The 1,106,057-nt window shown below is 37.8% G+C and overlaps 3 protein-coding genes and 1 long non-coding RNA gene across 20 annotated transcripts; 1 reads left to right on the top strand and 3 right to left on the bottom strand.

Moving 5' to 3' along the window:
* Window positions 1–136,428: 136,428 nt before the first annotated feature.
* Window positions 136,429–139,576, bottom strand: LOC146400940 (uncharacterized). Its single transcript, XR_014812897.1, has 2 exons — window positions 139,441–139,576; window positions 136,429–136,776 (listed from the first exon to the last, which is right to left on the bottom strand). It is a non-coding gene; the product is annotated as an uncharacterized LOC146400940 (long non-coding RNA).
* Window positions 139,577–144,662: 5,086 nt separating this feature from the next.
* Window positions 144,663–841,475, bottom strand: INPP4B (inositol polyphosphate-4-phosphatase type II B). Of its 12 annotated transcripts, XM_084972777.1 has the most exons (27): window positions 841,406–841,475; window positions 824,435–824,510; window positions 719,731–719,793; window positions 514,554–514,619; window positions 491,837–492,048; window positions 489,767–489,811; window positions 461,201–461,319; window positions 459,080–459,196; window positions 392,613–392,663; window positions 381,619–381,698; window positions 347,123–347,234; window positions 337,316–337,388; window positions 326,493–326,640; window positions 305,759–305,889; window positions 305,279–305,383; window positions 291,477–291,585; window positions 273,505–273,682; window positions 262,302–262,505; window positions 249,981–250,137; window positions 229,144–229,316; window positions 227,593–227,716; window positions 226,426–226,543; window positions 220,776–220,916; window positions 215,729–215,826; window positions 196,340–196,452; window positions 192,495–192,649; window positions 150,454–152,196 (listed from the first exon to the last, which is right to left on the bottom strand). In XM_084972777.1, the coding sequence occupies exons 5-27, from the start codon at window positions 491,925–491,927 to the stop codon at window positions 152,022–152,024; spliced, it is 2,817 nt and encodes a 938-aa protein (XP_084828903.1). In that variant the 5' UTR covers window positions 491,928–492,048; window positions 514,554–514,619; window positions 719,731–719,793; window positions 824,435–824,510; window positions 841,406–841,475; the 3' UTR covers window positions 150,454–152,021. The 12 variants fall into 12 exon arrangements, 11 of the variants coding, with proteins under 11 accessions (XP_003129226.4, XP_084828907.1, XP_084828910.1 ...); XR_014812874.1 differs by lacking the exon at window positions 824,435–824,510 and having other exon boundaries at window positions 144,663–150,774; window positions 249,981–250,132; XM_003129178.7 differs by lacking the exon at window positions 824,435–824,510 and having other exon boundaries at window positions 144,663–150,774.
* On the bottom strand, window positions 776,436–1,054,677 carry LOC146400939 (uncharacterized). 6 transcript variants are annotated; one of them, XR_014812877.1, is made up of 4 exons: window positions 1,053,414–1,054,677; window positions 1,052,041–1,052,112; window positions 1,013,090–1,013,178; window positions 776,436–776,537 (listed from the first exon to the last, which is right to left on the bottom strand). XR_014812877.1 is itself a non-coding variant. In XM_084972833.1 (4 exons), the coding sequence occupies exons 1-3, from the start codon at window positions 1,053,734–1,053,736 to the stop codon at window positions 893,484–893,486; spliced, it is 456 nt and encodes a 151-aa protein (XP_084828959.1). In that variant the 5' UTR covers window positions 1,053,737–1,054,677; the 3' UTR covers window positions 851,493–855,300; window positions 893,446–893,483. The 6 variants fall into 6 exon arrangements, 2 of the variants coding, with proteins under 2 accessions (XP_084828959.1, XP_084828958.1); XR_014812879.1 differs by lacking the exons at window positions 776,436–776,537; window positions 1,013,090–1,013,178 and adding exons at window positions 851,493–855,300; window positions 893,446–893,544 and having other exon boundaries at window positions 1,053,300–1,053,452; XM_084972833.1 differs by lacking the exons at window positions 776,436–776,537; window positions 1,013,090–1,013,178 and adding exons at window positions 851,493–855,300; window positions 893,446–893,544.
* USP38 (ubiquitin specific peptidase 38) lies at window positions 1,053,760–1,087,232 on the top strand. Its single transcript, XM_021100666.2, has 10 exons — window positions 1,053,760–1,054,931; window positions 1,056,509–1,056,644; window positions 1,063,811–1,063,940; window positions 1,065,759–1,065,860; window positions 1,070,270–1,070,428; window positions 1,072,283–1,072,476; window positions 1,074,988–1,075,081; window positions 1,077,871–1,077,977; window positions 1,079,348–1,080,707; window positions 1,085,996–1,087,232. Exons 1-10 carry the CDS (start codon window positions 1,054,250–1,054,252, stop codon window positions 1,086,155–1,086,157), a joined length of 3,126 nt encoding a protein of 1,041 aa, XP_020956325.1. The 5' UTR covers window positions 1,053,760–1,054,249; the 3' UTR covers window positions 1,086,158–1,087,232.
* Window positions 1,087,233–1,106,057: the final 18,825 nt, after the last annotated feature.

The raw sequence follows: 1,106,057 nt of genomic DNA, 5'->3' as shown, positions 1-1,106,057 counted from the left end.
GAGGTGCCACCCTAAAAAAAGCCAAAAAAAAAAAAAAAAACATATGTGAGAGGATATTATTTCTACACTCTCCCTGGCAATAAGCAAAATGGACTAGAAGACCGGGGACATGGAAAAACAAACAGAACCAATATATAATTTATGAATCTAGAGATTCTTAAAATCCAATCGCAAGTCTAGTTTTATAGACTCTCATTCTTTATCTTAGAACAAAGAATCGATGTAATTTTTTTCTTATTTTGCTGCTATTGCTGTCATTGTGAGAAAGGCTTATATGTTTAGATATGTTACTGTTTCTGTCCATCAGAGTCAATGGCTCATAAGTTCAAACTGACTTATAATATCAAAATCAAGGAATGGGATTGATTCCCCTCCTCCTCCCATACACACAAATACTGAGAATGCATTTTTTCCTTCATGTGTGTTATATCAGGCTTAGCGTAAGCTCTCTGTATTGATATGTGAGTCACGATTAACACATCCATGTCATGTATAAATATTTTGCCCCGAAGAAATCCCATTTCCATAGAGATTTGGTTCAATGCTTCTGAATATGTCTGATGACTAAATTTTATCTTCACTAAAGGACTTATTATGCAAGGCAAACTTCAGCTTCATTGAAAAGATCCTTCATTGTATAATCTATCCACTGCAACGTAGAGGAAAAATTAAGGAATCATTAATAAGGAGTCATGATTTTGTCCAATACGTTATTTCTTTAACCCTGGATTTGAAAGTAAGTTCACTATTAGAGAAGTTGAAGAGGATATTGTTACACTGAAACAGAATTGGAAATTGTATAGTTTAGTTTTTACAAATTGTGTCAACACTCCCAGAATGTAATCATCAGAGAATCCAGTGTCATCCTCCAGGTGGTTAGTAAATTATCACTATCTTCAAGGAATTCACTCTGTCAGTCATATTGTAACCCCATTTATTGAACCTCCTGTATGCTAGGTGCTGCCATTGCAGCTGTGGATAAGACCACAGACCTCATGGCGTTTACATTCCAACAGGAAAAGTTATATTATCAAATTAATCACTGGAGTGCTTATTCAGATATTTTCAATTCTATGAAGGTCACCAGGTGAACATATAAAGAGAAGAACAGATGCTTTCAAGATGTCAGAGACTCTGAGACAATGGTCATCTGAGCCCTGATGTAAATTATAAAGAATCAATCAGAGAAACTGGCTGCCAGACCTTCCATCAGGAAGGTTATGGCACATTCAAAGGGCAGAAGGAAGGCACTAGAAGAAAAAGCACTAGAAGAAGCTGGTAAGGTAAATATCAAGTGGTTATATAGGTTCTGAAAAGAATATTTCTTTATACTCCAAAAAAGGGGATCCTTATTCTGACACGTGTGAAAAATATAGGAAGTGTTGAGAGAAGAGTTGGAATTAAAATCTCCTTACTGCTAAATACAGGATAATAAAAATCATTTCTCATAACAGCATCTTACATGGGCCTCATTATTGTGGTCATTTAATGAATTCCTTGCAACACCTAATGGAGATCAATTTAAGTAATTATTTGTTCACAGTCGAAAACAATACATCTATTTGCAGCACATATGACTTTAGAGACCAAGATTATGAGGGTTGACATATAAATTCAGCATTGGTATCTGAGGACAGTCAGAACTGTCTTGTGGTCAAAATCTGAGGACCAAGAAGTCTTCTTGAAAGAAGGACTTTCTAAACCACTTTTTCATGAGAACTATTGGATAGAAGGGAAGTCATCCATCCTCATTAAGAAAAATTGGGGCGGGGGTTCCCGTCGTGGCTCAGTGATTAACAAATCTGACTAGGAACCATGAGGTTGCAGGTTCGATCCCTGGCCTTGCTCAGTGGGTTGGGGATCCGGCATTGCCGTGAGCTGTGGTGTAGGTCATAGACGCGGCTCGGATCCCACGTTGCTGTGGCTGTGGTGTAGGCGGGCGGCTTCAGCTCTGATTCGACCCCTAGCCTGGGAACCTCCATGTGCCACGGGAGTGGCGCAAGGAATGGCAAAAAGACAAAGAAAAAAAAAAAAGGAGAGAATAAGAAAGGAGCAACATTTCTGAATCTTAGTGACAGTTCAGAGCCTAAGGGCGAGACAAGAATGTCAGTACAGTGACGGCTCCGCAGGACAAGTATCATTTTTTCAAGGGTTTTAAAGATCATGGTCACCAGCCAGGTTCCATGCCCTGAGCTGATTTAATAAAGCCAAAGCCCCGTGTGTGTCTATAAGTTCTGCTCTCTGAGGACACACGGAGGCTGGTGGAAATAACAGTGATCCTCATATACTTTGATGATTCGTAAACGTTCACAAAGCACTTTTATCTGTATTCTTTTATTTGATAAGAGTTTCTGTCCCTCATGGGTAGAGATGAAGAGAGGCAGAACCTATGAAACATTTTGCCAATGTTTCTGATATGTAAAAGACAAAAAAGAAAGAAATCACCTGAAATTTTTTTGTGCCCATTCAGTTGGGTATTTTTCTAGGCCCCATTGTCTTTTATGTTTCCTTTCAAATAAGCACGAGCATAATACTTGGGGTGGAAAATTATCTGTTGTTAAGGAAAGCCAAACAGAGTTTAAGCATGTATTTTTATTCCATATTTTGATTATTTTTTCTTCACATAATTCTATTCTGGTGTTTTGTTTGCTTTGCCCAGATGGCAAATGTGTCATTAAGTTTATTCAGCCTGAATTAATTATCTTTTTATAGTAAAAGAAAATCCTCTCCTCTTGACAAGTAAGATGTTTGTGCTGTATTTATGAATAAATAGAGGCAGCTGTTATACACAGCAATATTAATAGCATTGCTTTAAACATTTCATCTGAAAAGAAATCCACTCTTTTCAATATAATGTAAGCTCTTGGTGTCCCAGAGTTTACTAAAGAAGTGAAAACCACAGACCTGTTATCCACACTGCAGCATTATAAGAAAAATATCCTGCTTTATATAGCAGAGACACTCAATTCAAATTGCAGACATAAGGCAGCACTCTTTTAAATGGTTATTGTCTTTGCTGGTCACTTGGCCGTGATTTTTTAGTATTTCACAGGTCAAGAGCATGAAGATTATCAAAGCAGCTCTCCCTGGAAATAGAAAGATAACACCAGGCACAGACTTCATCTAATAAATAGCACAATGATGCTATTTCCTGTTTCTCAGCTGAATGGCTTTTTAATGCGTGATATGGCCATTGTAGAAGGCATTTTTCCTTTGGTAAGAATGAACAGGTTTGCAAAACAGACGAAATGCTTTCTCCTCGTGGAGAGGTCTTCTGAGCTCTAACCAGATATAATCCCACGTCACCACAGTGAGATCGTAACTCTGAAAGGCATCTGATTGGACTTTAGAATTTCCCTGTTTGAAGAAACTTGGTTTCCCAGGAGGCCATACTTTTTCTCAGCAGAGCCAACTTGTCCCTAAGGGTTCATTTCATTTTTTAGTCATCTATATTTTATCTCCAACAACAAACATAGACTGTACTCTAGAGGATGAATATGTGCAAGCAGTGTTATACTGAGGGCGGGTATCAAAGCCCCAGGTATAGGCTTCAAGTGGGTCCATTGTCTTTGGAGAACTAAAAAACAATGATAAAACTTACTGAAAGTCTGTCTGCCTTTATGATCACTAAATGCAGTGGTTCTAAACAATACCGTTGGTAGAATACGCTTCCCTGAAAAAAAAATATTTTTTTAGAAGTATAAGTCTTAAACAATAGCTCAGGTTGTAGTTTTAAATAATAAACATGTAGTCTGCAAATTAGCTCATATTTATTACTTACTTTTTTTTTTTTTTTTTTTTTTGTCTTTTTGCTATTTCTTGGGCCGCTCCCACGGCATATGCAGGTTCCCAGGCTAGGGGTCTAATCGGAGCTGTAGCCACAGGCCTACGCCAGAGCCACAGCAACGCAGGATCCGAGCCGCGTCTGCAACCTACACCACAGCTCACGGCAACGCCGGATCGTTAACCCGTTGAGCAAGGGCAGGGACCGAACCCGCGACCTCATGGTTCCTAGTCGGATTCGTTAACCACTGCGCCACGACGGGAACTCCTATTACTTACCTTTAATAAGCATTTTATTCTACATTGAAGTTGATTTGGAGACCTCAGTTATGTGGTTGGCCATCGACTCTAATGCATTCAGTTGACAGTGATTTCTAAAGAGTTCAGCCTTGTTTTCGCCTCTCTTGTCTTGCATATTCTTTAAATAGATTTAAATAAATAATGGTAACACCATGATTGCAAAGATTAGGAAACTGAATCTTACCTCGATTTTGATTTGTGTTTAATATTTGAAACGGAAAAAGACAGCAAACCATGAGATGTAATAGTTTAGCAAATTCAGATTTTAGGTCATTCATGAAATCATTTACTGAATGTGCCTAATATCTTTAACTTTGAAATTTCTTCTTTTTGAGTTAAGTACTTGATTCAAAAATAAAGAAAAAAAGGAAGAAAACAAAAGTTTCCATCTATGGTCTGATTTAGTAGTTGTCTAAATTATATCTTTTGCAGATGTTTCCATTTTATTAAAATTTAATTATTAGTTGCTAGTCAGTTATTTATGTGTTGCTAATTGAAAGAGTAAGGTTTTTTCTTTTGCCATGGTTTTTCACATTTCAAACTCTTTATACTGCTTTGATTTCTCTGTTACCGTAATTGCCTCTCAAAGGCATCTTTTAATTGACATCTACTGATAACTGAATTGTCCATGAGTGGGTTTCCAGGGGTGTGCATCCCTTAGGAAGTAAATTTCAATGTATATCCATGGGCATATGTTGTTTTTCAGGAGTGAGTCCACATTTTTCATCAGATTGTGGCATGTTCCATGAATCAAAATGTTTTAAATTTGCCTCTCTAGGAATTCCCTTCTTCTTCGTGTTAAAGTCAGGCAGTGTTGTATCTTGTGAAACTGGCGTTCATACTTTAATGTCCATTTCAGGATCTTGTTAAAACGCAGATTCTGACTCATTAGCTCCCAAGAGATGTGATGGTGTTGGTTCATGGATCACACTTGGAGAAACAAAGGTTTGACATCAGAGAGCTTTTGCCTCCAATCTATTCCTGGAGGCCAGCACCTAATTGAATGGACACTGTGGAACCAGGTCTGGTTTCAGTCATCTGAGACTTGGCAAGTTGCCTAACCATTCCAAGCCTATTTTCTTGTCTCCAAAAAGACAGTAACAATATTGTCCACTACCAGGATGGTTGTGAATTAAATTAGATGCTGACTGCATTTCTTGGTACAGGGTAGATACAAAATAACTTTCTTCCCTCCCCTTCCTCTGAGGCACTTTGTAGTTTCCTGTTACTCTAGTGAGGTGTTATAATCAGCAAGTCTGAGGATAGCCTCAGGTTGGATATAAATCCAGTATTACATGTGCACAGAATTTCCTTGAAACATTCTATTTTAATACTTCCTGGTATCAAGCAGAATTAGAACTCTAGTATTTTCTACCCATCAAATGCTGCCAGTAAACTACCAAAACAAAGTGTCTATTTATTGTGGTTTCGGCTTAGCACCTGGTTGCCCTGGGTAATTCTGCCTTTAAGTCAATTTAACCACTGCCCTTTCTCACCCCTATTTTAACTTCAACACTTCTTCGCACCTTTTTTTTTTTTTTTTTTTTTTTTTTCTCTTTAGTGCCACACCTGTGGCATATAGAAGTTCCCAGGCCAGGTGTTGAATCAGAGCTACAGCTGCTGGCCTAAGCTACAGCTGCTGGCCTTAGCCACATCTGCAAACTACACCACAGCTCATGGCCATGCTGGATCCTCAACCCACTGAGCAAGGCCACGGATCAAACCTGCATCCTCACATTTACTAGTTAGATTCATTTCCATGGAGCCACAACAGGAACTCCGTGCACCAGCTCATATTGGTTAATTGTCACCTATTAGAGCAAATATTGCAATATTCTCAAGTTCTTATCCTCTCTCCCAACTCATTTTCAAGCTATTCTATCTGCTAGACTTTATCTACCTCATTGCTGCTGAATGTAATCACTTACATTATTTACATTAATTATTGATTTAATGTATGACCTTGGTTACTCAATCTAGTTTTTTGTCCTTCTCAGATTGTCAAGAATCAAATATGTTTAAGTTTCATTGCATCAGGATTGCCAAGAATTGGATGGAGCTGGAGACTTAAATGCTTTGGACTAGGTCAAGGTTATTCTTTTCTTTTTTATAGTTTAGTTCACTACCCTTGCTAATGAATGATTTCATGCTCTCATCATTAAGCTACAAATGCAGGACAATTTGGTCTCTACTATTTTATTAGCAAAGTTAACAGGGTCGTGATGAACATGAAATTTGCATTAATGTGACCTACTATCAAGCTCTCATCACTGATTAAAAATCTCTAAGTTGGTAGTAAACAAATGTAGAAAACAAAAGTCCTAATCTACAACTTTTCATTTCTTTAAGTTGCCACTTGAAAAACAAAACTCCAACAAAAAAAATAACTAAAAAAAATGGAGAGAAAGAAAGACTGTTGTGTTATTCTTGAAGACTATTAGGCTCAAGGTTATCAGCCAAGCATAATTCTTGTTTAATTCTCCCATTACCACCTAATCCTGTTTATGTCAAGAACACCTTTAATAGAATGTCACTTCAAATCACTGAAATACAAAGACAAGCATTGTAATTTACATTAGCTACAAAGTGAATACTCTTTCCACAGGGACCCCTGAGCTAGCAAGTACATCAGTGACAATGCATGCTGCCTCTGCAATCTCCCCAGAAGCCACAGCCATTAATTTGGTGGATACCATCCCCCCAAAAAAGGTCACTTTCTTTTTTCTGGGACATGGGTCAGAGAGTGTTTTCCTCCTCCTTTCTGAAAGAGGTTCTGAGTACTTACTGGGGAGGGGGAGTTTTTTTGTGGTTGATAGCACTATTGTTTAATTTTAAAGTCTTTGTCTAAAAATGTCAGATTTGACTTATATATGCAATGTCTGGGTATTAGTTCTTCAGTGAAAGTTTTGATGTCCCAAGGGACTTTAGCTATCGTTAGTGAGTGGTGTGACCCCCTTGAGAGGAACTTTCCAAATACCTGAGAGTCCAGATATAACTGAAGAGGTCTTCATTAGTTTCTTCAATACTGCACTGGTTGCATATGGCCATGCATTTGCTTAGCCACTGATAATTAGAGGCAGGAAAATACAGCAGAGTAAAATTCATTGTTAGGACCTCAAAGAAACAATTGGAAGAACTAATCTTTAAAAATGAAACAGCTTATGGAAACATCATATGATGTTTCAGTAAGTCAATTATCACATTGATAAAGTAAGGATTTAAATTTTTTACTATGCCCTTTGATGGCAAGAACAAACCTGATTATTGCTCTTAGCTAGAAATTGGGGCAGTGAAATATCCTTTGATTCTAGAAATAATTGAAGTATATGGAAACATTGGTAGGATGGCTAATAGAATGTGTTTCATGGCCAACAAATTCCCACAGCAAATTTATCGTCAGATTGGTAATACCATTAGACGTAGTTTGCAAATGTAAAACCACAGCAGCATCTCCCCATGATCTCTAGCACACGTATTACAGAAATTCAGATGTCATAACTCTGAGTTTTCTACCTTTCATAACTACCCAGACATCAAAGAGGATGAGATGGGGGAAGAGGATGAGAAGTCAGCCTTTCGCCTATCTCTAATTCAATAGAGTTCTAAATGGAAGCGCATTGCAAGATATATTCTTGGGAGCATTACAGGAACTCAAGAGTCTTCAAAGGAGCCCAGTGGAGGTTAAAGCATGTGTCTTGAAGGAGGTAACATCAAAAATGTAAAGGATGAGCAGATGGTTACCAAAAAAAGGTGGATGAAGAAGGACATTCCAATACTTTTACCATGATGTCAGGATGTTTTTGCTCTTGGCACTTTGCCTTCATCACTTTCTCTCGGGTACTCTCTTCCTGCCCCTATTACTGTTCCATCTTCCCCACTCTTACAGAAGAATGGAAGAAGGCAAGCACCCTTTTCAGTGTATATATCTGGCCATTCCAGGCTCATATTGGAATAAAGTTTTTCTGATCTTTTGACCTTAAAAGTGCTGCACAGACTGTTCTCTATTAGAACAAGTACAAAATTATTTTTCATTTTCTCCCTACCATCATTTACCCGAAGGACTAATAATTTGACCTTTTCTGTACAGCTGTTTCTTCAAATAACTTAAGAACAAAATTGTTACTTTGGATGATTTTGCTTTAATGTCCTGGCAACTGCACACAGGAAAATTAATCAAACTGAATGATGATTGGTGTTTGAAAAGGAAGGCAGGGTCCACAGCGAGGCTGGGTCCTAAACAACCTGTCGGGAAATTCCGGTGGCTCATCTGGCATGGAGGCTGCCACATTATGGGAAGAATTATCAAGAATGCAAGACGTCTAACTTTCCTGGTAGTCTTTGAGAGTGGCTTAGATTCTTTTGTGTCCTTGAGATTTCAGACATACCTGAAAGATTTTGATGACTTTTTGAGGTCACTTTGTAGTTCTGTAAAATACTTGGCTCAGTCTGATATTTCTTACATCAATAGGATAGGCTCCCTGCAGTCATGGGCCCCACCACACCTGCCTGGTTTTCACCTCTGTGTAATTCTCTGCTTTCTGCAGCCATTTGAGTGTGCAACTCCTGGAAAACCATGACACTTGTATTTTATTTTCTTATCGAATGAAAAATCCATTAAATTCTATAGTGCTTTACAATTTTCAAAGGTTTCACACACATGATTTCATATAATCCCATAATAGCTCTTATTCCCCCTACCCAGTATTGCCCCTTCTCTCTTCCTTCTCCCCACTGGTAACCACTAGTTTGTTCTCTATATCTATGAGTCTGCTTCTTTTTTGTTATGTTCACTAGTTTGTTGAGTTCTTTCAGATTCCACGTATAAGTGATATTATACAGTATTTGTCTTTGTCTGACTTATTTCACTTAGCATAATGACCTCTAAGTCCATCCATGTAGCTGCAAAAGGCAAAATTTCATTCTTTTCATGGCTGAGTAGTATTCCATTATGTAGTTATACCATGTTGTCTTTATGCATTCTTCTGTTGATGGACACTTTGGTTGCTTCCATATTTGGCTATTGTAAATAATGCTGTTATGAACATTGGGGTGCATGTATTTTCTTCATTTAGGGTTTTTGCCTTTTTTTGGATATATACCCGGGAGTAGAATTACTGGGTCATATGGTAGTTCTGTTTTTAGTTTTTTCGCACATCTCCGTACTGTTTTCCACAGCTGCTTCACTAATTTACATTCTCGCCAATACCATGTAGGAGTTCCTTTTTCCCCTGTATCCTCTCCAACATTTATTATTTGTAGTCTTTTTGGTGTTAGCCACTCTGACAAGTGTGGGGTGATATCTCATTATGATTTTGATTTGCATTTCCCTGGTAATTAACAATGCTGAGCATCTTTTCACATGCCAGTTGGAGCATCTGCATTTCCTCTTTGGAAAAATACCTATTCAGTTTTTCTGCCCATTTTTTAAATTGGATTGTTTGGGGTTTGGGGATGTTGAGTTGTATGAGCTGGTTTTATAAGTCGAACACTTGTATTTTACACTGAAGAGTCATCATAGACACCCTGGACTAGAGCACAAATCCTGGCTGCCAATACCAGCTTTTCCAGAGAAGTTTCTGAGAAAGCATGTGCAAAAGAAGAAGGCAGATAGGAACTTATATTAGCAGCTGTACTAGCTTGGAATTTGCCACCTCCAAGCCCCAGTATAGAATTTTTGCCAGCTCTGCTGGATGATGGCCCTAATGGTCCCCCCTCACCCCCTGAATCTCAATGCTCAGCACCAAGATTGAGAAAGAAAATAAACAATCAGAAAAATCAAATAAGCAATGGAACATTTCCTTAATCCTTAGTTAGAGGACTGTTAGCTTGGCTACCCAGCCTAAGAATTGTTCAAGTGACTTATATTACCAGCTCCACAAGAAAAGGAGAATCCGTAGATAAAAGGAGAGTCAAAAGACACCCCCACCCCCACGCCAGACCACACACACACACACACCCAATTCATTCCTTCTTAATACAGTGCTCTAGAACATCTTTGAGTCTAACCCTGTGACATCTTGGGGTTTACAGATTGTTTCTGTGTGGTTGGAGAGTGGTAAGGGTTCAAGGTTCCTGCTGGTCTTTGAGAGAATTTCATTGGGGCAATGTTGCCTAGAAGTGGTAAAACAGAAAAACATCAGTCTTGAGCTCCCCCACAGTATCCAAAATATGGGCTCCATGGCAAAAATCATGGGAGAACTATAGAAATTTGAATTATGGAACCAGTTCAATTTTTTTTCTAATTTTTTTAAAATAAAATAAAAATTCCTCAGTTTGAATTCTAAAACTTTCCCTTAAATGAGTTCACTTTAATTGTCCAACCTCATCTCTCTGCCTAAAAATTTCCCCTCCGCTAACTTCATCTGTGGTGCCATCATGGAATAACTAAGTCCTTCATTTCTGCAAATCCAAATCCTGTGTACTCTGTAAGGCTCAGGGTAAGCTGCATCTCCTCCAAGAATCTTTTTCTTTCTTTTTTTTTTTTTTTTTTTTTTTTTTGTCTTTTTGCTATTTCTTTGGGCCGCTCCCGAGGCATATGGAGGTTCCCAGGCTAGGGGTCCAATCGGAGCTGTAGTCGCCAGCCTACGCCAGAGCCACAGCAACTCGGGGCAACGCCGGATCGTTAACCCACTGAGCAAGGGCAGGGATCGATCCCGCAACCTCATGGTTCCTAGTCAGATTCGTTAACCACTGCACCACGACGGGAACTCCTCCTCCAAGAATCTTTTACCATGACATTCTAGGACCTCCAAATTCATCTCACTCTTCAGAGTCCTCAGTAAAAATCTATGCATCATGCTACATCATATTATCTTAGGAGTATAATCAAGTTGTTTCTAGAAGGCATGATTTGTTTCCCAAAATAGGCAACAAGTATGCAGCAAGTTTCTCTCAGGAGAAGTCTTGTTCTTTTTCGCATCCTTAGGGCACTAGTAAAACATGTATTCAGGAGTTCCCATCGCGGCTCAGTGGTTAATGAATCCGACTAGGAACCATGAGGTTGCGGGTTCGATCCCTGGCCTTGCTCAGTGGGTTAAGGATCCGGCGTTGCCATGAGCTGTGGTGTAGGTTGCAGACGCGGCTTGGATCGAGCATTGCTGTGGCTCTGGCGTAGGCCGGGGGCTACAGCTCCGATTCGACCGCCACGGGTGCGGCCCTAGAAAAGGCAAAAAGACAAAAAAACAAACAAACAAAAACATGCATTCATTCCACTTGCAAATGTGTATGACTAGTTGGATAGATGAATCAATCTGTAGGTCTCCATAAAGTTCATTTGAAAGTGAACGTGAGTAACCTAAGGTCAAAAAGGAAAAGGTAAAACCAGGTAACGTTTACTTTAGAAGAGACATATATAAGTGAAACTCATAGCAATTCCTAATAGATGGTCCAGACTAAGCTTTCTGAATCAGTTACTGAGTTGTTTGGAAGTGGTTCCTACCTAAACTCAACATTTTCATTATTCCCCAGTTCCTGACACAGCTGTGCCGCTTATTGTAATTGACCTACTCAGCTGTTCTTCTTTTATTATCTTTTTCTTATATTCTGTAAGTTCTGTATGTTTGTTATGGGAAGATTAAGCAAATGAGAGTCTAATAAAGAAAAAATAAAATCACACATCGTACTACCACTTGGAGATGATCACTGGGAACAACCATTTTTATAAGCTTCCCATTCTCGTGCATGTACACTCATTAAATATAAAAATAAAGTTATATCATTTACAATATTTTATGAATTATTTCCACCTAATTTGTTGTGAACCTTATTTTAATGGGTCAAAGGAAGATCTATTATATTAGTGTAACATTCTTACTTAAAACCCTTTTTTACATTCTATCATTGAGCATGGGTAGCTTTACATCCTTTCATGGTTATAAACTCTGTCTTCAATGAATATCCTTGAGACAAATCTTTTTGCGTACATTTAAATATTCTTTTAAGTTTTTTTTTTTAAAGAAAAACGAATAAATTTAAAGAGGCAGTACTGCTGAATGGGCCCTTTCTTCTCTTTTTCTCATTTCTGCCCATCCTGATAAGAAAGATTGAGCATGTCCCAGCTTCCTCGCTCAGGGAAATGTTGGGAGAAATACACCTGAACATTTGTACCCCATTCTTCACCCTCTCCTAGGAGGAAGAATGGCTGATCTAATTGATCAGAGCGCTCTTTCCACTAGTAGTTAGGATGTTTAAATTCAAAGTCAGTTATGTGTGCATTGTGGCCTCCAGCCTTCTCTCATTCTTTCAGTACCTTGCATTCATCCTAGGCCTGACCATCTATCTAGATGTCTTTAAACCAGCCATACTTTCTGCTCTCCTTGTTCCGACTGTGACTGAGTAGATGCGTGAGTTGAAAACAGAATTCTTTCTCTTGGTTCCAGGTTCTCATGGTTGGTGGGTAAATAGAGTGGGGTTCAAAGGTTAGGGATTAAGAAATAAGAAGTCCAGCCTAAGACTCCTGGTCTGAGCAAAATGTTCCAGTGTGTCAGTGTGTATATGAAGGGGGTGAAGGCAGGGATGGTATTTGGCACTGGACGATATTAACTTGACTGACATCTTCATTTGCCATCTTTTCTTTTGTACATCCTCTTTCGTTAGTGAAACCTAGAGTAGAGAGTGAGTACTAAAATAAAAAATCTATGGTCACTTCCTTCAAAGGGGCTGTGAGCATACAAAGAACTCAGAGCATATTGATCTAGTACATTTGTTCTGTTTTTGACAGGAAGTTTTTAATGTCTATGTGGTTGTGGTTAAATAGGTCCAATATTTTATTTATATTTCTGATCCTTGTATCTTGCTTGCAAAGAATTTCTTCAGCCCAAACTCAAGTCCATGTGTCTTTCCTACAGATAGATTTTTGGTTATGTTTTAGTTCTGAAATAATTTGACCCTTTACTTTGGTTCAAGGAATAATGTGTAGCGTCTCCTCTTGTTATTTTTCCCCCAAATTAATCAATCATATTTTATTAAATGACTGTTTTCTAAATATATACTTTTATCTCAGTCTAGACTCTATTCTTTCTTCTTCATGTGCTTATTATTCTTGTTACTTCAGCAGACTAAGAACATTCTGCTGGTATTAGTGGTATGAAAAAGTAATTATGTGGAAAAATAACTTTAGAGTTTAGAAATGGAACAAAATGTGAGTGAAAGTTTTACCCTGCACAGAGTGGTGAATTCAAGGTTTTTCAAAGGCTTTTTTTAAAATTTTTATTTATTTATTTTTTGGCCACAGCAATGACAATGCCAGATCCTTAGCCTGCTAGGCCACCAGGAACTCTGCAAAGGCTCTCTTGAAAAAGCAATGAGTGGAATATAACTGAATGGATATAATATAACTGAATGGGTATAATATAACATAACTGAAAAAGGAGTTTCTGATAAGGAGTTTGATCATAAATGGAGAAAAGATAAAGAGGAGGCACCGAAGCAAACAAATGCTGGGAAATCTCACATGTCTACTCCCTGAAAAAAGGCTTTCTTGGCTAAGATGTGAATTACTCATTGCCAAAGATGCCCGTATTCCTCTCACATTGACACATGTACTCAGATGCCTCTCCGATCTTGAGCCTCACTAAACATTTGAATTTGCTCTCTCTGCTCTGGCTTGCTGTACAAGGAGCAAATCTCCAAATAAAAGCTGGCTCCCTCTTGTCTTGCCTAATGGGAGAGAAGTTGCTGACCTGAGGATGCATGTGTCTTGGCAGATTCAGATCTCTTTGTAAATGTTTAAAGTGCCATCCTCTTGTGAGCTTGTTGATGTTTGTGTCACCGAGATTTGGATCTGCACATATAGAAGCAGCACAGTAACTCTTAAATAGTTTTCCTCTGAGCAGAGCCAATACAACTTATGCAATAATCAGATATTCAACTTTCATCTCAATTGAACCAAACCATCTAGATACCTAAAAGCACACTTTCTCTATTTCCATAAATCAGAGTTCATTTTCACTTTTTTTTTGTATTTTAAATCAAAAGAGAACAAGGTCTCTGGGATCCTCTCCCCCACTTAATAAAGCAAAATTATTTTAAGGGAAATTTAAGATAAGAACATATAGATATGAATTATTTATCCCAACTAATAAAGAACACACAAATTTAAAAATGTATTTACTCCTCTTAGAAAGAAATCCCAAGGAAATGATTAATGGTCAAGGCCACTTGAATTGTGTCAACTCCAAGAAGTCCTCAAGTTTAAAAATTGTAGAATACTCAAAGAAAAAAAGTTGGAATCAGTATTTGGAAGAGTCTTATTGAATTTGTTGTTCAGATCTGAAAAACAAACAAATGGATCTAATTGCTTAGTGATTTTTGACACATCAAGTGGAAGTAGGTGAGAAAAGAAAAGGGAAGTTTCATTGCACATCTGTTTCTTTTCTTCTTAAGACAATCTAGTTTAAAGAGATGGCTTGTAAAGTAGTTGTTGTCTTTCAAATACTTTTCTCTGTGATCCAACAAATGCGGAAGTTATTTTTAAAGATTCATTAAGAGGATGAAGAAATGTGGTGTCTTGGCTTTGGTCTTAAACTTTGATGTGGGGGATGGTACTTTGTAATAAGTTGGTAGTGCCAGGAGACATTGGTCTCACTAGATAAGAAATTATCCCACCTTCTTTTTCTCTTGTTCTTCCCAACCCATGTAATTGCCTTCCTAAGTCTTTTAAAGAGTATTGAATCCACCCTTCTCAGTATGCCTTTTCAGCTGTAAGTATAGCTGTTGCCCTTAAAGGTGTTTTTACCTTGTACAATACATTAGAAAAAGGGGCCATTTATTTGGAATGATGTGATTATCTAAAAGTAAGAGGTGGTTTTACAAAATGAAGCACATTTTAGCCTATTATGAGGTTTGTTTGTTTGTTTTCCTACAAATTGTTTTCCTCAACTTTCTTTAAAAATCTCACCAATATTCAAACTTGAGAAATTATGATTTGGCATAATATGTATCAAGGAGAAAAGGTAACTTACAGACCTTTCTATAGGAGTCACTCATAAGAGGTCTCTGGTCTATTAAATTTGTTTCTTTTTTGAAATCAAGATAATCCATGTACCTAATTTTTCACAAGCCACCTGACACACAAAGATGCATAACTGAAACAAAAGCAGCCCCATGCCCAAGTCTGGGTCCAGCCCCAACGTCACATCCACTATCAATAATTTTAACAATTTCATGTTTCTCTTCATAGTTCGAAATACTAAGTTTATGATTTATTTCTAAATAGAAAAGATTTTTTTAAGCCTAGGTATTATGTTTTAACTCTCTTCTCTGGCAGATGATAATTTTGCTCTTTCACTTACCCTTGTTCCACCCTGCACTTCCTCTAATGACAATGTAGCAATACTAAAATTTTTGGTTAATATTTAGAAAGCATTAACTGTAAAAAATACTGACAAACTGCACATCATCAAACCTAAATCTTCTGCTCATGAAAATTCACTTTTAAGAAAATAAACAGGCAGGTAGTTCCCATTGTGGCACAGCAGAAACAAATTTGACTAGTATCCATGAGGATGCAGGTTCTATCCCTGGTCTTGCTCAGTGGGTCAACGATCCAGAATTTCCATGAGTTGTGGTGTAGGTCACAGATACAACTCAGACCCTGTGTTGCTGTGGCTGTGGTGTACGCCAGTAGCTGCAGTGCTGATTCAACTCCTAGCCTGGGAACTTCCATTTGCCGCAGGTACGGCCCTAAAAGAAAAGAAAAGAAAAAAGAAAAAATAAACAGGCAAGACTCAGGCTGGAGAAAGTATTCTTAATACAAATATCTGACAAACTGTTACCCTGCAAGTGAACTTGTTGCTTTTGTGCAGCAGAAACAATAAATACAGAGACAATATTCTTTTTAGAAAGAGAAAAGGCTTTATTGCAGGGTAGACAAGCAAGAAGACAGGAGGTAAGGCTCAGATCTGTCTCCCCATCACCTTTTTGTGGAAATAAGGAGTAAGAGGGGAAGGAGGCTGGGAAGTGATCATTGGAAAGTAATTCTAAATTTCAAGGGTTCTTTGTGCAGGTGTGACTTCCCTCCATGCTTCTTCATGGGTCCTGTGTACAAATTTGGGAGGATTTTTTGTGTTTCATACATGCTGGATTTTTGATCTGTGACATCTACATTTCAGTATGATCATTCTAGTACCTCGATGTGCCTGTGGGAGGCTCAGTCTAAGGGGCTGTCAGCAAGTTGTTTGCATTTCTGTGATTTCTCTGTTGCTCTACAAAACAAGCTGTGGGGGGGTGTGCTTAGTTAATCATTTTGTTTCATTTTTGTTTCTACCTTATGGGACCTCTGTGTGCAAGCAGCAAGAGATGATTTCAAAAGAATCCCCCCTTCCTGAATACATAAAAAACTCACAAGAAAAAACTAGTCAGTCTATCTCAGAAAGAAATTGAAAATTTTATTCAAGCCCAATTGAGGATTATAATCCAGCAACAGCCTATTAGAAAGCTCTGAGAACAGTTCTGCTTGTTCAAAGTTTAGTATAGAAGCTTTCTGAGACAGAGAGCTGTACAATGAATGACATGTTATTGACAGTTTATATAATCCAGATCTACAGGTACAAAGTCATAGATCATCACAACCCCTTACAAGATTAAGAAGCAATATTATCTTTTATGGAATTACCTTATCGATGCTAGGAATATGTTGCTCGTTAGGGTTGAGTAGGCACTGCTGTGGATGGGAAGTTTGGTTAATGTATGATGCAGACGCACGCACAGTAGAGGGGAGAGAGAGGAGGCTGAAGGGCAAAGAAGATTTTTTTATGTTTAAATTTTTATCATCTTGCCACAAAATATAAATTTTGTTTCACAAGGCTCTTCCAATATTATAATAAAAATTCAAAGAACTCAAATGTAAAAGACTGCCAAATATCTCACCAGAGAAGACATTCAAATGGCTAGTAAGCATATGAAAATGTGCTCAACGTCATTCGTCATCAAGAAAATGCAACTGAAAGCCACAATGACAATTCACTACATGCCTACTAGAAAGGTTCCAATGAAAAAGGTGGTAACACCAGATATTGGAGAGGGTGTGGAGCAACTAGAACTCTGATTCATTGCATTTGGGTGTATTAAGTAGTATAACAACTTTGGAAAACAGTTGGGCAATTTCTTATGGAGTTGTATGATAAGCATGTGCAAGGATGTTTTTATCATGCAACTCAGCAACTGCTCTTCTAGATACAATAACTTGTATGCATAATAGCCCCAAACCAGGAAGACCAGGGGTCCACCAATGAAGAACAGATTAACGAAATGTGGCATAGCCATACAATTAAATACTCAGTAATAAACAGGAACATATTTCTGAAACATGGAAACAATGTGCGTGAATCTTCGATTCACCGTTATATAAAATTTACCAAACTCATGCTAAATGAAAGAGGAGAGGTCCAAGAGAGTATTCATTGTGAGATTCCATTTATATAAGGCTCTAGAGCAGGCAAAACAAATCATGATATTTGGTTCAGGTGGAGTTTTTTGTTTGTTTTTCTTTTTTGGCCACCCCGAGGCATATGGAGTTCCTGTGCCAGGGATCAGATCCCAGTGGCAGTTGCAAACTATGCTGCAGCTGCAGCTTGGGATCAAACCTGCATGCTGGCACTGCAGAGATGCCGCAGATCCCATTGTACCACTTTAGGGACTTCTCAGTTGGAGTTTCACCTGGGAAGGAACAGGAGGGCAATTTCTGTGGTGATGAAAATGTTCTGTGCCTTGGTAGAGGTATGGATTATACATGCACACTTAAGATTTCTGTATTTCACTGTATGTAAATTATATACAAAATTTTTTTTAAAAGTTTCCAGTCTCATTTTTTATCAAATAGACATTACCTGATTTGTTTTCTCCTCTATGGAGTTAATGTAATGTAACCAGATTTGAGTTTTTATCTCAAGAAGCTTTAAAATGTCTATCCCTTCAAAGACTTTAGGGATTTAAATAATTCATGTTCACAGATATGAACCCAACTTTAAATTGAACTAAGCATACTTATTGAGTGAAGATCATTCACTAGCAGGTGTAAAGCAGCTGTACAGTGGAGAAGTGTCTGAGCATTACAAGAAGCCTGACTAATGGATTCATTATCCCATGGAACATGATTTTATAGTGTTGCAAATGTATTAAGCTTTTTAAGCCAGGGGACTTAATTTCTATTTTGCCATGATGCCTTAAACAATGAGTTATTCTAAAATATTTAGTCAACATATATTTACTGAGAACTCACAGAGGATGTAGCCCTACCCAGAGCTGCTTTGCAAATACCAATATAGTGCTGAGACGAATTTGCTAACAAACATATCAATCTCATTTATCTAATTCAGTGTTGTCCTTTTAAGTCCTTGGATCTAAGTCCTCATTTAAATGATATGCTTTTTGCTTAAAACCTTAAGAGCTAATTTTAAACATCACATGAAAAACACCCATTACAGATTTTTTTAAATTGGCTTTACTCAAATGTAGTTCCAAATTATACTTGATTATTATTATTTTTTAAGTCTATCCTCAAAAGATGGTAATTTGATATCATTGAGAACATTTAGCAGCTCCATTTGTAGGTCCTTGTATTATGTCTGAGAATGGCATCTTTAGTGTAACTGAAAAAATATTAGAGCAGTCATTTCAAGGTGATTGACATTACAGTGGGTGATAGGAATATGATACAAAAAAATATATAACTTCTACCTACTCTTGCTCAAAAACTCATGAGACTCAGAAAAACCTTGTCATAATATAATCTTATAAGTCTGTGCTAGAGTTACGGAAAAGTTGCTATGTGGTCAGAGAAGGAATAAATAACCCCATCTGGGATCAGCCTCACAGAGGCAGTAGAGAAGTTTGGTAGGAAAACAAGGTAGGGAAAAGTACCCCCAATAGAAAAAACAGCATGTCTGATGGCAGGAAGGCATACAGCTATGCTATATTTAGAGATTTGCAAGTATTCCAATTTGTCTGAAGCACAGAGGGGCCCAGAAAAGTAGTTAGGGTATCAGATAATAAAAATTAGCTCTTATCAGACAAGTTCAGCGTTTCAGTTTTATTCTACATGAGAACAGGAATCAAAGATTCTTAAGCAAAAACAAATATGTCCATATTGGTGTTTTGGAAAGATTCCTCTGCTGCCAGTGACCAAGAAGGGCTTAAAATTCCCTTCAGCTTGACTAAATTTTAGACAAATTTCTTCAGGTCTTTAGGCCCCTGACCTCCCTTCTTAGAAAATTTATTTTAGAAAATGTGTAGTTGCAAACTCTTTCTCTGTTTCTTTGGAATGTATGTAAATCTTCTTAAAAGACTTGCCAGTTTTTTTACCCCAGGAATGTCTTTCTCAAGGACCTGGGAGCCATCTCTTTGAAATGCAATCATCACAAAAGACAACTCCTCTTTCTCCTAGCCTCTGTGGGAGGGTAGGAATCTAACTTCTACTGGCTACCTGTTCCAAATCTGCGTCCTATAATGAAAATAGGAAAAAGTTACCTTTTCTTTGCATAAGAGCCAATTAGCAAACAGAATGGTAGACAAGGTTGTTGTACAATTCCTCCCACCCTAGCTCTTCAAAACTCTCGAGTCCTTTGTTTCAGTGGAGTTGAGTTCAGTCTCTCTCCCCTAATGCAATAGTCTTGAATAAAGCCTTCTTTGCTTGTTTGTCCAGTGCAGTTTTTTACTCTGACACTGGTTTAGCTAATGGTTTAGAGATAATGGTAAGAGGAAGAGGACACTGGGTTTAGGTGATTAGTTATGAGGGTAGAGTCTATAGGACTTGATGATTATGGATTTTTAAAGATATGAATGGAGAATGATTCTCAAGCTTTTGACAAGAATCAAAACTTTTGACCTAGTGGATCATGCTAAAATAAATTGATGAATCAAATAAAAAAAATGGAGATAGGTAAGTGCATTTTTCTCATTTCATCTCCATGGGTTGGTATTTGAAGGCTGGTACAAATTACATATCTCAAAGTTCCCCTATAAGTATTGAAGGCATAGACTATAAAGAAAAGAATGTGGTACTAGGTGAAGTCAGCAGCCCTCATTTTGAGAAAAAGGAGGTCTTTTCACATAGTTTTTCCTTTCTGTGCTAACCATGAGTTCTTGTAAATATGTCACTGGTTGCTGAGGAGTATTAGTGGATAAGCATCTTGCACCTGATCTCTACACTGGTCAAGGCAATCTCATCACCACTACTTTTGATTAGATTTAATGCCAGAGCCAAGAGTCCATTTGAGAGATATTGGCAAATAATAGCACTGAACAGATTCAGATTTTTTTTGCATATTTTCAACCAGAACATAAAATTCTCTGTCTCCTGGGCCATTTTCCTTATTACATCAACAGACGGTGTCACAGTCAATTGCTGTGTTCTTGTACCAGCATATAAAATCTAAAGCAGCTATCCAAGGGTGCATTAAATATAAAATGCCTGAGTCATTCTGTCTTACATGGAAACATATGGGAATCTTTTCTTCCTAATAAAGAAAACAATGGGGGTGGAGATTAATCACCACAGGGATTAATCTGAATCACAAAGCTTCCAGACTCAGCCAACAGCTTGAAATGTGCAACAGTTTTAGGCTGTTAACTTTCAAGTAAAATGGGATTTTTGGAAGAGGGGTATTCATTTCCTCCAAATTTCCAAAAATCTCAATTCCTCACAGGCCTCAAAAGTTCAGATGGTTTCCTTGGGTTAACATTAAGCTTCATTAGACAATACTTTACTAATTATGTTCAATACACACTTTATTTCTCTGAAGGCTAAGCCTGGTTTACCCCCAAATTTTAGCCATTCTCTAACCAAGAAAAGTCTAAAATGAACATGCTTGATCTCGTCTTCCTATTTGAAAAGTCAATCTGATATGAGTGAAGACATTAGGCTCTATCACTGAACTAAATTGTGCTTGGAATGGGGGACACAAATGCAAGAACAGAGAGGGAGGGCTCTGGAGTGCAAAAAACTGGGGTGATTCTTAAATTCCAGAGGTTCTGTGCTTGCTTTAGGGACAATTGAATCCATGGCATCATATTCATGGAATTGGAGTTGAGCATTTATGTGATGAGCCACATTCTTTCTACTTGGAAAAGTGCAGAGAAGGGAAATAATAGTTTCGCCCTCATGAATGTAAACTCATGGAAGTTTATCATCTGTGAATTTATGCAAGCTCGGTATTAAACCCAAAGATTAGAGACTGGAGCTGATTCATACATGTTGATCTCCCTCCCTCCTACCTTCTCTTTTTTTCCTTCCTTTTCCCATCCTCCCTCCCTCTCTCCCTTTTTTCCTCCCTTCCTTCCTTGTCTCCTTCCTTCCCTCCTTCCTTTCTTCCCCTTCTCCTTTTGTCTGTCCATCCTTCCATCCTTTCTTCTTCCTTCCTTGGTGATTACAGACCATTAAGATGTCCTACCACTGTTTGATGCTGTTGGCAAATCATTGAGACCTTTAAAACAGTTCCAACCTAATGGTCTAAAAATTTCCTTTCTCAACTAAAACCAGAGTAAAACTTTAGGACTTCTAGTCCAAATACACTCTCTTTGTAGGTCTGGACATAAACCTCACTGATGGTGTTATTTATTATATTCTAGTTCTAAGAAATAAGAATAGTCACATAATCAGTGCCTCCTAATGACATAGAACATTTTTATTCCTCTCTCAGTGTTCATAATTCAAAATGCTGAACTCCAAACAGTTGGATCTCAGAAACACATTTAATCAGAAAGAATGTGCAATTCTTAGTTGGAGTATGGAAAATGTTGGCTAAAATCGATATGGTCACAAAATATTAAACTATCACCAATACTCATCAACTGACTTATAGCAGATATCTTTATGCTGAAGGCATATACCCCCGATTCTACACACCCATCAACTGTGTGTATTTTCTAGGTCATCCATGCCAGTCCTTCTGGCAATACAAACACAGTTCAGTTCCGTTTATGAGAATTCAATGGATGGCTGCACAAGAGGTTCAAGCTATAAACAGTGGAAGGAAAAAAACCAGAACCCTGCAGGCTTTCACGACATGGATCTAATGCATATTGTGACCTAATATATTTTTTTTCACGCATCTGAGGTTTACATTCCTATTACCAAAAGTCTGCTTCTCTCTCCACTTCAAGTGTATAAATGACAAGGCCCCCTCTTGAAATAGGATATATAAACCATCAGTCTCTTGTGAATGACTTTAAGGGTGTGAAATATTTTAGAGCAGTCTTGGACAGGTTACCCATCAAGAGAGTAGGTTGATTGAATAGTTATTGAACTTTGGCAAGTGCTAAGTCCATCTTCTTGATGGGTCGTCTGAACTTGTCTGCTCTGTAGTGCAGAGTAAAATGACACATCTACATTAATGTTATAATAAAATACTTTAATTGTTTATTGTGTAAATTAATCACAAATCAATCGTTGATGATGTGTGCATCTCTGCGTAAGAACCTTAAACATTGCCAAAGCATCTTCTTTAAGAGATTTTTATTTTTCAAAGGTACAGAAAATTCTAATAAATTATGAATCCCAAAGAAAGGAATGATATTCATAGTTATTGATTTGTGTTCACATTTCGTCCCATGTGTCGAAGTCATATTTTTTCTAGGAAGGAGACTGAAATAAAGACAGGATGCTAATCAGTAGTTCCAAGAGAGTTTTTGTGTGTTTGGACTTCTGCAAAGCAATGAATGTTTCATTTACATGAAAAATATGCTACATTAAAACATTAATATATTAACATTGTATTTCACAAGTATTGCTCTGTATAGGGAAAACAATGTTTCTTCAATTTGTATTTTAAGGTCTTGCTCTAATATTGCTGGGACTCTATAATTCCGAAGTCTTTAAGAAAGTATTCCAGGTCAAAAGGGAGACTGTGAAATTTCAAGGTACTAGCAGTGTTCCTGAAGGAAGGGCTCATGGTATGAAAACTAGAGCAATAACTTCACATAGAAAACAGAAACAACGCAAAAGTTGGCTAGTCTGTAGGAGGAATAAAATAGGAAATTACAATGGTCTAACTAGAAAAGTCGTCATGTTTTTTCACACTGTAGAAATGCAGACATGCTACCTGGTAGGGATCTTTCCCTGCTTCTTACTATGGATAAGAAAAACTAGCAAAATACAAGTGAAAACCCAGGTAGAATGAGGCACGTTCCTTTTCTATGCTACATAAAATCACAAAAACGGACATGATGCAAAGTCCCCAATTTTTCCTTCATCTGTTTCCTTTTTTCTTAATTTTTTTTTTTTTTTGGCCTTTCTTGTTTTTTGCTACCCCCACGAACTCCCCCCCTCCCAACACAGTTCTGGGAAAGTCCTGTTGTGACAGCAACTGGGATGGAACTACACTAAGAGCCCTGAGCAAAAGCACAAAACCCAGAAAGCCTCCAACTGCAACTTTGACAGCAGTTAAAAGGTGAAACTGCCCCCAGAGTCAAACACAGGGACACGTGTCTCGATCATTTCCTCATCTTCTAAAATGCCAACCTGCTTCCACTCAGGGAGTTATCTGTCTTCAGGTGTTCCCTGATGCTTATCATCTGAATAGAGCCTCGAATCCTGATCAGAGTGACACTTTTTCCCTCTGGAGAATAGTTTGTGTCACTGATAAATGGGGGTCGAGGAAAAAATATATATTAAAACACCACCGGAAAGGAATTCGCTACCAGGGCTGCTGAGAAGAATCAAAGAAATGTGTAAGATACCTATGCTTTAAGAAGGCTTTGATTATAAACTAAAAGATTTAAGGAGTGTCATTTTGCTCAAGCCTAGGGACATAACATTGAATAAATCATCTCCCTAATTATGAATCTGCACACCCTAATAATCATGTTTAGCTTAATGAAAATCATATCAAACAGAAGGTTTTATTATGGAAAGGAAACAAACCATCAGTGAGTGGAAACACAGTATTCTCTTTTCCTAGGGTAAACTTCCCTGGGGGTGCTTGCTAAGCCAGCTAAGACAGTACCTTTCAACACCTGCCAGATAACTCTATTTAGAGGCAACAAACCTAGCAAGAGATAGAGACTGTTATTAAGCTATACAAATATTTTTCTTCACTGTTGCTTGGCTAGAAAGTCCTCTAGATCTCTTCAATATAAGATCATTTAAGGTTTTTTAAAAAGTACATATGATTCTTTACAATCATAGCACCATAATATTGGCATATTTATACCCTGGTGGCGCTCGTTCCAGGGCTCTATGAAGCTCACAAGTTTTTGAAGAGCTTGGACACATCTAGGGTAAATGGTGTGTTAGAAATAAATTCTTACTCCTTATAAGAAACTTGTCCATATACTTATAGGCACTTAGATCTACTTCTAATCAGTTTGGTTGATATTATCTAGAGAAATCAAAAGGAAGATTTCATGATACGCTGAGATACACATACTTAGAAATTTATTTGGAAAGTAGTTATGATAATAAGTTTTGTCTATGCATTCTGTTGTAAATCAGCATTGATTAAGCAATTCCAAATGGCTACTTATAATTAAGAGTCCAATTTGGCTGTATTCTAAGAGGCCCTGGAGAGTAAGTAGGAAATGAAAGAACGTTCAAATGAAATATATTTTATTAAGGTATGGATGTCTTTTTCTATTTGTAGGTTTACACTTCGTTTGTTTCAGAAAATTAAAGTTTAACCTAATTTAGGTGAGATAGTGAACTACAATGAATAAAGATAGATGTTTTGGTTCACTTCTAATTTTGGAAAAACATGCATGGTGTTGATTCTGTATCAAACTACATCAGAAAATCATAAATGAAGAAATGTTCCTCTCTTTATTTTCTTTATTTTACTGTGCCATTTTTATACTGGGCTACCATTATGGCAACATCCAAAGCTATCATAGGGAGGGGAACACACATTGAAGGACAGTTTTGTGCCAGGAACATTTTAAGGGATGTTTTCCTATAACCCTTCAATAGCATCAAAAGTAGCCATTATAATCTTGAAAATATGATGCTCAGAAAGGCTGAATAACTCACCCCAGGATACAAAACTTAAAGATGTAAAGATCAACATCGTAATCTAAGTTTTTTTATTTAGGCACTTGTTTGACAATGAAAAGATTTAGTATCATGAAACTTGGTTTCTGGATTTCCTTTGGTTTTAGCCCTCATTTATTTGTATATAAGGAGAGATATATATGTATATATATATATGTAATTATAGTATGTATAATTATAATTTGATCATATGGTTATAATAGTGTACATATTAATGTTATAATTCCCCTAAATTATAGAAAATTATTTGTAATGTCAAATCCACAACAGGTAGTTCTGATTATTAGGTAGTTCCAGCATTTATCTCTGTTCTGAGTGAAATCATATGGTGACTATAATTTGAGTTCATTCTGGTAAGCAAGAAAAAAAGATCACCATGTACTCAAATCAGCAATATGGTCCTGTCCTACAGCTCTTCCCCCAAATAACTCCCTTTGCAGCCTTATGCCTCTGGGTGTGATATTCTGATTTTACTGTTACCATTCACAGCATCGGCCTCCAGTGGTATAAAAACAGTTTCCCAAATGATTTCCAAACTCAATCTATCCTTCAGTAATTACATTTGTAGATAATGGAAAAGAAACCATTAACTCAAAGTGCTTTTAAATCATAATTAATTGCACATGCAAATGCACTGCTAAATTTGGACGCTCAATTAGATAGCTAATTGCATTGAAAATGAAAGTGTGCCCTTAAATTGACGACCATGGGCCCTGGCCCACCTGTGTGCATCTTCCCACTTAAACAAACTGTTCTCCTTTCTTGATACAATTGTAGGTATGAATGGAAAGAGGGAAAAAAAAAATGCCACCTGCAGAAAGTGCAAGATGTAGCCACTCATAACTGTCACACAATTTCCATCTGTAATATAGATGGTCTATTTTAAACCAGATCCCCTAAAAACAAAGCTTCCTGGGGATTCCAGGATTTTTAGGGCTCTGGCAAAACATTTTTCTTGTAAAGGAATGCTGTGCTTTTATAATAGCTCATTCTTTGAAAACACAGAACGCATTTTTTTCGTGGGCCGTTAACTCCTATAACATTTACTATCTGGAAATTCTGAAATAAGAAACTAGTGGTTAAATTGGAACTTTTTTGTTTGTTTGTTTGTCTTTTTGCCATTTCTTGGGCCGCTCCCGCAGCATATGGAGGTTCCCAGGCTAGGGGTCCAATCGGAGCTGTAGCCACTGGCCTACACCAGAGCCACAGCAACTCGGGATCCGAGCCGCGTCTGCAACCTACACCACAGCTCACAACAACGCCGGATCGTTAACCCACTGAGCAAGGGCAGGGACCGAACCCGCAACCTCATGGTTCCTAGTCGGATTCGTTAACCACTGCACCACGACGGGAATTCCTGGAACATTTAAATTAATATAACCAACACTATTTCTAATGGACATGCTGTTTTATATTTGTACAGTAATGACAATATAATATTTTACATGCATTTATTTGCTCATTCCATCATAAATCCATGAGATAAATAGGAAATGTACAATTATACACATGTTGGAAACAGGAAATTATGATTCAGAGAAGTGAAGTGATTTTTTCCCCAGAAAGTCAATAGCAGAAAAGAAAACACCCTGTTTTAAAACAGTGTGGTCTTTCACAAAAATAGCAGTGAATTCCAAAAACATGCTTCGTAATACAAGTGAGGCTAAAATCTCTAGCACCATAAGATAAATTAGAAAATTTTGAGAAGATTTTGTCAATTAAATCATAGTCAATCTTAAGAGCAAAAGCAGTCTGATAACAGAATAATGCCCCCCCCCAAAGATGCTCATGTGAAAGCCTTGAACCTGTGAATATGTTAGGTTACATCAGTAGAGGGAATTAAGGTTCCTAATCAGCTGATCTTAAAACAGGACCTTAAAATAGACGAGCCCAATGTAATCACGAGATCCCTTAAAATTGGAAGAGAGAGATGGAAGAGGAGAGTCAGAGGGAGACATGACTATGGGAGAAAAGCACAGGCAGATGCGACCTTAGTGGCTTTGAAGACAGAGAAGAGAAGCCAAGGAAGGTGAGTGACCTCTAGGAGTGGGAGGAGACAAGAACTTACATTCCGCCCTCAAGCCACCATGAAGGAACAGCCCTGCTGACACCTTGATGTTAGCCCAGTGTCGTCTGTGTCAGTCTTTTGACCTCCAGAATTGAAAGATATAAACGTGTGTTAAGCCGGTTATCTTGTGGGAATTTGTTATGACAGCAAATAAAAAACTAATACGAAGTGTGTCTAAAATTACCCAGCTGAACTGCAAAGAAATGCTTGCAGAATAAATGAAAGACATGTCCTAATGTTCTGACTATATGAGGGTAACATGACTAACTACACATGGCAGTTGCCTCTCAGCCCATCTCACTCCATTAGTTCTCAGAAACCATTCCTGACTTTTTTTTTTTTTTTTTCCCCTGAGCATTTACTCTCATTTACTGAAATTGCTGATTAGAGGAGATTCACAAACCCCTGTTTTGCAAAGACAATGGTTTCTATTTTTCATTTTACTCAAATAAGGCTTGTCAGGATCTGTCAGGGGAGGTCCACTGCATGTTAAAATAAAATGTTTTGATGGCTGACTCGCTGTCTTTTAAATAACAGATTTAGTGTTTTGAACTGATTTACCACTTATTCCTGAGAGCGCCTAAACATAATATAACATTAAAGTTGCTTGAGGGTATGAGACGTGAGGTAAAAGAGGCCCGATTTGGTTTGAGTTAGATTGAGTTGCACCTTGAAATTAAATGGTTGTGTCCCAGCAATCACTGTGAGACTAAAACTTGGACAATAAAAGAATTTCATGGATTCTAAGACAGGTGTTCATATTTCACATATTAGAAATCAACCTTCATCATAGAATCAATGTAATTTTACCACAATTCCCGGCCAAGTGGCTGTGCACAACTTGGTCATAACTGTCCTTATTTGTCATACTTCCATTACATTACTGATACATATGCTATATCCTACTGCAGGTGGTATCTAGTTGTACTGAATGAAAAGTTGGTATGTGAGCAAAAAGATACAGAAACTGTAAGGCAGGGCAGACATTTGCCCCTGGTGCCACAAATATTCATTGCTGGGGGGATAACTAAAATTATACATTTTTTGACAGAGCAACAACCACGGATTTAAGAAATAACATACCAATAGGTGATAAAGCTATATTATGTTTTCCTACTGAGACGTGTAAAGGCATTAAAAGCATTGTCTAAGCAATGTAATTGCAGGTAAGGGAAATTGACAACTCCCTTAGAAGAGATAAAATACATTTTAGGACAATGAGAAACTAGTGTAACTAATTCATGGATTGTGTAGGACACTCGTTAAAGCATCATTTCATAATTTTATCAGCAGCAGTCTTTCCTAGTAGCAAAATTATTGATATTTCAGATTAGGCAAAACAAAAAAAAAAAACAAAAACAAGTAAAGAGACAGAGGAACAAGATGGGTGATTCATTTTACATTTTGCTCCTGTAGCATGAGCCACAGGCAATTTAGAACAGTAGAATATGGAAAAGAAAATGATAATTTTTCTGAACCTCTATTCTGACCTATAAAATGAGATAGTAATATATATTGAGAACTGTGATGGAAGGAATACATTAGCTTTTCATCTTCCTCTCTTTCCCTACAGCCAAAAGCAATGTTTACAGATCAGTTGTGGGAGACCATCCAGGGGTTTAGAGTCAAGAGACGAATTCAGCTCCTGGCTCTGCCTCTCACAGTGCGAATTTGCGCTTGTAAATTAATTTCTTAGTTCCTGTGGTCGTCAGCCTCCAAGATGACCCTCAGTGAACTCTTGTGTAAGCCTCTCCACCACTGGACAAGTTTTCATCTGTGTGACCAGTGGTCTAGGTCAGTAATAATTTTAGCTCACTTTTGAGATAAAGTTTTAAAGACTGTGGCTTCTGCTTTAGACAGCGTGTGCTTTGGGGGAAACCAGCTTCCTTGTCTTGATGCTCAGGCAATTCTATGGAAAAGCCTACATGGCAAGTCTACTGCTTTAGACTTCCAAACAATAATCCAATAACCAGCAGGGCTCTAGCCAATAACCATTAGATTGAGTCTTCTCAGAAGTAGAGCCTGGAACTCCAATCATGGCTTTGCAATATAATGCAACTCTAGATAATTGAAACTCCATGGAAGATCTGGGTCAAAATCATCCAGCTAAGCCACTGTGGGATTCCTAACTCTCAGAAATTCTGAGATAATATTTGTTTGTTAATTTAATCCAATAAGTTTTGAGGTAATTTTTTACATAGTAATGAGATAACTTATACAGTCTTTTATCTAAAAAAAATAAGGATAATACCCACTCCATAGAGTTTAACTGTAACATAGTTATACAATGCTAATTACTGGGTAATTATTTCACATACCCATTTACCACACTTCAGGTAGCCTGGGTGATCTTAGTCTTGCCCTCACTTCTAAATAAGCCATCATGAAGTAGCATGTTCAGTGATATGCTTGAAGGACTCACAGAACTCAGATGTTGTTATATTCATTGCAATGGTTTATTACAGTGAAGGATACAGATTAAAATGAGCAAAGGTAGAAGGTGTGTAAGGTAGTCTAGGAGAGACTGATGCAAGCGTCCAGGTGTCCTCTCCAAGTGGAGATTTTAAGACCACATTTAATTCTCCCAGGAATGATGTGTAATAAAACATACAGAGTATTGTCAGCTAGAGAAGATCACCTCACTCTTGGTATTCAAGGTTTTAACTGGAGATTAGTCCTGGAGGCATAGAACACCCATGTCCCTGACCCTAGTCACTCTCCTGCTTCTCCATAGGTCAGATGGATACAGTATGGCCCAAAGCCCCCATCATGTGTAGCACTGTTAACATAAACTCTGGCATGGCGGAAGTCCTCAGGCATACAAAGATACTCTTACGGGGAGAGATATCCCAAGGACTTTGAGGTTATAGCCCAGGAGCTAGCAAAGGCCGGTCTTTGATTTGGAATATGCATGGTATAATCTCCTCACATCTGCTGAGGTAACCCTTTGCTGCATAACTATATTTCTATAGATTTATAGGTTTGCATTCACCCCTTCATCTATGAAACATCCTCACCATGTACTTGTTTCTAAGTATGATGGGGGTATCTTGGGATAACACTAATCTTAAGTCTTAAGGGAACTTTTGGGTGGCTTTGGTATGCAAGGGAATTATACTACAAAGAATTCCATCTTCCTCCATAAAAACTAATGAAATAGGCCAAGATGTTATAAATGTGATTGTGTGCTTCCATAATGCTGGGAATGGATGGTTGGCTTCAGTAGCCCAATAGACAAAAAAGGAGCATAGTCTAGTGAGAAAGCTACAAGCACCCAAATCAGGGTTTTGCCTTCCTGTCTTCTTTTTCCCTTGACTAGTTGCGTGACTTTCTATGTGTCTCTCTCGGGGTCTTCATAAATAAAATATAAATAAAAAGGTAATAATACTTTCATATATACTATTGACTTTATTTAAAAATTATTCATGGTTGTAAATTAAAATAAATATTTGCTAAAAATATATTGGATTTAATGTGCTGTGCTATGCTTCTGGTAGGAAAAAAATGCTGAGGAATGCTTTATTTTTTTCAAAGTTGGAGAAATTTGTACAGATTTTTGAGTCAAACAGGAGCATGATCGAAGCTGATCCTTGAACAGGGTTGTGTATAGAATGGATTAGAAAGTGAGAGAAAGAGAATAGCAGAACTGTTAGGTCCTCAGTGAGGCTAAATCAGCAAGGAAGGAGGCAGGAATACATTTGGGGACGGCCAACAGCAAGGATGGCTAGTTTCACTGTGAAATCATTAGGTTAGATTTTTAGAAGTCCTGGTTTGGTAAATCCCAAACAAAATTCAGAACCTCCAAACTTAATCTATTTCATGTGCATATATAACTACAGAACATGTTTTAGGAAATTCATTCTGGTCTTCAAGTAAAGGGGGCCCCCACTCCCCAACTTTTTGTGTCTTCAGCCTAAACCATTCATTGAAACAATATTTTCATCTGATTTTGTTTTACTTCCTATCTGTCTTATCTTTTTACCTGGCTGATTTTTCTGTCCATTTTTATTTATTTATTTATTTATTTTAATTTTAGGGCTATGCCTATGGCATATGGAAGTTCCCAAGCTAGGGTTTGAATTGGAGCTGCAGCCACCAGCCTACACCACAGCCACAGCAACATGGGATCTAAGCCATGTCTGTGACCCACACCACAGCTCACAGCAATGCCATATCCTTAACCCACTGAGCGAGGCCAGGTATTAAACCCGCATCCTCATTGATACTAGTTGGATTCATTTCCACTGAGCCATAGCGGGAACTCCTTTTTCTGCCCATTTTTATCTTCATCTTCCTATTAAATATATATATATGTATATTAAATATATTATATTGTCTTGTCTACTGCATACCTCTTCAAATAAACTTGTCTACTGTATACCTCTTCAAATAAACTTCTCAGCTCTCTCATTTTGTCACTGCTTCCAAGCTCATGCTGCTTGCCACATGATAGGCCAATACATCAAGAGATGAGGTGTTAGGACAAGGAATAGCAACTGTATTTGGAAAGCCCACAGACTGAGAAGATGGTGGGCTAGGGTTCCAAAGAACCATCTTACCAGCATTAGAGTTCAAGGCTTCTTTTATACTAAAAGGGGAAGTATTGTGACTGGTTATTACAAACTTCTTGGTGCAGGAATCCTTTGCTCTTGCAACAGTCCACAAGGTCTGGTCACTTTGTTCCTATAAACCTCTGATGAGATAATTGTTACTTTCTGTTCTGCAAACTTTTGTCTCTATAGGAATGGAAAAGAATTATACCTTTAAATGTCAGAGCCTTGAGAACAGACTATTCTGTATATTTCAGGATATAGGCACAAAGGTGCAGAGCCAGGATGACTAAGCACAGGCCACAGAGCACAAGGGTTAGAGTTAAATGAATAGATTCAATATGGAGTCAGGTTTGTTCTTCTCTGTTATAATTTCCAGACCCCACTTTGTTGATCTTCTGGCAAGTCCACGTACCTGATGTCTGGGAGATTCTCATCAATATGAATTAAATGAGAATTTTGATATATACCAGACTGTAGAGGGACATGGCCTTCCATCTTGAGACAATCAAATTTGTATTTAAAGGTTTATGTCCTCTGTCTCCATTTATTTCCTCTGAACTTTCCTGCCTTTAGGTGGGTGTCTATGGAGGATTTTATTAGGGTGAAGAAACTAGCTTGTAGCCAAAAGTCTTATGTTGACCCCACATAAGACTTATAAGGGCGAATTACTTTCAATATTCTGTATTCCCATCCACAAACGCAGCCTTTATATCACACCATTCTGCCTCTAGGCACAAAAATCTTTTTTATGAGCTACACAAAGAACACAAGCTTGTCCCTATAAACCAGGTTGACTTGTGGATGTAGCAAGAGATGAAGAAGAGACTGGTTGGTGCCGCTCCAGTCCAGCCTACATGAAACCGATCCAGCAGTCACATGGTTCACAGGTGTGGAGGGTGGGCAGGCTGCCTCCCTTTTGAGAGGAGTTCAATGCCACGGTGCTGCAGCCAGTGAGAGGTCCACCTTCTACCACCCGTTCCAGCAGTGTCTCCTTGTTTGCGTAGACAGGGAATCCCTTCCAGTGTTTTGGTTCAAAAAAATTTAAAACAACGGCAGTGGTTTTCACAGATGAGCAAGCACAACATCAGAATCTTCAGATGGCTTAAAATGAAACATATCAGCTCTTGGAAAGACGTGGTCACAATGAGCTTCTAGGATCCAATTTTAAGAGCTCCCCTCATCTTCCCTGACCACATGTTTTATCTGAAATTGACCCTGTAGCTACTACGTCACTGTTTCAGACATAGGTGTGCTGTCCTCTCTGGTAATACACCATCTCTGATACCTTCAAAATTACTTGGAGAACATTTCTTAAAATTCCAAGTGATTTAATATTTGACTGAAGGTACAACCAGGAAGCAAGATACTGGATGAATTCATTCTACTCACCTCATCTTAGCAGACTGCAGCTCCTAAAAATAAACGGCAAAGCTCAATTACCAAAGCTAAGCAATGAGATCCTGCTGTATAGCATAGGGAACTCTGTCTAATCCCTTGTGATGGAAAACGATGGAGGATAATGTGAGAAAAAGAATGTAGGAGGTCCCGTCATGGTGCAGCGGAAACGAATCCGACTAGGAACCATGAGGTTGCGGGTTCGATCCTTTGCTTGGCTCTGTGGGTTAAGGATCTGGCATTGCCTTGAGCTGTGGTGTAGGTCACAGACACAGCTTGGATCTGGTGTTGCTGTGGTTGTGGCGAAGGCTGGCAGCTGCAGTTCCAATTAGATCCCTAGCCTGGGAGCCTCCATATGCCGTGGGTGTGGCCCTCAAAAAAAAAAAAAAAAGAAAGAAAAAAAAAAAAGAGAATGTATATGTATGTATAACTGGGTCACTTTGCTGTACAGTAGAAATTGACAGAACATTGTAAATTGACTATAATAGAAACTAATTTATAAAAGAAAGTTGTGGACACTTGAGAAGGAAGAAAACAGTTGACAAAAATGGTTAGATTAGAGTCAGCATATTTCCCGGTAGTAAAAAAAATTCTTATGGAATGATTGTCCTGGAATTATTACTAAGAGCACCTCTTTTGGTTAAAAAGTATCTTTGTTTGGATGGTAAATTATATGGGGACCTTAGTTTAACTGGCAGGTGACCCACGTGGTCCCCCTCAGAAAACTGGAAAGCAGGGGAAGAGCTCCGAGGAGAAGCAGAGGTATGTGACCCGGAAGCCCCTTGAAGCCCCCCTGAAAGGAGGGTGGGCCAGAGCAGTCAAAACTGCAGAAAAAGAGTGAGAATTCTGACTGAGAAGACATGATTCAGTGGAGAAATTAGGACACTGGTGACCTCCAGGGAGCAACTTTTGAGCAAAATAGAGGCAGAGGTTGCAATTTCAGTTGAAGGGGAAGTGAGTCAGAGGTTCTGCAATGACCACTTACGCTTTAACAAAAATGTGAGAGTTAAATGAAGGAAAGGAACGGAAAAAATGGGGCAATTATGTGAATGAATTGATCCTAAAAAAAGAGAAACGGAAATGCGAAAGACTCCCTCTTAAACATATGAAAAAATGCTTAACATAAAAAGGTAATTGAAGTTAGAATTATGCTGCAATATCATTTTAACCATCACACTGGCAAGGGTGAGAGAAAAAAGGCGTTCTCATACCACTGGTGGTAGAGAATAAATTATCGTAGTCTGAATGGAGGGTAGCTTGGCAATACGTATGAATATATAAAATGAATGTTTCATCTGCCCTAGAAATTTCTACTTTCAGAAATTATCCTACTTTATTCTATTTTTAGATATTCTTGCATAAGTGCAGAATGACTTTAAATAGGATATTTCATGTAGAATTATGTGTGACACTAAATATTGGAAATAATGCTTTTCAGTAGGGAACTGGATAAATAATAACAGAAAAATGGTGAGTGCTTACTATGTATTAGACACCATTTCAAGTGCTTTATTTGTTTGGGTCATTTTATTTCCTCCCAATAAACCGGTTGAGCTCAAATGAGCATCATCCACCTTTTGTAGATGAGGAAACGGAGGCACACAGAGATAAGGAACTTGCCGAGGGGAATATGGATCTGGGATTGGAATTCAGAGCTTAGTCTCATAACTCTCATAACCACTGTTACAGACATACTTTGTTCTGTAAAAGAATGAGGTCTTGTAATGTTAGTCTTCAAAAAAATGAGGTAGAACTATATAGATTTATATAAAATAATCTCTGAGGTAGAACTATAAGGTTTATATAAAATAATCTCTGAGGTAGAACTATAGAGATTTATATAAAATAATCTCTGAGGCATAAAATAATCTCTGAAGTAGAATTCTAGAGATTTATATAAAATAATCTCTTTTGAGTGAAAAGAGGATGGTGCAAAACGTTTTGTTGAATATGCTGTCCTGTGTTTGAAAACATATATTTATGCTTGTCTATACATAGACTCCTTCTGGAAGACTGTGCAAGAAATAGGTGTTGTCTCTGAGAAGGCAGGTGGTGGATGCGAGGCAGAGAACAGAGGCAGCAGAAGACTTAGGGTTTTACTTGATACTCTTTTGTATCTTTTGGATTTTATACTATGTATTTCCATTACTTTTTTAACTTCATATATATATATGCTTTTTAGGGCCGCACCTGCGGCATACGGAAGTTCCCAGGTGAGGGGTCAAATCGGTGCTGCAGCTGCCAGCCTATGCCACACCCACAGCAACGTGAGATCCTTAACCCACTGAGCGAGGCCAGGGATTGACCCTACATCCTCATGGATACTAGTCTGGTTCATAATCCGCTGAGCCACAATGGGAACTCGCTTTCTAATTAGTTTCTTAAAGTAAAAATAAAATAAGAGCGATATAAAAACAATAAAATAAAATGTAGGTAATTGTGACAAATTGTAGGGGTTAAATGATAAAAACCTGGGTTAGAAGGAATTAAAATGGGTGAAATGGTTGCATGTAGGACAAGGGCTTAAAGAAAAGGAATGTGTTGGAGTTCCCATCGTGGTGCAGTGATTAACGAATCCAACTAGGAACCATGAGGTTGCAGGTTTGATCCCTGGCCTTGCTCAGTGGGCCGAGGATCCAGTGTTGCTGTGACCTGTGGTGTAGGTTGGGGACGCAGCTCGGATCCAGCGTTGCTGTGGCCCTGGCATAGGCTACAGCTCCGATTAGACCCCTAGCCTGGGAATCTCCATATGCCGCAGGAGTGGCCCTAGAAAAGGCAAAAAGAGACCAAAAAGAAAAAAAAAAGAAAAGAAATGTGTTGAGGCAATGTGAAGCTTTAGAGAAATACCACCCTTTTTTTTTTTTTTTTAAATTGGGTAAAAAACACATAACATGAGCTCTACCCTCTTAACAAATTGTTAAGTATATTGTATAGCATTGTTAATTATATATACATTTTCGTACCACAGATTTCTAGAACTTGTTCATCTTGCATGACTGAAACTCTACCCCTATTTGTATTAGTCAGTTCAGGCTCCTACAACAAAGTACATTAGATGGGATGGCTTCAACAGCAGCCATTTATTTTCTCACAGTTGTGAAGGCTGGAAGTCCAAGATCAAGGAGCAAGCATTGTGGGTTTCTAGTGAGGACTTCATCCAGGCCAACAGGAAGCTGTCACCTTGCTGTGCACTCCCAGGACTTCTTCCTGGAGGAAGGGCGGAGAGCAACCGAGACAGAGTCAGAGACAGAGAAGGGGCACATTCTCCAATGTCTGTTCTTACAGGACACGAATCCCATCAGACCAAGGCTCTACTCTACTGAACTCATGTAACTTTAATCACCTCCTTAAACGCCCTATCTCCACAACCTTGACATAAGGGATTAGGGCGTCAACATTATTCAGTGGTGCTGTGGACCGAATATGAGGGCGACGAAACTCAGACATAGCACCGTTGAAAAATACCTTCTCATTTCCACCTCCCCTCAACTCCTGGCAACCGCCATTGTACTTTTGTTTCTGTGAGTTCGACTACTATAAATACCTCATATAAAGTGGAATCCTGCCATACTTGTCTGTCTGCGACTGGCTTATTCATTTAGTAAATTGTCCTCGAGTTTCATCCATGCTGTATAAAATGGCATGCTTTCTTTCTTTTGTAAGGCTGGATAACATCCCAGTGTTTGTGTATGCAACATTTTGTTTGTCCATTCATCTGTCTATGGGCATTAGGTTGCTTTTATATCTTGGCTATTGTGACCAATGCAGTGAAAAATAATGTGTATTCTCTGGTTTTGTTCATGTAAATCCCCTGTTAGAAGGGTTTGCTGATTTTTTTCAGGAACTCATCATCTCTTGATCCCCCTGGTGTCTGTCCACAGTACTGCAGTTATGATAGTACAATATTCTGTATTTGTTTATGCATTTACCTTTAACGCAGGTTTTCTGGAGCTACTGCAAGTTGTCCATCTCTCTCTCTCTCTCTCTTTTTTTCTCAGTGATCTCCCGGCTTCAGGGTATGCTAGGTCCCATCAGTTCTTGGAATTGGGAGATACAGAAATTAGTCCCTGGGGCGGTCCAAGAAAACTCTGGGCATTGGACACTCTTGGATATTCTAACTCTCCCTCTCCAGGGAGAAGCTGGGAGTTGGGATTTTTCTCCTGCTATTCCACAGAGAATCAGGGGGAGGCGCTATGGGGGGAGGCGGTTAGTCCAAACCTTTGCTTTTGTTCTCAACTTCTTAACCTAGTGCTTTTCCCTGTCAGCTCTTAGATTCCGGCAAGACAGAAACCAGTCCCCTAAGAGCCCCCTGAAAAGTCTGCATGTTGGATGTATGTTTCAGTCTTCTGCTTCCTTCCCCACAGAGAAGCCAGGAGCTCAGGATTTTTTTTATTCCCACCTTGCTGCGCTGAGCCTGCGGTGGGACTACGGCGGCAGGTTGGGGTGCCGGGAGGGGCATGAATTTTCCTGCTGGAATTGATGGAGCTTACTTCATACCCACTGTTTTTTGGATTTCTCTCCAAGGGAATTGGTCTATGTATTGTTACTGAATCTGTGTCTCTGTGGAAGGATCCAGGGCTTCCTCTTCTGCAATCTGGCTGATGTCATCCCCAAATATTACCATATTTTGATTAATGGGTAAAAGTTGCAGGTGACACAGAACTTTGAATAGCTCAGTCCCTGAGACCTGCTGCAGGAAATAGTTTGGAAAATGGTCACCAATGAAAAAACTCTTATTTTGTGGACATTTTTACAACTTTGCCTTATGAAAGGCAAAGAAAAAGAAAAGAACTCAGCCTGGGAATAAACTCTTCTATTCCAGAAAAAATACATCCCCAAAGAGTGATACAGTAAATGAGCCATTAGCAGTAGTTGCTTTTATAACGATTAGAAATGCTGTGGTACCATGGTGGTGATTGCTTTGTAATGCATATGTTTCCTTTTAAATGTTATTTTGGCTCTCATAATTCCTTTTTAAGTTTGCTGCCAAAAATTCTAAGAAGAAGAAGGAAATATATCAAAATGTTAAGAAGGACTGACTAACCTAGCCCTGGCTTTTGCACAAGGAGAATCCTCAATAGTGGCAAGTCTATTTTTAATTGAAGAGAAAATTTGTGACACAAAGGAAGCAGAACAAACAATTGGAAATAGCAAGAGGGAACACGGGACTATCTCCCTTAAGTTTTTTGATGCTTAAGAATTAAGGGTGGGGAGAATGCTCATTTCAAAAAGTATTAGAAGTTAAGAAGAAATGAGTTCCCTAAATCTTTTTGAAATAAATGTGTTCTAGTAGCATATGGGCTTCAGAGAGCAGAGGGAAAGTGACCATGAAGTATATTTAAAAGAGCAAAGGATAGAAGTTGTTATGGCTCAGGGGTTAAGAACCTGACTATAGTGTCCGCAAGGATGCAGGCTCGATCCTTGGCCTCACTCAGTGGGTTAAGGATCCAGTGTTGCCACAAGCTGCAGTGTAGATCACAGATGAGGCTTGGATCCGGGGTTGCTGTGGCATAGGCTGGTAGCTGCAGCTCCAATTCGACCCCTAGCCCAGGCACGTTCATATGTCATAGGTGCAGCTGTAAAAAGAAAAAAAAAAAAAAAAAAAAAGAGCAAAGGATAGATTGATGTGGAAAGAAGGAAGTGGTGATAGTTAGGAATGAGATCACTAAATGTGAATTAACTAGCTACTTGAGGTTAATAATTGTGGATCATGAATTGGCAGAGGCTAGAGGTTGGGTGGAGCTGAAGGGGTAGAATTTCTGAGTAGCTGAAGATTTTTTTTCTATGACATTAATTAATCCCAAGGTATCCATGCGAAACATTGCTGCTCAAAGATTTGCAATCTACTCGTTGACTTCTTTGTACTTAAGATTTCTTGGGCTTCCATAATGCTGATAGTAATGGGACAAGCTGACAGAAACTTATTTTTTTTTTTTTTTTTTAACCAAAAGTAGAAGTAATATAGAAGAACACTCTGCCCTGGTCCGCCTGTTTCAGAATTAAAATTGGACTTCACTCTCAGCCTTCTCAGGTAAGGCTGCCTCCCAGCTAACTTGGCATTAAAGCTGCCTCCATTACAGTGACCTCAATGCTATAAAACCAGCTCAGAGAAAAGAACATTCTCTTTCACCACCCCAGACTTCCAGCCTCAAATAATGATGACGAGGTTCTTAGTAAAATTTTTATTCATAAAAATAACCACATTATGTAAATTCTGAAAAACAGAAGAAATAATGCCTCTGATTCAGCTATAATCTATTTTAGGAGACTTAGTGATATAATTTTAGTATATGTTTTTTGGATATTCGTAATCTGAACTTTCTTTTCTTTTTAGGGCCACACCTCTGGCATATGGAAGTTCCCAGAGTAGAGTCAGATCACAGCTTCAGCTGCGGGCCTATACCACAACCACAGCAATGTGGGATCTGAGCCGCATCCATGACCTACACTACAGCTTGTGACAACGCTGGATTCTTAACGCACTGAGCTAGGCCAGGGATGGAACCGGCATCCTCATTGGATACTAGTTGGGTTCTTAACCTGCTGAGCCACAACAGGAACTTCATATTTTTGATTATACAATAAATTTAGTGTTGTACTTTGCTTTTTTCTGTATTAAATTATGGCTATCATTTTCCACAATTGCATAAAATTACCTTCATTACCAACACTTAACAATTCTCTAGCCTTACACACTTACAGGTCTTTCACTTCCATTAGTGTCACCACTGAACATCTTTGTACATAAGACTTTTCTATATGTTAGGTTATTTTTCTAAAACGTCATCTCAAATGTGGATTATTAATCTTAAAAAGTGTAAAAACAATAACATTTCAAAATTCCAATTAGTGACTTATTAAACACTTCCGGCAGTTTTAAAAAAATAATCACTATCTCTAAATCTGAGGTTGGCATTTTAACACCATTTACGGATGGGGACTCTTAAGCTGAGAGAGGAGAATTAGCTTACTCAAGATCACACAACTGGCAGACAGACAAAACTAGATATGAACCCAAAGCAGAGATCCAGGAGAAGATAAAAACGTGTACAAGTTGCAGACCAGTAAAGGAGGTGGTTGTGGTGTTTGCTGTTGGGATCTGCAGCTTCATTGCTCTGTAAAGTGAAAAATCAGCCTTTTGACCTTAGGACAATTCTGCTCTGTATAGGGAACCTAATAGACTCTATATGCCTCTAACAACTAAAGAATCATATCAAAGCATTCATTTTATCATTTATTCCTTTAAACAAAGAAGAGATTGTGCATATATATATATATACATATATGTATATATATGTGTGTGTGTGTGTATATATACATATATGTATATATATTCTTTCTCATCTACTTCAAACCAAAAACTTTAAGGACTGCATCTCAGACTTACTTAATTTGCTGATATTCTTTTTAATCATAGATATCTTAGAGGTGGAATTTCCTTTAGAATTAAACTTCTGCTAATAAATTGAACTAAATACCTATAGATTTTCACAGTTGAACTCAACCAGCTTAAATTAAATTGCCATGGTCAAAATTAAGTAAAGATGTTCAAAAATAATGTGGCCTAAAAAATGATGTGTCTACTCTCTCTCTCTCCCTTTTTTTTTTTTTTTTTTTTTTTTTTGCCATTTCTTGGGTTGCTCCCTCAGCATATGAAGGTTCCCAGGCTAGGGGTCTAATCGGAACTGTCGCTGCCTGTCTACGCCAGAGCCACAGCAATGCCACACCAGATCCAAGACGCGTCTGTGACCTACACCACAGCTCATGGCAACGCCGGATTGTTAACCCACTGAACAAGGCCAGAGATAGACTCTGCAACCTCATGCTTCCTAGTTGGATTTGTTAACCACTGCACCACGATGGGAACTCCTGATGTGTCTACTCTGAAGATGAATGAATAACTGAAATTCCCGAAGTGCATTATAGAGAGAGGACAAAGCTACCTGGGATTTTTTTTCAATAGAATCTATTATCTTTATTTTAATTACAAAGCAATGTCCACTCTTGCCCAGGAATCTGTTTGGATCCTTTTCATCTCTAACCACTATTCTTTATATTAGTGATGAGTCTAAAAATATGATCTCAAACCAAGCTTAATAGACTTTTTTTTTTTCTGATTTCCTAGATGGATTCACCAGAAGCAGAGTGAAATTTAATCCTGTGAAAAGAATTTTAGAAGCATCCACAGTGAACTGAAATAATATGGGGGGAGTGAAAAAAATCATTCACTAGGAGAAAGAATAGGCTTTTAAAATTCTAACAGGAAAATACCCTGCCATTACCTAAGAAATGGATCATTAAGCTGCGTCCCACTAAAAGGTGAAGTTATTCCCTTGTCTTTCTAGAACACATGTGCTTAAGTTAGACATTTTCTTTAGCAGATCTGATGTAATCTGTTCAAGTCTAGAAGAGACTAAGCTTTTTCTCTTGATAGTGTTTTCAGCTTTTTTCTTGAAGTGCCTCTCCTTTCAGTTTCCTTGCTTGAGATTTTTATAAGATTGTAAATGTAAATACTGGGGAACAAAGTTTAAAGAGAAGACATTCATAAAACTCATGATTATTTTAATTAAAAGATAATAGGAGTTCCCGTCGTGGCTCAGTGGTAAGGAACCCAACTAGTATCCATGAGGACGCAGGTTCAACCCATGACCTCATTCAGTGGGTTAAGGATCCGACATTGCTCTGAGCTGTGGTGTATGTTGCAGATGTGGCTTGGATCTCACGTTGCTGTGCCTGTGGCATAGGCTGGCGGCTACTGCTTTGATTCGACCCCAGCCTGAGGTTGAATATGCTGCTGGTGCAGCCCTAAAAATAAAAAAAAATTAAAAAAATAATTAAAAAATAAATTAAAAGATATATCCTATATCAAATACAGGGAAAAGTCTTAGCTATTTAAAGTGCATACATAGCAAATGTCCCTTTATAGAGCTTCCCAATACCTTGAACTCATAATTGTCAGAACTTACAGAACACAATGGGTTTGGCTTTGTCACTCCGCAGCTACCCTTGTCAATACAGAAATATAGCTGGTGGTACAATCAGAACAGATCACATGGGTTCATATTGCTGGAATTAGTAGCAAGGGCTGTAGGTTCCTGAAATATGGGAATCAAGCTGACAATAGGCCAAGCTCTAGAAGGCATATCACAGTGGGAAAAATAATCCAAGTGGGAAAATCTCTTCCATTTCTACCCAGCCTAATATGTGTGTGTGTGTGTGTGTGTGTGTGTGTGGGCAGGAATGGAGAAGTATGGCATGGAAAATAAAGAGGGAATGATAGTTTCTGCCCCATCCACTGTGAAATTGTCTACTAGGAGTTGATTAGACTTGCCAGTCCGATGTCTTGATTTTTAGTGATTATAAGCTTATTAAGAACTAGGTTTATATAATATATATTTTAGATAAAACCGTGCTAAAAAAATGTAAGAGCTTTTACCACCTCCAAAACCAAGGTCCTCTAAGCCACCAATGAGAATTATAGAAGCCTTTTCTGTCACAGTAAATGCAGGTAAAATTCAAAGATTAATGCCAGGAACCAACTGGGTGTGAAGGAAGATCCCCTTTCCTTTCTCTACAATCAGTCTAATCATGGGGGAAGCTTCACCTCTTACCAACAATCAGGTTGGGTAAGGTGCATAAAGACTCAAGGTCCTTAAGCCCAAAGTCATACCACACAATTGGACTCCTAGTGTAGATATTGATGGTGCATTATTGCTTGAGCATGCACCTTTATTTGTTTCTATAAAAGTTTTATTCAGAATAACTTTGGTGTTAAGATATCAATATTACTTTAAATGATATTGAAATGGGGAAGGGAGGGAGGGGGTACATTTTTATTTTGTTGAGATAACTCACCAAGTGTAGGGTTAATTTTTATCCCAAGTGTATCAATTCTTGTTTCCTGAGAATAAGACACTGTAGATAACAGTGCAAGCTGATGATTGGGAAAATGCCTTGAAGGCTATAGGGGAGAAAGAGGAAGGAGAGAGAACAGAAGTAGGAGGAGAGAGCCCCCTGGTGATATTCAGGTATGATGCTTGTCAAAGGAGGGAGGAAAAGAGGGAGGACTGGGTAAGGAAATCTCAGGCGACAGCATAGCTCTGGGAAAGCCTAGGCTGGGCCAAGGAGGCATCTCAGGACAAAGATTATTCCTTGGAAGGATCCCATATCAAATAGAAATTATCTGGCTCCAGTATCCCAACCATGCTCCTTCATTAGCTTGGAGAAGCCGGGTAATTCAAGGCCTAAGTGTGAACCCTTCAGTGGATCCCAAAATTGTGGCCACTAGATCACTCTTGAAGGGAAATCATGTATCTCCAGGACCACCAACCACTTCCATCACCCATGAACTATGAATCTATCCCCTTCCTTCTCTTTCCCCAAACTTAGTTAAGTCGAGAAAAGAGATGAAAAATTTATAGAAAATTTAAAATTTTCCCTGTGTGCTTGATAGACATCACTAATCAATCACTGTAATCTTTCCTGCTGATCCCGGATACAGACATGCTTCTTTTCAACACAGCTCTGCAGGAAACCACTATACTAGGTTTGACCTGTGAGATGAAAGCTAACTGCTAGTTCCAGTTAAGTCTCTGACCTTTCTTTATGGACATGAGCAAGGATACAAGGTAGGAAAATCATGGGATAGTAGAAAAGTGAGATTTGGGTTTCACATACATTTGCTCTGCTGGACATTAACACATTTTCAATAACTCCTCTTTAAAAAATTTCATTGAAGTATAGTTGATTTATAATCATATGTTAGTTTCAGGTGTACAACAAAGTCATGTGTATGTATATATATATACATATATATATTCTCTCTATATATATATGTATATGTATATATAGTCAATTTCAGATTCTTTCCCTTGTAGGTTATTATTACAAACTATTGAGTATAGTTCCCTGTGCTATACAGTAGTATGTATATTAATCACGAACTCCTAATGTATCTCCCCCTCCTTCCCTTTTGGTAACCATAAGTTTGTTTTCTATGTCTGTGAGTCTATTTACATTTTCACTAACTCTCTCTATGGGTTCTCTCAAAAAATATACACATTGTGCTGAGAAATATGTACATGTATATATATGCACATTTATATACATATATATGTATGTATATATATAATATATACATATTGTTTCAGTCAAGGAAGCTAAATTTATGAGTATTTCATATTTTCAGTCTGCTCACAACCTTTTGGTTGACAAAGTCTTCAATTTCTAAACTGCATTTTTTTCTCACATATATAAGTGGTTTCTGTATTTGGGGGGTGGGACTCAGCTGCCTACTTCTCCAAGCTGCCAGCCCAGATGCTTTGCTGACACTGCACATCTCTCGGCATATCCGTGTTTGCCGTTCCGAGCACAATTGGAAGCAAGTCGGCAATGGCTGCCTCCAGGTTTGCAGCCTTTTATGGAGTAGTTGGCATAATCTTCACATTATGGATATTATTCTTTAATGCAAAAATGGAATCATACCATTACAGTGGAGATCAAATTGGGTTTTGCCCATCCACTGCTAACATCTCTTTGAAATTTTTCATTTCCTTAAGTTCCCCCTGGTTGAGGGGAAAGCAAAAAGAAAATTCCCTGGAGCAGGAGTTCTCTAAAGAATTATGCTTATGTATTAAATTCTTGCCACTGGGCAAATCTCCTGACCCAGAAAGATTTATTCTAAAACTTTTATAAATAATTCCCATCCCTTTTCTTACACTTCTTTCTGCATTCTAATTACATTTTTAAGAAAGGCAAGAACAAATTTGATTGCCACTATTCTTATGAGATGAAGCTGGTTTAACCTGAGTTGAGAAAATCTCCCATTGCACTACTCAATATTTTCCCCCAAAATCTTTATCAGTATGTCGAGCTGGATTTATGGGTCCTGATTTGAGTGGATTTTTGAACGAAAGGAGAGTTGGAAATGCTGAATTAGTCATTTATGACTCAGTGTGGGTTATTTGGAAATAGGAGCAGATCCAGAGATGTGGGCTGAACACCAATTTCAGTTGGGTTGTCTAAGATGTGAATTTGGCTCCTGGTCACCACAATTAGAGGCACTTAAAATTTGCATGTGAATATGCGTGCTTAATTCTTAACAAATTAAGGCCTGACTGAGTAATTGGGCAGAAAAGAGGGAGCAGAAAAGGATTCCTACTCTTGATAGGAGGGCGTGAAAATGCAGGGCTGAAATGCAACTCTTTGGCATAAAGATATTCAAAACACTGAGTCAATGCAATCTTTCCTTTATTCATTACATGCAAATGGATTGGGTTGCTGTGTCTCACCAGCAAGTTTGCTGTAGAGGTGCCAAATTTGTGTCAAGGCTTCTTGTGTGGTGTGTCTAGGACTTGGTGAGGGGGAGGGGAGCTAATATGGAGCGGAGATAGTGCCCCCAGGACTTCAGTAATCCTGCTGTGGGGTCTGCCCCTTCCTTTGGTTTCTACTTGCATTCGTGAATTACATATAAGGTGGAGGGATTCCTACAAAGTGAAAAGGACAAAGATCTGGATTTTGTATTTAGACTAGGCTTGAAACAAGGGGACATACCTTAAAAGTTTGGTTAAGTGGCTTCCTTATTTAATAGCAGAAAGGGCCTTAGAAGACCCTGAGAAAGAGCTCTCCCTAAGAGGAGAAGGACATTTTACAGCAGAGTCAGATCCTGCCAGAGACCCAAAGCGGCAGGAATGAAACAGGAGGGAAGAGGGCAGAGCATGATCTTTTAAAAAAACCCAAAGTAACATAGCCATTGAGGATGGGACAAAAACTTATGTTCTTGGGTGGCTGTTGGATGAGAATGCCAAACTCTAACCACTGGATGTAGGTCCCCAGAACTTTGTCCCTTTGAAGAAAGATATCGGCAAAGAGACTAGGGGTAGTGAGGCAATTCTCTTATTTAAAGAGAGAGAAGACAGGTGTGGGAGAAAATATAGGCGCACGGAGGCTGAGGTGGGTGGGGTGGAAAGGGAGAGAGAAAGACAGAGACACGGGAGAAAAAGCAAGAGAGGAAGAGAGAGGAGGAGAGCAACATGTGCTTTGGAGGTTGTTTAAATCACTTGTATGGGGGTGGTCCTTCCGGGGTTCCCCTGGCCAATCATCTTGCTTCATCTGGCTGTGGTCTGACTTGGGGCCCTGCCCTCGATTTGGATTCTAGCACAAGGGTTCCTAGGAAGCTGACAGGATGTACTATGGCCTGGTGGTCCTCCTTCCTCTGAACCCTGAGGAGTTTTCCAAGAGTGTGTAGTTCCGGAGGTCTCCTTGACCTCAAAAATGAGAAATAGATGGTTTCTATCTTTTTATCCAAGCAGGATACAGCTTTTATCATCAAGCTGTGTGTCCACAGGGCAAAGATTTCAGTTGCTCAGCCTGGGGACCATCTACCTCTAGCTTCAATTAGAACCGATTAGGTCCAAGATGGCAGAATGCTGGACTTCCAGTAGGCCTTGAGCGTCATTCTACGTCCATTGTAATGTATTAGCATCTAAACCACAGGCCCACAGCTGCCATGACAGTTCTGAGGCTGGCCATAGAAGGCCAAAAATGGGAAGGGGCCCAATGCCTGGAAATCTCCACCCTTTCGCCAAAATAATTGGAATAATCCTCCTACTTATTCATGTATGAAATTAACCAGCCCCTAAAAACTAACTGCCTCATATTTTGGGGCCATTCCCTCACTTTTTGAGAGGGGCCACATTTTATCTCTCTCAATAAATCTACTTCTTACCTATCACTTTGCGGCTCTCAGAATTCCTTTTGCACTGAGACATGAAGAACCTGAACTTCAGTAAATCTGGAGACCAGATGTGTGATTTTAATTAAAAGAGAGGGTGTTCAAATCCCAAAGTGATTTTGGCTGGGTTTGCATCCCAGCCTGTAGGTTCAATTCCCAGTTTGAGGTGTGTGATATCAGCAAGATTGACTTCAGATATGTGTACAGATGCCCTATAAACAGGGCCAGCGGAGTTCCCGTCATGGCTTAGTGGTTAACAAATCTGACTAGGAACCATGAGGTTGTGGGTTCAATCCCTGGCCTTGCTCAGTGGGTTAAGGATCTGACGTTGCCATGAGCTGCAGTGTAAGTCGCAGATGCGGCTCGGATCCCGCGTTGCTGTGGCCCTGGTGTAGGCCAGCAGCTATAGCTCTGATTCGACCCCTAGCCTGGGAACCTCCATATGCCACAGGAGCGGCCCTAGAAAAGGCAAAAAGACTAAATAAATAAATAAATAAATAAACAGGGCCAGCTTCAGAAGAATGAAGCCGAGCAGACACATAAGGACCCACCCTCAGGAGAGCCCCACACTTAGTTTAGGGCTTTGCTGTTATTGTTTTAAAATGCTTAACAATTTTGAACCAAGGCATTCTGTGTTTTCATTACGCACTTAGCCCCACAAATTGAATAGTAGGTCTGACAGCCCGCCTTCCCCTATTCCCTCCCTTGTTCCCATTTATTTGAAATAGGCCTTCACTTAATAAGTTTCTCCTGGTAGAAATACTGTATGGGGGGAGGGTGGGGGTGGAGGTTGACCCTTAGTGGCTTATTTCTTTCTAAAACCCAGTCAGAAAAAGGATAATTGTTCAGGGGTCAGGGGAAGAAGTGATTGAATTACTATTGGATTGCCTTCTTGGTCTTTCATAAGAAAAATGATGTAATTAAAACTAATAACAATTTTCTGGCTAGGTTGCATTGATCAGTACAAAAGGAACCACTTTTCATTTTAAATTAAAGAACACAATTAAATTCTATGAAATAACCTTGCTGACGCAAGAACCTTTTTTATCTTACGCTGAGCCTAAACTTGTCAGTGTCTTTCTGACTTTCATTCCAAAGAGCAGAAAAATGTAATAACCTGCCAATACAGACTAAAAAGGTAGGTTCAAGAATCCTGGATTGGGCTGAAATTTGGACATAGTATGAAAGGAAATCTAATCTTCAGATCCCCAGTAGGAGGCATGGCTGGTAAAAGAATGTCTGGATAGCCGGCACCTCACAAACCTTGAACCTGAACATTTAACTTCTATAGGTAGAGTCTGATCCAGGCTTAGTTCATGTCTGGTCAAAATTTGTACATAATGCTTTAGTTTGTACTATCACCCAGCTGTCTCTCTTGGTTTTTCAATATTCTTTGCTTAGCTGTTCTAAAGTAAGAGCTGTCTAAATCCTTTCATTTTGTTCATGTGTTTCATTGTCACAGATTAATCTGAAGTAACCTGAATCCATATTCTTCCTCACTTTAGGCTTTACTTTTGTCATTGACAGGAATAGTTATAAAAGGAATAAATACAAATCTTTAATCAAATTAAAAATATTATTTTATTGTCTTCTTCAAAATTAAGCCAGGAGAAAATATTTGTCTAAGACTTTTTAGCAGAAGGACTTTATACATAAAAGGTACCTTAGTGACCTAACCAGATAGGAAATATTTCCGGTGAAGGAGATGTTATTGAGAACATGAACATATGTCTAAGGGACAACATTGACAATGGTGTCAGGTTCAGAAGAAAAATTGTAGCAGCCGTGTAATGAGTAGTACCCACCCGATTAGTCATCTGGATCATGATCTCTTGAAGGAATTCCATCTCCAAAATTGCAAAATAGTGTAAACATAAAATTCCTCCAACATTGTTAAATGAACACATATGCATACTTTACACTTTGGATGACTAGATAAGCATGCAAAATTTTGGAATTGTGCTAGAGCTCTAGAAAATATGGTGTTTATTTTTTTTAATTGCTTGAGATGCAAGACAAAGAAAGCAAGGGACATTGCATATCCAATCAGAATCTTATTTAAAAGAGCAATGCTAAGGTCTCCAGAAAGTACTCAGACAACTCTCTACAGATGCATGTTTTCATTTTCCCCCAAATTATCTTCTGCTTTTTTTCATTCTTATAAGGTAGGAATGGAGATAATCAGAACAATTTGCAGACACTCATTCTTAAATCCTTTCTCTTGCCTTCCTGGGCTCCCCTGGGAGAAATTCTTGTGTTGGAGAGACTATTTCAGAGAATTTAATTGTGTTCCTCAGCATAAAATCAGACCAGTCTGAAACACTTCAGAACAATTAGCAAATTGTCATCCATTTTCTTCTTCTTATGCACTGGCCCCCAGGGAAAAATGGAGCATTGTCACAGTGGTAATTGCAGGCATTCTTTTTCCTTTACCTTTTCCTGCTGACTCCTAATCCAAGCCTCATGCAAATACAGTTTTAGGGTTTATAGGAAAAAAGCAAAATTTAGCCTCAAAGAGCTAAACTTATTTTCTGCTGCCATGGTTTCCTTCCTCTTGGTATTTCACATGGGAACTGATTTCCATTTCATACCCCTGAGAAGGAGTATTATCATAGCATCATGAAGAACTAAATTAGCTCCTATTATCCCTGAGCTAGGAGTCTGAGGTCGGCCAATTGGAATTTATCCTTGTTGATTTCAGAGCTTGAGCTGCTGGGGAACAAGGAAACCAGGCAGCGAACTAAGAGGTACCTAGATTCCCTCTCATGAACTTAAAACATAGCTATCTTTCCGGTTTTGACAAAGAGAAGGGTTATTTCATGCCAAATGACATTAATGTTGTGATCTGAATCTTCTGTAATTAATTATTCTTTCCAAGTGCCAATGCACTTGAGAAAGGACAGTACCCCCACTTCAAAGGTTTCATTGCTAGGTATATAATTCTAGACGCTTCGTGAGATGGCAGTAGCTCACCAGAGGCTCAAGCTTCTTTCTGGGGACATAGTTCAGTAATGATCACCTCCAGGTAGTCCTTGGAGGAGCCTTCCTATTCTCCTTTCTTTCCCAAACAATGTCAGTTTCTCTGTCTAGATTCTGATTGGGCCAGTGAGTGAGTCACAGGGGCTGGAAGTAGTCTTGCTTTCAAACCAGTAAGTGGAAACACAGCAAGTCAGCGGACGCTGCTATCCTTAGACAAGATGGCAAATTAGACTGGCCTGCAAGCTTGGCCCTTGGCTGATATCTGAGACCTTGGATTTCAGAATTTCCCACCATTCCCAGAACTGTGCCTGAACTGTTTGTATCCATAATGTGGATTATGCTGGACTCCTGCTTTCTTCTGGGAGTCTGAAATTTTGGCATGTGCTAGATAGAGGGTACATGTGTCACCAGCCCTTAATGAAAGCCTTGAGCACCGAGTCTCTAATGAGCTTCACTGATAGACAGCATTTCACACATGCTGCAGGAGGAATTAAGTGAATTTCTGGAGAGGGGGGAACTCTTGGGAGCTTTTGTCTGGGTGCCTCCAGACCTTGTTCTGTGTGCTTTATCCTTTGCCGATTTTGCTTCGCATCCTTTTATTGCAATCATAACTGTGAGTGCAAATGAATGCTGGGTCCTATAAGTCCTCCTAATGAATCAACAAACCTGGGGGTGACCTGGGGGACCCCTCAACACACAGGATAAAAATAAATAAAAAGGATGCTCACCTCAATTTTTTACCTAGACCTTAAATTCTTAAGATGTATAATTTTATCATCCACTATTACTTTCAATAACCTCTGAAATAACTAAAAATATTATGATTTATGAGACATTTCCGTGGAATCTTGGAAATAAGCCCCTATTGTTAATTCTGTTCTTAAATTAGTTATTTTCATGCTAGTGTACTGTGTGTGCTAGTGTACTGTGTGTACTAGTGTACTCAACCTGAATATCCTGTCAGCTTTTATTTTACAGTTATCTCATGAAACAATTATTTCTTCAGCAACACCATTAGTTTCTGGAGTGAATATTAAAATGTCTCAGGGTTTTGACTGAATTATTTTCCCGGAGAACTTTGAGTTGAACATTTTGAAAAATAGAAATAAAAATAACATATCTGAGAAAATATTAAAAACCGGAAGTTTTCACATTCTCAGGACATTTTTGTGTGTGTTGTCTAATATAAAAAATTAGAGCTTTAGGTGGTTGTTTTCAGCATTATATCAGATCATGTCAAAAATCCTTTAGAAATTCTTTAGATGGCCACAAATATCATTTAAAATTTTAATAAAATTGAAGTTCAAAGGGTGGATGAGGGTATATTATTATTATTATTATTGTCTTCTGTCTTTTCAGGATATGGAGCATATGGAGGTTCCCAGGCTAGGGGTCAAATCAGCATATGGAGGTTCCCAGGCTAGGGTCAAATCAGCATATGGAGGTTCCCAGGCTAGGGGTCAAATCAGCATATGGAGGTTCCCAGGCGAGGGGTCAAATCAGAGCTGTAGCTGCCGGCCTATGCCACAGCCACAGCAACACCAGATCCGAGCCACATCCGTGACCTACACCACAGCTCACAGCAACGCTGGATCCTTATCTCACTGAGCAAGGCCAGGGATTGAATCCACATCCTCACGGATGCTAGTTAGGTTTATTAACCACTGAGCCACGATGGGAACTCCTGGATGAGCAGATATTAGATTCAGTTGGTTATGTGGAAAGTAAGGGGCAAAGGAGGGAAAATAAGGTTTCTCCTAAGAGTAGTACACAACCCAATATCTCTCCACTCATGGGTATCTTGTATTCATGGGCACAAGGATATCAGTGGATCGAGGCAGAAGCAGTGGCCCTAGCATGTATAAATGCAAATCCCGGGCATCTCGCTAATTCATAGGCCAGAATCAGAGTCTTGTTTCCAGAGCTACTCCTCCAGAGTCAGAGTGGATTATTTCTGCCACACATAAACAATATTACTCTTCAACCCTCTTCTAAACAGAACCCTATCTTTCTCAGTAACTAGCATCAATGTGGTTATAGACTTGGGATTTGGGGCCAGATACCAAATCTGCTTAATAACCAGCTGATATGACCCTAGACCAAATTGTTTAATTTTTAAGTCTTGTTTTTATAATCTGTAAAATGAGAATGACACTTCCTAACACACAGGGCTAGAGGAATATCTGGATGAGAGACCAGGATGTAAGTATAGGACCCATACACTGTGCCTGATACATTGTGGTCAGGCAGTCAATAAGGGGTAGAAATTCTGGCCTATCCCTTATTGTTTGGGAGATCCATAGCCTTTGTCAGACAGATGGTCAAGGCAGCATAAATAAAGAAGTAAAATACATTTTTACTCAGCTCACTCTAGAGCAGTTAATTAGGGTTTCCCATGTGAGAAGTAGTTTGAAAAATCGTGGTTTGGAATTCAAAGCATTTCCTCTCATCACTTGTGATTGGAAGCCCGTTTCTTTCCATGGCACATTTTACTTTAGTACTGTAGCATGTTTCTCCTAATTAATAATCACATGGGCCTCCACAAAACCTTAGTTCAGTGAGAAAAGGAAAACCTACTTTGTAATTCTTTCACCCAACGATGGATGCCATGACCCCTTGTCTTCTGCATTTCAGGTCAGGCCAAATTGATGAAAAGGCACCGGTCATTTTCTGGGGATGTAGTAATAGCTTCAGAGGGAGATGTAAACATTATTTCATTTACATCAGAGATCGTCGTGATAGACCTTGATGCTTGCTCTTCCCACATCTCTAATATATTGATAATATGTGTGTGGGCTTGATGTCATTGGTACCCAGGAACAATGTGGTCCAGAGTATGGATTTCAAATTTTCTTCTGAAATGTCCTACATCCTGGGAAGAAGTTTGAGGATAGGAAATTTTCAAAATAATGCAAGCCTTAGATAACTGAACTAGAGCAAGTAAGGATTAAGTAGTAAAGGGTAAGATGGAGGCAAGCTGGCAAATTAATTGAAGATCAGAGTAAACATTTCACAGTCATGGAAATATATAAATAAAAGGACTGGGAGTTCCCGCTGTAGTTCAGTGTTAATGAACCTAACTACTGTCCATAAGGATGCCGGTTCGATCCCTGGCTTCACTTCGTGGGTTAAGGATCTGGCATTGCTGAGTGCTATGGTGTAGGTTGCAGACCTCCTTGAATCTGGCGTAGGCTGGCAACTGCTCTGATTAGACCTCAGGCCTGAGAAATTCCATATGCCACAGGTGTGGCCCTAAAAAGCCAAAAAAAAAAAAAAAAGAAAGAAAGAAAGAAAAGGACTGGAGCGAAATGAAACCCGAGAGGAAAAGCCATTTTGCTTTTGAGAAGGATGCAATGCAAGGTAGTTGATTAGACATTGAATAACCCAGACTTAGCCCTGACACAGCCCTCTCCTCTTGAACCCTTTCCATGTGCAATGATGGACAGTGCCCTTGAAGCACCATGTTGACATTGCCAAGTTATTGTTCATGTTGCTTCTTCAACCATATCTGTCTGCTTAACAAGCATGTGCTCAGCATTGGAGACTCAACTCATTTGTTGCTCTCTCTCTGAAGACTTTCTCACCCCAAACCTGGCCAAATTAATCAGTAATTCCTTCGGCTCGCCTCTGTACTCAGTGATTACTTTGATTACAGTATCCATAATACACTATTGCATTTGTTTATGTGGCTCTTTTCATCTTTTAGGTTATGACCTTTTATGGGATAAGAGCCTAGTTCATCTTTGTATGTGCCTAACACGTAAATGTGTTTTTGATTAATGGCCAACTGCACAAATAAATGCAATGAGAAAGGAAGGAAACAAGGAATGAAAGAAGGAATGCAAAGGATCTCAAATTTAATAATTGTAGAAGAAGAGTTGTGTTTTTTTTTTTTTTTTAACTGAGGTTTACTTTAAGTTAGGAGGACAAACAAGTTTCCCCTTTCAGGCCAGTGTTCAGAGATGACTGACTACAAAATGATTCAAAAACAAAATAGGATTTTTTTTTTTTTTTGATCACTAAAGTGTTTATAGATAAACGGCACCGCAGGAGCTAAGCATTACCGTGAACGTAAGTGGTCAAATAAAAAAAAAAAGTAAAATCGTAATCCTGACATTCATAATTTGTTAACAGCAAAAACTTTCAAACTGAAGGTAACCCCCTTTTCAGTTGAAAAGTCCAAAAATCTGATGGACTCAAACACTAAACTTTGGCAGAAGGTTAGAAGACACTTTTCTTTCTTTGAGGCTAAAATGAGCCCCTGGAGTGTTACTTTTGTGTGGTCTCTTTCACTTGTTTATATTTTCACTCTGAAGTTATATTTCAGGCATCAGTGAGTTTCCAGGATATTAAAATATGGGCTTGGCAATCACAGTTCCCAAGGCCATCAGAGATCTGCATTCTAGCATCAGTCAAATGAGAAGTTTATTGGCACCAAGAACCTTTCTCATAATGAAACTCCCATGAGAAAAGGCTTCTTAATGAATCTGAGCCAGAGCTGGCAGTTAGTTTTGAAGCAAACAAACTATTTCAGTAGCGTCATTATATGTAATGATCAATTTTGAAGCTATGGTATTAAGGCCTACCATTGGGCTTACCCCAACATATGAATTTGGTAGCTGCTGAGACTTTGGGGATTTTGATACCCAGTCATCACCTGCTCTTATTAGATTGTCTTTAAGATCAGACTTGCTATTTAACTCTTTGTGAAGCTGTCAAATTCTGGTTTTTTAAAGTAAAACTAGAACAAATATTTTATGTTTAAAGACTGTTTCTTTATTTATCACTCCAAATGAACATTCCATATAGCTGAACTAGAAATGAGGATGGAATGTATATTTATTCAACTCAAATAGGCAATACCCACAATAAATGACTATTAAGTGTCAGAAAGTACACTGAGAACTTAAAGTGATATAAAGATGAATATTACCCAAGAGCATGCAAACAATGGCTGAAGAAAGCAAAGATAACAGTGAAACACAGAGCTAAAACAAGAAAGAAAATAACTTCAGAGCTATAAAAAAATATATGACATGAAAGTTGAGAGAAAAGAAAGATGTGAAAAAATAGAATGGAATGAGCACAGGGGCTGGAACCGTAAGGTAGATTCTCAGAAGCTCACTTTGGATGAACCTTGGGAATTTGAGGACTGAAGGGAAGAAGCCTGGGAAGATGGACTCCCTCTCACTGTAGAGGAACCCAGCGTCAGACAGAGGATGGTGCATTTACTTTTGGATCCAAAAGGGATTTTTTTGATGGTTTTTGAGATTGCTAGTAACATGTACCTAACACGATCATAGTTGCATTTAGAAGGATTAATCTAAAATTGGCATCACTGGACAGTGAAAAGGCAATTGTAAAAGTCAAGATAAAACCTAGTGAAAATCTGAACTTGATCTTTGACAGTAACAGTGGAAGGAGGTAATTCCTCTACACAGCAGTAGGCATGGCAGCAGAGCCGCCTATTTGTCAAATTATTGAGGATAAGATCAGTGCAAGATCCTATTTCTTACATGATGATATTAACATTAACAAAAATAGAACAAGAGAGAGTTAGGTAAGGAATCGTATAGCTGTGACATTGCATTGTGTTTTGGAGATGTTGATTTTTATATCAATTAGCGTCATTTAGGTGATTCTCTCAAAAAGTTTATAAGATATGCTGGTAGGGATATTTAAAAGTACTCAGGACCAGAAATAAAAATCTGGGTTAATTGGCCTATCAGTGTTTAAACTATAAGACTTGGTAAGTTCACCAAAGGAAAGAGTATAGTGAAGAAAAAGAAATCCCAAAAAAGGGAACTTTGGAAAAGTAGGCAACATGGACTACCAGATGGGTAATATTAAGCAGAGAATTAGAAAACACTAAAAAAAAAATAAATAAAAAAGAAATACTAGAAATCAAAATCACTGTATCAGAAATGAAAACACCTTTGATGGGACATCAGTAGACTGGAGACAACCAAGACAAAAAAACTCTTGAAAATAAAAATAAATAAATAAATAAATAATGAATAATAATATATAAATAAAATGTAAAATAAAATATAAACAAAATAAATAATCTTAAAAATAAAAGCAAAAGCTTGAAAATAAAAAATAAAATAAAAAAAGCTGAAAAATAGGTCAATAGGGACCTCTCAAAATTAAATACAAAAAGAAAAAAGAAACCACTACCCCAAAATAAATCGAACAAAAAACTAAACCCTGAACAGCCAAGAACTGGGCAATTTCAAAGGCACACAAAATTTATAGTTGCAAGGTAATAAAGAGGAGAGAGAATGATGCAACAGGCATATCTGAAGTAATAATGACCACAATTTTCCAAAAATACAGTTCTAGGAGCTCAGAAAATACCAAAAGGAATAATACAAACATAGCTACACCTAGGGATATCGTATTCAGACTGCAAAATTCTAAAGAAAAAGAGAAAATTTTGAAAGAATTCTGGGGTGGGGGAAACTTATCCACCAAGATATAAAATAAGAATTACTGTCAACATCTTATCAGAAACCACACAAGTAAAAAGAGAAAGGAGTGAAATATTTGAAATGTTGAAAAATAACCCACTAACATAGAATCCTACATTGAGCTAAATTAAGCTTCAGAACTAAAGAAGAAATAGTTTCTGAGACAAATAACAGCTGAATTTATTGCCAAGAGTATGCCCTGCAGGAAATACTTAAAAGTCATATAAATCAGAAATTTGGATCTACATTAAAAAAACATCAGAGAAGGAATTTTTAAAAAAGGTCAAAAAATACAAAAGATCATAAAAAATTAGTATGAATGATTATACACCAATTAAATGGACAAACTAGAGGAATTGGATAAATTACTAGAAATGTACAATTTCCCAAGAGTGAATCAAGAAAGAAATAACATATATGAACAGACTGATTACCAGTAACAAACTTGAATAAGTACTAAAAAAAAATCCCAATAAACAAAAGTCCAGTACCAGAAAGCTTCACAGGTTAATTTTTACCAAATATTTCAAAAAGAATTAATACATATCCTTCTCAAGATATCACCGAAAATTTCAAACTTATTCTGTAAGGCCAGCCTCATCCTGATACCAAAACAGACAAATGTACCACACACACACACACACAAAATTAGGCTAATATCACCGAGGAAATTTTATGCAAAAATCCTTAACAAAATGCTAGCAAACTGAATTTAATAATAAATTAAAAGGATTATACACCATGATCAAGTGGGATTTATCACTGAGATGTAAGCGTTTTTCAGCATGTGCAAATAAATCAATGTGATACATTGCATTAACAAATATAAAGAATAGAGAAGAATAACAATCATATGCTTATCTCAATAGATACAGGAAAAACATTTGATAAAATTCAACATCCATTTATGCTGAAGATTCAACAAAGTGGATATAGAGGGAACATCCCTTAACATACCTTAATAAAATGACATATGCAAACTTTCAGCCAATACCATATTCAGTGGTGAAAGGCTGAAAGCATTTCTTCTAAGATTAGGAAGAAAACAAAGATGTCCACTCTCATCACTTTTGTTCAACACAGTATTAGAAGTTCCAGCCACAGCAATCAAACAAAAAATAAATTAATAAAAGGAATCCCCCATATTGGAAAGAAAAAAGTAAAATCATCACTGGTTGCAGATGACCTGATACCATCTATAGAAAACCCTATAGACTCCACCAAAATGGTATTAGAACTCATTCATGAATTCAGTAAAGCTGCAGAATACAGCATTAATACATAGGAATCTGTTGTATTTCTATGCACTAATAGTGATATATTAGAAGGATAAATTAACGAAATAATCTCTTTTAAAAGTGCATCAGAAAGAAAAATATATCTAGGAATAAATCTAACCAAGGAAGTAAAAGATTCATATTCTGAAAATTATGACAGTGATGAAAGAAATTAAAGATGAAACAAAACAACCCAAGTAGCCAAAGCAATCTTTAGAAAGAAGAGAAAAGCTGAAATTATGATGCTCCCTGATTTCAAACTGTACTCCAAAGCAGCAGTAATCAAAATACTCTTCTACTGACATACAAATAAGACATATAGTTCAATGAAACAGCATTTCTTTAAAGTTTATTTTAAAAAGAAAATTAACTTCAGGGCAGTATCTATCTGCTTAGATACAGAAGAGACTCTACTCACAATCTCTTGTCCTTAGAACAGTTTTACTATTTAAAAGATGGAAATTTAAATAACTAAAAGAGAGAAATAATTGGCCAATGAATCAAATGAATAATAATATTGCTGTTATGAGTTCAAAGAAGAGGGCGTCTGTCTGCTCATGTGAGAAAAGAAGTTACATAAAAGAGCATCTGAATCACTTGACCTTATCATGTCCCTAACCTCCCTGGGCTTCAGCTTCCTCACCTGTAAGATGTAAGTAAATAATAACACTGATAACACTGCTTTCATATGAACATTGGGAGGACTAATGAGTTAATAATGAAGAGTACTTACAGTGTTGTCTGGCAGAGACAATTCATCATGGTCATTGAATTAGTTGTGAAATGTAAACTTGAACATGTGAGTATTACACTTGGGATCTTCCCTGGTGTCTTTAACTGACTGTGTATAAATCCATGAAGCAGGAGCAAAAATGGGGGTTTTGTGGGCTCCTATGTTCCTCTATGCAGCCACTGTCATGCTTTTCTTCTGCTTTTGCTTTGGGATCTGTTATATCTAAAAGGCAGAAGAAAACCAGGTACAATACAAATAAGCTTCAGATTGGGTTAAAGTATCAAAGGACAAGTTTCATTCTGACAGTAATACGAGGTGATGTGAATTTTTGCTTGAATTTTCTCTCTCTGCTCTCAGATGAGGACAAAGCTTAAAAGGACATCTTTTATCCAGGGCAAGATAGCTGTTCTCCAAAGATGAGCTATTTGTGTGACATCTCTTTCCAGTTGTCACTTTCCTTTGTGTCAGGTTGGCACAAGCTGACAGAATCACTTAAACCATCCAATACAAACATTCAAACATTGAATTAGGTAGCTTTAAGGTGTTTTCCAATTCTGAGATTCTTGTCTACGGCCATACCACAGTGAACGTGCTGATCTCATCCAATTCTAAGATTCTACGATTTCAACGAATGAAGGAAATGTTGAGAGAGAGTCTGTCATGTTTGATGTTTCCGTGATGGTAACTGGGGTCATTTTCCAGATAATAATAATCAGTGGCACATTTAGAAAAACAAATCCTTACACCTGTTAACAAGGTGGCCTAATATTCTGAGGAATTGCATAGCATTTTCTTTTTGTTTTAGTTCTTTTTCTAAATGTAAGAGCAGTATTTGATGCTTGGAGGAGAAAACCTTTTACAGGGCAGTTGGTACTTTTAGAGGTTTAATTTCAAAATATAACTATAGATGCATATATATGGGTATGTGTATGTATATATTTTACAGATATATTAAAGGGGAACAATAATAATAATACATCTATTAATAGTCATTAACTCTCTTAAAATGAGAATGATGATTAGTTGCTTCTCAATGAGTCCAGGGTAAGAGGAAATGATTATTAACAAACTACTGAAGATTTCAATTTAGTACCTAAAAAAAAAAAGTCTGGAAGAGTAATGACATTGAAGTGAGTGCCAAGGTACAGATAATTTTCTGTAGAGATCATTTGAAACTGGAATGGATGTCCTGCTCATGGTCAGATGAGAATTTGGAGGATGGTTTGATTGTCCCACCTACAAGTTAAGATTTATTCAAATACCTGTCAACATCCAAACTGAAACAGCTCTTATAAATCCTTTGTGATTTGAAGCCTATATAAGTAAGAGAAATGTAGTTTAGGTTAAACATAATATCACATGCAACTACGTCATAGTTTTTGATGGTTTCTCATTATTTTCAACTATCACCTTGTGTCAGTATGGGAAATACTGATATATTTATTTTAAAGCTTGTTGTGGTATTTTGAACTAATTAATTGGGTAATCTCATAAACATTTCTCAATCTTCTCTATATGCCAAGTACTTGATACTGGAAATAGTCTTGTCTTTAGGGAGTTTACTGTTTAGGTAATAAGCAAAAGTAAAACATATAGTATATTAGAGGAGGATAAATATTGTGACTAAGAAGGCCTGGAAGGGTAATAAAAAGCTCGTATATGTAGTGGGGTGGTGTTACTACAATTTTAAGGAAGGCCTTATCAAGACTATGATAAAACTCCAGAAATTGAAGAATTAATTCTTAGATATATAAGTGAAGAGAGTACCAAGCAATATGCAAAGTCCTAAGGATTTGCAAAGTAGAGTCATGTGATCTGGCTTATTTTTAAAGGATTACCTCAAATGCTTTCTGAGAATAAACAGAAAGGTGGTTGAGGGGGTGCAAGGGAGGGCAAAGACAGAAGCTGAGAGAGCCGAGTTATTTCAATAATTACAATAAGTATCTTGGATTGGACCAGAATGAGAGCAACATATGTGGTAAGGTATGGTCAACCTGTGTTCCAGTAGAAGTGCTAATGGATTAGATGTAAAGGAATGAGAGGAAGGGAAATTGCATACACATCCCCACCCCTTATCCACAGAGGCTATGTTCTAAGACCTCCAGTGGATGCCTGCGACTGTGGACAGTACCGAAGCCTAGGTATACAATGGTTTTTCCAATACATACATCTTGGTGATAAAGTTTAATGTATAGATGTTTAATGTATAAAGTTTAATGTGGTTAAGGGATTAACCACAATAAAAAACAAAATAGAACAATATACTGTAGTAAAAGTTGTGTGGATGTGGTCTCTCTCTCTCTCAAAATGTCTTATTTACAAATGTAATGCTTTTTCCATCTTAATGAAGCACTTATGTCACACTGTGGCTATAACTATAATGTTTGCAGTTTGCGGTATGACTGCAACACTAGCCCACGTTTTTTTCCTTCTTCACAATTTCACAGATAGAAGCTTTCTTCCTACCATCCTAGCAATCCCAGCATCCATTTTTTTTTGTTTTGTTTTGTTCCTTGTTAAATTGAAAACTTGCATTTCTTCAATGAAAGGAAGCATGCTGTTTAAGTAATAAACAAAAGTAAAGCTTCTCTTTGGCATATCTGAGTTGCTAGCAGCACTACTCTGCAGTTTGGGGCCATTATTACATAAAACAAGAGTTACTTGAACATGAGTACTGTGATATGAAATGTTGACAGTTGATCTGATCCCCAGATGACTACTATGTGACTAATACTCTGGACGAGGGATGCTTCATGTTCCAGCTGGGTCAGAGCCAGGTGGGAAGAGGGAGAGGAGATTTCATCACGCTGCTCAGAATGGTACACAATTTAAAACTGTGTGACTTGTTTACCTCTGGAATTTTTCATTTAATATTTTTGACCATGTGGTTGTTCATGGTAACTGAAGTGGAAACGTGAAACCGTGGAAAAGGGAAATTACTGAAGGGGGAGGGTGGCATTGCCCATAATGGAGATGGGAAAGACTCTAAGGGGAATGCATTTAGATGGAAGATCTCAAGTGAAGTTTTGGAGATTTTAAATTGAAGATGCCTATATGGGGATGAAAGAAGTTCAGGAAGAGGAATGGAACTTTTAGTTCATGGATGACATTTAAAACTGTGATATTAAATGAAATGAAATTACCAAGATAATAAGTAGAAAATAGCAAGTTCTCCCGGGCATCAATGCATTAAGAGAGCAGAGAGATGATGAAGAAGTGTGAGCCAGTGAGGCAGGACAAAAGCAGCCAGGATTTGCTGAAAGTGAAGAAAACCTCTTCAGATGCTGGAAGAGGAGGAAGCAATCACCTGCAGCAGATGCTGCTGATTGGGCAAGTTTGACAAGGATGACAGATTAATCATTGGATTAGCATATTGCAGGAAATTGGCAATTTTTGTTAGAAACACCTTTGGTAGAATAGTAAGGATATAAGACTGATTAGAAAAGATTTAAAAGAGATTTTAGGTTGGAAACTCTATGATTGGTTACTATTTACTAACTCAAAATCATTTATAAAGTGTCAGAAGGTAAGCTACAAAATATTTGTAAGAGGAAAAACAAGCAATCACTATAAGTGATGTATCTTAATTAATAGTCATCTTCCATCTAGAAATATGCTGAGGAAAGAGTTGGAGGAAACGTAAAAGTGATGACTGGAAAAACAAGACAAAACTGTTTACTAGAATTCGCACTATTGATATAGGTTGGGCAAAGAGTTCTGTTTATATTCTATGGAATGAAAGAGGTCAAATATTAGCATGGGGCATGGAAGAAAATTACTGTAATAAGACTGGCTCCAGTATGACATTGAAAAGGCAAGCAGTCATCCTTTTTCCTTATTTACAAATTTTAGGGTAGCTTTAACAGACTTTCCTTGTGATCATAAGTAATCTTCAGAAATTATATTTTTTTAATGAAAAGGGTGGTCTCCTGTTTCCTCTGTATAGATTCAGCAAGAGTCTTTAAATAGCATATGTACATGTCCTTTCTAAATGGACTAGAAATGTGCAAAGTTGAAAAACTGCTAAGCCCACAGAATTAAATTATGTGCAGAGATTTTATTAGGCAAATAAGAACGCTCTTTTTAAAGCATCAATTATTTACTCTTCTTTCTCAGGTTATGAACCATACAGAAGTTCATCTCCATCAAGTTTTGCCTCTAGTACAGGCAATGTTGGTGAATTCCTCTTTTTTTGAGGTTTCCAAAATCTGCTGAGGTTCCTGCACTGTCAAGAAATGACCTTTCTTGATAACTGTAAGGCAAGGACCCTGTTTTTTGACCAGTGTCCTAGAGAGCAACATAGACATTGGTGACATAGAAGATACAACCTCTTTTCCTTAATTTGGGCCTTTTAAATATGTGAATGAATGAGATTCGGTCTCAAATAGACACTCCAGCCTATCCTTGATTGTGCAACTGGTTTGCCTAATTATATTCTTTTTTATGATGTTTATTTTTCCACTATAGTTGATTTACAGTGTTATGTCAATTTCTACTGTACAGCAAAGTGACCCAGTGACATATACATACATTATTTTCCTCACATTATCCTCCATCATGTTCCATCACAAGTGACTAGATATAGTTCCTTGTGCTATACAGCAGGAATTCATTACTTATCACTCCAAAGCCGGATTATATTCTGATAAAAAAAAGAACAGAATCTTAGTAGTCCTAGACCTTTCATATTGCCATGAAAAGCGAAGACTCAATATCTGCTCCTCTCTACCGATAGGTCAGTGAGGAAAAGATAGCATTTTTTCTTTTAAGAATCATTTCAGTTTGCAAAAACATTAAGTAGAAATGGCTTGCTCATATATCCATCAGAAAATAGAGTATTGAAAAACATCACCAACAATATTCTGAAATTAATAACCACAATTAAATTTTCCTCATGAATTCATTCAGCCCTCCTTAATTAATGATTTTTCCACTGGATCTTGTCAGCAGTCTACTTTCATGAAGTTGTGTCCTTCTTGATTAAAAAGAATTCTGGAAATCTTGAATCAGTCCCCCATCTAAGTCCAAATGATGTTGGCTTAGAAGACTTTACTTCAAAAGTCTTTCCGTGGAAGTATCAGTAACTAATACGTCTTTCTCTGGAGCCCTAAGAACATCCTTCTTTTTTGAAGACCAACATTTCTAGACTGTAGCTCATAATGAGCCTTTAGACAAACGTGGGAGAAAGGTGTAGGCCCTCTATTGATAAGACTAAATGGATTAGTTTGTGAGTAGAACATATGAAATTCAATGGGAATAACCTTTTCTGTTGGGTCATAGTATATAATGATACCTTAAGGATGGATTTGATGCAGGTTTTCCCTGTGGGTCAAACATGCTGTGAACTATAAGGTCACTACCTCAATCCTGGAGCCTTCTAATTCTTTCTGTAATGTGGATAACTTCTGAAACATATTTGTATTAATGGCATTTTCCAGTGCAAAAGTAACTTAGGGAAAACATAGATTCTCCTGATTTGGCACCCCTTCCCAAGCAACTCTTACAATAGTGTTAAGCTAATTAAGAAATGTTGAGCACATCAAACAACTGAATTATTACTAGTATTCCTCTTTTAATAAGATGAAAGAAGAATCTTTGTAGGTACCTGGGGACCTCTGGAAAACACCAAACCTTGTTTAGGAATTAAAGATAGCTTGAAAAAAAATATTTTTCTGTATCTAATATTTTTTTCTGATTTTAGAAGGGCAAAATCAAATGAGTTAGAGGAGATTAGACACTGGATTAAGAGAGGACTGTTAGTTCCTAAAAAAGTGTTTATAGCCTGGCTACCTATTAATTACAATGTCAAAAATATTTAAAAACATATATAGCAAATGGTGGAGTTCCTGTCGTGGCTCAGTGGTTAATGAATCCAACTAGGAACCATGAGGTTGAAGGTTCAATCCCTGGCCTTGCGCAGTGGGTTAAGGATCCAGCGTTGCTGTGAGCTGTGATGTAGGTCACAGATACAGCTCAGATCCTGAGTTACTGTGGCTCTGGTATAGGCCAGCGGCTATAGCACCAATTAGACCCCTAGCCTGGGAACCTCCAAATGCTGCAGGAGTGGTCCTGGAAAATGCAAAAAAAAAAAAAAAAAAAAAAAAAAAAAAGAAAAAAGAAAAAAGAAAAGACAAAAACATATATAGCAAGAGGTAATCTAATTATAAGGTGCTTTCACTCTTCCAGAAGTAATTTTTGTTCTCTGATTAAAATAAGTAATCAAGGGCATAAAAAGACAGCAGAACAAAGAAAAAATTATTCTGTAACACTGCACCAACACATTTCATTGCTTCTTTTTCAACAAACCCTTTTGGGTATGATAATCCAAGTCAAAGAAAATTTACTTTCCTATACCTTCTACGATTTGCTATATCCATTCAAATTTTGTCATCCACTTGATTCTTTCATGTTCTGTATTAACATGACAATTTATTTCAGAATAAAACTATTATCTATTTCCTTAAAAAAATACATTCCAGGAGTTCCCGTTGTCACTCAGTGGTTAACGAATCTGACTATGAACCATGAGGTTGTGGGTTCGATCTCTGGCCTTGTTCAGTGGGTTAAGGATCCAGCGTTGCCGTGAGCTGTGGTGTAGGTTGCAGACGCAGCTTAGATCCCGCCTTGCTGTGGCTCTGGTGTAGGCCCGTGGCTACAGCTCCGATTAGACCCCTAGCCTGGGAACCTGCATATGCCGTGGGTGCAGCCCTAGAAAAGGCAAAAAGACAAACAAAAACAAAAACAAAAACAAAATTCCATTACCTTGTATACATAAATTATATCTATTTTCTATTATTTTTCTGTATAGATGCTCATCCATCTCTATTTCCTACAACTTTTAACCAAAATACCAAGTTCTGCTTCACAGCAAAAAATGATAGGTAGGTAATTAAGAACTGTCTTATATAAGCATTTTGGCAGACCAGAGAAACTCAGGAGCACACGCTATTCAATCTCTAAAATCACATTCTTTTATTCTCTTACAGAGGCAAAAATAAAGATGGTCACTAATGCATCTCAAAGATATAGTCATTCTGTATATATTTTAAAGTAAAAATTGTACTTGATGACCAGATTTTCAGTGTTCTATGTTACTTATAATCTATGCATGGAAAAAATATCGATTAATTAATTCTGGTATTAAGCAAGTTCTTTAACTAAGCTCTTGGAATTTTTGTTTACATTGACCAATACAAAAAACACAATAATTTTCTTTGTTTTTTATTTTTTTTATTGTTTATTTACGTATTTATCTTTTTTATACTAAGGTATAGCTGATATACAATATTATATACATTTCATATGTATAACAGAGATTCAAAAATTTCAAAGTTTATATTCTACTTATAGTTATAAAATATTTGTCTTGTTCTCTATGTTGCACAATATATTCTTAAATTGGTTAGCAAACCCGACTAGCATCCATAGGGACACAGGTTCAATCCCTGGCCTCACTCAGAGGGTTAAGGATCTGGCGTTGCCCGTGAGTTGTGGTGTAGGTCACAGACGCAGCTCCGATCTCCCATTGCTGTGGCTGTGACGTAGGCAGGCGGACCCCTATTGGACCCCTAGCCTGGGAACCTCCATATGCCATGGGTGTGGCCCTCAAAAGACAAAAAGACACACACAAAAAAACCCAAAAAGCAGGGAAAAAGGAGTCAGTAAAGTTAAGTTTCTATTGCCAAAGCGATATGTATAGGTAAAGTTGCTTCAAGGTCACTTGAAGAACAAGTGTATATAAATAATAGAGCAAAGCATCCTGAAATAAGTGTTCTAAGAGTGAAACAAAATTGATTAATGCCATAGAGGGTAATAAAGCCATAAACTTTGAGGTTATCTTTTCTAATTCACAGAAATCATTTATATCTCTTATAGACAAAAATTAACATGTAATTTCACAGAATATGGGCCTTAATCAGTAACTCAAACAAAGGTACATCCCTATAAAATGATACAATTTGTAGGTACAACCATAAGGCAATGTTCCAGCCATGACATTGCAAAGAAACACAATCATCTTTTTGCTCTATTCTAAACTTTTAGGTAATTTTTCTTATCAAAGTGGTACAAATTCTATTGGCAATAAACAGTTGTATATAGTATCCTGCAGGGTAGACAAATTCACTTATGCAATCTTAATTCTAACCCTAACACGTTATGGCAAAACATCATTTGATTCATCCTACTGAATTAATTGTATTTATGAAGAGATTGTGCTATCAGATACTATAGTAATATCAGAATAAAATAATGGGTAATATATTTTTTAGCAAGGACATATCACACTGTATTCATCTTGATTAAACCAGTGGAAAAGACTTGTGCTTCTTTGAGGTAAGAAGTATCATGGACAAGGATTCTTCTATTGGATAAGAGGTGTAGCTTTATAAAACTTTTTTTTTGTGTGAATAATGGAGGTAATTACTGCATCTATATACAATAGTCTGGTACATATGTCATGCTGCCACATGATGCCTGAAAAATGAAAATAACTTTTAATGAGTACATGCTAGATAAGATCAAGTTGGATGACCCAGAAGGAGGAAAGGGTAAATGAACAGGTTTAACAAAAACAAGGGCTGTGTACTAACACTGCATTGTCAAGAAAAACGTGATACAATAAATAGGCTTATTTAATATTAATGACCCTATCTCATAAAATCTCAAGAAACTGAAGTCTAATAAACTAAAAAAAGAACTGTTTGCCTTTCATTGTACCAAATGAGAGAATCATGCCTGTGAAATGAAGGGTTCATTATATTTGAGCTAGTTATGTCTTGTTACTTTCTACACCTAGTTTTTTGTTTTGTTTTGTTCTTGGCCATGTCTATGGTATGTGGAAGTTCCTGGACCAGGGGTCAAACATGTGCCACAGCAGTGACCCAAGCCATTGCAGTGACAATGGCAGATCCTAACCTGCTGTGCCAAAAGAGAACTCCCCTTTCTACACCTGCTTAAGGACCAGTATCACCTTCCACATTCCACAGATGAACCCTGACTATTTCTCAGGAAACCCTTACATTGATAATAATGAAAGGCTGCTTTTCTCATAATTCTTATATATATTTAATCAGGCCAGCATGTTTGAGAGGGTAGCACAAACAATCACAAATCCAGGTCCTGATTTCCCGAAAGCTAACAGGAAAGAAATATTTGGCAGAAATCCCAAAGTCAAGAGAAGAGCAGAAAACAAACAATGTAATGTTTTTTTTTTTTTCCATCTCAAAAGATGAAAAGCTTGAATCTTTAAAAATAGCTTTCCATTTGCAATTAGAATTCTTTTTCACTCTTAAATATGTAAAAGAACAGTTACCTCAATGCTGTGACCTTTGAAAAGGGCTTGTAGTTTTCTGGGAGCTGCTCTGGCTGGTTAATAGAAATGAGATATGGTCCAAATTGCTAAAATGGTAAAATCACATTATATGCAAAAGGAGGTATGACCTGAAAACCTGTCTTTGGACTTTAGGGGGACTTTCCCTCCCTCCCTCCCTTCCAAGGAACAGAATGACAATCTGTGTGCCAATGCAGGTAACACCAGCTCTTCTTTACTTGGCTCTCTTGTTCTGGCTCCATCTGTAAACTTCTCTGGTGATCACTCCTGGGACAATGTACCTGAAACTCTGGGCAGTTTTTCGCACTCTGCAAAGCTTTGCTCTGTAGGAGGAATGCAACTGAGCAGGACGCTGTGCGTCCTTCCCAGAATAGACCCCCACTCCTGTCCTCCGCCTGCCTTTTGTCTGTAGAAAAACTTTAGTCAAAGAATCAATTTAATCAGGGAAATGAGACAGGCAGAGAAAAAGGAAAACAAACAAGACAAAATAATAATAGTTTATCCATTCACCAAAGTCAAGGAAACTTTAGCTCTTCCTCAAGGAATACAGCTAATATTCTAAGGCACATGCTTGGAGCCTTTTTGCAAGTGCTAAAGGCCCTGCTGGGTGGAAGAAGTTAACTGCTGCCCACAAGCATGGGACCCCAGATCAGCTGGAACCATAAGGTTGATGATGCTGACTCCCAGTCACCTCACTACCAAACAATTAGAAGGATGTATGTGAGCTGATCATGCCCTGGTTCTTGAACTAAGACTCCTCACCGTAAGACTACCTCCTGAAGTGGGAGGCACAGTCCTTGAGGCACCGGCCTGCTGTGTTCTCTTTTTGCCTGGCAATTAAAGCTTCGGTTTCCTCCAACTCTGTCTCTACGTTTCTATTTGGCATTAGTGACAGAGGTAGCCGATATTTCAGGAACAGGAATAACTCCCACATTAATTCCACCCTGCCCTAATCACTCATATCAAGCTGGAGACTTAATGAAACTGTATTGTGGGCTTAACAACAACAACAATAACAATAATAATAATGGACCCATTAATAGAAAATTTAAAGCTGGCTATCATGCTGTAATATTCCCATATCTTAAGCCAATACCCATTCCTTTGAGTGTTTCCTTCTGTGGGTCTTTTTTCTCAGTTCTCAGTTTGTTGATAGTTTCCATGTCTCACTCATCTTAACCACAAATTAGAAAAACGACAATAACAATGAGGCCTCTTTTTGAACAGCTCTTAATCCAAAGCTTGAAACAGTTTTACTTGGCCCCAGGCCAAGATAAAAATATTAACATTAACCTCAGTAACCATTCCAGCATGTCCCATGCCTATGACATTCAACAACTCAGTCTGAAGCACAGTTTTACATTGTTTTGCTAAGCTCACAGCTTTTAAATATCCAGATCTAATGCTTGGCCTTTTTGTCCCTTTGCCCAGTACAGAGTTTTCCCAAGAAGATGTTTTATCAATGTAGTTCCTTCTAATATAAATAAAGGGCCTCCCAAGGGTACCTTTTTATTTTGTCGCTGAAGTGCTAAAATTATCTGTGACCCTTGACAATAATCTCTGTAACTTCACTTATTTTAATATTGAAGATCACCTCCAAGATCAGTAGAATATTTTATGCAAATAGGTGCTCAAGTCTTTATGATGAAAAGGGGAAAAGAAGGTTGCTCTCAAGTCTTTAGTGGTCATTTTCGGAATGACTATTATTCCAAGATTTAAAAAAAAAAAAATTTTATTGTTATTTCCCCAATACAATTTTTTTTCTACTGTAGAGCATGGTGACCCAGTGACACATACATGTGTACACATACATGTGTACATTCTTTTTTTCTCCCATTATCATGCTTGGAAAGCAAGGTTTAAAATGGCAATAAATACATATCTATCAAGAATCACCTTAAATGTCAATAGACTGAATGCTCCAATCAAAAGACACAGAGTGGCAGATTGGATAAAAAAGCAAGATTTTTTTTTTTTAAATGAAAAGACAAGCCACAGATTGGCAGAAAATATTTGGAAATTATATATCTAACAAAGGACTAGTATCTAGATTATGAGATGAATATCTAGAATACGACAAATCAACAGTGAAAATTCAAATAATTCGGTTAAAAATAGAGCAAGAGTCAGGAAGATTCATGTCACCGCACAGGGCAACCAGATGGCAAGTAAGCACATGACAACTTGTTCACTGTCATTAGCCACTGGGGAAATGCAAAATAAAACCACAATAAGAATCACTAATCACCCATCAGAAGGACTAAAATAGAAGCATGACAATACCAAATGCTGGTGGGGATGTGGAGAAACTGGATCACTCACACATTGTTACTGGGAATGTAAGAAGTCACTCTGAAAACCAATTTGGCAGTTTCCTAAAAACAAATAAATAAATAAAACATTACCATATAACCTAGAGATTGTACTTCAGGACATTTATCTAAGAGAAATGGAAATATATTCATGCAAAAACCTGTCCAGGAATGTTTATAACAGCTTTATCTTAATAGCTAAAAACTGCAAACAACCAGATGTCCTTCAATTGTTAAACAAACTGCAAAATATCCAAACCATGGAATTCTACTCAGCAACAAAAGGAAATGAGCTATTGATACATGCCCCAATCTGGGTGAATCGCCAAAGAATTATGATGAGTAGAAAAAAAAGGCCAGTCCTAGAAAGTTGCATTTTTTATGATTCCATTTATGTAACATTCTTTTTTTTTTTTTTTTTTTTTTTGTCTTTTTTGCTATTTCTTGGGCCGCCCCTGCGGCATATGGAGGTTCCCAGGCTAGGGATCGAATCGGAGCCATAGCCACCGGAGCCATAGCCACCGGTCTACGCCAGAGCCACAGCAATGCGGGATCCGAGCCGTGTCTGCAACCTACACCACAGCTCACGGCAACGCCGGATCGTTAACCCACTGAGCAAGGGCAGGGACCGAACCCGCAACCTCATGGTTCCTAGTCGGATTCGTTAACCACTGCGCCACGACGGGAACTCCTATCTAACACTCTTAAAATTACAAAATTATAGAAACAGAGAACAGATTAGTGGTTACCAGGATTTAAGGAGTGGGGTAGAGATGGGCAGGAACTGGGTATAGCTATAATAATAGGGCAACTTGAAGGATTTTTGATGAAGGACATATTATTTACGGTAATGATCTCAACTGTATCAAAGTCAATTTTCTGGTCGTGACATGGTTCTGTAGTTTACAAGATGTAAGCATAAGGGGAAACTGGACAAAGGGTTCTTGGGCTCTCTGTGTTCCTAACAGTTGCATGGAAACCTATAAAGATATCAAGTTTAATTTTTAAAAAATTATGATATAATATTCCATTTTAAAATAACATCTTAGGTTCAGGTTCTCACTAAAATGTTGAACCAGCAAGACTCCTGGCTTTCTCCCCCCAAGGTCAGTACCTGAACAACAAGAGGGGGAAACAACAACAAGAAAAAATGCAGAAAATGATTTAAAAAGTCCTGGTGTGACATGGAGTATTTTGAAGCCTTGTGTCAGGATGTGGTTTTTACCTGGGAAGGAAACAGACATGATAAAATATAAAGGAACTGTTGGGGTTCTGCTTTTGTTTCTTCCCTGATATTGCTTTGGGACAAAAAGTGCCTGTCCCTGCACCACTGCTACTCAAAGCACCAGCTGAGCTGTCATCAAAAGTCAATTTAGAAGTTCCCATCGTGGCTCAGTGGAAACCAGTCTGACTAGTATCCATGAAGACTTGAGTTCGATCCCTGGCCTTGCTCAGTCAGTTAAGGATCCCACATTGCTGTGAACTGTGGTGCAGGTTGCAGACACAGTTTGGATCCTGTGTTGCTGTGACTGTGGTGTAGGCCAGCCACTCTGGCTCCAATTAGACCCTTAGGCGGGAATCTCTTGTGCCAGAGAAGAAGGCTTGTGCTGGGAGCATCATCAGATCAAAAAAGAAGAAGAATTACTTTTAGATAGTCACTTCCCACCCCCCGCTTTCCAAATACAGTCATAGAGAAATAAACTTCAATCCCTCCCCCCAAATATGAAAGATCTCAGCCTAAAAGTCCCTAAAGGGCCAAAGAAAAGAACTAAAGAAAAATTTATACTTTGCCACAGTAAAATGGTATGTTTGAATATCAAAGACAAAGAACAATTTTTAAAAGGTGACAGGAGCAAAAGATCACATATAAAGGAATAACAATTGGATTGATAATATTTTCAACAAAAAATTGATATGAGAAAACAATTAAATAGTCTTTCAAAAGTGTCAATGAATCCAGACCGTTATATATGGCTAAAATCTTGATTAATGACTTGGAGACATTTAATTTTATTCTGAGAGTAAACATAAAGTTTCTGGAGCAAAGATTATGGTTAATACTTAAAATAATAACTGCGCCCACTCCCCTGTGTTTCATAGCCCACATGAGGGCCAGATATCACCCTGCACATATAAGGGTGCAGAGGAAGAACACTGAACTTATTAATTTTGGAGTTTATTTGGATTAACTGATCCACCACCAACTTTTCTTCTTAGGGAGGGGGATAAACTCAGTTTCCCTAATGTGAATCACGTTTTCTTGGAAGAAAAGTGGGAAGTCCCTAGGTTCTTACCTTTTAGACTGTACATAAAACACAGCTTACAACCCTTACAATATCTGCCTGGTTTTATGCTTTATCCTCCCTTTGAAATGCAAGCACATATCTCTAAGCAGGTAAATCTATTTCTTTCGCTATCTATTCAGCCATCTTGAACATTATCAAGGTTTGACCTTTAGCTAAGGATTCTGTTTTCTTCACTCAGAAAGACTTGGCCATGCAGAAACATGAAAATAGTCCTTGACAATTGTCATTCAAATACAGGAACATGATAAACATATTCCCTTGGCTAAATTACATAAATAAGAGAAAAAGCAAATCCAGGAGATACTGGAGATATACAAAGAAAAATAGTCAAAACCTTGTAAAATGAATATTTTATTAAACTCAAGAAAAAGAGGAAGCAGGTTTATAATAAATGAGACATGAAAGACTAGAAAATATCAACACAATGAAGAAGGGTTCAAGCAGTTCAAAAAACACCGAGATATGAGAGCTTGCTAAGATTTTTGCCATTAAAAAAAGACTAGTCAAAAAGAAATAAAAATTAACTTAGATACAATAGGAAAAACCTTAGATGAAAAATTAAAATGACAGAAACAGATACAAGTTCATCAATATTTACAATAAAAGTAAATGAATTAAACAACATTGACAGAATGGATGATGAAACAAAATAATAATAAAGACACATATGGCATAAGAATGATAGGGAAGGTAAATAACCGACATATCAGCAAATATCAGTTAAAAGAAAGCTTGTGTAGCTCCATTAATATCAGATAAAGTGGATATTAATATATGAAGTACTTATCAAAGATGGAGTGTCGTTATCCAATGATAAAAATTTCCATGCAGTAAGAAGTGCTAGCAATTTAAAACATGGATGCACTTCATTTTAACAAGATTAAAATATAATTAAGGGAGAAACTGATAAATCCGCCATCATGGATTTCAACATATCACTCTCAAATGATAGATAAACCACAAAAATAATCAGGAAATATACAGATCTGGAATAACATAATTAACAAATCTGAACTAATGCATATAAGTACAGCTTTGCAGCCAAAAATTGAAGAATGCATATATTTCTCAAGCATATGTGGAAGGTTTATTATGACATTTTATCATAAAGGAAATGAACACAATACATTTTAAAGACATCACGGATATACACAGAGCTCCAATGACAGTGTAACTGTTAGAAGTTATTTTTTAAAAGATGAAAGAAAAAATGTTTCTCATGTAGTTGATTTTTTTTTTTTTACAAAACTGATAACTAATTCACAATGTATAAATGAAAATGTAAGGGAAATAAATCATTCCTAGGATCAAATCATAATAAAAAGCTTATAAAGCAAAACCTATGAATCGTGGTCAAAGTGATCCTTTGAGAGAGAGTTATAGTCTCAAATATTTATATTAGAAAAGAAGAGGGAGTTCCCGTCGTGGCTCAGCAGAAACGAATCTGACTAGTATTCATGAGGATGCAGGTTCCATCCATTGCCTTGCTAAGTGGGTTGAGGCTTTGGCGTTGCCCTGAGCTGTGGTGTAATTTGCAGGCGCTGCTCAGATCTGGAACCCCACATGCTACAGATGTGGCCATAAAAGGACAAAAAAAAAAAAAAAAAAAAAAAAGAAGGAATACTTAAAATCAATTGTTCTAAGATTTATTTTGAGAATTTAGAACATGAATACCAGAGTCAACCAAAGAAAATGGGAAAAAAAGATGATTAAAAACGAGTTGTGATTGGAGTCCCCGTTGTGGCTCAGTGGTTAATGAATCCGACTAGGAACCATGAGGTTGTGGGTTTGATCCCTGGCCTCACTCAGTGGTTTAAGGATCTGGCATTGCCGTGAGCTGTGGTATAGGTTGCAGACGTGGCTTGGATCCCACGTTGCTGTGGCCCTGGTGTAGGCCGGCAGCTACAGCTCCGATTAGACCCCTAGCTTGGGAACCTCCACATGCCTCAGGAGCAGCCCTAGAAAAGGCAAAAAGACAAAAAAAAAAAAAAAAGAGTTGTGATTAATGAAAACAAAGGTGCTACTTTAACTAAAATGTAATTATAAAGAAAACACATCAAAGAGAAGGAAACCATCGCCTAAAAAAAGGAAAGAGCTTTTCTCTCAACCTTTCTCATTTTCAGGAAAGCTGATTCCATTTCTCCCTTCCCTTCAATGTTATCTCCCCTCTGCTTCTGGGATCTGCGACCATACCACCCTGTGACAAAGAGCAGAATCTTGGGGGGCTGGAGGCACCCACCCACAGAGCACTCGAAGAACTCTTGTGAGAATCATTCCTGTCAGGGTTTAGTTTACCCATGCAAGGCCTCATTTTTCCAGCGAAAAATGAAGTTTGGAGAAATCGGAAGCTGTTAAACACAGGTGCTCTAAAGGGAGACACACACTGATGCTGAGCTGCCTAGCAAAGGAGATTGCAATGTACACTGTCTTCCTTCAGGCTTTGACAGCGATATACACTCATCTGATCACTGAGCAAGATTCTTAAATTCCCCAAAGAGCAGACCTTGTTTTGTGTGGCCCGAAGAAAGATTTTAGCTTAGATTTCCATATCTTTAATTTGTGTTATATCTACACCCTGGCCGTCTTCCTTATTTTCCACCCAATTAATGCATGGCATGGTTCAGTAGCTCTGACTTCACCCCGACACCCTGATTATGGTAATGTGAACCCTGGCTCCTACTGCTATTCATAAATACCTTTTTCTTTGTTGGATACAAATGTCAGAAACAACCTCACATTGTTAGCAGAAGAAATGTATATGTGTGTGTATGTATATATACTTAGATATACGTGTGTGTGTGTGTGTGTGTGTGTATACACACACACTTAGGTAGGTGTATATATATATTTATTATAAATAAAATGATGAGGTCTGACCCAGGAAGGCTAGTGACTAGGACACCAGGAGTTATTATTGTTCTTTGTATACACCAAGAAATTAGGGAGGAAATATTCTCTTCTTCTCCCGATCGTGGATTTTTTATTTATGAAAGTGTTCTGGCTCTGTGATTTCCAAACTTGCTCATCACTAAGAGTTAGCTAAGCACTAGTTAAAAGTACAGGTTCCTGGACTTTTCCCTAGAGCTTCTAACTCAGGAGGTCTGGCCTAAAGCCGAGGTTCCGTATTTTCAACTTGTGTGTCCAGGGTACCATTAAGGTTGAACAAGTTTTGGAAACATTGCTCTACCTAGTTCCAAGATCTAAAACTTTTAAACCATATGTACATACAGTCTTTTGGGAATTATCCCAATAGAAGATGATTTTCATTAATCTTCTATAACCATTTAGTATATCTTTATTTCTCAACTTCCCTAAGCCTGGGTTTTTTTTTCACCTGAAATATGGAGATCTTATTAACAATAATATCTACCTCCAAGGGATTTTTAGAGAATGCAATAAACTAGTGCCTATAAGACACTTACCATAAGACTTGAAAGAGATGGATGCTGCCCTACTGTTAGCTACAATTATTATCATCTCAGACAACAATCTTTTGTTTGCTTAATGTAATAGATTGCTTAGAAAAATGTTGCAATTATTCTCCTCCCTGTACTAAGCTTCTATGAAATATGACTTTGCAGCAACTACCATCAGGAAATGGAGCCTATTTCCCCTACACTTGAATCCAAGGATACCCTTGTCAATTGTTCTGACAAATAGAATGCAATGGCTCAAATGCTAGTCCGAGTCTTGGCTTCAAGAGGACTTGTGGACTTCCATGAATGAGTCCACTCTATGAATGAGTCCATTCTATGAATGAGTCCACTCTGGCCTAGGAGGATGAACAACCATTTGGACCAGCCCAGTCAGTCAGGTATCTTAGCCCTGGCCCCAGAGCTGTATGGAACCCAGTCAAGATCAGCAAGGTGGTACCCATCCCATACCTAAGTGGAGGCAAATAAGTGTGCCCAGCTGAGTGTAGCAGAAGCACCCAACTGACCCAGGAACTCATAAGGAATAATAAGTGGGGATTGTTTATAGGTACTAAATTTTGAGGTAATTTGTTACATAGGCATAGACAACTGCTACATTTTCTATATGGCTAGTCCCAGGAAACATAGAGATGCAAACATAAATAAGGCACAATACTAGCTCTCAACAACAGAAAGCATGGTTTCACAGGGAAAAAAGACAGCTAAATATAATTACGAAACACAATTGTACAGGCTGAAATTATGGTCTTTGCAAGCTTCATTCGTTCAAAAACACTTTTGGAATGTCTGCTATTTGCCATGTAATGTTCTAGGTACTTGAGACATATCTATAAACAAATTAGACAGATTCCTTCCCCAAAGAAAATATTAAACAATACATGCTATTTATAAATAAATATACTGAACAGGATGTTCAAATGTGATATGTTTTGATTTGTGTTTCCTGATAAGTAATGATGCTGAACATCTTTTCATGTACTTCATCAACTACTTGTCTGTTTTGGAGAAATATCTATTCAGATCCTTTGCCTAACTTTTTTTTTTTTCTTTTTAGTGCCACATATGTGGCATATGCGGCATATGGAGGTTCCTAGGCTAGGGGTTAAATCAAGGATGCAGCTGCTGGCCCATCCCACATCCACAGTAACACCAGATCTGAGCTGCATCTGCAACCTACACCACAGCTCACAGCAACACCGGATCCTTAACCCACCGGATCCTTGAGGCCAGGGATCAAACACACATCCTCATGGATACCAGTCAGGTTCTTAACCAGCTGAGCCACAATGGAAACTCCCCTTTGCCAGCTTTTTAAATTCCCAGTCTCAAACATTTCATTTGTCATTGCCTGGATTTCTACTAGGATCTCATCTGACACATATCACCATCAGATTTATATAACTTACTTTAAGGTACATAAATTTAGTAAAAGATTTAGGGCAAGCCACTGTGCTGGCTGCACAAACAGAAAAAAAGGAAAATCATTTCTATATTATTACAGTAACCTCAGCAATTTCTTTGGACTTGAGGTTATATCACAACACGCATTCTTAACTATTTACTTTTCCTTTGAAACATTTATTTTTAGATTGTCTAAAAACACAAGACTAAGTCCTCTCTTGCTTCAAGTCCCAGAAAGTGAAATTTTAGGGCTCTTTGTCAGTGCAGACTTCCCCAGTAAGTTTTTAAAAGCCCTGACAGTTGAAACATCTGAATAAAGCTATAGAATAAGTTGAAGATGGCATCAACTTGTCAAAATAATCCAGACTTTGGTAAGAGCTTCAGCTCCAGTAAAGTTGGGGTTTGGAGCCACACGGACCTGGGTTTGAATATCCTGTTATTTATTGGCTATGTGCCTTTGCACAAGTTATTTGATTTGTTTCAGCCTCAGTTTTTTCATCTGTAAAATTAGGATAGTGGTATTACTATATATAAAACGGTTGTGATTTAGAAGTAAAATAATGCAACCAAGACACATGGAAAGAATAATAGTAAGCAGTCCTTCCCCACTGTCCTTGCACTGCTATTTTACATTAGTCTTGTTCTGAAAAGCATCTTTTTTCTTCGAAATGCTAAGGGCAAGCCACCAGAATTTATGCAGTTATGTTATAAAAGACATATATTTTCTTCGAATTAGGTGAATACATTTAGCTATATATCTAAAATAAAAAACATTCTAAGATAAATTGAAAATTTCATTCCTTTTTTTTTTTAAAAAAAAAACAATAGTATACGACAGAGTGTTAGTTACCATAGAGCTTTCATTCCAGTTGTGAAGACAGGAAACCTACTCATAAAATTGGAAACCTAAAAATAAAGTCATCCTTAGGGAGTCTCTCCATGAACCTATAAACTTCATAAACAGCCCTGTCATTTATTTAAGACATGGATTAGATCACAGGGTTGGAGGAAAGTAGTATCATCTCCTCTATTTATAATTGTGAGCATGTTAATATTTTGTATTGACAAAACGTCAAGTGAAATAGAGCAGATCTTTTTCATTCATTCCCTGAACTGATGAATTATGAGTATGAAGTGAGGGTCCTGTCTTATGATCCTTCCTAATGCTCTATCTCAAGGAGACAAGAGGAAAAACTATGGCCTTTGGGAACACAATACCTTTACAGAAAGCCAGCTCTCCAGCATCTGCCCTGAAAAGTGCACTCTTAGCTACATACCACAGAGAGGAGCTCCACTCTTAACTCAATAATCGCCATGTCTCCCTCCTGAAAATCGTGAAACTATTTTTAGACTGTGCAAGAGTCCGACTGTGCAAAGAGCTGTAGAGGAAGCTACAAAGGCATTTAGATTGGACCCTGCAAGTAGAGGTATTTTTTTTCCTGACTGCAAATAGAACATTGTTCAAGCACATTGTAAGTATATAGGATGCTAGCAGTTACTGCATCTGGTTCTGGATGTTCTTGTGCTTAACTTATACATAACACTTCAATAAAGTGAGTCCGTGTGAATTCACTGAGCGATTTTATTGTTTCTTTTCAGTCCCTGCTAAATCTAAATTCACCTGTGGAATATTCTTTCCTGCCCCTGGATTAAAACGCATGTAAATTCCGTTGCTTTCTCAATCACTCACAGATGGTAGAAATCTCTCTCTCTCTTCCTCTCTCTCTCTCTCTCTCTCTCTCTCTCTCTCTCTCTCAAGATACTAAATATTAGTCTGGATGATTATAACAGCCATCAAATCTTAGCTCACCTGTTATCTTCCCTGGCCATCACCCTCTCTTCCATCCCAGGATTTCATATTCTCCTTTGTGCTGTTGTTTTGTTTTGTTTTGTTTTTCCCTGCCCTCTAATAAATAATTTACTAATTTTTTTTATTTTCCTCCTTCCTTCACTAGTAAGTTCCTTAAAGGCAAGGATTTTTTTTTTCTTTTGTTTTTCTGTGTGTGTCTGTTTACTGATTTATTCTTCAAACCTAAAAACCTTGTAGGCACTGACTCAAGATATATTTGTTGAAAGAGTGAGTCGGATATCCAAATTCTCATCTCTTTTAATGAAAGCTTTTTCCTCTCCCCACATGGGCTTACTAAATCAGGACATAATCCTTCACCTCCCCCCACAAATCAGCTGCTATGTGTGGCTGGAAAAGGCAGGATGTGGGGTAAGAGGTACAACATGACTTGTCATTGTCATTTGTCTTCAGGGCAATTTCATAACAACTGTGACAGATGCACAATTTGCTAACACGTTCCCTTGTGATGTGGTTTTGTGGGATCTTAGGGGACTTCACCTTGCTCAGATTCTCTCACCTTAATGGGATAGGTGATGCCTTGACCCACAGGCTGCTGATGACCTGACAGCTTTTGCAGCCAATTGTGCTTACTTATTTGTTTATTTCTGTATTTTAAATTTAAAAGATATGAGTTTGTATAACAAGGAAAATAAATGTACAATGTAAAACTTCAAAAAGGCAATACAAAACCTTTCTCTTTATCCCCAATTTCACCAGGTAATCAATGCTAATAGTCTTTTCCTTTAACTTTCTCCTTGTTCATATATATATACATGCAAGCATACACACAAATATGAGATATCTTTTTGGGTGTTAATTTTTACTTAATTAAAAGCATGCTCTGCTCATTGTATTGATAAATCATATGTATCATGGCTCTTTCTCTCTCTCTTTTTTTTTTTCCCTAATCTTTATTCACATTCAATCAGTAGACTGAACAAGCATGATAAAGGACATAAATACTCTTTGCTTTTGGTCTCTTATTACTCACTCTTCTTTTAACTTTTATTTAGAGGGTTTAATCGTTCCTTACCCCTGGATGAAAACGAAGATCACTTTAACTTTCAAATGCAGACTCAATTAGATGGAAATAATGTTCCTTCCCACAAAATGACTTTCTTTTCAGAATTTTCATTAGGAATGACTGCTAAATTTTATCAGATGCTTTTTCAGCATCTGTAGACATGATCACATTATTTTTCTCAATTTGTTGATGTAATAAGTTATCTGAAATGACTTCATGATAAATGTACAACCCTTGCATTGCTAAAATAAACCTTCTTTGCTTATCGTGCAGTACTATTTTGATACACTGCTGGAGTATCCTTGCTAATATTTATTTAGAATCATTACATCTATAGTAACTAATAAATTAATATGTTTGGGGGCATCAGCTTTTGATATTAAAGTTGTTCTGATTTTATAAAATTTCTTAGTGACATTTACATTCTTTTATTGCTTAGAATAACCTAAACAATAGTGGAAATGCATATCTGTTAAAACTTAGCCAGAACACATTTGTGAAAATACCTAGTTTGGGGCCTTTTATATACACACACACACACACACACACACACATATATATATACATATATATATTCTATTTGTAATAATATTTTTAATCTTGTCTATAACGATTAATATATAAAGTTATATAACTTAAATTTCACTAAGAACTTATTTCCGGTAGGTTTTCAATTTTTTTGTTATTGAGCTCGATGGAGAATTATCTTATTATTATTTTAATTTCCCCCTTTTCTGTGATTATGTCTCATTTTGCTTTTCCAATCTTGTATATCCTCTTTTTCCTTAATGAGCCTTAAAAAAGGCGATTCAATATTTATTCTTCCAGTTTTATTGAGATATAATTGACACACAGCACTGTATAAGTTTAAGGTTTACAGCTTAAGAATTTGACTTATAAATGTTTACCACAGTAAGTTTCATGAATATCATTTATCACATATAAAAATAAAATAAAAAATAAAGAAAAATAAAAGTAAAAATATTTTTTCCTCATGATGAGAACTCTTAGGATTCACTCTCTTAACAGCTTTCATATATAACACATTTACATGTTTCATATTTTTCATATGATATTTTATATAATGTATATTATAAGACTTGTACTTATTTATCTTAAAACTGAAAGTCTGTACCTTTTGACCACCTTCATCCATTGCCCCCACCCTCACCCCTGCCTCTGGTAATCACAAATCTGATGCCTTTTTCTTTTCCTTTTTTTTCTCTTTTGTCCTTTTAGGGCCGCACCCTGGGCATATGGAGGTTCTCAGGCTAGGGGTCTAATCAGAGCTGTAGCCATCGACCTACACCAGAAGCACAGCAAGGCGGGATCCAAGCTGCGTCTGCAACCTACACCACAGCTCACGGCAACACCGGATCCTTAGCCCACTGAGCAAGGCCAGGGATCGAACCCACAACCTCATGGTTCCTAGTCAGATTTGTTAACCACTGCGCCGCGATGGGAACTCCTGATTTGGCATTTATTCTTAAACTTTCCCACTCTGCTTCCTGCTCTATCTCCCCACTCCCCTTCTTCTTCTGCCCCATGCTCCGCAATTATACAGTTTTGCCATTTCAACCATTTATATTTTGAATTTTGCTTTAAATACTTAAATAAAAATAGTTTATGGTTGGGAGTTCCTGTCGCGGCACAGAGGAAACGGATCTGACTAGGAGCCATGAGGTTGTGGGTTCCATCCCTGGCCTCGCTCAGTGGGTTAAGGGTCTGGTGTTGCCGTGAGATGTGGTGTAGGCCGGCAGCTGTAGCTCCGATTAGACCCCTAGCCTGGGAACCTCTATGTGCCGCGGGTGCGGCCTTAAAAAAAAGACAACAACAACAACAAAAAATTGTTTATTGCATTTTTGCAAAGGCGAAGGCCAGGGAAGTCAGTAAAGAGTTATAGCAAAAGCCTGTAATCCCCACACAGAAGTCACAGCATCCGTGGACATCCAAACAGGACAAATGAAAAGATGTAAGAGGGTGAGTTGCGGTTGTTGTCTATAGGCACTACATTTCTTGCATATTTTGACCCTGCTTCTTGAAGGGAAATGGATGGACTTTTTGATAGATCCTGGCCATGGGATATAAAGGCAGAGCATGGATCTATTGCTACATAAATCTGCAATCAGGTTATTCCTCTTGTCACTTCTTACTGGGGGCTGTTGGGCAATCAGCAGCCTCCAGAGCTTCAGTTTCCTGCTTGTGAAAAGGAAAGATTGATAACCATCTCACAGGATTGCTCAGAAGACCCAGACCTCTGAGGTGGGTGTGAGACTAGGCATGTCAATACTTTGGGTCTTGGACTTTCCCATCCCAGAACTGCGGGCTGATATTTGCCTTAAGACAGTCAGACCGACTTGAAATTCAAAGCTCACAACTTTCCTATCTGGAAGGGAGCAATTGAAAAATAACACCTCTCCCCTCCAGTCAAGCATGTCCGTTTCTTTTTGTGTGTGTGCTATTTTCCGTTTTTGTCCAGACACGCATAGAGAGTTGGAAGTCCCTTAAAGTGGTGGGTTTGCGTCTTTAAAAATATTCTTCTGGATTTGATAGGCAGACACTTTTTGGTTTATCTCTTCCTGGTAAGAGATGTTTATAAATCACTAGAGTTTTAGACTTGAACCCAAGATCTAGTCAACTACAAAGTAAAAGAAAACTCAAGATAGCTGAGGGAAAAAATTAAATTTTCATGAACCTGTGTCTTAGAGTGTCTCTAGGCAATGCTAACCTCCTTACAAAATGATTTATTGCTTAACATGTCAGCTTGGGAAATATATACGTTTTCAGCTCAAAAGGACTCTTATGGGGCAACAGGTCCCACTCTGCCTCCAGGCACAGGTTTCTAACAGTATCACTACCTCCGTCTTTGACTTTCGTTCCCCTCTCCTTGGACCTCAGGTTTAAAATTTTTGTTTCTGGATGTATGTTAAATAAAAGCTCATTTCTCAGATGTAACTTATCAAGGAGTCTTTGGTTAACTTCACCTTACGGTTTGTCGATGGAAACATTATATTTCCCCATTCAAAGGAAAGAAACACTACATTTCGGTTAATCTTGTGGCACTGCATTGTAAATATATACAAAACCTCTGTCTCTCTCTCTCTCTTTTAAGTTTTGTAGTACACAGCCTCGGGTTAGAATCACCTCCTCCAGTTTTTAGCTGTGTGATCTAGTCCTGGGTGTGTAATCGGGATAACCCCATCTAAGGATGCAATCTTCCTCAAAGAGTGGTTGAGGACATTATCAGCATCCTTGTTAGCAGACAGGCATTATTGGCATCACTTGAAACTTTTTAGAAATGCAAGTTTTCAGACTCCACCATGGACCTGTTGAGTTCGAAACCCCAAAGTCTGTGTTTTCAAAACTCCTCCAGGTGATTGTGATGTATGTGAAAGTTTGATTACATTGGAGACAAACCATCACATTACTATGGTTTATTGTAAAACATGGAAAGTGCGTACAAAGCAACAAAAATTGCATGGCACAATTAAAAATTGCATGGCACAAAATTTGGAACATGATGGTATTCCAGAATGTTAGGCAGTAGCCTTGTTATTGGAAATCATACAGAGAGCCTCTATGTCTCCTTTTACACATCCCAGGTTGGGAATCACTGATTTCAGCCAACAAGATGGAAAAAGTTAATCATTATTTCACAATTTACCTCAAAAAGTGTCAATTATATAGACTGCAAGAATCCAGCGATACTGATGAGGAAAATAACAGTCTAAAGGAAGAAATTTCATCACTGTCACAACTGTGCACCCCAAATCTGGAATTTAAGTTACCTGGCCTCTCTGCCTAGAAAGTTATCAATTTGGGAAATTGCCTAGAATTCTCTTTCTCAAAGGAAGGGTTCTTTTCTGTTGGGAAATTGTTGTTCCTTATAAAGATGTAGAAAATAATTAAAAGGTATTTTTGGGGAATACTATGCATCCATGAAAAAGAACAAAATAATACCATTTGCAGCAACATGGATGGAACTAGAAACTTGCATACTAAGTGAAGTCAGAAAGAGAAAGACAAATACCATAGGACATCACTTATATCTGGAATCTGATATACCATAGAAATGAACCTACAGAAAAGGAACAAATTCATAGACATGGAGAACAGCCTTGTGGTTGCCAAGGGGGAGAAGGAGGGAATGGGATAGACTGGGAATTTGGGGTTAGTAGATGCAAACTATTGCATTTGGAGTGGATAAGCAATGAGATCCTGCTGTATAGCACAGGGAAGTAGTATATCTAGTCATTTGTGATGGAACATGATGGAAGAGAATGAAAAAAAAGAATATATGTATATATGTGTGGGTATGTGTGTGCATGTGGTGTGCATATGACTGGGACACTTTGCTGTAAAGCTGAAATTGAGAGAACATTGTAAATCAACTATAATAAAAAATTTAAAAAATAAATAAAAGGCAATTTTCTGTATATTTTTGGGAGATGATAAAAGCAGGACCCTTTTAGGTGGCATCGTCTCTTACTGGGGACTGGAGAAGCAAAGGCTTGTGAGCAGGAGATAGCTTTCTGTCACCACCCTGCTGGTGATTTACCCTCAAATGGCTGGCTTGGGGGTTTAGGGTCTTAACCCGTCTCTTCCAGCCTCCTAGTCTTATAGTGGTACAGAAATTCGTCCTTTGAACTTACCCAGTACTGATCATGGCCAGCCATTTAGCTCTACCTGGGTGCTTTTGAGGGTGTAGACCCATCTACCCCCACCCCCTCAACACTGGCCTTAGCCAACAGAAAATATGAAGAGATTTCATTTATTTTTCCATTTCTGCTTTAAATTTTTGTAGTCTTCAACTGGATAGTTTCCCTTCAGAACACAAAGGGAAAAATAAGTGGACCAATGCTTTTTCTATTCATGAAGTTTTCTCATGTCTTTTTTTTTTTTAATGGTTTTATTTTTTTAAGTTAACGTATGGTTGATTTACAATGTTTCTTCAGTTTCTCTGGTATGGCAAAGCGCCCCAATCACACACAGTTCCTTGTGCTGCCCAGTAGGACCCCATTGCCCATCCATTCCAAATGTTGCAGTTTGTATACACCCACCCCAAACTCCCAGTCCATCCCAATCTCTTCCCCCTCCCTCCTGGCAACAGCAAGTCTGCCCTTCATCTCACTGATCTGTTTCTGTTTTGTAGATGGGATCATCTGTGCCATATTTTAGATTCCACATATAAATGACATCATATGGTATTCTTTTTTTTTTTTTTTTTTTGCCTTTTCTAGGGCCGCTTCTGCGGCATATGGAGATTCCCAAGCTAGGGGTCTAATTGGAGCCGTAGCCACCGGCCTACACCAGAGCCACAGCAACAGGGGATCCAAGCCTCGACTGCAACCTACACCACAGCTCATGGCAATGCCGGATCCTTAACCTACTGAGCAAGGCCAGGGATCGAACCCGGAACCTCATGGTTCCTAGTCGGATTCGTTAACCACTGCGCCACAATGGGAACTCCATCATATGGTATTCTTAAGAAAATGGTACTTTTGTTCTACCAATCCTTCTTTTACTAACATTCCCTCTGCCGTCTTTCCTCATATTCTCTCTCTCTCTGAGAGCCCCTGCCACAGTTTTAAAGATTGCATAATAAAGGAAGAGATTATATCCTTTAAACATTTCAAGCATTCCCTCAATCTCTAGAAATACAGGAATGAGACTTATTTCATTGTAAACTTGGATAAGTAGACAAAACGTATATAACATAAGGGAGGGAAAAGGTGTGAGTGTCAGAAGCTTGCTTTATCCATAATTTAGATTTAGGCTATCTCTTCTTGTGAACGAATACCTAGGGAAGAAAGAAAACGTCCTGCCTAATAAACCTGTTACTTACAAAGAGAATCTCTCTCGCAGGCACTTCCCTGTGGACCTGGCAGGAGTGACAGTGATTCTTCAACTTTCTTATTGGTTTTGAAGAGCAATAGCATGAGTCATTCCTACAAAAGGATTTTTCAGAATTGAAATGGGCAGGTCCTTTCACAATCCTGTCCACAATTTCCCCCATCTGTGACTAGCTTTTATCTCACCAAAAATCTGAGACAGATAAACACAATTTCCTCACCCACTGCCTGAGGCATCCCCTATAGCTGCAGGGGTAAAAAAGTCTGAGTTCCATTCTGATAATAGCAAATTGTTTCTGGTAAAAACTAAAATCTTCTGGGCTCCCATGCCTGTTGGGAGAGCTTGGTCCCTTTTATTTTAGCAGCTTTCCTGAGCCAACTGGTTCTGACAGATTTCAGATAAAAGACACCAAACCCTGCAGTGAGTGGACTCTACTGAAGCAAAGGAGAAGCTGAATTTAAATGCTGGGTTGAATTGTTTCCTTTCTGATATCACTTTTGTTATTCAGAGGTGTTCTTATAATAGCCATAGTATTTCAAGCAGCCCTAGAGACCTGGAGATTCAGCTCAATAGGCATGAGGTTAAGAATTGGTAAAAAAACAATTAGCTTGGAACTCCACATGTCTCAAAAATGCGGTTCTTCCATAATCAGACAGGTTATCCATTGCACCGCTGGCCCCCATAATGCCATTCTTCCAATGTTTACTGTCATTTCCTTTATTTAGACTCCCATCATCTGTTGTTTGCTTGGCTTAGTGAAACCATCTCTTAATGGATCTGTAGGACTCTTCCAGTGGTTCTCAAACTCAAGTGGGTACAAAATGCCTTTGAAGAACAGAGAGTCCTGGATCTCATTCCCGGGAAGGGCATTCTAAACAAACATGAAGGAAAGGCTGATGTAAGATCTTAAACTCTATTTTAATAAAATTGCTTACTCTCCTTCCCTGTGTCCATTCTTCCTATGGTGCTAGAGCACTCGTTCTATGCTACAAACTGGACCATGTCACTCTCCACCAAAAAAAAATAGTTAACAGTGTCCCAATGCCTTGAAGAATAAAGCCCAGACCCTTAGCTAGCAAGTACACATATTTGAATTATGTTGGATATTTTTCCAGAAAGTATTTAAAGCAAATTATGAAGTATACATATTACCACAAAATAAACACATGATACAGAGAAAATGTAAGTAGGAAAAAGAAGATGAAGCCAAGAGTAAGGGTAATACTCAGTTGAGATGTACCCAGTGAGGCCTCATACAATTGCTCTGAGTGGGCCCTAAATTTGTTCTAAGTGGTCTAGCATAAAATGCAAAGAAGTATACATATGTAATTGGATAAATAAATCACAGTTTTCTAAAAGGGAAAACACATACATGGTTAATCAGGAGATCTCTAACTTGTCTTGATATTGAGACCAAAGAGAATTTGTTCTTGCGGAGTCTGAGAAAGGAGATACCTTGCAATACAATGAAAAGTATCCTTAGAATAAATATAGCAATAGGTTTCCTAGGCCCATTTCCTCTGTACTTATGTGTTAATCAGTTGTATAACACCTGGCATGAAGCACAGTCTTATAACCTTGAAGGAATGTGGTATTTGTGCCTCTGGCTTAACCAAAGGATATATTTTAAAGTATCTAGAGGAAAGCTCTACAAAACTTACTAGGTGTGGGGCACAAGTTTTAAAAAATGATATTAAATTCTAATCTAGCAGCTGTAAATATCATCACCCTTCACTGAGCTTTAGGCAAGTGTTAGGCAGCAATAAATTCTAGGTTGTATTTAGAAAAATACCTGGAGTGTAATCTTTGTGTGATTTCTTGAGTGTTTAGTGATGCTCAAATCTAAGATAGGACTGACATTCTACTGCAAAAATTGATAGCCTAACAACAAGGGAGTATTCTTGATAAGCCCTCCTGTGTGGTGGGCCACATGGAAGTAGAAGGATTATTCTTAAGAAGTGCTATTTGGTCTTCCCCAGCACATAGATCTAATGAAAAACTAGTTCCATAATTAACCTGGAACATGCATAAAATAGAACAGCTCTTAGCTCTCTGTGGAGAGTACAGTTATCTTCATTTTACGATGACAAAATGAAGCTTAAGAGAAGTGACTTAACCAGTAAAAGACTAAGCCAGAATCTAGTTGACTGCCAAGACCATCTTTTTAACTTCCCCACTAGACCACCTCTTTTTTTTAGGCTTGTGCCTGAGGCATATGGAAGTTTCCAGTCTAGGGGTCGAATTGGAGCTGTAGTGCTGGCCTACTCCATAGCCAGAGCAACCCTGGATCCGAGCGACATCTGCAACTTATACCACAGCTCATGGCAATGCCAGATCCTTAGCCCACTGAGCAAGGCCAGGAATTGAACCCAAATCCTCATGGATACTAGTTGGGCTTGTTACCACTGAGCCACAACAGGAACTTCCAAGTTTTTCTCTTTTTCAAAAAGACCATTCCTACCAATTCAGATTCCCATGGTATTAAGGTAGACCATTAATGGGAGGAATCCACAAGGAACTTACTCATCTTGTCTATAATCAATTTCCCTCTGTGGTACCAATGACTGGAGAACCTTAGCAGCATGTATGAGGTCCTCATAGTTGAACCAATACTACTTATCCAATTGTTTCTACACAATACTCTAGATTCCAGTGTACCAACCACCTTCAGCAGTCTCTTCCATGCTCTGTACCTCAGCCTGTCACTTATTCTGTAGAGAATGTTCCCTCCATCCATGTAGCTGACAGGTTCCTACTCACTATATTCAAGTCTCAATTCAAATGTTTCATCTACTTGATTGTGTGTGAGAGAATACCCTTTATATAAAAGTAAGATGTGATGATAAATTGAATTATAAAGAATTCATCATGATTCAGACATACATGATGGGCAGCTATTGAGGATCTGGTCTCAGACAGCAGGAATGTTTCTGCACCACTGAGAACTCGAACATTCTTTGAACTATACCAGACCCAGGGACACCCCAGCCATAATGAGAGCAACATGTGCCAGCTGCAACCTTCTGGTCTCCCCTTGTAACTATGGACCACGACCCTTCCCTACTTAAAAATCACACTTATTTCTTGCCAGTTCCAACTATAATTTTTGATTAGCAACTCATGTAACTACCTGTGACCTTGCAGTTTTTACCTTTATAAGCCTTCTCTACTTTATAGTCTGATGGAACACAATTCAAGTGCTTCCTGAATCTATGACTCCTGGGCTGAGTCCTAACAAACCCCAAATAAACACTTTTTTATCTCTACTGGGTCTCCATTTCTAAAATTTTGGTTAACGGATACATGAGTTTTTCTACATTGTCTTTATATCATAAATGTGGTTAGTTAACATCTTGAAGTGCCTAATAAGTAATTGACATTATAAAGGTAGGCATTTAGTACTTCATGTTTTGCTGTTTAAGTCTATAGTAAAGGCTTTTTTTTTTTTTTTTACTTTTCCAGCCACCCCACGGCATATGGAGTTCCCAGGCCAGGCCAGGAATCTGATCTGAGCAGCAGTCGTGACCTAAGCTGCAGTGGATCCTTAAACCACTGTGCTGGGCCAGGGATTGAACCTGTGTCCCAGTGCTCTCAAGATGCTGCTGATCTCATTGCACCACAGCAGGAACGCACAAAGGATTTTTAAATCAGCATAAAAGGTAGTGCAAAAAAAAATTTTTTTTATGAAATTAATGCATCTCAAGGTAGGTAATGAGTTAGGACAACTTCTGAAGGCCATACTGTACTTCCATGAATTCAGTATAGAATAGAAAAGTTGGCACACCTGTTAACTAGACTAATATAATTGGTGCATCATTTAAGTTCTAGAGCCCAGTTGGTCTTATGTCCCTCTTCCTTTTGGGGACTGGCTAGTCCTACTAACAGAAAATGTATTTATCTACCTTCACAGTAAAACCTTCATACAATACCAAGGGCAGAGAAGGAGGCTTGCCTAAGCCCTAAAAACAAGCTGTATTACCCTTTTGTCCCTACTTGTCAATAAATGTTCCCACATTCAACAAAATTTAGTCTAAGATTTATTTTCATCATAATATGCCACCTGGTGGGATAATAGAGGGAGAGGGGAATTATGGCCCTATTTATCCCTAATCAACCAAAGCCTACTAGATATTTATCCAAAGAGGCAAACTTCTCTGATGGGTGAAATTGGCTAAGGTGAATTTGTAACATCATTTTAAGACCCTTGCTGAGAATCCCAAATGATGAACTCTATTTCTACCTCAATTTCTACCTTGTTTTTAATCTTATTAGATGAATCATCATAACTTATCTTGCATTACAACACCCTTTCTTGGCTTTTTAATACTTATAACCTGTCAATGGCATGGAGATTTTGTCGAACTTACTGAAAAATACATTAAAAAATTTACAAATAGGAGTTCCTCTTGCGGCGCAGTGGAAACGAATCTGATTAGGAACCATGAGGTTGCAGATTCATCCCTGACCTTGCTCAGTGGGTTAAGGATCTGGCGTTACCCTGAGGTGTGGTGTAGGTCACAGATGAAGCTCAGATCTGGCATTGCTGTGGCTCTGGCGTAGGCTGGCAGCAACAGCTCGGATTATACCCCTAGCCCGGGAACCTCCATATGCTGTGGGTGTGGCCTTAAAAGACAAAAAAAAAAAAAAAAAATTTACAAATATAATGATATGCAATATTACATATGCTTTTTAAACCTCTACAAGTTATCACTACTTCCAATATATTCTGTTTTACTTATGTTACTTTTTTGTGGGGTTTTTTTTGGTATTTTTTGTCTTTTTAGAGACCGTACCCACAGCATATGGAGATTCCCAGGGTAGGGGTCAAATCAGAGCTGCAGCCACTGGCCTATGCCAGAGCCACAGCAACTGGGGACCAAGCTGTATCTGCAACCTACACTGCAGCTCATGGCAATGCCAGATCCTTAACCCACTGAGCAAGGCCAGGGATCATTCCCTGGTTCTCATGGATGCTAGTCGGGTGTTAAATTCTGAGCCATGGCAGGAACTCCTAGATTTTTTTATCTAACTTTAGAATTCCTTCTAGATTTACACACACACACACACACACACACACACACACACACATTTCCTGACAAATTGTGAGCCTCTGTAGAATATCTTATTCATGCATGTATAGCAAGCAGCTAGAAATAGGTCTTATACACATAAGAGAAGCAATAAATATCTTCCCAATGAAGAAAGGACAGAAATGACATATGGGAACATAGTTTTTGTCATTAGACTCTTCCAGGCATTATTCATATCGAAGGCATTTTCAGAAGACTCAGTGAACCAACCTGAACCAAATCAAGTCGGAGAGTCATTGCTCTTTCTTTCCTTTGATTTCCTTTACAGCCACATGAGATCTTTGCAAAATAGTAAAATAGTTTACATGTTTTCTTCTTAGTCAAATTTCTGGCTGTATATTTCTAACATTTGCAGTTTTTTTTTTTTTTGTCTTTTTGTCTTTTTTTTAGGGCCACACTCAAGGCATATGGATGTTCCCAGGCTAGGAGTCCAATCGGAGCTGTAGCCACTGGCCTACACCACAGCCACAGCAATACCAGATCCGAGCCACGTCTGCGACCTACACCACAGCTTAGGGCAATGCCGCATCCTCAACCCACTGAGCAAGGCCAGGGATCAAACCCACAACCTCATGGTTCCTAGTCGGATTCATTTCCCCTACGCCATAATGGGAATTACCGTGTATTATGTGTTTTTTAAACCTAAACCCTCGGTAAAGCTGAGATTGAGATCCTATTGCAATTTGGTTTTATCAGACCATTTTTGTAAATGGTAACTACTGTACAACCAATAAGTTTGTCAGATGTATGTTATCAGGTGACTAGGTCTAGTGAGAGCAATCAGCAGGTAAATTAAAGCAACTGATACCGCAGACTAACTTAGAAGGCTGTAGTGAATATAAACGGGAGGGAGGAGGATAAGCGTGGGCTGAAATTAGACTCTAGTATATTAGTTGAATGATTAAAATCTTGAAATATCTCAGATGAGCAACATGAGTGAAGTCAGTTAATCAAGGAGTTGCTATACATGCAGTTGTTTTCAAGCTTAACTACCTTAAAAAGACCTGATGTTTCCACTGCATTCTAGAAAATTTTATCCGAACTTCAGTGACCCAGGCATAGGTATTGTTTTTAACTCTCCAGATGATCCCAAGGTACAACAAAGCCCACTACTGTGATGGAAATTGACCCAAATGGCAAAAACCTGGACTTAGAAAAAAGCATATGGTGGTAGTGAGCATATGCAATGAACAACATGCAGAATGGCTGTGATATCATTCTCAAAACGTTGAAATCTCTCATGTGTGGGTTATGACAGGAGCTAAATTTTCTAACCCTATAAATGGTAAACTGTTTATATTAGTTTATTTGGTTTACAGTGAAGAAAAGAAGATGATCTGGTTTTGGATGCAAAGAGGGAAAATATAGAAGCTGAGTCAGCTGTCTCAAAGGGCAAAGAGCACGCCTCCACCTCCTGGAGGGAGCAGGGCAACTTTTCTTCCAGACAGCCAGGTAAAGAGAAAACACAGCAGATGCAGTTTGCATTGAATAAAGATCACACAGTGTCCTTAATCACCACCTTTCCTTTTTATGGAGTAAATGTAAGTTATGTCAGTTTCATCATTTGTAATCAGAGGCTGAAACAGATGCTAAAGGCTTAGTTTAAGATGATATGTGTTTCTTATAACAACTTCCAATATGCTCTCCAAGGACTATTTACCTTCCACATTCCATAAACTCACTACAAGGGAGTTTATTCCTAAAAGCATTTGAGGTAAATTAAGCACAATGAATGCAACTTTCTTTAGAGATAGCATTTAGTGGAGTTATTACAGGGCTCCCTGTGTCTGCTTTGAGTGGGCATTTGCCTTAATGACTGTTTAACAAGCTTCTTTTTCCTTGCTTACATGATTTAAAGTGTTCTTCCAAATATTTTTGTCCTTAGGAGTTTGGCTACCAATAAATGGCGATCACAATTCAGCTTGCTTTCTTACTCTCTTGCTCTCTTTTCTCTTTAATTTTTTTAAACAAGATGAGTAGCTAAGAGAAAAAAAAATTACAGATTTGATATCAAGGGGTAATGGTAAAATTCTTAAGACTGCTGTATATGCCCAACATTCTCTTTTGTCTGAAGGTAGGAGTTATGGACTAGAATCAGGAATCCACAACGTAAAATTCCTCCATCCACAGAGAAGTTGCTCACATTACTATGCGATGTGTCCAGAGTGTAGTCGCCAGTCCTCAGGAAATGATGTTTAAGTAAATGAATAAGTCAGCATACACCATGAATAGAGGGAGAAGCATGCCCACTTCACCCTCCAGATGAATCAGAGACCAACACATATTTGGAAAATATAACACTGTGGGTTCCTTGGGGAAAAGGAGCCAGAACCAAAACCAGTGTAGGGACTCGAAGAGGATTTTAGTCTGCTTTGTAATGCTTTAGATTTTTGCCAGGAGAATACAGCTGTGTATTTGTGTAAGTAAAAATGAATTTTACAACAAAGAAAAGACTAGAAAGAAATAACATTTTAAAAAAGAAATAAAAAGAAAAAGGCAGCAGAGATCTTAGAATCCATCTGTAAAGGATTAAATTATAGTCTTCAGTAACAAGAACGTGAGAACCGAGGCCAACAAGAAGAAGCAGAATTCAATAAAATAAACTAAAAGGGATTTTCAAAAGGACAGTCTAATTTTACTGCAAAAATAAATGAAATACTAGATAACAGTAGTTTTGATTCAAACAGTAATTTTTAAACTTTCTACTTACTTATTTGCATTTATTTATTTTAGTACAATGGAGCAAATGTCTGACAGTCCATCATTGATGCTTCACCGGTCCTCTAATCAAAATCTGCTCTTGGTCTTTGAGGTTTTCCCTTAAAATCAATATATGCTGCCCAGAATATTGGTGGAATTTTAAGTAATTTTTCAATCTCTACATATACTTTTCAGATCATATGTCATATAAGGGATACATATTTCTACTCTCCTTGTCTTTTGAAAAAAATATGACCAGATTAACCAAAAAAAAAAAAAGGATGGCTTTATTATTTTTTTCTGATTTTTTTAAAGTTCTATTGAAGTACAGTTGATTTACAATGTTGCAATAATTTCTGCTGTACAACAAAGTGATTCATTTTTACATGTACACAGATCCATTATCTCCATTCTCTTTCACACTTTATTATTTTATGTTGAAATTATTCTTTAACTGACATTTTATCCAAATGCATCACACTGTTAAGTAAGATAGGTTGTTTGTCTTATTTAACAGGGCAATATTTACTGAAGAGAGATCACAATTGATTTATAGGCAGTATGGGGTCCCAGGGACTCAATTATGTCCCCCCAAATTCATATGTTGACACCCTAACCCCTAATCGACTGTATTTGGAGACAGGTACATAGGAGGTAATTAAAGTTAAATGAGGCCATAAGGATGGGGCCCTGATCTGATCGGATTGGCGACCTTAAGAGAGGAGGAGGGGAGAGAGATCTGTGTGAGCACAAAGAAGTCAGGTGAGCATAGAGGGAGAGGGCAGCAACTCACAAGCCAAGAGAAGTCTCCAGATGAAATCCACCTTGCCAGCATCTTTATCTTGGACATCCCAACCTCCAGAACTCTGAGAAAAAAAATTCTGTTGCTTGAACCACCCTGTCTATGCTATTTCATAAAGCAGCCCAAGGAGACTAATGCATGAAGGTTCTATTCTTTCCTGTCACTAGAAAAAAGATATATCTCGTCTTTGCCAGTAACTCATTTCTCGCCATTTGGTGGCTTGAATAGTGACTACCCTCACCACCCCTGCCCAGATAGGTTCACACTCAAATTCCCAGAACCTATAACCACTCCTTTATATAACAAAAGAGTAAATATTACCTTATGTGGTGTGATTAAGGATCTTAGAGGAGGAGATTATCGGGAATATCTGGTTGGGCCCTAAATGGCATCGGAATTCTCCTTATAAGAAAGAGGCAAGAGAGAAAACATAGACTGAAGAGGAGGAGGGGCTATGACCAGGGAGGCATTGATTGCAGTGATGTAGTCATAGGTCAAGACATACAGAAGCTGCAAGATGCAAAGAACTACCCTACAGCCTCCAGAGGGTTTGAGGCTCTGCCAATATTCTGATTTTGGACTTCCTCCAAACTATAAGAGAGAAAATTCCTGTTTTCAGCTACCCAATTCGTGGTCATGTAGCTGCCACAGGAACCTAGTACACCCCACTTCAGTGCGCTGGTACATTTTAGGGAACCCACAGTCATGCTCTATGCCTAATGTCAAATTTGCAGGGAGCATTTAAAACTATTGGGTTCAACAGTGTGGATGTGCATGTGTCTACGTGCACACATGTATAGGTCTTAAAACATTTGTGGAGTCTTTGTCAAATTTTCTTCACTTAGATATTAGTTTGTTTTCTTTTGTGATTTGTATTTTTTCCATTATAGTTGGTTTACAGTGTTCTGTCCATTTCTACTGTACAGAAAAGTGACCCAGTCATATATACATATATATTCTTATATATAAGAATATGTATGTATTTATATACATATAAGAATATGTATATATTTCTCACATTATCCTCCATCATGTTCCATCACAAGTGACTAGGTATAGCTCCTACTAGAGTTCCTGCTGTGCAATGGACTTGGCAGTGTCTCTGCAGGGACAAGACACAGGTTGCAGCCCTGGCCTGACACAGTGGGTTAAAGGATCTGGTGTTGCTGCAGTCTAGGTTGCAACTGTGGCTTGGATCTGATCCTTGGCCTGGGGACTCAATATGCCACAGGGCAGCCAAAAAAAAAAAAATTTTGTTTCTACCATTCCAATGATGTACTGTTAGAGATATTCTCATTAGAATCAAGAATAAACAAGGATTCCAGCTCTAACTCCCAACTTTAATGTTTTTCTAAAATCCTTCTGAAATATCTGAAACTAAAATGAGAATAAAAAATAAGAAGTTTACCTATTAAATAAGAGGAGGAAAATAAGTGGATGCAAATGACGATTTTTCTACTTAGAAGTTAGAACAGAACTTACTGAAAAGTTCTAAAAGGGAGGCAATTAAGAATATATTTAAACATACCAACAGCTTTAAATCAGTAATAATCAATTAAAATCAAATGAAAGTTAAAATATGGACAAAAAAATGAAATATTTAGGATAGCTATTATAAGTTTTGTTTTAAAAAACTGTAATACCATTATCACACTTAAAAATGAACAACACCTATGTCAAGTCAGCATTGGGATTCTTTCCAGTTGTCTGATAAGTGACTTTTTTAATAGCAGGCTTATTAAGATATAATTCACATAACATAAAATTCACCCCTCAGGGAGTTCCCGTTATATTCAGCCAGTTAGGAACCTGACATAATTTCTGTGAGGATAAGGGTTTCATTGATCCCTGGCCTCTCTCAGTGGGTTAAGGACTCCGTGTTGCTGAAAACTTCAGTGTAGGTTGCAGCTATAGCTTGGATCCAGCATCTGGCGTTGCCGTGCCGTGACTGCGATGCAAGCTAGAAGCTGTAGTTCCAACACCACCCCTAACCTAGCAACTTTCATATGCCACAGGTGTGGCCCTAAAAAAAAAAAAAAGGAATGAAGGTAAAATAAAATAAAATAAGCTCTCCAAGAAGTAGACTCAAGGGATTTGGGGAGAGAGTGGGAGACGGTGATCGATCATTCGCAAGTCTGACCTACCTTCTCTACTTGTTCTTTCTTGTCCTTCCCATAACACCTTGAGCCAGGAGGGGTCGGCATACCCCTTCCTAGAGAACACCTTCCTTTCACCCCCTGGGATGTCAGGATTCATGGCCAAGTATGTAGGTGAAGTGCCACTGATCGGAAATAGGAATTAACAAGGGAAAAAAAAAAATCACATAATTAAGGCTGAAAACCATGTCTATTGTGTTGCCTTTTCATTTTCCTCACTGTTATTATGAACAAAAATGTTTTAGGTACTAAATTCTAAGCTTTTACTTTTACAATTTTCTAGAAATACTCCCCCATATGTGAGGGAAATCCTCTATTCAGGAGTGAGAAGAATGCTCATATAAATTAGGTAAAGAATTTTATGATATTATTTTTGACATAAACTTTTCAGTACATTTAGAAATCATTTTGATGTATGCAAGGAGCTAAAAATAAAATGTCATAATTTTTAAATCATTATCTATGTCCCCAACCATCTGATAATTAGTCCTCTCATTCCTTAACAGCTGTGGATAACAGCTTTATCACAAACAAAATTATAATGAATGATATGGTAATCTATTTTTTTGCATTGATCTCTTGATTTTTTTTTAGCAGTATTATAGTTTTGTTTTGATATCTAACACTGGCCTCTTTCTATTGTTAGCTTTTTTGCTTATTTATTTCTTCAAATGGAATTTGTGTTAAAGCATAAATAAAACTAGCCAAGATTTAATTAGAATTGCATTTAACCAAAATATGACTTGAGGAGACACCTATTTTTTAAAAATACTTTTGCTGTCAAGAAAGATGCTGTCAGAGAGACAGGGATATTCCACCTTTTGTTCATGTGTATTATTATAATGGTTATCCAGGGATCGAATCCGAATCCTCATGGATAAATGAAGTATTTAGGCTCAAACTGCTGATGGGGATTCGAATGCACTCAGCAGGCACTGATCCTGTGAATCAAGAGCCTCATCACTTTCAGTGGAAACTGGAGGATGCCGGAAAGTCAGGGCTAGTCTGAGGACTCCGTCCCCTCTGCGGCTGTGAGGCCATAGAGGGAACACAGAAAGGAAGATGCTTCGTGAAAATCAGAGTATTTGTAGGTAACATAAGGGGCTTATGATCTCTTTCTGTGTCTGTAATGTGAACAAATTTCTGGCCTAATCACATATGCTGCCTACCTGTGTATTTCTAAGAAGAAAAGCATTTCTCCCCTGGAAAGTGAATCACTGAGGAACTGGATTGAGGGATAGAACCCTTGTGATAACCTTCTTCCTTCTTCATTGCTCTATTCTCTCTTTTCATCATATCTCTTGTCCAGAGGGAAAATTCTTTCATTCTCAGTGCCATCCTTTCCTATGCCACAGCACCAGGCCTCCTGGATTAGCTCTCATATAAACAACAAAGGTGAGAATTCTCTTGAAAGTCCATGGAATAAACACTTGGTTCTACATCTCTGGGAGCCCCTGGTCTATGATTCTCCTAAAAAGTGGCAATCCCTGAGAATGAACATAATTTGATAGATATATTAGAGTCTAAATATTATCTCCATTAAAAACCATTTTAAAAACATAAGCCAACTGAATCCCCACCCACCCCCCCCAAGAAAATTCAGAAAAAAAAAAACTGAATAAGAAATTCTTAAAAGAAATAAACCTATTAAATAGCATTTAAGTCCACAAGTAATCAAAGATATATAGTTGGGTTTTTTGGTTCGTTTGTTTTTTGCTTTTTAGGGCTGCACCTGTGACATATGGAAGTTCCCAGGCTAGAGCTCAAATCAGAGCTGCAGCCACAGGCCTATACCACAGCAACACAGGATCCTAGCCCTGTTGCAACCTACACCACAGCTCATGGCAACTCCAGATCCTTAATCCACTTCATGAGGCCAGGGATCATGTTCTCTCATGGATACTAGTCAGATTTCTTACTGCTGAGCCATGACAGGAACTCCCAAGCTATACACATTTAAAAGCACAAAACTTATTAAATTTTCAATTAAAAGAAGATAGATCCCATGGTGAAAAAAATACTCTGAAAATATTTTTATATAATACTGTTGGCAATGGTAATTTGTTTACAATTTAGCAGTAAGTTTTTTTTTTTATATTTTCCACATTATCTCCTTAGACTGTGTGTTTTTTTGTGATTAGAAAATAGAATAAACATACTTTTCAACAAAGCTAAGTGTCTCTCCCTGGCATCATTTGCTGTTAACCATAGTTGCCTATGTGTGGTTGGTGAGTCTTCTGTGCGGCATATCATACAGTCTTTATCTTCATCCACCAGACATTTATATCAGTAACTGATGACAGGCAGCTAAAGTGACAGGGATGTTGTGCTAGGAATTTTTAGTAGCTCTAATTTGTCTGCTTCTGCTGAAATTCTATGTAGATTTACTTCAAATATATACATAAAAAAATCAAACCTAAGACATATTAAAACACTGAGTTAAAATAAGCACAGCAAAGTGATTTTTCAAAGAAAATTTAAAGGTGGCAAGGGAACGAATGGTAACAACAAACGGGACAAAATCTTTTCCTTAACTTTATAGGAATGTGTGCCATATCTACAAGTTTATGAAGCAAATTTTATAAAAGAACCTAACAGTCATCGTGACATGAAAAATTATCGAAATGAAGTTAAAATCCCAGATTGAGGTGGCAAATGTTCATGTGAATTACTGTTGCCTCTGACAAGTGACTTCCTGGGGCTGGCACCAGCATCTTAGAAAAGCAAACAGACCTTCCTTCTTTCTTCAGTTTCATGAAGTTATCTTCACACATATAAAGAATAGAGGATTCAGAAGGACTCAACAGAGCCAGAAAAGTACTATCTCCATACCTTTCAACTTTTCCCATAAAAGTTGGGTTTTCTCTCTCTCGCCTATAGATATTTAATTAAAATTTGAAAAATCAGCTGTAATGGAAAAAATGATTATATAAAAAAATAAAGTACCCATAGTGATTGAAAAAAAAGAAAAATATGTTGTCCCTAGGCTCTTATATGGAGCCAATGAAAGGGTCCCTTACATTTACCCACTTTGTAAAAAATATATATAAATATGTATTTTATAAAATATATAAAACCAAGAGCACTCTTGTTTGTCATAAAGCTAGATTCCTTTAAGCTAAGTGAAGGAGTATTTCTTTCAGTTCTATATTTTTTCTATAAAGAATTAAAATTTTTGGTTCTATAGTGTAGGATTTTACTGAAGAAGAGAGTGAGACGGATAAAGTGTTTTTTGTCAAACTTGAGAAATATTTGCTAGGAATCCCGATACACAGGATGAGCAGCACAGGGTGCTGGAGATCATGTCAACATCTTTGTTTTACAGGTGAGAATGCAGAGGGTCAGGAAGCCCAAAGCCTCTCCTTGGAGGGTCCACAGCGGTCAGTGCCAGATAAATTCTTACCAGAGCTTGTGACTTTAGCCCATTCGATTGCGTCACTACACTAGGGATATCTATTTGGCAGCAAGGACAATGCCTTTCCTTTAATTTTTCAGATCGTCAGGCGATGATGTGCGTGTCACCCATGACTTTAAGATGGGTCTAATAAGGGCAGGTTAAAGGGCACATACAGTGTTCCAGGCCATATGCTCCTCTCTACTTTCTCCATTTTCCTGTCCTGAGACCACTGACTTGTCGTATTACTTGAAGAATCTGATGCCGGTTCCAAATCTTTATCTTATACAAGCTTGTCATGGAATTCCACAGAATGGCAGAATGGAAAACCATTTCAAATAAACGCCAAACTTTCTGTGGTTTTTCTCAGAACATATCGCTTAGCAGCTATTACCTGAGATAATGCATATAAAAAGGATCAACTTAGTGCCTGTGGAACAGATCCAGATCCAGCAGATTGAAGATAATATGCATTTATTTTATGAACCTGATTCTTCTTCCAGTAGCCCTGGCTCTTTGGAATCTTCCATGGTGTTTATAATCCAGACTAGGAAGTTCTTATAATTCAACTCTTAAAATTCCAGGAGGGTGGGAAGGTTTATTTTATATTTTAACAACACATCCCAAGCACCTGCAACCGTCCAGGGCACTGGTGTAGACTCTCAAAGCATAATTCCAAAAGAAGCCATAGGAGAGTGTAAGCAGAAGAAACATGCAATAATGTAAACCTTGAGTATAGCTCTGATGCCTGAAGCCCAAGCTCACAGATCAAATAGCTGCCCAGGCTGGTGAAGATGGAACTTATTTAGGGGCAAGAAGTCTGATTAAAAGGTATGTGAGAGTTGTTTCCTTTCAGTGCTAGGGGAATGGAGGAAGAAGAGAAATGTCAGTAAGTATTTCTTTGACGTTGCTTCAATCATCAGAATTAGATTAATTCTTACTAGGCAAAATGGCTTGTTTTAAATTTGGGGCTAATTTTTATGAATACTATTTTAAGAAGATTTTAATTACATTACCCTCAAACTCAAAAATATGTTCACTACAGGTTCATTGACTTGAAACGCCGATGCATCTTGGACAATTTGTCTGTCAGCTGGATGAGTTTTCCCTTTTCTTTCCTTTTTTTTTTTTTCTTTAAAGAAAGTCCTTAAGAACTTAGGTATCAGAGTCTTTTTTTTTTTTAATGGTTTTTAACTTACCAGCGTGAATCAGATTATACAGAAGTTAACTTTAATGAGTAATAGTCCTAGATCCTTGCCTTAAGATAATTTAAAAGGTAATGACTAAGATTTACTAAGCTAATTTTAATTTCTTGAGTTAATTAGAAGCCTTATTAACAGATATTAGTATGTAGAAATTTCTAATTTCAATAAATGTCTCTAAGCACAAATTTTGGTTTTGCTCAAAATTTCTGAGATGGGAATGATGAGAATATGACCTGTGTTATGGATCTTTATAAACTTGCTGTACAGTAGAAAATTGACAGAACACTATAAACAAGCTACAGTGGGAAAAATAAAAGTCATATACATAAAAAAGGGAATGTTGTATAAAGCCATGCTGTCCATGGAAATAGAATGTGGGCTACAGAAACCATTATGTAATTTTAAATTATCTAGTAGCTATATGAAAACAATATGGAATTAATTTTAATAATGTATTTTATTTAACCCAAATACCTAAAATGGTATTATCTCAATAGGCAATCAGTATAAAAACTTTTTCTTGTCATACAGCCTGCTCTAACAAAATACCACAGACTGGTGGCTTGTAAGCAACAGATATATGTTTCTCACCATTCTAGAGGCCAAGGGTAGATTGCCATAGAGGTGAGGGAGGGTCTTCCTCCAGGACCTTATGTCGTCACATAGTGGAAGGGGTAAGGAAGCTCTGTGGAGTCTCTTTAATAAGGGCACTAACCCCATTCATGAGGACCTCACCCTCCAAATACCATCCCATTGGGCATTAGGTTTGCAACATATGAATTTTGGGGTTGCATAAACATTCAGTCTATAGAACTATTCCTGAAAGAGTTTATATCTTTTAGTTCAAAAGATCACTTTGAACATATTTCCATTACTCAAAAGCCACATATGGCTGGTGGCTACCACTATGCATCACAGGTCAAGAGGTTAAAAGATTTTGGAGTCTGACAGCTCTGGATATAAACCTTGGTTCAATCATTTACTAACTATGAGTCATTGAAGAAATTTAAACATTCCAAGTGCCAGTTCCAGCAAGTATAAACTGGGAATAATTTATAGCTCGGATATTTTTGTGAGGACTAGAGATAATATATAGAAGACATCGACGTCAGTGCTGGCACCTCAGGAGCTTTGCCTGTAGAAGCTGAGGTCTCAGTGCTTCAGATTTAATATCTATTAAATGTAGCTGCTATTACCATCATCACTTTTTTACCTTTGAAATTGCAGAAAAAAATCTCTTTAACTTTCTTCACCAAGAAGCCAATATTGAATTGATATGTGGAATGAAATGAAGCTCCTGACTGTGGACCGTCTGGAAGGTGACCTCATTAGCACACAGAATGAGAGATAATACTGTTGTCACTTACTGTTAAATATGCATTTATCATGGGGAAGCTCACCTTCCTCATTACAGATCACAAGAAAAGTGACAGGAGATATATTCATTTGGGGAGATTATTATCTTTATAAAAAGGCACACGAGGACATGATAAAATAATAGAGTTCATGTTGGACTGTATTAAAATATTTCTATGCTCTCTGAAAATTCATTTCCTCTGTTTCATTTCACAACGGCGCCTTAATCATTTCAGTCTAGACAGATTAACCTGATCCTTCTGGGCATCATTCTTAAGCATGTCCTCAAGGAGACCAATTCTGGGTTGCTCTGGAAAAAAAGAGCCTGGATTTACACTTCTAGAAATGGTAGACGCAGACTCTGGAGAGAAACAGGCTAAAGAAAGCATGTTTTCTAGTCATACTTGAAAGCCAGCTGGCCTAGTCTACACTACAGAATGCTAACACTGTCCATACAACTGAATATTTTATTATACATTTTAAAGCCTGTAAAGCGCTCTCATACTAACAATTTCATTTAATCAGAAAAAAAAAAAAAAGAGAGAGAGAGAGAGATTAACTGAATTATGCTGAAACTTACTTGTTCAGTCTGCATTATCCAGAGAGTCAGCTCCATTCAGGGGGACATTTTCTTTTTCTATGAGAAAGGCAAGGCAGATGACAGATTTTGAAAAAGTCTACCATTGTCATATAATGATAATTCAAAGGGAAATAGACTTTGAAATAGATTTTGGCGGGAACCGGCCTAATGTCAAAAATATAGATGTTGAAATGGAGAATTATATTCTGAATGCTGAATTCTGGATAAGCTTACATTTAAGAACTTTCTCTTAGGAGGAACTAAAATTATAGAATCGGAGGAGAATTAATTGGAAATCTAAGTTACCCTATCTTCTTCTTCATTTTATAGGTAATATCCAGATAAATGGAGTAACTGATCCATAAGCAAAGTAACAGCTAGGGACAGAGGGACAGGGTAAATCTAAGAGTCTGACTCAATCTAGGATCCCTCATGAAAGGGAGTTGCCTCTGTTAGGGCTCAGGACAGGTCACCCCCATATGTGCTAAAGTGGCATATTATTTTTTTTCCTTTTAATTTGATTTTTTTTTTCTTTTTAGGGCCACACCTGTGGCATATGGAAGTACCTGGGCTAGGGTTGAATCAGGGCTGCAGCTGCCACCCTATACCACAGGCACAGGAACACTGGATCTGGGCCATATCTGTGACCTACACTATAGCTTCGGGCAACTCCAGATCCTTAACCCACCTAGTGGGGCTAGGAATCAAACCCGCATCCTCAGGGACACTAAGTTGGGTTCTTAACTCACTAAGCCACAATGGGAACTCCATTAGTTTGAACTAGAGTTACTTATGAAACAGCCAGTGCAAGAAGAGCCCTTTTTGACTCTCCTTGGTCTCCAGAAAGAAGAACATAAATCTCCCTTGTGAAAAATACTCACCCTGCACCAGGATGGCACAAAGGCATCCTTATCGCTGGAGAGAGTAAACTCAGGGCCCAGAAGGTGGTATAAACAAACTGTTTAGACTCTCCACTAGTTACGCACCCAAACCTAAATTTCCTTGTCTTGTCAATGCCTTACAAAAGTATCATTTCTTTGTCTAAAAAGTATGAATGCTGCCTGCCTTGGTCACTGCTTAGATTCTACAGCTACAAGACCTCTGTACTTAAAATTAAATTTGATTTTCTCTTGTTGTTTTTTTCTTGGGTCAATTTAACTATTAGACCAACCCCCAAACCCAAAAGCATAGGTGGAATTTTCTCTTTCCCAACACATCTACGGGAAATGATGCAAAGGCTGAGGTGGCAGATAGATAAGTAGAATAAGAAGAATATTTCTTGACATTTTATCCCTTTGGCTAATGTGATCCCATGTAATGAAGTAAAGACTATAATTAAATTACACTGTGTCCTCAAGTACTAGAAAGCTTCAAACTGAGCTATGAAAATTATGGGTATTTGCAGGGAGAGAGGTGTGATTTATCCAAATAATTATTTCAGTGCCGTGCTTTATTTTGACTAGAGATGCCTTTGTCATATTTTCTGTCTGACTTTCATATTTGCAATTGTTTTGTTATTCATGGATCACGGGCAGAGGAAGAGAAGTTGTTACTACTGAAGCATCTCTCAGAAATTCTTCTGGACAATTAAGCAACCATTTCCTCCTTCATGAACTGCTGCAAAGCTGTGATGCTTAGCAAGTGAATTAGACGAACACTGGTTAAGAAAGTAACCAGCCGGCGTTTTGGAGGTCTCACAAAGAACAGGACCCCTCTATACTGTTGCTTCATTCTGGGATTCACAGATTTATGAGGCCTCATAAAGGGCTTGCTGAAACCAGTTCACTCTTTGCTCTGAAATGATTGATACTGCTTGGTCTGGCTATAGGGACCCTGACACCTGTTGTCCCTCTGCCTGAGGTCCCATGGTCCTTCCTGTATATGGGGTCACTCCAGGTTATCGGAAGCTTATTTTTCCAAAGCAAATGACAAGTGACCATAGAAAATTTTCAATGACTTAACGCTAAGAAATAGAGTCATTTAAAACAAAAAGCTGAATGCATATATGCTTTAAAGTGCACAAGGGGAAAGTTATGTAGAGAAAAACTCTTATTTAACTCTTAAAGCTGATAGAATGAAATGGAAGATTAATTCTAATGTCAGCGGTGGCTCTTCATTCTCTGATAGTAAAATCAAGGCAGACGTGGGTAGTCAAAGTAACATAAATGTCCGTAGGTCAATCAGCCTTGTGCATCTTCACTAGGAAAATTAACGAGTGGGAAAACATTTAGGTTTCAGAAGATATTGCTCCTTGGTTTCCATAAGAACTCACCAAATTTCAATTTTCTTAGGAAATGGCTGTGTCTCCATGAGCAGCTATTCCCTTTATTATTGTTGACAATCTCTGTAGCTAAGTTTTATTTTGAATGCTTCTTCAGCAATGTTTATTTGACCCCTCTCTAAGCTCTCTAGGTCATCTGCCAGTCACATGCTCTTGATTAGTGCAATTAGAGTTGGTCAAAATGAGCCTTTATAGATGCATTACCCCTCCGTGGCGTTCCTTTGTCATTTTAAGCCATAAGACTGGTTCAGTAAGTCTCCTTGTTGACTGAGCTTTCCCGAGTTTCTGGGGCTTTTCTTGCCCCCCAAAACATAACACCAAAGTCAAAAACTCTTTAGGGTCAGTATCAAGCCTCTCGGATTCTAATTCTAGTTCCTGTGTGTGGCAAAGACTGAGCCGTCACTAAAGCCCTCCAGGATACAGAGCCACGTCACAATTCCCATTATCTCCGGCTAGTATTCCATGTCCCAGCCAGCTCTGGCCATGCCACTGGAGTTAGATGTGATTGGAGTTATGTGTGTAACTTCCATCCCTGGCTCACGATCCCTCCATTCAGTTCCTTCTCCCTTAATAGCTGTGCACAGATGGGCATGACAACCTTGAAATCCTCGTGATAAAACTGACAGAATCCTAAGTCTTAAGAAAGAATATCTGTTTCGGAAACCATTTCTTAAAGGACAGACACTCATCAATCAGAAACATTCATTTGAAATTAAGTGGAAAATAAAGTTCCATCATGAAAAACCACTAACAGTGGATGTTTTATCTATTACAGTGGCTGTAATTGCCTTGTATGAAACTGCGACATACATACTCTTAGGATAAATTCCAGTCTTAGTGGCATGACTGCTGCCTTGCCCCTGTTTACTGGCCCTAAATCTCAGTTACTCTTTGGGCCCCCAGCTTCTTTCTCACTCCTTCCAGAGAAACTGAGCAGTGCTCTGGAAACCTTTCCATGGAAGAGCTATTGGGTAGACCTGCTAGGGTTAGACTCAGCTAGGACTAGGTACTTTCTTCTTATCCAAACACCTGCTTCAGGAAGGCTATCAACTTTTTCAAGATTTTATGGATTTCCCATGGTGGCTCAATGGAAACGAATCCAACTAGTGTCCATGAGGATGTAGGTTCCATCCCTGGCCTCGCTCAGTGGGTTAAGGATCTAAGCATCCGGCATGCCATGAGCTGTGGTGTGGGTCACAGATGTGGCTTGGATCCCTCTTGCTGTGGCTGTGGTGTAGGCTGGCAGCTGCAGCTCTGATTCGACCCCTAGCCTGGGAACCTCAGTATGCCAGAGCTGTGGCCCTAAAAAAGAAAAAAGAAAAGAAAAAGATTCTACTGTGCATTCTGCCCTCCAGGTTCCCTTTTCCACACACCCAACTATAGAGACAGTTACAGCATCTCCAGCTCTAGTTGTTACCGTCTCCTTGCGGTCATGTAAGCATTTTACATTTTTACGGTTTTCCTGCTATGGAAGGAATAGATTCTATGGTGCTTTAAGCTTAAACCAGCAGAATTCTTCTTCTTTTTATTATTTTTTATTTCTTTTTTTGGGGGGGGGGCTGCACCTGCAGCATATGGAAGTTCCCAAGCTAGGGGTTGAATCAAAGCTGTAGCTGCTGACCTACACCACAGCCACAGCAATGCAGGAGCCTTAACACACTGAGCAAGGCCAGAGATTGAATCCACGTCCTCATGGATCCTAGTCGGGTTCGTTACCGCTGAGCCCAAATGGGGACTGCGAGGATTATTTATTTTAACTAAAAGTAACACACAAGAAACTCTTTCATATACTGTTGAAAAAAATTAAAATATTTTAAATGCGTTACATAAATTTGATACATTGAATGAAATCAATAATAAACATCAATGATATATTGAATTAAATAATCATCATTTAATCCCCATAAGATTGGTGAGGATGGAGTTTCCTGGTGGCTTAGTAAGTTAAGGATCTGGCATTATCACTGCGTGGCTCAGGTCGCTGCTGTGGCACAGGTTCAATCCCAGCTCAAGAACTTCCACAAGGCACAGGCACATCCAAGGGAAAAAAAAAAAAAAGATTGGTGAGGAGATTTCAGATTCTGACGACAAGCAATTACAAAATTAAATGAACAAACACAATTCTCTCTAATAAACACCCTAATAAATAAAGTTTCTTATAGCAAACATTTGTTTCCAGTATTAGAGTTCATGGTTAAGCCCCCATGTCCATACATCAAGCCTCCTGGAATTGATACCCTTCCTAGTCCCCCCTATATTGAATCTGGAGTGGCCCCGCCAACTCCATAGAATGCAGCAGAAATGATGCTTCATGACCTCCATGTCTAGGTCATAAGAAGCCTTAGTGCATCTTCCTTGTTTTCTTGAAACACATTTGGGGGGAGGCCAATCACAAAGTAAGAAGTGTAACTACCAGGCGATCTCCTTTCCCTCTTATACAAGGAAGCCCTACCTGGCTATGTAGAAGGGCCACGTGGAGAAAGAGAGCTAAGCTTGCCATCTCAGCTGAGGTGCCAGACTTTTGAGTCATGGTGAACATCCAGCCCCAGGCATGATCAGCTGAATCCAGATCCAGCCACCCTATGACTGCAACCATATGAGAAACTTGAGGCAAGAACTTCCCAACTGAGCCCCATCCATGCAAAGTCATGACAAATAATAAGGCATTGTTTAAGCCGCTGAGTTAAGAGGTGGTTTGCTATACAGAGGTAAATAACTAGAATACAGGACAATGGTTCTTTTAAAAATATGAAAGCGAGCTTTTAAATATAACACCATTCTCCACCTTTTTCAGTACATGCTGGTGTGTTTATTCCTTCTCTCTGCATGAGTTCAGGACAATTTGGAAAAAAAAAAAAAAAAAAGGCAGCAAATGGAAGCCAGTATATTACCTTCACTATTTATAAAGGCCAAGGTGGAGGTTGGGTGGGAAGCAAGTGAATTTCATGATGCTTAACAGCTAAACAGTCAGAATTATGCCCCTTTTCATACGCAACTGGACCATAAGGAACATCGCCACTTGGAGGGGAATTCCTGGGTAAGATTCACAGCACAGAAAACAGAAGCTAATTGTGGGTAGGTTTGCTTCCAAGAGGAACGAAAAGCATTTGTTCTCTTCCTAAATTACCAGTCAGAGAAGTCACTTACCTCATCTAGGGTGAGGTCAGTAAAGGGGTGAAAAGAGTCCAAGAATTGTAACAATTTTCTCCCTCCACATGGAAGGAGGTTAGAAGGGAGGGAAAGGTTTCTATCAGTAAACAGATATGATAAAAACTGGTTGTTAAGTAATTTTTTATGTGAAAGTATGTAAATATTTCCTCATTGTCTCTATTTTCCTTTTAAGCAGAATAATGTCTAAGTCAGTGCTTTACACTCTCAAAACCACTTGTGATAATTTCTTCATTGAAATTTTCTAATTAAATACCTTTGAAACCTCTGCCTGTGATTTTATTTATAATTTTATCCAATGCAACACCCAAGGTCTGGGGCTCATAATTTTTATTTCCTACTGCTCATCATCAAGTACAAAGTATAATAAATGCGAATAATAAATTACAAGGCCTTCTGAATATTCCAAAGTTCTTACCATCTTAGATCAATTTCACAATTCTATAATTTCCGTATCATAGACACAATTTCAAAAAGCTTAAGGGAGCGGGGAAAATAAAAGAATCCGAGGTTTCATTTAGGTTAAAACAAAGAATATACCTTAGTGGTGCCATATGTAAGTGGAAGATAAGATAGTGAGAACAATTTTGGTTGGAAAATCAAATTTTCCTAGGGCAAATGAGAATGTAAAATTAAATGAGGTGATTGCTAGAAATGCATGAGTAGAGATGATATATGAGAGTCATTTAAGAAATTGAGACTTGGTGTATATTTATTTCCTAGATTGTAGGCTTTAAAAAAACTATGTGAAAATGAAAATTTTGTGTCACTGACCGACCACTGATTCAAATACCAATTACTCATTACCTAACAGTAAGTACTTGCAGTCTTTGTGGTGGAAGAAAGATAAGAATGATAAGAGGTATGTCAAGGATATCCATAGCCTTGAAAATAGAACTAGGATAATTTCCACTTTACATATGCCTAGGGGTAATATGTATTTAAAGAAAGGGTGCTGTCTTTGCTCTCATACCTTTCCTTTGGAGGTTTTGTTCTTGATTTTCATTCATATCACAGATCTGTTTGGCTCTTTACATTAACAAGCCAACTTCTTTCAAGCTGTAGGTTTATTTAACACACTATAGGTTTATTCAACTTCCCATAGCTGTATTTTACTCAACAATGTAGTTATATTTCATCACATAAGTGACTGCTCTGATGGTTCTCTCACTCCCTTACGGCCAACAGGAAATGTAACATTACTGACACGGTTTGAAGTTAGAAAGGATAGTTAAGGACCAACTACTTACAGCTTGAGTATCACTTTTACTGCTCCCAGGCTAAGCATAAAAACTGATCAGTGAAAGCTTCTTCAGTGGTACTAAAAAAAAAAAACAAAACTGAAAGACTGAGTCCTGATGTCTGAATAGCTCTGGGACCTGGGAGCAGGGATGAGAATGGCCTTCTGGACCTTGGTACTACCATGCACCAGATTATGTGGTGATAACTATCTTAGAAATGGTGAGATGGATGGAGTTCTCTCATGGCCCAGCAGGTTAAGGATCTGGCGTTGTCACTACAGCAGCTCGGGTTGCTGCTATGGTGTGGGTTTGATCCCTGGCCTGAGAACGTCCTTATTCTGTGACTGCAGCCAAAGAAGAAGAAGAAAAAAAAAGAAAGAAATGGCTGGTGAGAAGGACAAATCAAACTATTGCCATGTGCAGACACCATTGAATAGTCACAGTCTTTGGGCAATGAATCCTGGAGGAGGTACAGAGTTGATGTAAAAAGTCCACGAATTCTCACATGCACTAAATATTTTTGGCATGCTAAATGATTAGAATCAGATATGCATGCATTTACTTTAAAATAAAGTACTTGTTGGTAAATACATTTGTACCTTGTTACAGCTTTTAAGATACCTTTTTATAAATACCTTTTATAATACCTTTTTATATTGTTTTTTCTCAATCAAAGATTTCTAAAATCCAGCTGTGACAGATAAGAAACTGAGACTGTTTAATGTGAGGTAGGAAAAACAGTCTCCATACTTAAGAGTGTGTACATTTTTTCTTCCTAACTTTTGGCACCTTGTTTATCCCCAACTCTTTCACATCCATAGAATAAGTTAACACTATGCAAAAAATTATACTTTTCTTTTTTTAAGGTCACAATTGTGGCATATGGAAGTTCCTGGGCTAGGAATTGAATTCAGCTGCAGCAGTGACCTTTACAGGAGCTGTGGCCATGCCGCAACATTTAACCCGCTGCTCCGGGCCAGGGATAGAACCCATGCCTCTGCAGTGACCTGAGCTGCCACAGTCGGATTTTTAACCCACTGTACCACAGTGGGAACTCCAAGCACATTTTTCTTGAGAGGGAGAATAGTGACTTAACATCCTTCAGCTGGAAATGAAGCTGTTAAGGTGACAAGTACTCCTTTATTATTTCAGGCCAACCAGAAAAAAACCTGTGTGATTTCACTTGAGTCTGCAGGAAGGAGGTGTGTCTAGCTGGGAAAATCTATAGATAGAGGAAAAAAATGCATTACAACTTCCAAGAGACACTCAAGAATTGATTCTCACTCGGCTGCATATTAAGTCACCTGGGGAATTTTTAAAACTCTGGACACTGAGGTTGCACATGAGGTCATTTAATAGGAAGCCGGGGGTAGGGGGCTGAGAGGGAGTGAGAACCAGCATGAGTCATTTTTGCAGCTTCTGTGCTCCCAGGGCTGCTCCAGAGGGTCATACCGAGATTGCATCAGTACAACACATGACATGGTGCCTGACAGGCTCCTCAAACAGAAAACAAGCTTAAAGAATTCACATCTGCAGCCTGTTACTCAACCTTCAGCCTCTCAAGAGATGGGATAACAGGATTTGTTGATTTGGCAAGAGGAGTTATTATGGCCTCGGAGGAAATATTAAGCACATCTCACCGTGTTTCCATAATCATTCCACCGAGGCTTGACTTCCAACACATTCCCATTATTTACCTAATCAGATATGGCGTACCACAGTCCACTCTAAATCTCCTGCTACATGGAATATGGTTTATGGTTACGCCTTCTATAACAAACTCATTGAACTATGGCATGACCACCGTGTGGAATTACCTCACTGCCTGAGTCTGGGAGCGTTGTTTTCTCCTGTTTTCAGCAATTATTTCAGTGGTATACAACCCAATTGCCTGGAAATGGTGGTAGAACCAAATTTCAATCAAATCAAATTTCAAAACTCTGTTTCCTGAGTTTTCACTGTACTGTATGCAAAGCATACTGTCATGGGCACATGATCAAAACTGAAATTAAGATGACATGACTCTTTCTCTTAAGTCACGCTGTAATGGGGGTGACCAAAGGGCAAAATTCATAAGCCAAGTAAACCAAAATCAAATACACTGAAACAAATTCTCATCTGTTTTATAAAGACAATCTGTGAAAGGGAAGGGGTAACGTCTGTGGCAAGCAGAAAAGAAACAGTACATAAGTTGTGGTGACAAACTTTGTCATTTAAACATTGTAACTTTTTTCTGATTAATGAATACACATCAAAAAAAATTGGAAATAGGAGTTCCTGTTGTGGCTCAGTGGTTAACAAACCCGACTAGTATCCAAGAGGACAAGGGCTCAATCCCTGGCCTCACTCAGTGGGTTAAGAATCCGGCATTGCCATGAGCTGTGGTGTAGGTCGCAGACATGGCTCAGATCCTGCGTTGCTGTGGCTGTGGTGTAGGCTGGCAGCTACAGCTCTGATTTGACCCCTAGCCTGGGACCCTCCATACGCCACCTGTGCAGCCCTTTTAGACAAAAGACCAAAAAAAAAAAAAAAAAATGGAAATATAGAATGCGTGAAGACAAATAAAATATTACTAGTAATCCTATAATCCAGATAAAACATACATTTATGTATGAATATGTATATAGATATGTGTATTATGATATATATATTTACATATCATATATGCAGGTATACATACATTACACATTGGTATATGTTGATAGATATATATGTATCTAAATAGTATATTTGAACGTATGCTTTTTGTGTATTACATATACATGTGCTCATTTATTTCTATATGTATCTAAATATCCATGTATTGCACATTTGTATACACTAAGGCAGTATTTGAGAGGAGCTGGATAAGACACCTGTCTTCCCTTCCAAAGTTCTTAATCAACCGAGAAATACAGAACAGAAAGTGAAGGCTATCATAAAGTCCACTGTTGATAAAGACAAAGTTGGAGAACATAGCTTTGTGGGGGAAACCAAAGGATCAGCTAACTGAAGTCCAAAATTATGCACTTACCCACTCAGCCACACACAATTCTAGACCCGGGGAAACCAAGTTCCAGTAGTGGATGGCTTGGCTGTAGAGGAGCAGAGTAAAATATAAATTCCCTGTCAGCAGGCTGGCTCCCCCAAAGGAGAAAAGTACAAAATTTAGTCTTTTCAAATATATAGATACATATAATTATTATGTAGCATATATGTAATGACATTACATATACTATTATCTAACACATATATAATTACAAATGTATATGATTCTGATTCAACCCGGTACAAATTAAATTCTCAAGAAATTAGCCATTATTATTCTAATATTCAAGTGCAATTATATCTAGCCCTATTGGCTTATACAAGTTATCAGAAGTCCTGCAGTGAGATTAAAGGGCAACAGTATGATAACTCCAATCATGAAATGCATAAAGACCTTCTATTCATAAAACTCCAACAATAACAATACTCTAATTTTTCCTCTAAGCCCTCTGCCAATATTAAATTTCTAGGGAGAAATTAAAGATCAAAGAATAAATAATTTTGCAAGTTAAATCCAAAGGAAATAAGGCTCAAAATTAAATCCCTTTGACTTAAAAAAAATAAAGTCCGAAAGTCATCCTTATTAATTGGTAATTTTGCTCAGTCAAGTCTGAGGAATTCACCACAGATAGAGTTGGTATTTCTTTGTTTGTTCAGCAACTACAGATCGGAAATGCTGTGAATCTTTTAGGGCCTCAGAAATTTTTAGCTCCATGTCAAGACATGTCATTTTCACTCTCAGAGGACTCTTTAAAACAAGACTCAAGGAGTTCCCATTGTGGCTTCGTGGTAACAAACCCGACTACTAGGTTCCTCAAACCACGAGGATACAGGTTTGATCCCTGGCCTCACTCAGTGGGTTAAGGATCAGTCGTTGCTGTGAGCTGTAGTGCAGGTCACAGACACAGCTCAGATTGGGTATTGCTCTGGCTGCGGTGTAGGCCAGCAGTTGCAGCTCTGATTTGACCCCTAGCCTGGGAACTTCCATATGCCACCGGTGGGGCACTAAAAAGAGACAATAAAATAAAATAAAATAAAAACTCAAAAAGTAACTAATCTCACGCCACTAATTTGGAATATAAGCCAAATCCTCAGCTCTAAAACAGTGATCCATGCTACCATCCTGTTCCCTAAACCCAGTACGTAGTATTGTCAAAGCCATCCTACAGGTAACTGAGGAAGAAAGACCGATGGTAGAAGGTGACCATCTTGGCTTCAGCTTGGCTGCTCTGCCAGCCGGTCCACTTTTCTGGAATCACAGCCTATGAATTTAATTGGTTGGAACCAGCAAATGGTTAATTGTGTTGCGATGAATTTACCATAGGTGGGATGGGGGACCTTCCAGAAGCCTAACACCTCCTCAGGAGGGTGGCCTCGAGATGCTGCTGCCATCTTTCTTTGCAATAGCAGCACCTCTCCAACAAACAAGGTGTTATTTGAGAATCCTTTCTTTCTCACCCAACCTCCTGTTCAAAACCTCTTATCTTCAGTTTCCTTTGAAGCACTTCGGTCCTGAGGAGGAGATTTACTGGAAATACTGACTCCTAGGTACTCTGTGAGGTATTCTGTGCATGTGTAGAGTGGCCCCCTTCCTTTGCCTCTTGGAATGGAATTAATTCAGCCTAAAACAAACAAAACAAACAAACAAAAAAACCTGCCTGCTAGAATAGGATTTCACCTTAGAGCTGCATTTGTTTCAGCTGAAACAACACTCTCAGAATTTCTGAACTGAAACTGCTATTGAGGCTGTTGAGGCAGGTGCCTCTAGGGACCACTGGGGGCAGATGCCTCAGCCATGTGGTCCTCTGATGTCTAGACAATCTCCGTTTTCTTTTCCATCCCATAAATCCCCTGGCTGTTGTGATGGCAGCTCAGTGTTGTGTACACACGTAGTACAATAATTATTTTGGAGCTTGCCCAAACATCCTTTTCCCTTTGCATTTTTTAAGATTGAGCTCTGGGGCGAGACACACGATTGAAGGTCAAGTGCTCCGCAGTCTCAACCTGTACCTGAATGTAGAATGGAGGACCACCTACCCCCACTGGAGGCAAAAAGATCTTAAGCCTCAGCCATGTGATGTTTTCCCAATTTAAAGCTAGAAGCTCCCTAGTGTTCTGAGACTCATGTGTGACTTTACTGCCTTGCTATGTACAGGCAGGTAACAATCCCACTTTAGCTTGGCCAGGGTTGGCAGGCTAAGCTGTTCCTGCATCACGATCAACTACAGCAGCCTGTAGCCCATGGACTCAGCACGTGTTAAAGGCACGGCTTGGCTGAGGCCCTTACTTTACACTACAAGTTTCAGGTCAATGATGAAAAAGAATATTAAAAAAAAGAATGTGTATATATGTACAACTGAGTCACTTTGCTGTACAGCAGAAATTGGCACAACATTGTAATTAACTGTATTTTAATTAATAAAAAAAATGTTCTTTAAAAGCTTCTCAAGCTGCAGCAATCTGCACTCTGAGGCCATCTGTGCTGGCCCATGCCTTTGTCCCTATCTGCACAGTAAGTCTTTTAGGGTCAGTATCACAACAAGTTGCAGCCACCTGGCAAAGCCAAAAATACCCAGTGACTAATGCTCCAGGATTCAGAGTTGGCTGTCAGCGGTTGAAAACTAATTTGGCAAGGTAAAAACTTAACTGGCCTAGTATAAACTCTACAAACCAGCAATGCCAGAATTCCTTGCCTAGACATTAAAATCTAAAAGATCGCCTCAGAAGTTCATTCTACAGGAAATTTGCTTTCCAAATCCTTATCTCTTTTCACAATGTTCTCAGTTACCAAATGTGAAGTTTAAACATATATCTACCTATAAAATAAATATATGTATATAGTATAAATATATAGAGAGTGCAGATAATTCTCTCTATAGTATGGTTTAAATTTAGCAAAATAAAAAAATAAACTAAATATCTAATATTTATATGCTTTTCTTTTATACGTCCAATATTTGATTTGTTTATTAAAATTTTTTAAATTGAATGTATATGTAATATCCTACTTAGTAAAGTACTTTTAATACATCCATATTATATTTACCTTAATATTTTAATTAATGAAACAAATATCTGATATATATTTTAAAAGACATATATGACAGGTATTCATTTTACTAAATTGAGATTATGCTACACAGAGAATTGTATTCTGTGTTCGTAACATCAAAAGTACTTTAAATATGTTTCCTAATATCATTATTACAAAGTGAAAAAAATAAAATTATTTTAAATAGCAATACCCCATGAACCTAGTGAAAACACCAAATAATGTTTATCAAAAGCTCCTCCCCATCCTCCAGTTTGGATACCTACAGGCAATTATTTGTAATTCTTTCAGTTACACCTGCTTCTTTCGGATCTCTAAAAGCTTTGCTCCATGACTCTTGAGCATTAGTGTTATTTGTTTTTGGTTTTTTTAGGGCTACACCCACAGCATATGGAAGTTCCCAGGCTAGGGGTCAAATCAGAGCCATAGCCACCAGCCTACACCACAGCCACAGCAACAATGGATCCGAGCCACATCTGTGACCTACACCACACCTCACGGCAATGCCGGATCCTTAACCCACTGAGCGAGGCCAGGGATCAAACCTGCGTCCTCATGGATCCTAGTCAGATTCGTTTCTGCTGAGCCATGATGGGAACTCCAAGCATCAGTATTATTGATGAGTGGGCTGGTACTACTCTGATCAGTGCTCTGTAGATGACATATCTATTTCTCTCTGAAAATTCTTAGGGCTTTGTCTTTATTCTTTTGGTTCCAAAATTGCACAAGTGACTATCTAGAAAAGGGATTTTTTTCGTGCATTATTTGGCATTTAGAAGATGTTTCGATCTGGAGATTTATGTCCTTCAACTCTAGAAAACTCTCTTGAATTGATTCTTGGATATTTTACCACCTTCTCTTTTCTATGCCCTTTCATTATAAATGCTATCAATCAAATCAGTATTGATGACTTTTTATTCAATAAACAATTTTAAAATGAGGTACAGCTGTTTGGTTTGGAGTCTCCATCATATGAGTGCTCAGAGAAAAAAACTGAGTCCCTTGAGGGTTGAATTTTCATAACTTCTCTTAAGCAGAGTCACAGAACTAGCTGCTGGATTTCTCTCAGAGGTCACATGGAGACCAACTCCTTTATTTTGTACGTATAGACACTTAGATAAGTTTTCCAAGGTCTTACAGCCAGGTAGTAGTAGAGCCTGGATTAGACCAAATGATTCTCATTTCCTAGCCGGGCTTCTTTTCTGTCACAACTTAATGGTTCGAAACACAAATTCACACATCTTCAGTTCAAACATGATGGTTCTGGTTTCCAAAGCAAAGTCTACAGACTATAATAACAAACAAACAAAGAGTGGAGAAGGGCTACTAAGATGGCAGGAACTGAAGACATCTTTCATGGTAGTGGATGTTAACCTCCCCTCTTGCTGTTAATCACAGCTGACAACTGCAACTGAGGATGAAACTATTTGCTAAATATATGCCGTAGTCATAGTATACGTTTAATATTTAAATATAACTTTGCTTTCTTGGAAATGATTGTCAAAGAATTATTTCAATTGTGTAAAGTTTATGTATTTGTTTATTTTTATTTTTAAAATTGTTTGTCTTTTTAGGGCTGCACCTGAGGCATAGGGAGGTTCCCAGGCCGGTGGTCTAATCGGAGCTGTAGCCGCTGACCTATGCCATAGCCACAGCAACGCCAGATCTGAGCCGTGTCCACAACCTACACCACAGCTCACAGCAATGCCAGATCCTTAACCCACTGAGCAAGGTCAGGGATTGAACCTGCATCCTCATGGATGCTAGTCGGATTCGTTTCCACTGAGCCATGATGGAAACTCCTCAATTATGTAAAGTTTTAAATGCATGTCTAAAAAAGGTGCTAGTAAAACAAAGGCCTTCGAATAAGCTTTGAGACTGAATAATAGTAAATCAACAATACTTTAATTAAACATTAAAAAATAAAATTAAAAAAAATAAAAATTTTAAAATAGACTGATTGTGGTGTTAAGAAAATCCAAAACGGGGCCACAGTTTGAGTATCCACCCATCCAACCACCCACAGACATAAACCCAAACTTAACCTGTCTTGATTTAGCTGAATGCTGACTGACTCTGACCTCCAAAAGAGCTCAAGCTTTCTTCTATACAGCATTCTGGCCAATCAGCTACAAGTAAGCTTATGCCATGCTACTACCCTAAAAGGAAAATAAGCTTCTAGTAACCTATCATAATAGAAAACAATGTACTTACAGATGTACTTTGGAAAACTGTATATAGAACTGTATCTATGACCCAGCCATCCCACTCTTGGGCATATATCTGGACAAAACTTTCCTTGAAAAAGACACATGCACCTATATGTTCATTGAAGCATTATTCACAATAGCCAAGACATGGAAACAACCTAAATGTCCATCAACAGATGAATGGATTAAGAAGATGTGGTATATATATACACAATGGAATACTACTCAGCCATAAAAAGAACAAAATAAAGCCATCTGCAGCTACATGGATGGAAATAGAGACTCTGATACTAAGTGAAGTAAGTCAGAAAGAGAAATACACATACCATATGATATCACTTATATCTGGAATTGAACATATGGCACAAATGATCCTTTCCACAGAAAATAAAATCATGGACATGGAGAATAGACTTGTGTTTGCCAAGGGGGAGGAGGAAAGAGTGGAGTGGTTGGGGGGCTTAGGGTTAACAGATACAAAATATTGCCTTGGGAATGAATAAGCAGTGAGATCCTTCTGTATAGTCACTTATAGAAACTATATCTAGTCACTTATGATGGAGCATGATAATGTAAAAAAGAGGGATGTTTACGAGCATGTGTGACTAGGTCACCTTGCTGAACAGTAGAAAAATTGACGGGACACTGTAAACCAGGTATAATGGAAAAAAATAAAAATCATTAAATTAAAAAAAAAAGAAAACAATGTACTTCCTCATTCATGCTTTATAAACCAAGCTGTAACTGATGAGGGTATAGCACTTTTGATTTTGAAGTATCCCTTTTTGCAAACATTACGTTTCTTTCTCAATGAAATATTTCTATCAACTAACACTCCAAATTTTCTTTTGCCCTTTCTATCACACCCATTCGGTATGCAAACATGGACAAGGCAGTTAAACTGTGAGTTTCTTCACTAGTAAGATGTGGAAATGATAAGAAGATTTATTAAAATATTCTAAACATTAGGTAAAATTATGTGTATATATTAACTAGCACAGTAGCTGGTACATGGAATACACTCATTAAAAATTTGTTAAATCAATGACCTAATTTATATTGCTTGTCGTACAGACAGATTTCTCATGTATATAATTATTTGATAAAGATGTTCACTAAATGTTAAAGGGTCTGGGAACTTTATTCTTATCAAAAGTTGCTGACAAGTAGTATCTTAGCTGACTTGGTTTAAATTATTAAGGAAAAAGTTTTGGAGTTCCCGTCATGGCTCAGCAGTAACAAACCCAACTAGAATCCATGAGGACGTGGGTTTGATCCCTGGCCTCGCTCAGAGGGTTAAGGATTCAACATTGCCATGAGCTGTGGTATAGGTCACAGATGCAGCTTGGATCTGGCATAGGCTGGCAACTGCAGTTTCCCATTCGACTCCTAGCCTGGAAACCTCCATATGCCATAGGTGCAGCCCTAAAAAGAAGAAGAAAAAGAAATAAGTTGCAAATTAGTGTTTCAAACAGAGAAAAATTGAGGATATATGTCAGTTCTGATATTGTAAGTTTGGAACATTTTGCAAAAAGCCAGAGTGGTGTCGTCACTGCACAAAAAATGATTTTTTTCTCTAATTATATATTCACAAGATTGTGGAATATTTGAACTAAAAACACACTGTGGTAATTGATCAATGATAAAGACAGATGTTTAAATGTGTGTACGTGTGTTGTAGGTGCTGCTCAATATTCATTCAAAAAATTCACTCAACTGATCATTCAACTCATTTGTTCATCTATTTATTGTCTATTTATTTATTGTCTAATTACTGAGTTCCAAATCAGTAATTGAACAGAAGTAGGTGAATGTTCCTTGCTGTTGTTGGTACTTAGGTTAGTCCCACCTCTTCTAAGAACTATATCCAGAATCTAAACCAACACTGTCAAATAGAAATAAAATGCAAATCTATGTGTAACTTCAGATGTTCTAGTAGCCATATTTAAAAAATTATGAAAAAACAGGAGTTCTCGTCGTGGCTCAGTGGTTAATGAATCTGACTAGGAACCATGAAGTTGCGGGTTCGATCCCTGGCCTTGCTCAGTGGGTTAAGGATCCTGAGTTGCTGTGGCTGTGGTGTAGGCAGGAGGTTACCACTCCGATTAGACCCCTAGCCTGGGAACCTCCATATTGCCATGGGCGTGGCCATAAAAAGAGAAAAAGACAAAAAAAAATTATGAAGAAATAAAAAAAAAATTGGAGTTCTCGTCATGTAGCAGTGGAAACGAATCCGACTAGGAACCATGAGGTTCCAGGCTCGATCCCTGGCCTCACTCAGTGGGTTAAGGATCCAGTGTTGCTGTGAGGTGTGGTGTAACTCGAAGACACAGCTGAAATCCTGCTTTGCTGTGGTTGTGGTGTAGGCCAGCAGCTGTAGCTCTGATTTGACCCCTAGCCTGGGAACCTCCATATGCCACAAGTGTGGCCTTATAAAGCAAAAAAAAAAAAAAAAAAAAATTAAAATTAAAAATTAAAAGGAAATAGGTAAAATTATTTTTAATAATATACCTTCATCTCATCTTTTCCAAATACTACCATTTCAACATGTAACTGAGGCTAAAATTATTAATGAGAGAGTTTACATTCTTTTTTTTCATACCAATTCTTTGATATCTAATGGGTATTTTGCACTTCAATGTACCTCAGTTTGGACTAGCCATATTTCAGGTGCTTGACAGGCTCACATAACCAGTGGCTAGCATTTTAGTGCAGATTATAGACTGGGTTTAGGAATGTGAACATATCTTTTTAAATGTCACCATTCAACCTACTACATTGCCCTAGAGCCTCTAAAAGGAATGCAACTCCACTAACAGCTTGCTTTGTATCAGTGGTACCCATTTTTGTATTTCTAATCTCCAGTTCTGATACTGTAAAATAATACATTTGCCTTATTTTAAGTAAGTTTGTGGTGATGTGTTACAGCAGCAATGGAACACTACCAGAGCTTATCTCAAATCTTGTTTCCCCTAGCCAGTGGTCTTTTATTGAAACCACTGAGTAAAAAGTATGTTAGTAATCTACTAGTACAAAAGACCTGTGAATATATCTTCTTAACTGATGGAATTTTGTTTTGGAGTTTAAAATCAAAGTAAGGGTTATAAAACCAAATAATTTGATTTAGAAATGATAATGAGGGAGTGGCGCAGTGGTTAACGAATCTGACTAGGAACCATGAGGCTGCGGGTTCGATCCCTGGCCTTGCTCAGTGGGTTAAGGATCCGTCGTTGCCGTGAGCCATGGTGTAGGTTGCAGACGCGGCTCGGATCCCGAGTTGCTGTGGCTCTGGCATAGGCCGGTGGCTACAGCTTTGATTAGACCCTAGCCTGGGAAGCTCCATATGCCATGGGAAGCAGCCCTAGAAGAGGTAAAAAAGACAAAAAAAAAAAAAAGAAATGATAAATGATAATGAGAATTCCCGTAGTGGCTCAGCGGTTAGCAACCCAACTAGCATCCATGAGGACATGGGTTCAATCCCTGGCCTTGCTCAGTGGGTTAAGGAACTGGCATTGCCGTGAGCTGTGGTGTAGGTTGCAGACAGCTTGGATCCTGAGTGGCTGTGGCTGTGGTGCAGGTTGGCAGCTACAGCTCCAATTTGACCCCTAGTCTGGGAACCTCCATATGCGGCGGGCACGGGCCTAAAGAGATAAAAAGACAAGAAAAAAAAAAAAAGAAAGAAAGAAATGATAATGATTCAGACACCTGCCTTAAAAGTTGCAACATAGTCTGGACTAAAGGTCAGTCTATTGTGTCTTCTGATACATTTCTGTATCCAGCCATTATTATGCAAAGGCAGAAAATGACCTCAGTCTTAGGCATTCTGAAGAATGGCACCAATGAATTTGCTTAACCAGGAGAATTACATGGAAAAGGAAGGAGAGAAGGAAGGTGGGAGGGAAAGAAGATGGATGAGAGGGAAGGAGGGAGGGAGGAAAAGCTGGAAGAAAGATGGATTTGTGAAATTTCAGAATTTATCAGAATATTAACCCAAAGATGAAGTAGCTATGTCACATGACCCAATGCCTGCTAAATAATGAGAAGCAATGTGGACCTGGGGTCATAAGATATCAAACTTTTAATCCTATAAAACGGCGTTAAAATAAAGAACATTTAACTGAGTCACCTTGCTGTACAGTAGAAAACTGACAGAACACTGTAAACCACCTATAATGGAAAAAATAAAAATCATTATAAAATAAATAAATAAGATAAAGAACATTTAAGTAGTATTTTCTAGAGAAGTAAGCTGGACCTCACCTATAATGTTTTTAATGCCAGTATCAGATGGATTGCTTAATATGCTTTTGTTGAAAATAGTAAAACAAAACTCCTGGGGTTACACATTTGCTAGGAGCTTTCTGTGTTTACAAGTTTTATAGTGTCAAGAGTTGCAGAAAATATATTAAAATAATAGAGTTTAGGGTATAATTAAGAATTAGCAGTAGGAATCTAGGCCAACTGATAAGACCCTAGAACTCATTCTTAAACAAAATAGCTACCATTTTTCAGATTGTGGAGAACATTAGAGACAATGGATGAGAAAGAACTTGATTATTCCTACTATCACTTGGTAATTGCTGAAAGTCACAAAAAAGAGAGCAGAAAGGGCTTCATCACACGTAACAAGCCAGCCAACGGCGCACTCTAAGGGGAGGCCAATAAACACAGAAAGAGAGCAAAAGAACTTATTGTCAATACATTTCTAATCGTCCATAAAAACATAAGCAAAAAAACAAAATCGTGGATACAACTGCCATTGATGTATACAGTGATTGTTTGAGGGGAATAAAATATCTTAAGGTAGAGTAAAATTAATTTGTGGGAGTCTTGAGAATACCATCCTTACCATATAAAACATAAAGGAATGAATACAAATTTTCCCTAATAAATTTTTTTCTAAAGGGAAAAATATTGGATTAAGATTTTGACATTATGAACTGTTCAATAACAAAGGGTTTACATATTGATATGTATTGGCTACTCCCCAAAATAATTTTTAAAAGCTTCATAAGATAAAGATTACCAGGTCCAACTCTCTCATTTCTGACTTTGATTGCCAATGATGTACAAGCTTGACATATATAGCATTGATAATTTTTATAACATAAGAATGTTTCGGTCATAAGCACAGAATGTAAAACGAAGGAAATTTTAGTCCAATTCATTCCAATACAAATAAACCGTTGGATACAGCAAAATTTATAAGAAAATATTGTAATAGCATATATATATATATATATATTTTTTTTTTTTTTTGCTTAATTTGTTGTACAAACATCAATATTCTTCAGATGTGGTGTTGGGAGATATTTTCAAATTTGGCTGAGTACAGATGTCTTTTGGTAAGACTGATCCAAGAATAATCCATTTCTGCCACAACTAAGCCCTTTATTGCAAAGGCAAGTCCACTAAATTTATTTCCTGAAGTGTTAGCATGAACAAAAAAGAAGTGTTAACATGAACAAAAAATAAGGCAGCAATGAAAAATTCCATCTCTCACTCATTGTAACAAAAAACATTGTTGACTGTTCATCTCTCCTTTTATATCAAGGTAACTACACATTTTTTGGGGTTTTTTTTTTTTTTCCTCTCAATATTCTTAGAATTTTATCAATTTTCGACTTCTAAAGCCAGAAATTTAATTCTTGGTATTTCTCTAATTGAATTATTTATACCAACAAATAAATAGTTTTGTCATTTCTTCTATAAATAGTTCGCTGTTTCCAGATGATTGACCTAGGTGGATAGACTAATGGTATTGACAGTTTTAGGCAGAAATAAGCAACTTATCTGAAATAGTAGGTTGGAATTTCAGGATTTGAATCCACATCTGGCTAACTTCAAAGCCATCTACTTTCTATTATATGATAATAAGTTTACTTTTGTCACAATTGCCTTAGCTTCTTATAAACATTGAAGTTTAGATGAAAATATTTATGTTTGTTGAAGATATTTACTTTCATCTCCAATATTTCAAATTTCCTGAGTATAATCTACCCTATACTTTAATAGTTCTAATAGTATTGTTCAATGCCTACTATTAAATTCCACACATTATCCATTTCTTCTAGCCAGTGGGAAATGAGAATAGCCACAACATTGAGAAAAAATATTTAAACTGTAGTAAGAATGGATTATATTTTCATCATTTTGTAAATTTCATTAAATCAGAAGTATGGAAATGCTTACATATATCATTTCTACTGAAGTCAATTATCTTGGCTTTCAAAATAAGTTATGACAATGTCAATGCTTAAGACATTTGCAAAATTATTATTATTATTTATTTATTTATTCATCTCTTTCCTTATCTCTCTCTCTCTCTCTCTCTTTTTTTTTTTTGATTGTCCATAAATTGGGACAGGCTGCCTTCTCAATTCTTTTGATTTAAATGCTTACTAACTTATGTGACAAAATTAAAATGTTTCCAATCAAGAATCTAGTTTATTTGGAAAAGCATGCATTTGTTTTTGAAATTCCACAAAAATGAGAACACTAATTACAACTTAATCTATTGTTGCCCTAAGGGAAGAGAGCATTTTCTGTCAAAGAAAACTGAATTCCCCCAATCTCTATAGGAATTCAGTTTCTTACCCCAAATTTGTCTCTATGATTTGATATTTTGCTTTCTAAGCAATATGTTGGAACAAACAGCAGAAGAGATGATTTTTTGTTAAAATACTTTCATGAAAATGATTAAGCAAAATTTGGAAAGGAAAGAAACAAATCTCTACTGTTGAAAAAGCCAAGGTTGCTTTTTGTTTTGTTTTGTTTTTTGGTTTTGTTTTTTAGGGCCGCACACATGGCATAGGGAAATTCCCAGGCTAGGGGTGGAATCAGAGCTGTAGCTGCCAGGCCTTAGCCACAGCCACAGCAACGCCAGATATTTAACCCTCTGAGCAAGGCCAGGGATCGAACCTGCTTCTTCATGGATACTAGTCAGGCTTGTTACAGCTGAGCCACAACAGGAACTCCCCAAAGTTGCTTTTTATGATTATACAGTTTAAGCAGTTTAAATTGAGACAATATTTGTCAGAAAGTCAACATTCATGCTTAAACATTTCCTATTAACTCTGGTTAACCCTATTAACTACTTTATTGGAAATAAAAACAAGCTACACTCACACTAAGCCAAGAAAAGTGAGAGTTGTTCTACATCAAAGACCCTTTGAATGCATCAGTGCCTTAAACCTTTTATATAATTGAAAATAATTAGTCCTGCATTAGAAAGCCATTGTCATAATAAAAATTTGGCTGGAAACTAATGAAATCAGCCATGCAGTGTATAACTATTTAACTTATTTTTTATTTGATTAGTTGACTAATCAAATGCATTACAAAGATGATAAAATGGACTTAAAAATTTTGGGGAGTTCCCGTGGTGGCGCAGTGGTTAACGAATCCGACTAGGCACCATTAGGTTGTGGGTTCGGTCCCTGCCCTTGCTCAGTGGGATAACGATCTGGCATTGCCATGAGCTGTGGTGTAGGTTGCAGACGCGGCTCGGATCCTGCGTTGCTGTGGCTCTGGTGTAGGCCGGTGGCTACGGCTCCGATTGGACCCCTAGCCTGGGAACCTCCATATGCCGCGGGAGCGGCCCAAGAAATAGCAACAACAACAACAACAACAACAACAAAATTTACATTAACATATGCCCTGAAGTCTTTCTTAAAAGTCCATTATGATAAAAGTACATCTATTGAAAGGAAAGATATTAAGTGCACAAGTGATGTTTGGCTAAGACACAAAAACAGAAATCTGTGGCTTAGAAATGACACAGATCTAGAGATTACCAGGTGGGAAGCATTTCCGACTTTAAAGATAGTATTATAAACAAGTCACGAGCATGTATTTTAGCAAATAAATTATCTCACATACTAAACGGCAACCCCATTTAAGGTGCTAAAAACAAGGGTAAAGTCCTGTATAGCATGAGCCCTAATCATGCTTAATAAAAGCAATCAATGAATTGGAATCAATACATATCATAATATGTACATTGATTAAACTGGGTTGCAGGTTGGTCAATTAAACTGAAAACATCCTGGAGAGATTATCCGAGTATGTGTATAAGAAAGAAACCTGGGAGTCACTGCGGGTCAAATGTCAATATATGCGTAGGCAGCAGGGTGCTATTTTATTTTTTATTTGTTTTTAATTTTTTTATTTAAAAAATTATATTAGAGTATAGTTGACTTACGATGTTGTATTAGTTTCAGGTGTACAGCAAAGTCAATCAGTTATACCTATAAATGCATCCATTCTTTTTTCCTTTATGGTATATTACAAATATTGCATAAATTTTCCTGTGCTATACAGTAAGTTGTTAATCATCCATTTTTTACAGTAATATAATAACATATACACAGCACAGTATGGTGATATTTTAAAAGTAAGCAAAGTAATAGGCTAGATGTTGCGAGATACAGTCCATAGGCAATTTACCAGATTTGGGAGAGGGTAACACAGAAGAAAGCCAGCTGGTGAGGTCGAAGAAATTATAGGATTACATAATTGTCATTTTGAAGCCCCTAATAATATTACTGATCTAGGTAAGGAAGATCACCTAAAATAACGAGGTGAATGGTTTATGGGAAAGATGAAAACCTACAAATAAAACCCCTTTGTGAGTATCTTTGGCTTGCTCAGGAGGAAAATACTTTATAACAAAACGATCAATTTGTCAGTTCTTTAGTACAATGTTTAATCTTAGCAACACCTATGGCTAGTCAACCAGAAAATAAGTTTTCTGCTGTGATGCAATATAGTATTTAGCATTACTTATTATGTACTTACCCCCAAAGTAATTGTAAATTCTGGTTTGTGGGAATTACAGGAGATGGAGGAGGAAGCTAGACGATCAGAGTTCAGAAAACTCTCATTGTCAAAGACTGGGCTGGATATGGACGTGCTTTCATCTTTGCTTTTGAAAAATTTATTCCAGTGAGGTTTGAAGTTATTGACAATACAGAACCACTTAAGCTGAAGCAGAGAATTGCTTAGCTCAACTCGCTCACTTTACAGGTAAGGAAAGCTAAGTTCAAAGTCCACTGAAGTTAGTAAGAACCAGTCAGCATTACATTCCCAGATCCTCAGCCTATTGCTTTTTGCATGACTTCATGTAATTCTCCAGTACCTCACCAAGCACTGGGTTCTCCTACCAGCCTCCTATCAGCCTCCTTGCAGAGAAGGCTGGAGAAAAATTCTCAAATGATGTTACAGAGAAAATTAAACAGCCAACTTGCCCCTGGATTTAGTGAACATCTTTAAGGGCTTCTCTGAGAGTGCATAGTTATATGACTAATACACAGCTGCATCTAGCAAGGTTTACTGGAGTAATTTAGGAATCCCACCCCCATTTGTACTCTCATCTTTATGAGTAATTTTTACAAAGACAGTAATTTCAAGAAATGCCTGACCACCATGAATAATTTCATAAAATGGTGAACTTCTTTTAGCTCCCCAGGATAAAGAAAGCATTGCTGGGTTGTTGCTTTTTTTTTTTTTTTTTTCCCATTACTTTCTGATTTTTTTTTTTTTTTTTAGGACCACTACCTGTGGCATATGGAAGTTCCTACACCACAGCTACAGCAATGCAGGATCCATCCGAGCCATGTCTTCGACGTATACCACAGCTCCCAGCAACCTCAGATACTTTACTCAGTGAGTGGGGCTAGGGATTTAACCCACGTCCTTATGGATTCTAGTCAAGATCATTATCACTGAGCCACAATGGGAACTCCACTTTCTGATAATATTCACATAGGAAAATGCGTTTCTATTCTGTTATAAAATTTAATTATGTAATCACTTCAACTGTACTTCTTTCATGAAAAAAAAATAATAAATGTCACATTCAAATATTTGCAACCAATCAAAAGCATAGCAGCTACACATCTGGTTTAGGTGAAAGGTTCTTTGGGAAAACTGTAAATTGCAAAATGGATATTAGGAATCATTGCACCCACTTCTGCAATGACCTTCGTAGTTGCTTTGTACTAAACCATGCCAGATAGCTCTCGTTCCCAAATGGAGTTAAAACAAAGGCCTAAAGACAACGTATGCCTCATCAGACTAATGAGATCAGTAGCAAAGACGTGCCATGTCTGGTTTTAAAATGTTAAAAATGGTTTTAACAGATTAGGTCCTGAGTTTCCTCATGAGATTATTATAGCCTTTTAAAGCAAATTGTTGTTAGACATGGCCTTTTAGACTGTGCTGGTAAATCAATAGCCCAACAATTTTATTCCCTGTCCTTCACTACAAGTGTATTAAAGATCTGTCCTCAAGAAAGGACTCTCAGAGAGGGGGTTCTTTTAGCCACAGAGTAGAGGCGTGTGATATTGATCTGTTTATTGACAGAAGGAACAGGGTTTGAGAACTTTCGATACAGGCCTACATTTCATTTTCTCCACCCAGCACAATGGAACAGAATAAGCTAAATAAAACCACAAACCACAACCACCCCCACGAAAACTATAATCTCTTATTTTATGTTGTACTATAATTGCCATACAGTTCCCATAGGTGAAATGATAGTACATAATTAAAGCATTTTTTTAAAATTGAAATACAGTAGATTTACAATGTTGCGGTAAGATGTTTTTCGAAAGAGAGCAATTAGGGTAGGAAAAGTGAAAGCCAAAAACATGGTTTTTCTACAGTCAGACTAAATAGCTTTTCTGCCCTCCTTCCCTTGACAAACTCAGTACACTAATGCTCCACACTCAGAACAAACAACAAAGAATTGTATTGGACTGGTGAGTGTTTGAGCTGTTAAGTCCTATTCAGTCAATTTTTTATACTGAGAATACTAACAACTTGTTAATTTTATCTTCAAAGTCATCCTAATAACGAAAAGAATGGTAATTCCTATTGAACAGCTGTCTCATGGGCTAAGAACATGTTGATTGTTATTCCACTTCATCTTCACTACTAGAAATTATCCTTATTTGACAGATGAAGAAGCTAAGAATTTGCTTTAGCAAAGTGCCCATGTTCACACAGTAAGAAAATGGAAAGTTTGGACTTGATTTCATGTCCGTCTGGCTCCGAAGTTTATGTTATATTCTCTATGCTACAGTCTTATTTCCTTAAGAAATTAGTTGAAGTGCAATGAACAAATGGGCTAGATTCTACTCTATTTCAATTCTTAAGAAAGTGTCAGTGTTGTTTACTGTGAGTTTTAAGATCTTAGCATTATGTAAATTAATTCCTTGGACTATAATTGAAATATAATGAGAAAGAATTTACTAGATATATAGGAAATTTTAAGTAAACAAAAAAAATCTCCAAATCTTTGACGTCCATTTATACTATAAAAATAACCTCCCTTCACAGCAATGTTAGTTAAAGTCTACACCTGACATTTGATCAAATGCTCTAACAGGTACTCCCTCCAGGGAAGATTAGCTAGTATCTCGTCAAAGGGATGTTTTCCAGAGGTGGCCAACACAAGGTTCAGATATATTTATGAATGTTCATATGCTCATTTGTGGAACAAATGTTAGAGATTGTGTTTCTTTGCAGAAAAGTATGTCGTATGGATGGGCTGAAACACTGCGGAATAAAATGCATGAATACGATATAGGAATCTAGACAAGCCTTTCATCCCTGACCCATAGAATTGACTACCCAGATCTTGTTCCTGAAAGGTCTTGTGTTAAGCCAGTAGATTTTTAGTCATGACTCAGATTAACCTGGTTAGCTGGAACAGGATCACACCTGCCTGGAGGTTAACTTCTGATTTCAAGATTTGTTAGGACACCCAAGGGACTGTTTAAGCCTATGGAAGGGTTTGTGCCTATGTTTCATACTTGCTGGAAAACTAAACATACTATGTGTGACAGAGGTCAGTCTGGGATTTTTTTTTATTTTATGTTAATGATGTAGGGGAAAGAAACATATCTTTTCTCCCTTACCTCCAATTATTAGAGGTTATTAATACTTATCAAAAGGAATCTAGTAATTGTGGCTGGACAACTTGGCTTAGATCCCTTCAAGACAAATATTATTCATCTCTGTGCACTATATGAGCATCAACTCTAACATGACCTCAGAACAATTACTACTGCTTCACCATGACCACCTTCCTACCACCAAAAGGGAATGCTAGAGGTCAGGCAGGGTGCTCTTGTATCATTTCTAAACTTGTTTTCAAATGCCCTTGGATTTTTCTATGGGTTTTTGGAGAGATTGAAAGTTTACTAAGCTGCCTGAAGACACTTACATTTGCATCATTTATAGAACCAGGATGGTCCAACAAAGTCTTATTCTCTTAAAACAAGGGCTCAATCCAGATCCAAATACAAGAATGAATATAAATATAAATATAAATATAAATAAATATCCTACAATCTAGGAGCTGCTCATTCAAAATATTCAAGGTTGGTGGCAATACCTCATAAAAATTGGCATATATCTTCTCTTGACAACCCTCAACAATGCTTTCTAAGACAGTGTGTGGTCGTTAAATCCAGAAAAATTACCCTCCCTACTTCCTGCCTCACAGTGGTGGCCTCTTGTGATGGGTAATTTAGCTGGGTTGATAGATAAGCCTGATACTGAGATGGGGATTTTGAGCTTTATGGAAAGGCATAGCGTGAGCAGACTTATCATCACAAGGTTTAAAGCAGATGAAACTTAACATTGTAGAAAATAATGTTTAGGAAGCGTGTGCTTAAACTACTTTACAAGTGAGAATCCTACCTAACATTTCTAATCTGGGAAACTGTGGACAAAAGAACCTATCTAGGGCACATTCTTTAATTCTAGTAATATATATCTTCATTGCTTTTTTTCTAAGTTTCAAACTTCTAAGTTCAAATGACCTCCCTCCCAAAGGCAGATATTTCCTTGGTTGTATAACATCTAGGACCGTATATCAATTCTTAGGTCACAGTGAGTTAAGCAGCTTTTAGTAATGAATCCCAATTCACATGCAGAGAGAAGGTCTGTAGAAGGTTGTTTACATGGAAAACATGTGTAACTTTTTAGTTTCTCGCTCACACATCCTGTCTGCTAAGATCTACCTCACTTGCAAGGCTGCTCGTGACTTTGTGGCTGGCTGCAAGCGTGTAAGGAAGTTTGGGAGGAGGCTGTTCAGTAGTTGGGAATAAAACAAGTCCTGGACTCAGACCAGGGGGCAAATCTCATACTTCTCTCTCGCTAGTATAATAACAATATCTCCCTCATATGATTGTTTTGAAGATTGAATGAGATCATCTCCATAAAGCATGTAGCACAATGCCTGGCACATAGTAGGTGATCTACACATCTTTATAATAAATATTCTTATTTCTTATTCAAATTCCTTTAAAAAACAAATATCTCTTATTTTTTTATATCTCATAAACGTGAATTTTTGCAATTATTTTCTTGGGGTCACTGCTAAATTGCCTTATGGTCATTAACCTTCCATGGTGTATGATTTTGTTAGAAGCCTCAGTGAGGCAGGGGTAATACAAAGAGCACTGGCCTGGAGTCAGATCCTGGTTTGAATTCTCGCCATATGACTGGCAGCAGACTGCTTCACTTTTCTGAGTTTTATTTCCCCACTTTACAGTGTTGCTCTGAAAATTAAATGAAGTAAGGTATAACTAAATGTCTGTCACTGAGCCAGCATATAACAGACCCTCAACAATTAAGAATTGTTGCTTCCCATCTAAGACACTTATTTTGGGGAGTTCCCTGGTGCCTCAGTAGGTTAAGGATCTGGCACAGTCACTGCTATGGCTGGAGTTTGATCCCTGGCCCAGAAACTTCTGCATGCCCTTGGCATGGCCCCCTCAAAAGATACATATATAGGGGGAATAAGAAGTATGGTATGGATTTCTCTTTATCCCTATGTAGCTCATGAATCTGTGCACAGTTGATGTCTACCTAATAACTAAATATTCTCAGACCTCATGAGTAAATATATTTCAACCTTATTTGACTATGTGACAAAAGACCTGAGTATGTGAATGTGACTGTTTTCTCACTGCAATATCTGAATTGCTCTTCTGTACTTTACAACTCCAAGGAGGCTCTTCTCTTTGTTAATGATGTCCAAACAAACACAATGTTAAAAATAGGTTGCAGGGAAGCACAGTGGGAAATGAAATTTACCAGGTGGACTATCAAGAGGAATTAAGTGCCAAAACTCTAACCAGTATGTCTGTAAAATTGATTTGACTTAATAAGTTTAATGCAAATAGAGTTGTATTGTTTGGGATGTGTGAAAACACACACACGCACACACATACCCCACACATTTTTAACTGCCTGAGCCCATCTTGCTGCTGTCCCTTTAGAATTCTTATGAATAAATAAATATCAATAGGTTGTTTTCATTTTTAAGAATCAGCTTCTTATCTGAAATTTAAAACCGAGCGTAAAGGAGCATATGCACCAAGCAGACTTAAAGAATGTGGTAAATTGAGGAATGCCCAAAGACAGATCATGATTGCCAGATTCTTCTTGGTAAAGAATCTCACTTCCTTGATTAAACTTGTTTTTGTTTTTACCCTTTCTGTAAATCATTTTGTTGCAACCACTGCTAGATTTAAAACATGGAACTACTAGTATTCACGCCAATTTTTTACTCCAAAGCTTTGCTGAGCGATTGGTACAAAATGTTTTAGTCTGTTCTCCTAGCTAACCCTGTATATTGGATTCAATTTCAGTAACCTGTAGCAAAACGCCCTTCCCTTGTACTCTTAAATCACTCTTTATAATTTAAGAATTGTAACTTTCTTGGTGGTCTAGTGGTTGAGACTCAGCATTTTCACTGTGGCCGCCAGGTTCAATCCCTGGTCTGGGAACTGAGGTCCCTCATTGAGCCACTGCACACCACAGCCAAAACAAACAAAAATTGTTCTTGTCTGTCTCATCCACTGTATTGAAAACCTTGTTTATTCTTCAATCCAATCCCCTACCCTAATGCCCAACACATCGGACTTGCTCAGGAGATATTTGTTGAACTGAACTGAATCTATTCACAGACTGGTTTGTGCAACTAAGTTTATTCCAAAGTGCTTGCTAGGTTTCCACTAGTCCTAGAAGAATGCTTTTTCAGGTACAACTTCCTGAAGGAAGCACTGATAGTAAGATGGTGGATTTTGATTTGCATCACAGCGATGTGCTTTTAGCTTCTCACTTTGATATCTAGCAGAGGGATACATATACTTAAAACTCACGAAAGTTATAAAATGCAACTTCCAATGGGCTGAGTTCATGGATGTGAGCTCTTAGTCACGTGACCAGTTCCATTCTGTGCTTTTGGTTTTCTACTTTGCAAAATAAAAATAATAATTATGCCTTCCTACCCCACTGAAGGAACCATAACCCTTGCCCTACCCAATCAGACAAATGAAAGATGATTTCTAAATTGATTACAGCTCATCCTTTCTGAGAGGGTCCTTTTACTTACCTGACGGTCCCAGTTATCAATACTGGTAAATCTGTAAAACAAAGGTAGAAATAACAGATGATTTCAGAACTACAATTTGGTAATAATGCATAAAGGAGTTAAGAGGAAAGAAGAAAGCTAGTATAGGTAAAAATACAAATCTTTGTTAGGAGAATTCCTATATACGATAGGATTTTGTTCCTTTAGGATAGCAGACTTCTAAAAGACATTTGTAGTTACCTTGTAAAGATAAAATAGGAGGATACATTTTTATTATTTTATTAGGACACTGAAAAATCAGATAATTTTACCTGCTCAAATTGACATAGATCACATCTATCAAAAATAGCATGCAAAAAAGAATTCACAATACAACTAATAACATTTTAGTCATAAAAGATACCCAAGATCCAAGGGCTCCAGATCTTTTAAAATTCTATATTCTTTCAAGAAAACAAATCATTCTTTTCATGAGTTTTGGATGGACTACACTGATTCCATTTAAAAATGGGGAAAACTAAGCAAAAGCAATAAATTTTTTTCTGACACAGGAACACTAGTAAACCAATAAGAGAATTAAATTATTTCATAGTTTTACTACTTTCATATCTGAAGTCATTTCTCTAATATGTTTATCTTTAAATTGCACTCAGAATAAAGTGAGCAAGAATGGATTCCATTTTTGACATACCATTATCTTTTCAGATAAAACAATATAGGCATCACATTAGGCAGATGGCTCTCTGTCCAAGATAAAACAAATAAAAAAAAAAACAAAAAACTAAGGGAAATATTCTATTGACCCATATATTGAAAATAACATTACAGAGGGATGCAGTGCAATAAGCAGTACTCAGCAGAAAAAGGTGTAGTAGTGTTAAAAATAATACAGCAGTCCCCAAGTGGAATCTTTTATGCTAAGCCTCCTACCACCAAACCAAGATTCAATCACAGTATTGGCTCCCCCAGAAATGAATGCTTACACTAATTACTCAGGGGTTCTGTGATCTGTCCTAGGGAGGTAATGTACCTAACAGACTCCTGTCACCCCCTAAAGGAAAGTAGGCTTGCAATAACTAACCCACTTTTTGTCTAGAATAACTTCCCTGTCACTCCTTTCTGCCTGTAAGTCTTTCACCTTGTACAGCTCCTGTCTCTCTGCTAGGTTGTATGCTGCCCAATTCATGGATCATTGATTAAAGCTAATAAGATCTTCAAAATTTACTCAGTTGAATTTTGTTTTTTAATAGATGTGGTTTTTTCTTACCTTTATCCCCATTTACAAAGAAATGTATTTTATTTGATACCTTAGCACCAACACTGCCTCCTCTGATCAAAGGTTGATTCAACTCATTAAGTGGTTACTGGATGCCCATAATGTATTAAAATTTGTATCAAAGTCCACAATGAGTTTTTTAGGTAGTTAAAATTGTATCATGTAAGTGAGCAACCTCTCTTTGCTCATCTCACTGACTTTGGATTTAATGGAGCAGCAGGTGCTTTTCAGCTTTCTTGATGATTTACTTTATCGTCTTCAAATCTTTTTTTCTAGTGCAGCATCTGTGAGCAACATCAATTGCACATTCCAGGCAGGTTTCTTTATTTCTCTTCTTGAGAATTCATTGTACATCTTAATATATTTAAAAAGTTTTTTTGGTAGTCTCTTATGGGTTCCTGGATCTAAGGTATTGACTCAGATAATGTGTTCACTTGCTTACATTTGTCTAAGTGCTTTTCCTCTTTGTCCAGAATATTTTTAGCATTTGGTCTAGGCTGATCTAAAGATTTTAAATTATTATGTATGCTACATGGGTGAAATTTGAATTAATTTATACAGAAGAATTTTTATAATCCTCTCAGTTGTAAATGTTGAATGCTCATATTCTTTAAATGGAAAAAAAAAATCCATGCTAGAAAAGATATTAGCAGAAAAAAATGTGTGTTTATCTTAAACACATAGAATTAAAATCTAATTTCTATTGTCACTCCTCAGTGGGTTTTTGTTTTTCCTTTTTATTTTTGTTCTTTTTTAAAAAGATGTTTGTTCTGTCTTTACTTTCTGGCACCTCAAGATGGTCCATATTCATCTACCCTTTCTTTGCCTCCATCCTGGAATAAATCATGTATCTATGTAATCTTGGTTCTTTTTCTTGGAAAATGGAATTTAGAGATCTAGGTACTATGTGTGCTCATTGCTACTGGTGTGTGACTTCTTCTAAGTCCTCCTAGTATATAGAGCTAAGAAATGTATGTATGCATTTTCAGATACATACCCAAATCCATTTCTGTATCCATCTGTTTACATGCATGTATATATCTATATGTGCTTTTACATATGTGTATATGTATATAAAGATATATACATAAAGCTTGAATTTCTATTGATATTTCTAATTCCAATCTACTACCACAGGGTTTGTTTTATTCTTCCTCTTTCCTTATTTATAACTATCTTCTCAGGGAGAAACCTGGCTGTCATCATATAAAAAATAATTACTTATCTGTTCAACCACAGTTTTTTTTTTCTTTTTAGGGCCACATCTGCAGCATATGGAAGTTCCAAGACTAGGGGTCAAATCGGAGCTGCAGCTGCTGACCTACATACACCAGAGCCACAGCAAGCCCAGATCTGAGCCACGACTGAGACCTACACCACAGCTCACGGCAATGCTGGATCCTGAACCCACTCAGTGAGGCCAGGGATCAAACCAGCATCCTCATGGATACTAGTCGGGTTCATACCCCGCTGAGCCACAACAAGAACTCCTGTTCAACCATAATTTTGTGGATACTTCTGGGATGACTTTATTGCCACCAGAGGGTTTTTAAATGAGTGAGAATGGAATACTAGATAACTTCAAGCTCTCTATATTTCACTCTCAATTTTATTTCCCATGTTAGATCCATCCGTATCGCCCAAAAGGGCATAAGAATTTGTAATAAGAATGAATAACAATGTAAAAGTGAGCCAATATAAAATGACAACAAATAAAAGTGTCCAAATTTATTTACATTATTAAATTCCAGGGGAGATTTAAAATATGCAAAGTAAATCCTCTTGTAAGTTGCAATACTAAGATGTCAAAATTGAAAGGAATTTTAAGTGAAAATTCAAATTATCTTGTCCTTATAAGTTACAAATCCAGGGGAATTTAGGACTTCACCAATTCATTGCATGCTCAGTCTCAGCCTGAGGGATTTTTTTGCATCTGGGCAGAGTTGTGGTTTCTTCAGCAGCTGTGGTCTAAGCTGTTCTGGCACAGGCGTAGTTCTTTCACAGCTCTAGAAGCTGTGTTAGTTCAATGCAAAATCTCTCACATTCTCAATCTAAAAGCATCTGAAAAGTCAACAGCAGATATATATACATTTGTCAGTGGCCTGCACTTGGAAAAAAAGAAAAAACTACTCCCTGCCCTGAAGTTAAAATTCAGTACTCAGTGTTCTTAGTGTTGCCAAAGACTGTACAGAAATTCCAATGGCATTTAAAGAAGAAAAATAGGTGGTGAAAATCTTGATTTTAGTCCAACCAGGCTGCCCATCTGGAGTTCTTGAAGTTAAACTCAATTTTAGCCATTCCAGTAGGCGTGCAATAATATTTCTTTGTGGTTTTAATTCGTATTTTATTATTTTTTACTTTGCAATTTTAATTAATTTAAAAATTGGCACACAGTCTTAAAAAATTGACATACAGTAAAATTCAATCCTCATTTTATATAGGTTGTAAATTTTGACAGGTGCATAAAGTACTCATACAGTACCACAATCAAGATATAGTATAGTTCAATTACCTCCAAAAGTTTTCTCATTCTATCTTTTCATAGTCAGGCCTTCTCATACAAAATTCTTAGCAACCACTGACCTCTTCTCTGTTCCTATAGTTTTCCTTTGTCGAAATACCTTAAAGCACACCGTGTGTGGTCTTTTGGATCTGACTTTTTATTTTTTTTACTTATACTTAGCACAATGAATTTGAGATTCATCAATGCTGTTGTGAAGAGAATTAATGCATTCTTTTGTATTATTGAGTAGTGTTACAACATATGGATGAACCCCAGTTTCTTTAGCTACTCCGTGGTTGAAGGAGATTTTAATTATTTCCAGGTTTTGACATTTATAGTTTCCCTTTGGCAATTTTAAAGTTTCCTTAAACATATTTTATAGTTTTCTATATTAATATACATCTTAATTTCTTTTGGGAAAATGCCTTAGGACATTGATTGGATTATGTAATTAAATGTGTGTTAACTTATATAAATGTATTAACTTTATAACAAACTATCAAACTCCTTTCCAAAGAAGCCCAATCATTTTGCATTCTCACCAGCAGAAACATGAGAAAATTCCAATTGCTTTACATACTGAAGTATCTCATTGTGGTTTAAGTTTGCTTTTCCCTAGTGATTAAGTTTTGAGCATTTCATGTATTTATTTGCCATCAAGTATCTCCTTCGGTTAGGTGTCTATTCACATCTTTGTTAATGACTTTTTTTTTTTTTTTTTTTTTTTTTTTTTTTTTTTGCTTTTTAGGGCCGCACTTATGGTATATGGAAGTTCTCAGGCTAGGGGTCAAATCAGAGCTGTAGCTGCTGGCCTACACCACAGCCATAGCAAGGCAGGATCTGAGCCACCTCTATGACCTACACCACAGCTCACGGCAACGCCGGATCCCTGACCCACTGAGTGAGGCAAGGGATTGAACTGGGAACCCGTGTCCTCATGGATACTAGTCAGATTCATTTCCTCATGCACCACAATGGGACTCTAATCATGATTTTTTAAATTGTTTTAATTTTAGTTTGTTTTCTTATTGTTGAGTGTTAAGAGTTACTTATATTTTTAGGTGCAAATTCTGTATTAAATATATGATTTACACATATTTTCCCCCAGTCTGTGGCTAGGCTTTTCTCTCTCTTAGCAATGCTAAATGCAGAGCAAAAGTTCCTAATTTCAATAAAATGTATCACTTCTTTTACTTTTATGATTTGTTCTTTTGATGTAATATCTAAGAAATTTTTGCCTAATATAATTTAAAAAATTTCCCCTATTTTCATTTAGAAAATTTTTAGTATTATGTTTACATTTATACTTTTGAGTAGATTGTATTAGTTTAAGGTATCCATGATGATTTGCTTTTTACATGGACATCCAATTGTTCCAACGCCATTTGTTGAAAAAAACCTTGTATGAATTGACTTTACTTTGTACTTTTAGTGCACTTAAATTGATGGTTAGAAATACAGTTAATTTTTGTACATTGAGCTCATGTTCTGCAATCTTGTTAAACTCTTTTATTACTTCTAGTTTACATGTAGATTCCATTGGATTTTATACAGAGTTGATTACATTGCTTGCCAATAAAGATAGTTTTACATCTTCCTTCATAATGTACGTGCCTTTTTAAAATTTTTCTTATTGATCTGGCTGGAAACATCAGTAAAATTTTCAGAAGTGGTGAGACTAGACATTTTTGTCATGATTTTGATCTCAGAGGAAAAGGATTTAGTTTTACCATTAAATGAAGTGTTCACTGTAGGTTCGTGTAGATGCTTGTTATCCGTTGAGGAATTTCCCCTGTATTCCTAGATTTGTGATAGTTTTACTTTTTAAGAATGCATTTTGGACTCTATCAAATGATATATGAGATGATCGTATAGTTTTCCTTTTCTAAGTTTGTTAATATGGTGAATTATTCTGATTAATTTTTAATGTTAAACCACATTATTCCTGTGATAAATCCCACTTGTTGAATTTGATTTGCTAGAATTTTTCCATCACTTCATGAGCCACTTTCTTTCTTTGTACTGCTGCTCTGTTTTGTTTGTTTGTTTGTTTGTTTTGCTTTTTAGGGCCGCACCCGAGGCATCTGGAAGTTCCCAGGCTAGGGGTCCCAGGACACAGCCACAGCCACAGCAACCCCAGATCCAAACCGCATCTGTGACCTACACTGCAGCTCATGGCAACGCCAGATCCTTAACCCACTGAGCGAGGCCAGGAATCGCACCTGCATCCTCATAGATCCTAGTTGAGTTCGTTAACCGCTGAGCCACGAAGGGAACTCCGCTTCTCCGGTTTTTGATATCAGGATATTTAAGGCTTCATGGAAGGAGTTGGGAAATTCTCCCTCTTCTTCAAATTTTCTAAAAGAAAATATCATATCCATAGGTACACAAACATCAGAAGAGAAAAAAGATAGAAGCTAAACCATGTATATCCAGTTGTGTCCATGCTCATGAATCAAAGTCACTCCATGGATGACAGTTTGTGTGATGTGTAACCAGAAACGACAAATAGTTTCCTAGAGGATGTTGGTCACTGAAAAAAACATGAAACAAAACTGAAGGGATGTTTAGCCCGCTATTTTATTTCTCTTTAAAAGCAAAATAATTCAACTCCCTACTTCTCTTTAGAAGTAGGTCAGGGATCTCTGAAATAAAAACATAATCCACAGGCAATGGATTCACCCTGCTTTCTGGTGGATTCTCTACTTGTTTGTGAAACTAACAAGGGAAAGGCATGGAGGGAGTTATGCTCTCTTCAGTTTACTTGGGGGAGAATGGAAACTAACAATGAACTGATTCACTCAGGGTTAATGGCAACCCCAGACCCCACTGAACCTCTTGCCTCTCGCTGTAGCGTTAGAGTTGTTTTCTCAGTTATGTTTACTTCAGGGAAATTGCTTTTCATTTTTATCTGACTAGTGACTTTAGAATCTAATGCCAAAGAAAATGCAATTTTACAGTAAAGTGATTCTTATCAAAAGCAGGCTGCTTTTACTATAACACAACCTCTTAATGTTAAAGCTCCTGAAGCTTGGTCTCAGGCTTTTTTCTTAGGACATTCACTCCCCAGATGGAATGGGAGCCTGTTTTTCCCACGTCTTTTCCTCTGGAGAATGGATCTTGTCCAACGCCATATAGTGTGGCGGAGCTGTCATTCAAAGTGTCCACTTCGCCTGCCTTAGAGGAGGAGAGGGGCCCAGATAGATCCCTTAGAGACACAGTGACCGAGGAGAGTCCTTTGGGGGATGAGGACAATTGCTGAGACTGAATAGATCCCTTTCTTTTTGTGAGGCATAAGCTGAAAATACCACGTAGCCTGAACTGGCAGAATCTTTCCAGAAAATTACACTAAGGAGAAAGAACAGCCCTCCTCCCCCCCCCCCAAAAAAAAAGAAAATCCATGTTAGAAGTAGAAGAAGAGAGAGACATTGAGACAGAATTAAAAATCATGATTTAAAGAGTTAAACATCAGGTAGCAGATGTGCCTGTAATTCAACCCTTGCTCTTTTTCAGTTTATGAGTCAAGAAACTGCCTTTTCGTTTAAGCTGGTTATGTTTTTTGGCACTTTCAGCCCACAAGTGCTGACTACTATTCTGAGTGCTCTTATTCACGTGCATAGGCTGACAGCTGACACTGCCATCTAGTCCCACTCTAGATTCTTCTCTGAACCTTAGATTCAGCTCCACAAATTCCATACTTGAATGCAGCTTGGACTGGATGACTTAGGCAGCCAAAACTATGTGTGCAAAGCCAAACCTGGTTTAACCCTCCAACTTACTCTTGCCTCCTTCGTCTTCATCTCAGTATGTTGCTCAAGTCAGAAATGAAGCTCATCCTAATCATTCAGTCTCCTTATTCTCCCCTCCCACCCTGGCCAACCCATCAGCAAGTCCTGCCATTCTTACTCCCTAAACATTACATGAATCTCTCTCTCTACTTCCCTTAATATTTACTGCCACATGCCAGTTCAACACCATCCCTCACGGTATTGCAATATCCTTCCAACTAACAGCCTCACACTTGCAGTTTTGATTCCCTATAATTCAGCCTCTGCACAGCACCTGGAGTGAACCTTTAAAAATGCAAAGTCATTTTGATCCACTTCTTAGAATCTTGTGATCACTTCTAATTGCACGTAAACTAAAACTGACATTTTTTTCTGGTATAAAAAGCTTTTGCTAACTTTAATCTCATCTCTCTTCCAGTCCCACACTCTGTGGTCCATGCAATGACCCCCCTTTAACTGTCGCTGTTTGTCCCCTACCTTCCTTTGGTTGGACAGTTCTCCTCTTTTACAGCTTGACCACCCTGCCTAACTCACCTACACCATGATTTTCTGCCAAGCCCCCTATACTGTTTACTTCATATCATACAGGGTAACTACCACTTATTTATTTTTTTATTTGGCTTTATTTTTGTCTACCTCCACCACAACTTGTACTGTGAACTTCATGAATTTAAGAACCATGCTTCTTGTCTACCACTAAACATCCTATGTCTAACCTCCTGCCAGCACAGACACACAAAGTATCTTTTGAATAAATGAAAGAACAAATAAATGAACGAATGACACAGTGTATATTACAGAAGAACTAGAATAGTGTAGACTAATTCCATTATATGGGGAGATTGCCTTAGAATAAGAAGTACACGAGTTCCACTTTGAGCAACAGCTTTGGAAATGGTGGAAAGAAAGGAAGTAGCCTCAGAGAAAACCTGGGAGAAAAATCTGTGTATAAGAGTGTGTGTGTGTGTGTGTGTAAAAGACATATACTATGTGTGCAAACTCTTAGTGTGTATATGTATGGAGGATAGAATTGCAGGAGATAAGACTTCTAGAGAAGATAATGCCAAATTGTGGGATTTCAGTGAATACCAAACTTCCTTTAATTTGAATAGAGTTACAGTTATGAAGGTATGAGTTATAGTTACAAGGGCAATAAAATGCATGTGAAGAAAATAGTTGTAGCAATGAAAGGTAACGGATTTGAGAGGTATGGTGGTAACACTGATAGACTTTAGTGACAAATGGAATACTAAATGTCAAGAGATGGGAGAGTTAAAACCCATTCAAGCTTGTGAACGGTGTGAGTAGGGCATGGAATCCTTAGAGGGCTGTGTGTGAATTGGGAGAAGGACAGTGGAATTACGAATATCTTAAAACATGTACATACAGAAATAGCCAGTGGATACTTGAAAGGTGATGCCGGATCACAGCTGAAAAATCAAAGATAAATAAGTCAATCAACAACAATTACCACAAAGAAATGTATTGACTATGTCTGATAGGCTGAGGGCATCAGCCAGAGTTGAGTGCAGGAGATAAGTCAGTCTAATTATTTCTAGTGGAAAATAATTTAGTATATGTGATACAGGAAATATGATGTTTACACAATCACCGGAAAAGACAGAGGCACTTTAGAACTGGACACTTACCAGGCTCCTCTGATCCATTTTTGGGAACTACTATAGGAAAGTGCTGCTGCTATGGCTTCCACCACACTGAAGTCAAAGCCACCATCACTACTAGCAAGCTGCGGAGTTAACAATTGTGTGGAAGTCCAAACTGCTGCTTACTTTGATATGACTGAGTGCCCACTTGGGTGCTCAAGGGGTAAATGCTTTCTGTCCCTTGCCAACTTTCTTTTGCCTTCCAAATATGGCATAGATGGGTCTCACTGGCAGAACCTATGGGATCTCTTGAACTCTCATTGTAAGTGTACTACGGAACTGTACTATTAGTTTTCCAGCCACTACATTCCAGATGGTGGGGAACTTCAGGCACCTAAACCACAGTGGGGATGGAGGCCAACAGAGAAGATCCAGCACAGTGGACATGGTGTAAAAAAGGCTACACATGCATTTTCTCACTTATTTTTCATCAAGAAATACTGAGGAAGTCATACTATTACCATCATTTTACAGAGAAGAATGTGACGACATGGAAACATTAAGTAACATTAAGGAAATATATCCGCATCAAATAAAGTAGAGAGCCAAGATCTGCCTCCAGGCATTCTGACTCTAAAGCCCACATTCCTTAGCCCTGTCCTGGAGTTTTCTCCTTAGAAATAACAGTTGAGGATCTCAAAAGAGAGCATGTCGAATAAGTAAAGACGAATACTGAGTGTAGACTTTGTGGCAATTCCTAAACGTAAGAAGCAAGCAGAGGAAACCCAAAACAGTAGTTAAGTGCAGGACACTCACATACAAAGGGGATGAATTATCACCAAGGAGGTAGTGGTTTATATCAATTGGTTTGATAAATGAGAAGTCACCATTGGCAAAAAGACCATTATCATCATTGCTACTACTTAATCCTGAAATGAAGGGCTACAGTAACAAATTCATTTGGCTTAGGATAGAAGGGAGTTTTTAAGAGCTCAATATCACATTCCTGGTATTCTACCAAGTGTGCTCTCTTCTGTCATTTCCCCCTTTTACTTAAAACATTTAAAAATCTTTTCTTGGGTCACCCTTATTTATCAGGATCATTGAGAGAACTGAGAACTAGGTTTTTGTTGTTCTGGGGAGCCACAGATCATACCCATGTGACTACTCTAGCTTAGAATGGGTGCTGGTTTGATGTTCCAACTACATTTACACACCCTCTAGATTCCCCTCTCTGGAAAGAGGAAACTATAGTTCTGGAGTAAGTTTTCTGAATCCCTTGCTGTACTCTGACTTTGAGTGGGAGCATTACTTATTGCACTCAAGGAACCTTTGCATGGATGTTGAAGACAGAAGGTACTCCCACCTCAGGCTACTCTACTGGTTTTATTGCAGGCAGCATTCTTCTATAATTCACTATGCACTTGTTTCACTATGGGAATGCCTTTAGAATTGTTTCTGCTCAAATGTAGAAATATACATTAGTATGAACATATATTGATGATGATGACATTACAGAAGAGTTTCTCACTGCTGGATCATTTATGTTCTTGGAATCCTCCAGACGACAAAAGTTCTTCTTTACATGTAATCAAGATCCCAATTTTGTTAATTTTTTTTTGAACAAGACCTAATTAAAAGTCCTTGGGATTTGCCTTATTTTACTATCAACTGTTATAATGCATTATACCTGCTCAGAGCTAAAGAGCCTATAAGGAAAAGTTTTCTCCCATGTTCAAATGACTAATATTATCTGGATTACAAAGATCAGTGATTTGCTCATGTGGTGGATATATGGTTCTTGCATCTTTTAAAATTATGGTGATTTTACTCCCATAGAATAGCAGTCCTGTAAACTATTCTGTTAGTAAATATGAGACTAAACTGCTATTGCTATAAAATTTGCATTGCTATTGTAGTTCAACAGAAAATTAGTTCATTCTCTTTGAAATATTGTTTAGGCTACTCTTCTGCTATTTTAATTAATGTTTAGACATTGCTACATTGATAAAAATTTAAAAAATGTATAACAGGGAGAAAAAGACAGAAACATAAAAAATAAAAATCACATTTATTTAAACAAAAATATACACACAGTGTACAATGAATATGGTTTACACAGAATAAAACAAAATGATATTTCTTCAAATGCCAATATAAAATGATCTAACCTAATCGTGCCTCATTTCCTAAGACTAAACATTATTGGTGCCTCTATAATATACATTTAACATTAAAACAAAACAAATGCCAATGTTTTAGATAAGTACCACAAGAATCTGAAAATCAGATATAAGGTCAAATAAAATAATAAAATATTCACATGAGAAGTATATGTGTACAAAGGATTGCACATGTGCCGGAAAATGGGAGTGTGTGCACAGTTATAGATATGTAGAGTCTGCCTTTTAAAAGTTTGAAAGCTTTTTGACATGAAATGGTTTGTTAATGTTGGTGGTGATATACAAGCATCACAGGAACTCCAATATTTGAGTCAATATTGCCTGCTAGTCAATAAAACTGCACCAAGTCATCACTAAAGATGTACTGCTGAGTTGTGCCCTTTTATGACCTTAAAGTAATACGGATGATTTTAGGAAGACTGTGAATGTACTCATACCATGAGTGTGAAAGTGCAACATCCTAAAGAACGGCTAAAAGATAAGGAAACTATGGTGTATGGGCAACGCACTTGTATTAGGCCTACTCTCCTTTAATTGTTCAGTCTCTCCGGACACTACACTTAACTGGGAGTCTTGTTTTCTTTTTTAAATTTAAAATTCTAAATATTCATGTAATCTAGAAAAATTCAAGCTTGAGAGCACTGACTGCAAGTACCTTTTTTTTTTTTTTTTTTTTTAGGTTAACATTACCCTAAAATTTTTTTCCTACCTGCTTATTACTAATAGCAGATAGGATTCATTTCTTTGACATCAGATATGCTTTAGACTTCCTCTTACTCACTTATAAATAAAATTAGAAGAGTGATTAATGCACTATGACTCAGAAAGCAAAACTCTAAATTTCCATACCTTAACTTTATACTTAATTGGCCTGCCATATTTTATCTAAAACATTAACTGTATTTTTCTGTTCTTAAAGACAGTTTTTCCTAGGGGTAGCATCTGTTTGGATAGAAAGTTCTAACTTAAATCTTCCAAAGAAACAGAAGATATAATATATTGGTACTTCCTTTATAAAGCAATGAAACATCAATATGAGGGGTGGGAGAGGAAAATGCTTAGCTCTTTGCAGACAGCAGCTGGGCTAAATGAATGTGAATTCTGTGAATTCACCTAAAATTGTCAATCCACTTAGCAACTCTCAGCAAATCATTCTCTTCAGTAGCGCATAATTTGTAAAGCCTCCAGCTATTAGGGATGCCTTGTGTTCAATATATTTGCTTCCCTCTGCAACTGCTGATGACAGTTTTTCTCAGACCAGTTTCTTAAACTTGTGATAAAAGTTAATTTATTTCCCAAAAGATTATAAATCGCCCCCTGTATATTGAACTAAACAACTGATATACCATCCTGTTTCAAAATCAAACACCTAAAACAGCTGTGTAATTTAGGATGCTGCCAGTGTTTAATTTGTTTGATCTCACAGTTTGGCTTTCAATTGAGCTATATTTATTAGAATCTGGGCATGGTAATATGTTAGTGTTTTTCTTGCTTTTAGCAAATGCTAAAATTATAAACTGAAAAATTGATACTGAAGCACAATTTTAGTGATACTCTAATTAGGCTAACATTTTCCTGAATTTAGCCTGAAGTTGTTATTGCTTACACTAAAGCTGCATTGCTGACATTTCCCTTGCAGAACATTACATAGAGGTATGTTTTTAAAGGCATCATTGTGATTAAATGATTTAACTATGCATAAAATATCAACATAAAACATGACATAGCCTAATAGGAGTTTTTGAGGAGGGTAAAAATCAAAACAAAATTGTAGCCATCTAAAGAGGAGTGATACATTTAGTACCATTTTAATAATTTAATACTGCTTCCAATTATTGATTATTTTCTGGAGAAAAAGTGATGGTGGCATTCACTTGTGTGCTGGTAAATGTTTAACAACAGGCTTTCCAGGAATTAAAAGTCTGGGTTGGTAGCATTTGGCAGTTTCTGTGGTATAACTCTCACTGTGGTCGATTTCAAGCTACCTATGATGTTACTGAACATGGTATTTCTACTGTATAGATACAATTGATACAACCTCAAGGTCAGAGGTTATTCTAAATTATTACTAAAATAATTAGGAATTGGTAAGTTTGATTATTACCTTTGCTTTTAATGAAATTGATTCAATTGTATTCTATAATTTAATATTTAATGATGGTTGTGTTTAACAACTGGCTTACAGACTTTAATGATCAACTCTCACGAGTCGGAGCATTAGGCTCTTTTCTTGGTATGTATTAAACTTTACATAGGGAAGGGCTTGCTTTGCTGTAGAAGAAAAGCATTACTCTATACATATCTCTTACTTTTCCACTGTCTTATTCTATGCAAAATCCCATACTTAGTTGAAGGAAAAAAGGAAAGTATCCTCCATCCAGATCCTAGCATTTAGGACTTCACATTTCTTCAGACAGAAAGGACTGGAGGTTAATTACATGTGTCCTGCTCTAGCTGGGCAGTTGGCCATTTCAGCACAATTTTTTAACAGGATCAGATGGTTGCTCTGACTCACTGATTTACCTGACGAAACTATTTACATCAAAGGACTCTTTTGGCAGAGTCTAGACAAAACTCAAAGCAACATTTACAAGAAAGAAGCAACCACATAAGAAATAAATAAGTGGGTGCACCTGAGTGTGGGCCTGCCTTGATAAAATATTTCAAACTTTTACATTCAGCTGTTTTGCAGAACATTTTCTGGCTCTAGATCTTTGGTCACTGGGTCAAACATAATCAGGGTTATACCTTCCCTTGTTTTTAAATGTTTTACATAGAACTGTGTAAGCAGCTAATGCAGAATTGCTATCTACATTTGATGATATCAGAGGGTAAATAGTTTTATCAGCAAAATAAATTCTCTTGGAGTTCCCATTGTGGCTCAGTGGAAGCGAATCTGACTAGCATCTATGAGGACGTAGGTTTGATCTCTGACCTTGCTCAGTGGGTTAAGGATTTGGTGTTGCCATCAGCTGTGGTGTAGGTCGCAGCCATGGCTTGGATCCCACATTGCTGAGGCTGTGGCATAGGCCAATGGCTACAGCTCCGATTTGACCCCTAACCTGGGAACCTCCATATGCTGTGGGTGCAGCCCTAAAAAAGGGCAAAATATGTATATATTCTCTTGTTTAAAAATGTTGTTTTCTTGATTCAGTTCCTGGCTCAACAGAATCTTTTAAAGTAGAATGGGTGGCGCATCTTTTAAATGAAAATGGAGATGGTAAAGCATGACTGAGGCTGTGTTGGTACAAAAGATATTTTAAAACCTCTTAACATTTTCTCTTTGATTTAGAAAGTCTTAATAATTCAAGCATTAATAGTTTTCCAAAGATACCTGGAATCTCTCAGAAAGGAGAAACACTGATGTCAGTATTAAACAAAAATTTTCTTGATGAAATCTACTTTTAAAAATATGCACAAATATAGGCTTCCAATAGGGAAATACATATGACCATGCTAACAATAAATGAGAACTTACATGCATTTGTATTACAGAAAATTCTGTTCTTTGAGAAGGTCTAGTACTTAAAAAAAACACTTTGAAATATCTTCCCAAATAGAAAAGCCTGCTGTTGGCTTTCTAGTTAATATACATGTTTTCTGTATTTGAGTCAAGATGTTTCATTTTTACAAATACAAACAAACAAAAAAAGATTGTTTATAAAAAATATTTCCAAGATGATAAATACTGACGGTATCTTGGAACTCAGACTAGCATTTGTTATACCGAATGAAGCTTCCTAGTTATTCAAGGAAACCTCTGTCATCCCAATCTCTTTACCCTAAATCCAATGGGATAATGAAAATAACCACAAATCCTACCATTTTCAAATGAAATAGAACAATTCAAAGACTGTTATATTTAATCAGTGAAATGGAGAATGAAATATAAAGGAGAACACTATAAAACCTGTCCATGAATAGATGGACAGGTACATAGCATTTTTTTTTTTTTCGTGGCCATGCCCGCAGCATGGAAGTTTTTCTGGTAAGGCTCGAACCCTTGCCACAGTGGTAACCAGAGCCATAGCAGTGACAACAACACCAAATCCTTAAGTTGCTGAGCCATGAGGGAACTCTACAGAATCTTTTCACTAAAAAGGTTGTAAATAGTTGGACAATTGCCTCAAGTATAATGCTTATAAGTCCTTCACGAAAATAATAGGTTGATAATTTTGGCCCCAAAGGATTATCTAAAATTGAAGTAATTTGAAAAACCCAATATGAGCGAGAGAGCTGTTTATTTCCACAGGCATCTTGGTTGAGGAGCTATCAAATCAGCTATGGAAAGCCCCTAAGATCATCCATTGAATACGGTCACAGCTAAGAGGTGTCTGTGCAACAGGCCTCTAGCATTTCCAAGGGAGATTTATGCTTTGGAGAGTATGCTCCTCTGACGAGAAAGAAAAAAGAACACATTCCTAATATTTAGAGAAGATAAATTTCATTTGTTCAGACTGTTGTACTCCAAGCTTCCATTCTAGCAATAAAATGCCAATTTCTATTTAACTAACTAGCATTCTTTCCAAATTTTCATGTGAATATTCAGTGTGGCAATTTAGAGAAGAGATAAGCCACAGGCTAAGAGGGTAAGAAAAGACTGTATCTATAGTTCTGAAATTATCTAGCTGGGTGATTGGGGGCATATCTTCCTTGTGCTTTAATTTAGCCATTTATAATGGTATTATACACAATGATCTCTAAGGCAATTTCTAATTTGGATTTTTGGAAAACTTATGGTTTATTTGACTGACTTAGAACACATTTGAAAGTCAGTTTAAGGGAAATTGTTTTGGTTTATCATTGATTATGGTTGCATAGGTTTTAAAAGGTTTATTCACATATACTTATCTATGTCAGACAAAGCATTCTTAGACCATTTATATTCTGTACCAAGATGACTACTAGGAAACACTTCTAAGAGATTTTATGGCCATTGTTTTGTTTTTTTTTTTTTCTTTTACAGCATATGAAAGTTCCCAGGCTAGGGGTCAAATAGGAGCTGCAACTGAGGCCTATGCCACAGCTTGTGGCAATGTGGGATCCTTAACCCACTGAGGTAGGCCAGGGATTGAACCTGCATCCTCATGGAGACAGCACTGGCTTCTTAACCTGCTGAGCCACAATGGGAACTCTTCATTTATGGTCGTTCTTGAACCTGACTACTCAAAATTCAGGCTGATGGGGCCATCTAATCCAAATCACAATTTAGGAAAGATACTAGGTTTTCGAAAAGTATTTTTATCACTTGACTAACATCTATCTACATGTTTACAAGGACCAATCACACCTCCTTTGGATAACAAAAGGCTTTACAAGCACACACAAACTGCTTCTGTAGTCAAGATTACCAGTTAACTCTCCCTCATTTCAAGTCACTAGAAAAAAAAAAAATTTTTTTTTTAAAGCCCATGAATGGGCTCTCAGGTTATGTGTGAGAAAGACTATGAAATGACATCTCAAAGTCTCTCTCCCTTTCCCCTCTCCTACCATTTCTGGAGCAGACAGCGCCTCTCTCAGTCACCTTCATGCCCCTTGTGGCAACCTAGGCTTTCTCAGAATATTGCTCATCAAAATTCTTCAAAAATGAAACATACACTTTCTGAACTGATCTCAACCAGAGAATCAATACACAGAAGCTTAGAACTAGAAACACAATATGATTTAAGATTTGTTTAATGGATTTCTTTCAGAGTAATATGCTAACTAATTCAAGTCATTCCTAGATTGGGGCAAACATCCCTGTGCACCTCTGTCCACAATCTCATGACAAGGAAAAACATACAAAAGGTAGACATTATCCAACGGAAGCGTATTTGTGTTCCTGCTTATTTACATGTTGGTAAACTTAGGTGTCAGCTTTTCCATAAGTCCCCTCTGGAGGTCTGTAGTACTTGGGGAAAGCCATCAGCTGTAGCATGTTGAAAGCATACTTTCTGCATTTGATATTCTTCAGTACATTTTCTATGCGGCATCCTTCTCTGGTGAAAGGGGGAAAAAGGACAACTTCATGAAACACGGAATAAATAAATATGCTTTATTTGTTCAATGCAGAGTTGCAGCAACAGTCCAAGTAAAAATAACAAAGATTCAACTCTACATTTTTTTTTTTTTCACAAATGATGATACATCTTACAAAATTAAATCCTAGGCCAGGCCCAATACCATTATTGCCCTCGGAGATAGATGGTTAGAGTCCCTTTGCTCTGAACATATATTTAAGATTTAATAAACTCTTTCAATATAATTTGCTCCACAATACAACTTCATTTCAGTTTCATAAATATATCTGCCTTTTTATAACTTTTCCACAAATTAATTTCTTGGTCTCTTTAAAACACATTAAAATCTACACATAGCCCTAAGGATGTAGGTTCTAGGAATAAGGCATTTAATTTATTAAGTCTGGCCCTATAGATTTTTAAAAGAACGTGTCATCTCTATTTTACTTCATTATTTTAACTGTGCAACGAAGAGAAAAATGGCTTTCCCAACAGCCTGGTCCAAGTCTCAGCTTTATAAAGAAGAGCTTGTGTACAGACAGTACGAAAGTCACAGGTGCTGAGAATGAGACATCAAGACACAAACAAGACTTGGTTAAAAAGAATAGAAAAGTACTCTGAAAGCCAAATCAACCCAAACAATAGTTACAAACAGGTTAATTTAATTACAAAACAGAAAGAGCCATTCTCTCCAGGAAGTTACTTGACAGAAAAGGGTTAACTGCAGCAAAGAAATCACATAATGAACAGGTTAGAAAATCAAACAGAAGGTTCTATCAGCTGCTGGCAACAATGAGATCAGCACAGTGGAAATCAAGTCTGGAACGTTCCACATCTCTAGGACTTTTCTCAGGGTTTCCGTGTGTTGTGCAAATCCAGTCTTAATTTCTTTAATAAATTTAATGGGAAATGGAACAAGGAGGTGCAGAACTTCAAGCTTTCAGGATTCTGTTCTTTGTTTTATTCCAAAGACAGTAATTTAAAAATTCTTCTTGAGTTAGTTAACAGTGGGAAACACTTTTCCAGGAACAAAAGAGCAAAATAATTCACTTAATGCATAGTACTCCCCCCCCTTTTTTTGATTTTAGGAAAAACAAACAGAACACTTACAATCCAAACATTTGTTTTTAAATTCTGTGAATCTGAAAATGTAGAAATTACAACATTGTCCCCATAATTTAAAGTCCATTGTCGTTTGTAGAAAAGAAAGGAGTACAGCATAAAACTTATTGGTATTTGGCTAATAGTAACGCAAGACTTAAAATAAGCCACACAACTAGCAGGTGTGAGCTGACAAGCAGCAAGGCGACAGGGTAGAAGTGTCGAGAAGTTGGCTTGTTATCAGTTAGACAGCCTGTTTCAGGATCATCAGATTCATTCAGTGCTCCCTGGGTTTGTCTGCTGTTAAACAGGGAGAGGGGCGGGGAGTTAGGGGAGAAGAGAAAATAGTATAGCATTCATACAGTCAAGAAACTTAAATATCCTGAAATACAACACATTATCTCATACAATACAGCAGTTTCAGATGAAGTTTTTATAGCTCCAAATGCAGCCTGTGTATGTTTTCCCACTAACCTACACTGATACATGTATTAAAAAGGAAGATTCTTTTTGCTTCTTGTGCAAAAAAAAGCAAGAGAGAGAGACACTATGGCAGTATTCACGTGGGTTGCATGTGTATGCACAAGAAAGAATCAAATAAGCATCACAGCACCAGTAGACGAGACTACATGAATCAAACCAAAATATGGATCAACCCATTAAAATAACCTGATAAATACATTTTTGGAAAATGAAATGAGACACACAGTATGTAGTGCAGGAAATGGACGTGTCTGGCACATTCAAACACATCATCTATTGTTACTGTACCTACATAATGTATTTAAAGTTGTAAAAAATGATTTATGGAAATGGCTTGGTATTTAAAATGAATGAAACATCTGACATGTCATCCTTGCCAGCCATAAGATTAGTTTAACAGAACCCGACTCAGCACCCTTCTGTCAGTTCCGCTCATAAATTACGCTGTCTCCCGCTCAGCTTACTCAGATGAGGCTAAATTTATGTCCTATGGACTCCTGATGTTAAAAGACAGCCATGTTTGCAGAGGGACACGTTGAAAAAGAAAACATTTTAAATTTCCGGGTTGTGTATTTTCTCTGTAAGTAAAAAACAGGCATTTGTAATTGGGCTTAAAAGTAACTCCAACTACGGCACACCTGAAACGCGCCATACTGATGTAAGTTGAAAATGAAAATTCTTTTCCATGGTATATTTCCTCGTTATTCAGAGTATTCGGAATTGCAGTCACTCTCAGCTGTCAAGGGGTTTTTGATCTTTATCCTCCGGATTGTGAGGCAGAAAAGCTGCTGTAGCTTAGTCTATTAACAGTGTAATGTATGCAAAGGTACCTTCTAGACAAGCCTCTTAGCACCCATGGCCCCCTATCAACCAGTTACAGCCGAAGCTCCTGCACGGAGCTTTTTTTGACCTGGTATTGATCACATCCAGTGGCCACATGTGGATAAACAGCAGTCGTAATCATTTCAAACAATGATCGGACTTAATTTAAAGAACCACATCAATCATGCTGGGCTGCTTTGGTGTTTCCTTGTTGTTGACTTCAGACCTAAGGACCACGGAGCCAGTGACAAAGTGAAGTAGAAGCTTCTCTGGAAAATGAATGGTTCATTGAGAAAAAGGGAGGTTTGTGTCAATTACATAAGGAACTTAGTTACTTGTTCAACTTTCTACTGCACACTCCATAGGAAATATGCAGTAGATATTTAACGTAGGGATATCTTTGAACATGACTATGAAAAGCTTCCTTGTCTAATACTATTTGTCTAATATCTTCACTAATACTCTCTCCTGTCTGTTATTAAAATGAAGTTATCTGTAACAAATCTTAACTTAGTTAAAATCTTGGTTCCTTTCTAATGAACCTTGTTAAAAGAGAAGTACGAAGTCTCCTATATCTTCTGTTTATCTATCTATCTACCTATCTATCTACCTACCCACCCACCTACCTACTTACCATAATATAAATATCACAGTCTGATTACAAATTTAGGCTACATATTAAACAGAATCTATCAATAATAGTATAGAAATAGTCTCTTTCCCAGTGGGGCCACCTGTAGGTAGGCTGTGGCTGAGGAATAGACTATTGGCTGACAAGTAAGCTGAAAAGATCTTGTTACAGTCCTTACTCTAGATACAGGGGACGCATTCATTCCAGACGGCTCCTTTATTACAACTGCCAGAGCACATCTGATATTTTCTAGTCTGCTTGTTGAGTATGCCTTCCAAGTCAAGCACTACATTAAAAGCTTGTTGTTGTTTTGAAGGGTGGTTTTATAATTGAATTAGTTTGTTGTTTACTAACTTCCATCTCTGGAGATGAGAATAATACATTAAAAATGCCATTGACATTATCACTCTATTATTCAGCTGGAATTGAAAGCAACGTTCCCTATGAGGCTGCCACAGTGCATAGAGCTTGAGGCCCTGACTGTATCACCGACAGGGCACAGGTGCTCTTGGGGCTGCCTCCTCATTTCCTGCTAAGAACAGCACGAATGCTTATTTCTTCAGGGCCACAAATGAATTTTTCAGCACTCTGCAAGTGTAAATGCAAAGGATATGCTAAGTAATAATATTAGTAATTTCCTCCCCAGGAGATGAGGAGAAATAATTAATTAGTGGCTGCCTTGCACGGCACTCTGACAATCCAATGTCATTAGTTTTAGCCACCACTGACGGGCTGATCACCATGGAAGCAAATCACAACGTTGCCTCCCCTGAAAATGTGACATGATCAGACATTTAAGGGCAGTTACCGAATCTGCAGGATAGAAAGTGATTTTTTTTCTTCTTCAAAGACCTGTCAAAGCAATCACTTAAAATAGAAACAAGTAAAAGGAAATGTCTCACTCTTAAACACATCACTGCCTTCATGAGCAGACATTTCCTTAAATAAAACCCAGTGTGCGTGACTTGACGATATTTTCTTACTTCTCCCTCTCTTCTGCCAGCGACTACTGCTGAATCCCAGATCACAAGTCCCCCACCACAGGTACCCTCTCAAATCATTCCGACCTCTAAAAATAAAAGCTAGAGTCCTCCTATCTCCCCCTGTTGGGTAATTATTCATGAATAGTATTGCCATTTGATATTTTATTCCTTTAACCACTATACCTCTTCGAGCTCCCCCAAAGGAAAATTACCAATTAAAACTGAATTGAAAAAAATCTTTCCATCTGACCAGAAAGCTGATTTCATCCCAGGCTAAAATGAGACCATTTTGTGTTTAATTACATCCAAGTTCAAAGCTATAGGCATACTATCTTGAAATTATGAGCCAAGATTTGAGAGCCAATGTCTTACAGAGCTTTATTTGACTCCATGTTCATCTGATAAATTGATCTTCATAGAGCACCATGGTTCAGGCTCTAGAATGTTGGATAGTGTCAGATTTGTAAAGTGGCAGATCTATGTAAAAAGGAGTATAATGTAGGACTGGTATCAATTAAGAGCTCTGAGAGTAGAACTGACTTCATGGAATCAGGGATTTCCAGATGTAAAGTAACTTTAAAAAATGTTCAAGCTGAATTTAACATTTTACGGAAGAGAAAATGTTTAAAGTCTTTGTCTATGCCTCTACAACATCAAGTTGCAAAAAAGGATCCTGAGAATATACTTTGCCTGGTTCAAAGTTTGCTTATATGATAGTCTGATAAAATTGGGGGAAAAGGATTTGTTGTTTTCAGTTTAGCTCAAGGCTGAGTTTGAAATTTAATGATTCAAAATACTCTTAGATGTCAAATTATCTACCCAAACTTTAACAAATTTAATTTATAATTAGAATATTGAAAGTATATTCCCAGGAATTTCAAAAAAATGAGCAACTTTAAATATAGGAGAAATTTCAGTAAAAAAATCAAGGTTGGGAAAATTCCCACGAGCTTAGAAGCAAGATTTATTAGCCTTTGTGGCCACTGAATCATCAGCCACATTTAAAATGCTTTCTTTTTTTAACTGGCTTTCAGTATCTAGTTCAAAATATATCACATCAACCAGAGGAACAGCCCCTAAATTCGTAACTGACTGAGAAGACATCAGACTATGTTACTGCTTGGAATGTCCTGGTCAGGGAGTGTTTCCAGTAATCACAGATAAGTTTGCTATAAAAGAAAGAGCAATAGGAAACCAAATCACTCTCAGAGAAATCAGGAATCCTTGTCATAAGGCACTGCACCAATTTCTGGACTTGACATTCTAAGCGGAGGGCTGCTGTGAACTAGAGCAAACCAGAGCCTGGTCACTAAGAAGATGATGGTAGGCTTGGGAACCTGGCAAATCAGAAAAGACTGAAGACAGCAGGAATGAAAAGAATTCTATAGGCTTGGAGAAGGGGAACCTCTATGGCTAAGTGGTTGTTGATTTCAGAGAGTCAAGGTTCAGCAGTTAAAAAATCTGGGCAACTATCAAAGCTATGGAAGGATTTAAAGTAAAGAAAGATATCTCCTTCATATCAGTGGCACCTGCTTTATAGATATTATCTTTTTCGTTCCTTACAAAGAGTTCAAATGTCACTGTTATCATCTCTACAGGCTTAAAAGGATGACAAAACTTGCCAAAATAGCAGACAGGGAATTTTTATCTTTGTCTGTCTAAATGGAAAAAAACAAAACAAAACAAAAACATTTCTTTTGCCTTATGATTGGGATCCTTTAAACACAGATCTCCCTTTCAGAAACTGGCAGGTGTGTAATTTCTTGCTAGCCCCTAGATTAGATGAAGCAATCTCTAAAATTACTTACACCTCTACTTTTTTTGGGGGGGAACACCCATGACATGGAAGTTCCTGGGGCAGGGGCTGATCCCAAGCCACAGCTGTGACAGTGTCCCATCCTTACCACTCGTCCACCATCTCCTCATTTCTACTTTCTTGTGATTCTTTGATCCTGTTCAAACATAATTGCACATTATGGAGACACATATAACTGTTTAATTTCTCCCTGGTACCACTTTTTGCATCCTTCTTCCAATTTTACCCTTTTTTGTTTTACAAAATACCTGGAAAATAAGAATATCATTGTCAGATGAAGCAAGCCCTAAAGTAGTGACACTTTCAGATAGTATTTCACATTGCTTTGAAGAGAAAGAGACAAGCAACAGAAAAAAACAAACAACTTAAGAAAAAAATAGCTAAAAGGATTTATAAAAAAAATTAAAAAGGGAAAAAGAAAGGAGAGAGGGAGGGAGAGAGAATGAATGAGTTCCAAGTATAATTGCTTCCATCAGACCATTATCAGAGAATTGAGTCCAGTTTGATCTTCAAATTTCAGCAAGGAGAATACTGGATGAAGTCCAGAAAGAAAGAAATATAAATGATTAAAGGACCAAAGGAAAAAAAGCTTAAGAGGAAGTATTTAAGGTTAATTTTATTTGAATAAAAGAAGGCTAATATGCGATGTGACTGCTATATTTAAACGTCTGTAAGACAGTGGTAAAATAATTCTTGAGGTATTAAATTGTGTTTTGCTCTCTTACATTTTAGGTTGTAGTATAAAGCATGTGCCCCAGGGACTTTAGCAGTGCTGAAAGCAAGAGCTGCCTGAAGTAAATAGATTTAGCATTCTTTAATCTTACGACAGAGAAAATGGGAGGTGTCTACTGAGGGGAAAAAAGATCTTTGAGGGTTGAAAGAGAAAAGGGAGAGGGAGAAGGAAGGGGGGCTGCTGAGACAGAGAAAGAGAGAGCACAGTGACTGGGCAGAAGACCAAGGGACAAAAGCTGGTGCCTGGAAGGTGAAGCCATGTGCTTTGTTCTGTGTCTGTGCCTGGGGAGGGAGGACCACAGAGAGCTAAAAGCATCTAGAGAGGCTGGCTCTCAGTCATTGGTCGGCTTGGCCAAAGGTCATCTTGCCTTGACCTTGGCCTGGATGTCAAGGGCCTTAAAGGCACCCTAATGGATAAGAAATGGGCACATCAGTACCTGATGACTGATACAGACAAGTCTTTCAGAAGTTTCATTGCAAGATAAGATCAGTGGCAAGGGAAGAGCTCAAAATAACAGAGATTGACTTTCCATCAGCCAGGCTGAGATGTGGAATGACATTTGTCTAAAAAATTATTTAAAAAGCAAACCAAACCATATTACATTATACATACCTTAGTTGATAGGCAGATGGGACAGCTCTACAAAGGAATAAATATATAGATGTGGATATACACCTATAACTCATTTCCTATTCCCCATGCTTTTTCTTTTTTCTCTACCGTCTTTTTAGGGCCGCACCAGCAGCATCTGGAAGTTCCCAGGCTAGTGGTCAAATCAGAGCTGCAGTTGCTGGCTTACATCACAGCCACAGCAATGCGGAATCCGAACCATGTCTGTAACCTACACCACAGCTCATGGCAATGCTGACTCCTCAACCCATTGAGTGAGGCCAGGGATTGAACTCGCATCTTCATGGATACTAGTCAGGTTGGTTACCACTGAGCCATGACGGGAACTCCCCCATGCAAAGTTACTAGCCCTTCTTTGTACAGGAGCTCCTACAAGATGATTTAGTTTTAACTGCTCCAAAGTAATAGAGAGAAGAGATGAGACTAGTCACTAAAATATTCCATAAGTGTGTTTGGGGCTTAAGTACTTAAAAATATAAACAACCCATGCCTCACTGCTCTAAATTTTTCACTCTCCTGGAATTGGGGATAACTTTTATAACCCAGTAAAGAAGAAACTAAGAAGCAAAAACATAAGACTTCTGATTCCATTCTTGATAAACATCAGGCAGAGAGTAATGAGGTAATCTATCGACAGCCAGCTTCTTGCAGGGTTGGGGCACAGAATCTGGCAGAAGAATCAGCTCGACTCCATGGGCTTTTCTTAACTCTCAAGTAAAAATAAAAGCCCATATATGCCTACGTTATTCGGAAAGTTGCCTGGGAAAGTAGCTGCCAAGAGTAACAACAACTATGCATTTGGACATGTGTTACAGGAAAGAACATCAGCCCAGCTCTCTGACATCTATTCCATTAAGTTTCAATCTTCCATTTTAAAGGGAGAATGTTAAAATCTGTCCAATAGGATTCTTGAACAATTATGTCAAGGCACCAGCCACATTCTCAACAATTAAGTAAATAGGTCAATAAAAAAAAATCCCTTCTCTATCCCTCCCTTTGCTAAGTCTCTGTTTTCCCTGCAGACAAGGAGTACCTTGACCAGATGTGCAGCTACTTAGTTCCAGCTCATTCTCTCATTCTCACTGATGGTGAAGTGCCCTGGGCTTTGGGACAGCACAATTTACCTGCCTATTCTCTATATGCTGCCTCTAGGCGATTTCAACCAGTCCATGACTTACCTATCACTGTATGACAATGAATCTTAAATTTCTCTACTTTACGCCTCTTCTCTGAATTACGGACACATATATTGCATCTTTACTTGATGCCTAAAAGACATTTTAAGGTAATGAAACATGGCATAATATGCCACCCCCAGAACACGCCACATTGGCTTAAGGATTATTTTGAGCTAAAGGCACTTGAAAAACGGCAGGTACAGGAAGGATGCTGACCTCCCCTTTTCTTCCTAAAAGCAGGAGATGAAACTTCCACGGGAAAGACCCCCCTCCCTCCACCTGGAGGAAAGAAACGTTCTCATCACCAGAGATGGGGAGTCAGTGCCTAGAGGATTCTACGAAGCAGACCTAGATGAATAACTCTTATCTTCCTATAGCACCCCCAAATCCCATGTCCCCATATATTTCAGTTATTTTTCCACAAGTGCTTTTCTTTGTTCATTCTATGATAAAAGCATTTAGGTTTTGATATTCCTTTGGGTCTTCGTCTTCCTGTGAGAATTTCCATGTACATATAAAATGTGTGTGCTTTTCTCCTGTTAATCTGTCTTAGGGCAGTTTAACACTCAGGCCCAGCCAGAGACTCCTACGAAGGGAGAGGAAAAGTTTTACCTCCCCTCCAGTTTCAAGGTCCCATCTTGAGTCCACCTCCTCTGCCACCAGTTTCAAATCAGATCCTCCCTTCCTTTCTATCATAGGAAATAACACAAGCCATTCTCAGACTTTCCTGTTAAGTACCTCACTTCTTCCTGATTATTCTGTATCCTTTACACCCACATCCATCCATCAACCAGTCAGACCACTTGGCAACCGCTGCTGCAACCTGCTTGTGACCCTCTGTCACCTTGGACTTGTACTAACAGAAGCCATTTTCCTGCTGTCACCACTCCTGCTCCTCTATTAAGTTTCAGTAAATTCTAACGTAACCATTTAGACACATGGCAAAGCGACCAACACACTCTTCTGGTTGCATCCTAAAACCATTTCCTGAAGAGCTTTTATGGAATGAAAATCCAGCTGCATCCCAAGTGGCCACAGGGAGCCAACTTGTCAAAGTAGCAGCAGTGCTTATCCCTCTGCAAGGAGATGGACCTGTTTTCAATGGCTTAGCACTGAGACAGGAACTCATGAAACTTAAGAAGTTCAGCTGTGTCTTCTTTCACCACAATTTCTTGGGTTTCTCAGGTTTTCAGTTCCTCTGCACCCCTGCCATTTCTATGGGATCACAGCAAGATGAATCCCACCAACCTTTTTTAGCAATGGAATCCTGCTTTTGGTCTTCCCTGTTGCATCTGAAATAGATGGAGGTGGGAATGCCCACAGCCTGGCCCTCCATCTATTTGGTTGTACTGAGTATGGACCAGTTCAACATATGACAATACCATCGCAGTACTGATATTATTAAACATTCATTTCCACCCATTCTTGGAATTGGATCCTTCAAAAGAATCAATTTAAAGTTTTTGTCCCCAGAATTGTCATCATCTTCTCTAGAAGGGTAGGGACTCTCTTTCCCTTTCGGTGTTTCCCTATGTCTCTTTTCCAGTTTTCCTTTCACTCTCACCATCTCATGCAAATAGCACAGTGCCACAATTTATGTTATTAACTTCCCACCAGAACGGAAGTCTTATGAAAACCCTAGTGAAAGAGAATAAATACATTCAAGAATCTCACAGTTTGGTTTTTGTATACAAAAAGTGCATGGTGAAAAAGTTATACAACATGAAAAAGACAGAATATAAAATGTAAAACAACCAAAGAGAAAGAACTCCAAAGTGTAACTCAAAGTGCTTTAATATTTAATATTATAATTAATATTATCATCAATCTCTGCTACAGGGATTCAAAGTACAGGAAAGGCATTTTAGAGAAATAACCTTTTGTGATGGACAATGAAGGTGGAATCCAATTTCAATGGCTAGAAACTGAGTGGCCTTGGGGAGATATAAATAACATGAAAAGGCATGGACAGAGGAAAATGTCCGAGGCATTTGGGAATGCCCACAGTCTGCTTTGGTTGTAATGATGGAGCAGTAAGGAAATACATAAAACCGGGACAATTAAAATTAGGATACTTTCTTTTTTGTTTCTGTTGCTTTTTAATTTTAGATGTTTTCTAACATGAACACAACATTTTGTGATAAGAAATTCAACTACATTGTTTTAAAATGAGATGAGGCTGAGTTCCCTGGTGGCTCAGTGGGTTAAGGGCCTGGCATTGTCACTGTTGTGGCATGGGTTCAATCCCTGGACCAGGGAACTTCTGCATGCTGCAGGCCTGGCCAAAAAATAAATAAAATAAATAAATAAATAAATAAATAAATACATAAATAAAATGAGATAGGTCTATGATGCAAATGTTTGTATTGTTGATAAAAATGCATACCTTATTCTCTAAATGGTAGGTGGGCAAATACTAGGGACTCATGAGCAACGGAGCAGTGTGATTGGCACCTTGCTGCAGTGGGTGAGGTGGTTTGAACCAGAACTGGGGCAGGGATGGAAAAAACTGAGACATGGAGACAGACTAGGAGGCTATTATAATAATAGTCAGGGCAAGGAAGGATCGGGGCTTGAACTTGAGGTGCAGGGAAAGGGTGAGGAAATTAGATTCTAAAATGGAAATAACTGGAGTTCCCGTCGTGGCACAGTGGAAACGAATCTGACCAGGAACCATGAAGTTGCAGGTTTGATCCCTGTCCTTGCTCAGTGGGTTAAGGATCCAGTGTTGCCGTGGGCTGTGGTGTAGGTTGCAGATGTGGCTTGGATCTGGCATTGCCGTGGCTGTGGTGTCCAGCAGCTGTAGCTCGGGTTAGATCCCTTGCCCTGGGAACCTCCATATGCCGCAGGTGCAGCCCTAAAAAGACAGAAAAGACAAAAAAAAAAAAAAGAGGAAATAATCTGAAAAGTAGAATATATGTTAAGAATTTAAATAGGGGAAGATCAGGGAGAGAAAGTAAAAAAAAAAGTTCAGATTTTAGGGGCAAATGTATTCTATTTAAAGATGCTATGTTTTTAGTTTGATTTAATTTTTTTAATTTTTTATTGACCGAAAGACTTTTTAGTTCTACAGTGCTATACAGTTTTCAAAGTTTTTACACGCATTATGTCATGTAATCCCATAATAACCCCTTTATTAGCCCTACCAATACACTGCACCCTGCCCCACCCCTCTCCTCATCACTGGTAATTACTCATTTGTTTTCTGTATCTTTGAGTCTGATTCTTTTTTGTTTTATTCACTAGTTTGTTGTATTTTTTTAAAATTCCATGAAAAAGTGATATCATACAGTATTTGTCTTTCTCTGTCTGACTTATTTCACTTAGTATAATGCCCTCCAACTTCATCTATTGTTGCAAATGGCAACATTTCATTCTTTTATGACTGAGCAGTATTCCATTGTGTGTGTGTGTGTGAGAGAGAGAGAGAAAGAGAGAGAGAGAGAGAGAGATACAGAAGATGTGAGATATATATATCTTCTTAATCCATTCATCTGTTTATGGATACTTACTTTCAATGCCAATGTCAATGACAACTGCTTAGCAATTGTAAATAATGCTGCTTAAATATGTGAGGTTTGGCAGAAGACTTTAGTTAGATATTTATAATAAAAGGTAGGTCTAGACAGGGTCTATAGCATAAATTTGGAAATTTCTTGCAAAAAGTGGGCTAATTGGGTTAAGTCACTGACGCAGAGAGTATGGTGAGTAAGCAGAGATGAGGGCTGAGGGTAAAACTCTGGAGAAATCCTGCATTTGTAAGGCCAGTGAGGAAGGAGGAAGACCGTAGACAGTGACATCGAAACACATATGGCCAAAAAAGAGGAGGTAACCCATGTGTCAGCTGGAGCAAGGGGGTTGCAAACTAAACAAAGTTCTCTGAACTCCATAATTATGTGACTTGTGTAGCCTTTGACTTTCAGAAGAATTTTAGAAACAGAAATGAGCTTATAACCAACTGATAAATGAGTGGCAAAGAAGGGGAGGCAGCATTATATTCTAATTTAACTACTGTGTCCAGAGCATTGATGGTAAAAAGGAAGGAAGAAGAGAGACAGCACAGAGCCTGAGAGTCAGTAGGGTCAACTAAACAGTTATGGGATACGGGAGGTGAGTGCACTTGGAGGCACAGAGGAGAGAGAATACGGGGAAGAGTCAAGAAAATGGGAGAGTTGGTCATTCTTTCCTCTTCAGAAAACAATAGATATATATGGGTTGACGTCTAGCTATAAAAGAAGGAGTCTTTATTGTGTATCCTGACTAAGGAGGAATCCACTAACCAAAGTGTTCCCTGACTCATCTCAACACAGAATGAAAGGTAAACATAACCTAAAGGGAAGTTTCATCTCTTTCCCCTCTGTGACACAATCAGAACTTTCTGCAATATATTATCAATGGTTGAGTAAACAAATAAAGCCAAGATTGAATTTCTGATCACCTAACTATTAATGTCACAGTACATTAGAACATCTAAGCTGCTAAGAATGTGATTGGAGTAGCATCTTTGCATACAATTTTGAAGCCCAATGTCATGTAAACTCCAAGAGTTTACACTTTATATTCAAATACAAATTTTAGTTTATATTTCTCCTGAACTAACGGCTTTTCATATGGTTTTTTGGACTGAAGTCTTCGAATGATCACATAAACATAAAAACAACTAATTAGAAGCATTTAATCAACACAAGTGACTATCAAATTGCCTACACTAGAATGCACTGTTTTGCTTCCTTTTTAATTTCTAATACTGCTAATGACCTTTAATTATCTGGCACTTGATTTTGTATCCAACATGCTATTTCTAATAATGGCCACTGGAAGAGTCTTACAACTAGCTTTGGAGGGCTTGAGTATCCACCTAGAGTTAATACATGGTCTAAAAAGATATCCAGTTAATAAATGGTCCTATTGATACAGATGGATACTTGCTCTTATTGTTCTGTTCAATACTGAGTATTTATTTTCCTTATTAAAACTGATTTGGTTCCAGTATAAGCTGTAGTCAATTGACCATGGATCTTGATTAATTTCTCCCTTTTTTTTTTCTTTTTCTTTTTAGAGCTGCACTTGTGGCATATGGAGTCTCCCAGGCTAGGGGTCGAATCGAAGCTACAGCTGCCAGCCTACGCCAGAGCCACAGCAATGCCAGATCCGAGCCACATCTGCAACCTACATCACAGCTCACGGCAATGCCGGATCTTTAACCCGCTGAGCAAGGCCAGGGATCAAACACGCCACCTCATGTTCCTAGTTGGATTGGTTTCCGCTTCGCCATGATGAGAATTTCTCCCTTTTTGACCTATACCTCTCAAGCCCTCTGAAGATATGGAATACAATATCATCAAAATAATGTTTCCTAAGATATATGTGACGAAATAAGTTGAGGGAATGAATGCTGAGTTAAAAACACAAACAGGACTTATTACTTACATATTTATTCGAAGAATATTTTTGGAATATCTACTTTGTGCCCTGAATAGTTTAAACTGACTACAGTCTAAGAACAACAACAACAAAAAAAAAAAAAAAAAAAAAAAAAAAAAAAGAGAGAGGAAGGGGGAATGATGTGGAAAAAGTCGACTGATCCTGAAATGACAAAGGCCCTAAATTCCTGGGTAAAGAACTTCAACATTACTCTCCATATAGAGTGGCATGACTGGTGTTGAACTTTAGGAAAAACTCTTGGGGAGAAATGTGCAAAATAGATTGGAAGGAGAGAGACTAGAGAAAAGAACAAGCCAGAGATTACTGCCGTGGTCCAGGTAAAAAGAAAGACAGGTCTGGAGTAAAGCAAAATGAGTGGACATATATATATATATGCTCGATGGGGATATATATGCTAGATGGGGATGGGGCGAATTGACATCTTGAACCTGCCTTTTAAGAATTAGAGACAGAAGGAGCAATTATAAACAGTAAGACCCTAGAGAGACTGTTTTACCTCAGATACATTTTTCTCCTTTTCTGTCCACTTTTCTAACTACACCGATGCAGATAATCAAACTGAGTCTAACAGAGCCATTACTTCTGACACTTGCAACCATTTTCTGCAATAATTCTTGAAATGGCTGTGCCATCTGGCAAACAGATGGCTATCAGGGAGAGTACAAAATATCACTCAGAGCCAACTGTAGTAAGTGCTTAGAGTGTACTTTTTTGATTAAAATAAAAAAAAATGTGTCCATAGTTTCATTCTAGTAGAACCTAGACAATTCTGTGGGCACCCCAATTTCTTTTTCTATCCATTTGGCTTGTGCTTTGTTGCACATCAGTCAGAAATCACCTTCTGCACCATCTGTTCTGTTCGACTGAGTAAGACACAGAGCTTAGAAAAAGAGTATATTTCTTTCCCCTACTTTTCTCCTATTTAGGCTACCTCTATTTTGCTTAAAGCTTTTCATCACCTCAGATTGTTGAAGCAAGAAGGGAACCTGAGCGATCCTGTGGTCCCACCCCTTCATTCTTCACATGAGAAAGCAGAGGCCTCCAGAGGGGGCCAGGAGCTCATTAGTAGTCCAGGGGCTGCAGAGCTGGGAGGGTGTGCAGAACCCTTCGATTCGTGATAGTCTTCCCTTCACACACAATGCAACAGCTTCTCCTCTCCTGCCCCATCCCTAACAGAGAGAAAGGAGCCCTTTTCTCACTCCTCAGGTTTTATACTTTGGTTTTATACAAGGGGACTGTTTGCTCACATTCTTGTGGGGAAACACCCCCGGGGCTGGAGATCATCCATTCCTGACTCACTGTGATCTCACTGTTCCTCAGAAATCCCTAAGGCATTTTAGTTCTTTTTTCTAGATAATTATGGTGTACATTAGCGTTTCCGAACCTGCCACTGTGGCTGCTGCTGTTCCAGCTTACAAACCATGCAGAATTCCAGGAAGGAAGATCCAATGGATGGGTTCATGTAACACTTGTTCATAAAGCATCAACCCAGCTCATAGAAAGTTAACAATAAAGCTTATCATTTATTGAGACTGATTATTCCAAAAATGCTAATCACGTCACCCCAATGATCTTCATTAACTTTATGCCATTACTGTGATGGGATCCATTTTGCAGATGGGAAACTCAGAAATATAAGGTAGAATATTCAAGCTCACACTGGGAAGAGAGGTTAGAGATAGAAGTTGAATCTGGTTCCCTCTGTCTCCTAAGTCTGTGCTCTTAATAATTACTATATACTTTCCTTTTCCACATTCTGCATTGTGCCAGAGACTACACAGATTATAGTACCTGCATAGGGGCCTCACAATCTATCTACGGCAGCTCAACATACCCAGAATCATCATAGGAAAACATGTAGTATTGTCATACATGAAATAAAATTTTGAATCTAAAGAGTTCTCGGCGTTCCCTTTGTGGCTCAGTGGTTAACAAACCCAACTAGGATCTACGGGTTCGATCCCTGTCCTCTCTCAGTGGGTTAAGGATCCGGCGTTGCCGTAAGCAGTGGTATAAGGTCACAGATGTGGCTCAGATCCCGAGTTGCTGTGGCTCTGGCACAGGCCAGTGGCTACAGCTCCTATTCGACCCCTAGCCTGGGAACCTCCATATGCCACGGGTGTGGCAGTAAAAATAGCAACAATAAATCAATAAATAAATAGTTCTCAGTGTGGGCTTAGGGTTAGGGTGACCAGACATTCCATTTGGCCTGGGATAGCCCAATTTATGTTTACTCCCCACTAGGAATTAGATGGAGGGAAGAGGGGAGGGCATCAGGTATTAAGAAAGAAATCAAAAGAAAAATGACACAGGCAAGTAACTGTGGTGTTTTTATGTTTGTTGTGTTTGCTGAATGAATGTGTAGAGGCATGTATTTGTGTAAAAAAAAAAAAGGTGAAAAGACAAGTGAGGGAAACAGAGGACGTGGTCTGAAAAAGGGATGAAGAGGAGACGAAATGACACTACAAGATCATACAATTGTATAGGCTCTACTTGGGTTTTAGGAAAATGAGTTTGAAAATACCACCCAGACAGAACAAAGTAGAGTGGTTGAAAGCAGAAAAAGCCAGGAAAAAGAATATTGAAATAATCAAGGTGGGAGGCAAATAAGAATGGATCAAGGTGGCTGGGAATTTGTCATAGTCAAAGAACACTGAAGGGAAGAAATGACAAAATTCCAGTCAACAGACAAGTAATTAAGCCTTACATCATTGTTTATGATTCATCCGCCCCAACTTTTAGAGGCTGTTGCTATGGGCAATGAGAGAACATGCAGGATTGCCTAGTGCACTCCTGATGCTTTGGGACTAAGGGACAGCAAACTGAAATAATGTCACATGCTACCAAAATATGATTATCAAAAAAAAAGTGAGGGGAGACTTGTGTTCTATAACAGAAAAAGTGTAGGCAAACTGAACTGTTGTCACATGCAATTTAACTTCAACAAAATGGTATCATGTTTCAGGAATTTAATAGTGCTAACTCAAATTTTGTTGATTTTGTTCTGTGTAATGTACATTTGCTTTGGCTTTATAGATGTATAAGTGCTACAGGCATGAGGAGTTCATACCTGGTTTGAAGTTTAGGTGTATGTAGGAATATCACACTAAAAATGGTTTATGTCAGAAAGGAAGATATATAATAATTATCTCTTCTTAAAGATGTGAATGCATGCCTCAAGTTTGAGAAAGAATATCTAATACACATAAGATTGTAATTTACATCACTGGCTTTGACAAGGAAATAGTTATTAGTGATGTGCAACTGAACAGTTTAAGTGGACTGATGGATGGGCGTCAAATGACAATGTGCCAGGAAGAAAAAGCGGAATTAAAAAGTAACAGCAGCAGTTGAGACCACATCAAGAAGTGTATATTGTGTACAACAAATTCTGAAGGAAAACCATAAAGTAAAGCAATACAAGCAATAAAATCAACCATATAAGCTATGATTGATACTCAGGACTGAGTACAAGAGCTGCTCTTGGCTAAAACAAGAATTTTGCGGTTATGTGGTGGACATTCAATATATTTCTTTCCAGAAAGGTGAATATATCAATAGGCAGGAGTTAATTTCATGGCCAAATTGATAAACGACAATTTACAAGATTCATTAAAAGGCAAAGTATAAAGAACTATCCAGGTGCCGTATCTAATTATCCCAAACCACAAATCAGTTAACCAAAGGCCCATGGGTCATACCCATGTGCCATTGATTTAGGAGCTGGTTTTATGACTTTTTTGTCAGGCAGTGTTGTTGAGTTCCAGGACTACACGGCTAAAACACTGACTTTCATCCTTCTGATTCCTTCTTCTAAAAAATAGCAAATAATTAATTGAAGGCCAGCTGCCAAGACATTGGTTAGGAGATCATGAAGACCTGACGTTGTATAAATAAGATTCCAAAGCTAATCTAGGTGTGATCTAAGAGTCTCATACAGAAAAGAATGAACCTAAAATTATCAGGACACCTATTCTTTGGTTTTAGAGAATTGTATTCTAATGGCTTCCATTCTAGTAATATGAGGATTTACTACCACTTTCATTACCTTAAAATACTTCCCATTGGAGAAAAATTAATAAAAAAATAAACAGCTGATTAAAAAAACAACATGCAGGTTATTAGCCTATAGATTTCTATTTCTATAAATTATTAGTTTTTAAAAGAACTTTCCAGTAGATATCACCATACATATTACATGGCGATTCTATATTTATGTAAAGCATGGAGCACATATACTAATAAATAAGACAATCTTAAGTTTGGATCTGGCTTTGCTTCTTGCTATGTTACCTGGACAAGCTACCTTATTTTGCTAAACTTTCATTTTTCCATCTTTAAAATGAAGATGATAATAAAAAAATGAAGATGCTAATATTATATATAGGTTACTGTGAAAGTTAAATATATACTTACATAAATAAACATGCACACATATAATGTATTTAGCATACCTAGCATATATTATATACTCAATACATGGTAGCTATAATAATTGGTGTCATAAATATTGATAATTATGGAATATATTACAATGAAATAATTTACAAGGTCTCTTAGAAGGCTAATGAAAAACATAATTGTAACAAAGAATATCTCCATGAAGGTTGCAATGAATAGAAATGATTTTAAGAGTATTTAACCATTATTTCTAATAATTCTTCGTTCTTATGATTTAAACATACTAACGAGGCATATTATATTACTCTCTCTAAATATTTTTCTCGACTTTACAAATCCAGATTTGATGGGCTGTTGTACAGTTTGATTATTTTGAACTAAAAGATATTTTATTTGTAGACTATTGCTTGATTGTTTTTATTATTACACATGTTTATTTCTCTAATGTTTCTAGTCCAGGTCTAATTTAATCATATATAACAAGAACTGAGTCACTCAAACTTATTCATTGTAGTCTACCTGAAATAACCACTTAATTCTGATAGTATTTTGCTCTAATATTTTCAAAGTTCATTAATATATTGGGATTTTTATTAAAATATTTATACCTTGAATAATTATAAGTATTCAATCTCTTACAATTTAGATAATGACAATAAGAAAGGTTGGATGCACACTAAATTATTAAAATGCATAAGATTTTTAAGGAGAATTGATGTTGCCCTTATTATTAAACTAGCTTATTTATTCCCCAGGAATTACTTATTTAGTATTTATTTCTCCCCAATTGCTACCTGATTACTTAAGTATAACCCATGTTCTTCTATGTTAGTGAATATAAACTGAACAATTGCATATAGGCATAAATTAGATACATCACTTTCTTTGTCTTCTTTCTCCTCCCCTTTTAACAGGCTCATCTTCACAAAATAACATTAATTCTCTGAAAAATTCTACAGTCAAGAATACATTGAATACTTTCATTAAATCTTATTTTTAAAATAATGTCCTTAACTTATCTACTGGCCATAATTTACAGTGCTTAAATTGCCTAGTTTCCTAAGACATAATTTCCCATAGCATGCTGTATGAGTTTTTATGGATGTGCAGTTCTGGGTTAACAAAAGTCAAGCTTCTTCATGATTAAATTTTCTGAGACTTTAATATATAAATATGTTGGTGGCTCTGGGGAACAAGAAACATACTAGTTTGTGGACTTGGGTAGATGTTTGTTAAGTGTTCACTTCAAAATTACTTGTTAAAAGGTTATATCTATGTTTTATTCACTTTACTGTTACTATTTTAGCATTATGTCCTATGTATGCATTTTGATATTCTGAGGAGAAACAGTCTAAGAAAGTTTTCTTTTTTCTTGGACTATTCATTTAACGTTGTAAATGTAACTGGTGTTCTGAGCAATGTGAATTAGAAGATATTAACCTACCAAAATTCAGAAAAAATGTTTAAAGCCATAGACTAATTAGAAAACTAAACCATTTATTCAAGTTACTCTCCATACACCAAGGTCATAATGGCTCACAAAGTAAGTAGAAACTCAATTCAATCACTCAATAATTCTGATTAAAATGTCTATTCCTCTACATATATACTTAGATTAGGTTCCATTTTGTTTTCATTTTTAGCTTGGATAAATGTCTCAAATTTCTTTTCATTTGGTATAGGATGAAATCCAGGATGTTTTAAACATTGTAGACCCAGGACCTATCACTACAGGAAGGCAATGTGGCTACTTCAATATAATAAGTCAAGATAAGTCCACTGCCCTTATCTCTTCATTTTCCTTTGATGGCTTTTCTTTGAATAAAGTATGAAATGTCATACTATGCTGAAATAATATGTTGTTCTGACTTCCTTGGAAACAACATTAAACATTGAAGTCTTTCTTGATCAAGAATAGACTACTTTATCAGACTCTCATAATATTTAAAGTCTTTTTAAGCATTTTTCCAAAAAGAAAAGCACCCTCATTAACAATTTTTGTTATTTTTAGAGAGATTTCTTAAAACCATGATTTATCACTTTATTGTGCTGAATAAGCATTGTTTATATAAATCGTATATAAAGATATAAAATATGTCCAGGTGACAAGACATGTACAACTAACTTATTTTCCCTTGATTTTCCTTAAATGCTATGTAATAATTTTAGGGCTTCCTGGCAAACACAGGAACTCTGTTGGCGATATTTAAACACAGTTCTTGGAAAGGAAGTTTCCTTTCGGGGAAGAGTATTAAAAACAAGGGGACTCTAACAAACTGGAACCACATCATACAAGAAAAGAGCAGTGGAGGACACCCTAGAGGCAACAGGTTCTAGGCTTGGTTCTTTGAGTAACTATTGGTGTGGACTTAAACTTAATTAGGTTTAACTAAATTGGTATTTGAGAGAATTGAGCTAGATACTCTCCAAGTCTAAGGTCCCTATTTCCTCAGCATTTCCATCTGCAGAATTCTAACTCCGCATTTCCAACTCTTCATCCTTCACTATGTACCAGGCACTGTGTAAGATGCGCCTGCCTTCAGGGCTCAAAGACCAGAGGAAGAAAAGATACCCAAATCATATAATACCTACATCTCATGATAAATTACACAGTGAGAGTCAAACATGGAAAGAAACAATGAAGCATTACTGAAGAGGTATTGTTGGGGTAGAAGTTATAAACACAGAGCAGTTTCTTAGGCAAAGAAGAGGGAGACACAGCAGACCTCGCCAGTGTGTGCAAAGGACAGTGGCTTCGAGGACCCAGTGGGTTGGGTGGAAAAGGCTGTGGAAAAAGAAAAGGTTAGGCAATGTGTGATCATGTGACAGGCCACTGCCATGTCCTCACGCATGTAGGGCCCTGATTCAGATGTGTGTTTCAACATAGACATGGGCTGCTTCTTGGAGGATGGGCTTCTAGAAGGCAGTCTGGGGAGGGAATTTGGTGAGAAATGGTAATACCTGATCCAAAGCAGATACTAAGGAGATGCCAAATTCTGTGTTATTAATAGAAAGGAATTCAATATGTTTCTAGACACTAGGGACAGTGGGGCCAACACTCATGTTCTTTGTCCCAATGGGGCCACCTTTTCACATAAAGACAAGTTAAAATTGTACCTGTAGTCATTGCCCAGCTTCTCAGAAAATACTTTAGGTATACCTAACTGATATACTGAATGTTTAACTCAGAATTGTACCTGCAGCTTTCAATTTCCCTCTAAGGAATTATGGAAAAGATAACTTACGCTAGAAAGTTGTGGGAGGCTACTGAGTTACTAATTACTGATTTCTCCACCAGAGAGCAAAAATGATACAGTAAGAGCCTCAATTCAGGTCTATCTTGTGTCAATTTTTATCTGGTGACATAAATTCTAGAAATCGTTCTCTCCTCCAGAGGAGGCTTAATTTATTCCTTCTTGAATTCTGGCCTATTAAATATGTAAGTAGGCACAATCATTCATCCATGTCCACAGAATGTAATTTAGTACTTTAGTAATAAAGTACTAAATGAGGCCTATGATGGCCAAAGGAATAAAAATGCTTTTAGGGAGCTATTTGGACACCAGGGAGAACTTTTTTTTTTTTTAAAGTCATATTTTATAATTCTAATCAACCTATCACTAAATGTATTTAGTGATATACATTATCAACTTTTGCCTTCCTGTATTTTCTTCAGATTACATTGCTAATGTTTTATGCATTAATTTAGAAACTTCTGATAGAAAAGTAGTTCTGTAGGTCATTAAAAAACCCTCTGATCATGTATGTTGTTCTGTCATCCTGCTATATAAAAAGGAAAATACAACAAAATCTGGCTGGCTGCCCTCTGTTCAATGTAATAATTTGGGGAACCCTAACACTCTGTTTTTCATCTGTTTCTGCAGAACCGAATGCCTTAGAGTAGTGTCTGGAAACACTGCTACTCTATCTCAACACTTTGATATGCACATATGAGATAATCAACTGCTGCAAGTTCAAGTTCATTACAGCCTCATTTCAAGTTCCAGCTGGGAATTAAACTAAAATTGAGACTGAAATGGGTTTTGTTATCCCTATTGTGCTACTTAGAGGAAGATGGTTCATGACGATAGGGAAAGTGATTGCCTCTGGGGCTGAAAACACAGAGTTCGAGATAGTTCACTATACACACACACACCCCATCATCTAAAAATCAGATCATTCCATAGATAGTCCAAAGAATCCTTTTTTTCCCCCCTTCTACTGAGAATTAACTTAATTGTGGGTGTCTGCTTGCCTGGATTAAGGATCTGTATCATTTGTTTTTAATATTTTTCCTATCTATTATGAAAGCTAGTGCTGTGATTACCGGAGGCTGGAGAGTCATAAAGAATTCCTAAATCATGCTCAAGTATATCTACAGACAGACGATGGCATGGTTGAGTATCAAATATTTAGGAAGTGGAGGTAACAACATACATAAGTGGCAATCTCTGTTACATACTATCGGTAAATGAGGAATAGATGAAGGTCTTTATATCTGTGTTACCTTGTTCAGAGTGATCTGTTCTGCTGAATTTGCACGGATGCTTCACAATCACCTAATTTTAACTATAATCAAGATCATTGGCTGAGGCTTTTTGTGACATGAGTGACCAAGTACATACGTTTGTGTATATATGATCCTCTTCACTAATTCGAACCTTCTAGATTCTTGACTTTGCCTCATTATTTCAATTAATATTTCTTGTGGACCCACTCTGTGCATCTGTGATTTCAAAGTCATAGGAACCATGGAGCTAACTATTATGAATCCATTCTCAATAGAAAGTGCATCCAAGTTGGAGTGATGGTTATATAAACCACTTTAAATACTGACAATCACTGATTTCTAAGAAGCCCCTAAAGAAAGATCCAAACTCTGTGTCCCTTATTGTCATTTATAATGAGACACATGACTCTGAGGTACAGACGGACTCTGGACTTTTCATATGGGAGACACGAAGGTCAATATAACCATCAACCCCAAATCCATCTTCGTCAAATAGGTTATTTTCTATCCTTTATCTCAATCTCCTATACACTTTAAGGTTGATGAGATAATGCCCATTAATTCTTCAAAATAGTAAAAACAAAAAAGCAGAAAGGACACGTTTAATCTAACCACCTGTATCTGATTCACAAATGGTCTTAAAATAAAGATCACTCTATCACTGGGCTATTATTTCCTAAATCCTGCTTATTTTTCCACAGAGCATCTTTGAGGAAGCTATTTTATTTTTGCTCTCCATTCCAACAGCATACACTAACTAGTACAAGAAGCTAGCTACCCTCCTGCTCAATATTATGTTTAAAGCATTATAGAATTCATATGCCACTCTCACTTAACAATAATGCCTGAGATACTCAAGAACAAGAAGGGTCTGGCATTAAAAAAAAAAAAACATAACAGAAAAATGAATTCTATTTTGCAGAAGTCATATTTTTAATAAAACTGAAAATATTAGCCTAGTATTAAAACAAATGGGGAGGGTTCTTAGACAAAATCCAATTATGATTATCTGCTGCAAGCTGTCTGGCTCTAACACAAGCTTTTCCCTATTCTTGGAATCAAGGATGGAGGTCAATTTGGGTTGAGTAGTAATGGTGTTTATAAGAACTGAAAGGAGTTCAATGAAAATGAAACTGATGGGACATATTAGGTTTTTATCTGTATCACAGATTTCTAGCCCAGATATGCTGTTGTGGCTGCCTCTGTCTGATGAAGCCTGTAATAAAGGGGGAAGGTACAGGCAGGTTAGAAATCACTGAGGAAATCGATGAATTTGGGGAGGGATAAGGGCTCTTAAACCTGGATGCTTATAAAAAGTCACATTTCTAGTTTTTCTTAAGGCCATTGCTTTCTCAGAAATCATAACTTGATAAAGTAATCTGCTTTTAATATTTACTGTCAATATGTACCTATCTTAGGCCTCTAGCAAAACATGCTGAAAATTCTAGAGTAATCAATACATATAACTTTTTTTTTTTTTCTTAAAGAAGCATCAATATTGCTTGCAGGTGGATTACGTTCTTTCTTAAATTAACTTTCTCATAATAATACCAAGGTCACCTTCTCTCTGAAGCCCTGACAGTGCCCCATACTCCTCCTGCCACCTCTCTGGGAATTAGCTGTTTCCTTATCTTTGTTTCCAAAAGCAGTTTATACATAATATAAAAACTTAATCCATCATTATTTATTTGCATGTGATACTCTCCCCAAAGGCTTTGACACTTTCCAAGGACAAGGAACACATCATATTCATATATATATATATATATATATATATATATCTTTAACATGAAGAAGGATGCCCAGTAAATTATAATATGCACTCAAAAACTTAGTTCCTTGATATAAAAGAGTATTAAGAACCACCAATTCCTATGCTTAATGGCTTTGCCATCGTGGAATAAAGACCCTGAATAAGATGAAATACATTTGTAGGAACAATGACTAGGGCTGTGGTCAACCAAGAAGAGCCTGTGGAGGTCTTATGTTGGAGAAAGAAACAGGGCAAAGAAAGAGGACATCATGCTGCAAATTTGCCTTTTGTGGTGGTAAGGAGACCCTTGAGGGAGACACACTTCCATCCACCAAACAACACAGAATAAAACTAGCTCAGGGGTCTGATTGCCCATTTTACTCCCTGCCCTTTTGTATTTTGGGTGGGTGGGTGTTTATGAGAAAAAAGAACTATGCAGGACCCACGTAACTGCAATTCCTCAATGATACTCTGTTCTCTTTGATATCACTGCACTGCTTCTCTGGGGGGAACTGAAGTGAACTTGAACTAAGTCTAAATTGTCTATTTCACCATGTTGCAAACTTGGTTAAGACTTTTTGGTCTGGTTGGCCAAGAAGCAGCCACAAATTGGTTCAGAGTCACTAAATGCTATACACACATGACAAGTGCTTAGAAGAGTGTTTGGTACATGGTAAGAATTGTATCAAGGAAGGAAGAAGGAAGGGAAGGAGAGGGGAGGGGGGTAGGGGAGGGAGGGAGGAATATTCAGACCTTTGTCCTCTTTTTCTTTGTGTTCTTTGTATTACATTTAGAACATGGTGTCCAATTTTGCTTGTAATTATTTATGAAAGGCATTATAAAGGAAGAATGAATGGAGAGATGGTGGCCTATTTTTTTAGGAAAGGCAGGGATTCCATCTAATTTTACATCTTAAAGGGACTTCAACAATTAAGCAGAACACAGCAGCCATCTTCAAAAACTTGCAGACTGACATAAGGAAGGAGACACTGACTTATTCTATGTTGATCCAGGCAGATGAGTGGATTAATGATGGCAAGTTATAGGGTGACAGATTTCAGCTTAACATGAAGGTAAATTCTATAAACTTATGGCTGTCCAACTATGAAATGGGCTGATATACAAAGTAACAACCTCCCCGCTATTGGACATGTGCAAGTAAAGGTTAGCTGACAATCTGTCAGGGATGTCGTGTAAAGAATTCCTGCCTTGGCTGACAGGGTCACTAGGTAATCTCCAAGGTCCTTTCCAAATATTTCAGTCTTAAAATATCATTAATAGGAAGTTAGAAGGGCACAGAAATGGTAGTGATATGAAAACTGAGTATTAGGAGAATAACAATCAAGGCTCGAAAACTCTTTTATTCTGTACCAAGAGCTTCTGGTCTTTCACCAACCCATGAAAATAATGAGCAAAATAAACACTCTAGTATATTTTGGGGGCATTGATGTGCCAACATATGATTATTTTTCTTTTCTCAATTTGTCTCATTTTGAGATAACACAACAGGCTTTTTTAAAAAACTTGATATTAACCTTAGTGGCTGAAACAGTAATGTAAGAATAGGTACATCTTTCACAAGTCATCATGATTGAGTCATCCGATGAAAGTGTGATTATACTTTACAAACAAGATCAAAGTAGGTTTAGGCTAAGCAAACATTAAATTGACTATCTAACCAGTTTATTTTTTTTTAATTTTTAATTTTTTTTGCTTTTTAGGGCTGCACCCATGGCATATGGAGGTTCCCAGGCTAGGGGTCAAATCTCAGCTATAGCTGCCAGCCTACTCCACAGCCACAGCCACAGCAACACAGGATCCGAGCCACATCTGCAGTCTACACCACAGCTCACGGCAATGCCGGATCCTTAACCCACTGAGAGAGGGCAGGGATCAAACGTGAAACCTCATGGTTCCTAGTCAGATTCGAAAACCTCTGAGCCACAACAGGAACTCCTCTATCTAGTTTACTATCTATATATTGAACCTCAAAAGCAAGTCAAACAGTAATATAAAAAAAGTTTACTGCAATTTACTTTTTCATTTCAGTTATTTTATTTGGATAGTAAGTCTTGCAAGGCTGCCACATTCATTTTGTCAAAAAAAAAAAGTGGTGTTAGTCTCTTTTTCTGAAGAGGATTTAGACCATTTCCACAAACACAGAGACCTAACTTTGCTCCAGTCAATCTGTAAACATTGTCACTGCTTCTCAGAGAAGTGCATCTTCTCCCAGAAGAGGCAGTTGAGACTCAAGAAGGGACTGTCCTGTTTTGCTCCGGCATGTCTGCTCTTGCCTTCCATCACGTTATTTTCAAGCACAGAACCTTCCACTGAAAAATCGCCTGCCAAACATAATTAAAGGGCTACCATAGGCTTAAGGACAATATCTACATTAAGAAATAATTATGTTCATATATTCATTAATATAAGGTATTACAAGGTGCTGGACCAGAGATACCTAGCTTCACTTCTCCCACTGATTCAACAGAAAAAAGGATTCTAGACCTCAGGTATCTATCTTGACAGAAATGGAAAAAAAAGAACATTAACTATACTTGTTCAGATGCTTCCACACAAGTTTTGACCTAAATTGAAATACTATATTTTGCTCTTAGATATATGGTACCAACAGAGATATAAGGCCACCTGAGGATAACGGCACAAAAGGTTTCTTTTATGTGTAAGAACATTGCTTCAGTAGTAATTTATTTATTTAGTTTTTTAAGGACATGTCAAAGATACCAGATTGCCTAGTACTGCCCTTGGAGGAGAAATCAACAACCATGGGGAGCACAGCCTGTCTTCCTCATAGCAGCTCTCTTTTAGTTGCTGGGGGAAATATTGAGACCAGGTGACCTTGCAAGCAGAAGGCTTGCCTCTGTAGGGGACAGAAAGCTCTTCCCATCTGGAAGAACCTCCCCATCCAACCTGGTCAAGACATGGAAGTTGACACAAGCCTTTACCTCATCAAACTCTATATAAACCAGAAACCTTCTACACACACAGGTCCAGATTCTTTCAGATCTCTTAGTTCTGTTTTTTTTCTTATGATTAAAATTAGTTAAATCAAAATTTTGCTTCTGTTCCTAATCAAACCCCAAGAGGAAATCAGCAGCGTTTGGCAACATATCGGCAAAATGAGCTAATAATCATTTTAAGACATAGTTGGAGTTAAGGATATACAAAAGGCAACTGCTAACTTTAAAATTTTAAACTTATAAAAATTCATTTTCATTAGCTTAACATGCCAACATCCCCTAAGTCTTAAATTTTTTAAAAATCTGGAATATTTTTCATTTTCCTTTCATCCCAGCATCCATACCAAGATTGTTAGTGTTTCCTTCTTTTGTTATTCAAGAGATGTAAGCAAAGATGGCAAGATAAACATACACATACATTTATTGTAAAACTATATAAAGCAGACCACGAGAAACCATGCCTTTATTTTACCCTGTCATAAATAGAAATGAAATAGTTTCCATCTTCTGTTATGATCGGAAACTATAACCTCATAAAATTGTAATTTATAAAAGCATTTCTAAGATTGCACTTTGGGGAGGTTAAAGCTGACTACATGAATATTAAATCTTATTTTTTTCAAAAAATAAGATTTATTTGACCCCCAAACAAAGTCTCATGATTAGAATTAATTTCCAATTATAAAGTATATCTATACTCTGTTCAGGGACCACACAATTCATTAGCAATTTTAAAATTATTGACAGGCACATTAAAATTGTATTTATGTAATCCAACCACGGAGGAAAAAGATTCAACTCAGTAAATGCTTGTTAGAGTTTGGGCTTCCCACACATTTCTCCTACAGTCAAGCTATACCCATGGCAAGTACATACAGCTGCTTCAGTTGCCTTGTGACTTTATGTCCATGTACTGTTTGATCATATGTACCTTGCATATATGCATGTGAGATTTTGTTTTCTTATAAGAAAGACGGTTTTTCTCTTTTTTACTGATAAGTAAAGATAAGTAGGCATTTTCAATAAATGTATCCATTTCAAGAGCAGCTGCTGTAAAATCAACTCATTCTTGTGAAGAGGAAGGCATTTTTCCCCCTCCTTTTCTGGCAAAAATAATATCTCTTGACAGCTTTAATATGCTTTTTTCTCACTTTTGTTCCGGTCTTTCCAAGAGGAAAAAAAAATCTTTTATCACAAAATCAAATAAAACTATCTGTTATAAAAATTCCATCTCTGAATCTGTTATAAAATTAAACCAGGGAACAGAAACTGAACAACAGATGATGTCTATTGTATTCCTATTTTCTAGAGCAAGAGAGCAGGCAAGGTGATTTGTAAACTCCAAAGCACAGAAAAATATAATGCCATAATTTTCTCAAATAGTTGAGTAGACAGAAAACACTTTGAAAACACATAAATTCAGATTCTCATGTGTAAGAGACTAGTTTTTTTTTTTTTTTAAGTATATCCTATCTCTTGGGATAGAACATGATAGAAGATAGTAGGAGAAAAAGAATGTATATATATGTATGTATGCATGAATGGGTCACCATACTGCACAGTAGAAATTTACACAACACTGTAAATCAACTACATGCTAATAAAATTAAATTGAATTAAATAAAAAAACGAGATCGCTGACTTGATTTGATGGGTGCTAGGAGCAGATTTAGGAAAAGTCTTGAGCATAGCAGGTAGGGAATGCCTTATGCGATTTTATTCTTAAGTATTTACATCCTGTCCTGTTTTAAAAAAAGAATTTAAGACAATTTAAATGGATACATAAAATTTAATATGATATCAAGAATGGAAGGTAAAGAAAGAGAAAAGGTGAGTTATGTCATAAAACTAACTAGGAATGAAGCCACTATATCAAAAAAGAAAAAGCTTATTAAAGAATGCCATACATTTAAAGTGCTCAGATGATTTATAGTACTCATTTTAAGTTGAATATATTGCAAAAGTGCATTTAATTCATCTAACCCACAGATCATCATAGCTTAGCATAGCCTACCTGGAACATGCTCAGAGCACTTACATTAACCTACAGTTGCACAAAAGTCATCTAACTCAAACTTATAATACAGCCTCAAAACGCTCATATAAGTTATTAAATACTGTGCTGAAAGTGAAAAATGGAGTGGTAGTTAATTGTACATGGGCTGTTTCCCCTCAGGATCCTGTGGCTGAATGGGAGCAGTGGGTACCTCTGCCCAGCATTGCGGAAAGTATAGGTACCTCCTATCATGAGCCCCAGGAAAAGAGACAAATTCAAAATTCAAAACTCAGTTTCTACTGAATGTGTATCCCTTTTGCACCATCATCAAGTCTCAAACTCCTAAGTCATACTATCTTAAGACAGGGACTGTCTATACCTACGTCACATGACACCCTGCTCTCCACTGAGCTGGCCGGATGACTGGATTCCAGAGGATTCAGGGCAGTGAAATCCCCAAAACAACTGAGATACTTTAGAAGCATCACGTGGGACTTACTACTACTAATCAGGTACCAATTTTGTAAATTATATGCTTTATAAAATATACTCTTGATTCTTATAATTGTGTGATTCATACACTAATTCTGAGGGGCTCAAGGAAGAGAAGAGAATACGGTTAATTGTACATAATGTATTTTTGCCCTCGGGACTGGAGACCATTACCCTTGGGTATAAACATTACACTGTGCATTTGCACTTCTCTGTCATCTCTGATCTTCTGATCAGGAGAGAAGTGTGCAGTACTTTGGCTGCTTTTCCATAACCTCTATTGCCTTCCAGCCGAGTTTTCATTAGACAGGAGCCTGTGAAGACTCTCAGTTTGTCACCCTGGGCTAGAGACTGGAGCATCACAACTGACACTCAGGTTAGAAGGAGGGTCAAAACCCTTTTAATGACAGTGTTTACCCAAGCAGAGTAAAAGCACTTGGATGAAGGCAGAATTTATTTTAACTCTGCATATTAATAAATATTCTTTATTTTAAATTTTGCGCATTGTGCCTTAACATTATATCCAAGCATTTCACAAGTGGATGTCTACTTTGTAAAACCACATATTCAGCTCATTGTCATTTCTGTACAGATGTATAAGTATATTACCTTTAGTCACTAAGTTGCTTAGTCACCAGGCTCATTATCAATTTTAATAGTTTTGAATGTACTCATGTTTATTAGGACAAATATCATATAACAAACATAACAGGTGCATGGATTTATGGGTGTAACTGCCCAGGACAAGGCTAAAATAAATGATTGTTCACATGACATTAGGTAGTTAAATGGATGACTGAGATTTGGGAAGCATTATTATGTGGGAATGGAATAGCCTAACAAATGGGTAAACGTTAAAAGCAAATAGGATCTGAGATAGAACAACAATATTTGTTCCATATCCATGTGTTTAATTCTGAGACATTTCTCTCTTTGAACATGGCATTCAAGTTCAAGGAAATAAGACTGCACCACTCACTTCCTTGAGTTTTGTATCTCAATCTCCCAGGAGCATAAACGGACTTCCCAGGTTACTGCTCCCCCACATAACATTCAGGCCTGGGCTGCCTGCATCTCTGGCTTCATTAACGAGGACGAGCTCTTGCTAGGACTAGTTCCTGCTACACCTCATTTTCCAAGCACAAAGGCATCCATCATCTCCCTAATCGCCTATAGATTTTTGTTTGTGGCTCAGCTGGAAGTTTCCTTCCCTTGTCTAAAATGGAGTTCTAAAATGTCTTAGATCACAACACAGACTCCTGTCAAAACACTGTGCATTTCTCTTTCCAAACCCAAGAGACTCTTCTGTACTACTCACTGTGCTTTCTTTTTTTAAAGAAAATAAACAAAACAAATAAAAATATTTTCTAAAAAACTACTATTTCTGAAACCTCTTCTGGAAGCTTTGACTTAAATAAAGCAGTGTTTTATAAAGGCTGGAATCCTTTTTTCTTTTTTTTTTTTTTTTGTCTTTTTAGGGATGCACCCATGGCATATGGACATTCCCAGGTAGGGCTGAATCAGAGCCTCAGCTGCTGGCCAACGCCACACCCAGAGCAACGCCAGATCTGAGCTGCATCTGCAACCTACACCACAGCCCATGGCAACGCTGGATCCTTAACCCACTGAACGAGGCCAGGGATTGAACCCGTGTCCTCACGGATACTAGTTGGGTTCCCTACCACTGAGCTATGACAAGAACTCCCTGGAATCCTTTTTTAAAGTCACAATTATAGGTAAACCTCTAATATCTGAAACAAGAAATATCAATGACCAAAAGGGGAAACTGGGATATTTAGAAAGATAGTCAATATCACTTATTATAGGGAGAATACAAATTAAGCCAGGATATCACTTTTCACCCATCAGATAGGTAAAAACTCTTATAGTACAAATATTGGAGCATGTGGAAAGATGGGAACACATGAGCATGGCGTGTAGAATATAAATTAGTATAACTACTTTGAAGGGCACTCTGGTAACATCGAGTAAAACTGAAAATATAAATACCACTCATTCCACTTATAGGTTTATGTACTCCCACACTTGTATTCATGGTTATCATCTGTTACACTATTGCTTAAAGTACTAAAGTATCAGAAACAAGCTAAAATTCAATAGGGGAGTAGATAAATTGTACTCTATTCACATGAAGGAATACTATACAGCTATTAAAGGGAGAGGACTAGACCTTATACATGAACTTAGATCTCAAAAACATGATATCAGCTGAAGAATATGAGTTGTTGACTGTGACACATACCAAGAGACCAGTTCTGGAAGCAAAAACTCCTAACAAATGGATGAGTTAATAAATAATACTCCTAGCCTTAGCCATTTATATATTCCTAGTCAAGAACTCCCAACTCTTCTTTGCTGCTTAGCTAATCTGTATTCACCCTCAAGACTCAATTCAAAGCCTACTTCCCTCAGGACCACCTCAACCCACCATGATTCCTTCTTTCCTCTGATTCATTCTAATAATACATTTTAGACATGTGACCACATCTATTTCACAGCCTCATTAATATTAATGAGGGGATTAAATTAAGGTTCCTCATACAGAATATTTTATGTAATTCTTAGTACACAGCAAGAACTCACTTTCAGTTTCTATTAATAAAAGTTTATGCCTCCCTTTGTTTAGCACGGTACTCTGCCATACTAAATATCAATAAATATTTATGTTTGACCATGAACAAGATGGTAACATATTTCTGCTCGTGATACATCTGCCCAGGTCATCTGAGGAGGGGGTCGTGGCTCATTATTTACTGGGTATCCAGTCAAGTCTGTGGGCATTCAAGAGTTGGACAAGCTCCATTGGCTGAGTACCGACGACCTGCCTGGAGACCACAGATGACCACTAACCTTCTATTCTCGGTTGAGCTGCTCCCAGAGTCCCCTGGTGCTATTAGTAGAGCTCTACCGACACTTCCAAACCCTCTAGCCCATAATCACTGAGAGAGTTTAAGCCCTTTAGAAAACAAGTATTAACCTGGGACTTTCCTTTTAAGATCTTAAACACCAGGGAAATTCCTTAATTTCAGGAGTCTCAGAGGAGACGCTTATAGAGAAACACGGGACAGGAAAGGTTAAGAAGGGTGGTAGGGATGGAGACAGGACAGAGAACAGGTGTAACATTTATTGAGCAGAGTTCCTAATATCCAATGAGCATAGAAAATTCAAATATGTGATTCATTTAACAGGACACCTGCAGGAGAGAGGTGGTTATTCTTGGTTTACAGATGAGGAAACTGAGGTCTGGAGATTAACTGTTGCCAACTGAGGTCCAAAGTTGCACAGAAAATAATTGCTGGAGTAAGAATTTAACCCCAGGTGTTTCTGACTTTAAAAACCCTTGTTTGCGGTGGAAATTCTATTTATTTAAATTATTTATATTTTACTTTATTAAATTAAAATATACAACTGTACACTTATATGTCAGCTAATACTCTGAAGAATTAAAAGAAGTGACTTATTTAGAAAGGTGTGTCAAAAACTCGTAATGGCTTTGAAAGACAAGCTCCATAGTCACAGAGTCTCAAGTCACTAGTTACTAGTACTTGAAAACAAAATTAAATGCAAAACAAATTGAGGAAAAGAAAAAGACCTCAAAACCACTTTCTGTGTATCTGAAATTAACACAACATTAAATCAACTATACTTCGATTAGGGGAAAAAAACCCACTAAACAACAAGGACCTAGGCACAGGGAACTATATTCAGTATCATGTGATAACGTATACTGGAAAAGAATCTGAAAAAGAATACACACACATATGTATACAATGGAGTCACTTTGCTATACAGCAGAAAGCTAACATACTGTATATCAACTATACTTCAATTAAAAAAAAACATTACTTTTTAGTCGTAAAATAATCTGATACAATTCTATGAGGAAGATTCCCTAAAATCAGCATACACATTTTGTTCACAGAGTTGAACGTTTTTTGGTAGGTCATTCTTTGACTTCTCCAGTAGGAACAGTTCTTTTCTGGTGATTCATTTGTGAATAGCTTTTATTTCTTTTTCTTTTGTTTTCCTTTCTTTCTTTCTTTTTTTTTTTTTTTTGGCCGCACTTGCAGCATGTGGAGGTTTCCGGACTAGGGGTCGAATTGGAGCTGTAACCACCGGCCTACACAATGCCACAGCAATGCCAGATCTGAGCTGCATCTGTTACCTACAGCACAGCTCACAGCAATGCCAGATCCTTAACCCACTGAGCGAGGACAGGGATTGAACCCACATCCTCATGGATGCTAGTTAAATTCATTTTTGCTGAGCTATGATGGGAACTCCCTCATCTGTGAATATCTTAAGAGATATTTGCTCCAACATGATTTCCAAAGAAGTGTACTCCCTGAAGCACCTTTCATCTAACCATCAGCTGAAGCAACAACCTCCTAAGCAGGGTCAGTTTTCGTTTTTGCATAATTATTTGCAAGCTTCAGCTGATAGTGACTTCATGTGGGCTGACTATTGCTATTTGTCACAGATATTACTGCAGTGATGCAGCAAAACCTACCACTGAAACTCTCCACGGAAGAGATAATACGAAGTGATAATGGAGAAACTGTTCCCACTTGTGCTGTTCTACACAAACACATCCCCTTCAAATAGTCAAGAGATTACCGAAAGCTTCATTTGCCTATGTCTGCAATGCTTATTATTCAATTCAATATCTGAAGTAAGGGATCCTACGAAATAAAGGGAGCTCTTCTCCAACTGGTACAATCAAGCAAAAGTAAAGTAAGCCCAAGTGGAAGGAAGACTAAAGAAAGAAGATATACAGAGTTCCCGTCGTGGCACAGTGGTTAACGAATCCGACTAGGAACCATGAGGTTGCGGGTTCGGTCCCTGCCCTTGCTCCGTGGGTTAACGATCCGGCGTTGTTGTGAGCTGTGGTGTAGGTTGCAGACGCGGCTCGGATCCCGCATTGCTGTGGCTCTGGCGTAGGCCGGAGGCTACAGCTCCAATTCGACCCCTAGCCTGGGAACCTCCTTATGCCGCAGGAGCGGCCCTAGAAATGGCAAAAAGACAAAAAAAAAGAAAGAAGATATTTTTTTTATTCGAACACAAATGACTCGAAAGTGAATTCCATAAAGGAGGAAGTCATGAGAAGTAAAACCTACAGTGACATCACATATTTATAAGGCCGAACATTTTATAAGTTATGTTCCCCGACATAAAAATTTTCATGTTGAGACTATGACATTCAATAGGATAATAAAACTCAATAAGGCTGCTGATGGGCCTTTTAATCTCTCTCTTGTGAATTAAATATTTACTAAAATAGAATGATTAAAGCCCTGTATCTCAAGGGTGATAAGTAGGTTGTATGATGAAATATACCCTGATTAATCTTGCTAATGACATATCAACTATCTTAATTTTAAAGAGCCATTATAGAATGACAGATTGCAGAGTAACGTAGCATAAGGAAAATAAAAGTTACAGACAGACAACTAAGCAATATGGTATCACACTGCTGCACCATATACACATATAATCCTAGAATTCCTCTTAAGAGAAAATAAGGGTGCACTGGTGGCATTTTCATTTTCATTTACTTTTTAGTGGCAATTGAATTTCCTAACTGTTATTTTTTTTTGATAAAACATGGCATTTTACAATCCAGTCAAATTTTGTATTTTTAAAGCCAATCCTAATCATCTATTAATCAAATATGTTTGAAAGTCCCTACTAAAAATGCAATTTGCAAATGCATTGGGATAAGATGGTTCTTAGCATGCAATGGTGATTCCATAAGAAAAAACTGTGTTGATATGGTATTCATTGCCTTTTTAAAATTTTTTTATTCGGCCGTGCTGCAGAAGTTCTCAGGCTTGAATCTGCAGCATGGCAGTGACAACATTGGATCCTTAACACTCTAGGCCACCAGGAAACTCTGTTCTCCCTTCCTCCCTTCCTTCCTTCCTTTTCAGAGCCACACCCGTGGCATATGGAGGTTCCCAGGATAGAGGCTGAATTGGAGCTGCAGCTGCTGGCCTTCACCATAGCCACAGCAATGTGGGATCTGAGCTGCATCTGCAACCTACACCGAAGCTTTTGGCAACGCTGGATCCTTAACCCATCCTTAATCTGCATCCTCATAGATAACTAGTCGGGTAAGAACACCCTGGTCCACAATAGGAACTCCTCTTTTTTTCTTTTTCAAAATAAAAATGTGCCAATTATTCAGCCATTTTGTAAATTTCTGCTACAGATGATCAAGGGAGAATTTGGCAAGACTCTTACACTTCAAAACTCAAAGAAAGGCTCGCTATACTGGCCTTATAGTCTTACTACAAAGCCACTGAAGTCAATTACTGAAGGGAGGCTGGTTTAAATGAGAGGCTGGTTTAAATGAGGTGGACTTTAGTCAAGTGGTCCTCAACCCCGGCCCCATCTCAGAGCCTCGTCTATGGTGGGACTCCTGTAAGAATCATTGCTTTGGTCTTACAATAGAGGTGACCCCTAAGAGCTCCTTGCAGAGTCAGATCCACCCAGACCCCTCACAAACCCCTCAATCTGAAGAATCTGAAGAGGATCTTGCACCATGTCAGTCAAACAGACTGTAACTAGCGGCACATGTCTGGAGTGTGAAGGACGTGTAATTCTGGGCATGTAGGAAAAGAGCTGAAATGTTTAAAAAATGTACCGAGGGGGTGATGACAAGCTGAAATTATGGTGGAGTAATCACGGTTCCAGTATAGAAAAATGGAGTTGCACAGCCATTGAGGACCTGGTTTCAGACCAGTCTCTGCACTGCTGAGAACCTGAACTTTCTTTGAACTGTACCAGATCCAAGGACACGCCCAGGCTGTGAGCTCTTGTGAGCTGCAACTAATGGTCTTACAGTCTTCCCTTGTAGCTATGCAACCATTTGGAACCCCAACCAATCCTTACATAACAAGCACTTTTACTTTTTGCCAACTCCAATGATCATTCTTGGTAAACAACTCATGTAACTAACTGTAACCTTGTGGTTTGTTGCCTTTATCAGGCTTTTCTATTTTGTAGTCTGGAAGGAACACCATTCAAATGCTTGTTGAATCTGTGTCTCCCCAGCTGCAGCCTTAACGAGCTGCAAATAAACACTTTTTTCTTTCAATCAGGTCTGTTTCTAAAAGTTGGGTTGACAATTAAGGTAGATTGTGGCCTCTTTGGTTTTGAATTTGTATCAAAATCTCTCCGAAGATTTCATCTTCTGGTACTTTCGTTTATAAATATGTCATAGTTGAGTGGTAATTTCATTTGCTTATTTCCAAATGCCTATGTATACACAAAACTGCCTAATGTGCAGAATGTAAACATTTTGGAAACCTATTGCTGTTCATTCACTCATTTGTTGACTATTTATTTAGAACCTACTGTAACTAGGCATTATTCTAGGTATGTGACTATAACAGTGAACAAGAAAACAAAAATCCCTATTCTTGTGGAGCTTAATCTGGTGAGGAGGTATCAGAACAAGGTTTTTTATCTGTAACATTTCTCTCATCCATAAAAAATCTGAAACTGTTACACAGATAACATACCACAATAGAAAAGTTTAGTATAAATGAGGAAAGAAAACCTAGGACAACAGCAATGATATTATAATCCTGATGAACTTAAAAAAAAAAAAATCCAGAGTGAAGAGCCTGAGAAGTGGTTAAAATAATTCAAAAGATAAAACAAACTGCAACTAATGTGAAATAAATTAAAAATTTTAACATATTTAAAAACATAAAAATCAAACTACTTTAAAATACTAGTTTTTTTTTTTTTTCTTAATTCAGGATTGTGTCCCAGGATACGTGTAAAATTCTAAAAATTCTGGATTCCTGGATCCAACTCAATGATAAACTTCATGGGATTCAAATATACTTAGTTTTGTGTCCCAGAAGCACTTAAAAGCCACCATCTGGAGGGTGAGACTCCCCATCAGATGGCAGATCTTGAGGAGCTGTGAAAAAATCCTCTTTCTTTTCCAAAAGCTTTGACACTGAAAAATATTATTGAAACCAATGATTTCAGGACCCTGGTAATCAGCCAAAGTCAAGCAACAAGTGGAAAAGTGTATCTTCACGGAAAACTACTGACTGGTGGGTGAGAAGAGGGGGAATCTGTGGTTTTTCCACCTCTTCCCCTCTGGGAGCTCAGCTTCGGCTACAGTGGGGTTACCATGGAAACCAGCAACTTTGCTGCCCCAGGATCTGCCTGCTTTTGAAGCGGAGAGTGGAAATTCACCCAGGTCAGAAGCCTTAGAGTCCTTGGAAGCAAATAAATGCTTGCAGTCAACTTCACAGCTGGCCTGAGATGGTACTCCCAATTGACCAGTAACTAGCCAAAGATGTAACCGGAAATGAGATCCTGGCCATGAGAGAGCCAGGGAAGGCTTTGACTCAATTCCACACATCCTGGGCTGACCAGTAGGACCTAACAGGGCCTGTACAACGAAAACGCAGGGCGGTGGATATGAAAACTCCTGAATTTGAATATGTTCCCCAATCCACACACAAAATATATCAGGAGAGGTTGGAAGTTTCACTGGATTGAGCTGTTTGAGCATAACTTCTGACTCATCATTGACAGACCCAAATGCAACCAGAGGGATCAGGGCTTGCACGTAAGTATAAGAGCTGAACTACTGTCTCTGAACATAATTCAAAACATAATTCAAAACAAAGATGAAAAAATTGCTACATGGTTCTGAAAAGCAGAAGGCAGCAGAATGAATTCCTATTTGAACTGTTCTTCATTTATTCAACCACTGCTTATATTTACTTCAATCTGGACCCAGCAAGGTGCTCAATACCCAGATACAATGGTGAACATGACAGAAAATTAAAGAGTTTATATTCAAGAACTAGAGTTTACGTTCCAGGGTCTCAGGATTTGGGCAGACCATTTAGGACTTGTACACAGTCCCAAATTTCTAAAAGTACACGGTTTTTATGATCTATATGATATTTAATATTTTAAATAACCAAATAATTTTAAGTGATAGTATTTTATTTTACTAGGCACAAAGAAAATAATAAAATATAATTAAGGCAAACAAAAAGCACAAATAAGGCAAACAAAAATACACCCCTACTGTATAGCACGGGGGAAAAAAAATATAACCAAGGAATCTGTGTTCTAGTGCGAGCTATAGTATTTTCTGAATAGTCTTTGCTAAAATACTCTGTAAAGCTCAGTTTCATTATTCATATGGTGAAGCAGGTTTGACTAAATTTCTAAGGTGATTCCTCAATCTCACATCCCATGATTATTTGTAAGGGCATACAGTAACACACTAACATAAAAAATATTTATAGGAAAACTCTCCAGGCTTATTTTAACGAATGAATCCACCCATAATTAGGACAACATTTGCAAACACATGCACACTTTTAAAGTGGTATTTGAAGTGCTTATTTTCTTAAATAGATAAAACTCTGCACATGAAACTTCATTTATAAGATTTGGCAGCATACTTTATTTTAATATACGGGATTGGACTTTTATGTATATGTCATAATATATTCAGAAAAATTATGAGACTCATAACTTCCTAGATTTTATAGTATCAGAAAGATCATGACCCTCGATATTTATTTTTATTTTCATATATTTATTTATTTTTGCCACAGCTAAGGTATGTGGAAGTTACCGGGCCAGGGACAGAACCGAAGCTACAGCAGTGACAATGCGACAATGCTGGATCCTTAACTACTAGGCCAACAAGAATCTCCTAATATTTATTTTTTTTAGCAAATATTGTATAGTGATTTCTGTGTCTCAAACATTGTTCTGATCACCTTACACATATCAAGTCACTGAATCCTGGAGACATTTCTAAGGAGCACACGTCTGTTTTACACATGAGGAGACTACGGCACGGAGAGGCTGACTGACTTGCCTAAGGCACTAAGAGGCAGTGTGAGATGAACGTCCTCTGGGCTGGTTAGTGGTCACTGGCCTGGATTTGACCTGGCCAAACTCAAATCAGCTGGTTCCCAAGCCTCATCCTCTCATCTACTCTTCCCTCCCTGGTGCCAGAGCTTATAAACCTATGGGCGTGTGAAGTAAGAGAGCACCCAGAGACGGAAAGGATGGCAGTTATTCAAGAAAACGACACATCTTATTTACCTTAGACACACACACAGACAGGCTCTTACACTCTCATGAAGCCCTTACATCTACATGCATAAACAAAACTAAAATGTACATTTGACAGATTTGAATTTACCAAAAACAATTATACACATAGGGATATGGAAGTTAAGATCTTTAGTGTTTTGGGATTACATTTTTAGAGCCTTACTTTATTTCACAATACAAAACTGAACTCCCATCAAAGCTATGTCATTAGCAAGTATGTTGTACCTATAATGTCAATTGCATGCAACCTTTATGCTGTACCAAACTAGAGAGTTTTATAATTAAAGAGGTATATGCCAGAAACACCCTTTACTTACCAATTTGAAAAAATTCTCTTTATGATTTAAGGGTCTGCTCTTACCTACACTTTAAATATTCAAGTAACAATTTCACCATCCAGAGACTTTGTGTTGGTTGATTCATTTTAGTCTTCTGGGTCTCTGGCCCTCCATATCATGTGCTTCTGCCCTTACTATGTTCCATCCATAGCGACATTTGCACTTAGAAGCACATTAGAAGACTTCATGCTCAGATTCCAAATATTTCCTTGTGAGTGCTGAGAGATTATTTTTGAAAGAAGGTTTTATAACAACCATGTCTCATGGCTGAGATGCTCATGTCAGGGCTCAAAGACACCATCATACATTTATCCAAAAATTATGATAGAACTCCACTGAACAATGAAAATGCCAAGAGACATGAAATGGGGTAGAAGTGAGAACTTCAGAAACTGCTCATTAGTGGGAAAAACATACAGCATAGAAGGAGCGCAGGCAAGCATCACCATCGCCACGGAAAGACTGTAGCAGTTAAAAGAAAAGCAGAAGCTAATGACATGCCAGATAAGAAGCAGCCCTCTCTGGAGCATCACATGACATTCCTTTCTGGGAACAGGGCGCTGGTCCCATGTTTCCTGTTGTGCTTCTGAGTCAGTCTTTGCAGAAAAGAGACAATTTCACTTAAGTTTTTAATTAACGTGTGTCCTTGACGACAGACGTTGTGAATGAGGCATTTTTTCCTTTCCATTATGGCTTAGACTTTAGATTTAATTACTGCGGAAATGAATTCAGAAACATGACTTCAGGCATAGCATTTTAAATGTCGGCAGAGTAACAATATAAATTCTCTATTTTAAAGGAACCGTGTCGTCCCATCTTTACGATGAGTGATGTGAAAACAATTTTAGGAAGGAGGTTAAAGATGGGAAGAACCCTGCAAGCCATGGGAAGGTCACCTGTTAGTTGCCATTTTTTTGGATAGTTGGCTGTTTTGGATAATGACTTAGTTTTATTTTGTGCATACACATAAGGACTTGTATGTAAAGGAACTGTGCTCTTCAAGTGTTATATATTAACTTGGGTCAAAATGCACAAATGAAATATGTTCTCCAATCAGATGATCCAAAATCAGGCCACATTCTTTTTTACAGCCTAAAATGAGTAGAGAGAATACTGAAAATTATCTTTCATGTCATGAGCTATAAGCCATGGGAATGCACTGAAGTTACGAAATGTTTAGTACTCTAGGAAAATATGTATCTGGAAAAAAAAAAAAACTTTAAAATGACCTTAAAAGAAAGGAAATTGAAGCCATGGGAGCTGCGATACCTTCTCATACAATCCAGTGCTCGGATAAAGAAGTCCTTGTGTAACTGGTGCTCATCCCTCAAGATTGAGCACTGTTCGAGTGTCACTGACATCGACGTCCTGTCTTTGGCACTTTTACAACAGGTGAAACGAATGCCATTTAGTTTGCGACAAATCTGTAACAGACATATAAATAGTTTTGGTTTTGTTTTTGTCTTTTATTTTTTATGGCCACACTCTCGGGATATCAAAGTTCCTGGGCCAGGGACTGAATCCAAGCTGCACCTGCGACCTACACCACAGCTGCAGCAATGTCAGATCCTTTAATCCACCGTGCTGGGCTGGGGGTTGAGCCTGCACCCTCACAGTGACCTGAGCCACTGCAGTCAGATTCATAACCCACTGTGCCACAGTGGGAACTCCTATGTAGTTTACTGTTTATTTGTAGATCATTCTAAAGTCTCAGAGTCCTCTAAACACTTCTAGTCTAAACCAACTCAATTTCTGTTAATTTATAAAAGTCAATTGTTTCAATTTGCCCTATGGAATGGAAAAGTAGTATCTTTTCATTTCAAAAGCTGGTGGAATAGATTTATTTAATTTTTTGTACATGTGGCGTGGGACTGTTGCAGCCACATAAGATGGTAAATATCCAGCAGAGGCAGCAAAGCTGTCTGAGAGGGGACCTGAGCTGCAGGGGATAATGATAATAATCACAGCTGAAAAGCAATACATTAATAGTGAAGGGAAAAAAAAAATCTCTCTTTCCTGGATCAGCCACTTGATTTAAGTTCTTAAATTGCTAATATCTTCTTACTATATATTAAAAAAAAAACCTTTGCCAGTCTCTGTTGGATGTTATAAGAGTTCAAATATCTGCATGATGCCAAGTGCAGCAGATAAGGAAACTACTCATCAACACAACTAATAAGAATAAAGACACCAAAAATGGCCGCTATTAAGAGCATATATACTGTGCACCAGGTACCATGCTAATACATTTCACATATATTTGCTCTTTTAATTTAACTGCACATGAACTCTGGAGGAAGGCATATTAATCTCATTGTATATATAAGGAAACTGAGGTTTAGACAGGTTAGAACAACAGAACAGAGCCAGGACGCTAATATAAGTACCTAACAAGGACCTAGTCTTTAAGTTCTGTCTTCTTCTGTTTCTCTCTGTGTAATTCTGATGCAAGCCAGAAGAATCTCTTAGTATCAATAATTTATGGTCTCATAACCTATGACTTATGGTTAATAGATGAATCGTTCCATTCTTTTCTCTTCCCCAGCCCATGGCAATGCTGATATGAGATAACAATCATCACTTTTAACATCAACAGTGCTAATCAACATGCACTTAAAATACATCTAATGTGATGTAATACAGGCCTGCTTTATTATCTGTCATCAATGAGGTCTTAAGGGTTGCCTGCTTTGAAGAGAGGATATGACAAATCAGTTTATTAGGAGTTTTTACCATGATTTAATTGTGATTCTGATACTGTCCTTAGGATTTACAAGTCCTTATTAGACCTTAGGTATTTTCTCACTATTTCTAATGTAAATGGCTAGGGAAATGTGAGAGCATAATTTCACCATATAATTGTCTTTCATTTGGAAAAAAATATTGTTATTATTATTATTTAATAATTATTTAATGCTTTTTTAAAAAGTGTTTAAAAATTTTTTAATATAAAGTAACAAAGATTTGACTATATTTAGAGTAATAGAATATAGACCTCAGTGGTCTATATTTTTATTTAAAAATGAATTTTAAAAAAGATTTTTAAAACAAATGAACATTCTTTAAATGTATTGTCACAATTATATGCAACTATCCTAGCAAGGCTATTTCATATTACAAACTTAAAATTAAGAAGAAGCAGGGGCAATTTCATCAAAGCAGACAGGTTGGGCCTTAGTTTCTGTATTTCACAACTCTTTTGAACTGTATGATCTTAATTTAGCATTTAATTTAATATCAGCTTAATACGACATCTAGTCTTTCTAAAGTCTCATTTTCTTTTTTTTAAGATTCATTCAAGACAAAATCAAACATTTACATTTTTCAATTAGAATGTAAAACATTCACAAAGGCAATATTTCATTAATAGATTAAAAGAAGAGAGGAAAATTAAATAGAGACAGAAAAAAAAAGATTTTTTGGAAAACATCAAAGGGACATTCTATATTTCTTCATTTTAAGAGTATTATCAATGTCCTCGGTTTATAAAGAGGATAGTGAAATTAATGTACCAACCTACAGACATGCTATTAATAATAAAATCAATAAAAACAATATTCCTACAGAATGCTAAATTTGCACACTGTGGGTGTGTGTATTTATCAAGACAGGCAATCATCATTCAAAGGTGAGTTGTGAGTAAGCCATATTTGGTGGCTTATGTACATTTAAAAAAAAAATTTCAAAAACATGCAGAATTTGTGGGAAATTTTTCAAATGAGAAAGCTACATATACTAGAGAAAATATGCATTTGTGGCTATACCCGTGCATCCTTTGTTTCACAATAACCACATGAAATGTATATTATGACTTAGGTACATGTTCCTAAGTTGTCAGATAGCTTTGGAAAATTATCAAACTACTTTCCTGTTATCATGTTACTTGTAAAATGGTAAAGATAACTTAAAACCTATCTTTGTGAAGTTTTTGTGAGAATTAGCAATCATGGTAGTCTTTGGAGATATAAAGAGCAGCCACACTGGAGAAAGAGCTATTAAAAACAACCTTCATGTAATGCAGTGTGGTGCTAAATGGGACGAGAGTGTAAATGAGCTGCCTGAAAGCAATGTTTCATATTGTTACCTTTCATGTTATTCCCTAGGGCTCCAAGAGGGCATAAAGGGAAAAGAAAGGAGCTTTCCTTTGCTTTGCTCTTGGTAAATTATTTTATATAGACTCATGGTAAATTATCCATTCCTTTTTCCCAGAAGAGAGTTAGTAATATTGGGTTATAATTGAAGCGCTGGCAGTAGGGGAAAGGCTTTGTTTTAAACATTATTGATAGAGAATGAATAGCACATGTGAGAAGATCTGTTTCACTGAACTCCAAATTACAGGAGCAGCCCTGTGCAATGACTACAAATATGGCGTCCATCACAAAGAACTCCAATGTGTGCCTTTCCTGATGAAAAGAGCCTTTCCTAGTGAAAGGATCTCTCTTGATGTGAATGTTTAACAAAATTCATAAGTTCATGTGAGCTATGCCTGAATGGTTGCCAGATAAGAGCTTAAAAAATACAGGCACGGTTTTCTCCCTCAATCTTGTAGAAACGTGGGATGGGAAAGCAGGCAGATCTTCTACCTTGAGGGTGCCATTAAATGAGAAAGAACCATTCAAAATATAGCTCATTACCCCAGGAGCAATCCATTGGTAATAAATTCTATGCCAATGTCTAAATTAACAAAGGCATTTACAAGCTCATTAACAGAACAATATGTCCAGGAGCTTTACTGAGGCTATGAGCCAGAGAGCTGATAACCATATTCTGTTGAAACCATATGTCTCTAGAGCAGCCCTTCAAAACCCTGATTGACATGGGCGATTGACATTGCAACATGGAATATCAAGAATCACAGACACTTGATTTTAACCTCAAAGAACCAAAACCATCTCAGATTTATGAGAAAAGCCAATGAGTAAAATTCTTTCTCATTAAATGCATCTTCTATCTTGTGTTCTAGTCTATTGATGGACTAGATGCCTAATCTCCTGGATATTGGAGAATGATATGGGGTAACCCAAATGCAGAGGAACCCCCACATAGCAGATACCCAATAATGCTTGCTGGTCATCACGCTGACAGGGAATAAAATCTGAGAGGACAGTGCTTACCGTTGCAGCCAGCCACATGATTTCTACATTCTTTCTCTTTTTGGCTTGGATGTTTTGATGGAGATTTTCTAGTAATCCTTTTAAATCATTTTGTTCTTGGAAATGTGAAATGTCTGAAAAAAAAGAAAGCAGAAAAAAAAAAGGAAGCCATGTTAGTATTAAGCTAACCATGGAGTTTCCTTTAATATATCTGCAAATGCAGTTCCGTGACAACAAATGCCATTTGGAACAGAGTATCTGAGGATAGTCATACCTATTAATCCCCCCAGTTTTATTCTTTACTTAGAAATATGCCTATTGTGTATAACTGTGGTAATGTCAATTGATCATATAACACTCACCAAGAAGGGAAAATTTTACAAATCTACTTTATTTAAGTATAGTTTACTTACAATGTCTTAATTTCTGCTACACAGCAAAATTACTCAGTTATACATATATAAATAACATTTATATTTTCCCATTATGGATTATTATAGAATATGGACATTGTTCTCTGCTCTTGGATGTTGCTCATCCATTCTATATACAATAGTTTGCATCTTCCAGTCAATCAGGGAAACCTTTTTTGATGATGATGGCCCCCTCACTTCAACCAAAACATACAACGTGGATGAGACATGAGATGTAACCTTCCATTTTTTTTTGCTACCAAGTAGCTAGCCTGAATCATGAGACTGTATCAAAATGAACATCTTGGAGGTGGAATTTGAAAGTTCAACTAAAACATGAAGTCCATTTGGGTAGAGCAAGATTCCTCCACCAGGGTGATATTGACATTTTGGACAGGGTAATATTTTATTGTGGGGAGTAGGCCCATATTCTACACTGTGGGATGTTGCCAGCATCCCTGACCTCAACCTGTTAGAAGCCAGTAGTACCCTTCCCATTGTGTCAAACAAAAATATCTCTAGATACTGCCAAAAGTTCCTGGAGGGCAGAATTCCATCCTGGTTGAGAACAATTGTTCCTACAGAGCACATGTATGGACAGAAAGAGGAACAACACAAGAGGCAATAGATAGTTAATTATAAAAGATAATTGGGAAGGGAATAGGAAGTGACCAATTGCTCAGATCTCTACATACAAGAGCATGGATAATAAATGGCATATGGTTTATATTAAAACCTAAGGCAATGCACACTATGATTCAAGTGTCCCTGAGATCCTGTGAGATAGAAGTCAAAATTAGAATATAGTGATGGAAACAAAAAGGCTTTCTAAAAGAGTGGTTGGTTTAGTACTATACAGTATGAAAATACACTCTATTATGGAATCCACAGACTGAGGTATGAAGAATTCTTGGGAGCTTTAACTTGAGGCTAAAAACAGGAGATAATACATAAAAATATTATGGCCTATACCTAGGCTATCTGGTTACACTGAAGAAATACATGATACATTCCTAAATTAGATCACAAAAATAATTACCAATAAGCTTTAATTATAATGCAGCTTTGCACTTTCCAAGACTATACCAAATGTTTCATTTTATAAAAATTGTATATCTGAGTAGTTCTTGATTTTTGCTCTAGAGAGTAGAGGAAAAAATCCTAATGAACTGTACTAGTAACTTATATCTAGCAAAGAGTGGAAGAAGTTGGTAAAATGAAACTGAGCATTGAAAACATGGATGCATCATCTTGAATTTCATGACCACAGACTAGAGGAAAGTTAGGTACAATCCAGACTCGTACTCTGTATTAGGGAGGTGAGATGAAAGATATTCACGTAAATATATGCGTGGTTCCATTTTATTAGGTCTAAGTGGGTAACAGTCCAAAGTTAAATCCTTACTACGTAACTATAGATGATTATTTTAAGAAACAGAAGCTTTGACCAAAGACATCATATTGCTAGGTAGGAGACTCTGATACACAGGCATTTTAATAGTACACAGCCCAAAGATAAAGGGAAGGAGGCATAATGTAGCATGTCTTGATGAGAACTGCAAAACCAGCTCAAGACTCCACAGTTAATCAAAGAAAGTAAGGACAATAACGGGGCCTTCTAATTGATACTTACAGCACATGAGGAATAAGCCAGGTCTGCCATCACTGCTCTTAATGTTGATAAACGGCAACACAAACAAAAACCCAAATGATCCATGAATTAGAATTATAAGCAGCAATTTAAAAATTGTATACAGGTATACAGCATTGTCAGAGAAAGTGTCCTTGACATTGCTGAAAGGAAAAACTAGTCATATTAATAAATTAAGCTATTTGTGTAGCATTGTGCGTGTGCGTGTGTGTGAATGTGTGCACGTGTGTGCCCACTGAGGCATTAGCTTAGGTGCTAATAGTGTTTATCTTTAGGTTGTGGGATTTAAGGTGATTTATCATCTGCCTCTTCATGTCATCTGAGACATTTAAAATAAATGTGTATTATTTTTAAATAACAACAATTATTTCAAGAGCAAGCAAAAAACAGAATACATATGAATAAGACACGGAGAAAAAACAAAATTTTTAGGATACAAAGACCTCATCTTGAACTCTCCATGGTCAGTATGGTGGGATAGATTTTTAAACCACTATTAACTGTGGTAAACTGTACTGTGGGTTATTACACTAGCCAGTAAAAATAATAATGGGGGCTTAAGAAAAGGAGTGGTCAGTTCTATACAGAATAGTTGGGTGTGGGTAGGGTTTCTAGCAGTTAATGCTGCATGTCTACAGAGAGCACTGGAGGCTGAGAGAAAAATATCAGCCAAGGACATACAAGGCAATAGTTCACCAGGTACTTGGAGGGCATGGTCCCAAGGCAAGAATTACAAAGGTGCTGTTCTGTTATTCTGGGATATCTGGGCTTCATCCTAAAAAAATGGGAGCACCTGGTGAACTTCATATAGGGAGATAACCATATCTGAGAGGTTCCTGAGACAGTTTCTGAAGTCACCTGGTATAATGGACTTTCAAACATTTTGAAAGCAATACAGAGTAAGAATTTTACTTTATATAAAGTCCCACAGCGGTTATGTACACACAATCCCCCCTCTGCAACAAAAATTCTAAGAAACACATTTACCCTTAGTGCCTATACTCTACCCCCTGAATATATTTTGTTTCATTCCATGTTGCTTTCTTTTTTCTTTTTCCTTTTTTGGCCACACCTGTAGCATATGATTGTTGCCAAGCTAGGGGTCAAATTGGAGCTGCAGCTGGCAGCGTACACCACAGCCATGGCAACACCAGATCTGATGTGACTTATGCCACAGCTTGTGGCAAAACCACATCCTTAACCCACTTAGTGAAGCCAGGGATTGCACCCGTCCTCACAGAGATGTCAGGTTTTTATGGGTTCTTAACCCACTGAGCCACAAAGGGAATTTCCCATGTTGCTTTCTTTTTAATGTTGGTCCCAACCTACCAAACTGATTTAACAAGTATAATGTCAATATAAAAAAAAAACTGGCAAAGCACTGATCTGGGCCAACCCCATGTCCAAGACGCTTAGTTGATTTTTTTCACCAGGTTCATGTAAGAAGGGTCAAGTCAAAAATCCAGATTCCCAATTCCAATGCCAATAATATCCCTCAAATCTGTGTTAGTATCTTCATAGTTAGCTGATGGTATGAAAAACCAATTCCAATATTAACACAATGGACTGACTTCTTCAGAATTCTGAGAATCCAGAACAAAGCATAATAGTTTTTCAAAATTATTTAGTTCTGTAGTTGACATGGAGATTTTTAAATCAGCCATTTTTAGCAGACTATAAGGTTCCTCTAATAAGTCAAATGGCCACCCTTTGTCCATTTCTACTGCATAAAAACAGCACTTTCCAAAACACGGAAGTGATGTCCCATAGAAATTTCACCTTTTCTGTCCATGAAGAGGAAGAAAGTCATTTTGATGTTCTTAAAATTTTCAAGCTTCTGTTTCTATTTCTGTAATGATAAAACTTGCTTTATTCAGAGCATATCCCTATCAGTCCAACACTTTGATGGCTGCCAATTTTTCTCAACTTGCAAAAAATCCTGCAGGCCACAGAAATTCAGATCTGGTTCCAGAAAGAAACAGCTTTAGTAATGACTAATTTTGTGGATTGATTGGTGAGATTTCAAGAGAGAATGACAGAACCAGACAGAGCAACTGAAAATCATGGTATACATGGAACAGAAATTGGTTTTTGAACCAAACTTGGATCCACTTGCTGGTGCACAGTAAAGCATGTCTACTGACAGCAGATTGTGGTGAAGCCAAGGGCAGCATTTATTGCAGGTGTCACACAAGGAGTCCAGGGCATCTAGTGCTCAAAAACCCCAAACTCCCTGATGGATTTTAGCAAAGCATTTTTTTTTTGGGGGGGGGGCCATTTCTTGGGCCGCTCCCATGGCATATGGAGGTTCCCAGGCTAGGGGTTGAATCGGAGCTGTAGCCGCCAGCCTACGCCAGAGCCACAGCAACGCGGGATCCGAGCCGCGTCTTCGACCTACACTACAGCTCATGGCAACGCCGGTCCTTAACCCACTAAGCAAGGCCAGGGATCTAACCTGCAACCTCATGATTTTTAGTCGGATTCGTTAACCACTGAGCCACGATCGGAACTCAGCAAAGCATTTTTAAAGGCCAGGTAAGGGAGGGGAGGTCCCAGGGTATGTGATCAGATCAGGCACAATTCTCTGATTGGTTGATTGTGAAGTAATGGGCGGTGTCACAGGGGTTAACATCATCAATCCTTAGCTGCCAGTAGGTCTAGGGGCCGTGTTCTCATGGTCATCCAGTAATTAAACTCTTCCATTTCATAGGGAGTTTTAGCATTTGTAAAACAACTCAGGAAATGTGCATCAGATACTGTTATCTAGATACTCAAAGAGGGACTAAAGCAGAGGATATGGGGTCTGTCCTGGAAAGGCCCTATAGGGTCCTGCTTGGTTACAGCTTTAGACTTAGAATGAGTTTCCTCAAATGTCTGAGTTCTCTTCCTGGCTCAGGGGTTAAAGAACCCGACTAGCATCCATGAGGAGGTGGGTTTGATCCCTGGCCTTGCTCAGTGGGTTAAGGATCCGGCATTGCCATGAGCTGTGGTGTAGGTCGCAGACCTGGCTCAGATCCAGTGTTGCTGTGGCTGTGGCATAGGCTGGCAGCTGCAGCTCTGATTTGACCCCTAGTCTGGGAACTTCCATATGTTGCAGATGCGGCCCTAAAAAGAAAAATAAATAAATACATAAAATAAAAGAATGAGTTTCCTCAAATGTAAAATATAGCCAACAAGTCTTGGTTTTGTTACTCTCTCCTGTAATACTCTCAGACAAAATTTAGACAGTCCAATTGAATATTTATAGTTATCTCCATAAGAGTATACTTTTTTTTCAAGCGAGGTTCAGGAAAGTAATCAGAAGGTGAAAGGTATAAGAATAGCCATTGCATTAGTGCTTATAACATTAAGAAGCAGCAAAAATCTAAATGATCATAAAGAGAACAAACTGTCATATACATATATTTAAGACATGGAATACTGTATAATAGGTAAAAGGAATAAGCATGCTATATGTACCAACATGGATATTTACCAAAATCTATGTTGAGAAAAAAAAGATTCATAAAAGACAGTAACAGTTTTATAAAGTTAAATGTGTCAAACTGTACCTATTTTTTATGGATCCATACATATGTAAAAAATGCACATTAGAACGTAAAACACCAAATTCAGGGTATTGATTTCTTCAGAGAAGGGAAGATTAGGGTTGGAAAGCAAAAAGGGTACAAAGGGGGTTTCCACTCTGTCTACAAATGTTTTGTTTCTTACAAAATTGATAAGAGTGAGTGATGGGTTCCAAAGTATTTGTATGTTATGATCTGTTGGGGTTTTTTGTTTGAAATTTTCATATTTCTTTTTAAAGGAAACACTGAACGAAGATTCCAGGAAAATGATTTCTCATGCCAATTCCATCCTTGCTTTGACGTGTATTTGTAGGCAACTTGCTTAACCCTCTGTTCCTATTTTCTCAACTGCAAAGTGAGGACAAGAACCCTGTCATGCTTCATCGACTTGAAATGGAAAACAATTAATAAAAGTCTTGGCAGGAGAGGCTACATTATTCAATTCTGTGTCAGCTCTGAAAAACATTTGTAGTTCTTAAGAAAGTGTCCATAGCCTCAGACTGGAAGCCTACTTTCTCAGGTAAAAGTCAGAATTTACCCAAAGTGGAGTTCCTTTCATGGCTCAGTGGTTAACAAACCCGACTAGTATCCATGAAGACGAGGGTTCGATCCCTGGTCTTGCTCAATGGGTTAAGGGTCTGGCGTTGCAGTGAGCTGTGGTGTAGGTTGAAGAAGTGGCTTGGACCTGGTGTTGCTGTGGCTGTGGCATAGGCTGGCAGCTACAGCTCTGATTCAACCCCTAGCCTGAGAGCTTCCATATTCCGCAGGAAGCCCTAAAAAGACAAAAGACCAAAAAAAAAAAAAAAAAGAATTTATCCAAAGTAAGATATATTCTCTCACAAACACACAGGTGCACACACAATCACGACCCCAAACATTCACAAAGCCAGTGACCCGTCTCCCACCACCCCTTGATGGGACAGAATAGCCCAGTTCAGAGTCACTTTGTAGTACCTACTTTTTCCTTGTTTTGTCAAATGGGATTTCTTTAATAACAGCAGTTCTGAAGATGATATTGACCTGACTCAATGGTTTGGTGCTGACAGGTGAATAGGAATGGGACCGTCAACTCTCAGCTGACTGAAATGGATGCTAATGAAGCTAAGGCAACAGCTTCAACCTCTCGTGATCAAATGACTTTATGTTGTTAGAGAACTTTCAAGCTGAAAGGAAAGTATAGCCACCTTCCCATCACCCAGTTCACCCATTTTGCACCATGGAACACATCCACAGGGATCAATTACATCCCTTCTCTGAAGCCAATTGATATAATCCTACCCCCTTTGTAATCAGGACTAGGAGTTCCTTATGGCTCAGCGGTAAGGAACCTGACTAATAACCGTGAGGACACGGGTTTGATGCCTGGCCTCACTCAGTGGGTTAAGGATCCAGCATTGCTGTGAGCTGCTGAAACTTGGATCTGGCGTTGCTGTGGCTGTGGCATAGGCAGGCAGCTACAGCTCTGGTTTGACCCCCTAGCCTGGGAACTTCCATATGCTGCAGGTGTGGCCTTAAAAAGACAAAAAAAAAAAATAGAGAGAGAGAAAGAGGGAAGGAAGGAAGAAAGGAAAGAGAAAGAAGGAAAGAAGGAAAGAAGGGAAGGAAGGAAGGAAGGAAGGAAGGAAGGAAGGAAGGAAGGAAGGAAGGAAGAAAGAAAGAAAGAAAGAAAGAAAGAAAGAAAGAAAGAAAGAAAGAAAGAAAGAAAAAGAAAAGAAAAGAAGGAAGGAAGGAAGAAAGAAAGAAAGTCAAGACTGATTCAGGGATGAACATCTAAATCCAGGCCAGTGAGAACTTGACTCAGGGTTGTGTAAGTGACCTCTGCTGTTGCAGCTGAGGGAGGCTCAGGCCTCTGTAAAGCAGAAGAGGAAAGGAAAGCTGCCCCCCCCACCCCGCCCCCCGCAACGCCTTTGTTTGAGCATGGGAATAACTGCTTATGCCAGCCTCCCTTTCTTCATGAAGTGACTAGATGCAGGATAAAGTCAACACTAAGAGTGGCAGAGTGATGAAATGGAGAAGAATAGTGTCCTTTTTCATACTGCTAAGCCACTGAACCAAGCCTCTCTTTAAGGGTTGCTGCTGCAACACTGAAACTTTCATTTTTGTTAATTGATGCCCATTGGAGTTAGGGTTTCTGTCACTTGCAACCAAAAGCATTTTAAGCCGAACACAGGTTAGGTTATATAGGCATTTTTCATAGTAACCAGCCATACTGCAAACGTGTACTGTTGTTTTAGAGGTAAGGACATTAGAAATAAGTAAGAATATGTATAGACACATCCCATCAATCACTGTAAAGTGATGGTTTTAAAACCTGGCCCCACAATCAGTTAACACGGGATAATTTATTACTTAGCAATAAATTCTCAGAATAACTACAGCAAAAACAACTTAGAAGGGCCTGTACTTCTAATTATGAAGCAAAATGAACTTGTGAAGAATGGTGCTTTCACAGTCCACTCTGGTTATTACTTTATTCTGTAATATCAAATCTTTTCCATAATTAATTCTGAAACAATTACTGTTAAATGTGCTAGCAAGCAAACAAATGCAATTAGGTGAAAGTCATTGAGATGTCTTAAAACTGGAAATTATGTTCTTTTAGAGGCTGTAAAAGCTTGAAAATTATAAAAGGAAAAATTCCACTGAAACCAGCTTTACTTAAATTATATTTCCCATTTACAATTTGTGAGAAAGGCAATGTTAGAAATCAAATATCAAACTCCCAACCTGATCAGAGCTGAATAACATCTTTGGCTTATGCATTTTCATTGTTTCCTCTGAAAGAAACTTCAAAGTTGCATCACCCACAGCAAAGGAAAAGATAAACTTCGAAACTAATTGTTAAAGTACATTAAAAGTCACCGGGAACTCCAATTTTTTTAATCTTTTATTGTTGAGCTGTTTATCAGATGTAATACTACACTGAAGCTGAAGTCACCAGAGATTGATATTAATTCAGGTCAAATTCAGGTATTTATTTCCAAAAGGGAAGATGAGTCCTGAGATTTCTAACATCCACTTTACTCCTCAGCATGGGGCCAATGAATTATCCTAACAGTCATGATTTCAAGAGCTCATCTCTGTGCATCCCAAAAATAAAAATGGGATTTTTTTGAAAGATTATCAGAGGAGTGGCGCTTATATGAAAAAATTAATTGAGGTTAACGTAGATAGCTATTTGAAGGATTTCAGACAAGACTGAGCAAGGAGGCTACTGAATGGAGAAGAGAGGCAGGTTAGTTCAAACTATAGGAAGAGCTTTACAATCAAATTTAACTGGATCAGTAAATTTGTACACATGAGAATTAAAACTCTCTTGAGAAGCATATGAGCGTTATCTTTATCCATCTCTCTAGCATTCATAAGTACAGTGTGACATCTCATTGCAAAGACTGCCACTGGAAGTATTAGCATCCTTTCTTCAGTGAGATAATGGTAGACGAAGCACAGGTATCTATGAATTAATTATTCTCATTTAGTTGATAATGAAATGGAGGCACTCATTTGGTTCAAGCATCAAATGGTTCACCTAAGTGAACTTTCAATTGAATATCATCTTTTGATTTCATGCCATTTTTTGCAGATTTACTAGACAGGTTTACTGGGAGCCCAGCCAGTCCTCAATGAATGGCGAAGTCTAATGAAAGGGGAGCCTCAGTGAGAAGAAAAGAATGTAGAAAATGCAAGGATGACTAAAAGGCTAAAAATCTGAGTCTGGACCCACACAAATTAAAGAATAGGTCTAACCAAAAATAATTGATGCATCCAATTTGTGAGGACTATGAAGTAACAGAGGAGCTGCAGAGATCAACGCTGAACTGAACAGGGAGCTGGCCATTTGTGTGTGTGTATGTGACTATGTGCTTCCATCTTTGCTACTTGCAGTGTTGTCTGTATTTGTCGCTTTGATCCAGACTACAGGTTAATGGAAACTAAAAGTCTATGTCTGTGGCTTTACATGCACATAATAAATTAAAATTGTATAGGGTTTTGTATCACTTTTCTTTTCAAAAAGACGTAGGAGTGCTTCAAGAGACATCAAATGTTTAAAAATGATCTTACTCTTTATCGATATTACACATTTCAAGAAGTAAGTGCATCAGATTTTCTTCTGCAATGAGTTGAAAATAAATGTCTAATTACAAAAAGGTAGGAATTATAAGCAGAAAATAAAGGTATACTGCTGGAAATACTAAAGTATTTTTAAATCTACAATTTTAAATTTAGAAGATCAGAAGCCTTTAGACAGCAAAGGAATAACAGCAGTATAAAAGTGAAAAGAACACTTAACTGGGAGTCAGAAAATAGGGAAATTATTCCCTGTTCTCCCATTAGCTGCATGTGTGAACTTAACAAATCTATTCTGGATCCCAAGCCCCTCATAACAAGTGATAAGTGTTAAAGTAGATCAGTATTCCTTTCTTTCTTTTCTGTTTTGGCCATACCCATGGCATATGTAAGTTCCAGGCCAGGGATCAAATCCCAGCTAGGCTACACGTGTGGTCATGCCGTATCTTTACCCCACTGCACTGGCCAGGAGTTGAACACATGCCTCCATGGGGACCTGAGAAATTGCAGTTGATCCTTAACCCACTGTGTCACAGTGGGAACTCCTAGATTGGTATTTCTTAAACTATGTCTTGAGGAACACTTAATTAACAAGATGCTAATGAGTATTTAATGGGTTTTCTTGATGGTTCTATAACGCAATAAAAATGCTGTAGGTATATATTTTATAACACAGTATATTTTACTAAAAAATAAATAAATAGGTGTAACACCATAGATTAGGGTTGGCAAACTATGGCTTGCAGGCTAAACTGAGCCAATTCTGTGTTTTTGCCAATAGAGTTTTATTAGAATGCAGCCAAGTTCATTAATTTACATATTATCTTTGGCTTATTTTACAGTACATTGGCAGAGTTCAGTACTTGTGACAGATCATATGGCCCTCAAAGCCTGAATTATTTACTCTCTGATCCTTCACATAAAAACATTTGCTGACCATGCTATAGACCTGTTAGAAATACTCAGTGTGATAACAGTCATTTGACTATCGAATCTTTTTGTTTCCCCAAGAATTATTAGAAGAAAGAGTATTCTTGAGAATAGTCTAAATTAGATTGTTTCCATGATCCAACTGTCCCCTGATTCTTTAAAACATCCAATTAGATAATCTGTTCCATTCATTCATTCATTCATTCATTCAACAACGATTTATGGAATATAAAATTTATACCAGATAACATTTTTGGTTGTTGGGATAGAAAGTCAACAGACGATAAGACCAGTCCTCATGGAGCTTATGTCCTGATGAAGACACACAGCCAAACAAGGTTCATGACATACTGTGTCCTAGATGGCGATGGATGTTATGGAGAAAAATAAAGAAGGGGACCCAGGCATTGGAGAGTGCAATTGAGAAAGTGACATTTGAGGGAAGACTTAAAGGAGCTGAATGAGTAACCACATGGGGGGAGAGAATATTTAAGGAGGAGGAAACAGTCAATCAAAAAGTCCTAAGAAACAGTAGGGCACAGGGAAGCAAGTGAGGAGAGAGAAGTAAGAGAGAGGAGTCAAAAGATTAGATTTTTTTTTGCTAGATTGGTGGGGGCATGCCTAGAGGTCATTGTAAGAATTCAGGTTTTGACTCTGCAAAGACAAATGGGAGTTATTGGAAGATTTTGAGGAGAGGTATGATTAGATTTTCATTTTAAAAGGTCATTTTGGCTGCTGTGATCAAAATGCACTAAATGAAGCTGAAAGAGGAAACAGCAATCGGAAGAAGGTTATGCTATAATCTGGATGCAAGAATAACATGTTTTTGCAGAGAGTGGTAGCAGTACAGGAGGGCAGGGCTGGTCATACATTTTGAAAATATAACCAATGAAATTTGGTAATGGACTGAAAATGGGGTATGAAAAAAAGAAAAGAGTCAAAGCTGACTAGATTATTTTTTTCCAAAACAACAAAAAGTTAGAAAGGATAAATCTGAAATTTGGGGAAGCTTGTAGTAAGAATAAGTTTTTAAGGGCACATCAGGGATGGAGTCTGAGGCACTGAGCAGAATCCACGAGTTCAGGGAAGAGAGGTGGGCTGGGGATGTAGGCAGGGAGGTGGACAATTCAAGGATGATGTTTAGAGCAAAGAGACTGTTCAACAGGGGAGCAGAGTAGACATCCATGGATTGAATCCGGGTACCCTCAGCATTTGGAGGTGAGAAGATAATGCAGAATCCGTAATGGAGGTTGAAACATAGGAGACAGGGAGCAGGAACAATCACAGAAAAGTGTGATTGCCTGGAAGGCCAGAGGCGAAAGAGGAAAAAAGGAAGGAAGAAAAAGTAACCATGTCAAACCTATTACTGGGTCAAGGAGGATGAGGACAGAGAGCTGAGCATTGGCCTTAACAGGCAGAAACCCTAACAACCTAGTTCCAGTGAAGTTATGGGGATCAAAGGCTGACTAGAGTGGGTTTAGTAGAAAAATGGGTGGAGAAAAATTGGAGCCCGTAATCTTCAAATCCCACTTTTGCCTGCTTTTGAGGGATCATTTCCAACTTAAAGGAAGCCTGAATTGTCACAGATTTCCTATGTACTGCCAATCCCTTTTACTCATCTTTTTATATGTCTCTGCAATGCCAAACATATGGATAATATGTAAAAATTCCTCAGCCATCTGAATGTTTCCAAGTGTGCATACATTTGAAATAAAGAAAGCAAAATATTTGGATGACTAACAGGATTTTTCATTTGTGTGTTTGGATGTCTACATAGCATCAAACTTGAGATATCTGTAAAACAGATATTATTACTAAATTAATTATGCAATAGAAGTGCTGTGTGTTAATTTAAGAAAATCCTTATATTTTCTTTGACTTTATATCTTAAGTTTTTAAAAATATAGGAGAAATCTGTAACATTCTAGTTATCCTTTGTGCTTAGGAAACTCAGACATATGAACAGAGCTTGACATAATAAATCAAGGTAATCTCACATAGAACAGAATCATGTTTATAGCTGAGTTGCCTTATATACACATTTCACTTAGGTTAAACAACAAGTAAATAAAAGATACAACAGCTTTACTCTTCTGAAAAGTTTCACTTTCTTTTACATTCTAGAATACTAATGAAATGCAAAACAGATTTACAATTTGATAGCGAAATCTGTAACCCCTCACAAATCTAAGCTGATGGTTCTCAAATATTATCATGCCACCTGCGGGGGCAGCCTTGTTAAAACACAAACTGCTGTCCCCACATCCAGATACTGATTTGTTTGAAATGGCTCTTGTACAAATAAAAGGTGAGGAGAGGTGCTGAGTGGGCAAAGGGGTAGACTGTGCTGGTCATCTGCTGATTTGCTCTTATAGCTCTCTGAACCTTTCCTCTTTATGCTCTTTATTGCAGGTAGCCTCATTTCCCAGGCTCCTTACTGCCCTTTGATTTACAATTAAGTTTGGGCAATGGGGATTAGAGGGAGATCAAATGAAGCTGGAAACTAGTATATTTCTTTCCTAATCTCTCTGTTTCTTTTGCTGTCTCTGGAAGTAGTCCTGGTTTCTCCATGGCTCCAGCTCCCACAGGGCAACCTCTGTCCAGGGTCTTAGCTTCTGCTGGATAGTCCCCACCAAGAACCTAGATACAGACCAGGGATGCTCTGGTGTCACTACATGTGACCTAGGTCTCTTTAGGACCCACGTTAGCTACTGCTAGTTTCCTGAATTACTAAATGCTGGGTGGTTTGCATCACCTCATTAATTTCTCCCAAATTTCTTTGTGTGTATCTCCAATACTCTGCAGGAAATTCCTGGAGTGCCTGGTTGCAGGAATGGACTCTGATTAATATAGCTACTAAGAATTTGGTATTATTTTTCATTTTACCATAGGGCAGTCTGGGCCAGCATATCCTGTCTAATTCAGACACCTGTCTCTACCTGATCCTATCTGCAGGCTAATCATAAGCCAAAGTCATCCCCAATATTTATAGACAGTAGAAAGGAATCAGAGATAAAAGAGAAAGCAGGAGAAGGGAGAAAGTTGATGGTGGGAAAGGGTCTATGGGTGCTTTTTGTCACAGCTGAACCGTGGTTGATAGAATAAAACGGTACCTCTGATGTCATGGTTCTGTGAATGTTGAGAGGCTGTCCTCATGTTCAGAGGGTCTCTCTTTATAAATGCGAACCTTTCAGAGAAAATTTAGTATTACCATGTGTGGGGAGAAAGCTAATAATTGAGCAATATACTTTGAAACCTGTGAAATATATAACCCATTACCAGAAAGTCCCTTTGATAATCAGAAACACTCAGAACCACTGAAAGACCTTTAGTGGGGTGTGTGCCTGAGAGTGTGTGTGTTTGTGAGCAGTGGTATGTCTGTGCATGTGTTTGTTAATGTCCTTTGGGATATTTGCCTTGCCTCATTTCCATATGTCATAAATTCATTTCCAGAGCCCACCAAGGACTAGGGGGCAGACTCAGTTTAAGTGACAGCCTAAGCATAGCCAGGCTCTGAAAAGCAGGGAGAAAAAACAGCCACATAGCTTATTCTAAGAAATGAAAGCAGCGTGTTAAAAACCCGGGTGGTGGCAGGGAGCCATGTGGTGAATGTCCACACACGTGGGCTCCAACTGTAGGTAAATGAGCAGTAAGTGGATTAATATTCAGATGGAGCCTTCTTTGTTTATGGAGCATCGCCCATCCATGCAGGGCACAGAGCTGATGCTGTCAGTATTGATTTCATCACATACTTTCTGGTCTGCAATAGTACTCAGAAAATAACTCCTAACTGCAGAAAATATCCATTTAAATAGCTTTAATTTTTATTGATAAACAGAGCAAATGTGGTGCAACTCTTCTCTCTGATACATGCTCAAAATTCCAAGACCTGATTTACATGCTGCTCCTCGGTGATTTTAATTCATCCGTAACACAAGATACCTGTTGGCATGTGACAGCAACTGCTCTCCCGCACTCCCTGGCATCGAACAGTGTGGGAAATTCAATTGTGTGATAGGCCAATGAAGTTTGGCAAGTTGTGGGACTGATTTCTTCTAGAGCACAACATGTGTTATAAATGTAGCTAGTTTTCTTTCTCAGCAGTAGTCTGATGAGTATCAATTTGTAAATTCATTTCACACAAAGTACGATTAGGAATGATACCTTGGTAGTTCCATTCCTTATAGAAACAAAACCCAGTAGTTTCACTCAGGAAAGTTTTACTAGATACTTATTCTAGATAATATGCCCAGGTATGGGACTGCTGGATTGTACAGCAGTTCTACATTTAGTTTTCTGAGGCACCCCCACTGTTGTCTACAGTGAGTGTACCAATTTATATTCCCACCAACAGTGAAGGAGAGGGTCCCTTTTCTCTACACCCTCTCCAGCATTTGGTTAATTTGTAAGTATAGGGAATATATAAATAACAAATATTTGTACATTTCTCCATTTTTTGTGGGTTCCTTAGCCTTCCTTTCCCTATACTTATGGATTAACCTCCTTCCATCATGTATGTTTTCTCATTTTCTATGTGGAATACATAGAAGACGATTTAAATAATCCCCTGCTATTAATTATCCATAAAACTTTAGGTTCTTATCCTATTCTCTTTTTTCTGAAAATGGAAAGGATGCATAGTATCTTTTCTATAACTTAGCGCAGAAGTGAAATCTATGTCAACGCATCACCTATACACTGAATGTCAAAAACAATCAAGGAGAAACTAACACTTTTTAAGCAACAAAAGCAACACAGACCAAACTAAACTATTCACAGAAAGAATCGATACTATAAAACAGTCACTAATATTCTGGAAAGAGATTGAGAGCTAAAATAGATTATTCCTTGATCACACCGAGTCATTACATTGTAGGCTACTAGGGGCAGAGGCTATATCTCAAGCATCTTTCATCTTCCACAGTGATAGGCACAGAGTTTTACAGGGTGATCTCTGCCAATGTCTGCTAAATTGAGTGGGAGGCTTCCAGCAACAATTGCCAAAAAAAAAAAGCACAGAAGGAAATGAAATGTGACAATGACATTATATTTACCTTCACCACAAGCCTAAGATTTTTTTTCTAAAAAAATATTTCCTGTGCAATTGTTATGCTACAGTTGATGAAACGTTATGTGTAAGGCAGAAATATCCAATACTGCGATGATAGGTTACAATAGCACACAAAAGGCCCTTCCTGATTTTCCTTCTTAGCGCACAAGCTAGAAAGCCCACCCTTAGTGTTCATGTAGGAGCTAGCAAGTGGTAGCATTCCAATAGGACTGTATGACAATATTCTTCTTCTTTGTTTTGGCAAAAGGGCAAGAGAAGGGCACTATTATAAGAGAGAGAAAGGACAGACTGGAAATTACAAATTAATGCTGGGTCACTCCTCATTTAAAGGGGAGAAAAGGGAACACTGAATCTGCTCCTTCCCCCAAAGTCAGGAGCCCTAATCATGTATGAGATGCATGGTGACCCTGATTAGTTAGTGCTAGTGATTTATGGTAGGACTTTATTTTGCCAACCCAGAATTTGTGCCTTGATGCTTTAGGTGGGTACGAAAGGGGCCTTGAAATGTCTACGAGATCATCCAACCTATCTGGAAGATCAGAGCCAGAAGAGAAAGAGACACTCCTACCTGCCCCAAGGGAGTTTCCCCAGGTGAACAAAGGGGCCTGTGAATATCATGGGGGCTCTGAGGGGAAGAGCTCCTGATGATGTACTGTGCCTTAGAGTCAGGGAAACAAGAATAACTGTCGAAGAGCTGTCTCAGTAAGCCAAGAAAATGTGAATGGAGAAATTCACAGCACATGGCACCCAGAAAGAGTGAGCAGACCTCCCAGCCATCAATAGCTCTGTCTGATACCAATTTCAGACATATATATGTGTGTATGTCTACATATATATATATCTACACACACACACGTATATATTATATTATATTATATTATATTATATTATATTATATTATATTATATTATATACAAATATAATTTCTTGCTTCAGAAGAAGCAAGAAGAAGAAGTCTGAGCAAAGATTGACAAGAAAGGGATTGCCCATGCCTGGCTTCCTCCTCTGTAACAGGCACTTCCCAGCTCCAGACCCCATGAATCCTCCAAGAGAGGGAGAGAGAGAGACCATCCTTCCCAACCAAGCCTTCCCCCTAATGGCCTTTCTGCAGATACAAGGAAGATGCAGGTGGAAGACAGCAATACTTGAATGTGATTGAATATCTCTCCCAAATGAACTTGAGACTGTGCTGAATATACTGAAAGGAAATCAGTACTGCTATTAGGCAACTTTCATTCTATTCCCCTCCCACTACTAACTCCTGAGAAGGGAGTGCTCAGGATAAAAGTTTTCCATGTGGAGATTGCTGAGGTGAGATGATCCATTGAACCTGCTACATCTTCAACAGAATGAGAGAATATGTGGGGAAGAACATATGTTTTAGAGCATAAAGGTTCTCTAGAGTAAAAGGTGAGAGCCAGTTGACTGGGAGTGAATATATAGGCTGAAATGGACTTAATGTATAAAATCCTGATATCGCAAGCGTTGGGGTCATCCCTAAGATGAACAAAAGGTTAAAACATCTTTTGTGAAGTAAGGAAAAATTTTTATTTGAAAGCATGTAGACTTTGACTATTTAATAAATCATAAAAAAAGTGTGAGTAAATTAATGGACCATACATCTAAAATGGATGAAAAGTGAAAGCATTTTCAATATGTTTAGAGCACTAACTTATCTATTTTATGCTACTACAAATTATTAACCTTTATTATACCTTTATTCACACTTTTATACCTGGACTCACACTCTTACACCTTGAGTCACACTCTTACTAAAGCCTTTGGTTCTTCCCTGAATGGAGTGCAACCCAAAGGATGCTTTAGGTTACATTTCTGTAGGAGGAATAATGCCACATATGTTGGTGTAATTGCAGATAGGGTTTGGACTTTCGTAATAAAAAACAACCAGAGTCACATTGCACCTTCATTCTGTGCCAAATCTATGATAGTGTTGCCTCGAAAATAACTTGACATAACAGGAAACAAAATATCAGGAAAAAAATCAGTATATTAAGACAACTTATTTAGACTGATCTAATAAGATTGATTTGATCCAAGAGCCCATCCTGTTTTCAAAGATAAAATATATTTACACGTTTTAAAAACATGAAGTTACATTTAATTAGCAATACATTATATAAGGTCTCGGGTTCTTCAAAATTTTAAAACGTACATTCTTATAAAGAGTTTAAATGACTTGAATGTAGAGATCACTTTGTAGTTCATATCTCAGAAATACTTCAACAATTGCTTATACATACTTTTTTTTTGTTTATGTATAGTATTAAAATCTTTCATAGACTTTGGCCAACAACCTACTTTTTAATGTATTTATGCTTTGAGTAAGGATGGTATAGCACTGGTTCTCAAACATTAGTGTGGATGAAAAATCACTATCAGACAAGTTCAGTAGATCTTCAGAAAGGCCTGGCATTTGAATTGCTAACAGATTTCCAGGTGATACTAATGCTGCTGCTTCCAGGACCTCACTTTGAAAATGACCCATATAAATAGAAAGCAAGTTGTTGATATAAATTCCAGGAATTACTTCGAAATTACTAGTAACTGCAAAAAAAAAAAAAAAAAATCCCCCAACATCCAAGTTATAATAAACTTTTTCTATTAATTACTAATACAAAATCGTTTTGTGCATATTAACTTTTCAAGTAAATAACAAATTTAAAATTCTTAAGTATGCTGGCTGTCAAAAGAATTGTTCTATCTTAATTTCATTTCAGCCTTAAAAATATTTTGTGTGAAATAAAATAATACGAAAACAGCAGTAAAATTTCTAACTATACAGACATGAATGCACTTACGGCACTATAATATTTTGAAGCAAGATCAATGCATTACAAAAAAACTCTAAACATTCTGCTACCTAAAATATTTCAAACAGAATAAGAATATAGCTCAGTGAACAAATTGCCAGTGAACAGATGAAAGGCAGACTTTTACCACAGCTTTTGGTTACAAATATTAAGATATTTCCTACTTTACTAAAATCTACCTTCTTATCAACGTGAATACCTAAGTATCTCAATTTATTTATTTATATGACTTATGGATGAACTCCAGAAACATTCTTGATTCTCTGATTGGCACTGCTCAAATGTTAAAGGCTTAATTTTGTAGGAAAAAGAATTGCAGAACTGAATAATGGCACAAAACAAAACACAGAATGTAAAGCACATTGCTATAGGCTTGTGCCCTAACACTGTCGCATAAATATTGTAATAAGTATATTTAATAATTTGTTCCTTGTATCACTTTTTGTTTCCTATAGAGTATGTATTCTGATTTATATATATATATATAAATATGCAAGATATTTTTAAATGTAACTTATAAATCAGAAACCTAAATCTTTAAAATCTTTTCCAAGGTTAAGAATTATACAACATTTCTATTGGACTCAATTGAGATTTCTAATTATGAGCTCCTTATTTTTGACTTTTGGCATTTTCCAGTGGCACTGAAATGAATGTCCTAACTGGAGCAGCAGGACACACTTGAGTGCAATCAGGGCAAGGAGGCAGGTGGTGGCCAGGCCACCTTGGCAATCAGTCTTTTTTGGTGCAGACAATCTCAAAATCACTCTCACATTCCTACCCGGTGCTTTTTTCTTCCATGGACCTCTATGTCTGACCTTGACTGAAGAATTATAATCAAGAAATTATTATTGTTGTTTTCTGTAACTTGCATACTTACAATCAGGAGGCATCTTTTCCATAAATACTGTGTAATATTCTTTCAGAAGTTCAAAATTTTCCTGATTAATACTTTCTTGCAAAGAGACATCTCCAAACCTAAACACAGGAAAAGGAAAATAGTTAGGGATTACAAAATAACACCCTAAAGTGACATTTTTTTTTTATCTTTTTTTAAAAGGAAGACAATAGTGTTCTAAGGAAGGGGTCTCTGTTGTTTTAAGCACATTGCACCATGGTGAGTTCAAACATATTCTAGTTGCCACTGGCCCTGATTCCACCAATCACTTCTGACATACCCCACTATTCTCACAATCATCAAAGGTGAACCTGAATGAAATACAAAATCTAAAACACCAGCGCCCGTGCCTTGGCATAACTGATACTTAGTGTTAGTTTTCCCACCTCTGCAGGGCTGTATCTCCAAAGACATAAAAACTCTTCCCCTCTTCCCTCTTTTTATCCCTGCAATCTTCCTCTTCACCAATGACAGCGTGAGGAGAGGTCCAGAAGTTCCAGGACTGGACACTGCACCACATACAGTCTTACACACACTGTCAATTGCTGTAGGAACAGGTAAGGCCCTCCAGCCTCCCAGGGACTAAGTCCACTTTTTTTTTCTGTCCACACCGTGAAAGACGCCAGCTCTGCATTGGTACTCTTCTACGACCTTCTCAAAGCAAAACCCTCTACCTGTATATCCCAGACCTTGTGTTTTCTTTAAGCATTTCCCAGGCTTAAACTTCCTGTCTTCTTGCCTCGCCATAAAAGAATGCTATACAAATGGCTTCCAGTATGTATCACCATCCACATATTTCCACTTAAATATGTATTTCTAGAGTCAATTGAAAATTTCAAAGTGAATCATCCCACCCTGCCTCAACTTCAATGGAATCAAAAACTGAAACCACCTCCTCCTTTTGTTTAGAAACAAGGTACATTTTTAACCTCCTGCCATTAATTCAGGCACCCTTTTGGATTTCCTCTGTTTTTCCCACTCCGTCCACTATTCACTGATATATTCGCATCTCTGATATCCTTTCCTTCTTTTTCTTTACTATTGTTATAATAAATAAGGTATCTAGATATAGCCAGCTGAGATTGGATATAAAGCCTCCCAAATACCCAAAGTGCCACGCATCCAGGCTCCTGTTCCTTCCAATCTGTTCTTTACATCATGGTCATGTCACCCATTCATTCAACAAACATTTATTTAACATCAGCCACTAACAGGTGCTACATATGCAATGAAGGCAATGGTGGAGAACTTAATCTAGCACCCCTTTCATCTATCAGCTCATTAAACTTCACTGTTATCTCCTTTCCCCATAAGGACAAAATCCAGTCTCCTTAGCTTAGCAACTAACTTCACAAAGACTTCCAAAATCTCCTGTTTGTGGCAATGGGGTTGAATTCTTCTACTTTACCGACAGGATTTTGATGCTTGTGGGACCCTTCACATACTATTCCTCCTCTGATTAGAATGTCTTACTTGCCTTGCCGGCTTGATTAATTTCTATTTGTTCCTCAAAGCCCTGTGGAAGGCTCATCTACACTATAAAACCTCCCTGATGAAATGCTCTCCTATCTGGGAATCACTTTCTTTCCTCTACTAATCCTGTCCCTTCTACAGCTTTGCTTATTGCATGAGTTGAACAGTGGTGTATCATTTATTGACCTGTCTTCCTTACTGGATAGTTCTTTCAGGGTGGGCATCATATCCATTCTTCTTGTTACACTGCCTGCTCCCTGAACACCACAGCTTGGCAGAGTAGTGTGTGACTCAATGCTCAACAACATTGCAGAGTTAAGTTTGGAGGACAGGAATACAGACCTAAGAAAATCTACAGGAGAGCTACCCTGAACTCTGAAATATGCTCTCTTAACTTTTTAAGACATTATAATCAACTAGCATTTTTAAATTATCATCCTTGGAGTTCCCATCATGGCTCAGTAGTTAGCAAACCCAACTAGCATCCATGAGGACTCAAGTCGATCCCTGGCCTCACTCAGTGGGTTAAGAATCTGTTGTTGCTGTGCGCTGTGGTGTAAGTCACAGATGCAGCTCAGATCCCACGTTGCTGTGGCTGTGGTGTAGGTTGGCAGCTACAGCTCTGATTTGACCCCTAGCCTGAGAACCTCCATATGCCACGGGTATGGTCCTAAAAAGACAAAAAAATTAAAAAATAAAATAATCATTCTTTCTGGATTAATATTAGTATTATGAACTGAATGTTTATCCCTCAAAGATGATAGGTTGAAGCCCTAACCCCCAGTGTGGCTGTGTTTTGAGACAGAAAGTCTAAAGATGTAATTATGGTTAAATGAGGTCACAAGGGTGGGGCCCTGATCCAGTAGGATTAGTGTCTTTGTGAAAAGAGACCCTGGAGAGCTGGCTGCTCTCCCTGCAGACACAAAGAAGAGCTCTTTTGAGGACACAATAAGAAAACTGAAGACAGGTCTCACCACACACCAAATTGGCTAGAACCTTGATCTTGGGCTTCTCAGCCTCTGGGACTGTAAGAAATAAGTTTCTCCTTTTTGAGCCCCCCAATCTGTGGTATTTTGTTATAGTAGCCCAAGGAGACTAGTCAGTACTTATTGAAAAATGGATATGCATTACAGGTATTCTGGTTATGGCTACATATGTAGTAACATATCATCTGGAATATATGGCATACCTAAAATGTGAGTGTTGCCTGGAAAAGCTCAAAATTCAGAATCAGCAAAATGAAGCTCAGAGAACAGAGAGGAAGTGATTTGCTCAAATCAGTAGTTGGTTAATATCTGAGTGCCAGCCTTCCTGCTTCTCTTTGTTTTTCTCTATTTTGCAATCATGTCTTCTTTTCAAGTCCTATGTGTTTTATCATATAGCATCCAGGTATGAAAAAACACATTTTAATATGCAAGACAGATAAGAGAGAAGGGAAGGGAGGAGGCATTTTTTTTTCTTTTTATGGCTGCACCTGAAGCATATGAAGTTCCCACATCAAATCAAAGTTGCAGCTGCAGGCCCATGCCTCAGCCACCATAACAACAGATCCAAGCCACATCTATGACCCATGCCGCAGTTTGTGGCAACTCCAAATACTTAACCTACTGAGTGAGGCCTGGGATCCAACACACATCCTTACTGACACTATATTGGGTTCTTAACCTGCTGAGCCATAATGGGAACTCAGAGGCATTTTTTTTTTTTTTAATGAAATGACTATTAACTGAAACAGTCACAATGACATGACATGTAAACTAACCTAATCTAGATGGTCTGAAAATATAATCCTACCTATTCTTTGAAAAGTCTGTAAGTAGGGAGTTTCACACGGCTCTCAAGACAACACTCACAGGCCTTTAGCTTACTAATTCAAACCCAAAGCCTGCTGTACTTAATCTAAGGTACCAAGAAGAGATCATTTAAAGTGCTGTTTTTTCCCCATAATTGTGTAATTTATGTTCATAAATATCATTCACTTCAACCAGTGAACTTGCTGTGAGACAACACATTAGAACTGACTGCAGTACAATCTGATCTTGCATAATGATTTGTAAAAGTGCTTAATTATTGAAGAAAACTTGTACAACACAGCGACTAAAATAATATTCTGATTTTTGCATACTATAAGAAAAGAGATTAATAGCTTCCACACAGTTTGAGATTAAACATGAGATACAAAGCTAGCATGCAATTCTGTAACTGGCAAGTGAGAATTATCAAAACCTATGCTGTCCAGAAAATCTTCTGGATAAAAGGGAGAAAAGGAGAGATCATTGAAAATAATAGCTTAAAAACAGGCACCTGAGTATCACTGAAATTCAAGAGGACTATAAACTTAGTGGTATTTTTAACTCAGTAGAAAATAATAATAAAGGATTAAAACATACTTAACAAGTCATGGCAAAGAATATGCCAACCACCAATGTGGAAAGGAGACAGAGAATTAATTATTGACAAGAAAGTATTTTAAATATTCTCTACAAGTTTTTCCTGGGGCGGGGCGGCGGGGGGAAGACTTTTCTGGACAGGCCTTACAGCAAGAAAGTAAATTCTTCCTCTAAAATCTTTTAAATATGTGTTCTGTAAATCTTAGCTCTTAACCATGTTTTTGATAATCTCTCTATATAAGCCATGTAAGAGGCAAAAGTAATTCCTTTGTCTGCTCAAAAAGTGTTTTTGATAGTCACTTATGGAATCATATATAGTTATCTTTTGTTTGAGAAAGTTGCTATAAAAAGATATGTTGCCCTCCCCAATAACAACTATTTTAGTAAATGAAACAAAAGGAAAAAATAGTGTGTTAGGTCCAGAAAATTTTGACACAATTAGCAGAGTTTACAATGTCAAAATACAGATGAGATGGAAGATGGTGTGAGAAAAGTAATGTATATATATGTATGACTCAGTCGCTATGCTGTATAGCAGAAATTGACACAACATTGTAAATCAACTATACTCTAGTAAAATAAAATAAAATGAATACATATAAACATTTAAAAATTCTAAAATTTAATATGCACACATAGATATTTGGAAAACGCAGAAAATTAATCCATGTGACCTATTTGGCATTGACACCAATATTTTCCTTGTTTTTTTTTTTTCATTTTAGGGCCAAATCTGTGGCATATGGAAGCTCCCAGGCTGGGGGCTGAATCAGAGCTACAGCTGCTGGCCTATAGCCACAGCAACACCAGATCTGAGCTGTGTCTGCAACCTACACCACAGCTCACGGCAACGCCTGATCCTTAACCCACTGAGCGAGGCCAGGGATCAAACCTGTATCCTCATGGATACTAGTTGGATTCATTTCCACTGTGCCACAATGGGAACTCCCAATATTTTCCTTGTTATTTTGTCACATTTAAATTTGATGTGGGCCAGGGATCCTTAAATATGAGTATTTCTCCTTGCCATATCAAATAACTCTGTACTGATAAGAAGGAAACTGTTACATGTGAATCTAAGTTTTATGAGCAGGAACATGTAGAATTACTCAGCATATACATAACAATTAACAAATTCAAGCACCGATCTTATACTTGAAGCTTACCTCTCAGCAAGAGTTTGCTGTTCATTGATTCCAACATTAAAAAGTACTGGATACACACGAAGCAATTGTCCTTCTTTGATCTGCAGAGGGAGTGACTCAAACAGTCTTGCTGGAAGCTTCACTTCTACCACATAATGTTCACTGAAGAAAGCAGAGGACAGAGACAAGCAGCCTTCCTTATTTCATTCAATTTTATGTTACTTTAGATTCATTGGAAAGAAACAATAAAACAGTTGGAATATAGCACTGATTTAGGTTTTTGGCTGCTATCTGCTTATTTTCTGTTATTAATTCATTCAATAATCATTTCATTCACTTCACTATTAAATTACTTGGCATAAAGCATTGTTTACATTTGATTTATCTCCATTACTCTGAGTTTTTTTTTTTAGGAAAGGAAGAATACTTAATGAATATCTGTATACTAGGGCTACCTGCAGAAGAGCTTCAATATTTATTTCCTTGATTTAATTATTTTTAAAACCCAATATTAAGAATAAGAAAAGCAATTTAATGATGGATTTTTCAATATTTTGAAACTAAGGGGCCAAATCATTTATAACATTGTTTAGCATGACCTAATTACTATTATTGATGAATCTCCCTGTTTGTGATGGTTTGACGGAAATGTAATAGTTTCAATATTTAAAGTATAAACTTTGGCATTTCTGACCACTTTGCAACATTAACATATCACAGGAACATTTTTTCATTGGAAATTTCCACTAAAAATTACCCCGAATGTTTAGTGTTGAACATTTAAATTAGGATTCACAAAACAAGGTCATCAAAAATAGCTGCTTGTATGAGTTCCCGTTGTGGCTCAGTTGTAACAAAGCCGACTAGGATCTATGAGGATGCGGGTTCAATTCTTAGCCTCGCTCAGTGGGTTAAGGATCTGGGCCACAGACGTGGCATGGATCTTGTGTTGCTGTGGCTGTGGTGTAGGCCAGCAGCTGCAGCTCTGATTTAACCCTTAGCCTGGGAACTTCCACATACCATGAGTACAGCCCTAAAAAGGAAAAAAAAAAAAAAAAAAAAAAAAAAAAAGCTGCTTGTATATTTTGAAACTTGATATCTTCTGATCCAGTGTGAATTGAGTAATGTAGAGTTTCACTCAGAATTTAAGAAAATTCAGGTTCTTCCAGAATTGTATAGAGTGTTGGGGTTCTAATACATGTACGGAGAAAAGAAGCACAGACCAATTATTGTCTCTTTTTGAAAATGTTTTAAATTTCTCCTAGTGTAACATTACAGCTATGTACTCTGGATCCTTGACCTTGAGACTTGTTTCTTACCCAAGTTTAACTAGAGAACCAGGAAATACTATCACTCCAGCAAGCAGGGATGCTAGCTTTGCCCTCAGATGGATGGACACATTCTTTTTTTTTTTTTTTTTTTAAATTGCCCTTAGTGCTCTTTACAATAGCCTGGCTAACCCAGGACTAATGTTAATTTATTTCAAGTCTTTCAGGAATATAAGAAGATTCAATGAGTCAGTCTGTATTTAAAGGCTGCTATGAAGGTGACATATTATACACTTTCTTTATGGTAACTTTTTGCCATCTCTATTAAAATATAATTGATATAAACTCATGTATTTTATGTGTATAATTCAGAATTTTATCAAATTTTTAGAGTTGCACAACCATGACCATAATCCAGTCTTAGAGGATTTCCATCACTTTAAAAAAATCCAGAGTTCCTGCTGCGGCTCTGGGGTAGTGAACCAGACTAGTAATCATGAGGAGGTGAGTTTAATCCCCAGCCTTGTTCAGTGGGTTAAGGAACAAGCGTTGCCATGAGCTGCAGTGTGGGTCACAGACACAGTTCGGATCTGGCATTGCTGTGGCTTGTGGCTGTGGTTGTGGCCAGCAGCTGCAGCTCCGATTTGACCCCTAGCCTAGGAACTTCCACATGTGGCAGGTGAGGCCTGAAAAAGCAAAAAAACAAAAACAAACAAACAAAAAAACCCTCTCATGCCTATTTGCCTTCAAATCCCAACTCCACTGCTAGCACCAGGAAACCAGTGATTTACTTCTGTCTCTACAGATTTTACTTTCCTAGGTATTTTGTATAAATGGAATCATACACTATATAGTCTTTTATGCCTAGCCTTTTTCATTTAGCAAGACTTTTAAGTCATGTATGCTGTAGCATGTATTAGCAGCTATTCCTTTTTATTGCTGCATGGTGTTCTATTGCACAGATATACCATATCTCATCTGTGCATTAAAGTTCATGAACAGTCAGATTACTTCATGGTTTTGGCTATTATGAATAAGGCTGCAATAGGCATTCATGCATTAGTTTTTTGTGGACATATGGTTTCATTTTCTCTTGGGTACATACCTGAACTTCATATATTAATTTTAGGTTTAACTTTTTAAGCAACTGTTAAATTGTTTCCAAAGTGGTGGTACCATTTTATGTCTACACCAGTAATGAATGAGGGTTCCAAGTTTTCTATATCTTTCCAACACTTGCTACTGTCTGACTCTTGGATAATGATGATTTACCATGAGTGGAGTGGTACGTAATTGTGGTTTTAAATTGCAACCTCCTAATGATTAATGATGTTAAGTATGTTTTCATGTGCATATAAGCCACTCATATATCTTATTTGGCAAAATCTATTCGAATCCTCTGCCTACTTTAAGATGAGATTTTTCAATTCACTTTTATTGATTTGTAACATTTCTTTACTTATTCTGGATATGTCTTTTACCAGATATAGGAATTATGTCTACTTTCTTCCCAATCTGTCTTTTTGTTTACCAATTGTCTGTTCATTACTTAATGATATTTTTAATGATTAAAAGTTCATAATTTTGAGTAAATCCTATTTATCAAATAGTTTATTTTATGAATCTATATTTTGGGGTCATATAAAGAACTTTTTAGCTAATACAACTTATCAAAATTTTCTCCTAGAAGTTTTACAGTTTTAACTCTTATATTTAGACCTATGATCCACTCTGAGTTCACTTTTAAGTATGGTGTAAATTGATGTTCTGAATTTTTCTTTCTGCATGTGGATAACGAATTGTCACAGCAACATCTTTTGAAAAGGTTCTCCACCCTCCACTGAACTGCTTTGGCACCTGTGTCAAAAGTCAATTGAACTTATATCTGGACTCCAAATTCTGTTCCATTGACCTACATATATGCATGCTTATGCCAGTACTTATACAGTCTTAGTAATTATAGCTTTATAGTAAGTTTTGAAATCAAAATGTATTTTAAAAAAATTTTTAATAGTTATTTCCCCAATATGTTTTTTTTTCCTACTGTACAGCATGGCGACCCAGCTACACATACATGTATACATTCTTTTTTTCTCGCATTATCATGCTCCATCATAAGTGACTAGACATTTTCCCAGTGCTACACAGAAGGATCTCATTGCTAGTCCATTCCAAAGGCGATTGTTTGTATCTATTAACCCCAAGCTCCCCAAATCCGGAGTTTTCATCATGGCTCAGGGGTAACAAACCCAATTGTAGTATCCATGAGGACATAGGTTTGATCCCTGGCCTTGCTCAGTGGGTTAAGGATACGGCATTGCTATGAGCTGTGGTATAGGTCGCAGACACAGTTCGGATTTCCACGTGGCTGTGGCACAGGCCAGCAGCTGTAGCTTTCATTTGACCCCTAGCCTGGGAACCTCCATATGCCGTGAGTGAAGCCCAAAAAAGACAAAAGACAAAAAAAATAAAATAAAAAATAAAAAAAATAAAATAAAATCCTCCAACTCTGTTCTTCTTTCATAAAACCATTTATAGTATTCTAAAATCTTTGTATTTTCATATCAAATTTAGGTTTAGTTTGCCAATTTCTGCAAAAAAGACTCCTAAGATTTAGATAGTATTTGCACTGAATCTGTAGATTGATCTGTGGAGAACTGCCATCTAAGCAGTATCAAGTATTCTAATCTGTGAACATGGACTGTCTTTCCATCCAGTGGATTTTATTAATTTCCCTAAGTATTATTTTGCAAGTTCCGTGTCCAATGCTTCGATTACTTCGTGAAATTTGGCCTGACATAGTTATTCTTTTTGATGCTTTTGTGAAAAGAATTGCTATCGAAACACCATCATTCCCAACAACTTTTAAGAGTGTGATTTTTTTTCTCTTCTCTGGTCCACATCATGTCAGCCCTTTCTGATAGGACACTGCTGGTTTTTAATGGGCTGATTTGCCCTATGAAACTGTGTTGACAAAACTGGGGGTCAAGGGAGCACCCCTGGGTCAAAATGCCGCAGACTCGAACTAACCTACCCAATGCTCCTAAGCTTTTTAAGACTAAGTACTTTTAAATTCGTGTGCCTACAAACTTAGTCCTTGGTCCTAAGGTGGTTGTTTTAGAGAATCCTGCCCACTTAAATGCTGTTTTTTGGAGAGGGTTTGCTAGGCTGCTCACTTTGCTGTTCTGGAAGTTTCACTCTATATGGTAGCTTGTGAATTTAGATACAGCCTGAAGAACTGTATCTAAAGCCTAAAGAACTGTACAGCCCTCAGAAAAAGCATCTGCACTGTGCCGAAACCAAGTGGCCTGGTGAGCCTCCCTTGTAAATTGTGATAAAAGTATCAGTTTCCCACTTTTGGTAATAATCTTGACAGTAATACAGAGTGGCACTATTTTCTAGGTGTGTGTATGAGCAATTTCATTTCTCTTTCTTTCAATGAATGGCAAATTAAGCATTAGTTTGCAGATGAAATAACTAGCTGCATGAGGATGTGTTATTCTTTTATATATAAGAAACAGTTACCTTTCATTCAATCATGTATTTCTGGGCATCTTTCCCACAAAATTTTAAGTAATGATATGTTTACTAAGAAGACAAGTTTAGTTTGAACTTCTAGATTCTCTCTCCTCCATCTCTCTCTAGCATGAAAAGGGCTGTCTCTTTAGGAAATTCATATTGTTTTCATTGTAATTGGAGAATGTTGCAGAACTCAAACATCCTCATGCAGCAATGAAAAGTACTAACACCAGAATGGTTAAAATGTGGAGGACTTCTGATTAAAATGATTTACTCAGGGAATATAATTCTCCATTGGAGGTCTCTTTTGCATGACATCATTTTTCTTAATTATTTCTGATATTTTGCCCATCATACACTGACCTTCAAAGCTATTTATTTAAAACCATTCTCGGAAATCTCAGTCTGAGAGTGAATAGTCAAAAATAATTAAGAAAAATGGTGGTAGGTGCCCCTGATACAGGAATACATCTTTGCAAAAATGTTGCTGCTTTTAACAGAATTTAATATCAAGTCATCTCAAGAATTATGACACTATTAACCAAATGATTCCAGCAAAAGTTAAAACATCAGAGCTTGAGACTAGATAGTAATAAAGAGAAAAATGTTTTTCTCATGCCTGCTATTATTTTGAATTCCTCCTATTTCATGGGGGAGCATTACCACACTACCACCTCGCTATAATACGATTCACAAACGTTCATGAGACTTCTAGGAGTTTTTTAAGATCTTCCCATGTCACCTACACTCATTTCTCACCAAAAAGGGAAAGAGAACAGAGGAAACATGTCCAAGCCAAACCTTAATTCTCCCTGGCTCCTTGGTCAGGGGTTCATTAAAAATAGCTAACAAAGCTTGCTCTTCAGGAAACGGGTACCACTTACCGTCTTCCTGTTATAACTGGCAAGACATCATTGGATTTGGCTTCAATTATTTTAAAGGCGACTTTCTTCAAATCTGAAATGCCAACAGCCATGTCCTCTAGCATTCCGATTTCATCACCTAAACAAGGGGAAAGGAGCCTAGATACAAACATACTCTTTGAAGAAAATGTCACTCTGTATCACATCTTCCTCCTGGAATTTGCGCTAACGTTTTAGTGAATGAGATTCTGAATGCATTCTAAACACACTGTCCTGAGTCTGAAGGTTTTCATCAGCAAAATAAGAACCTTTTCAACCGACTCCAGCTGTCCACCATACCCTTTGCGGGAAGGAAGGACACAGACTTTCGCTGGAACACTAGAGAGAAGCTTAAATCCTTTTATGACCCAAAGTATCATGCAGATCTCTCTCCGTTGGCAGGAATGACATTTAATTGCTAGAAATAACAGAGACGGCTGAACTGAAGATCACTGACCCAGGCTTATGCTAGTTTTATATCTCAATATACTGACAAAGTCTAAGAAGGAGGTAACTAAGATTCTAGATCAATCCTGTAGAATAGAAATATAATGCATGCCACATATAAAATTTTAAATTTCCTGATATTTTTAAAGAGTAAAATTTACAAAGGTAACGTTAACTGTAATCTATTTTCCTTTAGTCCAATATATCCGAGATAGCATCTCAGCTGTAAATCAATATATGGTTATTAATTATTTATTAATTATTAATATAAAACTTGTTTTCTCATAGTCTTTGAAGTCGGGTGTGCACATCTAGGACATTGATTTGGGCTAGATACATTTCAAGTCTCAATTACCACACCAAGCTATGTATTGAACAGGGCAGCCCTAGACATCACAGAGTTGGGATTTATACATCCAGTCACTGAAACTATGTTGGCAAAAGTCTTTTATATTTAAAAAGCCAGATGGCTGCTCAGGACTCCACTGTGAAATAATCTATAATTCCATTTTCAAAGCATAATGAGGGTGAGAGCACAGTTACCAGGAAAATGAAAACAAAGTATGAAAAAGTTGCCTTCTTTCTGTAATGCTTGACATAAGGGAGGTTTACTGCTCATTTTTAGGTCTAACTGAAGAATCTATGGGTCCCGTGTCTTTATTCATAGAAGCATCACCTTAATGTGAACTAAGCAATACTCACTGTATGTACTTAGCAGACCTTCATACTGTGCTATCAGTCCCACAGTGTGAAGCTGCTCTAGGAAGCCAGGGTCATACAGACTTGTGTGCAATTTGATGACAAAACCACAAACCAATCCAGCAAGCTGAAAAAGAAATCATTGAAGTTACTGGGCTCTGCAAAGTTTAAAACTACTTAAGGCTTTTGAGGCTTTACTGATATAATTAGAAATTTTATACACACAGACACACACGCGCACACACACACACACACGCACACGCGCACACACACACACACACACACACACACACACACACACACATCCATTTTGGACCCCACCACTCTAGTACAGCTTGAGGAAGGAAGTGTTAAATCAAAGGGGAAAGACCACAGACTGGAATCTGCAAATCCTGTCTCTCCCATTTCTAAGCAGTGAAACCATACAAAGTGGTTTAACATTTCTAAATCTTTGTTCTTTCTTTTTAGGGACTCACCCATGGTATATGGAGGTTCCCAGGCTAGGGGTCAAATCAGAGCTACAGCTACCATCCTACACCACAGCCACAGCAATGCCAGCTCTGAGCTGCGTCTGTGACTTACACCAGAGTTCATGGCAACACCAGATCCTTAACCCACTGGGTAAGGCCAGGGATCGAACCCACGTTCTCATGGATACTAGTCTGGTTTGTTACTGCTAAGCCATAACAGGAACTCCAACACTTTTAAATCTTTTTTTTTTTTTTTTTTTTTTGCACACATAAAATAGTCACTAGTATTCATTTCTAGATTCACTGAAAGGACACATTGGAGAGTTATGTATAGAGCAGAAAGCATAAAGCCTAATGCATAGTGAGCTCCATTTGCTACTGGATCAGCCATGAAATAGTGGGGGGCAAGGGATATTTTGGCCAAAATATTCCCTTTGCCTTCAATGTTTAGAGAGAGAGGCTTCTGTCTCTTTCCTTCCATGTGCCTGTCTATAAAACTCAGCCATGGGCATGGAGGCAGGAAGGGAGAAGGAGAACAGCCATTCTGATGGGAGCCAATCTGGGTGTCATGGGTGAAGGTTTGTGTGTAGGCAAAGAAGGTGGTCCTATCAAACCTCCCCATCAAACATACAGCCTGACAAACTTATTTTATAAACAACAACGACAACAAAAGATTAGTATGAGGCCCCGTCCTGGGACTCATGAGGGAGTTTTATAAATAAGAGCTGCCAACGGATCTCTAGCTGCCATCTGCAATGCAAAATAGCCACCCTTTTCCTTCACTCTGAATGGTGCAGACTCTGGGGTGAAATAGATGGTAGGAAGGGAATCTTTCTCTTCATAGGCTCTCTGCCCTGTGAAACAGAATGGACATTTCAGAGACTTGGCCACCTCTTTGCAGAAAGAAACACGATCTCATCCACTCAGCTCATATTTATGAAGAATAAGAAAAACTGGGTACCGGAACTCTAAAGAAAGGATCCCTTTACAAAGAAAAGTACCACAAGAAGACCTCTGTCCTCAGCGAGGGTACCATCTGACCACCCATCACTGCGCTGGGCTCAGGAGGATGAGGGGCACCTACTGCTTGGCTGAAGACGACGTCTCTTCTCAGCGTCAGCATCAAGCACTGGGGCAGGCTGTAGGCAAGTTCCTGAAGGAGCACGAACGTCAGGGACTGCTTGGCTCGATGCACCACTTCTCCCATGCAGTCCTTCAGGGTGAGGATCAGGGGATACAACTGCTCATACCAGTCCTCTGCGGGGGGCAGCGGGGGCAGACAACAGTGGGAGAGACGAAGGAAGGTCTTAGAAGCCAGAAACCCATTTTGTTTTTCAAGTTCTACACATGATTAAGAGGCAAGGGCATTCCCTGGAGGCCTAGCCGTTACGGATACAGTATTGTCACTGCTGTGGCTCAGGTTCGATCCCTGGCCCAAGAATTCCCACATGCTGCAAGCATGGCCAAAAGAAAAAAAAAAAAAAAAAAGATTAGATTTAAGGATCTCTGGTTCAAGGAGTTGCCACTGTGGCTCAGTGGGTTAAGTACCCAATGTTATTTCTGTGAGGATGCAGGTTCTATTCCTGGCCTTACTCAGTGGGTTAAGGATCTGGTTGCCACAACCTGCAGCACAGGTCGCAGACACAGGTTGGATCTGCATTAGGCTGTGGTGTTAGGCTGTCAGCTGCAGCTCCAATTTGACCTCTAGCCTGGGAACTCCCATATGCTGCAGGTGAGGCTGTAAAAATAAAAACAAAGGTCTTGATTCAAATCTCTTCTCTGAACTCCAGGTGTCTATAACCAGCCATCCAATGGATCTCGCCACTTGGGTGTATTCAACTAATTTATAGCAGAATAATTGTCTTCTCTAATCTGTGCCTTGCCTGTAACTTAGTAGATGGTGTCACTAAACTCTTCCCCTGCTGGAAACAAGTTTTCCTGGGCTTCTACAGGGTTCACCTTTACTAGGTCATTAAATTAGTTCTACTGCCCTGGTAATCCATCAAATACTCATCTTCCCCTTGCACTCTCCCATCATCATTTATCCATCTCCCTTGGATCATAACTTTTCTTCTGCTCCATAACTTCCTCCAGTGGAATCCTACTCAAATCCTCTCTCAGCAGAGTTGCTAGAGGAAGTGCCCTAATCAGAGGGAATCCCATCACTCACTTCTTCGCTTCTACTTAAACCACTGTAAAGACACCAAAGTATTCAGAACAAAGTCCAAAAGCAGGACAGATCCTTCATTACTGAACTCTGCCTGCATGTCCTGTCCAGTCGCATCTCTCAGACCGATGTCACTTGTAGCCTGAATCCCAGGTGCGCTGAATAGCATGAACTTCCCTCAACCTTTTCTGCTCTGTCATCCTAGTGTCTTTGCACACCCCACCTCCCATCCTGGCGCACCCTTCCCTGCATGTTCCTCTTCCTGACAAATACTTTATCTTCTCTGCAGACTCAATTCAGGATTTCATCTTTGTGCACCCTCCCCAGGCCTGTATATTTAAGTTTGGTTGAATTCATTTTCTTCTGTGCTCATAGCTCCTTGCCCTTACTGTTCTAGAACTATCCACACCCTGTTCTGTAAGAAAGGGAGCTCACTGAGGGCAAGGAATTTGTTTTAATCACTGAATCTCTGGAACCTAGCCTAGTATCTTACATATAACAGATATTCTATCAGTTTTTCATTGAATAAGTAAATTTACAATAAATACAACAAAAGTCTTTTAAGATACAGACAAATATGAGAAAATCAGGTTGTTGACAGTATTTGGAATTCAAAAAGCTTTTCTTCACAGGATACAGAATTGAAACCATCTGTACTTTTTGTATGTCTAGATATTTAACATGTGTCAGTTATATAATTACGGCTTTGGCATGTGGTATAGAAACAAGTTATACTCTATTTCAGTTTATTAGGAAATCAAAGCCCTGATAAACGTCAAATACTATAAATTTCAGACTGTGTGATACTCCATGGCTATATAAAGAAATTAAGAGTAGTATGACAAATACAACTTAATAGAAATGACTGCATGCTGAAAAACTGATTATGAATCAAGATCGGAAATGATATAATCTTCTCAGCACAAACGTAGACGTTTCATCGTTAGTGACGTCAATGGTCAATAATCAGTTAAGACCTTAAAAGAGTTACAGGTAATGATGAAAAGAATCATAATCCCTACTGTACCGTATCCACGGTCACTTACATATTTTATGTTGTGGTGAAACAGATTAGATGCAATAAACCAAATTGGCTAAAAGGATAATCAGTGACCTCAACTTAATAAAAAGATGGGCACTTGTTAATACTCTATGTAAATGCTTCTGTGATGCCATAAGGCAAAATACTTTAGGCGCATTAGGAGTCATCATTTTAAAATATTGCAGAATTAAGTGTTATGATAGGAATAAAAACACTAGAGAAAGAGGAATTCAATGAAGGCCTCTTAAATCTCTAATCATTTAACAAGAGACTCTCTTGCGGGCAGCCTAGGATGAAATATGAATCGTGGTTCATTTGAAACAGGCATTGGGTAACCATCGATTCTCATATCATTAGTAGATGCAAAAGGAAAAACAGAGGTACATCAGACTCGCTTTTCAGAATAAGGGCACATGAACAGATACCAAGAAGGAATATTCAATATTCCTATTGTTTTCATATTTTCATTCTTGTATCCCCAGTTCTCTCCCACTCTCCTACTTATTGTTCTCAATATGAATGTGTAGATTCTCTCTCTCTCTCTCTCTCACACACACACACACACACACACACACACACACACACACACAGAAAACAAGTATCTCAATAAACTGACTCATATACAGATCTTAAAAGAAAACAGCCGGCAAACCTATTTGTACTTATGTCTGGAGAGAGGAGTGTCTAACTGAAGAATTCTCCAACATAAAATAAAGCTTTTATCCAGCAGGTGGCGTCGCTTTATCAGGCTGAAGTAGAACTACCAGTCACTTACTCTATTCAGGTAACAATATATACTCTTAAACATCTGCTTCGTTCCCAAACAGCAAGTATTTTTTTTTTTTTTTTAATGTGGGCATCCTGCATCCTACTTTCCTGTGTCACGTGGTTGATAACTTGGCCAAGACAGTGAAATGCTCTTTCTAGTTAGAAAATGGAAAGTTAATTTTTTCCCCCCTTGGAAATTACTAAGTGACAGCTCAAGTTCAATTTTGCTGATGATTTTTCTTAAAGGCCTTTAAAAGAGGGATCTTCAATGATTTCTTTATTAGCGTAAGGATAATTTCTTTACTCACTTCTAAACCTATCTTCATACTTATTTAACTGTTGGATTCTTAATCAGAAATTTCAATGAGATAAAAAGAGACAGAGTGCCTGATTTCTAGTCCTACTAGAATAAAACTGAAGACCTGGAAAAATAAATACACTGGCATTCTAAACCTAGGAGTGTTGTCAGATATATGCCTGACACTAACAATCTTCTAGTGTCTCCATTGACTATAATTACATATATTTTATGGCTAAAATTTAAGGAAAATGACTATATCAGAAAAAATTCATTATGAATGAGAAAATCACAAGTTGGTGAGCAAGGCAGAATGTCTTGAAGATAGGAATATGCTTCCTCTAAGGAAGCACACATGAGAAAGCTAAAAAATACATTTTTCTAGAAAAGAAGAAAACTGAAGTTCAGCAGAGAAAGGAAAACCTCACTGGCAAATGCAAAGCGTGATGGCTTCAGGTTTTGTTCCGTGTTACTACGCACTCAGTGTGAATCCCAGGTTCTGAAATAGATACAATGGGGTGTGACAGGCCAAAGAAAGGCTGAAGTCGGTTCATAAACGGCCTTTGTGCACCAACGAGCATTTCATATCACTCTTACAAAGGAGCAGAGAATGCTCTCATTTCCTCTGTAAAAATATCTTTGGGAACAACCACCACAACAAAGCTGCAGCTCTGGATAGTCTTGAGACCCCTGTCACATCCTTTTCACCTTCCTGTCTCTGCATACTTCACAATTTGCATGGGGTTTATTTTGTCCTTATGGCAAAACCATTTTCTGGGAGGAATGAAGGCAGTGGTCATTCTGCATTTTCTGGTCAAAGTAAGAAATCCTGAAATGCACACATCCACTCTTCTGAGGTTTCCTCACATTTCAGCTGAGAATTTGTACACACACACACACACACACTCCTGATACACCCACACACGCAGCATAGCTAAGGGCTCCTCACGACACAGTCCCTGCGCCTACACCTCACCTCTCACAGCAGCTTACCTGCCCAGCAGGCACTTAAGTGCCCACCTCGTGGATCCTATCCCCTGGGCTGCTCTTAGTCAGGGAGGACACTGTGAAGAGAATGTTTTAGTGTCTCTATAAAAACTCGCTGAAACTCCTTAACCCCAAGACCAGCAAGCAGAATCTTTCCTCAGGAAAGCACACAAAGCGTGTGGCTTAGCTGAGCTTTTCCTGAGCTTTGTGAAGGGTCCTGGAAGCCATCCAAGCAGAGCCTGTTTTCCAGCCCTTTACCCGCTTCTGTAATGTATTCCAGTGAATTCACTGAAGGATTCAAAGAACGACTGCCGGGCGCCCCCCTCACCTCCTCCACACACCATCTATTTCCTGTACAGGATGTTCACGTCCTCCGCACTCAATGGCTCTTATGTTGCTCAGGAGAAAAATAAAAGAGCCAAATACCAACCAACTGTAGCAGGGCGGAAGGCTTCTTTCCAATTTCTGAGCCATTTTCTTCTCAGGTGCTTGGTCTCCTTTGCTCATTTAAAATAATTAACTTCACGGACGCTCGTAGACATTGTTAGTTTTGTTATCACAACTTTTCAGACACAGAAAAAATAAGACGAAAAAGCTCCATGCTTGCCTGCCCATTCAACTTTATGCAAAAAGATAAGAGAAGAAATGAGACCAGCTCTTAGGATTCACCCAAGTGAAGAAGATGATGAACTGTGAAGCTAAGCAATGAGAATGGCCTTTAAGGAGGGTGATAAAATTTCCAAGGTTGTGAGAGGTAGAGAGATCAATCCCACAGCTGACAGGGTTTTGATCTGATGCCTACACCGCAAGGCACACAGAACTGGCAGTGGGTTCAAGGTTGGGGGCTGGGAGTGGGTATATCGTATCCCCGCCCACAGAGTCCTTGTTGGTTTTAAAGAGCCTATGTATTATCAACCTGGAGGTGGCTGCCTATGTGTCCTCTGTTTTTGGGGTACCATTTTACCATATGAACATTCGCACTTGGAGGGGTCAACTAATGATAAGGCTTCCTCTCCAGACATCTTCTAGCTTGACCCCTTTGTATATTACCAGCAACTCTGGTCATAGACCTTAGATACCTGGTCAAAGGAGGTCAATCTCCAAATATCAGCCATATTCCAGGGATACAGGACACAGAAATGAGGTTAATGCAGACAATGAATGTGTAATCAGGGAAAGTAAAGCAACCGCTGAGGCTGGCCTGCCTGGAATGACTCTGGTGGCCACTCAGAAGGTCCTCCTCAAGTCTTCCTAACTCCTTGCCCATCCTTATGATCTATCTCCTGGCTCTGGTCCAGGAATAAAAAAAAAAAAATCTGTATTTATCTTTCTTAACAAATGCTAACCTGTTTTCTGTCTTTTTATACCAATTTCCTCTTTTTTTCACTGTTGTCATGAGAAATACAGTCATCCTTCCATATCCATGGAGGATTGGTTGTAAATACCAAAATCCAGGGACTTCCAAGCCCCTTCTATAAAATGGCATAGTCCTATCATCCTCCCATACCTGCAGCTTCCATATCTGGAGGTTCAATCAACCACAGACACGGAACCTGCAGACACACAGGGCAACTGTATACTCATTCATTAGACAAAAGAATCTCTTAGATGTGCGGTCGTATGGGTGATGCTCATATAAAAACTCACGGCTCCTATCCTCAAGGAATTTAATGGATAGAAGAGAAAGTAAGAGCTTTAAAGTAATACTTATAATGTAAATGGGTATGATAAATGCTATAATAGAACACATTTAGAGGGGTTAAGAGTTTAGAGACAAGAGAATGCACCTCTGGAGAGAAGGTCCCATTCACTCCCTGTCGTGCCGTTCGCTGAACACCTGAAGGAAGCGCTATGCAGAGGGAGTTCTGGGAAGCCGCGTGGCCTGTTGGGAGTGAACACCATGGAGTGAGCCTCTGTAGGAACAGAGTCTGGGAGAGACGGCTTGATGATTCAAAGTGCCATAAAACAGAAGCCATAAACTAACTGGAGGAGGTCTGGAGGGAAGGGGCAAAGGGGCTGAGATGACTCAAGGCCTTGGAAAAAGTAGGAAGAAAGGGCAAGCAAATGTTGAACTGAAGCCCTGGGAAAAACCACTGGGACAGCAGGTAGGCAGTCACCATAGTAGGCATAGGGAATGGGGTAAGCAGGGATGCGGTGGGACAAGAAAGTGCAGCGTATGGGTGAGCAGAGAGCCGAAAGCTAAGAAGCAAGGACAAGTCTAGAAAAAAGGGGTATCAGGTTGCAAGGTTATGGTAACCATGGGAGAGAGGTCATATAGGAACGCTGTACCTTCCTTTGCCTCTACTTAGGGGAGTAAAAGGATTCGCACAAAGAACAGACGTGCATCTTCAAGTGTTATCACTGTAGTATCCAGTGAACTATGATCCAAGGTAAGTGACTGACCTTGGAAACTTCCAGACATATGAGAAATGAGAAACTGCTCAACTGGAGACAAACTGCTGGGAGAAGAACAAAGGCAACCTTTTCTCACGTCAAGGGAACCTTGTTTGTTTAAGTCTGCCAGTCTGAGAACAGTGTCATAAAACTTTCCAGTCCTGCCCTTAGAAAAATAGCAAAGGAAATGCATCATCTGATATCCTGGTTAAACTTCTCATTTCATAGCACCCAGTTGAAAGCCTTAAGTAAATTCTGCTAAGACAGCTCACAGGAACTAAATCCATTAATCAAACAAGCTCTGTATTGGTGGTAGCACAAAAGTTTTGAGTCAGAGGTTATGATGGCCGAGGAAGAATCCAATCTTCACATTCCTCGGGCTTATTTTGCCCCTTAGCCTTAAAAAACCAAAACAAACAAATGAAAACCTCTGTAACTTCAGAACTGTGACCTACAAATGTGCTGCATTTGAGAATAAGTGGGTAGGTCATAGGGCATCAAGCAATCTGAAATCACCAAGACATCTACATCTAAGAGCTCTTAGTTCAATTTTGTCCACTATTTAAGATTGAGAAGAGAGAGGTGGTGGATAATGAGTTGACTGAAGCCTGATTAGAAAACAGGCTTGTAGAGGATGGAAGAGGAGATATAGTTCTATCCTGAAGTGAACTAGGTGAGTGTAGTGGTTTCCTCGTAAAGTTCAAGGCCAGTGGAATACAGTGCACTCTTCCGAAAAATTACTTCTACAAATACAACAAAGCCTCATGTGAGTAGATTCAACTGGTAAGTACTGAGTAGGTAGGTGAGTAACCAAACATAATGTGTAAACAGTACCATTTCTCATTCTATTCAATAATTATATGGCCTTCAAGTTCCCAATTGGGAGACAAGAATCTTTTTTCTGTGCCTGTACTGGTTTTTCTGTGGTATATCAACACATTTATGAGAATGCTAAATAATTTTTCAACTGTAATTATGAATACATGGCAATTCTTAATGTCTGCATAAGGTCTAATTCTGTAGAAAGCTTTTTATGAGATACGATGGGTTTGATTTTCATGAACTTATAATATCACTTGTGTTCTGATAAAACTTAACATTTTGTTAAAAGGGTGATAGAAAAAAATTGTCTGTACAGAGTTAAGGTTAGAGATGCTTTTGCCTGGAAAGGACAGAAGCAGTGCAGCACCGTGGTTGAGAACTGGCTCTTAGCTCAGACCACCAGGGTTGGAATCCAGGCGCTGCCATTGGACTAAGGCAGAAAAGTGCACAGGTAACTTCAACCCTACTTCTTCACCGCTTGAATGTGTAGAATTACTCCTATGAGCATTGTAAGAGTGAAATAATAAAGGTGGTATTTTGGAAACAAATTTTAGCACATGTTAAGCAAGTCTCATTCATTGAGTTTTTTTTCCCGGTGAAATTCTAAACATTCATTTATAGAAATCATGGAATCCAGGAATATTAATACAACAGCCCTTTGATGAAAATGATGCTGGTGCTGGCATAATTGCACTATAAAAAATAAAGCAGACTTGTTACGTATTATAAAACGGCTGAAATAGTTTTCTACTGGAAAATTCCACTTTCTAAGTGGAAGTTCTGAGGATATAATGATTTTCAGGCATATATGCATAAATATGCACATATGTTGAAGAGAGTCAATAATATCAAGAAAACCTAGACATTTCTTATCTGGTAGCAATTGTAGATCAAGGTGACTAGGCCTTTACTTCATCATATTGGCCTTTATTACTTTCCAAGAATTATGTTAGGCTCTAGAGCAAGCAAATCACACATATTTGGCATATTTTCTCACAGAGCCATGTCTAGTAGGGGAGATAACATTTAAAATAGCATTTCCAACAAATCAGAGATACAGATGCTGTAAAACAGCAACCCACAAAGAGCCCCTTTTGGCCTGCAAATATATTTTATTTGGCCTTCCTCATATTATAATAATTTAAAAAAATCAATTATCAATATTTAAAAAATTGGGATGTTTTACATAAAAAATTCAGATTCACTTGAAAAATCAGAAAAGAATGTAACTTTAGGTCTAGTTTCCCCTATGGGAATGACCAGCTGGAGCTGGAGCTAGAGTAGGGGATCTCTTTTGAAGGGATATAGACTTTCCAGTTTGCCCCAGTGTCTATTCAATTTCCCCTGACTCATCTTACCCTGCATGATGTCTCTGGGGCCTTTGTAGAAGGCATGACTTCATAATTTGCAGAATCCAATGAAAAATAAAAATATGAGACTTTTGTTCATAAAGCAATAAACAGGCTATTCCTTTCATCCTCAGTGGTATCTCTCTCAACCTGTTACGGTGATTTCTATTTATTCTTTCATGTCCTACTTCCTTGGGCACGGGGATGCATGCCTGCATCACTTCAAAGGCACCCAGCCTGACCCTGCTTCTCCAGCACTCACGCCCAGGCTCCTTAGTAAGTAAGGGCGGGAATGGGAGATGGCCCTTGGGCTGGGACAAGGATGGGGAAGCTGGACAAGTACTGGAGAAGCAGGGAGGCAGAACCAGAGATGGACCAAATCTCCAAGTTTCAGGCATAGCCTTCCTTGTGCTATTGGACTTTACTTACAACACAAGGCTAGCATTATTTAAACAGCAGATGGTGACTGTAGAGCATTAAACCCAGAGCACAGGGCCCTGCTGAGTGAGGAATTCTGTGCACCTGCACTGGTCTCATGCTCATAATACCAGCCCTGATCTGAAAGATCAGAGAAGGTGCCCCAGAGGATGTGAAGTCTGAATCTGTGGACAGTAGAGATGGGCAAACTTTTGAAAGCCAAGCGCTGAAAAGCATAAGGTGAGCTCTCAAGAGTCCAGTGTGTAAGGATGAGGTAGGGTGAGATGGAAGAAGATGGCAAAACACCATGAAGAGGAGAGGGTCTGAGAATGTGGGGCCTTGTAAGATAAGGAGACAAGGTAACAAACAAGTGAAGCATTAGCTTTGACAACCGGAGAAGCCATTCATGAAGACATAAAGGCAAGTAAATACATATGCAAAACTGTTCTTAAAATGTAAGCAGTCCTTTTCCAACGGTTATTCTGCAAACCCAGTTCTTTTTTTAACAAATTTGATCAGGAGTCTCTCTGCCCAGAATTTGAATCCTTGCTCAGATGCAGACTAGCTCTGTGATCTAGAAGTATTGCTTAACCTCCTTATCTGTAAAATGGGGATAAAAATACAACCTCTCTTATAAACTCTCACAACAATGTGAGAAGGAATGGAGGCAAGGATGGAAAGCTCGGTAAAGAACATGTTACATAAATATTGAGTGCAGCCAGCTGTAACTATTACTGTGACTGCTTCCTCTCCTTTGACATCCTTGTTTGGTATCTAAGTTGTATTTGATTTTCACTCCTTGGTGCTTCCTACTCCTCAGCGGAAGGCATTTACCACACCCCAAGTCTGTACGTTAGGGATTTGGGTCATCTTTTTCTAGTCTTTCTCTTTTCATTGTATCCAGTTTCTTTTTTTCTTTTTCTTTTTAAAAAAATTGTGTTGGAGTAGAGTTGAATTACAATGTCATGTTAGTTTCAGATGTACAGCAAAGTGAATCAGTTATACATATACCCATTCTTCATCAGATTCTTTCCCCAAATAGGTTATTTCAGGGTACTGAGCAGATCTTCCTGTGCTATACTGTAGGTCCTTGTTGTTCACCCACTTTGTCTATAGTACTGTGTATTTGTTCATCCAAACCTCTTAATTTATCCCTCCCCCCAATGTTACCCCTTTGGTAACCATAAGTTTGGTTTCAAAACCTTTGAGTCTGTTTCTGTTTCATGAATAAGTTCTTTCATACCATTTTTTAAATTAGAGTCTATATATTAGTGATCTCATTTTCTTGAGTTTCATATTTATCTGCTGATGACTCCCTAATGTATACCTCCTCTTCTACATTGTTATAGATGCTGTCTTTGGAAAAGTCTCTGTGCATCTCTTTTCAAATACAACTTTCTCACCCACTAGACTGCAAGAACAGGGCAATGACCGAATGTGATTCCAACTATAGTACTGATGCAGGGTAGATGCTCAAATAATATCTACTGAATGAATGAAAGGATCTTCCTCTTTGTTTTCCAACTGATGTGTCTCTTCCATAAGGTTTTCACGCCATGAACTACTGCATCTGTAATTGTGTCAATTAATTAATTCCTCTAGTCATTAATTATTTCAAGTGTGTTAGGTAGATAGCTACTCTGGCCAACCAAAGATAAAAGATGGGAAAGAAATTTGCTAAAACTCTGAATCTGTCCCATTTAGAGCACAGGGTGAATTTTTCAGGAACTAATCTTTGGCATTAGGAAGCCATAGATACTTGGTAATAAACTACTGATAAATTTTTGGTAGTTACCAGACACTTGTGTTAATTGGAGGCAGCAAGAAATAAAGTAAAAGATTTAGGGGAAAAAAGTGAATTCTCAGATTCCACAAGAAAAGTGACTGCAAGATAAAGGAGACTTATGAACTGGGCAAGTCTATGAGTATCAAGGAACATAAAAGCCTAACCAGTGGTAAGTGAACTAATTCTGCCATCTGCATGAATGCTGATCTCCTTTGTATGAGGGAGCAGTGATGACCTGAAGCTAGCCGGGGCTTATAAGAGAAAATCATGTTACAGGAACTTCATCTCCTTTTTGGTTGGGTAGACTAGAAAAAAACAAACAAACAAACAAACAAAAAAAAAAACTAAATGACATAGGGTATTTGGTCTTTTGCAGGCCACTTCACGAGATCTTTGAAAAAAGAGAGAAATACAGGCCATGCAATAAGATGAATGGGTCAATATATTGCTGGTTGAACACACATCCCCAAAGAGTAGTGATTAACAAGTATATTTAAAGATATACAGTTCTTTTTACTAATGTGTCCTAAGGATCTATATTTATATCTGCTTTCCCATCATTTTTATCTATTACTTCTGTGAGTGGACAGGGAATGTTTACAAGATGTGAATAAAATAAACCTGAGTAGGGCAGGAGACATGATGGATGAAAGAAACAGGTATTTATTAGAGTGTACTCAAAAGTGTATTATATTGCAGTCATGGGTTTAGACATCAATCTCTTCAGCAGAATTGGGATAGACCATGTCTTAATCTCCCTGTGCCCTTAATATATCACAATGTCTAGCACAGAGTGGTGGTTAAACTTTACTTGAATCTTGAGAAGCCTGCATGGTAAGTCAAATTTAGCAAGGTTGGTGAATTTCAGTGGAGTTACTAGTAAGATGTGACCGTCAAAGTAGCTAATATAAACTTAATAGAAAGAAGAACAGTATCCTAAAGTAGGGAATTAGTCCTTCTGTGTTACCACACTTGATGTTATATCTTTGAAAAATGACCCAAAAAGTGGCAATCCAAGCAGGGTGTCATGGTTGCTTTTAGATGTGTTAGGTTATGATGTGGACAAAGAAAAGTAAATTCATTATGTTTATTGCAAAGGATTAGATCTGGGCTAGTGGGCAAAATTAAAGAAAACATATTTAGATCTAAACCTGGAGTATGCCACTCTAGAAAATAAAAATTATTTTCTAGCAGTGGAAATGTGTATCATAGGCTAGGTGAAAACTGGCAGAGATATTGTAGGTAAGCTTCTTAACATAATTTAGAAGATTTAATTAATAATCCTTAAGAGCACATAAAAATCTAAGATTCTAAATTCACTGGTTTTATCCTTGACTTCCCAATTTATTACGAAATTGAAGGCATGTGACATTACTCACATACTAGGTATTTATGAGCTTTTTTTTTTTTTTTTGGTCTGTGCCTGCAGCCTGCAGAAATTTCTGGGACAGGGATCAAACCCAAGCCACAGCAGTGACAATGCTGGATCCTTAACCCACTGAGCCACCAGGGAACTCATATAAGTATGCTGAAGGATACAGAAACTAAAAGAACAATCTTGTTTATTAAGGAAAAAAAATAGGAGTTCCCACTGTGGCTCAGCAGAAATAAATCTCACTACTATCCATGAGGACGCAGGTTTGATCCCTGGCCTCACTCAGTGGGTTAATGATCCGGCGTTGCTGTGAGCTGTGCTGTAGGTCACAGACGTGGCTCAGATATGGCGTTGCTGCGGCTGTGGTATAGAGCAGCTATACCTCTGATTTGACCCCTAGCCTGGGAACCTCCATAGGCCATGGGTGCAGCCTTAAAAAGACAAAAAAAAAAAAGAGAAGAAAATATATATATATAAGCCATGGAAGTTTGGAGAAGTTATTCTATTACTTGCGCTCAGAATATAGAGAAAGTTTTGCTTTTCTTAGCCCTGTTCATAGTAACCCCAAAAAGAAATTTATGAAGTAAGTTATATTGCAATATCCTGGATCTAAAACAAACAAAACCCTTCAAAACTATAGGCTTAAAATATTATTAAATTGATACATTGTAAAAAGAAAAACCAGCGACTTGAAGAGAGAAATACCTGCAGGTTATAGAGGAAAATAAAAAATGAATAAACATAGCCACAGAAGACCAAGTGTTTAACCAACAAAGAAACACAAATTATGGCTAAAATACAAAAATAAAAGATGAAGAAAGAAAAACTGACTGCCATAGGGTTAACTACAAGTTTTAAAAATGTATCCCTATTTAAAACACAATAGTCAAAATCACATGAACAAAGTTTGATTAAATTGTTTAATTGATCAGAAATAGATTACAGTTATTCTATTGATTAAAATTAAACTGACTGAATATTTGCAGAATTCAATTATAAGGAAAAATAAATCATATTGAGGAAAATAATTACTAATAACTGATGTGACAAAAAATATTTATCGGTATTTAGCACATCATACAGAATAATAAACTCCAGATGTCTCAAACTGAACTCACCAAATCAATTTACTAATTAACTGTAAAGAAAAAATGAACAAATACCATATGATATCACTTATATCTGGAATCTAATATACGGCACTAATGAACCTTTCCACAGAAAAGAAAATCATGGACTTGGAGAATAGACTTGTGGTTGCCAAGGGGGATGGGGAGGGAGTGGGGTGAATTGGGAGCTTGGGGTTAATAGATGCAAACTATTCCCTTTGAAATGGATTAGCAATGAGATCCTGCTGTGTAGCACTGGGAACTATGTCTAGTTACTTATGATGAAGCATGATAATGTGAGAAAATAGAATGTGTGCATATATGTGAAACTAGGTCACCATGCTGCACAGTAGAAAAAAAAATTGTATTGGGGAAATAACAAAAAAAAAAAAAGAAAAAAAATGTAATGACTTTTTCACCCCAGCTATGAGCTGGAGAGAAATACCTTGAAGAAATAGATTTTATTATCAAAAACAATTTGAAATACTATATTAAATTATATAATACCAAACTGCAAATAATCAGAAATTACAATGTGATATTTTTCATCAAAAATGGCATGAAATCAGTGAAAATATTTTAGCCTGGGAAGTTAAAAGAGTGCTTGCAGGTACTGCTGGTGAGAGTACCTATTACTACAAAGAATCATCAAGATGTCCCTACCCACTGAGATGCTGGTTTCTAAATGCTATTCTCCAATAAAAGAATCCAGGGTTCCTTGGAAGGTTTTTAATCACATTTTAAATTTTGGTACTTGTGTTGGTCTGTTCATATTTCCAGTTTCTTCTTGGTTCAGTTTTGGCAGGTTGTACCTTTGTAAGAATCTGTCCATTTCCTCTAGGTTGTCCCTTTCATTGGCATATAGTTGCTTATAGTAGTTTCTTATGATCCTTTGCATTTCTGTAGAGTCAGTTGTAATTTCTCCTTTTTCATTTTTAATTTCATTGATTTGTGCCCTTTCCCTTTTTATCTGGCTAAGATTTATCAATGTTGCTGATCTTTTCAAAGAACAAACCCTTGTTTTCACTGATCTTCTCTATTGTTTTCTTTGTCCATATTTCATTTCTGCTCTAATCTCTATGATTTCTTTCCTTCTGCTAATGTTGGGCTTTGTCTATTCTTCCTTCTATAGTTGTAAGGAAGTTGTAAGGTTAGGCGGTTTATTCAAAAGTCCAGGACCTGATGGCTGCACAGGTGAATTCAAACATTCAGAGAAGAGTTAACACCGAATTTTCTGAAACTCTTTCAAAAAATAGAAGAGGAAGGAACAGTTCCAAGCTCATTATATGAGGCCACCATAACCCTGATGGCAAAACCAGACAAGGATACCACAAAAAAAGAAAATTACAGACCAATATCACTGATGAACATGGATGCAAATAATCCTCAACAAAGTACAAGAAAATCGAATCCAAACATATATAAAAAGGATCATACACCATGATTAAATGGGAGTTATCCCAGGGATGCAAGGATTCTTTAATATCTGCGAATCAAACAATGAGATACACAATATCAACCAACTGAAAAATAAAAACCATATGATCATCTCAATAGATGCAGGGAAGGCTTTTGACAAAACTCAATGCCAATTTCTTTTTTTTTTTTTTCCCTGATAAAAACTCCAGAGTGTGGGCATAGAGGGAACATACCTCAAAATAGTAAAAACCATATACTAAAAACCCACAGCTAACATCTTTCTCAATGGTGAAAAATTGAAAACATTTCCATGAAGGTCAGGAAAAAGACAAGGATGTCCACTTTCTCCACTATTATTCAACATAGTTTTGCAAGTCCTAGCTGCAGCAATCATAGAAGAAAAAGAAATAAAAGGAATTCAAATTAGAAAAGAAGAAGTAAAACTATCACTGTTTTCAGATGACATGATACTATACCTAAAAAACCCTAAAGACAGCACCAGAAAACTGTTAGAACTCATCAATGAATTTGGCAAAGTTTCAGGCTATGAAATTAATACACAGAAATCCACTGCATTTCTACATACTAACAATGAAAGATCAGAAAGAGAAATCAGAGAAACCATCCTATTTACCATTGCATCAAAAAGAATAAAATACCTAGGAACAAACCTACCTAAAGAGACAAAAGATCTATATTGTGAAAACTCTAACACTCTGATGAAAGAAATCAAAGATGACACAGATGGAAAGATATATCATGCACTTGGACTGGAAGAATCAATATTGTCAAAATGCTTATACTACCCAAGGCAATCTACAGATTCAATGCATTCCCTATCAAATTACCAAAGACATTCTTCACAGAACTAGAACAGAATATTTTAAAATTTGTAATGGCAACACAAGAGACCCCAAATAGCCAAAGCAATATTGAAAATGAAAAATGAAAATGGAGGAAACAAGCTTCCTGACTTCAAACAATACTACAAATTTGCAGTATGAAAACAATATGGTCTGGCACAAAAACAGAAATATAGACAAGTGGAACAGGACAAAAAGCCCAGAAATAAACCCAAACACCTATGGTCAGCTGATCTATGATAAAGGAGGCAAGAACATACAGTGGAAGAAAAATCATCACTTCACTAAATGGTGCTGGGAAAGCTGGACAGCTACTTGTAAGAGAATGAAAATGGAACACTATCTAACACCATACAAAAATAAGCTCAAATGGATTAGAGACCTAAATAAAAGGTCAGATACTATAAAACTCCTTAAGGAAAACATAGGCAGAACACTCTTTGACATAAATCACAGCAACATCTTATTTGATCCACCTCCTAGAATGATGACAATAAAGACATGAATAGACCAATGGGAACTAATTAAACACAAAAGCTTTTGGACAGCAAAGGAAATCCTTTAAAAAAATGAAAAGACAACCTAGAGAATGAGAGAAAATCTTTGTAAATGGTGCAACAGACAAGGGCCTAATCTCCAAAATGTACAAACAACTCATACAACTCAACAAAAAAATGAAAAGACAACCTAGAGAATGAGAGAAAATCTTTGTAAATGGTGCAACAGACAAGGGCCTAATCTCCAAAATGTACAAACAACTCATACAACTCAACAATAACAAAAAAAAAACCCAAACAACCCAATTGAAAAATGGGCAGAATATCTAAATAGACAATTCTCCAAAGAAGACTGAAGGATGTCCAACAGGCATATGTAAAAATTCTCAATGTCATTAAGTTTTAGAGAAATGCAAATCAAAACTATAATGAGATACCATCTCACATAAGTCAGAATGGCCATCCTTAGCAAGTCAACAAATATCAAATGCTGGAGAGGGTTTGGAGAAAAGGGTATCCTCCTTCACTGTTGGTGGGAATGTAAATTGGTACAACTATTATGGAAAACAGTATGGAAGCACCTCAGAAAACTAAATAAAGAATTACCATATGATCCAGCAATCTTACTCCTGAGCATGTATCTGGACAAAACTTTCACTAAAAAAGATACATGCACCCTTATGTTAATCACAGTGCTATTCACAACAGCCAGGACATTGAAACAACCTGGATGTCCATCAACTGATGAATGGATTGAGAAGCTATGGTACATATATACAATGGAAAGCTACTCAGGCATAAAAAAAGATAAACTAATGCCATTTGCAGCAACATGGATGGAACTAGAAAGTCTCATACTAAGTGAAGACAGAAAGAAAAAGACAAATACCACATGATATCACTTATTTGTGGTATCTAAAATATGGCACAGATGATCCTATCTACAAAACAGAAACAGATCACAGCCAAGGAGAGCAGACTTGTGGTTCCCATGGGGGGTGGGGGAGTGAGATGGGCAGTTTGGGGTTTTTGGATGAAAAGGTTATATTTGGAAAGGATAGGCAATGGATCCCTATGCTACAGTGCAGAGAGCTGTGTGTGATTGCATCACTTTGCTGTACAAAAGAAATCGAAGAAATATTGTAAATCAACTATACCATAAAAAATAAAAAAGAAAGAAAAAAAGAAACCAGGGTTCCTTGGCAAATAGCTGAACCTAGAGCCAGGGCAGGGAAAATACAGATACGCCTAGAATAATTCCCTTATGGTACCAGAGAGTAAGGGAGTGAGGAAAGAAGTAAGAAAAGTATGTGAGAAGGTAAAAGAATAAGTAGCCTGTGGCAGAGAAGCTGTCAGAAGGCCCCTGAAAAGAGCTCCCGATAACAAACTCTAGAATAATTTGAGCCCTGAATAAATAGTAGCAGTATTGGCTTATAAACCAAAGAATAAAATAAGTATTCATGAGCCCACACTGGTACAAATAAGTAATTGTATAAATAAATACATGAGAAAGAAAGGATAACTCTTTCTTAGAAAATAATTCCACTTGGAGCAAGCTAACATTGAGGAAAATTTTCCAAGATGTCATTAAAGATTTAAATATTCAAAGATGCCTACATGTTAATTGCAGCATGATTATAGTGAAATATCTAAAATAGTGGTTTCTTTTTTATGTATTAGTTTACAGTCATCATAATCTCATTATTTCCAGAAAAACATTTATCAGGAAATATTCATAATATAATGATACGCAGGATATCAAGAAATACATCTGCATTTACATTGTGTACTCTGGTTACAGATTTTTTGGTGTTGTGTGTATAAATACAAGATATATGCAAAATATTTGTCTGATAGAAATAAAACCAAAATGGTATGTAATCCTATTTGTTTTTCTTCTCAAATTTACAAAAAATTTTTTCTAATAAATTTTAAAAAATACAGGAGGTCCCACTATGGCTCAGTGAGTTGAACCTGACATAGTGTCTGTAAGGATGCAGATTCGATCCCTGGTCTTACTCAGTGGGTGATCCAGTATTGCTATGGCTGTGGTGAAGGCCAACAGCTGCAGCTCTGATTCAACCCCTAGTCTGAGAACTTAATGCTGTAGGTGGGGCCTTGGAAAGAAAAAAAAATTAAAGTACAGGTAAATTGAGTCACATATAGTGAATGTCTATCTCAAATATCTTTATCTGAAATAGTTTAGGGGATGGTATAGGAAAATGTGTGACTTTAGGTTGTTTGCTCTATATTAGGTCAGAAAGCCACTATTAATTTCTCTACTGAACTTTTCATGTGACAAAATTCAGGGTGGGAACTGAAAGTGCTTTTTCCTGAGCTTAAGAGGAAGATTAAAATAAAAATAATAATACTAAGTATTTTTATCTTTATTATCTATTATTATTTTATTATTTAATAAATATTTTATTTTTATTAAATAATTGATTGAGCTAATCAATTCAGCTCCAAATATGCAGCAATATCCATAATTTAAGTATAATTGAGCACATTATTCATTAGTAATACTCTGTATTTGTTAGGCACCCTCTTTTATGTACCAATGTCCTTGCCAAAACAGAATACACAATTGTCTAACACACTGAATGTTACAAAAGTTTTAACTTAGAATTATTTCATAATACCGTATTAAATAACTTTCAGACCAAAGTCTGTATTTTATTTATAGATTTAAATAGTGTCTTATCCCCTAAAATGATTATATACATAAAAGAACAGATGAAATAAATACGGATAAGAAAATAGAAATAATAAAATCACTTAGAAGGCATGAAGTTGTAATCTGACTCTAACCGTGCACAAAGGCAATCTAGCTGTGAATTCTGTGACTCAGTAACTTCCATCTGGTTTTAGACTATATCCAAACAGTTCTTACATTCAAATGAAAGTGATTCACATAATCTTACAGATGATTTACCTACCAAATATTTTTACTTTTTAAATTGAAATGTTGATTGCCCAGATATAATTTTCTGATAAAATATAACCTATGAATAAATGCCCAATTTCAAATATTTTGGAACTCTGTTCTCATCAATGAGAAGTTTTCAGAAACATCAAAACCAAAAAATGTCACAAAATTCAGGGTCCCTTAATCTCTTAATCTTATTCTGCCAGAAAGTATTATGCCTAGAACACCTATCCATGGACAGAACACGACACTAATATGGGTTCTGCTTCTTTACCTCATTTTCCAGAGCAGAGTAGAGTGTCTGGCTCATAGTTGATAGTCAATAAATATTCAATTAAAGAAAACTGAAGTAGACTATTTACTTATGACATAAGTTATGGCAGGCTTTCATTTTGATGTATGTAAAGTTATATAACGGACCAGCTTCATTAATAAAACTGATATTATTAAAAAGAGAAAATACCCATATGCAGTTAGTTCAAGTAGAACATAAAGAATATTAGTGTAGACTTCCAACCTACGTGAATGAACTGTGAAGAATGAGGACGCTCTACAACAGGAAAACTTTAGAAATCCATCGTTTACAAATGTGACTTTGAAATGGTTCTACTGTTAATCAAGTGATGAAAGATTGATGTTTCCCATAATTAAACTCCTGACGAAAATGTAAGTAATGAAAAATCAGGAAAACAAATTGAGAAAAATTTAATTTTATAAGCATTCATATTTTCTTATGACTAATTTTCCTTAAGGAAAAGGAAGAGTAGATTTTAGAAGAAGAGGGAGGGCAACTGTTTTTTTTCCCAAACAGTTAAGATACCCAGCTGGGACAACTCTAATAGAAGTTCTTACTACCATAAGAGGATGAGGCTATGTTAGCTTTGATTTTCAAAATTAATCAAAGAAACAAAGAATCTTAACAAAAAGAAGCCATTTAAAGAGAGATAACTGTAGCGAAAATTCTAATTACCATATTTGCTAGTCAACCTTGTAACAAGCCATACATTTTAATGTATCTCTCTATATATATATACATATATATGTGTGTGTCTATAGCGACACAGCCAGCCACGTGTGTGCATATATATGCATCTGTATGTATCTATACATACATCCATGAAAATCTAGACTTTGAAAATAAGAAACTATGTTTTTAGAATAACATATAAACACATTCTTCTTATATGGGAATAAACTTTTTATAGAGTTTTGAAATAGTTTACAAAATAATTCCTCAGAATAAGGCAAAAAGCATTTTGTTATATTGCCTTCTTTACAGAAATCATTTTGAGACACCTTATACTTGAGATATCCTTATATTCGAGATATCCTTATACTCCGCAAAGTTTCTAAGAGTTTTAAGGGCAGGTGCTTGTTTTTCTTCCTAATAAAATTTTGGAGGAATGTGTAAATGTAGATTAAACTATGTCAGGCTCTTTAAAAGAAAACACTGTTCTTCTTTCAAGAATGTTTTTACGTAGCAAAAAAAAAAAAAAAAGAGCATTGCAAGCAGTTCTGAAAACACAACTGAGATGCAATTTGATAAATAGCCTTCCATCACCCCAGCCGGAGCAGTGGAAAAGCACACTATCAGCACTTTCATCAAAGGCACTATTCACTCCTATTTTTCTATCTCATTTTATCTTGGCTTTTGCATTTTGTTTACTCAGTCAATGATTGGAAATAAATGATTCCTTACCCTTTGGATGAGTTATGGTGGAATCCACTAAGGAGGGGTCCTTTTCTCCATCTTTGCTGCTGCTGCTTCCTTCACTGAAGCCATCTCTTTCAATCAGTTTATCCACCATAGCAATGATGCAGTTCAGGCTCTTCCCCACATTGGCCCACACCCTATCCTGAAAAGAGCATAAGTATCACTACACATTTTTATTGCAAAAACAAGCAAAGGCAAAATCTGATGAATCCATTTAAGAGGAGCAGGGGAAGGAGCAATCAGAAGAATGCAGACTGAGTAGCTCTAATAGCCCCATTAATTTGGCCATATCTTGGATATACAAGAAATCCATTTTCTCTTAATAAAGCATAATTTAGGTGTTACAAATCTTTTTATTGGGAGTTCCCATTGTGGCTCAGTAGTAACAAACCCAACTAGTATCCATGAGGATGTGTGTTTGATCCCTGCCCTCACTCAGTGGGTTAAGGATCTGGCATTGCTGTGAGCTGTGGTGTAGGTTGCAGACATGGATCAGACCTGGCGTTGCTGTGGCTGTGTTACAGGCCGACAGCTACAGCTTTAATTCGACCCCTAGCCCGGGAACTTCCATGTGCCACACATGTGGCCTTACAAAAAAAAAAAAAAAAAAAAGAATGTTCCCAGGAAGTGGGGGGTGGTGGGGAGAAGCCCAAGAATATGGCTGCAGTAGATGGTCCTTCCAGCCATTCCCCTTTCCAGGGCAAGGAAATATGAAGGAAATATGATTAGCTTCCAGATTCTGTTTAGCCCCTTGGCCTCAGGAAAGGTTTAGAGACAAACTAAACAACAAAATAAAACAAGACAACAACAACCTATCAGAAAAATAGATTGCTGGGCCTCCCCCCTGCTCCCTCCCCCAAATAGCAGTCATTATCCTACTAGTGATGGAAGTAATGGAAAATTTAAACCTTTATTAAATAGAGTTTAATGTCCTTGACCTTCACAGAGCCTTCAGACAACCCAGGTTCTTAAAGGTGAAATGGCTATCAATTTTGGCTCAGCAATGAGGGCCAAAGTCAAGGGAACAAGCAGCAATACTTATTCCATTCTGAGTCAGGAACTGGTCTTAGTTCTTATTTAATTCTGGGTTAGGACCTAAGCTAACACACAGGTCAAACCCAATGGAAAGAGATGCAGGCATCTGATGGACGTCATCAGGGGGCTTTGCCCTTGGCAGAGGGAGCCATGGGAGCAGGGAACATGGTGCTTCCTCAGCATGCCACACATTTATGAGTTTGGTGGCATCAAGAGAAATCCTAACTGCTTTGGATCAGCAGTTAACTAAAAAAAAAAAAAAAAAAAAAAAGTTCAGCAATGCTTAGCTGGTCAACTTTTCTAAGGACAACTTTTGATCAGCAAGAATGTAAAGGCTAAATCAGAGCTGATATGGGCCCCTGCTATATCTTTATCTCCAAGCACAATTTCCCACTTGTCATTACCAATTTCTACCCACTTTGATTAGAACGGTTAGTAAATTAACAAGGCCAATCTCATTTTAAAAAAGAAGCTTCAGTCTACCCTCGAGTTGATTGAGTACAATTTGCACTATACTGACCTTGTTCTTCCACCCTGCAAACCTTTGTTCTTACCAAAGTTTGATAGCTCCTCTCTCTGAGTTCTAACTTTACCCAGACTGTTAGGTGAGAGGAGTTGCACCTAAAACACTTTACGGCACAAATTGGCGAATACATGGCCCAAGGTACATAATATACATATCTGTGCATGTGCGCACAGACACACATACATATCACGTCCACTGAAAATAGCAGATATGAGACATCCATTAGAATTAAGTCAGAGTCCCCAAACATTATTTCCTATTGATTATCTTGCTTAACTTCACCCACTCACTCATGTAAAAATCCCCAACCTTCATTTCCCAATAACTGCACTACTAGCCTCATCCTGTCCTTAGTTACTCAAGTGGATTCAGGTGGTCAGCCATTATTTCTCCAGCAGTGACCTCTCCATAACCCTCTGGTTCAGGTCTTGCCCAGACCTATATGATTAGCTCTCATATGGCCAGGTTTACACACGAGAGAGCCACATCCATCTTCATTGATCACCGTGCTCATGCCAACATTCCTCTGATCCAAAACAGGCTTGGTCATGCAGCAAGATCTCATTCTGCTCTCAGCCTAGAGGGGCCTCTGTAGTTGGGTCGACCTAGAAAATTCTACGTATTTCTCTTTAGTCTTCAAAATGAATGCTTCATGAAGGTCAGTCTCCTTGCTGTCCTGGAAACCCGCTGCTAATTAGCTCAACATATATTTTCTAGGCATCTGCTACCTGCCTGCTGAGTGCTGAACATCAAAAGTATGAAGTAAACCTTGGAGGAACTATTATTTCTACCTTGACACATGCTGCTTTTTATGCTTCGAGGGCTTTCTCCCTTACCTTCCATCAATTCAAATTTTTGCCCTTTCAAGTCTCACCATCTCCAAGAACTCTTCATGCTACTCTCTCCCCACTTAATCTATTTTTTTCTTTCTGACAGTGGGCTCTATGAGGGAAATGAATATTAGTTACTCATCCTTTTATTCTCAGGTTCTAATACTCATGGGTGATAGAAAGATAAAAGAATTGAATCAACAAATGATGGAAGGAAGGAAGGAAAAAAGGAAAGAATAGAGGTATTTTTTTTTTTTTCATTTTCTCCAAATGACATATAACTTCTTTCTGGAACCTTTCAACATTTTTAATGGGTACCACATTACCACCTCCATTCCGGGACTATCTCTCAATATCTTTGCTTGTTTTATGAGTGTTTGCCATTCGCTTGAATTAGATGCTAGGGCTGCTGAGGTCAGGATCCATATTTTGTACTTAATTTGTTTTCCCCCAAGTACCTATAGCTTTGCTGGGCATTATTGTTGCTTGATTAACATCTGTTGACTGACTTAACAACCTGCTACTTAGGAGTAAAAATAAATTCAGGTACAACTATAAGAAATATTATCACATGTATCTTTAAAATGAAGGTAGAATTAAGCTCATATTCTAAATTGCTGGGTTCACCCTAAAATACGTCACACTGACACTAAAGCTTTCGATTCACTGAAAATATGAAATAAAATATGAAATCAAGTTTAAAAATAAGCAAAAAGATTCTACTGGTTGACTAAAACTTTTGATTTTAAATTGGTAATTGGATGTTATCTGCGGACCATCAGATAACTGAGCTGGTTGAATTATGTAACATTAGTGAGTGTGTTGCACGCAACCATTTTGATTTCTTTTAATTGAATGTACTCAAAACTATCAATTCCCGACATGGCACAGTGGAAATGAATCCAATTAGGAACCATGAGGTTGCGGGTTCGATCCCTGGCCTCGCTCAGTGGGTTAAGGATCTGATGTTGCCATGAGCTGTGGTGTAGGTGACAGATGTGGCTCAGATCTGGCATTGCTGTGGCTGTGGCATAGGCTACAGTTCCAATTAGAACCCTAGCTTGGAAACCTCCATATGTTGCAAATATGGCCCTAAAAAGACAAAAACAAACAAACAAAAAAACAAAAAAACAAATCAATAGTCTGCCTATATATACCTTAGTATTTCTTTTAGCTACTCATTAAATTTTGGATATTCAAAACTTTCTACTTAGGAAACAATATCTCACTATTCACATTAGAATGCATTAAAGTTTAAGGGCACTTGATTTAAATGCAGGCATGAATTTCTAAGGTGTGTGTATGCACATTTGCATATTCATTATACACAGGCACATCAAAATATCTGACACTGAACCATTGTAAGAGTCAGGAAAGTATCCAAAGGAGATGATGGTTTCCAACATAAAACCACAGGGAAGTCACCATTACATAGAAAAAAAAAAAAATCTCTGTTAAAAACACTGATTTGAATTGGAAGATGAATTGCTGATTCAGCAAATCCATCCATTCCCTTATTCTTACATGAATTCTGAAAAATACATTGAACTAGCATGGATAAAACACTGGATTAGGAGCCTAAAACAGGGGAGTGAAGGTGAATGTATTAACTGCATGTGGGAAAATCTAGAAACTGGCAAGATTTCATGAATATGCATGCCCACATAGATCTCATTTGGGGTTTCTTTTCTTGAATAGAACATTTGTGCGTTTTAATGGACAGTCATGAACTTTGCTTAATCACCTTTTATGGACTTTAATATCAGAGAAGTATTTAAAGCACATTTCTCCTGGGTGAAATGGACAGGAGAAGTTCAGGAATGTTTCCCATCCATCAAGAAAACAGATGATAGAACACTTGCGGTTGCTACACAGGGAACAACGGGCCTAATTCTCCCTGTCTTTGCCTATCCTTTCTGATAGTCCCCTCCTTGTAAGAAGAGTAACAAAACCAGGCAACCCTAGTGTCATGTGTGACTCAGGAATGAAAAAGAAAGAGCTGAGGCAAGGGAAAATAGTAGCTTCCAAGGTGTACTTGTTGGGAGACATCTGAAATTATTTCAGTGCAAATTATTTCAGTGTTTGAAATTGGCATGCAAATGATCAAATAAAATTACAATCAACACCACTGGGTTTTGGGAAGCTGCTGGAGGCCTTATTTTATCATGTTCATAACTTTGGTCGTCTCTGATGTTCTGTGTCCATCCTGATTTTCACTAATTTCTATATTTGGAGACCACTGTGATGATGACTTGAATAGTCACCTCAGAGGTGACTACATTTTTTTTTTTTTTGCCTGTCTTTTTCAGCTGCCTCTTGTCACATGGAGTTCCTGGGCCAGGGATCAGATCCTAGCTGTGGTTGCAACCTATGCCAGATCCTTGTGCCCTGTGGGGGAATCAAACTTGCATCGTGGTGCTGCAGAGATGCTGCAGATTCTGCTGTGCCACAGCAGGAATTCCCAACTGGATGCTTTTGATTGGAAAAGAGAAACAAAATCCTCAAAAAATTCATAAATTCTAATGGAGGAAAAGGTACTTCCATATAGTGCCGAGTTGTATGAAATTTAAATAGTCCCATGTTTCCAAGTAAGAAGGAAAACAAGAATAATAATTTAAGGGGAAGTTTCAAAGTCATTAATTTATTCTACAAATGAGTATTGGGTACCTTTTATGTGCAAGTACTGTGGACTGTAAGGACATCAGAAGTGAATATGACATCGTCTTGGCCCCTTAGGCGCTTATAAAGTTGATGCACTCATGGAGGAAACAGACATACAAACAACTGGTACAATTCGGTGTTCACAAGGCTGTGTGATCATGAGATGCAAGAATAATGCTTTATTGTACACATTTTTTTAGTGTGGAATGCCTATATATGTAGATACACATACATCTCTATGTATCTATAACATAAAATTTGGAGATAAATGGTCATATATTAGTGGACATTTTACTGATTTAGGTAACTAAGTCATAAGGTATTGCTTTAGAATAAAGTTATATCACAGGTAAGTATCTCATTGTCCATAAGAATTCATTACCTCTAAAAAATGAGAATGATATATCTTCTTTTTATTAAGATCAGGTCAATGGCTTCACACAGAATAATTCTAGCCAGTCAGAGAACTGAACAGAATTGCCTTTGAATATCAATTTGCATAGGTTCCTCTGCATTATGCACGACCTTAACTAATTTCCCTAGAGATAAGGGCTAAGATGGAGACAGAAACTGGCAAGAGAAGTTGAGAATACAGATCACTGCAGACTGCCTGTGGAGGAGGACTCTGGCTAGATATGTTTTGTCCTCAACAGTCTGTAATATTTTGCAAACATATTTGCTCACTGCTACCAATTATCACAATATAAATAGCTCCATCCATACCCATGTCAACCTGAAACATTCATATTTGTTCTACACATCATTAGAGAAAGGTGTAGCACAAAATGAACTGTGAGAATTTGGTAAGGAATATGTCAGAAAGATGTAAATCTTATTCCAGAATTCAATCTCTGGGAATATTAAGTTACAGAGAAACCACAATTTTTTTTTTCAGGTTGTAGAGGAACTTTATTAAAAAGATGCCTCACATAAGGATTGCTGTGAATTTGTGCTATTGTTTCTATAATCTAGGAAATAATTGAAAGGTTATTATGGATTAATGTGGACCTTCTATTGTGCTTATCTGACATAAACACATTTTACCTTTAAAAGGCATAATGAGGAGTTCTCGTGGTGGTGCAGTGGTTAACGAATCCGACTAGGAACCATGAGGTTGCGGGTTCAATCCCTGGCCTTGCTCAGTGGGTTAGGGATCCGGCATTGCCGTGAGCTGTGGTGTAGGTCGCAGACACGGCTCAGATCCTGCATTGGTGTGGCTCTGGTGTAGGCTGGCGGCAACAGCTCCGATTTGACCCCTAGCCTGGGAACCTCCATATACCGCGGGAGCAGCCATAAAAAAAAGGCAAAAAGACAAAAAAAAAAAAAAAAAGGCATAATGAATATTCTCCTAGCTTAAGAATGGAAAATAAAAGCTAAAATTTGATTTGCACTGACAACATGAAGGAGGAAAAATAATTGGCCAATTTGGAGGCTGAAATGTTGCCTGATATAGAAAAAAAACCTAAAAGATGGGTTTGAGATATGGCTAAGTAATTACAGTTTTCTTGGTTCTGCAATTTGCTGGAATGGGTCAGGAGTTTATCTCTTTTTTTGGGGGGGGGGTGTCACAATTTTGAATGAGGGTAGGCTGATTTAGCCCCAGATCCATCCTTGTAGCAATGCTGAAGTTAAATCACAGTGTTCCAGAGGACAGTATAATTACTGGGAGCCACAAAAACTGGGTCAACTTAATACTTTGTTTGGATGACATGCTTTCATATTTTGGACAAACTAATCTTGGAATCCCAGCTGCTGGAAGCATCTGTTGTAGGGATGTAGAGAAAGAAAAGCAGTATGTCATCTTTACCAGCTAAAAGATGAAGAATGCTGTATTAGTCTATTGCTTTGCACAGATTGTCATAAAATCCCAATACTCCTCTGGGGTTTAACTGTTTACTAACTTCTCAGGAAAATAAACCTGTAAAGCTCTCAATTATTTAATAAGTAAAATTCGGCAAATAAGAGACTTCTTTTTGTTCGGATATCATTTTAGTTTCAATTGCTTCCATATGGACTAGATAATTATTATCCAGATTCATATGCCATCAAGTTTGCCAGCAAAAGATGTTGAACAGAGAAAGGACAGTCTCACACCGATTTACAGTGAATAGAGATTCTCCCTCTTGACCCCCAAAACAAAGGTTTTTACATGCATCAGCTCAGTAGAATTCAAGAATAATTTACCAACATGTGCTTACTTTTCAAATATTCATTATGAGAAATTACATGCCGGTGTTCAATTTAGGTAAGGGTTAAAACTACAGTCATTACTAGAAAGTAAATAAAATAGATTTTTTTTTTTTTAATGGAGCTACTGTAATCCGACGTGCAAACCTAAACCCACCTATGTGATCAGAGAATATTTTCATATAGTATCACAGAAACCCAATTAAATTAATTGTTCAAAACACTGAATTATTTCAGGAAGTCAACTAGACTTGTAATCAGTGCCGAAACTTTTCTAACATCTAATTAACTAAGAAAAGTGGCATAAAAAATTATGTTTCCAATTCATTTAATAGCACAATATCTAAAGGCATTTCCAATTAGCTACATTTTCTTTGGATTTGCTTAACTTTTTAAAGTTAGAGAAAGATTTCTTAAATAATATTAAATGGCTATGACTTTGGCTGATTGTTTTTTTAAATAAAAGATTTCCATCCCTTGACAAAGGGGTCTTTGAAAAAGAAAGTGCTGTGTAAAGGAAAATTTTTAAAAAATGTTATATAGCCATCAACCTTGGTTATTATTTGCAAATACAGTAAAATTCTATCAGGAGAAGAGAGTTAGAAGTCACTTATCTGAGTGGCAAAGATTTTCCTTGTAATCATGGTGAATTTATCAGAGCATTTTTATGCTTCCTAGAAATGATGTGTTCTGGAGGAAATTCACAAATTGAAAGGAGAGAAAGAGGAAGATGCAGATCATTATTATCTTACTATTTTTGCCTTTGAAGGAAATTTAAAAAAAAAAACCTGGGAAACCGAGAAGGCGCTCCAGCGTCAACTGGAAGAAAGGTCCGGCATTTTTCCCTACCAAGATATTCGCAAGAGCCACCAAAGGTGAGCCAACATCCTCGCAAACTCCTCTTGGAATCTCGGCTAGCCCTCACAAGGACTGGGATTTCCCACATTTTTTAAATGGGGCTATTAAGCAGCTCTTCCCATTTTCTTTGGTGCTTATTTGAAACCTATACCACCCTCCTTAGCCTGTCCTCCCTGCCCCTTCTCTTTACACATGATTTTTACTTTTATGATAAAAGAAACCTTCCAGGTTAATACCCAAAATATATAAAGAACCTGTGCATCTCAATAGCAAAAACAACCACAAATAACAAACCTTAAATAATACTTTAAAAATGGAGATGAACTGAACATTTTCTAAAGGAGACACAAAAAGGTGTTCAACATCACTAATTGCCAGAGAAATGCAAATCAAAACCACAGGGAGATACACCCGACACTTGTGAGAACAGCTGTCACACAAAAAAGACAAAAGATAACAAGTGCCGGCAAGGGTGTGGAGAGAAGGGAGCCCATGTGTACCGTTGCTGGGAATTTAAGTTGGTACGGCCGCCGTGGAGAAGAGTATGGAGGTGCCTCCAAAACCACTTTATGATCGAGCATCCATTTCTGGGTACATGAGGGGAACAAATCACTGTCTCAAAAATATCTGTGCCACCAAGTTCATTACAGCATTATTTACAGTAGATATGGAAAAAAATCTAAGTGTCCATCGATAGATGAATGAATAAAGAAAATGTGACATATATATATATGCACACATACATATTTATATATATGATGAAATATATATGTGTGTGAAATGTATATGTATACATATGCATATTTCACTACCTTGTACACTTCATAGTAATACAGTATTATGTGTCAGTTTTAGCTCCACAAAACTGGAGGAAAATATTTTAAAACAAAGAACAAGAAGCCATCCAGCCCCACCCACCCCTGCAAAAGTAAGGTCCATTTTTACACCCTCTCTGCCCTCTCAGCAGAAGAGGACACTTCTGCCCAGGATCGCCCTCCACTGGCCTACCAGAACTGCTTATCTTATCTTCTTTGTAAGGACCCCCCTCCATCAGTCATTGTGTCTCTGTCTCTTGGCCTCTCAAATGACTTCTGGAGTAAGAAATATGCTCAATTTCACCACCTTTAAACAAATAAACAACTCATGAACACACACACACACACACACACACACACACACACACACACACACCCCAACCCCTCTCTCCATATGTCAGCTAATATGTTCCTGTCTGAAAGGCCGCCTCATCCTCTTTCTTTCTTTTTCTTTTTTTCTCTTTTTAAAAAATTTTTATTATAGTTCATTTACAATGTCCTGTCAATTTCTGCTGTACAGAAGAAATTGTACTCTTGAGTTGTTAACTTTTCTTGAGTTAACAAGAAACTCTTGAGTTTCTCGAGTTGTTAACTTTCTTTCTTGAGTTGTTAACTCTTTCTTGAGTTGTTAACTTTTATTCACATTTAAACCTCAGGAATTACTTCTGGAAATCCCTCTGTGACCACCAGACTCCAGCTTCGTCCCATGCATAACCCTAAATTGAGCTGTCATTGCCATTTGTGTCACTAGAGCCCTGAAGAGGCTATGGAGTCCTTGCAGCCGTGGGCAGTTCACCTCTGTGTCCGCAGCATGCTGTGCAGTGACCTGGACAGAATGGGGGCTCAGTAACACCCGCTGAACTGAAGGGCTTCCCATGAACCTCCACTCACCATGTTCCCCACGCTCTCCCTTCTTTCCCCATCATAAGGAGTTTCTGTATTTAAAATGTTGACTTGAAGCCTCTTTAGCAAAGCCCATCTTCTTCTACTTGTCTCTTCCCATCCTCGTCTCAACATTTTGTACCTATTTATTAACACATTTTTATCTACAACCAGACTCTGAGCCCTAGGACCTAACGCTCTAGTGTTATGCTCCATTTGGAGCACCTGCGATGCAGAAGGTCTCAAAATTTATGCAAAGAAAACGAAATAAGGAGAGAGAGAAGGAGAAGGAAAATTTGAGCAGCAGGAGGAGGGCGAGGTGTGAGAGAGGGTTTGCATAATACAATCAGGTGAGACTTATGAAAACAAAAGGTACCAATTCCAAAATTCTCACTTGATTTGATATAAAAATGGTAATCATTAGTGTCAAAAAATTAACGCTATGTTTACTTAAATGAAATACAAGTGCTAGTCTTTATCTACCCAACCAAATTCTTTAAAATTAACCATCCAAATTTATGATCTATCCAGTTTTCCCATTTATTGCAAGGAGTAGTATTGATCATCCTAAGAAGATTATGTAATTTACATATCTTAAAAAAGAAAACATATTGGCAACATGGATAGATCTAGAGATTATCATATTAAGTGAAGTAAGTCCGACAAAGATGAATATCACATGGTATCACTTATATGTGGAATCCAAAAAAATGATACAAATGAATTTATTTATAAGACAGAAACATACTCATAAACATAGAAAACAAACTTATGGTTATCAAAGGGGATAGCAGAGGTGGGGGAGAGAGATAAATTAGGCGTTTTGGATTAACATATATATACTACTGTATACAAAATAGATAAACAACAAGGTCCTATTGCACAGCACAGGGAACTCTACTGAATATCTCATAATAACTAATACTGACTGGAAAAGGATCTGAAAAAAGAATATATATATATATACACACATATATATTCTTTATATATATATTCATATACATATATAGGTACTTGTTATGTGCATGTATAACTGAATCGCTTTGCTGTATACTTGAAACTAACCCAACATTGTAAATGAACTATACCTTCAGTTTTAATGGAAAACAAGCAGATATTTTAAAAAAAGAAAAAGAAAAAGGAAACATAGAACAGAAATTCCAAATAACACAGTGCATTTGCCTAGGCCTTTCCAGGTCACAGGCATTATCACAAAGGTAAATCATTTATCTCAGGACCACACTAAGAGCTAAAGCAGAACAGGTGCAGTTATTTTCACTGTGCAGTTGAGAAAATTGAACTTCAGAGAGGGTAAGAGGTACGGACGCCTTGGAGCTGTGAATAAATCGAAGAAGAAGGTGAAGGTAAAAGGGAGAAATATTAGATTTGCTCTTTTGAAAATGATTCCATGGGAGAAAGGCAATCTTAATCAGCAACAACAAATACTTATTCAGCGTTTACCTCTTGGAGCCCAGCTCTGTACTTCCTGTGATAGAAATTTTACCAAAAGAAAGAACAGGCATCACTTTATAGTCCTTCAGACAGCGATTTTTTGAGATTTCTGTGCCTTTCAAATAATTTACTCCCTGCACACTTTTAAATTTAGGGTGGCAGGAAAAGTAATCATTACCTGTTTAGCATCTAATGCAGCATTTTCTTGGTTTAACATATGATACAGTAAAGAGTTTCCTGCTGAATGTGTGTGTGATGTGCACATCCTTCAAAAGATTCCTGGATAATGATTATGTATCGATTCAGGAAAACACGTGGTTTCCTCTTCCCCAGAGAGAGAAACCTTGGTTTTGCTCCTGCCTTATTCTGCCCAATTAGAGCGCCTATCACATCAGCTTCTTTGGTTTATTTCCCTTTACTAGTAATTTTTTCAGGTGCTTTTCTGTGACCATTCTCCTGCTGACTTTATAGCCGCCTGGAGCAACATCTTTTTTTTTTTTAATAAGAGGACCATAAACAAGAGGGATTTAAGAGATATCTCTGTCCACGGCCATTTCAACTTTAACATTTTTTAAAGTATGCCCAGAACTAATACACTGGTCTGTACCAATGAAAATACCTGTGGCATCTAAGCAGAGGATTATAGATAATTATTGACTCTTTAAAAAAAAAACAATTTTAATGGTTGATATTACCTTGGCAATCAAAAAGGAAAAGTATTACAGCATCTTGCAACAGTGGCATCCTTGCTTTGACACTTCCTGGACATGTCTATTCTTTGATGCCATTATTTGTATATAGGAGATATATCATGTATATGTAATATATATAATCTATTTGATAGCAAACAGATTTTTCCATCAAATAAAACTTCTTTTTATAATTTGCCCCTGAGGAAAAACCTGACCTATTTTTTACCCATAATCTGTATTATAACTGCTTACTGACATGTTTTGATGAAAAGCAGAGATTTCTTAACATTCTTTGCTTTGCTTCTCAGAATGAAACACTGGGTGGCAAGCTATGCTTAAGAAAAAAAAAAAAAAAAAAAAAGACTTACCCACTCTTCCTCATCATAGTCTGAGTGATGTGGGATGGAGTCCTGCCTCCTCATGGGTGGAGGTGGGTCCTGGGAACTGCTCTCCTCTGTGCTGTTCTTAGGAGAGGGTGGCTTCTTAAGGACACCTCCCGGCCTGGCAGTGTAGAGGGCTAAAAGAGCGCTCCTGACCAGCTGATCCTTGAAGGCATGGACAAAAAGCTCTGTCTGGAAAGAAATTGACAAGGATTAGAAACACCATGGTAGGCATCTTAGCACGGAGCTATGCAAAGGTCAAGTGCAGATTTGTTGGCACTCGGGTGGTGCGGATGATGGAAAAAGTGCAGGCAACAGAGAGAAAAGGACTTGTACCAATCAATGGAAAACAATTTGGTGTTGGGTTGGCGCCAAGGCCTTGAGTCCTCCTATTCTAAACTTAATACTGAGGTTCTCTATGCATGACACACACACACCATCTGTCTTCTCAGATCCCACTTTTTTAGTTCCAAATCCTGTCTTTGGAGATGTATATTTTACTGGGGATTATCATTTGAAACCATCAACCTGCTGCACCTTTCAAGTAATTCCAATACACAATTTAAGAAAATGTGTGATCCTACTATGTATATTTTGTATTTTAAACAAAGTTAAAGGCAAAAGAAAAATATATCTTAAGAAAAAAAGAGGCAGGAGACCTTTTTTTTCTTTTCTTTTTAGCATCATGGGCGGATTTCCCCAATAGAGATGACACAGGCAGTCTTACCCATGAAAACATTTGGCTTTTATTCCCCATTATTACCCTCTAAATCATCTCTTCCACCAAGTGGTTTTAGTAATGTTCAATGTTAACGAGGTTACTGTGAAACTTGCCATGGTAGATTTTACAAGCTGGTGGTAAATACCTAGTAAGTACTCTTGCAATGACAGCTTTCCAACAATAAAGAACTTTACAGCTGTACTTTGCAATCTCCCAGTGAAATGTTTAATGGCTTCAGCCCGCTATATACTGGAGGGTGCAGTAATTGATTTTATGTATTATGGTACACTTAACATGCATGCAGCCTAACAACCTGTTCAGTCAAAGACTAGAAAAGTAACTCAAGCACTGACCCATATTGTTAACATATTTATCCTTTGTAATGTGTTGGGAAGAAGCCCTTAGCATTATTTTGAATAATACACCATTTACTGAGACACTCTTGGATATAACGTGTCTTCACTCTTGCTGTAACTCAAGGGAATCATTTTTCGGTGCCTTTTCAATATGCAGTCAACGGTGCCAAGGCCAATAATGGTTACTCAACTGTCTTGAAATCTCCCTGCTGTGTCAGCAACTACGGAAAATGTTAAACCATATGTAAAGCAAGCACCTGGTAAGACTGTGTCATATTTGCATAGTTACATCTTTGCAACAGGTTGTGAAGTTCTAGAGCTAGAAGAGACCTTGTGTGGGCCTCTTCACTAACCGGATTAAAAAAGAAAATGACTAAGAAAATGTATGGTGACCTGCCCTAGAGAGCTGGTTGGAGACACAAACGGAACAGAGGCCAAGTTTTCTAACAAATTCTGCAGTTTTGTTCCTTACGCACACCACCTACTAAGACCACCAAGCAAGATTGGATGTTTCTGTCCCTCTTCCCCTTATTCCCTAACCTCAGCTCCCAAGGTGCTTTGAACATGTACCAGCTCTCAGAGTTATCTGTGCCCATAATGGCTGATGTAACTATCTTCACTGCTAAATTTTAGTGGATGCTTTAAACTCTCTTTAAATCTGACGATCTGTTAGTCACAGTGAAGGCACTTTGATGGTGTGCAGATAAGAAACATGGCAAAAAAAATGGATACATTAGACATATTAGAATAAAAAGATGGAAATCTTTTTATAAGAAATTAGAAAATGAAAATAAATAGGCAGCTTTTTCATTAAAAGAACTAATGAAAAAGTTGGCTAGACAGTACAAGTCAGTATAGTTACAGAAAAATGGGGAAACATGCTGTTTACATAATTTTCCAGAGAGCATGGACGTGTTCATCAATGCGAATTTAAATATTAAAAATGTGAATTTATATCCATTCAGCTTAACTATTCCTCTCTGGATAGTTCCAATAAATTCTTTTGATTTATTTTTAGAGCAAACAGCTTGACTTCTTTGAATTCCTGCTACTATAGCCCCAGTCTCCATAACACTCACTAATTACTATGTAGCTGAATATTATTCACACCCAATGAAATTTCCTGTGGTTCCTGTAATCACCATCATTTCTTCCCATAGCATGCACACGCAGAGTTTCCTCTTCATTTATTCAAATCTCATTTGGGTTGATTTAGCACCAAACACATGAGAGATATTACAGTAGATTCCTGCACTTTCACAACCTAGAATTTTTGAGAAGTAATTGAATGTAACACACAAAATCTTAAACACCACAAAGGCTGATCTTCTACTTCATGTTTATACTGAAAAATTGATCTGACTCTTTGGAAACTCTCTGGATCACCAAGATGCTGTGCATTGAATCATATTCCATGGCAATATCCATGTGACTGGAAAAATCTTAAATTTTCTTGACTAGTATTACTTGGTAAATGTAGATTCATATAGACCCAGATGTTCTACCATCAAAATAAGCCAGCTTGGAGAGCTTCATGTAGACACTCAATCCCAACACATCTGTACATTGCTGTTCTTGCAACTGAGATAATGCTAGGGGAGTTAAATCATGGGAAAGATGTGACCATGGCTCTGTAAACTGCCTATAGTCTCAGAGTTCTGAAAATCTTTTTCCTTTTCTTACTTAGCTCCCGCTACAACACATGAAAGAGGGAAGGCTGTCTAAAGGCAAAACAATTCATTTAAAATATGAGCATAAGAATATAGTAAAAAAGCATAAACTATGAACCTAAGGCAGCTCTATTTTCTTTGTTCTATATTTAAAAAAGAGAAAGAAGATGAAATGTTTTCTTGCCTTTCTGCCATTTTTATAATTCATATGCTCATACAAGTATTCCACAGAGTAACACACGGAATTATCTGCATGTATAAAACTACTAAAAATTACATCTCCTGGGGATACATTTTCTGTTTTCCTGAATATTAATGCCAGAGGAATAGTTAGGATATGTTCATTTAAAACCACGCTTTTACACTAGGGAACTCAACAAATTAAGCAAAGTCTCATTCTAATTAGAATCTCCTTATAGTCACTGAAAAAATTCAAGGCCAGGCCTAATCCCATCCGCAATACAAAATACCAAAAACAAGTAATTATCATTTTAGTGGTCATGCATATGGCAAAAAGGAATTCTCCTTATTTTAAAATTTGATATGCCTTTATTATTTCATAGGGCAATAGTGTTCTGCTTGACCTTAGTACTTTGGTATGAGTTTAACATTCCCTGAAGGAAAAAGAATATTGAACTTTCAGCCAGGAGAGTTACCTGACATCCGGGCAGCTCATAAAAATTATCCACCTGACCTTGGCTAAATCACAAAACTGCTTTTCCACAGTTTGTACAAAATTACAATGCCTATCAGTGAAACCTTATGGGAGTTCACAGTAAACTATAAAGTGTACCCTTCTATTTATGCTTCTCTTTCTTGACTGACCTTTTCAGTTTCCTTTGTTGACTCATAATCCCTTGCTCACTCCACATGTGGTAAGTGGACCCTATGGGACCTTAAGCCACTTTCTTAAGGGCATTTTTTCCCATTGGTGATGTAACCCATTCTTCTATAACTTCAAGTATCTCTCTCTCTTTTTTTTTTTTTTTTTTTTTTTATTGTGCCAAGGTCTTCAATTCTGCCTACCTCCTGAATCAGCATTGTCAAGTGTTTCCGTCAGCAAGTCAAGTTTACAAGTTCTAGCCTGATATCAAGGTGGGGTTTTTTTTAATAGATATGTTCTTTCCTACTTTCCATATGAGTGGTATCATTACTATTCAGCAACTCAGAGTTCAGACATCTAGATCATCTTCAGTAATACTTATTTTTTGGGTTAATGATCAGTTTCTACTAGTTACATGGTTTCATAATTTCAAAGATAGACCCCTACTTTATGTTGTCTCAGCTAATCCAAATTAATATCCTTTCTGTGTTTCATGTTAATATTTTAGTAGTGTCTTTCCTTACTGGTTGATTTACTCTTCTTTAACTCTTTTTTTCAGGATATTATCCATGGACTGATGCTAAAATGTTGACTTCAGGGAGATCTTCTGTGGCTCAGTGGGTTAAAGACTTGGCCTGTCACTGCTGCAGCTTGGGTTGCTGCTGTGGTGAGGGTCTGAACCCTGGCCCGGGTAAATTCCACATGCTGCAGGTGTGGCCAAAGGAAAAAAATCTCTGATTTATTTTAAAATTTTGACATCAGAGTTTCAGCTCAGAACTACTGAATCAGAGTTTGTATTTTAGCAAGCTACCCAGAAGCATTACTCATATTGTATGATGCTCAATAATTCAAATCTTTTATCCTTGCTCAGCCTCTCTATTGCTCTGAGAATGACCTTCAGAAAACATGCCTCCAGGCCTTCTCCCTCAACAACCTTCTTTGTACATATAGGATAGACCTTCTCTCAGGTAAATAACTAGGAATGAGACGGCTAGATCATACACATAGTTTTTAATTTTATGAGACACTGTTGAACTGTTTTCCAAACTTTGCAAACAATTGTGTACCCATCATTGACAGATGGAAGTTCCATTTATTCTATTTCCTCCCCAACTCTTCCTGTGCTCAGCTCTTTTGACTTTAGGTATTCTAGTGGGTGGTTAGGGATCTCATTTTAGTTTAAATGTGCCTTTCCCTAATAACAAATGATGATGAGTATTTTTTCACATGCTTATTTGCCATCTATCTTGTTTGGTAAAATATCTTTTCAATTATTTTGCTCATTTTGAATTGTTCTGTCATTAAGTTATAAGAATATATATTCTCATACAAGTCCCTTGTCAGATACATATTTTATAAATATTTTTTCCAAGTCTATGGCTTGCCTTTTCATTTTCTTGATAGTGTCTTCTGAAATCTTTAATGAAAGTTTTTAATTTTGAAGAAGGCTTATATATTATTATTCTTTTTCTTTTTTTTTTGGTTCATGCTTTTTGTGCTCTAAGAAATCTTTGCCTAGTCCAAGGTGACAAAAATCTCTGCCATGCTGTCTTTTAGAAATTTATTTTTTATTTATTTGCCTTTTCTTTTAAGCTTGTATAATAAGGTCTGTGATCTATTTTAATTAATTAATTTCTATGTATATATGATGTAAATACAAAGGTTTACTTTGTATAAGGATACCAAATTGTTTTTATATTATATGTTTAAAAAAATCCTTTCTCCAATGAATTTCCTTTGTACTTTCGTCTGAAGTTATTTAAACACACACATATGGGTCTATTTCTAGATTCTCTATTCTATTCCGTTGATCTATATATCTATGCTTACACTAACATTTTACAAACCATGAAATGAATTGGTGTCATTTTTTTTTAAAGAGTAAATATGTTTAAGTAAGTTAAGCATTTTATTTTTATAATTCTGTCCACACACTTAGTATTTCTGGCACTCTTTATTCTTTCATGTAGATTCAAAATTTCCTTCTACATGTTGTGGTTCCTTCTACATGTTGTGGTTCCTTCTACATGTTCCTTCTACATGTTGTGGTGCAAGTCTGCTATGAAATCTACAGTATTTATTTGTCTAAAATGATCTTTTTTTTTTTCAGGGACTTCTCTAGATATGGAATTTTATCTTTTTGTGTATGTATATCTTTTTGTGCATGCCAGTATTTTGAAGATATTGCTCCATTACTTTCTGGCTTGCAGAGTGTCCCATAAGAAGTCTTTTATAACTCTCATCTGTACTCCTCTTCACATAATATTTTTTTTCTTTTTTTCTGGTTGTTTCATAATTTTCTCTTTATCTCTGTTCCTCAGTAATTTGATGATAGTCTATCTGTGTTTATTTTTTTAATGTTTATTCTGCTAGAGTATTTTGTTTCTTGGATCTGTAGTTTCATTGATCAAATTTTGAAAATTTTTGTTTATCAATTCTGCAAATATTTTCCTTTCATCTTTTCTTATTCTAGGATTCTACAAGTATATTAGGTTTCTTGGTATTGTTGTATATACGTCTTTCATGAAATGTTTTATCATTTTCAGTCTTTTTATCTTTTTGCTTCATTTAAATGTTTTCTAATACTACTTTCTCAAGTTCAGTATCTATTCTTCTAAATGACCAATCTGCTAATGCATGTTTATATTTAAGCAATTATATTTCACTTTTCCTTGAGTTCTATGTGATTCTTTTTAAAAATTTTCCGCTTTTCTCCTCATCTTGTTTATAGGTTTCTTTGCTTTCCTAAATATATGAGCATATTTGTAATTTTCATGTTAAGGTTCTTATCTACTAACTGCATTATCTCTGTCATTTCTGGGTCTGTTTCTATTGCTTGATTTTTCTTTTGGTCATGGATCATATGTTCCTAATTCTTTGTGTGCTTATTGAATGCCAGGTATTTTGTACTTTGCATGCTTGGTTGCTAGATTTTATTGTATTCTTTCAAATAAGAGTGGATTTTGTTTTGGTATGAAGTTATGTCACACTAGAAGGACTCAGTAAGATTGTTTCAACCTTATTTTTAAGCCTTGTTAGCATGGATCAAGAGCAGCCTTTAATCTAGGACTAATTTATCTCACTACTAGGATCATAGCCTTCTGAGGGCCCTACACAATGCCCTATGTGTTACAAAATCTTTTCACTCTCCTGGTAGGAAGATAAGGCATTCCCAGTCCTGTATGACCACAATTATTTTGTCTGCTTATTTCTAGTATTTATTTCCCCAGAGTTTGATTGTTTATTTGCATGCATATGCAAATCAGTACTCAGGTAAAGATTTAAAAGCACCCATTTACAGATCTCCAAGGCTTTCTGTATACTGCTCCCTTTTTGCTACTCTCTTTTACAAATTTTAGCCATCATGGCTTTTCTGAACTCCAATATCAATCTCCTCAGCTTGAGAAGTTACTGTTTGGCTTCCTCCTCCTTGTGCTTTAGCCTGGAGACTGCCTGCAGGAAGAAACTAGGCAATTATAAAATTATCAGTAAGACATAGTTTGTTATCTTCCTGTGCTGCCTATCTTCCCATGCCTAAAAACCCTTATTTTATACATTTTTTTCCAGTCATCTGGTTGTTCAAGGTGAGAGGATACATGTTACCATATCAACACCAGAAAGAGAGGTTCTAATCCATATATTTCATGTACCTGTATCATTCTTAATATTAATTTCTTATGTTTATTTTGCCTATTTTTCAATATTCTCATAAACATAAATTTTGTTTTTATATACTATCACTTATTTCACCAATGAAATATTTACCATATGAGAGAGACTATGAAAAGAAGAAATATAAGCTCTAGTCCTGAAACTTCATCTTCATTTCTACTGGTTACTTTCACATTCCTTTAGAATATAGTATATATGTATGCACATGTGTGCATGTGTGTGTGTGCATACTTTCGCCAACTATAAAAAAATAGACAAAAATCCTCTATTTACTGAGTTCTCCTATTCAGTTTGGGACTGAGATGGAGTGGTTGAAGAGAATAAACAATAAGAAATTCCTTCTCAGTACCTATGTATTCAGCATAATCAATATTCTGTATATTATGTGTATCCTCAACTTCTTAGCATACTGACTTCCTGGCATTGTTTTTAAAGTAAATGGAATATTTATTAAAATCCTGAATCAAGTTTTATAGTGAAATGCTTTTTCCTTTCTTTGCATACAACAGAATGCTCTGATGTACCACGTTAAGGTTGCAAACATAGTATGAATTAAAAGTATGAGATTTTCTCAAAATATACTGTGAATGTCCTTCTAATACATGTGATAAAATCTTTTTTGTTGTTTACTGTTTCATGATTGCCACACTGTGAAATACCCCATCCTTTAAATTTTTTGGACTGTAAAAGTTAAGGACCACGTCCCTGTAGTATTTGTCATACAGCATTGAGTACAATACCACACATAATTAGGTGCTTGATGTTGCTTTGCGGTGAGCAGGGTAACAATGACTTTCTAAACAAGGTCTATCAGCCTCTATGGAATAGAGCTTATGGTGGTCATTTGAAGCTAATGTCACATACACACCTGAGCTATGAGCTATATGCCCACATTTAGGTCTGTATTTTTTTTTTTTTTCATATTGAATTTCTTTAATTACTTTTTTTTCTCCCTCTCCCATCTCTCTCTTTCTTTTTTTTCTTAACCACAGTATTGTATAATTTTAGTCTAGGGAAAAGGAAAATCCTCCTCATCCCACTCTATTATTAACCTTTCTGTTTTTTTGGTTTTTTTTTTTTTTTTTTTTGCTTTTTAGGGCCACACTTGCGGCATATGGAGATTCCCAGGGTAGGGGTCTAATCAAAGCTGTAGTCACCGGCTTATACCACAGCCACAGCAACGCCAGATCTGAGCCACATCTGCAACCTACACCACAGCTCACAGCAGTGTCGGATCCTTAACCCACTGAGTAAGGCCAGGGATCGAACCCACAACCTCACAGTTCCTAGTCAGATTTGTTTCCACTGAGCCACGATGAGAACTCCCAACCTTTCATATCATGTTAAAAATTTGGCTTATGCTTTGTCTTCTTTGCTGAGATTATTCATGTAAAGTCAGAACTTGTCTTTTGTTAGAACCTTACATCATAACATCAAATAATTTCTTTAATATTTTCACAAACTAATATGCAGCAAACAAATCCAGTTATCCAGTTATCAGAAGATACACTAAGAATTTAAAAAATTAGAACAACTTAGTTGAGTGTGTATACATTAGGATATAAAAATTCTGTAGAAAATTTTATTGTGAAATTTCAGTTATGCCCCTATAATGTACTGAATATACTATATGGATGAATTCTTAAGGAAACAGCTCAAGAGCTAATTTTCCAAACATGCCAGCTCAGCTTCAATGAAATAAAGCAAAAGGACTCTCAATAAAGAAAAGATTTAGTCTCTAATCCACAGTGTGGAAGTCCCTGATCTTAAAAACAAAATGTTTGAAGTTAAATCTTGCTAATATTAAACCATACTAAAATTTAAGATGCCACTAAAATGATTTATCTTTTATGCTAGTTTCATAAATCCTGCTTTATTTTAAACCACGAACTCTTAACTGTCTCCATACACTATGCAAAACTCTGTTTTAACTGAGATTCTTTGAAATACTGGGCATGAATTCTTAAAGAAATGCATGGCTTGCAAACTTAGCTTTAAAAAAATCCAGATTTCAAGCGCTGACAGATTTATTAGTAGATGAGGATTGTCTATTCAGTTAAAAAAAAAATAGGGGAAAAAGTTGGAGCAATGCTGAATTAAAGGAGGAGAAAATACACGCCCTGCCCACCTCCCCCAATCACTGCAGCAAGTTGTAAATAGTGTAGGAAATGACAAATCCCAGCCCAGTGTACAGGAAGTATATAAATGCAGCTCTGTAATCACCACAGCGATGTGCTATTGGCTAACATCTTCTGTTTAGGTGAACTCAGGAAAACCTCACCTCATTCACAAATCCAAAAAAGAAATAAACCCAAAAGAAAGTCTATTATTTTACCATATGCAGCATTCTCTTCTTTTTTTGTTCCCTTTCCATACCCATAACCCATTCATTGACTATTAGACATATTCACTGACTGTTAGAAAACCTAAGTATTGTAGAGAAGTTTGTCTAACAACATTTTTTTTTCTTAATTTAAAAAAGGAAACATCAAAATACAAATACTACATAGAGGATACCAAGAAAGGGTTTCTCCATTCCAGAGTCAACCAGACCTGGGTGTAATGCCTGGTTTTGTTAGAATCCTGGGTTTGAGCCTAGCTGCCTGGTTTTGCACCTTTAAAAAAAAAAAAATTCTCTGAGCATCAATCTTTTCCTTTGTGAAATGGAGTTAACATGTACCCACAATTTGAAGGTTAAATGAAATAGCCTATGTCATTAAAGTTGCTAGCAAAATTTAACAATATAGGTAGTTGTAAAATTCAGCTCAATTTTCTTCCTTTTCACGATGGAGGCATTTGTTCTGGCATAGAAGGAAGGCTGCATTCGACCTGGAAATCTTGGTTTTCGGTTTTTCATTTTTTAATTTATTTCACAATTCCCTTGACTTTTCTCAATACATATTTGCTAATTTTTGTTTCTGAAAACAGATATTGGTTATCTTCCATGAGAAAAATACATGATAATGAAGATTTTAAACTAAAATGTGAAATATTTTCAAGGTATTATTATTATAAATGAACATATCTGAATCTCAAAAATATATACATACATAGTATTCCAGTTTCTACAAATCTGTTCTTCAGGGACACAAAGAACTATGCTGTTATTCTACTCTAAAATAATACCATGAGAATTTTCCTTGGTCAGTTTCATCAAGGGCATATTTATTGGAAGTCATAATAAATTGTAAGCTGTCCCCAGAATGCAGAGGTTAAGATAAGTATATTGGTGGTGAACTCCAGGATATCCGATCTAGCATTTCTAATCAAGCTGCAATTTGTCTTTTTCTAGCTTGGTTCTCTCCACATCATTCAGATGTCTTAATTCGTCATGGAAGTTGATATTGAGTATTTACCCCATATGAGACTACCACTCCTCTCTGCACACACAAATGCAAGTCATCTTTGGAAAAATTAAGACCTGGTTCTATGACATTTCAAACAATAACTAACTCTTTAGGAAATTCTTAGGAACTTCCCCCAGTAGATAACACAGTAGACTGCGAACTGAAGCAGATGAATCACCCCATGTCCCTGATAAGGATCCACCTCAGAGTTCTGCTCTCAAGGGAAGTGACATTTCTCCTTATAGGTATAGCATAAAAATTAGGTGATCACCAGAGGAAAATAAAGTACTTTTCAAAATCGAATTTCATCCACTTATGACCATGAACCAAAGAAAATGAAAGATATCAAGGAAAAGAGAAAATATACCCCAACCAATAATAGGTTTCATTTCCTACTAGGAAAAAAAAATAATGCTCAGTAAGATTTGACAAGAGAATGAGGCCAATTCATTTTGATCCTGTGGCAATACTTTGAAGCTTACTTTTTAACCTAGTCTATTTTACATTTCCAGATGCTATGAAAGGCAATGTATGCAGAAAGCAACAGCAGTGGGGATTGGGGTATTTCATTTTCCCCACTGTAGTGATGATTTGGATCTTACTTTTTCTGAAAGCATCTTTAAAGAATTCTTCAAGCTGTCTGGAGAACGCTGGCTTGCAGAATTAAGCAGTAGGTCTGCATGGGTTGCTATCAGAGGTTGTAGTTGATTGATGTTGCTGAGAACTTCTTTTGCTTTGGCTGTGTTTTCAGGTGAATAGTAAATAAACTGGTATTCAGTACTGTAACAACAAAGATAAAGGCAAGTTACACAACAAGCAGGAAGAATTTTCAGCCCTTAGTACCAGATGGCAAATGATAAACAGAACTCCAAATAGTATTACTTCCTATCGAGCAGATAAGAACTCTTCTAAGAGATGTTTAGGATACCCTAAGAATTTTTTAAAGTCAAATGACCAAGATATTTTTGTAAGTGTAGGTGAAATAAATTCAATCCATGTTCAACCACTAGGAAGATTCTTCATGATTACGTATGTCGAGTATCAGTATTCAAAACAAATTCGTATTAATATTAATTACTAATGAACTTGAGGTCTCATAGTACAGAGAGGGAAGTATGAGGCTTTATATTTAGGCCAGTATGAATATAGACCCTGGTTCTGCCGCTTACTAGCTGGATGATGTTGGGCAGCCTTGAGCTTCCTCATCAGGAAAGTGGGAATAATCATCCAGACAGCTCTAAGAAGTGGGTAAGATTCACATGAAATGCTTAACTACAACAGTGCTTGACACAGGGCAAGAATTTAATAATTATTGGAGTTCCTGGTACCTTAGTAGGTTTAGGATCCAGCATTGTCACTGCTGTGGCTCAGGTCACTGCTTCTGCAGTGTTTTGACCCCTGGCCTGGGAACTTTTGCATGCCATGGGTGGAGCCCAAAAAAAAGAAACAAAAAAGGAGAGAGAGAATTTGATAATTATTACCTATATTTTTCCCCATGATAATTAGGGCAAGGACCTACGGTAGAGCTCAGGAAATTATACTCAATATTGTAACTGACTCGCTGTGTTGTACACCAGAAACTAACTCAATGTTGTAAATCAACTATGTTTCTATTAAAAAAATAAAAATAAAAAATAATGTGATTGATGTGTCGCACTGATGTTTAATACCCAGCAATTTTGACAGTCTGTGGGGGCTATTCCAAGGTCCTCGTCACTGATCTGCTCTTCTGTCGGTTTACTCTGCTTTCTGGCGTAACATCTTCTGGGGATTGACAAGCCTCTGACAGCTTAGCTCTGAGGAAGCTAGAGTTCCCAAGGCCAAGGTGATCCTCCCTCCACCTGTTCATAGACCTGTCCTCTTTCTGCATTGTGTCCCACCTGGCCTCTCATATGTTCACTCCCATGTGCTCTTTTTGACTCCTGTCACCACTGCCTCCTTCTTAACTCATATCATGTGTCCCTGGCAGTTCAGTGTTACTTTATTCCTGAACACTATCTACATCCATTATTTTTTGCTACATATGCCTTACTCTGCAAAATTCCCATTGGAGGAAATACATGGCCAAGATTTATTTCTCACATCTTCTATCTTTATACCTTAGTTCAGTGGAGCTTAATTTTAATAGGCATAAGATTCACTGGGGGATGAGGTCAGGGCCTGGGCATTTTTAGTGAAGACTGCTGGTGCCCTGGTGACACCAAGAGATTCTGCTGCAAAGGCTGTAGCCTTAGTAACAAGCATCTCAGGAAATCCTGACGCAGGGGAATAGCTAATCACTTTCAGAGACACCTGTTGCCCTTGTTCTGACTGTGAGTTGTGCTCTACACTACCAATCACAGGACACAATGACTCTGATAAAAGTCCCTTATTCTTATTCCAAGTTTTTCATTCTTAAATCATTCTGCTTTTTATAACACCTTCTGTAAGGCTACTTTTGCCCTCCAGTTTTATACTCAGCACTAATTGCTTCGGTTCACTTCTCATTACGAGTGTTGCCTCTTCTAATCGTTTTCTTTCCAGCATCCTTTCATCTTTTCCCTCCCAATACACTCCCTGCCCTCTTCTTCTCCTCCAATACATTCTTTGATCACCATCACAGGACATAATCATAACTCCTGCCCCCGTTCCTAAGTCACTTTCCATTTGAGCAGAATTATGTAGCAGGCATTGGTTTTTCTGGTTAAGCCTTTTAACGATGAGCATCTTACCTTAAGTGAGGCTGAAAGATTCATTTTCCACTATAAAAGCCAATGTTGGTGTCCAGGATGAAATAGTATGGTTTGGAAAAAAAATATATCACCACTCACAAAATAATTTTAAGCATACATAAATTTCATCTACCTATTCAGTGCCTTACTCTTTAAACATGTCATATATTTTAACAGTTATAGCTTCTTAAAGAGAAGTTATGAGTATAATTTAATTATTGAGATAAAAAGAATATAGTTAAACTCCGTTTTATAGTGGTCTGTAATTTAAACTGAATCTAAATACTTGAATCAACTATCAGAGAAAACCAAAAGAAATAATACTCGCTTGGACAAAAAATATTTTATAGGATATAAATAATATAGCCAATCATGGGTAATAAAAGTTGAAATTAGTGTCACATAATTTTTTTTTTTTGTCTTTTTGCCTTTTCTAGGGCCGCACCCGCAGCATATGGAGGTTCCCAGGCTAAGGGTCTAACCAGAGCTGTAGCCGCCGGCCTACACCAGAGCCCCAGCAACATGGGATCCAAGCTGTGTCTGCAACCTACACCACAGCTCACAGCAACATCAGATCTTTAACCCACTGAGCGAGGCCAGGGATCGAACCTGCAACCTCATGGTTCCTAGTCGGATTAGTTAACCACTGAGTCACGACGAGAACTCCAGTGTCACAGTATTTTTATGTTGAGGAAACAGTGAATTAAAGTAAATATATATGTGTATTTTGTATACAAACATTAATTTAATATATATTTATTTAAATTATTTAATATCTAATTAATTAGAATACACACACCCATATTCATATGTTCACGTGCATGCTGCTGTCAGAGGTGTCATTTTTGAGATATAATGAAAGATAAAACACACAGTGAATTAATATTCACATTCATAAGCTCTAGTTGATAACCAAATACAAATAAAACAGTAGTTGTGTATTCCTGCGTGTATATCCCACCTCAGTGGCTTTTTGCTGCTCCTCCTTATTTTCCCATCCTCCAGTGTTGGGCACATTCCAGACCTCAGTCCTGGAACACTTCCTTTCTCTTATCTACCTGTCCTTCCTAAGTAATCTTATTTCATCTTGTGGTTGAAAAATCTCAGTTGTGCTAGTAATTTCCAAATTTATTCATCTCCCATCTAGACTTTCCCCTGAAGCCCATTAAAAGCAGGGGCTCTCTTCTTGACATTCCAGCTTATCATGTCCCAAACAGAGCTCCCGATCTGAGCCCTATTCTCAGCACCCAGCCCCTTCCACCCTCTTCCCCATCACAATTCACATCAAGTTCATTTGACAGTATCAGTGTCTCTTCTCCGCTTCTCCTAACTTCTGCCTAATTTTGCAGAAATTCTGTCTTTTTCTTCCAAACTTATGAGGAATCCAACCAAGCATTTCTACGCTCATTGCAATCCCACTGATGTAAGCCGTCCCCATTTCTCAACATCAGGATTATTGCAATAACCTACAAACTGAGCTCCCACCTCTGTCTTTACTGAGAACCTGAAATCCTTGACTTATGCTTAGGTTTGATGGAGGCAGGAAGTAGGCAAAGAGAAAGAAATAAAGCAGCTTTTCCTTAGCCCCCTGCCCACACCCCAAAGCCTGGGACTTGCTCTGCCATTTATCTGTGCCTTCCCTTCCCCAGGCCACTGCTACCTCCTCTCCTTAACCCATTTATTCATCCAAGCTACTACTTTGACAGTTGAAGTCATGGAAAAATAGAGAAGAGAAATGATGAGTAGGCAAGGAGTGAAAAAGGAAGGAAAATAGAGCGGGGAGAGGAATGGGCAGATTAGGGTAGATGAGTTTAGGAAAAAATGCTGTGGAGGGCCGTGCCTTCACCTTTGTGGTAGAATCAAACCTCCAGAGAAAAATCTAAGGACTACCTCCACTTGTTTCTTTTTTTTCCCCCCGACTCAAGCACTACTTGGAAAAAAAACGATTTCTTGAATCCAAAGGGAAGGAGAGACATGTTTTCAGTTCTAACTGAGAAGACACCTATGTGGGTAATAAATGAAAATTTACACCTTAGTACACTTGAATATACCCTTCTGGCTTCACAGGGTTTAACAATGTGCTTGATGAAACTGTACAAAGTAAAAAAACTCAACAAAACAAAACATACATCTCTGTTTTTCCCCATGCATCCTTTCTTTTTCTTCTTTTTTCTTTATTTCTTTTTTGCTAGAACTGTGGCTTAGAGAAAAGAATTTGAAGAAAAACACTATTCATTTTGTTGACCTCCTATGGATTTCACTTATATAATTGAGTAACATGATCTAAACTTAAATAGCTGTTTATCTCTGAAGTTACGTCGTTAAAAAATATTGGTTTCATGGAAATTTTAGAATCAGTATTTAAAAAGTTTAATTATATTAGAGTATAGTTGACTTACAATGTTGCATCAGTTTCAGGTGGATAGCAAGGTGAATCAGTCATACATATAAACATATCCACTCTTTTTTTCCCATATAGTAGAATCAGCATTTTGAACAAAGCTTGACTCTGTTGTTTATTAGCACTGTGATAGGTAATGTTAATTAAGGGGAAAAATATCTAAAATTTGTTTCATTTCAGCTCAGTGTGACCTCAAGGGAAATTTGCCTATTAGTTCTGATCACACTGGCTCCTACTCTCCCACTTTACAGTTTGAAAGCTGTTATCTGCAATTTCTTGACCATCAGGACCTCTTTTGCACAGGAGTTTTCACTTCCTTCCATGGCCTATTTCAATTTATCCCTGATTTTACTTTCCCTGATTTCCTCTGCCAACTTGCAAGAGACTGATCAAATCTATTTCTGCCAAGCGTGGCTTCTAGTATTTTCGTGTTCACTCCTCTGTGAGGATGTGATGGACTAACACCCAAACCAGGTCCTCCCACATCCCTCCAATCTGAAAAATCTCTCAACTTGATCCTAGACCTTATTTATTCATATGCCTAATAAAAGTATGGAGTAATATAAGGTACAAGAATAGAAACCACTCCCAAATACACTGCAAAGGTAAATGTTCCTCCACTGCAAAGGAGGCTAAGGGATATTTTTTAGGGTGATGGAAATGTCCTAAAATGGGATTGTGATGAGGATTACACCGTTCTGTGCATTTGCTAAAAATCACTGAACCATACACTTAAAATAGGTCCATTGAATGGTATGAAAATTATACTACATAAGTAGAGAGTAGTATGGTGGCTCCTAGGGGCTGGGGGAGTGGGAAATGCAGAGATGTTGGTCAAGATATTCCCCCAAAATTGTTTCACGTACATAAGATATATATGTTCTGGAGATCTAGTTAACTAGTCTGTGACTAGTTATATTGTATTCTTGGGTCATATCGTATTCTTGAAATACAATGACTAGTTATATTTATTCTATATATGTAACTAGTTATATTGTATTCTAGGGTCATATCGTATTCTTGAAATTTGCTAAGAGGGTAGATTTTAAGTGTTCTCAAAAAAAAAAAAAGAAAGAAAAAGAAGATAAGAAAAATTAAAGAAAAAGGAAAAGAAAACAAGATGGTAACTAAGTTAGATGATGGATAAACTAGTTAGCTTGATTGTGGTGATTATTTTACAATTACACCTATATCAGAACATCCAGTTGTCCACCTTGAATGTATAAAATTATCATTTGACAATGATATCTTAATAAAGCTGGGTGGGCGGAAGCAAATGTTCCCAGCATATGATATTTTAGTGCTGGTGATGATGATTCAGGGATAAGAATACAGGAAAACAGAAGGTATATTTATGACCCATTTCATTTTTTCCCTGTTAAATCTGATGACATTTTTATGGAGTGTCTCCAATAAAGCCAGTATTTTACACTGCAGAACTTACACTAATAATCCAAGTATGTATGTCTGTCTCTCTCCTTTTTATTTTCATAGCTAATAATTATTGGATCTATATTATGGGCCTAGAATTATGCTTATTTCTTTGAAGGGATAATTTTACTTAATTGTGAAAACAACTCTCGGAGGAACAGATATTATTCCATTATATAAATTTAGAAATTGATGCTTTGGTTAGGTAAGTAATTTTGCCTAGAAAACACAACTGCTATAGATGGTAGAGCCAGGGTTCAAATGCAGGTCTTAATTATTATACAGTTTGAATTCTTAATTGTGTTTTACTACTTGATGAATATGGTACTGATCCAGGTCAAATTTGGAAAAAATTATAAAACCATAACTAACCTAGGAAACACCTTATATTTGGTAACATAATGGTAGGGAGAACATAAAAATACTAAAATAAAATATAATGTAAGATGTTACCATCTAATTAAAACAAAGCTCACTAGAGAATATGTATGATTCTATTTTATAACACAAACTAGACATAAGAAAGAAACTGAAAATTATCTCACCATAAATTGCTTTCAACAAATATTTAATGACTGCTATTTAGTCAGTGCACTGAGAAAAGCAAAGGGCCAGAAGGAGTAGCCAGGAAGATAATCAGTGGACGAATGTGATGATGCCTCTCTTCTAAATGCCACAGCCAGGCTGGTAGCAGAGATGAAGAAAGGGGAGATCAATAACTGCTTCCCACAAGACCTTGCAAACCTAAGGCTCTACATTCTCAGTGTGTGCAAACTTCACCCAGGTTTCAGGGCTTGTTTACTTAACCGCTCAGTACTATAGCTCTTGACGTTCCCAAGACGTCTGACTGTCATTTAAGAGCGATGTAAAAGGATGTCACATCGCACCCGAGTTTTTGAGTATTTTGTTGTTGGAGAACTTTTTCTCATGACACCAAGTTCTCCATATTTGTTGGAAGTAGGAGGGGCAAAGGGTTTTACAAAGACATGTCTCTTACTCTACAACTAAATAAAAAAGAGAGAAACCCAAGCTATACTAAAGGAAATAGGACTCTGTCTGCCTGTATCTCTACTACTCTAAGTAAACTTATTATCCTTTCCTAAACATTCACGGGTACATGTCTTCTGTGTATACAAAATTTCATGTTTTCTTGCAAGTATATTTTATATACATCTCTAGATACCTCATAATCCACAAACTAACTGAAATGACTACAGAGTGTTCTGGTTTAGTGATGCAGAACAGCTTGCTTATTCGTTCATTCTAGATGTTTCTAATATTTTATTGTTACGAATAAAATCTATGCACATCTGATATATTTACTTTTTTCCTTTATTATTTTTATTAAACTTACATTTCTAAATAAGTGGTTTTCCTGAGGTCTATTCAGGAGGGCTGTAGATAACACACCAATAAGGATAGTGTTTCAGAAATATTTTCACTGACGACTATACAGTAGCAGATTAAAATAGTAACTGATCTGAGTACAAATCGCCACATCAATTCATGTGTTCTTTTATATAGTGCAGATAATTTAATTTGAAAATTATATTCTCATAAAGGCCCAGAAAGAGCTGAAGGGACCAATTTTTTATTTTGTTTAGTTTTTTAATTTCTATCTAGTAGGTAGCAAAATCAATTCCTAGAAAGGTCATCCATAAATTAACATCATTCATTTATTGAGAGCATATGCATTTTGTGTTGAAAATCTGCTGAGTGAGGATGAATGTAGAAGAACTTGGGAGTGGCCAAAGAAGTCTGATTTTCCAGCTCTGTCATTAGCTATATAGGCGATTCGGTCTCTGAAACTCAATATGCCCACTGATAAGATAAATAGAGGAATTTGTGATCTCTGACCCTCCTTGTGAGTTCTTAAGATCTAAAAGATTCTTTAATGAAAACCCAATCTTCCTTTCATATTGAATACAGACAATTATTTTATTAAGGAAGCAATGTAAACAAATGGTGTATTTCCTGTCATCCTTCTCATATTGCCCTTGTCCTTCAGCCGGTTATGTTAACCAAAAATCTAAGAGTCCTGCAGCCCTGCCCAGACTTCCTCGATTCCTCATCCAGTTGGATTTTAAGTCCTGTAAAAGTATCCTTAAATTTTCTCAGCTCCATACTCACCCATTTCTCCTCACCAGCACTATTAAAAGAGTCTAATTGTTTGCTCTTCTCTTCTTAGGTCTCTCTACATAGCAACTCAAAATGTAAATCTGACCATGTTAATCTCCAGACAAAGTCCTGTCCCCTTAGCCTACGCAGTGAGGAGGTCCACCCCCTCAGGTGTGCTGCACAAAAGCCCAGGGGTCTTCCTTGGCACCTCTGGATTTTCACCTCCCACTCCAAACACATACACAGAATCCAAACAATTGCCAAGTCCTTTAAAATATCTCTGTAGCAGATCCTCCTCTTTCCCTTTGTGCTTAAATCACGCTAAGCCAAGCCATCCTTCTCTGACAGAATCATTGCAATAACTATTTATTCACACAAGCCTCTTGACAGGGAAGAGGGCACTGGAATAGTTCAGGCAAAGTTCCATCTTATTTATTTATTTATTTATTTATATATATATTTATTTATTTTTGTGTTTTTTAGGGCCGCACCTGCAGCATACGGAGGTTCCCAGGCTGGGGGTCGAATCAGAGCTATAGCCACTGACCTACACTACAGCCACAGCAATGCCAGATCTGAGTCACATCTGTGACCTACACCACAGCTCATGATAACACCGGATCCTTAACCCACTGAGTGAGGCCAGGGATCAAACCTGCATTCTCATGGATGCTAGCCAGATTTGTTTCCACTGAGCCACGACGGGAATGCCAAGATCCCATCTTATAAAGAATTTGGAATGACACTATTCTTTTCATGTCACACAAGCAAATTGTGTGATTTTTCCCATGACATTGATACCACGTATACATTTTTTCTTAAGTTAGTACTTTCATTATAATCTTGCAAAGAATGAGATATTCTAGAGTTAGTTTCTAAAGCTCTGAAAAATATAGTATTTCAAAATTTTCTGGCAATTTATTTGTAAATGACTTTCTTTTCTACTATTTATTCCCTTTAGAGTGATGGATAGTAAGTATCTAAGCTAACAGAGATTTAAATAACATGCTGGAAACTACTCAGCATTTAATCAAGTACACAAGTTATTCCTAAGATTAAATGCATACTAGTCAAGATGACATAACTGTGTCATGGTTTCAAATATTTTTTTAGTTTATGGTGAAGAAGAAATGCAACTCCTGATTTACAGAAAATAAGTTCTCAAGCCATATTTACTATTCATATTTCGCTGTTTAAGTAAGCAGAAAAAAATTTCTTTCTGTAATTTGTTTAACAGATTTCATGTTTGATCATTTAAGTCCTAATATTCCTAATATTTCTATTGATTAATATTTCTTCTGAGATAAAACCAGGAGTCATATCTTAAATAACTGTGTGAAATTAAAACATTTAATTGTAAAGTCAAATTATCTAAATTGTTTTCCTGAGAAAGTGACAACATAACTTATTATGTCTTTCCTCCAAATCTCAACACTGTAACCATTCTTTCCAACCACCTAGTAATTTCAATAGAAATCGGCCACATCCATAATGCAGTAAGGAAACTGAAACTCAGTGATTTTTGGACATCACAGTTAAGATGATGTGTTTTATCATTTCAGACACTACTCTCTTTACCAAATTTGTTATCAATGACAGTGCTAGGATCATTTAGCAAACATCTTTGTGTTTACAATTAAAGTCATTTTCTTTGAAGGAAAGATTTAATTTTTAAGAAGTTTGAACTGTTGCACTAGATACAGTGCTTCTTGTCTAAGCTTTAGATCACACTTTAGAATGGAGGGAAGAAAATTTACACTGAGTAATGGGAAAGTCAAAAACATTACAATCTCATGACCTGAGTTTGTGGAATGAGTCATGATCACTGAAAATTCAAATAGTTGGATACTTAGAAGAAATACCACCAGGAAAACACATTAAGCTATTGAGATAGATTGACTCTGGGGAAAGAAAATGGAAAAGACAGACTTTTCACTTTATGTGCTTCTTTATTCTTTGAATGTATGTGCTACAAGCAAATATTATTTTTTTTGTGTGTAGTTAAAAGGAGAATGAAGAAGAAAAACTGCATTCCAAATTCACTTAGGATCATATGCAACTTAGCAGAAATCCTTTCATTCTCTTGTATTGCATTCAGTTCAATGCTTTGCAAATGTCATGATTTAGTTTGTACAGTATGCCCAAACCTCAGCAGGACTGCTGAATTCAAATATTTTATCCTCTCCTGACTCAAAGGTATAGGTGTGTAAGAGCTAAAAATAAAACCCATCTACTCTTGAAGATTTGTTTTTTTGTTTGTTTGCTAGTTTTTTTTGTCTTCTCTAGGGCCGCACCCACGGTATGTGGAGGTTTCCAGGTTAGGGGTCTAATTGAAGCTGTAGCCGCTGGCCTACACCACTGCCATAGCAATGCCAGATCGGAGCTGCATCTGTGACCTACACCACAGCTAAGACAATGACAGATCCTTAACCCACTGAGCAAGGCCAGGGATCGAGCCTGCAACCTCATGGTTCCTAGTCAGATTTGTTAACCACTGAGCCACAACAGGAACTCTGAAGATTTGTTATTACACACGGGAGGCTGCATATAGGAAAATGGACATGGATGAGAAAAGCCTGGTACACAGTTTTGGCAGATCTAGCTTGTATTTGCTCAACTGAGTTGAAAGCTAAGTGGCTGAGGAGAAACTGACTCACTGGAAGAAGGAAATATTTACCACTGAGGAATCAAGTTATAATCAACACAAAAATTAAATTGTTATCTTCTTGAAAATGACATTTTGTCAACTATGGGACACTGTTCAAAAGAAAAAAAAGGAATAGATAGGGCTTTTCTTTACACTTATTCTTATTTCCATAGGGTCTGTTTGATTTCATTTTGCTTTAAAAAATATTTTTTGGTGCTATAAAATGTTTCTTTCCAAAACTGAACAAACAATATTTGAAAGTGAACAGGAGATGAGTTTTAGCTGTAACCTGTAAAACAGATATCTTTAAATAAACTAGCTTAGGTGTACTGTGCATGACTTCCAAAACCCAAACACACATAAGTATTTTTAAATGAATAGTGTGCAACTTATGTACTTTGAGAATTAGTCATTTTAAGCTACTTTAAAATTTTAGTTTAATACAGGGAAAAAATGAAGACATAGATTATGTGGAAAAATAAACTGGAAGAGACTTTACCAATATGCCCCCAGGAACTATCTTGTTGAGGAGAGAAATTATGGGTGATTTTAATCTCCTTCATTTGACTTTTCTATATTTGCCAATAAAGATATTTGCTAAGTTGGAAAATTATCAATAGCAAATATTATTAAATATATATATATCACTAAAATAAATCAAAAATATTTTAAAGACATAAGACATAGTACATAGATTTATGTAGTTATGGTCTGAGACTCTAAGCTGTTCTGCTAGTGAGTGACAAGATAAATTTCTGAGCAAAATCCAGAGGTCAAGGTAGAGACAGAGAAGAAGCTCCAAAAAGGAGAAAAAAACACTGGCTCTCAAATCACAGATGTCACAATAAGGTTTCAAAGAATATGTCTGAATCCCTCATTCCCTTTCATAAAAAGAAACAAGAATCTTTCTCTTAAGCATGGAAGTGAAAGATTTGAAACAAACATCGTTGTCACTACTGTCTAGTCTACTCATATGTGACTGGAGGAAATACCAAATGGATAGAGTTGGAAAACTCTGACAGTTTTGCTTAGACATCTCAGCTTCATAGCACTAAAGGAAAATGTTAATTTATGCTTTAACCCCTCCCCCATTAAGCAATGGTTAGGGATTCTATCTGATGAATGTATTTCAAAAGTAGTGGTATGATTTTGCATCCAGTTCTCTCACTTCTGGTTCATTGGAGCCCTGCCACACTTTAGGCTACAGAAAACTTCCTTCCCTGATGGTATTTCTCATTTTACCCAAGAAACCTCCTATTTATAACAGAGAATAGGAATACATCTACTCATATTTCTCCTTACAATAGTAAGGAAATTTTTTCTTAGAAATTGTATAATCATTGTGATTGTAGAACCACTGCTCTCATAAAAAGTAAGACTGGTTTGCTGACCTCTTTGTATTCTTGTTTTATTTTCCTTTGGAAAATTTCCCCCCAACTCTAGTACAGGCTCAAGCTGTCACAGCCTCAAGGGCCGCTTACAGCTTTCTATCAATAAAGTTTTAGTTTGCTTCCTATTGACTTTTCCAAATGATACATTTTCTCTCTTCCATTTGAAACTGTGGGGTAGTCAGTGTTGATTATGGGCCTTGGAGTAGAGTCTAGGGATGGGGAAGTGGAGGAAAAATCATGACAGATACTCAAGGCAGGCACTGGACATTAGGATCTCTTGTGTGGAGTTAGCTCTGACCCCATTCCTAATGAATACGAAGATCATAGAGAATTTATATTCTCCAAGAGTGAACACTGTGCCTCATTGGCTTGGCTTCTTCTTGAGAAAGGTCCTTGGTTTTCATGAGATGCCTTATTATCTTAATGAAATGGCAGTGCTTTTAAAAGGTCTCATGTTCCTGCTGAGTGAAAGTTCTCGCTCAATCTGAGGTTCCTGTGGAAGTTGGAAATGATCAAAGCAGGCAAAATATGTGTTGTCATGGTGGTTTTTCACTTTCTTTTAAATATTACTGGCAGTAAAGAACCGATTCCTAATTTGAGGGAGGAATCCACAAGGTTTCAAAGAGCACTGACTCCAGGAACATGTACGTATTTGATGAGCACGCGAATACATGGGTTACAAACATCCTGATTTGGGTTTTTTTTAAATCATATATGTGAGTAATTAGGGTTTTTGGCTCTCCTAGCAAAGTCGATATTTAAAGCTTGAAAAGCCCGATAATATGCTTGGTTTTGTTCATTCACATTATTCAGGCCCAAGTTTTCCCAAATCAAAATTCTTAACAGCTTTATTCTCATCTTTGGTCCCATTTTGCAACTATTTTTTTTGGGGGGGGGTCTTTTCTAGGGTCACACTCGCAGCATATGGAGGTTCCCAGGCTAGAGGTATAATCAGAGCTGTAGCTTCCCACCTACGCCACAGCCACAGCAACGTGGGATCCTCAACCCATTGAGCGAGGCCGGGGATCGAACCCGCAACTTCATGGTTCCTAGTCGGATTTGTTAACCACTAAGCCACGACAGGAATTCCCATTTTGCAACTATTTAATGAGTTTGGGATTCTTCAAAGAAAAATTCCCAGGAAGCTAGAAAAGTAAGGTTTTTCTTCTTCATTGTAACAGATATTCCTTTACACAGATTTTCTTTCCTCCTAATAACTACTAATGGATGTTCTATATATTTTGAAGTCTAACTCATCTGTGCCACCATCCCTATTTCTGTTCTCCACACCCTTCACCTGTCTTTTCCCATCACTACTCACTTACATCTATATCAGCAGGTCTCAATCCTAGCCATACACTAGCTTCACTGGGAGGTTTTCAAAACCTACCAATGCCTGGGCTCCATTCCCAGGTCTCTCACTTAATACGTCTGAGTGATATCCTGGTATAAAGAAAAAATGTTAAAGCTCCAAAGGTGATTCTAATGTGCAGACAAGGTTGAGCACCTCTGCTTTATATAATATTGATCTTATTGCATTATGATTATTTGTGAAACTTTATCTCCCACTGATGTTTTCAGCACTTTAGGTCAGAGATTACATTTGACGCTTACGAATTCCAGTGCCTGCTGAATTTGATCTACGGAACACTTGTATACGATGTACTCTGTGGAACACCCCAGAAAATCCAAAAATTCAAGAAAACGTCGTCTATTACTCAAACTGTTACAGAAATATCAGCCTGGAATAAACCTAGTACACCATAACTGTGACCTAGTAAACCTGTAAGGTGAGTAGGAATAAAATTTTAGGATAAAGAGTCGAATCAACTTGAGGCATCAGGAAGACATAATGGGGAAGGCAGAATCTTAGGATGGATCATGTGCAGAATTTTCAGTAGGATTATGTGTATGGTTTTGATAGAAAGAAATGGAAAATACTGGGGAGATAAAAATAGAAGAATTTCTTGTGAAAGAGAACAGAGTAAGGAAAGGGGAAGAGGTGGAAAAGTAAAATCCACTAAGGAAACACTTTGCACAGCATTAAGAAACGACTACATAAGACGGAGGTAATGAAGGGAGAAAATCAGTGGGGTGAAGTCATGGAGGATTTGAGCCTCCACTGAATGAGCATGAACTTTTTGAAAGTTTCTGAACAAAGAGTAATGAGCTGAGACATTTGCGCTTTAAAAAAAAAAAAATCAATCTTCGTAATTAATTATCTTGTAGTCTTTAAAATACTTTTTTATGTGATCTGAATTACATTATATGAATACTATAAGCAAGCCTTTCTTATGTTAAAAAGCTTTTCATTATGTGGTCAATGTATTCATCAAAAAATAGATCACTCAAGAACAGACACATAAATTACATCTGTTCCCAGATGACAGAATTTCATTGGCCTAGCTGAGAAAATCAAAGACAGAGAGTAGTAACAATGGCTGTGGTAGTTCTAAAAACTGATCTGAAAGACTTGGCTGTCTTTTTTGAGGGAGGGCGGGGGGGTATCAAAAGAAAAAAAGAGGCAAAGAAAACTTCCTTCACGTAATGTGATTCTCTGTCTTTCCAAATGTAAATGAGAAGTCATTTCATAGAGCCACATTTACTTCTCTATTACTGCTTTTGACTGACAAGTGCAATCTTTGTCACTGAAAAAAGCCTGCAGAAAATAACTTGATTAGTGTGCTATGACTTTAGTCTTGAGGCTCAGGTTGATAGACAAGCTGATAATATGCTCATGTGTGTATTGTCTCCATAAGCCATATTTGTCCCATATCCTACAGAGAGTACCTTTAAGAGTGACGCAAAGGTATTGTTTTAACTTTAACAGGTTGTATTTCATTAAGAAAGTTATCAATAAAGCAATGGAATCTTCAACATACATGAAAAATTCTAAGGCAAATCAACGCTTACAAGCATTGGATATACTTTTTTATTTTAAATTTGATTCTAGAGCCGCGAGTGTGTACGTGTGTGTGTGTACGTGTGTGTGTTTATATGTACATAAACATCCCAGTGAGGAGTGAAAAACTGAATAATTCAGATTTTATGAAGATATGTAAAACTCAAGAAATATTAATTAGGGTCTAAACATTTAACCTAACACTCGTCTTTGCCAGGAGTGTTTAATGCTATTTTATGAAATTATAGGGCTAGGTTCCATGTTTCACATACCAATGCACTGTATGCTCAAGTAGAGTCTGTGAACCCTGTGGACAGTTTTTAGTTTTCTAATCGTGTTAGGTACTTCAATAAGTGACTGAGAAAAACAAATTGTGAATTCTCAAGACAGAGACTACCCATCCAAAGTTGGAATAAAAACAATCTATTTTACTTTTCCTACTAATGACACACGCATGCACAACCACTCTGGACAAAACACATAAATCTTTTATCAGAAGATTCTAAGGGGTAGAGAAAGGAAGGCAGATCGGCTAGAAGCCTTAGGACTTGAAAATGACATCACAATGAAGTCCATGTTTTGTTGTTGTTTTGTTTTGTTTTTTTCCCTGCTTCCTATATATCACAACTTGTGTTCAGGGAAACCTTCAATGCAGCAAAATGCCAAAGAAGATGGCACTCAAGAAAAATCAAAAGGCTAGTAAAATGGTCATCCAACGGAACAGAAAACTTTTAACCATACCTGCCGGTTCTGGTGATGAATATCACAGAAACAGAGGTGTCCCTCCACTCAAAGGATGATGCATCAGGGGGTCGATGGGGAAACCTCCCTCCCCAGTAAAGCCATAGGCAGAAAACTATGTTTCACTCCTATTCTCATTTCAGCAAAGGGATAGCATCCCTTTCCCCATGGGGTCTGTCATGAACCACCTTCAACCTCTATAAACCAAATAGGAGATGTCCCTCCCCTCTGAGCCCCTAGGTGGCACTCTGACATCCACTCCTTGTTGCAATAATAAGGCAACAGAACAACTTTCTGCAGCAGAAGGGGCTAGGGGGAGGGTGTGGCTATTAAGAGATAACCCATGGAGTTTCCATGTGGTAACGGAACAGTTATTTATGATGATTATGGGTGATGTTACTCTAGTCTCCACCTGTGATACAGGCTCATAGAACTATATACCCAGCCACCTCCCCCAAAAAAATCAAAAACAAAAAAATGGAGAAATCTTAATAAGAACTGTAGGGGAGTTAACATATTGTACCAGTACAAAATCAATTTCTTTAAAATAAGAAAGAAAAAAAATATGTAGGTAATATGTAGGTATATGCATTATAAGTATATACATTTATATAACAGTATATCAGCTACACAATTTAACTTTTTTTAGTCCTTTTTTTCCTGAACATCTGGACACGTAACATTGAATAACAAAGGTTACGTGATAAATGCCATAAAACTTAAAAAAAGGTTCTGGTTTTGCCACTCAGATTTTCTAATATTACTAAACCAACTATGACTGAGCAATAAATATTTTCCCCTAAGTTTTAAAATTTTGAGTTCTTAATCCAAGAAGAGTAACTACTTGAAATGGAAAAGTTACTCTTCACACCTGGATAACACTCTTCATGAATTACACAAGTATAGTCATAATCAGAAGGTATTAAAGAATAAACTCAATTGGTTGGTATATGCAGGATAAACTAATGATGCAGTATTTAGAAGTAGCTAAAAACAAACAAAAAGCTGAGGAAGTATATTAAAATTATAAATAACAGAGATAATAATGTTTTGGGGTTTGTGCCCTGCCTTTTCCCTAAGTTTTCTCTTTTAATCTCATCACTTAAGTGATAGAGTTCTACATCATGGCTCTTTTTCAAATGGCATAATTAAATGAGAGGGCAGTTAAGTGTCTTTGCCTCAGGCCACAGTGGAAATTGCTAGTAGGGTCAGAGTCATAAATTAGGACTTATGTTCTCCATTAAGTGTCTTTAGCTTCACAGTTAAATTTGACTATGCTTTCAGTTATATCTCTATCTGAACCCCATTCCATTGAAAGAGCAATAGTTGATACCAGAATACTATTTTTTAATAGCATGGCTTCTAGAAAAATTTTCCACTGGCAGAGTGCTACTCTATAAGCAATATGCTTAGTTATCTCAGTCATTTCATTTATTATAATTTAATTTCTCCTCAAGTATTTTTTTTTTAAGTCAACAACTTTACTTTCCTAAATGGGCTGGAGACATCAAGAACTATTCATTGACAGAGAACCATAATTTGAAAAGAGACGCACACCCCAATGTTCTTTGCAGCATCATGTACAATAGCCAAGACATGAAAGAAACCCAAATGTCCATCAACGGCAGATTGGGTAAAGAAGATGTAATTTATACATACAGTGGAATATTTTTCAGTCAACAACAACAAAAAAAATGGAAAAATGCTATTGGCAGCAATATAGATGGACATAGAAATGATCATACTAAGTGAAGTAAGTCAGACAAAGGCAAATAGATCACTAATATGTAGAATCTAATAAAAATGATACAAAATAACTAACAAAAGTGAAATAGACTCAAAGATTTTGAATTCAAATTTATGGTTACCAAAGGAGAAATGTAGGAGGGGATAAATTAGCGGGTTGGGATTGGCATATACACACACTACTATACAAAAAATAGGTAACAAGGACCTACTATATAGCACAAGGTAATTTACTCAATACTCTGCAATAACCAACTTGGGAAAAGAATCTGGAATGGAATGGATATATGTATATGAATAACTGATCCACTACACTGTACATCTGAAGCTAACACAACATTGTAAGTCAACTTATACGCCACTAAATTTTAATTAAGATTAAAGAAAAAAAACTATTCATTGTGACAGACCAAGCTTCTCTACTCTAACCTTATACACAAATTTCTCCGAAGGGAAAAATCATTACTGCATCCTGACATCACTTACTTTCTTCTTTCGGTTTCAAATCTATGGAGTAGTTTCCGAAGACCACCATTCTTAAATCCCTGAAAATGGGCAGCTGGGGCTCCCACAGTGATGACATCGTAGAGAGCATCTGGAACAGGAATGGACAAAGACATGAACACTTTGCAAACATTTATCTCCAGCATGATGTTTGCATTGTGGCATATACACTGCGGGAAGTTTGCGAAATCTTTAATTTTGCAGGAATAACTACGAACTCACATCTCAAGGGGGCCAGAAGAGCTAATCAATCTTTCTAAAAGCCACCTGTGCACCTAAACAAGTTATAATATTTCCTTGATTTATGACTACATCTTAATTATACGCTACTGTGTAGAACAGTTTGTTCTCTCATTCTTCTGTATACTTACTGAGATAACATGTTAATTGGTCTTTTGTGTATTTTACTTTATTGAGTTTTACATCATTTAATTTGCAATCATATTGAAATTCAACAATAATGAACAGTCTTTCTACCAAAATTTACAGAGAAAAAATGAAAATATTAATGCACTTTGACTCAAGGGCAGAATAGTACTAATGTACTTTAAAAAAAATCTGTAGAGTAGTTTCCTGCCTGTGTATACCAAATTTTACACACTTTTGAATGCATGCAATTGAATTTTGCAATTTCCTTAGGTGACATAGAAAGAATACACAAAATGTCACTTGATCTATTTTCCAGTGAGATACTTTGTTTTTTTAATAAAAATCCATACATTTAAATTGAAATTCAATCCTTTGATCTTGAAAACCATCAAGTTTGATACATACTGAGTTTACTGCTTCAAAACATCCCATCATTTTTACATTCTAATGAAAAGTATCCCCATAAGAAGGAAGACAGAGTGAATGCCCTCTTGTTAAACTATATTTTATTTGAGAAACCTAATTTCATAGTAGATCTTTTTCAAATTGATTTTGGTATTGACATTTTGGTTGTTTTTCAGGTCTCATTTACAGGGAAAACAAATTATTTTATTAGCTTCAGGTAAACACCATAACTTCTTTATAGTGGTTCAATCCAAATGCATCTGAAACGGTTTTTTTTCTTTTAAGGACATATGTCTTCAAGTGAAAGACTTCAGCAGCACTCAGAGAAATCAAAGTCCCAAAACACAGAGAAATACAACCCAAGCCAAACCATCAGCGAGGCAGATGCTGAACAACCACTTAATGGATTGCTGGAGTGGTGATCACTTGACAGTTTAAGAAGTAACTAATCAACTAGGGGTCATCTTTTCTTAATATAGCAGCATATTAGCCATGTGTGAAATGTTCATATTTCTTAGTCCAGGGGATTTTAACCTAGGGCTAAGAAAAGGGTTTTAAGGTGTCCATGAGTGGATGTGAATTGTATTGGTGCACCTGTTCTACTTCATGAAAAGGGGTCACAGCCTTCTCAAAAGGTCATGAGATCACCCCAAAGTTACCAACACTCAATTTTAGTCCAGCTTCATTTATCTGACAAGAAACCCAAGGACCTTGAGAAGTTATCTACTTTGTCTCAAATCCACAAAGCCTTGTTACCCAAGGACTTCTGACTTCTAACCCAGGGATGGAAAATCAATAGTTAAAGTTACTGACTGGATCCTGAATCCATGTTTCTGGATCCCAGCTCTTTCACTTATAAGTTGTGTTACATAAACGTTTCCATTCTGTTTTCTATTTACAAGCTCATCCCTTTGAGAGTTCTACCACTATGTTTCTACCAAAGCCTATAAAATACCCATCTCTGGCTAGTTCGACCTCTTCCACAGTAAATAATTATTCATAACTGTCTTATAAACATCTCAGAGTGTCAACCAGCAATTAAGCTGAACTTGTTCTGACATTTCCAACCTGCTCTTCCTCTCTGGTTTCCTGTGTCCATGCAGGTACTTCAGTCTTATAAGTTTTCCAGAGTAAAGTCTTCAAGATCTCAAGCTCATTTTTAATTTCTTTCTGTATCTGTTCATTTCTAACAACTCTGCTACCAAAATTTTATTCTCTCTTATCCATGTTAATCATCTTTATCTTAATTCTGATCCTTCTCCTTGCTTGCCAGGATTCCTATAGCCTTTTCAATCTTAGCCTCTCTGCATCCTCTGTGCAGTGGATCACTTCTTTATGGAGGACCATTCAATCCCTCTGCCCCAACACAGCCTTTGATACCTATATCCCTCTTTTCAGATAGTTCAAATATTAGTAGAACAACATTCAAATGCCTCGGCATCATATATGTCTTAAGTGCTCAACAAATGTCAATAAATAAATGAAAAATATTTTGAGGGTCAACTCAGTTTATCATATTTGTCTTCAGATCATTCAGGGAATTCTATTCTTAACTGAAGAATAAAAATTTTAGATAGGCTATCTAAAAACAAATATATTAGAATTTGGAGACACACACACACATTATGTGTGTATATATATATACACACACACATACTTATCTGTATATATATATGTGTGTGTGTGTATACTTACACACACAGCAGATGGAATAAATATGTATCCATTCATGGATCACAGTCTATAAATTAACAGAGCTTATAATTATTACATGCAAAAGGATGAAACTAGACCTTTAGGGCATGTGCAAAGATCAACTTAAAAAGAATTGAGGATTTAAACATAAAACCTAAAAACTGTAAAACTCCTAGAAAGAAAACATAGGAAAGCACTCACATGAAATTGGTCTTAACGATGATTTCACAGAAATGACACAAAAAGCACAAACAATGTAAACAAAAATAAACAAGTGGAACAAAATCAAATTGAAAGGAAACAATCAGCAGAGTGAAAAGGAAATACACAAAATTAGGGGAAAAATATTTTCAAACCATATATCTGAAAAGAGGTTAACTTCTAAAATATGTAAAGAACACCTATAACTCAATAGTAAAAGAAAAAAATTAATAACCTGCTTAAAAATGAGCTAATGACATTTCACTAAAGAAGATATACAAATGGCCAAGAGGGATATGAAAAAATGCTAAATGTTATTAATCATCATGAAAATGCAAATGATACCCATAATGAGTTATCACTTCGCATTTGTAAGGATGGCTATAATCATAAAACAAAAGACAACGAGTGTTGGCCATAATGTGGATAAATTGGAACCCTTGTATACTTGTGGTTGGAATGCAACATGATGCAGCTGCTATGAAGGACAGCACAGAGGCTTCCCAAAAGACTAAAATCAGGGAGTTCCTGTTGTGGCAGTGGTTAACGAATCCGACTAGGAACCATGAGGTTGTGGGTTTGATCCCTGGCATTGCTCAGTGGGTTAAGGATCCGGTGTTGCCGTGAGCTGTGGTGTAGGTCACAGACGGGGCTTGGATCCCGAGTTGCTGTGGCTCTGGCAGTGGCCGGCGGCTACAGCTCCAATTAGATCCCTAGCCTGGGAACTTCCATATGCTGTGGGAAGTGGCCCTAGAAAAGGCAAAAAGACCAAAAAATAAATAAATAGATAAAAATAAAAATAAAAATAGAACTATCAGATGATCTAGCAGTCCCACTTCTGGGTATTTATACAAAAGAACTGAAACCCATATCTCAAAGAGATATTATCACTTCTGTGTTCATTGCAGCACTAATCACAATAGCCAAGGCATGGAAACAACATATATGCCACCCGCAGATAAATGGATAAAGAAAAAATACGCTGTATACATACAATGGGAAACTATTCAGCCTTAAAAACATGGCAATTCTGAAATATCTAACAATATAGATAAACCTTGAGGATATTATGCTAAGGGAAATAGGCCAGTCACAGAGAAATATTTCATGATTCCACTTATATGAGATATCTAAAACACTAAAATTCACAGAATCAGAGAGTGGAATAGTGATTTCCAGAGGCTGGAGTGAAGAGGAGGAAAGGTGGGCTCACTAATCAAAAGGATGTAAAGTTTCAGTAAAGCAGAAGGAATAAGCTTTGGAAACTGCTCTCCAACATCATACCCAGAGTTAACAATAATGTATTGTATGATTAACAATTTGTCAAGAGGGTAGATCTTAACAATTTGTCAAGAGGGTAGATCTTGTGTTAAACATTCTTATCACATAAAATAAAAATCAAAAGAGCTTACAATTAATTGCTATCAAGGTTGCCACAGAATTTGAATTAAATTTTAACATGCTGTCTAAAACAGGAAGAAATAGAGAATTCCTTTAAAAACAACTCACCTCTCCTGAAAAATTAACTACGTGAGGAGGTGGATTAGTTAATGAGCTTGACTGCAGTCCTCAATCACTATGTATATGCCTATCAAAACATCATGTTGTACACTTTATATATGATTTTTATTTAAAAATAAACATTAGGAATTCCCTGGTAGATCAGTGGGTTAAGGATATGGCATTTTCATTGCCGTGGCTATGGTCACTGCTGTGTGAAGGGTTTTATCCCTGACCCGGGAACTTCTGCATGCTGTGGGCACAGCCAAAAAAAAAACAACAAAACAAAACAAAACAAAAAACTACAACAATCTTACTGCTCTTTGAATATTTTTCACTTTAAGTTTTAACATAATTTTAGATTTCTGGAATAGTTGCAAAATTAGAATAGAATTCTGTATACTCTGCACTTAAGAACAGAGTTAATATCTTGCATAGCCATAGACTAAGTACCCAAACTAAGAAAGTAATCTTGTGCTATACCATTAAATAAAGTAGATATATAGTCAGATCATTTTTCGCTAATGCCGTTTACTCTTTTTTATAATCCAATCCAGGATTCTACCTTTCATTTAGCCATCATGTAGTCTCCTCCAATACGTGATAGTTTCTCAGTCTTTTGCTTTGACCTTGACACTTTTGAAAAGTATTGGTCAGTTATTTTGTAGAATGTCTCTCAGTTTGGGTCTGCCTTAGGTTTTCTCATGATTAGACAGAAGTTCTGCACTACTGAGAAGGATACTATGCAGGTGCTTATGCCCTTCTCAGCACGTGGTATCAGGAATAGGTTAAGCTGATATATATTACTTGATATTAACCATCCTGTGTTGGTCAAGGTGATGTCTGCCATTACCTACAGTTGATTCTTCGCTGTAAAGTTCCTAAACATTTGGAGGGCCCTATTTTAAGACTATGCAAATATCCTCTTTCTATTTAAACTTGCACCCATCAATTTTAGCATTCATTTGGCATTCAATTGGTGATTTTCCATTTCCCTCATTCCTTCTACATTTATTAAATGGAATTCTTCTGGGAGGAATAGTTGACCCTTTTCTTCATTCATTTATTTATTCAATCATTTATTAACATCAATATAGGCTCATGGGTACTTTGTTCTCTGATACATAATCCATCCCTAGCTTTATGTTTAAGTTGTTCTAGCTTTGCCCACCAGGAGTTCTTCCAGGTTGGCTCTAATGCCATTTATTATGCTCCTGTTTTTTTCTGTTTTTTTTTTTTTTTTTTTTTGGTCTTTTTTGTTTGTTTTTTGAACACTTTCCTTTCTAGAGCCACAAAACACCCCATACTCATATTTTTCCTGCCTCAGCCTTGGAATCAACCAGTTTTCCAAGGAACTCTAGTCATTTTTATTGGAGAATGGTGTTCAGAAATCAAATACTAGGAGCGGTTATGCTCATTGCTACTGCTTTCAATTCCTTTCAGTAGCTGGAGCTAGAAAATACACGTATATATACTAACTTGTGCACACAGATCTATATTTATCCTTCTAATTATTGATCTATCTATACTAACAACAACAAAACTATGAGTCCATACTGTTACCTCTGACTTCAATTCAGCATCACAAAATTAGTTCTAACCTTCCTTCTTTATTTCTAATTTTCTCATTGACATAGAGAAACTTGACTTTCTTTACCTATATATTTACATAATTGGTCAACTCTAGTAAAAAAACAAAATAACTTCAGAATTGTTAATCCATACCTCTGTAAGAAACAAATTTACTAGTAAATGTACAATATTTGTAGCCTCTTTTTATTTACCCACTGAATATCCAGTCCTTTACAAAGTTTACATAATCCAAGTCCTTTCTTTCCCATCTTTTCAATAAATAATCATTTTTATAATTTTCTTTACCATTTACTATCATTTTAAAGAAGACAGTAAAAGTAAGTTAATCAAAGCAGATTGGATAAATGAAATTCTATGGAAAACTTACATAATAATCAGTAGCACAAGAATCATGCTTTCAAACAAAGAAGAAGAGACAGGGAACTAACTTTCTACCATAATTATATGTTCTCAGTGGTGAAGGTAACAAGAAGTAAATTACAGAGGCATTCCCCAAATATTCTTCAATTTTGGACTTCATAGAATACAGTTCAAATAGGCAAGTAGAAAATAGTATTGCTCTGGTTCAGCAGAGCTAGATGGGTAGCACCTTCTCTATATTCCAGAAGCCATGTCTCCCATTTCCCCACCTCCCAAGCCAACTTGATACCCCATTCATATTAAGAGTTATGAATGATATCAATTAGATAGTAGTGGCTGAGCTCAATTCTCAGAATTAATATGAATTTAAGCCAAAGAAAACTGCTTTGTTTTTTAGCTATTAGGTATCTTTGATCCCTTCATCCTTGAATTTCATTTGCAATTACTACAAAATAAAATAGTAGATAGATCTATGTACACCATGGTAATTATTTTCTGGTCTCTTAGTTTAATTAAGAATGGAATATATTTAAAGTACTATATTCATTCTTGGCTGGAGTAGGTGGACTCTTGTAAGTTTACTTAGAATTAGGTACAATTCATTGTTTTCCTCTAGGAGAAGTCAGATATTAAAAAAAAAGAGTAAATAAAAAATTAAAATTCTAAGATTTTCTGATCGGTGATAGTTGTCTTGCTTAAAAATTTTCCTCATTTTATCCTGCTGTTTAAGTGAGGGTATCTCTATGACATGAATTGACCTTAACTTTCAGATTTTTGGTAGTGAGACCAAAAATTAAAAAAATCAAGGTGAACATTTTATCTTACAGAAAAGTTAAGCAAAATCAGTGCAAAGTCCTTTTTTCTTTGTTAAAAATACCATCTGTACATCTTCTTTCTTTGATATTCTATGCTTCAAAAATTCCTTGGCTTTGTGAAAATAGCAGAGTCCACCATCTTAGGAAAGTGGAGTTCAAGTGGTTGAGCCTCATCAAGCTAAAGATACCAGATTGGTCTGAAATTTAATAATAGGTCTGCCTCACAGCCTTTTAAAAGCCATTTAATAATAGAAATGAGATAATAAGTCTATTTTTTTCCCAGAAGATCTCTTTAAAATTCCTACAACTATAAAAATAGTGTGATTAAAAAAAAAAAATGTAGACACGCTGATCTCATTTCAAGGAACAATTTAAGCATCATTCCTGACTTCAAAATGGCCTAGAAAATGACTTCAACATTAATCACAAGACAATAGGGAATTTTAAGGGAAATCTGTTTGAAAATAGTCCAAGCAAGTTGGCATCAATGTTAAACACATCTAGAAGGTAATTACATTTCATTGACGAGGTCATAGATAGGAACTCTTGAGATAACAGAAATCAGGGAGCTCGAAATAGTTCCTCTTGTTTCCTGCTTCCCTCTGTGTAGCGATTAGAAGGTTACAGGGATAGAGAGGTTAGCTGACTCATCCATAGTTATGCAGTAAATCCTAACCAAACTTGCACCTGATTCTAACTGTGGCTTTATGATATAATAGAAGAGGTTCTTTCTTTCTCTCTTTCCTTCTTCTTCCCTTCCTTCCTTCCCCTTTCTTTCTTCTCGATATATTATAATATGCTGCTATATATAAATAAAACATATAACTTAAAGTACTATCACAAGAATCCATAATGTATAATATTCACAACTGATAAAATTTACTGAGGTATATTGGAGAGGGAACTTTTCTTCTTTTTAAAAATTATTTTATTTTATTTTATTTTTATTTTTAAGGAGGCCCCTGCAGCATATGGAAGTTCTTGGGCTGGGGTCTAACTAGAACTGCAGCTGTAGGCGTACGCCAGCAGCCACAGCAACGCCAGATCCAAGCTGCATCTGTGACCTACCCCACAGCTTGAGGCAATGCTAAATCCTTAACCCAATGAGTGAGGCCAGAGATCAAACCCCCATCCTCACACCGTCGGGTTCTTAACCCACTGAGCCACAATGGGAACTCTGGAACTTTTCTTCTTAATTTCAGGGATTTGAGTTATTTTTGTCACCACTAAGATCTCTATTGTGGTGGGTATACTGTTTGTTGAATTTAAGTAAAGAATGCGAATGAAAAATTAACTTAATGGGTCTAGGGGTACATGAAGTTAAATGGAGGTTATTGCATTTGTCAGTATGAGACATGACAACATTAGTTCTGCTCAGTTACTTATTTCAAGAACTAAAAACAAGAGCCTTATATTTGGTGAATCTGCTGGCTATTGTTTGCAAAAGTGCCTCTCCAAATATAGGAGGCATATTAATCAAATGTGGAAAGAAGCAATTTACTAATGGTAAGAATGAAAATAAATGTAGACTATATCTAAATAACTCACCAATGAAATACCAAGGCTTGGAAAATCTTACTTGCATCATTACCCTGCAAAATGTTGTCTGTAATTCAGCTACGCAATCAAATCAGTAACAATGGATCCTAAATAAATTTTACTATGATTCATTTAATCTGCTAAATACATGTTATATAAGCAAGTAGAAAATCTGACTGACTACCATCGACAACTTTTAACCATTTTATTTTACAAATAAGAAAACAAAAGTCCAGAAAGGTTATAAACTTGGTCAAAATAAAAAAGTAAGTTGTAGAGACTCCCAAAATTAAGTTAAGATCTTAATCTCTATTTATAAGTTGATGATATAGTCTATAAAACACATACTTCACCTGAATTTCAATTTAAAATAATAACATTTGAACTTATAAAAACATTTCCTTGATGAAATTTTATAGTTTATAAAATTTTTAAATATTTTGTAGTTCTCAGCATATAATTCTTTCACCCCGTTGGTCAGGTTTATTACTAGGTATTTAATTTTGGGGGGTACAATTTTAAAAGGTATTGTATTTTTATATTCCTTTTCTAATATTCCATTGTTAGTAATCAAGGAAATTAAGAGGATCTGAAGAAATGGAAAGATATTCCATGCACCTGGGTAGGAAGAATTAATATTGTAAAAATGGCCATACTACCCAAAGCAATCTACAGATTCAATGCAATCCCTATCAAATTATCCATGACATTTTTCACAGAACTACAACAAACAATCCAAAAATTTATATGGAACCATAAAAGACCCAGAATTGACAAAGCAATCCTGAGGAACAAAAACCAAGCAGGAGGCATAACTCTCCCAGACTTCAGGCAATATTACAAAGCCACAGTCATCAAGACAGTGTGGTACTGGTACCAAAACAGACAGACAGACCAATGGAACAGAATAGAGAGCCCAGAAATAAACCCAGACGCCTACATTCAATTAATCTTTGACAAAGGAGCCAAGAACATAAAATGGAAAACAGTTTTTTCAGCAAGTGTTGCTGGGAAAACTGGACAGTTGCATGCAAATCAATGAAACTGGAACACATCCTCACACCATGCACAAAAATAAACTCAAAATGACTTAAAGACGTAAACATAAGACAAGATACCATAAAACTCCTAGAAGAGAACATAGGCAAAACATTCTCTAATATCAACTGGACCAATGTTTTCTTAGGTCAGTCTCCCAAGGCAACAGAAACAAAAGCAAAACTAAACCAATGGGACCTAGTCAAACTGAAAAGCTTTTGCACAGCAAAGGAAACCACAATAATTAAAAAAAAAAAAAGACAACCTACAGAATGGGAGAAAGTAGTTCCAAATGATGCAGCTGACAAGGGTTTAATCTCGAAAATATACAAACGACTTATATAGCTCAACAGCAAAAAAACCTCAACAATCCAATTAAATAATGGACAAAGGACCTGAATTTCTCCAAAGAATATATAAAGATGACCAGCAAGCACATGAAAAAATGCTCAACATCACTGATTATTAGAGAAATGCAAATCAAAACTACTATGAGGCACCACCTCACACTAGTCAGAATGGCCATCATTAATAAGTCAACAAATAACAAATGCTGGAGAGGATGTGGAGAACAGGGAACCCTCCTACACTGTTTGTGGAGCTATAAATTGGTACAACCATTATGAAAAACAGTATGGAAGTACATCAGAAATCTAAATATAGAACTACCATATGGCCCAACAATCACACTCTTGGGCATATATCCAGACAAAACTTTCATTGAAAAAGATCCATGCACCTGTATTTCATTGGGGCAATATTCACAATAGCCAAGCCATGGAAACAACCTAAATATCCATGACAGATTATTGGATTAAGAAGATGTGGTATATATATACACAATGAAATACTACTCAGCCATTAAAAAAGAACAAAATAATGCCATTTGCAGCAACATGGATGGAACTAGAGACTCTCATACTGAGTGAAGTAAGTCAGAAAGGGAAAGACAAATACCATATGATATCACTAATGTCTGGAGTCTAATATATGGTGCAAATAAACCTTTCCACAGAAAAGAAACTCCTGGACTTGGAGAACAGACTTGAGGTTGCCAAGGGAGAGGGTGAGGGAGTAGGATGGACTGGGAGTTTGGGGTTAATAGATGCAAACTATGGCCTTTGGAGTGGATAAGTAATGAGATCCCACTGTGTAGCACTGGGAACTATATCTAGTCACATGTGATGGAACATGATAGAGGATAATGTGAGAAAAAGAATATACATCTATGTAGGACTGGTTCACTTTGTTGTAGAATAGAAATGGACAGAACACCATAAATTGACTGTAATAGCAAAAATGAAAATCATCAAAAAAGAGTGAAAACATAAACTTATAGAAACAAATATTTAAAAAACATGTAAACTTAATATTTAATGTTTTGTATATATGCATATGACATGTATATTATATGTGTGTGTGTGTGTACAAATAACCTTGGGGAAAAATCAATATGTAATAGAATTCAGTACCTTTTCGTTAATTCTTGGTTGTTGGAATGTCTAGTCCTTTCCCATGTTTTTATCCTTAGTTCTTAAAAGGAAGAAACTGGTTTTTCTGAAAATTGCTGTCAAAAATCCTCTAGTTGATGAGTTGTACCCTAGTTCTGTAACACCAAAATCTTGCTATTCTCTCCACTGTTTAACATTTGTCATCACAATTAAGAAATTCTTTTATATCCCCTACTACGGGTTGAATTGTGCCCCTCAAGAAAGATATCTTAGAATAGGACCTTATTTGGAAGTAGGGTCTTTACAGATGCAATGAAGTTGAAATCAGGTCATTAAAACAGGTTTTAATCCAACTCGAACTAATCAAGTAGGTCCTTAAATGGTACATTTGGATAGAAAAATAGAGAAAAGACTATGTAAAGCCATAAAGGGGAACACGTGAAGATGGAGAACTGGTGTGATGCATCAAGGAACCAAAGAAAAATGAAGCCGGCATACCACCAGAAGCTTGAAGGAAGCAAGGAAGGATTTGCCTATAGATTTCAGAGGAAAGCATGCCTCACCAACACCTTGATTTCAGACTTCCCACTTCCAGATTGTGAGGCATTCCATTTCTGTGGTTTATGCCTCGGAACTCTGGTTGGTGGTACTCTGCTATGAAAGCTCTAGGACACTGATACATATCCCACTAAACTATTAGAAGACATTTTACTTGCTATTCTAAATTTCCTTCTTTTAGTTGCTGGTTTCTTCCTTTCACATTAGAGAAACAAAAACTAAATGCCTTGTATCATCCTGGTTCGCTCTGGTCTATTTTTAGATATTGTTGGAAAAAAACAGCATAATGAAAACGGTTCTTTTCTCTTTCAAGAAATAAGTATACGGCAAAGGGCCACTGAAATAATAAGTCCCTTTTTTGGTGGAAGAATTTTAAGGATCATCACCAAATACTTGAATGCACATTTAAACATCAATTTGACCTCCAACGAACTATCTGGTTGAGATACTGCTACCCTTTCATGGCCCTAACCTGAGTCATCCTTCTCTCTCTCTCTGTTTTTTTTTTTTTTTTCATCCTTAGTTATTAAGTATTTGCAAGTGAGTTTTGTTTTTTTGTTTGTTTGTTTTTTGTTTTTTTTTTTTACAAAATGCCGCTGTAAGTCATCTTTAAATTTGGCTACTTTTTAAATTAAAGATTTCAATGTCTCTTAATAGGTCGTAAACCGGCCACTTTTCTCCAATTTTACTAGCCCTCATAAAACTGAAGGATTCATTTTGTTCCAATGATGGCAAATACTGCACATGTCCTAATATTACCTTCATTCTATGTTTTAGATGCTCTAGTTAATTTAATTAGGAAGAGAACAACAATGCTCAGAAATGTTTAATAATGGCCTTAAGGTCATATATAAAGTGCTAAAGCTGAAATTCTGCTCCACTCTAAAATCTATAAATGTTTCACTATATCATAAAAGTCTTTACATATTGGCCATTAGAATAAAAACCTATTGGTTGTCAGATAACTTTTAAGTATTTTAGCTTCTTTATGACTTGTTGAGACTTTGGTTTTTATGATTTAAAAAAACCCATGAGATGTTGTTATATTCAAATTATTAACATTTAGTAATCAAGGAAGAATTCCTGAATTTATTAGGCGAATCCATCTCATTTTTATTTCAGTTCTTTCACTTGGCAGAATTTTTGTTGAACAGGATCCACAATAAAATTTCATATAGTTGATAGAGGTTAACAAAGATAATAAAATTACATATCAGAATGATTTTAACTACACTTGAACTTGTATGTTAGCTGGCTTTGTATATATAATCAGTATGCACAAAATTAAAAAAAATAACTTTTCTGATTATAAAACTTCAGGTGCTGTTAAAGCTGAACAGAGATTTTAAACTTTTTAAAACCTGAATATATTAAAATGTATTTAATTGAGAAATGGCAAGGTATTATGTAGAGGGACGATGAATACAACATCGTATCATTCATTCTAGTGCTATTCAGGTATGTTAGGAAAATCTGTATGTAATTTCTTGAAAAATCTCATAACTGAATACATCAAAATACTCCACCACCTTCTATGCTAAACCTGCTTTTCATAGGGAAGGAGGTGATTCAGTTGATCAGGAAGAGAACAACAATGCTCAGAAAAACAGCATAGGAGTACACCTTTGGGCTTTGATTCTTTAAGATAAATACAAAATGAACGAGTCTTTTGTTCTCTTTTTACCTAACTCAAACAGTAGCATAATTGGTAGCTACTCAGCATCATCAATCATACTTAAGAAAGCTAATCCTCATTTTGCATAGTCGCTTGTAACTCCACGCAGGTGCCATATTTACAAAGCACTGTCCAAAAACACAGTAATGAAAATATAATGGTTTCTTTTGTAGTCTTAGGGTCATTATCAGCTTCAATCATTTCACTTTTATCTTTGTATAACTGCTGAAATTTTTAATTTTACCAATAGTCAAGTCTTTTTAAGAAGTACACACCAACATAATTTGTCCATTTAAAAAAGAATACTGGAGTTCCTGCTGTGGTTCAGCAGTCATGAACCCTACTAGTAACCATAGGGATGCGGGTTTGATCCCTGACCTTACTCAGTGGGTTGAGGATCCAGTGTTGGCATGAGCTGCAGTGTAGGTTGAAGATGAGGCTTGGATCTCAGTTGCTGTGGCTGTGGTGTAGGCTGGCATCTGAAGCTCTCATTCAACCCCTAGCCTGGGAACTTCCATATGCCGCAGGTGCAGCCTTAAAAATACAAAAAAAGAAAAAAAATAGAAAGAATATAACATATACTACCTTTCAAGTGAGGGCTGTGTACATGCATTCTTTGCAGATGTAGATTTACTGGAACAAATTCTAATGATTTCTCTCCTTTGCTGCTGCTTGATTTGAAAGAGGACCCTAGGTAGGGAAAAAAAAAATGAACATCATTAATAAATAAACAGTGTGTTTGTGTGTTGAAAAGTACATTTGACATAGAAAAATGTTACAAGAATTTCAGAAAGAAAAACACATCCTGTATGAGTTGCTTTTTTTTTCTTGGACATTTTAAAAAAATTCTCAGTTGTTCTGATAATGATACCAGAAGGTGAAACACTGCAATCTTCTCTTCTTTCATTTTCGTGCCAAGATGGTAGAGTTCAAAATAAAATCTTGTTTGTTTTGTTTTTTAATCTTGGCACTTCTGTGTCCCTAACAACAATATTTGCTATTGTTTTCAAATAACATCTATGAAATGCAATTCATTGTGCATATGTAAAATTATTAATTTCATACCTGTTTCCTTGCTAAGTTCAGTCAGAATGTCTTGGTACATATTCACCATTTGATCACAGTGAGTAAGGACATTTTTTCGTAGATTGTCCCAGTGTGGAGAAAGCTCACCCAGTTCTTTTAGCTCCTGGTTTCTGTTCAGGATAGAAAAGAGGAGAAAATACTTATTTTGATCTTAAATCCACAGACACAAAATACTTAATCAGGGTTGCCAAACCAATGAAAAACTGACTCACCATCCCTTTCAGGAAAGCTCTGTGCTTATCAGAAAAAAAAAAATTATTTTAGGAGTTCCCATCGTGGCTCAGCAGTAATGAGCCCAACTGGTAACCATGAGGATGTGGGTTTGATCCCTGACCTTGCTCAGTGGGTTAAGGATCTGCCATTGTGCTGAGCTGTGGTGTAGGCTGCAGATGCAGCTCGGATCTGGCGTTGCTATGGCTGTGGTGTAGGCCAGCAGCTGCAGTTCTGATTCGACCCCTAGCCTGGGAACTTCCATATGCCACAGGTGTGGACCTAAAAAGCAACACACACACACACACACACACACACACACACACACACAGAGTTTTATATATATATGTATGTGTGTGTGTGTATATATATATATAATATGTAAATAGTTTAGGCAACACAAACATTAGTTTTGCATGTCAAAGAGTTTTAAAAAATGTTTCAATTACTGATAACAATTTCATAAAGATGGCAAAGGTTTACTATTCTTAATACATAAAGAGTCCATTCAATCAAAAACAAAACAAAACAAATACTAAACCTCAATAGAAAAATCGCCGAGTTCTAGGCTTCAACGATCCAAAAGAAAATAATGTGGAAAGCGCTTTGAGCATGCCTAAAGGAAACACAAGCTATTCAGGTAATCTGGCTTATATATAATAGAGCTGTAATTTAAAGCCCATAAATGGTATGATCAGGTATAATTTTATTGGTATCAGTTTCTCCCAAGAAGACAACTTAAGTAAATACTATACGCCTATATTTTGTCCCCTCTTTATTAAAAGGAAGAGCTAATCAAGTCATCTATGCTTTAATTATTAACTTTTATCTAATCCCCTCTCCTTTAGCCAAGTTAATTTAAATCATCAGAATGCCTTTTTAAATTATAATGATAAATGGCTTAATACGCTGCTTAGTTAGATTTCTTATTCATTTCTGTAACCTTTTACCGAACAACATTTTCATGAGGCTAATTTAACCAGCAATAATGAAACTTCTTTGCTACTTTGGCTGTGAAACATGCTAAATACCAAGCTAATAAATTCTGAAGATGTAGAATCTTTAACATCCTGTTAAATACAAGAATAACGGATGGTGTGTAAAAATGTGACTTGCTTTCAAATGCTTGTAAGTGCTTTTGTTTTGTTTCAGTGGGGAGGCAATATAGTGTTGCTGCATCTTTGATCTGGGGTCTTGTGTGCATGTTAATCTCCTTCTCAACTTTTCCACAGATTAGCTTTCATCACACAACATTCATGGGCAAAGAAGTAAGTAATCAATGGACAAGGAGAGTAAGGAAGTTCATGACCAAAGGGAGATGAGGAGGGAAGGTTGAAGAGTTGGGGACTCAAATGGTAGGGTATTCAAAATTCAAGACAAAACAGCAACAATCAAAACAAATATTTCCAAAAGCTTGAGATATCCAAGTCAAGAAGAAGCAGGGTTATTAGGTGACATCTGAGGTAGACAGCAATTGTGAAATTTCAACTTAACATGCAAGGTTTTGGGTTTTACTTCCAACACACAGTTATAACAGAAATAGTAGATAAGTAGTCCTGCTTAATAAGTGCACCATGGGTTTACAATTTATGCTGTCTATGAATTCTTATTATAAACAATAATTAAAAGGAAGTATAGAGAGAGGGATGAGAGGTAATGCCGAACCCCTGACTACGGTGTGGGATACTGGGGTACACCTCACTGCCCAAGAGAAGTCTGACAAAGTGTGGTCAGAAAAGTTTCAAGTTCTATAGGCCACAATTTAAGGGAAGCTGGGATAAACCTATAAACTGGTGTTTAAAATTTATTACACTCCTCCAATACATCAAAACTTAGCTACAGGGATATCTAGATGAAACCTGGAATTCACTGTTTGTTCTGAGATGACATTAAATAGATGCACATTCTAAAAGGGACAAATGACCAATACAAGTTTTCATTGCATTAAAAAAAGTTCAAATATATGAGAATTATAGAATAAAGATGTAAAACCCCAGAGTAATAAAAAAGATGTGAAAAAGAATGGGACCAAGTGAGAAAGTAACAATATGTTTTAAAAATGGAAAGAAATTAGCTTCATTAATACATTAAAATAGAGAAGATTACTGGGTGCACCAAAATCATTAAACTTCTCTTTTTTTTTTGAATTATAGTTGATTTACAATATTCTGTCAATTTCTGCTGTAGAGCAAAGTGACCCAGTTATACAAATACATACATTCTTTTTTTCACATTATCCTCCATCATGTTCCATCACAAGTGATTAGATATAGTTCCCTGTGCTATACAGCAGGATCTCATTGCTTATCCACTCCAAATGCAATAGCTTGTTTCTACTAACCCCAAACTCCCATATGACGTCACTTACATCTGGAGTCTAATATGTGGCACAAATGAATCTATTTACAGAAAAGAAACAAACTCATGGACATGGAAAATCAGTAATCTTTTCAATCAGGAAAGCTAGGGCTGTATGGGTCATCTTTTGATTTGTCACTCTGTAAACAAACAAACAAACAAAAAAACCTTTGCAATCTAAGAGCCTTGCTTTGCATCTCCATCCAGGTTTTCTGGAAGGTGAGGCAATCCCAGGACATCCAGAGGGAGATAAGAAGGGAAGTGCTGGAGGGAAAAAGCAAAAGCAGATATGAGGTGGTCACTAACAAGATGAGCAGAACTACACAAGAAAACATAGCCGGTTATGGGACCATCTTAAATGACTCCAGAGATGTTATATGGAATCTCTGCACCTTGGAGCAGATTGTTAGATGGAGGAAAGTTGATTTATATGCCAGTTTCATACATCTTCTCTGTTTCACCAGCAGAGATTCATCTTCTGGGACATTAACTCTGTGCTTCTACTTACGTAATCTGTCTCCTCTGGGGATCCACTGGGGAAGCAATGCCCCAGTAGAGACAGAACCTTCCTGGGTCTGGTCTGGTAGAACACAGGTGCAAGATCCATTCTGGATATTTCCATTGCAGAGGCCATGGGGGCATGCTAATGGCTGATCTTTGCCTTGAGGGAGGCTGATAAGCTGGTGGCATTAGGAGATAAGGTGACAAGGGTGGAAGTATCTGGAGCTCTCCACTGAGCAGGTGGTCAAAAACTGAAGACATGTTCCTTTTGGTTAAGCCAGCAGTGAAAAGCACATAAACTGTGCCCAGGACAGGCAACCTCTTGCACGATTCGGATTTGCTTGCATCATTGTATGAAATCCAGATAGAAAACAACAATCTTCATCTTCACCAAGGGGACGTTCAAGTACAATCCTTCAAAATGAAGGCCAGTTGCAGTTTGCCAAAGACTTAAAGAGAAGTAGTGAACCAAGCACAGAATTCAATACTCCAGCTGATTTTGAAGGCCTTGCCAATATTTTCTACTCCTCATTCCAGATTTGCCTTATTCTCCACTGGCACTTCCGCTGGTTTGGGTTGCTTCCTTGTTAGGTCACCTAGACTTTAATCCCAAGGGATTAGGCTCGTAGTTTCCTTGCTTATTGAATTTCCCATTCACATCTGGGCATATGACATATCTACATTCTAGACATACTTCCCATTGCTCAGATTATACCACAGCAGCCCTATTTCCTCACCATGATGAGCACCGTATCTCTTCCTCTCTGCCGTTCCATTTAGTTGGGGACGTGGAAGCCAGGTCACGTGTGAAATCAATCACAACTTTCAGGTAAGTGGGGCTCTTCAGGGGTCCCCTAACTAAACTACCTCTACCCACACTCCAAGAATGAGGATTCTAACTGACAAGATCTAAGGCTGTAGGGAAAGTAAGCACAGATCCCTAAATGGGGCACTGTGATCAATGACAAGGGCCCATGCTTTCTCTAGAGGTGATTATTTTAGCTGTGGTAGGCACAGTCTCTATAAGCTATTGGTTTGGCATATAAATTTTATCTTGAAGGATAGTACCCAACCTTAACACTTTTCCCCAAGCTGGTATCTTAGCTGAGTCTTTCATGATTTATATTATTCCACAGTTCTATCAGATCTATGGCTTTTGAGTGGTGGGGTATGCAGTGATTACAAACTCATCGTTGCACCTCCTTTGAGGTAACAAGTGTCCTTTGGTTAGAGCAACATTATGTGGGACGCCTATCATATCACTGGATCAGGCATTCTGTAAGCCATCAAATGTGAGTGCCAGCAGTGGCACTACTAGCAGAAAAGGGAAACACATATTCACACGGTGTTTCACATACCCAGGATGAACTGCCACCTTCTCCAAAGTCAAATGGATCCAACTTAACTGACCTGCCATCAATTAGCTGCTTGGTGTCCCCCAAGGAATTGTACCACATTCATGTCCATTGCCAATCTATTGCTGGCATTCAAATTTAGCAGTGACAGTATCTCTAACAGCCTTGGAGAGGGAGGCCATACCTTTAGGTCCATGTATAATCCTTGTGTCTCCCATCAACACCATTCTCTTCATGGGTCTATCGCATAAACTCTGGGGTATGTGAGAAAGAAATCTGGCTAATATCCTCAGGCAGGTGACAGTGTCCATCTGGTTGTAGAAAGCCTGCTCTGTAATATTTGTTTTCTGATAGGCATAGCTCTGAGTCATAAAGGTATTTGTGCTCACTTCCATAGGCCTATCCACACACCTTTGCCCAGATCCCTTGTAACCAATCTTCTAGTTTTATTTCTTCCAGGCCCTTGAAGACACTTTGCTAATACTCAATATATATCCACACCTCAGACCATCTCTGCCTCTAAATGAAAATAATTACACTGTTTTTCAGCATATATATATGTGTGTGTGTATAATTTTACATATACTTATAATACATATGACATAGATATAATTGTAACATGTGCATCAGAAATATAGTTCAAAAGCACAGCAATTATTTATGTGCATAAACAAAAGACGTCTTTTTGTGTAAGTATATGTGCGTGCTGTATTACTAATTTTCCCCATTATTTGTAATTGAACTGACATACATTATAGGTGAAGAAACCATGTGCCAGTTTATTCCTATTACTCCACTGTTATTACTAGCACCTCCTTCATTTGTAAAATAAAATGTCCCATTAAATTATCCACATTATAGGATATCAGAATTAATAGATCTTTTTTGATGTAGTAAAAGAAAAAAACAAACTCACAGAATGTCACATTTGGAAGGGAATTTAAGAAATAATTTGAAACTTCTTGTTTCATAGATGGAGGCCTCTAAATAAATCTGCTTGTTGATCCTGGAGTCACTAGAATATCACAAGTCTTTTAGACTATATTTCCCATGTCCACTCTTTTCTCACCCCATAAAACTTTGCACTGTAACAACAAAGAAATACAAAGCAACTTAAAAAAAATAACATTTGCCTTGTTTATTGAAGGTACACAATGGACATAATGTTGAGTGAGTGGGATTTGGAACCTGGACGTACTGACTTCTAGGATTATATTTGTAAGTTTTCATGTACTTTTAATGTTAAACTTGAACAAAAGAATAAGTTACAATTTGAGATTTTTACTTCTGATTCTTTCAGTTCCAATGTCATGGCTACTAGTTATGCAGTAATCATCTCTAAAATATGTTCAAATGGATAGTGATACTTAGTATCATGAGAGCCATAGGTATGGACTTTGCAAATTGCCACTTGTATCTAAACAGAATTCTGGCATCAACATTGTAATTAAATAGCTACACATCTTTACTAAGACTTTGGTACAGATAGCAAAGGCGGTGAGCTATGGAAATGCATTTTTAGTCCATAGAAAATTTGTAAAAAATTCCTTCCCCCCATCTATAAACATCTTTGTTTGATTCACAGTAACAATGGCTTCTGCTTTCAAAAGCTGTCTCCTTCCATTGTTACCTTACAACAATAACAACAAAAATTTATTTCTGGAAAATCCACTGCCCTGCTAAACACATACAATCTCTATGAATTTACTGCTTTACTCTAAAGTTCTGTTTCTAAAACAAGTCTCCTGGTTTGTCTCTAACTCTTTCTAATTCTTCAAGACTCCAATAGGTAGGCACAGGACATTGAAAAGATTGAATTTCAAATATCAATAAGCTTAGGCTGTTAACACATTTGAGTTTTCTTGGCACTTACCGCCATCCATCCCTTCTCACTTTGCTACCTACAAAAATAAAAGGCAAATCACATAAGATAAATCTCCAAAGGAGAGAGGTGATTGCACAGGCCTCCTTGAGAAACATCTAATGCTCTATGGTTCTTGACATTTCAACTGTGAAGTATGACAATCTTGATACTTGATGAAATATTCATACAGATTCTTGGAAATAACTCTTGTGGTGCACTTTTTGTCTATATGGTTTGTTTTGCCTTACCTTGTTCAAATATTTCAAAAATACATGCTTTTCCTCTTTAGGAAAAGTGGAAGTTCCTGGAGGTCATGATGATCCTTTGAACCTTCTATAATGTAGAAGACACTACTAAGTATATAGCATGTTCCAAACACAGATTCTTAAATAAGACAGAGAGAAAATGAGACTCAAAAAAAAAAAAGTCCCAAATGACTCTTGAAGAACGAAGATAAATAATTGAAAAGAAAATGAGTCATAGAAGAGCTGGAAGAGAAATATCCAAACCTGCTTTACAGTTTTTACATGCAATGCATAAATTATTGGAAAGAATATTAAATAGATAAATGTCATTTAAACTTACTCCTTACACCCCTTAGGCTGATGTGGCTTGAAGGATGAGGAGGGCATTGGACCACAGGGAAGCGAAGTGGGTGAATTGGCATCAGGCTTTTTTTCTTACTCCAGCCACCCACCAGCTCTAACTGAATCTCTCTCATTAATATTGGAAGTCTGTGTATGGAACTGTGAAAAAAGGTTTCTGCTGCTAAAAAATAAAACTAAGTTTAAGATTACCAAAATAGAACATAGTGGAAAGAGGAGAAAGTTTAGCATCTATATAAAGCTTCTACTTAAGAGAAAGTCTTAAAGCCTACTGATAGTGTATTCAAGGGGGGAATTCCAACACAGGGGAAAATGTGCTCCAAGCCTGTGAGTTGCAGAGACTTGTCTTATTTATCGCTTTGTCCTTCTGCAGGCCTTAGTCCATGGAAAGGGCTCAGTGTCGGCTTTTTGACTGAATGAATGAAAGGGTTGTTTGTAGACTATAGTTCTTAGATTTTCCTGAAATGTGAGATAAAGTCAGAATATAAATTAAGCCCCAAGTTGAATGCTGTGCTCTACCCCAGTTAAAACGGATACATGCAATACAAAAATGAGTCTAGGTCTGTACCCCTAGTTTGGGCAAGTCTTCCTTAGGAATAGAGAAAGACTTCATATGGCATTTCTTACTGTAATAGTTAATTTTAGGTGTCCACTAGACCACAAGATGTCATATTTGGTTAACTGTGATTGTGGGTGTTTTATGAGGATGTTTTTGGATGAGATTAACATTCAAATCAGTAGACTGGGTAAAGTAGGTTGCCCTTCCTACTTGGGTTGGGTATCATGCTATCAGCTGAAGGTTCAAATTGAGTAAAAAGGCTGAGCCTCCTGTAAGCAAAAGAGAACTCCTCCTGCCAGACTGACTTTGAGCCAAGACATTGGCTTTTCCTGGGTCTTGGATGCTGGCCTTCGAACTACATCATAACCTCTCCTAGGTCTCCAGCTTGCAGACTCACCTTTCAGATCTTAGGAGGAGTCTTCACACACACACACACACACACACACACACACACACACACACACGCACGCATGCACTCACGTACACACACACACCCTACCAGTTCTATTTCTCTAGAGAATCCTGAGTAATACACTCACTATGTAGAGATTACATCACAAAGATTTCTCTCTCCTTGGTATAAAAGAAGCTGGGGGTGGTGGTGAGATGGAAACATCTAGAATATCATTTAGGCTCTTTTATGAACTTTAATCCCTCCCACCACATTTTACAAATACCCTGCTGACTTCTTAAAAAAAAAAATACAATCACAGTGATGTTCAGCTTGTCCAAGCGATATACGTAAGAAATCTCCCTAGTTCTGAAGACACAGCTCCACAAGGAAGCACTTATTTTTAAAATTTTTTCAAACATTTTCATTAAAGCATAGTTGATTTTCAATGTCGTGCCAATTTCTTCTGTACAGCAAAGTGACCCAGTCAGGTGCACACACACACACACTCCCTTTCTTATATTATCTTCCATCATGTTCTATCCCAAGAGACTAGATATAGTTCCTTGTGCCATAGAGCAGAAGCTCACTGCTTATCCATTCTAAATGTAATAGTTTGCATCTACTAACCCCAAACTCCTAGTCCATCCTACTCCCTCTCCCCATCCCCTTGGCAACCATAGATCTGTTCTATATGTCTTGAGTCTATTTATGCCTTGTAGATAGATTCATTTGTGCCATATTTTAGATTCCACATATAAGTGATATAATACTTTATTAGAAATGTAAGCCCAGAATAACCAAATGAAAAAAAAAACCTGGTTATATAAATTCAAAAGTCCCTAAAAATATGAAAAGTAATTATTGGAAGAAAGAGTGCTCAAGAATAATAGTTAATTCATTTACAAGAATGTAATAAGACCAAATAGCCTGATAAAAATTTATCTACCAAAGGATACAGCCCAGTAAGAAAGACATTAAAATGTTATTTGAAATTGTTATTATCTAAGTAAATAAAAATATTTTCCCACTATGAGTTGAACAATACCATTTTGTAGAATAAAAATAGCTATACTATTTAAATAGAGCGTTTTAGTGGTTATCACACTCTAAAAATACACGTGGGTGTACATGGGTGGCAAGTTTAATAGCCAAATAGCTTTCATTCATTAAGCAAAATTAGACCTTAAATCAAGCCCAAAAGAAGCCATAAAAAAAGAAGCCATTAGGAAAAAAAATTAAATACTAAATAGTCAATGAAGAATAGACTCCATAAATGACTGGTGGGTGGCTTCATTTCATAAAGCAGTCGGGTGACACCATAAAACTGAACAAAGTTCAACTACATGTCAAGTTTCACAGTATTTTCAACCCATAATTCAAACTGTCTGTGCTTTAACCCAGAGAGGGATAAAAACTTCATCCATAAATCACAGGCTTTTTTTAAAGTGCACTTTTAGAAATGACAATGTCAATAATGCTGCAATTCATGATCCACTATTTCACTGAGTGGTCATTCACTCTGATTTTTACCTGACATTAAAATAAGGGGCTGTTGTACTATACATTCAAGGTTTCGAGTTTATGTTCAATCCATCACCAAACCTGACTTTAGCTCCTCAAAAACTTCCAAATGTTTGTATATTTCGCCATTTTCCCACAACCACCATGGTCTAAGCCACCATCATTGTTGGCCTAGGCAACCTCAACATCCCCTAAACTGGTTTGTCCTTCCGCACTTGTCTCCCTTTTTTGAACTGTACTCATGTCATTCTCTTAGCACAGGTTTAGTTGTTCTTGGGAAAAGATTACATTCCTGAGGGCTTATTATATGCCCATTGTGATGAGAGATTCCTGTACAGTAAGAAAATTGAAAGTCCTTCCTTGTCTGTGTCCCAGAACTAAGTTGAACCTATCATTCCAAAATCACTGTCTCAGCTCCAAACATACCAACTCTGAGGGAGAGACAAGCCCAGTCTACTTTCCTGCCCACAGGGATTTGTAGTTCCATAGAGTACACACATCTATGAGGTATGCTAGATTGGTAAACTAGAGGAGATTAGAATAAATTATAGGCGTTCAGCTAAGATGAAAAATAACAATAATAGTTTCAATATTGAGTATCTATTTGTATGGGATTTTTTTATGGAAGTGCTAAGAGTAGGTTTCACAGAGTAAAGGCCTAGGTATGTATGCTCTAGGTGTTTTCATCAACAGCTCATTTTAAACCTTGCAATAACCTGCTGCATTTGTTATTTAATCCCTTCTTTGAGGAAACTAAAGATCAGGACAGTTAAGTAAATTGTGCCAAGTCACATAATAATTAAGTGGAGTTGGGGGAGGCAGGTTTCAAACTCTGCTGCTCTCTTTCTCTCTCTCTCTCTCTCTCACACACACACACACTCTCATCAAATCCCATAGCCATAAGTGCCAGAGTCTCCTGATTGCTCATTTATTACTGCAGTAGCCCTGTAGGACAAATGATGACATTATTATCTGAAAATTTTTTTTAAAAAGTTAAAAATTGAGAGGTTGAGTAATTTTCTAAAAATTATAACTATGATTCAATTGGCAGATACAGAGGTTTTGGACTGGCGTAGATCATTATTCCAATTCTGTGTTTTTATCATCACAACACACAATCTCCACTCCTCAATCCATTTGAAATAAGGGATCTTGGCACAATAGACAAATATGGTTCTGACTGAGCTTTGCTTTATTTGCTCCTGTGGGGCTATTGTAATAATCAAACAGCAAAATAAAACACGTATTTCTATCGCCAGCTTGGCGGTACTAAGCACTCTCCAGGACCTCTCATTAAATGATACCAAGGATCCATAATGATGAACTTAATGGCACATAGCATCTGCTCCCAATACTAGGAGGTGGTAGGGCAAATGCACTTTCCATGATAAATAATCCGCTACATGGTATTCCAACTGTGCCTCAACATTGCATGAAGAAAAATGAGCAGAAGAAATAACACTAATCAGGTGAGTCCATACTGGAGTCCTGATGTGATATTTCTTATGCATCACTTCCGGATCTTTAAGACTTAAGATTTTCCTCAGAGAAAGCAAGCAAGAGTGACCAAGAATGAAACACTAAAAGAAACAAAATGGAAGAGACAGAGCACTATAAAAACACTTATGTGATTCATCAGTTGGAGGTTTATTTGATATAGATGAGACCTAAATAGAAAAGCCAGCTCTCTATTACTTTTCCTGCTAATCCATGTTTCTTTAAGGTCAGAAAATATTTTCAGTGTGTTTTTATTTTATCTATGTAAACGTCAATAGATATGTCAGAAGTCACGTGCTTCAGCCTGGCCAAAATAAACCAAGTGTAAGATGAGGCTTGGGGTTGTGGGTAGACAGGAGCTCTTACTTGCCTTGTAGGCCATGTGAAGAGGAAACTTTGCCTGGTGATAGATTTTGAAAAAAAAGGTACATAAATTATATCTGAGAATATCAAACCACATTAAATGGACAGGCTGGCTCACCAGGTCCGTTAAATCCAACTGTACATCTTTTCTCACAGTGGGGATATTTTTGAGATAGAATTTACCTGAATATATTCTAGTTCTAGTCCACAATTCCTAATATATACTTTCCACATTTTTAAAAATGGCACCCCTGTAGCATTATTAATTTGAAATAAAATGAAGATTTTTTTTAAATGTCAGAGTCACAAAATGCTTTAAAATAAGGTGCAAGGAAGAAAATTAAATATTTTCTTCATTTTGCCTCAAACTAGGTAGAGTGCTTAGAGAGACAATTTAATAGTTTACGATAATATTGAAGTAAGCATATAGAACATGTCTCTGAAATGTTACTCTGTGCAGCAACTAGGCTTTCAACCCGGTATTTCAAAGTATCTTACTATCTTTTGCATGTATAAGAATATTTTGTGTTCAAGAAATAAATTTAAGGTGTAGATAGAAAGGCAGATTGACAGATCGATAGATCAATAGATCGATAGATAGATTGACAGATAGATAGACATCATAGGTACATAATATAGTTCTAAAAACAGCAATATAGAATATTTGAAATATTTAATATTGAACAAAAAAGTGTCTACTGACATAAAAATTTTATTGCTATGAATTTATTATACATACATTATGAAGGCTAATATCTAAGACAAAGTATGTACCTTTTTTCAAAAAAGTGCTAAGAAAAATTTTATTTAAAGTTTATATATCCCAAATTCTATCACATTTTCCCTACTAAAGTGGTTCAGATTTTTTGTTTTATTTATAAGATTTTTTTCTCTGTATGATACACATAAATATTCCTATGTCTTATACAAAGCCCAAGAACATCTTAAAGTTAATTGTTAAAAAACATTCTTATGCTTTCTTCTAGATTCCCAGGATTATATACCACAAAGTTTCTCTCCTTCCCTACTCCTGGGACCAATGAAGAAAAATATGTGTAGAGAAGAAATTAAGCTGGAGAAAAAATAGAAAAATATATTATATAAATCAAACTAATTTTTTTCTGGGGAGCTTTATGAACTATGAGATACATTTTCACTGAAATCTTTCATATCTTTAAAACTTTTTGTACTATGATAGGCTTTAAAATATCATTTTATTAGTGTAGAAAATTATACATGTTTTATAAAGCCAAACACTCTATGGCCATCACAGCCTCCCATCTAAACACATACATGCACACTCCATCATATAGTATGTTGTGTGTAGCTGTCATGGAGCTTCAACGTGCCAAATTCCATAATTTTATTTTATAAGTAACCTATTTCAATGCAGCCTAAGCACAGCAAACTTTTGAAGTAGTATAAAACCTGAAGAAATTACTCAACAACAAAATATGTGATGACAATAAAATAAGCTATAAAATTTTTATAGATGGCAGTTTGGCAAGACCTACATAACCTGCCTGCATGCAACCCAAGCTGAAGGACTGTGAAGCCTGAGGCATTATAAACACAGGCAAAGAGTCACATAAACACACACATACATACACACACACACACCTTCTAGGTATTTAGGATCCCTGAGCAGTCTTCAACTTGTCACTCTCCTTTTCTCTCCATTATAACTCTGTAATAATCAAGTTGCCATTTTCCCCCTTCCTTGAAGGAGGCTAGATCAAAGACCTGGGTTTAATACCTACATCCCTTAGGTACCATGATTATGGAGTAATTTAGTAAGCTTCTCAGAAGCCAGGTGTTACACTGAGTGTTTGGTAAGCAGAACCGCGCCCCTGCCTTCACTTTCCAACACATAGTTCTAGTGTCATTCTCAAGATGTTACATACACATCCAAGCTATCCCCTTGATACATCTACTGAAAATCTGCATTTTTATAACATTTTCCAACAACTTATATGAGTCTGCAATGTAAACCATGGATATTTTTATTTATTTTTTAAAATTGAAGTATAGCTGATTTACAATGTGGGGTGTTAATTTCAAGTGTGCAGTGAAGTGATTCAGCTATACATATACATAATCTATTCTTTTTTCAGATTCTTTTCCATTATGGGTTATTACAAGATACTGAGTATGGATGCCTGTGCTATACTGTAGGTCCTTGTTATTCCCCTATTTAATATATAGTAGTGTGTACCTGTTAATCCTGAACTCCTAATTTATCCCCCCGGCCTCCCACTACTATCCATTTGGTAACCAGAAATTTGTTTTCTACGTCTGTGAATCTCTTTCTGCTTTGTAAATAAGTTTATTTGTATCATTTGTTCATTAAAAAAAAAAAAAAAAGGAACCATGGATTTTAAGGAAGCAAGGCCTTTGGCAGAAAATCCATTATAGACTATTACACATAGGCAAGAAATAATGTTGGTTGGGATTAGAATGGATGGAGTGAAAATTCAAAAAGTGAATGAATTTGAAAGCAATTGTGGCGCTAGCATGATTAGAAATTGACCTGAACTTGAATGTGGATAGATGTAGTGCGACAAGACAAAAATATTTATGTTTTATGTTTCTACATTGAAACATGTTTCTCCACTGCTGGACAGAGGGTGCCATTTACTGAGACAGGGATTAATTTAGGGAGAATGATTTAAAGGGGAAGACACTGCAAGGAATCAAGAATCCCTTTTATTGCTGCTGCCATGAGAACACAGTAAGCCTATCCCCATTTACCTATATTTTTTCTTGAAGTTGGGAAGAGACAAAAACTTGAATTATAAATGGCTAGTAATTTTCTGAAAGAAAAAAAAAACAACCAAAAAATAGAGATACAAATTTTTTTTTAATTTTTTTAAAGTTTGAAGGAGAGGTAAATTTTGATGTTCACATATAAAGTAAACAAAACCAAGGTACAGTTAACTGGTAACTCTAAGTATTTTTTGAGATTAGGAAGGGTTATTGCATTTGTTTTATGGTTGTATAAGAAATTTCCATTCTAAATCCACCATCCAGAACTAATCACTATTAACGTTAGCGTATATATTACTAATAGTTGAGTGCATTTCCAGTCTATTTTCCTTCTACTTTATTTATGTATCAATCAAAACTAAGATGCAATAATTTCTACTAATTAGTAACCTTCACTTTAAAACATTAGATAATAGAATTGTATATTTATTCATAATACAGCTCAGACGTGCAAGGAAAATTAAACAGGATACAGGGCATGATAGCCATGGGGACCACAATCCTGTTTCCCAGAGTGAGGCTCTTGAAGATGAGAGTAGATGTAGAAAAGAAAGACACAGTGTTTTTTCTGGATGGTGGATTTAGAATGATTTTTCTTTTACTTTTTTGTATTTTCTGTACTTTCACTATTTTCTATGGTGAGCTTATACATACATGTGCATATACATATGTGTGTGCATATATAAAGACAAATATACATATATAATATGTATATTATATGTATGTTATACATGTTTTATACACACATGATACTATACATTGCATGTATATTATATGCATATATGTGTATTATATGTATATATAATGCATATTTTTTTGCCACACTTGTGGCATATGGAAGTTCCTGGCCCAGGGATCAAATCAGAGCCACAGCTGCAACCTAGGTCACAGCTCTAGCAAGGGCAGATCCTTAGCCCACTGCACCAGGTCAGGGATCAAACCCATGCCTCAGCAGCCACTGGAGCTGCTGCAGAGACAATGCTGGGTCTTTAATTCACTATGCCACCATGGGAACTCCAAGTATATATTATTTTTCTAGCAAAAACTCACCATACATCTTATGTATTTTTAAAATATGTCTTCAAGAGCAAAGAATCAGAAAATTGCCAGGCACAATATAAGCCTTTCTTCACAGCAATAAACATAACTTGCTATCTACGAGTTCCTGCTTGGGAATTTTTTGGACATAAACCATAATATAAAATTCAAAGCAGTGTTTTAAAAACACTTCACAGTCAATGCAAAAGCTGTTACATATCTGAACTTGAACTCAGAAGACATTCATGCTTCAGCCAGTCAGAGGGAGCCCCCAAAGAATTTAAACTTTATCACAGCTCTAAGACTTGCGTATGTGCAATCTCAAGTCTTGCACACGTTGAGTCTGAGGTCATGCTAACTAAGATACTAATAGCAAGAGAGTTTTAGGTGGCAGTGGCAGGCAAGGACAGACACTGTGTGTGCGAGATGGGAAGCAGCCACTCTGCCGTTATGTACTTGTCAACATTTCCACTCCATGTCAGGATGGCTGAGAAGAATAATGTTTTCCTCATTTATATGGACAGGTGTGCATTAGGCAAAAAGGTGAACCATACACACACGCGGTCCCTGCAGAGACTCATACTAACTTACGCTGTCAAGTGTACACCAATCCCAGATGTGGTAAAATGAACAATGTACTTAAATGTAGGAGTGGAATTTCATTCTTGCAAAGTTAAAAAAAAATATGTCTTTAAGACACAATTGTGACTATACATACACCTAGTACTTCCTTAATTCCCTTCCTTAATTGCTATTTTATTTCACAGTTAAACCCATACTCAAACCTAGGAAATCTCTCCTGCAGAGTTTATGAGGCTGATATCAATCACAGCAGTGTTTTCAATTTTTCACTTTCCACTCCCTTGTTTACCAAGGGAGTTATCAAAATATTCAAATAATTCCCTAAACACTCTTGTAGGGAGACGGCAACACACCAACTCAGAGAAGTTGTATAAAAGTTCACATATGGAGTGAAAAGAGAGATTGAAAGAGTCAATGGAACATGAAATAAAGTGTAGGGTTTTCAAAATCCAGACTCCACAGATGTTAAGGGTGGACATGCTTGCAAATTCATCATCTTGGTCATTGAGAAGGAGCAGCTAACTTTGGTAAAATATTTTCCAGAATATTTATTATTTGGCCCTTGAAGAAAAAGTTTTTGTGAATATGGCTTTCTCCAAAAAAAAAAAAAAAGAAAAGAAAAAAAGATTATATATCTATGTCTGTCTGTCTGTCTGTCTATCCATCTCTAACTGTCTCCACCCATCCACAAGACCCATGCAGAACAAACTATGAAAAGGACTTAAGGACAGCTTATATCTGCTAGTCATTTGCTTACTGCTTTTTACCAACTAAAATGACACAATTTAGTTAATATTTATTTTAAAGATTCATAAAATAGGTCACTTACGTTCCTTAGCAATGTAAATGACCACAACATAAAGTTGCCCCAGAAACTTTTTTTTCCTTTTGAAGAAATAACTCCAAGGTCTTCAAAAAATCATTCTCTCAACATAGATTTCCAAGCACACAAATGAAGCAGTTTGTGCTCTTTCCAAGTACAGAGAGAGAACGGCACTATGGCACCCAGAGTCTTTGTCAAACAAGGTAAGAAAATCCATCAAAATTGTGCTGTTAGGAGAAAGTAAAATACTTTCTGGTATGTGAGTTAGAACAGAGGTGAAAAAGGTTGAGAAAAGAACTTCAGAGTAAAGCTCTGTCTACACTGTGGATTCCACCCAACCAAGAAAAATGTTGCACGTCCTTTCACAGGACAATGTGCCATTCTTATCTTCTTAATTTATTACATTATATCATATTAAATTTATGTTAAAATTTAATGGCTATATTAATTTATATATATAATTCTTAATTTAAATTATTTTCGCATCTGTATGGCAGGGATCTTCAAGTAATTTTTAAAGAAAGTTTGGTGATGACATTTTTTGAGCTCCTGCAGACTTAGCTCTGTTATCTCCATTGCTTCCATTCATAAAAATAATTCATAACCTGACCTTATATAATCAAGTGGGGCCATAGCCTTTCTCTCTCTAAAAAAAAAATCAGTAGATCTTATGCCGTGGGCTTTTGTAGAGAAGTATAAGATTAGACTGATTTTAGTATATGAAGAAAAAAAAAAAACTGCTTAAGCATTCACTGTTTTCTTCCAAGAAATTGCATGAATTGTTCTTCCTCACTCAAGAACACACAATTTTTTGGTAGCTTCCAGTTTGGTGCTCTGCATATCTAACATCTTCTTTCTCATCATTTTGAACTTCTTCCCATCTTTGTTTTGTATTTGAGAACAGCTTTTCATGTTTGTCTTCCACATCTTTCATGTGATTCTCAGTGTCCAATCTGTTCTTCTCTACTGCCTCTGTGGATTTAATTTGCCTGCTGCATTTTAAAATTTCAGTTCTCTCTCCATTACTCTTTTCTTCTCAGCATTTTCCCTAACAGGTGATGATTCATGACTTAAGGCACTCCAATTCCATTTCATGACAGCCATACCTTCTTTCACTCTACTGAGATGGCTGGTCAATTTTCTTATGAGTTTTTCCTATTTCCTTTTTGAGTCTTCAACATGGATTTTTCTCTATTTTTCTTTATAAAATGTTAAAGAGTCATTGTTGAATTTTTTTAAAACACAGCTTAATGTTGAGAGAGCTACGTAGGAAAAGTGTTGGAAAAACAAAAGATACCTGAAATAGGCTGGCCATCAAAGTGCCTACCCAATTTTCAAAACCTATCATATTCTTACACAGCTTAGTTTCATGGGATTGAAATGAGATTTTCTTCTCTGAACAATTTCCAAGGTGTATTGATAACAGTTCTTAGGTCTGTCCTTACCAATGAAACTTTTAATATATGGAGGCATTGTTCCTCTGTCTCCACCCAAACTGCCTACTACCCCCTTCCAAGTGTTTGCTAGCTATTTATTTTATTTATTTATTTATTTATTTATTTATTATAAATGCACAGGGGGGAAAAAGGATACAGAGAAAGACAAGAGAACAAGATGAATGGCAACACAGTGGTTATGCCTCCTAAGAGCCAAGACTACCTCTACTCTTTCTCCTTATTTCTTACTCCTTTCCCACTGGGATCTACTATTAGTAAATGAATGGATACACTATATCAGCGGGAATGAAGGCAGGGGTTGAAAAATAACCCTGGAGGACTCAAAAGCCAGACATTCAGAGGTCAGTGGATCAGCCTTTAAGGGGTTTCTAAATCGTGACAAAAGACAGATGGGGAGTTCCCATCATGGCTCAGCAGTAACAAACCTGACTAGGATCCATGAGGATGCAGGTTCGATCCCTGGCATTGCTAAGTGGGTTAAGGATCCAGCATTGCTGTGAACTGTGGTGTAGGTCTCACATGTGGCTCGGATCCAGTGTTGCTGTGGCTGTGGTGTAGGCCAGCAGCTAAAGCTCTGATTCAACCCCTAGCCTGGGAGCTTCCATATGCCATGGGTGCAGACCTCAAAAGACAAAAAAAAAAAAAAAAGAAAAAAGAAAAAGAAAAAAGACAGATGGGACAACAGTAGAGGTCTTTCTCCTCTCTTTCTCACTAGTCAACTGTATTTTTTGATGTAATAGAATTAGTGGTCCATCAACAAAGATGTTCAACACCCCCCTCCCCGCCCAAATACTAACCTAATAATAGTATGTTAGTATAATAATGTAGTATTATGTTAATAGATTTCGGTGCTTTACAAAAGGTCATCTTTTTCCATTTTCTGTGTCTTTTTAGATATTTAGTTAGTTTCTGTGTCTTTTTAAGATCTTTAGATGTTAAGACTGGCTAAGTTAGCTGTAGCTTTCCAGTACCACTTGATAAGGTAAGGCCCTACCTTAATTTCTTAATTCTACTTCATCTGGTAACTCCTCTTCTGTGGTTCTGGCTGAAATAAAGATGCTAGGTTTTGCCTGACACCTCTAACTCATGCTTGCCTTCTCTAAGTCCTTCTTATTCTATAACCCCTGAGAGGAAAGGTTACCCTCTCCAACCTTTCCCTATAAAGAGTGATATTTACATGTTTCTAGGAAGAGTGGTTCTTAGTGTACAATAGTCTTGAATGCAACAACATTGAGGATGATAATTCTTTCATGACTTTAAACACCCAAGCTCCATACTCTTTCTATACTAACATAAGCTTGTTTATCCTTCCTGGGAATTTGTTTTGACCATCACCTACTCTTAGTACTGGCTCTAGGTAGGAAAATATTAAATAATTTGGCTTAACATTAATTCATTTTTGCACCTAGCTATTACAAGTTAGTCTGCTTAGGTTCCTGAACATGTTACATCTTCTCTTGGCTTGAGTCAATGACTGTTGTCTGATTTCCGTGGCCTGACTATTCTCACTCTTCTCCTCTTTTTTTTTTTTTTTTTGGCCACACCTTCAGCACACAGAGATTCCCAGGCCAGGGATCAAACCTGAGCCACTGCCATGACAATACCAGATCTTTAACCCACTGAGCCACCAGGGAACTCCACTCTTCTACTTTCAAATACCCACTCTTCTGTCTCTTTTTCAATCTTGATTCTTCCAGGTACAGGTGGTTGTTGTTTTAATAACCCACACCTTCCCTTCTGATTTCCCTTAAAATCCATATTCTATTTATTTTCTTTTTTTCTCACTTGAATATATAGCATTTTTGCAGTCACTCCTACTCTAACAAGTATTATCAATACTGCCAGGTTTGACCTGACCCATCCATACAGAGCATACTGGCCAAGTCCATACGGCTTCACTGGGGACTGGGAGTGGGAGTGTGGCTCTACCAAAGGGGTACAGTGCTATTAAGTAACACAGTGTCCTGATGTGAGCATAAGGCAGGAATCCACATTTTGGACATTTCACACTCTGCTGTACATTTTAGCTATTAAAAATAATTGCTAATTTTCTGAGTTTTAGAGCCTTAACTGTCTGTGTGGTATAATGAAGTATATCAGCATTTTTAAAGTCACTAGAGGTTTATAAGGCAGAGAAACAAATTGATTAGTCACAGCTCAGAGATATTATCAACAATCAGTTCTCAAATCATTCTATTTTATTACAGCAACAGATTTGATTTCATTGTATGCAACACTATCCATTCACATAGCCTACTTTATCAATCATCTCAAAGAGTTTTTAGAACCACAAATATCTGAAAACCTTGTTACAGATAAATACTCAAAAGAAGAGTCAAGCCAGAATTTCTTAAAGAACTAGTGACCATAATTAAATGAAGTAAAGACACAAGGGTTATTAACAAGGTCAAAGCTCAGGTTATTGGCTAGACACCAAGTTACACAAGAGAAATACAATGCAAATCACAAATGAAAGTCACAGGTGTAATTAAAATTTTTTTCTAGTAGTCATTTAAAAAATGAAAAGGGCACATAAAAGTAATAGTATAGTGTATGTAACTCCAAGATGGCAAATGTTAACATTTCATTATGAAATCTGTTTTTGTGGGCAAGGAATTCAAAGTTTGGTGTGTGCTTTACACGTACAGAACATCTCCAATGGGACTAATCACATTTCAAGTGATTAATAGCCATACAAGGCCACCGGCCATCATGCTGGACAGTGAAGGTCCAGAATTTTATGTTATACCACTTTAAGGAAAATGTTTTATAGAAAAAAATAAATAATGGGAGAGACAATCATAAATCATTTCCTCTTACCTACACAAATCTTCTTTTATTTGAAGAGAGATCAATTCCTTAGGAATATGAAAAGAAAGTATGCTCTCTGACATCTGCTCCCGGATTCGCATCCATTTATTGTCAGATGTGGGAAATCTATATAATTTATATACTGGGTTCTTTAACACTGTGAAAGGAGAGAAAAATAAAAGGTTGAGTTAAATTATAAAGATATGCACATTAGATAAAGATCAATTAACACAATCATTAATCAATATACCATTCTAATTATTTACTTGATCAAAAATTTTTTACATAATCCATGGCATATTTGAGTTTCTAAGAATTTTCTTCTTACCTCTGATTTTTTTGGGGGGTAGCTGCTGGGATATACAGTCTTTATGAAATCAAAAAAAAATGATAATCAAGTTCCAATTCATAAATGTGGTTACTGTGTTTCTGATTTACCACATACTCATTTCCTTTTGCTCCTAAAGATTTTTTTAAAGCCTACGTATTTATAAATGTGATGAATATATATGGATTTCTATATCATACATACTTCGGAAAAATATATTTCTGAATTTCTTCCAATCATTCTTAGTCAACTTTACTCACTTATGTAGAAGCTGACAACTGGTATGTTATATTAGACGTTTTAAATGACCTGACTACCATAAGGGATTTATTTCTTAAATGTCAGAAAGGTTAATTCCTTGGCTTAAGATTTACTACAATTCAAACATTATGCATATTTTAGTGCCAATAAGCCAATAACCCACTTTTCTGAAACTATATTTTATCAGAAGCAAGACAGGGAGACTACGAACAAACAATATTCAGGCGTGTGGGCCGTGATTACGGGAGAAGTGACCAGGTCATGTCATCAAGGACAGTAAAAGATGTAAAGAAAAAGAATAGGGCTAGATATTAAGGTAATACTTGATCATTTTTGTGAGGCCTGAACTCCTACCACACTGCCAAGCCCTATATTTCAGGGTGGTATTTTATTTCCATTGCTGATGATTTGCATTTCCCTTGTGATTAATACTGTCAAGTAAATTTTCATGTACCTGTTGAATACCTGTATGCCTTCTTTGGCAAAATGTCTATTCAGATCCTCTGCCCATTTTTAATCAGATTTTATGTGGGTTTTTTTTTTGTGTATGTTACTAAGTTGTTTGAGTTCTTTATATATTTTGAATATTAGCCCTTATAAGTTACATTTTCTTTTATCTGAAATACAGGAACTTATATCTGTATGACATAACTATAATATTTCATTCATCTTTAAAATGACAATGTTTCAAAGACATAAGAATTTTACAATAACCTCTCTTGCAATATCTCTAGAGTTAAGAAAAAAACGTGTCTATGGAATAAAATAAATTATAAATCAGGTTAAACCATTTATGGGATCTCAGGAATGCTGATATAGCTAACAGGATCAGGAATATAAACACATCCTTTTACAGTAAGACAAAAACTCAGTCTCCAAAATGTTCAAGTTTTTCCTTAGTAACCTAAGAAATAGTCAGTCACTTGGGTTATCTACATGTAGTATATGTACTGCTTTTAACCTCTGTTTTTTTTTTGTTTTGTTTTGTTTTTTTTTTGTCCAAGATTATACAGAATCTTTGCATGTCCCAAACCATGGTTAAAAATCCTTGGATTTTTCTTATCTGTAATAAAACAATAATTATTTTTAAAAATTTTGTATTTTAATTATGTTGCAAAATATAATATTCTTTTTCTGTTATCCCTAAACTAGCACTTCAAATTCTGATTTCGCTGTTTGCATTTTAATGCTCTTCAATGGGTTCTAAATATAAACCCTTGTTGAAACAGCATAAGTAGAAATCAAGGATAATGTGATTAATGAGCTCCAGAATTCTCCTCTGACCACCTGGTACACAATACCCAAGGACCTTGTAAGAATGCTGCTGGTTTTTTAAGAAAAACGCTTGGAGCAAACAATAAACAAAAAAACAAACAAAAACAGGCAACTTGGTCTACCAAAAAAATTCTCAGTAATGTCTCCTATCTAACTTTATGTTATAGGGTCTAACCTGTCTCCAAACATTAGTACTAAATTGTATGTATTTATTAGGATCTCAATGTATACATATAAAGGAATACATATAACTACAATGTATACATATAAATACACACATCCGCTTTAGAACCTAATTTGATCCAGCAGCCTTGCTAGTTGAACACCCACTACATATGAAGCTGTGTACTAAAATACCACATAATGGAGTATTACTTAGAAAATGAAAAAAAAAAAAAAAAAAAAAAAGCCTGACTTTTAATTCTTATGAAATTTATTTTGCTGGTTACAAACAGACCAAATAATATGTCCTCAATTCAAAATTTTGCTGGGTTCATGGTCAGGATATTTTTGCCATCCTCACATAAAAGACATGGTATTCATGCATTGCATATCTAACAGTGGGCCATAAATGATGAATGCTTTTGTCATTTTATAAATGCTTCTCTCCTATAGCAGAGATAAAATTTCAACAGTTCTGCACATACACTCCAGCTGTGTAAATGAGCCCATCACTTTCAGCTCTGGCTCTCCACTGATGCCATATGTTTCTTCACATAGGAGATGCATTTCTGACCATTCAATAGGCTCAGCTCAGTAACAATAACTATCCAACATATATTATTACAAGCTCTTTTTAAAGAGGGCCCTGTGTGTATTATCTTCATTTTTTTTTAAACTCCTTTTGTCAAAACAGTTTCTAAAAATATTATAGGACAGAGTCTACTAGGATAAAAGTAGTGGAGACATTTTGGACTCTACCATAAATTGTTTATTCCGGGCAACCTAACAGGTCTTTTTAATAAAGTAACACACCTCCTTCTTTTCCATGAGATTCAGCACTTACAAAAACCAAGTGCTCCAATTCTGAATTATCAAAGTAAAGATCCCAAGAAAATAACAAAGCCAATGCATAGACAATGCATTAAAAAAAGATGACATCTCAAAAAAAGATGGGGCAGAAAAGATAAACCAGAGAGATATCATTGGGATGATTTTCTTTTTCATGTGTCTGTGTTGGAGACATCAAGGGATTAGAACGGAGTTTTGGACATTTGGATTTAAGGTCAAGGGAATCATCAAAATGCCAAACATTTATTTCACCAGGTTGCCTTTAATACAGTTCTCCAGAGAAGTTCATCTGTGATTATTTCACGTAATTTCTTGCTTTCAGGAGGTGGGAGACATCACATATTTAAATGGAATCTGACGTTACTGGCTTCGCGCCTTACAAAGTCACTATTTTAATGTACTGTAGATTCTTGTAGAAAATCTATTCATTCCATAGCTTTTAATTATGCAGTTGTTTAACAGTTTCATTTTTCAGCTGAATGTACATGTATTGCCTATTCTCCAAATCCTACATTATACTTAGTAAGGATAAGTCTGTGTAATCCAGTTAAGTAATGACACTCTCTCATTTGTAGTTGAAAATATCTTAGATTTATACACATACATCTTAAATGTAGATTGGCTCTTTTTAAGATTAGATGAGAACTAAAAGACCTAAATAGAAATCACTAAAAGACTATCCTAGGCATGGCTACAGAAAAGAGAGGGTAAGAAAATGTGACACGGGTTCAGAAAACACAGCAAAGAGGGAACTTTTAAAATAATAAAGATGAAATAAATTGTTAAAAAATAAATTACCGGAGTTCCCATCGAGGCGCAATGGTTAACGAATCCGAGTAGGAACCATGAGGTTGAGGGTTCGGTCCCTGCCCTTGCTCAGTGGGTTAACGATCCGGCGTTGCCGTGAGCTGTGGTGTAGGTTGCAGACGTGGCTCGGATCCCGCGTTGCTGTGGCTCTGGTGTAGGCCGGTGGCTACAGCTCCGATTCGACCCCTAGCCTGGGAAACTCCATATGCCACTAGTGTGGCCCAAGAAATAGCAAAAAGACAAAAAATAATAAAAAAATAAAAAATAGAAAATAAATTACCAAGAATATTTAAATCGCTTTTCTTTAGGTGTATTATAAAATCAAAATTATGTTATTATTTGTGTTTTTTTAAAGCAACACAAAAATAATAGAAGCAGGATCTAAGATGAGTTGGACAAAGTGCTGCTTCCCTATTCTAACCAAACCCATAAGCTTTTGGCCTTCCATCTTCAATTCAAGAGCAAGAATAAGAAAAAACTATGACAGATGTCAGAATAAAACAAAAATATTTGTGGGAATTTAGTCTTCAACTGGTAATAGCGGATGAGTTCAGTGTGCAGCATTTGGATTTTCAATTTTGGGTGGTCAGAAAAGTGATTCTCTTCATTCATTCTCATTTGAATGATTTGCTCTCTTCAATCTAATTCAGTCATTAAAATAAAGGATACATCTAGAAAAGCATCCTTCTATGGCTCATGCATCATGCTGAGCAACTTGAAATAACCTGTAGTTCATTGAACTCAAGTTGTTCCTTGATAATCTGCCTCTGTTGAAGGCACCCCCTACACCTTAAAGGAATTTCCCCCCCTGCCCCGCCCCCCCTTCCTAGCTATAGTAATTATCTATCCTATAAGCTCAACTCAGTTAGCTCCTCCTCCAGGAAGCCTTCCTTGGCTTCTGTTCCCTCCCTACAGGTGTCTTTCCTTGCTACTCCCTATCCCCATCTCTATCATGGTTCTTACCAGTTGTGCTCAGGTCTGTTTGCTGCTCTGAGTCCCCCATTTGAATGTGAACTTGGTGAAAGCCATGACTGTGCTGTTTTCTTCATCCTTATTTTATCTCCTGCACTTATTAGCACAGTGCCCAGAAATGAGTTTAAATCCTACCACTCAGATGTGTCCTATCATTACTTCCCCCAATAGCAGAACTGTAGGGCACTGATGACTGTGTACATTGAGGGGAAAAATGCAAGGGCGGGGGCATCATTAAAACCCTCACTTCAAGGAAAATCACAGGCATCAGAACGAAGGAGGGAAAATCAGAGAGAAAGCCCTCCCCACATTTGCCCACAAAACGTTAACTTTTTGACTATAGCATCTTTTTGCATTTATTTTTTTTCAGTTTACCTAAGGTGGGCAGGTAATGAGCTTACAAAAGGAAAACAATTGAGGATTTAGAAGTGTCTTAGAGATGATTTCATTGATTACTAGATAATGAAATTCACTCTTCTACTGAAGCTATTTAAACACCTTAAATATATTAAAATACAGTAGTGAGAACATATGAAAATTCAAAAAAAGCAAGGTTAATGGACTCCATCAAATTTGTTAAAACAGCAAAGGGCTAAGAAATCTAATGAGTAAGAATAGGGAATAAAGGACCGATGTTGTAAGCCAATATGGTTCCATATTTTATACATCATAGGGATATAAGTACAAGGGCAAAATCTATTTAAACTGTATGGGGAAAATATAACAAAGATATCTTTGTCAGCATAAACTCAAATGATCTAAAAAATGACAAGGTAGTGAATGAAAAAAAAAGGGGGGGGATTTTCTTTATGGCTGGAATTTCCCAGGACTCAAAATGAGGAGGGAAATATTTCTGACAACCTTAAAATATTCTGAGTCATGCACTGCTTTGGATGGGGTGATAGTGAGACAATTACTCCAATATTTAGTTCTGTCTTATGTATTGTGAAAGGCAGTTGAAATCTGTGGTGCCATAAGGGGCAGAAGAAAAACTCAAAAATAAGAATTCAGTAATAATTTCTAAAGAAATTAATATATCCTTTTATTTCAAACTTAAATAATGGCATTTGCACATCTTTCTCATGGAAAGACTAACAGTGCAGTTTTCTGCTATCTGAAGCATAAATTCAAATGATAAAACACACCATTATCTGCCATTTGACAAATATTCACTGACTTCCTATTGTTTTCCGGCCCTGGAGACACAGAAATAATACGCAATGTTCTTTTTAAAAAAAACAACTAATAATTGGGAATCTTATGGAAAGTAACAGTAGTAGATGGCTTAACCCTACTTAAGGAAAAAGAGCCAAAGATACAGCACTGTTTTGAGAAAAAGTATGATTCATCTGAGGCGAGAAGACAAACACTTATAAATTCGCCAAACAGGAGGGAAACTGCTATAATGAAGACTGAGAGCAGTGAAACCCTTACCTTGTTGCTTGGGTTCTGACTTACACAGTTATGGAAATCATCGCTGTCAGATACACCTTTGGTGACTCTGAGGTACAGCACACACAATATACAGCATGAAAGTGGTCTTTAAAATATATCAAGGATGGCAGTTCCCGTTGTGGCTCAGTGGTTAACAATCCTGACTAGTATTCATGAGGATGTGGGTTCCATCCCTGGCCTCACTCAGTGGGTTAAGGATCTGGTGTTGCTGTGAGCTGTGGTACAGGTTGCGGACACAGTTTGGACCCCACGTTGCTGTGGCTGTGGCTGTGGCCGGTGGCTGGAAGCCTGCCAAACTTCCACATGCTGCCGGTTCAGCCCTAAAAAGACACACACACACACACAAAATCAAAGATAATTTCATGACTCAAGAAGTATGGAATTCAACCAAGAAAGATGCTTCATCAGATTGAATGCTTGCTGACAAGAGGAAACTCACTCAAAATGTGAAGATAATAGGAAACTTGGTGACAGGGCCCATTAGCTCCTCGGTTTTTGCATAATAGTACGTCCATAGGCTGACGTCTTCTGAAGCATTATACTTTTACAAGGAAAATTGGTAGAATTAGTAAATCTAGAGCAAATTGTCTTGAAAAAAATTTTTAAAACTTTACCTGTGGCCCAGCTTATTAATATAAATAGCTCTTAAGAAAGACAACTATAAGTGACAAAGAATGGGATACCTGACTATGTGAAACTGATGAAAATGAATGCTGTTGTGAAGTATTTCTGAGAAGAAGGAAAACACAGCAAAAGCTAAACCATGTTCTACAGACTTTAGACACTGAGAGCCAAAAAGGAAATCAAAGACCGTCCAGGTCAGTTTGGTCCTTTTAAAAGAATTGATGTCCAAAGAGGCTGACCTCTCTGTCAGGGTTACACTGCTAGTTAGCAAATTTAGGCAGTGACACCAATTTTTCAGAAAAGCCTGTCCACTGTTCTGATATTAACACCACTGGGGACATGTGTTCTTGTTCTCCTGTGGACAAGGTGCCTCAGGTGATATGATTCAGCAAGTCCCCAACTCTGTGATCAGTTAAGAGACCTGGCTGTCTGCACTTCTCTATGGTCAAAATGAACTCCCCTACTCCCCATCCCCAAGCAACTCCCCAACAATAAATATTTTTTTGTCTGCCCCATGGCATGTGGAGTTCCCTGGCCTGGGATCATAAACAAGCCACAGCTGCAACTTAAGCCACAGCTGTGGCAACACCAGATCCTTAACTCACTGTGTCGGGCCAGGGATCGAACCCATATCTCAGAGCTCCCAAGATGCTGCTGATCCTGTTGCGCCACAGTAGGAACTCCAACAACAAGTCCTTTTAAGTGTCCATTTTGTTTCAATGAATAAAGCCACACTTAAACAGGTAGGTCGACCTGGGCTGGGCTGTATAATTATAAAGCCAAACTAAATGAGACCTTCTCAATTCTAATACTATGTCTTCTAGTGTGTTTCCAGTTTCGGAGAATGTAAAAGCCAACAGCTGAAAAGAATGTGTTTTCTCCTATAGTTAAGCTACTCATATATCTTTTTTATGGAATTGTAAATTCTGCCCTCTCTCTTCCTCCTCATCCTTTTTCTCTTCCTACCCTCACCTTCCCAGGCTCCTAGTATATACATTCAACTTGCAAGGCAAACAGGGCATGAAAAAGGTGAGGCCTAAGGGGGAAGAGCTCTTTCTTTTTAGTCTCACAATAGATAAGTGAATTTCCTGAGTTATGCATTAAACCTCTAGAGATATAAATAGAATAGTGAAGAGCAGCTATAAGGTATGACAACCTCTTGCACTCACTCAGTAAGAACTCCATAACTTACTCAAGGCTGGCAAGTTCCATATAACACATGAATACAAAGACTTGAGAAGAATGTCAATAGCTCCCTTTGCCTACAGATTTTGAAAAAATACCACATGGGAGTGTAATGGATTTATGCCAAAACTGCTGAGTTTAGATGGATAAATAAACAGAATGAAAGATTAAGGTACACACAGGCCGAAGTCATGGGTGCATCTTCTAGCTACATACTCTATTCTTGCACAACACCCTTCTGTATGCTGAATAGAAACATTTCATATATAGCACTTAGTTGTATTTTAAAATACATTTTTTTTAAAAGTAGGTTTTATAGCATTCAGTTGTCATTTAGTCTTATCTTTTGCTCAGAGAAGAAGACTCATAGAAAATATCTGTGGCCAATATTCCAGATTCTATGTGCACATCTGGATATCATCAGAGCTAAGAAGCACTGGAACTGAATACTCTAAGGATCACCATCAGAACTGTCACCTCCAAGAAAAAGGGAAAAAAGGTAATCCGTCCTCTTTCGCTCCACTGAATATTTTTAAACTGCAGAATGCAGCTGCTTCCGTCATTTCCTTGTCACTTGTCCTTGCCATTTTACAATGTACACATTACTCACTGTACCCTCGTAATCCAGCAGAGTTAGTATGCTTCCCAAACTCATGCCTCACAGATTTTATGGCACAAGGATTAGGAAGTATGGATTTATTTTTCACTATGTTCTCTCTGTCTCTTCCTTAGGTAGTATATTTTCTTAATCTGAGAACCATTTTTGTCTGTCTCTTTGAAAATTATATTAAACCAATCGGCATTTTAAAGGGGCATTTATTTTTGTGTGCATTAAAAAAATTACAAGGTTCACATGAGTGAATCACTTTAAAAGTGTTTTATAGGAGTTCCCGTCGTGGCACAGTGGTTAACGAATCCGACTAGGAACCATGAAGTTGCGGGTTCGGTCCCTGGCCTTGCTCAGTGGGTTAACGATCCGGCATTGCCGTGAGCTGTGGTGTAGGTTGCAGATGCAGCTCGGATCCCGCGTTGCGGTGGCTCTGGTGTAGGCCAGTGGCTACAGCTCCGATTCGACCCCTAGCCTGGGAACCTCCATGTGCCGTGGGAGTGGCCCAAAGAAATAGCAAAAAGACAAAAAAAAAAAAAAAAAGTGTTTTATAATTACAGTGTAGATGATCTTGATGATAATTTGATTCATTCAAACTGTGTTTAATCTCTCATATTCAATTTTATTTCTCAAAATTGATATTTGGTCAATTAAAGAGATTATGTGGATATAGTGAAATAAAGAACTAAAGGTCTGGTCAACTTCCAGGTGAGAAACATATATGTGAGGAGGACCTTTTGAGGATACATTAGTTATTTTACCCACATGGATAACTCATCAAGTTTGTTTGTTTGTTTGGGGTGGCACCCACAGCATGTGGAACTCCCCAGGCCACAGACTGAATCCGTGCCACAGCAGCAACCCCAAGCTATTGCAGTGACAATGCTGAATCCTTAACCCATTGCCACAAGAGAACTCCTTTATCAAGTATTTTTTTAAGTTTTATTGAAGTACAGTTGATCTACAATATTGTGATAATTTATGCTATACAACAGTGACTCAGTTATACATGTATACACATCCATTCACTTTTAGATTTTTTTCGCCACATATTTTATCAAGTATTTTTACGGTACATGGCTGGGCTAGCTGTTTGAGTAGCCCCTTAACTGTTTAATGTGCATTCCTCCTGATAGTACATCCCAAATATTTTTTAAAAAAAGAATATGGTCATTTAGTCATAGGTTGAGAAGTATGGCTCCTCTTCTGTTTAACCCATCATTTTGATAAATACAGTTAATGGGTTTTTTGGTCTTGTTAAATTTTATTTTGAGTTCTTTGAGTCAAAAAGTTGCCTGCCTTTCTCCATCCCTGATTATTAGTGGCTTCCTGCAAGGAAAAACTGCTAATAGTTTTGGGGTTACCTCTTAGTAAAGCTTTGAAATTTCATCTCACTCATTAATCTGATAACCATGCTATCCATGTCACTGTTGAGCAAAGCTAGAAAAACATTCAGGTTTTTTTCTACTGTTACACTAACTTGTTAATTAACAGCTTTTTAGTAATAGTATGACCTGGTAATTAAGTGCAAAGCCTTGGGATTAAAACTGGATTTAAATTCTGGACCTGCTCTTTGCTAGATAGTGACCTTGAGCAATTTCCTCATCTGTAAAATGGAGATAATGTTAGCATCTTCTTCACAGCACACATCGGAAAGCAAGGTAAGACAAGACTATGAGGCATTTAGCATATTGCCTGTCACTGGAATAGTCATTATTTGCTATTATCATCACTACTAGCAACATAATTTATATTATCATTCAAAAATTAGCTCCATAATTTACATATTTATATATATTAGCACATATTTTGAAACTGTACCAGATGTTTCAAAGTCATCATTTATCACATTGCTTAATGCCTTGTTGAAATTCAAATTTATTACTTTAAGCAACACAGCATCTAGATATACATCCAGGCATCTACAAATGCGTGTATGAATTTTTCCTATTGAATCTATATACATACTGTTTTAACAACATTGAGTTCTATAATTAGTAAGTCAAATTAATTAAGAGCTTTTATAATACTTACTCTTTTTTTTTTTTTTTTTTTGTTGCACTCACAGAATGTGGAAGTTCCTGGGCCAGGGATCATAGCCACACCAGAGGAGCAACCCAAGTCACAGTAGTGACAACACCTGATCCTTAACGCGCTGAGTCACCACAGAACTCCGCCAATGTTTAATAGGTGTTCACAATGATTCTGTGAGAATGCTGCTGCCCATGCTTCAGTACTGACTTCATAGAAAATGAAAATTTATGTTCAGATGGCATTAATGTAAGTTTCTGAAATTGAGGTACATACCTGCATTCAAAAAAGGTAAGTTATCTTTTCTGCTCACACTTTCGGGAGCTGTACATTCACATACCAGTGCACACTAGGAAGGAATAAAAGAGAAAAGAAAAGATATTTGAAAAATAATCAAGTAAGAAATGGAATTCTTTTTGTTTATAAAACATGAGGTCATGCACATGCTTTCAAAACATTTTAAACAAGACATTTTTGTAAAATTAATCTCAGCTTTATCATGAAACTGGTTTAACTTGTGATGGTTTACTTTTATTTTATATATAATATAGTTTATATTATATAATCATAGGCTACATTTTAGTTCTGGTTTAAAACTACTTAGAAAAGAAAGGAGAAAGAGGAAAAAGACTGTCCCCGATTTGCTAGAGACAGGTTCCTACCACAACAAATCACATATGACGAGAGAAATGGCTTTGTACTTCTGTCACCCAGGTTGATTTTGGATCAATAAAAAGCAAATTATTTTCTAGATTTTATATAGAGGCAACTTTAAATGAAAGATAAAAAATGTTGTAGCCTCTAATTTCATAAGGCAAAAGGAGATTTTTGTCTCTGGACAAATATATGGAACATTCAAAAAAGTATAAGGATACTTTACAATTAAGCTGATGTTTGATTTGTGAATAAGCAATTTATAAATAAGCTGATCCAGCGATCATACATCTATTAGCCCGTGATGCATAGATTCAGCTCATGATACTTTACAGAACTGACACTTCCCTGGACAGAAGCAGAGAAGAGGCACAAAAAAGGACATTGCCATGTTCCTAAAGAGGGGACCATGGATGGGAGACAGTGTCTTGGATAATCCATCACCAAGCATGAGACTCTGCTTCATCCCATGAAAAGGCAACCAACAGGAGGAAGCAAAACTTTTCTGGCCTCAGGAGGTTCACAAAAGACCCATTTTCACACATAGCTCAGTAATTATTTCTTCAAATGAGTTTTCTTCTATCTCTAGCCTTCCCCACCGAGCCCCCTCCAAAAAAAAAAAGAAAAAAGAAAAAAAGAAAAAAGAAAGAAAGAGAAGGTCTTGAAGGAGAAAAGTGAATTCTTAGAGCAACTACATCAGACATAAACAAATAAATGCAAACAAAACCAAAACAAACAGAAACCCCAAAAAGTCCTGGGTGAGGAGTTCTAAGGGAAACAGCCATCCTTCTGTGTTGTAGCAAGCATAGTGTGGTCCAGGGACTCCAAAGCAACCACCAGTCTGTTGCCAAGGGGAAGGGGGAGGGAGGGGAATGGAATGGGATGGATAGGATGTTTGGGGTTAGTCGATGCAAACTGTCACATTTAGAATGGATAAGCAATGAGGTCCTGCTGTACAGCACAGGGAACTATATCCAGTCTCTCGGGATAGTACATGATGGAAAACAATATAAGAAAAGGAATTATATATATACACACACACACACATATACATATATATACACACATACACACATGTATACATATATATATACACACACACATATATATATGAATGACTGGCTCACTTTGCCATATAGTAGAAAATGGTACAACACTGTAAGTCAACTATACTTTAATAAAATAAAATAAAATAAAATGACTGAGTCCTACAATACTTAAAGAGAGAGAGAGAGACTCCAAGGGCTCAGACTGCCCTTCCCAGGAAGGTGCATCAGAACTGCTTGGGCTATTTCCCAAGCGTCCTATGTCCCCCCTTCCCTGCTTCCTCCAGGGATTGGCCCCCTTTAAGATTCATGACCATTAATGTTACTGTTAATGACAGAAGGTTTATGTCCCTTAAGCATTTTCGAGAAGGAAGACAAATAATTTACAACATTGATTTAAATGTTACTTTCTGTATTCTCTGCGTCATTTTTCCATCCTAACATTCATCACATTACTTAGGAAAATTATTGATAGGGAAAAATGTGCTTTTACAACTTATCAATATTGCTTATATTGAGATCCTAGCCGACACAAAGAACGAATCACTACAAACAGCTCTTAAAACTGAATGTTCTCTAAATCGTTTTCCTGATCAACCAGAAGTCAGAGGTGATCCCTTCTTTGAAGTCACAGCTTTTTTTTGGAATTGCACTTCCCAAATCACTACAGCAATATGCAGTGATGCTTGGACATACTTATTTTTTTTTATTTCTCCTATTTGCCATATTTTTCTCTACTCCTTTCAGCCTACATAGGGCTGTTAAAGTGATCATTTATAAACATTATATTCATATCAAAGTTCTGTTCTAGAAGGCATAATGATTATTTACCACCCAATCAAATCCAATCGTCTCACACCGGTCTTCCAATCCTTTTTCATGACTTGTCCCTGACATCCTTCCACGTAATAACTAGGTATACAGCTCTAAGCTGTCTTCCTTTCCAAAGGAAGATCATCATCTACAACTTATAGGAATGGTTTAGATTAAACCTTTTTAGTGAAGAAGTCCATATTTCACAGAGAGCAGGTTATTATCCTGAGAACCTGCTTCTCTATAAAGAGGCAGCCTGGCCTCTTTGAAATCAAAGAAGATTTTCTGCTTCTTAACAAAAGGCCTGTCTTATTTCATCAAATAAATACAGACATGGCTTTTATATATTCATATCTTCCATCCACACTAGAAGGCTGCTATTTAGGACAATTTTAACCTAATATTCTAATCTTGCAACTTTATTGTGTTTTATAGCTCTGCTCTTCAGAATGCTCTCACGATTTAAATCCAGGGAACAAAACAGACAAGATTAGATAAATATTTACTAAATCAATTAATATTTTCATAGTTGGACTCAGTAACTATGTCCTTCAGTTGTTTCCTGAGTGTACCTGAGCTGTTCCCTGAATGTGTTTCTGTTCAGACTGAATGTTTTTGAAGCCAGTAACCCCATTTCTTATTTCCTTAGGTGGTTTTATTTACTTTTGTTTTTGACATTAACCCTAGAATCATTTTTACACTGTGCTGACTGCTACAGAGACTGCAAAGATTGAAAGGATGTGGAATCTGGGCTTAAGGAGGTTCAGCAAAATAGAGTGTTCATGGCTATTAGGACGATGGATCTTTGCAGCACTGCACAGTTATGTGATGTATGCTCCCAAAGTAATGACTTTACATGTGTGATTCTGTTTAGGCATAATCAAACATCACATGTTTTTGTACCAGAAATAGTAACACCATAAGCTACTGATCTTGATTAATCATTTTAAAAGTGTCCTTCGATGGTAAATAATTTTGCAAGTGTCATTTGGATGGTGGCCAAAGGGAGGAAACATAAAATATGCAAAATTCTTGAGGCAAAATGATTTTGACTATCAGCTAACATAACAATTTGCCATCCACTGGGCTAGAAAATTAGCCGTCTTGTATGAACAATGATCATAAAGCTCTGTGTGAATCCATTAAGACCAACACTTCTTGGCAAAGTACTTTCACAACTGTGGGCTTATTCCATCCACCACGGATCTCAAAGTTTGATCCTGAGTCTCCCAGAAGTTCCTGAAAACTTTTGGCTTTGCATCCTTTGTAGAATCTAGCACAGAGCAAAGACAAATTTATTGTCATAATAAAACAAAAATGCTATTTTTCTGTTTCCCTCTCTTTCTCCTATAAGCATAAAGTAGAATTGTCTAGAGACTATATCACAATCATTGGACAGCTAATGGTATGTGTGTGCCTGTGCACTCTGTTTGCAACATCTCTTGGTTGAATTTCTAATATGATAAATGTCTAAAGATATAATCCAAAAAAGCAACATTTCTAACACAGTAAATATCAATAGATAAAATCCACATAAGTATAAATGTTAAGAGTATAAAATATAAGAATCACTATGCTTTGGGGATCTCATTCAGTCTCTTGGTTTTAACACCATCCAGAGGTCATCTGATGACTCACGAATACATCATTCTATCCTGTACACCTCACCTGAACTCCAGACTCAAATCTCCAGCAGCTTAGATATATCGATACTGGTATGTCTAAGAGGAATATCAGACATAACTATCTCAAGATTTCCGTCCTCCTCCACCTGCTTCTCTCGGTTTTCCTGAGAAGATGATAATTCTGTTCTTTGGCTACCCTTTCCCCCTGAAGTCTGGCCATGTTTCATTTCTCCATCGATATCACGTAGATCAAGCTCATCCTCATTCTACCCTGAATCTTCACAATAACCAGGCCCCATTCTTCTGTCCTTGCCTCTTTTCAGGCCTTACTCAACCCAGTAGCCAGAATGGTCCTCTTAAAATATGGATCAAAGTTCACACCTATGCTCAAGACTTCTCAACTCTCTCTCATGTAGCCCAGTGTCTAAAGGCCTTCAGAGGAGTACACGATTGGTCCTCCTTGCTCCATGAATCTCTGTCCTCAACCCCTTCTACTCTCCCCTTTAATCCCTCAGTTCCAATCACACTGGCCTCATTGCTGTTCCTTCAACACAACAAGCATCCTGCCACCTTCATTCATAGTATTCATTCTACCTATAATTCTTGTTCCTTTCAGACCTCCTCATGTCGTGTGCCCTTACCTCATGTATGTTGAGCTTAAATATCACATGATCAGTGAGTCTATTCCTGACCATCCAGTTTAAAATGGCCACAGCCCAACATTCCCTGGTCCTTGCACCATATCTTATTTTTTCCTTTAGCATATAGCACTCTCTGATCAACAATACAGTGCTTGCTTAACTTTTTTATTGTTATTTCCCCAGAAGGCAGCATCTGTGTCTATTTGGTTTATTGCTGAGTACTCAGAACCTAGGCAGATCCCTAGAATATAGAAGGTAGTACTGTTTGATGAAAGCATGAAGGATAACATGTGCTTGCAAATATTCTATAAAGATAAACAAGGCCAGTTATATTATTTCCAGTTTTATATTTGGGGTAAATAAAGGAAGGAAATCTTTTGAGACTGGGCCTTAGCCATGCAAGGAATTGACCTTTTTGCTAATTAAGCCTGACGAAAGTTTACTTCAAATGCCTCTTCAGAATAACCTGAGAAGGGCAGCAGGTCATCAAAATACTACCTAAGTTAGGTTCACAGTCAAAGGGAGATAAACTCCCTTTGTACGGTTTTGCCATGGTCATAAATAAGGCATTCTCCTCCTTTGTGTAGAAATCACCATCCCTTTGACCAGTAGTACTATCCCACATTCAAATACCATACAGACATAAAACAAAAGGGGGAGACAAGGTAGGATCTGGGTTTAAGCAGTGTTGGCAGGACTGCCAGCCCTCCTGCCCTAATAAGAAGCCCAGGCATCTCTGAAGCAGGCAAAGGGGAGAATTGGGCTTTCTAAGTTGATGCTATGGGCTGTAACATGAATTTTCTCATCTGTCACCTAACTTGATGATTTTTGTTTCCTAGTGCTCTTTTCCCTAATAGCACTTTTTCTTGACTTTATTTCAAAGGTTTTCTTTTAAATTAATTTCTTCATCTTTCCTTCATAATCCTATACTCTTCTCTACATCCTTATTTCCCTCCTTATTTATTGGCCAGTCAGTATGTACAGCATCTTTTGCAGCCAAATTATTTTCCCTTCCAGGAGATGATTTTGGATTTAATTTCTTCAAAGTAAGATTGACTTCATTTATTCATTCATTTTTACCATGTCAAGTCTCTATTCTGAGCACTGAGGGTAAAAAAACAAAATAGACATATGTCTTTCTCTTGTGGAGTTTAATTCTTGTGAGGGAAATAAACAATAAATGAGATAAATAAAATATATACCATATCAGACAGTGATAAGTACTAAGGACAAAAATAATGCAGAAAAGGGAGATAGAGAGTTTGGAGTAGGCATCACAATTTTAGATGTGTTAGCAGAGAAGGCTTCAGTGAGAAGGTGATTTTGTATAAACACCAGAGGCCATGAAGGGGTGAAGCACAGTAACTGAGAAAAATGCTTCGGCAGTAGACTGAAGAACAAAGGTCAAGGATCCGAGGTGGAAATGTACCTGGAAAGTTCAAGGAGCAGCCAGGAAGATACTGTGGCTGGATTGAAAGGAACAGAAATGAGTAGGGAACGAGGTGAAGGAAGTGACGGGAGCCACTGACGGTAGGACTTCAAGTTAGGATTGGGTTTACACTTGCAGGGAGATGAGAAACCACTGGAGGAATGACACATTCTGCATGACATCTCAGTAAGTGCTCTGCTGAGAGCAGACGGTGGTGGTAGTTGTGGGGGGTGTCAAGGAAGGAAGATAGAGGTCATCAGGGAGCCCTTTAAGAGGGAAAGGAATCTGAAAAAGAATGGACCTTATGTGTATGTATCACTGATTTACTTTGCTGTACACCTGAGATTAACACAACTATATTCCAATAATTAAAAAAAGAAAGAAAGAAAAATAGGTAGATGAACATATGAGAAAATATCTTTAGTGCAAAGTAGTCATTTCAGTCCATTTTCCTGGAAATAAAAGAAAAAAATTGAGTAGGAAGAAGTACTTTTTAAGACTGATAGACAAAGTGATTCTAATGATAAAGTAATCTACATGTTTAAGGCCAGGCTTAATCCAACCAAAATAAAACCCAATGTTGGAAATTATTTTATGTCGTTAAACTTATTGCATGGGGACTATAATGAGATTTGATCATTTTACTTAAATTTTCCACAGGAAAGCAAATTATGATAAGCACTGAAGCAGAAGGCTGATGACCCAGATTAAAAAGCAATCAAATTAATAATTAAATTATCCACATAATTTTTTTTTTTAAAAGAGACTACTACAAAAATCTTGGTGACAATGTTGGTTACAGTGAAGGGGTCGCAAGTCATCGGATTCTGGGTTTATTGAGAAGTCAAAATCGACAGGATTTGCTGACATATTGACTGTGAGTATGACAGGAAGAAAGGAGTCAAAGATGATTCCAAAATTAAAAAGAAAAAGTTTGCATACTTAATGCAGTATTTCACCTAACATATTACCTTTGAAAAAGGACAATGTTAGCGCTCCTTTTGCGAACTTTTCTTTCTACTGCTATGTGATTTTTAACACTTTGTCTTCTATTTCTACGTATGTATATATCAAATAGGAGCTTAAACAGTGTGATGCGGTGAATGACTCTCCATACGGTGTTCCCTTGATTAAAAATATATAATTATATGATTCTAGGAAACAAGTAAGTAAATGTACCTGAGAGAAAAGACATCAGATTTTCATTTATATTTTATTCTATGATCTGGAGGCTATGTAAGATGCAAGATTAAACTGTAATGTTTTATATCAGGGGTGTTGTTATAAACTGAATCGTGTTCCTCAAAATTCATATGCTGACGTTTCAATGCCCCAGTGACTGTATTTGGAGATGAGACCTTTACAGAGGTAACTAAGGTTGCATAAAGTCCTAAGACTAGTCCTAGTGCTGGGGCTGGTGCCTTACAATAAGAAGAGGAGACACCAGAGTTCTCTTTCTTCTCTCTCTTGCTCTTGCTTGCTCTCCTCTCTCTCTCTCTCTCTTCATCTGCCAAGGAGAGTCCTTGTGAGGATAAAGTAAGAAATCTGGAAGCCGGAAAGACAGCATTTGCCAGGAACTGAATCACCTGGCACCGTGATCTGGGACTTTGCCTTTCAGAATTGTGAGAAAACAAATTTCTGTTAAGTCACTCAGTCGACGGTATTTTACTATGACGGTCCAAGCTGGTAACACAGGTTTTAATCTTTTATCTGCTCAGCATACATGAGAGATAACATAGGTTACAAAACACATGACTATGGTCCTAAGAGCAGTTCCACTTCTTTCGACCCCCTTCATGCAAACCAGTGAGAAGGATGTTATTTTAGGGATAACCTCAATTTCAGTTACTTTGTCTTTTCATATATTTCAGCCACTGACCTACCTCAGGATTTAAATCACTATTAGTAACAGACTGTATTAATATACTTCATAGAGATTTTGATTTACCGGATCTGCAAAGGGGTCCCCATATTTGAATTTCTAACAAACACCCTGGATGATTCTGACCATAGTCCAAAAAACATCGAGATAAAGTCATTTCCACACAATTCTAAATACCATGCAAAATGGACCTTACTACATGTTCATCACTGGATCATGACTATTCCTAGGGATTGCCAACAGAGTTTATAGTAACTTTACAGAAAACCTCACAGAAGGTCAAGGTTTACTAAGAATCCTGACAGGACAGAGCTAAAACCAACAACACTTGGTGTGTTTACCATTTTAGTCCTCTTACAACTCCTACATGGTACGTGCTGACACCACCACCTCCTATTTCTAGATTAGTTCGGTGAAACCTTTTTTTAAGTTCACATTACTAAGTCAGAAACATTATGTAGGACTTTGGTGGGGCATATTCCTGGGTATCAAGTTCTCCTTTTATGAACAGACCATGATTTAATGTGTGCTACCCCGTAATAGCAACCTTGTAAAGGAGTCCAGAGGTGAGCCTGCTTTGAGAAAATAGAGATGGCTGGTAACAGATTCCCAACAGGCAAGGCAAGCCTACTTTAAAATGGGAAGTGCTTCAGCTCCTGGTCTCTTGGCACATTGCCATGGGTCCAGGCACAATCATCTCCCTACTTTTGCCCTTAATTCATCCTGTCCCCATCCCCTTCACCCTCCCCACCTTCTTAGGCTACATGGATAGGTAAGAAGCCTCCCTCCTTAATCCTGACATGGATGAATGCAGTGATGACTAATAGGAATCTTACATAGAACTCCAAAGTTAACAAGGGTTGAATGACAGTTCCTAGCCACAAGACAGGAATCTTAAATAGACAATCTTAAGTGTCCATCTGCTGTGTAACTTCACAGTGGCCCTGACATCTGCAAGTAACCTGATTTAAACCTCAGGTCTCACTGGAATCTATTTGTGACCTGGGATATATTCTGAGGGAGAGTAGAGAACTGGGAAGAACAAGGTTTGGGGCAGCAGTCTGGGCAAGAACAACCTTTTTTTTTTTTTTTTAAAGAAACTTAGATTTTATTTTTGGGCGGGGGGGACAGTTAATGATTTGTTAACCTGTCTCCCAGGCAGATATTTCCTTGATACCCAAAATCAAATGTGCTCCCAGATAAGGAACACTAAGCCAGAAAATAGGTCACATATATACATTACCTTGTCATTAAAAAAAAAATGTTTATTTAGGAAAAGGTAGGAATTCTGGCATAAAAACAAATTCATTTCCCTGAAAAAAAAAAAATTAACAGTTTGTAAGTCTACCCCCTGTGCCTCAATAAAATAGGCAATTGCATTCCTAAGACAGAACTTTAGACTTATATCAAGTTTCCCTTAAAGAAAGAAAGTAGAAAAAAAGAGTAAAAATCCCAGATATTGATGCTATGTATTAAGGCTTTGATCCTGGGCTTCCTCTTCCTTATACCACTTCCTGCTTCTTTCTCTGCAGTTTCATAAGGCACAAAGCTATTGAATCTGTCCCCCTTCATATAAAAATGAAATCCAAATTCAAACTGCCTCTCTTTTCAAAGGGAATTCTGAGAACGGAGAAGTGGTTACTTTGGGCAGCGGGCCTCTCAGAACCTTCCCATCTCACAGAGGGTTAATTTCGGCAGAAAGCAACAGCCATCAATACCTTTATTCTACCTGAAAAGAGGCTGTGTCAACATGGGAGCCAGCTGCAAAGAGAAAGGTGTTTTGAATGGTGCACAGCTTTGCATAGTTCCATGCAAATTGGCCGTCTGGTTCAGAGATGAGACCCACTTAAGGTTCTCCAAATCCAAAACTCATTTCTCATTTAGCTTTTGAACAATGAGATTTCAAACCCCACAGAGGTGTTGGTGATTCAGACACCTGGCAAAGCTGATCATCTCTAATTCAATTTTTGCAGTGAGCTGAGAGCGAGCCTACCTTTTGTCCCTGCACATCTGTCGTGATGTGGTCAGCTTCCCCATCCTCAATCTCCCCCATCTTCACGACAGAGACTTCTATAGTGCCAACAACTTTGCCACCATCTGAGGTTCTGTAACCAAAAAGAATAAAATTAAATAAACGAAAGGGAAGGATAAGAATCTTCTTTTTCCTGAAAGTATGTCCAAACATTTTGTTTCTGAAAACCACCAACATTGCTTTTTACCTGCATGGTTATAATAAAAACAAACAAACAAAAAAACCTGCTCGGAACACACTGAAACATGTTAAGAGTGTTGGTGTTGTTTTTCATCGCAAAAGAAAATTAATCATGAATTTGTGCAGTAAGTGCACGGACTGTTAAAAACTACCCACGAACGTAAAACCTTCTCAAGGCTCCCAGGAGTGACCACTAGTGTCATGACTGCAGTTCCTATCTGACAACTTCATGTCTGTAACAGAATAAACCATGGCTTCTCTCTACCAACTGTGTGAGATATTTTGCCCATCTATTACAGAAATTACAGCTTAATAAAACAGAAAAGAGTACAAATATCCCCATATTCCTCAATGATCTGGCCATTGGCTATAAAATCTGATTTTGCGCCTTTTCCCTAGCATCATTCTTCTGTCTCAGAGACAAAGTAAAGATGTTTTCTCAGCAAACATAAGACAGTTATAGTACATACAGGGCAGAAATTAACCATTAAGATACTTTGGGATGACCCAATACTTTTTCTGATAAAGAAACTTAAACTGAAAAAGATAGGAAGATGTATCCATGGAAGCAAATTGGCAAAACCAGAAACCTAGGTCTGTATCTTTTTTTGAAAGTCTGTTGGTCATTAAACAAATCTTCTCTACTTAATAATCATGATAATTTTGTTAAAGACTTTCATCATCATTACTGTCCTAAATACACAAATTTTGTGGTTGACAATAATAATGAAAACCAAAAATAAAATTAACAACCAACATCCTTTAAGATTCTCCAATTTTCTTTTCTGAGCAAGAAAATGTACAGAATAAATGGTGGCATTATGTCATGGGAACACTGTAATACATAATGTTATTCTTCCCTTAAAACTTATTTTGAAGATAGGTAGTAAGTCACCCATTGGTGTAGGGTGTCGCCATAACTTCTAAGCCTAATTGACTAATATTATATGACATTTCATTTTATTTAGTCATTACTTAAATTTGTTTGTAACTTTAATCTGAATACAAAGGCATTTTTCTTTCAACCGATTTCTTCAAAATGTCACTATTTTATTATTAGAGGTGTCAGAAAAGAGGAATAGGAAAATCAGTATACATAGTTTACTAAAATGCTAATTAGAATAATGAAGGAGTTAGAATCATAAATTAGGGAGTTCCTGTTGTGGCTCAGTGGAAAAGAACCCAACTAGTATCCATGAGGACTCAGGTTTGATCCCTGGCCCCGCTCAGAGGGTTAAAGGATCTGGCACTGCCGTGAGCTATGGTGTAAGTCACAGACCTGGCTCAGATCCTGAGTTGCTGTGGCTGTGGTGCAGGCCAGCAGCTGTAGCTTGGATTCACCCCTTAGCCTGGGATCTTAATATTAAGTGAAAAGGAAACTAACTGTTAATAGATCATTGGAAGTTTTTCTCAAAATGTATACAGTGCAAATTTAAACACATCTTTTGACTTATACTTTTAAGAAAACCAAAATAGAAAAATTCTCATGACATATACATAGCTAACGTCAAAATGTAATAAAATAAAGATTATGCACATAGAGAAATAAAAGTGATTTACTTAAATAGTGTATTCAGATTCCTACTAAAACATAAAATAAAATGCTTCTTGGTGATTTTTAAATCAGTGGATATCAGAATATTGACTCAATTATTTTAAATTAATATAGGAAACTTGCAAAGAAGATGTATATACAGATGATGGTACAAACCACGATTTTGTAAAAAACTGTATTATCCTCCAAACGTGGGATGATTTTAATAATTAACTATATATTATTTTCCCACTTGAAAATGACATAACAAGTCATCATAAATCACTTGAGATATGTCCATACAATGCTTCAGTACCTGATAGTTAAATAGTTTTTAATAAAAGCCCTCACTGGCACTACTCATAGTTTTTTCTAGAAATTTTAGGACTTCTTTTTTCCCCAAATTGACCATCAATAATAATTAAAGGCACCCTTTTCTTCTCCTGGGCATTGTTTAGAACGTTTGCTTGAGCAAACTGAGATTAATTTCTAGATCTATAAAGGCTGTGTATAACTTTCCAATTTTTTTCATTGAACTAAACCAAATAACATCATAGGGATTTGAAAGAGAGGACAGACTCTCCCAGCCTCTTCCAGGGCTGGGTAAAAAACCAGTACAGACAATCACGGTTAAAAGTATAAACTCAGGTGTCTCGGTTATCTGCTAGCTTCATGACCTTGGACAAGGTATGTAATCACATGAAACTTCTTTGGTAAAAAGGAGATGATAATTTTGTTGTAAGGGTTAAATTGCGACATGACTTATGTAAAGTTCTCAGCATAATGACTGACAAGATAAATGCTTCTTCCTACTCCCCCACCCCTTCATCCAAGCAGTAGAGGTAGCAGCATCAACAGAACTGCTATTGTCATTAATACATTATATTTAATTCAATTCTCTTCAGAAATTCCACTAACACTGGCCTCTAAGACTATAGGAAAAGATGATAGGATTTCATGGCGCATGCATTTCAAGAGCAATTAAGTGCTCATTAGAGACACAAAGAGTTAACAATGGTAGATGGAGTTAGTGATGGCAGATGACGGTATAAAGCTTACGTTCCTAGTAGTGCAAAGAACACAAATTTATAACTAATTACAATGCAAGTGAACTTTACAAAGTGCCAAAGTTAGATGATGAAGCAATGCACTCTGGGAGTATGGGAGTAAGCTTCTGAACAATAGCTTTATTTATTCCCTTAAAAAAAAATATTGAGGAGTTCCTGTCGTGGCTCAGCGGTTAACGAACACGACTAGCATCCATGAGGACATGGGTTTGATCTCTGGCCTCGCTCGGTGGGTTAAGGATCCGGCATTGCCGTGAGCTGTGGTGTAGGTCACAGATGTGGCTTGGATCCCGAGTTGCTGTGGCTGTGGTGTAGGCTGGCCGCTACAGTTCCGTTTCGACCCCTAGCCTGGACCTCCATATACCGTGGGTGTGGTCCTAAAAAAAAAAAGACAAAAACCAAAACCAAACCAAAACAAAAAATATATGGCTACTTTTTAAATGCAGACATGTCTTGTTGTATTGTATTTTTGCTTTGTTGAGCTTCACAACTATTATGTTTTTTACGAATTGAAGGTTTGTGGCAACCCTGCATTGGCACCATTTTTCCAAAAGCATTTGCCCCCTGTGTCTGTGTCGCATTAATTAAAGCATACTAGAGGGATTCTAAAACCTTTTTTTTTCTTTTCCATTAAAACGCTCTAAGTACCCTAAGCATGCTTCTTCATCAGAGGTTTGTGGGAGACAGAATGGGAAATTTAGGTTATAAACTGAAGAAGTGACTCCAGACACCCCAAAGCCTGGTTTATTCTGTCAGTGAATAGCAACATGATATGTAGAAGGCATCCCCTATTTATTCTGTGACAATTTACTCCACACAAAGCCTGGATACTCAGCACTTCTCTTCAATCAGGAGAGTCACAAATGAAATAACAATTTCATGTTTCCAAAGGCTGTTTCAAAGGTGATTTCCTAGATATTTAGGAAAAAAAAATCCCTCTTAAATGATTAATGATGCTTTCAAAGGTGAATCACCCATTAAGGTTCAGGAGGCAACTGATAATTGCTTAACCATCATTTATCACTAAAATTCTACCGACTTTTATCTAATGGAAATTCATCCTATCTGTGTGGGAGATATATTAAAGAGACTTCTGGGCTAGGAATCAAGAAATTAAAGTCCTCCTTCCAACTCAACTGCTCACTAGCTCTATGACCAACACCACATAGCTTCAATTCTCTGGATTCCAGTTTCCTTTACTGCAAACCAAAGAGTTGGTCTCTGGCAGCTATCATGTCAACACTCAAGCCTTAGGCTCTGTCTAGGCTGGAATTCCATCATATGATTCCATAATAGGCATCATAGGTTATCATGGGCTGATACAATTGGGGAAAATCTTAGGCATATCCAACCTCCTCCTCATCCCCCACCTTCCCTTCAACTTTTCCCCCAAACAAATGAAACAAACCAATTCATGCCAAACCCAGGAAGTAACTTAACACTTCAAATCCAAGGGCTAGTTTTTCTTACAGTATCCAATGTATACATACATAGATATTTTACTACCATTATGGCAATGCATCTTGGTATTTTCACAAGGATCTAAATTTGAACTAAGAAACAAAAGCAATCTTCATAAACTTTCCTAGCAAGTTATATGGCAATAAGGACAGGCTACAGTAATAAATAACTATCTGAAGCCATACAGAAAAAAACAAAACAAAAAACTATGTCATTTCAAATAGTCTCTTGCCAGGTCCTTACCGCCACTTAATGCAAAGAGCTGTTAGATGAGTAAAAGATGAATAGTTCATGGCAGCTACATTATTTCAATCACAACATCAAGTTCCTATTTCCCTGAGCAGATACATTTAAATATTTAAGCATACCAGCAAGATGGAAGATAGAGAAGGGGAAAAATTTCAGTAAGGCAAATCTACACTTCCTTATCACTTAGATTTTTGTCATGCATAATACATTAGTGATTAAGGTTCTTTAAAATCTTCCTTTAAAATAACTCCCCTAATGCTTCCTGATGAAATATGCAATCTCACAGGCTGAAACATACACACATTTCTGAAAGAGGGGGTGTGAAACAGTCTTCTAACAAAAGGCAATGTAATGATACTTTTCCTCTAAACTTTTTCACCACCTACTGAACCCTACTTAGTAAGGGCTAAAGGAAACAAAAATCCTATGGAAATGTTAAACAGCAACATGTAAATAACTCTTCTCTTTTGGAAATGTCACAGAGATACAAATGACTCTGTAAACATCCAGGGAAAAACCATCATTAGCACTGTCAGCCTTTGTGAATATAAAGTAGTTGTGGTACGAAGCACAGGAATCTCATCTGTAAGACATGCCTTGCATTAACTCATCAAGCCATGTAACTGGGAAATGAAAATCTCACCTGGACAGAAAAATAAACAAAGGCCTAAGAAAACAAATGGAGTTAGTGAGTGAATGAGCACTCTCTGACATCTTCCTGGTGAATATATTTATCTGGCAGTGCTAGATTTCCTTTAGCCTCACCCAAGTGAGAGTTCTATTTAAGTACACATGACTAAACACATCTCTATTCTGCCTGGAATTCACAAATGTCAGAAGCCATATAATACTTTCAAACTCATTCTCAAATAAAACTTTTCAGTAGTTCTTAATATTATAGCTTACACACTCTCAGGTATAGTAGGTATAGTCCTTGGCTTGCTCCTCTTTGGTCATTATAACCTTGTCTCCAGAAATTCCATCCATTATCTTGGGATTTGATTATCACATCTACAAGGATCTACCACAATTCTATATTCCCTACTCTGACCTGATTCCCTGTTCTAGGAGTCCCAATTCTTTTTGTCCTGGCACAACTGTACATTCTATCAGCTTCATCCTCTCCTTAAACCCCAGCTCACATCAATATATATCATTCTCCAAAGACCAAAACCACAGAATACTCCATTTCTACCTGTGCCCAGTCCCCACCATCCAATAAGTCACTAAACTCTACTGATCCTTCCTCTATATCTCTTTCACATGTCCTCTTCCCAATGGCGACATCCCAAGGGATTTTATTAATTCTCTTTCATTACACTTGAAGAACCTAGTTCTCATCTTCCAGTATCTTTCTCTTCCATCCCACCCACATCAGGTTTTCTTAGAGCCCTGTTGTCACTATTTTGCTTTCTTTTCTCTGTAAAAATCCTTTAGACATGGCCCAATGACTACCCAGAGATTCTGAAGTATAACCGGGTTTTCAAGACCTTATATCAGGACTTGTTAAAGGTTATTTATGGACTGCTCAGTATTTTTGTTTCAAACAGATTCATGTTATCACATGCCATTAAATTATGGAGTACAGTTTAGTAGAAAGTAGAGAACTTTGAGTGACACCATCCTTGGTTATGGTGTTGGTTCTTTATACTGAAAATTATGTAATCATAGACAGGCAACTTAGCCTCTATAAAAATTTACCACCTATAAAATATGAAGGTAGCAAATAGTTCTATCCGTCTCATAAGGTTTACGGGTCCAAGAATAAAAGATCTTAAGTTTAAATATAAAAAGGCTCTTGTGTGTAATAAACTATAATGGAAACGAATCTGAAAACAAGAATATATGAGTGTACATGTATAGCTGGATCACTTTGCTGGACACTAGAAACTATCACAACATTATAAATCAACTTTAAAAAATGCTTTTGTGGAGTTCCTGTCGTGGCGCAGTGGTTAAAGAATCCGACTAGGAACCATGAGGTTGCGGGTTCGGTCCCTGCCCTTGCTCAGTGGGTTAACGATCCGGAGTTGCCATGAGCTGTGGTGTAGGTTGCAGACACGGCTCGGATCCTGCGTTGCTGTGGCTCTGGCGTAGGCCGGTGGCTACAGCTCGATTAGACCCCTAGCCTGGGAACCTCCACATGCCGCGGAAGCGGCCCAAAGAAATAGCAAAAAAAAAAAAAATTAATTAAAAGAAAATGCTTTTGTGTTTGGTAATGAGCACCACTGTTATACAATCTGGGTGATAAAGCTTCAAGAACACATCATAAATATGCTGACTATCAGTTATTCAGACCAATTGGCTTGTAGATTCCTCTTTACTGCTGAGAACAGTACTATCCAAATATGAGTAATTCTTCCAATATTAATAAGCTAAAGAAATCTTTCCCTCATCATGATTCTATTAAAAATATACATAGTGAGTTATATTTGGAAACGTGATTCAATACTAAATGCAAAGTATGAATTATCTTTTTGAAGGTAAGAAATAGTCTGTCAGCAAGGTGAGAAAACAAGATTGGCATCTTGGAAATGTCCTTACCAGGATTCACAGGCAACCTGAAATTACATTCAAATTAATAGGATACCATCATCTGCCTATTGGTAGATAAGATGTTGCAAGTAAGAGAGAGTAAGAATCCTCTCCCTTCTCGTACCCACTGGGATGAAGCTATAAAACCTGGACAGAATGCACTGGGCAGCTATTTGAGGATTCAAGGTAAATAGTGCCAAGTATACTGGGGAGAAAAATCATAATTTTAAATACCACTGAACCAGCATTAGTTTGCCATTTTCTCCCCTGGGATCTCATGATCTAGAACTCAGCAAAACCCCAAGCCCAGAGAAGATCATGGGGCAGACAGAGAAAGCTCCAGGAGAAGCCCTCTAGTTCTGGCTCAAAGAACAGAAAATAGGTCTCCTAACACTCAGAAGAATGATGAAATCACTTTTCTTTTTCCTGCTCTCTTGGGTCTCAACCTCCCAGTAATTCAGTGGTGGCAGCCACAAAGGTGATAGCAAGAAGGAACTGAAGGAGCCTAAAATTATGAGGAAGGGAAAGATCCTGATTAAAGCTATGATCCCAAGGGTATGGTGAATGCCCCTTCCACCTCTCTCTATTCCACTTCTTGGCTCCAGAAAAGAATGCACTTGCATGGCAGAGAATGGAAAATAAACCCCCAGCTTTCTGGATGCAGAATCAAAAAGAGAAGCCTCAGGAAACAGAAATGTGCCAGGGAGAGTGTGGAGAGGAAGGAGCTGAGGAAGGACTTAAGGTTGTTCAGGAACTTCTGGGCTAACCCCAAGCTATGTGGGCATGGACCTAAACAGTGTATCAGACACTCTGAGAAATAATCTATGGGCTACATCACCCCCCAGGTCCCAGACTGCCGACTGGGTGATAAATCTGAAGGACAGTTATGAATAACACTACAAAGGTTTTGAAAACAGAAGTGATATTGAAACTACCAGGTTTCACAAGACACAAGGTCGACCTACAAATATATAGCAATTAACAATTAGAAACTGAAATTTATAAAAAGATCATCTACAGTAAATCTAAAACAAAGTGCTTAGGTATATATCTAACAAAATGCACAAGATCTATATGCTGAAAACTACAAATGTTGAGGAAAGAAATTTTGTTAAAGCCTAAATAAATGGTGAAACTACCTGGGTTCACGTATTGGAAGATTCAATAAAGATGCCAGTTCTCCCCAAATTGATCTACATATTTAAGGCAATACCAATTAAAATCTCAGCAAGATTTTTGTCCATATTGACAAGCTGATTCAAAAAGCTATAAAGAAAAGCAAGGTAAAGAGAACAGCCCAGGTAATTTCAGAAAGAAGAATAAAAATGGAGAAATTGCATGCACTAATTTTAAGACTTAATCTAAATCTATAGTAATCAAAAAGTACATGATATCAACAAAAGGACAGATGTATTAAAAAATGAAACGGAATACAGAGGCAAATATGGCCAATTTTTTTTTTTGACAAAATTACAGTCAATGCAATGGAAAAAGAGTAGTCCTTTCAACAAGTGGTATCAGATCAATTAGATATCCATTTGGGGGAAAAATGAAACTTTACTTAATTTTGCAAATGAAACAAAAGTTAAAATCGTTCATAAACCTAAACGTAAAACATAAAAATATAAAACTTTGAAAAGAGACAAGGGAGAAAATCTTCATGAACTGGGATTGGTCAAATTGTTCTTAAATATGACACCAAAAGCATGATCTAAAATAGAAAAAAATTGAGAAACTGCATCAAAATTGACAACTTTTGCTTTGTTTTGTGAAAGACACTGTTACATGAATGAAATGACAACACTGACTGGAAGAAAACACTTTCAAATCCTATATTTGACAAAGAACTTGCATCCCCAATACATCAAGAGCCCTCAAAACTCAACAGCAAGAACATGAGCAACATAATAAACAGGAAAACAAAGTTGAACAGACGTGTCTAAGAAGAGGATATGCTGATAACAAATAGCCCGTGGAAAACTGTTCAACATCCCTGGCCATTAGGGAAATGAAAATTAAAAGCACTATGAAATGTCACTCTATACCTCAAATGGCTGGTGAGGAGGCAAAGCCACTGAAACGCTCAGACTCTGCTGGTGGAGAAAAGAGCACAGGAGTTTCTTACAGAGCTCAACATACACTTACCACATAACTCAGAAATTCCAATCCTAGGTATTTACCCTGAAAAATGAAAACTTAGGATCCCAGAAAAACCTATGATGAATATTTTAGCAGCTCCATTCATAATCACTCAAAACTGGAAACAACCCAAATATAGTTTAATATGAACGGTGTCACTAACTGTGGTACAACCACATCATGGAATACTACTCAGTAATTTTTTAGAAATCTGTTATTGATAAATGTAACACCTTGATGAATTTTAAAGGCATTCGACGAAAAACGAAGCCAGCCTCAAATAGGAGTCAATGAGTTTCTCAAAAAGCATTTCTCTGTGGTGATAGAGAACAAAAATTGTGGTTGTTAGAGGTTGGTGTGGGTGGAGGCATGAGTCAAAGGTGCAAGAAGAGGGAGTTTCTCAGTGATGATGGAACAGTCCTGTATCCTGGTTCCTGTGGTAGTTATAAGAATCCATACACGTGTTAAAATTCATAGAACCGTACAACAGTGAAAAGTCAATTTTACTGAATATTAATTCATACAATAGAATAAAGGAGAAAGGACATAGCCATTTTCTATGATAATGAATTAATAATACACTAATAGCCATTTGATCTGGGAATATAAAACCAAATTACTAAAAGGTTATTCCCATCCATGTGAACAAAACCTAATTTCTGGCAACATTTATTTGTAGAGGTAGAGGCAAGTGTCAATTGATCCCATGCTCCTATGCCTTCAAAATATCTTCTGACATAGAAATGGCATGTGTGAGAGGAAAGTTTTCCACCCTAATAGCAGAGGGTATTTCATCAGAGACTGGAGAGGAAAATGCTCTTGTAGGAAGTGTTATGAATTTTCCAAGCCAATGACTCTTGTTTATGGAATTAAACCTACTGGCCACCCACTGTCTGAATTTACTCACATTTAGACCCACAAGAGAAAAACTACTGCTAAGGACTTTTGTTAATTTATTTTATTATGTTGATTTGTTATTTGAATTTTAAGAGAAAAAAATACTGAAAGGAAAAGAGCAGTATGTGTGTGTGTATATATATATATGCATAAATACGTACATATATGTGTATGTGTATATGTGTGTATATATATGCATATATATGTACATATATGTGTGTGTATGTGTGTGTGTGTGTGTGTATATATATATGCACACAAATATAAAGCAGAGACCATTGAAAGGAAGGTGATAGTAATAAGAAAGGAGTTCTAAGAGGTTAGACATAGATTGCTGGGGAAAAGCAACTTAAGGCAGAATTTTTTTTAAAGCAAAAAATATATAGACATTTTTAACACCAAATACAAACAATCTTGACAGACAGTTAAGCACTTTTTTTTCTTACTAAAAAGATGGACATGCTCCTACAGCAGAAACTCTTTACAGAACGGTTTGCAAATGGCAAAAAAAAAAAAAATGAAAATATTCTAAGCCACTATGAAAACATTCCAAAGATAAGAGGCATGGAGGATTAGAGGATTAATTATTAAATAATAAGTATCAAATACTACCGATGGGTCAATATTTAATATTTAAATTTTGAATTGTACAATTTTACGAGAATATTTTTGTGCTTTCGGATTATATATAAGTTTCTTAGTAGCAGGAAATAGTGCATATATATATATATAGAATATATATATATTTTGGTCACACCTGCAGCATATGGAAGTTCCTGGGTCAGGGCTCTAATCTGAGTTGCAGCTGTGACCTATGTCTTTAAACCACTCCTCAGCAACAACCCGAGCTGCTGCAGAGAAAAAAACTGGATCGTGAATCCTCTGTGCTGCAGTGGGAACTCTAAGATTTTCTTTTAAAGATAGAAATAAAAATTCAAAGTTATGTAGTATCTGAACATAACTTTATAATATAACATATTTCAAACCTGTGTGGTAAGAAATTAATTAAACTTTAAATTGTACAAATGAGAAATGCACTCTGAAATATTATTTTACTTAATTGCATTTAATTTTTTCTTTACATTTTTTCTATTATTTTAATGATTTTTATTTTTTCCATTATAGCTGGTTTACAGTGTTCTATCAATTTTCTACTGCATAGCAAGGTGACCTAAGTCACACATACATATATACATTCTTTTTTCTCACATTATCATGTTCCATCCTAAGTGACTAGATACGGTTCTCAGTGGGATCAGCAGGCTCTCATTGCTTATCCATTCCAAAGGTAATAGTTTGCATCTATTAACCCCAAATTCCCAGTCCACACCACTCCCTCCTCCTCCCTGTTGGCAACCACAAGTCTGTTCTCCAAGTCCATAATTTTCTTTTCTATGGAAAGGTTCATTTGTGCCATATATTAGATTTGAGATATAAATGATATCATATAGTATTTGCCTTTTTTTTTTTTTTTTTTTTTTTTTTGCTTTTCAGGGCCATATCTGTGGCAAATGGAAGTTCTCAGGCTAGGGGTCAAATCAGAGCTGCCGCTGACGACATATACCACAGCCACAGCAATGCTGGATCCTAGCCGTGTCTGTGATCTACACCACAGCTCACAGCAATGCTAGATCCTTAACTCACTGAGGCCAGGGATCAAACCTGCATCCTCATGGATACTAGTCATATTGATAACCCTCTGAGCCACAATGGGAACTCCTGGGTTTATTTTAAATTTTTTAGGTATTAAGTTAAAGTCTGTTGAATTTTTTTTTTTTTTTTTTTTTTTTGCCCCACCTGCAGCATATGAAGGTTCCCAGGCTAGGGGTCTCATAGGAGCTGTAGCTGCCGACCTATGCCACAGCCACAGCAGCACCAGATCTGAGCCACATCTTTGATCTAAACTACATTTCACAGCAACGCTGGATCCTTAACCCACTGAGTGAAGCCAGGGATCGAACCCCCGATCTCATGGTTCCCAGTCAGATTCATTTCTGCTGTGCCATGATGGGAACTCCAAAGTATGTTGGTTTTTAAAATAACTTTTTTTCCGTGTATATATATACCACATCTTCCAATCATCTGTCGATGGACATTTGGGTTGTATCTATGTCTTGGCTATTGTGAATAGTGCTGCAATGAACATGTGGGTGCATGTGTCTTTTTTAAGGAAAGGTTTGTCTGGATATATGCCCAAGAGTGGCATTGCTGTGTCATATGGTAGTTCTATGTATAGTTTTCTAAGGTACCTCCATACTGTTCTCCATAGTGGCTGTACCAGCTTACATTCCCACCAACAGTGCAGGAGGGTTCTCTTTTCTCCACACCCCTCCAGCATTTGTTATTTGTGGACTGATTAATGATGGCCATTCTGACTGGTGTGAGATGGTATGTCATGGAAGTTTTGATTTGCATTTCTCTAATAATCAGGGATGTTGAGCATTTTTTCATGTGCTTGTTGGCCATCTGTACATCTTCCTTGGACAAATGTCTATTCAGGTCTTTTGCCCATTTTTCAGTTGGGTTGTTGGCTTTTTTGCTGTTGAGTTGTATAAGTTGATTGCATATTTTAGAGATTAAGCCCTTGTCAGTTACATCATTTGAAACTATTTTCTCCCATTTTGTAAATTGTCTTTTTGTTTTCTTTTTGGTTTCCTTTGCTGTGCTAAAGTTTGGGGTTAATAGATGCAGTCTATTGCCTTTGGGATGGATTAACAATGAGATTCTGCTGTGTAGCACTGGGGACTATGTCTAGTCACTTATGCTGGAGCACGATAATATGAGAAAAAAGAATGTATACATGTATGTATAACTGGGTCACCATACTGTACAGTAGAAAATTGATAGAATACTGTAAACCAGCTATAATGGGAAAAAAAATAAAAATCATTAAACAAAAAACAAAATAAATACAGTTGAGGAGAATCATCAAAAATAAATAAATGAATAAAATACAAAAAAAATTTCAATGAACTGCTTAAAAAAATAATCTTTGCTTTATTCTCCTCTAATATGACAACATTTTAAGGAAAAAAGTTTCCAAAATTATAAATTTCCATGAAACTATAAAAATAAATTCAAATAACAGAAAGTATCAATTCACTTACAAGCCCTCTTCCATGTACAAGGGTACAATAGAGAACAAAATGAAAATCCCTGCCCTCATGGAGCTTTAATTCTCATGGTAAATGATACATCTGAATATGCTAAGTACCCTGTAGAAAAAGTAAGCAAGGTAGGTGAGTGCTGGGTTGTGGCTGCTACTTACAGTCAGTAAGTACACATATGTACACATACATATGTACATACACACATATATATACATATATAGTGTGTGTGCATGTGTGTACTAGGAAAAACCTAACATGATGCTATTTGAACAGACAACTAAAGGAAGTAAGGAAGTGAGCCATATATCTTTCTTAGGGGAAGATCTTCTAAAGCAGAATAAGCAGATGGTCCAAAGATCTTGTAGTGAACAGTGTCTTCCATATTCCAGGAAGAGCAAAGACCCCATTGTGGCTAAAGCTGGGTAGGTGGGGTAAGAAGACTAAGTCTGAGAGGTAGGTATTAATTTTATATCACTGCATAATGAATGACAGCAAACCCAGCAACTTAAAACGACACCCATTTACCATCTCAGTTTCTCCAGATCAGAAGCCAGGCCAGGTCCTCTACTCAGGGTCTCAGAGGTCTGAAGCCAAAGTAGAGGCTAAGCTGCACTCCTACATGGAGGCTCTTCTGACCTCATTTAGTTAGTAGAATTGGTTTCCTTGTGGTTGTTTGACTAAGGTCCCTGTTTTCCTGCTAGTTATCAGCAGGGGTGATACTCAGCTCCTGAGGCCACCGTCAGATTCTTGCCAGGTGGGTCCTCTCCACTGGCAGTTCACAAGATGGCATTTTGCTTTTGCAAGGCTGGCAGGAGAATTTCTCTTTCCAATCAGCTAAGACGATGTTTTAGCTAGATGGTAGCCCAGCCAGCTAGGTAAAGTTATAGGGCAGACAGGATAACCTCATCACCTTTGACAGATAGGATAACCTCTCGTGGTTGGATACAAGAGTCCAGAGCGAGTGACTGTCCTGTCACATTCACAGGTCCCAACCACACTCTAGAGGACAGAACTAAGCAGGGCCTATATACCAGGGAGGTGGGGAATGTCAGGGGACATGGTTTCTGTCTACCTCAAGTAATGGTGAGTGATGTCATCTAGAGCTATAGAAGCCACTATCAAAACTTTGCCTTTTATTCTGAATGTGGTGAGTGACCAACAGAAGATTCTGAATTGACACAGTAGTGAGAACTTGGGCTACAGTGCAGAAAGGTGAGTATAGGGGAGCTGAGAGATGAGTGAGAAGAAATGCAGTTGAAGTTTCAATGTGTAGGATTCCACTTTAATTCTGAAGGTGGAACTAACAAGATCCTGTGATGGACCGGATATAGAGACACAAGAAAGAGAAATCAGACACTATAGAGATGATGGCCTGAACAATGGGAAGGGTGGAATTGCAACTTCCTGGGATGGAAGACTGTGAGGATAAAAGGATTTTATGGGCAGGAGTGGGCAGCAGGCAGGAGGGAGGAGTTCAGCTTTGAACATTCTGAGTTTGAGACATGTATGTAAAGGTCAAGCAACAATGTCATTGGGTGGCTGGATACGAGAGTCCAGGGCTCAAGGAATCAGTCAAGGTTAGAAATAAAAATATGGGAATCATCACAATATAGATGATATTAAAGCTCTGAAATTGGATGGAAGTGTGTTAATGAGGAGAGAAGAGAGAAGCATTCATAAATTGAGATAGAGAACAAGTCAATATTTAGTGGTCAGAGTGATGAGAAGCATCCCACAGAAGAAATGGAGAAGTCACGGCCAGCTTCCTAGGGAAGAGAGGTAAAAAGAAAGTCTGGTATCTTAGATACCAAGTGAAGAATGTATTCTAAGGAAGGAGTGAGCCACTGTGCAGATGTGCCAAAGAAAGGGAACCCAAAGAATTGTTCATTGGATATAACAACATGAGGGCCATTCATTCCTGATAGTGACAAGAGCTGTTTAGGTAGAATAATCAGGATGAAAGCCTGGTGAGAATGGGTTCAAAAGACAATCATAAGAGGCAAAGTAGAGACAGTTCTTAAAATGCTCCTTCTATGAAGAAGAATAGGATAATGGAGCATAAGTTAGAAGAAGATGTGGGAGATTCAGTGGCATTATTTAAATAATTTATGATATACGAGGAAATAGGGATAGCTGCTGGAGTGACATTTTTGGATAGGTGAGAAGAGGTGGAATGTAAACCACAAGTGGAGACAACTTTAGACACAAAGCAGAATTTACCCAGAGTAACAGGCAGAAAGGCAAAGTAGATGCTGGTAGGTTGATCAACACAGCGTGGGAAATCATCACATTCCTCTTCTCAGTGAAACAGAGATCAGACTAATCAGCTGAGAATAGGAAGAGGGAAGATAGTTTGGAGGTTCTGGGAACAAGGAGGTGTAAAAGAACAGTCCAGGAAAGTGGGAGAGCAAATGGACCAGGAAAATATGGTAGGACTACAGAGGGTACAAAGGGCTCAGGGACCCAAGTGGAACCTGGATGCATGGGAGTCAGGTTAGCCTAGTCCACACAGCTGCAGAGATGCAAGTGTGGAGGAGGTGAACAAAATGTTGGGTTTAACCAGAGTTTTTGTTGTTCTAGCATTTATTTTTATCTTACCTCTAATCATTTATTAATCTATCACTCTATTTACTATCTATCAATCTGTCTATCTATCTATCTATATCTATCAATCACTCCATCTATAGATCTATCTATCTATACTTTGCTGAGGGAGTATAGTAAGAAGGACACAGGAGTTGAGAATGTATGAGAAGGAATTGTTTTGTGATTTCTCAGTGCTGAACCATGAAACCTCAGCTGGATAAGAAGAGTGACTATAGGGAGGAGGAATGTAAAGGGTAGAAACAAGACTTTAGGAGCAACTAGAAGAAGCATATTGGAAAGATATGTGATGGAAAGCAGAAAATAGAATATTAAAGTTAAGGATCTGGAGGAATGAGATTAATGACAGGACCTAGGGGATGAGCTCAGGAGTGGGCTGCTGAGGTAGGAAAGAGGAACACCTGAAAGGCCACCGAATCCCAACATATAAAGGAAGAGCAGTGTTGAAGAGACAGAGGGAACTGCAAGTTAGAATCCTCAGGAAACGAAAGGAAGTGACATCTTCAGGTGATCCTAGTAGTGCAGGGAATCCAATGGCATGTCTGAGGCCATGAGACTCAATCCAGGGGAGTTTTCAGAGAATGTTCACCCCAAAGCAAGTATGAAGAGCAGCCACTAGGCAGGGCTGCAGGGGAGAGAGCCAGCTTCCAGCTAAATAAAGAGAAATGATTAAGATTAGGGTATGGGGCTAAGGAAGGACCTCAGGAATCAGAATAGATTTGGGAAGCAGAGGGCACTAGGGCCAGAGTAGGGATAAATGATGGGCAGCTCTGTGGGTGAAGGATGAACTAGGGATCTGGGGCTTCTGCCTGGTGACCAGTCACCTGAGAATGAGTAATGGTTATTGCCTCAGCAAGGAAACTCAGTTTAGCTAGGCAAAATATGTAAGGGCAGACAGGGCAGAGGTAATTTAAAAATACTCTAAAGACCTGAAGTTCTTTGTTTTCTTTTTTTCGGCTTTTTAGGGCCGCACCCATGGCACATGGAGGTTCCCAGGCTAGGGGTCCAATCGGAGCTACAGCTGCCAGCCTACACCACAGCTCATGGTAACACCAGATCCTTAACCCACTGAGCGAGGCCAAGGATAGATCCCAAAACCTCATGGTTCCTAGTCGGATTCGCTTCTGCTGTGCCACAACAGGAACTCCTGAAATTCCTTGTTTTCTAATTTTAACCTGATTTGCTACATAGTCTTAACAATGCATTACTAAATCATCTGGTAATTATTTTTGAGGTCAAAATGTTACTGATTCACAGTTAAAGCAGTCTAGATAGAATAACGAAGATTTCTGCAGAACATTTTTCTTAAAAGTTAGAAAAGTAAAGCAAAGTTCAAGACACCCTGCTATATGGAACCAGTATACTGCTTTTATAAAAGATTCTGAAGCTCAGCAGGAATAAATCAAATATCCTGTACCAACTTTCAACATAAAGTGCATGAGAAAGCAATGACTTTCTCTCCAAATATCTCCCTTTTAAAACACTACTTTAAGATTTCTGATTATAAGAAAGTACATCTATTCATAAGTAAAAGATCTTCATTACACCATTAAAAACATTCAGAAGAGAAAACAAATTGATTTTGGTATTTGGCAGGCTGACATTCTAACAGGAAGTAGAAAGACAGTAAAAATTAAAAGTCACAGGATTAAAATTTTCAATTCAAGAGTGACTGCGATATATCCTTTTGTAAATATTTGAGAACTGAATTGAAGTTTGTGTTCCCAATAAAAGTTTCACTAGTTCTCAATAACCTTGGATGCAGCTCTTTTCTCTTTTATTCCAAGATAAACTCCTCAGAAATCAGTATTAGGATGGAATAAAATCAGAGAATGCTTAGAGCAGAAAGTAAGCTCAAGTTTCACCCAAAACATGCTGAAGAACCTGAGGACCGGAGAGAAATGGAAAGGCTCATGGCCACCTCTCAAGTCAGCAGCAATGCTGATACTTGTCAAAGCACAGTAGAAACCAGAAGCTCACATCTGGCTTTTATTTATTGTATTAATTTTAATTATTTCTGAAAACTAAAAGATACAATTATGGGAGTTCCCTTTGTGGCTCAATGGTAATGAACCAGACTAGTATCCATGAGGACACAGGTTTGATCTTTAGCCTTGCACAGTGGGTTAAGGATCTGGTGTTGCCGTGAGCTGTGGTGTAGGTCGCAGCTGTGGTCAGATCCAGCACTGCTGTGGCTGTGGTGTAGGCTGGTGGCTGCAGCTCGGATTCGACCCCTGGCCTGGGAATTCCATATGCTGCAGGTGCAGCCCTAAAAATAAATAAATAAAAGGCTGCAACTATGGGAACTTTTAAATGTCCTTAAATTTAGCTTCTTAGCCAATACTCTGGTTGTCCTTATTTGAAAAATTCTTCATAGGACTGTGGTGTTTTGGTCCCACTTTCACCAGCCTACTCCAGAACTCTGAGGAAACTTGTTCTCTGAGCCCCCAATCTACCTTCTGAGCAAGAGCCATTTTAAGAGAGTTCCACTTCCTCTTTTTGACTTCGGTGTCTTCTCATCAAACAGCAGCATAAGCAGTCTTGTCCATCTCCTCTGTGTCTTGTCCATCTCCTCATGTTACCTTCTTTGGGTACTGAGTGCACTGTTACTTGTAAGCATAACCATCTCCTTTCACATGTGATCTGCAATGTTCTCATCCATGATACGATTCCAAGGTACTTCTGCCTTGAATTCCTTGCTGTCTGAACCATAATCAGAGAATTGTTTGGTTCTGTGAGGGATGGAAAGGCTTCTCCTGCTGTGTAGCACTGAGAACTACGTCTAGATACTTACACTGCAACACAACAATGGGAGGATAAAGTATGTACACATGTATATGTAACTTGGTCCCAATGCTGTACAGCGGAAAAAAATAAATAGGTAGATAGATAGACAGATAGATAGATAGATAAAAGAAAAGCTTCATTTCACAGCTCCATTCAGAGCCCCCCAAGCTTTACTTCCAGTGGTAGTTCCAATGTGAATTGCACACAAATACAAAACTCCTTCACACTACACTTTGGAAGTTCATGAGTATAAGCTGCACAGACTATCAAAGCCTCTTCAATACAGGCATAGGAACCTAACAAATGATCTCTCTGCTGACTACATGAACTATCATTCCATATTTGAGTGTATGGCAAATATTTTTACCCTGAATTGCTAACCATTTCCAAGCATAGCAATCAGTTCTGCCCTCTTGCCTTCTTCTAAAGTTCTCTTGGTCCTTTTGAAGTAGGCCTTATTCTTGACAACTTTAACTCCATCCCAAGAAGCAGAGACCCATATCTGTGGTTCACCACAGATGTGCAGCAGTGGTGGTAATTTTTACAATTTAATTCTTACTGCTAAAAACAAGAAACCACAGTCAATATAAGAGGAAAATGATTGTAAAGTCTATTCAAAGAACTCTATCAGAATCTGATAACTCTTTGTCTTTGTCTGCTCAGACTATAATAAAATATCCTAGTTTGGGTGGCTTAAACAACAGAATTGTATTTTCTCACAGTTATGGAGGCTAGAAGCCCATGATCAGGGTGCCAGCAAGGTTGGATGCTTGTGAGAAACCTCTTCATGACTTGCAGACAGCCTCCTTCTTCCTGTGCCCTCACATGGCAGAGAGAGAGCAAGCTCTCAGGTGTCTCTTCGTAGAAGAGCACTAATCCCATTGTGAGGGCCCCACCATTATGACCGCACCTAACCCCAATCACTTCCCAAAGACCCCATTGCCAACAAACATCATGGTAGAGTTTAGGACTTCAACAGATATATTTGAGGGGATACAAACATTCAGGGCATAACACTCTTAAAACCTCAAACTGTAAAAATTGTCAGAATAGAACTTCATATTAGTCATTATTCATTACTTTTGATTCAAGCCTAGAGAACTCATTTGAATTACACTGGCGGTCTCTGGAAAGTTTTATCTGAATATGACCTTGACTATTGAATCTGGCTCATCTTCCTTTAAATAAGTCTATTATTGCAAACCTATAAATTATCTTCTCTCTTATTCGTTCTATATTTACATTTTCTCTGGAATTTACCAGCAATATGGTATTGAGCGATTTACTTAATACTTCCAAGCCTAAGTTTCTCATCTATACAACAGTAACAATATTACCTACCTTATAAGATATTTTGGGAGACATCTTGTGCAAACACCCAGTAATTATGATTTTGTTGATGATGGGATTAGTGGTGGAAGCAGCAGAAGAAGTGAGGGGATACAAGTACTAGTAGTGTTTTGGAATCTGGAATATTGCTTGGGTTTATCTTTTGATTATCTTTTGGATTACTGATTGCCAAATAATAGAAATATATATATATAAAGGTCTCTATCCTGATTCTTGGCACAGATCTCCCCAAATCCTAACAATACTCTAAGTGATAAGTGCAATAAGAATATCTTATGTGCTCATGTTTGGTCTGACCATGGTTCCTGACACAGCTCCTTGGACTTTCCTGGGTGATATGAGCATCTTTTCTTCTAATGAGGCAATGATTGTTGGGCTCCTGGGTGGGAGTTGGTCACCAAAAAGACCAAGACAAGATTAGAAAAAATTTTCAACTCCACACCCTATCTTCCATGAAGGGGAGAGGGGCTGGAAATTGAGTGAATACTCAGGCATACCTATTTGATGAACCCTGCATAAAATTCTCAAAGGTATGGGGTTCAGACAGTTTCTCAGTCAGTGAACACGTCCACGTACTGGGAGGGTCGTTCTTCCAACTCCACAGGGACAGAATCTCTTGCATTCAGGACCCTTTCCAGACCTTTCCCTTTGAGATGATAAAATTGGAAAACAAACAAACAAAAATCTGCTTCCTAAAGCTACCTGTCCTGTTAATGCTGAGTTTGGACCACAATTCTTAGGAGTGATGTGACTTGGTTTTCAGTCTTAGCTAATGTAAGAGGTTATCTACACAGCCATCACACTGTCTGCACTGCAACTTCATGAGTTAGCTTTATGCTCTGATCATTCTTTTATATGACAAAGTAGAAAGGGGACCTCTTTTCCTCGAATGAGTATTCATGTGCTGGTGTAAAATGTTGCTTATTCTCTACTCTCAGCCTCTCCTCCAGCATCAGAGTTGCCCAGGACTCTACTCTTAAAATTAGTTCCAGAAGGAAACCCTCCTTATTCCTTCCCTGGAAATTCATTAATCTTCTTTTCTGATGACATTTCTCTATTAGGTAGAAAGCTTTCAAAGAGGAATCCACTAGTAGGATGTAAATAAGGAAAGGAACTTTACAGAGAATATGTATTCCCATTTTTATTCACCTTACCCTAAAACTCAAAGAAAAGTTGGCTGCCTCATCATGTCTCTGACTAGCATGTTTGAACTCAGAGAATTTATAATGATGACCTCTAAGAAAATAATAAAATTTCATAACAAATACTATGAAACCAATTATATGTGTTTTCCCTCCCTGTGAGGAGCCTGCATATATCCTTTAATATCTCAATATATTTTTCCAACGAATTTGGCAAGAAAGATAGCATCACTCATATAGTACGTGTTTCAAGGAATAGTGAGGGTTCAAGGGAAGAAGAGATGGCATGAAAGAAAGAGAAAATATTTAAATGAATATAAAGGGATTCTTTTCTTAAAATCTCCTTATGAACCCATAATTTAAGCTCATCTTCAGTGACATGATTACCATCAGCAAACAGATGAAGAAATGTAAGAAATTCCCTCCAGTGACACCAATGGAACTCTTCACTTCCTCCAGTGTTACAATCACAGGCCAATCCTTAAAGTGCTCTAAAGGTTATATCACTTGGCCATAGAAGCCATTCGTATTTATTGGTACTAAAGCTAAGTCCCAGGAGCCACGAACTTAGTGTTAGTTGGCACTTTGCCCAACAAACAAGCAAACCCCCAAACTGTTAGAGGCTCTCTCTCCTACTTACTGTGCAGGTCCCTGGAAAATCTTCAGTTTGATTCTAGATAAGAGGAAAAATAATCCCCCTATACACCATTGCTAAGTTTAGGATTGAAATGCTTAAACCTGCTTTGAATTAGAGAAAGCTCATTGATGTTGGGGAAGATAAAAATAAAGTAAAATTCAAGTTATCTGCTCTGGTCTTTGATGGATATGAGGATTAGACCAAGTTTAATATGGCATCCTAAATTTGCTTTTAGCAATTAATTTTTATATTAAGCTCTAAAGGAATGTGTTTGTTTACTTTCCAATTTATATGTGTGAACATCAGAAAGAAGTAGCTTACAACATGTATCTACAAGCAAAATTGGTCCTTTCACTTGCTTGTCATGAAATATATGCCCAGTAGCACTTAGATCAGGTCCAATTAAGCCTGTACTCAATGAGTTCAGTTAATTTTTAAATCTTACTTTCTATGTAAGATGGTAAATTGCCCAATAATGTGACAAACTCATCAGTGCCATACAATGTATAAAGAAGGACCTTTAATTACCTAACATTTTTTAGCAAATTTCAATAAACTGAAGTACATTGATCAAGGGACCCCCTGGATCACCAATAGGTTGAGCCCATTGCTAGAAGCAACCAATCCCTGTTGTAGCACAACCTTGAGGAAAACAATTATCTTATATTGGTGTTAAAATTAGTTAAGTGAAGCAAAATAAACGTGCCTGTTCTCTTCTTTCTCCCCTCTTATTCTACACCTTTTTATCTTTGATCTCATACTTATCTTCTACCTTCTTAAAACCTTTTATCATAGGACTGTGTGCTTTCTAGTTTTCCTATCTTTCATAAATAAAATTGTGTCTTCTTTTTCCTGACTCAATTCTTTATCTTACCAAAGTCTTACTGCAAATAATCTTATCCCACCACATTTATGAGACACCATACTATATGCCCCAGAACAAGAAATATCAGTGAATTTTCACTTACTGGATTGGGGCAGAGAATCTAGGCTAGAGCATGCTAGGGAAATAGGTTCTCAAGGAGCAGGTAACTTCCAACAGTTCCTTAAAGATGGTACCTCCCATACAGCTCACTCATATTTATTAAGTAGAACTGACAAGGTGTAAATGGAAAAGCAAAGCCAAATCTCCCTGGGAACACAGTTAAGAATAGTGACCTTCCAGTGATCATTAAGCTTGTGTTAGCTGGAGCAAGAATAATGAGTTCTGACCTGCTTCTTCAGGCACTCACTGAAAAGCCTGATGAGAGAAAACCCATCAGTTGGGTCATAGAAAGTTGAGGAGCCCTGGGTAGCAGGTGACAACCAGATCATTTCAATGAAATGCCTGAAGACTACTGCCCTTCGGTTCCAAAGTAGAGTAAATATGGAGAATATCATGGGCTTCAGATGGGTAAGACCACCCCGGGAAATGGACAGCAAAAAGGGGGTGGGGTGGAAATAACCAGACATCAGTGTGGGAAAGGTGCACCATCGACACATACAAACACTGGGGCTCTCTCTTGCTGGCTGAAATTGAAACTGAGATCAAAACCCTGAGAAGAAGGGTTTCCAAAGAAATACAGAGACTGACTGCACCTTAAGAAAGTGTTCTGTGCTCATAAGCCACTATAAACGACAAAGGAAGTGGTGATCAGGGCCGGGGGTTATATGTGCGGTTGCAGATGAAGCTAAAAAGCAGTCTTACTCTCTTGTGTCTCTTGGCCGAAGTTTTTGCAAAGTTAGTTTCTTGTTCATGTTTGTGGCGGGGGGTGGGGCAGGAAGACATATAAAGTTTAAGGCAGAAAAAAGAGTGGAATCCGATGAAAACTGTAGAAAAGATGAGTTGAAAATGATGCTGAGATTTTTAGCTCGGGCTCCACTTGGGGTCCCGAATCCTTCTTAGTTTAAACAAGAAAGAAACAAGCACCAAAAGGCAGAACTTTCAAGAGCAGACTCAAGTTCAGTCTGCGGTAGTTCCACTTACTATTAGGTGACTGTTGAAAATCAGTGTGTGTCCACTTATGGAGGTTTAAAAGGAATCGTCAATGAACATAAAAGACAGAGCGTGTATTTTGTCACTCCCTCCCCCTTTCCACACATTCCGTACAAATTTCACAAACTGGTATCTATACAGGCCCTGGCATGGGCGTAAAATGCCACCCAAGGGTTGGCAGTGCCTGTGGGACAACGGGGGTCGGGGTGGTGATGGGAGAAACCGAGGTGCGGGGTGTGTGTAGGACGAAGTGTTCATTTGGACGAGGGCCACAGGCCTGCCGACAGAGGTGTGTGTTAGAGAAAATGCCCCTGGTGGGAAAAAGAGGATGAACAGATACAGAAAATGTGTGCATGTATTTCTCTGGAAAACAGCTGGTTGTTTTGATCATTCCAAAGCAGCATTTTCTAAGCAAGGCAGTGTTTTTCTTGGAACACCGCATCTGATAAGCTGTTAATAGGTGTTCCATGCAGAAAGCTGCTTGGGTTCAAATTAGTTACAGAAAAGCTATAGGCAACATCCTCGGAGGGTCCCCAAAGCCTCGAGATTAATGAAGGCTCTGAGAAATCCTACAATAGGGTCACCCTCTTCACTTTTTTTAAGACTGTTTTTTCAAACGTACTTGCCATAAAATACCTGCATTCAAAGAACACATAATAACTGAAGCGGTACCGGTGTTCCCAATGACATTCTTTGGAAAAAAGCTGATATAAATGTGTCCAGAGCAGCAGAAATACAGGAGGATGATGATGAAACTAACTTTGGTAAATATGGGCAAATCCAATACACAATTTTCAGCTCAAATCTAATTCTTTGCAGGACTAATCATTCCTGTAAATTATCTTCAAAGCTAAATTAGCTCTCAGACTTCTTAAGCAGGTAGGTCTTTGTGTACGGATAGAAACTTTATACCATTTGCATTTTAAAAACGGGAAGGTTTCAGGCTTTTCTCTACAAATTGAGGAGCTATTGAAGTCTACTCTAAGTACGCACTGTCCCTTCACTGACTGAAAACTCTAATTTGCAATCTGACAAATAGACATCTCTTGAATAATGCAAACTAAGGAAGTGCTAATTGGTTTCCATGGTCATACCTCCCGCCTCATGAAAATGGATTAGGAACATAAAGAAAAAATGCAGACTGTACCACTGCATTATTTAAAAGATAAATGAAAGTCTAGTTGGATGAAATGGAAAATAATAATATTGATGAAGATGATCAATTTAATAGTAGGAGACAAGGATGATGGGCACCTGCTTTGCACTGGAGTTTTGTTTTGTTTTGTTTTGTTTTGTTTTCAGATGGATTGTGTCCAATTTGTCTAATTCTCACCTGGGAACAACAAAAACAACATCAAAAAAAACCTAAGGCTAGAGAAGCCAGTCAATAAAAGAAAAATAATAATAATAATTACAGCTAACAATTATTGAGCACTTACTATGTGTTGGGAACTGCTATAAACATTTCATGTTAGTAATTCTTGCGAGCTGAGGCTGTGAGATGGGCACCACTGCCATCTCCATCTCACAGATAAGAAAACTGAGTCTCAGTTCAGCCATCCTGCTAGGCAATAAAAAAGCCAGGATGCGGGCTCAGGTAGATCTCTAAATCCCATACTCTTACTTCTCAACTGTCCTAAGCCCATGATACTCGTTTACTTTGCATTCTCTGATTTCATAAATTAATGTCATTTTAACAGTTATTACAAAGCAGTTCATGTTAGAGCCTTTCGATAATTTTAGGCAGTCTTGTTTCTGAATGGCATTAATGCAGTTCCATATAAGAATGGGATCCTTTTCGGAAGCAAATGCCCCTACTTCAATTTTTGATGTCTCCCTTCCCTCTCACAGTCCAGTCCTCAGAAATGTCACTTGAATTTATTTCTGTAGACAGTTTGTGATAGATTCAGCAATAAAATGCATTGGTAAACTCTAAAGGCAATTGAGACTGTGTTACTTCTATGAATCTCTGTTCCGATTTCAAGGGTATATTGCTAAAATTTCAAGTCAAAACAAATTTCATATTTTTCCCAACTCTATTGGAATGTTGCCTGTTTCAACCAAAACTTTCCCTATGCCTCTTGCTGGTTAGTTGTCCCCCTGACAAAAAGCCAAATCTGACATCAGAGTGATTAAAGCCAGAACTTAGGTTTCAAGGAAGCATCCATTGCTCAGATCATAAAATTGTTACATCCAGATCAAAGATTACAACCTCCTCTCTGCCACTGATTGATTAAAAAAAAACAAAAACAAACAAACAAAAAACTAATGTCAGATTTTAAGAAAGAACTGCAACAAACTAAGCTCTCAAACTAAGCAAAGCATTAAGTTATGGGTGAAGGAATTAGTAAGTTTAATGCAAGAAGCAAGGAAAGACAGTCTTTACAGAGTGCTCTTCCCTCACACCCATGGCCATACGTGAATGGCCAGACATGGAACTTCACTGCATTTATTAATTAATTGCCCAGTGTCACCCTAGGAGGGAGGTTGTTAAGGCTTCAATTAACAAATGTAAGAGAATAGATACCATGCCTAGAGTGACACAGTTGGTGACCAAGCTGGGACTTGAACCCAGGTCTCATGGAAAAGTCTGGTGCTCTTTCTACTAGATTACATTCCTTTCTGAGTTTAAAAAAAAAGAGAGAGAGAGAGAGAGAGAAGATTTAAAGTTGAGCAAGAAAGCTGCTTTCAAATGCCCTCATAGAGAAAAGGCATGAGATTTGTTTTACTTAACTCCATGAAGGCAAGCTGGGAACATGGCAAGCAATAAAATTTGGTAAAATTTGGGATAAAAGAGGAGCACTTTCTAACACTGAAGATCTTTCTAACATCTTTCTCAGCATTTTCTAACGTCTTTCTCAGATGAGAAAATGAGAAAGATGTACGGTCTCCTGACATTGAGTTCCAGGTCACTAAGGGGCCCAAGAAGAAGCTCAAATGCCCAGGTTTCTTCTGACCTCTCAAATTATTTAATACTAAAATTCTAAACAAAATACACATTCTCCAGGAAATCCTTGATATCAAGAACCCTTCTTCTCTTTTAATTTCCATCCCGTCCCACATATGTGACCTTAGAAAATCATATTGTTGTTTCTTGTTTTGCTTACTAGTCAAAGGGAAATAATTTCACATTTCACATACACACTGCTATATAAAATAGATGATGAATGGGAACCTACTGTATAACACAGGGAAATCTACTGAATAGTTTGCAATAACCTATAAGGGAAAAAAGAATGGATATATTTATATATATGACTGATTCACTTTGCTGTACAACCGAAACTAATATAACACTGTAAATCAACTCTACTCCAATAAAATTAAATTAAAAAAAAAAAAACCAAAACACCTTCTGAGCAAGGCTGTTAGAAGATGCACACTGAGGTCCATGGAATGACTGGCCAGTGGGGACCTGCTATATCGCACAGAGAACTCTATCCAATGTTCTATGATATATCTATGTGGGGAAAAAAATCGTAAAGAGAATGGATGCATGCATATGTATAACTGAATCACTTTGTTGTACAACAGACATTATCACAACCTTGTAAATCAACTATGGCTTCACTAAAAATTTTATTAAAAACACTGAAAAAAAGATTCAATAAAGAGTTCCCATTGTGGCTTACTGGGCTAACAACCTGACTAGGATCCATGAGGATGCGGGTTGGATCCCTGGCCTCGCTCAGTGGGTTAAGGAGCTGGAATTGCTGTGAGCTATGGCCTAGTTCACAGATCCTGTGTTGCTGTGGCTGTGGCGTAGGCCTGAAGCTATAGCTCTGATTCAACTCCTAGCCTGGGAACTTCCATATGCCAAGGGTGTGGCCCTAAAAAGAAAAAAAAAAGATTCAACAAGATAAGACATTTGAAATGCTGGACCCATCATAAACCTCTAATAGTGTTAGTTACCAGTTCCTACATATCTATGAGGTCTGAGTCAGTGTCAGAATCAGAGGCACTGTCTTGGAAGAGCCTCCTGTCTTCATTTTGAATCATGTCGAAGGCCAGGTGAATAAAGCATTGCAGGGCTATCACGCTCTCCCCATATGTGTCCATCTGGATCAAGCATGAGTGTGCCTTTGCTACTGAGGTGCATGTTTTTCTGCTTGGCTTATTCCCAAAGGGGCAGGGGTGGGGGTGGGGAGCGGGGGGGAGGGGGATCCGTGTCCTTATGCGTTGCTTTCAGAGTTTAGAATGTGGATTTTAGGAAAACATCAACACCATCCTCATCCCCTAACGTTTCCATTGGTGTATTTAATAATGTTTAGTACTATTCTGCTTAAAATGAATCACTGATATGCTTTTGTCTCTCTAAGTAGGCTTTTTAGCCACTAGTCAATGTCTACTCTCCTTATTTAACATAGAAAATATTTTAGACATAAGATTTAGTGTGGTGGAAACATCAGGGCTTTCCGCAGTAATCCTACTTTTTCATACTTGGAAAAGCTAACTGGAAGAGAGTTTTAAAAGAGAGAAAAATATATTCAAAATATGCATGATATTAAGATGCTTGAATGAGATTTTTTTTTAATCATCTCTGAAGTTAAGGTAAATATTAATATGAAAACATTCTGTTATAGAAGTATTCATCACACATACAATTTTAAAGTCTGTAAATTGGTGCTTAAGCATTATTTGCATGCGGGAAAAGAGCAGTAGTACTAGGAAACGAAAAAAAGTTTAATTACACTTCAAATGAAAAACAAATTTATCATTTAAAACTCTTATACAATCTATGGCCAAGGTTGATTTCAGGTTACTGTGGGGATTCAGATGTATTCATGCATTCCAGAAACAAATTTATTTGAATGCACTGCCTTATGGCCTACAGAACGTAACTCAGCTCCCAACCTGAAGATGCTAGTGACAATTTCATTTTTTTATCACTCTGAGTAATCTTGGGTTGAAAACTGCATGTCATAGTCTATGGAGCTGCTTCTTTACATTGCTTCCAGCTCTGAAGATAAGAACATGCTTTTGGGAGACTAAGTTAAAAACATGTGGGATTTTTCTTGTTTTCCTATATTTAGAAATAAAATGAAAGTGTGTGTGTGTGTGTGTGTGTGTGTGTGTGTGTGTGTGTGTAAGTAAGGAGGTTAAATTAAGCAAAATACCAAAAAACAAAACAAAACAAAACAAAAAAACCTAACCTTAAAGACCTCATAATTTGGATCTTACCTTTTCCAAGACAACATGTTTTACAACACTAGAAAATAAGTAGTCAAGGTTTGTGAGAAAGCAAAATAGTACTAAAATAATATAAATGTACAAAGGCATATCTGTCCATGCACTCTATGAGATAGTTGCTTGAATATATACACACATATAAATGTTACAGAAAATAAGGAAAATATGAAAACAAATGATGGAAGCTCATTGTTTATTTTCTTCAGAGACTCTCCTATTCATCTGTATATTATAAAACATGACACCAGATATTTAGCCAGGTCCATCAAAGCCTTAGGTTGTGTGTTACGTGACGGCATTACTGTAAATGTGGCAGAAGGAAGAAAAAGGAAACACAAATTCTCTTTTTTATGAATAAATTCATACACATCTGCATTCAGGAAAAGACTGTAAACCAACCCTAAGGGAAAAAATAAACATCAGTTAAAAAAAAAAAAGAAAATTTTGTTACATCCACTTTGATAAAATTACATAAATGTTTGCTGAATTTGGGGGAGTTACATGTAGAAGCTTACAAAAGGAATAAGAAAGCAGTTGTTAACATGACCTGAAAGTTTCTGTGACAAGACCAACACTGAAATAAATGTGAATCCAAGTAAGGTTTTTGGGTTTTCGAGCAAATTACAACCTACCAGTCACCATTACTCTGAAAGGTGCTTGTCTCAGATACACTCTGATGCTTAGACTGCATTATATTCACTAATTTACGTGGGTTCCACTTGGAAATAAATGGTATCAGGCTAATACTGAGCATCCATCAAAATATAAGAAAGTCATCTGGGTGAATCAAAATTCCAGCAAATAATTACTGACCTCTACTACTGTGACAGAAATACGAAATTAAATTTTACAATTAAAGCATTATGAAAAAAAAATTTTTTTCTCCAAAAAATATAATGTAAAATGGAGAAGAAAGCAAGGATTCTATTAGATCGTTAGCTACCTACCAGGCAGGAAAATAAAAGCAAAACAAGCTTTGGAGTCAGACCAAACCAACTTCTAATCCTACTTATCCAATTAGCAGCTGTGGACTCTTCGACAAGTTTCTATGAAATAGGGATGATAAAAGTGCATGGGTTAAAAAAGACAATGGAGGAAAACACCTAACACAGCCCTTGCATGCTAGTAGATGCTCAATTAATAATGAGATTGTTTTTTCATTAATGGTATTATTAGCAACATCAACCAGAAAATACGGACCCTGCTGCTATTTTAAAATTTTGGTAAAGAACACATCACTGTAGACAGCATATGAAAAATCTGTGATAAATGCTTGCTGAATGAACCAGCACTGAATAAGGAACTGTGAGGCAACAAAGCTTAGACAAGGTCAAAACACTTCTACCTGTCTCAGTTCTCCTGAGAAGGATTTTCTAAGAAAGAACTTTTACCCTCCCCTATTTTTTCTGCTTTTGTGATTGTTTGACCACTTTAAGAGCAATGTAATTTTTCCCCTGGCCTTGAGCACCATCCCAGAGACAGATCTCCTTCGTTCTGTTAGGGAATCCTACAACAGCATTATGATGTTCTAAATGTCTGCTTATTATGATCCCAAGAGACTCAGGGAAGGTTGGTAAAGGAAACAATTGTTAGGTGCTCAGGTAGTAAGCCAGGTCTGGGGCTATGGTTGTGGAGTGAGAATCGATTCCCCAGGCTTCCTCGGTCTCCACCTCCCCATCCCTGGCCCCCCTGGCTTAACCTAGCAGGCTTTTTCTCAGTTTCTGTCATCATGGCTAACATTCCTGAGTTTCCCATGGCCTGGTAACACTCGTTCTGTCTTAATTTAGTATAAAATGAAGCACTGTGGAAGACACCTTGAACCAGTGGTCCTGGACCTGAGTGCTGGCTTTGTTCTGCTATTACGAAGTCGCATGATGTATGACAGGTTTTAACTAGATAGCAGTTTTCTCCTTTCTCAAAGGAGACAAGAAGGGAGTCCTCAAGAGCATAGACTTTATAGGCAGCAACGTGTGGCTTCATACCCTGGCTTTCCTACTTAAGACTTAACGAACCTGTCTACAGAAAAGAAACAAACTCATGGACATGGAGAACAGACTTGTGGTTGCCAAGGGGCAGCGGGGGGAGAGAGGGGGAAGGGGGATGGATTGGGAGTTTGGGGTTAGTAGATGCAAACTATTGCCTTTGGAGTGGATAAGCAATGAGATCCTGCTGTACAGCCCTGGGAACTATATCTAATCACTTTTGATGGAACATGATGGAAGATAATATGAGAAAAAGAATATGTCTGTGTGTGCGTATGTATGTATGACTGGGACACTTGGCTGTACAGCGGAAATTGACAGAACACTGTAAATCAACTATAATAAAAAAGTATTGCAAGGTAAAAAAAAAAAAGACTTAAGAGCATTGTAACTTTGTGGCACTTAACTGCTTTTTACACCTCAGTTCCCTAATTTATAAAATGACAAAAATCATAACATCAGAGGCTAATTTGTTAAAGGGCAATGAAACAAATACTTATCACTAACATACTTATCAGCACATAAAGCATAAGTATTTCCTAGTATCTTCCTACTCCACCTCTCTCCCTATTATCTGTGCTATTACTGTCATTAATATTATTATAAGATTATTCAGTTTCTTTCATGTCTATAATTGTAACCCTCTATACGAGAACCTAGCTTGTTTCCAGTATAGTGCAGGAGTCAGGAATATATGGCAATGAACTAGAGAACAAAATCATAAAGTGATTCAGATCTGAAAGAAGTCAGAAGAGACAGGAGGTACCAATCTATACGAGCAAAACAAAGCAGATAATATATAAAGGTAAAAGGGTTAATTTTAAATAAAGAGACCAAGTCCAACTGGGATGTGAGAACACCTAGACAGAAATTTGGTAACTGTGCATTTAAATGAATATGACTTCTAGAATTAGGAGCCACCTTCCATATCAGAGGCAGTCTGCCCAATATAAGCAAACAAGTGTTACTCTGCAATTTCAAAAATGCACATTATATTTCATGAAATTTGAGTCTAAATCTATAAACAAGACACACACTCACTTCTTGCCCTTTTGAGTCTTCTGTGGTTAAGAAAATATTCAGTTCAAGGTTCAAAAATTCCAGCTCACAGCACATAGGACAGAGTAGCCCCATTAAACTACCGTGTCCCATGGAACTAGTTTGAGAGTTTGAAATCTGAATTATCTGACAAGTAGGTACCCAAAGGGGCCATGAATACAAATGAAACTAGGAAGATTTGGGGACCCTCACCATCAAAGAACACTGCTGACACACAGCCCTTATTTCTAGGAATTTGTTTTATAGAAATCTGAGAATTCAATTGCTTTAAAATTAACAACTCAAATATAAAATGAATAGAAGTCAGATGTTGTCAGTGCAAAGGAATATGAAAAACAAAACCAAACTAACAGCCAGAAAATGCTCCCCTGACCTAATGTTCTTCCAACTCCATACTTCAGAGACTGCCGAGTCAGTGGAAAGAAAATAAATTAGGACAGATGTAAAAACACAAAGCAGCAGAAATCTAAAGGTTAAGACAAGTCTACAATGTGCCTTGTTCACAGGGAGACATCCACAAATTTGGCAAAGAGTGAAACGGGAAAAAAGTAATAATCTAGCCATTTCAACACTGGCTTCTGAACACTCTTTTTTCCAGAAAATACAATTCTTTTGTTACTGAATTTGTTTCCTATTTATACAATCAAAATAAAATGAATAGAAACCAGGAGTAGTAAAATCAAAAGTGGAAATATGTCTTGATTTTCTCTAGACCTGGAATTCTAAGTGTAATACTCTGAACCAGATCCTTTTCTTCCTGTTCTCCCTCTCAGGTATTGCGTATGTTCGCAGATTTTCATTTCAATAGAATATCTGGACCCTTGATGTTTGTTTGAAAGCCAGCGTTTAAATGGTATGCCCTCTGCTGCTGATGTTAATGGCAGTTATGATGCTATCAGTACTGCAGTTAGTGATCAGCAAGGTGAGGAATAAAGAGCCATGCATCTTCCACAGAAAATCTGTGACCCGTTAGTGTTTCTCAGCCACTCGATGTCTGACATCTCACATCACGAATCCAGGGGCACTTAGGTCAAATCTAACTGCCATGCTAGATGGGTAACAGATATCCTCTAGGACATCAGTGACAGTGAGACATAGACATTTTAGCTGGCACTGACACATTTTAGACAGAAAATAATCCCCGCCAAAATTTATTGGAAATAACATCAAAAAACTATAAAGATTTCTGAATGTCTTCCCAAATAAAATACAACAACAAAAAGTAGCATGTTTAAGAGACACAGCCCAAAGGAAGCCAAAAAGAAGATGACCTCATTCGAACCTATCAATATTTAGTTTTTTCTGCATGGATATGAATGATTTGAAATTATTTTATAGCCTCTCAAGTCAAAATGGTAAACTGTAAGGATCAGGAAAAAGGAGAAAAGGAGACAGCTAGCAACAGATTCCAGCATAAGCCATGGCATCTATACAGAAATAAACTGGTTACAATGGGTCCTTGGGGGCCAGGCAGAGAGCAAACAAACTTAAGATACATTGTCTGTTAAGAGTGGGCTTTATGTTTCATCAAAAAAAAAAAAAAAAAAAAAAAAGAGCAGCTTAAGATTTACAGTGTTCTATACAACTTTTATATTCATTCATATAAGTATTGCAGAGCAGTATTCTCTATGTATACATAATTTAAAAAGTATTATACAGTTAGAAAATAACCTACTAGGTTGTCTAACTTTTAATGAAGTTAAAAAGAACTGATTATTCTATTTAATACTATTCTTGGTATTGAAATGCTGTGCAACTTTACATCCTTTGCACCCAAACTACTTGTATTCATACTCAAAATCATCTCTGATCTGTTATCTGTTACAATATGAATCTGTCCAAAGTTTTATATTTAAGAGTATAGCAACAAAATAAGCTTTAAAAAGAGAATAATCAGCTCACCCTTCATTATCATAAATCACAATGTTGTTTCTAACAACACAGAAACTTACTTGATTTAAAAAGTAGCATTTTGATAAGTAACAGAAATATTATTTAATAACATGCCCATCATTTCCACTTACTTTCTTACTTTCAGAGTTTCATTATTTTTTGAAACTTCATCATGTTTTGAAATTTCATTTCAAGTTTCATCACTATTTTTTATGAGTATAGTTGCTTGCAATATTGTATTAGCACAACCTAGCGATTTGATATTTTTATAGATTATGCACAGCACAGAGTTGCTATAAAATTATAGACTATATCCCTATGCATTATATTACATCCCTGTGGTTTATTTATTATATAACTGGTAGTTTACAATACTTAATCTCTTTCCCCTTTTTCTTCCACCCCGACCCCTTCCCCTTTGGCTACCACTAGTTTGTTAATAATGTCATTTTTTTTTCCCTACAAGAGCTGATAACCTTTGACAATCTGAAACACAAACCTGAATGTGAACTTGAATAATTGCTCTTTCACTGTAACTTGATGCAATGAAAAATGCAAGCTATTTGAGAGCTGACATCTAAACATCTTCAAGAATTGGAGCTTTCAAACCCAACCAGTCTTCAATAAATATCATAAGCTGTTAACTTGAACAGCATTGAGACCCACCTCAGGCTCAGGGCCAGCACCTGCTCCTTGGACTTCAGCAGCTCCCCCACTTTAAAACTGGCATAGCCCAGGAAGCTTCGCTGAAAATAAGAGAGAATGGTTTGCATTAACCTTGGAAGTTCTAAATATTGTGAGTCACACCAATCACACAACATTAGTCTTTAGAATAAAATGTTAAATCTATTAGCCTGACAAATAGTTCACTGAGAGAACTACAACTATCAGTAGTATATACCTACTTTACAGGGCAAGGTTGAGGGGTGCAAGTGAATTCTTCTCATTAAAAAAAAAATTAGATGTCTAACACAGAAGCCAGGACTTTTTCATGAATAAACATTCTCCCTACATGAAAACTGAGGTAAAAGAAAACATGACAAACTTTCAATATTTACCAATGCTGTCGTTGCTCTTATTAGAATTCCTCAAGTCATGGGCAGCAACAACTCTGAATTCCAGATATGAGCAAATCTGCTAGTTGGAGCTATTTTTATGTGGGACTCTGTATAAGTTATAAATAGAAATGCTATATTTCTCCCCCATCACAGCAATGTTTAAAAGCATTTGTTTCCTTTGTTATTTCTACACTAGCATGGGACAATTTCATTCCAACACGCAAAAAAAAAAAAAAAAAAAAAAAAAGGAATGGTATTTATTCAGTTACATTTTCTAAAATTGCTTTTTTAACCTATCACACTGGGTGTTGACGATCTATGAATATATCTACCTTCTACACTCTCTGACTCATAATATAAAGAATAAAGCACTAAATTGGTTTTTCTTTTCCAGGATAAAAAAAAATCTTTCATTTCTTTTTAATATTCCTGGCTACTTGTAATTTTAAAAGTCACAATATTGTGGTCTATCATAAATAGGATTTCTCATTCCCTTTCAAGGTCAAGATGTAAACATGCGAATACCAAACCCATTTTATAACCTATACCATTACTGCCTAACACACTGTAATACTTTACAAGAAATCTACACTACATCTTCTAGAACACTCTCTATGCAGAGATCTGTTACCAGCCTGCACTAGAGTAAGAGGCTGGATTTAAGTCAACTGGTCTTTTCTGAGGAAAGCGTGCAGCTATTCCATATATATTAAAGGCTGCAACCACACAAAACAATTGCTGAGCACAGGGAAGAAAATCTTCAGGTCAGAATTTTTCTAAGTCTTTTCAAAGTTCAGCTTAGAACTGGTTCAAAAGTCTCCCCTGCTTAATTTAACTCATGCTATTTTATAATGTTCTGAAATATTTATTTTGCTTATTATTTTAAAAAATACATTGATTGAAATATAGTTGATTTATAACGTGTTAGTTTCAGGTTACAGCAAAGTGACTCAGTTATATTACATATACAATGTATGTATTATATACATACATTATACATACATATATATATATATACACTTTTTCAGATTCTTTCCCCTCATAGGTTATTATGAAATAGTGAGTACAGTTCCTTATGCTGTACAGTAGGTCCTTGTTGGTTATTTATTATATATTGCAGTAGTGTGTATATTTTAATCCCAAACTCCTAATTTATCTCTTCCCCCTCCATTCCCCTTTGGTTCCTCTTAGGTAACATAAATTTGTTTTCCATGTCTGGGAGTCTACTTCTGCTCTGTAAATAAATTCATTTGTTTCCTATAAGTGATATCATAAGATATTTGTTTTTCTATAACTTACATCACAAAAGTCTTAAAGGCAAACCTTTGAAACATAAGTCAGTTGTAAAGTTGGAGGTGCCTATATGTTAGCGATATAATCAACCCAACTAATTTACTCAAAACTCAAAGAGCTGGTTTAGACACCACGTCACCAAATCCTGCATAACATTAAGACTAAATTATTAGGGGAAGAAGGTTTATGTGAAAACAGAGGATTTGTGGAAATAAGCTCTGATGATATGAGTGATGAATAGAGAGTGAATCAAGGCAGAAAAGGAAGTCCACGAGCTGTCTGAACAAAGCCTGCAGAAATTGAAGGTGACTTTTCAGCAAGGGGCAGAGAGAGTCTAGCAGAGATCCAGGTGGGCAAAAGTTACTTATGCCACCTCATCAGACACCCTCGAGAACACCCCCATGTAAAAGAGGGTGCCTCCCTGACACTGACGCTGCTAGCCTTGATTTCTTATCCTGTTGTATTTTTTTCTATTTTTGCTTAAATACTACGTATTTTAGTGCCTTAATTTGTCCCCTCCCAAAAAAAAAACTTGACATTTGAACTTCCACAACAAGCTTTGTTTCCTGATAAACCCCTACCGCCTAACACACATTAGGTGTGTGATAAATAGTTACTGACAATAAATGAATGAATGAATAGCATAGACACTAGCTTTCAAGTAAGTTATTCTATTACATAAAGGAGAAATGCTCCTTCTGCAGATATTTATAAACTACTATAATTTACTGAACTGTAAGAAATCAAAACAATCTTTTAGCTTGCAGATTGTATACTGTGGTCGTGAATTTCCCTTTAGCATTTTGTATTTTAGAGAGATGTCTGGCTTCCTCTTTCACTCGTAATTAGGGGTTTTAATTTAAATTCATTATCCTCACTCGAAGAAAATTCTTAACCTATCAGAAACGTCATGGTGTCCCACAATTTCAAGTTATTTCTTCTCTTTGCCTTTGGAGATTTTGAAAGTATGGATGGTATTAGAATTAAGAAAACAAATTGCACATGCCATAAATGATACTGTGGTCTTTTCGGCAATAAAAGCAGCAGATGTCCCAGACTAGAATGCTGCAGGGAGAGACAGGTGGAGTGACTATTTTCAGACACGTGCTACAGACACACCAGGAGGCACAGCTGCAAGTAGTCTGTGACCACAAGCCACTGAATGTCCCTCCTGCCCACCAGACCAAGGGCTCCTGTGGAAGCATGACCTTGGATGGTCTATCTTCCAGCTCAGCCCAGCACCCAGAGCTACAGCTACACCATGAGTGCTTGCAGTGTGCCAAAAATAATGCCTGTGCGTCAATCTTTTCCATCACAACTGTCAGCCACATGCTTAATCTTCAAGGATAATAAGAGAGCTTACAGAAATCACACAGCCCGTTACAAACAAATTTAAGTAATGACATGATAGCATTACATAAAGAAAATGTGTCAAACTAAAGGAACTGTTATTTAGATATAAATATTCCCTTATTTATTCTAAAAATAACTGTACATTGGGACTACAAGTTGCATAAAATGCATTAATAAAATCCCCCAATTTAAAGACAGTATATATAATTGTTTCACATTACAGTAGCTAACAATGGATTTGCCTATATGTTGACTTTCTAGAAGGTTTTTAATGTGTTTGTTTTACTTCAATATAAATAAAACAAGGTCCCTCTCTCTACATCCCCTATTTTGGAAAACACATCATTAATTTACATGAATATTCACTGGTCTCCTGACAAAAGAATGAGGTAGAGGGAAAACAGGCTTTTCTATTTCTGAAATCTTAATTCCCATGGAGGGAAAGTAGCACACAGTGCTAATGTAAAAGAATAACTTAATACAGAGTTATTTTATCTTTACTGTCACCTTAATCATTAATATAGAATTTAAGAGAATTATTTTTAAATGTGTTTATATTCCAGATATAACTCAAGGAAAATATTTTCATCTCTCCTTCAGTGTTGCGTCCAAAATTCTCATCCTAAAGGTTTTAAACTCGGAGTTCCAGTACCAGGGAGAAAGTTTTTAAAAAATGTAAGTGTCACTAGAGCTGGAAATCTGAAGCGTAGTTCTAAATCAATGATTATGTCCAAAAATGGAAATCTGGGCAATTAAATCGCTTCTCCCAGCCCCTAGGTTGGCTGTCCACTGTCAGCACCTTTTTTTCTGTCTCCTCTCTCACAAAGAGTGGTCTTGAACAAGTTATTCCACCACCCTCAGCCTTAGTTTCCGGATGAAAATTTTGTATATGATAACGAATTCTCATAGCATAGCTATAAGATCCAGGCAAAGTATTTAGTACATTGCTAGGAAAATAGGAAGCACTGCATAAACTAGCTTGCATCGTGATTAAGGAAAGTCTACCCAGAAGTCAGCTGACTTAAATATAAGTCCATTTTAAATACTGTACAGCAGACATTATTATAACATTTTAAATCAACTATACTTCAGTAAAACTTTAAAAATAGAAAAAAAAAAGCTTGAAAACAAAAACAAAATAAAAATAAGCAAATACATTTTGGAAAAGACAGAGTATTTAAAGAAAAAGTCTATGGGCAATCCTGATTATCAAAAAGAAAAATATATGTTTAAAAATTAGATTTCGGGAAAATATAAATTAGAATAAATTTTACTAAATTTGTACTGCTATTCTTTCTACTAGGGAGAAAAGATATGAAAGTTATTGGTCCTTTACAGCGATTAGTGATGAGTACACGATTCCTTATAGCTCGACTTTTTATTAGATCACATGGAATGTTTATCAGAGCCCAGAAAATGTCAGGATCAAATAAAAAACTGTGAAAACTTGTTAAGACCTGGTCTGTAGATGAAGAAATAGGCCCATAGGCGTTAACTGGCTTACACGTTGTCACGGAACAAGTTAACATGCAGAGGTCAACTCGGAATGCAGGTTTCCTGCTTGCAGTCCAGAATTCTTTCATCCCCATCATGCTGTGCCTCATTTCCCAGACAGGCGGCAATTCCCTTTCCTCTGACAGGCTCTTGGCTGGCACAACCTGCAGCTTTGACCTTTTTGGGCTGCTCATGAGGATACAACACTCACAATGATTATTCGGGTGCAAGCACCCAAAGCTGATGATCATTAAATTGCTCTATGCTTGATTTCAATCACTCACCTGGCCGGAGAATGATATCAAGCAGTGTGGCAAAAGTTAGGCTTCTGCCTCAATTTTTGGCCCTACTCTATGGGGAGCATGCAAATAAAGAGTTCATCCGGTGAGCCCTGTCGGGGACGCTGCACCTGTCACAGATATCCAGAATGCTCACCAGGGCTGCATAGCTCCATAAAGTCTGATCCCCTGGTACTACTACCACGTAAGGACCTGGAGGAAGTACTCCCCATACACGATGCAAGTCTCCATCATCTATGTACCTCTCACAAAGCTTTTATTGAAAGTATAGATTGCCGTTATACTACAACTTGCATGGACCTCCCAAGTTTTTCCAAGTATGGTCCAGAGCTTCATTATCCAGCTTGAATGCTAGTCTGTGGCCACCGTGAACTGAGATGTGTTTGAAGCTTAACTACACATCAGTTTATAGGATATGATATGAAAAAAAGGAGTGTGAAATAGATTATTAATGATTTTTCTATTGATTACATTTTGATAATAGCTTGCATACATTGAGTTTAATAAAACACTGAAATCAATTTTGTCTGCTTCTTTTTACTCTTTTAAAAGCATAGGGGAGTTCCCGTCATGGCGTAGTGGAAACGAATCTGACTAGGAACCATGAGGTTGTGGGCTCGATCCCTGGCCTCACTCAGTGGGTTAAGGATCTGGAGTTGCCGTGCGGCTCGGATCTGGGGTTTCTGTGGCTGTGGTGTAGGCCGGTGGCTAAGGCTCCGATTAGATCCTTAGTCTGGGAACCTCCATATGCCATGGGTACAGCCCCCAAAAGACAAAAAAAGAAAAAGAAAAAGAAAAGCATAGGCTACTAGAAAATTTTAAATTACATATGTGGCATGCATTATATTTCTGCTAGACAGTGCCGGTTTTGAGGATAAATGAAGATATCCATAATATACTGACCTAGTCTCATAACGTTATATATGTATTATGGGAGGTTTTTTAAGTTGTAAAAGGTCTTTGAAGAGCCAAAGTTGATATTGTGAGACAACATCTCCTCCACATGTCTTACAGGTCAGGTCCTTTTTCACACTTCTATACTCTCAAACCTACCAGATGTGGTTGCATGGTTTCCCACCCCATAGGAAAGGACAGAGAGTAAAAGAATTATTTGTGCTGAAACAAATACATCAGAAAGAAAAACAACAACAACAACAACTGAGAGGAAACCAATTACAACTTGATCAACAATCCAAAGAAAATATTAAAAAGAACTTTAGGATAAAGCCATGTATTATAAAATTACATCTTTACTATGAATATACCTCCAAAGGACTCAGAGCACAGACTGGTATTTGCTTGACTAAGCCATTAACAAAGGTGTGTGTGCATCTAACAGATGCTGCTTTAAAAATGTATAGAATATATTTGAATGATTTGTAGTAAGAGACAAGCTCATTTTTTTTTTAATTGGAGTACTTAGCAGTTAGAGTCCTTGGCACATTTTAATGGCAGAGCCATTACCAGTTCTATGTTCTTGGCCAAGTACTTAAACCCTCAATAATATTTTCAGTGTCCAAAGAAATATTTTGAGGAGTGATGAGATGGATATTAACCAGTGGTCCTTCAGAGCTGCTCAAGGAGTAGCAATTTGTTTCTTTCCAGAATATCATGCACTCTGAGGGTGTTAGAAAGCCAAAGTGTGCTGACTTGTTCTTATTTAGGCTCATTCCTACCTGCCTGAGATGGAGTTCAGTAATATAATTGTCATTTTGTTGACTTCTGATGTGTTTTAAAATGTGTCATATTATGCAATTATCTTTAGACACTCCTCTTTTTATTATTCTGGTGGTTCTAAAAACATGACTGGCAAATCAAAATCACAGTATGCTTCAAATGCATTCAATTCATATATCATGATTTTGTCATTTACAGGCACAGAGCTAGATCTAATAGAGTGAACAAAATAGACATGACTTTTGCTATCACAGAGTTTAAGATCTAGTAAGAGTACAATAACACTACTGATACCTAATACCCATTCTGCCCACCTTTCATTCTTACTAGCATCCTGATTTTGCTTAAATCGGAATTGCACTTAGATTCCCTTCTACCCAGGGACCCCACTCTTCTCAGTGATAAGTAAGTGGCAGTGAAGATGGCCCATGGATGCAGAACCCACAAATATGGAACCCACTAATATGGAGTGCCCACTTGTAAGGGATTTTAGTATGGATTTTGATACCTGAGGGGGGTGCTGGGACTAATCTCCAAAGTTATAGAGGCATGACTGTGTATCAATTAATTTTTCCCAGTAAGTTACTGTCATCCAGAATTGAAAGAACAGGATCAGTTGATCTGAGCCTTTTCAATATGGAATGTGATACCTGAAGGTATAATGGTCAGATTGGACAATACTTTAAGAAAGGAGAAGCAAGACAATGGACAGAGCCCAGTACCTAAAAGTTATTTTTGAGTAGCTGCAGCCTTGGACAATTTCCCCCATGACTTTTTGTAACATGAGATAAAGCAGGTGTTTCCTTTAAGCCACTACTCATCCAGTTACTTGCTTCTGAATGCACTCCTAACTGATACAATAGGCATGTCACAGGATGTCTATTAAGAAGTTTCTTTTGATCCAGGAAGTATAGCCGAGTCTTTGTCAAAGATGAGGACACAAGATACAAAATGCACCACCACATGATAAGTTCAGAGAACCTCATCATAGTACCTAAAGAGGAGCCAGTTTAGAGAAACTGGCCTATTAGTAATCACGATACAGCCAGTTAATATAATGTTGGAAGAGAGAGAAGGTCAGAATATGGGGAGGATATAATTTAAGATATGAGGTGAATCTCTGTGTCATTACCCTCAAGGAGACACCTCTATCCTCAAACCCAAAGCCAAAGTCAAGGGAGTCTGGGCCCAAAAAGAGACTTATGGAGATTGGATGTGCCCAAACCATCTTTACTGCCACTGGGAACTGATGATAGTGTCTCCTTTGAGAATAATTGACTATCTAGTACCCAGTGCTGCTGGGGCTTGTAGAAAGGGTCAGCAGAGAGACGGTTCCTTCAGAACAAGATCCCCCATGGTGGGAACATATACAATAAGAAGGGGCCTCTAAGGCCTCCGGAAATAGCTCCATGTGTGCTTATGGGACAGCTGGCATTTTACTCTCACAAAAAGGACTCTGATGTGCAGTGTTAGGCTGAGAAGCATTAAACCAGCATAAAGGTAACCACACCCTCATGGTGGACAAGCAAAGGAAGGCCCTCCTCCCTCTCTTTCCTCCTGAGTAACTGAGCGATGAGAGGAGGAAAGGGAAGGATGCACATGATAACGGACCATGCCCCCCTCCACCTCATCTAGAGGCACAAAGAAGTCTGTAGCCTATAGTAAGAAGTAGTGAAGGAGAGGATGGGAGAAAATAATTTAAAATCAGAGAAAAGACTCAAGTTTTGATAGGGATGGAGTAGGATAGTTACATGGGTAGTTGCAGAAGTCCCAATAAGGGACCATAGATAGAGATGGAAACCTAGGGAAGTTTGGGAGATCACTATAAGTTAAGAATTGCTCAAGAGGACCATCAGAAAGACGCAGGCAGTTTGACAAGTGGGGGCGTGAGATATGCCTCAGGTCATTGGGTGAGGGATGGGGAGAGGCCTGCATTCAGGTTCAGACCAAGGGCAGGGGTTTAAGGACCACCCTTCTGCCATTTTGAATAAGCACCATGACAGTCCTAGTTTGACATTATAGGGCCAGATACAAAGGTGGAGTTACTACTTGAAGAAAGAGGAAGAGGCAGTCTTTTTCCACCCCCACTTCTCCTGGATTATAAAATTGTAGCCCACCTAATCCTCAGGGTAGAGCTTCCTTGCCTGCCTGCTTGCATCTCTCACAAGCACACCTATTTCTTGCTTATCACTTTGTCTCTCACTGAATTCCTTCTGTGCAGAGGCACAAAGAATCTGAACCTCAGTAAGTCCAGATCCTGGGTGAGTGATTCTCATTTAAAAAACCATGGGTTCAAGTCCCAATCTAGGTTTTGGCTGAGTTTGGGTCCCGGCCTGTGGGTTCAAGTCCCAATCTGGGTTCTGGCTGGGTTCCACTCATAAGTGCTATCAGTTTCAGCTTCAAAATGAATAAAGATGTATTCTATTCAGGAACCGAATGAGCAACAAAAGGGGGAAATGTATACAGTTAGGCCAAGCCAAGACGTCATTAAAATCTCAAGTAAGGGGATTTAACACAAAGCAGTTGTGGTAGTGAGTAGTGACAGGAGAAAAAATTAAACCAGCTCATCTTCCTTGAGCTTCAAAAAATAAATGGAAATTTTTTTAAAATAATTAACTTATTAAGAGTCATAAATTTCATTTTTTACTTTTTTTCGTTGCCATTTGCAGAAAGATGAAGGGACTTGGAGGGTACTACGCTACAGGAAATGAGACAAAGACCAACACTGCATGATATCACTTACATGTGGAATCTTAAAAACAAACGAACAACAACAACAACAAAAAACAGGAGTTCCCATCGTGGCTCAGCAGAAAAGAAGCTAACTAGCATCTATAATGACGCAGGTACAACCCCTGGCCTCGCTCAGTGGGTTAAGGATCTAGCACTGCTGTGAACTGTGGTATAGGTTGCTGGCACGGCTTGGATCCTGTGTTGCTGTGGCTGTGGTGTAGGCTGGCAGCTATGGCTCTGATTTGACCCCTAGCCTGGGAACCTCCATATGCCATGGGTAAGCCCCTAAAAAGACAAAAACAAAAAAACAAAAAAGCAGCAAACTAGTGAACATAAAAAAGAAGCAGATCCACAGATATAGAGAACAAATTAGTGTACCGGTAGGGATGGGGCAAGGGAAGAGAAGAGGGGCAAGGCTGGGGTAGGAGGGAAAAAGGTTTTTATGGGATTATAAAACTATTGATTTTTTTTAAATTATTTTAAGCAGTTATAGATTTCAAAAGACCTTACATTTTATAAAGGAATCATCAAAGGTGTGATGACAGCTTGCAATGAAAGTTCTAGTTTGAAGGAGGATGGTAAGCAATCCTCAGCCCTGCGACCTGAGCTCTGAACTGGGAGCAAAGGGCCAGTGGGGGGTAGCGGCTGGGCAGGAAGAGGGGCCTGTGGCCTGTCGGGAGGGAGGCCTGAGGCTGGAAAGACTCGCTGGTACCTTGGGAAAACCTAAGGAAGCCCACACAGTCAAGTTTGGTGAGGCTGAAAGGACTGGCAGAAAAGAAAGATTGAAGAATGAAGATTCCCTTGAGTCAAAGAGTCATTCACCCCAACCAGGGAAGAAAGCAGAAGCCTTGTTTATCGTGAGGGAGCACCAAGCGCCCCACTCCTTTGCCTTCACTAACAGAAGCGGAGGTGGCCGACTTCTCAGTCAAATCAACGCCCTCCTTCTGGAGGGCTCCCCTGGCAGGTTGGTATGGAGCCTGTTGCCAGGGGGGGAAATGAAGGATAACTAACTAGTCCAGGGCTCCCCACACCCACCCACCGGAAGAAGGTTGCCAATTGCCTGTAGGATTTCAAGGCATTTCAAATAGGCCTTTTGGTTGCCTCAGTCAGAGAGCCTCTTAGACACAACATATTTCTGGAGGCTTCCCTCCTTTCTGAATGCAAAGTCCCAGGGACCTGTTGGGCTCTTTTCAAGAACTTCTACCGCCTACTCTAATTTAGTCTAAGCAAAATCACTTGGTGCCCTCCCAGCTTCTAAAAGCTGGAGATGCAGGGGTTCAGATGGAGCAGGAAAACCTCAGCTGGATTTTCTAACACTGGGCTGCACTTTTGTGGCTGCTTCTGTTTTGACCTGTGCCACAGTGTTCCAGCGGCAGGAAACAGAAAACATCCCAGTCCCACGGCTGGTTAGTCCTCTGCCTCCTGGCTGAAGCAGCAGAGCTCACATCTGCAATTTCCCAGCCTCCTCTTGGTCCAGGAATGCTGGCTCCCAATCACATCTCAGTTACCTGCAGGGCAATTTCTGGATTCATCTCTCGCCAGCTGAACGAAGTATGAATTCACTTGAGGACGATTTTCAGGAGACAAGTATTCCATGCAGTTCAGCAAATATGTGATGGTGCCTCCTTGTATAGTCACACCCTATTAATTTAACTCAATTTTATTCGGCAGCTACCAGGCAGGAGGCCAGAGAATCCAAATGATTAGCTTAGAAGCGATGTGTATGCCTTTTGGAAATGTAAGAAACACTTACCCCAACCTCTGGCAGGGGATCCTTATGTTCAGGTAGGACACTGGTTCGAACCTATGGAGAAAAACAAACATTTTCTGTATGACTTTGGAGTAGAAACCAGTGCAGACGCTTCACACGGGTGCTGGGTTTCATTTTCCTGCATCTGGCAGCTATTCAGACTCTGTGGTGAATCATTACTGGAGGTAGCTGTGTACAACATCTGCTGTGGGCAACAACGAAGCTGTCCTTTTACAGTTCCTGAATTCTCTGATGTTCCTAAGTAGAGAGAGCTGCCGGCACCCTCACCCCATCACTTCTTGTCAAATACAGAGATATCTGGGCTATGGGTGAATCATTCTCTCTCTCTCTCTCTCTTTTTTTTTTTTGGGCTGAACCCAGGGCAGGTGGAAGTTCCAGGGCCAGGGATCGAACCTGCCCCACACAGTGAACCAAGCCACTGCAGTGACAACGATGGATCCTTAATCTGCTGAACCACAATGGAACTCTTGAATCATTTAATTTCCCTGAAAAGCAACCCTCGTTCAACAGTTAAGGAAAAGGACAGAGCTGGCATACAGGAAATCACCCCATGCATGTCTAATAAATATTTATCTCTGCTTGGGCACCAGAACTCACGGTCCTTTTAGGATATATCCCTCCTGCTTGAAAATTCTGGGCTAAATTGTGAGATACCATTATCTAGATTCATTTGAAAACGAATTCTCAATTGTGGGAGAAGAAAACAGTGTAAAATAAATAGTCACTGGGGGAAGCTCTTCATATGTTTAAAATGTATTCCCGGTGAAAAATCAACCCCACAGATAATAAGTAGACATTATGTCTCCTACTGAGTAGTGGTCCTCAATCCTGGCTGGACATTAGAATGACCTGAGGGCCTTTCAAACCATCTGTGCTCTTTCCTGTGCCCTAATAATGATTCTAATGTGTAGCGACTGAGTCTATGGTTCCCTTTTTAAGAAAAAAATTCAGATAAAAAGAAATCATAATTCTCTTTCTCACTTAAGGAAACACGAATAAAAGCAAGAAGAAAACGTAAAACCTAAATCTAGTATACATTAATTTGAAGTCAGGATGAGATAAACAAGGTAAATGAATACAGAACAATACCTAAGAACACCATTTCATTGGAGACCAGAGAGCTGGGAGGAGGGATGGCAGAGAGGAACCCAAGAACATATAATGGGCCAACATTTTAGGGGGACATTCTAACAAAATCCCTTTGGAGGTGCAGCATGACAATCGTACCACTTTCACTGTTTATGACAGACCCGGCATCATCACGTATGCAATTTGTCAGTCGTTAAGGCTCAAAATTGTTCACCAGAACACAAGATAAATGACAGGAGAGATCCCAACAGAGTAAACAACACAATTTTCAGGACACACTCAACGCAGGATGTCAGGGCAGAGCACTCATCTGCTAAGAGCATTTCCAGTTTGGGAGCTGCATTAACAATCTTCGGTCCAGAATGTTCAGATGCAACATTCAGTCTCATTATCTGCAAATAGTTAGTTGGCCTCAAAGGGTAAGGAAACTAGGAAACTATATATTAATACATAGTGAATTGTAATGGACCGTATAGTGTGTGTGCGTGTGTGTGTGTGTGTGTGTGTGTAGACACGCAGACTATATACAGTACGTGTGTAGTGTGTGTGTATGTGTATATATATATACATATATATATACACATACACATATATATATACATACATATATATATATACACATACATATATATATACACATACATATATATATATATAGAGAGAGAGAGACTATATACATGGTGTAGGATATACACACACTATACACACACACATATATATATACCAGAATGAAATACACATATAGTGAATATTCACATATATAACCCATACACACATGTATATGTATGTGTATCCCTACATCATTTTCAGAAAATACTTGACATCCAAATAACACTATATAAAGGGATATGCTTCAATTTAGAAATAAAGTGAAAATGGTCAGAAACTGGTAAACATATAGAGGACTATATAAAGTGTGTGTATGTGTATATACTATGTGATTTAACACTGGACAACAGTAGAATAATACTGACAATTCCTGTAATACAGCTGTTAAACTCCTAAATTTATATAGCTTTTATCAGCAGAACATTTATTTCTTATAAATATGAATAAATTATATAGAAAAAAAAAGATTCTTGACCCAAAGTTGTATACTATGGAAAAATCTAAAGATATTTATGGATCCAGTGTGGCTGGGTGTGTGTGTGTGTGTGGGTGTGCTTGTGAGAAGGAGAAAGAGAGAAGGAACTTCGCTTTATATAAAAGATGTATTTTTGAAAAGTACACATACGTCGCACTTTCCTAAATCATGGCATGTTTAAATCACCAGCAGAGATCCTGATTTGGAGAAAGTGAAGGACAAAGTTATGAACCAGTTTTTAACTGTATTAAGTCAGATTTCTATAGGAAATTTTTGCTTAAATCAGTATATATGCATGGTTCTAAAACTTTTATATTTAAGGTCAATACTACTGATGTTATAGTATATGGATTACACATCCATGATGGTTTTCTTGGGGGGGGGGTGTGTGAATAAGGTCCCATTACTTCTCTTTGGGACGTCAGAGTTTAGTGCGCAGGAGTAACAAATAATTCAGGACAATGTAGTAAGTTCTACGATAGAAATGGGAGCATTTATTTTCCTATGGGCATTCAGAGTGAAGAAACTCATTCAGCCTGTAAGTGTCTGAAGCAAAAGGCTTCACAGAAGAGGTGGTCTGGGCTTTGAAAAAACGAGTAGGAGTTTTAGGCAAAGAAGGATGTGACAAAGCAAGCAGGGTGTCAGGTATCAGGCATGTGGCATGGAGCTGTAAAAGCCCATCTGTGTTCCGAAGAGTGAGTATTGGGATGATATTATAACATGAGGTCCTCCAGGGATGTCAGATGTGTTTGGGGAGAGAGGTTGGGGGCCGTTTGCTGTAGAGGTCCATCAATGATGCTATGGAATTGGAGCTGTAAGCAATGTGCAGGCAATGGAAAAGTCAGCAAGGCATCCGAGCAGAGGAGTGACATGACCAGAGCCCCTGGAATCATCCCAACTCTGCCCAGAGTCACGTTGGGAGAATGATTTAACCTCTCTACGCCAGCAACCTTCTGCCCTTCTGTAGGTTATTCTCCACATGGGGTTAATAACAGACCCCATAGGCTGTTGTAAGTATGACATCTTTTCAGCCCTGAGAACAGTACTTGACACAGAGAGGGAAGAAGGGAGAACGTGAGAGAGAAAGGGAATGAAAAGACGGGGAAGGGAGAAAAAGAAAGAAGAAGAAAAGAGGCAGGAAGAGATACAGGGGAAAGAAGGGAGGAAGCAGAGACAAGGAGATAGGGCCTGAGGGAGAAATATGTCACTGAAAAATCAAATACACCCCTGACAGATACGGATGAGACCTCTTGCTGAGAAAAGGGTGGTGCAATGGCTGTCACTGGAGCATCTGGAATATTCCAGTTCATCGGCAATGTCAAGCCTCCTGAGATTTCCGACCCTTCCTTAGGAATTCATTTTCCCTTTTTTGGTCTTATTAGCAGTTCTTCTCCCTGTTTTTCTTCACCATACCCCTCCCTGTCCCTTCCTGGAACATAAGAATGTCTGCTTGACTACGCATTTAAAGTTCTTATAACTTTGTTTTATCTATATTTTTATGACATCAAATAAAGTAAGAAAGATCAATTACTAGGAGTGGCCATGTAGAAAACTATATCTTCTGTCTTGAATTTTTCTTAAGGTACCTGTAAAACAAAGTCATTTCCCTCTCAATCAACTTTATCAGCTCAACATTCTACATACTAAATTTACCCTGAAAAAAAGAAAAAGAAAAAAGGAAAATTAGGTAGCATCTAGTGAGGGACACTTCATCAAATCCTTAGAGACGAGTTCATAACTTTTAATTGTGCCAAAGCAAGAGGGTGGTTGGGCGACCACCGCCGTGGTTGACTATAGCATGCCAATCCACAAAGAATTCCTTTTTATTACAAGGAGCCTGTGGACGGCTGTCTGGAGCAGCAAAGGAAGGTGCTGATTGCTCTATTATGCATAGGTGGGTAATGCTAGGATATTGTTGGGTGTCCAGACCCAGAGAAGGGGAAGCCAGGCAGCCATAACGCTGTGTACCAGGGTGTCCAGACCTGGACCTCACTGGTCAGTGAGAAAGGGGCAACCTTCCCCCAGAAGGTCTTAGCTGGAAGGCAGAGGGGAAGGTGTTGATAATAATAGAGGAACACCCCCAGGCAGAGAAGAAAGCCCAGATCCTTTCTGAAGACTCCTGTCATGTTAGCTAAGGTCTCTGATACTGAATGTCAGGGAAACACACCTTTTTTTTTTTTTTTTCCCTAATAAAAATGTTCTCTAATTCTCTCTGTATCTCAAATTAAAACACATATCATCACATTGATTGGTTCCACTTGGAATGAGATAACAGAATTGCCTTAATCTTCAAACATATGGAAACCTGACTGTGACAGAACCGGAGCTGGATTCGTTGCTTGTTAGAGAAATGCAGACTCTCAGGCTCATTCCAGACACACAGAATCAGAGTCTTCATTTCATCAAGGCTCCCAGGTAATTCATACGCACGTTAAAGTTTGAGAAGTCTGGCCTAAAGTGCTTATGAGTGAAACAGGTCCCACATAGGAATGCCAGATACTCATTTGCACATAAACGTGTCTAAATAAGAAGCTGAGTTTATTCCTTTGGTCATGAAGGTATTTAGTGATTTTCTTTTAATGTCAAACATCTGTAAAAGCTCCAGATAATATTTTCTTTCAGAGATGCCCTCTCCTTTGTTATGCTTTGTTATATCATGTCATGGGGATGGGAATTGATCGGGGACAGAGCTGGGCTGGAATTTTGGTAAGGCTTGATGTTACAGGCTGAATCTCCATTCTCCCCACCCCTCTATCCTCAAACCCCACTCCCTCACCCCCAACTTCAAGTTCATATATTGAAAACCTAACCATGAGTAACTCAGAAGGTGACTATAATTGGACATAGGGTATTTAAGCTACAACGAGGCCACAAAGGTGGGGCGCTAATGCAATAGGACTGGTATCCTGATAAGAAGAGGAAGAGAGACCAGGGGTGCAACCCAAAGGGATGATCATGTGATGAGGCAGTGGGCGGGTGGCTATGCCGAGGAGAGAAGCCTCAGAAGAACTCATCCCTTCCAACACCTTGACCTTGGACTTCCAGAGTCCAGAACTGTGAGCAAATACACTTGCATTGCTTCATCTCCCCAGTCTGTGGTGCTTTGTTGTGGCAGCCTTAGCAAAGTAAGACACCTGTCTACATGTGTTGTAGGGTATGGCCATCCAGAACTTTCTGTAGAGAGAGATTAGCTGGTCTTTGCCCCTCAACCCTGAAAGGATGCCAGAGATTCTGAGATGTCTCAGCCTAGCTCTTTTATACAGTGGCTCGCACAGCTGCAAATGTCTTTGGAGACAGACTAGCCAGGGTTTGAGTTCCCTCTGGTCTCTAAATTTGTCATTTCATCCACACATGAAAACGGAAATCTCTGCTGGGTGCTGGTCTGTCAGCTGCCACTTTATGTTTAGCAAAGACAGATACTCAAACTTCCAGCTACTGGGAGAACCTATAAATGCTACTCCCCACCCTCCAGGTGAAAAATGGTCTTTTTAGTCCCTCGGTGTCAATTCACCACTCTCTCTAGGGCTGGGGTTTCTGCCTGGCTTTGGTCCCTTTCCCTGGATTCCTAAAACACTGTGAAACAGTGGGAGGTATCATGCTGCTTTTCATAAGCCTTTGGCCGGGTTCTTCAGCCTCCTGCCAAGGTCAGGATTCAGTAAGTCTCTTCTGAGAAAAAAATAGCCATTGATGTGCAGCCCCTGAAGTCTCAGCTTCTTACTTCATGCCACACAACTGTCGAAAGCTCTGCTGATTTCTCTTTCTCTGAGCCCTGGAGCCAAGAAAAGACCTGTTCTTTATTCCAGATTTCCCAAATGCCTCAAGAGGAAAACTCCTAGGCTCCTGATGCTCAACTCAAAAGGCCTTCCTTTCTCTGGAGTTTTAGTTTTTCGTGTCATTATTACTTCCACAGATTGATGATGTTTTCAAACATGATTTTTATAATGTTCGGCTTATTTCTAGGTGATGTCAAAGGAAGCGTTCTTTGCCCCAGTTACCACATCCTGCCCAATCTAAACTATTTAATATTTGCAAGTTATTGCAAAGCTAAGGAATCTCCCAAACATGTGATTAAGAGATGAAAAGACGATAGTCAACAGAGCATAGTAGTTTAATGTGGTTGGAGAGTCGAAAAATGCCCTTGCATGTGGGTCCATCTCTTGAGTTAAGTCGTTGATAAAACAGTTACAAATGGAAAACTGCAAGTAGTTCTTTCAGTAAAAGTAGAGTTTACTCTGAAGCCTGAGCACTATGCAACTATAATCCAAAAATTATTGAGTATGACACGCTGTCTTGATCTTTAGTAAGCAAATGTGATCATCTTCCACATGTTCAAACCTATGATGCAAATGATGTACACAAGAACATTCTATAGATTTACAAGCCAAAAGAGGTCATACTAGGAAAAATATAAGCCCTCTTAGTTTGGATGCATCTAATCTTAGAGGTTTTCCATTTCTCCAAGGCAGTGATGCTCACATCACAGCTCTCTGTTCACATGGGTCTTTTTATGCTTAATTGGTGGCTCTTAAAGACTTCTAATTTCACTATGTGAATGTGCCATTATACTAAATTCTACCAGTCATATATGGGCGTCATGTGGTTCTTTAGGTTAATGGTGACTGCAAATGTGGCTCCAGAGTCACATAACTCTGGGTATCCCTGCCATTACCCACATTTTATTCCATTTCCCTTTCCCACTACTACAAAGATCTATTATAGACAGGTGAAAAAAATACTGAATAGCAAAAATATCTTTAGACAGTCTCTTCCTTTGTCAGAGAGTCACTGAAAGATACAGGCTCTGCTAAAAATAACAGATGCGGAAACAGAGGTCTTCTGAGATTAAACACTTCTGCCTTTCATACTCTTTACTTCTGGATCCTCCCAAAAGCTACAGGGCTGGGCAAGGCAGCCCTGGTCAGACCCCATCAGGTTTCTTGCACTGCACCTAAGAGTCAAGACTTGTCTTAGGCACTTACCTAAAGCAAATAAAACAAACCCCCAAAGAGCTGTACAGTTTAAGACCAAGGATTTTTTTTTAAGTGTTAATACATGTTTAGCTATTTTTAAAACAGAACTAAAGAATAAAGAGTCTCTCTGCACTGCAAAAACGGAATCTAAAAATGTGTTTTATAGACACTAAAAATATTAACTGATAATTTGCTAAAGAACTGTTCATTATAAGTCAGGAATCCCATTCTTGATGAATTCCAAAGCCTCACAGGAGAACATGATTAACATTTCAATACGCAGAGCATTCAACTCAGATATCATGTGCTCATGGATACTAGTCAGGTTTGTTACCACTGAGCAAAGAAGGAACTCCCTAATTTGCCCATTTCAATACCAAGGTGCAGATCAGACATGAAATGGTCTGCTTCGAAGTCTGCGCCCCTTCCATGGCGGTGCGACTCTTCTGAGCCCAGACGGATGGTGACTTCAATTATCTTTCCTAGGGCTGCTTAATGAGTTTTAAAAACCAAAAATCTATTAGCCTCAGGGAATAGAAACAGACACAATTTATCACATTGCTAGACTCAAAAACACCCTCCTTATGTATTAACAGCCCCCAATTAAGACCACAGTCATGAGTTAATGAACAAGCCGTTAGGCAGAGAACAGTAATATCAACACAAGCAAAAGTCTATTAATCTGTTGCTCAGTGAAAGGCATTTGTCCCATCACTGTAAAACTAAATTATTTCTAGGTAGCTTTAAAACAAAATTATTGTGATATCACTCAATACTTTTAAGAGATTGTTTATAACCCAGGCTTTTGTAATCCCAGTCAGAAGATCACCAAGTCCTGGGTAGAGATCAATTGATTTACATAATCAACCCACAAAGTATTTTTTTTTTTTTTTGACACATTGGAAAAAAAGAGTGGATACAGGCACAGTGGGGAGGAGCTTTCATGTAGCTCTCCAATGAAATGTGTTGGTCTCCAGGCAAAAATGGGATAATGGCAGTGCTATTCTATAATCACACTCGTTTCTTTCTGTGGCAAACATCTAGTTATTAAAACCTTCATAAATAAAATGGGATTCTGAATAACTTTCAAGAAGGTAAGGGAATCCTGAAACCAAAAGTTTGAGGAATCCTGCCTCAGGTGATCCTCAACCCCTGAGGCTTGTGTTTCACATTTAGTCTTTCACAGTGTTAGCATTTTTAAGAAGATTTTTGCCCTACAATCGCTTTAGAGATGGAGGTGATGTTTACATCATGAACTTACAAATCCAGCCACTCTGGATCCCTACGGTTCCTTGAACTTGACTTTCTCCCATGTCCCTGCATGTCTTTGCCTATGTTAATCTTTTGTCGTTCTAAGTGTGAAGGACACGGTGATGAGCAAGGAATAATCACTTCATGGACTTACATTCTAGTAACAGGAAGAGATGGGAAGTGTCAAAACAGGTACATTAGTAAGTATGCATGGAAGTAACATGGGATCATAGAATAAAGTGATAACTGGGTGGGTCATTTTACCTGCAACAGTGAAGGTGGATTTCTTTGAGCAGGTGACTTTGATTAAGACCTGCTAAAGAAAAGAAGCCAGCTCAGAGAAAAATAACAAGAGTGTTTCAGGCCAAAGCAATAGCAAGTGCAAAGGCCCTGAGGCCAGAGTGGCTGAAAATAGTAGATGAAGAAAGAAGAAAGAAGTGGAAGTAGATTCAAAGAAAAGGAGAATTCTGGTAGAGTCAAGTCTATATTCTAATTATAATGGGAAACTCTTGCAGGGTTTTGAGCCAAGAAAGGATATGATCTTTTTCATGCTTTAAAAATATTACTCTGGGAGTTCCGGTCATGGCTCAGTGGAAAGGAATCTGACTAGCATCCATGAGGACACAGGTTTGATCCCTGGCCTTGCTCAGTGGGTTAGGGATCCAGAATTGCTGTGAGCTGTGATATAGGCTGCAGACACAGCTGGGATCCTGAGGTGCTGTGGCTGTGGTGTAGGCCAGGGGCTACAGCTCTGATTCGACCCCTAGCCTGGGAACCTCCATATGCCGAAGGTGCAGCCCTAAAAAGATCAAAAAAATAAAAATACTACTCTGATTCTATCTGGAGAACAGCCTGCAGATGGTCTAGATGGGAATGATGAACAATTAGGAGTCATTTGCAAATTAGAGCTGTACTACCATTACTCTACTTTTCTAGAGTCTGGAGCAAACTAGGTTTTTAAGGTTTTTGCGTTTTGTTTTGTTTTGTTTTCTTTTCTTTTTTCTTCATGGCTGTACCCATGGCATATGGAAGTTCCCGTGCCAGAGACTGAATCCGAGCTGCAGCTGTAACCTACACCACAGCTGTGGCAAAGCCAGATCCTTTAACCCACTGCACCAGGCTGGGGATTGAACCCACACTTCCACAGTTACTCAAACCACTGCAGATTCTTAACCCACAGCACCACAGTGGAAACTCTGGTTTTTAGGTTTTGGGGGGATAATCGGTAGATAACCTTGAGTCATTTAATTTGTTTCTGAGCATTTATAGAAAATACTTTGATACTTACAGAGAAATAAAGTTTGTATATAAATTTCCTGAATGTGTGATTACATTAATCTCTGAGAATAATAATCCCCCAAGGTCATAAGAATATAGAAGAATATTAATTTGAATATTATATAATAATTATAAATGCATTTAGTGCTAAATAACACATGTACTATTTACATCTGACTTACATAAGAGCACAGCTCTCGAAATAGAAGAATCTTCAGAAGAAGCAACCTCCCTTAAAGCATGAGGGAACTCAATTCCCTAATGAAATCATAAACAAACTTAGTGATAACAGAATTATAATTGCTAAAGAAACCTCTATGCATAGGATGGGTTATAGATAGAGTCAACACTTCTGGCGGCTATGCATGGCAGTAGAACTTAAAAAAATCTTCATTGTTGCCTCTTTGCATTTGAACCGTATCAGCAAGTGATGATTCAAAAATGGCATGAATGGCAAATGCTGATGGGTGGGTGGAAGATCATGAAAGGGAAGGGTAGCACCATTACTTTTGAAACCAAACCCCTTCTTTCCAGTACAACAGACCTAGTAAACCTATTAACAGGACTTCTGAAAAGCGTCTTTCCACACATGCATGGATGTGCACCTCACAGGGCCTGACTTGGAAATCCAACTCTGAATTTTTTGTTCAAGTTGTGGAACACTCTTCACCTGCACTGGAGCACTAGCTGCCTTTGAGATGGCTCTTTCATTTTCTAATCAAAGACTCTGTGTCTGTTTTCACCAAACACACACACACACATCCCTAGGCATGCACACTGGTATTCAGTCAAGAAAATTCAATTTAAACTATAACTATTCAACAAATGCCAAAACATTCCTACTCCTTCAAACCATTCAAAGCTTTTTAAATACCTCTTTTCAGATGTCTAAGGAATTTACCCTCTCAAAGAGACATTTGAAACCTAGAATCTTAATACTTAAAACTCTTAACAGTTGCAGTATCTCCATCGTGCATCATGTATGTTCTGTGCTTAAAGTGAGTCTATACTTGGGATTCTTGCTGCCTGGGTGCCTTAAAGAGGCAGGCTAATCGGAGCTAATGAGTTCAGACACTTGAGAGGGAACCATTTAAAACTATGAGTACAAAGCAAAGTTCCATTCACAGGGACAAGAGAAACCAGGGGCATTTTCACAACTTCTTCTTATCAAAAGTTATGCTTTTACAGTCCCCACTTCCTAAGGTGAATTTTCCTTTGATGCCCCAGAAAGCAACTTGCTGTCACTTTCAGGAAAAGGTGCTCATTATTGGCACAGACTGGATGGAACCACAGGGAAAGAAATTCAGGGGCTTTAACCATGCTGGATAGGATTCTGTCTTTAAGGACAATGGTGTGCAGGTAACAACAACCGGTTCTCCAAAGTTGAGGGTGGAACAGAAGCTATGACTTCTAGAGTGTGCCAATTTCGGTGGTGAAAACACCTTCACCCTGGCCCACTCCAAGCTACCACCTGGGATAACAGATGTGGAGTTGGGAAGAGTTATGCATGATCAGTTCTCCTGGGCTGGTGGAAAAGGGCTCCAGCTCCCAACCGTGGCATCATGGTGGAGAAGTCAGCACAGCCGAGGACCCTGGGACCCAGGTCTACTGAGGCCTCAGTGTACCGGGGGCCTGGCTGTGGCCAGCTCAGACATCTATTCCAGAAAGAACACGGTACAGCCCACCACTCTACTACCATGAATAATATGAAAATAAAATCCCCCTTAGTCTCATATCACAGAGAAAAAGACATAATAAAATTTTTATATGTTTAACTAAATGCATTATTATTTTTGAGTCTCCCTCATTTCTACAAAACAGAAACTGAAAAACAAAGGAGAGAAAGGAAAGATTTGGTCCTTTAGCCAATCTCTCCTCTGTTTTGAAAGACTGAATCTTTGCATCTGGGCTTGTCACATGTTCATGTACTTAGGGATCACTGAGACCTTGTGAAATGCAGATTCTAGTTTACAGTCTGGGGCAGGACCTAAGACCTAAGATAACTAAATTCAACCATGTAATAGTGCACTTAGTTAAAATATATAATAATTAAGTTTAAACTCTGGGGAATGCAAATATCTGGCTAAGAAGTGGCCAGTACTGTCTATTCAATCAGATTCCTGGTAACTGCTGAGAAATTCTTTTAAAAATCAGTGGAAACTTTGGCCATGGGAAAGATGCAGAAGCATACAAAGAATCTGGCTGACCAGAACTGGTCTCATGACATGGGCTCCAGGGTCAGTTTTAAGTGCCCTGGAAGTTTGGATCAGGATGCTACAAAATCTTCTCTATCTTTGGAACCTCTGATTGTAAGCTTTACAGGCCACAAACCATGTTAGCCATCAATGTCTAGAAAAGTATTTTCAATGAATGAACCACAAAGCTGTTGAAAACAAAACAACAACAACAACAATGACAACAATAAAACCCTACAGTTGTCCATATATGCCCTGGTCCAAAACAGAATTAGTCATACTAGAACTTTTAGATTCTATATTCTTAGGAAAATATTCCATTAAGGAATTTTTGATAGTTGCTTCAATTAAGCAAACAGAAATTTATTCAAGGGAATTAACCATGCCAATAATTTTGCCTCCTTAAGAAAAGCTAATTTTTAAAAGAGCTGTCTTACACATATTTTATTTCATGGCTTTTTACAAATCGAGCTATATAACATGACAGTTTGGTGCTTATCATGTTTCAGGGACTTCAGACAATCTTATATTAAAAAAAGAGAAACTTATGGCACTTTAATGAGACTTTATTTTTGGCTTTTCCCCCTTTCTTTAAAATAAAACATAAGGCGGGTAAGCATGGCTAGACATTTAGGGAAGGTTTTGTAACAGCAGAGTAGTAGCCTTCATAGGCACATCGAGATTCATAAAAAGAGCAATGGAACAGAAGAGTATTAAATGCTACCCTTAAAGCAAAAGAGAAATATTTTTCAATGTCCTTTGGAAATGAATATAGAAACTTATTAAAGAGGGAGAAAAAGAAAAAAAACACAGGAAATTTAAGAAATAGAAGAAAAAAAGACAGGATCCCATTTGTCATCATGAAAACTCACATCAGAGTGTTCTATCATTTATGAGCCAAGGGGCCTTGGGGCTAGCAAAGACATTAGAAATAATTTAATCCAACAACTTAAAAAAAGATATTTTCCAAAATAAAAACTTTTTTAGAATTTTTCCGGCCTTACTGAGGTATAGTGACAAAAATTTTACATATATAAAGTATAGAACATGATGATTTGATATGCAGATACACTGTGAAATGATTATTGCAAGCAACTTAATTAACACATCCATCACCTCATTTTAGTGACTTTTTTTTTTCTTTTTTTGGAGTGTGGTGAGAGCACTGAAGATCAACTCCTAGCAACTTTCAAGTATGCGATACGGTGCCGTTAATTACAGTCACCACACTGTACATTACATGCCCAGAACTTCCTCTGATAACCGGAAGTGGGTACTTTGGATCAACATTTCCCTGGCTTCACATTTAGCTCAGTACTAAAGCAGGCCTAGGCTCAATATTTTATTTTTCCTTCAAACAGGTATAAAACTACAGACGAGCAGCCACAATGAAAATGCTGAAACATGGAAACAGATTACTGGGAAGAACTCATCTCAGGGGCATCCCAAGCATTTGATGGGATCAACTGGGGCCATGCCATTGCTCCCTTTCCTGCTCCTCAAAGCCAGATTGTTGGATTGGCAGCAATGGGATCGCTCAGGATTTTGACGGAAATGCAGAATCTTAGATCCTGCCCCAGACCATAAACTAGAATCTGCATTTCACAAGGTCCTCAGGTAATCCCTGAGTACATGAACATGTGACAAGCCCAGATGCAAAGGGTGCAGCCTTTCAAAGTGGAGGAGAGGTTGCTAAAGACCAAATCTTCTCTTTCTCTCCTTTGTTTTTCAACTTCTGTTTTGTAGAAATTAGGAAGACTCAAAAATAATAATGCATTTAGTTAAAATATATAAAGATATACTTTATGATACCACATTACAATAAGGCTCTTGCATGTAAGAGAGAAAAGGATTTGTACATAAACACTCTAAATTCAAAAGCAAAAGTTGAGTGCATGATCTTGTCATTATTACAGGTTATATTTAGCCGGGCTTTGGTTCTATTTTATTCTTTAATGCATACTGTATTTATGTACGAGTTGATGGAGCTGTCCTTAAAGACAGAATGGATAAATTCTTTAAGGAGCAATCACACTGTGGCAACCACTCCCCTGAACTCCACTAGAATCTTGGCCTCCTAAGATTTCCCAAGGATGGTGCCTATAACTCAGTCTGGCTAATGCTCTGTCTGCTATTTCCTGGGAAAAATGCAGGAAAAAAGTCTCTCTAAGGATCCAAGAATTCCCAAAGCAGCTGGAGGAGTTATAAAAAGAAAGGCATCTGGACATTTCCATGGGAGCTTCTTCACTTCTCCTCTTTTCTTTATTCATAGTAACTCAGATTAAACCTTTCAACAACAAAAACAAATTCTCCGCGAACTGTTTCCTAATGTTTGCTTAGGGTACAGGATGCTTCTCTTCCCTACCTTCAGCTCTGGTCCTATTAATTTTTTAGCCCAAATCACCTTGTGTTAACTCCTTACCTTGTCTATCTTACTCTTTAGAATTCAGCTGTTAATAGCAGCATTGATTTTCTTCCACCTAGTTTTTCCTGTGGACCTTAAGGCTGGCTTTGCTTTCATATGCCAGAGGGAAGAGATAATGCAAATCTAATGGATGTTTGCTATAGATTCACATTTTTTGTTATGCTCATCATGTTAACTTCTCAGCCACTAAAATGCAATCTGAAAGTTTTAAATAGTGCCTTCAAACACCTTGGAGAGATAAGCAAAATCAATCATCAAACCGCAGAACATGGAGAGTTAATTGACTTTTAAAAAGTTGTTAATCTAATTTTAGAAGAAAGAAAACTGCATAATCATATGTGTACACTTTAACATGTATGGATTAAGACATCTGTGGACGAAATGTAACTTAGCCAGCAACCTAGAAAACCTCTTTAAAAAACACCATTTTACAATGTTGTTATTAGTTTCAAATGCACAGAAATGAATCAGTCATATATACAAATATATCCATTCTGTTTTCCCCATTTAGGTTATTACAAACTATTGAGTAGATAGTTTCCTGTGCTATACAGTAGGTTCCCCTTAATCATCTACTTTATATAGTAGTGTGGATGTGTTATTCCCACTCTCTCAATTCTCTCCCCCCAACAGTTTCAGCTATGGTAACCTTAAGATTGGCTGTGAAATCTCTAGTTTGTTTCTGTTTTATAAATAAATTCTTTTGTATCATTTTTCATTAGATTCCATATATAGTAAAAGTCCTTTTTGAGCCTTTTCCCCCATACAACCCCAACCTTCTCCATCAGAGATAACCATTGTCGTATAAAAATTTCCTTTTTCTTCTTTGAGTATCACCATTAAAGAATGCATGCCAAAACAAAAAGTGTGGGCTTTCTTTTAAACTACATTTTCCTTTAATTTAAAATACATAAGTATACTGTATATATTCCTTTGTCTTGCTTTGTTTACTCAATATATTTTTTGCTCGTTATCCAAGTTGTTGCATACAGCTAAGGTTTGTTTTCATCGCCAGATAGTAATTTATTGTGTTGGTATACTACAATTTATTTACCCCTATTACTCTTAATGAATATTTGGATTATTTCCAGGTATGGCTAGAATGATCTGCTGCTGTGAAGTGTTTCACATGTATTCTGGAACACATGTGCAAATCACTTTTTAGGGTAATTACCCAGGAGAATTGCTGGGTCTTGAGAGATCACATCTTTGACTGGACTAGAATGCTAAATCATTTTTCAAAATGATTATATCATTTACCTCCACCCATACAAAATGCTCACATTTCTATTTATACCTGAAATTAGTAGATTTTTAAATTTTTTGCCAACAGTTGATATGTAGTTATATCTCATCATAGGTTTATTTCATATTTCTTTGTTTAATGACGCCGATTCCCAAACATTCGTTGGTCATTGGAATTCTCTCTTTCGTGAGGTGCTAGTTCACACCTTTTTGCCATTTTCCCCCTATAATTATTTGTCTTATTTTTATTGATTTGTAGATATCCTTTATATATTTTTATATATGCAATGGGTCTTAATCCTTTGTAATGTGTCTATGTTGCAAATGATTCCTCCCTTTGATAACTGGTCTTGTCACTCTTTTGATGGTGTCTTTTTCACCTAACACTCTTAAATGTTCATGTTTGAAAGCATTAGGACAAGGTGAGGAAAAAGGAGTACATGGCCAGTCATCTTTAAAAGATGACATCTCAAGAAGGTATCCAATGTCATTATCTCCAATTTTGCATCTGAAAGTAATCTGTCAGCGCTTACATACCCGCTTTCTACTACATCATCCTAAGATTGTCTATGTGTCCTTTGGAAAATGCTTTCAAGACTCTCCATATGTGTCTGAAACCTTCCCTTCCATAGCACCCCAACACCTAGATACCACCTAAACCTAACAAACGCTTTAATTTTAAAAATCCAGTTAATTAAGGGTCACATGATAGATTAGCCATCCAACTGTTATAGTAATTTATAATCAAAGGCCCCTTCGAAAGAAAATAACCAACCTGCACACAAAAATCTGCTCCTTTGCCTGGACAGAGGCCCTACTAATGAGTAAGTTGTTTTTTTGTTTTTCTTGCCTTTCAAATTCAAACAAGTAGGACTCTCAAAGCCGACATGCTTCCTAAGTACTAAATATATGCTATTACTCTACTTTGATGATCGTAAGCCATAAAAAAAAACTTGCATTTCAAGATCCTAATTTCCATATGTTGTAATTTGTGACACACGTGCCAGATCCAATTTTTCCTCCACCCTTTCCCACCTTGGTCATCTGCCCCTGGGGGTTGAGCTCTGCGGAAGACATCAAGGGTCTTTCTTGTCCTCTGGCTTTTAGCTGGGTTTCAATGGGGGCCCTGGCAGCCAGCCGGTTAGCCCAGAGGGGAAAAGGCATATATATATATGCCTTTGGCTGCCTTCCTGACAGGGAGCTTCTGGAAGTCATGTCTCTTGACCAAACTGGCCTTATCTACTCAAGTCCCTCTGTTTTCTGGAAACTGTTCCCCGCCTTCTTTCTTTCAGGCCCAAGAACGGTAATAGCTCTAACATTATTAAACCCAGTTACGGCACTACTCTTTGTGGTTCCACTTTGCAAATAGTCTCTTTGTAAATAAGCCCTCCTGGAATTATCCTAATTTGCGAGTGCCATCTGTTTCCTATTGGGACTGTGACTGATCCAGACTTAACAGCCATACTTGCGTGCAAAAAGAGAAGCAAAACAAAGCATTAAGGTAGATTACTGTAAGTGCTGCTTTCCTGGGCTCATATACGAAGCACACACAAGCATGAGTGCTCTTTTCTATGGACTAATGGAAGAATCGAGGAGCACAAAAATTATGTTGGGCTCTGGGAATATAATAAATAATGAAGAACAAAATTATTCTTTCCATTGGAAGGATGGGTTCTTTTTACCAGGATTATGTTGTAGACCCCAATCATTATCTGCCAGCTGGACAGCATTCAGGGGGTTGGTGAAAAGCACTTTCCTCCCATAACAATTCTTTGCACCCTCTTGCTTAAGTCATTCGTTTTCACCATCATATTTTTAAAAAGGGACTTTTTTTTTAGTGCAGGAAAGTGAATTATGTTTCAAGTGACCATCATGCATCCTGGCTTTGAAGTTCATTCAGAGTTTATTTTTTCTTACTGTTTTTTGTCTCTGTCTCTAAAGAAAAAAAGGCAGTTCCGTTGATGCTTATTTATCTATTCCCCACTGCATAGATTTCTTGTTTTCTCATGCTTGGTTATAATATTAAGTAAAATTTCTCCTCTTATGTGTAGTTCATGCATAACTAAAAAATAACGATTAAACTGGAAAAAAGAACAAATTATAATCAGCTACATGAATAAATACCTCGGGATGCTACAAAGAAATAATTTTATTTCTCAGCTACAAGACTGTCTTCCTAAGAAAAAGCCTTATAATTTATCTACTATACAAACAAAAGTCTCTCAAACTAGGTTATATTTAATATCGCAAAAAAGCACTTCAAATGGAGGAGAGATTTTCTTCAAGTGAAATTACTAACTGGAACTACAAAAGGTGTATCTGATAAAGGGAAGAGCTGAGAGGGCTCTTCCCCACCTGTTTGTCTACAGGAAAGACAAGTCTAAATTCCACCTGAAAAAAAGACAAGAAGGCTTAGTCTGAGAATCTCATTTCTCAACTTTTTAGATGCTATGGCAGGTACCAGAGGCAACAGTAGATATGAGAGCCAGAAGCCAGCCACACTTTGTGGAAGAATCAAAGAATCTTCCCCTTCCTTAGAAACACAAGCCCACGGCTTATCCATTTTAAACAGGGAACTATATCTCCTCTCTTGGGATAGACCATGATGGAAAATAATATGAGAAAAAGAATGTACATTATATGTATGAATGGGTCACTATTCTGTACAGCAGAAATTGACTCAACACTGAAAATCAACTATACCCTGATGAAAAATAAATTAAAAGAAAATTCTAGGAGTTCCCACTGTGGTTCCCATTGAGTTTAAAAAAATTCAGTTACACTTTTTAAACAGAAAAGCCATACACAGATTCTACTGTGCTTACTAGTGAATATATAAATATACTTTTTTGACTAGAAGAGACACTTTCATCTCTGCCTTGACCCTACTCATTACTTTTTGAAAACAACGGTTGTTCTGTTCATGGAGGGGCTGTGTGGTGTGGTGTCTAATTCACTACTGCACTCATTTATTATGTTTCTAAACAGATGTGATAAAACACACACATATTTTGTCTTAAGGAGTAGGTTAGAATTGAGAATGTCCCCAAATAGAGAAATTACATCGTTTAAGTTATACTTTTAAAAAGTTATTGAAGTACATGTAGACAGTAGTCTCATACAGTTGTGTTTTATTTCTTTTGGATCCTACGGAGATGGGAAAACATGGTAGTTAATGGGTGGACACTTAAGTCAATAACATCTAGCTGTGAATCCCAGTAGCTGTGTGACCTTGGTTAATTTACTTAATGTGGCAGACAGACTTCAGGGTGCCTCCCATGATCCCTGCCCCCAGGTGCTCCTGTTCTTTATAATTCCCTTGCCTTGAGTGTAGACAAGATCTGTGACTTGCTTCTCACCCAAAATATGGCAAAGGTGATAGAATGTCACTCTTAGGATTGTTATATTACATGGCAGAGGTGATGTCACCCTGTGACTTTTTTAGCAGACAGTAAGACAATAAATACATACTGTTTCAAGGTAAACAATAAAAATTTGTGATGATTTGTCATACACTCTTCCAATCCTCAGATTTCTTATATTTAAAAACAAATGATTAAAACTTACCAGATTTGGGAGTTCCTGCCGTGGCTCAGCGGAAACAAATCTGACTAGCATCCATGAGGATGCAGGTTTGATCCCTGGCCTTGATCAGTGGGTTAAGGATCTGGCGTTCACATGACCTATGGTGTAGGTTGCAGACTTGGCTTGGATGTGGCATAGGCCAGCAGCTACAGCTCTGATTCAATCCCTAGCCTGGGAACTTCCATATGCCACAGGTGGAGCCCTAAAAAGACAAAAACAAAAAGAAACCAAAAATCCTCCCAGAGTAGCTGTGAGCATTCAATGCAATTCTGTTTTCAACACACATTTCCAGGACCTTGCTCATAGAATGTTCTCAAAAATGGGTAGCAACATATTACTACTAGTATCCGAGAAAGTTAAAACTCAGAGGAGTGAACATAAGCAAAGGCCCTCAGAAGAGGTGAGCTGTACTAATGTTAACAGTGAGGATGCTGTTAAATACAATACTGATTAACGAAGAACTGGACACAATTTTACTATATCTGATTTCTGGAACAGCACTGAACAAAATTGAGGAATGGAAGAAATTGGTCTTGGGCACCCTCCCTTTATGTTTTCAAGCTTTCTCCACCTTCTTCCTACCCTCTCTCAGTTCTTAAGTAATTGATTTCTCTTGGTAGCTGTGTATGCCCAGAATTGAGGAATCTAGTTTAAGGTAGGGATGCTTATAATAGCTCAAGATACATGAAAAACACAATTGCCTCTTCTGTCAGAATATAAGAATTGTTGCATATTTGCAAAAAGTGTTAAATTAAAATTAGATGGAAATGTTTATAAGAACATGAACATTTTCATAATATAAAACAATTTCAAGATAAACTCCATGCACTTTTGTATAGAGAAATTTTGCTGGAAAAAAAGCATTTACATCTCTTAATAGCAGTGTGAACTATCTTGCTTAATGCCTTGATCTCTGACACCGAGCTTTATTTATTACTCTCATTTTGATTTCAGATCATTTTAATTATCAATAAAAAGCAAGTACCAACACTGAATGGATTATTACTGATGTGGATGCTTTTAAAGCTGGAATAGTTAGTGGCCTCATTCCAAAGGTTCTATAAACCATTTTATAAGTGAACATGGTCATAAAAATTTGGATAAAAACCATGTTATTAGTGGAGAAATGTAAAGCAAAGTGTGACTAAGTGACATTAAGTGTGTCAAGTACAAACCAACATCATTAACTTAAAAATGTCATCCATCCCTCAATTGCACTGGAAGAAAAATCATCAGTAAGAAGATGACGGATTTTATTTCTATCCTGTCAGTTCAAACATCTGACTTAGAAGAAATCTGAATATTAGTACCAGGGAAGCTGATGTGAAACAAGTTTGTGATCTCAGTTTATTTCTATTGAATACACAGGATGCTTTCCCATACAACCAAGCAGGTGCCACCACAATGGATATTCCCAACTAGTAAATTAACCAGGGATCTCAAGAATTGAGTGGATTACAGAGGCTATTCTAAGGGATGTATTTCATATGATGTAGTGACAAAGATAGTGCCAGTCTAGAGATGAAGGAACAGACAGATATAAAACATTTATTTAATGGATTATAAGAATATCCTTTGCTTCTGAGTTCACATAAATCCCTATACCTGTGAAGGCTTAAAAAAAAAAACCCTGAACATTTATAATAAATTAAACTAATATAAATTTCCCTTTGACTAAAATGGGGAATTGGAATTTTGCCTGTTTTTTTAAAATATGAATTCCACAATCAGAGTTCCTAGATGACTGGACAGAATCATGACTAATATCTTCAAACAACCCCCCCCCCCATGCATTTTACACCTACTTTCACTTACCCTATATTCTGATTTGCTTACCTCCTCATCAATTGGAATGCTGATGAAGTTCAATAGTTAGCTATTAGTGACAGCTCAGCAATGCATTAATTGCAAATTTGGTCAAACCACTTAATCTCTTAGACATTTTGTTTGTCTCTAGTAAAAGAGAGGAAGCACTGCCTTTACTCTTTTCCTTTCTTTAGGGCTTAGATGCAATAATACATATGAAAATGTGCTGAAAGCTGTAAGATGCTATCCAAATTTAACAAAATTACCACAAATATTAATATTACATTTCTGGCCCTGGATAGCTCCTAGTAGAGGTTTGCTAAGTAATAAGTTGCAACTTAATAATATTTGTTAGCAATGATATTTCTTGTATTTCCAAGATGCCACTATTTAGCCATCTTTAGTACTGCCTGTACTTTGGTGATCTTTCTAATAATGCCTATAAATTCATTTTAAGCCATTCACATTCTCTAAAAATGCCCCCTGCTTTGTGAAGAACAGCATTCATTAAAAGAGAAATAACTTCATAAATAAGAAAAATCTTTGCAAATGGAAAAGAGAATATTAATCTCCTTAAGAATAAAATACTCAAGCCAGGTCCAAGAGACAAAACAGGAAAGCTAATAATGGGGGGGATGGAATACTTATATATAACATATATATATATATATATAAAATATAATGTATATTTTAATATAAAAGAGTTGTTTAGGCCCTTTACCAAGCTACAAGGTTTCATAACTCAAAGGAGGACATCATATCATAATGGGAAAGATAGACGGGGCAAGTTTTCCTAGTTGCATCATGTCTGTTCCCAAGTTGCTCTGCCTGATCTTACATCTTCCACAGGCATAAATTTACATGAATGGAAAAACAAATCAGAAGGAAATCAACTCCTTTTCCAGCCACACGCTCATCAGTCATCTAAGAAACAAGGGCATAGCTTTGTTTGACAATATGATAAATGCTCACATCACTTAAGATGTTGATAGTTTTTCTTTAAAATATAACAATGCAAAATAAACCTCAATTTCCACATTGTTGCACCATTTTGTGTAATTCAGTTAGTACACAACAATACTGTCTCTAGATGGAATATTTAAAATTAAACATTGTTCTCTTGGTGTCTACCATCTCACTTGATTTGTAATATAGGCACTTCATAAGCTCTCCTTATAGTATTCTAAGCTAACTGCTTGGTTCTGCTTATGTCTATGAAGTCTTAAATTCACAACTTAATAACAGTTAAGTGCACCTAACTCACTTATATTTGAGGAAATATGCACAATAAAAAAACTTTATGGAGGCATCTATGTGTTGAAAAGTCATAATATTATTCCTTAGTAAGAGAAGAGACATTATGTAGCAGTAGATGTACTTACAACTAATTAGATTCTATTATAAGACACATTACAGGTGTCAGATCCCTAGAAAAAGAAGCCATTCTTTTTTGATAAGAAGGGTCAATCTTCACTGCCCCACAATTATTTCCTGATTTTTAAAAAAGCCAGAGCAGGGCGAAATAATGTTGAAAAATAAAGCATTTGGAAAACAGTGGCTAGAAAAGATTTAGAGTAAAACATACACTACACACTCATAGAGGTGTGACGGGTGTTTTCCAAATGCCAGGAGTAGGTAAAGGATGTGGTTACATCATTCAGTGTGCATGACCTTTTGGACTGGGAATAGTACACATGCTTACTTGGTGGTACCTCAAAATATGAATCTCAGCCAAATTAATCAGAAAATGTAGAATCCAAGCACAGGTAGGTAATTCATTTAATTCAAGTCAAAATGAAATTATCCAGTTCCCAATAAATTCCAGGGGTCTTCATAAAAAAAAAAAAGTGACAGTAGTTCACATACGATTTAATTTAACAATGATCCAAAGAACTAGAATAATCAAAGGAAACAGAGGCTTTATGTTGTCTTACAGATTTAAGGCTGACCATTAATTAGCCATCACCCCTACAGTTGCTAATACTCCACCTTTTCAGCATGGACCTAGCCTAGGAAATAAACCTTTGGATAAATGGCTTTTAGATCTTTCTTTTTCTATTACGTGATTGTGGCATTTTGGGCAAAGTGGTTCTCATCTCAGCTGTCCACCTCAGTTTGCTCATGTAAACATACAGTTGCAACGCATTAAGTCATGCGGATATAGTCACAAGAGCGAGGGAATGGGGTTGTAGAAAGGAACAAACAGCGGTAGCTCTAATTTATCGGACAACATTATCATCATCTTAGGTAGTGCTGAGCTGGGCTTGTAATTTAAACAGACATGGTGTCTGCAGCTTAGGAATTTATGAACCAAAACATAAATAACACACTCTTGCTCCTTTCCAAGAGGAGAATGTAGATCTGCCCTGTGGGCTTCCTAATTAAATCCAAGCACTAGAACTCTAAGATAAACTGGTCATTAACTCTATTCCACTTCCCTTTTCTTCTTTTTGACTCTTGGCCTCTATTACTTCATAATTTAGGGAGGCTTTGGGAATTAGAAGGCTTATCGAAGGAATTAAAAAGGCAAATATCCTCAAATATTAAATAGTTTAGAACCATAAAAGCTGGAACGAGACTTGAAAAAAGTGACATATTGATAACGTGGAAAAGGCTAAAGGTCTCTTTCATAAACCAAACCCAAATAAACAAGGGAGGTAAGAGATAGCCTGTGGAGGAACAATGATAAGCAAAAAGTGTAAATTAAGGCCAAGAACAGAAAAGGACTAACGAATATAATAACAACAATAATAATAATAAACAGAGGGCTTGGGAGCTCTGTTGCAAAAGAAATTTCCCTAAATGGAATTACGGCCTTAGTAACTCAGCAAAAAAAATACCACATTAAGACAAATATTAAGTAAGTCAAGCCTACACTACTTAAATGATTAAAATATTTAGTTTAAATTGGAACTTTTAATACTTTTTAATATAAAAGTGCAATGTTGAGTGGTACTAGCATAAAAGTGCTGAATGATGATATTCTGAGAGGCAGAGCAAGCTCCACAAAAGGAGAACCCCCCCCCACTTGAAAGGACATGAGAGGTTCTGCCTGGTAGTGCCAGCCACACAGTCATTGACCCGGTTCAGTTTTGTGACCAATCCAGATGGAATAGGTCAAGACACCAGGCTTAACTAAATTCTAGAGTTGCTTTAATTTTCCATTTCCCTTTGTGTAGATAAAGCCCCAGTCCTCCCTTATAAGAATGTCAGAGCAACCTCTCTGTAAATTAATAAGTGGTCTTGAAATGCCTAGATAAGGAACTGCATCTTTAAAATGGGAGGAAAAAATTGAGTTATGATGTTTGATTTCATTACATTTAATGCCATTTCATTTTGAATTCATATGGTCAATATCACATTTTTCAAATTAAGTAAACGGGTGCTTAAATTTAAATTGAATGAGCAATGTCATTTTAAATTCAACTTTAAAAGATATTCAACAAATATTTATTGAATATCTACTATGTGCCAGCCCCAGGACCAAAACTCTTCACCCAACTGCTTATTAGGGATAACACAAGAAGAATCTTAAAGAGCCAGGACTAGGATGCGTTAGTTTTTCAAATGAAAGTGCTAAATACTTTCCAATTACCTGATTATTATTTGGCCAGTGGTCTGAGGGAAAAGAACAGCCCTTATCATTATGAAGCCCTCGAAGTATTGCATCCTGGCTGATACACAAAATGAAGATTGGACGAAGCTAAATCAATACTGGTTGAGCACCAACCTCAGGGGTCAAAAATCACACAATGAAATTAATTTATTCATCCTTAGTTGAATTAGCAATGATGCTATTATCTCCATTTAATTTCTAAATTGGAAAACTCCAAAGGAAAAATATTAAAATTCAATAAAAACATTAAAAATAAGCCATTCATTAAAACAGGTGGGCAGATCATTTTTATGTGATCTTTTCTCCTGAGACCTCTCTGATATCATAATATAAACGACTGAAGATGAAATATGAAAGCATTTATGAGATGAGGAGGAGAGCGTGTACTAGGTGGAGATTTTCTTCTAGTCTTGGGTACATGTCTAAGAGCAGAGGCAGTTCAGAAAGGGGGGGACAGTCCTCTACCAAGAGTAGCAAAGGTTGTTTTATTCCCACCTGAACATTAAGTCTTTCCATCCTAGGTCACAACAATTCCCTGATACCCTGAGGGGAAGGGAGGAGGAATTGGGGAAATGTAATTGTCAAAAGCATGACAACATCTAAACACAATAATCCGTAAACTCTGCTGTATGAGTATAAACCAAATCGTAGCTTCATTATGCGGCTGCACACATATTCACACATTTTGAAAAAATGTACATCCGTAATAAAGATAAACTATAGGCTCCATCTTGTGGAAAATGTTCCTCCATCCTGAAGTCTTTGCTATGATAAAGGGGTGTCAGGGGACAAGGGCATTTGGTCTGAAGAGGGAACATTAGAAAGAGTCTCGCCCTGTTGCAACCCTGCTGTTGCAAAGAGGTCACTGAGGAGGAGCCTTTGTTTCCATCAGCCCCTAAGTTAATTGCTCTGTCATTAATCATCTTGATAGGGAAATGGGTTGACTTTTGGCATTTTAATAAATTTAAGGCATTCACTATCCTGTCACTTCAGTGTTTGCTCTTGTCTAAGGAGAATCTTTTATTTTTGGAATATTTTATCTCAGAGGAAGAATCATTCACCCCGTCATTTGTGGACCCACATCAGGTTACCCTGGAGCCCCAGGACCAGCCACTTGCCTTGCCTTCTAATTCTATTTTAACGCAGATGATTAAGGAGATACCTGAAATCCTCAGCACTGGGAAGCCTTCCCTCTATTCTCGTGGTTTCATCCTTAAAATTGACAAGTGCAAGTCTGGGATATCAGGAAATACAAGAACCTCTTTCTCAACAGGGGTTTGGCGACCCACTCATTTCAAGTACCATAGCTCCAGGGTGGCAGACTAGAACTGGGCAATGAGCATCTAAAATATCCCCAGTGAACAATTTGAAGGAAGAGTTCTCCCTTCTATCGCTATAGAAGGTTAGCAGAGCAGCGCCTTATCTGTCTTAAGAATTCCCCGTGTCAACTTCACTGAGTGCCTGTTCCCAAGAGCTGTTCTGCAGGAGGGCAGAGTGATTTCATGCACTTCACAGCCAGCCCAGTGCAGGCTCTTGGGAAGCTAATGTTTACAGCTCAGCCTTGCCAGCACCAATGAGGAACACAGAGCAGATGTTATTTTCCTCATGTTTTTACACTCCTTTGGGTTTTTTGTTTCTGTTCCAAATTTCCGCCATATTTGGCTCTTTATTAGCTATTACTGCATATACGGTCTGGTCGCCAAGATCGTTATGGGGGATAGCCCTTTATTTATAATCTGAGTTAAAATAAACTCGGGTCAATTATCAGCAATATATCTCAATTTGGATAGAAATGCTGACATCACAGAAGATAGCCCTTTCTCCACAAATCTCTTTTGATTTCCCCTCAGAGAATAAAAGCATCTGATATACAGTGACAAAAGAAACATTTGTGAGTCACTTTCCAAATGAGGGGAAAGAAAGGAAAGTTGGCATAAAAGGGATGCTATTTTTCATACTGCCTGTTGAACTTGCTTTGTACATTAGGTTCTTAGGAAGAAAGATCTACTTTCTTCCAGTAGCTTAGCACTAAATGGTCCTCTAAGAGAATGAAAGTTAAACTGCTCTCTTAGCAAATCACTTAAAAACAGAGTCATTTGGTCACAAGGAGAATCTCATGGATTGTCTTTTCCACCTTTTTGCAAAGGCATACAGATATTATATTTCAGGGGAAATATAAAACATGAGCGTTTTTTTCAACATCAATAATTTATAAAAATAAAATATTTTATAAAGATTTATTATACAGCCCACAAATATTTTATAAAGATTTATTATACAGCCCACAAAAACAGTCTTTGAAGTGGAAAATTGTGTGAGGAAAAGAGGAAATATAGTAATCACTCTATCTCGAATGTAATATCGAGAATTGTCCAGATCCCCCTACCCCCTCCACTAAGGAATCAAAGAATCACATATGCTTCTTTATTTTTCAGCTATAATTTTAAAATGGACAAACCAAGAGCTTTATGCTCCAATAATTCCAGGTATTCCTGAAACCAATATTGTCAAAGAAGTTACAACAAAAAAGCCATCATCATTATCTGACCAGAATATCTGTTTATTCTCTTCAAAGTAAGTCAGAAATAAAAGTTGTTCTTTTTTTAAGATACTCAATGCATTCTCAAATAATCATGCTGTAGGACACAGACTTTGATTATTACCGTAACCAAAGATATTTCTCATGCTCTTAGATACAAGAAACCATAGAACAAAAATTATCAAGAGACGTGAAGCTGCAGAATTTAGTTGTAAATTGCTTTCCACTGCTGCAAAGAAGTTACTCTCTTAGCTTTTCTCTAAGTGTTTAGGAATATGCCATGTCCAGAACATAAAGTATGCCCTTGCTGTATTTAAGCAAAATAATAAAAGTGGAAACATTGTTGTCACATTCTGTGTTTAATAACTGGTGGTGTCTCTGTCTCAAACTGCCATTTCTCTAAGATAATGGGAATATAAATCAGAGCACATAATGAATGGTATTCACCATCATCCTTCTTGGTGACCATTCTTCCAAGTGTTGTTTTGTTTTGGGGTTTGTTTGGGTTGTTTTTGGTTTGGTTTTTTTTTTTTTTTTTTTTTTTTTTTGGTTTTTTGGTTTTTTGGCTAAACAAACAGAAAACCAAAACTTAAAAAGAGTTTCTTTTATGTATCACCAACACCAACGTAATTCAAATTCTTACCCCACTCCTCCTTACCCTATATTTACCTTATTCTGCATGAATGTTCTAATTCATACTTTGTTACAGCAGAATAAGGTTATTATTCATAAGCTATTGAGTCTCAATGATAACAGGGCCACAAGTGGTGGAACTATTAAGTACTTTGCTATCGGTAAGATAGCTGACGACATGGAAGTCATTTAAGAATATCTAAGGCATTATTTTTCAGGATTTAAAACACCAAAAACATTAATGACTATAAAATTCTTCCTCTGCATTGCAAAAATATAATCTACATCTGTATCTCAATTTCCAAAGTGGTTTTACATACAACTGAGCCATGATTAACTCTCGGCTCATTGTCCACACTCTGCCTTATGATGTTGAGGCTGATTCTTGAAATCCTGTTTTGGCTTTCCCAACCAGCTCAATGTTAGCCTTTTTTTTTACCAGAAATACTAGATGGAGTCTGAGAAGGCTGCAGGAGGAAGAAATACATTCCTTCCTGGAGGCTAGCTGGTTTTTTGCTGTTGCTAAGAGCATCAGTCTAGTTATACGTTTGCACTCCAGGAACAGTGCGCCTTGCCATAGAACAAGTCACAACCAGTCTGCAATACTTCCAACTGTAATGAACCCACACTAACCCGCCCTCTGTACAGAGGGTCTCAGGCTATACTCTTTTGGCCCAAGCTCATCAAGATCATTACATTTTAGCTCCACTGGCCCTTTTTTGCAAAATTCTAAGTTTCGGGCGCTCCTACTGTGGCTCAGTGGTAACAAATCTAATTAATATCCATGAGGATGAAGGTTTGATCCCTAGCCTCGTTCAGTGGGTTAAGGACCCGGCGTTCCCGTGAGCTGTGGTGTAGGTCAGCAGTTGCAGCTCCAGTTCGACCCTTAGCCAGGGAACTTCCATACGCCGTGGGTGCGGCCCTAAAAAGCAAAATTCCAAGTTTCAATGATTTCAAACTCTTCCCTTTGTTCCTCCAGTTCCAGAGGTGATAGCTACCTTTTGTAGTTGCCATCTTCTTTCTGATAATTGACCTCATCAAAAATATTATGCCCACTTAATAAATCATATTCAATATCTATGTTCACAAAGCAGGTGTGGTGTCTGTCTCCTGCCTTGGCCCAGATCAATTCAATAACCCAATGGGAGCAGTTAGAGCAAGCGTTACTGTCCCCTTTTGCAAATGTCCACAAAGTACCATTTCAATCCAGGGAAAGGAAAACCTGAGATTTGAGCTCTGTCTTCAAATTCCAAGATTGGCACTATTTTCACAGAAACTGCTTCTATGTGTAAACTGAATAAAGTACTTCTCCCCCTACATAGCTCACTTGGGCAATTAAAAATCTTACATAGGGAGTTCCCATCGTGGCTCAGTGGAAATGAATCTGACTAGCATCGGTGAGGACGTAGGTTCAATACCTGGCCTTGCTCCATGGGGTAAGGATCCCTTGTTGCTGCAAGCTGTGGTGTAGGTCGCAGACACAACTCAGATCTGGAGTTGCTGGGGCTGTGGCATGGGCCAGCGGCTACAGCTCCAATTCGACCCCTAGCCTGGGAACTTCCATATGCCACGGGTGCAGCCCTAAAAAGACAAAAAATAAAATAAAATAAAAATATCTAAGGTGGTCCAGATAAACATAGCAATGTAAAGTCAGATCATTTGGACAAAGCCCCAGGTTAATTTTTATGTGAAAGTACTTCAATGGCAATCCATTCTGACAGTCTTGAGAGTTTGAGTTAAGACGTATTCTTATTCCTGTAGTGTAACAAACAGTTATGATCCATTACATTTGAGCCCACTGAAGGATGTCAAAACCATACCTGTGAGTTCACGCTTTCCTATACAATTTTCAAAGTGGAATTTAAAAAGCAAAAGCAAGATACCAAATAAAATGTAGCTCTCAGGATTAGATTTGCTTGCTGCCAGGTGTTCTATAAATATGAAAATAGATTTTGGAAGCTACTGTTTAAAATGAAAGTAATGAATATTTCCTGATGGGATGTTTAGCAAGCTTTTTTAGATATGGACTTCCTTGCTTTTTTTGGCCAAATAGTGTGCTTTTTCCTCCTGTCTGCTCGCTGGATGTGTTTCCAAAGGGTTTATGTTCCTGAAAATTACAGGGATTCCTTTACCATCCAACAGGAGGCTCTGGCAGCAAAGGCTAATCAGGTTGAAGAAAGCACCACAAATGCTTCCCAAACAGCTTTCTTCTACAGTTGTCAGTATTAAGACAACAACCAAAAAAAGCAAAAACAGAAGCTACAAAAGCCAATACATCAACTTTTATTCTTCCACCCTCATTTCCTTCCAGATCCTCGAGACTGAAATGCAGGAAAATAAATTAAAAGTACCATCACATCGGCAGTACCTATGCTATCTACTAAAATACATCATATAGGTATGATGTGAAAATGAAAATTTCATTCCTAAAGTCTATGGAGACAAATAAATATAGATATTATTTTTCTACAATAGAAAATATTCCCAAGCCATATGTTCCTCTGTCACACCAGCAGCTTAACAAATTCACCTGCTAATAGGGTAGGACTTCACCTCCCTTTTAGTGGCTTATGACACATCACTAACAGAGAGCAAAGAAAGAAATGGGAAAACAAAAGAAACCCCTCCACCTCTCTTAATTACCGTCTATTAATTAAACACCTAAGAAAGAGCTGTTCCCTATTTTCATGGCCCCAACATGATCGGGATTTGCCGTTGAGAAGCGAATGTTGAATGGCAGCATCTGAGTTGCCTCTGTTTGCTGCTGAATGCAGCCTGCTGCATGAGAGGTAACACCCCACAACAGTGACATGCCAAACTGTCTGTGGGGACTTTCGCTGAAGACAAGGGGCCTACTTAGTTATGAAGAGAGTAGCTTAGCAATAGAGATGGTGGTGTTTTCCAGCTCACTACTCAGATAACCACACCTCTATTCAACCTGACTTTGGATCGCAGAATCCAGATGTGCTACCAGCCAGCTTATGTTAAAAGGTTAGAAGTCACCTAACGTATTTTTTAATGTCCATCATAAAAGAAACCCTGTGTATTCTTCAACCTTTAATGCATGAGGTACAACTGTGGCTATTCTGTCTTCATCCTGTTAACATCTGTAAAGATGATGAAGAGAGCATGCTGATCTATTCCTTAGGGAATTGTCAAGACTGAAAACGTGGAACTCCCTACAGAGCAGTGCTTTTAAAGTTGCATGAATAAATGCTAGCCTCTAGGGGGAACTCCAGGCTCTTTGCCTTAATTTTCCTAATGGCTAAGTTAGGAAAAAAGGAGAAATCTTCATTTCACTAAGAGAGAATGATTTGGGCTGGTTGGATTCCAGGACCTTGATTGGACTGTCTTGTAGGACTGGCGCTTTCAGAGGGCTTAAAAGTCAGCAAAAATGATTACTTTTCTCTTGACGCTATTTCCTTCTTTCATGTGGCAACAGGCAGGACAACTGTCCTGGCACACTTCTCTGTGTGTGTGTGTGTGTGTGTGTGTGTGTGTGTGTGTGTATGTGTGTATTATTGAAGTGTATCCTGGATTATCTTGTTACTGTCTTTGCTCAGCCATCATGTCCATGTATTTGAGGGCAAGTATTGTGCAAATTAATAGTCAGCATTTCTGAGGCACTGGCCATAATATGACAGCACCCTATATCCTCTTCTGATTCCTAACAGTATGCACCAATACTACAGAGTGTTTATTGGTCAAAATGCACAGAATACTATTAACTAGTTTTATGACTTTGGGCATATCCCTTTGCTCTATGACTTTCACTTTCCTCATGAAATAGTTTCTAAAGTGCCTTCTGGCTCCAAAATTCTATGCATTTTATCTTCATCAATTTCTTTCCAGCGCTAAGACAAATTATGTTCAACATCTACTGGCAGTCTAAGTCATTTCTCCATTGGGTGATTTCATTAACACAGTGCCACCTAGGGTCATGGAACAAAACCCAAAGCATCCAGCAAGTGCACAGCACTCGCATCAAACATAGATGACAGATGGGCTGAAGAGACCTCCTGCTTACCTGGAGAGAGCAGTCCAGCCCAAGCCATACTAAACAGACAAGCCCTAACAGCAAGCTCATGGTCTGCCTTGAATCGAGCATGCTAGGTATTATGCATAATGAAACTTTCTTAGAGCCTTGGGACACGAGCTCAGCAAATGTGCACACTGACCCTTACAGCCTAAAAATTCAGTGGGCTGGAAGTCCCATTGTGGCTCAGTGGGATAAGGACCTGATGTTGTCTCTGTGAGGACATGGGTTCTATCCCTGCATTGCTCAGTGGGTTAAGGATCTGGCATTGCTAAAAGCTGTGGCATAGATCACATGTGTTGCTCGGATCCAGTGATGCTGTGGTTGTGTGTTGCAGGCTGGCAGCTGCAGTTCCAATTTGACCCCTAGCCTGGGAACTTTCACATGCGGCAGGTGTGGTTGTAAAAAAAATAAATAAATAAAAATAAAAAATAAAATAAAAATCTAGTGGACTGCACAGATGCCTTGGATAAATCATCTTCCTGACTGTGCCAGTATCTTTCCTTCCTGTAACTTTGTGGCAATTCAGAAGTGGTTTGGATGAGCACAGCTTATCGATAAGTAGAAGGCAGAGATGTTCACAGGAAAGGCAAGAGTAGGAGTCCCGTCCTCCGTATCCTTAGAGATCTTGCCATTTTGTAGCTCTTATCTATCATGGATGCTCGAGGAATAAACTGGCCAGATCAATTCAGGTGGAGGACAAAGAAGAAAATCAGAATCGAGAATTCTGAGTCTTCGGGAAATCCAACTATCAAAATGAGCCAATATTTTGGAAAAGAGAGCAAAAAAAGATCTTAAATGCATTTAATGCAATGACACTTTACAAAATAGGAAACCGTAACTCTGAGAGGTACAATCTTTCATTCGGATGATCTTTATTTGGGGTTTACCTTAGATACTATTATGTGAATGCGGAATTCTGCTCGTGCACAAAGAAGAATATAGAAAATCAAATTAAATGTACCCAACTCACAAACCATCCCATACTTAGTGACTTGACAAAAGCGATGTATCATTCCACGTGATTCTGTGAATGGATTGGGCAGTTTTGTTCATCTCATCTGGCCTCACACAGGGTGGGTGGTCCAGTCAGCTAGTGGCTTGGGTGGGGCTAGATGCTTTAAAACATCTCATGGCCTGGGGTCTCAGCTAAAATGGCTCGAAAAGTTATAAGATCTAGGACTCTCTCTCTCGATGACACCTTTCATCTGGGTTTTCTACATGATGCTGGAAGTATGCCAAGTGGGCAAAAGCAGACATGATAAGACCAAAAGAAAGAGAGGTTCAGAAGTCCTGTTTTGTAATTTCCACTGCATTGTGAAGGTCAAAATAAATTACAATGACGTACCAGAGTTAAAGGTGGGAAAATAGCCTCCACCTCTTTTAGGAGAAGCTGCAAAGGGGTGTGTGTGTGTGTGTGTGTGTGTGTGTGTGTCTGCCACACCCAGACAGAAGAAAGAAGTCAGGAGGTTAAGATGCAGATTTGACTTCCTTTGTTTTCATAGATCTTCTTAGGGACAAAGGTGATGGTAAAGATCACAGATTTATGCTTTCAAATCATTCATTATCATGAATTCTAACCAACAGAAACTACACCATTGCTACGCTTTTATACATGCAACATCTCCATCATAACTGGCACCCACTAAACACCCAGTCATAACAATGGGGGCAGGGAGTCCCCATTGGGGTGCAGCAGAAACAAATCTGACTAGTATTCATGAGGATGGGGTTCGATCTCTGGCCTCACTCAGTGGGTTAAGGATCCAGCATTGCCATGAGCTGTGGTGTAGGCTCCGATCTGGCGTTGCTGTGGCTGTGGTATAGGCTGGCAGCTGCAGCTCTGATTAGACCCCTAGCCTAGGAACTTCCATATGCCATGAGTGTGGCCCTAAAAAGCAAAACAAACAAACAAACAAAAAACAATGGGGGCAGAAGTAAGGACAGGCAGGTTTGATAGAAACTAAACTATATTTCATCAGTTTATTTTCTTATCTTTTATGAAAAGCCATGCCCTTTCCAGCCGAGGAACACAATTACTTCTTTGCACAGAGATTCTTTTTTTTTTTTTTGTCTTTTCCCGCAGCATATGGAGGTTCCCAGGCTAGGGGTCCAATCGGAGCTGTAGCCACCGGCCTACGCCAGAGCCACAGCAACGCGGGATCCGAGCCGCATCTGCAACCTACACCACAGCTCATGGCAACACCAGATCGTTAACCCACTGAGCAAGGGCAGGGACCGACCCCGCAACCTCATGGTTCCTAGTCGCATTCGTTAACCACCGTGCCACGACGGGAACTCCTTTTTTTTTTGTTTGTTTTTTTTTTTTTTTTTTTTTTTTTGAGAGATTCTTTATATAACACAAAGGTGACCACAAGTTACTGGGTTCTGGCAAGACTAAGGCATCCAAAGCAAACTGTGTCTAATCATGTAAACTTTGTGAAGAAGTTCAGCACATCAGAATGCAGGACTAATGAAGTTAAGGCTTAGATCCTCCGAAAGGCCAATTAACTTTCAAGGAAAGAAACCTTTTTTATATATGGACAGCTCTTTTTCCTGCGGAATTCTTTTCTAACCTTAAGCAAAACGGACAATATGATTCAATAATAGACATATGTGTTTACGTGCCACAAATTCTGGTAGATGCTGTAGAAGTATAAAGTAAAAAATATGTAGTTTTATTCCTCTAGAATTTTTTTTTTTTTTTTTTTGGTCTTTTTAGGGCCACACCCACAGCATGTGGAGGTTCCCAGGCTAGGGGTCCAATCAGAGCTACAGCCGCCGGCCTACACCACAGCCACAGTAACACTAGATCCGAGCCACATCTACGACCTACACCTCAGCTCATGGCAATGCCGGATCCTTAACCCACTGACTAAGGCCAGAGATGGAACCTGCTTCCTCATGGATGCTAATCGGGTTCATTAACTGCTAAGCCACAACGGGAAGTTTTAATACTGTTACCAAAACAAATAGGGCTACTCAATTTACAATGTATAAAATGATAAAGTGATGGAGAGGAGGTATAAATTACAATCCAAGCTCAAAAGAGGAAAATAATATGTTAGGGGAGCTAAAAAATATACAATATATGCATTCTACTTTTACAGGTACATGGAGGAAGGCATTCTAGGCAGAAGAGAGGGGCCTATTAATTAAGCAAAAGTGAATGATCCACTTTTGTACAAATGAACGGTCCAAAAAAGAGAAAATTCATGAGACAAGAGTATAAATGTAGCTCAGAGTCAGATAATAAAGAATTTACCTTGCTTTAGAAGGTAATAAGGAGCTACCAGAATAAAATAGCTAGAGTGGTATTTTTAGGAAGATTTTTCTGGTAGCAATGAATGTAGCTGATTCCAGAGGAAATGAGTGGTTAGGAAGAAAGGTTATGTATCTACCACAATAAACTACATGAGAATACTAAAGGCCAGGACTATGAGGAAAAAAATAACAAGAGTGGTAATAAACAGTTTATATCTGTAAGGAGAGGTTGACTACTTTTCTTAGAGACAGAGGTCAAGTAAGGAAGGAATATAAACCTTGTATAAATGTTTGAAATGAAGAGGGGGAGATGTGAGCAAGACATGGATAGCCTCACTATTCTCACGTATCTAGATTCTAGCTTCTACAGAATGACGTTATGCTGTTGGCAGGCACCTGCTGAGTCTAGAAACATCACTAGGACCAGTGCTTTGGGGCAGTCACAAGGCAGGGAAATAAAAGCAAATGGAATGAAGGAGCAGTGAAGATGAGATGCATGTCTCTGTAGGAGACTCTAGGAAGCACGATTTTGCAAATTTCTTCAGCCATCCACAGTAGTCTAGGAAGATGAAAGTAACTGAAAAATGGGACTCGTCCAAGCTGGAAACCAGGATGAATCAAGTGAAGACGGCGAGAGAAAGTAGGACATTTTTGAAAACTTCATTCCATGGTTCTGGCTGAGTAAGGAGATAGGAGAAAGCAGATTGAAAGGGGGAGGCTGCCAGAGTGAGGTGGCAGTGCTATGGATCTTGGTCAGCAGAAAGCAAAGGCCAGGCTCTGCAGGAGCAGTGAGGAGCCTGGAGGAGAAAGGGGGCTGTGGAGCGATGGCGTTCCATGCAACTCAGCACCTCTCCAGAGGGGGCAGGGGATAGGGGTGCACCCAGGCACTCAAGTCTCCTCTTTCTTCTCCAACAAACCTCAAAAACAACACAGCCTGTGGGACTGGAGAAAAGACAGCACCTTCCTCTGGGAAAGGCTTATATTCATGAATATAATATGGGTAATGACGAAAATGATTTTGTGCTCTTTTCTGGCATTAGCATTTTATGATTGTGTGCTTTGGTCTATAGAAATTCTCATTTTCTGACCTCTTAACCAATGTGTAATGAATTTCAAACACGTAGACAACTACAAAGAATAATAAATAATAAAATGATATAAAAATAGCCATAAACCTACTATTAATCTAATCCTAACATGTTGCCATATTTGCTTTACTGTTACTATTAAAGAAAGACATAAAGAAGTGCATTAAGTATTTTGTCTTTTCTTGATCTCATTTATCATCCTCCAATTTCAAAAATAAACATCTGTCCTGAATTTAGTTGCTATTGTTTTACATTTTTAATAAACAGGTATGCACCTGTAGTTTTTATTTTTTATTTTGAACCTTTTTTTGCAAATTAAATTCCATTACAAATTAGTCTAATATCACCTTGATTCCCTCATTTGCAAAAATCATCATGAAAATAGCATCTACCCTCATATTGTTATTATGAATATTAAGTAAGATAAATAATTATAAATGCCTAGAACTTAAGTGCTTAATAAAAATTTTATTATTATTACTCTCACCAGTTTACATTTTTCAGTTTCTCCTTTCTTTTCCTTTTTCTTTCTTTTTTTTTTTTTTTGGCTGCACCTGAGGTATGTGGAAGGGGATCCAATCCTAGCTGCAGTGGTGATGACCTACACCACAGCTGAGGCAACACCAGATTCTTAACCCACAGTGCTGGGCTGGGGATCGAACCCATGCCTCCATAGATGCAGACACAAGCCAGATCATTAACACATTGCACCACAGTGGGAACTCCCAGTTCTCCTTTCAGACAGGTATTTTTGCAAGTTTAACAATTAGAATTCTTCCCATTTTCAGCACTCACTCTTTTATTCTCAGTGATTGTAGCAGAGGAAAAACAAAGTAGTAAAAACATCAAAATTACTAAAACTTTTATCAAATAGCACATTCTGTGTGTTTTCGAAAACATATGAACTATCTTTGTCTCATTTTGTCACCATCATCAGTAAATACTGTTGAGCGATATGAATTCAAAAATAAGACTTTGGCTGTGTCAACTTGAGTGACACTTTGTGCTATCCTGATTCAATTTTTTCAAGGATCTCTGGGTCTTAGAATCCCATAACTTACTTTAATAACTTGTTGAAGAGTTAAAATAACCCTCTTGGGCAGGAAATATTTTTTCGTGTCCAGGTTTCTTCAGTCATGATGAACTTTAATCCCATTTTCGCCAGGTTTGGCTTTTGTGCCCATTTTATAAAATGGGACTTGTGATAACTATGATTACTTAGTATTTACTGTAGAAAGAACTTCTCATCTTTAAAAATTATGCTAGAATGCCACAATATGTTTCCTTTTGAGTTCAATTTCATATATGAGGGGCTTTTAAAGAAACACAAAAGGAAATATTACTTGAAATAATAACCACAAAATCACCTTTATCATAGAGACTAAGATCATGTATATGAATTCTGACCCTGATGTTAATATAAACATATGATACACATGCCAATAATTAAGAGAAGCAATTGCAAAGGCCACTTCAAGAAGGGTAAATGAGAAGCCAACTCAGCAGACATAAAAACAAGGCCAAATTATAAAACTTGCTCACTTAATGCTTTTTAACAATACTCACTACTTTATCTTATCCCTGAGAGGCAGTTGGGCATCTAAAACCATCCGATCCTTTGTGCTGGATGTCTACAGCCAAGGTGTCACAAAGTTATCACTACAGAAGCAAATATATTTGAAACCTGGGAAATTCACAGAAAAGTATTCTGAAAATACATCCTAGACATTTTCACTTTCAAGGACTATTTCATATTACAAAGCCAAGTGTAGATACCGATACACTGAAAATAATTAATGCTAAAATCCCTCTGTAGGCTGAGAATTTAGGTCATTTCAGGGATGGGATCATGTCTCTGTTAATTCTGCAAATCCTCTGGAATCCAGGTCAGAGATCTACACACTGTAGGAAAGGCAAACATCATTTTAGATGATAGCTAAAGATGATAGTTAGAGTGACTGCAATGATGGAATGCCTTTTAATTATGTCAGCTTGCAAAAAAAAAAGATTATCACAGGTTAATAATATAAAATATTATGTAGAAAAAGTAAATTCCAGCAGCCGTGTGAATAGTTTGAAAAATCTACCAAAAGTGACTCAAAATCTGTATTAGTACTTTCCTTGAGGCAGCTGAGTCTGCACCAAGGGTACATATTTATATAGAAATATAGCTGTTATCTCATGCAGTTTCTGTGTGTCCTATATTTTGTGTACATCATTTGGGTATCATCCTTGATGCCTTCTTTCTACCTCAACTAACTTATCCTATTGTTCACTAAGTCTAGTTGCTTTTGTCTCCTAAGTATGTCTAAAATTCAACCACCTCTCCTCATTTTATGGCCAGTATGCTCATCCAGCCCCCATCATCTGTACTACTTCTTTACTCCTAACTGCTTTGAGTCCATATTTCACACAATAGCTAGTGTAACCACTGAAAAATATGAATAGAATTATGTCCCATCTCTTCTGGAAGCCAGTCAGTGGTTTCCTAAATCAGATAAAATTAAATGAAAATACCTTTAAGACTGACCATGAGCTGACTCTACCCGCATCTCTATCAAAGGACATGAACAGTTTTGGTAGGTGGACAGGCACTGCTACCATGGCCCACTTCTGGTTAATTTGGCACTTCTTTCCTAGGGCCAGAGTTTGTTAGGATTGGAAATTTCCCCAGCTTTTCCTGATTTGGCCACTAGATTTCAGTCCATGTGATGTACGTGGATGTATATGCTGAGGAGCTTCCTTCAAGTTTCCAACTGAATATCACCCAGTCTAAGATGCTTTTCCTAATTACCCTTTACAAAATGAAACCCCTCCTGTGAATCTCTCAAAATCCTGTTTCTTCTTAGCATTGATTACAATTTGTTATTGTGTATCTGTTTCTTTGTTTGTGTCTCCCTGACTGCAAGTTCTGTGAGAGCAATGAACATTTATGCCTGACTTATGTTTGTATATGATCACCTATCACAGTAGGAGATAAATATTTGTGGACAAGAGAATGAATAAAACAAACTTTTATAAGTATCAATGTTATGAACTACATTATAAATCCAAGAGACATTTGGATATATTTATTTTGCTTAAGGTATTATGCTTGACGATGTGGGAAACATAAAAGTAAATACAACATGCTCCTGAGAAAGACAGACTTAGTGCAAAAGAGAAACATGTACACAAATAACCATAAAGGGCAATAGGTGATATAAACACAGCATGGATGCTATGGGAATTCGGAAAAGAGAGAAATCCTTCATGAGGGATGTTGGGAGAAGGTCTAAACTGACCATGAAGTTGAATATGAATTCGATGGAGGTAGTAGATGAGGGTGAGCGGGTGGAAGAAAAAGAGGCCAGAAAGAGTAAAATCAAAAGGTTGCCTCCAGCAACTGCAGTGTGTGCGTACATGTGAGGAACAAGGTATATCCCATAAAATAAAAAAGATGCAAATAAATAAATGATTCACATTTGTTTGCTTCTTATAACACCTTACCTTGAGGCAACACCCAACGATGACCTACTGTGGCCTAAGGAATAAGAGTAACTGTGCCTCAGTAAGGTTGATTTAAGAAAACATAGAGATGCAAGAAGAGAAAGAGAAGAAAGAGGATATGGTGTCCTGCACAAATTCTATCAAAATCTTCAGCAGTAGGGGAGATGGGAGTAATTAACAGAACTAAAAATTATTTATGTCCAAATTGGGAATTAGTAAAGACAGAGAGGAATGAAATCAATTATGAAGGTAAGAACACCAATGATTAGACGTTTGACAAAAAGATAAGGTGAGAAAAATATGTGAGGGGTTAAAATAACTTATCTACTAAGGCAGATAAGTCTATGAATTCCCTGTAGTTCTTTTATCCTCTGAATACCTTTGGCTACATTGTAGCCCATGTGCCATAACCAGGGGGAGACACAGAAAGAGAAAGAGACAGTTTAGAATCAATTTTGGAAACCTGCGAGTGAGTCTAGTATTACACGTGTATGCACACATGTAAACACACACACGTGTAAACACACACCTGTACACACACGTGTGACTTTTAAATTACTATAAAAATGAGTGAACTGTCTATATCATTTGTATATATCAATTTAAGAAATTTTAAGGCAAGTTGTTTCATTGCGCCAGATCACTGACATAAATGGAAGGACTATGTGACATGTATGTGTGCATATGGAAAGGTATAAGGTATATTACACATGATTATATAGAGCTACATTATATATATTCATATAAAGACATTCAGATATATTTCAAAATCTTTTATGTATCGCAAAGAGCTCTTACCTCCTGTGTATTTGACCCTCATAGTGCCTCTAAGGGGTAAAGAACCATTTTTCTGCTACGGATTTTTTAGATATGGAAGTAAATGTAAAGAGATGTAAAGAAAGAGTCAGTCAGTGCTCAAAGCCAAGCAGAACCAGGATGTGAAAACTCGCTGCATCCAGGGATCTTTCTATTACATTTAGCACAGCAAGAAGGCATCCTATAGCAAGTGGAAGAATGATTAAGGTGGTGTCTCATATATAATGCCACCTAGATTTATACATCATATTTCCTCCGAAGGGTTTTCAGATACTATCTCATTTGTCTTCCAACAACCCTGAAAGATAAGCAGGGGCGTAGTTTCATCTGCATTCGTCAAGACGGATTATCTGAGGCACAGAAGGGTGAAGTCCCAGTGAGCCACTGAGCTCTGCAGAGATCAGACTAGAATCCAGGTAGCTATTTCCTTCCCAGGGCTTCTTCTACTCTTCTGGGTAATAAAATCTCCTAAGTGGAGGTGGTGGGAGGATGGGGTGGGGAGTGAGGTTGGAGAGATTCCAGAGAAGGAATATAGCACTTTCTAACATCTCTCTCTGGTGCCTCTGCCCACAGGAATATGAGACCAGGTAACAAGATCTGAATTGGGACTTTTCCTGTTGCTCCAAATTGGCAATTAATGCTTTATTCTAAGAATGGAAAGAATATGAGTACATCATATTCTAAAGAGAACTACAAACGATAAAGGCTTCTCATCTTCAGCCCTTTTAAGGCGGCTGAAGTAGTCCTTCTACATCCAAACATCACTCTAGCCTCCTGACTCCCCTTACCAGTCTACTAAAAAAAAAGAAAGAAAGAAAGAAAGAAAGAAAGAAAGGAAGGAAGGAAGGAAGGAAGGAAGGAAGGAAGGAAGGAAGGAAGAAAAAAAGAAAGAAAGAAAGAAAGAAAGAAAGAAAGAAAGAAAGAAAGAAAGAAAGAAAGAAAGAAAGAAAGAAAGAAAGGGAAGAAGTCATCAGGAACCATAGATTCTTGCTATAGCTTCTTGGCTCATTGGGAAGTAAAATCTGCCCCCATCAAACAAGCTAAATGAGAGGGATCTGGGAGATCATACAGTAGAGACTGGGATTCTAGCACCTCATTGGTTTCCCCTACTGCACCGTATCTTGATCTTCCCTGTACCTATGCAAAGGAAAAGGGAACTGACAAAAGACCAAAGGCAGAAGGAGATGATTAATTTGGGTGTCACAGCTTACACTCAGTATTTGGTCCCTATGGCCAAGTGGGCATCTTGGAAGAGAGTTGGACTGGAACCACCTTGCTAGCAAGCCACAGAAAAGGGCTGCAAAAGAGCAAGAGGCTATGGGGTACATGCATAGGGTCAGGTTCCGAAACCTCTGCAGAAGGGACACCCCCACAGAGACCTCCCACAAACTCAAGCCCACCCCCACTCTTCCATGAGAGAGAGCCAGCTTTGCAATAGTGAGACGGTCACAGCCTAAGAAGCAGTGGTATGCCACCAAGTGACAACAGGCAGGTAAAGGACAACAGCCTTTTTTCCTTTTTTCTTTCTCCCCATCTGAATGCAGAAGAAAAAATGAGGAAGAAAGTGTCCAAAGTCTGGCCAGCCAATCCTGCCCTGGGCTGGAAGGTGAAGAAGGGGTAGGAGGTGTGAACAGGCAAGCCACGCCTCTCGCCATGGGTCAAGTGGCTCCAGCCTGGCCCTCGACATTGGAAAGGAAAGTTTTGTAAAAGAAATGAGATTGGAATTTTCCAGTAGACAGAATTTGAGTAATGGGAAATGACTTAAGAGTTACGGCATCCACCTAGGATGTTGTTAAGGGACCTGCTACCCAGCTGGGAAGAGGAATTTGACATAACACAATAGGGGAGCAAAGACTGGAGAAAAATAAAACCATTTCATGTGTGTTCCCCACTGAGCTGGGCCTTCTCAATAAACTAGATACACATAGATGCAAAAGTCATCTGAGACCAGGGAGGCTTTAGCAGTGAAAGGAGAATAGTATTTATGCTTCTCTACAGAGATGATTTACTGTAATAAAAACAACCCATAAGTAATAGGCAGAGAAGAAATAAAAAGAAGTGAACATCCATAGCCCTCCCTTTCAGTGGAACCTGCAGTTTTCAGAGTCCTACTTTTAGGGAAGTGTACATTGAAGAATCTAGAGAGGTTTACACTTGACACTCCAAGGAACATTTATTTCAGACATGTGGCTACATCAATTAAATGCAATGTGTATCCACAACATTAGTCATTTCACACAGCAGCTCATTACAATGCATGTGCCTTGCTAAAGCAGCCAAGATTCAGTGAGGCATAAAACCACAAAGCATCATTATAGGTCATACATCACTATTTTTTTTAAATATTAAATTTTTGCAATGGTTTTTCTTCTCCAAATTACTAATAATGTTCCAAATAATCAACATTTCCCCACTTACTCCATTGTGACATTGCATTCTAATTATAGAAACTGACCCTCTCATTACCTTAATTGAACAATAATTTTAAAAATGTTTTCCCGTATTATAAAATGAGAATCATAATTTTGCCTAAAATAGTAAAGAATAAATGATTCCAGTAAAATGTTAGAGGCAGCTATTTCTAATTTAAAAGACTCATTAATTAAATTCCTGTATAAGGATAATTAAGGTAAATCACATACATGAAAAAGGAGAAATAAAGCATGACGTGATTATACAAATGACTATTTTAGGATTATGTAGGCAAATTGTCACTCAGTAATCTATGTGCAGTTCAGCATTATTATTCATGGTATCCGATGCAATGAAAATAAGAGAATTCAGTGTTAATTCATGTGTGTTCAACTAAACAGAGATTTTCTTGGTGCATTCTATGAGGTATACAATTTGCTGACAGTTGACCTGAACTTGGAAAAGCAAAGATAAACAGGACATAGTCAATATGGGGGAAAGAGTGGAACAAATGTAAATGTCCCAAAGTTTGAAGGTTTTGCCAACAGCAAAAGCCTATGTAATAAACAAGATATTTCCTGGCTGAAGCAAGTCCCATGTGCTGCATCACTTAGGAAGAAATAGGCAGCACACTTCAATGGTTTAACTGAAGAGGATTAAAGAAAAGGACTGTTGGAGTTCCCACTGAGGCTCAGCAGAAACAAATCCAACTAGTATCCATGAGGATATGGGTTCAATCCCCTTGCTCAGTGGGTTCAGGATCTGGAGTTGCCTTGAGCTGTGGTGTAGGTCACAGACATGGCTCGATCCCGCATTGCTATGGCTGTGGCCTAGGCCAGCAGCTGCAGCTCCGATTCAACCCCTAGCCTGGGAACTTCCATATGCCCCGGGTGCGGCCCTAAAAAGAAAAGAAAAGAAGAGGACTGTTATGGAGTGGTGGGTGGGTCAGGGACATAAGAAGATGTAGGGAAGCACCAGGGGAATATAGTCACAGCAGTGGGTCCTCGACACCGCTGGTGGGAAGTGGCGACAGAGGGACCACATTTGCTGGGGATCTGCTGAGAGATGGAAGATGAAGCCAGTAGTAGTTCTACAGGATTGGACAGAAGCCACAGCAGGGGGAGGAGGGTGGAGAAGCAGACAATTCTGGAACCTGAGCAAGCGGTAGGAATGGGAATGAGGGCTCTTCATTGTCAGATTTCTCTCTCGCTCATGTCCTGATCTCCAGCGGGGCCTCATGCTGGCTGGACCCCATGTAAAGCTGAAAAGAAAGCAAGCTTAGGTCCTGACATCAGAAAGGCCAGAGCGGAATGGAGAAGTGTGGAGGAGAATGTCCATGGGTGGAACAGGTGGAGGCAGAGTAAACATGGAATTTAGAATATAGTAAATCAGACTTTGCTGTACAGATAGTTTGAGGTTTTGAAAACCTGTTTTGACAATGAAATGAGATACAACACTGAATATAGAAAAACTCAAGAGATTTCAAAGAATGTATTCAAAACACTGGTTCTCCAAGCATCTGACAACCTGACACTGAGAGTCCACATGACTAAATATAAATTAAAGAAAAAAGAGCTAAGCAACATAAGCTTCCTTCTGCCTGGTGCTGCTTGGGACAGGATACATAGGTGTAAACTTCCATGGTACAAGAGGCAGTTCTGGAGTTCCCTTGTGATACAGTGGGTTAAGAATCTGGCATTGTCACTGCAGCAGCTTGGGTCACTCATGCAGGTTTGACCCCTGGACCAGGAATCCAGGAACTTCCATATGCCATAGGCATCCCCCCTCCACCCCACCGCAAAAAAAAAAAAGACGTGGCTCCTAATTCAGTGCTGATATCCTTACCTCCATCCTTGTTTTAAGAGAACACATTGTCCCACCTCAGGCACTTAGCTGACAAATTACTCCACACACCTGTGGTGATTCAGGAAGCATAGAGAAGAAAATAGAGGGAGCTACAAAATGTAAGGTATACTTCAGATTCAATGAAATATTAAGGACACACAGAAATTAAATGGATTTAGGATTTAGGGAAATGGGAGTAAGGACAGCTGCACATCTGAGGCATCAACGCAGCTCTGTCAATGAAGATTCGGTGGAGAGGATGAAGTGTTAAGAGATGTTTCATTGAAGACCTGAGAGATTTTCTTGATTATCAACACTTGGCTAGGAACAGATCCTTCTCAAAAATGCTCGGCTTTTGTGACATCACTGAATATCTTGGAGTTGATAACCATGATTGCCTTCATTAATCAGCATCATGGTCTCCTTATCTCTTACGACTCCGTTCAAAACAGGGATGACATTTTTAATTGTAAAGGGAATCGGCGAAGGCTTTTGCCAATGGAAAATGAGAAGGCCATGGTTTTCTCATGAATAAGTATATAATGATAATTAACACATTAGAGGACTTTCCTCTGAGTACACTAGTTGTACCTCTATCTCACAGAACACGGAACACAGGATAGCCTCCCAGGAATCTTGTGAAGATTCTGGTCATGCTGGCTGCTTGACTGCATCAATTTACATCATGAGGCTTGACTCTCTAGAGATAACGTGTAGGGTATAAAAGAGATATACAAACATAATTACTCTGATTCCTTAGTATTGGTTATAAAAATTGGCTCTTAAATATAATCTAGGTGCATGAATATAAGACAAATTTCTACCTTTCAGGTCATTCATTCAATCTAAATAGAAAGCAGAGTTTCTGTCATGGCTCAGCACCAAACAAATCTGACTAGCATCCTTGAGGACTCAGGAGATATCCCTGGCCTCGCTCAGTGGGTTAAGGATCTAGCGTTGCTGTGGCTGTAGTGTAGGCTGGCAGCTACAGCTCCGATTCAACCCCTAGCCTGGGAACTTCCATATGCCTAGGGTGTGGCCCTAAAAAGACAAAACAAAGAAACAAACAACCCCCCCACACACACACAAACAAACAAAAAATAGGCAGCAAATTTCACTTGGATTTGGTTTTGCAATGGGAAAGGGCAGAGATGGCAGGCATTTTAAGGATGGGCAATTTTCCCTTCCCAAGTCCTCACTCCATTTCCAGCCTGGCTTCTGACAGTCAGTAGGGATGTGTTCCTCTGATGAAGCAGCCTGACGCAATTTCAAGAACAAATAAGTGAGGTTGATGATATCCTTCCCATTCCTACCATCAGCAAATGTGTTTCCTCTCCAGGAGGAGGTGTCAGCTCGGTCTTCTCGTCTTGTATGTGAAGACCTGAGCATCTTTACTCTGGCTGCCTTGGTATCACCACAAATAGTATCTCACTGGACGGCTCATGTAGAGTTTACCTCAGTCTCAGTCCTGAACCAAGGACTGACCCTCTGTATCTGCCTACAAGTGAATAAATAAACACAAGGGCATATGGTGCACTTCTCTCCTGGACTTGAAACATAAGGAGCACTAAACTGAATCATTTCTTTTCTTTGCCAGAACAGTGATCAGTTTCAAATATCTGCAGGCTCTCACAATTACTATTTTGAAAATCTGACTCTATGTGAGGCAGCACAGTGGAAAAAAACTCTGATGGAAGAGCCAAGACCTGTACGTGTCATAAATTCTACTTTTGCATCTGTATTAAATAGATTGGTGCCCTTTCATAAAGCAGAAAGTGTTTGAGAAGATGAATAGAGCAACAACGCTTGACCTTTTAAGGTGCCATGATCCTCAGATCATAAATCTCAAACACTTAAGAGAAAAATAGATTTTAGTGAAATTTCTAGAATTTCTTCCTTTGAGATCCAAGCTATACAAGTAAAAAACACTCTTGTGGCAAAACATAATAAATCTAGTATTATTTACCATGTTATTTATGGTCATTTAAAATATAGTGATTAATTCGAGCACAGAGCCTAGTGGTAAATGTCCCGGTTTATACCCAAGCACTTGTGCTTAAGAGCTTTGTACAAAATAATGCCATTTGCAGCAACACGGATGGAACTAGAGACTCTCATACTGAGTGAAGTAAGTCAGAAAGAGAAAGACAAATACCATATGATATCACTTATATCTGGAATCTAATATCCAGCACAAATGAAACTTTCCACAGAAAAGAAAATCATGGACTTGGAGAACAGACTTGTGGTTGCCAAGGGGGAGAAGAGAGTGGGATGGATTGGGAGTCTGGGATTAATAGAGGCAGACTATTGCCTTTGGAATGGATTAGCAACGAAATCCTTCTGTGTAGCACTGGGAACTATGTCTAGTCACTTATGACGGCGCATGATAATGTGAGGAAAAAGAATATATACATGTATGTGTAACTGGGTCACCATACTGCACAGTAGCAAAAAAAAAAAATTGTATTGGGGAAATTAATTAATTAATTAATTTTAAAATTTAAAAAGTTTTAAATAAACCCAGTGCTCGGTGATATACAACATAAATAAAGTATGGACTGAAAACCTGGAAAAAAAAAAAAGAGCTTTATACTTCCCTGTATCTCAATTATTTCATCTGGAAAATGGAGGATACTAATAGTTTCCATCTCTTAGTATTTTCTGAACTTACATGAGCAAATACGTAAAGCCTAGAGACCAGAATGTGAAGCACAGTAGTGCTATTAAGGTTGGTTTTAGGATAAGGATGATGATGATCACACATTCTCAGAATGGGAACACTCTGTATAGTCACTCACACTCCTTTCAACATAAAAATGTAAACAGTCATTCAGGAAATACTAGGCTTTATCATCTTCCCAGTTGAGAGTCTTTCTGCAGTTACTGCTAAAGCAAACAAAAAAATAAAACGAACTTTTTTCCCCCAAAATTAACTGTAGTGCTCAAGCACAAATACTATCATCAATATCATCATCATCATCACATTGAGAACTCCAGCAGCACCGAGTCACGATTACATGTCAGGAGCTAAACTAGATTTACACCAATCATCTCACTGTCCTTCTGACCACCTTGTGTAATATTTACTCCTATGGTCACTGACAAATGACCTGAGCTCCAGAAAGATTAAATAACCTAAAACTTGAAAGTTTAAGTAACTTAAACCCATGCTTACAAGATAAGAAAGTGTCAGAACCTGGAAATAAACCCTTGTTCAGATGAGCACAGCTCACAATCTTAACCATCTCAGAGGCCATTATTCAAAACAATGCGTGTTTTTGTAGTTGTTGTGATTCTGTTTTGGTTTTGTTTTGTAGTTTGTTGTTTGTTTGTTTTTTGCTTTTTAGGGCCACACCCATGGCAAATGGAAATTCCCAGGCTAGGGTCCAATTGGAGCTGCAGCTGCCAGCCTAAACCACAGCCACAGCAACTCAGGATCTAAGTCTGCGTCTGCGACCTACACCACAGCTCACAGCAATGCCACATCCTTAACCCACTGCGTGAGGCCAGGGATCCAACCCACAACCTCATGGTTACTAGTTGGATTCGTTTCCACTGCACCACAACGGGAACTCCGACGATATACTTTTCATGCTAACCTTTTTCCTTACTATTTTTCAATGATCTAGATTTCTTAGCAACACCTCTTTGGATAAACACTTTGGAAGATGTAGAATAAAGAATTTCTCCCAAAAGAGGGGGAGGCTTTTCCATTAGTTTTGAGATGCTATGGGAAAAAAAGGATATAAACCATAACAGAATATAATTTCATATACAGCCTTTCATTCTTTCACATGATTTTCTTTTATCACGGTTAGTTTGGATTCCCAGAGTGTGTCAAACTGGTTGAAATAATTTATTTTTCTTGAGAAACTATTAGGCAACACTCATCTTATTTTCCTTAAGGAAGTCATATTACTGGTGACTTCCACAAATCACAATTTCTTTCTCATCAGAACCTCCAAACATATCATAAAAATAATGGGCAGCATTTTCTCTTGTTACCCAAATGAGAGAGGTTCAAGCCAAGTATTTCATTATTTCTCATTTGGTAAACTGATCCAAGGAAGGGGTTACAACACAAACACTGCCGCAGAAGACACTTTATAATTAAAATAATAATAACAATAAATCAGGGAATTTCTAGTAAATCAAGACTGATATTCAAGAAATCTCCAGCTCTCTGTTCTGAGAACCCTACTACCTACTACCCCAAAATTCAAGGGCATTCATGCAGTTTGCTTAGGTGGCTCAGATCTTCTCTACTAACATGTTCAAATTTACCTAAACTAACACCTGTCTGTACCTTCACTCATATTTCTTTCCTCTTTCTTCTTTTTTTGTTAGCCTGTATTTACAACCTCAGCTCCTCACTTATACCATAAACACTTAGATTCTAGCCTCTCCTCAATGCCTAACTATTTTCTGAAAGACTAGTGACCTGCCAATCACTAAATCTACTAGCCGTTTTTTCACCTTCCTTGATGCCTCTGTTGAGTTGGACAACACTGACCTTCATCTCTATCTCAAAACTTTCTCCTAATTTGGTTTCAACGATACTACACTATCTGGTTCTCTTCATCTTTTTAATTGTTTTTTTATTTATTTTTTTTCTATCTTTTTTTATTCAACACAAATCTCTTCAGGAAAAACAAAAACAAAAACGGGGGATTTGAATCTGGGGACACAAAACCACCCCAGATGTTACCTGTCCTAAGAGTTCAGGGTCTCAAGGAGAGCTAGACTATAAACAGAGGATTATGAAATAGAGTGATAAGTCTTAACACATTAGAGCAGTGATTCAAAGTATGACCAGTGAACCAAGAGTATCAGCATTACCTGGCAACATATTAGAAATTCAACTTTTGGGGCACTAGCCCAAACCTACCAAAGCAGAGAGGTGGAGTATTTTTTTTTTCAAATGTGAGAAATAATACATAACATAATTTATCCTCTTAACCATTTTTAAGTAGCTAGTTCATTAGTGTTAATCATATGTAAATTGTTGTGAAATACATCTCCAAATTCCAATCTTGCAAAACTGAAACTCTGTACTCATTAAATAACAACTTCCCTTTCCCCCTCTCACCAGCTCCTGGTAACTACCATCTACTTTCTGTTTCTATAAATTTGACTACTTAAGCTACCACATATATATGGTATCATACAGTTTTTGTCTTTCTGTGATCGGCTTATTTCACATAGCACACTGTCATCAAAGTCCATCTGGTTGAAGCATGTGACAGCAGGATTCCCTTCTTTTTCCAAGACTGAATAATATTCTATTGTTTGTATGTGCCCCATATGTATATATTTAAATCCTATACATCCATTGATAGACATTTGGGTTGGTTTCCCCTCTTGGTTACTATGAATAGTGTTGCTTTGAACATAATAGGTGTGCAAATAGCTCTGAGATCCTGATTTCAATTTTTTTTTTGGACATACACTCAGAAGTGGGATTGCTAGACTGTATGCTAATTCTATTTTTTATTTTTTGAGGAAACTCCATACTGTTTTCCATAATAGTTGCACCATTTTCGCATTTCTACTGACAGTGCATAAGGGTTCCAATTTCTCCACATCCTAGCCGTGGAAAAATAAAACTTGTTATTTTCTGGGTTTTAGACAGCAGCCATCTTAATGGGTGTGAGATAGCTCTTTATCCTTTTTACAGAAAACCGATCATCTCTCATTCTCCATATGTCACTATTTCCCAAGGTTCTGACTTTAATTATTTTCTCCTATTTTTCTTTCTTGATTCCCTCAACTTTCAAAGATCACTTCTGTAATGACGCTTTCCAAATCTTTATTTCAAGGACTGTGGTTAGTGGCCTAAATCAAAAGTCATTTCCAACTTGCTTCTTTTTTGCATGTTCCAATAAGGAATGTTTGAAAGAACAGATACTTGTTTTATCAACTCCCCTTGCTTTTACTGGTGACCATGCGGCACAATTCTAGCCAGTGAGATGCAGGAAAAAGTCTGGGACAAGTCTGTTTTCCTGAGGAAACAGAACAGAATTAGATAATATTCTCCTTTCCTGTGTGAGAAGTTTTTTTTGTTTGTTTGTTTGCTTTTGTCTTTTCTGTCTTTTTAGGGTCGCACCTGTGGCATGTGGAGGTTCCCAGGCTAGGGGTCTAATCAGAGCTGTAGCCGTTGGCCTAATGCCACAGCCACAGCAACGCCAAATCTGAGCCGTGTCTGCGACCTACACCACAGCTCATGGCAATGCCGGATCCTTAACCCACTGAGCAAGGCCAGGGATCAAACCCGAAACCTCATGGTTCCTAGTCGGATTCCTTTCCACTGAGACACGACGGGAACACTAGAAGTAATTTTTAAGTTACTGTTAGATTGATGTTTCCAGGTGATACAAATCGTGTCACTTTCTTCTCATTCCATGGGCCTATTTCCAAATTATTGCTTAGATATTTCTACATGGACAGCCCATCTGTAAGTCAAACTTACAGTAACAAAAATCAAATTGATATCAAGAGGCCTGTGCATTTGTCATATTTTTATGTTTCCTTAATATAGCTAACATTTCAAAGAATAATATAAAATATTAAGGTGAATTAATAAATTGTGACATTTCTAAACATGGTAGAGCAAATAATCTCTAGGAACTTGCAATGAGAGCAAACAGCATTGAGATAAATAGCTCTTCTCGGAGTTCCCACCGTGGCGCAGTGGTTAACGAATGCGACTAGGAACCATGAGGTTGCGGGGTCGGTCCCTGCCCTTGCTCAGTGGGTTAACGATCCGGCGTTGCTGTGAGCCGTGGTGTAGGTTGCAGACGTGGCTCGGATCCCACGTTGCTGTGGCTCTGGCGTAGGCCGGTGGCTACAGCTCCGATTCGACCCCTAGCCTGGGAACCTCCATATGCCGCGGGAGCGGCCCAAAGAAATAGCAAAAAGACAAAAAAAAAAAAAAAAAAAAAAAAAATAGCTCTTCTCAGAGTTCCCTGTTGGCTCAGGAAGTTAAGGATGGGGCATTGCCACTGCAGTAGCCCCAGCTGCTGGTGGTGCCCCCAGTCTGGGAACTTTCACATGCCATGGGCACGGACAAAACAGCTCTTCTCTTCCTGTGACTATTTTTGTCTTGACATTCTCAGCATTTTAGGATAATATCTCATGATCGATTGACAATTGGGCTTAGGTCCTCTTGGATATCAGTTCCTCAACATGGAAATCTCACATACAGTAACTAGGCTAACCTGAGACAGGCACCAAATAACTCTAACATACCTACAGCTACTCCATGGCAACATTAGGTAGACTTATCCTGATTGAAGTGAACAGAACAGAAAGGGCATTTTAACACCTAAACTCACATGTAAAAATATGTACAAATTCTTTGTAATTCATGGTTTTATGTCATTTATGTGTTCTTTATTTTTGGTCATGTCCCAAGTAAAATTAGCACTGCTGGAAAAGGTGAACTTACATGTATAGCTATCAGGTAAGATAATCCTCTCCTTTAATCTACCATCCAATAAAACCACTTGGACTCTGGTCTGATGTTTAACTAATTAATAACCCTTAAGCCCTTTCTTCCATTTTATCTCTGCTGTTCCTGAGAGTCTAAATGGTTAGGCCATCTGCTTCACAGAAGAAAAATAAATAAATAAAACTTTTTCCCACAACTTTTAGGTGGCTATGGTCTCAAATGTTCCTTCAAACAATCTCATCTTGTTAAGCATTCATGAATTTCATGAGGTCAGACTAGAGAAGAAACATTCTACTCCATCTATCTAACAAACATTTAGAGAAAGTAAGCAAAATAAGATAGTAGGGAAAGTAGGAAAGAATTTATTATTCTCCATTTTTACTTTCTGCTATATCCAAGGTCAAAGAATCCCATAAAAGCCTTTCATCTGGGGCAGCTCGAACAATGTCTCAAAAATCAAACTGGATAATGACTCAGAGTTGGAAGAGTGAAAAAAGGTACAGGGTGATTCTCTGGCCAGCTCATCAGATATAAGTATGATTTGAAAAGTGAATCTTTAAGAAGAAGGTTTTTTTCCATCTCTTATTCTTTCTCATGTGTGATTTCAGAAGACAGACCCATAGACACAGTGTCCTTTGTAACCCAAGTCAAAAAATGAGAATCAGGCATCAAAACGAAAAATGTGAACATGCGTCATAATAATCTTTTGCAGCTTTCCCCCCTTTTGGAAAGAAATACTCACTCAGGAAATGAATACGGGAGTATCAGAATACAGAGTATTGGGCTATTGAAATACTATGATTAAAAACAGAGAAAGTTAGTTCTTATTCATTTTTGTTCACAGGTGTCAAACTGAAACAGCTCTGGTGTACAGTACAGGATCAGCACCCAGTCACACATCACCTCAGGAGAACACAGACGAGATATCCAGACTGATCAATTCACCGGAAACACGGTCAATCTTGAGGAGTCGGATACTAGGAAACCATTAATCCTTTTCTTGGAAATGTACCAGTGTCACTCAGGAAAGAATACCCTGAGTACAAAAATAATACCTGCAGCAAATTATGATGAGACCTGAACTTCTGCTAGATTTTTTGCTTCCAAATCAGTTTTCCACATGTTCCTTTCAGCAGCAAACAGAGCAGGTTACAGTCTCATTCAAAGCTGGGGAAACTGAGACTCCAAAAAGATAACTTGTCCAAAGTCACACAACTAAGCAGTAGATCTGAAATGAGAGCTTCTGATTCTAAACTTGATGTTCTCCATTCTTAGTGTGGCATCATGATTGGGCAGGGATCCCTGAGGGGACAGAGAGTTGTATCCTTGTCCCGAGTTTGAAAATGTCCTTGCTACACCTGTTTCCAACATTGTGTGGACATGATTTCCCCACAATAGCATTTAGAAACTTTGTTCCTACACCAACTCTTGTGTGGATTTTCAAATGCCTCTTGTGGTCTGTGATAATAATTCACCTGCAGTTCAATATCGCTTTTTCTCAGATATTTGTTTAGGTTGCAAGTTCAAAGTCAGAGAAACTAATACCAGGAGGAAGGAACTGTTAGCTGTGTGTACTGGGGAAGGCAATAAACCAGAATCTGGAAGACATATTTCTGCCTTTAAGCCTATACTAACTGAAAGGTTCTCTTTACAGATAGAAGAAATTTTTTCTCAATATTAACATTGCCTTAAGCATACTTTTGACCTTGTTGGGCAACAAATGAACTCGATCCTGGAATCTAAAGTCTTACGTAATGTACACACATATACAAATGTGTGAAGGTAACTCTGTGTACATATGGCAAATGCACACCGAGGTATGTGGAATGATTGGACAATAGGGACCTGCTGTATAGTACAGAAAACTCTGTGCCATAGTCTGTGATAATCTATGTGGGAAATGAATGGGAAAGAAAGTGGATGTGTGTACATGTATAAAGGAATCACTTTGTTGTACAGCAGAAATTGTCAAGCATTGTAAATCAACTATACTTCAATTAACTCTTTAAAAAAAAAAAAAGATGGTACCAAAACACAAGCACACATCCAGAGTTTCTAATGTGAGACCTTAGTTTCCTTGTTGCTTGGAGGCCAGAACAAGCTGCTGGCACATTTCACCGTGCCTCATTTTAAACTTAGGAATGAAAAGCAAATAAATACTGTAGTCATAACATATGCTCCAAATTCCCTGAGTGGGGGCAGTCAGGGGTGAGGCTGGTGAGCTCTTATTTATACTTACATCCTGTCCAATTAAGATTTTCTGGGGAAATTGCTTTCCCACATTCCAACATGCCAATGTGACCATCGGTGCCCTTTTCAAAACACTAAAATGGCAGTTTAAAAAAAAAATCAGTATGTTATTTAAAAGTTTAAATGTCCTTATAGGCTCCTTCCAATTTAGCAAATCTATAGTGTCTTCCAAAATCTGCTCTCTACCTCTTTCTCCTGGTTAAAAAAAAAAAACTATTACCCACGTTTATATAAAAGACCAGTATCTGTGAATTCACACTGTGAATTCCTGAGGGCATGATATAAGGAACAGCTGTCCCTCAGCATTTAGCCCCATCTTCAAGGAGCACATCGTAAAAGATAGCGTGACTTACTGCAATGAAACCTGAGTGGCCCGGCTCGTAGCAACTTGGAAAGAAAACTTTTCTAACATGGAAACAGATGTCCCTTAACATTTTTCAGAATGTGGCCTCATCTTCTGCCTTGGTAGACACACATAACTTTTCTCCAATGTTTAAAAATACTTTTTCACATGAATTTAAACACCAGGTCAAATCTAATTGTAATTATCCTTCCATTCAAATGACTCTAAAGAAAGCCTGGATTTCTTTAGAATGTCCCTTTCTTCCTGCTATACAGCATATATAAACTTAAGGTAATTAAAAGCTATTCTGAGCTGAGCCAAGCCGACTAACCTTTTAAATCACCAGTTTCTCCTCCTTTCGAATCAAAAGAAATGTTTTAGCAACGTCTCCCATTTCAGCTTTGCAAAACAAGCAGGAATGGGAAGCCATGCATTTTCAGTGACCACGTTGGGTTGTTCAGGGATCAGCCCCATCAGCTAGAATGTTCCCTATGCTTCCACCTGCCAGAAGGTTGCTGTATGAACAAGACAGAGCTGGCCTGCCAGGCGCTCGCAGCTTAAGCCACTGAACAAATGGCAACATCCGGAGAATTCTTGAAAACTCTCAGCATGAGGTCAATATCTCAGAGGAAAATACATTGAGGCAGAAATAAACTCTCCCTCAGTTCAGGGTCCAAGTTAGACTCACAAATCCAGTGGTCCATTTTCAGATCATTTGATTGGTGTTAGCAGGTAAAAAATATAAATGCTCCTAGATGTACCTGGAAGTGTGAATTCATTATCTGGTTTACTAACTATCACAGTACAAGAAGATGGAGCCCCCAACTGTGTCTGCAGATCCTTGTGTACCCTAGAGTTGCCCTAGTTATTTCAGGGAGTTCCCAGGGCTTCATCAAGTAATGCAAATGACTGCCATCTTCTTCCTCTTCTGCTCTGTCTAGGCTGGGTGATGTCAGCCACTGCCCTCATTCCCTACAGATGATCCCAGACAGTGGTCCCTGACATCCCCAGGCACTGCCCCACACCCCCCAGCATAACTTTAGGTGGCCACTCAGAGGTGTCAGCTCCCTCCCATCCAGACCACTGACAGCCCTTCTGTATTGAATCTTCAGGATGAAAAACTGACACTTCCCTGAGGACCATGTACTTTGTAAGGAAGTAGTATAAACGACACTTACCTTTTTAAATTTATATTTGTTCTATTTTGTTAAAAATAAGGAGTCTTTCAGAAAGCCTATGGACAGGACTGTTTTATTATACTGTTATTTTATCTCCTGCTCTCGTTTTCTTCTCCTTCTCTTTATCTCCCCTTGATATCTTCTCCTCCCCCATTCCATCCACTGCATTTATCCTCTTATATTTTTCTGCATCCTCATGACAGGCATACATAATTATGCATGGCATAACTATAAACTCAAAGCACATAGCTCTGTAAAGGCATTTTTCATTGTTCTTTTTCCAAAAAATGGGTTTCTATTTACATACTGTTTTCTGCATCTTGCTTTTCCCAAGCATGTATGGATATTCACGAATCATGTTTCAAGTGTGCCCTTAGAGCTCCAGTTAATTAATCTTTCTTTCTAAGGTCTCATAATATCCCTAATTTGCATATGCCAGAATTTATTCACACTTTTCCTACTAAAAGGCATGGACTCTGTTTCAAATCGTTTACTATTATCAGCAATGCTCATTTTTCTCCAAATACCCTTAAGTACTGGTGGTTTGACATATATCAGGTGGACATTGCTAAATCAAAACGTACACTTACTTTTCATTTGAATAGATGCTAGAAGATTGTTTTTTTTTTAAGTTGGAAAATTTTACATTTAATCATCACTGTATAAGAGTGTACTTTTTCCCACATCCCTGCCAGCAATGGTCTTTAAATTTTTTGCCAGTTCATTAGCCAAAATTGATGATCACAATGCCACTTTAATTTTGTGTTTCCAAGAAAATACAATTTAAACACATTTCATGTTTCTTGGTCATTTGGATTTATTTTTTCTGAGGGATGCCTCTTCAAATACTTTGCTCAATTTTCAACCCTACTTCTAATTTGAAAGCACTCTTTAAATATTACAAGGATTACTAATTCACCAATCTCATTATTCTACTAGAAAACACAGGGTAGATTGTGCTTCTCTATGTTTATGATTAACGTGAAGATAGTGGCCCCATTTGGGAAAGAGAAAGGGAAAAGGCCTTCACTAACCGTTTCTATGTGAATTGGAAAAAAGCAAATTAATGCCAAGTATTGCTGTTTTGTTTCTTGTTTGTTTGTTTTTTCCTTTTTTAAGCTAGGTTAAACAGAGTTTCCATACTGTCTTACATCTGAAGATAGTCAGGGTGAAAATACTGAAGCTACAGTTGTGCTGATCTCCATAAAATACGAATGTGGCTACATCATAGTCAAACAGCCACTCTGCTATGCCCACCCTCTGCCCCAAATTTGTAAGAAGCTTGTTTTGCTTCATGAGTAAAGTTGTTTTCTTATTTTATTGTCAAAGAGCCAGTCTTCTTCAGGCAAACAACTTTTATTTTTGGTGCTACGTGAAGAGGTACCCAAGAATATCCTTTTCTCTATTGTGGGACTCCAAACAAAAACAAAATAAAAAATCTCTGAATAGATGATACAGAACAAGTACTGTAAGTATGCAAGAGCTAGTAGCACAAAGAACTGCAATATGAGAGAAAAGGGAAAACAATGTAAAGAGCAGCCTAGAACAGAGTGCATTTCATAGGTAATCTATAGAGGAGGGGAAATTAAAGACAGAGATGGAAGAGCAGATATCTGGAGAGCAACATGAATGCTAAAGGAAAGAAGTTTAATAAGTAGCACTTCTGCTTCTGGTTAAGATGTAAAATGTTGCAAGAGACTGTCACTCCCATGGTTCAGCTGAGAAGAAAGCAAATATGCCTCCAAATCATAGCTTTTGTTAATAAACCCATCAGAAAACCGAGAATATACATGGAAATGAAATGAAATCCAGATGGTGACAGACCCTTATGCAGAGGAGAAAATGCCCAGGGCTGGCATCATCCTTGGCTGAGCAGCAGGAAGAAGAGGGTCTTCCATGGAAACCAGCTGAACTCGTAATGAACTTTTAATGAGCACATGTGGCCTGGTGTGAGAGATCTGAATCCCTAGATGCACTAGCTGCAGCCTGAGTCTCACCCATCCCTCATCTTTTCCTCTGGAACTTCATTCCATGCAGGAGGACAGTCCAAAGAAGCATGGGAGCAAGAGATTCACTGCTCAAGGGCACAGTGCTTTCTCTAAGGTGAGGGCCTAAGAGCAGAGGTTGATTCCCCCAACACTAGGCTGAAGCTTGGCAAAGAGGTGGGAAGGCAGTGAGTTTAAAAAAAAAAAAAAAATGTTTCAGAAATCTAAGGTTGGGGAGTTCCCGTCGTGGCACAGTATAAAGGAATCCGACTGGGAACGATGATATGCATAGGGGGAAAATGAATAAGGAATAAGAAATAAAGGGGAGGAGTTCCCGTCGTGGCGCAGTGGTTAACGAATCCGACTAGGAACCATGAGGTTGCAGGTTCGATCCCTGGCCTTGCTCAGTGGGTTAAAGATGCGGCGTTGCTGTGAGCTGTGATGTAGGTCACAGACATGGCTCAGATCCCACGTTGCTGTGGCTCTGGCGTAGGCTCCGATTAGACCCCTAGCCTGGGAACCTCCATATGCCGCGGGTGCGGCCCTGGAAAAGACCAAAAAAAAAAAAAAGAGAGAGAGAATCTAAAGTTGGTTTAACACACAAAAATAAATTAAGGGGTACTTCACTACACTAAGAATAAATAAGTAAAACATTTAAGCATCTCAAAACACACCAAAAAGAAAATGTTTGACTCAATCCAACATCATTCATGGTAAAAACAGAAAATTTATCAATAGAAGGAAAATTCCTCAATCTGATCAAAGGCATCTATGAAAAACCTACAGTTAAGATCATCCTTAGTGGTGAAACATTAAACACTTTTCCCTTAAGAATGGGAACAAAAATCAGGATTTCCACTGTTAGCAGATCTATAATGCAATACTAAAACTCCAACTTAGCCAGTACAATAAGGAAAAATAAAATGCACAATGACTGGAAAAGGAAACATAAAACTTTCATTATTCACATATAACATGATTATGTATTTTACAAAACTCTATGGAATCTATAAAAAAAAATCCTTTAGAACTAATCCGTGAATTTAGCAAGGCTGCAGCCTTGGATACAAAGTCAATATACAGAAATGAGTGTATTTCTACCTATTAGCAAATAAAATTAAAAACTCTATTTTTAAAACAATACCTTCTACATTAGCACACAAAATCATATACCTAGAAAGAAGTCTAAAAATTATTATGACTTGTATATTGAGAACAAATACATTGTTGATAAAAGTTTAAAGACCTAAAAAAATAGGACAACACACATACCATAGTCATAGATCAATAGACCCACTATCATTAAAATGTCCATCTCTCCAAATTGATCTATAGATTCAATACAATTTCAATCCAAATTCCAATAGGTTTTTATTTTTTTTTTTGTCTTTTTTTTTTGTCTTTTGTCTTTTTGTTGTTGTTGTTGTTGTTGTTGCTATTTCTTGGGCCGCTCCCGCGGCATATGGAGGTTCCCAGGCTAGGGGTTGAATCGGAGCTGTAGCCACCAGCCTACGCCAGAGCCACAGCAACGCGGGATCCGAGCCACGTCTGCAACCTACACCACAGCTCACGGCAACGCCGGATCATTAACCCACTGAGCAAGGGCAGGGACCGAACCCGCAACCTCATGGTTCCTAGTCGGATTCGTTAACCACTGCGCCACAACGGGAACTCCTCCAATAGGTTTTTAAAAGTAATTGACAAGTTGTTCCAAAATTTGTATGGAAAGACAAAAGTCTTCAGAATTGGCAAAAGCAAAAACAAACACCTTGATAAAAATAACAAGCTGGCTAAGATGAAGGGCTTAAAGCACCAGATTTTAGGAATTTTTATGAAGTAATAACTATCATGTTATTGTCAAGAAGCTAGAGGAATAGATCAATAGAACAGAACAGAGCATCCAAAAATATACCCTTGTGCTTCAGGAGACAGTGATTTTCCAGGTAAGGGACCAACTAAATTCAACGGAGAAAAAAGTATTTTTAACAAATAATGCTGGAATAACAAGATATACACAGAGGAGAAAGTAAATTTGATCTCTATCTCATTTCTATTACAAAAAAAACTAACTTGAGCTGGATCTTAGACCTAAATGTAAAGGCTAGAAATAAAAAATATTTTGGAGGAAAATTTAGAGAACATTCTCCTATCATAACTATGAAAGAAAAAATTTGAAATTTCTAATCAACAAAATACATCATTAAGGAAATGATTAGATGAGCCAAAGAGCAGGGAAAAAAAATCAAAACTGTAACATACTGTACCACGGTAGGGTGTAACAAAACTGCACTTGTATCCACATAATATGAGGGATTCTTAGAAATTAACAACAAAAAGAAAATTGATTTTTTTTTAATGTGCAAAACACTTGAACAGACACTTAATTTTGTGAAAAAAGATGAGTGGCCTATATGCATAGGAAAAGGTGCTCAACACAATTAGTCATCAAGAAAATGCAAATTAAGACCACAATAACATACTCTTTCATACCCACTAGAATACTCAGTGAAAAGATTGACAATATCATTGCTGGTGGAGTAACTGGAACTCTCATGCATTACTAAGAGTAGGAGAATAAAGTTGTAAATAACTTTGAAGAATAGTTTCTAGAAAAGTTAAATACCTGTCTGACCCATACCTAACAATTGTAGTCCTCAATATTTACCCCCCAAAGTAAAAGCACAATTCCATACAAAATACTTATACTCAAATGTTCATAGACACCTATTCATCATTGCCGAAAGCTGGAAGCAATTAGTAAGAGAATGAATAAACAAATTGTGCTGTATCACTACAATAATACCATTCAGTAATAAAAAGCAGTGGACTATTGGGTCACAGAGCAACGTGAATGAATTTCAAAAACAGTATGTTGAGCAAAAGGCCCAAGATACAAGACAGCACATACTACGGCATTTAATTCATATAAATTTTAACAAGCAAAACAAATCTGTGTTGGTAGATATGGGAAAGCAATTGCCTCTGAGTGTGGTGGGTGGCAAGTGACTGCAAAGGGACACAAAGGAACCTCTGGAATGATAAAAATGTTTCACATCTTGCCTTGGGTAGCAGCCACATGGTCATATGCAATTGTCAAACTCATCAAATTGAGCATATAGGATCTTTCCATTTTATTGGCTGTAAATTATACTTCAGAGAAATTTAAATATGCTCTTTGTAAATACATATGACTTAACAATGGGTAGAAAGGTGCAGAAGTTGTTTATGAAAGTCAGCAACATGTTAGAACCCTGACTGACATCTATAAGGAACCAGTAACTCCCATTTAAAACTCCATCACTCCTTTTGGGAGTTTTCCAAAAGGCCAAGGCTGAGTGAACTAACAGCTTGAAAGGACCACACACTACACTTATAAGGTAAAAACAAGGTCTGGGGTGCAAAGAGTAAAAGTACAAGACATAAATTTAGCCATTTCACAGCAAGCAATAACAACTATTTTTTCATGAACAGTAATTGGCCCTTTCATTATAAAGTTTTTTCAGACATCTGCAAGTAGTTTACACATGCTTAATTTAACTGCTTAAAATGTTTTGTTTTTTTTCCCTGATATTTGAATACTGATTTTTCCCCCTCAATTAATCAATTCTTAAGCTCCAAATGAAAAATGCTTTTAAAGTGTCAGTTGAAGTAAAAATATCTCATTGTGTGAGTGAAAAATGAAAGCAATCCTATCAACTATGTACCAAAGTGTCACATGGAAAAAATAAAGGATCTTTGACTTGACCTATTTACATTTTCAGAATCCCAATTTCGTCATCTTTAAAATGGATATAATGATACTTGTCTCAAAGAAGTTTTATGGAGATTAAAGAAGAAATTAAAATTAAACATGGTGCTTGGTTTGATTAATCAATAATCTAATTTCTTCTTCCTTTTCCAGTGCACCATATCTTTCAAGTGGAACAGAAGGCTGGCCACAGAATTTCTTAACAGGTATAGACTTAAATATCTAAGAAGTCGATGCAGAAAATTAAGCCATGTCAAAGTATACTACACAGAAAATGGTTTTATTTTCCATGGAAAAACAGAAAAACTGAACTGGATAATTCTGCCTAAGGAATTATACCAAAACTAAATTTCCTTGGACATGTGATGCACATATAGAATAAATTTAAGGTAAATCTAGATAAGATCACTCTGTCTAAAAGGTACAAATGGAGAGTTGCTAGTTATTGGCAATAAAAAAAAATGTTTTAGGACATATATCCTCATCTGAGAAATGTTCAGTGTCTAGTAGACATGAACCCGTCCAATAAGCTAAAAAACCCAACCATTTGGAGATATGGCAAACATTTATTTAACCCTAGAGCCAAAGGAATGAGGTCAGTACACCCTCCTGCAAATGAAAGCTGAAATCTAAATTTCTACCATGGGCAAAAACAGTTTTGTGACCTAATCATGTATTTGCAGATTGAAGGGGCGACCTCAAAATAGTACCGAAACAATCTTGTTCGGTACCTTCCAAAACACCATGTTACTTGGCAGGAAAGGAAAAGAGAGAAGGGTTGGATGGTGATGTTCTTTTCATTTATAAAATTTATCCTTCCTCTGGGTTTTTGCTGTAACATATGATAGACTCAGATGCCAAGCTTGATCCCCTAGGGCTGAACATTGTAAATGATGTGGTAAAAACACTTTTGTCTATGCGTTTCAGTTTGCAAGTCTTTTAAGATAGAGCATACAACAAACAGACACCCAGAAGACATCAACTTCCAGTGTTAGAACTTGGCCTCTCATATTTCTAGCCATGGGCTTCAATTTCAATCATTAAAGTCTCCACCCAAGAGCTGGGTGTTAGAACTGCCTATTCTGAGAAAATCTGATAATTCCTTCATGGTAAGGAAAATCACAAAAAGGTCACTCTAATTTTAATTATGACCTAACTCCCTGCCTCCCTACCTGCCAAGCACTATCCATGCATTTGCTGCAGAGAGGGACTGACTACAAAGACGGGGAAGGATGAAGGATGTGGTAGAGAGAAAACAGTAGTCATTCTGAATCAACAGTTAGACTCTTCTTATCCTGTACAATAATTAACTGCATTTCTGCTGAAGTTACTTAATAAAATAATGTTAGGTTCAGTTGCTTAGAGGACTATAAGAACAAGTCGATAATATCCGCATTAAGGACACAGACGAAAGGTTAGCATATTTCTCTAAAAACTTTTAATATGGGAGTTCCCGTAGTGGCTCAGGGGAAACAATCTGACCAGTATCCATGAGGATGCTGGTTTGATCCCTGGCCTTCTTGGTGGATTAAGGATCTAGCGTTACCGTGAGCTGTTGTGTAGGTCACAGACCCAGCTCGGATCTGGCGTTGCTGTGGCTGTGGCATAGGTCGGCAGCTACAGCTCCAATTTGACCCCTAGCCTGGGAACCTCCACATGTCATGGGTGCAGCCCTAAAACTACCAAAAAAAAGGAAAATTTTAATATGAATATGTATGTGAAAAAAAAATGAGAAGGCAAAGTAACACATCTATTTGGTTGATTCCAAGTAATAATAAACTCAATAGAAAAAGACAAAGAACTTAACCTGACTCAATTAATTAGCGTTCAGCCAGTAGAGATAATCTCATTGTCTTGCCCTAATACGATCAATGGTTAACTTGGATCACATATTTAAACTACTTTAAAATACATGAACATAATTTGTTGATTTTACAAAACACATAAATATTCATAATCTCTTTTCTTAATCCTTAAAATATTTAGGTTCTTAAGCGCCCATAATTATAAACCATACTTTAAAACCACTTGCTACCTTCCCCACTTTTGCATCCATCTCCACACACAAAAAAAACAAAAAACAAAACAAAACATAACAAAAAACTTAAGAAGTAAGAGAAAGATGCCAGGATAAATACTACTTGTCTATGGGGGACTATTAGCATATTAATGAACTCTGTTTCTATTTACACTTCCATCATCAGAGCTAATTGTTAGTTATTTTAAGGAAGAGGTTATGCCTTAATTAACAGCACTTGGTAAATGAAAGCTGGTTGCATTTCTTAAGCATGTTCAAATTTCACAACTCTTATTTCACAGCAGGGATTCAAGTTTGTTCAATACTTTTATGTGATAACACCTCTGGATCAAGGAAGAAAGTCTTTAAAAGATCCTAATTAATGAGTTTCCAGAATAGAAGCCAACAAAAAGCATAATTAATGAGTATGCTAATTATGTATCCCTCAAGCATTAACATACACACACATTTTAAATGAGGCAGATTGAACTGGATAGGAACACCTTTGGTATTTAATTATTTCTAACTCTGATATTTCTAAGGACATAATAAACCAGCGGGTTCAACACTTTCATCTCTGTGGCATAGTGCTTCTTTAACTCTGTGCCTTCTATATCCTTTGTCCTGTCTACACCTTGGGACCGTTGGGAGCACTGAATTTGATCACATGCTTGGAAAAACATAAAAATCCCATAAAATCTGCATTACACTGTCTTTCACCCTGATCATTTCTCTGCTTATCATGTCTCTGCACAGTTGTGTTACCTCCTCCCACCATCCATTTGAACCATATCTCTCTTTTCTCTAACTTTCTGACTTTTCCCCATTTCCTTCCGTTTCTCTCTTTTCTTGGTGGAAGGCAAAAAACAAAACAAAACAAAAAAACATGCCTTAGGTTTTGTGCATAGCCTTTGGTCCTAATCGCAGTTCATTCCTCTTCCACATTATTTCATAAATTAAAGAAGGAGTTCCCATTGTGGCTCAGTGGTAATGAACCCGAAAGTATACATGAGGAGGACATGGGTTCGATCCCTGGTCTCACTCAGTAGGTTAAGGATCTGGCATTGCTGTAGCTGTGGTGTAGGCCAGCAGCTGCAGCTCTGATTTGACCCCTAGCCTGGGAACTTCCATATGCAGAAGGCTCCACCCTAAAAAGAAAAAAAAAAAAAAAAAAAAAGGAAAAAAATTAAGGAAAAGTAATGGAAAGGAAAAACTAAAACTCCCGGCACATACATTTTGATTACCAGTATTAACCCCAGTGTTTGTCTCTTCAAGTATTTTTATCTTCCCCTGTTCCTCAAAGAAGTCAAAAATAATAAATATAGGGCTACTTAAGAAAAAAAACAATTAGTCAATATAAAAAAAGACTTTGGTTTATATTCCTTTATTTGATTTCCACTATTTATGAGGAACCATGAAGCAATAGCCAAAACTACAAGGATAATAAACTTGCACTTATTAACCTGTAGCTAATAGTCTTCCAAATATTTTATACATATTAACTTCTTTAATCCTTACAACCACCCCAACAGGTAAATATAAATGAGGAAAGAAGGATATCAAGAGTCAACTCTCCCAGAGTCACAAAGCTAATAAGTGGAACAGACACCAGACAGTCTGCCTTCTCAACAACTCTCAGAAATAGAAACCATCACTGTTTCTATTCCAGCTAGGTGCTTTTCCTCTGCCATTTGAAAGAAATGAACTTTTCTGGGGCTAAGATGACTAGAAATTCCTTCAGTAGAGAACGTTTGTTTCTCTATTAAATATCCCCATCTACCTATATTATATATTTTGTGGAAAAGAATGGAAGAGAAAGAAAGAATTACGAGAGAGACAGAAATGCCTAGTAAGAGCAGAGTGTAAAGCTGCATTTCCCCTCAACCAGGTATGTGTGGCTCTCCAGGCCCAGCCAGCATCCCTGTGTTTTCAGCCAGAATTCTCCCGGAAGCTACTGGCCTACCTGCCCTGGAAGTGGTTCCTGGCTTGTCCTTCACTGTGATATCACCACTGCCATAGCTTCCCTCCACCTCCCCCTACCTTGAAAATAGACAAAAATTCCTGCTAATGGAGGAGATTTAAAGAGGGCTCCCTTTAAACCACCCCCTTCCCGACATCTACCAATAGCATTCTCTCCTATCCAGGGATTGTCACTGTGGTCTCCATAGACAGTGCCTGGGGACCTCATGGTCTCACTTGAATCCACTGATTCAAGTGGGGGGAAAAGTGAGACCCTGGAGAAAACCTGAAGGACAAAAGACTATCAGGACTTGACCTGACCTTCCTGTAAAATTGGTCAATGAAAGCTTCTGCCCTAGTGCTGGCAGTTACTTCCTCCTCTGCTTTGGTGCCAGGAATATCAGAGGAACAGAGAGGGTTTTGCTTATTCAGAAGGTCAAAGCATAAAGTGTGAAAGCAGAGCACTTTATCCATCCCACTTTACCATAATGACAACATCTAGAAAGATTTGACTTGTTATTCATTCTTTTCCACTTGCTTTCTATCCACAAGGTTACTCCTTCAGCAACTCCTTAAAGCAACAATAATAAAAATGTAAACCAAGACATCCAGCCAGCCTTCCCGAAAAGGAGGAAAACCCATTCTGAAAAGCTTTTGCTGCTGCTCACCAATTGCCAATGTGGCACTAAGCCAAATGAGTCTGAGGGGAAAAAAAAAATCCCAGCAAACCATAAACATAAGACTAGCATAAACACAGTACAAAGACCCTCTTTGAAAAAAACGTCAGTTAGATCGAAAACCCAAAAAAGGGAAAAGCATATTTCTTTTCCCAAAAAGTACAAGTACTTACGGTGTCATGAGACTTATCCTTGACATCATAGACTGTTAGTTTTATTTTGGTCTCCTCATAGATGGGATACTCAGATGGGAATGTGACACCAGTCAAGAACAGTGGGTCTCTTGTTCCCTGTAACAGCACAAGCAGACAACTTTGATTCAATAAGGCAGCAACTGCAGTCGACAGCATGCGGTGACACAGGAGAATGCAGAAAGTGTCTGGGTCTGTTTGTTTTTCTAGGAAATAGTTGTATTAGAAGAGAGATCTGAATTGCCAAATGATGCGCATGGGGAACCACTTGGCCCTGGGCCCCAAAGTACTGACAGAGCTGCATCATTGTCAGAGCTGCTAAAATATCCTGAAAAACAATTTATTTTCACTATATGCTGAACCCTTCCTTAGGGTCAATTGTCAGTGCATGTAGCATATATTCAATGGACATAACTTGTGATTTATGCAAATAACCTAAGATTGTGACTGATCAAATTAAAAGGAAGCTATTTTCTTATCAAGAACCATTTGGTAATCTTACGCTGTCCATTTATTTCCTGTATGCAATGATTCAATGGAAAGTGATGCTCTGATAGCGTTCATTTGTTTTTAGATGTTGAGCTGTGTTTTTTTGTTGTTGTTGTTTTTTCCCCTTAGACTGATTTGAAAACTAATGGAAGAAACTAAAGATGATGGATTTGGGGCTATGAAATGACTAGCTCAGCATGCAGTGCACAGGGTGTTTCCAGGCCGCAGAATTCATTTTTAGGGAGCTGACATCCAACATTAAATTTTATTTCTATGTTTAAATATGTATGTTGCTGAATATCATAGAGATGTTTGCTAGAGGTCTGTAAACTTGTCTATGGAAGCTCAAGTTATTCACGTATTCCTTGCTTTCTTCCTTTCACTCAACAAATACCACTTTTTGTTTGGTACTGTGTGTTAGACATTTTGGAACAGGCAGTGAATGAAAGAGTCAAGGACAGCTGTATATATTCAAATAAATGTGTCAGAAGAGATCATTCCTTTTAAGTTTTGTCAATACTTTAACAAATTAAGCTGGAATAATGCTTGAAAATATTTTTCACATACATGAACAATGTTACAATTTTAGTGTTCTTTCAATGATTGAATACGACTATTTTTGTTTATTAACTACAAACTGTACCAGCATTAGAACCTCAAGTTTCCCAAGGGCAGATTCAAGGCTACGTGCAGGATCTGGGCCATTCCCATTAGAGAAGTGAGTGGAGTTTAGTGTGAATCATTTATTCCCCCAACAGCACTGAGCAAGCCAGGTCTGGGGGAGGCAACTTAGGCTCTTACAGAGGAACTCCTCTTGTAAAACACGCAGGGCCCCCGAATCTAAGAAAAGCAAAGCTTGAGGAGTTCAGAGGACACTTTCTTTAGTCTCAGATGTTTAAATAATTATCTCTCAGTCACTAAGGCTGTGAACTATGTGTGATGAGAACAAAATAATCAAAAGGGAAACACTTCCTCTTTTGAATCTGATCCAACACAATAACAAGTTTCCTCCTGACACATTTTGAGGATTATATAAGTTACAATAAATGTAAATAGGAAATTTCCCATCCATGAGTAATATTTACACCTTTTGCCTAGGAATATTACAGTGTTTAATCATCTACCTTTCTTCATAAAACATCATACTTTTAAAAAGACAGCCACAGCCAGCAGAGAATATGAAGTTTCCTCACAGTCTGAAGAATAGAGGACAAAAATGAAAAGGGAAAAACACTTAGGTTTAAAACCTCTCTGGGTACTTTAAAACTCCTCCCCCCCAAAAGAAATATTCATTCCATTTACTTTAAAATGTAAAATTTGTGCTTCCCGCACAAATTTTGGTACTCTATTCAAAGATTCAAAGTGTGGTTTTCTTTCTCTTTTCTAAAGAAAAGTAGGTCTTTTTTAAAAAAAAGCAAATTCCGCCCCCCCCCCATTTGTTTATTCTGGTAAATTACAAAGGCGTGCTTAGTAACCTCAGGTAAGCTTTCCGAAAGGACAGAGGGTAGCAGCCCAGCAGAGCTGCAGGCTATGATCTAACTTATTTCGGCTGTTTGCTCAAATCCAGAGAGCGACTGAGAGATAGCGAGAGGAAGGCAGGCGCAGCACACTCACCTCCACAATTTCCGTGCAGGAGTATCTTGTCAGACTCTGCTCGGCGGGGTGAACAACTGCGATCTGCACCAGGGTATTCAGCTTCCGATCACGGACGGGAGCCACAAGATCCTTGCAAGCTGGCAATGGCAAAGGAAAGAGAAACAGGAGAAACTAACCCTGTATCTCAGGGGAAAGCGTCTGTCCCAGGGTGGAAGTCAACTTAGCCGCGGCGAGGAATTAAATCTTCTGGGACGGGGGCTGAGTTTACAGAGGAAGTCCCTTGGAAGTACCTTACAGAAATAGGAAGTCACGTGCTGCCGAGCTGAATTGAAAATTCATTTCCACTGACCACATGTGCAGTTCTTGCAAGTCTCGACTGCTCTGGGATCCCAGCTCTAACGTGGAACTGTGCACACACAGCTCAGGGTCTTGAGTGGCTTTAATTAGTCTTTAAACCCTAGGCTTTAATTCACTCTCCTAGACTAAGTCTACGACGTTGGGCCACATCCGGGAAACTTTACAGCTGCTCCCAGTGCACCCTGGCTGCATTAGTTCAGATGTTGGAACCCACAAACTTGGTCCTTATCTATCTGTTCGCTAGAGCTGACCTCCTACTGTCCTACACGGGGACAGACACAGGAAAGGGAGGCTGCCCTATCACAGCAGCACACAAGCCCCAGGCTAGGGGCGGGTGGGGTGGGGGGAGGTTAAAGGGGTTGTCCGTCGTTCCTGTCGGGGATCCCTGCCAAGTCCAGAGGCAGAAATGTGGGGAAAGGATGGGTTAATTCTTGCCCAGGGGCCGCAAAAGTAAGAACTTTCCCTTGTGATACCAGGCTCATATTACAGACTCTCCTCACCATACCAAATTTACTTGAATATTTTCTCCTTCCACACATCATTCCCACCATTTGGGGAAGAAAAATTAAAAAAAAAAAAAAAATTTCTTTACTGCCAGTCTAAGGTCTCCTCCCCCTGTGTTTCCCCATCTGGCTTTGAAATGGTAATTTTACAACCTGCATTTGGATTGCTAAGGATAATGCAAAGAGTCCTCACCAGGGATCAGTTAAGCAGAGCTGGTGGTTGGGGACAGGTGGAGGCTGGGACAGGGGTACTGAGAAGTAGCCCAGGATCCTGGGTTCAAAGTGGGAGTGTGCCTGGCTTTAGACCATCCACATCTCACACATCTGACCAGCGCAGAAAGGGACAGAAGGACCCATGTATTTAAGCTACACTGTGGCTCTGTAGCCCTGCACAGGGCCTTCATCTCCTAGGACGGAGATACTATGGCTTAAACCTAAGACTTGAAAGCAAAGAATATTATAAGTGTAATTATCACCTTTCCATCCTTACAAATCAGCTCATTCGTAGAAGCAGAATAGGATAAAGGCAAAAGCAGGAGTTTTGGAATGGAACAGGCCTGATTTTCAGCTGGTTCTACCAGTTAAGTGATGCTGGGCAAATTATTTAACTTCTTGATAGACCTTGAGATCCTTTTATGCCTATATATTTTGCTACAAATTTTCCTTATTTAAACCACATGTCTCTAACCATACAGGAAAGCTTAGGAAAGCATGCATGAAAAAAAATAACTTTTTTAGCCATCATTATTTTTGAGGCTGTTTGCCAATTATTTCTTTATTTCTCAAAATGGAGCTTTGAATTACTATTTTGATTTGACATACTAAGAACTAGAGGCTTAGAAGTATTAAGTGGTCACATTTATATTACTAGAACTCTCTGGTAGTTTTCTTGCATCATACTCCAGCAGCTCCATTTCTTTTCTTGGCATACTAAATTCCTCTCCTGCACAAGGACACCTCTCTTTAGAAGACCCATTGCCATAATTCTTTATTGTCTAACCCAAGGGATCTACAATTTTAGAAAATACTGATGCAAGGTTTTGATAATATCAAGGTATCACCGGAAAGGGAAAAAAAAAAGATTTAGTCTTTACTGTTCTTTGGTGGTTATTTTGATCATTTCCTCCACTTGCCTAATGAATGTTTAATTTTATCACTCATTCTCTTGGCTTTCTCGTCACAGTATACAGCTCTCCCTCCGTTCACTGATATTGACATATATCTGTCCTTAGATTTTGAAGTTGGAGTCAATTTGTTTCAAACACATGCATCGTTGTCTACTTTCTGCTGATAGCTTCATTTTTACCTTACTAACTTATGACACATTTGCTCAAAATAAGTTACTTCTTTTCTTATTTCTTATCAGGCTTGATTGTGGGCTGTGGTTGTTTCTCAGAAGTGAGCAGCTGTTTCTTCATTTTATCAGAGAACCTCTAAGACTCAGTTCTAATAAAAACAGAAAATCTCCATTAAACTCAAATGTTCTGTCCAACTGCATTTGCAGATCCACCAGTACTGATGAAGTAAAAACAACCATAATGGCATTATCTATTTCTTTATAGTCTAGATCTAAAAAGAGGCAAAGAAAACAACAACAACTAAAGTCATGTCTTAGGCTGCCCAGATCTCTTTTCTGCCCAACAACTCAGATACTTTATTATTCCCTAATTTTACGTAGCAAGACGTTAGGGAAAGACCCTGACATCAGTCAGAATCCCTGAGCTGTATTCCCCGATTCACCATTTTCTATTTATGTGACATTGTCAAACTTGATTTCTTCATCTATTTACCTATTCCTCAGGGGGAGGTAAGGAAGATAATAGGGGATAAATTAGGAGATTGGGATTAATATATACATATTAATTAGGAAGTTGGGATAACATAACATATATATGTTAGTCCCAACAAGGACCTACTGTTTAGCACAGGCAACTCCACTAAATATTTTGTAATAATCTATAAGGGGAGAGATTGTGAAGATACACACACACACACACACACACACACACACACTAAATTGCTATGCTATACACTTGAAACTAACACAATATTGTAAATCAACTCTACTTCAACAAAAAGTTTTAAAGAAATCAAATACTTTTTATGAAAGGATTTTTCCAGGTAAAATAAAAGTTACTAATATCATTATACTAATATTTACCAATATCGATGCCAACACTTACCAATAGTGTTTTATTCTTCTGTAAAATGGTTTTTATTGACTTAGTCATGTAGTCAGACAGCTCCTTAAAAGTGGTCACTAGCTTCAATATTTCTTTGGAAATGCCCAACCAGGACATGAGTCATCGCATTTCATAAGGTGAAACCCATACACACTCTGGATCTATACATACTGAAACCATCCCACTGGAGAGGTGATAAATCATGAGTGACTGGATTGCTCAGGGAGACATCACTCATTTGGATCACCATCAAGTCTAACCTGCACAGGAACTTTTCCACAGCCGCTAAAGAAACCTGAAAACTTGTTGTCAGAAATGGAAGTATGTCCTGTTGGTCTTCCAAGTCAAATGTATGCACTGCCATTACCCACATGAAGCCGCTCTAGGAGGGAGTGACCTGGGTAAATGGCCTTCCTCAACTCATAGGACTAAAAAAAAGGAAATAAAATAAAAATAAAAATGCTTCCAGGTTTTGCTTTGATTGTCGTGTTTAATTAAAAGTTCTTGACTCACATGGGTAGTAACAGAGGAATGACTCTTTGCAATCATGCATTCATCAGTAGATTTTTACTTTTATTTCTGCCTTTTTACTGGCTTTGTTTTGGACTCGGTGACTTAAAAGAATTTTCAGAGCCCAGTGGAGGTTAAACATACAAGATATTGGTGGGTTGGGATTCAAATGTGTTTGTGTCCACTGAATTGACTACTTTTTAATGAAAAAAGGAAAAATGGAAAATAAATGAGTAATATTTCAAATTATAATTTAAAACTTTTCCTTAGAAAAAAAAAAATAGAAGAGCCACAAGTGACTATTTTTCCTGTTAACTTTGCTATAGTAACTGGCCACACAGAGTTCACTTTCCATGGTCAGTGCTGGTGAGTGAGATGCTCACAGGCATCACAAACTCAGCTGTGTCCAGGAGTCAGACAGCTCCTGCTCTGCCAGAAGGGAATCCTCAATAGAAGTATAGTGATAAAACTAAATGCAGCTTCAGTATCCCTCCAGGGGGAGGGCTAGGCACTGAGCAAACTGGAAATCCATGCTCTGGCCAAAGAGAGGCCTGCCGTTCAAAATCATTGCCTGAAGAAATAAAAGCCCATGGTGGCTTGATTTGAGGATTTGTCCAAAACCTGAAATCCCGGCCACTGTGTCAGCTAAATCCGTATGCCTGTCTCTAATATTTGAGAATCCAGAAGCTAAAGGACAGAGGTTTTCAGGTTCCTGTTGAGTTAATATTCTATCTATTCCAAAATAATGTTTTTACAAAATATCTATCATTTCCTTTACTTGATATTTATTTTGTTAATTTTTTAAATTGAAGTATAGTTGAAGTTCCCTCGTGGTACAGTGGGTTAAGGCTGTGGGTAAGCCAGCTTTACCACAACAGGTTCAATCCTTGGCCTGGGAACTGGGAACTTCCACATACCTCGGGTGCAGAAAAAAAAAAAAAAAAGAATTATAGTTGATTTACAATTTTGTGTTAGTTTCAGGGATACAGCCAAGTGATTCAGTTACACACACACACATACAATTTCAGATTCTTTCCCTTGTACATTATTACAAAATATTGAATATAGTTTTCTGTGCTGTATAGTAGGCCCTTGTTGGTTATGTATTTTATATATGTATGTTAGTAGTAGTATGTATGTTAACCCCAAACTCCTAATTTATCCCTCACCCTTTCTTATTTATTTTATTTTATTTATTTATATTTTTAAGGCCACACCTGCAGCATATGGAAGTTCCCAGAATAGGATTGAATTGGAGCTTCAGCTGCCAGGCTGTGCCACAGCCACAGCAATGCAGGATCCCCAACCCACTGAGTGAGGCCAGGGATCGAACTTCCATCCTCATGGACCCTAGTCAGATTCATTTCCGCTGAGCAACAGTGGGAACCCCTCCCTTTTCTGTTTTTGCAACCATCCTTTCTGAATCATGTCAAGTCTATTGGGTCTAAACAGCCATTCTATCACTCTAGCCAACTTTGGCTAGAAGCCCCAAAAGTCTCAACTCTTCTATCAGAGAGTTTAGTCCCAGCAAAAATCAATTTGAAGTAGAACACAACTGTTGGTTCAGGTGCCTTTAATTTAGCAGCACTGGCCAAATCCTAGTGTTTCTAAGACCTGGACTGGATATGAATAATGCAAATTGGGTATAAAGTATGCAAATAAGCAGAGCTGCCTACCATATGCTTTCACATGGGCAGTGGCCTGAGCCACTGAGGCAGTACAACTTCAAGATCAACTCCATGCAACTGTCTCTTTTCCTTAAGAACTCTTTCTTTTGTGAAATACAGGTCATGTTTCTTGACCCACTCCATTTCATCTCTCATGTTTATCTTCTGTCATTCAGAAAAAAGCAATGGCCACAAGCAGAGAAGGTGGAAGAGGGGTACTTGGGCAACAATTCCCACATCTCTACAATTCTGTTTTAAAATTAGCCCAAGGAAAGTTGGGCTTAGAGGAGAAACCATACAGTAGAACAAATAGAGGCTAAAGAAAAAAAATTTAACTCGGGATAAAATTGTATTCGAAATCATAATCTAGCCTAAGGCATTGTGTGACTTTGGATAAATGATTCTATCTCTTCCCACCTCTATTGTCTTATCTGTAAAATGGAATCAAAAGGACAAATTTCATAGATTTGTTATAAATGTTATATGAAGTAATATATATAGCATGCTATGCACATTAGAGGCCCTTTTTTATTAAGTTTAATAGGAATATTGTCATACACTAACACAAAAATGGATTTTATCTAGTTAATATTCTTATAGTAATTAAACACTCAAGATATTCTGGGTTGGTCCTGATTTTGTAAAACCTTATTCTTTTTCAATAAAAGCATTTTATTAAGTCTATACTGGTGGATTTTTTGGTACCTTCTTGTATTCATACAGAAAAATACAAAAAAAAAATTTAAACCCCATACTGGATTATTTATTAATCTTGGAAATCATAGGTATCATTAATATAATGCCTTCTGTGAAATCAGATGTGCACATTTAATTTCACCTCTGAATAGGCACTTCTAAATGAGAAGCCAAATAGCAGAAAGCCTTATTTATTTTCTGTCTGCCGTCAGGTGTACTACACATAAATGGTAAACGCACCCTCTAAGCAGGGATTTATCTGGGAGGTTAGTGTTCCTTTACTTAGAGAAAGCTGGTCCACAGGCAGGCATGTCTGAACAACTGAGAATTCCCTGACCCCTTGGGAAGAAGAGACTTGCTCCTCTGTTCTGTTCATCCCTTCATCAAAAAAGGAAGACTGTGAATGCTAATAAAGCTTCTTTCCTTGCAATTAAAAATAAATGTTACAGCTCAAATCCATATAGTATGATAGGAACAAGCAGTCTCCTCTGACAAAAGTCCATTTCTTATATCTGCCTCCTAGACTCTTCATAGGAAAAATGGAAGAGAGAAAGCCATGCCCCTCAAGGGCAAATAGGCAGAGTACAGAGGATGGAGGGCGTCTTGAACAGAAGAGTGGCCTGATCCAAACAGGGATTTAGGGAAATAACCACCTAGCTCCAGGCTCTCCCACTAGCACTCTTCTTATTTTGCCATTCCTAAGCAAACTGGCCATTTCCCTAAAGCTGTGGGTAAAACTCTTTCTGCCTAGATTGTGGTTTTTTTATTTACTTCTCAATTTCTTTTTGTCTTTTTAGGGCTGCATCTGCAGCATATGGAAGTTCCCAGGCTAGGGGTTGAATCAGCCTACAGCTGCCAGCCTACAGCACATCCACAGCAATACAGGTTCTGAGCTAGGTCTGAGACCTACACCACAGCTCAAGGCAACGCCAGATCCTTAACCCACTGAGTGAATCCAGGGATCAAATCTGCATCCTCATGGATACTCGTCAGGTTTGTTAACCACTAAGCCATGACAGGAACTCCTACTTCCCAAATTCTTAACATTTGCTCAGGTTTCTCAAAAATGTCACATAGTATATATTCTTGTCCCCTGTACTCTAGAAAGTTACATGCCACTTATCAACTGATGCGCCAACTTGAGTTGTGTTTGCAGTCCAATAAAATACTGGACTCTGGTACATGGTTTCACAGTAACCATTCTAGACCAGTGATTGCATCTATAGTAAGTCAATTCACATCCTACCTAGATAGATGTAACACTTCAAAAGCCTGATAAGCCCCTCTAGTTACTTTGCCAGTATAATAGGCTTTCCTATTTTCAGATTCTTCTGACTTTCTTTTCTTTCTTTTTCTTTTCTCTCAAGAGTTTTAAGATAGCAATTTTCTGAAGCCTAGGCTGTCACCCTCTACAATTCAGATCTCCTAAATGGATTCAGAAGACAATACTGCCTTGTTCCCAATGCTCCTCATTCCATGATAATTCAGTTGTCCACAGTAAAATGGCAGAATCCACAGTGTCCTGGACTCAGAGCCACACAGGAGCATTTCATAGTCAGGAATACGCTGTTCACTCTGGAATATTTTCTTAAAGCTATTTCTTAGAGGAGGGTGGCTCTATATCATGCTGAGCTGATACATGTCCATTGGTAATATTCTACCATGTTCATTTCATATTCTCCGTAGAATCTTTAGGAGTCTCTAATTCATTGAGCCTTGTACCACACCGTGCCCTCCCTGTTCATTTTAGTTTATTTTCAACTGACAGAATCTATTTTCTGTAATTTTTCTCATTTGGCATTTTTTTTTATCATGTATGTTCTCTTCTGCTACTCAAATGTCTTTGTTACCATATGTTTCTCTCACAGTCTGAAAGATGAGGTTCTCAAAATCATCACATGTATATTTATACGATTTGGGACTAGTGGGTCAGAAATACACCTCTTTTAACCAACTACAGCTTCCCCCTTCAGTTAAGTAACTATTTCTCAAGTCTTCATAGAAATAAAGCAAAAATGTGTTATTTTTCCCTTAACTGTTATGTGGGAGATTTTAATTTACACATACTTCCCTAAAGAGTATGTGAACAACGCAGAGCTGCCAACATAAGAAATATTTTCTGGGAAAATTAAAGAATTGTATAAAAGTTGTGTGAAAAATGTGATTAGAAAATTTGGACTTTATCTTTCTTTTTTTGCTGTTTTCTTTTGTCTTTCAAGACACTGAATTCAAAATATTAGTGTTCCAAATTCAAAACTAAAATCTTACTTTTCAAGAATAAGCATACCCTAATAACTTGAACCAACAGTGTTAATTTCAGGTTTCTAGAAAGTTAGAGGGCAAAACACAAGTCAGTGTTCAAGGTTGTATGATATGAAACCAATCCAAGGAATTAATACACACACATAAAGTCATCTTAATGAAAAGATTCCTTAGACATACTGGAATAATGCTAGATTTTTTGCTTCTCTATTACAACAATAAAATGCTAATATAACAACTTCAGGTTGTTCTCAATTAAGATAATAAAGGAAGCATGCAGAGAAAACAGGAGTGGTTGTCAGGAAGCCTAGTTTACTGCATACTTAATTATGTGCCCACTAGCATTAGACTTAAACTTTGCTCATGTTAGCTGAAGTCCAGAACAATAACGTGCCTATTGCTGCCTATTAATGCTATTTGTTCCATATTCATGTTTTTGATTAATCAGTCAGCCAGATCTGTAGATCACAAGATGTGGCTCACGGATGAAGATTTTTTTTTCTTTTTGGCTGTGCCCCCGGCATGTGAAAGTTCCCTGGCCAGGGATGGAACCTGAGCCACAGCAGCCACAGGAGCTACAGCAGTGACAATGTAAGACCCTTAACTCTCTGAGCCACAAGGGAACTCCAAGGTTATTTATTTTTTTATTTATTACCAATAGCTCAGTAGCTTGAGTTAACTTTCTGTCAGTTAAATGCTGTGCATTCTACTCTGCCTTTTCCTCTGCATCTTCAATGGCGACTTAGCCTCGTAAGGAGTATTTTAACACCTGCAACACTCTGATAATAAAATGCAAATAAAACTCAAGGAAAGGATGAGAGGAATACCACAGGGAGGAAGCAGAAGATAGAGTTATTGAGGAATATAGGTAATAATTTGCATGAGAGAATTTAAGAGATTTTGTTATAGAAATATTGTTTCAGAATTCTCTCTACACAGAGATTTGAGCACTACTGCTTCTAAATTTTGTTACAACTGACTCACTTATAAATTAATCTCCTCGATGTAAAAAGCTAGATTCAGATTGCTCGGAAATAGGAAATAGGTCCTGAACAAAATTTGTTACTTTTTTCCCCTGTAACAGAACAATGTAGAAATACGTCACCATATTTTATGTGTATTTATGTGTGTTAAATAAAAACATGTTAACTTTTTAAAAAATGGCTGGGAAGATGGAATTCACTCCTACAGTTGTGAACATTATGCTAAAATTAACCACTCAGTACTGGTTCTCAATTTAAGTATCATGAAGAATCTATCGAGAAAGTAAAAATAGAACCTCTGACTAGAACGATGGCTCCCTGGAAAAGATCTTTGATTGTACTCTGGAGCAGGGAAGATGGCAGCTGTAGAGAAGACAGAGTATTTGCATATGAAAAGACCAAATCTGGTTCAACTCACCTTTGTCAGTACCAGAAGACTCCCATTCTCCAGCTCCTCCCTTACTCCCTAGGCTTCTGTCAAGTCGGTACTCACTTCTATTTTGCCTTGTTTTCATGAATATTACCTAGATGGCTGATTCCATCCCCAAGCAACTGAATGAAAAACAAGTCTGTGCTCAAGTCTCCTCCGTGTTGATATCCCACGCTATGTCATGTAAAGCCCGAACTGGCCTGCCATCAATGGCCTAATATTCTTGGCTCTTTGTGTGCATGTACCAAACCCATGTTCCACTTCAGAAACACGTGCTTGCAGCTTTCTGCTGCTCTTTTCAGCAGCAACATATGTGCTGCTTAAGAAAGGATGAAAATGTTATTCCAAGAATGGAAGCAGGTCCCTCTGAATACTGAAAGAAATATTGTGAGTCAGTTAATGGAAATCTGTAGTGTTAGAACTAGGGTCACAAAAGAGGAAGCAACACAGGGAACAACCTTAAATCTTTTACCCGCCTAGGGATTCAGATGACAACATTTTTCCAGAACTGGCAGTCTGACATAGGATGCAAAGGGATTCCTGTTCAGGACAAGCAGAGCAGCCATCAGTCAATTTAGCAGTACACATGGTTAGTGGGGGAAGGGCTGCTTCCTCCATTCATCTCTGAACCAAAAGATGAGGCCAGTGTGGCTGGTGGAGATAGTTCCTTACAGGATGGGTGGCAGGAAAGTCAGAGCCTAAGTCACCAAAGGTGGGTGGCTAAGGGAATGTGCTCAAATTTGTTGACCTCTGAGGACACAAAATGATGCCTAAGAGGCATTTGGGAGTCTGAGGAAGAATAAAGGAAATTGGAACCTTGGGATGTTGCCTTCAGGGGTTAAGTCTCCTGGGAGAATCTGAGGTCCATTTGTTTGGACAGGAAGTAGCAGGCAAGTTGGAAAGCAGTTGTTTAATCTGGCTAATTTCCCACACAAAACACTGACTCATGGTCCGGGTTTCACCAAATCATGCATGAGGCAAGTTGTTAGACACACTTTCCCCTGAACCAAAATGTTGCAGAAAAATTACATTGTATATATTGCACCCAAGGGCTTACATTTTAGAAGGTGGTATTTTAATTAAGGAAATTTTTAAAATTTCAGTGATATTTTCCCCATAAATGTGTGGGACTTAGTAGTTATATGTAGAATTAGCAGTCTTCTGTGAAACTGCCATTTCTAATGTCAACTATTTTAAAGTAGATTTAAAGTATTAAATCAAAGCCCTATATGGATAGATTAGGAAACAAGGGGGAAAGGGAAGCAGGAGAATAGATGGTTCTGGAAGGATAATTGGCCTCTCCTGTTATTGTCTCTATCGCAAACAGCCTCTGTGGGGGAGGGTGGACACATTATCACTCCCCATTTTTCTTGAGTCTCTTGAATCAATCAAATGTGTGTGGGTTTTGGTTTTTTTTTCGTACACAAAAGAAAATCTCAATATTCATGTTAAATATGGGCTTGAAGGGTGTCAATTCTCTCATTGTAAGACGGTTGACTCACAGGAAGTAACAGAAGGTTGGTAGAGAACGTAAAGCTAGAAATGACTAGTGAGCCAGGAGACTTGACACAAGAGGAGGAAGACACTGGGTCTGTGGGTGAGAAATCAAATGTGGACTTGAAATCAAATGCTTGAAGGCAGAAAGGGTCTAATTACTCGGAGCAAAATCCACAAGCTTCACACTCTGTGGAAACAGATCAGACAACTTCAAAGAGTGACAGGTTCTCCGAGAATCAGAGTTTAGAGGAAACAAAGAGCACACTTCTTATAATACTTGGGATCTCCAAGGAGAGCCTTGAGCTCAGCAGAGAGCCTGTGAGCTGGAGGTAGATGCTTCATTGCCCCAGCTATGCAGGAAGTTTCAGAACAAAGGAGCAACAGTCGTTTATACTACCCACAATAACCTAGAGAAGAACCAACTTCTCAGCATTCCCAGGACATACAGGAGACGAGGTAAGATGAGAATATGAGACACCTTCTGTTTGAAGGTCTCCTTGGTAGTTCTTTCTTGCTCCCTGCAGGAAATAGTCAAAGGCTCAAGATCACAGGTTCCAGTCCTGACTGCATGACTTTGGATTTGTGTTGAAGTCTCAGTATCCTCCTCTGGAAATGGGGATGATCATTACAGTGATTCTCACTGAGAACATGTGAAGATCTAATTAAATACGTGGGAAAAAGATTTGTTAATTTCCTAATGATGTATTCATAATGTACGTCTCACTTCGATGAATACTAACTCGAACACTGTAAAACTGGAATTCTTATGCACAACTTGCAGATAAGGAATCAGCTTTACAGAGAGGGTAAGAGACTAACCCACAACAATAATAAAATACCATTGAGCAATCATGTATATACTAGCACCGTTTTAGTGCCTTAGGTACCCTACCTCATTTCATCCACAAAACAACCCAGAGAAGAGGAATAGTTCAGAAATGCACAGGGAGCCAGTAGCAGAATCTAGATTCAAATGCTTTGAGATTGGCAGCCCAGCCCATGCTTTCAAATCAATCACATGTAGCATCTGCCCTTGCACTGCCTTCTCTCAGGGTCACATGTGGTAGGCTGAAATCTAGGCTCAAATCTCTGGACCCCAGTCCATCTCTACTCTTTTAGTTGTCTGTTATGCTTCTTGTTACTTATGTATGTATGTTCTTAAGGGCATCTCTATAGGAAAATGGCTTGCTTCCTGATGCTATCATAACACAGGAATCTTGAAGTTACTTTTTGAAAAATGGGGGCATAAAGTTCTATGCAGATAAACAGCTCTCCAGTCTAGTTATAGGACCCACTTGTTCAGCTCAGCCTATGACTGATTCTTCCTGTCAGTTCTCTCTAGATGAACTCCAAGGGCAGTTGGGTTCTAACCTTCCTAATGTAATTTCCTAACAACAAAATATCCATGGTTAAATAACTGTCTTCACTGCAAATACTAAAATGAATTGCTTTTTACAAACAATTCTGTGAGCAACAATTACAAAACATTTCAAGGGCATTTCTAAATATATAGATTTATTTTCTGGAGAAATGTGAATTCAAAAGCAATGGCATTCATGCTTGCGTTCATTCTGTGGACATTTATTGAATGTCTAAATGTGCATACTATGATTCTAGGTGACAGTTTCATAGCAGTGAACAGGAAAGCAAGTTCCCTATTTTATGGAGCTTATAGTCTAGCAAGACATAAAGTGTTAAAAAAAATCATTTAGTGTGAATTTTAAACAGGGTGGTTAAATTGATAATGTTGGGGGGAGCATGGATCAAGAAAAGCTTCTGTGATGAAATGACATCTGAGCTGTGACCTAAAACACACCAAGGCGCTAGCTAAGAGGGGGAGGACAAATTCAAAGACCCAAATGCTTGGCCTGTTTGACAAATGAAAAAGAAGAGCAGTGAGGTTGAGAATGAGGCTGGCAGAGTGGGCTGGAAGAATAGCACAGGCAAGATGAGAAGGCTTGCTTCTCGAGATCCTTTAAAGTGTGGTAAGTTATTTCGATTTTATTCCATGTGAAATGGAAGCCATTGAAAGATTTTTAACTAGTGATGTAAAGAAATCATGATTATATTTTAAAAGGATTATTACTGTTTTTCTGTCAGGAAGGAAGTGTGTAGGGGCAAGAGCAGCTGCCAGCAGACCCATGAAGATGCCTTTAACCCACCCAGGTGAGAACTGATGGAGGCTTAGGATTGAACGATATCAGCGACTATGGACAGAGGTGGTCAAATTCAGAGTATATTCTGAAGATAGAAATCATAAGACTTGACGGATTGATAGGAAGTTAGGGAAAAAGAAGAATCAAGAAAGAGCCAGGGTTTGAGAATTTGCATAACTGAATGGCTATTGATGCATTTAAAGGAGATGAGTATCACTGGGGAAATAAAATGTTTGGAAAGACAGAAAATGGGAATCAAAAAATCAGGACTTTTTGACGGTTCTTTTTTTTATTATGAAAGTTGATTTACAATGTTGTGTCAATTTCTGCTGTACAGCAAAGTGAACCAGTCATACATATATACACATTCCCTTTCTTATATTACCTTTCATCATGGTCTCTCCCAAGAGACTGGATATAGTTATCTGTGCTGGACAATAGGACCTCATTGCTTAACCATTCTAAACGCAATAGTTTTTATCTACTAACCCCAAACTCCCAGTCCATCCCACTCCCTTAGTCTTAAATATCTTAAGTTTAAAATACCTCGTATGAAGTAAAATGTCTTGAACAAATGACACTGTGGAGTTCAAAGGAAGACAAGGATTAATATTCCAGAGGAAGGGAGCATTCCAAGGACTTGATTCTAAGATCTGATTGTAGACCTCTCAGATATAGAATTAAAGATACAATTAGAAATGTAAAAATGATGTGGATGTCTGGTTAAAAATTTGGTCTAAAGGTGTGTCCCCTCTCATCTATCTTCCTTGATTTACTTTTAAGGTTGGGATATTTTTACTCCTTGACAACAAAATGACTCTTGGTATCTGAAATAACCAAAAGTTCATTTTCCTTCTTTCATCCATGGAAGTCACACAATCCACAGGGACTAAGAGAATGGGCTCTAGAGTGAGCCTGCCAGGATTCAAATCTCAACCCCTTTCAACCTCTTCCTAATTCAGTTTCCAAAATGTAGATAATAATGGTGCCTAATCAGAGTTATTATGAGGATTATATTTGATAAAATTGGTAAAATACTTATTCCAGAGAGTGGCACAGAATAAATATCCAATAAATGTTTTATATCTTTAAAAAAAAAGACCTCTTAGATGAGGAAATGGAGATGTGTACTAGCTAGTTGATAAAGAGAGCAAGGAGATGTTCATACCAAGTGAAGTAAATCAGTCAGAGAAAGACAAATGTCATATTGTATCACTGTCATGAGTAATCCAACAAAATGATGCAAACAAAAGTGGTTACAAAACAGAAATAGACTCAAAGACATAGAAAACAAACTTATGGTTACCAAGGGGTAAGGGCGGGGAGGGATTAATTAGGCATCTGAGATTCACGGTTGCACACTACTATGTAAAAAATAAATAAACAACATGGTCCTGCTGTGTAGCACAGGGAACTATATTCAATATCTTATAATAACCTATAATGGAAAAGAACCTTAAAAACAGAATATATATATATATATATATATATATATATATATGTATATGTGTATATATATATGTGTGTGTATATCAACTACACCAATTAAAAAAAGATAGAAACAGAAGTTACAAATTTTGGAGACAAAGACTCATAAGTGTTATTTAAAACCATGGACTTTGAAACTGCTTAGAGCAAGAGGGTGTTTAAATTTTTTCAGTATTGGGATAAAACTGACATTCTGAATCTGAGTATGTTTTCACCTGGGAATAACTTTTTTGCTCAAATTGACCTCTGCCATCTTACCTATAGATGACAGCCAAGAGTTATGTCTTTGTCGTTGGTCAAGTAGAGATAACGGAGGAGTAAGGGGAGGAGCCCTTGAAAAGCTTTGGGTTTTCCTGTACCAGACCCATGAGCTCAGGCAAATACTCAATCCCTCCAAGAGTCAGTTTCTGCCCTTGTGAAACAGGGAGAGCACCACCACTGCCAACTGAAAAAGGTCAGGGCTCCAATAAGAAGCATTTGGGAAAAGATGATTCTGTATGCTGGATTTGCAAAGGGACTTTGCTTTAATCCCATTCCACTCTATGTCTCTTTCCCCTGGCCTTGTTCCCAGGTGGCCTCAGATGCATTTTGATGCCATCTGCTCCACAGTAGCCCGAATGACAAATTTCAGACACACAGACAATAGTATCAGGGGATCTTGCTCCCTTATAACCCCAGAGATTTCCTAATGAACAAAGCCATTGGGTAGCCCTGATGCCTCAATGACCCATAAGTAGCAACAGATGTTGCAAAGGTAGCCCTGTTCCAGTGACCAGCCTCTCAGTAATTATACAATGGCGGGAAGAAAGTAATTAGGTAAATCACACACAAAGAGAAATAAACTGAATGGGGCATGTTGATCATGGATGAAAGAAAGACAAAGAAGGTGGAATGTGAACATTAACAACAACAATGACAACAAAACCCTCTAATTTAACAAATAATTTGGTAAATCTATGTGGAATAATCAATTTAGGTCTGTGAAGTTAAACCTCGTCCAAGACCTCCCTTAACAAAATATAAGGTATATTATTCAGAAAGAAAGAAGAACAGACGAATAGATGTAATTTATTGCAAGTGAATTCAGTTAAATGCTAAAGTCCAGGCAAAAAGGAAGAGAGAAGAGATGTTTGTTCTCTGATGTACTTTTCTTTTATTAACTGATGTTATGAATCTCAGCCTCCTGAAGAAGGCCAAGTTAGGATTTAGACCAGTGTCAGGAAGAACGGGCTTCCTTCCAGCTGCCTCAAGCCCTGAATCCTGAGTCACCAGAAATGACTACCCCCAGGACAGCCTGGTTAAGAGACTACAATTGGTTGATTTTCTCTTCCTTCAATTAAATCTCTATTTCCAGAGTAAAAAAACATGGTGCAGGTCTTAGATAACCTTTTGTGCTCCCTTCCCCAATCCTGTATTTTTAATAATCAGCCACAAGGAACACGGACTTTAGAATCTTTCTTCTTCCACGCCCAGCTTTATGCCCTTGGGCAAGTGACTGAATCTAACCTATGAAACCAGAATAGTGAGAAGCACTTAGCAGATGTGATGTAAGATCAGAAATAAACCATGAAAAGACACATTGGGGAGATTTTTTTGTATGCAAACTTTTGTATGCAAACTCTGCGTAGGAAGGCAATAGTCAGGGGCACAGAATGGTGACAGAGTCCTCGGCCGTGTCCCATTTAGCCTGGCCTGAGCCTTCCCTGAGTTTCATCTAGCATAGCCCCAAAGCCAGTAAGACCCAATTCCTCCTGATACCCAAATACAATTTGCAAGTGCTAGAATAATGTTTAAAGACCTGCCTTCCTTTAGAATTTTAAAACAAGTTCTAATATATGTGCAACAATTGTAAAGTATTGCAAGAGGACTTTTAGAGCCTTTATTTTTAGAGTGGGATTATAAGTAACAAAGAGGAAAATGCAAATGAGCCTTAAACTCATCACCTCGGGAAATGAGCTGCAGGATTTTGCCTCAGGTATTTTGCTGTTCTCTCTGCCTGCATCTTGGAGACTCTTGTATTCCTCCTAAACTGGCTGAACTCTTGACCATCCTTCCAGACCTGGTCCAAATGCCACCTCTTCTGAGATGTTGTTCCTGATGTCATAGTTATATTTAATCACCACTTGCTCAGTACTTCCACAGTTATTAGCTTATGCCTTTAGTCTGTCCTTGTCACAATCTGCCTGGCCTTATAGCTGTTCGTTTCAATCACCTCCTAGAAATTCATGAGAAGAGAGGGATCAAGAAGGAGGAGGCACAGCCCAACGGTTAAAAGCAAGAGCTTCAGAATCAGACAAAACGCAACTTGGATCCTGACTCTCTCACTCAACTTCCATAAGATCTTTGGAAAGTTGATCACTGAGAATCTTAGATTTTTCATCTCTCCGTTGAAAATAATATGGGAGAACACGTTTTGTACTCAGACTCCTGGGTTCAGTTGTTGGGCTTATTACTTTACCTGCTTATGTCTTAGTTTCCTTTCCCATGAAACAAGGACGATAACAGAGTAATTATCCTATAATGGACTCATCTCATAATGAAATTGTGAGAATTAAAGTAATTAATTTATGTAAATTATTTAGAACAATGTATGGTGAACAAATAAGCACTCAATACATGTTAGCTATTTTTAATGTTATTACCCTTCAGAATTGTGGTTATGGAAAACATAGCACACTGTTTATAAAGAGATAAGCCCAAAGTAGATGCTCAAAACATGGTAGCTATTACTGGGTTCTCTTAGTAGTTGGCAAAATGACTTCTTTTAGAGTGGTCCCCAAAATTACTGTCCAGTAGAATGTAACGTTTTATAAGGAATGTATCATACTATGAGAATAAAGGAAATGACATTCAACTTATAATCAGGCAATAAAATAGAGCAAGCACAGGCCTTGTCTAGTTCTTAGCAGTTGCTTCTCTTAATTGCTTGAATAGCGTCTTGCATCTTCTATGAAGTAATCTTTTCATCAACTGATTATATACAAAAATATACCTCTGTGCTTAGTGTTCCCTTTAGCTTGCCCAGGATACCATGTAGAGGGTAAAAAATACTAAAGAAGATCTAGTAAAATCTTCCATTCTCCCACTGGAGCTTTAAAAAAGTCAGAGCTTTATGATCATTTATAGAACACAGATCAGCAGGAGAGTAAAAGTGTGAACACAGGAGAAAATTGGCAAGTTTGGCCTCCTAGGGTGTTTTTTTTTTTTTTTTTTTTTTCTTTTAGAGAAACATATAAAACAATGCCTGACTTACAGCAATTCATAAAATATGAATAAATCTGACATGCAGGATAATGAAGGCCTTAGCAAGCTATAAAATGCTGTCCATAAAGAGATGAGATAGTATTTGTGCAGCATGTCAATAGGGCACCTTTTATGCATATTTGCAAATTCTGGACCCAGAAAATTGATCATATGAGTTACAGAACTTTTTATTTTTCTATCTGGGCTACTAGGAATACAGTGGCTGTATACACAAAACTTAAAACCAGTACACATAATCACATATATGATCCAACAGAAGAATAAAGCACTTGGAATAAGCACTCTATTGAACAAGGCCTTAATAACCAAACGGGACAACCTCTCCTTACTGAAAGCCATTCTAACATTTGAAGTAACTTAGCTAGGGATGTCCTGCCATTGTACCATGACATGATGTTGTGGTGAAACTTAATTTTAATCACTGATTTCTAGGCTGGTATATTAATCATTTATCTGATACAGGTATATAGTGGGTTGCATGCCCACAGCCTTAAAAAAAAAATCCTCCATATCCATAGAAAAAAACAGAGTTTCTGCAAGGGTGTGCTTCAATTTGTGTATTTAGCCACATTATGGCAGAACCGACATGGCTTGCAGAGTGAATGGCAAGTAATTTCCTATAAAGCACTTGGAATCATTTGGATTCTTCGGTGCCATGATTCCAAAAGACTAGGAAGTAGATGAATCAAGAAATCTATTTGAGAACACAGTTTTCATTTATCTTCTAGGAAAATAAGATGGTTGGCTTTGTATATGCAACTTGGTACAATAATAAAAAAGTGGTTATGGCATGTCTTTGTGTGTGTGTGTTTTCTTTTTATTGGCCACATCCAGGCACATGGAAGTTTCCAGGCCAGAGATCGAACCCAAACCATAGCAGTGACAAAGCTGGGTCCTTAGCTGCTAGGCCACCAGGAAACTCCAGTGTGTGGGGGGGTTTCCTGCATTTGGAGTCTTTATCTTGTTCCAAGAACAAAGAATCTGCTTCTGCTGCTCCCTTGGTCTCGAATATGATTCCTCCTTTCCTGCAACTGTTCTAATGCCGCTTTCTTCCTTCAAAACTGACTTGAATTAGTCTTCCTTTAAAGCCTTTCTTGACTATTCCTTCTCATGCCAGTTTGATTCTTTACACCATCTCTCATATTCTTAGAGACCCTGAAAAACAACTTAGCTTTTAAGGGTCTTTTTAATGACTTCAGGAGTCTTAGTTTGATCTCTCTAATTACACTGAGTTAATTGAAAGAAAAGAGCATAACTTTACTCCTTCAAATATGCTCCCTTTCTTGTTCAGCTTATTTAGATATTTAAACAAACAAACAAACAAACATTTGATTGTGACATTTATATGGGCATGTTGCAAAGATTTGGGGAAATATAGGAAAACATAGCAAAGGAAATAATAATGGAACAAAGTTGTAAGAACCACAATTAAAAACTCATACTATACTTACAATCTTGTTATTTGTAGACACAGTTAAATAAGGTTTATGTCAAACATAGAATTTATTATCCTGCTTTGACAATTCTTATTCTCTTTTTTTGGGTGAAATATTCTTTTGACAGATTATTTTTAATGACTGCATCATTTTTATCTTTAAAAAGTATGTTTCACTATAAAGATTAAACACGTGCTTATTGGGAGTTACCATTATGGTGCAGTGGAAACAAATCCAACTAGGTACCATGAGGTTGCAGGTTCGATTCCTGGCCTCACTCAGTGGGTTAAGGATCTGGCATTGCCATGAGCTGTGGTGTAGGTTGCAGATGCGGCTTGGATCTGGCATTGCTGTGGCTGTGGTGTAGGCTGGCAGCTATAGCTCTGATTAGACCCCTAGCCTGGGAAGCTTCATATGCCAAGGGTGTGGCCTTAAAAAAAAAAAAAAAAGCAAAAAACCAAACCAAACCAAACCAAAAAAAAACCTGCACATGCTTATTGACTCTGAGTCGGGGTGAATGAAATACAGTGACTCAAACTTTCCTTTATCCATCTGAAATTTGAGGCATTAGGAAAAAAGTCAAGAAATGAGATGGGAAAACAGAAATCAAGAGAGTGAACTATCAGAAAATGTATGGTGACAAATGACCAAAACGCAGGGGTAATGGTGATGTATTTCTGCATTACCTATTATTAATTTTCATCTAATATAGTTTTTGCTATATCACTAAGAAAATTATAGCCATTAATATAGATTTATCAATTTTAGATAAAACAGAAAAATAAAGTAAGGATCTATTAAATAAATGTTTGACCCTCAGATTAGTGTTGCTTTAGGTACTAATAAAATCTGCAGGGGAGGAATGGATACATAGTTTTCAATTCAAGAGGAAAAAAATTATTCCCTAAGTGTATATACTGATTCTTAAAAGATAAAACAGATTCACAAAAGGCAAAAAGATCTTCCATCAGTTGGCTTTGAATCATCTCTCTTTATCCATTACTCATCAGAGTCCCAGCAATACCCAAGTGCCAAGGCCAATCCTGTTGTCCAGAGGCTAGGTACAGGTGAGGGTGAGGAAGACCAGAAGAGTCTGTGGAAGTAGGAGTGCTCTGGTTCCGCCCCTCTCTCCTACCATCGTCCCGCTCCAACCTTGGCAGGCCAGCATTCCAGCAAATGGTCCTTCTCTATTTGCAACTCTCCCTTGACTTCAACACCAGATCAGCTTGGGTTTCATGCCTGATCAGACCAGCATCCTGATTTGACTGTCCTATAACACCAGTATTCCCATTCCTTCAACCCTATTGCCTATCTACTGTAACCTACCCCCTCCTGCTGGAAAAGTCACCTAGGTCTTATGTTCAGCATGGATACTTTCCAAATTAGCATCCATGCCCTGCATAAGATCCTTTGGACACAAAAAGGTCTTCCTTGACCCCTTATAGCCAAAGAAGTCCTTCTGAAATTAATTAATTAATTAATTTATTTATTTATTTATTTTCCTTTTTAGGCCTGCAGCTGCAGCATATGGAAATTCCTGAGCTAGAGGTTCTAATCAGAGCTGCAGCTGCTGGCCTACACCAAATCTGAGCCACACCTATGACCTACACTACAGCTCACAGTAATGCCAGATCCTTAACCCACTGAGCGAGGCCAGGGATCAAACCCACATCTTCATGGACACTAGTCGGGTTCTTTAACCTGCTGAGCCATGACAGGAATTCCCATCCTTCTGAAATTTAAACTTGATTGTATATTTGATGATATTAATGCATTTCTATAAATTTTTTAGGATTAATAAAGGTATTGTGATTATGTTTTAAAAACAAAACAAAAACAAAATAATCCCACTGTCCCCAAAGTCACCTCTCTCTCCCCAGGCACATTCTTTTTTTTTTTTTTTTAATTTTTTTTTATTTTTTTTATTTTCCCACTGTACAGCAAGGGGGTCAGGTTATCCTTACATGTATACATTGCAGTTACAGTTTTTTCCCCCACCCTTTCTTCTGTTGCAACATGAGTATCTAGACATAGTTCTCAATGCTATTCAGCAGGATCTCCTTGTAAATCTATTCTAGGTTGTGTCTGATAAGCCCAAGCTCCCGATCCCTCCCACTCCCTCCCCCTCCCATCAGGCAGCCACAAGTCTCTTCTCCAAGTCCATGATTTTCTTTTCTGAGGAGATGTTCATTTGTGCTGGATATTAGATTCCAGTTATAAGTGATATCATATGGTATTTGTCTTTGTCTTTCTGGCTCATTTCACTCAGTATGAGATTCTCTAGTTCCATCCATGTTGCTGCAAATGGCATGATGCCATCCTTTTTTATGGCTGAGTAGTATTCCATTGTGTATATATACCACATCTTCCGAATCCAATCCTCTGTCGATGGACATTTGGATTGTTTCCATGTCCCAGGCACATTCTATATAGTTGCCCTGTTTCTGTGTCTACATAGAACTTCATACTATCTAAAATTATTAGTAAGATTTTTATGCTCCCAATATGGTTTAGATGAATGAATTATTTGCACTTGTTTGGGATTTCACTCCAGCCTCCGTGTTCCCACATTCCTATCATAACTGTCACTAAGGCTGTTGGCACTAAGAGAACATGTTTTGATGTACCCTCTCTCTGGTCACTTGCCTTCCATTAGGTATCAGTCATCAACATGTAAGTTATTTCAAGAATGTGTCTTCACAGCGTCAAGAAAAAAACACCAGGACTACATGCATACACATATGCCATTCTCTTCTACATATTTAACATGCAATAGTGACTATTGCTTTGGATTTATGATATATGTGACATCTGTATAAAAATACAAAAGCACATAAGTATTTTATTGACTCTGGAGATAGTAAATGGAGGGATATGATAACAAACATTATAAGCATAATTGGAGGGATAAACTTAAGAAACAGTTCATGGGACTTTCTTTTTTTTCTTATTTTTGTTGAGTTACTCGCCTGTATACTTTTTCCGCAGTAGTTTTAAGAAAGAAATGCAAATAGATTGTAAGAAACGATCCCTCTTCTTCAATGACAGCTTTGTTGAAATGAAAACAATTTTATTAAACTATATGCAGAAGCTGTGTTCTCTTGGAGCTTTAATTATTTTTCTCTTTGTGAAAATAAAAAAAGGGTATCGATACACTCAAGAGAAAGAATGAATGACATGTGGAGGCAGAGCTGTGGGTGTAAGGGTGAATTACAGAATTTAAGTGCAGTCAATCACTAGAAATAGAGTTGACGATGGGTATGAAACACACACTTTTTCAGTACAGAGTTATCCTGTACTATCAAGACAATTTTAGCCAGTTAGCTTGCTCAACTAAGTATCTCCTACCTCATTTCCTTGAATAAAGATATAGCTTCAATAAGCTGTAATGATTTTATAGTGGCAGAGAGACAAGGCAAAAATAAACCCCTAATGGAAAATAACTTAAACAAAGCAAGACAACACCTACAAAATTAGTGTGACTATTTCCCCATTTTAAAAAGCAAGGCTGTTGATACTTTCGATTTATTCAAATACGTTGATAAGAATTGAGAATCAAACACAGAACAATTTAGTTAGAAAATTAAATGGAAAAAGTCTCTTATCTTGGTTATTCCATTTTTTTCCTAGATATTTTTGTTTGTTTTAAGATGCTTTGCTTTCTTTCTGAGCACATTATTAAACAATGACAAAATATTTAATATTAATATTTAATATTCTCTCATGATTAATTATGAAATGAAGTCAACTATATAATAGTTGATGCATGGAATAATCTGTGAGATTAAAAAAAACTCAAAGAAAAAAATGACAAAAATATACAGTGAAACCTACATGGTTCTAGTGATAATCTCCTTGAGAGAGTAATTTTAAAAAATTTTTCAAGAAATGATACAGTTAAGCATTTTTTTTTTTTTTTAAATGGCTGCACCTGTGGCATATGGAAGTTCCTAGCCGGGAGTCAGCTGCTGTTAACACTGGATCTGAGCAGCATCTGCAACCTACACTGCAGCTGTGGCAATGCCTGATCCTTAACTCACTGAGTGAGGCCAGGGATCAAATCTGCATCCTCACAGAGACAACACTGAGTCCTTAACCTGCTGAGCCACAGTGGAACTCTTAGAGTTAAGGATCTCAAAGTGCTAAAAAGTATAATAAACAGTTTGGGAAATAACATCTTCCAGGATAAATAACACACTTCCTTACATTTATGAGTTGTATTTATTTTTTCTTTTAGATCTGTACACTGACTTGATTGCTTTCCAATTGTGATTTATTCCATCCTATTTCTTCTTACTTCCCTTTTTTTTTTTTTTTTTTTTTTTTTTTTTTTTTTTTTTTTTTTAAGAGGAGCCCTTTCAGTATTTCTTTTAGAATGGGTTTAGCATTGCTGTACTCTTTCAGTTTTTATTTGTTGGAGAAATTCTTTATTTCTCCTTCTACTTTAAATGATATTCTTTCTGGGTAGAGTCTTCTAGACTGCAAATTTTTCCCTTCTAGAACTTTGAATATATCTTGCCACACTCTTCTGGCCTGTAGTGTTTCTGTAGAGAAATCAGCTGATACCCTTATGGGGTTTCCCTGATAATTAACTCTTTGTTTTTCTCTTTCTGCCTTTATTTTTATTTGATTTACTTATTTGCTTATTTATTTATTTATTTTGCTTTTTAGGGCTGCACCCTAGGGCATATGGAAGTTCCCAGGCTGGGGGTCAAATCAGAGCTACAGCTATCAGGCTACACCACAGCCACAGCAACACAGGATTCAAGCCACGTTTGCGACCTACCCCACAGCTCATGGCAATGCCAGATCCTTAACCCAACTATCCAGGTCAGGGACAGAACCCACATTCTCATGGATCCTAGTCAGGTTCGTAAATCACTGAGCCACGAAGGGAACTCCTCTTTCTGCCTTTAGAACCCTCTCTTTTACTTTTGCCATTTTTATTGTAATATGCCTTGGGTGTGGGCCTGTTTGGGTTCATTTTGTTTGAGGCCCTCTGTGCTTCCTGTATCTTGATATCTGTTTCCTTTAGATTTGGAAGGTTTTTAGCCATAATTTCTTCAAATATGTTTTCAATCCCCTTTTCTTTTTCTTCTCCTTCCAGAAATCCTGTTGTATGTAGACTGGCCCACTTTATATTATCCCATAGATCTCATATTCCTTTCATGTTGTTTTCATTTGGTTTTCTGTCTGCTACCTTGATTGGGTGACTTCCATTATTCTATCCTCCAAATCTCTAATTTCATTCCTCTGCATTGTTCATTCTGCCCTTCAGTGTCTTTAACTCGGCTTGTGTCTCTGCAAATGAATTTTCTAATTTTTCTTGGCTACTCCTTATATTTTCTAGTTCCTTTCTAAAGTAATCTACATTACTGTTCATATTCATTCTTAATTCCATCAGTATTTTCACTGCAGATTCTAAATAATTTTCTTTTGTTTACTTGTCAGGCATTTCCTGTCATGTGATAACATAAAATTCCCTGTTGTTAAGAATTCTGGTATATTTTTTAAATAAATATGAAAAAAGAAAAACAGTTATTTATTGAATAGGAGGGATATTATTACGAATAAATTCTCAGAGTTGCTGATCTCTTAAATCTATGATTCAAAGCCAGAAATGTAAGTGACGACAGCATTTCTCCCGAACTTACTGCACTTTCAAAACAATTAGTATAATTAGGTCTTTAAACAAGATATGTAACTTTAACTAAAATAGAAGATAGTTATCTGGCCCAGGCCTGCTATCTATGTTTGACTAACAGACTCCACTCCAATTGCTTCTGCCCCCTTCAGATTTTCCCTGTTCTCCAGGATGTGAATAAAAAGGCATTATCAGAATTCCCTCATGGCACAGCAGGTTAAGGATCCAGCATTGTCCCTGTCTCACTGCTGTGGCATAGGTTCTATCCCCGGTCCAATAACTTCCACATGCTGTGGGTGTGGAAAAAAAAAAAAAAATCATTCTCTGTTTTGAACTGTTTTGAAATATACTGAATTAGCCTAAAAAAAATCTTCATTTTTCAGAAGTCCTACTCAAAACATAAAAAAAATGATTTTCTTCTCTTAAAAATGAAAGATGGGTACATGAAGGCTAAAGTAGCAAGAGTTACAGTCAGTGAGTAAAGAGGTATGTAGGCCTTTTTTGACACTCAGCTCCTTTTCAGAAAATGAATTTTTTCTATATCTAAAAACATCTTGAGAGCACTCTAGAAAAATAAGTAATAAAGTATATCCTTGTGAACTGGAGACTGACACTTGCCAACTGCCTCTACATAGATTGAATCTTGAGCCACTATAGCTGCTGATCCTCAGCACCCTCTGCAAGGAGCTCGGGGTGGAGATCAGGAGGGAGACGCTCTGTGCTTTGGGAAAACTGGCAGACAGGTCTTCAGATAGTTAGATATTTTCAGGAGAAGATTTTATGAGCCTGATTCTTGCATCTCCTCATATCTAGAAAAGCATTAAAATCCTTCATGGTGACCTCTGCTCCTGTGACTAGCAGAAACCTTCATGTGATTAGCAGTAACCTTCTGTAAAAATGTGTGCTTGGTTGCATGTACCTCCTCCTTCACCAAAATCACATGTGTACTGACCTCCCCCCCACTCCAACCTCTTTGGAGCCGTATTTCAGAGCTAACTGAAAGGCTGCCTCCCAGGCCATAGTCCTCTTTTTTGCCCCCAATAAAACTTAACTCTCAACCTTTAGGTTGTGTATATTTTTTAAGTGGACAGTTTTATTAGTGTTACCACAGTAGTTTCTTGAGTTTTCATAGCTCTGCCTGTTTCTCAATACCTAGAAAAATGAAACATCTAGAATTCTTTAACTTACAATGCCTTTTTAGCTACTTTTGTAACAAAAATTAAATGTTTCAAAAAATGAGTTATACTAAAATCCAGAATGCTGACAACACTAAATGCTGGTGAGGATGTGGAGGAACAAAGTCTCACAAACTGCTGGCAGGAAGGCATAACGGTAAGGCCACTTTGCAAGACAGTTTGACAATTTCTTTCAAAGCTAAATATACTCTTAGCATGTGATCCAGCAGTTGTGCCCCTTGGTTTTCACCCCAAAAGGTTGAAAACTTATGTTTACATAAAAACGTGTACACAGATGTTTACGGCAGCTTTATTCATAATTGTCAAAACTTGGAAGTAACCAAGATGCTCTTCAATAGGTAAAGGGATAGCTAAACTGTGGTATATCCAGACAATGGAATATTTTTCACTGCTAAAAAGAAATGATCTATCAAGTCATGAAAAGAAATAGAACGAATACTCAGACGCATATTACTAAGCGAACAAAGCCAATTTGAAAGGGCTATATACTATACAATTCTGTCTGTCAAAGGCAAAACTATGGAGACAATAAAGAGATCAGTGGTTGCCAGGGGTTGGGGATAAAAAGGGATATATTGGGGAGCTCAGAGGACTTTTAGAGTATGTTAATGGAAATACTCTCTATGAGATCCTGTTTTGTTATTTATTTATTTATTTTTTGTCCTTTTGCCTTTTCAAGGGCCGCTTCCCACGGCATATGGAGGTTCCCAGGCTAGGGGTCGAACTGGAGCTGCAGCCGCCGGCCTACACCAGAGCCACAGCAACGCGGGATCCGAGCCTCGTCTGCAACCCACACCACAGCTCACGGCAACGCCGGATCATTAACCCACTGAGCAAGGGCAGGGACCGAACCCGCAACCTCACGGCTCCCAGTCGGACTCGTCAACCACTGCGCCACGACGGGAACTCCAAGAGATCCTGTTTTGATGGATACATATCATTCTACATTGCCCAAACCCATGGAAGGTAACACCAAGAATGAACCCTAATGTAAGCCATGAACTTAGGGTGATAATGATCTGTCACTATAAGTTCATCAGCTTTAAACAATGTACCACTCTGATGGGGGATGTCGATAAGGGGGGGGGGGGTGCTGTGCATGTGTGACGGCAGGGGGGTATGTGGAAAATCTCTGTACTTTCTGCTCCATTTTGATGTGAACTTAAAACTGCTCTAAAAATAAAATCTATTAAAAAGAAAAAGAAAACAAAACAAAAATGTAATTATTTTCTCAATAAGTTATGCTTCAAATATAATATTTTAAGCAAATGTTATAATTTTGGAAACTATTCCTTGTATAAGGAAAACATATACTTCTAAAATAAATGCTACTTCAAACCACTAAAAACTACTATAGACAATAGATGTCTATATTTCAATTTTCCCACAACTTTATAAAATATGTACATCAATATTTAAAGATTTGGATGTGAAAATGTATCTGTTGTCTATATACATGAAGTTGAATACATGCACGTAAAATTCTATAAAACTTCATTAAAGATATTAGTGACCTTTCAAAATATTTCAGAAGTATGAGAAGGAAAAAAAAAACCCTCTCTAACACATTCATATGAACCACATTTTTAACTTCTTTAAATACCATTTTGCAGCTAACTCCCCAATGGCACTTTGAAGTCACAGCCGGTTCAAATACAAAGCAGCTCCCACTGAGTATTAAGTAGTGGACCAGCCTCAAGGTGCACATTTTTAATTCTCCCTTTGACAAAATTACAGATTTCTACATCTGACAGATCTTTAGAATTGCTTAAGCAAGTCCAAGCATTGAATTAAAGTCAAATTCTCAAATGCCAAGAACCTGTTCGCAGTATCAAGATGGAAGAGACGGGATATTTTTGAGTAGGACTGAAAGGGGGAAAGAACCTTGTAATCAGCAAAGAAAGACAAAGGGAAACTCTACAGAAGCCCAGTCTCCAGCCCAAGCAGTAAATAATTAGATGCTCGGATTTTGAGAAGTCTTTAGCAACCAAATCCAGCACCGTAGCACCGTATTAGAATGAGTGCTGGCCACTGGATGTGTGGTCAGTAGACTTGGATGACAGGCACAACCCCCTCACCACTGCGCCCTCATCCCTGGGCCATGAGCTGCCGTGTTCCACAGCTCTAATTCTTTCCTCATAAATCAGGGAAAATAACACTACTTTATAGAATGAATTTTTTTTTTACAGAACAATATTCATGAGCGTTTATAAATTATATAATGATATAAATAGCATGCTTAAAGGTGTAAACTAAATGTGCAAATGACTATTACATTTATAGCTATACATAAATAAGATGGAATTTCTTACCAAGGATGAATTCCAACTGTGGTTCATCTGGAGTCTTCTGAATACCTAGGAATATTAGGAACAAATTCAGATTAAAGATACTTAACCCATTATCAAAATTATGTCCACAAACATTACTTTCCCCCTGCCCAGAATGTGTAACTGCATTATTTGGCAGAACAAACAAACTCAGTTAATTATTCAAATTTATATATGAGGAATTTGTTCTTGGGGCAGAACATAATATTTGTAGCAGAACTATATATGACTAAAGATTTGATTGATCTCTTCAGCTCCAATGGCCATTTAAAACCTCAGAAATGTTGTTTTGGGAAGTCTTGACAAATATATAAAACATATTTTTCAATTGTTTCAGTTTCTTTCAACTTCTTCAGTTTTCTTTAGATGGATATGGAATCTTCACAAAGGATGACCTCACTAAAGTCCTCTCTCACGTAGATTTCTCTTTCTCATCACTCCAGCCTTGACTTGATAATCAAGTACTGATTAAAGAGCTTCTCTGGTTAGGTTACTCAGAAGCTGGTGATAGTGGTTATTCTGCCAACTTATTGATGGCTCAAATCAGCATTTTTTTAAATGTTTCTATTCTTTCTTTGGCAATGAAAAACATCTAATAACATGGCTAAATTGTTTAACTTGACATAAAAGGGAGCGTGAGTCTGAGAATAATGGTAAGGAAGATGGAAACATCTAATGGCTAGCAGGTAAGAAGACAAGACTGGTGGGCAGTGATAATGTGGTAGGTAGATTCCCAAAGACCTCACACAGCGCAGAGGCTTCCTAAACAAGAGTGGGTTGGCCTGGGTACCATTAGTTACCACGCATGGGTGATCAAGAAAGCAAAGCTAAAATTTACAGAAATGTAAATGAGTTAGCAATAATCGTAATAATATTGGGAAAAGCCTTTACTTGCTTGTTTTTAACGAGTGTACTCATCAAGTACTATTTAAATTTATTAGCATTTGGTCACAAATACTGTTAGAACCACTTCTTTGTACAAAAATAATTTCTTATTTACGGATTTCATTTTTTTTTTTTTTTTTTGCATAGTAACCGATTTTTTTCTTCCTGCTGACATTTAACAATGCTATAGTTAACAAGTTTAGACATTCCAGGATAGGTTAGAGTGACAATCATTAGGTAGGTCTTTATTAATTTCAAAGAGTGTGGATTTTTAAGAGGTTATTAATTCTGTTGTAAGCTCTGACAACCAAATTTCTCAAATTTCTCAAAAACACATCCAACCAATACCAACTATTTTATAATGTAAATTAAATGAGAAGTTAGGCATATGCTTGCTAGAGTTAAATAATTGGGCAACAGGAATCTTTTGAAAAGAAAAGAAAAATATACAATGTATGCTAAACAATAAAACCCAGACAGACTCTAGAATGTTAAGCATGAGAGAAAACATACAATTCCTCCAATGATTTTAATGACTTGAATAGCACAGAAACCCAAAGCTAATGTTTAAATGCAAGTCTTGGCTTAATCTCCAAGCTAGCTCTATTCATGTGATTTACAGCTCTCAAGAATAGCAGTGACAGTCCGAGCATCCAGTGTCATCACTGAGCCCTAACGCTCTCAACCTAAATTTCTTTGGCTTTAAAGAGAAAATTTCTAGGTTCCAAAAAATGACCCCATATGAGATTATAAAAATGTTGAATAGAAAGTGTACATAAAAACTGGAGTTCCTATTGTGGCTCAGCGGCAACAAGCCTGACTAGTATCCGTGAGGAAGCGGCTTCAATCCCTGGCCTTGCTCAGTGGGTTAAGGCTCCCATGTTGCTGTGGCTGTGGTGTAGTCCAGCAGCTGCAGCTCTGATTCGACCCTTAGCCTGGGAACTTCCATATACTGAGGGTGTGGCCCTAAAAAGACAAAACAAAAAATTATTTATTAGCACCTCAAGACACATTCAAGATCTATGATTCTACCATTTGATATTTAACCATTTCATAGACTATCATATCATCTAAGATAAAAGATGGGAGACATATCATAGACTCAATACTGAAATAAGTAGTGCAAAGGAAAAAAGTTAGTTAATTTGAGGGTGCATGCATACTCACTTGTGAACTGAAAGTCCCCAGTATCATTTGCCTGGGGTGCGGGAAGAAAGTGCTGGCCTTCTTCTGATGTTCCTTCCTCTTTGATTTCCATGATCGATCTTCACAGTTCTTTAACTCTTCCAAATTTTTGTGCCCAAATGTCACTGCCACTGTTTCCTCGTTTTGTACAGACGTATCTTTACACTAAAGTCTGGATATCCCACTCTGAAATTCTGCATTTAGGAAACATCAATAGGTGAAAATCCTGGTTATTTCAGAATTCAGTATAAAGCTAAGAATTAAAGGTAGGTAGAGATTTCAAATACCTTCATGTGAAGGTTGGATCCTGCCCATCCCACTTGTATTTTTAGTACCAATCCACCCAGTTGAATGTACCATAAGCACTAGGTTGAAAGGATATTCTCTATGCGATGATTTTCTGGTCATAGGCAAAACCTCTAAATCCTGAAAGGTATGTTCTTTCTCTTCTGGTTCATTTTGCAACATAGTAGATGACTATAGGGACTGCTAACTTAATATGCACCTAATTTAGCAGCTAGAGCACACCACATCTGGTCAAGGCATTGTCAAGTTTTGTCAAGGTGAATACTATCATTGTTCCTTCCATTAGAATTGCCCTTTATGCTCATCTCTCCATCTACCCTTGTTAGAACATTATTCATAAGCACATACAGATCATTTGACATGGAGCTCTTCTTCCAAGGTGAGCCAACAGGTTGTTCAGGGGAGTTTCGAGCCTTATCATGAGCCATAGAATGTCTCTTGCTGCTCTGCCTAATAAAGCTTTAATTGTTTAATCGTTGGGGTATATAGTGAAAAGAATGAATAATACTTCTAAAAAGCTAAAACTCCAAGGCCAATGCAAGCAATGACAAAATGATGAAAATTAACATGGGGAAAGAAAGCCGTCAAGAATTTAACACCCTGTGACATAGATAGCCTCAAATTGTTTCAAATACATTTTGACATTTAGCATGATATACATGACCAAGAACGAATTAGGGAAAAAAAAAATCAATGTTGTTTTAAATCAAGTTACCAGCTGAATTAAAATGAACAAAAATCTTTAAGCATCTACCCGATGCTATTTCATGAGACAGCAGCAACTGGGTTTCGTTTAGAATACTGATGTCGTCTCCAGCGTCACAGGTCCACAGCCTCCCTATGTCTTGTTCTTGAAAAAGCAGCTGTGTTTATAATTCAGTTCTAGTTTTTAAATATCATCTGGCAAAAGTTATACCCAGAAAGCTTCTTGAATCTTCAGAAAATATTAAAATAAAGTTGCAGAGAAATACACATTGGCCTCTAAGGATACAACTAGAAATATCTTCTGGGGTAAAGAGCCATAACACTATTAATAAGACAAAATACATCAATTTTAAAAGTATATTTTATTTATTTCTTTATTGAGTTATAGTTGATGTACAATACTGTATAAGTTACATAGGTAAAATATAGTGATTTATAATTTTTAAGGTTTCATTCCATTTATTATTATAAAAACATTGGCTATATTCCCTGTGCTGTATAATATGTCCTTGTGGCTTATCTTATACATAATAGTTTGTGCCTCTTAATCTTCTATCCCTATACTGGAAATAAAAGCCAAAATAAACAGAGACCTAATTAAGCTTAAAAGCTTTTGTGCAGTAAAGGAAACCAAGACAAAATGAAAAGAAAATCCACTGAATGCGAATGTTATGACTGATATCCAAACGATATAAACAGCTCATAGAGCTCAAAATCAAAAAACCAAACAACCCAATTAAAAAAATGGGCAGCAGATCTGAACTGACATTTTTTTCAAAGAGGAAATGCAGATGGGCAACAGGCATATGAAAAGACGCTCAATATCACTGATCATTAGGGAAATGCAAATCAAGACCACAATGAGATATCACCTCACACCTGTCAAAATGGCTATCATCAAAAAGAACACAAATAAATCTTGGAGAGGATGTGTCAAAAAGGGAACCCTCATGCACTGTTAGTAGGGATGTAAATTGGTACAGCCGCTGTAGAAAATAGTATGGAGATTTCTCAAAAAAAACTAAAAATAGAACTACCTCGTGACCCAGGAATTCCACTCCTGAGTATTTATGTATTTTTAAATACTAATTAGAAAAGATACATAGAAAAAGAGGGGAGGAGTTCCTATTGTGGCTTAACAGGTTAAGAACCTGACTAGTATCCATGAGGATGCAGGTCTGATGCCCAGCCTTGTTCAGTAGGTCAAGGATTCAGTGGTGCTGTGGCTGTGTGTAGGAGGGCAGCTGCAGCCTCAATTAGATCCCTAGCCTGAGAACTTCCATATGCCACAAGTGTGGCCGTAAAAAGAAAAAAAAAAGAAAAAGAAAAAAAAAAGATACAGGCACCCTGATATTCACAGCTGCACCATTTACAATTGCCAGGATAAGGAAGCAACCTAAGTGCCCACCAACAAATGAAAGGATAAGCAAAACATGGTATATTGGAATACTATTCAGCCATAAAAATAATAAAATTTTTGCCATTTGCCACAACATGGATGAACTTGGAGGGTTTTATGCTAAGTGAAAAAAGTCAGAGAAAGACAAATATCATATCACATTACTTACATGTGAAAGCTAAAAAATACAACCGACTAGTGAATATTATAAAAAATAAGCAGACTCACAGATATAGAGAATAAATTAGTGGTTTCCAGTGGGGAGAGGGAAGGGGAAGGGGCAATATGGGAGTAAAAAATTATATTTTAAATTAAGACAATGCTTTGCACTTTCTTTTTGGACAACTTAAATTTAGAAGTCTTTTCTAATGAGGACAAGTGCATATTTATTGCACTACATTATATCCAGAACCTAGGACAGATGCATTGGCATTTGTGGAATAACATCTGTGGAAGACCACCGTGTATGTGGAGGTTGAATACATGGACTTCGTTGGCATTGTTGACCAAAGACTCAACCCCTAATTACCCTCAGTCATCCTAAAATTTGAAGAAGAGACCTAAATAAGGCAATATGGATGAATCCTAGGAAAATAATAACCTAGCATATTAATTGTGAATAAGTAATAAATGTCAACTCTGTCTGTGGGTTGTGTGCGCTGGTGTAACTTGGGGGTGAGTGGAGAGGACCAAAGTAAGATGCCCACAAAGGCTCATTAACATGGTCCCATTTTAAGCACACCACCCATTCAAAACTGAAAAATAAACTCAATTTTAGAGAGAATGGAGTCAGCTATACGAAACAAGGATTATATGATAATCTCCTGTGATTCTATTCATTTCCATTCTATCTTTGTTGCAGCTATCAAATTTCAGATCTGATGCTTGTTACCAAGGCACAAGACTCAAAAGGAATCAGTTGCATTACTAGAAAAATTCTAGAAACCTAAGCATGTCTAGCTGGCAAATATAGCATTTACCTACGGTTATGGTTAGGTACAATAGTTCCTTTTTCTGTGTCTGTTTGGAAATTTTTTGGTTTGAAGATCACGCACACAAATAGATTGAGGTTTTTACATACCACATACAAATCTAAAACAGCCAGAGAGATTAACCATATTTCTTAAAGAAGAAAGAAGCTACACTAAATATACCTTAAGCAGAGGAGTAACATGATCACATTTGATTTTTTAAAAGTTTACTGGGTGTCTAAGTAGAGAATATACTAGAAGGTAGCAATTTGATAAGGATATCAACCTGTTTGGAGGTAGTTTTAATATTGTAGGAAAATAAAACAATTAAAAGGAGCTAAGTCAAGATGTAGGAGATAACTAGAGAAGATAATCTGCATTCAAAAACAAAATTAAATAGAATTATCTAGACTTGGTGATGGAACTGAGATAATGAAAGACAGAAATTTCCAGAGGAACTCAGTTAACATCCAGACCATTAAACTTACCTGGAGAATAAAGAAGAAAGAATTGCAGCCAAGGATGATGAGTTTAGTTTTAACCATTTTGTTTCTGCTATGCCTTAAGATATTCAGAAAGCAGGGGCACTAGGGGTCTAGATCTTGGGAAAGATATTAAGATTGGAAAAATACGTTTTTGGAAATCACTGCCTAATGGTTGAAGCCAAAGAAATGCATGAAGCCACTGAAAGCAAGTGCATGTAGTGAGAAGATAGATGACTAAGGACTCAAGGTGCACAAGTATTTCAGGGAGCAGGAAGAAAAGCTATCTGGTGAAGGCACCAGCTGCGATGACAAGGGCAGCAAAGAGGAGCAACTGAGGGAACGACACCATCAAATCAGCATGAGATGAAAAATTACATACTGGGAAAATATGTTTGTGACACAGCAATTTTCAGCTTCTGTTTAGACAAAGATGTGAAGAATATTTCTCCTATAATGAACTCAAGAACAAGCTGAATAATACATAAAATCATTACTTTTCTTTAACTAATCAGAGACCTGAGTTCTCAGAGCCACCAACCAGGCTGAAATCTAAGGAAAGACAAATGCCTCCATGGAGCAGAGCTTTCTTGCAAAGGAGGAATGGATGTCAGACCCCAAACAATGGACCACTCTGACATGGAAGCTGCCAGGAAAAGACTAAAGTAGAAGGCAGAGAACAAATTCTCTAGCCACCCAAACCCTTCCCTAAACACAAGTGAATGCTAGAGGAGTTTGAAGCTGGTGGTGCACTGAGGATGGCCATAGCAACAACAAAACCCAAACCCAGCTCAGTTATTGACTAGATTGATTCAAGTTCCCCAATGCACAAATTAAAAGCTTAGCAAGAAAAGAGGAAAGCCCACTTGTAGGCCTAAATGCTTTATCTCATGTTCTACTATCCTACACACCACCCAAACTAGATGAAGATGAAGGTGAGGAAGAAGATGATGAAGTCAACCAAAAAAGCAAACAAGTAATCAAGAGAATCAGACGCAGATATGACCCAAACGATGGACCCATCAGAAAGAGAATATACTAAAGACTGTAATGGGAAAGCAAGAAAACCTGCATGATGATATGGAGATGTTTAGAAAAGACATAAACTATTGGAAAGAATCAAATGGGAATGTTAAGAATGTAAACGCAACATAAGAGATGAAGAATGCCTTTGATGGGCTCCTCGGTAGATGTGACACCATCAAGGAAATAATTGGTAAAATTCAAGACAGGCCAATAGAAATAACCCAGACTGAAATATTTAAAAAAAAGGGAAAAAAATTGAAAATGCATGAAAGCATTCAAACACTGTGAGGCAATAGCAATCAAAATGCATTATTTGAATCTCAGAAGAAAGAAAAAGACAGATTAGATATTTGAAAAGATAATGGCCTAGGATTTTCCAAAAATATTTATATACATCAAAACACTAATCTAAGAAACTGAGAAAACACCATGGAGAGTAGGGTACACACACACACACACACACACACACACACACACACACACACCAATAATCAAAAAGCAAATCAAACAAAAAATTTGTAAAAATTCTACTTATATTCAATCTACTGAGAACCAAAGATAAGGGAAAATTTTTGCAACAACAAGAGCAAAACAGTAAAGCACATATAGAGAAAAAAACAAGAAAATATCTTGGACTTCTTGTTAGAAACTATGTAAGTGACATCTTTAAAGTTCTGAAACTTTCAGCCCAAAATTCTGTACAACATAAAAATAACCTGGACAAATTAAGAGCGATAAAAACTTTCACCCAGACAAATAAAAAACTGACAAATTCATTATAAGCAGACCTGCACAGCAAGAAATATTAAAGGAAGTTCTTCAAGCATGACATTAGCAGAGAGATACCTGGATCAAGGAAAGAAATAAAGAGCACTATAAATGGCATAAAGGAAAATAAATGTTAATTTCACCTTTTCTTACTTTCAGTGACTGTTAAAGATAATTGCCCAAGGCAGGGGTTGGCATAATTTTTCTAAGAACAGATAATAAATAGTTTAGACATTTGAGGCCATACTGTCTCTGTTTCAACCACTCAACTCTGCTTGTTGGGTGTGAAAACAACCCTAGCAGGACTAGTTGTGTGGCTTTCTCTAAGCAGCTTGGCATCCTGGTGGAGGACAGCTGGCTTAGTTGACAGAGTGTTGGGGTTTTGTCTGCTGATGCAGTGAGAGAAGGGTGAAACCAAGAATGGAATATTACTAATGTGACTGAAAAGGTCCTAGGCTGGATTGGGAGGGCATTTAAAGGGGAATGAGTGACATACTAGGGCAGAGAGAACTTAGCCCTGAGTGATGAGAAGTCCAGAGTACTGCCACAGAGTAAGTGGGTGGCTGAAATGGTGTGGTGTTGATGGTCCTTAGAGTCCATAAGATGAAGAATCTGGGCCAGCAAAGCCGCTAGATGGGTTATTCCCACGGTGGTTGCAATCACCCAAGGGAACAGCAGGCAGAGCCTGGGACCCAACTATGTTTGGTGAAAAAGTCTAAAGGAGCTTGGCCAATGAGCATGATAAATAGGGGTAGAGATGTGGCATAACCAGACTTAACAGCTAAGGGGCCTCTCGTGGCACCAGGAAAATAGTAACCCTGCCCTCAGGCTCTGTGATTACGGCCCTTCTACATTAGAGTAGGCAGCAGGGAAGCAGAAAACTCCAGAAATCCAGGTTTCCATTAAGACAAAGAGACAAAGAACACATTTTCTGAAGAGTTAGAAGGTGGATGAGACTATTTCTCATAGAAACAGAAATCCCCAAGGACCTTATATTTCAAAAGTGAAAGAATCCGAGGAAAATGCAGTCATGGCCATCTAAGCCCATGGCAAAAATGGGGAGAGCACAATGGACAAAAACATGCAACAGGGTGGTGCGCCTCTGTGGCTCAGCAGGTTATGGATCCGAGTTGTCACTGCTGGCTTGGGTTACTGCTGTGCCACAGATTCAATGGCTGGCCCCAGGAATTTCCACATGCCATGGGAGTGGCTTAAAAAAAAAAATACATGCCAGGAGGTTCCTGTGGTTTAGAAAGGACCCAGGGATGACATGGATGAAAGGCATCATACAATGGGACATTCTTGGGTTCTACGTGGATCTGGTTACAGATGTTTCCGGCCTGTTCAGTCCAAGGTCCCGGCAGGGAGTGCTGGAGGCTTGGTGACTGTACAACTCCAACTTTTGTTAGGCTTCCAGACAGTGCTTTGATACAAAGTGTTGAATGAATTACTATTTCCTACCCATGTCACAAAGAAACAGAATAGCAAGTCTCCGGTCTGTTAATGGTACAGCCTCTCAGGAGATAAGCTACTAAACTGCTCACTTCGTGTCAGTGTCACAAAACTTCTGGAGCCAGGATTTCATTCTGCTATACCAGATATAATTCACGATGCCAAAAATCACTTCTAAACAACTGGACTTCGCAATACGGAGCACGATTGGGCAAAGCTTCTAAGGATCAGCTGAATGCTACACAACGCCAAGAAGTAAAACCAGGAATATGATCCAGATGGAATTTACCTCTACTTTCTCAGCTTCTTTCCCCTCATGGGAAATATCAGTGTACTCTGAAGGCTACCATCACCATGGGATAATTATATCCTCATGGTTTGCAACCAGACCCTTTTCTCAATGATAGGGGTTTATTTTTATTACATATCATTCAAAAATAGTAGTGGAATTTCTACAAATGATTTTTTGGGAAAAAATTCCCTTTGGAAAAAATTAGCATAAATCAGTGAATATTTTACCTAAAAAAAAAAAAAATCAGGCATGTATTTAAGGTCAAAGTCCTTCCTGGTTTCTCACGACAGCCCTGAGCAGACAAGAGGACAACTCCCATCACAGCAATTGGATGAATGTTCAGGGGCAGCGAGTCTGCCCAGGAAAACCTATTGTGTCAACAGACAATTGAATTCCCTAGGCCATAGGTATGAGTTTACTACTAATGTTAAATTCTGTGAGGATCTGCTTTGACACAAGGGGAATACAAAGGAGAGTTGTCAGGGGCTCCAGTTTGATCAAAAGTCCAGCTTTGGGAGCTCAGGATTGAACTAGCCGGCTATGTCCTCCTCACCTTCACCATGAGGAAGCAGCACAGATCAGAACAGAAGCCATGTGGATTGAGCAAGACCAAACAGCAACATCTTTTTAAAACTGCCACTCAAAACGTGGTGCCTGGGCGAGCGTGCACTACCTGCATCACATGGAGGCTTGTTAGAAATGCAGAACCTTGAGACAGACCCCGAATATACTAAATTAGACTCCTTATTGTAGAGCAGGCAATTCCTATGCACATTCAAGCTTGAGAAGCACCACTTTACAGCACAGAAGACCCCCCAGATTCCAGGTTCATCACCTGGGAGAGGTGGGTAGGGAGTTCCACCAGAAGAAAAGCCAATATAGGCTAAGGGCTGTGTTACTTCACCAGCGTTCTAGACTGATGCCAGGGGCTGTCATGCATCCTAGCCTGGCCTTCAGTTTCTCCAGCAACTGGCTTATGTCCTATCTCCAGTGTTTCCATTCTTTCTAGGATTTTACCATCTTGGTTATTTGCCTGGGACCCTTGACACCCACCTAAATGGTCACTGAAACTAGCAAAATCTTGATGTTGAGAAGGACAGAACACAAAGCAGCAATACAGACAACTCAGTTCAGCAAGCATGGTCAAAGGGACTCTGCCTTTGATTTGCCTTGTAAATCCGAGGTCCATCCGCCACTCATTTATTTCAAGTTAGGATTAAAAACAACATGGTCTCTACTGCACATAAAGTAGGAGAGGGAGGCTCTGCCAATCCCTGTGGCAAAGCACCTTTAATCCTGAGAAATCAGAACACCTCAGTACCACATCAGATCTGCACCAGTTTCCACCAGTGCACTGATGTCCTGAGGTTGGGGGGTCCTTGAACCGACTTTGGGAATACAGCTAATCAGCTCTCTGATTTGTTAGGCTGTGTTCTATGATGGTCACACATGTGAAAGCAACCTGAAGAATTACAAAGTAAAGACGTAAAAACATGCTTGATTTAACCTCAATCATCTCTTCCCAAGAGGTTGGTTATGTATGTCTATCTATCGTCACTCTTTAAAATACTGAGACAAAAATTTCTAACGGAAAATAGAATTGAAGAAACTTAAGGAAACTAAGGGATGTTGCATTCAGAGGATGAGAACACTGAGACCCAGAGATGGGAGAGAAAAACTCCATGGGGCCAGTGGCCATGCTAGGATTGGGAAGAAGACCTTTTGTTCTAAGGTGGGCTTTTACCCTTTTCTTCACAGTGTGACACTCCTGGTTGTTTCTCACACATCATCCAAGGGATAGGAGCTTTCATTAAATCTTCCAAAAAAGACTGAAATTTCATGTAGACTTTCTTCTATAATTACTTCATGTGACACACTGCATTTTGCTTACAAAACAAGAAATTTTAAAACCGGCTTAAAAAAAATTGCTATCACACAGCAGAGGTTTAAAAAATAGTACCAGAGGGTTATATAGCAATTCGCTAGACACATATTTTTAATGGCTTTCTCTGTCATCTGAAAACTAAGCAAAAGACAGGAGTCTACTGTTCACACTTAAGATGATGAGGCTTTTTTTTTTTTTCTGATACTTTTATTCGACAGCTGCATATTCCAAATATAATGACTCCTAGAGGCCCATCTCAAACCTATCTCAAGAAGCAGAGATGTTTAGAGAGAATTTTAATTTGGAGGGAGGTTGATTCTTTTTTCACACGTACTTAAGAGGACTCTAAGCAAGTGCTGCCTCAGCAATGGCAAATGTATCACAATCCTTCAGAACACTGCCACACATGTATGCCCAAGGCCAGTTAAATATCATGTGCTCAGGCAGAACTAAAACTGAAGCTTTGGCTATATCCTCAGGCCATTTCTAATACAGACATCAGAAGTTATTCATTCAGAGAACTGATTGAATTTCTCATGATGATGATACATTTCGGGTTCAAATTAGTATTGACTGAATTTGCCACAGTTTCTGATGATTAATTGCTCATTTTCTTTTGAAATTCTAAATTTCAAAGTAAGACAGATCATAAATTTAATTAAAATTTTATCTTCTGCTTTTTGTTATGACAGGCAAGTATAAATGTATATTTGTGATCATTATAATTTCATTTTAACTTTCTAGAGACGTTATAGAGTGCCTGAGGTTATCTACAAAGAATATAATATGATATAACTAAGTTTTCACATTCATACCGCTTATCACACACAGATGATGAATTTTTCACTGAAGATCACTTCCTTTACACTCAAATATGTACACAATTGCACATTCTACCTTAAAATATTTACTCAATAAAACTGCACTATGGCAAGGGGAAACAATAGGTACACACAGAAAGAGAGAAAGAAAGAGAGAAAGAAAAAGAGAAAAGACGAGGAAAGAAAAAGAAAATTCAGTTGCTAAACTTGAACTGGGAAGAATATCTGCAAAAAGAACAGGTCAGAGTATTGAAGTTCAAAGCCATTGTTCCACCTGCAAATTCATTTAGGATTTCTCTGGTGCATCTCATGCAACTAAAGAAAACCATGGATTAACTTAATGAATTCCCTCTGTAATATGTGCTAATCTTCTATGATCAGATGGAGTATATAAAGGATTATCATTGAGGCAGTATGGTATCCAAGCTCAGATTTTATGTGAAAAGTATATCATTACTTTATGTCCAAATACTGAATAAAACATGTATAGACTTTGCTTTTTCCTTTCCCATCTTTTCAATCTCAGGCTGAAACTCTCCAACTTTTAGGGTAATTTTGATCATACATGTAAGGAAAAGAAAAGTAATGCCATAATCATTAGTTCATGTGACATTTATTTATTGAGTATCTCTATGGAATATACTGCTGGAAACAGAAAAGTTTCCTTTTATATTCTGTCCTTGCCATAGAACTAGTTTTCAATCCTTAAATAGCATAACCAACATAACACCCACCTCTGCACCCTTCTCTCCCTCCTGTCTCCACACTCTCACTCCCCATGCCCATCTATCTCCCCGCCACCACCACAACACTTTAGTACTTAACACTCCCCGGCTCTTTTTCCCTTAGGAAACTACTCTGAGAATTTCTTTACCAGTTGTTGTTCCCTCGTCTGGCATGTTAATAAATGTGCCTTTGTTTGACTATTTCTCGCTCTTGTTCCGAGGTCTTTTATAATTAGCTTTATGTTAGTTTAGCAAGCATATATGAATCCTTTTACATGGCATTGATTATTACAATAATTTAGCATGAGAGAAACCAAAGCAAAGTGGTGAAGACAGATAATACAGACCCAGGCTACCTTTGGGACCTTGGGCAATTAACTCAAGCATACTATTTCTTAGTTTCCTTATCATAAATTGGGAAAATGACAATACCCATCTAATGCATTGTGGAAAGAATTAAATAAATTAATATATGCAAACTTTTCTGGTATTCCATTTCTAGCAGAGATGGACCAAGGCAACTAACTGTCGTATCCCCCACCAATAAGAAGCAAACACAAAAAGCAAGCTACCTGAGGATTTTGAAAAATAAACAAATGTAGGAAAATTGTGAAAAGAATCTAAAACTTCTAGAAGTAAGTACATGAAGATAAATTTTTCATTTTCCCCACTGTGTTCTTATAGTTTTGACCTGAAGATAGTCCTCATTTTTTGACACTAGCCATAAACTGTGACAAATTTAAAAGAATTGAGATTAAGAACAAGGTCCTACTGTAGAAAGTAAGAAAGGGAATGTACATTTACATACGACTGGGTCACTTTGCTGTATAGCAGAAGTTGGCACAACATTGTAAATCAACTCTAATAAAAAATAAACAAAAAACTGAAATCCTTTTCTAAAGTTTGATTGTTAGTATACAGAAATGCGACTGATATCTGAATGTTAATCTTATATCCTGCAACTTTGCTGAATTTGTTGATCAGTTCAAGTAGTTTTGGTGTTGAGTCCTTAGGGTTTCTATATATAGTATCATGTCATCTGCATAGAGTGACAGTTTTATCTCTTCTTTTCTTATTTGGATGCCTTTTATTTCTTTTGTTTGTCTGATTGCTGTGGCTAGGACTTCCAATATAATGTTGAATAGCAGTGGTGAGAGTGGGCATCCCTGTCTTGTTCCAGATTTTAGGGGGAAGGCTTTCTATTTTTCTCCATTGAGTATTATATTTGCTGTGGGTTTGACATAAATTGCTTTGACTATGTTAAGGAATGTTGCCTCTATACCCACTTTGGTGAGAGTTTTTATCATAAGTGGATGTTGGACTTTGACAAATGCTTTTTCTGCATCTATTGAGATGGTCACATGGTTTTTGACTTTTCTTTTGTTAATGTGGTATATGACGTTGATTGATTTGCGTATGTTGAACCATCCTTGTGAATGTGGGATGAATCCCAACTGGTCATGATGTACGATCATTTGATATGTTGTTGGATTGGGTTGGCTAAAATTTTGTTGAGAATTTTTGTGTCTATATGTATCAAAGATATTGGCCTATACTTTTCTTTTTTGGTGGTATCTTTTCTGGTTTTGGAATTAGGGTGATGGTGGCATCAGGAAATGTCGTTGGGAGTGTTCCTTCTTCTTCAACCTTTTGAAAACGTTTAATGAGGATGGGCACCAGTTTCTCTTTGTATGTTTGGTAGAATTTGCCTGTGAAGCCATCTGGTTCTGGATTTTTATTTGTAGGGAGTGTTTTTATGACAATACCTTTTATTCTTGCACCCCAAAAAATCACATACCTGGGAATACACCTGAACAAGGAGGCAAAGGACTTATATGCTGAGAACTATAAAACATTAATCAAGAAAATTAAAGAAGACGTAAAGAAATGGAAAGATATTCCATGTTCCTGGGTTAGAAAAAATTAATATTGCAAAAATGGCCATACTACCCAAAGCATTCTACAGATTCAATGCAATCCCTACCAAATTACCCATGACATTTTTCACAGAAATAGAACAAACATTCCAAAAATTTATATGGAACCACAAAAGACCCAGATTTGCCAAAGCAATCCTGAGAAACAAAAACCAAGCAGGAGGCATAAATCTCCCAGACTTCAGGCAATATTACAAAGCCACAGTCATCAAGACAGTGTGATACTGGTACCAAAACAGACAGACAGACCAATGGAAAAAAAGAGAGAACCCAGAAATAAACCCTAACACCTATGGTCAATTAATCTTTGACAAAGGAGGCAAGAACATAAAATGGGAAAAAGACAGTCTATTCAGCAAGAATTGTTGAGAAACCTGGACAGCTGCATGCAAATCAATGAAACTAGAACATACCCTCACACCATGCACAGAAATAAACTCTAAATGGCTTAAAGACTTAAATATAAGACAAGACACCATCAAATTCCTGGAAGAGAACATAGGCAAAACATTCTCTGACATCAACCTCATGAATATTTTCTCAGCTCAGTCTCCCAAGGCAACAGAAATTAGAGCAAAAATAAACCAATGGGACCTAATCAAACTGATAAGCTTTTGCACAGCAAAGGAAACCAAAAAGAAAACAAAAAGACAACTTGTAGAATGGGAGAAAATAGTTTCAAATGATGCAACTGACAAGGGCTTAATAATATACAAGCATCTTATACAATTCAACAGCAAAAAAGCCAACAACCCAGTGGAAAAATGGGCAAAAAACCTGAATAGATATTTCTCCAAGGAAGATACACAGATGGCCAACAAGCACATGAAAAAAATGTTCAACATCCCTGATTCTTAGAGAAATGCAAATCAAAACTACCATGACATACCACCTCACATCAGTCAGAATGGCCATCATTAATAAGTCCACAAATAACAAATGCTGAAGGGAGTGTGGAGAAAAGGGAACCCTCCTGCACTGTTGGTGGGAATGTAAGCTGGTACAGCCACTATGGAGAACAGTATGGAGGTACCTTAGAAATATATACATAGAACTACCATATGATCCAGCAGTCCCACTCTTGGGCATATATCCAGACAAAACTTTCCTTAAAAAGACACATGCACCCGCATGTTCATTGCAGTTCTATTCACAATAACCAACACATGGAAACAAACCCAAATGTCCATCGACAGATGACTGGGTTAGGAAGATGTACATATACACATTGGAATAGTACTCAGCCATTAAAAAGAATGAAATAATGCCATTTGCAGCAACATAGATGGAACTAGAGACTCTCATACTGAGTGAAGTAAGTCAGAAAGAGAAAGATAAATACCATATGATATCACTTACATCTGGAATCTAATATACAGCGCAAATGAACTTTTCCACAGAAAAGAAAATCATGGACTTGAAGAATAAACTCTTGGTTGCCTAGGGGGAAGGAGAAGGAGCAGGAAAGATTGGGACCTTGGGGTTAAGGGATGCAAACTATTGCTTTTGGAATGGGTTAGCAATGGGGTCCTGCTGTGTAGTGCTGAGAACTATGTCTAGATACTTACAATGCAGCACGACAATGGAGAAAAAATTATGTATACATGTATGTGTAAGTGGGTCCCCATGCTGTACAGTAGGGGAAAAAAAAGTGTTTTGGGGGAAATAACAATAAAAACTAAATTAAAAAAAAACTGAAATCATATAAATATATTTTCAGAACATAGTGGTATTAAACTAGATTTCAATAACAGAAAAATATCTACAAAAGGCAAATATTTCAAAAATTGACAACGCACTCGTATATAATCACTGGGGCAAAGAGGGCATCACAAAAGGAATTAGGAAATAATTTGAATTATGAAAGTAAAAAACAATATCAAAATTTGTGAAAAGCAACAACTAATGTAGTACTTACAGAAATTTAGTATGCTAATATTATAAAAATCTCAAATCTAGCTAATCTCTTATCTTAGGAAACTAGAAAGACTACATTAAAGTCACAGCAAGCAGAAAGAAAAGAATAGCATAAATAAAATCAGAAATCAATGTGACCAAAAATTAAAACAATTAAGAAAATCAGGAGTTCCCATCATGGCTCAGAGGAAACGAATCCAACTAAGAACCATGAGAGTTCGATCCCTGGCCTCCCTCAGTGAGTTAAGGATCCGGGGTTGCCATGAGCAGTGGTGTAGGTTGCAGAGATGGCTCGAATCTGGCATTGCTGTGGCTGTGGCATAGGCTGACAGCTACAGCTCCGATTTGACCCCTAGCCTGGGAATCTACATATGCCCCAGGTGCAGCCCTAAAAAGACAAAAAAGACAAAAAAAATAAAAATTAAAAAAAAGAAAGAAAACCAAAAAATTTAAAAGATGTTTCTTGAAAAGATAAATAAAATTGATAAACTTCTAGTCAGACTAACCAAGAAAAAAGAGAGAAGCCATAAGTTACTAACATCAGGAATTGGGGTAGGGACATAACTACAGAAAAAAAACTTAAATGATAAAAAAATCTGTATCTTCTTCTTATAAAATTCTTATAGAATCTTCATATTCTATAAAAATATGAAGATAAAAGTGTAACTTAATAAACAACAAGACCCTACTGCATGGCACAGGGAACTACATTTGGTATCTTGTAATAAATTATAATGGAAAAGAATCTGAAAATACACACACACACACACACACACACACACACACAGATGTATAACTGTATCACCTTGCTGTACACTAGAAACTAATACAACATTGCAAATTAACTATACTTCAACTTTGAAAAAGTGTAATGAAAATAAAATTGAACAGTTTATTCAACAAAAAAAAAAACCAACTAAATCTCATTCAGGAAGAAATGTATAATCTGAATAGTCTTATACCTATTATGAAACTTGAATTCATATTTAAAAGCAACAAATAAAACTCCTGGCTAGGTGCCTTTCCTGATGAATGTTAGCAAAAACTTGAAGAGCAAATAATAAAAATCTATACAAACTCTTTAGGAAAAACAAAAATGGGAAATAGCTCCAACTCATTTTATAAGGCCAACATTATCCTAATGTACAATAAAAGATGCTACAGAAAAAAAATACAGACTAATATCTCTATGAACTTAGAATCACAAATTATTATCAACCAAGTCTTAGCTATAGCAAACCTAATTCAATAATGTAAAAAAGGGGTTTATCTTAGAATAAGCCAGTGTATAGAAGGGTTTATCTAGGAGTGCAAAGCCAGTTAAATATTCAAAAATATATCAATGTGATTCACTATATCAACAGATTAAAAAGAAAAACATACAATTATTTCAAAGACACATAAAAAGTAACTGACAAAATTCAATATTCAGAACATCAAAACTCCAATCCAAAATTTTTTTTTTTTTTTTTTTTTGTCTTTTGTCTTTTTGTCTTTTGTTGTTGTTGTTGTTGTTGCTATTTCTTGGGCCGCTCCCGCGGCATATGGAGGTTCCCAGGCTAGGGGTTGAATCGGAGCTGTAGCCACCGGCCTACGCAAGAGCCACAGCAACGCAGGATCCGAGCCGCGTCTGCAACCTACACCACAGCTCACAGCAACACCGGATGGTTAACCCCCTGAGCAAGGGCAGGGACCAACCCCACAACCTCATGGTTCCTAGTCAGATTCGTTAACCACTGTGCCACGACGGGAACTCCCAAAAAATTTTTTTAAAACTCTCAGCAGTTTAGGAATTGAACTTGATAATGGGCATCTCCAAAAATGTTATAGCTACCATCATTACTGGATAATAAGAGACTCAATACTTGACTGCTAAGGTCAGTAATAATGTAAGAATTTCCACTCTCATCTTTTCTCTTCAATATTATACTGGAGGTCATAACCAATGCAATAAGGCAAGTAAAAAAAAATAAAAGACACACAGACTGGAAAGCAACAACTAGTATTTCTTTTCGCATACAATATGAATGTATATGTAGAAAACACCTAAAAGTATATACCAAGAAAAGTTGGAAATAAGTTTATCAAAGATGCACAATAGGAGTTCTCTGGTGGCCTAGTGGTTAAGGATCTGGCATTGTCACTACTGAGGCTTGGATTCAATCCCTGACCTAAGAAATTCTGCATGACACAGGTGCAGCCAATAAAACAATAAACACAAGACAAAAAACCAAAAATGAACGATAAAAGGTCAATTTATATAAAAATCAATTGTCTATAAACTAGCAATGAAAATTAAAAATATAAAATTTTTAAAAATATATTTATTACAGTTCCAAAAAAATAAAAACATCTAGAAATCAAAATATGTACAGAATCTGTATGCTGTAATCAACAAAACATGTATAAAATAAATAAAATATGATAAAATAAAATGAGGATATATACAATGTTCATGGATTGAAAGGCTCGTTGTTAAGATGATTTTTTTCTAAACTGACCTACAGATCATTAGGAAAATACAAATTAAAACTGTAATGAACTATTATTATGTACCTATTTGAATGACTGTAATTAAATATTTTAAAGTTATCAATATTAATATCTGATAAGGATATGGACCAACTGTATTTCTCGCACATTGCTTGTGGGAAGGTAAAATAGTACAGCCACTTTGGAAGAAAATCTGGAGGGTTTTTTAATGAAGTTAAACATGGCCTGGGTCATACTATATAAGCCAGAAATCTCACTCCTGCTTTTTTACTTAAGACAAATGAAACTTAGGATCACACAAAAATCTGTGGTTTTTTTTAACCTAAAAATTCAAAATCATCCAAAATTTCTTCAAATGATGAATGGATTCATCACACCAAATCAAATCTGTAAAGTTGACTGCTAATAAAAAGGAGTAAATCACTAATGCCCACAAAACTCAGTAAATCTTAAGCACATTATGATAAAGGAAAGAAAGCTAATTCAAAGTGCTACGTACTCTATGATTCAGTTTACAGGGCATCTGGAAAAGGCAAATAATAGAAACAAAACAGATCAGTGGTTTCTAATGATTAGAATTGGAGAAGAGAAGTTGACCATAAGGGTGTAGAAGAGAGAAGATTATGAGGCGATGAAAGTGTTCTGTACCTTGGCTGTGGTAGCGAGTCTATGACTGCTTACATTTGTCAAAAGTTCTAGAACACACACGGAAAAGCATGAATTTTACTGTGGTAGATTAAAACAGTGAATATAAAACAAACAAACAACTGAAGAGATATTAGAAAACAGAGCAGGTGGCCAATAAATATTACTAGACTAGCATTATTTATTTTAATAATATTTACTATTATTAATACAGTTAGACAAATGTAAGGTGGCCTAAGAGAGGAACAATTGGAAGGCTTTGATAATAACCATTTCATCAAGAGGAATGCAGAGACATAAAAGGAAGCAAACAAAAGAAAACAAAAACATTCAATAAAGAAGTGAGAAGAATAAACTGGGAAAGAAATATTGATATATAGGAGCCAAGAGTCCAAATTATCAAGTCAATTTTTAATTGACAAACTTAAGTTTGATCTGAATGGGCCTCAATAAATAGGGATGCCTTCAAGTTTGAGATGGAGGATAGGGAAGCAGTAAAAGGGGCTCCTTTGGAAGAGCAGTTCTCAGCATCACTTGTGTATTCAGCCATAAAGCAGGGAGGGATACCCAAAGTAAGGTAAGGCCACAGGGAAAGGGATGCAGGCAGGTGTCCTGGGAATCAGAGCACCTGAGCCACTGGGTGCAGAGCCAGGCTTCTGACTGCAAGGTACACAGGAGGAAAAACTAAGGCTATGTTTCAGAAAGCCAACCGGACTTAGACTTAACTGACGTGACTGCAGCCTGGTGCTCATTGTCTAAATGCATACCATCAGTAACTCAGACACCAGTATGCAGACAAGCAGCAAACACTACCAGAGGTCCACTCTCTTGGTGAGTCTTTTGATAAAAGGTACCAAAATAGAGTCGGGGGTGAAAGGAGAGAGTCATTAACCATACTATGTGGCTGGGCTCTCACTGGCTCTGTGTTCAAAGTCACTCTTCAAAGATGGAGAACAAGGACCCAACCATGCATGAACACAAAACAAAACAAAACAAAAAAAATCAAAGGGGTTAAGATAATTATCTCAGGAGATACCTGTGACTGCTTCATAGAGGAGATGTTATTTAGTCAGACTTTAAGAGATTTGTACATCAAAAAGGTGGGTAGAGATAAAAGGAAGGGGGAGGAGAAAAGGGGGAGGAAGGAAGGGAGAATGAAAGAAAACAAGGAAGAAAATATTGAAAGTGGAGGCAGTACAAGCCAAGACCTAAAGCCACACATGTAGAATATGCATAAATAACAGGAAATTAGCTAATCTGATGGAAGCAGAGTGCATGAAGCAGCAACAGGAAGTGGGCACGCTATCACTGAATGAAATCATTCACAGGGAGACATAGCCACTCCTGCTTGGGATGGTAGACATGGTGTCTGTAAACCAGGGGCTGGGACAATCTGGGTTACCTACTTCCTGGCCCTGTTCATAGCCTCACTCAATTAAACCAATATTAATTGAGCAACTATCATGCCTAACACCATGCAAAGTACTATAATTCAGAAATAATATGTTACTATGTCTTTAAGTGGGATTTACAATTTGGATGGCAGGCTCCAAAATATCCTCAAGAGGAGAAGAAAACAGTTTGAGTAAAAAGATTAATGAATCTGCCTTTGAGGCTTTGCCTCCAAGGCACAGAATCAATAAGCACTTTCTGAATGTTTGGTATCAGCAATAGTCTGTACTAGTGATTATGACTTATATTCTCGAATTTAGCTTTGTTTCCTTTTTACTTTCTCCTCTTCTTTCTTTTCTTTCTAGAACTGAACATATGTAGTCAGTGTGCAAGTCAAGAGACAAACTGCAAAGAAACCACATTGCAAGCCACCTGAGATGGAGCCTGTTCAAAAGTTTATCCAGGGTCAGAGAGGGAAAGAGTTAGGGAGCTGGGATTTAACTCCAGCTTCAAAGCTTTAAAACTATTGGTTTTACAGTGAGCAAAATATCATCCCTGAAAATTACAATTTATAGAAATTAAAAGACTTGTCATTTGGTTGAGAAAATTCCTCCTGAAAGAGGAAACAATAATGTTCAATTCTGTGCCAGATAACATGTTCCCCAGGCACCAACTCATTTTAAGACAGGTGATTATTCAATCTGGCTATATTACCATTTCCACTTTCTGCCCTACTTTTGTGTTTTCATGTTGATCATTTTACTTTCTTTTCCTTTTAAGCCAGTTTCAATTAAGATTTCTAATTAGATTCCAAATTTGAGACACATCTCTAGTAGAAAGCAAATGGCAAGAGGAGTAACTAGGGGACAGCTGTCTCTTGTCTTTCTGGGGCTGAAACAAGGCTTTCTGAGGATGTTTCTAAGTTATGCAATCCTAGGGAATTTTTCATGAGTTTTTTCCTTACTTTCCATAATAGTTAATTAATTTGAAGGACTGAATTACACAGCAAAGTGCCCCAGTTATACATAAATATATACACATGTATGTATGTATATATACATTCTTTTTCTCACATTATCCTCCATCATGTTCCATCACAAGTGATTAGATATATAGTACAGCAGAAATTGACAGAGCATTGTAAAACAATTATAATAAAGTGGGTTTTTGTTTTTTTTTTTTTTTAAAAAAAGAAAGACTCTGAATTGCTCTAAAAAGTCAATGTCCTTCCCAACACAGATCCTGAGAACCTCTCTTCTGGGATGACCTGAAGTTAACACAACACTGAGTCCTTGAAACTTCTTTCTGTAAATACTAAATATTTATGTTTTAAATCAAATCATTTCTTCAAGTGCAAAAGTAGGCACTACCCAGTCATCTTCTACACTTAGGGACTTTTAAATTATGAGAATTTTACAAATCAGGGAGAATAAGCACATTCAGTGGAAAGGAAAAAGATTCAGAGCAGCTAAGATGCAGAAAGTATGGTTTTGTTTTGTGCGTGTGTGGTTTTCCTTTGTTTGATTTAAGAGAACAAATACCACTAACAATGAAAATTAATGATAAACTCTTACTCCAGGGCTCCTTATCGGTACTTAAGACTATATTTTCACATGCAAAGTATAACCAGGATTTGAAGCAATTAATCATATAATTCAGGTCAAGAAATATCTTCTGCCTGAAAAAGCTAAACCACCGAAACAAACATTTCTTTTTTTCTGGCTTGCGTTATCTAGGTTCTAGAAAACTGGCTAACATAATTTACTGTGCTTAGCCATAAAATAGGTCAAGTTACCTAAAAGCAGGCCTCTGTCAGGAATATAAGGAACCCTTTAAAATACATATTTCCAAGACAGAAACTTTTGAAACATTTCCTAATGTAAACCTGGACATTTTGGTTAAATATCCAGTTAAATAAAGGTATACACACACATATACACACATGTATATACATACATAAATATATGCATATTTACTACAGAACTTCTCAGAACATATATTATGTTAATATATATTAACCCCTAACCATTTCTTTCCTTTTTTGGTGGGGAGGGCACCCCATGGCATATGGAGTTCCTGCACCAGGGGTCAGATTCAAGCCACAGTTACAACCTATGCAGCAGCTCAGCAACTGCTGTATCCTAAAGGATACACTGTGCCGGGCTGGGCATTGAACCTGCATCCTGGTGCTGCAGAGACACCACCAACCCCACTGCACCACAGCAGTAACTCTGACCCCAAACCATTCTATACAGAACATTTCATGGAACCAGTATTCAGACACACTAAGAACCTCTTTGCACAGTCATAAGCACCCCCCCTACTTTTTTGTCTTTTGTCTTTTTAGGACGGCACCTTCGGCATATGGAGGTTCCCAGGCTAGGGGTCGAATCAGAGTTGTAGCCACTGGCCTATGCCAGAGCCACAGCAATGCTGGATCCAAGCCATGTCTGCGACCTACACCACACCTCATGGCAACACCAGATCTTTAACTCACTGAGCAAGGCCGGGATTGAACCCACTTCATGGTTCTTCAATAGGATTCATTAACCACTGCCCCACAACAGGAACTCCAAGCCTTTTACACTGTAATTTGGCAGGAGATGCAGGAGGGTGGGGTTGGGTGGTAGATTTGAGAACTTCTATATTCAGGGGAACAGGAGAGAAGACCAAATGGTAAATGACAGAGCACAGAAATGCTAAGGGCAGAAAGTGGTCAAGCAGAGCTGGTCTGCTAAAGACATCTCATCCACAGCGTTAAGGCCCTATTGCCATATTCACGTTCATCCCACTTTCAACCCCACTTCATCTCATGCTTCTCTCCACCTCTGTGACTTCTTCGCTACAGCCACTTGATCCTTTTTTTCCCCTTCATTATTTTCTCTATTCAATGCTCTTCCATCTTCCTGGGACTCTTTTCCTGACACTTCACCTCTTAGTTTGAACATCTTCCGAAGAAATACCCTCTGATTGGCCTATCAACAGTAGAGTCCTTCCTTATCTCCCACAGAACTCTGCAATTACCCTTCATAGTATTTATCATAGTTTTATGCACTATAGATACTTGCTTATTTATTTCATGTCACGTTCACTGGACTGTGAGCACCATGAGGGTGAGAATGGACCTTGCCTGTTTTGTTCAAGTCTGTAAAAATCACCAAATGCCTCATAGATGAGTGTTCGCCATATAACTGGCCTTTAATAGATATGTATTGACTTAGTAATATTAGTAAGTTTGTTAATTCCTTCACATTTCTGCCTAGGTCTGGCCTAGCTGAAATCTTCAAAACTGATTTAATATATGCTTAAAAATCATTTCCTCTTTAGGATATGGTCAGCCACCTACAATATGCAGTCACACGCATTCTAAGACATCAAACTGGCCTTTCTATAAAATATTTTAAATGAAACGGGCTATAAGTTTGAATTAATCATCAATCTCAATGAATATTATTGATCAATTACTGAGAATCACTCCGGTACCTGCTTCCTTGTTGTATTCCTCAAATAGCTCTGCTCTTTGATTACTGCTTTGCTGACCTCAGAGCTCTGGAAAGAACAAAAAGACAAAATGTTAAGATTTAGTGTTTCACTGGGAACTCCTTTTTTAAAACATGCCTGGCTAAAATATTTGATTTGCTCATAATGCCCATTCTTCCAAACTTGAGAACTTATGTCCTGATCACACATGCCATGGAATATAGCTATTTCTTGTTTGTATTCCAAACAAGACTCTGCTTTGTTCAGCTCACAGGGGTCCGCTAGAAAGAACTCCAGCTGACTCATTTATTTGCTTACTGAGCCAAGCGCTCGTCCAAAGTACATGGACCAACTCCTGTATTTCCCATAATCATTGGGCAGGCAAGGGTTAGCCCAGCAGGTGTGAGTCACTCAAATGCTACACATTCCAAAGACAGATCTACCTTTAGAATTGGCCTTAGGCCAGCTCCTGGAAGGTAACCTTTGAGCTCTTGGAATACTCTGACTCATGAGAGAGTTTCTGTATGTTTGAGGTGTCTGCTGCTCTAGTTGGACCAGACACACTTAGGGTGAACACCTGTTTTGGCTTGGGAGAAGGGGCGGCTAAAGTCTGAATAGCTGAGGTCCGTCATCTGGGGCTGCAGACTTCTGTGACTGACCCCAGTTAACTCTAGAGACCAGAGCTTGGCTGAGCTTCCCTGGCTGACCACACTTCACACATGTCCTCACGCTGTTGCCAAGAGCATTGAGCACACACCCATGGGACCTGCTGGGAAAGGACACCTGGAAGTTGGCAGCCGGACTTTGCCTCATGTGCCCTTTCCCTTCACTGGTTTTAATCTGTATCCTTTCGCTGTAAGAATCCATGACTGTGAGTATAACAATTTTTCTGAATCCTGGGGAACCCTTCCAGCAAATCATCTAGCCTGAGGGTAGACTTGAGGACCCACAACAAAACCCCCTCTGATGTAGGTACCATTATTACCCATATTTCATAGACCGAGGAATTGGCCAAGAAAGGAAAAGAAACTCAGACTCTCACAGCTAGTTTAAGCATCAGTATTTAAAATGGAACCCAAGGACCTGGTTTGGGTGTTTTATCACTATGCCATGTGGTTTATTAAAATATTTGTTATTATGTGTCATTTGATAAGTGTATCCAAAAGTGCCATCTGGTTCTTATCTTATTATCAGGAATGATAATTTTCAAATTATAAATTTACTACCAATTACTAAGATTTCATTTTATCTGCTAAAAAGAGAGCAACAACGTTTATTGAGTTAAAGTTGCTTTTTAACTCTTGTGCTTTATCCAAAACAAACTTTCTTCTAGTCATGTGTGATTTAAGATTTTCTCACATTCTGCTATATTTCTTCCCATTCTATATGACTTTTAATATGGGAGTATAAAAACTACAGAGTCAGCTTTATTCTTCTATTGAAGTATATAGTTGCTGTGCAATCATATATATGTTATATATATGTGCTATATATGTTGTATATTTTACATATATGTTACATATATATATAAATTAAAGATATGCAGTATGGTGATTCACAGTTTTAAAGCTTATATTCCATTTATAAGATATAAAATAAAATATTGGCTATATTCTCCATGTTATACAACACATCCTTGTATCTGATTTTATACCTAAAAATTTGCACCTCTGACTCCTCTATCCCTGTATTGCCCCTCCCGGCTTCTCCCAAATGGTCTCTACATCCATCTGCTTTTTTTTGTTATATTTACCAGTTTGCTATATTTTTTAGATTCCACTTGAGAGTCAGCTTTAAATCATACCAGGTTCTTATTTAATTTGGGGAAAACAAAACACCTTATCACAATTTTTCTTAAAGTTTCTAATTCTTTGAGTCTGACAGATCCAGAGATGCTTTTAAAGAGAAGTGTTGTGAAAAATAGATTCATAATAGGAGGAAACATGAAGTGAGTCACTCAGTAGCTACCAAAGAAAACCATCTACTGATTTCTAAACACAACAGGTAAAAATAATATGACAGTTACATAGAGACAGCATGGGTTTGCTACATTAAGCTTTTTTTCAGGTAGACTCTGAAAAAAACACATTGGTCTAATTGATCATTGTCATTAGGTGTCTGAGGTAGGCTTTATACATGAGGCCTTGTTCTAACACTTGAACAAAACTGTCATTCTCTTATCTCTTTTTAATCTACCTAAAACTAAGTATTGTCATCTGTCTTTCCCATGGTGGATTACTGTGTCTTGTTCTTATCATCAAAACAAACTACACATCCCTTGATAGGTTAGCGTGTCATTATATCTGCCAAGATAATGAGTCCACCTTGCCATGTGGATGTCTAGAGGCCAGCATGGTCTCAGAGTGTCAGACAAACCCTTAAAATAACTTCCAAAAAATACAAGTAAAGCATGCAGAGGAAGGGCACCACCTCACACAGTGAGGTGCATGGATGAGGTGCATAGAATATAAACTGGGTGACTGTGCAAATTCAAAGGATAAATTTTATGACTCAGAAGGATCTCTGGTGTTATATGAGCCCGATCTTTCATACTTGTTTTGTCCCCATTATGTTGTTATTACTTGCCAGCTTCTATCATGTAGCGAGAACCAGTATTTACCCAAACCTGTCAAAGTACTGATCACCTTAAATAAACATCCCACAGAGTTAATGCAATCAAAAGCCTATTTAACACCTATCATGACCTTCACAATAAATGATCAAATATAATACATGCCTTAATTAAAACAGAAATGTTTTCTTTAAGTAGAAAATAGAAAAGTCTATCTTAATTTCTTGAACGCTAAACTAAACTAAACATCATTGATTAGGAATAAAATACGGCATATTAAAGAAATGGAATAGTCTCTATTGGGCTCCACCTTATGCTTCTTTGGGTTCTATTTCCATTCCCTCATGGCCCTAAATGGGGCTCTTATGACCCACATTCTGTCTCTACTTCCCTGGAGTCCTGGTGTGGTGGGAATATAGCTAAGGTCAGAGCTGGCTCTTTGCTTTTTCCATGTGCCCCATGAAAGAAAGCTGGGCTTGAGATGCCTTGTTGTTCATCCCAGAAAGCCTGGTGATTCTAGGTCAAGAGCCCCCATCAGTGGGAGGTTTTACAATATTATGCCAAAGTCAGGAACTGAGTAGGGTAGAGTTTAGAAAAAACCAGGGAGAGATCATGGCATGGATGTCAGGAAATTGTATAGTATGGAGGCCCTCATATATTTGTCCCCTAAAAGATCCAGGAGTTTAAATCTATATATGTAGATTCTTAGGCCATATATATAGTCTGTGAATTCAGTAGTTAAAACCTGATTCACACTCTCTCTTCAAGCCTTAATTTCCTCATTTATAGAATGGCAGAGTAGTAACAATATTGTTTATTTAAAAGGCTCTTTATTAAGATCAAATTAAATCATTCCAATAATATTAGTTGTACCTATCATGTAATACACGTTCAATAATTAGATATAGAGCTTTTATTTAAACTATTAAACAAAAACGAAACATATGCATGCCAGAAAATCTAGATGCTAAGGTTCCCTGAAGGCTCAACAGGTTAAGGATCGGGCATCACCACTGCTGTGGCATGGTTTCAATCTCTGACTCAGGAATTTCCGCATGCCTCAGGCTCAACCCAAAGAAAAAATTTAAAAAAAAAAGAAAGTCCAGGGAGTTAGCGTTGTGGCGCAGTGGAAATGAATCCGACTAGTATCCATGAGGATTCAGGTTCAAACCCTGGCATCAATCAGTGGGTTAAGGATCTGGCATGGCCATGACCCTTGGTGTAGGCTGCAGATGTGGCTCAGATCCCATGTTGCTGTGGCTGTTGTGTAGGCCAGTGGCTACAGCTCTGATTCAACCCCTAGCCTGGGAACTTTCATAATTCCATGGGTGCTGCCCTAAAGAGCAAAATAAATAAATAAATAAGTCCAGACGCTAATATGTCAATGCATTGACAGCAAATTTTGTGTATGTGTGATGGATTTGGCTATTGAAAACCTTTAGCATATCTCTTCTATGTTTGGGAAATTTCCCACTTTATATGTTTATACATCACCAGGATGGATGCCCAAAATCCACTTCTCATTCATTCCTCCTTATAGGCTGAAAGTCTAAATTATCCTTGAAGGGGTGGATACATGGTGAGAATGCTAAGGTAGAAGCCTGTGACCAAGGCTTTTCTGATAAGATATCCTTGTACAAGGCTTCAATTTATTTATTTATTCATTACTGAAGTATGGTTAATTTATAATGTTATGTTAATTTCTGGTGTGCAGCAAGATGATTCAGAAATATACATACATATTTTTCTTTTTCATATTCTTTTCCACTATAGTTTATTACAAAATATTGCATGTAGTTCCCTGTACTACACAGCAGGACCTTGTTGATCTATTTTATATACAGTAGCGTGTATCTGATAATACCAAACTCCTAACTTATCCCTCCCCACCTTTTCATCTTTGGTAAACATAAGTTTGTTTTCTTTTTTCTTCTTCTTCTTTTTTTTTTTTTGGTCTTTCCAGGGCCATACCTGTGGCATATGGAAGTTCCCAGGCTAGGGGTCAAATCTGAGGTGCAACTCCAGGCCTATGCCACGGTCACAGCAATGCCAGTTCTAGCCATATCCGTGACCTACACTGCAGCTCACGGCAACAGCAGATCTTTAACTCACTGAGTGAGGCAGATTGAACCCTGAACCCCCATCCTCATGGATACTATCGGGTTTGCATAAGGTAGTTTTCTATGTCTGTGAGTCTGTTTCTGTTTTGTAAATAAGTTCATTTATATCATATTTTATATTCCACATGTGAGTGATAATCATATGGTATTTGCCTTTCTCTGATTCACTTAATATGATAATCACAAGGTCCATCCATGTTGCTGCAAACAGCATCATTTCATTCTTTTAATGGCTGAGTAATATTCCATTGTATATATGGACCACATCTTCTTTACCCATTCCTCTGCTGATGGACATAAAGGTTGCTTCCATATCTTGGCTATTGTGAATAGTGTTGTTATGAACACTGGAGTAAATGAATCTTTTTGAATTAGAACTATAAACTATACTTTTGGCACATGAAAATTCTTCAGTTTAGAAGCACATGCCTCACTGAATCCATTTGGCGATCCATTCTGAGAGCTGACTTCTCTGCCAGCATTCAGAATCAGTGGGGGTCAGAGGATCTACCATCCAGCTCATGTGAGGGCAGTGGAGCCTGTGCCAGGGAAGTAACCAGAGTTTGTCCTAGAGAGGTGCTCATGTGGATATATATGCACATATATTACATAGATATACATAATATATGTATATATACATATAATCATAGTTTATAAATGTGTTGGTATAAAGATAGGTATAATAACATATAATAAAATTCTTCCAAACTAAACAATTTTTTCCTTTGGATTTTAAAAGAAATTAAGACATTTTCATGGCCCATAAAACACTGCAATTCATTGGCACTGTGCCTATGTCCCTGATAGAAAAGTCAGCCCTACTTGATACTTTCAGATTAACTCCTTCTCTCTTAAACTAGCTAGAGTCTCTTCTACATTTGGACTGTGAAACCTGATGATACAGATGACAAAACTACAGTGAAGTTTTTACTTTTTTTTTTCGACTTTTTAAGAATCCTCAAATTTTTTGACACAGCATGCATTACTTATTAAAGGGAAGATGATATATTCGGAAAAAGAAAAGCTGACCAATTAATGTATCATCAATAGTTAACAGCCTTAAATAACAAATTTTACATGTGTATCTCAGAATCTCAAACTAGAAAGGTATTGCAAAGATCACTGTGGGAAAAAAAGATGGTATAGTCCTACCATCTCTCCGTCATTTAAATCAGTTCTACCCCATCTCCCAGCCAAGGTGTCAAAATCAGTGATAACTCGGCTTAGTAGTTCATGATCTCAGAAATAAAATCAAACATCCTATCTCTTGATATCTCTGACTATGAGAAAGCTCTTCTTTAATTTTGAGTCAAAATATGTTTATTCTTGAAACTTTTTTTTCCCGTGAATGTGTCTCCAACATGTAAAAATTCCTTGCACTCTCATTTTAGATACCCAATATCAATGCCTTGGAATTGATGCCTTCATTGCATAGAAACCCAACTCAAAAAAATTTTATAATGATTTTGTAACTATTTATAACTATTGCCCACACTTGATACTTTGATTCCGTATTAGTCTATCATTTTCTTGGTAACCCGTTCCTCCAAAGCAGAGATGTGAATTGCTAGATCAGAAGCACTGTTTCTTATTCTTTCTCTTCAGATCAGAAACATCATTTTTTTTTTTTTTTGACTCTCATCAGAGGAAAACAAGTTGTACTGGGCCATATTTTAAAATAAATTTGAGTTTTACAATAAAACAGGATCCAAAATAACAAAATTCAGATGTTAGTACTTTAGAAAGGAAAACCTTTCTACTTTGTGTTTTTCTTGAAGCAGCTAGCCAGACTGAAATCATAAAAACTGCACAAAACTAGGAATCTGGTGATATAGACCCTAATTCCTGATTCTGCTAATACACCCCATGTAATCTACAAAATCCAGATCCCATTAATATTTAATGAGGATGTCTAATAAAGGATTATATACCTAAGGCATTTACCTCATGAAGTAACTTAGTATAAAACTGTTGAGCAATTTACATTCACGATTCCCTTTTAACCAATGAACAGAGTATTAAATGGGATTGAAATCCAAAGTACACCACCATTCTTTACCCATCTGATCACCATCAGTATGCATTTTTGTGTTCTTAGAAACCGATGCTGTCAACAAATGATTAGATTAAGAAGAATATATATTAACACATTACTCAGCCATAACTAATGGAATACTACTGTCATAAAAAAAGAAACAGTTTTCAGCAACGTAGCTGGACCTAGAGAATATCATGTTTAGTGAAATAAGTCAGACAGAAAAAGACAAATATTATATCACTTATATATGGAATCTAAAAAAATAACACAAGTGAATGTACATACAAAACAGAAACAGACTCAAGAGATATAGAAAACCAACCTGTTTACCAAAGGAGAGAGGGAAGGGGGAGGGGTAAATTGGAGGTAGGGGATTAGCAGATACAAACTACTATATTTAAAATAAATAAGCAACAAATAGTGAACAGCACAGAGAATCAGACCTATTATCTTGTAATAACCTATGGAGGAATGTAATCCACAAAAATTCTGAATCACTATGCTATACATCTGAAACTAACACAGTCTTGTTAATCAACTGGACTTCAACTTTGAAAAGTTACAAAGTCATCAATCCAAATTTTGCTGAGAAGAGCTGGGAAGGAGTTCCGTGTTACAAAGTCCTTCAGGAACCCAGGCGAAGAGAGGCCTCACCATCTTTCCAACAAGTGGCTTAGTCACTCTGAACATGGAATTCTAGCAGGGAGACTAGGGAAGAGAGGGGATGGGGTCACATGGGAGCTCTTACAAGCCAGGTCTGGACAGGACATGATGTGCCTGGGGTAAGAGGACCTGAGCAGCCATAACTCTACACCTTAGAGGGGAACCAGAATCTCTCATGGCCAGCTGGCCATCTCCATCTCAGTCCAGCATAGTTAAAGATTTTGTGAGTCTCAATTAGTCCAAGGCAGTTTGCATACATTTGTCTCTATCAATGCCAAGGCCTAAATAATGCAGTAGGTAAAATGAATGATTTGGTATTCAAGGCTTTGATAAAATTGGCATCAGAATTTATTGAAGATGAGAATAATCTAAAGAATGAGGTTATTGTAAGCTGCAAGCACTTCAGAGTGGATAGATAAGAGGATTTCAAGAGAAATGTAGTTCTGGATGAGAAGTGTCAGAAATGTCTTCAGGGCAAAAGTCATATTAAAAAAGGGAATTTTTAGGACTGCTATTTTCATAGTCATATAATAGGCATATTATGTGATATAATAAGATAAAAATACTCTTTAGACTGATAGAATATTTTTTGACCTGTCTTTTTCCAGTGTTCTGTTTTCCTAGTTCTCCATATGGATCTTCTCTCAACCATTTCTACAATGGCTTTTGTTCTGTGGTCTCTGTAAATTTCCTGTCTGGCGGCAGCTTTCATCAGGCTGCTACCCACTGGAACTTCATCAGTCCAACAAAGCCTCTTCATATATATGCTAGGAAAATGTTTTCCCCCTTGGAATTCTCATATTATTTACATTATGGTGGCTTGCCATGTGGTTATTTAATTGTATGTTGTTAAACGAATCATTTTTTGATTCTATACTATCATATCTCCTCATAGGTGGTAAGGGATTAAACTGTTACTGAATGAATGACTGAAAAAGTCAACAGATTTATACATTAAACAAGTGGTTTTATGGGTTTTGTTTTTTCGTTTTTGTTTTGTGTTGTTTTGCTGTACTCATGGCATGTGGAAGTTCCCGAACCCACACCACAGCAGCAGCCTGAGCCACTGAAGTGACAATGCCATATCCTTAACCTACTGAACCACAGAGAACTCCTAAACAAGTGATTTTTAAACATATTGCATACCAGTACTACTTGGGGATTCAAGAGTCTCAGTCATAGAATTTTGCACGTCAAAAAAACTCCCAGGTGACCTCATTTCATTAGCTTTGGGAAAAATAGATGACTGATTCTGTTGAATCTAAGGTAAAACTGTTCAATCACATTTCAGACAAAAACATAAGGAGGTCCATTGGTTTTAATTACCCAAACATATAAACTTATAGGTATATGATTTAGCACTAGTAAGTTTAGAGAGGATTGGGATCCATTTCTTGGAATAAGTAGTTAAAATTTTCAATAAAGGAGCATTTATTCTATTTTGTGTGATGTAGCATATAGGAAGTAGTAGAAAAAAAAAAGATGCCTGTGAGTGAGCTCCAAAGTAATAATAATCACAATAACATTACCTTTAGTACCCTCATGAGAGTGAGAAAATAAAAGAAATAGTTAAATATTAGAGAAAAAGACATATGGTGGCAATATGTGGGTATTAGTTTAGAAATCATTTTAAATTAAACTAGAGAAAGTCAATAGCCTACAAGAATCCTAGTGACTGTGTACCAAAGCCCTTACTATAAGCCCAGGAAAAATGCATGTTGTGGTTCAAAACTATAGGCATGGCTAATAAAGGAAAACAGTGACACTACTGTAAGGGAAAAGGTACACATTTTTATTTGTTTAAAGTTCAACCAGGTCTATCAATTTTGAGATGATATAGCTTTGAATTTTTGCTCTTTCAAGTAGCTTCATAGCACAAGCTGCAAATACTACTAGTCAAATGTCATAAACTGTCCCTGTTAAAGATCTTCTTTCAAAATATGGACAGACAGGCAGAGTGAGAATGACAGTGAAGCCCTCAAAATAGCCTACAGATGGAATATTATCTAGGAATAAAATGTTTTGCCAAAGAACAACTTTCAAGATTACTTTTCAAAAAAATGTCAAAGCAAATAAAAACACCCTTTTCAGTATATCAAAGGAGAGGATCCAGCTTCAGACCCAGTGAACCCATGATTACAGTCTGTTAAAGATAACACTTAGGATTTAGGGCCTTTTAAAATACAGACTAAATATGACAGGCTGCTTTCTTTGAAAGGAAGCATGTTAGGAGATAACACATATGGGCCCCTAAAATGATAGAAGTACAGAATAAAATATTTTTATAAACATCTAACCATGCCAGTTAGCATTTTTGAGGATTTATTATATTCAAGGTTGGTGCTTAAAAACATCATCTCATTATCACCCTTGCTTTAGTTGTTTCAATGTTAGAAAGACTGATTGAGACCCAAAACATTGAGGGCAAAAGAAGAGGGTCAAGAAATAAGAATAGAACAGCATGACTTCTCCTAAGGGAGACAGGATCTAGAAAACTATTGAGATGCATGCTCTTGCAGAATTCATGACATGAGCAATAGGCAAATCACACCCTAAAAATCCCAATGGGTCTAAGAAGAGATTTCAGAAACCAGGGTTATGTTTGAGCATCAAAGGCACAAAGATCAGTGTCAAACTCAAACTCGGTTGGTTTTTGCTCCAGCCCATGTGAGCTCCCACAAAGCTACATTTAGTAATATCATATTAGTAGACTGAAATCAGTCATGGTAGGAGAATTTATACTAGAAAATAGGCAAATACTAAAAGCCAGAACTTTTCATTTAGTTTTGTGTTTTTAGAGAGCCAGTTTACCAGTACATCACTACCTAAAGGGACAAGTCCAAGACCCTTAGGAATTTTGACTCCAAAAGAAGAAAGAATTTAGAGGAGACACACTAAAGAAAGTACAAGGAGAGGGCTGCTAGAGCCCATCTGGGTCAATATTAGATGTTGCCTAATTAGATGGTTAAATAATTCTGAAATGATATTATGCCATTCAGGGAGGTGAAGTGAAATAAATTTGATATTAAAACTAGATGATGTTGGAAATCTAGAAATGGATGGCTCTATATCTCTCACTACAGGAGAACTTCTATTAAAAAATTCAGAAGAAGTATGATAGGAAAACAAATGTATAGACCAAAATTAAAAAGAAAAAAGATACTCAGATGCAATAAACTCTACCTGTGCTACATGAAGTAGAGGACAAAAGGGGCTAATGTAAGAAGCAGATATGAAAACTATAAGCTATTGAAAAAATAAATTGAACACAACACAAATAAATGGAAAGATACACAATGCTCCTGAATTGGAAGAATTAATATTGTTAAAATGTCTGTTCTACCCAAAGCAATGTACACATCAATGCAATTCCTATGAAAATACCTATTGGGATTTTTCACAGAACCAGAATAAATAATCCCCAAAATTGAATAGTTCAAAAAAGACCCTAAATAGTCAAAGCCATCTTCAGAAATAAGAACAAATCTGGCAATATCACATTCCTTGATTTCAAACTACACAACAAAGATATAGTAGTAAAAAAGGTATGGTGGTTTTGGAAGAAAAACAAACACATAGATCAATGGAACAGAATAGCCCAGAAATAAACCCACAGCTATATGGTCAATTAATCTATGCTATGAGCAAAAATATACAATGGGAAAAAGATATTCTCTTCAATAAATGGTTTTGGGAAAGCTGTAGAGTTGCATATAAAAGACTAAAACTAGGCCATTTCCTTACACCATATACAAAAATAAACTCAAAATGAATTAAGGACTGAAATGTAAGACTTGAAGCCCAAACACCTCAAAGAAAACATAGGACGTAAGCTCTTTGACATTGGTTTTAGCAATATTTTTTGTATCTGTCTCCTCAAGCAAGGGAAACAAAAACAGAAATAAACAAATGGGACTACACCAAACTAAAAATCTTTCACACAGTGAAGGAAACTTTCAACAAAATAAAAAGGCAACATACTGTGTGGGAGAAGATCTTTGCAAATGATTATTTCTGGAAAGAGGTTAATATATAAAATGTATAACTCATATAACTCAACACCAAAAAAATGAATAATCAGATTTGAAAATGGTCAGATAACCTGAATTTTTCCAGTGAAGACACACAGATAGCCAACAGGCACATGAAAAGATGCTCAACATCATTAATCTTGAGGGAAATGCAAATCTAAAGCACAATGAGATATCACCTCATACCTCTCAGAATGGCTATCATCCAAAAGAAAACATGTGTTGTATGTAAATTTTGCCAACCAGTGTTGGCAAGCATGTGGAGAAAAAGTAACTAGAGTGCACTGTTGATGGGAATGTAAATTGGTACAGCCACTACAGAAAGGAGTTGAGAGATTCCTGAAAATAAATAAAAATAAATAAATAAATAATTAAAAACTATCATATGATCCAGCAATTCTACTTCTAGGTATTTTCTACAGGGGAAAAAAAAACCTAAAACTCTAATTGAACAATATATGCACATATAAAAGTTCATTACAGTATTATTTCCAGTATCCAAGAAATGGAAGTAACTTAAGTGTCCATTGATAGATGAATGGATAAAAAAGATGTGTATATCTATACAATAGAATATTACTCAACCATAAAAAAGAATGAAATCTCACAACTTGCAACAACATGGATGGATCTAGTGGGATTAGGCTTAGTGAAATAAGTCAGACAAAGACAAATGTTGTATATCTCTTATATGTGGAATCTAAAAAATAAACCAGTTAATGTAATAAAAAGAAGCAAACTCACAGATACAGAGAACAAACTAGTGGGTACTAGTGGGGAAAGAGAAGGAGCGAGGGGCCTTATGAGGTGGGCCAGTAGGTGGTACAAACCTATTGGGTATAGGGTAAATGACAAGGAAGTGTTGTACAACACGGGGAAAATAGCCAATATTTTATAATAACTATAAATGGTGTATAATCTTTAAAAATTGTGACTCACTATATTGTATGCCTGTAAATTACATAATACTGTACAGCAACTATACTTCAAAAAAAAATAAACAAAATAGTCAAAACAAAGTGAATGTCTTAGTGTACAGGGAAGTCCTGGAGTTCACTGATGCACTACTCTACCCTACTTCAGTGCATTCTAGAGGATGCTGCATATTTGATGATGCCAATACGTTCTAAGTTAATCTGCCCTACAGTGTATCCACAAGCTACGTCTGGCTATTGAGCACTTAAAGCATGCGAATGTTACTGAGAAACTGAATTTTTACTTAATTTGATTTTAGTTTATTTAACGTGACTATATTGGGCCATGCAGCTTTTAGAAGTAAAAACTAAACTTCCCACCAGATATGCAAAGGAGTGGTATCCTTAACCTTGTGAGTAAAGAGTAGGACTTCCTGGAACCGACAACATCCTTCTCCACCAGGGCCAGACCTAATTCTAGTGAGCCATAGGGTTGATTGTTAAACCACATGCATTAAGGAAACAAAAAGAACCTGATTGTTGTGTGGTATGGCTTCCATTTCTCGGGACTCTATTTGGGATAGAACTGAACTAGGGTGACAATCCTGCCCTTCTCTACCCTCCTGGGCTTCTCACTCTATTTCAAATGAGAGGAAACTGCATAGTCTTTCTGCTTCCTACCTTGTTGAAGCCTATAATAATGGGCTCTGCTCCACGTGGGACATGCCCTATCTGCATTGGTCCAGCTCTATCTGACTGGGTGGCTGAGTTTAATTTCAGAATGGAATATGAGAAGCTCAATCTGGCAGCAAGTATTTCCCATCATCCAGTCAAGCTTTTATTAGTAATAAAGCTGTTATTTAAAGCTCTATTTGTCTGACTTCTGTGCCTATTAATAAGTTCCTTCCAAAATATGAAGGGAAAATAAAAATAATTTATTGACCACTCCCCCCCCACCCCTCAGGTTCAGTGAACCTGAACACTCAATATTTCTGACATTTAATGGCTTCAAAAGTAAAGTGTAGAATGTGTCTTTGGGGTGGACTTTGTTCTGAAACTACTTGAATGATACCGTTAGACATACATGCAAGCTATGTATGCATCAATTTGTACTAAGGCAGCCATGAGTCAGAGAAGTAAATCATATGAAAGTGCTTTGTAGTGAAATAAAAGCCTTTCCTGACCTTCCTGAGTTGGTTCAATCATACATTATTTGCTTTCATAGCATCTAGTACTTCTCCGTTGTGACACATCATATCTTAATTTGCGCAATTCATCAGTGAAGAGCTTACAATTCCCACTAGATTGTAAACTCCATGAGGTTCATTAAAAAAAAGCCTAGGTGCATCTTTTAATCATCGTTTTATTTCCAGGACTTGGAATAAAGACCAGCACATAGACGGCATGCTCCATAAATAAATAAGGCAATATTTTATTTAATGACATATAAGATTATCTTCAATATGAGCATAGATTATGATGCAAATTTAATTTCCAGCCTCTTTCATGGATAGTCTCAAGAAATAAGGGTCCTGCAAAAGGAGAACTCTTGTTTGGAGGAGTGTAATAACCTCCAGGAACACAAAACTCATAATGGTCCTATGATAGAAACCAGTAATAATGACTGGACTCACGCTACATTTTTGTTTCCATTTCACAGGTCAATGCCAGAGGTCAATGCCAAAGGCCTGACAATAGAATTAGCTAAATAATTCAAAGTACATAATCATGGTGCTCGGGTAGCAAAACCAGCCTCCACTTGCTGAGTGTCATTATGTTTAGAGCACTCTAGAAAACATAATGGAGTCAGGATAGGAACAGTTTTTTGTCTTTTTGTTTGTTTGTTTGATTGTTTTCTATTTTTAGGGGCACTACTGCAGCATATGGAAGTTCCCAAGCTAGGAGTAGAATCAAAGCTGTAGCCACCAGCCTACACCACAGCCACAGCAATGCCAGATCTGAACGACATCTGCGACATACACCACAGCTCAGGGCAATGCCATATTCTTAACCCACTGAGCAAGGTGAGGGATCAAACCTGAGTCCTCCCCAGATCCCAGTCAGATTAGTTTCCACTGAGCCATGATGGGAATGCTGGAACAGTTTTTTTGAGCCAGTATTTTTCAAAACACTTTCCCCAAATATCTCCCCTTTGTGGCATTCTTTTGGTTCATTGAGCAGAGGTGAAAGAGAACTCTGAGTAGACATTAATAATGAACTTAAAAAGCGATGATACTTGATATTCAGGTTTAAGTTTCCATTTTTGCATCACAGTTTCTCTAGGTCTTAGTCAAATTTTTAAACTTGAAATGTTTTCCATTATGAACTAATGTAGAACATATGTGTACATTTTGATCAAACTGAAAAGCAAGGAGCTAAGACAGGATTAATGCAACTATATGATTAAAGGCAGTAGGATGGTCTAAAATGATGAACAGCAGCTAGAACAGATTTGTGGAATTCAAGAACACTCACTACAGATGCTCAAAAACTTTTTTTTTTTTTTTTTTACCTATGGTCAATTAATCTTTGACAAAGGAGGCAAGAACATAAAATGGGAAAAAAACAGTCTATTCAGCAAGAATTGTTGGGAAACCTGGACAGCTGCATGCAAATCAATGAAACTAGAACATACCCTCACACCATGCACAGAAATAAACTCTAAATGGCTTAAAGACTTAAATATAAGACAAGACACCATCAAACTCCTAGAAGAGAACATAGGCAAAACATTCTCTGACATCAACCTCATGAATATTTTCTCAGCTCAGCCTCCCAAGGCAACAGAAATAAGAGCAAAAATAAACCAATGGGACCTAATCAAACTGATAAGCTTTTGCACAGCAAAGGAAACCAAAAAGAAAACAGACAACTTGCAGAATGGGAGAAAACAGTTTCAAACTATGCAACCAACAAGGGCTTAATCTCTAGAATATACAAGCAACTTACACAACTCAACAGCAACCACCCAATGGAAAAATGGGCAAAAAACCTGAGCAGACATTTTTCCAAGGAAGATATACAGATGGCCAACAAGCACATGAAAAAATGTTCAACATCCCTGATTCTTAGAGAAATGCAAATCAAAACTACCATGACATACCACCTCACACCAGTCAGAATGGCCATCATTAATAAGTCCACAAATAACAAATGCTGAAGGGAGTGTGGAGAAAAGGGAACCCTCCTGCACTGTTGGTGGGAATGTAAGCTGGTACAGCCACTATGGAGAACAGTATGGAGGTACCTTAGAAAGCTATACATAGAACTACCATATGACACAGCAATGCCACTCTTGGGCATATATCCAGACAAAACTTTCCTTAAAAAAGACACATGTACCCGCATGTTCATTGCAGCTCTATTCACAATAGCCAAGACATAGAAACAACCCAAATGTCCATAGACAGATGATTGGATTAGGAAGATATGGAATATATACACAATGGAATACTGCTCAGCCATAAAGAAAAAAACAACATAATGCCATTTGCAGTAACATGGATGGAACTAGAGACTCGCACACTGAGTGAAGTCAGAAAGAGAAAGATAAATTATGATATCACTTATAACTGGAATCTAATATACAGCACAAATGAACGTTTCCACAGAGAAGAAAATCATAGACTTGGAGAATAGAATTGTTGCTGCCTGGGGGGAGAGGGAGGGAGTGGGAGGGATCTGGAGCTTGGGGTTAACAAATGCAAACTACTGCTCTTGGAATGGATTTACAATGAGATCCTGCTGTGTAGCATTGAGAACTATGTCTAGATACTTATATTGCAACACAACAATGGGAGGAAAACTTATGTATACATGTATGGGTAACTTGGTCCCCATGCTGTACAGTGGAAAAAAACAAAAATAAATTTTAAAAAAAGAAGAGCCTAAGTATATAACCCATTAAAGTCCAAAATATTTTGAAAGAAGCAAATTAAATAATAAATATCTAACTTTCTGGAAGAAGACATCTGGACAGAAAGGAATGCCTCAGAAAATAAGGTCTCTGTCTAGCTATTTTTAAAAAATTACATTTAAGGATCTTGTATTTAGTTTTTTATTAATAACGATGTCTATGATTAAAATATCTATGCAATTAAGGAGGAAGTAACGTTACCAGAATTTTAACTTGTCATCTGGGGACTGGAGCAGAGATACCTGACTACTCATCAGAGAATCCTGGTTCTGTGTAAGACTCAAGGAGATTAGTCTGCTCTTTTCTAGGGATAGGGAATGTAAATAGTTTTCAGAGAAGGCATGCACAGATACATTTATTTTTAAAGCTGACACTAAGGGAGATATAAAGTTACTTTGATTTAGGAGAATCTGATCTTATGCCAGAAAGCTGAGGGACAAGAACAAAGCAATCAGAAACCAGGCATCGTCTCAATCTTCATTTAAATGTTTTTTAAGGAACATCTCACTGGAGTGGAAATTTTCTCATTAAAAAAAACCAAACAAACAAAAGAACCTTAGGTATTTAACTTTTAGACTGAAAGTCTGTATTTCCGAGCCACAGGAAACAGTAACTAATGATACTCATTCTCTCTTTTCCAAAATCTGAGTTTATATAAACATTGTATAGATCAAGGCTCCTTTGTCAGCTAAGGAGAAAAATAATTTATTTTTCATAACATAGTTCAGCTAGTTCAGAGACACTCTCTCATTTGATCCTGGGGACATTCCTAGAATGAATAAAAGCAGGTATCATAATTTCTATTTTCAAAAGTAAAGTCTCCATCTTTAAGAATTCTTAAATGTATCAGTAGCTGCCTATTTTATAACATCGATTGTGCGAACTGGTTTAATTAGGGGTTCAACTAGGATAAGAACTGGCATTTGAATGAATCTGCTTGATTCTAAAGCCATGCCCTTAACCAGCTGTATTTTAAATTTCTTGCCCAAGGTAACATGTGTTTACTAGTAGAACTAACAATTAAATTCCCAAACTAGTGTTCTCTTCAAAATTGCCTCCTACATCCGTCCACAACTAAATAGTGATGTGAGTAAGGCTGACACTGTCTAGACATTCACCACACCTTTTTCCCTTTGCTCTTAAGCATGCACCTAGGCTATACTTCCAAAACTTCTGTGCAATTAGGCATGGCCATGTGACTAAGATCTGACTGATGGTTTGTCGGTAGATGTTCTGTACACTGATTCCAGATCTCCTAGTGTATAAAATCCTCCTCTGCCTTCCACCATGCTCTCCCTCCCTCTCCACTGGCTGATGAGGATAACACCAAGAAATGCAGATCCACAGGAGGAAGGATCCTAGGTCTCTATCACATCCTACTATACTTCTACCTGTCAGATATGGATACACTGCAATGTACGTAAACAAGAAATAAAACTTTTTTTTCTAAGCAACTAAGATTGTGAAACTTCTAAAGTGGTTGTACCATTGCATTCTCCCACCAGTATGAGAATTCCATTGGCTTCACACCGTCACTAAAATTTGGCATCATTAGTCTTCTTAGTCTCAGACATTCAGTTCCCAGGGAGTGATAATCCTGGTATTACATACTCAGTCCACAGGTAGTGATAATTGTGGCTTTAATTTGCAGCTTCCTGACAATTTATAATTTTAAGCATTTTCCATATTTCTGTCACTCATTTGTTTCATGTTCATTGGATCACTGAAAAAATGAAAGAGGAAGTCAAAAAAATATTTAAAGACAAATGTCAAGGAAGATGCAATGCTCCAAAACCTATGGGATTGGACTTCCCATGTGGCTCGCAGCATAACTACTCGGCGTTGCTTCTACAAAACCTACAGGATGCAGCAAAAGCAGTTCTGAGAGAGAAGTTTATAGCAATGCAAGCTTATCTCAGAAAACAGGAAAAATGTCAAATAAACAACCTAACTTTACACCTAAAGCAAATAGAGAAAGAAGAACAAACAAAACCCAAAGTTAGCAGAAGGAAATAAACCATAAAGAAAAATGCAGAAATAAATGAAATAGAAATTAAGAAAACAATAGAAAAGATCAATGAAACTAAAATCTGTTTCTTTAAAAAAAAAAAAAATCAACAAACTTGACACCCCCTTAGCTAGCCAGGCTCATCAAGAAAAAAAGAGATGACTCAAATCAATAAAATTAGAAATGAAAAAAGAAGTTATAACAGACATCACAGAAATAAAAAGGCTCATAAGAGATTATTACGTGCAACTAACGATGCCAATAAAATGACAACCTAGAAGAAACAAAAAAATTCTTAGATAGGTACAATCGTCCAAGACTGAACCAGGAAAAAACAGAAAAGATGAACGGATCAATCACAAGTACTGAAATTGAAACTGAGGTTTAAAAACTTACAACAAAGAAAAGTCCAGGACCAGGCGGCCTCACAGGCACATTCCATCAAACATTTAAAGAAGAGTTAACATCGATGCTTCTGAAACTCTTCCAAAAAGCTGCAGAGATAGGAATACTCCCAAACTCATTCTATGAGGCCACCATCACCCTGACACCAAAACCAGACAAAGATATCACAAAAAAAGAAAATTACAGGCCAATATCACTGATGAATATAGATGCAAAAATACTCAACAAAATACAAGCACACAAATCCAACAATGCATTAAAAAGATCATACACCATGATCAAGTGGGATTTATCCCAGGGATGCAAGGATTGTTCGATATCCACAAATCAATTAGTGCAATACACCACATTAGCAAATTGAAGAATAAAAACCATATGACCATCTCAATAGATGCAGAAAAGGCTTTGACAAAATCTAACACCCATTTCAGATAAAAACCCTCCAAAAAGTGGGCATAGAGGAAGTCTACCTCAACATAATAAAGGCCAAATGTGACAAACCCATGGTTAAGATCATTCTCAATGGTGAAAACCTGAAAAAAAATCTCACTAAGATCAGGAATAAGAATGTTCCCTTTTGCCGACATTTATTGCAACGAATTTTCTCAAGGACTGCCTTGGTGTCTGTATCAAAACTCAATTGATCATTACAAGTAGGTCTATTTCCAGACATTCTTATTTTTGTCACTGATTTATTTGTCTTTATTTATGCCAGTACCACACTCTCTGGATTATGGCAGCATTACAATAATTCTTGAAGTTAAGAAATGTAAATTCCCTAACTTTATTTTTTTCATGACTTTGTCTATTCCAGGTTTGGTGCATTTCCATATAATTTTAGCGTCAGCGTGTCAATTTCTACCCTCCGCCCCCCCCCCCAAAAAAAAAAAAGTCTGCTGGGATTTTAACTGCAATTTCCTCGGAATTGTAGACCAATTTTGAAATAATTGACATCTTAATAAATTTGAGCTACTTAATCCATAAACAGGGATAAAAAATCTTCTTTAAATTCTTGAAGCAAAATTTTATCATTTTCATTGTTGAAGTCTTACACAAATTTTATTAAATTTCCTGATTATTTTATATTTAGGGGATGCTTTTTTAAATAATGTATTTTAAATGAACTTTTAATTGTTTCTACATGTGTATAGAAATAGATTTGTGTAAAATTGGCCTTGCACCCTATGATCTTTTTATATTTATGTATTATTTCTAACGGTTCCATTTTAAATTTATCAAAATTTCCTACATATAAATATATATGTATATATCTTCTGTGAATAATGACATTTTTAACTATTCCTTTGAGTTCTTATGAATTTCATGTCTTTTTATAATGAGTAGGACCTCCAGTACAATGTTGAATAGAAATCAGACAATCTGCTTATCTCTGATCTTGGCTGGAAAGCATTCAGAATTTCACTATTGACTAAGAATGATGTTTGCTGCAGAGTTTTTATCATGAATGGGTATTGAATTTTTCAAATGCTTATTCTGTGTCCTTTGAATTGGTCATATAATTTCTTCCTTTCTTTGCTAATGTGGTACAATACAAGATTAATTATTGAATGTTAAACCAATCTTAACATTACTGGGATAAACTCCAAATGCTCATAATAAATTATCCTCTTTATATATAATGGAATTGCTTTGCCAATATTTTGTTAGGAATTTCTCATCTCTGTTCATGAGGGATAATGGAATGTATTCCCCTCTAATATCTCTAGTTTGGGAACCAGATGTCATACATTGGTTGTGAAGTGCTCATTCCTCTTACATTTTATGAAAGTTTGTGTAACATTGGAATTTTTTACTCCTGAAATATAAGATAGAATTCATCAGTGAATTGGCCTGATGTTTTCTATGTAGGAAAGTTCTGAATTACAAATGTAATTTGTTTACCAGATACAAAACTACTCATATCTTTTATTTTTTTTCTTGTGTGTGTTTGTGAATTTTAGGGAACTTCATTTCATTCAAATTTTCAAATTTATTGGTTCATTTTTCATATCCCTTTCTATTTCTCCTAGTATCTTTAGGATATATACTACTAGCCTATTTTTCAAATCCAGTATTGGTAATTTGTACTTTCTCTTTTCTTGATTAGTCCTGCTGGAAGCTTATCAACTTGATTGATCTTTTGAAAAAAACAACTTCCAGGCTTTTAACTTTTCTCTTTTTCTACTTCACTGCTTTTCTGTCTTGTGCTCATTATTTCCTTTCTTCAAATTACTTTGGTTTTAATTTTCTCTCCCCTTTCTATTTTTTTAATGTGAAAATGTAGTTCATTGATTTTAAGTGTTTCTTCTTTCCTAATATAAGCACTTAAAAGTGTTCATTTGTTTCCAAACACTGCTCTAGCTGCATCTCACAAATTTTAATATGCTGTGCTTTTATTTTTACTTAAATTAAAGCACTTTCTAATTTTCCTTGGAAATCCTTCTTTGACCCGTGGGTAACCTAAATCAAGTGTTAATTTAACTCCTAAATATTTGGTCAGTTTCCAGGTAATTTTTTTTTTCCTAATTCAATCTTACGGTATATATTTTCCTCAGAGAAACTACTTTTGTAAAATGTCAGTCTTTTGGAAGCTATTGAAACTTCTTTTATGGTCCAGGACATAATCTATATCAGTAAGTGCTCCATACATACTGGACAAGTGTGTGTTCTGCAGGCGTTGAGAAGGGGACTCTACAAATATTAATTAGATCAATTAGATGGTGTTTTCAAGTTTTTGATATAATTACTGATATTAGAATATTAGAAATACAAACTATGATAGAGCATTTGTGTGTTCTTCCTTTAGTTCTGCAGATTTGTGCTTTATGTATTTTAAACTCTGTCAAAGGTGCATATATATATATATATATGCAGGATAGGAATGTTATCTGACCTAGTGATGCTTTTATCGTTGTAAAATACTGCTATTTTTCAAGTAGCAGTCCTAGTCTCGGTGTTTACTATATCTGATCTAAATCTAAAGCTACATTAGCTTTCTAATTTCAGGTTGCTGTTTGTATGTTATATATTGTCCCATCTTTTACCACAACATAGGGGTGTTTTTATAATAAAAGTTTATCTCTTGTAGACAGCATATATTTTATTCTTTTAATTCTGTGGCCTTTTTATTAATTTTATTCCTCTTTGCTTAATTTTTATCGATAGCTCTCAATATTGCAGTTTAACATCCTCAATGTATCATACTCCTAATTCTTGTTGAATCACTTTAGGTAAAAGAAGGTAAAAGTAAGAATTTTACAACAACAGCATGATCCCATTTGCTTTCCTCTCTTTGTGTTATTGTTATTATACTTTGTGAACGACACAGACTATTATTTTCGTTCTAAATAGTCAGCTTTCAGTTAAGTAAAATAATAAAAACATAATAGGCTCTCATATTTACATATTTATAATCTTAGTGCCCTTAATTCTTTCCTGTTGATACAACTCCTTACCTGGTATCACTTCCCTTCAGCTGGCAGAAAGAACCTACTTTAACTTTTCTTGTAGTGCAATTTGGCAGACCAAGAATTCTCTTAAATTGGAAAAATGTTATTTCACCCTTGGTTTTGTTGTATATGTTCACTGGATTTGGGTCTTCGTTTTCTTTTCAGAACTTTAAAGATACTGTTCCATTGTTTTCTAGTTGCCATTATGTCTATTTTAAAAAACATCCATAATTTGTGCCATGGTTTCCTCTTGGTAATGGGCAGTTTTTCTCTGGCTTCTCTCAACCTTTGTTTCTTTATCTGTTTTTCAGCAGTTTATTTATGATATGACAAAGGGTGATTTCTTTTGCATTCATCCTACTTGTGGTTTTCTGAGGTTCTTGATTTGGTAGGTTAGTTGTGTTATTTTCAGCAAATTTGGGAAGTATTTTGGCAATTATTTATTCATATATTTATTGCACCATTTCCTTCTCTTTTTCTGGAACTCTATTTTCACATGCTAGACTTTTGACATCACTTCACATGTAACCGAGACTGTGTTTATTAAAAAACAAAACAAAACAAAACAAAAACTTGTTTCTTTGTTCTTCTAATTGAGTAATTTCTGTTGATGTCACGCTCATTCATGCTTTCTTTTGCAGTTTCTACCTACTGATCATCCTAACCAGTAATGTATTTCAAGTTCAGAGTTTATAACTTTCAGTTCCAGAATTGCAACATGATTTGTTTTAGCTTCCAATTCACTGTTGAGAATCTCTGTTCACTGATTTTAATTATTTTCCATAATTATTTAAGTACTTAACTTTCATAATTATAATGATTTATTACTTATTATCTATTTATTTTTATCATTTATTCATACTTATTTTCATAATTATTTCATTATTTCCATAATAGTTACATCAATGTATAGTGCCAGAATGCAACAGAATGCCAGATTCTCAACACACTTATACCCACTAAGTATTTTACTTGGTTTCATAATTATGTAAATTAGGGATAACATAAACTCAAAATATTATCCAAATATATTATTTATATCATTGGCCATAAAATAAGCAAAAGTTTTCTGTGGTGTCTCTGTCATCCTGAAACCGAACTCTGCCTGGGTCCTCAGCATCCACATATCCCAGAACCCCAGGCACAGAAAAAACCGTGCTTGTAGCTCTTCACTGTCAATTCTGCATTATTATTTTACCACAGGGAATTTCAATTCTTTTGAATGGTGATTTTTGAGGTGAGAGCAATTTCACTCTGCTTTTCTGAGGCTTTGGTTCTAGTTGCTTCGGTTTCATGCAAAGCTTCAAAAGGTACTGTGTAATAAAGCAGCTGTGTGTGCAAAGTCCCTAATTTCTCTAATATTGTCACTTTGCTGCTGAATGACCACTTTGCTTCGTTGGAGCTGAGCTTTTCTTGGGTAAATCCCTGCTCCTCAGCCTCCAGACCACGTAAGGAAACCCCGTAGGGGAATAAACAGCTGCTGCCTTCAGCTCATTTGGGAAACGTTTTCTCCTCTCTGGACTTTCAGCGCACCCAATATCCATTTATTCCACAGCTTTTTGTCTTTGAAAATGTGATGTTTGTAATTTATCGAGCTTTTCTAGTTCTGTCAGCAGTTTTGTTGGTCTCGTGCGGCTTACTACATTTTACTTAGAAGAAGTCCAGTTTTACTAATTTTGAACTGTGATAATCTATATGGGAAAAGAATCTGAAAAAGAATGGATGTGCGTATATGTATAACCGAATCACTTAGTTGTACAGCAGAGATTAACACAACATTGTTTTTTTGTTTGTTTATTTGCTTTGATGTTTTAGGGCCTCACCTGTGGCATATGGAGGTTCTCAGGCTAGGGGTCCAATCAGAGCTGCAGCTGCCATCCTAAACCACAGCCACAGCAATGCAGGATCTGAGCCACATCTGCAACCTACATCACAGCTCATGGCAACACCAGATCTTTAACTCACTGATCGAGGCCAGGGATCGAACCCACATCCTCAAAAACTAGTGGGTTTTGTCACTGCTGAGCCACCTCAGGAATTCCCAACACAACATTGTAAATCAACTATACTTCCATAAAATTTTACAAAAGAAAAGAAAACTAGAAAATAAATATATTTTGATTGAGAACTATGTCTAGATACTCATGTTGCAACAGAAGAAATGGTGGGGGAAAAACTGTAATTGTAATGTATACATGTAAGGATAACCTGACCCCCTTGCTGTACAGTGGGAAAATAAAATTTAATAAAAAAAAAAAAAAAAAAAAAAAATAAATATATTTTGAGAAAATGCCTTATTGGCTAAACACAGGATAAATAAACCAAACAGTCAAAGTTGTAAATAATTATATCCACAAAGAGCACTGCACTTACAGAGGCAAAACCATGTCTAAAATGTTGGTTTGCTTTCAATTTCATTGGTTTTTCCAACATTATCTTGAAACAATAATATTTTCCAACAATAGACTTTCCTACCAGTATATCATCACTGGCTTCAGCCATTGCACTGAAAACCTACAGCATTCTTGGTGCGTTACCAAATATAAGGATCCAAAGGCTTACCTCTACTAATACAGGTCCACTTGCTACCCACTGAAAAAATACAGGGAAGATGAAAAAATAATTCAAAATGAAATGAAGTAGATAATTAATTGTAGTTATGTTCCAAAAATGGCACAGATCACATTTACTGGCACAGACGATGATTGAGGTATTACAAATGAAAAGACAAAACTGTAGTCAAAACTATATTAGGCAAATTTATGTTAGTTATTTTTATGAGCCTTTCAAGGGACTTGAAATCATGATATAACCATTTTATTTCAACCTTGCAACTTATTTTTTATCTTTATATTAACTTTTTCTTGGGTGATTTCATCAGAGGAATAAATCAGTTGTCCAAAAATGCCAACCTAAGCAATGCAGGACCAGAACTCAAATCTACCAGGCTTTTCCAATCATATCATTCTTCTCATGGGTATCTCACTTCTCACAAAGCAATGTGATACAGAAATTAACTGAGAGAATTGTCAACTCCCTTAAGAGTTGAAGACGGCTGTGACCTTTTGAAAAAGTCAACTATCACTACAATGAATCTACCTATTTAAAAAGTCTTATTTAAAGAAAAGTTCACTTGAAAACTTTGGTTTAGAATGGAAGATAATCTTCACAATGAATTACTATTTGAAGACACCACTATTAGTTAGAATTGTCAAATATAGACAGAGTGACCTAAAGGCTAACTGGTGTGTTTTTGTAAATAAATATCTAGTCTCAGTTCTTAGGAGAGGAAGGCAAGTTTCTAAAATGCACAAAGTATTTTGAAATGTTATTCAGAAAGACTTTTCTCCCTGTAAGAACTGGTTATCAGCATCTTTGTAGTTGCACAATGCAGAAGCTGTTCCTCCATTCCTGTGATCTGCCTTGGATCATCAAGGATAAAGAGAAAATATCTATTCTATAAAAACCATTCAATCTATCTGGGAGCCAGCACTGAGGTTTAATACTACTGAGAAAAGCTTTGGTTGTTTACCTGACTTATCAAGAAGCCAACAACCCAATATTCTGAGAGATAAAAATAATATTTAATAGAGGCTTCAACCATGAAAAATAACAATAACCAAATATCTGAGGACAAGGAGTTAGCATTTGCCAGTGATTAAAACAAAGTTTAATCAGCAAACACAATGTTTCAAGAAATGCAAAACAAAATTTAGAATAGGTTTGAATTGTGTTGCTCTAAATATTTATATACCTACTGTCTGCTTTATTGGAGAGACTCACTGAAGCCAACTAAGACTGAATTATGCTATTCAGGTTATAAGATAATTTTGCTTTTCTAGTAATTTTATTTACAAGCTATCTTTTTGTCTAAGATATACTACACAGGAATAGGAATTGCCTCCACCAGTAAACAGAATATGTGACTCTTTATGCATCCCACGGAATCAACTATCCTGAGAATGCTGTTATCCATCACCCCACAGGGGTCATAATTGCTGAAAGATACTGACTGCCAATTCAGCAATCCTCCAAGTATTCTTCCCTTTAACTAATAAAAAAGACCAACCCTGCAGGCTGTTAAGAAATTATTTAAATCCTATTATACTCTGAAAGAGTAAGATTTACCCATACTTCTTTTCCCCTACGCCAACTCTGAAATCTGAACAAAATCCCATCATCCTCTAATATGAGGTCATTAACAAGAGTCTAAAAGCCAAGTCCCTTGTCTGGCCCCAGCCTCCAGCATGCCTCTCTGCAGCCTTGTAAAATATTACTTTTTTGAGAAACAGACTGAATTCTGCAAATTAGCAAAATAAACTCAGGAGCTCCCTTTCCCTCCACGATAAACTCTAAGGTTTTTGCCAATCCTTGGACAAACCAATAGCACTCTCAGAAGCTAGGGAGGGCACATGTGGGAGAACAGGCATGAGCTTTCTTCCCCAAAAGGTAAAGCTTGGCAACATTCTGAGGAACTTCTGAGGAACTTCACTGAAGCCCAAGAGCAAGCCTCCAAAACTCGTACTTTTGGAGACAGATTTGGTGCTTAGAACGGGATATACTCCTGGGAAGGTTGAACAAAACTCTGGTGTCTTAAACACTTTGGGATAGAGGAAGTACATCAGTACCTTGAAACCATAAAATTACAGAGAGACTTGAAACCTGAATAGTTTTTCAAGATGCAATAATAATTGTAAATTCTTGCAGCTGTAAATTCTTTCTCTACTTCTTTGATATACAAATCTTCACTCAGCCACTGATCAATTTTATAACCCCCCAAAATGTCTTTCTCAAGGATTCAAAGTTACCCCTTTGAAATGTAAGCATCAAGAAAGATAGTACCCAGAAGAAACAGACCATCTGAATAAGCTTATATCTGTTAAAGAAACTGAATCAATAATTTGACTTTCCAAAACAGAAAGAAAAAAAAAAAAAGAATGATACAGTGGTAAATTTTACCAAACATTTAAGGAAGAAATTAAATTCCCTAGCCCTCTCTATGAGGCCAGTGTTACTCTAACACCAAAAACAGACAAAGATATTACAAAAAAAGAAAAAGAAAAAGAAAACTAGACCAGTATCTCTCATGAAAATAGATGCAAAAATCCTTAACAAAATATTATCAAGTTGAATGCAAAAAAGCATAAAGAGAATTAAGCATAATGACCAACTGGGATTTATACCAGGTATGCAAGACTGGTTCAACATTCAAAAATCAGTTAATGCAATCTATCATACCAACAGGCTAAAGAAGAAAATTTATATCATCGTAGTAACTAATGCAGAAAAACCATTTGACAAAGTTCAACTTTCATTTATAACAAAAACTCTCAAAAAACTAGAATATAGGGGAACTTTCTCAACTTAATAAAGAACATGTACGAAAAGCCTACAGCTAATACCATACTTAATGGTAAGAAAGATGAAAATTTCCCACCAAGATCAGGTGTATGGCAAGGATGTTTCTTCTCACCACTCCTTTTCAACATGGTACTGGAAACCCTTACTAATACAATAAGAGGAAAAAAAGAAAAGAAAATATATGTGGATGAAAAAAAAAAGATATAAATGGTCTTTGTTCACAGAGAGCATGATTACATATGTAGAAAATGGGAAAAAATTGACCAAAAAATCCTGACACTAACAAGCAATTATAGCAAAGTTGAAAGATATGAGGTTAATGTACAAAAGCCCAATGTTTTCCTATATACAATTTAAAATGAAATTTGAAATTAAAATCATAATAATATTTACATTAGCACCCACAAACAAAATAGGTATAAGCCTAATAACATATGTGCAAGATCTATATGAGGCAAACTATAAAACTCTGATGAACAAACTCAAAGGAGAACTAAATAAAGGGAGAGATATTTCATCTTAGAGGTCAATATGTAAGTTCTTCCAGACTTGATATATAGATGCAATGCAATCCAAATAAAAATCTCAGCAAGTTATTTTTTGGATATTGATCAGCTGGTTATAATCTTTATATGAAGAGACAAAAGATCCAGGATAGCTAACACAACATTGAGGAAGAAGAACAAAGTTTGAGGACTGACCCTACCCAACTTCAAGACTTTGTATAACACTGCAGTAATCAAGACAATGTAGTATTAGTGAAATAACAGAAAAATAGAGAGCCCAGAATTAGACCCCTATAAACACTGGTGACTGATCTTCGACAAGAGAGCAAAGGCAATACAACGGAGCAAAAATACACTCTTTGAAAATGTGCTGGAAAACCTGACATAATGAAGTAATAAATATTAATCTAGAAACAGCTCTTTCTCTCTTTACAAAAACTAGTTCAAAATGGATGATAGGTCTATATGTAAAACTCAAAGCAAACAAAAAAAACTAGAAAAATGCTCCACATCTTATGTCGTAGGGGAAGTGAAAAGTAAAACAATTATAAGATACTGATACATAGCTATTAGAATGACCAAAATCTGGAATATTGATAACACCAAATGCTGGCAAGAATGTGGGGCAATAGGACATCTCTCATACATTGCTAGTAGGAATGCAAAATGTTACACCACTTTGGAAGACAGGTTGGCATTTTCTTAAAACTAAACCTACTCTTACCATATGATTCAGATATTCCTTGGTTTTTACCCAAAAGAACTGAAAATGTATATCCACACAAAATCCTGTACACAAACATTTATAGCAGCCTTATTTATAATTGCCAAAATGTTCTTTAGGAGGTGAATGGATTAAAACAACAACAACAACACAAACCACTGTACCATATTATTTTTGGAATATTGTTCAATATTATAAAGAAATAAGCTACCAAGCCATGAAAAGACATGGGGGAATTTTAAATACACATTACTAAGTGAAAGAACTCAAAGGCCTACATACTGGATGATTCTAACTATTCTAACTATATGGTATTCTTTGAAAGGCAAAACAATGAAAAAAGAAAAACATTAGTGGTTGTCATTGAAGGTGGAAGGAGCAAGGGATGAATAGGCAGAACTTGGAAGATTTAGGGCAGTGAAACTCCTCCATATAATGCTATCACAGTGAACATATATTGTAATGCATTATCCAACCCCACAAAAATGTACAATATCAAGAGTAACCTCTAAGGTAAACTATGGATTTGGTCAATGTCAGTTCATCGTTGATCATGGGGAAGGCTATACATGTGAGGAAGTAGAGTATAAATGGGAAATCTCTGTACCTTCTTCTCAATTATGTTGTGAACCAAAAACTGCTCTAAAAAATAAAGTCTTAAAAAAGGAAGACACACAGCATTTTCCTTTTTTAAGGCTGAATAATATTCCATTGTTTGTATGTACCACATCTTCTTTATCCATTCATACATGGACGGGCATTTAGGTTGATTCCACATCTTGGCTATTGTAAATACTGCTGCAGTGTACAAGAGTGTGCAAATATCTCTTCAAGATTCTTTAAAAAAAGGAGGAAATCATGTCATAAGTGGCAACATAGATGAATTTTGAGAACATTATAGTATGTGAACTAAGCCAGTCATTAAAGGACACATACGGAGTTCCCGTCGTGGCACAGTGGTTAATGAATCCGACTAGGAACCATGAGGTTGCGGGTTCGATCCCTGCCCTTGTTCAGTGGGTTAACGATCCGGCATTGCCATGAGCTGTGGTGTAGGTTGCAGACACGGCTTGGATCCCGCATTGCTGTGGTTCTGGCGTAGGCCAGTGGCTACAGCTCTGATTAGACCCCTAGCCTGGGAGCGGCCCAAGAAATGGCAAAAAGACCAAAAAAAAAAAAAAAAAAAAAAAAAAAAGGACAAATATTGCATATGAGATATTGTAAGCAGTCAAATTCATAGAAACAAGAAGTAGAATCATGGTTGCCAGAGGCTGGAGGGAAGGGAAAAAGGGGAGTTACTATTTAATGAGCATTAAGTTGCAGGTATGAAAGATAAAAAATATTCTAGAGATCTGCTGAACAATATTTACTTATCGTTAGTGTACTTGTACACTTAAAATTCTGCTAAGAGAGTAGATTTAATGATCTCATGTCATGTTTCTGTACCATTTTTTCTCACAATAAACTATATATAGTGCTACTATCCCCCAGTCTCTGTAAGAGGATAACTTAGATAAGCACCAATTAGAAAACACAAATGGCCTAATCACATCGAGCTATCTGCCCGCTAAATTCCAACAGCTCATCTAGGGGATGTAGCTGTTGGCTCCTATGTCTCAGACCCAAAGATGTAGAAACTGCAATGACTCTCACTTTCTGTAGAATATCTCAATAATAAGACCTAAGCCACAATGACATAATGAAGGAAATGTACTCCCCATTTTAGGAAACTGGGAGCCAGAGATAAGAGGAAAATTAGAAAAATCAGAAAACCTCACCAGAAAAATAGAACTTTTGGAAATGGCAAATGGATATTTGAATAAAATTTTAGTTTAGTTCAGGCAAATGTGAGAGCTTTCTCTCCCTCTCTCATCTTTCTCTCTCTTGCTCGCTCTCGCTCTCTCTCTCTCTCTCTCTCTCTCACACACACACACACACACACACACAGTTAATAAACTTGAGTTCCAAACTAAAGATTTCATTAAATGAAATAAAGGCATGGATTAGCACCTCTAGGAATCAAAACCATAGCTTGGAAGATCAAGAGTTGCTTTCAAAATGTGGAGTAGGTTGCAACTCTACTGTTCCATACCTTAATTTAAATTAATAAATACATTTCTGTTTATTTATGGAGTAGGACGTTCCCTTGTGGCACAGTGGGTTAAAGATCTGGTGTTGCCACGGCTGTGGCACAGGTCATAACTGCAGTGAGGGTTCATTCCCCGGCCTGAGACTTCCACATGCTGTAGTTGTAGTCATAAAAAACTGAAATGGAAAATATGACAGGAAAGATAAGAGATTTGGAGAAGAGATACAACCTAATATTCAAATAATAGAAATTTTAAAAAGAGAAAAAGGACAGATGAAGGCAAAGTGATAACTGAATCAGTAAAAGAGAATTTTTCTGAGGTGCAGAATAACTGAAACAGATATTTCGGATGACTCACCAAGTCCCAAACTTCAAGAAAGATAAGAAGAAAGATATTCCTAGGCCTATGCAATTAAAATTTCAGAAGTCTGAAAACAAACAAAATAATGTATGAGCTTAAAACCACAAAGAACAAGTTACCTAACAGAAAATAAAAATCAGACCAGGATGAAATTTCTCATAGAAACACCTGGTAGCTGTTAGACAGAAGAATAAACTTTAGAACCAATTGAAAGATAAGCCTGTCAGCACTAGGATTCTTTTACCACCCATGATATCCATCACCTATCAGGGTGAAAAAAATAAAATTTAAGAATAGGCAATAATATAGTATCTGTACACTACATATGAAAAAAAATACTTGGAAAAATACTCTAAGTAAACAAATAGATCAGAATTTTGAGATGAAGGAAGATGAGTTAAGCAAAGGGTAGTGAGTGGGATGAAACAGTTACATCTCATGCACCTGATTATACGAACTGGGAAAGTAAAGGTCACAGTTAATTATAATGGAGGAGCAAAGCAGGGTAATTTGAAACAATCTACAAAAAATAGCCCTTAGCCTTTATCTTCTCTAGCATTAATAATCTTGAAAACAAAATGAAAAAGTCTATCATTTATAATACTTATAAACATTACAAAATACTGAAAGCCTTCATAAAAATGGCCTAAGACATATAATCTATGAAGAAAATACACAATTGTGTTGAAAGTTATTAAACAAAATCTGATCCAAATAGAAAGGTCTTTGGGTGGTCTTTCCTCATGGAGTTCCCGTCATGGCGCAGTGGTTAATGAGTTCAACTGAGAACCATGAGGTTTCGAGTTCGATCCCTGGCCTTGCTCAGTGGGTTAAGGATCTGGCATTGCTCTGAGCTGTGGTGTAGGTCGCAGACACGGCTCAGATCCTGCATTGCTGTGGCTCTGGCATAGGCTGGTGGCTACAGCTCCAATTAGACCCCTAGCCTGGGAATCTCCATATGCCGTGGGAGCGGCCCTAGAAAAGGCAAAAAGACAAAAAATAATAATAAAAATGAAATAAATAAAGTTCTTTCCTCAGTGACTAGGAAAGTTTCTGTGAGTATCTTTTGAGAAATGACAGGGCAGCAGGGGGCTGCCAGGTTTTGGTGTTAGACCACAAAGGTCGTGTCCCAGCCTTGTCGCTGACTAGAGGTGGGACTTCCATTGCATTGTATTGCTTACTTTCCCAAACTCAAAATTTCCTCATGCATAAACTAAAGTGGTAGAAACAAAATGTACCAATGTAATCCAATTGCTTAACACAGTGCCTGATACGTATTAAGTGCTCAATAAATATTGCCAATTCATATTATCATTCTCATTATAGTTACTGTAAAGTGACCAATTGTGAGTCCTCATTAAAGAAAAGGAGAGGTGGACAGCAAGATGGTTTGGGAGTTCAAGTCCAGGTACTTGGAATCATGTTGCTGTATTTTAAATTCTTCTTGGGTTTTGACTGGGTAGCAAAGAAAGTTGAAACCTTTCACCATGACCTACAAGATCCTCAAAATCAGCCTTTCACCCTAGTGTAACAATTCTCCTATGCTTAGAAATACCATTTGTTTCCCAAACAATTCCTGCAATATCGACTCCGAGTTGATATTAGGATCAAAGAGAGGAGATATTGACTCACATTTTAAATTATCTACTATATGCCAGGCACTGACACAGTGCCTGTGCCCTGGCATACACAGAAATACTCAAAAGCACGGTCTATCTCACTCATTTTGCAGATAAAGAAACTAATATCCCCATAGTTGAAATGAAAATCAAAGTTTCTTTTGATGGTAGATATATCTTTTTCCACATCTGAGGCTTCTCTAAGGCAGCTTGTTGTCATCAATGTATACATTTTCCATAAAGAGTAAGTATTCTACACATTTAAAAGCAATAGGATATTTAATGGGAAGTTTTGGTTGTCTTAGAGTCTTGGCTAAGGTCCTAAATTAAGGACAGCAGGTGACAAATGTTCACACATTCTAAATAGAGGTGCCAGACGCTCCTACGCAGACTTGCTTAGATAAATCTAAACATGTCTCTACCTTCTTTGTCACCTATCACAGGTCTATGCAAAGTTGATGAGGCAATGGAGATCTTAAGAAAATGCGTTAGACGAGGGGAGGAGAGGGTTGGGTTTTTTACCTCTGCACTTGCAGGATATGTTCAAGATGCCAAGGTACTGGGCATCTGAAATACAGGGCCCTGGGCCAGATATAAGAGTACCAGACAGGGGAGAGTTTGTTCCTTTACTTCTGTTTCCTATGTTCATCTCAGCTTTGGAGGACCCAGCAACTGCAGAGCTTTAGGAGGAAAGGAGTGTAAGAACAAAACGGAAGAGTAAAAAAACAGATAACGTTTCCCCACTGTTGGCCGGAGAAGTCTTGTGTTGAGACTGAGTGGGAAAAATAGATGCCTTAAATTGGTTTAGAGGTAAAAGTTACGAAATCTGATTGCACTATACTTTAATATCAGAAAATGACAGTTCTAATATCCAGTGACTGTTCTAATATTATTTCTGGAAAGATCTGGGGTCTTCCTGAACTATTAGAAGGCAGATGCAACAAAATCTGTTGGAAGGCAGTGGTGGGAGGAGGAATAAGGCCATTTTGTGAGTGTCCCTTATTGACTGGTGACATAAGAAACCATCACTTCTGGGAGTTCCCACTGTGGCACAGTAGGTTAAGAATCCAACTGCAGTGGCTCAGGTTGCTGCGGAGGTGTGGGTCTGATCCCCAGCATGGCGCAGTGGGATAAAGGATCCAGCGTTGCTGCGGCTGGGGCTTGGATTCAATCCCTGGCCTGGGAACTTCCATATGCTGTGGTTGTGGCTGTTAAAAAAAAAAGAAGAAGAAAGAAAATAAACCATTAATTCTCCCCTCTGCTTTGGCTGACATTGTTCATAGAAGTTTCTCTCTTGAAATTCTGTCCAGCATTCTAGTCTCCCCCCCTTTCCATGACCTTGCTTCCATGATGTCTTTCATGTCTCCAGATAAATTAAATCTTTTTTCCCCCTGTCTTCCCACAGCCTTCCACCCAGTCAGTTATGTAGTTTTGTAGCCATGTGTATAGTCAGACTCCTCAGAAACAGTGAGCCCCTTTAAGATGCAACAGTCTTTTTTTTTTTTTTTTTTTTTTTTTAAACTCCCATTGCTAAAGGCAGTGTCTGGCTCATGCTAAGTGTTCAGTACTAGCAGATTAAATTGCTGTGGAACAAAACAATCCCTGAAATCAGTCACAGAATCCAGGACCATGATATATCTGCTGTGCCCCCATATCTCTAAAGGATACATTCAGAAATCATACCCCAGGCAGTGGGACACTATGTGCTTTCCTGTGGGCTTCTGAGGTAAGAGTCAAGATAACTGACACAGCTGACCGTCCATGAAAATAGAGACCCAGATGTCTTCGTGAACAAAGCAAATGACTATTAGGTGACTACTACTGTCAGGTCTTGGGAATGAAGACAGTCCCTGCCCTGTTCTTTTAACCTACACTCGAAGCTGTTTATTTTTTTAATTTTTTTGTCTTTTTAGGGCCGTAACTGAGGCATATGGAGGTTCCCAGGCTAGGGGTCGAATCGGAGCTGTAGCTGCTGGCCTACGCCAGAGCCACAGCAACTCGGGATCCGAGCCACGTCTGCAACCTATACCACAGCTCACGGCAACGCCGGATCCTTAACCCACTGAGCAAGGGCAGGGATCGAACCCACAACTTCATGGTTCCTAGTCGGATACGTTAACCACTGAGCCACTACGGGAACTCCACTTGAAGCTGTTTAAATGGACCTCAGTTTGGAAAATACATAACCATCACCTGCTGAGAGCACTAGTAGTTTAAACTCAGAGCCGATTGTGAGGTGTCAGTTCTAGAGGATGAAGACCTGGAAACTGAGGGCAATAAAGCAGGCCATGGCACCAACACCAGACCCTGCCACATTCTTTAATGGGGCTGTGGGATGCTCGCAAAAATCCTAACCCAACCACTGACCCAATAGTGGCGTGTCCTAGATTCACGCTATGCATACAAGTTATCATAACCCTGACCTTAATTAACAGTCTCCTCAGCTAGACTAAACTTCAGATGGTTTCTTTCTGAGGATAGGCCTATGACCTCTTTTTCCTTAGGAGTATTTACTTGAGAAAATTTGTCATTGTAAATTCTTTCTCTACCTCTTTGATGTGTAAATCTTCCCCCAGCTTCTTGCCAGTTTTATAACCCAGGAATGGGTTTTTCAAGGACCTAGGGCCCATCCTTTGAAATGTAATCATTAGGAGAGATAGCACTCCTCTCAGTCTCTGTGGGCAGGGAGGCATCCAACTTCCAAAGGCATTAGTTAATAAACACAGAGGGCTTAACTGTACTGCATAGGGACCCACTTGCCCCCTGATGCCCTCGGGTCCTTGTCTACTCACTCACCACAGTCATTAAAGCTCTTTGGCCTTTAGTTTCTGTGGAGCTGAGGTCAACTTCTCTTCCCTTTGTTATTAGTCTTGATTAAAAGTCTTCCTTGCCTGTTTAAGCTCACCGGGGACCACTGTTCTTGGACAACCACTATAAAGCAACGCAACCACAACACAGTGGTCGTCTAGCTGTGATTAATAACATGGTCAATAAAATGTCTTGACCCCTATCAACCAGTAGTTCTCAACCAAGAGCAATTTTGCCAAACAGGGGACATTTGGTAAGTCTAGAGATCTCCTTGGTTGTCACAATTAAGGAGCAGGTTTGCTTTTGGCATCTAAGAGGTAGAGGTCAGGGATGCTGCTAATCATTTTACAATGTATGTGGCAGCCCCTCAAAACAAAGAATAATTTGGTGCAGACGTGAGTAATGCATGGTTGAGAAATCCTGCTGCAAACAATTAGGATCCCAAGATCTCTCTCGTCCCTCCGTCTCAGCCTGGTCAAGAAAATAAGGTTGTGCCCCAAAGTCTCCACCAGAATATGTTATAGTTCTTAAAAATAAGAAAAGCAAGCAACTGCAAAATAACTATAAATACAGTCATCCCTCAGTATCTGCAGGGGGAGGCGGGAGACCTGGTTCCCGGATCCCCATGGACCCCAAAATCCACAGATTTTGCTTAAATCCCTTATATAAAATGGTGGAGCAGAGTCGGTCCTGCAAGATCCCCAACCCACAGATATGGAGGGGCCACCTGGAGCTCTGGAAAAGGACATCACTGAGAAACATGAGTAGAACCAATGAAACCTACAGAATCTTGAATTATTAGTTTAACACCATATGAGTGCACGTCTCACATTGGTGTAGGACATGGTCCAGTGCTGATGATGTGCAGGTCCTGTCACATCCTAACTAGAAAAGCGACCAGTTATTTCACTCTTCAGACTTAGTTTTCTCATGGGTTTAAAAGGAATGATAACCTCTGCCTTGCAGTGGCATTGTAAAGAGTGAGCAAAATGATGCACAGACACTGCTGAGCCCAGAGTCTGATGTATACTAAGCTCTCAACATATGATGATCATTTCAAAACTGCAGTAAGAAAGGAAAATAGGGACCCCGGAATTAACTACTCAATAAATGAGGAAATAAATGACATCTAATTAAGTCCTACGTTTATCATTTAATATTTTGAGACCAAGCTAACTCTTCAAACACCATTATTTTTATGAGAATTTAAGATCCAGATAATTCAATTTGTGGGCCCACAGAATCACTTTGGACTCATAATCACATGAAGGTATTTCTAATTAGATTGTTTAATTAGTCTATATAGACTAATGAACTGCCACTCTGCCATTATCTGCTTTAGAGGTCCAGCTCAATCAATTTAGGTACACACTAATCACTATGATTAATCCACTATAGATTGCCACCACCTATCATTATCTCACTGACAAGAGAATGGCTCTTCAGTTAGCCCATTGCCCGCTTAGAATGAAGAAGTTTGCAAGTGCTCTCTTAGTAGCTGTAAGTTACCTTAAGCAGGTTACCGGATTTCCTTTTCATTTAGTCAAAAAGCAGTTATTGTCGCAATAATAAAGAACAAACATACAGCTAATTCACTTGTGACAGGCTGATCTTGTTTTATTTGGCAAGCACACAATAAAAAAATTAAACACCCCCCCTCCCTTTTGCACACAGCTAGAAAATCTGTATCAGGACAAACTGACTTAAATCGAGTCTAGTAGTTCAGATGTAAATGAGTTTAGCTTATTTTTTGATGTAAAACTCGAGTGCTTCTCATCAACTACACACTGAGTAGCACACCTTAGACATAATGCCATGTTTTTATTTGGCCCATGTTTAGAGCTTCTATTATTTATATTTGTCTTGTGTTTTCCTGGCAATATGGTAAAGATTATCTGTGTTTCCTCAAGAGCTGTATTTTAAATTTAAAAACGCATTAGCATATGAGCAGTAAAAGCATGGAACCCCTTAAGTTTCCATCAATAACTCCCTACTAAATCAACATATAAAGAATGCTTTTAAACCACCAAACTAAAGGAAACTTAAAGTTGAGAAACAATGGACATCCCCTGCCCCAAATTTCTAAACTAATTTGTCCTTTACATAGACTTGTCGGTTCCACATTGAACATGAATTGGGTTTCTGAGATCCTGGGAAATTAAAGAGATCTTGCTTCACTTTCTGTTTCTATATACAGCTGAGTTGTACTAAAACCTTCAAGCTTCTCCTCTCTTTATGAGTTCCAGAGGGTACATTTGGGTTAGTTCAATATGCCATTCTTACATTAACTTTCTCATAAGTTCATTATTCAATTTCATCCCAAGATTTTGAGTCAAGAAATAAAATCTCCAAAGTGCTGCTTCTCTCTAATGTACTTTTGAAAAGGGGAACATTAAGTGTAATCTCAACGAGGTACATACCAGGTCAAAATGCTAAGAACTTAAAAAACTGAATTATTAAGGACAGGAAATCTGTAAAATCACCCTCTACAATAACCTTAACACAAAGGCAAAAGATCTGACAGTCCACTTAAAAGGATTTTTGTTTGTTTGTTTGTTTTACCATATAGAAATCTTCTAGAGACATTGTTTGGAAAGGACTTTTCTGTAGATTCCTTAGTACCAGTTATGGATTCTGAGCTAACAAAAGCCAGCATGTTCGTTTGTTTGGAAAATAATACCATAGTCTAAGCAGATGAGGGTGTTAACCATTTAATCAGTGGATCTCAACCTTGGTTGTACATTGGAAACAACTTCGAAGCTTTTAAAAAAGACTTGAATGCCCTTTCTGCCCCCAGATCAATTAAATCAGAATGTACAGGCTGGGAACCAGGCATCAGTATTTCTATGGTTTCGCCAAGTAATGCGAAAATGCAGCCCAGGTCGAGAACTAATGCTTTTTTAAAAAATGACAGGTTTCAACAATTGCCACCGCTGCGTAGAGTTAAAAGGAATATTGGGATGCATCTTCATAACTGAAAATATAATTGGTTAGAGTAGAAGGATTATCTTTCTAGTCTCCAACTATAACATTTAGAATGAGGCTTAAAGCCACTGGCAGAATAGATTTCTTTTTTAATTTTGTACTCTTTTTATAATAGTCCAGCAAAGTCTTGAGATCATTTCCATCTGTGTACATTTAAGTGGATGCAGCTTGATGTGACATAGCCGTGTATAAGATTCTAAATATCGCTAACCTATTCAACAGGTGAAATAGAAGGTTCAGTCCTGGTGAGGCAACAGTTTTCCTCAAAAGCAGAACAATAATATGAAATTTGGCATAAGAGCATCATATCATAACAGGAGAGGTAACTTTTGACTCCATATGTTTAATAGTATTTTAAAAATACCATAGCCAGTATATTAACTTATGAAAAAGCACACAACGATGTTTTAAGTACCTGGCACCATACTAGGCCCTGGGGACACAGGCATCTGAAAAGACACAGCTCCTGCTCTCACTGACATACAAGCCCAGGTGGCTGACTTGTAAGTCAAACCAAAGGTTTTGATCCCATCTGTGCACCTACTGTAAACTCAGGATGCTATTAAATGCTGGTAACATACCAAGTCATAAATGACTTGCCATTTATTTTGGGGTCATCTTGTTTGACATCCTACGCCTTTCTCTAGTCCCTGTCTTTCACAAGATTAAGAAAAGATTAATAATGTAAACACTGCTAGCTGAGCTTGTACGGGTTTATTCAAAAAAGAAAAATGGTAAACTATTCCCATATCTCCACTTCCTTCACATTTCTGTCCCATTCTTGCTTTCTTCCCGTCTCTCATCATCGCCATCATCATCAGCATCATCATCATCATTATTGTCACAACTGTCTGGGCACAGTTTCTACCATGTAACTGGAAAATATGTCTGGAAGCAAAACTACATCATGGAAACAATATTGGAAAATTATTGTTGATCTGCTTAAGATATTTTTCAGTCCTTTGATTATTCTATATTTCCTTATAAAATATCTGTGCTCACTGTGCTGCTACCTCAACACTAGAGAAATACACTCATAACCCACCAGCATAGCAACCATATGGAATATCTGACATCTTTACAAGCTTTTCTCTATCAAGCTTTTACAGTTAAGGACACACTGAACTTAAAATTCTGTATGAAGCTCTTTCATTTTATTCATACTCTGTTTTAAGAACTTTAAATTCTCATTAATAACTCTACACCTGATTTGAAATGGTTATGGCTGAAATGCTTAATATCACTGAGCACTTCAAGAGCTTCAGAATATTGAGTTAATGAGCAAATATTTATACACTGCCTTCCATGTATCAGGCACTAGTTTAGATTTGGTAGACACAGAAGGGAATGAAGACAAAATTCCTGTTCTTTGGAGTTTTATTCCAGTGGGGAGAAACAAACAGTGAAAAACAAGTAAATCTAAAAGATAACTATAGACAGTGATTCTTGTTTAATTTTCCTGGGATTCTGACTCTGGGAAGGAGGCTGGTTAGAGAGGGGAGGGGAGGTGCTTAAGAAGCATCTCCAGTAGATGTTTGCTCCGAGATTTAAATGAGTGGTAGGAATCAACCACGTGAAATTCTCATGATCTGAAAACATAAGAAGAGTGGAATAATGCTACCTTCCGGGAAATTCTTAATTACCTGGAAAAGAACTTCATGAAGGTACAGGCAAAGAGTGAGCGAACCTTGAAAATGTCCATTCCTTGTCAGTCTTTGCATGGATTCTTTTTGAGTAAGACCCCACTCTTGCTTTATCCTTTCCTCAGAAGGCACCTAGAGGCCAATTCCTTTGTCATATGGCTCACCAATCCCAAGAGAATGGCTATGACCAAATTCCTCCATAAGCTTCCAGCCAAGAATGTAGTTAGAATGTATAATATCATCTGATTAAAATATGTGCTGTCTTTTCTTTTTACCACAAATTTACCGTGATTCTTGGCATTTCAAATCAGCGTCGCTGTTATTGTTCTCCTCAGTTTTGGAGCTGAACCGTGTCAAGCTTGTATGAGTGGTTTAGGATTGCAGCTAAGAGCATGGAGTATGGTGGAGACCGACCACTGGAACCTAGGGGGTTAAGGAACTGGCACCGTCACTGCTATGGATCGAGTCACTGTTGCAGCGCAGGTTCAATCCCTGGCCTGGGAACTTCTGCATGCCATAGGTGAGGCCAAAATAACTAATTATTTATTTTTTAAAAAGAGCATGGGCTATGGTAAGACCTTACCTGAGCTACATAGGCCAGCCACAGTTTCCTTATATAATCATAAGAATATGAGTTTTAAAAGAAATGGTACAGAGAACTCAGCTTAGAGGCTGACACAAAAGCCCTTAATAAATAGGTAGGGTGGGCAGAGAGAGAAGAGAAAAACTGCATAAATACACACACACTCACACATCCCTTGAGATGATTTTAATTTTTTTTGTCTTTTGCCTTTTAAGGGCCATACCTGAGGCCTATGGAAGTTCCCAGGCTAGGGATCAAATCAGAGCCGCAGCTGCTGGCCTATACCATAGCCACTGCAATGCCAGATCCAAGCCACATCTGCAACCTACACCACGGCTTGTGGCAATGCTGGATCCTTAACCCACTGAGCAAGGCCAGGTATCGAACCCACATCCTCATGGATACTAGTCAGGTTCTAAACCTGTTGAGCCACAAGGGCAACTCCAAGATGACTTTAAATATTGTGTGGATAAAGATCTTAGTACATGGTAGTAAAAACAAGACTTAATTTGGTTATGCCATATTACTCTTGGAATGGCCTCTGAAATTACTGATTATAAGGTTGCATGAAGTCTGCTAACTAAGAAGGGCTAGGATGACTTATATGACGTGGGATGGGGAGAACCTGAAACCCCAAACTCCACTATGACTTGGTCACAGACCTCATGTCAAGTTCCAAACACAACTATGATGGGGCATGAAAAAGAGATGCTCAGGGTCCTTTCAATGTCCCTCAGTGTTTCCTTCTAGTCTCAAAGCCCTTGGGAAGTGACTTCCTGCACACTAACATGCATATTCTCAGGGAAGATTGTCTTGAGGCCCAGCACTCAGCATTTGGAATAGAACTCCAAAATCTACTGGAGTGACTGAGCCCTGTACCCAAGGAAGGGAGGAAATCCAGAAAGAGACTAAAAAAGCAGACTAAGAATTTACAAATAAATGATTTTATATAACATATAAATTATGTGTTATATATATAATGATAATATACATATCATATGATATGGTGGATAGAAACATGTATAAACAGTATGTTCAAAGGGTCTCATGACTAAAATAAAGCTAGAAATCCACTGATCCAGTAAATGGGAAGGCCCTTTGTGAAACGGCAGTGTGATTTACAAATACTAGTTTTTAATATTATCACTGCTGTTTCATGTTTCCTGTGAAAATTTAAATGCTTGTTTTATTGGGAAATTGCTTAATTAGATAATAAATCTCAAGAAAAGGCACTGTTCCAAGTCAAAGATTCATTTTCATCTCTACCATTCTATGCAATAAGCCTATTTAAAATGCTTCCCAAAGGAAATCCTAATGGGATTCACTTACTGGAGGAAGCAGGAACAGTTGACTAAACTTTTCTATCACAGACTTAATGCACACAGGGTCAACCCAGTCAGTCATCTTCTGCAGTAAGGAAATTCACCATACTTCCCAGTTCTTAGGAGGATATGCACAGAAATGTTCCTTGCCTCCTTTGGTTGGAAGTCAGGTTCCTAAGGATCTAAATTCAATTACTGCAACCCAGATGTGTAACTCCAGGTTTCAGCCAAACACCAAAGGAATATTGAAAAATAATAACAGCAAGAATCCAGCTTAACTCAATGCACATTATTTGTCGTAAAAATGAGCAACACAACTATACAATACTACATGGGATTGAAGTAAATAATAGTAGCAAATACATATAATACTTTCCATGTTCCAGGTACTGGTCCAAGTGTATTACATACATTATTTATTCCTCACAACAAAGAGCCATGATTAACTCTTTGATAGATGAAGCCCAGAAAGTCATTGCTGGAGCTAGGATTCAAACCCAGGCAATCACACTCTGGAGATGACCACAGTATGTTTTAGCTTTTTAGTCTCACTGAAATTAAGAAAAGGAGTAAATATTTTGTTCTGATTTCTGCCAAGTATAAGTATGTCTTTGTGCTGGATATCTTCCTTTTCCCTCTGGGTTCACCTCCCACACCATTCTATCTTGCTCGATGCTCTAGAGTCTGGCCTGTATGGACAGCATCCGTGGGCTTCCAGCCTGGTCTAGCACTGGCTGGAGATGAGAAGTCAATGGGAGAGTAAAGTCAGGGTATTTATTTTCCCAGGTCCCTCAGTCAGGTCACTAATGGTCAGCTGTTTCCCTTTGTTGACATTACAGCTCCTGTCAAATGACTCACTTCGCTCTGGATTCCCAACCTCTTCCTTCCTCTTCCCCTAAAGGCCTAGAGATAACAATAGCTCTCAACTATTGCAGTTGCCATGGCACTGAACCATAGTCATTATTTGCACTAAACCCTGACATCTTTGTAAATGGTCCTTTATTAAGCTTTCCTCAAATCACCATTCTAGGGATCTAAGCAGAGAATTAATTTTTCCATCTAATTTACATATGAATGGACCAAAAAATGCAACATAACCCTTACCATTCCCACTTTTCACCCCCTGTACAACGGGTCCAGGAAATAAATTCTACAGCTGCCCCCAAAAGAGCTCCATCACTCCTACTACAAGCCTATGTGAAAATCATTTTTCAATTTTCTTTCTTTCTTTCTTTTTTTTTTTAAGAGGTCAGGAATTGAAGTCTACACCAGAACAGCGTTTTTATTCTAACAATAGTCATTGGGTCTATTAAAGCCTCCTGAGTGTCAGACAGCAGGCAGCAACAGACTTATTCACACTGGGTGTGGGTCTCTTTGAGTTGAATGACTGTACTGACCCTTGATTCAGGTGTCATAAATCAGACGTTTAGCCTAATTAAATATAAAAACACCTGATTCCATGTTTCTCACAACACTAGATAGCTGGCTTATTGGAACCTGGTGGTAAAATATATCCAGGAAATGTCATCCCATGGTGCAGAAAGATATCAGATGCATCCTTGTTTTTCTTTCAATCTAATTAGCCATCATCAGAAACAATGCCAGTTTATGAAAATGTCTCAGCTTCAAACAAAGACAGCATCTGAACTAATCTTAACATCTCTTCTTCAAAACATCTTAAGTTGCAGTATTGTCATTTACTTCAACAGCTCACCCTGTGATGACAATAGACATTTTTTCCATCAAAAGGATGCAAGAACAACACCCTGAGTCATAATTAAAAAAAAAAAAAAAAAAGGCTCCCCACCCACTCTTTTCCCCTAATCCACCATAACAGACTTGATAACTCTTCACTGTTCTACTCCTGGTCTCCATGTTGAAAGTCTAACTTTCAGATGTCTTGATTAGAAGAATGCATTTCCTTTACCATTATTTGATTTTTGCAAAGGTAAATGTTTACGGAGGCATTCAGTCTCTTCTGTTCATCATCAGAAGGTGTCACCACCTTCAAATATGTACAAAACCTACAAGTATGTACAACTACCAGTGGGATAGATACAACAAACTGACATTTCTGAATTATAGTTTTGTAGAAAAAGTACTACATTGACTACATTGAACTGATTTCAGCAGTAAACATTTGGGGGAATCTCTTGGGGGTACTTCTGGTCTGGCAGAAAACAATGACCATGACCAAAGGTTAAAAGATAAGAAATGTAGGTCTTACTTCTCTAATATAACTCTGCCATCTTCTTGATGTACCAGACCTCCTACACTTACAAAATAACAAATATCTGTATGATCTGGCTGGCAAAGTCAATGATGTTAACGAAAGAGATTTATATGTATAAACAGTAATACCAAAAACCTTTGTGCTACTTCACCTTGCATAAATCAGTCAAAAATAATTTTAAGCTATTGAGAGCCTCATTGTCCTTAAACAAATTTCAAATTACACATTTCTTTTTCCCCCAAACTGTAGTAGCCAGCCTCTAAGGTGAGTTCCTCCAACGATCATTACTTCTTGGTAAGCACACACTCAAGTAGTTCTCTCCCACACTGATCAGGGCTGACCTGTATATCCAATAACATACTTTGAAAGCTTAGTATGTGATTTACAAGGTTAGCTCCTAAAAGCCATTTGGCTTCTGCTTAGTCTCATATCCCTCACTCTGGGAGAAATCAGTTGCCATGTGAAGGGGACACTCACATAGCTCAATGAAACAGTCTACAGGGCAAGGAATCCAGGCCTCCTACCAAGAGCCAGCACCATCTGCCAGTCAGGCAATTAAGGCATCTTACAAGCAAATCTTTACACCCCAGTCAAGGCTTCAGATGAATGCAACTCCTACTGACATCTTGACCATAACCTCATGACATTCCACACCAGAATCACTTGGCTAAGCTGCTCCTAAACTCTGTGTGAGATAATAAATGTTTTCTGGTATAAGCCACAAAGATTGCGGGGGAGGGTAATTTGCTCTCTAGAAATATGTAACTAAAATACTATTTATTTTGATTTTCTAGTCTATACAAGGCTTATCCTGAATTAATGCTCTAAGATATATATGCCCATAGTTATACTTGTACAAACCAGGAAGGTCTATCTGAAAAAACAATATCCTCATCAAAGGAATTGTTTACAAAAATAAATACTACATTTTTGATCTTCATAAGGTATATAACTCTAATTTATTTATAACACAGTAGATTATTCCACTGTCTTACAGCAGCATGAGTAGAATACTGGTGATACCATTTTATTACCCAGACAGTTATAAGTCATGAGTTAATGTCTTACCATTAACTCCCGTAAACTGCAGGAAATGAGTCATATTATCTCAGCTGATAATGAAACAAATGAGTTACACCATTAAGTGTGACATCTCGCTGAAATACTGCAAAGGTCTAGCAGTGCATTTAAACCAAGTATGAGTTCCTTCAGCTGCTGAGAAATTTCTCGCAATTATTAACTCTGTGTTACGAGTTAGGATGGCATTATACAAAGAGCGCTAAAGAACTAATATTACCAGAAGCACCCAAAGTGGATAATGTATCATTCTTCCCTACCTGCCTTCTACTCCATATAAAATCAGTTTATCATTAGCATTTCAGATCAATATTAAAATGTAATCAGGAGTTCCTGCTGTGGCATAACAGGATTGATGGCATCTTGGGAGCATTGGGAGGCAGGTTCAATCCCTGGCCCAGCACTGTATGTTAGGGATCCAGCATTCCTGCAGCTGCAGCTCAGGTCACAATTGTGCTTGTGAATTGTGGGTGGGAACTCTGAATGCCTTGAATGCCTCAGGGTGGCCAAAAAAGAAAATTAATAATTTAATTTAATGCAATCAAATTAAGAAGATATACATTTACTGCTTACATCACTATATTTCCAAGACTGAAATAAAACAAAACATATTTTAAAAAATCACATCTCTAAAAAAATTTTGGGGTACCTGTAGAATTTTCTAGTAAAACTACTTAAAAACTATTGATATGAGATTCCAATATAGTAATAGATCAAAGTAACAAATTTTATAGTACTGGTATGAATTTCTCTTAAGAAAACTGGAACTCTAAACTAAATAATAGTAATATTGAATTGTATTTCAACAGAGGTTTTACTATACATGCATTTAGTTTCTACAAAGGGCAGAAATTTTCATTCACATGAATCCATAAAATAAGTTTTTAGAGCTGTAAGAATTATACCAAAACAAAAAATTCAAAAAAGAATGAGATTTAAACGTTTTATCCTCAAATAGCAGCAGAATTTTACCACAGAAAACGGTTTAAAGGGTAATGGTTATCGAATAAGAATTACAACATGCTTTTCTGAAACACTCAAGTTGAGTTAACTCCTTAACTCCTGGTACTAAATCTTACATATCTATAGGCATACCTGGTTTTACTGTGCTTTGCTTTATTACACTTTGCAAAATTGCATTTTTTAACAAATTGCAGGCTTGTGGCAACTCTGCATTGAGCAAGTCTATCAGCATCATTTTCCAACAGCATTTGCTCACTTTGAGGCTCTGTGTCACACAGTGGTAATTCTCATATTTCAAACTTTTTCATTACTGTTATGATTGTTATGGTTATTTGTGATCAGTACCCTTTAGAATACTACTACAATCGTTTTGGGGGCACCACATACCATGCATCCGCATACCATATTCAATAAGACAATGAAATCAATCAGTAAATACTGTGTATGTTCTGACTGCTCCACTCACAGGCTGTTCTTCCATTTCACTCTCTCCTTGGGCCTCCCTATTCTTTGAAACAGGACAATGTTGAAATTAGGCCAACTAATAATCCTACAATGGTCTCTAAGTGTCCAAGTAAAAGGAAGAGTTGCATACCTTTCGCTTTAAATCAAGAGCTAGAAATGATTAAGCTTACTGAGGTAGGCATATTGAAGGCCAAGATAGGCTGAAAATTAGGCCTCTTGCACCAAACATTTAGCCAAGCTGTAAATGCAAAGGAAAACTTCTTGAAGAAAATTAAAAGTGCTACTCCAGTGAACACAAAAATGATAAGAAAGCAAAAGAGCTTTCTTGCTGATATGAAGAAAGTTTTAGTGGTTTTGATAAAAAATTAAACTAATCACAACACTCCCTTAAGCCAAAGCCCCGTCCACAGCAAGGCCCTAACTCTTCAATTCTGTGAAGGCTGAGGGAGGTGAGGAGGCTGCCAAAGAAAATTCTAAAGCTAGCAGAGGTTGGTTCATGAGGTTTAAGGAAAGAAGTCATCTCTTTAACATAAAAGTGCAAGGTGAAAGAGCAAATCCAGATGCAGAAGCTACAGCAGGTTACCCAGAAGATCCCCTTTGCTAATTCAAGTTAACTCAACTTGAGTGTTTCAGAAAAGCAAGTTGTAATTCTTGTTCGATAACCATTACCCTTTATACCGTTTTCTGTGGTAAAATTCTGCTGCTATTTAAATCTCATTTGCTAAAATAATCAATGAAGGTGGCTCCACAAAATAGCACATTTTCAGTGTAGAGGCAAACAGCCTTCTATTGGAAGAGGACGCCTTCTATAACCTTCACAGCAAGAGAAGTCAATGCCTAGATTCCAAGCTTCCAAAGACAGTCTTACTCTCTTGTTAGGGGCTAAAGTGTTAATTAGTCAACAAATCTTTGCTTAATCAGTTTTATTTATTGATGTGTTAAAATTGTAACCTTGTGAAACAAGCAATTTAAGATGTACTTAGTATTTGCAAATCTTTAAATTTTTAATAAAATTGTGAGCGGTTTACAAATTCAAAAAGATTGAGTTATTTTACCCTGAGAAATCATTGATGATGTAATTCTGAAAAATCTTACGCATTGGATTGTATCCACTTTTTAATATATGCATAGCTATCATCTCTCTTCAGATAATTTTATAGTATCTGTTGAATGAGATAAATAAATTTAAAAAAAGACTTTGCAGCAATGAGCACTGGCAATGTTTTGGGATTGATAGGCTCCATTGTTTGAAAAATAATATTATCTTTATGTTGATCTTTGTGTTCTTCAGGGTTTTTTTCTATGTAAAATTGTGTGAAAGGAATATTTTTACTATTTCCTCCCCATCAAAACCTACATTGAGAATAATGATAAGCAATAATTTCTCAGAAAAGCAAAAAAGCCATCGAAGTATTACTTATATGTCCATTTTATGCCTAGATAAAAGGAATAAGACTTAGGTGCTAACATCAAGGAGATGGAAATATAATCAGAAAAATCAAGCTCAGTTACACAAAACAATTAGGAAAAATTAAGTGCTATGCTATATAACAGCATTTCCCCAAAGATCCATGATATGCTAATAGATTTTTATTTTTAAAAAAGAAAGACTTTCATGGTCAAATACATTTGGGAAATATTTCATAAGACACTACCCTGTTGGCAAGTCACAATGTCTATTAGCATATTAATGACTGAAAAATTTTGCAGCAAAAACAGTTGCGCCTTGATTAACCTAGAATATTCAAAATTTCTTTAGCTATAGAAGCCTCTGTTAAAATATCCTCCTTTTGATTATGAAAATTTCACAAATGAAGAGAAAAAAAACAACACAAGTATTTGCCACATTAATAAGCATTAGCATTTGGCCATATTTGGTTCAGACTTTTTGATCTAAATAATAAGAAAAGATTAGTTATGTAATTAAAGCCATTCCCATCCCTTTTTCCTCCTCCTTTCCCCAGAGGTTACCATCATCCTGAAATTGGTGTATATTCTTATCCATGTATTTACTTTGACCATGTTTGTGTCCATGAGTAATATGTAGGATTTGTGTGTTTTAAATTTACAGAAATAATAGCATTTTTGTACATACTCTAATTTTATTCAACATTATGCTTATGAGATGATTTTAATAACACATATAGGTTAACACTGTCTGTTGTAACTAAGGAATTATGCTTTCTGTATAGACCATAAAAATTAATTATCCAGTAACCTCCTGAGGACATGTGGTTCATTCTCGATGTTGTCCTATTATAACCAGTGCTGTTAGGTGCCTTGTTGGTGCAGCAGGTAGCGCTTCAGTCTCATATAACCAGTGTTGTGGTAAACACTCTTGCACATAAATTCCTGTGTGTCTGTTGGAGAAAGGTTCTAGAGAGAGCACATGCCTAGAAGTAGAATTAATACGTCACAGGTACTTACATTATTAACTTTAGTAGAGATTTCAAACTTCTCTCCAAAGTCGCTGAACTAAGTTACCCATCAACTGATACACTGCAGGGAATTCCTAGGGACACACATCTGCAGACCCTCAGACATTATCTTAATCTACTGTGTATGAACTTAAAACGCACTGCTATACAATGTTAATTTTCCTTAATATGTTTGAAATCTGAACATACTTTCTTAACCATATTGGCCATCTGGCTTTCCTCTTTTGAGAACCGGGCAGACTTGGCAGAGCGGATTAGATATTTCCTAAACTAATCCTTTATTGCTCAAATTCACCCTGAATAACTTCCTTGGTGTATGGTTTAATTTTGACCTTGGCTGTTATTTCTTGCATTGTATTTTGACAAGTTTTTACGTTTTTCAATTTTATAACGTTTGTACCTTGATGTCTTATTTTCCTCAAAAATTTTCAAAGTTGTATTTGTCTCTTTGAGGACTGCATTCTAACTGCTATTTATTTGTGTATGGTGTCAAACAGGCATTTAATTGTCCCAGTGACATTTCTTGATCCTTCTATCCCTTCCATACTGATTTCCAATACCACCTCATCATATGCTAAGTCTCTGTAATGTAGTGGAGATTGTTAGTAGTTGGGGAGAATATTTACTACTGCACTGACAATTAAACATGACAGGCTGCAAGAAGGAAACAGACTGCAGGTAGGGGCTGAGTACTGATGAACATAAACGTCATAGGTTTTGGTGTCAGACACACCTTCATCTTTATCTCTCCTTTAACACTGCAAGTTAATCTTACTGCAAATAATCTCTTCACTTGAGAATGGAGATAATACAGATTATCTGATAGCATTATTTAATGAGATAATATATTTAAAAGTGGTTATCATATTGTCTTGCATATTCAAAGAAGTTAACAGCAGCGATTTTAGCTCTGTTGTTGCTGATAATACTATAGGAGTGGTAACAACATCTGAGTAGGTAAGTAGCTCCAAGTTTGAAAGGTAAATCTGCAAGAAATTTCTAGGAAAGGAAAAAGAGAATTGGGGTATTTTCAGGAGTTCTTTTGTGGTGCAGTGGGTTGAGGATCCAGCATTGTCACTGCAGCAGCTCGGATCACTGCTGTGTCTCAGGTTTGATCCCTGGCCTGGGAACTTCCATATGTTGCAAGTGTGGCCAAAAAAAGAAAAACAGAATTGGGGTATTTTCTGACTATAAAGGTGAAAACTGAAGATGAGGCTTAGAGGGAAAGATATAAGAGGAAATGAAGATATTTTAGGACAGAGATTCTCAAAATATGGTTCAAGCAGCCGCAATTCCTGAGAATTTGTTAGAAATGCAAATTCAAGACCCTAGACCTACTGAGTCAGACATCTGACTGATGTGTGGCCCAGTAATCTATTTTCTTTTTCAGCTGCACCCTCAGCATATAGAAGTTCCAAGAACCAGTACTGAATCCGAGCCACAACTGCAACCTATGCTGAAGCTACAGCAATGCCGGATGGATCCTTTAACCCAATGTGCCAGGTGGGGATCAAACCCACGCTGTCTCAGAGACAATGTTGGATCCTTAATCTGCTGCACCACAGCGGGAACGCCTGGCCCAGCAATCATTGACAACCCCCTATCCCACCCCACCCCCCTGCCCACAGGTGATTCTGAGGCTCACTCAAGATTGAGACTCACTGGTTTAGAACCTGATGAGCAAGAGGCGATGAGGAGAAACCAGACGAACATGGTGTACAAGGACATGGCAGAGCTGAGAACATAGATTTCTTAGAAGGCTGAAATTACCCTTTTCTCTTCCCTTTGCTTGCTTCCAGTCACTGATTTTATTTTACTGAATGGCTTCCCAATCTCAGAATCACTTCTCAGCTTTCAAGTTCTCCTCGCAGTCCACCTACTCTGCAAAGCAATGCCAAGTCTGCAACCCTTAATTATTCTCCATCCTTCCCACGATCTCCCTCCTGCATTGTTCTTCTCCTGCTTACAGCTTGGAGGCTCCTCAAGGAAGGCAATTTGTCTGGTATGATTTCATCTAACATTAAATATCATGTACATTTACTGAGCTTTATATATAATAGATGAGGATAGTAATAACCTAGTACCCATTTTAATAGTAGGAATTCTTGACCATTAAATATAAAACAGTTATCAATACATGTGTACCTAGTGGCCCCTCTCTGGCCCTCAAAAGACAGAAGTCTGCAAGGAACATGCTGGATCTGTATTATTCAAGAGCATTTTTAGTTTAAAAACTAATTTCATCTTTTTTTTAAATGACTTTCTTTTCCCCATTACATTTGGTTTACAGTGTTCTGTCAATTTCTACTGTACGCCAAAGTAACCCAGTCACACATCTATATACATTCTTTTTCTCACATTATTCCCCATCATGTTCCAACATAAGTGACTAGATATAGTTCCCTGTGCTATATACCAGGGTCTCATTGCTTATTCACTCCAAATGCAATAGTTTGCATCTTAAAAACTAATTTTATATTGAATCCAGTAGAGTAAATATGAAAAGAGAGGTGAGCAGTGACCAGCTACAGAAAACATTTACCAATTTTCAGATTCCTCCGCTGTGTTTTTTAGGGAGTTTAATTGATTCTTTGGTGGAAACAGAGGTAATAAGTAATGAGAGATTTCACTACAATAGCTTATCAGAGACCTGACCAGAGTATTAATTTTGGCAATAAAATGTGTCAGTTCCAGCAGCAAAGGATCAGCTCAGCCACGGCCACAAGGATCAATTGTGTAGACCTCTGAGTTAAGTAAACCTACCGTGGTGGTCTCTGGAACAGGATGCATATGAGAGTGGCACCTGCATTTTAACTGGTGCTGACTGCCTTGTTCTATCTGGGAATACATGTTTAGTAAAACAAAATCAGTCTTCAGGGACTTGAAACATGTCATTCCTATTATTTATAAATATAAGCTAATTCCTATGTGTTTCTTTATGTGTTATTTCCTTTTGCTTTATAATTTGTATACTGCATGCAAACATAATATGTGAACTTAAAATCTATAAAATATAAAAGACAGCATGTAAAAAGCAGACCAATATAACATGCTTAACAGTAGAGACAAAATTAACCTATGCTGAAAAATAACATTAACCAACACTTTTTCAGTATTTTGGATAGTTGAATAATGCTGCCTTTGTGATATGCTTTTCTTCAGAATAAAATCAATCATTTCGATGTTCAACTTATCTACAACCGCAACTAGAATTTTGAAAGCAAATTATAGGGTCTGAAGTGCCCGTCAATATTGTTAAAGAAAATTTGAAATACTACCCATATTAATTTCAAGTGCATAAAAAGAAAGAAAACATACAAAACTTCTAGCAATGATTTTATCTTGGTGGAAATATTATGCATTATGTTCTCACTTATACATATATATTTCCTAAATTCCCTATCATAAGGAAGGAAGTATTAAGTAAGTTCATTAAAGTACCAGTGTTAGTAATAACGACACAAATGAAATATGTACTTGGAAATGTTGGTAAATCTTATTCCAACTTGTACCAGATTCCTATTTATAAAATACATGCAAAAGCGAAAACACACACACCCACAAATGCATACACAAAATATGAACAGTGCTTTTCTTAATAATTAAGAAACAAGATATCAATAGCAGCAGCAGCAGCAGCAAGTAATAGTCAAAACTGTTTTCTTGTTATGTATAATCATGACTAGGATTTTGAACACTAAAGTAAAGCAACGTTTCGGCAGTCCTGAATTGATGGGCAGAGTCAATCATGAGAATCTACTCCATAGGAAGGGGTTTCAAAACGCTAAAAAATCCACTTTTCATATTTAAATGAAGAGAATTGTGCATTGTCTTCCTTTAGGGCAACTTTACTGTGCTGTGACATATAGACTAGGGATAACAAATTAACAATTCACCTCTTGTAGATAACAGGAATAGTCCATATTAGCAGTTCTGAAAGTGTAATCCTCCAATCCCCACAAGTCCCAGGAAACCTTTTAGGAGTTCGGTGCAAAGAAACTCTCACCACATTATTTATCATTTTCGTTACTTGCCTTTTTCATTGCATTGTCCTGTGCCCTCTTTCATACATTGGCATATGCACTGATGGTACGAATACAATGATGACTAAAATTACTGCTGCTTACAAATCAAGGCAGTAGAAATAAGCTGGATTAATAGGCTTTGTATATTTCATACACCCTCATGCACTAAAATGTCAGTTTTACTTAAGAATATCATTGATGAAGCAGTTAAAAAATGTAATTTTATTAAGTTATGGCACTTAAGTACACATCTTAAAATTCTGTGTGACAAAAATTGAAGATTATATATATAAAGCATTTCTACTACATAATGAAGTTAATAGTTGTATTAGCTATCTACTGCTGTGTAACAAATTTCCCCAGGATTTAGTGGCTTAAATGACATGCACCTATTATCTCAGCTTCTGTGGTCAGGAACTCATGCTTTGCTTCACTGCATTCTCTGGCCCAGGTTTCTTACAAGGCTGCAATTAAGGTGCCAACTGGGACCACAGGCATCTCAAGGTCTAAGTGGGGAGGAGTGCACTTCCAACCTCTTTCGTGGTTGTTGACAGGATTCAGTTGCTTGAGGGATTTTGGACTGAGGACCTCAGTTCCCTACTGGTTATTGGCTGGAGGCCACTCTCCCTTACTTTCCAGGTTGCCCTCTCCATCAGGGCAAGCACTGGAGAAGAGCCAAAGAGAGAAGATCAGCCAGGTAGAAATCACAGTCTTTTACGATCCAATCACAGAAGTGACACCTCCTCACTTTTGCCATATTCTATTTGTTATAAGCAGTTGATAATCCTCCCACACTTGAGTGAAGAGAATTACATAAGAGCATGGATCCCAATGGCTGGAGATCATCAAAAGCCAAGTCAGAAGCTGCTGTCCACAATGGTCATCCCTATGAAAAGCACTTATGTAACTCTGTGTGTCCAAAATGAAATAGCCTCTCTTTTTAATTACAAACCATTTTTTCTTGGAAGAATCATTACCAAAAAAAAAAAAAAAAAAAAAAAAAAAAAAAAACTTTAATGATTCAGGCTTAGGTATTTTTTAGATATTTGCAGAATTGAAAATTTCTTTAAAATGAACAAACAATTCAATATGCAATAGAACTTGAATATTTAAACAAGTGCTAGAATTTTGGAAAAAAATGTGTCTGGCAACAATGTCTCACCAGTTTCTCAAAACAAAATATCTTTTCTAAAGATTCTGGCAGCAATTTTAAAGAACACTAGGTTCGATACTGGATAATGAAATGTGTTAAAATTTAAAAGAGCTGTGAAACTCAGTGAGCCAGTGTTTTTCAAATGACCATTGGAGGCTTTTATGCAATCATGGAATATCCATTTAAAGGTATCCATTTAAAGCGCAGGATCTCAGGTGATAATATAAAAAGTTCATTCATATATTTTCAGTTACACCTTGCAATTAACCTTTAAGAGACTACTATTTACAGATTTCTAGTGCAGTGTCAAAGAAGATTCACAAAAGGGCATTAAAATATTTCTTCATTTGCAGCCATGTAGCTATGCGAGCCTGGATTTTTTCCATATGCTTCAACCACAACAACAAATGGCAACAGTTTTACTGCTGTGGAGGCAGATATGAGAATCTGGCCAACTTCTATCAAGCCAGGCATTGGAAATATTTACAAATACGTATAAAAGACTACTTCTCCTCATGAAACCATTTTTTTTCTGAAAAATATAGCTTTTCTTTAAACATATTTTATGTGGACATGAAGTTGGTTTATTACTGTTACTTTTAACGAATCGTTTAATAATTTATTTTTCATTTCCCAGCATGATAAGTAGTGAGAGGTATAATCCACATGAGCAAAAGTTATTTTATGTATTCTAAGAGTGTAAAAGGATTCTAAGATCAAGATTCTTGAGAACTACTGGACCAGATTTTGCTGTTTGAACCATAACCCCAGAATCTCAGCAGCTTGAACACAGTGATTTCTTATTCACACTAAAGTCCACTGGTGTTGGCTGAGGGAATGTGCTCATTGTTTCCTCAGGAAACCAGGCTCCTAGAGAGTCTGTCTCATTGAGATTCTACACTCAAATAACAAGAAAAGCAAGAATATGGAAACATTTTCAAATGCTTATAAAGCTTTACTGGAAGTTATATACAGGACTCCTACCTGATAGTTATCTTCCTAAGAAAGCCACATGGCCACACCTAATTCACACCACCAGAAGAACACAATTCTGCCATATTCCCAAAAGAAAATCCAGAAATATGTAGTGACTGATACTAATAACCACCACCTATATCAACTCCAACCCATAGACAGCAGGAGCACTGAGTTCAAAAGGACTGTGGGGAGTTGCAGTCGTGGCTCAGTGGAAACGAATCCAAGTAGCATCCATGAGGATGCAGGTTTGACCCCTGGACTCGCTCAGTGGGTTAAGAATCCAGTGTTGCCATAAGCTGGGGTGTAGGTCGCAGGCACGGCTTGGATCTGGCATTGCTGTGGCTATGGCATGGGCCAGCAGCTATAGCTCCAATTAGACCCCTTGCCTGGGAACATCCATATGCCTCCAGTGTGGCCCTAAAAAGACCAAAAAAAAAAAAAAAAAAGGATTGTGAGGCTGCATCTTAATTCATGAGACTCATTAATTTCCTATTGCTATCAAAACAAATTACCACAGACACAGTGCCTTAAAACAATGCATGTGTATTTTGTCACAGAGCTAGAGATCAGAAATCCTAAGACCAGAATGTTGGCAGGGATGTGCTCCTTGCAAAGTGTCTAGGGGACAATCAGTTCTTCACCTGTTGTAGAAAACATGGATTATAACAATATTTACCCCTCAAACCAAAAAGAATTGAGCCCCCGCTGGGTATGAAGCACTATTGTAAATGCTGAGTATACTGAGCTGAATGACACTCACAGATTCAACTCTGAGAGCTAGAGGAGGGAGAAACAGGATAAACAAGTAAACAAATGCACATGTATGTTAAGAGAAGGGTATGCATCGCAAAGAAAAGTAAGGCAGGGGAAAGTAAGTGGGAGTGATACGAAACAAGGTGGTCAGCAAAGGCCTCTCTGGTCAAACAATGACCAAATAGATCCCTGAATAAAGTGAAGGAAGAAATCACAATATCTGGGGGAAGAACATCCAGACATTGAAAACAGCAACTGAAGATGTCTTTGGGTGGGTAGATGCTTGGAATGTGTGAGAGACCACAAGGGGACCAGCGTGTGGCCCAGGGAGTGGAAGAGGAGGGGATGAGGTCGGTGAGAGAGAACTAAACTGCAAATCAGGTAATGTGGTGAGAGAGAACTAAACTGCAAATCAGGTAATGTCGCAAGGACTGTGACAAGGACACAGTCCTTCCTCTGAGACGGGAAGCCACAGTGCCATTTACTTCTAAGAGTATTAGGATATGGGTTACATTTTTAAGGGATCACTGACTACTATTAGGGGAATATAACCCCGGAGGCAAGGCTAAAAGCCTGAAGAGTAGTCAGGTCGTCACTGAAATAACACAAGGAGGAGATGGAGGAGATGACGTTGATTTGGATTAGATCTGTAATGATGGAGGTAATGAGAACTGTCTAGATTCTGGGTATAATTGGAAAATAAAGTTAATAGATACACTGATGACTTAGATGATTTGGGTGTGAAAGAGTTATTACCAAGAAAAGTGGTCACTCTTCAAAACCAGAAGAAAGGGAGAGATGGAGGAAAGAAGGCAGGGAAAAGGGAAGGAAGGAAGGGAGGGAAAGAAACCTCCACCCAACTTTTCAGTTGGAAAATTTTTGTACCAGAATGAATAGGTCTTGGAAAATTATTAATTCAGTGACTTGGGGAAGTCTTGGGATATTACTTAGAAGAAAGATGAATTTTACGCAAGCAAAACATGCTTATCTAGCATCAAAAACTTGGTGTTAGGCTAGTCTGGCACACGTAGCTGCTGGTGCACATTTGTGCAGTCTATGAGAAATAATTTCCCTTTTATGAGTCCAAGTTGATGATGTAGCTTTCAACATTATTACAACATGATTTATTGTTATCTAATCCACACTTGAGTAAAATGGCCCTGTCCTTCCCTGAACAGAATACAATTTCTCTTGAGTAGATTTTTTAACAAGACTGTGTGAAGGTCACATTTGCTGTCAATTCCACAGTCTCAGGCTAAGGGTAAAGATACTACTAAATCAACCAAGTCACTAGTCTGAGGTGGCCTGTTTCTCCACAAAGGAACCAGAATTTTCTAGTGCCATCTACAAAGTCCAGTTCTTCAGTTCCTTTTCAAAAATACTGATATTAAATACTGAATAAGCTGAATAGAACTATTCAACACATGCATTATTTATCTGCTTTTTCATGCATGAGGACATTTTAAATAAGTAATATTTTTGTTTTAATTTACTTCTGGTTCAACAGCCAGACATTAAATCCCGAGTCAGGATGTACTGAGAAGAGATATCAGAAAACTGTTATAGATATCCAATTTCTATTTTCAGTTTATCACCACATTAATTTCATTTTCTGATTATTATTAGACATACCCATTTTCCCCATTGCACCACCACCATCCTGGTCCAAGCTAGAGCCATCTGTAGCCTGGGAATAACAATCTCCTCCCACACATCTCTGCATCAGTCTTGCCCATCCAGCTCTGATGTGTCTCTACAGAACACTCAGAATGATCCTCCGCAAAACTCAAATCACACAGTATTTTCCCTTGGCTTAAAAACTTACAAAGCTTTCCAAAAGTTTACAAGATAATGAAAAACTTCTGGAGACATGTACATGCCTGCAGTTGGCCTCTCCATCCCTTTTAGCCCAAGGACGCTCTGCTCTCATTGTTCTTGGCTCCGCTCTTTCCAGGACTAGCTCTGCTCCCAACCATGCCAACATCTTTGCACAGCCCCAACCCCTTTCAGCCTCTCCAACAGGACATTCATTAGTCCCATCTTTCCTTAATTCATCTTTATCCTTCAAGTCTCTAGCCATTCTGCTCAATGTTTTCAGGAACACTTTCCTAACTATCCTGTTCCATCCCATCAAGGTCAGATCTCCGCATTTTATCTTCTACTCATCCATTCCACGTTCTTCTTGCTCATAGCACTTATGAAGGTAGCAACTTTATTTCATGCAATTATTTGATTAATGGCCATCTTCCTTACCAGATAGCAAGTTTCAAGAGTGAGGAGGGACCCACACCACCCAAAGTTCACCATCCTGTTACAGAGCAAGATAGGTACTCAGTAACTAGTTGGTGAATAACAAGTGTATGTATCAATTATTCACAGATCAAAAGAAACATTTGATAAAAGAAGAGTAAGAGTAAAAATGAAATATAACAAAATACTTGAGTGAAAGATATATTTAGACATCTAAAAATTTAAATAATCAATTATAATTGGGAAATGGATATTTGGAGGAAAAGAGGCTTAGTAAATTCAGATCTTTTGATTTTACTCAAAGGCCATTCATCGGTTGACCTTCTGCCTCATGGGCTTTCAGAAAACCTTACAATTTTGTTTTGCTGTACATTAGCAGCTGCAAATGCTAATGGTAACATTAGGGGTAATTTTTATAGCAGCTCTAAGAAAGAGGTTCAGGTGCCACTAATGGGCTTGGAAAGCAAATGAAACACATGTCAAAAACACAACCTCAAGAAATAAGTGAATCAGAAAATCATTTCAGTGCTACAGTGTCCAAAATTACAGGTCCAAAAGAGTAATTGTGTTATTCACCCTTTTATCTTTGGAGGTCAATGTTCAAAATATGTTTTAAATATATCACCAGTCTCACAATTTAAAGGAGATTAATTTTGATTGTATGAATATATACACATGACAAATGTTCTCACTGCTCTGGAGCAACCATAAGGCTCTGCTCAAAAGACAGTCTGCTCTCAAACCTGTGTAGGATAAATTGATGCATCCTTCAAGGAAGACTACATGGTAGCTTTTTGCTGAATCTCTATCCTGAGTTAAAGATTCAACAACAAGCTTTCAACCATTGGTCTCAATTCTTAACAAATAGTTTCCCCTGGATGCTAAAATGCACAAAAATACTTCTGAAAAAAATCAAATAATAAAAATAATATTTCACTTTCTAGCCCAAGTTGACCCAACAACTCCCCCTGAACATGGTAGGAGGAAATCCATTCTCAATCACTCACCCAATTCCCATGTTACACTTTTTAAAAGACTAGACTTAAAAAAATCACTTTGATTTTTCCAAACACAGTGAAGTGAATCAGGGCTAGAAACTTAAAAGAGACACATGCACCCGCACGCATGTTCATTGCAGCACTATTCACAATAGCCAGGACATGGAAACAACCCAAATGTCCATCAACAGATGATTGGATTCGGAAGATGTGATGTATACATACACAATGGAATACTACTCAGCCATAAAAGAGAATGACATAATGCCATTTGCAGTAACATGGATGGAACTAGAGAATCTCATACTGAGTGAAATGAGCCAGAAAGACAAAGACAAATACCATATGATATCACTTATAATTGGAATCTAATATCCAGCACAAATGAACATCTCCACAGAAAAGAAAATCATGGACTTGGAGAATAGACTTGTGGCTGCCCGATGGGAGAGGGAGGGAGTGGGAGGGATCGGGAGCTTGGGCTTATCAGACACAACTTGGAATAGATTTACAAGGAGATCCTGCTGAGTAGCATTGAGAACAATGTCTAGATACTCATATTGCAACAGAACAAAGGGCGGGGGGAAAAATGTATCCATGTAAGAGTAACTTGATCCCCTTGCTGTACAGTGGGGAAAAAAATAAATTATAAAAAAAAAAAGAATTAAAAAAAAAAAAGAAATGTAATAAAAATTTCACCTTGACCTCATTTGTAAAATGCTTGAACAAATGAAATGATGTGTTCATAGAAATGGTAGGGGGAGTTCCTGTCATGGCTCAGCGGAAACAAATCTGACTAGCATCCATAAGGATGCAGGTTTGATCCCTGGACTCACTTAGTGGGTTGGGGATCCGGCGTTGCTGTGCGCTGTGGCGTAGGCCGAAGATGCAGTTCAGATCTGGTGTTGTGGTAGCTGTGGTGTAATCTGGCAGCGATAGCTCCGATTCAACTCCTAGCCTGGGAACCTCCATATGCCATGGTTGCTGCCCTTAAAAAAAAAAAAAAAAAAAAAAAGAAAGAAAGAAAGAAATGGCAGGAACATGATCCTTTTTAAGCTGTGAAGACAACTCATGAATGTCTTACATTTGCCTCTTTGAATCTGCAGGTAGAACCAAATATAGTGTGGTCATCATCAGTGCCAGTCATCAAATATTTTCATTTCCCCTCCTTTCTGTACACATGGGAGGACTGCATTTATTAGAATGGCATGACATGAACTTACTTTGGTCAATGAAATGTCAGAAGTTATGGGTGTCTCGTTGGTTTAGAAGCTCTAACAGCAGGTGCACAATTTGCAACAATCCTTTTCCACAGCTGCTGCACTGGCATTGCTGTAGATGGTAGAAATGCCTTCATCTTGGGCCTCTAATTGGAAAGACATGGATTAGAGCCCCATCCAACCCACTGTGGATATGCATCTTGAGTGAGAATTATGCCCTTGTTCATTTAAGCCTTTACAAGTTGAAGTTGTTCATTTCTCTAGCATAACCAAGCCCATCATGAGTGACACACGTTTGTAAACTCAAGTCATCAAAAATCACTTCAAATTTTATACTATGATACACATTATTTATATATCCATTTATTTATATGGGCATCACAGAATAAAACAGACACAAAGATGCAGGGATTGTAGAATGTCATCAGATTTCAATTCATTAAACTTCCTTACTTTGCAGCTCTCTTAAATTTCCTTTTAAACTTTTTAACCTGAGAGAGGAAAACTGTATGCATTTATGGAATTATTTAAGAATAAGTACAGCATTTGCTGTACTCTTTTTCACAGGTACAGCCCAATTTACTTGTTACTGAAAACAATACCATTTGTTCTCCAAATGCATCCCCTGAGGAAGTCAGAGTTCATTCTGTACTATTTTCCAGTCTTACATTCACATTAAAATATCTGAAGAACATCTATTTCCATGCATTATCACAAGAAGTACATATAGTCTTGAGAGAGGGTACAAATGACTATATTTACACATAATTTGCTTAGCAATGCCAAACACTGAAACCATTATGAGTCAGTTGATGATTCAACAAAAGTCCCCAAGTACCTAGAATCACACCTTTCATCTGCTGTCTAATGATGTCCCTTGAGTTAAGTAATAACTCAGGAACAGAGGAAAGCTGAGGGAGAGTTTAGTCCACCCACATATCCAGAGCAGGGTAAATCTGTTTCTCTTGCTTCCAGATAAATGTCAACAATTTTCATGCCATTTAAGCAAAAATGAAATTCAAAGCAGGGACTTTCTGTGTTTCAGGCAACCTACCCACTACCTATCTCCTTACCCACACAGATCTCCAGACTCTTTTAAGGAGAAGCTGGACATAAATGTGAGCCAGCTGTATGGCAGTGTAACAAAAGTGAGCAGTTTGCTTTGCCATGGCTGCTATCCTCGATTCCTGAAGAAAAAACGCAAGACAAGAAACTGAACTATCTATAACAATTCCCTCACCTGTAACACAGGGCTAATCACATCACTCACCTCAAGAGTTGTGAGGATTAAATGAGCTAATCCACACGAAAAGCCCAGCACATAGCAGTGGCTCCATAAATCACAACTGTTGTTATAATAATAATATTGTTGGGAGTTCCATCGTGGCTCAGTGGAAACCAAGCTGACTAGTATCCATGAGGACATAGGTTCGATCCCTGGCTTCACTCAGTGGGTTAAGGATCCAGCGTTGCTGTGAGCTGTGGTGTAGGTCACACACAAGACTCAGATCTGGCGTTGCTGTATCATAGATCAGCAGCTACAGCTCCGATTTGACTCCTATCCTGGGAAACTCCACATGCTGTGGGTGCAGCCCTAAAAAGACAATAATAATAATATTGCTAAAAATCAATACATTATTTGTGTATGGGCATGTCCCAAGTTCAATTCTCTCTCTCTCTCTTTTTTTTCCCCTTTTTTCCTTTTTCTTTTTTAGGGTTGCACATGCAGCATATAGAAGTTCCGGGGCCAGGAGTTGAATCAGAGCTGCAGCTGCCAGTCTACACCATACCCACAGCAAGGCGAGATGCAAGCCACATCTGCCACCTACACCACAGCTTGCGGCAACTATGGATCCTTAACCCACTGAGTGAGGCCAGGGATCTAACCAGCATCCTCACAGGCACTATATCAGGTTCTTAACCTGCTGAGCCATAATGGGAAAAGCTAAGTTCAATTCTCAATCATCTCCTTTTTTTCCACTCCATAACTCTTTTTCCATGGAAATCTCATCTACAGGTATCAACTTTAAACTTGAAAGTAAGATTCCTAGGTTTACCTAAGCCCTTCTCTGACCCCACCCTTCCCCAAAGAGCAAGGATTCATCAGAACCAAGAGGTCTCATGTCTATAGAGTTATAGGATCAGTGCCCTACTTTTCAAGGGCAAGTAAAATTATTGGCAGATTAATAGTATAGAACTAAATTTCCAATTATCCGTAGAAGAATTAAAATAAGCATTCAAACTTCGGTTCATGAAATCTCACAAAGTCTTAAATTTAATATTGCTCTAAACAATGCTAGCTGATTTGCTCACTCTCTTTGCTGTGTGGGCCTCGGGAATTAACTGCCCTCCTTTCCTCCATTTTCCACTTCAGAAAGCATTTCTGATTTAACTTCTAAAAATTGGAACTGAACAATTTCTAAGCACGGAAAAGATAAATGACAATTAATTCAACTGATAATTAACCACCTGAAAATGAACAAAAGAATCTATCATCATCATTTTCTGCCTTTCTACAATTTTGGATTTGATTTCCCTCTAAGTAGAAAAACTGTTATTTTTTCAAACCAAAAGAAGTGGCAGCTGCACGTAGAGTAGTGCGCCCCAGCATTTCTAGAAGTTGCCTCTTCCTGCACTTCCCTAAAGAGCTTCTTTTAGAACATGAGGGATCTAGGAAAGGCCATGTGTGATGGGAAGAGGCTCTCTCAGCATCTAGACAGCTGGGAACTTCCCTAATGACCCCACACCTCTATTATGAATGAACTGACCCTAAGCAGGCATAATAAGCAAGGCTGGGGGAGATGACATCAATTTTCTCTCCTGCTTCTGGTAAGGATCTGCCAGGTCAAGTGGGAAAATCACTGAAATAATCTCCAATTTCACCTTCCTCATCTCTCAAATGCATTACCTGCTCACATTGCAAACTCTGTTCCTATCCATGTGACCTATCCCTTTCTGGGAACTTTAAACACACTCCAAGTCACATTTTTGGGAGTCAGTGTTCAATAGGTTTCTCCTCATTTGTATCTGTGTTATGATTCATGAGACCACCTGATTTTAGAAAACATGATGAAGAGAGACAAAGCAAAAACAGCAGCGAAGCAAGTCAAGTCACCTGAATGAGGAAATGAAACCTGTGGTAGCACCGATCCACTGGTTATAAGACAAGATCTAGTCATGGAAGTAGATACACAGAACATAACGAGGCCTTGGAGATCGCCAATACCATCTGCAAAAGTCTGCATTTCATCTGATAAGTGTGCAGTTTCCCAGATGCCTCATGTTCTTTCTCATCTATAATTTTCCAAATATTCTCCTTTTCTTAGAGTTGCTTGATTTGGCCAGAAAATCTCTATACCTACTTGAAGATGCAGTTCACTTCCTTCTGAGAGCCCACCCTGATCACTGCCAAGAAGAATTAAGTATAGATAAATTAATGAAGGAAGGGGGTGTGGAATTAGTGGATACAAACTAGTATATATAGGGTAGATAAGCAGTAAGGTCCTACTGTATAGAACAGGTAACTATATTCAACATCCTGAGGTAAAACACAATGGAAAAGATATAAAACAGATATAGAGAGATATAAATAGATAGATAGATATGTGTGTGTGTGTGTATATATATATATATATATATATGAGTCACTTTGCTGTAGAGCAGGAAATTAACACAACATTATAAATCCACTACAATAAAATGTAATTAATCAATGATTATATATATTCTTTTTTTTTTTTTTTTTAATTTATGGCCATGCCTGTGGCATATGGTAGTTCCCAGGCTAGAGGGTAAATCTGAGCCATAGCTGTGACCTATGTTGCAGCTGCAGTAATGCGGGATCCTTTAACTCACTGTACTGGGATGGGGGTCAAACTCAAGCCTCTGCAGTGACCTGAGCCGCTGCAGTCAGATTCTTAATCCACTGTGCCACAGCAGGAACTCCTAAAATATATTTTTTTGATAACTGTTTACATGCCTGCCTATCCTGCTAGACTGTAAGAATCTCTTTATTCCCAAAGTTAACACAGTGTTGAGGATAAAAACAGAATTTAATGTAATGTAGGAGTTCCTGTCTTGGCTCAGCAGAAACAAATCTGACTAGTATCCATGAGGACACGGGTTCGATCGCTGGCGTCGTTCAGTGGGTTAAGGAAGGATTCAGCATTGCTGTGGCTGTGGTGTAGGTTCCCCCAGCCTGGGAACCTCTATATGCCATGCGTACAACCCTAAAAAAAAAGAACTTAATGTAAATTATTAAATAATATAAAATTACTTAGTGAAAATATTTTTTAAAACTCTATTTTTTTTTTTGTAGTTTGACATTTAACTGCTATTTTATGAAATTTCTAAAGGTTAACTTTTTATCTCACTGGTGCTCCTATCATTATGATCTTAAAACAGTGTTGCTGCCCTAAAAAGCAGATGGCCGAGAATACTTTTGTCGCGTGCATTTGAAATGAGCTACAGTTGTTTGTTTGTTTGTTTTGTTTTGTTTTACCTAATGTGTTTTTTGTGTTGGCCCAAGTACCCAATATAAGGTCTGGCCACATTTGATGTTTTACCAAAAACAAAACAAAACAAAACAAAAAACCTGGCATCCTCCCTCAAATCTTCTACTGATTAAAAACCAAATCATGGGAGTTCCCATCATGGCTCAGTGGTTTACCAATCCGACTAGGAACCATGATCCCTGGCCTTGCTCAGTGGGTTGGGGACCGACGTTGCCATGAGCTGTGGTGTAGTTCGCAGATGTGGCTCGGATCCCGCATTGCTGTGGCTGAGGTGTAGGCCGGCGTCTACAGCTCTGATTCGACCCCTAGCCTGGGAACCTTCATATGCCGCGGGAGCGGCCCTAGGAAAGGCAAAAGACAAAATAAAAGCCAACCAAATCATGGTACCTAAATGTAATTTTTAGAATTGAAACTGATGTTTATAGTGTGCACTCTTATGAATCATACCGGTCAATAATTAACATCTACAAGATAAATTTTACAGATCAGTTTAGAAGTATTTGAAAAAATTCATAATCTAGAATATACATTTTTAAGTGATTTTTTTGGAAGTATTATTTTAGCTTGATGAACACGATCATGTGTAAATGTCAACAACCATCATTATCTATGCACAGATATGTTTTTATTGAAATCAAAAATACTGCTTGAGTATAAGACTTCAGGTCAAGTCATGAGCCACTTCCTCAACACTGAAACCAATCTTTAAAAATACTCCATGATAATTCCCTCTGTTGCTCCTTGAACTTGGTAGTGCTGAACTCCAGAGAGAAAGGAAATGAAATACATCTCTCACATCTGCTGCAGTCATCTAGGACTTTGGTATATGTGGTCAGATCCCAGCATACCTCCACCTGGGGTTTGAACAGGGCTGACCTTGGATGAGTGTGGCTGTCAAAATCTGACCTTCTTTTAATGTGACTTTCCTCTTCTGCTTCCCACCCTCCATCCAACACCATTCCAGCCAATTCCAAATAATTTTCAAAGAGTTTACCGGGTATAGGTTATAGGAAATAGGGGATGATTTGGTAATCATACTTAACAGGACAATAAATTGATCTATAGAGAGCAAAGGAAAACTTTCAAAGTAAGCCCATTCACATTGACAGCTGCCAAGTCCCGGGTGATGGGTAGACATAGATTTCTCGAGGTGCGACTGGAGAATGGGAGAAATATGACGTAGGCGTGAACATGAGTGGGAAAGATCCTTAAAGGGAAACCAAAGAATACACCTCAGAGGAAGGCTGAGGACATATGTCTAAGATGTCGCCTAATGAACAAAACAGAGGTAAACCAGTGTTCAGAGAGAAGAGGTTACATACACACACAGAGACAGAGAGAGGAAAGATGAAAAATACTTTACCACATGTATCCTAGAAATATTTAATACTATTCCAAAATTTACCTAGAATTGTTCAAATCTTAGTTGCAAACGGAATGCAGAGGAAAACCAAAGTCAGCTAGAGTTCAAAATGTATAAATTCTTATTTCAAGAAAATGTATTACGTTTCTTGAAAACTTTTGTTATAAAAACAAAACAAAACAAAGAAACAAAAACCTGAACTAAGCTTGAGGATTCCAGGAAACAATCGTCATGAATGACCTTTATAGGACAGGCACCAAAAAGCACACCTTGCTTTTGATCCTTCACCATTCTCCTAAATCTTTACATAAGTGAGCATGATTTTTAAACACCAACATGCTCAACCTGACTGCTAAATTGGTTAAATCCACATGGCAGGAAGGGCAGCCAGCAATCTGGAGGTTATTAAAATGGTAATATATTACAAATAATTTCTTGCAGACTCTGACAGGGTAGACACTTTAAAAAAATATTGATATTCTAAGATCTAGTAAATTCATTAAGATTGTATTTATGTGAATATATATATACACATCATATACATATATAGCATACATAAAAAGCAATTTCTACAACCATGAAGCTAAATATTTGAGCTGCAAACTTATCATTCATTTTGCCTAAATATCTGTAACACTAGGTATCATGATCCTTTGTGCCATCATGAAAGGAAAACTTGAATGAATATGCCATTTTAAGAAAATATGACTCATGCTAAATATAATGTTAAAGAATTCAAAGAGTTCTCTTGTTACAAACACTGAGAAGCATAAGTTGCACCTTGGTCAACAAGCCACTTTGAAATTCTAACTATATTCAAGAGGAGTAGATGTATTCACAGGCCCATGTTGCAGGTTAAGGAAGTTTAAAATACTTTCCCAGAACCATTTTAACAAAGTAATTTCCCTATTGACATACGACTTTCTCCAACTTAGATTCTGCAGAAGAATCTTTACAGTGACAAACCACATATTCCTTTACCAATAAACTCAAAAAGAGATTCGGCTCTTAAAAGGTGTGGGGAGGAGCTTGAGAGAGACATCCTGAGGTTAAAAATTATATGCAATTATATGAACTTGATCTCAGCTTGTTCAGGCCTCTTTTTGTGCATTAAAAAAAGTTACAAGTGCCCCCCTCCCCACCCCCAACACACACACACTGATACACACAACTAGCATGCTGAGGAGATGTTCATTTGTGTATCTTGGCACTAAAGTCACAGCTCTGGACCAGAACTGTACCTTCATTCTCCAACCAGCAAATCTGGATGATCCCTGGTGGAGACTACAAGGCCCACTTAAGGCTGCTCATCCACCTGCTAATGTTTGCCATTCTTGTCACCCCTGAGTGTCTGGCGAAGCCATAAAACAGCCAGATGATATTTATTTTGCATATCCACAGGACAATAAAAAAAAAAACAACTTTCTCTACTGAAGCAGAACATGATTCAAAGTATATTTGAATGAAGAATTTTATCAGGTGGAATAATTCTGCTTTTAAAGATTGATCTGTAGTAAGTAAACCAGTGGATCAATGAGGTGAATTCAAAGAGCTGATCGACTCCATGGGAGTCACAGTAGCTGAGCTCAGCTACACAGATTGAACTGACCAGTGAAATCAGAAGAATTGATCAATAATCTAGTAAATAACACAGATTACTGCTGCCTCCTTCCCCTTCACTTAAGTTAGTCCTTTTCACCGTGTGTCTTGCCGATGTGAGAACAAAACCTCTATTATTTTGCGAGACCAGTGAGTAAGGTAGTCTGTGAGAGCCTGGTGAGGAGAACAGCCATACTGAGTAAACGTCCACACCATTCCCCAGCTCCAGTGCTAACATTCCTCTTCTCAGTCTGCTTTAGATTTTGCGCTTCTGCTGAGGATATTTGATTAAAGCGTTCCTTGGGAAGAGGCGGAATTGATAGGGAGAAGAAGGCTTTGTGTTTGTGATAAAATGAATTAGTGCCTTGTAGATAACTTTTAGAAATACTAACATAATGTACAGAAGGAAAAAAAATTACTAAACTTTTAATGAAACGACCTATTCCAGAAAAAGAGGCACTGGATACGAAAATAAAACCTCTGTGCTGGATACTGGATCCCCTTTCAGCCTCTATGTTCTGCTTCTTGTCAGAATTACTGAACAGGGAAGGCCAAACTTTATCAGCTCTCTTGCTCTGATGTCCCAGGACACAGTTCAGTTTCTGCCAAGGGGATGTCTCATCCTGAGATTTGGAAAATGCAAGGGAGATGGTGACAAAGTGAGGGGCAGATGGGCTCCAGCACATGTGGGTGTCAGCAGCCGCTCAACTCCAAGTTCTTCCCTTGCTTGGTGGGTGTGGGGAGGCTGTGACTTGGGCAGCATTGTGGTTCTGGAAGCAGCAGCTCCTCCTCTGGAGCCTGGGGTGGTAGAAATGCTTTGATGCCAGATGTCTCAGGGTGGCTTCCTGACGTCAACTCCTCCAGCCGTTAAAGATGTTGTAAGCACTTAATTCCTGTAGCAAATCCATTTTGCCTGAAGTAACTAGATCTGTTTCTGTTTCTTGCACTGAACCCTAATGATAAAGTGGCATTAGAGAGGAAGAATCATGGGTACCATGTAATACGCATTTTTGATAACACTGAAATTATGTTTACAGAGTGTAACACTGATGCTGATGCCTCTATTCCGTAGCTTTTGTCCTGTATCATCTCTATTTTTATTCTGTGTCAAATGCACATCTAAACATTGCTTCAAATTCTCTAAAAGTCTCTCTCAATCCCTCCCTCATTTCCTCCACTCCCACCCCCACCCCACTCTCCTAGCCCAAGACTTCTCCAATTCGCAAAGGCTTCCTGGCCCACAGCAGAACCCTAGCCTCTTCAGGGACAACACCCGATGCGGATCATTAACCTGCTGCCCCACAGGGAACTCGCCCACCTTCAGTACTTATCAGGCCTCCTTATTCCTCTAACACCTAAAGGTCTTCTTGGAATGTCAGTCTCCCTCTTCTCTTATCAGTCGGAATAATTCAGCTGTCCCAGCTTCTACCCCAAATTAAGCAAATTCATCTCCACAATCAGCCAAACAAAAGGACCTCTTTAGAATTCTGGGGGTGTTTTTTGTTTTTGGATTTTTTGTTTTTGTTTTTGGTATGTGCTTGACATCTTACTCTTTGCCTCAAATAGCTTATCCAAATTTTTCTTCTAAGTAGAATTCTCTTCCTGGTCAGAGTTGTGTTATAAAAATAACAATAAACTCCTCTCCATTTGAGCAGAAATGACTAGCTGACTATTCAGAATGTGTTCTCTCCTTTCCCAATGTAGAGCCATTGATGGGAAGCAGTGCTTAGATGAGGGTAACATCTCTGGGTCTCGTCTTTTGTTTAGGTCTTAGCCTTGTGTCAGGTTTTGGCCAAGAGGATGTCAGATGGAATGATGGGTGGGCTGAGGTGGTTAGGACTTCCCCATACTCCTGTCTCCTTCTGCAATGACCTTCAGGGCTATGTGGTGAGGAAGGAGGCACTTCAGATCCAAGGTAACAATCTTCCTGAATGAGTGGGTGGAACAGAGTTCTCACCATCCACATCCGCCCGCCGACTGCAGGAGGCAGTGACGCAAACAATAAATTTTGACTGTTTTAAGACACAAAGATTTGGGAGGTCATTTGCTAGAGCAATTAGCCTCACCATAACTTGTTTAAGCACAACTTTTAATTTCAGGACCTAATTCACATGAGTATGTGCTTCTAGCCTTGATTAGATAGGCAATGTCCACACTAATCAAAATGATGGTGCTAAGAAACTAGAGAGATTGTACCAGTTTATATTCCTGCTAACAGTGTACCACAAAAAGAATTCAAAAAAGTTAAAAAAAAAACTAGGGAGAAAAAGATATCATTGAATAAGTGGATATGCTGAAGTAAATACTCTCCCTTGTCAAAATATACTCGTTTTCATCATTAAAAAATTTTTTTTTACTACTAGACGCCTCAGAGTTTTAAAAATACTAGTATGTTATGTGACTCTACAATAAAGCAAATGATCATGAAATTCTTACTGCTCAGAGCAATAAATAGTATCTTTTGAACTAGAACACGATTTGTGAAGGAATGAGTTTCTAGCATTCATGCAACACCTGAGCTGGTCCTATGTAATCAATAACTTGAGTACAAACATAGAGGATAAGTTTCTTTACAGGTAGCACCAAGTTATACGAAACGGAAAAGGTATTCAATGTCTTTGGAAAAGTCACATTTTCCAAAGATTTTAAAAGATACCATGGTGGGCAACCTAACAATTAATATTCTGATCCAGTTTGTGTTCTAATATTCAATAGCACATGTATGAGCAAAGAAGCAATTTATATGGGAAAAATTTACAGGTGTTAGTTCTCCAAAATTGTAATGAGCCAATATTTGAGGCAGCTGGTGACATCAATGCAGTATTAGGCTATATTAATATATGTGCACTCCCCAATTCATGGGCTGTTCATCTCATTTAATTTTCTCCAACTACATCTCAAGTAGTTAGTTTGCATCAGTGAAGAAAATTTTAGAGGAATGCTGAAAAATTAGAATTTGTGATCAAGGAAAAGGATTAAGCATGAAAAAAAATAGGGATTATGATACACTTAATAGAGTGACTTCTCTTCTCTTGCCTAGGGAGGAGTTGCTATGACAAAAAGCTGTAAAATGTTTGAATCTATCTATGTTCATAGAAAATTACTGACCTGAGAATAAAACAAACAAATAAACAAAAACCCACAAAGATTTGGAAAAACAAGCAACAAAAGGTTTCAGGGAGAAAAACTCTTGACCCTGTCTAATCTTTTGCTCCTGATAGGTGGGGAAACTGAATATAGAGGAGACCTGTGCCCAGCATACTATCTGAAATCCTTGGGGGTATTGGGGCATGAAGATCCCTACACTTTACTGACATATGCTTCCTTGGGTGGAGGAACTTCTGAGGAATATCAGGAACAAAGTCATCTGGTGGTGCCTCTACCCACAAGCTTCCCACAGCAGAAGATGCTGTAGAATCACAGGCAGATATTTCTGTGCTCCAAGAAGTATTATGTAGATCTTAGGAGTGAGAAAGGGAAGAGGGAGGGAGGAAGGGAGAGAGAGAGGGTGATGGAGGGAGGGCACTAATAAGGTTTTGGGACCAGGACAACTATATTGGGACAGAAAGTGACATCGGATGCTTTCCGGTGGACATCGGTCATATGGTCCTCATTGGGCAGCAAAATATCAGGAGATGCCATAATGAAGTTTACGACAGAGAGCTAGATAATTTTGCACACGGTCAGTACAGAGGCTAAATGAGGAATTGGTCCCCATGCCCCCTCTTCTGTCCCAGAATGTGATATAAGCCCTCTAGGAAATAAATGCTGCCTAGAGTCGGGGGGAGGAAAGGGGCAACGATTCAGAACTGATTGAGTTCAAACTAAAGCAGAGGTTATGTGGAACTGGCAATGATCATATTTGCTGCCATGAGGCAGAACAGAGACTTGAAATAGAGAGTAAAGAAAAACAAATTTCCATTTTTGGCACCCCTGGATTTCATGACCAGTAGCATTTCAATCTTCCACTTGAAAGCAAAGAGCACTTTGCTTTCTACTTTACATGGTCCCTTGAACTTATATCCATTTATTAGCCAAGAACATATTTCCAGACAATCTTGGAGTCAAAGCACATCCATGCGGGTTTCAACCTTCTCTAGAACATACACAGTCATTTTCTTTAATATTAAAATAACTTATACCCTGCACATGTGCCTATAAAAAGTTTTTTTTTTTTTTTTTTTTTTGTCTTTTGTCTTTTGTTGTTGTTGTTGTTGTTGCTATTTCTTGGGCTGCTCCCGCGGCACATGGAGGCTCCCAGGCCAGGGGTTGAATCGGAACTGTAGCCACCGGCCTATGCCAGAGCCACAGCAACGCGGGATCTGAGCCGCGTCTGCAACCTACACCACAGCTCACGGCAATGCCGGATCCTTAACCCACTGAGCAAGGGCAGGGACCGAACCCGCAACCTCATGGTTCCTAGTCGGATTCGTTAACCACTGCGCCACGACGGGAACCCCAAAAGTGTTATTTTTTAATAGAATTGGTAACATTTTTATCACTTTTTTCAACATTTCAACTTTAGGTTCTTTATGCTCTGTCCCTCTATGAGTTACTTTTTTTTTTTTTTAACTGGAATATAGTTAACTTACAATATTGTGTTAATTTTAAGTGTACAGCCAAGTAATTCAGTTATACATATACATATATTCATTCTTTTTCAGATTGTATATGTGAAATTTAATTTTTTAAATGATACAAATGAAGATATTTACAAAACAGACTCATATATTTCACGTTACTTTTTAAGGAATGAATATTTTTCCTTAAAGTTCTCCTGTCTACTAGTAATATTTCCAGACAAGCTCCAGATCATTATTTTAATACAAGTGGGATGGAATTAAAAAAAAATCATGATTATTTAATCAGTTCAGGATCAGAAAAAAAAAAAAAACTGTATGATTGCATCATCTTTTATCCTGAATATCTCAGATGGAAATGTAAGTGGAGACTCTTGAGAAATGAAACCCAGACCCAAGAAAAGGAGATTTGCCTTTCAATTACTGAGCCTAGCCTGTTTAATATTTCCCAAGAGTGGGATCACGTTTACCTGAAGAGGAAGGAATGATGCAGTGAAGCCCGAGCATGGAGAGCTGATAGGACAGTACTGAGAATACCTCTCAGTGGCTATGGCATCCCAGGTGTGAGGATTCTGAACCTGAGTTGAAAAACCCAGCAACCCTGAGCCTCATCTTTCAAATTTCCAAATTAGATCTCCCGCTCCTCTGTTGGCCTTCCCCAATTGTCCTAGAGTTCAATGGCAATCTTGGCACAGAAATATTTTTCTATCATTCAGGTGAAGTTTGAGACAGTCTGCGTGTCTACAGGAAGATTTACTTGATAATAAAAGTCACTGATATGTGTTTAATATCTTTGAATGTTAGCAATAAGGTTTGCTGCCATATATACATATATATATATCATCTTATTTAATGCATGATAAGGTATGTGTGTGTATGCATGTATGACAATGCATGTTCCTCCTTTACACACATATGTGTATGTGTAAGTGTGTATAGAGGAATTACATTCATTGCATATGTATTGGCTTTGTGGCCAGAAAACCTCAATGTTCTTCTTAAAAAAATATTTAATATATATATATATATATATATATATGGGGGAAGAGAGCAGGATGGACTGGGAATTTGGGGTTATTAGATGCAAACTATTACATTTATTTATTTATTTATTTATCTTTTTAGGGCTGCACCCAAAGCATATGAAGGTTCCCAGGCTAGGGGTCAAACCAGAGCTGCAGCTGCTGGCCTATGCCACAGCCACAGCAATGCCAGATCTGAGCTACGTATGTGACCTACACCACAGCGCACAGCAACTCTAGATCCTTAACCCACTGAGCAAGGCCAGGGATCCAACCTGCATCCTCACGGATGCTAGTCAGATTCATTTCCGCTGAGCCATGATGGGAACTCCCAAACTATTACATTTAAAATGGATAGGCAGTGAGGTTCTACTGTATAGCACAGGGAACTATATCCAATCTCCTGGGACAGACTATGGTGGAAAATAATACTTAAAAAGAATATATATATGTACAATTGAGTCACTCTGCTATTCAGCAGAAATTGGCACAATGTTGTTAATCAACTATAATTTAAAAAGTAAAATATATATACACACATATATAAAGGATATGAATATAATATATATATAAAATATAAATTTATGTAAAGTCTATCTATATAACATATGTAAAAATTCATATATTAATACATATGTATATATAAATTCACTTTAGGAGGGGAAAACTGAAGTTAAATAATTTGACAAAGATCAATATCTGGAGTACTTGGGTCGCTTTAGTGGGGCCAATTTTAGAGAGATGCTGAAAAATGAGACTTTGTGATCAAAGGAAAGAATTAATATTGAAAAGGATATAGGAATTACAAAATATTTAATAGGTTGGCTGAGAGACATCCCTTGCCTAGGGAGGAGCTGCCATGATAAAACCAAAAAAAAAAAGGCTATAAAATGCTTCTCCTGGGTCCAGCCCCTGGAAGACACTGAAGCTAGCACCCCTCAGCCCCCAGCAGACCTCTCCTGGCCAACCTCTCAGGACATTTAGGAGCAGAGTGCTTCTGGGGATACACCTTCCTGTAAACAGAATGTGGGTTCCTCACCAGTTCCAGAGGGCACATGTCCAGCCAGGTCTGCCAGCATGGCACCACAGCAACTTCTCATCATCTGTGACCATAGCTTTGCCCTCTCTGAGATCTAGATCTCAGGTTTGGAGGAAGGAGAGAGAAAACCCTCTATCTCAACAGAGGAGGAAGTGGTTGCCCCTCTTGTCCACTCTTCCTATAAATTAGTCACTCCAATTCTCCCTTCAAGTAGATCATTCTTTTTCTTTTCCTTTTTTTTTCTTCTTCGGCCACCCCACGGCGTATGGAGTTCCTGAGCCAGGGATCAGATCTGAGCCATAGTTGCAACCTACACCATAGCTGTGGCAACACTGGATCCTTAACCCACTGAGCCGGGCTGGGGATGGATCCTGCGTCCCAGTGCTCCCAAGAGGCTGCCAATCCCATTGCCCCACAGCGGGATCTCCAAGTTGATCGTTCTCAACATTCAACCTTGTCCAAATTAATGTGTGGTTTCCATCTCCTGATTAGATCCTGACTGAAAGAATAATCAAAACCTTCGTCCCCGTTACAGGAGGACATGGCACTATTTATCAGAAAATGAATAAATCATCTCATTTTTCATATATGAAAACTGTCTGACCAGAACATCTAACGGATTCTTTGAATCTCATCTCTGATGTAAAATGTAAATGTCTGTCAACCTTTGAATTCTCTTTCTTGCCTTTACTTCATTAATACACATGAAACAATTGCTTAAGATGGTATCTGAAACTTAATTCAGGATTGCAGAGTCAAATACTGAAGAGTTAATTTTACGAAATACTTTTCCCTTCTTGGGCTACAAATTAATCTTGGCATCCAGGGCCATAGCATTTTGATACTTGCATTTTTACAATAGCCAATTTCATATGAATCTCATTTCCTTCCCAAATTAGGAATACTGTAAACCAATAAAGCCATTTGGCCAGATCAATAATAACTAGATTGCATTCTTCTGATATGCATAACTCAGTATGATGAAATAAGATGCTGTATCCCAATGAAAATTCACGGAATGAATTAGTCTTTTACACAATGTAAACACTGTAAATTTTCCTTGTTCAAAATGAGCATCAATTGGTTTGACTGTGTAATAAAAAAAAGGTAGCAGATGTTCAGAGAAAGGGGGAAAATGCCTATTTACATGCACAAAACAGTATCTTTCTCACTATCTTGGGTGGAAAAAAACCTCTGGAAATATCATACTTGTTGGGTTTAAATATTACATAAATGGGCATTGGAAGCTCATCTCTCAAAGTATTGACGCATGTGTACAAATTTAAAGTGCATCTTGTTTACACTTACAAATTAAAGTGTAATATCCTTACATTTAAATGTATTAATCCTTAGAGAAAACAGTACATTACGGTTGTTCACATTTTCAATCTTTCTATTTCAATCTCTACACAAATGCTGTTTCCAATTAAGTTTAGTGGTGCACTTTGTTCTATGGTTTAACTCCGCTAGTACCACGCCACTTCTTTAGCTAACTGCAAATTTGGTAAATATGAGTGCTTCTATTTTCAAGTAAATGAATTTTATGCAAACTCATTTCCACTGTCACACGATTAATTCCCCTTTAGCATTATAATCTATTATATTTGTGGATGATAAGCAGAAAATGAAATGGAACTTCTCTTTCTGATGGAGCTCAATCCATTAGTGAAACTTCAAGCTGTGTAGCTAAAAGGTCATTTTACTTCATTGTAATATAAGTGCTCTTTTTTTCTTAATCTTAGAATTCAATTGTAGAGTCAGCATTTAAAAAAAAAAAAAAAAAAAAAACCACCTCCCAATGATGCTCAGTAATTTCAGTAATGTTTGAACACCTTATTGCAGGGCATTTTTGCCTCTTTAAATCTTCAACTATTGCCCAAAGTTTAAACTGCATAGGTTTTTATGGGTCCTTAGTTATTTTTACCTCAAAATCTTAACAGATTATATATTGTATAAAATTATAAAATATTTCTGAAATGTTTTAAAACTGTATGAAAACATCCTTTCTGTTCCATAAAAATGGAGTTCAAATCTGATATTGCAAATTAGATGTCAGATGCTCAAGATAATAGGCATAAAGTGCAGACGTGTCCACTAGCGGGAGCCTCAGAAAAGACCCCCACCCCAAGAGCCTGCAGCATGGCTGTGATAGTCCCTATTCTATAAGAAGGTCTACAATTGAGAAGAAGTGGATGTTTTCTCTGGAGAAAGTTGTACCCTGTAACTAAAACCTAGTGAAGGGTTCTTCAAGGGGCTACCAAGAAAGTGTTATGTGTGACAACTACAGTGTTTGGGTGTTGGGGGAGCATAACGGACCTGGGTCTGACTTCTTCCTGCAAAGTCTGTGGAATGAGAGATGAAATGAATAATAGCTCTGGTAGCATAACAAGAGTATTACTAATCTGTTGGAATCAACCAAGGTCTCGAAGTTCTTCAGAACAAATAAATATGTGAGTGTTCTCTGTAGACAGAGGTGGGAATCCATGGAAAAGCTAGCCGATCTGGAGGGGGCCTTTATTTTTTAAGGGGAAAATAAATGGGGGAAAGAGAATGGAAAGAACCCAAACAGAGGAGCCCACTACACAAGCACAGTGCGGGTTGCCCCAGCTGGATGGATAGAACCCTTTCTCCAAGTCACAGGCATTGCTGTCAGAGGGAAATTCCAAAGAACCCATTGAAGCATCCATGGAAGGAAAAAAAAAAAATCCTTATAACTACCCCTGCTAGGACAAAAGTGAACAAAGCAAGTTGTGATGTTATCACTCAAGAAAGGATGATCTTCATGCACTTGTACTCCCTCCATCTCACCCTCTTGTGACTCCGGTACGGCTGGAAGCAATAGCCCCAGAAGGGGAAGGAGGGAGGGAGAGGCCAGTGTGAAGACTTGAAGGGGCTTGAGTTCCTGCTGTGGAGCAAGAGGATCTGTGGCCTCTTGGGAGCTCTGGGACCCAGGTTGGACCCCTGGCCCTGCACAGTGGGGTTAAGGATTCAGCGTTGCTGCAGCTGTGGCTTAGATCACAACTGCAGCTCGGATCAGATCTCTGGCCTGGGAGCTCCATATGCAGCCAAAAAAAAAAAAAAAAAGGTTTAAGGGCTGAACAATTTCTGCAGGCAGATGACCCACCAAAACTCTGCCTCAGCTGGAGGAGGGGAACAAATAAAGATTGAGTGTGGACTAATATATTGAACTAGACAGTCTATTTTCTGAATCGAGACTGTATTTTTCACATAACGTGACCCTAGGACTTCCTATTATCCAAGAGTAATGAACTTGTTGAAGGTTTCATCCAATAATGGAGGAAAAACTTCTCCTACTGAATGTATTTTACATGGACACTAGAAAACAAAATCAAGTGGATTTTATGGTTACATCCTGGGAGTTGTACTTTTTCAGTTACATATATTATTTATGAAATTATATGATTTGAATATGTGTCCCCAATAATAAGTATGTAGAAAAAAAATTTGTTTTATATAAATGTATCTATATTAATCCCCAAAGACTCAGGGGTATGCAAAATTAGAATCCAATGTATCAAGGAAAAAGCACCTGTATGGTGAACATTCAATGTATTTACAGTGCAACAGTATTATACTTAATGGTAATAATGATGGCAATAGCTAATAATAATAGCTAACAACTAAGCACTTATTTTGTGCCAAACACCACCCTGAAGGTTTTATAATGGGAATGTGCAAAAATGGACTCATCAAGCCTATAAGGTAGGTAACACTACTATCTTCGTTCTCCTTCTTTTTTAAAAAAACTTTATTAGAACATAGTTGACTCACAACACACACTACTGTATTAAATGTACAAATAACAAGAACCTACAGAATAGCACAGGGAAATCTATTCAATAGTTTGTAGTAACCTATAAGGGAAAAAAGAAAGGATATATGTATATGTATAACTGATTCACTTAGCAGTACAACTCATTACTCTTTAAAGAGAAGGTAACCAAGGCACATAGACGGTAACTAAATAACTCACTTTGAGGTCCCTGAGTAAGTACTAAATGACAGAGATGGACATAGAGATGAAACTCTCAGCCAATCTCAATGATAATCAAAGAGAGATCATTTTGTTTAGAATCTTTTGGTTAAATTAATATTTAGAGCATTGCTTTCATCCAACATTCTTTCAAATCATACCACTGAGTCTATATTTCCTCTGTATATTGATCCCCTTTTCCTGCTTCCACTGCTTTTTTGTACTTTTTGTATATTTTTACCAAGGCAACCAGGACAGCAAATAAGCTCTCAAAATGCTGAGCAGTTATTTCCTACACAGTCAGAAAACCGACCCTAGAATCAATATTTAATGTGCAAATATTATGTCTGGAGTCTCAAAAGTCTTTATGCTTGCCAGATCATTTTTAAAACCTTCTGACTAACTCGTGTATATCCTCGAACCTTTCCACTGAGCTCTGGGGATCTTTCAGATGGACTGGAGGACCCTTCATCTTCTGAACCCCCAAATCCTTGCAGGATTGCTCAGGAAATAGTTAAACATTAACCACTTACGATTGCCTCCAACACCCTGCACTGATTTTCTGCAATCCAGTTAGCAACCTTTGGCAAAAGAAGTATGACCTTCCTCTCATGGACCACTAGCGAATCAGAGTCAAAGAGCCAAACAGGCCATCAGAAGTCACCGAGTTTATAACCCATTTTATATCTCAGGAAAACTAAAGACCATGAAGGTTAAGTGACTTGGCTGAAGTGACACAGTGTGCTGAGAGAGAGCAAACCCTGGCTGTCAGAACAATGCTGCTTTCACCTTTCCTGCTAAGAAAATATCATCTCCAATTATTTCCACTGAAGCAATGCCCACCTCCCACCCCCGCTTTCTATTGTATACTACTTCCTTATCTGTGGAGAACAAATCTGGATACCAATTTAGAATCTGATATATCATATTGGGTCTCTTCTTGAGGTTAAAATATTGTAAGAAATATGGAACCCATAAGAAATCATTGGTTCAGGTAGCAACAACACAACTTCATGCATTAATCATCACCATATTTTATTAGAGAGCCTGCATGCATAAAGATTGAGAAAAAAGCTAAAACAGCTTTCAGTGGTTTCAAAAGAGATATTGGCTAAGGATTATTATTAGCATAGGTTCCAGTTGATAGGGAAACAGGTTGTGACTCTAGTCAGTGGTTCAGTTTGGAGAGAAGCCCAAAGGAACAACTTTGAAAGGTAAATATATATCCCCAACTCCTCTCTAATGGCTGCAAAGCTATTTCCTTCTACTACTTAAATAATGGAAGAACCAAGTCACTCTTACCTGTCACTACAGAGCAATACTTCTAGCACTGAGAGACTTGTGGACTTGATGGCAAACGAGTGCAAATTTTAAGTAGTGACCTGAGAATTTTAATTTTTATCAGTTATGGAACAACAGCCAAAGCATTTCAAAGCATATCAACAAACAAACAGAAAATCAAAGAAAGTCCTCAAAGGAAAATATCCTCCCTGAAATATGTGATAAGACAATATATAAATGATAGGAGAAAAGGCCAGCCCAGATGGCCCTGTCTTATAGAAATATGATAGGAAATAAATGCATTGAAACTTAAAATACATATTAATGGTAAACCAAATCTGACTGCCTCCATAACAATCCATCTAAATAGTTTAAATTTGGGGGAAAAATTCTGTTATTGGTAAACAATTTAGTATGAAGCAGTTATGACGAAATGCTTTTTAGATGCATTAAGCGACACTCTACAGAATCCTAGAAGATTTAGAATTCTAGACTGCATATTTTCGGCAGAACAGAGGAGTTCCCTTTCTAAGGCCCAAATACAGTATGTACTTTTTTTATGTAACATCCCGACAAAAAGTCATTCTAAAATGTATTCAACTCTATAAGACCTTCTTTAAAAAAGGGATACGCTGGCCACAATGTCATTTTCCTCAATGACCTAGAGTCATTGCCATGAATACTGAGTATCACACTGAGCTGTAAGGCCCAGTGAGGCCCTCAAAGATGTATACTTTCTGCAGCCCTTCAAATGACAGCATGTCAGCATGAAACAGGACTTCAGAGCTTGTCCAGATTTCTCAAGTACAGAAGAAGACACTGATGACGAGAAAGGAGTGATGTGATGTCATGAAGGAGACATAAACCCAGGAGAGCTATCCAGGTCTCCCAACTTCTCCAGAATCCTTTCAATCACCCCACATCGTACACCACAACCTGTGCTTTTCATTAGTTCCTTAGTCTTTTTTTAAAAAATATTTTTTCTCTGTCCTCCTTGTAATGTTCTATGCTCGCCCTATTACTGGTGATATAATCTCCTCCAGCCCAGGACTGTGCACACTCTGATGGTGACTGCATTGGTTTGGGCACAGAGGGATGGACAGGGAGCCCATGGTCATCAGAGGGTGATGGCTGGAAGTCAGGATCTTGGGGGCACTCAGGTAAAATTTGGGACAGTGATCTAAAATTCAGGGGGGGGAAACTAACCTGGACCTCAATCAAGGGGTCTAACCAAATGTTGGAGTCTAAGGTCCAGAGCCAAAGTGGGAAGGGGAGGCAGGAAACAGATGGTTAGTAAATGCAAACCATTACATTTAGAATGGATAAGCAATAAGGTCCTACTGTACAGCACAAGGAAATAGATCCAGTCTCTCTGTGTAGACCCCTATGGGAGATAATATGAGAAAGGGAAAATGTGTATATATTTATATATGACGGGTCACTTTGCTGTACAGTAGAAATTGGCACAACATTGTAAATTAACTATACTTTGCTTATAAAAAAAAAAAATGCCAAGAAAGAGGTCCAGGAAGGAGTGGGTCATGGGAGGCAGTGCAGGGGAATCTGAGTGACAGGGATGTCTGTGCCATCTTTCAACCCTCTTCCAGGGCGACTATATTTTGAAAGTAACACAGAGGGAGGACGAGAGGGTGCCCGGCTCTTTATACAGCCCCTCCCTCAATATGAATTTGATCCTGGATGAAAAGATAACTCAGGCCTTAGAGGGTGGGATGTGGGTATCACAGGGATCCGGGTAAGAACCGGATGGTCCTACTCCACTTCCTGGTAAAACAGCTTTCCCTGGCTTTATTCCAGCACCTCTGAGGTTTCCGAGCAACTCAATTCCAGGTAGGGGAGGTGTTCCCTTTAGCGCTGGTTTCCATGTCAGTAAACAGATAAGATGACAGCCCAGTGTGGTAAGTAGAGGGGAAAATGGCATTTCAAAAGCCAGCTGCTTTGGAGCCTGTTCTGGCAGAATGGGGAATTCTCACTTTCTGAAAGAATCACTCTTTTGTCTTAAATGAGATGCTGGAGGCTCCCAGGGGCCAAATGACCCTGTCCAAGGGTGAGGCCATTGACTAGGATTCAAACCATCAAGCCCCAGGCTCCCAGGGACAGCCACAGGGTAGGTTATTAACATCTCAGAGAGAGACACGTCACATGCACAATGGTGGGCAGAGGAGGGTCTGTTGTACTTTTTCCCTCACTTTTTTCCTGCAGTGGCTGGAGAAAGGTGTGCTGTGCAGCAGTCTGGAAGACAAATTGGTATTCTCCCCGTAGGAACAGACAGGAAGATTCCTGCTGTGTGGTACATAATGAAGGTCTGTAAACTCAGAATGAGCAAACCAGGATGTTAGCAATCCTGGGAGAGGAGTGGCTCACAGTGGCAGCCACACCTCATTCTTTATTTCTGTCCCTTTGAGGCGGGAGAGTTAAACTTTCCTGAGATAAGGGAGCTTGCCCAGAATGCAATTCTCTTCAAGCTGTTTCTCCCCATCTCTTAATCTCTCATTTCTATCATGGAAAATATATATATATATATTATAAGAGAAATGCAAATCAAAACTACCATGAGATACCACTTAACACCAGTCAGAATGGCCATCACTAACAGGTCCACAAATAACAAGTGCTGGAGGGGTTGTGGAGAAAAGGGAACCCTCCTGCACTGCTGGTGGGAATGTAAACTGGTACAGTCACTATGGAGAACAGTTTGGAGATGCCTTAGAAATCTGCACATAGAACTTCCATATGACCCTGCAATCCCACTCTTGGGCATCTATCCGGACAAAACTCTACTTAAAAGAGACACATGCACCCGCACACATGTTCATTGCAGCACTATTCACAATAGCCAGGACATGGAAACAACCCAAATGTCCATCAACAGATGATTGGATTCGGAAGATGTGATCTATACATACACAATGGAATACTACTCAGCCATAAAAGAGAATAACATAATGCCATTTGCAGCAACATGGATGGAACTAGAGACTCTCATACTGAGTGAAATGAGTCAGAGAGACAAAGACAAATACCATATGATATCACTTATAACTGGAATCTAATATCCAGCACAAATGAACATCTCCACAGAAAAGAAAACCATGGACTTGGAGAATAGACTTGTGGCTGCCCGACAGGAGAGGGAGGGAGTAGGAGGGATCGGGAGTTTGGGGTTATCAGATACAACTTAGAATAGATTTACAAGGAGATCCTGCTGAGTAGCATTGAGAACTGTGTCTAGATACTCATATTGCAACAGAACAAAGGGTGGGAAAAAAAAAATGTATCCATGTAAGAGTAACCTGATCCCCATGCTGTACAGCAGGAAAAAAATAAAAAATGAATAAATAAAATAAAATAAAAAAACCTCAAGGGATAAAATATATATATATATATATATATATATATATATATATATATAGTGTGTGTGTGTGTGTGTGTGAGTTTTTTATTTTTTCAGCCAAGAAACTAGGTTTTCCTTTCATCTCTGTGCCTTGAAGTATTGATTCAATCCAAACAATGATTAAGGCCTCCAACATACTAGAGGACCAAGCACTTTGAAGTCCCCTATGAAGACAATGTGAATCTTGTTTGCCCAAAAGTCCACAGTCTAGCTGGAGAGAGAGATGTAAATTAAGTTACCTAAGTTCTTACTTGACTGTGTCACTATAAATACTTGCTTGGCTGTGTCACTAGAGCTAAAATACTTAAATCTCCTCAATGTGGTCTCTTCACATGTAAAACAACAGTAATAATGCTCATCTTGCCAATGGGTTATAAAAATGAAGGAGTCGATATAAATCCCTGATGAGCGAGCTTGGCACATATTGGTACTTAACACTTACCGGTAAGTGACAACGCAAACCAATAAGTATTCTAACCAAGGAATGATAACTAGACAGAAACGCAAAGGAAAGAAGAGGCTACTCTTCCTATAAGTGGACACGTGTTGCTTTATGGCTGCCCAGCAAGCGCCTGTCCTTTCTTCGGCAACAACATCCAATTTCCTTGGACAAGCCCCCTGCCCCCTGCGATCAGCCCATGTGTTTCTGAAAGAGTTCACACCATTTCTGGTTGCATGACATGGCAAGTAGCCTTTTCAAAGCTTCAGCACCGTCTGGGTTACAAAGAGAGCTTAAATCCTAAATTATAGTGCACACACACACACACACACAAAAGAACTGGGGGGAGGGCATCTTCCTTCTGTAATTTCCTTTCTGATACTGTACAGAAGTAAGAGGGAGGAGAGAGGGAAAGGCAGAAAGACGAGGCAGGAAGCTGTATCCAAGCTGTAAAAATGTCTAAGGAGAATTTTAAGGCAAGGGTTGGTGACTATTCCACCATTAAAGGGTTTGCATTTAGGTGATGTAAGGCCTTTCCATCTCCCCAAACCTGTTATTAGTTGTCCTACACACAAAAGGTCTTGTGTGAGTGTTTCTGCTTGTTTTTCTGGCAAGTGCGGGAAACTTTGAGCTCCGTGTCTGTGTTGTCACAGTGGACGGGTAGCAGCAAGACAGACACACAGATCTGCCAACTAACCTGAGCCAGCTGAAGCTGAAGCTGGGAGTGGCATGTGGCCAAAAGAATGTCAATTACATGTAGCAGACTTCAAAGCTGGATGGCAAGAGGCCATTGGGTAGGACACAGAGTAGCTATTTGAGGCAACTATATCTCCTTTCCAGGGAAGGGATACAGAAGCTGATGCCAGCGTGTTATTTTAAGTCCTATTCAGGTTCATCTGAACTCTGATGCAGTCGAAGTTTTTTCCTTGTTTAACTCCCTGCCCTGGTTCTATAGAGTAGCGAGCATATGACAGCCTGAAGCACCAGGAGCATATGACAGCCAAACCATGGGTGCCTAGTTCAGGGAAGAAGCAACGATTCAACAACAACCTATTAGGTGCTGGGATTTCAACCACAGTCACAGAAAAGCTGGAAGTACTCTAAAGTCATTCTGACCAAATCTGGGTAAGGAAGCTTCTTGACACTGAATGCTTGTAGCAGAAAAGCAAGCAAGTGCAATGTTACTGGGGCTCACAAGAGCATAATGCTTAACTTTTGATGTGCAGGGGAATCAGCTAGAAATTTGCTTAAAATGCAGATTCTGATTAGTCGGTCTGAGGGAGAACCTGAGATTCTTCATTTCTTCTTTTCATTTTTTTAAAGTTTTACTAAAGTATAGTTGATTTACAATATTGTGATAATTTCTGCTATGCAACAAAGTGATTCAGTTATATATGTATACACATTTCTAACCAGCTCCCAGATGGCTGATGGTCTGGGCTCCATACTCAGATCAGCAAGACCAGGTTCCCTCATGAAATAAACAATAGAGGACCCTGACATGAATTAAATAAATTAACCTCACCATACAGAAAATGCTATAAAATTTGGTTGTGATGATCACTGTACAACTATAAATGTAATAAAATTCATTGAGTAATAAAAAAACTCATTGAAACTTTATGGAAGAAAAAAAACGTACATTCTAGAACCCTGGCCTATCAGAGCACGGTGTCAAAGAAACTGGACTTTTACAGAAGATTTTTGAGCCTTTGGTAAGCATCACATATTACCAAAAACTAGAGATCTTGGTAAGTGTAACAGCAAGAAATAAGGAGAATTTACAGAAGGAAGCAATACAAATTCTCAGATAAATAAACAATATGAAAATAAAACTAACAATTGCAACCATTTGTTTAATGTTTACCATCTGTCAGACACTGTTTCAAAAGTATTTTATCATTTAGTTCTTAATATCACAGTAACTCTATGGTATAGGAACAACTGTTATCTCTATTTTAGAGATAAGGAAACAGAGACTCCAAGAGGGTAAGTTACCTGCTCAAGGTCACACAGCTAATAATTAGCAGGACAGGTATCTGAACACAGGTAGATCTGATCTACAGTCTACACATGTGGCTACTATGCTGTCTCCATCTCCTATCTCCCCTCCTCCACTGAAATACTGTTTTTGCTGCAGAGACTAAAAATCTCCATGATGCAACATGCAATGGACATTGTTGGTCCTCTCAGCAACACTGGATACTGTAGCCCTCTCCTTCCTTTTCTAGCTTTTCAGGGCATGGACTCTCCTGGTTCCTGTCCTCTTTTTCTAGAATTCCTCTCAGTGTCTTTTTAGCATCCTTCTCCCTTATCTGGCCACTAAGTGCTGGGATTCCTCAGGGCTGGTCCAACATCTCTCCTGTTTTCTCACTGTCATTTGTTTCGACAGCATCAGCCATTTCTTTTCACCTCCACTCAAATGACTCCAGGTCTCCAATCTCTTCTGAAGTCTAACTCATCTGTCCCAACCTGATGTCTCTGTTTGTATGTCTGAAAGTTAGGTCAGGTGCAATACTTCTACAATTTAAGTCCAAGACTGCCATCTCCATGTTTTCTCTTCACTAAACACCCTGTAGCAGTGGGTGCTGCCAGTGCCCTAGCCATATCCCCTTGGCTTTATTATTTTGGTTCATACCTTCAACTTTCAACCTCCAGCATTTGCATCTCTTGTCCGAAGGTCTCCCATGCCTACTGGAGCCTGCTCTGCCTACATGACAAGCCAGAGTGCTGGAGAATCAATGCCCACTGTCAACTAATGACTGACAGGAGGAGAGCTGGGCATAAATACCACAGCTCCCTCTTCCTTCAGATGGGTAACTCTAAGGCACACATCCCAGGCTGGCTTCTAGAATTTCCCAAAAAGCATAAGCTCCTGAATTCTGTACTGGTAAATTTCTCAAAAAAAAAAAAAAAAAAAAAACAAAAAAAAAACACATTTTATTGCCCACCTTCCTTTCACTGTCTCATGTCTTCACTTCTCCACTGGTGTTTCCTGGAGCCAACTCCTAAATAAGTCACTTGACCCTTAAACCTGCCTTGCCATCTGCTTCTGGAGAAAACCACACCAAGGCACACCTACCACATGATTTTCTTCATGTCTTCCATTCTCAATGAATGGGGGAACCATCGGCCTGATTCCACTGGCTAGAAGCCCAGCCATCCTTGCCCTGTTCTGTTCCTTTACACTCCAGACCTACCATCAGTAAGTCCTACAAATTCTGTCCATTCAATAGCTACAAAGTGTCTACTTCCCCATCTCCTCTACCGCCTCCTACTCCAATAGTTATTTTTCCCCATAGTAATATAAAATGCTATAAAATAGTATAAACTGGTCTCCCACACTTGCTTTTTTTTTAACCTTTTTTAAAAATAAATTTTCCTGGAGTATAGATGACTCACAAAGTTGTGTTAGTTTCAGGTGTACAGCAAATTTAATCAGTTATACATATACATATGTCCATTCCTTTTCAGATTATTTTCCCACATAGGTTATTATATATTATTGAGTAAAGTTCCCCGTGCTATATAGCAGGTCCTTATTACCTATTTATTTTATATATAGTAGTGTATATATGTCAATCTCAACCCCCTAATTTACCCCTCTCTCCCCATTTCCTCTTTGGTAACCATAAGATTGGTTTTAAACTCTTTGAGTTTATTTCTGTTTGCTAAGATCTTTTATACCATTTTTATTAGATTCCATGTATTAGTGGTCTCATATGATATTTGTCTTTATCTGGCTTACTTCACTTAGTATGATAATTTTTAGGTGCATCCATGTTGCTGCAAATGGCATTATTTCATTCTTTTTATGGCTGAGTAATATTCCATTGTATATATGCACCAAATCTTCTTTATCCAATCTTCTGTTGATGGATGTTTAGGTTGCTTCCATGTCTTGGCTATTGTAAAAAGTGCTGCAACGAACACTGGAGTACATATATTTTTCTGAATTGTGGTTTTCTCTGGATAGATGCCCAGGAGTGGGATTGCTGGGTCATATGGTAGTTCTATTTTTAGTTTTTTATGAAACCTCCATACTGTTCTCCACAGTGGTTGCACCAGCTTACATTCCCACCAACAGTGTAGGAGGGTTCCCTTTTCTCCACACCCTCTCCAGCATTTATTGTTTGAAGACTTTTTGACAATGGCCATTCTGATTACTGAGAGGTGATACCTCGTTGTAGTTTTGATTTACATTTCTCTAATAATTAGTGATGTTGAGCATCTTTTCATGTGCTTTTTGACCATCTGTCTGTCTTCTTTGGAGAAATGTCTGTTTATATCTTCTGACAATTTTTTAATTGGGTTGTTTGGGGTTTTTTATTTGGTATAAAGCTGTATGGAGATGTTTGCATATTTTGGAGATTAATCCCTTGTCAGTTACTTTGTTTGCAAATATTTTCTCTCATTCTGTGGGTTGTCTTTCAGTTTTGTTTTTGGTTTCCTTTGCTATGCAAAAGCTTTTAAGTTTAATTAGGTCCTGTTTGTTTATTTTTGTTTTCATTTTCATTACTCTCAGGAGGTGGATCATAAAAGATATTGTTGCAATTTATGTCAAAGGGTGTTCTATATTTTCCTCAATGTTTGATTGTATCTGGTCTTATGTTTAGGTCTTTAAACCATTTTGAGCTTATTTTTGTATATGGTGTTACAGAATGTTCTAATTTCATTCTTTTACATGTAGCTGTCCAGTTTTCCCAGCACCTCTTCTTGAAGAGACTGTCTTTTTCTCCATTCTTGCCTCCTTTGTCATAGATTAATTAACCACAGGTGTGTTGGGTTTACTTCTAGGCTTTCCATGCTGTTCCATTAATATGTATTTCTGTTTTTGTGCCAGTATCATACTGTTTTGATGACTGTAGCTTTGTAGTAAAGTCTGAAGTTAGGGAGCCTGATTCTATTTTTCTTTCTCAAGATTGCTGTGCTTATTGGGGATCTTTCGTGTTTCCATATAAAATTAAAAAATTTTTGTTTTATTTCTATGGAAACTGCCATTGCTAGTTTGATAGGGATTATTCTGAAATCTATAGATCACCTTGGGTAGTAGAGTCATTTTGAAAATGCTGATTCTTCCAATCCAAGAGCATGGTGTATCTTTCCACCTATCAATTTCCTTCATCAGTGTCCTATAGTTTTCAGAGTACAAATCTTTTACTTCTTGATAGGTTTATTCCCAGGTATTTTATTCTCTTTGATGTGATGGTAAATGGTATTGTTTCCTTTATTTCTTTTTTCTGAACTTTTATTGTCGGTGTATAGGAATGCAAGAGAGTTCTGTGCATTGATTTTGTATCCTGCAACTTTACCAAATTCATTGATGAGCTCTGGTAGTTTTCTTAGAGTATTTTTAGGATCTTCTATGTATAGTATCATGTCATCTGCAAACAACAGTTTTGCTTCTTCTTTTCCAGTTTGGATTCCTTTTATTTCTTTTTCTTCTCTGAACTATTTTTTTTTTAACTTTTAAAAAATTGAGATGTAATAGATATGTAGCATTGTATTAGTTTTAGGTGTACAACATAATGATTTGATTTAAATACATAATCAAAATAATCACCACAATAAAGCTATTTAACATACATCATCACAGATACAATTTTTTTTCTTGTGATGAGAACTTTTAAGATCTATTCTCCTAGCAGCGTTCAAATATTCAGTACAGTGCTATTACCTATAGTCACCATGCTGCGCATACATCCCCGGAAATTACTTGTTTTATAGCTGAAAGTCTGTACCCTTTGACTACCTTCATTCACTCTTGACCCCCTCAAATTGGTTTGCATGAAGAATATTTTGCAAACCTGTTCATATCACACTCCCCAAGTACCCACTGTGTAAACCCTTTGGTGGCTTTCAAGCTAACAACAGACAAGCTTAACCAGCAGACAATGCACTCTGGGATCTGAATTTGCTTTCCTTTCCAGCTTCATCTTCGTCACATGACCCTTGGCTTCACACTGTCTGGATTTTAAAACTAACATTTTTGTATTTGCAGCCTCGCCAATGGACTTTAGTGAGGTGTGAAAGCAATTTAGTTGGTCAAGATCAGCATTTTATTTTAATGAAATGTGAAATGAGAAACACATCAGAGTGTTATTTATCAGAACTTTTTTTTTCAGTGATATGTGTACTGCATCAGGATGAAAGACCCATTTATCACCAAATATCACAGTGAAAAGAACGATGCCTTCAGCACACGATGTTCTCTCCTACCACTGAGCCTTGGAAGATGTTGCTCCCTCTGCCTGGGAAGCTCTGCCCCAACCCCTACACAACCTCCTGGACCCTTGCATCCATGCTGGGGTCCTACGGGCCAGGTGGGAGTGTGAGCATCTAAAGACTCCTTCCAGGCAGCACCACATGTAGCTGAGGAGAATTCAACATACCCAAGTGAGGAAGACTGAAAGGAAAGGCTATAAACAATCCAAGTATGTGACCTCAGGATGGCTTCTGACCATATCAAGCCAAAGTGGTACGTTGGAAGAAAAGATGGGAGGCAGAACCTGCACAAGTTCCTTCAGCCACCAGAGTGCAGCCTTCAGGACCTTTCCCACACTGTGAAAGGCAAACTGGAGGTTGACAAAATATGGCAAAGCTACCCTATTTAGAAAGTTTGTTCAGCACCCCAGGGGAGAGCCGGTCAGCATATTTGTAAAGGTAGTAGCTGTGAGGTGAGGAGGAGGGGGCAGCCTTGGAAACATTCAGGAAGGAGACTCCAAGGCTTGGTTACATTGCAATCTACCTCATGTATCTATTAGACACTAACTAGTTGCCAATGGGCATTTTACAGGTGACTTAGCTTCCAGAGCCAGTGTTAACAGGAGGAAGATCTTGAGGCTGGTTGGGAAAAAAAAAAAAAATTTGTTTCCACCTACTGGCAGAGTGTATATATTTATTGTTTTGCCTTTTGGGCAAGAAGAGAGTTCTTAGCTGTGCATGACCTGTGGGGTCATGGAAGCAGCTTTGCAAAGATGAGATAAGCTCTGATGAGCAGGTAAAGAAATGAATGCTCAGTTTCCTTGTCTTACCAGCTAAAGGCCACAGCTGCAGCCAGAACCTAGGAACTCAGACACCCAGGGCAAGGCTTTGTCCACGAAGCCACATGAGGTCAAAGTGCAGTTCCTGAACACGACCTATGTGAGTCTCCTCTTTACCTTCCTGGCCCCGCAGGCTCTGTTCCCCCTGCCACCAATTAACTACAACAATTAACCCCCCATCACCCCTTGGTTACTGAGACAGGTCACTGCTGGGGTCCCTGACTCCAACATGCATGTGACTAGAGTGAAATACTTAATGCTTTTTAAATGAGGATGTGGATTAGAGTTATGGTAACTGAAATAGTAAAAAAAAGGCAAGTATTAGAGCCAGTTGGGGTGAAAGGTGAAAGAACTTAATGGCTGACTAGGTGTGAAAGATAAAGAGGAAAGAAATATTAAAATAATAATAATAATAATAACTCAAGGCTTGAAGACAGGGAAGAAAGCCGGTACCCTGACCAAAATGGAGTCACAGGGGAAGGAAAGGTGTCCAGAGTCACAGGGAGGAAGACCATTAGCTCAGTTGGGGATAAATTAACTTTGACAAGAGGGCAGGATATGCATATGAAGACTCCCTGCTGATATGTCATTTGGGGGAAAAAAGGTTTTCTATCACCTAAGACAGTTTTATTTCCACTCTGAGTCAGAAAGATGAGCTGAGTAGTTACAGCAAGAAGGCAGAGGCCTGAAGAGCTGCACAAATTGCAGGGGAAAGTATCGACTGCAGTTTTGAACATCTAAGCTGGTACCTGGGGAAACCGGCACTCTCTCCCTCATATGTTCAGGCAGCAGAAGAGCAGACAGAGGGCTGGAAGGGGCTCTTTCTTCACTTCCCGTCATGCATCAAAACTGATACAACACAAAGCTGCTCCTCCAAACGGCCCTGCTGTGACCTTCTGCGGGGGCCAGCAGCCAGCTCCCACATCACAGCCCACACAGGAGAGGCTTACAAAGAGGTTGCCTGGAGAGGTTTGCTGGTGCAAGGGGAGCATCTTTTTAAGCTCTCAGAATGCTGACAGAGCTGCAGGAAGGCTGGCAGTTGGCCAGGGTAGAGCTGCTGACAGGAAAAGTGGAGAAAGAGTTGTGGAGAGGTGAAAAGAAAGAAGAGACAAGTCAGTCAGAGCCAAATGTAGGCTCAGAAGTGAAGATCGACCTAGTTAAGAGAAGGAAGGAACAGGTCAAGCTCCTTGAGTTCCCAGAAATGGAACTTCTGTGAAAGCCAGACTCACCACAGAGGATGACTTCAGGGAACCGAAGAGACACAAAGGCCTTGAAGTTCATCGAGTCCACCCCCAACACCCAACAGCTTCCTCAAACCCACAGACCCATCACCTCCACAGAGGAAGAGGCAGCCAGGAAGGTCATGTGACCCACTGGTGTTACAGGAGCACCATCAGTGGCAGAATAGGATGTATACTCAAGGTTCTTTCTTAGCATTCCACACTACATTATAAAATCTGTGATAGATACAACCATGGTAAATATAAACCCCCACACTGCAGAGAGTCCTCCTGGGTGTCTGATAAATAGTAAACAAACTATAGAGGTGACAATAAGGACTGTCTCTGGTGAAATATGAGATGAAATTGAGATAAAGTCCCTATATAATAAAAATGGAATTGGGAGTCCACAAATAGGTCCATCAGAAATGGTAGGGTCCTAGGAGTTCCCATTGAGGCTCATCAGTAATGAATCTGACTAGTATCCATGAAGATGTGGGTTCAACGATCCCTGGCCCCACTCAGTGGGCTAAGGATCTGGCTTTGCTATGAGTTGTGGTATAGGTCGCAGGCATGGCTCAGATCCTGCACTGCTGTGGCTGTGGTGTAGGCCAATAGCTGCAGCTCCAATTTGACCCCTAACCTGGAAAATTCCATATGCCACATGTGTGGCCCTAAAGTAAAATTTAAAAAAATTTACAAGGGCCTAATCTTTAAGTTATACAAGCAACTTATACAACTCAACAGCAAAAAAGCCAACAACCCAGTGGAAAAATGGGCAAAAGACCTGAAAAGACATTTCTCCAAGGAAGATCTACAGATGGCCAACAAGCACATAAAAAAGTGCTCAACATCCCTGATTATTAGAAAAATGCAAATCAAAACTACCATGACATACCACCTCACACCAGTCAGAATGGCCATCATTAATAAGTCCACAAATAACAAATGCTGGAGGGGGTGTGGAGAAAAGGGAACCCTCCTGCACTGTTGGTGGGAATATAAGCTGGTACAGCCACTATGGAGAACAGTTTGGAGATACCTTAGAAATCTATACATAGAACTACCATATGACCCAGCAATCCCATTCTTGGGCATATATCTGGACAAAACTTTCCTTAAAAAAGACACATGCACCCACATGTTCATTGCAGCACTATTCACAGTAGCCAAGACATGGAAACAACCCAGATGTCCATCGACAAATGAATGGATTAGGAAGAAGTGGTATATATACACAATGGAAAACTACTCAGCCATAAAAAGAACAAAATAATGCCATTTGCAGCAACATGGACAGAACTAGAGAATCTCACACTGAGTGAAGTAAGTCAGAAAGAGAAAGACAAATACCATATAATATCACATATCTGGAATCTAATATACAGCACAAATGAACTTTTCCACAGAAAAGAAAATTACGGACTTGGAGAATAGACTTGTGGTTGCCAAGGGGGAGGGGGAGGGAGTGGGATGGATTGGGAGCTTGGGGTTAATAGATGCAAACTATTGCTCTTGGAATGGATTATCAGTGAGATCCTGCTGTGTAGCACTGAGAACTATGTCTAGATACTTATGATGGAGCATGATAATGGGAGAAAAAAGTATGTATAGGTATATATGTAACTGGGTCACCATGCTGTACAGTAGAAAAAAAATTGTATTGGGGAAATAACAATAAAAAAAATCTTTTTGAAAAATTAAAAAAAAAAAAAAAAAAGAAATGGTAGGGTCCCAACTACCAAGATCTCTGATATCTGTTCTGGTCTCCTCTGTGACTCAACCCCCTACTTCCCCTCCTAGGTCCTGGCTTCCCCCAGAACCAAGGAACTCAAACAAAGAGTTCAGAGACGAGAAATCAATCTTGATTTTAACCCCTGTATGTGAAGCGTGGTTGCTCCAGGCTGGGTTTGACTTCACTGACCAGTCCCTCTACAGCTGAGGCTCTGCTTCTTTGGCAAGCCCTTGACTCACATCCATGGAAGCAACCAAGACAGCCACACCTGCCCTTTTCAATCCTAAAGCCTTGGTCCCAGTCTTTTATTCTGAATGCTATACCCTACCTGCCATCTCAAAACTCTGGAAGAGCCCCCAGCATGGCCTCGCTTCCTCTGAGTCTTCTCCCCAACCTTGACCCCAACATCCCAAGCCTGGCATGTGTCCTCAGGGCACCTGCTGCCCATTTTCCCGTGGTGACTTGATGTTCTGTCTTCTGGATTCATAGTATTTATTTGTCCTGCCCCCCTTTTCCCTAGACCTTCACTATCTTCCAAATTTCATCATCCTGGCCCAAAGAAGATACTGACTATAATCTGATTTTGGAAGCAAAAAATAAAGAAAGAACAAAGATAAGAACTAAAAGCTAAGGAGGAAATATGGCTTCTTTTAGAAAGAGTTATTACTAAATACCTAAAAAAGAAGCCTAAAGATGAGGAACTCTTCAGGGTAGGCTAGGTTGCGCTGCTGTTAACAAATTTACTAGGAAATCTCAGAGGATTAACCTAAGAAACTTTATGTCCTCACTCGTCTATATATTCCTTATGTGTTGGGAAGTGGGAAAGAATTGCTCTAAGTAGGAACTAGGGATCTGGGCTAAAGGAGGCCCGACTTCTTGAAACTTCATCAGGACGCAGTTTCCTGGACTTCCTAGCAGGTGGAGGGCAGCTAGAGGATCACAAGGGGTTTGCACAGCCTTGGCCTGGAACTAATGCTATCACTTCTCACAGCTTATTAGCTCGAGATGCACACAGGGTCCTGGCCATCTGCGAGGAGCTGAGAAGCCCAGCTTTTCCATGAGACCCAAAGGCCAGGAGACCCGGAGGCTGGGAATGCTACTAACACCCAAGGCACAATGATTCCAGTTGACAAGGCTCTGGAATTCTCCCAAATGGTTGTGTTCGCTGAAGGCCTAATGCACCTGCAATTGTGACAGTGCTTCTTGCTTTTGTTTGTTTGTTTGTTTGGCTGCACTTGCAGCACATGGACATTCTTGGGCCAGGAACTGAACCCATGCCACAGCAGTGACCCAAGCCACTGCACTGACAGCACTGGGTCTTTATCCCGCTTCACCACAAGAGAACTCCATGCTTCTCATTTTGAGCTGACAATAAGCAAAGCCGTTTGCAGTAAGTGTGATAAAAAAAGGAATGGATATGGACTAATTGAATGATGAAATGTCAGTGTGTGCGTTAAAAGCTGGGACCCTAAGGTATCTGAGAGTGGCTGTGAGGCTGCGATTTTACTTCCCTCTTCTGTTTTAGTTTTATTTTTTTGGCTAAAAGAGTATTTTTTAATGTTAGTTTTTAATACCCACCTTGTATTTAATGAACCAAGATTAAAAGTGGAGGATTTACCTCTCATCTTTATGGACAATCACATATAATATTCAAAAGCATAAAACAGCAGATATACCTTGTTAAAAGCAACTTTTAATGCTTCAATACAGCAACAGAATTGCAAATAGTAAAATCATATGCATCCATCTGATCAATATTGTGATTTAATTCTAGGATGTCACCTGCACTTCTAAACATATTTAATCATGTACTCACAGCCCTTTACAGATAAAGCCAGGGCAACTCAATGCATATATTAATTACAGCACCAGTTTACCTAGACCTGGCATTAAAAAGCTTTAAACTCTGACCACATAAACTGAACATTTTGACAAGAGGACAATAAAAATAATGAGAAAAGAAAGCTATTGAATTAGTCTTTATTATTGCTTTCACTTCTTCCTCATATTACATGTCGAAAAAGCTTTGAGTTATTTATTTACATCTAACTCACAGACAAGGCTTTTATACACTTTAAAAGCCTGAGCTAGGATGCCGACTGCTGTAATTCTGTCCATCTGATTTGCCTGGAGCCATCTGAGGGGTGTGCTAGCACTGGGCTCTGCAGAGTCTCATCAACTCACATCAGATAAGCATTAAGAAATACAAACCATCAAATACGTCTCTGCTACTTTCCCCAAATGAGGTTTATCAAGCAACTCTTTCTCCACTGAGATCACCCCAGAAGTGAAGTGTCTTGGCAAGACAGAGTCCTCAACACCAGAAGCCCGTTGTTTGAAAGACATTTTCCCAAAGCATCCTCTGCCCCAGGCACCTCCCTCTTCTAAGTACTTCTAGCCCCCAGGGAGAACTACAAACCTGAGCTGGGCCTCCCTTCTACAGCTCTGAGGGAGCATGGGCACAGAACAAGCAGCCTGACGATGGAATTTAAGATGCTTCTTAATCCTGAAAGCTCACACATACTAGTATTGATTTTAAAAAAATCATTCTCACCCAGGTTGATAAAACCTTTACTGTCATTTTGGCACAAACCAAAGTGACCCGTTTCATAGCACCTGCTGTTCTCCAGGGAATGGTTGCCAAACCAGTATTATAAATTTCAGAGAAAAATATTTAAGAAGACTATACTCAGGTTTACAGAATACATAGCCAATGGCGTAACTCACAAATATACAGGAAATGAGAACTTAAGATATTTTTATCAGATCTGCTAGAAGAGCAAAAAAATTACAAACTCTTGACTCATTAATTTTTCTAGATATATTTTCTGGTGGGGAAGAACACAGTACTGATTTAAAAAAGAAGACTTGGGATGAAAATATACTTGCGAAAGAGAAATCAGTTCAAAAAATTATTCCAGTTGAATAGATGCCTGTTTCATAAACAGAAAAACTGAAGGAGAAAAATTATATGACTTGTTCAAGTTTCTGAAGTGGATTTGTGAATGCAGCAAGAAATAGAATGCTTTTCTCCCAACTTTAATTCAAATATCAAATTCGAGATGTTTTGGGTATTGATCTGTAAAGATTAAATTTTTTAATCTTTGTAAGATAATATTGTACACATTGTAAGGAAGATTCTAACTAAAGGGTGAAAATATCTTTTTTTTTTTTTCAAAAAGGTTTCTATGTACATTTCAAGTCTCCAGCACCCTGTCTAGATTTCTTTTTCTCTCTCTTTTTTCCTCTTTCTCTTTTTTTTTTTTTTGTTCCTTGAGATTCTCACAGAGTGAAATAAAGGGAAAATGAGATTTCATGAGAGGACACTTCTGACCTAGCAAAAGAAGATTTTTAACACAGAGAAAAATTGAGACAGATCTTTAAAGAGGGGGATGGGAAATGTTACCATATTGTTTTGCTTTATGTGGATGTAAGGAAAAAGTTATCAAGTTTTTTGTTGCTTGAACAAGGAAAGGGATTTTCTTATGAGGCCCTGAAAGGTTTTATAGTCGAAAAGTAATGTGAAAAATAATAACGTTTGCCACTGAATGATTGTTATAAGGCTCAGCACCTTCAATAAAAAGATGCTTCTGTTCAATTTCCAGTCACATCAAATTCTCATTACAAGCAGCTAAATCCCATCTCTCCATGAGCAAGACTGTATCAAAAGTAGCAGCTTTATGCATTAAGTTTTGTAACACACACTTACATCCCATAGATCCCAGGTCACAAAGCAAATTCTTGGATGTTTTCCCCTCAGTGGATGACAGGCTTGGATGCTAAGCTTCAATGAGCCCAGGAGCAGGGACCACTGGTGACTAAGATGCCCTTGAATATAAGAAAGAAATTCTGTCCCTCTTTGGAAACAGAATGGTCCAGCTCCACCTTTGTGTTAAAGAAAAAAAAATTAAGGGTTGTGAAGAGTTAAATTCAGAATCCATGAGGAGGAAAATCAGAAAAGTAATAAGGTCAAAAAAGAAAAAAAAAAGAAAAAGTCCCTATGGTAGAAAACTCAAAAGCCTGCTTAATAATTTCCATGCCAGGCTCTTATGTTATTTGGCAATGTTCGACATTGCTACCTTTCCTTCCAAGGTCTGCTGAGAGAATAAAATGCCAATGAAGTTAAGTTCCCAGACTGACCGTGGCAATAAGGAGAGGAAGGTGCAGACTCTAATGATGAATGCAAGGGTTCAAAGCCTGAGCCCTAATTCAAAGCATAACTCACCTTAGCAGGGCAGAGGCCAACGGACTTGACCTTAGATGGCTTTACCCTTTAAAGAAATCTCTTTGTAGCAGTGAAGAGGCCCTCCAGTAGGCAGAAAGATGAATATCACTTTCAAACCAGAAAATAGGTCAACTGATGTGGCATAACGAAAGCTGGATATTGTCGATTTTTTAAGGCAGTAAAGCTGAAAATGAAAGCTAAAATTCAAGGAGTCAAGAATGATATGTTTTCTTATTGGCATCGTGTCTGTCTTCATACTTAGGTCTGTAGTTTGCTATGCCTGGAAAAGTTGGCTTCATTTTAAGACTTAAACCAAATCCAAGTAATTAACAAATGGTACATGCTTATTTATACTGTTCATGAATAAATGCAAACTGTACTCCAGAATAGGTTAATTGAAGAGGAATTAGATGACAGAGCTGGAAAAGAAACAGCAACAGTTGGATGGTTTGAGGATAAGAGAAATAAAGGTATTTATGATAGGAAATTATAATCCAGTTTATAGTTACATTGTAAATAATAATTATCAATTCATATATACAGACCAGTGAAATAGACTGCAAAAATGGTCACAATACTTTGTAGTGCCTCCAAAAATAAATGGAGTCTATTTGCTCACCTTCAAATATAAACTGGTGTTGTAACTTGCTTTGGCTAATAGGAAGTAGCAGAAACTATATTCTCCCAGTTCTAAAAATAAACCTCAAAAGAACGTGTAGTTTCCCCCCACATCCTTTTCCCTCTCTATCTCTCTCTCTCAGAACTTGCCACCTCCACTTGAACAAGCCGGAGCCTGCCTGGTCTAGACTTTACAGCCAAAGGAATCATTGCACAGCAATTGCCCTTGCTCCAGCCAACAAAAAGCCAGTCCTAGAAGCAGAGCCACTTAGGTGACCAGCAGCTGACCACAGACACAGAAGTAACTCCAGCTGTATCAAGAGAAGAACTATTCAACTAATCATAGACCAAACTGTTGCCCTGCAGAATTATGAACTAAATAAGCAATGGTTATTGTAAGCCACTGTTTTGTGGTGATTTGTCACACAACAAAAGATAGAGGATAGAATCCATGTATTCTAAGAAGCTCCATAGAAGCATACTATTTACTCAATTTGCCAAAATGTTATCAACTATTAACTATGTACCAGGTGTGCTGACATAGCTCAGTAATGGTGCACTGGGGAGACAAGCCCTCCATACTGGAGATGCTCAGAAGACCTGCAGTGGAGGTACTTGGGTGAGGACTTAAAGTATACTTAAGAGTAGGCGAGACGAAGCAAGGTGGAGAGGTAGGTATTTCAGTGATAGAGAATGATAAATAGCAAGGTATAAGCAGGAAGATGCAGGAATTTACATTAGTAGAATGTAAAGTTTTGGTTAGGAAATGAGACTAGCAAAGTGAACAGGAACTAGACCACAAAGACTTTGGATGTTTTCATATCACCTTGGAGAGGCATGTCTTGATATGGGCCTAGGACTGTAGTTCTCAAACATTAAAGTACATGAAAATCATCTGCTGGTGGTATTAAGAACAGAAATTTCTAGGGCTCTACTGCCCATAAATTCTGATCCAGTAACCTAGTGATGGAGCCCAGACTTTGGGATTTAATTTTTTTAGTATGTTATATTATTTATGTTAGTTGTCTTCCTCTTGTTTTGTTTGTTGTTGTTGTTGTTGCTGTTTTTTCTTTTTGGCCATTCCTACAGCATGCGGAAGTTCCCTGGCCAAGGACTGAACCCATGCTATGGCAGAGACTACACTAGATACTTTAACCACTAGGCCACCAGGGAACTCTACTGCTTTTTCAAAATATATAACCTCATGTCCTCCAATGCATATATTAAAAATACATCTACATGCGTTATAATGCTCACTGAAAACTAGCTTGAAACTGGCAGAAAACTCCTGTGCATGATCTCCTGTAGGAAAGATACACATAGAATTGGGGAGGAGGAAAATAGTAAAGAAAAAAAAATCCCACCGAAAAGAATAAAATAACTAGGAACAAATTTAACCAAGGAAGTGAAAGACCTATATTCTGAAAACTATAAAACATTGATGAAAGAAATTGAAGTTGATACAAAGAAATGGAAAATATCCCAATTCATATCTTGGATTGGAAGAATTACTATTGTTAAAATGTCTATACTACCCAAAGCAATCTACAGATTTAAAGCACTCCTTATCAAAACCCTACCATATTTTTCACAGAGCTAGAACAAACAATCCTAAAATTTACACAGAACCACAAAAGACCTTGAATTGCCAAACAATCTTGAGAAATATAAAGAGCTATAGGTATCATGCTCTCTGACTTTCTACTATACCACAAAGGGACAATAATCAAAACAGCATGGTACTGCACAAAAAAATAGACATATAGACCAGTAGAACAGAACAGAAAACCCAGGAACCAATCAATACACCTATGGCCAACTAATCTACAAAAGAAACAAGAATATACATGTAGAAAAGACCATCTCTTCAATAAGGAGTGCTGGGAAGATGGGACAGACAGCTCCATGTGAAAGAATGAGATTAGATATTTCCTCACATCATGTACAAAAAGAAACCCCAAATGGTATCTAAATGTAAGACCTGAAACCATACAACTCCAAGAAGAGAACATAGGTAGAACACTCTTTGACATAAATAATAGCAATATTTTTCAATCTGTCACCTAAGACGAAAGCAAAGTAAAAATAAAATAAAACATAAAAATGTTTTAAATGTTAAAATTAAATATCAAAATGAAACATAAATAAAAATAAAATAAATGAGACCTAATTGAACTTAAAAGGTTTTGAACAGCAAAGGAAACCACAGACAAAACAAAAAGACAACCTAATGAATGGGAGAAAATATTTATAAATGATATGACCATCAAGGGGTTAATATCCAAAATATATAAACAGCTTATACAATTTAGTATCACAAAATAACAAACAACCCAATTAAAAATGGGCAGAAGACATGAATAGACATTTTTCCAAATAAGACATACAGATGACTAACAGGCACTTGAAAAGATGTTCACTACTGTGTTAGAGAAACACAAATCAAAATAACAATGAGACATCACCTCATACTTACCAGAATGGCTATCATCAAAAAATCTATAAAAACAAATATTGGAGAGGATGTGGAGAAAAGGCAACCCTTGAACACTTTTGATGGGAATGTAAATTGGTGTAGCTACCGTGCAAATAGTATGGAATTCCTCAAAAAACTGAAAAGAGAACTACAATATGATTCAGCAATTTCATCCATGGGTATATTTCCAAAGAAAATGAAAGCACTAATTAAAAAAGATGTATGCACCCCAATGTTCACAGTAGCACTATTACAATAGCCAAGATATATAAGCAACCCAAATGTCCATCAATAAGTGTAAATGGATAAAGATATAGATACAGATAGATAGATCAATAGAGAGATAGATATAATGGAATATTACTCTCCCATAAAAAGGAATGAAATTATACCATTTGCAAGAAGGTGGATGGACCTGCAGAGTACTATGCTCAGGGAAATAAGTAAGACAGAGAAAGAGAAATACTCTTTGCTATAACTTATACGTGAAATCTAAAAAATAAAAGGAATGCATGTGGCAAAACAGAAACATGCTTACATATATAGAAAACAAACTAGGAGTTCCCGTCGTGGCGCAGTGGTTAACGAATCCGACTAGGAACCATGAGGTTGCGGGTTCGGTCCCTGCCCTTGCTCAGTGGGTTAAGGATCCGGTGTTGCCATGAGCTGTGGTGTAGGTTGCAGACGCTGCTCGGATCCCGCGTTGCTGTGGCTCTGGCGTAGGCCAGTGGCTACAGCTCCGACTCGACCCCTAGCCTGGGAACTTCCATATGCCGTGGGAGCAGCCCAAAGAAATAGCAAAAAGACAAAAAAAAAAAAAAAAGAAAACAAACTAGTGGATACCAGTGAGGTGAGAGAAAAGGGGGAAGGCAAGATTGGAGTATGAGATTAAAAGATGCAAATGACTATGTATGAAACAGATAAGCAACAAGGTTATATTGCACAGCACAGGGAATTATAGTCATTATTTTATAATAACATAAAATGGAGTGTAATCTGTAAAATTACTGAATCACCGTGCTATACACCTAAAATGAATATAATATTGTAAATCAATTGTACTTCAATTTTTAAAAAATGAAAAAAAATTATATGGATGTATATGTATTAACATATAAAATAAAACTGTGTCTTTTTCACTGAACATTGTCATTCTGCATGTAACAGTCTATATCAGAGTTAGGAAACTTCAGCTGTCAAGAGCCGATAGTAAATATTTTAGGTTTCCTGAGCCATATTGTTCCTGCTGTAGCTGCTCAACTCTGTCCTTGCTCTGTAGCATGCAAGCAGCCTCAGACAATATGTAAATGAATGAGCAAGGATGATCTGGCCCATAGGTTACAGTTTGCCAAATGCTGATCTATATCATAATTTTAATGACTTCATATTGCTTATGGCTGTACTATAAATTATTTAACCAACCTTCAAGAAATGTATCCCAAGGAGACTTTCAAATGTTTGAAAATGTATGTAAAAATATGTTAACAGAGCCTTATACATCAGCAGGGGAAATTTGAAACAACGTAAATGTTCATCAAAAGGAGATTAATTAGATAATTTGGGGCATACATGATAATTTCTTGCAAAAACCCTAAATGGTATAGTTAGAATGCCAAGTACCATTTTATTTCTTTTCTGAATTATCCTGCCTCTAATTTAGATCAGTTTCTTCAATTGCATAGATCTGAATTATTTTTTTAAATCAACAGTAATGTGAATGGTCATGTTATTTTCAACTGTGTTCCATGAAGATAAATATGGATAAGACTATAATACAATATACATATCATTTAATCTAAAGAATTTACTCAGGAGTTCCCGTCTTGGCGCAGTGGTTAACGAATCCGACTAGGAACCATGAGGTTGCGGGTTCGGTCCCTGCCCTTGCTCAGTGGGTTAACGATCCGGCGTTGCCACGAGCTGTGGTGTAGGTTGCAGACGCTGCTCGGATCCCGCGTTGCTGTGGCTCTGGCGTAGGTCAGTGGCTACAGCTCCGATTCAACCCCTAGCCTGGGAACCTCCATATGCTGTGGGAGCGGCCCAAAGAAATAGCAAAAAGACAAAAAAAAAAAAAAAAAAAAAAAAAATTTGTTTACGCCAAAACAAGTGGAAAAGTGGAAAAAATAAGATACTGTGTAAGGTGATTGTTAAACTTTCAATATATCAGTAATTATTTCAGATGTAAAGGATTAAATAATTCAAAAAAAAAAAAAAAGAATTTACTCAAATTCCTCCAATTGCCCCACTAATGTTCTTTTTGGTTCAGGCTCCAATCCAAAATCACACTTTGCATTTAGTTGTCAAATTTCCTTAGTCTCCTTTAATTTGGAAGAGGTCCTCTGTCTTTCTTTGTTTTCCACAACCTGGACAGTTTTCAAGAGGGTTGGTCACATATGGTGATACCCCCATACTAATGAGCCCATCTACTGCCTAAATCTTGGTTTCTAAACACCATGCTCCAACAAAAGTACAAGACCTTGGAGAAACAGCTGATTACAGGACTGGGACAGGAAAGTACAAGATAAGGCTAAAATACCTTGTGGTGCCAGGAAATATCAAAGTGCTTTGAGAGAGAGAGAGGGAGGGAGAGATAGAGAGAGAAGGTACTTTCTAAAAAGATAAAGGAGCCCACTTGAAGGAGACTTTCCAGAGGCCAAATCTGGGAAAACTCGACAACAAAATGATGGTGACAGATCATAACCCACAGAATAAAGTCAGTTCATTTGCCCATAATAATATACATGATGAATAAACAGATGAATGGGTGAATAAATAGAGTAAACTTTTCCTTACTAGTAAGGAAACTTCCCACTAGCATTTGGCACACACAATAGTAATAACTGTTTCAGGGAAGAATCATCAACAGATGCTACAATTAGTGGTAAAGATGGATACATAACCATATACTTAGAGAGTCTTCAATTATTTCTCCATAAAGTGTTTATTACATCCAAAGAAATATAGCATCTTTGCAGTCGAGAAACCTGAGAGACATCACCTTCACCAAGTGATCATCCTTATCATTTTCAGTAATGGAACAAACCAACATCGAATCCCTTCTGATGTGATGCACTGAGACGGCCACAACCTCCCTTCTTGGTATGTTTGCCGAAAATGCAAAACCTGAACTAAAATATGAGGAAACATCAGAGAATATATATGGACTGCGAGAGCCTCGTTGACCTAGTATTACGCACACTAGGGCACACCCATGTGTTAGATGTACTTTCAGTTCAGCCCTGACTCAGTTCATGGAGATCCATTGAAAGACCTTTAAGAAGAAAATGACAGGATGATGGCTATGTCTCAGTGAGATTAAACTGGCAGCAGAGGGTAAGATATAAAATGAAGGGGATGGAAACGAAAGCTCTGGAACCTGTGGAAGGCCTGGGTGCTTGTCAGGGATCCATTATAGTATTTCAGGCACATGGTCGTAATAACCTCAACTAGGGTAATGGCATTGGAAATGGAGGAGAGGAGAGCAAGCCAAGATATAATGTGAAGAAAAAAATTGAAATGAATTTACTACTCACTGAATGTGAAGGGGCTGGTGGAAGGAAAAGGAGGTTCCCTAAGACTAGACTGAGCACCTGGCTGTCTAGGCATAAGATGGGTCAGTGGAAGGAGAGGCAAGGAAGTTCTGTTTTGGATCGATATTTGAGGCATCATCAAGATATCCTAAAGAGAATGCCTAGCAGGTAGCAGGAAAGGTCAGTCTGCCATCTGGGAAGGAGATGCAGTGGGTTAGGAATGGGTGCATTTGCTACAAAGAAACCCAGTTTATAAAGCACCTGTACCTTCTGCAGCATCACGAGGGCAGCAAGGGGCAGAACTGGTATTTAAACCCAGTGCTTCCAAGTTCAGCAGTGTCTGTGGTCTACATGATGTTCTGTGTGTAGCAAAACTCTCAAAAGGATTCAAAAGAACCACAAACATCAGCAACTGTCCATCTCTAAGGGCACAATCAGGCCACGTGCAAAGTCATAAGCCACTCATTAAAAAATGTACAAGAATAAGGCAAGTTGCCTTTTTTGTCAGAGAGTCCTATTTACACATAAGTAAAGACTGTGTTCAGAGCCTCCTAGGGAATTCAACAGTCACCTGATGGACTGTCAGAGCCCAGCCAACCTCAGACACTACTACCTAGGCAAGTGCTGTAATTTTACAGATCAGGTATCTGGTCCTGTACATGCACATATGTATATACAGGTTAGATGGAAAGACCCTTGTACAAGTAAATGAATTTTTACCAGGTCTCCCCACTTGTTTCGATCAAAGCAGACAGGAGCTGGAGTTTCAGGTTTTAATGTTGTATATTAGTTGGCCAAAGAGTTGTGTCCTGGATATCTATACTGAAGAAAAGTCTCATTCCCTGAACATATCTGAGTTCACATACATTACCGAGGTCAGCTCTGAGGGTGGGCAGAAGACCCACCACTCGATCCGTTGGGTTCTAGGGCATCACTTAGTTTCCCTAAGATATAAGGACCTGAGGCCCCCGGGGAAGAAGCTGCTAATGGTGAACTGCAACTGTGCCAGCTGTCCCCTCCCAGTGGTGGGGAGAGGCATTTGTGAGTCCAGAATGGGCCTTTTCACTCTTCAGTTAAAGGCAGGTGATAAGACTGAAAGAAGCAGTGTCCATTCTCTCTGCAGACAGGGTAGCATGAACGAGAAAAATCTTTTATTTGAACTAATACTTTAAAAGGTCAAATGACTATATTGCTGAAGTAATAAGTATATTCTCATTAAATTTCTTTTATTTCTCATACCTGTAATAACAGTGAAATAAGTATATACACACTGGGAATGGTACACATAAAAGGGCATATTCCCTACAGAAACACAGCTCTTGCTTTAAACTGCCACAGCCAAGGTCATGGCATTCTTAAATCCTTCTTCAACCACAGTTCATTACATACTGTAAGAAAGGCTTTTCATTACTGGTCTTTATTTATTAATGTACATGAAAAGGAATTCAAAAACACTTCTAATTTGGGTACTCTCAAATCATAACTCTACCTACCTGCAATTAAAACACAAATGTACCTAAGACACTGCCTGCCTAAAACAACCGTGTTTCCAAAACAGACACTCCATGAAATGTGTTAGTAACAGCTGAATGCTCAGGAACAGAGCAAAGCCTCAATTAAAGGATTACAGCTCTGGAGCTAAAGTGGGAGAGACTGTAAGCTCAGGGCCAAGTCTTTCTGCTCTGCATTCATTGTCTCGGACTTCAGTTTGGTTTTGATTATTCTTTTTCCTTTTCCTTTTGTCTTTTTTGCTGTTGGGTAGAATTCTAAATTCAAAGGAGAAAGAGCAGTCAGATCTTAACAAGGAAGTTGTTTTTCTCCAGTCGTTTCTTTGATTTCAAGTCGGTTCCCAGCCCAGCCTTTTGCAATCTGAACCTTCAACATGTCTGGTGACTCACCAAGGTCCAAAGTCGGCCCCATAGCATCACCTGAATGCTGGAACCACCCAGCCAGCTTGCTTTCAGGAACTCTGTTTGTTTTCCCTCAAATTAAAATGGCCTTGTAGAAATGTTTAAGCAACAACTAAATGAAGAAATAAAGGACATGGACCCCGGGCATCACTGCTATCAATCACCATTCCTTTCTTGCTCTCCTTAATGTCATGTGCATTTCTAAGTGTCCCAAAGAAGTTGAGGAAAATTGGGCACTTACTGGATTTTTTACAAAAATATTCAAAAGTGGCAGCTCTCAAAAGCAATAGTCTGTAGCTTTCCCACCACTAATATATTGAGCCAAAAAAATACATTAATAATTTTGTTAGATCATCATAGATATGCTTAATAGCTACTGAAGATGATATTATTTTATAAGACATACTTTGATGTGTAATTCAGCAATATCTGGGATTGAGGCAGAATTGCTTCTCAGCTGGAAAAAATACCAAATAGATATTTTTGAACTTCTCAGTAGCTGATAATCCAATAACTCTGATAAACAATTCATAGGCATATGGAACAAATTATTATGGCAATTATAAAAGGATTGTTAATACTTACAGGTCAGTAGTCTTGACCTTTTCAAATCTAACCACTCTGCTGAAATCAGAGCTTAAAAATAAACTGAATGGGAAAAGAAAATCATGGACTTGGAGAATAGACTTGTGGCTGCCCGGGGGGAGAGGGAGGGAGTGGGAGGGATCGGGGCGTGGGGTTATCAGATGCAAACTATTGCTCTTGGAATGGATTTTCAATGAGGTTCTGCTGTGTAGCATTGAGAACTATGTCTAGATACTTTTATCACAACAGAAAAAAGGGAGGAAAAAAATGTATATATGTAAGTGTAACTTGGTCCCCATGCTGTACAGCGGAAAAAAACAAAACAAAACAAAACTGAATGGTTGGGATATTTACCTAAAAATCTTTACATGAATGAGATAGCAACTTAATGAAGGATTTAAATATACCACCTACACTTTTAGTCTATACATGGGCATGAATAAGAAAGAAAGTTTTTGCATTACACAGGACTGAACATACACGCATTCTGTCATCTGTCAACAAATTCTGAATGGCCACATGATGGCAAGAAATGGAAAATTACACAGTCTTCACTTATCCCAATTTTGACCTTGCATTTGGAAAAGGTGAAGGATAATTCTGGCCAGTGTTTGCTCAATTCTATAGCCTTCTGGAACAGACATTATCAATTTCATAGTCATGCCATAACCATTTATTCCCATCACAGTAGGGCCAAATGCCAGCTGAAAACATAAATGGAAAAAAGTCTTTCTTACGTGGCATTGTAAACCATATGCCATATTCAAGTTTCACAATATGTAGCAAACTCAAAAAGTAAAAAGTTGAAATAGAAGTTTTTAGGACAAAAACAGCATCTAATAACTATAAAAGGTTACATTATTAGGGAAAGAGACACAAAATTAAACACCAAATGAATATACCACTGCGAATGACAATGGATTTTTACTGCTCGATACAGTCCCTGCATATGCTTTAATATATTCCCAACCCTTCAAGCAGTGATTTTGTTTTGTTTTGTTTTGTTTATTAACAACCATGTAGGGCTGTGTGCCAAATCTAAGTACTAACAACCATATAGTGCTGTGTGCCAAATCTAAGTACTAACAACCTTATAAAGTGAACACTGTTATCATGCCTATTTTACAGATGGGAACAACTGAGCAAAATAGCCAGGACTGAAACTCAGACTGTTTAATAAGATGATCTCTGCTCTTAGCACTACACTGTGCTGATGACTGCTTCCTTTCTATAGCGTCATAAAAATTTCTCTAAAATGTAGATAATTCTTAAAAACTAAGGATTATATTTTAAGATTAATTTCAATGATGAATAATGCAGTGCTTATATCCACTGTGTATATATATATATATATATACACACACACACACACACAGTGCATATATATCCATCCATACATATATATACTATAGTGTGTATGTGTGTGTATATATATATGTACATATATACACACAAATGCTACCTCTCATACATACAAAAAATTTCTATATATAGGAACTATATAGGTAAGAAAATAAGTGACATTATTTTTCCTTCCTCTCCCTCCAAAATATGATTTATAATTATTTATTTATTTATTTATTTGGTCTTTTTGCTATTTCTTGGGCCGCTCCTGTGGCATATGGAGGTTCCCAGGCTAGGGGTCGAATCGGAGCTGTAGCCACTAGCCTACACCTGAGCCACAGCAACGCGGGATCCGAGCCGCGTCTGCAACCTACACCACAGCTCGCGGCAACGCCGGATCGTTAACCCACTGAGCAAGGGCAGGGACCGAACCCGCAACCTCATGGTTCCTAGTCGGATTCGTTAACCACTGCGCCACGACGGGAACTCCTGATTTATAATTTTGAGTGAGTAACTAGCTATAAGAATCAGTAAGATCCTCCTATCCAAAAAAGTAAAGAATAAATAAAACTAAGAAAAAAATTAATTTGTGTCTCCCTATAGGGAACTGCAATATATACTAAAGAAGTCACATCATTTTTCACTGTCTGTGAAAGAACACAAAGAAACCAAATTTACCTCTTTGTGTACTTCATTTCATACCAAATAATGAACCTATTTTCAATGGCATTAATAATATGTTCTTTTGCTAAACAACCACATTCCAGGGGCTCTGGACTCATTCACTCTCTCTCTCTTTTATTCTCATTGTAATCCCTGAACCCTCACTTGAAAATTAACTTAGAGCCCTCATTACACTCGTTCCTTTACACACTGAAAATTTTCAATCCATTGCGAAAAGAAAATAATATTTACCACAAACCTTTTTATCATTAAAAAATATAGAGCTAGCATTTCTTAAAGTGTTACAATTTAAGGGGAAGGATAAAAATACAAACTGAAAGTTTGGAAGAAGGAATTCTGAGCTTATTTGAGTTGGGAGAGGAGACTAAGTACCCTCCAAAGACTCTAAACTCCAAGAAGGCAGGATTTAGGTTGATTCTAAGCTTGGTAGGAAACCTAGAAGATGCTTTAACATTCAGCCATTTTAAACTCTATTTAAAAGAAGAAAAAGAAATGTATTAGCAAATTTTAAACAAGTCTTTTCAACATTTTTGCACATAAATTTTTTTTTATAATACAATGCATATTTTACTTATTTTTTGTCATTTACCATCTTATTTTCTGTTTCATAGTACAATAAACTCACAAAAACAGAGATGGGATACTAGGATGAAGTTGGCACACAACAACTTGAATTCATTGAATAAATGAATATATGAACATGTGAATGAGTAAATTCTAGACATAATATACATATTGGGGTAAAACTTATAATAATACTATTATAATATGAATAATGCTAAAGTTAAAATTTCCTATCAAATCTGGCCCACACTGTTTTTTTTTTTTTACAAAAGCAAAATATTTTAATGTATTTATTAACTCTACCACTTTTTTTTTCTTTCTTTTTTTTTTTTTCCTTTTTTCCTGCTGTACAGCATGGGGATCAAGTTACTCTTACATGGATACATTTTTTCCCCCACCCTTTGTTCTATTGCAATATGAGTATCTAGACATAGTTCTCAGGGCTACTCAGCAGGATCTCGTTGTAAATCTATTCTAAGTTGTATCTGATAACCCCAAGCTCCCGATCCCTCCCACTCCGTCCCTCTCCCGTCGGGTAGCCACAAGTCTATTCTCCAAGTCCATGATTTTCTTTTCTGTGGAGATGTTCATTTGTGCTGGATATTAGATTCCAGTTATAAGTAATATCATATGGTATTTGTCTTTGTCTCTCTGACTCATTTCACTCATTATGAGAGTCTCTAGTTCCATCCATGTTACTGCAAATGGCATTATGTCATTCTCTTTTATGGCTGAGTAGTTTTCCATTGTGTATATATACCACTTCTTCCTAATCCAATCATCTGTTGATGGACATTTGGGTTGTTTCCATGTCCTGGCTATTGTGAATAGTGCTGCAATGAACATGCAGGTGCATGTGTCTCTTTTAAGTAGAGTTTTGTCCAGATATATGCCAAGAGTGGGACTGTGGGGTCATATGGAAGTTCTATGTGCAGATTTCTAAGGCATCTCCAAACTGTTCTCCATAGTGGCTGTACCAGTTGACATTCCCACCAACAGTGCAGGAGGGTTCCCTTTTCTCCACACCCCCTCCAGCATTTGTTATTTGTGGACTTATTATTATGGTGTGAGGTGGTATCTTATGGTAGTTTTGATTTGCACATAAATAAATTTTTTAAAGTCATCAAGGAGCTCCTGAAGTGTACTGTGGTGGGTTAAGAACCTAAATGTACCAGGGTGATAATGTTCTAACTGTCCCTCTTATTGAGTCCCTGACATTCCATTAGATTCTCTGACTTCCTATACCTGAATCTGTCTTTCCTCTATTGTAAAATATGAGAGAGTATTCACTTAACTTCTATATATGTGAATCTCAGGGTTGGCACATAGTAAATTTTCAATGAATGGCTAAAAATCATTAAACAGGTACTGAATGAATGTAAATATACATGTATATATGCATTTACATAATATCATATAATTCTGTGTTGTATGTTTATTGTGCATATTATATATTGCATAATATACTATATTTATATATTAAATATGTATTATATATTATGATACAATTCATTATATAATATGCTATATATGTTTGCATTAGATATTATATATCTACATTACATTTGTATTTATTGTTTTATGTTTTATACATATATACATATATGTGTGCATATATACATATATATATATATATATATATATATATACACATACACACACACACATACATATATATACACACACATACACATATAGGTACTTTAAAGAATTACAAACATACAGAGTTCCCATTGTGGCTCAATGGTTAACAAACCCAACTAGTATCCATGAGGACATGGGTTCAATCTCTGGAGTGGGTTGAGGATCCAGCATTGATGTGAGCTATGGTGTAGGTAGCAGACATGGCTCAGATCCTGCATTGCTATGGCTGTGGTGTAGGCCAGCAGCTACAGCTCCAACTCAACCCATAGCCTGGGAACCTCCACATGATATGCCATAGGTTCAGCCCCAAAAAGACCAAAAAAAAAAAAAAAAAAAGAAGAAGAAGAATTACAGACATAGAAAACAAACTTATGATTATGAAAGGGGAAATGGGATAAATTAGGAGTGTGGAATTAACGGATACAAATTACAATATATAAAATAGATAAACAACAAGGTCCTCCTATATAGCACAGGGGACTATATTCAATATCTTATAAAAAACTATAATGTAAAAAATAGGAAAAAGGGTATATATACATATGTGTGTGTATAGATAGATAGATACAAATAACTGTACACCAGACCCTAACACAGGATTATCAATTAACTATCCTTCAATTAAAAAAAGATTACAGTGTCAGGGAGGGCAGGTTTGGGTGGGTTACACAAGATGTGACCTCCCACCCCCCAACCTGCCTGTAGCTATTGCAATCCTTATCCCAAAACTCCCGGTTCATGCAGAAGAAAGGGAAATGGAAATACCAACCTTAGTACCAAGTTCTTTATTACATAAAAAGGCGTTAGTAAAACTAAACAAAACAAAATGAAACATTCTTCTGTCTGCCGGTTCATTTGCCCCTTTTACCACTCTCTGTACCCTCTCTTGTTTTCCACAGTGGAGAACTACATATATAAGTGCTAGTGACTAGGAGTGGGGAGAGGGACCCATGGGATGGCTGGCCAAGCATATATACGGAAAACTTAATAATTAATTGTCACATGAGAGTAAAGTGTTATATACCAACCCACAGAGAACCTTCAGGAGGATGAGGGATTCGGACATGGCATCTTTGTAGGGCCACACCTGTGGCGTGTGGAAGTTCCCAGCTAGGGGTTGAATTGGAGCTACAGCTGTTGGCCTATACCATAGGCACAGCAATGTGGGATCCAAGCCATGTCTGCAACCTACACCACAGCTCACAGCAATGCCGGATCCTTAACCCACTGAGCAAGGCCAGTGATCGAACCTGCATCCTCATGGATTCTAGTCAGGCTCATTACCACTGAGCCACCAAGGGAACTTTCTATATATATATATTTGTTTTAGTTAATTATTTTCAACATGCTGATAGGGAAAATGGCATTATCCCCATCTTAGAGGTGTAAAGTTCAGAGAAATTAGGAGACATGATTGAGATCACACAACTAAAACACACCAGAGCTAAAATTCTAACCTAAACCATTTAACTCTTGGATGGTCACTTTCATCAATACCAAATGCCTTACACGACATCAAAGATATCACACAGTCTGCACTCAGGTATTACCGACATTATATCCAGCTCTTTCCAACTAATCTTTCTGCTGTAGCAAAGCCTGTCTTCACAGGGTCACCTGAATTCATCTGGGGAGTTGCTTCCTTCCCTTGTACTCTGCATTTCCCAACCTGGAATATTCCTCAGCCGTCTTACTCTCTGTGTCTCCTGACCTGGGATCTCTGCTAGCCTTTCATCTGCTGATGGTACAGTTCAGATCCCACTCTTCCTTCACACTTCCCTACATTGTCACAGCCCAGTGTGGTCTCTCCCCCTTCAAAATCGTCAGCAGTTACTTTCTACCTGTCACCTGGACATTGTGAGCAGATCCTCCTGACATTCCATGCTGTTTCTACAGGAACTCCCAGCCATCACTGGAGAAACTGACACAAAGAGAATGGGAATCTCCCCTGAGATACCATTTTCTCCTGTCACCTTCTGTTGTGCTGTCGCCAGGAAGAGAAAGTCACCAATTTATCAACAGAGAGCCTTTCAAAATTGTCAGGATTCAACTCAAATATCCTCTCCTACATATCGGCTTCTCTGTCCCTCCTAGTCAGAATTTTGCAAGCTTTCTCTATCCTCATGTGAGCTAGGGCGTGCTTCTTAGATAGCACTTACTACATCCTGCTATCAGATAGTCTGCTTGTTTATATGATGTTCTTCTGCCAGCGGTTCCATAGCTCCCTGGGCACAAGGGAAGGGGCACTTGCTGTGACCCACGATGGTGCTGGCTCCAGAATTCATTAAATGCTAAGTGGCTGGAGGAATGAATGAATGAATGACTAAATGGAAATGTAGATGTAGTGGAAGCCAGAGCAGTTTCCCTAAGTGACACTTAGGAGCACTGAGAGCCTCAGGCTATCCAGCCAAAGCCTTGTTAGTCCTTAATTTGGCTGAAATAACTTTCAACTCTGATAAGGGTCAAAAGAAGAGAAATTTACTGTGGAATGTGGTTTCCCTTAGGAAGTGTGAGCCACGTTATTTTTGGCTCTCAGTTCAGCCCCAAAGGAGAAAAGGGAGAACAAGCAGAGTTTCCGTTGGACAGAAACAGTAGGTGGATTCACTGCAGGAGAAAATCAAAACACGAATTAAAGCAGCTATTTTTTTTTTTAAATGTAGCCTTTGAAGACTTACTCTAACACATGAGGCTACGGTGGGTTGTGAGGTGACCGAGATTAACTAAATTAAGGTTTTTCTACTAACCATCCACTTTATCTACCGTGTAACACTGCCCTCCTACTATATTTCTATTGATGCTAAATGATAAATTTAAAAGTCCTTTATTTCAAATATAAGGTCAACTTATCTTTGGGCTGATTAGATGGCATTTGCAAAGACTAAACACTTTTATTTCTGCCTTATACTATTCTGGAGCCTACAATGATAATAAGGAGAAGAATATAAAGACCTCTGAGTCCTATTTCCTCATCAATAGGATGGAGTGATCAGAATAATTCACAGAGGTTCTGTCAGTATTAAATGAAACAGTGTAAAGTGCTCAGACAGAAATGGCATATTGGAAACATTCAATAAATATTATTATTATCATCAACTATCAGCTCCCTCAAACTCATGCCTATTTCAATGAAGATCTTTCTGGAAAGGCTGGCATGAGAACAGAAGTACAAACATGACATATTTGATGCCATGGTCACGGAAAATGAAACTTACACTAACCATGCTCTACCATTACACCCTGGGCCTTGTGGTTACACTGTGTATATCACCTACCTATTTGCTCAAATAATTCAAGGTGCTATATGCAAACTCGTATATCATATGTGCCTAGGTTACATTTAAGGGATGGAATCCCTTGCTTGGGCCTTGTCACAGGTGTTACAAATCCACCAAGTTGTAGAGCGGGAACCCTCATGCTTTTTAACTATCCTGGATATCATTTGTGATTTCCCAGCAGTTCACAACAGTAACACAGCTACAGTTCCACTCAGCATTCATCTGACGCTAATTCATTTGTTTAACAAATATTTAGTGAGCTGACACGCACTGGTCATTTACTTGGTGCAGAGAATATAGCAGTGAACAAAGCAGATAAAAATCCCCGACCTATTAGAACTACATTCTAGAGGGAGGATGATCCAGAATAGTAAAGGGCAGAAACAAAAGTGTTTAGTCTTTGCAAATGCCATCTAATCAGCCCAAATATATTTCCTTATATTTGAAATAAAGGAAATTTTTACAAAAAAAGGGGTCTTTTTCACCTTGACATGATACAATGCTAAGATTTTAGATATGACTTTGTATGTTATGAACAATTGTTTTTTCTGATATGCCTTTAACTTCCTGATTGGCCCATGGGATATCAAATGAGAATACTATACCCAAAGATACAATATGAGAAAAATCTATTGGCAACAAGGATAGTAATTATAGATAATGCAAAGCAGAAATACCAAAGCTTTAAGAGGAATGCATAAACTACGTCTCCAAGGGAAAGAATGGCACAAAAGTCACTTTTAGGGCTCATTTGCTCTTTCTCTGCCATCCCCCCCTTCCTCCTTCACTCTGAGGTTTTAGGTCTTTTAACTCAAAAGCGGCACCTGTGGTCAGTGATCACCCTCAAGGGTCTGCCCTGCGATACTGCATTTGGAGTGGATAAGAAATGAGATCCTGCTGTAGAGCATAGGAAACTATATCCAATCACTTGTGATGGAAGATGATGGAAGATAATCTAGAAAAAGAATATGAGTGTATATATACATATAACTGGACCACTTTTTTTGCACAGCAGAAATGTACAGAACATGGTAAATCAACTATAATAATTTTTTGTTAAAAAAAGAAACTGGTGATTTATAATAAGAGTAATAGTGAAGAAGGCCAACATTTATCACATCCAAGGCACTATTCTACACTACACACAAGAGCAAACTCAGTTCTAGAAACAGGTATGGAGATTACACCCATTTTACAGGTGAGGAAAGCTGGCACTGAAGACTAAACTAAATTGCCCAAGCTTTCATAACTGGTAGCTGAGAGAGTTGGGGCTCACTCTGACAGTCATTAAAGGCCCTGCTCCTAAGTACACTCACATTCTGAGGCATTAGGATTAGGGATTTAGCATACGAATTTGGGGGAGCATAACTCAGTAACTGATCCTGTGTTTTCGAAATGTTGCAACAACAATCAATTTATATCAGGCCTCACTTGTCTGCAATCTCTTTAAAGCGATTTACTTATCTTGACTGTGACCCATTCTATTTTCTTGTGAATCTTTAATTCTCAGAGAGAAATTATATTGCCCTCAACTTGAAGTTTCCAGGGAACTCCTGACTGTAGACTCCTATAACTGCAAAGTGAACATGCCTTAGCTTTGTCATCTATCTCCACCAAAAAGACAAAACACACACACACACACACAAACAATAGCCACCGTTTTGCTGTATGTGAGACATTGTATTGAACATCTGCTTAGTTCATCCAACACAATTTATTGAGTCACTAAAACAGAGCAACATAATCCCTCAGTTCATGGAGCCAACACCTAAGAGAGGAACATTGGGCTGGAGGAAGGCAGATAGTAAACAAGCAAGCAGATAAGCACGTCACATTCATAACGTAAATTATGTAAAGTCACAAATGCCATGAAGAGGCTATGAATGTAAACGCCAGTGAAATGAGAATGCTAGTGGGTTGGAGGAGAAAAAAAATCTACTTGATGTTGGGTGGTAAAGGATGGCCTCCCAGAGCTGAAGGCATCTCACTCGAGGCTGTAAGAGAGAGTCAACCACGTAATAAGGAGTGAGGGAAGAGTGGTCCCAAATCAGGCACCATAAGGACAAAGACCTTCACAGCAAGACATATTGGTGTGTTTGAGGACCTGAAGATAGGATACAGAAAGCAGGAAGTCACAGAAGGAAGACTCCAGCTCTCTAGTAGCTGACCTGTATAAGCATTAACCAGTATAGCTCTGTGGTCGAGAAAGCAAGCCTAGGCACCAAGGATCTAGGTACAGAAGAGATGCTTGGACCCCAATCCCATCTCCACCACTTACTAGCTGTGTTTACTGTGATCCAACTTTCCAACTTCAAAAAGCATCAAGGGGTTGTTGCATTTACAGGTTGTTGCAAAGACTACATGAGTTATACCACATAAAGCACTCAGCATCTGACATAGGGTCTGTGCTCTGCAAATATTAGCTTCTCAACAAGAAACAAGCCCAACATACAATTTTCTACCTTTATTTTGCTTCTCGTATTAAGCCTGCATCTGAAGATAATTCTAATAGAAAGGTTTTTGTTTTGTTTTGTTTTGGCAAAGGAACAGCGGTTTATTCTTTTTTTTTTTTTTTGAATTTATTACATCTGTAGTTGTATAATGATCATAACAATCCAATTTCACAGGATTTCCATCCCATAACCCAAGCACATCCCCCCACCCCACAAATAGAAAGTTATATATTTTTTAAATTAAGGATCTCTAATTAAGAGATTTCATTAATTTGGGGAAGATTCACACTTTAAGACTTCATGTGACAGCTATGGTTACTTCTGCCAGGAAACAATATCCCAATGCAGGTAACAAAGAATGTATATATGTAATCAATTTTTGAATTTATTTCATATTAAAAGAAGACAAACAATTTCAAATTTTCTCTCTTTGGGCTTTTTTTCTCTCTCCCAAAATGCCTGAAACATTTTGGCAGGTTCAGAAAAGATGGAGTCTCTTCTGTTTTATGGAATAAAGATAAACCAGGGAGAGAGAGAGATACTAAATAAATTGGGTCAAAACCATTTAATCCACCTCTCATATAATTTCAACTTCTGGGCCAGATGAGCAGCTGCTGTTTCATAATTCAGCAGGCATGAATTCATTGTGATATTGGGATCTGATGTGATTATATGGTGGCTGGCCCAGGTTCAGGACATTTCTTAATGGCACAGTATGTACAGAGTCATCCTCAGAGCAAAGAATAACTTAGGACTCTTTCATTTCATCACTGTGAGATTTCTGGAAGAAAGATGTCTGAAATAAGAGCAGAAAAAGGGCTAGAGAGGGCAGAGAGTGGCATGTCTTGTCATTATGCGGGGTGTCAAGAACAGGACCAAAGAAAAGAGAGCTGAGAAAAATCCATCAGGTTTAGAAAAATATAATTTTTGTTTATGCTTTGAAGATAGGATAAGAAATCTGGAAGGACAAAAAATAAGGACACATTTTATACTCCTCAAAGAGTTTCAGGGACTTTTTCGCCAAGTTCTGTACTGTACACACACCAAAAAGCACTCAAGTATCTCTCCATGGCGGTTATCTCTCAGATCCAGCTTCCCAAGTCCTACTGGAAATCCAGGGCAAGCAAACAGACTACCTAAATCACTGTCAGATTAATTGGTTGATCCATATGCTCTCTTTCAAATGAGTTGACAACAATTCTCCATGAAATCTGGGTTACAAAGAAATAGATAGGCATTCCATTCCTTCTCTCATAATTATTTCCAATAATTCATCTTCCTTCAGACTTCAATGGTCTGGAAAACAGATGGTTATAATTATTCTAAATTGTGACATCATTATAGGTGCATTGTTTTGGTATGAGATTTTCCCAGAATCCTGCAAGGATATCACTCCTGTACCAGCTGATCCTGAATCTACATGAATTGAGAATGGAGTCGTGGATGCCACTTAAAAACTACTAGAGGTGGTGGTGGGGGATTAGGAGGTTGGGATTAACAAACACACACTATTCTATGTAATATAGATAACCAACAAGGACCTACTGCATAGCCCAAGGAACTCGATTCAATACTTGGTAATAATCTGTAAGGGAAAAGAACCTGAAAAGGAATATATATATATATATATATATATGTACAACTGAATCAGGTGCTATACACCTGAAACTAACACGACAATGTAAATCAACTATACTTCAATAACAAAATTATTAGGGGTAATGGCCGGCATGAGTGAGGCTCGCCATCTTCTGCAATTCTGTTCATCACACCAGGGGAAAATCCTACTTCGAAAAAACTGAAAAGTTATGCCTCAGCTGTGCATTGTGGAAGCCAGCCACCGCTGCTTTAGCCAGCAATTTGGTAAGTCTGTGCCGTACACGCTGCTTCTCCTCCCAAACATCTTACACCTGCTGCCGCCAACCTGCTCTTTCCCAGGGGTCTTGAACACTTTCCCCATTCACCTCCCTAATCAGCTAAAATGCATAACCATCAAAGGGTTAAGAAAATACATCTACTCATGGATGGCTACAGGTTATGAAAAACAAGATGTAAATTAGAAAATCATTTTTAAAAGCCCAACACTGGACCTAGCTAGAATCTGTACCCTACATTTATTAAATCTGCTAAGTGAAACCCCAAAAATATGTAAGAGAAAAGAGCACTTGCCCTTACATTTGGTTTACCTAGGTCTGTTCAAGTGGATGGAAAGACACCCAGGTATAACCAGAGGTTGGTGGAACTTTATGTAGGATGCTCAAACAGTATTTTGCCACACGTGCCAGAGACGCTGGGCAGAGAGGATATAAATTAAAATTTATGTCACTTGAACTAGAGATGTTCCCAGAAAGAACATCAATGACTCATAGAAGGCATAGTGATTGTTATTAACAGTAGCAGGATCAATCTATAAATATGATCTAACAGAAGAGAAAAGGATTTCTTTTGTAAAAGCTTTTTGGACAGAGAGAGCAGCGAGTATAAAATCTTTCTCTTCATAAAACGTGCATGACCCAAGCCACTTGTGGAAAGCACAGTACAGCTTCCCTATGTGATATTTTTCACACTTGCTAATCTGTGATAGCTAAGTAAAAATCAGGGGAAAAAAAAATTTTCCTCCGTAAGTTCTCTATAAAACCAAAATGAATAATACAGTCCACACAATCATGTTGTAACATATGAAGAGCTTGGCAGTTTACTGTGCCTTTTGCTATTGATGTTTAGTGTACAATTTTCTCCTAAACAGAGATTAGTTACCATTTACATTGGGTTATACATCTACAGAGAATAAACTACTAAGATTGAGTACCACTCATACAAGTTTATGAGCTGTGTGACCTTAATCTGAACTTACGTAAGCCTCATTTGCCTTATCTGAAAAACGGATAGTAGATACTGTACCTCTTATTGCCAAGGATTGAAGGGTGGAATTAAATATATAGGCAATTCCTTGCCATTTGTTGGCTCTGCCTGGGGTCATATTTATTTTTAGGGCAATATTACCATGATTCTGAGATCCTACCCGCCTAAGGCAAGAAGCCAGCCCCTCTCAAAGATTCCATTAATTATTTTTGAGAGCCTAGAGAAGGGACTTTATCAATGGCAGTCATTCTCTCTCTCCTCTCTTGCTCCCACTTGCCATTCCTGCTGCCCCAGGCCTCCTGGGAGAGGGGAGACTTACCACCACCTTGCAGAGCAAGGCAGTGGTGAGAACACTTTTGTTCTGGGCCAAGTCAGCTGCTTACTGATGCTTGTGAAGCTGCTAGACTTCAACTTGCCAAAGCAACACCCGATTTTTTGCAGAGCCAGGAAACACAGTCGTCTTCTCAGTTTCATGACACACTTTACACCTGGGCCATGCACACCTCCAGCTAGAGGGCCACCTCTTCCTGGAACACACAGCCTCCTGAGCCTTCCCTCTCCCTCCATATGGGATCACCCAGTCCCTGGAAATCAGCAGAGACAAGATCCCTTGTTATTCCTCTAACCATCCATCTCCCCCTATCCCTCACCTCAAACAAAACCCCTCCAAAGGTTTTCCAGTTTCCAGACTCAAAGCCCTGAACAAGTAAATGAAAGCAAACAAATCCTGGTGATAATTGCAAGGTGGGTGGGATCGTCAAACAGCATGTAAAATGTAGCTCAGTCAAATGAAACACTTGGTTGTGTGTGGATGTATTCACATATGCAGCAAATATTTCATTCAATAAGCTTACTGAACTAGCTGGATGTGTAGTAAGAAAATCAAAAAGCAATAGTATTTTTTTTTTTTTTTTATTAAAGAGCTTTCCAATCCACTCTTTGGGATAACACTTTCTTCCCCTGAGTAATATTTCAGAAAGGCCCTGTCATCTCTTCCAGTTGAGTTCAGGTATTGACAGCTATATCAGTAGAGAGCAAACAGTTCTATTCCAATAGAAATTAAATTGTAATCTCTCAGTTTAAAGCTCTTCATTCCCCAGCTGTCGCCTCAGCATTAGAAACCTGCCATGTGCTCTGTCCTTCACCTTTGTTTGACATGCTCTGTGTTCTCTTCTGACAGGGAAAGAGAATGACCAAAAGAAAATAAGAGCCTTGTTGAGTTTCTAAAAGTTTTTTTTTCAAGATAAACTATTTATTTGTGAACAGTTTAATCAAGAGAGATAAACTGCTAACAGAGTTCCCTAGCACTCCCCCTCCAGGTTCTGCTCTCATGACCATCTTACATTCATATGACACATGTGTTCTCTTCAATGAACTGATATTGACCAATATTGATCCACTATTATTATCTAAAGTCTATACTTTATTCAGACTCCCTTGGAGTTTACCTAGTCTTTTTTCGCTTTTCCGGAATCCCACCTAGGACGCCTTATTCCATGTAGGCATCACATCTCCTTAGACTCCTCTTGTCTAAGACACTGTATCAGACTTTCCCAGTTCGGGGTGACCTGTTTGAGGGGGGACTGGTCGGCTATTTCGTAGAGCCTCTCTCAGCTGGCATTTGTCTGATGTTCTCCGCATGATTCGACTGGGAGTAGGGGGAAGTCCACAGAGGTCAACTGTTCCATTTTCATTACATCCCATCAAGGGTACATCTTTTCAGCAGGGCTTATGACTGTTGACCTTGACTCTGATAGCCTGGATAAGGCACTTCTGGGTCAGGTTTCTCTGTTGTAAAGTTACTCTTCTTTCCCCTTTTCCAGACTGTAGTTTGGGGAAGACAGTCACTACACGAAGACCACATTCAAGGAGTGAGAGTTATAGTTCACTCCCTTGAAGGCAAGCTATCTACGTAAATTATTTGCAATTCTTCTATAGGAGAGATTTATCTATTCTCCCCCATGTATATATTCAATGATTTATTTATATCTGTATGGACTCATGGGTATTTATTTTACATTTTAAGTTATAATCCATAATTTGTTGTTCAAATTATTCCAGCTTCAGCCACTGAGAGTTCTTTCAGTTGCCCTCTCTCCCTTTAACATATCCCCAACCTTGTGCTATATTGGGAGGGTTGTTGTTGTTGTTGTTGTGTATTGCTATGGTTTGCACTCTTACTTTCTGGGAGAATCAGAAGTTCCAGTCAGACATTTTATGCATTCACTCTCCTAGCCTTCAAATGAACCATTTCTGCAGAGAACCTTGATTCCTTTTATTGAAGAAAGATATTAGAAATCAAGATCTTTAGGGTCATTTTTCCTCATTCTCTTTAATACCTCCACAGCATCTGCTTTATGGATATACCATAAAAACAAATTTAACAGGTCACTGATGGGTGTACACTTAGGATTTCGCCCATCAGAATCTGCATCCAAGTTCTAATCTGTAACATAAGGAGAAAAACATTGACCACCCCATGCACTTCGAGCATCATAAACAATGTTGGGACATAAATTAATTGCCAGTGTTTGCTATGACAAGGAAGTAACCCTGCACTGGATGATTCCCAGGAATACAGATCTTTTTCCTTCTGTTGGATTACTTCATGAGTTAAAGCTTTAGAAGTGCATTCACTGGGCCAAAGAATGCATTTGATATGCATTGCTTTTTTGCATTTTAAGAGGCTTGTATCAATGTCCAAAGCCAACAACAATAAAATAATAGCTAATGTTTTCCAAATGTTTATTTTGTACCTATGACTAAGGGCCTTATTTCTATCAATTCAACTTGTGTCACAAAACCCCTAAAAGGTGAACACTACTATCATCAACCCCATTTAATCAGATGAAAAAAACTGATTCACAGAAGAGAAAGTACTTGGCCCAAAGTTACACGACCAGAAGGAAGCAGAGTTGGATTTCAATCCAGACCATCGGGCTTCAGAACTGGGGCACTTCATTATTGCTTCACATTGACTAATTCCAAATATTATACCAAACATTTAGACATTAGAATTCTGGCAAGCAAAAAAAGAGGACATACTAACAGCATAAAATAGTACCTTAAGATTGCTTCACTTGGATTTCTTTGACTCTGAGCTACTATGGCTGTCCCATGTTTTTGTTGTCATTGTCATTATTTGCTTTACTTGTATTTTGCTTTAAATGAAATGCCTATGTAGGTATATTTTGCAATAATTAGTGGAACTTACAGTTTAAGCTGGAGTATGTGAAGTTTGGCACATTCCCTAATTTTTAGGGCTGGGAAGATAGCCGTTGAGTCTTTGCCCTCCTGGTGCTATCTCCTATCTCTTTCTGATCCTTGCCCTCGAATGAAATTAGCCGTTAGGCAGCTCCAACGAAGAATCTCCCTCAACAGTCACCTTCTTGTTAACAGTTTCTAGAGCTACAAACTGACGTACCAGGGACAGAACTTTTTCTGGTGGTCCTTCTCCAGATGAACCCCTCCTTCTGAGTATCCACTGTGGTGTAAACACATCAGCAGTTACTCAAAGCAATTCCTTATTACAGGGTGATGGGCTCTCAAGGTACAAAATGTGTATGGTTGATCTATACTTGATGTGAATGTAAAATTTATTAGTCAAAGTTGGACTTTTTCTTTTTTCTATTTTTTTTTATTTTCCGCATATGGAAGTTCCCAGGCGATGGGGTCAAATCAGAGCTGCAGCTGAGGCCTACACCACAGCCATGGCAATGCTGGATCCAAGCTGCATCTGTGACCTACACCACAGCTTGTGGCACTATTGGATCCTTAATCCACTGAGTGAGACCAGGGATTAAACCCGCATCCTCACGCAAACTATGCCAGGATCTTCCAAAGTTGCATATTTTAAGCAGGAAGGAGAGAGCTACTTTTATTTTTACCAGGAGACATAAACAAAACAGCCCTGAATAAACTCAAAAGTATAATCATCCCAGCCAGGGTAAACAATCAACCTGGCAATGTGCAGCCACTGAAGGAGCTCTTTGCTTTCACTCTTCACATTAGCAGGTTCCCTGCTATTGGTCACCTCGTATCACCTTCCTTGTCATAAATCCACATCCCTTCTTATGAAATAGTGAGAGAGTTTTTTGTTTTGTTTTTTTCAGAAGTGCCTATAAAAATTATCCCCATGCTCACCGGCCATTTGAATCTGTCACTTATTCCACTAAGAGACAGAGTTTATTTTCCTTCCCTCTGAATCTGAAGTGGCCCTGTGATTTGCCTTGATCGATAATAACATGTGGAGGAAATGATGTTACACATGTTGTCTGGGACACAGACTTGGAGAGACTCGGCAGCTTTTTCCTTTGCCCTGAAATCATCTTCATGTGAAGAAGCTCAGGATGGAGGCTTCAGTAGTCGTGTCAATCCCTTCAGCAGAAGCCAGGCCCCCTGACCTACACCCTGGATGACTGAGCCCAGGAAAGTCTAGCAGAAGTACCATCCAGGCAGTCCACAGATTTGTGGGCAATAATGAATCAAGTTTTTTTTTTTTTTTTTTTTTTTTTTTGTCTTTTGTCTTTTTTGTTGTTGTTTTGTTGTTGTTGTTGTTGCTATTTCTTGGGCCGCTCCCGCGGCATATGGAGGTTCCCAGGCTAGGGGTTGAATCGGAGCTGTAGCCCCCAGCCTACGCCAGAGCCACAGCAATGCGGGATCCGAGCCGCATCTGCAACCTACACCACAGCTCACAGCAACGCCGGATCGTTAACCCACTGAGCAAGGGCAGGGACCGAACCCGCAACCTCATGGTTCCTAGTCGGATTCGTTAACCACTGCGCCACGACGGGAACTCCCCTGAATCAAGTTTTAAGTCAGTAAGTTCTGGATTGGTTTCTTATACCACGAAGGAAAGCTGTAATAAAGGCTTAAGATAAATTATTTTTCCCTCCACAGGTCTTTAGACACTTGTAGTTTAATAACTACAATAAAGCCAGTTGGGATTTATAAGGCACCAAGTTTTAAAGACTGTGCAGGTTTTAAAACTACCGCAATCTTTAGCAAATGGACTCTCTGCTACAAGCTAAAGCACAAGCTTGCCCCCGTTCGCTCTTTGGTGTAAAGTAGAAACCAGTAAAGTAGGGACTTCATTTGTACCAAATCAAGGATTACTCTCATATCCCTATAGGATTCACACTGCACAGATTAAAGGGCATTGTTTTCTGCTTTTTGTTCTGGCCTCTAAAATTAAAGTCACCTCAGATAGACACCTTTTACTGCCCGTGCTCCAGAGCCACTGTTTACTCATTAAAAACCTTCTCTGATGATGAACCAAGTATTAAACTGGAGGAATTACATCATATCATCCAACCCTCACAACATCATTGTGTTCCTGACACCAGACAAAATGAATTCCTCGCTCTGGTTTCCCCAAATAGATCAGGACTTCATTCAAGGACTACCTTATACTAGAACTTGTGGGATTTCTGCTTGTTATATCTACCTTAATGTCCCAATGAACAGGGTTCTGATTGCTGGAAAGGGCCTCTTTAAATACCCTGTAGATTCCATGATTCCACCATGTAAATAAATGGTGTCAACATTTACTGGAGTCAGGGCTTAGATGAGGCTAAAGTCAGTTCTTCAACATTTCATCATAACTTTGATGGGCTTTTCAGATAATACCAGAAGAAAGAATCATTGAGATGAATGTGCAAATTTAGATGACTGAGACCTAGGCAATTTTTCACTTGAATGACTCCTTGAACCACTGAGAACTCCTTTTATCCTAAACTAACTAATCCCCTTTGCAGTAGGATTAAATTCTGAAAGGTGACTGTCAGCAGATTTCAAAAGCAGGCCTGCTGCCATATAAATCCCTTTATCTATAAGCATCTTTCCTCTGGGGAACTCAGTAAATATCATGATAAGTATCATTTAAGAAGCAGTGGTAACTCATTAACAATTTGTATTCATTCCAGTAAAGTATCTACTATCTATCTCTAAGGTTACTTGCTATGCCTTTTTTTGGAACACCAAGAGCTGTAACAGGCAACAGCGACTCAAGTACCTCCAAGCTAAGAGCCAACTCCCTTTTATAGAATCTATAGTTTGAACAACAAATGCCCCTAACTCTACAGTAATTTGTTCTGGAAATAACCACTATTCTAAAAGAAAAGAAAAAAAAATTGTGACAAAGTTCCTGCAACAAGAGCTAAACAATTTTAAACTATCAGATTATAATACAGCTGTTCAAATACGTATTTCCAAATATTTTGGATCTTAAGACTGTTTGCCTAAAGGAATTTTTCAATCTTTTCACATGTAACATTCTGGCCTTGAAAGTGCTAAAATTCCACAAGGAAGCTGCTGGCAATATTTCTGTTTTCATTAGAGAAAGAATACTGAAATCAGTTTACTCTGAACTCAGATCAAATTATAAAATGAGAAGTACTGAAAATGACAGTTTCAACTATCTGTGGTACATGGCTAAGTCTTTGAAGTGAAAATCAGAGGCAAATTCTTTAAAATACAAAGAAAAAAGATGATGAAAATGTTTTTAAATTCTAGTTTTTGCTTTTTTTCTTATTATAAAAGACTATACTCAGTGTAGAAGAATTGGAAAACCTAAAAATATAAATATATAAATATTAAAAATAAAATTTATAGAACATATATTAACAAGATTATTAACTCATGATATTTTGTTTTATTATTTTTCTTCTTATACATACCGTATTTTAATGAAAATACATTATATCCTGATTTTTTAACTCAACATCCCCGTGCCCTTCAATTAAAATAAAAAAACAACAAAAGGGAAAAAAATAAAACTTGAATGCTGTGTACATTTTACCTTATAGATATCCAACAATTCATCCCCTTGTTTGGTTGGATATTGTGCAAATATATAGAAAACAGACAAGCACTTAATTTCAACATAAAATTAGCCACAAAACTGAGTATATGTGAATGTACAAAGAAACTACACTAAAAGCTATCATGGTAGTTTTTTTATTACTACATCCTTTGAGCACTCTACTTGATTAAATTAATGCAAACCTTTAACAAATTGTCATGTGTGTATTTATATGTGTGTGATGCAGCTTCACATTTTCAAAGTGCTTCACTCCTGGCTGATACAAAGGTTGACACCAGCACTGGCCTGGCACGGAAATCTCTTGGTCTCTAGAGAATGTACATTGGATTCTGGTCTGTCAATCTGACCCAAAGTGACAATGAGAAAACTCTGAAGCAGTGTTTTCACATGCCCACGTACAAAACAAGTTAACAACTAACAATGTGTTAAACCTCTGTGTACAGACTTACTTTTTTGGGGGGGGAGAGGCATGATATCAGCTTTGTTCTTCTGAATAATTATGGAGAAGACAGACAAATTTATAGAAAAGATGTACTTTTTTTTTTTTTTTTTTTTTAAGAAAACATATGAGCTTTCAAGATTAGAAGGTTTCAAGTCATATACCTGCTAGGGATGAAGGGAAGCAGACCTTCTATGACTGTCCTCATTTACTTAATAATCTGTTTCTCAGCATGGGTGTTTATGTACAAATGACCACAGCCCCTGCTATAGACAAGGACACCATCAGCTTGGAACCAGGTCCTACGCACCCCAGGCTGTCCTCACCAAACACTTCCTATTGCCTAGTTACTATCTCAAGGGCAGAGGTTTAAGGGGTTTGGTGAGTTTTGTCTTGCTCTGTTTTGTTTTGGGATGAATGAATGAATCACCGAAGGCCTGTTGCTTTCTAATTATAAACAGCTGCAGTGACTAAGGCCTCTGCCCATCAGAGTTCCTAAAAATAAAGGCAGAAGTGACCTTTTGGAGCTTCCTGCCAGAATTACCAGGTCTTCTTCCCGTCACTGACCTCCTTGCATAATGTGAAAGCCAATAAAAGGGCAGTTACTCTTTTCGCCTCCATGGAAACAGTGAGTCTTCAATATGATAATGAGTTTAGAGAAAACAGGGATCACAAACAAATATGTTACTGTCCATGGTCTAAAAAAGAAACGCATCTCTTTCTGTGATGTCATCCTTCTGGTATAGGAGGGGCATTTAAGTCTCCTGTACTTCAGGACTGCTCTTTCCTTTCTTGGTATCTTGCAGTCTTCTGCCCAGTGCTCTCAACATCAGTCTCTGGCTTGGCTCTACTGCTTCCCCAGTGCCTAGAACAATGCCTGGAAGATAATGCGGTGCTCAAGAAATGTTAGAGGACCTCCTAGGTCCTTGAACAACACCCTCCAGGACTCCATCTTGAAAGATAGGTTTGGTCACACCCTGCTTCAACCAAGAGTCAACAAAAGCTGCCTCTGACAGCAGCATCCACAGCCAATACTGGCTTTCAAGCTCTAGCCATGCTGAATCTTCTCTCTCTAGCCCATGCTGTTAATGACTAATCAAGCGCACACTTTCTGATCCCATCAGTCCTTCTCATGGTCTGTGCCAACTCTCCCCCTCACCAAAATGCAAGTGTATTCCCATGCATCTTCAGGACTCCTCATCACTGCCTCACAAGAGCCTACCTTTCTTTCTCCCTGTCAAAATCCAATTTAGGCTTCCAAGGAAGTGCAAGGCTTGCTTTGTGAAATGTCTTTTCTCACTCTATGTTGAGATTTTCTTACTCTGAATTCATATTAACACTAGCACTTTATTTATTTATTTATTTTCTGTTGCCTCTCCCATGAAATTCCCTTCTAAGGCCAACAATTTCCCATGGTCTCCACATAATTCACACTAAGGCTATGAGGCTGTAAGGGGAGTCAAGAGATCACAGAACCCACCATACCCGTGGTTGGAGGCTAATTTAATTCACCATCCAAGTCCTGTCAGAGGCACAGTCCTGCCTTGTACACATCATAGAAGTGAACCTGAAGGTTTCAGTTCAATCAGAATAAAGGCTTGTGAGTATTCGACTGTGTGCACATAAGTAAATATGGACTTTTATCCCAGAAGACAACTCAGCTTTCTAGGTTGTTCTTCTAGACCGTACTTACTTCTCCCCTTTTCTGACAGATTATCATGCTCAAGTTTACATGGTTAGGGAATAATATTAACTCAAAGTGTTTAGAACTTCACTGACAGGGACCTGTAATGAATACTGCTGCCAAAATGCTCTATCACTGATTAAAAAAAAAAAAAAAAACAAAAAAAGAAACAAAAAAACCATGATCTAAAAATCCCCCCACCAAAGAGCTTATTTGGGGTACCATCTATAACTACCTATCATGTTGATCTACTTAGTTGCACTTAGCATCTTAATTTCACACATACTCATTTTCTCTTGAATGGGAAAAATATTTCTTGAAGAGTCAACTATTTTCTCCATCTTTTGATATGCCAACTAGTTTGTTCACTGTACTTTCCACCTGCATGCACCAGTTAAAACAAGAATGTAATCATAATTCATGTGGAAGAAACAAAATATGCTAACCTCCTCACATAGTGCTCTCCAGTAGGACTTTCCGTGATGACAGATTCTATATAATTTGCACTGTCGGAAACAGAAGCTACTAGCTGTATCCAGCTATTGGGCACCTGAAGTGTGGCTAGTGGGACTGAGGAAGTGGAGTTTTCATTTTAGTTAACTGAAACAGCCACATGCAGCAAATGACTACTGTTTTAGTGTAATTCTGATATCATCAACACTGCTAAGACTATGCATTTACTGAAATTAAAAGAATGAGTAAATAACATTCAAGATAAAATGCCATGGATTTTAGCAGTACATGCTTCTCATACTTGGGGTTCATATCTCTGTGAAATAAAAACAAATATTTGAAAAGAATATTTCCCAGGAGTCAGAAGATATGTGTTTTCACTTATATTTCTAACTAATTGTGTGGCATTGGGAAAATTGCTTTATTTCTCAGAGACTTAAAAACTTAGAACATGTGATCACCCACTTTGAAATTATTTGATTCTATAATAGTCTCATACTATTCATATCCTTAACTACCTTAAGGATACGTTTGAGAATCAATTCAGGAAAAAAAAATGTCTGAACACTTTGCAAACTGGAAAATGAGACAGCAATGCAAGCATACTTAAAATATGAGCCAGGATCAGCATTCTTAACTTTACTAGGATTTTTTGATGCTGAAGCAAGCCCTCATTCATAAGTTTTTCTGGACCAATGCAGAATACATGCTAGGAGGTATAAATAAGAATTTGGAATATTTCAGATCTTGTTTTGCTGTGTGTGCTCAAAGGAAAAGCAAATAATGGCAAGTGTGTAACACGTAATAACTAGGAATTAATAAGCACTTTATCTGGGTTTGTCCTAATAACTCAGTGGGTTAAGGATCCAGTGTTGTCACTGCTGTGGAATTAAGGGAAATGTGACGCTACTTACTTTATGTGCTGTAGTCATCTTTCCAAAAGGTAGAAAGAAATGGGCATAAACATGAGATAAAAGACTACATCTCAAGAGTAGATCATGAAAAAGGAATGGAAGAAATATATTCAGCAATCAAAGTAAGGTTTCTTTCTGAAATGTTTGGGTTCACATGATTTGACATGGAATTGTAATTCCAGAATTTGAAGCCAAGTATGAGTAGTAGGACTCATTAAGCCTAACATTCTTATTTTAAAGATGAAGAAACTGGGGCTTAGAGTTCTCTTGTGGAGCAGTGGGTTAAGGATCCAGCATTGTCACTGCAGTGGCTCAGGTTGCTGCTGTGGGGCAGGTTCAATCCCTGGTCCACTGGACTTTCACATGCCATGGGTGTGGCAAAAAAAGAAGGAAGGAAGTGCAGCTTAAAAGAGTTAAGGATGTTCACAAAATTACACAGATAATTAACGGAGTGAGGAGAAGAACTCGGGTCTTCAAATTTTATTCAAATTTTGAATCTTTTTTTTTCATTATCTTCTCATTCTTTTTTTTTATCTCTGAGTTTAATCTTATTTATTTATCTTTTTCCAAAGACTCACTTAAAACACAAGCTTTGAGGGAGCTTTTGGGGATGATGGAATTGCTCTGTGTCATGATTGTACTGATACTTAACATAAGTCTATACATGTATTAAAATTCATGGAACTGCATACACAAAGAGTAAATTAAAAACACCTAAAAAATAACCTTCAATGTTATTAAAAATAATTTTTTCTTAATCTAGTGTATCTCAATTTTTCATACTACACTTTCTTATTTGTTTTAAATGGAAACAAAGAATAAAATCAGGACATTTTAACCCCTTTGTCCATTCTTCACTGATTCCACTGTATTTGATGCCTACTATTTTACTGTATACAACTTCTCTATCATCCAATATAAATGTAAAAGAAGAAAATAAGATTAAAATGTAAATCCTTCTTCCAAATCTGCCAAAGAGAGAAAGAGAGGACTTTTTTTGTGTGAGAAACTAGCCAGTAGAGAGGTAAACTATACAGTTCTACTAAAAATTTAGAAAACTATATCTGTTTAGGTCAGTTCTAAATAGTTCATAGTAAAATAGATGATTACAACTCCTTGTCAGTTATGCAGTCCCTGTGCACTAGACACTAGGCTATACAGGAGTCAATGTTATCTAGTCCAGAACAATCACTCAAGAGAAAAAGAAATATTTTAATGGCAATCATCCACATTTAATACAAACATACGGGATAAATCCAGAAGATCACAGCAGAGTGGAAGGAACATGATCATTAGTCACATGATGGGATTCAAATTGCAACTTCATGTTCTTTCATATTCTGAGCTATTTGACATTTTTAAAAATACATCTTGGAGTCTCAGTTTCCTCACTGAAAAATGGAAAAACCCTCCCTTCCTCAATAGACAACTGAGTGGATAAAATATTATGATGCACAAAATACTAGAAGTTAACATTTATTTATATTTGCCATGTAGAAGACACTACTCTAAGGGCTTTAAGTAGTATAATTTATTTGTCTGCAGAAAACATCTAGAGACAACTGCTGTTATTTTTAATCATATACACATAGTAAAATAGACACAGAGGTTAAATAAGTAATCTACTGACAATCACATAGTTGTGTTGGAAACTGTGCTTTGGACCCAAACGTTCTGATTCCAAAGTTCTCTTGCTTAAACAACTTCATAATCATTGCTTCCTATATAAATGACTTGGCACAGGGTAGACACTCAACTCATGGTTATTGCTGTAACTGCAGCTTTTTATTTTCATGGTAAACTAACCTCCCTGAACTCCCAGAAGCTCAAACTGGGACAGGGCTACAAATGCTAGTGAAATAAATAAAACCATTGTGCTAACACTATGATCCTTTTCATTACATTTTCCCTTCACCAATGCAGCAAAGTCAGAGATTTCTTTTTAATGCTGATGTTAAACAAAAATGAAGGTTCACATTTTTTTTTTTTCAAGTTCCCAGTCCTTAAATCTCTCTCCTGAGCTCTGCATGCAGATGCCCAACTGCCCCAAACATCCCCATGTGTCTGGCATACTTGTTCACAGTGAACTGTGGTAGACAAAGGGACGGCACATAAAGTGGAGGGAAAAAAATGGATGTTTTCTTCATCAGTCCTGATGAATGAATTGCCTTACTTTGAGAAGAGAGCCCCTGAGACTGCATGAGTGGAGAAGCAGAAAGAACTTGTCAGGGAAACTTCCTAGACCAAGAGGTAAGGATGGGCAAGGGAACTTGGAAGAAAAACATCAGTGAAGGTCAGTTTGAAAAAAGACAAAACAGACTGGCCCAGCAGATCACGGTCTCTGTACAAAAAATAAGTCCCTATGGGAGATGCACATCTCAGACCCTTATATTTTTAATAAAAAATGTTTGTGTCCAGACCAGAGGAATTGCCTTTTGCCAAGAGGTTTGCTTTGGCCCCTGAGACTCCTCTGTAGGCTCCCAATGCCCGCTTACCCAGGACACGTGTCCACTTCTGATGGCTAGAGGCCACCTATGGGATCTGCCTGCATAGGATGCTCCAAAGCAGAGTCGGCTTCACTTCTCCCTCCGATTCCCTGTCCAAGGTCTCCCGCAGGCTCATGGTGTCTGTATCTCCTGCATCTTCTCTATTTTGGCTGCAGCTGCTCTGATTTCAGTCGATTGGCATTGTCTATTTCCAGGACTATCTGGTTGCCCTCGAAAAGTCGGGGTAATGGGGGTGGTAAATGCAGAGTGTATCACTGTTATTCCCCCCTCCTTTGCTTATTTATGAGGCTCTTTCCATTGTGGTGAATCCTCAGCACTACAGTCTAGGAAGCCCCTGTGATTGGAATTGGCACACAAGATGACACTGATTGGCTGTATCTTCTTACCTTTCTAATCTATTTTCATTCATACTCTGCCAGAGTCACTCTCTTAAAACAGGGACCCACAGTGGTGACAGAATCCTAGGGTTGGCCTCCAATAGTTCCATCCCTGGTACACATACCTTATTATTTCCTTCCTTTTGAATGTGCGTAAAACTATGCCTATGATGGACTATCATCTCCATGATTAAGTTAACAATCAGTTGGCTTTGAATCATTCAAAAGGGAGGGACCTAACCAGGTAAATCCTTTAGAGGGACATGACCCGTCTCTAAGTCAGAGAGATCTGACATGCAGGGATTTTCTGATGCTGGCTGGAAGCATAAAGAAAGCCATGTGGCAAGGACTTGAGGGCCCCCTCTAAGAACTGAGATCAACCCCCAGCCAACAGTAAGCAAGAAGGTAGGGCCCTCAGTTTTACAGCCACAAATAACCAGATTCAGATAATTATGTAAGCTCCGAAGAGGACCCTGAGCTCGAAGGAGGATTTCAGCCCAACTTACACCTTGACTTTGTGAGACCCTGAGCAGAGAACCCAGTTATACCTTGCCCAGACTTCTGCCCTAAAGAACCATGAAAAAATAACTGGACATTGTGGTAAGCCCCTGAGTTTGTAGGAAATTTTCACACATAATTTTAAAAATAAATAATAATACATCCATCCTTTTCCCATTTGGAAAATCTATCTCCCCCAAATGGTAAAAAAAAAAAAAAAAAGTTAATTGTTCTTAACACTTGGTGAATTTTTTCCAGATAAATCAATACTATTTAATGCTCTAGGATAAATATTTCTTCTGTTCTGTGCTATATATCTCCATCCAGAAACAGCCATAAAACTATGTTTCCTCAATCCATTGCTCATCCAAATGAAAGCCTCGTACGAGTAAGGTCTGATTCAAGGACTCTGCTTGAGAGACATTTGCACAAAGCTCTATATGCTATCACTGAAACTTTTCACAGACAGCTCCCTGGTACAAGAGCCCTTCACTGTGACACTGGAGCATAACCTAAATGACACTCTTTGCACCTCTGTGGAACATCTGTGCAGCTCTTAAGATGTACTCTTTGAATGTGTCAGTTGCTAAAGCACCATTTTCCTGTTGTGATTATTCTCTAGGTGCTCAGATTGTTTACATTTTTCTCTGATTCATCTTTTGACAGGCATTTCATAAGCTATGGCTCCACTACATTATGGAATTCCTAAAGTTTCATTTCTTTGCAGAGAAAGAATATTCATTCTCTATAACTAGATGATTCTTCCCCAGGAGTTCCCCAAACAAAAGATAAACACAACTAAGTGCCCAGGCTGCACAACAGAGAAAGTGTACTGTGGGCAAGGTGGGAGCACACAAACAAAATGTAAAAGGGGCAGCACAAAACATTTCTTGCCTGAGCAATACTCTATTACTGTTCAATCACAATATGTCCATAAGAGGCAACTAAAAATCTCCCTCTCTCATATTTCATTTATTACTCTGTTTTCACCCATTTTTTATGGAAGCAGGATTTAGCCAACTTTCCTCCAATTAATAACCCAGCAAACAAACTATGCTACTAAACAGCTGAGAGTATACTGTTCTCTTCCAGGGATGAGGAAGTAAAAAAGATAATTAATAGCTAAAAGGCATGTCCAGTGGTTCTTCTCTCAACCCTGAGAGGAGTGAGTAGAGTCTTAGGCATATATTAGAAATGCTTGTTGGGAGAACAGATAGTAATTTCATGTTGACTGATTGATAGGTTGAGCTTCAAACCTTGAGGAGGATGTTGATTTTCATTTACTCATTCAACAAATATTTATGGCATGTTTTTGATGTGGCAAAGTATACACATATACATACATACATACATAACATACATCTCCCACTAACTGGAGATGATCAGAGTTTGATGTAACAGAGGACATATAAAAAGATTGATTTCAACAGGATGGATGCAGAGGGGCTGCTTCACCAAGAAGAAATTATTTCCTGGTGAGCTGAAGGAAATTCTAGAGTGGGTGATTGTGTGCATAATTGTGTGTGTGTGTGTGTGTGTTGCACACACACACGTGTAAGCATATGTGTGTGTTTGAGTGAAGGGTGAAAGACATATATAGAGAATGTGCAGAAGTAATCTCTGAGCTGTGTTTTTTGTTTTGTTTTGTTTTGTTTTTTGTCTTTTTAGGGCTGCCCCTATTGCATATGGAGGTTCCCAGGGTAGGGGTTGAATTGGAGCTGTAGCTGTGGGCCTACACTACAGCCACAGTAACGCTGGATCCAAGCCGAGTCTGCGACCTACACCACAGCTCAGGGCAATGCCCAATCTTTAACCCACTGGGAGAGGCCGGGGATCAAACCTGAATCCTCATGGATATTAGATTCCTTTCCACTGAGCCATGACGGGAACTCCTGAGCTGTGTTTTTAAAACATGGATGGGCAATGACAGGTGCATAAAAGAAGATATTTCTCGGCAAGAAAACAACATGAATTTATGAAAAGACAGCATATTTGGAGAAAAAGCCATATTTAGAGAAAAGGCCACTGTGACAAGGATATAGGAATAAGAGAATAAATAATAAAATGTGATATTGGAAGCAGATGGAATTTACTTGTAAAAGCTTTTATGTGCATAAACAGAGGTGTAATTACTTTCTTGTACCAAATTATCCTTCTTCTCCATTCTTCTTCACTAAAACCCTAATCCAACAGCTGACTTTTGCTGCAGCCAATAATAATACCCATTTCCAGAGAAACTGACCACAGTGATGGATCCATGATGGACATGGGATCTAATCCAAGCTGTAGAAATGGACCACAGTGATGATCTGAAGATAGGCATAGGACTAAGCTGGGCATTTCCTAGGATTCTTCTTATTCGATATTGCTAGGAAAGAGGAATGGTGGCCAGTAAAATCCTCTTTCCTTCCTCTGGTGGCAAGATTTAAGGATGAAACTTACACTATCATGATCTGTGTTCCCTTCCATGACGACAAAACTTGTCTATAACAGAGTAAAGTCAACATCTAAAGAGCAGAAGAGGCAGGAGAACCAAGGGATAGTGTAATCTTCACAGTGTTTTGCTTTTTAAATGTAATCATTCCTAAGGGCAAGTTTGTCATAGTCCTTTTCAATAATTTGGTTAAATAAGCCAATTGTTTTACATCCAAGCTAGTTAAAATCATATTTTTGACCTAAATAGACATTTCTCCAAAGAAGACACATGGATGGCCAACAGGCACATGAAAAAAAATGCTCAACATCACTAATTATTAGAGAAATTCAAATCAAAAATACAATGAGGTACCACCTCACACCAGTCAAATGGTCATTATTAATAAGTCAACAAATAACAAATGCTGCAGAGAAATTTGTTGGAGAAAAGGGAACCCTCTAAAACTGTTGGTGGGAATGTAAATTGGTGCAACCACTATGGAAAACAGAGTGAAGGTGCCTCAGAAAATTAAATACAGAACAACATATGATCCAACAATCCCACTCCTAGGCATATATTTGCAAAAAACTACAATTCAAAAAGTTATATGCACCCCTATGTTCACTGGAACAATATTCACCATGGCTAAGGCATAAAACAACCTAAATGTCCATCAACAGATGAATGGATTAAGAAGATGAGGTACATATACACAATGGAATACCACTCACCCATGAAAAAGAAATAATTCTATTTACAGCAACACGGAGAGAACTAGAGATTCTCATACTAAGTCAGAAAGAGAAAGACAAATACTATATGATATCACTTGTACATGGAATCTAAAATATGGCACAAATGAGCCTATCTACAGAACAGAAATAGACTCACAGATATGGAAAACAGACTTGTGACTGCCAAGTGGGAGCGGAGAGGGAGTGGGATGGACTGGGAGTTTGGGGTTAGTAGATGTGAACTATTGCATTTAGAATGGATGGGCAATGAGGTCCTACTGTAAAGCTGTGTCCAGCCTCTTGGGATAGAATATTATGGGGGATGATATGAGAAAAAGAATGTATGTATATGTATGACTGGGTCACTTTGCTTTACAGCAGAAATTGGAACAACACTGTAAATCAACTATATTTTAATAAAAAATACAAAATAAATAAAAAGAAAATAAAATCATATTTCTATTAGAATGAAAGCAATAATTTTGTCTTTTATTTTGAATCTTTTATTTTTGCCTAATTAAATTCTTTGAAAATTACAGATATTTGTTTTTAATTTTTAAAAACATTGATATGTTATGCTTTTGGGGGATGGGACAGTACTCAGTTTTTTAACCAGTAAACTTAAATAAACTCTACTAAGGCTTCTATTTCTGTTCATTACAGACTGGTTAAACAATGAATAAAGTGTTTTAAAATGATGTATTTTAAGGCTTTGCAGAGCTAATAAGACAGGAAGAAATTATAAGGTCAGGATACAGAGAAGAGCAGAGGTCCAGGAAGATAAGCCTGACTTAAGGACCACTTTTTCAAAGAATCTGAAGGGTCAGTTAAGAATCAATCTACATAAGCCCATAGTGTATGAAAGAATGAGACTGGAGTCCATGTCCTCCTAAGTTGGGGATATAGGTAAATCCATCTCTTTAGGATCAGACATAAAAAGACTGAACATCAGAAGTAACAGGAAACCAAAAGGGAACAGCTCTTCACTGGAATTGCAGCTTGGCCCCAACTCATCACGACTGGATTTAAATTGAGGCACTCCTATGTTACCAGTGCCATCAGGTGCCTGGAAAGGGCTAAGGTAAATCCTCTCTGGAGGAAAATAACATCATGCTAGGACTCAAATAATTTCTCCAATGTAAAAATACTATTTCTGGAGTTCCTCTGTCATGGCTCAGCAGAAACGAATCCAACTAGCATCCATGAGGATGCAGGTTGATCCTTAGCCTTGCTCAATGGATTAAGGATCTGGAGTTGCCATGAGTTGTGGTGTACGTTGCAGACATGGCTCAGATCTGGCATTGCTGTGCCTATGGCATAGGCCAACAGCTACAGCCCTGATTCTACCCTTAGCCTGGGAATTTCCTTATGCCACGGGTACAGCCCTAAAAAGACAAAAAATAAAATAAAATAAAATAAAATAAAATAAAATAAAATAAAATAAAATAAAATAAAATAAAATAAAATAAAATAAAAATAAAATACTATTTCACCACATAATCCAAAATAAGGGTAGAAGATAAGTCAGTAGAGATGAAGCCCTCCAGATAAAACAAACCACAAAAATGGAATGAATAATTGAACCTCCAAATATCAGAACAAACTTTAAAGTGACAGAGCTCATATCTTCCAAGAGATAAGAAATGAGAGCTTGGACATTTTGGCAGAGAATTAGAAGTCATAAAGAATAATAACATAATTCTAGAACTTAACAATTCATATCAGTAACTATGATAACTGGAATTAAAAACTCAACACATGATTTTAGAGGCAAAATAGCAAGAGCTGCAAAAATATTTAGTAAAAACGTGGAAATGAATTAGAAGTAGATATCTATAATGAAGCATAAAGAGAAAAATGCTAAAAAAAAAAGAGAGCAAGGGATTAGGGTGAGGATATATAATTTTGAAAAATGTGAACAAAACCAAAAGAGAAGGAAAGGGTAACTGCATTATTTGAAAGAATACCAAGTAAGAACTTTCAAAAATTGATAGAAGACAGTAAGCCACAGATTCAAAACTCAAAATGCAAAAAATAAAATGTCACCTACAGCTAAATACATCATAGTAAACTGTTAAAGAATTAAAGATAAAGAAAAAAATCTAAAAAGAGGAGAAAGAAAAAAAAGGTTAACTTCAAAGTAGCAAGAATTATTTTAACAGCTAACTTTTCTACAGAAAAAAAAGAAAGTTGGAAAAAGCAAAATGATATTTTAATGTGCTTTAAAAGTACATGCCAACCTAGAGTTCTCTACCAAAATAATATATTCTTCAAAAATGAATTTTCATAAATAAAAGAAAAATATTCAATAACATTTTGAAATTTTTACACATCCTTCTCATTATGAAAGAATAAGATGCATACATATACATATATAATACAAAGAATAAAAACAAAGAAAAATACCATCCACTTAGTTTACAAATATAGAACACTTCACTCAACAACTGCAGAACAAAATGATTTTCAATGATTTTGAAAGTCAAAATGATTTTCAAAAAAGTTGACCACTTACTGGAATATAGAGAAGTCTCAACACATGTAAAAGATTTGAAGTCATACAAAATACAGTCTAGTACAGAGTGTAATTAAGCAGCTAAGACCATGACTGAAGGAAAGTTTATAGTCCTAAATGGGTATATTAGAAAAGAATTATGGCTAAAAGCAATGAGCCAATTGTCCACTAAGAAGTTTGAAAAGGAGACTAAAATAAAATTTTAAAAGTAAAAGGGAGGAAATATAAAGAGCTGAAATTATAAAAGAGAAAACACACACACATTAGAGAGCATCAAAAAAGTGACACAAAATTGATTTTAAAAATCTGCAGAAAATGATATATTAAGATATAATAAAATAGATGAATTTAAAAAGGAACATCACTAAATACCCCCAGGACATGAAAATATAAAAAGGGAACCTAAAAAACATTTTTAAGCAAATAAATTTGACTATGCCAGAGAAATGCAAATTATTTAAAAAATAATTACCCAAACTGACACATGTATAATCCTGTCACTATTGGAAAAAGAATGTCTATAATAAAAACTCCAAATTTAGATTGTTTCACTGATTTTTCTGAGACACTTAAAAAAGACATAATACCCCTCTTTTCCAAAGAGAGTAGAAAAAGAAGAAATACTTCTTAATTCATTTTTCAAATCCTACATATCCTTGAAACAAAAAACAAATAAAGGCATTTTGAGAAAAAATATAGTTCAATCTCACTCATAAACATAGGTGCAAAAATTCCAAATAAAATATGGAAAAATCAAACAACATATTAAAATCATAATGTAACATAACCTAGTTCAAATTAGGAATGCAAGGTCAATTTAAATATAAAAAAAAATCAGTTCTTCCACAAAGTCACTCACTGGGATTTTGATTGGAATTGCCTTGAATCTACAGGTCAAATTGGAAGAAACAGACCTCCTGACAATATTGAGTCTTTCTATCCAAAAACATGGACTATCCATTTATTTAGTTTTTCTTTGATCTCTTTAATCAGAGTTTTGCAGTTTTCCAAACATAAATCTTATACATATATATATATATAGAGAGAGAGTGAGATTTATGCCTAGTATTTCATTGTTTTTATTGCTAATATAATGGTAATGTGTGTTTAATTTCAAATTACACTTGTTCATTGCTGACTTATAGGTAAGTGATTAACTTAGTATATTAACTATGTATTCTGCCACCTTGCCATAACTGCTTATGAGTTCTAGAAGTGTTTTTGCTCATTCTTTAGGATTTTCCACATAGATGATCATGTCATCAATGATGAAAGACAGTTTTATCTCTTCCCTCTACCATTTACTTCTTCCCTATCTACCATTTATTTCCTTTTCTTATCTGGTTACATTAGCTAGGATGTTCACTACAATGCTGAAAAGCAAGGGTGAGAAGGAACTTCCTTGCTGTGTTCTTGCTCAGAAAGCTTCTAGTTTCTCACCATTATACTAAGTATGATGTTAGTTGCAATTTTTTTTTAAATAGATGTTTTGTATCAAGTTGAGGAAGTTACCCTCTATTTCCAGTTTGCCAAGATTTTCTGTCATTCTGGAAGTTGCATTTTGTCAAATGACTTTTCTACACTTATTGATATGATCCTTAAATTTTTCATAACTTGTTGATGTGATGGATTACATTGATTGATTTTTGAATGTTGAACCTGCTTTGCTATGTTTGGGATGTCTGCTTGGTCATGGTGCATAAATTCTTTTCATATATTATTAGATTTGATTTACTAATATTTTGTTGAGGATTTGATTTACTAATAAATATTTTGTTGAGGATTTCCATGAGAAATATTGGTGTGTGGTTTTATTTTTTCATAATGTCTTTGGTTTAACTCAAGTAATACTGGCCTCACAGAATGAGTTAGGACATTTTCCCTTTGTACCTACCCTCTGGAAGGAGCTGTACAACTGGTGTGATTTCTTCCATAAATGGTTGGTAGAATTCACCCATGAACCCATTTGGGTCTGGTGCTTTCTGGTTTTGAAGGGTATAACTTATTAATTTAATTTCATTAATAGAGAAGTATTTAGATTTTATATTTCTTTTTGAGTAAGTTTTATCAAATTGTGTCTTTGAAGGAATTGGTCCATTTCATCTAGGTTATCAAACTTGTGGGCATAGAGTTGTTCATGTTAAAATATCTCCTCTCAAATATTTTCATAGGTATTAACTCTGTCTCTTCTCAAAACACTCTTATTTGACAAATATTTTTATAAGGTATAATTTGTCAAATATACCATAGCTACAGCAGGTGACTGACAGAGACAAAAAGTCAAATAGTATAGTTTTCCCATCACCACCCTGGATCAGAATGTGTTGACTATCTAGGTCTTCATGTCTGAATTCACTTAATTTTATCAGTGAGCACTCTGCTTGTTGTATTTGAATGGGAGCTATTAATAACACTATAACAGGAATTAGTTAAAAAGAGAAGTGGAGCATTTATTTCCATATATAACCACAAGTAAAAGTGAGACTTCTTATCACCATATATGTATACTATCCACTTCCAGACTGAACTATATAGGAGCTAAAATTATAAAGATCTAGCAAAGATTTCCTTGCTTATTGTAATTTAATGACAACAATAATAATAAAAAGATGAAAAACTCCAAATATAAACTAGATAGGATACCAGAAGTACAGATGTAAACTAGGACTGCTGTAGGAAAATCAGGAAAGAATATATTTTGCAATTCCAGGAATTCAATTCAATTCTATTAAAAATATCAACAGGTTTTCTAGTAATACCTAGGAAACTAATTTTTAAAATGTAAATGAAAATGTCAAAGGAAGATCCAAGACAACTCTTAGAAGAAAAACAAGGTGGTAGGACTTTTCTATTGGAAATCAAAATTTATTATAAAGCTACAAGTAATTAAGATTATGAAGTATTGGTACAAGGAAGAACTAAGAGGTAAATGGAATAAAAGAGAGAGCCCAGACAGAATTATTAATGTATGAATAGTTGAATTATGAGAAAGTTGATACTGAAGAGCTGTGGGATGAAGATAATTTTTAATAACTTGTGCTAGGACAATTAGATATCTATATTTAAAAATGGTCTAAATATGGAGGCGAAAACAGCAAAGCTTCTAAAAGATAGTATATAGTAACATAACATCAACACTTGACAAAAGGAAACATTTCCTAAAAGAATTTAAATAACACTAAACATAAAACAAATGAGGAATAAATTGGACTACATCAAAATTAAGAACTTCTGTTCATCAAAATTCACATTAAGAGAGTAAAGAGGCAATCTAGAAAGCTGAAGATTTTTGAAACACGATCAAGAATTCCAAACAATTAAAAGAACAAACGAAAGACAATCAACACAATAGAAAAAGGGTGACAAGCCTTTAAAAAGTTTTGCAAGAAAATAACCTAATCATCAATAATCATATGAAAAAGTGCTCATGCTCATTAGTCTTCAGGGAAATGCTAATTAAAACCATGAGACATCACTCTACACCCAGTCAACTCACTAAAATTGAAAAGGTTCCCAGTCATCGATATTGGTGAGAATGTGAAGCAGTGGAAGTTCTCTTTTACTACTGATAGGACTATAAATTGGTACCACTGAAACGGAGCTGGGCCCTGTGGAGCTCCTGGGCACACAAGCCTTTCTGTGTCCCCCATTTCTTGTCTTTAGAGAATAAACTTCAGCCTCCATGACCTAATTGAGTTCCAAAGGGCAGGTTCAAACAGTTGCTAATCAGGGAAGGGAGGGGATGCAGAGGCTGGAGAGGAGCAGTCAAGAAATAGTAGCGCAGCTTTGGGGCAGGGTCCGGGTCCCTCCTCAAGGAATATGAATAACAAAATCTTTGACTTCTTCTGCAGAACTAAAACCCCCAACAAATGGAAGATGTTAATGAAGCCTTCTTTATTCCAGAAAGAAGACCCAGACCACTGAACACCAGCTTTGAAAACAATGCAAGCTTGCCTCTATCCTGATCCTTACCTGTAGCCTTATTGTTCACTCTCCAAACTGTAACTACCTCCCAATCTCTCCTAAGGAGAGGGGGGCACAGTTTTTAAGGCATTAGTCTGTGGTGACCCTCCTGTGCCCAAAATTCTGTCTCCAAATTTCTATTCAGCACCAGGGAGCAGAGGCCGAGTTCTGACACCACCACTTTGGAGGACCATTTTGACAGTGTCTCCTAATGTTGTAGATAGACATAACCTAAGATGCAATCGTTGCATTCCCAGGTATACTTCCATCAGGAATATGTACACACATGCCCCAAGAGACATGCACAAGAACGTTTGTAGCAGTAATCTTTGTAATTTTCTCAACCAGAAACAAATACCTATCAACCATAGACTACACAGCTAAAATGTGGTATATTCATACCACAAAATGCACCAAAAAATTTAACAGCTACAGGTTCTTATAATAACACTATGAGCATCATAAACAAGCAAAAGAAGTAGAAAAGAACATGTATGCTTCATAGTATTTACTTAATAAAGTTCTAAAACAGGAGCAGTTGTACAAAGAAATTAGTCGGGATACATGCTTCGGTAAAACTGCAAAGAAAAACAAGGGAGTGATTAAATCAAAGTAACCCTAGGATTATACTTAAGGGGTTGGGGGTGGACAATTCAATGGAGGCACAAAGAGGGCTGGCAATGTTTTGTCCCTGACTTGATAATGGTTACAGAGGTGTCCACTTTGGTAAATCATTAAGGAGAATGTTGATGTGCGTGAAATTTTCTGTTTATTTTTTCATAACATTTCAATTTCTTTAAAAAAAGATAAAATCTACTGTAACAACTGCTCATTAAATCCCCATCTTACTTCATTGTTTGGTGTATATTAAGCTCAGCCTTATTTGCCTGACCTATTTTCATGTCTCATGGTGAAAATACTTAACAGCCAGTTAGGTGTAGGTTTAGGTGAGGATTTTGTAAAATTTCAAGGTAAGACTGAGAGCAACAAATGACTCAACAGTCAGTTGAATGACACTTTTTTTTCATTCTGAATCACATGTAAACAGAACATGATCAAGAAAATCAACCTAAGGACAGAAATCTACATCAAGTCATATAAGAGTATCTGCCTCTACTTGTCACAAATAGGACAATAATATTTTCTAACTAGTGTCTCAAAGATTTAGCACATAATACTCTTTCTCTCCAAAGAGTTTAAAATTTGAGCCAATTAGATCTGAAATCATATCAACAGGATTATGGTTTGTACTTAGATTATGAAAATTTTAAAATGGGATTTTTTTTTTTTTTTGTCAAACATTGGTGCTTAAAAGAATATTATGGTCAACTAGCTTTAGTTACTATCAACACAAATGACAGATACATGACAGATAATTCAACTCCAGGAAAGATTTTTAGTTATTTTGTGACTGCATTTGAAGACCAGATAAAACCCTAGCTTTACAGTATTAACATTCTATGGAAAGAAAAAGGTATATACAAGATCTAGTATACATGATTCTATGATATAATCACTGAAAATCAAGATGTAGTATTTAAATCTTTGTTGATACTTTATGCTGCTAGTCATCAACAAATTAAAAAAAAAAAAACACATGTAGGAGATATTAGACAATGAACCCATTCATTGCTTTAAAATTTTGCCTCTCACAATTACAAGAATACAACAAAGGGAAGGGCATTTGTAAACTCTAATAGGGAATTTCAGGAAATTTATAGCAATAGAATTGGACAACATTTCAGGGGAAAAATGCCCTACTGACTGAAAAGAGGTCACAGGCTTTGGAAACCGGAATGGAAAATGGACAATTTTGTGCAGCAGCAAAGACAGAAGTCAGAAAACTATGAGTAGGAATCAAGGCAGTAGAGACAGTTGTTTGTTTCCAAATAGTCCTTCTCCCTTATTCCTCTGGTATAAAACCCCCACATTTATCTGGATAAGCAGCTTTCCTAGTAAGACAGTATTTCCCATCCTCCTTGAAGTAGTTATGTGCAGCCATGAGTTTAAATGCTGGCCAGTGGAATGTGATGCTTGCAACTTCTGTGCTCCTCACATCCTCTTCTCCAATTTCTATTTTTTTTTTTAGTTCTTCTTATTATTTTTAATGGCTTCACTCATAGCATATGCAAGTTCCTGGACAAGGAAATGAATCTGAGCCACAGCTGCAGCAACTCCAGATCCTTTAACCCACCATGTCAGTCCAGGGATCAAATGCTCACCTATTCAGAGACCTGAGCCACTGCAGTCACATTCTTAACCCACTGCACTGTGACAGGAACTCCTCCAATTCCTTTTTTTTTTTTGTCTTTTTGCCTTTTCTTGGGCCGCTCCTGCAGCATATGGCGGTTCCCAGGCTAGGGGTCGAATGGGCGCTGTAGCCACTGGCCTACGCCAGAGCCACGGCAACACGGGATACGAGCCGCGTCTGCCACCTACACCACAGCTCACGGCAATGCCGGATCCTTAACCCACTGAGCAAGGCCAGGGATTGAACCTGCAATCTCATGATTCCTAGTCGGAGTCGTTAACCACTGCGCCATGACGGGAACTCCTCCAATTTCCACTTTTTGAAAAGAAGTCAGAGAGTCAAGGTAGAGAAGTATTTAAGACCATGAAGTGGAAGCCAGGTTGTGAGGCTGGTGAAACAATACAGTTAAAGGAATCCAGGTCTCTGTCACTGAAACTATCACCTTAGCTCTGGACTGCTTGCTCAGACTATTGCCTAAGACAGAAATAAACCCCATATTTCAAGCCACTGCCATTTTGCTCTTTTTTTCAGCAGTGGAACCTGTCCTAATTAACCCTGCAAATATTACTTCCAAGGAAAAATAAAAACCTTTAGAAGGGATGAAATTGTAATACATTAGGCAGCTCATCTGAGACCAACATGTACCACTAAACACAATGCATGATTTCACCAAATATTGTGCTTACAACTTTAGGGTAGATATGAAGGAAGGTGTTTATAGGGGAAGATTCAAGAACTAAAGTGTCAACTTTCATGGAGAGAAAGCAATAGATATTATTTAAAATTAAATGCATAAATAAATTTATAGCAGTTCAGACCTGTTATTAAGGAGTAGGCAAGGAAATACCAAAAGAAATGGCTAAAACAATTGAAGGTATTTGCTGCAGAAAAGTGGGAATCAAGAGCCAGGAGCAATAGAACAGGGGCCTGCTGGGTTTTGTTGTTGTTGTTGTAGCTTGAGGAACAACTTAACTGTGTGTATGTATTTTTTTTTTTAATAAAAACAGTTTGAAAACAAAAATGCAGTTAACATAAAGACTAAAACTCTATACATATAATGCCTGATGCCGACACTTTTCTGCTTTTATTGATACAAAGAAAACAGACAGGACCTGAAGGAAGAGATGCCAAGAAAACAAGCAGAAAGATCAACAGCGACAAGTTGGAATAAGAGACAGTATTCATCCGCATCACAGCTTTGCCTGAATCCTGCCCGTTGTGTGCGGAGAAGCAGAAGCTATCCTTAGAGACGGTTTCTCTCTTATGGCCACTGTTGCATGCAACTCAAAAGAAATCCTGCTGATAACCCTGCTTGATTTTAGTAAATCCTCATACTTTTTTTGTAGCGATGGAGGGAACATGGACATCAAAGGGAACAGATCTGAATTCTAATCCTCCCTCTTTCCCTATCACCAGTTACCTTAAGCAAATTACTTCACCAAGCTCCAATTTCCCCATAGTGGTGTATAGGTGATAATAGCTTCTGCACTGAGTAGACAAGAGTCAACTAGGATAGAAAACACAGCCTGGAACTAAGGGCCTTGCGCAAAGCAGATGCGGATAAATGGTACTTTCTACTTGTCCTTCACTGTTTTATTGTTTTTCATCATTTGTAGCAAGTGAGCTAGTGATTTATTGACTAGTAAGTCGTAAATAAATTTTTATTGATTGTGTACATGCAAATGTATTCTCTCTCTCCCTCTTTCTCCATCTCTCTATCTCTCTCTTCCCCTTTCTTACCCTCTGATCTTCCAAATGCCTCAAAATGTGAAATAAGACTAAATCAATTTCTTATAAAGAAATTCACTACTTCTCAGCATCACTCTCTCTACAGAAAAAAACAAAAGGTGTTTTCTTGGTTAGTTTGCCTAATACACTGCAAAATTGTAACAGACACCTTGACTCAAGGCTATGAAACTAAATTGGCTCAAATTAGCAGCAAAATACATAAAATGAGTTAGTAAATTGAGACCATAAAGGGCAATGTTCTCTTACCTCTCTGCTCTACACAGTTCCTTTACAAATACCATGATAATGAATAAATCCTAAGGAACCCCTCACACTCAAAACTTTGGTAGAATTGTATCATTTCAAGGGCGTGTTGAAGGACATGCTTGATTAATTTTTTCTTATTTCCTATTCCACATCCTTTTGGGTTTTCTCAAGCTCTTGTTTGCAAACCCAGACTTTCCTCCCTCCCTGAATAGCATCTCCTACCTAATATTACAAAGGAGAAAATAAAGTCAGGGCTGCAATTTCATTACCATTTGAAACCCAATTATTCCATCAAGGTCAATAAATATTTTGGAGGACATTCTGAAAAAACCGTGGTCAGCAAGAACCATGGGTAAAATAGTGAGTGAAGAGAAGACCCTGTCCTCAATGTTGCAGAGTGCAAAGTGACACAAATATCCAAGTAAGCACAGTTCACAGTGATCAATCCTAGTGCCACCATCAGAAGATAATATCCTTTATAGCTTCAGAAAAAGAGGGAGAGGACATGTAATTGAAAGGATTCCTGAATATTAAGGAAATATCAAGTTCCTAAGAAGATGTTGGGTTTATTTATAAAATAAAATTGTAAACGTGTGAAACATTAAAAAAAAAAAAAAGAAGAGAAAGAAAGGATTCCTGAACCTGGTACCTGTTTCAATCACTTGCTGGTCCATCATATTCAATTCTCATAGCAACTACGTGTATGATGAAAAGGTACCAATTTGGTCTAGAATTCAGGTTTTCTGTCTTCTCATCCATTGCCTTTCAGTATGCCTTCAGAACTCTTAAAAAACAATAACAACAATGAAGAAAACCCCTCCTGTGAATCCTTTTATCATTGCTGTTTGGTGTCAGTTTTTCTGGTTAAAATGATCCTTATGAAAATCATCTCACCTGGTGGTCCAGCTCGGTAGGTAAGCTCCATTATCTCCACTGTTGTACCGTTCTTGCCATTTTATTTTCTAAACTTTCATTTACAGGGAACACTAGATGAACATTTTCTGTCCTCCGTGAGTTCGCATTTTGTTACAGAGCACACCATGGTTCCAATAAACACTTTCAAAATTGGCCCAAATCTAAGTGAGCGGCTCCTTCAAGTGCTCATTTCTAATATCTGGCTTGAAAATTATCTGACAAGTGCAGCTAATTTTGTACACCCTGAATGGTATTTTAAGGCAACTGAATGAGTTACAACATTAAAAAAAAACAACTTTGCCTTATACTTTCTATAATTAGTTAGCATGAAGCTATGGTTAAGTAACAAGACTTGAAAGGATTCTGTAAAGTTAATAAGTAGCACAGCTAATTATATGCATATAAAGTTGGACTCTGTGGCAACATACCATAGGTTATGTATTTAATTTGTTTTTTATCATTTACATGCATTATTCCATTGAAAACCCACATGAAGGGCACAAGGAGCTCCCACTACTCTAATCTATTTGCTATTTTCACTTGAACTTTTATTAGCTTCCTGCGTTTTTGTTGGTTTTCAAAAGGAAGATTTGTTGTCAGAAAGCTAATAGTCCTTAAATATTGACAGTGATAGAATGTAAGAATATTTGTTCAATTCTGAAATGCAAGCTATGGGTCAAATCAATATTTCATTACTGAAGATTGGGAGCAAAATTAAATTGTAATTGTGAGGAAGATGTTAAAATTATTTTACTCGTAAAACAGTAAGTAAGAACACATGTGCAATGAAAAAGTTCAGTGGGCCAAATATCACAACCAGCAATTGTCTCTACTCATGGAAAATTACAGCATGAAGAAATTCAGTCAGATTCCTGACATTTGGCCCTTAAAATGGATTATCAACAACATGTGGTAGAATTTGAAAAGTAGGTTCCAGGAGTTCCTGTCGTGGTGCAGCGGAAAGGAATTTGACTAGGAACCATGAGGTTTCGGGTTCAATCCTGGGCCTTACTCAGTGGGTTAAGGATCCAGATGTTGCCGTGAGCTGTGGTGTAGGTTGTAGACACGGCTCAGATCTAGTGTTACTGTGGCTGTGGCATAGGCCGGCGGCTACAGCTCCAATTAGACCGCTAGCCTGGGAACCTCCATATGCCTCTGGAGCGGCCTTAGAAAAGACAAAAGACAGAGGATTTGAAAAATAGGTTCCAATCTCAATAGTAGGTCATGTTTGAAAGTTTCTTCACTTGCAATATTGTATCTTTTGTAATATGATAGTTAAACCATGGGGGCTTCATAATTTAGCCATTCCTTCAGAGTTGAAAAATTCTTTAAAAACATAACTAGATCTTTCTTTCACATGCTGTCAGATCTTCAGGATAGTTACTGAAACTATGAGTCTTTCAACTCCATTCACCTAGAGTGCACCAGCTGCTGACTAGGAAAGAGTGAGGCTGTGACTTCCCCCGATGTAACAGATGCTGGAAGTCTTTCCCTCAGAGCAGGAGGCAATCCATTGAAGCTGTTAGTGGATGCTTAATTGGAGACAAGATGTTAGTAAATGCTGCTTTGAGCTTAAGTCTCCTAGGTGATCAGATGAGGACCGAGGTAGACAGGATACCAAAGCATAACCAATCAGAGGAGTGGGCAGTCCTGAACACAGCTTGATCCTTTGCATACATGGGGTCACGCTATTAAAAACTTCCCTGTGAAATCCTGCATCGCCCTGGTTATTGCTTTATTATTAAATAGCATCACTTGTGTTATCTTTGGGGTAGTCATAGTTTTAATCTTCTGTGGCATTGATGGCTAACTGTCCAGCAAAAGTGTGCCCTCTCTATTTCACTTCATGGTGTTGATCCTGGGAGGTAGTTGCCCAATCAGAGATACATTTCCTGTTTGTCTACATAACTAGTTCCTAACAAAGGAAGATGAACAAGAAAGACTATGTCATCTCCATCCAGAAGCTTTTAAGCATGTGATCTGGAGATAGCGAATTCAGAGGCCCCAAGAGATGATAGAATCAAAAGGTGGAAATATCCTGAGTTCTCTTCATGGAGGAAAACTGTCTTCCATGAATCAGGAGGAAGACCTACATCAAGCCCTTACAGTAGTAAGAAGTAGAAAAGGTTTGGGTTTAGTAGATGCAAACTATTACACTTAAAATGCACAAACAAGGTCCTAATCTATAGCACAGGGAACTCTACCCAGGCTGCAGCAACGCCAGATCCTTTAACCCACTGTGCTTGGCCAGGGATCAAACCTGTGTCCTGGTACTGCAGAAACTCCACCAATCCTATTGTGCCACAGCAGGAACTCCTGGCACAATACTGTAAATCAACTATACTTTAATATTTTTTTATTTTAAAAAAGAAGTAAAGAAGATTTGGTCTTTATTAATTGGACCAGCTAGGGTAACCCTATAACTCCAAACTCTAGGATAAAGGAAAAGAAAAATACAGATACATAGGTCCTTGATTTCAAGCCTGGCTTGGGAAATGTCACAGAGTTACAATCCTAAAATAGATGGGATAGTCCCAACATTGATAAGCTGTAAGAATTGAAAGGCATTTCATAACTCCACAACATTTCATAAATGTTGACAGTCATTTTTTAGTAAGAATTTTAAAATCATTAGAAGGAGTTGGGATCCCTCACTGAGATAGATTATCAAAATGAAGGAAATATCTAATTTGGCAAATGAGAAACAAAGAGATTAAAAACATGGTTGAGGGCAAGAGTGTAAGAGAGGAACAAAGGACATCGAGTATTTTCTCTAGGCCAGAAGTACTCAAACAAGTTATTCCATCTCAAATTTACCCTCCTTGATATGGTTATTATCAATCTGATTTACTTGCTAAAATATCAAGTCAGATTAAAGGCGTGATAGCACTTGCAAACTGTAAAGTACTAAGAAAAGTGAAGCAATATCACTGCTAATAAATTAATCAGAACAGGTCTGCAGATAGAAGGATAATAAAATTATATTAATTTCATATATCTTTCAGATCAAATTTAGAAGTTCAAAGAAAATTGTAATTATACATTAATATAGGCAGTAGAAGTTAGAATTAAAATGGGAGTGAGAGGTAAGTGGGTGATTTATTCAAGAAGTGAGCAAATTAACATTTCAATGCAAAGCATATATCTTCTTTTTAGAAAATAAGACTATCTGGACTATTAGATTTGTTTCAATACAGGAAACAGGTCATTTTAAGACCGAGCTATTTAATTGTGTACTTTTTAAAATCTATCCAATTTGCTGAAATAATTGCATTCCATGTTTTAAAATAGACCATTTATTACTCCATAAAGAAAAATTAATAGTCAAGATTTGTATTCATTTACAAGTTGAAAGATTATTCTAATTGTTTTGATCTGTTTCTGAGAATTTCTATAGCAACTGTCACCATAGCTTTTAAATTTTCAGTTAAAGCTATTAAAAGATGAGAAACATTTCAGCCAGTAAAAAATTTTTACATTGATCTAAAATTAAAGAGTATGGAATACGAGAAGAAAGCAAAAAAAGAGAGAAAGGTATTTTTTCACTGTTTGCTTATGTGAACTAATTACCTTGGGAAAATATTGATATTCCGAAAGGATGAGAAAGAAATAAAATGTATCAGAGAGGAGTTCCCTTGTGGCCTTAGCACTAGGACTCTATTGTCACTGCTGTGGCTCAGGCTACTGAGCCTGTGATACAGGTTCAATCCCTAGCCCAGGAACTCCACATTCCAAAGACACAGACAAAAACAAAAAAAAAAAGGTATCTGAGAAATGGTTCAGTTATATCAGTTATATCTGTGCTAAGGTAATTAGTGTAGTTTGACTTGACTTGGGGAATGTCAAGCCAAGCACCTAACTCCCAGGACTAAGGATTCCAAGAGTTCACCTGAGGGATCCACCAGGCCCACTTGGAAGCTTCAGTTATTGGCCTGGACAGCAAGGCTCATGAGGCCCCTGCCTTGATAACTCAGCATCTTGCTGATTTTCCCTCTACCATCATCCATGCCATCCACACCAGGACTCTGATGGTGGCCATGCCTCATAAAAATATTTTCATCAAGTCTCTTAGAGCCTGGCTTGTGACTCATCTTAGTTCCACTGTGCTTGAAGCCCATCCTTCCCTTGGCCCAACCTGGGTGTCCCTTCTTCCACCCCAAGCCATTTGTCTACTCGCTGGCCCCTGAATCTCTTGGTCACCTCTGCTGTCTGCTGTGGCCACGTCACCTATGTCCCTTTTCCGTTTTCTGTCTAATAGTCCACCAAGGCCTTACCTACTGCTGGGGTCATTCTTTCTGGGCTTAGACTAGGTTGTTGCCACCCCAAACCTGGTACTGTAACATATACAAACATGGGATGTGAGGCTCCAGCGTGGAATATCAGACAGATTCTAACATTGCAGGACACCAAAGTCAAGTGAACCCCCTTCTATTCAAAAACATGAAATAAACCTCAAATAACAGTAAAATACTAATAATCAGCTTTATATTTATAATTTTTAATATTTACAATCAGAAAAATTAAGTTTTAAGAATTTCTTTAAAGGAAAATACTACTGTTAGGGCCTACATGGGGACTCATTGTTAAAATGGCTCAATCTGCTGACCTCACAAATAAAATATGAGGGCGCAGTAACCCCTGAGACTGACCACCTTGCTCTAGCAACACCCTGATTTTACCACTGGTGCTTACTTTCCCAAGACTACAAGATCCCCCTACCATGGGACACCGCACACTTCAGCTTTCTCAAGATTACAAGACCACCCTACCGTGGGACACCTCTGACTTTCTCATGACTACATGACCATCAGAGTCCAGCTGCAGGCAAAAGATAAACTAACTCTTCCTCCCACCCCCCCCCCACCGCTTCAGGGAATCCAGTTTCCCACCTGCGGGGTATAAGAAGGCCCTGCCAGAAGGGCTGGGGGCTGGCTCTTTTAAACGGTCAGTCACCCTCTTCTTTTCCCTCTAATAAATTTTCTTCTCTTTGCCTGAACACCTGGCTTGTTCTCTTTTTCTCTGCATTAGCCTTACAACTACTAGAAAGGGAATGTAAATATTTTAATTCACTAAGAGAAAACAAAAAATAGAGACCCAGTGGCAAACAAAATTGCAAGGAAGCCCGGAAAACAGAAAATAAGAATAAGATAACCGAAGTAAGAAATTAAACCTTACTTTTTTTCTTTATATATTTTGTATGCCCTTTTTTTCCTCAGAAATTTTTCTTCTAGGATTTTATTCTAAAGAAACCATGACTGATGCATCAAAGATAACTACAAGGTTTGTTCACTGCAGTTTTGTTTACTAATGCAAAAAATGGAAAAAATGTCAATGGCCAAAAGAACCTGTATAAAAAATATGATACGGTGAGATGAAATATGCTATTAAAAACATTTCCATTAACTATATGAAGGCATAACAAAATTTCAGAGTATTTTATTAAGTAATAAAGAGCACTAAAAACAATGGGATCTCAGAATATTTATTTTGCTTGCTGAATAAATACATATGTGTGCTTACGTATATATAAAAAATGAAAGGTATACATCAAAATATTAACAGTTGGGGGATTTACATATAACTGATCCATAAACTCTAATTAGCTCACAAAAAACATACTTCTACTTCAACAATAAGAGAATAAAAATGAATACATAAACTCAGATTAGGTTAATGAAAACTTTAAAAACCTATTTATAGAAGATATACCTGAAGAAAATGATGAAAGAGTTTAAAAACACAAAGATAAGGAAGAGTTTAGAGTTAAGTTAAAAAGTAATTGGAGGTAAAGTCATTGATTGCACAAAAAAGTTAAATGGACTAAAAATATTTATTTGGGAATTTCCATTGTGGCGCAGTGGTAATGAATCCAACTAGTAGCCGTGAGGGTTCTATCCCTGACCTTGCTCAGTGGGTTAAGGATCCTGTGTTGCGGTGAGTTGTGGTGTAGGGCACAGATGCAGCTTAGATCCCTGTTGCTGTGGCTGTGGTGTAGGCAGGCAGCTACAGCTCCTATTTGACCCCTAGCTTGGGAACTTCGATATGCCGCAGGTGAGGCCCTAAAAAGCCAAAAAAAACCACAAAATTATTTAATGACATTACATTACCGTTAAAACCACAGCTCATTCAATATTTTATTAATGATTATCTTAGGATATATTCAGTAAAAAAAAATACTCCAAACCACATGTATATTATAAACACAATTAATAAAATGCGATAGATATGACACATTAAACTAACAAATTAAAGACATATAAGAAAATTTAATATAAAAATGTTATGCACAACACATTATGGCATACGCGTTACAAACAAAGACTAGAAGAAATAAACACTCATAATGATTTTCTTGGGTGATTCATTATAAGTGATTCTTTTTAAAAAAATGTTCATAGCATGTTTTCCTATTTCTATACAAATACATTGTTTTAATATCAGAGAAAATAGAATATAAAATAGGCATCAGCTATTAAAACCAGTCACTTCGTGTAATATAAAAGCTAAGACTTGAAGAGGTAAATAAATGAAAAAGTAACAAAAGGTTAAGCTTTCCTTCTGTTTTTAAAAACAAATTCATTAGTGTCATTGCTTGGAGCCTAGAAATACAGAGAATGATGACATTTTTAACAACAGCAAAAACAGTTCAGCATTTTTTAGGTTGTTTTAGGATTCAGCCTTTGGAAAAGGAATTTTTTAACATGCAACTGCTGTTCGGGATGTGTGTGGGCACAGCCTACTTTCCCAGTGCAGAACACCTACCATTCATTAATGTCCAATGACTTCACCAGCACTGGCTGGGGAACAAAAGGGTATAGACAAGTGCTATTTATCAACCTTTTAATTTGCTAAAATCCCTTAATGAGGACTATTAACCCTTAATATTCATTCACTTGAAAAACAAGCCATTTTATTTGAATGGAAGGTCAACACAGCCTAGGGCCATTTTCATGCTGTTCTGTCAGATTTTAATAGTTGCTGGAGTTCAGCTGCTATAAATCCACACACCAAAATGCCCTCCAGTATATTTACGCACGGACTTTATACATAAAGGAAATTACTGAACTTGATGCATTTGTCAACAGCTATCTTCCTGCATCCAGGTCAGGCCTTGTGGTCAGGCACTTAGAGCTGACATTCTGGGGCAATGCTGACCTTATCAAGATCATCAAGGGCTCCAGAATCACCACTAGGGCTCTCAGGACCTGTGGGTAGCCCTCTTTCTCCATCCCTGCTATGCTTGTTTCATCTTTCTGTTCCACCTTTTTCTTGTTTCCTGATCTATCCTCAAGCTTCTTTCCTCAGAGTCCTGACTCAGGTGGCCAGGACTTTGCTAACTACATAGTGGAAGTGACTTCCACCATCAGGTATCCCTCCCTATCTTTTTATCACACTGAGAGTCAAGTGTGTGGCTCCTTTCTTCTCTACTTGTATTTTGACATGAAGAGCCCAGTGACAGACAGCATTTATAGGTTAATATTCAACAGGACTCTTTTCCATACTATATCGGTGCAATTCTATACATTTTATAAATTGTACTGCCATCTCTACCTTAAGAACCAGAATAGGTTCAATGTAGTCTCAGTCAATATCAAAATAATTTTTATAGAGATTGCCAAGTTTATCTTAAAATTAGGTAAGGCAAAGGAACTAGACTATATGAAGTCAAGTCAGGCAGAGAGAGAAAGACAAATACCATATGATATCACTTATATATGGAACCTAAAATATGGCACCAGTGTACCCCTCTATAAAACAGAAACAGACTCAGAGACACAGACTTATGGTTGCCAAGGGAGAAGGAAGACATAGTGGGATGGACTGGGAGTTTGGGGCTAGTAGATGCAAACTATTACATTCAGAATGGATAAGCAATGAGATCCTGCTGTACAGCACAGGGAACTATGTCTAACCTCTTGAGGTAGAACATGATGGAAGATAATAGGAGAAAAAGAATGCACATATGTATGACTGAGTCACTTTGCTATATAGCAGAAATGGCACAACGCTGTAAATCAACTACGCTTTAATAAAAAATAAATAAAAATTTAAAAAATAAGTCAATCGCACATACAAAAATAATATTTTTTAAAAGATGGACAAAGATGAAAGATTTACACTATCTACTTTCAAGACTTAGTATAAAACTATAATAATCCAGACAGTGTAATGCTAGAAAAAGGATAGATGTATAGATGAATGAAGAAGCTTAGGAACTTCAGAAATAGGCTTACAGGAGTTCCCTTCATGGCTCAGTGGTTAAAGAACATGACTAGGATCCATGAGGATGAAGATTCAATCCCTGGCCCTGCTCAGTGAGTTAAGGATCCTGCATTGCTGTGAGCTGTGATGTAGGTCACAGACATGGCTCAGATCCTGCCTTGCTGCACCTGTGGTGTAGGCTGGCAGCTGTAGCTCCGATTTGACCCCTAGCCTGGGAACCTCCATATACCATGAGTACAGCCCTAAAAAGAAAAAAAGAAAAGAAAGGAAAAGATTTAGGCTTACGCATACATAGTTAAGTGATTTTGACAAAGGTACAAATTAGTTCACTGGAGAAAGCTAATGATTTCAATAAATGGCACTGGAAAAACTGAATATCCATATGAAAAAATGAACTTCAACCCATACCACACACTATATATGAAAATTAACTCTGTATTAATCTTAGACCTAAAGGTAAAACCTAAATGATAAAACTTCTAGAAAATAATAGGAGAAAATATCTGTGACCTTTGATTATAGAAATATTAAATACATTTTTAAGAAAATACAATATAAATAAACATATGTCTGACAAAGGTATAGCGTACACGAAGAAAGACTCTTGCGGAGTTTCCGTCGTGGCGCAGTGGTTAACGAATCCGACTAGGAACCATGAGGTTGCGGGTTCGATCCCTGCCCTTGCTCAGTGGGTTAAGGATCCGATGTTGCCGTGAGCTGTGGTGTAGGTTGCAGACGCGGCTCGGATCCCGCGTTGCTGTGGCTCTGGTGTAGGCCGGTGGCTACAGCTCCGATTGGACCCCTAGCCTGGGAACCTCCATATGCCGCGGGAGCGGCCCAAGACCAAGAAATAGCAAAAAGACCAAAAAAAAAAAAAAAGAAAGACTCTTGCTATGCTGAGATCAATTAATGGTGATGATATAAATTTACCTTTGCAGGAGAAATATAAATAGGAAGGCAAATTACCCTGAAATGATTTATTAGAAGACTATGGTGATGGTGTGATAAATTAAACCTACAAGGCCTGCTGACTTGCCAGACAGGTCAACCACACCAGATGTTCTCTAGGGCTACAACATTCCTGGTTCCTGCTGGTTAATAAAACCAATCTGATTTTGTTCGAAGAAACATTTAATTCTTAAGTATCTGACAATGCCCGAGCTAGCAACAAAGATTTAAGTTCCTCTTGGGAAGTGATCATTTTAGATAGTATACACTCTGTGGCCAGCATGTATTTCTCACTAGACAACTGACTTTGTGCAGTTGGAGTTACAGCACTAGGCTTCCTCTCCGTATTTTCAGAATGTAGAAGTTAAGATACATATCCCCTAAGTTTCTTCTGACTCTCCTGGGTGTTGATGTATGATGTCCTTCTCCAACAAAGACAAGTATAGAAGAGATCTGACCCTCAGTGTAAGAAGATAGAGAAATGGTAGTGAAAAGAAGTTTGTATGTGTCACACATCCACTCGTGAGATACATTTTTGATCTGTATTTTGAACTGGAAAGAATTTTAGATACCCTGTCCTCAAATGGCTTTATTTTAAATGTAACTGACTTGAAGTTGGACAAGAATTTAGCAAGCTGAGTATCTCATCCTCTCAAATATTTGGTATTTCATTTAGCAAATAAGAATTGTACAAAACATTTCCTGAGACATATGCCCAAGAGATATGAATTTATCTTCTATTATTATTATTATTATTATTATTATTTTGCTTTTTAGGGCTGTACCCGTGGCATATGAAAGTTCCCAGGCTAGGGGTTGAATCAGAGCTACAGCTGGCAGCCTACACCACAGCCACAGCACAGGGATTGAACCCTCATCCTTCTGGATACTAGTTGGATTAATTTCCACTGTACCATGAAAGGAACCCCTCTTCTCTAATTTTTAAAAATTCCTTTTAATAGCAAGACTGACAGAGTGGTTCTATTATTCTAAGAAAAAAAAGAAAGTTTAAGGAAGAAGTCACTTACTTACTAGTAAAAGCAGATTTCTTTTCATCAGTTTCAATTTATTTTTAGCTCTCAAGATACCACTGAAACAATCAGATATTCAGACCCCTAGACCAGCGATGCTTCAGAGACAACCACTGTGGCAGGAAGTGGAGAAGAGCTTTTATCTTCTTTATATACTATTTATATATTATACCTCCGAATATGATTTCTTTGGAAGACGGGATCCTGCTGCTTTAGCAAATCAGGAAAACATTATATCTAGAATCCAAAGGCTTGACAAGACACTTAATATATTTTCTTTAAAAAGGGGATCACCATGGTCCCTACTGAGTTTCTTGGAAACTAAAGGACATTGGAAACTGTGGGCCTATTTTTGGTCCTCTGGTGAAGTTCTGCATGAGTATTTCCCTCTTGTGAGACATTTTATGATAACCTACTTTTTTGGGGGCGGTGGGGGAGCTTTTTAGGGTCCTATCCATGGCATATAGAAGTTCCCAGGCTAGGGGTAGAAATGGAGCTGCAAATCCCACTCTTGGGCATCTATCCGGACAAAACTCTACTTAAAAGAGACATGTGCACCCGCATGTTCATTACAGCACTATTCACAATAGCCAGGACATGGAAACAACCCAGATGTCCATTGACAGATGATTGGATTCAGAAGATGTGGTATATATACACAATGGAATACTACTCAGCCATAAAAAAGAATGACATCATGCCATTTGCAGCAACATGGATGGAACTAGAGAATCTCATACTGAGTGAAATGAGCCAGAAAGACAAAGACAAATACCATATGATATCACTTATAACTGGAATCTAATATCCAGCACAAATGAACATCTCCTCAGAAAAGAAAATCATGGACTTGGAGAATAGACTTGTGGCTGCCTGATGGGAGGGGGAGGGAGTGGGAGGGATCGGGAGCTTGGGCTTATCAGACACAACTTAGAATAGATTTACAAGGATATCCTGCTGAATAGCATTGAGAACTTTGTCTAGATACTCATGTTGCAACAGAAGAAAGGGTGGGGGAAAAAATATAATTGTAATGTATACATGTAAGGATAACCTGACCCCCTTGCTGTACAGTGGGAAAATAAAAAAATTTAAAAAAATAAAGGCAACCCCCCAATGACAGATCATTTGATACATTCCCATTTCAGCGTAATGCTTCAAAAGATAAGGATTCCCCTTTAAAAACATAATCAGCATTTCTTTTTCTAAATTTCTAGTGCAATAAAATATATAATACATTTGTCATAGAATTGCCAGAATATATTTCTTTTGAATCTGGATTGTGGCAATCTGGGCTGTGGCTGATGCTGAGAAGGGGGATTTTAAGAATACATCTCGAGGTGACCACTGTGACTTAGGACCCAAACTCACAGCCTTGTTTCTTTAGTGTTTCATGAATTCTAAGAGATGAATGTTTTCCCCAGAGTTTTGTGATTCTTCATGGCGAAAATTGGAAACAGACATTTATTTTTGACTATGATGTCTATGGAGGGGGCTCAACCAATGATATAATTAATTGCTTACCATGTTTTTCTCTTCCTTCTTCCCAGAACCTCCCCCCCGCCAAAAAAAAAAAAAAAGAAATGGAGCTGCAGCTGCTGGCCTACACCACAGTCACAGCAACACCAGATCCAAGCCGCATCTGTGACCTACACTACAGCTCACAGCAAACCCGGATTCTTAACCCACTGAGGCCAGGGTTCAAACCCAAATCCTGATAGATACTAGTTGGATTTGTTACTGCTGAGCTACAGCAGGAACTCCAATAACTTAACTTTGTATTTCTCCATTTATGGGTATATATAGGTTGAATTATTCACACATTTTATATATTATATAAAATTGTGTGTGTGTGTTGATTGCCTTATTTCTGAATTTTATTTCAGGATAGCAAAATAGGAATTCCAAAACAGTTGTTATAGAAAGGTTAAAAAATACTAATTGAAATAAATATAATTAGAGGAGTCATGTGCACTTGGCATGTTTTTAAGCATAGGCAGTCTCTTCTTGAACACCATCAGTACCTCAAACTGATACAGGAGTTTGAGTTCTAGAAGACAAGGAATTGACAAGTCCTCATCTAGCAGAAAGCACCATTCTATAGAAGGACCCCTTCAGGTTATCCATATAGGATTCAGTCCTTACCCAGAAGACACTAATGATCAAACTCACTGTAGGAAGAGAACATTCTCCTTAAGCCAATCAACTGAGAAAGAAATAAGAGCTATACCTCCTCCAACAATGTTCCCTGCGTCAATACATTTTTTTTTAAAAAAAATAGATACATTATGATCTTATCTAGACCTACAGACTTGAAGAGCTGAAATTAGAAATGGCTGGTAACTCTCAGTGAAGATATAGCTTCTCTTCTAGCTATTGTTTTCTTTTCAGCAGTGGACTCTCAGGCTGGTTGCAGTCAGCTGGACCCTTCATCCACTTTGAGTTCTGGTTTGGAGCCCTAACATCACAATGCATAAATCTAAGTACAGGTCTTGGCTGGTGAATTCAAGCTAAGCTTGATTATTTTAAGACTAATTTAAAAATGGCATTTTAGCATAATATATTAAAACTTCACATATTCCTATTAATTTGATTTCCTCTCTTTGTGCCAGGAACCCCAGCCAAGAAATCAACAGGAAAGCACATCAAAATATTTCTTAGCTACGCTGCATTCCAAAATTACCTACTTCCTGCCAAATCCTATTGCCTGTTCTTACCTATCACATCCCCCAAGGGAAGCAATTCAACTACCATGATCATTTGTTTTAGGTGTGCTTCCAAATTAAAAAGGCATTTAGTTCCCCTATAAAATAGCTATGACCAAACAAGCTGAAACTCTATTCTCTATTCACAGCTAGTTATTCATGTCTAAATAACCATGAAAAATAAAAAAAGATGGAAAATTGTAGAACCAAAAACTCTTGCTTAATATGAAATGGTTTCTAGCACGTACACAGTTTGAGGCTCATTTTTTAACAAGGTACTTCCGAGCCAATTTAAGAATTTAAGTCACTAAATTTTTCTTTTCTTTTTTTTTTTTTTTACAAAAAGCATTTTTTGCACTAATTATTTTTACTAAAGATGTGCTAGTTCACCAAATAGAGTCCTTGAATTGGGCTGCCAATCCTAGAAATGTCTTCTCAACAGTCTCCCTATTTCCATTCCCCAGGCATTTGCTTTGAGTTCTAGGTTCAGGACGTCGGAGAGGTTTTTGAACCACCAGGACTAAAGCGCATAGACTGAAATGGTTCTCTTCCTTACTCATAATCTTCTCCAGTGGCTACTGAAGTCTCTTCCCTCCTCATTGAGGCAGAATATTAACTTAGGGAGTCAGGGTAGGAACATGGGCTCTGATACATTCTTTTGATATGGATATTGATTAACATTTATGGCTTAAGGGCTCCAGGGAGTAACACCTCCACAGGCCCGGTTTTATTATAGGATATGCGCATTCCCCACAGACTTTGTTTACTATAGGTCCTCAGCTGATAAAAAGGAATGAGAGGAATGGTGATTTAATCTAAGGAAAGAAAAGGACAAAGAAACCATAAAACTTATGGCCATTTCCAACCCTAAAACCCCCATTGGACAAGGACTGATATAAATAATTGAGCAAGGCCAATGGGAGAAAACCACATCTTTCTGAACCCCACGTTGGTTATCCCCCCCATCTTTAAGGAATAAAAACCCTTAAAGGACAATAGAGAAAGGGGGCTCTTCTCCCCCCCTCCCAGCAGCGCTGGGAGCTATTTGCTTTTCTTTAAAAAGACTTTGCTTGCCTGCTGCCCGTGTGTTCGTGGAGTTCATTCTTTGACTGCCTTGAACAAGAACCCGGATTCTGGTATCAACTTTCCGGTATCATCACGGTCTACTCCAGACGAGATATACCTTAACATATACCCGCAACCCAAAGGTAAGTCAGACATTTCTTCCCAGCCTTGCACAAAAGTCAGAAAATCCCAGTATTATTTTCTCCTTAGTTTGCTCCTTCTCTTGAGCAAACCCCTTTTCAGGAACCAAAAGGAATCCTCTTTTCCAGCCCCAAGGCTATACATTTACATAGAAAGACTGTGGGGCTGACTAAGTTTTTATTCAAATCTACATACAATGTATGTTGTATGGTTATATCAGGTTGCATGCAGAAAACCCTTACTTTTCTGTAGTTCCACTCAGTATGTACTTGTATCAACTGTAACTACACAGCCCTTTAAACAGTCTAAAACACACCATTATGCTAGCGTCATTTTTTCTACTCTGCATGGTCTCTTGACGTGCCATGGATCTGAAGCCAATACCCTTTACCCCCCCCCCCCCCAGGCATTATACTCCTAGTATCACGTAAAGACAAGAAGCATCCTGTTCCAAGCAACTGATTCCACTTAACCTGAGGATGCCAGGACCACATACTTTATTTCCAAACATGAAAGAGCCCACTGAGCCAAATCAGACATTATGAAATTCTAAATGCAATTCAATAGTGAGATAAATGGCATTTTGAGCAAGTGCAACTTTTTCTCCTTCTTTGCTGTGGATGCTAATTAACTAGCTGCCCTTGACTACTGGGTAAAGCTAGGAGAGAGAGAGACAGAGATTAAGTAGGCAGGAAAGGTCAGGTGTCTAAAGTATAAAATTAAACAGTAAATTTCAAAGTGTCATTAATTTTGGCATTAAAGCAAACATCTGAATAATGACGGCCGAGAAAGGAGAGAAGAGAAAAAATGAAAGGCTTTTCAAGGAGGTGGACGGATGCAACTGCCAAGGAAATGAAAGTTGTTAATGAGAGAGGGGAAAAAAAAATGAGAAGATTTACAGTAGAAGGCAGAGACAGTCGATTTGCTCTACTGTCATATTTTTTAATCTGCGTTGAAATTTCTTAAAATTCAACCTAGGGAACTGTGTTGTATGACATGTTGATGCTCCATGAGCATTCAGTCTTAATAAATACGGTTGGCAGATCTTGCTGCCTGTGCTTTACAATATTTCGTCATGTATAATTATCCCCGACTCCAAACAGAAACAACCCAAAAGCTCAGTCATAGAGAGCACCACTCTTCCTGCTCAGTGAGCAATTCTGTCTTGCTGCACACCTTGGGGAAGTTTCCTGCACTGCTGTAACACTCCGTGAGTTTCAGCCTCATCCTTGAAGCATTATCTGCGGTGAAAGTATTCCATCTGCTTCTGACATTCGAAAACAAATATTCTAATGATGTGGAAAATGATTTTACAAGAAGTTAATTTATTCTATCTATTTCTCCAGAGTTTTTTGACACTTTTTTCTCCCCAGAGAGAATATTTAATGTAATTACTTGGCAAGAATCTGTCTCTCTCTCTCTCCCTCTCTCCCTTTCAGTTTTAAAACAATACCTACCCAGTTAAACCTTGTACTGGGATTGTAATATAAAAATGACATCTTAAACCTGAAGTGTTATCCTCTTCTCTTTTGAAGACACTGTCATTAATGTCAATAAAAAAATAAACACTGGGAAAGGAGTCATATTTTTACAACCGGTAGTGAATACAATAATGACCCTTAAAAGTCAGTATGTTGCTGATAAAATAATTACAATGTTCTATTTTTCATTAAAATTGCATCACTGATTTTCATATAATAATCTATAACTAAAACAGACAGTGTCACTTTCTTACCAATACATGACTAAGATTATTTGCAGAGTAAGCCTCACAGGAAGAACTTGGGCAGCTGGATAACTGGATTATAACCCCGACACCATCATGTGCATCTCTGCTGTGGATTCGCTTCCTCATCTAACTGACCAAGACTCAGTGACAGATGAAAATCCCACTTAGCAACTATTTACAAGACAAAGTGAGCCACTTACTTTATTGAATAAGGTAAAAAGTGATATGAACCAAGATAAATTTTACAGTTTAATTACAAGAATGACCTCTAATTTTACATTATGCAAGAAGGTCACATCAGCCTACAGGTTCAGTATTTTTAATTATGTAGCAAAATTATTCTCATTTACTCTGTCACACAGTTTTCACATGCTACAGAATAAAACAAAATGTGTGCATCAATCAACGAGAATACCTTATCTCACCTGTTTCCTGCATGCAGTCAAATCCTCCATAGGATGGGGGCGTGAACTGAAGTTGGGCACTTGCCATCAGCCTCTACCTGGATTAAATCATGAGCCACTGCAGTTGCCCACCCATGGCACCCCCTGAGTGGAGCTCAGGGTGGAGATCTGGAGTGAGGCACTTTGTGCTCTGGGGAAACTCGAAGAACAGGTCTTCAGATAGATATATTTAGAAGATTTTACATGCCCAAGTCTTGCATCATCTCATATCTAGAAAAACACTAAAATCCTTCATGGTGACATCTGCTCCTCGTGACTAGTAGTAACCTTCCTGGGACCAGCAACAAACTTTTGTAAAATGTGTACATGGCTGCACGCACCTCCCCCCTCACCTTCACGGGACACACTGATTTTATTTCCCCCACCTCTTTGGGTGGTACTTCACAGTCATCTGCAAATGCATCGCCTCCTAGGCTGAGCCCCCAGGGCTGTGAAAACTCAGGATATAGGCCCCATAGTTAAGGTTCATATCAAAAGAATGATTTCAGCCAGCCTAGACCTCTTCTGTTTCTGCTATCTGCTCTTTGTTGCAAAAACTCCTATATATCCAGCTCCCCCTTTGCCTGCCCAGAGTGGTTTCTCACAGCTACCTGAGATGCTGTCTCCGGGGCTTAAGTCCTAATTTTGCCCCAAATAAAACTTAACTCTTAACTCTCAGGTTGTGCTTTTTTTTTTTTTTTTTTAGGGTGACAATGGGACAGAGTGGGGACAGGGTGGGGACAGGTCAATTTCATTGCAGCACGTCCTAGAGCACAAGGACAGAAAGAAGGACTGCTCACATGCCCACTTTAAAATACTATCTGTTCCCTTATGTGTCATCGCCTTCAATATCTTTTGTTTGATAGTGAAACTTGAAACTAGAAGTGCACAGGTAATGCCCGTATTTTAACCTGCTGCATGACAATGATGCTTGCAGTATTTCTATCTGTAATTGCTGAGAATGACTTGGTACGTCTTCACTTCATCCTTAAGCTGTGAGCCATTTCATGGATATGAGAAATTTAAGATCATTTTTGGCTCATTAGAAGCGCTTTTAGCATGTGAGATTGGGACAGGTAGGTAGGAAATTTAAAAGCCAGTGTAAGGGAGGAATACATAAAATGGTTATATGCGGCTTTAAACACTTTGTCTATGTGGGAAAAGTATCTGAAAAAGAATGATTGGGTGTATACGTATAACTGAGTCACTTTGTTGTACAGAGGAAATTATCACAACCTTATAAATCGAACCGACTTCAGCAAAACTTTAAATGATGAAAAAAAAAAGAAGAAAATGAGGCCAACAGGACCATATCTTTGATGACTTCTGAAAGTATGCTTGCCTTCCTGCTACATGCACATTGCCAAGAATTACTGTCAAAAGAAATGATGAAGTCAAAGTCATTTATGAAAATTAAAAAAATTTAATTAAAAAGGCATTTTGTTTTAACTGAAAACATAGACATCTGCACATATTAGCCAATCTTCTGATGTTGAAATAGGACCTTTTCTCTGAGTACACCACTGACTGTCTTTCCTAAATAAAATGCAACTGTAGGCTTCATTTCAATTTGGTTGTCTCCAAGGAAAAGTCTGTCATAAAGGGTTGATTTAGCAGGGTTGGGTGCATTTTCAAAGAAACAACAGGCTCCCAGCTCCCGGCTCCCAGCTCCGGGAGATAAACCCTTAGAATATCCTGCTTGATAAGACTGTCTTTGTATACTGCTTTGGGCCTGGCAAATAGTTTACGCTAACAGTGCAATATGATGAATGGCAGGGAGGGGAGGTCTTTGTTTTTTGTTTTGTTTGTTTGTCTGTTTTATCACTTAGGGCCTGGACCACTGAGCAGCTTGATACCTGAGAGAGCTGGAAATTGAGTGGGTCTGTCACACGGGCCCTCCATGCCAACATGACTGCTACCAACAGAAACCCTGGACACAGGGTCCACTGAGCTTCCTGGTTGGCAATACCTTCTACGCACCACATATCATTACAGGGAGAATTAGGTGTTATCCATACAAACCCACTGTGAGAAGAAAGCGGAAACACTTGCCTGGTCTCTCCCAGACACTTTCCTATGCAGTAGTCACTTTTACAGACTGTAATCCATATGTTTGCTGTAATAAACTGTAACTATCTCAGCTTTTCTGAGTTCTGTGAGTCCATGGAGAGGATTATCAAACCTGAAGGAGGTCTTAGGGATTCCCAGTACAAAAGTGAGAATTTAAAAATACTTACAACACAACTGGTATAAAAAAATTATAAATTTTTTGAATGAAATACCAGCATTTTTAGCAACATGGATGCACCTAGAAATTATCATACTAAGTGAAGTCAGCCATACGAGACATCAACATCAAATTCTTTCACTGACATGTGGAATTTGACAAAAGGACAGACTGAACTTCTTTGCAGAACAGATATGCTGACTCACAGACATTGAAAAACTTATGGTCTCCAGAGGAGACAGTTTGGGGGCTGGGGGGATGTGTTTGGGTTATGGGATGGAAATCCTGTGAAATGATTGTTATGATCATCATTTAACTACAGATGTGATAAATTCATTTGAGTAATAAAAAAATAAAAAATAAAAAAAGTTGACCAAAAAAAAAATTATAAGTTTTTAAACACTTCCTTTATCTAGTAAAGCTGTCTCTCCACCCCAACTTTGGCAATTTTTTTTTGTTAATTATTCAATGAATTTATCACATCTGTAGTTGTATAATGATCATCACAATCCAATTTCACAGGATTTCCATCCCACAACACTTTTACAAGATTAAAATGAATTGAAATTCATTTGATTAACTTATAAACAGATCTAAGTCTCTTTCCTTTTGCATCCATATATTGCCAAAGTTTCCAAAGTCTTAATTTGCTTATTTAACAATTATAACAACTCATTTCTATACACAGAATATAACTCTTTGAAAAACTAAAACGAAGCACATTCCCTATTGCAAGGGAGCAAAAAATATTCTCACAAATATTGGTGTGTGAAGTTAAAAATATCCTCCTCCCAGGGACTCTGATCATGGGATTCTGAGAATCAGGCAAGGACTTGATATCTGGAATTTCATCATCAAATAAACAGTGTTCTGTTTTGGAAGTCTGATGTTATGAAAATACTTAATAGAATATAACTTTGGTTTCTACAAGATATCAATCAGTAGGTTGGAAAAAAGCCCCCAAACAAGAGTATTTTAGCATTTGGGGTGTCAAGGAAGAAAGCCTTATGCAATAAAAGCACTGCGATGATTATATAGATATATACACACATATACTGTGTGTGTGTGTGTATACATACATATGTGTGTATGTCTGTGTGTGTGTCTATACACATACATGATAAATGGAAAGCCTCTTATAAGAAGCTATTTCTTCTTGGGTTTTAAGATAGATGACTATCATAGGTAAGAAGTAAAGGTGAACTCAGCCAAAACTTTTCTTACTTATTTTCTGGTTGTCCAGCAAGATGGCCCCTGAACTCCTATGTCATTTTAATAGAGTATACTGCATATTACAGATACAAACAGCCCTCTAAACTTAAATGTGTAGCTCTGGAAGAAAAGGACATATTTTCTCCATGTGTTTTATGTGTGCATCTATGGAAGAGAGAGGTGCTAGAAGAGTAATTTTACAAAAACTTCTGATTTAAATGGCACCAGACCTGCATTTACTTGGAAGAGAAAAGATAAAGCAAGGGTATTGGGCTTTGGTGGCTTCTAAGGGGCATCAGGGGAACATGCTGTAGAAGAGAGAAACTCTATCTCCTACTTGGAAGCTAAAAGAACTATTTAACAGGCTCATAAGAGATAAACCCATGCCTACCGACTTTTGGAAAAGAAGCCGGACAAACGCCTTTTTTGCCAAGTTATTGTGACCCTATGTTTTATTCTCCAGGCTGGAGGACCTGAGGATATAGGAATCACACAACTAAACAAACCTAAAGACTGAATACAATCTATTAAGTATTACAACAGGCAGAGAGTAATTTAACAAAGAGAGTGTCAGAGCCAATGTGTATGTAGGGGAAAAGGAGGGAAATTTAGGAGAGAGTCATAGAGGAACTGGTGATAGAACTGAGTCAGGAAAAGTGAGTAACATTTATGGAGCACCGAGCTTTATGGACATTCTGGGCAAATATCCAGAGCGAAAAGAGGGTGTGGTATGTTCCAGGACTAGCCCTTACTTGAGCAGACTAAAGCATAGGGTATTATTTATGGAGATGGAGTGACACTGCATAAATCTGGAAAGGTATAACTTGGATTTGCCCATGGCAAAACTCCTTCAATTTGTATGCATAACGCTTTCTTTGATGTCTTTGAGGTTCGCATGCTTTCAAGTGAAGGAGCGGCTACCAGTCCATAAGGCAGCTCAATGGATATGCTTGCCAAGATTTCAAGTGGGTTTTGTGAAACAATTTCAAATGGGACACCCTTAGTAGGCAGTCTGGACCTTCGTGAATGGCTCTACCAAAAAGGACTGCACGTGTATGATCCCTTTGTGGGGACTCAAAATATTACTGCCAAAAAGTTTCGTGTAACTTGTCCAAGAGCTTATGATTGGTCGTGTGAAAGAGCTACAAGGACGACAATATTTTCAGACTAGAGATGAATCTAAGTTAACCACTGAAGTCTACTATAAAAAGTTTTTTCCCTCTACTTAGGCAAAAGAGCTCCACCAACAGTAACTTCCAAATGGTTCAACAGTCATAAATCTTAGAAAGGCCTGAGAATTTAGAAGAGTGGCAGAAAAAGTGTTTGGAAATTTAAAAATTTTTTAAAGCTGATTATATTAATTATGATTTTGTACCATTAATATTTCAATGAATTTCCCCAAATGCTCAGGGCCATTTGTTTTGGAAAGGTATTTAGCCAGAGCCATTTCAGCTTGAAATGAAGAGCCAGAATGTATTTAATTTAACATACCTTGGTTGTCTTATTCCTACAAGTGGAAAAAAGACACTTCTCTGTTATTAATTATTTGGCAAAATTCTAACCGGACTAAATTAGAATAAGACCATAAACAAAATAACCAGAGTGATAACCCAAACCTCAAAAGGTTAGTTTGAAAACCACATATTTGTTATATATTAATAAAATGGCATAAATCAAAGAACATATGTGTGATTTTGAACATTTCGAAAATACAGTATATTTTAAAGTCAAAAAATGGCCCTTTTTTTGTCTGACATTATTCCCTAATTCAGACTTTTTTTTTTGGTCTTTTTTAGGGCTGTACCCTTGGCACATGGAAGTTCTCAGGCTAGGGATCGAATCGGAGCTACAGCTGCTGGCCTACACCACAGCCACAGCAATGCCAGATCCAAGCTGCGTCTTTGACCTACACCACAGCTCACAGCAACACCAGATCCTTAACCCACTGAGGGAGATCAGGGATTGAATCCAAGTCCTCATGGTCACTAGTCGGGTTTGTTACCATTGAGCCATAGTGGAAACTCTGCTGATTCAGACTTAAGTATGTCTCCATAATTCTCAAAGGCATTAATAGCGAGTGATATATCAAAGGAACGCTGCAGCCTCAGATACTCTTGCTTCCCAATTTTACAAGCCATGGCTATATTACTTAATAAGCAGAAGCTGACTTCTGCCAACACAGTCCTCTACTTGCCTGAGACAGGGAAATATAGTGCTTTACAAGAAGAACATTTGAATATTTACCATTTTATAGATCTCCCTTGACCGGAGAGAAGAGGAAAAAAGCCAACTGCACTTTAGAACAATCCTTCATTGGGGAGACATTTTAGTGAGTAATACTTCAAAGACTGTTCAAGGGTGAAAAAAAATGTTTTATAAACAATAAATATTTTAGTGATTCATGGCAAAAAATTTCATAGTATGGATTTTTTTATATGGTATACTTTCATTCCACTGAAATTCCACTCTCTGCAATCATTTTTAAAAATACAAATGGTCAAGCTTTTCCCTACCAAGCTAAAAACATCTGCAAATTTCATACCAATTATACTTTCTCTAGAATCAAATAGCTTTCTATGTGCAACATATTCATAGTGTTTAAAAAATACCTGTCGAGACAACTGCCTTAAATACGGTAAGTCTAAAATAATTATCTACTGCTACATAATACCAAGAGACTAACTGGGTAGAATAGATAAGCCATAAATAGATTTTGATTTAAAAGCAAGATTACTGAAGTTAGTAAAACAAACTGTGAAGTACAGGTTTAGAAATCCCAGAAGGCTTATACTCAACATCAGATGCAAAAGAACCCCTAAGCTGCTGATAAAATTTTCCAAATTCTAAAATCAGGTTGGAATTGAGACCAGAAATACTTCTACAACCTACATGGGAGGAGTGTCGTAGTTTAATAAGGACTTTTAATTTCTCTAGACTGATAACATTTAAATGTTTACATGGTATAAGCAAATATTACAGCTCTCAATTAATGGAAAGTCAGGACAAACTTAGGAAGGAAATGACAAAGTCATCAACTGTAGGTTAAGAGCCCCAAGTAGGGGAAGTGCTGATTCTGATAACCTTGGCTGCTAACCTGAAAAGCAATAGTTAGTTGTATCTTGGGTCAAAGCCAAGGAATGAAGTCCAAGCTGAGAACCAGACCAAGAATCCAGTTGGCCCTCTGTGGGAGCTGCCCTGACACTCAGTAATCATGCCTCATAATGGAGACTGGAGTACCACTGAGGTCAAGGAGTAAGAAAACACAGGCAACCAATTCATCACACTGTTTTCACGCAAGAGAAAGATCAGTGATCCTCAAGATATTGTCCATTTTTGACAATTCTTATCAGCCATTCAAAACTTGGCTATAGTATAAAATATGTTTCAAAGATTGTAGAACATGCCCCCAAACAACTTCAATTATAAATGATACCTTCATCTATTCCTGGGTCCAGTATGCAATTTGAAATTTGAAAAGATAAACCTTTGTTAAGAGAAAATAACTCCAACAGAGAGATTACCCCCACTCTGTAGAAATTAGAAAGCAGGCCATCCATCACACACACACACACAAAAAAAAACAAAAAATGGAAGAGTAGAAAATATTTATTTAGTAGGAGCTAGGATGATGACTGAGACTTGTTATTAAGGATAAAATAGATTTGGAGAAGAAGATTCATTGCATAGAAAGGTTTTATTTTCTGATCACTGGAAATGGTGATTTCAGGAGGAAAAAAAAAGCATTAAGTATTCTTGAGAAAAGAGAAGAAACAAAGAGATTTGCCACTAATGAGATTGGGAATTTTTTTTAATTAAAAGCTATGAAATGCTGAGAGTTACTAAGAAAGAACATCAGATAGAAGATGTGAAATTGACCCATTGACAAAAAATGTGCCCCAAGGCAGATAGGAACTGAGAGAATTATGCCGAAGGACACATGAGATGAGAAAGGGTATGTGATTACTTACACTTACTAATTTTCTATTCATTACAAAAGGGCTTCAAAGGACTTTCTAAAATAGCTACAATACCAAAGCACAAAATTAAGCAATGAAAAAAAAAAAATCTAGAATGAGAAAATAACCACTGAAAATTCAACAAAGCTCTGATTGGAGTTTTGGAGTATGGAAGTATAGAGCATAAGATCTTCAGACTTGTTTCAGCTGGGAAACAGATTCAGTATTAATTTTTCCAGGATTCAAAGCAAAAAGTCATGCGGGGAGAGAGAGAAGTTGCTAATGCTTTCTCTCAGCAGATCACTCTTCCTCAGGAAAACCCTTGAAGAAAAAACAAAAACTTTAGGCTAGTCCAGGGAGCGTGAGCTGTGAGCGTTCTGCAGGGCAGAGCTAGGCAAGAAGACAATTACCAGAAGGAGCAAGAAAGTGGGAGGTATGGAGAATACTGGGGTCTGTTGGCCGCCATATTTAAATTGCTGGGAATAGAAGACACAGTCCTGGTGACTACAAGTGATACAGATGCTATTTGCCAAGAGGTTCCAAACAGTGTAGGATGTTGTCCCACGTTCGGTCGCCATATGAATACCCACGTCCTACACTTCTCATCCTTTTCAGGCTTGGGTAGCACCTACCTGACCAGGATGACACTGTCCTTGTCTCTTCCTTGCCCCACCCCCTCATTATTTGTTTCCCTCTCCACCCAGTCCTTTCCATCCTGTCCTATGGTACCCTTGTCGCACTGTGACGGACTTGCTATACTTCATTCTGTGCCTCTTTGCCTCACAGAAACAAAACTTTTGCCTGACAGCATTATCTGCCCTATTCACTGTCCCATGACCCTCAGTCCATGGATGGGAACCAAAGCTGCACTTGGCCTTCTTTGCAGACACCTGTTCCTTCCAGCCCATCATATCTTCCTATCTTACAGTATTACATTTTAAATATTTTTTTCAGAACATTTTCCTAATTCATTTTGTCACTAGAATGAGCTGTGTAATCAATACTAGGTCACCATCTTTAGTAATAATTGAAGGACATTTCCTTAGCACATATCACACATCTGCTGCAGGCAATATAATTTGTTTTCTCTATGAATACTAAGATGAGAGCAAGATTCTAACAGGAAACACTGCAGGGCTATGAACACTTCCCTAAATATACTGTGATATTTTCTTGACTCCATGACTCTGCACATGTTATTTTATTTAATTAATTAATTTATTTATTTATCTTTTTGTCTGTTTAGGGCCACACCCACAGCATATGGAGGTTCCCAGGCTAGGGGTCTAATCGGAGCTACAGTTGCCACAGCTCACAGCAACGCCGGATCCTCAACCCACTAAGCAAGGCCAGGGATTGAACCCGAAACCTCATGGTTCCTAGTCTGATTCGTTTCCGCTGTGCCACGGTGGGAACTCCTTTTTTTTTTTTTTTTTTTTTTTTTGTCTTTTTGAGTTACGTTCTTTTTTCTGGACTGTTTTCCCATAATATTTTTATCTGGTAAATATTGCTCTTCCTACAAGAGTCCCCTCTTCTCTGGTACACATCCTAGGCCATCTCAGGAAGCTAATGGTCCTCTTTTGCGTCATTGCTCCACCTTGTATAAACACTAATGGAAAACAAAAATCTCACAGCAATTAATTTACACATTTATTTGGTATACTTTACTTAGAAGAAAGACTAGTACCTCAAGTGAAGGTCCCAGGACACCAGCAGACAATAATTATTTGTGAAATAAGTGAAATTGTCTCAAATTGCAATCTAATACCTCCCAAAGTGTTAAAAGTGCTTTCAATAAGCAGTACAGAGCTGTTTGTGATAATTTATTTGGTTAGGTTTAAACCAAGAAATTATGATTCCTTCAGCAGACTTACCCAGACTCTTGTTTCAGGGCCATTTTGCAACAAAGGGCCACAAGATATATGAAGAGCTAGTGATAGCTCTCTATTCAGTAGTGTCAAGTCCGAAGATCTGTGATACTAAACTTCTTAAAGGTATAGTCCTAGCTGATGGCATAGAATGGGCCACAACACAGTTCACATTAAAGCATTAGAAAGCCTTGCAGCTGTCAGAGATAAACATTTGAGAGTAAACAAACTCTGTTTCACGTAACTGCATGTGTTCATGCACAGCTGAGTAATTCTTTAGAAAATAATATTTATGTGCTTCCTTTCCTGTAGAGCCATTATCACAAGTAAGTACTAAGTTCTGATTTCGTGCAACTTAAAAAGTCAAACAAATTTCTTTTCTTGCAAAACAGATAGATAGCTAAAGAAAGAAAGGGGGGAGAGGAAGAGAGGAAGGAAGGAAGGAGGGATGGAACGAAGGAAGGGAGGGAGGGAGGGAAAGAAAGAAGAAAAGAAAGAAGGAAGGAAGGAAGGAAGGAAGGAAGGAAAGAAAGAAAGAAAGAAAGAAAGAAAGAAAGAGAAAGAAAGAAAAGCGAAATTGATGGCATGTACCATCTGCATAAAAAACTGAACTGACTTTTATACATTTAATAATCTTTTCTATGATCCACTATCTTGTATACTGCTTTGGAGTTTTATTAAGAAAGTGAGTGACCTGTTCAGCTATATTTTGCTGATAAGAGATCTGGTCACCATCAGCACCAATGTCTTTTCATGTCAGCATCCAGTTCTTAATATCCTTTAAAGACACAATAGGGCATCTTTTATCGATCCATTAGTATATGACTCAGGTGTGTTGCAAAGCACGCAGACGCCACCTAGGAGCTTGAGCCAACAAACTGTCCTGCAAGTAGGGTAAAGGATGATGTAGAGGGTCTTGGCTGAAATACAACATGGAAAAAAATGTTTCAAAGGCCATTTTTGTTCTTTGAAACTAAAGCAAAATATTCTCCATCTAAAACAAATAATACAAGAGGTGCAGTGAGGAAAGGACATACAAGGAGAGAAAGACCTATTTTGAAATCAATGCAAAAGCCCAGTCCCCAACTTCTTCGGTGGTTTTACTTGCTGTCTCCCTGCTTCTGCATCAGCTCCCCACAGGGGACCTGGCTGCCTCCAAAATTCTCTTCCCTTAAAAAGACTAGGCTGGGGCTAACTGTGCTCTTGATTTAGTGTCAATTTAACATTGAAACATTCTCAAAAGAAACCCGGTTCCCCTGCAGGGAACGGCTGGAAAATTGGCAAAAAGGACCAGAGAACATTGAAAACCGTCACCTCCCATCCATCCATGAGCCTCCCTGGTGCCTTCAACTTCATTAAAAAAGCCAATTTAGACTTTTAAAATGGCTCCCAATACTGACTTTTCCATTTCAGTGAATAGTGAATCTGACTTCTTTGTAAAGCACAACAAGGGAGTGGAAATTAGTCCAGAGGGCCCCCAGCACCTGCCCCCTCACCCACCTGCAGAGACCAGGAATCAGAGGTCCAGGACCTTTTTGCTGGCACCTGTTTTTAGAAAAGCATACTCAGAAGCTGTTTATAGCCAACAATTGGTCTCTTGTTTCACCGCTGCTTCAAGTTCTGAATATAATTCTCAGTTATCATAAAGTGTACAGTTCAGTCTGTGATGACCAGCTGGCCTGCAGGACTTGACAGAGCTAAGAACTCGGCAGGAACCATCTGTTTAAATCCATCACAGCGAGACTATGAAGCTCTAAGTGCATCTCAGCCCTCCAACGCGTCTTGTTTCCTTCTCATCTTAACATTTTCTTTAGCTATAACTATCACCACGTTTTTCTAGCAAACTCTAAAAGCCCAGTGAAAAAATTCAGAGGGGCATGCTAGCCCTTCTGACATCAAGACTTGAACGTGATTTCGAAGCATTTTGAAACAGAGAAAAAGAGCAGTGGGTCCACAATGCTTTCAAGGGCAGGCTTTTGCTATGGTGGTTTGTTCATTTTAGTTTCCAGGATCCACATTATAATATAACGTATTCCACAAGGACCATGTTTGGAAAACAGATGCTACTAGAAAAAAAAGTCTCCTGATTAATATTTTAATACTCAGGTTGTGCATTTAATAAGGTCAAACCATGATATGCATTTATTAGAATCAAGAAGAGGTAGGAAACCACTGGAGAAAATGTCAGGGCAGGTACCCGATGTCTCAAAATCATTAATAAGATTGCACCTACTTACCCATAGACAATCCAGACTTAGAAAGCCAATCTCAGCATCCTAGTTACCTAGGATAACCTCGGTTTATGCCGAGACTCCTGAGTACTCTGTCTTCTCTCTTCTCTGCATTTCCTCAGGCAAATGCAGGTAACAACTCAACTACAAAATCCCTGAGCTACTGACTGACCTTGGGTTACAAAGCCCCTTTTGTTTATGCTTTTCTTTCGAGAAACTTCGCGGAGATCCACTTTAAGAAATGAAGGGGGTAGTTCCCATTGTGGCTCAACAGTAACAAACCCGACTAGTATCCATGAGGATGTGGGTTCAATCCCTGGCTTCAATCAATGGGTTAAGGATCCAGCATTACCATGTGCTGTGGTGTAGGTCTCATACCCCACTTGGATCTGGTGTTGCTGTGGCCTATAGTGTAGGCCAGCAGCTGAAGTTCTGATTCAAGCCCTAGCCTGGGAACTTCCACATGTCACGGGTGTGGCCCTAAAAAGCAAAAAAGGAAAAAAAAGAAAAGAAAAGAAATGTAGGGGAACAGTGGAAATTGAAACAACATTGTAAATTAACTGTAATAAAATAATTAAAAAAAAAAAAAAAAGAAATGTATGGGCGGACCGGAAGGCTGGAATGTCACGTCTGTCACACCACTCACCAGTGGGGGAGAAGGGGGGGGCCTTTCACTTTCCTGGGCCTCACTGTCTCCTCTGAAAGGAAGGCCATGGGTTAGATAACCTGAGAGCCCTCTTTCAACTTAAAATAACGAATCACCCAGTGAGTGTTCTCAAAACAGATCAACAGTGGATCTTCACACAAAACAGAAACCTTAGGGGCCAGGTGAGATGATTTCTCTCTCCCGAGAAAGACCTCTCTTCAGAGGCCACAAATGGGACAAATCGGGTTGAGGGCCCAGTTGCCTTACTCTTACTTTAAATAGATCACTAGATGCAAACAAACAATATGGGAAGAGAAATAAATAAATAATAAAAATAAGTAATAATAAATAAATAATTCACTCCTTCTATTTGGAACAGGTTTACAGTGAACCTAAAAATGTTCTCAGATTGAGTTCATCAAAATGTTCTCTGATTAAATTACTTAACATTCTTTAAAAACATATTTGCTTTTACTATCTATATGGCTAGAGATACCAGCCGAAGTCCTTCAGGGAAAATCTTTTTCTCAAGAAGGAGCAAAATCTTAACAACCACTTTCTTGTTAAAAACTCATGATAGTTTCCCATTTGTCAAGTAATAAAATGTGACTAATTCTATGATACTCAGAACATCTTTTTTTTTTTTTTTTTTTTTTTCTTTTTGCTATTTCTTGGGCCACTCCCATGGCATATGGAGGTTCCCAGGCTAGGGGTCTAATCGGAGCTGTAGCCACCGGCCTACACCAGAGCTACAGCAACGCAGGATCCGAGCCGCGTCTGCAACCTACACCACAGCTCAAGGCAACGCCGGATCGTTAACCCACTGAGCAAGGGCAGGGACCAAACCCACAACCTCATGGTTCCTAGTCGGATTCGTTAACCACTGAGCCATGACAGGAACTCCCCAGAACATGTTCTTAATCACCTACTTTGTTTGTTTTTTAGTGTTAAACAACACTTATGCCTGTGCCTTAAAAATTATAAAATAATCTATAAATTGTACAAAGCATTACTTGACAAAATAATCTCCTTTAGAAAGACTTCAAAATCACTGACATTATTTCAAGATGGTGCAAAGACAGAATGTTCTGAAATTGAGGTTTAACAATGAGCCAGGAAACTGAAGACTCCCAAATATGGAGCTAGTTCTCAAACAGCCCTGCCAAAGTGAAGCATGCATTCTGTTAGCCTGAAAGCCCCAAACAAATGATTCTGCCAAACTGGAGAGCTATTTTGTTTCCACAAAAATAAATTATTTAAAATTTAAGACATTGAACTAAGTTCTTAATAGTGCTGAAAACATTCTTTCCCATGCAAAAGTTCTTATTTGTGATTTTTCAGCCAAGGATCATGTATAATGTGGCTGTCACTTTCCTCACACAATTATCTGTAAATTAGTGGCTTATTCTTAAAATCATAGGCACAAGTCTGTGATTGGAAATAACTGGCTGAAGGAAATATAAGATGCTGCAATCATGTTGTTAGCAGCATGCCTCAGAGGCAGGAACCCATCCGACACATATGATTTAATAAACTGGGCAACAGAATTTAAATCAGGAGTTCCCGTCGTGGCGCAGTGGTTAACGAATCCGACTAGGAACCATGAGGTTGCGGGTTCGATCCCTGCCCTTGCTCAGTGGGTTAACGATCCGACGTTGCCGTGAGCTGTGGTGTAGATTGCAGACGCGGCTCGGATCCCGCGTTGCTGTGGCTCTGGCGTAGGCCGGTGGCTACAGCTCCGATTCAACCCCTAGCCTGGGAACCTCCATATGCCACGGGAGTGGCCCAAGAAATAGCAAAAAGACAAAAAAAAAAGAATTTAAATCAGTGATAGAACACTCATTAAGACGTTACAGTGCCCTCCTCTGCAGAGTGGTAAGTTATCCATCCACAGTGCCAATGGCAACCAAACCTTAATTGTCCAACAGAGGACTCGGTGGTTATATACATGTCATTCACACAAATGAAGGCAATATTTATCAGGGATGGAATGGGGTGAAAAGAACCAAAAATTGGACACGGTCCTTCAGGTTAGAGGTCAAGTTCCAGAAGAGGGAGCTGGGACTATAAGAAACAGAGAGATGCCTTGGATCAAGCAGGAAAATGGGAGTGTCAGAGTCATCTTCTGAAGATGAAAAGCTTATAAGGACATGAGGAGTCTAGAAAGATGGTTTTTAAGGTCGCAAAAGCAGGTGGTGACACTAGACTAATGAATGAACCAAAGCAGGTGGTTTCCTCTCTGCCTTGTCCCATGTCTTCTCAGAAAGAGGGCGGCCCTGGGCTTACCAGCACTCATTACAGTCCTTAAGAGGGCAGCAATTCACAGGAGAACTTGGAGAGAGATCCTCAGGCAACAGCTGATCTCATTTCATAACTTCCCAGCAGCTATGAAATGAGGAGACAATTATAAAACAAGGTCACCACCCTCAAAGAGAAGAAACTCTTGGGAGCTCCCATCATGGCTCAGCAGTAACAAATCCAACTAGTATCCATAAGGATGTGAGTTCTATCCCTGGCCTTGCTCAGTGGGTTAAGGATCTGGTGTTGCTGTTTGCTGTGGTGTAGATCACAGATGCAGCTCGGATCTGGTGTTGCTGTGGCTGTGGCATAGGCCGGCGGCTACAGCTCCAATTGGACCCCTAACCTGGAAACTTCCAAATGCTGTGGGTGTGGCCCTAAAAAAGGTAAAATAAAATAGAATAAAATAATATAAAAATTTAAAAAAAGAGAGAGAGAGAAGAAAATCTAGCTGAGAGGACAAAATATGCAGCCATATCAGTGCAAGGAGATAACTGATCCGGCACCTAACTTTGTGACACACACAGTCCTTTTCCCAATCGAGCCCTAAGATCTGCCTCCTATAACAGCAGTGTCTACCCACCTTCATCACTTGCTTCACTGCTCACACCCATTGAAACTGTCTTATCCTGGCATCCGAAGGGCCCACTCAACCCCTGCCTCCCTGTGTCCTCCCATTAGCTACTACATTCGTAGTTCTCTGAGCATTTCAAAACTAGGCACTAGGTAGCCAACCATTAATGTTTTTTTAAATTTTATTGGAGTATAGTTGACTTGTGATATTGCGTTAGTTTCAGGTGTACAGCAAAGTGAATCAGTTATACACATATCCATTCTTTCTGACAGCCATCCACTTTTGTGTCTCTCAATTCACCAAGCCTTTTGCCAGCCAGCCAGTTGAGGGTCCTAGGGAAGGTGCAAATTGGGTAACACGAAGGACATCCAGGCAAAAGTAGGTTTATAGTTCCACTCTTTTATTGTACAATTACTTATTCTATTACCTCCCTTTGTATGTTTTGCTTGTTTTTATAAAAGCACTTTCCTCCAGCAAGGAAGTGAATAAAACCTCAGTGTGCAGCACAGCACACTCTGTTGTATGCATTTATTCTTAGAACCGTAGGTCAGAGACAGTGAAACACAATAGGGAAGCTGGCAAGCTTTCACTTTCTTTTGGTTTAAAAGTATGTCATTTATAGTTTATTATCCCAATGACAAATTAAAAAAACAGAATTTCTCAGAATCACATCTTAGGCAAGCCATGTTGTAGTCAGTTGTAAGCAGCCTAAGTTATTAAATTACCTGTTATACGATACTTCGTAATTTCCAGGAAAAGGAGACATTTAAATGATAGACTTCTAAGGAACAGACATTTGCGATGGAATATGGGGCAAACAACCCCAATATTACCTTACCCTCTGATATTGTTACATTTTCCCCAACTTGCACCAACACCATCAACTTCACTCCAAGAAAAATTGCCTCAATTTATGGAGTCATCATGAATAAACAAGAGAAGTCTGGTATCAGCTGTGAACGTGAATCATATTATTAGCATATGAATCAAAATAATAATCTAACAAAATAGGTACCCAATTTTATTGTTTCTGGCAGTAGGTTTTAATCACATATGTTCTGTTCGTCTTCTAAAAATCCCATCCAATGAGATAAAACTGGCAATCAGTCTCAACTGAAAAAAGGCCTGGACAACACATTCTCAGTGGCCTTTTCTATAGGATTAAATGACAAAAGCTGATTGCCTTTCACTAATTTAGGTGTTCAGATCTTATTCTAGGAACCTACAAGAAAGACAGGAGACACAGGTCAGACAGTTGCAAAGAGTGGAAAGGAAGGCAGCCAACAGATTTCTCAGTATCGTGAGACAAACATATTCAGACATCCAAGCTGGAGACCAACTATAAACCGCGGACCAGCAGGCATGGGTAAAAGTTCTTATAAGGATAAGATGGTACAAATCACTTTCTAGGCACTTACTTAACCCCCCTTTTTTCTTCTCCATTATAATAATGATAATGATCATTCAAACTCAGAATTTGAAAGTTTTATTTAGGAATTTCATATTTCCAGAAAACTGAATATGTACCAAAATAAAGGGCTATATATTCTGAGACTAGTTTCTCAGAATGTGACGCAGGCTTGAATTTTCAGAGAGTAGTGTGTGATATCAACTGCTAAAGTTTTCATCTGTTTGCAAAGCACTTGGGCTAACCTATGGGAAAAAATATTTGCAAATCGTATATCTGATAAGAGGTTAATACCTAAAATAATAAATAATTTATACAACTCAATAGCTATAAAAGCAAATAATCCAATTTTTTAAATGGGCAAGGGACTTGAAGAGACATTTTTTCCAAAGAAGACATATAAATGGCCAATAGGCAAATGAAAAGGTGCTCAACATCACTCCTCATTGCGGAAAAGCAAACCAAAACCCCAAGGAGATATCACCCGATACCTGTCAGGATGGCCATCAACAAAAAGACAGGCTGTGACAAATGTTGGCCAGGATGTGGGGAAAAGAGAATCCTGACACAATGTTGGTAGGAAGGTAAATTGGTATGGCCATTATGGAAACAGTTTGACAGTTCCTCAAAAAATTTAGAATAGAACCACCATATGATCAAGCAATCCCACTTCTGGGTTTACATACAATGGAAATGAAATCAATACCTCTAAGAGATATCTGTATTTCCATCCATGTTCATTGCAGCATTATTCACAATAACCAAGATATGAAAACAACGGAAATGTCCTTCAATGGACTGAATTGATTAAAAAAAATGTGGTAGGGATATATACGCAATAGAATCTTATTTAGCCCTAGGAAAGAAGGAGATTCTACCATTTGTGACAATATGGATGAAACCGGAGGGCATTATATGCTAAGTGAATAAGCCAGACAGAGAAATGCAAATAGGTATGATATCACTTATATGTGGAGCCTTAAAAAAAAAGTGATTTCATAGAAAGAGAGATGTGGTTGACAAGGGCTAGGGTGGGGGGTGGGGGAATGGAGAGATAGAGGCCAAAGGATAAAAACTTTCAGGTATAAGAAGAAGTAGTTCTGAGGATCTAAGGTACAACATGATGCCTACAGTTAACAGCACAGTATAGTCAGTATAGTACATTTGAAAGTGGCTGAGAGTAGATCTTAATCATCCTTACCAAAAAAAAAAAAAAAAGAGTTAACTATGTGGAGTGATAGATATTTTAATTACCTGGATCTTGGTAATTATTCCACAATGTATGTATGTATACACACACACACACACACACACACACACACACACACATTTGTCAGATATTTGTCAATTATTCCTCAATAAAGCTGAAAAAAAGAAAACAACACTCAAGATAAAATGAGTATTAGTCTTAATCAAGATAAGTGACCACAGCCATCTTATAAAGCAGGAACACACCGCATTGCTAAAGAAAATAACACAGTTAAAGATCTTGCAGCTTGAAAAAAAATCCTGATACAAATACGTTATTTTGATTGATTTCAAATCAATAAATCATTCATAAAATGTTTCATAGAAAAAAGACAGATATCTTTTCCACCCTTCCCATCCTTCCCATCATTTCCATCCAAATATCTTTTCCATCCTTCCTTGAAACTGTCTCAATGCAACTTTGCCTTTGTTATTCCATCAATACTTGCATTGTTATATCACCAATGATATCCTTGTGGGACAACCAATGGCCATGCAACCGTGACCTAGTAGCCAAACGATTGGCAAAGATTCCAACAACTGTGTAGTGATTCGTCTCTCTAGGTAAATAGGATGCCAGTGTCGGAGGGCAGGAACTTCCAGAACCACAAAAGGTGGGACAAAGGGACAGATTAGGCTCAATAAAACAGTAATATGGCTTCAGAACATGAGTATTTATTTGCACAAACCTTTTATTATTTGAAATGAAATCATCAAATTATGAGCTGCCATTTTTAACCTGAAAAATGCACTAGATGAAGAGACTGTATGGTTTCTCTTTCCTAAATGTAAAATGCTGAGTTAAATATAGATTTAATAATTACTCTCTATAATGTGTCTGGAACTCCTTCAGGGGAATTATATCTTCAGAGATGGGGCTAGTCAGTCAGAACTATAGAATTATATTCTACAGAACTATATTTGTGTATTGCTGCCCATTGGAACACAGAGAATTTCTTTTCTTCTAGATATCTGTTCCAAATTCTATTAACTCTCTTCACTGCTTCTTTAAAAAAATTAAGAGAAATCTTATTTAGAAAACAGCAACCCAGAGCTCCCATTGTGCCTCAGTGGAAAAGAACCTGACTAGTATCCATGAGGACCCAGGTTCGATCCTTGGCCCCACTCAGTGGGATGTGCATTGCTGTGAGCTATGATGTAGATCACAGATACAGCTATCTTGTGGCTGTGGCATAGGTTGGCAGCTGTAGCTCCAATTCGACCCCTAGCCTGGGAACTCCCATAAGCTACAGATGCAGCCCTAAAAAGCAGAAGGAAAAAAAAAGTGGAAGAAAAAAATGAAAACAGCAAGCCTTTGCATATTTGCCCAATTTACTAATCCTTTCTTTCTGCCCTGGGACATTTTCATGGAACTAAAATCTTTAATTCTTGTAACAAGTGCTTTTTCCTACTTCAGATTATAATCTTTTCTTAGAATCAGTTCACACAAACTTTCTGCAAAATTATGTGTGGTTTTGTGTTTTAGTATCAGTGAATTGTCTTAAACTTATATCTGCATGCCTATTTCCAGCTTAACAATGTTCTGGGCCAAGAATACTTAGTTAATATTGTACCTAAAATATTGTAAGATGTTGAAACTCAGATGATTTAACATTTGCTATCTCAGAAAATGTTAAGATCATATATCAGTCAGAAAGGCAGACTGAAAACAACAGATATTGGCTCTAGCTATCTTGAGCCATAAAGGAACTTACTGAGAAGATTTCAGGGCTGATGAGAAGCTAGAAGGCCACTCTTGGAGAAGTGGTGGGAACAAGGGAACCCCAAGGAGACAGCAAGAATTGCAGAAAAAGTTACCCAGTAAGAACAGTCTGGTCTGCATGTCATTGGTAACCCAGCCTCTACGTGGAAGTGCAGATGACAATGGGGCTATGTCATGATCACTTCCCTGACCTTTGCAAGGCAAGAGGAGAGGAAATCACGCCCATTCCATTACCACAGAGGTCATGCCCTAAGCAAATGTGGTATAGCCAAGAAAGTTAAGAAGTCCATCTCCACGCCATCCTTGAAAGAACGCCTCGCAGAGCCCACCATGTCAAGGGCAGCCACACAAGGAACTGGGCTGTAATGATCTGAAACGATCACCAGAAACACCCAGAAATGAAAAATGATAACAAGAAGCCTTGACTAGCCAGGAAAAAAAAGTGATGTTTCAATGAAAGGAAAAGGGCTTTGTTTTCTCGTTTACTGAGTCTATTCTGAAATATATGAAATAAGGGATGTTGTTTTGAACACTAGCTGGAAAACGACCGTTTCTCTTATCAGATACCTTCATGAATCATTGCTTATAGTCAAAGCTTTCCAAAATCAGAGGCTGGTAACTCCACCCTGATGTGCACAGAGCAGAGTCAACTCTGGAGAGACTGAAAATCTGGCACGATGGGGGATAAATGCTTCTCCACATCTATCGTAAAAAACACATGTCTAGGTCGACAGTGAACTACCTTGGTTCCTCCAACATGAGTAAATCCAAGGAATATCTAGAATAGTATGATGACTCAACATAAAAAGAACTACACTAAATCAGGTTATTGGCACTTACACCCAAAGCTCACCCAAGTTAAGCCTAAGTGAGGAATTTGAGAGACCTGTTAACAGACCTACCCACTCAAGATTTCCCTGACCTGTAACACCACACACATCACTTGTCATCTATTCTGTGCTTTTATAGCTTTGGCCTCCTTATGGCTTAGTTTTCTTATTAAATTATCCTTTTTAGTTTAAAGTATCTGTTAGCATTGGACATGAGAGACTCCAAATGGGCACTGGGTAGAGTTTATTTCATGTGTGTAGTTCACGTAATTCTTATTGATGGGGACACCTGTCAAATGATGTACTCTATCCAAATGAGAGTAAGTCTTAAGAGGTCTCCTCCACAAGGAAAAACATTTTTTTCTATTTCTTTAATGTTTTATCTATATGAGATGATGGATGTTCACTAAACGTATCATGGTAATCCTTTCATAATGCATTAAGTCAAATCATTATGCTGTACACCTTCAACTTATGCAGCGCCATATGCCAATTATTCCTCAAAACTGAAAGGAAAAATGATCAAATCTTCTCTTTGCCAATCCATGCCTTATTCCAGAAAGCTAAGTTATTTATTCCAAAATGTATAAAAATAGATTATTTTTCAATAGATGAGTGTTTAAAATCACAGTGTTCAGATTTACTTTGGACTGACAAAATATAACATCTTTTGGATACAGATTGACATTTGCAAATAATTTTTCCCCAATTTGGCTCCACAGAATATTAATCTTGGTGCTGCTTCCATATAAAGTTAGTTGACACCAAAGAAGGTCTTCTTAAAAGCAATGTTTACAGCTATATTTATCAGGGAAAGACTAGTCTATTTAGAGCAGATGCTTTGGAATCATAAAGATGTGGATTCAAGCCTGGTTCAGAAACTTGTTAGCTGTGTGACTTTGGACAAGTTCCTTAACCCTTTTTAGCACTGATTCCTTTTCCTGCAAAAGGCAGATAATAACAAGTAACGACTAAAAGGGAGAACTTGTGAAAAACTTCGTATGGTGCTTGGGTGCCTGTTATCCTCTCTCCCACTCTCTCTGTGAGCCTTTCAAGGGCACCCCCCCACCGCTTTTAGTTAACATGCATCAGAGAGACAGACTCAACTGACAAATGGTACATACAAAAGTGGCTGCATTAACTCTACAGCCCTGAAACCATCAGTTTAAAATCAAGAGGTTTTGTGAGCAGACCAGCTATTGGTATTGGCCCTTCTAAACAAATCCACATGCTCACAAACAAGGAATCTGTATTTGAAATCTCAGGTTGTCTCCTCTCGGGCAGTTGAATTACCTACATCGTGTCCCATTATCCTGAAAAGAATAAATGTTGCAGTTATCAACATTCCTAAGAATTTGTCCTGAAATAGAAAGGAACTCCCCTCTCTGAAGACAGAATGCATTGGCACCACACATGCTTCCAGTCACATACATAAGACTGGGAAAGGTCGAGCAGTGAAAGAAGTTAATCTGGGCTAGAAATGAATGGACTTGCTCAGTCTCTGCTACATGCCAGCAGTACCAGATCAACTGTGTAGAAGAGTGGCCAATTTCTGGAGATCTCCTACCCTTCAGGGCAGCCCTATATGAAAACATCTTCAGGATGTGGAAGGAGAAAGTGTATCCAAAATCTAGCCTTTCAGTATCCAGGAGCAATAGCCACTTTTGGAACAAAAGGAAGATGGCACCCATCCCCACTGCCAATGGGGATGCATCAGAAAGAATAACTAACTGAAGAAGCTATGTTTCACAAAGCAGGACACTCAGCACAGGATGTAACAAGATGGCCAGATAAGGACGTCAGAATGGACAAACCACACAAAGTCATCTCAGAATACCTAAGAGGTACACTTTAAAAAACAAACAGGCATGATGGGGGTGGGGTAGTAAGTCCAGAGTATGGGTGATGAACAGCACAATTGAACGTTCTAGGAGAGGGCTCTCTTCAGTGATAAATCAGTGGAGGAATCTGCCATAAGGATTTTGTTGTAAAAAATGAAATTGCATTTAGCTACATGATGGTGAGTACAACGACATATGAATTACATAATAATCTACTGTAATTAAATCCTGTATAACCCAGGCATCTGTGATCTCCCATGACTTCACAGAGCAAATGGGAGCTGCCATAGAGAATCCTTTTAACTTCTGACCACAAAACTTAGTCAGTTCTAGATTTCTACATTTCCTTCTCTTTCTGCAATAGACTGAACATTTGTTTCACCACCCAAATTCAAATGTTGGAATCCTAATCCCTAATGTGATGGTATTAGGAGGTAGGGACGCTGGGAGATAACTAGGTCATGAGGGTGGGACCCTCACAGTGAAATTAGTGCCCTTATAAGAGGAGACGCCATAAAGCTTGCCCTCTCTTACTCTCTCTCCTCCCCACCCACCTCTCTCCAGTACATAAGCACAGAGCCAGAAAGCTACTGTCTGCAAGCCAGGAAGAGGACCCCACCAGGAACCAATCATTGGCACCATAATCTAGGACTTCTCAGCCTCTGGAACATGAAAGGCTTATTGTTTAAGCCATGCAATCTTTGTTATGGTCGCCCATGTAGACTGAGAAATTTTCACAGTAAAATTAAATTGAAAATTAAATTACCACCACTGCTCTGAAAGGCATCCCTTCTCACTTGTTCAAGAAGTTCAACTGTTTAGAAAGCCTCCTTCCCTGTCTTGCACCTTCTCCTTTTCTACTCACTCTTCTTCTGTCAGTAAACATGCCGAAGATTCCTTCTTGCTTAGCAAATGACAAGACTCTCTCTCTCTCAAATCCCTGATCCTCCTCATCTCTGCCCTTATTTCTTCCATTTACTAACCAGAAATCCAATAAAGTCATTACTCAAAACCATGTGGTAACTCCTGCTGCACGTTGCATAAAATCCAAACCCATTAAGATGTATTACCAGATGGTTTAAGACCTGGCCCCTGTCACTCTCTCAGCTTTATCTCTCAGTTTTTATTCTTGCCCTCTGAGTTATGGTCCCAGGTAATTTTCATCAGCTCCCCCCAGATCTCATGCTTGCATATCTCCAAATTTTGCAAATGCAGGTCTTCTCATTTGAACGTCTTTTCCCACTCTTCTTTGCCTGAATAATAAAATCAAGTCCTAGCACTCACAACCATTGCCCTGGCTATGAATACCCACAGCCTCTTGAAACACCCAGAGCACGGTACTGGTTATGACTGCTAAATTGTTGGTCTCCTGCTCTGGGTTTTAAGCTCTGTGAGGGATATCTATATATCTTAAATATAGATATATTTATTATTTTAAATATAGATATATAGATACCTTATCTTTGTAAGTGCTCAAATTAACAGACTTCTTGATTCATGGTAGGTACCTAATAACAATTTGGGGGGGGGGCTGTATCAATAAATGAATAAATAATTTAGACTGCTATATGCCCTTACACACAGGAAAGGGGTGCCCTGTTCAGCATCTAGTCCAGGCAGGAGTACATGCTGGTTTGTAAATCTGTCTCATGCATTTTATTGACATGAATCAACACCCAATTCTTTTTTTTTAATGGCTGCACCCATGGTATATGGAAGTTACCGGGCCTGGGACTGAACTCCCACCTCCACAGCAACCAGAGCCAGTGCAGCCAGATTCTTAACCCACTGCACCACAGTGGGAACTCCTCAATACCCAATTCTAATGTCATTACAAGATGCCCTGTCCTTCCTCCCTGCTTTACTTTTCTCCATAGCCCTTGTTTAAAATACAGTACAACTGGAGTTCCAGTTGCGGCACAGCGGAAATGATTCCGACTGGTATCCATGAGGATGCAGGTTCGACCCCTAGCCTTGCTCAGTGGATTAAGGATCCAGCATTGCCATGAACTGTGGTGTAGGTCACAGATGCAGCTCAGATCCTAAGTTGCTGTGGCTGTGGCATAGCCAGCAGCTGTAGCTCTGATTCAACCCCTAGCCTGGGAACTTCCATATTCCTTTGGGGTGGCTCTAAAAGAAAGAAAAAAAATATACAGTACAAATATTTATTTTTTTTACTGTCTGTTTCCTTTTACTGGGACACAGGATCCAGTAGGGCAAGGATTTCTGTCTATTTTGTAGACCCCACATCCAGAATCAGTGGTCCATACCAGGAGGCCAATAAAATTTACCGACAGAAGGAATGACCATTGTCAATCGTGCATTCTTATTTTGATAGTGGTCGGCCTGAGTACACATAACTCTGCAACTCTCCCACACTGTACTGTGCACTACGTTCTCTATGTGTAATATGATTTCAAAGGGCATTTAGCTAGTAAGCAAAAAATAAGAGACTTACAGGAAATAGCCTGAAATTCATAAGCAAGTGACACTGTCAGCAGTGTTCCTACTGGCTAACCCTATAAGATGCAGACATCTTCACAACACCCTGGTTGAACAGATAATACAAATGTCCTAGGGATTAAGGTCCTTCTTTTTTTATCTACTTCATCAAACATACAATCAATTTTGGCACAAAGGGTGGTAAAGATAGTTCAATTCCTTTTATTTCCTGCCAATAGCCCATACTTTTGTCATGAAAGGAGAAAACTATTAATAAATAATTTTCCCATGAATTATAACCATATCACAACCTTATTTTTTTAATTTACTACCATAGCATTTTAAAAGACAGTTGCTCCTATAAAAACACTAAGTCATTAAGAATTTCCCCTATTAATAAATAAGTACCTTTCCCATCCAAAAAAGTCAGTTTAATCAATGCAATCTTCTCTCTGCTTCCCTAGTTTATACCCATTTCATTTTCACAAGCTTACGACAGCTCACTTAGGCATTACCATTATCCCCATTGAACAAATAAGAAATTGAGACATAAGAAATTAGAAAGCTTGTTCAAGATCACCCAGATGTTAAGTAGAAGTGCTGTGATTTGACTCTGGAACCTACGGCATGGGAGGAGATTTGGATTTCGAGGGAGAGGCAATACCTTGAGAAAGGTAATGGATTATGGGGAGGGAGGTTGGAAGAGCAAAAAGGGGCGATCGGGGATGACTCCCAGGTTTCTGGCTTGGGTGACAAGGTGAATAATGATTCTTCCAATGATCCACAGGAGGAAGAGGTTTAGATCAACTTTGGATGTAGGTTTGAGATGCCTGAGAGAATAAATTCTGATGCTCAGAACAGTGCCCTGGGCTGGAGATAGGCATATGGAACTTAAGGGCAGTTAGGTAGAATCCAAAATCATAGAGACAATAAGTTCATCCAGGAAGAGTTTTCTGAATTTGGAAAATAGTAGGAAAAAAAAAAAACTGATATCTGAGAAAGAGCAGTTTTACTGGAATGAGAGAGTGAATGAAAAATTGTTCCAGGTCAAAGAGAGAATGGATGGTGAGAAAGCAGAAGTGGCGACAGCGATCTACTCTTCTGAGAAATGGATATTTGCAAAGGGTAAGGAGTGACTGAACACTATCTGAAGTCACAGGAGCTAGTAAAATTTTCTTCACCTAATCATCCACCTTTTGATGCCTTTGAAAACTGACCTTCCCAGAAACACAGTTTTGAACGTCTACAGCCTCAGAAAAGACCTTTCCAGAGTTGGCTGGCCATCATCTGACTCCCCAGGAACCCTCCTGAAACAGCCCGCTTTAGAAAACATCCCACGTCATGGCCTCTCCCACCATCAGGGTCCTAGGATCCTTCTGACTGAGGAGAGTTAATCTGCATGGACAGATGCTAATGGCTACAGTGACATTCTTAACAGGTAACTTGTATGTCATAGATCAAGCCCTCCTGGAGTTCCCAACCAGACACAGGGGGTTAAGAATCTGACTGTGGTGACTCGGGTCACTGCAGAGGCAAGGATTCAATCCCTGGCCTGATGCAGCAGGTTAAAGGATCCGGTATTGCCACGGCTGCAGCATGGGTCATAGTGGTGGCTCAGATTCCATCTCTGGCCTAGGCACTTCCATTGCTGTGAGAACAGCCATGCAACTTAAAAAATAATAATAAAGTATGAAAAAAATAAATAAAGCGAGCATTCTTGGGAATTCCTGTTTCATTCAAAAGCAGCACTTCACAAACTGTGCTTCATTGAAACCACCTCTCTGGATGCAGAGAGCATTACATAAAAATACATTAAAGCATAAAGGTTCCATGGGCCACCAATTTGGGGAAATGCTGGGTTAAACAAAGTTAAACAGGTTTCTTTACAGCAGGATTTTCAGAGACTAATATTCTAATGTGTGTCATAAAACTACAGGAGGGAGATATAAAATTCAGCATTTTCCAAAATTACCTGATTATAGGACTTTTTAAAAGGGTTATCACATGGATCAGAAATTGAAGAAGACGTCTTCCCATAGGACCAATGCTAGTGAAGTTTACTTCAGGCAATGTGCGTGACTGATTAGAAATCAAAGTCAACACCATTCTACTTGTACCCAGTACCATCCCATTGAGTGGCCAAGTTTCCTTCTGCTCACCCCACTTTCAGCACCTTCCTCACACAATGTTATTGATTCAGGCACCATCCCTTTTATAATGGCAACGGATCTTTGCTTGACAGCTTAAGTATTTGCTTTCCCTTTTGATGGACTAAATTCTGTGGCCTCCAGAATTAAATTGGGATTGGGGCATGTGGTACATTTCATTTCACAGCCCTGTATGATTGACTACAAATGAGACAAAGCTGATGAATAAACTTGTTGGTCATTGATATTATTTCTCTGCTTCTATTTTTTTTTTTCCTTTTAAAGCTTGCAAGCTCAGTTGTTACCAGGAAAATCAATAAACAAGCTTTCAAGAAAACGTACACCTTGGGAGAATAAAGGCCCTTTTGCCTGGAAGTTATTCTTTTTCTTTTCTAAGGGAGTAATAACCACTCCACAGCCAGAGTTCACTTTCAAGTCCACTGAAGCCCCTAGTGCTCATGAGGACTCTCTACTGGGAGAACAGAGCCCCCCAGTCTTTTTGGAGGGACAACTTTTGTTACTAGGATGACTTCTGTGAATTGAATTATTCTGAAAGTCAGGTAGGACTAAAGAAAGGCATCTAATGTAGCCCAGAAAATAAACCATTATCCACACATCCAGGGGCTAGGGAAGAAGGTGGGGAAGGTTACAAAAAGCAGTCTTTCCATGTGAATGTAGACAAAGCGTAGCCTTATTAACTAGAGCAGAGGTTCTTATATCTCTACCCTCTCCTGGAGCTCACACCTAGGAGACAGAGACCAGAGCTTTAGACCTCTGCTCAGAGCCTTAAGATTTTTGCCATGGCACGGCAATCTTTGAAGGAGTTATAGCCTCGGACCACATGTGTAAGTGGCATATCAGAGCAGCACCATTCAAAAGAACACAGTGAATAGGGAAACCTCTATTCAATATCTCATCAATATCTCAATAATAAATAAACTGTAATGGGAAATAATCTGAGAAAGAATATTCATACATACACACACACACACACACACACATAATTGAAATTTTGCTGTACCCCTGAAACACTGTAAGTCAACTCGACTTCAATAAAACGTTTTTAAATAATCACTTAAGGAACAACCACAAAAAAGACCATAGTGAGATGATGGAAATGTTCTATGACCTTGCACTGTTCTGTACGTTAGCCAGTAGTTACATTTAAATCTCAAGCACTTGAAATGTAGTTAGTATCGCTAAAGAACTGAATGGCCAATTTTATTTAATTTTAATGAATTCAACTATAAATAATCACAAGTGCCTAGTGGCCACCGTCTTAACAGCATAGCACTAGAAAATGGAAATAGAATTCATCAGATCAGGATTCCTAGCCTTTTATTAGGGTCATAGAGCAACACGGGTAACCCAAACCCATCTTCCTCAACTAGTTCCGATTCCATACATCAGGAAGTCAGTGGGAATCAGGGGAGCGGTGGGGAACAAGTGTTGATAAAAAATGTCCACTTCTGCTTGGCAAGTCAAAGTAAGTTTGAATAAAGGCATGAGTCAAAGTGGAATGGCAGTCACTGGGTGGGGGCAGGGTCTGGCATATGCTTTAGTAAGAAAAAGAGTCCTGAGAAGGAGCTACAGGGTAAGCGTGTAATGGTAGGGCCGCAGTTATTTCCACAGCTGCCTAATGAGCTATCCCCAAATTTAATCCCTTGAATCAATGACATTTGTTTTACTCATGAATCTGCACCTTGCACAGGACCCATGGCAGGGATGGGGAAGAACGCATCTCTGTTCCACTCACCATGGCCGGAAATGTCCCAAGGCTGAGAGCTGGGATCATCTAAAGGCATGTTTCCTCACAGGGCTGGCAGACAATGCTGGCTATTGGCTCTGAGGCTCTCGCCAAAACACCTTGGCTACTCCACGAGACCTAGGCTTCTCCCAACACAGTGACTGGGTTCCAAGGGAAGGGTCCAGGAAGAATGAAGGTCAGGAGGATTCTGTCTACTCCATACGACCTTGCCTTGGGAATCCCACAGCATCACTTCTGCAGTACTGCTATGTCATCAGGGCAGACTCGAAGCCACTCAAGTTCAAGAGGAAGGAAAGTAGTCTTCACTTCTTGGTAGGGAGAGCCAAGGAGGTTCGGGAGGAACATGCAGACTAGATACATTGCTACAGCCATTTTTGAAAAATAATCCATCACTGATAGATAAACTAGTTTAGGCGTCCAAGGATAGAAACCTTGGTCAGACCAAACTGATAACAAAATAGAAATGTATTAAGAAACCAGTAAGCTTAAAGTTTCAAGCACAGCTGGATCAATTGGCTCAAATACTACAATTGCATCTTTCTGATACTCACTTATTCTTCTCTGTTTCTTGTCTGTGTGTGTGTGTGTGTGTGTGTGTGTGTGTGTGTGTGTGTGTGTGTCTGTCTGTCTTTCCCTTTTCCCCTCAACTGGCTCATTATCCTCTCCAAATGACAGAAGGAAAGATTATTGGCAACTCTAAGTCAACATCTTGATAATTTTTGACACTTAAGGAAGACACTTTCTCTTGCATAACAAATTTCATGGAAGGGCTGAGATTAATTTATTTACTCCTGTTCAATCACTGGGTCTTGGGTCCTGGGAAATGATGTTCCCTAATAGGCCAGCTGAAGGTCTCAAGTCCACCCCAGCAGTAAGTTATTTAACCTCACTGCATTTCAGTTTTCCTACATTTGGAATGGATATTCTGGTAAATGGATGGTAAAAACGACCCCGATTCTCCACTCTCCTGTAACCAGCCAACTGCAATGTGATTTTGTTGACTCCTTTTATCCAGTGGTGGAGTCTATTTTCCCATCTCCTTATTCCAAGCTGGCCAAGAGAAATGGTTCTGTGTTCATTCTGACTCTTTAGCATTTCTGCTCTTTTTCTCTCAGAGCTCTGATACCACTAGAAGGACAAGCTCAGTTTAGACTCTTAAGGGAACAGAGATCATATACAGCAAAGCCAAACCGGCCAGTTTGTCCTGGCCAAGATCACAGAGACATGAAAGAACCCAGCCAAGATCAGCAAAACGAGCCCACGGCTGAGTTTCCAGCTGCCTGCAGAGGCCTGAATGAACCCAGCTAGGAGCCGCGTAAACCTCCCAGACAATCTTCAGACTTGTGCCAATGAGCTTTGCTCACTGGGTGTTTATTCCACAGTATGAAGGACAAAACTGAAACAGAGATAAGAGCAGGCCCTAATGCTCCGCACTGTGTTTAGAACAGTGCCCGGCATCAAATAAGCAGTCAATAAATAGTTTCTATTATTATCCATAATTTGCCAGTACCACATAGAATGAATGTGTTTCCCAGCTTCCTGAAGAAAATGAGATGTCTACCACAAGTTTTGTGAGAGTTTACACAGAATACCAATCTACCACGTTTTTAATAATTTTAACGAGTTAGTAAGAACAAGCCTCAAAAGCTAAGCATAGCCTAAGAATGGAAAATGAGTTGTTTATTGCCAATGCAGTAAAAACGAGCTCCACGATCATGATCTCCAAGCCCTTCACACATCCTGTACAAAGATCTATCAATATCTGATCTACGCCCAGCTACCGTATCACCAATTGGATCAAACATCCAACTTCTTTCAGGAAAAATAGACAGTAACATTCTAATCAAATGATTAATTGTCATTGTTAGCGATATTTATATCAGTTCAAAAGTTGGGACAAGAGAGGGAGTTCCCGCTGTGGCTCAGCAGGTTAAGAACCCAACTAGCATCCTTGAGGATGCGGGTTCGATCCCTGGCCTTGCTCAGTGGGTTGGGGATCTGGTGTTGCTGCAAGCTGCGGTGTAGGTCCCAGATACAGCTCCAGTCTGTGGCATCTGGCACTGTTGTGCCTGTGGTGTAGGCTGGCAGCTGTAGCTCCTATTGGATCCCTAGCTTAGGAACTTCCACATGCTGCAGGTGCAGCCCTAAAAAAATAAGTTGGAACAAGAAGTAATTTTATCTGTCCTAGTATTTTCAGACATAATAATTTTATGTCTGAGGCTATTTTCAACTGTGGGATTTTAATGCATTAACTCCAAGAAAACATTATTATACACCTTATCTTTACAAAAACTGGAGAAGCACATGATCATGAGCTTCACTCCTCTCATCAGTGAGTGTGTGTGTGTATGTGTGTGTGTGTGGTGAGTGTATGCGGGGTGGCATTCTTTCATGAACAATCTTCCCTGTCTGTACTCCCTCAGACGAGTTGTTCATCCTCTTAGAAAGCTTCAGGCAAATTCCATAACTTTCCAAACTCCATCTCAGGTAGTAACTTCTCTTTTGAACTCAGTTCCATATTTCCATTCCTGTTTGATTTCGTTTTGCCATCTCGCCATCCTCAATAATTCTAAAGGTGAATTCATCACCTCCTCAGCCATCACCCGCCAAACACATGTACAGTGTTATGTGATCACTCAAGGTAAGTAAGCCTCCTAGTTCCATTTCTTATACATAACAAAAGCAGGATGAAATTATAGTTATGACCAATCTTGTCATAACCCTCGTTCTCCAATTTTGCCTTCAGAATAACCCTGTGGTAAGTATTATTCTCTTACTTTATTGAAGTGGACAATAGTATACCAAGTTGTGTAGACTGTCAAATATAAAAGCACTGGCAGGGTGGACAGGCAGAGCTGCAAATACAGATCAATGAGGTTAATAATCATTGTATGAAGAATGCTAAGTGTGCTGAAACTAAATTTTATGGAAGTGAAGTTTGAGACTTCCTTAATGAAATTAATAGTTAATTAAGCACCAACTATATGCCAGTATCTATTTTAAGTTAATGTTAATATCCTAAGTTACTACTAACTCACTTAATTATTTAAGTCTATTTCTTTAACAGTTTTGTAGAAGACAGCAGTATGAGATCCCATGGGTGAAGTAGCCTGCATAAGGTCAGGTGGCAAAAAGCTAATAATAAATCAGCAATCTGGGATTTGAATGCAGGCCATCTGGCTCCTGAGAAATGTCCCTGCTACATCCTGCTCTCTGAAATGAAGAATAAGGAAGTAATGGAGGGGAGAAGAAAGTAACAGTAAATGCCAAGTCATCAAAGTAGGGATAAGTCAATCACACAGGCATGGGGATCAACCAGGTTGTATGGGCTCTGAAGTCACTCCTGGCTGAGAAATCAGATGGAAATGAGGTTGGAAGGATCCGGGATGCAGCAGCAGCAGCAGCAGTAGCGGCAGTAGCAGCAGCAAAGTGGTCATTGAATGTCAGGCTGAGTTGTTCAGATGTCTGGAACCGCCCAAAGGGAACTTGACCCTCTGTATAATTTAATCCGCATCAACGCACAGGCAAATGAACATGTTGAGGAGAAACGCGCTGGTGCATATGGAAGTGGGAGGTAGTTTCTTAATGTGGAGCTAAAACAGTTTGTTTGAAACTGGCAGCATCTCGAACTCAAAATACTTCACATACATCTGTGTCATTGAACTATTTGCAAATGATGAAGAAAGTCACAGGCTGAGGACAGGTGCCCTGGTCACATACCAGCTTTGACCTTATTCTGGAGGGTTAAGTACTGGAAACATGGGATGGCTGTTCCAGAGCTAGCAAGCTGTGTGCTTCCACACCAACTTCAATGCCAGGAGTGCCTTAACTGAACATCTGGCTAATAATACACCTTCCATTTATTAACACACTTACTCACTGCATCTGCTCTGCGCCAGGAAATTACATGGGCCAAGTAATGGCAGCATGATTTCAAATGTTTGCCTCATCACCTACTAACATAATTAAAGAATAACAATCACAGTCGTGGAGAAAATCTTGGTTAACTCTTTTTCTTTTTTTGTCTTTTTGTCTTTTTAGGGCCGCACCTGCAGCATATGGAGGTTCCCAGGCTAGGGGTCTAATGGGAGCTGCACTGCCTGCTTATGCCAGAGCCACAGCAATGCCAGATCCTTAATCCACTGAGTGAGGCCAGGGATCAAACCCGCAAACTCATGGTTCCTAGTCAGATTCACTAACCACTGAGCCACAATGGGAACTCCGGTTAACTCTTTTTTCAAGAACAGTTCTAAACAGAGATACAGAAAATACAAAACCTACTGATAATCTTATGAAAGCAAAACAATAATTCTCAAATATAACAACTTTGATATGAAAGAAAGTATTTCTTTAGCCTATGTACTAGTTGAGTTAGTCTGCTCACTGCACCCACTAAAACAATTTTTAAAAATCTTAAAAGTGATAAGGGTATAACATATACATTAGTATTTTCCTTGATAAAACTGGTTTCAGGAAAGGAAATTTTAGGAGTTCCCTGGTAGCCTAGTGGGTAAAGATTCAGCATTGTCACTACTGTGACTCAAATTTGATCCCTAGCCCAGGAATTTCTGCATGCCACAGGTGCAACAACAACAAAGAGGAAGTCTTTTCTAACTTTTGCTAAGGCATTTTTAAAGGTGTTTTTAAAAATGCATTGAAAGAATTTTTCGAAAAAAGAGAAAGGGGAACAACTTTACCTTTCTCCTAATCATTTAAAAACTCATAGTCAATCACCTAAGAGTGAGATCCAACTGATGACTAAAATCCAACAGATTAGTCTGAATATTTCTGGTAATGTGAACCTGACATGACCAGATAATAACTGCATTATTTAAAAAAAACATTACTAGTATCTACTGAATATTGGCTGATATCACAATTTTCTTATTACTTTCTGGAAAAAAAATTTAAGATACTTTTACCTGCTCTTTTAGGGACTAAACAATTCTATGTGTCACAATTCATGAAAACAGCATTTTTTTTTCATATTTCTAGGTTGTTTGTCAACTGGTGAGCAAACACCCATAATGCTCCTTGGCATCTATCAAAATATTCTGAGTCGCTTGTAACAACAGAGCACTGATCCAGGAAAGTTTAGACATTACTAAGTAAACAGTGCACAGATGTGGGTGCTGAAAAATTAATACCACACCACCTTCTGATAAGCTGTTGCTCCAAAAATGCTTCTGCAAAAACAGCATGAAACAAGCCCAAAGCACAAATAGTCATGCAATCACAACATAAATGAATCATAAAGCATTAAAACAGAAATGTCAAGCTCTGGCATCAGGTACAATTTGTGACAAATTACTCAGCCTCACACCTATTTCTTCATGCCATCTCACTGGTAGAGAGAATACTGGAAGTAAGAGTAACTTGTCACCTGTGAACAAAAAGCAGTTTTAAAATAATGTTTAAATAGTTTTTGATGTTTGTAATCTTCCTTCTTATATCTCAGAAAAAAATCCACTTTCATTCTGAATGTTCAAAATAAGTACTTACTATTCTCAGATAAGATGTTCTAATAAAGTACCAATTTTATCACAAATGAAGGCCACGGGAACCCTAGGAGGTTGCTGCTGACATCTAGTGGCATAATTTTTTCAATGCTAAATGTATCACAAATGTATATCCAGAGAGAGGGGATAGATGTACCACAAACATATGTCTTGCAAAGTCTAGTAGACATCCTATGCTACAAATTATTTGCTTCTGCTCACACCACTCTACCTCCAGTGACTCGCTTCCCCTTCCAAAATAATGCTACTGCTACAAAACTGGAGAAATGAAAACCAACACATCTGTTAAAGCCTTAAGAGAACTGAGTCCCCCAAAATGCCTAGTCCATTACGGAATTGCCCCAATTCCCAAAGGCTCTGCCCCAACCTCAGTAGTCTTAATTTTATCTCAACTTCCCAAATAACCAGAGCCCTTCCCCAAACTCCACACCTAGCATTTAGGTACTTTCAGGGTCATGGTCTAAAGAGACTTGCTTATAGAGCTGGGATATGTTAATTCACATTCATACCCACAAACACACATGCTCACACGGTCACGAAGTATAAAATAATGCCATTTGCAGCAACATGGATGGACCTAGAGATTATCATACTAAGTGAAGTCAGTCAGACAGAAAAAGACAAATACCATATGGTATCACATATGTGGAATCTAAAATATGACACAAATAACCTATCTATGAAATAACAATTGACCCACAGATACAGAGAACAAACTTGTGGTCGCCAAGGGGTGTAAGGGTGTAAGGGAGGAATGGACTGGGAGTTTGGGATTAGCAGATGCAAACTATTATATTATAGAATGGATAAACAACAAGATCCTACTGTATAGCACAGGGAACTATATTCAATAGCTTATGATAAATCATAATGGGAAAGAATATGAAAAGTATATATATATACACACACATATATATATATATATATACACACACACATATATATATATATATATACACACACACATATATATATATATATATACACACACACATATATATATATACACATAAGACTGAGTCACTTGCTATAGAGCAGAAGTTCACACAGCAGTGTAAATCAACTATACTTCAATAAAACTTTCAAAAAACGGTCATGAAATCCCTGTGCATGAGATTCAATATTTATTGAAAATTTTAAAATAGCTATCAGGGACTGCTTTAATGTTTCCAACCATCCACATGAACGATGAAATTGAGATTGATGTAAAAAATGATAAGAAGCATAGAGATAATTTCTACAGGCAAGCAAAAAGATTTACTCTAGAGCCTCTATCCATATGCAGGTATGTGCAGACAAGGGATGTGTGTGTGCAGAACAAGAGCAAGACAAGTTCGGCACGCACCCCATTCCCACGAAAGCACTTGTGAGTATAAGAGGTAAACACCAAATCGATGAATGAATGAATAAATGAATAAGGTGGCAAATTACAATAGAACTTTCCCCCTATTGATTCTGATGTAAGGTATGTTATATAGGCAGTGTTGTTTTGCTCTTTAGGCAAAAGTGCCTTTGTGGAGTAGTTCAGGTTAGATTTTTCTCCCATGACATGTGCAAAGGAGCACAAAGCCAGTGCGTGATTAAGTTGGGTAATATCCCTTTGGTTAAGGGAGTGTATGTTCATAATTGGAAATTATTTGCTCTATAAATTGGTACAGTTTAATTTAGATTTTATTCACATTGAAAAGATGTGATAAAGGGAGAAGAGCTTCTCAAGTTGGTCCTAATTTAGCAATGTTTAAATAATACAAAACATTGCTAAATTATAATTCTCATAGTACAAAGGCATCTTCTGGCCGTTTAAATATTCGTTCAATGGAAATCTTAGAGACACGAGAAGCTCATTCATTCAAAGCCTGTCTACTTCACTCACATGTGGGACTAAAAGTAGATGACAGAAGAATCTTTTTTACAATCTCACTGAAGGAAAAATAAATCCTGTGTCTGTGTATATACATTTACACACAAAAAAATTATACATATGTATATAAATCCATGCACACATGAGAACTATTACATAGCAATGCGGAGAAATCAATGACAATGTGGTAGATACTGTATCTAGGTTACTTTACTGAATGAATATGAGTTAAGGAAGAGAAATACTTGTAGCATGATGTAGAACGCAGAAGGCTCCCTAAAGAGATATTTTAAGGTTATGAAGGCTTTGGAATAAGGAAGAAAAAAGACTGGGCATTCCAAGCGGAGTTTTCAGCATAAGGAACAGCAAGAATGTTTAGGGGATGAGGTGGAGTATGAGACAGACAAGTACGGTAAGAAACACAGGTGGAGAATCAACATAAGAACTTGAATATTAGCAGGAGACAATTCTTGACAACGCTACGGCTTATAGTCTTGGGAGTTTTCTTTAAAGTTTTAAAAAGGTAGAGTATATCACAGAATCTAATACTCTAAAGAGTAAAGGATATCTTCGTATTTTCGCAAATGACAAAATCATAAAACAAAAAGGGGAAATTCATAATAACTCTTCCTCATACACAGTCCTCTCTAAGAATTAGGTTTTAATCTCTTCTCCATGAAAGTGTTCAATGGTTTATTCACTGGCTTTCAGTTTAAATTTTCTTTGGGAGCATGTTTGCCGGATGTTAGAGCTCTTGCTCTATAAAGCATTGCATATATCCTATGGGCACTGTGACAATTACGTCACACTTTCATCATATGTATAGAGGTATTCCTAACTCGCACTTAAGTTTATGGTCATTAACTTGTTAATCAACTGCACATTTGATGCTTTACTTTCCATTGTTGCTTTATAGTATTTTGTAATAAATAATATAAAATATAATTTGCAATAAGCTCTTAAAATATCAAAAGAATTGTATCCTCTATAAAAGACTTCGACATGTGTTACATCTACAAAATGTTCTACAGCCATAATAATAAACCGCAAGGAAACCAATCTCTAAATGATACATGTATAACTTACTTCTTAGTGCCCTACAACATAAAGAACACTGTACACTAGCCTTCTGACAGTTTATTTTCAATTCTCAAAAATGTGTTCATACTAAGGTTAGATTTCAACCTAGAGTACATCAAAAAATTGCTGAATCCTTGATGTATCATTCTACTTTCCTACAGGAAAATTAAATATATGTGAGAATAAAACGTAATATTCCTACATAATAAAAATAAATTATAAACATGAAATTTTCTTAATTGAAATTCAATCTCTTCTAGGACCTATAAACCTGTGGAAAAACTGAACAGAATAAAAGTCTATTTTTGCCCATAATTTGACTAGGAAAAGAGTAGGATATTTTAACCTGCCTCTATTTGGGGGTGACAAAATTTAAGAAGATTATGACTAACAGAATCAATAAGTTTACATAATGAGATGCCACATGAAAACTTATCCTAAAACCCTTTTTAAGAAAGTCAAATGTAGGAGTACCCACGGTGCCTCAGTGGTAACAAATCTGACTAGTATCCATGAGGATGAGGGTTCAATCCCTGGCCCTGCTGAGTGGGTGAAGGATCTGACATTGCCATGAACTGTGGTGTAGATCACAGACATGGCTTGGATCCCATACTGTTGTGGCTGTGGTGTAGGCCGGCAGCTACAGCTCTGATTCAACCCCTAGTCTGGGAACTTCCATATGCCATGGGCAAGGCCCTAAAAAGACAAAAAAGTAAAATAAAATAAAGTCAAATGTAGAACTTTCGTGTATCTGCACACACAAAACTGCCTGTTAAGCCAATAGATTGCTCTCCAAGCCCCATCGCCAGAGTTAATGGTACATAAAGTGAGTATGTTAGGTCATCATGGCCAACTGAGAAAAGCTGAATGGTCCTATGTATCTAAAAACAGCACCTTCACTAGTATATCTTGAATGTCCACTACTTTAACTTTGAAATTTACATGCATATATCACATTTAGGATAATAGAGACAGAGTATCACATTAGCATTCTTTGTCTTATTGAAAGGAATTTAAAACAATTTTTAATTTATTATTATTATTTTTTTTGGCTGTGCTCAGGGCATGCAGAAGTTCCAGGGCCAGTGAGGGAACCCATGCCACAGTAGCCACGGGAGCCACAGCAGTGACAACATCAGGTCCTTAGCCCACTGACCCACAAGGGAACTCTCAACAAGAATTTTTTGCGAAGTTGCCTTACCTCAAAGAATTCAAAGGGCCAACCTAGAGAGGTAATGATATGAACACTTCAGTTAGTCCTCCACACCCTACTCCCAACCTCCACCTAAACACCAGCATCCTAGAGCATAATCTCTTCGGCACTGTTACCGGACCAAAGTGCTTGCTCTGCCTATATCCAGAACTGGCCCTTCATTTGCATGTTGGGGAGAAGCAAATCTTGTGACTCTAGGTACACAGTAGTGAACTCTCTGCCATGTTAATGGGAGTTTCTCTCTTTCATCCCAACTCCTTCTTTACTATGGTCATTCGGAGTAAGTTTATCCATTTCTTAAACACGTGAAATAAAAGCCTGATAAGACTGAACATATTAGTATACACATATCCTGAAAAAAGAAAAAATTCACATGAATGCCCAGATGGTCTGTGCTCCTTCCCGTCATCCTTTATTTTTATTCTAAAGGACAGGGATCCTTGACCCTCTTCATTAGCTCCACTCACTCAGTGAGCTTCTTGCTCTGTCTTTACCCAGTGTCATCTCCCATTGATTTCCCCTCAACCAGCACTTTCCTACCATTCATCTCTCTCCGCTTGAATCACAGAGCTCAGCTTCAAGCCCTTGCACATATTGTCTAAGTATTCGTTCTTATTATAACATCTCTCCTTGGGGAGTCACAGCTAACAGCTCTATGCTAAAGGAAGCCCTCAATTGACTTCATTAACCACTTAAAAACACTTTATATTTTGCATTATCATTTAAGTATAGAGTGCCTACAATTTAAAATTCCCTTTAAAGAAGAGAAGCTACTTCCTTGAGGGGTTTATACCTCCTCTGAAGAAATAAGGAGAAACCCTTCTGTCTGTAATTCAACCCAACAATTTGTTTTTGCTCAACTGCAAATTAAAGTTCAGAAACCAGTTTGCTGCCGATGCCCATTAAATTTAACTGCTTCTTTTGTTTCAGCACTCACTTGTTTTTTAGGAATTCAACCATTTGTCAAAAATAAAACGCAATTAATATGTAGCCTGATATACATCTCAGCAAATCCAGTATGTGTGTTCATTTGCATAAAGTGAAATCATATCTTCATAGCTATATAAGTGGACAGCAGTGATAGATGGGTTTAGCTCCCATCGCGATTCTAACCTTTCAGGAACTTTTCTATTAAAAACTCCTTTGAGACAGCTGCTTTATCCATAAATCATACAACACACACACATTTTATATCTGCATCTATGCTCCACTTTGTTTACACATATATGTCATTACAATATTTGCATGAATGTTCATATTCTTAGGCCAACATATGTAAATAAATCACATAGCAATTTGAAAATTTAGCAACTAAATGTGCAATCTGTTGAACATAATCAGGCATGCTGTTCAACAACTGTACGATCAAATTCAATCTCTCCAGAGAAAATACATGTTTTGTATAAGGGTATCTTCGTAAAGCCTGAAGTTTTCTAGGAATCTGCACTGAAAATTTTTGCAACAAGAGCAAAGAGCAACATGTAAAGCCATCTAACTAATGCTGGAATAAAAGTAAAATCTTATTATTATTGTACCACGACAAGAATCTAATTTCCCTTAATGTCCGTCATTTGTAAGTATAACACACTAATTGCAGTTATCTACAAAGAGAACACAATCTTTCAGTCAAGAGCCTATCCACAATCAACTGTAGTTTAATAAATAAAATTTTAAAAGTTGAAAAAATTCCTATTCATACACTAACATAAATCCAAGTGTAGTGTCAGAAAATTAACCATTATCCACAATGTTGTAAGGTAGTATTTATTTTATTTATTTTATTTTATTTTGTCTTTTGTCTTTTTAGGGCCACACCTGCAGCATATGGAGGTTCTCAGGCTAGGGGTATAATCGAAGCTGTAGCTGCCAGCCTACGCCAGAGCCGCAGCAATGCCAGATCTGAGCCTTGTCTGCAACCTACACCACACCTCACAGCAATACCAGATCCTTAACCCTCTAAGCAAGGCCAGGGATTGAACCCGAAGCCTCATGGTTCCTAGTTGGAGTCATTTCTGCTGAGCCAAGACAGGAACTCCTAAGCTAGTATATATTTTAAAATTGACCGATCATTTCCCATATATAGTAGTCATCAAAAATCATTCCTTCTACTTTTCAGATAATGAGTTACTTTTTTGATGGATTACTCAATAGCTCAAAACCAGTCATCAAGAAAATTAAACAGTCAAATGTATCAGAGTTAAACAGATTTTAAAAAAATCAATTCAAAATAAGCATTACCTTGGCTGGATTTTTCATAAAGGATAGCAGATCTCTTGCCAGGTAACACCATTTCTTTAGGTTCTGTGGGCAAAAAGAAAAGAGATTAATAAAAACAACCTTTTTTTTTTTTTACTCGTTAAATGCTTCTTAAAGAGATTTATTAGTCATAAAGGTCAGAGAAGAAAATCACATAACAAAATATTCAGCTCCATTCAGCAGCTGCCTTGGGAACCACTTGCTCTAAATGCCAAATAACTTCCCCAAAGGTCCCCTCTCCCCTGCGGTGGAGAACACGGGTGACTGCAGCAGAACCTCAGCCCTTTGCTTTGCTTGGCTCTCTTTTCTTACAGGGGAACAGGCTAACCCAGGAACAAAGAAAAGCATTAGCTTCAATCATTGCAAAAGATACTATGTAATCCATGGCAAGACCAATACAACTGACTGAGAGGGAATTTGCAGTTATCTAAAGGTAGTTCCCTCCCTCCCCCAGTAAGTATGGGTTTTAAAAATCATGAAAGTTTGGGTGGTTTTCAATTCTGTCTTTCCACAAAAATGATAAAATGAGACATCGAGAGATGACTCTGTAAATAATTGCAGATTACTCTACTTATGAGAAGCAATTTCAGAGCCTTTCTATGCTGTACCAAGGAGGAAAGTACTTTAGAGGAGTCAAAAGTTATGAAAATATATCTTATCCCCTCCCTTAGCATATAACCATCTTGAGGAGTATCCCATAAAAGATTTTATTGCATCATTATCTGAATGTTCAGATTGGAGGATAAGAAATTCAAGTCTGAGCAACAGCTCTCCAGAAAGGACTGTCACATAGATAGGTAAGAATTTAAATTCACTCCTTAAGAAAGTTATTTGACTGAAGAAATGTTAACAGTTAAAAGCAATGTTGATTAATTGGCTATCACAGTCACTATAAGAACAGTCAAATGACAGCAATCACTGCGACATCTTAGCAGCCGTGTGAACTTAGCCAAGGAAAGTAAACTCTGTACCATCCTTTTTCTATCTGTAATATCAGAATGACAGTTCTTCCTACTTTGTAGAATGGATAGGATAAATGAATGACATATATATATAAAGAAGACATATATGTAGAGAAAATGACATATATATATATAAAGAACAAGAGAATGTTAGCTAACATAATTATGAAATCATTATTATTATTATCATTGTTCTTCTTTTTTAAAAAAAAATCTTGCTACCCCTTTGAAAATCATCACTCCAGTGAGCCACATGGTGGAGTAATTAAAAATCATACCATACTGGACATTACTTAATTTGCTCGTATATTAATCGGACTCTGTGATGGCAAAGGAAATAAAGAATAGTTTGTTTTAAATGTCTTGGCAGGTAAGGCAAAAAAGATTAAACAACATTTCAGGAAAATGAGTGAGATGTCAGCTGCTGCAGTGGCTTCCCTGGACTTTGCTGAGGATTTTAATTTAAAGATGTCCTCCAAGAAATTGGGATATACTTCAAGATTCTCTCAAAGCAACTGACCCTTGTCTGCTCTTGTGAATACTCAATCCAATTGAGAAAACAGCTGGTGAGCCCCTATTTCAAGTGAGGGTCTATAACAGACTTGAGAGAAACCATAGTAAACAAAAAGGACTCAAGAAAAACACAGATAAGTGGAGGAAACATTTGTAGACAATAGTTTTAAGTAACTCATGAAAATACCGTCATTAAACACCAGACACTGTGCTGAAGCAACAAAAAGAATTGGAAGAGTATTGTGCAGTCAGGAAAAGGTCATTTAAAAAATAATCTTAAAATTTAACCAGAATAGCAGGACAGGTATATGCTGGCTGACCATTGGTCCTGTTTGGTCTAAGAATTTTACAAAAGAGAAGGACTTGGAAAGACTAAGACTGGCAGGCAAGCAAGTGGGGATGTAAATTAAGATGACATTACATGGGAGTTCCCGTCGTGGCGCAGCGGTTAACGAATCTGACTAGGAACCATGAGGTTGCGGGTTTGGTCCCTGCCATTGCTCAGTGGGTTAACGATCTGGCGTTGCCGTGAGCTGTGGTGTAGGTTGCAGACGCAGCTCGGATCCGTGTTGCCTTGGCTCTGGCGTAGGCCGGGGGCTACAGCTCCGATTGGACCCCTAGCCTGGGAACCTCCATATGCTGCGGGAGCGGCCCAAGAAATAGAAAAAAGACAAAAAAAAAAAAAAAAAAAAAAAGATGACATTACATGGAGTAGGGTAGACTCGTAATCCAATATGACTGGGGTCCTTATAAGAGGAGATAGAAATACAAACACAGGCAGAGAGGAGAATGCCACATGAAGACAAAGACACAGACAGAAATGACCATGTAACTAGGAGGCATGTCGTATGATAGAAATTGGATGATATAACAGATCCTTATCGTTGGGCAAATTTTTTAAAATATTTGGACAAACCAGTATGTCAGGTAGGAAAGAGGCAGAGAGAGGTGGTAAATTGGAGAAATGATAGGCCATCCTATAACAAGGATGCTATTATTCGCAAATATATCCGCATGTAATGCTTTTGCATTTTTCTATGTCTGACCTCACCTTTCTACCGGGGGTGGCACTTGCCTCAAGGAGGATTAGGTTTGTTACAGGATAATTAAAATAAGAATGGTGTTTAGAGTTGGACATCTAGAAAGAATTCTGGATCCACAGCAAGACAATAGTCTTATATAGCAGGCTTTCCTTAGAGAAAATAGGATTTTTAAAAATACGATCTTAGTGGACATTAACATCTTCGAAGTCAGACCTAGAGAACCAAATCAAAGAATTCTGCAGTGTCAAGAGTGGTTATGATGTAAATGTATGTTATGATGTAAAGGATTATGGAAAAGGTACACCCCGGTGCAAGGGCTGAATGGAGAAGACAGAAGAGGAAGGGGTCCAGCATCAGGTCATTGTGTCCCTTCTCTAGTTTCAACCCCCACATGAATGTGGTAAGAGGAGCATTAGGACTAACAGACCACTCTTCAGGGCACAGACTGGAGAGAGCTCTGAGAAAACCCGCGCTCAGCATCTAACACGATGTAGGAGCCGTTTGGAGGCCTTCAAGGAGGGAGGGACATGCCTAAAGACATGAACCTGAGACAGATCCCATCTTCCTCACAGCCAGTGTGCAGTGTCCCAGGGAGATAGAAGTTCCCAGGGGCCCTGAGCAGGGGACAGGGAGTGCTGGGTGGGCGCAGCCCCTTCTACTACCGTCCCCCACAATGAGATCATAAGAGGCCCCTTGCCTCCCGCTATCACCATGAGGGGAAGCGGAGAATAAAAGGGAAAATCTGAAAGCACAACCATTGACCCCAAAGTTGTCCAAGTCACCTACCCCCAATATAAAGGCACTAGAAGGTATCTAGTCTTATGTCATCATTTTTCAGATGAGGAAACTAAGACCAGAATGGCAGCCTCATTTATTCAAGAGTATTATGCAGGTGAGGACAGACCAGAGGCAATAATTCCAATTTTTCTAGCACCTACTGAAATGCTAACATGCCTTCCTATATGTTCATCTAGAGTCCAGCTTTTCTTTTTATTATGGATATCAATTAATGCTACTATTCAGTTAATATTTAAAAATAAAAGTGATAATTATATTTTAAATAAAATAATAGAGACAATAATTTAAAATCCATTTCTTTTAATGAGTAATGAAATAGATTTAAAATTAAAATAAATACTGGGGGAATTCCTGCTGTGGTACAGTGGGTTAAGAATTTGAATGCAGCAGCTCACATCTCTACAGAGGAGTGGGTTCCATTCCTGGCCTGGCGCTGTAGGTTAAAAGATCTGGTGTAGGTTGCAAGTGCAGCTTGGATTCAGTCCCTGGCCAGGGAACCTCCATCTGTCACGGATGCAGCCCAAATAAATAATATTGGGTCTACAGAAAAATTATTAGTTTTATTTAATTAGTAAATTTAGCAAAGTTACTAAATTAGGCTCCTTCAACAAAAATCAATTGTGCTACCATCCAACAACAAAAATAGAAATTATATATTATTAAAATAGAATTTAAAACATCAAATACCCTAGAATAAACCTAACAAAAATGCTCATGATCTTGACACCAAAAACACATAAAACATGACTTAAATAAAGCAAATTAAAAAAAAAAAGACGTAGATACATCATGATTATAGAATGGAAATACAATATAATAAGGATGTCAATTCTCCTCAAATTAATCTAGGTATTCGGTATACTCAGAATCAAAATCCCAGTAGTTTTTCTTTTTAATTCAAATTTTATGAGCTAAAATTTATACATAAATGCAAAGGGCTAAGATTAGCCAAGGTGATAGTAAAGAAAAACAAAACTGGAGGTCTTGAATGACCAGAGAGCAAACGTATTGTACAGCTTGTGTAATTAACAACTGTGTATTTTGTACAAAAACATACATTGTACCAAAACATACAAACAGATATATGGAATGAAAAAGAGTCCAGAAACAAACCTGCATGAATTATAACAACTAATTATACAATTATGACAAGTTTGACAATGTCAAACAATGGGGAGAAAGCAACCTCTCAACTAAATAATACTGGTGGAATTATATACCCATTTGTGAAAAAAAGTGAATCTTAACCCCTACACATACAAAAATCAGTTTCAGAAGATTGTATATCGAAATGTGAATGATAAAACAATAAAGATTTTAGATGAAAGCAACTTTCCCTCTAGGATAGACAATGGTTTCTTAAATAGCATAGACGTGGTAACCGCAAAAGGAAAACATGATAAGCTTGACTGTATTTAAATTGAGGACTTTTGTACAGAAATACCAAATCACAGAGTTCCCACTGTGGCACAATGGAATCAGAGGTGTCTCTGCAGCACTAAGATGCAGGTTCAATCCTTGGCCGGGTACAGTGGGTTAAAGGATCCAGTGTTGCTGTAGCTAGGTTGCAACTGAGGCTCAGATCTGATCCCTGGCCCGGGAACTCCATATGCCCAGGGACGGCAAAAAAAAAAAGAAAGAAAAAAAGAAAAAGAAAAAAAAAAAATCAAGTCACTATATTACATTCCAGAAACTAACATAGTGTAGTAGGTCAATTATACTTCAAAAACAAACAAACGAAGTCATAGAAAGAAAAATCAGATTTGTGATTACCAGAGGGGGGAGGGGGGAATCAGATGAAGGGAGGCAAAAAGGTACAAACATCCCGTTATACAATAAATAGATATTAGGGATGTATGTACAACACGATAAATATAATTAACATTGCTGAATGTCATGTATGAAAGTTGTTAAGAGAGTAAATCCTAAGAGTTCTTGACACAAGAAAAAAATATTAAAAAAAATTTTGTATCTATATGAGATGATGGATGTTCACTAAACGTATTGTGGTAATCATTTCATAATGTATGTCAGTCAAATCATTATGCTGTCTACTTTAAATTTTTAAATTTATACCATGCTGTATGTCAATTTTACTTGATAAAACTGTAAGAAAAATAAAGTCTCATTCTCATCCAGAAAACAGGGCGGAGGGGGGAGCTAATGTTCATCAAATGATGCCAACTACAGAATAAAATGGCAAGCCACAGAGTACAGAAGGAACTCTGCAATATCAGATAATGACTCATATTCTGAATATTAAAATAAACCTTTACAAAACTATTGCAGACAACGCAATAGAAAAATGGACAAAAGACAAATAGAAATTTCATAAAAGAGGGCATTCAACATTTCAATAAACATATTAAAATTTCCTCAGTTCTAATCCTTAGGAAATGCAAACTAAAATCACAATGAGATACCACTACATGCAGACAAACTGGCTCAAATATAAAGGACAGATGATTCCAAGAGTGGACAAGGAGGAGTTCCTGACGTGAAGCAGTGGAAACAAATCTGACTAGTAACCATGAGGTTCCAGGTTTGATCCCTGGCCCTGCTTAGTGGGTTAAGAACCCAGCATTGCCATGAGCTGTGGTGTACGTCGCAGACGCGGCTCAGATCCCGCATTGCTGTGGCTCTGGTGTAGGCCAGTGGCTACAGCTCTGATTCGACCCCTAGCCTGGGAACTTCCATATGCCACAGCGGTACAGCTCTAAAAAGCAAAAAAAAAAAAAAAAGAGTGGACGAGAACATGGAACAATGGTACTGTCATATGCCCTTGATGGACGCAAAGAGTGGAAAAGTTTGTAACACCAGAAAACAGTTTGGTAGTCTCTACTAAAGGCGCATGTATGCACACCTTATGGCTGGGCAAATTCCACTACTACGTTTATAACCTCTACAAAGCCATACTCTGGCTACCAAAAATTATATACAAAATGCTCATAGTAGGACTCTTTACCATAGGAAAAAACTGGAAACAGCCCAAATCTCCATTAACAATAGAACAGAGGAACAAATTAGGATCTATTCATACAATGAAAAGAGTCACATTAGTGAGAATGAACAAACCACCATTACAGGAAAAACACGGAAAAATATCACAAATAATGTTTAGGGTAAGAAGTCAGATGAAAAAAGTACATACAACATGACAACATTTATTTGAAATGTGGGGGGGACCTCTTGTGGGGTAAATAGTGACTGAGAGGGGAAATAAGAGGAGCTTTTAAGGTACCAGTATTATTGCTTTCATGATCTTCTGTTTGGATCTTTGTGTTCACTTTGCAGAAATTTGTCAAGCTGTACACTTAAGATTTGCTCACTCTTCCATATACTTATACTTTAATAAGATTTTTAAGTGTGATTGGAATCTCCACCCATCTGTCTGTACCACTTGATAAAAAGGCACAAATAAATGTTAAAGATGATCCCTGATTTTAAGATGATTGGGAAGAAATAAAAGGGCAGATTTCAATCTGCAAATGCTTTTCCTCAGCATCTACAAGTTCGATGATTCAGGACAGAAGCTGGAGACAGAACATGAGTGTTTGCCCTGGAACACAAGCCATTTTCCATATTTTTAACATATAAGATTCCTCCTCCAACTGCATAGTCATTGTCAACTTTATTTAATAAAAGGAAATCTAGCATGTACATTCCAACTAAAGCATATTTGTATATTTAATAGTACATGTGTTTGAGTTTTTTTTTTTTTTAATTTTGGCTACATTAGCCAGGAAACACCTAGAGATGGATTTTAAGTGTTATACCTGACCTTTCAAAGTATTTGCTTTTGTATATACTAAAATTGCTACCCGCTGGATTCCTTTCTAATTTCCCCTTGCTTATTGTTTTATGAAATAATTATTTCAGACAAGAAAAACACAAACAAAACAAAGGTTTAGAATTGCAGGTTTTTAGAAGTGTCTGCACGTAAATTTTGGAAAAAAAATGTTTCTTAAAAAGAAATACAATTAACACCTATTTATCTCTGTCTACAAGCAATAAAATGGGAAATTTTTTTCTTTGGATTATAATTATAACTAGATTCAGCATCAATAATGAAAAACCACAAAGGTAATAATCAAGGCCCAGGCTTTTGAAATGTACGCTTAAATCTATGCCAGAGGAAAGGCAGAAATAAAATAGCAACAAAAAAGCCACAGTCCATGTAAAACATACAAAATTTGAATGCTGGGAAGAAGAAAATTCTACCTTTTATTTTTTAATATCCAGACCTTTTCCCAGTTAATGAAAACATTCTTCTCTAAATGATATGCTTTAATTTCACTGATAATTTTATTTACGTAATCTTAAATTTTCACTTTCCATTATTTATTCAAATAAATAATCAAAATATTTTCCCACAGGCAATTTAGCAACAAGACTAACTCAAGAAAATTACTTTTTGAAAACTATTTTTAGTTCTCAATGTATTATTATTAGTAACATTATTATAAAATAAACATTTAGTACTGTCAAATATAAACCAGGCATTGTTCTGAGCTGCTGTCTTATATATTTAATATGCATAATAGTCTTAACTGCTGGGTACACTATCAACCCATGTTATAGATGAGGAAACTGAAGGACAGCTTGATTTTCTGGATGTTACCTGAGCCACAGAAGCAGCGAGCAAAGGCAGGATTTGAAGGCCAGTCTCATTCCCTGTGCTATTCTGCTGATAATGTACCTCTGATATTTTCATGTGAGTTTCAATTACTCTGGCACATATTCTGTCCTATGTCTTATTATTTAAATATATTAATATCGAGCCTTACCACAGAGTTTCCCATTGTACTCAAAACGTACGTTGCATAAGAGTTTTCTATTCTCTGTACATCTTTGCTATTTTTAATATTTTCCATGTATTCATTAGAACTGTAAACACACTATACTTTGAATTTAGACTAGGTACTATCTCCTAAGAGCTTAAAGCAATGTACACCTATCACAACACTTATATTTAAACACACATATTTAGCATTTGTCTCTGAATTGATTTTTATATATTTTATTATGCATTTGCTCACATTTTGTCTCATGCTATTGCCAAAGTCACATTCTCAGATTCTGGGCCTTTTATTCTCAAAAATAAAAACCAGTCTCCCCAAGACCTGAGAGCCTGTTAGAAAACCAGAATTCCAGACACCACCCTAGACCAATGGTGCATGAACAAGAACCTAGGGGATCTCTAGGAAACCTCAAGTTTAAGAAATTTGCCTGAGATAACATATTCCTCTGAACTAATGGCTTTCTTAATCCTTGCTCCAGCTAAATTTATTCCCATAGGCTCTGTGAAAGATATTCTTATCAATTTTACCACTAAGTGTTTTAGTCTGTTAAAACTGGGTGCTTCCTCTATCAGCTTTATTGCCTGCAGTGTTACTGAATTAACTATTGAGGACTTAAAACAGAAGCTTCCTGGAGTTTCCATCGTGGAACAGTGGAAACGAATCTGACTAGAAACCATGAGGTTGCGGGTTCTATCCCTGGCCTCACTCAGTGGGTTAAGGATCCAGTGTTGCCGTGAGCTGTGGTGTAGGTCGCAGACGCGGCTCAGATCTGGCGTTGCTGTGGCTGTGGCATAGGCCGGCAGCAACAGCTCCGATTAGAACCTCCATGTGCCGTGGGTGCGGCCCTAAAAAAACCCAACAAACAAAAAACCCAGAAGCTTCATTTCTAGGGCTGTCTGTAGAGCTATTTGTTTGCCAGGTTCTGTATCCTCCACAAGTGACTACAAATACCATCAATTGGACACAGGCAGTGCTGACATGCTCTAGCTCTGGTGTGTAGCCTTGTAAATGTCTATGAGCGCTCTTAAATTAAGAGATCAATAACAGAGAAGCTACTGTTTTCTTTCTCAGAATCCTAGGAGATTTTATGCTATATTAAAGCACAAGGCTGCTCTCAATTCCTTCGTGAATTTTTTCCTTGGTTCCTAGATATTCACTTATAAGCTGTTCTAGGGTTTTCTAGCTTTTTATACAAGTTGGCCTGAAGAGGTTCCACAAAGATATCTTAGTGGTAATATAGGATTTTACTTCTGGTGAAAACAACCACCATCAACAACCAAAATCAAACAGAAGAATTAATAAAACTCTCAAAGAAAGAGAAATAGCTCTATGAAAAACCATCAAAATACAGGAAGTTAATGCCAAAGAAAATCAATTTTAAAATAAGACAAATTTTGTAAGACAAAATTCTAGGTTGGTAAGTGCGTTTTACTATTTTAATGAAGCACCGGTACCCACATCTTGAAAAAAATAGATCAAATTTCTTTACCACCTTATCTTTGCATTGGTTCTTGAATGGACTGCCAACATAGGAGCTAGCTGAGGCAAGAAGGTTAATTTACTTGAGTACATGATCACGGAAGATCATTCTTTAAAATTTTGCCAGTAGGAAATAATGTCTGAGTATGATCTGGTTATTAGATAGTCAACGGAATTAATTTTAATTGTGTCAGGTGTGATAACCATATTGTGGTTACATAAGCTAAATAGCCTTATCTTAGAAATATACACTGAAGTGAATTGGGCTGGAATGTCAAAAAATCATTAATTAGGACATACCAGCACATACCACAACCAGTAAAATGAAAAAAAAAAAAAAAAGTATCACTAACAAAAAAAAAAAAAAAAAAAAAGAGAGAGAGAGAGAGAGGAGAGAGGGATGTTAGAAATCTCGAAAAGGGAGTTCCTGTCATGGCTCAATGATAACAAATCCAACTAAGAACCATGTGGGTTTGATCCCTGGCCTTGCTCAGTGGGTTAAGGATCCGGTGTTGCCATGAGCTGTGGTGTAGGTCGAAGACACAACTCGGATCCTGCATTGCTGTGGCTCTGGTGTAGGCTGGAGGCTACAGCTCCGATCAGACCCCTAGTCTGGGAACCTCCATATGCCACAGGAACGGCCCTAGAAAAGTCAAAAAGACAAAAAAAAAAAAAAAAAGAAAAGAAATCTAGAAAAGACAACAATAATAGGTAAATTTTAATACCAATGCAGGAGGCTTAAATAAACCATTAGTGCATTGGATTAAAAGGAATGAAAGAAAAACAGTATATTTTTTTAAAATATTCATAATGTCCCTGAACTAACAGTATATTTTTTAAACACTATGGACACATTTTATTGGACCCTTGCCAATTACTATGATAACTTTTACTATGATAACATGTTAAAATATATCATTACTCTTAATCTTTCAAATAATTTAGCAGAGACATGAAGACCACTTTGCCTGCTTTCATAATATTGCTGTCTTGGTCCAAGGAGGAGACAAGTCTCTTGCATCCTTTACAGTCTTTCTATTTGATCTCATACTTACTCCACCTCATTGGATAAGGAAAGATAATCTGATTAGGCAATAGCCATATTTTATTTATTGGTGGATGCTGTGCCTACATGCATTAAAGCAGGTGTAAAACTTAGTTCCAAAATTTGAAAAATTAACTAACATTAAAAAAAGTTTTAACTAAATTAAACTCTTACTTTCCAGCCATGTTCTGGGAATCAACAATTTTGGTGGACTATATCAACAAAATTAGCACAGCAGAAAAGAATTTCACAATGCTGAAAGTATTCATGCACAGAAAACCTGAACAATATCTAAATGCAAGAATAAGAAGCAATCTATAAAAAGGAAATTATAGTCAAAGTCTCCAAATTCCACTACCAAAGTATTACAGAATAAAAAAGGGGACAAAAATAAAAACTGGTGTTCAGTCAGAAGACTTCTGCTCCTGGTAACACAGACTCTAGTAATTTTAAAAAGCCTTTTGCTTCAAAACATCTAGAATGTTTACTAAAACACAACACAGTTAAAATGCATTGTTGATCACAAGAAATAAGAATGTCTTTACAGTGTCAAAATGAAGACAAGTCTGAAACAACAGTAGCATCAACAAGCAAAAATCATGGGTGCTCTGGTGGTGTTTACTAACACTAGGATTTTGAAGCCCTGGATTTTAACTGCCTGACAGGAAAGAGCGGACAAGACTTTAGGTTCAATAAAGATGGGGAGGTGGAATTAAGAACATGCAAAAGCCCAAAAAGGTATAAAAATTTTAAATGCCTTCTTCCGAGGGGAAATGACAAGGGGAAAATTATCTGTGACATCCCTAGCTTAGAGTAGAGAAGAAGAAAACCACTATTCTAAAAATGCATATATCATAATCCTTCCCCCCTGACTTTGGGGCTTGGGTTACATTGATAACAAATCCCAAAAAACTTCAAGCAGATAAATTAACTTAAAGAAGCAAATTAAATCATTTTCAAAGGAATACAACCTAACTTCAGACATTCGGAAGTCACAGAATTTTTAAACAGTCAAAAGTGAGCTCATAATCCAAAATTACACAAACTACGAGAAAATGGGCCCTCATAAGGGAAAGTCCAAAGAAGTATCAAACAGCAGAATTAGATTGCCAAGGACTTCAGACTTTATAAGTGCCAGATATATAGCATAAAATGATAGACTAAAAATCTCTAAATATATAAAACTGGGAACTAAAAACAAGAAAAAGGACCAATACGGTATATAAAACAATAGAAATTTTAGAAGACCAAAGGTAAGTTCTAGAAAAAGATAAATAAAATCACAATCTCAATAGATGTATTGAATAGAAAATTGGGTACAACTTCAGAGAGAGTTAAAAACTGAAAGACACACTTGAACAAATAAATAAAATACAACGAAGAAACAGTTATAAAACCCATGTAAAATGAAGGAGAGAATAAAAAGTTCTAACATGTGAGCAATTAAATTCCCTAAAGGAGAGATAAGAGAAAATGGAAGAGAGACAAGGTCCAAACCTACCGTGAGGTAAGTGAGGCAGCTAGGGAAAAAAAAAAATTTTTTTCTTTTTTTTTTTTTGTCTTTTCTGGGGCCACACCTGCAGCATATGGAGGTTCCCAGGCTAGGGGTCTAATCAGAGCTGTAGCCACGGGCCTACGCCAGACCACAGCAATGACAGATCCAAGTCGTGTCTGCAACCTACACCACAGCCACAGCTCATGGCAACTCCGGATTCTTAACCCACTGAGCAAGGCCAGGGATCAAACCCACAACCTCATTGTTCCTAGTCAGATTTGTTAACCACTGAGCCACGATGGGAACTTCAAAATTTAAGGAGCATTTATTCTTTTCAAATTGTGGCACCTGGAAGAGGCAATACCAAGAAAGATAACTGGCTAAAAGTTTTTCAGAACTGAAACTTGAGACCCAGCAAACACAGTATTTTCTAAGCAGAATAAACACAAAGAAATTTATACCTAGAGACAATAGTAAAATTGTTGAATACCAAAGACAAAAAGGATTAAAATGCAGCTGAAAATAAAAGATTGATTATTTTAGTAGAATATCTGTTGGTTTCTTATCCACTGTTGGTTTCTTATCCACATCCTCTTTACCAGCCGGTGAACTCACACCTACTCTTCTCTTAATAATTGTTTTCAGCTTACTGGAAATGTCTCCGAGAGTTTACACTTCTTCTGGGGACAGCCCACTGCTAAAGAATAACTAATAAAGAATACCAATGATTAGTCCTCTACATCAAGGTGGGACATTTCTGTGGTACAATCAGGATGCAGAACTTCTTTGAAATATGGCCCATCTTCCACTAAATCCATATCATTGACTAGCTGCTTTTCCTGTCCTATGCTGGTTTCCTAATCTTGTTTTTCTGATTTCAACAAACAAAATCAAGGATCTCCATCTTGGGGTTTGACTCTAGCAAGTATAATTACTAACAAGCATGATAAATAGATCAACAGCAAATTCCCAAAACAACAATGGATGCCAGAAGACTACAGAATAATACATTAATAATGAAAAAAAATAACTGTCAGTTAGACTTCTATTCCCAAACTATAATTTGAGGTAGATGTGAAATAAATATTTAGATGTGTCAAAACAGAGTTAACACCAATAGACCCATATCAAAAAAAAAATGTTTAAAGCAATGATTTGCATCAGAAAGAAAATAATCACAGATGGGAAGTCTGAAACACAAGAAGGACTAGAGAAAGAGAAAAAAGTAATCAGTGACCATGTGGGTAAAGTTAATCAACAATGATTGTATTTAAAATAATGTTAATGGAGTTCCCACTGTGGCTCAGCTATAAAGAATCCAACTAGTATCCATGAGAATGCGGGTTCGATCATCCACCTTGCTCAGTGGGTTAAGGATCAGCATTGACGTGAGCTGTGGTAGGTCATGGATGTGGGCCAGAACCCATGTTGCTGTGGCTATGGTGTAGGCAGCTGCAGCTCTGATTTGACACCCATCCTGGGAACTTCCATATGCCTCAGGTGCAGCCCTAAAAAAAAAGAGGAAAAAATAATAATAATATTAATGATAATGCTTAATTCAGTGAATAACAAAATAAGGTTGATCTAATTATTTTAAAAAGCCAAGTAACTGAATGTAAGTTGTAATGCTTTGTATTATTGAGGAGTAGGCAGTGGAGATTAATTAACTTTAGACTTTAAGTATGCCACCCAATATTTTAAGGTCAATCTCTAAAAATAGAAATCAAATACATTAACTTAAAGCCAGCACAAAATGAAAGAAAGAACAGAAAACCTCAATCAGAAAGAAAGTTTGAGGGAATTCCCATCATGGCTCAGCAGAGACGAATCTGACTAGTATCCATGAGGACACAGATTTGATCTCTGGCCTTGCTCAGTGGGTTAAGGATCCAGCATTGCCATGAGCTGTGGCATAGGTCACAGATGTGGCGTGGATCTGGTGTTGCTGTGGCTGTGGTATAGGCCAGAGGTTTAGCTCTGATTTGATCCCTAGCATGGGAACTTCCATATGCCATAGGTGCAGGCCTAAAAAGACACAAAAGAAAGAAGAAAGAAAGAAAGAAAGAAAGAAAGAAAGAAAGAGAGAGAGAGAGAGAGAGAGAGAGAGAGAGAAAGAAAGAAAGAAAGAAAGAAAGAGAGAAAGATAGGTTAGTTCGAGAAACTTCGGTTTCTAACAACAATAGAGTAACTGGCCCTGGATTAGTCCACTCCTATAAACAATCATAAAATTGGACAAAATATATAAGGTAAATATTTCTGGACATTATACATGCAGCACAAAACTTTATTTTATGAGCTAAGAGACAGCTCCATCATTTCCCCAACACTTCCTTAGGAAGAATCTTCTAACCTCAGTAAAGCAAGCTGGGACCCAAGCAAAGTGCATGGCCCCGCTGCACTTGGAAGGCAATAATTAAAATTCAAGGAAGCTGTAGTAGATGGAATATGCAAAGCAAGGAATCAGAAAGGAAGAGGCTATGTAGAAGGGAGGTCTCAGATACTTGAGTAGTATTCTTTGTAAGTTCTAAGGCAAGGAATGGGCTATACATGTGCAGGACAAGAACACATGAAGGTTTTTAGAGAGTTGCTAGTACTGGTTGAGTATGAAACAAGAGATATTAGAGGTCAAGCTATGACAGAGGATGTTGGATTCCATGCCAACCAGAGCAGAGATAGCTCAGTAACAGCTCTCAATATTGTACCTTTTTTTATAATGCCTTTAAACATTAATTATTAGATACGCAAAAAAGGGAAATATGGCACATAGTAATGAAAACACATTAAAATAAACTAACTCAAAGATGACACAGTTCTTGCATATAGCCAAGGACTTTAAAGCAGCTATTAAATATATATTCAAAGAACCAATGGAAAATGTGTTCAGATAATTAAAGAAAACATAGTATTAATGAGAGAACAGATAGCGAATCTCAGATAAGAAATGAAAGTTCTTTAAAAAGCTAAATAGAAATTCTAGACTAAAGAGAACAATAAATGAATTTTAAAGTTTACTGGATGGTATTAATAACAAATTCTGGATGGTAGAAGAAAGAGTCAGTGAAGTCGAAGAGAAATCAATAGAAATTATGCAATCTGAGGAAAAGAAAGAAATGTTTGAAGAAAAATAAACAATTTCAGAGACCTATACCACAATGTCAATTAATCAAACATATGCGTACCAAAAGTCTCAAACAGGAAAAAAAACAATAGGATAGAAAGGTATTTTAAGAAATAATGGCTAAAGGTATACTCATCTTGATGGGAAAAATTCACTTACAGAGTTAGGAATATGAGAAAACCTCAAAAAAGATAAAACTAAAGAAAACTATACCAAAGTGCATCATAATCAAATTACCGAAAACAAGAGAAAACAGAGAAAAAGATGCATTACTACAGGAAAAGTGATAAAGATAATTGATGACTTCTCATTTGAACAAAGTAATCCAGACAGCATCTTTTAACATGTTGGAATAAAACTGTTAAAAATTTTTATATCTAATAAAAATAAGGTAAAAATGGGATTTTACTATAAAGAAAAGTGAAAATGTCTTTGCTGCAAACAAAAACTACAAGAAATGCTAAAGAAAGAAGGGAAACCATACCCCATGAAAAGGCAAATCTACAGGAAAGAAAGAAGAACACTGGAAAAAAACAGTCATAATAAAACATTACATTATTCTTATTTCTTTAAAAGATAACTGTTTTTAGAAAAGCAATAATAAAATTGTAAGGTAGGGTTTATAGTATGAAAAATAGAGGATATGCAAACAACAGCATAATAAATAAGGGACAAATTAATGGAATTCTACTGTTGAATGAGTGTAACGTTTCAGAAATGGAATAGGAAGAAGAAATTGGAAAGTAAGATGAATCAAGTATGAAGAGATAAGTGGAATTGTGAAGAATCAGGTGTTCAATAGAAGAATATTAATTCTAAGTTGAATTTAAGGGTAGTTAAATAGTTAGAAATTAAGGGTAGGATATTGTTAATCCTAGAGCAAACACTACATAAATTTAAAAGACAAAAGAAGTATGAAGCAAGAAAGAACATAAAATATAGTATTTTAAAACAGCCAATTAGCCCAAAGTAGTCAGTAAAGACATAACAAAAAACAGACCAAAAAAAGTAAAGGAAAATGGAAAAAAAATGAAGGCTTGAAAATAATATAAAATAATTATATGAAAATGTAAACAGAGAGGAAGAAAGAAAAACAAAAAGGCTAAACAAGAGTTTGAGAAACTATGACCTGCAGGCCGAATCCTGTCCAATTATTTTGTAAATATTATTGAAAAGTAGCCTTCTCTATTTACATACTGTCTGTGGTTGCCTTTGTGCTACAATGTCAGGGGTCAGTAGTTGTTACAGAGACCATACAACTTGAAAAGCCTAAAATGCTTATTGTCTGGCCCTTAACAGAAAATGCATGCTAACTCTTGGACTAAACAGTCCAATTATATGGCAGATTCACAAGATTGAATTAAAGAGCCAGATTCAACTATATGCTGCCAACAAAAAATTCAATTTAAATTTAAAGAAAACAAATAAGTTGAAAGTGGAAGAATGGGGGAAAGATCTATAATGTAAACAGGAAGCCTAAGAAATGATATGATATTAGTATGGGACAAAGTCAGTTTCAAGACAAAATATATTCCAAAACATAAAGACAGATGTTTCACAATGATAAAAGGGTCAATTAATCCACAAGACATATGATCTTAAATATGTCTTAAATATTTACTTACTAATAAAGCCCCAACGTTCCTGAAGCAAAAACTGATGGAACTGGAGGGAGAAATAAGCAAATCCATATTATTGTTGATTTGAATATCCCTCTCTCAATAATTGATATAATAAGAGCCAAGTCAATAGAGAAAAAAAATCCTAAGCACCCAACCCACCCATCTTGACCTAATTGACAATTATAGAATCCTATATCCAACAACTACAGTACAGATTTTCTTTTCAAGAATGAGATATTCACAATCATAGAATCTATGCCAGCCATAAAATAAACCTTGAAAGATTTTAAAAGGTTGAAATCTCATAGAGTATATTCTTTTCCCAAATTAGAATTAAGTTAAAAATCTCTAACAGGAGTTCCCATCATGGCCCAGCGGTAACAGACCTGACTAGTATCCATGAGGACTTGTGTTCAATCCCTGGCCTTGCTCAGTGAGTTAAGGATCTGGCATTGCCATGAGCTGTGGTATATGTCGCAGATGCAGCTCGGAACTGGTGTTGCCATGGCTGTAGCATAGGCCGGCAGCTGCAGCTCCAATTTGACCCCTAGCCTGGGAACTTCTATATGCCACAGGTATGGCCTTAAAAAGCCAAAAAATAAAAAAAATAAAAAATAAAACCTCTATATCTATTCATCTATATAGAAAAAGAAATAATTAAAAATTAACTCACTGTTAAATAACCCATGGGATAAAGGAAAAAATATAAGAAAAATTGGAAAATGTTCAAACTGTATGATAATATGAATAAAACATAGCAATATTTGTGGAACATAACTAAAGTAGTTATTAGAGATTTATAAGTGCCCATATGAGAACATAAGATCTAAATTCTAACTTAAGAACTCAATAAAGGAAGATCAAACTACACTCAAAATAAGGAGAAAGAAAGAAATATTAAAAATTAGAACAGAAACCAAAGAAACATTAAATAGTCAAATAATAGAGAAAAATTTTTAAAAACACAAGTTGGGTCTTTGAAAAGTTTAATGAAACTGATAAACCCCTAGCAAACTAATTAGGAAAAAAAGAGAGACAACGCATTGAGAATATTGGTAATGAAATGACATGTATTACTAGAGATCCCTCAGACATTAAAGAAAAAAAGGAAACATTGTGGACAATTTTATACCTATTAATTCAATAACTTAGAGGAAATGTACATATTCCCTGAACAACTCAACTTCCCTGAATCAAGGAGAAATAGAAAATCAAATGGTATTCCTCCTTCTATTAAATAATTTGAATTCAAAATCAGATATTTTCCCATAAAGAGAGAAGATATGAAAAGAGGAGACAAGTAAATAGAGTGTAAGAGAAAAAAGACAAACACAAAGAACAAAATAATAGTAGTAGGAATTTCAAATATATTTGGAAAGAAAACACATAAAAAATAGACTGAGTCCTTAAAGGAATAAAAGAAAATGGCATAGCTATACTACTACTGGATATCATACAAAATTCATTTTAAGCCAAAGAACAGTCCTGGGGATAAAGAGAATTCTACTTAATGATAAAAAATCCAATTCACTGGAAAATATAACAAGGAACAATTCTAAAATTGTGTTCACCTTGTTATATAAAATAAAAATTAATAGAATTATAAGAAATGAAATATTTTCCATTGCACCATCATATTGGGAGATTTTTAAAATACATTTATCACATTTTAACAGGTCTTTAAGTACTTAACACAGAAAAAAAATGAATAAATATGCCAAATTCTTGAACACAAATGGTAGAAATATATGATATAAATATTTAATAACATTTAAATGATAGAATAAAATCCTGTACCTAGCAAAAAAGAAAACATATTATTCTCAAGTATACATGGAATATTTACCCAAACTGACTAAATATTAAAATTTAAGACTGTTGCTCTAATCACAATACAAATGAATTAGAGATCAATCACAAAGGCAACCAATTAAGAAAAGGCTCCAAAACAGTTTCTAGTTTGTGTACCATCATTTTAAACACATCCTTTGTGTGATTTAACACTGATTTCTTCTAGGCATCATATTAAAATATTTTTGATGTACTATAAAAATTAATAATATAAGGATAACTTAGCATTAAAGAATGAGAAGATAGAAAGAAGACTGAGAAGACAGGAAAATTAAACCTAGAATGTGATTCTGAACCAGATCTTGTTTCAAAAAGAAAAAAAAAAAGCTTTCAAGAACATTACTGGCACAATTATTGAATTGGAAGAGGATTGCAGATTAAAGAAAAATATTGTATTAATAGTAAATTCCCTGAATTTGATAACTTTACTAAAGTTATGTAACATATCTTATTCTTAGGAAATAATCGTGGAAGGCCTATGAAGAGACTAGCCATGATGTATGCAACTTACTTTCAAATCGTTCAGAAAATAAGACATTTTGTGTGTGTGCACAAAGACCCACATGTACAACCGCATGTGTGTGTACATGTGTAAAAATCATGCAATGTTGCAAAATGTTCTAAAAATTGAATTAAAGTTGAAATGTTTAAAAATGAATCTAAGGAAAAGAGCACAGTGGTATGCATTTTTTTTATTTGGGGGCAACTTTCAATAAATTTGAAATTTTGCATGCTGCTGGCACAGCCAAAAAAAAAAAAAAAAAAAAAACTGCAAACACTAATATTAAAAAGGGAGAAAATGTTTCCGTCATGGCTCAGTGGTTAATGAACCTGACTAGTATCCATGAGGACACAAGTTTGATCCCTGACCTTGTTCAGTGGGTTAAGGATCCAGCATTGCTCGGCACTGTGGTGTAGGTCACAGATAAGGCTCAGATCTGGCATTGCTGTGGCTGTGGTATAGGCAGAATACTGTAAACTATCTATGATGGAAAAAAATAAAAATCATTAAAAAAAAATGGAGAAGATTCATTCTGGTACAGGAGAGCAGACAAGATTTTAAGAATGAAGTAAATTGTATAGTTTCATGTAGGGAAAAGATATTTATTTTGAGGAAACAAAAGGAAAGAAAATGTTTAAAAAGTAGGCATTGGGAGTTCCTATCGTGGCTCAGTGGAAACAAATCTGACAAGCATCCATGAGGATGCAGGTTCGATCCCTGGCCTTGCTCAGTGGGTTAAGGATCCAGCATTGCCCTAAACTGTGGTGTAGGTCACAGACGTAGCTCAAATCCCACGTTTCTGTGGCAGTGGCATAGGCCGGTGGCTACAGCTCTGATTGGACCCCAAGCCTGGGAACCTCCATAAGCCACAGGTGGGGCCCTAAAAAGCAAAAAAATAATAAAATAAAATAAAATAAAAATGAAAAAAAAAATGAAAAAATAAAAAGTAGGCATTAGAAAAAGCTGAAGCAAGAAAAGAGAGAGAGGGTACTCTTAAAGACATGTTTATTTAGACAGCATGCCAATACACTTTGGTTGTTAAAATCTTGGCAAATGAGAGTGAGAGTTAATGGTGGGTATAAAGTGCTCCGACAACAGTGTTTATACATCTCACAGCATTGTGACTGTGGGGGGAGGGAGGGAGAGAGAGGGAGAGAGAGAGAAAACCAGGCAGAAGCCCTATGCTTTTTTGTGACCCACCTTCAGAAGGCACAGAGCGTCATGATCACAATCTATTGGTTGCAGCAGCCATAAGTCCCTACTCACAGGTTCAAACGGAAGCAACAGACCCGTCTGCAGTGGGGACAGTGGTGACATGTTAGTTGTATGAGAAAGCCATGTGGGATGAGCTATCTACATATGGGTATGGTAGAAATATAATGTCAGGAACCCCGAACAAAAGGATGGCAAATACATAATCTTGCAGTTGATATTAAGAGGGATTACTAATGCTCTCAAAAATGTAGGAAAAAAAAGATTAAAGATCTCTTTTCTGGAGTTCCCGTTGTGGCTCAGCGATTAAGAACCCAACATAGTGTTAGTGAGGATGCAGGTTCGATCGCTGTCCTCAGTTAGTGGATTATGGATCTGGCTGTGCTGTAGGCTGCAACTGCAGCTCTGATTCAAACCCTAGCCCAGGAACTTCCATGTGCTGCAGGTGTAGCAGAAAAAAAAAAAAATCTCTTTTCCATGATTAATGAAGGTAGAATGGTTAAGAGCTTTGACTCTGTAGTCAGACAGGCTCAGGTAAGTTTCAAATACATTACCTGACATGCAAAAAAGGGAAAGTAATACCTACTCTCACAGTTGTTGCCACAGAGTAAGGGTTTGTTGTTATTATTATAAATACTAACTGCAATTTTTTTAATAAAGAATATTTGGAAAATACAAAAGTATATAGTGGAGAAATTAGTAACTCAATTGTACTACTCAGGAAAAATGAAGCATTTTTATTTTTTTATTTTTTATGTTTTGTTATTATTATTATTATTATTATTGTCTTTTTGCCATTTCTTGGGCTGCTCCCGCGGCATATGGAGGTTCCCAGGCTAGGGGTCTAATCGGAGCTGTAGCCGCCAGCCTGCGCCAGAGCCACAGCAACACAGTATCCAAGCCACATCTGCGACCTACACCCCAGCTCATGGCAGCACCGGATTCTTAACCCACTGAGCAAGGGCAGGGACCGAACCCGCAACCTCATGGTTCCTAGTCAGATTCGCTAACCATTGAGCCACAACGGGAACTCCTATTATTATTTTTTTAATAGCTATTTCCCCAGTACAATTTTTTTTCCTACTGTTACAGCATGGTGACCCAGTTATACATACATGTTCACATTCTATTGTCTCACATTATCATGCTCCATCATAAGTGACTAGACACAGTTCCCAGTGCTACGCAGCAAGATCTCATTGAAACTCATTTTAAAATGACCTTGACAACACGAGTTCTAGTTTGAAAAAAGAATACACTTCAGTAGGAAAATAGTGGAAAAAAGACAAAAATCTTGTTCTGCACCATTTTTTGATACTTTGGCTCAGGAGGGCAAATGCAGGGCTGGGGGAGGTGGGAGTCTCATACACTAGGTGAGGGGGAGGAAGAAGCTCCTAAGAGGAGTCACGGGATTAAGCTGGGCCAAAGTCCAAGGGGGCTTCAGATCACTGGGAAGCAATGGGAAGGGGTCTGAGAGCAGATGGTGAGATTAGCATAGACAAAGGGGACAGGCTGAAGGATCCTCTATGAGGGGCCCTGGGTGGATGGGGCTGATCAGATTGTGGGTTCCTTGGAGGAAAAAGGGCATAGGATAACTATTAGGTCAGATGACAAGCATGGATGTCAAGACAAGGAATTTAAACATTGTCCTTATAGGTAGTGGGAAGCTTTGGAAGTTCCTGAGGAAAGAAAGGTTATGACCTATACTATTATTTTTGGATAATTTAATGTGAAACCCATGGGAGAGTCTAGAAACAGGAGAAAATGCAGAGTATCAGATGAGAGGAAACATGTTTAAAAAATAGAAGAGTCAGGAATTAATTCATTATACAAAAGGACCAGGTACAAATACTGCAGAAAGATCTAGATACGCAGAAGACATGTGCCATATTTGGAGTACGATTGTCAAAATAACATGACGTTGAGAAAAGGAATATATATATATATATATTTTTTTATAAAGGGCCAGTATATGCTGTATAATCAGAACTTTGTGCGGTAGTTTCACTGATTAAGTGCTAAAAGTGAGATCCAAGGATAATATAAATAATAGGGCAAAATAGAAGTTTTGTTGTCATAATTTTTAAAGTAATGGGGGAGAGTCAAAAAATAAGCCCAATAATGACAATGGCCTTCAAGTTTACAGAGAGCAATGGAGTAAAATGCTGATTAGCTGATCTCTGCAATGACTCTGTAGAGCATGGTGCAATAAAAAAACTGGGTTATATATGAGAACAAGAGGTAATTCCATATAGGGTAATAAAGCATTTCTCAACACATAACTTCTGTCCCTTCTCTCTTTTATTTATTTATTTATTTATTTTTTGTCTTTTTGCCTTTTTTCTAGGGCCGCTTCTGTGGCACGTGGAGGTTCCCAGGCTAGGGGTCGAATCGGAGCTGTAGCCGACGGCCTACGCCAGAGCCAGAGCAACGCAGGATCTGAGCCACATCTGCAACCTACACCACAGCTCACAGCAACACCGGATCCTTAACCCACTGAGCAAGGCCCAGGGATCGAACCAGCAACCTCATGGTTCCTAGTCGGATTCGTTAACCACTGGGCCATGATGGGAACTCCCCCTTCTCTCTCTTTCACTGGATTCCATGAACATCTTCAAGAATCATTACCCTCAGTACACTACATAAATTCCCATTCCTCAAAGGCCTCTTCGTGACACTGCTAATCCCATGATTCTGTGACTCTTATCCTGCCCCATACAGCAAGTTTCTCTTCTAAGCACATGGCTTCTGCCTGTGGCACATGTGGCTGAGAGGGGAGAGAACTCCCTTGATGCCAGCTTGAGCATGTGATCAGTGATCAGTCATTAAAGGTGTGGTAGATATGATAGGCTTGTCACTTATTCCATACTTGACTCCGATTCTTTAAAACCATTAAACAGTTAACCTCATACAAGACTGTTCATAAGGCCTGGAGGCTTAAGTGCACAAAAGAGACAGAATCTGGAGTTGTCTCATTCCTGACCCAGTTGTGGCTTCACTCACGAGATTTTCTATTTTCCATGTTTCTGCTTTAACATTTTTCCATGTCCTTTAGGGTTATTTGCTTCACGCTCTCCAAGCCATATCATATCCTGTATACATCCTGTTATGGACAGAGTATTTGTTTCCCTTCAAAATTCAGGGCTGAAATCTAATTCCCAGGGTGATGGTATTAGGAGCTGGAGCATTTGGGAAGTGATTATGCTGTGATGATGGAGCCCTCGTGAACAGGATTGGTGCTCTTATAAGAAGAGGAGAGAGAGCTTGCTCACTCTCTCTCTGCCATGCAAAGATACAATGTGAAGTCAGTGATCGAGGACCTGGAACCAGAACCCAGCCACGCTGGCACCCGGACCTCAGAAGCCCCAAACTCCAGAACTGTGAGAAATAAATTACCATGGCTTATAAACCACCCAGTCTATGGTACTTTGTTACAGCAATCCAAAGTGACGAAGACACATTTTTTTTTTCTTTTTAGGACCACATCTGTGGCATGTGGAAGTTCCCAGGCTAGGGGTCAATTGGAGCTGCAGCTGCCAGCCTACACCACAGCCAGAGCAACACGGGATCTGGGCCGTGTCCATGACTTACACCACAGCTCATGGCTATGCCAAATCCATAACCCACTGATCAAGGTCAGGGATTGAACCCACATCTTCATGGATATTAGTCGGGTTTGTTACAGCTGAGCCACGATGGGAACTCCAAAGACATTTAAAAAAAAAATCCATTTTAAACAACTTAATAATTTCAAGATGTGGAATTCTATTTTATTCCTATCTGTGGGCCTGCCTTATAATATACTGAGTCTAAAACACACACCTCTCAAGCCTTTAGACATTCAAGTTGAGGTTTCTTGTATTTCTGCTTAGGAAACAGACATTTTTCAGAGCTGCAGAATGGAAGCCAGCCACATAAGGTAAGGATCAGTGAATCCAATCACATGCGGCTAAAAAAGAAAATGTAATTGTTGCACATGGAGAGCCAAGATTTAAGAGGCCCTCGTCACCTTGGAGTCAGAGGAATGCAGGCCCCAGGAAAGAGATTCAGATGCAGGAGGAGCCATCCTGGTTATCTTCTCCTAAAGATCCGCAGGACACCTCAGGCGTAGAGAGTCCACGGGCCGTGCGTGTCCTCGGTTTCCCCATCTATGGAGCTTTTCTATCTGTAGCTTTTCTAGATTCAATAATCACAGCCTGAATTTCTGCCCAGGTCCCTGCCCCTGACTCTGGGAACTCTCCGTCTTTTATGTGTCAGAAGTGAAACACCCTGCTGGTTGCTGGAGGAGAAAGAGGCTTTGTCCTTTCCCCGCTCTGCTGTTTGATTTTAAGCAACTAGCTGGGGAAATACTGGACTTAATGAGCCCTTCTTCTGTCCTTGGAAGAGTCACAGAATGCAGCTGTCAGGCAGCAAGAGTTGTACAGGAGCCTTATCCTTCCAGATCCTCGGTTAATTCTTCAGATAATATCATATTTTACTTTATCATTTCCCAATAGCCAGACAGCTGAGACTCTACGTTCTAGAAATTCCCCAACAACGAAGGACCGGGTGTGTCTTTTTTATTGGCCACATTTTCCTGTACATGCTGAGAGTCTTTGAAGAAAAGCAAATTCTCCTTTTTTCTATGAACAAGGGAAGGAACGGCATGTTTTAATGGAAAGTTACTAGGATGCAGTGATCCAGAAAGTGCTTCCCTTTTGAGCCTGGCACTGAGTTAGGATTTATAGATCTGGTTCAAAATAATATAAATAATTCCTGGCATACCCTGTCCAGGTAGAAACAGCTCTGTGCAGAGGAGAGCTCTAAGCCTCAGGACATGCAATAAAGTTTTTATTTTGACAGACCTAATGAATGTCTATATCAGGAGCTTTTAGAACAAACCTTTTACTAAGACCTAATGGTTACAAAATACTCACAGCCCTAGTCTTATAAAGCCACGCTTACAACCATCAGAGCTGCTGAATATCGATTGGTTATTCCTTGTTCTAATCAAGTGACATAAATTCTATTTCAAATCTTTACTTTTCTCAAGGTTAAACTTTTAATTGTACAAAGAGAGGGCAACAATGAGGATAGAGTATAACTTTGCCATTCGCATTGTTATAAAGTATTTCAGTGTATTCAATGCTACTTGGTAGCTAGTTTGAGGTTCTTAGATCATCTATGTCTACAGGCTTTTGCACCCACTTTACAGTGAAGCCAAAATCGATTTGTCGTCAACCTGCCAATTACCATCTTGACATCAGTCTAGACAACGGTGGTATGATGAAGACCAGGTCAGCCCAGAAGAACCTCTCAAAACAAATTTACATATTGATTTTTTTTCTCTCCGTCTCTCTTTTTGACTATATTTGAGGCTTAACATTTGGGAATATATATCTTTTCAAAGAGAGAGAAAACATCAAAGCTTTCACAAATTTGTTTTCAGGATGAATTTTACTGTTGAAAGGTCCTCTAGGGTAGAATATGCTTGTCTAGGAGAAAATAAAATGGTTTTCAATAAATTGAATAAAATAAATTTATTTTCAATAAATTTTTCAATAAATTCTCCCCAAGGGGGAAAAAAAAGATGAGTTTTACATTAGTATATTTACAACACAGAAAATATTTAGTAACTATATCAGTATCACTTTGTGTTTGTGCAAATTGCTACGAAAAAGTCTAGGATGCTTTTTACAGGTAATGTTACTGAAAAACTCTGCCTAGTCCAGATTTTACTGATTCCTAAGAAAACTCTAGAAGGAACTACCTTGGTAACTGATTTTCCAATTGAAAAACAAGGAGAATAGAAAAGCCATAATTCTAAGTAAGGTCATATTTACGGCCTATGTGGAAATTGTACTTACTTCCAAACTAGCTGATCTGAAATGAAGAAGAATGTGAATTTTTCATTCGGAATTTCCCTTTATACCTATAATAATTCCCCTGGATCTCTTCTTTTCTCAAAAATAACTCCAAAATATTATTAGCTAGGGGTTTCTTTTGCATTCAATTTCTCAAGTAAATGAGTCACGCTGTTCTCTGGGACATCTTTCACTAATGAGCTTCTTTATTTGGGCTGAAGCAATGGTGACCCTGAGTGCTGACAAGCAGCAAAAATAATTGCTCGGACCCAAATACTATGTTGGTCTGTGAAAAAGCCAAGTGAACTTTAAAATATATGCCTGCTTTTTTTCTCCTTCTTTATCCACCTCCCAACTCCACACCAATATTTACCATAAATTGTATCTTTGTTCATAGTTATGGCACATCCAAACTTAAATAATCTTGGGGCAGTATTTTAAATGCCACTCTATACTAATCAGCAAGGAGTAACCTTTTCCAAAGTCATTTTTAAAAAAATACTTCAAAAATATTGACACTATCTAGAGGGGAGTTCTACTACTTGCCAATTTAAGAATATATGCATATTTGCAATATGAAAGGATTCAGTCTCAGGGTGTGGTATGACTTGCAAATCTGATTTTGCAACTCATTCCTGATGTACTGAACTTATTCAGTACGATGAGGTTTTGAGGCTCTGCCTCAGATAAAGTCGTGTAATGTTGCTTATATAGCTAAACTCTGACCCATGCATGGGCTTCTGTGCATTCATCTTAGAATTGAGGAGAGTCAGTACACCCAACAATAGACTGACGTGGGTGCAGGAAAACATAGACTAAAAATATCTTGCATTTGTATGGCACATTACAATTTAAAATTACATAATTCTTCATAATTATACCTGTCTCATATTGCACCTGCCTCAAAGGGCTGCAAAGATTAAACGAAACAAGTAAGTTTTTGACACATACACAGGTCACAGCAAATGGAAACTTTTAGTCCTGCTACTTATTTCATTTTCTTCTGTGGATGACATACATTTTTATTCCATTTGTTCTCATAAATCTCTGAGTCTTTTCTTCAGGTTACCATTGAAATTAAGTAATAGCCACAGACTTTTACTCACCCGGGGTTTTCTTTCCGAATGACATGGAGTAATTCATGTCCACGAATTCCTTAGACTATATGTCTACACCAATTTTTCGTTTTCCTAACTCTCATTTTCACAAGGATCAGCTGGAAATAATATTACATTGACTTTTTATGAACTTTTTCAAATAAATTTTTAATTTGCATTTAATTATCCAGCTCTTTGAAGATTCAAACACACGTTCTCTCCCCGATTCTTTTCTCTGTCAGAGATCTCAATTAGTCCTTTTTTTTCCTATTACTTCCTAATTGTAAAGCTATAATTTTAACTCCTTTTAAAATAGTTGTTATAAGGCCATCAGACTGAAAGGAAAAATGAAAAATAAAGGAGCTGATGCTTCTAAGAGGGCTGAAAGATGGAGCACGCATACACAGGACTGACAGTTACAAACTAAGGATGAATCTGGAGCCATGCACAAATCATTTTTTTTAAACTATGCTTTAGTTCATTTGCTTTTGAGAAAAATAAAATGTAACTATGAGGCTAGCAGAGGGATTTGTCCCATTCCCTTTACCCTATAAAATGGCGGCTTGATCTTTAGCAACAAGCCAACACTCACCACATCTCACAGTTTTCATAACATTTTCAGTAGCAAAATATCTACACTCTGAAGACAGAAAATGCCTTTGAGCTTGAGGAGCATAATGAACACTAGCACTTGCTCACCCAGAAATCATTTTCCACACCAACCTGCTTCCTTGCTCACAGAATCCCAATTTTGTTCAGGTCTTGCTTAACAAAATCTCAATTTTTAGCAAGTCTCAAACCTTCCATCAATTTCAAGGGGGTTGCCTCCTTTCTAGAACCAGTTCCAGCTTCAGACCTGAGGGTGAATCACAATTCAACCAGGTCTCTTTGGCAGTGTCAGCTTAATGCTGGCACAGGTGAGAGTTTAGGAGCATGAGATAGGAGAGGTCGTCTGATGAGAGGATTCTAAAAAGCGATGATGAAGAACAAAGGGCTCCCCTCTGCTCCTGGATACGGTCATGTCTGCATATTGTTACAAAACTGCAGCCCCCATCTTGGGACCATGAAGGAAGTTAGCCTGAAAGGAAAATGCTGAGGATGGCAGAGTGCAAAGATGAAAGTAAAGTAGAATTCTGATGACCTTAGAAAATTGCTGAATTAATTAACCTTGGGACTGTCCTGCCTCTGGAATTCTTGCTATGTAAGTTAATGAATGCCCTTATTATTTAAGACATTTTAAGTTGGGGTGCCTGATACCTGCAACCAAAATTAGCCTAACAAAGCTTCAGCAACATCATTTTTATGAGATACTCAAGGGCAAAAAGATGTCCATCCCTTTAGTGCTAGCTGGGGGGTCCTGCTCTTACTTTATAGCTTCCTAAGACCTATTCTCCACCAGCTTTCAACTCTACAGGTATGTGTTGTTGTAACTTAAAGGGGAAAGGTGACTCAAAGCATTGGGCAAAATGATAAATATGTCATATAGGAAAAAGTGACAGCAAGACATAACACTCATCAGGAGTTCCCGTCGTGGCGCAGTGGTTAACGAATCCGACTAGGAACCATGAGGTTGCGGGTTCGGTCCCCGCCCTTGCTCAGTGGGTTAAGGATCCGGTGTTGCCATGAGCTGTGGTGTAGGTCACAGACGCGGCTTGGATTCCGCGTTGCTGTGGCTCTGGTGTAGGCCAGTGGCTACAGCTCCGATTAGACCCCTAGCCTGGGAATCTCCATATGCCGTGGGAGTGGCCCAAAGGAATAGCAAAAAGACAAAAAAAAAAAAAAAAAAAAAAGACATAACACTCATCAGAGAAGAGTCATGATAAATAAGGACAGATCTGAATCTGTAGGTTTTGTTATATTTATCATTCGAGAATACCTACCCAGAACAAAATGAATCCTTAAAAGTTATCTGAGTAATGCATGTGAGATTGAAAACAACATGGATAGAACAGAATGATGGCCAGAAATGCCCAAGATGATGTGTAACAGGAACAAATGTAAAGTCTTAAATATTAATAATAATAATAATTACAAGGAGTCTTGTGATTATGTCATGTGATGAGTCGATGAAAGACCCAAGAATATGTGATATAGAAGTGGAAGTACTCAGAAGGAACCCAGGAAAGGAAACTAAATAAATGTGTTGGATATTTCAGATTTGACCTGTGGCAGAGGTACCACTGTGTGATAACTCTGAAAGAAAGGATTAGGCAACTAATACTTAAAGTTAGATGATGACTGATTTTAGATTAATATAAAGAAAACTTTTCAAGACATGAAGTGGTCAACAATGGAAAATAGAAACTTTCTCATAACTGTAAGTTCCCTCAAGAGGTCAGATAACTGACACTGTAAAACACAATTAGAAAGACTGCAATGGAGCCACCTGCCCTCAGTAGGAAGTGGACGAGAACACCTCTGAGGTTACTTTTGATTCTGAGATCTTATGATACTCAGAGCAAATATATAACATAAAGATCACAGAGGAGTTCCCATTGTGGCGCAGCGGAAACAAATCCGACTAGGAACCATGAGGTTGGGGGTCTGATCCCTGGCCTTGCTCAGTGGGTTAAGGATCCAGTGTTACCGTGAGCTATGGCATAGTTTGCAGACATGGCTTGGATCTGGCATTGCTGTGGCTGTGGTGTAGGCTGGCAGCTGTAGCTCCAATTAGACCTAGGAACTTCCATATGCTGCGGGTGTGGCCCTAAAAAACAAAACAAAACAAAATAAAACAAAAAAACAAAAAAAAAAACCACCTCACAGAAACACGGCACAGAAAGCAAACTTGGAATTTGCTTGTTAAAGGTCCTTCATTCTATGGATAGCAATTGCTAACAACCACTACACTATCCCCAATTCTTACAGCAAACCATAAAGATCGTCTTGTTAGTCTTATTTTATAAATGAGGAAGCCAACTTTCTGAGAAATTATCTAATAAGTACTTAAAAAATAAATGCAAGAGATAAGACTTAAAACCAAGTCTTGACAAAGTGTTTCCTTTTCTACATGACAACCCCCAATGACTTTTCAAGATCTATAAAGCGAATATTAAACTCCCTATTTTGTATTGAAGAACTTCTACGATCTTTCACCAACCTATATTTTCAACCCTGTTTTTCCTCATTGCCCTTAACTCAATTAAATTGAACTATTTGTTTCCTTCAAAGCACAAGGTCTCCTGACCCTAAGCATTACAATGAAGCTTCCTCCATTTCTAATACTATTTCTAATACCATTTCTTCTAGTCTCCATATCTCTAAACACAAATTCAAGGGCCAGTTCAAATACTTCTTCCTCAAGTCTCCTTCCTTCTCAACTGGAAGTAAGTTTTCCATCCCTAGAAACCCCACTGCATTCTATACTAGCTCTCTTGCAGTATTAACCTTTTCTGTTTTGCATTTATTTATTAAGATGTATATGTATGTGTATATGATTTATGTTATAACAATTTTGTATGGATCTATTTTTCCCTACTAATTTTTAAAATCTCCCCACCAAATCCCCCCCAAATTGAATGTACCATCACATACATGGCAAACAGTAATACCTCTTGATTAAATAAACTTGAGCCATGAAGAATTTAAGTGATTTTCCCAGGATCCCAAGAGTAAATTCCACCAGACCCTGAGCCTACATGTTCTAGAGCTTTATTATTATTATTATTATTATTATTATTATTATTATTATTATTATTATTACTACTACTACTACTACTACTACTACTAATTAAATTATACCATAAAGCAATTCTACTACAAACTTTAACTAGAAACAAGAAAAGAGCACACACACTCTTGATCCAGAAGAGCAGGGGGAAAAAAAAAATGCAGGCCAAAATTTTTAGGAAAATCCTGCTTCCTTTTCTAGAAAAAGGAAACCAGAAAATCTGTCTGTTTGCATAGTTTGAATAATATTTCATCTTAAACATTTAAAGCCAAGCCAAGTACTTCAAATGGAGATCTGTCAGTGCAGTCACTAAATAGTCAACTGTCAAAATTCACAAATATCCAGAAACCAACATTTCTAATTAATTTGATAGTATCATGGAGTTGAGAACACATTCCCTGAACAAATAAATCTAGAAAATGCTGTTCTTATGCCATCATATTAAGAAATGGCAATAAATCATTTTAACAGCTTCTCTGTCAAGCCACACATGGGAAAGACAAAGAAAATACCTCAGCTTACAAGAGATACAGAGAAAAGAATGTAAAATCAGAGAACTCACTCGAAAGACAGAGCAAAATACATAAATTATTAGGAAAGGTTACTGTTTTAAACAAATTGGCAATTTACATGAATGACCAGCTGTATTCTTGAAGTTAGTGTCAACATTTATAAAAGCCTTCACAGCCAATTCCAAAAAGGAAATCAATTATGCTGAAGTGCCAAGAAACTCTTAAGGAGCAATAATTTATGCTGAAAATACTCTCAATGATTGACTCAAAAAAATGAAAGAGTCGTGTTATAAAGACGGGGACCTGCTGTATATCACAGAGTACTCTACCCAGTATTCTGTGATAAGCTATGTGGGAAAAGAATCAGAGAGAATAGACATGTGTATGTGTATGAATGCATCACTTTTTGCACAGCAGAAATTATTATTACAGCCTTGCAAATTAACTATACTTCGATAAAACTTTTTTAAAAAGCCTACTGTTAAAAAATAAAAGTGAATTTTGTGATTTTAATTATTCCAACTGTTCTTATAATAAATTTGGCGTAAAACTATGAAGATACTTTTTTTTTAAAAAAAAATGTGGCTGCACCTACAACACATGGAAGTTCCTAGGCCAGGGACTGATTCCAAGCCGCAGCTGTGACCTATGCCACAGCTGTGGCAATGCTGGACCTTTTAACCACTGTGTGGGGTCAGGGATCAAACCCAAGCCTTTGCAGTTACCTGAGCCTCTGCAGTCAGATTCCTAACCCACTGCACCATAGTGTGAATTCCAAAAATACATTTTTTTGAAGGAACATGTTTCGTGAACAAACCTTGCTCTCACTGCCTTTGGTCCCGCGGTAGTGTTGCCACATCTAAGAACATCGTTGTCAATCACTACTCTCCCCTCCCAGTTCTTCTCTTCTGCCTGAATTGAACTCACTCTTTGTTTCAGAAGACAAGTTCTTCGAGAATTCTTGCCTGAACATCTTCCCCAAAGTTGGATTGAGTGTTCCCCTCAAAATGATCACTGGCCCTAACACCCTGCTGACCCCCAATATGGCACAAAGCACAGTGTCTTGACATTTCTTTCTTTCTTTTTTCTTTTTCTTTTTAGGGCTGCACCTGTGGCGTATGGAAGTTCCCAGGCTAGGGGTTGAAACGGAGCTGCAGCTGGCAGCCTACACCACAGCCACAGCAACACCAGGTCCGAGATGCATCTGCAACCTACACAGTAGCTTGTGGCAATGCTGGATCCTTAACCCACCGAGTGAAGGCAGGGATTGAACCCACATCCTCACAGACACTATGTTGGGTTCTTTTTTTTGTCTTTTTGCTATTTCTTTGGGCCACTCCCGCGGCATATGGAGGTTCCCAGGCTAGGGGTCAAATCGGAGCTGTAGCCACCAGCCTACGCCAGAGCCACATCCACGCAGGATCCGAGCCGCATCTGCGACCTACACCACAGCTCACGGCAACACCGGATCCTTAACCCACTGAGCAAAGGCAGGGACCAAGCCCGCAACCTCATGGTTCCTAGTCAGATTCGTTAACCACTGCACCACGACGGGAACTCCTATGTTGGGTTCTTAACTCACTAAGCCACAATGGAAACTCCTGGATAGTTCTTATTTATTTGTACTCCCCCATCTTGTGTACATGTGTGCACACACACACATTCTCACACACACACAGACTGTAAAATCCTTCTAATCCAGGATATGACATCCAAAATCTTTTCAAGAACACAGTATGAACCTAATATATTTTTCATGAATAAATATATTGTCATAAAAAAAGTATTTTTGGCTGTAAGCTAAAAAAAGATACACATCTTCTTAAACATTTTAAATTGAATTCTGCAACATCCTCTATTTCACCTCAGGCCCATGGTCGCAGGAGTCCTCAGTCCTTCGACAATTTGGGTAAACTGATTGAAGTTCTGTGCATGGGTCCCTTTTGATGTTTTACATATTGATTTCACACTTTGAAAACAGAGAAAATTTATCATATCATAATTTATTTTAAATCATTACCATGACCCCCTTTTTACACAGATATATCATAATGGCATGTGGTCAAGACTGAGAAATACATCCATTTTAGCATTTATAATGGTATTTTCAGATGACTAGGTCTTATATTTTTAATTAATTTTGTATTTCTTATAAAATGTTCACAACGGACCTCATTATAATCATTGCTTGTGAGTTAATTTTAAAGCCCACTCCATATTAGAAAATACACTCAAAAATCATTCTCAAGCTGACAACACACATGTGATATTTGATCATTTTTCAGAAGTAGATAGCATAGCCCTACCTGTCAGATATTATATTAAGTTAGTTGCATTATGAGTGCCCTGCTAAAATGGAACTCTGGGGCAGCTCTGACCTTCTTTCCATTCAAATATGAATCAGTCATATATAGGAATAGTTAAGTCATGGTAACACATTCTTAGCCAATGGCGGAGCATAAACCGTCTCATACTCTCTCAGAACACAAGGCCAACTGCATAGACGTGGAAGCTGGCCAGATTCAGCTCACTAACCAAAACGATCATTTCTGGTCTTCTATGTGACCAGAAACCCTGACACAATTGAATTGACAACAACAAAAGTGCTATATAACTTAAGCCCATGGCTTGGAGGTCAACACCCTTAACTGTCTCAGGCAGAGAGTTCACTGTAACATATGCCAAGTGTACACAGACATGCCTATACTGTTTTTCATGCGTTCATCCTGATGTACTCTGTATTTGCGTATTAGTTGCTCTGGCCCTCATTCTGCATCCCCCTGGCAATCTGGAAGTATTTTGGGGCCTGCGGCGCTCTTGGAAACACTCTGGCTGATATTAGCCTGAAGAGGGAGAAATCCATGCCCACACTCACATCAGTTCTCCAAGTGTATTGCCCCAAACACCCAGGCACAGACAGATGCACGGGCTTTGTTCAAGTTCAGAAGAAGAACCTTGGGAAGGTAGATCATCTTAGTGATTTAAATTCTCAGTATAACTCTAGGAGCCAACATAATCCTATGAGGTGAGTTTATTCAAGAGATAAAAATAGCCACCTGAACTAACTCTCCTCTGGTTAAAGCTGGTGTATGGCCCATTGCCAATAGCAAAGCAACCCTGGAGAAGCTCTTTGCAGCAAGCCAGCCCCAATTTTCCCATGAATTTCCCTGCCTGGTTAGCCTAGATCCAATCCATGGCTATGCACTGTTCTAAGAGGCAGGGAGAACAACTATGCTATCTTTTAATCACTGCAGCAGAATGCAGTTTCTAAGGGGCATGGGGGAATAGGGTGAGGATAGATAGCATACATTTCAATCGGATGTATAGGCCAGAACATCAGAACGAGAATAAAACCTCAGCCTCTTGCTGTGTTATCTTGGAGAAGTCATTTGAATTCTCTGAGCATATACTCAACATCACTGATTATTAGAGAAATGCAAATCAAAACTACCATGAGATACCACCTCACACCAGTCAGAATGGCCATCATTAATAAGTCCACAAATAACAAATGCTGGAGGGGGTGTGGAGAAAAGGGAATCCTCCTGCACTGTTGGTGGGAACGTAAGCTGGTACAGCCACTATGGAGAACAGTATGGAGGTACCTTAGAAATCTATACATAGAACTACCATATGACCCAGAAATCCTACTCTTGGGCATACATCCAGACAAAACTCTCCTTAAAAGAGACACATGCACCTGGCTGTTCACTGCAGCACTATTCACAATAGCTAAGGACATGGAAACAACCTAAATGTCCACTGACAGATGATTGGATTAGGAAGAAGTGGTATATATACTCATTGGAATACTACTCAGCCATAAAAAAGAATGAAATAATGTCATTTGCAGCAACATGGATAGAACTAGAGACTCTCACACTGAGTGAAGTAAGTCAGAAAAAGACAAATACCATATGCTATCACTTACATCTGGAATATAATATACAGCACAAATGAACTTTTTCCACAGAAAAGAAAATCATGGTCTTGGAGAGAATAGACTTGTAGTTGCCAAGGGGGAGGGGGAGGGGGAGGGAGTGGGGTGGATTGGGAGCTTGGGGTTAATAGATACAAACTATTGCCTTTGGAATGGATTAGCAATGAGATCCTGCTGTGTAGCACTGGGAACTATGTCTAGTCACTTATGATGGAGCATGATAATGTGAGAAAATAGAATGTGTACATCTACATGTAACTGGGTCACCATGCTGTACAGCAGAAAAAAAAATTGTATTGGGGAAATAACAATTTAAAAATAATAATAAATCATATTTGTTTGCCAAAAAAAAATTCTCTGAGCATATATTTTTACCTGCTTGCAACTATATTCTTAACTTGAACCTTACATAAATACTGTGAATATCAGCTAAAAGTTTATAATTGAATATCCTCCAGGTCTTTTTTCCAAGTATACTAACCTCTTGGCACTAATGAAAGCCATTCTAACAAAGCCAACTAGTATCCATGAAGATGCAGTTTCAATCCCTGGCCTTGCTCAGTGGGCTAAGGATCCAGCATTGCCATGAGCTGTGGTATAGGTCAAAGATGCGGCTTGGATCTGGTGTTGCCGTGGCTGTGGTATAAGCTTGCAGCTGCAGTTCCAATTCAACTTCTAGCCTGGGAACATCCATGTGCCACATGTGCGGCCCTAAAAAGCAAACAAAAACCAAAAAACAACAACAACAAAAACCAACAACTATTTCAATATATGTTAATTAATGTCCTCCTTGATCATATTTAACCCTCAGAAACAAGGTGAAATGCCAAAAAATAATAGAACACACTGTAGAGAACCAAGATATTACCTTGCAGATGCAGAATGGTAGTTTCACCAAAGAAACTTACACATAACTGAGAAGGCCAACTGAGCTTGAGAATTATAATATAATACCAAACCTTATGGAAGAACTCTGAATCCAGAAACATATTCAACCTGGAGTTGTTGCTCTTCTAAAGGAGAAATGAATATTTTGAGGAAAATGGAAACTTGCAGTGACGAATCAACATACTAGCTATATCACCAGAGTAAAAATCATGCCAGAACAAATTTTAACCAAGATTCAGTTGTTATGCTTCCACCTCTCTGCAGCTAGGACATTGTTCAAATATACTAACACAAGTTTTGTTCAGTAGAAAGAAATTTTAAATAAAAAAAAATCAACAAAAAAGCACTGTAAATCATCAAGACAGATGAAATTATTCCAACTCTTACAGAAAAGAACTAAAAAGAAAGTTCAGTAGGAAATTAATGATGAAACATATTCATTGACAGCTTCCTAAAAGCTCTAATCCACTGTTTAAATTCTTTGAGCTTATTCATTTTTAAGATGCTTTATTTCAAGTTCAAAAAGTTATGACAAAATGCTAATTTTATTGCTTAATTTATGAGACCATGCATTTTTCTTTCCTTAAAAAAAGTCTTATTACATTCTCAAGATATTTTCTACCTCCCCTTTTCATTCTTCAGACAATATGACACGTGTATGCAATAAAAAATGAAGAATTTACCTTCAAAATATAAACTGCATGTAATCCACACTTTTTAAGTAGAAACTTACAAATAAACCAAAGACAAAAATAAAAGCTCTTTTCTGGAGTTCCCGTCATGGTGCAGTGGTTAACGAATCTGACTAGGAACCGTGAGGTTGCGGGTTCGATCCCTGCCCTTGCTCAGTGGGTTAAGGATCCGGTGTTACCATGAGCTGTTGCTGTGGCTCTGGCGTAGGCCGGCGGCTACAGCGCCCATTCAACCCCTAGCCTGGGAACCTCCATATGCCACGTGAGTGGCCCTAGAAAAAAAAGCAAAAAGACGAAAATAAATAAATAAATAAAAGCTCTTTTCTGACCAAAATTGTTGTGTTCATTTCTTGACCCTTTTTAAATGGCTGTTGAAAAAGTCTATCAATGAACATATACATCAAACAGATACTGAAACCCTCAAAGGTCATATCCTGCTTTATACAGTAATGAAAAATTCAAGGCAACTGTTGAAAAATAGCTGGCACAGCACCGTACTATGCTGACATCAAAGAAGCTGTTGGTATTATGGTTACTTTCAAACAAACAAACAAAAAAACAACTTAGCTGGGACTCTGATGGTACTGGGACCCCATGCTGTAACAGAAACATCTTATTTGGACAAGAACAAAGAAGAAGCAGCTGTTCTCTTTGGGACAGATTAGAATTCAGAGAGCAATTATTCCTCAGGAGATGTTCTTGAGAGATACCTTAGATTCTTTATTATGCAACATCAAAAGAGTCAATACCCATCCTCGTTACTCCCACCCTTTTCCTCCCTCTATCAATGATGATTAGAATCTGTCTTGAGAACAAGAGAGCCTTCAGAAAACTTGAGAAACTGGAGACCCTCAGACACAGACACACACAGACACAGACACACACAGACACACACACACAGACACACACACACACACACACGAGTATGGATGTTGGGGCCAGAACACAGATGGTCTTGAATATGCAGCTAAGAAGTTGGACTTGGTTGGAAAGGCCACAGGGGACTGCTAACTCATTAACAAAGAGGACATACGTGACCTCAAAGTAGAGCAAGTCATCTATGCTGGAGGCAGTGAGTGACCAAGTGTTTGAAAATAGTGAAAAACATCTGAAACAACTGCTCTCAGCAATATTTCAGAAAGTCTACAAGAGGTAAATAGGAGATCAAGACACGCCGAGGACGTAACTGAGAGGAGAGAGCACGGTATTGTACAGACCTTAGTCCAAAAATTGTCAGAGTTTTCTGCAACAAAGCTTGGTTATCTGGTAGTGGAAAAAGCAGATAATGGGGTGATCCAACATTAGAGATTAGGAGAGCAAAGGAAATGCTGAAATGTTGAAATGAGTAACCAGGGGTCTAGAGGGACAAGCAAGGCAGGTGAAATCTACAAGGTGCCTATGAGCCAAAGTGATACAGGAAGGAGGGGCTGAAGGGGTGTATCTGTAATACTGGGAAATATAAAACAAAGGTCATAGTCACCTAGGTACATCCTGAGGCCTAAGCCACCCTGAGTAGTGGATTGCAGGAAAACAATCTCTCCAAATACAATGCAGAAAATCAGACTGAACCAATAACTTTGATTGTATTTGGAGGAAGAGTTGTAATGCAACATCAGCAGACAGAGGGAAGGTGATCCCTTTGGTTGGAAGAGATGGATCTCCTCAGCCTTTTTCCATCAATCACCAGTGAGCCCATTTGGTGCAAAATAAAATTAACAACATAGAATTAGTTTAGGTTAGATTCAGAAAAGTGTACATCATCATAATTCCTTATTCTGAAGAGAAACATTAACTAAAGCAGTACAATAGCATATTATGCCATCTTTCTTTTATTTATGTAACCTGAATTAAAAGTGAGCATTGTTTTACCTATCATCATTATCTCTCTTTTATAAGCTTTCAGCTCATAAAAAAGTGTACAGGAAACTGTCAGCAAAAGGTAGTAGTTTTATGAAAACACAGAATGAATACAATGTAAATCAAAGCTACCATTCATTTCCAGCTAATGAGGTGCTCTATTTTTCTCAATAAATATATTATTTCATTGAGGTTGGTCTGTTAGTTTTTCCAGTCCATTAGATTCATACTTAATGAGATTTTTTTTCCCTGAAGAAAAGAGAGATATTGAATCAATATAGCCTCCTACAGAAAAACACAGAGCAGTCTAACATCTGCATGAACATCCTAATTTTAAGCACAGGGTCAGTGACAGAAGTATTTCAGAATACCTTTTTAATTGATTCAATCATGTTCTTAATACTTTTAATTCATATTGCAGAGCAAATATTATTTGTAGGGTATAGCCCATTAGTCTATCGTTTACATATTCCACCGCCATGGTTTAAAAAGATATCCAAATACAGAAAAATAGAGAATAAGATATAAATAAAATATAAATGTTTGTTTCTTCTAATGTCTATTAAAAATCATCTGGACTTTTATTAATAAGTCATTTGTGTTGAGCCTGAAAGTTAACAAATGCATAAATTCTTATAGAAAAATCTTAAGCAGCATGAATTGAATGCTTCCGTACCTAAGACCGACCATAGGAGGCTAGGGTTGAAATGGAACTTGGAGGTCATGTCTATGGTTTCTTAAACCCAGAAGGTCCACAGATGATGCCAGCCCTGAAATTACATGGGGAGGCATCATGCCTGCACTTGAGTCTGTGCATTTGGAGTCAGAGGAGAGATGATATACAGAGATGGCAGCTGATTCAAAAATGTTTCCATGGCTCTAAAAGAATGTAAGAACATCCACTTTCTTCTGCACAGGAGATTTATTCTCTACAAGTCTACACATGCAGAATAAACTCTTTAGTTTTATTCTGCACCTTAGGAAGCTGAGACCCAGATTGGGCAACAGAGTCACTCAAGGTCATGGAGCTACTCATATTCAGATGATGCTGGTCTCACGGATGATGATCTAAGTGCCCTGCCTGCCACAGCACCACTATTCAGAGGCCTCCGCTGTGAAATGCTAAATATGGAGCTTTGAACTCCTCCTTGATTGTAATGTCAGTCAGGGTTAACAACACTTCTCTAAAGGGATAAAGGAATCAAGAGAAAGTGAAAATTATAATAGAGAAGAGACCAAAATTAATGAGCAGTATAAATAGTAATTGAAGAGTTCGGGTTGTGGCTCAGCAGTAACAAACCTGAACAGTTTTATCCATGAGGATGCGGGTTCGATCCTTGGCCTCACTCAGTGGGTTAAGGACCCGGCATTGCCCTGAGTCAAAGTGTAGCTCACAGACACAGCTTGGATCTGGTGTTGCTGTGTCTGTGGTGTAGGCCAGCAGCTGCAGCTCCGATTCAACCCCTAGCCTGGGGACCTCCATATGCTGCAGATGCAGCCCTAAAAGCAAATAAATAAATAGTAATTACTTCCATTCTCCAGAAATCTCATATATGCAAAATATCTCTATATAAACCCATGTATGCTTGTTCCAGCAGGATTAATGGTGATGCTATTGGAAGAATGGGACAAATAAGAGCTATGTCTGGGGAACTGCATACAGACCAAGCATTTTTGTGTTCCTTTCTATCTTCTGCTTCTCTCAAGAACAGATTTGTAAGTGCTAATTTTGTCATCAGGAGAGATACATTGAAAAGACTCAGAAAAAAATAAAGTTTTTAAGGATGGTAAGTTATAACATTTTAATGTGTCCTCTCTCATTCTTCTGTGCTCTTCTTCCTCTGGAACAAATATTATGGAACTTAACATTGGGAATTGACTTGGAGGGAGGATAGAATCAAAGAAGCAATATACCTCTGTTCTCTAAACCTAGGAGAGGAATAAAAATGTTAATCTGTCAACTACAAGTTTTAAACACAATTAAGGTAGGTGACTTCTATCACTCAGGGTGAGATCCCCAGCATCTGCTAGAATCTTTATTCAGGATGGAGAAGTGCTCAAGAAAATAGGCTCGGCAGAGACTGAGCTCAAACCCGGCCTCCCTCCCTTCCCAGCTGTAAGACCTCGGGCAAGATATTTAGCCTTCCTGCACCTCTGTTTCCAATACAATGAGGATAATAGTAGTGCTTGTCTTGATTTGGATTTCCCCAAAATAGAACCCGATGAGATCTTGTGTGTAAGTAGTTTACTTGAGAGATGTCTCTGGAAGCAATGAGGAATAAGAAGTGAGATGGCGCTATCTAAAAGCAAATTATCCAAGCTGCTTCTACAAGCAATGGAAGCTTGATTCAGCTGAGACCTCTGAGAGCAGACAGAATGCCTCTTAGATTTGTTGACCCAAATGAGGAGACGCTGGAGCAATTACCCACCGGCACCTTTGGTTAAAGGCTGCCCTGAGGATGTTAAGTCCCTCTCACTTCTGTGCTAGCCTCACAGACAGACCTAACGGCTTCCCGCAGCTCTGAAGAAGGTCTAAGATAGAGAGCAGATTGACACACAGAGCGCTTGAGGTGAGACGCGCAGCAAGAGCCTGAGCTCACACAAAACTATTTGCCACAGCGATGACAGATCAGAGCTGAGTCAAAAAACAGTGACACAGGGCACTGAAAGCATCAGCTTTATTATTTACCTCAAAGCATTGTTGCAGGGATTCAATAAAGTAATTCATGTTAAAGTGGTTAGAAGAGAACCACGTAATAAGAAATCAATTCATGTTAGCTGTGATTGTTAGTCTTTTAATATTTATTAAGTGCCTACCAGATGGCAGGTACACTGTACCAGGCAATACAAAAATAATAATAAGGGATAAATAAGTAAACACCACAGACTCTGCTCTTGCTACTAAACCAAACATGGGTCTGCTCACCCGTGTATAGTAAAGCCAATCTACTGACACCAGTTTGTGGTGAAGTGAAGTGCAGTGTTTATTGTAGGTGCCAAACAAGGAGTGCAGGCAGCAGGCAGCCGATGTTTGAAGAGCCCAAACTCTCCACTGGGTTTCAAGGTGGAGTTTTTAAGGGCCAGGTGAGGGAGGGGAGTCACAGGGTGTGTGATTACCTCATGCAAAATTCTCTGATTGGCTGATGGTAAGCTAACAGGGTAGTGCCACAAGGGTTAACATTATCAATTCTCAGGCTCCAGTAGGCCTGGGGACTATTCTTTCCTGGTCCATCAGGTAGTTAATATCTTCCATCTGGTGGGGGTTTTTACATCTGCAAAAAAACTCAGGAATGTGCATCAGATACTATTATCTATTTACTTCAGGGAGAAACTAAAGATTCTGTGACTGTCATATGGCTGATTTACTGTTGTAACTGGTTCTCCTGGCCCAACTTCTACTCTTCTCACTACATGTTCCCATACCTTCAATCACTAATTTCTGAGCCAGGATCTTGTGACTGAAGCCTTTCTATAAACAAGAGGTAGGCAGAAGACATTGTGGGGGGCAAAGGGAGTGTCTATCCCAGGGTCCTGCTCAGATATTCTTCATTCTCTTCAGAGGCAACCTGAGGCAGCAAAGAATCAAGCATTTGTCATTCAAAGCAATACATTTTATGATAAAGGCATATTCACTGAGTCTAATTGCTACACAATAGAGGGAGAAACACATGCTGCCCAGAGATCACAGAAATCACAAAGGTTTCACAGAGGATTTGGTTGTCTGCACGGAATCTTGACAGAGAGAAGTAGGAATGGCCTCGGGGGGGAGAAGAATTTCACATAGTGAGAACACCATATATGACATACAGAAAGGTGTCATGGGGCAAGAAAGAACATGGAGCTTTTAAAGATCAGCAAAGGCTCAAGAGAATTAGAACACAGTCTCTCATGGACGTATGTCTGTAAACAAAGCTGTGTCATGAAGAGGCAAAGCATGATCATGAGGAATCAAGGGTAGCTTCTGCTTTAGTTTGGAAGTAATTCCATAGGCAACGGGGAACAAGGGGAAAGATTTATGTTTTAGGAACGTGTTGGTGGTGCGGATGATGGATTGGTGGGCGACGTCACTGGTGGCAGAAAGAATGAGATGAAAGGCTACTGCGATACCAAGGTAAGTGTGAGGAAGGCCGGCATTACTCTAGAAGAGTGGCAGTCAGGTTAAGAGGCAGAATTTATAAGTTTTGGTGACTAGGTATACATGAAAGTTGAGAAAGAATCATTTTTCTAAGGCGACCCCCAGGTTTCTGGCTTAAGAAGTTGATTGTTCAGTAATGTTTTCAACAAAGAGAGGAAATAAAGATGAAATTATATCTCAGAGAAAGGAAGAGAAAAAAAACGAGTTCGTTTTGCATATGTTGACTGTGAGGGCTCTCGCAACCTCATGTGGCCCAGGGCTGCCAGGCTTGTTTCCACTTTAAACTCAGCCAGAGGGACCACACTTATGTGAGGAGGGCACTGAGAGCGTCCCATGACGCGCTGCGGGGAACTTTCAAGTACTTTTCTGGGCATCAAACTGAAACTAGACCTTAATAAGTAAACCTGTGCTATTTTAATAAACTACAGCTGAGCTATATACAACTATTTTTTTCTAACTCGACTAATTTACTCTATCCTCATTAAAGTGGACATTAGGTGCATGATGGGCATTTTAAAATATGATGTGGATTAATGTTGTGTATAAAAGTCCACCACTGATAATTTATTACTCTTCAAAGATGGTTCTCTCCAGAAATTTTTATTTTAAAAATGCCTTTGAATCTACACATGGAGGTGTTATTATTCATTGACAAATCTGTTTTTCTAGTTGTAACAAAGACACTAAAGAAATAGGAGCTGTGACTTGGGGGTGGAGGAATGAGGTCATTTAAAGCACAAGGGGGAGGACAGCCTGGAAAGAGTCTCTAATTTTTCTCTGGGGTCAGAAGTAATTATCTCAAGGCTCAGAACCTGTCTAGAGGCAAGATGAACTTCGGCGGGGGGTATGGGTGATAAGAAATGAGAAACCACTAAAGCCCAATTTCATTATTTTAGGTCTTTGGGCTCAATTTTCAAAATCTGGTGCAGTGTGTGGTATGAGAAAACAATATTGGAAACATTAAAAATAAAGTGGGTGATGCATGCAGGATTTTGGTAACAGCCTGTCTATTTGTTTTTACAAAATCAGATTGTTTCTTGATCATAAGAGTTTGGCAAGGAACCAGATGAATCCTCTTGACTGGAAGTAAAGCTAGTGATGTAGGTCCAATATCAGTGTTCAGTTAAAAGTACCGAGTTATATGATATAAAATTTTATAAAAAGATGTAAGTCAGAAAGAGAAAGACAAATACCATATGACATCACTTACGTCTGGAATCTAATATATGGCACAAATGAACCTTTCCACAGAAAAGAAAATCATGGACTTGGAGAATAGACTTGTGGTTGCCAAGGGGGAGGGAGTGGGATAGATTGGGAGCTTGGGGTTGATAGATGCAGACTATTGCCTTTGGAATGGATTAGCAGTGAGATCCTGCTGTATAGCACTGGGAGCGATGTCTAGTCACTTATGATGGAGCATGATAATGTGAGAAAAAAGAATGTATACATGTATGTGTAACTGGGTCACCATACTGTACAGTAGAAAAAAAAATAATGTATTGGGAAAAGAAAAAAATAGATAAATCTTTATTTAATCATGTTCATATAAGTAAAAGGGCTGCAATTTGTTAAAAGACCTAAGCCAGTCTCTTGGCTTATAGAGCAGAAGAACTATTCTGACAGATCATTTTTTCAGTGAATTAATAGCACTGGTTTTCCTGCCTAATAAACTGCTACCATGAGCATCGAATCTTCATCTCCTCTATTAACTGAAACTATTCCCACTGCCCTCCTACCACATTCTTTCATTAGGCAAGTACCTCAGGTCAGAGTTTCTTTTACCAATTATAGGCCTCATCAATTCCCCAATCTCAGTTTTAAAAGGCTCTAATAGGAATTTAAGTTTCCTATAACTAACAAGCAAGTCCATTAGAAAAGAATGAGGAAGGAAAGAGTGATTACAGTATTAAAGGGAAAACACATGGGCTCATCTATTTCCGTATTCCTCCATGCCACATTCTTTGAGAAGCAGCGGTGATACAAGCACGGTGTCTACTTCTAAGGGGCTCACAGTCAGGCCCAGGAAACAGCTGTGAGGGGCACAGATCACCCCAAGGCAGGGCAAAAATCCTGAACCACACAACAAAAAGGAACCAACTACCAAGAGATGCAAGACAGGCTGCCAACGAGATGGCATTAGCCTCTATCGGCCAATGGATAAGTACATATTAGGGCAGGAGATATTTTAGATGCCAGAGATCACACTCTAGTTGGGAAGTGGCAGGAAAAAATGTGTCCTGTACCTAGTGAGTGCTAGAAAGACATGAAATCACGGCAGAGGATGCCTGAGGGGGCTCGTTAACAAGGTGGTCAGAGCAGGCTTCTCCAAGGACATCAGGAAGGTGGTCCCGTGAAGCTCTGAGCCGAAACTACAGCAGAAACAAAATTCCTGGGCAGGAACAAATGAGCTTGCCAAGTCTCAGGGACAGGAAAGGGGTCAATGTCACTGCAGCACACTGAACAGAGAGGTGAGAGAAAGAAGGAAAGTCAGAGGAACTCAGGGGTCATACTATGTGGGCCTTTGGATAATGCGGTTAGAAATTTTCATTTCATTCCAACTAGAAGCCACTGGGGAGCTTCAAAATGGATATGCTGTGGTCTGATGTTTGATTACCTCTAGAAACTGTGTGGAGAACCCATCTTAGGGGAGCAACCGTGGAGGCCAGGACAATGACTAGGATATTGTGCAGTTCAGGTAAGACGAAGGTGGCGCTAATCCAGGGGAGGGATCAAGTGGCTTGGACCAGAGCTATGGATACGGAGATGGTGAAAATGCCTCAGATTCAGATATGGTAATGAACTGACAAGACCTATTCATGAATTTGATGTGAAATATGAGGAAGAGGGCAATCGGGGCTTACTGTCAAGGTTGGGCCTGAATGGCAGTCTAAATGGTACTCACTTTTACTGAGATGAAGGCTTAGTAAAGAAAAAGATCAAGAGTTTCCTGCCCAAGAGTTTGCAGGTCTAATTAGTAAACTAGCTAGAGATAGGTAGATAACTGGAGATGGGAGTGCAGGGAGTAGGGGAGCGCCAGGCTAGGGATATCATTTTTTGAGCCAACAGAGAATAATGTTTTTTTTTTGGTTTGTTTGTTTTTTGTCTTTTTAGGGCTGTACCCATGGCATTTGGAAGTTCCCAGGCTAGGGGTCTAACTGGAGCTGCAGCTGTAGACCTACACCACAGCCATGGCCACACAGGGTCCAAGCTGCATCTGTGACCTACACCACAGCTCACAGCAACACCAGATCCTTAACCCACTGAGCGAGGCCAGGGATCGAACTTTCGTCCTCATGGATACTACTCAGCTTCATTACTGCTGAGCCATGATGGGAACTGACAATAAATAGCTCTGAAACTATCTTCCTAAGACACTGAGTTGCATCATTAAACTCAAGTTCATGAGGCATCTGTAATGTCTCGTAAAGCAGATACAAGTCCTTGTGCTGGAATAAGTAGGATGCTGTCTGTAAGGAGCTTACAAGAAACTGCGCATGCATGTCTCTCTGGGGTGGATGTGAGACATAAATAAGTAAAATACACAGCAGAAGGAAAAAGCTATAAAAGAGACCAGAGCAAAGTGGAGTGGGAATATAGCAAAAGATGTGATTAATTCCAACCGAACTATCCGCTTCTCAGAAGCTATGTCATTTCAGGTGACCCTTAAATAATGTGTGGATATTAGGAGGTGGATGAAGAGAGAAAGGGTTGAAGGTCCAGCATGAGCAATCACAGGCAGGTGCAAAATCGAATACAAAACATCATTGCGCAGCTGAAGGAATGAACAAATACACGCAATGCAGTCCCCAATGGTGAAGGAGCTTAACACCTATGTAAGGGGACCTACGTGAACACAAATAATGAAAGGGCATCCAAAGGGGTCAGAGGATGTGTGGATGAAGCATGCAAGCATACTGCTACCATGGGAGCCGATGCTGCAAAGATTCATTCTAGCAATACCACTGCTCTTCAGGTCTGAATCCAGGAAATGGATACTCTTAGAAACTGATGCTGGAGATCAAAATCAAGAACCTCCTCCTAGACTAGTGAGAAGAAAGAGGTAAGCCAGAGAGACTAGGCTGTTAGCCTGAAAAATCTCAACAAAAAACAGGTCTGTGCTGTCTTTTGCACCTTGTCATCCACCGTAGCATGAAGTTGACTATAATTAATATTAGCCAAGAAATTAGAACATTGGTGTGGGATGAGGGTAGGCATAAAATCCAAAGATCAGGGTCATCTACTAAAAAAAATTACTGTATTTACACTTACTCTTGCATGCAAACCACAGCCAAGAAATAGAGCCTACAAATGACAGGTTATGTATTTACATTTCAAGGGAGCACAATTCTCTGATTGAATTGACATTATTACTAAAAATCACACAGGCTACACACACACACACACACACACACACACACACCAATGTACATGTTCATCTATTCTCTCTATAGCAGATATACTAAGATATTTCTTGATCTGAGATCTACTGGCTACATTATTTTTTACTGGAAGGGCTGCACTTTGCCTGAGTTTCAACGCCTACATTTCTTAGAAAAGAGACATGATTGAAGATGCTGCGGTTTCTATATTCCTGACGTTCCTGACTTTTAGAGCGCGAATCACAAAGTTGAGATGTGTGAAGAAGAAATGCACATATGGAACCATGTAAGCAAGAACATACTATTTTGAACAAGCAAGAACAACAGCAGAAGGGTGGTGACCAAAATTTCGGATGGTACTGCTTTCCCAGAAGAGAATGCAATTGCTCGGATTTCCAGAAGGTAAGTCCCACCTGGTTCTGAGGATAACAGAAGCAGATGCCTGCCCTCCACAAGTTATCCCTATTCACTGGAGTTGGCCTCAAGCGTCACTATTACCAGATAGTACTGAAAACTGAGATGATAACATCTGCAGAAAACCACTGTAGGGGTTTGTTTCCTATCTTCATTTTGTTTTCTTTCACCTTTTGTTCATGTTCCTTTTAAGAGAAGAGTGCATGTACACACATATAATCTCGGAGGCATTTCTTAAACCCATTTCTCACAGCGCTCAACAATTATTTCTCCTTCCTCCTATCTAGAGTGTATAATTCCTAAATGATCAGAGAAAAACGTGCCATCTGGACATAATAAGACAATAACCAGTATGGGAGGCCTGCCTGCAGCCACCTGAACGAAGGCCATCACACAGGTGTCAGAGAACAAGCTGCCTCTGACACCTCGGGGCTCATTTTCCTCCAACTGCTCTTCACTATGGATTCTTTTAGTCTCAGCCTGAGGGTCTGTGAGAGAAAGTGCTCTGCCTTCCAAAGGCAGATGAGTCATATTCGGACAGCTCAAATAATTAGAAGATTCTTCTTCCAATCTGAATTAAAATCCACCTTCACGTAACTTTGATCAACTTAGTCTTGTTCAGCCACTGGAAACCATACTAAGTATGATCCCTTTACATTCAAGGTCTGAAATATTTGAAGGCAGGGGTTAACAGCACTCCAGTGACAAATGCTGCATAAGCACTGACTCACTTATAAGGACCCCATCCATATTCTCCATATTTTTAAATCAACCATTCCATCTATAACCTGGTGGCCAGAGTCAATCATTGATTTTGTCCTCTGTGCTTTTCATTTTTTGGTCTTTTTTAAATCAAATCTTTGTCCTAAATATCAGATTTTCAGGGAAAAAAATTGCAGAAATAGGGGAGAGATTTTCCATATACAGTGCCTATTCAGTTCCCCCATTATTAATGCCTTACATTAGTATGAGGTCCTTAACACAATTAATGGGTCCATATAGGTACATTAACTGAAATTCAGACTTTATTCAGATCCCCTTCGTTTTTACCTAATGTCCAGGATTCCACATAGACATCATACTAGGCTCCCCTTGGATGTGACAGTGTCTCAGACTGCCCTTGTTTTCAATGACCTTGATACTTTTGAAGAATACTAGTCAAGTATTTTGTAGCATAGCCTTCAATCAGGATTGTCTGATGATCTTCTCATGATTAGACTGGGATTATGGGCCTAGGGAGAAAGACTATGGAGGTAAAGTGACATTTTTAACACATCAGGTCAAAAGTACATATGATGACCACGACATCACTGTTGATATTGACCTTGCTCACCTAGTGAGGTAGTGACTATCAGGTTTCTCTGTTATAGAGTCACTCTCCCCCCACACCCCTTTCTGTACTACATTCTTCGGAAGAATATCACAGTGCAGTGCCCACATTTAAAAACCGGAAGGTTAATCCTCATCCCTTTGAGGATTATATGCATTATATATTATTTGGATTTCATTTGCATGGGATATTTGTCTTTCCCCTCCATTTACTTATTTATTAAATCATTTATATCTTTATAGGCCCGTGGATATTTATTTTATACTTAGAGTTATAATCCAGCCCTGCTTTATTTATTTTGTTCCTAGAATTGTTCCAGCTTTGGCTACTAGAATCTCTTTCAGTTGGCTCTTGTCTTTCTTTGAAATACCATCATCATTGGGGGATTTTATTTGTTTGACTTTATTTATTAGTTTATTTAAGTACTTCCTTAATTTTAGGCACCATAACAGTCTCTGGGTTCATCTGGTATATTTCCTAACCCCTTTCTAAAATCAACCATTTCCCCTAGACACCCTGTTTTTGTGTGTGTGTGTACATAAATATATTTATATATTAATGACATTAGAAACCAAGAACTGGGAGTTCCTGTCACAGCACAGTGGAAACAAATCTGACTAGGAACCATAAGGTTGCAGGTTCGATCCCTGGCCTCGATCAGTGGGTTAAGGATCCGGCATTGCCGTGAGCTGTGGTGTAGGTCACAGATGCACTCGAATCTGGCGTTCCTGTGGCTCTGGTGTAGGCTGGCAGCTGTAGCTCCAATTAGACTCCTAGCCTGGGAATGTGCATATGCAGCAGGTACGGCCCTAAAAAGCAAAAAAGGTAAAAATAAAATAAAATAAAATAAATAAACGGGAACTTCAAGTTAGATATGTTAATTTCTATTGGGGTAAATTAGCTTCAGCTCACAGCTAGGTCCGTTCAGCTCACAGAGCAAAATTATGTATGTACACTTACCCATGTTATCTGCATATCTAAAAATACTTTTGTATGTACTACCTGTACCTATATTAAGCTAAACAGGAATACATACTTATGGTTCCAATTCTAACCCAGAATATGAATCATTCTAGCCTCCTTCCTTGCTTATCTGAAAATTTCCACTCCAACATTGAGAAACCTGGCTCCCACCATCCATCCCCCCTTTACTTAACTGTTCAGTTCTGGTATACTTGTAAAGCAATGCCCAAGTTATAACCTGTCCCCAGGTGAGAAACAACTCTATGTTGTACTTATGCATGAAAACATTTGACTTTAGTCTTACCGATCCAACGCATTTTCAAGGTTACTTAACCAGTACCTCCTTTATCCCATTTGATGAGGTTGTTTCACGCTTTTGTAACATAGTTATATATTTTGTTAAAATCTGCTTTCTATTCTGGAAATCTTCCCAATATACTAATAATTTTTTAAAATGTATACATAATAACATTCATTCATTGTGCTGGAAAGTTCTATGGGTTTTGACGAGTGCAGAGTGTCATGTATCTGCCATTATAACGTCGTACAAAAATGTTTAACCAACATAAAGTATCTCCCACACTTCACCTGTCCAACTCATGTGCTATAATGGTATCTCATTGCTATTTTAACTTGAAACTCCCTAATAACATGATGTTGGGCTTCTTTTCATCCCCTTATTTACCATACTTTAGTGAGGTATTAGTTTGGAACTTTAAAAATCAGATTGTTTTAATTTTAACAATTCTTTATATACTTTAGATAAAAAACTTTCATCAAGTATATGTCTTGAAAATATTTTCTGCCCATCTGTGACTTGCCTTTTCATTCTCTTGACAAGTGTATTTTGCAGAGCATAAGTTTTTAATTTGAAGAAGTCCAACTGATGTGTTTTTTATTTATGGATCATGCTTTTGGTACTATATCTAAAAAGTCACCACCAAACCCAAGGTCACCTAGATATTCTCCTACGTTATCTTCTAAAAGACCTGTAGTTTTACATTTTACATTTTGTACCTCTGCATTTTGCAAGTAGCTTATGATCCATTTTGACTTAATTTTTGTAAAAGGCATAAGCTCTGTGTTCAGATTCATTTTCTGCATGTGGATTTCCAATTGTTCCAGCACCATTTGTTAAGAACTTCCCTTTCTCCATTGAATTGCCTTTGTTTCTTCATCAAGGATCAATGGACCACATTTGTATTAGTTTTTTCTGGGTGCTATATTCTATTTCACTAAACTATGTGTCAATTTTTTCACTAATCCTATGCTCTGTTGATTATTGTTGCTGTATAGAAAATCTTGAAATCTGGTGGTATAAGTCCATCAACTTTGTTCTTCTGTAGTACCGAATGGCTACTTGAGGTATCCTATCTTTCCATATAAACTTTTAACCAGTCAGCATCTAAAAAAAATAGATTGCTAGAATTTTGTTCGCGATTTCATTGAGTGACTAAGATTGCATTGAATAGATCAAATAGGAGAGCTGACCTCTTGATAATACTGAATCTTCTAATTCATCAACACAGCAAAGTTCTGTATTTGTTTGGATATTCTTCTTTTATCTTTTATTTATGTGTATATATTTTTCTACTGTACAGCATGGTGACTCAGTTACACTTACATGTATACATTCTTTTTTCTCATATTACATGTTCCATCATAAGTGACTAGACAGAGTTCCCAGTACTATACAGCAGTATTCCATTGCTAATCCATCCCAAAGGCAACATTCTGCATCTATTTACCCCAAGCTTTTCTTCTTTTTATTTCATCAGTGTTTTGTGGTATTCCACTAATAGTTCTTATACATATTTTGTTAGATTTATACCTCTAAATATTTCAGGTTTTTGTACAGTTGTAAATGGTATTTTTTTATTTTCAAATTTAAATCGTTACTTGCTGATAAGTAAGAAAATAATTGACTGTTGTATATTAGCCTTGTATCCTGCTAACTTGCTATACTTCGTTATTTCTTCTGGGATTCAATCATGTTGTCTGCAAGCAATCCCTTCCCAACCTGCATATCTTTTATTACCTTTTATGGTCTTACTGCATTACCTAGTACTTCTAGTATGAGATTGAATAGGACTGGTAAGAGTGAATATCCCTGCCTTGTTTCCAACCTTAAAAGGAAAGTATCCAGTTTCTCACCATTAAGTATGATGCTGACTGTAGGTTTTTTGCAGATGTTCTTTACCAAGTTGAGTAAGGTCCCCTCTAGTCATAGTTTGGTGAGATTTTATAGCATAAATGGATATTGGATTTTGTCAACTGCTTTTTCTGCATCAACAGATAGAATCATTTAATTTCTTTCCTTAGTCTATTGACATGGTGGCTCTTTATTTTTAAAAAATTTGTTTTTTTAATATGTATTTAAAAATATGTGCCCCTTCTCCTTCCATATAGAGTACAATGTAAATATTACCTCCTTTGTTTTTAATATAAATAAAAAATGTATTAATATTCCAATTTGATTGGAAATTTGTGCTGGCTATCAACAAGTGCCCCAAACTTATTTTCTCTCATGAATTATTTTTAATTTAGATGTCTTCCATTCTCTACTTACACAGGTGGTTTTTTAACCTCTCAGTATATGATGTTACATTTATTATTAAACGTTATTATAGATTTATGGAACAAATCTTTATCAAGTGCCTTCTTTGTGCCTTTCTATTCTAGATGCTAAGGATTGAGCATTGAGCAAAACAGGCAAGGTCCTTGTTCTCATGGACCTTGAATTCTGGTGGAGGTGACAAAACATAAATAAACCAATAACTATATACAAAAGATTCTAATAAGCACTATGGAAAAACAGAGCAAGGTCTCAGATTATACAGGACCATTGGAGGCTGAGATGCTAGTTTGCTGAGTGTGGTCAAGAAGGGCCTCTCACACTTAATGTGATACTTGATAGATGAGAAAGCAGTTTATTGAAAGGTTTCCTTTGAATCCTACCATTTGGGATGTGTTACCATTCACAGCTTTACATTATTAAAAAACATTCAGCAGAGCAAGGCCAATAACAAAACTATTAGTTTTAAACTAATGTCAACTCAGATAAGCAGGAACCACGTTTCCCAGAATTCCTTTCCCTCATGGTTCTGAGCTAAGCTTGGCCATAGGAGAAGTTTAGATGAGACCAGAAGGCAGAAGTGACCCACCAGCTGCCATATTTGAGCTTGGAAGCCTGGTGGCCTTGGGCCAGGTACTTATGTGGCTCCTACAGATGGGTTATGAATCTGCTGGCTGACCTTACTGGATGAAGCAGCTGCCAGGGCCACAGCTCCTCCAGCTTCTCCTGCCCCCAGGCCAGGTGCATGTTTGGACCTCAGCTTCTTCTGCCAGATACCTGCATCATAGGAACTGGGAATTTGGAGGCTGAAGCAAGATCCAGACCATCCTCTGCACACATTCCTGCTTGCCCTTGTTCTCCCCTTCTTCCTATCCATCTTTTCTTCCTGATTTCCTGCAGTGCTGACTTGATACCTAGCAAAAGTACATAAACACTTTAATTTGATCCCACAGTTGTATAAAGTCAAATCCCTAGGATCAATGCCTTATTACATATCATTCCTAAGAGTTCTATAATTGAACCCTGATTGGTACAGAGACCTACTATCAATGCTTTTCCTCATACTATGTGTGATTTAACTGAAAGTATAATCATTCAACCAACCACAAATTCATTTGACTGAGCTATTATCTGTACCAAATATCTACATACGGTGTATAAGGATATCATTAGGAGATTTGTAAACACCTATCTAAAATCAAACCTATCAGACTTACAGCCTTCCCTGGGCTTCCCACTCTTAGAAACATAAGAAGAAAAAGGAAGTTAATTTAGCATGATTCCTAATAATCACCATTTCTCATTCTAAGAGCTGACAAGTTACCCGTTTAATAATTCCTTCCAGAATTTTGTAAGAAATTGCTCTCAGACACTACCCAGTAATTTTCAGAATTCATCTTTTTCTTTCTTTGGAAAAATACGGCACCTCCCTGATTCTCTGGGATTCTTCAGAGATTACTGATGGTTTTCTCTAATCACAGCTATAAATTTTTCTTTTCTGTACCCCAAGGATGTAATTTGTCTGACCCTGGAGACTCGGGTTAATTTAAAGCACTTCGATGTGCTCCTACTATTTCTTCTATTTCTTGTCAAGATTGTTACCCGCTGTGGGCTAAGGGCTATTACACACTGGCTCCCATCAAGAAAAAACAAGTTGGGTGCAGCCCAGAGAAGAAGTAATGCTGCCCAGCATCTGCTTCTTAAACATGAATGTGCGTATAAATTACCCAGGATCTTGGCAAAATGCAGGGTTTTCTTTAGCAGGTATGGGTGAGGCCTAGAATTCTGCATTTTAACAAACTCCCAGAGGTGGCGACACTGCTAGTCCATGAATCACTTGCTGAGTAGTGAGGACAACATAAGAAGCAAAGGCACATTTCCTGGGAAGTGAATAAAGCTTCCAGGCCTATCATTTGCACTGTCTCCCTTGGGTACTAGAATTTGCCAGTAGCGATACAATTTTCTATATGGGAATGGGAGGAAACCAGGCTGCAATTAGAAAGCATCTCTAGATAAATATTTTGGGTAAAGTATTTAGAGATCTCAGAAAAAAAAAAAAAAAAAGAGAGAGACCTGAATCTCCAAGATTTGAGGAATTTATCAGGGATTTCTTTTCTCATCCTAACTAGTCAATTCATGACTAATCTTGTAAATTATCATTTAATATTCTCTCAAAGTGGGCCCCTCAAAATGTATACATTTCAGACCCCAGAATACTTGGATCTATTCCAGTGAAGCACAGGAATTTTTGAGCCACACAAACCTGGGATTAAACCACAGATCTGCCCGTTACTAATGAGTGAGGGCTGACCCAGATGCTGGCCTGGATTTGAGGTTGATCATTTATAATGGCTGGAACTCAGCTCAAGGTGGCTTTTAATCTGACTACTCCCTGAAGCAGCAAAGCAATGCAAAAGAATATACAGGATACAAGAACAGATGGGGAGTGAACAGCCACACTGCCTTCTCTAGATCTCATGGAGATATAGCCAAAGTTTTATAGTCTCAGTAACCCCTGTGAAGGGAGAGGCCCACCTAGGCAGAGTGTCCAGTATCTCTGGATTTTTATATATGGTGGACAAATCCTAGGAGGGCCCCCTATTCCTTACCTCCTGTTATTAAGGTCTTTGTGTAAACCCTTCTCCCTGCGACTTGCTTCTAGTCAAGAGAATATGGTGAAGGTAACAGAGCATCACTCTCGTGATTACATTACAGCAGACTAGAGAGAAACTGACTCTCCCACCAGCCTTGAAGAAGTGTGAACGTGTGTGAACTGCCAATAAAGAGCCACATGTCGGGGGACTGCGGGTGGCCTCTAGGAGGCTTGGTTTCATCTAGACTGGCCTCTAGGGCCAAGTCTTAAACCCCAAGGAACCGAACAAATTCTGCCAGCAGCCACACGAGCTTGGAAGAGGATCCTGAGATCCAGAAAGGAACACAGCCTGGCCAACACCTCGATGGCACCCCAGTGAAACTCTGAGCAGAGGACCCAGCTAAGCAATGCCCAGAGTCCTGACCTGCAGCAACTATGGTATAATGAATATTTGTTGATTTAAGCTACCAATTGTGTGGTAATTTGTTATAAGGCAATAGAAAATTAATATAAGGCATCAAGTCACATTGACACCCAAGAACCATTTACTTATATTACCATAAGAGGCAACGATTCTACTGAGGAACCTAATAGTCTGATTCCAGAATACAAAGTTCCTACTGTACAAGCCCTGGAGTTCCCTCTCCTTTTCTCCTAGTCTCCTTACAGGGCTGATGAGTTTTCAGTATGCATCTTTAGGGATCTCCGTGGAACACCTCAGCATGGTCTACCAGAAAGACTGGCTATGTAATTTGTAAGGCCCAGTGCAAAACAAAAATATGGGGGCTCTTGTTAAAAAAGAAAATTCAGGATGGTAACTGCAGGGTATTGAGCCAAGCATAGGTGCCCCACTAAGGACAGAGGGTCATGAAGCTGGATCTTACTACCATATTAGATGTGCCTTGAGAAAGTTCTTCAAGCTAAACCTCCATGTATTCTGCAGAAAATGTAGGCATGCAGCAACTGGCAGCACGCCTACATAGTATGAAATGTGTCTGTGGAAGTTCCTGGTTTAGGGTAGGTATGCAAAAAAAATGTTTACTTCTTTATCTTCCTTTCTGTCTTCCTCAAACACACACAGGCTTCCTTCTTCTTCTTCTTCTTCTTCTTCTTCTTCTTCTTCTTCTTCTTCTTCTTCTTCTTCTTCTTTTTTTTTTTCTCCAAAGACAGATAATACAGAAACTTTAGTTGTCCAAAACCAAAAGGTGATGATTTCTTTTGAGGTTTGTTTTCAGATTCTTCTTCCTATCTTATTAGTTTAAAAAAATTGACACGTTCCATAAAGATTTACAACACAGGTTCAGGAATATCTCAAAGTTTTCCAACACAGATCTCTGTGATCTTATGACCCTACCTTCTACAAGCTGGTAGGTTGAGCGCTTTCTCCCAGTCTGTACTCCAGAGCATGTGACCTTGCTCCCTCAGTATCAGTGACACCACAGCAGATTCTCACCTGCTAAGTGTGGGGGTTGGAAGGAGAAGCTGTAAGAATGAAGGCAGGTGGGGAGATTGAAAAAGTCTCTTCCCAGTGATTCTGACAAGGCAAGCATAAGACTCACCACTATACTTCGCTGGGAATCATTATTGTAGAAAGATTTCCATATGGCTTGCCTTCCAGGGATGTACAAGGTTATGTTTGTTTTCTCAGAGTCTACAGCTTTTTACAAATTGTACTCTCGAACCTCTCCATCATGTAAATTTTTGTTCAGGCAACACATGACTTTTTTTTTTTAATTTTTTATTAGAGTTGATTTACAATGTTGTGCCAATTTCTGCTGTACGGCAAAGAGACCCAGTCATAAATATATATATACATTCTTTTTCTCATATTATCTTCTATCATGTTCTATTGCAAGTGATTACTTTTTAATGTTGGCTGAGAGAGGGGTTCAGACTGAGAAATATGGCTGAGGATCTAAATTCAGAGCATTTATACTTATTCAGCTCCATTAAGTGTAGGAACCCTGTAGCTTCTGGAGAGTAATTCTGAATTGCCAACTTATTTTCTCTTACGTACATAGGAAAGGTAACTTTCTATATGCATAAGTAGAGTTAATATGCCCCTGATTTTTAGGGGACCCACTGTTACAGCCCATTCCAACTCATTCACTATCAGAATCCCAGCCAAGTGTCCTAGCATCCTAAGATAAAATCCAGAGAATTTTTTTTTCTGAGATAATTTTATAAGTGCCGGTTACAAACACTGAAATTATTAAAATTATAGTTTAGATTCATTGTAACGGTTTGACTGGTGTTTGGGGGGCTAACCTAGGACCCTAAGCATTGGTAACAATGTTTTAAATATATACAGTCCCAAGTAAGTCATTTATGAACAAACTTGTAGAATACAACTCCATATAATGAAGGGTCCACATGAATCTATAACGTTCAAAACTATCCATGGTACAGACCAAAGGAGATTATTTTAAAAAACAGACAATGATGCATTAGGGATGTATATTTACTATCCTATCAGGAAATTTTTCTTTCTATTCTTTCTACAAATCTATGACTCCCAACCACCACTCTCATTACTAATTCCTTTGTACCAATATGGTATACACTGAGGTAAATATTGGTACAGCATCCTTCCCCTCTTTTCCTATATTCCATGCTCACAGAACAAAAGATAGTGGCTGAAACCATGGGAGGTTAGTCCATGCTCCGTAATCTCATGTTCTAAGAGATCAGGAGGCTGCATTTGGCTTTTTAAAGTTAAAAGTGGTTTATAAAACCAATTATAAAACTTTCAGTATTTTCAATATATAACTTGAATATATAAAGTTCAGGTGTACATCATTATAATGGGATATTTGTATATATTACAAAGTCATCATCATGGTTAAGTCTAGTTACCATCTATCACCCCTTCTTTTAAAGAACAGAAAAGTAGATTATAATAAGATAAAATTACAAAAGTAGGAAAAGAATGAAAGACAGAAAGCAGGAAAAGAAAGCTAGAAGATTATTCAAAGTCATGTGGCCATGACAGTGGCAGACAGCACAAAAGGGAGTAAAACAGAAAAAGAGACTAGACTTGGGGAAAATAGAGCCAAAAAGTAAGAAACTACGACAGGTCTGAGAAATGTCCCCAGCTCACAGTGCCCTCTAGAGAAATGAGCTCATATTTATTAATAAATATCATTACTTTTATATTCAGACAGAGAAAGAAAGAAGAGAGCAACTTCTGGCACCTCAATGACAGCTTACATAAGTTCAGGGTCATTTAAAGAGAACTACATTTTTTTTCTTTAAAGTGAACACAATTTTCACTGTTTATTAACATCAATGCTTAAAGTTAAGTATCTGAATCTTCACATATGAGACAATCAAGTGGGGTTTCTCATCTCCAACCTTCAACAAAATTCCAAAAGTCTAGTAATGAGAGTTTCAACAAAGGCGGAATATCAGAGAGAATGGGGGGGGGGATTCAAATGAGTTTTCAGGAGTTAAATCAAGGGGGGCTTATTCAAAACGCAAAATGGTGAGGGGAGTATGACAGAAAAGCAAAGTTATGTTTATTTGATAAACGCTGAGGACACATCCATTTAGCACTAAGGAATTGAGGCATTAAAAACCTCTAGGAAAACAAGTTTCAGGTTAAACCAAAATTCGATTCTGTCTAGACTGAATCTGATCTTAATGTACTTCTCATAAAGGTGTCAGAAGCTATGTGATTGTTTCTTTTTTCAGCTGCAAAGAGGAAATTAATAAGAATACAGAGAGTGTCTATGAGCTCATTTATCTCAAGACCTTAGAGGCTTTAGAGAAATCAATTTCATAATACTCACTGAATTTGTGAGCTAAAAAGTACTATAACCATGCACAGTATCATGGCCATGGTTCTTTACATGCATGTGAAGTAGTCCTAAAACTTGACAGATTTTTCATCAAGACCATGGTAGGGCTGAATGGGGGTGTAAAAGCAGGTGTTAGGAAAGCAGAAGTGGGGTGACCCTCATAAGTTCTCCTCTGTTGCGTCACTTTCCCGCTGTTGATTTTATTCCAATAGACAGGGCTCACCTCTTCCCCACCCACCAGCTGAACTGCTGTGAACAGACACGCACCCTGTGTGGGGAGAAACAGGAGGGAACAGCTGTCAGTCATTATTTGAAGGAATCTCCTAACAGCCAGTGTTGTCCAATATGTAATGGATCATCCTAGAAGGAGGTGATTTTCCTCCCACTAAAATACTCAAGCCCTTCATTGGCACAGACAAGGTACAAATAGGAAGTGGAAGCCTGTGGCTCAATTAGAGAGACATTTCCCATTTATAATTTAATGATTGTTGAGAAATATTTTTTTTAGAAAATCAAAGATGAAAAATCAGATTGGATGGAAGAATTAGAAAGGGAGGAAAGAATCAATGGGATTCAGTGAGAGCAAATCTTTATAAATTACGATATAAGTCTTCATCTAAGTCGTGCACCATTGGCTGGAAATGTAAACTGGTGCAGCCACTTTGGAAAACAGTATGGAGGGTCCTCAGAAAACTAAAAATGGAACTACCATATGATCTAGCAACTCCACTCCTGGGCACATATCCAGGAACAACCAAATCACTAATCAAAAAAGATGCATTCACTTACAACAGCCAAGACATGGAAGCAACCCAAGTGCCTATCAAGGGACGACTGGATTAAGAAGACATGGATATACAACGGAATATTACTTAGGCATAAAAAGAGTGAAATAATGCCATTTGCAGCAACATGAATGGACCTAAAGTATATTATGCTTAGTGAAATAAGGCAAAGAAAGACAAATACTGAATGATGTCACTCACATGTGGAATCAAAAATAATACAAATGAATTATATGCAAAACAGAACAGATTCGCAGATAGAGAAAAGAAACTTGTGCTTATCAAAGGTGAGGGGGACAAATTAGGGGTATGGGATTAACAGATATAAGCCACTTTATATAAAATAAATAAGCAACAGAGACATAATGTATAGCACACAGAATTATATCCACTATCTTGCAATAACCTTTAGTGGAGTATAATCTGCAAAAAATACTGAATCACTATGCTGTACACCTAAAACTAACACAATTTCGTAACTCAACTATACTTCAATAAAATATGTATAAATATATTAAAATATTTTAAAATACATATTTAAGGTGTGTTTATCATTGGCATTACAATAGTAAACTTATAGGATATAACAGTAAAGCAACAGATAACCATGAGAAAATAAGCATTAACAATAATAATGCAATTACTGCCCTTTAAAGAATTGCTGAAAGGTCATTGCTTCACTTGCTAGCCAGTGGTTCAGCTGGAATGACTTTTACTCCCTCTTTTTGTCTTGCTAACCTCTTTTTAAAACAAACTTATTTAAAATTAAGTTGGCTATGTTCCATGTTAGAAATATTTATGATGAAGGGAGAACTAAGGCACCATGCAGAGACAATTTTTATTGACCTGGCTTCCTTTTCCCTTCTTGGTTTTTAGTTCCCAGGTTTATTTTTATGCATCCCTTGCGGAAGATTAATTTTTTAAACAGCACATTTTGCTACACTGGGATTGTGATAAACAGAAATTTAGAATCCTCTCTGTACTCTGCAAAACATTAAAATGACAGAAAATATGCATTTGAAAGAATAAAGAGTATAATAACGCTTCAGGTAACACATTACCTGCCTTCTCCCAAACCACCCCGCCTCCTTCTTGCTGATTACTGAAGTGCGCTCAGCACCTAAAGTGCTAGGTCTGGGTGGCATATAGTCAACGCAGAAGGAGCGAGAGAAATGACAGTGTGGTCAAAGACAAGGAAATGTGCGTCGCTGAACCATAAAGAGTAAAAAATAAATTGCTTTATAGGAAGAAGAGATTGTTAAGACTCTTAAGGCTAAGAGAAATGCCTGTGGTTTCTGCATGTGAAGAACTTCGAAGTCATGATTTCCCTGCTTACAGAAAGAAACAAGCTAAAAATCAACAACTATTTTTAGACCAATCAGAATTGAAGTCACAGGTCACCATCCCCAAAATCTGTAAAGATAAGCAAATACAGAGAATCACAGCCAAGAACAGCTTACCTAGAGCAAAAGTTGCTGGAGCCAGAAACTGCTACAAACACCTTAATTGTATATCACTAAGTGAAAGAAGCTACCTGAAAAGGTTACATACTGTATGCTACCAATTATGTGATATTCTGGAAAAGGCAAAATACAATGATTAAAAAAAAAAAAAAAATCAGTGGTTGCCAGGGGTTTAGAAGGGGAAAAGGAGGGTAGAACAAGTGAAACAGAGGATATTTGGGGTAATTAAACTCTTTTTTTTTTTTTTTGTCTTTTGTCTTTTTGTTGTTGTTGTTGTTGTTGCTATTTCTTGGGCCACTCCCGCGGCATATGGAGGTTCCCAGGCTAAGGGTTGAATCGGAGCTGTAGCCACCGGCCTACACCAGAGTCACAGCAACGCAGGATCCAAGCCGTGTCTGCAACCTACACCACAGCTCACAGCAACGCCAGATCGTTAACCCACTGAGCAAGGGCAGGAATTGAACCCGCAACCTCATGGTTCCTAGTCGGATTCGTTAACCACTGCACCACGACGGGAACTCCAATTAAACTCTTTTGTATGATACTGTGACAGTGGATTTATGATATTATGCATTTTTCAAAACCCATACAACATAGCACAAAGGATAAATTTTAATATGTCCAAATTTTGTAAATAAGTCATTTTGAAAGTCAGGGAATCCAAGGAATTAATACAGATTATGACAAAAGAATATAAATTATAAATGCATTACAAATGTATGAAACAGAGTCTCTGAATACAGTGAGGGCAGGGGGATGATGCAGACCCAAGGGACTTTGGAAATGAGTGGAGTCTATAACACTAAAGACAAAAGCAAGGGCCTATAAACACTGCTCTCCAGTTGATAAAGTTATCTCTCATGGGGACACAAGGTAGCATTTCCAATGCAGCTCTACATGTATACTAGAACTAAAAAATTAAGTAAACAGGGTATTGATAGTGGGGGCCAGATAACCCTCTGATGGAGTGGGAATTTCCAGATAAGAGGAGGAGCCTAGAAAGATTCATATGCAAGTAGATTAGAGGTGGAGTCATCAAAAAGAACTCATGTTTAGCTTAATGCAGATAAAGATGATTATACCTAGAAGTGTGTACATGTGTGTGTGTACAGGTTAATACATACACACATATATATATTTTTTGCTATGTCAATACAGAGAGCCTCAAAAAAACAAACTTACGTAGTAGCCATGTCTTGATTTCTACTTCCATTCGCCAATAAAAAGAATCCAGGCTCTTTAATTCATTAATTCTAATTTATTAAGTTAATTCTAGGACTAGGGCAAGAAATATTCAAGATCAGCCTGGATCACTTTGCAGTGAGGAAGTAAGAAAGTGCACAAAAACAAACAAACAAAAAAAACCCCGGATTGGTTGGATACTATACCAAAAGTGTACAGGAACCAAGTGAAAGGGCTCCATTTGGCCAAAGCCCAACGATTTAAGCAATAAGTAAAGTTGTGTGGGGTTATAATCTAAAGTATAAAATAAATATCCATGACTCCGTCCAGATATAAATGACTGAATAAATTAATAAATGGGTGATAAGAGACATATCCCAAATAATTTATAGAGTGGAGCATAACTCTCCACTCCTTAAGTGTAGACTGAGAATGGAGATTTGCTTCCAAGCAAATAGTATGAAAAGAGGAAAAGAAAATAAAAAGTAATTTTAGAGCAGAGAAACCGACTTTCGCCAGGTGATCAAGGTCAGTATCAATAGGGATAAGTTGTATTGATAGTCCGTACCCTCAATATATGATAAAAATGGTAGCTTACCTCTGTTATCTATGCCCCACCAAAAGCATAACTTGTATCTAATCATGAAAACATATCAGACAAAGACCAGTTGAGAGACACTCTGCAAAATACCTAACCAATACATCTCAAAACTGTCAAAGTCATCAAAAACAAGTAAAGGGAGAAAGCTGTCACGGTCGAGAGGACCCTAAAGAGAAATGACAACTAAATGTAATGTGGTATCCAGGATGGGACCTTGGGAAATAAAAGATATTGGGTAAAAATGAAAGGTATGAAGTACGAGCTTCAGTTAATAACAATACTGATTCAATATTGTGCCAATATTGATTCATGAATTATATCAAACATAGCCCATTACTCTAAGACGTTAACGATAGAGTAAGTTGTATGGAGTACATAGGAGTTTCCTGTACCATCTTCTCAATTTTGATGTAAATCTAAAACAGTCCTAAAAATGAAGTATATTCAAATAAACGTCAGGTTTAGGATGACTAGAAATCTTATATTGTGTGTTCTTTTCCTATCTGTGCTACCAGCTTATTTTATGACACTGAACCATCAGCTGTGCCTCAGTTTATGCAACAGTAGTTGGGGATTATAATAGCCAATGATAAATCAATGGCCAAATTCTACTTGGAGAAAAATGCTATATTGGTGCTAAAAAAAATCCTGTAGGAGATAGTGACTGGTCTCTAAAGAAAAAAAATCTACTGTCAAGATGAGGGGTAGGAGAGACATGCACATAAAAAGGCAAATAATAATAATATAAGAGAAAACACAGTAAAAGCCAATTAATATGAGTGCTATTTAAGTTCAGAAAGATCGGTGTAGACTTGAGAAATTTGAAAATGTGCCACAGGGAAGCCAGTACAAGATTCACAGTCGTGGAAGGGAGAGAGGGCACACATGTGACCACCACCAAGAGGAGAGAAATTCAGATGGAATGGAGAAATTCAAATGGGAGCAATTGGAGCACTTGCAATTATAGAAAGTCTTAACGTCAGCTTAAGAAATAGAGACATTATCCCCACTTGCAATGTCCCCAAGAATGCTGACCCACAGGGCAGAAAGCATAACTATTATGACATGCCAGCCAATAAACACTTGGTGAATTCAAAGCCAATATTAATAACTTTAATAATGTATCTCTATTCCACAGCTCAAGATATTTTTCAAATACAATTTCCCTTAGCTTTTCACAATTCTTGAAAGTAGTAAAAGAAGGAGATCAAAAATGCCAATAAAAGAGAATAGAGAATAGAATTTCTAAGATAGACCCAAGACTAAACTTGGAGTTCCCAAGGTCTCTTGGTTCTGCTATATCTTTTAGGAGGTAATCCTTAAATGTTCTTTAAAAGGCTAGAGGAACTAAAAAACTAAGGCATATCTTTTCAGAGCCAGTGGACTTGTATAAGGAAAAGAAACACAAACTAGGATAAAAAAAAAACCCTGATATAATTAGTCTGATTGAAAATTAAACTGCCTTTTAACATTTATATAAATGTCTATTTCTAAATGGTATAAAATATTGTCTTCTATTGATATCCTTTTTTCTCTCATACTACAAATAAACGAGATTTAAGGACTATTTTCCTTTCTCCTTTAAAAGCTTGAAAGAGAGAAGTATCACATCCAAGTGGGCACACTTCACCACAATCCCACCTCACAACACCAAACACCAACTCCACTGCAATCTTTCAGACACCTATCCCATATTTCAGAAATGTCTACATTGCATAATAATACCTGACAGGAGTTCCCTTGTGGCAGAGAAGGTTAAGGACCGGCATTGTTCACTGCAGTGGCTCAGGCTGTTTCTGTGACATGGGTTCAAGGCCTGGCCTGGGAACTTCTGCATACCTCAGGTGTGGCCATAAAAATAGAAAAAAAGCCTGTCATCTGTATAACTGTTACCCAATGATTTCATATACATTAGTATCTTTGACTTTGGACTTCATAGCCAGGGTAAAATATATCATAAATTAACAGAAAGGAAATAGAGACTTGGAGTGACATGATCTGCCCAAGATCAGAAACCTAAGACACAGTATGACTTAGAAGTTTTATCACTAAAGCTTAATTTCATATCATCAAAGACTTCATCTCAGAAATGCACTGCTGCCTGGAGCAGGACTTTTAAATATTGCTGCTCTATAAGGGCTTTTGTCTCATTTCAGCAATTCAGCGAATACCCTTTTTCTACGGGTAATTCGCCAGCGGAAGAAAATGGTTTCGCACTAGAAGGTCAGAGATTATAACAGCAGCAGTCAACGTGAGATTCCTCCTACCTCATTAGCACACTACCCACTCAGACTCCAGGATGAATAGTAGCAGGGGTGTGTGTAGAGGGTGGCCAGAAGGGGTCAGAGAGGTTAGGGAGGAGGTTAGAATGAAGAAGGCTGTGATGTACAGCTGAAGATCAAGACTTCTATGGCATCTGCAGCCAAATGGATGCAACTAGAGATTCTCATCCTAAGTGAAGTAAGTCAGAAAGAGACGACAGATGCCATATGACATCCCTTACATGTGGAATCTAAAATCTGGCCCAAATGAACCCATCTATAAAGGAGAAACAGACTCGTAGACATAGAGAACAGACCTGTGGTTGCTGGGGCGGGGCGGGGGGCGGGGACGGGGATGGACGGTGAGTTTGGGGTTAGTAGATGTGAACTATTCCATTTCGAATGGATAAGCAATGAGGTCCTACTGTACAGCACAGGGACCTATATCCAGTCTCTTGGGGTAGAACATGATAGAAGATAGTATGAGAAAAAGAATGTATATAAATGTATGACTGGGTCACAGGAGAAATTGGCACAATACTGTAAATCAACCATACTTGAAAATTAAAATAAATAAAACTAAAAATTTTTATAAAAAATTTAAAAAGACCTCTAGGAGGCTTATATCACACCCCTACCAGCACCATGGCTCTTCATTTCTTCTTGATGACTAAGCTCTAATTCAGTGATGGGTTCAGTACCTTGTCCATATCTTCCTACAGAAGAACTTCCTAGCACCTTGGCTCCTTGTGCTATGTCCCTAGAGATTAAGGATGGCCCTTTTTTTGCCTTCCTTCTCAGCTCTCATCATTTTCAGAGCCATATCCCCCAGTACTGTTTGGACCCTGAGATGTGGGTTCTGCTACTTACCTACCCACCAACTGTTTCCTAAACCGGCCACCATCGGTATGATCCTTCCAAACATTGATTCCACACCCAGATGTTCTTGCACGTTGCCGGCTTGCTGTTCATTAGCCCACCTCCAACAACCCCAGTACCCAAGTGTGCTTGACAGAAATTCTAAAACAAGCTTCAAAGAGCAGTGACCAGGAGATAAATAACCCTGTAATATCTCATATTTAATCCTACAGGTTACATTTCTGTGTGTGTAATGTATTTTAAAAATAAATTTTATTAACTTTTTTTTAGAAAAATTTCCTCCAGTTGTCAACACAATACATATAAATTCAAGAACTTGATTGGAGGGGAAACAGAAAAATACCAAGACTCACTCATTTCTCAGTTAGTACTTCATCATCAACATTTTCACCTGACATAAAAAAATTCCTTGAAAATGTTTTTAGATGCTGCAGGGTTTTCCATTTTATGAAAGTATTGTTATTGATGCAATAATTTCCCCAAGGTCTCTTCCTTTTAGTTTAAGTAAACTCTTTCTGGGGAGGTCAAACAGGGATACTGCTTAAGAAGTGAAGAGCATTATGATGGGCTCGGAGGAGGGAACGGATTCTGTCCATCTTCTTCTTGACATTAGCGTGGTAAATGTCCCGGGAGACATCCCAGATGGAAAAGTCACTCCACACCCAAGCACAGCAGCCTTTCCAAGCCACAGAGCTCAAGAGGATTCTCCCCACACCACTGGTCAAGTGTTGATGTGACAATACCATACGCAATTCAAACACTGCTCTTTCAAAACTGAAAAGGAAGTGCCTAAAATATGTTCAGACACACGAGATGAAAAATTGCCAAAAATAATCTCAAAATGGGTTGGGCTACGGCAAGCTTTCTCCATACCCCAATCTTCACTCCAACATTCTCATGACCGAAGGATGTTTGTGACCAAATCTAGGAGCTGGAAGGTCCAACTTCTTTTCTGGCAAAATACCGATCTTCTAAATTTTTGCATGTCCCAAGATGCCACATGAAGGGTGTATGGCAAAAGTGTTACAGAGATGGGCCAATACCACGCATATTTATGTGGGGTTTTTTGGGTTTGATTTTTGTTTGTTTTGTTTATTCTTTTTTTTAGGGCTGGACCTGCAGCATATGGAAGTTCCCAGGCTAGAAGTTGAATTGGGGCTGCAGCTGCTGGCCTATGCCATAGCAATGCCAGATCTGAGCCACATCTGCAACCTGCACCATAGCTCATGGCAATGCTGGATCCTTTACCCACTGAGCAAGGCCAGGGATCAAACCCGCTTCCTCATGGACACTAGTCAGATCCTTAACCCACTGAGCCACAACCGGAACTCCCCACATTTAAGAGTTTAAACCCAAAGGTTAAAAATCATGAAACACTCACACACATAGAGCATTCTGTTTCTAGTAATTGCCCATCAGAAATGGAGCTCCCTAAAATATAGGTGACTGTGCAGTTCCTGCTGTGGCATGGCAGGTTAAGAATCCAGCATTGTTTCTGTGGTGGTGTGGGTTCGATCCCCAGCCTGGTGCAGTGGGTAAAGGATCTGGCATTTCCAGCTGCTGTAGCCTGTGGCATAGGTTACAACCATAGCCTGCAGTCAATCCCTGGCCCAGAAACGTCCATATGCTGCAGTTATGCCCCAAAAAAGAAAAAAAGAAAAGAAAAGAAGTTATCCTTTACAACTTGGAAAAATTAATCAGGAATACATCTGCCCAGAAGTCCACCAGCTCTAAATTACTGAGAAAACAGGGACTGACTTGACCATTCTGTATCCTCAGCACCCATCTCACTGTCTGGATCAGCCTGTAGCCACAAATAAATTCAGTAAATGTCAACCTGAACAGGGAAGCAGAACATATATTTCAATACAACCACCAATATAACAAAAGGCATTAAGGACAAATAAAAGCAAATGATGTATTTGTTTCAGCAGCTAAGGCTGAGGCCCTGCAAGTAAGAAAATACAGCTATAAGGATTTCCCAGAGGCCTCAATTCCTAGAATAACAGCAATCCATGAGAACTATAATCTACTGTGCATAGAAAACTGTGATTTCAAAAGTCAAGTAGAAGCAAAATAAATAAATAAGGTGCAGTGCTAAGGACATTGTATTTGTTACTAAGATTAAAAAAAAAATCTTAGCAAGGTTGCTGAAAACAAAATCAATATACAAAAATCAATTGTATTTCTAAACAGTGGCAACAAGGAGTTATAAAATGTCATAATGATAGCATTAAAAACACCAAGTAGTTAGGAATAAATTTAACAAAATATATGCAATACCTTCATGAAAAAAAAATAAAGCTTTATTCAAAGAAGAAAACTAAAGGGAAAGAAGAAATTAAGTAAGACTACTATGGAAAATTCATATGACTATCTCAACAGGTATAAGAAAAGTATTGTTCAATAACCTGTATATGATAAAACCAAAGAAAATAAAAGTAATAAAACATTTCCTAAACTTGATAATATGCTTAATGGCCAAACTCTACAGTAAATATCATACCTTACAGAGAAATTTTTCACAGGGTCTTTAAATTCAGAAGACAAAGATAACTGTTATCATTGCTATTTAGTATAAAGATGAAGTATGAGGATTAGAAAGGAGAAGCAAAATTGTCCTATGTGTAATAGAGATGATCATCTACATGGAAAGTCATTAGAATCAACAGGAAAATTCTGAATTAATAGAGTTAGCAAGGTTTCCAAATGCAGATTAACTTCCAAAATCCAGAAATGTTTCTAAACCACTAACAATCAGGCAGAAAACTTCATTCAAAAAATAAGCTATCATTCATTAGAGTGAACAAACTAAAAGTGCTAAGAAATTAGCCTAGCAAAAATTATCCCCCCCAAAAAAACCAACAGAGAGAAAACTTTAAAACTCTCCTAAGTAGACAAAAAAAAAAAAAAAAAAAGTTGCCTGCCATTTTAGTAAACAAAGAATGTTTGTTGCCTGTCATTCCAAAAAGCAATAAATGTTCCCCATCATTGAGCCTTCAAGCCATCAGCTACGCAGCTACCCTGATGGTGTGCCCTGAGGGGAATTATGGACGGAGAAAAACAGGATATTGTCTTGATAACTAAGATGCATATCAAAGGAATTATTTCTTTGTTTTCTTTCTTTTTCTTTCTTCCTTTCTTTCTTCCTTCCTTCCTTCCTTCCTTCCTTCCTTCCCTCCCTCCCTCCCTCCCTCCCTCCCTCCCTCACTCCCTCCCTCCCTCCCTCCCTTCTTTCTTTCTTTCTTTCTTTCTTGTGTGTTTAGGACCTCACCCATGGCATATGGAAGTTCCCAGGTTAGGGATCTAATTGGATCTATAGCTGCCAGCCTAACGCCACAGCCACAGCAATGCGGGATCTGATCCACAGCTGTGACCTACACCACAGCTCAGGCAATGCTAGATCCTTAACCCACTGAGTGAGGGGAGGGATCGAACCCACATCCTCATGGATACTGGTTGGGTTTGTTACCTCTGAGCCACAACAGGAACTCCCAAAGGAATCATTTCAATGAGCCCAGACTCTTATAACTTCCCATACACAGAAAGGCACTAAAATCATTAAGTTGAGATATCTTTTGTGTGTGTGTGTTTAGCAATAATCTTTTGATGTTCTACTACATGTTTTTGTTTGTTTGTTTTTGTTTGTTTGTTTGTTTCAGCAAAACCACCAATATATCCTGGTTCCTTCCTTACTTCTTTGGAACAGTCCCTCAGAGCTATCTGAAAGGCTGCCATCTGGGGTTATAGTCCTCAATAAGGCCACTGAAACATAATCCTCAAATTGAACTTGTGCATTTTTTTTTAGCCAACATCTAAAAGAGAAAACTTTAAAACTTTTAAAAAGGAAGATCTGAATGAATGGGTAACATATTTATAGATGGAGCACATTAAAATGAAAATACTCCTAAAATCAATATTCTCAAAATTAAATGAATCTGCATATTCAGTGTAAGACTAACCAAAATTCCACCTTTAAGAACTTATTATTTCATGATATGCATTTGTGTGTGTGGTATCCCTGAACAGGTACATCAAGGTAGAAAATAAAAGAAGGGACACTCTTCCTACCACATTTTAACACGTAACAAAAAGAGCACAGCAATGAAAATTATATGCAATTATGATGAAAAAAATTAAACAATGGAACAAAAGTTCCACCTGAGAGACCTGAAAATAGAGCTGATCAGCAAGGAAAAGACAGGTGGTATAGTAGCTGATGTTAAGAAATCCGGCTCATTAGATGATGAAAATTAATACTATCTATCAATCCCACATTATGTACGAAGGTTTAAAGACCTAAATATGAAACAGAAAAAATGGGGAACTAATAAACATGAGAGGATATTTTTGTAAATTTATGTGGATGAGGACTTTTTAAATGAGACACCAAAATCAAAATATTAGGTGAAAATTGATGGATTTAACAAGAGTTCTATTGTTTTAATGTTAAAACTGAGACATTTAATAGTCATATCAAATAATAATTAATAAATATCTAGTATATAAAGACTCTAGAATGCAAAGAGTTTCTGCAAGTATAGACAACCAACCAGAAATCCCATGAAAATATGAACAAGAACTGCACAGAAAGAGAAATCTGAATAACTAATAAGTATTTAAAATGCCTATTAAAAAAAAAAAAAAAAAAGGAGTTCCCGTCGTGGCACAGTGGTTAATGAATCTGACTAGGAACCATGAGGTTGAGGGTTCGGTCCCTGCCCTTGCTCAGTGGGTTAACGATCCAGCATTGCCATGAGCTGTGGTGTAGGTTGCAGACGCGGCTTGGATCCCGCGTTCCTGTGGCTCTGGCGTAGGCCGGTGGCTACAGCTCCGATTGGACCCCTAGCCTGGGAACCTCCATATGCCACAGGAGCGGCCCAAGAAATAGCAAAAAGACAAAAAAAAAAAAAAAAGCCTATGCATACTAATAATTTGAAAAAAATCAAAACAGCCATTCAATCACTGATAATGGGAGGGATCCCCAATCAGGATGAATAGGAAACAAGAAGGAAACTAAAAGAATGGATACCATGTTCATGTACTGAAAGACTGTATATTGTATAGATGTTAATTCTTTCCACATGAATCTATGGAATCAATGCAATTACAAGTAAAGAATTAATGGGTTGGTTTTGGTGGTTGTGAATTATATCATCTACCTATCCATGCATCTACCAAAAGCTAATTCTAAAGCAAAAGACAATAGTGCAGACACACTAAAAGAAAAGGAAAAGCAAGGCAGGAGAATCTGTCTTACCAGATAGCAAGAACTAACGACATTTAAGGTACAAATAAAGTACTAAGTACACAAGCTGTAGTTTAAGATGGGGTGGACTGGGGATAGACGAAAAGGATGCGAGCAGTATAACGGACACACAGTCAAAGACTCTGGAAGATTGGTTTATTACTGACCTGAACTAAAGACCAATAGAAAAAGAACAAAATTTTCCATACAAAGCCTGAGACAAAATGGGAAAAAAAATAATGTAACATTAAATCTGTACTAATACAATACACAAAAATTCTGTGTATTTAAGAACTAAATATTAAAGACCAAACAATAAAATTTTAAGAAGATTAGAATATCATTAACACTCTAGGACAAGGAATGATAAATTAAACATATAAAGCCCAAATCACAAAGAAAAATATTGATATGCTAGATTACTTTAAAATTAAGAACTTCCGTTCATTGAAAGATATCATAAAAAGAAAGTGAAATTTCTTTATAAAGAGTTTTCTGTTCATTTTTTATGTAATCAGTAACAAAATAAAGTATAACAGAGAATGCGATCTAAAATTTCCTCTTAATGTCCTTAGGCTGATAACTTGCCCTTTTAAAAATCTGTTCCAAGATCAAATTTTAACAATATCTACTTCATAGGGCTGTGTGAAAATATAGCAGATCTTAGAATAGAATCTGGTATACAGTAGGTGCTTAATGATCATTAATTAACAGTATTATCATCATCAATATCAGCATATCTACTATTTCCATCATAACCATCAATGTGGCCAAAACGATCTATGGCCTCTCTGCTTACCCAAATAAATGCTTTACCTTTCTACAACCAAAAAGGAAGGAAGGAAGGGATGTAGGAAGGGAGCGGGGAAGGAAGGAAGGAACTCAGCTGATGAATTATGCCTTTAAACAACTACTTTTTAAATCATATATATATATATATATATATATATATATATATATACATATATATATATATCTCCTGTTGTTCTCACTAGAAATCCTCTTTCTAAAGCTTCCATAATTGCGCCCTCTGTTCGATATGTTTCATATGATTTGACCTAATTTAGGTCATTATTTTTCATTTAACAGTATTATCTAATAGAAGGGAGATGAACAATGCTCCACATTCATTGCATTTTTATATCCATTCCTCCCAAAGAAAGGCCCCTGTACCATGAATATGAATAACCCAAAGGTGAGAGTCACATCTCATCACTGTTCCATCCCCAACATCTTGCTCTATGTGACAAACACGCATATATGTGCTCAAAAAATGTTTGAAGAATGAATGATGGATGTTAAAATGCAAGACCTAAGCAGTATACAGACACGGAGGATTCTTCTTTAGGTTAAAGGATTCTTCTTTAGGTTAAAGCATGTTTGCCTCTCTCATTTTGTTCCAAGACAACAGTGCCGTTAAAGTGACAAAAATCAACACCAAAGGGAATAAATCTGTAAAAGGAATCAGGGGTTCAGCAGTCAAAAGATTTCACCAAAATCCTGAGAGGTAGAAAGCAGCTGAGAATCATGCTATGAATGGAAGAGAATGGAAACACCCACAACCAGGGAATGAGAGCCCTGGCTCTGTGCTTGAGTCAGCAGGGAAGAGTGGTAGGAAAAAGGATGCTGAAGACAGAAAGTAAGTGAATGCCTGACCAAGGAGACCTCCAGCTCCTGCCAAGGCACAGAGGCCAAGCTGCCAGCAGCTTAACATTTACAGCCGGGCCAGAAAAAAAAAAAAAAAAAAACCCTAAGATAATTCTTTCTGAAGATGTGAATAAGTGCTGCAGAAACTAGACTATTGGTGTTGAAGTAGGTACTTACCTACTCTGGCATGTATAAGGTCTTGACCTAGGAGGAAGCCTCCTTTTCAATCACCCTTGAACAAAGACTGTCAGTTTATAAGTCCTATCCCTGTACAGAGAGTTTCTCCATTCAAAGGAGAGACCCATGCGGAGGGGGAAAAAAAGTTTCCACTAATGTCAATCATGATTACCAAGAGAAAAAATGGAAGATAAAGTCAAGGACCTTTTGAAGCACAAAAAGACAAAAAAAAAAAAAAAAGAGTTATGAACAAAGGGTGGGGTGGGGGCAGGGTGGGGGGAAGGGGAAGCTATATCTAAGTGACTAAATTTCTAGACGGTGAAGACAAAAAAGATATGTATTTTCACGTGAGGAGGAATACTGAATCTAGGAATCTTCCTAGCCCAAGAAATAATAAAAGAAAAAAATCTAGACATACTTTCATGGCATTTTATACTCTCAGACATTAAGAGAGTATCCTAAATGTTTTCAAAGTGAAAAATAAGAATAAAAGTTCACTAAAAAAATGCATGACAATCATTATGCTATCGTCATCATTAAATGCTAGGAAATTAATTGGGAGCAGGGTTTTTAGAGTTTAAGGAAAATTTTTTGTATGTGGATGAACTATTTTCAGATGTGAGTTTAGATAAATGTATTTTCAGACGGTCACAAATTCACCTTATTTCACATCCATCTCTCAGAAGAAATCACTTGAGGATGCCTCACCAAAACGAGAATGGAAATCAAGAGAAAGGTGTAAATAACAACAAAGAATTAAAGCAGGGCACAATGAAAGGCAATCTTAGGATAATAGCTATGCAGCAAGCCTAGAAAGCAACTGGTCTCCATTAGAACAGGAAGACACAGAGCCAACAACAGAAAATCTCAAAGAAGAAAATGGAACAGTTTCCAAACAATACAAAAATGAGTCCAAAGAGATTACTGATGTCATGAAAGCTTGTTTACTCTGACCAAAGGAGGAAAGAAGAGGGAGGAATAAAAACATTAGAAAAGATAGAAAACTCCACAAGAAAGCTATTGTTACATTTATAAAGCAAACCAAAAACATGGCATGATTTTTGAGTAGTTAGTGGAGTGTAGGATCACAACCAAACTCATGTGATTCAATGCTAGATTGATTCAAGAGGCATGAGGGTGGGTAACTGGGGCCATGAAGGAGAAGTGCTTCTACTCATCATCTTCAGAACTACTTATATTGTTAAAGCAGGAAGGAAGTGATTATGGTTTCAGAACAGAATGTTATCTACTTTGATAACATACAAGGAAACTTACAGCCAACAGGTTGGAGCATGGAGTTGGAAAGAAGTGGAGGGGAGAGAGGAGGTGTTAACATTCCTTCCCCAGACATCACGAGGAATAGAGAGCCCTTATCTAAAGACCAGGGGACAAAAGAGGGGATTAAAACACATTATCGAAACTTACACAGACAATTGAAAAAATTTTCCAAAATATATAATCAAATTGAAAAGGGGAGGGAATTGGGAAGAAGGGGGTTGTGTAAGTGAAACAACCATATTTCACAGTAAGAAACAGAAGTAATGCCTAAAGTTGATAAATCAATTAGTATTGAAGGATATTATTTAAGTTATAGAATTAACAGAAGAAACAAAATTGAAAGTAGTTTAAACGGTTAAAGTGTTTGTGTTTGAGCAACAGGATGGGGTTTCGAGAGACAGACTGGGGCTTTTCTTGATGAAACCTTTGGTACTACTGGATTTTTACCCATGTGTACACAATATGCTGGCAGTTTTTTTTAAAGGACTGAATTTTTTTTAAGAACCACTAGATTCAAATACTAACATTAATCCCATTGAACCACCATCATAAAACAGAAAGGAAATTTCACATTCAGCCCCTATTAAATGTTTTACAACTAACATTGTTTAAAATGTTACTTAAAATCTCTTGATTCTCTTTTCATATATATATACACACACACACACACACATACATATATATGGAAATTTTATATACATATGTATTTCAGGATAACTGTCTTCACATTACTATCTGAATCTCATTGGTTCCAATATATTTTAAAAAATTGCATGCACTTTTGCTGACTTTAAATTATACATATTAAAAGGTATAAATATTGTGGAAAAATTGGGCAATTCTGAAAAAAATATAAAGATCATAATTCACTCTTTGAAAGCAAAAGTTTTTAATACTTTGGCAATTGTCTTCATTGTTTATCATAACTAAAGCCATAGAACAAATAATATTTTGCATCCTACCTACAAAAATTAATATAAAATATTTACATGCTATTAAAGGGCTACTCAAATATGATTTATTTTTTTCTTTTTAGGGCTGCACCTGTGGCATATGGAAGTTCCCAGGCTAGGGACAGAATTGAACCTACATAAGCTGGTCTACACCACAGCCACAGCAATGTGGAATCCAAGCCACCTCTGTGACCTACACCACAGGTCCTTAACCCACTGAGTGGGACCAGGAATCGAACACACATCCTCATGTATACTAGTCAGGTTCATTACTGCTAAGCCACAATGGGAACTCCTCAAATATAGTTTTAAAAATAAATGCTGAGGGATTATAAAAATAGTACATAACAAATGTAGGAAAGTTAGAAAATAGAGGAAAATTTAGAAGAGAAAATAACAATTCTTTACTATTCTATAATCTAGAGATATTCAGTTTTAACATTTTTGTGTCTCTCCTCTATCTTTGCATATACGATGTGTTTTAATCATTGATCTATGGCATATGTAAGTTTGTTTCATACCTTTTTTTTTTTTACTAAATGTTGTTGCAAAAATATTCCCCTATACCTAAGCCTCTTCATAAATATCTTTTATGTTTTATTTATCAAATTTTAATTCATTATTGCCCTATTATCAGATACTCAGTGTTCTTCCAATTTTTTAATTTTTCAAATTATAAGTAATGATGCAGTGAACACGTGTGTATTAAAATCTTTGCCTCTTTTGGATTGTTTTCATAGTTTAAATGTATAAATACTGGCTCTTAGAGAAGTACTAGAAGTTTAAAATGTATAAAGATCATTCTGAATTCAATAATTGGAAAAGCATGCAATTTGGAAAAAGGCAAGGTGATTCTTTGGCTTGTGCGAAATGGTACTGCAAAAAATTAAAAACAACTAAAAACAAAAGATAGGTGTGAGTTCCTTTCAAGTGCTTTGAGTATCAGTAAGAAAATATGATCCACTTTAGGTTGAATATACACATAGAAAACTTAGAAACAGCATCTCCTTTCTCCCAAAGTGAGGAATGATTTATACCAGGCAAACAAACAACACTGCTGGCTTCACTCCTTTTATGGCCAGTGTATCTCTACTGGAAGCAGTAGAGCAGGTCAAGATTCTGAGTCAACAATAAAGTACCAGTGCTTATTTACAAGGCTGTTAAAAGGGTCGCTTTAACAGATCATGTTTCCTCTCTGATCCTAATAATTCTTACATGGCATAAGGTTAAAGTAATGGTGCATACATCTGATCAAATGGAAACTGGATCACCAACTGGATCACCAGATATATTACAGAATTGCTTTTTCAAGAGATAATAAAGAGTGGAGGTTTATATGCAGATCTCCGAAAGGAAAGAAAGTAATACAGTGATTTAAAGATCTCTTAGTGTATTAAGTGCTAAAGGAAAAGCTCTTATATTAATTCGCTTATAACCCTACAAATACAATAGGATGTTGGCAGTGTGATGCTTACTTTTGTTTCAGGGATTTCTGCAAATTACTTGGGCGTTCAATGTTAGGGGTCTCTTTTATTATTTCTCCCTTGGTACTATGCTTAGAACTTCTTAGCTTCCCATTAAGTGAGTAAAGAATGGTAGTAATAACTTGAGAGGATAGAAGGAGTGAAAAATAGGACATTATTCCACATTGGTAATAAGTTATAAACAAAGGGGGTGTTTTAAGGGACCAGAGTCTACAAAACAGGTCATTCAGAAGGTCTCAAAACAGACCCAAATGGCAGGAAAATGGATTTGATGAAGAGAAATTGTCCAGAGATAAAAGATGGAGAGGTTGACCTGAAACAGATCACAGAGGGCTTTGCATACCAAGTTAAAGTAATGAAAAACCATTGAAAGCATTTAAACATGGGGTGTCATGACATAAAGAACACTCTCACTGGAGAATAAAGAAAGAACAGGAAAAAGAGGTGGTTTCAGTAATCTAGACAAGTGGTGAATAATGGCCAAAGTTCAGAAAGCAGAAGTGGGTGATATTACAGGATAAATTGTGTTCCCCAAAATTCAGGTGTTGAAAGCCTTACTCCTCTTACCTCAGAATGTTGCTTGCATTTAGACACAGGGCCTTCAAAGAGCTGGTTAAGTTCAATGTGGCTGTTAGGGTAGGTCCTAATTCAATCTGACTGGTGTTCTCATAAGAGGAAATACAGACACGCAGAAAGACACCAAGGATGTGTGTGCACAAAGGAAAGATGAGGTGAAGACACTGAGGAGGTCACCATCTGCAAGCCAAGGAGCGAGGTCTCAACATACCTTGATGCTGGGCTTCAAGCCTCCAGAGCTGTAAGAAAGTGTCTGTTTTTGAAGCCACTCAATCTGTGGTGTTTGGTTATAGCAACCCTAGCAAATTAATACAGATGGCTGTAAGTGAGTGAATCTTAGAGATATTCAGAAGTCAATAATCACAAAAATCAGTGACTAGATATGAGTTTTAATGGTGAGGCAGGATCAAGGTGACTACCTTGTACGGACGTGAAGATGAGGAGTGGAATGGACAAAAAATTAACATATTTAGTTGTGGACATACTGAGTTTTTGTAATTATGAAACATCCAAGTAGAAAACCCCTAGTTATAAATTAGATAACTATATAAATACATGGATCTTGAACTCAGAAGAGAGATCTTGGCTGGAAAAAATGGGCCCAGGTTCATCAACATGGAGATGAATGTTAGAGACTCACTGCTTGAACTTGGTGGCATGTGGATAGGAGGATATGGAAATGAAAGAGGATTCCATTTTTCCCTTGCAAAGGTCACTAAGAGTTCGGCTCTTAGATCTTGTCACAGCCATTTAAATGCCCACTCAGAAGGCATTTCTCTTGGGCTCTGTCATAGGAGCCTACTTTGATTCAGGTTTTGAGCCATATCATGCCAAGCCCCAGAAAATGAATCATGATTGGCACATGGGAGTCATAGTTCCTTTTGCCAGAGAATGTTTAGGAGGCATTTGACCTATTCATTCCCAACAGATTTGTATCTGAAAAGATCTTCTTCTTGATAAAAAGAGGAAGAAATATGTGTGAAGAAACTCTTTCTTCTTGAACTCAAGGACTAGTGAGTAGATGGCATGCTTAGTACTGTGGCAGCCACACTGTGAGAATGAGGAGAGGTTAAGAGAATTGAAGCAATGCTTTTCCAGAGGTCTGGACTTGTGATGTTACTGAACCAATTCCAGAGTCACCTATCTCTTCACTGGTCATGGGAGAAAAATAATACATACTGTTTATTCCACTTTTGGTTGAGAATCATGTTTCGTGAAGCTGAAAGCATTCCGATAGGTACTAGGATTTTCCTTAAATAGCTCATCTACTAAATAATATGGAAGGTGGTTTTCCCCAAGTTTTATTGAGATATAACTGACATATAACATTGTGTAAATTTAAGGTATACAATGTGATGACTTTAGATACCTATACACTACCAATAAAGTTAATCAGCAACTTCATCTCATTTAATCACCTTTTTCTGATGGTAACATTTAAGATCTCTCTTAGCGACTTCCAGGTAAACAATAAAGTATTGTTAATGAAAGTCACCATGCTATACATTCAATTCCCAAAACTTATTCATCTCATAACTGACACAAGGCTCCCTTTGACCAACATCACCCTATTTCCCCCACCCTGGCCCCTGGCAACCACCAATTTATTCTTCGTCTATGAGCTCAGCTTTTTTAGATTCCACAAGTAAGTGAGATCATACAGTATTTGTCATTCCGTGTCTGGATTATTTCACTTAGCACGATGTCATCTAGATTCATCTATATCATTACTAAAGGCAGGATTTCCTTCTTTTTTATGGCAGAATAACATTCCTTTGGTTGTTTCCATGGCTCGGCTATTGTGAATAATGCTGCCTTGAATATGAGGCTGCAGATATCTTTCCATGATAGTGATTTCATTTTATTAAAGGTATTTTGAAAGCACAGTCTGAGATGTCAGCTTGCTCAGCCTACTAAAGCTACAAGCATACAGCTTTTAGTCTGGGGGCTCCTTTCTTCTCTTTGTTTCTATTAGGAAAATGATCATTTAAAAGATAGCACTGACTACCCCCTTGGTGCAAGAATAATAAAATTGAATAAAGAAATTGGTAAGATGCAAGATAGGAAACATCAAGAACCAGTTTTTCTTTTTTTAAATTACCAGTTCTTTAAAGCACCTTATACAACATCCAAGTTTTAAAATGGGTTTTTGCAATAGTCATCAACTCGCTACAGGTACAATATAATACTAAGTCTATATTCATTTAATCAGACAGTAGATGCTCAAGAAATACTTTGTATGAATCGAATCTGACATGAGAATCACTAAAATATTATCAGCAAAATCATTTTCGTTCCCTGTCATATAAGGGAAAAACAGATTTTCTTTGTTTTTGTTTTTTTGTTTGTTTTTTTTTAACAATTCGACCACAGGCCCAGGAACTTCCATATGCTGCAGGTGTGGCCACAAAAAGAAAAAAAAAAAAAAAAAGATGTCCTGCTTTAAGGGATATGTAAAAACCAATTGCAGAAAACCCCATTTTCTCCCATAGGCAGTTATTAATCTTTCTCTCCACTTCTCCAAGGCAGTTATTAATCTTTCTCTCCACTTCTCCAAATTGCCAGCTTTGTACTCAGAGAAGATGCTTTTTCCCCTCACAGTAGATCTTGTCCACCTACTGCGTAAAGAAAGTAAAGTTCTACTTTCTGTTCTGAGGTCACAGTGCTAGTCTTGTGTCACCATGATTATTTCTGTGGCAAGAGACTGATGTCAGAAAAGTGACCAGAACCACTCCCAGCAGAACCTGGCATTGTGCCAGACAGATGTTGCTCAATCAGCCTGAATCCTCAGGAGACACTGCCCTGGACCAGGGCTGCAGATGACTCACAATAGACATGTAGTGTGAATGAAATATTAATCTATGTAATTTTAAGGCACAGAGACAACATGATCAACACAGGAACCCATCCTGGCCGATGCACCTGTGTAGAAAATTCTCCAAGATATACTGTCGGGTTAAAAATGCAAGGTACAGAAGAGAATGAATAAACATGCCACACTCTGCTTAAAAAGAGAGGGAAAAAAATAGCATGTAAATATGAGTGTGTACTAGCTCATACAAGCATAAAATTTCCCTGGATGATTTCTATCTCTTACAGCCAATGGACCTGGACAAATGGGAGATAGAGTTGAGAGACGTTTGATAGGACACTTCATTTTACATTTGCTGATATTTGATTCCATGTGCATATTATTTATTCAAAAACTTAAACATTATTTTTTCATTTTTAAAAGTTTTATTGTAGTATAGTTGATTTAAAATGTTGTGATAATCTCTGCTGTACAACAAAGTGATTCATGTACACACATCCATTCCCTTTCAGCTTCTTTTCTCACAGAATATTGCGTAGAGTTCTCTGTGCTATACGGCAGGTCCTCATTGGCCAATCATTCCATACCTCAGTGTGCATACGCCAATCCCCAACCCCCAGTCCATCCCTTCCCCAAACCCCACCTATCCCCTTTGATAGCCAGAAGTTTTTCAAAGTCTGTGAGTCTGTTTCTGTTCTGTAAATAAGTTCATTTGTATCCTTTTTTTTTTAGATTCCACATGATGATCTCATCTGATGTTTGTCTTTCACTGAGAGACTAACTTCACTTAGTATGATACTCTCTAGGGCCATCCATGATGCTGCATATGGCATTATTTCATTCTTTTTATCGCTGAACAGTATTACGTTGTATATATGTACCACATCGTCTTTATCCATCCCTCTGTCATTGGACATTTAGGTTGTTTCCATGTCTTGGCTAACGTAAATAGCATTGCAATGAACATTATGGTGCATGTATCTTTTTGAATTATGGTTTTCTCCAAGTAGACAAAAACTTAAACACATTCATAAGGAAAGAAACACTTGTCTCTAAAACATATGTTGGCATAAACCCTAAGAAGCAGGAGAGAGAACAACGATCAAATTATCAAATGCTTTCACAGCTCATGCCCCACAGTTTAGGCGTCATCCTCGAGAGGTGTAGAGGTGGGAGAGCTTTCAGCAGGGAGAGCAAAGAATGAGATTTCTGTGCCCGCCAGCCAAGCAATGTGGAAGACCAACTGGAAGGGGCAAAACCAAAAAATGCAATAGTCCACGGAGGTAAGATAAGAATGATATTTCCAAGTTCCTGTGGTGGCTCAGTGGTTAATGAATCTGACTAGGAACCATGAGGTTGTGGGTTTGGTCCTTGGCCTTACTCAGTGGGTTAAGGATTTGGCGTACCCATTAGCTGTGGTGTAGGTCGCAGACATGGCCGGCAGGTGTAGGTCGGATTAGACCCCTAGCCTGTAAACCTCCATATGCCGTGGGTGTGGCCCTAAAAGGACAAAAGCCAAAAAAAAAAAAAAAGGATATTTATTTCTACGTCTTACTACTGAAAATGATGATGATTTTGAAGAGTTAAAAAACTCCAGAAAGAAAATCCATCGGTATCTTTTAGTATGAGACCACAAAGCCTAAGCAGCTAATATTGTTATCCTAAATATTTGTGGATTTATTAATACTATGACAGTCCTCAGAAATTAAGACTCAAATATCTGTATTAGTAAGGAAAAAGAACACATAATTTTTTTATTTTCAAAAATATTTGCATAAGAAATGACTTCATCAGTCATCCTGGATTAAAGCCTTATTACTAAAGAAGGAAAATTTAATTTTATCAATCAATTGATTTTTATCAATGAAAAATATTCTGGAATCTGATGCATGTTGAAAGAGTTTTAATGTCAAAAAAAGTATAAAAAGGAAAAGGGCCAACATTTTCATTTTAAGAAAAAGATGTAAAACTTTTAAGATTCTAAAATATAATCATATTCCTTCACATTTGATTTCCATTTATGTGATATAAGAAAAGATATTTAATTGGGCTAAATAGCGGTGCCAAATTTTAATCATGACTTTGCTTTTTACCTTAATATCTAGTAATTTCTGTTCATTTCACTCTTAAAAAACCAAGGTCTCCTAAAAACCCAGCTGTTCTAAGACACTCTCCAGTATTCCATTAGTCTTTAACACCTACAATGTCATATTCAGGACAAATGTTTGATCTTTTGATAAATTTCTTACCCATCTCCATGCATCTCTACAGTAGTAGATATATATGCCCATTTGGTATACATGTAAATTACTAAGGATGGATTCATAGATTGAATTTCCATTTATAAACTACTACTAATAATTCATCATCGTGAAAAAACTCACTCTGATGCAAAGAAAAAAATTGTGCAACATTCTAGAATATTTATTAGAATTTATTTCAAAGTGATAAAGTTTGCACCAAAATATCGGTATTCTCCCTGAGTATCCTCCTTATGACTGATGTTTCTGGATCAACAAGAGTCAATCGAGTTGCAGTCAGTGACTCAAAAAAATTTGGTTTTTCCATATTTAAGCAAAAAACCCTACAGGATATAATATGACCTTGAACTTAAGAATTTATCATCAAGTTGCACAACAGTGTAAATATACTCAATGCCACTATACTTAAAAATGGTTAAAATGGTAAATTTTATGTCATACATATGTTGCCAAAAATTAAAAAAAAGATTTTATCATCAAAGCACTTATGAAGAGTGCTACCATTTGGCATTTAATTATAAAATATTTCACATTTTTCAGTACGCATCCACAGAAGTGTTCCTATTGTATTAGATTCTTTTACTCATAACCCTGAACTACATCTTGATCCATCAGCATTATTTATTCATTGTTTCAGAATATAAATCTTTTACTGCTATAAATATGCGCAGCAATCTACTGAGATTAACATTTCAGTTATGGGACCACAGTTAATACATATAATCATATTTTCAGTGCTATACCAGCGGCTTCATAAAATCAGCTCAACTAACATCTACTAAATTCCTATAGAGCACAAAGGACTCAGACACTTTTATTGTCATCTCAATATATGGTTGACTAACGTGTAAGCTTTACACTGTAATATATATGTATTTTCATATACAAGGCTGCTATTCACCCCACAATATGATCCTAAAGTCATTACAGAAATTTTCCAAAGCCAAACTTCGTTATCATACATATCACACACTTCAACTTATATTCAACTCCAAATCCTTTTGTCTACCCTCCAGTAAAATCCCTTGAGTACAAACTGTCATTCAGTAAAGATACATTAAACAGTATTTCTTCCTGATTTTACATGTCCAGATAGAAGAGGGTTCTTTTCTAGCAAATTAAAAATTAAAGATATTATATAGGTATCCGTATACAATGCCGACATCTTTTTTTTTTTCTTTGCAATGCTTGTTAAAATATTAACCTACTCTGAATCCAATTGTCAAATTCTATACATACTGCCCTGTCAGGAGCCACCAAAGGATACTGCCATGGAGCAGTAGCATAGAGGCCAGGAATGGGGCAGGGTGCAGTTGGTGAATACGTGTCCCCTGCCTCCATCCACACATCTGCCTCAGGTACGAAGGGGCAACCATGGCAGTGGAGTCACGGGCAATGGCTGTTGCTGTCTCAGAGCAGCACTAGGCAGGCAGGGCAGGCAGCACGGGTGGAGGTGCTGTTAACAGAGCCAAGCCAGAATCTCCCTGAGTCTAGACCATAAGGGAAGCGCCTGACATCCAGGTGTGTATCCTGCTTTGACCCAAGGACATCATGCCAGCTGCCCTCCAAGTGCATAGAAGTGCTGACTAGGGGGAACTTAAATGAGGAGGTCATTGGAAAAGTTTGATGGGATTCATCATGTTACTATCTAAAAATCAGCCAATGATTTGGAGAATTGTTGGAATGATCCGTTAAATTTAAATGAATTTAAATTACAACCTATAACACTTGGGAAGCTGTATTATGATACATATTAGTTAAGTTAGAAGATTTTTAAATTATATTTAAAATTTTTCTTGTGCATTGATTTATAGATTAATTCATCTGAACAACTGGTTAGTAGTATGTTGACTATTATTTTTTTTTATTTAACTCTTATCATCTCCACTTCATAAGAAGGGGGCCTATATCTACATTTGCTTACCATCCTAGCCCCAAAGAAAAACACGGTGCTGGCACATAACAGGCCTCAGAAATATTATCCAAGGAATGGTTAAATAGTTGAATAAGTAGATAGTCCACCAGCAGTTATAATTTCCCAAGTCCCCCTAAAACCAAAGTCAACGAGTCCATTTAACACACATGTGCGCGCGCGCGCACGCACGCACACACACACACACACACACACACACACACATTACTGAAAACCCATTAAGTATAAGGCATGATGGGGATTTTGTGGAGGGTATGAAGATGAGTTACGTGGTCTCTGATCTCAAACAAATTCAAAAAGAGACAGTGTTTTTGGATAAAAATTAAAATCTCTACTATTTAAGCCCACTTCTCTGCTGAACTCTGTGTTCTAATGACAGCAGGCTCTTTAAGAAACGGTACACCTAACAGGATGCACATGGCCACATACCCATGGTATTTCCGCCTTGGCCGTGGATATAGGTTTGGGATTTGGGGACTGTGTCTGTCTTATACTGCCCAGAAGGACTGCTCCCCTCAGCTGTGGTTTGGAGGTGATGATACTGTTCTTTTTGGCTCTAGAGGTCATGAGAGCTGCTTCCTCACCAAATTTATTGGCTTTGCTTTGTTTTCCCCCTTTAACATTAGAAAATAATATTATGCCTTTTAATAAATATAGATGTTAATAAAATTCCACTAAAGACTGTTCAATCCCATCCTTGCTGGTCTTCCTGCCTAGCGTGCGGTGATGGATATAAGCACCCGCTGTTCACTTGGAGAAGCAAACAACATGGCTGCTTAAAGGGTTTAATCAATAACTAGGCTTCCAGTAACATGGAAGGAAAAGAGAAACAATTATATCACCTCACTGGTGTCTTATTTATAACATTCATGAGAAAATAAGGGAACAAAGACAACAGAACATCTAATTTTAGTATAATACTTTGAGTAATACTTTTGCTGGGTAGTAAAAGTACCTCAGCTCTATAGATATACAGCCTGTAGGTATCGAAAAGCATGACAATGTTTTACAATTATGAGAATGCTCTCCTGGAACATCTCACTTGTCATAGAGGATTTTCATCTATTGTTGAGATGTCAAAAAACGAAAGGCTTTACTCTGACCAACATCAAATTTATGTCCATAACATGAGGTCCATCCAGGTATCTAACGCCACATACACTGCCTCTGCCTCTCATGTGCTCATGATCTCACTCCTAAAAGTGATGAAAGTGAAATTTCAAAACAGCCTCTCTACAGAGGGAGTTTCCACCACTCCACTCCAGTGCTACTGAAGCCCTTAGACCCAGCAAGGAGACATCACATGCACTAGTCACATCCAACCCAATAAGTGAAGATAACACCTTGCAAACTTATAAAGCTTTCGGAAACATCATTTCATTTCAGAATGAAAATTAATATCATTTTCTGAACATTCCTAGAACAACCTGCTCTGTCCTTCATCACCATTCATGAGATAAAAGGTAAAGAAATATTAATGGGTCTTTCAGGAAGAACCTGCTCCAGACAAATCGTCACTTGGAGCTAAAAAGCTCTGGGTGAACAGAGCCCAGACTTATAGGAGTCGGTGGGTTAATGCACTAAGTATAACACATTGTTTCTCTAATATCAGTTTCTCCAAGTCTCTCCATCACCGGCCTTGTTACTAAGCCATGTAATGGTGTTTTGTACTATTCAGTTGAGCTTTGCTCTATGCCTTGTCACTGGCAATAAAAGGATAAAGAAATAAACAATAACACATAAAAGAAGTTGGAAACGCTTTCCAGTGACACAGATTATAGACCCAAGCTAATAAAAAGATTCATTTTAAAAGATCATTGTGCCAACAACAAAATAAATGAATACTAAATCAATGATTTACAATATATCAGTGTCCTACACACTGCAAAATAACAAAGTAACTAAAGGACCCCACTGCTTATCTCTCCCTTCCTTTTATTATGCTGCATTTTGTGACTCTGGGCAGTATTTATATTCTGAACTGAAATTCTAATACCACATAAAACATGGTAGTAACAGCTTTAAAAATCATGATGCCAATTTCTTTACTAACCCTAAAAACACTGCGAACCACCAGGCTGTCCCCAAATTGGTGTTGCCCCTGAGAGGAGGCAAAAGTCACACATCAAAAAGGTCTGGACCTTTCTTCCAGTCGTGGCCCCCGTTGCAGGGTATTTTCAACTGCAGCCCGAGGAGGAGCTGCAAATGGGCAGTGGCTGGAAAAATGGGACCTAATCTCTGGCATAGCAGGGTGTTTCCTGATCATTGTGCAATTAACAAAAGGGGGGATAGTAAGAAAGCAGGTGAGGGGAATAGAGGAGGACCATGGATTTTCTTTCTCTTAGGAAGAAATCCTATTTTAAGTACAATATCTTCAAGCCAGGGGAAGATCAGATGGAACTGTCGTAGGGTAGGGGGGTTCCTCATGACCCACATCCCCAGCTTTTTTACCAACAATCTCCCACCCCAAAAAATCACATGAAATAATTGACAAACATATATTATCGTAAATTGTGAAATGTAAGTTTTTATTGAGATGGCGTAAAATTTTTCTTGGCTGCACCTGCAGTATATGTAAGTTCCCAAGCTAGGGATGGAATCTGAGTCACAGCTTCAATTTCAGTCACAGCTGCAGCAACACTGGATCTTAACCCACTGTGCCACAGCAGGTACTCTGAGAGGGTAAAAATCAGCAAAATGCTAAGATAAAAATAAAGACAAAGATGAAAAATAGATACTACTATCAGGTCAAGTTACCTACTAATACTGTGGCCAAATATTCTCTCCTCTTCCCCCAAAGTATTTTATACGGTTATTGTATGAAGAGGGAAAGAAATGTCATGGACATTTAAAACTCAATTTGTCCTGCCTTCAAAATACACATAGGACACAGGAACCAAGTGAAAGCAGTCCCTGTGCCCAAACCTGCAACAATTTGAGCAAATAAATTCAAAAAGTAGTATGTGATTATAATCTAAAGCATAAAATAAATATCTATGAGTCCACACTAATATAAATAAATGACTGAATAAATCAATAGCTGGAGAGGAAGGGACAGTTCTGCATAGAAGGAGGTAAGGAAAGCAGTCACTCCACCCTCAAGGAGATGGAGAGTCATCCCTGCCCCCCAGGGCTCCCTCGGTGGGTGTCGGCTATGCATCGTACATCCCTAACAAAGGATGCAAGATGAAATGGCAAAAAGAGAACTTTACAGCAGAGAAGTCTGACAAACACCACCTCACCAAGTGATCAAGCTTAACTCAACAGGGGTGAACTACGCGCATGGTATGATACAATGAGAAGGGCATTGGACTTCTAGGGTCTTCCTCCCAAGAACCTATAAACCAAGGGGAATCATGAAAAAATATCCAAGTCCATTAGAAGAGCCTCTAGCAACCTACCCAATTAGTACTCCTCGAAACTGTCAAGGTCATCGAAAATAAGCCCAGTCTGAAATGACTGTCCTAGCCAAGCGAAGCCTCAGGAGACATGACAAGGGAAATGTAACGTGATATCCTGGATGGGATCTTGGAACAGAAAAAGAACATCCGACAAAAAAAACTACGGAAATCTGCATAAAGTGTGGACTCTGGTTAAGAGTCATGAATTAATGCTGGTTCATTAACTTGAGCAAATGTACCATAATAATGTAGGCTGTTATTAATAGGAAAAACAGTATGGGGTCCATGGGAATTCTGTATTACCTCATAATTTTTCTGTAAATTCAAAACTGTTCTAAAATAGGAAGATCATTTTAATGAATGCCACACAAATATAAATCAATCATGCCACTCATGCTTCAGTTTAATGAAGCAATTACCTTTCACGCTATTCTTTCTATTAAACGTCAGCTGTGATGAGAAAAACAAACCTGGCCTCCCAATCAAACTACATCTTTCTGCGGGGATTTAGTTGTTAGATTTTTAACCGTATGAAGACAAATTAGGTAAGCTTAACAAAACATTAGCTTAACTCTATATATACTTTTATATAATTAGCTTCATTCTGTGTCCTTGTATTTGTTACAAACCAGGTGTACTGATTTGAGGGATATTTCAAAAATTGAAGATGTCCTGCTTTAAAGGATAGGTGAAAAACAATTGCAGAAAACCCCATTTTCCCCATAGATAGTTAGAATATTTTTCTCTCCATTTTCCCAAATTGCCAGCTTTGTACGCAGAGAAGATGCTTGTCCACCTATGGCATAAGGAAAGTAAAGTTCTACTTTCTGTTGTGAGGTCACAGTGCTAGACTTGTGTCACCATGATTCCTTCTGTGGCAACAGACTGATGTCAGAAAAGTGATCAGAGCCACTTCCAGGCAGAACAGAAATGCATCTTCTGCTGCTTCCCTTCTTGGGAGGCTCACTTGGGAAGTACCTCCACCTCCGTAACCATGACAGGGTCTTTAGGCGTAGGGATCTCACTGAAGGAAGGTTCTGTCACTCTCCATTTGTAGGGGTGTGATTTCAGAGGAGATTCTTCTCAAAACAGATTAAAGCAGGGTAAAATCCAAGTAGCCAGTTCCCATTTGATAAGAAATCATTTCATTAAGAAGAGTATAATGATAATCTTTAAATATTTAATTGCATATGTGTTCATATTCTGCACACCTTTATGCTGAAGACTCTATTACAGGAAAAGTTAAGAATTAGTGCAAGAAAAGGATCCACTTCATCATTTCCTTCAAGCTTAAACTACTTTCCATCCTAAAAAGACAAATAGTAAAAATAGTAACAATATTCTGTGGTGCTTAACGTCTTTAGAAAATCATGTATAAAAATATACATATATATAATCTGCATATATATATGCATGTGTGTATACATTATACAAAAGGAAATGTTCTTGAGCTCATGTGAAACTGGTTATTTTTTCTTTATAGTACATCTGAATGTTCAAAGTATATCACTTATTTTATTTAACAACCGTTTATTTAGCATCTGCTGTGTTCCAAGTCACTGTTGACACAAAACAAACATAAAACACAAAACAGTTGACACTGTGATGTAAAAAAATTAAGGTACAGACCTATCTTTCTTTGTGTGTGTGTGTGTGTTTCTTTTTAGGGCCACACTGGCAGCATATGGAATTTCCCAGGCTAGGGATCAAATCAGAGCTTCAGCCTTCGGTCTACACCACAGCCATAGTAACACGGGATCTGAGTCATGTCTGAGACCTACACCACAGCTCACAGCAACGCCAGATCCTTTAACCCACTGAGTGAGGCCAGGGGTCAAACCCATGTCCTAATGGATACTAATTGGGTTCTTACCTGCTGAGCCATGATGGGAACTCCCAGTATAAGCCTATCTTTCAAAAAGATTTATAATCTAGTGGGATAAAGGGTTATGGGGTTGAATAGTGTCCCCCTCAAAATTCATGTCTATCTGAATCTCAGAACATGACCTTCTTTGGAAACAGGGTCTTTGCAGATTTAATTGGTTAAATTAAGATGGGGTCATACTAGATCAGGGTGAGCACTAATCTGTGACTGCTGTCCTTATAAGAAAACACTGAAGCACTATTCACAATAGCCAAGACATGGAAACAACCTATAATGTCCATTAACAGATGACTAGATTAAGAAGATATGGTATACATACACAACGGAATACTATTCAGCCATAAAAAAGAACAAAACAATGCCATCTGTAGCAACATGGATGGAACTAGAGACTCGCACACTGAGTGAAGTAAGTCAGCAAGAGAAAGACAAATACCATATGATATCACATAGCTGGAATCTAATATATGGCACAAATGAAACTTTCCACAGAAAAGAAAATCATGAACATGGAGAACAGACTTGTGGTTGCCAAGAGGGAGGGGGAGGGAGCGGGATGGATTGGGAATTTGGGGTTAATAGATGCAAAGTATTGCCTTTGGAATGGATTAGCAATGAGATCCTGCTGTATAGCACTGGGAACTATATCTAGTCACTTAGGATGGAGCATGATAATGTGAGAAAAAGAATGCATACATGTATGTGTGATTGGGTCACCTTGCTGAACAGTAGAAAATTGACAGAACACTGTAAACCAGCTGCAATGGAAAAAAATGAAAATCATTATAGAAGGAAAAAAAGAAGAGAAAACAGACACACAGGGAGATCGCCCTGTGACAGGGCAGGAGTGGGGGCACAGAGATTACAGCGATGCATCTACAAAGCAAGGAAAATCAATGCCCTGAAATCAGCACCTTGACGTCAGACTTTCATAAATGCTCCAAGTCCTTTGTGTGTGGTCCTTTGTTACAGTGGCCCTAGGAAGCTAATGGGGATGGTGGGGATGTACACAAACAGGAATTTCTATAAGAACGGATGCGGTTTCAATCGCGCCTTTTAAAATGCTGGTACACACCAGCCCTTCCCTGTCAAAATGGTGGTCCTCGATGTAAAATTAGAAAGCACAAACAATAAAGACAGGGATCCGGGAGGCAATGGGATTTCATTATTTTCTTGTTGTTTATTGGCTGTTCCAATACTTTGCACTGCATTCGTGCATTCAACAAGGTGGTTGATCATTCTGATTACAGGATACAGGTTTTGTTAGTGAGCTTGCCAGCCATGGCTAAAAAGCAACATAAAACTAAAGATGTGTGAAATGGAATTACCAGTCACAGACCGGAGAGGTTTCCCAAACATAAGCAAGCTGCCTCCGACAAGCCTCTTCCTTCCCCTGACTTTCCCCTTGATTGTCCAGTCTTTTCAAAGTCAAACTGCATGGAAGTGCTCTAATCTTTGAATATGCAGCTGCTTCAGACTTTATACACCATGCAGGCACCCAATTTATTCCTGTTCCAAGGAGCACATCCAGGGAGGTAACAGCCGCCTGACTGTAATGCCTGGGCCACAACAGGCCCTCAGAAGAGTGATGACTAACTGATTAAACGCTTAGCATCCCAACCCGAGGAAACCATGGAGCCAGGGATTAAGACTCCCCCACAGCAAGCATATCACCCAGGAAGTCAGCTTTCAAGTAGAATTAAATCCGTTTTAAATAACTTAACACTTCTTGAGTCTCCTCCATCATCATATTTGTGCTACTTTATATTCCGGATGTATTTGAACTAAAAAAAAAAAAAAAAAATCTAAACCTGCTCTACGACTGCTATATACTGATATACAAAGGAAACCAAAATAACAACAAAAGACATCAGGAAATTGGAACTTGTGAGATAAACTTATCCCGGCAGTTTTTTTGGGTTTCCTTTCACTGGAATTAGAAAAATAAACAGCTAGCTTTCCAGAAAGGGAGAGGGCAGGGGAGTGAGAGAGAGAAAAAGTGAGAGAGCACTTTAGTCACAAGAAAGCAACATGATAGGAAAAATAATCAGGTAGTCAAAAATTGTAAGAAAATGGAACTTAAGGAGTTCCCGCTGTGGTGCAGTGGTTAAGAGTCTGACGGCTGTGGCTCGGATCACTGAGGAGGTTGAGGGCTTGACCCCCTGCCCACCACAGTGGGTTAAGGATCTGGCATTGCCACTGCTGTGGCACGGATCACAGCTGCAGCTCAGATTCAGTCCCTGGCCTAGGAACTTCCATATGCCACAGGTGCAGCCAGGAAGGAAGAACGAAAGAAAAGAAAATGGAACTTCAATAACATTAAAGAATGAAAAGCCGATAAGAAATCAGCGCCTTCTGGCATCACATGGGAAAGTGAGAGAGAAGCACCTAGAATTATGTTAGCTCTGGAGTCCACTCTTCTTCCTTCCCTCACCAGCATTTCATTTCCTCTCTGACATCCCCCAAGTTTCAAAGGCCATCATCCCTCATTGAGCAAAGCTTGCTTTCCTAAAAACAACCTGAGGCTAGATTTGATTCCATTATTGGCATTTTTACCAAAGTACAATTTCCATGGCTTTTTCTCATCTCTAGGGCCTGGTTTTTCTACACCCCCCTACCCCAGAAAAGGAAAGCAATTTAAAACATACATATGTGTGCATGTATCACTAATTACATCTAGATTTCAGTAGAATCTATAATTTCTGTAGGAACCAAACTTTAGGTTGACTGTCTGCCTCAAAGTCTTAATTATAAAAAGTGGCACTGAAGATATAAAAATAACAATATAACATTAGCAACAAATAAGCCTTTGTGGTTAGGTAGGCTCCTGGCCACTGCCCCAGCCCCATCCTCCCCTGGCAGCCGGGTTACTCTCTTGCCAGGTTACTCTCTTCATATTTGTGTGTGCTGTGCCCAATGCTAGGAACTCTCTTTTCTCTTCTCCCCAACACCCTCACAGCCCTGTTGGTCGCTGTTTAACTGCTCCCGTATTAGAGAACTCCTTCCCCCTCAACAGTCTATAGAAAATCACAACCACTCAACCATCCTTAACTCTTCATCCTGTTTTTGTTTTTATCCATGTGGTATTTCTCCCACCAATATATTACATTTGTTTATGACCTTTTGGTTTACTAGCAAGCAAGTACCATGAGGACGGGGACTTCACCCCATGTTCAGCACCTAGAAGAGTGCCTGGCTCTCCTAGGCTCACAATGAATCTTCCCTGGGAAAGGAATGTCTTTCAGTTCTGCTGTGAGTGCTGCCATTAGCTTGTGGGATGTACTCTAGAAAGTAGAGGGTCTCAGGCAAGCATGCTCCCCCAGCCTCCCTGGACACAAATGCTTTGGAGTAGAAGAAAGATCAAGAATTGAGAAGGGGGAGTTCCCGTCGTGGCGCAGTGGTTAACGAATCCGACTAGGAACCATGAGGTTGCGGGTTCGGTCCCTGCCCTTGCTCAGTGGGTTAACGATCCGGCGTTGCCATGAGCTGTGGTGTAGGTTGCAGACGCGGCTCGGATCCCGCGTTGCTGTGGCTCTGGTGTAGGCCGGAGACTACAGCTCCGATTAGACCCCTAGCCTGGGAACCTCCATATGCCGCAGGAGCGGCCCAAGAAATAGCAAAAACACAAAAAAAAAAAAAAAAAAAAAAAAGAATTGAGAAGGGAGCATACACTGATGAAAGTAAATAGAATTAGGAGTTTGAATAAACAATGTCACTCTCAAACACCAAGGAGCCTAAGTTGCTGCACCCAGAGCTGGCCTGGGGAAAATGTGCTGAGATGTTTGATTCCTTTCTTTCAGATAAACTTGTAAAAGGTTTACACCCCACTGATGCAGAACACAGGGTCGGTTAGCCTTTGAGTCCCTTACCAAGCAACAGGGAAAGAAACCAGGCATACATAGTGGGAGGTCTTAAAATGGCAATAGAAAACTCAAAGTGAGTCTCAGGGAATTATCAAGACAGAATGCTAAATGGAGACTCTTCCCACTACAGCTGTCTACCCCATAGGTGAGACACTAGTATAACTTTCAGGAGGCAAATTCTAGCTGCTTCCCTTCTCCTTCCAGCAAGATACATGGAAAAGGTATTGCTTTTTTTGTGATTTTTGTTTTTTCCATTATAGTTGGTTTACAGCGTTCTGTCAATTTCTACTGTACAGCAAAGTGACCCAATCATACAGATATATATAGATATATATATGTGTGTGTGTTTATATATATATATTCTTTTCCTCACATTATCCTCCCTCATGTTCCATCGCAAGTGATTAGATTTAGTTCCCTGTGCTACACAGCAGGCTCTCATTGCTTATCCACTCCAAATGCTATAGTTTGCATCAATTAACCCCAGACTCCTAGTCCCTCCCATTCCCTCCTCCCTCCCCCCTGGGTATTTCTGTACACTGTCACATGTTGGTAAAACTAAAACCCATATGTGCTAAATGCTGTGCTGATGCCGTGTCCATACTGGCCCCTTTGTTGAGCCAGTATAGACAGGAGCTGCCTCATCAGGGAAGTTGCCACATGCTTTTCCCGCAACACCCCATAGGGACACGCACACATACACACGCCCACACACATAAATGCATACCCACACACACATACACACACACCGCCCACAGGCATGACTGACTGGCATCTCTGGATAACCACTCAAGGTGTGGTGTGGCTTTCACTGTGGTTTATGCCTGCACGATCTCTCCTTTCACTGCCACCATGAGTTTACACCTAGCTGAGGTTAGAATTTACCCCACATCTAGCCAAGACTAACATTGACCTGAAACCACTTCTCTGCTCAGGTCTTCTTCCTTCCCTAGCCTGCATCACCTCCTCCCTTACTGCCTTTTTCTGAAGAGCATTCCCTCAATAAGTCATGACACCTGGATCCATGTCTCAGACTCTGCTTCTGAAAACCCAACAGAAATCAGTATATGTCCGGGTTAGCTACTGACTTAAGACCCAAAATTCGAATTAAGTTAGATTAAATTGTAATAAACCTACTTCATGTTAAGGTCACTTGAATTTAACAGATTCTAAGTTTGTGGAACTACTGTATGCAGAGGAGCGTTTTCCTCTTTCAGTCGACAAGTCCATTGCCATTTATGCTATAGTTGTACTGGGAGGAAAGCGAGCATGCTCAACTCCAATGAATGCAGGCAGCTTACTATAGGATGCTTTCCTTTTGCACCTTTTCTGCATGTACAGTGGTTGGCTGGTCTTTGTGCATTTGTTTGTAACCTTTTCTTATAGAAAAGTTGACTGTGAAATAACTTAGCCAACTCAGAGTCCCCTGATTCTAATTTAAATTTTTCGTTTGTTTTATGAAGTTGGTCTTGTGTATTTGATGGGTTTTAAGGGGACCCCATCTCATGGTTTCTATTAAAACTTTATATTGGTTATAGGCGGTTAAGAATTTAATCTGTCTCCTGCATTTTATTAGCAAACCATGTGAATTATCTGCACAATATGCAGGCTTGCTTCTGTCTGGTCAGTTATTTCTCACAGGAGTTATAATGCCTCTGGAGAACTTGGCCAATTGCTTTTTTTATTTTTAGCTCACATTTTTTTAGTAATAACATTATAAAAAGCTGCAATGATGATATAGAATTTATTACATTCTCTTGAGCCTAAATTCTCTTGAGTGCATTTATTTATTTGATTTATATACTACTTGCTCATGGAACAGTTAGATTTATATTTCAGTCAGTTTTCTATTTTCACAGATTATGTTAGAAATACACACTGCCTTAATTAAAATGACACCACAAGGTGACCATAGCTTTTTTGGAAGGGCAATGTTCTTTCTTTGTTGCTTGGAATAATCCAGGAAGTTACTAATCAGCCTGACAATGACACATATTTCCTATATTGCTGCTTTATCTAATATTAATATATTGTTACTTTCATATTTTCTTTTCAAAATTGCCATCAACTACGTATGTAGCCTTAACGTATTTTTATTTCATACTTTAATCTGTGAGTTTCTAGTTATAACTACAGATACAAATAGCTCCCTATGTAATCAACAGTCTTAGAATGATAAGCTTTTTTTGAAAAGCAGACTGAATTTTATCAACCTTGATCATTTTAAATGAAGATCATTTTTCATGAAAGTACCTTATTGTTTTTTATTGATCATCTAAATTGCTCGATATTTTCTCTTCCAAATGACCTCTACCTTCACCACTAATTCACAGATGTCTATTCTGCCTTGGGGACACCACAGACTTTTGGTTGTTGCATTTAGACTGACAATGCTTGAGGATGAAACCTGTCCCCCCTCATTGGAAAGTCTCCAGTGAGAAAGCAAAGACTGCACCAGGCAAGAGCAGCCAGTTCTCTGGGCTATTAACCTAAACCATACCTTCCTTACTCTTAACCCTCTTGGCATCAAAACACCCTGGAACAGGCTGAAGTAGTTGGTGGTTAAATGTTGTCTTGAACCTACTCAATCGAATAAGCGATTACTCTGAAATTCAGACTTAACCCTAACTCCAACTCCAAAAGCTATGTATGGCTTTATTGATATGAAACAACTCCAAAGACACAACCCCAAAGCTTCTTTCCCACAGTATCAGAAAAGTGAATTTCTTTGGTTATGAGCTGTCACAGCAATCTCACACTAATTCATTTTCCCCAGTCCTTTACTCAGATGGAGTTTCAATGCCTGTCTCTCAAAAAGATGGTTTGATCACCTCAACTTATTCCACTTTATGCTGCCAACTAAAAATTGTCACTTGCCATCTGGTTCTCTAAGAATACAGTCCCACGCCACTCCTGTCTCTGACCTGTGGTTGACACATCCTGAAAGAAGTTCAGTGTGGAGATAGAAAAACTGGCAGAACAGGCCTTCAGATAGTCATTTTCAGGAGCTTATATGAGCCCAATTTCTTGCATCCCCTCATATCTAGAAAAACACTTCAAATCATTAACTGAGACTCCTGTTCCTTGTGACTAGGAGCAAACTTCTGCAAAACGCGTGCTTGGTTGCATGTATCCCCTCCACCAAAATCACAGATATACTGACCCCCTCCCCATGCCCACCTCTTTGAAGCAGCTCCTCAGAACCATCTGAGAGCCTCTCTCCCAGGCTATAGTCCTCATTTTGCCCCAAATAAAACTTAATTCACAACTGTCATATTGTGCACTTTTTTTTTTTTGCAATCAGCAATACAAACAGTATTTTAAATAAAGGTCTTTTCTTTGTTTCAAGAAAAATAAGTTCAGAACTAATACATATACACTTTCACTTTATTTATTTACGTATTGCTTTTTTAGGGCCACACATGGGCATATGGAAATTCCTGAGCAAGAAGTCAGGAATTTCCATATGGCAGGATCCGAGCCAGGTCTGCAACCTACACCACAGCTCATGCCAACACTGGATCCTTAATCCGCTGAGCAAGGCCAGGGATCAAACCCATATCCTCATGGATACCAGTGGAGTTCATTACCACTGAGCCACAACAAGAACTCCTATATCTTAATTTTAATGACATAAATTAGAAATAGTTCAAAATGGAAATCTTTCTGTTTGGGTTTGGAGACACATTTTTTGACCAAGTGTTGAGGACATTTTCAAGTTACCTCCATTTCACTTCAGAGAATTTAAAGCTAGCAAATGTACAGGAAGGGGAAGAAACAATGACAATTTCATATAATAGCACTACAACCCTGCATTTGTGTGCTAGTCTCTTTGATGAGCTAAAGTTCACGTCAGACTTTTCTAGTAACCATGCTCCTTTTGACATATTTTAAAGGGCAAGTTATTTGCATTTTGTGAATATAACGCCTTATTTTCTTTCTTTTGATTTCTAGAAGGCTTTTTTCAAGAAGGGATATGATTAATAGAATTACTCTATTGATAATCCAAATTTCTTACCATTTGGAAAGAGAGAGGTCCAGAAAAGTTCCTATTTACTTGTTTTAGATTCTAGGTTAAAATGTTGATTAGTTTCACTAAATGCATCACATAAATTTAAGATTTTCCTGTAACTATATCTACTTGGCTTTAATCTACCAGCAAATCATTTTCTTTACTCAATTTTCAATTCACTGTATAAAGAGAAAAACCTATCACATGCAAAGCACAATGCTATATGTGATTGAGAATCTAACAACAGAATCCCTGACTTTCAAGACACTTGCAATCTAGTAGATGGGTATGTAAACAAATAAGCATAACCCAAGCAAGTAAGTGAAAAGTATGATAGCAGAACCACAGGTGCTTTGGTGCACGGCACCTGGAGATCACTTTCAATTAGAAAACCTGGGGACAACTTTGGGGAAGTGTGGCCAATGACCTGAGTTGCACCTTAAAGTATAAGTAGAATTCTGAGTGACAGAATTGGGAAGGAAGAGCACCCTGAAAGGAGAAAGGATGCATGAGCAGGAGGTGTGTTCGGGAAGGACCAAGTGGTCTTGCTTGCCTGTAGTACAGGGAACAGCAACAAAGAAACAGGAAATAAATGAGAGATTCTCAGCGCTACAGACTGTTCAAGCTGGAAGCGCACTCAGTGACTCTCTGTTCAAGCTCTTGTTTTTATAGATGTGGAAAAGAAAAGCCTCTTTTCCCATGTTTCTTTGTTTATGGACCCTGTTCTGGACACTAAACTTCCTTTTGAATTTGATTATGGGGTCTATTTTCCATTACCTGGCTCAAATATAATTTCAGTGCGAGTAGCTAGGATGAAAGTTAGCAAATTCATCTGTGAAATATACACACATAGGAGAAACAACTACCACTTTTTTTTCTTTTTCCAGGATGGTAAATCCTTTCCCTAAACTTTAATTAAGTTCATAAATGTACTTGGCCGCATAGGGGAATGAGGCTAATATACCCTTCAATTTCACAAAGCGAATTCTCCATTTTGAGTATTCTTATATATCAGGACAATGCCGTGAAAGAATGAAAAGTAGGAGTTCCAGCATTTTGCTCAAGACACTGATGTCCTGGAGTTCCCATCGTGGCGCAGCGGTTAACAAATCCGACTTGGAACCATGAGGTTGCGGGTTCGATCCCTGCCCTTGCTCAGTGGGTTAAGGATCCGGCATTGCCCTGAGCTGTGGTGTGGGTCGCAGACGCGGCTCGGATCCCGAGTTGCTGTGGCTCTGGCATAGGCCGGTGGCTACAGCTCCGATTGGACCCCTAGCCTGGGAACCTCCATATGCCACGGGAGCAGCCCAAAAATGGCAAAAAGATGAAAAAAAAAAAAAGAAACTGATGTCCTTCGGGTTTGTTCTGTTAAGACTCTGCCTGCTGTTCCCAAATGGCTCTGTCTGCACTGATCCCTTTCCCCGTTCCAGTATCCTAATACTAAATAGACTACTGCATTTGGAATAGATAGGCAATGAGACCCTGTTGTATAGCACTAGGAACCATGTCTAATCACTTGTGATGAATCTATACATGTATGTATAACCGGGTCACCAAGCTGTACAGTAGAAAATTGATGGAACACTGTAAACCAGCTATAACGGAAAAAATAAAAATCATTATAAAATAATTTTTAAAAATTTTAATTGTTTTCTAAAGCTCAAACACAGGCAAAATGAACAGAAAACCTTTCCCACTCCCATCTCTTAAAATTGCACAATATTTGTTCTCCTGCACAAGCTGCCCCTCTCTGATATTTTGGCTGCAGTGTCCTCATCTTTAATACTGTGCTGTTCAAATGTTGTTTCTCTGGGGAAACTCTCGGCCAGCTAAGCCTGCGTTTTTATTCACTTTGACAAGAGCTCTCTCCACTAAGGTCTTCAGAAACTCAACTCTCCAGCTTCTGACATGCAAGAAAAATGAATAACCCAGCAAGCTCTCTAAAATAGCCAAGATAAAGTACAATGACCATTTTCATCTTTAGAAGCTCCTGGGAGCTTGTCACTGTTGTTGAAATAGCTTTACCTTTACAGCTCCTGAAACCTACAGCAGCATCTCTTTGTCCACAGGCCTATCAGTGCCTTTCTGTAGGGTCTTTTACTCCCAAAGTCATCATCCTTGCCATCATTTTCAAGGCTCACTGGAGAACACGCATCAGGTCCTGCCTTACTGCCTCTAATAGTCACTCACTTTCAAGGTCAGTCACCATTTGTTTGGAAAAACCAGAAATTCTTTATTTCAAGGGTCAGTCTTTGGTTTGCTTCTACCCAGCAGGATCTTGTTCTCCATACTTCTCTTTGTGGGAGGAATCTCCCAGACACAATTCAGTCCCATGCTGTTAGCCTAAAAGCCATGCAACATTTGATAAAGACAGATTTCACCCTGGCCAGCTACCTCTCTGTACTTAAAGTGCTTTTCCAAATATTCAAGTGTTGTTTGCTTGGAATATTAGCAGAAGTTAATTTCACTTTATCTACTCTACTTGAAGCTCAGTCATCAAGCCCAACGATCAAATTAATAAAGTTACGCGCAAACTAGAAGGTCTTCATATTAATTGGAAAAAAGACCAAAAATGATTTACTACTATTCACCAAATAGCAGACAGAAAAATCCCATCACCAACTAAAGCTGTTTAGAATTCTCTATGTCCACATGTGTTACTGGCAAACATATTTTTAAGGGAGGGGTAAAAACATTTAACATCACCTGCAGTATAAAGACAAAGACAAATCCAAAGGCAAGTTATAGCCCCTCAAGAGAAGTGCAAACCTCAAGAAACTAAAGTAAAATAAAAATCTTTATCCATTATAGAGCCATTACTATTCCAAGCTCCCCCCCCACCTGTAGTACAACAAACTAATCATGCTCTATTGAGACACCTTAACAGTTCTTACATTCACTCATTCATTCAACAAATATGAAATGGATACTTACCATGTGCTACATACTATGCTAAACACTAGGGACATATTGGTGAAAAATATCAACACCACCCCTGCTCTTAGAGAGATTACAACAGCCTGTGAACTAAAGTAAGAATTGATGTATAAATGTCAGATGATACAAGAAGAGAGATTTGGACAGAACTCTGAAGTACCTAGAGTTTAAAGGATAAGCAAGGAGATGACATTGAGAAGGATGACAAGGCAAGAAGCAAAAAAAAAAAAAAAAGGAAAACTGGCAATCTCCTTTCACACCGGAGTCTTAGATGTCAAATAAATCACAATGATATGTATAATGCTTAGTCAAAAAAAATTAAATAAAATACCTCAATTTCAAATTAAATACAAGATTAAGAAGATGTCGTACCTATACAGAATGGAATACTCCTTAGTCATAAAAAGAATGACATAATGCCATTTGCAGCAACATGGATGCAACTAGAGATTCTCATACTAAGTCAAGTAAGTTAGAAAGAGAAAAGACAAATACCATATGATATCACATATATATGGAATCTAAAATATGGCACAAATGAAACTATCTACAAAACAGAGTCAGACTCACAGACATAGAGAACAGACTTGTGGTTGCCAAGGGGGAGGAGGAGGGAGTGGGATGGACGGGGAGTTTGGGGTTAGAGGATGCAAACTACTACATTTACAATGGATAAGCAATGAAATATAGCTCAGAGAACTACATCCTGGGATAGACCATGATGGAAGATAACATAAGCAAAGGAATGTATATGTATGTATGTATGACTGGGTCACTTTGCTGTACAGCAGAAATTGGCACAACATTGTAAATAAACTACACTTTAATTAAAAAAAATTTAAATAGAAAAAAAATTAAAAAAAATAAGTGATAAATCAAGAATGGACAGGACACATGTTAACACCAAGAAACCAGATCTTGGAAAATCCAAGGTCCCCGTATAGAAACTATAAGGCCTTGGACTTGAACTCTAGATGGAGGGTGACCCTGAGTCCCTCACAGAATTGCAGTTCTCAAAAGGGAAGTACTGTTTCTAAAAAATGGTCTGGAACACTTCCACATACCCAATAAAGGGAATAATAGATGGGGAAATCTGTCTGCCTCTAAGATAGTTCTGAGAAGAAAAGAAAAAGGATAGTCTTCTCCAAAAAATTATACTTATACTTATTCTTTCACAAGAGTCAGAGGCTTAAATGGTACTGCTCATGCAAAGAAGGTTCTGGAAGTCAATGGTATCTTGCAGAAATAAAAGCAACTCTTCTTTGGAGAAAAGATCCTCAACTCAGGTCTCCTAAGAATCATACATATCTTTAGTCAAAATGTGTTCACGTTAAAGAATGAACATAAACTCAGGAAAATGAGCCATCATGCCAAAAGTCAGAAGAAACACCAAAAACTATAGAACCTCATGGCTTAAGATAGCAGACCTAACATATCTAACATAAACAACTATGCATGAGATGCCTTAAGAAATAAAAGATGGGATTTAAATTTGAGGAAGAAACAAAAATAATCACAAATGACTAGACAGGAGTTCCCTGGTGGCCTAGGACTAAAGGATCCAGCATTGTCACTGCCGTGGTATGGGTTCAATCCCTGGCCTGGGGAGCTTCCACGTGCTGTGGGTGCAGACAAAAAAAAAAAAAAAAAAAAAAAAGACTATATATATTTGAAGAGAAAACTAAATACAAAGGGCTGAATATCCTGTGTTGAATCTATGTTGAATCCTCTAGATCCACACTCTCTGCCCTTTTCCACCATGCTCTCTGCCCCCCATATTTATCTGACACATATTTATTATTATGTCCACTTTATCACAATCCTTGGCTTCTTTGGGGGTTTAGTTAATGTGCAGCACAGGCAAGAGACAGAGGGAGGAGGGGAGTGAGTGTAGGCGTTGTGGCCAGGAGGCCCCCAGGACCGGCTGTGCCTCTTGATGGAAGGTTATCACTCCTGGGCTACCCAACCCACCCTTCTTCCAGTTTCCAGTAACCCCTCCCTCTCCGACAGCTCTGTTGCTATTATTCCTGAGCTGCTGCATTCTTCCTTGTGGTTCCCCTTTATCCCAACCAGAAAGAAAAGACAGATCACTACAAAGAAATGGCAATTAGACTGACAGCAAAATTCTCAATAGTAACAATAGAAGCCAGAAACTGTGGAACAATATCTTCAAAATGCTGAGAGGGAAAACTATCAACGTGGAGTTGTATAAAACTATTATTCAATAGCAAGCCCCAAATAAAGGCAGTTTAAGAGAAATAGAATCCAGGAGCGTTTACTAGCAATAGAGCATTGTTGCAATAAATATACTTCGAAAACAGCCAAGCTACAGAAAAATAATGTTAGAATAACAGAATTTATTAAAGTGGCTGATTACAAGATCAATACATTAAAATCAACAATATTTCTATATACCATTAACCATGCTTGTACCTCTCTCTCCCGACTATATCTCTCTCTTTGATTGGGACCACACTAAATCCTTAGATCAATGTGGGTAGATTTGACCTCTTATAATCTTCATTATAGTCTTTGCATCCTTTAGTACACTGTATCTCTCTTCTGTAATTTCAAAAGATGTACCATTTTAATTAATTTATTTATTTTCATTGAGGCATAGTTGATTTACAATGTTTTGTTAATCTCTGCTGTACAGCAGTGATTCAGTTATACATATGCAGACATTTTTTATATATTACTTTCTATTATGGTTTACACAGGATATTGAATATAGCTCCTTGTGCTATACAGTAGGGCTTTGTTATCCATTCTATATATAATAGATTCCATCTGCTAACCACAGACTCCCAATTTATCTCTGCCCCACTCCTCCTCTCCCTTGGCAACCACAAGTCGCTTCTCTACGTCTGTGAGTCCATTTCTTTCTCATAGATAAGTTCTTTTGTGTTATGGTTTAGATTCCACATATAAGTGATATCCATGGTATTTATCTTTCTCTCTTTGATTTACTTCACTTATATGATAATCTCTAGTTCCATCTATGTAGCTGCAAATGGCATTATTTCATTCTTTTTTGTGGCTGAGTAATATTCCAATGTATATATGTACCACATCTTCTTTAAACATCCTCTGTCAATGGACATTTAGGTTGTTTCCATGTCTTGGCTACTGCAGATAGTGCTCCTGTGAACATAGGGCTGCATGTAAGGAGATGTCATTTTAAATAACTACAATAAATCGGGAGTCTGAGATTAATAGATACACACCACTATACAAAAAATAGATAACCAACATGGACCTACCATGTAGCACAGGGAACGATGCTCAATATTTTGTAATAACCCATAAAGCAAAAGAACCTGATATTGTGGTCAAAGACAGAGAATGACTTGTGAAATGTAACGTAGTCTCTAAGTGGCCTTGGCAAAAGCAGTTTCACGGGAGCTGCGGGGGTAAAGTCCAGACTAGAATGAAGTAGGAAAGCATAGGAAATGTGGAACATCCCCTCCAAATGCTTGGCTCTCTCACAAAAGAGGAATGAGGGTAGCTGGAGCGAGATACGCGGGAGAGAAAGGGTTCGATTCTTTTTAACACTTGAAAACCGTGAGTGTGCTCACGGCACATTGGGAGGAGGTAGAGTGAAGACACGGGAGATAAGAAATGAAGGCCATGCAGAGACCCCTGAGATTTCTGAAGGAAATGGGATTGAGTGCAGAGGAGCAGGGTTTAGTTTAGCAGGCAGGCAGGAGGAAAGGATGGTTGATAAGATGCACGGATGCAGTAGACTGGTGGTGGGTTATTGAAGGTCATGCTTTTGTTGGCTTTTACTTCTACTGGAAATCAGTGGCAAGAGCCCCCAAACACACCCTCCCCTAATACCAATTTCCAGTGCCTAACTGCAATGCTCTAAATCAAGGAGTAAATTCAAATGAACGAGCAGGGAGATCTCCATACCTTCACCTGGACATTTTTCCCCCCAGTGCTAGGTCAAAGATGGCTTGGTGGTTCCATTGCAGCAGAGTCCTCAGGTCTAGACCAAAGATATGGCTTGGCATTAGCGGCTCTATTTGACTCTACAAAAGTTTTTAGGCAGACAGGCTTTAAGGGGGAAATAAAGCAGTAAGACAGTGCAGCTAGGAGTGCCGTGGCACAAAGGAATTGTGAGTTGTCTGCTTTTGCATATTAAAACATTAATCTCCCTACAGGGGAGCAGCTCAAGTAATTTCTCTGCAAATGTCTTCTACAAGGATTCACAAGGGTGAAGGAAGACTTCTGGCTCCCCATTAATTTGAAGAACACGGTTCACGCAGATCCCCTCGTGCCTTCAATGAATTATGATCAGGCTGAAAACACCAATTCCTCTGATGTTTTTCAAAAAGCATTTTTTTTTTATGCTTCCCAAGACGAAACCTCTATGTTGGGTGATCTGCAAATGAACCTTAAAGACCGGCAAACAAATCTGCAGTGATCATGTAACGCTGGCTCACACCCGCCTCTTCCATTAGGAAATAAAGATTCTTCATAGGCTGAGATTTAATGGACACATATCAGAATGAAGAGCTGTAACCTGCGGTGTGCTCACTTTCCTCCAATATGCTGTTCTTACCATGTAAAGTCCCACAGAATCTGTACTATAAACAGCCATGGCGCAAATAAACCTTAGCAGCATTGGCACCTTACGGTATAAACAAATCCTTCCTAAAATAAAATATATTTTGTGCTCAAGATAGATCTTCTAAGACAGCAGGAGGGGCAAACCATTCAGCCTGTATCATGGTTTTTTGACATTTAGCGGCCAACTCCTATACGTGGCTTAAGCCAGTGGATTTTACAGAGGTTAACATTTATTTGTACATGTGGAATGTTCTGAGTAGAAAATTCAGTGACAAATAAAATTCTTAAGTGTGCCCAATGCACTTTAAATGACCGTGTAAACGAAGCACATTAGCTTCCTCAGCTCTCACGAAAAACACAGCAGATGTTTCCTTCCACCTATGATGTATTTTTAGACCACAAAAAAAAATTGGCTAGAATGTTCAAAGTGTATGATTAAAAGTTTCCAATCGCCGGGCAATTTTATGCTTGTAATCATCATAGCATCTCCAGATATTATGCATATCTATGTACTCAACAGATTGATCCAACTGGAACTAAAAACCCATTTTTCCCCAACTTAAAGATGGAACAAAGGGCATAAGGAGGGATTCTACAGATCCCGACTTTAGTTTCTCACCAGCCTCCCTCCAGAACTGGAATAATCACCTCTGCCCTTCAATGACCACAGCAAGAAGGGGGCACTTTGCCCCTGGCACCATAGCTGCAAGCTACCCTCAAGGGCACACACTCCTTTCCCATCAACTGAAGCTCTCCTGGAGAACCCCTACATGGAACTGGCACGGCCATGAGCCTTCCTCTTGCTTCCGCAGCTGATATGCCAAGAGTCTTATTGTAAGAGGAGGGTCCTGAGTGGTGGTGCTTAAGGAATTTGCTCAGAGTCCTGGACCTACCATTTCCTAAACATGGAACTGCAATTTATTACATTTCCTCTCTGTGACTCACAGTTCTCACCTGTAAAATGGGGATAACAGCAGTGCCTACCTCCTACAATTGCAGAGAGTAAAAGAGTTAATGTAAGTAAAACACTCAGAGTGCTCCATAAATGCTAGCTGTTGTTATTTTTATCAGCATACAGTCTACTTTTTTCTGATTTGTTTCTACCTTTTCTTGCTGGCTCTCATGGATAAGACAGGGGTGATAAAGAACTCTACAAATTACTCAGCCCCCAAAAGACAGAAAACAGTTGACCCCACAGTTCCACTAACAGTCTGTGTTTCCCACAGTCCACCTGCCAAAGTATGATAAACATTTCACTGGGCTTATTTCATCAAGCTTTGATATGGCAAAAATTCTCAAGAATAGAGACCATACTCAAAGCAATGCACTTGGCAAGTGCCTGACACTTGGCAGGTCCTGCCCAAGTGTTTATCCCTTCCAATCTCCTTCACTCTGTCCCTCACCCACTCTTGTAAACTCATATGCATGAAGGAGCTCCCATATGTGTGTGCGCGTGCGCACACACACCGTTTGCAAAGACCAGATTCTTCTCTGGTATGGCAAGAGCTCTACTTATAGATTAAAATTCTTATGGACTTCCATTAAGAAGGTATTTTTTATTTGTTATTAGTTATTTTATTATTTCATTTCTTGTCTTTTCATACCCTAACACCTTTAAAAATACAGTGGTTTTTCTCAGGTAAAATAAGCCTCACTATACTGACTATCCATTTATCCACAAAACATTTTTGAGGCCTACCCTGTGCCATGCCTTCTACTGGGCATTAGGTCCAAAAGATAAATTGAAGACACTCCCCAGCCTTGAGAAGTTTGCTATCTAGAGGAAGAAACTGTAGAAACCAAAGACACAAAAGAGAAATACCAAATAAATCAAAACAAAATAAAGACACTAAATTTTTTAAAAGAAAATTAATAAAACAAGTAAAACATAAACTGCATGATGGAACAGATATATTGCACAACTATTATCTATGAACCATGATTTTACATATTTGTGTTCAGCAAGGAACTTCTTTGTTTTCATTGACTGACCCCTTATCAATAAGCATGTTTTAAAATGTGAACTTAGGAAATGCATCCATACTAACAAAATGTTTTTATATCTACTTTATACACTGGGATGTCATTTAATATTCTACTGTTGAAAGTTTAGGAAATACAATGTCAGATGACTCCAATATATCAATTCCTCACTCATTCACATAAAATAAAAAGTGTTAACCATAGTAACTAAAATAGCTTGAAGACTTATTATTCATTGAAGACTTGCTATGGTCTGACACTGTGTGCTTTATATCACTTATGGTATTTAATCCTCCTAACGTCTTTGCAAGGCACATGTTAATAAACCAGTTTACAGATAAGGCAGCTATGGTTTAAAATTCACCAACGTGGACTCCTAATCTATAGAGTTGTCTGGGTAAGATATAACGCTGTAATTGAGTCCTAAATAATCATTTTGTATATAGACTGTGAAAATAATAATTACATTAGTGGTTGTTAATATCTTTCATACTATGTTTTTACAGTATATTTGTAAGTCATTTTTTGGGTACAGACCCACTAATTAATTCTCACTCCAAATCTGTGAGGTAGTTACTAGTATCTGTACTTAACAGATGAGAAAACAGGCTCAGGTAGATTACAAAGACTTTCCCCAAGTCACTACAGTCTAGGCACAGAAGAACAAAGCTTACAGCAGGTCTTTTTAATAAATTCACAGTCTTTTTCAATGCAACCCAAATGTGTCTCATGATAGAATGCGTGGAGCCAGAATCAAAAACATGCCTGTGAAGGAAAGTTGCCTGTCCAGAACTCCTGAATATGCGGCCCTCCTTGCAACAGCTCGCCAGACTGTCCGCTGGGAACTTTAAAACACCAAATCATTACTCAAATCATGGCTGCATCTTTATCCAAAATCATGTTTCTACCTAGAGTATGTTTCTACCTAGAGTACCTCAGATCTCATATTAGTTATCATTCATATTATCAAATTTAATTTTTAAGGCATAGTACTTTTAGCCAAGCTTCAAAATACATCTTTCACCTTAGTTTTTGAACTGCCATAAAAACTCAGTATCTTCATATACGGTTTTACTGTAAAGCTTCTCAAATCATTTCTGGAAGTATGCAGGGATTAAATTATGAATAAATAAGTATAACTGCATAAATAAAAAATATCCAGTTTCTGCCAGCAAAGAACAACTTGAGTCCAGATTCTGTAACATCTCTAGGGTGATTACTATTCATTGAATGTTCAAGTAACACCTTCATATACCAAAAACTCTCTCTCCTTTCTACTGAGTACAATAGATACTTGAAAACATCTATCTACTAATCTCTCCATACTTCTCAAACATGTTTGTGGAGCTAAAGACCCACCGGCACGTTGGCCCAGGTCTCTCCAAGTTTTAGCACTGGAAACCCATCAGCGCCAAGCAAATCAGAACACTGGTCATCCTAAAGTGAAATACAGAAATAGTTAAACTAGAGATGCCGTCTTGAACTAAGACACCATTTTTCAACGATTTTTTAAAAATCATTTTTTATTACAATTAAACATTATATGCTGGCAGCAGAAAACACTCTGCAGAGCTGTAAATCTGCATGGGTTAGAATTCCAAGTGAAATGTCATGTGATTGACAACCCCACTGCAATGGCTTTGCTCGTCTACACGGATCTTTTTCTCTCTCACACACACTCTCTCTCAGCATCACATTACCTGAGAAATTTTGACAGGGAAATTTAAACCAGTGGGAGAAAACTCTCCTGAGGCTTTGAGAGGATTTTCATCACTGTGAGTATATTGTTGCTTCAAGCATCCAAGTAAAAAGAAATATATAAACCTAGGCATGGAAACTAGAAATCTTAACAGAAGCAAATCAGAAGCTTTTCACTTGTTTTCCTTTGTTGTTGAGCTCAGTGAGCTCCATGGGAAATGGAAACTGGATGTTAGTAAAATCTGACGTGATGACCTGTGCATGGGGAAGACCTGGCAGTTTTCGGCAGGGAGATGAACGTGGTTCTCACCACAACCTGATGCTTGTAACTGGCACGTAGCTTAGTGTACAATTCCACTACACGGAGGAATCATCATTTAAAATAATAAAACTGGAACTGGAGGTGTGGATGAGCAGGCCTGCAGACCCACGCACACAATAACTCTCCAACTTGTCTAAAGGGCAGCTTCGAGAGACAGGGCACCGGCAGAGGTGGGGTCCATTGGCCTGAGGTAAACAAGTCTCAGTTTTGGGAAAACCTGGAGGACTCATGTTAATAAAAGGAACACATTCTCTCTTGCATGATTCCAATAAGCAAATTGTTTTAGATACCAGGGTCCATGGACGGGAGCTGAAATATATAGCAATGGAGCATTTTAAAAAGACATGAAAAAATTGCAAGTATGAAAATCTTTCTGGATATTCCTTTAAAAAAAAAGATCTCTATAACTAGAGTACAGACCCAAATAAATAGCTTCAGAGCTTCAGGCTAGTTACCCAACACTGTCACTCATTGTAATGGGTCCAAGCTGATGAGCTTAGAGGTACTTTCATCAGATTTGAAAACTGGGAACCAAATATCAAACTGAGCAATGTTTGCTGCATTGTATTATTACTTTTTTTTTTTGTCTTTTGTCTTTTTAGGGCCGCACCCGCAGCATATGGAGGTTCCCAGGCTAGGGGTCGAATCAGAGCTGTTGCTGCCAGCCTACTCCAGAACTACAGCAACGTTAGATCCGAGCCACATCTGTGACCTACACCACAGCCACAGCAACACCAGATCCTTAACCCACTGAGCAAAGCCAGGGATCGAACCCACAACCTTATGGTCCCTAGTCGGATTCGTTTCTGCCATGCCATGATGGGAACTTTGTATTTATATATATATTATATGTATCTATACACACACACACACACACACACACACACATGATACTACATATTTTGGTACAATTTTATGTTATGTCCTTGGTGAATTATTGAAGAAGTAGAACTATTCACATACTGATGTTTTAAATATTCATACTGAAACCATCTTCTTAGGCTAATTTAAGTAAAATAATTTAAAATAAATATATACTTAGAGCAAGGTTGTGGCCCAGTCATGGGAAAGAGAAGCTTCCAAGCCTCAAGTGCCTCTCCCTTTCCTGGACAATGACATGCTGTTAGGCCAAAGACGTGAACTTGAATGAACAAAGTTAAGGTGGGCCCATAGTACACAAGGAATGCTCCCTAATTTTCTGGTCAGTTTGAAGAGTGAATCATGAAAAAAGAAAATACTTAGACAAACGACCAATGTCTGATATAAACCCTTGCATACAGCATGAAAAATACCCCAAATCAAAACTTTACTGAGCAACACACTAGGTTTCTGTACAGTAAGACTAAATCTTGTAAAGTTGCCAATTCTTCTCAATTCTATTTGTACACTCAAATTTCAATTAAAATCTAAAAATATTTTGGGGTAATTTTACCAAATTATTCTAGAGTGAGTTGAAAAGAAATACGAGTGAGAGTATCTTAAAAATGACATATAAATACACACACACAAAAGACAGTACCAATACTACCAGATATTAAACAAATAACTGCAGCCTTCAAACCTGCATGCTACTATTTTAAAAACCAACAGGATACTAGAATGAAGTAAGTACACCAGAACCAGAAAGCCACTACATGGGAGTGTCGGGGGGCGTGTTGTGTGTGTGTTGACCTCGTTTACCTCCGGAATCAGACAACATATAATATGATGTGACAGAACCACAAAGAAGTGGGAAATGGGTACATTATTCAAAGATTGCTACAGAAAAATGAAATTTTTTATAATACTTCTTTTATCCATTTGTTTAATATTTTCCAAGATCTTATAAAAATATATCATTGCTGCCCTTTTATTATTTTGCATTACCACAAATTTCAAATCCATATTCTATGTGACTATGAAACTTCAAATAATTAAGCACATAGTAGGCAATGGGCTTTGAGCATGACAAATTGTTCATTCTCTAAAATTTTGCATTTTTTTATATAATAATTTTTATTTTTCTCCATTTTAGCTGGTTTACAGTGTTCTGTCATTTTTATACTGTATAGCATGGTGACCCAGTTTACACATACATGTACACATTCTTTTTTCTCACATTATCATGCTCCATCATAAGTGACTAGACATAGTTCCCAGTGCTACACAGCAAGATCTCATTGCTAATCCATTCCAAAGGTTAGAATCTGCATCTATTAACCCCAAGCACCCCATCCATCCCACTCCCTCCCCCTCCCCCTTGGCAACCACAAGTCTATTCTCCAAGTCCATGATTTTCTTTTCTGAGGAAAGGCTCATTTGTGCCATATATTAGATTTCAGATATGTGATATCATATGGTATTTGTCTTTCCCTTTCTGACTTACTTCACTCAGTATGAGAGTCTCTAGTTCCATCCATGTTGCTGCAAATGGCATTAGTTGTTCTTTTTTATGGCTGAATAGTATTCCATTGTGTATATATACACCACATCTTCCTAATTCAATCAAGACAATAATTCATTTAATGCTTACCTCACACCTTACACCAAAAGTGTCGGGTGGGCTAGTGATAAAAAAAAATCATTAAAGAATTAAATGTAGATTGTTTTAGAGGAGGTATAATTAAGACAAATTTTGCTCTGTTTAATATATGAGAAAGTATTGTCTAAGCAAAAAAAAAAAAAAAAAAGGTAAAATATGACATTCATCCTAACCACCCATACAATTTCAGTTTTTATATGTTAAAAAACAGAGAGAAAAACAATACTGATAACATAAATGATAAGAGGACATTATCATAAAGGACACTAAAATTGATGAAAAGAAAACCTAGGTCCCAACATTCAAAGAAAGGCTAAAAATATGAATATTAAAAAGAAAGTACAAATGAAAATAAATATTTCAAAAATGTTCACCCTCAAACAACGAATACCTACCATGTATTCTCAACATTCTATAATAACCTATAATGGAAAAGAATCTAAAAAAGAATATATATGTGTGTGTATGTATAACTGAATCACTTTGCTATACAGCTGAAACTAAGGCAACATAGAATTCAACTGCACATCAGTTAAAAATAACTATATATAAATAAATATATAAATTAATCAAATTAAATTTGGAGCTTTGAAACAACAACAAAAATGTTCAGCCTCACATGATAAAGCTTTGGTAGAAAGAATGCAGTACTTTAAAGCCAGGACTTTACAGTAAAATCAGTCTTGGTCCAAGACCCGATTCAACCACTCACCAGTTATGTGACTTTGGAGAAGTCAGTTAAACTCTCAAAAAATAAGTTTCCTAACCTTTAAAATGGGATGGTATTTTTTTCCTCCTCTTACAGTTGTTGGGAAGATTAATGAGTTAATATAGATAAAGGTCTTACCTGATGAATGGTCTGTATGAGGTACTCAATAAGTGCTATTGCTGTAGTTGATGTTATTACACTCTTCTTCCTCATTCCAATTAATGAACTTAATTTAAAAAATATTAAAATCAGGAGTTCCCGTTGTGGCTCAGGGGAAGCGAACCTTATTAGTATCCATGAGGATTCGGGTTCAATCCCTGGCCTCACACGGTGGGCTTGGGATCTGGCACTGCCATGAGTTGTGCTGTAGGTCACAGACATGGCTCAGATCCCACGTTGCTGTGGCTGTGGCGCAGGCTGGCAGCTGTGGATCTGATTCAGCCCCTAGCCTGGGAATTTCCATGTGCTGCAGGTGTGGCCCTAAAAAGCAAAATAAAATAAATAAATAAATAAAATAAAATCCTTCAATGCGGTGAGAATGGAGATATGACTTCTGTACTTCCAGGGAGAATGAAAATGGGTGCAGTCTTTCTGGAAAGCAGTTTGGCACACATACAAGGAGTTTTTTAAAAATTCATATTTTGTATCCAGTATACTACCTCCAGGAATCATTCCTAAGAAAACAGTGAAAATGATAGACAAGGAATATCATAAAATGAGGTCATATAGAGAAGATTCATTACAGCATATTAACAGGGGAAAAAATGACAAAATTCCAAAAGTCTAAGTAACAAGGATGGCCAAAGAAATGACAGTGATTTGTATGCCTGACTACCAGACAGAAATTTAGAAAAAAAGAAGCTTAGAGAAGTGTTTACAGGCACAGGAAAAGGAATTTTCCTTTTATTCACTGCTATAAACCAGACAGAACTTAGCATAGTACTTAGCATACAGTAGGTGCTCAATCAAATTCTAAATTTAATTGAACAATACAATTCTAAGTGAAAAAAAAGTCAGAACACTCATTTTCTCTCTCTCTCTCTCACACACACACACACACACACACACACACACACACACACACAGAGCAATCTTACAAGCATAATGAACACTCAGCTCTTATAGAAGAATCACGGGAAATCCTAGAAAGAAATATGAGAAAACGCTCACAATAGGTCCTTGGGTGATTTTTTTTTCTGCCTCTTTAGACTCTTCTCCTCTCACCAATTTTTTTTTTTTTTGACTTTTTAGGGCCACACCCATGACATATGTAAGTTCCCAGGCTAGGGTTTGAATCGGACCTGTGTCTATGCCACAGCCACAGCCACTCCAGATTGGAGCCGCATCTGCAATCTACACCACAGATCACAGCAATACCAGATCCTTAACCCACTGAGCGAGGCCAGGGATCAAACCTGCATCTTCATGGATACTAGTCTGGTTTGTTACCACTGAGCCACCACAGGAACTCCACACCAATTTTTTTTAATGGAGATCTATCACATGTATCATCTGGGGGAAATAATGAGTAGAAAAAAAGAAAGAAAGAAATCAACTGGAAGCCCGTTACACTATTCTGAGTCTGTACCATTCTTCACTCCCACCCAAAATATAAAATGGGAAATGGAAATACAAATAGCATGAATAAATTGGGAGGCAGTCTCTAAAACACAGCCCAGGAAAGAAAACATTATAGTAAATTAAAAAAAAAAAAAGTCAAAAAAATTACATGTCCAGTATTAAGAAAATTACACAGAGGCTTTGTTTCCTATATAATTTATACATATGAAAAACATGGCATGGCACATACCCTTTAGGTACAAATTACTTATTTTCTCTACCATGGAATTATATTTTCTCTTAGATACATAATGTCACAAAGATTTGTACATAATGGTTCCTGTCATTTTTGAGATCTGAAAAAAATTCCACTCATTTCAAATTTAAACTCCACACAAAATCTAAATGGTATATTTTAGAAGATTCATGATATTCTCAAAGGGAAAGGGAAGAACAATTTCTAAGACTGCCAAATTCTCAAACACACTCCCCGGGGGTAATTAGTTCTAGACAGTGAAATGTAAAGTCACCTGGAGCATAAAGTCACCTAGAGGAATGACCACTGGACCACTGGAAACTCACCCAAAGGCCAGTTTCTAGAACTGTGTGATTCAAATGCATATGTCAGCAAAACTATAGATTACTACGTATAAATAATTTAAGACTGGTAGTAAGATCTTGACTCATGCAAACTAAATTCTTACATGCCAAGGGTGTGCTGTATCTACAGTGTCTGCCTCTTTAGAAGCAACACGTTACACAAGAGAACTGTAGTGATAAGGTATGCAGACAGTCGAATATTTGTTTTAATCTAAGAAGCCAAATGCAGTCATTGGTTTATCGAGCAGGTACCACCTACCTACTGTGTTCGAGGAACAGTACTGCACACTTAGGCTGATTAAAAATAGATGACATAGAATCTAAATTGAAGTTTATTCCTGAATTATATAGTCTGCCATATTTTCCATAAACGAATTCAACTGTTTACTTTACCCAACGCCAAGATTTCTAATTTTTAAATGACATGTAATGTTTTTACTTTAGTAACTATTTTTAAAATTTTTAATTGAAGTATAGTTGATTTAGTGTTTCAGATCTTCAGCAAAGTGATTCAGTTATACATAGACTGAATCACTTTATACACAGAATATATACCTATTCTTTTACATTATAGGTTATTACAAGATACTGAATATAGTTCTGTGTCATACAGTAGGTCTTTGTTATCTATTTTATATCTAGTAGGGTATATCTGTTAATCCCAAATTCCTAATTTATTCCTCCCCTTTCCCTTCTGGTAAATAATTAAATGTTTTTAAATTGCCCTTCATATGATACCTAGTTTTGTAAATACCTGCTTCACAAGTACATTTCCTTTGATGTAATTTCTAGGATTTGCTTCCAAAAACTCCGGGGTGGGGGCAAAAGTGAGTAGGGTTGTGGATGAAATAAGAATGCTCTGATTTGACAATTAATGAAGCTGGCTGATGAGATTTGTTTTGTTTTTTTTATTAGGTTTAAAATTTTACATAGTAAAACGTTTTTAAAAAGACATATATTTCTTAATTATGCCCATTTATGTTGATTAATTTTCCCTTGGTTTACATTCCTACCACTGCCACATCCAGTGAACATGGTTACAGCGCCTACCATATTGATGTCGAGGGGGTTGCAATCAGGTGGCTACACAATACATAGGTCCCATTCTCGTGCATGGATGATGGAATAAATTTTAATTCTTCCATGACCTATAGCTTAATCATTCGGCCAAAGAAAGAGATGCTGACATCCAGATTAACCAAGAAGAAATGGTTTAGATAAATTTCAGCTGTCACAATAAAGTAAATTATAGTACTACATGGTAAATCCAATTTGGTCACTGTGGTAGCCAGGCCATCACTACTACAAAGGACATTAGGGAACTGCTGAAGTGTCAGAGAGAAAATCTGCACTTTTTTTTCTTTTTTGCATTGTCCCAAGTTTAGCAAGATAGAGAATAATTAACAATTATAGTCTTCAACTCCTGGAAAAAAAGAATTTGTTCAGCCTGTGTAAGGAGAGGATTAGGATTAAAGTGCAAACGGTTAATGCAATGTCTGTTTTAGAACGGCCATATGGGGTTTTTTTTCCTTCATGTTCTCTTAAATTTCTCTTTCCCCTTCTCTTACCCAGTCATAAGCAGAATTCTGGCATGTTTAATTCAATTAATTCCTTATAAGCAGACCCCACATAAAAGCAGAGTATGTTAAATATTACAATCAAATCTTTAAAGTATTACAAACAGTAGATCTTCTAAATATACTGCTAAGGATTTTGTTGCCTGTGGATTTTAATTCCATTAACTGGCTCGTGATATAAATAAATTCTGTTTAAAAGAAAAGCTTTAATAATGAAAATATCAGTTAACAAGACTCAAGGCTACTAAGCATTGCACACTGCCACCTAGTGTTCACTGTCTCTGACTCCAAATGCACAATGGATGTCTTCAGAAAAGTGGAAATGCTTGATTTTAAAGCAAATCTATCCAAAAAGACAGCTCTGAAACATATTTATTCGTAATTGCTTCAAGAGAAGGCTATTATGAAGAAATGATATTACACATACCATAAAATTATCCCTGTCTCATAAATTTAGGTAGAAAAGATCTGATTAGATTAGTAAATATAAAAAGTAAGGGTTTTGTTAATGAAGACATGAAATTTTTTTAAGGGGTGATTTTTTTTCATGCTGGGCATCAAGTATGCAACATATTTTATTATGAGTGTAACATATGCCAATGCTCCAAGTGAAATACGTGGTTATCTAGCCAGTCTGGCATATGATGATGTTCAAAAGGGCTTCATACAATGTTAAATAATCACATGATACTTTCAGGCTTTCTAAGGACATAGCTATAATCCTCTCTCATCCACAGGCTGTAATTTCAATTTCAGATGCCACTGCTTTTTAGTTCTACTTTATTTTCCCAGCGGTGAATAATTTTTGTGGTTTGGTTGTGCTAATTGCTGGAGCTCATCTCTGATCTTTTGGCTAGAAAAGTAAAGCCCCAAGGAAATGAAATGAGAAACATCTGAAAGACTGAATTAAAGAAAGGGATGCTATAGAGAACTTTGCTACAGTTAAGGGAGTATATTTTATTTGCTTCACTATGTTCTACAACGGTAGTTCCCTGTTTGGTCTATTTAATGCACTGGAATCACCTATTTTAAGAACAAAGGTGAAAGGTGAAAGACTCATATTTCTGTCAATTAAGTCTGTTATAGCAAAAAATCCTCAGAAGATTCACTTTAAATCATTATTGCTTAACATTTTAAAAATCACACTCCCTTTTGAAACATATAAAGATCTCAGGATGTCCTTTTAAAGTATTCACAATGTATAAATAAATGATATATTAAAATAACTCATGTTTGGAAATTTAAAAGAATTATATTTTGTGGTAATCTTGGAAGATGATTTCCATTGTCACTATTACGCCAATAATTCAATATAAGGAATCAATTGAATTCAATATTAAAGAATTTAAGACCTTAATACTCACAGTGAATATTAAGGCTGTCTGTATATCCCACAAACATCTCCCTCCTTAGAAATGTGGAAAATAGAGAAAAGAGTTCAACATTAGGCCTGTTGCATTGCTTCCTTGTAACAACCAGAAGGGTAGGTTAAAAATAGAAAGACAGATGATAGACAGATGGAAGGAAGGAAGAAGAAGGGATGGAGGAAGAAGGGAGGGAGGATGGGAGGGAGGGAAGGAGGAAAGGAGAGAGAAGTTCTCCTTGAAGGCAAATGTTGCCTCCATCCCCTTGAAATCATTAATTTAGATAATTCCCAAAGGAATTTCTGATCAAAGCCTCATGATCTAGAAAACTTCTCAATATTTCCTTTAATCAGCTTAACCAAATGAATACTGCCAAGTCTATTTCACTGAGTTCTGCATAGGGCTATTTTGAGGCCTCTACCACACAATTAGGACACCTAGTTGGAATGGCTGCCAATTGGGAAGATAGAACTTAAAGTATTGCAATTTAAGAAACTCAGTTTGGAAAACATGATTTAAGAACACATATTATATTAAAATCCAACTCGTCACACTATGTTGGGATGACATTTCTCAGTGTTCAGTAAAATTACAAAGACAATTGGAAAAAGTCTAAAGTTGCAACCCTTAGATATTCCATTGGCCTCGTGGTACACCATCTGTAGCAAGACACGTCCAAGAAGTAAGGTAGAGGTTTACAACTGTGCCTTATACAAAAAACCCCACAGCAGTTGCAGATATACAAACAATATAGTTACAACAGTAAAAGTTCATAAGCATTTTGAAATGCTCCTATTGGTCTTCAAGGTAGTGAAAATGTTCAAAATAAACGCACTAACAAGTCTTGATTGAAAGGACAATGATGCCTGGGGCTCTGAAGCTTCCTTAAAATGTTCTCCCACATCTTAACGTGTTTTTAGGTACATAGAGAATTTCAAGTTTTGGAAAACATAAGCTCAGTGCATCTTGCACATGCACACAAAAATGCAATCACAGCATCATCATATGAATTTAAACTAAAATTACTTGTCTAAGAATCTCATTTCTGAGCCTGAACCATGAAAGCGTGTGTATTTATGAGCGTATCCTTAAGAGTCCTTATAATCAAAGATTTCTAACTCAGTATTAAAAGGTAGTAACAATATGGCTATGAAGCCAATTCCCTAGGGCTCTAGAAAGCTAGCTAGGACATGGTAAAAAATTAAGGTAAAGAATACAGAAGAGACAGATTCAGCTTTCAAACGAACATTAACATTTAATTTGAGATTATCTGAAAGAGCGCACTTCTATCTCTTCAAATCCCTATGGCTATGGAAGACAAGGATTTATTCCACACAGATTACAGAAATTATGATATTTGTATATCTAGTATTAGTACTGGCTGGGGACTGTGCACTGTGAAATGAGAAAATGTAATAGACATCCAGTAAGCATTTTGCTCACTAATTATGATTTCATAATTTTGTTAACTTTGTATTCTCGACGTCAGGTAATTACCTGACAACTGACAACCATTCGGTTGCTAAGAGAGATGAGATCAGTTTGCACTTTTTTCTCTGTCTTTAGGAGAATTGCCCTCTTGGGTTTTGCCTCGAAGTAGTAACTGTTACCTTGGTTATCCATGCGGGGATTTATATTACTTGTACTAGAAGAAACTCCCAGGTCTCAGAAAGGAAATGAATTACTTTCAATTTGCACAATTTAGAACAAATATCTGGCTTTTCCTTCAGCTTAATGATTTTCCACTTCACACAACTCAAATATAAGAGCATGATTTTTATAATCAAATTTAACTGACAAGTCTATGCTATGAGTAATCAAGTCGTTCAGTCAATGTGCATCCCCAAAGTGAAGCTGAAACCCAACATGTAAAAGTATTTTCTGCCTGTAACTTTGACCATGTGCAGGAACACGGTCTAAACTTGCTGCAGGAACAGGACTAACTTGGTCTACCTGTTTTTTCTTATACTTTATCAAAGGATCAAAAGCAAAACACAATTATAACTATGTACATCCTAACTGGTCATTAATTTATCACAAATATTGATTTGCCTCATCAAAGAGCCTATTCTTCCAAAATAAGAGCAGTATTTCAATCAGCACCTATGTTTCCTAGTGACAGTGAAGATCTAGACTCTCTTTCCCAGGCACACTTTATAACCTTTCAAGGACAATGTGCTACATCACATTTTAAAGAAATACACCGAAGGAAAAAAAAAAAAAGACTTTACTACAAATCCAAGAGGTTCTATTTTTAAAATGCCCAAGTACCTATTACGAAGCCATTGATCATTTACTCTGATTTCATATCAATGTTTTACTGGGATATATCGCAAAAGAACACAAGATAATGCATTTCTTTGTCTACTAAGTGTGACAATGCCCACTTACCCAGGCCTCCTTTTACCCAACTTCTTGCACTAGCCAGCTGCTCTGTTGGTGATTCTCTGCACCTTATATGCTGCTTTAGCACTGTCAGAATACTACCATGGATGGTCCAGAACCCATTAAGAAAATTCCTACTACAAGCAAGGTCTTTGAAATACAGTCCTACACCTATAAACGACCTATCTAGTGCCCACCTTGACAGGAAGAAGACAAATCTACTCTGTCTTCCAGGCTTTCACTTATACAGAGCCACACCTTGACAAACAAGTTCTTTCATACTAGAGGAAAGAGATGGGCAAAAATATAACACCTGGAGTCACAAAATGTAATGACCTCAAATAACACATTTCAGAAAGGGAGGAAACCTAGTTCTGGAGATGGGGGGGGGGGAAGAGGAAAGGGAAAGTGAATCTTCATCATTAAAACAAGAGTAAGAGAAAACCCTCCCCGGTTTTTCCGGTAAGTTTTGTGCAGGAGCAGGAGCAGCAGCAGCAGCAACAACCTCATCAACATGCACATCCTCACCCTTATAAACCTCTAGTCCCCAAACAGAAACTGCTGGTGCCTCTCCATCTTCTAGGGACAGAAACCACCCCCCAACAGGGAGGAGATTTCAGAGGCAAAGGGAGGGGCAAAAACAGGTACCTGGAGCTCCAGCATCCTGGTCTTAGTCCCAGCGACAAGCCTGAAAGTCCCTTCAGGAACGACCCCTAGCTCCGAACATCCCTGGCCTGAGTGCTCCGTGCCAGAGGTGCCCTGAGAGCTCGCGGACCCTGCAGCGCAGTTTTCAGACTTCAAACAACGATGCTCACCCCACAACACACAGTACCACCAGCAGCACCACCACCGCGCTTTCAAGTCATGGCCCTGGCTTTCTGACCCTTTAGAAGGACCTCTCTGTGGGAGGACAAGTGATGTCTGGTTGCCAAGAAGAGACACGTAGCGGGCTGAGTTGCTGGGAGTGGAACGAGGGTGGTCATGACAGGGACTCTTTAGGAAAAGCCCAAAACGGGGCAACTGAGACCCCAGTATCAAGCACCCTCACTCCCACCCCCACCCCACCCCCACCCTTCGCCCTGAAGGCGACTTCTCCCGGGGCGGGCGGCGTCGGCAGCTTTGTGGCCGGGATAGGGATGAGAGCGAGCCCCCCCCTCCCTCTGGCCACCGCAGCCCCTCCAAAGGGACCGCGAGGGTGGGCGCAGCCTTGGAAGGTCAGCGAGGCCAGAGCTCGGAGTTAACCCGGGGCCCTGAGAGTGAGTGTGAAGGGGTGAGGATGAACGTGAACCCGCGCGTGGGCCCGACCGAGCGGCGCCGGGCCAGAGTGTCCGCGGGGGTCAGGGGTACCCCTGCAGCCGAGGAGAGGCAGCGCACCACACCCCTTAGGCGCGAGGGCCGTATGGGGCTATCGGGGCTGCCAGGCTGAGAAACTTAATGCCAAACAGACTCCCTCACCACCCCCCGCCAGGACGTGACACCCCCCCCCCCCCCGCTCTCAGACCCGCTCCAACGCCTGACACATTCCCCACCGCCTCACAGCCCACCCTGGCCAAACCCCCCACCCGGCCCTGGGAGCCCCGGCGGGTAATTACCTCTCCTGGAGGCGGAGTGGGGGGCGGCAGCAGCAGCAGCAGACACTTTTAGCCTGACTTTCCGGCGTTCGCGGGTGAGCGTGTGCGCGCCTAGCGAGAGCTGTAACCTGCTATTTATAGACCGGAGCCTCAGCACCCGGGCTGGGAACCCGGAGGAAGCGAGCCGGCGGCGCGGCGGCGCAGGGCGCAGGGCGCGAGCGGCTGCTCCCCGAGGCGCCCGCGCCTCCCTCGGGCTCCGGGTTCCCGCCGCGCTCCCCGCTCGCTCCCCGCCCCGCCGCGCGCGCCCCGGAGAAGTTGTCGCCGGCGCGGCCGCCTCTCCCCTGCTCACATGCTCCCCTGGCACAATCGCTACTTTCTCCCCCCGCACCCCCCCCCGCCCCTCCAATCCCACCCCTCCCTGCTCCTCTTCCTCTTCTGCTGGTTCCCAGCGGTCTCCTCCCAATGTCACCGGCGCCCGAACAGAGGCAGCGACGGCAGCAAGAGTCGCGCAGCTGGCGCAGCTCGCCTCCCACTACCGATGGAGTGGAGTTGATGTCCCCGCCGCCCAACCTGAAATGACCCCAACAGGCTCACTCTGTGTACCGCCACCCCGCACCCCGACCCTCTGCTGGGCCCCTCTGCCAGCGGGGACGGTCCCTAGCCTGTGCTGCCAGGAGCACCGCTGCGGAGCGGTGGTGAGAGGTGACCCGAGGCCGCCACGCCGCGGCCGGGGCCACGGAAACCACAGGGGTTTTTAAACGGCGAAAGGGGGCGCCCCAGAACCGGGCTCAGTCCGGGAGGGTAGGGAAGCGACGTTCCCCCCGTCCCCGCCCCGTTCCCCGGACTTCTGCCTGCCACCGCTCTGGGACCTGTCTCTCTTACTACTCCTCTGCCTGGGCCCGGACTTAGGGCGGAGGAGACCTGGGCAATGGCGAGGCTTCCAGCTCAGCGCAGCCCACCGACCACCCGCCGCAGTCCCCACGTCTCTGCTCGGGGACTGAGGCCGAGCTGTTCCCCACAGGCGTGTGTCACGCCTTTGGCAGCCCCGGCGCGTGGAGACAAATCTACGCTCTGTCTGTTTGGGTGTCAGGAAAACAGGGTACGTAATCGCGCAGTCTGAACCGAGGCTAAAACTCCCTCACTTCCTCGCAAACAAGCCCACGGGCGAAGGCAAGCTGCCTGGCTATTCCGGGTTGCGGGGTGTGGGGCAAATGCCTCTCCCCATCTGCGCCTTACAGGTGCCACCTGGCGGTTCTCGTGGAGAGGTATTGACTGAGCTGCTCAAAGGTAATGGTAAAGCTGGGAATGCCAGCCCCAGTCCAGGCAAGCACCCTCGGTAAGGGCACTTTTAAAAGATAATAAGGCGGAGTGAGAATACCAGTATGCTCAGGTTACATTTGCCACGCAGAGAGACTGGAATCCCAAAGTTAGGATGGTAACATCGATTTGGGTTAAGTCAGGGCTTAATGTTACACCAAGTGGGAAGCTGTAGCTGTCCCCACCTGTCACCCCTGCTGTCACTTCCTACTCTAGGCATCCATTCTCTCCGCAAGCATTTCACTGCCAGCCAGCAGGTTAGAAGCTTTATCAATGAGAGCAGAGACTTTGATGTTTGTTTGTTTGTTTGTTTTTTCCTATTGCTCTTCCTCAGAACTTGGAACAATGCCTAACGTCCTAGCGTCAATAAATGTTTACAAAAGGAATTAAAAAACACTATGGGCCAGAAACTGGGCCTGGCCCATTCTCCCCTGCGGCCCTTCCCTGTTCTTCAAGCTTTTTTTGGTACATTCAGCCACCATCACAGGAGAGCTGGAGGGAGAGAAGGGGGGACAAAAGGGACAGGCAGTCTACACAGGCCCTGTGAGGCTGTGGCTCACACCGGAGGGGCCCATTACACAATTAAATTTCTCCTGCATGAGGTGGTTCTCAACACACCCACTTGGGGGAAAAAAAAAAACACCTGTGTCATACTTGCGGCTTGAAGCAATGGATAAATCCTATTTGTAGAGATCTGCTGGCAGAACGAGACAGCTTTTTCATTGGACAAGAGTTTCAGCCTTTTCTTAAAATACAGAAAGGGTGAAAGAATATCAGAACATCAGGGTGCCAGAGCTTTGCCACTCAGTTCAAAAGACATTTAACATATCTGTCCTCTAACTTTAAAGGGAGCTCTGGGTGTGTGTGTGTGTTTGAAGACTGCCAAAGTTCCAGAAGTACTAAAATGTTCCTTCCAAAAGACAGAGTTGTAAAATAGATGCAGCAACTGGCTTTGAGAAAATGAACAGTTAAAGTGAGATACCCAGAAAACCCTCTTGTAATTCAAAGCCAGACATAGATCATGCTGACCAAGACCTTTTCCAGACCATCTACAGGACTGCTGGGGAAGGGCTGACATACCTGTGCATATCATCTAGGAAGTTGAAATTCTGGAGCGGGGGCAGGGAGGGAGCAGAGAGAGAAAGAGAGAGAGAATGAATCAGATGCATGTACCACATGACATTTTAAAAATCCATCCACAGCCTGATATTTACCTTTTTTTAGTTATTTGGTGGTGTTTTCCTCAAATAAGCCTAGTGGATTCAGATGTTTCTATGGCTTATTAAACTCATTCAGCAGCCACTTTTACAAACCTTGAACTTTAAGCCACTCGTGCCCCCCAAACATAACTCCATCTTCTGATGAAGGACAAAATATTTTTCATTTCCTTTTGATATATCTTTATAGGGCCGGAGGTCAGAGGTGACTCTCAGTAGTTACCTTGCTGTCTAAAGCAATAAAATCAAGCCAGAATCTGCAGGGCTGGCATCACACCCTCCTTTTTCAGTGAAGTAGCTCATACTTTTTCATTGTATAGATTCATTTTTCCTGGAGAGTTTTTTTCAGGTGAGGTCGGTGTGGCACAAGGAAGAGTGTCCACTTTTGTGAGGCTTTTCTGTGAAAAGTCTCATCTAAAGCATGGCGCCAAGTATGGCTTAGGGATTTTTTTAACCATACTTTTTTACTTATGTTAATGATAACTTTGTAGATCAAGTCAGTTTTCATCCCAATTTTTAAAAACTTATCATTGGAAGGCTTAAGTTTGACATTCATACATTAAGATCATCTTGTGTGTGGGTGGGTAAGTGTGTGGCTATAATTCATGGGAGATGTTATTAGAAGTTTGACCCAACTTAGGGAAAAGGGGGGAACTAGTGTAAAGACGCCTGGCTATCCAAGGAACCCAAAGACAGGAATGCAACTGGGTATCAGTGACAACTTGGAAATAAGGACATGCGTTAAGGACGTTATCTCCCCCTTTTCACCCACTCCCCTATCTGCTCCACCCTTTTTCTCTCTCCTTCCTTCTCTCTGCCCCCATACACTGACCTTCTCTGCTTTTCTAGTGTCCACTAAGTTACATGGTTACTCACTGCTCTTGAACTTCATAACCTATGGGCCATTTCCAAATTCTCAAGGAAGTATCACGATTGGCTGCCAAACTCCAGTCCAAACAACCATGGCTGAGAGATCAAAGTCAAGTTGCAGTCCCAAAGCAGCTGCTATAGCCATCAGGTGGATAATAATGGTGGGCAGAGGCAGGAAGGGAAGGAAAAAATTCCCAGAATGTGGGAAGGAGTAGGTGCTCCGTAACCACTATCATCTCTGAATCCTTGTTTGATGAATAATGGCACAAAAGGCAGAAGGAGGCAGGTAGGAAAAATGCCATGACAACTCTGTGTGTGAATGAGTGTGCGTGTTTAAATCATGAGTGAGGGTAATGGGCCCCTCAGGTGTGAGCCTCATCCTCACAGGGCCTGCATAGACTGCCTGTCCCTTTTGTCCCCCCTTCTCTCCCTCCAGCTCTCCTGTCTAGATACTGTCTTAGTGATGGTGGTGCCCTCAGATGCTGTAAAAGTAAGAGGATGATCTGATGATCTCGACATGAGACTAGATGAGCATGAGGACAGAATCAAGTATTTCACAGACAGTTTACTTTAGCTTTGTTTATGGCAAATTAGTAAAATTTTTAATGAAAGGAATGAGTGTGATACCATTTACATTTATCAAAGATAGACATTCTGCTCTCTCACTTACACCATAGTTATTTCTAAAATGTATATAAATCTTACATTTTTTATTTTTATTGAAGTTTGATATACAATGTTGTAGTAGTTGCTTCATAGACTGTTATATACACACACACATATATATATGTGTGTGCAGACTGTTATACATACACATATATATACACACATATATATATACATGTGTATATATGTGTACATATATATATGTGTGACTGTTATATATACATATATATGTGTGCGTGTGTGTATATACATATGTGTATATATATGCATTCTTTTTAATATTATTTTCCATTTACTTTCTTTCCCTGGTTTATCCCAGGATATTGCGTATAGTTCCCTGGGCTATACAGTAGGACCTTGTTGTTTATCCATTCTAAACGTAAATGTTTGCATCTACTAACCCCAAAATCCCAGTCCATCCCACTCCCTCCTCCTCCCCCTTGGCAACCACATGTCTATTCTCTATGTCTGGAGTCTGTTTCTGTTTCATAGGCTCATTTGTGCGATATTTTAGATTCTACATATAACTGACATCATGTGTCATTTGTCTTTCTCTTTCTGACTTACTTCATTTAGTATGATAATCTCTGTCTGCATCCATGTTGCTGCAAATAGCATTATTTCATTCTTTCTTATGGCTGAGTAGTATTCCATTGTGTATAAGTACCACATTTTCTTTATCCATTTACCTGTCGATGGACATTTAGGTTGTTTCCATGACTTGGATATTGTGAATAGTGCTGCTATGAACATAGGGTACATGTATCTTTTCAAATTATAGTTTTGTCTAGATACATGCTCGGGAGTGAGATTTCTGGATCATATGGCAGCTCTATTTTTAGTTTTTTGAGGAAACTTCATACTTTTTCCTTAGTGGCTGCACCACTTACATTTCCACCAACAGTGTAGGAAGTTTCCCTTTCTCCATATGAAATTATATTTCAAATATAACCGGATGGTGAATCTTAACATTTTTCTGGTCAGCAAAGCTTTCAAGAATTTGAAGAGAGCTGTGGACTTTTCCCTAGAAAAAAATATAAGCAGATGCACACATATTTATAGTGGGGTGATAGATGATATGGTTATTTGAGATCTGCATTGGACAGGGATCAGACCTCCACGGCGACCTGAGCCGAGCTGCTTCAGTTGGATTCTTCACCGACCTCGCCACTGCAGGAACTCCCTACACTTCACATTTTTAATACATTTTCAGTAAGCACACAGATCCCCTGGGATGGCATCTATTAAGAATATTTGCCCTGGGGAAATCTGGCTTTTTAAATCTGGTTGTATGAAGAAATTTTATCTGAAAAAAATACCTGCTAATATATATAATTTTCCACTAACATATTATTTGAAATTCTATTTTCTTAAAGAGTACCATCTGCAAAGTTACAGAACAATAGCTCACATGATTATGTTTAGTAAATGCCAAGAAAAAGCTTAGAATCAGAAATGGAGAAATTATAGACAACCACTGGGTAAAGATTGCTATATTCAAGGAGTAGAGGTTGCAGTATTATGCTGCTTCATTTTGAGAAATATAAAGCTTTTCATTTAACGGAAGTCTTCAAAATGAAAACATCTGAGTTAATTGTTTTTCTTCCTCCCCATTTTCAAAGACTTTTTTATTACCTAATTACGCCACTGGTGGCATAAAATGAAGGAGAAACATATCAGGCATACTTGTAAGGAATGTTTGTGATAATCAGGGCCATTGATTATAGCAATATTCCGGAATATTTTTCCCACATCTTGTTCATCAGTGTCTCTAGCCTGCATGCCACTCTTGAGCATACAAAGAGATCCTTCTCACTCTATTTTCAAAAATTTCTCTACATCCAATCTTCCTGTCCATTTATCATTCTGGGTCCCTTCTTCCTTAGTACAATCCAGGTTTACCATCTCCTGGTGACCTGATTTAGGCTGGAATAGACCAATTTTGATCAGAAAAAGCTCCACGCTGAAAAATGGAGAGCATGTTAGAGAGATGAATAGAGAAAGGTTCCAGATGGATGGATCATGGCTTCTCAAGACCTTCCTGTGCCATGTGGGGGTCTAAGGTTTCTGATGACCTTGTGAGGAGTGCAGAAGTGCTGAGGAAACCATGGGTCAGAAGATCTCTCAGGACTGAGTAAACCTACTTCCAAGCAGAAGGTCCAAAAGAGGTGAGGCAGACCCTAAAAACTGATTTTTTTTTTTTTTTTTTTTTGCCTTTTAGGGCCATACTTGAGGCATATGGTAGTTCTCAGGCCAAGGGTCAAATGGGAGCTGTAGCTGCCAGCCTACACCGCAGCCACAGCAATGCAGAATCCTGGCGGCTTCTGCAATCTGCAACTTACACTACAGGTCATGGCAATGCCGGATCCTTAACTCACTGAGCGAGGCCAGGGATAGAACTCGCATTCTCATGGATTCTCGCCAGGTTGGTAACTCGCTGAGCCACAACAGGAGCTCCCCTGACTGACAGATTTCAGCAAGTGTGGTGAGAGGCTCAAGTTGGCTATAACTTGATTTAAAAATAAATAAAGTTCAATGACCTAGGCTTTAAGTTCTTAGAACCTTCGTAACTGTCAGATAAAACTGAATAAAACATGGCTCCTCCTTCCAGAAGGAGCTTGTGACCCACTGAAGGAGACACATGGGTCAACAAATCCAGTGCAGGAAGGGATACACCTGGGGCAGACTCCCAGTGCTGGGGAAACAAGGAGGGGGTTAAGAGCGGGTGAGGACATCTGCTCTGATGGCTGAGCGTTTCCACCATCCACCAGGTCCCAAGATGCCTCCCTGTGGAATTAGTGCCAGTTATGTTCCCTGAAACCCCCACATATCAACCATCCTCTTCCTCAGGAAGATTTTTCTGACCCCTCCAAGTGGATTTGATTTCTCTGGTCTCCTGATGTTCACAGCACATCACCTCAATCTCTTTCCTTGTTCTGTACCATTTGTATACATACCTTGTCCTCTTGACTAAATTTTGTGCTCATCTCTGTGTTTCCACGTCCTGTACCCTGCGTGTACTAGATGATCAATGAATGTAATGTGAATGGAGGACTAAATAAATAACAGAGGATAGGTGTGGAAAAATCAAGTCTAAACCTACTAAATGATGTGCTCTCTGACGACAAAGTTTATGCCTCTTCGCCTTTTTATCCCCAGGATTTAGCACAGTTCCTGGCAAACAGTAGGTGTTCAGTTGAATGCTTGTTAGAATTGAATAGGGAAGGGAGTGGTAAAGATAAACTGAGAGTTAGGAGTGGTTCTGCAGAAGGTTTCTATTTCAAGCTTTCTGGAAAATTCTCCTCTCAGATTCCATAGACCTTAGTCAGATTCTCAGAACTGTTACTTTTCACAGGGACTGACAAATGTCTCCGTGACAAACGTCAGGTTGTAGGTAACAGTGAAAGGGAGCCTAGAACATATAAATTAGGAGACTTCATATTGAAATTCTGATTTTTGCCCCTTCCCTGTCCATCTTCTTCAGTCTTGGCAAGGGGGTATTGTACAAGACAGACGCCAGTTCATCTTCTGACCCATGGTTTCCTCGGCACTTCTGCACCCCTCACAAGGTCATCAGGAACCTTAGATCCCCACATGGCACAGGAAGGTCTTGGGGAGCCATGACCCCTCCATCTAGAACCTTCCTTTATTCATCTCTCTAACATGCTCCCCTAGACTGAGTGTGGAAGTTCTCTGAGACGTGCCATGTTTGGGGTTCTTCAGAAAGTACCTCAGAGTATCTAATCTCTCTCTTGAAGGTTAATCTCTACAGGGCAAGACGGACCACCACATCCACAGTCCTCCCCTTTTCTCATTTCCTGCCCTTTTTCATCTCCTTTGTTTTTCACTTCCCTACTCTGTTCACCCAGGCCCCTCTGTCATAGGCTTCTCTTCCTCAAGGGGCAGCTATGCTTCCCTATCTTGTAGTGATAATGCCAGAGAAGATGCAGAGAAGGAATCTGAGTTACCATGAGCAGAAAATTCATCTGGGAGTTCCTGTCGCGGCAGAGTGGTTAACGAATCCAACTAGGAACCATGAGGTTGTGGGTTCGATCCCTGGACTCGCTCAGTGGGTTAAGGATCGGGCGTTGCCGTGAGCTGTGGTGTAGGTTGTAGACGCGGGTCAGATCTGGCGTTGCCTTGGCTCTGGTGTAGGCCGGCGGCTACAGCTCCGATTGGAGCCCTACCCTGGGAACCTCCATATGCCGCAGGAGCGGCCCAAGAAATGGCAAAAAGACAAAAAAAGAAAGAAAAAAGGAAAAAAGAAAATTCATCTGGGTTATTTCATCTCATGTAACCCAAATTGATGAAAGCGTATGTACAAGGCTGTGCCTGTATGAGTGCATGTGATCATGAACTTTTTGAAGACTTTTGAAATTCCAGAGTGGCGTTCACATGTACACTGGAGTATTGGTTTCTAGAACAGATTCCAGCAAAGTATAAAGTTACAGATATTTTTCTTCGTAAATAGAATATAAGCTTCTCACACAGAACATACTGCAATATTCTCTAAGGTAAAAGCTGAGATATCATTATAGATAACTTAAAACTGTTCTTCCCTTGAACATAGCACTTATGGGCAAATAGGATCGTTTGAAACCTTAGGAAGAGGTTGAAGAAATTCATCCATGTGAAAAGACAACCGAAGCCAACCATTTTATCAGGTCTAAAATGAAGCAGCGTTTATAGGACTGGATTTCAGTTTCATGAAAGTTATAATGAAAACAAATGAGTCACTCATTTTACGCTTTCTATAATATAAAAATAAAAACCTCCCCGTCTGAGTTAGCCTTCCTCATTTTGTAATCAAAAGCTCTAGGTGAGAGTAGGCTCAAGTTTTTTTAAAAAAACCTTGATAGGGTATTCAGGTGAATGGAAGCAGGGGGCCAGCAAACACCACTATTTTAAAACTGTGAACAGGAGTTCCTGTCGTGGCACAGCAGAAACGAATCCGACTAGGAACCATGAGGTTTCAGTGCAGGTTCGATCCCTGGCTTCGCTCAGTGGGTTAATCAGTGGGTTAAGGATCTCAGTGTTGCTATGAGCTGTGGTGTAGGCTGGCAGCTGTAGTTCTGATTCGAACCTCCATATGCCATGGGTGCAGCCCTAAAAAAAAAAAAAAAAAAAAAAAAAAAAAAAAAAAAAAAAAAGACAAAAGACCAAAAACAAAAAACAAAAAACAAAAAAACCTGTGAACATTTTATTGAGTTCTTCAAATGGAAGATTAACTTAAACCAAGTGGTCAGATTGCTTTTGTTTTGGGTTTAAAAAAAAAAAAGGGTACTTTAGCGGGTTTTGTTAATGGTAAAGCCAAAAGGAATATTATTCTACAATGACAATGGGATATTCAAAATAGTGAGGAAGCAAAAAGCTCTACACAACAATGAAAAAGGTGGTTTTCATTCTAGGTCCTATTACCTCTCTGAAGAGGATTGTGTTTCCTGGAGGTGGGCTTTCAACTGGGGGTTGGGAGCAGTGGATGAGAGAGAAACTAGATCTGTCTCTTGCTGGACCTCAAAAGACTCTGGGGCAACTGAACTCCAGGCAGGAAGCCCAAGATCACAGGCACTTTTCATTCAAGGATCCCAAGTGCTCCCTGAAACAAGCTGGCAAACCAAGCAACATCCCCTCTCCAACCTATTCTGTCCCTAACCCCACATCCCAGGTACCATCATAGAAGGACACGGCCTTTATACTTTGGAAGAAATCCTGAGAAGTCTCCTGTTCTTTGCTTGGTCTTTCTCCCATGTCATTCCCTTCTGTGCCCCTCGTTTATCTGTGAAGTGGAGTTAAACACAATAGCAGGGTCTTAGCTGAGCCTTGGTGACTTTGTTCCCTCCCAGGGTGGATCAGAGGGCAGGAACAGTATGGTGAAGCCAGCCTGGAGTTGGCACCAGAAGATGATGGACTGAAAGGGCTCTAAATGGGAACCCATTGGTAGAACCTTTAAGTGTTCTTTGCCTCAAAAACAAACAAAAGAAACAAAGCAAACAAAACAGACTTCCAGAAATCAAGTGGGATACCAGCTCCAACTATTCTTTTTTTAAATTGTTAATTTAAAAAATTTATTTAATTGTAGTTGATGAACAATAGTATGTAAGTTACAGGTATACAATATACTGATGCACAACGTATAAAGGTTATGCTTCACTTAGAGTTATTATGAAATATTGGCTATATTTTCCATATTGTACAATATATCCTTATAGCTTATTCTATACATAAGAGTCAGCACCCCTTAATCCCCACCCCGCCTTCCACTCCCTACTTCCCTCTCCCCACGGGTAACCACAAGTTTGATCCCTGTATCTGTGAGTCTGCTTCTTTTTGGTTCTGTTCATTAGTGTGCTGTATTTTTCAGATTCCACATACCTTAATTGTCTTTTGCAGGGAGGTGTGATCCCCAGAGGCTAAAGAAGCCACACACATTTGGGTGAGAGTTACAAGGAACAAAGATACACTGGGCAGACATGAAATACTAGAAATCCATGGTGTTGGTCTGTCTGATGGGACCCCTTTCTCTGTACCTCTCATTTTTCTCTGCCAGAGAAGCCACTGTCTTTGCCTCTACTGGGATCCTAGTCACCTTATATTGGACAGCTAGGAGTGGAGGGATGAAGAAAACTGGGGGGACACTGCCATTCAGAACCACAGTGTTGCTCTCTTCTGATCTGACTCCTTCCTTTTGATCATGAATACTTCCCAGCAACTTTCATTGCCTACGCTTGTTTTTGGAGGTTCCACTTTCTTCTCTTTCCCCTAGTTGAATGATCTTCAGTCCAAATTGCAAAGGACAGCATCAGACTGACTGGGGCAATGAATCTCTCTCCTATTAAGAAGAGAGCCTCTTGCAAGAAGTTACTCCATACATTGTATAGCTAGGCTAGTCTTTGATCAAGTGTCCACACTTCTCTAGAGAGTATCATACTAAGTGGAGTAAGTCAGACAGAGAAAGGCAAATACCGTATGATATCACTTATATATGGAAACTAATTTAAACAATGATACCAAGAACTTATTTATAAAACAAATAAAATTACAGATTTTGAAATCAAATCTGTGGTTACCAAAGGAGAATCAGTGGCAGGGAGGGATAAATTAGGGGGTGGAATTAACATATACACACTACTATATAAAATAGGAGTTTCCCTGTGGCACAGTAGGTTAAGGATCTGGCATTGTCACTATAGCAGCTCCGGTCACTGTTGTGGTACGGGTTTAATCCCCAGCCCAGAAACTTCTTTATTCCACAGGCGGGTGTGGCCAAAAAAGAAAAAATTAAATTAAATTAAATAAATACAAGGACCTACTGTATAGCAAGGAAAGTCTACTCAATATTCTGTAATAACCTATATGGGGAAAAAGAATGGAGATATATATATACACATATATATATAACTGATATATATAACAGATTTATTTTGCTGTACACCTGAAACTAATACAATATTGTAAGTCAACTATACTTAAATATTTTTTTTTAAAGAGCAACCTGGTAATGTTTATGAGAGTGGGGAACTGTGAGTTAGGAATTTCAGCTTGAGAGGGATATCGGGCACCAGGCTAGTAAAGATCCTTAATGAAACAAATGCACATCAAATACGTAAGAAAATAGCTTTGGTGAAAACATACACACATGCAGTGAAAATATATGTTTCTGCTAAAAGTTATGAAATCAAAGAAAGAGGTTCAAGTACTTGTCATCACTATGGAACACGCTTACAGATGGGGTTAAGGCGACACAGCAAGAAAGTCAAATCTCTTACAGTTCAGGTCAAATTCCTAATATGTTACTCACTGTTTGGTTTTGTTTTTCTGAAAGAAGAAAACACTGCCCAGTTTTTGTTCTGCTTTTTATAATAAAGCATGCATTGTGGCTTTTATTAATTCTGAAAGAGAAAGCATACTATGTAAAATAGTAAACCACTTTACGATTGTCCTTTGATAATCTATATGCCAGGGAGGCTGTAGTTTATTTATCTAAGTAAGGCTAAATTTTTATTATACACAAACGACTTCAAACTGTTCTTAAAATGAATAAAGAAGAAAAGCCATCTCTGCTTGCATAACTACACAATTACATGGTTTTCACCAAACTCTGAATGTTTCTTTCTTTAAAGTGACATTGGACTATATCTATTTTTACAATTTTTTCCCGGGGAAACTGAGGAATAAAATTAAAGTCAAGTTTTGGCTTCCTTCTATGCCAATGTCAGACAATACCTTCAGTCAAAATGTCTTATTAGAGAAATAGGCTCAAGATCAAAAATGCGACAGGACCTACTTCATCGAGCCCCTGGTTCTTGGCTACTGCATTTTTCCCCTCTTTGCAGTTGGAGCCATTTGATATCCTGTGTCTGCCCAGCCGTCTCTCAGTTCCAAAGGCACTTGATGGAAAGGGTTTGAGGACCCTCACACCACATTGGAGGTGCCGCCTTCAAGACACAGTTATTGTTCCTCCTTGCAGAGCTTGTGTCCAATACTCCTGAATGGTTTTCCTGGTTTCTGAAACCCAGATATAAAAACAACTTTCTGGGAGTTCTCATTGTGGTGCAGCAGAAACCCATGAGGACGCAGGTTCGATCCCTGGCCTGGCTCAGTGGGTTAAGGATCCAGTGTTGCTGTGAGCTGTGGTGTAGGTCAGCGGCTGTGGCTCCAATTGGACCTTTAGCCTGGGAATTTCCATATGCCACGGGTGCATCCCTAAAAACAAAAAAAGAAAAAAAAAAACCTTCTGGTAAGTGGCCCTTTGACTTGGAAAGAGATCACTGAACTTTGAGAGGATCTCTCTTCCATTTGTGGCATCGGTGTGCCTTCCCAGGACCTGCAGGTCTACTTTCTGCCTCCTGGATCCCTAATTACAGCATGATCCATACAATGGAGCAGAGTGAAATCCTTTGGACTGGTGAGATGGCCAAGGAGCCCAAGAGCCAAATCAGGGAGCAGCGACTCATGGCTTGCAGGCCAAGTCTGACCCTTGGCCCGCTTCAGTAAAGCTTGCAAGCTGAGAGGTTTTGACTTTGTTGAGGTGGTTTTTTTTTTTAGAAAAAAAGAAAGAGGAAGAAGAAAATATGCAACAGAGACTATATGTAGCCGACAAAGCCTAAAATATTTACTCTTCAGCTCTTTACAGGAAAAGTTAGCCAATCTCTGACCTAAATTACCACACAGAGCCACAGCATGGATGGAGCCTGTTGTCCACGGCTGCCCTTGTTACTTAAAAGGAAACTGCATTTGTGGTCTCTTCTTATTTGGGGTATTTAATTTTGAAAAAGCTGTTGCCAACTTGGAAATTCCATATCAGGCATCACAATCTGTGTCCAATGACGTCAGAAAATAAATCACATATGGGAGTTCCCGTCGCGGCACAGCGGAAACAAATCTGATTAGGAACCATGAGGTTGCGGGTTCAATCCCTGGTCTCGCTCAGTGGGTTAAGGATCCTGTGAAGCCGTGAGCTGTGGTGTAGGTCGCAGATGTGGCTCAGATCCTGTGTTGCCTTGGATGTGGTATAGGCTGGTGGCTGTAGCTCCAATTCGACCCCTAGCCTGGGAACATCCATATGTCACGGGTGTGGTCCTAAAAAGACAAAAGACAAAAAAAAGAAAAAAGAAAGAAAGAAAGAAAGAAAGAAAGAAAGAAAGAAAGAAAGAAAGAAACCACATACGGAACATCAGCTTCAATTAGAACCACTCTCTCATTAGATTTCTGATCATTGATATTGTTTCCAAGACCCATCAGTCTTCTTGCTGGTAGAACGTGAGAGCCGAATGAGGGAGGATGGGGCTAGGGATGGGATTATTCCCTCTGCCTTTCTCAAGGTAATGTTAATATCGAAGAAAGGCCCTAAAAAGACAAAAAGCAAAAAATAAAAAGTATTAACGCTACAGATGATGTCAATAATCCCGCAAAGATCTGGCTGGCTCCCTTCTCCTGGGCATAGCTGCTCTCCTGACAGATGACTGCAGGTCCTTGTTAATGGAATAGAAAGATGGTGAACAGTGCTTGCAGCCCTATCATAGGGTCCATTCATTTATGGGCTGTGGGTCTATGAACCAGGAAAGCGCTATCACTCATAATTATAGTCACTTAGGTCATTTAGAGTTTTGCTTTTGTTTGGGGGTTGTTTATGCAGATCGAGGAGGATGATAATAAGACCCACATGTTTCTTTAAGTCTTAGGCACCTCTTGTCCCGTCAAACATCCCGGACATTCAAAACCTATGGTCATCGCTTTGGCCCTGCTGCCTGTTATGGCAACCACATCCATTCCATCTGTCTTGGGTCCTGCATTGTGTCTTCCCTTGCCCTTTGCCACCTGGAACCCCATCCACTCCACAGAAATCAGGCAGCTCCTACCATCACGGGACAACTACTCCAAACACTTCTCAAGGTATTTCTTTTTCTTTTTCTTTTTTGTCTATTTAGGGCCACACCCACGGCATATGGAGGTTCCCAGGCTAGGGGTCAAATCAGAGCTGTAACTGCTGGCCTACACCACACCCATAGCAAACTCCAGATCCAAGCCACGTCTGCAACCTATACCACAGATCACCCCCATGCCAGATCCCCAACCCACTGAGCGAGACCAGGGATCGAACCTACATCCTCATGGATACTAGTTGGGTTTCTTCCTGCTGAGCCACGACAGGAACTCCTCCAGGTATTTCTTGGTGGAGGCAGTGCCTCGTTGAAGGAGGTATCCTTTAGTCTCTCTTGGGAGACATAAGTAGGTGTAGATGACTGATTTGCATGTATAAATGTACCCCAATGTTTCCTTATCTTTATGTCTTTTTCTCTACATTATCCCAAGAAATTTCTGGCATTATAGCTTACACCTTGACCATTACTGTGGATATGGCTAGGGGCATGATAGCTATTGGCCACATTTCTATCCCATATACCCACATTTCTATCAAACGTTCTGAGCTGCTCAAGTGAGCATATTGAACCCAGAATCTCTGGCAACTGCACCCCATGCAAAATAATCAACCCGATCTAAAATTAAGCTTCTCCCTTCTTGGTCTGACACCCTCGGAATCCATTCCCACACATATTGCAGGTTTTTGCCATCACAAATGGGCAAAATCTTGTGATTTTCTCTGTTGTATAAAGCTCTTCTCTCCAGCTTTGACTGTGTTTGCCACCACACCAGCATGCTGGAGTTGGATTCTAGCTGTGTGGCTCTGAAGCCAATGCTGGGGTGTGGGGCTCAAGGAGGGCTGGCATCTCCCTCAAGTGGAGCCATCACAGAAACTTCTGGCAAGAAAGGAGCAGCCTCATGAAACAGGAAACAAGTTTGCTTCTGCTTTCAAGGAATACTTGGTGGAATGAGGGCTTCTGAAGTACTCAGAGACGTTAAGCCTCTACCAATTTCTCTATTTGTTTCTCTGGTCCCATTCTTTCCCTCAGATGCCCTCTTGTTCACATAACAGATCTGAATCCACCCTACACTGTGGTTCAGAAGCTCAAAGGATCTGGCTCTATTTCTTTTGGCTGCCAGTTCAACAGCTATAAGACAGAGGAGAGTCCTATAGCATGCCATAGAAGTTCTCTGATTCTCTGACCATAACTTGAGCAGAACACTTTCAATAGCACTTTATTATTTGTCCTTTAAGTTCCATGGAACAGATAGAAAAATCCACCCCACTGCCCCACAAGTCTTTACATTCTTTTTCTTCCCATAATGACCATCATCACTTAAGCCACCAAAACCTTATCCTTAATAAGCCTCTTATTCCACACAATGCCAATGGATGATTTAAGTTTCTGCATCACTAGTGTGCACCAGTGTCTATTTTATGATTCTAGCAGAACCTTAGCTGCCTTTATTTCCAACTGGTGAGCCAGCCAATGTTAGAATCTCATTTCTTTGAAATTCTGTTGCTTATGATCACTATAGCCAGTCATTACCCTGTGAAGGTTCAATTATAAGAGAACAAAACCTACCCTAGATTGTGTTAGCACAAAGGAATTTCTTTTATGAGATATTAAATGGCTTATAAAGTTGTTTATAAACTGAAGAGAATTTAGTCTGATCTTCCAGGAAAAAAAAAAAAAAAATCTTGAGTCATGATGCAGAACTGCTGCTGCTCTGGCCATAATCAGGAAGCTGCCTGAGGAAGCAGGAAGTCATGATGACAGCTGCGAGCTCAGGATCAAATCGCTTCCACTTCAATCTGCATCAGCAAAAAAGAGGAGCCACGTGCCATGTTCCCTCCACTCTTATTTCAGTTCTGGATTTTAGTCTTACGTAAAGGCATCTGGTTGGCAGAACGTAAATCACATCCAGAAATGTGGGAAAGGTGTATTTTCGTTTGCCAGCCTCTGAAGTATAGGAAGCCATACTAGAAAGAGGTAGAAATTCTGAGCAAGCCAGTCTGTGATATCCATCATCGTACTTTCGGGGCGGGGGGGGGTTCCCTGTGATTAGAACTCTGCTGAGAGGATTTCCTCACACCAACCTGCCTGTCTTTCCACTTTCTGTATATTGATTGCGCTCCTAGATTGTTCATGTCTATTAGACAAATTTGCCCCCCCCACACAGTTAGTTGGTATTAAAACTCCTCCTTGATATGAACTACTTCGCTGGACTACTGGTATCTGCTTCTCCTTGGCATACTCGTTACCTGAAGTTTTTTGCTTACTAGGTTGACCTTTTTGCTCTCTTACTGCCGCCTTCTTCATTATACCTACCAGAAGAAGGATTTAACAATTCTACTGGCAGATCCAATCTCAATACGGTCAACTCGGACATGCTACAGCAAATCTCATGATTTAGTGATAAAGACGTATTAAATTTTAGATTACTATTCCAAATTTTCAAAGAGGTTGCTATCATCTCTGATGAACTTACTACCAATAATATTAACATATATCAACTTCATAGCTAGGAACTCAATAATATCTTACATCTTCCTTTTAAATCTGGTACATGTACAAGGCAGTATAACTTTTCTGATTCAAATATTCCCCCTTGTTCCCCAAAGAACATTAATTATGCTGACCAGTCACCTGCAGATAACCACATTTACCCTAATGAGCTCATCTCTTTTCTTCCAAAACCCTTGACTCCAGAGGCTTTATATTTGAACTTAAGTATTTTCTGAAGAATCTAGTATAAAATGAATTATGTAGCTTCCTTCTGCACATAATTAGATTTCGGTGAATCACACAAAGATCACTTTGACCCTCACCACTCCATGATCTTTCTATCGTCATCTCACAGAATTTAAAAAGAGCTCATTAAAAATGGTAGCTTTGTCCAGCTGTGTTGAAACTTCCTAATATCTGGTCCATTAAAGAATTTTATTCTTGATCTTGTACATAGTTTATATCAGGTTTAATATAGTATGAGGAGGGAGCTCTGTTTTATTTCTCTGAGATTTTTGTTGAATTATTACTAGTGTCACCAATAAAATAGATATTTGGTTCTAAAACAGGCATTATTATTATTATTATTATTATTTGGAGATAACATATCCAGCATATGGTTCCAAGGTTCCCATCTTTGATGAGTTAGGAAATTGGTTTTGGGTAAATGTGTCTGACACATCTGATCCTAAAAATAAATTTTGGATTGCTCTCAAGATAGCCTTCTGAAATTACATAATTTTCACAAGTTATTAATATCACTCAGAATTTCTCTTTCCATGCTGCTTTAAAAATCTACACATTGTCTCCTCCACTATTACCACCATCCCTAAGTCATTGTTTATTCTTATAAGGGAGGCATTAATTGACTCTCTCTTTCTGACCCAGAGTAATAGGAAATTTGGGTTCCTCACATAGTCCAACCCTGAAGCCCATCCCAGGTACTTTCAAACCTTTAAAACCACACATTTCTATTTGTTCTGAATTCTTTCTTGGTGTGTGTGTGTGTGTGTGTGTGTGTGTGTGCGCGCGCGCGCGCGCGCGCGTGCACGTGTGCTTTTTAGGGCCACACCCACGGCATATGGAGGTTCCCAGGCTAGGGGTTGAATCGGAGCTGCAGCTGCCAGCCTATGCCACAGCCACAGCCACAGCAATGGCAGATCCCAAAGCTCTAATTATTACACATTTAAGAGTAAATTTTTGAATTATTTCTTGGTCTGTTTTGTTGGCCTTGCCCATGACATGCTGAAGTTCCTGGCCAGAGATCGAACTCATGCCAATGTAACCAGGGCCAGAGCAGTGACAAGGCCAGACCCTTAACCCTCTGAGCTACAAGGTAACTCCAATTTCTCAGTTTTGAAAGATATGTCTTTTTAGTTGGAGGAGGAGGAAAATTTTCATATGTGGGGGTAGTGTTCTTTTTAACTATAGCTCACCAGTGACTGGACTGTGGTCATATGGTTGTGTGTGAGAGTGTGTGTGTATACACACGTGCACGCGTTGCATGTTCAAATTGCTAGCTTAGAGCCACTGATGTTTTAAGGACAAGTACAACAGTTTTCTAAATGGAAAACGTTACAAAAAGCCATTGACTGGCAAGTCATAGGTGACCTCAGTCGCTGCTCTTGAATTACTGAAAATAAGCAATGCTCCATTTGCTCTTTACCTAAAATAAATGAAGTTCTTCCGATCCATGAATGCTACAATAAAAGGTCAAAATCTTTTATTCCCATCTCAAGAGCAATGTCTCCAAAAGGCACTGTGCCCTGTGCCTTTGCTGAGCAAAACAACTAAAGGAATAGCAGTTTTTAATTACAAGATACAAGGTCTTTTCTAAAGACCTTATGACTTTGGGACATTAAAAAGCTAGTTCACCAACAAGACACAAAAACAGAAGCAACCTAAAGTGAAAATGTCAATTTAAATGTTACATAGGAATTCATTTAACAGTGTTTGAATGAAATAAAATGAGTTATATGTCTTTTTCAAAAAAATGTTTAATATCTGCATTTTCTTTGCTTTCCCTACTTATGTTTTGTCTTATTTTGTAAATGTGTACTTCTTTTTGTTACACTACTGAATTTTTTTACTGGAAGGGGCCTGTAGTTTAGGTAATGAGTAGAAGATGTAATTGTGAAATTTTGATTATGATAATAGATTCAATATTTTATAAAGAAAGAAAGTTAAAATGTTTTTAAACTCACTGAGTCACCGCTGGTGACTGTGAATTTCGGGATGATCTAACAGGTAAGGAAAAGTATCCCATGTGGTAGGGTCCACCACTGGGTTAGTTAATGGTACTTTCAGATAATATTTTTCTAATTACAAAATATTAGCACTCATCTAAGAAATTATGGGAAACATTAAAAATACCTATTGTCACCTACTCAGAGATATTTGGTATTAATATCTGGTGGATTTTATTTCCAATATTCAGTGGCTAAGAGCATGGAATCTAGAGCCAGTTCAAATAACTACTCCTCCATTTACAATCCTTGAGACTTTGTGTATGTACCAGCACTACTTTGTGACTCAGTTTCCATATCAATAAAATGGGCATGATACTAGAGATAATTCACGAAGTCACTGAGAACATTAAATGAGTAATACATGTAAAGAGCTTAGGGAAGGAGTTCCCGTCATGGCTCAGCAGTTTATGAACTCGACTAGTATCCATGAGGATGCTGATTCGATTCTGGCTTCACTCAGTGGGTTAAGGATCTGGCATTGCCATGAGCTGAGGGGGTAGGTCGCAGACTCAGCTCCAATCCCACATTGCTGTGGCTGTGGTGTAGGCTGGCAGCTCCAGCTCCAGCTCAGCCCCTAACCTGGGAACCTCCATATGCAGGGATGTGCCCCCCCCAAAAAAAAAGCTTAGGGAAAAATTCTCTGATATATAGTAAGAGTAATATATAACAGCTTTAATAGCTTTAATTGTTGTTGTTAAGGTTTTTATATTGATGGTTTAATATGTTTGGGGACATCACCAACTTAAAAAAAAAAGAATCATGATACTTCTGGAAAATTTGGAAAGTAGCGACAAAAATTTTTAAATAAAACTACACTTGTTATTACATTATCAGACATAACCACCATTACTATCTGGGCATACGGTTTTAAAACCATCTCTGATCATGATAGATCCCAAATACTCTGGAGAGATTTAAAAATATATATAATACATAGAAATAAATTTTAAAAAGTAGTGGGAGACTTGTATACTAAAAATTATAAATGCTGCTGAGGGAATTTCTAAGTAATTGGAAAGGTATTCCAGGAATTTAAAGACTCATTAGTCATAAGCTGACAGTTGTCCCCAAATTGGCCTATAGATTCAAGACTGTTAGAAATGGCAAGAGGTGAAGGAGGCAGAGAGGGGAGCAACGAGATCTCAACCAGGTTTATCCACCATCAGAGTTGCCCAGGAGCACTGAGCAGAGAGAACTCAGGCTCCCTGCTGGGAGCAACTAGTTATACAGGGAAAGGAGTAGTTTCTATTTTTAGAACATTCTATTTTTAGCAGAGGTTCCTGCTGGAATAAGAAACAGGGAAGATACAAGTTACCTTGTCATAATTTAACAGTTTCTCTAGATAAGTTTGTCTTGCAGCTTTGTGTTTCATTTTGTACAGTCACCATCTAACAAAGACAATACCTATTTAAATTCTGGCAGGTCTTTTTATTTGTAGAAATTGACGAGATGATTCTAAAAGGTATATGGAACTATGAAAGACCTAGAAGAGCCAAAAATTTTGAAAATAAGAGCAAAGTAGGAAGACTTTGATTTCCCGATTTTAAAACTTAATCTAAATTACAGTTATCAGGACAGTGTGATGTTGGCATGAAGATAGACATATTTTTACAAAGAAAATTCATTTTCCTTTAAAAAAATTTGTTTCTTCATTTACTATGGCTGCACCATGGCATATGGAAGCTTCCAGGCCAAGGATGAGATCTGAGCTGAAGCTATGACCTATGCTGCATCTGTGGCAACACTGGATCTACTGTTCCAGGCTGGGTATCAGACCAATGCTTCAAAGTGACCTGAGCTGCTGCAGTCAGATTCTTAACCCACTGGGCCAAAGAAGGTACTCCCATTTTCCCTTTTAACAAATGATTCTTGGATAAGTGGATATCCACATGCCCCCTCCCCAAAAATGAGCTTAGATCCTCATACACAAAAATGAACACAAAATGGATCACAGGGTTAAAGAGCTAAAACAATAAAAACTTTAGAAGATAACAAAGAGAAAATATTTGAGAATTTGGGTTAGGTAAAGATTTCTTAAATACAACACTAAAATTATGGTCCATAAAAATTTATAATAAATTTAATTTCCTCACAATTCGAAATTCTTACATGTCAAGATATACCATTAACAAAATGAAAAGACATGGAGTTCCTGTCATGGCACAGCGGAAATGAATCCGACTAGGAGCCATGAGGTTACAGGTTCGATCCTTGGCCTCACTCAGTGGGTTAAGGATCTGACATTGCTGTGAGCTGTGGTGTAGGTCTCAGACACCACCAGGATCCCACATTTATGGCATAGGCCCACAGCTGTAGCTTTGATTAGAACCCTAGCCTGGGAACCTCCATATGCCGTGGGTGCAGCCCTAAAAGGCAAAAATCAAGCAAGCAAGCAATAAAAATATAAATAAAAAATAAAAATTAAAAATCATTGCAATTTTCACTTAAAAAATGAAAAATAAATTTTAAAAATGAAAAGACAAGCCATAGACAGAAAAGAATATTTATAAAACACATATCTGATAAAGAACTATATCTAGAATACACAAAGAACCTTTATAATTTAATCACAAAACAAACCAATCAAAATATGGACAAAAAGGACTTTGCTGTACAGCAGACATTAGCATAACATTGTAAATCAACTGTGGCTTAATTTTTAAAAATGAAGTAGAACCCTCCCCCAAAAAATAGACAAAAAGTTTGAATAGACATCTCACCAAAAACAATAAATGAATAGCTGATAAGCACAGGAAAAGATGCTCAGTGTCATTTATCAGTAGGGTAATGCAAAACTAAAATCTGGCACAAATGAACCTATCTGCAAAACAGAAACAGACTCACAGACCTAGAGAACAGACTGGTGGTTCCTAAGGGGGAAGGGGGAGGGAGTAGGATGGATTGGGAGTTTGGGGTTAGTAGATGCAAACTATTACATTTAGGATGGATAAGCAATGAGATCCTACTGTACAGCACAGGGAACTATATCCAGTCTTTTGGGATAGACAATGGCGGAGGATAATATGAGAAAAAGAATGTGTGTGTGTGTGTGTGTGTGTGTGTGTGTGTGTGTGTATGTGTATGTATATATACATATATGAATGACTGGGTCACTCTGCTGTATAGCAGAAATTGGCACAACATTGAAAATCAAGTATAATTTTTTAAAAGTAGAATAAAGTCAGTAGAATATTTTAAAAAAAAAACCACAATAAGATACCACTATAATCAAATGTGGTTAGAATGTGGGGACTCAGGAAGCCTCCTACCATATGAGTGGCACGTAAAATAGTATAGAGCCAACTGGAAAACAATTTGAAGATTTGTCATAATGTTTTTAAACTAAATTACTATAAGGTTCAGCAATTTCACTTTTAGGTATCTACCCAGGAATATTAATATCAGTATTAGTCATAGTAGCCAAAAACTGGAAACAACCACATGTCCATCAAATGACAAATGGTTAGATAAAATGCAGTATACCCCTACAGTGGAATACTATTTAGCAGTAACAAAGAAGGAGCCACTGATATGTGTCATGATGTGTCTGTTCAGGGGCTTTTCATACACTTCTCATTGACATTCAGTTCTTAACCAACCAACTGCCAAACATTATGCTAAGGGAGAGAAGCAAGACAGAAGAAACCATATATTGTATAACTCCATTGTTTTTAATAGTCAAAAAAGGCAAATTATGGAAACACAAAGTAGATTAGTGGTTGCCTAGGGCAGGGTATGTGGGATGGAGATGCAGAGTAGAAGTTAATATACATGAGAAACACTATCAGGGTGATGGAAATGATCTAAAACTGATGGTTGCATAACTTGGTAAATTTAACTTAAAAATCAGAGGACTGTATGCTTTAAATGGGTGAATTATATGATATGAAATATGCCTCAAATAAAGTTCATTGAAAATATTCTAATGGATTCCATCCTCAGCAATGTATCTCTGTGTCTTGAAAACAGTACGTGGGCTATATACTATGCACACGGAAGCATCATTGGATCTTGTTAAAATTACTTATTTCTCTTTTTTCATTAAAGTATAGTTGATTTACAAAGTTTCTTCAATTTCTGTTGTACAGCTAAGTGACCCAATCACACTGTTCCTTGTGTTACTTATTTCTGTCACCCCCTAGAAGTCTTACAGATAAGACATAGAAATCCTCTTTTTAACAAGGTCCCATGCAATCAGTATTTAACATGTTCTTAAACACAGTGTATCACAGAATTACTGCGGTAAAAGTAATGTAACGAATGGCATCACTGGCCAGGACAGAGCAAAATCTAAACAGCAGATGGTTAGTGAAACAAAAGGACTGATTTGTGAATGTGAAGGCAGGTAAGGATGCATAATCAAGAAGGTAGAACTCTTTGGGGGTATATGCTTTGAGCTGAGATCTGAAATATGAATAGGACAAAGTAAGGAGAAGAGGGCATTTCAGGCCCAAAGCAGTGGGAAAATAATAATTAGCTACATTTTAGGAAGGGTCTATCCATCTTCTAGCTGCAGAAGTTATAATCTGCCCTGGGCCCACAGCTGTATCCTGTAAACAAAGAGCTAGTTTATTGGTGAGGAGAGATGCATTCTGATGGAGGCTGGCTACCATTAGGACCTGTGGGATTAAGATTATCTGAACGTTCTAACAATAATAAACCCAAGTGGATATCAAGATGACACAGAGACTTTGATTTTACTTATTTTAATCATTTACAACATTTCCCAAAAACTTTATGAAGGTACGATTTACACTATATAATTTGCCCATTTTAAGTGTGCAATTCAATGAATATTTTAGAATATTTTCATCTCATCAATAATATCCCTTGTGGAGTTCCCATTGTGACTCAGCGGCTTAAGATCCCTGGCCTCACTCAGTGGGTTAGTATCCGGCATTGCAGCAAGCTACAGCGTAGGTCACAGACGTGGCTTGGATCTGGCATTCCTGTGGCTGTGGCGTAGGCCTGCCTTTGCAGCTCCGATTGGACTCCTAGCCCAGGAATTTCCATACGCCACAGGTGTGGCCTTAAAAAGGAAAAACTACTACTACCACTAATAATAATATCCCTCCTGCCTATAAACTGTTAATCCCTGTCTCCACCCCCTGTCGCAATACAATCACATATTTGGGAGTATGACTTATTTCACTTAGCATAATGTTTATGAGGTTCATCCATGTCATATCACATGCCAGTACTTTATTTCTTTGTATTGCTAAATAATATTCCATTGAGTGAATTTTCCACATTTTCTTTATTCACCCGTTGAAGAACATTTGTACATTTTCCACTTTTTGCTATTATGAATAATGATGCTATGAATATTTGCATGCAATTTTTAAAAATATGGATGTATGCTTTCACTTACCTAGGATAGATAACTTGGCATGAAATTGCTGGAATGCATGGTAACTTTAGGTTTAATTTTATTTAAAAAAAAAACTGCCAAACTTTTTTTTTTGGTCTTTTTCTAGGGCCGCACTCAGGGCATATGGAGGTTCCCAGGCTAGGGGTCTAATCAGAGATGTAGCCGCCAGCTTACGCCAGAGTCACAACAAGAGGGATCCGAACCGAGTCTTCGACCTACACCACAGCTCACGGCAACGCCGGATCCTTAACCCGCTAGGCGAGGCCAGGGAACAAACCCAGAACCTCATGGTTCCTAGTCGGATTCGTTAACCACTGAGCCACAACGGGAACTCCTGCCAAACTATTTTCAGAGATCCATACCATTTTACATTTTCACCAGCAGTATAGGAGGTTTTCTGACTCCCCATATGCTGGACAACATTTATTGTCTGTCTTTTTGATAATAGCTAGTGGGTATGAAATGGTACTCACCATGGTTTTAATTTGCATTAATCTACCGACTAATGATGTTAAGAATATTTTTACATGCTTATTGGCCATTTGAATATCTTTGGTGGAATACCTACCCAAATAGTTTATTTTTAATTGGGTTCTTTTTAACTATTATTGAGGTATAAGAGTTATTTGTATATTCTGAGTACACATCCTTTATCAGATACATGAGTTACAAACATTTTCTCCCCATCTCTGGTTTGTTTGTCTTTTCATTTTCATAATGATGTCTTTGAAATACAAATGTTCTAAAATTCTATGAGATCCAATTGATTATTCTTTACTTTTTTTAAAGCAGTTTATTAATTTTAGAAGGTGGTTTTCTAACCACAAGTTAGTATACTACACTTTATGGGTTTTTTTGTTTTTGGCCCCATCCCAAGGCACATGGAAGTTCCCAGGCCAGGGATAGAACACGGGCCACAGCAGTGACTCAAGCCACTGCAGTGACAATGACAGTTCCTTAACCCACTGAGCCGCCAGGGAACTCCTACCCTTTGAGTCATGCTTTTGTTGTAGATCCAAGAAATCTTTTTCTAATCCAAGTTATCAAGATTTTCTCCTTTATTTTCTTCTAAAAGATTTTTTTTCAACTCTTACTTCCATGTATCTGATTTGTTTTGAGTTAATTTTTGTGTAATAGTGTGAGATGAGAGTTTAACTCCATCTTTTAAATGTGTATATCCAATTGTCCCAGCATAATGTGTTGAAAATATCCTTTTCCCAAGAGAATGGCACTGGCACCTTTGTGGAAAATCAAGTTAACTACAAATATAAGGGTTTATTTCTAGATTCCTTTTTTTTTTTTTTTTTTGTCTTTGGGCCGCTCCCACGGCATATGGAGGTTCCCAGGCTAGGGGTCGAATCAGAGCTGTAGCCGCCAGCCTACACCAGAGCCACAGCAACTCGGGATCCGAGCCGTGTCTGCAACCTACACCACAGCTCACGGCAACGCTGGATCATTAACCCACTGAGCAAGGGCAGGGACCGAATCCACAACCTTATGGTTCCTAGTCGCATTCGTTAACCACTGCACCACGACGGGAACTCCTATTTCTAAATTCTTAAATCTGTTCCATTTTTCTATTGGTCTATCCTTATGCCAGTACCACATTATCTAGTATGCCTATCTTTACAGTAAGTTTTAAAATCAGGAACTTCACTTCTGGGAGTTCCTGTAGTGGCTCAGTGGGAACAAATCCAACTAGTACCCATGAGATTATGGGTTCCAACCCTGGCCTTGCTCAGCGGGTTAAAGATCTGGCGTTGCCATGAGCTGTGGTGTAGGTCGCAGGTGCGTCTCAGATCTTGCAGTGCTGTAACTGTGGCGAGAGACTGGAGGCTATAGTGCCGATTCGACCCCTAGCCTAAGAACTTCCATGTATGCCACGGGTATTGCCCTAAAAAGCAAAAAAAAAAAAAAAAAAAAAGAAGAAGAAGAAGAAGTAAACTTCCTTTTTTTTTTTTTTTTTAATTGTTTTGGCTATTCAGGATCTTTTCACTCACTTATCACTGACATTTAGTACTTAAAAAGCCAAATGCTTCTAAAGTTTCATTTAACTGTCCATTTCTTTTCCTTTTTTTTTTTTTTTTTTTTTTTTTTTTTTTTGGCCCTACCTGCAGCATGTGGAAGTTTCAAATTTCAGGGCCAGAGATCAGACCAGAGTCACTATAGAGATGATGCCGTCTTGTTATGCTCTAGGCCACAGGGGAAGTTCTCTGTTCATTTTTTTTAAGTCACCCAAGTGCTGTGTTGTTCACATAAAGACCAAAAGGGGAAAACACAATCATTGTTTTTGTGTCTAGTTGATAGATTAACACCTACAGGGATGGCAATGTACATGAAAGACTATATAGGTGAGCGTGAGATATTTTATTTCATAAAAAACATATATTTATTACCATGTCATTGGGAAAACAGTGTAAAAGATTTCTGGTAAACACACAGATATGAAATGTTAGGGCAGAAGTAATCTCAATGCAGCCATTCTGTGGTTGACTCCAGATCTTTCTCATAGCACAAAACATTTTCTGTGTATTGTTGATGATAACATCACATCACAAAATACAGATACATCTTGTTTTATTATACTTTGCTTTCTTTTCACAAATATTGTGTTTTTTTATAAATTTAAGATTGGTGGAAACCCTGCATCAAACAAGACTACTGGTGCCATTTTCCCAACAATGTTTGCTCACTTTCCATCTCTGTGTCACATTTTGGCAATTCTTGCAAAATTTCAAACTTTTTCGTCATTACTATATTTGTTATGGTGACCTGTGATCAAGGATCTTTGATATACTATTGTAATTACTTGTTTTGTATTTCCGATTAAAGTATGCACTTTTTTAGACATAATGCTATTGTACACTCAGCAAAGCAATTAATACTACACTAAAGGATAAACATAACTTTATTTTTACATAAAGATTACATTATAATGTAAGGGTCTAATCCACTATAGCGTGATAGACTACATCATAGTGTAAACACAATTTTTATATGCATTGGGAAATCAAAAAAATGTGTGACTCATTTTATTGTAATATTCACTTTTTTGCCATGGTCTGGAACCAAAGTTACATGATTTCCAAGGTCTGCCTGTATTGTAATTGTTTGGAGTACCGCAAACCACACCCATATAAGACAGTGAACTTAGTCAGTAAATGTTGTATTTGTCCTGACAACTCCAAGTGAGAACCACCATTTCCCATCTCTCTCCATCTCTTCTTGGGCCTTGCTGTTCCCTAAGACACAACAACATTGAAGTGAAGCTAATTAAATACCCATTGGCTTCTAACTGTTCAAGTCTTTCACTTTAAATCAAAAGCTAGAAATGATTACAGTAGGGAGGAAGGCGCGTCAAAAGTTGAGATAAGCCAAAGCTAGGCCTCTTGCACCAAACAGTTAGCCAAGTTGTAAATGCGAAGGAAAAGTTTTTAAAGGAAATCAGAAGCGCTACTCCAGTGGACACACAAATGATAAGAAGGAGAAATAGCCTTATTGCTGACATGGAGGAAGTTTTAATGTTCTGAAAGGAAGTCAAACCAGCCACAATGCTCCCTTAAGCCAAAGCCTCATCCAGAGCAAGACCCTAGCTCTCCTTAATCTCCTGAAGGCTGAGAGAGGTGAAGAAGATGAAGAAGAAAAGTCTGAGGCTGGCAGAGGTTGGTTCAGAAGGTCTAAGGAAAGCAGCCATCTCCATAACATAAAAGTGCGAGGTGAAGCAGTAAGTACTATTGTAGAAGCTGCAGCCAGTTATCCAGAGGATCTAGCTAAGATAACCAAGGAAGGCGACTATACTAGACAACAGATTCAATGAGACAAAATAGCCTTGTGTTGGGTGAAGAGGCCGTCTAGGGCTTTCCTAGAGAGAAGAAGTCAATGCCTGGTTTCAAAGTGTCAAAGGACAGGCTGACTCTCTCACTAGAGACTAATGCAGCTGATGGCTTTAAGTTGAAGCCAATGGCATTGACCATTCTGAAAATCCTAGGGACATTAACAATTATGCTACATTCTATTAATGGAACAATAACGCTTAGATGACAGCATCTTTTTACAGCATGATTTATTGAATATGTTAAGGCCACTGCTGAGAACTTCTGCTCAGTAAAAAAAGCTTCTTTTCAAAATATTAATATTAATTGACAATGCACCTAGAGGTCTGATGGAAACACAATGAGATCATGTTGTTTTGGGGCCAGCTAACACAATATCCATTCTACAGTCCATGGATCGAGGAGTCATTTCTAATTTCAAGTGTTATTATTTAAGATATAGATTTTGTAAGGCTATAGCTATCAAAGATAGTAATTCCTCTGATGCATCTGGACAAAGTCAATTGAAAACCTTTTGGAAAGTATTCACCATTCTAGATGCCATTAAGAACATTCATGATTTTATGGGAAGAAGTCAAAATAATAACACTAACAGGAGTTTGAAAGTTAATTCCAAACATCATGGATGACTTTGAGGGGTTCAAGACTTCAATGGAAGAAGTAACTGCAGATTTAAAGTAAAGAGAAAAAGAGTTAGAATTAGAAGTGGAGCCCGAAGGTGTAATGGAATTGATACAATCTCATAATAAAACTTGAATGGATGAAGAATTGCTTCTTATGGATGAGCAAAGAAAGTAGTTTCTTGAGGTGGAATTCAATCCAGTGCTGTGAATATTGTTGAAAAGACAACATAGGATTTATAATATTACATAAACATAGTGGATAAAGCAGCAGCAGGGTTTGAGAAGACTGACTCCCATTTTGAAAGAAGTTCTACTGTGGGTAAAATACTATCATACAGCACCACATGCTGTAAAGAAATTTTTGTGAAAGGAAGAGTCATTTGATGTGGCAAACTTCCTTGTTGTCTCCTTGGGAGAAATTGCCACAGCTGCCCCCAAACTTTACCAACCACCCTCATCAGTCAGCAACCATCAACATCAAGGCAAACTCTCCACCAGCAAAAAGATAACTTGAGGAAGGGTCAGATGATAGTTATCATTTTTCATTAATGAAGTATTTTTAATTAAGGTGTGTAGGCTGTTTTTGACATAACACTGTTGCACACTTAATACACTACAGCCTGGTGCAAATATAACTCTTACATGCATGTGCAGAAACCAAAAAGAAAATCATGTGACTCACTTTATTGCCACCTTATTGTGATATTCACTTCATTGCAATGGTCTGGAACCAAACCCATAATATCTCTGTGGTAAGCCTGTAATCAACCATACAAGAAATCTTTGTCAAAGTACCAATTTATCCATCAAAACAAGTTAAAATAGCTGTGCAAATTATTTGCTACAATTGCTAAAAAGATGTAGCAATGGTAAATATGTTTATTTTATGTTTGAAACATTTTTTAAAGAAATATGTTGAAGAGGCAACAAAAAAGTAATGAAAATGAGCATGTGTTCCTTTATGTGATAGATAATATTGAACGTTTAATTTATTTATGAATACATTATAAATACTTTATCCAATAAATTTTTAATGGCTTGTTTATTTGTAGTAAAAACAAAATGAACATAGCAATCTCAGCAGACCAGAAATAGACAGCTACTTAGAATAGCAATTTTAGAATAAAACCTAGTCTAATGATTCTTGGACAGAGTTTGCTATTAAAAAACTATGGCTATGGTATTCTGAAAACTGTAACACACTGATGAAATACATAGATGACATGAATAGATGGAAAGATATACCATGCTATTGGTTTAGAAGAATTAATACTGTCGAAATGACTATAGTATCCAAAGTAATCTACAGATTCAATGCAAGCCCTATGAAATTACCAATGGTGTTTTTCATATAACTAAAACAAAATACTTTTAAATTTGTGTGAAAACACAAAAGACCTCAAATAGTCAAAGAATCTTGCAAAAGAAAACAGAACTGGAGGAATCAGGCTCCCTGACTTAAGACTACACTACAAAGCTACAGCCATTAAACAGTATGGTACTGGCTCAAAAACAGAAATATAGATCAGTGGAACAGGATAAAGCCCATACACCTATAGTCAATTAATCTACAACAAAGGAGGCAAGAATACACAATGGAGAAAAGATAGCCTTTTAAATACATGGTGCTGGGAAAACCAAACAGCTACATGTAAAAGAATGAAATTACAATATTCTCTTGTATCATATGCAAAAAATAAACTCAAAATGGATTAAATACCTAAATGTAAGGATGAATACTATAAAAATCTTAGAGGAAAACATAGGCAAAAGACTCTTTGACATAAATTGCAGCAATATCTTTTTGGATTCACCTCCTAAAGTAATGAAACATTTAAAAAGTAAATAAATAATACCTAATACAACTTAAAAGCTTTTGCACAGCAAAAGAAAACAGAAAGACACAGAATGAGAGAAAATATTTGCAAAGGAAAGCAACTGACAAGGGATTAAAATAAATAAATATCTCATGTAGTTTTACATCTAAAAAACAAACAACCCAATCAAAAATCATAAGATCTAAACGGACATTTCTCCAAAGAAGATAGACAGATGGACAGATGGCCAAAAAGTACATTTAAAGATGCTCAACATCACTAATTATTAGATAAACACAAATCAAAACTACAATGAGGTATTAACCTCACACCATGACCATCATCAAAATGTCTACAAACAACAAATGCTGGAGAGGGTGCTGGGAAAAAGAAACCCTTTTTCACTTGATGGAAAGGTAAATTAGTGCAATCACGATGGAGCCAGTATGAAGGTTTCTTAAAAAACTAAATACAGAACCACCATGTGTTCCAGCAATCCCACTCCTGGGCATATATCCTGAGAAAACCATAATTTGAAAAGATACATGGACCCCAATGTTCACTGAAGTACTATTTACAATAGCCAAGACATAGAAGCAACCTAAATGTCCATCCACAAAGGAATGGATAAAGAAGATGTGGTACATATATATACAATGGCATATTACTCAGCCATAAAAAGAACAAAATAATGCCATTTGCAGCAACATGGATGCACCTAAAAATTATCATATTATGTGAAATAAGTCAGACAGAGAAAGACAACTATATGATATCACTTATATGCGGAATCTAATAAAAATAATACAAAAGAACCTATTTACAAAACAGAAACACACTCAAAGTTTTAAAAATTAAACATGGTTACCAAAGGTGAAATATGGGGGAAGGGGTAAATTAAGAGGTTGGGATTCAACATATATACACTATTAAATATAAAATAGATAAGTAACAAGGACATACTTTTAGCACAGGGAGATATACTCAATACTCAATACTCTGTACCTATATGGGAAAAAAGAATTGATATATGTATATGTATACAGGATTCACTTTGCCATATACTTAACACAATATTGTAACTCTAAGAAAAAATTTTTAAAAGTTATGGACCATGTTTATACAATCATATCAGTATCCTGCACTAGGTCAGTTAACCAAATGCATCCTGAAGTTGTAGGAAATTTTCTGGCTATTTTTCCTACAGAAAGAAAAATTTCCCCATATAACCCTGCACTAATGTTGACTGTGCTGAATATTACTAATATATTACGGGGGGTGATGTAGAAGGTGAAGCTCCTTATACACAGAGCTTCAAAGTATGTCATAAAATAGGACTTTCTTTAAACTTTATCATTGGATGGTTTCTGAACTAAAAACATTTAAGCAGCACCAATCAGCCCTTAACTAAGTTCTATGGGCTTCCCTACTGTCCTCACTCATGAGAGAACCAGCTGGGATGCCTTTGTCTGCCTTGAATCAGGGTAGACATCCTGCATCGCTCTCAACCACTCACATGAAACATGCTTTCAGCAGGGAATACACTTTGTGAGCACTTTTAAAAAATGGTTTTTAGGCCTTTACCTAGGATAATGATGACTGCCCAGTTGTTGGACATACAGGAAGCCCAGCTGCCTGATCTTTCTCAAGCAGCATAGAACCTATATAAAGTCTTCTACAATGTTAGGATCAGCTAATTTACAAAGAAACAGCTCAACTTTACGCATCATAAAACTTTCTGGTAAAAGCCACCTGTTACTTCCATAACTTCCAAATCTCAGGAATCTCTCAGGTAGTTTTTATGTTCAGTAACAAATGACAAAGGAATAATAAATCAACTGACACTAAATAATAATCAACTGGCAAACCCCTCAACTTCCTGAACAAAGTATTTCTAAATCCATTCTTCCCCTGATACTAAACATAGTCTGTTAATGTTGGGTCAATGAGAATCAAGGTCTTTTCTTCAGTAATAAACCAGAATGAACAAAGTCAAACCCAAACAACTTTAGGGTAGCTCAACGCTCAATCTCTAACTCTTAGCCATACGCATGAGGGCACATAAGCTCGTTCTGACACTTTGAGTAAGAGTTTTAGAAAGAAAAATGCTTCTGCAATGTTAATGTACATACAAATCACCTGGGATCTTGTTAAAATGCAGATTCTGATTCAATAATTTTAGGATGGGGTCTGAAATTCTACCTCTAACAAGCTCCCAGGTGACAGTGAGGCTGCTAGTCAGAGGACCAGAGCAAGGGAAGTAGTTGAGTTCTTGAGTGAAGAAAACATAGTTTTAAGAAAGACAATATCCAGGTCAAGAATGCTTCCATTCTGTAAATGGATCACATACAAGCAGTTTAGGAGTGAGAGTATCATCCGAGGTAGTTCCCGTTGTGGCTTAGTGGTAACAAGCGCTCATGGGCTAGTATCCACAAGGATATGGGTTCGATTCCTGGCCTCACTCAGTGGGTTAAGGATCCAGCATTGCTGTGAGCTGTGGTGAAGGTTGCAGACACAGCTTGGATTCTGCATTGTTGTGGCTGTGGTGTAGGCTGGCAGCTGTAGCTCTGATTCAACACCTAGGCTGGGAACCGCCAAATGCTGCAGGTGCAGGACTAAAAAACAAACAAACAAACAAATCATCAAAGAGTGGGACTTTAGGGGGAAAAAAAAGGTAGGAGGTATTTGTAGGTCCAAACATGATTAATCCCCAGTGCAGAGCTTTGAAACCACAAGCTTCTTCCTTGTTCGCTTATTCATACACAGGAAATACACTGAGTGCCTACTCCATGACAGACCCTGGGCTAGGTTCCAGAGTACGATGTTGAAGAGACAAAATCCTACTTTTATGGAACTTAAAATCTCACCTAAAAATAATAAATTATGAGATAATCATCTATGGTTGCACACAAGGAGAGCGAAAACATCTCTCACTCAGCAAGATGGGACAAGGAAGCTCCAGGAAGAGTTCATAGTAAAAATCAACAATGATTTTTTGATAACTCATCTTTTGCTGAGTTCTAGGTATCATTCTAAGCATTTTTTACTCTCATCATGACCTTTTATGATAGGTGATCTTATTATCCTTATCTTATAGCTGAGGACACAAAGACAAGTACATTATGTAAAGTTTTAGTAAATAACTTACTGATGATAGTGATAATTGCAGGATTTCCTGTAGTGTCCCCACAAATACAATTCACCAGTATTTTCCACGAGGTAAATGCTACCACAAGGTAATTGCTAACATTTCTGGTTCTCTTTTCCTTCAAGGCACATTGCTCCTTGAATATACGCATTGGAATACATGCCATTGAAATGTGATCCTAAATGACATGTGTCACTTCCAGGCAGGAGCATTTAATAGCCAGTACAAGTCTCCACGCTCTCTTTGCCTTTCCCAGTGGTCATGGAAGCACGTGTTGGTGTCAAATTGCTTTAACATCAAAAGATCCTGGGAGATGTTGAATCTCCAGAAAAAAAGAGCATCCCAAGATCATCTCCCAGACCCATGCCCGAATCTTGTAAGCACAGGAAATAAACTTTTGTAATACTAAGTCACATAGATTTTGATGTGTTCTTTTTTTTTTTAATGTAGCCTAACTTGGCCTGTCTTGATAATACATTACAGTCAAGGTGATTCACAAAAGAATTTGCAGGAGTTCCCGTCGTGGCGCAGTGGTTAACAAATCCGACTAGGAACCATGAGGTTGCGGGTTCGGTCCCTGCCCTTGCTCAGTGGGTTAAAGATCCGGCGTTGCCGTGAGCTGTGGTGTAGATTGCAGATGCGGCTCGGATCCCGCGTTGCTGTGGCTCTGGCGTAGGCCAGTGGCTACAGCTCCGATTGGACCCCTAGCCTGGGAACCTCCATATGCCATGGGAGCGGCCCAAGAAATAGCAAAAAGACAAAAAACAAAAACAAACAAACAAAAAAAAACAAAAAAAGAATTTGCAAAGTAAGTGTGAGTTCAAGTCACCAGAGGAGGAAAGGGTAGGCTGGGGAGGAGACTCAAGGTAGGCACAGGAGATGTTCAGAGACTTTAACCAAGATGGCAAATGTAGGAAACTTCAGGTAGTCAGATTTGATGGAGAATAAAGCTCTGAGGAAGCCATAGAGGAGGAAAGAGGATGGAATAGGTCTTGCCCACACACACACACACCCACCCCCGAAAAGAAGAGAAGGCATTAACGTCTGGGCAGTGCTCAGGCTGCACATGGAGGAAGTTCATTAAATTCAGCTCCAGGTTAAATCAAAGAAATGCCTTTCTACAGAGGAAACTGGAGAAAGCGCTATGCTGGTCAGCCACAAATAAGGAGGCAGAAGAGAGATAATGGAGAGAAAGAAACAAAACCAACCAGGAATAAAAAAAAATCAAGACTAGGAGTTTCCATAGTAGCTAGGCGGAAACGAATCTGACTAGTATCCATGAAGACTCAGTTCAATCCCTAGCCTCCGCTCAATGGGTTAAGGGTCTGGTGTTGCCACAGAGGCAGGTTGGAGATCCATGTTGCCATGGACTCAGTTCGATCCCTAGCCTCGGAGATCCATGTTGCCGAGGACTCAGTCTGATCCCTAGCCTCCGCTCAATGGGTTAAGGGTCTGGTATAGGTCACAGAGGCAGGTCGGAGATCCATGTTGCCGTGGCTGTGGTGTAGGCTGGCAGCTGTAGCTCCAATTAGACCCCTAGCCTGGGAACCTCCATATGCCACCAGTGCAGCCCCCAAAAGACAAAAGGCAAAACAAACAAACAAAAAAAACCTAGACTAGAGCTGGAGAAAATAGGAGATACAGGAGCGGGAGGATGGGCTCAAATCAAAGAAATATGTATGTATTTCAGGGCATGGCTCCTCTCACCCCACACCTAGGACATGCTGCTCTGGAGTTTTCTTTTCCCACAAACCTTCACCTGGGTGATGCCCACTAACTAAGCCCAAGGATGTGGCCTCTGCGGACGTCTTCAGCTCCCCACACTCCAGCTGCCCTCACTTCCGGCCCAGCTGGCATACCTCCTACATCTTCACAGAATTCTTTCACTTGAATCACTATATTAGCCCAAGGGCATTTTAATTGTCCATTCATTTGTCTGCCTCTCCAATTATGACAGACTTCTTTAGGAGACTTATTGCATCTAATTTAATCTTGCAGTTCCAAGGCCAAGCTCAGAGCTTGGTCCATATTCACCTAAATCCTGGATAAATCTGTGGTAAATCCAGGGAAAGAATTCCCCCTGAATGTTTAGTATATGACATAGGAACTCAGTTTTAGGTCTTAAATAAAGATTAAAATTTGGTCATTGTCACTCATTCAACGAATATTTACAAGGGCTTATTATGCTAAATGGTGGGTATTCTGGTCAACAACGAAGATACAGTGTCTAGGTGATAACTGGATACTCATGAAAGAGATGTTAATTGAATGCAACACACACATGTCATTGTAATTAATTCTTCTCAAGATTTCCAAGGACCTCTACATTGCTAACTCTAGTGTCAATTCCCAGTCCTGGTCTTACTTGACCCATCAGTAGGATCTGATACAGTTGATCACTCCTTCTTGAAGCAGGATCCCACATTCCTCTGGTTTTCCTTTTGCCTTGATCCATCTCAGTAAATCGTTCCTCCTTACTTCTCAAATTCTGAAAGTGGCTGTGCTCAAGGATTTCTTCTGCTTCCTTCCACATTCACTCCCCAGGGCTGTCTCATTCAAATCCATGGCTTTAAATACCACCTGTAAGCTGAAGGCGCCCAAATTATATTTTCAGCCTAAACCTCTCCATTGAAACTTAGATCTCTATGTCTCAACTGTCTTCTCAACCTGTCTTTTTGGGTGTCTATTAAACATCTCAACAAAGCATGTCCAGAAGTGAATTCTCATTATTTTCCACATGACCAGTTCCTTCTAAAACCTTCCCATCTCAGATCATTGCACATCCACGTTTGTAGTTGCTCAGGACTCTGGTCTTATTCTTACCTCTCATCTTTTCCTACACCCTACATCTTGTCCATCAGCATCTTACATTCAAAATATATCCCTAGTTGCACTACTTCTTATCACCCTATGTCCACCACCTGGTCCAAGTTAGCCTCATTTCATACCTGAATTATTTCAGAACTTCCTAATTAATCATCCAGTTTTTGCACTATCTTTTCTCCATACACTAACCATAGTGACTTTATTAGGTAATATTGTGTCACTCCTCAAAACCATGTAATCATTACTGACACAGCTTAAATACCAAAGCCCTTCCAATGGCCCATAATGTTCCCAAGATTTGGATGAAATGTGCTATTCTGGAAAGCATCCTACGATTTTAGTATTTAAAGTACTTTTCTAAAATTCATCTCACATAAAAAAAAGAAATGAAAAGACAGAACTATTCAGCAAAAATCCATGATATCTTTTTTTATCCATATTTTCTGAATGGCAATATCAGAGCAATTGAATAGAAATGGACCTATTCTCTTTTCAAAATACCTTGAAAAAATCATAGTTCACTGTCCTTTAAAGGATATTGTGAGTCCATTTATATAGGCTCCCCGAATCTCTTTCTTATTTAGGGAACATCAAAGTTGCAAAGTAATCAGCTGGAACAGTGATTTAAAGAAAGAGAAAAAGCCTACTTCAGCTGATGGAGTTCAAAAAGCATTACTTAAGTCAATCTCAGCAAAAATTTTTGTGCTATTTATTTTCTCTTATCCTGTTTCACCACCAAATCACAGAGTTCTTCATTGTTAACCTACAAGTATTTACTACTTATATTAAATAAGAAACTTATTTTCTACTCTGATCTTAGACCAGAGTGAGTATGTATATCTGAGTATATGTATATATGTTAAAAACAGAGAGAGAGAGAGAGAGAGAGAAATTAATCCAGAAGAAAAAAGACAGTGCTGGCCTAGTCTTTGTATATGATGGGTGGTCAGCCACCAAAAGACCAACTTTTGGGGTGTGGGCAGGCAAGACAGAGGTAAAACACAAGTAGAAAAGGTGTTTCTCCTACCATTCCACTCACTGATACCTAGAGAAAACAACAAAGATTAAAAACAGAAAGAAGGATGATCTGTCCATATGAGATCACTAATATGTGGACTCTAATAACAAAAATGATACAAAGTAACTAATTTACAGAACAGAAACAAAGATTTCAAAATTAAACTTAGGGTTACCAAAGGGGAACCATGGTGGGGGGAGAGGGATAAATTAGGAGGTTTAACATATACACTACTATATATAAAACAGAGAACCAACAAGGACCTACTCAATACTGTGTAATAACCTATAGGGGAAAAGAATCTGAAAAGGAAAGAATATATATGTGTGTGTGTGTGTGTGTGTGTGTGTGTGTGTGTATTTACTTTGCTGTACACCTGAAACTAACAACTTTGTGAGTCAACTATATGCCAATTATAAAAAAACAGAAAAAAAAATATTGATACTAGAAAACACTATAGCCTCAAACCAGAATGTATTTAAAATAGCCACCAAATTTAGAGGTAACATATTCCCATGCAGATCCCTAAGGAAGCACTCCACAACTAAGTGGAAACCATGAGGAAAGGAGTCAATGACCTTTGCTTGGAGCTAGATATGTGAGAAGAACTGGTGGGCATTCCTGATCCTGATCCAATAGCCCAGAGTGGCAGAAGAGGCCATCACTAAACAAGTAGACTGACAAACCTACAACCTTTGCAGGAAGCAGGTGTGGGGGGGAAGGAGGAGGAGGCAGGAATATAGTTGTTGACCCAGATCTGCTAAAGGAGAGCAAATGCCAAATCGTGATGCAAAAGAGCTGGGGACTCAGACTTCTGATTCCTGGGAATCCCTGCCTGATGCAGCGCATGATCTCTATTCATCCAGCAGAGTCTCCGGCCTTGCTGTGAGCTACCAGCACAAGAATGTCTCTTTCTGAAGCTTCTTTGTGTATCTCAGAGGCAATGGCACAAACCACAGTACAGCCAACTGATACACCAAATGGCCAACAGAGGCAGTAGCAAAGAGCATTTCACCCAATACCAGTTCAGTTAGTGATCCCACCTGTGTTTGTGTGTACTCCAACAGCACAAGCCCTGTATACTGAACCCAAGAGGGAAGTGTCATGAGGTTGTGCCCGGAAAAGGTTGAGATGAGTGAGTCAAATTATTGCCGGTGTACTTTCAGATTTAACAGCAAGCTAAACTCTGTTCATTGGAGATGCACAACTAGCAGGTGTCTAGGTGAAGGTTGAAGTGTAGTTGATTTACAATGTGCCAATTTCTGCTATACAGCAAGGTGACCCAGTCATTCATATATATATATATATATATATACACACATACACACACACACACAGATTCTTTTTTGTTGTTGTTGTTTTTGTTTTTGGTCTTTTTGCCTTTTCTAGGGCCACTCCCGTGGCATATGGAGGTTCCCAGGCTAGGGGTCTAATCGGAGCTACAGCTGCCAGCCTACGCCAGAGCCACAGCAACGTGGGATCCAAGCCGCATCTGTGACCTACACCACAGCTCATGGCGACGCCGGATCCTTAACCCACTGAGCAAGGCCAGGGATCAAACCTGCAACCTCATATTTCTTAGTTGGATTCGTTAACCACTGAGCCACGATGGGAACTCCTATATATATATACATTGTTTTTCTTATATTATTTTCCATTATTATCCCAAGAGACTGGATACAGCTTCCTGCGCTGTACAGTAGGAACTCATTGCTTATCCACTCTAAATGTAATAGTTTGCAACTGCTAACCGCAAACTCCCTGTCCATCCCACTTGCAACCACAAGTCTGTCCTCTATGTGTGTGAGTCTGCTTCCGTTCTGTAGATAGGTTCGTTTGTGCCATATTTTAGATTCCACACCATACCATGATGTAATATGGTATTTGTCCTTCTCTTTCTGACTTATTTCACTTGGTATGAGAATCTCTAGTTGCATCTATGTTGCTGCAAATGGCATCATTTCTTTCTTTTTTTTATGGCTGATATAAGATATTTTTAAAATATGGAAAAGCTGAGGCAAATGAAAAATCAGACAGGATTTCAGAGCTGCAGATACTCATCTATGGCAAATGTTAAAGTATAAAAGTAAAAGAATTAGCTTCCTTTTAAGGGAGAAAATTGGGCTGGCCTTTAAATTATTCACAGCAACGTTAATACTAGAATATAAGGAAGGATTCAACAAAGTTACCATAAAAATAACACTAAAAATGTTATAAAGGCAAATTATGTCAGATGTAAAATATTTAAGGAATATGGTCCACATGAGCCATTCCTGAAAATACTACTTGATAAAATTCAACCAAACCAATGATGGATAAAGGAGCCAATGGAAAAAGGCCTGGATGGAAATTGAATTCATGGAATTAAATAGCATTTAACAAGGCATGGTAGATAATGTGTAAAGATAAATGATACAATCAATACACCATGAACTGTCATGACTTTGTGCATCAGAATATAAACACAGCACCAAAACTAATAAAGCAAAAACTACGGGAAATACAAGGAAAATAGAAAGAGTTTAACTTTCTCTTACCATGAGAAATCAAGGAGACAAAAAATGTCAGGCTCTGAAGAATCTAAATAACAATAAGATTGAATAACTAATGGATGTTCAATAGTATTTAAGGAATCCACACTATCTTCTCAAATGTCCAAGGAAATTTATAAAACTGAACATATGCTGAACCACAGGGGGAAAAAAAAATGCCTACAGATCGCATGTTAAAGATTTTGATTAGGTAGATGGGAAGTGGAGCTAGAGATTCTGCATTGCTATTCATGTTCCAAGTAAGACCAGTGCTGCTGGTTTAAGAAGCAACTTTGGGGAATAAAGTTTTTTTGTTTGTGTTGTTGCTTTTTTCCAGGGGAGCTGTGCCCATGGCATGTGGAAATTCCCAGGCCAGGGATCAAGGACCAACGCACACAATCAATCCTGTGCCACAGCAGTGATACCTCCCCTCTCCTCTGAAGCCACAGCAGTGACAACGCCAAATCCTTAACCCACTAAGCCACAAGGGAAATCCAACGAAGTCTTAAATAACCCTTAGGTCAAGGAAAAAGATAAAACCAGTATCTCAGAATATATCACAGATGAATTATGAGCTCAACCCTACTCAAATAAATGTGAAGATGTGAGTAACTGCCATTTCCTAGGAAACGTCAGGGACCAAAAAGGATTCTAAAAGAGAGATAAATAAAAATACACCATTACTAAGCAAAATCATGGTTAATGGTCTTTTAAAAACACGTTTGTTTATTTATTTATTTTTCTTTTCTCAGTCATACTCACAGCATATGTAAGTTCCCGGGCCAGGGATCAAATCCAGGCTGTGGCTGTGACCTATGGCTTGGGCGACGCCGAATCCCTAATTCTCTGCGTTGGGCCAGGGATGGAACTTGCACCTCAGCAGCAATGCAAGCCACCACAGAGACAATGCCTTGCTCCTAACTCGCTATACCATAGCAGGAACTCCAATGTATATCTTTTCCAATGAATTGTCTCTTCATGTCATTTGCAGATTTTGTAATCTGGTCTTTGGAATTTTTTTTCATTAAAAAATTTGAAATATAATTCACATACGAGAAAATTCACCCTTTTAATAATGTGTAAAGTTAAATGATACAAAGTGTCCAATTCAGTGGGTTTTAGCATATTTATAAAATTGTGCAACCATTGTCACATCTAATTCCAGGTATAAAATTCTGAATTTTCACCACTCCAAAAAGATATCCTGTACATTAGCAGTTTCTCTCCATTGACATCTATTCCCAGCTGCTGGCAACTGCTAGCTTACTTTCTATCTTTATGGATTCGCCTACTGTGGACATGTCATATAAATGGAATCATACACCATGTGGTCTTTTGTGTCTGGCTTATTTGATACAGCATAATGTTTTTGAGGTCTATCCATGTAGCATGTATCAGAAGTTCATTCCTTTTTATTGTCAAATCCATTGTTTGACTAGATCACATTTTGTTAATTCATTTGTCAGTTAATGAACATTTGGGCTGTTTCCACTTTTTCGGCTATTTTGAATAATGCTGCTATGAACATTAGTGTGTAAGTTTTGGGGTGGATGTATGTTTTCAATTCTCTTGGATATGTAACCAGGAGTAGATGTGCTGGGTTATATGGTAATGCTATACTGAACATTTTGAAGAACTGTCAGGCTATTTTCTAAAGCACTATACCACTTTACATTCATACCAGACTGTAGGTGGATTCGTTTCTGCACAACCTTACCAACACTTCTTACTGTTCTTATTATGGCCAACCCAGTGAATGTAAAGTATTTCTATTCTTTAAAGTTCTTCATGTATTAGAGCTATTAGTTCTTTTTCTACATATGTTTTGTTAATATTATCTTCCTGGAGTTCATGGTGTGGCTCAGTGGGTTACAAACCCGACTAGTATCCATGAGGATGTGGATTCAATCCCTGGCCTCACTAATTGGGTTAAGGATCTGGCATTGCTGTGAGCTGTGGTGTAGGTCACAGAAGTGGCTCGAATCTGGTGTTGCTGTGGCTATTGTGTAGGCCAGCATCTGCAACTCCGATTCAGCACCTAGCCTGGGAACTCCTATAGGCCACAGGTGCAGCCCTAAAAAGACAAAAAAACAAAAAACAAAAAACACATATATCTTCCTATTTATCATTTTTTAAATTTTTTTCTACCATGCCAGTTATCTACTTCAAAGTAATCAAATTTATCAATCTTTTCTCTATTGCATCTAGATTTTGCATCCTAGTCAGGAAGCTCTCCCTATTTCTAGATTATAGAGGAAGTCACACATGTTTCTTATACATACACGGTTTCATTTTTTTTTTAAAAGATGTCCAATCCTTTTGGAACTGTTCCTAGTGTGACACATGGATCAAACTTTATCTTTTTTTTTCCCCCAAGTTTTATTTATTTGTTATTTCCCCAACACAATTTTTTTTTTCAACTGTACAGCATGGTAAATCAGAAAGAGAAAGACAAACTTTGTCTTTTCCCAGATGTCTATATCATTGTCCCAGCACCATTTATTAAAAAGTCCCTCTTTGTTCTAGTGTCATCTCCAGATTTGTCATTTCCTATATTTCCATGTGTATTTGGGTATTTCTATTTCTGTTTGATTCTTCTGGGCTATTTATGTGCCTCTAATTTACTATTTTCATTACAGAAGTTTTATTTTTTATATTCTAATATCTGGAGGGCTACCTACACACTTCCATAACTTTTCTGTTCAGAATTTTCTTCGCTATTCTCATATTTACTTTTCCACATGACCTTTGGTATTAACCTCCTGGGAAAAAAAGCTGGTTTGGGTTTTTTTATTGGGATTGAATTAAATTAATAAATTAACTTATGGGGAAATAACATCTTTATGATGCTAAGTAATTCTATACAAAAACAAGAAATATCTTCTCATTTATTTAAGGCTAATTTTGTGTCTTTCAAAAAGTTTTAGAGTATTTTTCATATAAATTTTACATTTTCTTGTAAGGTTTCTCTTAACTATTTTTATCTTATTTTATTATGAATAGGGTCCATCAACCATTATATCTTATCCTGGCCATAATTTATGTATATAAAGATCACTGATTTCTGTATGCTAATTTTCTATCAACACATATATGAATTATTTTATTGAGTTTCACTGACCATCATCATAAAAGCTGAATTTATCATTGATTCTCTATAGTTTCTGGATATGTTGTGAAAATGGAAATAAAACAGTTTTACTTCTTTTCTAATTTTTATCCCACTGATATATTTTTCCAACTGCATTGGCTAATATGTCCAGTACAGAGTTAAATAATTACATTCTATTCTTCGTATTTTTTAGTGGAAATGCCACTGGTGTTTCACCAGTAGGTAAAATGCTGGCTTTAGGACTAAGAAACACAGAGATAGATGGATAGATATAAATTATATATGTACATAATCTATATAGCATATAAATATGTAATTATACAAAAATTCATGTTAAGTATATATCAATTCCTATATTTATGCTTTATGTTTTATCAAGAATGAGGGTTGAGATGTGTCAAAGGCTTTCAACATTTATGTAGCTATCTCATGTGATTTGACTTCTTAGAACTTTATATGGTATTGTCTATGACAGTTCAAGTAAAATATATATATATTAAAATATCCTTGAAAAAGTATTTACAACTTCCATTTGCCAGGGAAAATATTTCTTAAATATTTGTCTGTTCAACAATCATTTCTTAATTGACATTGATGGTGGAAATGTTCTAATTTGGACATCTTAGACCACAAATTACATAGTTTCCATAGGTTTTTTTTGGTGGTGGTGTTCTATTTGGGTTTATGTTGTTTGTTAAAGAGATGCCCTCAGTAACTTTCGAAATCAGATTCTTTGGCTACCCAAGATAACCATTATTTAGATCATGATTGAGTGGTAATCCCTCAAGAGGCAACACTGAGTTGGTGCCGTAATTCACAATGCCTCATTTCTCAAGAGGTTCACAGCATGAGGAAGCTGATTCATACATTGACAAATGGTATTGTTCTGAAGTATAAACTTACATGGGATTTTAATATTAGTAGAAATGGAACCAATTCTTTTATTAAAGTTAAACGGTGTGAATATAATAGTATTTTCTGAAATGCCAGCAGCCTAAAGGTAAACCTGATTTCACATTCTTAATAAATACAGAGTTGTCAGACAGGGCCTCAGATGTAGAATTTAAAAATAAGTTGCAAAATTCTGAGTTAGGAAAATTTTTAAAGATAATTGAATCCAACTTTTCCATTTTATAGAAACTAAGGTCCAAAAGATGTGTATAGTACACCGAAGGCCACACGAGTAAGCCTGTTTCATTTGATTCAAAATCCAGACTTCTTCCTATTTGCTATAGTAAAGCTGTGCTTTATATTGCAGGCTCTTGTTCACTGTCTGGATACTAATCTCCTAGAAATGAGAGTCCACACCTAAATCTAGACTCCATCCACACTGAGACATGCTAGAGCTTTCTCCCTCTGAAACAAGTGGTGCATGCCAGGCCCAGCTAAGGATCCCAGAAGAGCTTTCTCTTCCTCATTGCTTATTTGTAGCCATTTGCATTTCTGTTATGACTTTACACAATCAAAAAGTGCAAAGTCACCTTTGTTTTTTTTTTTAATAGAAATCTAATTACCACATTTCCCATTCATTGGTAGAGTCAACTGTCCAATAATTAACCTTGACATCTGCTATATAGCCTTTCTTAAATAAAATGTGCAGGGATTATTGTTTAATTAGAGTCTATAATTGAAACAAAGGAAAAATGAGCTAAGATTGCTAGAGTCGGCAAAGCTGTAATATTTCTGTTTGGGCTTTTTTTCCTCAAAACATACCGTTCATTGTCAAAAGACTGTCTAAGAATAGCTTTTGAAAATAAGATCTACATTTCTGAAGTATAGATAGGTCATTTATCAAAAGATAGACAAATGGCACATAAATGCATAAACCAAAAATACAAATCAGGATGACTTTCTTGTGACCAAAAAAAGCCCATTATTATAGATTTGAGCATGGTAATAAATCCACTGTCTCTAACAAAAGAAAACAGACACTGTCCAAGTTCTCATGGGTATACTGTCTCTCACTTAATACCTTTGTTTTTTCACCCTTCATATTCTGATGATTATATTATGATCTGTTATTGTCCCACTGTTTTTTTTTCCCAAGACCCCAATATATTTGTTTTGCCTTTCTTTCATTTAAATTTCCTTGCAAAGATGCTGGTTTCATTCTGCTCACTGCACATACTTCAGAAACCTCATTTTCTTTCTAACAAAGCACTTGGTTCATACTCAAACTTTAAATGCAACCACATATGTGTATATAAGTCAAAGCACTCCCGTTCTTCATGTTTTCCAGAGTTATCAGCTTCTTTTATAACTGCTTAAGCTCTGCTACCAATTTGCATAAGAGTCTTAAAAACTGCCAGCTAATTCCATAAGAATTTATTTTATTTCTTTAAGGGAAGAAAGTAGCAGTCAAAGTTTTTAATGAAATGGAATAAAGGCTCTTGCCCTGACCATTAAGCAATAAGAAGTTTGATTGGCTACTGAAGTTCCAGATTTTACAGTTATCAAGTCACTGTGTGAATTGGTACTCGCTATTTCAGTATTAAAAATAAGGTAAAGTGAAATAAAAAGTCAGCTTATCAAAGCTCCAGGAAGCGAGATAATATGAAAGCTATATTTCAGTAGTTGATAGAAGATATTTATCTATAAGTTTGAATCTTTTAACTCATAGAGCTTGAATACAGTAAGTACTTATCATATTGAGTGATGAGGCAGAAGGACGGCATTAAGGTTTGACTGTTATAACAGATCTGCAATGCTTGAGCAGAGCCTTTGTTGAACATCTGCTTTTAAAAACAACCATCAATGGAGCAAAATATACATTTTCTCAGTCTGGGCTTCATTTTATTCCAGAGCTATAATAACAAAGTCAAGGGGAATGTTGAAATTGTCAGTTACATTAGGACACAATTCGATCATGACAATAAAAGAAGACTTGGGAGACTGAATTTTCTACAAGGACTTAGATTTTTCAACACAAACTATGTAATTTCTTAGCCCTCCATTCTGAAGATGTAGGCAGTGAAATAATCTTGATTTTCTCTGGCACATCTCTCCAAAGCCTAAATCTAAGGATGCTAAGCCCTTTCCTTTCAGCGTCTTCCTACCCTAGACTCTGGAACCAATATAATTCCTATCATGGAAGAACCAAAGCATCTCTACATTAGATCATTATCCTACAATCAAAGTAACAGAGTTCCCTGGTGGCCTAGTGGATAAGGACTCAGAGTTGTCACTGGTGTGACTCATGTTCAACCCCTGGGCTGGGAACTTGCACATGCCATGGGCATAGCCAAAAATAATAACAACCTAAAAGTGACCTTTCTTAGTCATTCATCAGAATATATATAATGTAAATTTGAAGAACAAGGAATTTTTCTGTCTTACTTAACATGTGTATTCAGCCAAATTTTTGCCACATATTGGGTATACTATAAATATGTACTGATAGAGTAAAAATGAAAGACTGAGTAAATAAATGAACTAGTAGTTTTCCTGGTGTCCTAGCTGAGCTCTAAGCACCATACCCTTCTAGTAATTGAATTCAAATTAGTGAATGTTGATATATTGCCTAATATTTCTGAGGTCTTGTCTTGCTCTGCAGTGGTCCTAGGAATAACAGCATCATTCCTGATCTATGGTCCTGTGCTTGAATTCTTCCCCCAAGTGCTTCCTCAGCTCTCCCTTGTGCAAATAAATTTTGATTTTCCTATTGGCCCTTTCAGACTTAACACCACTTAACACACTCTACACATCTACTAGGATACTCACACATGAGAATTTTCCATGCATCCCTAACCTAGATCTTCTCTCTGATTCTATGGTCTAAGATTCTCCTCATAATTTTTTTTTTTTTGTAGTGGAGAAAAAGGGGTACGTGATTATGAACAATTCTGTGCTGGAATATGAGAAAAGCCAACATGTTTTTTTAATTTTTTATTTCTGCTTTTTAGGGCCACACGTGTGGCATATGGAAACTCCCAAGCTAGGGATCAAATCAGAGCTACAGCCGCTGGCCTACACCACGGCCAGAGCAATGTGAGATCCAAGCCAAGTCTGTGACCTACACCACAGCTCACAGCAATGCCAGATCCCCAACCCACCAAGCAAGGCCAGGGATTGAACCCTCATCCTCATAAATCCTAGTCGGGTTTGTTAACTACTGAGCCACAAAGGGAACTCCACATGTTTTTTTTTTTTTTTTAAAGCAATAACTATACCTCATGAATGTTACAAATTAGTAGTTTGGTGTTTATCCTTCTGCTTTTACTATTCTATAAGTATCCTAAAAGGCAGAAAGAAAAATGTTGACCAATTTGTAATTAAGAAAGCTTGACCAAGGGTCAAGGGGTGGATGGTGTAAAAACAGGGTTACTCTCAGATAATCTGTTGCAACCCTATGTTTATTATCTCCAAAAATGCTGACCCTTGGCCACACTTGAATGAAATGTACCTACTACTGATGAATATAGTCCCAGGCTAGGGTCCAAGACAGGCCAGTGCAACTTGGGCCAACTTATTAGCATCGTTTGTAATAAATGCACAGATTGATGGTTTGCACTTGGTTTCTGTGTGTTCTCTTGATTTCTGTTATTGAGCCTTGTCATAGATCCTGGTTTGAGCAACATGGCCAGGGGAGTATAAAAGACATCTCTTCATTTGGAACTCTGATTTCCTTGTGATCAAGAAGACTTGTCTTTTGTGACTGAGAGAGGAACCTGGGAGCTGGCCAGAAAGTCTTATACCTCTCTGACATTTGTACTTTCTGCCTCCTATTATACCATATCCTTCACCTTTATTTAAGCTTAAGTGAATATACCATGGAGAAAATTTAGGTCCTTTTAATTATCCAACCCTATGAAAATTGATGCAGTTGACATAAATCAAAGGCTTTTATTTATTTATTTATGTTGGTGTTACTTCTCTTGGCATATTTATTTGTGATGATGATCTCAGTAGAAGATCATGTTGACCAAGTCTTCGGGTCGAACATGATGTATTGTGATAGAATACATGGCCTGGATATGCCAAACTAATCTGATTTTTTGCTTCTTTGTGGGATAGATTCACAACTACAGATAGTTTCAGCATCTTTGAAAAAGTTAGAAATTTCCTTTGTTAAAAAATTTGGTAAAACCTTTGTCCCCTCATCCATCAAACTACACTTTTATTTTCAAAATATATCTAACTACTCAGCCATAAAAAAGGAATGAAATAATGCCATTTGCAGCAGCATGGATGGATTTAGAGATTATCATACGAAGTGAAGCAAGTCAGACAGAGAAAGGCAAATGTCATATGATATCGCTCATATGTGGAATCTAAAATAAGACACAAAGGAAATTGTCTATGAAACAGAAACAGACTTGCAAACATAGAGAACAAATTTATCGCTACCAGAGTGGAAATGGGGTGAGGGAGGGATAAATTAGGAGATTGGGATTAGCAGATACAAACTAGTAAACATAAAATAGATAAACAACAAGTCCCTACTGTATAGCACAGGGAACAATATTTGATATCCTGTAATAAACTATAATGGAAAAGAATATGAAAAAGAATATGTGTAACTGAATCATTTTGCCGTCCATCTGAAACTAACACAACATTGCAAATCAACTATACTTCAAAAAAAAAAAAAAAAGATCTAGAAAGGTAGAGTCAGAATGGAAAGAGACCAGAAACTTGCATTCTTAGATTTTGCCCCTTAGTAATCACATAGACTTCAAATCCTCTGGACAAACATATTTTATCTGTAAAATAGGGATAACAATTCCAAATTCATAAAACTGTTGAAGGATTAAAAATAAGAGTATTTTGAAAATTTCTAACTCTAGTTAAGAGCTTGAGAAATGGTAGTAAACAGTACTATCTTACTTTGAAATAATCTAAACATAGTCTGACCTTTTGTCCTGCTTCTATCATCTGAACTCAAGACAGAACATGTGAGTCAAAATATACCTGAATTTTGTTCTAGGAGCTAGTGAGAATGTTACTAGCAAATGTCATCCCTTGGAAAAGCTTCTTCCATCCAAACAAATATTGGGCCACATTAGGATAAACATGCCAAAAGCTATAATAAGAAAACACAATAGCTCACATAAAATAAAAGTCTATTTATCCTTTACATGACAGGATGGTTCTGCCATCTTCCACAAGTAACTTCCATCAGTGGCTCCAGGTTGGCTGCTCTGGTGCTGCCATGCGTAATTCACTGAGAAGGGGAAGGAAGTAGGACGTAAAGAGGCCTCCTTTTAAAATCCATGACCTGGATATTGCACACATCACTTCCAATTGCACCCCATCAGCCAGACCATATTCACGTGGCCACACCTTGTTGCAAGGCAGGTGGAAAATGCAGATCCTAGCTGGGTGGACTACATGCCCAATGAAAAGTCTTGCTAGGTTCTATCCATAAAAATAAGAAGAGAAGCAATTGATAATAACCTTTCTATCCTACAATACACATATACATTGGCTGCTAAGAAGAGCTACTTCCCAGGCCTAAATGGATCTCAAGATGCAGCAGTAGATATGATAAAGGAAGGGGACTCCAAATGAGTGTGTTGACATTCCAAGAAGTGTGCAAAGTGATACATAATAGTGGGGGAAGTAAATATTAGAATCTCTGCTTTATTTTAAAAAGAAAAAAGAAATTAAACTTTAATGGTTAACGTGATTTGACACTAAGTCTGAATCATGTGACCTCTTGAGATAAGAGCAGAGGGAATGATAGTGCTTCCACTCATATGTTCAGTGTTTTCACATATATCATTAGATATCACCATTCATGAGTGACTAGTTAAGTGAATTCACATAATTATATAATTCTGGGACTTCCCATGTGGCTCATATAATTATATAATTCTAAGAAGCTAATTTTTACAAAATAAGTCCCTTGAAAAGACTTCTGCAAGGAAGACACAGATTAAAGGTAATACTATTACAGAAAGCACAAATATCACAAAAGCAGTTTTTTATACAACAATATTTGTGTAATTGCCCAGTAGACTTGAAAAATTTTTTATCAAAAATTTTAAATACAATCAAAGGTGTACTTCTTCCTTTGGGATCTGTATATCTTTGTAAAGAATCATAGGTATAAAGGAAGGGGAAAAAAATCATATGTATAAATCCATCAAAACCAAATATCAAAATAAACCAAAATTAGAACCAGTCCTTTTAATCATTGTACCACAAAGTGTTGGCCAGAGTTTTCAAAAATAATAAGGTATATTTACAATACAGAACTCAGTAAAATTGTATACCTAAGAATAAATATTTTAAAATACATTTTTGTGTTCTTAATGTAAAGTATTTTTAAAACAGATTTTACTTTTTTTCTTTCTGTAATTTTGGGTATGTTTTAAATGGACATAAAATTTTGGAAAATAAGGAAACATATATAATTTACCATTAATAGATAAACATTTATGGTCAAGATTTTATGGAAAGGGGGAATGGTTAAAAGAGTATGGAAAAGTTCTAATCCAAAGTTTTTCAAAGTGTGTTCTTCAAAATGCCTCTATGAATTGCCAAATGATCCACAGGTGATTTGGTGATTTCAAAAGAAAAAAACTCTTTTTTTGTTTTTTTCATTTTTGGCTGCCCCACGGCATAAGTAGCTCCTGGGCCAGGGATTAGATTGGAGCCACAGTTATACATTAAACTACAGCTTCAGCAATACCGGATCTCTAACCCACTGTGCTGCACCAGGGATCAAACCCAAGTACCAGTGCTCTCAAGAGGCTGCTTATCCCTTTGCGCCACAGCGGGAACTCCAGAAAAATCATTTTCATTTATATATATTTCACAAAAAATAGATGCAATACTATCTATGAACTCCAAGAGGATTCTTTTAAGTTCTTCCTTGTTGACAAGTTTCTAAAGTTCTTACCAATCATTACAGCATTAAGTAACTGACACCCAACTAATATGTTTTCACATCATCTGGGTGCTTACTAATTACATTTGTACTGTTGGATTTTTATTGTTCCTGTTTCATTTTATCTTTACTAATGTCAAATTGCTAAACCCCAAGAGCAGAGAACATAGTTTAGAGTTGGTTTACTGAAACATAATAGTACTAAAGAAAATATTAATCTAAATATTGTTACTTAGAATAATATAAACATATATAATGAATACAACTATAGAGCATACACAAAATAGGCTGGGGCAATTGTATCTTCATTTATGGTTATTTTTCATAAGCCTTGATATTGAATTTTATTGGATTTGTGATCCAATTCCTTCTGGTCCTCATGGTAGTTTTAATTTTAAAACATCATCGAGGCTTCTTCTTCATTTCCAAACAAAGTACAATGATCTCTTTTGCAAACCAACTGTGTTGTTTTTTTTTTTTTCAGAACAATTACAAAATAATGTTCCTGAGGAAAATATTCAGAGATAGTTATTACTAAAGAGGGAGAAGAAACAAAAATACAGAAGTGTTATACATTAGTGTACACCTTCATGCAAAAATATAGAAATCACAGTGTTGATGAGAAGTCTCGGAAGTTAAGGAAAAATATTGTGCTAAAAAGAAAAGAGAACAGATCTGCCTTAATCAGTTAGACTGCTGTAACAGAAGATACCATAGACTGTATGGCTGAAACAGCAGACATTTATTTCTCACTGACCTGAATCCTGGAGGTCCAAGGTCAGAGCGCCAGCACAGTCAGGTCTTTGGTGAGGGCCCTCTTCCTGGTTTGCAAATGGCAGCTGTCTTCTCATTATATCTTCAAAGGGCAGAGAGAGAAAGAACTGGAGTTCCTTATTCTTCTTCTGAGGACAGGAATCCTATCATGGGGGCTCCACCCTGATGACCTCGTCTAAGCCTAACCACCTCCCAAAGGCCCTATATCCAAATACCATCACATTAGGCATAAAGGTTTCAATATGTGAATTTGAGGTGATAAAAACAAACATGAAGTCTATAACCGACACCACTAGAAAATTCCTTTAATTAAATGAACTTGTTGTATGTCACCTGATATGAAAGGCACAAATTGTAGAATTACAAGTATACATGTATCTTACTGGATATTTCATCTAACATTTGGATGAAAACATCAATGAACAGTGTGAATCAGTTCTTGTAATATGCACAGTAAATAGAAGAAGGGAAAGGGGGCCGTTCCCATTGTGGCTCAGCAGGTTGCAAACCCAACATAGTGTCTATGAGGATGTGGGTTCAATTGCTCACCTGGCTCAGTGGGTTAAAGATTCCACGTTGCTGTGGTTATGGAGTAGGTCTCAGCTGCAGCTCCGATTTGACTCCCAGTCCAGGAGCTTCCATATGCCACAGGTGTGGCCTTAAAAAAAAAAAGAAAAAAAAAAAAAAAAAAAAAAAGAGAGAGAGAGAGAGAAAAGAAAAGAAAGGAAAGTGATGATTTCCTGTAACATTTAACACTAAAAGTTTATAGTATAGGATAAAGGACCTTTTTAGAAATTTTCGTTCCAATTTTTTGAGGCATGACATAGCTAGAAATGGTATGTTGGACACGTGCTTAAGTAGCACTCACTAGCTGTGTAGCAAGAAAGGGTATTATTAAGTAAATACCCTTTCTTGCTACACATCACACACCTTGCTTTGTCAATACAAAAAATAAATAATTTGGGGTTGATTCAGTGTTGCAGGAAATGGCAATAATTGTTAGTATAATCAGACCAAAGCTCTTTTGTTACAGGCAACCAAACCAATTTCTGGCTGATTTAAATAAAAATAAGCTTACTGGAATGGTAACAGGAGCTCAAAGAATTGATGGCAAGGCTAGAGAAATAAGCTTGGGAGTGGGCAGGATTGAAATCAGCCCAAAGGCTAAGGATTAGGAAGTCCAGCAATTGTGGTACATCAGAGCCAGGCTGGGAAAAGCAGGAGCTGGCACAGGAAGCCAACTGTTTAACTTTCTTTTTTCTTCTGCATAAGATTCAAATACTCCATCTTGAACAGTAGAGGTAAGGGCCCCTGAGAAAAGTCCCACCTGATTAGAACTGGTAGATGAAGCATAACCAATATCCAACACACAGAGACTCTGAGAACTTTGTCTTCAGCAAGCTATATAAAGAAACATTCAGCAAGGACAAGAGGCCCTCCTCCACATTAAATGAGGGGGAGGGAGTGGGATGGATTGGGAGCTTGGGGTTAATAGATGCAGACCATTGCCTTGGAATGGATTAGCAATGGGATCCTGCTGTGCAGCACTGGGAACTGTGTCTAATCACTTATGATGGAGCATGATAATGTGAGAAAAAAGAATGTATACATGTATGTGTTAAGTGGGTCACCATGCTGTACAGTAGAGAAAAAAAAATTTGAAAAAAAAATTTTGAGCCAAAAAAAAAGAAAGAAAGAAATGTACCCTATGAGAAGGAAGGGGTCACATTTCAAATAAGAGAGTTCAGTTATGTAAAAGAGATCATTTCTATTATTTCAAGCTATTTCCTCAATTGACATATTTTAGGGACACACCTAGTACTTTTGAAAGAGTTGAACCTCCCACATCAAGACCAAAATATTGCTATGGTTAAAAACCAGATACCAGGGCTTCTTAAAAAAACCAAACTGTGATACAAATGGCTTATCTCCAAGACTTTATAACAGTTGATTTCCTTCACATCTACAGACAGAAATTGATGGCATATTTTATATGTTATAAGGGATTTTTATTATCATGAGTATGTTCTGAAACACAACAGAGTTAAATGAAACTCCAGAATGAATTCAGAGGGCTACTGGCCTCTTTTTCTCAAAATGAAACCTCTCTGGCTCTTCCAGTTTCTGTGTGTAATCTGCTTATCACTTTTCTCTGATGGGGGACTAAAGGTCATCTTCAGTATGAAAACTCTGTATCGCTAGATGTATATTTGGTCTGAACATGCAGAACTATTGGCCAATTTGACAAATCTCTGCAAGGTGGGATTTTCTAGGTAAAGAGAAAGAAAAGAGAGCAGAACTTGACCAGTAACTTAAACTATCAATCACCACATTGAACCAGATGTTTTTATTCTGGGGAAAGTTAAAGCAATGTAATCTCACGGACATTAAACGACTATAAATTTAGATATTCTGTATTATATGCTTAATTTTCCAACATTCAATATTTTGATTTAATTTGACTTTGTCTAACTTATGAAACGATGATGAGATTTACCGTCTCACGTTAAATGCTTCCTAAAACTACAAGGTGCCGCAATTTGAGAAATACCCAATCAAGGCTGTTCAACTGTATCTGAAACCCTTGAACAAATTAATCTTTGCCCAAAATTCAAATCAGGAGAAACAATGGACAGCACTTAACATGGATTGTGAGCATGAACACATTTAAAAACAATTATAAGCTAAATTGAAGAATGTAAGCTTTCCAAGCTCTCTTTTTGGAAATCTACCCTAGAAAATAAAGTGATAAAAATAGATAAGCAACAAGGGTTTACTGTATAGCACATGGAATTATACACAGGATCTTGTAATCATCTATAATGGAATATAATCTGAAAAAGAAAAGAAAGTGACCAATTGAGTAACTGGCCAGATAATAGGTAGTCGTTATAAATATGAGTTATCATGATTATTTGTCTACTATAAGGAGAGGTAGTGTGGTAGAGTAGAAAGTGTACAGAGTCTAGAGACAGAAGTTGCTTGAGTCTTGATTTTTTTTCTGGCAAGTGAATGTTTTCTGCTGAATGAGCGATTGTCCTTAATGTCTCTAAATCTCACTAATCCATTTGCAAAATGGAAAACGTAATAATACCCTTATGATACCACACAAAAAGCAAATAAGGTAGCACCATGTACATGGTAATCTAAAAATATTGCTGACTTTTCCGCATAATTTCTTAAGTCTTCACTCTACTTAGCCTAAAGAAATAAGATTAAAAATACATTTTAATCTCCTGAAAAAGATTAACCTTTTATCTTACCCTCCAGGGTTAAAAGTAAGGGAGATAACCATCATCAGAAGTGATAATGTCAAGTAGATGTAATGCATCATTCTTATAATATTTCGAGTGTCAAAAATAATCTCTTTTTGGCACCCAATCCTAACATCGGCCAGAAATAGTAATGTCAAAACGACCATTGCACTTTTTATCATAGTGCATGCTGTATTTTTAATATTGCCTTCATTTCAAATTCTTATCAAATTATTATGAATTACCTCCAACAGCATTTAGATTTGCATGAACAGGAGTAAATACATTCCCCCACTATGTGATTAAAGGCAAAATATGAAAATTTGAGACCTTTAACGGTACATAACAAAGTTCTTTTCCGACTTTGAAAATATTACCCATGTTGAATGAAGTAAAATACACTTGTCTAAAACCAATAGCCCTTCTAGACTTTTTGTCCTTTCATCAGTGCAGATCTTAATTGAAAAGACTAATATAAATATACATAATGACTGGACAAGAGTACGTATTAAGAAAAATGATTTATGAATGTCACAATGAGGTTCAATAACAAAAGAATAGCAACCTACAGTATAATTTCTCCCTGATCAATAAATGTACCTCAGGTTATTGAATATTCACATCAAAATCCTACACCTGATGACTTCATGAACCAGCTTCCAAATTCAGCCCCCAAGTCAATCCCCCAAACATCTAATATTTATAGGTCCCGGGCCATCATCTCATACCTTCCATTTGTCCTTATGGCCAGCTAGATGTTTACCTGCAACATACCATTAGAGGCAGAAAAGCAAATTAGCACCCAGAATATCTCCCTTTCTTCTTTTTACTAATAAACTCCACTGCATTTCTGCTTGACATGTGACCACCGAAATAACAGCTACATTTCCAGCCTTCTTGAAGCAAGGCATGTGTGGTGACAGTACTGGCTGATGAGACAGGGTAGAAATGATGCATGCAACACCTGTGTCATCTCTTAGAGTCATCACAACTTGCCTCTACTGCTCCTTTGCCCTTTCTCATTTCCTCAGAAAGTGGAGATAACTGGGACAAGGTAGGGAGTCCCTTGAAAAAGTTCCTGCTTTCCTATTAGCAGTGGACCACTCACCACTGCACTCTCACATTGGAAAGTAATAAACTTCTCTCTTGATTGAGTTAGTGTATTTTGGGGTCTCTGAGTTGTAGCAGCATGGCTGGTGTCCTAACTAATAACCCACCAGATCATCAGCTGCACAGGATGAAATAAATGGGTCTCAAATGTCCACAGAAAGAATAAATTTCTTAAAAGTTATATAATTAGACAATGAAATATTATACGACAGGGATAAATCAAGGACTAAAACTAGAAGCAGAAATAATATTCTTTTAACTTTAAGGTGAAGTCTTACATCTGATATTAGGCTTGACATTTTTCTTTAAAAATGTGAAAGAAATTACTTGTTGTGGGAATCAACTGTATTCTGGAATTGTGTGCACATGTGTTACCTATAAGTACTTCCCTGTCCATCTTGAAATCACTAGGAGATTTTTTTCCCTTATAATTCTATACCTGAAAGGGGAGGATATAGTTGTTCTCAACCTGTATTTGCTGATTTTTTTCTGGCGTGCCCATGGCATGTGGGAGTTCTTGGGCCAGGAACGGAACCTGAGCCACAGTATTGACAATGCCAAATCTTTAACCATTAGGCTACCAGGGAACTCCTTGATGATTTTTTTTAAATCAAGCCAAATCAACTCTGTGTGTATCATTAATAGGAGATCTTCTAAAAACTGGAATTACCCAAAAGTTTACACTCCTAAGAATTAACCAAGTATCCAGGAACTCAAAGGTTAGTCTCAAAATGGAGAATTGTTTTCTACAACTGTTAAAATTGTATCTAAAACACTAAAGACCCGACATCTACTTATACAAACATACATACATATATTCCTTATCTCTTGTCTGCTAAGAAGACCTAAAATCTATCACATGTATCAGTGAGCAATCTTGAGTCAGGTTCTTGCTTTCTAAATGCCATTCTTTACTTCAATGAACCAGAAATCCTTCAAAGAAATGGCTCATTTCAGGGACCCTTCAGGAAAAGAACAGGATGAGCCTGGAGCATTTTGCTGTACCAAAAAGTACAAAAGTATTGAAATAACCATGGGGATTTGGCTAAAGGTCACTTGAACCAACTTGAAAGGACCTCACTGGCCAAATCTGGGACAAACTGAACAACAAACTAATAGTAATAATGGACCATAACTCAATGAAAAAAGCAATAGTCTATGAGTTCATTCCTATGTAAATTAATAATTAGATAAATGGGAAAGAGGAAAATCTTTTATAGGATAATAACAACTGATACAAAAAAGAATGATGGAGTAGAAAAATAATCAGTGGATGCTAAAACTAGGAAGTAAAAGCTTGGTGAGGAATGTTATTTTTATATAGTTACATAGTACTTTCCTATGAATTACTTGTTACAAAAATAAATATAGTCAAGTTTACAGCACAATAACCTAATATTATCAGTACTGGAATAGATATCACGTGCCTCTGAATATGATGGTCTAAGAAATAGACAGCATTTCTTCAGTTGCTTTCTTACCAAAAAATACCTAACAAAAAAGATCTAAAATTAGGAAAAAATGGAAAACTCAGATTTTCATGCTAAAAATAATAACTAAATTAAATGTCATTCTATAATGTACTCTTCAAACTGTCAAAGTCAAGAAAAACAAAGACAGAATTGGTTCTAGATGGATTGAAATTAAATCCATCATAAGAATGATCATGCTCCTAGATTTTATCTTGGAGTAAGGGGAAAACAAAACTATAAATTACACTGATGGGATAACCAACAAAATTTGAATAGGCAATATATTAGATCATTGATATGCAGCAATATTAAATTTTTGGATTTTGACAATAAGGATAAAGAAAATGTTCTTTTTCTTAAGAAATACACATAGAATCATTATGGTATAAAGAAGTACAATGCCTCAATTTACTCTCAAATGATTCAGGGAAAAAGTTTACACACACATGAAAAAAAGCATGAAAGAGGGGGAGGGAGAGAATGATAAACATATGTGGCAAAATGCAAAGACTTGGTGGATCTGGGTCAGGGTACACTGATGTTTCTTATACAATTCTTAAAACTTTTCTGAGTATTTGAAATTATATAAAATCATCTCTTCTCCTTTGATCAATTTGCATTTGACTCTGCCATTCTGGAATACATGCCTTTAGGGCAATCTCTCTTGGTGCCCAGTTACAACCAACCACCATCTCCAGCCTCCCAGCTTTTCAAGTTTCTCTCCCCATTTCTCAAAAGCCAGAAGGAAATACATGCAATGTCTAGAGAAGGTCAATTTACCATATTACCTTTCCTTCCTTACACTCTTTTCTTTAAAGCCACCATATTCCATGGAGTTACTATCCCCATTGGCAAAGTATCCCCAGCTCTTTCCCTTCCTTAACATAGAAGGCTCATTTATTGGGGGAGGGAGAGGTGTGGTTCTCTGCATTACAATTGACAAATACAAAGGGAAACTCTGAGATAAAATGGAAGCTTGAGCCCATAGTCTAATACCAGGGTAAGATATGGTATTCAAGAACAGATTGAGAGTAATAAAAGTTTTGTGCTAAGCATTAGCCTAAGTATTCTACCTGTTTTCACAAATTCATCCCCACAACAAATCTGTGAGGTAGACAAAATTCTCCTCATTACATAGCCCCAGGAAACTGAAGTGTAGTGCATTGGGAAAAAAAACCTTCTTTTAGCTCCTCCAAATCTATTCTCTACCCTTCTTCCTGCTACTTGTCTTGAGTGGTTGACATGAACGGGTTTCATCAATGGATTTCCTTGGTGTCTGGCTTCCTGTTGATTTAAGTTCATGGAGAGAACTGCAAAAGTTGAAAGAAAGGAGAGTAGGGTTGTGGAATTTATTTCCCTAAAAGATTTCTTGCTGGGTTGCTGTGCACTGGATGCCCCCTCCACAAAAAGGACTAGGTCCTGATTGGTGGACATCCATGTACAGTTTTCTCTGCAACCCTTCCTGACCCCTTTAGGTCTAGGATGGGAAAAAAAAACCTTGGATTATTAGCACACTATCCTAAACATTTTCCTTAAACACTGCCCAATTATTTTCTTTTCTTTTCTTTCCTTTTCTTTCCTTTTCTTTCCTTTTCTTTTCTTTTCTTTTCTTTTCTTTCCTTTTCTTTTCTTTTCTTTTCTTTTCTTTCCTTTCTTTCTTTCTTTCTTTCTTTCTTTCTTTCTTCTTCCTTCCTTCCTTCCTTCCTTCCTTCCTTCCTTCCTTCCTTCCTTCCTTTCTTTCTTTCTTTCTTTCTTTCTTTCTTTCTTTCTTTCTTTCTTTCTTTCTTTCTTTCTGATCTTTTTTAGGGCTGCATCTATGGCATATGGAGGTTCCCAGCCTAGGGGTCAAATCGGAGCTGTAGCCGCTACTTACACCACAGCCACAGCAACTGGGGATCCGAGCTGCATCTGCGACCTACACCACAGCTCACAGCAATGCCGGATCCTCCTGAGCGAGGCCAGGGATCGAACCTGCATCCTCATGGATGCCAGTCGGGTTTGCTAGCTGCTGAGCCACAATGGGAACTCCAAACACTGTTCAATTCTTAAATAATCCCTTTTTTAGATGGTCTTCAAATTAGTCAATTGCAAACTTGATCTGAAGGTTTATAGAACTACATCAGCAATTAAATGCCCAATGCTTTCAAATATTCTCCTAATGTAAGGAGAATAAACAGGACCTGGAGCTATGGAATAGGTCATCTGAAGGGATATAAGGCTGAAGATTTTGAACCCACAGCCCTCTGAACATCTCTTGTAGAGTTCAAGGAACAATCTCTCCCTGAAGAATACTCTCTAAGGGAACTAACTTAATCCTTAGTAAAAGTTTTTCAAGAAATAACCAGAAGTTATCCCACAAACCAAAGCCTATTCTCAAGATTCATTCCAGTCACTCCTCATTGACTCTGGACCCTAACAAGAGTTAATGCTCTGCATAGTCCAGACACAGTAAAACAAGTCCAGCTCCAAAGGAGACAATCTATACAAGAAAAGAGATACAATGGGTACCAGCCGGGCCAAGGAACATATATGGAGGCAGCTTCTCAGAGTACTAGATATAGAAGAATGAACCATAAACCTTGATCCAGCTGAATTCATTGACTAGCATCTGTTTACCCAAGACTCACAAATATATTAGATCATCAACAGTGGTGTTGATAGTTTGTGAAGGTAGCTAACTGAAGCTGGGTCCCAAAGATATCTATATCAGGGGACAAAGAACTATGGCCCATCAGCCAAATCCAGTCCTGCATCTGCTTATGTAAATAAAGCTTTATAAAACACAACTACACTCATGTATTTTCGTATCGTATGTGGTTGCTTTTGAGCTACAATGGAATATATGAGTTGTTGCAAAGGAAACCATATGGTCCTCATGGCCTAAAATATTTACTATCTATACCTTTACTGAAAACATCTGCTAACCCCTGATTTACATCATTGAGGTCAAATTGAGGTCAAGAGTTACAGGAGAAGAAGGAGTCCTAACAGGAGATGGAAGGTTGGAATGAATCTATCATATGGCAACTTGCTCACCACCACCAACTGCATCTCGTAGGATGATCCAAAGAATACTTCCTTTACCAAGGCATTGCTGAGAAAGCCTCCAGGAGATTGAAATTCTCTGTGTTAGGTGTTGTCTGCAAGCTGGAGATATAGCAGCAGAAGGTCCTGCATTAAAATTTAGTTTCCTGATCTCAGTAGAAATAATATGATTCCAGTGAGGAGAGACCAGGTGCTGGCAATTAACCATCAGCCATAAGGTGCAGGCAATTAAAGAGTCAGCCTCTGGGGAAAATAAAATCAGATGGTTTTGACCATCAAGGATTTGTGGGGATGGTGAACTGACCATGGAGTCGTCAATGATCCCTAGAAGTAAAGCAGATGGGTTGTCCATTAAGACATTTCTGCACCTATACTGGCAGAAATAGTCTAGAGTTAGTCATCAGAAACTTAACTCATCACCATAGTGGAAATGTATACTTTATTCCACCAGACGTAAGGCAATTCAGAGACCCTTGACTGAGGGAGAGGCTGGGACCCTTGAAGCACCAGGCAACACAGCCAGAGGCCTATATCACAAATCCTACCTCAGTCCTTCCCTCAAGAACCCATGCCATGTTACCAGTTGACTGTGCCCTAAACAAAGGAAAATACTCAGAACTTCTGAGGCTTACTAGAGCCTGGCTCTAATTAGGTGCTAATCTCAATTCCTGAAACACCACCACTGTCCTGAGAGGGTGCTTCTGAAGTTGTAGCCCAAGTTCATGTAATAGTTGGGACAGTAGGTCCAGTGAGGCAAGTGACATGATGGCATGTATTCCTCTAGCTCCCTTCTTGCAATGTAACCCCAGGCTGGCCGGCACCCTTAACTCAAGTTCACAGCTCTGGTCTTTATACATTTCTCTTTCTCTAAACTCCATTAACCACTTCCTCCCCTTGTTCCTTCAGGCCCAGCGATGGTAAATGCACCTTGTTGCTACTACTCTTCAACCCTGGTTTACCTAAACTCAGCCCACACCTTTGTAAAAAGTCTCAAAAACTAAACTCCCAGGTTATTGTCACAATACTGTATAACAAGCCCCACAGTTTCAGTGGCCTTGACAATGAGCATTTATTGCTCACATGTTTAGTATCAGCTGGATGGTCAGCTAGTCCACTTTGGTCAGGCTCATTCATATTTCTAGCAGCTGGCTAAAGGATGAGCTAGGCTGGCCTCAGACCTGCTTTTCCTGCTTCCTGACCTCAGGAGGTTACCCCTGGCATGCTCCCCCAGTATAGCAGAGGCACAGGAAAGGAAGCCCCAGTGCACCAATCCATTCCAAACTGCTGCTCTTATTCATTCTGCTAATATTGCATTGGCCAAAGCAAGTCACATGGTCAACCCAATGCCAAGGGGGTGGGTGGGTAGGTATAGCAGGTAACCCTATCTACAGTAGAAAAGCTCTGCAAAGCTACATATCAAGGGGAGAGGAGAAGGGGAGTTAAGAATTCAGACCATCACTGCAAACCAGTACACTCATCAAATTACTCCATTTGAATATGCTATCTTTTCCAGATAGGGTCTTGTCTGATTCTTTCAGAGAGGTTAAGAAGGGGCTTGAGTTTACCTACTTGATAAATCAAAGATGGGAGAGAAATCCATACAGCCTGACTATACTAACCAAAACATTAACCATCATCTTGCCTTGGGTACTAATCCAGACAGAATTAGCTCCAGCCAAAGCACAAGGACAAGCTGGAAAAGGCAAACAAACTCTCAGGAGGTGAGTATTGGAAGAGGAAACAGAAAATGAGGTGGTAGCCAATAAAGGTAGGACCATTAGATGCATGGAGCAGAATTATGAAAATCTTCTAGAAGGAAGAATCTGAGATGTTAAATGTAAGTGATGTTCAGAAGCCCCCAAATTTACATTTAATGGCTCCACCTACACAGTGGCTCCAATTGATCTAAAGGTACAGATTCATGATGGACAATAGAGTATAAACTTGGGAATGTTGTAAAGGGTTTAGAAGGTCACTTAGAATATTGCCAAGTGCTCTTTCAGTCATTGCATCCATAGTTGCTGGATCACTTGATCACTCCTCTCCTGCTTCCCACTTTGGCACTCTTGGGTCTGTGTCATGTTGACTTCTCTTCTCCCTGACTTCCTTTCTTGTCCTCCTTTTCATCTATTAGTATTAAAGATGCAACCAAATGAAATAAAGGGTATGTTCTAGTGTTGTTTACGTGCCTCTTTTATCTCTAGGAGATAATTTGCATTTCAGAAGGTGTCCTCTTTGGCTGCCACCCATTTCAATAAGTTCCACTCTCTCATTTTCTCATTAACTGAAGGAATGGTTTAAGATTCCTTAAGTTCAGTACCGATGTCAGAGTGAAGAGAGGGAACCCAGAAACCCAGCTGAACAAGAGGAAGCCACAGCTTATAAAGCAAATCATTGCCTTAATCCATAGAAAATTGTTATCTGAATGCTCTTTCATAATTCCGTTATAGGGGACTGAGGGAAAACGTGTGTGTCTCAAAGTACAAAAAGGAAAACAAAACCCTCTCCCTACCTTAGGAGGTCAGGAGCGGTGGCAAGTGGAATGAGGCAGGTAAGGATACATATATACAAAGAGTATCATTAAATGTTACAAAATAAGCTAGTATTTTGGAGATGCTTTACACAAAGATTTTCAAATTCCCTTTCATCATCAGAAAAACACGCTCTGTCAACATCTCAAGCCATCATTTCCTCCAAGTTCTCACAAATGTTTTATATAATAGGATGCCACATACAGATCACCATAAAAGGTCATCTTGAGCAATACGCTAAGACTAAAATCCTTTAGAATGCTTACATTATGGTCCAACCTCCAAATGAAAACTCTTCTGAACAGCATTCTATATTCCGTGCCATAGTGTGTATTTTGCATCCCACAATCTCTTAACACACACCTAGAACCCAAAATAATGTCAGCAGTCAGAAATGTAGCAACATTTTTCTAGGCACAAATAACCTCCTTCATTAACAAAATTAAACCCAGAATCTCCAAGGCTAGTATTTGAAGAAGGTTCCTGGTGTAAGATGGGCAGGTGGACATCACATGCCACCTCTGTTCTCCCTAGAACCGTTTTTTTCCTGCTCTGAATTCCAATGCCACTGCCATCCTGGGCTGCGATAAGAGAATGTTGTTGTTCCCCATTTAATGCTCTGGTCTAAACTACAGCAGAAATCACTCTGGAACAGTTAAATAAAAATTCTATGAAACTTGAGGATCACGAAAGGGATATCCACACTGAAATAACATTAAACTAGATATATATGTAATGGCTATAGTATTTTGAAAATACTGTAACCATGCATTTTTAATTCCCATGGTTCTCTCAGGTATTGAATCAAAGGCTTTCATTGCTTTAGGGGAAGAGCCCATCATACCTGGAGAAAAGGAATTGCTCAGATTTGAGTGTTAAATCAGATTTGTAAATTCACAGTGAGAAATAGTCTTGAAAACCTGATTTCCTTGAGCAAGAGCACCTTCTCCCCACCCCCCACATACACATATACACAGCCCTAATTTCCAAAAAACTTCTCTTCAAATATCAGCAAAGGAAATTTGGAAGATTTTCTACATAGCAGATCATCATACAGAGCAGTCAAGCTATGAGCTAAAGAAAATGTCCACCTAACTGCTAAGCCTCTCTTTGAGGAAAAGGAAGGGAAGAGAGAGGAAGGCAGAGCAAATTGTTGCAAAGGGGCTCCCTGGCCTTCCCCACCACTGGGGCCAAACCTGCCTGGGCAGAGGATGTCCTCATGGGAAGGGAGGGTGGCTGAAACACACAGAGGAGTTGGGGGCCTCTCAGAGCTGGAGGTTTCTCTGCCTCCCCTGCTGTGTATGCCCCTCAGAGAAACCCCTTTGTCCACAGTACATCCCCCAACATGACTCCAAAGCCAAAGTAGGGAAGTGACTGAGAGAAACTGCCTTTAGAGCCCCCCCATATACCTAGTGGGGATCATTTCCCCCCACTAGGAAAAGGAAGGAAAAAGTAAAATCACTTGAGGATGCTGACTGGCATACTTGCTGCAGGGGAGTGAATGGGTAGAGGGTGGTGCCTCTTTGAAAGATAAAGCAAGCCAAGAGCAGATGCCCAGGGCAAAACGCCTAGGGATTAAACAGCATCGCCGACCATGCTTCAGAGGGTCAGCCACATCAGGAGGACCAGGGAGGAGGTTGCTAAAAGGAATAGTCCCTAGGGAGCTTCCAGAGACATTCAGCAGAGGAATCAGTCTGCTGCCTCACCGCCCTGAGAACACCCAAGCTTCTTCCCATCTTGGGAAGCAGAAGGGGAAGGATACTTTTGACAGGCTGGAAGCAACCTTTATAGGAAGTTTAATCTTTGAATCAAGAGAATATCCACTGTTATAAAATGAAGGTATTGGGTGGACCTTAGATGACAGATGCAAGAAGGGTGCCTTTCCCTACCATGAACAGGAAGGAGGGACAAGGAGAAATTGATCTCAGACACAGGGAACAAAGCTCCAGCATTTATACATCTTTATTTGTTATGATTGTTAAATTTTGACCCTGTAACATAAAGAACATAGCTTTCAGCTCATATTCCAGAAATGTGGCCATCTCCCCAGAAAAAGTCAGGCACCCTGGCCTCCCTTTGGCCACTACCTGTACATCTTTAGGTACAATGGATAACAGCATTGGTTTTGGAGTCAGGCAGATATGGTTACAAACTCTAGCTATAACATTTACTAGATATGGATCCCAGCTAACATAACTCACTCAAACCTCAGATTTTTCATCTTTTAAATGAAGATAATAATTAGCCTTGCCTTACAGAATTGTTGCAAGGAATAGGTGAAATTATATATGTAAAAACCATAACAGAATATGAACCATGTAGCAAGATCTCACTCTGTGTGTGTGTGTGTGTGTGTGTGTACATGGGCATGCGTGCACTTCCCACAAAAAGTGCCCTAAAATGTTATTGATCTGTGCAGGATTTATACAGCCTTGCGCTAAAGACTCCAACAGTTTCACATTCTCTAGAAGGTGGTCTGCCTTTAGTCTGGCAATTCCTCAAGAAAACAGATGCACTGGAGGATTACTGAAGGTCCTCACACTCTGTACCTACGGTTTGCGTGTGGTCTGGCTGGGGGTTAGAGGACGGTGTTCAGGAGCTGTGTAAGAACATAAGTCACAGTGGCTAATAATAGCTCAAAACTCACTGAGCAGTTTTACTGTTTCATGTTGTTCTACCTCTGTTAACTCCTGTAATTTCACATCTTCCCCCTAGATGAAGACAGTTATTCCCATTTTACGAGGAAATTTAGACAAAGAGAGGGCAAATAACTTGCCCAAGGTCGTGAGAGCTGGGATTTGAAACCAACAGGGCAGTTGAGCTCAATACATCCTGCTCATAACCACTTCACAACTCTGCTTCAGAAATACTTCTTCTCTCCACCTCAGAGCATCTTAGCTTCTGTCTATGAAGCATTCCCCGCCTCTTCTAGAGTTGCTTCTTCCTGGTCTCTTTTTCCTTTACCTTTTCTTTCCCAGCATCAGCAAACCCGAAGCCCTGACAGCCAATGAGGACATCACTTCCGTGAACAAAGCAACCAATCAAGTTCCACTTACTTTCATGGTCCACCGCAGGTCTTCTCAGAAATACACGCACTTGCTCAGAGTTAAATTCCCACTGAGTTCACAGCTGCCCCAAGCAGCTGAGCCAGCCAGACATCTCTCAACTCCTTTACCTGTGGGGGTGACTCAAAAATGGATCCAGATGTGCAGATAGATATCTCCTGAACCTGAACCGCAGGCACACAGTTCAGCTGTGGATGTGTGGATGGCCCAGGGGACTTGATCTGCTTCCTCCATATTGGAGGACCCCATGCAGGTCTGCAGAGCAGCACAGATGGCCTTGGCCACAGCACAATCTGTTTGCAAACCCATCACTGTGCTCAAGCGGACACCTGGAGTCAAAACAGACTTGCCTCACCGATTCTGAGGACGCAGAACAGTGCTGTGCACTATGCTTAGTGTTTGTCTTATTTATTGTAATTTATAGAGACATTATAGTTTGTGACTTGAATGTTTCATTGTGTGTCATTTTACAGTTTCAGCAGATAGTGAAACCAAGTCAGAATGTTTGGCCTATATCCCGGATCTTGCCTTGGACTTGTTTTTCATGCCTGGATTATCTGTAGGTAACTTAAAAAATTTAAGATCATAACCTTTAAAAAAAAATTGAAACCCAAACATAGGATGGTTTAAACTAAGTACTTTGTAAGGAAATGAAAGATTTTCCTTAATTACCCAAGTAATTCCAGAGTCACTTTCTCTCTGAGAACTAGCTTCAGGGGGGTTAACTATTGACAGAAAATTCTGAGGGTCATTATTTTTATATTTTTAAAAAATCCTCTGGACATATCCAGAGACTAAGGAAATGTAATTCTCCCTTGATGACTATACTTATGGCCAGCTACTTAGGTTCCTCGTAAGCAACATTTGTGCCCATGGAAAAGGCTAAGTTTTTTCTATGTATAAAAGTGCTTTAAAAACTGAATATCTATAAATTCATCTTATGCTTTAATTTTTGAGACAAGGTAATTTCAAAGAATAATTCTATTAACTATAAGTACTAAGATGTTATTAATATTTCTGAATTCCCCTAAGTGGCTTTTAATCCTTACTTCAGTATTATGGTTTTTATTGCCAATAAAAATTAAATGTACACATTAAATATCTAACATATAATTATGATTTAAATAAACTACAAAATTTTTACTATCATATTCTAAATTCAACTAAAAATCAAAATTGTTTGAATAGTTAAACACAGACCTAAGGACAGTGTTTGCTTCCTGGTAAAATATGCCACTTAATAGCAACTCAGTTAAACTATCTACAAGGAAAAAGGCCACATCTCATATATAGTTTTCTAAAACTCTCGATAAACCCCAGAGCCGGAAGAAGATCTGGGAGGAGAGAAAAAACTGAGCTGCATGGGCATCCTGGCAGTAGATGACCGACATCACCTAGAAACAGTATCGACAGGGACAAGAGAGCTAGAAGGAGGAAGGAACCCCAAGACATCAACATTTGAAAGGCAGGAGTGGGTAGGGGAGGCAGGAAATCCATGAAATAGGCTGATAATTATTCAGAGATTTATAGGGAACACCAAGAGAAAATTTTGCCATTAGGGAATGAAAATGGTGGAGGAAACAGGGACAAGGACGAAGGATGAGTGAGAAGGATCTTTATGGTGTTTAAAAGACAAAGAGTGGGCTGGGTGTGGGCCTACATGCATGGGTGACTAAGACAGCAGTTCACCAGCCTGTGCTGTGCTGTGCTGGGCTGAGCACTGTGCAGTTAGCCTGAATTAGCATAGTAGGCGGTGCTTGGCCTCAGATGGGACCTCTTCCAGGTGCTAGCACAGCATCTCAGCACATCACAGGTCTAATGATAATAGTAAGATTGCACATGACTTCAGCCTCAAGCATTTGTGCTCCCCTAGGAGTGGGTTCTGCAGCACCTGGTCAGAGAGCCTCCTCAGAGGCAGCTCTGCTGTACCCCCCAAGCCACCACTGGGGTCAGCTGTTGCCACAATCGTGCTTTCTACGCTCTGTCAGGAGATGAGAACTTCCATTTCTTCTTAGCGTCTCAGCTCAATCAAACTTTAAGCTCTCACAAAGCCTCACAGTGAGTGGAGATGACCAAAAGCCCAGAGACTGATGTCTAACTTACTTCCTGACATGGGTCCCCTGGGGCCTGCAAGGCCATCTTGTTTTTAGAATCTCTTTCAGGATTTCTCACTGTTTCCATGTGGCAGGGGCACCTTGTGTGTCTGTGCTATGGAATCCAGGCCCAGTGTTGACAATCCCAGTATGCAGAAGGGTTGTAACTGCCCTCTCATCCATGGTTCACCTTCCCAGGAAAATCACTGCAATCCCTTGCAAAGATGGCTGTCATTCTCCACTCATTTTTTCCTAGAAGGTAGGAACCTCATGTTTGGTCCAAAGCTCATGTGCACTCAGAGCAGGGCCCCCCAAAATGGCATGTCACAGGCAAAACAGCCCAAATATGTGGGTGGCATTTCTTCCTGGCACCTCAGGCAGAACGCAGATGGATCTGGGTGGGCAGAAGTCCCTCAGCACTTGTGTCTCTCTGGGGACACTCTTCACTGCCTTCCTCTGGCCTTGGTTTGGGACTAGAATGTGGAGGGGTGGCCATCTTCTGCCAACCCTCATTTAGGAGGCATGGGCACAGCTAGTCCTTCCCTCTCCCCTTCCTTAATCATGCTGGTATCTTCATCCTCTTTCCAGGGACTCATCACAGTCAAAGAGTCACTCTGACATATCTCAGCAACCTCCACGGTGTTTCCAAAACCCTCTGAGGAAATGGCCCTTTCTTTACAGCCAAGACCATATGGGGACTTTTTCATTTCGTGGGTTCCTAAGGAGAACCATAGGATCTCTGGTCTTCAGGTGTTGAGCACTCCCCTTCCAGGGCAGGATGAATGTTGAGGGTCTACCTTGAGCCATGCTGAGCTGTAATCACTGGCTAAAGCTCTGCTACGAGTCTTATGGAGCTTCTCACTCTTGCTGTCAAGCATGGTCTCCTCTCTTTCTTTTTAGCTTCAGGACCTCGGAAAGATGGCCTTGATGTTTCCACAGATCAGCCTGTCCTGAAACACCCCAGTAAGGTGAGCCCCTGCCAAGGATTACTTGGAAATGCTTGGAATAAAGCTTACTTGCAGCAGATTGGAGTTGAAGGAGTAGGAAGCAGGAATGAAAATTCATTTTCATAAATGTGATACTAGAAGGAAGGATGTTAATAGAGCAATAATTTCAAGTATGGATTCATTTGAGGATAGTGGATATTTCACTCATTTCTTTGTTCATTCCACAAGTGCTTCCTAAGAATGTTCTGTGTTTCAGGCACTGAGTCAGACACATTCAGGACAAGGATGAGCAACAGCAGGGGCCCCTGTCCTCAAATGATCAGAGTCAGTCTAGAGTTGGGGAGAGGCAGACATTAATTATGTAATCACACAAATGTAAAATCACAGGTGTTAGAAATGCTGTGGTGGAAGGTTACAAAGGGCTAAGAGAGCATAGAACAATCATTCCTGACCTGACCTGGGCCTGCAGAAAAAGGTTCTCAAAGGAAGTGAGGCCCCAACTGAGATAGAAAGGTTGGGTATAAGGAGAGGAGGAAAGGAGAAGGAGAACACCGCAGCCACAGACTGCTTGAAGAAAAGCACTTCTAAGTCTACATTCAAAGAGCCATTTATTACTATAAGTATATGTGTTATGGATATTCATACCGTGTGCATACATAAAAATATACTTGCACATAGTATAGAGATAGAAATAGCTTATTTTCAGAATTATCGCTAATGATCTTTTTAAACAGCTTAAAAGAATAGTTCACAACCAAGAGGTCTTGTTAGGGTAAGAGCACTTGAAGTCAATGTGTGGACTGGAAAAAACTTTGGCTCTGGCTTCTGAATGCCCAGGTGCTAACACTGGCTTTCCTTGAATTAAATGGCTACGAGCAAGTCACCTTGTCCTTTGGAGTCTCATTCCTCACATCTGAAAATCGTCAGTGTTGTAATAAACTATCTTGAATGTTCTTTCAAATGATAAATTTCCAAATTTCTGTAATTATTCTCTGCAGTATCTGGAGATCTAAAATTAAGATAAAGTAATTTTTCAAAGACTTCTGCCATGTGAATAGCTATGTAAGGTAGCTAGGGAAAAAATTAGTTCAGTCCTACTTGGGGTTAAGAATAGCTAATACCTTAAATTAGGCACCTTTAAAAAGTAGAATAAGAATAAAATCTTCACTAGGCTCTTTGTTAAAAATTATCCATTTTGGGAAAATAGAATTCATTTTGAAAGTCTGGCAGAAATACATGCTGATGGAGCTAAGGATGTAAAGGAACTAGAAACATCTTGCAATGTTACAACTCATTAAAGTACTTACTAGACCATAAGTACAGCATCTGAGAAGCAAAGAGGGCTCTGAACATTGTTTTCTTAATTAAAATTCTCTATTTAATCCACTTGAAATATATAGTGAAAAGAAGAAACAAACAAAAAGAAAATACAAAGCAGAACCATCATCGGGAAATAGCGCTCTAAGTCCTGGCTATTTGTTTTTCAACTTGCAGGGGTGTTCAAGTTGTATACTCATGATGTAGTTAAAAAAATATAATGAGGAATTGGTACCAGGAGGTTTATAGGCTTTGAAGATTGGTTTTCATGCACCATGCTTTTTTGTTATTTAAACTTTGTTACTGTCATCATTTTTCTAGCTGTTGAGTTTAACCTTTGCACACCACGGCTACAGACCCATCAAGCGTGCTCACAAACAAATGAAAAATGTTACTGGGCCCAGTGATCCAGAGGGCATGCCATTCCACAGGAAGTTTGCATGAAATGAGGCCTCTTTATTTGCTCATGTGTTCTTAAGCCAAGCATAAACTGCCCAATTTATAAACCACTGTCTATGAATTTAGTTATAGCACTCCTAACACTTTCCCCCCCAAAAATAACATTTTAACTGAGTCTACATACAGACGACGTAGAGAATTAAATTATTTGAAAATCATAGAATCTGAGGACAGAACCAGACCTCAAGGTTTTCTAGACTAATGGTTCCCAAATGTGCCTGAAAATAAGAATGATCTCAAATGTTTTAAGCGTATTAGTTTCACGTGTACAATACAGTGATATGATATTTTCACACATTATATTCCCTTTAAAGTAATAAAATATTGGCTATATTCCCTGTGCTGTATATTACATCCTGTATCTTATTTATTTTATACCTAGTAGTTTGTTCCTTTAATCCCCTCTACTTATTTTGGCTCTCCTTCCACCCCTCTCCCACTGGTAACCACTAGTTTGTTCTCTGTACCTGGGTTTCTGTTTTGTTAGATTCACTCGTTTGTTTTATTTTTTAGATTCCACATATAAATGAAAACATACAGTATCTGTCTTTCTTTGTCCGACTGATTTCACTAAGCACAATACTCTCCAGGTTCATCCATATTGTTGCAAATAGCAAAATTTCATTCTTTTTCATGGCCAAGTAATATTCTGATATAGATATAATACACATACCACATCTCCTTTATTGATTCATTTGTTGATGCATATTTATCTTGGGATTGTAAATAATGCCATTATGAACACTGGGGTGCATGTATATTTTCAAATTAGTGTTTTCATTTTCTTCTGATATATACCCAATTATAAAATGAACAGAGTATCTGAAAAGGCATTACAAATAATATATACTGATGGCCAACAGGCATATTAAAAGATGCTCAACATCACTAATCATTAGGGAAAAGCAAATCAAAACCATGAAATGTCACTTTCCGCCTGTTAAAATAGCTATCATCAAAAGGCAACAAATAATAAGTGATGGCGAGGATATGGAGAAAAGAGAACCCTGGGACTGGGGATATAAATTGGTTTAGCCTCTACAGAAAACAGTACAAAGATTCCTCAAAAAATTAAAAATAGAACTACGGAGTTCCTGTCGTGGCACAGTGGTTAACGAATCCGACTAGGAACCATGAGGTTGTGGGTTCGGTCCCTGCCCTTGCTCAGTGGGTTAACGATCCGGCGTTGCCATGAGCTGTGGTGTAGGTTGCAGACGCGGCTCGGATCCCGCGTTGCCCTGGCTCTGGCGGAGGCCGGTGGCTACAGCTCCGATTCGACCCCTAGCCTGGAAACCTCCATGTGCCACGGGAGCGGCCCAAGAAATAGCTAAAAAGACAAAAATAAAAAAATTAAAAAATAAATAAAAATAGAACTACCACATGATCCAACAATCACCTGGAATCATATTACATTTTTTTAAATTAAAAAGTGGAAAAAGATTATTGGCCCCAACCCTGTACAACTGATGCAGAATTCCCAGTGAGGGAAACTTTAATAAATATGTGTTCTCAGGCAGTACTTGAGAAAGGCTGCACTGGTCCAACTTTCTACTTGAAATTTGAATCCCAGCCTTATGTGGTTCTTAGTATTTATGTACATGAGAGCTACCTGAGAAGTTGTTTTGTTTTGTTTTCAGGGCTGTACCTATAGCACATGGAAGTTCCTGGGCTAGGGGTCAAATCAGAGTTGCAGCTGCTGGCCTACACCACAGCCACAGCAACACCAGATCTGAGCTGTAGCTGCAACCTACACTGCAGCTTGCAGCAATGCCCAATCCTTAACCCGCCTAGCGAGGCCAGGGATCCAACCCACATTCTCATGGATATTAGTCAGGTTCTTAACCTATAGAGCCACAACAGGAACTCCTATTTTGTTCTCAATGTGGAGTCTAGTACTTCCACAGATGAACCTCCAGAACAGGGACTTGTAACCTGCTTGTTTGTTCTTGGTAGTTTTTTTTTTTTCTTTTTTTTTTTTTTTTTTTTTTTTTGGAGGGGTTGTTTGTTATTTATTAATGCTCTCAGGTGAGGTTGATGCCCAGGTTTGTTTTGCATTAGTTGCCATCTTTGCTTTGCCTCGTAGGTTTATCCCATGTTGGCCTGAATACTTCCCAGCCAAGAGCCCAAACCATTGCCACCTAAAGTAATTATGAACATTCTGTTTCTCTACATAGGAAAACTCATATTTTTCCACCTACTTTTACACAGAGATACACCCAGTCTATAAAAGGAGGTAGATCATTTGATTCCTGTTATCAGTATATTGACAATGAGTTGGAGGTAAGTTTTTGTGCTGTGACAATATCCTTTCCAGGACAAGATGAGAGGGATGAAAAAGGAAGGAGAGAAACTTAATCAAAACCTGTTACTTTGCAGCATAAGCACACAAGAATGAATATATTAGTTATGTTAATAACGCTAACTGATAAATCCATCAGAAATATGGCATTATACATTTTGAATACTGTAAAACTCAGCTATTTAGGAATCACTTTGAAGAAAATTACTGTTCACTTAATGAGCACATCTCTTATTCTAAACTGATGTTTTGGGCCTCACTAATATTATGGGAAATCACTAGAAATTTACCAGACTGAATTTTTACATTTTTTTCAACAAACATCTATCTTGAGGGCTTACTATGTGCAGGCACTGTTCTTGACGCTGGGGACACAGCAGGAAACAAGACCATTCAGAGATTGTACCCCCTGTAACTTCTCTTTGGTAGGGGCTAGGAAGGAAATGATCTATAAAGACATAAATATACAATAAAATATCTGGCAAAGATAAGGCTATGAAAAAAATAAATCAGGAGAAGCAGATAGAAAATGACTCTAAGACTTTTATGGAATACAGCGTTCAGCGCATCACCATTAGCTGGCATTATTAGTATGATTTATGGATGTGCATTTTCTTTCTTCATATATGATTATAATGATGCTGGCAATTTTACTTTCCATATTTATGGATATAGCTTAAAAAAAAAAAAAACCTGCAAGTTGCTCTAAACAGCTTAGCTGGTCAAGCCCTGCCTTCTGACTCCAGGCACCAATGCAGGCCTGTCACTGTTTGCTGATGTTCCTCGCTTCACAGGCTGCTCAATACCTTAAATCAAAACGAGCCCCCTCTGTCATACTGCCTGTGCTGTGTCTGCCCACAGACAGTACCCCTCATTCATCACCTATGGCAGCTTCCTTGGTGTCACATCAACAAGTCCGACGGTCTTCTCTGTGAGTGCCTGGATGTAGGTTTTTTCCCACATCTTGCTGTAGAGCAGCTGCTCCGGATCCTGCCGCCATCCATCCTCAGCCAGGGTGCAGCAGAGCAGACTGCGCACACGTGCCTACAGCCTGGCTGCATTCCAGGGCAGCTGGGGAAGGCTAGTGGGATGCTGTGCTACTATGCATTTATGCAGTGATTATCATGGCAGGGGCCACAGGCTGATCAAACAGTATCATCCAAACTAAATGGGACAAATTTCCTACCTCTCTCCACCTCTTTTTGAAGAGGGAAACAGAGAAAAGTGAGCCACAAATAGGCATTAGAAATGGTGAGTTTATAAAACAAAGAATTAGCAAGCCTGAATTGTATTTTACAACATCACTGTGGGTGCAGACAAACATGAGGATGCTAAGAGGCCTGGCCAAGTATGCTCCATATTTTCACCAAATGAATGAGGAAGAGCCACCATGTGCTGCATATACAAAACCCCATCTTTTATGTTCATGGTTTGTTTAGGTCAAAATATTATATCATTGTATGTTCCCCGGGTTGTCATTGCAAATATTTTCAAATGCCCCATACAAATAAAATTTTCATGAAATGATGTTTTAAAATATGTTTAGAAAACTTCACTTTACTACCTAGAAGCCCCCCATGCTTACAGTTAACTCATCATGATCCATGTCTATGGATGGAAACAATGGAATAAACTGTAGGTAATCCAAAATAATCCAAAAGCCAGTTAGACCTCAATTGTATCACAGAACCAGTGAACTGCAAAACTGACATAGCAAATGTCCTGTACCGCCCAGTTGACCATAGACTCTTGCTTCCCCACTGGCTACTATTACCCTCTCCTCATCTCGCAACTTCCCTGATCCATAACTTCCAGAGTACTACGCTGGGTCCTTCTGCCTACCTCTCGGTTAACTCCTTTTCTTCCTCTCCCTAAAGAAGCACATGTCCTACGGTCCAGAATGTCATGCTTTATTTGTTCTCGTATCTACTCCCATCCCCAAGAGCTCATCCTCCCTCACACCTTCTACTTTCACCTCTTTAAGAGTGACTCTAAAATCTTTATCTTCCACCTTAAGATGGAAATACATAAATCCCATGTGAATTGTTCCATAAAGGGTACTAGAACAACTAATGATTCATTTGGGAAAAAAATAAATGTAGATTGTATCTTCACAACATATACAAAATTCAATTCTAGATGAGTTAAAGAGTTAAACACTTTTAAAGGATTTTTTTAAAAAAGTACAGAGTAGTCACAAAGTTAAAATATATGTAATTATCTATAATGTAATATAATATAAATATATATTTACAAAGTGAACCTCAACATCTTTTGAGATATGCTAAAGGCACAGATTTATCCAGTGAAAAATAAATACAAATCAATGCATCGCAGATGCAAGGACTTATGGAAATTTCATGTTAATGTGTCACATTTGTTGTAAATTTGTAGTGCATTGAACTAAGCAACACTAATAAGGGACACACATTGAACATAACCTGAATGTTATTAAACACATTTATTGTAACACAATATCAATAAGCATTTATTATACATATTTACTTAGGCTTCCAGAACTTCTGGAATTCTGTTTAAGGTTCTGTTAATCTGGTTTAAGGACAAAGTATATGCTTATTTTATTTAAAATCATGGGATAAGGGAGGCCTTTCTACATATGTAATAAAACTCAAAAGCCAAAAAGCAAATATTTTAAAATGCACTTTTAAAAGGCTCCCAAAGAATCCAAACTGTTTACAAAGATTATTTATGAGTGGGAAATTTTTTTGTTTTATTCTAAAAATTTCTGAATTGTTTCATCTTTAATAACAAATATATTTCCATAGATTATTTGTATAAATTTTAAAACAAAACTAAAAAGTTCTATACAATATTTAACTAAGCCATTAATAACCAATGTATTTAATGGATATATAAATTTATGTCAATGTACTTTTTAAAACCGCTAATAAAAATACAAAATATAACATTGCTTCTAATATCTTCAACTATGCAAGAATAACATACAGAGAAAAATTAATTTCTCCCACTAAGTTATCCTCAAGTTAACCGGCTCTAGACGTCTATAAGAAATAACAGAAATAAATACAACCATCTTGATTAGAAAAGTCAGAAACAATGAGAAGTGGTTCCAAAAAAAAAAAAAAAAGCAAGAAACTAAATTATGGATTAAAATAGTTGTTTCCAGAATATTTTCCCTTAAAACCCTAGTGTGTTCTATAGGGGAAACAAACTGCTTCATCATCCAAAAAGTTTGGAAGAAATCTAGGCTAAGCATGAACATGTTTCATAACTTCCAGACTCCTTGAAGCCCTAAACATATGTTCATGCAGGTGGTGAGTCTCTAACAGAGGGAGAGAGTGCCAATGCATCCAACATGAATTGGATCACAAATCCTTTTTTTTTTTTTCCATGATAGCTATTAACAGCTCATGTTGAGCAAAATGCTTATCAACATGTCAAGGAAGTTGCTAGATTTAAAATAATTAGTTCCCAAAATAGAAATCACAAATTGTACTCCTGATTCCTTAGCTAACCAAATAAATCTAGACCATAGAGAGACTGCACCATGTGTTCCTTTAGACTAAATGGCAGCAGAAAGCCTAAGAAATTCTTGGGAAAAATAGCCTATTTTATCCTGTCTTCCTGATATTTGGTTCACATTTTATTTACCACAGCTCTATCTGGGCTTGGGGAGCCCTTCCCTTATCCCTATTAAATCCTCTTTTATGATCTGTAATTAAAACATATATAATGTTTTAAATGATTAATAAAGTTGTCCTTATGTTTAAAAGCTTCAGATCAATAGCGTTTGAGTTCAGAACTTTATATCCTCTAGATATAATTATACTAAAACACTGCACACCAAAACATGTGTAGCAAAATTCCCATAATTCAAATTATTTATACTGATTAATAGTGTTAATATTCACAAATAAGTCAAATATAATAAGTGCATTCTAGAGTTATTATCAAAAAGAATTAGCTCTGAAAGTGTTTACGTAAATGAAGTAAAATATGTGTAATATGTAGGATAACTTTTTGTATATTAATGCAAGTACAAAATACATGCATCACATACATTTCCATATGAGTATATATATATATATATATATACACACACACACACACACACACACACACACACACACACACACACACACATACATTAGCGATCTGGTTTTTCTTTCCTTCCTCATTAAGAAGTCAGTGAAAATCCTTAGTGTGATATGGTCAAGAAATAATATTCTTTTCTTGCTAGGATTTCTTTCTCCTTTACACTAGTCTACAAACACTGAGGTAAGAAATCAGCTTGCCCCTTTGGGCAGAGGTGTAAATGTTTTTATACTTATTGAATAACATTAAACATCCTTCCTTGTTGGAATTAACCATTCCATATCCATAATCAAATGGACTACATGTGGATATAATGATTTCTAACCAGTGCCCTAGAACAGAAGGCTGAAAATTATAGCCTTTGGGCCAAATCCATCCAGCACCTGATTTATAGGTAAAGTTTTATTGGAACACAGTCATGTCCATTTATTTAAATATTGCCTATGACTGTTTTATGCCATGAAGGCAGAGTTGAGTACTTCTAACAAAATTTCATTTATGGCTAATAAAGCCTAAAATACTAACCAGCCGTTTACAAAAAAAAAAAAAAAGAAAGAAAGAAAAAAGAAAGAAGAAAGAAAGAAAGAATGAAAGAAAGAATGAAAGAAAGAAAGAAAGAAAGAAAGAAAGAAAGAAAGAAAGAAAGAAAGAAAGAAAGAAAGAAAGAAAGAAAAAGAAAAAGAAAAAAAACAAAACTATGCCACCTCCTGTCATAGACTTCTAAACAGGTTAATTCTCTCATTGGCAGTGTAATTGCTATTAGATTTGGTTTTGGAATTGAGTTTGTCCATATATTTGAATGCTGGAGTTTCTAATTTTCCAAGCATTCATAACTTTTATGAATGAAGTTATATTTTAAGTCCCTGAATGAAGAATTTAGGGAAGCTATGTCTTTTCTCAACACTGCCTCTTGGTTCAAAAATGCTCTTCTGTGATTAATGAAATGCTCCAACCATACAGATAACTACTGGTTCACTTCCTAGAGAAATAAACCTAATGAAAGTTATGCAACACTACACAGATATCTATAAAAAAGTACTAAGATAATTTTTAAAAGACAGAACCAGAGAGAGAGATTCCATTAATTGAAAGGCTCATGTTTTAAAGTTATTAATTCCCTCCAGATTGAGCTATAAATTTAATGAAATACCAATAAAAATCCCACTAGAAATGTTGCTAGAAACTGACAGGCTGATTCTATAATTTATAGGGAAATACAAAAGACAAAGACAAACTTCAGAATACAAAAGACTTAAGACAAACTTAAAGAACAAATCTGGAAGGCTTACACTACTCAGCTATCAATGACATATAAATCTAAGTCATAAAAACTGTGTTTTTTGGCCCAGTAGTGGTAAATAGGTCAATGAACAGAAACAAGAAAAATAAGCAAACATACATTCATTTGATGTATGATAAATAAATTATACTGGGTCAGCTGTTTATCCACACAAAATAAAAATAAATCTTAACACCTACCTCACATACAAATAAATTCCAAGTAGACTGTGAAGCTAAATGTGAAATATAAAATAGTAAAACTTCTAGTAGATAACATTAAGAAAGTCTTCCAGACTATTGGGCATGACCTTAGGGTAGCTCTTGTGCCAGGGTAGCCCCTGTGCCATCCTCTTTGAATGTGGATGGAACCTATGAGTTGCTTCTAACAGAATATGACGAAAGTGTGTGGGTTTCCAGTGTAATTAAAGTTTCAAATAAGTTCAGTAAGTCCATTTAGAGTTATTATTATTATTATCAAAAGAAGGATTATCCTACATGGCTCAGACTTAGGTAAAAGCCTTCAAAAGAGGGACTCTCCTTGAGAGCCTGATGAAGTCAGTAGCCACATGAAGAAGCCCACGTGATGATGAACTGCGGTCAAGCTTCCAGTGCCTTCTGTAACCTGAGAGGGGCCACCAGCCATCAATTGCTAGAAGGTGACAACAGATGCCGATAAAGACAGCCAATGGCTGAGGAATAGATGTCCTGCCCCTCTGGTGCTGAGCATTGGAGAAAATCCCTCAGAATGTGTGTGTGTGTGTGTGTGTGTGTGTGTGTGTGTGTGTGTGTGTGTGTGCGCGCGCGCACACCCTCTCAGGGAGAATTGAAAGGAGCAAAACATGAGTGAATTGAGAAATTCCTGAAGTGACTAAGGTGACAATAGTTAAAATTGTATCACCAGGCAGAATGGGATAGAACAGAAATTAATTTCAGTTGTAGAACAATAAAATTATATTTTTGAACTCCTAAATTTATAAGCAAGAAAATTAATATCTATATAATTACTTTAAGCTCCCATTCCTATTGCTTTGATCATTTTAATTATTCACATACTACAATTCAGGAATAGCTAAATCTGAGTAAATTTTCCTGTCTACTGCTCCACTTTTCCTGAAATCTTGATATTCTTCATAGACTCTCATAGCAAAGAATGTACTGCCTTATTATTTGCTTCAATTCCATAGTCTTGATGTCTTTTAAAATCTAATTTGTCTTAGACATAAAATATTTACCATTTTAAACACTTAGTTAATTTCTATTGACTCAAACTCTTCTAAACATTACACTCCTGAGACCGTCTAGTCTGTTACTCCTTGAGGAGCCCCTAAAATAATGCCTTCTCAAATTCATTATTATTTGTTTTGGGGAAGCTTTTGTCCTTGAACAGAGTTATAATATTTTTCAGATAATATTTTTCAGAGACAGTTGAGCAAATATTCACTAAGATAAGTCCCCAGACGTAACTGATACAAGAAGTACTTTTGAAGTACAGACAGAACTGTGAAAAATAGAATTTCAAGGGGGCAAAGATAAATTCACAATTGCAAATTTATTCACCATAAGCATACACACAGCTTATAGACTCAGCAAATACCACCAACCACCAAGACAGACACAAACACACTATAGCCTTTTTACAAGGACATTTTCAGTTATCTTTTCATCGCTATTATCTTTGATCATCCCTATTAGCCCACTCCATTTGTACTACACTAAAAATTCTTGTACTTTCCAGCCAAAGTGAAGGTCCTACTCAAATGATGTCCCCACTTACACTCTTGCCCCACTTCAGTTTATTCCCAACCCAGAAGCCAGAGTGACCCATTCAGACATGTCCAATTATGTCAGTCCTCCAACAGAATAAATAGCTTACTGAGAATAAATTCCAAACTCCTTACAACAGCAGACCAGACACCTGTGGATTGGCGCCTCCATTGCCTTTCATCTCTCATCTACTATCTATACTCCATTCACAGCACTTCAGTCTACCTTTCTGCAAGTAGTTCCTACAATGTATCAAGCTCATACCTCTCTGCCCGACACAGTTTTACTTCAAATTTGTACGTGGTTTATTCTCTTACACTTTTCAAATCTTTGCTCAGATGTTCTCTGCTTACTGAAACCATCCCTTTAAAATTTTATCCACCACATGCATTATCTTCTCCATAGCACTTATCCCTTCATAGCATATTTAACAACTGTTTATTTTCCTTCTTTTCTGTTTCCACTCATCAAAATGTAAGCTCTATGGGAATTTGTTTCCTATTTTTTTCACTGATGTGCCACTAACCACTAAAACACCGCCTGGTACATAGTATACCATCAGTAAATATTTGTTGAATGAATAAATGATGACATAGATTGTAGGTATTGCTACAAAAAAGGTAGGTATCAGTTATACTGATTTTCTTTGATATATTTCATTTTTAACATGCAACATCTGGGACTTCTGCTATCAATAGTATCATAACAAATCTTCTGTTTATCCTATCCCCAAGACTTGTATTTCTACCTCCATTCTTTTTAAGGAAACATGACAGCTATTAAATATTCCTGGAGACCTGGCATTAGGTCCTGACTTTTCAGCCAACTGTGAGAATGCCATTTCTCTGTGCTTCTGTTACGTGGTAATAATTATGGATGCTATTGTCCAGGATTACTTTGAGGTAAATATCAAAGTGTTTACATTTATGAGGGCAGTGGAAACTGGTTAACACTTCTTCAATAAGTATAATAAGTGGAAAGAAATGATAATATGTGACCAGGAGTAATGAAAGTCAGCTGCAAAATATAGAGTTGCAGAACTTGAATCCGCTTTCTTCTATGTTTATCGTGACCCAACTTTATGGCTAAGGAGATCAGGCAAGGAGACTCAATGAAGAGAAAGTGAAGATCTTATGACACTCAAGGGCTAATGCAACTGCAAAACACTAAAACCAATACAAATAGTTAACTAAGAACACTTAACCACAGGTTAAACAAAGTCTCAGAGTATGAGCTAAAAAATTAGGTAACTCAAGAGACAATATGTGGAGCCAGTGACTCAGAGCACTACATGTGGCTAATGCCAGATTTCTTAAAGTTCATATATGACAGCATTCTTCAAAATCAAGAGTTCTTCAGGCAATGCTGTTTGATGAACAGGACCAAATTCCCTGTGGCTTATGGGTAAACTCACTGGTTTTTGTACCTGGATAAGCTGGGAAAGAAAAAAAGACTGGGAGCAAGAGAGTGAAATGAGTTATGCTCCATGCCCTATTCAGCACACCTTGATATATGTATTCATGCCCCTCCAGTCTTTGGGGAAACCAAAGAGAAAAGTGTTTTAAAAAGAGCTTTTCATGCTCTTTCAAGGACGCATACAGAAACAGAGGGTAGACCATGCAGATGGAAGTACCAGGAATACACAGTCTCACATCTATATTTTCTGTGTTTTCTCGTAACTGACCTGACACACTCTAAAATTAATGCAGAAATGTTTTGTCTTGCATAAAACACTCAGAGAAAAGGTAGCAGTTCCTCCTCACCCTTTCTCTGCCTTAATACCCTGATCAACTAGCTGGTGTTGTGGTGGTGGTCCATAGTGTCAAAGTCATAAAAGGAAGGCAAGTTTGAATGAGGACTGTATTAGGCCCTATACAATCTGGTCCTGAGCTAAAGGAAGAAATGTAGGTATGAAGAAGCCCATAGGGTAGAATCCCTTTGAATCAAAGATTTATGTTAGGAGAACCCTCTAGACTCCATGGTCTTTTTTTTTTTGTCTTTTTCTAGGGCCACACCAGCAGCATTTGGAGGTTCCCAGGCTAGGGGTCTAATCCGAGCTGTAGCCGACAGCCTACAGCACAGCCACAGCAATGTGGGATCCAAGCCGCATCTGCGACCTACACCACAGCTCACAGCAACGCCGGATCCTTAACCCACTGAGCGAGGTCAGGGATCAAACCCACAACCTCATATTCCTAGTCGGATTCATTAACCACTGAGCCACAATGGGAACTCCAGACTCTATGGTCTTAGTAATCAGGCAATGAGCACTGCAAGAGCTTCCTGAGGAGAGGGAAAAAAGGCAGGGGCAGTGAGAGAATTATTTGCTCCTAAGTCCTATATTTCTCATGCTTATCATAATGGCTAAAATTAAGACTAGCAACATTAAATGTTGACAAGAATGTAGAACAAATGGAAGTCTCACATATTGTTGACAGGAATGTAAAATGATATAAACACTTTGAAAAAAGTTTTGGTGGTTTCTTATGAAACTAAACAAACCTCCTACACTGACCTAGCAATTACACTTTGAGATATTTACCTAAGAGAAATGAAAACATATGTTTATAAGACAACACTTATACAACAATATCCATGGTATCGTATTCTTATTCATAATGACTCCAAACTAGAAATGACCAGGGTCCACCAGAAAGAGAATAAACAATCTATGGTATATTATAGCTTGGAACAACACACAGCAATAAAAAGGAATAAACCAACTCATACATGCTGTGACAAAGATGGATTTCAAAACCATCATGCTAAGTGATGTGTCTGGCTTTTTTCCAGACACAAGAGACTATTTATGGTATTAGTCCATTTATATGACATCCTAGAATAGGAAAAACTAATCTATGGTAGAAAAAAAATTGGTATTTTCCTCTGTGGATAGAGGTAGTATTTGGAGAGGGTCATGAGGGAATTTTCTTGGGTGGTGGTGATATTTTATGTCTTGATATGAGTTTGGTTTTAGGAAGTATATTCACTGGTCAAAACCCAGTTAATGTGCTGGTAATGCTTGTGCACATTATATATAAATTTAATATAAAAAAACAGTAATCCAATATTGAATTCTAGTTCATGATATGCATGCTGAAATATTTAAGAAGTGTACTGCTATTTACAATTTATTTTAAAATACATCAAAAAGAATAGATGGATTAAAAGATGGATAAAGGGATATATAAAGCATCTACAGGACAATATAATTGACGGAATCTGGGTTGTGGTTAAATATGGTATTGTTTCTCACTGTAAAAATTCTCTCAACTTGGCTGTATATTTGAAAAATATCATAATGAAATATTTTTTAACTCAGCATCTCAGCCGCCACCATGTCTGATAAGATGAACCCCCCTGTATTAATGATCCTTGTGATTAATGCATCTTCTTAGGATGGGTAAGCCTGTAGAAAGACTTTGGGGCCCTAAAGTCTGTGGCCAGGACCTTCAGCAGCTTCTTAAGAGTGGAACTCAAGTCTTAATAATAGGAACCCTGGCATCCAGCTCTGGCAAGAAGAGAAATATACTTTCCCCCCCAAAAGAATGAAATAAAACAGATCTTTAGACTCACTGACCTTGTGATCACAAAGTTTTACATAAATTCATATAATAAATGTTTATGTATAAAAAGAAAGATTTCAGCCTCATTGGAATTTTATCTTTTTGTTCTCCTTGTAAAAAAAAATACCTTGAAATTTATTGCAGGCATCCTTATAAAAGTAATAAAATAATGTAAAATGATCATAAAACCAGTCACATATTTTATAGAAAATAGCAGAATAAAGTCACTTTTTGTGAGATGTCAAATCCCAAAAATATATGACTTAAGAAAAGAAAACTTTCTTCTTGTCTTTAAGCATCTAGTGTGTTCAACTTCTTGAGTCCTTGCAGGACTGAAAATTAATTTCATGACTGTCAGTTTGAAAAAAAACCCTACTGACAATTGTCCATGCTTATAGAAATCTTCAGTGTGAACTGTTAACTGAAAAGCCTTTTTAATAACTGTCTTTGTCTTGTCCTTTCCATTATGTTACTCAGACTGGATCCTTCCACATCAACCAAAAGAACAAAAGAAAGAAAAATACTCAGGCTTCCTCTAACCATATACCCTTCGAACCCAGTTGCTATTATCACATACTAAGATCTACTAACTTCTGTCTGTGCAGAATTATAAACAAAAGAAATCCAGAGATTACCAGGTAATACAGGTTGACCATGACCAAGAAGTTCAGCATGCTTCTCGGTAAACAAGTGCTATCTAGGAGTGAATTAATACAAGCAAAATGAGATCAAATGAAGCATTAACTCAAGTTAACCAATGGGATTCTGTCAAGACAAATATTCAATAAGGATTTTAGAAAAAATTTTTAAAAAACTAGAATACATTTCTGAGAAGGCTCACAAAATAATACTTAAGAGAATAGAACTTAATGGAAAACAGTGGGGAAAAAAGTAGACAAGAAAGGTGAAAAACATGGTGACCATGTACCATCATCTCTTCATTTTGAAAGAGAACAAAATGGAATGATCAACAACAATAGGGTAAGGAAGACAGAGGCTCACTCAACAGTCCCTTTTCAGTCTTCATGTTTCTGAGACACTGAACACCATCAGTTATGCCCCCCTTATGAAGATTTTCCTTTCCTTCCTACAGTACAACTCTCTATTCTTATCCTCCCTTGATAGTCACTTTTCACATCCATGGGATCCAAGGATTCAGTCATAAAAAGAAGGCAAGAGTTTAGAAATGAACTGGGTTAGTTTCCATGTAATTTTTTGCTTTTACTGTGTACTTTTGCTTTTACTTTTTGTGGCTCTGCTTCTGACTGCTGTAAAATGTGGCTAGTATTTAAAATTACATCCTTTTCTGACCTCTTTTTCTTTTTCTTTTCTTTCTCTTTCCTGGGTAATCTTACCCCACAGGCTGGTGACCCTTAAAACTATATTCCAACTTTCACCTCTTTTCTAAACTCCAAACTGAATTTTCTCCTTCTTGAGTTTCTTGCTGGCACATAAAACTTCAACATGTTGAAAACCAAACTTATCATTTATGCCTAAAATCTTCTCCTTTTCTGGTATTTCCTATTAATGGCATGCCTGTCAAGCAATTCTCCAAGTTAGCAACCATGAAATGACCTTTACCCCTCCCCCTCCCTCTCAACCTCCCACTCTGTGGGGTGTTTTCTGTTCGTTTGTTTTGTTTTGTTTGTTTGTTTGTCTCCCTTTCTATATCCCTGCTTCTGGAAAGTAAGAACCTCTCCTATTTACCCTCCTTACCTCAGTGCCTAGAAGAGTATCTAGTACAGATCAGGCATACAAGGTAGGAAGGATAAAAGGAAAGGAGGGAGAAAGACAAGAAAGGGATAATAAAAGGAAAATGAAAAGGGAAGAGAGAGATGTACAGAGGGAGGCAATTAATAAAATGACTGAGCTATTATTCATAATAGGATAAAGATTATAATAGCTGACAGCTGAAGCAGTAATTTGTCCAAGGCAGGGAGAGCTTTTGCTGGAAAGATTTATGAAAGGTCTTTAGAGTAAAAGTTAAGGCCTTCAGGACCTACTTATCAATCAATAAAAGCTTGAAACAGAAGAAGAAAAAAATTATATTCTATATAATAAAAATGCAGTTTGGAGAATTTCAGGGCAAAATAAGAGGGCACAGAGAGAGAAAGTGAGGCAAATGGAACCATGACAACACATTCACCCCTATGACTTTTGAATCTTCCATCAGTTCTAGGAAATTCATTAAAATCTTGGCATGAGTTGGATATTTTCATTCTTGCAATGCAGTAAAATGATAGAATTTAGAATCTAGGTTTACATGGGGTTAAAAAAAAAAGAGAGAGAGAGAGAGAAAACTCATGAACACAAAAGCCAGAGGACAAGGTAACAAGTGTATCTGGTGTTTACATCCACAGAAAGTACTTAGACTTGCCATAAGAGGAACGTGTGAGGCTGAATATAACCTCGGCCTCTGCCAGGGAATCAGATATAGATGATCAGATCACGTGGAAAATGATTCTACCCCAAAGATCAAACCAAAATTACAAAACTAAAGACTCAAGATTATACATGACATTGCTCTATTCCAAACTCAGAGAAAAGGCTAAACAGACCAGCTTAAAATTCTAATAGGTACTACCTCACACCAGTCAGAATGGCCATCACTAATAGGTCCACAAATAACAAATGCTGGAGAGGGTGTAAAGAAAAGGGAACCCTCCTGCACTGTTGGTGGGAATGTAAATGGTACAACCACTATGGAAAACAGTATGGAGGTACCTTGGAAAACTATACATAGAACTACCACATGACTCAGCAATTCCACTCTTGGGCATCTATCTGGACAAAACTTTCCTTGAAAAAGACACATGCACCTGCATGTTTACAATAGCTAAGACATGGAAACACCTAAATGTCCTTTGACAGATGATTAGATTAAGAAGATATGGTAAATATACACAATGGAATACTACTCAACCATAAAAAGAACAAAATAATGCCATTTGCAGCAATATGGATGGAACTAGAGACTCTCATACTGAGTGAAGTAAGTCATAAAGAGAAAGACAAATCCTATATGATACCAATTATATCTGGAATGTAATATATGGCACACTTGAACCTTGCCACAGAAATTCATGGACTTTTAGAACAGATTTGTGGTTGCCAAGGGGGAGGGGGAAGTAGTGGGATAGACTGGGAATTTGGGGTTAATAGATGCAAACTATTGCCTTTGGAATGGATAAGCAATGAGATCCTGCTGTATAGCACTGGGGAGTATATCTAGGCACTTATGATGGAGCATGATAATGTGAAAAAAAAATACATACATGTATGTGTGACTGGGTCACTTTGCTGAACAGTAGAAAATTGACAGAACACTGTAAACCAGCTATAATGGAAAAAATAAAAATCATTATAAAAAATAAAGTAAAAAAAATAAAATTCTAATAGGAACTCAAGAAATTCAGCTTTGATTTTGGGCAATTACTTCCTACACCCATTTAGGTAGTGGTATCATCCCCAAGGAAGTTTAAATAGTTGAAGCTAGTACAGCCTTGGCTCATATCACTTGAATTTAAGGAAATAAGAGAAGGGACATTTTGGAAGTAGGCCAACTTCAATATATTCCTTTTTTTTTTTTTTAGCTTTTCAAGGGGTTCAGTGTTCATCAATCTAATACTTATGTTCTCATAGCTGAGTGAGATGGGGAATAGAAGAAGGAATTGGGAATGTCTGATGGTTTGAGGTAGAAATATTTATGTCTGCCTATAGCTGGTTCTAGATATATAAAATTTCTTACTACTGGACCACTATACCCTTCATACTCATTTTGTTGCTATATAGGCTAGTTTATTTCCTTTATATGCTGCAGTCTGAGTTTTATAACTTGTAATTATATGTGTTATTATATAAAAAATGAATGTAACTACTCATTTTGACAGGCTAATGAGGTGCAGGAGTGCAAAATGGTTGAGGTATGTGATTTTTATAGAAAATTCTACTATCATGCTTGTTTTGTAATAAACAAAATTTCAGGCCTCCCAAACATGCTGCTGTCTTATAATAAAACCATTCATAGCCAAAGCTACGGGAAGAGCCTTCTTACTTGTCTATCAGTGACAGCTCTGCTATAAAAGAAAATGCTCTGGGTTGTTTTGAAGCAGAAAAATGAGTCAATACCCAAGGAACACTCCAAAAACTGTTAGTCATCAAAATAAACTAGCAAAGCCTCAAAGTCACTTGAAAATATCAATCTTGTTGAGGTTGTAATAATCTTAGATAGGACCTACTCTCCTGTCAGCATTTATAGAACATATTTTCATTTCACTAATTTTCTTGGTTATTGGCATTGTTCCCAGGTAGTATCTCCTCACACTAAGATGCTCTTTGCCACTTATATGTTCCATTAAAAACATTGTCCAGATACTTTACATTGCATTTTTCAAACACACATTCCTTCCAAAGTACCAGCTTTCCATATAAGATAATTTTTCTCTTGACCAAGAGGTGCTTTTTTTTTTTTTTCTTTAAATCAGTCATGTTTGGAAACTAACTTTTATATTATAGCATCAGGAAAAAAAAAAAAAAAAAAAAAACCACCACTCAAACAAAACACCGGTGACATTCTCTAGAGTTCTTCTTGCTTCCTTGGAAACTTAGCCCCTTATATCCTGGTGACATGAGGGTCAAGATGAGAAACAGCAGTCTTACATGTATTCTCAGATCAAGAGTCATCAAAATGTTTGACCACCTTGAAAAAGAGCATGAAAAGGCTTGTAATTCTAGTGATGTCGAATGCAGAAGAGAAGAAACACTGATTTCATACCTCTGAATTCTTGCTTTATAATTGATCTACTCTGCATGGAATGGAGTAAGCTCCCTCACTGCTTCCCAACACAACTGCCAGAACCACAGCTGCCATATTACTTCACTCACCTTTTGGAACTTGCCTATCTTTCAATGCCATTTGCATGTAGTAGAGCAAGGAGAGAATGTTCTAACAACCAAAAATGCAATTTTTGCACGAATGTCTCTTACTCTCTTTCAGAGTCTGTTTATTCTTAGTTTGAATAGAATTTGAAGAAGCCTAAAGGCAGTACAGTGTAATTATTAAGACTACAGACTCTAGAGTCAGACTGTGTGAGTTGAATCCTGGCTCTGCTGTTTGCTAATGCTGTGACCTTGGGCAAGTTACTTAAACTTGGCACTCTGTTGGATCATTCATAATATGTGAGAAACAATAGTATCTTTTATAGAGTTGTTAAAGGATGAAATTAATTAAAATATGTAAAACACCTAGAACTGTTCCCAGGCACACTTTTTGATTTCTAAGCCCATAAAATTTTATAAACAGCAAGAAAGAAGAGGGACAGGGGCTTCCGTAGGCCTTTGCACTGACACCAGCAAGCATTATCAACTAAAAGTCTAATAGCAAAGGGAAGCTATTCTGGGGCTATTGCTTAAAAACAGACATAAGAACTGGGGACAGTGAGTATGAGAATGAAAACTTGGAGAGTACTCAAGGGCATCAATCTATTACATCACAATAGAGTGCTGAATGTTTATAAAAAGGAGCCTGAACCATCGCATCCAAGGACATCTATTTCAGCTCAGTAAAATGTTCATATTTATAAAGATAACCCTGAGCATTTAAGAAATGATTGAAACAGGCTCAATCATTTCATTGAAGCTGCAATACATATTGGAAGATTTCTCCTAAAAAAGTTAGCTAAAAAATTTTAGTGCCATAATAGATAGCTATGTAGCAATCCAAAATAGTTGGTTATTCAGAATGATTTTATCTAAGTGGTCTTGTTATAAAAAGATACTGGGAGTAAAAATAAAATATAACATAGCAGATAATTTCCTGAGGAGGTGTGGCAAAGACTGCTAATTATCCCCTAACCTTTCATTCTCCAAGTCTTCTTTTAGAGATGGAAAGGTCCTGGGTATATGAGGATGTGGCTATCTCTTCATCTAGAGGCTACCTGTCCTGGTCTCCCTTGCAGCTCAGAATGGCCATGTGACTAATCTCTTAGCAATGGAATGTTAATGGAATATAGGATATCACTTATGTGGAATAAATGATATCATTTCCTTAGAGGAAAATTGCTTGCCTTCCACTTCCTCATCCTCACTCCACAAACTGTATTGAGAACATGAAGCAGGTAAGCTAGCTTCTCCATAAACTTGAGATCATGAAACAGGTAAGCTAGCTTCTACAATGCAGACAAGGTGGCAAGGAAATGGAACAAAAAGACGGAGGAAACTGGGTCCCCAGGTCAACTCATACAGGAATAGGATGCCCTACTTCTCCTGGACCCCATATTTCCCTCAAGGCAATTAATTTCTATCTGATTTTGAGAGTAATGTGGGGTCTTTTTGTTGTAGCAGCTTAGTATTATCTTAAGAAATTTAGAAAAAGCTAATATAAATCCAAATCTCTATTGAGTGCAAATAGTGTAGAGTTACTCTATTAGGCTCTATAAAGGTGCAGAATTAATTAGATGCAAATTGCGCCCTCAGAGACTTCACAATACAGAAAAGATGCACCAAGTACCCAGACAATTACATTTATGTTGCTTGTTATCAGAGATTTATAAACAAGGTGCCATGGGATTATAGTAAGAAACAATTCTATCAGCTGGGACCAGGGATTCTTGGGTCAGGAAAATCCTCATGAAGATAGGCTTTGAGAAGGACCTATAATTGAAAGAATTTCAAAGCAGAGCTAGAGAATGATAAAGAAAAATAGTATGAATAAAAGCACTACAGCAGAAAAGTGGATACATGTTCATGTGTCCTGTTAAAATGGAGGGTAGAGTCGAAGGGCTTTGGAATATGTAAGCTAGAAGTATAAGTTTAGAACCACATTTTGAAGAGCACTGAATTATTATAACATAAAATATGTATTAAGGTCTTCCTATATGCAAACATGGTGCTAAGTGCTTTATGTGTACTTTGTCAGTTTATCATCAAAATAAACTCTATTCTTTTATACATCACTTCTAGTGTAAGAGGACTGTACCTCATTCAGCATGCAATGGAAATTCTGAAAAACCTATGCATGGATGACACTCTCTAGCTGGGCTTTAGGAGGAATAATCACCATGTAGAAGTGTATGGCACAGGATGCCAAAGAGGGCTGTGAGATTTTTTTTTTTTTTTTTTTTTTTTTTTAATAATAGTCAAGGCAAAGGATGAGGGCTTGAACAAGTATGGCAATGCTGAATCTGGAAAAGAGGGGCTGGACTCAAGACACCATGAAGAATTGGCAAGTAATTATGTGATTGCGTGAGGAGTCCTATGAAAAAGGAAGTGCAGAAATAACCCTAAGGTTTAGAAGCTGAGCCCTGAAATTAACAAAATAAGGAGTAAGGTGTTCTTATTCACCAAAAAATGAGGTAAGGTGGTACACTGGGTTTATGGAGATGTTGATGGGGTCTGTGCAGAGAACTTTGGCTTTCTCTGTGCCAGGCCTTACTATGTGACTTTGCAAAAAAGTACCTTAATGTTTCTAAAACCCCTTTTGTTCTCTGAAAAATAGGAATACTAACATATAATTCACAGATTTTTTTTTTTAGAATTAGTTTTTTGTTTTTTTTTAAGAAGGAAAGAAAAAGCATCTGGTGCTGTAGACAGCACACACTGGGCACTCACTCAACAGTAGCTAATATTCTTATTACTGCTGCTGCTGCTGCTGCTGCTTTTCCACCTGAATATTATAAAAAATTGGGAGCAAGGGGTATAGGATTGAAAGGCTCCTACTATGGGAAGATATAAGGTTGATGAAATCATCAAAAAAGAGTAAGAAAAAGTTTTAAGGAAGACTTTAAATACTTGGTAAATACGTCCATTTTAAGACATAGTAGGAGAGATGAGAGCCAATGAAGGAGACAGACAAGAAATAACAGTGAGGTAAGAAGAAATGAGAGATGGGGAAAAAAATTTTTTTTTCAAAGAGAGGATGGTCAACATGTCAAATGCTACTTAGAGGACAAAAAGAATTGAGACCTGAGAAAAATAGTATTGATTTGAGTGGCAGAGTCAAAAAAAAAAAAATGAAGCTTGTCAGGAGAGGGGGACCTAAATGTATTTATCAACATGTGGGAAAGAGCTGGTAGAGAGAAAGATTAAATTTACAAAGGAGAAAGAAAAATCGAAGGCACGAAATCTCAGAGGCAGAAAACGAGGTTGGATCCAGGGCACAGGTGAAAAGATCAGCCTCTGGCAGGAAGAGAGATGCAAATTTTCCTCGTGGAGCAAAGTGAGAAAAAAGGGGGTAGTAAAGAAATGGAGACACAGAAGGCCACTCTGCATGGGAGGGGCTCCTTTAAGCTGGCTTTTTAGTAAAGTAATAGGTTAAGTCATCTTACTGAGGGACAATGAAATGGATAAAATTAAAGACTTCATGGTCTCCTCCCCCACACCCCCGTAACAGGCATTTATCCAGTAACATATATTATTTATTAATGTTTCTGCATTAATAATATTTTATCAAATCCACGTTTCTCTTCAAAGCATCATTTTCTGATGTTTGGTAAAGTTCTCAGAGAAATGTATTTTGAATGACTGAAATGAGTCACTACCAGTCATTTCTACTCCTTAATGTCAACTCTCCGTATAAAAGGGGTAAATGGGGCTGGCAGTGAAAGGGACACCAAACTGCACAGTACCATTCTGAAACACTCATCTTCCTACAGAAGGGTTAGCATACAATTTCTACAGATTTATGCTGCATCCACCAGACTGGGTTGACTGATGTCGGCTAAAACCTCATGTCCACCCAGAATCTAAGCATATGACCTTTTGGAAACAGGGTCTTTGCAGATGTACTTAGATAAGCTATGTCATACTGGACTAGACTGGGGCCTAATACAGTATGACCTGTGTCCTTAGACGAGGAAGAGAAATTTGGACACAGACACAGAAGGAAGATGTGAAGACAGAGGCAGAGTTTGGAGTTATGCTGCCTCAAACCAAGGAATGTCTGGGGCTATCAGAAGCTGGAAGAAGCAAGAAAGAATCATCCCCTGTAGACTTCAGAGGGAGCAGGGCCCTGCCAACATCTTGATTTTGAACTTCTGGCCTCCAGCAGTGTGGGAGAATAAATTCTATTGTCTTAAGCCGACTCCTTTGTGGGGCTTTGTTATGGCAGTCCTGGGAAACTAATAATACAGACCAAAAAGAAATAAGGGAGCTGTCTGAAGAGATACTTCCTTCATTAGACCTCATAAGGGTCATCTAAAAAAGTCAAAAGCACCATTTTCTACCAGGACTTAGCTTTGTTAAGCCTGAATTTCTCTCCAGAAACATCAGGGGGGAAAAAACCTATCAGTTCTTGGAGTTCCCATTATGGCTCAGTGGTAACAAACCCAACTAGTATCCATGAGGACACAGGCTCAATCCCTGGCCCTGCTCAGTGGGTTAAGGATCCAGCATTGCCATGAGCTGTGGTATAGATTACAGACGCGGCTCAGATCCCCCATTGCTGTGGCTGTGGTGTAGGCCGGCAGTTACAGCTCCAATTTGACCCCTAGCCTGGGAACTTCCATATGCTGCAGGTGTGGCCCTAAAAAGACAAAAAAAGCAAACGAATAAACAAAAACAAAAAAAACTATCAGCTCTTTAAGTTGTCATTACAAGTAATGGTTTATCTGAAAGCTCTGAAAATATTATGGGTAATGGACATGAGAAAAGAGCATATAAAGACCTAAAAAATTACCTAAGTTCCATTAGTCCCAACATTCTACAGAGGAGGTCAGCCCAATGAGAACTAATCACTCAGAATAACCAATCAGTAAACAAAAATATAATAGCCTAAGGCCCTAATACATATCCCTTTAAAAAGAAAGACACCCAATTAAAACACTGAGCCTGGAGCAAGGTACAGTGATGAAAGCAAAAAAGGGAAAAGAAAGAGTATTAGAGTTACATCTGGAATTCCTTGATAACACATCAAAAAGAATCACAGGGGCATGGGCACGGACTGCCAGAGGAACAGAGAAGGACAAAGGCCCACTCTGTGTCTGAAGACTGTGTTTCTGAATCTTACCAGATATTTGAATTAAAAAAAAAAAAAAACAAAAACCCGACTCTATGCTTTGAGCCTATAAGTTATCACAGGAGGAAGTAAAACAAAATTTAGAGATCAAGCTCTGGGATTGTGTTGGAATTACTCTGGAGAGATGGTGAAAAAATCCTACAAAGAGCCATAGAAGAGCAAAAGAGCTTTAGGAGAAAAGCTTCTCTCTTTTCATGAGACAATGAAATCAGTGGGAGATAAAGGGAGAAAGCTATCCCTATTTAAAGCACTTCTGGGAAATGTGCTGTGTTTATATGCGCAAAATGAAAACATAATAATAATGAAGTAGAAAGGACAGTAAGAAGAAGTTATGGGAATGTTATCTGTAAGGACATCAAATTTTGATTTTTAAAATGGACTAGAATCATTACAGAATTCGAAGGATTTGACCAGCAAGATCAAAATGACTCCTCAGAGAGATATTCCCTCCTGCTCTCTGTGAGCAGGATAGTTTACAGAACAGAGAGGGTGATAAAAAGAATTTGAACATGAGGCAATTAGGTACCCAGACTGGGCTACGTATGCACAAAGACCAAGCAAGTATTCAAAGTGGGTTAGCTGAAACCAACCTGTTTAGATCTGTTTTCCCTCCGTAAACGCCTCAACCAAAACCTCCAATCTTTTCTTCTCCCACCCTGGGGTAAAAATTCCATCTATCCTTTGCTTACAATCCGTTGATCTCTTTTCCATTGTCCCTCATCTCCATTACACACTCTCTTCCCCGACTGCAAAATTTAAACAACATTGTTTATCATTATAATCACTCCTTTCCACTCCCAACTCCCTACCCTTCTCTCTAACCATTATACACACCTGGCTAAATCCCAGGGCTCATTAAGCCCAACTCCCTACCCTCTTCATCCTTGCACCTGGACAACTGAACAGCGCTGAAGAAATATCACAGCCATGCTTGCCCTTCTCTCTCCTATCTCATAATCCCTAAGCTCAAGAGGACACTTGCCCAGCAATCAATCTGTCTTTGTGGTCCCTTTTACTCTTCTACTCACTTAGATAATTATTCCATGCCTTCTCTGTCCTCAAATCTCCAATACCAGCTCCCCTCAGCTGATGACCTTGTTCCCTAATTCTCCAAAAAGACAGATGCTATCACAGAGATAATTTTCAAGCTTTTATCACCATATTCTGTATTAGATCATTTTTTTTCTTGATGCTTGAAATGGATGACCCCATGCCCTTCTCCAAGTCTAACCCCTCCTTCTGTCTCTAAGGCCAGTCTTCTCTTAGCCGCTCAAAGACTTTACTCCCACATCTATCTGTCCTCCCTCCTTTCTGTTATTTTTCCTCTCTTAGCTCACTACCATTAGCAGGAAAACATATTGTAACATCTTAAAAAATTGTTTCCATCCTCTTCTTCAGTTACTGCCCCACTTCTCTATGTCACTGTTCAGAAAATTAATTTTCTGTCCTGAGTTTCTTTTAACCTAGTTTACACAGGCTTTTGCTTTCACCTGTTAAATTGGACTCCCAGCTTACACACTCACAAAAATTAACATGAAATAGGGAGTTCTCTGGTGGTCTAGTGGTTAGGACTGTGCTTCCACTGCTGCGCCTGGAATTCAATCCCTGGTCTGGTAACTGAGATCCCACATCACGCCACTGCACACCACAGCCTAAACAAACAAACAAACAAAAAGCTTTACTGAAATACATTAAAGACATAAAACTCCTAGAACAAAACATGGCCAAAAAGCTCCTTGACATTGGTCTTCACAGTAATTTTTTAATATGACATTGAGAGCACAAGCATCAAAAGCAAAAATCTATAAGTGGCATTACATCAAACTAAAAAGTTTCCACACAGCAAAAGAAATAATCGCCAAAATAAAGAAGCAGTACATGGGATGCAAGAATATATTTGCAAACCATATAGCAAATAAGGAGTTAAGATCCAAAATATTTGAGGAACTTACACAACTCAATAGCAAAAACAAAAACCTGAACACCTAAAAAACTCATAATATTCCAATTTAAAAATGGGCAAAAGACCTTAACAGACATTTTCCCAAAGAAGACCTATGGATAAATAACAGGTATCTGAAAAGATACCCAACATCACTAGTCATCAGGGATATGTAAATTAAAACCACAATGAGATATTTTTTCACATCTTTTAGAATGTCTTTTATCAAAAAGATAAGTGATAACAAGTGTTGATGAGGATGTGGAGAAAAGGGAACACTTGTGCACTATTGGTAGGAATATAAATTGGTTCAGCCACTATGGAAAACAGTATGGAATACCTCAAAAAATTAAAAATAGGACCATCATATGATCTAGCAATCCCACTTCTGAGTGCACATCCAAAGGAAAGGAAATCACTATCTTAAAGAGATTCCTGCACTCCCGTACTTACTGCAGCATTATTAACACTACCCAAGACATGGAAACAACATAAGTTTCCATCAAGAGATGAATGGATAAAGAAGATGTGATACACACACACACACACACACACACACACACACACACAATGGAATATTTACTATTCAGCCATAAAAAAGAAATTTGCCATTTGCAACAAATCAATGGATCTAAGGGGTATTATGCCAAGTGAAATATGTTAGAGAAAGACAAATACCATTTGCTCTTACTTATATGTGAAATTAAAAAAAAAAAGGAACTCATAGAAACAAAAAGGATGGGAGTACTATGGGAACACACAGAGAGTAGAATGGTGGTTGCTAAGGACTGGGAGATGGTCAAAATGTGGAGATGATAGTCAAAGGATACAAACTTCCAGTCAAAAGATAAGTTCTGGGGAATCTAATACACAGGATGGTGACTCTAGTTAACAATGCTGTATTATATACTTGAAAGTTGCCATGAGTGTAGATCTTAACTGTTCTTACCATATACACAAAAAGGATTATAGTCACGGGAGGTGATGGATGAATGGTTAACTAACCTTATTGTGGAAGTCATTTCACAATATTACATACGTCAAATCATCACATACTTTAAACTTACATGATGTTATATGTCAATTATATCTCAATAAAGTTGGAAGAAGTAAAAAAATTTAAATGAAATAAATTAAATATGACCAAAATAAGCTTTTTAGTTCCCTTCCACCTCTACCCCAAGAATTCTGCAATGTTTCCCATCCATTATTCCTGTTTCTCTGACCAGGAACTTTGGACTCAGTCCTGGTATTTTGCCTTCTCTCACCTTCTCCAATTTCTTACCAAATCCTTCTGTTTAATATCCAATATACATCACTACTTTCATCCCTGATCCAAGCCACCATTCTTTCTCTCCAAAATTATTGCAAGAGCCTACTAAGAAGTCTCCTTGCTTATACTGTTGGTTTCCTCCACTCTACTTTCCACACATCAGCCAGAATCATGCTTTCAAGTGTAACTCAGAACAAATCGCAATCAGGACAGGAACTGTGAAAGTTCTGAGATCTTATCAATGAGCAAGCTAATAAAGTAGCCTGCCACAGTGTACTGACAGAAGACACAAGACCACTGGGTCAGATACAAAAGACAATTCATCACCCACAGTAGTAACAGTAGCTAATGCAACATTGTTGCATAAGGCCCAACTCTCACAGGATGATATGAAAAGAACCAGGCACTGCCAGTATATGGCAATGGGTAGAGTCACAGGAGTCAGGAAGACTTGATGTTATGTACTTCGCTCCTGTAAACCTGCTTATCCTCCTCTCCAGAGGGAGCTCTCTCTACCTTTGTTATTCTGCAATATAAACAAACCTGCTACAGGAAAGGAAAGAACTCTATCTTCCAAGGTTTCTTACAATGCAAATACTCCAGAAAAGTTCAGAGTGAATTATATGTTAATGCCTTTGAAGATGTGCAGAAATGTGAGGGACCATGGAGACAATCACTTCTCTGCTTAAAATTCTCTAAAAGGTTGACATGATATTTAGAGTAAAAGTCAAATTCCCTCTAATGGCCTACAAGACCCTACATGATGTGACCCTCTGCTCCTCTTAGACCTCATTCCCTACCATGCTCCCTCTTACTCATTCAGCTCATTCCATGCCATAATCCTTGCTGTTTTTTTTTTAAAGATGCCAAGTACTCTCCCACCTAAACTTACACTTTGAATACTCTTCTCCCAGGCGGCTATTGTGGTGCTCACTCCCCTCAGTTGTATCTCTAGTCTAAGGTCACCCTGTCCAAGACACTCTTGGACCATTCCATATAAACCACATCATTATAAAATAACACCCCCAGCACTCCTTATTCCCCTTTACCCTGCTTTATATTCCTTCGTTGTTTATCACCACCTGACATCTTACTATTTGCTTGTTCATTGTTTTATTGGCAAACTCACTTCATTGACATAAAAGCTCCTTTAGACATGTGGAATAGCGTCTGTGACACTATATGAGAGAGAAAGGAGGGAAAAATAAGGCAGAAGGAGAGCAGAAGGGAGGGAAGAAAGACAAAGTGAGAAGGAGGAGAGAGGTAAATGAGAAAAATGTTGGAATTTTTCTAAGATAGCACGTCTAAGGCAGTGTGGGGAGAATAGCACCATGGATGATGAACTTGTTTATAAATCATTTTCTACAGAGAAAGATAATTTTCAAATTTTTGCTATGTCAAATATCACCCGTAAAAAGTGTATCAAAACATTCTATCTTATATCACTATTTCTCCAGTGGGAATCCACAGACATGAGAGAATTAACAATTACATTTGAATCAATCTAATGATTTTCTAGGGGAAGTTTAACTTTAAAATTTTAAATTTGATGAAAATAAAAATACGTATGTACTCAGTTAAGTAATATACTACTTATAACTGAAGCCACCATTAAGGGTCCAAGAGTGTTTTTACTTTCTAAAAAATCTATCATTTCTTAATTATGAGAAATATAGGAATTTCTTTCTTTTCTTTTCTTTTCTTTCTCTCTTTCTCTTTTTCTTTCCTTTCCTTTCTTTCCTTTTCTTTTCTCTCTTTCTCTTTTTCTTTCCTTTCTTTCTTTCTTTCCTTTCTTTCTTTCTTTCCTTTCTTTCTTTCTTTCCTTTCTTTCTTTTCTTTCTTTCTTTCTTTCTTTCTTTCTTTCTTTCTTTCTTTCTTTCTTTCTTTCTTTCTTCTTTCTTTCTTTCTTCTTTCTTTCTTTCTGTTTAACTTCCTGATATTAGTCTAGAAAGATTGACATAACAAGACACCACAGACTGAGTGGCTTAAACAATAGAAAATTATATTCTCACAAGTCTTCTGAAGCCAGGAAGTCTGAGATCAGAGTACCACCGTGATCAGGTTCTGGTGAGAACTCTCTTCTGGATCACAGAGAAGTCACATGAAAGACAGACAGAGGGGGCAAGCTCTCTGGTATCTCTGTTTTATAAGGGCACTAATCCCATCATGAGAGCCCCACCCTCATGACCTCATCTAACCCTAATCAATTCTCAAAGGCCTCATCTCTAAATATGATGTTTGGATTAGGATGTCAACATATAAAGGAAGGAGGGATGTAACTCAGTCCACAGCAATCCTTAATACGAAAGACACAAAGGGATAAGAAATCTTTCTTATGTCATCTTCCAAGCAGAATCAACTGACTTCAGTTATCCTTATCCTACTTTCTAACCTGGTTCAATTTACTGTCCCTAGAGGCCTATAGACTGGGGTGACCAGGAATATTTTGGCTTTCAGAAATATCTCAAACTAAAATGGACTCTCTAAAATCTTTCCGTAAATTGACTAACCCCAAATTCAACAGGGATGAATGAATGCATAAATGAAAAGTAAATATCAAAGGCCCTTTTTAGAAAAAGGGCTCTTGACTCATCAATTCTAGCTACTCACTGTATCTGAACAAAATTAAGATGCACACAAATAGTCAGCACCATTGTTCATCATCTTGAACATTTAGAAACCATCCAAAATTCCAACAATATGGGGACTTGTTTAAATAAGTACAGCACAGCTCTATAATAGAACACCACAAATGTTTTAAGTAAACATGCAATGACATGACAGATGTCCTCAGTCTCTTGTTAAGAGAAAAAGGTTACCAAATAATACATATAATGTATAATTTGAGGCAGAGAAAGAAGGAAAGAAACACATGCTCAAAGTGGATCTTTCTGGTTGTGCTGTTAGTTTTGTCTTTTTTTTGCTTATCTGTTTCCTAAACTTTCAATAATGATAAATGTTTTTTTAAAAAGAATAACCTTTGCTCTTTAACCTATTTCCCACTTTAAAAAACTCACTGACTTCTTCACATTTATAAATACAATTTGCAATGCTTTAGCTGCTATATATCCTTGCAAACACATTCTTGGTTTCATATGTAGGTATTTTCTTTACTCATCAATTCTCGTGTGAACTTGTAAGTTCCAAAAGATAAAGGACAATAGCATTTAATTCCTTAAAGTTTCTAATGCCTAATAAACTAATGTACACAGAAATTACCAATATTATTTATTGAATACATGAATCAGAAATATGTGATCGAAGGAGACCTTAAAAATTAAAACTAGACAAAAATGTGTTTGAGTGCTGTTGTCCATACTCTATATGTGTTTGCTTAATATTTTCCAGATCAAACCTTTATCTATTTTCCCATAAGTAAGTCCCTGCTTCAGAGCTATTATTATTTGAGACTCTGTCTCAGCCTCAGTATCTTGAGTTCAAACCTTTGTTCAAAAAAGCATGATCAGAGCTCTGAGTCCTGAACACAGGTTGACCTGCCTGCTGACTAGATTATTGCTGGAAAGCACAGTCCAATGCACCTTTAATATTTTATTTCTGTTCTATTGACAGTATCACAGTTTAAGTTAGTCTTTTTAGGTCACAAAGAAAATTCACTCATGTCATCTCAAATAATTGCTGGCTTACTATACGATGATTACAGAAATGAGTGCAGTGGGATGCACAATGCTGGCTAGGTACATAGTCTCTGAGAAAAGATTTTCCAAACACAACACAAAATTTAGAAGTCAAAAAATATCGATCAGTAAATTTAATTATCTTGAAGACAAAGCTCCCTGTGTCCTCTCACAACATTTAAAGATGAATAAAGATAGAAAAATATTTGTTGTTATTCATATTACAAAATATTAATTTAATTGTGCATGTATGTGTGTGTGCACACATGTGTGTATGAGAGAAAGAGAGAGAGATTCTAAAATCCAAGAGCCAAAAGTGAAACAACTCAATGGAAAACTAGGCAAAGGCTATGAAGAGATAGTTCACAGGAAAAGAAATATAAATGTCTTAAACATATGTGAAAATGCTCAATCTCACTCCTACTAAGTGAGACAAAATAAAAACTATAATGAGATTTCATTTTTCACTGAAAAATTAGTAAATATAAACTTCTACCTACAGGGTCAAGAAAGGTATTGTCAGACAGGCACTCTCATATACAATGTGTGGGAGTTTAAATTATTTCAACATCTATGGGGAACGCTTTTGCAGTATGTATACGAAATTGCAAATCACAATTACTAAGTTATTCTTTGGCCCAACTATTACATCTCTGGAAGTTTGCCCTATAGATATGTTATACATAGTTGCTAAATGATGAATGTAAAAGATATACCTTCCAGCATTGTTTATAATAGCAAAAGATTGGCAAACTTAACTGCTTATTAATAAATGTATGACTAAATAAATCATACTCCATGCATATGATAGAATATATGCCACCTTTAAAAAGAGTAAGGCAATTTATTTTATATATCCTGTTATGGAACAGTTATTGTAAAATGAACAAAGTATAGAATTTTACTATACATGGAATATCATTTAAGAATATACACACCTCTGGAAAGAGGAACTAGGGAACAGGATGAGACAGAAATTTGCTTTTCAAAAAAACCCTTTTGGACCTTCTGAATCTTAAATCCTGTGTGAGGATTCCCTTTTTAATAAACACATAAACTTGGAGCATATCTTTTTGTCTTTTTTTTGTTGTTGTCTTTTTTGTCCTTTCACGGCCGCACCAGTGGCATTCGGAAGTTCCCAGGCTGGGGGTCTAATCGGAGCTATAGCCACCAGCCTACGCCAGAGCCACTGCAATGCCAGATCCGAGCTGCATCTGCAACCTACACCACAGCTCACAGCAACGCCAGATACTTAACCCACTGAGCAAGGCCAGGGATCGAACCCACAACCTTGTGGTTCCTAGTGGGATTCGTTTCCGCTGCACCAAGATGGGAACTCTGGGCATATCTTTATTGAGCGGATTTCTTAGTAATATAGATGCAAGGCAAGTGGGGACCCCAAGCCTGGGAGGAAAGGTGTAGACCAGATGAAAGCCACCCTCACTAATACACAGTAGTGTGGAGAGCTGTTCTTCATAGCGGAAGTGTAGGCAAAACTGCATAGGAGGCATGGGTGTTAAAGACTGAAGAGACTCCTGGAGACATAGACATTGAGATCATGACCTCATCTCTTTTGATGTTATTAGCAAACGTTCTTATTGGTCCATATAGTCCCACTAAAGAGAATAGTATTGTGACCACTGATAGACTTAACCCTACGGGGAGAAATCTCTAGAACATCCCCTCCCTATACTGAAAAGTTTCTAGCAGATCTGCAATGGTAGCATTGCAATGGTGAATTGAATGTAGAGAAAATTGCAAGACTTTCCAACTGTAGTAGCAACATGTGGCAGTGACAGAAACAAAGTCAACGGAAAACAATTACCTTCTCTTTCTCCTTGAGGGTTTGGAAGTAAGCGCTCTTTAAAGGTATTTAGCCTTTACTACCAAGTAAGCCCCTAAAGGTTATGAATTATTTTTAACATGATGGAAGAGAAGAAAATCTCAGGAGTAAGATACTGGATTCTGTAATGATTTGGGCACATGAATATTCAAGTCAGTTTTGGGGTTTTTTTTGGCCACACCCACAACATGTGGAAGTTCCTGAGCCAGGAATCAAACCCGCACCACAGCAAGTGACAATGTTGGATCCTTAACCCACTGAGCCACACAGGAGCTCCTCAAGCCAGTACTGATTTGAAAAATAAATATGAACCCCTTTGTACCCCAAGGTGGTGAAGCAGGCCATACCAGTAACAGAGAAAGAAAAACTATGTCCATGGCTAGCCTCAGGCATCCCCAGTAAAAGTCCAACCATGCAGTTGAGCTTTAAGAACAGGACTAAAGTAGAGCTGGCCTCTCAGAGCTTGGAACTGGGGAGGCGGGTCAGAGTAAAAGCCTGCTGCAAAACTGAGTAGGAAGAACTGGATCTCACCCTAGAGCCCCCATCACCAGTGTAACTGCTCTTCCCTCAGCACTTCCTTCCTTTCCTACTACCGCCCCATATCTTCACCCTTTGTATATCTCTGTTTCCTTCTCATAGATTGTTTGTATGCCACATTGACTCCACTGTGGCCATAGCAGTTTAGCACTGTCTCCTGCTAACTGCCTCTGACCCGCCTAAGAGATATTATCCAGAGCAAGAAGTTATTGGCACAGGTGACTTCACATGATGAAACTCATCACAAGGAACCATATTTAGCTATCTAGCCAGCCTACTGATTGACCGCCCTTGGGATAGATGCCGATAATACTGGTGCCAAAAAACAGGTGGAAAAACCATAGGTAGGGATGGAGGACAGAGCAAAGGTGAGCCAGCCAAAAGGCAGACTGCCTAGGACTCACCATCAGCAGAGTCTGGGCACAGGGTAGTTTTCTTTATAAGGGGCTGTGGACCTTTGCAGGGTCCCCTGCTAAGTCTTCCTTCTAGGAAACTCTATGAGAATGATTTATATAGGAACTTAGTAGAGATTCTGTTTAAACACTGATTTTAACAAGGGCCAAACTTGGACTAGAAAGGGAATGCTAGACTGAATTTGCCATAACTCTCCATTGACAAAGAAGGGTTCGCTTAGAATTTAGGAAACAATTTAGGAATTTTGGCAAAACTTTGCCAAAAGAAAAATGCTCCCTAAATTAATACAAGTAAACTGGGAACTCTTTTTTGCTCCCCAAATCACTGACCATGCACAATCCCTACTCCAAGTATTACAGTATATCATAATGAAACCAGGGTTTAATGTATGCTACGCAAGTACTCATGCTGTCTTCACAGCCTCTAATGAGACTATAAGTTGAATACATTAAATTTAAAACCATTATGTTGAGAACAGAACAAAAAGAATCATTAGTTAATATGATTAGTTAACGTGATGCTCTTTCAGACCTGAGCTAGTTGCTGGACCAGCCTCCATGACTAAACAAGGATTACACCTTTAATTGATGGCCACCTTGTTCCACATGCCCAAGGACACACACAAAAATAAAATAAAATAAAACACCTCTATGGGGTTACTGGGCAAAGACAATGAGAAGGAATCAAGAAATTTCACACAGTAGGAAGAGTTCCAAAACTTTTTTTTTAACCTTTGATTTAAAAATCACAAGGGCTTCAGCTGCTTTAGGAAGGTGAATATTGCAGCCAAAGTGCTTGGCGATAGCTTGGCTGTATGTTTAAAGGGGTAGGCTTATTTTGTGACTTTATTTGCTCTCTCAGGAGAATGTTGAGCCTGCAGTCATGTATAGATACCTTAATTCAATTCTGGAACTAAAAATTGAGTTAATTCTTTTCAAACAAATTATAAAGAGTAATGCAAATTTAGATCATTTAGGTTTTGTCTAAACCTCTTGTAGGTTGAAGAACATCTTTAGAATTTTAAGTATACGTATTATATCTCATATTTCTTACTCCTTATTGATTTACTTTGCTCAGTATTACATTTTACGGCACCTAGAAGCAAGCTTGGAGGCTTTTCTGCAAATCGAATGTTACGTTCCCCTGCCAGCTGCCCCTGGGGTTTGGAGCCATAACGATTTTTCTTTCAACTGCCCTATTAATTGGTGAAGAAATATATGAGATTATAAATATATTTTCCTATGCCTATCAGTGCATACTGACATATATTTTAAAGAATTAGAAGGTATATCACTTCTCTATAAAAAGTAAATATTAGATTCAGCGTTATCACTATAGCATGTGATGGGTATTGTGACTTCATCGCAATCACTCTCTACCATGAAAGGCTTTTACCTTCATTAGTTAAGAATTTCATAGCAATTCAGGTATTACTGGTACTAGGAAAACATCACATTCCAAGGCAGAAAGCTCTATCCCAAGTAGTGAGCCGGTTTATTCATATTCAACAATCAAATAAAGCACAGGTGCATCTCTGGCACTACATTAATAATGAATGACTGCAGAGCTCCTATCATGGCTCAGTGGTTAACAAACCCAACTAGTATCCATGAGGACGCGGGTTCGATTCCTGGCCTCATTCAGTGAGTTGCCATGAGCTGTGGTGTAGGTTGCAGAGGCAGCTCAGATCCTGAGTTACTGTGGCTGTGGTGTAGGCCAGCAGCTGTAGCTCTGATTCGACCCCTAGCCTGGGAACCTCCACATGTGCTGCCGGTGTGGCCCTAGAAATCAAAAAAATCAAAAAAAAAAAAATGAATGACTGCAAAAAAAGTTGTAAGGTCAATGATAAAATGTTTAAAGTCACAATAATTGAGATAAAATAGGGGGTAGAGCTCAAGGTAGAGCAATTGAGTGCAATAATTGATATAACATGGGATATTGAAAAGTAAAAGGATGAACTAGGCAAAACCAAAATAAGAACTACCTTGAAGCAAAAAAAAAAAAAAAAAAATAATTGACAGTTTTATCATGTAAGTAGCTGGCAGTGGATCCAACAGAAAGAAGTTTACTTAACAAAATATAGCACTAAGGAGTTCTAAACTTGAGACCAGGAAGAAGAGCACTTCTGCCAAAATTCTCAGTGTTTAAATATACACTAAGAAAGGAAAATTTTGGATTTTATTTAAAGCAAAGTACAGAAAAATAGTTAGACATTCTCCTATTAATATGTTAAGACACATTTACATTAAAATCACAGTGACAGACTCCTCATTAGCTACCAGTCACTATTTCTCTTCCCTAGGCTAAGTTTCCCTACTCCAGCTTTTTCCCTTATGTTTGTTGTGTGCTGAATGTTGAAGACAAAGGTCAACAATTAATAAATATCATGCTCCTGTACCTGCATGACTCATTTGCACCCACAATAAATTACCAACATTCCAGTAAGGAAACATACAAGGATAAAAAGATTCCACATATTTTACATGGGAGTAAAAAATGTTATGAAGATAGGAATTATGAGTTAGTTATCTCAAAAGAAACCTGCCATCTCAGAGACCATCTAAGCTGAGACAACTCCTTCATCTTAAAAGGGGGGGGGGGGATAAATTTATCAAAGTAAGAATTTAATTTCATTAATATATCAGTTTCCCAAGAATAAAGAGAATACCTCCTAATCCTCTTCTATCCCTTCTTCCACTACCTAATGATACCTTCAATTTGGTAATTTTATTATTTCTCAGGCAGTGGGGAGTATATTTAAGAATATTGCAAACATGGGCATTGCAAAGATGCAATATTCTTAAATAGTCCGTAACTTGAGGAAGGAGATGCATAATTGTGTGGTCTTGTGTTAGATCCTGGGGCAATCCAAGCAGCTGGAAAAGCAGAGTATTCTATTTCTGCAACGCACTTATCTTTAAAAAATGTACAGAGTTTGGGGAAGTCACAGAGAAAAGAGCATGATGGAAAAGTACATCTATATTTTTTTAAATTGAAATAGTTATTTTTGAACATAGTTTAGGATGTTTTATAATGCCTACATTTCATTAAAATGTGGTATAATCATACACACATACACACATATCTAAATACATATCATATATATATATATTAAATATGAATTTGCCAGTATTTTGTTATTCTAAGACTTTTAACAGTTGGGACAACAAAATTAGAAATGGAGCCAAATTCAGATAACCAAAGATACGACTTGAACAAAATTGAGACAGCAGGTACTAGAAAAATTGAGAGGGCCTGGAAATTGATAACCAGCTTGCAACTAGAGATCAAAACTAAACAAATCAGGATTAGAAAGAGCACAGTTGCCAAGAATAAGGCAAGTCATTACATCTAGAACAAGGACTTATGAGAGTCTGAAAGATCAATGGTGGGAAAGGAAGAACAAGAACCAGATCAATGAGGGAACTTCTGCTAGAATAAAAACCACTTTCACAGTGTGCTAGTTCAAGGGTCTAAATATAGAAGGGAATTCACATTTGGAAAATGCTAACTGGATTAATCTGAGTAGATGAAGTGTATGAATAGGTGGCATCCAAAGTCAGGTGAATAGAGCCTCTCGATTCCTAGAAATCTTCTGTAAAGACTGTAAGAGGTTCTGCAAGCTTGTAAGTGCTTTTGTGAGAGAAGCATTTAAAAGTTTGAGGAAGAGAGTGGATATGCATTATGATTAAGCTGTTTGCTAGAAATGTTTGTATTTATCACAACCTTTTAATGTATTCTTGCCTTTGTAGGGCTTTTCCTATAAAGACACTCAAAGGGACCATTTCCACACATTACTTACTCCTGGATAGGTCTAAAAAACAGCCCCACCATTCAGAACGAGATGCAGAATTGACTTCCATAAATTTTCATGAACATTCAGAGGATTTTCAGACAAAACAAGTCTTTCCCACAGGCAGTTATGCACCGTTGGGAAGGCCAACAATAGTTCTACATGGTTTTGAACTTGAAGTTCACATCTATTCATTTTTTGTTTAGTTCAAAAAAAAAATAAAAACTTTTCTCCCCAAAGCATAAAGAGACTTAAAACAAAATTGAGGTGAAATATTAGAACATTTAGGTCATGATGAGGCTGATGAATGGAAACTGACACACATTTCCCTCTCTTCCCATAAAAAGAAAAAAAGTGATGAGAATTGTTAGAGCAACAAAAACATGTAAAAAAATCAATTCATCATTAATGATTTACCCCTACTTATAGCTTCAATAGGTTCTAAAATAATCATTGACAAGACCCCTGAAACAGCTATTTAGTTTTACAGGAATGAATTGAAAAAGGTCCTAACATATCAGCTAATTCAATACTGCCTACCTCCCCCTTGCCCACCTTTACCTGTCTCTCTAAATCTATTCAGGAAGCATCAATCTCTAGTGCTGCCACTGAATAGAGGATGAGTTGTAGTGCTTGCTCTTTGGTGATAAATTAAAATTTCAGTTAGAGCAGAGTGAGGAATGCCCTCCAGAGATTATACTGGTCATGTACTATCTATAACAACTCATCCAAATTTCAAAATATTTTAAGAATCAAAAAGTAAGAGCAAAAGAAATGTCTCACTATCGAACAAAGTCATCCTAAATGGATGTCTACTATACACCAGATATTTGCTGGAGGTTGTGTTCAAGAAGCTGGTTGTCAGCTTAAGGCTGATGGGGGAATTCTAGCAATAAAGGTGTGGATAATATATAAACTCAAAGGTAATGAAACTATCACCTTACTTGACAAATACCAGGCCCAGGGAAATAATTCCTTATTCAAGTTTTAAAAAATCAGAAAGAAATGGGAAATAGGGGACCCTTAATATAAAAACTCTCTGTGATTTATAAGAAAGAACTTTGCTATTAACCTAAAAATAAATAGAGATATCTACCTCTAAATAAAACTTATCCAAGAAATAAAGAAAAGTTTGTGTTGTTTCTATTGTTTCTTTTTTAAACATTTCAGTGAAATATAAGAAATCATGGACTGAGTGAAACTGGAGATAGGACACAAGATGAAGATTGAGGTGGTAGAGAAAAATTAAAATGCAAAGAAGCCCTTAAGAAAGCATAATAAAATATAAAATACGAAATAATTAAAATATGCATTGGAACATGTGAAGTACAGAATTAAGACTGCATAAAAATTAATCAGTAACAACCAAGAAAATCTCTAAGAAAATGATAGCTACAGGGAAAAAGAAAATTCAACATTTAAATAGTCGCCACCATTTAGAAAGGGAGCAGAAGTTATCGTCAAAGATTTATTAGATACTGGGGTTCAGTTTGTTAACTACTGTCTTTGTCACTTACATTTACAAAATTCAAAGCAAAAAGTGGGTCTTGAAAGAAAAACAAAGTTGAAATCTATAACCAAATAACAAAAATAATAGCATAAAGCTGCAAACTATATTAGGAAATCAAAAAGAGGTAATGGAAAGGAAATTTTGCTAAATTCTTTATTTTACATAGAATTCAAAAATTCTTATTCTTACATTAGATAATAAAATCTACTTTCAAGCATTTTTTAAAATTAAAGTAACTTATTTTTAAAGTTAAAGCAAGATTTTTACTTTTTAATCACCAGAAAAAAGAAAATGAAAATCAGAGGAAAAAAAAAAATCTAGTAACAAAGAAACATTCACAATGAAAAAAGATAGAAAAAACAAATCCCCAAAGAGTTTGGACTAAAAATAACTGAACAATCCTATTAAGCCAAAATCTAACATCCAGCTTCAAAATACACATTTAACATTAGTAGACTCAAATGCTAAAAACAAAAGGAATCAAAGATTTAATAGGCAAAATAAGATCAAAGGAAAGAAAATACTAATATTAATTTCAAACAAAGTAAATCTGAATATACAAAAACATTAAGATGGTCATTTTTATTAACAAGTGATTTAAGGAGTTCCCATCATGGCTCAGTGGTAACAAGCCCAAATAGGATCCATAAGGAGGAAGGTTCAATCCCTGGCCTTGGTCAGTTGGTTAAGGATCCAGTGTTGCCAGGAGTTGTGGTGTAGGCCGCAGACAAGGCTCAGATCTGGAGTTGCTGTGGCTGCGGTGTAGGCTGGCAGCCGTAGCTCTGATTAGACCCCTAGACTGGGAACTTCCATATGCCATGAGTGCAACCCTAAAAAGCTTTAAAAAAAAAAAAAGGGATTTAATTCACAATGAAAATAAAATAATTACGACCTTTTATATTGTATTTGAAGAGATAATACTGATAGAAAAATATTTTTTTAGTAAGAATTAAAACAACCTTTCTTTCTTTTACAGAAGACTGACCAAGTTCCCCTAAGGTTTGAGTAATACAATTAATAAGTTTATTTATTAGATAAAGTAAACTTTATTCTATAGAGAACATTTACCCAAAAAAATCATATAGTTCATGAAGATTATTTCAATAAAAGCTAAGAAAGAAATACTGTACAGTTCAAGTTCTCTAACTGCAAATTAAAACTGGTAATTACCAACAAAGAAATTAAATAAAAACACCTAGATCGCTTGAAAATATTTTTTAAAAAGACTTGCTAAATAACTCTAGCATGGATAGCAAAATCAAAACTGCAGTCATAAAGTATTTTTTAAATTAAAGTTTCTGGTTATTAAATAAAAATAGAAAAAAGTAAACTCATAATTTAACTCAAAATCGTTGAGAAAAAAATTTAAGAAAACAGGATGAGTAAAAATGTTCACTCTATTAAATCTTCATTGTACAAATATTTGGCAAAGGCTTATTACATTCCAGACAGGGTAAGTAAATGTAAATAAGTAAAAATATAAAGAAGTAATTATGTAACAATGTTATATAGAGATTAATTCTGTACAGAAAAATAGAGTAGGATAAGGGGTTAGAGACAGAAATGGGGTAGAAGGAAGTTGCTATTTTTGATAAAATAGTCACAGAAGGTTTATCTGAAGAGGTGACATCTAAACAGATAACTCAAAAGGAAGAAGTGAGCAAGGCTAGCAAATGTCTAGTGGAAGAATTTGATGAAAAAGTACAGAAATAAGTAAATCATAAAATAGAAAACTGAGTCTTAGAAAAGGTAGTAGAGACATCTCTGAATAATATCGCCAAGAAATAAAAAGGAAAGCATGCACACACAGATTCAGCTACAAGAAATTATAATGGCAAACGTAAGAAAGACTTAAAAAAATATTGTTTTATATATATAGTATAAACATACACACATACATGAACACATATGGCACAGAGCTTGATATTTGGTCTGGTTGTATTTCAACGTGTTCATGAATGACCAAAATGATAAATACTGAAATATCTGGTTTTCCTCTAAATCACAACACAATAAAAAGTCAAATGATTCCCAACACATCCTTACCCAGCCATTTAGCTGCCCTCTCCACTTGTGCTAAAGTTTTCTCTCACTTAATAGCCATTTTACTCGAAGAAGCACATGTTTCATCTCTTATTGAGTTACTGTTGACAGAGTATAACAAAGCTACTCAGAGATAAAAGTGCTGCACTCAGGCCTAGGCTGCCTTGGTCCACATTCCTATTTCAGCAAAATTCACAATTCTTGGATCATGACTCTTAGGGGCCAATTGTGAAGAGCTGAAACCAAAAATATATTAAATCTACTAAATAATTATGTAACATGACTATGAACCAAAAAAAGAAAAGAAAACCCAGATGATTTTATAAGAAAATAAATGTTTTTAAAAATTAAATCGAGAAATAGGAAAGTTAAATGGGGTTCTGAATTAGACTTTTCTATGGTCTGAGAATACTGCATAAATAAATGTTCAAAAAAAATCTTCTTTAAAGAGAACACCAAGGAGCTGACAAATATCCACTCTGGGGCTTATTAAAAGAAATCAAAATCAGATCAGATTCCTTCACCCCCATCTATCCGCCTCAAGCTGATTTAAAGAGAAGGCAATGCTAAAGAAAGTTGTTGTACTAGGGATCATCCGAGATGTGAGCTGTCAGCCTAGACAGAAGAGCATTGTGGTTTTCCCCCCTCTTTTCCCCCATTTCAGTCTAGTTGAGGAGAGTCTCCAAGAGAACCAGTCACAGAGATCAGGAGTGCCTGGAAGAAAAGATTGCCATCCTACCTTCTGTTTGGGTCCTTAGTGTGGAATAAATAGACCTGGTACTGCCAGTGCTGAGTGGGTTAAGGATAGGGAGCTCTGGGAGAAGCTGACACACATCCCCTGTAGCTCACATGAGCAGCTAGCAAGAGCAGGACAAGGAGAGAGAGCACCATTTAGAGTAGGGGCTTTGGTCTCAAAGTGTCCTGCAAGAGGGCAACCTGAGGACAATGCTACTAGAGACTCCAGGTGTACTGGTAGGGTGGAAAGGAAGTCCCTACAGTGTCCCAAAAGACTGACACCTTCAGCCTTGAGTCCACAAAGACATCAATGACAATAACATTAAATTAAGACTATTGCTACCTCCTCTAATCCCCATGCATCCCATCCCAGCCCTGTGGGAGCCAAGAGCACCAGAAAGGAGAAGAGGAGAGGGAAAAACAAGAGGTGGCATGCAATCAGACCTTGCCTGGCTGTCACCAGTAGCCTCCAGCCATAGGATTGGGCTCTAGACAGTGGTCAGAGGGGGAAGTGCTTTTTGATATAGTTAGACTGAATAGTGTATTGGAATGCCTGAAGACAGAAGTAATGACCAAAAATGAACACGTTCTTATATCTGTGCATGACTAGAAAGCCATGGGACATGACAGAGTTGCCTTCAAAGGGGAGGAATGAAGATCCTCAGAATCTCATAGACGTCCTAGTCCAAACCACCATCATCTTCTTCCTGGATCTTCACAATCAATTTATTTTTTAATAATCTCCCTGCTTTTGCCTTTGCCTTCCTCCAGTCAATTCTCAACACAGAAGCCAAGCTGATCTTTTAATCAGCCTTCATTAACATAATAGTGAGGGTGAAGGATGTAGAAGTTCGATTCTAAAGAAAATGAGTAAATAAAATGAGCATTTGATATAATGCTACTGTATACTTCTCAGAGTCTAAGTGATGGTATTAAAAGGGTTGACATATGTGATATCTAGTCTACACTGAGGGTCCCACAGTGAACCATGCCTCCCAGGATGTGTGTCCTTCTCTAGTTCTCTCCCAGATTGAATTTAATGTTGATGGTCATGAATGTAAACTGAGACCAGTCAGTGTGTTTGGGAACGTGTGTATATCTTCTTTGCAACTATATCTTCAATCCTTGAATAGTGTCTTGCACATACTAGAATAGAAATAGTTAAGTAAATAAAATAAACATGATATAATTCCACTACATGCTTTTAGGTCTAAAAGATGCTATTAACAGAGATGGTATGCATAGTAGATCATGTCCAAGTATAGCCCCACAATGCAGCACACGAATCCCTTTTAGACAAGTGTGGTGCCCTTCTACATTGAATATGAGCTGGCTCTTGTAACCAATAGGCTGTGCTGGAAGTGATTCTGTGTGATTTCTGAGGTTAGGTCAGAGAAAACCTGTAGTTTCTGCCTTGGTCTCTTAGAACTCTCGCATTGGTGGAAGCCAGCCACCATGGCAAACACCTGACGATTCTGAGATCCACATGCTGTGAGGAAGCTCAATCAGGCATTGCAGAGAGACCACATGAAGAAGGACATAGATGGCCCAATTCCAAGCTTCTTCAGACTTTCCAGCTGAGGTGCCAGACCTAGAACAGAAGAGGCTACCTCGTACATCCACCCCATTCAAGCCCTCACGTGATTCCAGCCTGAGCACCATCTGTCGGCCATCTCATGAGACTCCCTACGGAATAAGTTCTAGAGATTACTCCACACATTGTGCTTACATTGTGTTCATGGGTTAACATTACTCTCATTGCACATGTGAAAATTTAAGAGGGTAAGGCCTCATGTTGTGTTCCTAACATTCTTTTACCACAATTAAAAACAAACAAACAAACAAAAAACCCATGAAATGAAGATGAAAGAGATGATTTTTAAAATCTAAGAAAAATAAAGGTAGGAGTTCCTTGGTGGCCTAGCAGTTAAAGATCCAGCATTGTTGCTGCTGTGGTACAAGTTTGAACCCTGGCCAGGTAACTTCCACATGCTGCAGGCACTCTGTACATTCAGAGTAATTCTACTCAAAATTATAGGTTTAAAAAAACAAAGAAAGAGAGAGAGCATGGTGCCCCCCTCCCCCAAATATCAAGAACACTGACCACAGGCTCTAACTCTTTCCCTCCCCAGGGAAAAGTCCAGAGTAGGGGGTTTCTCTGCACTGAGCTAGAATGAAGAACCGTGAAGAGGGAATATGTGCTAGTTCAAAGAATCACTGTATTCTCAGCTGCCCTGGACATGGCACCCTGTCCTGTCAGCACTTAGCTTCAGGCAAGACAGAAACCAGTCTGTCAGGCAGACTCCCCCAAAGTCCAAAGAACTAGATGTATGTTTTATTTTCCTCTTTCCCTCCTCAAAGAGAAGCTAAGAGCTGGGAGTTTTCTCTAGATCCAGCCTGGCAGAGTGGGTGCCAAATTTTCCTACTGACATTGATGCTGGCTGGTTTCACTGCTCCCCTTGCATGCAGGTGTCTTAACTGGTTCTGAATATCTCACAAAGGGAGCTGGTCCATGTATTGTTGAGTGGATGTCTCTGCTGAGAGGATCTGGGACTTCCTATTCTGCCATCTTGCTGACATCACCCTGAAACTTACTTTTAATTACTAATCAAAGAAGTCTTATATTTCCTGGAAACCTTTGAAAAGTATTTTTGCAAGACCACGTCCATCAGAATTTTCTAAATAAAGAGAGAAGGAAAGTAGTTAGTATGGCTGCTTAAATTTCTGTAACCCATGAGGAGACTGAGGGGGCTCACAGTAAAATGAAGTGTTCTTTCAGTATTTTAATTTATATATATATATATATACACACACACACACACACACACACACACACACACACACATATACATTTTGTCTTTTTGCCTTTTCTTGGGCTGCTCCTATGGCATATGGAGGTTCCCAGGCTAGGGGTCGACTCAGCTGTAGTCACCGGCCTACGCCAGAGCCACAGCAACTCGGGATCTGAGCCACGTCTGCGACCTACATCACAGCTCACGGCAACGACAGATCCTTAACCCGCTGAGCAAGGCCAGGGATCGAACCCACAACTTCATGGTTCCTAGTCGGATTCATTAACCACTGAGCCACGACGGGAACTCCTAATTTATATATATTTTTAATGTGGGTTAAAACTTTCTTTAATCTTCATGAGGGTAGGTGGGGAATATTAAATAATTGCTTTTAAAAATCAAAGTTATATATGTGCAAATATATATGTTTCATATATATATATATCTACATATGCATATATACACACATATGTGTATGTGTGCAGACACATACACACCCAAAAGCAATAAAGCTAATCTTTTCCTTTGAGAAATGATAGCCAGAATATAAAGAAAATAAAAATGAAAATATGATCCAATATATAAGTATCACCTCTCAGGAATAAATAAAATATGTAAAGTGTTTGTTGCAGAATAAAATAAAGATTTTCTTTTTTTTTTTTTTTTGTCTTTTTTTTTTGTCTTTTTTGTTGTTGTTGTTGTTGCTATTTCTTGGGCCGCTCCCGCGGCATATGGAGATTCCCAGGCTAGGGGTTGAATCGGAGCTCTAGCCACCGGCCTACACCAGAGCCACAGCAACGCGGGATCCGAGCCGCGTCTGCGACCTACACCACAGCTCACGGCAACGCCGGATCGTTAACCCACTGAGCAAGGGCAGGGACTGAACCCGCGACCTCATGGTTCCTAGTCGGATTCGTTAACCACTGCGCCACGACGGGAACTCCGATTTTCTTTGACATATCAGGAAAACACTGATATATTATCACTCAGAGGACACTCAGTTACCAAATTTCAAGAGTTTGAGACTGTTTGATAGCCTCTAAGAAGGATCATAGCCTAGAAACTTTCTTTACTGAATAACAGAAGTAAGGGATCATGTTTTTGTTTTATTTTTATGTTTTGTTTTGTAATAACATAGAGAAGTATAGGCAATATTGATGTAAAATATCTTGAATCTTAAGATATATATTTATTAGAATGCTCTTGTTAACAAGTAAGAAAACCCAAACGAGGGCAGCATACATTTTTAAAAGGGGACTTTATCATAAGACTATAAGGGTGTCTCAAAGACAAAGATGCAGCCAGGCTCAGAACAAATGGAAACCAGGAGTTTAAATGCCTTTGTGATGCTTTTTCCTTCTTTCGTCACTGCTCATTTGTAAAAGTCACCTCTAGCCTTCTTTCTATCTCTGCAGCCACGCATTTTCTGCTTTCGGCAGAAAATACAGCCAAAAAAAATTTAATGTTGAAAACTCAAAAGACCAGTCAGAGTAAACCAAAACATAATGGCTTAATTTTAGAGAGGTGCTGATTGAACCAGCATGGTGCAGAGCTATGGCCAGGAGGCCAAACCTGTTGTATTAACATGGCTAGTCTCCCTATAACCATGCAGGTGGAATTAGGCTGGGGGTGGGGGTGGGGAATGGTATGAATGTTCTAAGATCAATCAGTGGGGCAAGCAATCCCATAAAAATAAGTCTAATATTGAAATAGTTTGAAATGCTCCAAGATGGAAATATGCCATATGGTTCAACAACTTCTAGATTCTGTTGCTGTTGTTTAAGTAAATGTTATTTGGTGGTGATGAAATAGAAAGATAATAGAACCCACAGTAAATGTTTAGACTAATAGTCTGTTCTTTTTGCCAGTGCCCCTTGTAAAGTAAAATAATTAGTCCAGAAACAAGAAATCAAGCTAGCAAATAAGTGCTAAATGGGACAATCATCCAGCACAGTGAACAGGAAAAATATGCAACTATTACTGTGGGGAAAACTACTGAAACAATCAGCCTATGCAAAAGAGCAATAAAGAGAAGAAAATGAGATCCTGGGATATTCTTGGCTGGAGAAATAAATGCAAAAACAAAAATGGGACAGAGTGTTCCCCAACAAGGTGTTTGTTCATTCCCTTTTGGAGATTTGAGTGCAGAACTGATCATCAGAATGCAAAAAGCCATTGACTCCATAAAGTACATTTATTTTCCAGTCCAAGCACAAAAGTACTGAAATTACTTTGATAAATCCAGACTAAAAGAAACTTAAGATTTCTTAAAAGACATGATATTTCTTATAATAAATGAACAAATAAGAGTTTTAACAGTGCTGGAGTTCCCGTCGTGGCGCAGTGGTTGACAAATCCGACTAGGAACCATGAGGTGGCGGGTTCGACCCCTGCCCTTGCTCAGTGGGTTAAGGATCTGGCGTTGCCATGAGCTGTGGTGTGGGCTGCAGGTGCGGCTTGGATCCCGGCGTTGCTGTGGCTCTGGCGTAGGCCAGCAGCTGTAGCTCCAATTCGACCCCTAGCCTGGGAACCTCCATATGCCACGGGAGCGGCCCAAGAAATAGCTAAAAAGACAAAAAACAAAAAAAAAACAGTGCTATTACATTTAGAAACAAGAAAGCATCAAAATTGATTAACCATCAGCAAGTTAGTGTTGCAATCAGCAATATTATTCCCTGTAAAGTATAATATATTGAAAGGATTGTTGTGGAAGAGTGAATGGGAAATATATGTCCACGTTAGTTAGAGGTTGTTATAGCAGAGTAGTACCATTTCTTTGAAAACCTACCTATCCAATACTTCCTAGAAATAGCATTCAGCAGTGAGACTCTAGTAGTCATGTAAGACGTTCATTTAGACACATGCACCCGCATGTTCATTGCAGCACTATTCACAATAGCCAGGACATGGAAACAACCTAAATGTCCATCAACAGATGATTGGATTCGGAAGATGTGGTATATATACACAGTGGAATACCACTCAGCCATAAAAAAGAATGACATAATGCCATTTGCAGCAACATGGATGGAACTAGAGACTCTCATACTGAGTGAAATGAGTCAGAAAGACAAAGACAAATACCATATGATATCACTTATAACTGGAATCTAACATACAGCACAAATGAACATCACAGAAAAGAAAATCATGGACTTGGAGAATAGACTTGTGGCTGCCTGATGGGAGGGGGAGGGAGTGGGAGGGATCGGGAGCTTGGGGTTATCAGATACAACTTAGAATAGACTTACAAGGAGATCCTGCTGAGTAGCACTGAGAACTATGTCTAGATACTCATACTGCAACAGAAAAAAGGGTGGGAAAAAATGTATACATGTAAGAGTAACTTGATCCCCATGCTGTGCAGTGGGGGGAAAAAAAAATAGATTGAAATGATTTTACTCCCTAATATCATATTACATAACATAGCATTTGCCAAAAAACAACCAACTTCAAATATTTTTCCTCAGGCTTAGCTCCTTTGCTACTTCAAGAAGCAAGAGTCATTATTATTAATTGTAATTTTTCATAATTCTTTATAAATTAATATGCATATAGGAATGTTTAATATGCTCACAATAATATATGTGTAGTTAATCCATTATTTTCTATCCATTATGTTCTAGATCATTATCTAGGAATATATATGAGATTTACTAAAGCATAGAAATTTCTATGCCACTTGCTCTGTGAAACCAATCAATATACTAAAAATCAAAAACTATTTCAAAACCTTCAGCAGAACACTTACATTTTTGTTTTTCAAATATTTAAGATCAATGTCCATTTTTGTTGAAGTAAGTTATCTTAACAAACAAGATATTAACCAATATTCAGATAGTCTTATAATGTCATTGAAGTTAATTTGTCACAAGCAGACATTTGGGAATATAATATTTCCAGGTCAGGTTTTAGAGAATAGTAATCTAACTGGTTTTTGCACTGCAGGCTTTATTTCAGACTCTTTGAAACAACGTTGACTTTAGTATTAAGAACTTGAAATCACATGGAGTCCCTTCCTCTGCCATCTTGATGTGAAGAAAACATGTTCATTTCCTTTCAGTGTACTTCACTTATGAGCCTTTATGTCAATGCAATGTACTTTTCATTGTTTTCATTATGACTTAAATAAAGCTCACTCTGTGTGAGATTTTATTAGGATTTGTCATCTCTAATGATTTTACTTTTGTTCTGAACTGAGAGATCTGATAATTACAAAATTTCACAATGTATATTTTGGTAATCATTACTAGTATGTATGTTCTACTTGCAAAATATTCTGATTGAACTCAAGATACAAACAGTCAATGAAATCATTAGATTCTTTCTACAAAATGTTAACTACAATCATTATGAAATAAAATATAATTTGATCATTGTAGTATACATACTTGCAGGAGTTCCCGTCGTGGCTCAGCGGTTAATGAATCTGACTAGGAACCATGAGGTTGTGGGCTCGAGCCCTGGCCTTGCTCACAGCATTGCCATGAGCTGTGGTGTAGGTCACAGACGCGGCTTGGATCCCAAGTTGCTGTGGCTCTGGTGTAGGCCGGCAGCTATAGCTCTGATTGGACTCCTAGCCTGGGAACCATATGCCATAGGAGTGGCCCTAGAAAAGGCAAAAAGACAAAAAAAAAAAAACTTGTAAAAATGGCATTTTATATACCATTGAGCCTCTTGGGGGAAAAAAACACTACTAGTTATGAAAAGAACACAAAAAATAGATTTTCTTTTTTTTCCATTAATAACACTACCAGGCAATATCTACAATTCACAAGTATCAACATGTACATGTTCAATAGTAAATGAAATGTTGCTACTAATTTCCACCAACTCAGGAATATGAATGGCATCGGAATTCCAAATGGAAACAGGGAATGCTGGTAAAATGGAGCAATGTGTTCACAATTCACAAGAAAATTCAAGTGTTAAAAATTTAACTTCCCAGGTATCTTTTTGTAAGAAGCTACTAAATGATGTTTTATACTAAAATTAAGTTAATAAGGCAAAGAAAGCAGACATGAAATCCTGTACAAGGATCCAACAGAGGAAAGAGGTGAAAGGAATTTGTATGAACATGTCAAAAAGAAGTCCCAAGATGAGAGCCATGCAGGAAGCCTACACCACACACCATCGTGGAACAGAAAATGGAAGGTTCCAAAAAGGATGTTTTTAGCAAAAAAATAAGCAAAGGATGGTGATGAAGTTACTGGAAGATTATCTTAGAAGTGTGACTGCTTAGAAAGTTATATTCATAAATATTTTACAGAACTGTTAGAATGTACAGAAAGACAGCTTTTAATTTAGAGAAAACTAACTGAGGAAAAAATAAGGCAATTATCAACTCCAAAGGGAAAAATATCTAAGAACGATTTATATTCATGATATAATACTTGACTTCACAGTACACACACACTGATAATGAAAACACCAAAAATGGATTGAACCAAAAATAGTGATATTATAATGGAGAATATGAAAAGGAAAAAGAGAGAAAAATCCTCATATACTCTAACAAGAAGTCAATAGATAATTTTTTAAAAGTTAAGAATCAAAAAAATAAAAAAGGAATCAAGAGAACAGTTTGCACATATTTAAAAATATAGACGTAAGGGCCAAAAAGTTGAAAAATGTAATTACCCTGAAGACAGGAAGTTAGGAAATGAAGAAGGACATAGGCCTATAACACAAGGAATTTTGGGGAATTCTGGGATAATAAGTAAAGTGACCCTATATTCTGGTTTGCCCATAATAGTCCTAGTTTATAGGGTTTCCCCCTGCATCCTGTCCAATTTAGCAATTATTCTGGATTATTTAATAAAGTTTTGTTCTTAATAATTGCATTAAAATAAATGACTGGGCTTAGCAGTCCTCCACTTTGACCGTCTCGCTTCTACAATGGTTTTATGTAGTAGGCTATGAGACTCGTGTGCACTAGAGTTCTTACCTTCACATGTAGTTGTCTGAAGGACAATCAGCAATAACCTATCTTTCTTCACTGAGCATCTCCAGACTCAACAACCATCATTCTTCAAGACAATCATAGGGTTCTAGCTTGTCTTTCAGTACAAATGATTAGCACAGCCATCTCTTTCAAATCTTAGGTTAAGTATCAGGAAAAGTATTCTGTGGTGCTAGTCTCTAAATCAATGGTTATAACAGCTAGTTTCACGTACTCTGTGTCCTGGTTTATATAATACATGAAACCATCAGACCACCAGTCAGGGACAGAGGAATAAATCAGCATGAAACATGAGAACTTACAGGCTAGAGAAACACAAAATACATGAGAGAAAGCACAGAGCAGTTCTGTGGAGTATGTAGAGAATAGCCTTAATACTACTGCTACAGTTGTTTAATAATATGTAAATATACAACTATTTAGCTTATTTGGTAATGGTTATTTCATACACTCTTTTGGAAACTATGACTTCAAAACTATTTAATCAAAAGTCATATACTAAATTTCTCTCAAAAAAGTAATGATAAATATATTTAGCTTAACTAAAATATTTACTATCTACCATGCCATGAGGATTGTAGAGATACCAGTAGTGTATAAAAACCAGTAGCTGGAAATCTGAAGTAAGGCCAGCATCTATTTTAATTTTGATATTTATTTTAACAAGATTGTGTCTAGAGATGACAATAGAAAATGCAGCTATAGAAGGTGCAGTTACTTATCATTTCACTTAGATCAAATGACACTGCTTTTATATTAATGTAGCTAATTTTCTATTCCTTAGTTTCTTGTACTTAAATAAAAAGTAAAGTGAGAGCTGTTAATCTGTTGGCTGCATTAGCAAATCATAAATGATTAATTATGCCAGTTTCATATCTATGTCATCCGATCCTTCAAATAGAAAAAGAGTTAAGACTAATAATGTTTGCTTTTCTTTCACACAAGTCCTGGAATCAAAGTAAAATTTTTAAAAATTTATTCCATTTAAGGTAAAACATCTGACATTATTACGAATGCTATTGTGAAAAAAGGATTTGTTTTTCCAGTAATGATATATGTACGAATTGTGACGGAGCACATTATCATGGTAAGAACAAGGCTATTACTAAATTGAAAACATATGATAGAGAAATAGAATTGATTATGGTACGTACATAATTCATACATGAATTCAAATGCCATGATAGTCTACCAGTTAAAAAAAATAAGCAAAGGTCTTAAAAATTTACAAATATTTTACATATACATTACAACTGACTACAAAATTTTGCAACAAAATTAATGTGAAAATTTAAAAAACAGCAAAAAAAGAAAAGGTCTTCCATGTGGTAGTTTAATTTTTATTTATCTCTCCTTAACTACATAAGCCTTTGGAGAAAAATTTTGTAAAGTAAATTGTCTTGAGAAAACATGAAATTTGTTAGAAATTTCTTTACAGTTAGATTTCACATTGTTCAGAGTGACTTAGAAATTGATCATTAGAGATTAAATAATTAACAGGCTAAAAATCTTCAGATTTTGTAGCTTTTACTAAATTTCAATGGTTATAAAGAAAGTTGGCAAACAAGAAGATGCTGAAATGTATCACCAAGAAGCAAACGGGAAATAGGAGTTCCCATCATGGCACGGCGGAAACAAATCCTACTAAGAACCATGAGGTTATGGGTTTGAGCCTTGGCCTCACTCAGTGGGTTAAGGATCTGGCGTTGCTGTGGCTGTGGCGTAGGCCGGCAGCTGTAGCTCTGATTTGACCCCTAGCCTGGGAACCTCAATAGGCCGCAGGAAAAAAAAAAAAAAAAAGAAAGAAAGAGAAACACATGTAACCTTGAATTTGGTGATACAACTTTTTAGACACCACACCCAAAAGCACATTCCATGAAAGAAAAACTTGCTAAGTAGGATTTTATTAAAATTTTTTATCCTGTGAAAGAAACTTTTAAGGAAATAGAAAGATAAACCATGGATTAGGATAAACTATTTGAAAAACACATACCTGATAAAGGTCTTGTACCAAAAATAGAGAAGGAAATTTTAAAACACATCAATAAATTATGGGCAAAATGCCTGGACACCTCACCAAAGATGATATACAGATGGCAAATAAACAAATGAAAATATGCCTGGAATCATTTTTCATTAAGGATTGCAGATTAAAACAACAAAGAGATACTATTACATAAACCAAAGAGTAGTTAAAATCCAAATATCAAATAATACCAATTGCTGACTTGGAGGCAAAGCAACGTTCATTGATGGTGGGAATGCAAAACGGTTTAGTCATTTTGGAAGATAGTTTTGGCAATTTCTTATAAAGTTAAACATACTCTTACCACACAAGCTGGCAGTTACGCTCTTAGATATTTACTAAACATTGAAAACTTATAGTCACAAAATACCTAGAGATTTCAGGTTTCTGGTGCTATATGTAAGAAACTTATAAGTTACCACTTTATCCTAACAAGTAAAAAGCTTTACAGAATGAAAATCAATAACTCTTCCAGGATCCTTAAGAGATGGGAAGACACAGGGCAAACCACTGTCCCCAAGACTAGGGAGTCAGACAGGGGAGCACAGGGAGTCAGAGCTTACCTGAGCAGAGACTCACCAGCAGAAACTGCTGAAAGAGCCCGTGCTGGAGTAGACAACCTGCACTGTAACCAGTGAGTTGCTGCTGGAGGCTCAGTGTGGACAACTCTGACTCTGGTAAAAACTCTGGCTGGGGGAACCCAATCACAGAGGGACTCCCCCATTTTGTGAGTTTTACCTCCAGCTCAACCAGATTCTCACAGTAAATATCAGAGAAAAATACCTCTCCATGCTTCCAGCAGCAGAGGGAGAAAAGGGATCATTTTGAAATATGCCAGAACACTCTGACGTTTTTAAGGCCTGCCCAGGGGAAACTAATTAACTGGAGCCTAGCTGGCTGGGGTATTATCAGAATTTAACTCACCTGAGAGAAGGGTAACACACAATTCCAGTCACCTGTAGCCGTCTACATGGGAGACGGGAAACACTCAACTCTAGCCCACTTGAGCCACCCAAGGAGAGAGAAAAACAAGGAGAGAGATGCTCGTGAAGATCACGTCTGGAGTCATAGACTCATCAAAACGCTGAGGTCTAACCAGAGGACTATGGATCACTTCTCCCAATCCCTACGGACCACACGTTACTAAAGGCCTGTTTACAGCAGCTCCTTGTTATGTCTGGCTATCAAAATGTAAGATGTTCTAGAAAAGGTGAAACTACAGAAATGATTTTTAAAAAACAGCGGTTGCCATGTACTTGGAGACATAGGAGATGTGTTAAATAGGTAAAGAATAAAAGACTTCTTTAGGGCATTAAAACTATGTTGTATGTTACATGATACTTGATATTTATCAAAACGCATAAAATGTATATATAGCACAGAGAGTGAACCTTAATAAGTGCAAATTTAAAAAAAATGATTTAGAAGGTTGGGAGAATCCACAATGGAATGCAGAATGTGACCAAACAACCTAACTGCACTGCAAATGCATGAGAGACAACCTCTCTTAAGACATTGGGGAGGAAGAGGTGCTGACATAAGTAACTTTGGAAATGAGTGGAGGCTGTAAAGTAAAAGCCAAAATAAAGCTGCATAAGGACTGTACTCTAGCTGACAATGCTGTTTTTCTGTTTTGTTTTTTTGGTTCTTTTTTTGTCTTCTCTAGGGCCCACCCGCGGCCTATGGAAGTTCCCAGGCTAGGGGTCTAATCCGAGCTATAGCCGCTGGCCTACGCCACAGCCACTGCAACGCGCAGGATCCAAGCCGCATCTGCGACCTACACCACAGCTTACGGCAATGCCGGATCATTAACTCACTGAGCAAGGCCAAGGATCAAACCCGAAACCTCACGGTTCCTAGTCGGATTCGTTAACCACTGAGCCACGACGGGAACTCCCTGACAATGCTGTTTGCCACAGAAGTATGGATTAACAGTCCTGATACCCACTTCACAGGAATACTTAAATTAAGCAGTTAAGTAAAGAGAGAGCAGAGGGTTGAGGCCAGATTCCCCACTTACAAGGGAAAGGTTACACTTCAGCAAAGGAAGGACGTGAGGCGGATCCACATGGTCAAAATGAACCAGGCTTGGAGACATAAGTATGAACTCAAGTTTAGTTCAACATGACACAGATGGTGACATGTAGAAACATTTATATTTCTAGATATTTCCAAATTTACATATTTCTATATAAATTTGTAGGTATTCATAGATATCCATATATACACAGGTTAGTATATATTTGATATATTTCCTTGTTTTGTCAGCTGAGAGAGCCAAGAAGTAACATCGGCCCCATCCCAAGGGGCATGCCTAGTGCCAGATTTTAGTTTCTAATACTGTTCCCCAGAAAAGGGAATCAGGGTTCCTTAGGAATGAGCTGGTACAGGAAATATACAAAATAACCAGGAAGTACCTTGTACATCCACAAAGTAAGAAATGTCTCAAAAAAAAAAAATCCATAGACAGTGATTGAGTGGTTTGCCAAAGATATTTATTTTATATTATTAGCCACACTCACAGCATGCAGTTCCCAGCCCAGGGAATGAACCCACACTACAACAGTGACCCAAGCTACTGTAGTGACAATGGCAGATCCTTAACCCACTGAGCCACCAGGTATCTCCAAAGAAAGGTATTTAAAATTTTAAAATATCATATATATTAATCTCATAATTAATTTAATTATGAGGATAATGAGTAATCAGTTTTATAATAAGTGATACATTGATTTCTATGTAATGCTAGCTTCTAAGTTTTTTTGGAATTTAATGGCATTAGTTATTAATTTTAATGATGGCCTTTAAAGGAGACAGAAATGCTATTATCTCTGGAATCAAGATACTGACAGAAAAAGCGATTCAGGTTTGTGGAACACAGGACTAATAGGCAAATTTTACAATTACCAATTGTTTGACACTGTAATGCTATTTGAAATTAATCATATTATATTTCAATTCTACTCCCATCAAACTTTATGGTCTTAGAAAAAGTAGAGAGGCACTCTCCTACTCCCTGCAAAATAGTATTCAAATGTATGCAAATTTAGAACAATTGGTTAAGAGCCCTTTAGTTAAAAAAAGAAAGGAAAGAAATCTCGGATATATTCCCAAATGTTTTAAAAGAAATCGCAAGCTAATTCTTTAACAAATAGTGAATAAAAGATGTGCACTACAATGTCTTTATTTTTAATTATCAGACATTATGCAAGCTGGACCAATTTCACCAACAGATTTAAGGACTGGAAATGGGAAAATAGGAAAATCTTTCTACTGAAGATCTCTCTCGTAACTCCCTGATACAAAATACAATAAAGGATTACATTATCTGGGGAACTGAGGTATCTTTATAGTTAATTGGGATCATTAGACATTTCCTCAACTATTTAGGTAATTAAGGCAAAAAATATATATCCCAAATAATCAGTGTATGTGTGGCTATAACTCCCATTAAAAGTTTTACAGCTAGGAGTTGCCATCGTGGTGAAGCAGAAATGAATCTGACTAGGAACCATGACGGTGCGAGTTCCATCCCTGGCCTCGCTCAGTGGGTTGAGGATCTGGCGTTGCCGTGAGCTGTAGTGTAGGTCGAAGATGGGGCTCGGATCCCAAGCTGCTGTGGCTCTGGGTAGGCTGGCAGCTGTAGCTTCGATTAGATCCTTAGCCTGGGAACCTCCATATGCCACTAGTGCAGCCCTAAAAAGCAAAAAAAAAAAAAAAAAAAAAGATTTTACATCTATACAAATCATAAAATATCCTACTAAGGTACTAGGGCATTTTTTTCTTCCCAGCACATTTAGATAAGATTATTTAAGAGTTTTCCTTTCTAACTCCAATCCTCCATCCATTTCCCGACCTCCTTCTACCTCATAGCTTTCTCTTTGTTTTACTTGACAAATTACCCAACAAGCCAGACTTCAGAACTCTTCCAACCTTGGCTGTTACTGGAGGACACCACGTTTTAAAATGACTCTCATTCTATTGGTGTTTCCACCACAGGGGACACGCCACCACACACAGCCACATAAACCTACCATAAAAGGACTACAACTATCTACCCAGCCCCGGAAACACTCCCGGGCCAAACTCTGACTCAGTCACATTGTTATTTTCCTCATCTATCACCTCGCACGACTGCCCACTTCTCTAAGCTGATGTCAGGATACATTTTTCCCTGGTCCATGGTCACAGATTAGGAGAGGTCAGTGGAAGCACTGGGCAAGGAAACTGTCCTTCTAACTGCTTCTCAGCTAGATCTCCTTTGGGTTGTGTTCTGCAGTCTCCCAAGACCAGACAGGTTCCATTTGGATTCAGGCAACCGGAAGAAGAGCCAACGAGGAACTGCGGGTAGGTCAGACATCCCTTTATTGGTTTCACAAGCAGCAGTGGTCCCTTCACCTTTTATGCTGGTAAAGAACAAAGCTGGCAACTTGCCAAAATGTTACAGTAAGAGGTGGTCACCATCCTATTGCACTGCAATGTTCATGGGTAACTATCATTACATAATAGTTGCGTCATTTCTCACCAGAACAACATGGCGGCTAGGTGGAAAGAGCCTGAGTTACTCCATTTTCTCCACAGATTGAAAAACCAGAACTCTGGCCCCACTACAGTCTCAGACTTCTTAGTTCACTGACTCCGCCTCGATCACACCAGAGCTAAATTTATTAAATTCCCCATGCTGAGCTACCATCCAAATGAGATATATCCACAAGTCAAACAGGAAGAGAATTGATCACAAGTCTTTGAAGCCTATTCAGCCATGGTTCTCAAAAATTTTAGTCTGTAGCACTTGGCAGATCAATGATTTAAAAAGATGCAAAGACTCTAACATCTCAGCAATAATGTAATCACTCTATAGTTAGAATCTTTACCCTCTAGTATTTCCTTCCTGGTAACAGGCAGGTGTACATTCTGGCCAATCACACCAGCAAGAGACATGACAGATATCATAACAAAGACATTCTTGGCTGACTCAGTCTCTTATTTACTGCCTCAGCTCTTTCTTCCCCCAAAATACTCACTCTTTCTCCTCTGTTTGAAACCCTCTCAAACTCCCCAGAGATCCTTCAAAATGAAACTGAGACCAACCATAAGTTGCCCTGCCTTTAGCTACATTTTCCTTTATTTGCATGTTGCTTTATTTATTACAGGTTGATGGATGAAGGGGAGATGGAGGCTGCCCATGACCAGGTGGAGGAAGAGTGATGTCAGAACAGTTTTAGACAGTTTACTTTGCTCCACTTGGAAGAATCCCAAGTGGGTTTTTTTTGTTTTTGTTGTGGTTTTTTGGTTTTTTTTTTTGACTCATCTACTTTTTATGATCACAAGAATGTATACTCTAGAGTTCTTCCCCTTGTCTCCTGTACCTTCATATACTTTATTGACTAAGATATGGTCTCTTAAATCCACTAATGAAATGCCTTCCATTCTACTATATTTCCATTATATGCTGATAATTTCCAAGCATAAATAACAATAAACCTCTTGCATAAATATATTTTATATGTGCATTACTCTCACAATAGATTTCCTTTCTAATTATAATTGTAATATAATGTTACATGGATCCCTAGTCATCTTCAGTTAGCTATCTTAGTTGTCATTTGAGAGGATGATTTTGTGCCCTGACCACATTTTCTTAGGTACTCAAGAGGCAAAATTCTCATGCATCACAGTAAACTCACCAGCTTTATTTGGCATTATTTGGTCTTAAAATATGCTTCTAACTTCTTAATTGCATGATAAATTTTAACCCATTCTGGATGGTCAAATAACCCATTCAGTAAATTTTCTATCTGACACATAATCTTCACAGTAACTGTTACTAAACAAAAGTTTGTATATTGATGAAAAATTAAAGAATTTACTCTCACCTGTTAAGAACCACTGACTTAGAGTTTCTTAGCTAGGTATTAGGAAAAGCTTATAGCCTTTACCAACAGTAATGTACTAACAAGTAATGCCATTCTCCTCCTATCCAATAATTCTCACCACTCCAGGTGTGTTTAGTTATTAATTAAAATACATGTAGGTTAAGTTTAGGTGTATATTTTGAATAGGGCTACTTCTAAATGAAATCACTTCTTCTGAATAGATAGATCTATCAATAGATCTGATTCCAAAGTAATACCATAGGGTTCTTCCTTGATAGCCTCTAATACAAAATTTTATCACCCTTCTTCTACAGTGAAAGCTCTGATTCCTAACACTAACATGTTTATTCATTTGTTTAGTTTATAATATACACAAAATGGTTTTAGAACTATTACAGTTCTACCATCATGACAAATCTTCTAAGTAAATATAAGATTCTCCTATGGCCCTACTTGCCCTTATAATATGACCCCTTTTCTATAGTCCTCATAAGGTGTTGACAATCACTCCAACTTCACAGTTCTTTCAAAACAAGGTCCTCTCAAATTATAACAATATTTGTATGACCTTATATTCCAACAGAGTTTTACATATGACAACATTGGTTATGTATCTGACAATGGCATGCAGAACATCTGCTTTTGTGGTTATTCATAAACTCATGGTGTCAGGTATAGGAGAAAGCCTCATTCATCTTCATCAAGTCTGTACCTAGGGAACCAGAGTAATGAACCATCAGGAACTGAAACTACAAGTTTCTTTGCCTACACCTTACAGAGGTTTATTCAAGCCCATCAGATTAAGGGCCAGGCTTTCTCTGTATGACTAACTTTACTTATTATGGTAATTTCTAGGTCCATCCATGTTACTGCACATGGCATTATTTTCCTTCTTTTTTATGTCTGAGTAATATTCCAAGACAAACATCATATGATATCACTTACATGTGGAATCTTAAAAAAGGATAAAAATGAACTTATCTTCAGAACATAAATAGACTCACAGATTTTGAAAAACTTATGGTTACCAAAGGGAATAGATTGGGGGTGGGTAGAGATGGACTGGGTGTTTGGGACTGGCATTTGCACACTGAGATATATAGATGATTGGCCAATGGGGACATGCTGTATAGCAGAGAGACCTCTACCCAATATTGTGATAGTCTGTGGGAAAAGAATCTGAAAGAGAATGGATGTATGTATATGTATAATTGAATCACCCTGTTGTATACAAGAAATTAGCACAACCTTATAAAACAACTATACTTCAATAAAACTTTTTAAAGGAAAAGGGGACAACGCCAAGCTTATTGGTTGGATCTTCTGTTCTTGAGCTATCAAATCATTGGAAGTTAAGGGACCCTAAGGCAAATTTTAAAAATACCATGTTCAAGTAGAGTGCAAAGAGTCACACAAAGAAGCAAATTGCGTATCATGTTCAAGGTCAAGTGCAAGAAAAAGAACAGAGCATAAAACCAAAAGTTCGGGAGTCAGATAAATGCAGACTGAGCAGAATGTAGAAAAGTAGCAAGGTTCCAGGACTTTTGTTGTGTGTTTGGTACATGTTGTGTGGATGTATTGGCCCAAGCTAAAGTTACAGTATGGGAAGAGCTCATTTTTCCAGACATTGATGATATTTCTATGAATATCACACAAATGATGTTATGATTCTCCAAGAACCTACTTATAGGAAAAAAGAATCAAGAACATACACAATATAGGAAAAATTATAAGGTCCAGTTTTCTAATATTATAAGCCATATTTGATTTCTGAATAGAAGTTATTATACACACACACTTCAATCAAGGATTTGCTCTAATAAAAAGGAGGTTGCAAGGAAATGATATGTCTTTCCAGCTTTATCATTAATGTAAGCTTATTTTTTTTTCACAATTGGTATAAACATTTAGCTATTTTTACGTTTGTCACATACCTAGTGTTTACACTACTGAAAAATGACAGAGCCCCAACTCCTATAAACGACTTGATAGTTTTTTTCTAATTCCAAATGCAACTGAGAAATGAAAATTGAAAGTAATTTTTTGCTTTTTAAAAAATATGTTCTTATAGATACCTAGCAAATATTGATAGAAGTTTCATATACAATCTATTGCTCATTACCTACCTTTAACAGAATACTGGCACACTCTATTTTCTATATTAATTTCTCTAAGTAAATGGATTTTTACATAAGGGAAGAATCAGATTAGGATCTTTGATGTATTATCTAGTTAGCATAATTTAGAGAAATTGGAGTATTCATGACCCAAGGTACAAATCTTGAGGCAAAAATTTTTGCCTGAAATTAGTATTTAAGTAAAGATAGAAATATAATAAAACAAAGACTCATTATGTATTTGTAGTAATTTTGCAGTTTCTTTTTATCACTTAAGCAACTGTGACTTCCTTTGGACATCACTTTTTCCTGTTTCCAACTAAATAAATATTGATTTAAAAATATTCTGCCTCCTACTTTTGTGGCTGCTTTTGTAATTCCAAATGAAACATTCTTCCACAAAATTTTATCAATACCTCTACCAAAAAAAAAAAAATAGAACTTTGGGTAATATCCTTTTTCTTCTGATTTAAATTAATGTTTTAACAGCATCTACTTAGTTCAAATATTCTTATTACTATAAAACAATGGTAACTGTGTGAGGTGATGTATGTGTTAACTTGATTGTGATAATCATTTCACAATGTATACACATATTAAAGCATTACACTGTACACCATGAAATAATCATAGACAACCTAATGCAAAAAAAAAAAAAAAGAAGAAGAAGAAGAAGTCACAGAAATTCACAAGAATCACAGGAGGGCTTTCACAAACAATAAAACTGGAGGTTCGGGACACATTCAGCCAGATTTCTATAAGATAGAGGCTCCAGATAACATCCGTATTATGGACTTTTGTGAGACATATTTCCTATCATGATAACCCAAGCTGGACCCTTAATTCCCCTATTTAGTGGCTTGATTCAAATCCAAACTTGCTGTTTCTAACTTTAAAGTAAACATCAGTATTCCAGAGGTCAACATCCTTTTTTCTGATAGTGAGTTGTGGCCCAAAGGTTAGCCTTGGATGAAAACAGAAAGTGAAAGGATGGATGGAGTGGAGAAGAACAATTTCAAACACCTTTCAACAGGGTCCTTGAAATCTATCCCCACTTTACTAGACACTCATTGTTTTCTTAAAGAAGTGAATCCCAAATCTAAAAACTTCACTTGGTTTTAAGCAGAATTTATTTAACAATATTTCTGCAATCAGGAGGAAAAAGCCAACCAACACTAGTGAAGTGAAAGTGTAAGAGTTGTAGTATTGGATGACATCCCTGAGTAAATGAATTTAGATAACTGCCTCTGGGTTTCCTATTATATGACCAAAATAAACCCATACTTTAGCAGCTCTTGTCCATATTTTTTGTTTCTAGCAATCAAAAGAAATCCTCAATGATACACATGGAAGAGATGAAAAACTGAAGAGTGAAACAAAGATGTTTTTTGAATTTAGAAAATCTTCTTGGAGAAGAAAACTACTGTGAATGTTGTGAATGAGGTCCCCATAAGAATACACCTGTGCCGTGTGCCATGATCAAGATACAAAAAGGAATCAAGGGAAAAAGGGAACACTAAAGTCAGTGAAAATCTCACTCAGTGAAATGCCATTTTTATAAAGAGTACTTGACCTTCAAGAGCCAGTGTTTTCAAAGTTTTTAAGAGTTTGTAAACCACTCAGATAAATTCCCTTTCAAAGGAAATAGCCCTTATATTGGAAGGGCTCATTCACAAAAGAGAATAAAAATAGCACTTGGGTGAAGACTGGAAGAAGAGAAAAGCCACAGGTATGTCTTTGGATGGGCTAGAGATTACAGCAGCAATGTTTTTAAATGGCAAGAAGAAAGTGATACCGAATACTCATGTTAAATATCTGATAGTGAAATCCCCTTAGAGTCTTAAAAAGAAGGAAAGAAAATGCTTTTACAGGACCCAAAGATTTCTTACTTTTTCAAGAATTATTCAAATTACTCCTTTATTAAAAAAAAAAATTCTTAAGAAACTCTCTAGTCAGGAAGCCAAAAAGTAAAATGTAATAAATGTATTTTGAGAGTGTGTATAAGCAAAAACATTTAGTAAAGTACCACGAATTAATACCATCACACATTCTAGCAAGTAGATCTCAGTGTACTCATCTGTAAAAAGGGAAAAGGAATCTGAAAAAGATAATACCTAAGGCCCACAGCAATCCTAAAATTCTAAAATAATATACATTCTTATTACATAAGAAATATATACTCAGTAGAGAAAACTGATTCACGTTACAAAAAAAAAAAAAAAAGATAATACGATTTTTGCCAAAATCAAGGCTGTCTTATTTGACTGTTTCTTTTCAAAACAATGGGACAGAGGTCTGAGGATAGCAAAAGAGGTCAGAGATTTATTCACCTATTTTGTACTCAAGGTCATGTTAGGTATGGATCAGATATTTGAGTCAGATTTACCTAAACTGCTTCTGAACTATCTACTGGCAAGATTTTCTCTTTTAAATATACAAACTGTCTGGACATTTCTCAGGACAAAGATTTGGACAAAAAAGGGGTATTCTTTATAGTCAAGCTTTGTGAGCACAGCCTGGAAATTGCTTTGAAGAACAGTAATATTCCTGTCCAAAGAACTTCTTTTCTGGGCTCCAATGAAGCACTGAAAGGCAGTTTTTTTGTTTCCTAATAAAATCTTTAAAAGAACTATAAACCATAATTCCAGAAGAGAGAACATAAATACAGATGTTTTGGACACTGTATGTGTTCTTACTTGCTGTTGTACTGAGCTTAAGACAGTTAATGTCGATTTATTGACTCCATTTTTTTCCCAGGAGAAAAAAAGAATCGTACATGTTCATTGTCAAAAACGTCCCCAGACTGTAGCCAGGGTAGTGTGAGAGTCTTTTGAGTCAGTTGTATTATAACAGATTTCTCATCACTTAACACGCATAAACTTCTTTCCATGTAATTAAATACATTTCTACATTACTATTTTTCTTAAAGATAATTAGCTTTCTTTTGTTTTCTAACTACATTATGTTGTAATTACAATATAATGTAATTCAGGGAGTGTAATGTATCCTCCACTCTTTATTGTTTTATCCCAGACAATTTACTTAAAATCAAAGCTTCAATTTCCTCATCAGTAAAATAAGAATAATATATGTATCTCTTGTTGTAAAAATTAAATGAAAAAATTAATACATGTTGTTTATCACAGTGCCAGATACAGAGTACTGTATTATAAGTATCTGTACTGTTTTAACACAAACAGTAGAAAAACATTTTTTTTTAAATGTGAAAATAACCTACAATTCCACCACCCATGTTAACTCCTCTAGATATTTTCTTTCAGTCTCATTAGACTATAGGCATACGTGTACATAGGTGCTGATAGACACAAATTCATATGTTATTTTGGTTTTACACCATTTTATCCCCAGTGCTTCACAGAGTATTAAATAAATATTTGTGTAATGTTAAAAGCATTAAGGAACTAATTAGTAAAAAATGTGATTTCATGAAAAATCTGGATTATATTTAGCCCCAGCCAATGGAGCATTTATTTCATATAATGAGTGACATAAAAAAGTTAGTACAGGAGTTCCCGTCGTGGCGCAGTGGTTAACGAATCCGACTAGGAACCATGAGGTTGCGGGTTCGGTCCCTGCCCTTGCTCAGTGGGTTAACGATCCGGCGTTGCCGTGAGCTGTGGTGTAGGTTGCAGACGCGGCTCAGATCCCGCGTTGCTGTGGCTCTGGCGTAGGCCGGTGGCTACAGCGCCGATTCAACCCCTAGCCTGGGAACCTCCATATGCCGCGGGAGCGGCCCAAGAAATAGCAACAACAACAACAACAACAACAACAAAAAGACAAAAGACAAAAAAAAAAAAAAAAAAAAAAAAAAATGGACAAAAGACTTACACTGGCATCTTATGAAAGAATATAATGGAATAAATTATAATCATAAAAAAAAAAAAGTTAGTACAGGAGTTCCCTGGTGGCTAGTGTGTTAAGGATCTAGTGTTGTCACTGCTGTGGCTTGAGTCACTGCTGTGGCATGGGTACAATTCCTGGCCTGGGAACTTCCATATGCCATGGGCATAGCAAATTTAGTTAATTAATTAATTAATTAAAACATAATTTTTTAAAGTACAAGGAAATTTTTCAATATTCTTTCAGAGTATGTTACAGTATGATTTAACTTTTAGATTTAAAAATATATGTATGGGCTTTTATCAGTTAAAATAGTTTGCCCACGAGTAATAGAAAATATAATTCAATTAAGTATAACAATAAAGACACTTATATCTTCACATAAAACTAGAAATCCAGAGACAGAATGTTCTGAAAGCTTGGCTCAATGGACTATATTGGACTCATTTTCTTTCGGCCTTGACCTCTTCCAGGTTTTAGATTCATTTCCATGCTAGTAACGAGATACAGAGATTCCTCATATCAGGTTCATACATGAGAATGTCACAAAGAAAAATAATGGTTGACTTCCAAAAGTTTTCTGGAAGTTCAGCCATAAGGAGGTAATAGCTATCAGATTTACCCTCCTGCAGTCAGTAACAATAAAGCAGGACAAATATTTTCAATAAAATCTTCAAACATGAAACAAAAGAAAGCATGGGTCTGTGATCCTAGACACAAGGAAAACACATAAGGCAAGTTCTACTTTCACTCTGGCCCTTGTAAGAAGAATAGTTTAAATCAGTTTTACTGGGTATAGAATATAAGTATTAGAGTTAGAGGTTGCTGAAACAGTGGGTATTTGCTAGACTGAGTGCCAGAGGAGAGGGAGCTATGTGAAGAAGGAAATACAAAAATCTACATAGAAGTCTCTAAGTTCTCTTGAATTTTAGGCTAGATCCTTAGCTGTGTGTGTGCAGGTCTGGGAGGGATTAATTGCTGGCAATCTAAGCTGAATGGGAAATCCAGAGATCATATAATGCTGGGATTCTGACCTTCCATATATCTTACACAAATCTCTAAGTATTTTCAACTGTTTCCCTATGTGACCTCAGAAAGGCCTTAACTTAGAACTAGGGCATATCTACCCATAATGTAGGGGCTTTTATAGATTCTACAAAGAGAGCTAAAAACAATGCCTCAAAAAAATCAAACTGAATCATCAGTAACTTAATTTCCTACTAAAACAAAAATTAGCACTCCATAAAGAAAGGTAACGCAATTTTAGACTCTCAACATTACATCAACAATGTCCAGCATATAATAAAAAATTACTGAATGTATAAAGTCAAAAGAAAATTTGGCTTTTAACCAGGAGGGAAAAAAGGAGTCAGTAGAAACAGTCCTAGAAATGAAAAAGACATTGAAATTAACAGGAAAGAAATTTTAAATATCTATGATAATCCCACTATATCATAAGAATTTTTTTTGGAGTTCCCATCATGGTACAGCTGAAACAAATCCAAAGAGGAACCATGAGGTTGCAGGTTCAATCCCTGGCCTTGCTCAGTGGGTTAAGGATCCAGCGTTGCCATGAGCTGTGGTTTAGGTCGCAAACATGGCTTGGATCCTGCATTGCTATGGCTGTGATGTAGGCTGGCAGCTGTAGCTCCGATTTGACCCCTAGCCTGGGAACCTCCATGTGCCAAGGGTGTGACTCCTAAAAAGCAAAAAAAGAAAAAAAAAAAAAAGAATTTTTGAGTGCTTGCACTTTGTCTATTTCAGAGTAGAAAAGAAGCTCACCTTCCAATTTCCCAAATGTGGAAACAAGTGTTGTAATTTAAGGTAATCACTATCAATTGCCCTTGGTATAAAAGGAGGAGGTAGGTTTCCTTAAAAAAGGAGAAATAGAAATAAAATCATATTCAGGAATCTTGACTATGAATGAACCTCATTTGTCCACTTTATACAATATGGTAATGTTGAAGGCCACAGGTTGGAAATAGAGGGTGGTTAGGTATTGGCAGATATTATCATTTAAAATGGAACTTGAGGGAAAATGATGATGCGTGCATGTATCCTTCCTCTGCTGCTGAAGTAGAAAGAGGACAGAAGCTTTCAAATTACACACAAGTGCCTCTCCTTGACAGTACCTTTCTGGCTTAGATTCTGTGAGATTTAGTCTCTAGACTTCCAATTTCCATAATATAGGGAATATCCTAGAAGAAAAATAATGAAACCAAGTTGCCAATAGGCCATGAGAAACATCTACCATCACACCTGTTGAGCAATGCTTTTAACGATGCATTACATTTTCATTACATTTTAACAATGCACACACATTTCCTTACTTGAGCTTCACCATAACATTATGTGCCAATATGGCTAGCATACTTTACAATGAAAAGAGTTGACACCCAGAGTGGTAGTGGGTTTTCTCTTCTTTGTTCCTTCTACAACATGCTAGTTAGACAGAAGACATTAATTGAATTCCACCAGATACATTCTAACCAAGAAAATTATTTGACTCTAAGATAGAAATTTAAGTTCCACACCAAATGGTGTTTAATAGTGAAGGTTGCTAAGAATGGTCCCCAGTTGAACTTAAAGATTTACTTCCTTAAATTGTAATTTATTTGTTATATTATCTTTAAATAGGATGATTATTAATATTAATATTTCTAACTCTATACTAATGAAAAATAATTATGAAGAAAAATTTTAAAGTTATAGTCATATTTTAACTACCTTCTAGTAAACATCATTTGCAAGATAAAATTGGAGAGAATGAAAAAATTTCTTGAACTTTTAACAAGCCAAACTGCATCAGAGAAGTCAAGTACAATAAGAAATGTCACAATTATTATTAAGATATGTTCAAAAAACATTCTTTGTTTACTTTGGGATATTGAGAAAACAATAAGAAATAATCAGTGCAACCTAAAAATCACTCACCATGGAGTTTCATGGTAATTTATAATTTATATGATCCATATATTCTATCACAAACAACTCCAACAACATAAATCTAAACTTAGTATTTTAATAATTTAACCAATTTCTATTTATCATATACTAATACGTTCTAAATTTTCTAGAAAATGACACATAGGTATTTCTATGTGATTATCATATCAATGCCATTATAATAAAAATATTTATATTTTAATATACTGGGTATCAGTAAAGATAATACTATTGATAGGTTACTTCCGGTAAAAGCTAGAAACTAATCAGTCAGAAGAAACTCTTGTAGAAGTGAAAACTGCCACAAAAATTTTATGTTAGGAAGAATTGCATCTGATTAGTTCATCAATAGAGGGGAAAAAAGGACATTTTTGTGATCTAGACATATAACTAAAAGTAACTGTAATCATATTTCTGTTCCTCCTCCCTGTCTGCCTCCACTCAATCCTCCTCTTCTTCCTCTACCTCCTCCTCTGGTTCCTCTCCTGTATTTTTTTCCTCTTCTCCTTCTCCTCTGTCTCCCTCTCCCCTCCCCTTCTCAGATCCTAAGATTTCCTACCAAGTAAACTGGCTACGTCATTAAAAAGACAGCCTACAGAAAGGGAGAAAATATTTGCAAATGATGCAACCGAGAAGGAATTAATCTCCAAAATATGCAAAAAGCTCATACAGCTTAATATCAAAAAACAAACAACCCAATCAAAAAACGGGCAGAGATCTAAATAGACATTTCTCCGAAGAAGACAAACAGATGGCCAACAGGCACATGAAAATATGCTCATCTTCACTAATTATTAGAGAAGTGCAAATCAAAACTATAATGAGGTATCACCTCACTCTGGTCAGAATGGGCCATGATCAAAAAGTTTACAATTAATAAACGCTGAAGAAGGTGTGGAGGAAAAGGAATCCTCCTACACTGTTGGTGGGAATGTAAAATGGCACAGCCACTGTGGAGAATAGCAAGGAGGTTTCTTAAAAGAAAAACAACTAAAAATAGAGTTGCCATATGACACTGCAATCCCACTCCTGAGCATATATCTGGAGAAAACTATAATTCAAAAAGATCCTTGCACCCCAGTGTTCATAGTAGCACTATTTACAATAGCCAAGATGTTGAACAACCTCAACGTCCATTGACAGAGGTATGAATAAAGAAGATGTGGTTCATATATACAATGGAATTCTACCCAGCCGTATAGAAGAATGAAAAATATCATTTGCAGCAACATGGATGGACCTAAAGATTATTATTCCAAGTAAGCCAGACAGGGAAAGACAAATATCACTGATATTGCTTCTATGTGGAATCTAAAAAGAAAAAGATACAAATGAACTTATTTACAAAGCAGAAATAGACATGCAGACATAGAAAACAAATTTATCCTTACCAAAGGGGAAAGGTAGGGGAGGAATAAACTAGGAATCAAGGACTAAGATATATACACTACTATATATAAAACCGATAACCAACAAGGACCCTACTCTATGGCACAGGAAATTGTACTCAACATTTTGTAATAATCTACAAGGGAAAAGAACCTGAAAAAGAATATATACATATATCACTGAATCATTTTGCTGTACACCTGAAACTAATACAACTAACAAAATAGTTGTAAATCAACTATATGTTAATAAAAAAAGAATGAATAAATAGATAAAAATTAAGGAAAAATAAAATTGGCTACACAGTAGAACGACCCCCATATCTAGAGAATTGTTCAAGCAGAACGATATAAAATATTACTTTAAATGCTGTGCTCCTTAAAAATAAGTTCTTAAAAACTTGTTTCTAAAAACGTTGATGAAGTGCCTCAAACATATCAAACACTATCCTAGATATTTGAAAAACATGATTTTCTTCTGCACGTGATATAGTTGGCTAAATCCAGATTCAAACCCAGGTCGGCCTGAAGCAGAGCATGCTGCTCCCCTGGTTTTCTCCTCATGAAGACTTGTCTGCACACAGGTCTATGTACTGATAGCTTTTGAATTAATTCCTATTCAAGCCAATTAAAGAGACAAGCTGTTTGCCTTCAGGTGTCTTTATCAGCTAGAAATATCTACTGCTTCTTTTGACAATATTACATCCTCATTATTTATGACCTCTCTTCTGAAGCAGAGAGCTGAAAATCACTGCCGTGTGGGCAACTCTTTACCCCATTTATGCATCTTTTTATTTAAATGGGAAATGTTTCTATGCAACTCTAAAAAGAAAAAGAACTCTCCTCTTCTTCCCAATATTTTATTTCCAGAACTAGGTAGAAGAGGAGGATGCATGTGGGAAAAAAAGTATAAAAGGACAGGAGGCATCTCAAATTGTAGTCACATGATTCTCAACTAAGATAGCCCAGCAACCTGCAGCTTCTCCAACATTCCTGTGATACAAAAAAAAATCATAGCTAGGTCAGAAATCTACATAGACATCTTAACAATAGATATTTGAAGAGGTTAGTCATAATAAAATACCTCATATATATTTAGAATTTTCTTCTATGAATTTTTACAACCATTAATTGAGCCTTACAACAAGCTTTACAAAAAGTCTGAGCAGAGTTTCTTCTTTTTCCTTTTTTATTTATAAAAGTCCCAAGTACATTTTCATTATTAAAAGTTCAAATAATACAGTACATAGATAAAAATGTGATGAACCCCCTTGTTCAAGCCCCATATCCTTTCAGCCATTTCCCCCTGCATTTGTGCACTAGGCCATGCAAACACAGAATTTGGGGTGGCAGCTATTCCAAAGTGGGGTATTATGCATGCTATTGTGTGAAATGCTTTTCATATTTAACAGCATAGCCTGGAGGTGATTTTCATGACAGTACCAAATATCTGCCTGATTCTTTTAACTGGTCACATTACAATTCATAATATGAAAGCATCACAAGTTATTAATTCATGTATGTCAGAATGTATTAATTAGATAGGCTAAGAGCTATAACAAACAACACTGAAACTTCAGCAGTTTAACTCAGTAAAAGTTATGGCTGAACTTGGGTCACAGTCCAATGAGTCAATAGAGGGTGTTCTTTCACAGGGTCCTACAGGTATCCTTCTTCAAGGTCACCCAGCAGACAGGAGGAAGAGAGAGAAAGTGTGAAGGCACACCACTCTTCACTGCCATGGACAGAAGTGAAGAAACATGAGCTTTATTTCTCCTGCACATGTTTTACTGGCAAGAACTAGTCACAGCCCACCAAGAAGGCTGGAAAATTTGTTTGAATTTGTTCCCAGGAATGGTAGAAGGCTTGATGAGTATCTAGCCAGTCTCTCCCACACAGGTTAATTTCATTTTTTTCACTATTAAAAGCAATGCTATAATAAACACCTTCTAGATATATCTTTGCACATGTAGGCCAGTATTTCTGTAGGGCAGATATCTAGACCAGGAATTCCTATGCTAAAAGATACCTAAAAGATATTTTTCTAAAATTCTGTTTAAAATAAGACTATTTTAGAAGATAACATTAGTTTCTAAAGTAACACATAATATTTGATTGTATTAAAAACAGTTTTCTAGAATACCTTAAGTACACACTAAGAAACTGGCATTCAAAGAATTACCTGACCTTGTCTTTGTCATTAAAACTTTTCACTCTACTATACCCCAGAAGAACCTACCACTTCCCCTAGTCTTTTTTTTCCCCACCTTGGTCGTGCCTGGGGCACACAGAAGTTTCAGGGGCTAGGGATTGAACCTATGCCACAGAAGTGACTCAAGCCACAGCAGTAACAACAGCAGATCCTTTCCCTGCTGTGCCACCAGGGAACTCCTCTCCTAGACTCTTTACTTCCCAAACATCTTATAACTATTCATCTCAAACCCTGGATTGTAATTTACTGTCTCTGTGTTCTTGGGAGTATCACTTTGACCATGCTGAGTCTTAGTTTCACCATTTTGAAAAGAGGTAACATTATAAACCTCACTAGTTTCTTGAAATAATTAAATAATGAAAAAGGTATGTGTGATATGCCTAGAAACAATAAACCCTCAATGAGTGTTCACTTCTCCCTTCTTTCTCTAACTATCCCAAGCCATAACAATTGTTCCTATCACTGAACTCCTATAGTTCTTGGTTATATTACTTTTCTGTTACCTAGCATATATGACCTTCTCTCATTATTTATCTTTTCATGCTTTACCTTACCTCCCCATTGTGATTATAAGCAACTAGATAAGCATGAAGTATTCTTCTTTGGGTCCCCATCCCCTGGCATAGCTCATTATAGTGTAGTCCTTGATAAATGTTTGTGATGATGCCAATTAAATCGAGCATTGCCAGTGAAAGACAGAAAGCAAAACAAAAGAAAAATCCATCCTACTTATTCAATTTTGGAAAAAGAATTTGAAATATCTATAGAGATCAGTTAGCAGGATATTGAATTTTAGCATTTAAAAATTCAATAACCCATGGGAAGCTGAAAAGCATTTGTGAACACTTCATTGAAAACCCAAGACAAATCTTAAAATTCCAAGCTCTGTGTGTGTGTGTGTGTGTGTGTGTGTGTGTGTGTGTGTGTGTGTCCCTAAGCAAGGTTAAAGGATTGTGGAAGCAGGCTTTCTCATTTACTAGAAATATTTGAGAAAGAATTATTTAAAAGGAATGAATGAAGGAAATGGGGAAGGAAGGATGGGAAAGAGAGAGAGAAAAGAGGATAGGAAAAAAAATCTTTCAAAGACTAGAAAAGTAGTTCAACTAAAGAAAGCAAAGAAACAGGAAGGATGTCAGGCCAGGTACAAACCAGAAATCCTGTAGATCAAAAGAGAACTTTTGAAGAATGTCCAAAACCATTAGAAGAACTGAAAACAAATGGAAGATCTGGCAACACAAGATTCCAGTCTCCTAGGAATAAAGAGCCGGTAGCTTGAGCCACTACCGACAAAGGTACATTCTGCCTCTACTTAGTCTCCTACTTGCCAGACTTACCCATAATGTTATCTGACAGGCCCATTCAAGATGGAAGTTTGTCCCCCTGAACGCATTCGTCCTTCTTCCTTTCTCTTGTGTGAATTTCTTTTCCCCAGATATTTATTTTTCTTCTTACTTACAAATTGTAACTATAGTTATTTTTAATATTCAACTGAACAAACAGAAACTTTTTTCTTCATTCCATACCATCCCTATACCAGATAATATGATTTTAAATGAGTACTTAACTAAGATAAAAATATCTTTAGCATACATCCCAAAATAAATAAATAAAGCCATTTCACACTTGCTTTATTGCTATTTCAAAACCAGTACAAGTGATAAGGGTGGACAGTGTTATATCAGTGAAAAAAGCATAAGCATCTTAATATGTGTAAGCTTCTCTTTGACAACCATGAAGAAAGAGGTGTTGTTTATTTGCTTTTTAAAATAGACTCTGTGTCTGTTCCCAGAAAAACAAAGATCATTTTAGTGTTCTTATATTCACTGTGAACACAAATTTAGGTGTCCTAAAGGTGTTAATGAGGAACCTCCCAATTATTTCTCTGCCTAGGTATTTTATTGTAGTCAGTTCCTAATCCGCTCAGGCTTACCCGCATTGACATCCCACCTCCCCTCCCATTGAATCATGGCTTCTTCACTAATAGAGCCCTCATTTGCATATAATTTGCATGTTTGAAATTCCTTCACATCATTCATAATCATAAATCCTTCTGGGCATGTGTAACATAATGATCTTGCCATTCTTTTGAAGACGTCAGGTGAGATTCACTGCTAGAATTGTATTAATTCAGTCAAACACATATTTATGGAGGACCTGCCTGGTGCCAGGTGTTGCTCTAAGTGCTGAAAATTCAACGTGGAACATAATACAGTCTCCACATCCCATAAGTTTATGGTGAAATAAACAAGTAACAGGCATGAAAAGAGACAATTAAAATACAGTGGATAAGATGTCCAATAAATGGCCTTTCTTTATTGCCTTCACAGCGTAAAGGGTTTGCCTCCTTTCAAACCCTCCACAGGGTTAAGCAAACCCTCTTGCACACAATCACTGTAAAAACTGGAGAGAATATTTTTTAAAAAAACAACTGTTGACTCAAAGCCAAAAGTTCACAGAAATTAATAGAGAGGTTAGTATGATGGATAAGAATTAAATCTGTGGCTCTTTTGGCTGAGGTTGGTCTTCATCCCTCCAGCAAAATTTTAAAGCGCCTGTTAGTCACAAGAGAAATTAGAAATCATTTTTAGTAAATGCTAATAAAAATATACACATCAAAATTTGTGGGATGGTTCTAAAGCAGTGTTTAGAAGAAATTTATAAAATTTATAATTTAGAAAAAAAGAAAGAAGTAAACAATGATTTAAGATTATATTTTAAGAAGCTAGGAAAAAAAGAGAAAATTAAACCCCAATTAAGCATAAGGAATAAAATAATAAAGAGCAGAAATAAATGAAATATAAACTAGACAAGCAAGAGATAAACCAATAAAACCTAAAGATCAATAAAATTGATTAACTTCTACCCAAAATATTCAAGAGGAAAAAAGTGGAAGATGAAATTACCAATTTCAATAACACTGCAGTTATTACAGATGGTAAAAACTGAAAGTATTGGTTTCCCAAGGCTGCTGGGAAAATAAAAACTGTTAAAAATTTTATAGTTTAAAGCAACAGAAATGTATTATCTCACAGTTCTGGAGGCAAAAAAAAGTCTGAAAATCAAGGTGTCAGCCGGGTCATATCCTCACCAGAGGCTCTAGGACAGAATCCCTTCCTTGCTTCTTTCAGCATCTGGTAGCTGTCAGCATTTCTTGGTGTTCTTTATCCTATGGCTGCATTACTCAAATTCTGCCTCCATCTTCATATCAGTGTCTCCTCTGTGTATCTTTCTAATCTGCCTCTCTCATACAATGACACTTGTGATGACATTTAAGGCCTACCTGAATAATCCCAGAAGATCTCCGCATCTAAAAATCCTTAATTTAATTATAAATTAGCTTTTTCCAAAGTAACATTTATATCTTCCAGGGATTAGGATATGGGCATGTCTTTGGAGGACTGTTTTCAACTTATCACAGGTAATAAAGGAATATTATTAAAACTTCGGTGCCAAAAAAATTAACTAAATTAAATGTACAAATTTATCAAAAGATACAAATTACAAATAAGACATAAGAAAAAACAGACAACATAAATAATGCTACATCAACTAAAAAAAATGAATTTTTAAATAAAGATCTTTCCATAAAGCACATTTGAAGTCAAGGAGGCCTTATTGGTAAATTACAGTCAACATTTAATAAAAAGTAAAACTAATCTTACACATATTCTTTCAGAAAATAGAGCCTATAAATACATACCCTATCAGGAAAGGGCTAACTCAGGCCTGGGTTTTTAAAACCCTGCACATTCTCGAAAATGTCCTTCCTCCAGTACTGACCCTGGGCAAGCTGCTGGGATAAGAGCTCTAAGCCCTTGGGGTATTCTGACAAAGTTTTTCCAAGCCTGAGGCCTCAGACCACATGATACAGTTTGATCAGATGGTTCATGCTTATGTGATATGTGAATACCTGCTTTTGTTCTGAAGATCTACTCAGGAGAATTTCCCTAGTTATGCACACGTGTTGTCACACATCACACTGGGAGAATTAAGGCCATCATGTGACTCCTCCACAAGGAGAGGAGACATAGAAGCTTGAGCTTAATTTCTCCTGGTTTAACGCATATTCATTTTCCTTTGCTGAATTTAATCTGAATTTCACTGTAATAAACTAAGCATTAGTACAATAGTTTTCTGAGTCCTGTAAGCCTTCTAGTAAATCATTAAGCCTAAAGTTGGTCTCAGGGATCCCTAGTACACTTTCCAATTCATTTATACCGTGGTGTCAGTATTACCTTGATACCAAAAGCAAAGGAATCACAAGAAAATTATAGACCTATATTTCTCATGAATACAGATGTAAAATTTCTTTTAAAATATGATTTAAAAGAATCCAGCAGTAAAGAAAAATGATAATATATCATGAGCATGTGGGCTTTAGTTTAGGAATACAAGGTTGATTTAATATTTATAAATCAATCAATGTAATTCTCCACATTAACACAATAAAGAGAAAAGCCATAAGATTGATCTCAATCAATGCAGAAAAAGCATTTGACAAAAATTCATCACCCATTTGTGATAAGGGTTCTCAACAAATTAACAAGGAAACTTCATCGACCTGATAAAGGACATCAGTGAAACTTTTATAGCTAAAATTTCACTTGAGGGTAAAAACGAAACACTTCCTATCTTTTTTTTCTTTTTTAGGGCAACAACTGTGGCACATGAAGCTTCTCAGGCTAGAGCTGTAGTTGCCAGCCTATGCCATAGCCACAGCAAACACCAGATCTGAGCTGTATCTGCAGCCTATACCACAACTCACCAGATCCTTAACAGCAACGCCAGATCCTTCACCTGCTGAGCGAGGCCAGGGAGTTAACATGCCTCCTCATGGATACTAGTCAGATTTGTTTCCACTGAGCCATGGCAGGGACTCCTAAATGCTTTCTTTCTAATTTTAAAGGTAAATCAAAGATGTTCACTGTCACTCCTTTCAACATTGTACTGAAGTTCCTAGCCAGTGCAATGAAGATGGAAATAAATGAGCAAAAGGGATAATGACTAAAAGAAACAAGTAAAACAAACAATCTTTATTCATGGGTGACGTGGTAATCTACATAGAAAATTCTAAGGAATCTAAAATGAAACTGTTAGAAGTAATTAGTATATTTAGCCAGAAAGAAGAATAAACAATCAATATGAAAAAATATATAATTTCAGTAGGAATAATCATAAAATAAAAAACAATTTAATTTACAATAGCATCCAAAACATAACATGCCTAGATATAAATTTGAAAAATAAATGTAAGACCTTTATACTGGAAACTATAAAACATTGCTAGGAGAAATTTAAAAATGTCTTAAACAAATAGATACTACAGACTGATGGGTCAGAAGGCCCAATATCATTAGGATAACAATTTGCTATAAAATTGTCAATGGATTCTGGGTAGTTCCAGTCAAATCATTCCAGGAGACATTTTTGACAAGCTGGCTCTAAAATTTATATCAAAAGGAAAAGACTTAGAAGAATGCCCCCAAAAGACAAATTTGGAGGCCTTACATTCCCTGATTTCAGGTCAAACTGTAAAGCTATCATAATCAAGAAACTGTGGTGCTGGTCTAAGACTAGACCCATACATCACAAACCAAGATAGAGTCCAGAAGCACACATACATATAGTCAAGTGATTCTCTAGAACAATTCTAATCTAAGTAATGGGCCATAAAATACTCTTTTGCATAATTAGTGCTGGAACAACTAAGTATTCATATTCATATGGGCAAAAATCAGCTTCATCCCTTGCCCCTTGCCTCAAAATAGTTCATAGTTTTAAATGTAATAGCAAATTATATAAAACTTCCAGAAAAAATATAGGAGTAAATCATTGCAAGCTTGCAGGAGGCATATTTCCTAGATAGGTCACCAAAAATACAAATCAGAAAAGAAAATAATTGATATATTATACACCATTGAAATTTAAAACTTTTGCTTTTTCAAAAAAAAATCTTTTAGAAAAGTATTAAGGCAAGCCACACACCGGGGATAATATTTGAAAACTTTTATCTGATAAAGGGCTGGTATCCAGAATACATACAGGACTCACATTAACTGAATAAGAATAAAACTAATAACCCAAAATAAATATGTTAACACTTCACCAAAGAAAATTCATGCATGGCAAAAAAGTACTTGAAAAGATACGCAATATCATTAATTATCAGGAAAATGCAAATTAGAACCACAATGAGATCTCTGTTAAAATGACTAACATTAAAAAGCCTGACAATACCAAGTGCTGATAACGGCGAAAGACTCTGAAGTAGTTTGAGGGTGATGAAAATGTTCTGTCTCTTAGCTATGGAGGTGGTGAGTACATATATTTATTGAAACAAGTGTAGGATACTTTTTATTATATGCAAATTATACCACAATAAAGTCTATTTATTTTTAAAAGTACAGTGATCACTAAATGAAAGTGTCCATACTACTGTAATTAATGAGTTGAACATGCCCAAGGTGCTCATTCTAGTTAAATAAATGTTAATACCATATTCTTCTAAGCTCCTTTCTAAAGCATTTAGAACTTTCCCCATAAATCCTGTGTTTAGATTCCAGCATTCATTGAAAAGATACATGCTTATTCTCGTTTTTTCATTAGTCAAAGAACAAAAGATAGCTATAGGTTTGCCTCAACATCCCTAGTATACAAAAGAACCAATGCAAAAGAGTGCAAATTTTTTTTTTAAAACCCCTGAATTTTTTTTTGCTTTTTTTGCTTTTTAGGGCTGCATCCACAGCATATGGAAGTTACCAGGCTAAGGGTCGAATAGGAGCTACAGCTGCTGGCCTACACCACAGACACAGCCACACTAGATCCGAGTTGCCTCTGCAACATATAACACAGCTCATAGCAAGGCCAGATCCTTAACCCACTGAGCAAGGCCAGGGATTGAACCCACATCCTCATGGATACTAGTTGATTCATTTCCACTGCACCACAGTGGGAACTCCCCCCAAATTTCTTGATATATATATATATATATAAATTCCTCTTTCTCAAGACTATGATGCCTATTTTGTTTTGTTTTATTTTTTCTGAAGGGCCTTGGTTATTTTACCTTCCTCTGTTTTCACTTACACAGCTCATCCAAATGTCTTTTATTAAACTCAAGAATGATTTCATGCTCAGACCAGAAAAAGAAAGTAACTGTGTAGTTTACCTGTTCAGACATTACCTTCTTGCAGCAGAGAACTTCTCTACATGTTAATAAACTTGGGTGTCTGGGCAGCTCAAATCTCTTATTCTTACATTTAGGTTTTTTCCTTTTTTTATATACCTATTTACTTGTTTTCCCCGCATCTCTCAGCAAACTAGAGTAAAAGACTTCCAAAGTATTGCAAAATAGACTCCACAGGAAATTCAGGGACATTAATTATAGGCACTCTGACATTCCTACTTAAGTAGGTATTTTAAACAAATTTGGCGCAGCTTCACTTGTAAATAGTCCCTATTTTTAAGAAAGAAAAGTTTTATTTCTTTCATTTTTTTTTTCAGTCGTATCACTTTTTAAAATTCTTACATTCCTAATACTTTGGAGGTAATTGCTTGTCACATTTGTGATTAACCTTCTTCGAATAAGTATTTTTCATATTTTAAATCTGAAGTCCAGGCGGGATATTTGTAAAGCCTATTGCTAACTAATAATTCTTCTGCTTTGTGCTCTTGGAAAAGTCTTGGATGTCTGGATTTCAATCACTAATAAAACTTGTCATGTTAGCATTTTTCTTATAGTTGTGAAGTAGTCTCCCTTTTAATGATTTTTTGTTGTTGTTGTTGTTGCTATTTCTTGGGCCGCTCCCGCGGCATATGGAGGTTCCCAGGCTAGGGGTCGAATCGGAGCTGTAGCCTCCGGCCTATGCCAGAGCCACAGCAACGCGGGATCCGAGCCGCGTCTGCAACCTACACCACAGCTCACGGCAACGCCGGATCGTCAACCCACTGAGCAAGGGCAGGGATCGAACCTGCAACCTCATGGTTCCTAGTCAGATTCGTTAACCACTGCGCCAGGACGGGAACTCCCTAGGCTCCCTTTTAAAACCCCTTCTTATCCACTTCCTACTTCCAATTCTCTCACTGAAACTGATTTCCTAGGTCTGCTGCAGTCAGTAAAGACTGTTGTAGGCTAGTTATATTTTATTTCCTAAAGCTTAGACAAAATATCCCCCCTCCCTGCCACATATTGACTATGCTCATTGTTCTGATTCCATGTACACAAGCTATAGACCAATTAGAATTCAGTTTCTCCTTGGTACTTAGGAAGGAGGACACCCTGAAACATGCTGAGAATCTGAGTTACTACAAACAGGAGTTATTACTACAAACTGCATCATATATTAGTGAGATCACATTCTGGTTTATCTACCGATATCGGGGGGGTTGAGACAACATGAGTTAGCAATGGAGCAGCTTATTCTCTCTCAATATACTGAAAAATTCCCATTTCTAGAATAGAGAAGTTGAGGATTAGGCCCTGGCAGTAGTGATGTTGCTGAGAAGCCCCGTCTTCCATGAGGAGTTCAGAAATAGTTCTGTGAATTTACTTATGAAAAAGATTACATTTTAAATCCATACAGAAGAAAAGACTACATTACTTTTCAAAAAGACTGCTATTGGCTATCATCTAAGAAAATATAAAGACAGGCTTAATCTGAACATTAAACACACACAGACACATCAGATGAATTTAAAAACCAGAAACAAAACAAAACTATACAAATATTGCAGAAATTCCATTTGAACCATCTCATAATCTTCGATTCTAGAGAAGTCCTTTCTAAGCAAACAGAGAAAGATGCTGAAATTTGATATTCTAAAAATAAGATCTTCTAAATAAAAATTCACCATAAATGAAAACAGGCAACAGACCACAAAAAATATTTGCAGCATATATAACAGACAATGATCACTACCAAGAATGTAGAAAAAGTTCTTATTAAGCATAAAAAGACAAATAGCCCAATTTAAAAATGGGCAAAAGAGATAAACTGACAAACTATAAAATAGATACAGATGACAAACACATGTATTCTTCCATTCATTCAATCAGTATTCACTGAGTCTTCCTTTATGACAGCCACAGCCCTAGCAGGTAGACACATAACAGTAAACAAAAGATACAAAAAGGAAATAAAGAGATAGTTTAAAATAATTTGCTATCCGATTGGCAAAAATTTGATAATTGATAATATCGAATGCTTGTGTGGATATGGAAAAATAGGCACGCTCATGAAGTTTGGGAGAATAAATCAGCACAGACTTTTTGAAGTACTAATTGGCAGTATAAAGCAAAATGTTCATTTTTTACATACTTTTATAAGCAATTTCATTTCAGAGTCTATCCTATAGAAATATTCATACCCGGCACAAGGTCTGCAAGAGGAGTCATTGTAGCATCATTTATAGTTGAGTAAAATTAGAAGAGATATATCTATTCCCATGGCAACTGTTTAACAAGTTTTGGTACATACATACTATGAACTATTAAGCTGCTTTTAAAAGAAAGTAGTAGGTAGAAATTGACAGAACATTGTAAATCAACTATAATAACAATAAATACATAAATACATAAATGTGGTAGGTTATAGGTAATGAAATGAAAAGATTTCTAGGAGTTACGCCAAAAGAAGTTACAAAATAATTGGTGGTGTAGACCTCAGTTAAATTTAATAAAAGACATGTGTAGACATAGCTATGCCCGCAAGTCTGAAGAGGACAAAACAAACCTACTATCAGCTAATACCTGTGGGTGGCGGGGGAGAAAGTGTAGGTGTGGGGGCCTTGGAGGCCTCTCGCCATGTATTCTTGGCCATCAGATTAAAGAGAGATTCAGAGTATGTTAATAGGCTTTGAAGTCAAATTACATGAGGTCAGATTCTGATTCTGCTATTTTCCAGATGTACACACCTGGACTCCACTTCTTTAAAATAATCATGGTACATAATTCATACAATTGTGAGAATTCCATGAATTAAGTTCCATAATCCATCAAAAAATACTCCCAGAAGGCACACAGAATGCATCTAATGAGTACTACTTATTAATGTTTTGAATGGTTTAATCATTACAATGAAACTATATTCATACGCTATTTATGTAATTGAAAAAAAATCAAAAAACACTCTCTAACGAAAGGTATAATTTGAGGGCTGTGACAATTCACAAGAGTGATCCACCTATGATATTTAATCTATTTTGCCACATTGTAGACCTGCTTCTCCCTTGAAAGCAACAAATGCAGAAGAATCACAAATCTTGTTGGACAGAAACACAAACCAAATTTGTTTATACCTCCTTCTTCTAGAAAAAATATATGGAAAAAAATAGCTAAATCAATGATCTCCTAATTAGAACTAAGTAAGTGGTATTAATATGAAAATTAAGACTTTCACATTTCTTTTTTTTTTATTATTTTTGTCTTTTTGCTATTTCTTGGGCCGCTCCTGCGGCATATGGAGGTTCCCAGGCTAGGGGTCGAATCGGAGCTGTAGCCTCCGGCCTATGCCAGAGCCACAGCAACGCGAGATCGGAGCCGCGTCTGCAACCTACACCACAGCTCACGGCAACGCCGGATCCTTAACCCACTGAGCAAGGGCAGGGATCGAACCCGCAACCTCATGATTCCTAGTCGGATTCTTTAACCACTGCGCCACGACGGGAACTCCCACATTTCTTTTTTTAATTTTGCGAGTTAGGCATGTTTATAAAGAGTTCTCTCAAAGAATCTAAGTGACTAAAGCAGATACCAAGCTACTGAGGAAATAATTCTCATCCGTGGAAAATAAATATTTTTCTAGATGATTACTATTATTTTAAAGTTATGTATAAACTTTCACAAAATGTGTTTAATCATCTGTTTCTAACAACAATTATCCTTTAAGGAAGCCGTGTTATACAACATTACCAAATCAGAAGAATCACCTGGGCAGTTAATTACATATACAAGTTCCCAGGACCTTCCTTTGCAGAGTCTGATCCAATTGGTCTAGAATGCGGCAACAGAATCTTCAGTTTTAACAACTGTCCTAGGCAATTCTTATGACCATGCAAGTTTGGAAAACCCTGAGCATGATTATGTGTGTCATAGGCTATGTCTAAGTTTCACATGAAGTAGCTGAGCCATAGACTGAAATGTTTCTGTGTACCAGAGCAAGTATTGACAGACTGGGTTCCTGCTCTTCTGCACAACCAAAAATTTTCAAAACGGTTGTCTACAAATCTTATCTCAATTTCTTCATTCCCTAGTCTTTTTTTTTTTTTTTAAGAAACAAAATATATTAAAATATGTTCCTCAATCCTTGTACCTCAGTTTGTCTTGGCTAATGTGGGCCCTTTACCTTTCCATAGAATTTATGATCAGCTTGTCAAAAATCCACCAAGGGGAAAAAAGAAAAAGAAAAGGAAAGGAAATGAACTAAGTAAATTTTTTTTTTTTCACTAAGTAAATTTGAGTAGAATTATCATCTTTTCAATATTGAGTTCACTCACCCACACTGAGTTTCAAAGACATGGTTGCTCAATCATTTTCTCATTGTTTGCCCTTCAAAAAAGTTTCAGAATTTTCTCCATAAAAGTTATGCATACTTATGTGGATTTATTCTTTTTTTGTTGTTTTTATCACTAACCTGAGTGTGTGTATGGGTGTGAAAGAAACAAAGGAAGAAATATACAAACAGGAGATGTTTGTAACACTATATATGCTAAACATGATAAAAACAGCAGTAAAAAAAAATCATTTGTTTCCTTCCCTGCAAAAAAATTAGACCTAAGCAGAATCTCATGTGGACTCTTACCTCCAAGATCTTATTACCTCCCCCCCTCCAGTTATAACCACGATCTTAAATTTTGCATTAGATGTTCCAACTGTTTTTCTTTACAGTGTATCACCTATCCTATGTATGTATCTATTAATAATTTATTGATGAATAATTTATTGATGAGGTGTTGATGGTTTTAAACACTAGAGATAGAATTATATTGTTTGTATTCCCTATACTTCTTTCAGTCAAAATCCCATTTTTGCAATTGACCGTAGTGATACATGAGATGGTTGTTCAATCATTGTCACTGCTGTAGAGCATCTCCAAATGTGAACATGCTAAATTTTGTCTGTTCTACTGTAGACGGCCATTTTCATTGTTTTCAGTTTAGGGTTATTATAAAATATGATGGTATGAACAATGCTGTATATGTATCTTCAGGCAATTATATTAGTTTTTCTAAAGTCTATGCCTGGGAGTGGAAATGCTGAACCATAGTATCTACTTATATTCAAATTTTAAACTATTTTCCAAAGTAATGTATCATTTTACACTGTAGCACTGTCTGAGAGTTTCTATTGCTCCATTCTGATGACAACACTTGGTGTAAGACTTTTTAATTTTTGCCTATTTTGTTGGGTATGGAGTAGAATCTGATTGCGGTTTTAATTTGTATTTCTCTAATTCTAATGAGGTGAGCATCTTTTTTTTTTTTAATATGTCTATTGGCAATTTGGAGTTCCTCTTTTGTGCAATGCCTCTTTAAACCTTTTGCCTATTTTCCTATTGGATATCTCTCTTTTTTGTTGATTTCTAGAAGATCACTATGTATTCTAAATATTAATCCTGTCTCAATTACATCTTTTGCAAATTATCTTTCTACTGTGACATGTCTTTATGCTTCCTTTATAAGTCTTTTTTTAATGAGTCTTTTGATAGAGAAGTTCCTCATCCTAAAGTGACCAAATTTACTTTTTCTTTATAAACCTATATATTTTATATTCTATTTAGGAACTCCTTCCCTACTCCAATGTTATGACGTTATGGCCTCATATTGCCTTTGAAAAGTTTCATAGTTTTACCTTAAATATTTAAGTCCTTAATCTAACTGGAATTCCTATTTGTGCATGACATGAGTTAGGGATTGAATGCAATTTTAAAAATTACATATTGCATTTTCTATTTGCTTGCTACTCATATATAGGAACAACAGTAAATTCATCTTGTATCCAGAAACTTTGCTGATTTTCTCATTAGTTCTAATATTTATAGATTTTCTTAAGTTTTATCTGTGGAAAATCTCTTTGTTGACAAATTTTTTTCTTTCTAAATGCTTTACCATTTATTTCTTTATTTTATGTGTTGCACTGGATAGGACCTCCAGCACAATACTGAACAAAGCACTGATAATGAGAATTCTTGTGGGGTTCCTGACTTTAAAAGAAAATGCTCCTAAAGATAACATTCACTAGGCTAAGGAGGTTTCTTCTACTTCTATTGCTGAGTTTTGTTATTGTTGCTGTTCTTCACTTTAAAATTATGAACATGTTAAATTTTATCAAATTATTTTTCTAAAGGGTAATAGGTTGTATAATACCCCCAAAAGATATCTGCATTCTAAACCCCAGATTTTGTGAATATTTTGCTTTAAATAACAAAAGGGACTTTGCAGATATAATTAAGGATTTTGAAACAGGGAGAATATTTGGAATACCTGAGTGAGTTAGATGGAATCACATTGATCCTTATTAGAGGGAGTCAAAAGCATCATAATAAGATGCTACACTTTTGGCTTTGAAGATAGAAGATGAGCCCATAAGCCAAAGAATGTAAGCAGCTCCCAGAGGGAAAAAAAAAAAAAAAAAAAAAAAAAGCAAGGGAACGAATTTTCCCCTAAAGCCTCCAGAAGGAAATTAGCCCTGTCAACACCTTGATTTTAGCTCACTGAGACTAGTTTTGGACTTCAGGCCTCCAGAACTGTAAGATAATAAATCTGTGTTGTTTTAAGCCAATTAACTTTGTGATGATTTCTTTACAGCAGCAATTCAGGATACAGGGGTGATTATAGTGGATTTTAACCTTGCTTTGCCTGTAATTATGGTAAATTAATTTATAAAATTTCAGTGAATAAATCATCTTTACATCTTTGAGATGATCCTTGCCTGGTTAAGATTTTTTTTTTTTAATTTAAAAAAAAATTTTTTTTTGGCTGCACCTGTAGAATGCAGAAGTTTCCAGGCCAGGGATTGAACCCGAAACACAGCAGCAACCCAAGCCACTGCAGTGACAATGCTGGATACTTAAACTGCTGAGCCATACAGAAACTCCAAGAGTTTTTTTAAATTCAATGGTAGATTTCATTTGCAAATATTTTATTTAAGATTATTGTAACTATGTTCAAAAATAACATAGGACCTTAATTTTCCTTTCTCATACTATCTTTTCTGGGGTATCAAAGTTACATGGACTCATGAAAGGAATTGAGGAGTACACCCTCTTTTACTATTGTATAAACATGTTTTATAAGATTAAAAAATTTTTTTTTCCTTAAAGGCGTCATAAAACTCAGCTGTAAAAGGTTCAGAGAAGGGTGCCATTCTTGAGCGTCAATATTTGAACATTCATTCAGTTTTTCAGTGTGTATTTTCAGGTTTTATAATTTCTTTTGAATCTATTTTGGTGATTTATATTTTTCTAGAAGAGAATTTGTTCCAGGTCTTTTCCAATAATTAACATAAATCGATTTATAGTATTCTCTTATGTTTAAAGTTTTAACCTTATATATAGTGATGTCTGGTTATTTAATGTTTAATATTATTTACTTCTGCTTTCTCTTTATTTTTTATTGTGTTCAATCTTGGGAAAAGTTAACTATTTCATTAGTCTTTTCCAACAATTAGCTTCTGGTTTAGTTGATCTTGTATTATTTGCTTGATTTCTATTTCTTTAATTTATGTTGATATCATTATTAGTTTAGGCTTACCCTGTTTTTCTTTTTTAAAAAGTTTAGTTGAATACTTAGCTTATAAATTGTAAATCTTTTTGTTTGCAAATATGTTTAACTATTACATTTCAAGAAGACTGGAGTACAAACAAAATAATTGTACACTCCTCTTGCCCACTGAAATTTTTTTCCTTATCTTTTTTTTCTGGGGCCACACCCATGGCATATGTAAGTTCCCAGGCTAGGGGTTGAATCATAGCTACCGCTCCCAGCCTACGCCACAGCCACAGCAATGCCAGATCCGAGCCACGTCTGTGACCTACACCACAGCTCATGGCAACGCCAGATAACCTTAACCCACTGAGCAATGCCAGGAATCAAACCCAAGGCCTCATGGATACTAGTTGGATTTCTTTCCACTGTGCCAAAGAAGGAACTCCCATCCACTGAAATTTTATTAAGGTAGTTCTTTCCTGTTCTTTAAGCAAATTGTATAAGAGAACTCATGACACTTTCCCTTTATCTCTGTCAGGGAGGAAGAAATTTTCCCCTACACTTCAGGTTTTTCTGGCTGGTCTAAGAGTTAAATTGACATGAGACAGATTAACAGGAGAAAATCAAACAAAAGTTTAACAAATAATGTGAAATATAATTCATATGCCAAGATAAGAAAAAGTTAAACTTAAAAATTCTTCTCTGCCTTTGGCCTCCCCTCTCCCCCACACTGCATTGTATATCTGCATATCATGCATATATCAGACCTCCCCCAGTAGCAGGAATACCTGTCTAGCCATAAAAAGCAATATTCTCCTAGCATTGACAAGACCACTCCTTAAAGATAACATTCCTTATTGATCTTGTCAGGAGTTTCATGAGACCCACAAGGATGACGCTTAGTTCTGGATTATGTAAACTGTCAAAAACACATTATTCCATGTACAGCCCTCTGTCTCAAAAACTTGCATAACTGTGCCTTGACTTCCAACGAATGGAACAGTTCTCGGAACTTTCTGAGATACTCTTCCCAGTTTATAATCCTCAAATTTGGCTCAAATCAAATTTTCCAATTCTTCCTTAGAATGATCATTTTTTTCATTGACAATAATATGGATACATGGGAGAAACTCAGGAAAATCGAGTAACTCACCAAAATGACTGAAAACCTCACCTTAAATACCATCTTCAGCTAAAAACAAACAAACTAAAAAGCTATTGGGGTAGTGATTTGGGATTTCAAATGGGAGGAAGGCAATTGCCATGGAGACGGAAAAGCAAATTCTTTGCTGGGCCATGCTGAGAAAATGGGACCCAGAGAGACCTCTGATGTCTATGTACCATACCTGGTCCAAATTCCTTTCAGATATCTCTGGTGATAGCTCTATTCAGGAGGCAGGCCCTTTATCTGAATTCTTTAGGCAACTAAGGAGGATGTACAAAACAAGACTTCCTGAGTCTTCTATTCTTAAAAAATAATCAGCCTCAACTAATCTTCATGCCAAAGGGACTCTTTTGAGAGTAGCAAATTTTGCTCCCCTACACCTCAAATGATAAGAATCTTCTGGTCACTCTAGTCCCAAGGATAGCCTAATTGCAATAATTAAAAGAGTTGACCTCATATGCTGGTTGGACATTCATCTCCCCACAAATTCCCTTGCAGAACTGTAGTCTGCAATGTATTGGGAAGTGTATACTGGGCCTCTCCTTGTATGTCAGAAACGTATATAAAAAGACAAACATTTCTGAGTCTCAGAACTATGTTGATGAGAAGATCCAAATTATAAAGCAAAATTGGCACTTCTTGTATTTAGGTCAGAAAAGTCTGGGTATGGAGTTTCACTGGAAATGTTCTTATATAATTTTCTGATCTTTGGAAACATGGGATACATGAGAGATCTGGGTTTAGAATAGCTGGACTTTGAAGGTTTTGTTAGGAATATATAAGTCCCAGAAGCAAAGTAAGAAATGAGAAGGGATATTTCACTTTAAGGATTTTAATTTCACTTAATAATAGAAAGTATTCAGATTTCAAGCTTTTCATATTACTGTATTATATATACAATTAATATGATTGTATTAATAGGATTACTGGGATCTGTATGAAATACTCTTTAATTAACGAGTTGCATAATCCAAAAAGGACTATAAAACAGGGGGTGAAGTTTTTCAGAAAGTGTGACCTAGGAATTAACATAAACAATATTATGTGGACTCATTTCAGAATCTCTTCTGATTGCTTCTCAATCTTACCCACCCATCTCCCCCACTGTGGGAGACATCCTTGACCTGAGATTTGGCTTTTAAATCCAATGGACCAAAAGTGATGTCAGGGGACAAAGGCATTAAGGGAGAGAAAACACCCTATTTTAATCAGGACTCTTAATTATAAGAAACAAACTTCAAATCAAACTAGACTAAGCAAAAAGGAGATTTATTGGAAACAAATGTGGGTAACATGGTGTCAAAGAGGAACCAAAGCAGCTTTGAAGGCCTCAAGGAATAAAATCAAGGAGTAACCAGAATTGTCTCTTCCTACACTTTTCAGTCTTTTGGTTTCTCCAAGTGGTAGAAGACAGAACCAGCTTTCTTGCAACAAAGAAAGAAAGAATAGGAGTTCCCATCATGGCTCAATGATTAACGAACCCAACTAGTATCTATGAGGACTTGGGTTCGATCCCTGGCCTCGCTCAGTGGGTTAAGAATCCAGCATTGCTGTAAGCTGTGGTGTAGGTCACAGATGCGGCTTGGCCTCGGATCCTGCATTGCTGTGGCTGTAGCATAAGCTGGCAGCTACAGCTCCAATTCAATCTGTAGCCTGGGAACCTCTGTATGCCATGGGTGTGGCCCTAAAAAGAAAGGAAGGAAGGAAGGAAGGAAGGAAGGAAGGAAGGAAGGGAGTAATTTCCCCCCCTGGACGCAATTAGGAAAAAAATCTCAGGGCAGTATTCTGATTGGCCCAATTTGGGCTAAATGCCCACTACTGAACCAATCACAATGACCAGGTAGATAAAATAACCTAACTGGATGAGAGGGGGCCTGAGGCACAGAGGTAGAAGAATACTATGACTGGAAACCCTACCAGAGTATCAGGATCAGAGTGGATAAAAAGAACACTCATTTCCCTTACCAAAGCCTTGTTACAAGAAGAAAAAAGAAGCTGAGTAGACCAAACCCTGTTATTCATCTCATTTTCTTTCCATATCTATCCCCAAAGAAGAAAACTGGAGTGGAGAGGAGAGGAGGGGAGGGGAGGGGAGGGGAGGGGTAGGGAGAGGAGAGGAAAGGACAGAAGAGGAGAGTTTTAATTGAAAACAGCAGGATTTCTCTGCAGGGGATTTATAGGAGTGACATGTATACATTTCTCAGTGCATCTTTTTATTTTTAGAAAAGGGTGTGGTAGGCAAAATAATAGCCCCAAAGATGTCTATGGAAGATGTCTATGTCTTCATCCATAGAACCTCAAGATATGCCACCATACATGGTGAAAGGGACTTTGATGATGTGGTTATGGGTATGGACTCTGAGAAGGGGAAATTTCCTGGATTATTGAGGCAGGCCTCATCTAATCACATGAGCACTTAAAAGCAGAGAACCTCTTCCAGCTGTGGTTAGAGAGGGACATGATGATGTAAGAAAAGTTAGACATATGTGAAGTGGTTGGTGTTGAAGACAGAAGAAGGGGACCAGGAGCTGGGCAGTGCAGGGGTGCTCTAAAAACTGGAAGAGGCCAGGAAATCTGCTCTTCTAGAACCTCTAGAAACAAACAGCCTCACCAACACCTGGACTTTAAGCCAGGTGAGACCCACTGGTAGACTCCTGCCTAAGGAAATGTCAGATATTAACTGTCTTGTTTTGCACCACTGAGTTTGTAGTAAATTGCGATTGTACTCATAGAAAACCTAATATAAGGTGCTATATGACATCACTGGCTTATGTAACTTACACATGGCTCAATTCCCTTTAGTTTAGCCACGGTTTGACTAAATTTAGAACTTTTTAATTCATTGGGCACTTGAACAAAAACAGAAAGTGGCATCAATTGTCAGGATTTCCATTTTCTGCCCCAGTCCCAGTTGGGCTCCTTTAGCAGGGGTGAGTCTCCTGAGGGTAGGTATGGTGCCATTATTTCTGTCTACAAAGATTCAGAACTTGCAATTGTTTCTGTCTACAAAGATTTAGAACTTGCAGTTGACATTGGAAACCTGATAGATATCATGGATTTATTTGTACCCTACTGGTCTCCAAATGCATTTCCAGACTTGCATGATGCTTCCTCATTCCCTACCTCACTTCTGTCCATCAGGTCAGGGTCATTTCTTCAAGATTTGTGTCCCTTTGGGTCTATAATAGGAGAAGCAGAAACTTATCCCTCAATGACTGAAATCTAAAACCCAGTGGGAATCTAATTATTATAGGCTCAACTGCTTTTTCTGAAATCTTTCCATAATTTAGGCTACTTAGAAGAAAAATTCAAAAAAGAAAAAACAAACTGTATTCACACACTGACCTTTTGACACAAGGGATTGGGAACATGGTGTAATTTTTGCCTTCATAGCCACTAATTCATAGGAAAATTCTCTAGATAGACATTGATATCCACATCTGTTCCCCTTCCCCCGTCAAACTCCCTGAGGGCATGGACTTTCTTTTGTTCAGTGCATTATACTCTATGCCTGGTAGTAGATACTTAATACATGCATATTGACAATATGAAGAACATTCCGATCCTACCCTAGCTCAGCAGGTGCAGGGGGTCCTGTCTGGCTTAGAGTCATCCTAATAGAATATAACCCTGACCCTCCTTAGCTAAAGAATAGCCAACTCCATAAAAGTTCTTCTTCTTCCTGGTAATGCGTGTCAATGGCTTTAGATAAGTAGCAATCCTGTGGTTGTTGCAAAGACACACTCCAGTGTCTGCTTATCTCCAAGGGAAACCAGAACAGCAGATGTCTAACATCAACTGTGTCAAAGACATGAGTGATACTGGATGAATCTTTTAGTGCCACACAGCTTATCTTCTCTCTGAACTGAGAGCCATCACCTCCCCCACTCCCATCAGCCTTTGTACTGGCTTTTATTTCTGCTTGGAAAACTCTCCCCCAGAATTACGAACACCTAGCTCCTTCTTAGCATCCCCGGATTAGCATCAATGTCACCTCCTCAAAGGTCATCCCGCTGAAAGTAGTACCTCGGGCACTCTATCACATCACTATGCTTTATCACCAGCACATATTCTCTTGCTTCTCTGATGTTGTTTTTGCTCTTGCTTTTGTTTGATTTATATCTGCCTTCCTTCTAAGATGTAGCTCTAATCATTAGTTTGGCGACTTTGGCAAACTTCAGACTCTCAGGGCCTCAGTTTCCTTATCTTGTTAAGAGTATCGAAGGAGACAACAATGGAGATTCTCCTTCCTGGCATATAGTCAAGTTTCAAGGAGCATTAGTTTAGAAAAGATGGCTACTCAATTTAGAGAGCTTAATATTTTGAACAAAAAAAAAAAAAGTGACAAATACCATTTTGAATTCTAAGAAGAAGAAATGTAATTTATTATTCCATAAATAGAAAGACACATTTCAATTTTATAGTAAGGAATATATGGGGAGAGTTATAAAGATAAAAGTATTTTTTCAAAGCCATGAGAGGGAATGATAATTAAATAACACTACAACATTCCTTTAATACAATTCTTTAGATGAAAAAAGAAATTACTAAATGTTGCCAGGATTTGCTACTAAAAGCATTTTAATTCCTCTTTAAGATGCAGAAATATGTGTGAAATCTTCCTAGTTTTTGCAGAAAATTCATAATTTCATGATTCAGGAGTGTTTTACAAATTTCCACAGTGTCATGAGCCCATCTTGTGGCCTTTTATAATATTGCCACTTTTAAAGTGAATCACATTTTTAAACCATAGGTTTAAATGGTGTCATTTATTCAATAAACAACTTTTGACTGCTTACTGTGTGTCAGGTGTCACACTGACTGCTGGAGAAGCAGTGATAGGAGGTGTAGGAAAAACAAGGTCCATGCTTTGAATTTACACAAATCTAAAGGCGAGAGACTTTTAGGCAGAGATAAGTACAGTTGGAAAGTTAAGTGCTATTATACAGAAGTATAAACTTACTATACCAGAGTTAGGGCAAGTGTCCCCAGAACTCAGAATGAAATGGGTATATCTCCATTTCCAGGAATAATTCTGATCACTAAAGAAATCATGTATTGGGTTAAATATTAATGTCTAGCCTTCCATTCAACAAGGAAGATCTTTTCAACCTAGTGAACCCACAGAAACCTCCGTATATCTGGCACTAATATAAATCACCCATTCTCCAAGTGCAGTAAGAACAAAACTTTTAAAATATCTTTCCATGTATGTTGCCTATTGGTAAGCGAGTTTTCTATCTCCCTACACCCACTCACAATCACAGCTTTAAAGAAATGGAGGGCAAAGATCTTTGGGGAAGTGAAGGATATGACACAGAATATTTTAATCAGGCGGGAAGAGAAAAGCCCACCCTTTCAAAGGAGATAAGCAATTAGATGTGGGCCCAACCTCCTAGCTTCAAGGTGGCCTTTTGAAGAGGAGGTGACAGACTGGAGGAGCAGTCCCCGTTTAGGCCTCTGAGAGGAGATCCTTACGTAGAGAGGCCCCTGGCCAATAAATGGTCACATCCAGTGTGGGTGAGACAGTGGGGAGGTATGGTCAGTCAGAGGCAGGATCAACCTCTGTTCTTGTGTCACAGGGCTGCTGGGACAAGAGTGCATAGGCTGTAGTGGGTGAAAAGCTGAGTCTAAGCCTCTACTGTAGGGTGGACATCCTTGCACAAGGTCAGATGGGGGATATTACATAGACTCAAGAGGCCTCAGCCCTATCAACAGCTAAAGAGAGGCCACATCAGTAAGAAGGGGCAATCAGAGTCAGTTCTGGACCAAGCTGAGAAAAAATAAAGCACGAGTTTACGAGGCAGAGAAGTCAAAAATGGATGCAGGAAGAACACAATGATTATAACAACAAATACCGTAAGTCTCACCCACACCCAAGAAGGAAGACTTTCAGCTCAAAAGCTAGAATGTCATGTGGGCAACATCCATATACCCTGATGCCTTGGTCTCTCTACCCTTTCTGTTCAGGATATTGTCTTTACTTTGCTTCTACATCTTACACCCTCACATATCATCTTATTCAGTAAAACAAAGGTTCTTCCTAAGAGTCCATCCTCCCTAAAAAGCATAAAATACAGAACTGGAAAAAGCTAATTATTTTAATATATATTCTCTCATAATACTTACATGATCTTAAGATCGAACATGGGGTTTCATGGCAAAAGTACATTAAAAATTAATACTGAAGGTAATAGAGAATAGAAGATTTTAAGCTTGACAGAGGTTCTCTGGAAAGATCTCTCTGCAAAGTGAGCTAAAATTTTCTTTCCCTTCTTTCCTGTTTGCTCACTCAGGTTCTTCATCAAATACTTTTTGAGCACCCATCTTACATCCCACAGATGCTCTGTGGATAATTAGTACAAATATAGTTTAAGAGAGGAGGGAGCCCTTTCTCTACAGTTTTCAGATCTGGAGACTAGATGAAGTCTTCAGCAATCCATTCAACAAATTTGTTTTAAGTGTTTTCTAAGCACTACATACTCTGCGGGTAATAGACAGTAACAGTTGTACTGAAATAAAGATCATAAAAAATGAAACACCTTGAAAAAGGATTAGATTAAGAACACTGTCACAGTTCTATCAAGATGAATGTAGTGATCCATGGAATCTGGAGCCATGTAGATTTTCCAAGGATAAAAGGTTTTCAGGACTTTTTCAGATCACTTAGTTGTAGAGTTGCTTTCCGGAAATTAAAGAAGATTAAGTCTTCATTTAAGTGACTTTATGTCAAGTATCAACATGACAGATTCCTTCAAAAACTCCCTTTTAAATAAATAAAAACTCAGTTTCTTCCCTGTTTTCCCATTCTCCATTCATTCAATTTATTCAATAAATATTTATTACAAGCTTCTGTGTACCAATAAACTGTACTAGATGCTTGGGATACAATCATAAACAAGACTTTCTCTCAGTTCCTGTAACATGTTTTTCTCCACTGACCCTCTCTACATAAAAGGATCTGAAACTCTAAACTAGTCTGGACTTAAGATTAGTCTAGGCCTCCTAGTCTACAGTTCCAAATCCCTTTAGGAGAGAAAAGTCAGCCCGTTCACTGGGCCACCCGCCTCAGCACTGTGGAACCTATCAGCTCAAACACAAAATCCGAAGCTGGCATTCATGGGGCTGGCTCTCTTCCGATAAGAAAATAGCCTGCCCCAGTAAGCTCTCTTTCTCTTGATTAAAGAAATAGCTTACCCAAGCAGGCTCTTATCTGGGATGAGGGAAGTTTCAGACCCTCAGCAAAGCCCCACCACCCTTTCCCTTACCTCTGGCTATAAAAACAAACAGCCTACCTCCACTGGAGGTCGGCTTTCCCTGATCATCAGGAAGTCATCCCACTGTGCTACCAGTGTTTCCTGCCTCAATAAACTCATCTTTCTTTTCACCCTGCTCTGAGTTTGGAAATTCTTTTTTCAACTAGTGGTCAGACCATGACAAGCACTGCTATCAACCACCCATGGGCCACGTGGCCCCAGTGCCATGCTGCACTCAGGGCCTCTTCACTAAGAGGCCCTCACCTTCCCTGAGTCATGGAAAGGAAAAAAGGCACAAGTCCTGGTCCGGATTCCTCAACCCCACTTTGGGCCTTCTGCTGTCCCCAAAAGACTCACACTCTAGAGGAAAGAAACAAGAAAATGAGAAGGCTTCTCACTTGTATCTTTTACTCCTCTCCTCCCCCAAAGAGCCTTTATCTTCTCACTGTGAAACCGGCAGAATGTGTCTTGGGACTTAGAGAACCGTAGGTTCTTCTGTCTCAGCACACAAAGAAATCAGTGAGAGGCAGAGTGACAGGTAAGCAAAGAGTTTATTAGTAGAGGATGCTTGTGAGACATGCAAATGGGCAGGCAAAGGAGTGCCGTGTCCTGAGAACTTAGTGGGCTAGTTTTATAATCAAAGGGAGAGTGGGGAGGGGGAGAAGACCACCTTCTTCCTCATTCTTAAGTAGACCTCAAACTTCTATCATCAGCCCCTCTTCCATGTGGAGAAGGGGAGTTTTCTTGTCCTATGTGGGCAAACTGGGACTGTCATGGTGCCACAGAAATGAGCAAAAACGTGGTAACATATATTATAATACGGTAAATCATCTCAAGTTTCAGTATAAGGTCACCTTTTCCTATGTTTTTGTTTTTAGTGTGTGCAGAGAAGCATATCCTAGGAATCATTAAGTTAGTGACCTCACTGGGCAGGATGTGGGTCTCATCCCACCATTGTTTTATTGTTTGGGGGTGTTTCTCATGCTTCTGCTGCATAGTTTTGTTGCTAAACAAGCCTGCTTAGTTTTGTTGCTCAGTAAGCCTACTTTCTTGAGTGTTCATTAACTTACAGGCATTTCCCATGGTTCTTTTTCTATTTACAATCCCCTACTGGGATTACCTATTTACTTTGTCCCTTTATTCTATCCCTATCAGCTGTGTGACATATCCTGTATCCTTCCTACTCTGGAGCTTATAGTAAATTCTATCTTTGGTTCTTGATTATTAAAGGACAGTTTTAGAAATTTGGGGAAAATCTTTTATCTTTGAGGGTGACTACTTCTTGCAATTGAAAACCTAGCCATCAAAACTACTGTGTCCCTAAGGACTGTGAACTTCATATCTGATCATGACCTTTTTACTCTAGCATGTCTTTGTCTTCTTCCTAAATCAGTGAATGACAGAAGAATCATAAGAGAACAAGAATAATTTCAGTAAAGAGGGGCAGGGAACCTCAGTTTAAAATCTCCAGGATATTTCCACTTTTATTTCAGTAATTACTTGACAAATATTTGTTTCTCTCACTATGCTCCAGTGTCTTTCCAACAGAGACTATATCCATTTTCCTCCCTAGTGCTTTCTTAGTTAATAAAGACATGGTTCTTGCCCTAACAGTGTTACAGTGTTCAGACAGACAATTAAACAAACAATTATAATGTCATGTGTTCTGCTCTATAACAAGAAACTATAAAGTGCCTTTGGAGAATAGTTGATGGTGACTTACACCAGACTTGGGCACGAGAGAAGGATCTCCGAGGAAGAGATAGATAATCTGGGACCTGAAGGGTAAAGAGAAGTTAGTCAAACGAAGACCATTTATGAAAGAGTCCAAAATTATGCTCTAGAGTTTGGATTTATTTCTAAAGGCAAGAGAAAACCATTGAAGGGTATAAATAGGGGACTGGGGCCTTTTAAAAGGTCATTGTACAGGGTAGAGATGTTCCCACTGTGGCACAAGGGGATTGGCAGTGTCTTGGGAACAGTGGGACACAGGTTCAATCCCTGGCCTGGCACAGTGGGTTAAGGATCGAGGTTGCTACAGCTGCAGCTTAGGTTGCAGCTGTGGTTGGATCTGATCCCTAGCCTGGGAACTCCCTATCCTTCAGAATGGCCAAAAAAAAAAAGGCATTGTATACAAAAGACTGTCTGGAGTTCCTGTTTGTGGCTCAATGGTAACAAACCCAACTAGTATCCATGAGGATGCAGATTTGATTCCTGGTGTTGCTAGATGGGTTAAGTATCTGGTATTTCTGTGGCTATGGCATAGGCCTGGCAGGTGCAGCTCTAACTCGACCCCTGGCCTGGGAACTCCCATATACCATGGGTAAAAACAATGTTGAGAGGTGGGAAAAGCTGTTAGGAAATGCTTGCCAGGCAAACTTGCAGAATTCCATGTGACCTGGCCCAGGGTGACAGGACTGAGTTGGTAATAAAGGTGAATAGGCATGAGAGGACTTTAGGACACTGACTAGATTTTTGACTTGGGTAACTGGTGGTACCACTGACTGATAAAAAACAGGAGTAGACATGGCTTTGATAACAACTTACAAAGCCATTTCGAACATTTGTGCATAAAGGCCCCATGTTGATTTATTCCACGGTGAACGTTTTAATTGCTAGAAAATTCATTTTTACAAATTCTTCTTTACTAGAAATAGTCACATTACTTTTCTAAGGTTTAGAGAAAGCTGGAGATCTTCCTGGGCCTGGCATTTATCTCACATAAGCATGAGCAACAAACTTTTTCTGTGAAGAGCCAGATAACAAATATTTTTAATTTTGTGGGACTTCATAGTTTCCGTCACAACTACTTAACTATGCTATTGTCAAAAAAAAAATCCATTAAAAATATGTAAATGGATGGCTGTCTTCCAATAGAACTTTACTTACAAAAACAGGCAGAATTTGGTCCATGGGTTGAAGTTTGCCAAACCCTGACCTAGAGCTGTGTTTCCCAACATACTTTCCCAACAGGTAAGCTTCAATTTCCTATTTGAAGGTTGGATAATGTTTCTTGCTCCTAAATAAAAATGTCATTTGGATAGAACCGTTGCTATATATTTTTCCTTTTCAAATACATGGGTATTTAAAATACTCAAGATAGTTTAATGTGTAATATGAGGAAGTTAAATAATGCAACTTTTGTATCTGTTGAAAATCAAATTGAGATAAAACTAGAAAATTATTGTCATTTCCACGTGTCAGCTCAAAACCCCCCACCTCCAAACTAGGTCACATTCTCCTGCTACACAGTCTCCTAATCATCTCAACTTTTTACTTGAGGGGATGATATAGGAGCTGAAAGCTGAAATCAAGTTTGAGCTGAGATTCTACATAAGTTGGATCATGCCAACCCTTTCGTCATAACCTTCCATGTGTGCCATCTCAATTGAAGCAAAAAGCAAAGTCCTTCGGCTGGCTTGTCTTTAAGTCCCTGATCTCCATTTCCACCTTCCTCCCCCTTGCTCATCCCCTTCCAGCTTCCTAGCAGTTCTCAAACAAGCCAAACCCTTTCTTATTTCAAGGTGTTTGCCCTTGGCCTGCCCCCCACTGGAGCACATTTCCCCCAAGTTGGCACCTGGCTTATCTTCTCATCTATTTCTTTCATGTCTCTGCAGAAATGTTACCTCCTCAGTGATACTGACCCTTAAGGGCATCCTACGTAAAATATCACCAACACCATCCTGTACCCCCTCTCTCTTTGACTCTGTAATATTTATCATCTACTTATTACACACTCTTGTTTATTTATTCTCTGATATTGTACGAGGGCAGGAACTGTGATTAGTTCATGGCTCTATACCCCCCCTCTTACAATTCCTGGCAGGGCATACATGCTCAGTAACTATTTATTAAGTATGAATGAATAGCATGTCCTTCAGCTTGTACTTGTGTGATAACTTGATTGATGTTCGTATTAGTCAAAACTGTAAACTCTATTAAGTCGAAGTCTTTATCCGTTTTCACTCATTCATTTATTCAGCATATTTGTTGGGTGCCTACCCTATGTCAACAATGTTCTAAGTACTGGATAAAGTTTTGTTTTCATGGACCCTACATTCTAAAAGTCACCAATTTATCACCTATACATGACTTAGTGACTGCTATTTCGTAAAGCGTGGCAGATTTTATTTTGCAAAGAAGATACATGTGTCATCTGTTAAGGTTGAATCGTGTCCCCAGAAAGATATGCTGAAGTCCCAATAACCAGTGTCCTTATTTGGAAATTGCTGTAGGTATAATGAGTTAAGATGAGGCTAGGCTAGAGTAGGGTGGGCCCTTAATTCAATATGACTGGTGTCCTTGTAAGAAACAGAGAGACAGACAGGGAGAGAATGATCACCATGTGATGACAGAGGCAGAGACTGCAGTTATACATCTGCAAGCCAAGGAACGCCGAGGATTTACATCCTACTAAAAGCTGAAAGACATGGAAAAGTTTCTCCCCTAGAGCCTCCAAGCAGGCATGACCCTGTGACACCTTGATTTAGGTGACTTCTACAAAATTTCTATTGTTTCAAGTCACTCAGTGTGTGGTACTTTGTTACAAAACCCTAATACAACATCCCACATGTTCTTCTTAAAATGTGACCTTGATGCTCATTCCACTAACTAGAAGCAACAATGCCCCCTCTTCTGGAACCTAAGGGAACTTTTGACTGCCACAACCAATACAGTGGAAATGTCGCCACATTTCTTCTGAAGCTAGGTCATAAGACTATCTTCACTTCTGCCTTGTTCTCTTGGGATCTTACTCTTGAAATCTACCCATGATGCTATATGGAAATCCAAGCAGTCTATGGGGGAGCCATGCAGAGAAGTACCAAAGTCCCTGGTCCAGAGGCTGGCTGAGCTCCCAGTCTGTGAGTAAACATCTGGAAAGTGGACTCTCCAGCTCCTGGTCAAGCCACCCCAGATAGAAGCATGAGGAACAAAGATGAACTGTCCTCACTGAGCCCTGACAAATTACATATTCAAACAATGTAAATCATTAGTTTTGTTTTAAGCCACTAAGTTTGGGGGTGGTTTGTTACACAGCAACAGAAAATTAATGCATATGTGCTTATTAAATATTTATTAAGTAGATTAATAAATGAACTGATACCTCATACTACTACTGTGGCCTAGTAACAAGGTAGATCCTTCAAAAGTGGTCTAGTTTAAACCCGGAAGTTATTTATTTCTTATTGTCTAAACAGTCAGATTTTAGGCACTTCAACGAAACAAATTTCATATTCTACTCTCAGCTTCATGGTTTATCTATCTTGCCTCTATCCATTTTACCTCCTCCATTTTCCCTTTCCTACCCTGCTCAACACCAACACACATACACACACCACTCACATATTTATCATTAGAGCTTAAGTTTTGATCTTTGTTAAAAGTATTAAACGTGTGAAAAAGTCTTAGAGCCAATCTTTGGGTAAGGCTTTTTCAAGACAGAAACAGGGAAATACTGTCTCACAACATAAGAAGGCTTGATCAGAAACTTAATTTGGGGAAGAAATATAATTGAAGGATGAAGATGAATTCTGCCCAATTGCAGTGTTAGTCAGTCTCCTGTTATTCACCACAGAGCTTAGATTAAAACACTACCTAAAATATTTTGTCCTAGAAATGTATCATTATGAGATAACTAGAGATTTGGACCAAGATAGATTTAAAAGGATGATTGGGGAAATAAATAAAGAACTAAAAGTGAAGAAGTGAAGGTTGAATAGTGAGCACTAAAATACTGTCAATTAAACTTCAATACAAAGGAATTTAGAAACCTACTCTTGTGGTCGTTGGGTGGGTGAGGGGGAAAGCTGTGAGTGTGTATGTGTGAGAAAGAAATGTTATTCTTTCAGTCTTGGTTTTGCTTTTCATTACTTTTTAAAGTAATTAATTGAAGTATTTTTCTGGCAAAAAAGTTGAAATCTTGGAAAATACATACCTTTGTAAGACAATCTAATGAAATTGTATATAATTTCAAACTCAGTGTCTAACATTGTTAAATATTAAATACTTGTATTTATTTTGCCTAATGTCTTTCCAAATTTCCAAATATCTATCCAATACATGCAATTCTAATCCTTGTAATGGCAAGTATGTGTGTGACTTGAAGACACAAATATATATGAGTGCTTTCTGAGCTTCCGCTTTCAACTTCTGGAATCAATTCCACTTTCTTATTCAAGTTCTTTGGGCCGCTTTGTTGACTGTATACCTAGGTCACCAGGCTTTTTTTAACCATACTTTTTTCAGTTAGCATGTTGTGAAATAACCTCCCCTTTTTTCAACAGATAGCTCAGAAGCCTCTCACTGCTCTCCTTAAAATAGTTTATTTCTTAATGTCAGGGATTTTTGTGAAAATGTTAACCCATTTACTTTTGCTTATGTATTGTTTGTTTAAATGTTTTTTTAAAGTTCTCTGTGTTTAGCATTTCACTCCATTTTTCTTTACTGCTGAATGATTTTCAAGATATTTTTAGAAAAGTATGACAGTTACGGTTCCAGAGCAGTGTATCAGAATGCAAAGAGCTCTGACTTTGGAATCTCACAGACACGATTCACCACAGCTTCACCGCTCCATAGCTGTGAGTCTTGATTAGGTTATTTCCATGTAACCCAAGGTCCAATTTCCCGACCTATAAAGGGGTCAACACTAATATCTATCACTGGGTTCTTACGGAATGTAAGTATGTTTGTGTAAAGTGAGCTTACATAGTATCCAATCCAAAATAGGCATTTAATATGTTAACTATTATTATCATAGCTGATATTATTAGTACTTCTTTTCCTCAACCTACCTCAGTTAAAATCTAAGTGGTGGGCTTTAATAAACAAATGTCTCTCTACCCTCCCTACCAATGAGCAATTAGTCCTTAGAGAATCACATATCAAATTAAATTTTTATTTTCTAGAGGGAAATAAGACATAGTTTGATCAAAAAAAGGTTTTAATTTAGTAAAAGCTGAGATTTACTTTGAGTATAACTTGGTTTCTAAATTAACCAAAAAAGATATAAAGCTCTCAGAGGAAAATAGACAGCAAATAAAAGCAGAAAGAAAGCTAGAGAAATAATACGGGCTTCTCATGGATCTGAGCAAATAGGACCTGAGAGGAAAAGAGAGAAAAAGGCGTTCAGATTGTATGATGCTGCAGAGCAAGTTTCCTGTGAAGACTTTCTCTGCCCTATTCATTCATACACACATTTACCTATTCACTCACTCTACATCTGTTACAGAGTACACTACGTGCCAACTATTTTCCCAGGAATGGGGAATACACAAGCAAACAAGACACTAACACTTTCATGGGGTACCTGAGAGGGATGCAGTAATGGTGTTTTGAAAATATCTTCCAGAGCTCACATTTACACTAGCTGTCTGACTGCCTGCGGTAGATTAGAATCTATAGTCAAAAGAATGAAAAGAGAAAGACTGAGTTAATATTCAATGATTCTCCTTCAAAAATATAATGCTTGGAGTTCCCACTGGGGCTCGGTGGCTAATGAACCCAACTAGCATCCATGAGTACACAGGTTCGATCCCTGGCCTCACTCAGTGGATTAAGGATCTGGTGTTGCCGTGAGTTGTGGTATAGGTCGCAGACATGGTTCGGATCTGATGTTGCTGTGGCTGTGGCAAGGCTGGAAGCTGTAGCTCTGATTCGACCCTGAGCCTGCGAACCTCCATGTGCGATGGGTGCAGTCCTAAAAATAAATGCTTTAGATGTGAAAAGAAAGACTATTGGCTTAGAAATTCCATGAAAAAATAACAGTGTATTATTGCAACACATTTATTTTATGCTTGTCATGTAAAGCCATGTCTACATATGTGTACTGTGATCCAGATCCCATGAACGCCATGTCATTATAAGAGGTCCAAGTTTTCTCCTAAAATGAGAAAACAGATGATCTGGCTTCAACAGGTCAGATATTTGGCAAGGAACTATAAAGCACACCTGTGGATGTGAGCTTCTTAGGCATTATTTGTGGAGACTTTTTTTAAAAAAAGGAACACATTCAGGTGAAAATGAAGAGAAGTATAGAAAATCCTTGAAGGTACAGGATAGTATAGATTTGTTACTGTATGACCTCTAGGCTGTTATCTCAGATATCTTATGTACTGTGTTCTTTCCAGATGAGCCTCTCAATCAGGCCTGATACATGTAAAGCGTGGGGACTTTCAAAAGAATTACTTTGGTGAATATATTTCATGCTCTTATCTAAGCTGTTTAATATGATTTCATGCTCCTATTACTTATAATAATAAACCTGAGATCTATCCAAAACTTGGAAAAAACTTCAACTTTTATATATGTTATGTCTGATACCTTTTCATTCTGTTGGTTTGTTCATTTATTTATTATTCATTTCTAATTCTCTTCCATTCCCTAGAATGTGTTTAGCTATTCATTATTTTGATAAAAGAACAAATAAACAATGCTTTTCTTACCTTAAAAAAAAAAAAAAAGACTATTAGCTTGGGAAAGCATTTTCAAAAATCCTTTGTCTTTCATTTTAGTATTTGAAAAGCCAAACACTGAAGACTTTGCTCATAGCATTCTCTAAGAGTGCAGATAGCCCTGAGTTTAAGACAATCATACCATCTCTGAGTTAGTAGGAGGAACTCTATGGACACAAAAGAAAAAAATGGGTTACTCCTCTGGCCCAAAGAATCAAGGAAACAAGAAAAGTAGGGTAGTCTGACATGAGCCTCACTGTTTTCCCTTTTCAAGCTTCAATTTACCTACAAAACAGGCAATATTACATAGACTGAGGGGAGGGTCAAAGAAAGGGCACCTGCAGAACCCAAGTGAGACCAATTAAATCAGGAAGTATAACTAGGTCCTGACCAAGCCATGCAAGAAAGATAAATTATACCAGCCACAGAGTCCAGCCTTGAGTGTCAGCAGAACATGCTGTGCCCAGGTAGTCCAGCATATCACCTGGAGGCCAGAGAAGGCCAAGGATGGCGCCTGAAGATGTCAGCACTTTCCCACCTTGATAAGGATATTTTAGCTCCATCCATCCTCCTCCTCATCATCACCCCTAACCTCAGGGAAACCGACACTGTCTTAGGAAGACAGCAGGGAAGAGGAGGAGGTTGTATGAAAGGCTCCACATTTTTATCCAAAAGGTGTTAAACACTGCTTAAATAGCCAGTTTTAAATTATTGAACCAGATAAGCTTTACACTGGGTATTAAGTTGGCTTTCCTCCCTTCCACTTAGTTGACAGAGGTGAAATGGAAAGGCCAAATTTGTTACAGAATACATGCAGTAACAATAATTTCTGTGCATATCCAAGTTATAATGTAGGTTGACCTTTTGCCCTCACTAAACCAACATTTATCGAATTGCAACCCATGTGTCTGATATTTTATCCCTCCTTCCTACAAAGGAACCTATAATAATGGGCTTTGAAAATATTACCACCTGAGTAGAAATGCAAAAGAAATCTAGTCCCTAAAAGGGTAAATGACTTGTCCAAAGTATCAGTGGGTCAGTGGCAGAGTCAGGACTTAACCTTGGCTTCCTACCCCTGGCCTCTGCCATTTTCCCTAGAAGAGCTAAGAAGCAGAAAATAGAATTTAAAGACTCTAGTAGGCAGAATTCTGAGCTGGGCTCCCAAAATTTCCATTTGCTGTTGTAGAAGTGTATCTTTGTATAACCTCCTCCTCTTAAACATGGACAGGATCTGTGGATGTGGGATTTCACTCCCATCACTAAGTAACACAGGATGACAAAAGTAAAAAAAAGAAAAGCGATGCTATCTGGATGAGTTAAAGTTAATCAAATAAAAGCCTTTAAAAGAAGGAATGGGCCCTTCCTTAAGAATCTTCCCCCTGATGGCTTTGAGACAGGAGGGAAGGGAGCAGGGCACAACCAGGAAAAGAACAACACAGCCAATGAGGACAAAATAAAAACTGGTTAGAACCAAGATGGAGGAAGGTCTGACTTCCAATAGATCTTGAGCCTTTTATATGCTCATGGTAATGCATTAGCATGCTAAATGACACACCCAGAGGTACCATTACAGTTCTGAGGTTGACCATAAAATGTCAAAAAGTGGGTGGTGGCCCAATTCCTGGAAATCCCCATCCCTTTCCCCAAATAGTTGGAATAACCCTCCTACTCATTAGCATATGAAATTACCCAGCCCATAAAAACTAATCAACCCAGATTCTGGGGCTGCTCTCACCTAATGAGATAGACCACATTCTGCCTATGGGAGCTCTAAATAAACTTGCTTTTACTTTACCATGGCTCACTCTTGAGTTTCTTTCCTGCATGAAGCCAAGACCTGCACTTGGCAGCCTGTCCCAGGGACTCGTTGGAGACCTGGGAGGTGATCATCCTCTCACACTCCATTCTCCTGCAACGGCTTTAGAGAAGTGATCCGCCAGGTTGTGAGAGGGCAACATGGCAAGGAGCTGATGGCTGGAGCTGAGAGAGGCTCTTGGCTAACAGCTAGAAAGAACATGGGGGCCTCTGTCCTAAACTGCAAAGAACTTAAGTCTATGGACAACCATGTAAACTTGGAAGAAGATCCTACACTCCAGAAAGGAATGCAGCTGGGCTGACACTTAGATTATGGTGTTCTGAGACCCTAAAGAGAGAAAGTTGAGCCACACCTAGACTCCTGACCCAGGATGTTTTGAGGTAGTAAATGTCAATGGGTGTTGTTTTATCTACTAAGTTTGTGGCAATTTGTTACACAGCAGTAGGTAACTAATACAGACATGTATTCCTATTTTTCCCTCAGTGTGTATTAACACCCATATAACCTAACAGGACCCTCTGGGGCCTTTCTATGACAGACCCTTTCACCATATCCTCTGCTTTAGCTCCTCTCTGAAGTGCCTAGATAACTTTATCTCATGCACATTTCCTGAGTTGTTTTACAGATACTAAAACCCCCACCAAATGGAAGATGTTAACTACTTAATGAGATAGCCCCCTGGACCTACTGGAGCCTAAGGACTGATAATGTTAACCGCTGTCACACTGCCTTGTTACCTCACCATCAACCAATCAGAGAATTGTGGACAAGCCGATCACATACTATGCAACCCCCCCTCCCTCACCTGGGCTTTAAAAATGCTTTCCTGAACCTCATCAGGGAGTTCCAGTGTTTTTAGCACTAGCTGCTCTGTACTTCTTGCTTGGAACCTGCAATAAACACTGCACTTTTCTTCACCACAACCCGGTGATCACTAGATTGGCTTTATAGAGCATAGGTGAGTGGACCCAAATTTGTTTCAGTAACACCCAGATGTTATCAGTGAGTTTTCCAGGAGGTGTTTTGAGATTTACTCCTAAATGATCCCTATGAGTCACATTTTAATTATATTTGCTAGTAAAACATATTCTGTGATTGCCTATCTGTGTATACCTTCCATACTCAACATTTGCAAAAAAGGTCTTCTGTGTTACACTTTAGAAGACTTGCCTGAGAGGGTAATAGAGTTGTGCCTACTTTCTACAATGGAACGAAACAGGCAAAATGGGAAATGTTATGTGCATAAAATAACTAGTTAGAGTCTTAGGGGGTGGTGACCTAGGAGGTAGGGAGATGACTTTAAAATCTGGTTCAAGTTTAGCTTTACTGCAGATAGTATTTCAAGGTTGAATAAATCAAATATATCTGATTGTGGCCAGAATGAAATTACTGGGTGTAGCTGGAATAAACAAAATATTTTGTTGCTATAACAAGCCAGATGTATTTTTCTAGATTAGGAATGTGTTAAAGATATTAGCTGACAAAAGCACAGTGATTTCATGTTTGTCCAACAATTCAAAGTAACACTAACTGGTTATCACTACTTATTAAAATAATTTGTCTTCTAGTTCCATCCATCCACAATATAAAAAACAAACTGTTCCAATGTCACTTTATATTTTTACTTAGACACTGACTAAAACAATCTTTATATCAGAAAATATTTACTGAAAATCAACTAATGCTTCGTGAGTGTGAAGCCCAGTGCTAGGTTCTGGAGATAAAGTGATAAAAGTCACAGACCTTGACAAACTCTGACTCCTTTGATATCTTTGATATCTTTTTATATCCTCAGCACTGCGCTAGGTCCTATTACTAGTCAGCCCTAACATTATGCCTTTCTAATAGGTTCATTGCCTAAAGAAAAGTTGACTTCATTGGGGAAATGGAAATAAACATTCTTATACTAGTGCTAACTTGGTTGAAACAAATTATCCATGCCATAAAACTTCAGAGAAAGAGAAGTTACAGAGACAAAATAATCCCAAAATCTCATGCAGGAACTCAAGCTGAGCCTGAAATAAAGGTAAGAGTTTAGAAAAGCTGAAGAGACACTGTCAAGCAACCTGGCTAAGGAAACCATCCTAAGAGAATACATGGAGATGGGAATGGAGCTTGAACGCATTTAACATGTTTGAGGAACACAAAGAAAATGGGCTTACGTAGAGCAAAAGATGTTTTCTGTTGGTGTAGAGAGAGTGGAAAATAAGAATGTCAGATAACAGTACAGATTTCAGTTATACATAAAGTATTTTCACTCCAAGTTTTCTCATTTAAAATCTATTTCAAGTTTGTACTAGATGTCATCGTCAGAATCTACTGGTAATCTTAGTGACATGTAGAAGCAAATATAATTCTTCTCTGTGTAACGATATATAGAAAATTTCATATTATTCATAATTAGTGTAACAAGTGCAGTATTTTGAAAAGCAGATTGGAGAAGAGATGAAACACAAAAGACATTTTTATTTAACTTTTTATATACTTGTAATCAGTACTTTGTTATTGGATTTTGTTGGTTGAATTTGTTGTGTTGCTTTGGTTTTGGTGTTCACTTTTGTTTTGCTAAGAAACAAGGTGTTCAGAGTACATAAGGTCAAAATATCATTGGATGCCTTGAGAGTTACCTCAGTCAAAAGTATGAGAGGTAATGAAGCTCCAATTTCCTATAAATAAGATACCTTACGGAGTTCCCGTCGTGCCTCAATGGTTAACGAATCCGACTAGGAACCATGAGGTTGCCGGTTCAATCCCTGGCCTTGCTCAGTGGGTTAAGGATCCGGCACTGCCGTGAGCTGTGGTGTGGGTTGCAGACGCAGCTTGGATCCCACGTTGCTGTGGCTGTGGCGTAGGCTGGTGGCTACGGCTCCAATTTGACCCCTAGCCTGGGAATCTCCATATGTCGTGGGAGCGGTCCAAGAAATGGCAAAAAGACAAAAAAAAAAAAAAAAAAAAAAAAAAAAAAAAAAAAAAAAAAAGATACCTTACAAGAAAAATACATCATAATACTGCAGTATAGATCAAGAAATGCAGAATCCCATCAAAATATAAAAGAAGTTGCCACAGCTTTGGTAGGGACCAGACCTTTCCCTTTTCAAATCAAAACAAAATTTAACGAGTGTACCACTTTAGCCCAGGATTAATGGGTTGTGAAATCAGAGCCAACTTAAGTGTGTGGATTCGGAGGTTTAGGTTTTTGTAGAGACCATAACACCACCTGTTGCTAGGGAAGAAACTCCTACACATTTGCAAAAGCAGATCCCAAGTCCCAGGCTCAAGACCTGGCCTGAAAGTCACAATAGCATGGAAGTGAATTATTGATATAATCTCAAATTGTCTGAGATGACTAAATTGTTACTTCAGTGGGAAGTGTCTTCTAAACACCAGAGGGGTTATAGGCTAAAGAAATGATGAAGTAAATCAAGCCACAGTATTAATACTTTGTGTTAAGAAACATTTTTTTTTTAGTAAAGTTTTTGTAATGTTTCCAAAGATTGGCACATTGGAGAATGTAATAAATCAGCTTTGTGATTCTAACAGAAAATACATAATTGATTTTAGGTTTCTGCTTTTTAAGATGAAAGGTACATGACTTTAATTTGGTTCACAGGATTTTATTCCTCATTGAGTGAATATAAAATATCTTCTTATCTCTGGAGCATATCAATAAATTAATTATAAAATCTCTTAAAGGATCTCTATTCTGATTAGCTTAGAAATAATAATAAGCAGTCACACGTCAAATATTTCTAAAAATCTGAGAAAATAAGAATTTTAGTAATTTCATTTTTTTTTTTTTTTTTTTTAGGGCTGCACCCACAGCATATGGAAGTGCCCAGGCTAGGGGTTGAATAGGAGCTACAGCTGCCAGCCTATACCACAGCAACAGTAAGGCAGGATCTGAGCCACATCTTCAACCTACACCACAGCTCACCACAATGCAGGATCCTGGACCCACTGAGCAAGGCCAGGGATCAGACCCACGTCTTCATGGATACTTGGTGGGTTCATTACTGTTGAGCCACGACGGGAACTCCAACTTTTAGTACTTTAAATGAACCACACTTCTGTCTCTTACTATTACAATTTTCTGTGCCTGCGCTGGCTTTCCTATGAAAGGGAGCAGAATACACCGCCCCCAAAATATGCCACTTTGGCATACTGATTATTTTGAATCAAAGTTACTCAAGAAATAGCTGGTGTAAGAAGACGCTCTGATCTCCTTTGCCCTCTGGAAAGCAGGAAATAAATCTCCCAGGTGAAAATTATCCTCCCTGAGCCAGAGGGCAGAAGACATCCTTATCACCAGGGATAGGGAAGTCAGGGCAGAGAGGCTTATTTAAACAGAACTTGTAGGAGTTCCCATTGTGGCTTAGTGGTTAACGAATCCGACTAGGAACCACGAGGTTGTGGGTTCGATCCATGGCCTATGTTCAGTGGGTTAAGGATCTGGTGTTGCAATGAGTTGTAGTGTGGGTCACAGACGCGGCTCAGATCCTACATTGCTGTGGCTGTGGCATAGGCCAGCAGTTACTAGCCTGGATTGGACCCCTATCTTGGGAATCTCCATGTGCCGCAGGTGCGGCCATAGAAAAGACAAAAAACAAAAAAACAGAACTCGTTACTTCCTAATTTGCTACCCTTAAGCCCAAACCCCTCTGTCTTGTCAACTCTTCACAAACATAGAGTTTCCTTGTCAAAAAAGTATAAAAGCTGCCTGCTCTGGTCACTTCTTTGAGTCTCATATTTTTATGGGATCTGGTATATACAAAATTAAATTTGTTTTCCTCTGTTAATGTCTTATGTCAACTTAATTATTAGGCCAGCTAAGGAACCTAGAAGGAAAGAAGGGAAAAGTTTTCCTCCCCTACAATACAACTCTGATTGGTTAAGGGAAAAATTCAAAGAACAAAAAGCTGCAGGCCTTTTTTGACAGAGGTGTGAACTGAAGTCTGGCACTTGCCATCTGCCTCTACATGGATTGAATTATGAGCCCCTGCAGCTGCTGACCCTCCCCTGAATGGAGCTCAGGATGGAGATCAGAAGTGAGGCACTCTGTGCTCTGGGAAAACTGGCAGAACAGGTCTTCAGATAGTTAAATATTTTCAGAAGATGTATGAGCCCAATTCTTGCATCTCCTTATATCTGGAAAAGTACTAGAATCCTTCATGGTGACGTCTGCTCCTCGTGACTAGCAGTAACCTTCTGCAAAAATGTGTGCTTGGTTGCATGTACCTCCCCCTTCACCAAAATCATATTTATACTGACCTCCCCGCCAACACCGCTTTGGAGCCATATTTCAGCACTATCTGAAAGGCTGCCTCCAGGACTATAGTCCTCTTTTTTGCCCCAATAAAACTTATTTGGTTGTGCATATTTTTAAGCTACAGAGGGGAGTCTCAGAGATTCAGAGAAAAGGACTCTAACAGGTGCTTTAAAGTATTGACAATTTAAATAACTGACTTTTGAGTACAGATTTCTGAGCTGATGTTGTTTAGACAACTATCAATAGACTGATTTCTAGGACTTTTTTTTTTCCATGATGCAAAAGGCTTCATGAAAGTATTACATAAAACTGATGTGGGAAATTTTATTGTAGTAATTTGTTTGGAATATTGTCTTGTCATAATGTACATTTTCTCAAGATAAGAAATATGACTCTAGATTTGCAAAGCCAACTCAAGGAGGCAGATATTAACACATTCCTGCACCTGTGTAAAAAATTAGGCTAAGTCCAATGAGACTAGCTGTTTGTGTGTGTGTGTGAAAGAGAGCGAGAAAGAAAGATAAGAATAATTTTTGACATTATTATGATCATCAGATGAGGGAATTGGAAATTGTGGGGAAAATGTGAAAGACATTGAAATGGGCAAAAGAAGATTAAGGGGTATCTCTTAAAAGATCTGATTGTATGGCAGTCTACCCCTTTTATTATCTCTAATTTAGCTATTATACAACTCAGCAAATTATAAAAAACTGATAGCATGTAATCATTTTCCATAGAGGTGCAGATAAATTTTGTCCCACTGAAAAACAATTGATTTTACTATCACCATCACCACCTCCCCAGCTCCAAGGAAGAACCTATTAGCAAATTCATTTCAGAATTCCTGATTGCCACTGATTTTTGTTTTACATATAACTTATTAGTTAAATAAAATGTCTGACACATGTTTATTTTATATTTGTACAAGAGCCATGAATGTTGCCTCTTAAAATTTATCTTTTAACATAAACATGTTACAAATTCTTTTTTTTTTGTTACAAATTCTTTTATGTTAAATTTTATTTCAAACTTACTGCAAGAGAGAGGGCTTTCTAAAGGAACTAATTCAAAGATTTCTGACCTGTTAGTGCTATTTTATAGAATTTTTTTAAAAAAGAGTAGTTAGATAAGTCATTGTGAGACTAGACATAGAAGAATATCTGATTAAAGATCACTAAACTCCTTTCAAGACTGGTTAAACGTGTTAGGTCCTCCTATGACTGACAATCAGGGTAGGTGTCCCAGAAGAGGCTCTCAAATCAATTAGCAAAATTGCTTAAGCATTTAATTAGAAATATTAATTACTTTTCAGAAAGGTTAGTAGACTACATTGCTCCAGACTAAATTTAGGAGTGATTTTTTTCACACCACAACCATGTTTAGAAGGATTTGAGATATGCTCCATTTCTAAGTTCATTTATTACATTTACAAGAGTTAAGCACTTAAAGCAGTATTGCTTAATAAAGCAAGAGCTTGCCTAGTCAGACATTTGAAGTACTTAAAAGGAAAATCAAATATATTAAATTTATTCAATGCAATTTAAAATGTTTCAGAAAATGTAATTAAATTTGTCAACGGGATTTATCGTTCAAGCAAGTTTTATCTATTCCGCTGTATTAAGTGATTATAAATAAAAAGTCCTCTAAAAGATAATTATTTTCATTTTACATAAAATTACTAGATTTTAAATTTTTAAAAGTCAGTAGTAAGTAAAACAAATAAGAAAACTTTTAGAAATATTCAAAATATATTTAAAATATCCTACTTTCTAAATATATAATCCTTGCTACAGTCAGAAATCAATTTGGACAGCCAAACTCAAATTGACAGAGTCCAAAGCTGAAGTGCACTGCATAAAAGAAGTCATGATTATTGATTATTAAAAACTAGATTGAAGAGAAGAGAAAGGATCAGTATTTCTCTTGTATTAGGGGAAGCAGTATTGGTTTTTGAAATTTCTGCCTCAGTTATGTGTATGTTTGTGCATATATATATATTGATCATGAAATAAAATTTATTTTTCACTTAGTATATAGTCAGAAAACTTTGAAAATCACTAATATAGATACACCAATACCTCCAAGGAGCTCAAATTCCCTATTCAACGTTCCATCACCATCTCATGAAATATCCTCCCAAACTATAAAATGATACTGAGGGGCAGAAACTATTTTCCTTTAATTCTTCAACCATTAATACTTCCTTAATCTAGCACTTCAAACAAATGGCTTCCTACTAAACAATCTAAGGCACCATTGTATCTCTTCATTTTTTTTGCTCAATTTATTATTTCCCATTCCTCCTCTAACTCAGTGCAAATCTACTTATCCTGAGAACCCCCTGCCTCCAACCCAAACCTCTTCTTGGAATATCACCAATAGCCTCCAAGTTGTTGGTCTCCTTTCAATCTTTATCCTGTTGGGGCTCTGAGACGTTTGATTCTATTAATCATTCCTTCCTTCTGGTCATTCTTTCCTTCTGGGCATTCATGGTACTATTGTGATCAACTTCCTTGCTCCCCATCTACTCAACTCCTTCTCATCTTCAAGACTATCAAGCTTCACTTCTTTTAAAAAATTTCAGAACTTTCCACATTACTCTAATTTTTCCTTTCTTCGAAGTATTATAGCTCCTAAATTTTATATCATATTATTTTAGTACATATATATTTATTTCCATTCTTTTCCTTTTCTTTTCTTTTCTTTTTATGGCTGTACCTGCAGCATACGGAAGTTCCTGGGCTAGGAGTCAAATCAGAACTGCAGCTGCTGGCCTACGCCACAGCCACAGCAACACCAGATCCAAGCTGCATCTGTGAACTACACCACAGCTTGTGGCAATGCCAGATCCTTAACCCTCTGGGTGAGGCCAGGGATCGAACCCACATCCTCATGGACACTATGTCGGGTTCTTAACCCACCAAGCCACAATGGGATCTCCTATTTTCTCATCTCTGTGTGTCTCTGACAGAATTTTAAAATATAAAAATAGTTAATTAGGAATATATGTATTTGAATCACTTTGCTGTACACCAGAAACTAACAAAACATTGTAGGCTTCGTTTCCATACTGTAGTGGTTATCATATTTGCCTCAGTAACACAACATTGTAAATCAACTATACTTCTGTTTAAAAAAAAGTTAATTAGGAATAAGCCTCTTATCACTATCTCCTTAGCTGCATATTTCAGTCATGTCTTAGAGTGACCTTTTCTTGATGTTGCCCTCATTTGTAGATTTTAAGAGCATTTCCTAGAATGAAAATGTTATCTCTATAATTTAGTGTTCTTAAATGTATTGTTTAAATGAATTTCTACTCAACAATCTTCAGAATTAGTTCATACTTCATTTTCTCAGTGAAGCCTTCCCTTAAATCATTCATTACTTCCTCCTTTCTGTTCCCAGCACAAACATTTCTCACAAACATGAATCAGAGTGCGCTGTTCTTATTTCATTAAAGTCTACCTTGTCCATTGGACTATGGGCTATTTGATGGCAAAAAGATTCTCTTCATTCCTGTATCATGGGTTCCTAGCACTATACCTAGAACAATAATGGCATAGTGAATTTGAGAGGCTAGCTTTAAATATCTGACCACAGATGGCAAATTATTGTAAAGTGACACTGCAAATCTTGCCAAAGATGCGGGGTATTAGGAAATCCACTAGAATGATTTGAATTAAAAAAAAAAAAAAGATTTTTAAAAGCCCTTTGGGAAACTATGATCCATGTCAACTCTTGTGACTATAGTTGATAACATTGTATTATAAACTGAAATTTGCTAAACAGACTCACAGACAAGGAGAACAGACATGTGGTTGCCAGGGGGAGAGGTGAGGGTGTGGGATGGGCAGGGAGTTTGGAGTTAGTAGATGCAAACTACTACATTTAGAATGGACAGGCAATGAGGTATTATTGTACAGCATAGGGAAATATGTCCAGTCTCTTGGGATAGAGCATGATGGGGAATGACAAGAGAAAAAGAATGTATATATATGTTTGACTAGGTCACTTTGCTGAACAGCAAAAATTGGCACAACATTGTAAATCAACTATAATTTTTTTAAGTATAAAAAAAGAATACGTGAGCTGTAAAATTCTACAAAATCATGAACATTTATCTATGGGAATGGCAGACAACAAACTATATAATCACACACTGATGACCTGTGTGAATACCACATGTCCTGGAGTCAGATTCTATTTTTTGATAAGCTAGCTAGTCATTTAAGTGTGAAATCATAGAGAATGCCTATAGTACATTAGTGCTCACAGATTTAATTGGGAAGATGTCCTTAATAGGGCGAACAATCTATGATGAAGCATTTGGCTGAGGGTTAGGATTTCTTTCAGAATTTAAATAACTCCAAGTAAATCAAACATTAATTTTATCTTTGACAATCCTTAACTTAAAAAATTTTAAAGGTACTTAATTTTTGATAAATACAATGAAATTTGCCTCAAAAACTATTGCTAGTTAGGTCACCTAACTAAAAAGCAATTATTCAAAGAGTTAGTATAACTATTTTTGATGAATTTTATCTCACTCCCTGACTTCCACGTTCTATAGTGGGTTGGAGTGATGGAAACAAAACAGCAATTTCAAATGAAGGAAATGGTTTCCTGATTCAGTTAGGGCCTCTGTTTGTCAGTTTTATCTGTCTCTAGTTGGATCCTATTTTGGTTTTTCCCATCACTGCTAACCTAGAATCCCAAAACTCTCCATTCCATGCTCCTCAAGTTCCCTCGAGAGATTCTTCTTAGGCAGAGTATGTGTGGCAAGCGATTTGAGCAAGAGACATTATAAGAAAGAGAAAAGATTTATTGTAGTTCACGTAACTGAAGGAAGATGTGAACAGGAAACATCTCTGAAAGAACAAGAATCCAGCCAGCTCAAAATATCACTGCCATCAAATGATGCAACTCCAACCACCTCCTGTGCCTATGAATTGTAAAAAGAAATTAATAAACAGAAACCTCAATTAGATAAGAGTTGGGAGATAGGAAGTGGGCACCCTCATGCTCTGTGATAATAGCAGAGCCCAAGAGGAAGAAGAAAGACTCCTCTTTTTTCCTGGCAAGGACTCATGGCCTGTGAAAAGCCATGGCCTCTTTATTTACTACAGCCTGCCCAACTTCCTCTTCCTCTCTATTAAAGGAGGAAATACTCCTTTTATAAAAGTGCAGGAACTTGCCCATTGCTTGTCATGGCTTCAGGCCCCAAATTACAAGTCTCAGTGACCTGCATTCTCTGAGTCATAAATGACTTCCCGTCACATTTAGTAGATTCATTCTGGCCCCTGCTTCCATGAGCAAGAATATCACAGTGGCTTAAGAACACCAACCTTGGAGTTCCTGCCATGGCGCAGTGGTTAACGAATCCGACTAGGAACCATGAGGTTGCGGGTTCGGTCCCTGCCCTTGCTCAGTGGGTGGGTTAAGGATCTGGCGTTGCCATGAGCTGTGGTGTAGGTTGCAGACGCGGCTCGGATCCCGCGTTGCTGTGGCTCTGGCGTAGGCTACAGCCCCGATTCGACCCCTAGCCTGGGAACCTCCATATGCCGCGGGAGCGGCCCAAGAAATAGCAAAAACAAAACAAAACAAAAAAAAAAAACACCAACCTTGCTTTCACTTTCAGGGTCCACAATCTTGACTCTGCTTTTGCCTTAGGCAAGTTACTTTGTCTGTTTTCTTATCCATAAAACATGGTTAATAAAAATAACAATATCACAGATTTAACTTGAAAAGCTAATACATATAAAACCCTTAAAGCGTTGCCTGACATATAGTAAGAGCCATATAAGTTGTTAGCTATTTATAAGCATGATTTTATTTGGCCTCTTTTTATGGCATTTAATATATTAATAATAGACTTAAAATCCTTTAATTTCCTGGCTTCTGTGATACTGTTCTCTTAAAGTTCTTCTCCTTCTCAGTCATCTTTTCAAGTTCCTCTTCCATTACCTGACTCTTAAATACTGACTTGCTGCAGAGTTATTCTGGATTCTCTTCTGTTTTCATTTGATACACTGTCCTTGAGAAATTGTACCCACTCCTACAGTCCCAAGTACCAACTGTACCCTTATAATTAACAATCTCTGAGCTCCCTCTCAATCCCTCCCATTCTTATCCCCCCACTCCATCTGTCTGTCATTCATCCAACAAATACTCATTGACAGTTATTCTGTGCCCTCGGCATCATGCCAAGCACTCTGACCCAGATTCCTGCCAGAGCTCCAGAGCCACATAACCTATTTGACCTCTCTTGATGTCTCTCAAAGGCACTTCAAACTCAAGATATCCGGAACTCCCTAATCTTCCAACAAGTTCCTCATTCTGTATTCCCTGACCCAGAGACAGCATTATCCTTTACCAGGGTACCCAATCCAGAGTCCAAAGAGTTACACCTAGCTCTCCATCACTATCCTCCTTGCTTCTAATCAGTTGCTAAATTCTACCTCTTGGAGTTCCCGTCATGGCTCAGTGGTTAACGAATGAGGAACCAGGAGGTTGTGGGCTCTATCCCTGGCCTCACTCAGTGGGTTAAGGATCCAGCATTGCCGAGAGCTGTGGTGTAGGTTGCAGACGCGGCTCGGATCCTGCATTGCTGTGGCTGTGGCGTAGGCCGGTGGCTACAGCTCTGATTAGACCCCTAGCCTGGGAACCTCCATATGCTGCAGGAAGCGGCCCTAGAAAAGGCAAAAAGACCAAAAATAAATAAATTAATTAATTAATTAATTCTACCTCTTAAATATTTCTTTCTGTTGTATGGTGGTTGTGTGCCCAAGCTCTGAGGCCAAATCACACTTTCTGACTACATAACATTTTTCTTCTCTGTAAAGTGGGGATGGAATCTATTTCATACATAGTGAGCATTAAATGCAACAATCCATGTACAGTACATAGCGTTGCGCCTAGCACATAAAAAGCACTCAGTAAATAAAGATTAGTTTATTAACATCATCCTTATTTGCATTATATTTGTTGAAATCTGTTCTTTCTTGGCTAGCAGCCTAACTGGCTGGTCATGGCATCCTACCTGGTTTCCTTATGTCTTATCTTGTGCCTCATCAGCCCTTTCTTCATACCACTGCCCCACACAGTGTCTGATCTAAAACACATTAGCATAAAATAGAAATGCAGTGAACTATGAAGTGAACAGTTCATGGTATCTGAGTTCATCACATATGGAGCAGAAAGGTCTACCCAGATTGGATCTAACTGAAAATTAGTATCAGGTCAAGGACTCGTTATCAACTTTCAGACAGAAATCACATTTTCAAAATATTGGCAAACCTCCTCCACAGCAAATACTATTCATACTCATTAAGTTTGGCCAAAGTAAGTGGTTAAGACCATTTATTACAAGACTATAGTTCCTGACTCTTTGTTGATTATCCAAAACATAAAGGAGATGAATATTTACAACTGTCTTCAATACCAAAGGAAGTCCACTAAGAAGAAAAACAAAGTACTACTGAATTTTTGATAAGCATTTTTAAAACTCTGAATTGTCAATAAACTAAAGAACTTTAATCAACCTTTTTATCATGCCCTGAAAAAAAAAATTGCATGAAGAAGCATTTTCTCTATTATTTTAACCACATTTTTAATCAAACACACAAAATTAGTGTTTTTCACTCTTTAAACAAACAAGGCAATGCTATTCTCTTGATCATCACCTCAAAAGATGCAGAGGAAAAAAATATTCAGAACACCTCATTTTTGCAGTTGAGTCTGCTCTGCTTTTAAAAGATTCTGCAGCAAACCAAACCTTATGGGATAACTAATGTCTTCATTACTGCTTTCTTTGAAGTAATTTCATCTGTCATATAATCCCACCTTGAGATATATTATTAAAAAGTTATAAAAGATAGAGATTGGAAGATCCAGATTAGTTCCTTCACAGATGAAACCACAAAATCAATGAAGCAGCATTATTCGTACAGAGATAAAATGAAATGTGCAACTTTAACTGATATTATACCAAAAATAAAAAAGTTAAAAGGCAAAGTTTCCATATCATCACACAAGTCCTGGTCACAATTTATGTCATTGTATGCATGCATTTGAAGAGTTGAGAAGGAAACTTGTTCAGAGAATATTTTAAATGCCTGAAGGCTAGAGACAATTCTAAAAACAAAGATATTTTTCAAATTCTGTCTCTATTCAAAATACTAAGAATCTTATTTCAAAAGAAATATTTGTTAGTAAGTAATGCTTCAATTCTGTCTAAAACATTTGGAACCTAAATTTATGCCTTCTTTATCTCTGTCTAGAATTTTTAAAGTGCACCAATCTAAAAAAGTGTTTATGTTTATTTATTTATTTATTTTTGTATGGCAGACAGGCTTTTAGCACATATGAAAACAACTGGTATTTAACTCAAAATAAGTTTTAACAATAAATATAACTAACAATATATTTAACTTTTAGACTCACGACAGCAGTTCCCACAGGTAGCAACAGGAGAAAAACAAGCATAATGTGACAAAATAAATATACATGAATTCATTCCTGTTTCCTCTATAGAATTTGATGAGATTAACAATCTCCTATAAAGCTAATTAAATCTACTGATGAAACTTTCTGAAAGACTATATGAATTGTTCTGAATCTTTCAATTTTGGCCTTCATCTATTATGTTCTTTCGAAAATATTTAGCAATAATCAAAATTTTCATCTAAATGAGAAAAGAAACCTGAAAGAAGCAGTAGTTTTTCACTTGATGTATCAAGACTCTTTCAAGAGTATGCCCAATCTCTAGAGCTAAATTCAATGGCATGATCTCAAGAGCAGCTTCTTAGTCAGTCAATTTTCAAACCAAAGATGATTATACTGCCAATATATTGCTGTTGTGTTTTGACAGATGGCTGTGATAATATATTACTCCATTAAGTTAAACAGGCCCTATTCACCAAGGCATCTAACCCTTCCTTTTGTATCATTCACCAACATTCCTTCCTTAGCATGGATTTTGCTTTTCTTCACATTCTGTGCAATAGTTGCTTGAGACCTAACATCAAATCTTCAACACCATCATAACTGTCCCTACCTTTCAATATCTTATACAAGGGCAGGGGGGTAGTCGAAATTACAGGGAATATGCAATATGGCAGGTCTTGGTTAGAATCCCAAGATCACTTACTTGATCCATGACCTTGGGAAAATTACTCACCTTGAGTCTGTTTCATTATCAGTAAAATAAGAAGAATAATACTTCATTTGCAAATTTTTTAATAAAAATTAAATGTAGTATAAAGTACCCCATTGCCACGAAATAATAAATACAAAGGCTTACATTAGAGCAATAAATTCTCATTCTATCTTCCTGCACAACAAGGCCACGCTTTGTATTACTCTTTTAACAATGTTAACAAGGTCTCAATGAATTATTAATCTCATCCCTGCTGTCCATAGTTATCACTGATCTATTTCCCACTTCTGTTGTTTTCATTCTTACACAGGTGACCCTGTGAGAACTGGAGTCAGCTCCAAAATTTCTATATAAGAAGAAATCATGAGAAACAATCTGGTAAGGAGACATTCAAAAAACTGTCTTAAAAGCTGAATTTGCATAAGGATGCTGGTTTATTTCCAGTAAAAAGAGGGGAATGCATTGATGTTTTGCTTACAAAGTAAGCACATATATTTTTTATACGTGGTGCATGTTTTGGGAGTTTTCAGGAGGCTGATGGAGACACAGAGGATCTTAAAAATCCCTCTTCTTCTTTTGTGTCCAGCCATCATTTAGCCCATCATCAAACATTATCCTCCATGATACTTTTCAAAATTGTATTCTTAGATCACATTACTACTATACCTAGAATACTCTTCCTTTCTCATAACCTATTTATTCCTCCATGTCTATCCTAAGAAATATTAAAAGTTACAAACTGCTCATTACGCATTACCTAATTTTAACCAAAACTTTAGTCGAGAAAACTGCAATATATGGGCTAGTGCTGGAGCTAGACAGCCTGTGTTCAAGCAGGTGTGTGACCTTGGGCAAGTTTCTAATCCTCTCTATGGGTCAGCTTCATCATCTATAAAATGAGGATAACAGTAGTAATCTACTCCATAAAATTGTGGGAAGGACTAAATAATAGTTAATGACTACAGTCATTAACTGTAAAGTTTGGCATGAAGTTAGCAATACATAAAGGTTAGCTATTACTATTGCTAAGTTAAAATGGCACCATCCGGAGCTCCCGCCGTAGCACAGTGCGTTGAGAATCCGACTGGAGCAGCTTGGGTTGATACAGAGGGACGGATTCAATCCCCAGCCTGGTATAGTGGGTTAAAGGATTCAGCTTTGTCACAGCTATGGCAAAGGTCACAGCTGCAGCTCGGACTCAGTTGCTGATGAAGGAACTCCCATATGCCGCGGATGTGGCCATTTAAAAAAAAGTACCATTTTATATATACAGCATTCATAAAGGCACTTATCTAAAAGTAACAGACTCATAATCAGTTCCTCTGGATATTTGGTAATTAAGCCCCACTGAGTGATGCCCAAAATCCATTTTCTTCCATTTTGATCTATAGCAATGAATTTTTGATTCATTCTACATTTACTTATTATGCGCCACTTTGCCAAGAGCTGAGAATAAAATGGTGAATAAAAAGATACCTCCCCTGGTGATGCTTACATACACTGCGGGAGAGCAAGAGCTCTCCCATAATCATAAAACAAATAGAAAACATTAACTATGAAAAATGTAGCAAGGTGAGGTACATGTTGCTGTAAGAAGGCCAATTTGCCAAAAATCAATTTGCAGAAAGCCAATTTGCCAAAAGTCAATTTTCTAAATGACTGATTCACTGAATTCCCTAACAGACAATTCACTGAAACCTAGTTCACCAAAAACCAATTTCTAGAAAATCAATTTGATGAAAAAGAGTCTGCCAAGTCATCATTTCATCAAATGACCAATTTACTGAATTACTGAGGATTTTTTTTAGGTCTCATTTCACAGAAGTTTCAATGCAGTCCTTTCATGACAGCTCTTCAAAATCCAAATTTGATGGCCCGTCTGGGCTGAATATCAATCTCGTGTTTTCACATTTCAGATGCCAAGTCCTTCTCTAAAGCCCAGCGGTCCAGTATTCCAATGTAAGCAAATGGTGTGCTTCTCCTTAAATGAAGTTTACTGTTCTTAGCCTCTTCGAGAAAGATTGCTAAAAGCACCAACCTTGACCAGGGTGATGAACTGGCCTCCTAGAAGGTGGCTTTTGCCACATTTGTTTTTAGGAAACTGGTCATTCATGGACCTAACTCTTAAGTTAACTGTTTTTCAGTGAAATTACCTAAGTCCGTGGTATGGAACTGGGGAATTTGGCTTTGTCAAACAGGTGAGAGAAGGCTTCGTTGAAGAAAAAATTAACTGAACTAAGGTCAGTAGGATATATTTAAAAAAAAAAAAAAGCAAAAAGGGGAGAAAGTAAAGGGGAAAGCTTATGCAAAAACTATTTGAAAGGAGGAAGCTCTAAAATTAGAAGAGTTTGCAAAATAGCCAGTGTGGGTGGAATACAAAGATCATGGGAAGCATATTGTGAACTGAGGCTACAAATACAATTGGGAGATAGACCATGTTGTGCCTCATAGACCATAATAAAGACTTCTGTTCTCATTTTAGGAATGGGGAGCTTTATTATATTTTAAGGAGAAGAAGGACATGATCAGATTTGCATTTTGAAAGATTATTTTGCAAGTGGTGTGGAGACCATATTTTAAGAGTGTGCTGGTACAGCCATTTTCTAGTCTGGAAATTTATTACTGCAATAGTTCAGAAGAGAGAAGATAGTACTTAGAGTAGGGGATGCAGAAAAAGTAGAGCAAAGTAAATTACAGAGTTACTTAGGAGATAAAAACAACAGAATTTGTTATGGGATATTTTCTATGGAGGTGAAGAAGAGGAAGTTTTAGGAAACTTTCTTGGACAACTTTTAGATTTCTGGTTTGCCTAGCAAGATGGTAGTGCTTTTCCTGAGAGAGAGAAAACTAGAAGACCTGATTTGTGTAATATTCTTTCTCAGTGTGTTGCTAGTATTTATATATTTTATGTATTTATTAGAACATCTTCTTTCAAATTTTGAGTTATTAAGAAATGAAATGAGGCATTCCCATTGTGGCTCAGCAGTTAATGAATCCGACTAGCATCCATGAGGACACAGGTTCCATCCCTGGCCTCGCTCAGTGGGTTAAGGATCCAGCATTGCTGTGAGCTGTGGTGTAGGTCACAGATGCGGCTTGGATTTCAGGTTGCTGTGGCTCTGGCATAGACTGGTGGCTAGAGCTCCAACTGGACCCCTAGCCTAGGAACCTCCATATGCCATGGGTGCAGCCCTAAAAAGACAAAAGAAAAAAAAAATGAAATGAGTTTGAGTTTGCTTAAATGTAAGTTTAGTTGTATACAATCTAGGGCCTCATATGTATGGTATTTGGTAAACCATAAGTTTTTTTTGGCTGAGCCCACAGTATACAAAAGTTCCTGGGCCAGGGATCAAACCTGAGCCACAGCAGTTGCAATGCCAAATCCTTAACCACTAAGCTACCAAGGAACTCCCAATCGTAATATTTTTGGTCCCGTTTCCCATCACTACTAGATATGATGCAACTAACTTAGCCTATCTGTTCCCCAATTTTTTCAGCCTTAAAATGGAAATAATGCCAGTGCCTGCCCGGGAAGACACTAGCTAGCAGTATTCCTATAATCCATTCTCTCCCTTTATTAAATGGAGGCCCCCAGAAAAGAAGGAAGTTGACCTAGTTATATCTCCTTATGAACATGTTAGTGACAAACCTTCTGGCAAACTTGGAGCAAAGCTAATTATGGCAATCATCACTTCAACCAATGATGCCAGTGAGATTTCTGATTCTTGTCTGATTCAATAATGAAAGCTTTTATGTTAAGATTACTACCCCAGAGGACACTAGTAAGGATTAAATAAGTCAATGCTTGTGAAAATGCAGTGCTTAACTCATAGCATGCACTCATTAAGTTCACTATTAATAATATATTATTATGATGCCAAGAAATAGTAAGAGCTATTGTTTGTAAGGTGACTATTATGTGACAGGCACTTAAGCTAAGTGTCTTCCATGGATTATCCTGTTTAATCATCATATAAGCCTAAAGCCTGGAGATTAGTTTTCCAAGTCATATAGTTAGTGAACTGTGGCACTAGGCTTTAAACCCAGGCAGTCTAACGTGCTGGTTGATCTCTTGTCCCTAATTCTAAGTAACACTGCCTTGCTACATGAACCTGTCTCTGAAAGCCCACTGGAATATCCATCCAGGTGCTATTTTAGTATGATGAAAGCATAATTTATTAACCAGCACCAAAATGGTCTTAAAATGTTAATGTAGTTTCTAAATATATGTGACTTCCACCCAGGGAGTTACTAGTCAGGAGAAGTAAAAATCGAGAAATTATGTATTATCTTTACTCCATTTCTAAAAATGTAATGACCTTTTAATACTCCACTGAGATAACACCCCTGTGCTCCCCCCACCCCACCTCAAAAGAGGCATAGACTGGTCAATTCTTAAAGAATAAAATAAAACTGGAGTTTTAGGAAAATCAGGAAGAGATTTGGTGAGTTTCTTTTTCTCTCTGTGCTCAAATTATACAAGCTATTTTATCTCCTTATTGCTATCTTGTAAACAATAAGAGGTAAGCAAAGCAAAATTTGAAGAGATACAACTCTATTAACTTTGCTAATAGCAATAATTAACATATATGACTAAAATATTATTTTGGAGGGTATCAGTATTGATTTGATTTGAAATTATATTTAGAAATGGAATAGGCATTCCACAGCCTCTATTACACAAATGATAGTTATAAACTATGGGTACTCAGTTTAGTCTCAATCCATTTTATTCATTAAGAACATTCTTTTTTTATAGAACATCTGTAGGTTGGATATTAAGTTATATTTCCATGGATTTTTACAACCCACACAATACTGAGAATAAAATAATTAAATAACAATGTACCTGACACTGACACAGGAAAGTGGATTATCTAATAATGTTATCCAGTGTGGCCATATTCCTGTCCACTGTGGTTGTTTTCAGTCTAGATATCAAATAGGAAGCAATTTTTCCTGCCAAAGAAGGTAGAGCACAGCCTTGCATAAAACAGGGCATGGCAAAGAGAGCAAGGTGCACAGCAGTCATATGAGGAAAAGACCATATTTAAAGTAAGCTCTAAGAATTGCAGATGCATAGGTTAAAAAAAAAATCTGCAAATAGTAATAAAAGTTTTGATACAAAAAAGTCACTATTCCATAGAAGATTTGAATGGAACCCTCCAAAGGAAGATCTGGAGGACTTGGAAGAAAATAAGTCTTAGATTGGACCAGAACAGGTAAGAATGCTTACTAAGAAGGAAATGGAAATTGATATCAGTATCCCATTCATGAAGAATTCATATTTAACTTTACATACCTTATGCAAGTCAACTGTTTCTGAAAATGCAAGAGATCCTAGTAGGAAAATTTTCTTTCCCTAAGTGTTATTGGAGATACCACAACTGAGAGTACCTGTTGGAAGAGGCAATCTGCCACAGACAGTTAGCATCCTGCACATTTTTGCAGGGTGTGCCAAGAATGCAAAGCTCTGACCACTCTCTGCCCAAGCCATTTCTCAAAGTTGTGTTTGCAGAGAGCAATGTTGGGAGATAAGGTAATGCACTCATCCCAAATAAAGAGCAGGCTTGCTTACTGCCTACTATAAAAACAGTGGATTCCCAAGTTCAGTTATAACTGACTGCATGTGCAGGCTCCCAGATAGGCCCTCTGTGTGTCCCTACGTGAATGCAGGGCAAGGGGAACCAAGGCAAACATACCAAGGCTCATGCAGTGATGAAAGAATAACAGGCTAACTTACTAGCCTGTAAGCATGGTAAAATCAAATCCCAGAACCTCCAAACCCTGCATGACCTTATAATAAAGACTCCAGGGCCCAGAATAACTTATTGTGTCTGGGTTTGGGAGTTTATTTATTTTCATTTTTAAAAATTTTATCTACATATAGTTGATTTAGATGTGTTTATTGTTTTAGAGAAGTTTTAGGTTTAGAGAAAAATTCTCAAGAAACTTCAAAGGATTTTCATATTCTTCCATGCAATTTTACCCTATTATTAGTAATTTACATTAGTGTGGTACATTTGTTACAATTGATGAAACAATATTGATACACAAGGGGCTTCCTCTTGTGTCCTACATTTTGTGGGTTTAATAACTGCATAAAGTTGTGTGTCCATTATTATAGTATCATGTAAAATAGTTTTACTGCTATAAAAATTCCTTGTGCTCTACCTATTCATTCCTTCTTCCTCCTAACCCCTGGAAACCACTGATTTTTTTTTTCACTCTCTCTTTAGTTTTCCAGAATGTCATATAGTGGGGATCATAAAATATGTAGCCTTTTAAGACTCACTTCTTTCACCTAGCAATATGTATTTTTCTCCATGTCTTTCCATGACTTGATAGCTTCTTTCGTTTTAATTTCATCCCTTTGTGATCAGATATTTGTATGATATCTCATTAAAACTACTGAGACTTAATGTGTTGTCTAACATCATCTATCCTGGAAAATATTCCATGCGACTTGAGAAGAATGTGTGTGCTATTGCTGCTGGGTAAGTGTTCTGTATATATCTATTAGATCTAGTTTGTGTGTTGTTTAAGTCTTCTATTCCTCCACTTATTTGCTGTCTATTTTATCCATTACTGAGAGTGTATTGTTTTTCAAATGTTGTTAAAGAACTGTTTCTCCCTTTATTTTTTTCTGCTTTTATAATTGACACATCACATTGCATTAGTTTAGGGTATTCGACATAATGATTTGACATATATATTGCCGCAAAGTTATTACTGCAATTAAGTTTAATCCATCACTTCATATATAGTTACAATTTTTCCTTGTGACCAAGATTCACTCTTAGCAACTTTCAAATATACAATATAGTGTTGTTAACCATGCTGTATATTACATCGCCAGAACTTACATTGGAAGTTTGTACCTTCTGACCACCTTTTCCCATTTCCCCTACCCCTTACCTCTGGCAACTACCAGCCCATTCCGTTTCTAGAAGTCTGCTTTTTTTAGATTCCACATATAAATGGAATCATACAGTGTTTGTCTTTCTCAGATTTATTCCACTTAGCATTATGTATAGCTCACTGTAATTCTGTCCAGTTTTGCTTCAAATATTTTAATGATAACATTAAGTTCATAAATGTTTTATCTTCTTGCTGTATTGAAACTTATAAATGTTGTCTCTTACAACCTTTTTTGATTTAATGTCTATTTTGTCTGATGTAAGTATAGCAACCCCTGCTCTTTGGGTTACTATCTTCATAGAATACCTTTTCTCATTCCTTTACTTTCAATCTATTTGTACCCCTGGATCTAAAGTGAACCTCTTAGAGACCGTATAGTTGGATCATGTGTTTTTAATCCATTCCTCTAATATCCTTTGCTTACCATTCACATATAATCACTAATAAGGAGGGAATTCGGTCTTTTTTTCCCCAGCTTTATTGAGATATAACTGACATACATTGTGTAGATTTTAAGGTGTACAATGTGATCGTTTTATAACATATATTGTGAAATATTTACCACAGTAAGATTGTTACAACATTCTTCATCTCACATAATTACCTCTGCTATTTTGTTGTTGTTGTTAGGATCAGAATGCATTAAAACTCTGCTCTCATAGCACTTTGTAGTATATGATACAATAATGTGAGCTATAGTCATCAAGCAGTACCTTAGATCCCCAGAATTTATTCATCTTCCAACTGAAAGTTTGTACTATTTGACCAATACCTCCCCATTTCCCCCAGCCCTCAACCCCTGGCAAATATCATTCTACTTTATGTTTCTGTATATAGAGTTTGATGGGTTTCATATTTTTAGAATCCAAGTGTGAGATATTAAAGCATTTGTCTTTCTCTGTCTGGCTAATTTCACTTAGCAAATTATCTTCAAGATCCATCCATGTTGTCACAAATGGCAGAATTTCCTTCTTTTATATGGATAAATAATATTCCATTCTATAAATATACCTCATTTTCTTTATCCATTCATCTGTCAGTGGACACTTAGGTTATTTCCATGTCTTGACTGTTGTCAAGTATGTTATAGTGAATACAGGAGTACAGATATATCTTTGAGATAGTGATTTTATTTCCTTTTAATATATACCCATAAGTAGGATTACTGAATAGTTGCGTTATTTTTTGAGAAACCTAGATACTTTTCCATTGTGGCTATACCACTTTACATCCCCCCAATAGTGCACCAAGATTTCCTTTTCTACACATCCTTGCCAGCATCTGTTATCAATTTGCATTTCCCTGGATTATTGGTGACATACAGCTCCATCTCATGTACTTGTCAGCCTTTGGTATGTCTTCTTCACAAAAAAATGTCTATCCATTTCCTCTGCCCATTTTTTAACTGGATTTAATTGGATTGTTTTTTTTTTTTTTTTTTGCTGTTAAGTTCCTTATATGTTTTAGATAATTAATTTATCAGATACAAGGTTTGCAAATATTTTCACCCATTCCATAGGTTGCCTTTTCATTTTTTTTTTTTTCTGATGTGCAGAAGAGTTTTAGTTTGACGTAGTAACATTTGCGGATTTTTGCTTTTGCTGCTTGTGTTTTGGGATTCATATCCAAAAAAAAAAAAAAAAAATCATTGCCAAGGCATACGTGAAGGAGCTTTTTCCCTATGTTTTATTTCTAAAAGCTTTATAGTTTCAGGTCTTATGCTGAGGTCCTTAATTCATTTTGAGTTACATTTTTGGAGTGCTAAGATAGTCTAGTTTCATTCTTTTGTATGTGAATATCTAGTTTTCTCAACATCATTTACTGAAGAAATTATTCTTTCCACATTAAGTGTTCATGGCTCCCTTGTCAAATATCAGTTGGCCATATACGCATGGGTTTATTTCTGGGTTCTCAATTCTGTTCCGGTTTTCTATGTGTATGTTTTATGCCAAGCCATATGAAATAGTAATACTATTTATTACAAAATATTAATAGTAATAGAAATACTATTACTACAGCTTTGTAATATAGTTTGAAATAAGGACGTATGATGCCTCCAGCTACGTAAGATTGCTTTGGCTATTTGAGGTCTTTGTGATTCCATATGAAATTTAGGATAGTTTCTTCTATTTCTTTGAAAAATGCCATTGGAATTTTAATAGAGATGACACTGGCTCCATAGATGACTGAGGTGTTACAGCCATTTTGAGAATATTAACTCTTCAGATCCATGAGCATGGGATATCATTCCATTTACTTACATGTTCTACAGTTTATTTCATTAATGTCTTATAGTTTTCAGTACATAGATCTTTCATTCCCCAGATAAATTTATTCCTAAGTATTTCACTGTTTTTGATGCCATCATAAATAGGATCTCTTTCAGATAGATCGTTATTAGTGTACAGAATCGCAACTAAGTTTTGTATGTTGATTTTGTATTCTGAAACTTTATTGAATTCATTCATTCATTCTAAGTTTTCTGGTGAAGTCTTTTTGATATACAAGATCATGGCACCAGCAAACAGTCAACTTTATTTCTTCCTTCTCAATATGGATTCCTTTTATTTCTTTTTCTTGCCTAATTTCTCTGGCTAGGAGTGTAAATACTATGTTGAATAGGAATTGTGACAGTGGGCAACTTTGTTTTGTTCCTAATTTTAGAGGGAAATTTTTCAGTCTTTCACTATTTATACAATGTAGCTATAGGTTTGTCATATATGGCCTTTATTATGTTGAGGTATGTTCCTTCTATATTCAGAGTTTTTATCATGAAAAAATGAATTTTGTCAAATACTCTTTCTGCATGTATTGGGACATGATTTTTGTCTTTCATTCTATTAATGTGGTGTATTATATTGATTAGTTTGTGGATACTGAGCCATACTTTCATCCCAGAGTTATAAACTACTTGATCATGGTGTATGACCCTTCTAATATGTTAACTCTGTTATTTTGTTGAGAACTGTTGCTTTTATAATCTTCAGAAATACTGACATGGAATTTTATTTTTTTTGGCTTTGACATCAGGGTAATGCTGTCCTCATAAAATGAGTTTGGGAGCGTTTGTTCCTGTTCAATTTTCTGCAAGACTTTGAAAAGGACTGGCACTAGTTCCTCTTTAAATATTTGGTAGAATTCATCAGTGAAGCCATCTTGGGCTTTGATCAAGAGGTGATTACTGACTGATTCAATCTCCTTACTAGTCTGTTCAAATTTGCTATTTCTTCATAATTCATATTTGGAAGGTTGTACTTCTGTTGTTATTTGTTTTCTATATATCTTATAGCTTTTGTGTTCCCCATTTCATGTACTACTGTCTTCTTTGTGTTTAGTTGGGGTTTTTTTTTTTTAATAGTGAAATGCTCAAGTTCCTTTCCCATTTCCTTTTGTGTATATTCTATACTTATATTATGGTTTACCATGGATATTACATTTAACATCCTAAAGTTATAACCCTCTAATTTGGATTTACATCAACTTAACTTCAATAACATACACAACTCTGCTCCTTTACAACTCCATTCTTATCTCTTTGGGTTACTGTAAAAAATTACTTCTTCATACATTATGTGTCCCAAAACATAAATTAATAGTTCTTTTAAAAGCATTAGTCTGTGAAATTATGTAGAAAACAGTATGTGGAATTACAAACCAATGTCTATCTTTTAGACTAATAATCTCAATGTATTGGTTTCTTAAATCATGTAGGAAACAAAAAAAAAATGGATTTACAAACTGTTGTTACAATGATACATTCATAATTATCCATGTATTTACCTTTTTTAAGATTATTATTTCTTCACATGGCTTTGAGTTGCTGTCTAGTATCCTTTTATTTCACTCTGCAGGACTTCCTTGAGCATTTCTTACAGGGCAGGCCTGGTGGTAATGAACTCCCTCAGTGTTTGTTTTATTTATCTGAGAATGTCTTAATGTATCCTTAACTCAGGAAGTTTTGCCAGATATAAAATTTTTGGTTGACAGGCATTTTGTTTTTCTTTTAGCACTCTGGATATAACAGCCCACTGCCTCCTGGTCCCCAAGATTTCTGATGAGAAATAATCTTACTGTACATCTTTGTATGTGACAAGTTGCTTTTCTCTTGCTGCTTTCAAGATTCTCTCATTGTCTTTGGATTTTGAAAGTTTGATTATAATGTGTCTCATTGTAGGCTTATTGAGTTCATCTTACTTTGAGCTCCTTGAGCTTCTTAGATGTTTATATTAATTTCTTTCATCAAAGTTGGGACATTTTTAGCCATTATTTCTTCAAATATTCTGTCTGTTCTCTCTTCTCCAGCTGGTATTCCTACAGTGCCTATGTAATCCACTTGATCATGTCCCACAGGTACCTTAGGTTCTGCTTACTTCTCTTTAATCTTTTTCCTTCTGTTCCTCAGTTACAATAATTGCCACTATTCTGTCTTCAAGTCTGCTGATTATTCTGCCTGCCAAATCTGTCTCTGAATCCCTTTATTGAATTCTTCATTTTAATAATTGTACTTTTCAGGTCCAGAATTTTTCTTTAGGTTTTCTATGTTTTCATTGATTTTTCCATTTTGTTCATATGCCATTTTCCTGATTTTCTCTGTATCTTAGTTATTTAGTTATTTGAACATCCTTAGCTTTTTGGTTTTTGTTTTTGTTTTTGTTTTTTTCAAGTCTTTGCTTAGTAGATTTGCCATTAGGTACTTTTCAGGGAAGTTTCTGTTGATTTACTTTTTCCTTTGAATGGGTCATATTTTCCTGTTTCTTTGTATGCAGTGTGATTTTTTTATTGTTGAAAACTAAATATTTTAATCTAATAATGTGGTAATTCTTATTGGGGTAAATCCAATTCTCCCCACTCAGGGTTTGCTGTCTCATTGTTATTGTTTTTGTTATCTTAATTATTGCAGGTTGTCTCCATGCCAAGAGTCAGTCTTAAGTGTAAATATAAGGTCTTCCTAAGTCTTTTCTGAACCTGTCCCTGAGCAGACATAGTCATTTACTAACTTTCCCTATATATACAGTTGCTTCTGAATGTTCTAGCTTTTAGTGTCTGGCTTCCAAAAATGTAAAAAGAGATAAATGGGTGGGAAAGAAAAAAGGCATCAGTCCTTTAAATCCTCTGCAAGTCACTTAGAGAAGGAGGAGCTTACAAAAATGGGGGGAGGTAAAACAATGACCACTCACCTCTTTTTCTGCACTACTGCAATTAGACCTCCACATATGGAGGACAGAGTCTTTTTTTAACTCATTTTGACTCCCACAAGCTGTATGCAAGGTTCTCCAGGAACATGTGCACAGTTTCCTGCCATGCAGCTGCGCGTGGGGAATAGGTAATTGATACTGGGCTAAGAGCTGAAAATTAACAGCAATTTACCATCTAGTATTTCCCCTAGAAACTGCAAGGCGTCAATAGACTTCAGAGTTCCAAAACAGTTACCAGATAGATTCTTCAAGTGCAGCTATTGTCTAGATGGAGAGACAAATTACTGGCACTTCTGACTCCACCATCTTCCCAGAATCCTCAATGTGTATTCAATATTTAATAATTTTATATACTTTCTTCCACAAAAAGGCCTCAAACAATAATACAAAATATATTCAAAATTTAACATTAATGTGTTTGATTTGAATTTTATTACAATATATTTTCTGTACATTAATTTCTCTAACTTTTGAAAGTATACATTTATGTACAAATATAATTACTATCTGGTTCTATAGAATGATGCTGTTTCCATATATCAATAGATGGCCCTTGGTAATAATGCTTTGTTGACTGTATTAGTGATGTATCTTAATAATTAACAGTTTTGTTAAACAAATATAATCTCATGAGACATGAGAAGAAAGATATTTCTGCCATGTAATGAAAACAGTTACTTGGCTCTTTCATACATCACAGTGGTATTGAAAAGTGATGTGAGCAACTTGAGGGTTTTTCTAAAAATTTGTTTTCATAAGATTATACTGATTTTCTTTACAGATTTGGTAGGGTAGGGTTGGCCTTTATTAGTTCCTGGGACACCAAAGTATTTCAGTAGATAGATAACTAAAAAATAGTCACTGAAATAATGAGAGTGATCTTCAAGGTAGAAAATTATAAACCCAGAAAGACACAAAGTACCCATGAGGAGGTATTCTCACAGCAAGAATAATGATACCCAATTTTTTCCTGGTAAATGATGTTAATCTCTATAAAATACGAATATAGGAAAATAATTTTGATGTTCAATTACTAAAATTATATGATACTTCTGGTCATATAAGTAATTAATAAAGCACTTTTATAATAATTTTAAAGTATGTATGCCAAAGTGAACCACATCATTAAGGTGAGTTTCACTGGTAATTCTTACTGATGTTCACTAAGGCAACACTCCTGAGCTAAAAGAATCAATGAACATTCTTTTACACACAGTTTAAACAATGTAAGCCTTCTGTTTCTTTATAAAGTATTACTAAATATTGTGAATTACTAAAGGGCAAACAGATAATAAGATTGAAGAAAGGAACGGTGTCTGTCTTTTAAGGGAAAGCAATGGACTGATGATATGAGGATGTAATAGATAAAGCAAAACATCACAAAAAAGGTGAGAAAGGATGGAAGGAATGAGCATCAAAATTAAAAAGGAGGCAGACATTTTCTTCTCTGAGATTAGAAGGAAACTGGGAAATGTGTGTTAATATACAAAAAAAAAATTATTTCCATGCAGAGGGAAATTAAGGGAGTTGATGTGATATTCCTAAATTGTTTCAGTGGAGTTGGAATGAAAGATGTTACCAAGTAGAGAGGCAGGGATAGGATACTCGGGTTCTGGAAGGATATGAAATATATAAAGATGAATATGAAACTTGATTAACATGAGTGAGGGCACCACTGTGGGTGGATAACAAGAATTAGCAGTATAATCGAGTGTAGTTTCCTGACTCACTCTTAATAATATTTCAGCAATTGGGGAGCTGGAGTAGGAGAACTAAATTATAGAGTTGACCCAGCATTTGAATCCAACTATAAAAATTTAACTGAATTAGGTAATGTCTGTGGCCTGTGACTACTGATTAGTTGAAACTCGTTCCTTTCTATAAGATGACCTTTTACTAATCTTACCAAAAAAATCTATAGGGAGTTAAAGCTACTGTGTGGTACATATCATTGGTAAAAAAATCAAGAAACACTGGAGTAGAATACATGAATCATTTAAATAACTATAACTTGCATCTGCTATAAGAAAAATTGGATAGATTAGATTGGTTAATTTATCCTTGTGATCTATCACTCCCAGATGATTTGACCAGAATCATAATATGGGACCTAATTATGAAATACATTAAGACAGAAAAAATTGAGGTTAAACAAGTACAATAGCACTGACTTTACCCTATAAATGACACTAAAAGAGAACAGGCTTTCTTTAGCTTTGGGACAACATTCTTGTGGATTACATTCCAAGTTATCATTAAAAGTGCCTTGCTATTCTTTCATTACAAACAGATCAATAAACAGCCAAAAACAACTTCTAGCTTTCCCATCAACCCCCACCCCTCTTTTTTTATGGGCTCCTTTGTAATACAGAAACTCTACAAACAGTACTTGTATCTATATTATGAGATCAAGAATAATAAATATATTTAATAATCCTTTACCTAGTTTCTTCAATGTTTCTCTTAGATATTTTCTTTCCAATAAACTTACTACAACTCCCCGGTTTTCTGAGCTTTCTAACCCAATACAAGAACCAGACATGGGCAGGTGAAAACGCTTATACCCTCCACTCTCATTTCCTAAAGACCTTCATCATAATTAAATGAAAATTCAAATTACAAACTTTACCTTTTCAGACAGGAAGAAAAAAAAAAAGGAAAGAAAATAGGAAGGGAAGGAAAGAGGGGCCTAGTTTGAAGTGTCAAAGGATACGGTTCAATAAAACCCTAATGCTGTTTTTTCTCAGCCTAACAACTGTTAAAAAGCAAAAATTTGACCAAATACATGTGAAGATCTGATTAGCTTTCTTAGGCAAGTCAGGAACCAGGCAGCATCCCATCTAGCAGCCAGAAGGCTTCTGAGCACTTGTACAAAAAGGAAGGTTTTCATAGGAAGAAGCGTGGGACAAGGGAACTATTAGCAAAAGAAAGGAAAGGATTTTTCAGGCCAGGTTTGTATCATAGACTTTAGCATAAGTGATGGCATTAAGGGCCTATGATTGTTCTCTTTAAGACCACCAACTGATAAAGGAAGGATTTGCTGTGTGCCATTATATGTGAGACACCTGGTATAGAGTAGATTTTTTTTTTTTTTTTTTTTTTTTTTTGTCTTTTTGTCGTTGTTGTTGTTGTTGCTATTTCTTGGGCCGCTCCCGCGGCATATGGAGGTTCCCAGGCTAGGGGTTGAATCGGAGCTGTAGCCACCGGCCTACACCAGAGCCACAGCAACGCAGGATCCGAGCCGTGTCTGCAACCTACACCACAGCTCACGGCAACGCCGGATCCTTAACCCACTGAGCAAGGCCAGGGACCGAACCCGCAACCTCATGGTTCCTAGTCGGATTCGTTAACCACTGCGCCACGACGGGAACTCCTAGAGTAGATTATTTAGTTCACAGAACATCCTTTGCAAGAAAGCAATGCCCTTACTTTGCAGATGGAAAAGCTGAGGTCTAACTATATAATTTATCAAAGGCCACAATATAAAAGAAGGGGTACAATCTACTTAGGTCTGTTTTAAAAACTTGTAATACTTCTTCTTCACTAATCTGCAACTAAAAATTAAAAGTAGACAACATATCAAGAAACAGAAAGATTATATGACCTATTTTAAGTCTCTGGTTCTTTGTTTGCCACCACAACAGTCTACTTTTTAGAGCTAAAATGGACACTTCAAATAAACACTGAATTGCTCTTCACATGAAAGTGCTTTATAACTAAAGCTGACTTAAGCACCACTTTCCTAAAATACAAATAATTTCTTCTACATTGAAGCCTGTAACGGACTATCACAACTTGTTTCATCTAAGAAATAAAGCTCCCTGCTGATACATCCTTGAGAAAGAATATGTACAAAGCCTCAGAATGAAATCAATAAAACATTACTTGAAATATTTAAAACCAACATGTTGGCAATGTCCCTTCAACAGATATATAAAGATACAGAGATAGATATGAATATAGATAGATAGATTCCAGAATCCCTAAAGATTTATAATACTGGAGTTCCCGTCGTGGCACAGTGGAAACGAACACGACTAGGAACCATGAGGTTGTGGGTTCGATCCTTGGCCCTGCTCAGTGGGTTAAGGATCCAACTTTGCCAGGAGCTGTGGTGTAGATTGCAGATGCGGCTCAGATCTGATGTTGCTGCGGCTGTGGTGTAGGCTGGCGGCTGTAGCTCCGATTAGACCCCTAGCCTGGGAACCTCCATATGCCGTGGGAGCGCCCCAAGAAATGGCAAAAAAGCCAAAAAAGCCAAAAGAAAAAAAAAGATTTATAATACCACTGAAAACTAACATCCAGAATCCCTAAAGATTTAAAATACCACTGAAGAACTTATTTTCTATCAAATTTCTCTTTAAAAATATTGATATATGCCAAAAATAATGATATATACCAAATGACTCAAAAGGATTTTTACTAAAACCCAGATTATTTAATAATTATTGAGTGCTAAGTACTGGGAGAGAGTGCACTGGGTAATGGAGCAGGAAGAAGGATAACCATAATCCCTATTCTCATAGAATTTACCTTCTAGAGTAGAAAAAAGAAACTCAAAAATTAGAGAAAAAATAATTATCATTGTGAGAAGTACTAGAGAGGAATACAGGATGCTCTGAAGATATTTTATAGAATATTTGATCTATATTTTGAAGCTAGGTCAGACCTTCCCTGGAAATGTGATGTTTAAAGTGAGATTTAAAAGAATGAGTTAGTGTTACTTGAGAAAAGGGACCACAGCAAAGAAAATCTATTACGATTAAACACACACAAACACACACACACATGCATGTATAGCCAGCACAACATTAAAGAGCTTATCTAAATAACTAGAGGGTTTTTACAACCAGAAGTCTTTATTTCTGTAAAACATTCCAAAACTATTGACATAATTCCAGAAAACTTTTAAGAAAGGAGATGCAACTGAAGCCAAGCACTGGGCTCTGCTGCCTAAATATTTCACTTATTTTACTCTTTCAACAAAACGACGAGGTGGCTATTTGTAGACTCTGGTTTTATTCTTTCTGTAACTTGTCATGCTGAAGTGCATCTTGCACAGTGATTATCATACAGAAACAAAAGAAAGAACCTAAACAGTAAACGTTTAGGTTTTAACGTCTTGCCTTCTATCTAAATCTTCAAAACCTTTCACAAAGAGTGCATAATTACCCATTCCAGCCCTCTCCCTGTCTTAGCAAACACGAGCTCTCAGACTGTACCAACACCCTAATCACATAACAAGTAAAACTGCAGCCATGCCATTGCCATCTGCTTTCTGGCTCTCCACCTCATTCCTACTCACAGCATCCTGTGATTACATGGCCCTGCCTGAGTCAGTCAAAGCCGTTGTTGTCTCCAACCAGAAAATGTTTCACCTTTCAACACAGAAAAGTAGCAATGACAGTTCTGAGTTCCTGTTATAAACAGGTAAAGAGACAACACAGGCCTAATTTTAAGAAGATAAGCATGTTGACCAAAACAAGAATTAGACAAAAATTAATATTCCCATCCACTGTTTTTTCCTGTTATCGTATGTTGATTATTTTAGGCAGAATAGGGAGAACTGTTATAGTTTTTTATGTGCCTATAAACATTTATGTTCGTTTTCTAAGTTTAAAATCTCGTCCCGGTTTCTTTATTTCAAATTCATGTTCAGCCAGTTACGACCGTTTTGACCTTTTGAGATTTTTTTAAAAAATCAAATTTCAAGGTTCAAATTTTGTTTGAACGTAATAACAGGTAAAATGTCTATAAATCAATAAGACAACTACTGCTATTCAAACTCCTCTCTGGCTAGAGAGCAGAAACTTACTGCCCAGCTTTTGCAAAAGATCCTCTTATGATAATGAAAGTCTCTGAGATAGCAGCAATAATTGCCATATGAAGAAACTGAAGGTAATGAATAATGAACCTTATCTCTAAAACTTTCAGATTCCTTCATAACCCTGTACACCACCCTGCACCCTTTATAAGGCAGACATTTTGCCCACAGGCATTCTATTCATGACTAATCTAGGCCCACGTTTGACCTTGACTAGGCATTGAAGCTGTACATTTGTTTCATTTTAGCTTCCATTCTGAACTTAAAGCTTTTTTTTTTTTTTTTTTTTTTTTTTTTTGCCTTTTCAGGGCCACACCTACAGCATTGGAGGTTCCCAGTCTAGGGGTCAAATCGGAGCTGTAGGCCGCTGGCCTACGTCACAGCACAGCAACACCAGATCCGAGTCTTGTCTGTGACCTACACCACAGCTCACAGCAATGCCAGATCCTTAACCACTGAGCAAGGCCAGGCATCAAACCTGCGTCCTCATGGATGCTAGTCAGATTTGTTTTCCACTGAGCCATGACAGGAACTCCCATTCTGAACTTAAAGCTTTTATCAAATCTTTTATCAAGATGAATTTCATTCTGCCCTTTATGCCTGGTGATTTTAGTTGTCACAAAAAAAGCCAAAGTCAACTCTCAACCTTCAGGACTCTAATTCTGATAAGGCTCTGAACATCTTCTTTCCTGACTCATTTCTTATCCCTGTCTGACACCTGACATCTTTCCACTGGGCCCTCTAAGACTCAGCAAAAACACCTTCATTAAACATTTCCTTCACTTCTTGCTTTAAAATCTGATCAACCTAGCAGCCCTCTCCTCTGCAGCCCCACTACAAACTTTCGCACTACTAGACCTGGAGGTGGGGAAGATGACATTCCTGCTCCTTGTTGCTCCTTCCAGGCCACCCTACCCTCCCCTCCCTCCCCCATAACACTGCCCATTTAAATTTCATGACATAAAATGACAGCGCTAACCCCCTTTTCATGTTGATGCTCAAACAATTCCAGTCCTTCTTCACCCCATTTCTTGGGAATTTTAGTTCCTAATTCCCTGACATTGTCCCAAACCCTATTCCTGTCATACTCTCAGTAGATGACCTATCCACTACACTGTCACTCAGTGCCTTGACCTCCTCTCCTCCAAGGATTTTATCCTCTACCCTACTCTGGGGACTTACTCTCAGGGCCATACCTCAATCCTTGTCTTTCCTATTAACTACTTTCAGCCCTTCATATCTTTGGGTTCCACATCCTAGAATTCAACCAACTGTGGATCAGGGAAAAAAAATTCAGGGAAAAAAAATTCAGGGAAAAAAAATTCAAAGTTTCAAAAAACAGAACGAATTTACTCTGCACTGGCAACTATTTACATAGCATTTACATTGTACTTACAACAGTTTACAAAACATTTACAGTTAACCCTTGAACATGAATTTGAGCCATGTAGGTCCACTTACACGTGGGTTTTTTTTTTTTTTTTTCTTTTCACTAAGTACTATGGTACTACATGATCCATGGTTGGTTGAATCTGTGAAGGTGGAACCAAAGATACAGAGGGCTGTAAAGTTATACATGGATATTCCACTGCACAAAGGGTCAGTACCCCTAATTTCCACATTGCTTAAGGGTCAACTGTACATTGATTCAAAGCATATAGGAGGCCATGCATAGGATACATGCAAATCATAGGCTATTTTATATGAGGGACTGAGCATCCGTGGATTTTGATTATCTGAGGGGTCCTGAAACCAATCCTTGAAGGTACTAAAGGATGAGTGTATTGCCTCTCATCATCTCAATTTGAGGTATCTCATTTTCTGACTACCATCTCCTATTTTTCCAGCTCACCACCTCTACTGGAAGCTGGACCCCACCAGAACCTGCAAATTCACTGATCCTAACATCTTTTTCTTGTCTCTCACCCTCCATACCTTCCCTGGTGTACAGATGATTTTGGACAATATGCAAGCACCACCCAAAAGTGGAAGGCCATAACACTAGTGCCCTTCATTCTGGGACATCCCTGAAGGACAGTGGTGAAGGAAATCCTTCTGATGAGCAGACTAACAGCAGTAGATGTGGTTGTTCACTTTGATTGGAAGGAGAAATGATGAGACATATGGTTATATACTGATTCCTGGTCTGTGGCCAATCACTTTACCCCCAGCACCTCCCACCCCGGCATCACTCAGTGTGCTCATGAACAAAGTTGCCATGATGACAGGGACAGAGATTATGTGTGGGTCCAGCATCATGGACTTCCACTCACCAAGGCCAACCTAGCTATGGCCACTGCTGAGAGCCCAACAGCAGAGACCAACACTGAGTCCCTGATGTGGCATCATTCCTCAGGTACTAGCCAGCTACCTGGTGGCAGGTTGATCACACTGGCTGATTCCATCAGAGAAGGGGGTAAGGTTTTGTTCTTACTGAATAAACATTTACTTTGGATATAAATTTGCCTTCCCTGTACACAATGCTTCTGCCAAAACTACCACCTGTGAACTTACAGAATACTTTATTAACCATCTTAGTACTCTACATGACATTGTTTCTGATCAAGGAACTCACTTCACAGCAAATGAAGTGAGGTAGTGGACCTACACTCATGGAACTTACACTGATCTTACCATGTTTCCCGTCACCCTGAAGCAGGTGGCTTAACAGAACGGTAGAACTGCCTTTTGAAGGCTCAGTTACAGTGCTAGCTAGGTGACTAGAACTTGCAGAAGTGGGGCAAAGTGCTCACAATGCTGTGTATGCTCTGAATCAGCATCTGATACATAGTGCTGTTTCTCATGGCCAGGATTCATAGGTCTAGAAAACAAGCAGTAGAAATGGGAATGGTACCACTATTTCTACTAGTGACTTATTAGCAAAATGCCTGCTCTCTGTTCCTGTGACCTTACGCTCTGCTAGCTTAGAAGTCTTAGTTCCAAAAGAAAGATGCTACCACGAGGAAATGCAACAATGATTCCACTGAAATGAGAGTTAAGAATGCCACTAGGCCACCGTGGACTCCTCATACCTAGGAATCAACAAGTAAAGAAGGAAGTTACTCTGCCGGCAGGGGTGACTCATCCTGACTATCAAGAAGAAATTGGACAGCAACTCCACAATGGAGATAAGGAAGTCATTCAGTCTGGAATAGAAGAGATTAATGCATCTCTTAGTATGACCATGCTGTGTTATTAAAGTCAATGGAAATCTACAATAATCAATCCAGGCAGGACTACTAATGGTTGAAACTCTTCAGGAATGAAGGTTTGGGTCACCCCACCATGCAAAGAACCACAACCATCTGAGGCACTTGTTGACAGAAAAGAGAAGACAATAGATAGTTGGAAAAGGTTGTTATAAATACCAATTATAACCACATGACTAGTTATAGGAACTGGGCTGCAACTGACATAAGCATTTCCTGCTTATTTCATTATGAATGTGTAATAATTTGCTTAGATTATATATCAATATATATAAAACTAACATTCTGTTTCCTTTCCCTTATCACATAACACAGGATGTAAAGCAGAGTATTTTTCACTTTTACACCTTAGTATATAAGTTACAGGATATCAACAAATCCACAGAGGAATTCATCCATAATACTCTGCTTTCTACCTTATTTTTGTCTTCCAGTATTGGCACCATTCCCAGCAAAGCCAAACTTTTCTCCGTAGTTCTATCTTCCATCTATTGGAAAAGAAAAAGTTCCAAAGCTATTCCTGTGTTGTAGCAAGATTGCTTTTTAGATCCATCAATTACCACGTTTCTCTTTTATCTTCTATCTCTTTCTGAAAACTCGGTCTCAGGTTTTCTCTACCCAGCTCTTACCTCCTCTAAACTGCTATTCTTTTTAAGATTACCCTAATTGCTGTGTTAAATATACTAGTATAACCATTTTATAAATTGGTAAAAACCAAAACACTATTTAGCAAAGTAAATAGCTTACAATTTTGTTCATTTTTCCACTGGATACTTTAAATGAACCATTTTTTAAAGTTTTGTCAGTATCACAGGCCACTAATGATTTCACAATTACATTGGTGAAGACTTAACAGGGCTATAATTAGGCAATATTTTCCAAATTAAAGGCCTCTGATTAAAGACTAAATTCTTACTGTGAATCTTTGCAGTTTAACTTGAAAGACTACAAGGAGGATGACTTCATCTGTTCTTCATTATAAACCATCTTCAGTGTTAGCATACATATAAACATTATGAAAATTTAAGCTTGTATTTTATTTTTCAAAATACTCTTTCGTTCTTTCTCACCTATCATTTACCTTACTCTCCACCCATTTTCTGGACAACTTACAAATTTTCCATATGCCATAAAAGCTCATTTAAAAGAGATTTGCTGGAGTTCCCCATCTGGCTCAGTGGTAAAGAACCTTTGAACCCGACTGGGCTCCATGAGGATGCAGGTTCCATCCCTGGCCTCTTCAGTGGGTTAAAGATACCCCGTTGCAGCGAGCTGTGGTGTAAGTCACAGACATAGCTCAGATCCAACTCAACGCCTAGACTGGGAACTTCCATATGCCACGGGTGTAGCCCTACAAATAAAAAAAAGAGAGAGAGAGAAAGAGATTTGCTAAAAAGCTTGCTAAAGCAAACCTCTATTGACAACTGTTTCCAAATGTATACTGCCGCCAACACATCCCTTACCACAATGTAAGAGTAAAGCACTGGCATTTAAGAACCCTAGCTCATTTACTGATGAAAGATCTAAGACCTTAAACGATTTGCCTTCAATCCGAATTCTGAGTTCTTTTCCTTACTTTCTCCCCAAATGCTTTTCTACTCCTGCTTCCAAAACTTTCTCATTAACAAGATTTTACATAAATAAACTTTTATCAGCCTATCACAAGCAACCTGACCGGGACAGAACGGACAGAGATCCAGAGATCGGAAGGTGGGAATCCTAGAATCGCAGCCACTTCTAACACTTCCGCTCCTTGGCCGCTCCTCCAGAAAAGCCGCCTACCACTTACAAAGGATCCCCTGCGATGGGGGCGTCGCCGCGCGACTCCAAGAGAGGCGGCCGCGCTTGCGTAGCACCGAAGGGGCGGGGCGGGCCCCCGAGCGCAGCCCGGGAGTGTGTAAACGAGCTGGGGCGGAGAAGGAGGGTGAAGGGTGGGGCGGAGGGGCGGAGGGGCGGAGGGGCGGAGGGGCGGAGGGGCGGAGGGGCGGAGGGGCGGAGGGGCGGAGGGGCGGAGGGGCGGAGGGGCGGAGGGGCGGAGGGGCGGAGGGGCGGAGGGGCGGGCCTTTCCGAAGTTCCGATTTCCTTCACTTCCTGTTTGCTGCACTTCTGCATCCGGGTCAAGGGTGTCCACCTCCACTTCTCCCCGGCAGATCCGGCACCCTCCGTGACAGCAGTTCTTGACTCTACCCAGGGCGGGTTTTATCCCGCGACTTGTTGGAGTCCGGACTCCCACATCTGCCACGGGTCGCGGAGGCGCACTTCCTCATCTTCCCGCTCTCAGCCCCGGGGCCTGAACGTCCGCCGCCTCCGGGGGGCCCCGCTGGCCTCTCCGCGCTGATGCTGAAGGGGACCGCGGGCCCGGGGCAGCGGCGGAGTGTGGGCCTCTGGCTTCTTAGGCCCACCGCTGACGGTGCCGGTTCTTACGCGCCCCAGGCTTGCCAACTCCCGCCCGGGCTTGGATGGCCCTCTCTGCCCGATAAATGAGGCTACTGAGCAGGCAGTGGCGGTGGTCGGTCCAGCTGCTGCTCTCCAAATTCACCTCCGTCCCGGGTTTCTCCAGGCACACCTCGGGGTTGTGGCTGCCCGCTCCTTACCACCTGGCCCTGGCTTTGCAGCGTGGCGACAATGGACAAGATCCTGGAGGGCCTGGTGAGCTCTTCGCACCCCCTGCCCCTAAAACGGGTGATTGTGAGGAAGGTGGTGGAGTCGGCGGAGAATTGGCTGGACGAGGCGCAGTGCGAGGCCATGTTTGACCTGACGACCCGGCTTATCTTGGAGGGCCAGGACCCCTTTCAGCGGCAAGTGGGCCACCAAGTGCTGGAGGCCTACGCGCGGTACCACCGGCCAGAATTCGAGTCCTTCTTCAATAAGACTTTCGTGCTGGGCCTCCTTCAGCAGGGCTACCACTCGCTGGACAGGAAGGACGTAGCCATCCTGGACTACATTCACAACGGCTTGAAACTGATCATGAGCTGCCCCTCGGTGCTGGACCTCTTCAGCCTGCTGCAGGTGGAGGTGCATCGGATGGTGTGTGAGAGGCCCGAGCCGCACCTGTGCGCCCGACTCAGCGACCTCCTGAGCGACTTCGTGCAGTGCATCCCCAAGGGGAAGTTGTCCATCACTTTTTGTCAACAGCTGGTTCGAACGATAGGCCACTTCCAGTGCGTGTCCACCCAGGAGAAAGAGCTGCGGGAATATGTCTCGCAGGTGACAAAAGTGAGTAACTTGCTGCAGAATATCTGGAAGGGGGAGCCCTCCACCCTGCTGCCTTCCCTGCAAGAAGTTTTTGCAAGCATTTCTTCCACAGGTAAGGGTCCTTCCACCCCAAGAAAATCTCTCTTGGAAATTTAATATGTGCCTCTCATGTACACACCGCGTTTGCTTCCCTGCTCTGAAAACATCTTAATGGGAGAACATTCTTAATACTCTCATCCATATTCCCATCCACTGCCCTATTCTGGCTGTCACGTTGGACCTTAAAAAACAGTCAGTGTTTTTGTTTTAAAGGTTGAGAACGTCAGTCTTAGACCTTTGGAGCAAAACAGGTTGCTTAATTACCCAGCCTTTGCTCAAGTTATGGAATGCTTTGCCAATGACAGCTACTATATAAAGCTCCTATTCATTAGTGACTAATAGCCGCATAAAAATGTTTACCATATTATTACTGTGCTATGACTCTGTCACCTTGTTGGAATGAGTTGTTCCTTAGTTTCTGAATTCTCTGATTTTTTTTAATTCATGGAGGATGCCATTTGTTTTATTACTGATTATCCTATTTAACTATGTAGTTCTTGCATATTGCCATTTTCTACCTACAGTAGTTTGTGAGAGTGGATACAGGTGGAGTGAGGGAAGGGAAAGTAAGTGAAGGCTTAAATAGGTGTTTTTGAGTTCCAGGTGTAAATAGCCCATCAGCTGTGTCATTAGAAATCCGGGAGGGGTTAAGTACTTAGCAGGAAAGAGCTTTATTGCCAGGAATTTAACATGTGCGTTGACATTCCTTGTTCAGACATGGCACTTCCAGCTCTGTAAGTTGTGAAACAGTAGATCCAAAACTGTGTTCCTCCCCTCCCTCTTTGCTTGGTACAGCTATTCTCTGGCTGTTGTTCAAAACTGAACTTGTAAAGGAAGTATCCTCCTTTTATCTTGAGAATCAGAAACAAGAGTAGAGTTTTAACAGGCTCCATGCTTTTTGATAGATTGAATATTTTAATGAAAGAATTGCCAATTATATATTTGCAGTATCCAAGTTGGTTTATATTTTAATTCTAATTGATCTTGTATTGTCTGTGTTGCTAGAACAGATTTCTCCAGAACCTTTTCAGCTGTAACAGTAAAGGTGCTCACCTTGGATTTCCTTAATCTTTATGTAGTTTAAGCAAAGTCCCCCTAAAATTCACCTCAATTTCTACATCTTTAAGAGATTTTAAAAATTTTTCCCTTAATGTGATGATTATTGTAACTAAGATGTAAATTATTTTGGAAGGTCTAAAATGGGAGTTTAAATGAATTTAAATACCTTGCACTTCTTTTCTGACTACTGCCTTAGAAATGAGTATTTTAGCACGAAAATAATGATATTAAATACTGCAAGAAAGTAAAGTAACTTGTGAGCTAAACATGGTGATAGTGAAGAATAGTTTTTATATTGAAGCATTTGTGTCTGTGGAATGAGCACTGCTCACTCTTAATCTCTCATTTCTGCAGTTTAACATTCCTTGTGTGTTAGAGTTTACCCATGAGGTGGAAAGTAACAGCTGCTTTCTGATTAACACTTTTGCTCCAGTTACATTTTGGGAGGTGGGTGGTAAATTGTTGTTTTCTCTAAACACTTCACTTGAACCTTCTTGCTATTTTCCTTTTCCTTTTTCATTAAAAAAACAGATGCATCATTTGAACCATCTGTAGCGTTGGCAAGCCTTGTGCAGCACATTCCTCTTCAGATGATTACAGTTCTCATCAGGAGCCTTACCACGGATCCAAATGTAAAAGATGCAAGTATGACCCAAGCTCTTTGCAGGTACTTCTTTATAACACCGTAGACAGTAATTGTAGATTGGAGAAGAGGAGAAATTTTCCTGTATTTTGTGGATAATGGAAACCTTGGAGAAACATTTAAATCTGAAATCATGGAATCGAATATAAAGATTTGCTAAATTAGTTGAAAGATTTGTTTACCTTACTATAGGCTTGATAGGCATCCCAGTAGTTCATAAATCTATTTTCAGTTCAGCTTTTTTAATTCCCAAAACATAACAGATATATACACTTTTTGTACAGTCAAGAGTTGGTTGGATTAGCAGTACATTTTACTAGTTGCTTTGCTCATTATTGTTTCCTGCAACCTATCTCTTCCCTCTGGGGTCTTTTTTTTCTCCAGCTAAAGTATATACTTTTACTTACTTTCACTTTCTTCAGCCAGGACCTCTGGGGTAATAGTTTCATAGCCTTTGTTTGAAATGTGTATTTTCTTGCTTATTCTCAAATAGATGATTGGCAAGATACAGAATTCTAATTTGATAGTCATTTTCTTTTAGCATTTTGAATATAATACTGCATTATCGTCTGACATCTATTGTTGTTGATGTGGGTCTGCTATCAATCTGATTATCATTTCTTTGTATAGTAGTTAGGCTCTTCTGGTAATGTTTATGCCTTTTCCTTTATCCTTGATGTTTTACAGTTTTATTATATTTCTAGGTGTAAATTTAATTTTTTTTTGGTCTTTTTGCCATTTCTTGGGCCGCTCCCGCGGCATATGGAGGTTCCCAGGCTAGGGGTCGAATCGGAGCTGTAGCCACCTGCCTACGCCAGAGCCACAGCAACGCGGGATCCGAGCTGAGTCTGCGACCTACACCACAGCTCATGGCAATGCCAGATCCTTAACCCTCTGAGCAAGGCCAGGGTTCAAACCCGCAATCTCATGGTTCCTAGTCGGATTTGTTAACCACTGTGCCACGACGGGAACTCCGTAAATTTAATTTTTTTTGTACTTCTTAAAACTCTCGTGTTTTTATTAATTCAGTCATTCGGTCATTCAGCTATTCAGATCTCACTTATTGGGCACTTACTGTGGGTACCAAGCAGTGTTTAAAAACTCATTGAACAAATGGGTAGAAATAACTTTCCTTGTGGGCTTACTTTCTAGTTGAGAAGGCAGATAGTACCTAATCACATATTTCATTGATTACAAGGTGCATCCTGACTTCAGAGATGTTAAAATGTGGAAATGCATAGTCATTGGTATTCTAATTTAAATGGCAGGACTTTTCTTGCCTAATTGTACACCCTAAAATTGATGTTGTTTTAGGTTTGATTAAATATAAGTAAAAATCATTTAGTATTGTAGATAATTATAGTGTTTTTGGCAAAAAAAAAAAAAGTAGATAGGAAAAGGGATGAAGCATGGGGAATGGGGTTTGAAATTTTAAATGAGATAGATGAGGAAGGCCTTACTGAGAAGGTAACCATGAAGTAAAGACATAGAGGAAACAAGAATTCAAACCTTGTGGAGATCTAAGGGGAAGAGCCTCAATACTGTCTTAGAATTTACTATTTTTTCCTTTAAAAATTAAGGTGCTCATTTATAGAGATTGTTCCAGTTCTGAATTTCTTCATTCCAATGACTGTATTTTTCTCATTAATCTTCATCCACCTATTCTTGTTTCATAACTATGTTTTTATTTTGTAATTTTTTTCGTGTGTGTATGTGTGTATTGATAACATTTAAATTGAGGATTTGTAACAGAGGGTTTCTATGCACCTGTTATAAATTGCTGTCATGAGGTAACATATAAATTCAAGTATTATAGATTCTCAGAAAGCTACATGTGTGCAAATCTCACTCTCTATAACACAAACTTTGGAGACGTTGATCTTCTGTAGCTTCTTCCCTTTTCCAGTGTTTAAAAAGCCCTTTCTTGGACTTTCCGTTGTGGTTCACTGGTAACGAACCTAACTAGAATCCATGAGGATTCAGGTTCGATCACTGGTCCCACTCATTGGGTTAAGGATCAGGCGTTGCCATGAGCTGTGGTGTAGGTAAGACACGGCTCAGATCCTGAGTCACTGTGACATAGGCTGGCAGCTGCAGCTCCAATTAGATCCCTAGCCTGGGAACATCTATATGCCACAGGTGCAGCCCTAAAAAGACCAAAAAAAAAAAAAAAGACTAAAAGGCCTTTCTCTTCTGGTTTATCTTCTTTCTTCTTTGTTGTCTTCAATGTAATTGAATCAATTTGCCTGAAACTTTTACTTCCAATTTCTTTTTGCTCATTCTCTCTTTAAATTCATTAGGTTTGTGAAAATGTTTTCTGTATTGGCGAAAACTCTGTGTAAATATTATTCCTGTTGTGTGGTCTCTATCCCACTGCTTTCAATTTAGGGTGCTCTCCTTGCCATATTTGGTGATCTGTATTTTATTCCCATCTTCTTGTATCTTTGTATTCATAGTTCTTGCAATTCTAAAAGTCCTGTTACATCAAAGTTAAGATTCTCTTCCTTTTATCTGTTTTTTTCCTTTTCCTTTTATCAGTTCTCATCTATATGTAATTAATTTCCAAATTTCTATGTAAAGTTCTCATTGTTAATTTCCTTTGGGGGGGGGCATGGCTACAGCATATGGAAGTTCCCAGGCTAGGGGTCGAATCAGAGCTACAACTGCCAGCCTACACCACAGCAACATGGGATCCAAGCCACATCTGAGACATAGACCACAGCTCACAGCAACACCAGATTCCTGACCCACTGAGCGAGGCAAGGGATCAAACCCAAATTCTCATGGATACTAGTCAGATTCATTTCCACTGAGCCACAGCGGGAACTCCTATTCATTTGCTTTTAAGAAACACTCTTTATCTCATCCATCCTCTCTGTAATGAGACAGCCATGTCCTGTTAGTCCACAGCATTCCTTTGTCAGTATGATTGCAGCAGCACTAAAATTTCTCTTTGAGATGAAGTTATCATAAACTATGTTGTCCTCTTAAGTAAAATAGGAAGATTCAAAGAATTAGATTTCACAGCTGAAAGTAAAATTAGACATCAGTTGGTCCATTACCTTCATTGCCTAAATAATAATGGAAGACATTATTTTATTACCTGCCATGAGTCATTGCAACAGCGCCTTCTAGTTGGTCTTCTTGTCAGCAGTGACTTCTCTCTCTTCTCTAAGTCATCCTCATCTACTCGTTTTTCCCTTCTGATCAGAAAACAGCAATGACTTGCATCACTTAATTAAATGCAAATTCCACCTCTGGGTATCAGGCACTCTTAATCTTTTTTTCCTCTTTTTTTTCTTAGTTGATTTACAATGCTGCATATGGCAATCTTAATATTTCAACATTTTCAAAACAACCATAGTATCCAACTTATGAATTTTTTTATCTTTAAGATGTATTTGGAAATGAATTTTTACCTATTTGTTTCTGTGGGAAGTTGTGCCCCAGTTTTTTGTATTGCTTTTCCAATTTATTGCAAATGTAATTGAAAAGTATAGTAATGTTCACTCTTATCGTATTTCCACCTTATACTTCCCCATGCTCTGTACTTCTCCACACACATCACTTAAGCTTTACTGTCATTTTCTGTAATCCGAAGAAATGCAAATGCAGGTGTGGTACCAGAACCAGATAAGTAACATTAAAGTATGAAATCGGCCAGGTGTAACTGAAATAATAGGGAATGAGGTACAAAGTACCTTTTAAAACAGAAAACTCATTCTCAACTCTAGTGATCTTGTTGTCAGAGGGAAATTTGAGTTCAGTGTTGCTAATCTTATTTTTCCAAAGAAACCTGAAATCCAATTTTTTATATGATGTGTTCTAATTTGTAAAACATTGGAACAAATAAAACGGAAGGCTGGACCTAGTCTTTAAGCTGCCATCTAAACGTGAAAATTGGCTCTATTCTCTACAAATTAAGAACTAATCTATTTTGTGGCCTTTCATAATAAATTGCCATTCTTAATTTAAGATTTTCAAGTTGCATGTATTTTTTTAGCTATAGAGAGAAATGGTTTCATTTAGTCAGCAAATTTGAGCTCCATTTCAGTGCAGATCAAAGATTAAAGATTAAAAAACAAAACAAGGTCTCTGTTCTTAAGCCCACAATCTGATGGAGGAAACAAGATTTATTACAACTGCAGCTAAATGTTCTTTAAATAGTAAGAAATTAAATCGGCATATCAGGGTTAAGTGTCCTTAAAATTCAAATTGTAACCAATACGTGGTGGATAAGATTACCATAGTAATCATAAAAATAACCCATTCTACACTGCCTATGCCTGAGAGGATTTGAGCATATGCAAATCCAATCAAATTGAAGCAAGACTGGAATGTAATTGACATGTAGCTTATAAATATTGTATTATACGCCAGCAGAGCGTAGTTCAGATACCGGTATTCCTACTTACTATGTGACTGTTGACAAATTTCCTAACTTTCCTTATCAATTTGAGGGCAGAAACCATATCTTGACTCTGATATTCCTAGCACTTAACAGTACCTGTTAGGTAATAGACACTCAAATACTTTTTGAATGAATGGCTTCTAATTCATGTAACTTCTGACTGAAGTATCTTTAGAGTAGTCAGGAGATTGGATACACATGGGGTAAGGTAAAGATTAGAGGCTTATGAGAATGGCAGGGTGGAAACGGGGAGGATAGAAGCTGATTAGGACATTGGGGAGAATGAAAAGCCTTGACCAAGTGGAATTTCCTACTCTGTCCCCTCACTCTTTACTAATATTCCCCTTAGACCTGAACTGCAGGGAGTTCTGGCCTTGGGCCCCGAGTGCCAGGAAGCCCAGTCTGGTTCTGCTCTAGGGCTTGCTCCCCACGGGGCAAAGTCCATAGAGCCAAAGAGATGTGCTCACATAATATTCCATCTCTAAACCACCGCTTTTGTGTGTGTACCTGTTTACGCTAAAACAACAACAATATGTAGTCACATGTTTTCTTTTAAACAACAGCAACAACAAAAGACACAGTTTTAAAAAGATTTACTGGGGAGTTCCCCTGGCTCAGCGATATTGAACCCAACTAGAATCCCTAAGGACTCGGGTTCAATACCTGGCCTTGTTCAGTGGGTTAATGATCTGGCATTGCCATGAGCTCTGGTGTAGGTCACAGACGCAGCTCAAATCTCTTGTTGCTGTGGCTGTGGCGTAGGCCAGCGGCTACAGCTCTGATTCAACCCGTAGCCTGGTAACTTCCACATGCAGCAAGTGCAGCCTAAAAAAAAGAGAAAAAAAAAAAACAAAAAGATTTACTGGGAGTTTTTTCCTTTTTAAATCAGCATTATCTCAGATCTATGTTAGATCCTGTTTATACTGATCTATTCTTATTCTTTAAAACGCTACATAATGTTCCATAGTTTATTTAGCATATCTTTATGATGGACATTGAGATAATTCGCATTTTTTTCCAGTATCATAAACAGTGTTGCAGTAATTATACTCTTTGTACACAAAGACAAATTTTTCTGCTTTCTGCTCCATGTATGTAGAGTGGCCCCAGTCTTATAAAAAGCAGACTAACAGCAGTTGACAGTGGAATGGCTGTCAGGGACTACTTTAATGACTTAAAACTATCATTATTGGAAGAAGATGGCCAGAAAAACAAAAAAGGGCAATAAAATGTATGTAGGGACCAGAAGGAACATACAGATAAGTTGTAATAAAATGCCTTTGGACTTTGGAGCCACTTTGGACTTAATGTCTGATGGAACATTTTAATCTTAAGAGCAAAAACTTAAGTAACAATAACACTTCATTGTTCATGTAGATAGTTTATAATGTCAATATAAAAATCAGTGCTTTTAAAGTGTTAGGTATTCTTTTGGTAATGTGTTTATGTACTTAGTTTTTATATTTGACCTTTTGTGCAATCAAGGTATTTATTTATTGCCACATGTGTTAGTATTTGGTGGAAGAGAGATACTCACAGTGAGCATTTCCAGTGTCATATGTTAACTCATTTAACCTTCACTTCAGCCCTATAAAATAAGCATGTTTATCTATCTACAGATGAGAAACTGAGACACAAAGAAGCTACCTAAATTATATAGGTATTTAGGGTCACCTAGCTAATAAATGGTAAATTGAGATTTTTAAACCAAGTCACTCTGACTTTAAACACCTGGTTTATTTTACTCTTTTTTTTTAAATTACACATTCCTCCAAATTGGATTGCTAGATGAAATAATATGAACATTTGGCCCAATTACTTTCCACAAGGCTTGTACCGGTTTTCTTCATTATGATTGATGTCTAACACACTATAATCTCCATCATACCCCATATTACTTAACCTTTATTACCATTAAATTGGGCTGATACTCAAAAACACTGGAGTTCTCATCGTGGCTCATCAGTTAATGAACTCTAACAAACTCGACTGGTATCCATGAGAACTCGGGTTCAATCCTTGGCCTTGCTCGGTGAGTTAAGGATCCAGCGTTGTTGTGAGCTGTGGTGTGGATCACAAATGCGGCTCAGATCCCTCGTTGGCTGTGGCTGTGGTGTAGGCCAGCGGCTACTGCTCTGATTCGACCTCTAGCCTGGGAACCTCCATATGCCATAGGTGTGGCCGGAAAAAAAAAAAAGAAAAACACTCATTAATACAAAATGAGGCCATTTCAATATTTACACATTTAGTACCCTTTTATCTGTTCGGAGTTTCTTTTCATTGTCTTTATATAATAGGATTTTGAAAGGAATGAAGAGACCTGTTTCACAGTTCAATAGTCTTTTTTAAGAGTGTACTTTCATATTTAGACTGTAATCACCAGAAAGGAGAAATGTTGGTTCATATCCATATGTCTTAGTTCACATAGCTATATTTGAACTGTTCTTCCTAGAGTAAATTTGCCTAATAAATTCTTGATATATTAGGCCACTGTATAGCACAAATTTAAAACTTGAATTTATGCAAAATGGTAGTTTGTCAGAAATTCTGTCTATGCAAATATGTTATATAGGACACTATCAGCTTACAAGATTAGAAACTTCTTGAGTAAACCCCCCCATTATATTCATTTCTACATCTTAAATAGTGCTATTCACAAAAAAGCCCAGTAAATATTGAATCACAAAGTGAGTGATTGTCTACAACTCTTGTTTTTCCTAACTCAGTAATGTTGAAGATATTTTCAATACTGATAGTTTTGTTTTCCTTCAATTTTCAGAATGATTGACTGGCTGTCCTGGCCATTGGCTCAGCATGTAGACACATGGGTGATTGCACTCTTGAAAGGACTGGCAGCTGTCCAGAAGTTTACTATTTTGATAGATGTTACTTTACTGAAAATAGAGCTGGTAAGTGGTGGTATATAGATCTATTATTAGAAGGTATGGATTCATATAATCAGTCTTTTTATCTTTGGGTTGAACCCTTTTGAATATGATCTTATTTTTAGTTTTCTTTTGAATAATAATTTTGAATGGAGTTTAGAAATTTAAATTGCCGCTTAAGATTAGGTAATTAAATAATTTTGCTGTTTTCGAATATTTAATATGAGGACATATTCCTCCCATTATCTCTTGAATCCCAACTAATCAGGCTTTTACCACCATTTTTCTGCCAAAACTATCTTTGACACCAATGCTTTCCAGTATTGCTTAACTCAGGAGTTATTTCTCAAGCCTCCTCTCATTTGACCCGTTAGTCATTTGACATAGTTGATACTCCCTCTTGAAACACTTTCCTCCCTTAGTTTCCAGGACATTATACTCTCTTGATTTTTGTCCTAGTTCACTGGCTTCTCAGTCTCCTCTAGTGGATCTTTCTAACTTTAGAGTGCCTTAGGGTTTCATCTCTGGTTCACTTGCTTCTCAGTCCATACTCACAGCCACCCATGGCTAAGTTAATGACTGCTGGGTTTATATTTCTAGTTAATTATTTTCCCATGAACCCCATATTTATGTATCAACTTTCTACACTTGGATCTCAAACTCGACTTATCCACAATTTAACCCCTGATTTTTCTCCTCGGATCTGGTCCTCCCCATCTTAAATGACTATTTCATCCTTCCATGTGCTCATGCCAAAAACCTTGTACTTATTTTGGTCTCTTTTCATTCTCTCTCAGCCCATATCTTACAAATCTGTTGACTCCACCTTTAAAATATACCCCACGTTCTACCGCTTTTAACCAGCTGCATCACTACCATCTTGGTCCAAAATCCTCCTCACCCGTTGCTGTACTGATTGCAGTAGCCTGCTGCATCTGCCCTTGATCCCCTTCAGGTGTCAGACGAAGTCCTCCCTGATTTGGCCCACTGCTCCTTCTCTCACCCAGCCTCCCACTATTGATGCCTCAGTCCCTGTGCTTTACTTACACTGCCCTCATTGTTATAGCTCCACTTCACCAGGCTGGAGGCCTCAGGGCCTTTGCCCTGCTTTATTACACTCTTCTCCCAGCTGATCTGCCAGATTTCCTCCTTTCAGTTTTTTTGTACTCAGGTGTCACCTTTTTAATGAGGCTTTTTTTTAAATTCCTTATATAAAATAACAGACTTCATTTGCCACTCAGCATTCCTTATTCAACATACCCCGCTCTTATAGCATTTCTCTCCCATGTTACCTTTTTTTCATGTGTGAGTTCCCTGGGCCAGAGTTTAAACCCATGCTGCAGCAGTAACCAGAGCCACAGCAATGACCATGCCAGATCCTTAACCTGCTGAGCCAGGAGGAAACTCTTCCCACTTTTATTTTACTTTTTATTGCCCTACCTACCCTGTAGACAGTAAGCCCTGTAAGGTCAGAGATTTCTTTTTTTTAATTTGCTGTTACAGAGTAGTACAGAAAACAGTACATAGAACACTGCCAAGCATAGTAGATGCTCAATAAATGTTTGTTGAATGAACCCAGTGAATAATGACCAAGGAGCTACCACCTTGTAAACATGGTTTGATGGCGGGGGATTATGAGTTAGCTAGGTCCTTATATTCCCTTGATCTCTGTCATATTATTTCCCAGCTTTCTCCCTCTGCTAGAGTTTAATAACATGTATTACTTGTTAATTAGGAAGGGAGGTAGTCACAAAATAATTTTGGGCCCTAGGAAAATAACCACCAATTGAATTAATGATTTCCCTACCAACCCTTAAAGTGGATGTCTTCTCTTTTCTGAAGGTTTTTAATCGCCTTTGGTTTCCTCTTGTGAGACCCGGTGCTCTTGCAGTTCTTTCTCACATGCTACTTAGTTTTCAGCATTCTCCAGAGGCGTTTCATTTGGTAAGTTACGACACAAGCTTTCTACACTAAAAAACTTGTTTTAAAATTTCAGTTTAGTATTGAGGCATATTTGCATATTGTGAAAAGATTGTAGTTAAGTTCTATATCAGTTGTTTTCATGTAACTGTATGATTTCTTTTAAAATTGAAATTGTGAGATTTCCTTCCAAAGAATACATTTTCAGAATGTTTGGGTCTCACCAAAACTCTCCACTTGCAGTCACAACCAGCCATTGAAAATTACTGTTGTACATGAGTGATGTCACATGTCAGTGTCACTGATGGTTGTCTGTTGCACGGGGGAACAGTATAGAAGGAGAAAAGTGGTTGAAAACCCCTGGCTGCTTTGGGAGTTCAGCCCAGAATTAGGGCTTTTCATTCTCTCTCAATCCATATCCTACAAATTCTGTTGATTCTACCTTTAAAATATATCCAGAATCCTACCACTTTTAACAAGCTACATCCCTGGTTTTGATTTGACTTGATTTTGCGTACTTGATTATCAGTTATTGCAGGTAAGAAACAACAAAATGTTATTTTGGGAACCTATGTTTCTCTCCAGGGCATCACAGAAAAGCAGTTCTTTATGTGGTTGCTCACTTCCTCCAAGGTCTGATTCTCAGTTTTACAGGACTAGAAACTCATTATCAACACACCCACAGTGTTAAAATCTTAGGAATACTGACTCACCACAAGCAAATTCATAGGAGACTGATGAAGTGCAGAATTTCCGTTGTTGCTTGTTAGCTAGAAATAGAACTAGCCTCAGAGAATTTTATACTCAGATAGGCTATTCAGTGCCGAGTTTCCACTGAGGGAAAATCTACAGGTTTAATAGAAATAAACCTAACTAACGAGTAATTATGTTATACATTATCACTTAGGATGGGTGATTACTGCAGTTACTTGCCCTCATTGGTGAGCTTGATCATCAGTTGGTAACTTTATATCCATTACACAAGCAGAACTCAAACTGAGCTAAAATAGCAGGTATACCAGCAAAATATTCCATGAGTAGAAAAAAAACACCAACGGTATGTCCTTGTTCTCAGGCACAATCATGTGGAGGATGTGTGAGAAAAGATTTATTTTCAGAATTTCTGGGAAGGCAATCATCCATTCTAATGTTTATTGCCCTCCACACTGAGGACATTCCTTAATCTCTCTGATAAGTCACTTATGCTATACTCTAAACCTATTTCTTTGCTCAATTTTTTAAGTGATGGAGGAGATCTTACCTCATACTGCTTTTTTTCTGAAAAAAGTAATTGAAATGGCAAATGGTTGACTTTGAAATATTTGGCTACTGAAATAAGTAAATATGACATCATTTAAGAAACAGATCTAAAATTGAAAATTGTGATCTGGCTTATTAGTAAGGTCTAAAAACAAAGACCTAACTACTGTCTATATACTATGTATAGGCTGACCCGCTACTCAATTAAAATTAACTTGGGCATCTAGAGGTGGGCCATGTGGTAGTTAAATCACCTATAACTCTAAATAACTCAGCAAAGGACTCAGATTTAAGAGTTGAAGTATGAGCAATAATTTGGAATCACCAGCACTGTTATTTATTATATGTTTAGAATATTTTAGAGCAAACCAAGATCAGTGTTATATCATGTGATATTATGTACCAAAGTGCTTTTTATAAGTGGAAAGAATGCTTTAAACAGAAGAAGAAATACCGAACTTTCTAATTAAGAAAGTTATATGTATCTTCTCAAATAGTAACTTAATTTTAATGAGTATCACAGTGATGTCTACAAATATTTAGATTTGCTCATTCAGGAAAAAAAATCAACTTTCAGGCATTAGAAGGTGATAGTCTACTTGGACGTCTGTATATATGCTTGTGAACAACAGTCTTATTTCTGCATCGGTGATAATTATTACAATTTAAGATGTAATAGTAGACAACTATGTATATTATCTGACTGCAAGGATCCAATCTATACTAGGAAAGCTTTTAGAAGATTTGGAATTGTAAATTAAATAATCATTTTAAAAATTCCCTCCTTTTCTCTTCCATCTGTTTTTCCTATCACCTCTGAGGAAACAGTAATTTTGGATTTCTGACTATTTTAGCAATAGAGTATCATATAGATAGGGCTTTATGGAACAAAATTATTATTCAGATTTACTTTGAAATGTGGAAATGATAGCAATAGATTGAACCATTAGGAACTGGTGGTTTTATGGTCACATTAATATATTCAGTGGAGGTAAGATTAAAGAAAGTAGTACAAAAGCTAAAATGTGATTTAAGACTTCAAAGCATGAGAGTAAAACCAGACACAGCAGAATTAGAATAGCAGTGTTAATTTAAGAATATGATTTTCTTTTTATAGCAAGGGAGGAAGTTGAGTGGGATTTAACTATAATTGTTGTTATTGCTGTTTGATGATAAGACCATAGAGCTGTAACTTAGCTTTTATCATGAGTTAGCAACCAAAAAGAATGTCCTATACTATTTTTTATTTGGTTTGACTACTTTGAAAAAAGTCTGAAGAAGGGCAAGGGTAGAAGCAGGGAGACCAGTTGGGAGGGGCGTGAACTGAGGCAAGAGATGATTGTTAATTGAAATAAGGAAAGTTCTAGGCAGTATATATGGTATGGTTCCATATGTATAAAAAAGAACACCCACCTATGGTATATAATGTTTCATGTTGTGTTACATGATGTGATACATAGCAAGCAGTGTTTTTCACAGGAGAGTGGGACAGAGACTTTCTTTTTACTTCATACATATTTGTATTGTTAGATTTTTTTCCTTTACAATAAGCATGTAATTCATTTACAACAAAATTAAACTTTCACAGAAAGGTAATATAACAATACAGGAAGTTAGGGCAATATGTCATGAAATTGCCCATAATTTCACACTATAATTTTTATGTTTTCCATTCTTTTTTTTTTCCCCTATGTATTTTAAGAAGGTTGTATATACATTTGGAATCTATATGCAGTTTTGGAATCCTTCTTTTAAAATTTACCATTACATAATATTTTCCCATGTTGCTATGCACACACATAAACACACACATACAAAGACAAGTTCTACAAATAAAAAAGACAGTTTTTACATGTGAAATGTAGGTATGTAGTATCAGATTATAATTAATAGTTAAAACAAGTATAACACTGTACCAATGAAATGAGCCACTTCTGTTAAATTGATTTTATTTTGTTTATAACCTCTTAGATATTGTGATTGGCTCTCTGTATTGACTTTTTTTTTTTTTTTTTTGCTTTGCCTATGACATTCCTAGTCTAGGAATCAAACCAGAGCTGCAGCAGTAACAGTGCTGGATCTTTAACCCCCTGAGCTGCCAAATCCCTGTATTGATTTTTAGTTTAATTTTATAATGAAAGGACATTGTTGTGCTTATTATCAATGTTAATAGTTTTCTACATATTAATAAGCAATGAGCACTTTTGATTTCTCTTTCATTTTTAACCCTGATTCCTTCAAAATAATAAAAGTTTCTGATTGATTTTTTTTTTTTTTTTTTTTTTCTTTTTAGGGCCACTCTTGCTGCATATGGAAGTTCCCAGGCTAGGGGTTGAATCGGAGCTACTGTTGCCGGCCTACTCACAGGTACAGCAAGGCGGGATCCGAGCCGTGTCTGCAACCTACGCCATAGCTCACAGCAATGCCGGATCCTTAACCCAATGAACAAGGCCAGGGATCGAACCCACATCCTCAAGGATACTTGTTGGGTTCGTTACTGCTGATCCACGATAGGAATTCCTAATTCACTTCATTTTTAGAACTGTCTCCTCTTTTCAGAGGTGGGGAATGGAGGTTGTTAGTAAGGATAGCCATTCTAATATAGGACACTGTCTCTAAAATAGACCTTAGTCCCTTATCTAAAATAGAGGTAGTGCTATAGCCTGAGCGGTAATTTTAGTTACATGCTTAAGTAATGTTGAAGATTTTCGTGAAACAGTTTAATGTGCAGAGTTTAATTCTTTCAAGTAAAAAATCTAAAATTCACACTAGATGGAGCTCTTTCATTAATTCTAGACTTTTTTTTTTTTTTTTAATTTGTCCCTATTAAGTAATCTGGTAACTAGAATAGCCCTAACATTTTTCAACTAAAGCCATTTTTTAGAATGGCAGCAGTGATGAAAGCTTCTATTTTGTACCTTAGTTTGTTTCTACCTTTTAGATGGAGTATAAGAATGAGAAGGTTTTGTGTGGAATTAAAATTGTATGTATTAAAAATTAGATTTACCCTGATATTCTAGAAATTTTTAACTTAATAACTTTTTTAGAAAAAGACAGTGACAACATACAGAAAAATACTTGCCGATGGTGTACCATTTGCATTACATTTGTAGGCTAGAGAATTGTTACCAATCTGTATAAACTGAGGAATGTTTGTCTTTTTCTCTATTTAGATTGTTCCTCATGTAGTTAATTTGGTTCACTCCTTCAGAAGTGATGGTCTGCCTTCCAGTACAGCCTTCCTAGTGCAGTTAACAGAACTGATACACTGTATGATGTATCATTATTCTGGATTTCCAGATCTCTATGAACCTATCCTGGAAGCAATAAAGGTATGATGATTGTTGCACCGGTATTTATGGAGCTGCAGCCATAAATAGATGAATGTGAAGAAATAGCCCTGTAACCAGCTATTCAATATACTATTTTATGGAAATATGCTTTTTGTTTGAAAAATGCAGTTGGAATCAGGGTTCACTGATTTGGGGGGGCATAATCTCTCTCATATTTTTACGACTAAATTAATAACCATTTTTCTTCAGTTCTGCAATACCAACAGTTATAAGGCATATCTTTAAATTCATAACAGCTTTTGAGGGAAATTTGCTTTAAAAAATGCCACATTAAGTTAATACATCAGAGGTGCATTCTAATATCAGAAATGTTAAGATACATCTTAGAAACAAGGAAAGAGAGTTTAATTAAATATTTGACATCCATATCTTTTTAATTTCATTTTTGCTAGGGATTATTCGTGAATGTCCATATTTCATAGAATCTTTACTTGAATTATTTGTGAAGTTACTGTTTTTCAATCTAAGAAGCACTGATTCTGTTAGTCTTGAAAAATGAGTCACAATAAGCACACTTTCCTCTTAGTAAATGTACTGCATAATCAGGATTTAGCAAAAGAGTTGGAGAACTTGCCTCAGCTTAGATGTTCTCAGAAGTTACTAGAAATCAGTTCTATTAATTATGTTCCTTTTTGCAGTTTGAAATAAAATATAAGGTCTCATTATCTTTACTTCTCCTGTATCTGAAATGAATACACAAAACATGTTCTTTTTACTGTATAGTTAGCTAATTTTGATTCAGTCCATAACATAAGACTGTTCAGCAACTAATGTGTACTACCGGTGTGACACTTCTGACGTTTGAGAAGTAAAAGTCTTTATGTATAAAAGGTTTTTGTCATGGATTTGATCATGTTAATCTCTTTCTACAGTGTTGCTGTGTCCGTAGATGAAAGCTGTTGCTGTTGTTAAATGTCATTCTTCACTGCTTTACATGTTGAAAATTCTGCTCACTAAAATAGGCTCAGAAGAAGCCAGGATCTCCCTCTTAAACCAAGGGAAGCACTTTGTATTAGTTGTTAGCAACAACAGCAGCCAAATCAGAAGATTAAAATTCCTTCCCAAAATGTTTGTTTTCTGAAATCTAAGTACCTTAGATGTGACTAGCAGTTTTAAAAAGCCTTAGTGATTTTTAGCAACTTTCCTTATCCTCCAGCGATTAGTTACTCATGCTTGAAATCACTTGCACTTAAAATTTTACCACATATGTCGCAAAGTGCAGAAGAAACTTGTAATACGTTTCTATATTGTTTAGACATGAGGTCGAGTTTTATTTTTCAAAGTCAGAGGTAACTGTGCTTAGATGCTTTCCTTTATTGTTTACTGATTACTTTGAACTTTTATTTCTAAGGGTTAATACTGGGTAAATATTAGTAGTGAATGAAAAGGAGATATTTCTTACTTTCATTACAAAATTTGAAAGCAAATTGTTTAGCTTATTCAGTTGTGTGCTAATTTAAGTCCTCATCCTATTGCCTGTGAATAGGACTGCAATATACTCCCTGATCTCAGAGTTTAATTTTGAAAACATTTTGCTGGCAAGTAGGAAATATAAATAGTTCAAATGAGACTTGAATTCTTGGTTCTTGAGTATTGCTCAGATTAATAAACTCTACAATTAAGAGATATTTATTCATTTTAGGAGACAGTTATTTTTGCCTTGTAGCATAACCCAATTTTTTGATGACTGGTCAGGTACTAATAAGTAATTCCAAAATTAAGTGCGAGAAAAGAAAGTTAAATGTCAGCGGAAGAATCTTCTTTATGGTATTAATTTAATGCCAAAAAAATAGTGTATATTTTTACACTGTTTTTCCTCTTTATGATCTATAGGATTTTCCTAAGCCCAGTGAAGAGAAGATTAAATTGATTCTCAATCAAAGTGCCTGGACTTCTCAATCCAATTCTTTGGCATCTTGCTTGTCTAGAGTTTCTGGAAAATCTGAAACTGGGAAAACTGGTCTTATTAACCTAGGGAATACATGTTATATGAACAGTGTTATACAAGCATTGTTTATGGCCACAGAGTAAGTTTAAATATGAACTTTTTTTAAAATTTTAACTGTAGAAATTGACACATGCTGATGAAATGTAAGGTAGTGGTATTGCCTTCACATTATTGTACATAGCAGAAATATCAATATTTTCATATAGTTGCCTTAAGAAATTATTCTTGATGCTTAGGAACTTTTAAAATGTTAACTTATAAAATTCTACTTCATATTTATATTATATATTACATTTTGAATCATTTGAATTACTCTGACCTGGATATTTGTTAATATAACAGAGGAATTGATTGAGCTTATTTGAGAGTTTAAGGGTCTTCAAGTACTAATTTATTACCCTATAAGACAGTGTGTTTTTTTTTTTTTTTTCTTTTTTAACCTGTATATCTCTTGAGGTGGACGTGTATTTTTCTGCTTAGAGATATTTTGCTGTTTATCAGATCAGTAATGTCTTTGTTGCTACTAAGGAAATGTAAGCTCTGCATCCCCACCCCAGGTTGAAGGATACTGAACAAATATATAAACAGACATGTTTCTTTGCCATCTTATAGACTTTCTTTCAAATTTATTTTCTTTTGCAGCCAAGCAAATAGGAAATCAGAGTTGTTAGCTATGTGAATACAATTGGTAAAGGTACAAAATAATGGTAAACTTTTCCTGAACACAAAAATACAGTTGAATTTTTCTCTTCTGTACCAATACATGGAACTTGACCAAAGGTGTTTTTAAAATGAGTTCCAAGCCTGTGTAAGTTTTTATGCCTCCCTTCATAAACTGAAAGTTTAGCTTTATTTTATTTCCTAGCCTCAGAATATACTATCAATAAGGTGCTTTTCATTTGGTTTAGTGTTTTGTCTTTTGATTTGTTTGTACTTGGGATTTTTTGTTTTTTAATAAAATGTAAATATTCTTAGACACAAGTGATACTAGGCATAAAACTAAAATAATCCATGTCTCACCCCCAGAGGTCATCTAATCCAGCCCTCTCATTTTACAGATGTGAGAGAAGGCAGAGACCCAAAGCAGTTAGAACTGGCAGCTGCAGTTAGAAGAGCACATCTTATTGTACAGTGGCCAATAATACTATCTCAGAATAGACAGCGTATTTTATTTCTTTAGTAATATGTAAATTCTTTGTGGTTAAAAAAAACTATAACTAAATAAAATAAAAATCAGACATTCTCATTCCCAAAGGTACTTTAATAGTTTTGCCTGCATTGTTCCAGACTTGTTTTTTGTACTATGATAAGATTTATCTAGTACAAAAACAAATGCATTTTTTAAATATGTTTATAAAGAATCTTATTTATATATTATTTTCCAGCCACTTTTTTTTTTTAATGATTTGTGTGGAAATAGTCCCATGTTAGGGCAATGACAGAACTGTGTCATGCTGAATAAATAGGGGTACCATAATTTATTTAACCAAATTCATGTTGATGAATATTAGGTTGTTTTGCTTATAATTAACATCTCTCTGCCAATACAGAGGATATTCTTTGAATAGAGTGTCCAAATCGCTCTCCAGAAAGGCTATAGCATTTATCACATTTAAACTTGCATACTAATACATGATTGTACCTATGACCCCATACGTTTAGCAGTACTTGATACAATCAGTCTTTAAAATTTTTTCCAATCTGGAGGAAAATGTCTTTTCATTTTAATTTGCTTTTTGCTGACCTTTACAGAATTTTTCCCTCTCTAGTTTTCTTTGCTCATTTGTGTTTCTTTTCTGAATAACCTATTCTTTCCATTGTGCACCTATCAGTTGGGCCTTTTTCTTTTTCATGCTGATTTATATGTACTCCAGATGGTAATACAATATTACTTACATTCTTTTAGTCAGTACAATTCAAATTTGTAGAGTGTTTTGTTTGCAATTTTTTTATTTTATGTAGTCAAATCTATTTATCATTTCCAGTGCCTGAATTTTAGGAAGCCTTCCCCCCTCCAAACTTCCTCCCCCCTCCACCTTTTTCTTTTAAACACTTCAGTAGCTTTGTATTTTACATTTGGTTCATTACTCCTATTGCATTTGTGATGATATGAAATCTTAGCTAATTCACTCTTTTCTCGAAATGGTTACCCACTTTGTCTATATTGTTTTTTGAATAGTTTCTCCTTTTCCTCTCCAGCACTAGTACCACACTTTTTAAATCACTACCTTTATAGTAGTTTTGATGACAGCATTTTTTAAACTTCATACAAATTTGAAAAAGTGTAAAAATTGTTTATAGTTATTAGTTAATAGCTTAATCTATTTCTATTTGCTAGTTCAGAAGAGAGGAATAATGCATGACAGCATGTGGTCATTGCCAGGCCATGTAGTAAGTGTTCATTTACTGTCATTCTCTTCCTTCTTTACTACATTTATAGGCAGTGATTTTGTCAGGTAAAGGGCCTTCAGGTAAGTGAAATTTTACCTTGAGGATAATAAGTTCTTGAACTAGCTTCCTTTCGGCTTTTAAAAAAATGTGTTGTGTATATACATGTATACAAAAACTATTATATTTTATTTGCTTTCAGTTTCAGGAGACAAGTCTTATCTTTAAATCTAAATGGGTGCAATTCATTAATGAAAAAATTACAGCATCTTTTTGCCTTTTTGGCTCATACACAGGTGAGTATAAGTGTGTATTGTGAATGTGTTAACTGTGTTGATAATCTTCTTTACATTTCACAGTATACCAGACTTAGTGAACCTTTTTGACTGATGAGATAATATATATCTCTTCAGCACAACAAATCCATGTAGGAGTCTAAAGAGATACTGCCTAAAATCAGGATATGTCCTGAGTTTTTGTTTCTTCCTTCTACTTTCCATTCTTATAGATGAACGTTTTCCTGACCCGTTATTCTAATTATTATGGATAAAAATCTGATTTTCTATCCAAAAAAATAAGCTCCATCATGAAGAAATCTTTTAAAGTGCATCTTTAATATTAAGCTTATTGATACTTTGGTAGATTTTTACAGTAATGAGCAATTAAAAATGAACAATTAAAATAATTTATGGCACCTTAGCTTTTTTCTGCAGCTTCTAATATATATATGTACCCTTTCATTATGACTAAACTTTTAAGCTCTAGAATTTAACAGATAAACTGTTCACCCATTAAGTTCTAGAGTTTAAAATTTTATGATGATCTTTTATGTCCACAAATTAATCCAAGGCAATGAGTTTATGTTAATGGAAAGAACATCACATATAGTAAATAGACATTTATTGAGAGACCCAATATGCAGACTGATAAGCAGTCAAAATAGAATCCCTATGCTCAAGAAGCTTATACTTTAAGTTTTGAGTAATGTGAATAATATATATCATTTATAAATAACAAATATCATTTTCTAGTTTTACTCTGATTGTCTTAGTTTCACAGAGGTCTAAAAGAGTAGATAGTTACAGCCAGAGGAGAAGATAGATTCAGAATTGGTGGAATTGAGTTGATAGGAATGCTTTGTTTCCTATCTCTAAGCTAAGAAATATCTCAACTATAACTTCTTGAGTGGAAAGAATCAAGATAGGGTTGACATATGAAATGTTAGTGATGGCCTATGAGATACTCAAAGGATCATTTTGAGTATTCTTTACCTGGGGGAAATATGTTCACAAATTATATTTAACATCTCAGGACCAAGGGAGATGAAATCTCCTCCCTCCAGTTCCCAGACATTGTTTTCTAATAAATGGACTTATGCTCTTGCTTTATCACTAGTCCGTATTTCCTGTATACTATATAGAGTTGGCCCTTGCACAACAGAGGTTTGAACTACGAGGGTCCACTTACACGTGGATTTTTTCAATAAATAAGTACTCTAGTACTACACAGTCCATGGTTGGTGGACACCACAGATGTGGAACCACAGATATGGAGGGCCTACTATAAAGTTATACCCAGGTCTTTGACTAAGCAGAGGGTCAGTACCCCTAACCCCTAGGTTGTTCACTGATCAGCTGTATAACATGTGTGTATGTGTGTCTATGTGTATACCTGTAGATGTAAATACATTATATATGCTATATTAACTTAAGTCAGAGCTATTAAGGAAAAAAAACCTTAGTAGGCTTCCATATTCCTAACAAAAGAAGAAAGGAATTAATAAGAGAACCTAATCAAAGTTCTGTCATAGTTGAGACCCTTTCTAATAGCAAGCCAACAAGGATCGTTTTGGACAGGTAGATTTTCCCTGCATAATTTTAAAAGCTTTTCTTGTGATTAATAAAGCTAACACTTTTTGAGCATTTAACTTTGTCTAGCTCCTGTAATAAGTGGTTTACATATATTATCTCTTAATCCTCAAAATCCATCTATGAGGTAATAGGTAGTATTCCTATTTTACAGGTGAAGAAATGGGGCTTATGTTAACTGCTTTCAAAGTCATGCAAACAAGTGCCAAGATTGGAATATGAACCAAATGATTTTGAACCCATGTTGAACCAGTATACTAAACTCCCTCCTTTCAAAATGCTGTAAACATTCCTATTTTTAAAAAATTTTCCGTAACTGAGAAGCCTGTCATACCACAAATACTTAAAATATCAGGAGAATTCTAAATTTTCAAGTTGTAATCACAGCTTTTCAGATGCCTTTTTCAGTTCTTTTTCTGTCATAGCAAAATCTAGGATTTTATTTTATTGTATTGTTTTCATTTTTTTTGCCATGTAGAAGGCATGTGATCATGGATCAAGGATCAAATTCCCAGGCAAAGGATCAAACCTGTGCCACAGCAGTGACCCATGCAGCTGTGGTGACAATGTCAGATCCTTAACCTACTGTGCTAAGAGAACTCCAAAATCTAGGATTTGAACCTAGCTTGCTCTAAAGTATATGAGCAACCGCTTCACTAAACTGCCTCTGTACAAAAAATAAAATCAACAACATCTTTAACCGTATTGTTCATATCCTGTACAGTTATGACATGTACCCAGTCAAGGAAATATTCACCTAAAATAAGTATACATGGCTCTATAAAGTATGCCCCTTATTACTTTATACAAAAAAAAAAAAAAAAATTCAGTAACATGTCTTTTTCAGATTTGATTTTTTTTAAACTTCTGGACTCAAGCACATAGATAATACCAGGAGCATTATACTGGTGGAGAGGCCTGGGTTCTGATATCATCCCTCAACCACTGATTCAGCTAGATGACCTTGGGCAAGTCACATGGTTTCTCCAGCTCTGAATTCTCATCTTCAGAATGAGAAGTTATGACTGAAAGTTACCTCATTTATTTCTTACTAATTTTATGTGCCCCCATGTTTGGCACTTTGTAGTAAAGGTTAAGCCAGTGTAATTTTAGTAATCTTTATTAACCATTATTAGATGTTATACATTAAGATTTCATTTGTTTGGTTTATGGTGTAAGAAATCTCTCCTTTGTATTTTCTCTACTGATATCAAAAGAGAGAAGCATATGCACCTCGGATATTCTTTGAGGCTTCCAGACCTCCATGGTTTACGCCCCGATCGCAGCAAGACTGTTCTGAGTACCTCAGGTTTCTACTAGACAGGTAACAAGTATTTCTAAAGCTATGATTTGAATTTATGTTCTTTTCATAACAAATTTCTGTAGAACATTGTTTTTACCGTCAAAGACATATTTCAAGTGTTAATCTTTAAAATAGTTTGCATTTATTGTATGTTTTAAAGTGTTCTTTTGTTTTTAGTTTGGTTTCTTTTTTAAAATTTTCTTCCTTTAGGCCACTTGTTCTCAAAGTGTGGTACAAGGACCCTTAGGGGTTCCCAAAACAATTTCATGGGTCTTCCCTTTTCCAACTACCTGTCTGTATATATGTAGTTGAGGCCAAATTTTCTTCATATACTTCATCCAAAACAACATATCACAATAGATTGAATACAGAGCAGACATGAGGATCCAGCTGTCTTCTATTGAGACACATACTTGAAATATTTGCAAAATGTAAAACATTGACATTCTTCTCACTAAATTTTTTGGGATTTAGAAAATACAACTATTTTTCATTTTAAAATGTTATGTATGTTAACGTATAATGAGTTTATTGTTTTTAAATGTATTTTACTACTTTTATTCTCAGTTTTTGAATACAGTAAATATTGATAGATATAAGCTCTTGTGTTCCTCACTCATTTCCAAGAGTATACAGCCATTCAGAAACAAAAAATGTAATAGCTGCTCCTTAGATCAATTTGTAATTGGGTTGGTTTGGTAAATTTTGTGGTCTTCTTACCACTTAGTTAATAAAACCTATTATCTTCCTTTATTTCCCTACCTCTTCCTCTCTTTATGAATGACTGGTAAAATCAGTTGAGCTTAACATGTGCAACCTTCCTTCCACTCTGCAAGCATATGTTGAGTAGTTTCTTTGCACCAGGCATTCTGTGAGATGCCAGGCAGACAAAGATATATAAGACAGTTAGTGGACACAGTTTACTATAATAAGTGCTATAAAGTAGCATTATGAAGGAAGTGTAATGAGAGTAGAGAGTAGGAATAATCGCAAAGAAAGTGTAATGAGAATAGAGAGTAGGAATAGTCACTGATGTCTCTTCTGATCTACGTTCTCAAACTGTTCAATATTCTTTTTGGTGAGGGAGGAGAAACTTGTTTTTATATTAAGCATTATATCTGATAAAAAAAATAACTTGGCTATTTATATAAGCCACCAATAATTTTAAGTAGAAATTACATTTAAATTTAAGTGAAGTAGATCCTTCCTTGTAGCACTGCGGTCTATGTCTAGTCACTTATGATGGAGGATGATAATGTGAGAAAAAAGAATGTATACATGTATGTGTAACTGGGTCACCATGCTGTACAGTAGGAAAAAAAAATAATGTATTGGGGAAATAAAAAATAAATTTAAGTGAAGTAGCCATATAATGATATACTGTCCTGCAGGCTCCATGAAGAAGAAAAGATCTTAAAAGTTCAGCCCTCACACAAGCCTTCTGAAAGTCCTGGGTGCAGTGAAACTTCTTTACAAGAAGTAGCCAATAAGGCAGCTGGACTAACAGAGACCTCTTGCACAAGTGATGGTGAGAAGACATTAATTGAAAAAATGTTCGGAGGAAAACTACAAACTCACATATGTTGTTTGAACTGCAGGAGTACCTCACAAAAAGTAGAAGCCTTTACAGATCTTTCACTTGCCTTTTGTCCTTCCTCTTCTATGGAAAACTTGTCTTTTCAAGATCCAGCATCATCAGGCAGTTCACATGATGGTGGTCTGATGCAGGGCAGGGTACCTGGTCCTTCAAAAGAACCAGGAGTCTATAATCCAGCAACAGCTGCCTTTGCCTGTGACTCAGCTGTCAGTGAAGGAATGGTGGGCAGTCCTGATGAGTTTCGCTGTGCTGAAGACATTTCTGTCCCTAATGACTCTCGCAAGATGCTTGTTAATAAAGACGTACCTCAGAAACCAGGAGGTGAAACCACACCTTCAGTAACTGACTTACTAAATTATTTTTTGGCTCCAGAGATTCTTACTGGTGACAACCAATACTATTGTGAAAACTGTGCCTCTCTGCAGAATGCTGAGAAAACTATGCAAATCACAGAGGAACCTGAATACCTTATTCTTACTCTCCTAAGATTTTCATATGATCAGAAGTACCATGTGAGAAGAAAAATTCTAGACAATGTGTCACTGCCACTGGTTTTGGAGTTGCCAGTTAAAAGAACTACTTCTTTCTCTTCGTTATCAGAAAGTTGGTCTCTAGATGTTGACTTCACTGATATTAGTGAGAATCTAGCTAAAAAATTAAAGCCTTCTGGAACTGAAGAAGCTTGCTGCCCCAAATTGGTGCCCTATCTATTGAGTTCTGTTGTGGTTCACTCTGGTGTATCCTCTGAAAGCGGGCATTACTATTCTTATGCCAGAAACATCACAGGTACCGAGTGCTCATACCAGCTGTGTCACCAGCCTGAAACTCTGGCACTAGCCTCCTCCCAGGGTCATTTACCAGGAAGAGATAGTCCCAGTGCAGTTATTGAACAGGATTTGGAAAATAAGGAAATGTCAAAAGAGTGGTTTTTATTTAATGACAGCAGAGTGACATTTACTTCATTTCAGTCAGTCCAGAAAATTACGAGTAGATTTCCAAAGGACACAGCTTATGTGCTTTTGTACAAAAAGCAGAACAGCACTAATAGTTTAGGTGGTAGTAATTCAACCACTGGACTCTGGGTAAATGGAGACCCACCTCTACAGAAAGAACTAATGGAAGCTATAACAAAAGACAATAAACTATATTTACAGGTAAGTTGGAAATATAAAAACGTCATCACTTATGGAAAATATTTCAGCATTTGGCACGTGGTTAAATGAGTTCCCTCATTTTGAAATCCAACTTTTGCATTCTCAAGGAATTTACTAAGTGGTCACTTTGAAATTTGAATCTGGGTTTATATGAAATGGGTTCATCCTATATAACTAAATTTTCTTACTTTCTAATGTTATGAGTTAATTATGAAGAGGCACAATTAGATGCAGTATAGAAGACTTTGTTTTTAATTACAAAAGATGTGATCATTATTAAATCTTTCCATATGGAAACAGGAAGTTAAATAAAACGGGAGTATCTCCCGCTTCCCTTAGTCCCACCTGCCAGGGAAACAGCAGCTAAATTTGATATTTATCCTTTTAGACTTTTGTATAAATATTTTAAGAACTATTTATTGACAGTCAGAAGGATAAGATAAAGGAACTAAAAGGTGGAGTATATAAAGAAAGTATATATATGTATTCTTCAAGGAGCTGATCAGTAAGTCCAAGGCTGTAATAGAACAATTTATAAATAAAAGCCCTGAAATAAAGTTTTATAGGAGCTGAATTTACTTGTAAATATACATTTAACAGGCAGTTAATGATTTTTCTAATTTTCTTAAAAAGCCTTACTGAGAAGTATTTTTCTTTGAAACCTGCCAACTTACTACTAACATAAAGGACCAGCAGTAAATTGTAGTTGAAATTGTAGGTTTATTAATTGAGTAGTCCTAATGATTTCATGAGTTTAAATAAGCAAGTTTCTAAAAATTTTGTGTTTGAAAGGCACGAAACTCCTAAAGGATATAGAATAAGAGAAAAAAATGGTACTTATTTTTAGAGGGAAGTTTACTCAAAAGTTGTCAAATTTACTGTATTATAAAATTTTCAAAAAATGATACATAGTACATTTTTAAAAGAGCATGGCAATGTTCCAGAGTAACACAAAAGGAATACATTTTACAGAAAAAAAAATTAGACACTCAGAATATTTGTTAGAACTGTTCACTACCAAAGATTCTAGCAGCCAGTCAGAAGGCATAATCAGAGTAAAAAGGTAATAGAATGTATGCAACCATATCCTTGCTAGATGTCAAACAGGCGCTAGACAGGAATCATCATGATTCTTAAAGATGGAAAGGTGCAGTGAGGGTAAGAGGCTCAGGTTGAAATAGAAATATTCTCTAATATAAAATATAATGTCCAGTGCAATAGTGATTTTTGGAAATACATAGAAACTAATTTCTACGATTAGAGTGCCAAAAGTTCTTATAACAACCACTTGTGTTGCAGCCTAGCTCTAAATGATTCTGTTTTGCCATTTGCCCCATTACATTCTGATTTTACAGTGTTTGTGGGTGATAAGCCATTCTTTTATCATTGTTTTAACACTGCTATGTCACTATAAAGAAAAATCATTATGTACTTTGTTAACTCAGCAGTTGTTCTAAATTCCATCTTAAGTCTCAGATTGGCCAGTTGTTTAATGCAAAAACGATACTGCTAAATTTTATGTTAAGGTATTTATTTACCTATATGAAGACAGGCTGTTAAAGCTTCCTTATCAAAGTGCCTTTTTAAAGCAAATTACAATAACAAACCCTCAATACTTAATTAGAAACTTAAGATTAATTGATTAGTTGCTTTTAAATACAGTAATGTAATTGATAAGGTTTGAATTGTGATGTTTCTCATATTGTGTAACTGAATCATTCTGGTATTTTAAATTTGTGCCCAGAGACTATGTTGTTTCTTCTATTGTACTGATGAACATGTTCTCATAATTGCCCGGCAGTGAGAACCTGTGGTGTTGGGGTTCTGTATACAGCAGTTTTCAGCTATCGTTTTTTTAGTTTTGAACTTCTGGAACAAGGAACATGTATGTTTTTGTTCTTTTTTTTTTTTAACATTTATTGTTGAGGTATAGTTATAAGCTTGCGCCCATTTTATAGTAATAATGCTTTATAACAGATTGCTATGTCCAGGATATAATTTTAGCTTTAGGAAATAGGATAGTTGTTAAACACTTAAATCTTAGTAAGGATGTGGAATTGAATAAAGTAACAACTAGACTTAAAAGTGCTAGAAAGAAACTCTTGCCCTTTCTAGTATTGGCACAATGAGTGGTTTTGAAATGCCTGGGCAAAAAATCCTGTCTCAGACCTCTTTCTATTCTGTATCACAGCCTGAGACAAAGGAGAGCAATGCAAGCTGTGGATCTTGAAGTAAATTTCGGAAAAGGGTCGTCTCCATATATCTCTCTCCCCTCAGTCCAGCTTCTGTTAGGAGTGTCTCCATTATTTTAGTGTTCAGATTACATAAATCATGCGTTTAGTTAGGACAGAGAGAAAGGTTGTGTAAGTCACCACCTGTCCCCACTGACCCACATCAACTGCAGACACTTCTCTCCTTATGTTTCTTTTCTTTTTTTTCCCCCTTTGGAGGAGGTGGTAGTTTAATGTCTTAATTTCTTTCTTTATCAGACATGCAGAAGAGTATGTATCATATCCGTGAAGTTTAAAGAAAAAAAGATGGATTGATTTAATGTTAACAGATTTACGTGAATGAGAGATCTAAACTCCTCCTTGTCACTGGACCAATAGTCCACTCCTGAAATAAGAATTAAGTTTCATACCTGACATAAAAATGGGATATAAATTACATGTTGTGACATTCATAATTTGTGACATGTACATAATGTTCTCTTCTATATTAAAAGAAATAAGATGAAAAGCAGTTTCACCTACTTTTTTCCATTGTTTAAGCTTAAATTCTGAAAAACAGAATTTCATATATCCAGAGGTCAGCCATGTATTTTTATGTAAATAGGTAAGAAGGCAAAAAGGAATATTACTGTCTTGGGAAGCTCTGTGTCCTTAAATATAATATAGGTTTTAGTTGTATCTGAAGCAGTGGAGTCACTTAGTTTTCTATTTTGTATGTCTTCAACATAGCTTCTGGCAGGAAATCACTTTTTAGCAAAGTTCAGGCAAAAATCAATATCTTTTTTTTTTTTTTTCTCTCTTTTTAGGGCAGCACCTGAAGGATATGGACGTTCCCAGGCCAGGCATCGAATTCGAGGTGCAGCTGCTGGCCTACACCATAGCTCACTGCAACACCAGCCACAGCAATGCCAGATCTGAGCCACATCTGCGACCTACACCACAGTTCATGGCAGCACCAGATCCTTAACCCACTGAGTGAGGCCAGGGATCAAACCCACATCCTCATGGATACTAGTTGGCTTCGTTACTGCTGAGCCATGAGAGGAGCTCCAAAAATCACCATATCTTTTGGGAGCAGAACTTATTGAACTCTACCTTGCCATATTCATTATATTTTATTTCTTTCATTAGAGAACATGATCTATACCTTAAACTAGATATTGTTTCTTAGATACAGTGATATTTTCATTGCTTTTTAAATAGCTTAATAGATTATAGAGCTAGAGCAGAGGATTTTTGTTATTTTTGTGTCTGTTTCTGACATAACTATGGCTTATATTTTCTATCTGTAAAAAAAAAAATTGTAATTCTTTAACTTCACCAATTGAAGAATAAACTAATATACCCTCTGAAAAGTATTGTGCAGTTAGACATTATACAGAGGAGCCAGCACTAATAAATATTGTAAATGATAGAGTAAGTGAAAAAATGTTTTCAAGAAATATCCTACAAATTAAGTTTTAAAAGCCTAAGCCCTGTCCCAGACAGGTTCACTAGCCCATTCTGCTAGAAGGATTTCTTATGTAAAGTCATATTCAACCATAAAAATATGTGACGCTTGATAATTTTCTGTATAGGGAATCATACAGTAGTTGCTGTATGCTACTGAGAAACAGGCTGTCCATAGTATAAGCAGTGGACATAAGGGGTTTTTTTCTCCGTAAGTAATACAAAATCAGGCATCTCATGAAGGCATAAACTAAGAAAATTTAGCTAGAACTTATCAAATCATATTACCTTGCCAGGAGGAGCAAAGTAATTGGGCTTTTAGTTTAAAAATTGGAAATAGTATAGTTTTTATTATTAATGTTGACCATAGTGTGAAAATTCTTCAGATGATTGTACCAGTTAACAGTTGTGCTGTTAGCAGTAGCTTTTAGACCTTGTTGACACTGCTTTTGAAAGTGATAGCCCCTTTCCCAGGAAAAGTGGACATATGCCAGAATATTTTGCTTATTCCAAGGAGTTTGGGCCAGTTTTAAAAATCCAATTCTATATGTTGCCAAATGAATTTGCAGTTTATTTATAAATAAATATTTATTCAAATTTGCTTGCTTTGTGGCTAAGTCCCTAATAGTGTTCCAATCTTAGATCATTACTGTACACTGAGCACCTTTTGTACGTCTGGCACACAGGTGAATTTGGTTCCATTTAAAAGTTTTAATAACCTGGTAGGGAAAAGTTTTGAGTAATACTGTAAGGAGATGGACTCCATTTTCCTTAGCAGTGTTTCCAAGATCTCTTAATTATTGAGAAATATTGTGAAGAAAGGGTAGGAAAAAAAATCAGCTTTGATTATTTATACCTTTTACAGTATCACCCATTTCCAGAACAACTCCACTCGATGGAGAATAGGTAATCCATTGTTACAACTTTTGAATTCTGTGTTCTCTGTATTAGAAAAGAAATCTATTCCTGTCTTTGTTGATGAGTCTTACAAGAACTGTAAAATTTCTGTAGGGAAATTTAAAGACTGAAGACTTCAGTTTCCTCTTCTTTAAAGTGAGGTATTGTAAAGACAAAAAAAAAAAAAAGGAGTTCCTGTCGTGGCACAGTGGTTAACAAATCCAACTAGGAACCATGAGGTTGCGGGTTTGATCCCTGCCCTTGCTCAGTGGCTTAATGATCCGGTGTTTCCGTGAGCTGTGGTGTAGGTCACAGACACGGCTCGGATCCCACGTTGCTGTGGCTCTGGAGTAAGCTGGCAGCTACAGCTCCGATTAGACCCCTAGCCTGGGAACCTCCGTATGCCGCGGGAGTGGCCCAAGAAATGGCAAAAAGACAATCATTAAATAAATAAATTGAGGTATTGAAACAGAAAAACCTTTAGGATCTGTCATTCTCTAGCGTTACACCAGGATTTTGCTATCTTGTTTGCTCCATCTGTGATAAAGTACTTCACTTTAGTAAGATTTGGTAAGAATTAGTGTAATTGATATTTTTAAAGTTACTGAGGATGCTTATTAAAGATTAAGGCAGTTTAAAAATATTTATATAGTTATATTCCCATCCATTGTATTTGAATTTTAAGCTCATAAAAATTATTTTTAATTTTAGGAACAAGAGTTGAATGCTCGAGCCCGGGCCCTGCAAGCTGCATCTGCCTCCTGTTCATTTCGGCCCAATGGATTTGATGACAATGATCCACCAGGAAGCTGTGGACCAACTGGTGGTGGGGGTGGAGGAGGATTTAATACAGTTGGCAGACTCGTATTTTGATGCTGAGAGAGTCTAAAATTCAATGGTCACAAAACATGCGATACCATCTATGACTGTTAAAATGTCAGACTGTAACAAATATCATATCTATTATTTTTCTTTTCATTAGACCCTTATACTTTAAGAAAATACACTCAGTGCTTGTTTTTATTTTCTTGATAATACATTTATTAACAAAATGCATCATGGGAAAAAAATCTACCTCTTAAAATTCCATTTGCTTTTATGGTTAGACGTGCTTGACCAAAAAATTTTCAGAGGAAAATATGTACCTGGTCCCTAATTAAGCTGCATTAAATTTAGTAGAGGCATTTAAATTGTCCTGTCCTCAGTTTTACTGAAGAAAAAAAATAGATTCCATTTAGCATCCTTTATAAAAGAATTGATATTAGAGGTTAAAGAAATATTGTTTAAAAAGAAAATCTTTTATTTCTTGTGTAGTTAGCCCATTATTAAATTCAAGTCTTTAAGAATTCTAGAGATGATACAGTCTCTCATGAAGGCAATAACAAAAAATGTATCAAGCTGTAGTACTTTTCAGGTTTGTTCAGTGCTGTCTTCAACATCACTGTATCTACATTTCAAGTACAAATTTTTTTTTAAAAAAGGATTATTTATACATATGTGCTGAATTGATTTTAAGAAAGGTGCATGATCCTGTAGGAGCAATGTTTTTACCTAAAAATTGTTAACTTTGTAGTATTTCTAATTGAGGATTTTAAAAATTCTATTTCAGGGAGTATATTCTTCTGTGTGTTTCGAAGGAGGTGAGTTCTGTATGTGCCTTGCAGTACTGTAATTCAAAAATAGGAATCTTTGGCTGCGGAAAAGTTTTTTTTTAAATGAAATGTTAGGAAGTAATTTTTTGTGCTAATACTAAAATTATAACTTTTTGAAAGGTATTAGATTTTCCTGAAGTAAAATCTGATGGTTCTAAATAAATAAGTGTGATTGTTTCTTTCTAACTCTTAAAAGAATTCAGAGCAAATGAACCTAGTCAAGTAAAAAAATTTTTTTGATTTTGTTATCTAATCCTCAGAATATTAAATATTGATCACGTATTTTTAGAGTTGTACATTTGGGTTTGGTTTTTTGTTCGAGTCATGTGTTTTGCACAGTTGTTTCTGTTTCACAGTTTCAGATAAAATGTCAAAACGTCAGCCCCTACCAACTCATATTTTCTTTCACCAGGAAACTGGAAACAAGTCACTTCTCCAAAGTCTTGATTATACATGGAGTGATCCCACTTGTCCCCATTCCTAAAAGTTGTAACTTATCCATGGTTGTACATTGTTCTGCAGATTGGTCTCATATTTATTTTGAAAACATTTTAAGGAAAGAATGTTCTTTGGTGATTTGAGGTTTATCTTTTTCCCAAGGTTTTTAATGGCAGTGGTAAAAACAGAATGCCTCATCTTCATTCTACTTCTTCCCACTCCTAACCTGTTTCTAGTCACCAGGAAGATTAGGAAACCTGACTGGATTAGTTAAAAACTGGAAATTCTTTGCAGAATTGATAGAGATTTCTCTTTCCCACAAATCACTGAACCATAGGATTTTTTTCAACTTCCTTTCCTATGGATTTCCTGTTGTTTTAATAGTGAATGTCTGAGCTACCCTATGAGTTCAGTTATCCCCTGGCTAGATAGTGATTTGTAGTCAGATTATATGAATCTTAGCATCCAATGAAATTGCTAAAGTCATTTAATTCTCAGTGGATTGATATTAGTCTCAGCTGCTTCTAATAGCAAATTCCCTAAAGACAGACCTACACAAAGTTTTATCTATGAATAGCAAGTCATTCGAGGATTTTTATTTGTCAGGATAATACATACTGAACTTTCAAAAATGATAACAAAAATCAAATTCTAGTTATATAATATTGAGCTTTTTTAGTTCTAACTTCACAGTACTATCAAATACTGGAAATTAAAGGTTTCAAGATTAAAAATACAGTAACATCAATTATTTGCTAATTTTTTTATTGAAGTAAAGTTGATTTACATCATTGTGTCAATTTCTGCTGAACAGAAAAGTGAGCCATGCCCACAGAATGTGGAAGTTCCCAGCCCAGGGACTGAATCCAAGCCAGCAATGCTGGATCCTTTAACCCACTGCACTAGGCCAGGGATTGAACCCATGCCTCCACAAGTCTGTTCTCTATGTGAGTATGTATCTTAGGTTCATTTGTGTTATATTTTAAGTGATATAATATGGTATTTGTCTTTTTCTTTCTGACTTACATCACCTACTATGATCTCTAGTTTATCCATGTTGTTGCAAATGGCATTATTATTTTTATGGCTGAGTATAGTCCATTCTACATATGTATGGTATATTTATCCATTCATCAGTCAATGACCATTTAGGTTGTTTCTATGTCGTCTTATGAATAGTGCTGCTGTGAACACTGGGACATGTCTTTTTTTATTATTATTTTTTAATAGCTATTTCCCCAATACAGTTTTTTTTCTACTGTACAGCATGGTGACCCAGTTACACATACATGTACACATTCTGTTTTCACACATTATCATGCTCCATCATAAGTGACTAGACATAGTTACCACGCTACACAGCAGGATCTCATTGGTGATCCATTCTAAAGGCAATAGTTTGTATCTATTAACCCCAAGCCCCCCAACCAACCCACTCCCTCCCCCTCCTCCTTGGCAACCAGAAGTCTGTTCTGCAAGTCCATGATTTTCTTTTCTGTGGAAAGGTTCATTTGTGCCCTATATTATTCCAGATAGAGGTGATCTTATGTGGTATTTGTCTTTCTAACTTCACTCAGTATGAGAGTCTCTAGTTCCATCCATGTTGCTGCAAATGGCATTATTTCATTCTTTTTTATGGCTGCGTAGTAATTCCGTTGTGTGTATATATACCACATCTTCCTAATCCAGTCGTCTGTCAGGGGACATTTGGGTTGTTTCCATGTCTTGGCTATTGTGAATAGAGCTGCAGTGAACATGCGGGTGCATGTGTCTTTTTCAAGGAAAGCTTTATACGGATATATGCCCAAGAGTGGGATTGCTGGGTCATATGGTAGTTCTATGTATAGATTTCTAAGGTATCTCCATAGTGGTTGCACCAGCTTACAATCCCACCAACAGTGCAGGAAGATTCCTTTTTCTCCATACCCCCTCCAGCATTTGTTATTTGTGAACTTATTAAAGATGGCCATTCTGACTGGTGTGAGGTGGTATCTCATGGTAGTTTTGATTTGCATTTCTCTAATAATCAGTGATGTTGAGCATTTTTTCATGTGCTTGTTGGCCATCTGTATGTCTTCCTTGGAAAAATATCTATTCAGGTCTTTTGCCCACTTTTCAATTGAGTTGGCTTTTTTGCTGTTGAGTTGTATAAGTTGTTTGTATATTCTAGAGATTAAGCCCTTGTCAGTTGCATCATTTGAAACGTTTCTGCCATTCTGTAAGTTGTCTTTTTGTTTTCTTTTTGGTTTCCTTTGCTGTGCAAAAGCTTGTCAATTTGATTAGGTCCCATTGGTTTATTTTTGCTTTTATTTCTGTTGATTTGGGAGACTGACCTGAGAAAATATTCATAAGGTTGATGTCAGAGAATATTTTGCCTATGTTCTCTTCCAGGAGTTTGGTGGTGTCTTGTCTTTAAGTCTTTCAGCCATTTTGAGTTTTTGTGCATGGTGTGAGGGTGTGTTCTAGTTTCATTGCTTTACATGCAGCTGTCCAGGTTTCCCAGCAATGCTTGCTGAAAAGACTGTCTTTTTCCCATTTTATGTTTTTGCCTCCTTTGTCAAAGATTAATTGACCATAGGTGTCTGGGATTATTTCTGGGTTCTCTATTGTGTTCCATTGGTCTGTCTGTTTTGATACAGTACCACACACTGTCTTGATGACTGTGGCTTTGTAATATTGCCTGAAGTTTGGGAGGGTTATGCCTCCTGCTTGGTTTTTGTTGTTCAGAATTGCTTTGGCAATTCTGGATCTTTTGTGGTTCCATATAAATTTTTGGATTGTTTGTTCTAGCTCTGTGAAAAATGTCATGGGTAATTTGATTGCTTTGGGTAGTATGGCCATTTTTACAATATTAATTTTTCCAACCCAGGAGCATGGAATATCTTTCCATTTCTTTACATCTTCTTTAATTTCCTTGATTAATATTTTATAGTTCTTGGCATATAAGTCCTTTATTACCTCCTTGGTCAGATGTATTCCCAGGTATTTGATTTTAAGTCAAAGTGGGGGGTGCAATTTTAAAAGGTATTGTATTTTTGTATTCCTTTTCTAATATTTAATTGTTACTATACAGAAATGCCACTGATTTCTGAATGTTAATCTTGCATCCAGCTACTTTGCTGAATTTGTTGATCAGTTCAAGTAGTTTTTGGGTTGAGTCCTTAGGATTTTCTATATCTAGTATCATGTCATCTGCATACAGTGACAGTTTTACCTCTTCTCTTCCTATTTGGATGCCTTTTATTTCTTTTGTTTGTCTGATTGCTGTGGCTAGAACTTCCACTACTATGTTGAATAACAGTGGTGAGAGTGGACATCCCTGTCTTGTTCCAGATTTTAGTGGGAAGGCTTTCAGCTTTTCTCCATTGAGTATTATATTTGCTGTGGGTGTGTCATAAATTGCTTTGATTATGTTAAGGTATGTTCCCTCTATACCCACTTTGGTAAGAGTTTTTATCATGAATGGATGTTGGACTTTGTCAAACGCTTTTTCTGCATCTACTGAGATGATCATGTGGTTTTTTATTTTTCTTTTGTTAATGTGGTGTATGACGTTGATTGATTTGCATATGTTGAACCATCCTTATGCACCTGGGATGAATCCCACCTGGTCGTGATGTATGATCTTTTTGATATGTTGTTAGATTTGGATGGCTGAAATTTTGTTGAGAATTTTTGTGTCTGTATTCATCAAAGATATTGGCCTATAGTTTTCTTTTTTGGTGGTATCTTTTTCTGGTTTTGGAATTAGGGTGATGGTGGCCTCATAGAATGTCTTTGGGAGTGTTCCTTCTTCAGTCTTCTGAAAATGTTTAAGGAGAATGGATATAAGTTCCTCTTTGTATATTTAGTAGAATTCACCTGTGAAGCCATCTGGTCCTGGACTTTCATTTGTAGGGAGTGTTTTTATGACATATTCAATTTCATTTCTAGTGATCAGACTGTTCAGTTGATCTATTTTTTCTTGATTCAGTTTTGGCAGGCTGTAAGTCTCTAGGAAGTTGTCCATTTCTTCAAGGTTGTCAAATTTGTTGGCATACAGTTGTTCATAGTATTCTCTCATGGTTTTTTGTATTTCTGTAGTATCCATTGTGACTTCTCCTTTTTCATTTCTGATTTTGTTTATTTGGGTTTTTTCTTTCCTCTTCTTGGTGAGTCTAGCCAGAGGTCTGTCAATTTTGCTTACCTTTTCAAAAAACCAGCTCTTGGTTTTATCGATTTCTTCAGTAGTTTTTTTAATCTCTACTTTATTGATTTCCTTTTGATCTTTATGATTTCCTTCCTTCTGCTAACTTTAGGTTTTGTTTGTTCTTCTTTTCCTAATTCATTTAGGTGTTGGGTTAAGTTGTTGATTTGAGATTTTTCATTTTTGAGGAAGGCCTTATTGCTATGAATTGCCCTCTGAGCACTGCTTTTGCAGCATCCCATAGATTTTGAGTGGATGTGTCTTCATTATCATTTGTCTCGAGGTATTTTTTTTTTTTTTTTTTTTTGGTCTTTTTGCTATTTCTTGGGCCGCTCCCACGGCATATGGAGGTTCCCAGGCTAGGGGTCGAATCGGAGCTGTAGCCACCGGCCTATGCCAGAGCCACAGCAACGCGGGGTCCAAGCCGCGTCTGCAACCTACACCACAGCTCACGGCAACGCCGGATCATTAACCCACTGAGCAAGGGCAGGGACCGAACCCTCAACCTCATGGTTCCTAGTTGGATTCATTAACCACTGCGCACAACGGGAACTCCTCGAGGTATTTTTTAATTTCCTTCTTGATTTCCTCATTGACCCATTGGTTTTTTAGTAGCCTGTTGTTTAGTCTCCATGTAGTAAGTTTTTTCTCATTTCTTTTCCTGTGGTTGATTTCTAATTTCATGCCATTGTGGTCAGAGAAGATACTTGAAATAATTTCTGTATTCTTAAATTTGTTGAGATTAGCTTTGTGCCCCAGTATGTGATCAATTCTTGAGAATGTTCCATGTGCACTTGAGAAGAAGGTATATTCTGATTTTTTTGGTTGGAATGTCCTGAAATGTCAATTAAGTCTAACTTTTCTATTGTGTCTTTTAGGATCTCTGTTGCCTTATTGATTTTCTGTCTAGAGGATCTGTCCATTGTTGTGAGTGGGGTGTTAAGGTCTCTGTGTCTTGAATTATAGTTTTGTCTGGATATATGCCAAGGAGTGGGATTGCTGGATCATATGTAATTCTATTTTTAGTTTTCTGAAGAACCTCCATACTGTTTACCATAGAGGCTTCACCAACTTACCTTCCCACCAATAGTATGGAAGGGTTCCCTTTTCTCCAGTCTCACCAGCATCTGTTATTTGTGGATTTGTGGACTTTTTTTTTTTTTTTTTTTTTGCCTTTTTAGGGCAACACCCACAGCATATGGTGTTCCCAGGGTAGGGTTCGTATCAGAGCTGCTGGCTACACATCTGAGCCACATCTGCAACCTACACAATAGCTCACTGCAACACCAGATCCTTAAGCCCCTGCTTGAGTCCAGGGATTGAACCTGAGTCCTCATGTATACTAGTCAGATTCATTTCCACTGAGCCATGATGGGACCTTCAGTTGTTTGTAGACTTCTTAATAGTGGCCATTCTGACCTCTGTGAAGTGGTACCTGATTGTGGTTTTCATTTGCATTTCACTAATAGTGATGTTGAGCATCTTTTCGTGTGCCTTTTGGCATCTGTATGTCCGGAAAATGTCTATTTCAGTCTTCTGCCCATTTTTCGGTTGGGTTGTTTGCTTTTTGTTGTTGTCGAGTTGTTTGTGTATTTTGGAAATTAAGCCGTTTGCATTGTTTGCAAATATTTTCTCCCATTCCAGAGATTGTCTATCCATTTTGTCTGTAGCTTCCTTTGCTGTGCAAAAGCTCATAAGTTTTATTGGGTCCCTTTTGTTTTCATTTCTATTGCCTTTGGAGACTAACCTCAGAAAACAGTGGTATGATTTATGTCAGAGAATGTTTGCCTGTGATCTCTTCTAGGAGTTTTATGGTATCATGTCTTATGTTTAAACCTTTAAGCCTTTTTTTTTTTTTTAATTTTTGTCTATGGTGTCAGAGTGTGGTCTGATTTCACTGAATTACATGCAGCTGTCCAACTTCCCCAGCACCACTTGCTGAAGAGATTATCTTTTTCCTATTACATATTCTTGTCTCCTTTATCAAAGATTAATTTACTGTAGACATGTAGGTTTATATCTGGGTTCTCTATTCTGTACCATTGATCCATATGTCTTTTTGTGTGTGTGCACCAATACCACACTATTTTAATTATTGCAATTTTGTAGTATTGTCTTGAGTCTGGGAGGGTTATACCTTCTGCTTTGTTCTTTTTCCTCAGGAGTGCTCTGGAAATTTTGGGTCTTTGATGGTTCCATTTAAATTGGGGGGTTATTTGTTCTAGTTCTGTGGAAAATGTCATGGGTAATTTGACATGGATTGCATTAAATCTGTAGATTGCTTTGGGTAATATGGCCATTTAAACAATATTAATTCTTCCAGTGTAAGAGCATGAGATATCTTTCCATTTCTTTCAGTCATCTTCAATTTCCTTTATTAATGTTTTATAGTTTTCAGCATATAAAACAAATCTGTTCCTTCTTGGTCAGATCTATTCTTATTATGTATTTTACATTTTTTTTGGTGTGATTTTAAAAGTTTTTTTGGTTTGCTTTTGGGGTTTTTTTTTTGTTGTTGTTGTTGTTGTTTAACATTCCCTTTCTGACATTTCATTGTTAGTGTGAAGAAATGCAAATGATTTCTGTGTCTTATATCCTGCTACCTTGCTGAATTTGTTCATTAGTTCTAGTAGATTTTATGTGGCGTCTGGGGGTTTCTATATGCAATATCATAATATCTGCATATGACAATTTTATCTCTTCCCTTCCAATTTGGATACCTTTTATTTCTTATTGGATTGCTGTGGCTAGGACTTCCATACTATGTTGAATAGAAGTGGTAGAAGTGGGCATCCTTCTCTTTTTCCAAATTTGAACAAGAAGGCTTTCAGCTATTAAACATTAAGTATTATATTTTGGCTGTGGGTTTGTCATAAATAGCTTTAATTATGTTGAGATATGTTCCCTCTGTACCCACTTTGGTAAGAGTTTTTATCATGAATGGATATTGAATTTTCTCAAATGCTTTTTCTGCATCTTTTTAGATGATCACATGGTCTTTGTCTTTTGTTGATGTTGTATATCACAATGATTTGCATATGTTGAACCATCCGTGTGAACTTGTGATGTATCCCATTTGGTTGTAGTTTATGATCTCTTTTATGTGTTGTTAGATTCAGTTAGCTAAAATTTTATTGAAAATTTTTGCATCTATATCCATCAAAGGTATCGGCCTGTAATTTTCTTTTTTGGTGGTAACTTTGCCCTTTGGTGGTTTTGATATTAGGGTCATTATGGCTTAATAGAATGTCTTTGGGAGTATTTCCTCCTCTTCAGTCTTTTGGAAGAGTTTGAGAAGGATTGATAAAAGTTCTTCTTTGTATGTTTGGTAAAATTCACCTGTAAGCCGTTTGGCCCTGGACTGTTATTTGTAGCAACTTTTATTACAGATTGTTTCACTCCCAATGATTGGTCTGTTCAAATTAACTGTTTCTTCTTGATTCAGGTTTGATGGGCTGTATGTTTCTAGAAACTTGTCCATTTCTTCTACATTGTTGAATTTGTTGGTTTATAATTGTTCATAGTATTCTTATGGATTTTGTATTTCTCTGGTTTCAGTCTGTTTTGTCTGATAATGAGAGTTTTGACCTCCACTTTCGTGTTGTTTCTCTTTGCATGAAATAGTTTGTACATCCCCTCACTTTCGATCTATATGTGTCCTTTACCCTAAAGTGGGTCTCTTGTAGGCAGTATATTGTAGGCTCTTGTTTTTTTTGTTTTGTTTTTTTTTTTCCCACTGTACAGCAAGGGGGTCAGGTTATCCTTACATGTATACATTACAATTACATTTTTTCCCCCACCCTTTGTTCTGTTGCAACATGAGTATCTAGACAAAGTTCTCAATGCTATTCAGCAGGATCTCCTTGTAAATCTTTTCTAAGTTGTGTCTGATAAGCCCAAGCTCCCGATCCCTCCCACTCCCTCCCCCTCCCATCAGGCAGCCACAAGTCTCTTCTCCAAGTCCATGATTTTCTTTTCTGAGGAGATGTTCATTTGTGCTGGATATTAGATTCCAGTTATAAGTGATATCATATGGCATTTGTCTTTGTCTTTCTGGCTCATTTCACTCAGTATGAGATTCTCTAGTTCCATCCATGTTGCTGCAAAGGGCATTATGTCATCATTCTTTTTTATGGCTGAGTAGTATTCCATTGTGTATATATACCACTTCTTCGGAATCCAATCATCTGTCGATGGACATTTGGGTTGTTTCCATGTCCTGGCTATTGTGAATAGTGCTGCAATGAACATGCGGGTGCACGTGTCTTTTTTAAGTAGAGTTTTGTCCGGATAGATGCCCAAGAGTGGGATTGTGGGGTCATATGGTAGTTCTATGTATAGATTTCTAAGGTATCTCCAAACTGTTCTCCATAGTGACTGTACCAGTTTACATTCCCACCAACAGTGCAGGAGGGTTCCCTTTTCTCCACAGCCCCTTCAGCACTTGTTATTTGTGGATTTATTAATGATGGCCATTCTGACTGGTGTGAGGTGGTATCTCATGGTAGTTTTGATTTGCATTTCTCTAATAATCAGCGATGTTGAGCATTTTTTCATGTGTTTGTTGGCCATCTGTATATCTTCTTTGGAGAAATGTCTGTTCAGGTCTTTTGCCCATTTTTCCATTGATTGATTGGCTTCTTTTCTGTTGGGTTGTATAAGTTGTTTATATATTCTAGAGATTAAGCCCTTGTCAGTTGCATCATTTGAAACTGTTTTCTCCCATTCTGTAAGTTGTCTTTTTGTTTTCGTTTGGGTTTCCTTTGCTGTGCAAAAGCTTTTCAGTTTGATGAGGTCCCATGGGTTTATTTTTGCTCTAATTTCTATTGCTTTAGGAGACTGACCTGAGAAAATATTCATGATGTTGATGTCAGAGAGTGTTTTGCCTATGTTTTCTTCTAGGAGTTTGATGGTGTCCTGTTTTATATTTAAGTCTTTCAGCCATTTTGAGTGTATTTTTGTGCATGGTGTGAGGGTGTGTTCTAGTTTCATTGCTTTGCATGCAGCTGTCCAGGTTTCCCAGCAATGCTTGCTGAATAGACTTTCCTTTTCCCATTTGATGTTCCTGCCTCCCTTGTCAAAGATTAATTGACCATAGGTGTCAGGGTTTATTTCCAGATTCTCTATTCTGATCCATTGGTCTGTCTGTTTGTTTTGATACCAGTACCACACTGTTTTGATGACTGTGGCTTTGTAGTATTTCTTGAAGTCTGGGAGAGTTATGCCTCCTGCTTGGTTTTTGTTTCTCAGGATTGCTTTGGCAATTCTGGGTCATTTGTTGTTCCATATAAATGTTTGGATTGTTTGTTCTAGTTCTGTGAACAATGTCATGGGTAATTTGATAGGGATTGCATTGAATCTGTAGATTGCTTTGGGTAGTATGGCCATTTTTAAAATATTGATTTTCCCAATCCAGGAACATGGAATATCTTTCCATTTCTTTCCATCTTCTTTGATTTCTTTGATTAAAGTTTTATAGTTCTCGGCATATAGGTCCTTTACCTCCTTGGTCAGGTGTATTCCGAGGTATTTGATTTTGTGAGGTGCAATTTTAAAAGGTATCGTGTTTTTGTATTCCTTTTCTAATATTTCATTGCTGGTATACAGAAATGCAACTGACTTCTGAATGTTAATCTTATATCCTGCTACTTTGCTGAATTTATTAATCAGTTCAAGTAGTTTTGGGGTTGAGTCCTTAGGGTTTTCTATGTATAGTATCATGTCATCTGCATACAGTGACAGTTTGATCTCTTCTCTTCCTATTTGGATGCCTTTGATTTCTTTTGTTTGTCTAATTGCTGTGGCTAGGACTTCCAAAACTATGTTGAAGAGCAGTGGTGAGAGTGGGCATCCCTGTCTTGTTCCAGATTTGAGTGAGAAGGCTTTCAGTTTTTCCCCATTGAGGATTATATTTGCTGTGGGTTTATCATAAATAGCTTTGATTATATTCAGGAATGTTCCCTCTGTACCCACTTTGGCAAGGGTCTTGATCATGAATGGATGTTGAACTTTGTCAAATGCTTTTTCTGCGTCTATTGAGATGATCATATGATTTTTGACTTTTCTTTTGTTAATGTGGTGTATGATGCTGATTGATTTGCGTATGTTGAACCATCCTTGTGAACCTGGGATGAACCCAACCTTGTCATGGTGTATAATTTTTTTGGTATGTTGTTGGATTCGGTTGGCTAAGATTTTGTTGAGAATTTTTGCATCTATATTCATCAATGATATTGGCCGATAGTTTTCTTTTTTGGTGGTATCTCTGTCTGGTTTTGGAATGAGGGTGATGGTGGCCTCATAGAATGTCTTTGGGAGTATTCCTTCTTCTTCAACCTTTTGAAAGAGTTTAAGGAGGATGGGCACCAATTCCTCTTTATATGTTTGATAGAATTCACCTGTGAAGCCATCTGGTCCTGGACTTTTATTTGTAGGGAGTGATTTTATGACCTCTTCAATTTCATTTCTAGTGATCGGTCTGTTCAGTTGGTCTGTTTCTACTTGATTCAGTTTTGGCAGGCTGTAAGATTCTAGAAAATTGTCCATTTCTTCCAGATTGTCAAACTTGTTGCCATATAGTTGTTCATAGTATTCTCTTATGGTTTTTTGTATTTCTGCTGTATCCGTTGTGATTTCTCCTTTTTCATTTATAATTTTGGTTATTTGGGTTCTTTCTCTCCTCTTTTTAGTGAGTCTGGCCAGGGGTTTGTCAGTTTTGTTTACCTTTTCAAAGAGCCAGCTCTTGGTTTTATTAATTTTCTCTATTGTTTTTTGAGTCTCTATTTTATTGATTTCTTCTTTGATCTTTATAATTTCCTTCCTTCTGCTGACTTTAGGACTTTTTTGTTCTTCTTTTTCTAATTCATTTAGGTGGAGGGTTAAGTTGTCAATTTGGGATCTTTCTTCTTTTTTGAGAAAGGCCTGGATTGCTATAAATTTCCCTCTGAGCACTGCTTTCGCAGCATCCCATAGATTTTGAGAGGTTGTGTCTTCATTATCATTTGTTTCAAGGTAGTTTTTAATTTCCTTCTTGATTTCCTCATTGACCCATTGGTTTTTTAGTAGCATGTTGTTTAGTCTCCATGTAGTAGTAGGTTTTTTCTCTTTGTTTTTCCCATGGTTGGTTTCTAATTTCATGGCGTTGTGGTCAGAGAAGATACTTGAGATAATTTCTATGCTCCTAAATTTATTGAGATTAACTTTGTGTCCCAATATGTGGTCGATTCTTGAGAATGTTCCATGAGCATTTGAGAAGAATGTGTATTCTGCCTTTTTTGGATGTAGTGTCCTGATGATATCAATGAAGTCTAACTTTTCTATTGTTTCCTTTAGGATCTCTGTTGCTTTATTGGTTTTCTGTCTAGAGGATCTGTCCATTGATGTGAGGGGGGTATTAAGGTCTCCTACTATGATTGTATTCTCATCAATATCTCCCTTTATGTCTGTTAATATTTGTTGTATGTATCTGGGTGCTCCTATATTTGGGGCATATATGTTGACGACAGTAGCATCCTCTCCTTGGATGGATCCCTTAATCATTAAATAGTGTCCTTCTTTGTCTTTCTTTATGTCTTTTGTTTTAAAGTCTATTTTGTCTGATATGAACGTTGCGACTCCTGCTTTTCTGTCATGTCTATTGGCGTGAAATATTTTTCCCCACCCTTTCACTTTCAATCTATATGTATCTTTTGTCCTAAGGTGAGTTTCTTGTAGGCAGCATATTGAAGGTTTTTGCCTTTTTATCCACTCAGCCACTCTGTGTCTTTTGATTGGGGCATTCAGTCCATTGACATTTAAGGTGATAATTGAAAGATGATTATTTATTGCCATTTTGAACCTCGTGTTTTAGTTGATTCTATGGTTCTCCATTCTTCCTTTCTTTTTTGGTTGGATCGTCTCCTGATATTATCTGTTTGAGTGTATTTTTTTTTTCATTTTTTGCAAATGCAATATTTGGTTTTGGCTTGTGGTTGCCCTGTTGTTTAAGTATCCTAACCCCTTCCCATAATTGTGTGTTTTAGCCTGATGGTCCTGTAAGTTCAAACACTTCATTACTATATTAAAATTAAGAAGAGAAACATACAAACAAACAAACGAAAAGGGTTATTTATTTCCTAACATCCCTTGCCCACATTTTATGGTTTTGATGACTCTTTTTTATTCTTTTCTTTTTAATTTAATTTTGTTTGAAGCATGTTAATGATTAAATCTGTATGCTGGCTTATTTGAATGACTGCTCTCTGGTTGCAGTTTCCTCAGTCCTAGTTCTTCCTCTTCTTTTTTTTTTTTTTTTTTTTTCCTTTTCTTTTCTTTTTTCTTCCCTTTCCTTCCTTTCTTTTTGGTTTAGAGAAGCCCTTTCAATATTTCCTTTAACCTGGGTTTTGTGTTGCTGTATTCTTTAAGTTTTTGTTTGTTGGGAAAAATTTTTATTTCCCCTTCTATTTTAAATGATATTCTTGCTGGATAGAGTATTCTAGGTTGCATATTTTTTCCTTTGAGCACTTTAAATATCTCTTGCCATTCCCTCCTGGCCTGTAGTGTTTCTGTAGAGAAATCAGCTGATATTCTTATGGGGGTTCCCTTGTAGGTAACATTCTGTTTTTCTCTTGCTGCCTTTAGGATCCTCTCTTTATCACTAACTTTTGCCATTTTTATTATGATGTGTCTTGGTGTGGGTCTGTTTGGGTTCAGTTTGTTTGGGGCCCTCTGTGCTTCTTGTATCTTGAACCCGGTATCCTTTTGATTTGGGAAGTTTCCAGCAATAATTTCTTCAAATATATTTTCCATTCCCTTATCTTTTTCTACTCCTTCTGGAATTCCTATTATGCGTAGATTGGCCCGCTTTATATTATCCCATAGGTCTCTTATATTGCTTTCCAGTTTTTTGATTCAGTTTTCTGTCTCCTGACCGGATTGGGTGATTTCCATTATTCTATCTTCCATATCACTGATTCGTTCTTCTGCATTATTCATTCTGGTTTTTACTGCCCCTAGTTCAGTTTGCATCTCTGCAAATGAATGTTCTAGTTTTTCTTGGCTCCTCCTTATATTTTCTAGTTCCTTTCTGAGGGTATCTGCATTACTGTACATATCTTCTCCTAATTCCTTCAGTATTTTCACTATTTCTGTTTTGAACTCCAGGTCTGTCAGACTGCAGAGATCTGTTTCATTGTTGATTGTTTTAGGTGAGTTCTGTTGGTTTGACTGGAGGTGGTTTCTCAGCTTCTTCATCTTGCTTGTTGTTTTCTTTCTCCTGAGGGAGTTGTACTCTCCGTGATCGGGCAGTGTTTGCCTTGTCACTGCCGTGGACTATTTCCTGAGGGCTGGCGTTGTTGGTCAATCTTTTTTGAGGCAGTGTGGCTTTTCTGGAGTGTTGATGGGGCTAACAGTGTTTCTTTGAAGCAAAGGAGGACTTCCTGAGGGCAGACAGGACTGGGAGGTCCACCCCACGATGGTAGCAGATTTCACTTGGTCATACAGAGCTTGCTCTGGTGTTTTTAGGCTGTGGGGTTCTTGCAGGGGGTTGGCGGTGTTGGGCAGCTGTTCCTCAGGAGTGCAGCATCCCCTGGGGGCTGGAGCAGCTATCTGGGTCACTGAGACCCTAAGAGGCTCTTCCCTAGGGCAGCCCAACTCAGAAGGACAGCCTGAGAATGTAGGCGGATCTTTTCATAGTCTGGCCAAGCTTGTTGCAGCTTTTCTGGGCTGCACGGGCTCCTCCAGGGGTCTAGTGGTGCTGAGCAGCTATTCTGGGGGAGTGGGGCACCCCCTGAGGGCTTAGGTGGCTAGCAGGGCCACTGAAAACCCAAGAGGCTCCTCTCCAGGGCAGCCCGACTCAGAAAGACCGTCTGAGATCTTTTCCCGGCTCGGCCAAGCTTGTGGTAGCTTTTCTGGGCTGCAGGGGGTCCTGCCTGGAGCTGGCAGTCCTATGCAGCTGATCCGCTAGGTCTCGGCACCCCCTGGAGGCTTGGGAGGGTAGCAGGGCCACTGGGAACCCAAGAGGCTCCTCCCCAGGGCAGCCCGATTATCTGAGAAATTCTTTAGCTCTCCTTACATTCTAATGATAATCCTGCTAGGTAGAATATTCTAGGTTGCATGATTTTCCATTTTAAGACTTTGTATAGGACTTCCCATCATGGCGCAGCAGAGTCGAATCCAACTAGGAACCATGAGGTTGAGTTTGATCCATGGCCTTATTCATTGGGTGAAGGATCTGGGGTTGCCATGAGCTGTGGTGTAGGTCACAAACATGGCTCAGCTCTGGCATTGCTGTGGCTCCAGCATAGGCCGGCGGCTACAGCTCTGATTAGACCCTTAGCCTGGGAACTTCCATATGCAGTGGGTGCAACCCTAAAAAAGGACAAAAGGGCCAAAAAAAAAAAAAAAGACTGTATATATTTTGCCTCTCCCTTCTTGCCTGTAGTGTTTCTTTAGAGAAATCAGCTGATAGCCTTATAGGGGTCCCTTTGTAATTAACTCTTTTTTTTTTCCCTTGCTGCCTTTAGAATACTCTCTTTAACTTCTACCATTGTAACTATAGTATGTCTTGGTGTAAGTCTCTTTGGATTCGTCTTGTTTGGGTCTCTCTATGCTTCTTGAACCTGGATATCTGTTTGCTTCTTTAGGTTTGGAAAGTTTTCAGCCATAATTTCTTCAAATACATTTTCAATCCCCTTTTCTCTTCTCCTTCTGGAATCCCTATTTTGCATAGATTGGATGCTTTATATTATCCCGTAGGTCTCTTTTATTGCTTTCATTTTTTAAATTTGGCTTCTGTCTCCTGTTCTGATTGGGTGATTCCCATTATTCTATATCCCAGGTCACTTACTTGTTCTTCTGTATTACTCATTCTGCTATTCATTACCTTTAGCTCAGCTTTCCTCTCTGCAAATTAATTTTCTAATTTTTCTGGGCTCCATTTACTTTCTAGTTGCTTTTTATAGTAATCTGCTTTTCCATCAATAGCCTTTCTTAATTCCTTCAGTATTTCTGTTATTTCCTTTTTTGAACTCAATGTCTATTAGACTGAAGAGGTCTGTTTCATTTGTTCTTTCAGGGGATGTCTCTTGGTCTTTCAACTTGGAGTGGTTTCTCTGCTTCTTCATTTTGCATATATTTCTCTTACTCTGTAAGTTTAAGAGAAACAGTTATCTACTGTGGCCTTGGAAGGCTATTTATGTGCAGAGGTATCCCTGTGTAGTTTGTGTGGATTTAATGTTTTTGGCATGAAGGCTGTTTTTAGTATGCATGACTGCCACCTCTTTCCTCACTGTGTTCTGGCCATTATCCCCTTGATAGGGAATGTGCAGATGTGGTGACTTTTGTGTTTCTGGAACCTGAGACAGTGGTGGTAGCAGCTGGCACACACTCCTGTAACCCACAGCACCAGCAGCAGTTAATGACTGTTACCAGGTAACTCAGCACCAGCTCACACTCATGCTCCACACTCCAAAACAGTGACATCTGGTCACCTGAGAGCATCATGCACCTGGGGGAAAGGGTGGGTCCTGCCTCTCCCCTCATGCATCCCCCAAAAAATGGCACTTCATCTGTATGGCAGGCCCAGGTTTCTTCCACATACACCCTTGGTTGTAGCTGCACCACACTCTGACCTCTTTAGGCCATCCCTCGCAGTCAACTCCAGCCCCCTCCCCAGGTCTAACCTCTGAAGCCTGAGCTTTAGCACCCAGCCTCCACCCTCCCAAGAGGATGTGTCTCAAGCTGAGGAGTGCAGCACAGCAGCACCAGCCATCTGTACAGGTCTCTCCATTTTGCCTTCCACATACCCTGTTGCTGCATTCTCCTCCAAGGCTCCAAAGCTCCCCCTCCATCCTGGCTGATCTCCCTGCCAGTGAAGGGACTTCCCATGGTGCAGGAACATTGCCTCTTTTCACAGCTCCCTCCCAGGGGTGAAGGTCCTGTCTTGATTCCTTTCACTCTCTCTCCCTCTTTTTTCTTTTTCCTCTTATCCCACCCAGTTATGTGGAGATTTTCTTACCTTTTCAGAAATCTGAGGTCTTCTGCCAGTGTTCAATAGATATTCTGTGAGAATTGTTCTACATGTAGATGTATTTTTGATGTATTTGTGGGAGGAGGTGAGCTCCATGTCCTACTACTCTAACATCTTGATTGCTCCCCTTACTTGCTGAGTTTAAAGCATTTTTATCTATGGAAGATTTAGAACCAGAGTAATCAGTCACTTTATTCAAAAACTTATCAACTTTGCCTTTTCAATAAGCTATTACTTAGAATTGCTCTGATCATTTTATTCCTCAGTAATTAGCATCCCTATTATTTACTTGAAGCTTTATTTAATCATCTTATTATGTCTTTTCTTTCTCCTATATTCCTAACCCTTTTACTTTCCGCTGCCTCTTGCCTGTGTTGTAAGATCTGACTGAATAGTAATACTACTCTTTCTCTTTAGTTCAGTCCAAGGTAATTAGTTTAAATGAAGCTGCTTACTGCTGCTGAGAAGAGGACATGAGGCCTCACTACTAACAAAAATGAAAAACCAGAAATGTAAGTCTGTTCTCTTCAAAGACCTTTAGTGACACATTGAGATAAGTAAAAATTTTTTTTCAGAGAGAAAAAATACATATGATGTGGTCAGTTATGTAAACTGTTGTAACCCATCTACTAAGCAAGTGCCTGTGCAACTGAGTCATAGCGTTTACAAAGCTAAAGTTGGAGAAAGGAATATAGCTCATTCTCCAAGCATCTTCCCATCACCTCTCTTCCAGCTGAATAACCAGAAAATCAGGGAAGCACTGGGCTAGCAATACCTGACTTATCAAAGTCTCCTTTGGATGTAGAAATAATGGTCTTTCATAATGTCTAGAGAACTTTGTGACAAGTTTAGAAGACCTTTCCAACTGTGAATTAAAAATATAATAGAACAAAAATATTCCAAAATGAATGTTTTAGGAGTTCCCATTGTGGCTCAGCAGTTTACCTGACATAGCATTCGGAAGGCTACAAGTTCAATCCTTGGCCTCCTGCAGTGGATTTGGATTTACGGATTTGGTATTGGCACAAGCTGCAGTATGGGTTCCAGGTGATTTGGATTCAGCATTGGTATGGCTGTGGTGTAGGCCAGCAACTATAGCTCTGATTCAGCCTCTAGCCTAGGAACTTCCATATGCTGCAAGTGCAGCCATAAAAAGAAAAAAGAAAAAAAAAAAGAATATTTCAGAGCAAATTACATTTTATATTTATATAATATCTTTTCTCATAAAAATGTATTTTGTATATATTTTTATCTTCTGTTTTTGGTAATAAGTTTAGAATTCTGAAAGTAAATATTCCTGAAGGAAAAGATAAGTAATTCAATCTAATGAAAATTTATTGGAAAATGTAAGCTCTTATTAATAACTAACATAATCTATAGGAAGAAGGTTAAACCTTGGATAATGTGATCCCATAACAGTTTAAAGTGAAAGCAGGAAATCTAAAAGTTAACCCATGAACTCTCTCCCACTAGAAGGAAACCAGAAAGCATTGTTGCTGCTAATGGTCTTTCAGTGGTGAAGGATGCCAATGTGAAGAGAAAACTTACACAAAAAAAGAGGATAAAGGCAAAGCAAGAGAATTGTGGAGAAATAGTCCTGGAGCCCTGTTTGTACTTCACTCAGTCTTTATGACTTCTAAGTTTCCTGCTATTCCAGGAATGCAGTAAAAGCTAATTGAGAGTAACTTGGGACAAGATGGTAGAGTTGAAGGACCTTGGGCTCACCACCTCTCACAAGCACACCAAAATCACAATCAACTGCTGAGCAACCATGGATAAAAGAGTGGAATCTGCCAAAAAAGACATACTACATGCAAGGATGAAAGAAGAAACGGGGGGGGGTGGGGATCAAGATGGCAGAGGAATAGGACATGGCACTCACCTCCCACAAACACACACACACAAAAATCTACATGTAAAATGATTTGCACAGAACATCTACTGAATGCTGGCAGAAGACTTAAACCCCCACATAACTGGGCAAAAAAAGGTGGGGGCAGAGAGAGAAGTCATCAGGATGGGACTAGCACTCCTGAGAGGGAGCTGATAAAGAGGAAAGGAACCCACACCCTGGGAAGACAGCCTAACTGATGGGGACATCAGCCGAGACAGGGGGGCCTCAAAGTCGCAGAGAAAAATCACAGCAGCTGGACTGAGGAGGGCAAAGCAGAGTGAAAATCACACAAACCATTCGCACCACTGCTCCCAGACACCACAGCCTGAGACACTCAGGTGGGGGCTGGGCCCTGAGACTCAGGCTCCAGAGGTCACTTCTGGGGAGAGGACTAGGGTTGGCTGTGTGGAGACAGCCTAAGGACCTAGGGAGCAGTGTGCCATGGGCTGGGGAGCTGAATACCATGGGATGGGTAGTGGAATGCCACAGCCAAGGGAACCTGGGAGGAGGTCTGGGCCTGCAGGAGCAGCAAGGCACCATTGTTGGGGCAGGCAAGAGGAGGAGTGACAGACCACCATAGGAATGTATTTCCCTGC

The sequence above is a fragment of the Sus scrofa genome, chromosome 8 (genome assembly GCF_054392235.1).
Source record: "Sus scrofa isolate SSC_HxYL_T2T_F1_AM1 chromosome 8, Sscrofa_HxYL_maternal_Yorkshire_Landrace_v2.0, whole genome shotgun sequence".
Taxonomy (NCBI): Eukaryota; Metazoa; Chordata; class Mammalia; order Artiodactyla; family Suidae; genus Sus; species Sus scrofa.
The sequence above is the reverse complement of the archived record's forward strand: the minus strand, read 5'-3'. Positions and strand labels throughout refer to the sequence as shown.

Bases quoted from the DNA above. Each gene is read 5' to 3' on its own strand.
- USP38 (XM_021100666.2), top strand. From the start codon at position 1,054,250: ATGGACAAGATCCTGGAGGGCCTGGTGAGCTCTTCGCACCCCCTGCCC. The intron at 1,054,932-1,056,508 runs GTAAGGGTCCTT...TTAAAAAAACAG, and splicing joins TGCAAGCATTTCTTCCACAG to ATGCATCATTTGAACCATCT. The intron at 1,072,477-1,074,987 runs GTAAGTTTAAAT...ATTTGCTTTCAG, and splicing joins GCATTGTTTATGGCCACAGA to TTTCAGGAGACAAGTCTTAT.
- INPP4B (XM_084972777.1), bottom strand. From the start codon at position 491,927: ATGGAAATCAAAGAGGAAGGAACATCAGAAGAAGGCCAGCACTTTCTT. The intron at 381,699-392,612 runs GTAAGTGTTTCT...TCTTATTTTCAG, and splicing joins ATCCCCTGCCAGAGGTTGGG to CGAAGCTTCCTGGGCTATGC. The intron at 227,717-229,143 runs GTAGGTGCCCCT...TTTCTTTTTCAG, and splicing joins ACGTCGTCTTCAGCCAAGCA to CTTGCTGGATTGGTTTGTGG.
- LOC146400939 (XM_084972832.1), bottom strand. From the start codon at position 1,053,736: ATGCAGAAGTGCAGCAAACAGGAAGTGAAGGAAATCGGAACTTCGGAA. The intron at 1,052,113-1,053,413 runs GTAAGTGGTAGG...CTTTTCCAATAG, and splicing joins CCCATCGCAGGGGATCCTTT to ATGGAAGATAGAACTACGGA. The intron at 1,051,562-1,052,040 runs GTAGAAAGCAGA...CTTCTATTCCAG, and splicing joins TACTGGAAGACAAAAATAAG to ACTGAATGACTTCCTTATCT.